The sequence below is a fragment of the Heterodontus francisci genome, unplaced genomic scaffold (genome assembly GCF_036365525.1).
Source record: "Heterodontus francisci isolate sHetFra1 unplaced genomic scaffold, sHetFra1.hap1 HAP1_SCAFFOLD_66, whole genome shotgun sequence".
NCBI classification, from domain to species: domain Eukaryota; kingdom Metazoa; phylum Chordata; class Chondrichthyes; order Heterodontiformes; family Heterodontidae; genus Heterodontus; species Heterodontus francisci.
This window is the reverse complement of record NW_027140986.1, coordinates 1,154,183-2,307,615: the sequence shown is the minus strand read 5'-3', so window position 1 is coordinate 2,307,615 and position 1,153,433 is coordinate 1,154,183.

Genomic DNA, 1,153,433 nt, shown 5'->3' with positions numbered 1-1,153,433 from the left:
GCTGCATTAGTTTGAGGGTCTGCCTTAGTTTGAGGGGATTCCTTAGTTTGAGGGGTTGGCTTAATTTGAGCGGCTGCATTAGTTTGAGGGGCTGCTTTTAGTTGAGGCGCTCCCTTAGTTTGAGGGTCTGCCTTAGTTTGAGAGTCTGCCTTAGTTTGAGCGGCTGCCTTAGTTTGAGGGTCTGCCTTACTTTTAGAGGCTGCCTTAGTTTGAGCGGCTGCGTTAGTTTGAAAGGCTGCCTGGGTTTGAGGGGCTGCCTTCGTTTGTGCGGCTGCATTAGTTAGAGAGTCTGCCTTTGATTGAGTGGCTGCATTAGTTTGAGGGGCTGACTTAGTTTGAGGGGCTGACGTAGTTTGATGGGCTGCATTTGTTTGATGGGCTGCCTTAGATTGAGGGCTGCATTAGTTTGAGGGGCTGCATTAGTTTGAGGGGCTGCCTTAGTTTGAGGGGCTGCATTAGATTGAGGGTCTGCATTTGTTTGAGCGGCTGCATTATTTTGAGGGGCTGCCTTAGTTTGAGGGGCTGTCTTAGTTTGAGGGGTTGGCTTAGTTTGAGGGGCTGCCTTACATTGAGTGGCTGCATTAGTTTGAGAGTCTGCCTTAGTTTGAGGGGATTCCTTAGTTTGAGGGGTTGGCTTAGTTGGAGGGGCTGCCTTAGTTTGAGGGGCTGCATTAGTTTGAGGGGTTGCATTAGATTGAGGGGCTGCCTTCGATTGAGGGGCTGCATTAGTTTGAGAGTCTGCCTTAGTTTGAGGGGCTGCCTTACTTTGAGGGGTTGGCTGAGTTTGAGGGGCTGCCTTTGATTGAGGGGCTGCATTAGTTTGAGGGGCTGCATTAGATTGAGGGTCTGCATTAGTTTGAGGGGTGCATTATTTTGAGGGGCTGCCTTAGTTTGAGGGGTTGGCTTAGTTTGTGGTGCTGCCTTAGATTGAGTGGTTGCATTAGTTTGAGAGTCTGCTTTAGTTTGAGGAGATGCCTTCGTTTGAGGGGTTGGCTTAGTTAGAGGGGCTGCCTTCGTTTGAGGGGCTGCATTAGTTTGAGGGGTTGCATTAGAATGAGGGGCTGCCTTAGATTGAGGGGCTGCATTACTTTGAGGGAGTGCCTTAGTTTGAGAGGCTGCCTTACTTTGAGGGGCTGCCTTTGTTTGAGCGGCTCCCTTAATTTGAGAGGCTGCCTTAGTTTGAGCGGCTGCCTTAGTTTGACAGCTGCCTTAGTTTGAGAGTCTGCATTAGTTTGAGCGGCTGCCTTAGTTTGAGGGGCTGTCTTAGTTTGATAGTCTGCCTTAGTTTGAGCGGCTGCCTTAATTTGAGGGTCTGCCTTACTTTTAGAGGCTGCATTAGTTTGAGGGGCTGCCTTAATTTGAGCGGCTGCATTAGTTTGAGGGGCTGCTTTTAGTTGAGGCGCTCCCTTAGTTTGAGGGTCTGCCTTAGTTTGAGAGTCTGCCTTAGTCTGAGCGGCTGCCTTAGTTTGAGGGTCTGCCTTACTTTTAGAGGCTGCCTTAGTTTGAGCGGCTGCGTTAGTTTGAGAGGCTGCCTGGGTTTGAGGGGCTGCCTTCGTTTGTGCGGCTGCATTAGTTAGAGAGTCTGTCTTTGATTGAGTGGCTGCATTAGTTTGAGGGGCTGACGTAGTTTGAGGGGCTGCATTTGTTTGATGGGCTGCCTTAGATTGAGGGCTGCATTAGTTTGAGGGGCTGCATTAGTTTGAGGGGCTGCCTTAGTTTGAGGGGCTGCATTAGTTTGATGGGATGCTTTATTTTGAGCGGCTGCCTTAGTTGAGGGGCTGCCTTAGATTGAGGGGCTGCATTAGTTTGAGAGTCTGCCTTAGTTTGAGCGGCTGCCTTAGTCTGAGAGGCTTCCTGAGTTTGAGGGGCTGCCTTAGTTTTAGCGGCTGCAATAGTTTGAGGGGATGCCTTTGGTTGAGGCGCTCCCTTAGTTTGCAGGGCTGCCTTACTTTCAGGGGCAGCGTCAGTTTGAGAGGCTGCCTTAGTTTGTGGGGTTGGCTTAGTTTGAGGGGCTGCCTTTGATTGAGTGGCTGCATTAGTTTGAGAGACTGCCTTTGATTGAGTGGCTGCATTAGTTTGAGGGGCTGCCTTTGATTGAGGTGCTGCATTAGTTTGAGGGGCTGCATTGGTTGGAGTGGGTACATTAGTTTGAGGGGCTGCCTTAGATTGAGGGGCTGCATTCGTTTGAGGGGCTGCATTAGTTTGAGGGGCTGCATTAGTTTGAGGGGCTGCATTAGTTTGAGGGGCTGCCTTAGGTAGAGTTCTGTATTAGTTTGAGGGGCTGCATTATTTTGAGGGGCAGCCTTAGTTTGAGAGGCTGCCTAAGTTTGAGGGGCTGCCTTCGTTTGAGAGACTGCCATAGTTTGAGGGGCTGCCTTAATTTCAGCGGCTGCCTTAGTTTGAGGGGCTGCATTAGTTTGAGCGACTGTCTTAGTTTGAGGGGCTGCCTTAGATTGAGAGGCTGCCTTAGATTGAGAGGCTGCCTGAGTTTGAGGGGCTGCTTTAGACTGAGGGGCTGCATTAGTTTGAGCGGCTGTCTCAGTTTGAGAGGGCTGCCTTAGTTTGAGCGGCTGCCTGAGTTTGAGGGGCTGCCTTAGTTTGAGCGGCTGCCTTAGTTTGAGGGGCTGCCTTGGTTTGAGGGGCTGCATTAGTTTGAGAGTCTGCCTCAGTTTGAGGGGATGCCTTAGTTTGAGGGGTTGGCTTTGTTTGAGGGGCTGCCTGAGATTGAGTGGCTGCATTAGTTTGAGGGTCTGCCTTACTTTTAGAGGCTGCCTTAGTTTGAGCGGCTGCGTTAGTTTGAGAGGCTGCCTGGGTTTGAGGGGCTGCCTTCGTTTGTGCGGCTGCATTAGTTAGAGAGTCTGCCTTTGATTGAGTGGCTGCATTAGTTTGAGGGGCTGACTTAGTTTGAGGGGCTGACGTAGTTTGAGGGGCTGCATTTGTTTGATGGGCTGCCTTAGATTGAGGGCTGCATTAGTTTGAGGGGCTGCATTAGTTTGAGGGGCTGCCTTAGTTTGAGGGGCTGCATTAGTTTGATGGGATGCTTTATTTTGAGCGGCTGCCTTAGTTGAGGGGCTGCCTTAGATTGAGGGGCTGCATTAGTTTGAGAGTCTGCCTTAGTTTGAGCGGCTGCCTTAGTCTGAGAGGCTTCCTGAGTTTGAGGGGCTGCCTTAGTTTTAGCGGCTGCAATAGTTTGAGGGGATGCCTTTGGTTGAGGCGCTCCCTTAGTTTGCAGGGCTGCCTTACTTTCAGGGGCAGCGTCAGTTTGAGAGGCTGCCTTAGTTTGTGGGGTTGGCTTAGTTTGAGGGGCTGCCTTTGATTGAGTGGCTGCATTAGTTTGAGAGACTGCCTTTGATTGAGTGGCTGCATTAGTTTGAGGGGCTGCCTTTGATTGAGGTGCTGCATTAGTTTGAGGGGCTGCATTGGTTGGAGTGGGTACATTAGTTTGAGGGGCTGCCTTAGATTGAGGGGCTGCATTCGTATGAGGGGCTGCATTAGTTTGAGGGGCTGCATTAGTTTGAGGGGCTGCATTAGTTTGAGGGGCTGCCTTAGGTAGAGTTCTGTATTAGTTTGAGGGGCTGCCTTAGTTTGAGAGGCTGCTAAGTTTGAGGGGCTGCCTTCGTTTGAGAGACTGCCATAGTTTGAGGGGCTGCCTTAATTTGAGCGGCTGCCTTAGTTTGAGGGGCTGCATTAGTTTGAGCGACTGTCTTAGTTTGAGGGGCTGCCTTAGTATGAGCGGCTGCCTTAGATTGAGAGGCTGCATGAGTTTGAGGGGCTGCTTTAGACTGAGGGGCTGCATTAGTTTGAGCGGCTGTCTCAGTTTGAGGGGCTGCCTTAGTTTGAGCGGCTGCCTGAGTTTGAGGGGCTGCCTTAGTTTGAGCGGCTGCCTTAGTTTGAGGGGCTGCCTTGGTTTGAGGGGCTGCATTAGTTTGAGAGTCTGCCTTAGTTTGAGGGGATGCCTTAGTTTGAGGGGTTGGCTTTGTTTGAGGGGCTGCCTGAGATTGAGTGGCTGCATTAGTTTGAGAATCTGCCTTAATATGAGGGGATGCCTTAGTTTGATGGGCTGGCTTAGTTAGAGGGGCTGCCTTAGTTTGAGGGGCTGCCTTTGGTTGAGGCGCTCACTTAGATTGAGGGGCTGCCTTCGATTAAGGGGCTGCATTAGTTTGAGAGTCTGCCTTAGTTTGAGGGGCTGCCTTAGTTTGAGGGGTTGGCTGAGTTTGAGGGGCTGCCTTTGATTGAGTGGCTGCATTAGTTTGAGGGTCTGCCTTAGTTTGAGGGGATTCCTTAGTTTGAGGGGTTGGCTTAATTTGAGCGGCTGCATTAGTTTGAGGGGCTGCTTTTAGTTGAGGCGCTCCCTTAGTTTGAGGGTCTGCCTTAGTTTGAGAGTCTGCCTTAGTTTGAGCGGCTGCCTTAGTTTGAGGGTCTGCCTTACTTTTAGAGGCTGCCTTAGTTTGAGCGGCTGCGTTAGTTTGAAAGGCTGCCTGGGTTTGAGGGGCTGCCTTCGTTTGTGCGGCTGCATTAGTTAGAGAGTCTGCCTTTGATTGAGTGGCTGCATTAGTTTGAGGGGCTGACTTAGTTTGAGGGGCTGACGTAGTTTGATGGGCTGCATTTGTTTGATGGGCTGCCTTAGATTGAGGGCTGCATTAGTTTGAGGGGCTGCCTTAGTTTGAGGGGCTGCCTTAGTTTGAGGGGCTGCATTAGATTGAGGGTCTGCATTTGTTTGAGCGGCTGCATTATTTTGAGGGGCTGCCTTAGTTTGAGGGGCTGTCTTAGTTTGAGGGGTTGGCTTAGTTTGAGGGGCTGCCTTACATTGAGTGGCTGCATTAGTTTGAGAGTCTGCCTTAGTTTGAGGGGATTCCTTAGTTTGAGGGGTTGGCTTAGTTGGAGGGGCTGCCTTAGTTTGAGGGGCTGCATTAGTTTGAGGGGTTGCATTAGATTGAGGGGCTGCCTTCGATTGAGGGGCTGCATTAGTTTGAGAGTCTGCCTTAGTTTGAGGGGCTGCCTTACTTTGAGGGGTTGGCTGAGTTTGAGGGGCTGCCTTTGATTGAGGGGCTGCATTAGTTTGAGGGGCTGCATTAGATTGAGGGTCTGCATTAGTTTGAGGGGTGCATTATTTTGAGGGGCTGCCTTACTTTGAGGGGTTGGCTTAGTTTGTGGTGCTGCCTTAGATTGAGTGGTTGCATTAGTTTGAGAGTCTGCTTTAGTTTGAGGGGATGCCTTCGTTTGAGGGGTTGGCTTAGTTTGAGCGGCTGCCTGAGTTTGAGGGGCTGCCTTAGTTTGAGCGGCTGCCTTAGTTTGAGGGGCTGCCTTGGTTTGAGGGGCTGCATTAGTTTGAGAGTCTGCCTTAGTTTGAGGGGATGCCTTAGTTTGAGGGGTTGGCTTTGTTTGAGGGGCTGCCTGAGATTGAGTGGCTGCATTAGTTTGAGAATCTGCCTTAATATGAGGGGATGCCTTAGTTTGATGGGCTGGCTTAGTTAGAGGGGCTGCCTTAGTTTGAGGGGCTGCCTTTGGTTGAGGCGCTCACTTAGATTGAGGGGCTGCCTTCGATTAAGGGGCTGCATTAGTTTGAGAGTCTGCCTTAGTTTGAGGGGCTGCCTTAGTTTGAGGGGTTGGCTGAGTTTGAGGGGCTGCCTTTGATTGAGTGGCTGCATTAGTTTGAGGGTCTGCCTTAGTTTGAGGGGATTCCTTAGTTTGAGGGGTTGGCTTAATTTGAGCGGCTGCATTAGTTTGAGGGGCTGCTTTTAGTTGAGGCGCTCCCTTAGTTTGAGGGTCTGCCTTAGTTTGAGAGTCTGCCTTAGTTTGAGCGGCTGCCTTAGTTTGAGGGTCTGCCTTACTTTTAGAGGCTGCCTTAGTTTGAGCGGCTGCGTTAGTTTGAAAGGCTGCCTGGGTTTGAGGGGCTGCCTTCGTTTGTGCGGCTGCATTAGTTAGAGAGTCTGCCTTTGATTGAGTGGCTGCATTAGTTTGAGGGGCTGACTTAGTTTGAGGGGCTGACGTAGTTTGATGGGCTGCATTTGTTTGATGGGCTGCCTTAGATTGAGGGCTGCATTAGTTTGAGGGGCTGCCTTAGTTTGAGGGGCTGCCTTAGTTTGAGGGGCTGCATTAGATTGAGGGTCTGCATTTGTTTGAGCGGCTGCATTATTTTGAGGGGCTGCCTTAGTTTGAGGGGCTGTCTTAGTTTGAGGGGTTGGCTTAGTTTGAGGGGCTGCCTTACATTGAGTGGCTGCATTAGTTTGAGAGTCTGCCTTAGTTTGAGGGGATTCCTTAGTTTGAGGGGTTGGCTTAGTTGGAGGGGCTGCCTTAGTTTGAGGGGCTGCATTAGTTTGAGGGGTTGCATTAGATTGAGGGGCTGCCTTCGATTGAGGGGCTGCATTAGTTTGAGAGTCTGCCTTAGTTTGAGGGGCTGCCTTACTTTGAGGGGTTGGCTGAGTTTGAGGGGCTGCCTTTGATTGAGGGGCTGCATTAGTTTGAGGGGCTGCATTAGATTGAGGGTCTGCATTAGTTTGAGGGGTGCATTATTTTGAGGGGCTGCCTTACTTTGAGGGGTTGGCTTAGTTTGTGGTGCTGCCTTAGATTGAGTGGTTGCATTAGTTTGAGAGTCTGCTTTAGTTTGAGGGGATGCCTTCGTTTGAGGGGTTGGCTTAGTTAGAGGGGCTGCCTTCGTTTGAGGGGCTGCATTAGTTTGAGGGGTTGCATTAGAATGAGGGGCTGCCTTAGATTGAGGGGCTGCATTACTTTGAGGGAGTGCCTTAGTTTGAGAGGCTGCCTTACTTTGAGGGGCTGCCTTTGTTTGAGCGGCTCCCTTAATTTGAGAGGCTGCCTTAGTTTGAGCGGCTGCCTTAGTTTGACGGCTGCCTTAGTTTGAGAGTCTGCATTAGTTTGAGCGGCTGCCTTAGTTTGAGGGGCTGTCTTAGTTTGATAGTCTGCCTTAGTTTGAGCGGCTGCCTTAATTTGAGGGTCTGCCTTCATTTTAGAGGCTGCATTAGTTTGAGGGGCTGCCTTAATTTGAGCGGCTGCATTAGTTTGAGGGGCTGCTTTTAGTTGAGGCGCTCCCTTAGTTTGAGGGTCTGCCTTAGTTTGAGAGTCTGCCTTAGTTTGAGCGGCTGCCTTAGTTTGAGGGTCTGCCTTACTTTTAGAGGCTGCCTTAGTTTGAGCGGCTGCGTTAGTTTGAGAGGCTGCCTGGGTTTGAGGGGCTGCCTTCGTTTGTGCGGCTGCATTAGTTAGAGAGTCTGCCTTTGATTGAGTGGCTGCATTAGTTTGAGGGGCTGACTTAGTTTGAGGGGCTGACGTAGTTTGAGGGGCTGCATTTGTTTGATGGGCTGCCTTAGATTGAGGGCTGCATTAGTTTGAGGGGCTGCATTAGTTTGAGGGGCTGCCTTAGTTTGAGGGGCTGCATTAGTTTGATGGGATGCTTTATTTTGAGCGGCTGCCTTAGTTGAGGGGCTGCCTTAGATTGAGGGGCTGCATTAGTTTGAGAGTCTGCCTTAGTTTGAGCGGCTGCCTTAGTCTGAGAGGCTTCCTGAGTTTGAGGGGCTGCCTTAGTTTTAGCGGCTGCAATAGTTTGAGGGGATGCCTTTGGTTGAGGCGCTCCCTTAGTTTGCAGGGCTGCCTTACTTTCAGGGGCAGCGTCAGTTTGAGAGGCTGCCTTAGTTTGTGGGGTTGGCTTAGTTTGAGGGGCTGCCTTTGATTGAGTGGCTGCATTAGTTTGAGAGACTGCCTTTGATTGAGTGGCTGCATTAGTTTGAGGGGCTGCCTTTGATTGAGCGGCTGGCTTAGTTTGAGCCGCTGCCTTAGTTTGAGAGTCTGCATTAGTTTGAGCGGCTGCCTTAGTTTGAGGGGCTGCCTTAGTTTGAGAGTCTGCCTTAGTTTGAACGGCTGCCTTAGTTTGAAGGTCTGCCTTACTTTTAGAGGCTGCATTAGTTTGAGGGGCTGCCTTAATTTGAGCGGCTGCATTAGTTTGAGGGGCTGCTTTTAGTTGAGGCGCTCCCTTAGTTTGAGGGACTGCCTTAGTTTGAGAGTCTGCCTTAGTTTGAGCGGTTGCCTTAGTTTGAGGGTCTGCCTTACTATTAGAGGCTGCCTTAGTTTGAGGGGCTGCCTTAATTTGAGCGGCTGCATTAGTTTGAGGGGCTGCCTTTGGTTGAGGCGCTCCCTTAGTATGAGGGTCTGCCTTACTTTGACAGACTGCCTTATTTTGAGCGGCTGCGTTAGTTTGAGAGGCTGCCTGGGTTTGAGGGGCTGCCTTACTTTGAGCGGCTGCATTAGTTAGAGAGTCTGCCTTTGATTGAGTGGCTGCATTAGTTTGAGGGGCTGACTTAGTTTGAGGGGCTGACGTACTTTGAGGGGCTGCATTTGTTTGATGGGCTGCCTTAGATTGAGGGGTGCATTAGTTTGATGGGATGCTTTATTTTGAGCGGCTGCCTTAGTTGAGGGGCTGCCTCAGATTGAGGGGCTGCATTAGTTTGAGCGGCTGCCTTAGTTTGACGGACTGCCTTAGTTTGAGGGGCTGCCTTGGATTGAGCGGCCGACTTAGTTTGAGAGGCTGCCTTAGTTTGAGAATCTGCCTTAGTTTAAGCGGCTGCCTTAGTTTGCGGGGTTGCCTTAGTTTGAGAGTCTGCCTTAGTTTGAGCGGCTGCCTTAGTTTGACAGGCTGCCTTAGTTTCAGCGGCTGCCTTAGTTTGAGAGGCTGCCTCAGTTTCAGCGGCTGCCTTAGTTTGAGAGGCTGCCTGAGTTTGAGGGGCTGCCTTAGTTTGAGCTGCTGCATTAGTTTGAGGGGCTGCCTTTGGTTGAGGCGCTCCCTTAGTTTGTAGGGCTGCCTTACTTTAAGGGGCAGCGTCAGTTTGAGAATCTGCCTTCGTTTGAGGGGCTGCCTTAGTTTGAGGGGCTGCCTTAGATTCAGGGGCAGCATTAGTTTGAGGGGCTGCATTAGTTTGAGGGGGTGCATTAGTTTGAGGGGCTGCCTTTGATTGAGGGGCTGCATTAGTTTGAGGGGCTGCATTAGTTTGAGTGGCTACATTAGTTTGAGGGGCTGCCTTAGATTCAGGGGCAGCATTAGTTTGAGGGGCTGCATTAGTTTGAGTGGCTACATTAGTTTGAGGGGCTGCCTTAGATTGTGGGGCTGCATTAGTTTGAGGGGCTGCATTAGTTTGAGGGTCTGCATTAGTTTGAGGGGCTGCATTAGTTTGAGGGGCTGCCTTAGATAGAGTTCTGCATTAGTTTGAGGGGCTGCATTAGTTTAAGGGGCAGCCTTAGTTTGAATTGCTGCCTAAGTTTGAGGGGCTGCCTTCGTTTGACAGTCTGCCATAGTTTGAGGGGCTGCATTAATTTGAGCGGCTGCCTTAGTTTGAGGGGCTGCATTAGTTTGAGCGGCTGCCTGAGTTTGAGGGGCTGCCTTAGTTTGAGCGGCTGCCTTAGTTTGAGGGACTGCCTTAGTTTGAGCGGCTGCCTTAGATTGAGAGGCTGCCTGAGTTTGAGGGGCTGCTTTAGTTTGAGCGGCTGTCTCAGTTTGAGGGGCTGCCTTAGTTTGAGCGGCTGCCTGAGTTTGAGCGGCTGCCTTAGTTTGAGCGGCTGCCTTAGTTTGAGGGGCTGCCTTAGTTTGAGCGGCTGCCTTGGTTTGAGCGGCTGTCTCAGATTAAGGGGCTGCCTTAGATTGAGGGGCTGCCTTAGATTGAGGGGATACCTCAGTTTGAGGGGCTGCCTTAGTTTGAGGGGCTGCCTTTGGTTGAGGCAGTGAACTATACAGTAAATGGAAAAGTCCTGGGGAAAATTGATGTCCAGAGAGATTTGGGTGTTCAGGTCCACTGTTCCCTGAAGGTGGCAACGCAGGTAAATAGAGTGGTCAAGAAGGCATACGCATGCTTTCCTTCATCGGACGGGGCATTGAGTACAAGAGTTGGCAGGTCATGTTACAGTTGTATAGGACTTTGGTTCGGCCACATTTGGAAAACTGCGTGCAGTTCTGGTCGCCACATTATCAAAAGGATGTGGATGCTTTGGAGAGGGTGCAGAGGAGGTTCACCAGGATGTTGCCTGGTATGGAGGGCGCTAGCTATGAAGAGAGGTTGAGTAGATTAGGATTATTTTCATTAGAAAGACGGAGGTTGAGGGGGGACCTGATTGAGGTGTACAAAATCATGAGAGGTATAGACAGGGTGGATAGCAAGAAGCTTTTTCCCAGAGTGGGGGTTTCAATTACGAGTTCAAAGTGAAAGGGGAAAAGTTTAGGGGGGATATGCGTGGAAAGTTCTTTACGCAGAGGGTGGTGGGCACCTGGAACGCATTGCCAGCGGAGGTGGTAGATGCGGGCACGATGGAGTCTTTTAAGATGTATCTGGACAGATACATGAATGGGCAGGAAGAAAAGAGATACAGAAGCTTAGAAAATAGGCGACATGTTTAGAGAGAGGATCTGGATCGGCGCAGCCTTGGAGGGCCGAAGGGCCTGTTCCTGTGCTGTAATTATCTTTGTTCTTTGTTCTTTGAGGCGCTCCCTTAGTTTGAGGGGCTGCCTTACTTTAAGGGGCTGCATTAGTTTGAGAGTCGGCCTTAGTTTGAGGGGCTGCCTTAGTTTGAGTGGTTGGCTGAGTTTGAGGGGCTGCCTTTGATTGAGTGGCTGCATTAGTTTGAGAGCTTGCCTTTGATTGAGTGGCTGCATTAGTTTGAGGGGCTGCATTAGATTGAGGGGCTGCATTTGTTTGAGGGGCTGCATTACTTTCAGGGGCTTCCTTAGTTTGAGGGGTTGGCTTAGTTTGAGGGGCTGCCTTAGATTGAGTGGCTGCATTAGTTTGAGAGTCTGCCTTAGTTTGAGGGGATTCCTTAGTTTGAGGGGTTGGCTTAGTTAGAGGGGCTGCCTTAGTTTGAGGGGCTGCATTAGTTTGAGGGGTTGCATTAGAATGAGGAGCTGCCTTAGATTGAGGGGCTGCATTAGTTTGAGAGTCTGCCTTTGAGTGAGTGGCTGCATTAGTTTGAGGTGCTGCATTAGATTGAGGGTCTGCATTAGTTTGAGGGGCCGCATTATTTTGAGGGGCTGCCTTAGATTGAGGGGCTGCCTTAGTTTGAGGGGTTGGCTTAGTTTGAGGGGCTGCCTTAGATTGAGTGGCTGCATTAGTTTGAGAGTCTGCCTTTGAGTGAGTGGCTGCATTAGTTTGAGGGGCTGCATTAGATTGAGGGTCTGCATTAGTTTGAGGGGCCGCATTATTTTGAGGGGCTGCCTTAATTTGAGGGGCTGCCTTAGTTTGAGGGGTTGGCTTAGTTTGAGGGGCTGCCTTACATTGAGTGGCTGCATTAGTTTGAGAGTCTGCCTTAGTTTGAGGGGATGCCTTAGTTTGAGGGGTTGGCTTAGTTAGAGGGGCTGCCTTAGTTTGAGGGGCTGAATTAGTTTGAGGGGTTGCATTAGAATGAGGGGCTGCTTTATATTGAGGGGCTGCATTAGTTTGAGGGAGTGCCTTAGTTTGAGAGGCTGCCTTACTTTGAGGGGCTGCCTTAGTTTGAGCGGCTGCCTTAATTTCAGAGGCTGCCTTCGTTTGAGCGGCTGCCTTCGTTTGAGAGTCTGCATTAGTTTGTGCGGCTGCCTTAGTTTGAGGGGCTGCCTTGCTTTTAGAGGCTGCCTTAGTTTGTGGGGCTGCCTTAATTTGAGCGGCTGCATTAGTTTGAGGGGCTGCTTTTAGTTGAGGCGCTCCCTTAGTTTGAGGGTCTGCCTTAGTTCGAGAGTCTGCCTTAGTTTGAGCGGGTGCCTTAGTTTGAGGGTCTGCCTTACTTTTAGAGGCTGCCTTAGTTTGAGGGGCTGCCTTAATTTGAGCGGCTGCATTAGTTTGAGGGGCTGCCTTTGGTTGAGGCGCTCCCTTAGTTTGAGGGTCTGCCTTACTTTGACAAGCTGCCTTAGTTTGAGCGGCTGTGTTAGTTTGAGAGGCTGCCTGGGTTTGAGGGGCTGCCTTAGTTTGAGCGGCTGCATTAGTTTGAGAGTCTGGCTTTGATTGAGTGGCTGCATTAGTTTGAGGGGCTGACTTAGTTTGAGGGGCTGACGTAGTTTGAGGGGCTGCATTAGTTTGATGGGATGCTTTATTTTGAGCGGCTGCCTTAGTTGAGGGGCTGCCTTAGATTGAGGGGCTGCATTAGTTTGAGCGGCTGCCTTAGTTTGAGGGGCTGCCTTAGTTTGAGGGGCTGCCTTAGATTGAGCGGCTGACTTAGTTTGAGAGGCTGCCTTAGTTTGAGAGTCTGACTTAGTTTGAGCGGCTGCCTTCGTTTGACAGGCTGCCTTAGTTTCAGCGGCTGCCTTAGTTTGAGAGGCTGCCTGAGTTTGAGGGGCTGCCTTAGTTTGAGCGGCTGCATTAGTTTGCGTGGCTGCCTTTGGTTGAGGCGCTCCCTTAGTTTGTCGGGCTGCATTACTTTAAGGGGCAGCGTCAGTTTGAGAGTCTGCCTTAGTTTGAGGGGCTGCCTTAGTTAGAGGGGCTGCCTTTGATTGAGTGACTGCATTAGTTTGAGAGTCTGCCTTTGATTGAGTGGCTGCATTAGTTTGAGGGGCTGCCTTAGATTCAGGGGCTGCATTAGTTTGAGGGGCTGCATTAGTTTGAGGGGGTGCATTAGTTTGAGGGGCTGCCTTTGATTGAGGGGCTGCATTAGTTTGAGGGGCTGCATTAGTTTGAGTGGCTACATTAGTTTGAGGGGCTGCCTTAGATTGTGGGGCTGCATTAGTTTGAGGGGCTGCATTAGTTTGAGGGGCTGCCTTAGATAGAGTTCTGCATTAGTTTGAGGGGCTGCGTTAGTTTGAGAGGCTGCCTGAGTTTGAGGGGCTGCCTTAGTTTGAGCGGCTGCATTAGTTTGAGAGTCTGCCTTTGAGTGGCTGCATTAGTTTGAGGGGCTGACTTAGTTTGAGGGGCTGACGTAGTTTGAGGGGCTGCATTTGTTTGATGGGCTGCCTTAGTTTGAGGGGCTGCCTTAGTTTGAGGGGCTGCCTTAGTTTGAGGGGCTGCCTTAGTTTGAGGGGCTGCCTCAGATTGAGGGGCTGCATTAGTTTTAGCGGCTGCCTTGGTTTGAGCGGCTTCCTTAATTTGAGAGGCTGCCTGAGTTTGAGCGGCTGCCTTAGTTTGAGCGGCTGCCTTAGTTTGAGAGTCTGCATTAGTTTGAGCGGCTGCCTTAGTTTGAGGGGCTGCCTTAGTTTGAGAGTCTGCCTTAGTTTGACCGGCTGCCTTAGTTTGAGGGTCTGCCTTACTTTTAGAGGCTGCCTTAGTTTGAGGGGCTGCCTTAATTTGAGCGGCTGCCTTAGTTTGAGGGGCTGCATTAGTTTGAGCGGCTGCCTGAGTTTGAGGGGCTGCCTTAGTTTGAGCGGCTGCCTTAGTTTGAGGGACTGCCTTAGTTTGAGCGGCTGCCTTAGATTGAGAGGCTGCCTGAGTTTGAGGGGCTGCTTTAGTTTGAGCGGCTGTCTCAGTTTGAGGGGCTGCCTTAGTTTGAGCGGCTGCCTGAGTTTGAGCGGCTGCCTTAGTTTGAGCGGCTGCCTTAGTTTGAGGGGCTGCCTTAGTTTGAGCGGCTGCCTTGGTTTGAGCGGCTGTCTCAGATTAAGGGGCTGCCTTAGATTGAGGGGCTGCCTTAGATTGAGGGGATACCTCAGTTTGAGGGGCTGCCTTAGTTTGAGGGGCTGCCTTTGGTTGAGGCAGTGAACTATACAGTAAATGGAAAAGTCCTGGGGAAAATTGATGTCCAGAGAGATTTGGGTGTTCAGGTCCACTGTTCCCTGAAGGTGGCAACGCAGGTAAATAGAGTGGTCAAGAAGGCATACGCATGCTTTCCTTCATCGGACGGGGCATTGAGTACAAGAGTTGGCAGGTCATGTTACAGTTGTATAGGACTTTGGTTCGGCCACATTTGGAAAACTGCGTGCAGTTCTGGTCGCCACATTATCAAAAGGATGTGGATGCTTTGGAGAGGGTGCAGAGGAGGTTCACCAGGATGTTGCCTGGTATGGAGGGCGCTAGCTATGAAGAGAGGTTGAGTAGATTAGGATTATTTTCATTAGAAAGACGGAGGTTGAGGGGGGACCTGATTGAGGTGTACAAAATCATGAGAGGTATAGACAGGGTGGATAGCAAGAAGCTTTTTCCCAGAGTGGGGGTTTCAATTACGAGTTCAAAGTGAAAGGGGAAAAGTTTAGGGGGGATATGCGTGGAAAGTTCTTTACGCAGAGGGTGGTGGGCACCTGGAACGCATTGCCAGCGGAGGTGGTAGATGCGGGCACGATGGAGTCTTTTAAGATGTATCTGGACAGATACATGAATGGGCAGGAAGAAAAGAGATACAGAAGCTTAGAAAATAGGCGACATGTTTAGAGAGAGGATCTGGATCGGCGCAGCCTTGGAGGGCCGAAGGGCCTGTTCCTGTGCTGTAATTATCTTTGTTCTTTGTTCTTTGAGGCGCTCCCTTAGTTTGAGGGGCTGCCTTACTTTAAGGGGCTGCATTAGTTTGAGAGTCGGCCTTAGTTTGAGGGGCTGCCTTAGTTTGAGTGGTTGGCTGAGTTTGAGGGGCTGCCTTTGATTGAGTGGCTGCATTAGTTTGAGAGCTTGCCTTTGATTGAGTGGCTGCATTAGTTTGAGGGGCTGCATTAGATTGAGGGGCTGCATTTGTTTGAGGGGCTGCATTACTTTCAGGGGCTTCCTTAGTTTGAGGGGTTGGCTTAGTTTGAGGGGCTGCCTTAGATTGAGTGGCTGCATTAGTTTGAGAGTCTGCCTTAGTTTGAGGGGATTCCTTAGTTTGAGGGGTTGGCTTAGTTAGAGGGGCTGCCTTAGTTTGAGGGGCTGCATTAGTTTGAGGGGTTGCATTAGAATGAGGAGCTGCCTTAGATTGAGGGGCTGCATTAGTTTGAGAGTCTGCCTTTGAGTGAGTGGCTGCATTAGTTTGAGGTGCTGCATTAGATTGAGGGTCTGCATTAGTTTGAGGGGCCGCATTATTTTGAGGGGCTGCCTTAGATTGAGGGGCTGCCTTAGTTTGAGGGGTTGGCTTAGTTTGAGGGGCTGCCTTAGATTGAGTGGCTGCATTAGTTTGAGAGTCTGCCTTTGAGTGAGTGGCTGCATTAGTTTGAGGGGCTGCATTAGATTGAGGGTCTGCATTAGTTTGAGGGGCCGCATTATTTTGAGGGGCTGCCTTAATTTGAGGGGCTGCCTTAGTTTGAGGGGTTGGCTTAGTTTGAGGGGCTGCCTTACATTGAGTGGCTGCATTAGTTTGAGAGTCTGCCTTAGTTTGAGGGGATGCCTTAGTTTGAGGGGTTGGCTTAGTTAGAGGGGCTGCCTTAGTTTGAGGGGCTGAATTAGTTTGAGGGGTTGCATTAGAATGAGGGGCTGCTTTATATTGAGGGGCTGCATTAGTTTGAGGGAGTGCCTTAGTTTGAGAGGCTGCCTTACTTTGAGGGGCTGCCTTAGTTTGAGCGGCTGCCTTAATTTCAGAGGCTGCCTTCGTTTGAGCGGCTGCCTTCGTTTGAGCGGCTGCCTTAGTTTGAGCGGCTGCCTTAGTTTGAGAGTCTGCATTAGTTTGTGCGGCTGCCTTAGTTTGAGGGGCTGCCTTGCTTTTAGAGGCTGCCTTAGTTTGTGGGGCTGCCTTAATTTGAGCGGCTGCATTAGTTTGAGGGGCTGCTTTTAGTTGAGGCGCTCCCTTAGTTTGAGGGTCTGCCTTAGTTCGAGAGTCTGCCTTAGTTTGAGCGGGTGCCTTAGTTTGAGGGTCTGCCTTACTTTTAGAGGCTGCCTTAGTTTGAGGGGCTGCCTTAATTTGAGCGGCTGCATTAGTTTGAGGGGCTGCCTTTGGTTGAGGCGCTCCCTTAGTTTGAGGGTCTGCCTTACTTTGACAAGCTGCCTTAGTTTGAGCGGCTGTGTTAGTTTGAGAGGCTGCCTGGGTTTGAGGGGCTGCCTTAGTTTGAGCGGCTGCATTAGTTTGAGAGTCTGGCTTTGATTGAGTGGCTGCATTAGTTTGAGGGGCTGACTTAGTTTGAGGGGCTGACGTAGTTTGAGGGGCTGCATTAGTTTGATGGGATGCTTTATTTTGAGCGGCTGCCTTAGTTGAGGGGCTGCCTTAGATTGAGGGGCTGCATTAGTTTGAGGGGCTGCCTTAGTTTGAGGGGCTGCCTTAGTTTGAGGGGCTGCATTAGTTTGATGGGCCGCTTTATTTTGAGCGGCTGCCTTAGTTGAGGGGCTGCCTTAGATTGAGGGGCTGCATTAGTTTGAGCGGCTGCCTTAGTTTGAGCGGCTGCCTTAGTTTGAGGGGCTGACTTAGTTTGAGGGGCTGACTTAGTTTGAGGGGCTGCCTTAGATTGAGCGGCTGACTTAGTTTGAGAGGCTGCCTTAGTTTGAGAGTCTGACTTAGTTTGAGCGGCTGCCTTCGTTTGACAGGCTGCCTTAGTTTCAGCGGCTGCCTTAGTTTGAGAGGCTGCCTGAGTTTGAGGGGCTGCCTTAGTTTGAGCGGCTGCATTAGTTTGCGTGGCTGCCTTTGGTTGAGGCGCTCCCTTAGTTTGTCGGGCTGCATTACTTTAAGGGGCAGCGTCAGTTTGAGAGTCTGCCTTAGTTTGAGGGGCTGCCTTAGTTAGAGGGGCTGCCTTTGATTGAGTGACTGCATTAGTTTGAGAGTCTGCCTTTGATTGAGTGGCTGCATTAGTTTGAGGGGCTGCCTTAGATTCAGGGGCTGCATTAGTTTGAGGGGCTGCATTAGTTTGAGGGGGTGCATTAGTTTGAGGGGCTGCCTTTGATTGAGGGGCTGCATTAGTTTGAGGGGCTGCATTAGTTTGAGTGGCTACATTAGTTTGAGGGGCTGCCTTAGATTGTGGGGCTGCATTAGTTTGAGGGGCTGCATTAGTTTGAGGGGCTGCCTTAGATAGAGTTCTGCATTAGTTTGAGGGGCTGCGTTAGTTTGAGAGGCTGCCTGAGTTTGAGGGGCTGCCTTAGTTTGAGCGGCTGCATTAGTTTGAGAGTCTGCCTTTGAGTGGCTGCATTAGTTTGAGGGGCTGACTTAGTTTGAGGGGCTGACGTAGTTTGAGGGGCTGCATTTGTTTGATGGGCTGCCTTAGTTTGAGGGGCTGCCTTAGTTTGAGGGGCTGCCTTAGTTTGAGGGGCTGCCTCAGATTGAGGGGCTGCATTAGTTTTAGCGGCTGCCTTGGTTTGAGCGGCTTCCTTAATTTGAGAGGCTGCCTGAGTTTGAGCGGCTGCCTTAGTTTGAGCGGCTGCCTTAGTTTGAGAGTCTGCATTAGTTTGAGCGGCTGCCTTAGTTTGAGGGGCTGCCTTAGTTTGAGAGTCTGCCTTAGTTTGACCGGCTGCCTTAGTTTGAGGGTCTGCCTTACTTTTAGAGGCTGCCTTAGTTTGAGGGGCTGCCTTAATTTGAGCGGCTGCGTTAGTTTGAGGGGTGCCTTTGGTTGAGGCGCTGCATTAGTTTGAGAGTCTGCCTTTGATTGAGTGGCTGCATTAGTTTGAGGTGCTGCATTAGATTGAGGGTCTGCATTAGTTTGAGGGTCTGCATTATTTTGAGGGGCTGCTTCAGTTTGAGGGGCTGCCTTAGTTTGAGGGGTTAGCTTAGTTTGAGGGGCTGCCTTAGATTGAGTGGCTGCATTAGTTTGAGAGTCTGCCTTAGTTTGAGGGGATGCCTTAGTTTGAGGGGTTGGCTTAGTTAGAGGGGCTGCCTTAGTTTGAGGGGCTGCATTAGTTTGAGGGGTTGCATTAGAATGAGGGGCTGCCTTAGATTGAGGGGCTGCATTAGTTTGAGGGAGTGCCTTAGTTTGAGAGGCTGCCTTACTTTGAGGGGCTGCCTTAGTTTGAGCGGCTGCCTTAGTTTGAGGGGCTGCCTTAATTAGAGCGGCTGCATTAGTTTGAGGGGCTGCCTTTGGTTGAGGCGCTCCCTTAGTTTGAGAGTCTGCCTCAGTTTGAGAGTCTGTCTTAGTTTGAGCGGCTGCCTTAGTTTGAGGGTCTGCCTTACTTTTTGAGGCTGCCTTAGATTGAGGGGCTGCCTTAATTTGAGCGGCTTCATTAGTTTGATGGGCTGCCTTTGGTTGAGGCTTTCCCTTAGTTTGAGGGTCTGCCTTACTTTGACAGGCTGCCTTAGTTTCAGCGGCTGCGTTAGTTTGAGAGGCTGCCTGAGTTTGAGGGGCTGCCTTAGTTTGAGCGGCTGCATTAGTTTGAGGGGCTGCCTTCGTTTGAGGGGCTGACGTAGTTTGAGAGTCTGTCTTAGTTTGAGCGGCTGCCTTAGTTTGAGGGTCTGCCTTACTTTTTGAGGCTGCCTTAGATTGAGGGGCTGCCTTAATTTGAGCGGCTTCATTAGTTTGATGGGCTGCCTTTGGTTGAGGCTTTCCCTTAGTTTGAGGGTCTGCCTTACTTTGACAGGCTGCCTTAGTTTCAGCGGCTGCGTTAGTTTGAGAGGCTGCCTGAGTTTGAGGGGCTGCCTTAGTTTGAGCGGCTGCATTAGTTTGAGGGGCTGCCTTCGTTTGAGGGGCTGACGTAGTTTGAGGGGCTGCCTTAGTTTGAGGGGCTGCCTTAGTTTGAGGGGCTGCCTTAGATTGAGGGGCTGCAATAGTTTGAGCGGCTGCCTTAGTTTGAGTGGCTGCCTTAGTTTGAGGGGCTGCCTCAGATTGAGCGGCTGACTTAGTTTGAGAGGCTGCCTGAGTTTGAGAGTCTACCTTAGTTTGAGTGGCTGCCTTAGTTTGAGTGGCTGCCTTAGTTTGAGGGGTTGCCTTAGTTTGAGAGTCTGCCTTAGTTTGAGCGGCTGCCTTAGTTTGACAGGCTGCCTTAGTTTGACAAGCTGCCTTAGTTTGAGAGGCTGCCTGAGTTTGAGGGGCAGCGTCAGTTTGAGAGTCTGCCTTAGTTTGAGGGGCTGCCTTAGTTTGAGGGGCTGCCATAGTTTGAGGGGCTGCCTTAGTTTGAGGGGTTGGCTTAGTTTGAGGGGCTGCTTTTGATTGAGTGGCTGCATTAGTTTGAGAGTCTGCCTTTGATTGAGTGGCTGCATTAGTTTGAGGGGATGCCTTAGTTTGATGGGCTGGCTTAGTTAGAGGGGCTGCCTTAGTTTGAGGGGCTGCCTTTGGTTGAGGCGCTCCCTTAGTTTGAGGGGCTGCCTTCGATTGAGGGGCTGCATTAGTTTGAGAGTCTGCCTTAGTTTGAGGGGCTGCCTTAGTTTTGGGGCTGCCTTTGATTGAGTGGCTGCATTAGTTTGAGGGTCTGCATTAGTTTGAGGGGATTCCTTAGTTTCAATGGTTGGCTTAGTTAGAGGGGCTGCCTTAGTATGAGGGGTTGCATTAGTTTGAGGGGTTGCATTAGAATGAGGGGCTGCCTGTGATTGAGTGGCTGCATTAGTTTGAGAGTCTGCCTTTGATTGAGTGGCTGCATTAGTTTGAGGGGCTGCATTAGATTGAGGGTCTGCATTAGTTTGAGTGGCTGCATTAGTTTGAGAGTCTGCCTTAGTTTGAGGGAATGCCTTCGTTTGAGGGGTTGGCTTAGTTAGAGGGGCTGCCTTAGTTTGAGGGGCTGCCTCAGTTTGAGGGGCTGCATTAGTTTGAGGGGTTGCATTAGAATGAGGGGCTGCCTTAGATTGAGGGGCTGCATTACTTTGAGGGAGTGCCTTATTTTGAGAGGCTGCCTTACTTTGAGGGGCTGCCTTAGTTTGAGCGGCTGCCTTAATTTGAGAGGCTGCCTTAGTTTGAGCGGCTGACTTAGTTTGAGCGGCTGCCTTAGTTTGAAGTCTGTATTAGTTTGAGCGGCTGCCTTAGTTTGAGGGGCTGCCTTAGTTTGAGAGTCTGCCTCAGTTTGAGCGGCTGCCTTAGTTTGAGGGTCTGCCTTACTTTTAGAGGCTGCATTAGTTTGAGGGGCTGCCTTAATTTGAGCGGCTGCATTAGTTTGAGGGGCTGCTTTTAGTTGAGGCGCTCCCTTAGTTTGAGGGTCTGCCTTAGTTTGAGAGTCTGCCTTAGTTTGAGCGGTTGCCTTAGTTTGAGGGTCTGCCTTACTTTTAGAGGCTGCCTTAGTTTGAGGGGCTGACTTAATTTGAGCGGCTGCATTAGTTTGAGGGGCTGCCTTTGGTTGAGGCGCTCCCTTAGTTTGAGGGTCTGCCTTACTTTGACAGGCTGCCTTATTTTGAGCGGCTGTGTTAGTTTGAGAGGCTGCCTGGGTTTGAGGGGCTGCCTTACTTTGAGCGGCTGCATTAGTTTGAGAGTCTGCTTTTGATTGAGTGGCTGCATCAGTTTGAGGGGCTGACTTAGTTTGAGGGGCTGACGTAGTTTGAGGGGCTGCATTTGTTTGATGGGCTGCCTTAGATTGAGGGGTGCATTAGTTTGATGGGATGCTTTATTTTGAGCGGCTGCCTTAGTTGAGGGGCTGCCTCAGATTGAGGGGCTGCATTAGTTTGAGGGGCTGCCTTAGTTTGAGGGGCTGCCATAGTTTGAGGGGCTGCCTTGGATTGAGCGGCTGACAGTTTGAGAGGCTGCCTTAGTTTGAGAGTCTGCCTGAGTTTAAGCGGCTGCCTTAGTTTGAGGGGTTGCCTTAGTTTGAGAGTCTTCCTTAGTTTGAGCGGCTGCCTTCGTTTGACAGGCTGCCTTAGTTTCAGCGGCTGCCTTCGTTTGAGAGGCTGCCTGAGTTTGAGGGGCTGCCTTAGTTTGAGCGGCTGCATTAGTTTGAGGGGCTGCCTTTGGTTGAGGCGCTCCCTTAGTTTGTAGGGCTGCCTTACTTTAAGGGGCAGCGTCAGTTTGAGAGTCTGCCTTAGTTTGAGGGGCTGCCTTAGTTTGATGGGCTGCCTTTGATTGAGTGGCTGCATTAGTTTGAGGGGCTGCCTTAGATTCAGGGGCTGCATTAGTTTGAGGGGCTGTATTAATTTGAGGGGGTGCATTAGTTTGAGGGGCTGCCTTTGATTGAGGGGCTGCATTAGTTTGAGGGGCTGCATTAGTTTGAGTGGCTACATTAGTTTGAGGGGCTGCCTTAGATTGTGGGGCTGCATTAGTTTGAGGGGCTGCATTAGTTTGAGGGGCTGCATTAGTTTGAGGGGCTGCCTTAGATAGAGTTCTGCATTAGTTTGAGGGGCTGCATTAGTTTAAGGGGCAGCCTTAGTTTGATAGGCTGCTAACTTTGAGGGGCTGCCTTCGTTTGAGAGTCTGCCATAGTTTGAGGGGCTGCATTAATTTGAGCGGCTGCCTTAGTTTGAGGGGCTGCATTAGTTTGAGCGACTGTCTTAGTTTGAGGGGCTGCCTTAGTTTGAGCGGCTGCCTTAGATTGAGAGGCTGCCTGAGTTTGAGGGGCTGCTTTAGACTGAGGGGCTGCATTAGTTTGAGCGGCTGTCTCAGTTTGAGGGGCTGCCTTAGTTTGAGCGGCTGCCTGAGTTTGAGCGGCTGCCTGAATTTGAGGGGCTGCCTTAGTTTGAGCGGCTGCCTTAGTTTGAGGGGCTGCCTTAGTTTGAGCGGCTGCCTTGGTTTGAGGGGCTGCATTAGTTTGAGGGGCTGTCTTAGATTAAGGGGCTGCCTTAGATTGAGGGGCTGCATAAGTTTGAGAGTCTGCCTTAGTTTGAGGGGATGCCTTATTTTGATGGGTTGGCTTAGTTAGAGGGGCTGCCTTAGTTTGAGGGGCTGCCTTTGGTTGAGGCGCTCCCTTAGTTTGAGGGGCTGCCTAACTTTAAGGGGCTGCATTAGTTTGAGAGTCTGCCTTAGTATGAGGGGCTGCCTTAGTTTGAGTGGTTGGCTGAGTTTGAGGGGCTGCCTTTGATTGAGTGGCTGCATTAGTTTGAGAGCTTGCCTTTGATTGAGTGGCTGCATTAGTTTGAGGGGCTGCATTAGATTGAGGGGCTGCATTTGTTTGAGGGGCTGCATTACTTTGAGGGGCTTCTTTAGTTTGAGGGGTTGGCTTAGATTGAGTGGCTGCATTAGTTTGAGAGTCTGCCTTAGTTTGAGGGGATTCCTTAGTTTGAGGGGTTAGCTTAGTTAGAGGGGCTGCCTTAGTTTGGGGGGCTGCATTAGTTTGAGGGGTTGCATTAGAATGAGGAGCTGCCTTAGATTGAGGGGCTGCATTAGTTTGAGAGTCTGCCTTTGAGTGAGTGGCTGCATTAGTTTGAGGTGCTGCATTAGATTGAGGTTCTGCATTAGTTTGAGGGGCCGCATTATTTTGAGGGGCTGCCTTAGTTTGAGGGGCTGCCTTAGTTTGAGTGGTTGGCTTAGTTTGAGGGGCTGCCTTAGATTGAGTGGCTGCATTAGTTTGAGAGTCTGCCTTTGAGTGAGTGGCTGCATTAGTTTGAGGGGCTTCATTAGATTGAGGGTCTGCATTAGTTTGAGGGGCCGCATTATTTTGAGGGGCTGCCTTAGTTTCAGGGGCTGCCTTAGTTTGAGGGGTTGGCTTAGTTTGAGGGGCTGCCTTAGATTGAGTGGCTGCATTAGTTTGAGAGTCTGCCTTAGTTTGAGGGGATGCCTTAGTTTGAGGGGTTGGCTTAGTTAGAGGGGCTGCCTTAGTTTGAGGGGCTGCATTAGTTTGAGGGGTTGCATTAGAATGAGGGGCTGCTATAGATTGAGGGGCTGCATTAGTTTGAGGGAGTGCCTTAGTTTGAGAGGCTGCCTTACTTTGAGGGGCTGCCTTAGTTTGAGCGGCTGCCTTAATTTCAGAGGCTGCCTTAATTTCAGAGGCTGCCTTCGTTTGAGCGGCTGCCTTAGTTTGAGAGTCTGCATTAGTTTGAGCGGCTGCCTTAGTTAGAGGGGCTGCCTTACTTTTAGAGGGTGCCTTAGTTTGAGGGGCTGCCTTAATTTGAGCGGCTGCATTAGTTTGAGCGGCTGCTTTTAGTTTAGGCGCTCCCTTAGTTTGAGGGTCTGCCTTAGTTCGAGAGTCTGCCTTAGTTTGAGCGGCTGCCTTAGTTTGAGCGGCTGCCTTAGTTTGAGAGTCTGCATTAGTTTGAGCGGCTGCCTTAGTTAGAGGGGCTGCCTTACTTTTAGAGGGTGCCTTAGTTTGAGGGGCTGCCTTAATTTGAGCGGCTGCATTAGTTTGAGCGGCTGCTTTTAGTTTAGGCGCTCCCTTAGTTTGAGGGTCTGCCTTAGTTCGAGAGTCTGCCTTAGTTTGAGCGGCTGCCTTAGTTTGAGGGTCTGCCTTACTTTTAGAGGCTGCCTTAGTTTGAGGGGCTGCCTTAATTTGAGCGGCTGCATTAGTTTGAGGGGCTGCCTTTGGTTGAGGCGCTCCCTTAGTTTGAGGGTCTGCCTTACTTTGACAAGCTGCCTTAGTTTGAGCGGCTGCGTTAGTTTGAGAGGCTGCCTGGGTTTGAGGGGCTGCCTTAGTTTGAGGCGCTCCCTTAGTTTGAGGCTCTGCCTTAGTTCGAGAGTCTGCATTAGTTTGAGCGGCTGCCTTAGTTTGAGGGTCTGCCTTACTTTTAGAGGCTGCCTTAGTTTGAGGGGCTGCCTTAATTTGAGCGGCTGCATTAGTTTGAGGGGCTGCCTTTGGTTGAGGCGCTCCCTTAGTTTGAGGGTCTGCCTTACTTTGACAAGCTGCCTTAGTTTGAGCGGCTGCGTTAGTTTGAGAGGCTGCCTGGGTTTGAGGGGCTGCCTTAGTTTGAGCGGCTGCATTAATTTGAGAGTCTGGCTTTGATTGAGTGGCTGCATTAGTTTGAGCGGCTGACTTAGTTTGAGGGGCTGACGTAGTTTGAGGGGCTGCATTAGTTTGATGGGATGCTTTATTTTGAGCGGCTGCCTTAGTTGAGGGGCTGCCTTAGATTGAGGGGCTGCATTAGTTTGAGCGGCTGCCTTAGTTTGAGGCGCTTCCTTAGTTTGAGGGGCTGCCTTAGTTTGAGGGGCTGCCTTAGTTTGAGGGGCTGCATTAGTTTGAGGGGCTGCTTTATTTTGAGCGGCTGCCTTAGTTGAGGGGCTGCCTTAGATTGAGGGGCTGCATTAGTTTGAGCGGCTGCCTTAGTTTGAGGGGCTGCCTTAGTTTGAGGGGCTGCCTTAGATTGAGCGGCTGACTTAGTTTGAGAGGCTGCCTTAGTTTGAGAGTCTGCCTTACTTTGAGCGGCTGCCTTAGTTTGAGGGGTTGCCTTAGTTTGAGAGTCTGCCTTAGTTTGAGCGGCTGCCTTCGTTTGACAGGCTGCCTTTGTTTCAGCGGCTGCCTTAGTTTGAGAGGCTGCCTGAGTTTGAGGGGCTGCCTTAGTTTGAGCGGCTGCATTAGTTTGAGGGGCTGCCTTTGGTTGAGGCGCTCCCTTAGTTTGTAGGGCTGCCTTACTTTAAGGGGCAGCGTCAGTTTGAGAGTCTGCCTTAGTTTGAGGGGCTGCCTTAGTTTGAGGGGCTGCCTTTGATTGAGTGACTGCATTAGTTTGAGAGTCTGCCTTTGATTGAGGGGCTGCATTAGTTTGAGGGGCTGCATTAGTTTGAGTGGCTACATTAGTTTGAGGGGCTGCCTTAGATTGTGGGGCTGCATTAGTTTGAGGGGCTGCATTAGTTTGAGGGGCTGCCTTAGATAGAGTTCTGCATTAGTTTGAGGGGCTGCATTAGTTTAAGGGGCAGCCTAAGTTTGATAGGCTGCCTAAGTTTGAGGGCCTGCCTTCGTTTGAGAGTCTGCCATAGTTTGAGGGGCTGCATTAATTTGAGCGGCTGCCTTAGTTTGAGGGGCTGCATTAGTTTGAGCGACTGTCTTAGTTTGAGGGGCTGCCTTAGTTTGAGCGGCTGCCTTAGATTGAGAGGCTGCCTGAGTTTGAGGGGCTGCTTTAGACTGAGGGGCTGCATTAGTTTGAGCGGCTGTCTCAGTTTGAGGGGCTGCCTTAGTTTGAGCGGCTGCCTGAGTTTGAGGGGCTGCCTTAGTTTGAGCGGCTGCCTGAGTTTGAGGGGCTGCCTTAGTTTGAGCGGCTGCCTTGGTTTGAGGGGCTGCATTAGTTTGAGGGGCTGTCTTAGATTAAGGGGCTGCCTTAGAATGAGGGGCTGCATTAGTTTGAGAGTCTGCCTTAGTTTGAGGGGATGCCTTAGTTTGAGGGGTTGGCTTTGTTCGAGGGGCTGCCTTAGATTGAGTGGCTGCATTAGTTTGAGAGGCTGCCTTAGTATGAGGGGATGCCTTACTTTAAGGGGCTGCATTAGATTGAGAGTCTGCCTTAGTTTGAGGGGCTGTCTTAGTTTGAGTGGTTGGCTGAGTTTGAGGGGCTGCCTTTGATTGAGTGGCTGCATTAGTTTGAGAGCTTGCCTTTGATTGAGTGGCTGCATTAGTTTGAGGGGCTGCATTATATTGAGGGGCTGCATTTGTTTGAGGGGCTGCATTACTTTGAGGGGCTTCCTTAGTTTGAGGGGTTGGCTTAGTTTGAGGGTCTGCCTTAGATTGAGTGGCTGCATTAGTTTGAGAGTCTGCCTTAGTTTGAGGGGATTCCTTAGTTTGAGGGGTTGGCTTAGTTAGAGGGGCTGCCTGAGTTTGAGGGGCTGCATTAGTTTGAGGGGTTGCATTAGAATGAGGAGCTGCCATTGATTGAGGGGCTGCATTAGTTTGAGAGTCTGCCTTTGAGTGAGTGGCTGCATTAGTTTGAGGTACTGCATTAGATTGAGGGTCTGCATTAGTTTGAGGGGCCGCATTATTTTGAGGGGCTGCCTTAGTTTGAGGGGCTGCCTTAGTTTGAGGGGCTGCCTTAGTTTGAGGGGTTGGCTTAGTTTGAGGGGCTGCCTTAGATTGAGTGGCTGCATTAGTTTGAGAGTCTGCCTCAGTTTGAGGGGATGCCTTAGTTTGAGGCGTTGGCTTAGTTAGAGGGGCTGCCTTAGTTTGAGGGGCTGCATTAGTTTGAGGGGTTGCATTAGAATGAGGGGCTGCTTTAGATTGAGGGGCTGCATTAGTCTGAGGGAGTGCCTTAGTTTGAGCGGCTGCCTTAATTTCAGAGGCTGCCTTCGTTTGAGCGGCTGCCTTAGTTTGAGCGGCTGCCTTAGTTTGAGAGTCTGCATTAGTTTGAGCGGCTGCCTTAGTTTGAGGGGCTGCCTTACTTTTAGAGGCTGCCTTAGTTTGAGGGGCTGCCTTAATTTGAGCGGCTGCATTAGTTTGAGGGGCTGCTTTTAGTTGAGGCGCTCCCTTAGTTTGAGGGTCTGCCTTAGTTCGAGAGTCTGCCTTAGTTTGAGCGGCTGCCTTAGTTTGAGGGTCTGCCTTACTTTTAGAGGCTGCCTTAGTTTGAGGGGCTGCCTTAATTTGAGCGGCTGCATTAGTTTGAGGGGCTGCCTTTGGTTGAGGCGCTCCCTTAGTTTGAGGGTCTGCCTTACTTTGACAAGCTGCCTTAGTTTGAGCGGCTGCGTTAGTTTGAGAGGCTGCCTGGGTTTGAGGGACTGTCTTAGTTTGAGCGGTTGCATTAGTTTGAGAGTCTGGCTTTGATTGAGTGGCTGCATTAGTTTGAGGGGCTGACTTAGTTTGAAGGCCTGACGTAATTTGAGGGGCTGCATTAGTTTGATGGGATGCTTTATTTTGAGAGTCTGCCTTCGTTTGAGCGGCTGCCTTCGTTTGACAGGCTGCCTTAGTTTCAGCGGCTGCCTTAGTTTGAGAGGCTGCCTGAGTTTGAGGGGCTGCCTTAGTTTGAGCGGCTGCATTAGTTTGAGGGGCTGCCTTTGGTTGAGGCGCTCCCTTAGTTTGTAGGGCTGCCTTACTTTAAGGGGCAGCGTCAGTTTGAGAGTCTGCCTTAGTTTGAGGGGCTGCCTTAGTTTGAGGGGCTGCCTTTGATTGAGTGGCTGCATTGGTTTGAGAGTCTGCCTTTCATTGAGTGGCTGCATTAGTTTGAGGGGCTGCCTTAGATTGAGGGGCTGCATTAGTTTGAGGGGCTGCATTAGATTGAGGGGCTGCATTAGTTTGAGGGGCTGCATTAGTTTGAGGGGCTGCATTAGTTTCAGGGGCTGCATTAGTTTGAGGGGCTGCCTTAGATAGAGTTCTGCATTAGTTTGAGGGGCTGCATTAGTTTAAGGGGCAGCCTTAGTTTGAGAGGCTGCCTAAGTTTGAGTGGCTGCCTTCATTTGAGAGTGTGCCATAGTTTGAGGGGCTGCCATAATTTGAGCGGCAGCCTTAGTTTGAGGGGCTGCATTAGTTTGAGCGACTGTCTTAGTTTAAGGGGCTGCCTTAGTTTGAGCGGCTGCCTTAGATTGAGAGGCTGCCTGAGTTTGAGGGGCTGCTTTAGACTGAGGGGCTGCATTAGTTTGAGCGGCTGTCTCAGTTTGAGGGGCTGCCTTAGTTTGAGCGACTGCCTGAGTTTGAGGGGCTGCCTGAGTTTGAGGGGCTGCCTTAGTTTGAGCGGCTGCCTTAGTTTGAGGGGCTGCCTTAGTTTGAGCGGCTGCCTTGGTTTGACGGGCTGCATTTGTTTGAGGGGCTGTCTTAGATTAAGAGGCTGCCTTAGATTGATGGGCTGCATTAGTTTGAGAGTCTGCCTTAGTTTGAGGGGATGCCTTAGTTTGATGGGTTGGCATTCTTTGGTTGAGGCGCTCCCTTAGTTTGAGAGGCTGCCTTACTTTAAGGGGCTGTATTAGTTCGAGAGTCTGCCTTAGTTTGAGGGGCTGCCTTAGTTTGAGTGGTTGGCTGAGTTTGAGGGTCTGGCTTTGATTGAGTGGCTGCATTGGTTTGAGAGCTTGCCTTTGATTGAGTGGCTGCATTAATTTGACGGGCTTTATTAGATTGAGGGACTGCATTTGTTTGAGGGGCTGCATTATTATGAGGGGCTGCCTTAGATTGAGGGGCTGCATTAGTTTGAGAGTCTGCCTTAGTTTGAGGGGATTCCTTAGTTCGAGGGGTTGGCTTAGTTAGAAGTGCTGCCTTAGTTTGAGGGGCTGCATTAGTTTGAGGGGTTGCATTAGAATGAGGGGCTGCCTTAGATTGAGGGGCTGCATTAGTTTGAGGGAGTGCCTTAGTTTGTGGGGCTGCCTTACTTTGAGGGGCTGTCTTAGTTTGAGCGGCTGCCTTAATTTGAGAGGCTGCCTGAGTTTGAGCGGCTGCCTTAGTTTGAGCGGCTGCCTTAGTTTGAGAGTCTGCATTAGTTTGAGCGGCTGCCTTAGTTTGAGGGGCTGCCTTAGTTTGAGAGTCTGCCTTTGTTTGAGCGGCTGCCTTAGTTTGAGGGTCTGCCTTACTTTTAGAGGCTGCCTTAGTTTGAGGGGCTGCCTTAATTTGAGTGGCTGCATTAGTTTGAGGGGCTGCCTTTGGTTGAGGCGCTGCATTAGTTTGAGAGTCTGCCTTTGATTGTGTGGCTGCATTAGTTTGAGGGGCAGCATTAGATTGAGGGTCTGCATTAGTTTGAGGGGCTGCATTATTTTGAGGGGCTGCCTCAGTTTGAGGGGCTGCCTTAGTTTGAGGGGTTAGCTTAGTTTGAGGGGCTGCCTTAGATTGAGTGGCTGCATTAGTTTGAGAGTCTGCCTTAGTGTGTGGGGATGCCTTCGTTCGAGGGGTTGGCTAAGTTAGAGGGGCTGCCTTAGTTTGAGGGGCTGCATTAGTTTGAGGGGTTGCATTAGAATGAGGGGCTGCCTTAGATTGAGGGGCTCCCTTAGATTGAGGGGCTGCATTAGTTTGAGGGAGTGCCTTAGTTTGAGAGGCTGCCTTACTTTGAAGGGCTGCCTTAGTTTGAGCGGCTGCCTTAATTTGAGAGGCTGCCTTAGTTTGAGCGGCTGGCTTAGTTTGAGCGGCTGCCTCAGTTTGAGAGTGTGCATTAGTTTGAGCGGCTGCCTTAGTTTGAGGGGCTGCCTTAGTTTGAGAGTCTTCCTTCGTTTGAGCGGCTGCCTTAGTTTGAGGGTCTGCCTTACTTTTAGAGGCTTCCTTAGTTTGAGGGGCTGCCTTAATTTGAGCGGCTGCATTAGTTTGAGGGGCTGCCTTTGGTTGAGGCGCTCCCTTAGTTTGAGAGTCTGCCTTAGTTTGAGAGTCTGCCTTAGTTTGAGCGGCTGCCTTAGTTTGAGCGGCTGCCTTACTTTTTGAGGCTGCCTTAGTTTGAGGGACTGCCTTAATTTGAGCGGCTGCATTAGTTTGAGGGGCTGCCTTTGGTTGAGGCGCTCCCTTAGTTTGAGGGTCTGCCTTACTTTGACAGGCTGCCTTAGTTTGAGCGGCTGCGTTAGTTTGAGAGGATGCCTGAGTTTGAGGGGCTGCCTTAGTTTGAGCGGCTGCATTAGTTTGAGTGTCTGCCTTTGATTGAGTGGCTGCATTAGTTTGAGGGGCTGACTTAGTTTGAGGGGCTGACGTAGTTTGAGGGGCTGCATTTGTTTGATGGGCTGCCTTAGATTGAGGGGCTGCATTAGTTTGAGGGGCTGCCTTAGTTTGAGGGGCTGCCTTAGTTTGAGGGGCTGCCTCAGATTGAGGGGCTGCATTAGTTTGAGCGGCTGCCTTAGTTTGAGCGGCTGCCTTAATTTGAGAGGCTGCCTGAGTTTGAGCAGCTGCCTTCGTTTGAGCGGCTGCCTTAGTTTGAGAGTCTGCATTAGTTTGAGCGGCTGCCTTAGTTTGAGGGGCTGCCTTAGTTTGAGAGTCTGCCTTAGTTTGAGCGGCTGCCTTAGTTTGAGGGTCTGCCTTACTTTTAGAGGCTGCCTTAGTTTGAGGGGCTGCCTTAATTTGAGCGGCTGCATTAGTTTGAGGGGCTGCCTTTGGTTGAGGCGCTGCATTAGTTTGAGAGTCTGCCTTTGATTGAGTGGCTGCATTAGTTTGAGGTGCTGCATTAGATTGAGGGTCTGCATTAGTTTGAAGGTCTGCATTATTTTGAGGGGCTGCCTCAGTTTGAGGGGCTGCCTTAGTTTGAGGGGTTAGCTTAGTTTGAGGAGCTGCCTTAGATTGAGTGGCTGCATTAGTTTGAGAGTCTGCCTTAGTTTGAGGGGATGCCTTAGTTTGAGGGGTTGGCTTAGTTAGAGGGGCTGCCTTAGTTTGAGGGGCTGCATTAGATTGAGGGGTTGCATTAGAATGCGGGGCTGCCTTAGATTGAGGGGCTACATTAGTTTGAGGGAGTGCTTTAGTTTGAGAGGCTGCCTTACTTTGAGGGGCTGCCTTGATTTGAGCAGCTGCATTAGTTTGATGGGTTGCATGAGAATGAGGGGCTGCCTTAGATTGAGGGGCTGCATTAGTTTGAGGGAGTGCCTTAGTTTGAGCGGCTGCCTTAATTTGAGAGGCTGCCTTAGTTTGAGCGTCTGGCTTAGTTTGAGCGGCTGCCTCAGTTTGAGAGAGTGCATTAGTTTGATCGGCTGCCTTAGTTTGAGGGGCTGCCTTAGTTTGAGAGTCTTCCTTAGTTTGAGCGGCTGCCTTAGTTTGAGGGTCTGCCTTACTTATAGAGTCTTCCTTAGTTTGAGGGGCTGCCTTAATTTGAGCGGCTGCATTAGTTTGAGGGGCTGCCTTTGGTTGAGGCGCTCCCTTAGTTTGAGAGTCTGCCTCAGTTTGAGAGTCTGCCTTAGTTTGAGCGGCTGCCTTAGTTTGAGGCTGCCTTAGTTGAGGGGCTGCCTTAATTTGAGCGGCTGCATTAGTTTGAGGGGCTGCCTTTGGTTGAGGCGCTCCCTTAGTTTGAGGGTCTGCCTTACTTTGACAGGCTGCCTTAGTTTCAGCGGCTGCGTTAGTTTGAGAGGCTGCCTGAGTTTGAGGGGCTGCCTTAGTTTGAGCGGCTGCATTAGTTTGATGGGCTGCCTTAGATTGAGGGGCTGCATTAGTTTGAGGGGCAGCCTTAGTTTGAGGGGCTGCCTTAGTTTGAGGGGCTGCCTTAGATTGAGGGGCTGCATTAGTTTGATCGGCTGCCTTAGTTTGAGGGGCTGCCTTAGTTTGAGGGGCTGCCTCAGATTGAGCGGCTGACTTAGTTTGAGAGGCTGCCTTAGTTTGAGAGTCTGCCTTAGTTTGAGTGGCTGCCTTAGTTTGAGGGGTTGCCTTAGTTTGAGAGTCTGCCTTAGTTTGAGCGGCTGCCTTAGTTTGAGCGGCTGCCTTAGTTTGACAGGCTGCCTTAGTTTGACAGGCTGCCTTAGTTTGAGAGGCTGCCTGAGTTTGAGGGGCTGCCTTAGTTTGAGCGGCTGCATTAGTTTGAGGGGCTGCATTTGGTTGAGGCGCTCCCTTAGTTTGTAGGGCTGCCTTACTTTAAGGGGCAGCGTCAGTTTGAGAGTCTGCCTTAGTTTGAGGGGCTGCCTTAGTTTGTGGGGTTGGCTTAGTTTGAGGGGCTGCTTTTGATTGAGTGGCTGCATTAGTTTGAGAGTCTGCCTTTGATTGAGTGGCTGCATTAGTTTGAGGGGCTGCCTTAGATTGAGGGGCTGCATTAGTTTGAGGGGCTGCATTAGTTTGAGTGGGTGCATTAGTTTGAGGGGCTGCCTTAGATTGAGTGGCTGCATTAGGTTGAGGGGCTGCATTAGGTTGAGGGGCTGCCTTAGTTTGAGCGGCTGCCTTAGTTTGAGAGTCTGCTTTAGTTTGAGGGGATGCCTTAGTTTGAGGGGTTGGCTAAGTTAGAGGGGCTGCCTTAGTTTGAGGGGCTGCCTTAGTTTGAGGGGCTGCATTAGTTTGAGGCGTTGCATTAGAATGAGGGGCTGCCTTAGATTGAGGGGCTGCATTAGTTTGAGGGAGTGCCTTAGTTTGAGAGGCTGCCTTACTTTGAGGGGCTGCCTTAGTTTGAGCGGCTGCCTTAATTTGAGAGGCTTGCTTAGTTTGAGCGGCTGGCTGAGTTTGAGCGGCTGCCTCAGTTCGAGAGTGTGCATTAGTTTGAGCGGCTGCCTTAGTTTGAGGGGCTGCCTTAGTTTGATAGTCTTCCTTAGTTTGAGCGGCTGCCTTAGTTTGAGGGTCTGCCTTACTTTTAGAGGCTTCCTCAATTTGAGGGGCTGCCTTAACTTGAGCGGCTGCATTAGTTTGAGGGGCTGCCTTTGGTTGAGGCGCTCCCTTAGTTTGAGAGTCTGCCTTAGTTTGAGAGTCTGCCTTAGTTTGAGCGGCTGCCTTAGTTTGAGGGTCTGCCTTACTTTTTGAGGCTGCCTTAGTTTGAGGGACCGGCTTAATTTGAGCGGCTGCATTAGTTTGAGGGGCTGCCTTTGGTTGAGGCGCTGCATTAGTTTGAGGGTCTGCCTTACTTTGACAGGCTGCCTTAGTTTGAGCGGCTGCGTTAGTTTGAGAGGCTGCCTGAGTTTGAGGGGCTGCCTTAGTTTGAGCGGCTGCATTAGTTTGAGAGTCTGCCTTTGATTGAGTGGCTGCATTAGTTTGAGGGGCTGACTTAGTTTGAGGGGCTGACTTAGTTTGAGGGGCTGACGTAGTTTGAGGGGCTGCATTTGTTTGATGGGCTGCCTTAGATTGAGGGGCTGCATTAGTTTGAGGGGCTGCCTTAGTTTCAGGGGCTGCCTCAGATTGAGGGGCTGCATTAGTTTGAGCGGCTGCCTTAGTTTGAGCGGCTGCCTTAATTTGAGAGGCTGCCTGAGTTTGAGCGGCTGCATTAGTTTGAGCGGCTGCCTTAGTTTGAGAGTCTGCATTAGTTTGAGGGGCTGCCTTAGTTTGAGGGGCTGCCTTAGTTTGAGAGTCTGCCTTAGTTTGAGCGGCTGCCTTAGTTTGAGGGTCTGCCTTACTTTTAGAGGCTGCCTTAGTTTGAGGGGCTGCCTTAATTTGAGCGGCTGCATTAGTTTGAGGGGCTGCCTTTGGTTGAGGCGCTGCATTAGTTTGAGAGTCTGCCTTTGATTGAGTGGCTGCATTAGTTTGAGAGTCTGCCTTTGATTGAGAGGCTTCCTGAGTTTGAGGGGCTGCCTCAGTTTGAGCGGCTGCATTAGTTTGAGAGTCTGCCTTTGATTGAGTGGCTGCATTAGTTTGAGGGGCTGACTTAGTTTGAGGGGCTGACGTAGTTTGAGGGGCTGCATTTGTTTGATGGGCTGCCTTAGATTGAGGGGCTGCATTAGCTTGAGGGGCTGCCTTAGTTTGAGGGGCTGCCTTAGTTTGAGGGGCTGCCTCAGATTGAGGAGCTGCATCAGTTTGTGCGGCTGCCTTAGTTTGAGCGGCTGCCTTAATTTGAGAGGCTGCCTGAGTTTGAGCGGCTGCCTTAGTTTGAGCGGCTGCCTTAGTTTGAGAGTCTGCATTAGTTTGAGCGGCTGCCTTAGTTTGAGGGGCTGCCTTAGTTTGAGAGTCTACCTTAGTTTGAGCGGCTGCCTTAGTTTGAGGGTCTGCCTTACTTTTAGAGGCTGCCTTAGTTTGAGGGGCTGCCTTTGGTTGAGGCGCTGCATTAGTTTGAGAGTCTGCCTTTGATTGAGTGGCTGCATTAGTTTGAGGTGCTGCATTAGATTGAGGGTCTGCATTAGTTTGAGGGTCTGCATTATTTTGAGGGGCTGCCTCAGTTTGAGGGGCTGCCTTAGTTTGAGGGGTTAGCTTAGTTTGAGGGGCTATCTTAGATTGAGTGGCTGCATTAGTTTGAGAGTCTGCCTTAGTTTGAGGGGATGCCTTAGTTTGAGGGGATGCCTTAGTTTGAGGGGATGCCTTAGTTTGAGAGGTTGGCTTAGTTAGAGGGGCTGCCTTAGTTTGAGGGGCTGCATTAGTTTGAGGGGTTGCATTAGATTGAGGGGCTGCCTTAGTTTGAGGGGTTGCATTAGTTTGAGCGAGTGCCTTAGTTTGAGAGGCTGCCTTACTTTGAGGGGCTGCCTTAGTTTGAGCGGCTGCCTTAATTTGAGAGGCTGCCTTAGTTTGAGCGTCTGGCTTAGTTTGAGCGGCTGCCTCAGTTTGAGAGTGTGCATTAGTTTGAGCGGCTGCCTTAGTTTGAGGGGCTGCCTTAGTTTGAGAGTCTTCCTTAGTTTGAGCGGCTGCCTTAGTTTGAGGGTCTGCCTTACTTTTAGAGGCTGCCTGAGTTTGAGGGGCTGCCTTAGTTTGAGCGGCTGCATTAGTTTGAGAGTCTGCCTTTGATTGAGTGGCTGCATTAGTTTGAGGGGCTGACTTAGTTTGAGGGGCTGACGTAGTTTGAGGGGCTGCATTTGTTTGATGGGCTGCCTTGGATTGAGGGGCTGCATTAGTTTGAGGGGCTGCCTTAGTTTGAGGGGCTGCCTTAGTTTGAGGGGCTGCCTCAGATTGAGCGGCTGACTTAGTTTGAGAGGCTGCCTTAGTTTGAGAGTCTGCCTTAGTTTGAGTGGCTGCCTTAGTTTGAGGGTTTGCTTCAGTTTGAGACTCTGCCTTAGTTTGAGCGGCTGCCTTAGTTTGACAGGCTGCCTTAGTTTGAGGGAATGCCTTAGTTTGACAGTCTGCCTTAGTTTGAGCGGCTGCATTAGTTTGAGAGTCTGCCTTTGATTGAATGGCTGCATTAGTTTGTGGGGCTGACTTAGTTTGAGGGGCTGACGTAGTTTGAGGGGCTGCAATTGTTTGATGGGCTGCCTTAGATTGAGGGGCTGCATTAGTTTGAGGGGCTGCCTTAGTTTGAGGGGCTGCCTTAGTTTGAGGGGCTGCCTCAGATTGAGGGGCTGCATTAGTTTGAGCGGCTGCCTTAGTTTGAGCGGCTGCCTTAATTTGAGAGGCAGCCTGAGTTTGAGCGGCTGACTTAGTTTGAGCGGCTGCCTTAGTTTGAGCGGCTGCCTTAGTTTGAGAGTCTGCATTAGTTTGAGCGGCTGCCTTAGTTTGAGGGGCTGCCTTAGTTTGAGAGTCTGCCTTAGTTTGAGCGGCTGCCTTAGTTTGAGGGTCTGCCTTACTTTTAGAGGCTGCCTTAGTTTGAGGGGCTGCCTTAATTTGAGCGGCTACATTAGTTTGAGGGGCTGCCTTTGGTTGAGGCGCTGCATTAGTTTGAGAGTCTGCCTTTGATTGAGTGGCTGCATTAGTTTGAGGTGCTGCATTAGATTGAGGGTCTGCATTAGTTTGAGGGTCTGCATTAGTTTGAGGGTCTGCATTATTTTGAGGGGCTGCCTCAGTTTGAGGGGCTGCCTCAGTTTGAGTGGTTAGCTTAGTTTGAGGGGCTGCCTTAGATTGAGTGGCTGCATTAGTTTGAGAGTCTGCCTTAGTTTGAGGGGATGCCTTAGTTTGAGGGGATGCCTTAGTTTGAGGGGTTGGCTTAGTTAGAGGGGCTGCCTTAGTTTGAGGGGCTGCATTAGTTTGAGGGGTTGCATTAGAATGAGGGGCTGCCTTAGATTGAGGGGCTGCCTCAGTTTGAGAGTGTGCATTAGTTTGAGCGGCTGCCTTAGTTTGAGGGGCTGCCTTAGTTTGAGAGTCTTCCTTAGTTTGAGCGGCTGCCTTAGTTTGAGGGTCTGCCTTACTTATAGAGGCTTCCTTTGTTTGAGGGGCTGCCTTAATTTGAGCGGCTGCATTAGTTTGAGGAGCTGCCTTTGGTTGAGGCGCTCCCTTAGTTTGAGAGTCTGCCTCAGTTTGAGAGTCTGCCTTAGTTTGAGCGGCTGCCTTAGTTTGAGGGTCTGCCTTACTTTTTGAGGCTGCCTTAGCTTGAGGGGCTGCCTTAATTTGAGCGGCTGCATTAGTTTGAGGGGCTGCCTTTGGTTGAGGCGCTCCCTTAGTTTGAGGGTCTGCCTTACTTTGACAGGCTGCCTTAGTTTCAGCGGCTGCGTTAGTTTGAGAGGCTGCCTGAGTTTGAGGGGCTGCCTTGGTTTGAGCGGCTGCATTAGTTTGATGGGCTGCCTTAGATTGAGGGGCTGCATTAGTTTGAGGGGCTGCCTTAGTTTGAGGCGCTGCCTTAGTTTGAGGGGCTGCCTTAGATTGAGGGGCTGCATTCGTTTGAGCGGCTGCCTTAGTTTGAGGGGCTGCCTTAGTTTGAGGGGCTGCCTCAGATTGAGCGGCTGACTTAGTTTGAGAGGCTGCCTTAGTTTGAGAGTCTGCCTTAGTTTGAGTGGCTGCGTTAGTTTGAGGGGTTGCCTTAGTTTGAGAGTCTGCCTTAGTTTGAGCGGCTGCCTTAGTTTGACAGGCTGCCTTAGTTTGAGAGGCTGCCTGAGTTTGAGGGGCTGCCTTAGTTTGAGCGGCTGCATTAGTTTGAGGGGCTGCCTTTGGTTGAAGCGCTCCCTTAGTTTGTAGGGCTGCCTTACTTTAAGGGGCAGCGTCAGTTTGAGAGTATGCCTTAGTTTGAGGGGCTGCCTTAGTTTGAGAGGTTGGCTTAGTTTGAGGGGCTGCTTTTGATTGAGTGGCTGCATTAGTTTGAGAGTCTGCCTTTGATTGAGTGGCTGCATTAGTTTGAGGGGCTGCCTTAGATTGAGGGGCTGCATTAGTTTGAGGGGCTGCATTAGTTTGAGTGGGTGCATTAGTTTGAGGGGCTGCCTTAGATTGAGTGGCTGCATTAGGTTGAGGGGCTGCATTAGGTTGAGGGGCTGCATTAGTTTGAGCGGCTGCCTTAGTTTGGGAGTCTGCATTAGTTTGAGCGGCTGCCTTAGTTTGAGGGGCTGCCTTAGTTTGAGAGTCTGCCTTAGTTTGAGCGGCTGCCTTAGTTTGAGGGTCTGCCTTACTTTTAGAGGCTGCCTTAGTTTGAGGGGCTGCCTTAATTTGAGCGGCTGCATTAGTTTGAGGGGCTGCATTCGATTGAGGGTCTGCATTAGTTTGAGGGGCTGCATTATTTTGAGGGGCTGCCTCAGTTTGAGGGGCTGCCTTAGTTTGAGGGGTTAGCTTAGTTTGAGGGGCTGCCTTAGATTGAGTGGCTGCATTAGTTTGAGTGTCTGCTTTAGTTTGAGGGGATGCCTTAGTTTGAGGGGTTGGCTAAGTTAGAGGGGCTGCCTTAGTTTGAGGGGCTGCATTAGTTTGAGGGGTTGCATTAGAATGAGGGGCTGCCTTAGATTGAAGGGCTGCATTAGTTTGAGGGAGTGCCTTAGTTTGAGAGGCTGCCTTACTTTGAGGGGATGCCTTAGTTTGAGCGGCTGCCTTAATTTGAGAGGCTGCCTTAGTTTGAGCGGCTGGCTTAGTTTGAGCGGCTGCCTCAGTTTGAGAGTGTGCATTAGTTTGAGCGGCTGCCTTAGTTTGAGGGGCTGCCTTAGTTTGAGGGGCTGCCTTAGTTTGAGCGGCTGCGTTAGTTTGAGAGGCTGCCTGAGTTTGAGGGGCTGCCTTAGTTTGAGCGGCTGCATTAGTTTGAGAGTCCGGCTTTGATTGAGTGGCTGCATTAGTTTGAGGGCCTGACTTAGTTTGAGGGGCTGACGTAGCTTGAGGGGCTGCATTTGTTTGATGGGCTGCCTTAGATTGAGGGGCTGCATTAGTTTGAGGGGCTGCCTTAGTTTGAGAGGCTGCCTTAGTTTGAGGGGCTGCCTCATATTGAGGGGCTGCATTAGTTTGAGCGGCTGCCTTAGTTTGAGCGGCTGCCTTATTTTGAGAGGCTTCCTGAGTTTGAGCGGCTGCCTTAGTTTGAGCGGCTGCCTTAGTTTGAGAGTCTGCATTAGTTTGAGCGGCTGCATTAGTTTGAGTGTCTGCTTTAGTTTGAGGGGATGCCTTAGTTTGAGGGGTTGGCTAAGTTAGAGGGGCTGCCTTAGTTTGAGGGGCTGCATTAGTTTGAGGGGTTGCATTAGTTTGAGGGAGTGCCTTAGTTTGAGAGGCTGCCTTACTTTGAGGGGCTGCCTTAGTTTGAGCGGCTGCCTTAATTTGAGAGGCTGCCTTAGTTTGAGCGGCTGGCTTAGTTTGAGCGGCTGCCTCAGTTTGAGAGTGTGCATTAGTTTGAGCGGCTGCCTTAGTTTGAGGGGCTGCCTTAGTTTGAGCGGCTGCGTTAGTTTGAGAGGCTGCCTGAGTTTGAGGGGCTGCCTTAGTTTGAGCGGCTGCATTAGTTTGAGAGTCCGGCTTTGATTGAGTGGCTGCATTAGTTTGAGGGCCTGACTTAGTTTGAGGGGCTGACGTAGCTTGAGGGGCTGCATTTGTTTGATGGGCTGCCTTAGATTGAGGGGCTGCATTAGTCTGAGGGGCTGCCTTAGTTTGAGAGGCTGCCTTAGTTTGAGGGGCTGCCTCAGATTGAGGGGCTGCATTAGTTTGAGCGGCTGCCTTAGTTTGAGCGGCTGCCTTATTTTGAGAGGCTTCCTGAGTTTGAGCGGCTGCCTTAGTTTGAGCGTCTGCCTTAGTTTGAGAGTCTGCATTAGTTTGAGCGGCTGCCTTTGTTTGAGGGGCTGCCTTAGTTTTAGAGTCTGCGTTTGATTGAGCGGCTGCCTTAGTTTGAGGGTCTGCCTTACTTTTAGAGGCTGCCTTAGTTTGAGGGGCTGCCTTAATTTGATCGGCTGCATTAGTTTGAGGGGCTGCCTTTGGTTGAGGCGCTGCATTAGTTTGAGAGTCTGCTTTGATTGAGTGGCTGCATTAGTTTGAGGGGCTGCATTAGATTGAGGGTCTGCATTAGTTTGAGGGGCTGCATTATTTTGAGGGGCTGCCTCAGTTTGAGGGGCTGCCTTAGTTTGAGGGGTTAGCTTAGTTTGAGGGGCTGCCTTAGATTGAGTGGCTGCATTAGTTTGAGAGTCTGCCTTAGTTTGAGGGGATGCCTTAGTTTGAGGGGTTGGCTTAGTTAGAGGGGCTGCCTTAGTTTGAGGGGCTGCATTAGTTTGAGGGGTTGCATTAGAATGAGGGGCTGCCTTAGATTGAGGGGCTGCATTAGTTTGAGGGAGTGCCTTAGTTTGAGAGGCTGCCTTACTTTGAGGGGCTGCCTTAGTTTGAGCGGCTGCCTTAATTTGAGAGGCTGCCTTAGTTTGAGCGTCTGGCTTAGTTTGAGCGGCTGCCTCAATTTGAGAGTGTGCATTAGTTTGAGCGGCTGCCTTAGTTTGAGGGGCTGCCTTAGTTTGAGAGTCTTCCTTAGTTTGAGCGGCTGCCTTAGTTTGAGGGTCTGCCTTACTTTTAGAGGCTTCCTTAGTTTGAGGGGCTGCCTTAATTTGAGCGGCTGCATTGGTTTGAGGGGCTGCCTTTGGTTGAGGCGCTCCCTTAGTTTGAGAGTCTGCCTTAGTTTGAGAGTCTGCCTTAGTTTGAGCGGCTGCCTTAGTTTGAGGGTCTGCCTTACGTTTTGAGGCTGCCTTCGCTTGAGGGGCTGCCTTAATTTGAGCGGCTGCATTAGTTTGAGGTGCTGCCTTTGGTTGAGGCGCTCCCTTAGTTTGAGGGTCTGCCTTACTTTGACAGGCTGCCTTAGTTTCAGCGGCTGCGTTAGTTTGAGAGGCTGCCTGAGTTTGAGGGGCTGCCTTAGTTTGAGCGGCTGCATTAGTTTGTGAGTCTGCCTTCGATTGATGGGCTGCCTTAGATTGAGGGGCTGCATTAGTTTGAGGGGCTGCCTTAGTTTGAGGGGCTGCCTTAGATTAAGGGGCTGCATTAGTTTGAGCGGCTGTCTTAGTTTGAGGGGCTGCCTTAGTTTGAGGGGCTGCCTCAGATTGAGCGGCTGACTTAGTTTGAGAGGCTGCCTTAGTTTGAGAGTCTGCCTTAGTTTGAGTGGCTGCCTTAGTTTGAGGGTTTGCCTCAGTTTGAGAGTCTGCCTTAGTTTGAGCGGCTGCCTTAGTTTGACAGGCTGCCTTAGTTTCAGCGGCAGCCTTAGTTTGAGAGGCTGCCTGAGTTTGAGGGGCTGCCTTAGTTTGAGCGGCTGCATTAGTTTGAGGGGCTGCCTTTGGTTGAGGCGCTCCCTTAGTTTGTAGGGCTGCCTTACTTTAAGGGGCAGCGTCAGTTTGAGAGTCTGCCTTAGTTTGAGGGGCTGCCTTAGTTTGAGGGGTTGGCTTAGTTTGAGGTGCTGCTTTTGATTGAGTGGCTGCATTAGTTTGAGAGTCTGCCTTTGATTGAGTGGCTGCATTAGTTTGAGGGGCTGCATTAGTTTGAGGGGCTGCATTAGTTTGAGTGGGTGCAGTAGTTTGAGGGTCTGCCTTTGATTGAGGGGCTGCATTAGGTTGAGGGGCTGCATTAGTTTGAGGGGCTGCCTTATTTTGAGGGGCTGCCTTAGATAGAGTTCTGCATTAGTTTGAGGGGCTGCATTAGTTTAAGGGGCAGCCTTAGTTTGAGAGGCTGCCTAAGTTTGAGGGGCTGCCTTCGTTTGACAGTCTGCCATAGTTTGAGGGGCTGCCTTAATTTGAGCGGCTGCCTTAGTTTGAGGGGCTGCATTAGTTTGAGCGACTGTCTTAGTTTGAGGGGCTGCCTTAGTTTGAGCGGCTGCCTTAGATTGAGAGGCAGCCTGAGTTTGAGGGGCTGCCTTAGTTTGAGGGGTTGCATTAGTTTGAGCGAGTGCCTTAGTTTGAGAGGCTGCCTTACTTTGAGGGGCTGCCTTAGTTTGAGCGGCTGCCTTAATTTGAGAGGCTGCCTTAGTTTGAGCGTCTGGCTTAGTTTGAGCAGCTGCCTCAGTTTGAGAGTGTGCATTAGTTTGAGCGGCTGCCTTAGTTTGAGGGGCTGCCTTAGTTTGAGAGTCTTCCTTAATTTGAGCGGCTGCCTTAGTTTGAGGGTCTGCCTTACTTATAGAGGCTTCCTTAGTTTGAGGGGCCGCCGTAATTTGAGCGGCTGCATTAGTTTGAGGGGCTGCCTTTGGTTGAGGCGCTCCCTTAGTTTGAGAGTCTGCCTCAGTTTGAGAGTCTGCCTTAGTTTGAGCGGCTGCCTTAGTTTGAGGGTCTGCCTTACTTTTTGAGGCTGCCTTAGCTTGAGGGGCTGCCTTAATTTGAGCGGCTGCATTAGTTTGAGGGGCTGCCTTTGGTTGAGGCGCTCCCTTAGTTTGAGGGTCTGCCTTACTTTGACAGGCTGCCTTAGTTTCAGCGGCTGCGTTAGTTTGAGAGGCTGCCTGAGTTTGAGGGTCTGCCTTAGTTTGAGCGGCTGCATTAGTTTGATGGGCTGCCTTAGATTGAGGGGCTGCATTAGTTTGAGGGGCTGCCTTAGTTTGAGGAGCTGCCTTAGTTTGAGGGGCTGCCTTAGATTGAGGGGCTGCATTAGTTTGAGCGTCTGCCATAGTTAGAGGGGCTGCCTTAGTTTGAGGGGCTGCCTCAGATTGAGCGGCTGACTTAGTTTGAGAGGCTGCCTTAGTTTGAGAGCCTGCCTTAGTTTGAGTGGCTGCGTTAGTTTGAGGGGTTGCCTTAGTTTGAGAGTCTGCCTTAGTTTGAGCGGCTGACTTAGTTTGACAGGCTGCCTTAGTTTGAGAGGCTGCCTGAGTTTGAGGGGCTGCCTTAGTTTGAGGGGTTGCCTTTGGTTGAGGCGCTCCCTTAGTTTGTAGGGCTGCCTTACTTTAAGGGGCAGCGTCAGTTTGAGAGTATGCCTTAGTTTGAGGGGCTGCCTTAGTTTGAGGGGTTGGCTTAGTTTTAGGGGCTGCTTTTGATTGAGTGGCTGCATTAGTTTGAGAGTCTGCCTTTGATTGAGTGGCTGCATTAGTTTGAGGGGCTGCCTTAGATTGAGGGGCTGCATTAGTTTGAGGGGCTGCATTAGTTTGAGTGGGTGCATTAGTTTGAGGGGCTGCCTTAGATTGAGTGGCTGCATTAGGTTGAGGGGCTGCATTAGGTTGAGGGGCTGCATTAGGTTGAGGGGCTGCATTAGTTTGAGCGGCTGCATTAGTTTGAGCGGCTGCCTTAGTTTGAGAGTCTGCATTAGTTTGAGCGGCTGCCTTAGTTTGAGAGTCTGCCTTAGTTTGAGCGGCTGCCTTAGTTTGAGGGTCTGCCTTACTTTTAGAGGCTGCCTTAGTTTGAGGGGCTGCCTTAATTTGAGCGGCTGCATTAGTTTGAGGGGTTGCCTTTGGTTGAGGCGCTGCATTAGTTTGAGAGTCTGCCTTTGATTGAGGGGCTGCATTAGTTTGAGGGGCTGCATTCGATTGAGGGTCTGCATTAGTTTGAGGGGCTGCATTATTTTGAGGGGCTGCCTCAGTTTGAGGGGCTGCCTTAGTTTGAGGGGTTAGCTTAGTTTGAGGGGCTGCCTTAGATTGAGTGGCTGCATTAGTTTGAGAGTCTGCTTTAGTTTGAGGGGATGCCTTAGTTTGAGGGGTTGGCTAAGTTAGAGGGGCTGACGTAGTTTGTGGGGCTGCATTAGTTTGAGGGGTTGCATTAGAATGAGGGGCTGCCTTAGATTGAGGGGCTGCATTAGTTTGAGGGAGTGCCTTAGTTTGAGAGGCTGCCTTACTTTGAGGGGCTGCCTTAGTTTGAGCGGCTGCCTGAATTTGAGAGGCTGCCTTAGTTTGAGCGGCTGGCTTAGTTTGAGCGGCTGCCTCAGTTTGAGAGTGTGCATTAGTTTGAGCGGCTGCCTTAGTTTGAGGGGCTGCCTTAGTTTGAGCGGCTGCGTTAGTTTGAGAGGCTGCCTGAGTTTGAGGGGCTGCCTTAGTTTGAGCGGCTGCATTCGTTTGAGAGTCTGCCTTTGATTGAGTGGCTGCATTAGTTTGAGGGCCTGACTTAGTTTGAGGGGCTGACGTAGTTTGAGGGGCTGCATTTGTTTGATGGGCTGCCTTAGATTGAGGGGCTGCATTAGTTTGAGGGGCTGCCTTAGTTTGAGGGGCTGCCTTAGTTTGAGGGGCTGCCTCAGATTGAGGGGCTGCATTAGTTTGAGCGGCTGCCTTAGTTTGAGCGGCTGCCTTAATTTGAGAGGCTGCCTGAGTTTGAGCGGCTGCCTTAGTTTGAGTGGCTGCCTTAGTTTGAGAGTCTGCATTAGTTTGAGCGGCTGCCTTAGTTTGAGGGGCTGCCTTAGTTTGAGAGTCTGCCTTAGTTTGAGCGGCTGCCTTAGTTTGAGGGTCTGCCTTACTTTTAGAGGCTGCCTTAGTTTGAGGGGCTGCCTTAATTTGAACGGCTGCATTAGTTTGAGGGGCTGCCTTTGGTTGAGGCGCTGCATTCGTTTGAGAGTCTGCCTTTGATTGAGTGGCTGCATTAGTTTGAGGGGCTGCATTAGATTGAGGGTCTGCATTAGTTTGAGGGGCTGCATTAGTTTGAGGGGTTGCATTAGAATGAGGGGCTGCCTTAGATTGAGGGGCTGCATTCGTTTGAGGGAGTGCCTTAGTTTGAGAGGCTGCCTTACTTTGAGGGGCTGCCTTAGTTTGAGCGGCTGCCTGAATTTGAGAGGCTGCCTTAGTTTGAGCGGCTGGCTTAGTTTGAGCGGCTGCCTCAGTTTGAGAGTGTGCATTAGTTTGAGCGGCTGCCTTAGTTTGAGAGGCTGCCTTAGTTTGAGCGGCTGCGTTAGTTTGAGAGGCTGCCTGAGTTTGAGGGGCTGCCTTAGTTTGAGCGGCTGCCTTAGTTTGAGAGTCTGCATTAGTTTGATCGGCTGCCTTAGTATGAGGGGCTGCCTTAGTTTGAGAGTCTGCCTTAGTTTGAGCGGCTGCCTTAGTTTGAGGGTCTGCCTTACTTTTAGAGGCTGCCTTAGTTTGAGGGGCTGCCTTAATTTGAGCGGCTGCATTAGTTTGAGGGGCTGCCTTTGGTTGAGGCGCTGCATTAGTTTGAGAGTCTGCCTTTGATTGAGTGGCTGCATTAGTTTGAGGGGCTGCATTAGATTGAGGGTCTGCATTAGTTTGAGGGGCTGCATTATTTTGAGGGGCTGCCTCAGTTTGAGGGGCTGCCTTAGTTTGAGGGGTTAGCTTAGTTTGAGGGGCTGCCTTAGATTGAGTGGCTGCATTAGTTTGAGAGTCTGCCTTAGTTTGATGGGATGCCTTAGTTTGAGGGGTTGGCTTAGTTAGAGGGGCTGCCTTAGTTTGAGGGGCTGCATTAGTTTGAGGGGTTGCATTAGAATGAGGGGCTGCCTTAGATTGAGGGTCTGCATTAGTTTGAGAGTCTGCCTTTGATTGAGTGGCTGCATTAGTTTGAGGGGCTGCCTTAGATTGAGGGGCTGCATTAGTTTGAGGGGCTGCATTAGTTTGAGTGGGTGCATTAGTTTGAGGGGCTGCCTTAGATTGAGTGGCTGCATTAGGTTGAGGGGCTGCATTAGGTTGAGGGGCTGCATTAGGTTGAGGGGCTGCATTAGTTTGAGCGGCTGCCTTAGTTTGAGAGTCTGCATTAGTTTGAGCGGCTGCCTTAGTTTGAGGGGCTGCCTTAGTTTGAGAGTCTGCCTTAGTTTGAGCGGCTGCCTTAGTTTGAGGGTCTGCCTTACTTTTAGAGGCTGCCTTAGTTTGAGGGGCTGCCTTAATTTGAGCGGCTGCATTAGTTTGAGGGGTTGCCTTTGGTTGAGGCGCTGCATTAGTTTGAGAGTCTGCCTTTGATTGAGGGGCTGCATTAGTTTGAGGGGCTGCATTCGATTGAGGGTCTGCATTAGTTTGAGGGGCTGCATTATTTTGAGGGGCTGCCTCAGTTTGAGGGGCTGCCTTAGTTTGAGGGGTTAGCTTAGTTTGAGGGGCTGCCTTAGATTGAGTGGCTGCATTAGTTTGAGAGTCTGCTTTAGTTTGAGGGGATGCCTTAGTTTGAGGGGTTGGCTAAGTTAGAGGGGCTGACGTAGTTTGTGGGGCTGCATTAGTTTGAGGGGTTGCATTAGAATGAGGGGCTGCCTTAGATTGAGGGGCTGCATTAGTTTGAGGGAGTGCCTTAGTTTGAGAGGCTGCCTTACTTTGAGGGGCTGCCTTAGTTTGAGCGGCTGCCTGAATTTGAGAGGCTGCCTTAGTTTGAGCGGCTGGCTTAGTTTGAGCGGCTGCCTCAGTTTGAGAGTGTGCATTAGTTTGAGCGGCTGCCTTAGTTTGAGGGGCTGCCTTAGTTTGAGCGGCTGCGTTAGTTTGAGAGGCTGCCTGAGTTTGAGGGGCTGCCTTAGTTTGAGCGGCTGCATTCGTTTGAGAGTCTGCCTTTGATTGAGTGGCTGCATTAGTTTGAGGGCCTGACTTAGTTTGAGGGGCTGACGTAGTTTGAGGGGCTGCATTTGTTTGATGGGCTGCCTTAGATTGAGGGGCTGCATTAGTTTGAGGGGCTGCCTTAGTTTGAGGGGCTGCCTTAGTTTGAGGGGCTGCCTCAGATTGAGGGGCTGCATTAGTTTGAGCGGCTGCCTTAGTTTGAGCGGCTGCCTTAATTTGAGAGGCTGCCTGAGTTTGAGCGGCTGCCTTAGTTTGAGTGGCTGCCTTAGTTTGAGAGTCTGCATTAGTTTGAGCGGCTGCCTTAGTTTGAGGGGCTGCCTTAGTTTGAGAGTCTGCCTTAGTTTGAGCGGCTGCCTTAGTTTGAGGGTCTGCCTTACTTTTAGAGGCTGCCTTAGTTTGAGGGGCTGCCTTAATTTGAACGGCTGCATTAGTTTGAGGGGCTGCCTTTGGTTGAGGCGCTGCATTCGTTTGAGAGTCTGCCTTTGATTGAGTGGCTGCATTAGTTTGAGGGGCTGCATTAGATTGAGGGTCTGCATTAGTTTGAGGGGCTGCATTAGTTTGAGGGGTTGCATTAGAATGAGGGGCTGCCTTAGATTGAGGGGCTGCATTCGTTTGAGGGAGTGCCTTAGTTTGAGAGGCTGCCTTACTTTGAGGGGCTGCCTTAGTTTGAGCGGCTGCCTGAATTTGAGAGGCTGCCTTAGTTTGAGCGGCTGGCTTAGTTTGAGCGGCTGCCTCAGTTTGAGAGTGTGCATTAGTTTGAGCGGCTGCCTTAGTTTGAGAGGCTGCCTTAGTTTGAGCGGCTGCGTTAGTTTGAGAGGCTGCCTGAGTTTGAGGGGCTGCCTTAGTTTGAGCGGCTGCCTTAGTTTGAGAGTCTGCATTAGTTTGATCGGCTGCCTTAGTATGAGGGGCTGCCTTAGTTTGAGAGTCTGCCTTAGTTTGAGCGGCTGCCTTAGTTTGAGGGTCTGCCTTACTTTTAGAGGCTGCCTTAGTTTGAGGGGCTGCCTTAATTTGAGCGGCTGCATTAGTTTGAGGGGCTGCCTTTGGTTGAGGCGCTGCATTAGTTTGAGAGTCTGCCTTTGATTGAGTGGCTGCATTAGTTTGAGGGGCTGCATTAGATTGAGGGTCTGCATTAGTTTGAGGGGCTGCATTATTTTGAGGGGCTGCCTCAGTTTGAGGGGCTGCCTTAGTTTGAGGGGTTAGCTTAGTTTGAGGGGCTGCCTTAGATTGAGTGGCTGCATTAGTTTGAGAGTCTGCCTTAGTTTGATGGGATGCCTTAGTTTGAGGGGTTGGCTTAGTTAGAGGGGCTGCCTTAGTTTGAGGGGCTGCATTAGTTTGAGGGGTTGCATTAGAATGAGGGGCTGCCTTAGATTGAGGGTCTGCATTAGTTTGAGGGAGTGCCTTAGTTTGAGAGGCTGCCTTACTTTGAGGGGCTGCCTTAGTTTGAGCGGCTGCCTTAATTTGAGAGGCTGCCTTAGTTTGAGCGTCTGGCTTAGTTTGAGCGGCTGCCTCAGTTTGAGAGTGTGCATTAGTTTGAGCGGCTTCCTTAGTTTGAGGGGCTGCCTTAGTTTGAGAGTCTTCCTTAGTTTGAGCGGCTGCCTTAGTTTGAGGGTCTGCCTTACTTTTAGAGGCTGCCTGAGTTTGAGGGGCTGCCTTAGTTTGAGCGGCTGCATTAGTTTGAGAGTCTGCCTTTGATTGAGTGGCTGCATTAGTTTGAGGGGCTGACTTAGTTTGAGGGGCTGACGTAGTTTGAGGGGCTGCATTTGTTTGATGGGCTGCCTTGGATTTAGGGGCTGCATTAGATTGAGGGGCTGCCTTAGTTTGAGGGGCTGCCTTAGTTTGAGGGGCTGCCTCAGATTGAGCGGCTGACTTAGTTTGAGAGGCTGCCTTAGTTTGAGAGTCTGCCTTAGTTTGAGTGGCTGCCTTAGTTTGAGGGTTTGCTTCAGTTTGAGACTCTGCCTTAGTTTGAGCGGCTGCCTTAGTTTGACAGGCTGCCTTAGTTTGAGGGAATGCCTTAGTTTGACAGTCTGCCTTAGTTTGAGCGGCTGCATTAGTTTGAGAGTCTGCCTTTGATTGAATGGCTGCATTAGTTTGTGGGGCTGACTTAGTTTGAGGGGCTGACGTAGTTTGAGGGGCTGCAATTGTTTGATGGGCTGCCTTAGATTGAGGGGCTGCATTAGTTTGAGGGGCTGCCTTAGTTTGAGGGGCTGCCTTAGTTTGAGGGGCTGCCTCAGATTGAGGGGCTGCATTAGTTTGAGCGGCTGCCTTAGTTTGAGCGGCTGCCTTAATTTGAGAGGCTGCCTGAGTTTGAGCGGCTGCCTTAGTTTGAGCGGCTGCCTTAGTTTGAGCGGCTGCCTTAGTTTGAGAGTCTGCATTAGTTTGAGCGGCTGCCTTAGTTTGAGGGGCTGCCTTAGTTTGAGAGTCTGCCTTAGTTTGAGCGGCTGCCTTAGTTTGAGGGTCTGCCTTACTTTTAGAGGCTGCCTTAGTTTGAGGGGCTGCCTTAATTTGAGCGGTTACATTAGTTTGAGGGGCTGCCTTTGGTTGAGGCGCTGCATTAGTTTGAGAGTCTGCCTTTGATTGAGTGGCTGCATTAGTTTGAGGTGCTGCATTAGATTGAGGGTCTGCATTAGTTTGAGGGTCTGCATTAGTTTGAGGGTCTGCATTATTTTGAGGGGCTGCCTCAGTTTGAGGGGCTGCCTCAGTTTGAGTGGTTAGCTTAGTTTGAGGGGCTGCCTTAGATTGAGTGGCTGCATTAGTTTGAGAGTCTGCCTTAGTTTGAGGGGATGCCTTAGTTTGAGGGGATGCCTTAGTTTGAGGGGTTGGCTTAGTTAGAGGGGCTGCCTTAGTTTGAGGGGCTGCATTAGTTTGAGGGGTTGCATTAGAATGAGGGGCTGCCTTAGATTGAGGGGCTGCCTCAGTTTGAGAGTGTGCATTAGTTTGAGCGGCTGCCTTAGTTTGAGGGGCTGCCTTAGTTTGAGAGTCTTCCTTAGTTTGAGCGGCTGCCTTAGTTTGAGGGTCTGCCTTACTTATAGAGGCTTCCTTTGTTTGAGGGGCTGCCTTAATTTGAGCGGCTGCATTAGTTTGAGGAGCTGCCTTTGGTTGAGGCGCTCCCTTAGTTTGAGAGTCTGCCTCAGTTTGAGAGTCTGCCTTAGTTTGAGCGGCTGCCTTAGTTTGAGGGTCTGCCTTACTTTTTGAGGCTGCCTTAGCTTGAGGGGCTGCCTTAATTTGAGCGGCTGCATTAGTTTGAGGGGCTGCCTTTGGTTGAGGCGCTCCCTTAGTTTGAGGGTCTGCCTTACTTTGACAGGCTGCCTTAGTTTCAGCGGCTGCGTTAGTTTGAGAGGCTGCCTGAGTTTGAGGGGCTGCCTTGGTTTGAGGGGCTGCATTAGTTTGATGGGCTGCCTTAGATTGAGGGGCTGCATTAGTTTGAGGGGCTGCCTTAGTTTGAGGCGCTGCCTTAGTTTGAGGGGCTGCCTTAGATTGAGGGGCTGCATTCGTTTGAGCGGCTGCCTTAGTTTGAGGGGCTGCCTTAGTTTGAGGGGCTGCCTCAGATTGAGCGGCTGACTTAGTTTGAGAGGCTGCCTTAGTTTGAGAGTCTGCCTTAGTTTGAGTGGCTGCGTTAGTTTGAGGGGTTGCCTTAGTTTGAGAGTCTGCCTTAGTTTGAGCGGCTGCCTTAGTTTGACAGGCTGCCTTAGTTTGAGAGGCTGCCTGAGTTTGAGGGGCTGCCTTAGTTTGAGCGGCTGCATTAGTTTGAGGGGCTGCCTTTGGTTGAGGCGCTCCCTTAGTTTGTAGGGCTGCCTTACTTTAAGGGGCAGCGTCAGTTTGAGAGTATGCCTTAGTTTGAGGGGCTGCCTTAGTTTGAGGGGTTGGCTTAGTTTGAGGGGCTGCTTTTGATTGAGTGGCTGCATTAGTTTGAGAGTCTGCCTTTGATTGAGTGGCTGCATTAGTTTGAGGGGCTGCCTTAGATTGAGGGGCTGCATTAGTTTGAGGGGCTGCATTAGTTTGAGTGGGTGCATTAGTTTGAGGGGCTGCCTTAGATTGAGTGTGTGCATTAGTTTGAGCGGCTTCCTTAGTTTGAGGGGCTGCCTTAGTTTGAGAGTCTTCCTTAGTTTGAGCGGCTGCCTTAGTTTGAGGGTCTGCCTTACTTTTAGAGGCTGCCTGAGTTTGAGGGGCTGCCTTAGTTTGAGCGGCTGCATTAGTTTGAGAGTCTGCCTTTGATTGAGTGGCTGCATTAGTTTGAGGGGCTGACTTAGTTTGAGGGGCTGACGTAGTTTGAGGGGCTGCATTTGTTTGATGGGCTCCCTTGGATTTAGGGGCTGCATTAGTTTGAGGGGCTGCCTTAGTTTGAGGGGCTGCCTTAGTTTGAGGGGCTGCCTCAGATTGAGCGGCTGACTTAGTTTGAGAGGCTGCCTTAGTTTGAGAGTCTGCCTTAGTTTGAGTGGCTGCCTTAGTTTGAGGGTTTGCTTCAGTTTGAGACTCTGCCTTAGTTTGAGCGGCTGCCTTAGTTTGACAGGCTGCCTTAGTTTGAGGGAATGCCTTAGTTTGACAGTCTGCCTTAGTTTGAGCGGCTGCATTAGTTTGAGAGTCTGCCTTTGATTGAATGGCTGCATTAGTTTGTGGGGCTGACTTAGTTTGAGGGGCTGACGTAGTTTGAGGGGCTGCAATTGTTTGATGGGCTGCCTTAGATTGAGGGGCTGCATTAGTTTGAGGGGCTGCCTTAGTTTGAGGGGCTGCCTTAGTTTGAGGGGCTGCCTCAGATTGAGGGGCTGCATTAGTTTGAGCGGCTGCCTTAGTTTGAGCGGCTGCCTTAGTTTGAGCGGCTGCCTTAATTTGAGAGGCTGCCTTAGTTTGAGAGTCTGCATTAGTTTGAGCGGCTGCCTTAGTTTGAGGGGCTGCCTTAGTTTGAGAGTCTGCCTTAGTTTGAGCGGCTGCCTTAGTTTGAGGGTCTGCCTTACTTTTAGAGGCTGCCTTAGTTTGAGGGGCTGCCTTAATTTGAGCGGTTACATTAGTTTGAGGGGCTGCCTTTGGTTGAGGCGCTGCATTAGTTTGAGAGTCTGCCTTTGATTGAGTGGCTGCATTAGTTTGAGGGTCTGCATTAGTTTGAGGGTCTGCATTATTTTGAGGGGCTGCCTCAGTTTGAGGGGCTGCCTCAGTTTGAGTGGTTAGCTTAGTTTGAGGGGCTGCCTTAGATTGAGTGGCTGCATTAGTTTGAGAGTCTGCCTTAGTTTGAGGGGATGCCTTAGTTTGAGGGGATGCCTTAGTTTGAGGGGTTGGCTTAGTTAGAGGGGCTGCCTTAGTTTGAGGGGCTGCATTAGTTTGAGGGGTTGCATTAGAATGAGGGGCTGCCTTAGATTGAGGGGCTGCCTCAGTTTGAGAGTGTGCATTAGTTTGAGCGGCTGCCTTAGTTTGAGGGGCTGCCTTAGTTTGAGAGTCTTCCTTAGTTTGAGCGGCTGCCTTAGTTTGAGGGTCTGCCTTACTTATAGAGGCTTCCTTTGTTTGAGGGGCTGCCTTAATTTGAGCGGCTGCATTAGTTTGAGGAGCTGCCTTTGGTTGAGGCGCTCCCTTAGTTTGAGAGTCTGCCTCAGTTTGAGAGTCTGCCTTAGTTTGAGCGGCTGCCTTAGTTTGAGGGTCTGCCTTACTTTTTGAGGCTGCCTTAGCTTGAGGGGCTGCCTTAATTTGAGCGGCTGCATTAGTTTGAGGGGCTGCCTTTGGTTGAGGCGCTCCCTTAGTTTGAGGGTCTGCCTTACTTTGACAGGCTGCCTTAGTTTCAGCGGCTGCGTTAGTTTGAGAGGCTGCCTGAGTTTGAGGGGCTGCCTTGGTTTGAGGGGCTGCATTAGTTTGATGGGCTGCCTTAGATTGAGGGGCTGCATTAGTTTGAGGGGCTGCCTTAGTTTGAGGCGCTGCCTTAGTTTGAGGCGCTGCCTTAGTTTGAGGGGCTGCCTTAGATTGAGGGGCTGCATTCGTTTGAGCGGCTGCCTTAGTTTGAGGGGCTGCCTTAGTTTGAGGGGCTGCCTCAGATTGAGCGGCTGACTTAGTTTGAGAGGCTGCCTTAGTTTGAGAGTCTGCCTTAGTTTGAGTGGCTGCGTTAGTTTGAGGGGTTGCCTTAGTTTGAGAGTCTGCCTTAGTTTGAGCGGCTGCCTTAGTTTGACAGGCTGCCTTAGTTGAGAGGCTGCCTGAGTTTGAGGGGCTGCCTTAGTTTGAGCGGCTGCATTAGTTTGAGGGGCTGCCTTTGGTTGAGGCGCTCCCTTAGTTTGTAGGGCTGCCTTACTTTAAGGGGCAGCGTCAGTTTGAGAGTATGCCTTAGTTTGAGGGGCTGCCTTAGTTTGAGGGGTTGGCTTAGTTTGAGGGGCTGCTTTTGATTGAGTGGCTGCATTAGTTTGAGAGTCTGCCTTTGATTGAGTGGCTGCATTAGTTTGAGGGGCTGCCTTAGATTGAGGGGCTGCATTAGTTTGAGGGGCTGCATTAGTTTGAGTGGGTGCATTAGTTTGAGGGGCTGCCTTAGATTGAGTGGCTGCATTAGGTTGAGGGGCTGCATTAGGTTGAGGGGCTGCATTAGTTTGAGCGGCTGCCTTAGTTTGAGAGTCTGCATTAGTTTGAGCGGCTGCCTTAGTTTGAGGGGCTGCCTTAGTTTGAGAGTCTGCCTTAGTTTGAGCTGCTGCCTTAGTTTGAGGGTCTGCCTTACTTTTAGAGGCTGCCTTAGTTTGAGGGGCTGCCTTAATTTGAGCGGCTGCATTAGTTTGAGGGGCTGCCTTTGGTTGAGGCGCTGCATTAGTTTGAGAGTCTGCCTTTGATTGAGGGGCGGCATTAGTTTGAGGGGCTGCATTCGATTGAGGGTCTGCATTAGTTTGAGGGGCTGCATTATTTTGAGGGGCTGCCTCAGTTTGAGGGGCTGCCTTAGTTTGAGGGGTTAGCTTAGTTTGAGGGGCTGCCTTAGATTGAGTGGCTGCATTAGTTTGAGTGTCTGCTTTAGTTTGAGGGGATGCCTTAGTTTGAGGGGTTGGCTAAGTTAGAGGGGCTGCCTTAGTTTGAGGGGCTGCATTAGTTTGAGGGGTTGCATTAGAATGAGGGGCTGCCTTAATTTGAGAGGCTGCCTTAGTTTGAGCGGCTGGCTTAGTTTGAGCGGCTGCCTCAGTTTGAGAGTGTGCATTAGTTTGAGCGGCTGCCTTAGTTTGAGGGGCTGCCTTAGTTTGAGCGGCTGCGTTAGTTTGAGAGGCTGCCTGAGTTTGAGGGGCTGCCTTAGTTTGAGCGGCTGCATTAGTTTGAGAGTCCGGCTTTGATTGAGTGGCTGCATTAGTTTGAGGGCCTGACTTAGTTTGAGGGGCTGACGTAGCTTGAGGGACTGCATTTGTTTGATGGGCTGCCTTAGATTGAGGGGCTGCATTAGTTTGAGGGGCTGCCTTAGTTTGAGAGGCTGCCTTAGTTTGAGGGGCTGCCTCAGATTGAGGGGCTGCATTAGTTTGAGCGGCTGCCTTAGTTTGAGCGGCTGCCTTATTTTGAGAGGCTTCCTGAGTTTGAGCGGCTGCCTTAGTTTGAGCGGCTGCCTTAGTTTGAGAGTCTGCATTAGTTTGAGCGGCTGCATTAGTTTGAGTGTCTGCTTTAGTTTGAGGGGATGCCTTAGTTTGAGGGGTTGGCTAAGTTTGAGGGGCTGCATAGTTTGAGGGGCTGCATTAGTTTGAGGGGTTGCATTAGTTTGAGGGAGTGCCTTAGTTTGAGAGGCTGCCTTACTTTGAGGGGCTGCCTTAGTTTGAGCGGCTGCCTTAATTTGAGAGGCTGCCTTAGTTTGAGCGGCTGGCTTAGTTTGAGCGGCTGCCTCAGTTTGAGAGTGTGCATTAGTTTGAGCGGCTGCCTTAGTTTGAGGGGCTGCCTTAGTTTGAGCGGCTGCGTTATTTTGAGAGGCTGCCTGAGTTTGAGGGGCTGCCTTAGTTTGAGCGGCTGCATTAGTTTGAGAGTCCGGCTTTGATTGAGTGGCTGCATTAGTTTGAGGGCCTGACTTAGTTTGAGGGGCTGACGTAGCTTGAGGGGCTGCATTTGTTTGATGGGCTGCCTTAGATTGAGGGGCTGCATTAGTCTGAGGGGCTGCCTTAGTTTGAGAGGCTGCCTTAGTTTGAGGGGCTGCCTCAGATTGAGGGGCTGCATTAGTTTGAGCGGCTGCCTTAGTTTGAGCGGCTGCCTTATTTTGAGAGGCTTCCTGAGTTTGAGCGGCTGCCTTAGTTTGAGCGTCTGCCTTAGTTTGAGAGTCTGCATTAGTTTGAGCGGCTGCCTTAGTTTGAGGGGCTGCCTTAGTTTTAGAGTCTGCCTTTGATTGAGCGGCTGCCTTAGTTTGAGGGTCTGCCTTACTTTTAGAGGCTGCCTGAGTTTGAGGGGCTGCCTTAATTTGAGCGGCTGCATTAGTTTGAGGGGCTGCCTTTGGTTGAGGCGCTGCATTAGTTTGAGAGTCTGCTTTGATTGAGTGGCAGCATTAGTTTGAGGGGCTGCATTAGATTGAGGGTCTGCATTAGTTTGAGGGGCTGCATTATTTTGAGGGGCTGCCTCAGTTTGAGGGGCTGCCTTAGTTTGAGGGGTTAGCTTAGTTTGAGGGGCTGCCTTAGATTGAGTGGCTGCATTAGTTTGAGAGTCTGCCTTAGTTTGAGGGGATGCCTTAGTTTGAGGGGTTGGCTTAGTTAGAGGGGCTGCCTGAGTTTGAGGGGCTGCATTAGTTTGAGGGGTTGCATTAGAATGAGGGGCTGCCTTAGATTGAGGGGCTGCATTAGTTTGAGGGAGTGCCTTAGTTTGAGAGGCTGCCTTACTTTGAGGGGCTGCCTTAGTTTGAGCGGCTGCCTTAATTTGAGAGGCTGCCTTAGTTTGAGCGTCTGGCTTAGTTTGAGCGGCTGCCTCAGTTTGAGAGTGTGCATTAGTTTGAGCGGCTGCCTTAGTTTGAGGGGCTGCCTTAGTTTGAGAGTCTTCCTTAGTTTAAGCGGCTGCCTTAGTTTGAGGGTCTGCCTTACTTTTAGAGGCTTCCTTAGTTTGAGGGGCTGCCTTAATTTGAGCGGCTGCATTAGTTTGAGGGGCTGCCTTTGGTTGAGGCGCTCCCTTAGTTTGAGAGTCTGCCTTAGTTTGAGAGTCTGCCTTAGTTTGAGCGGCTGCCTTAGTTTGAGGGTCTGCCTTACGTTTTGAGGCTGCCTTCGCTTGAGGGGCTGCCTTAATTTGAGCGGCTGCATTACTTTGAGGTGCTGCCTTTGGTTGAGGCGCTCCTTTAGTTTGAGGGTCTGCCTTACTTTGACAGGCTGCCTTAGTTTCAGCGGCTGCGTTAGTTTGAGAGGCTGCCTGAGTTTGAGGGGCTGCCTTAGTTTGAGCGGCTGCATTAGTTTGTGAGTCTGCCTTCGATTGATGGGCTGCCTTAGATTGAGGGGCTGCATTAGTTTGAGGGGCTGCCTTAGTTTGAGGGGCTGCCTTAGATTGAGGGGCTGCATTAGTTTGAGCGGCTGTCTTAGTTTGAGGGGCTGCCTTAGTTTGAGGGGCTGCCTCAGATTGAGCGGCTGACTTAGTTTGAGAGGCTGCCTTAGTTTGAGAGTCTGCCTTAGTTTGAGTGGCTGCCTTAGTTTGAGGGTTTGCCTCAGTTTGAGAGTCTGCCTTCGTTTGAGCGGCTGCCTTAGTTTGACAGGCTGCCTTAGTTTCAGCGGCAGCCTTAGTTTGAGAGGCTGCCTGAGTTTGAGGGGCTGCCTTAGTTTGAGCGGCTGCATTAGTTTGAGGGGCTGCCTTTGGTTGAGGCGCTCCCTTAGTTTGTAGGGCTGCCTTACTTTAAGGGGCAGCGTCAGTTTGAGAGTCTGCCTTAGTTTGAGGGGCTGCCTTAGTTTGAGGGGTTGGCTTAGTTTGAGGTGCTGCTTTTGATTGAGTGGCTGCATTATTTTGAGAGTCTGCCTTTGATTGAGTGGCTGCATTAGTTTGAGGGGCTGCCTTAGATTGAGGGGCTGCATTAGTTTGAGGGGCTGCATTAGTTTGAGTGGGTGCATTAGTTTGAGGGTCTGCCTTTGATTGAGGGGCTGCATTAGGTTGAGGGGCTGCATTAGTTTGAGGGGCTGCCTTATTTTGAGGGGCTGCCTTAGATAGAGTTCTGCATTAGTTTGAGGGGCTGCATTAGTTTAAGGGGCAGCCTTAGTTTGAGAGGCTGCCTAAGTTTGAGGGGCTGCCTTCGTTTGACAGTCTGCCATAGTTTGAGGGGCTGCCTTAATTTGAGCGGCTGCCTTAGTTTGAGGGGCTGCATTAGTTTGAGGGGCTGCCTTAGTTTGAGGGGCTGCCTTAGTTTGAGCGGCTGCCTTAGATTGAGAGGCAGCCTGAGTTTGAGGGGCTGCTTTAGACTGAGGGGCTGCATTAGTTTGAGCGTCTGTCTCTGTTTGAGGGGCTGCCTTAGTTTGAGCGGCTGCCTGAGTTTGAGGGGCTGCCTTAGTTTGAGTGGCTGCCTTAGTTTGAGGGGCTGCCTTAGTTTGAGCGGCTGCCTTGGTTTGAGGGGCTGCATTAGTTTGAGGGGCTGTCTCAGTTTAAGGGGCTGCCTTAGATTGAGGGGCTGCATTAGTTTGAGTGTCTGCCTTAGTTTGAGGGGATGCCTTAGTTTGAGGGGTTGTCTTTGTTTGAGGGGCTGCCTTAGATTGAGTGGCTGCATTAGTTTGATAGTCTACCTTAGTTTGATGGGATGCCTCAGTTTGATGGGTTGGCTTAGTTTGAGGGGCTGCCTTAGTTTGAGGGGCTGCCTTAGTTTGAGGGGCTGCATTAGTTTGAGGGGCTGCCTTAGATTGAGGGGCACAATTAGTTTGAGGGGGTGCCTTAGATTGAAGGGCTGCATTAGTTTGAGGGCGTGCCTTAGTTTGAGAGGCTGCCTTAGTTTGAGGGGCTGCCTTAGTTTGAGCGGCTGCCTTAATTTGAGAGGCTGTCTTAGTTTGAGCGGCTGCCTTAGTTTGAGCGGCTGCTTTAGTTTGAGAGTCTGCCTTAGTTTGAGCGGCTGCCTTAGTTTGAGGGGATGCCTTAGTTTGACAGTCTGCCTTATTTTGAGCTGCTGCCTAAGTTTGAGGGTCTGCCTTACTTTTTGAGGCTGCCTTAGTTTGACAGGCTGCCTTAGTTTGACAGGCTGCCTTAGCTTGACAGGCTGCCTTAGTTTGAGGGGCTGCCATAATTTGAGCGGCTGCATTAGTTTGAGGGGCTGACTTTGGTTGAGGCGCTCCCTTAGTTTGAGCGGCTGCATTAGTTTGAGGGGTAGGCTTAGTTTGAGGGGCTGCCTTTGATTGAGTGGCTGCATTATTTTGAGAGTCTGCCTTTGATTGAGTGGCTGCATTAGTTTGAGGGGCGGACTTAGTTTGAGGGGCTGACTTAGTTTGAGGGGCTGCATTAGTTTGAGGGGCTGCCTTAGATTGAGGGGCACAATTAGTTTGAGGGGGTGCCTTAGATTGAGGGGCTGCATTAGTGTGAGGGGCTGCCTTAGTTTGAGAGGCTTCCTTAGATTGAGGGGCTGCTTTAGTTTGAGATGCTGCCTTAGTTTGAGAGTCTGCCTTAGTTTGAGCGGCTGCCTTAGTTTGAGGTTCTGCCTTTGTTTGAGAGTCTGCCTTAGTTTGAGCGGCTGCCTTCGTTTGAGGGTCTGCCTTACTTTGAGAGGCTGCCTTAGTTTGACAGGCTGCTTTAGTTTGAGCGGCTGCCTTAGATTGAGAGGCTGCCTGTGTTTGAGGGGCTGCCTTAGTTGGAGCAGCTGCATTAGTTTGAGTGGCTGCCTTTGGTTGAGGCGCTCCCTTAGTTTGAGGGTCTGCTTTACTTTGAGAGGCTGCCGTGGTTTGACAGTCTGCCTTAGTTTTAGGGGCTGCCTTAGTTTGAGAGTATGCCTGAGTTTGAGGGGCTGCCTTAGTTTGAGCGGCTGCATTAGTTTGAGGGGTAGGCTTAGTTTGAGGGGCTGCCTTTGATTGAGTGGCTGCATTAGTTTGAGAGTATGCCTTTGATTGAGTGGTTGCATCAGTTTGAGCGGCTGCCTTAGTTGAGGGACTGCCTTAGATTGAGGGGCTGCATTAGTTTGAGCGGATGCCTCAGTTTGAGGGGCTACTTTAGTTTGAGGGGCAGCCTTAGATTGAGCGGCTGACTTAGTTTGTGAGGTTGGCTTAGTTTGAGAGTCTGCCTTAGTTTGAGGGGCTGCCTTAATTTGAGCGGCTGCCTTAGTTTGAGAGTCTGCCTTAGTTTGAGCGGCTGCCTTAGTTTGAGGGTCTGCCTTACTTTGAGAGGCTGCCTGAGTTTGAGGGACTGCCTTAGTTTGAGCGGCTGCATTAATTGGAGGGTTTGCCTTTGGTTGAGGCGCTCCCTTAGTTTGTGGGGCTGCTTTACTTTAAAGGGCAGCATTATTTTGAGAGTCTGCCTTAGTTTGATGGGCTGCCTTAGTTTGAGGGGTTCGCTTAGTTTGAGGGGCTGCATTTGATTGAGTGGCTGCATTAGTTTGAGAGTCTGCCTTTGATTGAGTGGCTGCATTAGTTTGAGAGTCTGCCTTAGTTTGAGGGGTTGGCTTAGTTTGAGGGGCTGCCTTAGTTTGAGGGGCTGCATTAGTTTGAGGGGTTGCATTAGAATGAGGGGCTGCCTTAGATTGAGGGTCTGCATTAGTTTGAGGGAGTGCCTTAGTTTGAGAGGCTGCCTTACTTTGAGGGGCTGCCTTAGTTTGAGCGGCTGCCTTAATTTGAGAGGCTGCCTTAGTTTGAGCGTCTGGCTTAGTTTGAGCGGCTGCCTCAGTTTGAGAGTGTGCATTAGTTTGAGCGGCTGCCTTAGTTTGAGGGGCTGCCTTAGTTTGAGAGTCTTCCTTAGTTTGAGCGGCTGCCTTAGTTTGAGGGTCTGCCTTACTTTTAGAGGCTGCCTGAGTTTGAGGGGCTGCCTTAGTTTGAGCGGCTGCATTAGTTTGAGAGTCTGCCTTTGATTGAGTGGCTGCATTAGTTTGAGGGGCTGACTTAGTTTGAGGGGCTGACTTAGTTTGAGGGGCTGCATTTGTTTGATGGGCTGCCTTGGATTGAGGGGCTGCATTAGTTTGAGGGGCTGCCTTAGTTTGAGGGGCTGCCTTAGTTTTAGGGGCTGCCTCAGATTGAGCGGCTGACTTAGTTTGAGAGGCTGCCTTAGTTTGAGAGTCTGCCTTAGTTTGAGTGGCTGCCTTAGTTTGAGGGTTTGCCTCAGTTTGAGAGTCTGCCTTATTTTGAGCGGCTGCCTTAGTTTGACAGGCTGCCTTAGTTTGAGGGAATGCCTTAGTTTGACAGTCTGCCTTAGTTTGAGCGGCTGCATTAGTTTGAGAGTCTGCCTTTGATTGAATGGCTGCATTAGTTTGTGGGGCTGACTTAGTTTGAGGGGCTGACGTAGTTTGAGGGGCTGCAATTGTTTGATGGGCTGCCTTAGATTGAGGGGCTGCATTAGTTTGAGGGGCTGCCTTAGTTTGAGGGGCTGCCTTAGTTTGAGGGGCTGCCTCAGATTGAGGGGCTGCATTAGTTTGAGCGGCTGCCTTAGTTTGAGCGGCTGCCTTAATTTGAGAGGCTGCCTGAGTTTGAGCGGCTGCCTTAGTTTGAGCGGCTGCCTTAGTTTGAGCGGCTGCCTTAGTTTGAGAGTCTGCATTAGTTTGAGCGGCTGCCTTAGTTTGAGGGGCTGCCTTAGTTTGAGAGTCTGCCTTAGTTTGAGCGGCTGCCTTAGTTTGAGGGTCTGCCTTACTTTTAGAGGCTGCCTTAGTTTGAGGGGCTGCCTTAATTTGAGCGGCTACATTAGTTTGAGGGGCTGCCTTTGGTTGAGGCGCTGCATTAGTTTGAGAGTCTGCCTTTGATTGAGTGGCTGCATTAGTTTGAGGTGCTGCATTAGATTTAGGGTCTGCATTAGTTTGAGGGTCTGCATTAGTTTGAGGGTCTGCATTATTTTGAGGGGCTGCCTCAGTTTGAGGGGCTGCCTCAGTTTGAGTGGTTAGCTTAGTTTGAGGGGCTGCCTTAGATTGAGTGGCTGCATTAGTTTGAGAGTCTGCCTTAGTTTGAGGGGATGCCTTAGTTTGAGGGGATGCCTTAGTTTGAGGGGTTGGCTTAGTTAGAGGGGCTGCCTTAGTTTGAGGGGCTGCATTAGTTTGAGGGGTTGCATTAGAATGAGGGGCTGCCTTAGATTGAGGGGCTGCCTCAGTTTGAGAGTGTGCATTAGTTTGAGCGGCTGCCTTAGTTTGAGGGGCTGCCTTACTTTGAGAATCTTCCTTAGTTTGAGCGGCTGCCTTAGTTTGAGGGTCTGCCTTACTTATAGAGGCTTCCTTTGTTTGAGGGGCTGCCTTAATTTGAGCGGCTGCATTAGTTTGAGGAGCTGCCTTTGGTTGAGGCGCTCCCTTAGTTTGAGAGTCTGCCTCAGTTTGAGAGTCTGCCTTAGTTTGAGCGGCTGCCTTAGTTTGAGGGTCTGCCTTACTTTTTGAGGCTGCCTTAGCTTGAGGGGCTGCCTTAATTTGAGCGGCTGCATTAGTTTGAGGGGCTGCCTTTGGTTGAGGCGCTCCCTTAGTTTGAGGGTCTGCCTTACTTTGACAGGCTGCCTTAGTTTCAGCGGCTGCGTTAGTTTGAGAGGCTGCCTGAGTTTGAGGGGCTGCCTTAGTTTGAGCGGCTGCATTACTTTGATGGGCTGCCTTAGATTGAGGGGCTGCATTAGTTTGAGGGGCTGCCTTAGTTTGAGGCGCTGCCTTAGTTTGAGGGGCTGCCTTAGATTGAGGGGCTGCATTAGTTTGAGCGGCTGCCTTAGTTTGAGGGGCTGCCTTAGTTTGAGGGGCTGCCTCAGATTGAGCGGCTGACTTAGTTTGAGAGGCTGCCTTAGTTTGAGAGTCTGCCTTAGTTTGAGTGGCTGCGTTAGTTTGAGGGGTTGCCTTAGTTTGAGAGTCTGCCTTAGTTTGAGCGGCTGCCTTAGTTTGACAGGCTGCCTTAGTTTGAGAGGCTGCCTGAGTTTGAGGGGCTGCCTTAGTTTGAGCGGCTGCATTAGTTTGAGGGGATGCCTTTGGTTGAGGCGCTCCCTTAGTTTGTATGGCTGCCTTACTTTAAGGGGCAGCGTCAGTTTGAGAGTATGCCTTAGTTTGAGGGGCTGCCTTAGTTTGAGGGGTTGGCTTAGTTTGAGGGGCTGCTTTTGATTGAGTGGCTGCATTAGTTTGAGAGTCTGCCTTTGATTGAGTGGCTGCATTAGTTTGAGGGGCTGCATTAGTTTGAGTGGGTGCATTAGTTTGAGGGGCTGCCTTAGATTGAGTGGCTGCATTAGGTTGAGGGGCTGCATTAGGTTGAGGGGCTGCATTAGTTTGAGCGGCTGCCTTAGTTTGAGAGTCTGCATTAGTTTGAGCGGCTGCCTTAGTTTGAGGGGCTGCCTTAGTTTGAGAGTCTGCCTTAGTTTGAGCGGCTGCCTTAGTTTGTGGGTCTGCCTTACTTTTAGAGGCTGCCTTAGTTTGAGGGGCTGCCTTAATTTGAGCGGCTGCATTAGTTTGAGGGGCTGCCTTTGGTTGAGGCGCTGCATTAGTTTGAGAGTCTGCCTTAGTTTGAGCGGCTGCCTTAGTTTGTGGGTCTGCCTTACTTTTAGAGGCTGCCTTAGTTTGAGGGGCTGCCTTAATTTGAGCGGCTGCATTAGTTTGAGGGGCTGCCTTTGGTTGAGGCGCTGCATTAGTTTGAGAGTCTGCCTTTGATTGAGGGGCTGCATTAGTTTGAGGGGCTGCATTCGATTGAGGGTCTGCATTAGTTTGTGGGGCTGCATTATTTTGAGGGGCTGCCTCAGTTTGAGGGGCTGCCTTAGTTTGAGGGGTTAGCTTAGTTTGAGGGGCTGCCTTAGTTTGAGCGGCTGCCTTAGTTTGAGCGGCTGCCTCAGTTTGAGAGTGTGCATTAGTTTGAGCGGCTGCCTTAGTTTGAGGGGCTGCCTTAGTTTGAGCGGCTGCGTTAGTTTGAGAGGCTGCCTGAGTTTGAGGGGCTGCCTTAGTTTGAGCGGCTGCATTAGTTTGAGAGTCCGGCTTTGATTGAGTGGCTGCATTAGTTTGAGGGCCTGACTTAGTTTGAGGGGCTGACGTAGCTTGAGGGGCTGCATTTGTTTGATGGGCTGCCTTAGATTGAGGGGCTGCATTAGTTTGAGGGGCTGCCTTAGTTTGAGAGGCTGCCTTAGTTTGAGGGGCTGCCTCAGATTGAGGGGCTGCATTAGTTTGAGCGGCTGCCTTAGTTTGAGCGGCTGCCTTATTTTGAGAGGCTTCCTGAGTTTGAGCGGCTGCCTTAGTTTGAGCGGCTGCCTTAGTTTGAGAGTCTGCATTAGTTTGAGCGGCTGCATTAGTTTGAGTGTCTGCTTTAGTTTGAGGGGATGCCTTAGTTTGAGGGGTTGGCTAAGTTAGAGGGGCTGCCTTAGTTTGAGGGGCTGCATTAGTTTGAGGGGTTGCATTAGAATGAGGGGCTGCCTTAGATTGAGGGGCTGCATTAGTTTGAGGGAGTGCCTTAGTTTGAGAGGCTGCCTTACTTTGAGGGGCTGCCTTAGTTTGAGCGGCTGCCTTAATTTGAGGGGCTGCCTTAGTTTGAGCGGCTGGCTTAGTTTGAGCGGCTGCCTCAGTTTGAGAGTGTGCATTAGTTTGAGCGGCTGCCTTAGTTTGAAGGGGCTGCCTTAGTTTGAGCGGCTGCGTTAGTTTGAGAGGCTGCCTGAGTTTGAGGGGCTGCCTTAGTTTGAGCGGCTGCATTAGTTTGAGAGTCCGGCTTTGATTGAGTGGCTGCATTAGTTTGAGGGCCTGTCTTAGTTTGAGGGGCTGACGTAGCTTGAGGGGCTGCATTTGTTTGATGGGCTGCCTGAGATTGAGGGGCAGCCTTAGTTTGAGAGGCTGCCTTAGTTTGAGGGGCTGCCTCAGATTGAGGGGCTGCATTAGTTTGAGCGGCTGCCTGAGTTTGAGCGGCTGCCTTATTTTGAGAGGCTTCCTGAGTTTGAGCGGCTGCCTTAGTTTGAGCGTCTGCCTTAGTTTGAGAGTCTGCATTAGTTTGAGCGGCTGCCTTAGTTTGAGGGGCTGCCTTAGTTTTAGAGTCTGCCTTTGATTGAGCGGCTGCCTTAGTTTGAGGGTCTGCCTTACTTTTAGAGGCTGCCTTAGTTTGAGGGGCTGCCTTAATTTGAGCGGCTGCATTAGTTTGAGGGGCTGCCTTTGGTTGAGGCGCTGCATTAGTTTGAGAGTCTGCTTTGATTGAGTGGCTGCATTAGTTTGAGGGGCTGCATTAGATTGAGGGTCTGCATTAGTTTGAGGGGCTGCATTATTTTGAGGGGCTGCCTCAGTTTGAGGGGCTGCCTTAGTTTGAGGGGTTAGCTTAGTTTGAGGGGCTGCCTTAGATTGAGTGGCTGCATTAGTTTGAGAGTCTGCCTTAGTTTGAGTGGATGCCTTAGTTTGAGGGGTTGGCTTAGTTAGAGGGGCTGCCTTAGTTTGAGGGGCTGCATTAGTTTGAGGGGTTGCATTAGAATGAGGGGCTGCCTTAGATTGAGGGGCTGCATTAGTTTGAGGGAGTGCCTTAGTTTGAGAGGCTGCCTTACTTTGAGGGGCTGCCTTAGTTTGAGCGGCTGCCTTAATTTGAGAGGCTGCCTTAGTTTGAGCGTCTGGCTTAGTTTGAGCGGCTGCCTCAGTTTGAGAGTGTGCATTAGTTTGAGCGGCTGCCTTAGTTTGAGGGGCTGCCTTAGTTTGAGAGTCTTCCTTAGTTTGAGCGGCTGCCTTAGTTTGAGGGTCTGCCTTACTTTTAGAGGCTTCCTTAGTTTGAGGGGCTCCCTTAATTTGAGCGGCTGCATTAGTTTGAGGGGCTGCCTTTGGTTGAGGCGCTCCCTTAGTTTGAGAGTCTGCCTTAGTTTGAGAGTCTGCCTTAGTTTGAGCGGCTGCCTTAGTTTGAGGGCCTGCCTTACGTTTTGAGGCTGCCTTCGCTTGAGGGGCTGCCTTAATTTGAGCGGCTGCATTAGTTTGGGGTGCTGCCTTTGGTTGAGGCGCTCCCTTAGTTTGAGGGTCTGCCTTACTTTGACAGGCTGCCTTAGTTTCAGCGGCTGCGTTAGTTTGAGAGGCTGCCTGAGTTTGAGGGGCTGCCTTAGTTTGAGCGGCTGCATTAGTTTGAGAGTCTGCCTTCGATTGATGGGCTGCCTTAGATTGAGGGGCTGCATTAGTTTGAGGGGCTGCCTTAGTTTGAGGGGCTGCCTTAGATTGAGGGGCTGCATTAGTTTGAGCGGCTGTCTTAGTTTGAGGGGCTGCCTTAGTTTGAGGGGCTGCCTCAGATTGAGCGGCTGCCTGAGTTTGAGGGGCTGCCTTAGTTTGAGCGGCTGCATTAGTTTGAGGGTTTGCCTCAGTTTGAGAGTCTGCCTTATTTTGAGCGGCTGCCTTAGTTTGACAGGCTGCCTTAGTTTCAGCGGTAGCCTTAGTTTGAGAGGCTGCCTGAGTTTGAGGGGCTGCCTTAGTTTGAGCGGCTGCATTAGTTTGAGGGGCTGCCTTTGGTTGAGGCGCTCCCTTAGTTTGTAGGGCTGCCTTACTTTAAGGGGCAGCGTCAGTTTGAGAGTCTGCCTTAGTTTGAGGGGCTGCCTTAGTTTGAGGGGTTGGCTTAGTTTGAGGTGCTGCTTTTGATTGAGTGGCTGCATTAGTTTGAGAGTCTGCCTTTGATTGAGTGGCTGCATTAGTTTGAGGGGCTGCCTTAGATTGAGGGGCTGCATTAGTTTGAGGGGCTGCATTAGTTTGAGTGGGTGCATTAGTTTGAGGGTCTGCCTTAGATTGAGGGGCTGCATTAGGTTGAAGGGCTGCATTAGTTTGAGGGGCTGCCTTATTTTGAGGGGCTGCCTTAGATAGATTTCTGCATTAGTTTGAGGGGCTGCATTAGTTTAAGGGGCAGCCTTAGTTTGAGAGGCTGCCTAAGTTTGAGGGGCTGCCTTCGTTTGACAGTCTGCCATAGTTTGAGGGGCTGCCTTAATTTGAGCGGCTGCCTTAGTTTGAGGGGCTGCATTAGTTTGAGCGACTGTCTTAGTTTGAGGGGCTGCCTTAGTTTGAGCGGCTGCCTTAGATTGAGAGGCAGCCTGAGTTTGAGGGGCTGCTTTAGACTGAGGGGCTGCATTAGTTTGAGCGTCTGTCTCTGTTTGAGGGGCTGCCTTAGTTTGAGCGGCTGCCTGAGTTTGAGGGGCTGCCTTAGTTTGAGTGGCTGCCTTAGTAAGAGGGGCTGCCTTAGTTTGAGCGGCTGCCTTGGTTTGAGGGGCTGCATTAGTTTGAGGGGCTGTCTCAGTTTAAGGGGCTGCCTTAGATTGAGGGGCTGCATTAGTTTGAGAGTCTGCCTTAGTTTGAGGGGATGCCTTAGTTTGAGGGGTTGTCTTTGTTTGAGGGGCTGCCTTAGATTGAGGGGCTGCATTAGTTTGAGAGTCTGCCTTAGTTTGAGGGGATGCCTCAGTTTGATGGGTTGGCTTAGTTTGAGGGGCTGCCTTAGTTTGAGGGGCTGCCTTAGTTTGAGGGGCTGCATTAGTTTGAGGGGCTGCCTTAGATTGAGGGGCACAATTAGTTTGAGGGGGTGCCTTAGATTGAAGGGCTGCATTAGTTTGAGGGCGTGCCTTAGTTTGAGAGGCTGCCTTAGTTTGAGGGGCTGCCTTAGTTTGAGCGGCTGCCTTAATTTGAGAGGCTGTCTTAGTTTGAGCGGCTGCCTTAGTTTGAGCGGCTGCTTTAGTTTGAGAGTCTGCCTTAGTTTGAGCGGCTGCCTTAGTTTGAGGGGATGCCTTAGTTTGACAGTCTGCCTTATTTTGAGCTGCTGCCTAAGTTTGAGGGTCTGCCTTACTTTTTGAGGCTGCCTTAGTTTGACAGGCTGCCTTAGTTTGACAGGCTGCCTTAGCTTGACAGGCTGCCTTAGTTTGAGGGGCTGCCATAATTTGAGCGGCTGCATTAGTTTGAGGGGCTGACTTTGGTTGAGGCGCTCCCTTAGTTTGAGCGGCTGCATTAGTTTGAGGGGTAGGCTTAGTTTGAGGGGCTGCCTTTGATTGAGTGGCTGCATTATTTTGAGAGTCTGCCTTTGATTGAGTGGCTGCATTAGTTTGAGGGGCGGACTTAGTTTGAGGGGCTGACTTAGTTTGAGGGGCTGCATTTGTTTGAAGGGCTGCCTTAGATTGAGGGGCTGCATTAGTTTGAGGGGCTGCCTTAGTTTGAGAGGCATCCTTAGATTGAGGGGCTGCTTTAGTTTGAGATGCTGCCTTAGTTTGAGAGTCTGCCTTAGTTTGAGCGGCTGCCTTAGTTTGAGGTTCTGCCTTTGTTTGAGAGTCTGCCTTAGTTTGAGCGGCTGCCTTCGTTTGAGGGTCTGCCTTACTTTGAGAGGCTGCCTTAGTTTGACAGGCTGCTTTAGTTTGAGCGGCTGCCTTAGATTGAGAGGCTGCCTGTGTTTGAGGGGCTGCCTTAGTTGGAGCAGCTGCATTAGTTTGAGTGGCTGCCTTTGGTTGAGGCGCTCCCTTAGTTTGAGGGTCTGCTTTACTTTGAGAGGCTGCCGTGGTTTGACAGTCTGCCTTAGTTTTAGGGGCTGCCTTAGTTTGAGAGTATGCCTGAGTTTGAGGGGCTGCCTTAGTTTGAGCGGCTGCATTAGTTTGAGGGGTAGGCTTAGTTTGAGGGGCTGCCTTTGATTGAGTGGCTGCATTAGTTTGAGAGTATGCCTTTGATTGAGTGGTTGCATCAGTTTGAGCGGCTGCCTTAGTTGAGGGACTGCCTTAGATTGAGGGGCTGCATTAGTTTGAGCGGATGCCTCAGTTTGAGGGGCTACTTTAGTTTGAGGGGCAGCCTTAGATTGAGCGGCTGACTTAGTTTGTGAGGTTGGCTTAGTTTGAGAGTCTGCCTTAGTTTGAGGGGCTGCCTTAATTTGAGCGGCTGCCTTAGTTTGAGAGTCTGCCTTAGTTTGAGCGGCTGCCTTAGTTTGAGGGTCTGCCTTACTTTGAGAGGCTGCCTGAGTTTGAGGGACTGCCTTAGTTTGAGCGGCTGCATTAATTGGAGGGTTTGCCTTTGGTTGAGGCGCTCCCTTAGTTTGTGGGGCTGCTTTACTTTAAAGGGCAGCATTATTTTGAGAGTCTGCCTTAGTTTGATGGGCTGCCTTAGTTTGAGGGGTTCGCTTAGTTTGAGGGGCTGCATTTGATTGAGTGGCTGCATTAGTTTGAGAGTCTGCCTTTGATTGAGTGGCTGCATTAGTTTGAGAGTCTGCCTTAGTTTGAGGGGTTGGCTTAGTTTGAGGGGCTGCCTTAGTTTGAGGGGCTGCATTAGTTTGAGGGGTTGCATTAGAATGAGGGGCTGCCTTAGATTGAGGGTCTGCATTAGTTTGAGGGAGTGCCTTAGTTTGAGAGGCTGCCTTACTTTGAGGGGCTGCCTTAGTTTGAGCGGCTGCCTTAATTTGAGAGGCTGCCTTAGTTTGAGCGTCTGGCTTAGTTTGAGCGGCTGCCTCAGTTTGAGAGTGTGCATTAGTTTGAGCGGCTGCCTTAGTTTGAGGGGCTGCCTTAGTTTGAGAGTCTTCCTTAGTTTGAGCGGCTGCCTTAGTTTGAGGGTCTGCCTTACTTTTAGAGGCTGCCTGAGTTTGAGGGGCTGCCTTAGTTTGAGCGGCTGCATTAGTTTGAGAGTCTGCCTTTGATTGAGTGGCTGCATTAGTTTGAGGGGCTGACTTAGTTTGAGGGGCTGACTTAGTTTGAGGGGCTGCATTTGTTTGATGGGCTGCCTTGGATTGAGGGGCTGCATTAGTTTGAGGGGCTGCCTTCGTTTGAGGGTCTGCCTTACTTTGAGAGGCTGCCTTAGTTTGACAGGCTGCTTTAGTTTGAGCGGCTGCCTTAGATTGAGAGGCTGCCTGTGTTTGAGGGGCTGCCTTAGTTGGAGCAGCTGCATTAGTTTGAGTGGCTGCCTTTGGTTGAGGCGCTCCCTTAGTTTGAGGGTCTGCTTTACTTTGAGAGGCTGCCGTGGTTTGACAGTCTGCCTTAGTTTTAGGGGCTGCCTTAGTTTGAGAGTATGCCTGAGTTTGAGGGGCTGCCTTAGTTTGAGCGGCTGCATTAGTTTGAGGGGTAGGCTTAGTTTGAGGGGCTGCCTTTGATTGAGTGGCTGCATTAGTTTGAGAGTATGCCTTTGATTGAGTGGTTGCATCAGTTTGAGCGGCTGCCTTAGTTGAGGGACTGCCTTAGATTGAGGGGCTGCATTAGTTTGAGCGGATGCCTCAGTTTGAGGGGCTACTTTAGTTTGAGGGGCAGCCTTAGATTGAGCGGCTGACTTAGTTTGTGAGGTTGGCTTAGTTTGAGAGTCTGCCTTAGTTTGAGGGGCTGCCTTAATTTGAGCGGCTGCCTTAGTTTGAGAGTCTACCTTAGTTTGAGCGGCTGCCTTAGTTTGAGGGTCTGCCTTACTTTGAGAGGCTGCCTGAGTTTGAGGGACTGCCTTAGTTTGAGCGGCTGCATTAATTGGAGGGTTTGCCTTTGGTTGAGGCGCTCCCTTAGTTTGTGGGGCTGCTTTACTTTAAAGGGCAGCATTATTTTGAGAGTCTGCCTTAGTTTGATGGGCTGCCTTAGTTTGAGGGGTTCGCTTAGTTTGAGGGGCTGCATTTGATTGAGTGGCTGCATTAGTTTGAGAGTCTGCCTTTGATTGAGTGGCTGCATTAGTTTGAGAGTCTGCCTTAGTTTGAGGGGCTGCATTAGTTTGAGGGGTTGGCTTAGTTTGAGGGGCTGCCTTAGTTTGAGGGGCTGCATTAGTTTGAGGGGTTGCATTAGAATGAGGGGCTGCTTTAGATTGAGGGGCTGCATTAGTTTGAGGGAGTGCCTTAGTTTGAGAGGCTGCCTTACTTTGAGGGGCTGCCTTAGTTTGAGCGGCTGCCTTAATTTCAGAGGCTGCCTTAATTTCAGAGGCTGCCTTCGTTTGAGCGGCTGCCTTCGTTTGAGCGGCTGCCTCAGTTTGAGCGGCTGCCGTAGTTTGAGAGTCTGCCTTAGTTTGAGCGGCTGCCTTAGTTTGAGGGTCTGCCTTACTTTTAGAGGCTGCCTTAGTTTGAGGGGCTGCCTTAATTTGAGCGGCTGCATTAGTTTGAGGGGCTGCCTTTGGTTGAGGCGCTCCCTTAGTTTGTGGGTCTGCCTTACTTTGACAAGCTGCCTTAGTTTGAGCGGCTGCGTTAGTTTGAGAGGCTGCCTGGGTTTGAGGGGCTGACTTAGTTTGAGGGGCTGCCTTAATTTGAGCGGCTGCCTTAGTTTGAGAGTCTGCCTTAGTTTGAGCGGCTGCCTTAGTTTGTGGGTCTGCCTTACTTTGACAAGCTGCCTTAGTTTGAGCGGCTGCGTTAGTTTGAGAGGCTGCCTGGGTTTGAGGGGCTGACTTAGTTTGAGGGGCTGACGTAGTTTGAGGGGCTGTATTAGTTTGATGGGATGCTTTATTTTGAGCGGCTGCCTTAGTTGAGGGGCTGCCTTAGATTGAGGGGCTGCCTTAGTTTGAGGGGCTGCCTTAGTTTGAGGGGCTGCCTTAGTTTGAAGGGCTGCCTTAGTTTGAGGGGCTGCATTAGTTTGATGGGCTGCTTTATTTTGAGCGGCTGCCTTAGTTGAGGGGCTGCCTTAGATTGAGGGGCTGCATTAGTTTGAGCGGCTGCCTTAGTTTGAGGGGCTGCCTTAGTTTGAGGGGCTGCCTTAGATTGAGCGGCTGACTTAGTTTGAGAGGCTGCCTTAGTTTGAGAATCTGCCTTAGTTTGAGAGTCTGCCTTAGTTTGAGCGGCTGCCTTCGTTTGACAGGCTGCCTTAGTTTCAGCGGCTGCCTTAATTTGTGAGGCTGCCTGAGATTGAGGGGCTGCCTTAGTTTGAGCGGCTGCATTAGTTTGAGGGGCTGCCTTTGGTTGAGGCGCTCCCTTAGTTTGTAGGGATGCCTTACTTTAAGGGGCAGCGTCAGTTTGAGAGTCTGCCTTAGTTTGAGGGGCTGCCTTAGTTTGAGGGGCTGCCTTTGATTGAGTGGCTGCATTGGTTTGAGAGTCTGCCTTTCATTGAGTGGCTGCATTATTTTGAGGGGCTGCCTTAGATTGAGGGGCATCATTAGTTTGAGTGGCTGCATTAGATTGAGGGGCTGCATTAGTTTGAGGGGCTGCATTATTTTTTGGGGCTGCATTAGTTTGAGGGGTTGCCTTAGATAGAGTTCTGCATTAGTTTGAGGGGCTGCATTAGTTTAAGGGGCAGCCTTAGTTTGAGAGGCTGCCTAAGTTTGAGTGGCTGCCTTCGTTTGAGAGTCTGCCATAGTTTGAGGGGCTGCCTTAATTTGAGCGGCAGCCTCAGTTTGAGGGGCTGCCTTAGTTTGAGCGGCTGCCTGAGTTTGAGGGGCTGCCTGAGTTTGAGCGGCTGCCTTAGTTTGAGGGGCTGCCTTAGTTTGAGCGGCTGCCTTGGTTTGACGGGCTGCATTAGTTTGAGGGGCTGTCTTAGATTATGGGGCTGCCTTAGATTGAGGGGCTGCATTAGTTTGAGAGTCTGCCTTAGTTTGTGGGGATGCCTTAGTTTGATGGGTTGGCTTCGTTAGAGGGGCTGCCTTAGTTTGAGGGGCTGCCTTACTTTAAGGGGCTGTATTAGTTTGAGAGTCTGCCTTAGTTTGAGGGGCTGCCTCAGTTTGAGTGGTTGGCTGTGTTTGAGGGTCTGGCTTTGATTGAGTGGCTGCATTAGTTTGAGAGCTTACCTTTGATTGAGTGGCTGCATTAGTTTGAGGGGCTGCATTAGATTGAGGGACTGCATTTGTTTGAGGGGCTGCACTATTATGAGGGGCTGCCTCAGATTGAGGGGCTGCATTAGTTTGAGATTCTGCCTTACTTTGAGGGGATTCCTTAGTTCGAGGGGTTGGCTTAGTTAGAAGTGCTGCCTTAGTTTGAGGGGCTGCATTAGTTTGAGGGGTTGCATTAGAATGAGGGGCTGCCTTAGATTGAGGGGCTGCATTAGTTTGAGGGAGTGCCTTAGTTTGTGGGGCTGCCTTACTTTGAGGGGCTGTCTTAGTTTGAGCGGCTGCCTTAATTTGAGAGGCTGCCTGAGTTTGAGCGGCTGCCTTAGTTTGAGCGGCTGCCTTAGTTTGAGAGTCTGCATTAGTTTGAGCAGCTGCCTTAGTTTGAGGGGCTGCCTTAGATTGAGAGTCTGCCTTTGTTTGAGCGGCTGCATTAGTTTGAGGGGCTGCCTTTGGTGGAGGCGCTGCATTAGTTTGAGAGTCTGCCTTTGATTGAGTGGCTGCATTAGTTTGAGGGGCTGCATTAGATTGAGGGTCTGCATTAGTTTGAGGGGCTGCATTATTTTGAGGGGCTGCCTCATTTTCAGGGGCTGCCTTAGTTTGAGGGGTTAGCTTAGTTTGAGGGGCTGCCTTAGATTGAGTGGCTGCATTAGTTTGAGAGTCTGCCTTAGTTTGAGGGGATGCCTTCTTTTGAGGGGCTGCCGTAGTTTGAGGGGCTGCCTTAGTTTGAGGGGATGCATTAGTTTGAGGGGTTGCATTTGAATGAGGGGCTGCCTGAGATTGAGGGGCTGCATTAGTTTGAGGGAGTGCCTTAGTTTGAGCGGCTGCCTTAATTTGAGAGGCTGCCTTAGTTTGAGCGGCTGGCTGAGTTTGAGTGGCTGCCTCAGTTTGAGAGTGTGCATTAGTTTGAGCGGCTGCCTTAGTTTGAGAGTCTTCATTAGTTTGAGCGGCTGCCTTAGTTTGAGGGTCTGCCTTACTTTTAGAAGCTTCCTTAGTTTGAGGGGCTGCCTTAATTTGAGCGGCTGCATTAGTTTGAGGGGCTGCCTTTGGTTGAGGCGCTCCCTTAGTTTGAGAGTCTGCCTTAGTTTGAGAGTCTGCCTTAGTTTCAGCGGCTGCCTTAGTTTGAGGGTCTGCCTTACTTTTTGAGGCTGCCTTAGTTTGAGGGGCTGCCTTAATTTGAGCGGCTGCATTAGTTTGAGGGGCTTCCTTTGGTTGAGGCGCTCCCTTAGTTTGAGGGTCTTCCTTACTTTGACAGGCAGCCTTAGTTTGAGCGGCTGCGTTAGTTTGAGAGGCTGCCTGAGTTTGAGGGGCTGCCTTAGTTTGAGCGGCTGCATTAGTTTGAGAGTCTGCCTTTGATTGAGTGGCTGCATTACTTTGAGGGGCTGACTTAGTTTGAGGGGCTGACGTAGTTTGAGGGGCTGCATTTGTATGATGGGCTGCCTTAGATTGATGGGCTGCATTAGTTTGAGGGGCTGCCTTAGTTTGAGGGCCTGCCTTAGTTTGAGGGGCTGCCTCAGATTGAGGGGCTGTATTAGTTTGAGCGGCTGCCTTAGTTTGAGCGGCTGCCTTAATTTGAGAGGCTGCCTGAGTTTGAGCGGCTGCCTTAGTTTGAGCGGCTGCCTTAGTTTGAGAGTCTGCATTAGTTTGAGCGGCTGCCTTAGTTTGAGGGGCTGCCTTAGTTTGAGAGTCTGCCTTAGTTTGAGCGGCTGCCTTAGTTTGAGGGTCTGCCTTACTTTTAGAGGCTGCCTTAGTTTGAGGGGCTGCCTGAATTTGAGCGGCTGCATTAGTTTGAGGGGCTGCCTTTGGTTGAGGCGCTGCATTAGTTTGAGAGTCTGCCTTTGATTGAGTGGCTGCATTATTTTGAGGGGCTGCATTAGATTGAGGGTCTGCATTAGTTTGAGGGTCTGCATTATTTTGAGGGGCTGCCTCAGTTTGAGGGGCTGCCTTAGTTTGAGGGGTTAGCTTAGTTTGAGCGGCTGCCTTAGATTGAGTGGCTGCATTAGTTTGAGAGTCTGCCTTAGTTTGAGGGGATGCCTTAGTTTGAGGGGTTGGCTTAGTTAGAGGGGCTGCCTTAGTTTGAGGGGCTGCATTAGTTTGAGGGGTTGCATTAGAATGAGGGGCTGCCTCAGATTGAGGGGCTGCATTAGTTTGAGGGAGTGCCTTAGTTTGAGAGGCTGCCTTACTTTGAGGGGCTGCCTTAGTTTGAGCGGCTGCCTTAATTTGAGAGGCTGCCTTAGTTTGAGCGTCTGGCTTAGTTTGAGCGGCTGCCTCAGATTGAGAGTGTGCATTAGTTTGAGCGGCTGCCTTAGTTTGAGGGGCTGCCTTAGTTTGAGAGTCTTCCTTAATTTGAGCGGCTGCCTTAGTTTGAGGGTCTGCCTTACGTTTAGAGGCTTCCTTAGTTTGAGGGGCTGCCTGAATTTGAGCGGCTGCCTTAGTTTCAGCGGCAGCCTTAGTTTGAGAGGCTGCCTTAGTTTGATGGTCTGCCTTACTTTTAGAGGCTTCCTTAGCTTGAAGGGCTGCCTTAATTTGAGCGGCTGCATTAGTTTGAGGGGCTGCCTTTGGTTGAGGCGCTCCCTTAGTTTGAGAGTCTGCCTTAGTTTGAGAGTCTGCCTTAGTTTGAGCGGCTGCCTTAGTTTGAGGGTCTGCCTTACCTTTTGAGGCTGCCTGAGCTTGAGGGGCTGCCTTAATTTGAGCGGCTGCATTAGTTTGAGGTGCTGCCTTTGGTTGAGGCGCTCCCTTAGTTTGAGGGTCTGCCTTACTTTGACAGGCTGCCTTAGTTTCAGCGGCTGCGTTAGTTTGAGAGGCTGCCTTTGATTGAGTGGCTGCATTAGTTTGAGGGGCTGACTTAGTTTGAGGGGCTGACGTAGTTTGAGGGGCTGCATTTGTTTGATGGGCTGCCTTAGATTGAGGGGCTGCATTAGTTTGAGGGGCTGCCTTAGTTTGAGGGGCTGCATTAGTTTGAGCGGCTGCCTTAGTTTGAGGGGCTGCCTTAGTTTGAGGGGCTGCCTCAGATTGAGCGGCTGACTTAGTTTGAGAGGCTGCCTTAGTTTGTGAGTCTGCCTTAGTTTGAGTGGCTGCCTTAGTTTGAGGGTTTGCCTCAGTTTGAGAGTCTGCCTTAGTTTGAGCGGCTGCCTTAGTTTGACAGGCTGCCTGAGTTTGAGCGGCTGCATTAGTTTGAGGGGCTGCCTTTGGTTGAGGCGCTCCCTTAGTTTGTAGGGCTGCCTTACTTTAAGGGGCAGCGTCAGTTTGAGAGTCTGCCTTAGTTTGAGGGGCTGCCTTAGTTTGAGGGGTTGGCTTAGTTTGAGGTGCTGCTTTTGATTGAGTGGCTGCATTAGTTTGAGAGTCTGCCTTTGATTGAGTGGCTGCATTAGTTTGAGGGGCTGCCTTAGATTGAGGGGCTGCATTAGTTTGAGGGGCTGCATTAGTTTGAGTGGGTGCATTAGTTTGAGGGTCTGCCTTAGATTGAGGGGCTGCATTAGGTTGCGGGGCTGCATTAGTTTGAGGGGCTGCATTAGTTTGAGGGGCTGCCTTATTTTGAGGGGCTGCCTTTGATAGAGTTCTGCATTAGTTTGAGGGGCTGCATTAGTTTAAGGGGCTGCATTAGTTTGAGGGGCTGCCTTATTTTGAGGGGCTGCCTTTGATAGAGTTCTGCATTAGTTTGAGGGGTTGCATTTGAATGAGGGGCTGCCTGAGATTGAGGGGCTGCATTAGTTTGAGGGAGTGCCTTAGTTTGAGCGGCTGCCTTAATTTGAGAGGCTGCCTTAGTTTGAGCGGCTGGCTGAGTTTGAGTGGCTGCCTCAGTTTGAGAGTGTGCATTAGTTTGAGCGGCTGCCTTAGTTTGAGGGGCTGCCTTAGTTTGAGAGTCTTCATTAGTTTGAGCGGCTGCCTTAGTTTGAGGGTCTGCCTTACTTTTAGAAGCTTCCTTAGTTTGAGGGGCTGCCTTAATTTGAGCGGCTGCATTAGTTTGAGGGGCTGCCTTTGGTTGAGGCGCTCCCTTAGTTTGAGAGTCTGCCTTAGTTTGAGAGTCTGCCTTAGTTTCAGCGGCTGCCTTAGTTTGAGGGTCTGCCTTACTTTTTGAGGCTGCCTTAGTTTGAGGGGCTGCCTTAATTTGAGCGGCTGCATTAGTTTGAGGGGCTTCCTTTGGTTGAGGCGCTCCCTTAGTTTGAGGGTCTTCCTTACTTTGACAGGCAGCCTTAGTTTGAGCGGCTGCGTTAGTTTGAGAGGCTGCCTGAGTTTGAGGGGCTGCCTTAGTTTGAGCGGCTGCATTAGTTTGAGAGTCTGCCTTTGATTGAGTGGCTGCATTACTTTGAGGGGCTGACTTAGTTTGAGGGGCTGACGTAGTTTGAGGGGCTGCATTTGTATGATGGGCTGCCTTAGATTGATGGGCTGCATTAGTTTGAGGGGCTGCCTTAGTTTGAGGGCCTGCCTTAGTTTGAGGGGCTGCCTCAGATTGAGGGGCTGTATTAGTTTGAGCGGCTGCCTTAGTTTGAGCGGCTGCCTTAATTTGAGAGGCTGCCTGAGTTTGAGCGGCTGCCTTAGTTTGAGCGGCTGCCTTAGTTTGAGAGTCTGCATTAGTTTGAGCGGCTGCCTTAGTTTGAGGGGCTGCCTTAGTTTGAGAGTCTGCCTTAGTTTGAGCGGCTGCCTTAGTTTGAGGGTCTGCCTTACTTTTAGAGGCTGCCTTAGTTTGAGGGGCTGCCTGAATTTGAGCGGCTGCATTAGTTTGAGGGGCTGCCTTTGGTTGAGGCGCTGCATTAGTTTGAGAGTCTGCCTTTGATTGAGTGGCTGCATTAGTTTGAGGGGCTGCATTAGATTGAGGGTCTGCATTAGTTTGAGGGTCTGCATTATTTTGAGGGGCTGCCTCAGTTTGAGGGGCTGCCTTAGTTTGAGGGGTTAGCTTAGTTTGAGCGGCTGCCTTAGATTGATTGGCTGCATTAGTTTGAGAGTCTGCCTTAGTTTGAGGGGATGCCTTAGTTTGAGGGGTTGGCTTAGTTAGAGGGGCTGCCTTAGTTTGAGGGGCTGCATTAGTTTGAGGGGTTGCATTAGAATGAGGGGCTGCCTCAGATTGAGGGGCTGCATTAGTTTGAGGGAGTGCCTTATTTTGAGAGGCTGCCTTACTTTGAGGGGCTGCCTTAGTTTGAGCGGCTGCCTTAATTTGAGAGGCTGCCTTAGTTTGAGCGTCTGGCTTAGTTTGAGCGGCTGCCTCAGATTGAGAGTGTGCATTAGTTTGAGCGGCTGCCTTAGTTTGAGGGGCTGCCTTAGTTTGAGAGTCTTCCTTAATTTGAGCGGCTGCCTTAGTTTGAGGGTCTGCCTTACGTTTAGAGGCTTCCTTAGTTTGAGGGGCTGCCTGAATTTGAGCGGCTGCCTTAGTTTCAGCGGCAGCCTTAGTTTGAGAGGCTGCCTTAGTTTGATGGTCTGCCTTACTTTTAGAGGCTTCCTTAGCTTGAAGGGCTGCCTTAATTTGAGCGGCTGCATTAGTTTGAGGGGCTGCCTTTGGTTGAGGCGCTCCCTTAGTTTGAGAGTCTGCCTTAGTTTGAGAGTCTGCCTTAGTTTGAGCGGCTGCCTTAGTTTGAGGGTCTGCCTTACCTTTTGAGGCTGCCTGAGCTTGAGGGGCTGCCTTAATTTGAGCGGCTGCATTAGTTTGAGGTGCTGCCTTTGGTTGAGGCGCTCCCTTAGTTTGAGGGTCTGCCTTACTTTGACAGGCTGCCTTAGTTTCAGCGGCTGCGTTAGTTTGAGAGGCTGCCTTTGATTGAGTGGCTGCATTAGTTTGAGGGGCTGACTTAGTTTGAGGGGCTGACGTAGTTTGAGGGGCTGCATTTGTTTGATGGGCTGCCTTAGATTGAGGGGCTGCATTAGTTTGAGGGGCTGCCTTAGTTTGAGGGGCTGCATTAGTTTGAGCGGCTGCCTTAGTTTGAGGGGCTGCCTTAGTTTGAGGGGCTGCCTCAGATTGAGCGGCTGACTTAGTTTGAGAGGCTGCCTTAGTTTGAGAGTCTGCCTTAGTTTGAGTGGCTGCCTTAGTTTGAGGGTTTGCCTCAGTTTGAGAGTCTGCCTTAGTTTGAGCGGCTGCCTTAGTTTGACAGGCTGCCTGAGTTTGAGCGGCTGCATTAGTTTGAGGGGCTGCCTTTGGTTGAGGCGCTCCCTTAGTTTGTAGGGCTGCCTTACTTTAAGGGGCAGCGTCAGTTTGAGAGTCTGCCTTAGTTTGAGGGGCTGCCTTAGTTTGAGGGGTTGGCTTAGTTTGAGGTGCTGCTTTTGATTGAGTGGCTGCATTAGTTTGAGAGTCTGCCTTTGATTGAGTGGCTGCATTAGTTTGAGGGGCTGCCTTAGATTGAGGGGCTGCATTAGTTTGAGGGGCTGCATTAGTTTGAGTGGGTGCATTAGTTTGAGGGTCTGCCTTAGATTGAGGGGCTGCATTAGTTTGAGGGGCTGCATTAGTTTGAGTGGGTGCATTAGTTTGAGGGTCTGCCTTAGATTGAGGGGCTGCATTAGGTTGCGGGGCTGCATTAGTTTGAGGGGCTGCATTAGTTTGAGGGGCTGCCTTATTTTGAGGGGCTGCCTTTGATAGAGTTCTGCATTAGTTTGAGGGGCTGCATTAGTTTAAGGGGCAGCCTTAGTTTGAGAGGCTGCCTAAGTTTGAGGGGCTGCCTTAGTTTCAGGGGCTGCATTAGTTTGAGCGACTGTCTTAGTTTGAGGGGCTGCCTTAGTTTGAGCGGCTGCCTTAGATTGAGAGGCAGCCTGAGTTTGAGGGGCTGCTTTAGATTGAGGGGCTGCATTAGTTTGAGCGGCTGCCTGAGTTTGAGGGGCTGCCTTAGTTTGAGCGGCTGCCTTAGTTTGAGGGGCTGCCTTAGTTTGAGCGGCTGCCTTGGTTTGAGGGGCTGCATTAGTTTGAGGGGCTGTCTCAGTTTAAGGGGCTGCCTTAGATTGAGGGGCTGCATTAGTTTGAGAGTCTGCCTTAGTTTGAGGGGATGCCTCAGTTTGAGGGGTTGGCTTTGTTTGAGGGGCTGCCTTAGATTGAGTGGCTGCATTAGTTTGAGAGTCTGCCTTAGTTTGATGGGATGCCTCAGTTTGATGGGTTGGCTTAGTTTGAGGGGCTGCCTTAGTTTGAGGGGCTGCCTTAGTTTGAGGGGCTGCATTAGTTTGAGGGCTGCCTTAGATTGAGGGGCACAATTAGTTTGAGGGGGTGCCTTAGATTGAAGGGCTGCATTAGTTTGAGGGCGTGCCTTAGTTTGAGAGGCTGCCTTAGTTTGAGGGGCTGCCTTAGTTTGAGGGGCTGCCTTAGTTTGAGCGGCTGCCTTAATTTGAGAGGCTGTCTTAGTTTGAGCTGCTGCCTTAGTTTGAGCGGCTGCCTTAGTTTGAGAGTCTGCCTTAGTTTGAGCGGCTGCCTTAGTTTGAGGGGATGCCTTAGTTTGACAGTCTGCCTTATTTTGAGCGGCTGCCTAAGTTTGAGGGTCTGCCTTACTTTTTGAGGCTGCCTTAGTTTGACAGGCTGCCTTCGTTTGACAGGCTGCCTTCGCTTGACAGGCTGCCTTAGTTTGAGGGGCTGCCATAATTTGAGCGGCTGCATTAGTTTGAGGGGCTGACTTTGGTTGAGGCGCTCCCTTAGTTTGAGCGGCTGCATTAGTTTGAGGGGTAGGCTTAGTTTGAGGGGCTGCCTTTGATTGAGTGGCTGCATTAGTATGAGAGTCTGCCTTTGATTGAGTGGCTGCATTAGTTTGAGGGGCGGACTTAGTTTGAGGGGCTGACTTAGTTTGAGGGGCTGCATTTGTTTGAGGGGCTGCCTTAGATTGAGGGGCTGCATTAGTTTGAGGGGCTGCCTTAGTTTGAGAGGCTTCCTTAGATTGAGGGGCTGCCTTAGTTTGAGCGGCTGCCTTAGTTTGAGGTTCTGCCTTTGTTTGAGAGTCTGCCTTAGTTTGAGCGGCTGCCTTCGTTTGAGGGTCTGCCTTACTTTGAGAGGCTGCCTTAGTTTGACAGGCTGCTTTAGTTTGAGCGGCTGCCTTAGATTGAGAGGCTGCCTGTGTTTGAGGGGCTGCCTTAGTTGGAGCAGCTGCATTAGTTTGAGTGGCTGCCTTAGTTTGAGAGTCTGCATTAGTTTGAGCGGCTGCCTTAGTTTGAGGGGCTGCCTTAGTTTGAGAGTCTGCCTTAGTTTGAGCGGCTGCCTTAGTTTGAGGGTCTGCCTTACTTTTAGAGGCTGCCTTAGTTTGAGGGGCTGCCTTAATTTGAACGGCTGCATTAGTTTGAGGGGCTGCCTTAGATTGAGGGGCTGCATTAGTTTGAGGGGCTGCCTTAGTTTGAGAGGCTTCCTTAGATTGAGGGGCTGCCTTAGTTTGAGCGGCTGCCTTAGTTTGAGGTTCTGCCTTTGTTTGAGAGTCTGCCTTAGTTTGAGCGGCTGCCTTCGTTTGAGGGTCTGCCTTACTTTGAGAGGCTGCCTTAGTTTGACAGGCTGCTTTAGTTTGAGCGGCTGCCTTAGATTGAGAGGCTGCCTGTGTTTGAGGGGCTGCCTTAGTTGGAGCAGCTGCATTAGTTTGAGTGGCTGCCTTAGTTTGAGAGTCTGCATTAGTTTGAGCGGCTGCCTTAGTTTGAGGGGCTGCCTTAGTTTGAGAGTCTGCCTTAGTTTGAGCGGCTGCCTTAGTTTGAAGGTCTGCCTTACTTTTAGAGGCTGCCTTAGTTTGAGGGGCTGCCTTAATTTGAACGGCTGCATTAGTTTGAGGGGCTGCCTTTGGTTGAGGCGCTGCATTCGTTTGAGAGTCTGCCTTTGATTGAGTGGCTGCATTAGTTTGAGGGGCTGCATTAGATTGAGGGTCTGCATTAGTTTGAGGGGCTGCATTAGTTTGAGGGGTTGCATTAGAATGAGGGGCTGCCTTAGATTGAGGGGCTGCATTCGTTTGAGGGAGTGCCTTAGTTTGAGAGGCTGCCTTACTTTGAGGGGCTGCCTTAGTTTGAGCGGCTGCCTGAATTTGAGAGGCTGCCTTAGTTTGAGCGGCTGGCTTAGTTTGAGCGGCTGCCTCAGTTTGAGAGTGTGCATTAGTTTGAGCGGCTGCCTTAGTTTGAGAGGCTGCCTTAGTTTGAGCGGCTGCGTTAGTTTGAGAGGCTGCCTGAGTTTGAGGGGCTGCCTTAGTTTGAGCGGCTGCCTTAGTTTGAGAGTCTGCATTAGTTTGATCGGCTGCCTTAGTATGAGGGGCTGCCTTAGTTTGAGAGTCTGCCTTAGTTTGAGCGGCTGCCTTAGTTTGAGGGTCTGCCTTACTTTTAGAGGCTGCCTTAGTTTGAGGGGCTGCCTTAATTTGAGCGGCTGCATTAGTTTGAGGGGCTGCCTTTGGTTGAGGCGCTGCATTAGTTTGAGAGTCTGCCTTTGATTGAGTGGCTGCATTAGTTTGAGGGGCTGCATTAGATTGAGGGTCTGCATTAGTTTGAGGGGCTGCATTATTTTGAGGGGCTGCCTCAGTTTGAGGGGCTGCCTTAGTTTGAGGGGTTAGCTTAGTTTGAGGGGCTGCCTTAGATTGAGTGGCTGCATTAGTTTGAGAGTCTGCCTTAGTTTGATGGGATGCCTTAGTTTGAGGGGTTGGCTTAGTTAGAGGGGCTGCCTTAGTTTGAGGGTCTGCATTAGTTTGAGGGGTTGCATTAGAATGAGGGGCTGCCTTAGATTGAGGGTCTGCATTAGTTTGAGGGAGTGCCTTAGTTTGAGAGGCTGCCTTACTTTGAGGGGCTGCCTTAGTTTGAGCGGCTGCTTTAATTTGAGAGGCTGCCTTAGTTTGAGCGTCTGGCTTAGTTTGAGCGGCTGCCTCAGTTTGAGAGTGTGCATTAGTTTGAGCGGCTTCCTTAGTTTGAGGGGCTGCCTTAGTTTGAGAGTCTTCCTTAGTTTGAGCGGCTGCCTTAGTTTGAGGGTCTGCCTTACTTTTAGAGGCTGCCTGAGTTTGAGGGGCTGCCTTAGTTTGAGCGGCTGCATTAGTGTGAGAGTCTGCCTTTGATTGAGTGGCTGCATTAGTTTGAGGGGCTGACTTAGTTTGAGGGGCTGACGTAGTTTGAGGGGCTGCATTTGTTTGATGGGCTGCCTTGGATTTAGGGGCTGCATTAGTTTGAGGGGCTGCCTTAGTTTGAGGGGCTGCCTTAGTTTGAGGGGCTGCCTCAGATTGAGCGGCTGACTTAGTTTGAGAGGCTGCCTTAGTTTGAGAGTCTGCCTTAGTTTGAGTGGCTGCCTTAGTTTGAGGGTTTGCTTCAGTTTGAGACTCTGCCTTAGTTTGAGCGGCTGCCTTAGTTTGACAGGCTGCCTTAGTTTGAGGGAATGCCTTAGTTTGACAGTCTGCCTTAGTTTGAGCGGCTGCATTAGTTTGAGAGTCTGCCTTTGATTGAATGGCTGCATTAGTTTGTGGGGCTGACTTAGTTTGAGGGGCTGACGTAGTTTGAGGGGCTGCAATTGTTTGATGGGCTGCCTTAGATTGAGGGGCTGCATTAGTTTGAGGGGCTGCCTTAGTTTGAGGGGCTGCCTTAGTTTGAGGGGCTGCCTCAGATTGAGGGGCTGCATTAGTTTGAGCGGCTGCCTTAGTTTGAGCGGCTGCCTTAATTTGAGAGGCTGCCTGAGTTTGAGCGGCTGCCTTAGTTTGAGCGGCTGCCTTAGTTTGAGCGGCTGCCTTAGTTTGAGAGTCTGCATTAGTTTGAGCGGCTGCCTTAGTTTGAGGGGCTGCCTTAGTTTGAGAGTCTGCCTTAGTTTGAGCGGCTGCCTTAGTTTGAGGGTCTGCCTTACTTTTAGAGGCTGCCTTAGTTTGAGGGGCTGCCTTAATTTGAGCGGTTACATTAGTTTGAGGGGCTGCCTTTGGTTGAGGCGCTGCATTAGTTTGAGAGTCTGCCTTTGATTGAGTGGCTGCATTAGTTTGAGGTGCTGCATTAGATTGAGGGTCTGCATTAGTTTGAGGGTCTGCATTAGTTTGAGGGTCTGCATTATTTTGAGGGGCTGCCTCAGTTTGAGGGGCTGCCTCAGTTTGAGTGGTTAGCTTAGTTTGAGGGGCTGCCTTAGATTGAGTGGCTGCATTAGTTTGAGAGTCTGCCTTAGTTTGAGGGGATGCCTTAGTTTGAGGGGATGCCTTAGTTTGAGGGGTTGGCTTAGTTAGAGGGGCTGCCTTAGTTTGAGGGGCTGCATTAGTTTGAGGGGTTGCATTAGAATGAGGGGCTGCCTTAGATTGAGGGGCTGCCTCAGTTTGAGAGTGTGCATTAGTTTGAGCGGCTGCCTTAGTTTGAGGGGCTGCCTTAGTTTGAGAGTCTTCCTTAGTTTGAGCGGCTGCCTTAGTTTGAGGGTCTGCCTTACTTATAGAGGCTTCCTTTGTTTGAGGGGTGCCTTAATTTGAGCGGCAGCATTAGTTTGAGGAGCTGCCTTTGGTTGAGGCGCTCCCTTAGTTTGAGAGTCTGCCTCAGTTTGAGAGTCTGCCTTAGTTTGAGCGGCTGCCTTAGTTTGAGGGTCTGCCTTACTTTTTGAGGCTGCCTTAGCTTGAGGGGCTGCCTTAATTTGAGCGGCTGCATTAGTTTGAGGGGCTGCCTTTGGTTGAGGCGCTCCCTTAGTTTGAGGGTCTGCCTTACTTTGACAGGCTGCCTTAGTTTCAGCGGCTGCGTTAGTTTGAGAGGCTGCCTGAGTTTGAGGGGCTGCCTTGGTTTGAGGGGCTGCATTAGTTTGATGGGCTGCCTTAGATTGAGGGGCTGCATTAGTTTGAGGCGCTGCCTTAGTTTGAGGGGCTGCCTTAGATTGAGGGGCTGCATTCGTTTGAGCGGCTGCCTTAGTTTGAGGGGCTGCCTTAGTTTGAGGGGCTGCCTCAGATTGAGCGGCTGACTTAGTTTGAGAGGCTGCCTTAGTTTGAGAGTCTGCCTTAGTTTGAGTGGCTGCGTTAGTTTGAGGGGTTGCCTTAGTTTGAGAGTCTGCCTTAGTTTGAGCGGCTGCCTTAGTTTGACAGGCTGCCTTAGTTTGAGAGGCTGCCTGAGTTTGAGGGGCTGCCTTAGTTTGAGCGGCTGCATTAGTTTGAGGGGCTGCCTTTGGTTGAGGCGCTCCCTTAGTTTGTAGGGCTGCCTTACTTTAAGGGGCAGCGTCAGTTTGAGAGTATGCCTTAGTTTGAGGGGCTGCCTTAGTTTGAGGGGTTGGCTTAGTTTGAGGGGCTGCTTTTGATTGAGTGGCTGCATTAGTTTGAGAGTCTGCCTTTGATTGAGTGGCTGCATTAGTTTGAGGGGCTGCCTTAGATTGAGGGGCTGCATTAGTTTGAGGGGCTGCATTAGTTTGAGTGGGTGCATTAGTTTGAGGGGCTGCCTTAGATTGATTGGCTGCATTAGGTTGAGGGGCTGCATTAGGTTGAGGGGCTGCATTAGTTTGAGCGGCTGCCTTAGTTTGAGAGTCTGCATTAGTTTGAGCGGCTGCCTTAGTTTGAGGGGCTGCCTTAGTTTGAGAGTCTGCCTTAGTTTGAGCGGCTGCCTTAGTTTGAGGGTCTGCCTTACTTTTAGAGGCTGCCTTAGTTTGAGGGGCTGCCTTAATTTGAGCGGCTGCATTAGTTTGAGGGGCTGCCTTTGGTTGAGGCGCTGCATTAGTTTGAGAGTCTGCCTTTGATTGAGGGGCTGCATTAGTTTGAGGGGCTGCATTCGATTGAGGGTCTGCATTAGTTTGAGGGGCTGCATTATTTTGAGGGGCTGCCTCAGTTTGAGGGGCTGCCTTAGTTTGAGGGGTTAGCTTAGTTTGAGGGGCTGCCTTAGATTGAGTGGCTGCATTAGTTTGAGTGTCTGCTTTAGTTTGAGGGGATGCCTTAGTTTGAGGGGTTGGCTAAGTTAGAGGGGCTGCCTTAGTTTGAGGGGCTGCATTAGTTTGAGGGGTTGCATTAGAATGAGGGGCTGCCTTAGATTGAGGGGCTGCATTAGTTTGAGGGAGTGCCTTAGTTTGAGAGGCTGCCTTACTTTGAGGGGATGCCTTAGTTTGAGCGGCTGCCTTAATTTGAGAGGCTGCCTTAGTTTGAGCGGCTGGCTTAGTTTGAGCGGCTGCCTCAGTTTGAGAGTGTGCATTAGTTTGAGCGGCTGCCTTAGTTTGAGGGGCTGCCTTAGTTTGAGCGGCTGCGTTAGTTTGAGAGGCTGCCTGAGTTTGAGGGGCTGCCTTAGTTTGAGCGGCTGCATTAGTTTGAGAGTCCGGCTTTGATTGAGTGGCTGCATTAGTTTGAGGGCCTGACTTAGTTTGAGGGGCTGACGTAGCTTGAGGGACTGCATTTGTTTGATGGGCTGCCTTAGATTGAGGGGCTGCATTAGTTTGAGGGGCTGCCTTAGTTTGAGAGGCTGCCTTAGTTTGAGGGGCTGCCTCAGATTGAGGGGCTGCATTAGTTTGAGCGGCTGCCTTAGTTTGAGCGGCTGCCTTATTTTGAGAGGCTTCCTGAGTTTGAGCGGCTGCCTTAGTTTGAGCGGCTGCCTTAGTTTGAGAGTCTGCATTAGTTTGAGCGGCTGCATTAGTTTGAGTGTCTGCTTTAGTTTGAGGGGATGCCTTAGTTTGAGGGGTTGGCTAAGTTTGAGGGGCTGCATAGTTTGAGGGGCTGCATTAGTTTGAGGGGTTGCATTAGTTTGAGGGAGTGCCTTAGTTTGAGAGGCTGCCTTACTTTGAGGGGCTGCCTTAGTTTGAGCGGCTGCCTTAATTTGAGAGGCTGCCTTAGTTTGAGCGGCTGGCTTAGTTTGAGCGGCTGCCTCAGTTTGAGAGTGTGCATTAGTTTGAGCGGCTGCCTTAGTTTGAGGGGCTGCCTTAGTTTGAGCGGCTGCGTTAGTTTGAGAGGCTGCCTGAGTTTGAGGGGCTGCCTTAGTTTGAGCGGCTGCATTAGTTTGAGAGTCCGGCTTTGATTGAGTGGCTGCATTAGTTTGAGGGCCTGACTTAGTTTGAGGGGCTGACGTAGCTTGAGGGGCTGCATTTGTTTGATGGGCTGCCTTAGATTGAGGGGCTGCATTAGTCTGAGGGGCTGCCTTAGTTTGAGAGGCTGCCTTAGTTTGAGGGGCTGCCTCAGATTGAGGGGCTGCATTAGTTTGAGCGGCTGCCTTAGTTTGAGCGGCTGCCTTATTTTGAGAGGCTTCCTGAGTTTGAGCGGCTGCCTTAGTTTGAGCGTCTGCCTTAGTTTGAGAGTCTGCATTAGTTTGAGCGGCTGCCTTAGTTTGAGGGGCTGCCTTAGTTTTAGAGTCTGCCTTTGATTGAGCGGCTGCCTTAGTTTGAGGGTCTGCCTTACTTTTAGAGGCTGCCTTAGTTTGAGGGGCTGCCTTAATTTGAGCGGCTGCATTAGTTTGAGGGGCTGCCTTTGGTTGAGGCGCTGCATTAGTTTGAGAGTCTGCTTTGATTGAGTGGCTGCATTAGTTTGAGGGGCTGCATTAGATTGAGGGTCTGCATTAGTTTGAGGGGCTGCATTATTTTGAGGGGCTGCCTCAGTTTGAGGGGCTGCCTTAGTTTGAGGGGTTAGCTTAGTTTGAGGGGCTGCCTTAGATTGAGTGGCTGCATTAGTTTGAGAGTCTGCCTTAGTTTGAGGGGATGCCTTAGTTTGAGGGGTTGGCTTAGTTAGAGGGGCTGCCTGAGTTTGAGGGGCTGCATTAGTTTGAGGGGTTGCATTAGAATGAGGGGCTGCCTTAGATTGAGGGGCTGCATTAGTTTGAGGGAGTGCCTTAGTTTGAGAGGCTGCCTTACTTTGAGGGGCTGCCTTAGTTTGAGCGGCTGCCTTAATTTGAGAGGCTGCCTTAGTTTGAGCGTCTGGCTTAGTTTGAGCGGCTGCCTCAGTTTGAGAGTGTGCATTAGTTTGAGCGGCTGCCTTAGTTTGAGGGGCTGCCTTAGTTTGAGAGTCTTCCTTAGTTTGAGCGGCTGCCTTAGTTTGAGGGTCTGCCTTACTTTTAGAGGCTTCCTTAGTTTGAGGGGCTGCCTTAATTTGAGCGGCTGCATTAGTTTGAGGGGCTGCCTTTGGTTGAGGCGCTCCCTTAGTTTGAGAGTCTGCCTTAGTTTGAGAGTCTGCCTTAGTTTGAGCGGCTGCCTTAGTTTGAGGGTCTGCCTTACGTTTTGAGGCTGCCTTCGCTTGAGGGGCTGCCTTAATTTGAGCGGCTGCATTAGTTTGAGGTGCTGCCTTTGGTTGAGGCGCTCCTTTAGTTTGAGGGTCTGCCTTACTTTGACAGGCTGCCTTAGTTTCAGCGGCTGCGTTAGTTTGAGAGGCTGCCTGAGTTTGAGGGGCTGCCTTAGTTTGAGCGGCTGCATTAGTTTGTGAGTCTGCCTTCGATTGATGGGCTGCCTTAGATTGAGGGGCTGCATTAGTTTGAGGGGCTGCCTTAGTTTGAGGGGCTGCCTTAGATTGAGGGGCTGCATTAGTTTGAGCGGCTGTCTTAGTTTGAGGGGCTGCCTTAGTTTGAGGGGCTGCCTCAGATTGAGCGGCTGACTTAGTTTGAGAGGCTGCCTTAGTTTGAGAGTCTGCCTTAGTTTGAGTGGCTGCCTTAGTTTGAGGGTTTGCCTCAGTTTGAGAGTCTGCCTTAGTTTGAGCGGCTGCCTTAGTTTGACAGGCTGCCTTAGTTTCAGCGGCAGCCTTAGTTTGAGAGGCTGCCTGAGTTTGAGGGGCTGCCTTAGTTTGAGCGGCTGCATTAGTTTGAGGGGCTGCCTTAGTTTGAGGGGCTGCCTTAGTTTGAGGGGTTGGCTTAGTTTGAGGTGCTGCTTTTGATTGAGTGGCTGCATTAGTTTGAGAGTCTGCCTTTGATTGAGTGGCTGCATTAATTTGAGGGGCTGCCTTAGATTGAGGGGCTGCATTAGTTTGAGGGGCTGCATTAGTTTGAGTGGGTGCAGTAGTTTGAGGGTCTGCCTTTGATTGAGGGGCTGCATTAGGTTGAGGGGCTGCATTAGTTTGAGGGGCTGCCTTATTTTGAGGGGCTGCCTTAGATAGAGTTCTGCATTAGTTTGAGGGGCTGCATTAGTTTAAGGGGCAGCCTTAGTTTGAGAGGCTGCCTAAGTCTGAGGGGCTGCCTTCGTTTGACAGTCTGCCATAGTTTGAGGGGCTGCCTTAATTTGAGCGGCTGCCTTAGTTTGTGGGGCTGCATTAGTTTGAGCGACTGTCTTAGTTTGAGGGGCTGCCTTAGTTTGAGCGGCTGCCTTAGATTGAGAGGCAGCCTGAGTTTGAGGGGCTGCTTTAGACTGAGGGGCTGCATTAGTTTGAGCGTCTGTCTCTGTTTGAGGGGCTGCCTTAGTTTGAGCGGCTGCCTGAGTTTGAGGGGCTGCCTTAGTTTGAGTGGCTGCCTTAGTTTGAGGGGCTGCCTTAGTTTGAGCGGCTGCCTTGGTTTGAGGGGCTGCATTAGTTTGAGAGGCTGCCTGAGTTTGAGGGGCTGCCTTAGTTTGAGCGGCAGCCTTAGTTTGAGCGGCTGCCTTGGTTTGAGGGGCTGCATTAGTTTGAGAGGCTGCCTGAGTTTGAGGGGCTGCCTTAGTTTCAGCGGCAGCCTTAGTTTGAGAGGCTGCCTGAGTTTGAGGGGCTGCCTTAGTTTGAGCGGCTGCATTAGTTTGAGGGGCTGCCTTTGGTTGAGGCGCTCCCTTAGTTTGTAGGGCTGCCTTACTTTAAGGGGCAGCGTCAGTTTGAGAGTCTGCCTTAGTTTGAGGGGCTGCCTTAGTTTGAGGGGTTGGCTTAGTTTGAGGTGCTGCTTTTGATTGAGTGGCTGCATTAGTTTGAGAGTCTGCCTTTGATTGAGTGGCTGCATTAGTTTGAGGGGCTGCCTTAGATTGAGGGGCTGCATTAGTTTGAGGGGCTGCATTAGTTTGAGTGGGTGCAGTAGTTTGAGGGTCTGCCTTTGATTGAGGGGCTGCATTAGGTTGAGGGGCTGCATTAGTTTGAGGGGCTGCCTTATTTTGAGGGGCTGCCTTAGATAGAGTTCTGCATTAGTTTGAGGGGCTGCATTAGTTTAAGGGGCAGCCTTAGTTTGAGAGGCTGCCTAAGTTTGAGGGGCTGCCTTCGTTTGACAGTCTGCCATAGTTTGAGGGGCTGCCTTAATTTGAGCGGCTGCCTTAGTTTGAGGGGCTACATTAGTTTGAGCGACTGTCTTAGTTTGAGGGGCTGCCTTAGTTTGAGCGGCTGCCTTAGATTGAGAGGCAGCCTGAGTTTGAGGGGCTGCTTTAGACTGAGGGGCTGCATTAGTTTGAGCGTCTGTCTCTGTTTGAGGGGCTGCCTTAGTTTGAGCGGCTGCCTGAGTTTGAGGGGCTGCCTTAGTTTGAGGGGCTGCCTTAGTTTGAGCGGCTGCCTTAGTTTGAGCGGCTGCCTTGGTTTGAGGGGCTGCATTAGTTTGAGGGGCTGTCTCAGTTTAAGGGGCTGCCTTAGATTGAGGGGCTGCATTAGTTTGAGAGTCTGCCTTAGTTTGAGGGGATGCCTTAGTTTGAGGGGTTGTCTTTGTTTGAGGGGCTGCCTTAGATTGAGTGGCTGCATTAGTTTGATAGTCTACCTTAGTTTGATGGGATGCCTCAGTTTGATGGGTTGGCTTAGTTTGAGGGGCTGCCTTAGTTTGAGGGGCTGCCTTAGTTTGAGGGGCTGCATTAGTTTGAGGGGCTGCCTTAGATTGAGGGGCACAATTAGTTTGAGGGGGTGCCTTAGATTGAAGGGCTGCATTAGTTTGAGGGCGTGCCTTAGTTTGAGAGGCTGCCTTAGTTTGAGGGGCTGCCTTAGTTTGAGCGGCTGCCTTAATTTGAGAGGCTGTCTTAGTTTGAGCGGCTGCCTTAGTTTGAGCGGCTGCTTTAGTTTGAGAGTCTGCCTTAGTTTGAGCGGCTGCCTTAGTTTGTGGGGATGCCTTAGTTTGACAGTCTGCCTTATTTTGAGCTGCTGCCTAAGTTTGAGGGTCTGCCTTACTTTTTGAGGCTGCCTTAGTTTGACAGGCTGCCTTAGTTTGACAGGCTGCCTTAGCTTGACAGGCTGCCTTAGTTTGAGGGGCTGCCATAATTTGAGCGGCTGCATTAGTTTGAGGGGCTGACTTTGGTTGAGGCGCTCCCTTAGTTTGAGCGGCTGCATTAGTTTGAGGGGTAGGCTTAGTTTGAGGGGCTGCCTTTGATTGAGTGGCTGCATTATTTTGAGAGTCTGCCTTTGATTGAGTGGCTGCATTAGTTTGAGGGGCGGACTTAGTTTGAGGGGCTGACTTAGTTTGAGGGGCTGCATTAGTTTGAGGGGCTGCCTTAGATTGAGGGGCACAATTAGTTTGAGGGGGTGCCTTAGATTGAGGGGCTGCATTAGTTTGAGGGGCTGCCTTAGTTTGAGAGGCTTCCTTAGATTGAGGGGCTGCTTTAGTTTGAGATGCTGCCTTAGTTTGAGAGTCTGCCTTAGTTTGAGCGGCTGCCTTAGTTTGAGGTTCTGCCTTTGTTTGAGAGTCTGCCTTAGTTTGAGCGGCTGCCTTCGTTTGAGGGTCTGCCTTACTTTGAGAGGCTGCCTTAGTTTGACAGGCTGCTTTAGTTTGAGCGGCTGCCTTAGATTGAGAGGCTGCCTGTGTTTGAGGGGCTGCCTTAGTTGGAGCAGCTGCATTAGTTTGAGTGGCTGCCTTTGGTTGAGGCGCTCCCTTAGTTTGAGGGTCTGCTTTACTTTGAGAGGCTGCCGTGGTTTGACAGTCTGCCTTAGTTTTAGGGGCTGCCTTAGTTTGAGAGTATGCCTGAGTTTGAGGGGCTGCCTTAGTTTGAGCGGCTGCATTAGTTTGAGTGGTAGGCTTAGTTTGAGGGGCTGCCTTTGATTGAGTGGCTGCATTAGTTTGAGAGTATGCCTTTGATTGAGTGGTTGCATCAGTTTGAGCGGCTGCCTTAGTTGAGGGACTGCCTTAGATTGAGGGGCTGCATTAGTTTGAGCGGATGCCTCAGTTTGAGGGGCTACTTTAGTTTGAGGGGCAGCCTTAGATTGAGCGGCTGACTTAGTTTGTGAGGTTGGCTTAGTTTGAGAGTCTGCCTTAGTTTGAGGGGCTGCCTTAATTTGAGCGGCTGCCTTAGTTTGAGAGTCTGCCTTCGTTTGAGCGGCTGCCTTAGTTTGAGGGTCTGCCTTACTTTGAGAGGCTGCCTGAGTTTGAGGGACTGCCTTAGTTTGAGCGGCTGCATTAATTGGAGGGTTTGCCTTTGGTTGAGGCGCTCCCTTAGTTTGTGGGGCTGCTTTACTTTAAAGGGCAGCATTATTTTGAGAGTCTGCCTTAGTTTGATGGGCTGCCTTAGTTTGAGGGGTTCGCTTAGTTTGAGGGGCTGCATTTGATTGAGTGGCTGCATTAGTTTGAGAGTCTGCCTTTGATTGAGTGGCTGCATTAGTTTGAGAGTCTGCCTTAGTTTGAGGGGTTGGCTTAGTTTGAGGGGCTGCCTTAGTTTGAGGGGCTGCATTAGTTTGAGGGGTTGCATTAGAATGAGGGGCTGCCTTAGATTGAGGGTCTGCATTAGTTTGAGGGAGTGCCTTAGTTTGAGAGGCTGCCTTACTTTGAGGGGCTGCCTTAGTTTGAGCGGCTGCCTTAATTTGAGAGGCTGCCTTAGTTTGAGCGTCTGGCTTAGTTTGAGCGGCTGCCTCAGTTTGAGAGTGTGCATTAGTTTGAGCGGCTGCCTTAGTTTGAGGGGCTGCCTTAGTTTGAGAGTCTTCCTTAGTTTGAGCGGCTGCCTTAGTTTGAGGGTCTGCCTTACTTTTAGAGGCTGCCTGAGTTTGAGGGGCTGCCTTAGTTTGAGCGGCTGCATTAGTTTGAGAGTCTGCCTTTGATTGAGTGGCTGCATTAGTTTGAGGGGCTGACTTAGTTTGAGGGGCTGACTTAGTTTGAGGGGCTGCATTTGTTTGATGGGCTGCCTTGGATTGAGGGGCTGCATTAGTTTGAGGGGCTGCCTTAGTTTGAGGGGCTGCCTTAGTTTTAGGGGCTGCCTCAGATTGAGCGGCTGACTTAGTTTGAGAGGCTGCCTTAGTTTGAGAGTCTGCCTTAGTTTGAGTGGCTGCCTTAGTTTGAGGGTTTGCCTCAGTTTGAGAGTCTGCCTTAGTTTGAGCGGCTGCCTTAGTTTGACAGGCTGCCTTAGTTTGAGGGAATGCCTTAGTTTGACAGTCTGCCTTAGTTTGAGCGGCTGCATTAGTTTGAGAGTCTGCCTTTGATTGAATGGCTGCATTAGTTTGTGGGGCTGACTTAGTTTGAGGGGCTGACGTAGTTTGAGGGGCTGCAATTGTTTGATGGGCTGCCTTAGATTGAGGGGCTGCATTAGTTTGAGGGGCTGCCTTAGTTTGAGGGGCTGCCTTAGTTTGAGGGGCTGCCTCAGATTGAGGGGCTGCATTAGTTTGAGCGGCTGCCTTAGTTTGAGCGGCTGCCTTAATTTGAGAGGCTGCCTGAGTTTGAGCGGCTGCCTTAGTTTGAGCGGCTGCCTTAGTTTGAGCGGCTGCCTTAGTTTGAGAGTCTGCATTAGTTTGAGCGGCTGCCTTAGTTTGAGGGGCTGCCTTAGTTTGAGAGTCTGCCTTAGTTTGAGCGGCTGCCTTAGTTTGAGGGTCTGCCTTACTTTTAGAGGCTGCCTTAGTTTGAGGGGCTGCCTTAATTTGAGCGGCTACATTAGTTTGAGGGGCTGCCTTTGGTTGAGGCGCTGCATTAGTTTGAGAGTCTGCCTTTGATTGAGTGGCTGCATTAGTTTGAGGTGCTGCATTAGATTGAGGGTCTGCATTAGTTTGAGGGTCTGCATTAGTTTGAGGGTCTGCGTTATTTTGAGGGGCTGCCTCAGTTTGAGGGGCTGCCTCAGTTTGAGTGGTTAGCTTAGTTTGAGGGGCTGCCTTAGATTGAGTGGCTGCATTAGTTTGAGAGTCTGCCTTAGTTTGAGGGGATGCCTTAGTTTGAGGGGATGCCTTAGTTTGAGGGGTTGGCTTAGTTAGAGGGGCTGCCTTAGTTTGAGGGGCTGCATTAGTTTGAGGGGTTGCATTAGAATGAGGGGCTGCCTTAGATTGAGGGGCTGCCTCAGTTTGAGAGTGTGCATTAGTTTGAGCGGCTGCCTTAGTTTGAGGGGCTGCCTTAGTTTGAGAGTCTTCCTTAGTTTGAGCGGCTGCCTTAGTTTGAGGGTCTGCCTTACTTATAGAGGCTTCCTTTGTTTGAGGGGCTGCCTTAATTTGAGCGGCTGCATTAGTTTGAGGAGCTGCCTTTGGTTGAGGCGCTCCCTTAGTTTGAGAGTCTGCCTCAGTTTGAGAGTCTGCCTTAGTTTGAGCGGCTGCCTTAGTTTGAGGGTCTGCCTTACTTTTTGAGGCTGCCTTAGCTTGAGGGGCTGCCTTAATTTGAGCGGCTGCATTAGTTTGAGGGGCTGCCTTTGGTTGAGGCGCTCCCTTAGTTTGAGGGTCTGCCTTACTTTGACAGGCTGCCTTAGTTTCAGCGGCTGCGTTAGTTTGAGAGGCTGCCTGAGTTTGAGGGGCTGCCTTAGTTTGAGCGGCTGCATTAGTTTGATGGGCTGCCTTAGATTGAGGGGCTGCATTAGTTTGAGGGTCTGCCTTAGTTTGAGGCGCTGCCTTAGTTTGAGGGGCTGCCTTAGATTGAGGGGCTGCATTAGTTTGAGCGGCTGCCTTAGTTTGAGGGGCTGCCTTAGTTTGAGGGGCTGCCTCAGATTGAGCGGCTGACTTAGTTTGAGAGGCTGCCTTAGTTTGAGAGTCTGCCTTAGTTTGAGTGGCTGCATTAGTTTGAGGGGTTGCCTTAGTTTGAGAGTCTGCCTTAGTTTGAGCGGCTGCCTTAGTTTGACAGGCTGCCTTAGTTTGAGAGGCTGCCTGAGTTTGAGGGGCTGCCTTAGTTTGAGCGGCTGCATTAGTTTGAGGGGCTGCCTTTGGTTGAGGCGCTCCCTTAGTTTGTATGGCTGCCTTACTTTAAGGGGCAGCGTCAGTTTGAGAGTATGCCTTAGTTTGAGGGGCTGCCTTAGTTTGAGGGGTTGGCTTAGTTTGAGGGGCTGCTTTTGATTGAGTGGCTGCATTAGTTTGAGAGTCTGCCTTTGATTGAGTGGCTGCATTAGTTTGAGGGGCTGCCTTAGATTGAGGGGCTGCATTAGTTTGAGGGGCTGCATTAGTTTGAGTGGGTGCATTAGTTTGAGGGGCTGCCTTAGATTGAGTGGCTGCATTAGGTTGAGGGGCTGCATTAGGTTGAGGGGCTGCATTAGTTTGAGCGGCTGCCTTAGTTTGAGAGTCTGCATTAGTTTGAGCGGCTGCCTTAGTTTGAGGGGCTGCCTTAGTTTGAGAGTCTGCCTTAGTTTGAGCGGCTGCCTTAGTTTGTGGGTCTGCCTTACTTTTAGAGGCTGCCTTAGTTTGAGGGGCTGCCTTAATTTGAGCGGCTGCATTAGTTTGAGGGGCTGCCTTTGGTTGAGGCGCTGCATTAGTTTGAGAGTCTGCCTTAGTTTGAGCGGCTGCCTTAGTTTGTGGGTCTGCCTTACTTTTAGAGGCTGCCTTAGTTTGAGGGGCTGCCTTAATTTGAGCGGCTGCATTAGTTTGAGGGGCTGCCTTTGGTTGAGGCGCTGCATTAGTTTGAGAGTCTGCCTTTGATTGAGGGGCTGCATTAGTTTGAGGGGCTGCATTCGATTGAGGGTCTGCATTAGTTTGTGGGGCTGCATTATTTTGAGGGGCTGCCTCAGTTTGAGGGGCTGCCTTAGTTTGAGGGGTTAGCTTAGTTTGAGGGGCTGCCTTAGTTTGAGCGGCTGCCTTAGTTTGAGCGGCTGCCTCAGTTTGAGAGTGTGCATTAGTTTGAGCGGCTGCCTTAGTTTGAGGGGCTGCCTTAGTTTGAGCGGCTGCGTTAGTTTGAGAGGCTGCCTGAGTTTGAGGGGCTGCCTTAGTTTGAGCGGCTGCATTAGTTTGAGAGTCCGGCTTTGATTGAGTGGCTGCATTAGTTTGAGGGCCTGACTTAGTTTGAGGGGCTGACGTAGCTTGAGGGGCTGCATTTGTTTGATGGGCTGCCTTAGATTGAGGGGCTGCATTAGTTTGAGGGGCTGCCTTAGTTTGAGAGGCTGCCTTAGTTTGAGGGGCTGCCTCAGATTGAGGGGCTGCATTAGTTTGAGCGGCTGCCTTAGTTTGAGCGGCTGCCTTATTTTGAGAGGCTTCCTGAGTTTGAGCGGCTGCCTTAGTTTGAGCGGCTGCCTTAGTTTGAGAGTCTGCATTAGTTTGAGCGGCTGCATTAGTTTGAGTGTCTGCTTTAGTTTGAGGGGATGCCTTAGTTTGAGGGGTTGGCTAAGTTAGAGGGGCTGCCTTAGTTTGAGGGGCTGCATTAGTTTGAGGGGTTGCATTAGAATGAGGGGCTGCCTTAGATTGAGGGGCTGCATTAGTTTGAGGGAGTGCCTTAGTTTGAGAGGCTGCCTTACTTTGAGGGGCTGCCTTAGTTTGAGCGGCTGCCTTAATTTGAGAGGCTGCCTTAGTTTGAGCGGCTGGCTTAGTTTGAGCGGCTGCCTCAGTTTGAGAGTGTGCATTAGTTTGAGCGGCTGCCTTAGTTTGAGGGGCTGCCTTAGTTTGAGCGGCTGCGTTAGTTTGAGAGGCTGCCTGAGTTTGAGGGGCTGCCTTAGTTTGAGCGGCTGCATTAGTTTGAGAGTCCGGCTTTGATTGAGTGGCTGCATTAGTTTGAGGGCCTGTCTTAGTTTGAGGGGCTGACGTAGCTTGAGGGGCTGCATTTGTTTGATGGGCTGCCTGAGATTGAGGGGCTGCATTAGTCTGAGGGGCAGCCTTAGTTTGAGAGGCTGCCTTAGTTTGAGGGGCTGCCTCAGATTGAGGGGCTGCATTAGTTTGAGCGGCTGCCTTAGTTTGAGCGGCTGCCTTATTTTGAGAGGCTTCCTGAGTTTGAGCGGCTGCCTTAGTTTGAGCGTCTGCCTTAGTTTGAGAGTCTGCATTAGTTTGAGCGGCTGCCTTAGTTTGAGGGGCTGCCTTAGTTTTAGAGTCTGCCTTTGATTGAGCGGCTGCCTTAGTTTGAGGGTCTGCCTTACTTTTAGAGGCTGCCTTAGTTTGAGAGGCTGCCTTAATTTGAGCGGCTGCATTAGTTTGAGGGGCTGCCTTTGGTTGAGGCGCTGCATTAGTTTGAGAGTCTGCTTTGATTGAGTGGCTGCATTAGTTTGAGGGGCTGCATTAGATTGAGGGTCTGCATTAGTTTGAGGGGCTGCATTATTTTGAGGGGCTGCCTCAGTTTGAGGGGCTGCCTTAGTTTGAGGGGTTAGCTTAGTTTGAGGGGCTGCCTTAGATTGAGTGGCTGCATTAGTTTGAGAGTCTGCCTTAGTTTGAGGGGATGCCTTAGTTTGAGGGGTTGGCTTAGTTAGAGGGGCTGCCTTAGTTTGAGGGGCTGCATTAGTTTGAGGGGTTGCATTAGAATGAGGGGCTGCCTTAGATTGAGGGGCTGCATTAGTTTGAGGGAGTGCCTTAGTTTGAGAGGCTGCCTTACTTTGAGGGGCTGCCTTAGTTTGAGCGGCTGCCTTAATTTGAGAGGCTGCCTTAGTTTGAGCGTCTGGCTTAGTTTGAGCGGCTGCCTCAGTTTGAGAGTGTGCATTAGTTTGAGCGGCTGCCTTAGTTTGAGGGGCTGCCTTAGTTTGAGAGTCTTCCTTAGTTTGAGCGGCTGCCTTAGTTTGAGGGTCTGCCTTACTTTTAGAGGCTTCCTTAGTTTGAGGGGCTGCCTTAATTTGAGCGGCTGCATTAGTTTGAGGGGCTGCCTTTGGTTGAGGCGCTCCCTTAGTTTGAGAGTCTGCCTTAGTTTGAGAGTCTGCCTTAGTTTGAGCGGCTGCCTTAGTTTGAGGGCCTGCCTTACGTTTTGAGGCTGCCTTCGCTTGAGGGGCTGCCTTAATTTGAGCGGCTGCATTAGTTTGAGGTGCTGCCTTTGGTTGTGGCGCTCCCTTAGTTTGAGGGTCTGCCTTACTTTGACAGGCTGCCTTAGTTTCAGCGGCTGCGTTAGTTTGAGAGGCTGCCTGAGTTTGAGGGGCTGCCTTAGTTTGAGCGGCTGCATTAGTTTGAGAGTCTGCCTTCGATTGATGGGCTGCCTTAGATTGAGGGGCTGCATTAGTTTGAGGGGCTGCCTTAGTTTGAGGGGCTGCCTTAGATTGAGGGGCTGCATTAGTTTGAGCGGCTGTCTTAGTTTGAGGGGCTGCCTTAGTTTGAGGGGCTGCCTCAGAATGAGCGGCTGATTTAGTTTGAGAGGCTGCCTTAGTTTGAGAGTCTGCCTTAGTTTGAGTGGCTGCCTTAGTTTGAGGGTTTGCCTCAGTTTGAGAGTCTGCCTTATTTTGAGCGGCTGCCTTAGTTTGACAGGCTGCCTTAGTTTCAGCGGCAGCCTTAGTTTGAGAGGCTACCTGAGTTTGAGGGCTGCCTTAGTTTGAGCGGCTGCATTAGTTTGAGGGGCTGCCTTTGGTTGAGGCGCTCCCTTAGTTTGTAGGGCTGCCTTACTTTAAGGGGCAGCGTCAGTTTGAGAGTCTGCCTTAGTTTGAGGGGCTGCCTTAGTTTGAGGGGTTGGCTTAGTTTGAGGTGCTGCTTTTGATTGAGTGGCTGCATTAGTTTGAGAGTCTGCCTTTGATTGAGTGGCTGCATTAGTTTGAGGGGCTGCCTTAGATTGAGGGGCTGCATTAGTTTGAGGGGCTGCATTAGTTTGAGTGGGTGCATTAGTTTGAGGGTCTGCCTTAGATTGAGGGGCTGCATTAGGTTGAGGGGCTGCATTAGTTTGAGGGCCTGCCTTATTTTGAGGGGCTGCCTTAGATAGAGTTCTGCATTAGTTTGAGGGGCTGCATTAGTTTAAGGGGCAGCCTTAGTTTGAGAGGCTGCCTAAGTTTGAGGGGCTGCCTTCGTTTGACAGTCTGCCATAGTTTGAGGGGCTGCCTTAATTTGAGCGGCTGCCTTAGTTTGAGGGGCTGCATTAGTTTGAGCGACTGTCTTAGTTTGAGGGGCTGCCTTAGTTTGAGCGGCTGCCTTAGATTGAGAGGCAGCCTGAGTTTGAGGGGCTGCTTTAGACTGAGGGGCTGCATTAGTTTGAGCGTCTGTCTCTGTTTGAGGGGCTGCCTTAGTTTGAGCGGCTGCCTGAGTTTGAGGGGCTGCCTTAGTTTGAGTGGCTGCCTTAGTTTGAGGGGCTGCCTTAGTTTGAGCGGCTGCCTTGGTTTGAGGGGCTGCATTAGTTTGAGGGGCTGTCTCAGTTTAAGGGGCTGCCTTAGATTGAGGGGCTGCATTAGTTTGAGAGTCTGCCTTAGTTTGAGGGGATGCCTTAGTTTGAGGGGTTGTCTTTGTTTGAGGGGCTGCCTTAGATTGAGTGGCTGCATTAGTTTGATAGTCTGCCTTAGTTTGATGGGATGCCTCAGTTTGATGGGTTGGCTTAGTTTGAGGGGCTGCCTTAGTTTGAGGGGCTGCCTTAGTTTGAGGGGCTGCATTAGTTTGAGGGGCTGCCTTAGATTGAGGGGCACAATTAGTTTGAGGGGGTGCCTTAGATTGAAGGGCTGCATTAGTTTGAGGGCGTGCCTTAGTTTGAGAGGCTGCCTTAGTTTGAGGGGCTGCCTTAGTTTGAGCGGCTGCCTTAATTTGAGAGGCTGTCTTAGTTTGAGCGGCTGCCTTAGTTTGAGCGGCTGCTTTAGTTTGAGAGTCTGCCTTAGTTTGAGCGGCTGCCTTAGTTTGAGGGGATGCCTTAGTTTGACAGTCTGCCTTATTTTGAGCTGCTGCCTAAGTTTGAGGGTCTGCCTTACTTTTTGAGGCTGCCTTAGTTTGACAGGCTGCCTTAGTTTGACAGGCTGCCTTAGCTTGACAGGCTGCCTTAGTTTGAGGGGCTGCCATAATTTGAGCGGCTGCATTAGTTTGAGGGGCTGACTTTGGTTGAGGCGCTCCCTTAGATTGAGCGGCTGCATTAGTTTGAGGGGTAGGCTTAGTTTGAGGGGCTGCCTTTGATTGAGTGGCTGCATTATTTTGAGAGTCTGCCTTTGATTGAGTGGCTGCATTAGTTTGAGGGGCGGACTTAGTTTGAGGGGCTGACTTAGTTTGAGGGGCTGCATTTGTTTGAAGGGCTGCCTTAGATTGAGGGGCTGCATTAGTTTGAGGGGCTGCCTTAGTTTGAGAGGCTTCCTTAGATTGAGGGGCTGATTTAGTTTGAGATGCTGCCTTAGTTTGAGAGTCTGCCTTAGTTTGAGCGGCTGCCTTAGTTTGAGGTTCTGCCTTTGTTTGAGAGTCTGCCTTAGTTTGAGCGGCTGCCTTCGTTTGAGGGTCTGCCTTACTTTGAGAGGCTGCCTTAGTTTGACAGGCTGCTTTAGTTTGAGCGGCTGCCTTAGATTGAGAGGCTGCCTGTGTTTGAGGGGCTGCCTTAGTTGGAGCAGCTGCATTAGTTTGAGTGGCTGCCTTTGGTTGAGGCGCTCCCTTAGTTTGAGGGTCTGCTTTACTTTGAGAGGCTGCCGTGGTTTGACAGTCTGCCTTAGTTTTAGGGGCTGCCTTAGTTTGAGAGTATGCCTGAGTTTGAGGGGCTGCCTTAGTTTGAGCGGCTGCATTAGTTTGAGGGGTAGGCTTAGTTTGAGGGGCTGCCTTTGATTGAGTGGCTGCATTAGTTTGAGAGTATGCCTTTGATTGAGTGGTTGCATCAGTTTGAGCGGCTGCCTTAGTTGAGGGACTGCCTTAGATTGAGGGGCTGCATTAGTTTGAGCGGATGCCTCAGTTTGAGGGGCTACTTTAGTTTGAGGGGCAGCCTTAGATTGAGCGGCTGACTTAGTTTGTGAGGTTGGCTTAGTTTGAGAGTCTGCCTTAGTTTGAGGGGCTGCCTTAATTTGAGCGGCTGCCTTAGTTTGAGAGTCTGCCTTAGTTTGAGCGGCTGCCTTAGTTTGAGGGTCTGCCTTACTTTGAGAGGCTGCCTGAGTTTGAGGGACTGCCTTAGTTTGAGCGGCTGCATTAATTGGAGGGTTTGCCTTTGGTTGAGGCGCTCCCTTAGTTTGTGGGGCTGCTTTACTTTAAAGGGCAGCATTATTTTGAGAGTCTGCCTTAGTTTGATGGGCTGCCTTAGTTTGAGGGGTTCGCTTAGTTTGAGGGGCTGCATTTGATTGAGTGGCTGCATTAGTTTGAGAGTCTGCCTTTGATTGAGTGGCTGCATTAGTTTGAGAGTCTGCCTTAGTTTGAGGGGCTGCATTAGTTTGAGGGGTTGGCTTAGTTTGAGGGGCTGCCTTAGTTTGAGGGGCTGCATTAGTTTGAGGGGTTGCATTAGAATGAGGGGCTGCTTTAGATTGAGGGGCTGCATTAGTTTGAGGGAGTGCCTTAGTTTGAGAGGCTGCCTTACTTTGAGGGGCTGCCTTAGTTTGAGCGGCTGCCTTAATTTCAGAGGCTGCCTTAATTTCAGAGGCTGCCTTCGTTTGAGCGGCTGCCTTCGTTTGAGCGGCTGCCTCAGTTTGAGCGGCTGCCTTAGTTTGAGAGTCTGCATTAGTTTGAGCGGCTGCCTTAGTTTGAGGGTCTGCCTTACTTTTAGAGGCTGCCTTAGTTTGAGGGGCTGCCTTAATTTGAGCGGCTGCATTAGTTTGAGGGGCTGCCTTTGGTTGAGGCGCTCCCTTAGTTTGTGGGTCTGCCTTACTTTGACAAGCTGCCTTAGTTTGAGCGGCTGCGTTAGTTTGAGAGGCTGCCTGGGTTTGAGGGGCTGCCTTAGTTTGAGCGGCTGCATTAGTTTGAGAGTCTGGCTTTGATTGAGTGGCTGCATTAGTTTGAGGGGCTGACTTAGTTTGAGGGGCTGACGTAGTTTGAGGGGCTGTATTAGTTTGATGGGATGCTTTATTTTGAGCGGCTGCCTTAGTTGAGGGGCTGCCTTAGATTGAGGGGCTGCCTTAGTTTGAGGGGCTGCCTTAGTTTGAGGGGCTGCTTAGTTTGAAGGGCTGCCTTAGTTTGAGGGGCTGCATTAGTTTGATGGGCTGCTTTATTTTGAGCGGCTGCCTTAGTTGAGGGGCTGCCTTAGATTGAGGGGCTGCATTAGTTTGAGCGGCTGCCTTAGTTTGAGGGGCTGCCTTAGTTTGAGGGGCTGCCTTAGATTGAGCGGCTGACTTAGTTTGAGAGGCTGCCTTAGTTTGAGAATCTGCCTTAGTTTGAGCGGCTGCCTTGGTTTGAGGGGTTGCCTTAGTTTGAGAGTCTGCCTTAGTTTGAGCGGCTGCCTTCGTTTGACAGGCTGCCTTAGTTTCAGCGGCTGCCTTAATTTGAGAGGCTGCCTGAGATTGAGGGGCTGCCTTAGTTTGAGCGGCTGCATTAGTTTGAGGGGCTGCCTTTGGTTGAGGCGCTCCCTTAGTTTGTAGGGATGCCTTACTTTAAGGGGCAGCGTCAGTTTGAGAGTCTGCCTTAGTTTGAGGGGCTGCCTTAGTTTGAGGGGCTGCCTTTGATTGAGTGGCTGCATTGGTTTGAGAGTCTGCCTTTCATTGAGTGGCTGCATTATTTTGAGGGGCTGCCTTAGATTGAGGGGCTGCATTAGTTTGAGTGGCTGCATTAGATTGAGGGGCTGCATTAGTTTGAGGGGCTGCATTATTTTTTGGGGCTGCATTAGTTTGAGGGGTTGCCTTAGATAGAGTTCTGCATTAGTTTGAGGGGCTGCATTAGTTTAAGGGGCAGCCTTAGTTTGAGAGGCTGCCTAAGTTTGAGTGGCTGCCTTCGTTTGAGAGTCTGCCATAGTTTGAGGGGCTGCCTTAATTTGAGCGGCAGCCTCAGTTTGAGGGGCTGCCTTAGTTTGAGCGGCTGCCTGAGTTTGAGGGGCTGCCTGAGTTGGAGCGGCTGCCTTAGTTTGAGGGGCTGCCTTAGTTTGAGCGGCTGCCTTGGTTTGACGGGCTGCATTAGTTTGAGGGGCTGTCTTAGATTATGGGGCTGCCTTAGATTGAGGGGCTGCATTAGTTTGAGAGTCTGCCTTAGTTTGTGGGGATGCCTTAGTTTGATGGGTTGGCTTCGTTAGAGGGGCTGCCTTAGTTTGAGGGGCTGCCTTACTTTAAGGGGCTGTATTAGTTTGAGAGTCTGCCTTAGTTTGAGGGGCTGCCTCAGTTTGAGTGGTTGGCTGTGTTTGAGGGTCTGGCTTTGATTGAGTGGCTGCATTAGTTTGAGAGCTTACCTTTGATTGAGTGGCTGCATTAGTTTGAGGGGCTGCATTAGATTGAGGGACTGCATTTGTTTGAGGGGCTGCACTATTATGAGGGGCTGCCTCAGATTGAGGGGCTGCATTAGTTTGAGAGTCTGCCTTACTTTGAGGGGATTCCTTAGTTCGAGGGGTTGGCTTAGTTAGAAGTGCTGCCTTAGTTTGAGGGGCTGCATTAGTTTGAGGGGTTGCCTTAGATAGAGTTCTGCATTAGTTTGAGGGGCTGCATTAGTTTAAGGGGCAGCCTTAGTTTGAGAGGCTGCCTAAGTTTGAGTGGCTGCCTTCGTTTGAGAGTCTGCCATAGTTTGAGGGGCTGCCTTAATTTGAGCGGCAGCCTCAGTTTGAGGGGCTGCCTTAGTTTGAGCGGCTGCCTGAGTTTGAGGGGCTGCCTGAGTTTGAGCGGCTGCCTTAGTTTGAGGGGCTGCCTCAGTTTGAGCGGCTGCCTTAGTTTGAGGGGCTGCCTTAGTTTGAGGGGCTGCCTTAGATTGAGCGGCTGACTTAGTTTGAGAGGCTGCCTTAGTTTGAGAATCTGCCTTAGTTTGAGCGGCTGCCTTGGTTTGAGGGGTTGCCTTAGTTTGAGAGTCTGCCTTAGTTTGAGCGGCTGCCTTCGTTTGACAGGCTGCCTTAGTTTCAGCGGCTGCCTTAATTTGAGAGGCTGCCTGAGATTGAGGGGCTGCCTTAGTTTGAGCGGCTGCATTAGTTTGAGGGGCTGCCTTTGGTTGAGGCGCTCCCTTAGTTTGTAGGGATGCCTTACTTTAAGGGGCAGCGTCAGTTTGAGAGTCTGCCTTAGTTTGAGGGGCTGCCTTAGTTTGAGGGGCTGCCTTTGATTGAGTGGCTGCATTGGTTTGAGAGTCTGCCTTTCATTGAGTGGCTGCATTATTTTGAGGGGCTGCCTTAGATTGAGGGGCTGCATTAGTTTGAGTGGCTGCATTAGATTGAGGGGCTGCATTAGTTTGAGGGGCTGCATTATTTTTTGGGGCTGCATTAGTTTGAGGGGTTGCCTTAGATAGAGTTCTGCATTAGTTTGAGGGGCTGCATTAGTTTAAGGGGCAGCCTTAGTTTGAGAGGCTGCCTAAGTTTGAGTGGCTGCCTTCGTTTGAGAGTCTGCCATAGTTTGAGGGGCTGCCTTAATTTGAGCGGCAGCCTCAGTTTGAGGGGCTGCCTTAGTTTGAGCGGCTGCCTGAGTTTGAGGGGCTGCCTGAGTTGGAGCGGCTGCCTTAGTTTGAGGGGCTGCCTTAGTTTGAGCGGCTGCCTTGGTTTGACGGGCTGCATTAGTTTGAGGGGCTGTCTTAGATTATGGGGCTGCCTTAGATTGAGGGGCTGCATTAGTTTGAGAGTCTGCCTTAGTTTGTGGGGATGCCTTAGTTTGATGGGTTGGCTTCGTTAGAGGGGCTGCCTTAGTTTGAGGGGCTGCCTTACTTTAAGGGGCTGTATTAGTTTGAGAGTCTGCCTTAGTTTGAGGGGCTGCCTCAGTTTGAGTGGTTGGCTGTGTTTGAGGGTCTGGCTTTGATTGAGTGGCTGCATTAGTTTGAGAGCTTACCTTTGATTGAGTGGCTGCATTAGTTTGAGGGGCTGCATTAGATTGAGGGACTGCATTTGTTTGAGGGGCTGCACTATTATGAGGGGCTGCCTCAGATTGAGGGGCTGCATTAGTTTGAGAGTCTGCCTTACTTTGAGGGGATTCCTTAGTTCGAGGGGTTGGCTTAGTTAGAAGTGCTGCCTTAGTTTGAGGGGCTGCATTAGTTTGAGGGGTTGCCTTAGATAGAGTTCTGCATTAGTTTGAGGGGCTGCATTAGTTTAAGGGGCAGCCTTAGTTTGAGAGGCTGCCTAAGTTTGAGTGGCTGCCTTCGTTTGAGAGTCTGCCATAGTTTGAGGGGCTGCCTTAATTTGAGCGGCAGCCTCAGTTTGAGGGGCTGCCTTAGTTTGAGCGGCTGCCTGAGTTTGAGGGGCTGCCTGAGTTTGAGCGGCTGCCTTAGTTTGAGGGGCTGCCTCAGTTTGAGCGGCTACCTTGGTTTGACGGTCTGCATTAGTTTGAGGGGCTGTCTTAGATTATGGGGCTGCCTTAGATTGAGGGGCTGCATTAGTTTGAGAGTCTGCCTTAGTTTGTGGGGATGCCTTAGTTTGATGGGTTGGCTTCGTTAGAGGGGCTGCCTTAGTTTGAGGGGCTGCCTTACTTTAAGGGGCTGTATTAGTTTGAGAGTCTGCCTTAGTTTGAGGGGCTGCCTCAGTTTGAGTGGTTGGCTGTGTTTGAGGGTCTGGCTTTGATTGAGTGGCTGCATTAGTTTGAGAGCTTACCTTTGATTGAGTGGCTGCATTAGTTTGAGGGGCTGCATTAGATTGAGGGACTGCATTTGTTTGAGGGGCTGCACTATTATGAGGGGCTGCCTCAGATTGAGGGGCTGCATTAGTTTGAGAGTCTGCCTTACTTTGAGGGGATTCCTTAGTTCGAGGGGTTGGCTTAGTTAGAAGTGCTGCCTTAGTTTGAGGGGCTGCATTAGTTTGAGGGGTTGCATTAGAATGAGGGGCTGCCTTAGATTGAGGGGCTGCATTAGTTTGAGGGAGTGCCTTAGTTTGTGGGGCTGCCTTACTTTGAGGGGCTGTCTTAGTTTGAGCGGCTGCCTTAATTTGAGAGGCTGCCTGAGTTTGAGCGGCTGCCTTAGTTTGAGCGGCTGCCTTAGTTTGAGAGTCTGCATTAGTTTGAGCAGCTGCCTTAGTTTGAGGGGCTGCCTTAGATTGAGAGTCTGCCTTTGTTTGAGCGGCTGCATTAGTTTGAGGGGCTGCCTTTGGTGGAGGCGCTGCATTAGTTTGAGAGTCTGCCTTTGATTGAGTGGCTGCATTAGTTTGAGGGGCTGCATTAGATTGAGGGTCTGCATTAGTTTGAGGGGCTGCATTATTTTGAGGGGCTGCCTCATTTTCAGGGGCTGCCTTAGTTTGAGGGGTTAGCTTAGTTTGAGGGGCTGCCTTAGATTGAGTGGCTGCATTAGTTTGAGAGTCTGCCTTAGTTTGAGGGGATGCCTTCTTTTGAGGGGCTGCCGTAGTTTGAGGGGCTGCCTTAGTTTGAGGGGATGCATTAGTTTGAGGGGTTGCATTTGAATGAGGGGCTGCCTGAGATTGAGGGGCTGCATTAGTTTGAGGGAGTGCCTTAGTTTGAGCGGCTGCCTTAATTTGAGAGGCTGCCTTAGTTTGAGCGGCTGGCTGAGTTTGAGTGGCTGCCTCAGTTTGAGAGTGTGCATTAGTTTGAGCGGCTGCCTTAGTTTGAGGGGCTGCCTTAGTTTGAGAGTCTTCATTAGTTTGAGCGGCTGCCTTAGTTTGAGGGTCTGCCTTACTTTTAGAAGCTTCCTTAGTTTGAGGGGCTGCCTTAATTTGAGCGGCTGCATTAGTTTGAGGGGCTGCCTTTGGTTGAGGCGCTCCCTTAGTTTGAGAGTCTGCCTTAGTTTGAGAGTCTGCCTTAGTTTCAGCGGCTGCCTTAGTTTGAGGGTCTGCCTTACTTTTTGAGGCTGCCTTAGTTTGAGGGGCTGCCTTAATTTGAGCGGCTGCATTAGTTTGAGGGGCTTCCTTTGGTTGAGGCGCTCCCTTAGTTTGAGGGTCTTCCTTACTTTGACAGGCTGCCTTAGTTTGAGCGGCTGCGTTAGTTTGAGAGGCTGCCTGAGTTTGAGGGGCTGCCTTAGTTTGAGCGGCTGCATTAGTTTGAGAGTCTGCCTTTGATTGAGTGGCTGCATTACTTTGAGGGGCTGACTTAGTTTGAGGGGCTGACGTAGTTTGAGGGGCTGCATTTGTATGATGGGCTGCCTTAGATTGATGGGCTGCATTAGTTTGAGGGGCTGCCTTAGTTTGAGGGCCTGCCTTAGTTTGAGGGGCTGCCTCAGATTGAGGGGCTGTATTAGTTTGAGCGGCTGCCTTAGTTTGAGCGGCTGCCTTAATTTGAGAGGCTGCCTGAGTTTGAGCGGCTGCCTTAGTTTGAGCGGCTGCCTTAGTTTGAGAGTCTGCATTAGTTTGAGCGGCTGCCTTAGTTTGAGGGGCTGCCTTAGTTTGAGAGTCTGCCTTAGTTTGAGCGGCTGCCTTAGTTTGAGGGTCTGCCTTACTTTTAGAGGCTGCCTTAGTTTGAGGGGCTGCCTGAATTTGAGCGGCTGCATTAGTTTGAGGGGCTGCCTTTGGTTGAGGCGCTGCATTAGTTTGAGAGTCTGCCTTTGATTGAGTGGCTGCATTAGTTTGAGGGGCTGCATTAGATTGAGGGTCTGCATTAGTTTGAGGGTCTGCATTATTTTGAGGGGCTGCCTCAGTTTGAGGGGCTGCCTTAGTTTGAGGGGTTAGCTTAGTTTGAGCGGCTGCCTTAGATTGAGTGGCTGCATTAGTTTGAGAGTCTGCCTTAGTTTGAGGGGATGCCTTAGTTTGAGGGGTTGGCTTAGTTAGAGGGGCTGCCTTAGTTTGAGGGGCTGCATTAGTTTGAGGGGTTGCATTAGAATGAGGGGCTGCCTCAGATTGAGGGGCTGCATTAGTTTGAGGGAGTGCCTTAGTTTGAGAGGCTGCCTTACTTTGAGGGGCTGCCTTAGTTTGAGCGGCTGCCTTAATTTGAGAGGCTGCCTTAGTTTGAGCGTCTGGCTTAGTTTGAGCGGCTGCCTCAGATTGAGAGTGTGCATTAGTTTGAGCGGCTGCCTTAGTTTGAGGGGCTGCCTTAGTTTGAGAGTCTTCCTTAATTTGAGCGGCTGCCTTAGTTTGAGGGTCTGCCTTACGTTTAGAGGCTTCCTTAGTTTGAGGGGCTGCCAGAATTTGAGCGGCTGCCTTAGTTTCAGCGGCAGCCTTAGTTTGAGAGGCTGCCTTAGTTTGATGGTCTGCCTTACTTTTAGAGGCTTCCTTAGCTTGAAGGGCTGCCTTAATTTGAGCGGCTGCATTAGTTTGAGGGGCTGCCTTTGGTTGAGGCGCTCCCTTAGTTTGAGAGTCTGCCTTAGTTTGAGAGTCTGCCTTAGTTTGAGCGGCTGCCTTAGTTTGAGGGTCTGCCTTACCTTTTGAGGCTGCCTGAGCTTGAGGGGCTGCCTTAATTTGAGCGGCTGCATTAGTTTGAGGTGCTGCCTTTGGTTGAGGCGCTCCCTTAGTTTGAGGGTCTGCCTTACTTTGACAGGCTGCCTTAGTTTCAGCGGCTGCGTTAGTTTGAGAGGCTGCCTTTGATTGAGTGGCTGCATTAGTTTGAGGGGCTGACTTAGTTTGATGGGCTGCCTTAGATTGAGGGGCTGCATTAGTTTGAGGGGCTGCCTCAGTTTGAGGGGCTGCATTAGTTTGAGCGGCTGCCTTAGTTTGAGGGGCTGCCTTAGTTTGAGGGGCTGCCTCAGATTGAGCAGCTGACTTAGTTTGAGAGGCTGCCTTAGTTTGAGAGTCTGCCTTAGTTTGAGTGGCTGCCTTAGTTTGAGGGTTTGCCTCAGTTTGAGAGTCTGCCTTAGTTTGAGCGGCTGCCTTAGTTTGACAGGCTGCCTGAGTTTGAGCGGCTGCATTAGTTTGAGGGGCTGCCTTTGGTTGAGGCGCTCCCTTAGTTTGTAGGGCTGCCTTACTTTAAGGGGCAGCGTCAGTTTGAGAGTCTGCCTTAGTTTGAGGGGCTGCCTTAGTTTGAGGGGTTGGCTTAGTTTGAGGTGCTGCTTTTGATTGAGTGGCTGCATTAGTTTGAGAGTCTGCCTTTGATTGAGTGGCTGCATTAGTTTGAGGGGCTGCCTTAGATTGAGGGGCTGCATTAGTTTGAGGGGCTGCATTAGTTTGAGTGGGTGCATTAGTTTGAGGGTCTGTCTTAGATTGAGGGGCTGCATTAGTTTGAGGGGCTGCATAGTTTGAGTGGGTGCATTAGTTTGAGGGTCTGCCTTAGATTTAGGGGCTGCATTAGGTTGAGGGGCTGCATTAGTTTGAGGGGCTGCATTAGTTTGAGGGGCTGCCTTATTTTGAGGGGCTGCCTTTGATAGAGTTCTGCATTAGTTTGAGGGGCTGCATTAGTTTAAGGGGCAGCCTTAGTTTGAGAGGCTGCCTAAGTTTGAGGGGCTGCCTTCGTTTGACAGTCTGCCATAGTTTGAGGGGCTGCCTTAATTTGAGCGGCTGCCTTAGTTTCAGGGGCTGCATTAGTTTGAGCGACTGTCTTATTTTGAGGGGCTGCCTTAGTTTGAGCGGCTGCCTTAGATTGAGAGGCAGCCTGAGTTTGAGGGGCTGCTTTAGACTGAGGGGCTGCATTAGTTTGAGCGGCTGCCTGAGTTTGAGGGGCTGCCTTAGTTTGAGCGGCTGCCTTAGTTTGAGGGGCTGCCTTAGTTTGAGCGGCTGCCTTGGTTTGAGGGGCTGCATTAGTTTGAGGGGCTGTCTCAGTTTAAGGGGCTGCCTTAGATTGAGGGGCTGCATTAGTTTGAGAGTCTGCCTTAGTTTGAGGGGATGCCTCAGTTTGAGGGGTTGGCTTTGTTTGAGGGGCTGCCTTAGATTGAGTGGCTGCATTAGTTTGAGAGTCTGCCTTAGTTTGGTGGGATGCCTCAGTTTGATGGGTTGGCTTAGTTTGAGGGGCTGCCTTAGTTTGAGGGGCTGCCTTAGTTTGAGGGGCTGCATTAGTTTGAGGGCTGCCTTAGATTGAGGGGCACAATTAGTTTGAGGGGGTGCCTTAGATTGAAGGGCTGCATTAGTTTGAGGGCGTGCCTTAGTTTGAGATGCTGCCTTAGTTTGAGGGGCTGCCTTAGTTTGAGGGGCTGCCTTAGTTTGAGCGGCTGCCTTAATTTGAGAGGCTGTCTTAGTTTGAGCTGCTGCCTTAGGTTGAGCGGCTGCCTTAGTTTGAGAGTCTGCCTTAGTTTGAGCGGCTGCCTTAGTTTGAGGGGATGCCTTAGTTTGACAGTCTGCCTTATTTTGAGCGGCTGCCTAAGTTTGAGGGTCTGCCTTACTTTTTGAGGCTGCCTTAGTTTGACAGGCTGCCTTCGTTTGACAGGCTGACTTCGCTTGACAGGCTGCCTTAGTTTGAGGGGCTGCCATAATTTGAGCGGCTGCATTAGTTTGAGGGGCTGACTTTGGTTGAGGCGCTCCCTTAGTTTGAGCGGCTGCATTAGTTTGAGGGGTAGGCTTAGTTTGAGGGGCTGCCTTTGATTGAGTGGCTGCATTAGTATGAGAGTCTGCCTTTGATTGAGTGGCTGCATTAGTTTGAGGGGCGGACTTAGTTTGAGGGGCTGACTTAGTTTGAGGGGCTGCATTTGTTTGAGGGGCTGCCTTAGATTGAGGGGCTGCATTAGTTTGAGGGGCTGCCTTAGTTTGAGAGGCTTCCTTAGATTGAGGGGCTGCTTTAGTTTGAGATGCTGCCTTAGTTTGAGAGTCTGCCTTAGTTTGAGCGGCTGCCTTAGTTTGAGGTTCTGCCTTTGTTTGAGAGTCTGCCTTAGTTTGAGCGGCTGCCTTCGTTTGAGGGTCTGCCTTACTTTGAGAGGCTGCCTTAGTTTGACAGGCTGCTTTAGTTTGAGCGGCTGCCTTAGATTGAGAGGCTGCCTGTGTTTGAGGGGCTGCCTTAGTTGGAGCAGCTGCATTAGTTTGAGTGGCTGCCTTTGGTTGAGGCGCTCCCTTAGTTTGAGGGTCTGCTTTACTTTGAGAGGCTGCCGTGGTTTGACAGTCTGCCTTAGTTTTAGGGGCTGCCTTAGTTTGAGAGTATGCCTGAGTTTGAGGGGCTGCCTTACTTTGAGGGGCTGCCTTAGTTTGAGCGGCTGCCTTAATTTCAGAGGCTGCCTTCGTTTGAGCGGCTGCCTTAGTTTGAGCGGCTGCCTTAGTTTGAGCGGCTGCCTTAGTTTGAGAGTCTGCCTTAGTTTGAGCGGCTGCCTTAGTTTGTGGGTCTGCCTTACTTTTAGAGGCTGCCTTAGTTTGAGGGGCTGCCTTAATTTGAGCGGCTGCATTAGTTTGAGGGGCTGCCTTTGGTTGAGGCGCTCCCTTAGTTTGTGGGTCTGCCTTACTTTGACAAGCTGCCTTAGTTTGAGCGGCTGCGTTAGTTTGAGAGGCTGCCTGGGTTTGAGGGGCTGCCTTAGTTTGAGCGGCTGCATTAGTTTGAGTGTCTGGTTTTGATTGAGTGGCTGCATTAGTTTGAGGGGCTGACTTAGTTTGAGGGGCTGACGTAGTTTGAGGGGCTGCATTAGTTTGATGGGATGCTTTATTTTGAGCGGCTGCCTTAGTTGAGGGGCTGCCTTAGATTGAGGGGCTGCCTTAGTTTGAGGGGCTGCCTTAGTTTGAGGGGCTGCCTTAGTTTGAGAATCTGCCTTAGTTTGAGCGGCTGCCTTAGTTTGAGAGGCTGCCTGAAATTGAGGGGCTGCCTTAGTTTGAGCGGCTGCATTAGTTTGAGGGGCTGCCTTTGGTTGAGGCGCTCCCTTAGTTTGTAGGGATGCCTTACTTTAAGGGGCAGCGTCAGTTTTTGTGTCTGCCTTAGTTTGAGGGGCTGCCTTAGTTTGAGGGGCTGCCTTTGATTGAGTGGCTGCATTGGTTTGAGAGTCTGCCTTTCATTGAGTGGCTGCATTATTTTGAGGGGCTGCCTTAGATTGAGGGGCTGCATTAGTTTGAGTGGCTGCATTAGATTGAGGGGCAGCATTAGTTTGAGGGGCTGCATTAGTTTGAGGGGCTGCATTAGTTTGAGGGGTTGCCTTAGATAGAGTTCTGCATTAGTTTGAGGGGCTGCCTTAGTTTGAAGGGCTGCCTTAATTTGAGCGGAAGCCTCAGTTTGAGGAGCTGCATTAGTTTGAGCGACTGTTCTAGTTTGAGGGGCTGCCTTAGTTTGAGCGGCTGCCTTAGATTGTGAGGCTGCCTGAGTTTGAGGGGCTGCTTTAGACTGAGGGGCTGCATTAGTTTGAGCGGCTGTCTCAGTTTGAGGGGCTGCCTTTGGTTGAGGCGCTGCATTAGTTTGAGAGTCTGCCTTTGATTGAGTGGCTGCATTAGTTTGAGGGGCTGCATTAGATTGAGGGTCTGCATTAGTTTGAGGGGCTGCATTATTTTGAGGGGCTGCCTCAGTTTGAGGGGCTGCCTTAGTTTGAGGGGTTAGCTTAGTTTGAGGGGCTGCCTTAGATTGAGTGGCTGCATTACTTTGAGAGTCTGCCTCAGTTTGAGGGGATGCCTTAGTTTGAGGGGTTGGCTTAGTTAGAGGGGCTGCCTTAGTTTGAGGGGCTGCATTAGTTTGAGGGGTTGCATTAGAATGAGGGGCTGCCTTAGATTGAGGGGCTGCATTAGTTTGAGGGAGTGCCTTAGTTTGAGAGGCTGCCTTACTTTGAGGGGCTGCCTTAGTTTGAGCGGCTGCCTTAATTTGAGAGGCTGCCTTAGTTTGAGCGTCTGGCTTAGTTTGAGCGGCTGCCTCAGTTTGAGAGTGTGCATTAGTTTGAGCGGCTGCCTTAGTTTGAGGGGCTGCCTTAGTTTGAGAGTCTTCCTTAGTTTGAGCGGCTGCCTTAGTTTGAGGGTCTGCCTTACGTTTCGAGGCTTCCTTTGTTTGAGGGGCTGCCTTAATTTGAGCGGCTGCATTAGTTTGAGGGGCTGCCTTTGGTTGAGGCGCTCCCTTAGTTTGAGAGTCTGCCTCAGTTTGAGAGTCTGCCTTAGTTTGAGCGGCTGCCTTAGTTTGAGGGTCTGCCTTACTTTTTGAGGCTGCCTTAGCTTGAGGGGCTGCCTTAATTTAAGCGGCTGCATTAGTTTGAGGGGCTGCCTTTGGTTGAGGCGCTCCCTTAGTTTGAGGGTCTGCCTTACTTTGACAGGCTGCCTTAGTTTCAGCGGCTGCGTTAGTTTGAGAGGCTGCCTGAGTTTGAGGGGCTGCCTTAGTTTGAGCGGCTGCATTAGTTTGAGAGGCTGCCTTACTTTGAGGGGCTGCCTTAGATTGAGGGGCTGCATTAGTTTGAGCGGCTGCCTTAGTTTGAGGGGCTGCCTTAGTTTGAGGGGCTGCCTCAGATTGAGCGGCTGACTTCGTTTGAGAGGCTGCCTTAGTTTGAGAGTCTGCCTTAGATTGAGTGGCTGCCTTCGTTTGAGGGGTTGCCTTAGTTTGAGAGTCTGCCTTAGTTTGAGCGGCTGCCTTAGTTTGACAGGCTGCCTTAGTTTGACAGGCTGCCTTAGTTTGAGAGGCTGCCTGAGTTTGAGGGGCTGCCTTAGTTTGAGCGGCTGCATTAGTTTGAGGGGCTGCCTTTGTTCAGGCGCTCCCTTAGTTTGTAGGGCTGCCTTACTTTAAGGGGCAGCTTCAGTTTGAGAGTCTGCCTTAGTTTGAGGGGCTGCCTTAGTTTGAGGGGTTGGCTTAGTTTGAGGGGCTGCCTCAGTTTGAGAGTTTGCATTAGTTTGAGCGGCTGCCTTAGTTTGAGGGGCTGCCTTAGTTTGAGAGTCTTCCTTAGTTTGAGCGGCTGCCTTAGTTTGAGGGTCTGCCTTACTTTTAGAGGCTTCCTCAGTTTGAGGGGCTGCCTTAATTTGAGCGGTTGCATTAGTTTGAGGGGCTGCCTTTGGTTGAGGCGCTCCCATAGTTTGAGAGTCTGCCTTAGCTTGAGAGTCTGCATTAGTTTGAGCGGCTGCCTTAGTTTGAGGGTCTGCCTTACTTTTTGAGGCTGCCTTAGCTTGAGGGGCTGCCTTAATTTGAGCGGCTGCATTAGTTTGAGGGGCTGCCTTTGGTTGAGGCGCTCCCTTAGTTTGAGGGTCTGCCTTACTTTGACAGGCTGCCTTAGTTTCAGCGGCTGCGTTAGTTTGAGAGGCTGCCTGAGTTTGAGGGGCTGCCTTAGTTTGAGAGTCTGCCTTTGATTGAGTGGCTGCATTAGTTTGAGGGGCTGCCTTAATTTGAGAGGCTGCCTTAGTTTGAGCGTCTGGTTTAGTTTGAGCGGCTGCCTCAGTTTGAAAGTGTGCATTAGTTTGAGCGGCTATCTTAGTTTGAGGTGCTGCCTTAGTTTGAGAGTCTTCCTTAGTTTGAGCGGCTGCCTTAGTTTGAGGGTCTGCCTTACTTTTAGAGGCTTCCTTAGTTTGAGGGGTGCCTTAATTTGAGCGGCTGCATTAGCTTGAGGGGCTGCCTTTGGTTGAGGCGCTCCCTTAGTTTGAGAGTCTGCCTTAGTTTGAGAGTCTGCCTTTGGTTGAGACGCTCCCTTAGTTTGAGGGTCTGCCTTACTTTGACAGGCTGCCTTAGTTTCAGCGGCTGCGTTAGTTTGAGAGGCTGCCTGAGTTTGAGGGGCTGCATTAGTTTGAGGGAGTGCCTTAGTTTGAGAGGCTGCCTTACTTTGAGGGGCTGCCTTAGATTGAGCGGCTGCCTTAATTTGAGAGGCTGCCTTAGTTTGAGCGTCTGGCTTAGTTTGAGCGGCTGCCTCAGTTTGAGAGTGTGCATTAGTTTGCGCGGCTGCCTTAGTTTGAGGGGCTGCCTTAGTTTGAGAGTCTTCCTTAGTTTGAGCGGCTGCCTTAGTTTGAGGGTCTGCCTTACTTTTAGAGGCTTCCTTAGTTTGAGGGGCTGCCTTAATTTGAGCGGCTGCATTAGTTTGAGGGGCTGCCTTTGGTTGAGGCGCTCCCATAGTTTGAGAGTCTGCCTTAGCTTGAGAGTCTGCCTTAGTTTGAGGGTCTGCCTTACTTTTTGAGGCTGCCTTAGCTTGAGGGGCTGCCTTAATTTGAGCGGCTGCATTAGTTTGAGGGGCTGCCTTTGGTTGAGGCACTCCCTTAGTTTGAGGGTCTGCCTTACTTTGACAGGCTGCCTTAGTTTCAGCGGCTGCGTTAGTTTGAGAGGCTGCCTGAGTTTGAGGGGCTGCCTTAGTTTGAGCGGCTGCATTAGTTTGAGAGTCTGCCTTTGATTGAGTGGCTGCATTAGTTTGAGGGGCTGCCTTAATTTGAGAGGCTGCCTTAGTTTGAGCGTCTGGATTAGTTTGAGCGGCTGCCTCAGTTTGAGAGTGTGAATTAGTTTGAGCGGCTGCCTTAGTTTGAGGGGCTGCCTTAGTTTGAGAGTCTTCCTTAGTTTGAGCGGCTGCCTTAGTTTGAGGGTCTGCCTTACTTTTAGAGGCTTCCTTAGTTTGAGGGGCTGCCTTAATTTGAGCGGCTGCATTAGCTTGAGGGGCTGCCTTTGGTTGAGGCGCTCCCTTAGTTTGAGAGTCTGCCTTAGTTTGAGAGTCTGCCTTTGGTTGAGACGCTCCCTTAGTTTTAGGGTCTGCCTTACTTTGACAGGCTGCCTTAGTTTCAGCGGCTGCGTTAGTTTGAGAGGCTGCCTTAGTTTGAGGGGCTGCCTTAGTTTGAGCGGCTGCATTAGTTTGAGAGTCTGCCTTTGATTGAGTGGCTGCATTAGTTTGAGGGGCTGACTTAGTTTGAGGGGCTGACGTAGTTTGAGGGGCAGCATTTGTTTGAGGGGCTGCATTTGTTTGATGGGCTGCCTTAGATTGAGGGGCTGCCTTAGATACAGGGGCTGCATTAGTTTGAGCGGCTGCCTTAGTTTGAGGGGCTGCCTTAGTTTGAGGGGCTGCCTCAGATTGAGCGGCTGACTTAGTTTGAGAGGCTGCCTTAGTTTGAGAGTCTGCCTTAGTTTGAGTGGCTGCCTTAGTTTGAGGGGTTGCCTTAGTTTGAGAGTCTGCCTTAGTTTGAGCGGCTGCCTTAGTTTGACAGGCTGCCTTAGTTTCAGCGGCTGCCTTAGTTTGAGAGGCTGCATTAGTTTGCGGGGCTGCCTTTGGTTGAGGCGCTCCCTTAGTTTGAGAGTCTGCCTCAGTTTGTGAGTCTGCCTTAGTTTGAGGGGCCGCCTTAGTTTGAGGGGTTGGCTTAGTTTGAGGGGCTGCTTTTGATTGAGTGGCTGCATTAGTTTGAGAATCTGCCTTTGATTGAGTGGCTGCATTATTTTGAGGGGCTGCCTTAGATTGAGGGGCTGCATTAGTTTGAGGGGCTGCATTAGTTTGAGTGGGTGCATTAGTTTGAGGGGCTGCCTTAGATTGAGGGGCTGCATTAGGTTGAGGGGCTGCATTAGTTTGAGGGGCTGCATTAGTTTGAGGGGCTGCCTTATTTTGAGGGGCTGCCTTAGATAGAGTTCTGCATTAGTTTGAGGGGCTGCATTAGTTTAAGGGGCAGCCTTAGTTTGAGAGGCTGCCTAAGTTTGAGGGGCTGCCTTCGTTTGACAGTCTGCCATAGTTTGAGGGGCTGCCTTAATTTGAGCGGCTGCATTAGTTTGAGGGGCTGCATTAGTTTGAGCGACTGTCTTAGTTTGAGGGGCTGCCTTAGTTTGAGCGGCTGCCTTAGATTGAGTGGCAGCCTGAGTTTGAGGGGCTGATTTAGACTGAGGGGCTGCATTAGTTTGAGCGGCTGTCTCTGTTTGAGGGGCTGCCTTAGTTTGAGCGGCTGCCTGAGTTTGAGGGGCTGCCTTAGTTTGAGCGGCTGCCTTAGTTTGAGGGGCGGCCTTAGTTTGAGCGGCTGCCTTGGTTTGAGGGGCTGCATTAGTTTGAGGGGCTGTCTCAGTTTAAGGGGCTGCCTTTGATTGAGGGGCTGCATTAGTTTGAGAGTCTGCCTTAGTTTGAGGGGATGCCTTAGTTTGAGGGGTTGGCTTTGTTTGAGGGGCTGCCTTAGATTGAGTGGCTGCATTAGTTTGAGAGTCTGCCTTAGTTTGATGGGATGCCTTAGTTTGATGGGTTGGCTTAGTTTGAGGGGCTGCCTTAGTTTGAGGGGCTGCCTTAGTTTGAGGGGCTGCATTAGGTTGAGGGGCTGCCTTAGATTCAGGGGCACAATTAGTTTGAGGGGGTGCCTTAGATTGAAGGGCTGCATTAGTTTGAGGGCGTGCCTTAGTTTGAGAGGCTGCCTTAGTTTGAGGGGCTGCCTTAGTTTGAGCGGCTGCCTTAATTTGAGAGGCTGTCTTAGTTTGAGCGGCTGCCTTAGTTTGAGCGGCTGCCTTAGTTTAAGCGGCTGCCTTAGTTTGAGAGTCTGCCTTAGTTTGAGCGGCTGCCTTAGTTTGAGGGGATGCCTTAGTTTGACAGTCTGCCTTATTTTGAGCGGCTGCCTTAGTTTGAGGGTCTGCCTTACTTTTTGAGGCTGCCGTAGCTTGACAGGCTGCCTTAGTTTGAGGGGCTGCCTTAATTTGAGCGGCTGCATTAGTTTGAGGGGCTGACTTTGGTTGAGGCGCTCCCTTAGTTTGAGCGGCTGCATTAGTTTGAGGGGTAGGCTTAGTTTGAGGGGCTGCCTTTGATTGAGTGGCTGCATTAGTTTGAGAGTCTGCCTTTGATTGAGTGGCTGCATTAGTTTGAGGGGCTGACTTAGTTTGAGGGGCTGCATTTGCTTGAGGGGCTGCCTTAGATTGAAGGGCTGCATTAGTTTGAGGGGCTGCCTTAGTTTGAGAGGCTTCCTTAGATTGAGGGGCTGCATTAGTTTGAGGTTCCGCCTTTGTTTGAGAGTCTGCCTTAGTTTGAGCGGCTGCCATCGTTTGAGGGTCTGCCTTACTTTGAGAGGCTGCCTTAGTTTGACAGGCTGCTTTAGTTTGAGCGGCTGCCTTAGATTGAGCGGCTGCCTTAGATTGAGAGGCTGCCTGTGTTTGAGGGGCTGCCTTCGTTGGAGCAGCTGCATTAGTTTGAGTGGCTGCCTTTGGTTGAGGCGCTCCCTTAGTTTGAGGTTCTGCTTTACTTTGAGAGGCTGCCGTGGTTTGACAGTCTGCCTTAGTTTTAGGGGCTGCCTTAGTTTGAGAGTATGCCTGAGTTTGAGGGGCTGCCTTAGTTTGAGCGGCTGCCTTAGTTTGAGGGGTAGGCTTAGTTTGAGGGGCTGCCTTTGATTGAGTGGCTGCATTAGTTTGAGCGTCTGCCTCTGATTGAGTGGTTGCATCAGTTTGAGGGGCTGACTTAGTTTGAGGGGCTACATTAGTTTGATGGGCTTCTTTAGTTTGAGCGGCTGCCTTAGTTGAGGGACTGCCTTAGATTGAGGGGCTGCATTAGTTTGAGCGGATGCCTCAGTTTGAGGGGCTACCTTAGTTTGAGGGGCAGCATTAGATTGAGCGGCTGACTTAGTTTGAGAGGTTGGCTTAGTTTGAGGGTCTGCCTTACTTTGAGAGGCTGCCTGAGTTTGAGGGACTGCCTTAGTTTGAGCGGCTGCATTAATTTGAGGGGTTTCCTTTGGTTGAGGCGCTCCCTTAGTTTGTGGGGCTGCTTTACTTTAAAGGGCAGCATTATTTTGAGAGTCTGCCTTAGTTTGATGGGCTGCCTTAGTTTGAGGGGTTCGCTTAGTTTGAGGGGCTGCATTTGATTGAGTGGCTGCATTAGTTTGAGAGTCTGCCTTTGATTGAGTGGCTGCATTATTTTGAGGGGCTGCCTTAGATTGAGGGGCTGCATTAGTTTGATGGGCTGCTTTAGTTTGAGCGGCTGCCTTAGTTGAGCGGCTGCCTTAGTTTGAGAGGCTGCATTAGTTTGAGCGGCTGTCTTAGTTTGAGGGGCTGCCTTAGTTTGAGCGGCTGCCTTAATTTGAGAGGCTGCCTGAGTTTGAGGGGCTGCCTTAGACTGAGGGGCTGCATTAGTTTGAGCGGCTGTCTCAGGTTGAGGGCCTGCCTGAGTTTGAGCGGCTGCCTAAGTTTGAGGGGCTGCCTTCGTTTGAGCGGATGCCTTAGTTTGAGCGGCTGCCATAGTTTGAGCGGCTGCCTTAGATTGAGCGGCTGCCTTGGTTTGAGGGGCTGCATTAGTTTGAGGGGCTGCCTTAGTTTAAGGGGTTGCCTTAGATTGAGGGGCTGCATTTGTTTGAGGGGCTGCAGTACTTTGAGGGGCTGCCTTAGTTTGAGGTGCTACCTTAGTTTGAGTGGTTGGCTTAGTTTGAGGGGCTGCCTTTGATTGAGTGGCTGCATTAGTTTGAGAGTCTGCCTTCGTTTGCGGGGATGCCTTAGTTTGAGGTGTTAGCTTAGTTAGAGGGGCTGCCTTTGATTGAGTGGCTGCATTAGTTTGAGGGGCTGGCTTAGTTTAAGGGGCTGCCTTCGTTTGAGGGGCTGCATTAGTTTGAGGGGCTGCCTTGGAATGAGGGGCTGCCATAGATTGAGGGGCTGCATTCGTTTGAGGGGGTGCCTTAGATTGAGGGTCTGCATTAGTTTGAGGGGGTGCCTTAGTTTGAGAGTCTGCCTTAGTTTGAGGGGCTACCTTAGTTTGAGCGGCTGCCTTAGTTTGAGTGTCTGCATTAGTTTGAGTGGCTGCCTTAGTTTGAGCGGCTGCATTAGTTTGCTGGGCTGCCTTTGGTTGAGAGGCTGCCTGAGTTTGAGGGGCTACTTTAATTTGAGCGGCTGCATTAGTTTGAGGGGCTGCCTTTGGTTGAGGCGCTCCCTTAGTTTGAGGGTCTGCCTTAGTTTTAGGGGCTGCTGTGGTTTGAGAGTATGCCTGAGTTTGAGGGGCTGCCTTAGTTTGAGCGGCTGCATTAGTTTGAGGGGTAGGCTTAGTTTGACGGGCTGCCTTTGACTGAGTGGCTGCATTAGTTTGAGAGTCTGCCTTTGATTGAGTGGTTGCATCAGTTTGAGGGTCTGACTTAATTTGAGGGGCTGCATTAGTTTGATGGGCTTCTTTAGTTTGAGCGGCTGCCTTAGTTGAGGGACTGCCTTAGATTGAGGGGCTGCATTAGTTTGAGCGGATGCCTCAGTTTGAGGGGCTACCTTAGTTTGAGGGGCAGCCTTAGATTGAGCGGCTGGCATAGTTTGAGAGGTTGGCTTAGTTTGAGAGTCTGCCTTAGTTTGAGGGGCTGCCTTAATTTGAGCGGCTGCCTTAATTTGAGAGTCTGCCTTAGTTTGAGCGGCTGCCTTAGTTTGAGGGTCTGCCTTACTTTGAGAGGCTGCCTGAGTTTGAGGGACTGCCTTAGTTTGAGCGGCTGCATTAATTTGAGGGGTTGCCTTTGGTTGAGGCGCTCCCTTAGTTTGTGGGGCTGCTTTACTTTAAAGGGCAGCATTAGTTTGAGAGTCTGACTAGTTTGATGGGCTGCCTTAGTTTGAGGGGTTCGCTTAGTTTGAGGGGCTGCATTTGATTGAGTGGCTGCATTAGTTTGAAAGTCTGCCTTTGATTGAGTGGCTGCATTATTTTGAGGGGCTGCCTTAGATTGAGGGGCTGCATTAGTTTGAGGGACTGCATTAGTTTGAGGGGCTGCATTAGTTTGAGGTGCTGCCATAGTTTGAGGGGCTGCCTAAGTTTGAGGGGCTGCATCAGTTTGAGCGGCTGTCTTAGTTTGAGGGGCTGCCTTACTTTGAGCGGCTGCCTTAATTTGAGAAGCTGCCTGAGTTTGAGGGGCTGCGTCCGTTTGAGCGGATGCCTTAGTTTGAGCGGCTGCCATAGTTTGAGCGGCTGCCTTAGATTGAGCGGCTGCCTTGGTTTGAGAGGCTGCATTAGTTTGAGGGGCTGCCTTAGTTTGAGGGGCTGCCTTAGACTGAGGGGCTGCATTTGTTTGAGGGGCTGCAGTACTTTGAGGGGCTGCCTTAGTTTGAGGTGCTACCTTAGTTTGAGTGGTTGGCTTAGTTTGAGGGGCTGCCTTTGATTGAGTGGCTGCATTAGTTTGAGAGTCTGCCTTCGTTTGCGGGGATGCCTTAGTTTGAGGTGTTGGCTTAGTTAGAGGGGCTGCCTTTGATTGAGTGGCTGCATTAGTTTGAGGGGCTGGCTTAGTTTAAGGGGCTGCCTTCGTTTGAGGTGCTGCATTAGTTTGAGTGGCTGCCTTGGAATGAGGGGCTGCCATAGATTGAGGGGCTGCATTCGTTTGAGATGGTGCCTTAGATTGAGGGTCTGCATTAGTTTGAGGGGGTGCCTTAGTTTGAGAGTCTGCCTTAGTTTGAGGGGCTGCCTTAGTTTGAGCGGCTGCCTTAGTTTGAGTGTCTGCCTTAGTTTGAGTGGCTGCCTTAGTTTGAGGGGCTGCCTTAGTTTGAGCGGCTGCATTAGTTTGATGGGCTGCCTTTGGTTGAGAGGCTGCCTGAGTTTGAGGGGCTGCTTTAATTTGAGCGGCTGCATTAGTTTGAGGGGCTGCATTAGGTTGAGGCGCTCCCTTCGTTTGAGTGTCTGCCTTACTATGAGAGGCTGCCTAGTTTGACAGGCTGCCTTAGTTTGAGGGGCTGCCTCAGTTTGAGAGGCTGCCTGAGTTTGAGGTCTGCCTTCGTTTCAGCGGCTGCATTAGTTTGAGGGGTAGGCTTAGTTTTAGGGGCTGCCTTACTTTAAGGGGCTGCATGAGTTTGAGAGTCTGCCTTAGTTTGAGGGGCTGCCATAGTTTGAGGGGTTGGCTTAGTTTGAGGCGCTGCCTTTGATTGAGTGGCTGCATTAGTTTGAGAGTCTGCCTTTGATTGAGTGGCTGCATTAGTTTGAGGGGCTGCATTAGATTGAGGGGCTGCATTAGTTTGAGGTGCTGCATTAGTTTGAGGGGCTGCATTAGTTTGAGGGGCTGCCCTAGTTTGAGGGTCTGCCTTGGATTGAGTTCTGCATTAGTTTGAGAGTCTGCCTTAGTTTGAGGGGCTGCCTTAGTTTGAGGGGCTGCCTTTGTTTGAGAGGCTGCCTTAGTTTGAGGGGCTGCCATAGACTGGGCTGCATTAGTTTGATCGGCTCTCTCAGTTTGAGGGGCAGTTTAGTTTGAGCGGCTGCTTTAGTTGAGGGGCTGCCTTTGGTTGAGGCGCTCACTTAGTTTGTAGGGCTGCCTTACTTTCAGGGGCAGCGTCAGTTTGAGAGTCTGCCTTAGTTTGAGGGGCTGCCTCAGTTTGAGAGGCTGCCTTAGTTTGAGGGGCTGCATTAGTTTGAGGTGCTGCCTTTGGTTGAGTGGCTACATTAGTTTGAGAGTCTGCCTTAGTTTGAGGGGCTGCCTTACTTTTAGAGGCTGCCTCAGTTTGACAGGCTGCCTTAGTTTGAGAGGCTGCCTTAGTTTGAGAGGCTGCCTGAGTTTGAGGGGCTGCCTTAATTTGAGCGGCTGCATTAGTTTGAGGGGCTGCCTTAATTTGAGCGGCTGCCTTAATTTGAGAGTCTGCCTTAGTTTGAGCGGCTGCCTTAGTTTGAGGGTCTGCCTTACTTTGAGAGGCTGCCTGAGTTTGAGGGACTGCCTTAGTTTGAGCGGCTGCATTAATTTGAGGGGTTGCCTTTGGTTGAGGCGCTCCCTTAGTTTGTGGGGCTGCTTTACTTTAAAGGGCAGCATTAGTTTGAGAGTCTGACTAGTTTGATGGGCTGCCTTAGTTTGAGGGGTTCGCTTAGTTTGAGGGGCTGCATTTGATTGAGTGGCTGCATTAGTTTGAAAGTCTGCCTTTGATTGAGTGGCTGCATTATTTTGAGGGGCTGCCTTAGATTGAGGGGCTGCATTAGTTTGAGGGACTGCATTAGTTTGAGGGGCTGCATTAGTTTGAGGTGCTGCCATAGTTTGAGGGGCTGCCTAAGTTTGAGGGGCTGCATCAGTTTGAGCGGCTGTCTTAGTTTGAGGGGCTGCCTTACTTTGAGCGGCTGCCTTAATTTGAGAAGCTGCCTGAGTTTGAGGGGCTGCGTCCGTTTGAGCGGATGCCTTAGTTTGAGCGGCTGCCATAGTTTGAGCGGCTGCCTTAGATTGAGCGGCTGCCTTGGTTTGAGAGGCTGCATTAGTTTGAGGGGCTGCCTTAGTTTGAGGGGCTGCCTTAGACTGAGGGGCTGCATTTGTTTGAGGGGCTGCAGTACTTTGAGGGGCTGCCTTAGTTTGAGGTGCTACCTTAGTTTGAGTGGTTGGCTTAGTTTGAGGGGCTGCCTTTGATTGAGTGGCTGCATTAGTTTGAGAGTCTGCCTTCGTTTGCGGGGATGCCTTAGTTTGAGGTGTTGGCTTAGTTAGAGGGGCTGCCTTTGATTGAGTGGCTGCATTAGTTTGAGGGGCTGGCTTAGTTTAAGGGGCTGCCTTCGTTTGAGGTGCTGCATTAGTTTGAGTGGCTGCCTTGGAATGAGGGGCTGCCATAGATTGAGGGGCTGCATTCGTTTGAGATGGTGCCTTAGATTGAGGGTCTGCATTAGTTTGAGGGGGTGCCTTAGTTTGAGAGTCTGCCTTAGTTTGAGGGGCTGCCTTAGTTTGAGCGGCTGCCTTAGTTTGAGTGTCTGCCTTAGTTTGAGTGGCTGCCTTAGTTTGAGGGGCTGCCTTAGTTTGAGCGGCTGCATTAGTTTGATGGGCTGCCTTTGGTTGAGAGGCTGCCTGAGTTTGAGGGGCTGCTTTAATTTGAGCGGCTGCATTAGTTTGAGGGGCTGCATTAGGTTGAGGCGCTCCCTTCGTTTGAGTGTCTGCCTTACTATGAGAGGCTGCCTAGTTTGACAGGCTGCCTTAGTTTGAGGGGCTGCCTCAGTTTGAGAGGCTGCCTGAGTTTGAGGTCTGCCTTCGTTTCAGCGGCTGCATTAGTTTGAGGGGTAGGCTTAGTTTTAGGGGCTGCCTTACTTTAAGGGGCTGCATGAGTTTGAGAGTCTGCCTTAGTTTGAGGGGCTGCCATAGTTTGAGGGGTTGGCTTAGTTTGAGGCGCTGCCTTTGATTGAGTGGCTGCATTAGTTTGAGAGTCTGCCTTTGATTGAGTGGCTGCATTAGTTTGAGGGGCTGCATTAGATTGAGGGGCTGCATTAGTTTGAGGTGCTGCATTAGTTTGAGGGGCTGCATTAGTTTGAGGGGCTGCCCTAGTTTGAGGGTCTGCCTTGGATTGAGTTCTGCATTAGTTTGAGAGTCTGCCTTAGTTTGAGGGGCTGCCTTAGTTTGAGGGGCTGCCTTTGTTTGAGAGGCTGCCTTAGTTTGAGGGGCTGCCATAGACTGGGCTGCATTAGTTTGATCGGCTCTCTCAGTTTGAGGGGCAGTTTAGTTTGAGCGGCTGCTTTAGTTGAGGGGCTGCCTTTGGTTGAGGCGCTCACTTAGTTTGTAGGGCTGCCTTACTTTCAGGGGCAGCGTCAGTTTGAGAGTCTGCCTTAGTTTGAGGGGCTGCCTCAGTTTGAGAGGCTGCCTTAGTTTGAGGGGCTGCATTAGTTTGAGGTGCTGCCTTTGGTTGAGTGGCTACATTAGTTTGAGAGTCTGCCTTAGTTTGAGGGGCTGCCTTACTTTTAGAGGCTGCCTCAGTTTGACAGGCTGCCTTAGTTTGAGAGGCTGCCTTAGTTTGAGAGGCTGCCTGAGTTTGAGGGGCTGCCTTAATTTGAGCGGCTGCATTAGTTTGAGGGGCTGCCTTTGGTTGAGGCGCTCCCTTAATTTGAGGGTCTGCCTTACTTTGAGAGGCTGCCTTAGTTTGACATGCTGCCTTAGTTTGAGAGGCTGTCTTAGTTTGAGAGGCTGCCTAAGTTTGAGGGGCTGCCTGAGTTTGAGCGGCTGCATTAGTTTGAGGGATAGGCTTAGTTTGAGGTTCAGCCTTTGATAGAGTGGCTGCATTAGTTTGAGGGGCTGACTTAGTTTGAGGGGCTGCCTTAGATTGAGGGGCTGCATTTGTTTGAGGGGCTGCCTTAGTTTGAGGGGCTGCCTTAGATTGAGGGGCTGCATTAGTTTGATGGGCTGCTTCAGTTTGAGCGGCTGCCTTAGTTGAGGGGTTGCCTTAGATTGAGGGGCTGCATTAGTTTGAGCGGCTGCCTTAGTTTGAGGGGCTGCATTAGTTTGAGCGGCTGCCTTAATTTGAGAGGCTGCCTGAGTTTGAGGGGCTGCCTTAGACTGAGGGGCTGCATTAGTTTGAGCGGCTGTCTCAGTTTGAGGGCCTGCCTGAGTTTGAGCGGCTGCTTAAGTTTGAGGGGCTGCCTTGGTTTGAGCGGATGCCTTAGTTTGAGCGGCTGCCATAGTTTGAGCGGCTGCCTTAGATTGAGGGGCTGCCTTGGTTTGAGGGGCTGCATTAGTTTGAGGGGCTGCCTTAGTTTAAGGGGCTGCCTTAGATTGAGGGGCTGCATTTGTTTGAGGGGCTGCAGTACTTTGAGTGGCTGCCTTAGTTTGAGGTGCTACCTTAGTTTGAGTGGTTGGCTTAGTTTGAGGGGCTGCCTTTGATTGAGTGGCTGCATTAATTTGAGAGTCTGCCTTCGTTTGCGGGGATGCCTCAGTTTGAGGTGTTGGCTTAGTTAGAGGGGCTGCCTTCGTTTGAGGGCTGCATTAGTTTGAGGGGCTGCCTTGGAATGAGGGGCTGCCATAGATTGAGGGGCTGCATTCGTTTGAGGGGGTGCCTTAGATTGAGGGTCTGCATTAGTTTGAGGGGCTGCCTTAGTTTGAGCGGCTGCCTTAGTTTGCGTGTCTGCATTAGTTTGAGTGGCTGCCTTAGTTTGAGGGGCTGCCTTAGTTTGAGCGGCTGCATTAGTTTGATGGGCTGCCTTTGGTTGAGAGGCTGCCTGAGTTTGAGGGGCTGCTTTAATTTGAGCGGCTGCATTAGTTTGAGGGGCTGCCTTTGGTTCAGGCGCTCCCTTAGTTTGAGTGTCTGCCTTACTATGAGAGGCAGCCTTAGTTTGACAGGCTGCCTTAGTTTGAGAGGCTGCCTGAGTTTGAGGACTGCCTTCGTTTCAGCGGCTGCATTAGTTTGAGGGGTAGGCTTAGTTTTAGGGGCTGCCTTACTTTAAGGGGCTGCATGAGTTTGAGAGTCTGCCTTAGTTTGAGGGGCTGCCATAGTTTGAGGGGTTGGCTTAGTTTGAGGCGCTGCCTTTGATTGAGTGGCTGCATTAGTTTCAGAGTCTGCCTTTGATTGAGTGGCTGCATTAGTTTTAGGGGCTGCATTAGATTGAGGGGCTGCATTAGATTGAGGGGCTGCATTAGTTTGAGGTGCTGCATTAGTTTGAGGGGCTGCATTAGTTTGAGGGGCTGCCCTAGTTTGAGGGTCTGCCTTGGATTGAGTTCTGCATTAGTTTGAGAGTCTGCCTTAGTTTGAGGGGCTGCCTTAGTTTGAGGGGCTGCCTTTGTTTGAGAGGCTGCTTTAGTTTGAGGGGCTGCCTTAGACTGGGCTGCATTAGTTTGATCGGCTCTCTCAGTTTGAGGGGCAGTTTAGTTTGAGCGGCTGCATTAGTTTGAGGGGCTGCCTTTGGTTGAGGCGCTCACTTAGTTTGTTGGGCTGCCTTACTTTAAGGGGCAGCGTCAGTTTGAGAGTCTGCCTTAGTTTGAGGGGCTGCCTCAGTTTGAGAGGCTGCCTTAGTTTGTGCGGCTGCATTAGTTTGAGGTGCTGCCTTTGGTTGAGTGGCTACATTAGTTTGAGCGTCTGCCTTAGTTTGAGGGGCTGCCTTAGTTTGAGGGGCTGCCTTAGATTGAGGGGCTGCATTAGATTGAGTTCTGCATTAGTTTGAGGGGCTGCCTTAGTTTGAGAGGCTGCCTATGTTTGAGGGGCTGCCTTAGTTTGATAGTCTGCCATAGTTTGAGGGGCTGCCTTAATTTGAGCGGCTGCCTTAGTTTGAGGGGCTGCATTAGTTTGAGCGGCAGTCTTATTTTGAGGGGCTACCTTAGTTTGAGGGGCTGCCTTAATTTGAGAGGCTGCCTTAGTTTGAGCGGCTGCCTTAGTTTGAGCGGCTGCCTTAGTTTGAGCGTCTCCCTTAGTTTGAGAGTCTGCCTTAGTTTGAGCGTCTTCCTTAGTTTGAGGTGCTACCTTAGTTTGAGGGTCTGCCTTAATTTGAGAGACTGCCTTAGTTTGAGCGGCTGCCTTAGTTTGAGCGGCTGCTTTAGTTAGAGCGGCTGCCTTAGTTTGAGAATCTGCCTTAGTTTGAGCGGCTGCCTTAGTTTGAGTGGCTGCCTTAGTTTGAGGGTCTGCCTTACTTTTAGAGGCTGCCTCAGTTTGACAGGCTGCCTTAGTTTGAGAGGCTGCCTTAGTTTGAGAGGCTGCCTGAGTTTGAGGGGCTGCCTAAATTTGAGCGGCTGCATTAGTTTGAGGGGCTGCCTTTGGTTGAGGCGCTCCCTTAATTTGAGGGTCTGCCTTACTTTGAGAGGCTGCCTTAGTTTGACAGGCTGCCTTAGTTTGAGAGGCTGTCTTAGTTTGAGAGGCTGCCTGAGTTTGAGGGGCTGCCTGAGTTTGAGCGGCTTCATTAGTTTGAGGGATAGGCTTAGTTTGAGGTTCAGCCTTTGATTGAGTGGCTGCATTAGTTTGAGAGTCTGCCTTTGATTGAGTGGCTGCGTTAGTTTGAGGGGCTGACTTAGTTTGAGGGGCTGCCTTAGATTGAGGGGCTGCATTTGTTTGTGGGGCTGCCTTATTTTGAGGGGCTGCCTTAGATTGAGGGGTTGCATTAGTTTGATGGGCTGCTTTAGTTTGAGCGGCTGCCTTAGTTGAGGGGCTGCCTTAGATTGAGGGGCTGCATTAGTTTGAGCGGCTGCCTTAGTTTGAGGGGCTGCATTAGTTTGAGCGGCTGCCTTAGTTTGAGGGGCTGCCTTAGTTTGAGAGGCTGCCTGAGTTTGAGCGGCTGCATTAGTTTGAGGGGCTGCCTTTGGTTGAGGCCCTTCCTTAGTTTGAGGGGCTGCCTTACTTTAAGGGGCAGCATTAGTTTGAGAGGCTGCCTTAGTTTGAGGGGCTGCCTTAGTTTCTGGATTGGCCTTGGATTGAGGGGCTGCATTAGTTTGAGGGGCTGTCTTCGTTTGAGGGGCTGTCTTCGTTTGAGGGGCTGCCTTAGATTGAGGGGCTGCATTAGTTTGAGGGGCTGCATTAGTTTGAGGGGCTGCCCTAGTTTGAGGGTCTGCCTTGGATTGAGTTCTGCATTAGTTTGAGAGTCTGCCTTAGTTTGAGGGGCTGCCTTAGTTTGAGGGGCTGCCTTTGTTTGAGAGGCTGCTTTAGTTTGAGGGGCTGCCTTAGACTGGGCTGCATTAGTTTGATCGGCTCTCTCAGTTTGAGGGGCAGTTTAGTTTGAGCGGCTGCATTAGTTTGAGGGGCTGCCTTTGGTTGAGGCGCTCACTTAGTTTGTTGGGCTGCCTTACTTTAAGGGGCAGCGTCAGTTTGAGAGTCTGCCTTAGTTTGAGGGGCTGCCTCAGTTTGAGAGGCTGCCTTAGTTTGAGCGGCTGCATTAGTTTGATGTGCTGCCTTTGGTTGAGTGGCTACATTAGTTTGAGCGTCTGCCTTAGTTTGAGGGGCTGCCTTAGTTTGAGGGGCTGCCTTAGATTGAGGGGCGGCATTAGATTGAGTTCTGCATTAGTTTGAGGGGCTGCCTTAGTTTGAGAGGCTGCCTATGTTTGAGGGGCTGCCTTAGTTTGAGAGTCTGCCATAGTTTGAGGGGCTGCCTTAATTTGAGCGGCTGCCTTAGTTTGAGGGGCTGCATTAGTTTGAGCGGCAGTCTTATTTTGAGGGGCTACCTTAGTTTGAGGGGCTGCCTTAATTTGAGAGGCTGCCTTAGTTTGAGCGGCTGCCTTAGTTTGAGCGGCTGCCTTAGTTTGAGCGTCTCCCTTAGTTTGAGAGTCTGCCTTAGTTTGAGCGGCTTCCTTAGTTTGAGGTGCTACCTTAGTTTGAGGGTCTGCCTTAATTTGAGAGACTGCCTTAGTTTGAGCGGCTGCCTTAGTTTGAGCGGCTGCTTTAGTTAGAGCGGCTGCCTTAGTTTGAGAATCTGCCTTAGTTTGAGCGGCTGCCTTAGTTTGAGCGGCTGCCTTAGTTTGAGGGTCTGCCTTACTTTTAGAGGCTGCCTCAGTTTGACAGGCTGCCTTAGTTTGAGAGGCTGCCTTAGTTTGAGAGGCTGCCTGAGTTTGAGGGGCTGCCTAAATTTGAGCGGCTGCATTTGTTTGAGGGGCTGCCTTTGGTTGAGCCGCTCCCTTAATTTGAGGGTCTGCCTTACTTTGAGAGGCTGCCTTAGTTTGACAGGCTGCCTTAGTTTGAGAGGCTGTCTTAGTTTGAGAGGCTGCCTGAGTTTGAGGGGCTGCCTGAGTTTGAGCGGCTTCATTAGTTTGAGGGATAGGCTCAGTTTGAGGTTCAGCCTTTGATTGAGTGGCTGCATTAGTTTGAGAGTCTGCCTTTGATTGAGTGGCTGCATTAGTTTGAGGGGCTGACTTAGTTTGAGGGGCTGCCTTAGATTGAGGGGCTGCATTTGTTTGTGGGGCTGCCTTATTTTGAGGGGCTGCCTTAGATTGAGGGGTTGCATTAGTTTGATGGGCTGCTTTAGTTTGAGCGGCTGCCTTAGTTGAGGGGCTGCCTTAGATTGAGGGGCTGCATTAGTTTGAGCGGCTGCCTTAGTTTGAGGGGCTGCATTAGTTTGAGCGGCTGCCTTAGTTTGAGGGGCTGCCTTAGTTTGAGGGGCTGCCTTAGTTTGAGGGGCTGCCTTAGTTTGAGAGACTGCCTTAGTTTGAGAGGCTGCCTTAGTTTGAGGGTCTGCCATACCTTGCGAGGCTGCCTTAGTTTGACAGGCTGCCTTAGTTTGAGAGGCTGCCTGAGTTTGAGCGGCTGCATTAGTTTGAGGGGCTGCCTTTGGTTGAGGCCCTTCCTTAGTTTGAGGGGCTGCCTTACTTTAAGGGGCAGCATTAGTTTGAGAGGCTGCCTTAGTTTGAGGGGCTGCCTTAGTTTCTGGATTGGCCTTGGATTGAGGGGCTGCATTAGTTTGAGGGGCTGTCTTCGTTTGAGGGGCTGTCTTCGTTTGAGGGTCTGCCTTAGATTGAGGGGCTGCATTAGTTTGAGGGGGTGCCTCAGTTTGAGAGGCTGCCTTAGTTTGAGGGGCTGCCTTAGTTTGAGAGGCTGCCTTAGTTTGGGGGCTGTCTTCGTTTGAGTGGCTGCCTTAGTTTGAGGGGCTGCCTTAGTTTGAGGGACTGCCTTAATTTGAGAGGCTGCCTTAGTTTGAGCGGCTGCCTTAGTTTGAGCGGCTGCCTTAGTTTGAGGGTCTGCCTTACTTTTAGAGGCTGCCTCAGTTTGACAGACTGCCTTAGTTTGAGAGTCTGCCTTAGTTTGAGATGCTGCCTGGGTTTGAGGGGCTGCCTCAAGTTGAGCGGCTGCATTAGTTTGAGGGGCTTACTTTGGTTGAGGCACTCCCTTAATTTGAAGGTCTGCCTTACTTTGAGAGGCTGCCTTAATGTGAGAGGCTGCCTTAGTTTGAGAGGCAGCTTGAGTTTGAGGGGCTGCCTTAGTTTGAGCGGCTGCATTAATTTGAGGGGTGGGCTTAGTTTGAGGGGCTGCCTTTGATTGAGTGGCTGCAGTAGTTTGAGAGTCTGCTTTTGATTGAGTGGCTGCATTAGTTTGAGGGGCTAACTTAGTTTGAGGGGCTGCCTTAGTTTGAGGGGCTGCCTTAGTTTGAGGGGCTGCCTTAGTTTGAGAGACTGCCTTAGTTTGAGAGGCTGCCTTAGTTTGAGGGTCTGCTTTACTTTGAGATGCTTCCTTAGTTTGACATGCTGCCTTAGTTTGAGAGGCTGCCTGAGTTTGAGCGGCTGCATTAGTTTGAGGGGCTGCCTTTGGTTGAGGCCCTTCCTTAGTTTGAGGGGCTGCCTTACTTTAAGGGCCTGCCTTAGTTTGAACGGCTGCCTTAGTTTGAGGGGCTGACTTAGTTTGAGGAGTGGCCTTTGATTGAGGGGCTGCATTAGTTAGAGGGGCTGTCTTAGTTTGAGGGGCTGCCTTAGATTGAGGGGCTGCATTAGTTTGAGGGGGTGCCTTAGCTTGAGAGGCTGCCTTAGTTTGAGGGGCTGCCTTAGTTTGAGCGGCTGCCTTAGTTTGAGGGGCTGCCTTAGTTTGAGGGTCTGCCTTAATTTGAGAGTCTGCCTTAGTTTGAGCGGCTGCCTTAGTTTGAGCGGCTGCCTTAGTTTGAGGGTCTGCCTTACTTTTAGAGGCTGCCTCAGTTTGACAGGCTGCCTTAGTTTGAGTGTCTGCCTTAGGTTGAGAGGCTGCCTGGGTTTGAGGGGCTGCCTCAAGTTGAGCGGCTGCATTAGTTTGAGGGGCTGCCTTTGGTTGAGGCGCTCCCTTAATTTGAGGGTCTGCCTTACTTTGAGAGGCTGCCTTAATGTGAGAGGCTGCCTTAGTTTGAGAGGCTGCTTGAGTTTGAGGGGCTGCCTTAGTTTGAGCGGCTGCATTAATTTGAGGGCTGGGCTTAGTTTGAGGGGCTGCCTTTGATTGAGTGGCTGCAGTAGTTTGAGAGTCTGCCTTTGATTGAGTGGCTGCATTAGTTTGAGGGGCTAACTTAGTTTGAGGGGCTGCCTTAGATTGTGGGGCAGCATTAGATCTGGCAGTATTGGAGGGAGCATGGAGCTGGCAGTATTGGGGAGTACAGAGAGCTGGCAGTATTGGAGGGAGCAGGGAGCTGGCAGTATTGGGGAGTACAGAGATTTGACAGTATGGGAGGGAGCAGGGAGCTGGCAGTATTGGTAGTAAAGAGATCTGGCAGTATTGTAGGGAGCAGGGAACTGGCAGTATTGCAGGGTGCAGGGAACGAGTAGTATTGGAAGATGCAGGGTGAAGGCAGTATTGAACGGTGCAGCGGGTGTGCAGTATTGGATGGAACATGGAGCTGTCAGCATTGCCGGGCGCAGGAAGCTGGCAGTATCGGGGTGTACAGAGATCTGGCAGTATTCGAGGTAGCATGAGCTGGCAGTATTGGAATGGGGTGGGAGTTAACAGTATTTGAGCGAACAGGAAGCTGGCAGTATTGGAGGCTGCAGTGAGTTGGCAGTATTGGGGAGTACAGAGATCTGGCAGTATTGGAGGGAGCAGGGAGCTGGCAGTATTGGGGAGTAGAGAGATCTGGCAGTATTTGATGGAGCAGGGACTTGGCAGCATTGGGGAGTACAGAGATCTGGCAGTATTGGAAGGAGCAGGGAGCTGGCAGTGTTGGGGAGTACAGAGATCTGGCAGTATTGGAAGGAGCAGGGAGCTGGCAGTATTGGGGAGTCCAGAGATCTGGCAGTATTGGAGGTAGCAGGGATCTGGAAGTATTGGGAAGTACAGAGATGTGGCGGTAATGGAAGGAGCAGGGAGCTGGCAGTATTGGGGAGTACAGTGATCTAGCAGTATTGGAGGGAGCAGGGATCTGGTATTATTGGAGCCGGCAGGGAGCTGTCAGTTTTACGGAGTACAGAGTTCTGGCAGTATTGGAAGGAGCAGAGGGCTGGCAGTATTGGAGGGAGCAGGGAGCTGGGAGTATTGTAGGGCGCAGCGAGTATGTAGTGTTGTAGGGAGCAAGGAGCAGGTAATGTTGTGTGGAGCAGGGAGCTGGCAGTATTGGAGGAAGCAGGGAGCTGGCAGTATTGCGGTGTCCAGAAATCTGGCTGTATTGGAGGGAGCAGGGAGCTGGCATTACTGGAGGGAGCAGGGTACTGGCAGTGTTGCGGAGTCCAGAAATCTGGTTGTATTGGAGGGGGAATGGAGTCGTAGTGTTGGAGGGAGCAGGGAGCTGGCATTACTGGAGTGAGCAGGGAGCTGGCAGTGTTGGGGAGTACAGAGATCTGTAATTATTGGAGGAAGCAGGGAGCTGGCTGTATTGGGGTGCACAGAGATCTTGCATTATTGGAGGGGGCAGTGAGTTGTCACTATTGGAAGGAGGAGGGAGATGGCAGTATTGGAGGCTGCTGAAAGCAGGTAGAACTGGAGGGTGCAGGAAGTTGGCAGTATTGGAGGGAGCGGGGAGCTGGCAGTTTTGGAGGGACCTGGGAGCTGGCAGTATTGGAGGGGGCAGGGAGCTGACACTATGGGAGGGAGCAGGGAGATGACAGTATTGGAGGGGGCAGGGAGCTGGCAGTATTGGGGAGTACAGAGTTCTGGCAGTATGGGAGGGAGCAGGGAGCTGGCAGTATTGGGAGTAAAGAGATCTGGCAGTATTGTAGGGAGCAGGGAACTGGCAGTATTGGAGGGTGCAGGGAACGAGTAGTATTGGAGGGTGCAGGGAGAAGGCAGTATTGAACGGTGCAGCGCGTTTGCATTATTGGATGGAACATGGAGATGGCAGTATTTGTGAGTCCAGAGATCCGGCAGTATTGGAGTGGGCAAGGTGCTGGCAGTATTGGGGAGCACAGATATCTGGCAGTATTGGAGGGAGCAGGGAGCTGGCATTATTGGAGGGAGCAGGGATATGGCAGTATTGGAGGGAGGAGGGAGCTGGCGGTATTGGAGGGAGCAGGGAGCTGGCATTATTGCAGGCAGCAGGGAGCTGGCATTATTGGAGGCAGCAGGGATATGGCAGTATTGGAGGGAGGAGGGAGCTGGCAGTATTGGAGGGAGCAGGGAGCTGGCAGTATTGGGGAGTATAGAGACCTGGCAGTATTGGAGTGAGCAGGGAGCTTGCAATATTGGGTAGTGCAGAGATTTGTCAGTATTGGAGGGCGCGCAGGGAGCTGGCAGTATTGGAGGGCGCAGGGAGCTGGCGAGTATCGGAGAGTACAGAGATCTGGCAGGATTGGATGGAGCAGGGAGCTAACAGTATTGGAGGGAGCAGGGAGCACGCAGTTGGCATTATTAGAGAGGGCAGGCAGCTGACAGTATTGGGGAGTACAGAGATCTGGCTGTACTGGAGGGAGCAGGGAGCAGGCAGGATAAGAGGGTGCAGCGACCTGACAGTATAGGAGGGAGCAGGGATCTGGCAGCCTTGGGGAGTGCAGAGATCTGGCAATATTGGAGTGTACAGAGCTCTGGCAGTGTTGGAGGTAGCAGGGTCCTGGCAGTGTTTGAGGAAGCAGGGAGCTGGCAGCCTTGGGGAGTTCAGATATCTGGCAGTTTTGGAGGGAGCAGGGAGCTGTCGGTATTGGAGGGAGCAGGGATCTGGCAGCCTTGGGGAGTGCAGAGATCTGGCAATATTGGAGTGTACAGAGCTCTGGCAGTGTTGGAGGTAGCCGGGTTCTGGCAGTATTGGAGGAAGCAGGGAGCTGGCAGCCTTGGGGAGTTCAGAGATCTGGCAGTTTTGGAGGAAGCAGGGAGCTGTCAGTATTGGAGGGAGCAGGGAGCTGGCAGTATTGGTGAGTACAGAGATCCGGCATTATTGGAGGGAGCACGCAGTGGGCATTGTTGGAGGGAGCAGGGAGCTGGCAGTATTGGGCAGTACAGAGACCAGGAAGTATTGGAGGGAGCAGGGAGCTGGCAGTTTTTGAGTACAGATATCTGGTAGTATTGGAGGGAGCAAGGAGCTGGCAGAATTGGGGAGTACAGAGATCTGGCAGTATTGGAGGGAGCACGCAGTGGGCATTGTTGGAGGGAGCAGGGAGCTGGCAGTATTGGGCAGTACAGAGACCAGGAAGTATTGGAGGGAGCAGGGAGCTGGCAGTATTGGAGAGCACAGGTATCTGGTAGTATTGGCGGGAGCAGGGACTTGGACGAATTGGGGAGTACAGAGATCTGGCAGTTTTGCAGGGAGCAGGGAGCTCCCTGGATTGGGGAGTACAGAGTTCTGGCAGTATTGTAGGGTGCAGGGAGCTCCCTGTATTGGGGAGTACAGAGATCTGGCAGTATTGGGGAGTACCGAGTTCTGGCAGTATTGGAGTGAGCAGGGAGATGGCCTTATTGGAGGGAGCAGGTATATGGCAGTATTGGAGGGAGGAGAGATCCGGCAGTATTGGAGGGAGCAGGGAGCAGGCAGTTTTGGAGGGAGCAGGGAGCTGTCAGTATTGGAGGGAGCAGGGAGCTGGCAGTATTGGAGGGAGGAGGGAGCTGGCGGTATTGGAGGGAGCAGGGAGTCGGCATTATTGGAGGCAGCAGGGAGCTGGCATTATTGGAGGCAGCAGGGATATGGCAGTATTGGAGGGAGGAGGGAGCTGGCAGTATTGGAGGGAGCAGGGAGCTGGCAGTATTGGGGAGTGCAGAGATTTGGCAGTATTGGAGGGCGCGCAGGGAGCTGGCAGTATTGGAGGGCGCAGGGAGCTGGCGAGTATCGGAGAGTACAGAGATCTGGCAGTATTGGATGGAGCAGGGAGCTAACAGTATTGGAGGGAGCAGGGAGCACGCAGTTGGCATTATTAGAGGGGGCAGGCAGCTGACAGTATTGGGGAGTACAGAGATCTGGCTGTACTGGAGGGAGCAGGGAGCAGGCTGTATAAGAGGGTGTAGCGACCTGACAGTATAGAAGGGAGCTGGGATCTGGAAGCCTTGGGGAGTGCAGAGATCTGGCAATATTGGAGTGTACAGAGCTCTGGCAGTGTTGGAGGTAGCAGGGCACTGGCAGTATTGGAGGAAGCAGGGAGCTGGCAGCCTTGGGGAGTTCAGAGATCTGGCAGTATAGTGGGGAGCAGGTTGCTGGCAGTATTGGGGAGTCCAGAGCTCTGGCCGTGTTGGAGAGAGTAGGGTTCTGGCAGTATTGGAGGAAGCAGGCATCTGGCAGCCTTGGGAAGTGCTGAGATATGGCATTATTGGAGGGTGCAGGGAGCTACCTGCATTGGGGAGTACAGAGATCTGGCAGTATTGAAGGGAGCAGGGAGCTGGCAGCATTAGGGAGGACAGAGATCTGGCAGTCCTGGAGGGAGCAGGGAGCTGGCAGTATTGGAGGGAGCGGAGAGCACGCAGTAGGCATTATTGGAGGGAGCAGGGAGCTGGCAGCATTGGGGAGTACAGAGATCTGTCAGTATCGATGGGAGCAGGGAGCTGGCAATATTGGAGGTGGCATGGAGATGGCATTATTGGAGGGAGCTCGGAGCTGGCAGTATTGGAGGGAGCAGGGATATGGAAGTATTGGTGGGAGCAGGGAGCTGGCAGTATTGGAGGGAGCACGGAAATGGCAGTTTTGGAGGGAGCAGGGAGATGGCAGTATTGGAGGGAGCAGGGTGCTCGCAGTATTGGAGGGAGCAGGGAGCACGCAGTTGGCATTCTTGGAGGGAGCTCGGAGCTGGCAGTATTGGAGGGAGCAGGGATATGGAAGTATTTGTGGGAGCAGGGAGCTGGCAGTATTGGAGGGAGCCGGGAGCTGGCAGTATTGGGGAGTACAGAGACCTGTCAGTATCGGTGGGAGCAGGGAGCTGGCAGTATTGGAGGGAGCAGGGAGATGGCAGTATTGGAGGGAGCACGGAAATAGCATGTTTGGAGGGAGCAGGGAGATGGCAGGATTGGAGGAAGCACGCAGTTGGCATTATTGGAAGGAGCAGGGAGCCGGCAGTATTGGGGAGAAAAATGAACAGGCAGTGCTAGAGGGAGCAGGGAGTTGGCAGTATTGGAGGGAGCACGGAGCTGGCAGTTTTTGTGGGAGCAGGGAGCACGCAGTTGTCATTATTGGAGGGAGCAGGGAGCTGGCAGTATTGGGGAGTAAAATGATCAGGCATTATTAGAGGGAGCAGGGAGTTGGCAGTATTGGAGGGAGCACGGAGCTGGCATTATTTTAGGGAGCAGCGGCCTGGCAGTTTTGGAGGGAGCAGGGAGATGGCAGTATTGGAGGGAGCAGGGAGCTCGCAGTATTAGAGGGAGCAGGGAGCACGCATTTGGCATTATAGGAGGGAGCAGGGAGCAGGCAGTATTGGGGAGTACAGAGACCAGGAACTTTTAAGGGAGCAGGGAGCTGGCTGTATTGGAGAGTACAGATATCTGGTAGTACTGGAGGGAGCAGGGAGCAGGCAGCATTGGCGGGAGCAGGGAGCTGGCAGTATTGGAGGGAGCAGGGAGCATGCAGTGGGCATTATTGGAGGGGGCAGGGAGCAGGCAGTATTGGGGAGTACTGAGACCAGGAACTATTGGAGGGAGCAGGGAGCTGGCAGTAATGGAGGGAGCAGGTAGCTGGCAGTATTGGGGAGGACAGAGATCAGGCAGTATTGGAGGGAGCAGGCATCTGGTAGCCTTGGGGAGTACAGAGATCTGGCAGCATTAGGGGGAGCAGGGATCTGGCAGTATTGGGGGTAGCAGGTAGAAAATTACAGCGCAGTACAGGCCCTTCGGCCCTCGATGTTGCGCTGACCTGTGAAACCATCTGACCTATACTATTCCATTTTCATCCATATGTCTATCCAATGACCACTTAAATGCTCTTAAAGTTGGCGAGTCTACTACTGTTGCAGGCAGGGCGTTCCTCGCCCCTACTACTCTCTGAGTAAAGAAACTACCTCTAACATCTGTCCTATATCTATCACCCCTCAACTTAAAGCTATGTCCCCTCGTGTTTGCCATCACCATCCGAGGAAAAAGACGCTCACGATCCACCCTATCTATCCCACTGATTATCTTATATGTCTCTATTAAGTCACCTCTCCTTCTCCATCTCTCAACGAAAACAACCTCAAGTCCCTCAGCCTTTCCTCGGAAGACCTTCCCTCCATACCAGGCAACATCCTACTAAATCACCTATGCAGCCTTTCCAAAGCTTCCACATCCTTCCGATAATGCGGTGACCAGAACTGCACACAATACTCCAGGTGCGGTCTCACCAGAGTTTTGTACAGCTGCAGCATGACCTCGTGGCTCCGAAACTCGATCCCCCTACAAATAAAAGCGAATACACCATATGCCTTCTTCACAGCCCTATTAACCTGGGTAGCAACTTTCAGGGATTTATGCACCTGGACACCAAGATCTCTCTGTTCATCGACACTACCAAGAATCTTCCCATTAGCCCAGTACTCTGCATTCCTGTTGCTCCTTCCAAAGCGAATCACCTCACATTTTTCTGCATTAAACTCCATTTGCCATCTCTCAACCCAGCTCTGCAGCCTATCTATGTCCCTCTGTACCCTACAACATCCTTTGGCACTATCCACAACTCCACCGACCGTCGTGTCATCCGCAAATCTACTAACCCACCCTTCTACACCCTCTTCCAGGTCATTTATAAAAATGACAAACAGCAGTGGCACCAAAACAGATCCTTGCGGTACACCACTAGTAACTAATCTCCAGGTGAACACTTGCCATCAACCACCACCCTCTGTCTTCTTTCAGCTAGCCAATTTCTGATCCAAAGCTCTAAATCACCTTCAACCCCATAGTTCCGTATGTTCTGCAATAGCCTACCATGGGGAACCTTATCAAACGGCTTACTGAAATCCATATACACCACATCCACAGCTTTACCCTCATCCACCTGTTTGGTCACCTTCTCGTAAAACTCACTAAGGTTTGTGAGGCACGACCTACCCTTCACAAAACCGTGCTGACCATCGCTAATGAACTTATTATTTTCAAGATGATTATAAATCCTGTCTCTTATAACCTTTTCCAACATTTTACCCACAACCGAAGTAAGGCTCACAGGTCTATAATTACCAGGGCTGTCTCTACTCCCCTTCTTGAACAATGGGACAATATTTGCTATCCTCCAGTCTTCCGACACTATTCCTGTCGACAATGACGACATAAAGATCAAGGACAAAGGCTCTGCAATCTCCTCCCTGGCTTCCCAGAGAATCCTGGGGTAAATCCCATCTGGCCCAGGGGACTTATCTATTTTCACACTTTCCAAAATTGATAACACCTCCTCCTTGTGAACCTCAATCCCATCTAGCCTAGTAGCCTGAATTTCAGTATTCTCCTCAACAACATTTTCTTTCTCTACTGTAAATACTGACGCAAAATATTCATTTAACACTTCCCCTATCTCCTCTGATTCCACAGACAACTTCCCACTACTATCCTTGATTGGCCCTAATCTAACTCTAGTCATTCTGTTATTCCTGATATACCTAGAGAAAGCCTTCGGGTTTTCCCTGATCCTATCCGCCAATGACTTCTCGTGTCTTCTTCTTGCTCTTCTTAGCTCTCCCTTTAGATACTTCCTTGCAAGCTTGTAGCTCTCAAGCGCCCTAACTGAGCCTTCACGTCTCATCCTAACATAAGCCTTCTTCTTCCTCTTGACAAGCGCTTCAACTTCCTTAGTAAACCACGGCTCCCTGGCTCGACAACTTCCTCCCTGCCTCACAGGTACATACTTATCAAGGACACGCAGTAGCTGCTCCTTGAATAAGCTCCACATTTCGATTGTTCCCATCCCCTGCAATTTCCTTCCCCATGCTACCCATCCTAAATCTTGCATAATCGCATCATAATTTCCTTTCCCCCAGCTATAATTCTTGCCCTGCGGTATATACCTGTCCCTGTCCATCGCTAAGGTAAACCTAACCGAATTGTGATCACTATCACCAAAGTGCTCACCTCCATCTAAATGTCACACCTGGCGGGGTTCATTTCCCGGTACCAAATCCAATGTGGCATCTCCCCTGGTTGGCCTGTCTACATATTGTGTCAGAAAACCCTCCTGCACACACTGGACAAAAACTGACCCATCGAAAGTACTCGAACTATAGTATTTCCAGCCGATATTTGGAAAGTTAAAGTCCCCCATAACAACTACCCTGTTACTCTCGCCCCTGTCGAGAATCATCTTCGCTATCCTTTCCTCTACATCTCTGGAACTATTTGGAGGTCTATAAAGGACTCCCAACAGGGTAACCTCACCTCTCCTGTTTCTAAACTCGGCCCATACTCCCTCAGTAGACGAGTCCTCAAACGTCCTTTCTGTCGCTGTAATACTCTCCTTGATTAACAATGCCACACCTCCCCCTCTTTTACCATCTTCTCTGTTCTTACTGAAACATCTAAATCCCGGAACCTGCAACATCCATTCCTGCCCCTGCTCTGCCCATGTCTACGAAATGGCCACTACATCGAGATCCCAGGTACCAACCCAAGCTGCAAGCTCACCCACCTTATTCCGGATGCTCCTGGCGTTGAATTAGACACACTTTAAACCAGGTTCTTGCTTGCCAGTGCCCTCTTGCGTCCTTGTAACCATATCCCTGACCTCACTACTCTCAACATTCTGCACACTGGCACTACAATTTAGGTTCCCATTCCCCTGCTGAATTAGTTTAAACCCCCCCCCCCCCGAAGAGCACTAACAAATCTCCCGCCCAGTATATTGGTACACCTCTGGTTCAGGTGAAGACCATCCTGTTTGTAGAGGTCCCACCTACCCCAGAAAGATCCCCAATTATCCAGGAAACCAAAACCCTCCCTCCTGCACCTTCCCTGCAGCCACATGTTCAACTCCTCTCTCTCCCTCGCTATCGCTTCGCTATCACGTGGCACGGGCAACAACCCAGACATAACAACTCTGTTTGTTCTCACTCTTAGCTTCCACCCTAGCTCCGTGAATTTATGTCTTAAATCCCCATCTCTCTTCCAACCTATGTCGTTGGTGCCTATGTGGACCACGACTTGGGGCTGCTCCCCCTCCCCATTAAGGATCCCAAAAACACGATCCGAGACATCACGAACCCTGGCACCTGGGAGGCAACATACCAACCGTGAGTCTCTCTCGTTCCCACAGAACCTCCTATCTTTTCCCCTAAATATAGAGTCCCCAATGACTAATGTTCTGCTCCTCTTCCCCCTTCCCTTCTGAGCAACAGGGACAGACTCTGTGCCAGATACCTGTACCCCATTGCTTACCCCTGGTAAGTCGTCCCCCGCAACAGTATCCAAAACGGTATACCTGTTGTTGAGGGAAACGGCCACAGGGGATCCCTGCAGTGCCTGCTGGTTCCCTCTCCTTCCCCTGACGGTAACCCATCTACCTACTTCTTTTACCTGAGGTGATACTACCTCCCCATAACTCCTCTCAATAACCTCCTCCACCTCCCGAATGATCTGAAGTTCATCCAGCTCCAGCTCCAGTTCCCTAACGCGGTTCTCGAGGAGCTGGAGTTGGGTGCACTTCCCGCAGATGCAGTCAGCAGGGACACTCTTGGCGACCCTTACCTCCTACATTCTGCAGGAGGTACATACAACTGCCTTAACTTCTATTCCCACTATTCCAAATTCCCAACAAATCTACTGAAAAACCAAAAACAAAAAGTCAAAACTTGTTAGGTTAGCCATCAAACGGACAGAACTTCTTTAATAAAAAGCTTACCTTATCAACACACCAGAGTCATTCATTTTGGTTAGAGGAGGAGGGTGGGTGGGAGACACTACACATGTCGTGTCTCGGGTACAGCCACAGCCCAAATATATAGTTCTTACTTACCCAGCAGTCCCCTGGTCCTCCGAAAACAAAAGGGAATTCACTTTTAAACTTACACTGAAATTGACTTCGCAGCAGTAAGCCCGCACCCGCACCTCCGTTACTATCAAAGCTGCAGCCACCGAAACTAAAAGAAAGAGATTTTAAACAACCCAAATGTATAGTTTTTACTTACCCAGCAGTCCGCTGGTCCTCCGAAAACAAAAGATAATTCACTTTTAAACTGACACTGAAATTGACTTCGCAGCAGTCAGCCCGCTCCCGCACCTCCGTTAATATCAAAGCTGCAGTCACCGAAACCCTAATAGATGGTCAGTATTGAGGGAGTGCGATACTGTCGGAGGGTCAGTTCTGAGGGAGTGACATACTGTCGGATGGTCAGTACTGGTGGAGTGCCAGACTGATGGAGGGTCAGTACCGAGGGAGTGCCCTATTGTTGGAGAGTCAGTACTGAGCGAGCGCTGCCCTGTCGGAGGATCAGTACTGAAGGATGCTGCAGTGACAGGGTGTTGGTGCTGATGGAGTGCTGCACTGTCTGAAGATCAGTACTGAGGGAATGCAGCACTCTGCGACGGTCAGTACTGAGGGAGTGATGCACTGTTGTTGAGTCAGTAATGAGGGAGCGCTGCACTCTCAGAGTGTCACTACTGTGGGAGTGCTGCACTGTCAGAAGGTCAGTACTGAGGGAGTGCTGCACCCTCAGAGTGTCAGTACAAAGAACAAAGAACAAAGATAATTACAGCACAGGAACAGGCCCTTCGGCCCTCCAAGCCTGCGCCGATCCAGATCCTCTCTCTAAACATGTCGCCTATTTTCTAAGGTTCTGTATCTCTTTTCTTTCGGCCCATTCATGTATCTGTCTAGATACATCTTAAAAGACTCCATCGTGCCCGCATCTACCACCTCCGCTGGCAATGCGTTCCAGGTGCCCACCACCCTCTGCGTAAAGAACTTTCCACGCATATCCCCCCTAAACTTTTCTCCTTTCACTTTGAACTCGTGTCCTCTGGTAATTGAATCCCCCACTCTGGGAAAAAGCCTCTTGCTATCCACCCTGTCTATACCTCTCATGATTTTGTGCACCTCAATCAGGTCCCCCCTCAACCTCCGTCTTTCTAATGAAAATAATCCTAATCTGCTCAACCTCTCTTCATAGCTAGCGCCCTCCATACCAGGCAACATCCTGGTGAACCTCCTCTGCACCCTCTCCAAAGCATCCACATCCTTTTGATAATGTGGCGACCAGAACTGCACGCAGTATTCCAAATGTGGCCGAACCAAAGTCCTATACAACTGTAACATGACCTGCCAACTCTTATACTCAATGCCCCGTCCGATGAAGGAAAGCATGCCGTATGCCTTCTTGACCACTCTATTTACCTGCGTTGCCACCTTCAGGGAACAGTGGACCTGAACACCCAAATCTCTCTGGACATCAATTTTCCCCAGGACTTTTCCATTTACTGTATAGTTCACTCTTGAATTGGATCTTCCAAAATGCATCACCTCGCATTTGCCCTGATTGAACTCCATCTGCCATTTCTCTGCCCAACTCTCCAATCTATCTATATTCTGCTGTATTCTCTGACAGTCCCCTTCACTGTCTGCTACTCCACCAATCTTGGTGTCGTCTGCAAATTTGCTAATCAGTCCACCTATACTTTCCTCCAAATCATTAATGTATATCACAAACAACAGTGGTCCCAGCACGGATCCCTGTGGAACACCACTGGTCACACGTCTCCATTTTGAGAAACTCCCTTCTACTGCTGCTCTCTGTCTCCTGTTGCCCAGCCAGTTCTTTATCCATCTAGCTAGTACACCTTGGACCCCAAGCGCCTTCACTTTCTCCATCAGCCTGCCATGGGGAACCTTATCAAACGCCTTACTGAAGTCCATGTATATGACATCGACAGCCCTTCCCTCATCAATCAACTTTGTCACTTCCTCAAAGAATTCTATTAAGTTGGTAAGACATGACCTTCCCTGCACAAAACCATCTTGCCTATCACCGATGAGCCCATTTTCTTCCAAATGGGAATAGATCCTATCCCTCAGTATCTTCTCCAGCAGCTTCCCTGCCACTGACGTCAGGCTCACCGGTCTATAATTACCTGGATTATCCCTGCTACCCTTTTTAAACAAGGGGACAACATTAGCAATTCTCCAGTCCTCCGGGACCTCACCCGTGTTTAAGGATGCTGCAAAGATATCTGTTAAGGCCCCAGCTATTTCCTCTCTCGCTTCCCTCAGTAACCTGGGATAGATCCCATCCGGACCTGGGGACTTGTCCACCTTAATGCCCTTTAGAATACCCAACACTTCCTCCCTCCTTATGCCGACTTGACCTAGAGTAATCAAACATCTGTTCCTAACCTCAACATCCGTCATGTCCCTCTCCTCGGTGAATACCGATGCAAAGTACTCGTTTAGAATCTCACCCATTTTCTCTGAGTCCAAGCATAACATTCCTCCTTTGTCCTTTAGTGGGCCAATCCTTTCTCTAGTTACCCTCTTTCTCCTTATATATGAATAAAAGGCTTTGGGATTTTCCTTAACCCCGTTTGCTAAAGATATTTCATGACCCCTTTTAGCCCTCTTGATTTGTCATTTCAAATTGGTCCGACATTCCCGATATTCTTTCAAAGCTTCGTCTTTCATCAGCCGCCTAGACCTTATGTATGCTTCCTTTTTCCTCTTAGCTAGTCTCACAATTTCACCTGTCATCCATGGTTCCCTAATCTTGCCATTTCTATCCCTCATTTTCACAGGAACATGTCTCTCCTGCACGCTAATCAACCTCTCTTTAAAAGCCTCCCACATATCACATGTGGATTTACCTTCAAACAGCTGCTCCCAATCTACATTTCCCAGCTCCTGCCGAATTTTGGTATAGTTGGCCTTCCCCCAATTTAGCACTCTTCCTTTAGGACCACTCTCGTCTTTGTCCATGAGTATTTTAAAGCTTACGGAATTGTGATCACTATTCCCAAAGTAGTCCCCTACTGAAACTTCAACAACCTGGCCGGGCTCATTCCCCAACACCAGTTCCAGTATGGCCCCTTCCCGAGTTGGACTATTTACATACTGCTCTAGAAAACCCTCCTGGATGCTCCTTACAAATTCTGCTCCATCTGGACCTCTAACACTAAGCGAATCCCAGTCAATGTTGGGAAAATTAAAATCTCCACCACCCTGTTGCTCCTACATCTTTCCATAATCTGTTTACATATTTGTACCTCTATCTCACGCTCGCTGTTGGGAGGCCTGTAGTACAGCCCCAACATTGTTACCGCACCCTTCCTATTTCTGAGTTCTGTCCATATTGCCTCACTGCTCGAGTCCTCCATAGTGCCCTCCTTCAGCACAGCTGTGATATCCTCTTTGACCAGTAATGCAACTCCTCCACCCCTTTTACCTCCCTCTCTATCCCGCCTGAAGCATCGATATCCTGGGATATTTAGTTGCCAATCATGCCCTTCCCTCAACCAAGTCTCAGTAATAGCAATAACATCATACTCCCAGGTACTAATCCAAGCCCTAAGTTCATCTGCCTTACCTACTACACTTCTTGCATTAAAACAAATGCACCTCAGACCACCAGTCCCTTTTTATTCATCATCTGCTCCCTGCCTGCTCTTCCCCTTAGTCACACTGACTTCATTATCTAGTTCCTTACAGGCTTTTGTTACTACCTCCTTACTGTCAACTGACCTCAATTGGTTCTCATCCCCCTGCCACATTAGTTTAAACCCTCCCCAAAAGCGTTAGCAAAAGCACCTCCAAGGACATTGGTTCCAGTCCGGCCCAGGTGTAGACCGTCCAATTTGTAACAGTCCCACCTCCCCCAGAACCGGTCCCAATGTCCCAAAAATCTGAACCCCTCCTTCCTGCACCATCTCTCAAGCCACGCATTCATCCTGACTATTCTTTCATTTTTACTCTGACTATCACGTGGCACTGGTACTAATCCTGAGATTACTACCTCTGAGGTCCTACTTTTTAACTTGGCTCCTAACTCCCTAAACTCTGCTTGTAGGACCTCATCCCGTTTTTTACCTATATCATTAGTGCCTATGTGCACAATGACAACTGGCTGTTCACCCTCCCCCTTTAGAATATTCTGCAGCCGATCTGAGACGTCCCTGACCCGTGCACCTGGGAGGCAACATACCATTCGGGAGCCTCGTTTTCGACCACAGAACCGCCTATCTACTCCACTTACAATCGAATCCCCTACGACTATAGCCCTTCCACTCTTTTTCCCGCCCTTCTGAACAGCAGAGCCAGCCATGGTGCCATGGACCTGGCTACTGCTGCCTTCCCCTGGTGAGCCATCTCCCTCAACAGTATCCAAAACGGTATACTTGTTTTGGAGGGAGATGACCGCAGGGGACTCCTGCGCTGCCTTCCTGCTCTTTCTCTGCCTTTTGGTCACCCATTCCCTTTCTCCCTCAGCAATCCTAATCTGCGGTGTGACCAATTCACTAAACGTGCTATCCACGACCTCCTCAGCATCGCGCATGCTCCAAAGTGAGTCCATCCGCAGCTCGAGAGCCGTCATGCGGTCTAACAGGAGCTGCAGCTGGACACACTTCCTGCACGTGAAGGAGTCAGGGTCATCAGCCATGTCCCTGAGCTCCCACATTGAGCAAGAGGAGCATGATACAGGTCTGAGATCTCCTGCCATTTTTCATCTTAAGTTTAAACTTAGTTAAATGAAAAAGGAACGAAAAGTTTTTACCAATCACAATAAAACCAGAGAAATTGAAAAAGCCTTACCTTATAAACACCCCACCGAGTCCTTTTTTTTTGGTTAGAGGAGGAGGGCGGGTGGGAGACACTACAAGTGTGGTGTCTCGGGTTCAGAAACCGCCCAAATATATAGTGTTTTACTTACCCAGCAGCCCCCTGGCCTCCGCCGAAAAACAAAAGGAAATTAAATTTACTTTCAAACTGACCTTCCCAGCTGCTCACTCGCTCACACTCTGCTCCCGAAAAAGCTGCTGCACTGAAAGGAAAGTTATTTTAAACCGCCCAAATATATAGTGTTTTATTTACCCAGCAGCCCCCTGGCCTCCGCCGAAAAACTAAAGGAAATTAAATTTACTTTCAAACTGACCTTCCCAGCTGCTCACTCGCTCACACTCTGCTCCCGAAAAAGCTGCTGCACTGAAAGCTGAGGGACTGTTGCATTGTTGTTGATTCAGTACTGAGGGAGTGCTGCACTGTCAGAGGGTCAGTACAAAGTGTGTGCTGCATTGTTCTTGAGTCAGTACGGGAGAAATGCTGAACTCTCAGAGTGTCAGTTCTGAGGGAAAGCTGCATTCTCAGACTGTCAGTACTTTGGGAAAGCTGCATTGTTGCAGAGTCAGTTCTGAGGGAGCTCTGCACTCTCAGTGTCAGTACTGAGGCATTGCTGCACTGTTGGATGGTAAGTTCTGAAGGAGAGCTGCATTGTTGTTGAGTCAGTACTGAGGGAATGCTGCACTCTCAGAGTGTCAGTAGTGAGAGAGTGCTGCATGGTTTTTGAGTCAGTAATGAGCAGGCGCTGCACTCTTGGAGTGTAACTGTTGATGATTGCTGCACTGTCAGATTGACAGTACTGAGGGAGTACCATACTGTTGGAGAGTCAGTACTGAGGGAGTGCTGCACTATTGGAGGGTCAGTACTTAGGGAGTGTTGGATGGTCAATACTGAGGGAGAGCGATACTGTTGGAGGATCAGTACTGATGGAAAGCGATACTGTTGGAGGGTCAGTACTGAGGGAGTGCTGCACTGTCGGATGATCAGTACTGAGGGACTGCTGCACTATTAGAGAGTCAGTGCTGACGGAGTGTTGCACTGTCAGAAAATCGTTACTAAGTGAAAGCTGCACTGCCAGAGGGTCTGTATTGAGGGAGTGCTGCACTGTCAGAAACTTGGTGATGCGGGATTGCCTTCCGTTAGAGGATCAGTACTGAGGGAGCGCTGCATTGTTGATGAGTCAGTACTGAGGGAGCACTGCACTCAGTATTGACGGATGCTGCACCATCAGATAGTCAGCACCGAGGGAGTGCCATACTGTTGGAGGGTCAGTACTGAGGGAGTGCCTTACTGTTGGAAGGTCAGTACTATTGGTTGGCCATACAGGTGGAGGGTCAGCACTGAGGGACTGCTGGACAGTGGGAGGAACAGTACTGAGGGTGTGCCGCACTGTCGGGGGGTCAGGTCTGAGGGACTGACATTTTGTCGGACGATCAGTATTGTGGGAGTGCCATACCGTCGGATGGTCAGGACTGTGGTGGTGCCGTATTGTCGGAGGGTCAGTTCTGAGGGAGTGCGATAGTTGGAGGGTCAGTACTGAGGGAGTGCTGTGCTGTTGGAGGGTCAGCACTGAGGGTGTGCGGCACTGTCGAAGCATTCCGTACTGAGGGAGTGCTGCTCTGCTAGAGGGTCAGTGCTGTGGCAGTGCTGCAATGTCAGAAATTCGGTACTGAGGCAGTGCTGCACTGTCGGATGATACGTATTGTGGGAGTGCTGCATATTTGGAGAGTCAGTAGTGAGGGAGTGCGACCCTGTTCGAGTGTCAGTATGAGGGTGTGTCGCACTGTCGGAGGGTCAGTACTGAGGGACAGACATTCTGTCGGAGGGTCAGTACTGAGGGAGTGCCATACTGCCGGATGGTCGGTACTGAGGTGGTGCTGTATTGTCGGAGGGTCAGTTCTGAGGCAGTGCGATACTTGGGTGGTCAGTACTGTGGGAGAGCTGCATTGTTGAAGGGTCAGTACTGAGGGTGTTCCATACTGTTGGAGGGTCAGTACTGAGGGAGTGCCATATTTGTGGAGGGTCAGTACTGAGAGTGTGCTGCACTGTCAGAGGATCCGTACTGAGGGAGTGCTGCACTTTCTGAGGATCAGTAGTGAGGGAGAGCTGCACTGTCAGAAAGTTGGTGATGAGGGAATGCTGCACTCTCAGAGTGCCAGTACTGTGTGAATGCTGCGGTGTCAGATGGTCAGTACTGAAGAAATGCTGCACTTCAGCTGGTCAGTACTGAGGGAATGCTGCACTCTCAGAGTATCAGTACTGATGGAGTCCTGCATTGTTGTTGAGTTATTACTGAGGGAATGCTGCACTCTCAGAGTGTCAGTACTGATGGAGTGCTGCATTGTTGTTGAGTTATTACTGAGGGAACGCTGCACCTTCTGAGGATCAGTCGTGAGGGAGAGCTGCACTGTCAGAAAGTTGGTGATGAGGGAATGCTGCACTCTCAGAGTGCCAGTACTGTGTGAATGCTGCGGTGTCAGATGGTCAGTACTGAGGAAATGCTGCACTTCAGCTGGTCAGTACTGAGGGAATGCTGCACTCTCAGAGTGTCAGTTCTGTGGGAGCGCTGCACTGTCAGAGGGTCAGTGATGAGGGAGTGCTGCACAGTAAGATGGTAAGTACTGAGGGAATGGCTCATTGTTGTTGAGTCAGTACTGAGGGAAAGCTGCATTCACAGACTGTCTGTACTGAGAGGGTGCTGCATTGTTGTTGAGTCTGTACTGTGGGAGCGCTGCAATCTCAGAGGGTCAGTACTGAGTGAGTGCTGCACTGTCGGATGGTCAGATCTGAAGGGTCGCTGCATTGTTGTTGAGTCAGTACTACGGGAGTGCTGCACTGTTGGAGGACCAGTACTGAGGGAGTTCTGCACTGTCATCAATTTGGTGATGAAGACTTGCCGACTGTTGGTGTCTCAGTACTGAGGGAGCGCTGCGTTGTTGTTGAGTCAGTTCTGAGGGAGTGCTGCACTCTCACAGTTTCAGTACTGAGAGGTTGCTGCCCTAATAGATGGTTAGTATTGAGGGAGTGCGATACTGTCGGAGGGTCAGTACTGAGGGAGTGACATACTGTCGGATGCTCAGTACTGGTGGAGTGCCAGACTGATGCAGATTCACTACCGAGGGAGTGCCCTATTGTTGGAGACTGAGTACTGAGCGAGCGCTGCCCTGTCGGAGGATCAGTACTGAGGGATGCTGCACTGACAGGATGTTGGTGCTGATGGAGTGCTGCACTGTCTGAAGATCAGTACTGAGGGAATGCAGCACTCTGCGACGGTCAGTACTGAGGGAGTGATGCACTGTTGTTGAGTCAGTAATGAGGGAGCGCTGCACTCTCAGAGTGTCACTACTGTGGGAGTGCTGCACTGTCAGAAGGTCAGTACTGAGGGAGTGCTGCACCCTCAGAGTGTCAGTACTGAGGGACTGTTGCATTGTTGTTGATTCAGTACTGAGGGAGTGCTGCACTGTCAGAGGGTCAGTACAAAGTGTGTGCTGCATTGTTCTTGAGTCAGTACGGGAGGAATGCTGAACTCTCAGAGTGTCAGTTCTGAGGGAAAGCTGCATTCTCAGACTGTCAGTACTGTGGGAAAGCTGCATTGTTGCAGAGTCAGTTCTGAGGGAGGTCTGCACTCTCAGTGTCAGTACTGAGGCATTGCTGCACTGTTGGATGGTAAGTTCTGAAGGAGAGCGGCATTGTTGTTGAGTCAGTACTGAGGGAATGCTGCACTCTCAGAGTGTCAGTTGTGAGAGAGTGCTGCATGGTTTTTGAGTCAGTAATGAGCAGGCGCTGCACTCTTGGAGTGTAACTGTTGATGATTGCTGCACTGTCAGATTGACAGTACTGAGGGAGTACCATACTGTTGGAGAGTCAATACTGAGGGAGTGCTGCACTATTGGAGGGTCAGTACTTAGGGAGTGTTGGATGGTCAATACTGAGGGAGAGCGATACTGTTGGAGGATCAGTACTGATGGAAAGCCATACTGCTGGAGGGTCAGAAATGAGGGCGTGCCGTACTGTTGGAGGGTCAGTACTGAGGGAGTGCTGCACTGTCGGATGATCAGTACTGAGGGACTGCTGCACTATTAGAGAGTCAGTGCTGACGGAGTGTTGCACTGTCAGAAAGTCGTTACTAAGTGAAAGCTGCACTGCCAGAGGGTCTGTATTGAAGGAGTGCTGCACCGTCAGAAACTTGGTGATGCGGGATTGCCTTCCGTTAGAGGATCAGTTCTGAGGGAGCGCTGCATTGTTGATGAGTCAGTACTGAGGGAGCACTGCACTCAGTATTGACGGATGCTGCACCATCAGATGGTCAGCACCGAGGGAGTGCCATACTGTTGGAGGGTCAGTACTGAGGGAGTGCCTTACTGTTGGAGGGTCAGTACTATTGGTTGGCCATACAGGTGGAGGGTCAGCACTGAGGGACTGCTGGACAGTGGGAGGAACAGTACTGAGGGTGTGCCGCACTGTCGGAGGGTCAGGTCTGAGGGACTGACATTTTGTCGGACGGTCAGTATTGTGGGAGTGCCATACCGTCGGATGGTCAGGACTGTGGTGGTGCCGTATTGTCGGAGGGTCAGTTCTGAGGGAGTGCGATAGTTGGAGGGTCAGTACTGAGGGAGTGCTGTGCTGTTGGAGGGTCAGCACTGAGGGTGTGCGGCACTGTCGGAGGATCCGTACTGAGGGAGTGCTGCTCTGCTGGAGGGTCAGTGCTGTGGCAGTGCTGCAATGTCAGAAATTCGGTACTGAGGCAGTGCTGCACTGTCGGATGATACGTATTGTGGGAGTGCTGCATATTTGGAGAGTCAGTAGTGAGGGAGTGCGACCCTGTTCGAGTGTCAGTATGAGGGTGTGTCGCACTGTCGGAGGGTCAGTACTGAGGGACAGACATTCTGTCGGAGGGTCAGTACTGAGGGAGTGCCATACTGCCGGATGGTCGGTACTGAGGTGGTGCTGTATTGTCGGAGGGTCAGTTCTGAGGCAGTGCGATACTTGGGTGGTCAGTACTGAGGGAGAGCTGCATTGTTGAAGGGTCAGTACTGAGGGTGTTCCATACTGTTGGAGGGTCAGTACTGAGGGAGTGCCATATTTGTGGAGGGTCAGTACTGAGAGTGTGCTGCACTGTCAGAGGATCCGTACTGAGGGAGTGCTGCACTTTCTGAGGATCAGTAGTGAGGGAGAGCTGCACTGTCAGAAAGTTGGTGATGAGGGAATGCTGCACTCTCAGAGTGCCAGTACTGTGTGAATGCTGCGGTGTCAGATGGTCAGTACTGAGGAAATGCTGCACTTCAGCTGGTCAGTACTGAGGGAATGCTGCACTCTCAGAGTATCAGTTCTGTGGGAGCGCTGCACTGTCAGAGGGTCAGTGATGAGGGAGTGCTGCACTGTCAGAGGGTCAGTGATGAGGGAGTGCTGCACAGTAAGATGGTAAGTACTGAGGGAATGGCTCATTGTTGTTGAGTCAGTACTGAGGGAAGGCTGCATTCACAGACTGTCTGTACTGAGAGGGTGCTGCATTGTTGTTGAGCCTGTACTGTGGGAGCGCTGCAATCTCAGAGGGTCAGTACTGAGTGAGTGCTGCACTGTCGGATGGTCAGATCTGAAGGGTCGCTGCATTGTTGTTGAGTCAGTACTACGGGAGTGCTGCACTGTTGGAGGACCAGTACTGAGGGAGTTCTGCACTGTCATCAATTTGGTGATGATGACTTGCCTACTGTTGGTGTCTCAGTGCTGAGGGAGCGCTGCGTTGTTGTTGAGTCAGTTCTGAGGGAGTGCTGCACTCTCACTGTTTCAGTACTGAGAGGTTGCTGCCCTAATAGATGGTTAGTATTGAGGGAGTGCGATACTGTCGGAGGGTCAGTACTGAGGGAGTGACATACTGTTGGAAGGTGAGTACTGAGGGAATGCGATGCTGTTGGAGTGTCAGTACGGATGGTTTTCCATACCGGTGGAGTGCCAGTACTGAAGGAGTGCTGCACAGTCAGATGATCAGTACTGAGGGAGTGCTGCACTGTTAGAGGGTCAGTATAGAGTGAGCGCTGCACTGTTGGAGGGTCAGTACTGAGGGAATGCTACACACTCAGAGTGTCAGGACTGGGTGAGTGCTGCAGTGCCAGATCGTCAGTACTGAGGGAATGCTGCATTGTTGTTGAGTCAGCACTGAGTGAACGCTGCACCCTCCGAGTGTAAGTCCTGAAGGAGTGCTGCATTGTTTTTGATTCACTACTGAGGGAGTGCTGCACTGTCAGATGGTCAGTTCTGAGGGAGTGCTGCACTGTTAGAGGGTCAGTACTGAGTGAGTCCTGCACTGTTAGAGGGTCAATACTAAGTGAGTGCTGCACTGTCAGAAAGCTGGAGATGAGGGAGTGCCATACTGTCGGAGGATCATTGCTGAGGGAGTGCCATACTGCTGGATGGTCGGTAATGATGGAGTGCCATACTGCTGAGGGTCAGTACTGAGGGAGTGCTGCACTGTGAGAGGATCAGTACAGAGGGGGTGCTATTCTTTCGAAGGGTCAGTACTGAGGGAGTGCCATACTGTCAGAAGATCAGTAATGAGGGAGTGCTATACTGCAGGAGTGTCAGTATTGAGGGAGTGCCAGACTGATGGTGGGTCAGTAATGAGGGAGTGCCAGACCGTTGGAGCATCAGTACTGAGGGAGTGTAATACTGTTGGAGTGTCAGTATTGAGGGAGTATCATACTATTGGTGGGTCAGTGCTGAGGAAGTGCCATACTGGTGGAGGGTCAGTACTGAGGGAGTGCTATACTGTAGGAGTATCAGTATTGAGGGAGTGCCAGACTGATGGTGGGTCAGTAATGAGGGAGTGCCAGACCGTTGGAGCTTCAGTACTGAGGGAGTGTAATACTGTTGGAGTGTCAGTATTGAGGGAGTATCATACTTTTGGAGGGTCAGTGCTGAGGGAGTGCCATACTGGTGGAGGGTCAGTACTGAGGGAGTGCTGCACTGTCAGAGAATCAGTAGTGAGGGAGCACTGCACTGTTAGAGAGTGATTGCTGAGGGAGTGTTGCACTGTCAGAAAGTCGGTACTTAGGGAGCGCTGCACTGCCAGAGGGTCAGTATTGATGGAGTGCTGCACTGTCGAAGGATCAGTACTGAGGCAATGTTGCACTCTCAGAAAGTTGGTGATGAGTGAGTGATGCACTGTTGGAGGATCAGTACTGAGGGAATGCTGCACTGTCAGATGCTCAGTACTGAGGAAATGCTGCTCTCTCAGATTGTCAGTACTGAGGGAGCGTTGCATTGCTGTTGAGTCAGTACTGAGAGAGTGCTGTATTCTCAGAGTGTTAGTATTGAGGGATGCTGACTGCCAGCGGATCAGTACTGAGGGAATATTGTATTGTTGTTGTGTCAGTACTGAGGGAGCGCTGATCTCTCAGAGTGTCAGTATTGAAGGAGTGATGCACTGTCGGAGGAAAAAGTACTGAGGGAGTGCCATACTGATGGATGGTCAGTGCTGAGGGAGTGCCAGACTGGTGGAGGGTCAGTACTGAGGGAGTGCTGCACTGTTATAGAGTGAGTGCTGAGGGACTGTTGCACTGTTGGAGGGACAGTAATGAGGGAGTGCCTTACTGGTGGAGGGTCAGCACTGATGGAGTGCCATATTGGTAGAGGTTCAGTAATGATGGAGTGCTGCACTGTCAGAGGGTCAGATCTGAGGGAGTGCTGCAACCTCAAAATGTCAGTACTGAGGGATTTCTGCATTGATGTTGAGTCTGAACTGAGTGAGTGCTGCACTGTCAGATGGTCTGTTGCAAAGGAGCGCTGCATTTTTGTTCAGTCTGTACTGAGGGATTGCTGCACTCTCAGAGTGTCAGTACTGTGCAAGCACGGCATTGTTGTTGAGTATGTACTGAGGGAGCGCTGCATTCTCAGAGCGTTAGTATTGAGGGATGCTGACTGCCAGCGGGTCAGTACTGAGGGAGTGTTGCATTTTTGTTAAGTGAGCACTGAGGGAGCGCTGCACTCTCAGAGTGTCAGTACTGAGGGAGTGCTGCAGTGTCAGAGGTTCAGTACTGAGGGAGTGCCACACTGTCGGAGCATCAGTACTGAGGGAGTGCCATACTGTCGGAGGATCAGTACTGATGGAGTGTCATACTGCTGGATGGTCAGTAATGAGGGAGTGCCATACTGTTGGAGGGTCAGTACTGAGGGTTTATCATAATATTGGAGGGTCAGGACTGAAGGAGAGACATACTAGTGGAGGTTCAGTACTGAGGGAGTGCTGTACTGTCGGAGGATCAGTGCTGAGGGAGTGTTGCACTGCCAGAGGTTCGAGATTGAGGGAGTGCTGCACTGTCGGAGGATCAGTACTGAGGGAATGCTGCTCTTTCAGAGTGTCAGTACAGAGGCAGTGCTGCACTGTCAGAAGGTCAGTACAAAGGGAGGGCTGCACTGCCAGATTGACAGTACTGAGGGAGTGCTGCACTGTTGGAGGATCAGTATTGAGGGAGTGCTGCACTGTTAGGGAGTCAGTACTGAGGGAGTGCTGCACTGTTAGAGAGTCGGTACAGAGGGAGTGCCGCACTGTCGGAGAATCAGTATTGAGGGAGTGCTGCACTTTTGGCGTGTCAGTACTGAGGAAGTGCTGCACTGTTGGAGCATCAGCGCTGAGGGAGTGCCAAACTGTCGGAGGATCAGTACTGTGGGAGTGCCATACAGTCAGAGGGTCAGTTCTGATGGTGGGCCATTCTTTTGGAGGGCCAGTACTGTGGGAGCTCTGCCCTGTCAGATGGTCAGCACTGAGGGAGTGCCATCCTGTCGGAGGGACAGTATTGAGTGAGTGCTGCACGGTCGGAGGATCAGTACTGCGGGAGTGTCGTACTGTTGTCGGGTCAGTACTGAGCGAGTGCCGTTCTGGTGGAGAGTCAGCATTGAGGGAATGATGCACTCTTGGATGGTTAGTACTAAGGGAGTGCCTCACTGTTAGAGGGTCAGGGTCACTACTGAGGGAACGCTGCATTCTCAGAGTGTTGAGGGATGCTGACTGCTAGCGGGTCAGTACTGAGGGAGTGTTGCATTGTTGTTGAGTCAGTACTGAGGGAATGCTGCACTCTCAGAGTGTCAGTACTGAGGGAGTGCTGCCCTGTCAGATGGTCTGTACGGAAGGACTGTCACACTGCCGGAGTGTCAGTTCTAAGCGAGTGTCATACTTTCGGAGGTTCAGTACTCAGGGAATGCTGCACTGTTGGACGGTCAGTACTGATGGAGTGCCATACTGGTGGAGGGTCAGTACTGAGGGAATGCTGCACTGTCGGAGGATAAGCACTGAGGGAATACTGCACTGTTAGAGGGTCAGTACTGAGGGAGTGTTGCACTGTCAGAAAATCGGTACTGAAGGAGTGCCAGACTGTCGGACGATCAGTACTGTGGGAGTGCTGTACTGTCAGAGGGTCAGTTCTGATGGTGAGCCATTCTTTAGGAGGGCCAATACTGAGGGAGCACTGCCCTGTCAGACGGTCAGCACTGAGGGAGTGCCATCCTGTCGGAGGGTCAGTATTGAGTGAATGCTGCACTGTCGGAGGATCAGTACTGCGGGAATGTCGTACTGTTGTCGGTACAGTACTGAGCGAGTGCCGTTCTGGTGGAGAGTCAGCATTGACGGAGTGCTGCACTCTTGGATGGTTAGTAGTAAGGGAGCGCCTCACTGTTAGAGGGTCAGGGTCACTACTGAGGGAGCGCTGCATTATCAGATTGTTCGTATTGAGGGATGCTGACTGCCAGCGGGTCAGTACTGAGGGAGTGTTGCATTGTTGTTGAGTCAGTACTGAGGGAATGCTGCACTGTCGGAGGTTCAGCACTGAAGGAGTGCCATACTGTCGGAGGGTCAGAACTGAGGGAGTGCAATACTGTCGGAGGCTCTGTACTGCGGGAGTGCAATACTGTTGGAGGGTCAGTACTGATGGAGTTCTGCAATGTTATAGGGTCAGCACTGAGGGACTGTTGCACTGTCAGAAAGTCGGTACTGAGGGAGTGCTGCACTGTCGGAGGGTCAGTACTGAGGTAGTGGTGCACTTTTGGAGCATCAGTCCTGAGGGAGTTCTGTAGCGTCAGATGGTCAGAACTGATGGAGTGCTGAATTGTTGTTGAGTCAGTACTGAGGGGGCGCTGCATTCCCAGTACTGAGGGACTGCTGCACTGTCAGAATGTCAGTACTGAGGGAGTATCATACAATTGGAGGGTTAGTACTGAGGGTCAGCCATACTGTCGGAGGGTCAGTACTGAGGGAGTGCCAGACTATTACAGGGTCAGTAATGAGGGAGAGCCATCCTGTCAGAAGATCAGTACTGAGGGAGTGACATACTGATGGACGGTCAGTACTGAGGAAGTGCCAGACATTTAGAGGGTCAGTACTGAGGGAGAGCCATCCTGTCAGAAGATCAATAATGAGGGAGTGCCATACTGTGGGTGGGTCAGTACTGAGGGACTGCCATACTGATGGAGCTTCAGTACTGAGGGTGTGCCAGACTGTTGGAGGGTCAGTACTGAGGGAGCTCTCTGCTTATGGTGGGTCAGTATTGAGGGAGTATCATAATATTGGGGGGCCGGACTGAGGGGCAGCCACACTGATGGAGGGTCAGCACTGATGGAATGCTACAATGTCGGAGGATCAGTCCTGAGGGAGTGCTGCACTGTTAGAGAGTCAGTGCTGAGGGAGACTTTCACTGCCAGAGGGTTAGAATAGAGGGTGTGCGGCACTGTCAGAAGATCAGTACTGAGGGAATGCTGCACTCTCAGAAAGTCTGTGATGAGGGAGTGCTGCACTGTCGGAGGATCAGTACTGAGAAAATGCAGCTCTCTCAGAGTGTCAGTACTGAGGGAGTGCTGCACTGTCAGATGCTTAGAACTGAGGGAGGGCTGCACTGCCAGATGGTCAGCACAGTGGGAGCGCTGCATTGTTGTTGAGTCTGCACTGAGGGAATGCTGCACGCTCAGAGTGTCAGGACTGAGGGAGCGCTGCATTATTGTTGAGTCGGTACTGAGGGGGCCCTGCACTCTCAGAGTGTCAGTACTGAGGAAGTGCTTCACTGTTGGAGAGTCAGCACTGAAGGAGTGCCAGACTGTCGGAGGGCCAGTACTGTGGGCCTGCCGTACTGTCAGAGGGTCAGTTCTGATGGTGTGCCCTTCTTTTGGAGGGCCAGTACTGAGGGATTTCTGCCCTGTGAGATGGTCAACACTGAGGGAGTGCCATACTGTCAGAGTGTAAGTACTGAGGGAGTGTTATACAGTTGGATGGTCAGTATTGAAAGAGTCTCATACTATTGGAGGGTCAGTACTGAGGGAGAGCCATACTGGTAGAGAGTCAGCACTGAGGGAGTGCTACACTGTCGGAAGATCAGTACTGAGGGAGTGCGGCACTGCCAGTGGGTCAGTAGTGAAGGAGTGCCATACAGTCGGAGGGTCATAACTGAGGGATTTCCATACTGTTGGTGGCTCAGTACTGAGGGAGTGCCATACTGCTGGAGGATCAGTTCGGACGGAGTGCCATACTGTTGGAGGGACAGTTCCGATGGTGTGCCATTCGTTTGGAGGGCCGGTACTGAGGGAGCACCGCACTGTTGGAGGATCAGTATTGAGGGAGCGCTGCAGTTTTGGCGCGTCAGTACTGAGGAAGTGCTGCACTGTTGGAGCGTCAGCACTGAGGGGGTGCCGGACTGTCGGAGGGTCAGTACTGGTGGTGCCGTACAGTCAGAGGGTTAGTTCTGATGGTGTGTCATTCTTTTGGAGGACCAGTACTGAGGGAGTTGTGCCCTGTCAGTTGGTCAGCACTGAGGGAGTGCCATACTGTCGGAGGGTCAGTACTGAGGCAGAGCCATACTGCCAGATGATCAGTACTGAGGGAGTGCCATACTGTCGGAGGGTCAGTACTGAGGGAGTGCCATACTGATGTAGGGTCAGTAGTGAGGGAGCGCTGCATTGTTGTTGAGTCAGTACTGAGGGAGCGCTATACTCTCAGATTGTTAGTATTGAGGGATGCTGACTGCCAGCGTGTCAGTACTGAGGGAGTGCCGTACTGGTGGAGGTTCAGTATTGAGGGAATGCCATAGTGTTGGATAGTCAGTATTTAGGGAGTGCTGCACTTTTGAAGGGTCAATACTGAGGGAGTGCCATTCTGGTGAAGGGTCAGTAATGATGGAGTGCTGCACTTTTGGAGGGTCAGCACTGAAGGAATGCTGCACTGTCGGAGGGTCAGTACTGAAGGAGTGCCATACTGTCGGATGGTCAGAACTGAGGGAGTGCAATACTGTCGGAGGCTCTGTACTGCGGGAGTGCAATACTGTTGGAGGGTCAGTACTGATGGAGTTCTGCAATGTTATAGGGTCAGCACTGAGGGAGTGTTGCACTGTCAGAAAGTCGGTACTGAGGGAGTGCTGCACTGTCGGAGGGTCAGTACTGAGGTAGTGGTGCACTTTTGGAGCATCAGTCCTGAGGGAGTTCTGCAGCATCAGATGGTCAGAACTGATGGAGTGCTGAATTGTTGTTCAGTCAGTACTGAGGGGGCGCTGCATTCTCAGTCCTGAGGGACTGCTGCACTGTCAGAATGTCAGAACTGAGGGAGTATCATACAATTGGAGGGTTAGTACTGAGGGTCAGCCATACTGTCGGAGGGTCAGTACTGAGTGAGAGCCAGACTTTTAGAGGGTCAGTACTGAGGGAGAGCCATCCTGTCAGAAGATCAGTACTGAGGGAGTGCCACACTGATGGACGGTCAGTACTGAGGAAGTGCCAGACATTTAGAGGGTCAGTACTGAGGGAGAGCCATCCTGTCAGAAGATCAATAATGAAGGAGTGCCATACTGTGGGTGGGTCAGTACTGAGGGACTGCCATACTGATGGAGCTTCAGTACTGAGGGTGTGCCAGACTATTGGAGGGTCAGTACTGAGGGAGTTCTCTACTTATGGTGGGTCAGTATTGAGTGAGTATCATACTATTTGGGGGCCGGAATGAGGGACAGCCACACTGATGGAGGGTCAGCACTGAGGGAATGCTACAATGTCAGAGGATCAGTCCTGAGGGTGTGCTGCACTGTTAGAGAGTCAGTGCTGAGGGAGTCTTTCACTGCCAGAGGGTCAGAATAGAGGGTGTGCGGCACTGTCAGAAGATCAGTACTGAGGGAATGCTGCACTCTCAGAAAGTCTGTGATGAGGGAGTGCTGCACTGTCGGAGGATCAGTACTGAGGAAATGCTGCTCTCTCAGAGTGTCAGTACTGAGGGAGTGCTGCACTGTCAGATGCTTAGAACTGAGGGAGGGCTGCACTGACAGATGGTCAGCACTGTGGGAGCGCTTCATTGTTGTTGAGTCTGCACTGAGGGAATGCTGCACGCTCAGTGTCAGGACTGAGGGAGCGCTGCATTATTGTTGAGTCGGTACTGAGGGGGCCCTGCACTCTCAGAGTGTCAGTACTGAGGAAGTGCTGCACTGTTGGAGAGTCAGCACTGAAGGAGTGCCAGACTGTCGGAGGGCCAGTACTGTGGGCCTGCCGTACTGTCAGAGGGTCTGTTCTGATGGTGTGCCCTTCTTTTGGAGGGCCAGTACTGAGGGATTTCTGCCCTGTCAGATGGTCAACACTGAGGGAGTGCCATACTGTCAGAGTGTAAGTACTGAGGGAGTGTTATACAGTTGGATGGTCAGTATTGAGGGAGTCTCATACTATTGGAGGGTCAGTACTGAGGGAGAGCCATACTGGTAGAGGGTCAGCACTGAGGGAGTGTTACACTGTCGGAGGATCAGTACTAAGGGAGTGCTGCACTGTGAGAGATTCAGTACTGAGGGAGTGCTGCACTGTTAGAGAGTCGGTACTGAGGGAGCGCCGCACTGTCGGAGGATCAGTATTGAGGGAGTGCTGTACTGTCAGAGGGTCAGTTCTGATGGTGGGCCATTCTTTTGGAGGGCCAGTACTAAGGGAGCTCTGCCCTGTCAGATGGTCAGCACTGAGGGAGTGTCATCCTGTCGAGGGGTCAGTATTGAGTGAGTGCTGCACTGTCGGAGGATCAGTACTGCGGGAGTGTCGTGCTGTTGTCGGGTCAGTACTGAGCGAGTGCCGTTCTGGTGGAGAGTCAGCATTGAGGGAATGATGCACTGTTGGAGGGTCAGTACTGAGGGAGCGCTGCATTCTCAGAGTGTTAGTATTGAGGGATGCTGACTGCCAGCGGGTCAGTACTGAGGGAGTGTTGCATTGTTGTTGAATCAGTACTGAGGGAATGCTGCACTCTCAGAGTGTCAATACTTTGGGAATGCTGCACTGTCAGATGGTCAGTACGGAGGGACTGTAACACTGCTGGAGTGTCAGTTCTGTGGGAGTGTCATACTTTCGGAGGTTCAGTACTCAGGGAATGCTGCACTGTTGGACGGTCAGTACCGAGGGAGTGCCATACTGCCGGCTGCTCTGCACCGAGGAAGTGCCTGCCGTTGGCGGATCAGTACTGAGGGAGTGCAGTCCTGGTGGAGGTTCAGTACTGATGGAGTGCTGCACTGTTAGAGGATCAGTACTGAGGGAGCGTTGCACAGTCAGAGAGTCGATACTGAGGTAGATCTGCACTGTTGGAGGGTCAGTACTGAGGGAGTGCCATACTGTCGGAGCATCAGTACTGAGGGAGTATCAAACTGATGGAGGGTCAGTATTGAGGGAATGCCATAGTGTTGGATAGTCAGTATTGAGGGAGTGCTGCAGTTTTGGAGGGTCAGTACTGAGGGAGTGCCATACTGGTGAAGGCTCAGTAATGATGGAGTGCTGCACTGACAGAGGGTCAGTTCAGAGGAAATGCTGCACTTTCTGGGGGTCAGTACTGAGGGAGTGCCATACTGTCGGAGGGTCAGAACTGAGGGAGTGCAAGACTGTGAGATGATCTGTACTGCGGGGTGCCATACTGTTGGAGGGTCAGTCATGAGGGAGTGCCATACTGTTGGAGGGTCAGGACTGAGGGAGTGCCATACTGATGTAGGGTCAGTAGTGAGGGAGCGCTGCATTGTTGTTGAGTCAGTACTGAGGGAGCGCTATACTCTCAGATTGTTAGTATTGAGGGATGCTGACTGCCAGCGTGTCAGTACTGAGGGAGTGCCGTACTGGTGGAGGTTCAGTACTGATGGAGTGCTGCACTGTTACAGGGTCAGTACTGAGAGAGCGTTGCACAGTCAGAGAGTCGATACTGGGGGAGAGCTGCACTTTCGGAGGGTCATTACTGAGGGAGTGCCATACTCTCGGAGCATCAGTACTGTGGGAATATCAAACTGATGGAGGGTCAGTATTGAGGGAATGCCATAGTGTTGGATAGTCAGTATTGAGGGAGTGCTGCACTTTTGAAGGTTCAGTACTGAGGGAGTGCCAAACTGGTGAAGGGTCAGTAATGATGGAGTGCTGCACTTTTGGAGGGTCAGCACTGAAGGAATGCTGCACTGTCGGAGGGTCACTACTGAAGGAGTGCCATACTGTCGGAGGGTCTGAACTGAGGGAGTGCAATACTGTCGGAGGCTCTGTACTTCGGGAGTGCAATACTGTTGGAGGGTCAGTACTGAGGACACAGAGGTGGGAAAGAGGTTTTGGGCACAGCGGGGGAGAGGGAGATGGACATCGAGGGGGAGAGATGGATGGACACAGAAGGGGAGAGATGGATGGACACAGACGGGGAGAGAGGGATGGACAAAGAAGGGGAAGAGAGGGATGGACACAGAGGGGGAGAGGTGGATGGACAAAGAGGGGAGAGTAGGGGATGGACACAAGGGGAAAGTGGGGGGGATGGTGACAAGGAGGGAGAGAGGGGATGGACACAGAGGGACAGGAGAGAGGTGATAGACACATCGGAAGGGGGAGGGGGTTGGACATTGGGGGATAGAGGAGGGAGATAAGGGGAAGGACGGGGTGGACGCAGACTCCAGAGAGGGGGATAGGAGAGGGGGATGGACGCAGAGGGACGGGAGAAGGGTGATGGACTCTGAGGGGGGACGGGGATGTAAATTGGGGGAGAGGGGAGGGACACAGGGGGAGGGAGGGGGTGGACGCTGACTGGGGAGAGGGGGATAAGAGAGGGGGATGGACCTCCTGCGACTCCAGGCAGAAGTTCCTCCACTATCCCTGAACGGCCCGACCCTCACTCTGGCCATCCTCTTGTTCCTCACATAAGTGTAGAACGCCTTGGGATTTTCCTTAATCCTACCCACCAAGACTTTTTCATGTCCCCTTCTAGCTCTCCTAAGTCCATTCTTCAGTTCCTTCCTGGCTGCCTTGTAACCCTCTAAAGCCCTGTATGATTATTGCTTCCTCAAACCTAAATAAGCTTTAGTTTTAGAGATACAGCACTGAAACAGACCCTTTGGCAGACCGAGTCTGTGCCAACCATCAGCTATTTGTACCCATTTATACTAATCCTACATTCCTGCCACATCCACACCTGTCCGTATATTTCCCTACCACCTACCTATGCTAGGGGCAATTTATAATGGCCAATTTACCTACCAACCTGCAAGTCTTTTGGCAGGAAACGGAGCACCCGGAGAAAACCCACGCAGACACTGGGAGAACTTGCAAACCCCACACAGGCAGTACCCGGAATTGAACCCATGTCGCTGGAGTTGTGAGACTGCAGTGCTAACCACTGCGCCACTGTGCCACCCTTTCTTCTTCCTCTTGACTAGCTGTTCTTGTCATCCATGTTTCCTTTACCGTACCACCCCTTCCTTGCCTATCGGGACAAACCTATCCAGCAGTCGCAGCAACTGCTCCCGAAACAACCTCCACATTTCTGTCGTTCATTTCCCTGAGAACATCTGTTCCCAATTTAAGCACCTCAGTTCCTGCCGAATAGCATTGTTGTTCCCCCTCCCCCAATTAAATATTTTCACATCCCATCTGCTCATATCCCTCTCCATGACTATAGTACAGGTCAGGGAGTTGTGATCACTATCAGCGAAATGCTCTCCCACCGAGAGATCTGCCACCTGGCCTGGTTCGTTGCCAAGCACCAAATCCAAAATAGTCGCCCCTCTGGTCGGCCTATCTACATATTGAGTCAGGAAACCTTCCCAGGCACATTAACAAAATCTGCTCCATGCACATTATATGCACTAAGGAGGTTCCAATCAATATTAGGTAAGTTGAAGTCACCCAAGACAACAACGAGGAGGGTTTGTCCACTGAGTCAGTATGGGTGGAAGTCAGAAACGGGAAAGGAGCAGTCACATTATTGGGCATTTTCTATAGACCCCCCAATAGCAACAGAGACACGGAGGAACAAATTGGAGGCAGATTTTGGAAAGGTGTAGATGTTACAGGGTTGTTGTCATGGGTGACTTCAACTTCCCGAATATTGATTGGAACCTCCTTAGTGCAAATAGTTTGGATGGAGCAGTTTTTGTCAGGTGTGTCCAGGAAGGTTTCCTGACACAATATGCAGATAGGCCGACTAGCGGGGAGGCTATGTTGGATTTGGTGCTTGGCAACGAACCAGGCCAGGTGGCAGATCTCTCGGTGGGAGAGCATTTCGCTGATAGTGATCCGAACTCCCTGACCTTGACGATCCGAAGTTCATCCAGTTCCCGAACACTGTCTATTAGGAGCTGGAGTTGGGTGCTCTTCTCGCAGGTGAGGTCAGCAGGGACACAGGTGGTGACCCTTACCTCCCACATCCTGCAAGAGGAGCATGCAACTGCCCAACCTTCCATCCCCTCCGCTCTTAATTGACAACAGAGAATAGAAAAAGGGACAGAGGACACGGCAGCGGGGATTTAATTGCCTGTGCGCTGTTAACTGCAACCAGCGTTTACCAAAATGACTGAAGCGTGGTTCGTTATCCTCCTGGTCCAGGAGTCAGCAAAATGTCTGCGCACAGACACCAGTTTCAGTCGTAATAAATGTTGAGTTCCGTGGTTTCCATCCGGCCGCCAGTACTCTGTGACTGACAGCAGGCTGCACGGGGTTCGGCTTTGATTGACAGCTCTCCTATTGCACGGATCTCCCATTTAAGTAAAAGCAAAATACTGCAGATGTTGGAAATCTGAAATAAAAACAGGAAATGCTGGGAATACTCAGCAGGTCTGGCAGTATCTGTGGAGAGAGAAGCAGAATTAATGTTTCAGGTCGGTGACATTTCAACAGAACTGGCAAATGTGGTTGACGGAGCCCGCAACTGTGTCCAGCCCATTTCCCGCACCTCTACCCTCACCCCTTCCCCCCTCTCCCAGAACAGTGACAGGGTTCCCTCTTGTCCTCACTTTCCACCTCACGAGCTTCCACATCCAAAGGATCATCCTCCACCATTTCCGACACGTCCAGCGTGATGCCACTGCCGAAAGCATCCTCCCCTCCCTTCCCTGGTCAGCATTCCGAAGGGATCATTCCGTTCACGAAACCATGGTCCACTGCTCCATTACCCACACCGCCTCGTCCTCTTCCTACGGCACCTTCCCCTGCAATCGCAGGAGGTGTAATACCTGCCCATTTACTTCCTCTCTCCTCAGTAACCCAGGCCTCAAACTCTCCCTTCAGGTGAAGCAGTGATTTACATGTACTTTTTTCAATGGAGTATACTGTATTCACTCCTCAAAATGTTGTCTCCTTGAGTGTTGTTGGAGCTGCATCCATCCAGCGATGGGTCAATACTGATGGAGCACTGCACTGTCGGAGGGTCAGAACTGGGGGAGCGGCGTACTGTCAGAGGGTCAATACTGAGGGAGCACTGCAGTGTTGGAGGTCAGTGCTCAGGGTGCACTGCAGTGTCGGAGTGTCAGTACTGAGGGAGCACTACACTATCAGAGGGTCAGAACTGAGGGAGTGCCGCAATGTCGGAAGGTCAGTACTGAGGGAGAAATGCCCTGTCGGAGGTTCAGTACCGAGGAAGCACTGCACTGTCGGTGGGTCAGTACTGAGGGAGCACTGCAGTTTCATTGGGTCAGTACTGAGGGAGTGCTGCACTGTCAGAGGGTCAGTACTGAGGGAGTGCTGCACTGTCAGAGAGTCACTACTGAGGGAGTGCTGCACTGTCGATGGGTCAGTACTGATGGAGCACTGCACTGTCAGAGTGTCAGTACTGAGGGGCACAGCAGTGTCGTAGGATCAGGACAGAGGGAGCGCTGCACTGTCAGAGGGTCATTACTGAAGGAGCACTGCAGTGTCAGATGGTCAGTACAGAGAGAGTGCTGCACTGTCGTAGGGTTACCACTGACGGAGTGCCATCCTGTCAGAGTGTCAATTCTGAGGGAACACAGTGGTGTCACAATGTCAGAACTGAAGGAGCACAGCACTGTGAGAGGGCCAGTACTGAGGGAAGACTGCACTTTCGTAGGGTCAGTACTGAAGGGGCACAGCAGTGTCGTCGGGTCAGGACTGAGGGAGCACTGCACTGTCGGAGGATATGTACTGGGGATTGCTGCACTGTCAGAGGGTCAGTATTGAGGGAGCACTGTAGTGTTTTATGGTCGGTACTGGCAGCACTATACTGTCAGAGGGTCAGTACAGTGGGAGAGCTGCACTGTCGCAGGTTCAGTACTGACGGAGTGCCATACTGTCGGAGGGTCAGGACAGTGGGAGCGCAGCGGTGCCATAGGGTCAGCACAGAAGGAGCAATGCACTGTCATGGGATCAATACTGAGGGAGTGCCTCAACGTCGTAGGGTCAGGAATGAGGGAAAACTGCTCTGTCGGAGGGTCAGTACTGAGGGGGCACTGCAATGTCATAGAGTCAGTACTGAGGGAGTGCTGCACTGTCAGATGGTAGGTACTGAGGGAGCACGGCAGTGTCATCTGGTCAGTACTGAGGGAGTGCTGCACTGTCAGAGGGTCAGTACTGAATGAACATTGCAGTGTCATAGGGTCAGTACTGATGGAGCACTGCACTCTCAGAGGGACAGTACAGAGGGCATGCTGCACTGTCTTAGGGTCAGTGCTGAGGGAGTGCTGCACTGTCATAAGATCAGTACTGACGCAATGCCATACTGTCGGACGGTAAGTACTGAGTGAGCACAGCGGTGTCATAGGTTCAGTACAGAAGGAGCACTGCACTGTCGAAGGCTCAGCACTGAGGGCGTGCGGCACTTTCGGAGGGTCAGTAATGAGGGAGTGCTGCAGTGTAAATGTGTCCGTACTGAGGGAGTGCTGCACTGTCAAAGGGTCAATACTGAGGAAGCACTGCACTGTCAGACGGTCAGTACTGAGGGAGTGCTGCACTGTCACAGGGTTACCACTGAGGAACCACTGCACTGTCAGAGGGTCAGTACTGAGAGAGTGCTGCAGTGTAAATGTTAACGTACTGAGGGAGTGCTGCACTGTCAGAGGGTCAGTACTAAGGGAGCACTACAGTGTCATCGGGCCAGTACTGAGGGACTTCTGCATTGTCAGAGTGTCAATACTGAGGGAGTACTGCAGTGTCAGAGGGTCAGTACAGAGGGAGTGCTGCACAGTCGTAAGGTCACTACTGACAGAATGCCGTACTGTCCGAGGGTCAGTACTGAGGGAGCACAGTCGTGTCATAGGGTCAGTGCTGAAGGAGCACTGCAGTGTCATAGGGTCAGTACTGAGATGGTGCTCCACTGTCAGAGGGTCAGTACTGAGCGAGTGCTTCACTGTCGGAGGGACAGTACTGACTGAGCACTGCACTGTCAGAGGGTCAGTACTGAGGGAGCACTGCAGTGTCATTGGGTCAGTACTGAAGAAGTGCTGCACTGTCAGAAGGTCAGTACAGAAGGAGCACTGCAATGTCGGAGGGTGAGTACTGAGGGAGTGCCGCACTTTCGGATCGTCAGGACTGAGGGACCACTGCACTGTCTAAGGGTCAGTACTGAGGGAAAACTGTTCTGTCGGAATGTCAGTACTGAGTGGGCACTGCAATGTCATAGGGTCATTATTGAAGGAGTGCTGCACTGTGAGATGGTCACTGACGGAGTGCCGGACTGTCGGAGGGTCAGTACTGATGGAGCACAGCGGTGTGATATGGTAAGTACAGAAGGAGCACTGCACTGTCAGAGGCTCAGCACTGAGGTAGTGCCGCACTGTCGGTGGGTCAGTGCTGTGGGAGTGCCACAATGTCAGGTGGCCAGTACTGGGGGAGCACTGCACTGTCGTAAGGTCAGTGCTGAGGGAGCACTGCAGTGTCAGAGGGTCAGTACAGAGGTAGTGCTGCACTGTCGGAGGGTCAGTACTATGGGAGTGCCACAATGTCAGATGGCCAGTACTGGGGGAGCACTGCACTGTCGTAAGGTCAGTACTGAGGTAGCACTGCACTGCCAGAGTGTCAGTAATGAGAGAGCACTGCACTGTCATAGGGTCAGTACTGAGGGAGCACTGCGATGTCACAGGATCAGTACAGAATGAGTACTGCACTGTCGGGGACTCAGCACTGAGTGAGTGCCGCACTGTCGGACGGTCAGTACTGAGGGAGCACTGCACCCTCGGAGGGTCAGTACTGAGGGAGTGCCGCAATGTCAGAAGGACATTGCTGAGGGAGCACTGCACTGTCGGAGGTTCAGTACTGAGGGTGCACTGCACTGCCAGATGGTCAGTACTGAGGGAGTGCTGCACTGTCGGAGGGTCAGTACTGATGGAATGTCGTACTGTTGGAGGTTCAGTACTGAGGGAGTACTGCGATGGCACAGGGTCAGTACTGAATGAGCACTGCACTGTCGGTGGCTCAGTACTGAGGGAGTGCCGCACTGTCGGACGTTCAGTACTGAGGGAGCACTGCACCCTCGGAGGGTCAGTACTGAGGGAGTGCCGCAATTTCGGAAGGACATTACTGAGGGAGCACTGCACTGTTGGAGGTTCAGTACTGAGAGTGCACTGCTCTGTCGGTGGTTCAATACTCAAGGAGCACTGCACCGTCAGAGGGTCAGTACTGAGGGAGTGCTGCAATGTGAGAGGGTCAGTACTGAGGGAGCACTGCAGTGGCAGAGGGTCAGTACTGCGGGAGAGCTGCACTGTCAGTTCTGAGGGAGCTTTGCAGTGTCACAGGGTCAGTACTGACGGAGCACTGCACAGTCAGATGGACAGTACAGAGGGCGTGCTGCACTGTCTTATGCTGACTACTGTCGGAGTGCCGTACTGTCGGAGGGTCAGTACTGAGTGAGCACAGCGGTGTTATCGGGTAAGTACAGAAGGAGCATTGCACCATCAGATGCTCTGCATTGAGGAAGTGCCGCACTGTCGGAGGGTCAGTACTGAGGGATTGCTGCACTTTCGTAGGGTTACTCCTGACGGAATGCCGTACTGTCGGAGGTTCAGTACTGAGGGTTTACAGAGGTGTCATAAGGTCAGTACAGAAGGAGCACTGAACTGTCGGAGGCTCAGCACTGAGGGAGTGCCGCGCTGTCGGAGGATTATTACTGAGGGAGCACTGCGGAGTCATTGGGTCAGTACAGAAGGAGCACTACACTGCCGGAGGCTCAGCACTGAGGGAGTGACGCACTGTCAGAGGGTAAGTACTGAGGGAGTGCTGCTCTGTCATAGGGTCAGTACTGAGGGAGCGCTGCACTGTCAGGAAGTCAGTACTGAGGGAGCACTGCACTGCCAGAGGGTCAGTACTGAGGGAGTGCTGCACTGTCAGGAAGTCAGTACTGAGGGAGCACTGCACTGTCAGAGGGTCAATACTGAGTGAGCACTGCTGTGTTATAGGGTCAGTACTGTGGGACTGCTGCACTGTCAGGGGGTTCGATACTGAGGGAGCACTGCAGTGTCAGATGGTCAGTACTGAGGGAATGCTGCACTGTCGGAGGGTCAGTATTGCGGGTGCGCTGCACTGTCAGAGTTTTGTTCAGCCTTGACGAAATCTATGCTGGCTATTCTTAACTAACTGAAACTTCTCTGAATGTCAGTTGATATTTTCCCGGATTATTATTTCTAAAACCTTACCGACCACGGATGTTTGTACTAACTGACTTTTACTTTCTAGGACTGTCATCACACACTTTCTTGAATGAAGGTCTTACATATAGCAGTTTACAATCTTCCAGCATCACACTCGCATCCAGCAAAGACTGGAAGATTACAGCAACCTCGTCTGCTATTTCCGCCCCCATCATTTTTAATAACTGGGGATGCAAGCCATCCAGTCGAAGTGCCTTATGTACTATAAGCCATCCTTTTTAACACCTTTCCAGACCATTTTTTGTATCCGCTTCCACGATGTCTACTCACTCCACTTCCACTGATATTTTGTCAGCATCCATTCCTCTGGTGAATACTGATAAAACGTAGTCATTAAGTGTATTAGCATTACCCTGCACCTCTAAGTATGTATTACCCTATGTGTCCCTAATAGGCCACATTCCTCCTTGCACAACTCATTTAATAGGCTGTCATTGCATTCTCATATTCTCTCTTTACTGGTCTTATTTTCCTCCCCACCTCTCCTCTCAACTTACTGCCACTGGCCTGGCTCTCACTTGAGTTCACCTGACATGCATTACGTGCCTTGTTTTTTGATTGTTTCATCATCATCTATATCTCCTTCATCAACCAAGGTGACATGTTCTTCATTCCGCTACCTTTCACCCTTGGTGGGATATTCCTAATATGGAACTGAAGCACCTCTTCCTTAAATATAACCTATCGTGCTGATGCAGATATTCCTGCGAATCTTTGGTTCCATTCTTCCCAACTGGATCCCTTCTCATTTTTTGAAATTAGTCCCCTTCCAATCAAGACACTTTCCATTATTTTGTTCTTTGCTTTTCCGCATTACTAGTCGAAAACCTATGATACGATGATCACTCTTACCCAAGTATTTCTGCATAGACGCCGGGTCCACTTGGGTTAGCTCATTTCCCAACACCAGAGTTCGCAATTCCTCTTTTCTCGTTGGCTGAGAGCATGCCGATCAAGAAATTTCTCCTGACACATTTTACAAATTCCTCCCAGTCCTTAATCTTTAATCCAAAATCATATCAATCAACTGTTTGGTCATTAAAGTTCCCAAATATCACCTAACTTTAGTTGTTGCACATCTCTGTGATTTCCCTGAGATTTGCTCCTCTACCTCTTTTGTACTATTTGGAGGCCGAGAGAATACCCCGAGGACAGCAATCATGCATATTCTGCTCCTCATCTTGGAATAATGGATTCTGTACTTGCCATGTCGAAGCACGTCCCTTTCCAGCAATGAAAAGTCTTCCTTAATTAGTACTGCCACCCCTTTATATCTTTGTATCCTTATATATTAAGGGCCCGGACCTCGTTTCCATTATTTCCACTACTTCGCATTCCCATATTTAAACATTCGCTCACCGACCTTAAACACCACACTTTGTGTGTTCACACATGTATTGTACTCCCGTCTTTGAATTCCTCGTAGTCCTTCTCAGTCCACTGCCATCTAATGCAGACTCACTTTCCTCACTTCAAATATCTATTTTTTTATATTATGCATACATGGCTTGTGGGCGTCATTGGCTTTTTCCAGCATTTATTTTCCATTCCTAATTGCCCTGGAGAAGGTGGTGGTGAGCTGCCTTCTTGAATCGCTGTAGTCCATGTGGGGTAGGTACATCCAAAGTGCTGTTAGGAAGAAATTTCCAGAATTTTGACCGCGCAGCATTGACGGAACGGCTATATCGTTCTACGTCAGAATGGTTTGTGACTTGGAGAGGAAGTTCCCATGCATGTGCTGACCTCGGCCTTCTAGTTGGTCGAGATTGCCTGTCTGTCAGGTACTGTCAAAGGAGCCTTGGTGCATTGTTGCGGTGCATCTTGTAGATGGTACACACTGCTCTCACTGTGTGTCAATGGTGGAGGAATTGAACGTCTGTGGCTGGAATACCAATCAAGCAGGCTGCTTTCTCCTGGATGGTGGCGAGCTTCTTGAGTGTTGTTGGAGCTGCACCCATCAAAGCAAGTGGAGATTACTTCATCAAACTCTTGACGTGTGCCTTGTAGATGGTGGAACGGATTTGGGGAGTCTGCAGGTGAGTTACTCGCCACCTGATTCCTAGCCTCTACCTGCTCTTGCAGCTATTGTATTTATATGGCTACTCTATTTTACTTTATTGTCAATGGCAAACCCCAGGATGTTGACAGTGGGGGATTAAGCGATCGTAATGCCATTGAATGTCAAGGGGAGATGGTTAGATTCTCTCTTGTTAGAGATGGTCATTGCCTGGCAATTGTGTGGCGTTTATGTTACTAGCCACCGATAACCACAAGGCTGTATATTGCCCAGGTCTTCCTGCGTTTCTACACGGGTCGCTTCAGTATCTGAGGAGTTAGGAATGGTGCTGAACATTGTGCAATCATCAGCGAACATCCCCACTTCTGACCTTAGGATTGAAGGAAGGTCATTGATGAAGCAGCTGAACGTGGTTGGGCCGAGGCCACTACCCTGAGGAACTCCTGGAGCTGAGATGATTGACCTCCAACAACCACAACCATTTTTCTTTGCGCTCGTTGTTACTCCAACCAGCGGAGAGTTTTCCCCCGATTCACATTGACTTCACTTTTGCTAGGGCTCCTTGCTGCCATACTCGGTCAAATGCTGCCTTGATGTCAAGGGTAGTCACATTTACCTCACCTCTTGAGTTCAACACTTTTGTCCATGTTAGGACCAAGTGTGTAATGAGGTTAGGAGCTGAGTGGCCCTGGCGGAACCCAAACTGAGCGTCACTGAGCAGGTTATTGCTAAGCAAATGCCGCTTGATAGCTTTGCTGATGACACCTTCCATCACTTTACTGATGAGAGAGAACAGACTTATGGGGCAGTAATTGGCTGTTTGAACTTGTCCTGATTTTTGTGTACAGGATGTACCTGGGCAATTTTCTACTTTTATAGGTAGAGGACAATTTGCAGCAGTACTGGAACAGCTTGGCTAGGGGTGTGGCAAGTCATGGAGGACAGGTCTTCAGTTCTATTGCCGGTATATTGTCAGGGCCTATAGCCTTTGCAGTCTCCATAGCCTTCTGTCGTTTCTCCATATCATGCAGAATGAATAAAATTGGCTCAAGTCTGGCATCTGTGATGCTGGGGACTTCATTAGAAGGCCGACATGGATTATCAACTCGGCACTTCTCGCTGGAGATGGTTGCAAATGCTTCAGCCTTATCTTTGCACTGATGTGCTGGGTTCGCCCATCATTACGAATGCTGATATTTGTGGAGCCACCACCTCGGGCTTTTTGTTTATTTGTCCACCATCATTCACAGCTGGATGTGGCAGGACTGCATCTGATCCATTGGTCATGGGATCGCTTAGCTTTGTCTATCGCATGCTGCTTACACAGTTTCGCACACAAGTCGTCCTTTGTTGCAGCTTCACCAGATTGACACCCCATTTTGAGATATGCCTGGTACTGCTCCTGGCACGCCCTCCTGCACTCTTCATTGAACCAGGGTTGGTCTGCTGGCTTGATGGTAATTGTCGATTGGGAATAAGCCAGCCATGAGGTTACAGATTGTGGTAGAGTACAATTCTGCTGCTACTGATGGCCCAAAGCGCATCATGGATGCCCAGTTTTGCACTGCTAGATCTGTTTCAAATCTTTCCCATTTCGGACGGTGTTTGTGCCACACAACACGATGGGGTCTATCCTCAATGTAAAGGCATGCTTTTGTCTCCACAACGACTGTGCGATGGTCAGTCCTACCAATAGTGTCATGGACAGATACATCTGCAGCAGGCAGATTGGTGAGGAAAGGTCAAGTATGTTTTTCTTCAAGTTATCCTCATAACTGAAATTCCTCATCACTGGAATCATTCTCATGAATCTTTTCTTTCCTCGCTCCAATGCTCTCATGTCTTTCCTAATGTGCGGCTTCCAGAACTGGACGCAATATTCGAGCTGAGGCTGAACGAGTGTCTTATCCACGTTCAGCATAACTTCCTTCCTCTTGTGCCCTATGCCCGTATTCATGCCCAGGATACTGTATGCTTTATTAACTGCTCTCTCAACCTGCCCTGCCACCTGCAATGACTTATGCACGTATACACCTAGGTCGTTCTGCCCCTGCACACTCTTTAGAATTGTACATTTTATTTAATATTGTCTCCCCATGTTCTACCTACCAGCATGAATCACATCCCATTTCTGTGCATTTCACTTCATCTGCCACCTGTCTTCTCATTCCACCAATGTATCTATCTCCTTTCGGAGTTCTACACAAACCTCCTCAGTTATGTTATGTGTGAACAGTTATTTTAAGACTGCATAAGGTATTTAGTGAGGATCCCCAGTGGTCAGTGTTGGGATGCCTGCTTTTCATGACCTGCATTAATGACCTAGACTTTGTTGTGCAGGGCACAATTTTTCAAAAAAAGTTGAGCATGAAAAAGGACTTGCTAGTATTGTGAACCATGAGGAGGATAGTGATAATCTTCAACAGGATATAAACAGGCTGATGGTATAGGCTGACAAGACAATAACGAGGAGATTTGATATCATGAGGGGTCTGGACAGAATATACACGGGATACGGAGAAATTCAAAGATTGGCTCAAGGATCCAGGACTAGAGGATCGAGAACGTAAGAAAGGCGACTTAATGTGAAGTGCAAAAGATGAAGCAGTGACATGCGGAAAACTTTGTTTTATGGAACAAGTGCTTAGGATCTGGAATTCAGTGACTGGCAGTGCGGTCGAGACAAGTTCAATTGGGGCCTTCAGAAGTGTACTGACTAATTATCTGAAGATTAATAAAAACAATGAAGGGCTACAGAAAAAAAACAGGGGAGTGGGACTAGGTGAGTTGCTCTTTAAGAAAACGGTCACTGACACGGCTTGCCAAATGCCTCCTTCTATGCTGTAACCATTCTATTATTCTTTGACTGTACCTTAGTCTGTCCCCGTTGACTGTATCAAACATCTCGGAGAGTTCTACAAAAGAAGAGTACATGCCTATGTTGTATTCTCCACTTTTCTCCTGGACCTGTCTCAGCACAAAAATCATACCTAAAGTTCCTTATTGGGTCTGAATCTTCACAGACTCTCACGGATCCTCTCTGCATCTATTGTCGGAAAACGTTTAGTTCGAATCAAAATGGTCAAGATTTTGCCTGCACTAGACAGTAAACTTCCGTAATAAAAGCAAAATACTGCGGATGCTGGAAATCTGAAAAAAAAACAAGAAATGCTGGATTCACTCAGCAGGTCTGGCAGCATCTGTGGAAAGAGAAGCAGAGTTAACGTTTCGGGTCAGTGACCCTTCTTCGGAACTGACAAATATTAGAAATGTCACAGATCATAAACAAGTGAGGTGGGGGTTGGGCAAGAGATAACAAAGGAGAAGGTGCAGATTGGACCAGGCCACATAGCTGATCAAAAGGTCACGGAGCAAAGGCAAACAATATGTTAATGGTGTGTTGAAAGACAAAGCATCAGTACAGATTAGGTGTGAATATACTGAATATTGAACATCAGCAAGTGCAAACCTGAAGAAAAACAACCTGAAAAAAACAGTGGGTAAGCAAACTGAACAAACTAAGATGAAATGAAATAAATGCAAAAAAAGATTGCAAAAAATGTAAAAAGGAATGCAAAAAAAAGGAAGAAAAAATAACTAAAAATGACTAAAAATGAAAGTAAAGTGGGGGGCTGTCATGCTCTGAAATTATTGAACTCAATGTTCAGTCCGGCAGGCTGTAGTGTGCCTAATCGGTAGATGAGATGCTGTTCCTCGAGCTTGCGTTGATGTTCACTGGAACACTGCAGCAATCCCAGGACAGAGATGTGAGAATGAGAGCAGGGGGGAGTGTTGAAATGGCAAGCAACCGGAAGCTCAGGGTCCTGCTTGCGGACTGAGCGGAGATGTTCCGCAAAGCGGTCACCCAGTCTGTGCTTGGTCTCCCCAATGTAGAGGAGACCACACTGTGAGCAGCGAATACAGTATACTACATTGAAAGAAGTACAAGTAAATCGCTGCTTCACCTGAAAGGAGTGTTTGGGGCCTGGGATAGTGAGGAGAGAGGAGGTAAATGGGCAGGTGTTACACCTCCTGCGATTGCAAGGGAAGGTGCCCTGGGACGGGGACGAGGTGGTGGGGGTAATGGAGGAGTGGACCAGGGTGTCGCGGAGGGAACGATCCCTTCGGAATGCTGACAGGAGAAGGGAGGGGAAGATGCGACTGGTAGTGGCATCACGCTGGAGGTGGCGAAAATGGCAGAGGATGATCCTTTGGATATGGAGGCTGGTGGGATGAAAAGTGAGGACAAGGGGAACCCTGTCCCGGTTCTGGGAGGGAGGGGAAGGGGTGAGGGTAGATGTGCGGGGAATGGGTCGGACACGGTTGAGGGCCCTGTCAACCACAGTGAGGGGAAATCCTCGGTTGAGGAAAAAGGAGGTCATATCAGAAGCACCGTCATGGAAGGTAGCATCATCAGAGCAGATGCGTCGGAGACGGAGAAACTGGGAGAATGGAATGGTGTCCTTACAGGAGGTAGGGTGTGAAGAAGTGTAGTCGAGGTAGCTGTGGGAGTCAGTGGGCTTATAATGGATATTAGTAGACAGCCTATCCCCAGAGATGGAGACAGAGAAGTCGAGGAAGGGAAGGGAAGTGTCAGAGATGGACCATGTAAAGGTGAGAGAAGGGTGGAAATTGGAAGCAAAGTTGATAAAGTTTTCTAGTTCGGGGCGGGAGCAGGAAACGGCACCGATACAGTCATCAATGTACCGGAAAAAGAGTTGGGGGAGGGGGCCTGAGTAGGACTGGAACAAAGAATGCTCGACATATCCCACAAAAAGACAGGCACTCCATTCCATTCTCCCAGTTTCTCCGTCTCCGACGCATCTGCTCTGATGATACTACCTTCCATGACGGTGCTTCTGATATGACCTCCTTTTTCCTCAACCGAGGATTTCCCCTCACTGTGGTTGACAGGGCCCTCAACCCTGTCCGACCCATTCCCCGCACGTCTACCCTCACCCCTTCCCCTCCCTCCCAGAACCGTGACAGGGTTCCCCTTGTCCTCACTTTTCATCCCACCAGCCTCCATATCCAAAGGATCATCCTCCGCCATTTTCGCCACCTCCAGCGTGATGCCACTACCAGTCGCATCTTCCCCTCCCTTCCCCTGTCCAGCCCGCTTCTACCTCCTTCCCAAAATCCACAAACGGGACTGTCCCAGCAGACCCATTGTGTCAGCCTGCTCCTGCCCAACTGAACTTATTTCTTCCTATCTAGACTCTATCTTTTCTCCGCTGGTCCAGTCTCTTCCCACCTACATCCGTGACTCTTCTGACGCCCTACGTCATTTTGACAATTTCCAGTTTCCTGGTCCCAACCGCCTCCTCTTCACTATGGACGTCCAATCGCTCTACACCTCCATCCGCCACCAGGATGGTTTGAGGGCTCTCCGCTTCTTCCTGGAACAGAGGCCCAACCAGTCCCCATCCACCAACACCCTCCTCCGCCTGGCTGAACTTGTTCTCACATTGAACAACTTCTCCTTCAACTCCATGTTTTCCTTCAAGTAAAAGGTGTTGCTATGGGTACCCGCATGGGTCCTAGTTATGCCTGTCTTTTTGTGGGATATGTCGAGCATTCTTTGTTCCAGTCCTACTCAGGCCCCCTCCCCCAACTCTTTTTCCGGTACATTGATGACTGTATCGGTGCCGTTTCCTGCTCCCGCCCCGAACTAGAAAACTTTATCAACGTTGCTTCCAATTTCCACCCTTCTCTCAACTTTACATGGTCCATCTCTGACACTTCCCTTCCCTTCCTCGACTTCTCTGTCTCCATCTCTGGGGATAGGTTGTCTACCAATATCCATTATAAGCCCACTGACTCCCACAGCTACCTCGACTACACTTCTTCACACCCTACCTCTTGTAAGGACTCCATTCCATTCTCCCAGTTTCTCCGTCTCCGACGCATCTGTTCTGATGATGCTACCTTCCATGACGGTGCTTCTGATATGACCTCCTTTTTCCTCAACCGAGGATTTCCCCTCACTGTGGTTGACAGGGCCCTCAACCGTGTCCGACCCATTCCCCGCACCTCTACCCTCACCCCTTCCCCTCCCTCCCAGAACCGTGACAGGGTTCCCCTTGTCCTCACTTTTCATCCCACCAGCCTCCATATCCAAAGGATCATCCTCCGCCATTTTCGCCACCTCCAGCGTGATGCCACTACCAGTCGCATCTTCCCCTCCCTTCCCCTGTCAGCATTCCGAAGGGATCGTTCCCTCCGCGACACCCTGGTCCACTCCTCCATTACCCCCACCACCTCGTCCCCGTCCCAGGGCACCTTCCCTTGCAATCGCAGGAGGTGTAATACCTGTCCATTTAACTCCTCTCTCCTCACTATCCCAGGCTCCAAACACTCCTTTCAGGTGAAGCAGCGATTTACTTGTAGTTCTTTCAATGTAGTATACTGTATTCGCTGCTCACAGTGTGGTCTCCTCTACATTGGGGAGACCAAGCGCAGACTGGGTGACCGCTTTGCGGAACATCTCCGCTCAGTCCGCAAGCAGGACCCTGAGCTTCCGGTTGCTTGCCATTTCAACACTCGCCCCTGCTCTCATGCTCACATCTCTGTCCTGGGATTGCTGCAGTGTTCCAGTGAACATCAACGCAAGCTCGAGGAACAGCATCTCATCTACCGATTAGGCACACTACAGCCTGCCGGACTGAACATTGAGTTCAATAATTTCAGAGCATGACAGCCCCCCACTTTACTTTCATTTTTAGTCATTTTTAGTTATTTTTCTTCCTTTTTTTTGCATTCCTTTTTACATTTTTTACAATCTTTTTTTGCATTTATTTCATTTCATCTTAGTTTGTTCAGTTTGCTTACCCACTGTTTTTTTCAGGTTGTTTTTCTTCAGGTTTGCACTTGCTGATGTTCAATATTCAGTATATTCACACCTAATCTGTACTGATGCGTTGTCTTTCAACACACCATTAACATATTGTTTGCCTTTGGTCCGTGACCTTTTGGTCAGCTATGTGGCCTGGTCCAATCTGCACCTTCTCCTTTGTTATCTCTTGCCCAACCCCCACCTCACTTTTTTATAATCTGTGACTTTTCTAATATTTGTCAGTTCCGAAGAAGGGTCACTGACCCGAAACGTTAACTCTGCTTCTCTTTCCACAGATGCTGCCAGACCTGCTGAGTGAATCCAGCATTTCTTGTTTTTGTGTAGTAAACTTCCGTAGTTTGAATAGTCAGAACTCTCTCCCTTGTTTCTGTTTTTGTTGTTGAGGTAGACAGTCACTGCACCTGGAAGGTTCTGAAGCAATGTACTTTTCTTCCAGCATGCTGAAAGCCCATCTGTAAGCCTATCAAGGTTCACATATCTTCCCTGTTCATAAACCTTGGCTGGAATCCCATCTATTCCTGTGGCTTTAGTGATTTTAATTGTGCTGCAGCGGTCTTGATCTTTTCATGTGTGGTGGTCCATAAAGCTCGCATTTCACTTCCCTCTTCGAGATCATTGCGATGGACGTCTCCTACACCATCTGAGCGTCATCAAATAGGCTCTCATAGTAATCTGACTACTTGTTGCCAAGATTACATCAGTGTCTTTGGGCATTGTTGTTCCATCCGAAGACTTTAATGGTGCCTGCACATGGTGGAAGGTCCATATACAGATCTCAAGGCTTCTGAGTGGAATTTCATATCTCCCGTAGCTGCATACATCTGTGCCTTCTCAATGACCACTGTTCGTGAATTTCTTTGGTTGGCATGGAGGTTGGTTTGCAGAGGGATGCAGGCTTCCCTATATGCAGCTTTTGTAGCCTGCTCATCAGTACATGCAAGTTATCAATTGAGACAGATGTGTTTCTTCTGAAGAAGCTCTTGCATTTCAATATAATTTTTCTCGAAAATAATCTTGGCTTCTTCTGGTTGAGAAGCCAACCAGCTCTGCAGTTTCTTTTCAACCTTAAAGGACGGAGTTCAACTGTCCCCACTGCTTTGCTGGATTAATATCACTATCCAGAGTCGCTTCACTGCAGAGGCTCTGTTCAAACTTGCTCTGGGAACGGTTTTCCTCCTGTAATTAGAATTCATGGACTTGCATTTTCCTTGTTTGTGGCTCTTTTTTTCTTTTGGGCAATGGTCTGATTGTGAAGGCAAGATTGAGTCGAAACAGTATGTGGCTGCTATCGCAGTCAGGACTTGGCATCACACGACTGTGTAGCACGTCCCATATTTTTCGTTGCTGCACCAGAATATAACCCAATAAGTGCTCGTGCTTTGAGCCTGGATGCCTTCAGCTGATTTGAAATCCGGCTTTCTGATGGAATCAGAATTAGTAAATCTGAGTCCGTACTCCATACATAATTCCAGCATAATTCGACCATATTTTCATTACATTTGCCAATACCATATCTTCCCCAGACAGTTTGTCAATGCTCTTGGTCAGGCCCAACTCATGCATTGAAATCTCGAAATCTGGTGAACTTATCATTCGAGTCAAACGTCAGTAGAAGATTATGCAGCTCACGGTAGAAGCTTTCTTTCATCACCATATCGGCTTGTAGGGTAGGTGAATATATGCTGATAATGGTAGCGAATTGATCGTCCTGGACTGATAATCGTGAGGATATGAGGCGTTTAGAAAAGCCCATGGGGAGGTTCTTACACATGCTAGCAATATATGTTTTAGTCACAAATTCCTTAAGAGGGATCACTCAACTTTAATTTTCTCTGCCCAGAAAAGCCTGCGCCATGTTCTGTTATTGATCCCTGCTCTGCAAAGTAAACTTCACAGAATGATGTGATGTCAATGTCCAGATGGGCATGCTCACTGGCTATTCGTGTGGAAGATCTTTCATGGAGTCTGTAATCATCTTAATCTGACATTGTGTGAATAATCCAGCCCGCAAGCTTCAAGATTTTTATTTCTCATTTGCTTTTTTTTTTGCATTTATATGTGTTACTTCATTCTTTTGCACTGCTATACGAGATGCCCGTTGGCTACGGTTCGCCAACAAGGAGAGTTGAGACAAGGATTGTCTGGGCCATCTTTTTAGGCCCATCCCCATTCGGAACAAGCAGTATTATTCCGAGAGAATACTGCTTCGTCACTCAGAGTGTTGCCAGATGATGTTGTTGTCTCAGCTCAACAGTCAAATAACTCATCATGCTGAACCACTTGCATGCAGAATTGAAGCTGAATCTGCCAGTGCCACCTTGCACCTGCCATTGTCGCCTCTCCCCATCGCTGTCTGGTACACTTCCTGACTGTGGTAACTGTTTAAAGTGGAAACCAGCTAGTGCAGCCGAATCCCATTCTTCAGGCTGTGTCATTCTATTCAGTGTCGCAGCAGGCTGAAACAGCTGAAGCAATTGAAAAGATGCATTTGCTGTGGCAGAGGTGCATTAGTGTTAAATATGATGGTGGTTTATTGCTGAAACTTGGGTTCAATAGAAATACTTTAGTGCTGATTTTTGGGGGGACGGGGCGGCGGCGGTGGGAGGAAGTGAACAAGTGCTGCAAGATGGCGATGGCAAAGAAGAAGCAAAGTCTGTGGATGTTGCTGTGAGCGGACGAACCACAACCCTACGCAAATCTCAATGGGGCCTGCACTTTACTCCATCAACTAACAGGTAGAGGTTAGCACTGAGATTGTTTCAGCAGAAGGTTATGCCTCAGGTTTGGTGACTGTTCGGATTAAGGTTGTGCTTTGTTTCATAGTTAGTGTTACATTTAGTGTTGCGGTTTGCAGAGAGCTCGATTTAGGGTTAGGTTCAGTTTAGCAATTTGTGTTAAGGTTCTGGTTTGCGACTGGTTCATTTTACAGTATGTGTTGGGTTAGTTATAGCGTTAGGTTTAGATTAGGAATACAATTTGAGTAAGGGCTAGATTTAGCATTCGGGTTAGTTTGGGGTTAGTCTTGCAGTTAGATTTATGGTCAGGTTGACAGTTTGGTTAAGCATTGATTTGAGGTTCAACATTATGGTTGCACTTAGGCTTCGGCATACCGTTAGCATAGAGTTGTTATCTCTGGGTTGTTGCCCGTGCCACGTGCTAGCGAAGCGAGGAATAGGGAGAGAGAGGAGGTGAACACGTGGCTGCAGGGATGGTGCAGGAGGGAGGGTTTTGGTTTCCTGGATAATTGGGGCTCTTTCTGGGGTAGGTGGGACCTCTACAAACGGGGTGGTCTTTACCTGAACCAGAGGGGTACCAATATCCTGAGGGGGAGATTTGCTAGTGCTCTTCGGGGGTTTAAACTAATTCAGCAGGGGGTTAGGAACCTAAATTGTAGTTCCAGTGTACAGGATGTTGAGAGGAGTGAGGTAGGGGATAAGGTTACAGGGACGCAAGAGGGCACTGGCAAGCAAGAACTTGGTTGAAAGTGTGTCTGCTTCAACGCCAGGAGCATCCAGAATAAGGTGGGTGAGGTTGCAGCATGGGTTGGCACCTGGGATCTCGATGTTGTGGCCATTTCGGAGACATGGGTAGAGCAGGGACAGGAATGGATGTTGCAGGTTCCGGGATTTAGATGTTTCAGTAAGAACAGAGAAGATGGTAAAAGAGGGGGGGGGGGGGGGGTGGGGTGAGGGTGTGGCATTGTTCATCAAGGAGAGTATTACGGTGGCAGAAAGGACGTTTGAGGACTCATCTGCTGAGGTAGTATGGGCCGAGGTTAGAAACAGGAGAGGAGAGGTCACCCTGTTGGGAGTTTTCTAGACCTCCGAATAGTTCCAGAGATGTAGAGGAAAGGATAGCGAAGATGATTCTCGACAGGAGCGAGAGTAACAGGATAGTTGTTATGGGGGACTTTAACTTTCCAAATATTGACTGGAAATACTATAGTTCGAGTACTTTAGATGGGTCAGTTTTTGTCCAGTGTGTGCAGGAGGGTTTTCTGACACAGTATGTAGACAAGCCAACCAGGGGCGATGCCACATTGGATTTGGTACTGGGTAATGAACCCGGCCAGGTTTTATATTTAGACGTAGGTGAGCACTTTGGTGACAGTGATCACAATTCGGTTAGGTTTACCTTAGCGATGGGCAGGGACAGGTATATACCGCAGGGAAAGAATTATAGCTGGGGGAAAGGAAATTATGATGCGATTAGGCAAGATTTTGGATGCGTAGGATGGGGAAGGAAACTGCAGGGGATGCGCATAATCGAAATGTGGAGCTTATTCAAAGAGCTGCTACTGCGAGTCCTTGATAAGTATGTACCTGTGAGGCAGGGAGGAAGTTGTCGAGCGAGGGAGCCGTGGTTTACTAAAGAAGTTGAAGCGCTTGTCAAGAGGAAGAAGAAGGCTTATATTAGGATGAGACGTGAAGGCTCAGTTAGGGCGCTTGAGAGTTACAAGCTAGCTAGGAATGATCGAAAGGGAGAGCTTAGAAGAGTGAGGAGAGGACACGAGAAGTCATTGGCGGATCGGATCAAGGAAAAACCTAAGGCTTTCTATAGGTATATCAGGAATAAAAGAATGACTAGAGTTAGATTAGGGCCAATCAAGGATAGTAGTGGGAAGTTGTGTGTGGAATCAGAGGAGATAGGGGAAGCGTTAAATGAATATTTTTCGTCAGTATTTACAAGAGAGAAAGAAAATGTGTCGAGGAGAATACTGAGATACAGACTACTAGGCTAGATGGGATTGAGTTTCACAAGGAGGAGGTGTTATCAATTTTGGTAAGTGTGACAATAGATAAGTCCCCTGGGCCAGATGGGATTTATCCTAGGATTCTCTGGGAAGCCAGGGAGGAGATTGCAGAGCCTTTGTCCTTGATCTTTCTGTCGTCATTGTCGACAGGAATAGTGCCAGAAGACTGGATGATAGCAAATGCTGTCCCCTTGTTCAAGAAGGGGAGTAGAGACAGCCATGGTAATTATAGACCTGTGAGCCTTACTTCGGTTGTGGGTAAAATGTTGGAAAAGGTTGTAAGAGATAGGATTTATAATCATCTTGAAAAGAATAATTTCATTAGCGATAGTCAGCACGGTTTTGTGAAGGGTAGGTCGTGCCTCACAAACCTTATTGAGTTTTTTGACAAGGTGACCAAACAGGTGGATGAGGGTAAAGCCGTGGATGTGGTGTATATGGATTTCAGTAAGGCGTTTGATAAGGTTCCCCACGGTAGGCTATTGCAGAAAATACGGATGTATGGGGTTGAAGGTGATTTAGGGCTTTGGATCAGAAATTGCTAGCTGAAAGAAGACAGAGGGTGGTGGTTGATGGCAAATGTTCATCCTGGAGTTTAGTTACTAGTGGTGTACCGCAAGGATCTGTTTTGGGGCCACTGCTGTTTGTCATTTTTATAAATGACCTGGATGAGGGTGTAGAAGGGTGGGTTAGTAAATTTGCGGATGACACGAAGGTCGGTGGAATAGTGGATAGTGTCGAAGGGTGTTGTAGGCAACAGAGGGACATAGATAGGCTGCAAAGCTGGGCTGAGAGATGGCAAATGGAGTTTAATGCGGGGAAGTGTGAGGTGATTCACTTTGGAAGGAGTAACAGCAATGCAGAGTACTGGGTTAATGGGAAGATTCTTGGTAGTGTAGATGAGCAGAGAGATCTTGGTGTCCAGGTACATAAATCCCTGAAAGTTGCTACCCAGGTTAGTAGGGCTGTTAAGAAGGCATATGGTGTGTTAGCTTTTATTAGTAGGGGGATCGAGTTTCGGAGCCACGAGGTCATGATGCAGCTGTACAAAACTCTGGTGAGACCGTACCTTGAGTATTGCGTGCAGTTCTGGTGACCGCATTATAGGAAGGATGTGGAAGCTTTGGAAAGGGTGCAGAGGAGATTTACTGGGATGTTGCCTGGTATGGAGGGAAGGTCTTACGAGGAAAGGCTGAGGGACTTGGGGTTGTTTTCGTTCGAGAGAAGGAGGAGGAGAGGTGACTTAATAGAGACATACAAGATAATCAGAGGGTTAGATAGGGTGGATAGTGATAGTCTTTTTCCTCGGATGAGGATGGCAAACACGAGTGGACATAGCTTTAAGTTGAGGGGTGAAAGATTTAGGACAGATGTCAGAGGTAGTTTCTTTACGCAGAGAGTAGTAGGGGCGTGGAACGCCCTGCCTGCAACAGTAGTAGACTCGCCAACTTTAAGGGCATTTAAGTGGTCATTGGATAGATATATGGATGTAAATGGAATAGTGTAGGTCAGATGATCGGCGCAACATCGAGGGCCGAAGGGCCTGTACTGCGCTGTAATATTCTAAAAAATTCTAATTCTAAATTGCCCCTAGTGTAGGTAGGTGGTAGGAGAATGGTGGGGATGTGGTATGGAATATGGGATTAATGTCGGATTAGTATAAATGGGTGGTTTAATAGTCAGCACAGACTCGGTGGGCCGAAGGGCCTGTTTCAGTGCTGCATCTCCAAATAAATAAATTGAGCAGCTACATTTCCTGTGATAAATTGAGCAGCGCCATCTTTCATCCTGGCAGCTGCCTGGAACGTCTCAGACAGTGACGTTTCAGTGGAAGAAGCTGCATTTGCGCATGTGCTAGTACTGTGCCACCTAGTGGTTGCGTTGTCAGCAAACGCAGCGGGAAGTTTAAAGTGTTGATGTTTTCTCTGTTCTTGTGATGCTTCCTTTGCTTCAGTCCCTCTGATTTACATCCTTCCTTTTCAACTGGCTCCATTTCACTCACAAAGCACCAAGTACTAATCTTTCTGCTTGTCTACTTTACAAAGCCGCTCCCTCGCAGCTAACCTGTTTCTCTGTCGCCTCCCGTCCACCCCTGGCAGCCCTTCCTCTGAGCAAAGATACTATCCCCATTTGTGTTGTTCCTTCACTATTCTCTGTTTTACTTTGTCTGTGAAGGGAAAGAGCGGAGCTGCTAGACTGGACACGGATGTTGCCCCGACCTGCACCTCTCCCGATCGCTCCCGCATCGCACGCTGACCCTGACGGCGAGAAGCGGGAGGGAGCTGCCTTCGCCACCCCCCGCGGAGGGACTGGGCCGAACACCCCGGCGGAGCCAGCGGCTGGCCCCAGGGATCATTAGCGGGTGTCTCTGACGGTGAGGGGCGACAAGCCCAGCAGCGGCCCCCCTCTCCCTCGCAGGACGACCAGGCTGGAAAACCTGTCAGAGACATTTTGTTTTAAGGCTTTGATTGTGAATCGAGCAGCAAACAAAAAAAAAACAAAAGCTTGGTGGAGATGCCAGCGAGCTGCCGGGACTCTGCTGATAGTATTGCTGGAGGAGGCTGGTGCTCTGATCAAGGGGGGACGGAAATAAGGGACAGGGATGTTAAGCAGTCACATCCTAGTCAAACTGCCGCAGAATTGGCAACGCTACACCAATCCTGATAAGGGGCAATGAGATGACTTGGGCCTGTGGTTAAAAAGTGCCAGAACACCCCCCTGGTAGTTGTGGGTGGAAGAGGGCAGCACCATAGAACTGGGAGAGTGTGTGGGGAGGGGGGTTGGGGAGTTGGCGGTCTTGTGCAACAGATTTACTATTTCATCAAACAGTAGAAGGTTTCTTCCCCGTGTCCTGATCAATAGTTGTCCCTCGACCAGTAACCTGTAAACTCATGATCACATCATCACATTGCAGTTTCTGGGAACTTGATGTGCCCGAATTTGCCGTCAGGAAGAGAGATGAGGTTCCTCAAAGTGAAAATAGGGAGTTAGGCAGAAGGTTAAAAAGCAGGACCTCTAGGGTTGGAATCTCAGGATTTACTCCCTGTGCCACGTGCCAGTGAGGGTAGGAATAGCAGGATAAGGCAAATGAATGCGGGGCTGAAGAGCTGGTGCAGGCGGGAGGGCTTCAGCTGCTTTGATCATTGGGATCTATTCTGGTGCAGAGGTGACCTGTACAAGAGGGACGGGTTGCATCTAAACTGGAAGGGGACCAATTTCCTTGTGGGGAGGTTTGCTAGTCCTACTCGGGAGGGTTTAAACTAGTCTTGCGGGGGGCGGGGTCGTGGGACCCAAAGTAGAAGTCTCTCAGATGAGATAGTTGAGGCAAATGGGTTTTTAAAAGGACAATTTGGTAAATTCACCATTACTGTGAGAAACTGTTAATTCCAGATTTATTTCATTAATTGTATTTGAATTCCCCAGCTTCTGTGGTGGGGTTGGCATCTGCGTCTCGGGATGAGTCTGGGCCTCTGGATTACTAGCGCCACACTGTTGCTCAAGGTGACCCTCCTCAGACACACTCAATCCCCCTTACTGTCACCAATACTAGCCATCTATGTGGACTGCGGTGGAAAGGGCAGGGTAGTGGGACTAGATAGATAGCTCTTGCAGGAGGGAGCTAGTATGGGTTGGACGGGCAGAATGGCCGCCTTCTGTGCTCTAGATGATTATATTGGACAGTTGCAATACTCAGGGACACTCTCCATTTCGGACTGTGATGCCTTTCTGGATGGTCACTCACTTCCCTCTTTCCACTAAGCCCCTGTCCCTGCACCTTCTTTCTGTGTGAGCTCCAGGTCCTTGACCGAGAGCTGGACATTGATCAGAGCAGAAATTAAATGTTGAAGTATTTTGTTAACGTCCCTGCGTCCATTCACTTTCTTATTCAAGATGTTGCATCTTCTGCCCTGTTTGAACCTTCAGTTGTGGTGGTGACAGGCATTCTCAGATTCTGATGCTCTGTAATAAATAGGAGGATTAGATGGAAATATTAATATGATAAGGAGAGCATTGCTTTGTAAGGCACGTGGTCAGTCCCATCTCCCTCAACAGTATAACAGTTGTTGGCTCGGACATCAAGCAATTCCCAAGTGCTGCGATCAACCCTCCACATCAGGTTTAACACAGACAGCTGCCCAGGGCAATGCAACAAGTCCTGCTGATCTCGACAACCTAGTTCTGGACGCATTCTCATTGGCTGAGTCTCTACACGGGGAGTGCCCATTGGCAAGAGTTATTCAAGCAGTGCAGGGCAAATCCAGACTTACTCCTGAAAGAGAGAATATGCAGTATGGGAACATGAAGCAGGGCAATCATTGGTGAATTAAATGATTCTTCACTCAGGTTTTATTCAGCATGAAAATTCGTTAAAAATATGAGCAGATCTTTCGCTAAATAATTTCGATTTGCTGAGTTTTAATATAAAATTCTGCTACTTTATCAATGAACACAATATCTAGAGAGGTATGATTTCTCTGTTCTCCATCTTCATGCAGATGTGCCCTGGTTAGTGCATCTATTTGAATATATTTATTATATTTCTCACTGTACCAGCACCTGACTAGTGAACACTGCAGGAGCGGAGGATATTTCCCACTGGTCCACTAATATTAACACTCGTGTAATGTTGTGATTATAATAAATGGCAAAAGAGGCACCAAAACCTGCGGAACGGGCATACAATTGCCAAATGAATTTCAACACATATAAAAGTGAGTTATTACATTCACTAAGAAATATTAAGTCACTTATTACTTGTAAAATAAGAATCTAAATGGGGTACAAATACACAAAAAGGTAGAGATGCAAGTTAATAAGGCCAGATAAAAAAGACAAATCATGCACCAGAGTTTATTTCTAGAGAGACATCATTGAAAAGTCGAGAAGTCATGTGAAGCTTGTATCAAACCTTGGTTTGCCCACACTTGGAGTACTGTGCACAGTTCTGGTCACCATATTACGAAAGTGATATAGAGGCACCAGGGAGAGTGCAAGAAAGATTTACAAAAGATAATACCAGAAATGAGAAGTTGTAGCTATCAGGAAAGGATTAATATGTCAGTTCTCTTATTTTGAAAAAAGAGAAGGGTTGGGGTGACCAAATACTAATAACACAGGAAGAAAAAAGGAAAATCTGCAGGCAGATTTGAGAGAGCTCAGAAAGAAATTAACAAGCTGGACTTCAGATGCATAAATTTCCAGAATACTCACAGTGCCAAGCGCTGGTGAATAGGAGGATAGAGCAGATGAATGTGTGACTGGAGAGAGAGGAGGGAGGGCTTTAGATTCCTGGGACATTGGGAAAGGTTCTTGGGGAGATGGGAGCTGTACAGGCCACATTAATGGCACCAGAACAGAGCTGGGACCAATGTCCTTGCGGGACAGTTTGCTAGTGCTATCGGGAGGGTTTAAACTAACAAGAGGGGGAGTGGTGGGAATCAGGAGGTAACATTAGAGAGGAAAAGCAAGGTGCACAAAGAATTGAGAGCGATAGCTAGCACTAGCATAAGAAATAATAAGGCATTAGGTGGGTTCAGAGTGTGAGAGAATGCAGTAAGATCTAAATTAGGTTTACAGTGCATGGAAGTGAATGCACAGAGTGTGGTAAATATGATTAGTGAGCTGCAGGTGTCGACAGTCACTTGGGAATATGGCGTTGAGATGATAACGGAGACCTGGTTCAAAATAGGGCAAGACTGGGCACTAACTATTCCTAGATACAAGGTATTCAGGAAAAATTGGGAAGGAAAGAAAGGACAAAGGGTGACGTGAAAAATGAGGGAAATATTGACAAATATTGTGAACTGGTGTCCCACATCACCACAGTCCTGTTGTTCATTTGTACATTGCTGTTTCCTCCCTCTGCCCCAGGACAAAGCCCGTCCTGTGCTCATTGTCTCCCCACAGCAGCACCTCAGTTCCCAGCAAACCCCATTGTGTTCTCTAAATCACCAGTTAGTTTACTGCAAAGTCCAGTGCAGGAACTGCCAGCTGTTTATTAGGTGGAGCTGAATTCACAGCGACACCACCCAGTCATCCCAGTGATATATTTCCTGTTTATCTTAACACACTGTCCTGTTGAACAAGCAGTTTATGGCACACCATGGTTCTCTGCAGTTGGCAGCAGGAAATCTATTGTTGCACAGAATCACTGAATGGTTGCAGCACAGAATGAGGCCATTCAGCCAGTCCATTATGTGCCAGTTCTCTGCAAGAGCAATTTAGCTCCTCCCACTCCCCTGCATGTTCCCTGTACCCCTGCAATTCCTCCCTCCCCCCCCCCCTACCCCATCCCCAAACCCCATTTCAGGTACTTATCCAATTCTCTTTTGAAAGCTATGATTGAATCTATCTCCACATTTTTAGACAGTGCATTCCAGATTATAACCACTCGCTGTGTAAAAGTTTTTCATGTGGCCATGTGTCCTCTAGTTCTCGGATCTTCCACCAATGGGAACAGTCTCTCTCTATCTACATTGTCCAGACACCTCATGATTTTGAACACCTCGATCAAATCTCCTCTCAAACTTTCTCTTCACCAAAGAGAACAATTTCAGCTCCTCCAATCTATCCACGCAGCTGAAGTCTGCCATCCCTGGAATCATTCATTTAAATCTTTTGCAACACCTTCTGTAAATCCTTCACATCCTTGCGGGAGTGTGATGCCCTGAATTGGGGCTGAAGGGAGTGGTGTGAGAAAGAGGGGTTCCATTTCATGGGGCATTGGCATCAGTTTTGGAACCGGGGGGATCTGTACCGATGGGACGGTCTCCACCTGAACAGATCTGGAACCAGTGTTCTAGCGAAACGGATAAATAGGGTGGTCTCTAGGACTTTAAACTAGCGACTCGGGGGGAAGGGAAAGGGAAAGGGAAAACGACAGGGTGTATGATGATAAATAAAAAGGTAAGCAGCAGGCTAACGTGTGCAGGAGGGTTTAAGTTCAAGGCAGACTACGATAGAAGCAGAAAGGAAGGATAACTCAGGAGTTATTATTAGGGATGTTGGGAATCATGAGGGTAAGAAAGCTAGCATAAAGGCACTTTTCCTGAATGTTCGTAGCATTCGTAACAAGGTTGATGAGTTAACGGCACAAATCATCGCGAATGAATATGATTTGGTAGCCATTACGGAGACATGGTTACAGGTTGGTCACGACTGGGTGTTAAATATCCAGGGGTACCAGACTATTCGGAAGGACAGACAGGAAGGTAAGGGAGGTGGTGTAGTTCTGATACTCAAGGACGACATCAGGGCGGTGCTGAGAGATGATATAGGTTCTATGGAGAATGAGGTTGAATCCATTCGGGTGGAAAATAGAAACTCTAAAGAAAAAGTCATTGATAGGCGTAGTCTATAGGCTACCAAATAATATCACATTGGGGGCGGGCAACAAACAAAGAAATAACCAATGCCTGTAAAAATGGTATGGCAATTATCATGAGGGATTTTAATCTACATGTAGATTGGTCGAACCAGCTCAGTCAGGGTAGCCTTGAGAAGGAATTATTTGAGTGTATCCCTGATAGATTTCTTGAACAGTATGTAATGGGAGCAAGCTATCCTAGATCTAGTCCTGTGTAATGAGACAGGAATAATTAATGACCTCATAGTTAGGGATCCTCTTGAAGGAGTGATCACAGTATGGTTGAATTTAGAATACAGATGGAGAGTGTGAAGGTAAAATCCAATACCAGGGTCCTGCACTTGAACAAGGGGGACGACAATAGAATGAGGGAGGACTTGGCTAAAGTAGACTGGAAACAAAGATTTTATGGTGGGACAGTTGACGAGCAGTGGAGGATTTTCAAAGCAATTTTTCAAAGTGCTCAGCAAAAGTATATTCCAGTGAAAAGGAAGGACTGGAAGAAAAGGGGTAATCTGCCATGGGTGTCTAAGGAAATAAGGGAGGCTATCAAATTGAAAAAGAAGGCAAACAAAGTGGCCAATAGCAGCATGAAACTAGAAGATTGGGAAAACTTTAAAGGTCAACAGAAAGCTACAAAATGAGCTATAAAGAAACGTAAGATGGAACATGAGAAAAATCTAGCACAGAATATAAAGACAGATAGCAAAAGTTTCTATAAATATATAAAACCAAAAAGAGTGGCTAAAGTAAACGTTGGTCCTTTAGTGGATGAGAAGGGGAATTTAGTTATGGGATATGATGAAATGGCCGAGGCATTGAACAGGTATTTTGTATCAGTCTTCACAGTGGAGGACATTAATAACATGCCAGTAATTGACAAAGAGACGAACGTAGGTGAGGACCTGGGAACAATCATTATTATGGAAGAAGTAGTGTTGGGCAAGCTAATGGAGCTAAGGATTGATAAGTCTCCTGGCCCTGATGGAATGCATCCCAGGGTACTAAAAGAGATGGTGGGAGAAATAGCAGGTGCACTGGCGGAAATTTTCCAAAATTTGCTGGACTCTGGGGTAGTCCCAGCTGATTGGAAAACAGCAGATGTGACACCACTGTTTAAAAAGGGAGGTAGACAAAAGATGGGGAATTATAGACCGGTTAGCTTAACTTCTGTAGTGGGGAAGATGCTTGAGTCTATTATCAAGGAAGAAATAGCAGGGCATCTCGATAGAAGTTGTCCCGTTTGGCAGACGCAGCATGGGTTCATGAAGGGCAGGTCATGCTTGACAAATCTTTTGGAATTCTATGATGACATTACGAGCAAGGTGGACAATGGGGACCCAGTGGATGTGGTGTACACTCGATTTCCAAAAGGCCTTCGACAAGGTGCTGCACAAGAGGCTGCTGCATAAGATAAGGATGCATGGCGTCAGGTGTAAAGTTATTAGCATGGATAGAGGATTGGTTGACTAACAGGAAGCAGAAAGTGGGGATAAATGAGTGCTATTCTGGTTGGCAATCAGTCACTAGTGGTATGGCTCAGGGATCGGTGTTGGGACCGCAATTATTTACAATTTATATAGATGATTTGGAGTTGGGGGCCACGTGTAGGGTGTCAAAGTTTTCAGATGACACTAAGATGAGTGTGCAGATGACTGTGAAACTTTGAAGAGGAACATAGATACATTGAGTGAGTGGGCAAAGGTCTGGCAGATGGAATGCAATGTTAATAAATGTGAAGTCATTCATTTCGGTAGGAGTAAGAGGAAAAAGGATTATTACTGGAATGGTAAAAAGTTGCAGCATGCTGCTATGCAGAGGGACCTGGGTGTCCTTGTGCATGAATCGCAGAAGGTTGGTCTGCAGTACAGCAACTAATTAGGAAGGCAAATGGAATTTTGTCCTTCATTGCTAAAGGGATTGAGTTTAAAAGCAGAGAGGTTATGTTGCAGCTGTATAACGTACTGGTGAGGCCACACCTGGAGTACTGTGTGCAGTTTTGGTCTCCTTACTTGAGAAAGGATGTACTGGCACTGGAGGGGGTGCAGAGGAGGTTCACTAGGTTGATTCCGGAGTTGAGGGGGTTGGCTTATGAGGAGAGACTGAGTAGATTGGGATTATATTCATTGGAATTCAGAAGAATGAGTGGGGATCTTATAGAAACATATAAAATCATGAAGGGAATAGATAAGACACAAGTAGAGAGGATGTTTCCACTGGCAGGTGAAGCTAGGACAAGAGGGCATAGCCTCCAGATTAGAGGGAGCAGATTTAGGACTGAATTAAGAAGGAACTTCTTCACCCAGAGGGTTGTTAATCTATGGAATTCCTTGCCCAGTGAAGTAGTTGACGCTACTTCAGTAAACGTCTTTAAAGCTAAGGTAGATATATTTTTGAACAATAAAGGAAGTAAGGAATATGGTGGGAGCGCGGGTAAGTGGATCTGAGTCCACGAAAAGATCAGCCATGATCTTATTGAATGGCGGAGCAGGCTCGAGGGGCCAGACAGTCTACTCCTGCTCCTAGTTCTTATGAACCAATGTTTTAGAGAAGGTTCATCATAACTTCTTTGCTTTGTACTCTGTGACTCTCTTTATAAAGCCTAGAACCCCACATATTTATTCAATGACTTTCTCAACCTGCCCAGTCACCTTCAACAATTTGTTCACATACACTCCCAGGTCTTTCTGCTCATGCCGACCCCTGGGGAACACCACTGTATACCTTCATCCAGTCTGAAAAATAATCGTTCACCATTACTCATTGTTTGTCATTCAGCCAACTTGGTATCCATGCTGCCAACGTCCTTTTCATTCCATGGGCTTCAAATTTGCTGATAAAGTCTATTACGTGGCACAGTCTCAGTCTTGAATAAACTCATCTACTGAGTGTCCACAGCAATCTGGGCTAGAGAGTTCCAAAGATTTATAACACTCGGATCGAAGAGGTTTCTGCTCATCTCAGTCCTAATGGACTACCCCTTACCTTGCTACTATGACTACTAGTTCTGAACTCTCCAGCTGGGGGAAACAGTCTCAACTTCTACCCTGTCAAGCCCTCGGAGAATGTTATAAATTTCTACGAGATCACCTTTCATTCTTCTAAACACCAAAGAGCATAGGCCTATTCTACTCAATCACTCCCCATAGGACAGTGCACCCATCACAGGAATCAACCCAGTGAACCTTCAATCCACCCCTAAGGCTAGTATATCTCGATCCCCCAATCCCTTAGACTACAATGTTTACCAGTCTTTCACCTCTAAAAAAAAAGACTGCTTTTCAATTCTTCTGCCCATAGTGAACAATTGCTTGCCCAAACACGTAATGGGTCTACATTCCTTTGTAGCATCTTTGCGTCCTCTTCAGTTTACATTCCCACCTGGCTTTCTATCGGCAGAACTTGGTCCTCTTGTCCAAGTCATTGATATAGTTTGTAAGTAGCTGAGGCCCAAAAACTGATCCTTGCAGTACTCCCAGAGTTACAGCCAACCCTGAAGTGTTTCACTTACTCTTACTTGGTCTTCAGCCTGTTATGCAATATTCAATCCGTGCTAATATATTCTCCCTAATCCCAGAAGCCCTAATATTGTACAACAATCTTCTGTGTGGTATCGTGTCAAATACCTTCTGAAAATCCAATTAGACTACATCCACTGATCTCCCTTATCCACCCTACCAGTGACACCCTCAAAAAAAAACTTAGTCAAGCATAACGTACGTTCCAAAAATCCATGTTTATTTTGCCTCATCATATGATTCTCTCTTTCCCCCCTCCGCACAGTTACAATTGCTACCTTCTAATCTGAGGAAACCATTTTAACTTTTACCCAACTTCTGTCTCAGATTTGCCGCACTTTTGCAACATTTAAAGTAAAATTGCGCAGTCTACTGCCCTCCGCCCACCACTGCTGTGATTGAGACCTCGGTCCCCAGCCTGCTGCAGTTTTCCAGTGGACATCAACGCAAGCTCGAGGAACAGCCTTTCATTTACCGATTGGGCACTCTACAGCCTTCCGGACTCAATATTGAGTTCAATAATTTGAGACCATGAGCCCCATTATTTTTTGAGATATACATATATAAACAAAATAATGCAAACTATAAATATATTTAACCATGTGCTCGCCAAACTTATTTTTCATGTTTTTGCTTTTGTACAGAGCTGTTCATTATTCTGCCATGAACACTCTCTCTGAACTCGCGCTGCCTTTTTGTACAACTATGTCGCACTCAATTTGCATTCTGTTCCATAACATCTGTCATTTAATCTCTCTCTCCCCCTCCATCCTTTCACAGTCCTTCCTTCTTATCCGTCTTGTCTCCTGCTGACTCTGTGGCTGGTCGCTGGCTATACTGGTTTTTCAGCTTCAGTCGGATTGTTGGCTGGAATATCACTCACCTGGGTTTTAATGGAGTCCTCCAACTTTGCCATCACCTTTTCATCCTGCAACTGACTCTGTACACCTCCAGAGGATCTCCATTCCTAGGAAATACCTGTATCTATGCATCCTGATACTCTATCTTCAAACTTGCTTTATCTGTCTCCAAACTCACAGAACAGCTCATTGATGCTCCATGCTGATTCCAACCAATCCAAGTCATCATTATTCCACCACAGGTTCTCAGACTAACTCTGAACTCCTTCCTAATATCCCCATCTAATTCCCCTTTACTATCATGTTTTCATGCAACTAGACTGATTTAACTTGAGCTCTCCCGGTGTCCATTTTAGCTGCCATCCAAATTCAAGCCGATCAATCTATTTCCACTTTGGCTCTTTCCCTTAAACTTCTTTTCTCTTTACCCCTCCAAAAGCTCTTGTATTGCCATCCCTCTTTTCACTTCCCCACTCTCACATCCCTCTTTTCACTTCCCCACTGTCACACACACTGCACTCCCTACCCCAACCCTTCAGGACTCAACGTTCCTGTCGTCCCAGGCTCGAGTCCCATTCCGATAAGCCGGCAGCTTAGCACAGTGCTTCTCTTGGCATCCTCTGATGACCTCACTGAGGCATCGGGTGCTTCCTCATTAGAAGCAGCAACCCAAGTGTCCATCCCACTCTCCTCTCCCTTCCCATCCAGTGCGACCACTAGGGACTGATCATACCAATCTTCACCCTGTTCAACTCACTGCTGACCCTGTGGACTGACCGTTCTCACCACTCCATCTACACATTTTCCTCCAGAATGTCCGTTCACGTGTCATCCGTGACCTTACTGTGCGTCGACATCATGGCCTTAAAGGAAAGCTGGCTGAGGGGTGATGACACCAAGCCACTTAATGAAGCCTCCCCGCCTGGTTACATCGTCCATCACCTGCCCCGCTAAGACCATCGCTGTGGCTGTGTCGCTCTCATCGCCAGATCACACCTTGGAAGGACACTCCCCGCCCCCCCACCCCCCAACCACCACCACCACCCCACTCCTCTGGCCCTTTCTCCTCCTTTGAGCATCTCACCTTGTTACACCCTCTCGATCAAAACCATTGTTCTGTACTGCCTTCAATTCCAATAAAGAGTTTTATCACGGAGATACCTTCACTGCTTTTCTCCCTCAGCCTCTGCGCTGAAAGAATTCTCATCCTCAGTGATTTCAATCTCCATCTCAGCTCATCATGTTCTCACTCTCTCCTGAGTTCATGGCCCTCTTATCCTCTCTCAATCTCGCTCTTCACGGAAATAGACAAACCCGGCCATTTTCACGGCCACCCCCTCGACCTTGCCGACTCACGTGACCTTGCTACTCCCACTGCACAAGTTACAGAAAAGGCCATCTCATGATCACTTCCTTGTCTCACTCTGCACCCACATCCCTTTCCCACACTCCAACTCCACCTCCTTCCGTATCCATCCCTGGATAAATACAATCCCCCTATTTACTTACAACTACACTTTCAAAATCTCAACGATCTACCCTTTGGCCCTCAGACATTTTCGGCAGCTACTGATTTGCACAACTCACCTCCACCTTTGTCCCCAGTAAACAGATCAAACTCTCACCCTGGCCCTGCCCCCTGGTACAGCCCTAATCTCCACTGCCTTATGTCTAAGGGATGCAGACGTGAATGGACATGGCAAACAACTGGTTTAGCCATCCAGCTGGACAACCTAAAACACCATCAGGTCCTGCTCTCATCGATAAAAACTGATCATCCTGGATTGCAAGGATAACCCCTGGCTTCCTTTCTGTATTACAAACTGTCTTCTTAAACCCCTCTACCCTCACCTCTGACAATAAATGTGAGCAACTCACAGACTTCTTTGTCACTAAGATCAAGACCTGCCTATCAGCTGCCCCTGCCATTTCCTTCTTCTCATTAGCCCAATGGCCAAACTTCCTATAACGCTGCCTCCTTCCCTCGCCCTGAACTCACACCCATCTCCCCTCATGCCCTGTCTGAACTCATCTTGTCCACAAGACCCACCTCCTGTCCCCTCGATCCTATTCCCTACAATCAGGTTTCCACAACCGCCATAGTACTGAAACACTTCCTATCAAGTCACAATGACATCCACTGTGACTGTGACTGTGGTACACGTTCCCTCCTCCTCCATCTCGATCTGACTGCACCCATCCTCCTCCAACACCTCTCCACTGTCGTCCAGCTGGGTGGGACTGCTCTCACTCTTATTTATCTCATTGCAATCAGAGAATCACTTATAATGGCTCTCTTCTTGCTCCTGCCCTGTTACCTCTGGTGTCTATCCGATCTATCCTTGGCTCCCCTCCTAATGCTAATCTGCATGCTGCCCCTCGGCGACATCGAAAAGCATAGCTTTAGTTTTCATACCGTATGCTGATGACACCGAGCTCTACCTCGCCAGTTCCCTCCAGTCCGCCACTGTTGCGAAATTATCAAACTCATTCTCCGACATCCAGAATGAGAGAAATGTCCTCCAATCAAATATCAGGAAGACTGAAACCGTTGTTGCAAACTCTGTTCATTAGCTACTGACCCTCCCCCTGGTCACAGTCCAAGATTATGCCAGTCTATTCACACCGTTGGTGTCCCATCACGCCACCACTAAGACCACCTATTTCCATTTCTAGAGCATCACCCAACTTTGCCCCCGTCTCAGCACATCTGCTGCTGAAACCCTCATTCTTGCCTTCGTTCCCTCTCGACTTGATTATTCCAACACACTCCTGGCTGGTTTCCCACATTCCACTCTGTAAACCTGAGATTACTACCTTTGAGGTCCGACTTCTTAAATTTATGTCCGAACTCCCTATATTCAGCTTGTAGGACCTCATTCCCTTTTTTAAAAAACCTATGTCGTTGATACCAATATGTACCAAGACAACTGGCTGCTCGCGCTCCCCCCTCAGCATTCCCTGCAGTCGAGACATCCTTGACCCTAGCACCAGGGAGACAACATACCATCCTGGAGTCTCTTTTGTGATCACAGAAACGCCTGACTGTTCCCCTTACGATTGAATCCCCAATCACTAAATCCCTGCCACTCTTCTTCCTTCCCTCTTGTGCGACAGAGCCACACATGGTGCCATGAACTTGTCTGTTGCTGCTATCCCCTGAGCCATCTCCCCCAACAATATTCAAAGCGGTATATCTGTTAGAGAGAAGGGGTTGGCCACAGGGGACTCCTCCACTAACTGCCTTCCTCTACTCCGCCTGCTGGTCACCCACTTCCTTTCTGCTTTTGCAGCATTTTCCTGCAGTGACCACCTCGCTAAACGTGCTATCCATGACGTTTTAAGCATCGTGGATGCTCCACAGTAAAACCACCCAGAGCTCCAGCTCCGTAATGCTGGTAGCCAGTAGCTGCAGATGGATACACTTCCTGCACACACGGACATCAGGGACACTGGAAGCGTCCGTGATTTCCCACATAGCGGAGGAGGAGCAGATCACGGGGCTGAGCTCTCCTGTCATAACTTACCCTTAGATTGATTAGTTAATCCCTGAATTAAAAAATACTAATCACGCTAGGGGCCTTGTTCTACTCCAAACACTACCCACTACAATCTAAAGTCCTTACCTTTACTTTTGAAGTTGCTGATAAATCCTACTAAAAATTAATATAGTTCACTAGTTAACATAAATCTCACTCAAAAAACGTTACTCACTTGTTCCTTATTATTAAACTTTTTACTGCACTAACCCGGCTATTTAGGAGTTATTCCCACAGCATTTACTCAGCAATCACCCTGCATCTTTCCTGTTACATCACTGCTCACTTTGTTTTCCAACTCTGGCGTGCTTGGACTCCTCTCCCGGAAGGCAAGTGCTCCAGAAACCTCCAACATATCTGTGCTGCCCAAATTCTGGCCTCTTATGCATCCCTGATTTTAATCGCTCCACCATTGCTGGCTATGTTTTCAGTTGTCTCAGACCCAAGCTCTGGAAGCCCCTCCCTGCATCTCTTCAACTCTCTGTTTTGCTCTTTTAAGACACTTTTTAAAAAACCTACCTCCTTGACCAAGCTTTTTGTCATTTAACCTTCCTTTTGTGGCTTGGTGTTATCCTTTGTTTTATAATGCTCCGGTGAAACACCTTGGGATGTTTTATGAAATTAAAGGCGCTGGAAAATACAAGTTGTTGTTGGAAGTCTGGAAGATCAAAACCTGTGCGTCCACGATCACTGCAGCAAGCTCATTGAATCCAGCAGGGGACAGGCCCTCTGGTCCAGGGCATGTGTCAGCTTCCATTAGTACCCCAGACTGTATTCTTACCCAGTTCGGTCCGTTCGCTGGAGTTTCTATCCCAGACCAGCCCCTGTATTCTGACCCGTTTCGGTCCATTCCCTGGGGTTTCTATCCTGGTGCAGCCCTTGCATTCTGACCCAGTTCAGTCCATTCACTGGAGTTTCTATCCCAGACCATCCACTGTATTGTTACCCGGTTCGGTCCGTTCCCTGGGGTTTCTATCCTGGTGCAGCCCCTGAATTCTGACCCGGTTCGGTCCATTCCCTGGGGTTTCTATCCCGGACCAGCCCCTGTATTCTGACCCGGTTCAGTCCATTCCCTGGGGTTTCTATCCCGGACCATCCCCCGTATTCTGATCCAGTTCAATCCATTCCCTGGGGTTTCTATCCCGTACCAGCCCCTGTATTCTGATCCGGTTCAGTCCATTCCCTGGGGTTTCTATCACGGACCATCCCCTGTATTCTGATCCGGTTCAGTCCATTCCCCGGGGTTTCTATCCCGTACCAGCCCCCGTATTCTGACCCGGTTCAGTCTATTCCCTAGGGTTTCTATCCCGGACCATCCCTTGTATTCTGATCCGGTTCAGTCCATTCCCTGCGGTTTCTATCCCGGACCATCCCCTGTATTCTGATCCGGTTCAGTCCATTCCCTGGGGTTTCTATCCTGGTTCAGCCCCTGTATTCTGACCCAGTTCAGTCCATTCCCTGGGGTAACTATCCTGGAGCAGCCCCTGTATTCTGACCCGGTTTGGTCCATTCCCTGGGGTTTCTATCCCGGACCATCCCCTGTATTCTGACCCGGTTCAGTCCATTCCCTGGGGTTTCTAACCCGGACAATCCCCTGTATTCTGACCCAGTTCAGTCCATTCCCTGGGGTTTCTATCCCGGAGCAGTTCCTGTATTCTGACCCAGTTCAGTCCATTCCCTGGGGTTTCTATACTGGACCGGCCCCTGTAATCTGACCCGGTTTGGTCCATTGCCTGAGGTTGCTATTCTGAACCAGCCCCTGTATTCTGACCCGGTTCGGTCCATTGCAAAGGATTGCTATTCTGGACCAGCCCCTGTATTCTGACCCGGTTTGGTTCATTGCCTGAGGTTGCTATTCTGGACCAGCCCCTGTATTTTGACCTGGTTTGGTCCATTGCCTCGGGTTGCTATTCTGGACCAGCCCCTGTATTTTGACCCAGTTCAGTCCATTCCCTTGGGTTACTATCCTGGACCAGCCCCTGTCTTCTGACCCAGTTCAGTCCATTCCCTGGGGTTACTATCTTGGACCAGCCCCTGTATTCTGACCCAGTTCAGTTCAGTCCATTCCCTGGGCTTACTATCCTGGACCAGCCCCTGTATTCTGATCCAGTTCAGTCCAGTCCATGGGGTTACTATCCTGGACCAGCCCCTGTATTCTGACCCAGTTCAGTCCATTCCCTGGGGTTACTATCCTGGACCATCCCCTGTATTCTGATCCAGTTCAGTTCAGTCCATTCCCTGGGGTTACTATCCTGGACCATCCCCTGTATTCTGACCCAGTTCAGTTCAGTCCATTCCCTGGGGTTACTATCCTGGACCAGCATCTGTATTCTGACGCAGTTCAGTTCAGTCCATTCCCTGGGGTTACTATCCTGGACCAGTCCCCGTATTCTGAACCATTTCAGTCCATTCCCTGGGGTTACTATCCAGGACCAGCCCCTGTATTCTGACCCAGTTCAGTCCATTCCCTGGGGTTACTATCCTGGACCGGTCCCTGTATTCTGACCCAGTTCGGTCCATTCCCTGGGATTACTATCCCGGACCAGCCCCTGTATTCTGATCCAGTTCGGTCCATTCCCTGGGGTTACTATCCCGGAGAAGCCCCTGTATTCTGACCCAGTTCGGTCCATTCCCTGGGGTTACTATCCAGGACCAGCCCCTGTATTCTGACCCAGTTCGGTCCATTCCCTGGGGTTACTATCCTGGAGCAGCCCCTGTATTCTGATACCAGTTCGTTCCATTCCCTGGGGTTACTATCCAGGACCAGCCCCTGTATTCTGACCCAGTTCGGTCCAGTCCCTGGGGTTACTATCCTGGACCAGCCCCTGTATTCTGACCCAGTTCGGTCCATTCCCTGGGGTTACTATCCTGGAGCAGCCCCTGTATTCTGACCCAGTTCGGTCCATTCCCTGGGGTTACTATCCTGGACCAGCCCCTGTATTCTGACCCAGTTCGGTCCATTCCCTTGGGTTACTATCCTGGACCAGCCCCTGTATTCTGACCCAGTTCAGTCCATTCCCTGGGGTTACTATCCTTGACTCGCCCCTGTATTCTGACCCATTTCAGTCCATTCCCTGGGGTTACTATCCTGGACGAGCCCCTGTATTCTGACCCAGTTCAGTCCATTCCCTGGTGTTACTATCCTGGACCAGCCCCTGTGTTCTGATCCAGTTCAGTCCATTCCCTGGGGTTACTATCCTGGACCAGCCCCTGTATTCTGATCCAGTTCAGTCCATTCCCTGGGGTTACTATCCTGGACCAGCCCCTGTATTCTGACCTAGTTCGGTCCATTCTCTGGGGTTACTATCCAGGACCAGCCCCTGTATTCTGACCCAGTTCGGTCTATTCCCTGGGGTTACTATCCTGGACCAGCCCCTGTATTCTGACCCAGTTCGCTCCATTCCCTGGGATTACTATCCTGGAGCAGCCCCTGTATTCTGACCCAGTTCGGTCCATTCCCTGGGGTTACTATCCTGGAGCAGCCCCTGTATTCTGACCCGGTTTGGTCCATTCCCTGTGGTTTCTATCCCGGACCATCCCCTGTATTCTGACCCGGTTTGGTCCATTCCCTGGGTTTTCTATCCCGGACAATCCCCTGCATTCTGACCCAGTTCAGTCCATTCACTGGAGTTTCTATCCCAGACCATCCACTGTATTGTTACCCGGTTCGGTCCGTTCCCTGGGGTTTCTATCCTGGTGCAGCCCCTGAATTCTGACCCGGTTCGGTCCATTCCCTGGGGTTTCTATCCCGGACCAGCCCCTGTATTCTGACCCGGTTCAGTCCATTCCCTGGGGTTTCTATCCCGGACCATCCCCCGTATTCTGATCCAGTTCAATCCATTCCCTGGGGTTTCTATCCCGTACCAGCCCCTGTATTCTGATCCGGTTCAGTCCATTCCCTGGGGTTTCTATCCCGGACCATCCCCTGTATTCTGATCCGGTTCAGTCCATTCCCCGGTGTTTCTATCCCGTACCAGCCCCCGTATTCTGACCCGGTTCAGTCTATTCCCTAGGGTTTCTATCCCGGACCATCCCTTGTATTCTGATCCGGTTCAGTCCATTCCCTGCGGTTTCTATCCCGGGCCATCCCCTGTATTCTGATCCGGTTCAGTCCATTCCCTGGGGTTTCTATCCTGGTTCAGCCCCTGTATTCTGACCCAGTTCAGTCCATTCCCTGGGGTAACTATCCTGGAGCAGCCCCTGTATTCTGACCCGGTTTGGTCCATTCCCTGGGGTTTCTATCCCGGACCATCCCCTGTATTTTGACCCGGTTCAGTCCATTCCCTGGGGTTTCTAACCCTGACAATCCCCTGTATTCTGACCCAGTTCAGTCCATTCCCTGGGGTTTCTATCCCGGAGCAGTTCCTGTATTCTGACCCAGTTCAGTCCATTCCCTGGGGTTTCTATACTGGACCGGCCCCTGTAATCTGACCCGGTTTGGTCCATTGCCTGAGGTTGCTATTCTGAACCAGCCCCTGTATTCTGACCCGGTTCGGTCCATTGCAAAGGATTGCTATTCTGGACCAGCCCCTGTATTCTGACCCGGTTCGGTTCATTGCCTGAGGTTGCTATTCTGGACCAGCCCCTGTATTTTGACCTGGTTTGGTCCATTGCCTCGGGTTGCTATTCTGGACCAGCCCCTGTCTTCTGACCCAGTTCAGTCCATTCCCTGGGGTTACTATCTTGGACCAGCCCCTGTATTCTGACCCAGTTCAGTTCAGTCCATTCCCTGGGCTTACTATCCTGGACCAGCCCCTGTATTCTGATCCAGTTCAGTCCAGTCCATGGGGTTACTATCCTGGACCAGCCCCTGTATTCTGACCCAGTTCAGTCCATTCCCTGGGGTTACTATCCTGGACCATCCCCTGTATTCTGATCCAGTTCAGTTCAGTCCATTCCCTGGGGTTACTATCCTGGACCATCCCCTGTATTCTGACCCAGTTCAGTTCAGTCCATTCCCTGGGGTTACTATCCAGGACCAGCCCCTGTATTCTGACCCAGTTCGGTCCATTCCCTGGGGTTACTATCCTGGAGCAGCCCCTGTATTCTGATACCAGTTCGGTCCATTCCCTGGGGTTACTATCCAGGACCAGCCCCTGTATTCTGACCCAGTTCGGTCCAGTCCCTGGGGTTACTATCCTGGACCAGCCCCTGTATTCTGACCCAGTTCGGTCCATTCCCTGGGGTTACTATCCTGGAGCAGCCCCTGTATTCTGACCCAGTTCGGTCCATTCCCTGGGGTTACTATCCTGGACCAGCCCCTGTATTCTGACCCAGTTCGGTCCATTCCCTTGGGTTACTATCCTGGACCAGCCCCTGTATTCTGACCCAGTTCAGTCCATTCCCTGGGGTTACTATCCTTGACTCGCCCCTGTATTCTGACCCATTTCAGTCCATTCCCTGGGGTTACTATCCTGGACGAGCCCCTGTATTCTGACCCAGTTCAGTCCATTCCCTGGTGTTACTATCCTGGACCAGCCCCTGTGTTCTGATCCAGTTCAGTCCATTCCCTGGGGTTACTATCCTGGTTCAGCCCCTGTATTCTGACCCAGTTCAGTCCATTCCCTGGGGTAACTATCCTGGAGCAGCCCCTGTATTCTGACCCGGTTTGGTCCATTCCCTGGGGTTTCTATCCCGGACCATCCCCTGTATTCTGACCCGGTTCAGTCCATTCCCTGGGGTTTCTAACCCGGACAATCCCCTGTATTCTGACCCAGTTCAGTCCATTCCCTGGGGTTTCTATCCCGGAGCAGTTCCTGTATTCTGACCCAGTTCAGTCCATTCCCTTGGGTTTCTATACTGGACCGGCCCCTGTAATCTGACCCGGTTTGGTCCATTGCCTGAGGTTGCTATTCTGAACCAGCCCCTGTATTCTGACCCGGTTCGGTCCATTGCAAAGGATTGCTATTCTGGACCAGCCCCTGTATTCTGACCCCGTTCGGTTCATTGCCTGAGGTTGCTATTCTGGACCAGCCCCTGTATTTTGACCTGGTTTGGTCCATTGCCTCGGGTTGCTATTCTGGACCAGCCCCTGTATTTTGACCCAGTTCAGTCCATTCCCTTGGGTTACTATCCTGGACCAGCCCCTGTCTTCTGACCCAGTTCAGTCCATTCCCTGAGGTTACTATCTTGGACCAGCCCCTGTATTCTGACCCAGTTCAGTTCAGTCCATTCCCTGGGCTTACTATCCTGGACCAGCCCCTGTATTCTGATCCAGTTCAGTCCAGTCCATGGGGTTACTATCCTGGACCAGCCCCTGTATTCTGACCCAGTTCAGTCCATTCCCTGGGGTTACTATCCTGGACCATCCCCTGTATTCTGATCCAGTTCAGTTCAGTCCATTCCCTGGGGTTACTATCCTGGACCATCCCCTGTATTCTGACCCAGTTCAGTTCAGTCCATTCCCTGGGGTTACTATCCAGGACCAGCCCCTGTATTCTGACCCAGTTCGGTCCATTCCCTGGGGTTACTATCCTGGAGCAGCCCCTGTATTCTGATACCAGTTCGGTCCATTCCCTGGGGTTACTATCCAGGACCAGCCCCTGTATTCTGACCCAGTTCGGTCCAGTCCCTGGGGTTACTATCCTGGACCAGCCCCTGTATTCTGACCCAGTTCGGTCCATTCCCTGGGGTTACTATCCTGGAGCAGCCCCTGTATTTGACCCAGTTCGGTCCATTCCCTGGGGTTACTATCCTGGACCAGCCCCTGTATTCTGACCCAGTTCGGTCCATTCCCTTGGGTTACTATCCTGGACCAGCCCCTGTATTCTGACCCAGTTCAGTCCATTCCCTGGGGTTACTATCCTTGACTCGCCCCTGTATTCTGACCCATTTCAGTCCATTCCCTGGGGTTACTATCCTGGACGAGCCCCTGTATTCTGACCCAGTTCAGTCAATTCCCTGGTGTTACTATCCTGGACTAGCCCCTGTGTTCTGATCCAGTTCAGTCCATTCCCTGGGGTTACTATCCTGGACCAGCCCCTGTATTCTGATCCAGTTCAGTCCATTCCCTGGGGTTACTATCCTGGACCAGCCCCTGTATTCTGACCTAGTTCGGTCCCTTCTCTGGGGTTACTATCCAGGACCAGCCCCTGTATTCTGACCCAGTTCGGTCTATTCCCTGGGGTTACTATCCTGGACCAGCCCCTGTATTCTGACCCAGTTCGCTCCATTCCCTGGGATTACTATCCTGGAGCAGCCCCTGTATTCTGACCCAGTTCGGTCCATTCCCTGGGGTTACTATCCTGGAGCAGCCCCTGTATTCTGACCCGGTTTGGTCCATTCCCTGTGGTTTCTATCCCGGACCATCCCCTGTATTCTGACCCGGTTTTGTCCATTCCCTGGGGTTTCTATCCCGGACAATCCCCTGTATTCTGACCCAGTTCAGTCCATTCCCTGGGGTTTCTATCCCGGAGCAGTTCCTGTATTCTGACCCAGTTCAGTCAACTCCCCTTTTCAGGCAGTGACTTTCAGACCATCACCATCCTCTGGGTGAAAAGGTTTTTCCTCATCTCACCTCTAATCTTTCTACCAATTACTTTAAATCTATCCCCCCCCCCTCCCCCCATCACTGACCTCTCTGCTAAGGTGAATAGACCCTTCACCTCCACTCTATCCAGGTCCCTCACAATTTTGTGCATTTCAATCTGATCTCCCCTCAGCCTTCTCTGTTCCAAGGAGAACAACCCCAGTCTATCCAATCTTTCCTCATAGCTGCATTTTCCAGTCCAGACAACATCCTGGTAAATATCCTCTGCACCCTCTCTGGTGCAATTCCATCCTTTCTGTAATGAGGTGACCAGAACTACACACAGTACTCAAGTTGTGGCCCAACCAATGAGTTATACAGTTCCAGCAGAACCTCCCTGCTCTTGTATTCGAGACCTCAGTTAATAAAGGAAAGGATTCTATATGCCTTCTTAACCACCTTACCGACCTGTCCTGCTACCTTCAGGGATCTGTGGACATTCACTCCAAGGTCCCTCACCTCCTCTACACTTCTCAGTATTTTCCCATTAATCGTGTATTCCTTTGCCTTGTTTGACCTCCCCAAATGCATCACCTCACACTTCTCCAGGTTGAATTCCATTTGCCACTTTTCTGCACATCTGACCACACCATCAGTATCTTCCTGTAGCCTACAGCTATCCTCCTCGCTATCTACCACACAGCCAATCTTTGCGTCGTCTGCAAACTTCTTAATCATGCCCCCTACATTTACGTCCAAATCGATAATATATACCACAAAAAGCAGGGGACCCAGTACTGAGCCCTGTGGAACGTCACTGGAAACAGCCGTCCAGTTACAAACAAACCCATCAACAATTACTTTTTGTTTCCTGCCATTGAGCCAATTTTGTATCCACCTTGCTGCATTTCCCTAGATCCCATGGGATTTTATTTTTTTAACCAGTCTGCCGTGTGGGACCTTGTCAAAAGCCTTGCTAAAATCCGTGTATACCACATCAACTGCATAACCCCCATCTATCTTCCTTGTTACTTCTTCAAAACATTTGATCAAGTTGGTCAAACAAAATCTTCCCTTAACAAATCCATGCTGACTATCGATGATTCACCTGTGCCTTTCTGAGTGACAGTTTACCCTGTCTCTCAGAATAGATTCCAATAATTTGCCCACTACTGAGGTTAGACTGACTGGCCTGTAATTATTCGGTCTATCCTTCGATCCCTTTTTAAACAGAGGTACAACGTTAGCAATTCTCCGACACCACACCTGTATCCAGTGAGGACTGGAAAATGATGGTCAGACCCTCTGCTATTTCCTCTCTTGCTGCTTTTAACAGTCTAGGATACATTTCATCTGGCTCTGGTGGTTTATCAACTTTCAAGGATGCTACTCCTAATAATACTTCCCCTCTCCCTATGTTTATCTCATCCAATGCTGCACACACTTCCTCCTTAACCATAATATCTGCAACGCCCCCCTGTTTTGTGATGACAGACGCAAAGTATTCATTATGAACCATACCAATATCTTCCACTCCTACACATAGGTTACCTTTTTGGTCTTTTATGGGCCCTACTCTCTCCTTAGTTAATCTTAATGTATTGATAACACATCTTTGGGTTCATCTTGATTTTGCTTGCCAATATTCTTTCATGCCCTCTGTTTGCTTTTCTAATTTCCTTTTTGATTTCACCCCTCCACTTTCTATCCTCCTGCCAGCTTTCTGGAGTATTGAGTTCTCGGTGTTGGACATAAGTTTTCCTTTTCTGCCTTATCTTACCCTGGAGGCTCCTTGCCATCCATAGGGCTCTAGATTTGGCCGCCTCACCCTTTTTCTTTGTAGGAACATGTTTACCCTGTACCCCTTGAATCTCCCCTTTGAATGCCTCCCACTGTTCTGACACTGATTTACCTTCAAGTATCTGATTCGGTCCACTTTCACTAAATCACTCCTCAGTTTAGTCAAATTGGATTTGCCCAATTGCGAACTCTAACTCCTGTTCTATCTATGTCCTTTTCCACAATTATGTTAAAACTGACTGAATTATGATCACTATCACCAAAATGCTCTCTCTCCCACTGCCAATCCTTCCATCTGCCCATCTTCATTTCATAAAACTAAGTCTCAAACTGCGCCCTCTCTTGTAGGACTTACTACATACTGGGCAAAAAAGTTCTCCTGAAAGAATTCTGCTCCCTCAATTCCTTTCACATTAAAACTATCCCGGTTAATATTGGGGGAGTTAAAATCGCCTACTATTACTGCCCTATTGATCTTGAACTTCTCAGAGATTTGCCTACATATCTGCTCTTCTATCTCCCTCTGACTGGGGGTCTATAGTACACTCCTAGCAGTGTCATTGCCCCTTTTTTGTTCTTTCGCTCAATCCATATGGTCTCATTTGATGAACCTTCCAACATATTATCCCTCCTCACAATAGTTTCTTTGACCTAAAATGCCACTCCTCCTCCTTTCTTATACCCCTCCCTATCGCATCTGAAAAGCCTGTAACTATCAGCTGCCATTCCTGTCCCTCCTTAAGCCATGTTTCTGTAATAGCTATGATATCATACTGCCACTTGTCTATTTCTGCCCTCAGCTCATCTGCTTTATTTGCTATACTTCTTGCATTGAAGTAGATACCCTGAGCACTGCCAAATTTATTTATTTTCTAACCCTCATTTCCTCTGTCTTCCAGACCCATCCATTAATTTTCCACCTTCCATTTTCATTTCTGATTTTGTCCCAACTGAGTCCACCCTCAGGTCCCCATCCCCCTGCCAAACTAGTTTAAACCCTCCCCAACAGCACTGGCAAAACGTCCCGGAAGGAACTCAGTCCCGGCTCTGTTCAGGTGCAACCCGTCCAGCCTGTACAGGTCTCATCTCCCCCCACAGCCGGTCCTATTGTCCCAAGAATCTGAAGCCCTCCCTTATGCACCATCTTTCCAGCCACGCATTCATCTGTCTTATCCTTCCATTTCTATACTCACTAGCACGTGGCACTGGGAGTAATCTGGGGTTTACTACTTTTGAGGTCCTGCTTGCTAATTTCTTACCAAGCTCCCTAAATTCTGACTGCAGGACCACATCCCTCTTTCTACCTGTGTCGTTGGTTCCGATGTGGGCCATGACTGCTGGCTGTTCACCCTCCCCGTTCAGAATTCTCAGTGACCCTAGCACCAGGGAAGCAACACACCATCCTGGATTCATGTTTGAAGCCACAGAAACGCTGGTCTGTTCCCCTGACTATTGAATCACCTATCACTATGGCTCTTCTAGTCTTCCCTGTACCCCCCTGTGCAGCTGAGCCACCCATGGTGCCATGGACTTGATTCTGGCTGCACTCCCCAGGTGAAGCATCACTTTCCTCAGTTTTCAGAACTGAATACCTGTTGGAGAGTGAGATGAACTCAGGGGTTTCCTGCACTACCTGCCTGATTCTTTTTGACTGGTGGTTACCCATTCCCTCTCTCCCTGCAAACTCTTAGCTGTGGGGTGACCACATCTATAAAAGTGCGATCCACGTAGATCTCATCCTCATGAATACACTGCAGTGTCGCTAGCTGCTGCTCAAGTTCCAAAACCCGGAGCTCAAGCTGCTTCAATTGACGACACTTCCTGCACAAATGTTTCTCCAGGATATGGGAACCGTCCTGGAGCTCCCACATAGCACAGGAGGTGCACTCTTGAGGTTGTAGCAACCCTGCCATACCTTTTATTTATAAGTTGACCCTTTACTATTGCTTAAAAAAAACCTTACTAATACTATAACAGCTTAGAATTATTAATAAACCTTACGAGAACTGATAAATCCTACTAAAAATCAATGCAATTCACTAGTTAAAATAAACCTAACTCAAAAAAAGAAGCAGCTACTCACATGTTCCTTATTATTAAGTTATTTACACACACACACCTGAACAGTAGTGTCCTAACCCAACTAGTTCGAGTTATTCCCACAGCAGTTGCTCACCTTGCAGCTTTCCTGTAACGTCACTGCTCACTTTGTTTTCAAACTCTGATGTGCCTGGACTCCTCTCCACTGCTCTCCCGGAAGGTAAGTTCTCTCGGCCGCAATCCTCAGACTCTATTTATTGGCTCCCCATTCCGTGCTCTTCCCGCAGGCCCGCTGCTCTCCCGGAAGGTAAGTGCTCGAGGCCACGATCCTCAGGCTGTATTTATCGGCTCCCTCCTCGTGCTCTCCTGGAAGGTATGTGCTTTCTATTATTAGGGGATGCTTTTAGTGTGTTCCACTGTGAAGACAGATACAAAGTATTTGTTCAAAGTCTCTGCCATTTCCTTCTTCCCATTACTTATTCCCCAGTCTCAACCTTTATCATGACCAAGTCCATATTTCCCTGCAGAATATTCTCTACCTCAGGCTGCATTGTGTTAATAAATCTCATCAATGAATGCTCCCAGTGCGGAGTCTCGGCCAATGGGATCCTGTCTGCAAATGGGTTCCAGAGATCAGCAGGTTCACTAGATTTCACTGAGCAGCCTCTGATGTGGAGAGTTGATCATAACACCTGGGAAAGGCTTGGCCTCAGAACGAACAGCCACTGTACTGATGGAGGGCGAAGGACTGATACCATATTTAACAAGGCAACGGTCTCCTTCTAATATTGCCGTTCCACCCTCTTATTAATATTGTATTTATTACAGAACGTCAGGATCTGGGAACGTCTGTCACCAATATTGCCGAAGGTCCAAGCGGAGGAGCAGATCTAACACCTTCAAGAATGAGATTGAGCACAGGTAAGTTCACAAATCTCTTCAAATACAAACTCTGCCCTGACAAATGGTCCTACGCTTCTTGAAGAATCTTCAGCTCATACAAGCAGAGCACACAGTACAGGGGTTTAATAGGAAGAGGGGCATCACACAGCTGGAGGGAACCCCTGAGCACCAGAACAGAGCAATAGATATCTGGTATTGGGGACTGTAAACTGGGTAGAGACAGTCATTCAGTGAAGAATATGTTTCTGAGCAAAAGTGTGACCGCAAAGAGCAGGAAGCCACCCAACGCTGGACAGGATGAGAAACAGGTGAGGCACAGGAATAGGTGAGAGATCATGGTGAGATATTGTGTATTCGGTGGAACAGAAAATATCCTCTGTTGCCCTGAGCAGGCCCTGAATGGGATGTTGAGTTGCTGGTGCCAGAGGGAAGAGGCTGTTGATGAAAGTAACAGTCAGTAAGATCAATGTTCAGATCCACTCTGAAACCCCATACACCCCTGGCAGGATCCTGATACACTGTGAAAGCCCATACACACCTGGCAGGATCCTGATCCACTGTGAAATCCCATACACAGCTGGCAGATCCTGATACACTGTTAAACCCCCATACACACCTGGCAGGATCCTGATTCACTGTGAAACCCCAAACACACCTGGCAGATCCTGATACACTGTGAAACCCCCAAATACACCTGGCAGATCCTGAGACACTGTTAAACCCCCATACACACCTGGCAGGATCCTGATCCACTGTGAAATCCCATACACACCTGGCAGATCCTGATACACTGTGAAACCCCCATACACACCTGGCAGGATCATGATCCACTGTGAAACCCCCATACACACCTGGCAGGATCCTGATACACTGTAAAACCCCATACACAACTGGCAGGATCCTGATACACTGTGAAAACCCCAGACACACCTGGCAGGATACTGATTCACTGTGAAAACCCCATTCACACCTGGCAGGATCCTGATACACTGTGAAAACCCATACACACCTGGCAGGATCCTGATAAACTGTGAAACCCCATACACACCAGGCAGGATCCTGATACACAGTGAAAACCCCATACACAACTGGCAGGATCCTGATCCACTGTGAAAACCCCATACACACCTGGCAGGATCCTGATACAATGTGGAAACCCCATACACACCTGGCAGGATCCTGATCCACTGTGAAAACCCCATGCACACCTGGCAGGATCCTGATCCACTGTGAAATCCCCATAAACACCTGGCAGGATCCTGATACACTGTGAAAACCCCATACACACCTGGCAGGATCTTGATCCATTGTGAAAACCCCATACACACCCGGCAGGATCCTGACACACTGTGAAAACCCCATACACACCTGGCAGGATCTTGATCCATTGTGAAAACCCCATACACACCCGGCAGGATCCTGATACACTGTGAAAACCCCATACACACCTGGCAGGATCCTTATACACTGTGAAAACCCGATAGACACCCGGCAGCATACTGATCCACTGTGAAACCCCATACACACCTGGCAGGATCCTGATCCACTGTGAAACACCCATACACACCTGGCAGGATCCTGATACACTGTGAAACCCCATACACACATGGCAGGATCCTGATACACTGTGAAAGCCCCATACACACCTGGCAGGATTCTGATAAACTGTGAAACCCCATACACACCTGGCAGGTTCCTGACACACTGTGTAAACCCCATACACACATGGCAGGATCCTGATCCTCTGTGAAAACCCCATACACACCTGGCAGATCCTGTGACACTGTGAAACCCCCATACACACATTGCAGGATCATGTTACACTGTGAAACCCCCATACACATCTGGCAGGATCCTGATACACTGTGAAAACCCGTACACACCTGGCAGGATCCTGATCCACTGTGAAAACCCCATAGAGGCCTGGCCGGTTCATGATACACTGTGAAAACCCCATACACACCTGGCAGGACCCTGATGCACAGTGAAAACCCCAAACACACCAGGCAGGATCCTGATCCACTGTGAAAACCCCATGAACACCTGGCAGATCCTGATCCACAGTGAAACCCCCTACACAACTGTCAGATTATGTTACACTGTGAAACCCCCATACAGGCCTGGCCGGATCCTGATACACCGTGGAAACCCCATACACATCTGGCAGAATCCTGATACACTGGGAAACTCCATACACACCTGGCAGGATCCTGATCCACTGGGAAACCCCCATACACACCTGGAAGGATCCTGATACACTGTGAATACCCCATTCACACCTGGCAGGATCCTGATGCACTGTGAAACCCCGTTCACATTTGGCAGGATCCTGATACACTGTGAAACCCCATACTCACCTGGCAGGATCCTGTTACACTGTGTAAACCCGTTACACATCTGGCAGGATCCAGATCCACTGTGAAAATCCCAAACACACCTGGCAGGATCCTGATCCACTGTGAAAACTCCATACCCACCTGGCAGATCCTGATACACTGTGAAAACCCCATACACACCTGACAGGATCCTGATACACTGTGAAAACCCCATACACACCTGGCAGGATCCTGATACACTGTGAAAACCCCATAAACACCTGGCAGGATACTGATACACTGTGAAAACCCTATACATATCTGGCAGGATCCTGATACACTGTGAAAAACCCATACACACCTGGCAGGATCCTGATACACTGTGAAAACCCCATACACACCTGGCAGGATCCTGATATACTGTGAAAACCCCATACACATCTGGCAGGATCCTGATACGCTTTGAAAACCTCATAAATACCTGGCAGAATCCTGATACACTGTGAAAATCCCATACACATCTGGCAGGATCCTGATGCACTGTGAAAACCCCAGACACACCTGGCAGGATCCTGATGCACTGTGAAATCCCCATACACACCTGGCAGGGTCCTGATACACTGTGAAAACCCGATACACACCTGGCAGGCTCCTGATACACTGTAAAAACCCCATACACACCTGGCAGGATCCTGATTCACTATTAAACCCCCATACACACCTGGCAGGATCCTGACAAACTGTGAAAATCCCATACACACCTGGCAGGAATCTGATTCAATGTGAAACCCCCATCCACACCTGGCAGGATCCTGATAAACTATGAAACCCCCATAGACGCCTGGCAGGATGCTGATAAACTGTGAAAATCCCATTCACACCTGGCAGGATCCTGATACACTGTGAAAACCCCATACACACCTGGCAGGATCCTGAAAAATTGTGAAACCCCCATACACACCTGGCAGGATCCTGCTGCATTGTGAAAACCCCATACACACCTGGCAGGATCCTGATACACTGAGAAAACCCCATACACACCTGGCAGGATCCTGATAAACAGTGAAAACCCCATACACATCTGGCAGGATGCTGATATACTGTGAAAACCCCATACACACCTGGCAGAATCCTGATAAACTGTGAAACCCCCATACACACCTGGCAGGATCCTGATAAACTATGAAACCCCCATACACACCTGGCAGGATCCTGATAAATTGTGAAAATCCTGTACACACCTGGCAGGATCCTGATAGACTGTGAAACCCCATACACACCTGGCAGGATCCTGATAAACTGTGAAACCCACATAGACACCTGGAAGGATCCTGATAAACTATGAAACACCGATACACACCTGGCAGGATCCTGATAAACTTTGAAACCCCATACACTTCTGGCAGGATCCTGATACACTGTGAAAACCCCAAACACACCTGGCAGGATCCTGATCCACTGTGAAACCCCCATACACACCTGGCAGGATCCTGATAAACTATGAAACCCCGATACACACCTGGCAGGATGCTGATAAACAGTGAAACCACCATAGACACCTGGCAGGATCCTGATAAATTGTGAAAATCCTGTACACACCTGTCAGGATCCTGATAGACTGTGAAACCCCATACACACCTGGCAGGATCCTGATAAACTGTGAAACCCACATAGACACCTGGAAGGATCCTGATAAACTATGAAACACCGATACACACCTGGCAGGATCCTGATAAACTTTGAAACCCCATACACATCTGGCAGGATCCTGATACACTGTGAAAACCCCAAACACACCTGGCAGGATCCTGATCCACAGTGAAACCCCATTCACACCTGGCAGGATCCTGATCCACTGTGAAACCCCCATACACACATGGAAGGATCCTGATACACTGTGAAACCCCAAACGCACCTGGCAGGATCCTGATAAACTGTGCAAACCCCATACACACTTGGCAGGATCCTGATCCACTGTGAAACCCCATACACAACTGGCAGGATCCTGATCCACTGGGAAACCCCCATAAACACCTGGAAGGGTCCTGATACACTGTGAATCCCCATACACACCTGGAAGGATCCTGTTACACGGTGTAAACCCCATACACAACTGGCAGGATCCTGATAAATTATGAAACCCCCATCCACACCTGGCAGGATCCTGATAAACTGTGAAAATCCCATACACACCTGGCAGGATCCTGATAAACTATGAAACCCCCATACACACCTGGCAGGATTCTGAGAAACTGTGAAAATCGTATACACACCTGGCAGGATCCTGATACACTGTGAAAACCCCATACACACCTGGCAGGATCCTGATAAACTGTGAAACCCCCATACACAACTGGCAGGATTCTGATAAACTGTGAAACCCCATACAATCTGGCAGGTTCCTGATAAACTGTGAAACCCCCATACACACCAGGCAGGATCCTGATAAACTGTGAAACCCCCATAGACACCTGACAGGATCCTGATACACTGTGAAAACCCCTTACACACCTGGCATGATCCTGATAAACTATGAAACCCCCATACACACCAGGCAGGATCCTGATAAACTGTGAAACCCCCATAGACACCTGACAGGATCCTGATACACTGTGAAAACCCCTTACACACCTGGCATGATCCTGATAAACTATGAAACCCCCATATACACGTGGCAGGATCCTGATAAACTTTGAAACCCCATACACATCTGGCAGGATCCTGATACACTGTGAAAACCCCATACACACCTGGCAGGATTCGGATCCACCGTGAAAACCCCATACACACCTGGCAGGATCCTGATAAACTATGAAACCGCCATACACACCTGGCAGATCCTGATACACTGTGAAAACCCCATTCGCACCTGGCAGGATCCTGATGCACTGTGAAACCCCGTTCACATTTGGCAGGCACCTGATACACTGTGAAACCCCATATTCACCTGGCAGGATCCTGTTACACTGTGTAAACCCCATATTCACCTGGCAGGGTCCTGATACACTGTGAACACCCCATACACACCTGGCAGGATCCTGATACACGGTGAAAACCCCATACACACCTGGCAGGATCCTGATTCATTATGAAACACCCATACACACCTGGCAGTTTCCTGATTAGTTATGAAACCCCCATACACACCTGGCAGATCCTGATAAACTGTGAAAATCCCATACACACCTGGCAGGATCCTGATCCACTGTGAAAACCCCATTTACACCTGGCAGGATCCTGATAAACTGTGAAACCCCCATGCACACCTGGCAGGATCCTGATAAACTGTGAAAATCCCATACACACCTGGCAGGATCCTGATAAACTATGAAACCCCCATACACACCTGGCACGATCCTGAGAAACTGTGAAAATCCCATACACACCTGGCAGGATCCTGATGCACTTTGAAAACCCCATACACACCTGGCAGGACCCTGATAAACTGTGAAACCCCCATACACAACTGGCAGGATCCTGATAAACTGTGAAACCCCATACACAACTGGCAGGATCCTGATAGACTGTGACACCCTGCTCACACCAGGCAGGATCCTGATAAACTGGGAAACCCCCAAGCACACCTGGCAGGATCCTGATAAACTGTCAAACCCCCATAGACACCTGACAGGATCCAGATACAATGTGAAAACCCCTGACACACCTGGCATGATCCTGATAAACTATGAAACCCCCAGACACACCTGGCAGGATCCTGATAAACTTTGAAACCCCCATACACATCTGGCAGGATCCTGATACACTGTTAAAACCCCATACACCCCTGGCAGGATCCTGATCCACCGTGAAAACCCCATATACACCTGGCAGGATCCTGATAAACTATGAAACCCCCATACAAACCTGGCAGATCCTGATAAACTGTGAAAACCCCATACACACCTGGCAGGATCCTGATCCACTGTGAAACCCCATACACACCTGGCAGGATCCTGATCCACTGTGAAACCCCCATACACACCTGGCAGGTTCCTGATCCACTGTGAAAACCCATACACACCTGGCAGGATCCTGATAAACTATGAAAACCCCATACACACCTGGAAGGATCCTGATAAACTGTGAAAATCCCATACACACCTGGCAGGATCCTGATAAACTGTGAAACCCCCATACACACCTGGCAGGATCCTGATAAACAGTGAAACCCCCATCCACACCTCGCAGGAGACTGATAAACTATGAAACTCCCATACACACGTGGCAGGATCCTGATACACTGTGAAAACCCCATACACACCTGGCAGGATCCTGATAAACTGTGAAAACACCATACACATCTGGCAGGATGCTGATATCCTGTGAAAACTCCATACACACCTGGCAGAATCCTGATAAACTGTGAAACCCCCATACACACCTGGCAGGATCCTGATAAATTGTGAAAATCCTGTACACACCTGGCAGGATCCTGATACACTGTGAAAACCCCATACTCACCTGGCAGGATCCAGATAAACTGTGAAACCCCATACACACCTGGAAGGATCCTGATAAACTGTGAAAATCCCATACACACCTGGCAGGATCCTGATAAAATGTGAAAACCCCATACACACCTGGCAGGATCCAGATAAACGATGAAACCCCCATACACACCTGGCAGGATCCTGATAAACTGTGAAACCCACATACACACCAGGCAGGATCCTGGTAAACTGTGAAACCCCCATAGACACCTGACAGGATCCCGATCCACTGTAAATAATCCATACACGCCTGGCAGGATCCTGATAAAGTATGAAACCCCCATACACACCTGGCAGGATCCTGATAAACTGTGAAACCCCATACACATCTGGCAGGATCCTGATACACTGTGAAAACCCCAAACACACCTGGCAGGATCCTGATCCACTGTGAAACCCCCAGACACACCTGGCAGGATCCTGATAAACTATGAAACCCCCATACACAACTGGCAGGATCCTGATAAACTGTGAAACCCCATACACAACTGGCAGGATCCTGATAGACTGTGACACCCTACTCACACCAGGCAGGATCCTGATAAACTGTGAAACCCCCAAGCACACCTGGCAGGATACTGATAAACTGTCAAATCCCATAGAAACCTGACAGGATCCTGATACAATGTGAAAACCCCTGACATACCTGGCATGATCCTGATAAACTATGAAACCCCCAGACACACCTGGCAGGATCCTGATAAACTTTGATACCCCATACACATCTGGCAGGATCCTGATACACTGTTAAAACCCCATACACAACTGGCAGGATCCTGATCCACCGTGAAAACCCCATACACACCTGGCAGGATCCTGATAAACTATGAAACCCCCATACACACCTGGCAGATCCTGAAACACTGTGAAAACCCCATACACACCTGGCAGGATCCTGATCCACTGTGAAACCCCATACAAACCTGGCAGGATCCTGATCCACTGTGAAACCCCCATACACACCTGGCAGGATCCTGATCCACTGTGAAAACCCATACACACCTGGCAGGATCCTGATAAACTATGAAAACCCCATACACACCTGGCAGGATCCTGATAAACTGTGAAAATCCCATACACACCTGGCAGGATCCTGATAAACTGTGAAACCCCCATACACACCTGGCAGGATCCTGATAAACGATGAAACCCCCATACACACCTGGCAGGATCCTGATAAACAGTGAAACCCCCATCCACACCTCGCAGGATCCTGATAAACTATGAAACTCCCATACACACGTGGCAGGATCCTGATACACTGTGAAAACCCCATACACACCTGGCAGGATCCTGATAAACTGTGAAACCCCCATACACATCTGGCAGGATGCTGATATCCTGTGAAAACCCCATACACACCTGGCAGAATCCTGATAAACTGTGAAACCCCCATACACACCTGGCAGGATCCTGATAAACTATGAAACCCCCATACACACCTGGCAGGATCCTGATAAATTGTGAAAATCCTGTACACACCTGGCAGGATCCTGATACACTGTGAAAACCCCATACACACATGGCAGGAGCCTGATACACTGTGAAAACCCCATACACACCTGGCAGGAACCTGATGCACTGTGAAAACCCCATACACACCTGGCAGGATCCTGATACACTTTGAAAACCCCATACACACCTGGCAGGATAATGATAATCTATTAAACCCCCATGCACACCTGGCAGGATCCTGATAAACTGTGAAACCCCCATACACACCAGGCAGTATCCTGATAAACTGTGAAAACCCCATAAACACCTGGCAGGATCCTGATGCACTGTGAAAACCCCATATACACCTGGCAGGATCCTGATACACTGTGAAAACCCCATACACACCTGGCAGGATTCTGATGCACTGTGAAAACCCCATACAAACTTGGCAGGATACTGATCCACTTTGAAAACCCCGTACACACCTGGCAGGATCCTGACAATCTATGAAACCCCCATACACACCTTGCAGGATCCTGATAAACTGTGAATCCCCCATACATACAAGGCAGGATCCTGATATACTGTGAAAACCCCATAGACACCTGACACAATCCTCATGCACTGTGAAACCCCATTCACATCTGGCGGGATCCAGATACACTGTGAAACCCCATACACACCTGGCAGGATCCTGATAAACAGTGAAACCCCCATCCACACCTGGCAGGATCCTGATAAACTATGAAACCCCCATACACACCTGGCAGGATCCTGATAAACTGTGAAAATCCCATACACACCTGGCAGGTTCCTGATACACTGTGAAAACCCCATACACACCTGGCAGGAACCTGTTAAACTGTGAAACCCCCATACACATCTGGCAGGATCCTGATATACTGTGAAAACCCCATACACACCTGGCAGGATCCTAATAATCTGTGAAACCCCCATACACACCTGGCAGGATACTGATAAAGTATGAAACACCCATACACACCTGGCAGGATCCTGATAAATTGTGAAAATCCTGTACACACCTGGCAGGATCCTGATACACTGTGAAAACCCCATACACAACTGGCAGGATCCTGATAAACTGTGAAACCCCCATACACACCTGGCAGGATCCTGATAAACTGTGAAACCCCATACACATCTGGCGGGATCCTGATAGAATGTGAAACCCCATTCACACCTGGCAGGATCCTGATAAACTGTGAAACCCCCATAAACACCTGGCAGGATCCTGATAAACTGTGAAACCCACATACAGACCAGGCAGGATCCTGATAAACTGTGAAACCCCCATACACACCTGGCAGGATCCTGATAAACTGTAAAAAGTCCATACACACCTGGCAGGATCCTGATAAACTATGAAACCCCCATACACACCTGGCAGGATCCTGATAAACTGTGAAACCCCATACACATCTGGCAGGATCCTGATACACTGTGAAAACCCCAAACACACCTGGCAGGATCCTGATCCACTGTGAAACCCCCATACACACCTGGCAGGATCCTGACAAACTATGAAACCCACATACACACCTGGCAGGATGCTGATAAACAGTGAAATCCCCATGGACACCTGACAGGATCCTGATGCACTGTGAAAACCCCAGACATACCTGGCAAGATCCTGATACACAGTGAAATCCCATTCACATCTGGCAGGATCCTGATCCACTGTGTAACCCCCATACACACATGGAAGGATCCTGATACACTGTGAAAACCCCATACACACTTGGCAGGATCCTGATACACTGTGAAACCCCGATACACACCTGGCAGGATCCTGTTAAACTGTGAAACCCCAGACACACCTGGCAGGATCCTGATATATTTTGAAAACCCCATACACACCTGGCAGGATCCTGATACACTACGAAACCCCCATACACACCTGGCAGGATGCTGATAAACAGTGAAATCCCCATACACACCTGGCAGGATCCTGATCCACTTTGAAAACCCCATACACACCTGGCAGGATCCTGATAATCTATTAAACCCCAATACACACCTGGCAGGATCCTGATAAACTGTGAAACCCCCATACACATCTGGCAGGATGCTGATATACTGTGAAAACCCCATACACAGCTGGCAGAATCCTGATAAACTGTGAAACCCCCATACACACCTGGCAGGATCCTGATAAACTATGAAACCCCCATACACACCTGGCAGGATCCTGATAAATTGTGAAAATCCTGTACACACCTGGCAGGATCCTGATACACTGTGAAAACCCCATACACACCTGGCAGGATCCTGATAAACTGTGAAACCCCATACACATCTGGCGGGATCCTGATAGACTGTGAAAACCCATTCACACCTGGCAGGATCCTGATAAATTGTGGAGCACCCATACACACCTGGCAGGATCCTGATAAATTGTGAAACACCCATACACACCAGGCAGGATCCTGATAAACTGTGAAACCCCCATAGACACCTGACAGGATACTGATACACTGTAAAAAATCCAAACACACCTGGCAGGATCCTGATAAACTATGAAACCCCCATACACACCTGGCAGGATCCTAATAAACTGTGAAACCCCATACACATCTGGCAGGATCATGATACAGTGTGAAAACCCCAAACACACCTGGCAGGATCCTGATCCACTGTGAAACCCCCATACACACCTGGCAGGATCCTGATGAACTATGAAACCCCCATACACACCTGGCAGGATGCTGATGAACGCTGAAACCCCCATAGACCCCTGACAGGATCCTGATGCACTGTGAAAACCCCAGACATACCTGGCAGGATCCTGATACACAGTGAAACCCCATTCACACCTGGCAGGATCCTGATCCACTGTGAAACCCCCATACACACATGGAAGGATCCTGATACACTGTGAAACCCCATACACACTTGGCAGGTTCCTGATCCACTGTGAAACCCCCATGCACACCTGGAAGGATCCTGATACACTGTGAAAACCCAAACACACCTGGCAGGATCCTGATATATTTTGAAAACCCCATACACACCTGGCAGGATCCTGATACACTGTGAAAACCCCATACACACCAGGCAGGATCCTGATACACTGTGAAAACCCCATACACACCTGGCAGGATCCTGATGCACTGTGAAAACCCTGTGAAAACCCCATACACACCTGGCAGGATCCTGATACACTGTGAAAACCCCATACTCACCTGGCAGGATTCTGATGCACTGTGAAAACCCCATACAAACTTGGCAGGATCCTGATCCACTGTGAAAACCCCGTACACACCTGGCAGGATCCTGATAATCTATGAAACCCCCATACACACATGGCAGGATCCTGATAAACTGTGAATCCCCCATACATACCAGGCAGGATCCTGATACACTGTGAAACCCCATTCACATCTGGCGGGATCCTGATACACTGTGAAACCCCATACACACCTGGCAGGATCCTGATAAACAGTGAAACCCCCATCCACACCTGGCAGGATCCTGATAAACTATGAAACCCCCATGCACACCTGGCAGGATCCTGATAAACTGTGAAAATCCCATACACACCTGGCAGGTTCCTGATACACTGTGAAAACCCCATACACACCTGGCAGGAACCAGAAAACTGTGAAACCCCCAATCACATCTGGCAGGATCCTGATATACTGTGAAAACCCCATACACACCTGGCAGTATCCTGATAATCTGTGAAACCCCCATACACACCTGGCAGGATCCTGATAAACTATGAAACCCCCATACACACCTGGCATGATCCTGATAAATTGTGAAAATCCTGTACACACCTGGCAGGATCCTGATAAACTGTGAAACCCCATACACATCTGGCGGGATCCTGATAGACTGTGAAACCCCATACACACCTGGTAGGATCCTGATCAACTGTGAAACCCCCATACACACCTGGCAGGATGCTGATAAACAGTGAAATTCCCCACAGAAACCTGGCAGGATCCTGATCCACTGTGAAAACCCCATACACATCTGGCAGGATGCTGATATACTGTGAAAACCCCATACACACCTGGCAGAATCCTGATAAACTGTGAAACCCCCATACACACCTGGCAGGATCCTGATAAACTATGAAACCCCCATACACACCTGGCAGGATCCTGATAAATTGTGAAAATCCTGTACACACCTGGCAGGATCCTGATAGACTGTGAAACCCCATACACACCTGGCAGGATCCTGATAAACTGTGAAACCCACATAGACACCTGGCAGGATCCTGATAAACTATGAAACACCGATACACACCTGGCAGGATCCTGATAAACTTTGAAACCCCATACACATCTGGCAGGATCCTGATACACTGTGAAAACCCCAAACACACCTGGCAGGATCCTGATCCACTGTGAAACCCCCATACACACCTGGCAGGATCCTGATAAACTATGAAACCCCGATACACACCTGGCAGGATGCTGATAAACAGTGAAACCACCATAGACACCTGACAGGATCCTGATGCACTGTGAAAACCCCAGACATACCTGGCAGGATCCTGATTCACAGTGAAACCCCATTCACACCTGGCAGGATCCTGATCCACTGTGAAACCCCCATACACACATGGAAGGATCCTGACACACTGTGAAACCCCAAACGCACCTGGCAGGATCCTGATAAACTGTGCAAACCCCATACACACTTGGCAGGATCCTGATCCACTGTGAAACCCCATACACAACTGGCAGGATCCTGATCCACTGGGAAACCCCCATAAACACCTGGAAGGATCCTGATACACTGTGAATCCCCATACACACCTGGCAGGATCCTGTTACACGGTGTAAACCCCATACACAACTGGCAGGATCCTGATAAATTATGAAACCCCCATCCACACCTGGCAGGATCCTGATAAACTGTGAAAATCCCATACACACCTGGCAGGATCCTGATAAACTATGAAACCCCCATACACAACTGGCAGGATTCTGATAAACTGTGAAACCCCATACAATCTGGCAGGATCCTGATAAACTGTGAAACCCCCATACACACCAGGCAGGATCCTGATAAACTGTGAAACACCCATAGACACCTGACAGGATCCTGATACACTGTGAAAACCCCTTACACACCTGGCATAATCCTGATAAACTATGAAACCCCCATATTCACGTGGCAGGATCCTGATAAACTTTGAAACCCCATACACATCTGGCAGGATCCTGATACACTGTGAAAACCCCATACACACCTGGCAGGATTCTGAACCACCGTGAAAACCCCATACACACCTGGCAGGATCCTGATAAACTATGAAACCGCCATACACACCTGGCAGATCCTGATACAATGTGAAAACCCCATTCGCACCTGGCAGGATCCTGATGCACTGTGAAACCCCATTCACATTTGGCAGGCACCTGATACACTGTGAAACCCCATATTCACCTGGCAGGATCCTGTTACACTGTGTAAACCCCATATTCACCTGGCAGGGTCCTGATACACTGTGAACACCCCATAAACACCTGGCAGGATCCTGATACACGGTGAAAACCCCATACACACCTGGCAGGATCCTGATTCACTATGAAACACCCATACACACCTGGCAGTATCCTGATTAGTTATGAAACCCCCATACACACCTGGCAGATCCTGATAAACTGTGAAAATCCCATACACACCTGGCAGGATCCTGATCCACTGTGAAAACCCCATCTACACCTGGCAGGATCCTGATAAACTGTGAAACCCCCATGCACACCTGGCAGGATCCTGATAATCTGTGAAAATCCCATACACACCTGGCAGGATCCTGATAAACTATGAAACCCCCATACACACCTGGCACGACCCTGAGAAACTGTGAAAATCCCATACACACCTGGCAGGATCCTGATGCACTTTGAAAACCCCATACACACCTGGCAGGACCCTGATAAACTGTGAAACCCCCATACACAACTGGCAGGATCCTGATAAACTGTGAAACCCCATACACAACTGGCAGGATCCTGATAGACTGTGACACCCTGCTCACACCAGGCAGGATCCTGATAAACTGTCAAACCCCCATAGACACCTGACAGGATCCAGATACAAGGTGAAAACCCCTGACACACCTGGCATGATCCTGATAAACTATGAAACCCCCAGACACACCTGGCAGGATCCTGATAAACTTTGATACCCCATACACATCTGGCAGGATCCTGATACACTGTTAAAACCCCATACACACCTGGCAGGATCCTGATCCACCGTGAAAACCCCATACACACCTGGCAGGATCCTGATAAACTATGAAACCCCCATACACACCTGGCAGATCCTGATAAACTGTGAAAACCCCATACACACCTGGCAGGATCCTGATCCACTGTGAAACCCCATACACACCTGGCAGGATCCTGATCCACTGTGAAACCCCCATACACACCTGGCAGGATCCTGATCCACTGTGAAAACCCATACACACCTGGCAGGATCCTGATAAACTATGAAAACCCCATACACACCTGGAAGGATCCTGATAAACTGTGAAAATCCCATACACACCTGGCAGGATCCTGATAAACTGTGAAACCCCCATACACACCTGGCAGGATCCTGATAAACAGTGAAACCCCCATCCACACCTCGCAGGAGACTGATAAACTATGAAACTCCCATACACACGTGGCAGGATCCTGATACACTGTGAAAACCCCATACACACCTGGCAGGATCCTGATAAACTGTGAAAACACCATACACATCTGGCAGGATGCTGATATCCTGTGAAAACTCCATACACACATGGCAGAATCCTGATAAACTGTGAAACCCCCATACACACCTGGCAGGATCCTGATAAACTATGAAACCCCCATACACACCTGGCAGGATCCTGATAAATTGTGAAAATCCTGTACACACCTGGCAGGATCCTGATACACTGTGAAAACCCCATACTCACCTGGCAGGATCCAGATAAACTGTGAAACCCCATACACACCTGGAAGGATCCTGATAAACTGTGAAAATCCCATACACACCTGGCAGGATCCTGATAAAATGTGAAAACCCCATACACACCTGGCAGGATCCAGATAAACGATGAAACCCCCATACACACCTGGCAGGATCCTGATAAACTGTGAAACCCACATACACACCAGGCAGGATCCTGGTAAACTGTGAAACCCCCATAGACACCTGACAGGATCCCGATCCACTGTAAATAATCCATACACGCCTGGCAGGATCCTGATAAAGTATGAAACCCCCATACACACCTGGCAGGATCCTGATAAACTGTGAAACCCCATACACATCTGGCAGGATCCTGATACACTGTGAAAACCCCAAACACACCTGGCAGGATCCTGATCCACTGTGAAACCCCCAGACACACCTGGCAGGATCCTGATAAACTATGAAACCCCCATACACAACTGGCAGGATCCTGATAAACTGTGAAACCCCATACACAACTGGCAGGATCCTGATAGACTGTGACACCCTACTCACACCAGGCAGGATCCTGATAAACTGTGAAACCCCCAAGCACACCTGGCAGGATACTGATAAACTGTCAAATCCCATAGAAACCTGACAGGATCCTGATACAATGTGAAAACCCCTGACATACCTGGCATGATCCTGATAAACTATGAAACCCCCAGACACACCTGGCAGGTTCCTGATAAACTTTGATACCCCATACACATCTGGCAGGATCCTGATACACTGTTAAAACCCCATACACACCTGGCAGGATCCTGATCCACCGTGAAAACCCCATACACACCTGGCAGGATCCTGATAAACTATGAAACCCCCATACACACCTGGCAGATCCTGATACACTGTGAAAACCCCATACACACCTGGCAGGATCCTGATCCACTGTGAAACCCCATACAAACCTGGCAGGATCCTGATCCACTGTGAAATCCCCATACACACCTGGCAGGATCCTGATCCACTGTGAAAACCCATACACACCTGGCAGGATCCTGATAAACTATGAAAACCCCATACACACCTGGCAGGATCCTGATAAACTGTGAAAATCCCATACACACCTGGCAGGATCCTGATAAACTGTGAAACCCCCATACACACCTGGCAGGATCCTGATAAACGATGAAACCCCCATACACACCTGGCAGGATCCTAATAAACAGTGAAACCCCCATCCACACCTCGCAGGATCCTGATAAACTATGAAACTCCCATACACACGTGGCAGGATCCTGATACACTGTGAAAACCCCATACACACCTGGCAGGATCCTGATAAACTGTGAAACCCCCATACACATCTGGCAGGATGCTGATATCCTGTGAAAACCCCATACACACCTGGCAGAATCCTGATAAACTGTGAAACCCCCATACACACCTGGCAGGATCCTGATAAACTATGAAACCCCCATACACACCTGGCAGGATCCTGATAAATTGTGAAAATCCTGTACACACCTGGCAGGATCCTGATACACTGTGAAAACCCCATACACATCTGGCAGGATCCTGATACACTGTGAAAACCCCATACACACCTGGCAGGAACCTGATGCACTGTGAAAACCCCATACACACCTGGCAGGATCCTGATCCACTTTGAAAACCTCATACACACCTGGCAGGATAATGATAATCTATTAAACCCCCATGCACACCTGGCAGGATCCTGATAAACTGTGAAACCCCCATACACACCAGGCAGTATCCTGATACACTGTGAAAACCCCATAAACACCTGGCAGGATCCTGATGCACTGTGAAAACCCCATATACACCTGGCAGGATCCTGATACACTGTGAAAACCCCATACACACCTGGCAGGATTCTGATGCACTGTGAAAACCCCATACAAACTTGGCAGGATACTGATCCACTTTGAAAACCCCTACACACCTGGCAGGATCCTGACAATCTATGAAACCCCCATACACACCTTGCAGGATCCTGATAAACTGTGAATCCCCCATACATACAAGGCAGGATCCTGATATACTGTGAAAACCCCATAGACACCTGACACAATCCTCATGCACTGTGAAACCCCATTCACATCTGGCGGGATCCAGATACACTGTGAAACCCCATACACACCTGGCAGGATCCTGATAAACAGTGAAACCCCCATCCACACCTGGCAGGATCCTGATAAACTATGAAACCCCCATACACACCTGGCAGGATCCTGATAAACTGTGAAAATCCCATACACACCTGGCAGGTTCCTGATACACTGTGAAAACCCCATACACACCTGGCAGGAACCTGTTAAACTGTGAAACCCCCATACACATCTGGCAGGATCCTGATATACTGTGAAAACCCCATACACACCTGGCAGGATCCTAATAATCTGTGAAACCCCCATACACACCTGGCAGGATACTGATAAAGTATGAAACACCCATAAACACCTGGCAGGATCCTGATGCACTGTGAAAACCCCATATACACCTGGCAGGATCCTGATACACTGTGAAAACCCCATACACACCTGGCAGGATTCTGATGCACTGTGAAAACCCCATACAAACTTGGCAGGATACTGATCCACTTTGAAAACCCCTACACACCTGGCAGGATCCTGACAATCTATGAAACCCCCATACACACCTTGCAGGATCCTGATAAACTGTGAATCCCCCATACATACAAGGCAGGATCCTGATATACTGTGAAAACCCCATAGACACCTGACACAATCCTCATGCACTGTGAAACCCCATTCACATCTGGCGGGATCCAGATACACTGTGAAACCCCATACACACCTGGCAGGATCCTGATAAACAGTGAAACCCCCATCCACACCTGGCAGGATCCTGATAAACTATGAAATCCCCATACACACCTGGCAGGATCCTGATAAACTGTGAAAATCCCATACACACCTGGCAGGTTCCTGATACACTGTGAAAACCCCATACACACCTGGCAGGAACCTGTTAAACTGTGAAACCCCCATACACATCTGGCAGGATCCTGATATACTGTGAAAACCCCATACACACCTGGCAGGATCCTAATAATCTGTGAAACCCCCATACACACCTGGCAGGATACTGATAAAGTATGAAACACCCATACACACCTGGCAGGATCCTGATAAATTGTGAGAATCCTGTACACACCTGGCAGGATCCTGATACACTGTGAAAACCCCATACACAACTGGCAGGATCCTGATAAACTGTGAAACCCCCATACACACCTGGCAGGATCCTGATAAACTGTGAAACCCCATACACATCTGGCGGGATCCTGATAGAATGTGAAACCCCATTCACACCTGGCAGGATCCTGATAAACTGTGAAACCCCCATAAACACCTGGCAGGATCCTGATAAACTGTGAAACCCACATACAGACCAGGCAGGATCCTGATAAACTGTGAAACCCCCATACACACCTGGCAGGATCCTGATAAACTGTAACAAGTCCATACACACCTGGCAGGATCCTGATAAACTATGAAACCCCCATACACACCTGGCAGGATCCTGATAAACTGTGAAACCCCATACACATCTGGCAGGATCCTGATACACTGTGAAAACCCCAAACACACCTGGCAGGATCCTGATCCACTGTGAAACCCCCATACACACCTGGCAGGATCCTGATAAACTAGGAAACCCACATACACACCTGGCAGGATGCTGATAAACAGTGAAATCCCCATGGACACCTGACAGGATCCTGATGCACTGTGAAAACCCCAGACATACCTGGCAAGATCCTGATACACAGTGAAATCCCATTCACATCTGGCAGGATCCTGATCCACTGTGTAACCCCCATACACACATGGAAGGATCCTGATACACTGTGAAAACCCCATTCACACTTGGCAGGATCCTGATACACTGTGAAACCCCGATACACACCTGGCAGGATCCTGTTAAACTGTGAAACCCCAGACACACCTGGCAGGATCCTGATATATTTTGAAAACCCCATACACACCTGGCAGGATCCTGATACACTATGAAACCCCCATACACACCTGGCAGGATGCTCATAAACAGTGAAATCCCCATACACACCTGGCAGGATCCTGATCCACTTTGAAAACCCCATACACACCTGGCAGGATCCTGATAATCTATTAAACCCCAATACACACCTGGCAGGATCCTGATAAACTGTGAAACCCCCATACACATCTGGCAGGATGCTGATATACTGTGAAAACCCCATACACACCTGGCAGAATCCTGATAAACTGTGAAACCCCCATACACATCTGGCAGGATCCTGATAAACTATGAAACCCCCATACACACCTGGCAGGATCCTGATAAATTGTGAAAATCCTGTACACACCTGGCAGGATCCTGATACACTGTGAAAACCCCATACACACCTGGCAGGTTCCTGATAAACTGTGAAACCCCATACACATCTGGCGGGATCCTGATAGACTGTGAAACCCCATTCACACCTGGCAGGATCCTGATAAATTGTGAAGCACCCATACACACCTGGCAGGATCCTGATAAATTGTGAAACACCCATACACACCAGGCAGGATCCTGATAAACTGTGAAACCCCCATAGACACCTGACAGGATACTGATACACTGGAAAAAATCCAAACACACCTGGCAGGATCCTGATAAACTATGAAACCCCCATACACACCTGGCAGGATCCTAATAAACTGTGAAACCCCATACACATCTGGCAGGATCCTGATACAGTGTGAAAACCCCAAACACACCTGGCAGGATCCTGATCCACTGTGAAACCCCCATACACACCTGGCAGGATCCTGATGAACTATGAAACCCCCATACACACCTGGCAGGATGCTGATGAACGCTGAAACCCCCATAGACCCCTGACAGGATCCTGATGCACTGTGAAAACCCCAGACATACCTGGCAGGATCCTGATACACAGTGAAACCCCATTCACACCTGGCAGGATCCTGATCCACTGTGAAACCCCCATACACACATGGAAGGATCCTGATACACTGTGAAACCCCATACACACTTGGCAGGTTCCTGATCCACTGTGAAACCCCCATACACACCTGGAAGGATCCTGATACACTGTGAAAACCCAAACACACCTGGCAGGATCCTGATATATTTTGAAAACCCCATACACACCTGGCAGGATCCTGATACACTGTGAAAACCCCATACACACCAGGCAGGATCCTGATACACTGTGAAAACCCCATACACACCTGGCAGGATCCTGATGCACTGTGAAAACCCTGTGAAAACCCCATACACACCTGGCAGGATCCTGATACACTGTGAAAACCCCATACACACCTGGCAGGATTCTGATCCACTGTGAAAACCCCGTACACACCTGGCAGGATCCTGATAATCTATGAAACCCCCATACACACATGGCAGGATCCTGATAAACTGTGAATCCCCCATACATACCAGGCAGGATCCTGATACACTGTGAAACCCCATTCACATCTGGCGGGATCCTGATACACTGTGAAACCCCATACACACCTGGCAGGATCCTGATAAACAGTGAAACCCCCATCCACACCTGGCAGGATCCTGATAAACTATGAAACCCCCATACACACCTGGCAGGATCCTGATAAACTGTGAAAATCCCATACACACCTGGCAGGTTCCTGATACACTGTGAAAACCCCATACACACCTGGCAGGAACCAGAAAACTGTGAAACCCCCAATCACATCTGGCAGGATCCTGATATACTGTGAAAACCCCATACACACCTGGCAGTATCCTGATAATCTGTGAAACCCCCATACACACCTGGCAGGATCCTGATAAACTATGAAACCCCCATACACACCTGGCATGATCCTGATAAATTGTGAAAATCCTGTACACACCTGGCAGGATCCTGATAAACTGTGAAACCCCATACACATCTGGCGGGATCCTGATAGACTGTGAAACCCCATTCACACCTGGCAGGATCCTGATCAACTGTGAAACCCCCATACACACCTGGCAGGATGCTGATAAACAGTGAAATTCCCCACAGAAACCTGACAGGATCCTGATGCACTGTGAAAACCCCAGACATACCTGGCAGGATCCTGATACACAGTGAAACCCCAAGCACACCTGGCAGGATCCTGATCCACTGTGAAACCCCCATACACACATGGAAGGCTCCTGATACACTGTGAAACCCCGATACACACTTGGCAGGATCCTGATACACTGTGAAACCCCCATACACACCTGGAAGGATCCTGATAAACTGTGAAACCCCAAACACACCTGGCAGTATCCTGATATATTTTGAAAACCCCATACACACCTGGCAGGATCCTGATACACTGTGAAAACCCCATACACATCTGGCAAGATCCTGATGCACTGTGAAAACCCCATACACACCTGGCAGGATCCTGATCCAATTTGAAAACCCCATACACACCTGGCAGGATCCTGATAATCTATTAAACCCCCATACACACCAGGCAGGATCCTGATACACTGTGAAAACCACATACACACTTCGCAGGATCCTGATAAACTGTGAATCCCCCATACATACCAGGCAGGATACTGATACACTGTGAAAACCCCATAGACACCTGGCAGGATCCTGATACAGAGTGAAACCCCATTCACATCTGGCGGGATCCTGATACACTGTGAAACCAGATATACAACTGGCAGGTTGCTGATACACTGTGTAAACCCCATACACACCTAGCTGGGTCCTGATACACTGTGAAAACCCCATTCACACCTGGCAGGATACTGATACACTGTGAAAACTCCATACACATCTGGCAGGATCCTGATTCACTATGAAACCCCCATACACACCTGGCAGGATCCTGATAAACTATGAAACCCCCATCCACACCTCGCAGGATCCTGATAAACTATGAAACCCCCATACACACCTGGCAGGATCCTGATAAACTGTGAAAATCCCATACACTCCTGGCAGGATCGTGATACACTGTGAAAAACCCATACACACCTGGCAGGATCCTGAGAAACTGTGAAACCCCCATACACACCTGGCAGGATACTGATAAACTGTGAAAACCCCATATACACCTGGCAGGATCCTGATAAACTGTGAAACCCCCATAGACACCTGACAGGATCCTGATCCACTGTGAAACCCCCATAAACACCTGGCAGGATCCTGATAAATTATGAAATACCCATAGACACCTGGCAGGATCCTGATAAACCTTGCAACCCCCATAGACACCTGGCAGGAACCTGATACACTGTGAAAACCCCACACATAACTGGCAGGATCCTGATACACAGTGAAACCCCATTCACACCTGGCAGGATCCTGATCCACTGTGAAACCCCCATACACACCTGGAAGGATCCTGATACACTGTGAAACCCCATACACACTTAGCAGGATCCTGATGCACTGTGAAACCCCAAACACTCCTGGCAGGATCCTGATATATTTTGAAAACCCCATACACACCTGGCAGGATCCTGATACACTGTGAAACACCCATACACACCTGGCAGGATCCTGATAAACGATGAAACCCCCATACACACCTGGCAGGATCCTGATAAACTATGAAAACCCCATACACACCTGGAAGGATCCTGATAAACTGTGAAAATCCCATACACACCTGGCAGGATCCTGATAAACTGTGAAACCCCCATACACACCTGGCAGGATCCTGATAAACGATGAAACCCCCATACACACCTGGCAGGATCCTGATAAACTGTGAAACCCACATACACACCTGGCAGATCCTGATACACTGTGAAAACCCCATACACACCTGGCAGGATCCCGATCCACTGTAAATAATCCATACACGCCTGGCAGGATCCTGATAAAGTATGAAACCCCCATACACACCTGGCAGGATCCTGATAAACTGTGAAACCCCATACACATCTGGCAGGATCCTGATACACTGTGAAAACCCCAAACACACCTGGCAGGATCCTGATCCACTGTGAAACCCCCAGACACACCTGGCAGGATCCTGATAAACTATGAAACCCCCATACACAACTGGCAGGATCCTGATAAACTGTGAAACCCCATACACAACTGGCAGGATCCTGATAGACTGTGACACCCTACTCACACCAGGCAGGATCCTGATAAACTGTGAAACCCCCAAGCACACCTGGCAGGATACTGATAAACTGTCAAATCCCATAGAAACCTGACAGGATCCTGATACAATGTGAAAACCCCTGACATACCTGGCATGATCCTGATAAACTATGAAACCCCCAGACACACCTGGCAGGTTCCTGATAAACTTTGATACCCCATACACATCTGGCAGGATCCTGATACACTGTTAAAACCCCATACACACCTGGCAGGATCCTGATCCACCGTGAAAACCCCATACACACCTGGCAGGATCCTGATAAACTATGAAACCCCCATACACACCTGGCAGATCCTGATACACTGTGAAAACCCCATACACACCTGGCAGGATCCTGATCCACTGTGAAACCCCATACAAACCTGGCAGGATCCTGATCCACTGTGAAATCCCCATACACACCTGGCAGGATCCTGATCCACTGTGAAAACCCATACACACCTGGCAGGATCCTGATAAACTATGAAAACCCCATACACACCTGGCAGGATCCTGATAAACTGTGAAAATCCCATACACACCTGGCAGGATCCTGATAAACTGTGAAACCCCCATACACACCTGGCAGGATCCTGATAAACGATGAAACCCCCATACACACCTGGCAGGATCCTGATAAACAGTGAAACCCCCATCCACACCTCGCAGGATCCTGATAAACTATGAAACTCCCATACACACGTGGCAGGATCCTGATACACTGTGAAAACCCCATACACACCTGGCAGGATCCTGATAAACTGTGAAACCCCCATACACATCTGGCAGGATGCTGATATCCTGTGAAAACCCCATACACACCTGGCAGAATCCTGATAAACTGTGAAACCCCCATACACACCTGGCAGGATCCTGATAAACTATGAAACCCCCATACACACCTGGCAGGATCCTGATAAATTGTGAAAATCCTGTACACACCTGGCAGGATCCTGATACACTGTGAAAACCCCATACACATCTGGCAGGATCCTGATACACTGTGAAAACCCCATACACACCTGGCAGGAACCTGATGCACTGTGAAAACCCCATACACACCTGGCAGGATCCTGATCCACTTTGAAAACCTCATACACACCTGGCAGGATAATGATAATCTATTAAACCCCCATGCACACCTGGCAGGATCCTGATAAACTGTGAAACCCCCATACACACCAGGCAGTATCCTGATACACTGTGAAAACCCCATAAACACCTGGCAGGATCCTGATGCACTGTGAAAACCCCATATACACCTGGCAGGATCCTGATACACTGTGAAAACCCCATACACACCTGGCAGGATTCTGATGCACTGTGAAAACCCCATACAAACTTGGCAGGATACTGATCCACTTTGAAAACCCCTACACACCTGGCAGGATCCTGACAATCTATGAAACCCCCATACACACCTTGCAGGATCCTGATAAACTGTGAATCCCCCATACATACAAGGCAGGATCCTGATATACTGTGAAAACCCCATAGACACCTGACACAATCCTCATGCACTGTGAAACCCCATTCACATCTGGCGGGATCCAGATACACTGTGAAACCCCATACACACCTGGCAGGATCCTGATAAACAGTGAAACCCCCATCCACACCTGGCAGGATCCTGATAAACTATGAAACCCCCATACACACCTGGCAGGATCCTGATAAACTGTGAAAATCCCATACACACCTGGCAGGTTCCTGATACACTGTGAAAACCCCATACACACCTGGCAGGAACCTGTTAAACTGTGAAACCCCCATACACATCTGGCAGGATCCTGATATACTGTGAAAACCCCATACACACCTGGCAGGATCCTAATAATCTGTGAAACCCCCATACACACCTGGCAGGATACTGATAAAGTATGAAACACCCATAAACACCTGGCAGGATCCTGATGCACTGTGAAAACCCCATATACACCTGGCAGGATCCTGATACACTGTGAAAACCCCATACACACCTGGCAGGATTCTGATGCACTGTGAAAACCCCATACAAACTTGGCAGGATACTGATCCACTTTGAAAACCCCTACACACCTGGCAGGATCCTGACAATCTATGAAACCCCCATACACACCTTGCAGGATCCTGATAAACTGTGAATCCCCCATACATACAAGGCAGGATCCTGATATACTGTGAAAACCCCATAGACACCTGACACAATCCTCATGCACTGTGAAACCCCATTCACATCTGGCGGGATCCAGATACACTGTGAAACCCCATACACACCTGGCAGGATCCTGATAAACAGTGAAACCCCCATCCACACCTGGCAGGATCCTGATAAACTATGAAATCCCCATACACACCTGGCAGGATCCTGATAAACTGTGAAAATCCCATACACACCTGGCAGGTTCCTGATACACTGTGAAAACCCCATACACACCTGGCAGGAACCTGTTAAACTGTGAAACCCCCATACACATCTGGCAGGATCCTGATATACTGTGAAAACCCCATACACACCTGGCAGGATCCTAATAATCTGTGAAACCCCCATACACACCTGGCAGGATACTGATAAAGTATGAAACACCCATACACACCTGGCAGGATCCTGATAAATTGTGAGAATCCTGTACACACCTGGCAGGATCCTGATACACTGTGAAAACCCCATACACAACTGGCAGGATCCTGATAAACTGTGAAACCCCCATACACACCTGGCAGGATCCTGATAAACTGTGAAACCCCATACACATCTGGCGGGATCCTGATAGAATGTGAAACCCCATTCACACCTGGCAGGATCCTGATAAACTGTGAAACCCCCATAAACACCTGGCAGGATCCTGATAAACTGTGAAACCCACATACAGACCAGGCAGGATCCTGATAAACTGTGAAACCCCCATACACACCTGGCAGGATCCTGATAAACTGTAACAAGTCCATACACACCTGGCAGGATCCTGATAAACTATGAAACCCCCATACACACCTGGCAGGATCCTGATAAACTGTGAAACCCCATACACATCTGGCAGGATCCTGATACACTGTGAAAACCCCAAACACACCTGGCAGGATCCTGATCCACTGTGAAACCCCCATACACACCTGGCAGGATCCTGATAAACTAGGAAACCCACATACACACCTGGCAGGATGCTGATAAACAGTGAAATCCCCATGGACACCTGACAGGATCCTGATGCACTGTGAAAACCCCAGACATACCTGGCAAGATCCTGATACACAGTGAAATCCCATTCACATCTGGCAGGATCCTGATCCACTGTGTAACCCCCATACACACATGGAAGGATCCTGATACACTGTGAAAACCCCATTCACACTTGGCAGGATCCTGATACACTGTGAAACCCCGATACACACCTGGCAGGATCCTGTTAAACTGTGAAACCCCAGACACACCTGGCAGGATCCTGATATATTTTGAAAACCCCATACACACCTGGCAGGATCCTGATACACTATGAAACCCCCATACACACCTGGCAGGATGCTCATAAACAGTGAAATCCCCATACACACCTGGCAGGATCCTGATCCACTTTGAAAACCCCATACACACCTGGCAGGATCCTGATAATCTATTAAACCCCAATACACACCTGGCAGGATCCTGATAAACTGTGAAACCCCCATACACATCTGGCAGGATGCTGATATACTGTGAAAACCCCATACACACCTGGCAGAATCCTGATAAACTGTGAAACCCCCATACACATCTGGCAGGATCCTGATAAACTATGAAACCCCCATACACACCTGGCAGGATCCTGATAAATTGTGAAAATCCTGTACACACCTGGCAGGATCCTGATACACTGTGAAAACCCCATACACACCTGGCAGGTTCCTGATAAACTGTGAAACCCCATACACATCTGGCGGGATCCTGATAGACTGTGAAACCCCATTCACACCTGGCAGGATCCTGATAAATTGTGAAGCACCCATACACACCTGGCAGGATCCTGATAAATTGTGAAACACCCATACACACCAGGCAGGATCCTGATAAACTGTGAAACCCCCATAGACACCTGACAGGATACTGATACACTGGAAAAAATCCAAACACACCTGGCAGGATCCTGATAAACTATGAAACCCCCATACACACCTGGCAGGATCCTAATAAACTGTGAAACCCCATACACATCTGGCAGGATCCTGATACAGTGTGAAAACCCCAAACACACCTGGCAGGATCCTGATCCACTGTGAAACCCCCATACACACCTGGCAGGATCCTGATGAACTATGAAACCCCCATACACACCTGGCAGGATGCTGATGAACGCTGAAACCCCCATAGACCCCTGACAGGATCCTGATGCACTGTGAAAACCCCAGACATACCTGGCAGGATCCTGATACACAGTGAAACCCCATTCACACCTGGCAGGATCCTGATCCACTGTGAAACCCCCATACACACATGGAAGGATCCTGATACACTGTGAAACCCCATACACACTTGGCAGGTTCCTGATCCACTGTGAAACCCCCATACACACCTGGAAGGATCCTGATACACTGTGAAAACCCAAACACACCTGGCAGGATCCTGATATATTTTGAAAACCCCATACACACCTGGCAGGATCCTGATACACTGTGAAAACCCCATACACACCAGGCAGGATCCTGATACACTGTGAAAACCCCATACACACCTGGCAGGATCCTGATGCACTGTGAAAACCCTGTGAAAACCCCATACACACCTGGCAGGATCCTGATACACTGTGAAAACCCCATACACACCTGGCAGGATTCTGATCCACTGTGAAAACCCCGTACACACCTGGCAGGATCCTGATAATCTATGAAACCCCCATACACACATGGCAGGATCCTGATAAACTGTGAATCCCCCATACATACCAGGCAGGATCCTGATACACTGTGAAACCCCATTCACATCTGGCGGGATCCTGATACACTGTGAAACCCCATACACACCTGGCAGGATCCTGATAAACAGTGAAACCCCCATCCACACCTGGCAGGATCCTGATAAACTATGAAACCCCCATACACACCTGGCAGGATCCTGATAAACTGTGAAAATCCCATACACACCTGGCAGGTTCCTGATACACTGTGAAAACCCCATACACACCTGGCAGGAACCAGAAAACTGTGAAACCCCCAATCACATCTGGCAGGATCCTGATATACTGTGAAAACCCCATACACACCTGGCAGTATCCTGATAATCTGTGAAACCCCCATACACACCTGGCAGGATCCTGATAAACTATGAAACCCCCATACACACCTGGCATGATCCTGATAAATTGTGAAAATCCTGTACACACCTGGCAGGATCCTGATAAACTGTGAAACCCCATACACATCTGGCGGGATCCTGATAGACTGTGAAACCCCATTCACACCTGGCAGGATCCTGATCAACTGTGAAACCCCCATACACACCTGGCAGGATGCTGATAAACAGTGAAATTCCCCACAGAAACCTGACAGGATCCTGATGCACTGTGAAAACCCCAGACATACCTGGCAGGATCCTGATACACAGTGAAACCCCAAGCACACCTGGCAGGATCCTGATCCACTGTGAAACCCCCATACACACATGGAAGGCTCCTGATACACTGTGAAACCCCGATACACACTTGGCAGGATCCTGATACACTGTGAAACCCCCATACACACCTGGAAGGATCCTGATAAACTGTGAAACCCCAAACACACCTGGCAGTATCCTGATATATTTTGAAAACCCCATACACACCTGGCAGGATCCTGATACACTGTGAAAACCCCATACACATCTGGCAAGATCCTGATGCACTGTGAAAACCCCATACACACCTGGCAGGATCCTGATCCAATTTGAAAACCCCATACACACCTGGCAGGATCCTGATAATCTATTAAACCCCCATACACACCAGGCAGGATCCTGATACACTGTGAAAACCACATACACACTTCGCAGGATCCTGATAAACTGTGAATCCCCCATACATACCAGGCAGGATACTGATACACTGTGAAAACCCCATAGACACCTGGCAGGATCCTGATACAGAGTGAAACCCCATTCACATCTGGCGGGATCCTGATACACTGTGAAACCAGATATACAACTGGCAGGTTGCTGATACACTGTGTAAACCCCATACACACCTAGCTGGGTCCTGATACACTGTGAAAACCCCATTCACACCTGGCAGGATACTGATACACTGTGAAAACTCCATACACATCTGGCAGGATCCTGATTCACTATGAAACCCCCATACACACCTGGCAGGATCCTGATAAACTATGAAACCCCCATCCACACCTCGCAGGATCCTGATAAACTATGAAACCCCCATACACACCTGGCAGGATCCTGATAAACTGTGAAAATCCCATACACTCCTGGCAGGATCGTGATACACTGTGAAAAACCCATACACACCTGGCAGGATCCTGAGAAACTGTGAAACCCCCATACACACCTGGCAGGATACTGATAAACTGTGAAAACCCCATATACACCTGGCAGGATCCTGATAAACTGTGAAACCCCCATAGACACCTGACAGGATCCTGATCCACTGTGAAACCCCCATAAACACCTGGCAGGATCCTGATAAATTATGAAATACCCATAGACACCTGGCAGGATCCTGATAAACCTTGCAACCCCCATAGACACCTGGCAGGAACCTGATACACTGTGAAAACCCCACACATAACTGGCAGGATCCTGATACACAGTGAAACCCCATTCACACCTGGCAGGATCCTGATCCACTGTGAAACCCCCATACACACCTGGAAGGATCCTGATACACTGTGAAACCCCATACACACTTAGCAGGATCCTGATGCACTGTGAAACCCCAAACACTCCTGGCAGGATCCTGATATATTTTGAAAACCCCATACACACCTGGCAGGATCCTGATACACTGTGAAACACCCATACACACCTGGCAGGATCCTGATAAACGATGAAACCCCCATACACACCTGGCAGGATCCTGATAAACTATGAAAACCCCATACACACCTGGAAGGATCCTGATAAACTGTGAAAATCCCATACACACCTGGCAGGATCCTGATAAACTGTGAAACCCCCATACACACCTGGCAGGATCCTGATAAACGATGAAACCCCCATACACACCTGGCAGGATCCTGATAAACTGTGAAACCCACATACACACCTGGCAGATCCTGATACACTGTGAAAACCCCATACACACCTGGCAGGATCCTGATCCACTGTGAAACCCCATACAAACCTGGCAGGATCCTGATCCACTGTGAAACCCACATACACACCAGGCAGGATCCTGGTAAACTGTGAAACCCCCATAGACACCTGACAGGATCCCGATCCACTGTAAATAATCCATACACGCCTGGCAGGATCCTGATAAAGTACGAAACCCCCATACACACCTGGCAGGATCCTGATAAACTGTGAAACCCCATACACATCTGGCAGGATCCTGATACACTGTGAAAACCCCAAACACACCTGGCAGGATCCTGATCCACTGTGAAACCCCCAGACACACCTGGCAGGATCCTGATAAACTATGAAACCCCCATACACAACTGGCAGGATCCTGATAAACTGTGAAACCCCATACACAACTGGCAGGATCCTGATAGACTGTGACACCCTACTCACACCAGGCAGGATCCTGATAAACTGTGAAACCCCCAAGCACACCTGGCAGGATACTGATAAACTGTCAAATCCCATAGACACCTGACAGGATCCTGATACAATGTGAAAACCCCTGACACACCTGGCATGATCCTGATAAACTATGAAACCCCCAGACACACCTGGCAGGATCCTGATAAACTTTGATACCCCATACACATCTGGCAGGATCCTGATACACTGTTAAAACCCCATACACACCTGGCAGGATCCTGATCCAACGTGAAAACCCCATACACACCTGGCAGGATCCTGATAAACTATGAAACCCCCATACACACCTGGCAGATCCTGATACACTGTGAAAACCCCATACACACCTGGCAGGATCCTGATCCACTGTGAAACCCCATACAAACCTGGCAGGATCCTGATCCACTGTGAAACCCCCATACACACCTGGCAGGATCCTGATCCACTGTGAAAACCCATAGACACCTGGCAGGATCCTGATAAACTATGAAAACCCCATACACACCTGGCAGGATCCTGATAAACTGTGAAAATCCCATACACACCTGGCAGAATCCTGATAAACTGTGAAACCCCCATACACACCTGGCAGGATCCTGATAAACGATGAAACCCCCATACACACCTGGCAGGATCCTGATAAACAGTGAAACCCCCATTCACACCTCGCAGGATCCTGATAAACTATGAAACTCCCATACACACGTGGCAGGATCCTGATACACTGTGAAAACCCCATACACACCTGGCAGGATCCTGATAAACTGTGAAACCCCTATACACATCTGGCAGGATGCTGATATCCTGTGAAAACCCCATACACACCTGGCAGAATCCTGATAAACTGTGAAACCCCCATACACACCTGGCAGGATCCTGATAAACTATGAAACCCCCATACACACCTGGCAGGATCCTGATAAATTGAGAAAATCCTGTACACACCTGGCAGGATCCTGATACACTGTGAAAACCCCATACACACCTGGCAGGATCCTGATACACTGTGAAAACCCCATACACACCTGGCAGGAACCTGATGCACTGTGAAAACCCCATACACACCTGGCAGGATCCTGATCCACTTTGAAAACCCCATACACACCTAGCAGGATAATGATAATCTATTAAACCCCCATGCACACCTGGCAGGATCCTGATAAATTGTGAAACCCCCATACACACCAGGCAGTATCCTGATACACTGTGAAAACCCCATAAACACCTGGCAGGATCCTGATGCACTGTGAAAACCCCATATACACCTGGCAGGATCCTGATACACTGTGAAAACCCCATACACACCTGGCAGGATTCTGATGCACTGTGAAAACCCCATACAAACTTGGCAGGATACTGATCCACTTTGAAAACCCCGTACACACCTGACAGGATCCTGACAATCTATGAAACCCCCATACACACCTTGCAGGATCCTGATAAACTGTGATTCCCCCATACATACAAGGCAGGATCCTGATATACTGTGAAAACCCCATAGACACCTGACACAATCCTCATGCACTGTGAAACCCCATTCACATCTGGCGGGATCCAGATACACTGTGAAACCCCATACACACCTGGCAGGATCCTGATAAACAGTGGAACCCCCATCCACACCTGGCAGGATCCTGATAAACTATGAAACCCCCATACACACCTGGCAGGATCCTGATAAACTGTGAAAATCCCATACACACCTGGCAGGTTCCTGATACACTGTGAAAACCCCATACACACCTGGCAGGAACCTGTTAAACTGTGAAACCCCCATACACATCTGGCAGGATCCTGATATACTGTGAAAACCCCATACACACCTGGCAGGATCCTAATAATCTGTGAAACCCCCATACACACCTGGCAGGATACTGATAAAGTATGAAACACCCATACACACCTGGCAGGATCCTGATAAATTGTGAAAATCCTGTACACACCTGGCAGGATCCTGATACACTGTGAAAACCCCATACACAACTGGCAGGATCCTGATAAACTGTGAAACCCCCATACACACCTGGCAGGATCCTGATAAACTGTGAAACCCCATACACATCTGGCGGGATCCTGATAGAATGTGAAACCCCATTCACACCTGGCAGGATCCTGATAAACTGTGAAACCCCCATAAACACCTGGCAGGATCCTGATAAACTGTGAAACCCACATACAGACCAGGCAGGATCCTGATAAACTGTGAAACCCCCATACACACCTGGCAGGATCCTGATAAACTGTAAAAAGTCCATACACACCTGGCAGGATCCTGATAAACTATGAAACCCCCATACACACCTGGCAGGATCCTGATAAACTGTGAAACCCCATACACATCTGGCAGGATCCTGATACAATGTGAAAACCCCTGACACACCTGGCATGATCCTGATAAACTATGAAACCCCCAGACACACCTGGCAGGATCCTGATAAACTTTGATACCCCATACACATCTGGCAGGATCCTGATACACTGTTAAAACCCCATACACACCTGGCAGGATCCTGATCCAACGTGAAAACCCCATACACACCTGGCAGGATCCTGATAAACTATGAAACCCCCATACACACCTGGCAGATCCTGATACACTGTGAAAACCCCATACACACCTGGCAGGATCCTGATCCACTGTGAAACCCCATACAAACCTGGCAGGATCCTGATCCACTGTGAAACCCCCATACACACCTGGCAGGATCCTGATCCACTGTGAAAACCCATAGACACCTGGCAGGATCCTGATAAACTATGAAAACCCCATACACACCTGGCAGGATCCTGATAAACTGTGAAAATCCCATACACACCTGGCAGAATCCTGATAAACTGTGAAACCCCCATACACACCTGGCAGGATCCTGATAAACGATGAAACCCCCATACACACCTGGCAGGATCCTGATAAACAGTGAAACCCCCATTCACACCTCGCAGGATCCTGATAAACTATGAAACTCCCATACACACGTGGCAGGATCCTGATACACTGTGAAAACCCCATACACACCTGGCAGGATCCTGATAAACTGTGAAACCCCTATACACATCTGGCAGGATGCTGATATCCTGTGAAAACCCCATACACACCTGGCAGAATCCTGATAAACTGTGAAACCCCCATACACACCTGGCAGGATCCTGATAAACTATGAAACCCCCATACACACCTGGCAGGATCCTGATAAATTGTGAAAATCCTGTACACACCTGGCAGGATCCTGATACACTGTGAAAACCCCATACACACCTGGCAGGATCCTGATACACTGTGAAAACCCCATACACACCTGGCAGGAACCTGATGCACTGTGAAAACCCCATACACACCTGGCAGGATCCTGATCCACTTTGAAAACCCCATACACACCTGGCAGGATAATGATAATCTATTAAACCCCCATGCACACCTGGCAGGATCCTGATAAACTGTGAAACCCCCATACACACCAGGCAGTATCCTGATACACTGTGAAAACCCCATAAACACCTGGCAGGATCCTGATGCACTGTGAAAACCCCATATACACCTGGCAGGATCCTGATACACTGTGAAAACCCCATACACACCTGGCAGGATTCTGATGCACTGTGAAAACCCCATACAAACTTGGCAGGATACTGATCCACTTTGAAAACCCCGTACACACCTGACAGGATCCTGACAATCTATGAAACCCCCATACACACCTTGCAGGATCCTGATAAACTGTGATTCCCCCATACATACAAGGCAGGATCCTGATATACTGTGAAAACCCCATAGACACCTGACACAATCCTCATGCACTGTGAAACCCCATTCACATCTGGCGGGATCCAGATACACTGTGAAACCCCATACACACCTGGCAGGATCCTGATAAACAGTGGAACCCCCATCCACACCTGGCAGGATCCTGATAAACTATGAAACCCCCATACACACCTGGCAGGATCCTGATAAACTGTGAAAATCCCATACACACCTGGCAGGTTCCTGATACACTGTGAAAACCCCATACACACCTGGCAGGAACCTGTTAAACTGTGAAACCCCCATACACATCTGGCAGGATCCTGATATACTGTGAAAACCCCATACACACCTGGCAGGATCCTAATAATCTGTGAAACCCCCATACACACCTGGCAGGATACTGATAAAGTATGAAACACCCATACACACCTGGCAGGATCCTGATAAATTGTGAAAATCCTGTACACACCTGGCAGGATCCTGATACACTGTGAAAACCCCATACACAACTGGCAGGATCCTGATAAACTGTGAAACCCCCATACACACCTGGCAGGATCCTGATAAACTGTGAAACCCCATACACATCTGGCGGGATCCTGATAGAATGTGAAACCCCATTCACACCTGGCAGGATCCTGATAAACTGTGAAACCCCCATAAACACCTGGCAGGATCCTGATAAACTGTGAAACCCACATACAGACCAGGCAGGATCCTGATAAACTGTGAAACCCCCATACACACCTGGCAGGATCCTGATAAACTGTAAAAAGTCCATACACACCTGGCAGGATCCTGATAAACTATGAAACCCCCATACACACCTGGCAGGATCCTGATAAACTGTGAAACCCCATACACATCTGGCAGGATCCTGATACACTGTGAAAACCCCAAACACACCTGGCAGGATCCTGATCCACTGTGAAACCCCCATACACACCTGGCAGGATCCTGATAAACTATGAAACCCACATACACACCTGGCAGGATGCTGATAAACAGTGAAATCCCCATGGACACCTGACAGGATCCTGATGCACTGTGAAAACCCCAGACATACATTGCAGGATCCTGATACACAGTGAAATCCCATTCACATCTGGCAGGATCCTGATCCACTGTGTAACCCCCATACACACATGGAAGGATCCTGATACACTGTGAAAACCCCATACACACTTGGCAGGATCCTGATACACTGTGAAACCCCGATACACACCTGGCAGGATCCTGTTAAACTGTGAAACCCCAGACACACCTGGCAGGATCCTGAAATATTTTGAAAACCCCATACACACCTGGCAGGATCCTGATACACTATGAAACCCCCATACACACCTGGCAGGATGCTGATAAACAGTGAAATCCCCATACACACCTGGCAGGATCCTGATCCACTTTGAAAACCCCATACACACCTGGCAGGATCCTGACAATCTATTAAACCCCAATACACACCTGGCAGGATGCTGATATACTGTGAAAACCCCATACACACCTGGCAGGATCCTGAGGCACTGTGAAAACCCCATACACACCTGGCAGGATCCTGATCCACTGTGAAAACCCCATACAAACCTGGCAGTATCCTGATAATCCATGAAACCCCCATACACACCTGGCAGGATCCTGATAAAATGTGAAACCCCCAAACACACCAGGCAGGATCCTGATACACTGTGAAAACCCCATACACACCTGGCAGGATACTGATGCACTGTGAAAACCCCATACACACCTGGCAGGATCCTGATACACTGTGAAAACCCCATACGCACCTGGCAGGATCCTGATCCACTGTGAAAACCACATACACACCTGGCAGGATCGTGATAATCTATGAAACACCATAAACACCTGGCAGGATCCTGATAAACTGTGAAACCCCCATAAACACCAGGCAGGCTCCTGATACTGTGTAAAACCCCCATAGACACCTGACAGGATCCTGATACACAGTGACAACCACATACATACCTGGCAGGATCCTGATACACAGTGAAACCCCATTAACAACTGGCGGGATCCTGATACACTGTGAAACCCCATAAACACCTGGCAGGTTCCTGATCCACTGTGTAAACCCCATACACACCTAGCAGGATCCTGATGCACTGTGAAAACCCCATACACACCTGGCAGGGTCCTGATACAGCTTGGAAAACCCCATTCACACCTGGCTGGATCCTGATACAGTGTGAAAACCCCATACACACCTGGCAGGATCCTGATACACTGTGAAGCCCCCATACACATCTGGCAGGATCCTGATTCACTATGAAACCCCCATACACACCTGGCAGGATCCTGATAAACTATGAAACCCCCATACACACCTGGCAGGATACTGATCCACTGTGAAACCCGCATCCACACCTCGCAGGATCCTGACAAACTGTGAAACCCCCATACACACCTGGCAGGATCCTGATAAACTGTGACAATCCCATACACACCTGGCAGGATCGTGATACACTGTGAAAAGCCCATATACACCTGGCAGGATCCTTATAAACTGTGAAACCCCCATACACACCTGGCAGGATCCTGATAAACTGTGAAAACCCCATACCACCTGGCAGGATTCTTATAAACTGTGAAACCCCCATACACACCTGGCAGGATCCTGATAAACTGTGAAAACCCCATACACACCTTGGCAGGATCCTTATAAACTGTGAAACCCACATACACACCAGGCAGGATCCTGATAAACTGTGAAACCCCCATAGACACCTGACAGGATCCTGATACACTGTGAAAAACCCATACACACCTGGCAGGATCCTGATAAACTATGGAAGCCCCCATACACAACTGGCAGGATCCTGATCCACAGTGAAACCCCCATACACACCTGGCAGGATCCTGATAAACTATGAAACCCCCATACACACCTGGCAGGATCCTGATAAACTTTGAAACCCCCATAGACACCTGGCAGGTTCCTGATACACAGTGAAACCCCATTCACACCTGGCAGGATCCTGATCCACTGTGAAACCCCCATACACTCCTGGAAGGATCCTGATAGACTGTGAAACCACATACACACTTGGCAGGATGCTGATACACTGCGAAACCCCCATACACACCTGGAAGGATCCTGATACACTGTGAAAACCCCATACACACTTGGCAGGATCCTGATACACTGTGAAACCCCGATACACACCTGGCAGGATCCTGTTAAACTGTGAAACCCCAGACACACCTGGCAGGATCCTGATATATTTTGAAAACCCCATACACACCTGGCAGGATCCTGATACACTATGAAACCCCCATACACACCTGGCAGGATGCTGATAAACAGTGAAATCCCCATACACACCTGGCAGGATCCTGATACACTTTGAAAACCCCATACACACCTGGCAGGATCCTGACAATCTATTAAACCCCAATACACACCTGGCAGGATGCTGATATACTGTGAAAACCGCATACACACCTGGCAGGATCCTGATGCACTGTGAAAACCCCATACACACCTGGCAGGATCCTGATCCACTGTGAAAACCCCATACAAACCTGGCAGTATCCTGATAATCCATGAAACCCCCATACACACCTGGCAGGATCCTGATAAAATGTGAAACCCCCAAACACACCAGGCAGGATCCTGATACACTGTGAAAACCCCATACACACCTGGCAGGATACTGATGCACTGTGAAAACCCCATACACACCTGGGAGGATCATGATACACTGTGAAAACCCCATACGCACCTGGCAGGATCCTGATCCACTGTGAAAACCACATACACACCTGGCAGGATCGTGATAATCTATGAAACACCATAAACACCTGGCAGGATCCTGATAAACTGTGAAACCCCCATAAACACCAGGCAGGCTCCTGATACTGTGTAAAACCCCCATAGACACCTGACAGGATCCTGATACACAGTGAAAACCACATACATACCTGGCAGGATCCTGATACACAGTGAAACCCCATTAACAACTGGCGGGATCCTGATGCACTGTGAAAACCCCATACACACCTGGCAGGGTCCTGATACAGCTTGGAAAACCCCATTCACACCTGGCTGGATCCTGATACAGTGTGAAAACCCCATACACACCTGGCAGGATCCTGATACACTGTGAAGCCCCCATACACATCTGGCAGGATCCTGATTCACTATGAAACCCCCATACACACCTGGCAGGATCCTGATAAACTATGAAACCCCCATACACACCTGGAAGGATACTGATCCACTGTGAAACCCGCATCCACACCTCGCAGGATCCTGACAAACTGTGAAACCCCCATACACACCTGGCAGGATCCTGATAAACTGTGACAATCCCATACACACCTGGCAGGATCGTGATACACTGTGAAACCCCCATACACACCTGGCAGGATCCTGATAAACTGTGAAAACCCCATACCACCTGGCAGGATTCTTATAAACTGTGAAACCCCCATACACACCTGGCAGGATCCTGATAAACTGTGAAAACCCCATACACACCTTGGCAGGATCCTTATAAACTGTGAAACCCACATACACACCAGGCAGGATCCTGATAAACTGTGAAACCCCCATAGACACCTGACAGGATCCTGATACACTGTGAAAAACCCATACACACCTGGCAGGATCCTGATAAACTATGGAAGCCCCCATACACAACTGGCAGGATCCTGATCCACAGTGAAACCCCCATACACACCTGGCAGGATCCTGATAAACTATGAAACCCCCATACACACCTGGCAGGATCCTGATAAACTTTGAAACCCCCATAGACACCTGGCAGGTTCCTGATACACAGTGAAACCCCATTCACACCTGGCAGGATCCTGATCCACTGTGAAACCCCCATACACTCCTGGAAGGATCCTGATAGACTGTGAAACCACATACACACTTGGCAGGATGCTGATACACTGCGAAACCCCCATACACACCTGGAAGGATCCTGATACACTGTGAAAACCCCATACACACTTGGCAGGATCCTGATACACTGTGAAACCCCGATACACACCTGGCAGGATCCTGTTAAACTGTGAAACCCCAGACACACCTGGCAGGATCCTGATATATTTTGAAAACCCCATACACACCTGGCAGGATCCTGATACACTATGAAACCCCCATACACACCTGGCAGGATGCTGATAAACAGTGAAATCCCCATACACACCTGGCAGGATCCTGATACACTTTGAAAACCCCATACACACCTGGCAGGATCCTGACAATCTATTAAACCCCAATACACACCTGGCAGGATGCTGATATACTGTGAAAACCGCATACACACCTGGCAGGATCCTGATGCACTGTGAAAACCCCATACACACCTGGCAGGATCCTGATCCACTGTGAAAACCCCATACAAACCTGGCAGTATCCTGATAATCCATGAAACCCCCATACACACCTGGCAGGATCCTGATAAAATGTGAAACCCCCAAACACACCAGGCAGGATCCTGATACACTGTGAAAACCCCATACACACCTGGCAGGATACTGATGCACTGTGAAAACCCCATACACACCTGGCAGGATCATGATACACTGTGAAAACCCCATACGCACCTGGCAGGATCCTGATCCACTGTGAAAACCACATACACACCTGGCAGGATCGTGATAATCTATGAAACACCATAAACACCTGGCAGGATCCTGATAAACTGTGAAACCCCCATAAACACCAGGCAGGCTCCTGATACTGTGTAAAACCCCCATAGACACCTGACAGGATCCTGATACACAGTGAAAACCACATACATACCTGGCAGGATCCTGATACACAGTGAAACCCCATTAACAACTGGCGGGATCCTGATCCACTGTGAAACCCCCATACACTCCTGGAAGGATCCTGATAGACTGTGAAACCCCATACACACTTGGCAGGATGCTGATACACTGCGAAACCCCCATACACACCTGGAAGGATGCTGACACACTGTGAAACCCCAAACACACCTGGCAGGATCCTGATATATTTTGAAAACCCCATACACACCTGGCTGGATCCTGATAAACTGTGAAAACCCCATACACTTTTGACAGGATCCTGATGTACTGTGAAAACCCCAGACACACCAGGCAGGATACTGATAATCTATGAAACCCCCATACACACCTAGCAGGATCCTGATGCACTGTGAAAGCCCCAGACACACCTGGCAGGATCCTGATGCACTGTGAAAGCCCCATACACACCTGGCAGGATCCTGATAAACTATGAAACCCCCAAACAAACCTGGCAGGATCCTGATAAACTGTGAAAATCCCATACACGCCTGGCAGGATCCTGATCCACTGTGAAACCCCCATCCACACCTGGCAGGATCCTGATAAACTATGAAACCCCCATACACACCTGGCAGGATGCTGATAAACTGTGTTAATCCCATACACACCTGGCAGGATCGTGATACACTGTGAAAACCCCATGCACAACTGGCAGGATCTGGATAAACTGTGAAACCCCCATACACACCTGGCAGGATCCTGATATACTGTGAAATCCCCAGACACACCTGGCAGGATCCTTATAAACAGTGAAAACCACATACACACAGGGCAGGATCCTGATAAACGGTGAAAGCCCCATACACACCTGGCAGGATCCTGATAAATTGTGAAAATCCCATACACACCTGGCAGGATCCTGATGCACTGTGAAAACCCCATACACACCTGGCAGGAACCTGATAAACTGTGAAACGCCCATACACACCAGGCAGGATCCTGATAAACTGTGAAACCCCCATAGACACCTGACAGGATCCTGATAGACTGTGAAAACCCCATACATAACTGGCAGATTCCTGATACACAGTAAAACACCATTCACATCTGGCGGGATCCTGATACACTGTGAAACCCGATACACACCTGGCAGGATCCTGATACACTGTGACACCCCCATACACACATGGAAGGATCCTGATACACTGTGAAACCCCATACACACCTGGCAGGATCATGATAAACAGCGAAAACCCCATACACACCCAGCAGGATCCTGATGCACTGTGAAAACCCCAGATACACCTGGCAGGATCCTGATGCACTGTGAAAGCTCCATACACACCTGGCAGGATCCTGATAAACTATGAAACCCCCATACACACCTGGCAGGATCTTGATCCACTGTGAATCTCCGATCCACACCTCGCAGGATCCTGATAAATTATGAAACCCCCATACACACCTGGCAGGATCCTGATAAACTGTGAAAATCCCATGCATACCTGTCAGGATCGTGAGACACTGTGAAAACCCCATGCACACCTGGCAGGATCCTGATAAACTGTGAAACCCCCATACACACCTGGCAGGATCCTGATAAACTGTGAAAACACCATACACACCTGGCAGGATCCTGATAAACTGTGAAACCCACATACACACCAGGCAGGATCCTGATAAACTGTGAAACCCCCATAGACACCTGACAGGATCCTGATACACGGTGAAAAACCCATACACACCTGGCAGGATCCTGATAATCTATGAAAGCCCCCATGCACACCTGGCAGGATTCTGATAAACTGTGAAAACCCCATACACACCTGGCAGGATCCTGATCCACTGTGAAACCCCCATACACACCTGGCAGGATCCTGATAAACTATGAAACCCCCATAGACACCTGACAGGATCCTGATACACTGTGAAAACCCCAAACAAACCTGGCAGGATCCTGATACACAGTGAAACCCCATTCACACCTGGCAGGATCCTGATCCACTGTGAAAACCCCATACACACCTGGCAGGAACCTGATAAACTGTGAAACGCCCATACACACCAGGCAGGATCCTGATAAACTGTGAAACCCCCATAGACACCTGACAGGATCCTGATAGACTGTGAAAACCCCATACATAACTGGCAGATTCCTGATACACAGTAAAACACCATTCACATCTGGCGGGATCCTGATACACTGTGAAACCCGATACACACCTGGCAGGATCCTGATACACTGTGACACCCCCATACACACATGGAAGGATCCTGATACACTGTGAAACCCCATACACACCTGGCAGGATCATGATAAACAGCGAAAACCCCATACACACCCAGCAGGATCCTGATGCACTGTGAAAACCCCAGATACACCTGGCAGGATCCTGATGCACTGTGAAAGCTCCATACACACCTGGCAGGATCCTGATAAACTATGAAACCCCCATACACACCTGGCAGGATCTTGATCCACTGTGAATCTCCGATCCACACCTCGCAGGATCCTGATAAATTATGAAACCCCCATACACACCTGGCAGGATCCTGATAAACTGTGAAAATCCCATGCATACCTGTCAGGATCGTGAGACACTGTGAAAACCCCATGCACACCTGGCAGGATCCTGATAAACTGTGAAACCCCCATACACACCTGGCAGGATCCTGATAAACTGTGAAAACACCATACACACCTGGCAGGATCCTGATAAACTGTGAAACCCACATACACACCAGGCAGGATCCTGATAAACTGTGAAACCCCCATAGACACCTGACAGGATCCTGATACACGGTGAAAAACCCATACACACCTGGCAGGATCCTGATAATCTATGAAAGCCCCCATGCACACCTGGCAGGATTCTGATAAACTGTGAAAACCCCATACACACCTGGCAGGATCCTGATCCACTGTGAAACCCCCATACACACCTGGCAGGATCCTGATAAACTATGAAACCCCCATAGACACCTGACAGGATCCTGATACACTGTGAAAACCCCAAACAAACCTGGCAGGATCCTGATACACAGTGAAACCCCATTCACACCTGGCAGGATCCTGATCCACTGTGAAACCCCCATACACACCTGGAAGGATCCTGATACACTGTGAAACCCCATACACACTTGGCAGGATCCTGATACACTGTGAAACCCCCATACACACCTGGCAGGATCCTGATACACTGTGAAACCCCAAACACACCTGGCAGGATCCTGATATATTTTGAAAACCCCATACACACCTGGCAGGATCCTGTTGCACTGTGAAATCCCCATACACACCTGGCAGGATCCTGATGTACTGTGAAAGCCCCATACAAACCTGGCAGGATCCTGATAATCTATGAAACCCCCATACACACCTGGCAGGATCCTGAAAAACTGTGAAACCCCCATACACACCAGGCAGGATACTGATACACTGTGAAAACCCCACACACACCTGGCAGGATCCTGATAATCTATGAAACCCCCAGACACACCTGGAAGGATCCTGAAAAACTGTGAAACCCCCACACACACCAGGCAGGATCCTGATACACATTGAAACCCCATTCACATCTGGCGTGATCCTGATACACTGTGAAACCCCATACACATCTGGTAGGTTCCTGATACACGGTGAAACCCCCATACACGCCTGGAAGGATCCTGATACACTGTGAAACCCCATACACACCTGGCAGGATCCTGATAAACTGTGAAAACCCCATACACTTTTGACAGGATCCTGATGTACTGTGAAAACGCCAGACACACCAGGCAGGATACTGATAATCTATGAAACCCCCATACACACCTAGCAGGATCCTGATGCACTGTGAAAGCCCCAGACACACCTGGCAGGATCCTGATGCACTGTGAAAGCCCCATACACACCTGGCAGGATCCTGATAAACTATGAAACCCCCAAACAAACCTGGCAGGATCCTGATAAACTGTGAAAATCCCATACACGCCTGGCAGGATCCTGATCCACTGTGAAACCCCCATCCACACCTGGCAGGATCCTGATAAACTATGAAACCCCCATACACACCTGGCAGGATGCTGATAAACTGTGTTAATCCCATACACACCTGGCAGGATCGTGATACACTGTGAAAACCCCATGCACAACTGGCAGGATCTGGATAAACTGTGAAACCCCCATACACACCTGGCAGGATCCTGATATACTGTGAAATCCCCAGACACACCTGGCAGGATCCTTATAAACAGTGAAAACCACATACACACAGGGCAGGATCCTGATAAACGGTGAAAGCCCCATACACACCTGGCAGGATCCTGATAAATTGTGAAAATCCCATACACACCTGGCAGGATCCTGATGCACTGTGAAAACCCCATACACACCTGGCAGGAACCTGATAAACTGTGAAACGCCAATACACACCAGGCAGGATCCTGATAAACTGTGAAACCCCCATAGACACCTGACAGGATCCTGATAGACTGTGAAAACCCCATACATAACTGGCAGATTCCTGATACACAGTAAAACACCATTCACATCTGGCGGGATCCTGATACACTGTGAAACCCGATACACACCTGGCAGGATCCTGATACACTGTGACACCCCCATACACACATGGAAGGATCCTGATACACTGTGAAACCCCATACACACCTGGCAGGATCATGATAAACAGCGAAAACCCCATACACACCCAGCAGGATCCTGATGCACTGTGAAAACCCCAGATACACCTGGCAGGATCCTGATGCACTGTGAAAGCTCCATACACACCTGGCAGGATCCTGATAAACTATGAAACCCCCATACACACCTGGCAGGATCTTGATCCACTGTGAATCTCCGATCCACACCTCGCAGGATCCTGATAAATTATGAAACCCCCATACACACCTGGCAGGATCCTGATAAACTGTGAAAATCCCATGCATACCTGTCAGGATCGTGAGACACTGTGAAAACCCCATGCACACCTGGCAGGATCCTGATAAACTGTGAAACCCCCATACACACCTGGCAGGATCCTGATAAACTGTGAAAACACCATACACACCTGGCAGGATCCTGATAAACTGTGAAACCCACATACACACCAGGCAGGATCCTGATAAACTGTGAAACCCCCATAGACACCTGACAGGATCCTGATACACGGTGAAAAACCCATACACACCTGGCAGGATCCTGATAATCTATGAAAGCCCCCATGCACACCTGGCAGGATTCTGATAAACTGTGAAAACCCCATACACACCTGGCAGGATCCTGATCCACTGTGAAACCCCCATACACACCTGGCAGGATCCTGATAAACTATGAAACCCCCATAGACACCTGACAGGATCCTGATACACTGTGAAAACCCCAAACAAACCTGGCAGGATCCTGATACACAGTGAAACCCCATTCACACCTGGCAGGATCCTGATCCACTGTGAAACCCCCATACACACCTGGAAGGATCCTGATACACTGTGAAACCCCATACACACTTGGCAGGATCCTGATACACTGTGAAACCCCCATACACACCTGGCAGGATCCTGATACACTGTGAAACCCCAAACACACCTGGCAGGATCCTGATATATTTTGAAAACCCCATACACACCTGGCAGGATCCTGTTGCACTGTGAAATCCCCATACACACCTGGCAGGATCCTGATGTACTGTGAAAGCCCCATACAAACCTGGCAGGATCCTGATAATCTATGAAACCCCCATACACACCTGGCAGGATCCTGAAAAACTGTGAAACCCCCATACACACCAGGCAGGATACTGATACACTGTGAAAACCCCCCACACACCTGGCAGGATCCTGATAATCTATGAAACCCCCAGACACACCTGGAAGGATCCTGAAAAACTGTGAAACCCTCACACACACCAGGCAGGATCCTGATACACATTGAAACCCCATTCACATCTGGCGTGATCCTGATACACTGTGAAACCCCATACACATCTGGTAGGTTCCTGATACACGGTGAAACCCCCATACACGCCTGGAAGGATCCTGATACACTGTGAAACCCCATACACACCTGGCAGGATCCTGATAAACTGTGAAAACCACATACACACCTAGCAGGATCCTGATGCACTGTGAAAACCCCAGACACACCTGGCAGGATCCTGATGCACTGTGAAAACCCATACACACCTGGCAGTATCCTGATCCACTGTGAAAACCCCATTCACACCTGGCAGTATCCTGATCCACTGTGAAACCCCATACACACCTGGCAGGATCCTGATAAACTATGAAACGCCCATACACACCTGGCAGGTTCCTGATAAACAGTGAAAATCCCATACACACCTGGCAGGATCCTGATAAACCATGAAACCCCCATACACACCTGGCAGGATCCTGATAAATTGTGAAAATGCCATACACACCTGGCAGGATTCTGATACACTGTGAAAACACCCATACACACCTGGCAGGATCCTGATAAACTGTGAAACCCACATCAACACCAGGCAGGATCCTGATAAACTGTGAAACCCCCATAGACACCTGGCAGGATCCTGATAGACTGTGAAAACCCCATACATAACTGGCAGGATCCTGATACACAGTAAAACCCCATTCACATCTGGCGGGATCCTGACACACTGTGAAACCCCATACACACCTGGCAGGATCCTGATACACTGTGAAACCCCCATACACACCTGGAATGATCCTGATACACTGTGAAACCCCATACACATCTGGCAGGATCCTGATACACTGTGAAAGCCCCATACACACCTGGCAGGATCCTGATAATCTATGAAACCCCCATCCACACCTGGCAGGATCCTGATAAACAGTGAAAATCCCATACACACCTGGCAGTATTCTGATCCACTGTGAAACCCCCATCCACACCTGGCAGGATCCTGATAAACTATGAAAACCCCATACACACCTGGCAGGATCCTGATAAACCGAATAAATCCCACACACACCTGGCAGGATCGTGATACACTGTGAAAACCCCATACACACCTGGCATGATCCTGATAAACTGTGAAACCCCCATACACACCAGGCAGGATCCTGATATACTACGAAAACCCCATACACAACTGGCAGGATCCTGATAAACTGTGAAACCCCATACACACCTGGCAGGATCCTGATAAACTATGAAACACCCATACACACCTGGCAGGATCCTGATAAATTGTGAAAATCCCATACACACCTGGCAGGATCCTGATACACCGTGAAAACCCCAGACACACCAGGCTGGATCCTGATAAACTGTGAAACCCCCATACACACATGGCAGGATCCTGTTAAACTGTGAAACCCCATACACATCTGGCAGGATCCTGATAGACTGTGAAAACCCCATACACACCTGGCAGGATCCTGATAAACTGTGAAACCCCCATAAACACCAGGCAGGATCCTGATAAACTGTGAAACCCCCATAGATACCTGACAAGATCCTGATAGACGGTGAAAACCCCATACATACCTGGCAGGATCCTGAGACACAGTAAAACCCCATTCACATCTGGCTGGATCCTGATACACTGTGAAACCCCATACACACCTGGCAGGATCCTGATACACTGTGAAATCCCATACACACCTGGCAGGATCCAGATACACTGTGAAACCCCCATACACGCCTGGAAGGATCCTGATACACTGTGAAACCCCATACACACCTGGCAGGATCCTGACAAACTTTGAAAACCACATACACACCTAGCAGGATCCTGATGCACTGTGAAAACCCCAGACACACCTGGCAGGATCCTGTTGCACTGTGAAAACCCCATACACACCTGGCAGGATCCTGATCCTCAGTGAAAACCCCATTCACACCTGGCAGGATCCTGATCCACTGTGAAAACACCATACACACCTGGCAGGATCCTGATACACTGTGAAAACCCCTTACACACCTGGCAGGATCCAGATACACTGTGATACCCCCATACACACCTGGCAGGATCCTGATAAACTGTGAAAATCCCACGCACACCTGGCAGGACGTGATATACTGTGAAAACCCCATCCACACCTAGCAGGATCCTGATAAACTCTGAAACCCCCATAGAAACCTGACAGGATCCTGATAAACTATGAAACCCCCATGCACACCTGGCAGGATCCTGATAAATTGTGAAAATACCATCCACACCTGGCAGGATCCTGATACACTGTGAAAACCCCATACACACCTGGCAGGAACCTGATAAACTGTGAAACCCGCATACACACATGGCAGGATCCTGATGCACTGTGAAACCCCATACACATCTGGCAGGATCCTGACCGACTGCGAAACCCCAGTCACAACTGGCAGGATCTTGATAAACTGTGAAACCCCCATACACACCTGGCAGGATCCTGATAAACTTTGAAAACCCCATATACACCTGGCAGGATCCTGATAAACTGTGAAAACCCCATACACACCAGGCAGGATCCTGATTAACTGTGAAAACCCCATACACTCCTAGCAGGATCCTGATGCACTGTGAAAACCCCAGACACACCTGGCAGGATCCTGATGCACTGCGAAAACTCCAAACACACCTGGCATGATCCGATTTTCTGTGAAAACCCCATACACACCTGGCAGGATACTGATAATATATGAAACCACCATACACACCTGGCAGGATCCTGATAAACTGTGAAACCCCCATACAAACCAGGCAGGATCCTGATACACTGTGAAACCCCCATAGACACCTGGAAGTATCCTGATACACTGTGAAACCCCATACACACCTGGCAGGATCCTGATACACTGTGAAACCCCCCATACACGCCTGGAAGGATCCTGATACACTGTGAAACCCCATACACACCTGGAAGGATCCTGATACACTGTGAAACCCCCATACACGCCTGGAAGGATCCTGATACACTGTGAAACCCCATACACACCTGGCAGGATCCTGATAAACTTTGAAAACCACATACACACCTAGCAGGATCCTGATAATCTATGAAACCCCCATACACACCTGGCAGGATCCTGATCCACAGTGAAAACCCCATACACACCTGGAAGGATCCTGATACACTGTGAAACCCCATACACACCTGGCAGGATCCTGATACACGGTGAAACCCCCATACACGCCTGGAAGGATCCTGATACACTGTGAAACCCCAGACACACCTGGAAGGATCCTGAAACACTGTGAAACCCCATACACACCTGGCAGGATCTTGATACACTGTGAAACCCCCATACACGCCTGGAAGGACCCTGATACACTGTGAAACCCCATACACACCTGGCAGGATCCTGATAAACTTTGAAAACCACATACACACCTAGCAGGATCCTGATGCACTGTGAAAACCCCAGACACACCTGGCAGGATCCTGATGCACTGTGAAAACACCATACACACCTGGCAGGATCGTGATCCTCTGTGAAAACACCAGACACACCTGGCAGGATCCTGATAATCTATGAAACCCCCATACACACCTGGCAGGATCCTGATCCACAGTGAAAACCCCATTCACACCTGGCAGGATCCTTATCCACTGTGAAAACACCATACACACCTGGCAGGATCCTGATACACTGTGAAAACCCCTTACACACCTAGCAGGATCCAGATCCACTGTGAAACCCCCATACAGACCTGCCAGGATCCTGATAAAATGTGAAAATCCCACGCACACCTGTCAGGATCGTGAGACACTGTGAAAACCCCAGACACACCTGGCAGGATCCTGATAAACTGTGAAACCCCCATACACACCTGGCAGGATCCTGATATACTGTGAAAACCCCATCCACACCTGGCAGGATCCTGATAAACTCTGAAACCCCCATACACACCTGGCAGGATCCTGATGAACTATGAAACCCCCATACACACCTGGCAGGATCCTGATAAATTTTGAAAATACCATCCACACCTGGCAGGATCCTGATACACTGTGAAAACCCCATACACACCTGGCAGGAACCTGATAAACTGTGAAACCCCCATACACACATTGCAGGATCCTGATAAACTGTGAAACCCAACACACATCTGGCAGGATCCTGATGACTGTGAAACCCCAGTCACACCTGGCAGGATCTTGATAAACTGTGAAACCCCCATATACACCTGGCAGGATCCTGATAAACTGTGAAACCCCCATACACACCTGGCAGGATCCTGATAGACTGTGAAAACCCCATACATACCTGGCAGGATCCTGATACACAGTAAAACCCCATTCACATCTGGCGGGATCCTGATACGCTGTGAAACCCCATACACACCTGGCAGGAACCTGATACACTGTGAAACCTCATACACACCTGGCAGGATCATGATAAACTGTGAAAACCCCATACACACCTAGCAGGATCCTGATGCACTGTGAAAACCCCAGACACATTTGGCAGGATCCTGATGCACTGTGAAAACTCCATACATACCTGGCATGATCCTGATCCACTGCGAAAACCCCATACACACCTGGCAGGATTCTGATAATATATGAAACCCCTATACACACCTGGCAGGATCCTGATAAACTGTGAAACCCCCATACACACCAGGCAGGATCCTGATACACTGTGAAACCCCCATAGACCCCTGACAGGATCCTGATACACTGTGAAAACCCCATACAAACCTGGAAGGATCCTGATAAACTGTGAAACACCATACACACCTGGCAGGATCCTGATACACTGTGAAACCCCATACGCACCTGGCAGTTTCCTGATCCACTGTGAAAGCCCCATACACACCTGGAAGGATCCTGACACAATGTGAAACCCCATACACACCTAGCAGGATCCTGATAGACTTTGAAATCCCCAGACTCTCCTGGCAGGATCCTGATAAATTGTGAAAACCACATACACACCTGGCAGGACCCTGATATACTGTGAAACCCCATACGCACCTGGCAGGATCCTGATGCACTGTGAAAACCCCATACACACCTGGCAGGATCCTGATACACTGTGAAACTCCCATACACATCTGGCAGGATCCTGATTCACTGTGAAACCCCCATACACATCTGGCAGGATCCTGATAAATTATGAAACCCCCACACACACCTGGCAGGATCCTGACACACTGTGAAAACACCATACACACCTGGCAGGATCCTGATAAACTGTGAAACCTCATACACATCTGGCAGGATCCTGATAGACTGTGAAAACCCCAAACACATCTGGCAGGATCCTGATACTCTGTGAAACCCCATACAAACCTGGCAGGATACTGATACACTGTGTAACTGCCACACACATCTGGCAGAATCCTGATTCACTGTGAAACCCCCATACACACCTGGCAGGATCCTGATCCAGTGTGAAACCCCATACACACCTGGCAGGATCCTGATACACTGTGAAGCCCCATACACACGTGGCAGGATCCTGATGCACTGTGAAACCCCATACGCACCTGGCAGTTTCCTGATACACTGTGAAAGCCTCATACACACCTGGAAGGATCCTGATACACTGCGAAACCCCATTAACACCTGGCAGGATCCTGATACGCTGTGAAAAGCCCATACACACCTGGCAGGATCCTGATACACTGTGAAACCCCATACAGACCTAGCAGGATCCTGATAGACTTTGAAATCCCCAGACTCTCCTGGCAGGATCCTGATACACTGAGAAAACCACATATACACCTGGCAGGGCCCTGATACACTGTGAAACCCCATACGCACCTGGCAGGATCCTGATGCGCTGTGAAAACCCCATACACACCTGGCAGGATCCTGATACACTGTGGAACTCCCATACACATCTGGCATGATCCTGATCCACTGCGAAAACCCCATACACACCTGGCAGGATCCTGATCCACTGTGAAACCCCCATACACACCTGGCAGTATCCTGATAAATTATGAAACCCCCACACACACCTGGCAGGATCCTGACACACTGTGAAAACACCATATACACCTGGCAGGATCCTGATAAACTGTGAAACCTCATACACATCTGGCAGGATCCTGATAGACTGTGAAAACCCAAACACATCCGGCAGGATCCTGATACACTGTGAAACCCCATACAAACCTGGCAGGATACTGATACACCGTGTAACTGCCACACACATCTGGAAGAATCCTGATTCACTGTGAAACCCCCATACACACCTGGAAGGATCCTGATCCAGTGTGAAACCCCATACGCATCTAGCAGGATCCTGATAGACTGTGAAACCCCATTCACACCTGGCTGGATTCTGATACACAGTAAAACAACATTCACATCTGGCGGGATCCTGATACACTGTGAAACCCCATACACACCTGGCAGGATCCTGATACACTGTGAAACCTCATACACACCTTGCAGGATCCTGATAAACTGTGAAAACCCCATACACACCTAGCAGGATCCTGTTGCACTGTGAAAACCCCAGACACACCTGGCAGGATCCTGATGCACTGTGAAAACTCCATACACACCTAGCATGATCCTGATCCACTGTGAAAACCCCATACACACCTGGTAGGATCCTGATAATATATGAAACCCCCATACACACCTGGCAGGATCCTGATCAACTGTGAAACCCCCATACACACCAGGCAGGATCCTGATACACTGTGAGACCCCCATAGACCCCTGACAGGATCCTGATGCACTGTGAAAACCCCATACATACCTGGCAGGAACCTGATCCACAGTGAAAACCCCATACACACCTGGAAGGATCCTGATACAATGTGAAACCCCATACACACCTGGCAGGATCCTGATACACTGTGAAGCCCCATACACACGTGGCAGGATCCTGATACACTGTGAAACCCCATACGCACCTGGCAGTTTCCTGATAAACTGTGAAAGCCCCAAACACACCTGGAAGGATCCTGATACACTGTGAAACCCCATTAACACCTGGCAGGATCCTGATACGCTGTGAAAAGCCCATACACACCTGGCAGGATCCTGATACACTGTGAAACCCCATACACACCTAGCAGGATACTGATAGACTTTGAAATCCCCAGACTCTCCTGGCAGGATCCTGATACACTGTGAAAACCACATACACACCTGGCAGGACCCTGATACACTGTGAAACCCCATACGCACCTGGCAGGATCCTGATGCACTGTGAAAACCCCATTCACACCTGGCAGGATCCTGATACACTGTGGAACTCCCATACACATCTGGCAGGATCCTGATTCACTGTGAAACCCCCATACACACCTGGCAGGATCCTGATCCACTGTGAAACCCCCATACACACCTGGCAGTATCCTGATAAATTATGAAACCCCCACACACACCTGGCAGGATCCTGACACACTGTGAAAACACCATATACACCTGGCAGGATCCTGATAAACTGTGAAACCTCATACACATCTGGCAGGATCCTGATAGACTATGAAAACCCAAACACATCCGGCAGGATCCTGATACACTGTGAAACCCCATACAAACCTGGCAGGATACTGATACACTGTGTAACTGCCTCACACATCTGGAAGAATCCTGATTCACTGTGAAACCCCCATACACACCTGGAAGGATCCTGATCCAGTGTGAAACCCCATACGCATCTAGCAGGATCCTGATAGACTGTGAAACCCCATTCACACCTGGCTGGATTCTGATACACAGTAAAACAACATTCACATCTGGCGGGATCCTGATACACTGTGAAACCCCATACACACCTGGCAGGATCCTGATACACTGTGAAACCTCATACACACCTTGCAGGATCCTGATAAACTGTGAAAACCCCATACACACCTAGCAGGATCCTGTTGCACTGTGAAAACCCCAGACACACCTGGCAGGATCCTGATGCACTGTGAAAACTCCATACACACCTAGCATGATCCTGATCCACTGTGAAAACCCCATACACACCTGGTAGGATCCTGATAATATATGAAACCCCCATACACACCTGGCAGGATCCTGATCAACTGTGAAACCCCCATACACACCAGGCAGGATCCTGATACACTGTGAAACCCCCATAGACCCCTGACAGGATCCTGATGCACTGTGAAAACCCCATACATACCTGGCAGGATCCTGATCCACAGTGAAAACCCCATACACACCTGGAAGGATCCTGATACAATGTGAAGCCCCATACACACCTGGCAGGATCCTGATACACTGTGAAGCCCCATACACACGTGGCAGGATCCTGATACACTGTGAAACCCCATACGCACCTGGCAGTTTCCTGATAAACAGTGAAAGCCCCAAACACACCTGGAAGGATCCTGATACACTGTGAAACCCCATTAACACCTGGCAGGATCCTGATACGCTGTGAAAAGCCCATACCCACCTGGCAGGATCCTGATACACTGTGAAACCCCATACTCACCTAGCAGGATACTGATAGACTTTGAAATCCCCAGACTCTCCTGGCAGGATCCTGATACACTGTGAAAACCACATACACACCTGGCAGGACCCTGATACACTGTGAAACCCCATACGCACCTGGCAGGATCCTGATGCACTGTGAAAACCCCATACACACCTGGCAGGATCCTGATACACTGTGGAACTCCCATACACATCTGGCAGGATCCTGATTCACTGTGAAACCCCCATACACACCTGGCAGTATCCTGATAAATTATGAAACCACACACACACCTGGCAGGATCCTGATACACTGTGAAAACCCCATACACACCTGGCAGGATCCTGATAAACTGTGAAACCCCATACACATCTGGCAGGATCCTGATAGACTGTGAAAACCCCAAACACATCTGGCAGGATCCTGATACACTGTGAAACCCCATACAAAACTGGCAGGATCCTGATACACTGTGAAAACCCCATACACACCTGGCAGGATCCTGATCCACTGTGAAAACCCCATACACACCTGGTAGGATCCTGATAATATATGAAACCCCCATACACACCTGGCAGGATCCTGATCAACTGTGAAACCCCCATACACACCAGGCAGGATCCTGATACACTGTGAAACCCCCATAGACCCCTGACAGGATCCTGATGCACTGTGAAAACCCCATACATACCTGGCAGGATCCTGATCCACAGTGAAAACCCCATACACACCTGGAAGGATCCTGATACAATGTGAAACCCCATACACACCTGGCAGGATCCTGATACACTGTGAAGCCCCATACACACGTGGCAGGATCCTGATACACTGTGAAACCCCATACGCACCTGGCAGTTTCCTGATAAACAGTGAAAGCCCCAAACACACCTGGAAGGATCCTGATACACTGTGAAACCCCATTAACACCTGGCAGGATCCTGATACGCTGTGAAAAGCCCATACCCACCTGGCAGGATCCTGATACACTGTGAAACCCCATACTCACCTAGCAGGATACTGATAGACTTTGAAATCCCCAGACTCTCCTGGCAGGATCCTGATACACTGTGAAAACCACATACACACCTGGCAGGACCCTGATACAATGTGAAACCCCATACGCACCTGGCAGGATCCTGATGCACTGTGAAAACCCCATACACACCTGGCAGGATCCTGATACACTGTGGAACTCCCATACACATCTGGCAGGATCCTGATTCACTGTGAAACCCCCATACACACCTGGCAGTATCCTGATAAATTATGAAACCACACACACACCTGGCAGGATCCTGATACACTGTGAAAACCCCATACACACCTGGCAGGATCCTGATAAACTGTGAAACCCCATACACATCTGGCAGGATCCTGATAGACTGTGAAACCCCATACAAAACTGGCAGGATACTGATACACTGTGTAACTGCCATACACATCTGGCAGGATCCTGATTCACTGTGAAACCCCCACACACACCTGGCAGGATCCTGATCCAGTGTGAAACCCCATACGCATCTAGCAGGAACCTGATAGACTGTGAAACCCCATTCACACGTGGCAGGATCCTGATAAACTGTGAAAACCCCTTACACACCTGGCAGGGTCCTGATCCACTGTGAAACCCCCATACACACCTGGCAGGATCCTGATAAACTATGAAACCCCAATACAGACCTGGCAGGATCCTGATAAACTGTGAAAACCCCATACACACCTGGCAGTATCCTGATCCACTGTGAATACCCCCAAACAGAACTGGCAGGATCATGATCCACTGTGAAACCCCCAAAGACACCTGGCAGGATCCAGATAAATGATGAAACCCCCAAACACACCTGGCAGGATGCTGATAAACTGTGAAACCCCCATACACACCTAGCAGGATCCTGATGCACTGTGAAAACCCCAGACACACCTGACAGGATCCTGATGCACTGTGAAAACTCCATACACACCTGGCATGATCCTGATCCACTGTGAAAACCCCATACACACCTGGTAGGATCCTGATAATATATGAAACCCCCATACACACCTGGCAGGATCCTGATCAACTGTGAAACCCCCAGACACACCAGGCAGGATCCTGATACAATGTGAAACCCCCATAGACCCCTGACAGGATCCTGATACACTGTGAAAACCCCATACATACCTGGCAGGATCCTGATCCACAGTGAAAACCCCATACACACCTGGAAGGATCCTGATACAATGTGAAACCCCATACACACCTGGCAGGATCCTGATACACTGTGAAGCCCCATACACACGTGGCAGGATCCTGATACACTGTGAAACCCCATACGCACCTGGCAGTTTCCTGATAAACTGTGAAAGCCCCATACACACCTGGAAGGATCCTGATACACTGTGAAACCCCATTAACACCTTGCAGGATCCTGATACGCTGTGAAAAGCCCATACACACCTGGCAGGATCCTATACACTGTGAAACCCCATACACACCTAGCAGGATACTGATAGACTTTGAAATCCCCAGACTCTCCTGGCAGGATCCTGATACACTGTGAAAACCACATACACACCTGGCAGGACCCTGATACACTGTGAAACCCCATACGCACCTGGCAGGATCCTGATGCACTGTGAAAACCCCATACACACCTGGCAGGATCCTGATACACTGTGGAACTCCCATACACATCTGGCAGGATCCTGATTCACTGTGAAACCCCCATACACACCTGGCAGTATCCTGATAAATTATGAAACCCCACACACACCTGGCAGGATCCTGATACACTGTGAAAACCCCATACACACCTGGCAGGATCCTGATAAACTGTGAAACCCCATACACATCTGGCAGGATCCTGATAGACTGTGAAAACCCCAAACACATCTGGCAGGATCCTGATACACTGTGAAACCCCATACAAAACTGGCAGGATACTGATACACTGTGTAACTGCCATACACATCTGGCAGGATCCTGATTCACTGTGAAACCCCCACACACACCTGGCAGGATCCTGATCCAGTGTGAAACCCCATACGCATCTAGCAGGAACCTGATAGACTGTGAAACCCCATTCACACGTGGCAGGATCCTGATAAACTGTGAAAACCCCATACACACCTGGCAGGGTCCTGATCCACTGTGAACCCCCATACACACCTGGCAGGATCCTGATAAACTATGAAACCCCAATACAGACCTGGCAGGATCCTGATAAACTGTGAAAACCCCATACACACCTGGCAGTATCCTGATCCACTGTGAATACCCCCAAACAGAACTGGCAGGATCATGATCCACTGTGAAACCCCCAAAGACACCTGGCAGGATCCAGATAAATGATGAAACCCCCAAACACACCTGACAGGATGCTGATAAACTGTGAAACCCCCATACACACCTAGCAGGATCCTGATGCACTGTGAAAACCCCAGACACACCTGGCAGGATCCTGATCCAGTGTGAAACCCCATACGCATCTAGCAGGAACCTGATAGACTGTGAAACCCCATTCACACGTGGCAGGATCCTGATAAACTGTGAAAACCCCATACACACCTGGCAGGGTCCTGATCCACTGTGAACCCCCATACACACCTGGCAGGATCCTGATAAACTATGAAACCCCAATACAGACCTGGCAGGATCCTGATAAACTGTGAAAACCCCATACACACCTGGCAGTATCCTGATCCACTGTGAATACCCCCAAACAGAACTGGCAGGATCATGATCCACTGTGAAACCCCCAAAGACACCTGGCAGGATCCAGATAAATGATGAAACCCCCAAACACACCTGACAGGATGCTGATAAACTGTGAAACCCCCATACACACCTAGCAGGATCCTGATGCACTGTGAAAACCCCAGACACACCTGGCAGGATCCTGATGCACTGTGAAAACTCCATACACACCTGGCATGATCCTGATCCACTGTGAAAACCCCATACACATCTGGCAGGATCCTGATAGACTATGAAAACCCAAACACATCCGGCAGGATCCTGATACACTGTGAAACCCCATACAAACCTGGCAGGATACTGATACACTGTGTAACTGCCTCACACATCTGGAAGAATCCTGATTCACTGTGAAACCCCCATACACACCTGGAAGGATCCTGATCCAGTGTGAAACCCCATACGCATCTAGCAGGATCCTGATAGACTGTGAAACCCCATTCACACCTGGCTGGATTCTGATACACAGTAAAACAACATTCACATCTGGCGGGATCCTGATACACTGTGAAACCCCATACACACCTGGCAGGATCCTGATACACTGTGAAACCTCATACACACCTTGCAGGATCCTGATAAACTGTGAAAACCCCATACACACCTAGCAGGATCCTGTTGCACTGTGAAAACCCCAGACACACCTGGCAGGATCCTGATGCACTGTGAAAACTCCATACACACCTAGCATGATCCTGATCCACTGTGAAAACCCCATACACACCTGGTAGGATCCTGATAATATATGAAACCCCCATACACACCTGGCAGGATCCTGATCAACTGTGAAACCCCCATACACACCAGGCAGGATCCTGATACACTGTGAAACCCCCATAGACCCCTGACAGGATCCTGATGCACTGTGAAAACCCCATACATACCTGGCAGGATCCTGATCCACAGTGAAAACCCCATACACACCTGGAAGGATCCTGATACAATGTGAAACCCCATACACACCTGGCAGGATCCTGATACACTGTGAAGCCCCATACACACGTGGCAGGATCCTGATACACTGTGAAACCCCATACGCACCTGGCAGTTTCCTGATAAACAGTGAAAGCCCCAAACACACCTGGAAGGATCCTGATACACTGTGAAACCCCATTAACACCTGGCAGGATCCTGATACGCTGTGAAAAGCCCATACCCACCTGGCAGGATCCTGATACACTGTGAAACCCCATACTCACCTAGCAGGATACTGATAGACTTTGAAATCCCCAGACTCTCCTGGCAGGATCCTGATACACTGTGAAAACCACATACACACCTGGCAGGACCCTGATACACTGTGAAACCCCATACGCACCTGGCAGGATCCTGATGCACTGTGAAAACCCCATACACACCTGGCAGGATCCTGATACACTGTGGAACTCCCATACACATCTGGCAGGATCCTGATTCACTGTGAAACCCCCATACACACCTGGCAGTATCCTGATAAATTATGAAACCACACACACACCTGGCAGGATCCTGATACACTGTGAAAACCCCATACACACCTGGCAGGATCCTGATAAACTGTGAAACCCCATACACATCTGGCAGGATCCTGATAGACTGTGAAAACCCCAAACACATCTGGCAGGATCCTGATACACTGTGAAACCCCATACAAAACTGGCAGGATCCTGATACACTGTGAAAACCCCATACACACCTGGCAGGATCCTGATCCACTGTGAAAACCCCATACACACCTGGTAGGATCCTGATAATATATGAAACCCCCATACACACCTGGCAGGATCCTGATCAACTGTGAAACCCCCATACACACCAGGCAGGATCCTGATACACTGTGAAACCCCCATAGACCCCTGACAGGATCCTGATGCACTGTGAAAACCCCATACATACCTGGCAGGATCCTGATCCACAGTGAAAACCCCATACACACCTGGAAGGATCCTGATACAATGTGAAACCCCATACACACCTGGCAGGATCCTGATACACTGTGAAGCCCCATACACACGTGGCAGGATCCTGATACACTGTGAAACCCCATACGCACCTGGCAGTTTCCTGATAAACAGTGAAAGCCCCAAACACACCTGGAAGGATCCTGATACACTGTGAAACCCCATTAACACCTGGCAGGATCCTGATACGCTGTGAAAAGCCCATACCCACCTGGCAGGATCCTGATGCACTGTGAAACCCCATACTCACCTAGCAGGATACTGATAGACTTTGAAATCCCCAGACTCTCCTGGCAGGATCCTGATACACTGTGAAAACCACATACACACCTGGCAGGACCCTGATACACTGTGAAACCCCATACGCACCTGGCAGGATCCTGATGCACTGTGAAAACCCCATACACACCTGGCAGGATCCTGATACACTGTGGAACTCCCATACACATCTGGCAGGATCCTGATTCACTGTGAAACCCCCATACACACCTGGCAGTATCCTGATAAATTATGAAACCACACACACACCTGGCAGGATCCTGATACACTGTGAAAACCCCATACACACCTGGCAGGATCCTGATAAACTGTGAAACCCCATACACATCTGGCAGGATCCTGATAGACTGTGAAAACCCCAAACACATCTGGCAGGATCCTGATACACTGTGAAACCCCATACAAAACTGGCAGGATCCTGATACACTGTGAAAACCCCATACACACCTGGCAGGATCCTGATAAACTGTGAAACCCCATACACATCTGGCAGGATCCTGATAGACTGTGAAAAGCCCATACACACCTGGCAGGATCCTGATACACTGTGAAACCCCATACACACCTAGCAGGATCCTGATAGACTTTGAAATCCCCAGACTCTCCTGGCATGATCCTGATACACTGTGAAAACCACATACACACCTGGCAGGGCCCTGATACACTTTGAAACCCCATACGCACCTGGCAGGATCCTGATGCACTGTGAAAACCCCATACACACCTGGCAGGATCCTGATACACTGTGGAACTCCCATACACATCTGGCAGGATCCTGATTCACTGTGAAACCCCCATACACACCTGGCAGGATCCTGATCCACTGTGAAACCCCCATACACACCTGGCAGTATCCTGATAAATTATGAAACCCCCACACACACCTGGCAGGATCCTGACACAATGTGAAAACACCATATACACCTGGCAGGATCCTGATAAACTGTGAAACCTCATACACATCTGGCAGGATCCTGATAGACTGTGAAAACCCAAACACATCCGGCAGGATCCTGATACACTGTGAAACCCCATACAAACCTGGCAGGATACTGATACACTGTGTAACTGCCACACACATCTGCAAGAATCCTGATTCACTGTGAAACCCCCATACACACCTGGAAGGATCCTGATCCAGTGTGAAACCCCATACGCATCTAGCAGGATCCTGATAGACTGTGAAACCCCATTCACACCTGGCTGGATTCTGATACACAGTAAAACAACATTCACATCTGGCGGGATCCTGATACACTGTGAAACCCCATACACACCTGGCAGGATCCTGATACACTGTGAAACCTCATACACACCTTGCAGGATCCTGATAAACTGTGAAAACCCCATACACACCTAGCAGGATCCTGTTGCACTGTGAAAACCCCAGACACACCTGGCAGGATCCTGATGCACTGTGAAAACTCCATACACACCTAGCATGATCCTGATCCACTGTGAAAACCCCATACACACCTGGTAGGATCCTGATAATATATGAAACCCCCATACACACCTGGCAGGATCCTGATCAACTGTGAAACCCCCATACACACCAGGCAGGATCCTGATACACTGTGAAACCCCCATAGACCCCTGACAGGATCCTGATTCACTGTGAAACCCCCATACACACCTGGCAGGATCCTGATCCACTGTGAAACCCCCATACACACCTGGCAGTATCCTGATAAATTATGAAACCCCCACACACACCTGGCAGGATCCTGACACAATGTGAAAACACCATATACACCTGGCAGGATCCTGATAAACTGTGAAACCTCATACACATCTGGCAGGATCCTGATAGACTGTGAAAACCCAAACACATCCGGCAGGATCCTGATACACTGTGAAACCCCATACAAACCTGGCAGGATACTGATACACTGTGTAACTGCCACACACATCTGCAAGAATCCTGATTCACTGTGAAACCCCCATACACACCTGGAAGGATCCTGATCCAGTGTGAAACCCCATACGCATCTAGCAGGATCCTGATAGACTGTGAAACCCCATTCACACCTGGCTGGATTCTGATACACAGTAAAACAACATTCACATCTGGCGGGATCCTGATACACTGTGAAACCCCATACACACCTGGCAGGATCCTGATACACTGTGAAACCTCATACACACCTTGCAGGATCCTGATAAACTGTGAAAACCCCATACACACCTAGCAGGATCCTGTTGCACTGTGAAAACCCCAGACACACCTGGCAGGATCCTGATGCACTGTGAAAACTCCATACACACCTAGCATGATCCTGATCCACTGTGAAAACCCCATACACACCTGGTAGGATCCTGATAATATATGAAACCCCCATACACACCTGGCAGGATCCTGATCAACTGTGAAACCCCCATACACACCAGGCAGGATCCTGATACACTGTGAAACCCCCATAGACCCCTGACAGGATCCTGATGCACTGTGAAAACCCCATACATACCTGGCAGGATCCTGATCCACAGTGAAAACCCCATACACACCTGGAAGGATCCTGATACAATGTGAAACCCCATACACACCTGGCAGGATCCTGATACACTGTGAAGCCCCATACACACGTGGCAGGATCCTGATACACTGTGAAACCCCATACGCACCTGGCAGGATCCTGATGCACTGTGAAAACCCCATACACACCTGGCAGGATCCTGATACACTGTGAAACCCCCATACACACCTGGCAGTATCCTGAAAAATTATGAAACCACACACACACCTGGCAGGATCCTGATACACTGTGAAAACCCCATACACACCTGGCAGGATCCTGATAAACTGTGAAACCCCATACACATCTGGCAGGATCCTGATAGACTGTGAAAACCCCAAACACATCTGGCAGGATCCTGATACACTGTGAAACCCCATACAAAACTGGCAGGATACTGATACACTGTGTAACTGCCATACACATCTGGCAGGATCCTGATTCACTGTGAAACCCCCACACACACCTGGCAGGATCCTGATCCAGTGTGAAACCCCATACGCATCTAGCAGGAACCTGATAGACTGTGAAACCCCATTCACACGTGGCAGGATCCTGATAAACTGTGAAAACCCCTTAGACACCTGGCAGGGTCCTGATCCACTGTGAAACCCCCATACACACCTGGCAGGATCCTGATAAACTATGAAACCCCAATACAGACCTGGCAGGATCCTGATAAACTGTGAAAACCCCATACACACCTGGCAGTATCCTGATCCACTGTGAATACCCCCAAACAGAACTGGCAGGATCATGATCCACTGTGAAACCCCCAAAGACACCTGGCAGGATCCAGATAAATGATGAAACCCCCAAACACACCTGGCAGGATGCTGATAAACTGTGAAACCCCCATACACACCTAGCAGGATCCTGATGCACTGTGAAAACCCCAGACACACCTGACAGGATCCTGATGCACTGTGAAAACTCCATACACACCTGGCATGATCCTGATCCACTGTGAAAACCCCATACACACCTGGTAGGATCCTGATAATATATGAAACCCCCATACACACCTGGCAGGATCCTGATCAACTGTGAAACCCCCAGACACACCAGGCAGGATCCTGATACAATGTGAAACCCCCATAGACCCCTGACAGGATCCTGATACACTGTGAAAACCCCATACATACCTGGCAGGATCCTGATCCACAGTGAAAACCCCATACACACCTGGAAGGATCCTGATACAATGTGAAACCCCATACACACCTGGCAGGATCCTGATACACTGTGAAGCCCCATACACACGTGGCAGGATCCTGATACACTGTGAAACCCCATACGCACCTGGCAGTTTCCTGATAAACTGTGAAAGCCCCATACACACCTGGAAGGATCCTGATACACTGTGAAACCCCATTAACACCTTGCAGGATCCTGATACGCTGTGAAAAGCCCATACACACCTGGCAGGATCCTATACACTGTGAAACCCCATACACACCTAGCAGGATACTGATAGACTTTGAAATCCCCAGACTCTCCTGGCAGGATCCTGATACACTGTGAAAACCACATACACACCTGGCAGGACCCTGATACACTGTGAAACCCCATACGCACCTGGCAGGATCCTGATGCACTGTGAAAACCCCATACACACCTGGCAGGATCCTGATACACTGTGGAACTCCCATACACATCTGGCAGGATCCTGATTCACTGTGAAACCCCCATACACACCTGGCAGTATCCTGATAAATTATGAAACCCCACACACACCTGGCAGGATCCTGATACACTGTGAAAACCCCATACACACCTGGCAGGATCCTGATAAACTGTGAAACCCCATACACATCTGGCAGGATCCTGATAGACTGTGAAAACCCCAAACACATCTGGCAGGATCCTGATACACTGTGAAACCCCATACAAAACTGGCAGGATACTGATACACTGTGTAACTGCCATACACATTTGGCAGGATCCTGATTCACTGTGAAACCCCCACACACACCTGGCAGGATCCTGATCCAGTGTGAAACCCCATACGCATCTAGCAGGAACCTGATAGACTGTGAAACCCCATTCACACGTGGCAGGATCCTGATAAACTGTGAAAACCCCATACACACCTGGCAGGGTCCTGATCCACTGTGAACCCCCATACACACCTGGCAGGATCCTGATAAACTATGAAACCCCAATACAGACCTGGCAGGATCCTGATAAACTGTGAAAACCCCATACACACCTGGCAGTATCCTGATCCACTGTGAATACCCCCAAACAGAACTGGCAGGATCATGATCCACTGTGAAACCCCCAAAGACACCTGGCAGGATCCAGATAAATGATGAAACCCCCAAACACACCTGACAGGATGCTGATAAACTGTGAAACCCCCATACACACCTAGCAGGATCCTGATGCACTGTGAAAACCCCAGACACACCTGGCAGGATCCTGATGCACTGTGAAAACTCCATACACACCTGGCATGATCCTGATCCACTGTGAAAACCCCATACACACCTGGTAGGATCCTGATAATATATGAAACCCCCATACACACCTGGCAGGATCCTGATAAACTGTGAAACCCCCATACACACCAGGCAGGATCCTGATACACTGTGAAACCCCCATCGACCACTGACAGGATCCTGATACACTGTGAAAACCCCATACATACCTGGCAGGATCCTGACCCACAGTGAAAACCCCATACACACCTGGAAGGATCCTGATACACTGTGAAACCCCATACACACGTGGCAGGATCCTGATACACTGTGAAATCCCATATGCACCTGGCAGTTTCCTGATACACTGTGAAAGCCCCATACACACCTGGAAGGATCCTGATACACTGTGAAACCCCATTAACACCTGGCAGGATCCTGATACGCTGTGAAAAGCCCATACACACCTGGCAGGATGCTGATACACTGTGAAACCCCATACACACCTAGCAGGATCCTGATAGACTTTGAAATCCCCAGACTCTCCTGGCAGGATCCTGATACACTGTGAAAACCACATATACACCTGGCAGGACCCTGATACACTGTGAAACCCCATACGCACCTGGCAGGATCCTGATGCACTGTGAAAACCCCATACACACCTGGCAGGATCCTGATACACTGTGGAACTCCCATACACATCTGGCAGGATCCTGATTCACTGTGAAACCCCCATACACACCTGGCAGGATCCTGATCCACTGTGAAACCCCCATACACACCTGGCAGTATCCTGATAAATTATGAAACCCCACACACTCCTGGCAGGATCCTGATACACTGTGAAAACCCCATACACATCTGGCAGGATCCTGATAGACTGTGAAAACCCCAAACACATCTGGCAGGATCCTGATACACTGTGAAACCCCATACAAACCTGGCAGGATACTGATACACTGTGTAACTGCCATACACATCTGGCAGGATCCTGATTCACTGTGAAACCCCCACACACACCTGTCAGGATCCTGATCCAGTGTGAAACCCCATACGCATCTAGCAGGATCCTGATAGACTGTGAAACCCCATTCACACGTGGCAGGATCCTGATAAACTGTGAAAACCCCATACACACCTGGCAGGGTCCTGATCCACTGTGAAACCCCCATACACACCTGTCAGGATCCTGATAAACTAGGAAACCCCAATACAGACCTGGCAGGATCCTGATAAACTGTGAAAACCCCATACACACCTGGCAGTATCCTGATCCACTGTGAATACCCCCAAACAGAACTGGCAGGATCCTGATCCACTGTGAAACCCCCATACACACCTGGCAGGATCCTGATAAATGATGAAACCCCCAAACACACCTGGCAGGATCCTGATAAACTGTGAAACCCCCATACACACCAGGCAGGATCCTGATACACTGTGAAACCCCCAAAGACACCTGGCAGGAGCCTGATCCACGGTGAAACCCCATACATACCTGGTAGGAACCTGATACACTGTGAAAACCCCATACACAATCTGCAGGATCCAGATCCACTGTGAAAACCCATACACACCTGGCAGCATACTGATCCACTGTGACAAACCCATTCACACCTGGCAGGATCCTGATCCACTGTGAAAACCCCATACACACCTGGCAGGATCCTGATACACTGTGTAAGCCGCATACACACCTGGCAGGATCCTGATACACTGTTAAAAGATCAGACACACCTGGCAGGATCCTGATCCACTGTGAAAACCCCATACACCCCTGGCAGGATCCTGATAAACTGTAAAAACCCCATACACACCTGGCAGGATCCTGATACACTGTGAAAACCCATACAAAGCTGGCGGGATCCTGATACACAGTGAAACCCCATTCAATCTGTCAGGATCCTGATACACTGTGAATCCCCATACACACCTGGCAGGATCCTGATCCACTGTGAAACCCCCATACACACCTGGCAGTATCCTGAACCACTGTTATAACCCCATTCACACCTGGCAGAATCCTGAACCACTGTTATAACCCCATTCACACCTGGCAGAATCCTGATACACTGTGAATCCCCATACACACCTGGCAGGATTCTGATACACTGTGAAACCCCACTCACACCTGGCAGGATCCTGATCCACTGTGAGACCCCATTCTCATCTGGCAGGATCCTGATCCACTGTGAAACCCCATTCACATCTGGCAGGATCCTGATACACTGTGAAACCCCACTCACACCTGGCTGGATTCTGATCCACTGTGAAAGCCCCACAGACACCTGGCAGGATCCTGGTGCACTGTGAAATCCCCATGCACAACTGGCAGGATGCTGATCCACTGTGAAACCCCCATACACACCTGGCAGGATCCTGATACACTGTGAATCCCCATACACACCTGGCAGGATCCTGATCCACTGTGAAACCCCCATACACACCTGGCAGGATTCTGATACACTGTGAAACCCCACTCACACCTGGCAGGATCCTGATCCACTGTGAGACCCCATTCTCATCTGGCAGGATCCTGATCCACTGTGAAACCCCATTCACATCTGGCAGGATCCTGATACACTGTGAAACCCCACTCACACCTGGCAGGATCCTGATCCACTGTGAGACCCAATTCTCATCTGGCAGGATCCTGATCCACTGTGAAAGCCCCACAGACACCTGGCAGGATCCTGGTGCACTGTGAAATCCCCATGCACACCTGGCAGGATCCTGATCCACTGTGAAACCCCCATACACACCTGGCAGGATCCTGATACACTGTGAAACCCCATACACACCTAGCAGGATACTGATAGACTTTGAAATCCCCAGACTCTCCTGGCAGGATCCTGATACACTGTGAAAACCACATACACACCTGGCAGGACCCTGATACACTGTGAAACCCCATACGCACCTGGCAGGATCCTGATGCACTGTGAAAACCCCATACACACCTGGCAGGATCCTGATACACTGTGGAACTCCCATACACATCTGGCAGGATCCTGATTCACTGTGAAACCCCCATACACACCTGGCAGTATCCTGATAAATTATGAAACCCCACACACACCTGGCAGGATCCTGATACACTGTGAAAACCCCATACACACCTGGCAGGATCCTGATAAACTGTGAAACCCCATACACATCTGGCAGGATCCTGATAGACTGTGAAAACCCCAAACACATCTGGCAGGATCCTGATACACTGTGAAACCCCATACAAAACTGGCAGGATACTGATACACTGTGTAACTGCCATACACATCTGGCAGGATCCTGATTCACTGTGAAACCCCCACACACACCTGGCAGGATCCTGATCCAGTGTGAAACCCCATACGCATCTAGCAGGAACCTGATAGACTGTGAAACCCCATTCACACGTGGCAGGATCCTGATAAACTGTGAAAACCCCATACACACCTGGCAGGGTCCTGATCCACTGTGAAACCCCCATACACACCTGGCAGGATCCTGATAAACTATGAAACCCCAATACAGACCTGGCAGGATCCTGATAAACTGTGAAAACCCCATACACACCTGGCAGTATCCTGATCCACTGTGAATACCCCCAAACAGAACTGGCAGGATCATGATCCACTGTGAAACCCCCAAAGACACCTGGCAGGATCCAGATAAATGATGAAACCCCCAAACACACCTGACAGGATGCTGATAAACTGTGAAACCCCCATACACACCTAGCAGGATCCTGATGCACTGTGAAAACCCCAGACACACCTGGCAGGATCCTGATGCACTGTGAAAACTCCATACACACCTGGCATGATCCTGATCCACTGTGAAAACCCCATACACACCTGGTAGGATCCTGATAATATATGAAACCCCCATACACACCTGGCAGGATCCTGATAAACTGTGAAACCCCCATACACACCAGGCAGGATCCTGATACACTGTGAAACCCCCATCGACCACTGACAGGATCCTGATACACTGTGAAAACCCCATACATACCTGGCAGGATCCTGACCCACAGTGAAAACCCCATACACACCTGGAAGTATCCTGATACACTGTGAAATCCCATACGCACCTGGCAGTTTCCTGATACACTGTGAAAGCCCCATACACACCTGGAAGGATCCTGATACACTGTGAAACCCCATTAACACCTGGCAGGATCCTGATACGCTGTGAAAAGCCCATACACACCTGGCAGGATGCTGATACACTGTGAAACCCCATACACACCTAGCAGGATCCTGATAGACTTTGAAATCCCCAGACTCTCCTGGCAGGATCCTGATACACTGTGAAAACCAGATATACACCTGGCAGGACCCTGATACACTGTGAAACCCCATACGCACCTGGCAGGATCCTGATGCACTGTGAAAACCCCATACACACCTGGCAGGATCCTGATACACTGTGGAACTCCCATACACATCTGGCAGTATCTTGATTCACTGTGAAACCCCCATACACACCTGGCAGGATCCTGATCCACTGTGAAACCCCCATACACACCTGGCAGTATCCTGATAAATTATGGAACCCCACACACACCTGGCAGGATCCTGATACACTGTGAAAACCCCATACACACCTGGCAGGATCCTGATAAACTGTGAAACCCCATACACATCTGGCAGGATCCTGATAGACTGTGAAAACCCCAAACACATCTGGCAGGATCCTGATTCACTGTGAAACCCCCACACACACCTGGCAGGATCCTGATCCAGTGTGAACCCCCATACGCATCTAGCAGGATCCTGATAGACTGTGAAACCCCATTCACACGTGGCAGGATCCTGATAAACTGTGAAAACCCCATACACACCTGGCAGGGTCCTGATCCACTGTGAAACCCCCATACACACCTGTCAGGATCCTGATAAACTAGGAAACCCCAATACAGACCTGGCAGGATCCTGATAAACTGTGAAAACCCCATACACACCTGGCAGTATCCTGATCCACTGTGAATACCCCCAAACAGAACTGGCAGGATCCTGATCCACTGTGAAACCCCCATACACACCTGGCAGGATCCTGATAAATGATGAAACCCCCAAACACACCTGGCAGGATCCTGATAAACTGTGAAACCCCCATACACACCAGGCAGGATCCTGATACACTGTGAAACCCCCAAAGACACCTGGCAGGAGCCTGATCCACTGTGAAACCCCATACACACCTGGCAGGAACCTGATACACTGTGAAAACCCCATACACAATCTGCAGGATCCAGATCCACTGTGAAAACCCATACACACCTGGCAGCATACTGATCCACTGTGACAAACCCATTCACACCTGGCAGGATCCTGATCCACTGTGAAAACCCCATACACACCTGGCAGGATCCTGATACACTGTGTAAGCCGCATACACACCTGGCAGGATCCTGATACACTGTTAAAAGATCAGACACACCTGGCAGGATCCTGATCCACTGTGAAAACCCCATACACACCTGGCAGGATCCTGATAAACTGTAAAAACCCCATACACACCTGGCAGGATCCTGATACACTGTGAAAACCCATACAAACCTGGCGGGATCCTGATACACAGTGAAACCCCATTCAATCTGTCAGGATCCTGATACACTGTGAATCCCCATACACACCTGGCAGGATCCTGATCCACTGTGAAACCCCCATACACACCTGGCAGTATCCTGAACCACTGTTATAACCCCATTCACACCTGGCAGAATCCTGAACCACTGTTATAACCCCATTCGCACCTGGCAGAATCCTGATACACTGTGAATCCCCATACACACCTGGCAGGATTCTGATACACTGTGAAACCCCACTCACACCTGGCAGGATCCTGATCCACTGTGAGACCCCATTCTCATCTGGCAGGATCCTGATCCACTGTGAAACCCCATTCCCATCTGGCAGGATCCTGATACACTGTGAAACCCCACTCACACCTGGCTGGATTCTGATCCACTGTGAAAGCCCCACAGACACCTGGCAGGATCCTGGTGCACTGTGAAATCCCCATGCACACCTGGCAGGATCCTGATCCACTGTGAAACCCCCATACACACCTGGCAGGATCCTGATACACTGTGAATCCCCATACACACCTGGCAGGATCCTGATCCACTGTGAAACCCCCATACACACCTGGCAGGATTCTGATACAGTGTGAAACCCCACTCACACCTGGCAGGATCCTGATCCACTGTGAGACCCCATTCTCATCTGGCACTATCCTGATCCACTGTGAAACCCCATTCACATCTGGCAGGATCCTGATACACTGTGAAACCCCACTCACACCTGGCAGGATCCTGATCCACTGTGAGACCCCATTCTCATCTGGCAGGATCCTGATCCACTGTGAAACCCCATTCACATCTGGCAGGATCCTGATACACTGTGATACCCCACTCACACCTGGCAGGATCCTGATCCACTGTGAGACCCCACTCACACCTGGCTGGATTCTGATCCACTGTGAAATCCCCATGCACACCTGGCAGCATCCTGATGCACTGTGAAAACCCCAAACACACCTGGCAGGATCCAGACACACTGTGAAAACCCCATAAACACCTGGCAGGATCCTGATCCACAGTGAAACCCCATACACACCTGGCAGGATCCTGATGCACTGTGAAAACCCCAAACACACCTGGCAGGATTCTGATGCACTGTGAAACCTCCATACACAGTTGGCAAAATCATGATACACTTTTAAAACCCATACACACCTGGCAAGATCATGATGCACTGTGAAAACCCATACACACGTGGCAGGATCCTGATACACTGTGAAAACCCATGCACACGTGGCAGGATCCTGATAAACTGTGAAACCCCCATAGACACCTGACAGGATTCTGATACACTGTGAAAACCCCTTACACACCTGGTAGGATCCTGACAAACTGTGAAACCCCTTTCACATCTGACAGGATCCTGATACACTGTGAAAACCCCAAACACACCTGGGAGGATCCTGATACACTGTGAAACCCCATACACTCCTGGCAGGATCCTGATCCACTGTGAAACCCCATTCACATCTGGCGGGATCCTGAAACACTGTGAAACCCCACACACTTGCAGGTTCCTGATCCACTGTGAAACCCCCATACACACCTGGCAGTATCCTGATAAATTATGGAACCCCACACACACCTGGCAGGATCCTGATACACTGTGAAAACCCCATACACACCTGGCAGGATCCTGATAAACTGTGAAACCCCATACACATCTGGCAGGATCCTGATAGACTGTGAAAACCCCAAACACATCTGGCAGGATCCTGATTCACTGTGAAACCCCCACACACACCTGGCAGGATCCTGATCCAGTGTGAAACCCCATACGCATCTAGCAGGATCCTGATAGACTGTGAAACCCCATTCACACGTGGCAGGATCCTGATAAACTGTGAAAACCCCATACACACCTGGCAGGGTCCTGATCCACTGTGAAACCCCCATACACACCTGTCAGGATCCTGATAAACTAGGAAACCCCATTACAGACCTGGCAGGATCCTGATAAACTGTGAAAACCCCATACACACCTGGCAGTATCCTGATCCACTGTGAATACCCCCAAACAGAACTGGCAGGATCCTGATCCACTGTGAAACCCCCATACACACCTGGCAGGATCCTGATAAATGATGAAACCCCCAAACACACCTGGCAGGATCCTGATAAACTGTGAAACCCCCATACACACCAGGCAGGATCCTGATACACTGTGAAACCCCCAAAGACACCTGGCAGGAGCCTGATCCACTGTGAAACCCCATACACACCTGGCAGGAACCTGATACACTGTGAAAACCCCATACACAATCTGCAGGATCCAGATCCACTGTGAAAACCCATACACACCTGGCAGCATACTGATCCACTGTGACAAACCCATTCACACCTGGCAGGATCCTGATCCACTGTGAAAACCCCATACACACCTGGCAGGATCCTGATACACTGTGTAAGCCGCATACACACCTGGCAGGATCCTGATACACTGTTAAAAGATCAGACACACCTGGCAGGATCCTGATCCACTGTGAAAACCCCATACACACCTGGCAGGATCCTGATAAACTGTAAAAACCCCATACACACCTGGCAGGATCCTGATACACTGTGAAAACCCATACAAACCTGGCGGGATCCTGATACACAGTGAAACCCCATTCAATCTGTCAGGATCCTGATACACTGTGAATCCCCATACACACCTGGCAGGATCCTGATCCACTGTGAAACCCCCATACACACCTGGCAGTATCCTGAACCACTGTTATAACCCCATTCACACCTGGCAGAATCCTGAACCACTGTTATAACCCCATTCACACCTGGCAGAATCCTGATACACTGTGAATCCCCATACACACCTGGCAGGATTCTGATACACTGTGAAACCCCACTCACACCTGGCAGGATCCTGATCCACTGTGAGACCCCATTCTCATCTGGCAGGATCCTGATCCACTGTGAAACCCCATTCCCATCTGGCAGGATCCTGATACACTGTGAAACCCCACTCACACCTGGCAGGATCCTGATCCACTGTGAGACCCCACTCACACCTGGCTGGATTCTGATCCACTGTGAAATCCCCATGCACACCTGGCAGGATCCTGATCCACTGTGAAAACCCCAAACACACCTGGCAGGATCCAGACACACTGTGATAACCCCATAAACACCTGGCAGGATCCTGATCCACAGTGAAACCCCATACACACCTGGCAGGATCCTGATACACTGTGAAACTCCCATACACATCTGGCAGGATCCTGATAAACTGTGAAACCCCATACACATCTGGCAGGATCCTGATGGACTGTGAAAACCCCACACAACTGGCAGGAACCTGATACACTGTGAAACCCCATACACACCTGGCAGGATCCTGATGCACTGTGAAACTCCCATACACATCTGGCAGGATCCTGATACACTGTGAAACTCCCATACACACCTGGCAGGATACTGATAAACGATGAAACCCCCATACACACCTGGCAGGATCCTGATAAACTGTGAAACTCCCATACACACCTGGCAGGATCCTGATACACTGTGAAACCCCCACAGACATCTGGCAGGAGCCTGATCAACTGTGAAACCCCATTCACACCTGGCAGGATCCTGATACACTGTGAAAACCCCATACACACCTGGCAGGATCCTGATCCACAGTGAAACCCCATACACACCTGGCAGGATCCTGATACACTGTGAAACCCCATACGCACCTGGCAGGATCCTGAAGCGCTGTGAAAACCCCATACACACCTGGCAGGATCCTGATACACCGTGAAACTCCCATACACATCTGGCAGGATCCTGATTCACTGTGAAACCCCCATACAAACCTGGCAGTATCCTGATCCTCTGTGAAACCACCATACACACCTGGCAGGATCCTGATAAACTATGGAACCCCCATACACACCTGGCAGGATCCTGATAGACTGTGAAAACCCCAAACACATCTGGCAGGATCCTGATACACTGTGAAACTCCCATACACATCTGGCAGGATCCTGATTCACTGTGAAACCCCCATACACATCTGGCAGGATCCTGATCCACTGTGAAACCCCATACACATCTAGCAGGATCCTGATAGACTGTGAAACCCCATTCACACCTGGCAGGATCCTGATAAACTGTGAAAAGCCCATACACACCTGGCAGGGTACTGATCCACTGTGAAACCCCCATCCAAACCTGGCAGGATCCTGATAATCTGTGAAATCCCAATACACACCTGGCAGGATCCTGATCCACTGTGAATACCCCCAAACACGCCTGGCAGGATACTGATCCACTGTGAAACCCCCATACACACCTGGCAGGATCCTGATAAACGATGAAACCCCCATACACACCTGGCAGGATCCTGATAAACTGTGAAACCCCCATACACACCAGGCAGGATCCTGATAAACTGTGAAAACCCCATAGACACCTGGCAGGATCCTGATACACTGTGAAAACCCCATACACACCTGGCAGGATCCTGATCCACTGTGAAACCCTATAGACACCTGGTAGGATCCTGACCAACTGTGAAAACCGCATTCACACCTGGCAGGATACTGATCCACTGTGAAAACCCCATACACACCTGGCAGGATCCTGATATACTGTGAAACCCCCATACACACCTGACAGGATCCTGATAAACTGTGAAAACCCCTTACACACCTGGCAGGATCCTGATAAACTATGAAACCCCATTCACATCTGGCATGATCCTGATACACTGTGAAAACCCCATACATACCTGGCATGATCCTGATCCACAGTGAAACCCCATTCACATCTAGCGGGATCCTGATACACTGTGAAACCCCACACACATGGCAGGTTCCTGATCCACTGTGAAACCCCCATACACACCTGGCAGGATCCTGATACACTGTGAAACCCCCATACACACCTGGCAGGATACAGATCCACTGTGAAACCCCCATACACACCTGGCAGGATCCTGATAAACTATGAAACCCCCATACACACCTGGCAGGATCCGGATAAAATGTGAAAATCCCATACACACCTGGCAGGATCCTGATACACTGTGAAAAGCCCATAGACATCTGGCAGGATCCTGATGGACTGTGAAAACCCCATACACACCTGGCAGGACCCTGATACACTGTGAAAACCCCATACACACCTGGCAGGATCCTGATACACAGTGAAACCCCATTCACATCTGGCAGGATCCTGATACACTGTGAAACCCCATACACACATGGCAGGATCCTGATCCACTGTGAAACCCCCCACACAGCTGGCAGGATCCTGATCCACTGTGAAAACCCCATTCACACCTGGCAGAATACTGATCCACTGTGAAGCCCCATGCACATCTGGCAGGATACTGATAAACTGTGAAACCCCCATATACACCAGGCAGGATCCTGATAAACTGTGAAACACGCATAGACACCTGACAGGATCCTGATTCACTGTGAAAACTCCTCACACATGGCATGATCCTGATAAACTATGAAACCCCCATACACACCAAGCAGGATCCTGATAAACTGTGAAACCCCATTCACATCTGGCAGAAACTGATACACAGTGAAACCCCATTCACATCTGGCGGGATCCTGATACACTATGAAACCCCACACACGTGGCAGGTTCCTGATCCACAGTGAAACCCCCAAAAACACCTGGAAGGATCCTGATACACTGTGAAACCCCATACACACCTGGCAGGATGCTGATGATACACTGTGAAACCCCATACAAACCTGGCAGGGTCCTGATACACTGCGAAACCCCCACACACACCTGGAAGGATCCTGATGCACTGTGAAAACCCCATACACACCTGGCAGGATCCGGATACACTGTGAAACTCCCATACACATCTGGCAGGATACTGATTCACTGTGAAACCCCCATACACACCTGTCAGGTTCCTGATCCACTGTGAAACCCCCATACACACCTGGCAGGATCCTGATAAACTCTGAAACCCCCGTACACACCTGGCAGGATCCTGATAATCTGTGAAAATCCCATACACACCTGGCAGGATCCTGATACACTGTGAAAAACCCATACACACCTGGCAGGATCCTGATAAACTGTGAAACCCCATATACATCTGGCAGGATCCTGATAGACTGGCAAAACCCCATACACACCTGGCAGGATCCTGATACAGTGTGAAAACCCCATACACACCTGGCAGGATCCTGATACACTATGAAACCCCATACACACCTGGCAGGATCCTGATGCACTGTGAAACTCCCATACACATCTGGCAGGATCCTGATACACTGTGAAACCCCTATCCAAACCTGGCAGGATCCTGATAAACGATGAAACCCCCATTAACACCTGGCAGGATCCTGATAATCTGTGAAACCCCCATACACACCAGGCAGGATCCTGATCCACTGTCAGAAACACAGACTCACGTGGCATGATCCTGATGCACTGTGAGAACCCCATACACACCTGGCAGGATCCTGATCCACTGTGAAAACGCCATACACACTTGGCAGGATCCTGATACACTGTGAAACCCCATACGAACCTGGCAGGATCCTGATGCACTGTGAAAACACCATACACACCTGGCAGGATCCTGATACACTGTGAAACTCGCATACACATCTGGCAGAATCCTGATTCACTGTGAAACCCCCATACACACCTGGCAGGATCCTGATCCACTGTGAAAACCCCCATAAACACCTGGCAGGATCCTGATAAACTAGGAAACCCCCATACACAACTGGCAGGATCCTGATATACTGTGAAACACCATACACATCTGGCAGGATCCTGATAGAATGTGAATACCCCAAACACATCTGGCAGGATCCTGATACACTGTGAAACTCCCAAACACATCTGGCAGTATCCTGATTCAATGTGAAAACCCCATATACACCAGGTAGGATCCTGATTCACTGTGAAACCCCATACACATCTCGCAGGATCCTGATCGACTGTGAAACCCCATTCACACCTGGCAGGATGCTGATAAACTGTGAAAACCCCAATACACACCTGGCAGGATCCTGAAAAACTGTGAAAACCCCATACACACCTGGCAGGATCCTGATCCACCGTGAATACACCCAAACACACCTGGCAGGATCCTGATCCACTGTGAAACCCCCATACACACCTGGCAGGATCCTGATAAAAGATGAAACACCCATACACACCTGGCAGGATCCTGATAAACTGTGAAACCCCCATACACACCAGTCAGTACCCTGATACACTGTGAAACCCCCATAGACACCTGGCAGGAGCCTGATCCACTTTGAAACCCCCATCCACACCTGGCAGGATCCTGATAAACTATGAAACCCCAATACACACCTGGCAGGATCCTGAACAACTGTCAAAACCCCATACACACATGGCAGGATCCTGATCCACTGTGAATACACCCAAACACACCTGGCAGGATCCTGATCCACTATGAAACCCCCATACACACCTGGCAGGATCCTGATAAACGATGAAACACCCATACACACCTGGCAGGCTCCTGATAAACTGTGAAACCCCCATACACACCAGTCAGTACCCTGATACACTGTGAAACCCCCATAGACATCTGGCAGGAGCCTGATCCACTGTGAAACCCCATTCACACCTGGCAGGAACCTGATACACTGTGAAAACCCCATACACACCTGGCAGGATCCTGATCCACTGTGAAAACCCATACACACCGGGCAGCTTCCTGATACACTGGTAAAACCCCATTCACACCTGGCAGGATCCTGATCCACTGTGAAAACCCATACACACCGGGCAGCTTCCTGATAAACTGTGAAAACCCCTTACACACCTGGCAGGATCCTGATAAACTATGAAACCCCATTCACATCTGGCATGATCCTGATACACTGTGAAAACCCCATACATACCTGGCATGATCCTGATCCACAGTGAAACCCCATTCACATCTAGCGGGATCCTGATACATTGTGAAACCCCACACACATGGCAGGTTCCTGATCCACTGTGAAACCCCCATACACACCTGGCAGGATCCTGATACACTGTGGAACCCCCATACACACCTGGCAGGATCCAGATCCACTGTGAAACCCCCATACACACCTGGCAGGATCCTGATAAACTACGAAACCCCCATACACACCTGGCAGGATCCGGATAAAATGTGAAAATCCCATACACACCTGGCAGGATCCTGATACACTGTGAAAAGCCCATAGACATCTGGCAGGATCCTGATGGACTGTGAAAACCCCATACACACCTGGCAGGACCCTGATACACTGTGAAAACCCCATACACACCTGGCAGGATCCTGATACACAGTGAAACCCCATTCACATCTGGCAGGATCCTGATACACTGTGAAACCCCATACACACATGGCAGGATCCTGATCCACTGTGAAACCCCCCCACACAGCTGGCAGGATCCTGATCCACTGTGAAAACCCCATTCACACCTGGCAGAATACTGATCCACTGTGAAACCCCATTCCCATCTGGCAGGGTCCTGATCCACTGAGAAACCCCATTCACATCTGGCAGGATCCTGATACATTGTGAAACCCCCATACACACCTGGCAGGATCCTGATAAACTATGAAACCCCCATACACAACTGGCAGTATCCTGATAAACTGTGAAAAGCCCATACACAGCTGGCAGGATACTGACAAACTGTGAAACCCCCATATACACCAGGCAGGATCCTGATAAACTGTGAAGCACGCATAGACACCTGACAGGATCCTGATTCACTGTGAAAACCCCTCACACATGGCATGATCCTGATAAACTGTGAAACCCCCATACACACCAAGCAGGATCCTGATAAACAGTGAAACCCCATTCACATCTGGCAGATCCTGATACACAGTGAAGCCCCATTCACATCTGGCGGGATCCTGATACACTATGAAACCCCACACACATGGCAGGTTCCTGATCCACAGTGAAACCCCCAAAAACACCTGGAAGGATCCTGATACACTGTGAAACCCCATACACACCTGGCAGGATGCTGATGATACACTGTGAAACCCCATACAAACCTGGCAGGGTCCTGATACACTGCGAAACCCCCACACACACCTGGAAGGATCCTGATGCACTGTGAAAACCCCATACACACCTGGCAGGATCCGGATACACTGTGAAACTCCCATACACATCTGGCAGGATACTGATTCACTGTGAAACCCCCATACACACCTGGCAGGTTCCTGATCCACAGTGAAACCCCCATACACACCTGGCAGGAACCTGATAAACTCTGAAACCCCCGGACACACCTGGCAGGATCCTGATAATCTGTGAAAATCCCATACACACCTGGCAGGATCCTGATACACTGTGAAAACCCCATACACACCTGGCAGGATCCTGATAAACTGTGAAACCCCATATACATCTGGCAGGATCCTGATAGACTGGCAAAACCCCATACTCACCTGGCAGGATCCTGATACAGTGTGAAAACCCCATACACACCTGGCAGGATCCTGATACACTATGAAACCCCATACACACCTGGCAGGATCCTGATGCACTGTGAAACTCCCATACACAACTGGCAGGATCCTGATACACTGTGAAACCCCTATCCAAACCTGGCAGGATCCTGATAAACGATAAAACCCCCATTAACACCTGGCAGGATCCTGATAATCTGTGAAACCCCCATACACACCTGGCAGGATCCTGATACACTGTGAAAACCCCATACACACCTGGCAGGATCCTGATAAACTGTGAAACCCCATATACATCTGGCAGGATCCTGATAGACTGGCAAAACCCCATACTCACCTGGCAGGATCCTGATACAGTGTGAAAACCCCATACACACCTGGCAGGATCCTGATACACTATGAAACCCCATACACACCTGGCAGGATCCTGATGCACTGTGAAACTCCCATACACAACTGGCAGGATCCTGATACACTGTGAAACCCCTATCCAAACCTGGCAGGATCCTGATAAACGATAAAACCCCCATTAACACCTGGCAGGATCCTGATAATCTGTGAAACCCCCATACACACCAGGCAGGATCCTGATGCACTGTCAGAAACACAGACTCACGTGGCAGGATCCTGATGCACTGTGAGAACCCCATACACACCTGGCAGGATCCTGATCCACTGTGAAAACCCCATACACACTTGGCAGGATCCTGATACACTGTGAAACCCCATACGAACCAGGCAGGATCCTGATGCACTGTGAAAACCCCATACACACCTGGCAGGATCCTGATACACTGTGAAACTCGCATACACATCTGGCAGAATCCTGATTCACTGTGAAACCCCCATACACACCTGGCAGGATCCTGATCCACTGGGAAACCCCCATAAACACCTGGCAGGATCCTGATAAACTAGGAAACCCCCATACACACCTGGCAGGATCCTGATACACTGTGAAAACCCCATACACAACTGGCAGGATCCTGATATACTGTGAAACACCATACACATCTGGCAGGATCCTGATAGAATGTGATTACCCCAAACACATCTGGCAGGATCCTGATACACTGTGAAACTCCCATACACATCTGGCAGGATCCTGATTCAATGTGAAACCCCCATATACACCAGGTAGGATCCTGATTCACTGTGAAACCCCATACACACCTGGCAGGATCCTGATCGACTGTGAAACCCCATTCACACCTGGCAGGATGCTGATAAACTGTGAAAACCCCAATACACACCTGGCAGGATCCTGAAAAACTGTGAAAACCCCATACACACCTGGCAGGATCCTGATCCACTGTGAATACACCCAAACACACCTGGCAGGATCCTGATCCACTGTGAAACCCCCATACACACCTGGCAGGATCCTGATAAAAGATGAAACACCCATACACACCTGTCAGGATCCTGATAAACTGTGAAACCCCCATACACACCAGTCAGTACCCTGATACACTGTGAAACCCCCATAGACACCTGGCAGGAGCCTGATCCACTTTGAAACCCCCATCCACACCTGGCAGGATCCTGATAAACTATGAAACCCCAATACACACCTGGCAGGATCCTGAACAACTGTCAAAACCCCATACACACATGGCAGGATCCTGATCCACTGTGAATACACCCAAACACACCTGGCAGGATCCTGATCCACTATGAAACCCCCATACACACCTGGCAGGTTCCTGATAAACGATGAAACACCCATACACACCTGGCAGGATCCTGATAAACTGTGAAACCCCCATACACACCAGTCAGTACCCTGATACACTGTGAAACCCCCATAGACATCTGGCAGGAGCCTGATCCACTGTGAAACCCCATTCACACTTGGCACGAACCTGATACACTGTGAAAACCCCATACACACCTGGCAGGATCCTGATCCACTGTGAAAACCCATACACACCGGGCAGCTTCCTGATACACTGGTAAAACCCCATTCACACCTGGCAGGATCCTGATTCACTGTGAAACCCCCATACACACCTGGCAGGATCCTGATCCACTGTGAAACCCCCATACACACCTGGCAGGAACCTGATAAACTCTGAAACACCCATACACACATGGCAGGATCCTGATAAACTGTGAAAATCTCATACACACCTGGCAGGATCCTGATACACTGTGAAAACCCCATACACACCTGGCAGGATCCTGATAAACTGTGAAACTCCATACACTTCTGGCAGGATCCTGATAGACTGTGAAAACCCCATACACGCCTGGCAGGATCCTGATACACTGTGAAAACCCCATACACACCTGGCAGGATCCTGATACACTCTGAAACCCCATAGACATCTGGCAGGATCCTGATGCACGGTGAAACTCCCATACACATCTGGCAGGATCCTGATACACTGTGAAACCCCCATACACACCTGGCAGGATCCTGATAAACGATGAAAACCCCATACACACCTGGCAGGAACCTGATAAACTCTGAAACCCCCATACACACCTGGCAGGATCCTGATACACTGTGAAAACCCCATACACACCTAGCAGGATCCTTATAAACTGTGAAACCCCATACACATCTGGCAGGATCCGGCTAGACTGTGAAAACCCCATACACACCTGGCAGGATCCTGATACACTGTGAAAACCCCATACACACCTGGCAGGATCCTGATACACTGTGAAACCCCCATACACACCTGGCAGGATCCTGATAAACGATGAAACCCCCATACACACCAGGCAGGATCCTGATAAACTGTGAAACCCCCATACACACCTGGCAGGATCCTCATCCACTGTGAAAACCCCATACACACCTGGCAGGATCCTGATACACTGTGAAACCCCATACACACCAGGCAGGATCCTGATCCACTGTGAAAACCACAGACTCACCTGGCATGATCCTGATGCACTGTGAGAACCCCATACACACCTGGCAGGATCCTCATCCAATGTGAAAACCCCATACACACCTGGCAGGATCCTGATACACTGTGAAACCCCATACGCACCTGGCAGGATACTGATGCACTGTGAAAACCCCATACACACCTGGCAGGATCCTGATACACTGTGAGACTCCCATACACATCTGGCAGGAACCTGATTCATTGTGAATCCCCCATACACACCTGGCAGGATCCTGATCCAGTGTGAAAACCCCATAAACACCTGGCAGGATCCTGATAAACTATGAAACACCCATACAAACCTGGCAGGATCCTGATACACTGTGAAAACCCCATACACACCTGGCAGGATCCTGATAAACTGTGAAACCCCCATACACACCAGTCAGTACCCTGATACACTGTGAAACCCCCATAGACATCTGGCAGGAGCCTGATCCACTGTGAAACCCCATTCACACCTGGCAGGAACCTGATACACTGTGAAAACCCCATACACACCTGGCAGGATCCTGATCCACTGTGAAAACCCATACACACCGGGCAGCATCCTGATACACTGGTAAAACCCCATTCACACCTGGCAGGATCCTGATCCAATGTGAAAACCCCATACACAACTTGCAGGATCCTGATACACTGTGAAAGCCCCATACACACCTGGCAGGATCCTGATAAACTATGAAACCCCCATACACACCTGGCAGGATCCTGATAAACTGTGCAAATCCCATACGCACCTGGCAGGATCCTGACACACTGTGAAAACCCCATACACAACTGGCAGGATCCTGATAAACTGTGAAACACCCATCGACACCTGACAGGATCCTGATACACTGTGAAAACCCCTTACACACCTGGCATGATCCTGATAAACTATGAAACCCCCATATACACCTGGCAGGATCCTGATAAACTGTGAAACCCCATTCACATCTGGCAGGATCCTGATACACTGTGAAATCCCCATACATACCTGGCAGGATCCTGATACACAGTGAAACCCCATTCACATCTAGCGGAATCCTGATACACTGTAAAACCCCACACATATGGCAGGTTCCTGATCCACTGTGAAACCACCAAAAACACCTGGAAGGATCCTGATACACTGTGAAACTCCATACACACCTGGCAGGATCCTGCTGATACACTGTGAAAACCCACACACCTGGCAGGATCCCGATACACTGTGAAACCCCCATACACACATGGAAGGATCCTGATACACTGTGAAACCCCATACACAACAGGCAGGATCCTGAAGCACTGAGAAAACCCCATACACACCTGGCAGGATCCTGATTCACTGTGAAACCCCCATACACACCTGGCAGGATCCTGATCCACTGTGAAACCCCCATACACATCTGGCAGGAACCTGATAAACTCTGAAACACCCATACACACATGGCAGGATACTGATAGACTGTGAAAACCCCATACACGCCTGGCAGGATCCTGATACACTGTGAAAACCCCATACACACCTGGCAGGATCCTGATACACTCTGAAACCCCATACACTCCTGGCAGGATCCTGATGCACGGTGAAACTCCCATACACATCTGGCAGGATCCTGATACACTGTGAAACCCCCATACACACCTGGCAGGATCCTGATAAACGATGAAATCCCCATACACACCTGGCAGGAACCTGATAAACTCTGAAACCCCCATACACACCTGGCAGGATCCTGATAAACTGTGAAAATCCCATACACACCTGGCAGGATCCTGATACAATGTGAAAACCCCATACACACCTAGCAGGATCCTGATAAACTGTGAAACCCAATACACATCTGGCACGATCCTGCTAGACTGTGAAAACCCCATACACACCTGGCAGGATCCTGATACACTGTGAAAACCCCATACACACCTGGCAGGATCCTGATACACTGTGAAACCCCCATACACACCTGGCAGGATCCTGATAAACGATGAATCCCCCATACACACCTGGCAGGATCCTGATAAACTGTGAAACCCCCATACACACCTGGCAGGATCCTCATCCACTGTGAAAACCCCATACACACCTGGCAGGATCCTGATACACTGTGAAACCCCATACACACGAGGCAGGATCCTGATCCACTGTGAAAACCACAGACTCACCTGGCATGATCCTGATGCACTGTGAGAACCCCATACACACCTGGCAGGATCCTCATCCACTGTGAAAACCCCATACACACCTGGCAGGATCCTGATACACTGTGAAACCCCATACGCACCTGGCAGGATACTGATGCACTGTGAAAACCCCAAACACACCTGGCAGGATCCTGATACACTGTGAGACTCCCATAAACATCTGGCAGGAACCTGATTCATTGTGAATCCTCCATACACACCTGGCAGGATCCTGATCCACTGTGAAAACCCCATAAACACCTGGCAGGATCCTGATAAACTATGAAACACCCATACACACCTGGCAGGATCCTGATACACTGTGAAAACCCCATACACACCTGGCAGCATCCTGATAAACTGTGAAACCCCATACACATCTGGCAGGATCCAGATTGACTGTGAAAACCCCAAACACATCTGGCAGGATCCTGATACACTGTGAAACTCCCATACACATCTGGCAGGATCCTGATACACTGCGAAACCCCCATACACACCTGGCAGGATCCTGATCTACTGTGAAACCCCATACACATCTAGCAGGATCCTGATCGACTGTGAAACCCCATTCACACCTGGCAGGATGCTGATAAACTGTGAAAACCCCATACACACCTGGCAGTGTCCTGATCCACTTTGAAACTCCCATTCACACCTGGCAGGATCCTGATAAACTATGAAACCCCAATACACACCTGGCAGGATCCTGATAAACTGTGAAAACCCCATACACACCTGGCAGGATCCTGATCCACTGTGAATACACCCAAAAACACCTGGCAGGATCCTGATAAACGATGAAACCCCCATACACACCTGGCAGGATACTGATAAACTGTGAAACCCCCAAACACACCAGTCAGTACCCTGATACACTGTGAAACCCCCATAGACACCTGGCAGGAGCCTGATCCACTGTGAAACTCCATTCGCAGCTGGCAGGAACCTGATACACTGTGAAAACCCCATGCACACCTGGCAGGATCCTGATCCACTGTGAAAACCCATGCACACCGGGTAGGATCCTGATACACTGTGTAAACCCCATTCACACCTGGCAGGATCCTGATCCAATGTGAAAACCCCATACACAACTTGCAGGATCCTGATACACTGTGAAAACCCCAGACACACCTGGCAGGTTCCTGATACACTGTGAAAACCCCAAACACACCTGGCAGGATCCTGAAACACTGTGAAAACCAATACACATCTGGCGGGATCCTGATAAACAGTGAAACCTCATTCACATCTGGCAGGATCCTGATACACTGTGAAACCCCATACACACCAGGCAGGATCCTGATCCACTGTGAAACCCCCACACACACCTGGCAGGATCCTGATCCAAGGTGAAAACCCCATTCACACCTGGCAGAATCCTGATCCACTGTGAAACCCCATTCACATCTGGCCGGATCATGATCCACTGTGAAACCACATTCACATCTGGCAGGATCCTGATACAATGTGAAAACCCGATTCACACCTGGCAGGATCCTGATCCACTGTGAAACCCTTTCACATCTGGCTGGATCGTGATCCACTGTGAAAACCCATTCACATCTGGCAGGATCCTGATCCACTGTGAAACCCCATTCACATCTGGCAGGATCCTGATACACTGTGAAACCCCACTCACACCTGGCTGGATTCTGATACACTGTGAAACTCCATAAACAGCTGGCAGGATCCTGATCCACTGTGAAACCCCATACACACCTGGCAGGATCCTGATACACTGTGAAAACCCCATACACACCTGGCAGGATCCTGATCCACTGTGAAAACCCCATTCACACCTGGCAGGATCCTGATGCACTGTGAAAACCCCATACACACCTGGCAGGATCCTGATCCAATGTGAAAACCCCAGACACAACTTGCAGGATCCTGATACACTGTGATAACCCCAGACACACCTGGCAGGTTCCTGATACACTGTGAAAACCCCAAACACACCTGGCAGGATTCTGAAACACTGTGAAAACCCATACACATCTGGCGGGATCCTGATAAACAGTGAAACCCCATTCACATCTGGCAGGATCCTGATACACTGTGAAACCCCATACACACCTGGCAGGATCCTGATCCACTGTGAAACCCCATACACACCTGGCAGGATCCTGATCCACTGTGAAAACCCCATACACACCTGGCAGGATCCTGATCCACTGTGAAAACCCCATTCACACCTGGCAGGATCCTGATGCACTGTGAAAACCCCATACACACCTGGCAGGATCCTGATGCACTGTGAAAAGCCCAAACACTCCTGGCAGGATCCAGATACACTGTGAAAACCCCATAAACACCTGGCAGGATCCTGAACCACTGTGAAAGCCCATACACACCTGGCAGGAGACTGATACACTGTGAAAACCCCATACACACCTGGCAGGATCCAGATGCACTGTGAAAACACCAAACACACCTGGCAGGATTCTGATGCACTGTGAAACCCCATACACACCTGGCAGGATCCTGATACATCGTGAAAACCCCATACACACCTGGCAAAATCATGATATACTTTTAAAACCCATACACAACTGGCAAGATCATGATACACTGTGAAAACCCATACACACCTGGCAGCATCCTGATAAACTATGAAACCCCCATACACACCTGGCAGGATCCTGATAAACTGTGACACCCCATGCACATCTGGCAGGATCCTGATACACTGTGAAATCCCCATACACACCTGGCAGGATCCTGATCCACTGTGAAACCCCCATACACACCTGGCAGGATCCTGATAAACTATGAAACCCCCATACACACCTGGCAGGATCCTGATCCAATGTGAAAACCCCATACACAACTTGCAGGATCCTGATACACTGTGAAAACCCCATACACACCTGGCAGGATCCTGATCCACTGTGAAAACCCCATTCACACCTGGCAGGATCCTGATGCACTGTGAAAACCCCATACACACCTGGCAGGATCCTGATGCACTGTGAAAAGCCCAAACACTCCTGGCAGGATCCAGATACACTGTGAAAACCCCATAAACACCTGGCAGGATCCTGAACCACTGTGAAAGCCCATACACACCTGGCAGGAGACTGATACACTGTGAAAACCCCATACACACCTGGCAGGATCCAGATGCACTGTGAAAACACCAAACACACCTGGCAGGATTCTGATGCACTGTGAAACCCCATACACACCTGGCAGGATCCTGATACATCGTGAAAACCCCATACACACCTGGCAAAATCATGATATACTTTTAAAACCCATACACAACTGGCAAGATCATGATACACTGTGAAAACCCATACACACCTGGCAGCATCCTGATAAACTATGAAACCCCCATACACACCTGGCAGGATCCTGATAAACTGTGACACCCCATGCACATCTGGCAGGATCCTGATACACTGTGAAATCCCCATACACACCTGGCAGGATCCTGATCCACTGTGAAACCCCCATACACACCTGGCAGGATCCTGATAAACTATGAAACCCCCATACACACCTGGCAGGATCCTGATCCAATGTGAAAACCCCATACACAACTTGCAGGATCCTGATACACTGTGAAAGCCCCATACACACCTGGCAGGATCCTGATAAACTATGAAACCCCCATACACACCTGGCAGGATCCTGATAAACTGAGCAAATCCCATACGCACCTGGCAGGATCCTGACACACTGTGAAAACCCCATACACAACTGGCAGGATCCTGATAAACTGTGAAACACCAATCGACACCTGACAGGATCCTGATACACTGTGAAAACCCCTTACACACCTGGCATGATCCTGATAAACTATGAAACCCCCATATACACCTGGCAGGATCCTGATAAACTGTGAAACCCCATTCACATCTGGCAGGATCCTGATACAATGTGAAATCCCCATACATACCTGGCAGGATCCTGATACACAGTGAAACCCCATTCACATCTAGCGGAATCCTGATACACTGTAAAACCCCACACATATGGCAGGTTCCTGATCCACTGTGAAACCACCAAAAACACCTGGAAGGATCCTGATACACTGTGAAACTCCATACACACCTGGCAGGATCCTGCTGATACACTGTGAAACCCCATACACACCTGGCAGGATCCTGATACACTGTGAAACCCCCATACACATCTGGCAGGAACCTGATAAACTCTGAAACACCCATACACACATGGCAGGATCCTGATAGACTGTGAAAACCCCATACACGCCTGGCAGGATCCTGAAGCACTGAGAAAACCCCATACACACCTGGCAGGATCCTGATACACTGTGAAATAACCATACACACCTGGCAGGATCCTGATCCACTGTGAAACCCCCATACACATCTGGCAGGAACCTGATAAACTCTGAAACACCCATACACACATGGCAGGATCCTGATAGACTGTGAAAACCCCATACACGCCTGGCAGGATCCTGATACACTGTGAAAACCCCATACACACCTGGCAGGATCCTGATACACTCTGAAACCCCATACACTCCTGGCAGGATCCTGATGCACGCTGAAACTCCCATACACATCTGGCAGGATCCTGATACACTGTGACACCCCCATACACACCTGGCAGGATCCTGATAAACGATGAAATCCCCATACACACCTGGCAGGAACCTGATAAACTCTGAAACCCCCATACACACCTGGCAGGATCCTGATAAACTGTGAAAATCCCATACACACCTGGCAGGATCCTGATACACTGTGAAAACCCCATACACACCTAGCAGGATCCTGATAAACTGTGAAACCCAATACACATCTGGCAGGATCCTGCTAGACTGTGAAAACCCCATACACACCTGGCACGATCCTGATACACTGTGAAAACCCCATACACACCTGGCAGGATCCTGATACTCTGTGAAACCCCCATACACACCTGGCAGGATCCTGATAAACGATGAAACCCCCATACACACCTGGCAGGATCCTGATAAACTGTGAAACCCCCATACACACCTGGCAGGATCCTCATCCACTGTGAAAACCCCATACACACCTGGCAGGATCCTGATACACTGTGAAACCCCATACACACCAGGCAGGATCCTGATCCACTGTGAAAACCACAGACTCACCTGGCATGATCCTGATGCACTGTGAGAACCCCATACACACCTGGCAGGATCCTCATCCACTGTGAAAACCCCATACACACCTGGCAGGATCCTGATACACTGTGAAACCCCATACGCACCTGGCAGGATACTGATGCACTGTGAAAACCCCATACACACCTGGCAGGATCCTGATACACTGTGAGACTCCCATACACATCTGGCAGGAACCTGATTCATTGTGAATCCCCCATACATACCTGGCAGGATCCTGATCCACTGTGAAAACCCCATAAACACCTGGCAGGATCCTGATAAACTATGAAACACCCATACACACCTGGCAGGATCCTGATACACTGTGAAAACCCCATACACACCTGGCAGCATCCTGATAAACTGTGAAACCCCATACACATCTGGCAGGATCCAGATTGACTGTGAAAACCCCAAACACATCTGGCAGGATCCTGATACACTGTGAAACTCCCATACACATCTGGCAGGATCCTGATACACTGTGAAACCCCCATACACACCTGGCAGGATCCTGATCTACTGTGAAACCCCATACACATCTAGCAGGATCCTGATCGACTGTGAAACCCCATTCACACCTGGCAGGATGCTGATAAACTGTGAAAACCCCATACACACCTGGCAGGGTCCTGATCCACTTTGAAACTCCCATTCACACCTGGCAGGATCCTGATAAACTATGAAACCCCAATACACACCTGGCAGGATCCTGATAAACTGTGAAAACCCCATACACACCTGGCAGGATCCTGATCCACTGTGAATACACCCAAACACACCTGGCAGGATCCTGATAAACGATGAAACCCCCATACACATCTGGCAGGATACTGATAAACTGTGAAACCCCCAAACACACCAGTCAGTACCCTGATACACTGTGAAACCCCCATAGACACCTGGCAGGAGCCTGATCCACTGTGAAACTCCATTCGCAGCTGGCAGGAACCTGATACACTGTGAAAACCCCATGCACACCTGGCAGGATCCTGATCCACTGTGAAAACCCATGCACAACGGGTAGGATCCTGATACACTGTGTAAACCCCATTCACACCTGGCAGGATCCTGATCCAATGTGAAAACCCCATACACAACTTGCAGGATCCTGATACACTGTGAAAACCCCAGACACACCTGGCAGGTTCCTGATACACTGTGAAAACCCCAAACACACCTGGCAGGATCCTGAAACACTGTGAAAACCCATACACATCTGGCGGGATCCTGATAAACAGTGAAACCTCATTCACATCTGGCAGGATCCTGATACACTGTGAAACCCCATACACACCTGGCAGGATCCTGATCCACTGTGAAACCCCCACACACACCTGGCAGGATCCTGATCCAAGGTGAAAACCCCATTCACACCTGGCAGAATCCTGATCCACTGTGAAACCCCATTCACATCTGGCAGGATCATGATCCACTGTGAAACCACATTCACATCTGGCAGGATCCTGATACATTGTGAAAACCCGATTCACACCTGGCAGGATCCTGATCCACTGTGAAACCCTTTCACATCTGGCTGGATCGTGATCCACTGTGAAAACCCATTCACATCTGGCAGGATCCTGATCCACTGTGAAACCCCATTCACATCTGGCAGGATCCTGATACACTGTGAAACCCGACTCACACCTGGCTGGATTCTGATACACTGTGAAACTCCATAAACACCTGGCAGGATCCTGATCCACTGTGAAACCCCATACACACCAGGCAGGATCCTGATACACTGTGAAAACCCCATACACACCTGGCAGGATCCTGATACACTGTGAAAACCCCATACACACCTGGCAGGATCCTGATCCAATGTGAAAACCCCAGACACAACTTGCAGGATCCTGATACACTGTGATAACCCCAGACACACCTGGCAGGTTCCTGATACACTGTGAAAACCCCAAACACACCTGGCAGGATTCTGAAACACTGTGAAAACCCATACACATCTGGCGGGATCCTGATAAACAGTGAAACCCCATTCACATCTGGCAGGATCCTGATACACTGTGAAACCCCATACACACCTGGCTGGATTCTGATACACTGTGAAACCCCATAAACACCTGGCAGGATCCTGATCCACTGTGAAACCCCATACACACCTGGCAGGATCTTGATCCACTGTGAAAACCCCATACACACCTGGCAGGATCCTGATCCACTGTGAAAACCCCATTCACACCTGGCAGGATCCTGATGCACTGTGAAAACCCCATACACACCTGGCAGGATCCTGATGCACTGTGAAAAGCCCAAACACTCCTGGCAGGATCCAGATACACTGTGAAAACCCCATAAACACCTGGCAGGATCCTGAACCACTGTGAAAGCCCATACACACCTGGCAGGAGACTGATACACTGTGAAAACCCCATACACACCAGGCAGGATCCAGATGCACTGTGAAAACACCAAACACACCTGGCAGGATTCTGATGCACTGTGAAACCCCATACACACCTGGCAGGATCCTGATACATCGTGAAAACCCCATACACACCTGGCAAAATCATGATATACTTTTAAAACCCATACACAACTGGCAAGATCATGATACACTGTGAAAACCCATACACACCTGGCAGCATCCTGATAAACTATGAAACCCCCATACACACCTGGCAGGATCCTGATAAACTGTGACACCCCATGCACATCTGGCAGGATCCTGATACAGTGTGAAATCCCCATACACACCTGGCAGGATCCTGATCCACTGTGAAACCCCCATACACACCTGGCAGGATCCTGATAAACTATGAAACCCCCATACACACCTGGCAGGATCCTGATGTACTATGAAAAACCCATACACACCTGGCAGGATCCTGATAAACTGTGAAACCCCCATACAACCCAGGCAGGATCCTGATACACTGTGAAAACCCCAAACACACCTGGCAGGATCCTGAAACACTGTGAAAACCCATACACATCTGGCGGGATACTGATAAACAGTGAAACCCCATTCACATCTGGCAGGATCCTGATACACTGTGAAACCCCATAAACAACTGGCAGGATCCTGATCCACTGTGAAACCCCCACACACACCTGGCAGGATCCTGATCCACTGTGAAAACCCCATTCACACCTGGCAGAATCCTGATCCACTGTGAAACCCTATTCACATCTGGCAGGATCATGATCCACTGTGAAACCACATTCACATCTGGCAGGATACTGATACATTGTGAAAGCCCGATTCAAACCTGGCAGGATCCTGATCCACTGTGCAACCCTTTCACATCTGGCAGGATCGTGATCCACTGTGAAAACCCCATGCACACCTGGCAGGATCCTGATCCACTGTGAAAACCCCATTCACACCTGGCAGGATCCTGATGCACTGTGAAAACCCCATACACACCTGGCAGGATCCTGATGCACTGTGAAAAGCCCAAACACACCTGGCAGGATCCAGATACACTGTGAAAACCCCATAAACACCTGGCAGGATCTTGATCCACTGTGAAAGCCCATACACACCTGGCAGGATCCTGATGCACTGTGAAATCCCAAACACACCTGGCAGGATCCTGATACATCGTGAAAACCCCATACACACCTGGCAAAATCATGATACACTTTCAAAACCCATACACACCTGGCAGGATCCTGATACACTGTGAAAACCCCATACACATCTGGCAGGATCCTGATAAACTGTGAAACCCCATGCACATCTGGGTGGATCCTGATACACTGTGAAATCCCCATACACACCTGGCAGGATCCTGATAAACTATGAAACCCCCAAACACACCTGGCAGGATCCTGATGTACTATGGAAAACCCATACACACCTGGCAGGATCCTGATAAACTGTGAAACCCCCATACACCCCGGGCAGGATCCTGATAAACTGTGAAACCCCCATAGACTCCTGACAGGATCCTGATACACAGTGAAAACGCCATACATACCTAGCAGGATCCTGATACACAGTGAAACCCCAGTCACATCTGGCGGCATCCTGATACATTGTGAAATCCCCATACACACCTGGAAGGATCCTGATACACTGTGAAACCCCATGCGAACCTGGCAGGATCCTGATGCACTGTGAAAACCCCGTACACACCTGGCAGGATCATGATACACTGTGAAACTCCCATACACATCCGGCAGGATCCTGATTCACTGTGAAACCCCCAAACCCACCTGGCAGGATCCTGATCCACTGTGAAACACCCATACACACCTGGCAGGATCCTGATAAACTATAAAACCCCCAAACACACCTGGCAGGATCCTGATAAACTGTGAAAATCCCATACATAGCTGGCAGGATCCTGATACACTGTGAAACCCCGATACACACCTGGCAGGATCCTGATCCACTGTGAAACACCCACACACACCTGGCAGGATCCTGATCCACTGTGAAACCCAATACACACCTGGCAGAATCCTGATCCACTGTGAAACCCCATTCACAGCTGCCAGGTTCCTGATACACTGTGAAACCCCACTCACACCTGGCAGGATCCTGATCCACTGTGAAACCCCATTCACATCTGGCAGGATCATGATCCACTGTGAAACCACATTCACATCTGGCAGGATCCTGATACATTGTGAAAACCCCATTCACACCTGGCAGGATCCTGATATACTGTGAAACCCCACTCACATCTGGCAGGATCGTGATCCACTCTGAAAACCCATTCACATCTGGCAGGATCCTGATCCACTGTGAAACCCCATTCACATCTGGCAGGATCCTGATACACTGTGAAACCCCACTCACACCTGGCTGGATTCTGATACACTGTGAAACCCCATACACACCTGGCAGGTCTTGATCCACTGTGAAACCCCATACACACCTGGCAGGATCCTGATGCACTGTGAAAACCCCATACTCACCTGGCAGGATCCTGATGCACTGTGAAACCCCGTTCACATCTGGCAGGATCCTGATACACTGTGAAATCCCCATACATACCTGGCAGGATCCTGATACACAGTGAAACCCCATTCACATCTGGCGGAATCCTGATACACTGTGAAACCCCACACACATGGCAGGTTCCTGATCCACTGTGAAACCACCAAAAACACCTGGAAGGATCCTGATACACTGTGAAACTCCATACACACCTGGCAGGATCCTGATGATACACTGTGAAACCCCATACACACCTGGCAGGATCCTGATACACTGTGAAACCCCATACACAACTGGCAGGATCCTGAAGCACTGAGAAAAGACCAAACACACCTGGCAGGATCCAGATACACTGTGAAAACCCCATAAACACCTGGCAGGATCCTGATCCACTGTGAAAGCCCATACACACCTGGCAGGAGACTGATACACTGTGAAAACCCCATACACACCTGGCAGGATTCTGATGCACTGTGAAACCCCATACACACATGGCAGGATCCTGATACATCGTGAAAACCCCATACACACCTGGCAAAATCATGATACACTTTTAAAACCCATACACAACTGGCAAGATCATGATACACTGTGAAAACCCATACACACCTGGCAGGATCCTGATAAACTATGAAACCCCCATACACACCTGGCAGGATCCTGATGAACTGTGAAAATCCCATACACACCTGGCAGGATCCTGATACACTGTGAAAACCCCATACACACCTGGCAGGATCCTGATAAACTGTGAAGCCCCATGCACATCTGGCAGGATCCTGATACACTGTGAAATCCCCATGCACACCTGGCAGGATCCTGATCCACTGTGAAACCCCCATACACACCTGGCAGGATCCTGATAAACTATGAAACCCCCATACACACCTGGCAGGATCCTGATGTACTATGAAAAACACATACACACCTGGCAGGATCCTGATAAACTGCGAAACCCCCATAGACTCCTGACAGGATCCTGATACACTGTGAAAACGCCATACATACCTAGCAGGATCCTGATACACAGTGAAACCCCAGTCACATCTGGCGGCATCCTGATACACTGTGAAACCCCACACACATGGCAGGTTCCTGATCCACTGTGAAACTCCCATACACACCTGGAAGGATCCTGATACACTGTGAAACCCCACACACACGGCAGGATCCTGATGATACACTGTGAAACCCCATACACACCTGGCAGGATCCTGATGCACTGTGATACCCCCATACACATCCGGCAGGATCCTGATTCACTGTGAAACCCCCATACACACCTGGCAGGATCCTGATCCACTGTGAAACACCCATACACACCTGGCAGGATCCTGATAAACTATAAAACCGCCAAACACACCTGGCAGGATACTGATGAACTGTGAAAATTCCATACATAGCTGGCAGGATCCTGATACACTGTGAAAACCCCATACACAACTGGCAGGATCCTGATAAACTGTGAAACCCCAAACACATCTGGCAGGATCCTGATAGACTGTGAAAACCACATACACACATGGGAGGATCCTGATACACTGTGAAAACCACATACATATCTGGCAGGATCCTGATACACTGTGAAACCCCATACACACCTGGCAGGATCCTGATACACTGTGAAACTCCCATACACATCCGGCAGGATACTGATACGCTGTGAAACTCCCATACACACCTGGCAGGATCCTGTTACACTGTTAAAACCCCATACACACCCGACAGGATCCTGATCCACTGTGAAATCCGATAAACACCTGGCAGGAGCCTGATCCACTGTGAAAACCCCATTCACACCTGGTAGGATCCTGATCCACTGTGAAAACCCCATACACACCTGGCAGGATCCCGATACACCGTGAAAACCCCATACACACCTGGCAGGATCCTGATAAACTGTGAAAACCTCATGCACACCTTGCAGGATTCTGATACACTGTGAAAAGTCCAGACACACCTGGCAGGATCCTGATACACTGTGAAAACTCCAGACACACCTGGCAGGATGCTGATACACTGTGAAAAACCCAAACACACCTGGCAGGATCCTGATACACTGTGAAAACCCATACACACATGGCGGGATCCTGATACACAGAGAAACCCCATTCACATCTGGCAGGATCCTGATACACTGTGAAACCCCAAACACACCTGGCAGGATCCTGATCCACAGTGAAAACCCCATACACACCTGGCAGGATTCAGATCCACTGTGAAAACCCCATTGACACCTGGCAGGATCCTGATCCACTGTGAAACCCCATTCACATCTGGCAGGTTCCTGATACACTGTGAAACCCCACTCACAACTGGCAGGATCTTAATCCACTGTGAATCCCCATTCACATCTGGCAGGATCCTGATCCACTGTGAAACCCCATTCACACCTGGCAGGATCCTGATCAACTGTGAAACCCCATTCACATCTGGCAGGATCCTGATACATTGTGAAACCCCACTCACACATGGCTGGATTCTGATACACTGTGAAACCCCCATAGACACCTGGCAGGAGCCTGATCCACTGTGAAATCCCATTCACACCTGGCAAGATCATGATACACTGTGAAAACCCAATACACACCTGGCAGGATCCTGATACACTGTGAAAACCCCATACACACCTGGCAGTATCCTGATAAACTGTGAAAACCCCATACACACCTGGCAGGATTCTGATACACTGTGAAAAGCCCAGACACACCTGGCAGGATCCTGATACACTGTGAAAACCCCAGACACACCTGGCAGGATGCTGACACAATGTGAAAACCCAAAAAACACCTGGCAGGATCCTGATACACTGTGAAAACCCATACACACCTGGCGGGATCCTGATACACAGTGAAACCCCATTCACATCTGGCAGGATCCTGATACACTGTGAAACCCCATTCACACCTGGCAGGATACTAATCCACAGTGAAACCCCCAAACACACCTGGCAGGATCCTGATCCACTGTGAAAACCCCATTCACACCTGTCAGGATCCTGATCCACTCTGAAACCCCACTCACTCCTGGCAGGATCTTAATCCACTGTGAAACCCCATTCACATCTGGCAGGATCCTTATCCACTGTGAAACCCCATTCACATCTGGCAGGATCCTGATACATTGTGAAAACCCCATTCACACCTGGCAGGATCCTGATCCACTGTGAAACCCCATGCACATCTGGCAGGATCCTGATACACTGTGAAACCCCACTCATACCTGGCTGGATTCTGATACACTGTGAAACCCCCATAGACGCCCGGCAGGAGCCTGATCCACTGTAAAACCCCATTCACACCTGGCAGGATCCTGATACACTGTTGAAACCCCATACACACCTGGCAGGATCCTGATCCACTGTGAAAACCCAAAAACACCTGGCAGGAGACAGATCCACTGTGAAAACCCCATTCACACCTGGCAGGATCCTGATGCACTGTGAAACCCCCATGCACACCTGGCAGGATCCTGATACACTGTGAAAACCCCTTACACACCTGGCAGGATCCTGATAAACTGTGAAAACCCCATACAAACCTGGCAGGATTCTGATACACTGTGAAAAGCCCATACACACCCGACAGGATCCTGATCCACTGTGAAAACCGATAAACACCTGGCAGGAGCCTGATCCACTGTGAAAACCCCATTCACACCTGGTAGGATCCTGATCCACTGTGAAAACCCCATACACACCTGGCAGGATCCCGATACACCGTGAAAACCCCATACACACCTGGCAGGATCCTGATAAACTGTGAAAACCTCATACACACCTTGCAGGATTCTGATACACTGTGAAAAGTCCAGACACACCTGGCAGGATCCTGATACACTGTGAAAACTCCAGACACACCTGGCAGGATGCTGATACACTGTGAAAAACCCAAACACACCTGGCAGGATCCTGATACACTGTGAAAACCCATACACACATGGCGGGATCCTGATACACAGAGAAACCCCATTCACATCTGGCAGGATCCTGATACACTGTGAAACCCCAAACACACCTGGCAGGATCCTGATCCACAGTGAAAACCCCATACACACCTGGCAGGATTCAGATCCACTGTGAAAACCCCATTCACACCTGGCAGGATCCTGATCCACTGTGAAACCCCATTCACATCTGGCAGGTTCCTGATACACTGTGAAACACCACTCACAACTGGCAGGATCTTAATCCACTGTGAATCCCCATTCACATCTGGCAGGATCCTGATCCACTGTGAAACCCCATTCACACCTGGCAGGATCCTGATCAACTGTGAAACCCCATTCACATCTGGCAGGATCCTGATACATTGTGAAACCCCACTCACACATGGCTGGATTCTGATACACTGTGAAACCCCCATAGACACCTGGCAGGAGCCTGATCCACTGTGAAATCCCATTCACACCTGGCAAGATCATGATACACTGTGAAAACCCAATACACACCTGGCAGGATCCTGATACACTGTGAAAACCCCATACACACCTGGAAGTATCCTGATAAACTGTGAAAACCCCATACACACCTGGCAGGATTCTGATACACTGTGAAAAGCCCAGACACACCTGGCAGGATCCTGATACACTGTGAAAACCCCAGACACACCTGGCAGGATGCTGACACAATGTGAAAACCCAAAAAACACCTGGCAGGATCCTGATACACTGTGAAAACCCATACACACCTGGCGGGATCCTGATACACAGTGAAATCCCATTCACATCTGGCAGGATCCTGATACACTGTGAAACCCCATTCACACCTGGCAGGATACTAATCCACAGTGAAACCCCCAAACACACCTGGCAGGATCCTGATCCACTGTGAAAACCCCATTCACACCTGTCAGGATCCTGATCCACTCTGAAACCCCACTCACACCTGGCAGGATCTTAATCCACTGTGAAACCCCATTCACATCTGGCAGGATCCTTATCCACTGTGAAACCCCATTCACATCTGGCAGGATCCTGATACATTGTGAAAACCCCATTCACACCTGGCAGGATCCTGATCCACTGTGAAACCCCATGCACATCTGGCAGGATCCTGATACACTGTGAAACCCCACTCATACCTGTCTGGATTCTGATACACTGTGAAACCCCCATAGACGCCCGGCAGGAGCCTGATCCACTGTAAAACCCCATTCACACCTGGCAGGATCCTGATACACTGTTGAAACCCCATACACACCTGGCAGGATCCTGATCCACTGTGAAAACCCAAAAACACCTGGCAGGAGACAGATCCACTGTGAAAACCCCATTCACACCTGGCAGGATCCTGATGCACTGTGAAACCCCCATGCACACCTGGCAGCATCCTGATACACTGTGAAAACCCCATACACACCTGGCAGGATTCTGATACACTGTGAAAAGCCCAGACACACCTGGCAGGATCCTGATACACTGTTAAAACCCCAGACACACCTGGCAGGATGCTGATACACTGTGAAAACCCCAAACACATCTGGCAGGATCCTGATACTCTGTGAAAACCCATACACACCTGGCAGGATCCTGAAACACAGTGAAACCCCCATGCACACCTGGCAGGATCCTGATCCACTGTGAAAACCCCATTCACTCCTGGCAGGATCCTGATCCACTGTGAAACCCCATTCACATCTGGCAGGATCCTGATACATTGTGAAAAACCCATTCACACCTGGCAGGAACCTGATCCACTGTGAATCCCCATTCACATCTGGCAGGATCCTGATACACTGTGAAACCCCATAAACACCTGGCAGGATCCTGATCAACTGTGAAACCCCATACACACCAGGCAGGATATTGATCCACTGTGAAAACCCCAAACACACCTGGCAGGATCCTGATCCACTGTGAAAACCCCAAACACACCTGACAGGATCCTGATGCACTGTGAAACCCCATACACACCTGGCAGGATCCTGATCCACTGTGAAACCCCATACACACCTGGCAGGATCCTGATACACTGTGAAAACCCCATACACACCTGGCAGGATCCTGATGCACTGTGAAAACCCCATACACACCTGGCAGGATCCTGATGCACTGTGAAACCCCATACACACCTGGCAGGATCCTGATACATCGTGAAAACCCCATACACACCTGGCAAAATCATGATACACTGTGAAAACCCATACACACCTCGCAAGATCATGATACACTGTGAGAACCCAAACACACGTGGCAGGATCCTGATACACTGTGAAACCCCCATACACACCTGGCAGGATCCTGATAAACTGTGAAAATCCAATACACACCTGGCAGGATCCTGATACACTGTGAAGACCCCATACACACCTGCCGGGATCCTGATAAACTGTGAAACCCCCATACACACCTGGCAGGATCCTGATAAACTGTGAAACACCTTACACATCCGGCAGGATCCTGATACACTGTGAAAACCCCATACACACCTGGCAGGATCCTGATCCACTGTCAAACCCCATACACACCTGGCAGGATCCTGATAAACTATGAAACCCCCATACACACCTGGCAGGATCCTGATAAACTGTGAAACTCACATGCACACCAGGCAGGATCCTGATGAACTGTGAAAACCCCTAGACACCTGACAGGATCCTGATACACTGTGAAAACCCCATACATACCTGGCAGGATCCTGATACACAGTGAAACCCCATTCACATCTGGCGGGATCCTGATCCACTGTGAAACCCCATTCACATCTGGCAGGATCCTGATACACTGTGAAACCCCATTCACATCTGGCAGGATCCTGATACACTGTGAAACCCCATACACACCTGGCTGGACTCTGATACACTGTGAAACCCCATAAACACCTGGCAGGATCCTGATCAACTGTGAAACCCCATACACACCTGGCAGGATCCTGATGCACTGTGAAACCCCCATGCACACCTGGCAGGATCCTGATACACTGTGAAAACCCCATACACACCTGGCAGGATCCTGATAAACTTTGAAACCCCCATACACACCTGTCAGGATCCTGATAAACTGTGAAACACCTTACACACCTGGCAGGATGCTGATACACTGTGAAAAACCCAAACACACCTGGCAGGATCCTGATACACTGTGAAAACCCATACACACATGGCGGGATCCTGATACACAGAGAAACCCCATTCACATCTGGCAGGATCCTGATACACTGTGAAACCCCAAACACACCTGGCAGGATCCTGATCCACAGTGAAAACCCCATACACACCTGGCAGGATTCAGATCCACTGTGAAAACCCCATTCACACCTGGCAGGATCCTGATCCACTGTGAAACCCCATTCACATCTGGCAGGTTCCTGATACACTGTGAAACCCCACTCACATCTGGCAGGATCTTAATCCACTGTGAATCCCCATTCACATCTGGCAGGATCCTGATCCACTGTGAAACCCCATTCACACCTGGCAGGATCCTGATCAACTGTGAAACCCCCATAGACACCTGGCAGTAGCCTGATCCACTGTGAAATCCCATTCACACCTGGCAAGATCATGATACACTGTGAAAACCCAATACACACCTGGCAGGATCCTGATACACTGTGAAAACCCCATACACACCTGGCAGTATCCTGATAAACTGTGAAAACCCCATACACACCTGGCAGGATCCTGATAAACTGTGAAAACCTCATACACACCTTGCAGGATTCTGATACACTGTGAAAAGTCCAGACACACCTGGCAGGATCCTGATACACTGTGAAAACTCCAGACACACCTGGCAGGATGCTGATACACTGTGAAAAACCCAAACACACCTGGCAGGATCCTGATACACTGTGAAAACCCATACACACATGGCGGGATCCTGATACACAGAGAAACCCCATTCACATCTGGCAGGATCCTGATACACTGTGAAACCCCAAACACACCTGGCAGGATCCTGATCCACAGTGAAAACCCCATACACACCTGGCAGGATTCAGATCCACTGTGAAAACCCCATTCACACCTGGCAGGATCCTGATCCACTGTGAAACCCCATTCACATCTGGCAGGTTCCTGATACACTGTGAAACCCCACTCACAACTGGCAGGATCTTAATCCACTGTGAATCCCCATTCACATCTGGCAGGATCCTGATCCACTGTGAAACCCCATTCACACCTGGCAGGATCCTGATCAACTGTGAAACCCCATTCACATCTGGCAGGATCCTGATACATTGTGAAACCCCACTCACACATGGCTGGATTCTGATACACTGTGAAACCCCCATAGACACCTGGCAGGAGCCTGATCCACTGTGAAATCCCATTCACACCTGGCAAGATCATGATACACTGTGAAAACCCAATACACACCTGGCAGGATCCTGATACACTGTGAAAACCCCATACACACCTGGCAGTATCCTGATAAACTGTGAAAACCCCATACACACCTGGCAGGATTCTGATACACTGTGAAAAGCCCAGACACACCTGGCAGGATCCTGATACACTGTGAAAACCCCAGACACACCTGGCAGGATGCTGACACAATGTGAAAACCCAAAAAACACCTGGCAGGATCCTGATACACTGTGAAAACCCATACACACCTGGCGGGATCCTGATACACAGTGAAACCCCATTCACATCTGGCAGGATCCTGATACACTGTGAAACCCCATTCACACCTGGCAGGATACTAATCCACAGTGAAACCCCCAAACACACCTGGCAGGATCCTGATCCACTGTGAAAACCCCATTCACACCTGTCAGGATCCTGATCCACTCTGAAACCCCACTCACCCCTGGCAGGATCTTAATCCACTGTGAAACCCCATTCACATCTGGCAGGATCCTTATCCACTGTGAAACCCCATTCACATCTGGCAGGATCCTGATACATTGTGAAAACCCCATTCACACCTGGCAGGATCCTGATCCACTGTGAATCCCCATGCACATCTGGCAGGATCCTGATACACTGTGAAACCCCACTCATACCTGGCTGGATTCTGATACACTGTGAAACCCCCATAGACGCCCGGCAGGAGCCTGATCCACTGTAAAACCCCATTCACACCTGGCAGGATCCTGATACACTGTTGAAACCCCATACACACCTGGCAGGATCCTGATCCACTGTGAAAACCCAAAAACACCTGGCAGGAGACAGATCCACTGTGAAAACCCCATTCACACCTGGCAGGATCCTGATGCACTGTGAAACCCCCATGCACACCTGGCAGGATCCTGATACACTGTGAAAACCCCTTACACACCTGGCAGGATCCTGATAAACTGTGAAAACCCCATACACACCTGGCAGGATTCTGATACACTGTGAAAAGCCCAGACACACCTGGCAGGATCCTGATACACTGTTAAAACCCCAGACACACCTGGCAGGATGCTGATACACTGTGAAAACCCCAAACACATCTGGCAGGATCCTGATACTCTGTGAAAACCCATACACACCTGGCAGGATCCTGAAACACAGTGAAACCCCCATGCACACCTGGCAGGATCCTGATCCACTGTGAAAACCCCATTCACTCCTGGCAGGATCCTGATCCACTGTGAAACCCCATTCACATCTGGCAGGATCCTGATACATTGTGAAAAACCCATTCACACCTGGCAGGAACCTGATCCACTGTGAATCCCCATTCACATCTGGCAGGATCCTGATACACTGTGAAACCCCATAAACACCTGGCAGGATCCTGATCAACTGTGAAACCCCATACACACCAGGCAGGATATTGATCCACTGTGAAAACCCCAAACACACCTGGCAGGATCCTGATCCACTGTGAAAACCCCAAACACACCTGACAGGATCCTGATACACTGTGAAACCCCATACACACCTGGCAGGATCCTGATCCACTGTGAAACCCCATACACACCTGGCAGGATCCTGATACACTGTGAAAACCCCATACACACCTGGCAGGATCCTGATGCACTGTGAAAACCCCATACACACCTGGCAGGATCCTGATGCACTGTGAAACCCCATACACACCTGGCAGGATCCTGATACATCGTGAAAACCCCATACACACCTGGCAAAATCATGATACACTGTGAAAACCCATACACACCTCGCAAGATCATGATACACTGTGAGAACCCAAACACACGTGGCAGGATCCTGATACACTGTGAAACCCCCATACACACCTGGCAGGATCCTGATAAACTGTGAAAATCCAATACACACCTGGCAGGATCCTGATACACTGTGAAGACCCCATACACACCTGCCGGGATCCTGATAAACTGTGAAACCCCCATACACACCTGGCAGGATCCTGATAAACTGTGAAACACCTTACACATCCGGCAGGAACCTGATACACTGTGAAAACCCCATACACACCTGGCAGGATCCTGATCCACTGTCAAACCCCATACACACCTGGCAGGATCCTGATAAACTATGAAACCCCCATACACACCTGGCAGGATCCTGATAAACTGTGAAACTCACATGCACACCAGGCAGGATCCTGATGAACTGTGAAAACCCCTAGACACCTGACAGGATCCTGATACACTGTGAAAACCCCATACATACCTGGCAAGATCCTGATACACAGTGAAACCCCATTCACATCTGGCGGGATCCTGATACACTGTGAAACACCACACACATGGCAGGTTCCTGATCCACTGTGAAACTCTCATACACACCTGGAAGGATCCTGATACACTGTGAAACCCCATACACACCTGGCAGGGTCCTGATGAGACACTGTGAAACCCCATAGACACCTGGCAGGATCCTGATACACTGTGAAACCCCCATACACACCTTGAAGGATCCTGATTCACTGTAAAACCCCCATACACACCTGGCAGGATCCTGATCCACTGTGAAACCCCATTCACATCTGGCGGGATCCTGATACACTGTGAAACCCCACTCACATGGCAGGTTCCTGATCCACTGAGAAACCCCCATACACACCTTGAAGAATGCTGATACACTGTGAAACCCCATACACACCTGGCAGGATCTTGATGATACACTGTGAAACCCCATACATACCTGGCAGGATCCTGATACACTGTGAAGCCCCATACACACCTGGCAGGATATTGATGATGCACTGTGAAACCCCATAATCACCTGGCAGGATCCTGATACACTGTGAAACCCCCATGCACACCTGGCAGGATCCTGATACACTGTGAAAACCCCATACACACCTGGCAGGATCCTGATAAAGTGTGAAAACCCCATATACACCTGGCAGGATTCTGATACACTGTGAAAAGCCCAGACACACCTGGCAGGATCCTGATGCACTGTGAAAACCGCAAACACAACTGCAGGATCCTGATACTCTGTGAAAACCCATACACACCTGGCAGGATCCTGAAACACAGTGAAACCCCCATACACAACTGGCAGGATCCTGATCCACTGTGAAAACCCCATTCACATCTGGCAGGTTCCTGATACACTGTGAAACCCCACTCACACCTGGCATGATCTTAATCCACTGTGAAACCCCATTCACATCTGGCAGGATACTGATCCACTGTGAAACCCCATTCACATCTGGCAGGATCCTGATACATTGTGAAAACCCCATTCACACCTGGCAGGATCCTGATCCACTGTGAAACCCCATTCACATCTGGCAGGATCCTGATACACTGTGAAACCCCATACACACCTGGCTGGACTCTGATACACTGTGAAACCCCATAAACACCTGGCAGGATCCTGATCAACTGTGAAACCCCATACACACCTGGCAGGATACTGATCCACTGTGAAAACCCCAAACACACCTGGCAGGATCCTGATCCACTGTGAAAACCCCAAACACACCTGGCAGGATCATGATACACTGTGAAAACCCCATAAACACCTGGCAGGATCCTGATCCACTGTTAAAACCCATACACACCTGGCAGGATCCTGATACACTGTGAAAACCCCATACAAACCTGGCAGGATCCTGATGCACTGTGAAAACCCCAAACACACCTGGCAGGATCCTGATGCACTGTGAAACCCCCAAACACACCTGGAAGGATCCTGATACATCGCGAAAAACCCATACACACCTGGCAGGATCATGATATACTGTGAAAACCCATACACACGTGGCAGGATCCTGATACACTGTGAAACCCCCATACACAACTGGCAGGATCCTGATAAACTATGAAACCCCCATACACACCTGGCAGGATCCTGATAAACTGTGAAAATCCAATACACACCTGGCAGGATCCTGATACACTGTGAAAACCCCATACACACCTGGCAGGATCCTGATAAACTTTGAAACCCCCATACACACCTGGCAGGATCCTGATAAACTGTGAAACACCTTACACATCCGGCAGGATCCTGATACACTGTGAAAACCCCATTCACATCTGGCAGGATCCTGATACATTGTGAAAACCCCATTCACACCTGGCAGGATCCTGATCCACTGTGAAACCCCATTCACATCTGGCACTATCCTGATCCACTGTGAAACCCCATTCACTTCTGGCAGGATCCTGATACACTGTGAAACCCCATACACACCTGGCTGGACTCTGATACACTGTGAAACCCCATAAACACCTGGCAGGATCCTGATCAACTGTGAAACCCCATACACACCTGGCAGGATCCTGATGCACTGTGAAACCCCCATGCACACCTGGCAGGATCCTGATACACTGTGAAAACCCCATACACACCTGGCAGGATCCTGATAAACTTTGAAACCCCCATACACACCTGTCAGGATCCTGATAAACTGTGAAACACCTTACACACCTGGCAGGATGCTGATACACTGTGAAAAACCCAAACACACCTGGCAGGATCCTGATACACTGTGAAAACCCATACACACATGGCGGGATCCTGATACACAGAGAAACCCCATTCACATCTGGCAGGATCCTGATACACTGTGAAACCCCAAACACACCTGGCAGGATCCTGATCCACAGTGAAAACCCCATACACACCTGGCAGGATTCAGATCCACTGTGAAAACCCCATTCACACCTGGCAGGATCCTGATCCACTGTGAAACCCCATTCACATCTGGCAGGTTCCTGATACACTGTGAAACCCCACTCACATCTGGCAGGATCTTAATCCACTGTGAATCCCCATTCACATCTGGCAGGATCCTGATCCACTGTGAAACCCCATTCACACCTGGCAGGATCCTGATCAACTGTGAAACCCCCATAGACACCTGGCAGTAGCCTGATCCACTGTGAAATCCCATTCACACCTGGCAAGATCATGATACACTGTGAAAACCCAATACACACCTGGCAGGATCCTGATACACTGTGAAAACCCCATACACACCTGGCAGTATCCTGATAAACTGTGAAAACCCCATACACACCTGGCAGGATTCTGATACACTGTGAAAAGCCCAGACACACCTGGCAGGATCCTGATACACTGTGAAAACCCCAGACACACCTGGCAGGATGCTGACACAATGTGAAAACCCAAAAAACACCTGGCAGGATCCTGATACACTGTGAAAACCCATACACACCTGGCAGGATACTAATCCACAGTGAAACCCCCAAACACACCTGGCAGGATCCTGATCCACTGTGAAAACCCCATTCACACCTGTCAGGATCCTGATCCACTCTGAAATCCCACTCACACCTGGCAGGATCTTAATCCACTGTGAAACCCCATTCACATCTGGCAGGATCCTTATCCACTGTGAAACCCCATTCACATCTGGCAGGATCCTGATACATTGTGAAAACCCCATTCACACCTGGCAGGATCCTGATCCACTGTGAAACCCCATGCACATCTGGCAGGATCCTGATACACTGTGAAACCCCACTCATACCTGGCTGGATTCTGATACACTGTGAAACCCCCATAGACGCCCGGCAGGAGCCTGATCCACTGTAAAACCCCATTCACACCTGGCAGGATCCTGATACACTGTTGAAACCCCATACACACCTGGCAGGATCCTGATCCACTGTGAAAACCCAAAAACACCTGGCAGGAGACAGATCCACTGTGAAAACCCCATTCACACCTGGCAGGATCCTGATGCACTGTGAAACCCCCATGCACACCTGGCAGGATCCTGATACACTGTGAAAACCCCTTACACACCTGGCAGGATACTGATAAACTGTGAAAACCCCATACACACCTGGCAGGATTCTGATACACTGTTAAAACCCCAGACACACCTGGCAGGATGCTGATACACTGTGAAAACCCCAAACACATCTGGCAGGATCCTGATACTCTGTGAAAACCCATACACACCTGGCAGGATCCTGAAACACAGTGAAACCCCCATGCACACCTGGCAGGATCCTGATCCACTGTGAAAACCCCATTCACTCCTGGCAGGATCCTGATCCACTGTGAAACCCCATTCACATCTGGCAGGATCCTGATACATTGTGAAAAACCCATTCACACCTGGCAGGAACCTGATCCACTGTGAAACCCCATTCACATCTGGCAGGATCCTGATACACTGTGAAACCCCATAAACACCTGGCAGGATCCTGATCAACTGTGAAACCCCATACACACCAGGCAGGATATTGATCCACTGTGAAAACCCCAAACACACCTGGCAGGATCCTGATCCACTGTGAAAACCCCAAACACACCTGACAGGATCCTGATACACTGTGAAACCCCATACACACCTGGCAGGATCCTGATCCACTGTGAAACCCCATACACACCTGGCAGGATCCTGATACACTGTGAAAACCCCATACACACCTGGCAGGATCCTGATGCACTGTGAAAACCCCATACACACCTGGCAGGATCCTGATGCACTGTGAAACCCCATACACACCTGGCAGGATCCTGATACATCGTGAAAATCCCATACACACCTGGCAAAATCATGATACACTGTGAAAACCCATACACACCTCGCAAGATCATGATACACTGTGAGAACCCAAACACACGTGGCAGGATCCTGATACACTGTGAAACCCCCATACACACCTGGCAGGATCCTGATAAACTGTGAAAATCCAATACACACCTGGCAGGATCCTGATACACTGTGAAGACCCCATACACACCTGCCGGGATCCTGATAAACTGTGAAACCCCCATACACACCTGGCAGGATCCTGATAAACTGTGAAACACCTTACACATCCGGCAGGATCCTGATACACTGTGAAAACCCCATACACACCTGGCAGGATCCTGATCCACTGTCAAACCCCATACACACCTGGCAGGATCCTGATAAACTATGAAACCCCCATACACACCTGGCAGGATCCTGATAAACTGTTAAACTCACATGCACACCAGGCAGGATCCTGATGAACTGTGAAAACCCCTAGACACCTGACAGGATCCTGATACACTGTGAAAACCCCATACATACCTGGCAGGATCCTGATACACAGTGAAACCCCATTCACATCTGGCGGGATCCTGATACACTGTGAAACACCACACACATGGCAGGTTCCTGATCCACTGTGAAACTCCCATACACACCTGGAAGGATCCTGATACACTGTGAAACCCCATACACACCTGGCAGGATCCTGATGAGACACTGTGAAACCCCATAGACACCTGGCAGGATCCTGATACACTGTGAAACCCCCATACACACCTTGAAGGATCCTGATTCACTGTGAAACCCCCATACACACCTGGCAGGATCCTGATCCACTGTGAAACCCCATTCACATCTGGCGGGATCCTGATACACTGTGAAACCCCACACACATGGCAGGTTCCTGATCCACTGAGAAACCCCCAAACACACCTTGAAGGATCCTGATGCACTGTGAAACCCCATACTCACCTGGCAGGATCTTGATGATACACTGTGAAACCCCATACATATCTGGCAGGATCCTGATACACTGTGAAACCCCATACACACCTGGCAGGATCCTGATGTTACACTGTGAAACCCCATAAACACCTGCCATGATCCTGATACACTGTGAAACCCCCATGCACACCTGGCAGGATCCTGATACACTGTGAAAACCCCATACACACCTGGCAGGATCCTGATAAAGTGTGAAAACCCCATATACACCTGGCAGGATTCTGATACACTGTGAAAAGCCCAGACACACCTGGCAGGATCCTGATGCACTGTGAAAACCCCAAACACAACTGGCAGGATCCTGATACTCTGTGAAAACCCATACACACCTGGCAGGATCCTGAAACACAGTGAAACCCCCATACACAACTGGCAGGATCCTGATCCACTGTGAAAACCCCATTCACATCTGGCAGGTTCCTGATACACTGTGAAACCCCACTCACACCTGGCAGGATCTTAATCCACTGTGAAACCCCATTCACATCTGGCAGGATACTGATCCACTGTGAAACCCCATTCACATCTGGCAGGATCCTGATACATTGTGAAAACCCCATTCACACCTGGCAGGATCCTGATCCACTGTGAAACCCCATTCACATCTGGCAGGATCCTGATACACTGTGAAACCCCATACACACCTGGCTGGACTCTGATACACTGTGAAACCCCATAAACACCTGGCAGGATCCTGATCAACTGTGAAACCCCATACACACCTGGCAGGATACTGATCCACTGTGAAAACCCCAAACACACCTGGCAGCATCCTGATCCACTGTGAAAACCCCAAACACACCTGGCAGGATCATGATACACTGTGAAAACCCCATAAACACCTGGCAGGATCCTGATCCACTGTGAAAACCCATACACACCTGGCAGGATCCTGATACACTGTGAAAACCCCATACAAACCTGGCAGGATCCTGATGCACTGTGAAAACCCCAAACACACCTGGCAGGATCCTGATGCACTGTGAAACCCCCAAACACACCTGGAAGGATCCTGATACATCGCGAAAAACCCATACACACCTGGCAGGATCATGATATACTGTGAAAACCCATACACACGTGGCAGGATCCTGATACACTGTGAAACCCCCATACACAACTGGCAGGATCCTGATAAACTATGAAACCCCCATACACACCTGGCAGGATCCTGATAAACTGTGAAAATCCAATACACACCTGGCAGGATCCTGATACATTGTGAAAACCCCATACACACCTGGCAGGATCCTGATAAACTTTGAAACCCCCATACACACCTGGCAGGATCCTGATAAACTGTGAAACACCTTACACATCCGGCAGGATCCTGATACACTGTGAAAACCCCATTCACATCTGGCAGGATCCTGATACATTGTGAAAACCCCATTCACACCTGGCAGGATCCTGATCCACTGTGAAACCCCATTCACATCTGGCAGGATCCTGATCCACTGTGAAACCCCATTCACATCTGGCAGGATCCTGATACACTGTGAAACCCCATACACACCTGGCTGGACTCTGATACACTGTGAAACCCCATAAACACCTGGCAGGATCCTGATCAACTGTGAAACCCCATACACACCTGGCAGGATCCTGATGCACTGTGAAACCCCCATGCACACCTGGCAGGATTCTGATACACTGTGAAAACCCCATACACACCTGGCAGGATCCTGATAAACTTTGAAACCCCCATATACACCTGGCAGGATCCTGATAAACTGTGAAACACCTTACACATCCGGCAGGATCCTGATACACTGTGAAAACCCCATTCACACCTGGCAGGATCCTGATGCACTGTGAAACCCCCATGCACACCTGGCAGGATCCTGATACACTGTGAAAACCCCATACACACCTGGCAGGATTCTGATACACTGTGAAAGGCCCAGACACACCTGGCAGGATCCTGATACACTGTGAAATCCCCAGACACACCTGGCAGGATGCTGATACACTGTGAAAACCCCAAACACAACTGGCAGGATCCTGATACTCTGTGAAAACCCATACACACCTGGCAGGATCCTGAAACACAGTGAAACCCCCATACACACCTGGCAGGATCCTGATCCACTGTGAAAACCCCATTCACACCTGGCAGGATCCTGATCCAATGTGAAACCCCATTCACATCTGTCAGGTCCCTGATACACTGTGAAACCCCACTCACACCTGGCAGGATCTTAATCCACTGTGAAACCCCATTCACATCTGGCAGGATCCTGATCCACTGTGAAACCCCATTCACATCTGGCAGGATCCTGATACATTGTGAAAACCCCATTCACACCTGGCAGGATCCTGATCCACTGTGAAACACCATTCACATCTGGCAGGATCCTGATACACTGTGAAACCCCATAAACACCTGGCAGGATCCTGATCAACTGTGAAACCCCATACACACCTGGCAGGATACTGATCCACTGTGAAAACCCCAAACACACCTGGCAGGACCCTGATCCACTGTGAAAACCCCAAACGCACCTGGCAGGATCCTGATACACTGTGAAAACCCCATAAACACCTGGCAGGATCCTGATGAACCTTAAAACCCCATACACACCTGGCAGGATCCTGATACATCGTGAAAACCCCGTACACACCTGGCAAAACCATGATACACTGTGAAAACCCATACACACCTCGCAAGATCATGATACACTGTGAAAACCCAAATACACGTGGCAGGATCCTGATACACTGTGAATCCCCCATACACAACTGGCAGGATCCTGATAAACTATGAAACCCCCATACACACCTGGCAGGATCCTGATAAACTGTGAAAATCCAATACACACCTGGCAGGATCCTGATATACTGTGAAAACCCCATACAGACCTGGCAGGATCCTGATAAACTGTGAAACCCCCATACACACCTGGCAGGATCCTGATACACTGTCAAACCCCATACACACCTGGCAGGATCCTGATAAACTGTGAAAACCCCATACAGACCTGGCAGGATCCTGATAAACTGTGAAACCCCCATACACAGCTGGCAGGATCCTGATAAACTGTGAAACACCTTACACATCCGGCAGGATCCTGATACACTGTTAAAACCCCATACACACCTGGCAGGATCCTGATCCACTGTCAAACCCCATACACACCTGGCAGGATCCTGATAAACTATGAAACCCCCATACACACCTGGCAGGATCCTGATATACTCTGAAACTCACATGCACACCAGGCAGGATCCTGATAAACTGTGAAAACCCCTAGACAGCTGACAGGATCCTGATACACTGAAAACCCCCTTCATACCTGGCAGGATCCTGATACACAGTGAAACCCCATTCACATCTGGCGGGATCCTGATACACTGTGAAACCCCACACACATGGCAGGTTCCTGATCCACTGTGAAACTCCCATTCACACCTGGAAGGATCCTGATACACTGTCAAAACCCATACACACCTGGTAGGATCCTGATGATACACTGTGAAACCCCATACACACCTGGCAGGATCCTGATACACTGTGAAACCCCCATACACACCTTGAAGGATCCTGATTCACTGTGAAACCCCCATACACACCTGGCAGGATCCTGATCCACTGTGAAACCCCATACACATCTAACAGGATCCTGATAGACTGTGGACCCCCATTCATACCTGGCAGGATACTGATAAACTGTGAAAACCCCATACACACCTGGCAGGGTCCTGATCCACTGTGAAACCCCCATACACACCTGGCAGGATCCTGATAAACTATGAAAAGCCAATACACACCTGGCAGGATCCTGATAAACTGTGAAAACCCCATAGACACCTGACAGGATCCTGAGACACTGTGAAAACCCCATACATACCTGGCAGAATCCTGATACACAGTGAAACCCCATTCACATGGCAGGTTCCTGATCCACTGAGAAATCCCCATACACACCTTGAAGGATCCTGATACACTGTGAAACCCCATACACACCTGGCAGGATCCTGATGATACACCGTGAAACCCCATACACACCTGGCAGGATCCTGATACACTGTGAAACCCCATACACACCTGGCAGGATCCTGATGATACACTGTGAAACCCCATACACACCTGGCAGGATCCTGATACACTGTGAAACCCCCATGCACACCTGGCAGGATCCTGATACACTGTGAAAACCCCATACACACCTGGCAGGATCCTGATAAACTGAGAAAACCCCATACACACCTGGCAGGATTCTGATACACTGTGAAAAGCCCAGACACACCTGGTAGGATCCTGATACACTGTGAAAACCCCAAACACAACTGGCAGGATCCTGATACTCTGTGAAAACCCATACACACCTGGTAGGATCCTGAAACACAGTGAAACCCCCATACACAACTGGCAGGATCCTGATCCACTGTGAAAACCCCATTCACACCTGGCAGGATCCTGATCCACTGTGAAACCCCATTCACATCTGGCAGTTTCCTGATACACTGTGAAACCCCACTCACACCTGGCAGGATCTTAATCCACTGTGAAACCACATTCACATCTGGCAGGATACTGATCCACTGTGAAACCCCATTCACATCTGGCAGGATCCTGATACATTGCGAAAACCCCATTCACACCTGGCAGGATCCTGATCCACTGTGAAACCCCATTCACATCTCGCAGGATCCTGATACACTGTGAAACCCCATACACACCTGGCTGGATTCTGATACACTGTGAAACCCCATAAACACCTGGCAGGATCCTGATCAACTGTGAAACCCCATACAAAACTGGCAGGATACTGATCCACTGTGAAAACCCCAAACACACCTGCAGGACCCTGATCCACTGTGAAAACCCCAAACACACCTGGCAGGATCATGATACACTGTGAAAACCCCATAAACACCTGGCAGGATCCTGATCCACTGTGAAACCCCATACACACCTGGCAGGTTCCTGATACACTGTGAAAACCCCATACACACCTGGCAGGATCCTGATGCACTGTGAAAACCCCAAACAAACCTGGCAGGAACCTGATGCACTGTGACACCCCCTTACACACCTGGCAGGATCCTGATACATCGTGAAAACCCCAAACACACCTGGCAGGATCATGATATACTGTGAAAACCCATACACACGTGGCAGGATCCTGATACACTGTGAAACCCCCATACACAACTGGCAGGATCCTGATAAACTATGAAACCCCCATACACACCTGGCAGGATCCTGATAAACTGTGAAAATCCAATACACACCTGGCAGGATCCTGATACACTGTGAAAACCCCATACACACCTGGCAGGATCCTGATAAACTTTGAAACCCCCATACACACCTGGCAGGATCCTGATAAACTGTGAAACACCTTACACATCCGGCAGGATCCTGATACACTGTGAAAACCCCATACACACCTGGCAGGATCCTGATCCACTGTCAAACCCCCATACACACCTGGCCGGATCCTGATAAACTATGAAACCCCCATACACACCTGGCAGGATCCTGATAAACTGTGAAACTCACATACACACCAGGCAGGATCCTGATAAACTGTGAAAACCCCTATACACCTGACAGGATCCTGATACACTGTGAAAACCCCATACATACCTGGCAGGATCCAGATACACAGTGAAACCCCATTCACATCTGGCGGGATCCTGATACACTGTGAAACCCCACACGCATGGCAGGTTCCTGATCCACTGTGAAACCCCATACACACCTGGCAGGATCCTGATGATACACTGTGAAACCCCATACACACCTGGCAGTATCCTGATACACTGTGAAACCCCCATACACACCTTGAATAATCCTGATTCACTGTGAAACCCCCATACTCACCTGGCAGGATCCTGATCCACTGTGAAACCCCATACACATCTAGCAGGATCCTGATAGACTGTGAAACCCCATTCACACCTGGCAGGATACTGATAAACTGTGAAAACCCCATACACACCTGGCAGGGTCCTGATCCACTGTGAAACCCCCATACACACCTGGCAGGATCCTGATAAACTATGAAAAGCCAATATACACCTGGCAGGATCCTGATAAACTGTGAAACCCCCATAGACACCTGACAGGATCCTGATACACTGTGAAAACCCCATACATATCTGGCAGGATCCTGATGCACAGTGAAACCCCATTCACATCTGGCGGGATCCTGATACACTGTGAAACCCCACACACCTGGCAGGTTCCCGATCCACTGAGAAACCCCCATACACACCTGGCAGGATCCTGATACACTGTGAAAACCCCATACACACCTGGCAGGATCCTGATAAACTGAGAAAACCCCATACACACCTGGCAGGATTCTGATACACTGTGAAAAGCCCAGACACACCTGGTAGGATCCTGATACACTGTGAAAACCCCAAACACAACTGGCAGGATCCTGATACTCTGTGAAAACCCATACACACCTGGCAGGATCCTGAAACACAGTGAAACCCCCATACACAACTGGCAGGATCCTGATCCACTGTGAAAACCCCATTCACACCTGGCAGGATCCTGATCCACTGTGAAACCCCATTCACATCTGGCAGTTTCCTGATACACTGTGAAACCCCACTCACACCTGGCAGGACCTTAATCCACTGTGAAACCATATTCACATCTGGCAGGATACTGATCCACTGTGAAACCCCATTCACATCAGGCAGGATCCTGATACATTGCGAAAACCCCATTCACACCTGGCAGGATCCTGATCCACTGTGAAACCCCATTCACATCTCGCAGGATCCTGATACACTGTGAAACCCCATACACACCTGGCTGGATTCTGATACACTGTGAAACCCCATAAACACCTGGCAGGATCCTGATCAACTGTGAAACCCCATACAAAACTGGCAGGATACTGATCCACTGTGAAAACCCCAAACACACCTGGCAGGATCCTGATCCACTGTGAAAACCCCAAACACACCTGGCAGGATCATGATACACTGTGAAAACCCCATAAACACCTGGCAGGATCCTGATCCACTGTGAAACCCCATACACACCTGGCAGGATCCTGATACACTGTGAAAACCCCATACACACCTGGCAGGATCCTGATGCACTGTGAAAACCCCAAACAAACCTGGCAGGAACCTGATGCACTGTGACACCCCCTTACACACCTGGCAGGATCCTGATACATCGTGAAAACCCCAAACACACCTGGCAGGATCATGATATACTGTGAAAACCCATACACACGTGGCAGGATCCTGATACACTGTGAAACCCCCATACACAACTGGCAGGATCCTGATAAACTATGAAACCCCCATACACACCTGGCAGGATCCTGATAAATTGTGAAAATCCAATACACACCTGGCAGGATCCTGATACACTGTGAAAACCCCATACACACCTGGCAGGATCCTGATAAACTTTGAAACCCCCATACACACCTGGCAGGATCCTGATAAACTGTGAAACACCTTACACATCCGGCAGGATCCTGATACACTGTGAAAACCCCATACACACCTGGCAGGATCCTGATCCACTGTCAAACCCCCATACACACCTGGCCGGATCCTGATAAACTATGAAACCCCCATACACACCTGGCAGGATCCTGATAAACTGTGAAACTCACATACACACCAGGCAGGATCCTGATAAACTGTGAAAACACCTATACACCTGACAGGATCCTGATACACTGTGAAAACCCCATACATACCTGGCAGGATCCAGATACACAGTGAAACCCCATTCACATCTGGCGGGATCCTGATACACTGTGAAACCCCACACGCATGGCAGGTTCCTGATCCACTGTGAAACCCCATACACACCTGGCAGGATCCTGATGATACACTGTGAAACCCCATACACACCTGGCAGTATCCTGATACACTGTGAAACCCCCATACACACCTTGAATAATCCTGATTCACTGTGAAACCCCCATACTCACCTGGCAGGATCCTGATCCACTGTGAAACCCCATACACATCTAGCAGGATCCTGATAGACTGTGAAACCCCATTCACACCTGGCAGGATACTGATAAACTGTGAAAACCCCATACACACCTGGCAGGGTCCTGATCCACTGTGAAACCCCCATACACACCTGGCAGGATCCTGATAAACTATGAAAAGCCAATATACACCTGGCAGGATCCTGATAAACTGTGAAACCCCCATAGACACCTGACAGGATCCTGATACACTGTGAAAACCCCATACATATCTGGCAGGATCCTGATGCACAGTGAAACCCCATTCACATCTGGCGGGATCCTGATACACTGTGAAACCCCACACACCTGGCAGGTTCCCGATCCACTGAGAAACCCCCATACACACCTGAAAGGATCCTGATACACTGTGAAACCCCATACACACCTGGCAGGGTCCTGATGATACACTGTGAAACCCCATACACACCTGGCAGGATCCTGATACACTGTGAAACCCCCATACACACCAGGAAGGATCCTGATACACTGTGAAACCCCAAACGCTCCTGGCAGGATCCTGATGCACTGTGAAAACTCCATACACACCTGGCAGGATCCTGATACACTGTGAAACTCCCACACACATCTGGCAGGATTCTGATTCACTGTGAGACCCCCATACAAACCTGGCAGGATCCTGATCTACTGTGAAACCCCCATACACACCTGGCAGGATCCTGATAAACTGTGAAACCCCCATACACAACTGGCAGGATCCTGATAAACGGTGAAAACCCCATAGACACCTGGCAGGATCCTGATAAACTGTGAAACCCCCATACACACCTGGCAGGATCCTGATCAACTGTGAAACACCTTACACATCTGGCAGGATTCTGATACACTGTGAAAACCCCATACACAACTGGCAGGATCCTGATCCACTGTCAAACCCCCATACACACCTGGCAGGATCCTGATATACTGTGAAAACCCCATACAGACCTGGCAGGATCCTGATAAAATGTGAAACTCACATACACACCAGGCAGGATCCTGATAAACTGTGAAAACCCCATAGACACCTGACAGGATCCTGATACACTGTGAAAACCCCATAAACACCTCGCAGGATCCTGATACACAGTGAAACCCCATTCACATCTGGCGGGATCCTGATACACTGTGAAACCCCACACACATGGCAGGTTCCTGATCCACTGTGAAACTCCCATACACACCTGGAAGGATCCTGATACACTGTGAAACCCCATACACACCTGGCAGGATCCTGATGATACACTGTGAAACCCCATACACACCTGGAAGGATCCTGATACACTGTGAAACCCCCATACACACCTTGAAGGATCCTGATTCACTGTGAAACCCCCATACACACCTGGCACGATCCTGATCCACTGTGAAACCCCATACACACCTGGAAGGATCCTGATACACTGTGAAACCCCCATACACACCTTGAAGGATCCTGATACACTGTGAAACCCCCATACACACCTTGAAGGATCCTGATAAACTGTGAAACCCCTTACACATCTGGCAGGATCCAGATACACTGTGAAAACCCCATTCACACCTGGCAGGATCCTGATAAACTGTGAAAACCCCATACACACCTGGCAGGGTCTTGATCCACTGTGAAACCCCCATACACACCTGGCAGGATCCTGATAAACTATGAAAAGCCAATACACACCTGGCAGGATGCTGATAAACTGTGAAACCCCCATAGACACCTGACAGGATCCTGATACACTGTGAAAACCACATACATACCTGGCAGGATCCTGATACACAGTGAAACCCCATTCACATCTGGCGGGATCCTGATAAACTGTGAAACCCCACACACATGGCAGGTTCCTGATCCACTGAAAATCCCCCATACACACCTGGAAGGATCCTGATACACTGTGAAACCCCATACACACCTGGCAGGATCCTGATGATACACTGTGAAACCCCATACACACCTGGCAGGATCCTGATACACTGTGAAACCCCCATACACAACCGGAAGGATCCTGATACACTGCGAAACCCCAAACGCACCTGGCAGGATCCTGATGCACTGTGAAAACCCCATACACACCTGGCAGGATCCTTATACACTGTGAAACTCCCACACACATCTGGCAGGATTCTGATTCACTGTGAAACCCCCATACACACGTGGCAGGATACTGATCCACTGTGAAACCCCCATACACACCTGGCAGGATCCTGATAGACTATGAAACCCCCATACACAACTGGCAGGATCCTGATAAACTGTGAAAATCCAATACACACCTGGCAGGATCCTGATACACTGTGAAAACCCCATACACACCTGTCAGGATCCTGATAAACTGTTAAACCCCCATACACACCTGGCAGGATCCTGATAAACTGTGAAACCCCTTACACATCTGGCAGGATCCTGATGCACTGTGAAACACCCTGACACATCTGGCAGGAGCGTGATAAACTATGAAAACCCCATACACACCTGGCAGGATCCTGATAAACTGTGAAACCCACATACACACCAGGCAGGATCCTGATAAACTGTGAAAACCCCATAGACACCTGGCAAAATCATGATACACTGTGAAAACCCATACACACCTCGCAAGATCATGATACACTGTGAAAACCCATACACACGTGGCAGGATCGTGATCCACTGTGAAATCCCCATACACACCTGGCAGGATCCTGTAAAACTATGAAACCCCCCTAAACACCTGGCAGGATCCTGATAAACTGTGAAAATCCAATACACACCTGGCAGGATCCTGATACACTGTGAAAACCCCATACACACCTGGCAGGATCCTGATAAACTGTGAAACCCACATACACACCTGGCAGGATCCTGATCAACTGTGAAACACCTTACACACCTGGCAGGATCCTGATACACTGTGAAAACCCCATAAACACCTGACAGGATCCTGATACACTGTGAAAACCACACACATACCTGGCAGGATTCTGATACACAGTGAAACCCCATTCACATCTGGCGGGATCCTGATACACTGTGAAACCCCACACACATGGCAGGTTCCTGATCCACTGAGAAACCCCCATACACACCTGGAAGGATCCTGATACAATGTGAAACCCCATACACACCTGGAAGGATCCTGATGATACACTGTGAAACCCCATACACACCTGGCAGGATCCTGATACACTGTGAAACCCCCATACACACCTGGAAGGATCCTGATACACTGTGAAACCCCAAACGAACCTGGCAGGATCCTGATGCACTGTGAAAACCCCATACACACCTGGCAGGATCCTGATACACTGTGAAACACCCACACACATCTGGCAGGATTCTGATTCACTGTGAAACCCCCATACACACGTGGCAGGATGCTGATCCACTGTGAAACCCCCATACACACCTGGCAGGATCCTGATAGACTATGAAACCCCCATACACAACTGGCAGGATCCTGATAAACTGTGAAAATCCAATACACACCTGGCAGGATCCTGATACACTGTGAAAACCCCATACACACCTGGCAGGATTCTGATAAACTGTGAAAACCCCATACACACCTGGCAGGATCCTGATACACTGTGAAAACCCCATAAACACCTGACAGGATCCTGATACACTGTGAAAACCACATACATACCTGGCAGGATTCTGCTACACAGTGAAACCCCCAGACACACCTGGAAGGATCCTGATACACTGTGAAACCCCAAACGCACCTGGCAGGATCCTGATCCACTGAGAAACCCCCATACACACCTGGAAGGATCCTGATACAATGTGAAACCCCATACACACCTGGAAGGATCCTGATGATACATTGTGAAACCCCATACACACCTGGCAGGATCCTGATACACTGTGAAACCCCCATACACACCTGGAAGGATCCTGATACACTGTGAAACCCCAAACGCACCTGGCAGGATCCTGATGCACTGTGAAAACCCCATACACACCTGGCAGGATCCTGATACTCTGTGAAACACCCACACACATCTGGCAGGATTCTGATTCACTGTGAAACCCCCATACACACGTGGCAGGATGCTGATCCACTGTGAAACCCCCATACACACCTGGCAGGATCCTGATAGACTATGAAACCCCCATACACAACTGGCAGGATCCTGATAAACTGTGAAAATCCAATACACACCTGGCAGGATCCTGATACACTGTGAAAACCCCATACACACCTGGCAGGATCCTGATAAACTGTGAAAACCCCATACTCACCTGGCAGGATCCTGATACACTGTGAAAACCCCATAAACACCTGACAGGATCCTGATACACTGTGAAAACCACATACATACCTGGCAGGATTCTGATACACAGTGAAACCCCATTCACATCTGGCAGGATTCTGATTCAATGTGAAACCCCCATACACACGTGGCAGGATCCTGATCCACAGTGAACCCCCCATACACACCTGGCAGGATCCTGATAACTATGAAACCCCCATACACAACTGGCAGGATCCTGATAAACTGTGAAAATCCAATACACACCTGGCAGGATCCTGATACACTGTGAAAACCCCAAGCACACCTGGCAGGATCCTGATAAACTGTGAAACCCCCATACACACCTGGCAGGATCCTGATAAACTGTGAAACCCCTTACACATCTGGCAGGATCCTGATACACTGTGAAATCCCCTGACACACCTGGCAGGAGCCTGATAAACTATGAAACCCCCATACACACCTGGCAGGATCCTGATAAACTGTGAAACCCACATACACACCAGGCAGGATCCTGATAAACTGTGAAAACCCCATAGACACCTGGCAAAATCATGATACACTGTGAAAACCCATACACACCTCGCAAGATCAGGATGCACTGTGAAAACCCATACACACGTGGCAGGATCCTGATCCACTGTGAAACCCCCATACACACCTGGCAGGATCCTGATAAACAATGAAACCACCACACACACCGGGCAGGATCCTGATAAACTGTGAAAATCCAATACACACCTGGCAGGATCCTGATACACTGTGAAAACCCTATACACACCTGGCAGGATCCTGATAAACTGTGAAAACCCCATACACACCTGGCAGGATCCTGATCAACTGTGAAACACCTTACACATCTGGCAGGATCCTGATACACTGTGAAAACCCCATACACACCTGGCAGGATCCTGATCCACTGTCAAACCCCCATACACACCTGGCAGGATCTTGATAATCTATGAAACCCCATTCACATCTGGCGGGATCCTGATACACTGTGAAACCCCACACACCTGGCAGGTTCCTGATCCACTGAGAAACCCCCATACACACCTGGAAAGATCCTGATACACTGTGAAACCCCATACACACCTGGCAGGATCCTGATGATACACTGTGAAACCCCATACACACCTGGCAGGCTCCTCATACACTGTGAAACCCCCATACACACCAGGAAGGATCCTGATACACTGTGAAACCCCAAACGCACCTGGCAGGATCCTGATGCACTGTGAAAACCCCATACACACCTGGCAGGATCCTGATACATTGTGAAACTCCCACACACATCTGGCAGGATTCTGATTCACTGTGAAAACCCCATACACACCTGGCAGGATCCTGATCAACTGTGAAACCCCCATACACAACTGGCAGGATCCTGATAAACTGACAATCCAATACACACCTGGCAGGATCCTGATACACTGTGAAAACCCCATACACACCTGGCTGGATCCTGATACATTGTGAAACTCCCACACACATCTGGCAGGATTCTGATTCACTGTGAAACCCCCATACACACCTGGCAGGATCCTGATCTACTGTGAAACCCCCGTACACACCTGGCAGGATTCTGATAAACTATGAAACCCCCATACACAACTGGCAGGATCCTGATAAACTGAAAACCCCATACACACCTGGCAGGATCCTGATAAACTGTGAAACCCCCATACACACCTGGCAGGATCCTGATAAACTGTGAAAACCCCATACACACCTGGCAGGATCCTGATCCACTGTGAAACCCCTTGACACACCTGGCAGGATCCTGATAAACTATGAAACCGCCTTACACACCAGGCAGGATCCTGATACACCTTGGAGAACCCCATAGACACCTGGCAAAATCAGGATACACTGTGAAAACCCATACACACCTCGCAAGATCATGATACACTGTGAAAACCAATACACACGTGGCAGGATCCTGATCAACTGTGAAACCCCCATACACACCTGGCAGGATCCTGATAAACTATGAAACCCCAACACACACCTGGCAGGATCCTGATAAACTGTGCAAATCCGAATACACACCTGGCAGGATCCTGATACACTGTGAAAACCCCATACACACCTGGCAGGATCCTGATAAACTGTGAAACCCCCATACACACCTTGCAGGATCCTGATGAACTGTGAAACTCACATACACACCAGGCAGGATCCTGATACACTGTGAAAACCACATAAACACCTGGCAGGATCCTGATACACAGTGAAACCCCATTCACATCTGGCGGGATCCTGATACACTGTGAAACCCCACACACATGGCAGGTTCCTGATCCACTGTGAAACTCCCATACACACCTGGAAGGATCCTGATACACTGTGAAACCCCATACACACCTGGCAGGATCCTGATTATACACTGTGAAACCCCATACACACCTGGAAGGATCCTGATACACTGTGAAACCCCCATACACACCTTGAAGGATCCTGATTCACTGTGAAACCCCCATACACACCTGGCAGGATCCTGATAAACTGTGAAAACCCCATACACACCTGGCAGGGTCCTGATCCACTGTGAAATCCCCATACACACCTGGCAGGATCCCGATAAACTATGAAAAGCCAATACACACCTGGCAGGATCCTGATAAACTGTGAAACCCCCATAGACACCTGACAGGATCCTGATACACTGTGAAAACCACATACATACCTGGCAGTATCCTGATACACAGTGAAACCCCATTCACATCTCGCGGGATCCTGATACACTGTGAAACCCCACACACATGGCAGGTTCCTGATCCACTGAGAAACCCCCATGCACACCTCGAAGGATCCTGATACACTGTGAAACCCCATACACACCTGGCAGGATCCTGATGATACACTGTGAAACCCCATACACACCTGGCAGGATCCTGATACACTGTGAAACCGGCATACACACCTGGAAGGATCCTGATACACTGTGAAACCCCAAACGCACCTGGCAGGATCCTGATGCACTGTGAAAACCCCATACACACCTGGCAGGATCCTGATACACTGTGAAACTCCGACACACATCTGGCAGGATTCTGATTCACTGGGAAACCCCCATACACACGTGGCAGGATCCTGATCCACTGCGAAACCCCCATACACACCTGGCAGGATCCTGATAGACTATGAAACCCCCATACACAACTGGCAGGATCCTGATAAACTGTGAAAATCCAATACACACCTGGCAGGATCCTGATAAAAGGTGAAAATCCCATACACACCTGGCAGGATCCTGATAAACTTTGAAACCCCCATACACAAATGGCAGGATCCTGATAAACTGTGAAACCCCTTACACATCTGGCAGGAAATCTGATACACTGTGAAACCCCCTGACACACCTGGCAGGAGCCTGATAAACTATGAAACCCCCATACACACCTGGCAGGATCCAGATAAACTGTGAAACCCACATACACACGAGGCAGGATCCTGATAAACTGTGAAAACCCCATACACACCAGGCAGGATCCTGATACACTGTGAAAACCCCATACAAACCAGGCAGGATCCTGATCAACTGTGAAACACCTTAAACACCTGGCAGGATCCTGATACACTGTGAAACCCCATACACACCTGGCAGGATTCTGATACACTGTGAAACCTCATACACATCTGGCAGGATCCTCATTCACTGTGAAACCCCCATACACACCTGGCAGGATCCTGATACACTGTGAAAACCCCATAAACACCTGACATGATCCTGATACACTGTGAAAACCACATACATACCTGGCAGGATTCTGATACACAGAGAAACCCCATTCACATCTGGCGGGAGCCTGATACACTATGAAACCCCACACACATGGCAGGTTCCAGATCCACTGAGAAACCCCCATACACACCTGGAAGGATCCTGATACACTGTGAAACCCCATACACACCTGGCAGGGTCCTGATATTACAATGTGAAACCCCATACACACCTGGCAGGATCCTGATGCACTGTGAAAATCCTATACACACCTGGCAGGATCCTGATACACTGTGAAACTCCCACACACATTTGGCTGGATTCTGATTCACTGTGAAACCCCCATACACACGTGGCAGGATCCTGATCCACTGTGAAACCCCCATACACACCTGGCAGGATCCTGATAGACTATGAAACCCCCATACACAACTGGCAGGATCCTGATAAACTGTGAAAATCCAATACACACCTGGCAGGAACCTGATACACTGTGAAAACCCCATGCACACCTGGCAGGATCCTGATAAACTGTGAAACCCCCATACACACCTGGCAGGATCCTGATCAACTGTGAAACCCCTTACACATCTGGCAGGATCCTGATACACTGTGAAACCCCCATACACACCTGGCAGGATCCTGATAAACAATGAAAACCCCACACACCTGGCAGGATCCTAATAAACTGTGAAAATCCAATACACACCTGGCAGGATCCTGATACACTGTGAAAACCCTATACACACCTGGCAGGATCCTGATAAACTGTGAACACCCCATACACACCTGGCAGGATCCTGATCAACTGTGAAACACCTTACACATCTGGCAGGATCCTGATACACTGTGAAAACCCCATACACACCTGGCAGAATCCTGATCCACTGTGAAACCCCCATACACACCTGGCAGGATCCTGATACACTGTGAAAACCCCATGCACACCTGGCAGGATCCTGATAAACTATGAAACCCCATTCACATCTGGCGGGATCCTGATACACTATGAAACCCCACACACATGGCAGGTTCCTGATCCACTGAGAAACCCCCATACACACCTGGAAGGATCCTGATACACTGTGAAACCCCATACACACCTGGCAGGGTCCTGATGATACAATGTGAAACCCCATACACACCTGGCAGGATCCTGATACACTGTGAAACCCCCATACACATCTGGAAGGATCCTGATACACTGTGAAACCCCAAACGCACCTGGCAGGATCCTGATGCACTGTGAAAATCCTATACACACCTGGCAGGATCCTGATACACTGTGAAACTCCCACACACATTTGGCTGGATTCTGATTCACTGTGAAACCCCCATACACACGTGGCAGGATCCTGATCCACTGTGAAACCCCCATACACACCTGGCAGGATCCTGATAGACTATGAAACCCCCATACACAACTGGCAGGATCCTGATAAACTGTGAAAATCCAATACACACCTGGCAGGATCCTGATACACTGTGAAAACCCCATGCACACCTGGCAGGATCCTGATAAACTGTGAAACCCCCATACACACCTGGCAGGATCCTGATCAACTGTGAAACCCCTTACACATCTGGCAGGATCCTGATACACTGTGAAACCCCCATACGCACCTGGCAGGATCCTGATAAACTGTGAACACCCCATACACACCTGGCAGGATCCTGATCAACTGTGAAACACCTTACACATCTGGCAGGATCCTGATACACTGTGAAAACCCCATACACACCTGGCAGAATCCTGATCCACTGTGAAACCCCCATACACACCTGGCAGGATCCTGATACACTGTGAAAACCCCATGCACACCTGGCAGGATCCTGATAAACTATGAAACCCCCATACACACCTGGCAGGATCCTGATCAACTGTGAAACCCCTTACACATCTGGCAGGATCCTGATACACTGTGAAACCCCCAGACACACCTGGCAGGATCCTGATAAACAATGAACCCCCCACACACCTGGCAGGATCCTAATAAACTGTGAAAATCCAATACACACCTGGCAGGATCCTGATACACTGTGAAAACCCTATACACACCTGGCAGGATCCTGATAAACTGTGAACACCCCATACACACCTGGCAGGATCCTGATCAACTGTGAAACACCTTACACATCTGGCAGGATCCTGATACACTGTGAAAACCCCATACACACCTGGCAGAATCCTGATCCACTGTGAAACCCCCATACACACCTGGCAGGATCCTGATACACTGTGAAAGCCCCATGCACACCTGGCAGGATCCTGATAAACTATGAAACCCCATTCACATCTGGCGGGATCCTGATACACTATGAAACCCCACACACATGGCAGGTTCCTGATCCACTGAGAAACCCCCATACACACCTGGAAGGATCCTGATACACTGTGAAACCCCATACACACCTGGCAGGGTCCTGATGATACAATGTGAAACCCCATACACACCTGGCAGGATCCTGATACACTGTGAAACCCCCATACACATCTGGAAGGATCCTGATACACTGTGAAACCCCAAACGCACCTGGCAGGATCCTGATGCACTGTGAAAATCCTATACACACCTGGCAGGATCCTGATACACTGTGAAACTCCCACACACATTTGGCTGGATTCTGATTCACTGTGAAACCCCCATACACACGTGGCAGGATCCTGATCCACTGTGAAACCCCCATACACACCTGGCAGGATCCTGATAGACTATGAAACCCCCATACACAACTGGCAGGATCCTGATAAACTGTGAAAATCCAATACACACCTGGCAGGATCCTGATACACTGTGAAAACCCCATGCACACCTGGCAGAATCCTGATAAACTGTGAAACCCCCATACACACCTGGCAGGATCCTGATCAACTGTGAAACCCCTTACACATCTGGCAGGATCCTGATACACTGTGAAACCCCCATACACACCTGGCAGGATCCTGATAAACAATGAACCCCCCACACACCTGGCAGGATCCTAATAAACTGTGAAAATCCAATACACACCTGGCAGGATCCTGATACACTGTGAAAACCCTATACACACCTGGCAGGATCCTGATAAACTGTGAACACCCCATACACACCTGGCAGGATCCTGATCAACTGTGAAACACCTTACACATCTGGCAGGATCCTGATACACTGTGAAAACCCCATACACACCTGGCAGAATCCTGATCCACTGTGAAACCCCCATACACACCTGGCAGGATCCTGATACACTGTGAAAACCCCATGCACACCTGGCAGGATCCTGATAAACTATGAAACCCCCATACACACCTGGCAGGATCCTGATCAACTGTGAAACCCCTTACACATCTGGCAGGATCCTGATACACTGTGAAACCCCCAGACACACCTGGCAGGAGCCTGATAAACTATGAAACCCCCATACACACCTGGCAGGATCCTGATAAACTGTGAAACCCACATACATACCAGGCAGGATCCTGATAAACTGTGAAAACCCCATAGACACCTGGCAAAATCATAATATACTGTGAAAACCCATACACACCTCGCAAGATCATGATACACTGTGAAAACCCATACACACGTGGCAGGATCCTGATCCACTGTGAAACCCCCATACACACCTGGCAGGAACCTGATAAACAATGAAACCCCCACACACACCTGGCAGGATCCTAATAAACTGTGAAAATCCAATACACACCTGGCAGGATCCTGATACACTGTGAAAACCCCATACACACCTGGCAAGATCCTGATAAACTGTGAAAACCCCATACACACCTAGCAGGATCCTGATCAACTGTGAAACACCTTACACATCTGGCAGGATCCTGATACACTGTGAAAACCCCACACACACCTGGCAGGATCCTGATCCACTGTGAAACCCCCATACACACCTGGCAGGATCCTGATACACTGTGAAAACCCCATAAACACCTGACAGGATCCTGATACACTGTGGTAACCACATACATACCTGGCAGGATTCTGATACACAGTGAAACCCCATTCACATCTGGCGGGATCCTGATACACTGTGAATCACCACACACATGGCAGGTTCCTGATCCACTGAGAAACCCCCATACACACCTGGAAGGATCCTGATACACTGTGAAACCCCATACACACCTGGCAGGATCCTGATGATACACTGTGAAACCCCATACAGACCTGGGAGGATCCTGATACCCTGTGATAGCCCCATACACACCTGGAAGGATCCTGATACACTGTGAACCCCCAAACGCACCTGGCAGGATCCTGATGCACTGTGAAAACCCCATACAAATCTGGCAGGATCCTGATACACTGTGAAGGTCCCACACACATCTGGCAGGATTCTGATTCACTGTGAAACCCCCATACACACGTGGCAGGATCCTGATCCACAGTGAAACCCACATACACACCTGGCAGGATCTTGATAGACTATGAAACCCCCATACACAACTGGCAGGATCCTGATAAACTGTGAAAATCCAATACATACCTGGCAGGATCCTGATACACTGTTAAAACCCCATGCACACCTGGCAGGATCCTGATAAACTGTGAAACACCAATACACACCTGGCAGGATCCTGATAAACTGTGAAACCCCTTACACATCTGGCAGGATCCTGATACACTGTGAAACCCCCATACACACCTGGCAGGAGCCCGATAAACTATGAAACCCCCATACACACCTGGCAGGATCCTGATAAAGTGTGAAACCCACATACACACCAGGCAGGATCCTGATAAACTGTGAAAACCCCATAGACACCTGGCAAAATCATGATACACTGTGAAACCCCATACACACGTGGCAGGATCCTGATCCACTGTGAAACCCCCATACACACCTGGCAGGATCCTGATAAACAATGAAACCCTCACACAGACCTGGCAGGATCCTGATAAACTGTGAAAATCCAATACACACCTGGCAGGATCCTGATACACTGTGAAAACCCCATACACACCTGGCAGGATCCTGATAAACTGTGAAAACCCCATGCACACCTGGCAGGATCCTGATCAACTGTGAAACACCTTACACATCTGGCAGGATCCTGATCCACTGTGAAAACCCCGTACACACCTGGCAGGATCCTGATCCACTTTCAAACCCCCATACACACCTGGCAGGATCTTGATAAACTGTGAAAACCCCATGGACACCTGACAGGATCCTGATACACTGTGAAAACCCCATAAACACCTGGCAGGTTCCTGATCCACTGCGAAACTCCCATACACACCTGGAAGGATCCTGATACACTGTGAAACCCCATACACACCTGGCAGGAGCCTGATGATACACTGTGAAACCCCATACACACCTGGAAGGATCCTGATACACTGTGAAACCCCCATACACACTTTGAAGGATCCTGATTCACTGTGAAACCCCCATACACACCTGGCAGGATCCTGATCCACTGTGAAACCCCATATACATCTAGCAGGATCCTGATAGACTGTGAAACCCCATTCACACCTGGCAGGATCCAGATAAACTGTGAAAACACCATACACACCTGGCAGGGTCCTGATAAACTATGAAAAGCCAATACACACCTGGCAGGATCCTGATAAACAGTGAAACCCCCATACATACCTGGCAGGATCCTGATACACAGTGAAATCCCATTCACATCTGGCGGGATCCTGATACACTGTGAAACCCCACACACATGGCAGGTTCCTGATCCACTGAGAAACCCCCATACACACCTGGAAGGATCCTGATCCACTGTGAAACCCCATACACACCTGGCAGGATCCTGATGATACACTGTGAAACCCCATACACACCTGGCAGGATCCTGAAACACTGTGAAACCCCCATACACACCTGGAAGGATCCTGATACACTGTGAAACCCCAAACGCACCTGGCAGGATCCTGATGCACTGTGAAAACCCCATACACACCTGGCAGGATCCTGATACACTGTGAAACTCCCACACACATCTGGCAGGATTCTGATTCACTGTGAAACCCCCATACACACGTGGCAGGATCCTGATCCACTGTGAAACCCCCATTCACACATGGCAGGATCCTGATAGACAATGAAATCCCCATACACATCTGGCAGGATCCTGATAAACTGTGAAAATCCAATACACACCTGGCAGGATCCTGATACACTGTGAAAACCCCATACACACCTGGCAGGATCCTGATAAACTGTGAAACCCCCATACACACCTGGCAGGATCCTGATAAACTGTGAAACCCACATACACACCTGGCAGGATCCTGATCCACTGTGAAACCCCATACACATCTAGCAGGTTCCTGATAGACTGTGAAACCCCATTCACACCTGGCAGGATCCTGATAAACTGTGAAAACCCCATACACACCTGGCAGGGTCCTGATCCACTGTGAAACCCCCATACACACCTGGCAGAATCCTGATAAACTATGAAACCCCAATACACACCTGCAGGATCCTGATAAACTGTGAAAGCCCCATACACTCCTGGAAGGATCCTGATACACTGTGAAACCCCATACACACCTGGCAGGATCCTGATGATACACTGTGAAACCCCATACACACCTGGCAGGATCCTGATACACTGTGATAACCCCATAGACACATGACAGGATCCTGATACACTGTGAAAACCCCATACACACCTGGAAGGATCCTGATACACAGTGAAACCCCATACGCACCTGGCAGGATCCTGATGCACTGTGAAATCTCCATACACACCTGGCAGGATCCTGATACACTGTGAAACTCCCATACACATCTTGCAGGATCCTGATTCACTGTGAATACCCCAAACACACCTGGCAGGATCCTGATCCACTGTGAAAACCCCATTCACACCTGGCAGGATCCTGATCCACTGTGAAACCCCATTCACATCTGGCAGGTTCCTGATACACTGTGAAACCCCACTCACACCTGGCAGGATTTTTATCCACTGTGAAACCCCATTCACATCTGGCAGGATCCTTATCCACTGTGAAACCCCATTCACATCTGGCAGGATCCTGATACATTGTGAAAACCCCATTCACACCTGGCAGGATCCTGATCCACTGTGAAACCCCATTCACATCTGGCAGGATCCTGATACACTGTGAAACCCCCATAAATACCTGGCAGGATCCTGATACACAGTGAAATCCCATTCACATCTGGCGGGATCCTGATACACTGTGAAACCCCACACACATGGCAGGTTCCTGATCCACTGAGAGACCCCCATACACACCTGGAAGGATCCTGATACACTGTGAAACCCCATACACACCTGGCAGGATCCTGATGATACACTGTGAAACCCCATACACACCTGGCAGGATCCTGATACACTGTGAAACCCCCATACACACCTGGATGGATCCTGATACACTGTGAAACCCCAAACGCACCTGGCAGGATCCTGATGCACTGTGAAAACCCCATACACACCTGGCAGGATCCTGATACACTGTGAAACTCCCACACACATCTGGCAGGATTCTGATTCACTGTGAAACACCCATACACTCGTGGCAGGATCCTGATCCACTGTGAAACACCAATTCACACCTGGCAGGATCCTGATAGACAATGCCATCCCCATACACACCAGGCAGGATCCTGATAAACTGTGAAAACCCCATAGACACCTGGCAAAATCATGATACACTGTGAAAACCCATACACACCTCGCAAGATCATGATACACTGTGAAAACCCATACACACGTGGCAGGATCCTGATCCACTGTGAAACCCCCATACACACCTGGCAGGATCCTGATAAACAATGAAACCCCCACACAGACCTGGCAGGATCCTGATAAACTGTGAAAATCCAATACACACCTGGCAGGATCCTGATACACTGTGAAAACCCCATACACACCTGGCAGGATCCTGATAAACTGTGAAAACCCCATGCACACCTGGCAGGATCCTGATCAACTGTGAAACACCTTACACATCTGGCAGGATCCTGATACACTGTGAAAACCCCATACACACCTGACAGGGTCCTGATCCACTTTCAAACCCCCATACACACCTGGCAGGATCTTGATAAACTGTGAAAACCCCATGGACACCTGACAGGATCCTGATACACTGTGAAAACCCCATAAACACCTGGCTGGTTCCTGATCCACTGCGAAACTCCCATACACACCTGGAAGGATCCTGATACACTGTGAAACCCCATACACACCTGGCAGGAGCCTGATGATACACTGTGAAACCCCATACACACCTGGAAGGATCCTGATACACTGTGAAACCCCCATACACACCTTGAAGGATCCTGATTCACTGTGAAACCCCCATACACACCTGGCAGGATCCTGATCCACTGTGAAACCCCATATACATCTAGCAGGATCCTGATAGACTGTGAAACCCCATTCACACCTGGCAGGATCCAGATAAACTGTGAAAACCCCATACACACCTGGCAGGGTCCTGATCCACTGTGAAACCCCCATACACACCTGGCAGGATCCTGATAAACTATGAAAAGCCAATACACACCTGGCAGGATCCTGATAAACAGTGAAACCCCCATACATACCTGGCAGGATCCTGATACACAGTGAAATCCCATTCACATCTGGCGGGATCCTGATACACTGTGAAACCCCACACACTTGGCAGGTTCCTGATCCACTGAGAAACCCCCATACACACCTGGAGGGATCCTGATACACTGTGAAACCCCATACACACCTGGCAGGATCCTGATGATACACTGTGAAACCCCATACACACCTGGCAGGATCCTGATACACAGTGAAACCCCCATACACACCTGGAGGGATCCTGATACACAGTGAAACCCCAAACGCACCTGGCAGGATCCTGATGCACTGTGAAAACCCCATACACACCTGGCAGGATCCTGATAGACAATGAAATCCCCATACACATCTGGCAGGATCCTGATAAACTGTGAAAATCCAATACACACCTGGCAGGATCCTGATGCACTGTGAAAACCCATACACACCTGGCAGGATCCTGATAAACTGTGAAACCCCCATACACACCTGGCAGGATCCTGATAAACTGTGAAACCCCCATACACACCTGGCAGGATCCTGATACACTGTGAAAACCCCATACACACTTGGCAGGATCCTGATCCACTGTGAAACCCCCAGACACACCTGGCAGGAGCCTGATAAACTGTGAAAACCCCATACACATCTGGCGGGATACTGATACACTGTGAAACCCCACACACATGGCAGGTTCCTGATCCACTGTGAAACCCCCATACACACCTGGAAGGATCCTGATACACATTGAAACCCCATACACACCTGGCAGGATCCTGATGATACACTGTGAAACGCCATACACACCTGGCAGGATCCTGATACACTGTGAAACCCCCATACACACCTGGAAGGATCCTGATTCACTGTGAAACCCCCATACACACCTGGCAGGATCCTGATCCACTGTGAAACCCCCATACACACCTGGCAGTATCCTGATAAACTATGAAACCCCAATACACACCTGCAGGATCCTGATAAACTGTGAAACCCCATTCACACCTGGCAGGATCCTGATAAACTGTGAAAACCCCATACACACCTGGCAGGGTCCTGATCCACTGTGAAACCCCCATACACACCTGGCAGAATCCTGATAAACTATGAAACCCCAATACACACCTGCAGGATCCTGATAAAATGTGAAACCCCGTACACACCTGGCAGGATCCTGATGATACACTGTGAAACCCCATACACACCTGGCAGGATCCTGATACACTGTGAAAACCCCATAGACACCTGACAGGATCCTGATACACTGTGAAAACCCCATACACACCTGGAAGGATCCTGATACACAGTGAAACCCCATACGCACCTGGCAGGATCCTGATGCACTGTGAAATCTCCATACACATCTGGCAGGATCCTGATACACTGAGAAACTCCCATACACATCTTGCAGGATCCTGATTCACTGTGAAAACCCCAAACACACCTGGCAGGATCCTGATAAACTGTGAAACCCTTTACACACCTGGCAGGATCCTGATCCACTGTGAAACCCCCTGACACACCTGGCAGTATCCTGATAAACTATGAAACCCCCATACACACCTGGCAGGATCCTGATAAACTGTGAAACCCACATACACACCAGGCAGGATCCTGATAAACTGTGAAAACCCCATAGACACCTGACAGGATCCTGATACACTGTGAAAACCCCATACATACCTGGCAGAATCCTGATACACAGCGAAACCCCATTCACATCTGGCGGGATACTGATACACTGTGAAACCCCACACACATGGCATGTTCCTGATCCACTGTGAAACCCCCATAGACGCCTGGCAGGAGCCTGATCCACTGTAAAACCCCATTCACACCTGGCAGGATCCTGATACACTGTGAAAACCCCATACACACCTGGCAGGATCCTGATCCACTGTTCACACCCATAAACACCTGGCAGGAGCCTGATCCACTGTGAAAACCCCATGCACACCTGGCAGGATCCTGTAACACTGTGAAAACCCCATACACACCTGGCAGGATACTGATACACTGTGAAAAGCCCAGACACACCTGGCAGTATCCTGATACACTGGGAGAACCCCAGACCCACCTGGCAGGATGCTGATACACTGTGAAAACCCCAAACACAACTGGCAGGATCCTGATACTCTGTGAAAACCCATACACACCTGGCGGGATCCTGATACACAGTGAAACCCCATTCACATCTGGCAGGATCCTGATACACTGCGAAACCCCACACACACCTGGCAGGATCCTGATCCACAGTGAAACCCCCATACACACCTGGCAGGATCCTGATCCACTGTGTAATCCCCATTCACACCTGGCAGGATCCTGATCCACTGTGAAACTCCAAACACATCTGGCAGGATCCTGATACATTGTGAAACCCAACTCACACTTGGCAGGATCTTCATCCACTGTGAAACCCCATTCACATCTGGCAGGATCCTGATCCACTGTGAAAACCCATTCACATCTGGCAGGATCCTGATAGATTGTGAAAACCCCATTCACACCTGGCAGGATCCTGATCCACTGTGAAACCCCATTCACATCTGGCAGGATCCTGATACACAGTGAAACCCCATACACACCTGGCTGGATTCTGATACACTGTGAAACCCCATAAACAGCTGGCAGGATCCTGATCCACTGTGGAACCCCATACCCACCTGGCAGGATACTGATCCACTGTGAAAACCCCAAACACACCTGGCAGGATCCGGATGCACTGTGAAACCCCCATACACACCTGGCAGGATCCTGATACATCGTGAAAACCCCATACACACCTGGCAAAATCATGATACACTGCGAAAACCCATACACACCTCGCAAGATCATGATTCACTGTGAAAACCCATACACACGTGGCAGGATCCTGATCCACTGTGAAACCCCCAAACACACCTGGCAGGATCCTAATAAACTATGAAACCCCTAACACACCTGGCAGGATCCTGATAAACTGTGAAAATCCAATACACACCTGGCAGGATACTGATACACTGTGAAATCCCCATACACACCTGGCAGGATCCTGATAAACTGTGAAAACCCCATACACACCTGGCAGGATCCTGATAAACTGTGAAACACCTTACACATCTGGCAGGATCCTGATACACTGTGAAAACCCCATACACACCTGGCAGGATCCTGATCCACTGTGAAACCCCCATACACACCTGGCAGGATCCTGATAAACTATGAAACCCCCATACACACCTGGCAGGATCCTGATAAACTGTGAAACTCACATACACACCAGGCAGGATCCTTATAAACTGTGAAAACCCCATAGACACCTGACAGGATCCTGATACAGTGTGAAAACCCATACATACCTGGCAGGATCCTGATAAACAGTGAAACCCCATGCACTTCTGGCGGGATCCTGATACACTGTGAAACACCTTACACATTTGGCAGGATCCTGATACACTGTGAAAACCCCATACACACCTGGCAGGATCCTGATCCACTGTGAAACCCCCATACACACCTGGCAGGATCCTGATAAACTATGAAACCCCCATACACACCTGGCAGGATCCTGATAAACAGTGAAACCCCATGAACATCTGGCGGGATCCTGATACACTGTGAAACCCCACACACATGGCAGGTTCCTGATCCACTGTGAAACCCCCATACACACCTGGCAGGATACTGATACACTGTGAAAACCCCATACACACCTGGCAGGATCCTGATAAACTGTGAAACCCCCATACACACCTGGCAGGATCCTGATAAACTGTGAAACACCTTACACATTTGGCAGGATCCTGATACACTGTGAAAACCCCATACACACCTGGCAGGATCCTGATCCACTGTGAAACCCCCAGACACACCTGGCAGGAGCCTGATAAACTATGAAACCCCCATACACACCTGGCAGGATCCTGATAAACTGTGAAACCCACATACATACCAGGCAGGATCCTGATAAACTGTGAAAACCCCATAGACACCTGGCAAAATCATAATATACTGTGAAAACCCATACACACCTCGCAAGATCATGATACACTGTGAAAACCCATACACACGTGGCAGGATCCTGATCCACTGTGAAACCCCCATACACACCTGGCAGGAACCTGATAAACAATGAAACCCCCACACACACCTGGCAGGATCCTAATAAACTGTGAAAATCCAATACACACCTGGCAGGATCCTGATACACTGTGAAAACCCCATACACACCTGGCAAGATCCTGATAAACTGTGAAAACCCCATACACACCTAGCAGGATCCTGATCAACTGTGAAACACCTTACACATCTGGCAGGATCCTGATACACTGTGAAAACCCCACACACACCTGGCAGGATCCTGATCCACTGTGAAACCCCCATACACACCTGGCAGGATCCTGATACACTGTGAAAACCCCATAAACACCTGACAGGATCCTGATACACTGTGGTAACCACATACATACCTGGCAGGATTCTGATACACAGTGAAACCCCATTCACATCTGGCGGGATCCTGATACACTGTGAATCACCACACACATGGCAGGTTCCTGATCCACTGAGAAACCCCCATACACACCTGGAAGGATCCTGATACACTGTGAAACCCCATACACACCTGGCAGGATCCTGATGATACACTGTGAAACCCCATACAGACCTGGGAGGATCCTGATACCCTGTGATAGCCCCATACACACCTGGAAGGATCCTGATACACTGTGAACCCCCAAACGCACCTGGCAGGATCCTGATGCACTGTGAAAACCCCATACAAATCTGGCAGGATCCTGATACACTGTGAAGGTCCCACACACATCTGGCAGGATTCTGATTCACTGTGAAACCCCCATACACACGTGGCAGGATCCTGATCCACAGTGAAACCCACATACACACCTGGCAGGATCTTGATAGACTATGAAACCCCCATACACAACTGGCAGGATCCTGATAAACTGTGAAAATCCAATACATACCTGGCAGGATCCTGATACACTGTTAAAACCCCATGCACACCTGGCAGGATCCTGATAAACTGTGAAACACCAATACACACCTGGCAGGATCCTGATAAACTGTGAAACCCCTTACACATCTGGCAGGATCCTGATACACTGTGAAACCCCCATACACACCTGGCAGGAGCCCGATAAACTATGAAACCCCCATACACACCTGGCAGGATCCTGATAAAGTGTGAAACCCACATACACACCAGGCAGGATCCTGATAAACTGTGAAAACCCCATAGACACCTGGCAAAATCATGATACACTGTGAAACCCCATACACACGTGGCAGGATCCTGATCCACTGTGAAACCCCCATACACACCTGGCAGGATCCTGATAAACAATGAAACCCCCACACAGACCTGGCAGGATCCTGATAAACTGTGAAAATCCAATACACACCTGGCAGGATCCTGATACACTGTGAAAACCCCATACACACCTGGCAGGATCCTGATAAACTGTGAAAACCCCATGCACACCTGGCAGGATCCTGATCAACTGTGAAACACCTTACACATCTGGCAGGATCCTGATCCACTGTGAAAACCCCGTACACACCTGGCAGGATCCTGATCCACTTTCAAACCCCCATACACACCTGGCAGGATCTTGATAAACTGTGAAAACCCCATGGACACCTGACAGGATCCTGATACACTGTGAAAACCCCATAAACACCTGGCAGGTTCCTGATCCACTGCGAAACTCCCATACACACCTGGAAGGATCCTGATACACTGTGAAACCCCATACACACCTGGCAGGAGCCTGATGATACACTGTGAAACCCCATACACACCTGGAAGGATCCTGATACACTGTGAAACCCCCATACACACTTTGAAGGATCCTGATTCACTGTGAAACCCCCATACACACCTGGCAGGATCCTGATCCACTGTGAAACCCCATATACATCTAGCAGGATCCTGATAGACTGTGAAACCCCATTCACACCTGGCAGGATCCAGATAAACTGTGAAAACACCATACACACCTGGCAGGGTCCTGATAAACTATGAAAAGCCAATACACACCTGGCAGGATCCTGATAAACAGTGAAACCCCCATACATACCTGGCAGGATCCTGATACACAGTGAAATCCCATTCACATCTGGCGGGATCCTGATACACTGTGAAACCCCACACACATGGCAGGTTCCTGATCCACTGAGAAACCCCCATACACACCTGGAAGGATCCTGATCCACTGTGAAACCCCATACACACCTGGCAGGATCCTGATGATACACTGTGAAACCCCATACACACCTGGCAGGATCCTGAAACACTGTGAAACCCCCATACACACCTGGAAGGATCCTGATACACTGTGAAACCCCAAACGCACCTGGCAGGATCCTGATGCACTGTGAAAACCCCATACACACCTGGCAGGATCCTGATACACTGTGAAACTCCCACACACATCTGGCAGGATTCTGATTCACTGTGAAACCCCCATACACACGTGGCAGGATCCTGATCCACTGTGAAACCCCCATTCACACATGGCAGGATCCTGATAGACAATGAAATCCCCATACACATCTGGCAGGATCCTGATAAACTGTGAAAATCCAATACACACCTGGCAGGATCCTGATACACTGTGAAAACCCCATACACACCTGGCAGGATCCTGATAAACTGTGAAACCCCCATACACACCTGGCAGGATCCTGATAAACTGTGAAACCCACATACACACCTGGCAGGATCCTGATCCACTGTGAAACCCCATACACATCTAGCAGGTTCCTGATAGACTGTGAAACCCCATTCACACCTGGCAGGATCCTGATAAACTGTGAAAACCCCATACACACCTGGCAGGGTCCTGATCCACTGTGAAACCCCCATACACACCTGGCAGAATCCTGATAAACTATGAAACCCCAATACACACCTGCAGGATCCTGATAAACTGTGAAAGCCCCATACACTCCTGGAAGGATCCTGATACACTGTGAAACCCCATACACACCTGGCAGGATCCTGATGATACACTGTGAAACCCCATACACACCTGGCAGGATCCTGATACACTGTGATAACCCCATAGACACATGACAGGATCCTGATACACTGTGAAAACCCCATACACACCTGGAAGGATCCTGATACACAGTGAAACCCCATACGCACCTGGCAGGATCCTGATGCACTGTGAAATCTCCATACACACCTGGCAGGATCCTGATACACTGTGAAACTCCCATACACATCTTGCAGGATCCTGATTCACTGTGAATACCCCAAACACACCTGGCAGGATCCTGATCCACTGTGAAAACCCCATTCACACCTGGCAGGATCCTGATCCACTGTGAAACCCCATTCACATCTGGCAGGTTCCTGATACACTGTGAAACCCCACTCACACCTGGCAGGATTTTTATCCACTGTGAAACCCCATTCACATCTGGCAGGATCCTTATCCACTGTGAAACCCCATTCACATCTGGCAGGATCCTGATACATTGTGAAAACCCCATTCACACCTGGCAGGATCCTGATCCACTGTGAAACCCCATTCACATCTGGCAGGATCCTGATACACTGTGAAACCCCCATAAATACCTGGCAGGATCCTGATACACAGTGAAATCCCATTCACATCTGGCGGGATCCTGATACACTGTGAAACCCCACACACATGGCAGGTTCCTGATCCACTGAGAGACCCCCATACACACCTGGAAGGATCCTGATACACTGTGAAACCCCATACACACCTGGCAGGATCCTGATGATACACTGTGAAACCCCATACACACCTGGCAGGATCCTGATACACTGTGAAACCCCCATACACACCTGGATGGATCCTGATACACTGTGAAACCCCAAACGCACCTGGCAGGATCCTGATGCACTGTGAAAACCCCATACACACCTGGCAGGATCCTGATACACTGTGAAACTCCCACACACATCTGGCAGGATTCTGATTCACTGTGAAACACCCATACACTCGTGGCAGGATCCTGATCCACTGTGAAACACCAATTCACACCTGGCAGGATCCTGATAGACAATGCCATCCCCATACACACCAGGCAGGATCCTGATAAACTGTGAAAACCCCATAGACACCTGGCAAAATCATGATACACTGTGAAAACCCATACACACCTCGCAAGATCATGATACACTGTGAAAACCCATACACACGTGGCAGGATCCTGATCCACTGTGAAACCCCCATACACACCTGGCAGGATCCTGATAAACAATGAAACCCCCACACAGACCTGGCAGGATCCTGATAAACTGTGAAAATCCAATACACACCTGGCAGGATCCTGATACACTGTGAAAACCCCATACACACCTGGCAGGATCCTGATAAACTGTGAAAACCCCATGCACACCTGGCAGGATCCTGATCAACTGTGAAACACCTTACACATCTGGCAGGATCCTGATACACTGTGAAAACCCCATACACACCTGACAGGGTCCTGATCCACTTTCAAACCCCCATACACACCTGGCAGGATCTTGATAAACTGTGAAAACCCCATGGACACCTGACAGGATCCTGATACACTGTGAAAACCCCATAAACACCTGGCTGGTTCCTGATCCACTGCGAAACTCCCATACACACCTGGAAGGATCCTGATACACTGTGAAACCCCATACACACCTGGCAGGAGCCTGATGATACACTGTGAAACCCCATACACACCTGGAAGGATCCTGATACACTGTGAAACCCCCATACACACCTTGAAGGATCCTGATTCACTGTGAAACCCCCATACACACCTGGCAGGATCCTGATCCACTGTGAAACCCCATATACATCTAGCAGGATCCTGATAGACTGTGAAACCCCATTCACACCTGGCAGGATCCAGATAAACTGTGAAAACCCCATACACACCTGGCAGGGTCCTGATCCACTGTGAAACCCCCATACACACCTGGCAGGATCCTGATAAACTATGAAAAGCCAATACACACCTGGCAGGATCCTGATAAACAGTGAAACCCCCATACATACCTGGCAGGATCCTGATACACAGTGAAATCCCATTCACATCTGGCGGGATCCTGATACACTGTGAAACCCCACACACTTGGCAGGTTCCTGATCCACTGAGAAACCCCCATACACACCTGGAAGGATCCTGATACACTGTGAAACCCCATACACACCTGGCAGGATCCTGATGATACACTGTGAAACCCCATACACACCTGGCAGGATCCTGATACACAGTGAAACCCCCATACACACCTGGAGGGATCCTGATACACAGTGAAACCCCAAACGCACCTGGCAGGATCCTGATGCACTGTGAAAACCCCATACACACCTGGCAGGATCCTGATAGACAATGAAATCCCCATACACATCTGGCAGGATCCTGATAAACTGTGAAAATCCAATACACACCTGGCAGGATCCTGATGCACTGTGAAAACCCATACACACCTGGCAGGATCCTGATAAACTGTGAAACCCCCATACACACCTGGCAGGATCCTGATAAACTGTGAAACCCCCATACACACCTGGCAGGATCCTGATAAACTGTGAAACCCTTTACACATCTGGCAGGATCCTGATACACTGTGAAAACCCCATACACACTTGGCAGGATCCTGATCCACTGTGAAACCCCCAGACACACCTGGCAGGAGCCTGATAAACTGTGAAAACCCCATACACATCTGGCGGGATACTGATACACTGTGAAACCCCACACACATGGCAGGTTCCTGATCCACTGTGAAACCCCCATACACACCTGGAAGGATCCTGATACACATTGAAACCCCATACACACCTGGCAGGATCCTGATGATACACTGTGAAACGCCATACACACCTGGCAGGATCCTGATACACTGTGAAACCCCCATACACACCTGGAAGGATCCTGATTCACTGTGAAACCCCCATACACACCTGGCAGGATCCTGATCCACTGTGAAACCCCCATACACACCTGGCAGAATCCTGATAAACTATGAAACCCCAATACACACCTGCAGGATCCTGATAAACTGTGAAACCCCATTCACACCTGGCAGGATCCTGATAAACTGTGAAAACCCCATACACACCTGGCAGGGTCCTGATCCACTGTGAAACCCCCATACACACCTGGCAGAATCCTGATAAACTATGAAACCCCAATACACACCTGCAGGATCCTGATAAAATGTGAAACCCCGTACACACCTGGCAGGATCCTGATGATACACTGTGAAACCCCATACACACCTGGCAGGATCCTGATACACTGTGAAAACCCCATAGACACCTGACAGGATCCTGATACACTGTGAAAACCCCATACACACCTGGAAGGATCCTGATACACAGTGAAACCCCATACGCACCTGGCAGGATCCTGATGCACTGTGAAATCTCCATACACACCTGGCAGGATCCTGATACACTGAGAAACTCCCATACACATCTTGCAGGATCCTGATTCACTGTGAAAACCCCAAACACACCTGGCAGGATCCTGATAAACTGTGAAACCCTTTACACACCTGGCAGGATCCTGATCCACTGTGAAACCCCCTGACACACCTGGCAGTATCCTGATAAACTATGAAACCCCCATACACACCTGGCAGGATCCTGATAAACTGTGAAACCCACATACACACCAGGCAGGATCCTGATAAACTGTGAAAACCCCATAGACACCTGACAGGATCCTGATACACTGTGAAAACCCCATACATACCTGGCAGAATCCTGATACACAGCGAAACCCCATTCACATCTGGCGGGATACTGATACACTGTGAAACCCCACACACATGGCATGTTCCTGATCCACTGTGAAACCCCCATAGACGCCTGGCAGGAGCCTGATCCACTGTAAAACCCCATTCACACCTGGCAGGATCCTGATACACTGTGAAAACCCCATACACACCTGGCAGGATCCTGATCCACTGTTCACACCCATAAACACCTGGCAGGAGCCTGATCCACTGTGAAAACCCCATGCACACCTGGCAGGATCCTGTAACACTGTGAAAAGCCCCATACACACCTGGCAGGATACTGATACACTGTGAAAAGCCCAGACACACCTGGCAGTATCCTGATACACTGGGAGAACCCCAGACCCACCTGGCAGGATGCTGATACACTGTGAAAACCCCAAACACAACTGGCAGGATCCTGATACTCTGTGAAAACCCATACACACCTGGCGGGATCCTGATACACAGTGAAACCCCATTCACATCTGGCAGGATCCTGATACACTGCGAAACACCACACACACCTGGCAGGATCCTGATCCACAGTGAAACCCCCATACACACCTGGCAGGATCCTGATCCACTGTGAAATCCCCATTCACACCTGGCAGGATCCTGATCCACTGTGAAACTCCAAACACATCTGGCAGGATCCTGATACATTGTGAAACCCAACTCACACTTGGCAGGATCTTCATCCACTGTGAAACCCCATTCACATCTGGCAGGATCCTGATCCACTGTGAAAACCCATTCACATCTGGCAGGATCCTGATAGATTGTGAAAACCCCATTCACACCTGGCAGGATCCTGATCCACTGTGAAACCCCATTCACATCTGGCAGGATCCTGATACACAGTGAAACCCCATACACACCTGGCTGGATTCTGATACACTGTGAAACCCCATAAACAGCTGGCAGGATCCTGATCCACTGTGGAACCCCATACCCACCTGGCAGGATACTGATCCACTGTGAAAACCCCAAACACACCTGGCAGGATCCGGATGCACTGTGAAACCCCCATACACACCTGGCAGGATCCTGATACATCGTGAAAACCCCATACACACCTGGCAAAATCATGATACACTGCGAAAACCCATACACACCTCGCAAGATCATGATTCACTGTGAAAACCCATACACACGTGGCAGGATCCTGATCCACTGTGAAACCCCCAAACACACCTGGCAGGATCCTAATAAACTATGAAACCCCTAACACACCTGGCAGGATCCTGATAAACTGTGAAAATCCAATACACACCTGGCAGGATACTGATACACTGTGAAATCCCCATACACACCTGGCAGGATCCTGATAAACTGTGAAAACCCCATACACACCTGGCAGGATCCTGATAAACTGTGAAACACCTTACACATCTGGCAGGATCCTGATACACTGTGAAAACCCCATACACACCTGGCAGGATCCTGATCCACTGTGAAACCCCCATACACACCTGGCAGGATCCTGATAAACTATGAAACCCCCATACACACCTGGCAGGATCCTGATAAACTGTGAAACTCACATACACACCAGGCAGGATCCTTATAAACTGTGAAAACCCCATAGACACCTGACAGGATCCTGATACAGTGTGAAAACCCATACATACCTGGCAGGATCCTGATAAACAGTGAAACCCCATGCACTTCTGGCGGGATCCTGATACACTGTGAAACACCTTACACATTTGGCAGGATCCTGATACACTGTGAAAACCCCATACACACCTGGCAGGATCCTGATCCACTGTGAAACCCCCATACACACCTGGCAGGATCCTGATAAACTATGAAACCCCCATACACACCTGGCAGGATCCTGATAAACAGTGAAACCCCATGAACATCTGGCGGGATCCTGATACACTGTGAAACCCCACACACATGGCAGGTTCCTGATCCACTGTGAAACCCCCATACACACCTGGCAGGATACTGATACACTGTGAAAACCCCATATACACATGGCAGGATCCTGATAAACTGTGAAACCCCCATACACACCTGGCAGGATCCTGATAAACTGTGAAACACCTTACACATTTGGCAGGATCCTGATACACTGTGAAAACCCCATACACACCTGGCAGGATCCTGATCCACTGCAAAACCCCCATACACACCTGGCAGGATCCTGATAAACTATGAAACCCCCATACACACCTGGCAGGATCCTTATAAACTGTGAAACTCACATACACACCTGCAGGATCCTTATAAACTGTGAAAACCCCATAGACACCTGACAGGATCCTGATACACTGTGAAAACCCCATACATACCTGGCAGGATCCTGATAAACAGTGAAACCCCATGAACATCTGGCGGGATCCTGATACACTGTGAAACCCCACACACATGGCAGGTTCCTGATCCACTGTGAAACCCCCATACACACCTGGAAGGATCCTGATACACTGTGAAACCCCAGACACAACTGGCAGGATCCTGATGATACACTGTGAAACCCCATACACACCTGGCAGGATCCTGATACACTGTGAAACCCCCATGCACACCTGGAAGGATCCAGATTCACTGTGAAACCCCCATACACACCTGGCAGGATCCTGATCCACTGTGAAACCCCATACACATCTAGCAGGATCCTGATACACTGTGAAACCCCATTCACACCTGGCAGGGTCCTGATCCACTGTGAAACCCCCATACACACCTGGCAGAATCCTGATAAACTATGAAACCCCAATACACACCTGGCAGGATCCTGATAAAATGTGAAACCCCGATTGACACCTGACAGGATCCTGATACACTGTGAAAACCCCATACATACCTGGCAGGATCCTGATACACAGTGAAACCCCATTCACATCTGGCGGGATCCTGATACACTGTGAAATCCCACACACATGGCAGGTTCCTGATCCACTGAGAAACCCCCATACACACCTGGAAGGATCCTGATAAAATGTGAAAACCCCATTGACACCTGTCAGGATCCTGATACACTGTGAAAACCCCATACATACCTGGCAGGATCCAGATACACAGTGAAACCCCATTCACATCTGGCGGGATCCTGATACACTGTGAAACCCCACACACATGGCAGGTTCCTGATCCACTGAGAAACCCCCATACACACCTGGAAGGATCCTGATACACTGTGAAACCCCATACACACCTGGCAGGTTCCTGATACATCGTGAAAACTCCATACACACCTGGCAAAATTATGATACACTGCGAAAACCCATACACATCTCGCAAGATCATGATTCACTGTGAAAACCCATACACACGTGGCAGGATCCTGATCCACTGAGAAACCCCCATACACACCTGGCAGGATCCTGATAAACTATGAAACCCCTAACACACCTGGCAGGATCCTGAAAAACTGTGAAAATCCAACACACACCTGGCAGGATACTGATACACTGTGAAAACCCCATATACCCCTGGCAGGATCCTGATTAACTGAGAAACCCCCATACACACCTGGCAGGATCCTGATAAACTGTGAAACACCTTACACATTTGGCAGGATCCTGATACACTGTGAAAACACCATACACACCTGGCAGGATCCTGATCCACTGTGAAACCCCCAAACACACCTGGCAGGATCCTGATAAACTATGAAACCCCCATACACACCTGGCAGGATCCTGATAAACTGTGAAACTCACATACACACCAGGCAGGATCCTTATAAACTGTGAAAACCCCATAGACACCTGACAGGATCCTGATACACTGTGAAAACCCCATACATACCTGGCAGGATCCTGATAAACAGTGAAACCCCATGAACATCTGGCGGGATCCTGATACACTGTGAAACCCCACACACATGGCAGGTTCCTGATCCACTGTGAAACCCCCATAGACGCCTGGCAGGAGCCTGATCCACTGTGAAACCCCCATACACACCTGGCAGGATCCTGATAATCTATGAAAAGCCAATACACACCTGGCAGGATCCTGATAAACTGTGAAAACCCCATACATACCTGGCAGGATCCTGATAAACAGTGAAACCCCATGAACATCTGGCGGGATCCTGATACACTGTGAAACACCACACACATGGCAGTTTCCTGATCCACTGAGAGACCCCCATACACACCTGGAAGGATCCTGATACACTGTGAAACCCCATACACACCTGGCAGGATCCTGATGATACACTGTGAAACCCCATACACACCTGGCAGGATCCTGATACACTGTGAAACCCCCATACACACCTGGAAGGATCCTGATACACTGTGAAACCCCAAACGCACCTGGCAGGATCCTGATGCACTGTGAAAACCCCATACACACCTGGCAGGATCCTGATACACTGTGAAACTCCCACACACATCTGGCAGGATTCTGATTCACTGTGAAACCCCCATACACACGTGGCAGGATCCTGATCCACTGTGAAACACCAATTCACACCTGGCAGGATCCTGATAGACAATGCCATCCCCATACACACCAGGCAGGATCCTGATAAACTGTGAAAACCCCATAGACACCTGGCAAAATCATGATGCACTGTGAAAACCCATACACACCTCGCAAGATCATGATACACTGTGAAAACCCATACACACGTGGCAGGATCCTGATCCACTGTGAAACCCCCATACACACCTGGCAGGATCCTGATAAACAATGAAACCCCCACACAGACCTGGCAGGATCCTGATAAACTGTGAAAATCCAATACACACCTGGCAGGATCCTGATACACTGTGAAAACCCCATACACACCTGGCAGGATCCTGATAAACTGTGAAAACCCCATGCACACCTGGCAGGATCCTGATCAACTGTGAAACACCTTACACATCTGGCAGGATCCTGATACACTGTGAAAACCCCATACACACCTGGCAGGGTCCTGATCCACTTTCAAACCCCCATACAAACCTGGCAGGATCTTGATAAACTGTGAAAACCCCATGGACACCTGACAGGATCCTGATACACTGTGAAAACCCCATAAACACCTGGCAGGTTCCTGATCCACTGCGAAACTCCCATACACACCTGGAAGGATCCTGATACACTGTGAAACCCCATACACACCTGGCAGGAGCCTGATGATACACTGTGAAACCCCATACACACCTGGAAGGATCCTGATACACTGTGAAACCCCCATACACACCTTGAAGGATCCTGATTCACTGTGAAACCCCCATACACACCTGGCAGGATCCTGATCCACTGTGAAACCCCATATACATCTAGCAGGATCCTGATAGACTGTGAAACCCCATTCACACCTGGCAGGATCCAGATAAACTGTGAAAACCCCATACACACCTGGCAGGGTCCTGATCCACTGTGAAACCCCCATACACACCTGGCAGGATCCTGATAAACTATGAAAAGCCAATACACACCTGGCAGGATCCTGATAAACAGTGAAACCCCCATACATACCTGGCAGGATCCTGATACACAGTGAAATCCCATTCACATCTGGCGGGATCCTGATACACTGTGAAACCCCACACACATGGCAGGTTCCTGATCCACTGAGAAACCCCCATACACACCTGGAAGGATCCTGATGCACTGTGAAACCCCATACACACCTGGCAGGATCCTGATGATACACTGTGAAACCCCATACACACCTGGCAGGATCCTGATACACTGTGAAACCCCCATACACACCTGGAAGGATCCTGATACACTGTGAAACCCCAAACGCACCTGGCAGGATCCTGATGCACTGTGAAAACCCCATACACACCTGGCAGGATCCTGATACACTGTGAAACTCCCACACACATCTGGCAGGATTCTGATTCACTGTGAAACCCCCATACACACGTGGCAGGATCCTGATCCACTGTGAAACCCCCATTCACACATGGCAGGATCCTGATAGACAATGAAATCCCCATACACATCTGGCAGGATCCTGATAAACTGTGAAAATCCAATACACACCTGGCAGGATCCTGATGCACTGTGAAAACCCATACACACCTGGCAGGATCCTGATAAACTGTGAAACCCCCATACACACCTGGCAGGATCCTGATAAACTGTGAAACCCCCATACACACCTGGCAGGATCCTGATAAACTGTGAAACTCTTTACACATCTGGCAGGATCCTGATACACAGTGAAAACCCCAAACACACTTGGCAGGATCCTGATCCACTGTGAAACCCCCAGACACACCTGGCAGGAGCCTGATAAACTATGAAACCCCCATACACACCTGGCAGGATCCTGATAAACTGTGAAACCCACATACACACCAGGCAGGATCCTGATAAACTGTGAAAACCCCATACACATCTGGCGGGATACTGATACACTGTGAAACCCCACACACATGGCAGGTTCCTGATCCACTGTGAAACCCCCATACACACCTGGAAGGATCCTGATACACATTGAAACCCCATACACACCTGGCAGGATCCTGATGATACACTGTGAAACGCCATACACACCTGGCAGGATCCTGATACACTGTGAAACCCCCATACACATCTGGAAGGATCCTGATTCACTGTGAAACCCCCATACACACCTGGCAGGATCCTGATCCACTGTGAAACCCCCATACACACCTGGCAGAATCCTGATAAACTATGAAACCCCAATACACACCTGCAGGATCCTGATAAACTGTGAAACCCCATTCACACCTGGCAGGATCCTGATAAACTGTGAAAACCCCATACACACCTGGCAGGGTCCTGATCCACTGTGAAACCCCCATACACACCTGGCAGAATCCTGATAAACTATGAAACCCCAATACACACCTGCAGGATCCTGATAAACTGTGAAAGCCCCATACACTCCTGGAAGGATCCTGATACACTGTGAAACCCCGTACACACCTGGCAGGATCCTGATGATACACTGTGAAACCCCATACACACCTGGCAGGATCCTGATACACTGTGAAAACCCCATAGACACCTGACAGGATCCTGATGCACTGTGAAAACCCCATACACACCTGGAAGGATCCTGATACACAGTGAAACCCCATACGCACCTGGCAGGATCCTGATGCACTGTGAAATCTCCATACACACCTGGCAGGATCCTGATACACTGAGAAACTCCCATACACATCTTGCAGGATCCTGATTCACTGTGAAAACCCCAAACACACCTGGCTGGATCCTGATAAACTGTGAAACCCTTTACACACCTGGCAGGATCCTGATCCACTGTGAAACCCCCTGACACACCTGGCAGTATCCTGATAAACTATGAAACCCCCATACACACCTGGCAGGATCCTGATAAACTGTGAAACCCACATACACACCAGGCAGGATCCTGATAAACTGTGAAAACCCCATAGACACCTGACAGGATCCTGATACACTGTGAAAACCCCATACATACCTGGCAGAATCCTGATACACAGCGAAACCCCATTCACATCTGGCGGGATACTGATACACTGTGAAACCCCACACACATGGCAGGTTCCAGATCCACTGTGAAACCCCCATAGACGCCTGGCAGGAGCCTGATCCACTGTAAAACCCCATTCACACCTGGCAGGATCCTGATACACTGTGAAAACCCCATACACACCTGGCAGGATCCTGATCCACTGTTAACACCCAAAAACACCTGGCAGGAGCCTGATCCACAGTGAAAACCCCATGCACACCTGGCAGGATCCTGTAACACTGTGAAAACCCCATACACACCTGGCAGGATCCTGACAGACTGTGAAAACCCCATACACACCTGGCAGGATACTGATACACTGTGAAAAGCCCAGACACACCTGGCAGTATCCTGATACACTGGGAGAACCCCAGACCCACCTGGCAGGATGCTGATACACTGTGAAAACCCCAAACACAACTGGCAGGATCCTGATACTCTGTGAAAACCCATACACACCTGGCGGGATCCTGATACACAGTGAAACCCCATTCACATCTGGCAGGATCCTGATACACTGCGAAACCCCACACACACCTGGCAGGATCCTGATCCACAGTGAAACCCCCATACACACCTGGCAGGATCTTGATCCACTGTGAAAACCCCATTCACACCTGGCAGGATCCTGATCCACTGTGAAACTCCAATCACATCTGGCAGGTTCCTGATACATTGTGAAACCCAACTCACACCTGGCAGGATCTTCATCCACTGTGAAACCCCATTCACATCTGGCAGGATCCTGATCCACTGTGAAAACCCATTCACATCTGGCAGGATCCTGATACATTGTGAAAACACCATTCATACCTGGCAGGATCCTGATCCACTGTGAAACCCCATTCACATCTGGCAGGATCCTGATACACAGTGAAACCCCATACACACCTGGCTGGATTCTGATACACTGTGAAACCCCATAAACAGCTGGCAGGATCCTGATCCACTGTGAAACCCCATACCCACCTGGCAGGATACTGATCCACTGTGAAAACCCCAAACACACCTGGCAGGATCCGGATGCACTGTGAAACCCCCATACACACCTGGCAGGATCCTGATACATCGTGAAAACCCCATACACACCTGGCAAAATCATGATACACTGCGTAAACCCATACACACCTCGCAAGATCATGATTCACTGTGAAAACCCATACACACGTGGCAGGATCCTGATCCACTGTGAAACCCCCATACACACCTGGCAGGATCCTAATAAACTATGAAACCCCTAACACACCTGGCAGGATCCTGATAAACTGTGAAAATCCAATACACACTTGGCAGGATACTGATACACTTTGAAATCCCCATACACACCTGGCAGGATCCTGATAAACTGTGAAAACCCCATACACACCTGGCAGGATCCTGATAAACTGTGAAACACCTTACACATCTGGCAGGATCCTGATACACTGTGAAAACCCCATACACACCTGGCAGGATCCTGATCCACTGTGAAACCCCCATACACACCTGGCAGGATCTTGATAAACTATGAAACCCCCATACACACCTGGCAGGATCCTGATAAACTGTGAAACTCACATACACACCAGGCAGGATCCTTATAAACTGTGAAAACCCCATAGACACCTGACAGGATCCTGATACAGTGTGAAAACCCCATACATACCTGGCAGGATCCTGATAAACAGTGAAACCCCATGCACTTCTGGCGGGATCCTGATACACTGTGAAACCCCACACACATGGCAGGTTCCTGATCCACTGTGAAATCCACATACACACCTGGAAGGATCCTGATAAACTGTGAAACCCCATACACACCTGGCAGGATCCTGATGAACTGTGAAACACCTTACACATTTGGCAGGATCCTGATACACTGTGAAAACCCCATACACACCTGGCAGGATCCTGATCCACTGTGAAACCCCCATACACACCTGGCAGGATCCTGATAAACTATGAAACCCCCATACACACCTGGCAGGATCCTGATAAACTGTGAAACTCACATGCACACCAGGCAGGATCCTTATAAACTGTGAAAACCCCATAGACACCTGACAGGATCCTGATACACTGTGAAAACACCATACATACCTGGCAGGATCCTGATAAACAGTGAAACCCCATGAACATCTGGCGGGATCCTGATACACTGTGAAACCCCACACACCTGGCAGGATCCTGATCCACTGTGAAACCCCCATACACACCTGGCAGGATACTGATACACTGTGAAAACCCCATACACACCTGGCAGGATCCTGATAAACAGTGAAACCCCCATACACACCTGGCAGGATCCTGATAAACTGTGAAACACCTTACACATTTGGCAGGATCCTGATACACTGTGAAAACCCCATACACACCTGGCAGGATCCTGATCCACTGCGAAACCCCCATACACACCTGGCAGGATCCTGATAAATTATGAAACCCCCATACACACCTGGCAGGATCCTTATAAACTGTGAAACTCACATACACACCTGCAGGATCCTTATAAACTGTGAAAACCCCATAGACACCTGACAGGATCCTGATACACTGTGAAAACCCCATACATACCTGGCAGGATCCTGATAAACAGTGAAACCCCATGAACATCTGGCGGGATCCTGATACACTGTGAAACCCCACACACATGGCAGGTTCCTGATCCACTGTGAAACCCCCATACACACCTGAAAGGATCCTGATACACTGTGAAACCCCATACACACCTGGCAGGATCCTGCTGATACACTGTGAAACCCCATACACACCTGGCAGGATCCTGATACACTGTGAAACCCCCATGCACACCTGGAAGGATCCAGATTCACTGTGAAACCCCCATACACACCTGGCAGGATCCTGATCCACTGTGAAACCCCATACACATCTAGCAGGATCCTGATACACTGTGAAACCCCATTCACACCTGGCAGGGTCCTGATCCACTGTGAAACCCCCATACACACCTGGCAGAATCCTGATAAACTATGAAACCCCAATACAGACCTGGCAGGATCCTGATAAAATGTGAAAGCCCGATTGACACCTGACAGGATCCTGATACACTGTGAAAACCCCATACATACCTGGCAGGATCCTGATACACAGTGAAACCCCATTCACATCTGGCGGGATCCTGATACACTGTGAAACCCCACACACATGGCAGGTTCCTGATCCACTGAGAAACCCCCATACACACCTGGAAGGATCCTGATAAAATGTGAAAACCCCATTGACACCTGACAGGATCCTGATACACTGTGAAAACCCCATACATACCTGGCAGGATCCAGATACACAGTGAAACCCCATTCACATCTGGCGGGATCCTGATACACTGTGAAACCCCACACTCATGGCAGGTTCCTGATCCACTGAGAAACCCCCATACACACCTGGCAGGATCCTGATACACTGTGAAACCCCATACACACCTGGCAAGTTCCTGATACATCGTGAAAACTCCATACACACCTGGCAAAATTATGATACACTGCGAAAACCCATACACACCTCGCAAGATCATGATTCACTGTGAAAACCCATACACACGTGGCAGGATCCTGATCCACTGTGAAACCCCCATACACACCTGGCAGGATCCTGATAAACTATGAAACCCCTAACACACCTGGCAGGATCCTGAAAAACTGTGAAAATCCAACACACAACTGGCAGGATACTGATACACTGTGAAAACCCCATATACCCCTGGCAGGATCCTGATTAACTGTGAAACCCCCATACACACCTGGAAGGATCCTGATAAACTGTGAAACACCTTACACATTTGGCAGGATCCTGATACACTGTGAAAACACCATACACACCTGGCAGGATCCTGATCCACTGTGAAACCCCCATACACACCTGGCAGGATCCTGATAAACTATGAAACCCCCATACACACATGGCAGGATCCTGATAAACTGTGAAACTCACATACACACCAGGCAGGATCCTTATAAACTGTGAAAACCTCATAGACAGCTGACAGGATCCTGATACAATGTGAAATCCCCATACATACCTGGCAGGATCCTGATAAACAGTGAAACCCCATGAACATCTGGCGGGATCCTGATACACTGTGAAACCCCACACACATGGCAGGTTCCTGATCCACTGTGAAACCCCCATACACACCTGGCAGGATACTGATACACTGTGAAAACCCAATACAGACCTGGCAGGATCCTGATAAACTGTGAAACCCCCATACACTCCTGGCAGAATCCTGATAAACTGTGAAACACCTTACACATTTGGCAGGATCCTGATAAAATGTGAAACCCCCATTGACACCTGACAGGATCCTGATACACTGTGAAAACCCCATACATACCTGGCAGGATCCTGATACACAGTGAAACCCCATTCACATTTGGCAGGATCCTGATACACTGTGAAAACCCCACACACCTGGCAGGATCCTGATCCACTGTGAAACCCCCATACACACCTGGCAGGATCCTGATAAACTATGAAACCCCCATACACACCTGGCAGGATCCTGATAAACTGTGAAACTCACATACACACCAGGCAGGATCCTTATAAACTGTGAAAACCCCATAGACAGCTGACAGGATCCTGATACACTGTGAAAACCCCATACATACCTGGCAGGATCCTGATAAACAGTGAAACCCCATGAACATCTGGCGGGATCCTGATACACTGTGAAACCCCACACACATGGCAGGTTCCTGATCCACTGTGAAACCCCCATACACACCTGGCAGGATACTGATACACTGTGAAAACCCCATACACACCTGGCAGGATCCTGATAAACTGTGAAACCCCCATACACACCTGGCAGAATCCTGATAAACTGTGAAACACCTTACACATTTGGCAGGATCCTGATAAAATGTGAAACCCCCATTGACACCTGACAGGATCCTGATACACTGTGAAAACCCCATACATACCTGGCAGGATCCTGATACACAGTGAAACCCCATTCACATCTGGCGGGATCCTGATACACTGTGAAACCCCACACACATGGCAGGTTCCTGATCCACTGTGAAACCCCCATACACACCTGGCAGGATCCTGATCCACTGTGAAACCCCCATACACACCTGGCAAGATCCTGATAAACTATGAAACCCCCATACACACCTGGCAGGATCCTGATAAACTATGAAACTCACATACACACCAGGCAGGATCCTTATAAACTGTGAAAACCCCATAGACACCTGACAGGATCCTGATACACTGTGAAAACCCCATACATACCTGGCAGGATCCTGATAAACAGTGAAACCCCATGAACATCTGGCGGGATCCTGATACACTGTGAAACCCCACACACATGGCAGGTTCCTGATCCACTGTGAAACCCCCATACACACCTGGAAGGATGCTGATACACTGTGAAAGTCCATACACACCTGGCAGGATCCTGATGATACACTGTGAAACCCCATACACACCTGGCAGGATCCTGATAGACTGTGAAACCCCCATGCACACCTGGAAGGATCCAGATTCACTGTGAAACCCCCATACACACCTGGCAGGATCCTGATCCACTGTGATACCCCATACACATCTAGCAGGATCCTGATACACTGTGAAACCCCATTCACACCTGGCAGGGTCCTGATACACTGTGAAACCCCCATACACACCTGGCAGAATCCTGATAAACTATGAAACCCCAATACACACCTGGCAGGATCCTGATACACTGTGAAAACCCCATACACACCTGGCAGGGTCCTGATGCACTGTGAAATCCCCATACACACCTGGCAGGATCCTGGTACACTGTGAAAACCCCATACACACCTGGCAGGATCCTGATACACTATGAAACCCCCATACACACCTGGCAGGATCCTGATCCACTGTGGAAACCCCATACACATCTGGCAGGATCCTGATCCACTGTGAAAACCCCATTCACACCTGGCAGGATCATGATCCACTGTGAAAACCCTATACACTCCTGGCAGATTCTGATACACTGTGAAAACCCCATTCACACCTGGCAGGATCCTGATAAACTATGAAACCCCTAACACACCTGGCAGGATCCTGAAAAACTGTGAAAATCCAACACACACCTGGCAGGATACTGATACAGTGTGAAAACCCCATATACCCCTCTCAGGATCCTGATTAACTGTGAAACCCCCATACACACCTGGCAGGATCCTGATAAACTGTGAAACACCTTACACATTTGGCAGGATCCTGATACACTGTGAAAACACCATACACACCTGGCAGGATCCTGATCCACTGTGAAACCCCCATACACACCTGGCAGGATCCTGATAAACTATGAAACCCCCATACACACCTGGCAGGATCCTGATAAACTGTGAAACTCACATACACACCAGGCAGGATCCTTATAAACTGTGAAAACCCCATAGACAGCTGACAGGATCCTGATACACTGTGAAAACCCCATACATACCTGGCAGGATCCTGATAAACAGTGAAACCCCATGAACATCTGGCGGGATCCTGATACACTGTGAAACCCCACACACATGGCAGGTTCCTGATCCACTGTGAAACCCCCATACACACCTGGCAGGATACTGATACACTGTGAAAACCCCATACACACCTGGCAGGATCCTGATAAACTGTGAAACCCCCATACATACCTGGCAGAATCCTGATAAACTGTGAAACACCTTACACATTTGGCAGGATCCTGATAAAATGTGAAACCCCCATTGACACCTGACAGGATCCTGATACACTGTGAAAACCCCATACATACCTGGCAGGATCCTGATACACAGTGAAACCCCATTCACATTTGGCAGGATCCTGATACACTGTGAAAACCCCATACACACCTGGCTGGATCCTGATCCACTGTGAAACCCCCATACACACCTGGCAGGATCCTGATAAACTATGAAACCCCCATACACACCTGGCAGGATCCTGATAAACTGTGAAACTCACATACACACCAGGCAGGATCCTTATAAACTGTGAAAACCCCATAGACAGCTGACAGGATCCTGATACACTGTGAAAACCCCATACATACCTGGCAGGATCCTGATAAACAGTGAAACCCCATGAACATCTGGCGGGATCCTGATACACTGTGAAACCCCACACACCTGGCAGGATCCTGATCCACTGTGAAACCCCCATACACACCTGGCAGGATCCTGATAAACTATGAAACCCCCATACACACCTGGCAGGATCCTGATAAACTGTGAAACTCACATACACACCAGGCAGGATCCTTATAAACTGTGAAAACCCCATAGACAGCTGACAGGATCCTGATACACTGTGAAAACCCCATACATACCTGGCAGGATCCTGATAAACAGTGAAACCCCATGAACATCTGGCGGGATCCTGATACACTGTGAAACCCCACACACATGGCAGGTTCCTGATCCACTGTGAAACCCCCATACACACCTGGCAGGATACTGATACACTGTGAAAACCCCATACACACCTGGCAGGATCCTGATAAACTGTGAAACCCCCATACACACCTGGCAGAATCCTGATAAACTGTGAAACACCTTACACATTTGGCAGGATCCTGATAAAATGTGAAACCCCCATTGACACCTGACAGGATCCTGATACACTGTGAAAACCCCATACATACCTGGCAGGATCCTGATACACAGTGAAACCCCATTCACATCTGGCGGGATCCTGATACACTGTGAAACCCCACACACATGGCAGGTTCCTGATCCACTGTGAAACCCCCATACACACCTGGCAGGATCCTGATCCACTGTGAAACCCCCATACACACCTGGCAGGATCCTGATAAACTATGAAACCCCCATACACACCTGGCAGGATCCTGATAAACTATGAAACTCACATACACACCAGGCAGGATCCTTATAAACTGTGAAAACCCCATAGACACCTGACAGGATCCTGATACACTGTGAAAACCCCATACATACCTGGCAGGATCCTGATAAACAGTGAAACCCCATGAACATCTGGCGGGATCCTGATACACTGTGAAACCCCACACACATGGCAGGTTCCTGATCCACTGTGAAACCCCCATACACACCTGGAAGGATGCTGATACACTGTGAAAGTCCATACACACCTGGCAGGATCCTGATGATACACTGTGAAACCCCATACACACCTGGCAGGATCCTGATAGACTGTGAAACCCCCATGCACACCTGGAAGGATCCAGATTCACTGTGAAACCCCCATACACACCTGGCAGGATCCTGATCCACTGTGATACCCCATACACATCTAGCAGGATCCTGATACACTGTGAAACCCCATTCACACCTGGCAGGGTCCTGATACACTGTGAAACCCCCATACACACCTGGCAGAATCCTGATAAACTATGAAACCCCAATACACACCTGGCAGGATCCTGATACACTGTGAAAACCCCATACACACCTGGCAGGGTCCTGATGCACTGTGAAATCCCCATACACACCTGGCAGGATCCTGGTACACTGTGAAAACCCCATACACACCTGGCAGGATCCTGATACACTATGAAACCCCCATACACACCTGGCAGGATCCTGATCCACTGTGGAAACCCCATACACATCTGGCAGGATCCTGATCCACTGTGAAAACCCCATTCACACCTGGCAGGATCATGATCCACTGTGAAAACCCTATACACTCCTGGCAGATTCTGATACACTGTGAAAACCCCATTCACACCTGGCAGGATCCTGATAAACTATGAAACCCCTAACACACCTGGCAGGATCCTGAAAAACTGTGAAAATCCAACACACACCTGGCAGGATACTGATACAGTGTGAAAACCCCATATACCCCTCTCAGGATCCTGATTAACTGTGAAACCCCCATACACACCTGGCAGGATCCTGATAAACTGTGAAACACCTTACACATTTGGCAGGATCCTGATACACTGTGAAAACACCATACACACCTGGCAGGATCCTGATCCACTGTGAAACCCCCATACACACCTGGCAGGATCCTGATAAACTATGAAACCCCCATACACACCTGGCAGGATCCTGATAAACTGTGAAACTCACATACACACCAGGCAGGATCCTTATAAACTGTGAAAACCCCATAGACAGCTGACAGGATCCTGATACACTGTGAAAACCCCATACATACCTGGCAGGATCCTGATAAACAGTGAAACCCCATGAACATCTGGCGGGATCCTGATACACTGTGAAACCCCACACACATGGCAGGTTCCTGATCCACTGTGAAACCCCCATACACACCTGGCAGGATACTGATACACTGTGAAAACCCCATACACACCTGGCAGGATCCTGATAAACTGTGAAACCCCCATACACACCTGGCAGAATCCTGATAAACTGTGAAACACCTTACACATTTGGCAGGATCCTGATAAAATGTGAAACCCCCATTGACACCTGACAGGATCCTGATACACTGTGAAAACCCCATACATACCTGGCAGGATCCTGATACACAGTGAAACCCCACTCACATTTGGCAGGATCCTGATACACTGTGAAAACCCCATACACACCTGGCAGGATCCTGATCCACTGTGAAACCCCCATACACACCTGGCAGGATCCTGATAAACTATGAAACCCCCATACACACCTGGCAGGATCCTGATAAACTGTGAAACTCACATACACACCAGGCAGGATCCTTATAAACTGTGAAAACCCCATAGACAGCTGACAGGATCCTGATACACTGTGAAAACCCCATACATACCTGGCAGGATCCTGATAAACAGTGAAACCCCATGAACATCTGGCGGGATCCTGATACACTGTGAAACCCCACACACATGGCAGGTTCCTGATCCACTGTGAAACCTCCATACACACCTGGCAGGATACTGATACACTGTGAAAACCCCATACACACCTGGCAGGATCCTGATAAACTGTGAAACCCCCATACACACCTGGCAGAATCCTGATAAACTGTGAAACACCTTACACATTTGGCAGGATCCTGATAAAATGTGAAACCCCCATTGACACCGGACAGGATCCTGATACACTGTGAAAACCCCATACATACCTGGCAGGATCCTGATACACAGTGAAACCCCATTCACATCTGGCGGGATCCTGATACACTGTGAAACCCCACACACATGGCAGGTTCCTGATCCACTGTGAAACCCCCATACACACCTGGCAGGATCCTGATCCACTGTGAAACCCCCATACACACCTGGCAGGATCCTGATAAACTATGAAACCCCCATACACACCTGGCAGGATCCTGATAAACTATGAAACTCACATACACACCAGGCAGGATCCTTATAAACTGTGAAAACCCCATAGACACCTGTCAAGATCCTGATACACTGTGAAAACCCCATACATACCTGGCAGGATCCTGATAAACAGTGAAACCCCATGAACATCTGGCGGGATCCTGATACACTGTGAAACCCCACACACATGGCAGGTTCCTGATCCACTGTGAAACCCCCATACACACCTGGAAGGATGCTGATACACTGTGAAAGTCCATACACACCTGGCAGGATCCTGATGATACACTGTGAAACCCCATACACACCTGGCAGGATCCTGGTACACTGTGAAAACCCCATACACACCTGGCAGGATCCTGATACACTATGAAACCCCCATACACACCTGGCAGGATCCTGATCCACTGTGGAAACCCCATACACATCTGGCAGGATCCTGATCCACTGTGAAAACCCCATTCACACCTGGCAGGATCATGATCCACTGTGAAAACCCTATACACTCCTGGCAGATTCTGATACACTGTGAAAACCCCATACACACCTGGCAGGATCCTGATACAATGTGAAAACCCAAAACACACCTGGCAGGACCCTGATGCACTGTGAAAACCCCAGACAAACCTGGCAGGACACTGATACACTGTGAAAACCCCATACACACCTGGCAGAATCCTGATACACTGTGAAAATCCAATTCACACCTGGCAGGATCCTGATCCACTGTGAAAACCCCATTAAACACCTGGCAGGATCCTGACACACTGTGAAAACCCCATACACACCTGGCAGGATCCTGATCCGCTGTGAAACCCCATACACATCTGGCTGGATCCTGACACATTGTGAAAACCCCATACACACCTGGATGGATCCTGATACACTATGAAATCCCCATACACACCTGGCAGGATCCTGATACACATTGTAACTCCATTCACATCTGGCAAGATCCTGATCCACTGTGAAACCCCATTCACATGTAGCAGGATCCTGATGCAATGTGAAGACCCCATTCACACCTGGCAGGATCTTGATCCACTGTGAAACCCCATTCACATCTGGCAGGATCCTGATACACTGTGAAACCCCATTCACATCTGGCAGGATCCTGATACACTGTGAAAACCCCATACACACCTGGCAGGGTCCTGATACACTGTGAAAACCCCATACACACCTGGCAGGATCCTGATACACTGTGAAAACCCCATACACACCTGGCAGGATCCTGATACACTATGAAACACCCATACACACCTGGCAGGATCCTGATCCACTGTGGAAACCCCATACACATCTGGCAGGATCCTGATCCACTGTGAAAAGCCCATTCACACCTGGCAGGTTCATGATCCACTGTGAAAACCCTATCCACACCTGGCAGATCCTGATACACTGTGAAAATCCCATTCACATCTGGCAGGATCCTGATCCACTGTGAAAACCCCATACACACCTGGCAGGATCCTGACACACTGTGAAATCCCCATACACACCTGGCAGGATCCTGATCCGCTGTGAAATCCCATACACATCTGGCAGGATCCTGACACACTGTGAAAACCCCATACACACCTGGATGGATCCTGATACACTGTGAAATCCCCATTCACACCTGGCAGGATCCTGATACACAGTGGAACTCCATTCACACCAGGCAGGATCCTGATCCACTGTGAAACCCCATTCACATCTGGCATGATCCTGATACACTGTGAAACCCCATTCACATCTGGCAGGATCCTGATACACTGTGAAAACCCCATTCACACCTGGCAGGATCCTGATACACGGTGAAACCGCAGACACACCTGGCAGGATCCTGATACACTGTGAAACGCCCAGACAGACCTGGCAGGTTCCTGATACATTGTTAAACCCCAGACACACCTGGCAGGATCCAGATACACAGTGAATGCCCCATAAACAACTGGCAAATCCTGATGCAGTATGAAAATCCCATACACACCTGGCAGGATCCTGATCCACTGCGAAAACCCCATACACACCTGGCAGGATCCTGACACACTGTGAAAACCCCATAAACACCTGGCAGGACCCTGATACACTGTGAAACCCCATGCACACCTGGCAGGACACGGATAAACTGTGAAAACCTCATACACACCTGGCAGGATCATGATACACTATGAATACCCCATACACACCTGGCAGGACCCCGATACACTGTGAAAACCCCATCCACACCTGGCAGGATCCTGATACACTGTGAAAACCCCATACACACCAAGCAGGACCCTGATACACTATGAAACCCCCATACAAACCTGGCAGGATCCTGATAAACTGTGAAACCCCATACACACCAGGCAGGATCCTGATACACTATATAACCCCCATACACACCTGGCAGGATCCTGATCTACTGTGGAAACTCCATACACATCTGGCAGGATCCTGATCCACTGTGAAAAGCCCATTCACACCTGGCAGGATCCTGATCCACTGAGAAAACCCCATACACATCTGGCAGGATCCTGACACACTGTGAAAACCCCATACACACCTGGCAGGATCCTGATCCACTGCGAAAACCCCATACACACCTGGCAGGATCCTGATACACTGTGAAAATCCCATTCACACCTGGCAGGATCCTGATCCACTGAGAAAACCCCATACACACCTGGCACGATCCTGACACACTGTGAAAACCCCATACACACCTGGCAGGATCCTGATCCGCTGTGAAACCCCATACACATCTGGCAGGATCCTGACACACTGTGAAAACCCCATACACACCTGGATGGATCCAGATACAATGTGAAATCCCCATACACACCTGGCAGGATCCTGATACACTGTGAAACTCCATTCACACCAGGCAGGATCCTGATACACTGTGAAACCCCATTCACATCTGGCAGGATCCTGATACACTGTGAAACCCCATTCACATCTGGCAGGATCCTGATACACTGTGAAAACCCCATTCACACCTGGCAGGATCCTGATACACGGTGAAACCGCAGACACACCTGGCAGGATCCTGATACATTGTTAAACCCCAGACACAACTGGCAGGATCCAGATACACTGTGAATGCCCCAGACAGACCTGGCAGGTTCCGGATACATTGTTAAACCCCAGACACACCTGGCAGGATCCAGATACACTGTGAATGCCCCAAAAACAACTGGAAAATCCTGATGCAGTATGACAATCCCATACACACCTGGCAGGATCCTGATCCACTGCGAAAACCCCATACACACCTGGCAGGATCCTGATACACTGTGAAAACCCCATAACCACCTGGCAGGACCCTGAGACACTGTGAAACCCCATGCACACCTGGCAGGACACTGATAAACTGTGAAAACCCCATACACACCTGGCAGGAACATGATACACTGTGAAAACCCCATACACACCTGGCAGGACCCTGATACACTGTGAAAACCCCATCCACACCTGGCAGGATCCTGATACACTGTGAAAACCCCATACACACCAGGCAGGACCCTGATATACTGTGAAAACCCCATACACACCTGGCAGGATACTGATACACTGTGAAAACCCCATCCACACCTGGCAGGATCCTGATACAGTGTGAAAACCCCATACACACCTGGCAGGATCCTGATCCACTTTGAAAACCCCATACACACCTGGCGAGATCCTGACACACTGTGAAAACCCCATACACACCTGGCAGGATCCTGATCCGCTGTGAAACCCCATACACATCTGGCAGTTTCCTGACACACTGTTAAACCCCACACACACCTGGTAGGATCCTGATCCACTGTGAAACCCCATTCACATCTGGCCGCATCCTGATACACTGTGAAACACCTTTCACACCTGGCAGGATCCTGATACACTGTGAAAACCCCAAACAAACCTGGCATGCTCCTGACACACTGTTAAACCCCATACACACCTGGCAAGATCATGACACACTGTCAAAACCCCAAAAACACCTGGCAGGATCCTGATACACTGTGAAAACCCCATACACACGTGGCAGGATCCTGATCAACTGTGAAACCTCATTAACATCTGGCAGGATCCTGATCCACTGTGAAACCCCATTCACATCTGGCTGGACCCTGATACATAGCGAAACCCCATACACACCTGGCAGGATCCTGATAAACTGTGAAACCCCATACACACCAGGCAGGATCCTGATACACTGTCAAAACCCCATACACACCTGGCAGGACCCCGATACACTGTGAAAACCCTGGACACACCTGGCAGATCCTGCTGCACTGTGAAACCCCATACACACCTGGCAGGATCCAGATACACTGTGAAAACCCCTTACACTCCTGGCAGGACCCTGATACACTGTGAAACCCCATACACACCAGGCAGGAAACTGATACACTGTGAAAACCCCATACAAACCTGGCAGGATCCTGAAACACTGTGAAAACCCCACACACACCTGGCAGGACCCTGATACACTTTGAAAGCCCCACACGCACCTGGCAGGATCCTGATACACTGTGAAAACCCCATACACACCTGGCAGGACCATGATACACTGTGAAAACACCATACTCACCTGGCAGGATCCTGATACACTGTGAAAACCCCATACACACCTGGCAGGACTCTGATACACTGTGAAAACCCCATACACACCTGGCAGGATCCTGATACACTGTGAAAACCCCATACACACCTGGCAGGATCCTGATACACTGCAAAAACCCCATACACACTTGGCAGGGTCCTGATACACTGTGAAAACCCCATACACACCTGGCAGGATCCTGATAAACTGTGAAACCCCATACACACCAGGCAGGATCCTGATACACTATGAAACACCCATACACACCTGGCAGGATCCTGATCCACTGTGGAAACCCCATACACATCTGGCAGGACACTGATAAACTGTGAAAACCCCATACACACCTGGCAGGAACATGATACACTGTGAAAACCCCATACACACCTGGCAGGACACTGATGCACTGTGAAAACCCCATCCACACCTGGCAGGATCCTGATACACTGTGAAAACCCCATACACACCAGGCAGGACCCTGATACACTGTGAAAACCCCATACACACCTGGCAGGATACTGATACACTGTGAAAACCCCATCCACACCTGGCAGGATCCTGAAACACTGTGAATACCCCATACACACCCGGCAGGTTCCTGATACACTGTGAAAAACCCATAAACACCTGGCAGGATACTGATCCACTTTGAAAACCCCATACACACCTGGCAAGATCCTGTCACACTGTGAAAACCCCATACACACCTGGCAGGATCCTGATCCGCTGTGAAACCCCATACACATCTGGCAGGATCCTGACACACTGTGAAATCCCCATACACACCTGGCAGGATCCTGATACACTGTGGAACTCCATTCACACCAGGCAGGATCCTGATCCACTGTGAAACCCTATTCACATCTGGCATGATCCTGATACACTGTGAAACCCCATTCACATCTGGCAGGATCCTGATACACTGTGAAAACCCCATTCACACCTGGCAGGATCCCGATACAAGGTGAAACCGCAGACACACCTGGCAGGATCCTGATACACTGTGAAACCCCCAGACAGACCTGGCAGGTTCCTGATACATTGTTAAACCCCAGACACACCTGGTAGGATCCAGATACACTGTGAATGCCCCATAAACAACTGGCAAATCCTGATGCAGTATGAAAATCCCATACACACCTGGCAGGATCCTGATCCACTGCGAAAATCCCGTACACACCTGGCAGGATCCTGATACACTGTGAAAACCCCATAAACACCTGGTAGGACCCTGATACACTGTGAAACCCCATGCACACCTGGCAGGACACTGATAAACTGTGAAAACCCCATACACACCTGGCAGGATCATGATACACTGTGAAAACCCCATACATACCTGGCAGGACCCTGATACACTGTGAAAACCCCATCCACACCTGGCAGGATCCTGATACACTGTGAAAACCCCATACACACCAGGCAGGATCCTGATACACTATGAAACCCCCATACAAACCTGGCAGGATCCTGATAAACTGTGAAACCCCCATACACACCTGGCAGGATCCTGATCTACTCTGGAAACCCCATACACATCTGGCAGGATCCTGATCCACTGTGAAAAGCCCATTCGCACCTGGCAGGATCCTGATCCACTGTGAAAAACCCATACACACCTGGCAGGATCCTGACACACTGTGAAAACCCCATACACACCTGGCAGGATCCTGATCCGCTGTGAAACCCCATACACATCTGGCAGGATCCTGACACACTGTGAAAACCGCATACACACCTGGATGGATCCTGATACACTGTGAAACTCCATTCACACCTGGCAGGATCCTGATACACTGTGAAACCCCATTCACATCTGGCAGGATCCTGATACACTGTGAAACCCCATTCACATCTGGCAGGATCCTGATACACTGTGAAAACCCCATTCACACCTGGCAGGATCCTGATACACGTTGAAACCCCAGACACACCTGGCAGGATCCAGATACACTGTGAAACCCCCAGACAGACCTGGCAGGTTCCTGATACATTGTTAAACCCAGACACACCTGGCAGGATCCAGATACACTGTGAATGCCCCAAAAGCAACAGGCAAATCCTGATGAAGTATGAAAATCCCATACACAACTGGCAGGATCCTGATCCACTGCGAAAACCCCATACACAACTGGCAGGATCCTGATACACTGTGAAAACCCCATAAACACCTGGCAGGACCCTGATACACTGTGAAACCCCACGCACACCTGGCAGGACACTGATAAACTGTGAAAACCCCATACACACCTGGCAGGAACATGATACACTGTGTAAACCCCATACACACCTGGCAGGACCCTGACACACTGTGAAAACCCCATCCACACCTGGCTGGATCCTGATACACTGTGAAAACCCCATACACACCAGGCAGGACCCTGAAACACTGTGAAAACCCCATACACACCTGGCAGGATACTGATACACTGTGAAAACCCCATCCACACCTGGCAGGATCCTGATACACTGTGAAAACCCCATACACACCTGGCAGGTTCCTGATACACTGTGAAAACCCCATACACACCTGGCAGGATCCTGATCCACTTTGAAAACCCCATACACACCTGGCAAGATCCTGATCCGCTGTGAAACCCCAGACACATCTGGCAGTTTCCTGACACACTGTTAAACCCCTAACACACCTGGCAGGATCCTGATACAAGGTGAAAACCCCATACACTACTGGCAGGATCCTGATACACTGTGAAACCCCATTCACATCTGGCAGGATCCTGATACACTGTGAAACCCCATTCACATCTGGCAGGATCCTGATACACTGTGAAAACCCCATTCACACCTGGCAGGATCCTGATACACGTTGAAACCCCAGACACACCTGGCAGGATCCAGATACACTGTGAAACCCCCAGACAGACCTGGCAGGTTCCTGATACATTTTTAAACCCCAGACACACCTGGCAGGATCCAGATACACTGCGAATGCCCCAAAAACAACAGGCAAATCCTGATGAAGTATGAAAATCCCATACACAACTGGCAGGATCCTGATCCACTGCGAAAACCCCATACACAACTGGCAGGATCCTGATACACTGTGAAAACCCCATAACCACCTGGCAGGACCCTGATACACTGTGAAACCCCACGCACACCTGGCAGGACACTGATAAACTGTGAAAACCCCATACACACCTGGCAGGAACATGATACACTGTGAAAACCCCATACACACCTGGCAGGACCCTGACACACTGTGAAAACCCCATCCACACCTGGCAGGATTCTGATACACTGTGAAAACCCCATACACACCAGGCAGGACCCTGATACACTCTGAAAACCCCATACACACCTGGCAGGATACTGATACACTGTGAAAACCCCATCCACACCTGGCAGGATCCTGATACACTGTGAAAACCCCATACACACCTGGCAGGTTCCTGATACACTGTGAAAACCCCATACACACCTGGCAGGATCCTGATCCACTTTGAAAACCCCATACACACCTGGCAAGATCCTGATCCGCTGTGAAACCCCAGACACATCTGGCAGTTTCCTGACACACTGTTAAACCCCTAACACACCTGGCAGGATCCTGATACAAGGTGAAAACCCCATACACTACTGGCAGGATCCTGATCCGCTGTGAAACCCCATTCACATCTGGCCGCGTCCTGATACACTGTGAAACACCTTTCACACCTGGCAGGATCCTGTACACTGTGAAAACCCCAAACAAACCTGGCATGCTCCTGACACACTGTTAAACCCCATACACTCCTGGCAAGATCATGACACACTGTCAAAACCCCAAAAACACCTGGCAGGATCCTGATACACTGTGAAAACCCCATACACACTTGGCAGGATCCTGATCAACTGTGAAACCTCATTCACATCTGGCAGGATCCTGATCCACTGTGAAACCCCATTCACATCTGGCTGGACCCTGATACATAGTGAAACCCCATACACACCTGGCAGGATCCTGATAAACTGTGAAACCCCATACACACCAGGCAGGATCCTGATACACTGTCAAAACCCCATACACACCTGGCAGGACCCCGATGCACTGTGAAATCCCTGGTCACACCTGGCAGATCCTGCTGCACTGTGAAACCCCATACACACCTGGCAGGATCCAGATACACTGTGAAAACCCCTTACACTCCTGGCAGGACCCTCATACACTGTGAAACCCCATACACACCTGGCAGGACACTGATACACTGTGAAAACCCCATACAAACCTGGCAGGATCCTGAAACACTGTGAAAACCCCTCACACACCTGGCAGGACCCTGATACACTTTGAAAACCCCACACGCACCTGGCAGGATCCTGATACACTGTGAAAACCCCATACACACCTGGCAGGACCATGATACACTGTGAAAACCCCATACACACCTGGCAGGACTCTGATACACTGTGAAAACCCCATACACACCTGGCAGGATCCTGATGCACAGTGAAAATCCCATACACACCTGGCAGGATCCTGATACACTGTGAAAACCCCAGACACACCTGGCAGGTTCCTGATACACTGCAAAAACCCCATACACACTTGGCAGGGTCCTGATACACTGTGAAAACCCCATACACACCTGGCAGGATCCTGATAAACTGTGAAACCCCATACACACCAGGCAGGATCCTGATACACTATGAAACCCCCATGCACACCTGGCAGGATCCTGATCCACTGTGGAAACCCCATACACATCTGGCAGGACACTGATAAACTGTGAAAACCCCATACACACCTGGCAGGAACATGATACACTGTGAAAACCCCATCCACACCTGGCAGGATCCTGATACACTGTGCAAAACCCATACAGACCAGGCAGGACCCTGATACACTGTGAAAACCCAATATACACCTGGCAGGATACTGATACACTGTGAAAACCCCATCCACACCTGGCAGGATCCTGATACACTGTGAAAACCACATACACACCTGGCAAGATCCTGACACACTGTGAAAACCCCATACACACCTGGCAGGATCCTGATCCGCTGTGAAACCCCATACACATCTGGCAGTTTCCTGACACACTGTTAAACCCCATACACACCTGGCAGGATCCTGATACAAGGTGAAAACCCCATACACTACTGGCAGGATCCTGATCCACTGTGAAACCCCATTCACATCTGGACGCATCCTGATACACTGTGAAACACCTTTTACACCTGGCAGGATCCTGTACACTGTGAAAACCCCATAGACACCTGGCAGGACCCCGATGCACTGTGAAAACCCTGGACACACCTGGCAGATCCTGCTGCCCTGTGAAACCCCATACACACCTGGCCGGATCCAGATACACTGTGAAAACCCCTTACACTCCTGGCAGGACACTGATACACTGTGAAAACCCCACACGCACCTGGCAGGATCCTGATACACTGTGAAAACCCCAGACACACCTGGCAGGATCCTAATACACTGCAAAAACCCCATACATACTTGGCAGGGTCCTGCTACACTGTGAAAACCCCATACAAACCTGGCAGGATCCTGAAACACTGTGAAAACCCCTCACACACCTGGCAGGACCCTGATACACTTTGAAAACCCCACACGCACCTGGCAGGATCCTGATACACTGTGAAAACCCCATACACACCTGGCAGGACCATGATACACTGTGAAAACACCATACTCACCTGGCAGGATCCTGATACACTGTGAAAACCCCATACACACCTGGCAGGATCCTGATACACTGTGAAAACCCCAGACACACCAGGCAGGATCCTGATACACGGCAAAAACCCCATACACACTTGGCAGGGTCCTGATACACTGTGAAAACCCCATACACACCTGGCAGGATCCTGATAAACTGTGAAACCCCATACACACCAGGCAGGATCCTGATACACTATGAAACCCCCATACACACCTGGCAGGATCCTGATCCACTGTGGAAACCCCATACACATCTGGCAGGAACATGATACACTGTGAAAACTCCATACACACCTGGCAGGAACATGATACACTGTGAAAACCCCATACACACCTGGCAGGACCCTGATACACTGTGAAAACCCCATATACACCTGGCAGGATACTGATACACTGTGAAAACCCCATCCACACCTGGAAGGATCCTGATACACTGTGAAAACCCCATACACACCTGGCAAGATCCTGACACACTGTGAAAACCCCATACACACCTGGCAGGATCCTGATCCGCTGTGAAACCCCATACACATCTGGCAGTTTACTGACACACTGTTAAACCCCATACACACCTGGCAGGATCCTGATACAAGGTGAAAACCCCATACACTACTGGCAGGATCCTGATCCACTGTGAAACCCCATTCACATCTGGCCGCATCCTGATACACTGTGAAACACCTTTTACACCTGGCAGGATCCTGTACACTGTGAAAACCCCATACACACCTGGCAGGACCCCGATGCACTGAGAAAACCCTGGACACACCTGGCAGATCCTGCTGCCCTGTGAAACCCCATACACACCTGGCCGGATCCAGATACACTGTGAAAACCCCTTACACTCCTGGCAGGACCCTCATACACTGTGAAACACCATACACACCTGGCAGGACACTGATACACTGTGAAAACCCCACACGCACCTGGCAGGATCCTGATACACTGTGAAAACCCCAGACACACCTGGCAGGATCCTGATACACTGCAAAAACCCCATACACACTTGGCAGGGTCCTGATACACTGTGAAAACCCCATACAAACCTGGCAGGATCCTGAAACACTGTGAAAACCCCTCACACACCTGGCAGGACCCTGATACACTTTGAAAACCCCACACGCACCTGGCAGGATCCTGATACACTGTGAAAACCCCATACACACCTGGCAGGACCATGAGACACTGTGAAAACACCATACTCCATACACACCTGGCAGGATCCTGATACACTGTGAAAACCCCATACACACCTGGCAGGATCCTGATACACTGTGAAAACCCCAGACACACCAGGCAGGATCCTGATACACTGCAAAAACCCCATACACACTTGGCAGGGTCCTGATACACTGTGAAAACCCCATACACACCTGGCAGGATCCTGATAAACTGTGAAAACCCATACACACCAGGCAGGATCCTGATACACTATGAAACCCCCATACACACCTGGCAGGATCCTGATCCACTGTGGAAACCCCATACACATCTGGCAGGAACATGATACACTGTGAAAACCCAATACACACCTGGCAGGAACATGATACACTGTGAAAACCCCATACACACCTGGCAGGACCCTGATGCACTGTGAAAACCCCATCCACACCTGGCAGGATCCTGATACACTGTGAAAACCCCATACACACCAGGCAGGACCCTGATACACTGTGAAACCCTATTCACATCTGGCCGCATCCTGATACACTGTGAAACACCTTTCACACCTGGCAGGATCCTGATACACTGTGAAAACCCCAAACAAACCTGGCATGATCCTGACACACTGTTAAACCCCATACACACCTGGCAAGATCATGACACACTGTCAAAACCCCAAAAAAACCTGGCAGGATCCTGATACACTGTGAAAACCCCATACACATCTGGCAGGATCCTGATCCACTGTGAAACCCCATTCACATCTGGCTGGACCCTGATACATAGTGAAACCCCATACACACCTGGCAGGATCCTGATAAACTGTGAAACCCCATACACACCAGGCAGGATGCTGATCCACTGTCAAAACCCCATACACACCTGGCAGGACTCCGATACACTGTGAAAACCCTGGACACACCTGGCAGATCCTGCTGCACTGTGAAACCCCATACACACCTGGCAGGATCCAGATACACTGTGAAAACCCCTTACACTCCTGGCAGGTCCCTCATACACTGTGAAACCCCATACACACCTGGCAGGACACTGATACACTGTGAAAACCCCATACAAACCTGGCCAGATCCTGAAACACTGTGAAAACCCCACACACACCTGGCAGGACCCTGATACACTTTGAAAACCCCACACGCACCTGGCAGGATCCTGATACACTGTGAAAACCCCATACACAATTGGCAGGACCATGATACACTGTGAAAACACCATACTCACCTGGCAGGATCCTGATACACTGTGAAAACCCCATACACACCTGGCAGGACTCTGATACACTGTGAAAACCCCATACACACCTGGCAGGATCCTGATGCACTGTGAAAATCCCATACACACCTGGCAGGATCCTGATACACTGTGAAAACCCCAAACACACCTGGCAGGATCCTGATACACTGCAAAAACCCCATACACACTTGGCAGGGTCCTGACACACTGTGAAAACCCCATACACACCTGGCAGGATCCTGATAAACTGTGAAACCCCATACACACCAGGCAGGAACCTGATACACTATGAAACCCCCATACACACCTGGCAGGATCCTGATCCACTGTGGAAACCCCATACACATCTGGCAGGATCCTGATCCACTGTGAAAAGCCCATTCACACCTGGCAGGATCATGATGAACTGTGAAAACCCCATACACACCTGGCAGATCCTGATACACTGTGAAAATCCCATCCACACCTGGCAGGATCCTGATCAACTGTGAATACCCCATACACACCTGGCAGGATCCTGACACACTGTGAAAACCCCATACACACCTGGCAGGATCCTGATCCGCTGTGAAACCCCATACACATCTGGCAGGATCCTGACACACTGTGAAAACCGCATACACACCTGGATGGATCCAGATACACTGTGAAATCCCCATACACACCTGGCAGGATCCTGATACACTGTGAAACTCCATTCACACCTGGCAGGATCCTGATACACTGTGAAACCCCATTCACATCTGGCAGGATCCTGATACACTGTGAAACCCCCTTCACATCTGGCAGGATCCTGATACACTGTGAAAACCCCATTCACTCCTGGCAGGATCCTGATACACAGTGAAACACCAGACACACCTGGCAGGATCCTGATACACTGTGAAACCCCCAGACAGACCTGGCAGGTTCCTGATACATTGTTATAACCCAGACACACCTGGCAGGATCCAGATACAATGTGAATGCCCCATAAACAACTGGCAAATTCTGATGCAGTATGAAAATCCCATGGACACCTGGCAGGATCCTGAACCACTGCGAAAACCCCATACACACCTGGCAGGATCCTGATACACTGTGAAAACCCCATAACCACCTGGCAGGACCCTGATACACTGTGAAACCCCATGCACACCTGGCAGGACACTGATAAACTGTGAAAACCCCATACACACCTGGCAGGAAGATGATACACTGTGAAAACCCCATACACACCTGGCAGGACCCTGATACACTGTGAAAACCCCATCCACACCTGGCAGGATACTGATACACTGTGAAAACCCCATACACACCAGGCAGGACCCTGATACACTGTGAAAACCCCATACACATCTGGCAGGATACTGATACACTGTGAAACTCCATTCACACCTGGCAGCATCCTGATACACTGTGAAACCCCATTCACATCTGGCAGGATCCTGATACACTGTGAAACCCCATTCACATCTGGCAGGATCCTGATACACTGTGAAAACCCCATACACACCAGGCAGGACCCTGATACACTGTGAAAACCCCATACACATCTGGCAGGATACAGATACACTGCGAAAACCCCATCCACACCTGGCAGGATCCTGATACACTGTGAAAACCCCATACACACCTGGCAGGTTCCTGATACACTGTGAAAACCCCATACACACCTGGCAGGATCCTGATCCACTTTGAAAACCCCATACACACCTGGCAAGATCCTGATACACTTTGAAAACCCCATACACACCTGGCAGGATCCTGATCCGCTGTGAAACCCCATACACATCTGGCAGTTTCCTGACAAACTGTTAAACCCCATACACACCTGGCAGGATCCTGAAACAAGGTGAAAACCCCATACACTACTGGCAGGATCCTGATCCACTGTGAAACCCCATTCACATCTGGCCGCATCCTGATACACTGTGAAAACCCCAAACAAACCTGGCAGGATCCTGACACACTGTTAAACCCCATACACACCTGGCAAGATCATGACACACTGTCAAAACCCCAAACACACCTGGCAGGATCCTGATACACTGTGAAAACCCCATACACACGTGGCAGGATCCTGATCCACTGTGAAACCTCATTCACATCTGGCAGGATCCTGATCCACTGTGAAACCCCATTCACATCTGGCTGGACCCTGATACATAGTGGAACCCCATACACACCTGGCAGGATCCTGATAAACTGTGAAACCCCATACACACCAGGCAGGATCCTGATGCACTGTCAAAACCCCATAAACACCTGGCAGGACCCCGATACACTGTGAAAACCCTGGACACACCTGGCAGATCCTGCTGCACTGTGAAACCCCATACACACCTGGCAGGATCCAGATACACTGTGAAAACCCCTTACACTCCTGGCAGGACCCTGATACACTGTGAAACCCCATACACACCTGGCAGGACACTGATACACTGTGAAAACCCCATACAAACCTGGCAGTATCCTGAAACACTGTGAAAACCCCACACACACCTGGCAGGACCCTGATACACTTTGAAAACCCCACACGCACCTGGCAGGATCCTGATACACTGTGAAAACCCCATACACACCTGGCAGGACCATGATACACTGTGAAAACAGCATATTCACCTGGCAGGATCCTGATACACTGTGAAAACCCCAAGCAAACCTGGCAGGACCCCGATACACTGTGAAAACCCTGGACACACCTGGCAGATCCTGCTGCACTGTGAAACCCCATACACACCTGGCAGGATCCAGATACACTGTGAAAAACCCTTACACTCCTGGCAGGACCCTGATACACTGGAAACCCCATACACACCAGGCAGGAAACTGATACACTGTGAAAACCCCATACAAACCTGGCAGGATCCTGAAACACTGTGAAAACCCCACACACACCTGGCAGGATGCTGATCCACTTTGAAAACCCCATACACACATGGCAAGATCCTGACACAATGTGAAAACCCCATACACACCTGGCAGGATCCTGATCCGCTGTGAAACCCCATACACATCTGGCAGTTTCCTGACACACTGTTAAACCCCATACACACCTGGCAGGATCCTGATACAAGGCGAAAACCCCATACACTACTGTCAGGATCCTGATCCACTGTGAAACCCCATTCGCATCTGGCCGCATCCTGATACACTGTGAAAACCCCAAGCAAACCTGGCAGGATCCTGATACACTGTGAAAACCCCATACACACGTGGCAGGATCCTGATCCACTGTGAAACATCATTCGCATCTGGCAGGATCCTGATCCACTGTGAAACCCCATTCACATCTGGCTGGACCCTGATACATAGTGAAACCCCATACACACCTGGCAGGATCCTGATAAACTGTGAAACCCCATACACACCAGGCAGGATCCTGATACACTGTCAAAACCCCATACACACCTGGCAGGACCCCGATACACTGTGAAAACCCTGGACACACCTGGCAGATCCTGCTGCACTGTGAAACCCCATACACACCTGGCAGGATCCAGATACACTGTGAAAACCCCTTACACTCCTGGCAGGACCCTGATACACTGTGAAACCCCATACACACCAGGCAGGAAACTGATACACTGTGAAAACCCCATACAAACCTGGCAGGTCCCTGATACACTTTGAAAACCCAACACGCACCTGGCAGGTCCCTGATACACTTTGAAAACCCAACACGCACCTGGCAGGATCCTGATACACTGTGAAAACCCCATACACACCTGGCAGGACCATGATACACTGTGAAAACACCATACTCACCTGGCAGGATCCTGATACACTGTGAAAACCCCATACACACCTGGCAGGAATCTGATACACTGTGAAAACCCCATACACACCTGGCAGGATCCTGATGCACTGTGAAAATCCCATACACACCTGGCAAGATCCTGATACACTGCAAAAACCCCATACACACCTGGCAGGGTCCTGATACACTGTGAAAACCCCATACACACCTGGCAGGATCCTGATAAACTGTGAAACCCCATACACACCAGGCAGGATCCTGATACACTATGAAACCCCCATACACACCAGGCAGGATTCTGATCCACTGTGGAAACCCCATACACATCTGGCAGGATCCTGATCCACTGTGAAAAGCCCATTCACACCTGGAAGGATCATGATGAACTGTGAAAACCCTATACACACCTGGCAGATACTGATACACTGTGAAAATTCCATTCACACCTGGCAGGATCCTGATCCACTGTGAAAATCCCATACACAACTGGCAGGATCCTGACACACTGTGAAAACCCCATACACACCTGGCAGGATCCTGATCCGCTGTGAAACCCCATACACATCTGGCAGGATCCTGACACACTGTGAAAACCACATACACACCTGGATGGATCCAGATACACTGTGAAATCCCCATACACACCTGGCAGGATCCTGATACACTGTGAAACTCCATTCACACCTGGCAGGATCCTGATACACTGTGAAACCCCATTCACATCTGGCAGGATCCTGATACACTGTGAAACCCCATTCACATCTGGCAGGATCCTGATACACTGTGGAAACCCCATTCACACCTGGCAGGATCCTGATACACGGTGAAACCCCAGACACACCTGGCAGGATCCTGATACACTGTGAAAACCCCATTCACACCTGGCAGGATCCTGATACACTATGAAACCCCCATACACACCAGGCAGGATTCTGATCCACTGTGGAAACCCCATACACATCTGGCAGGATCCTGATCCACTGTGAAAAGCCCATTCACACCTGGAAGGATCATGATGAACTGTGAAAACCCTATACACACCTGGCAGATACTGATACACTGTGAAAATTCCATTCACACCTGGCAGGATCCTGATCCACTGTGAAAATCCCATACACAACTGGCAGGATCCTGACACACTGTGAAAACCCCATACACACCTGGCAGGATCCTGATCCGCTGTGAAACCCCATACACATCTGGCAGGATCCTGACACACTGTGAAAACCGCATACACACCTGGATGGATCCAGATACACTGTGAAATCCCCATACACACCTGGCAGGATCCTGATACACTGTGAAACTCCATTCACACCTGGCAGGATCCTGATACACTGTGAAACCCCATTCACATCTGGCAGGATCCTGATACACTGTGAAACCCCATTCACATCTGGCAGGATCCTGATACACTGTGAAAACCCCATTCACACCTGGCAGGATCCTGATACACGGTGAAACCCCAGACACACCTGGCAGGATCCTGATACACTGTGAAACCCCCAGACAGACCTGGCAGGTTTCTGATACATGGTTAAACCCCAGACACACCTGGCAGGGTCCAGATACAATGTGAATGCCCCATAAACAACTGGGAAATCCTGATGCAGTATGAAAATCCCATACACACCTGGCAGGATCCTGATACACTGCGAAAACCCCATACACACCCGACAGGATCCTGATACACTGTGAAAACCCCATAACCACCTGGCAGGACCCTGAGACACTGTGAAACCCCATGCACACCTGGCAGGACACTGATAAACTGTGAAAACCCCATACACACCTGGCAGGAACATGTTACACTGTGAAAACCCCATACACACCTGGCAGGACCTTGATACACTGTGAAAACCCCATCCACACCTGGCAGGATCCTGATACACTGTGAAAACCCCATACACACCAGGCAGGATTCTGATCCACTGTGGAAACCCCATACACATCTGGCAGGATCCTGATCCACTGTGAAAAGCCCATTCACACCTGGAAGGATCATGATGAACTGCGAAAACCCTATACACACCTGGCAGATACTGATACACTGTGAAAATTCCATTCACACCTGGCAGGATCCTGATCCACTGTGAAAATCCCATACACAACTGGCAGGATCCTGACACACTGTGAAAACCCCATACACACCTGGCAGGATCCTGATCCGCTGTGAAAACCCATACACATCTGGCAGGATCCTGACACACTGTGAAAACCGCATACACACCTGGATGGATCCAGATACACTGTGAAAACCCCATCCACACCTGGCAGGAAACTGATAAACTGTGAAAACCCCATACACACCTGGCAGGAACATGTTACACTGTGAAAACCCCATACACACCTGGCAGGACCCTGATACACTGTGAAAACCCCATCTACACCTGGCAGGATCCTGATACACTGTGAAAACCCCATACACACCAGGCAGGACCCTGATACACTGTGAAAACCCCATACACATCTGGCAGGATACTGATACACTGTGAAAATCCCATCCACACCTGGCAGGATCCTGATACACTGTGAAAACCCCATACACACCTGGCAGGTTCCTGATACACTGTGAAAACCCCATACACACCTGGCAGGATCCTGATACACTTTGAAAACCCCATACACACCTGGCAGGATCCTGATCTGCAGTGTAACCCCATACACATCTGGCAGTTTCCTGACACACTGTTAAACCCCACACACAACTGGCAGGATCCTGATACAAGGTGAAAACCCCATACACTGCTGGCAGGATCCTGATCCACTGTGAAACCCCATTCACATCTGGCCGCATCCTGATACACTGTGAAACACCTTTCACACCTGGCAGGATCCTGATACACTGTCAAAACCCCATACACACCTGGCAGGACCCCGATACACTGTGAAAACCCTGGACACACCTGGCAGATCCTGCTGCACTGTGAAACCCCATACACACCTGGCAGGATCCAGATACACTGTGAAAACCCCTTACACTCCTGGCAGGACCCTGATACACTGTGAAACCCCATACACACCAGGCAGGAAACTGATACACTGTGAAAACCCCATACAAACCTGGCAGGTCCCTGATACACTTTGAAAACCCAACACGCACCTGGCAGGTCCCTGATACACTTTGAAAACCCAACACGCACCTGGCAGGATCCTGATACACTGTGAAAACCCCATACACACCTGGCAGGACCATGATACACTGTGAAAACACCATACTCACCTGGCAGGATCCTGATACACTGTGAAAACCCCATACACACCTGGCAGGAATCTGATACACTGTGAAAACCCCATACACACCTGGCAGGATCCTGATGCACTGTGAAAATCCCATACACACCTGGCAAGATCCTGATACACTGCAAAAACCCCATACACACCTGGCAGGGTCCTGATACACTGTGAAAACCCCATACACACCTGGCAGGATCCTGATAAACTGTGAAACCCCATACACACCAGGCAGGATCCTGATACACTATGAAACCCCCATACACACCAGGCAGGATTCTGATCCACTGTGGAAACCCCATACACATCTGGCAGGATCCTGATCCACTGTGAAAAGCCCATTCACACCTGGAAGGATCATGATGAACTGTGAAAACCCTATACACACCTGGCAGATACTGATACACTGTGAAAATTCCATTCACACCTGGCAGGATCCTGATCCACTGTGAAAATCCCATACACAACTGGCAGGATCCTGACACACTGTGAAAACCCCATACACACCTGGCAGGATCCTGATCCGCTGTGAAACCCCATACACATCTGGCAGGATCCTGACACACTGTGAAAACCACATACACACCTGGATGGATCCAGATACACTGTGAAATCCCCATACACACCTGGCAGGATCCTGATACACTGTGAAACTCCATTCACACCTGGCAGGATCCTGATACACTGTGAAACCCCATTCACATCTGGCAGGATCCTGATACACTGTGAAACCCCATTCACATCTGGCAGGATCCTGATACACTGTGGAAACCCCATTCACACCTGGCAGGATCCTGATACACGGTGAAACCCCAGACACACCTGGCAGGATCCTGATACACTGTGAAAACCCCATTCACACCTGGCAGGATCCTGATACACTATGAAACCCCCATACACACCAGGCAGGATTCTGATCCACTGTGGAAACCCCATACACATCTGGCAGGATCCTGATCCACTGTGAAAAGCCCATTCACACCTGGAAGGATCATGATGAACTGTGAAAACCCTATACACACCTGGCAGATACTGATACACTGTGAAAATTCCATTCACACCTGGCAGGATCCTGATCCACTGTGAAAATCCCATACACAACTGGCAGGATCCTGACACACTGTGAAAACCCCATACACACCTGGCAGGATCCTGATCCGCTGTGAAACCCCATACACATCTGGCAGGATCCTGACACACTGTGAAAACCGCATACACACCTGGATGGATCCAGATACACTGTGAAATCCCCATACACACCTGGCAGGATCCTGATACACTGTGAAACTCCATTCACACCTGGCAGGATCCTGATACACTGTGAAACCCCATTCACATCTGGCAGGATCCTGATACACTGTGAAACCCCATTCACATCTGGCAGGATCCTGATACACTGTGAAAACCCCATTCACACCTGGCAGGATCCTGATACACGGTGAAACCCCAGACACACCTGGCAGGATCCTGATACACTGTGAAACCCCCAGACAGACCTGGCAGGTTTCTGATACATGGTTAAACCCCAGACACACCTGGCAGGGTCCAGATACAATGTGAATGCCCCATAAACAACTGGGAAATCCTGATGCAGTATGAAAATCCCATACACACCTGGCAGGATCCTGATACACTGCGAAAACCCCATACACACCCGACAGGATCCTGATACACTGTGAAAACCCCATAACCACCTGGCAGGACCCTGAGACACTGTGAAACCCCATGCACACCTGGCAGGACACTGATAAACTGTGAAAACCCCATACACACCTGGCAGGAACATGTTACACTGTGAAAACCCCATACACACCTGGCAGGACCTTGATACACTGTGAAAACCCCATCCACACCTGGCAGGATCCTGATACACTGTGAAAACCCCATACACACCAGGCAGGATTCTGATCCACTGTGGAAACCCCATACACATCTGGCAGGATCCTGATCCACTGTGAAAAGCCCATTCACACCTGGAAGGATCATGATGAACTGCGAAAACCCTATACACACCTGGCAGATACTGATACACTGTGAAAATTCCATTCACACCTGGCAGGATCCTGATCCACTGTGAAAATCCCATACACAACTGGCAGGATCCTGACACACTGTGAAAACCCCATACACACCTGGCAGGATCCTGATCCGCTGTGAAAACCCATACACATCTGGCAGGATCCTGACACACTGTGAAAACCGCATACACACCTGGATGGATCCAGATACACTGTGAAAACCCCATCCACACCTGGCAGGAAACTGATAAACTGTGAAAACCCCATACACACCTGGCAGGAACATGTTACACTGTGAAAACCCCATACACACCTGGCAGGACCCTGATACACTGTGAAAACCCCATCTACACCTGGCAGGATCCTGATACACTGTGAAAACCCCATACACACCAGGCAGGACCCTGATACACTGTGAAAACCCCATACACATCTGGCAGGATACTGATACACTGTGAAAATCCCATCCACACCTGGCAGGATCCTGATACACTGTGAAAACCCCATACACACCTGGCAGGTTCCTGATACACTGTGAAAACCCCATACACACCTGGCAGGATCCTGATACACTTTGAAAACCCCATACACACCTGGCAGGATCCTGATCTGCAGTGTAACCCCATACACATCTGGCAGTTTCCTGACACACTGTTAAACCCCACACACAACTGGCAGGATCCTGATACAAGGTGAAAACCCCATACACTGCTGGCAGGATCCTGATCCACTGTGAAACCCCATTCACATCTGGCCGCATCCTGATACACTGTGAAACACCTTTCACACCTGGCAGGATCCTGATACACTGTGAAAAACCCAAACACACCTGGCAGGATCCTGATACACTGTGAAAACCCCATACACACTTGGCAGGATCCTGATCCACTGTGAAACCTCGTTCACATCTGGCAGGATCCTGATCCACTGTGAAACCCCATTCACATCTGGCTGGACCCTGATACATAGTGAAAACCCATACACACCTGGCAGGATCCTGATAAACTGTGAAACCCCATACACACCAGGCAGGATCCTGATGCACTGTCAAAACCCCATACACACCTGGCAGGACCCCGATACACTGTGAAAACCCTGGACACACCTGGCAGATCCTACTGCACTGTGAAACCCCATACACACCTGGCAGGATACTGATACACTGTGAAAACCCCTTGTACTCCTGGCAGGACCCTGATACACTGTGAAACCCCATACACAACTGGCAGGACACTGATACAATGTGAAAACCCCATACAAACCTGGCAGGATCCTGAAACACTGTGAAAACCCCACACACACCTGGCAGGACCCTGATACACTTTGAAAACCCCACACGCACCTGGCAGGATCCTGATACACTGTGAAAACCCCATACACACCTGGCAGGACCATGATACACTGTGAAAACACCATACTCACCTGGCAGGATCCTGATACACTGTGAAAACCCCATACACACCTGGCAGGACTCTGATACACTGTGAAAACCCCATACACACCTGGCAGGATCCTGATACACTGTCAAAATCCCATACACACCTGGCAGGATCCTGATACACTGTGAAAACCCCATAACCACCTGGCAGGACCCTGATACACTGTGAAACCCCATGCACACCTGGCAGGACACTGATAAACTGTGAAAACCCCATACACACCTGGCAGGACCCTGATACACTGTGAAAACCCCATCCACACCTGGCAGGATCCTGATACACTGTGAAAAGCCCATACACACCAGGCAGGACCCTGAAACACTGTGAAAACCCCATACACATCTGGCAGGATACTGATACACTGTGAAAACCCCATCCACACCTGGCAGGATCCTGATACACTGTGAAAACCCCATACACACCTGGCAGGATCCTGATCCACTTTGAAAACCCCATACACACCTGGCAGGTTCCTGATACACTGTGAAAACCCCATACACACCTGGCAGGATCCTGATCCACTTTGAAAACCCCATACACACCTGGCAAGATCCTGACACACTGTGAAAACCCCTTACACACCTAGCAGGATCCTGATCCGCTGTGTAACCCCATACACATCTGGCAGTTTCCTGACACACTGTTAAACCCCATACACACCTGGCAGGATCCTGATACACTGTGAAAACCTCAAACAAACCTGGCAGAATCCTGACACACTGTTAAACCCCATACACACCTGGCAAGATCATGACACACTGTCAAAACCCCAAACACACCTGGCAGGATCCTGATACACTGTGAAAACCCCATACACACTTGGCAGGACCCCGATACACTGTGAAAACCCTGGACACACCTGGCAGATCCTGCTGCACTGTGAAACCCCATACACACCCGGCAGGATCCTGATACACTGTGAAAACCCCTTACACTCCTGGCAGGACCCTGATCCACTGTGAAACCCCATACACACCTGGCAGGATCCTGATCCACTGTGAAAAGCCCATTCACACCTGGAAGGATCATGATGAACTGTGAAAACCCTATACACACCTGGCAGATACTGATACACTGTGAAAATTCCATTCACACCTGGCAGGATCCTGATCCACTGTGAAAATCCCATACACAACTGGCAGGATCCTGACACACTGTGAAAACCCCATACACACCTGGCAGGATCCTGATCCGCTGTGAAACCCCATACACATCTGGCAGGATCCTGACACACTGTGAAAACCGCATACACACCTGGATGGATCCAGATACACTGTGAAATCCCCATACACACCTGGCAGGATACTGATACACTGTGAAACTCCATTCACACCTGGCAGGATCCTGATACACTGTGAAACCCCATTCACATCTGGCAGGATCCTGATACACTGTGAAACCCCATTCACATCTGGCAGGATCCTGATACACTGTGAAAACCCCATTCACACCTGGCAGGATCCTGATACACGGTGAAACCCCAGACACACCTGGCAGGATCCTGATACACTGTGAAAACCCCATTCACACCTGGCAGGATCCTGATACACTATGAAACCCCCATACACACCAGGCAGGATTCTGATCCACTGTGGAAACCCCATACACATCTGGCAGTATCCTGATCCACTGTGAAAAGCCCATTCACACCTGGAAGGATCATGATGAACTGTGAAAACCCTATACACACCTGGCAGATACTGATACACTGTGAAAATTCCATTCACACCTGGCAGGATCCTGATCCACTGTGAAAATCCCATACACAACTGGCAGGATCCTGACACACTGTGAAAACCCCATACACACCTGGCAGGATCCTGATACACTGTGAAAACCCCATACACACCTGGCAGGATCCTGATACACTTTGAAAACCCCATACACACCTGGCAGGACACTGATACACAGTGAAAACCCTATACAAACCTGGCAGGATCCTGAAACACTGTGAAAACCCCACACACACCTGGCAGGACCCTAATACACTTTGAAAACCCAACACGCACCGGGCAGGATCCTGATACACTGTGAAAATCCCATACACACATGGCAGGATCCTGAGACACTGCAAAAACCCCATACACACTTGGCAGGACCCCGATACACTGTGAAAACCCTGGACACACCTGGCAGATCCTGCTGCACTGTGAAACCCCATACACACCCGGCAGGATCCTGATACACTGTGAAAACCCCTTACACTCCTGGCAGGACCCTGATACACTGTGAAACCCCATACACACCTGGCAGGACACTGATACACAGTGAAAACGCTATACAAACCTGGCAGGATCCTGAAACACTGTGAAAACCCCACACACACCTGGCAGGACCCTGATACACTTTGAAAACCCAACACGCACCGGGCAGGATCCTGATACACTGTGAAAACCCCATACACACCTGGCAGGACTCTGATACACTGTGAAAACCCCATACACACCTGGCAGGAACCTGATACACTGTGAAAATCCCATACACACCTGGTAGGATCCTGATACACTGTGAAAACCCCATACACACCTGGCAGGATCCTGAGACACTGCAAAAAACCCATACACACTTGGCAGGGTCCTGATACACTGTGAAAACCCCATACACACCTGGCAGGATCCTGATACACTGTGAAAATCCCATACACACCTGGTAGGATCCTGATACACTGTGAAAACCCCATACACACCTGGCAGGATCCTGAGACACTGCAGAAACCCCATACACACTTGGCAGGGTCCTGATACACTGTGAAAACCCCATACACACCTGGCAGGATCCTGATACACTGTGAAAACCCCAGACACACCTGGCAGGATCCTGATACACTATGAAACCCCCATACACACCTGGCAGAATCATGATCCACTGTGAAAACCCCATAAACACCTGGCAGGATCCTGATCCACTGTGAAAACCCTATACATACCTGGCAGGATCCTGATCCGCAGTGAAACCCCATGCACATCTGGCAGGATCCTGACACACTTTGAAAACCCCATACACACTTGGATGTATCCTGATACACTGTGAAATCCCCATACACACCTGGCAGGATCCTGATCCACTGTGAAACCCCATTCACATCTGGCAGGATCCTGATACACTGTGAAACCCCATTCACATCTGGCAGGATCCTGATACACTGTGAAACCACAGACACACCTGGCAGGATCCTGATACACTGTGAAACACCCATACACACCTGGCAGAATCCTAATACATTGTTAAACCCCATACACACCTGGCAGAATCCTGATACACTGTGAATGCCCCATAAACAGCTGGCAAATCCTGATGCAGTATGAAAATCCCAGAGACACCTGGCAGGATCCTGATCCACTGTGAAAACCCTATACACACCTGGCAGCATCCTGATACACTGTGAAAACCCCATAAACACCTGGCAGGACCCCGATACACTGTGAAACCCCATACACACCTGGCAGGACACTGATACAATGCGAAAACCCCAAACACACCTGGCAGGATCATGATACACTGTGAAAACCCCATACACACCTGGCAGGACTCAGGTACACAGTGAAAACCCCATCCACACCTGGCAGGATCCTGATACACTGTGAAAACCCCATACACACCGAGCAAGATCCTGACACACTGTGAGAACCCCAAACACACCTGGCAAATCCTTGCACTGTGAAAACCCCATACACACCTGGCAGGATCCTGTTACACTGTGGAAACCCCATACACATCTGGCAGGAACCTGATCCACTTTGTAAACAACATACACACCTGGCAGGATCCCGATACACTGTGAAAACCCCAGACACACCTGGCAGGATCCTGATACACTGTGAAAACCCCATACACACCTGGCAGGATCCTGATACACTGTGAAAACCCCATACACACCTGGCAGGATTCTGATCCACTGTGAAAACCCATACACTCCTGGCAAGATCATGATACGCTGTGAAAACCCCAGACACACCTGGCAGGATCCTGATCCACTGTGAAAACCCCATACACACGTGGCAGGATCCTGATACACTGTGAAAACCCCATACACAACTGGCAGGATCCTGATTTACAGTGAAAACCTCATGCACATCTGGAAGGATCCTGATCCACTGTGAAAACCCCATACACACCTGGGAGAATCCTGATCCACTGTGAAACCCCATACACATCTGGCAGGATCCGGATACACTGTGAATCCCCATTCACGTCTGGCAGGATCCTGATCCACTGTGAAAACCCCATACACTCCTGGCTGGACCCTGATACACTCTGAAAACCCTGTCCACACCTGGCAGATCCTGATGCACTGTGAAACCCCATACACACCTGGCAGGATCCTGATACACTGTGAAAACACCTTACACACCTGGCAGGACCATGATACACTGTGAAACCCCATACACACCTGGCAGGACACTGATACACTGTGAAAACCCCATACGCACCTGGCAGGATCCTGATGCACTGTGAAAACCCCATACACACCTGGCAGGATCCTGATAAACTGTGAAAACCCCATACACACCTGGCAGGACTCTGATACACTGTTAAAACCCCATACACACCTGGCAGGATCCTGATACACTGTGAAAACCCCATACACATCTGGCAAGATCCTGATCCACTGTGAAACCCCATTCCCATCTAGCAGGATCTTGATACACTGTGAAAACCCCATTCACACCTGGCAGGATCCTGATCCACTGTGAAACCCCATTCACATCTGGCAGGATCCTGTTACACTGTGAAACAACATTCACATCTGGCAGGATCCTGATCCACTGTGAAACCCCAGACACACCTGGCAGGATCCTGATACACTGTGAAACCCCCATACACACCTGGCAGGTTCCTGATACATTGTTAAACCCCCGACACACCTGGCAGGACCCTGATACACTGTGAAACCCCATACACACCTGGCAGGACACTGATACACTGTGAAAACCCCATGCACACCTGGCAGGATCATGATACACTGTGAAAAACCCATACACACCTGGCAGTACTCAGAAACACAGTGAAAACCCCATCCACACCTGGCAAGATCCTGACACACTGTGAAAACCCCAAACACACCTGGCAGGATCCTGATAATCAGTGAAAACCCCATGCACACCTGGCAAATCCTGATGCACTGTGAAAACCCCATACACACCTGGCAGGATCCTGGTACACTGTGAAAACCCCATAAACACCTGGCAGATCCTGATACACTGTGAAAACCGCATACACACCTGGCAGGATCCTGATACACTGTGAAAACCCCATAAACACCTGGAAGGATCCTGATCCACTGTGAAAACCCCATACACACCTGGCAGGATTCTGATCCACTGTGAAAACCCCATACACACCTGGCAGGATCCTGATACACTGTGAAAACTCCATGCACATCTGGCAGGTTCCTGATCCACTGTGAAAACCCCATACACATCTGGAAGGATCCTGATACACTGTGAAACCCCATACACACCTGGCAGGATCCTGATCCACTGTGAAACCCCATGCACATCTGGCAGGATCCTGAAACACTGTGAACACCCCAAACACACCTGGAAAAATTGTGATACACTGTGAAAACCCCATACACACCTGGCAGGATCCTGATCCACTGTGAAACCCCATTCACATCTGGCAGGATCCTGATCCACTGTGAAACCCCATTCACATCTGGCAGGATCCTGATCCACTGTGAAAACCCCATACACACCTGGCAGGACCCTGATAAACTGTGAAAACCCTGTCCACACCTGGCAGATCCTGATGCACTGTGAAACCCCATACACACCTGGCAGGATCCTGATACAGTGTGAAAACCCCATACACACCTGGCAGGATCCGGATCCACTGTGAATCCCCATTCACGTCTGGCAGGGTCCTGATAAACTGTGAAAACCCTGTCCACACCTGGCAGATCCTGATGCACTGTGAAACCCCATACACACCTGGCAGGATCCTGATACAGTGTGAAAACCCCTTACACACCTGGCAGGAACCTGATAGACTGTGAAATCCCAAACACACCTGGCAGGACATTGATACACTGTGAAAACCGCATACACACCTGGCAGGATCCTGATACACTGTGAAAACCCCATACACACCTGGCAGGATCCTGATACACTGTGAAAACTCCATACACACCTGGCAGGAGCCTGATACACTGTGAAAACCCCATCCACACCTGGCAGGATCCTGATACACTGTGAAAACCCCATACACACCTGGCAGGTCAATGATGCACTTTGAAAACCCCATGTACACCAGTCAGGATCCTGATACACAGTGAAACCCCATACACACCTGGCAGGATCCTGATACACTGTGAAACCCCAAACACACCTGGCAGGATCCTGATCCACTGTGAAAACCCCATACACACCTGGCAGGAACCTGTTACACAGTGGAAACCCCATACACATCTGGCAGGAACCTGATCCACTTTGTAAACAACATACACACCTGGCAGGATCCTGATACACTGTGAAAACCCCATACACACCTGGCAGGATTCTGCTACACTGTGAAACCCCATACACACCTGGCAGGATCCTGATCCACTGTGAAACCCCATGCACATCTGGCAGGATCCTGAAACACTGTGAAAATCCCATACACACCTGGAAAAATTGTGAGACACTGTGATAACCCCATACACACCTGGCAGGATCCTGATCCACTGTGAAACCCCATTCACATCTGGCAGGGTCCTGACACACTGTGAAATCCCCATGCACACCTGGCAGGACCCTGATAAACTGTGAAAATCCCATACACACCTGGAAAAATTGTGATACACTGTGATAACCCCATACACACCTGGCAGGATCCTGATCCACTGTGAAACCCCTTTCACATCTGGCAGGATCCTGATCCACTGTGAAAACCCCATGCACACCTGGCAGGACCCTGATAAACTGTGAAAACCCTGTACACACCTGGCAGATCCTGATGCACTGTGAAACCCCATACACACCTGGCAGGATCCTGATACAGTGTGAAAACCCCTTACACACCTGGCAGGAACCTGATACACTGTGAAATCCCAAACACACCTGGCAGGACATTGATACACTGTGAAAACCGCATACACACCTGGCAGGATCCTGATACACTGTGAAAACCCCATACACACCTGGCAGGATCCTGATACACTGTGCAAACCCCATACACACCTGGCAGGACCCTGATACACTGTGAAAACCCCAGACACACCTGGCAGGATCCTGATACACTGTGAAAACCCCATACACATCTGGCAGGTCAATGATGCACTTTGAAAACCCCATGTACACCAGTCAGGATCCTGATACACATTGAAACCCCATACACACCAGGCAGGTTCCTGATACACTGTGAAACCCCATACACGCCTGGCAGGATCCTGATCCACTGTGAAAACCCCATACACACCTGGCAGGATCCTGTTACACAGTGGAAACCCCATACACATCTGGCAGGAACCTGATCCACATTGTAAACAACATACACACCTGGCAGGATCCTGATACACAGTGAAAACCCCATACACACCTGGCAGGATCCTGATACACTGTGAAAACCCCATACACACCTGGCAGGATCCTGATACACTGTGAAAACCCCATACACACCTGGCAGGATTCTGATCCACTGTGAAAACCCATACACACCTGGCAAGATCATGATACGCTGTGAAATCCCCAGACACACCTGGCAGGATCCTGATCCACTGTGAAAACCCCATACACACGTGGCAGGATCCTGATGCACTGTGAAAACCCCATACACACCTGGCAGGATCCTGATACACAGTGAAAACCCCATACACATCTGGAAGGATCCTGATCCACTGTGAAAACCCCATACACACATGGGAGAATCCTGATCCACTGTGAAACCCCATACACATCTGGCAGGATCCTGACACACTGTGAAAACCCCATACACACCTGGAAACATCCTGATACACTGTGAAATTCCCATACACACCTGGCAGGATCCGGATCCACTGTGAAACCCCATTCACGTCTGGCAGGGTCCTGATACTCTGTGAAAACCCCATACACACCTGGCAGGATCCTGATCCACTGTGAAACCCCATTCACATCTGGCAGGATACTGATCCACTGTGAAAACCCCATACACACCTGGCAGGACGCTGATACACTCTGAAAACCCTGTAAACACCTGGCAGATCCTGATGCACTGTAAAACCCCATACACACCTGGCAGGACACTGATACACTGTGAAAACCCCATACACACCTGGCAGGATCATGATACACTGTGAAAACCCCATACACACCTGGCAGGACACTGATACACAGTGAAAACCCCATCGACACATGGCAGGATCCTGATACACTGTGAAAACCCCATACACACCTGGCAGGACCCTGATACCCTGTGAAAACCCCATACACACCTGGCAGGATACTGATACACCATGAAAACCCCATGCACACCTCGCAGGATCCTGATCCACTGTGAAAACCCCATACACACCTGGCAGGATCCTGATACACTGTGAAAAACCCATACACACCTGGCAGAATCCTGATTCACTGTGAAAACCCCATACACACCTGGCAGGATCCTGATGCACTGTGAAAAACCCATACACACCTGGCAGGATCCTGATCCACTTTGAAAACCCCATACACACCTTGCAAGATCCTGACACACTGTGAAAACCCCATACACTCCTGGCAGGATCCTGATCCGCCGTGAAACCCCAAACACATCTGGCAGTTTCATGACACACTGTTAAACCCCATACACACCTGGATGGATCCTGATACACGGTGAAAACCACATACACACCTGGCAGGATCCTGATCCACTGTGAAACCCCATTCACATCTGGCAGGATCCTGATACACTGTGAAACACCTTTCACACCTGGCAGGATCCTTCTACATAGTGAAAACCCCATACACACCTGGCAGGATCCTGATACACTGTGAAAACCCCATACACACCTGGCAGGATCCTGATACACTGTGAAAACCACATACTCACCTGGCAGGATCCTGAAACACTGTGAAAACCCCAAACACACACGGCAGGACCCTGATACACATTGAAAACAGCACATGCACCTGGCAGGATCCTGATACACTGTGAAAACCCCACACACAACTGGCAGGACCATGATACACTTTGAAAACCCCATACTCACCTGGCAGGATCCTGATACACTGTGAAAACCCCATACACACCTGGCAGGACATTGATACGCTGTGAAAACCCCATACACACCTGGCAGGATCCTGATACACTGTGAAAATCCCGTACACACCTGGCAGGATCCTGATACACTGTGAAAACCCGATACACACCTGGCAGGATCCTGATACACTATGAAACCCCCATACACACCTGGCAGGATACTGATACACTGTGGAAACCCCGTACACATCTGGCAGGATCCTGATACACTGTGGAAACCCCGTACACATCTGGCAGGATCCTGATCCACTGTGAAAACCGCATACACACCTGGCAGGATCATGATCCACTGTGAAAACCCTAAACACACCTGGCAGATCCTGATACACAGTGAAAACCCCGTACACACCGGGCAGGCCCTGATACACTGTGAAAACTCCATACACACCTGGCAGATCCTGTTACACTGTGAAAACCCCATACACACCTGGCAGGATCCTGATCCACTATGAAAATGCAGACACACCTGACAGATCCTGATACACTGTGAAAACCCCAAACACACCTGGCAGGACCCTGATACACTGTGAAAACCCCAAACACACCTGGCAGGACCCTGATACACTGTGAAAACCCCATACACACCTGTCAGAATCCCGATACACTGTGAAAACCACATACACACCTGGCAGGATCCTGATCCACTGTGAAAACCCCATACACATCTGGCAGGATCCTGATCCGCTGTGAAACCCCATACACACCTGGCAGGAACCTGATCCACTGTGAAAACCCCATACACACCTGGCAGGATCCTGATCCGCTGTGAAACCCCATGAACATCTGGCAGGATCCTGACACACAGTGAAAACCCCATACACACCTGGATGGATCCTGATCCACTGTGAAACCCCATTCACATCTAGCAGGATCCTGATACAACGTGAAAATCCCGTACACACCTGGCAGGATCCTGATACACTGTGAAAACCCCATACACACCTGGCAGGATCCTGATACACTATGAAACCCCCATACACACCTGGCAGGATCCTGATACACTGTGGAAACCCCGTGCACATCTGGCAGGATCCTGATCCACTGTGGAAACCCCGTACACATCTGGCAGGATCCTGATCCACTGTGAAAACCCCATACACACCTGGCAGGATCATGATCCACTGTGAAAACCCTAAACACACCTGGCAGATCCTGTTACACAGTTAAAACCCCATCCACACATGGCAGGATCCTGATACACTGTGAAAACCCCATACACACCTGGCAGGACCCTGATACCCTGTGAGAAACCCCATACACACCTGGCAGGATAGTGATACACCATGAAAACCCCATGCACATCTGGCAGGATCCTGATCCACTGTGAAAACGCCATACACACCTGGCAGGATCCTGATACACTGTGAAAAACCCATACACACCTGGCAGGATCCTGATTCACTGTGAAAACCCCATACACTCCTGGCAGGATCCTGATCCGCTGTGAAACCCCATGCACATCTGGAAGTTTCATGACACACTGTTAAACCCCATACACACCTGGATGGATCCTGATACACGGTGAAAACCACATACACACCTGGCAGGATCCTGATCCACTGTGAAACCCCATTCACATCTGGCAGGATCCTGATACACTGTGAAACACCTTTCACACCTGGCAGGATCCTTCTACATAGTGAAAACCCCATACACACCTGGCAGGATCCTGATACACTGTGAAAACCCCAAACAAACCTGGCAGGATACTGATACACTGTGAAAACCCCATACACACCTGGCAGGATCCTGATACACTGTGAAAACCCCATACACACGTGGCAGGATCCTGATACACTGTGAAACACCTTTCACACCTGGCAGGATCCTTCTACATAGTGAAAACCCCATACACACCTGGCAGGATCCTGATACACTGTGAAAACCCCAAAAAAACCTGGCAGGATACGGATACACTGTGAAAACCCCATACACACCTGGCAGGATCCTGATACACTGTGAAAACCCCATACACACGTGGCAGGATCCTGATACATCGTGAAAACCCCATACACACCTGGCACGATCATGTCACACTGTCACAACCCCAAACACACCTGGCAGGATCCTGATACACTGTGAAAACCCTATACACACTTGGCAGGATCCTGATCCACTGTGAAACCTCATTCACATCTGGCAGGATCCTGATCCACTGTGAAACCCCATTCACATCTGGCTGGACCCTGATACATAGTGAAACCCCATACACACCTGGCAGTATCCTGATACACTGTGAAACCCCATACACACCTGGATGGATCCTGATACACTGTGAAAACCCCATACACACCTGGCAGGACCCCGATACACAGTGAGAACCCTGTACACACCTGGCAGATCCTGATGCACTGTGAAACCCCATATACACCTGGCAGGACCCTGATACACTGTGAAAACCCCTTACACTCCTGGCAGGACCCTGATACACTGTGAAACCCCATACACACCTGGCAGGACACGGATACACTGTGAAAACCGCATACTCACCTGGCAGGATCCTGAAACACTGTGAAAACCCCAAACACACACGGCAGGACCCTGATACACATTGAAAACACCACATGCACCTGGCAGGATCCTGATACACTGTGAAAACCCCATACACAACTGGCAGGACCATGATACACTTTGAAAACCCCATACTCACCTGGCAGGATCCTGATACACTGTGAAAACCCCATACACACCTGGCAGGACACTGATACACTGTGAAAACCCCATACACACCTGGCAGGATCCTGATACACTGTGAAAATCCCGTACACACCTGGCAGGATCCTGATACACTGAAAACCCCATACACACCTGGCAGGATCCTCATACACTATGAAACCCCCATACACACCTGGCAGGATCCTGATACACTGTGGAAACCCCATACACATCTGGCAGGATCCTGATCCACTGTGAAAACCCCATACACACCTGGCAGGATCATGATCCACTGTGAAAACCCTAAAAACACCTGGCAGATACTGATACACAGTGAAAACCCCGTACACACCGGGCAGGCCCTGATACACTGTGAAAACCCCAAACACACCTGGCAGGACCCTGATACACTGTGAAAACCCCATACACTCCTGGCAGAATCCTGATACACTGTGAAAACCACATACACACCTGGCAGGATCCTGATCCACTGTGAAAACCCCATACACACCTGTCAGGATCCTGATCCACTGTGAAAATCCCATACACACCTGTCAGGATCCTGATCCGCTGTGAAACCCCATACACTCCTGGCAGGAACCTGATCCACTGTGAAAAACCCATACACATTTGGCAGGATCCTGACACACAGTGAAAAAACCCAACACACCTGGATGGATCCTGATCCACTGTGAAACCCCATTCACATCTGGCAGGATCCTGATGCACTGTGAAGAACCCATTCACACCTGGCAGGATCCTGATCCACTGTGAAACCCCATTCACATCTGGCAGGATCCTGATACACTGTGAAACCCCATTCACATCTGGCAGGATCCTGATAGACTGTGAAAACCCCATTCACACCTGGCAGGATCCTGATACACTGTGAAACCCCAGACACACCTGGCAGGATCCTGATACATTGTTAAACCCCAGACACACCGGGCAGGATCCTGATACACTGTGAATGCCCCATAAACACCTGGCAAATCCTGATGCAGTATGAAAACCCCATACACACCTGGCAGGATCCTGATCCACTGTGAAAACCCTATACACACCTGGCAGGATCCTGATACACTGTGAAAACCCCATAAACACCTGGCAGGACCCTGATACACTGTGAAACCCCATACACACCTGGCAGGACACTGATACACTGTGAAAACCCCATACACACCTGGCAGGATAAAGATACACTGTGAAAACCCCATTAGCACCTGGCAGGACCCTGATACACTGTGAAACCCCATACACACCTGGCAGGACACTGATATACTGTGAAAACCACATACACACCTGGCAGGATAAAGATACACTGTGAAAACCCCTTACACACCTGGCAGGACTCTGATACACAGTGAAGACCCCATCCACTCCTGGCAGGATCCTGATACACTGTGAAAACCCCATACACACCTGGCAGGACCTGATACACTGTGAAAACCCCATACACACCTGGCAAGATACTGATACACTTTGAAAACCCCATACACACCTGGCAGGATCCTGATACACTGTGAAAACCCCTTACACTCCTGGCAGGATCCTGAAACACTGTGAAAACCCATACACACCTGGCAGGATCCTGATACACTGTAAAAATCCCGTACACACCTGGCAGGATCCTGATACACTGTGAAAACCCCATACACACCTGGCAGGATCCTGATACACTATGAAACCCCCATACACACCTGGCAGCATCTTGATACACTGTGGAAACCCCATACACATCTGGCAGGATCCTGATCCACTGTGAAAACCCCATACACACCTGGCAGGATCATGATCCACTGTGAAAACCCTAAACACATCTGGCAGATCCTGATACACAGTGAAAACCCCGTGCACACCGGGCAGGCCCTGATACACTGTGAAAACTCCATACACACCTGGCAGATCCTGTTACACTGCGAAAACCCCATACACACCTGGCAGGATCCTGATCCACTGTGAAAACCCCAGACACATCTGGCAGATCCTGATACACTGTGAAAACCCCAAACACACCTGGCAGGACCCTGATACACTGTGAAAACCCCAGACGCACCTGGCAGGACCATGATGCACTGTGAAAACCCCATACTCACCTGGCAGGATCCTGATGCACTGTGAAAACCCCATACACACCTGGCAGGACCCTGATACATTGTGATAACCCCATGCACACCTGGCAGGATCCTGATACACTGTGAAAATCCCGTAAACACCTGGCAGGATCCTGATCCACTGTGAAAACCCCATACACACCTGGCAGGATCCTGATCCGCTGTCAAACCCCATACACATCTGTCAGGATCCTGACACACAGTGAAAACCCCATACACACCTGGATGGATCCTGATCCACTGTGAAGCCCCATTCACATCTAGCAGGATCCTGATGCACTGTGAAGAACCCATTCACACCTGGCAGGATCCTGATCCACTGTGAAACCCCATTCACATCTGGCAGGATCCTGATACACTGTGAAACCCCATTCACATCTGGCAGGATCCTGATTGACTGTGAAAACCCCATTCACACCTGGCAGGATCCTGATACACTGTGAAACCCCAGACACACCTGGCAGGATGCTGATACGCTGTGAAACCAAATACACACCTGGCAGGTTCCTGATACATTGTTAAACCCCAGACACACCTGGCAGGATCCTGATACACTGTGAATGCCCCATAAACACCTGGCAAATCCTGATGCAGTATGAAAAGCCCATACACACCTGGCAGGATCCTGATACACTGTGAAAACCCCATAAACACCTGGCAGGACCCTGATACACTGTGAAACCCCATACACACCTGGCAGGACACTGATACACTGTGAAAACCCCATACACACCTGGCAGGATAAAGATACACTGTGAAAACCCCATTAGCACCTGGCAGGACCCTGATACACTGTGAAACCCCATACACACCTGGCAGGACACTGATACACTGTGAAAACCCCATACACACCTGGCAGGATAAAGATACACTGTGAAAACCCCATTAGCACCTGGCAGGACCCTGATACACTGTGAAACCCCATACACACCTGGCAGGACACTGATACACTGTGAAAACCCCATACACACCTGGCAGGATAAAGATTCACTGTGAAAACCCCATTAGCACCTGGCAGGATCCTGATACACTGTGAAACCCCATACACACCTGGCAGGACACTGATACACTGTGAAAATCACATACACATCTGGCAGGATAAAGATACACTGTGAAAATCCCTTACACACCTGGCAGGAATCTGATACACAGTGAATACCCCATCCACTCCTGGCAGGATCCTGATGCACAGTGAAAACCCCATACACACCTGGCAGGACCCCGATACACTGTGCAAACCCCATACACACCTGGCAGGTCCCTGATACACTGTGAAAACCCCAGACACACCTGGCAGGATCCTGATACACTGTGAAAACCCCATACACATCTGGCAGGTCAATGATGCACTTTGAAAACTCCATGTACACCAGTCAGGATCCTGATACACAGTGAAACCCCATACACACCAGGCAGGATCCTGATACACTGTGAAACCCCATACACACCCGGCAGGATCCTGATCCACTGTGAAAACCCCATACACACCTTGCAGGATCCTGTTACACAGTGGAAACCCCATACACATCTGGCAGGAACCTGATCCACTTTGTAAACAACATACACACCTGGCAGGATCCTGATACACTGTGAAAACCCCATACACACCTGGCAGGATCCTGATACACTGTGAAAACCCCATACACACCTGGCAGGATCCTGATACACTGTGAAAACCCCATACACACCTGGCAGGATTCTGATCCACTGTGAAAACCCATACACACCTGGCAAGATCATGATACGCTCTGAAAACCCCAGACACACCTGGCAGGACCCTGATCCACCGTGAAAACCCCATACACACGTGGCAGGATCCTGATGCACTGTGAAAACCCCATGCACACGTGGCAGGATCCTGATCCACAGTGAAAACCCCATACACATCTGGAAGGATCCTGATCCACTGTGAAAACCCCATACACACCTGGGAGAATCCTGATCCACTGTGAAACCCCATACACATCTGGCAGGGTCCTGACACTCTGTGAAAACCCCATACACACCTGGAAACATCCTGATACACTGTGAAAACCCCGTACACACCGGGCAGGCCCTGATACACTGTGAAAACCCCAAACACACCTGGCAGGACCCTGATACACTGTGAAAACCCCATACACTCCTGGCAGAATCCTGATACACTGTGAAAACCACATACACACCTGGCAGGATCCTGATCCACTGTGAAAACCCCATACACACCTGGCAGGATCCTGATCCACTGTGAAAACCCCATACACAACTGGCAGATCCTGATACACAGTGAAAACCCCGTACACACCGGGCAGGCCCTGATACACTGTAAAAATCCCGTACACACCTGGCAGGATCCTGATACACTGTGAAAACCCCTTACACACCTGGCAGGATCCTGATACACTATGAAACCCCCATACACACCTGGCAGGATCCTGATACACTGTGGAAACCCCATACACATCTGGCAGGATCCTGATCCACTGTGAAAACCCCATACACACCTGGCAGGATCATGATCCACTGTGAAAACCCTAAACACATCTGGCAGATCCTGATACACAGTGAAAACCCCGTGCACACCGGGCAGGCCCTGATACACTGTGAAAACTCCATACACACCTTGCAGATCCTGTTACACTGTGAAAACCCCATACACACCTGGCAGGATCCTGATCCACTGTGAAAACGCCAGACACATCTGGCAGATCCTGATACACTGTGAAAACCCCAAACACACCTGGCATGACCCTGATACACTGTGAAAACCCCAGACGCACCTGGCAGGACCATGATGCACTGTGAAAACCCCATACTCACCTGGCAGGATCCTGATGCACTGTGAAAACCCCATACACACCTGGCAGGACCCTGATACATTGTGATAACCCCATGCACACCTGGCAGGATCCTGATACACTGTGAAAATCCCGTAAACACCTGGCAGGATCCTGATCCACTGTGAAAACCCCATACACACCTGGCAGGATCCTGATCCGCTGTCAAACCCCATACACATCTGGCAGGATCCTGACACACAGTGAAAACCCCATACACACCTGGATGGATCCTGATCCACTGAGAAGCCCCATTCACATCTAGCAGGATCCTGATGCACTGTGAAGAACCCATTCACACCTGGCAGGTTCCTGATCCACTGTGAAACCCCATTCACATCTGGCAGGATCCTGATACACTGTGAAACCCCATTTACATCTGGCAGGATCCTGATAGACTGTGAAAACCCCATTCACACCTGGCAGGATCCTGATACACTGTGAAAACCCCATACACACCGAGCAAGATCCTGACACACTGTGAGAACCCCAAACACACCTGGCAAATCCTTGCACTGTGAAAACCCCATACACACCTGGCAGGATCCTGTTACACTGTGGAAACCCCATACACATCTGGCAGGAACCTGATCCACTTTGTAAACAACATACACACCTGGCAGGATCCCTATGCACTGTGAAAACCCCAGACACACCTGGCAGGATCCTGATACACTGTGAAAACCCCATACACACCTGGCAGGATCCTGATACACTGTGAAAACCCCATACACACCTGGCAGGATTCTGATCCACTGTGAAAACCCATACACTCCTGGCAAGATCATGATACGCTGTGAAAACCCCAGACACACCTGGCAGGATCCTGATCCACTGTGAAAACCCCATACACACGTGGCTGGATCCTGATACACTGTGAAAACCCCATACACAACTGGCAGGATCCTGATTTACAGTGAAAACCTCATGCACATCTGGAAGGATCCTGATCCACTGTGAAAACCCCATACACACCTGGGAGAATCCTGATCCACTGTGAAACCCCATACACATCTGGCAGGATCCGGATACACTGTGAATCCCCATTCACGTCTGGCAGGATCCTGATCCACTGTGAAAACCCCATACACTCCTGGCTGGACCCTGATACACCCTGAAAACCCTGTCCACACCTGGCAGATCCTGATGCACTGTGAAACCCCATACACACCTGGCAGGATCCTGATACACTGTGAAAACACCTTACACACCTGGCAGGACCATGATACACTGTGAAACCCCATACACACCTGGCAGGACACTGATACACTGTGAAAACCCCATACGCACCTGGCAGGATCCTGATGCACTGTGAAAACCCCATACACACCTGGCAGGATCCTGATAAACTGTGAAAACCCCATACACAACTGGCAGGACTCTGATACACTGTTAAAACCCCATACACACCTGGCAGGATCCTGATACACTGTGAAAACCCCATACACATCTGGCAAGATCCTGATCCACTGTGAAACCCCATTCACATCTAGCAGGATCTTGATACACTGTGAAAACCCCATTCACACCTGGCAGGATCCTGATCCACTGTGAAACCCCATTCACATCTGGCAGGATCCTGTTACACTGTGAAACAACATTCACATCTGGCAGGATCCTGATTCACTGTGAAAACCCCATTCACACCTGTCAGGATCCTGATCCACTGTGAAACCCCAGACACACCTGGCAGGATCCTGATACACTGTGAAACCCCCATACACACCTGGCAGGTTCCTGATACATTGTTAAACCCCCGACACACCTGGCAGGACCCTGATACACTGTGAAACCCCATACACACCTGGCAGGACACTGATACACTGTGAAAACCCCATGCACACCTGGCAGGATCATGATACACTGTGAAAAACCCATACACACCTGGCAGTACTCAGAAACACAGTGAAAACCCCATCCACACCTGGCAAGATCCTGACACACTGTGAAAACCCCAAACACACCTGGCAGGATCCTGATAATCAGTGAAAACCCCATGCACACCTGGCAAATCCTGATGCACTGTGAAAACCCCATACACACCTGGCAGGATCCTGGTACACTGTGAAAACCCCATAAACACCTGGCAGATCCTGATACACTGTGAAAACCGCATACACACCTGGCAGGATCCTGATACACTGTGAAAACCCCATAAACACCTGGAAGGATCCTGATCCACTGTGAAAACCCCATACACACCTGGCAGGATTCTGATCCACTGTGAAAACCCCATACACACCTGGCAGGATCCTGATACACTGTGAAAACTCCATACACATCTGGCAGGTTCCTGATCCACTGTGAAAACCCCATACACATCTGGAAGGATCCTGATACACTGTGAAACCCCATACACACCTGGCAGGATCCTGATCCACTGTGAAACCCCATGCACATCTGGCAGGATCCTGAAACACTGTGAACACCCCAAACACACCTGGAAAAATTGTGATACACTGTGAAAACCCCATACACACCTGGCAGGATCCTGATCCACTGTGAAACCCCATTCACATCTGGCAGGATCCTGATCCACTGTGAAACCCCATTCACATCTGGCAGGATCCTGATCCACTGTGAAAACCCCATACACACCTGGCAGGACCCTGATAAACTGTGAAAACCCTGTCCACACCTGGCAGATCCTGATGCACTGTGAAACCCCATACACACCTGGCAGGATCCTGATACAGTGTGAAAACCCCATACACACCTGGCAGGATCCGGATCCACTGTGAATCCCCATTCACGTCTGGCAGGGTCCTGATAAACTGTGAAAACCCTGTCCACACCTGGCAGATCCTGATGCACTGTGAAACCCCATACACACCTGGCAGGATCCTGATACAGTGTGAAAACCCCTTACACACCTGGCAGGAACCTGATAGACTGTGAAATCCCAAACACACCTGGCAGGACATTGATACACTGTGAAAACCCCATACACACCTGGCAGGAACCTGTTACACAGTGGAAACCCCATACACATCTGGCAGGAACCTGATCCACTTTGTAAACAACATACACACCTGGCAGGATCCTGATACACTGTGAAAACCCCATGCACACCTGGCATGATCCTGATTCACTGTGAAAACCCCATACACACCTGGCAGGATTCTGCTACACTGTGAAACCCCATACACACCTGGCAGGATCCTGATCCACTGTGAAACCCCATGCACATCTGACAGGATCCTGAAACACTGTGAAAATCCCATACACACCTGGAAAAATTGTGAGACACTGTGATAACCCCATACACACCTGGCAGGATCCTGATCCACTGTGAAACCCCATTCACATCTGGCAGGGTCCTGACACACTGTGAAATCCCCATGCACACCTGGCAGGACCCTGATAAACTGTGAAAATCCCATACACACCTGGAAAAATTGTGATACACTGTGATAACCCCATACACACCTGGCAGGATCCTGATCCACTGTGAAACCCCTTTCACATCTGGCAGGATCCTGATCCACTGTGAAAACCCCATGCACACCTGGCAGGACCCTGATAAACTGTGAAAACCCTGTACACACCTGGCAGATCCTGATGCACTGTGAAACCCCATACACACCTGGCAGGATCCTGATACAGTGTGAAAACCCCTTACACACCTGGCAGGAACCTGATACACTGTGAAATCCCAAACACACCTGGCAGGACATTGATACACTGTGAAAACCGCATACACACCTGGCAGGATCCTGATACACTGTGAAAACCCCATACACACCTGGCAGGATCCTGATACACTGTGCAAACCCCATACACACCTGGCAGGACCCTGATACACTGTGAAAACCCCAGACACACCTGCAGCATCCTGATACACTGTGAAAACCCCATACACATCTGGCAGGTCAATGATGCACTTTGAAAACCCCATGTACACCAGTCAGGATCCTGATACACAGTGAAACCCCATACACACCAGGCAGGTTCCTGATACACTGTGAAACCCCATACACGCCTGGCAGGATCCTGATCCACTGTGAAAACCCCATACACACCTGGCAGGATCCTGTTACACAGTGGAAACCCCATACACATCTGGCAGGAACCTGATCCACATTGTAAACAACATACACACCTGGCAGGATCCTGATACACAGTGAAAACCCCATACACACCTGGCAGGATCCTGATACACTGTGAAAACCCCATACACACCTGGCAGGATCCTGATACACTGTGAAAACCCCATACACACCTGGCAGGATTCTGATCCACTGTGAAAACCCATACACACCTGGCAAGATCATGATACGCTGTGAAATCCCCAGACACACCTGGCAGGATCCTGATCCACTGTGAAAACCCCATACACACGTGGCAGGATCCTGATGCACTGTGAAAACCCCATACACACCTGGCAGGATCCTGATACACAGTGAAAACCCCATACACATCTGGAAGGATCCTGATCCACTGTGAAAACCCCATACACACATGGGAGAATCCTGATCCACTTTGAAACCCCATACACATCTGGCAGGATCCTGACACACTGTGAAAACCCCATACACACCTGGAAACATCCTGATACACTGTGAAATTCCCATACACACCTGGCAGGATCCGGATCCACTGTGAAACCCCATTCACGTCTGGCAGGGTCCTGATACTCTGAGAAAACCCCATACACACCTGGCAGGATCCTGATCCACTGTGAAACCCCATTCACATCTGGCAGGATACTGATCCACTGTGAAAACCCCATACACACCTGGCAGGACGCTGATACACTCTGAAAACCCTGTAAACACCTGGCAGATCCTGATGCACTGTAAAACCCCATACACACCTGGCAGGACACTGATACACTGTGAAAACCACATACACACCTGGCAGGATCATGATACACTGTGAAATCCCAAACACACCTGGCAGGACATTGATACACTGTGAAAACCCCATACACACCTGGCAGGAACCTGTTACACAGTGGAAACCCCATACACATCTGGCAGGAACCTGATCCACTTTGTAAACAACATACACACCTGGCAGGATCCTGATACACTGTGAAAACCCCATGCACACCTGGCATGATCCTGATTCACTGTGAAAACCCCATACACACCTGGCAGGATTCTGCTACACTGTGAAACCCCATACACACCTGGCAGGATCCTGATCCACTGTGAAACCCCATGCACATCTGGCAGGATCCTGAAACACTGTGAAAATCCCATACACACCTGGAAAAATTGTGAGACACTGTGATAACCCCATACACACCTGGCAGGATCCTGATCCACTGTGAAACCCCATACACATCTGGCAGGATCCTGACACACTGTGAAAACCCCATACACACCTGGAAACATCCTGATACACTGTGAAATTCCCATACACACCTGGCAGGATCCGGATCCACTGTGAAACCCCAATCACGTCTGGCAGGGTCCTGATACTCTGTGAAAACCCCATACACACCTGGCAGGATCCTGATCCACTGTGAAACCCCATTCACATCTGGCAGGATACTGATCCACTGTGAAAACCCCATACACACCTGGCAGGACGCTGATACACTCTGAAAACCCTGTAAACACCTGGCAGATCCTGATGCACTGTAAAACCCCATACACACCTGGCAGGACACTGATACACTGTGAAAACCACATACACACCTGGCAGGATCATGATACACTGTGAAATCCCAAACACACCTGGCAGGACATTGATACACTGTGAAAACCCCATACACACCTGGCAGGAACCTGTTACACAGTGGAAACCCCATACACATCTGGCAGGAACCTGATCCACTTTGTAAACAACATACACACCTGGCAGGATCCTGATACACTGTGAAAACCCCATGCACACCTGGCATGATCCTGATTCACTGTGAAAACCCCATACACACCTGGCAGGATTCTGCTACACTGTGAAACCCCATACACACCTGGCAGGATCCTGATCCACTGTGAAACCCCATGCACATCTGGCAGGATCCTGAAACACTGTGAAAATCCCATACACACCTGGAAAAATTGTGAGACACTGTGATAACCCCATACACACCTGGCAGGATCCTGATCCACTGTGAAACCCCATTCACATCTGGCAGGGTCCTGACACACTGTGAAATCCCCATGCACACCTGGCAGGACCCTGATAAACTGTGAAAATCCCATACACACCTGGAAAAATTGTGATACACTGTGATAACCCCATACACACCTGGCAGGATCCTGATCCACTGTGAAACCCCTTTCACATCTGGCAGGATCCTGATCCACTGTGAAAACCCCATGCACACCTGGCAGGACCCTGATAAACTGTGAAAACCCTGTACACACCTGGCAGATCCTGATGCACTGTGAAAACCCATACACACCTGGCAGGATCCTGATACAGTGTGAAAACCCCTTACACACCTGGCAGGAACCTGATACACTGTGAAATCCCAAACACACCTGGCAGGACATTGATACACTGTGAAAACCGCATACACACCTGGCAGGATCCTGATACACTGTGAAAACCCCATACACACCTGGCAGGATCCTGATACACTGTGCAAACCCCATACACACCTGGCAGGACCCTGATACACTGTGAAAACCCCAGACACACCTGCAGCATCCTGATACACTGTGAAAACCCCATACACATCTGGCAGGTCAATGATGCACTTTGAAAACCCCATGTACACCAGTCAGGATCCTGATACACAGTGAAACCCCATACACACCAGGCAGGTTCCTGATACACTGTGAAACCCCATACACGCCTGGCAGGATCCTGATCCACTGTGAAAACCCCATACACACCTGGCAGGATCCTGTTACACAGTGGAAACCCCATACACATCTGGCAGGAACCTGATCCACATTGTAAACAACATACACACCTGGCAGGATCCTGATACACAGTGAAAACCCCATACACACCTGGCAGGATCCTGATACACTGTGAAAACCCCATACACACCTGGCAGGATCCTGATACACTGTGAAAACCCCATACACACCTGGCAGGATTCTGATCCACTGTGAAAACCCATACACACCTGGCAAGATCATGATACGCTGTGAAATCCCCAGACACACCTGGCAGGATCCTGATCCACTGTGAAAACCCCATACACACGTGGCAGGATCCTGATGCACTGTGAAAACCCCATACACACCTGGCAGGATCCTGATACACAGTGAAAACCCCATACACATCTGGAAGGATCCTGATCCACTGTGAAAACCCCATACACACATGGGAGAATCCTGATCCACTGTGAAACCCCATACACATCTGGCAGGATCCTGACACACTGTGAAAACCCCATACACACCTGGAAACATCCTGATACACTGTGAAATTCCCATACACACCTGGCAGGATCCGGATCCACTGTGAAACCCCATTCACGTCTGGCAGGGTCCTGATACTCTGTGAAAACCCCATACACACCTGGCAGGATCCTGATCCACTGTGAAACCCCATTCACATCTGGCAGGATACTGATCCACTGTGAAAACCCCATACACACCTGGCAGGACGCTGATACACTCTGAAAACCCTGTAAACACCTGGCAGATCCTGATGCACTGTAAAACCCCATACACACCTGGCAGGACACTGATACACTGTGAAAACCACATACACACCTGGCAGGATCATGATACACTGTGAAAACCCCATACACACCTGGCAGGACACTGATACACAGTGAAAACCCCATCGACACATGGCAGGATCCTGATCCACTGTGAAAACCCCATACACACCTGGCAGGACCATGATACCCTGTGAAAACCCCATACACACCTGGCAGGATACTGATACACCATGAAAACCCCATGCACACCTCGCAGGATCCTGATCCACTGTGAAAACCCCATACACACCTGGCAGGATCCTGATACACTGTGAAAAACCCATACACACCTGGCAGAATCCTGATTCACTGTGAAAACCCCATACACACCTGGCAGGATCCTGATGCACTGTGAAAAACCCATACACACCTGGCAGGATCCTGATCCACTTTGAAAACCCCATACACACCTTGCAAGATCCTGACACACTGTGAAAACCCCATACACTCCTGGCAGGATCCTGATCCGCCGTGAAACCCCAAACACATCTGGCAGTTTCATGACACACTGTTAAACCCCATACACACCTGGATGGATCCTGATACACGGTGAAAACCACATACACACCTGGCAGGATCCTGATCCACTGTGAAACCCCATTCACATCTGGCAGGATCCTGATACACTGTGAAACACCTTTCACACCTGGCAGGATCCTTCTACATAGTGAAAACCCCATACACACCTGGCAGGATCCTGATACACTGTGAAAACCCCATACACACCTGGCAGGATCCTGATACACTGTGAAAACCACATACTCACCTGGCAGGATCCTGAAACACTGTGAAAACCCCAAACACACACGGCAGGACCCTGATACACATTGAAAACAGCACATGCACCTGGCAGGATCCTGATACACTGTGAAAACCCCACACACAACTGGCAGGACCATGATACACTTTGAAAACCCCATACTCACCTGGCAGGATCCTGATACACTGTGAAAACCCCATACACACCTGGCAGGACATTGATACACTGTGAAAACCCCATACACACCTGGCAGGATCCTGATACACTGTGAAAATCCCGTACACACCTGGCAGGATCCTGATACACTGTGAAAACCCGATACACACCTGGCAGGATCCTGATACACTATGAAACCCCCATACACACCTGGCAGGATCCTGATACACTGTGGAAACCCCGTACACATCTGGCAGGATCCTGATACACTGTGGAAACCCCGTACACATCTGGCAGGATCCTGATCCACTGTGAAAACCGCATACACACCTGGCAGGATCATGATCCACTGTGAAAACCCTAAACACACCTGGCAGATCCTGATACACAGTGAAAACCCCGTACACACCGGGCAGGCCCTGATACACTGTGAAAACTCCATACACACCTGGCAGATCCTGTTACACTGTGAAAACCCCATACACACCTGGCAGGATCCTGATCCACTATGAAAATGCAGACACACCTGACAGATCCTGATACACTGTGAAAACCCCAAACACACCTGGCAGGACCCTGATACACTGTGAAAACCCCAAACACACCTGGCAGGACCCTGATACACTGTGAAAACCCCATACACACCTGGCAGAATCCCGATACACTGTGAAAACCACATACACACCTGGCAGGATCCTGATCCACTGTGAAAACCCCATACACATCTGGCAGGATCCTGATCCGCTGTGAAACCCCATACACACCTGGCAGGAACCTGATCCACTGTGAAAACCCCATACACACCTGGCAGGATCCTGATCCGCTGTGAAACCCCATGAACATCTGGCAGGATCCTGACACACAGTGAAAACCCCATACACACCTGGATGGATCCTGATCCACTGTGAAACCCCATTCACATCTAGCAGGATCCTGATACAACGTGAAAATCCCGTACACACCTGGCAGGATCCTGATACACTGTGAAAACCCCATACACACCTGGCAGGATCCTGATACACTATGAAACCCCCATACACACCTGGCAGGATCCTGATACACTGTGGAAACCCCGTGCACATCTGGCAGGATCCTGATCCACTGTGGAAACCCCGTACACATCTGGCAGGATCCTGATCCACTGTGAAAACCCCATACACACCTGGCAGGATCATGATCCACTGTGAAAACCCTAAACACACCTGGCAGATCCTGATACACAGTGAAAACCCCATCCACACATGGCAGGATCCTGATACACTGTGAAAACCCCATACACACCTGGCAGGACCCTGATACCCTGTGAAAACCCCATACACACCTGGCAGGATAGTGATACACCATGAAAACCCCATGCACATCTGGCAGGATCCTGATCCACTGTGAAAACGCCATACACACCTGGCAGGATCCTGATACACTGTGAAAAACCCATACACACCTGGCAGGATCCTGATTCACTGTGAAAACCCCATACACTCCTGGCAGGATCCTGATCCGCTGTGAAACCCCATGCACATCTGGAAGTTTCATGACACACTGTTAAACCCCATACACACCTGGATGGATCCTGATACACGGTGAAAACCACATACACACCTGGCAGGATCCTGATCCACTGTGAAACCCCATTCACATCTGGCAGGATCCTGATACACTGTGAAACACCTTTCACACCTGGCAGGATCCTTCTACATAGTGAAAACCCCATACACACCTGGCAGGATCCTGATACACTGTGAAAACCCCAAACAAACCTGGCAGGATACTGATACACTGTGAAAACCCCATACACACCTGGCAGGATCCTGATACACTGTGAAAACCCCATACACACGTGGCAGGATCCTGATACACTGTGAAACACCTTTCACACCTGGCAGGATCCTTCTACATAGTGAAAACCCCATACACACCTGGCAGGATCCTGATACACTGTGAAAACCCCAAAAAAACCTGGCAGGATACGGATACACTGTGAAAACCCCATACACACCTGGCAGGATCCTGATACACTGTGAAAACCCCATACACACGTGGCAGGATCCTGATACATCGTGAAAACCCCATACACACCTGGCACGATCATGTCACACTGTCACAACCCCAAACACACCTGGCAGGATCCTGATACACTGTGAAAACCCTATACACACTTGGCAGGATCCTGATCCACTGTGAAACCTCATTCACATCTGGCAGGATCCTGATCCACTGTGAAACCCCATTCACATCTGGCTGGACCCTGATACATAGTGAAACCCCATACACACCTGGCAGTATCCTGATACACTGTGAAACCCCATACACACCAGGCAGGATCCTGATACACTGTGAAAACCCCATACACACCTGGCAGGACCCCGATACACAGTGAGAACCCTGTACACACCTGGCAGATCCTGATGCACTGTGAAACCCCATATACACCTGGCAGGACCCTGATACACTGTGAAAACCCCTTACACTCCTGGCAGGACCCTGATACACTGTGAAACCCCATACACACCTGGCAGGACACTGATACACTGTGAAAACCGCATACTCACCTGGCAGGATCCTGAAACACTGTGAAAACCCCAAACACACACGGCAGGACCCTGATACACATTGAAAACACCACATGCACCTGGCAGGATCCTGATACACTGTGAAAACCCCATACACAACTGGCAGGACCATGATACACTTTGAAAACCCCATACTCACCTGGCAGGATCCTGATACACTGTGAAAACCCCATACACACCTGGCAGGACACTGATACACTGTGAAAACCCCATACACACCTGGCAGGATCCTGATACACTGTGAAAATCCCGTACACACCTGGCAGGATCCTGATACACTGTGAAAACCCCATACACACCTGGCAGGATCCTCATACACTATGAAACCCCCATACACACCTGGCAGGATCCTGATACACTGTGGAAACCCCATACACATCTGGCAGGATCCTGATCCACTGTGAAAACCCCATACACACCTGGCAGGATCATGATCCACTGTGAAAACCCTAAAAACACCTGGCAGATCCTGATACACAGTGAAAACCCCGTACACACCGGGCAGGCCCTGATACACTGTGAAAACCCCAAACACACCTGGCAGGACCCTGATACACTGTGAAAACCCCATACACTCCTGGCAGAATCCTGATACACTGTGAAAACCACATACACACCTGGCAGGATCCTGATCCACTGTGAAAACCCCATACACACCTGTCAGGATCCTGATCCACTGTGAAAATCCCATACACACCTGTCAGGATCCTGATCCGCTGTGAAACCCCATACACTCCTGGCAGGAACCTGATCCACTGTGAAAAACCCATACACATTTGGCAGGATCCTGACACACAGTGAAAAAACCCAACACACCTGGATGGATCCTGATCCACTGTGAAACCCCATTCACATCTGGCAGGATCCTGATGCACTGTGAAGAACCCATTCACACCTGGCAGGATCCTGATCCACTGTGAAACCCCATTCACATCTGGCAGGATCCTGATACACTGTGAAACCCCATTCACATCTGGCAGGATCCTGATAGACTGTGAAAACCCCATTCACACCTGGCAGGATCCTGATACACTGTGAAACCCCAGACACACCTGGCAGGATCCTGATACATTGTTAAACCCCAGACACACCGGGCAGGATCCTGATACACTGTGAATGCCCCATAAACACCTGGCAAATCCTGATGCAGTATGAAAACCCCATACACACCTGGCAGGATCCTGATCCACTGTGAAAACCCTATACACACCTGGCAGGATCCTGATACACTGTGAAAACCCCATAAACACCTGGCAGGACCCTGATACACTGTGAAACCCCATACACACCTGGCAGGACACTGATACACTGTGAAAACCCCATACACACCTGGCAGGATAAAGATACACTGTGAAAACCCCATTAGCACCTGGCAGGACTCTGATACACTGTGAAACCCCATACACACCTGGCAGGACACTGATATACTGTGAAAACCACATACACACCTGGCAGGATAAAGATACACTGTGAAAACCCCTTACACACCTGGCAGGACTCTGATACACAGTGAAGACCCCATCCACTCCTGGCAGGATCCTGATACACTGTGAAAACCCCATACACACCTGGCAGGACCTGATACACTGTGAAAACCCCATACACACCTGGCAAGATACTGATACACTTTGAAAACCCCATACACACCTGGCAGGATCCTGATACACTGTGAAACCCCCTTACACTCCTGGCAGGATCCTGAAACACTGAGAAAACCCATACACACCTGGCAGGATCCTGATACACTGTAAAAATCCCGTACACACCTGGCAGGATCCTGATACACTGTGAAAACCCCATACACACCTGGCAGGATCCTGATACACTATGAAACCCCCATACACACCTGGCAGCATCTTGATACACTGTGGAAACCCCATACACATCTGGCAGGATCCTGATCCACTGTGAAAACCCCATACACACCTGGCAGGATCATGATCCACTGTGAAAACCCTAAACACATCTGGCAGATCCTGATACACAGTGAAAACCCCGTGCACACCGGGCAGGCCCTGATACACTGTGAAAACTCCATACACACCTGGCAGATCCTGTTACACTGCGAAAACCCCATACACACCTGGCAGGATCCTGATCCACTGTGAAAACCCCAGACACATCTGGCAGATCCTGATACACTGTGAAAACCCCAAACACACCTGACAGGACCCTGATACACTGTGAAAACCCCAGACGCACCTGGCAGGACCATGATGCACTGTGAAAACCCCATACTCACCTGGCAGGATCCTGATGCACTGTGAAAACCCCATACACACCTGGCAGGACCCTGATACATTGTGATAACCCCATGCACACCTGGCAGGATCCTGATACACTGTGAAAATCCCGTAAACACCTGGCAGGATCCTGATCCACTGTGAAAACCCCATACACACCTGGCAGGATCCTGATCCGCTGTCAAACCCCATACACATCTGTCAGGATCCTGACACACAGTGAAAACCCCATACACACCTGGATGGATCCTGATCCACTGTGAAGCCCCATTCACATCTAGCAGGATCCTGATGCACTGTGAAGAACCCATTCACACCTGGCAGGATGCTGATCCACTGTGAAACCCCATTCACATCTGGCAGGATCCTGATACACTGTGAAACCCCATTCACATCTGGCAGGATCCTGATTGACTGTGAAAACCCCATTCACACCTGGCAGGATCCTGATACACTGTGAAACCCCAGACACACCTGGCAGGATGCTGATACGCTGTGAAACCAAATACACACCTGGCAGGTTCCTGATACATTGTTAAACCCCAGACACACCTGGCAGGATCCTGATACACTGTGAATGCCCCATAAACACCTGGCAAATCCTGATGCAGTATGAAAAGCCCATACACACCTGGCAGGATCCTGATACACTGTGAAAACCCCATAAACACCTGGCAGGACCCTGATACACTGTGAAACCCCATACACACCTGGCAGGACACTGATACACTGTGAAAACCCCATACACACCTGGCAGGATAAAGATACACTGTGAAAACCCCATTAGCACCTGGCAGGACCCTGATACACTGTGAAACCCCATACACACCTGGCAGGACACTGATACACTGTGAAAACCCCATACACACCTGGCAGGATAAAGATACACTGTGAAAACCCCATTAGCACCTGGCAGGACCCTGATACACTGTGAAACCCCATACACACCTGGCAGGACACTGATACACTGTGAAAACCCCATACACACCTGGCAGGATAAAGATACACTGTGAAAACCCCATTAGCACCTGGCAGGATCCTGATACACTGTGAAACCCCATACACACCTGGCAGGACACTGATACACTGTGAAAATCACATACACATCTGGCAGGATAAAGATACACTGTGAAAATCCCTTACACACCTGGCAGGACTCTGATACACAGTGAATACCCCATCCACTCCTGGCAGGATCCTGATGCACAGTGAAAACCCCATACACACCTGGCAGGACCCCGATACACTGTGCAAACCCCATACACACCTGGCAGGTCCCTGATACACTGTGAAAACCCCAGACACACCTGGCAGGATCCTGATACACTGTGAAAACCCCATACACATCTGGCAGGTCAATGATGCACTTTGAAAACTCCATGTACACCAGTCAGGATCCTGATACACAGTGAAACCCCATACACACCAGGCAGGATCCTGATACACTGTGAAACCCCATACACACCCGGCAGGATCCTGATCCACTGTGAAAACCCCATACACACCTTGCAGGATCCTGTTACACAGTGGAAACCCCATACACATCTGGCAGGAACCTGATCCACTTTGTAAACAACATACACACCTGGCAGGATCCTGATACACTGTGAAAACCCCACACACACCTGGCAGGATCCTGATACACTGTGAAAACCCCATACACACCTGGCAGGATCCTGATACACTGTGAAAACCCCATACACACCTGGCAGGATTCTGATCCACTGTGAAAACCCATACACACCTGGCAAGATCATGATACGCTCTGAAACCCCCAGACACACCTGGCAGGACCCTGATCCACCGTGTAAACCCCATACACACGTGGCAGGATCCTGATGCACTGTGAAAACCCCATGCACACGTGGCAGGATCCTGATCCACAGTGAAAACCCCATACACATCTGGAAGGATCCTGATCCACTGTGAAAACCCCATACACACCTGGGAGAATCCTGATCCACTGTGAAACCCCATACACATCTGGCAGGGTCCTGACACTCTGTGAAAACCCCATACACACCTGGAAACATCCTGATACACTGTGAAAACCCCGTACACACCGGGCAGGCCCTGATACACTGTGAAAACCCCAAACACACCTGGCAGGACCCTGATACACTGTGAAAACCCCATACACTCCTGGCAGAATCCTGATACACTGTGAAAACCACATACACACCTGGCAGGATCCTGATCCACTGTGAAAACCCCATACACACCTGGCAGGATCCTGATCCACTGTGAAAACCCCATACACAACTGGCAGATCCTGATACACAGTGAAAACCCCGTACACACCGGGCAGGCCCTGATACACTGTAAAAATCCCGTACACACCTGGCAGGATCCTGATACACTGTGAAAACCCCATACAGACCTGGCAGGATCCTGATACACTATGAAACCCCCATACACACCTGGCAGGATCCTGATACACTGTGGAAACCCCATACACATCTGGCAGGATCCTGATCCACTGTGAAAACCCCATACACACCTGGCAGGATCATGATCCACTGTGAAAACCCTAAACACATCTGGCAGATCCTGATACACAGTGAAAACCCCGTGCACACCGGGCAGGCCCTGATACACTGTGAAAACTCCATACACACCTTGCAGATCCTGTTACACTGTGAAAACCCCATACACACCTGGCAGGATCCTGATCCACTGTGAAAACGCCAGACACATCTGGCAGATCCTGATACACTGTGAAAACCCCAAACACACCTGGCATGACCCTGATACACTGTGAAAACCCCAGACGCACCTGGCAGGACCATGATGCACTGTGAAAACCCCATACTCACCTGGCAGGATCCTGATGCACTGTGAAAACCCCATACACACCTGGCAGGACCCTGATACATTGTGATAACCCCATGCACACCTGGCAGGATCCTGATACACTGTGAAAATCCCGTAAACACCTGGCAGGATCCTGATCCACTGTGAAAACCCCATACACACCTGGCAGGATCCTGATCCGCTGTCAAACCCCATACACATCTGGCAGGATCCTGACACACAGTGAAAACCGCATACACACCTGGATGGATCCTGATCCACTGTGAAGCCCCATTCACAGCTAGCAGGATCCTGATGCACTGTGAAGAACCCATTCACACCTGGCAGGTTCCTGATCCACTGTGAAACCCCATTCACATCTGGCAGGATCCTGATACACTGTGAAACCCCATTTACATCTGGCAGGATCCTGATAGACTGTGAAAACCCCATTCACACCTGGCAGGATCCTGATACACTGTGAAAACCCCATACACACCTGGCAGGATCCTGATCCGCTGTCAAACCCCATACACATCTGGCAGGATCCTGACACACAGTGAAAACCCCATACACACCTGGATGGATCCTGATCCACTGTGAAGCCCCATTCACATCTAGCAGGATCCTGATGCACTGTGAAGAACCCACTCACACCTGGCAGGATCCTGATCCACTGTGAAACCCCATTCACATCTGGCAGGATCCTGATACACTGTGAAACCCCATTTACATCTGGCAGGATCCTGATAGACTGTGAAAACCCCATTCACACCTGGCAGGATCCTGATACACTGTGAAACCCCAGACACACCTGGCAGGATGCTGATACACTGTGAAACCCCATACACACCTGGCAGGTTCCTGATACATTGTTAAACCCCAGACACACCTGGCAGGATCCTGATACACTGTGAATGCCCCATAAACACCTGGCAAATCCTGATGCAGTATGAAAACCCCATACACACCTGGCAGGATCCTGATCCACTGTGAAAACCCTATACACACCTGGCAGGATCCTGATACACTGTGAAAACCCCATAAACACCTGGCAGGACCCTGATACACTGTGAAAACCCATACACACCTGGCAGGACACTGATACACTGTGAAAACCCCATACACACCTGGCAGGATAAAGATACACTGTGAAAACCCCATTAGCACCTGGCAGGACCCTGATACACTGTGAAAACCCATACACACCTGGCAGGACACTGATACACTGTGAAAACCCCATACACACCTGGCAGGATAAAGATACACTGTGAAAACCCCATTAGCACCTGGCAGGATCCTGATACACTGTGAAACCCCATACACACCTGGCAGGACACTGATACACTGTGAAAATCACATACACATCTGGCAGGATAAAGATACACTGTGAAAACCCCTTACACACCTGGCAGGACTCTGATACACAGTGAATACCCCATCCACTCCTGGCAGGATCCTGATGCACAGTGAAAACCCCATACACACCTGGCAGGACCCCGATACACTGTGCAAACCCCATACACACCTGGCAGGTCCCTGATACACTGTGAAAACCCCAGACACACCTGGCAGGATCCTGATACACTGTGAAAACCCCATACACATCTGGCAGGTCAATGATGCACTTTGAAAACCCCATGTACACCAGTCAGGATCCTGATACACAGTGAAACCCCATACACACCAGGCAGGATCCTGATACACTGTGAAACCCCATACACACCCGGCAGGATCCTGATCCACTGTGAAACCCCATACACACCTGGCAGGATCCTGTTACACAGTGGAAACCCCATACACAGCTGGCAGGAACCTGATCCACTTTGTAAACAACATACACACCTGGCAGGATCCTGATACACTGTGAAAACCCCATACACACCTGGCAGGATCCTGATACACTGTGAAAACCCCATACACACCTGGCAGGATCCTGATACACTGTGAAAACCCCATACACACCTGGCAGTATTCTGATCCACTGTGAAAACCCATACACACCTGGCAAGATCATGATACGCTCTGAAACCCCCAGACACACCTGGCAGGACCCTGATCCACCGTGAAAACCCCATACACACGTGGCAGGATCCTGATGCACTGTGAAAACCCCATGCACACGTGGCAGGATCCTGATCCACAGTGAAAACCCCATACACATCTGGAAGGATCCTGATCCACTGTGAAAACCCCATACACACCTGGGAGAATCCTGATCCACTGTGAAACCCCATACACATCTGGCAGGATCCTGACACTCTGTGAAAACCCCATACACACCTGGAAACATCCTGATACACTGTGAAAACCCCGTACACACCGGGCAGGCCCTGATACACTGTGAATACCCCGAACACACCTGGCAGGACCCTGATACACTGTGAAAACCCCATACACTCCTGGCAGAATCCTGATACACTGTGAAAACCACATACACACCTGGCAGGATCCTGATCCACTGTGAAAACCCCATACACACCTGGCAGGATCCTGATCCACTGTGAAAACCCCATACACATTTGGCAGTTCCTGATACACAGTGAAAACCCCGTACACACCGGGCAGGCCCTGATACACTGTGCAAACCCCAAACACACCTGGCAGGACCCTGATACACTGTGAAAACCCCATACACTCCTGGCAGAATCCTGATACACTGTGAAAACCACATACACACCTGGCAGGATCCTGATCCACTTTGAAAACCCCATACACACCTGGCAGGATACTGATCCACTGTGAAAACCCCATACACACCTGGCAGGATCCTGATCCGCTGTGAAACCCCATACACTCCTGGCAGGAACCTGATCCACTGTGAAAAACCCATACACATCTGGCAGGATCCTGACACACAGTGAAAAACCCACACACACCTGGATGGATCCTGATCCACTGTGAAACCCCATTCACATCTAGCAGGATCCTGATGCACTGTGAAGAACCCATTCACACCTGGCAGGATCCTGATACAATGTGAAAACCCCATTCACACCTGGCAGGAACCTGATCCACTGTGAAACCCCAGACACACCTGGCAGGATCCTGATACATTGTTAAACCCCAGACACACCGGGCAGGATCCTGATACACTGTGAATGCCCCATAAACACCTGGCAAATCCTGATGCAGTATGAAAACCCCATACACACCTGGCAGGATCCTGATCCACTGTGAAAACCCTATACACACCTGGCAGGATCCTGATACACTGTGAAAACCCCATAAACACCTGGCAGGACCCTGATACACTGTGAAACCCCATACACACCTGGCAGGACACTGATACACTGTGAAAACCCCATACACACCTGGCAGGATAAAGATACACTGTGAAAACCCCATTAGCACCTGGCAGGACCCTGATACACTGTGAAACCCCATACACACCTGGCAGGACACTGATATACTGTGAAAACCACATACACACCTGGCAGGATAAAGATACACTGTGAAAACCCTTTACACACCTGGCAGGACTCTGATACACAGTGAATACCCCATCCACTCCTGGCAGGATCCTGATACACTGTGAAAACCCCATACACACCTGGCAGGACCTGATACACTGTGAAAGCCCCATACACACCTGGCAGGATACTGATACAATTTGAAAACCCCATACACACCTGGCAGGATCCTGATACACTGTGAAACCCCCTTACACTCCTGGCAGGACCCTGATACACTGTGAAACCCCATACACACCTGTCAGGACACTGATACACTGTGAAAACCACATACTCACCTGGCAGGATCCTGAAACACTGTGAAAACCCCAAACACACACGGCAGGAACCTGATACACATTGAAAACACCACACGCACCTGGCAGGATCCTGATACACTGTGAAAACCCCATACACAACTGGCAGGACCATGATACACTGTGAAAACCCCATACTCACCTGGCAGGATCCTGATACACTGTGAAAACCCCATACACACCTGGCAGGATCCTGATACACTGTAAAAATCCCGTACACACCTGGCAGGATCCTGATACACTGTGAAAACCCCATACACACCTGGCAGGATCCTGATACACTGTGGAAACCCCATACACATCTGGCAGGATCCTGATCCACTGTGAAAACCCCATACACACCTGGCAGGATCATGATCCACTGTGAAAACCCTAAACATATCTGGCAGATCCTGATACACAGTGAAAACCCCGTGCACACCGGGCAGGCCCTGATACACTGTGAAAACTCCATACACACCTGGCAGATCCTGTTACACTGTGAAAACCCCATACACACCTGGCAGGATCCTGATCCACTGTGAAAACCCCAGACACATCTGGCAGATCCTGATACACTGTGAAAACCCCGTACACACCGGGCAGGCCCTGATACACTGTGAATACCCCGAACACACCTGGCAGGACCCTGATACACTGTGAAAACCCCATACACTCCTGGCAGAATCCTGATACACTGTGAAAACCACATACACACCTGGCAGGATCCTGATCCACTGTGAAAACCCCATACACACCTGGCAGGATCCTGATCCACTGTGAAAACCCCATACACATTTGGCAGTTCCTGATACACAGTGAAAACCCCGTACACAGCGGGCAGGCCCTGATACACTGTGCAAACCCCAAACACACCTGGCAGGACCCTGATACACTGTGAAAACCCCATACACTCCTGGCAGAATCCTGATACACTGGGAAAACCACATACACACCTGGCAGGATCCTGATCCACTTTGAAAACCCCATACACACCTGGCAGGATACTGATCCACTGTGAAAACCCCATACACACCTGGCAGGATCCTGATCCGCTGTGAAACCCCATACACTCCTGGCAGGAACCTGATCCACTGTGAAAAACCCATACACATCTGGCAGGATCCTGACACACAGTGAAAAACCCACACACACCTGGATGGATCCTGATCCACTGTGAAACCCCATTCACATCTAGCAGGATCCTGATGCACTGTGAAGAACCCATTCACACCTGGCAGGATCCTGATACAATGTGAAAACCCCATTCACACCTGGCAGGAACCTGATCCACTGTGAAACCCCAGACACACCTGGCAGGATCCTGATACATTGTTAAACCCCAGACACACCGGGCAGGATCCTGATACACTGTGAATGCCCCATAAACACCTGGCAAATCCTGATGCAGTATGAAAACCCCATACACACCAGGCAGGATCCTGATCCACTGTGAAAACCCTATACACACCTGGCAGGATCCTGATACACTGTGAAAACCCCATAAACACCTGGCAGGACCCTGATACACTGTGAAACCCCATACACACCTGGCAGGACACTGAAACACTGTGAAAACCCCATACACACCTGGCAGGATAAAGATACACTGTGAAAACCCCATTAGCACCTGGCAGGACCCTGATACACTGTGAAACCCCATACACACCTGGCAGGACACTGATATACTGTGAAAACCACATACACACCTGGCAGGATAAAGATACGCTGTGAAAACCCTTTACACACCTGGCAGGACTCTGATACACAGTGAATACCCCATCCACTCCTGGCAGGATCCTGATACACTGTGAAAACCCCATACACACCTGGCAGGACCTGATACACTGTGAAAACCCCATACACACCTGGCAGGATACTGATACACTTTGAAAACCCCATACACACCTGGCAGGATCCTGATACACTGTGAAACCCCCTTACACTCCTGGCAGGACCCTGATACACTGTGAAACCCCATACACACCTGTCAGGACACTGATACACTGTGAAAACCACATACTCACCTGGCAGGATCCTGAAACACTGTGAAAACCCCAAACACACACGGCAGGAACCTGATACACATTGAAAACACCACACGCACCTGGCAGGATCCTGATACACTGTGAAAACCCCATACACAACTGGCAGGACCATGATACACTGTGAAAACCCCATACTCACCTGGCAGGATCCTGATACACTGTGAAAACCCCATACACACCTGGCAGGATCCTGATACACTGTAAAAATCCCGTACACACCTGGCAGGATCCTGATACACTGTGAAAACCCCATACACACCTGGCAGGATCCTGATACACTGTGGAAACCCCATACACATCTGGCAGGATCCTGATCCACTGTGAAAACCCCATACACACCTGGCAGGATCATGATCCACTGTGAAAACCCTAAACATATCTGGCAGATCCTGATACACAGTGAAAACCCCGTGCACACCGGGCAGGCCCTGATACACTGTGAAAACTCCATACACACCTGGCAGATCCTGTTACACTGTGAAAACCCCATACACACCTGGCAGGATCCTGATCCACTGTGAAAACCCCAGACACATCTGGCAGATCCTGATACACTGTGAAAACCCCAAACACACCTGGCAGGACCCTGATACACTGTGAAAACCCCAGACGCACCTGGCAGGACCATGATGCACTGTAAAAACCCCGTACTCACCTGGCAGGATCCTGATGCACTGTGAAAACCCCATACACACCTGGCAGGACCCTGATACATTGTGATAACCCCATGCACACCTGGCAGGATCCTGATACACTGTGAAAATCCCGTAAACACCTGGCTGGATCCTGATCCACTGTGAAAACCCCATACACACCTGGCAGGATCCTGATCCGCTGTCAAACCCCATACACATCTGGCAGGATCCTGACACACAGTGAAAACCCCATACACACCTGGATGGATCCTGATCCACTGTGAAGCCCAATTCACATCTAGCAGGATCCTGAAGCACGGTGAAGAACCCATTCACACCTGGCAGGATCCTGATCCACTGTGAAACACCATTCACATCTGGCAGGATCCTGATACACTGTGAAACCCCATTCACATCTGGCAGGATCCTGATACACTGTGAAAACCCCATTCACACCTGGCAGGATCCTGATACACTGTGAAACCCCAGACACACCTGGCAGGATGCTGATACACTGTGAAACCCCCATACACAACTGGCAGGTTCCTGATACATTGTTAAACCCCAGACACACCTGGCAGGATCCTGATACACTGTGAATGCCCCATAAACACCTGGCAAATCCTGATGCAGTATGAAAACCCCATACACACCTGGCAGGATCCCGATCCACTGTGAAAACCCTATACACACCTGGCAGGATCCTGATACACTGTGAAAACCCCATAAACACCTGGCAGGACCCTGATACACTGTGAAACCCCATACACACCTGGCAGGACACTGATACACTGTGAAAACCCCATACACACCTGGCAGGATAAAGATACACTGTGAAAACCCCATTAGCACCTGGCAGGACACTGATACACTGTGAAAACCCCATACACACCTGGCAGGATAAAGATACACTGTGAAAACCCCATTAGCACCTGGCAGGACCCTGATACACTGTGAAACCCCATACACACCTGGCAGGACACTGATACACTGTGAAAATCACGTACACATCTGGCAGGATAAAGATACACTGTGAAAACCCCTTACACACCTGGCAGGACTCTGATACACAGTGAATACCCCATCCACTCCTGGCAGGATCCTGATGCACAGTGAAAACCCCATACACACCTGGCAGGACCCCGATACACTGTGCAAACCCCATACACTCCTGGCAGGTCCCTGATACACTGTGAAAACCCCAGACACACCTGGCAGGATCCTGATACACTGTGAAAACCCCATACACATCTGGCAGGTCAATGATGCACTTTGAAAACCCCATGTACACCAGTCAGGATCCTGATACACAGTGAAACCCCATACACACCAGGCAGGATCCTGATACACTGTGAAACCCCATACACACCTGGCAGGATCCTGATCCACTGTGAAAACCCCATACACACCTGGCAGGATCCTGTAACACTGTGAAAACCCCATACACACCTGGCAGGATCCTGATACACTGTGAAAACCCCATACACACCTGGCAGGATCCTGATACACTGTGAAAACCCCATACACACCTGGCAGGATTCTGATCCACTGTGAAAACCCATACACACCTGGCAAGATCATGATACGCTCTGAAACCCCCAGACACACCTGGCAGGACCCTGATCCACCGTGAAATCCCCATACACACGTGGCAGGATCCTGATGCACTGTGAAAACCCCATGCACACGTGGCAGGATCCTGATGCACAGTGAAAACCCCATACACATCTGGAAGGATCCTGATCCACTGTGAAAACACCATACACACCTGGGAGAATCCTGATCCACTGTGAAACCCCATACACATCAGGCAGGATCCTGACACTCTGTGAAAACCCCATACACACGTGGAAACATCCTGATACACTGTGAAATCCCCATACACACCTGGCAGGATCCGGATCCACTGTGAAAACCCCATTCACGTCTGGCAAGGTCCTGATACACTGTGAAAACCCCATACACACCTGGCAGGATCCTGATCCACTGTGAAACCCCATACACACCTGGCAGGACCCTGATACACTCTGAAAACCCTGTACACACCTGGCAGATCCTGATGCACTGTAAAACCCCATACACACCTGGCAGGACACTGATACACTGTGAAAACCCCATACACACCTATCAGGATCATGATACACTGTGAAAACCCCATACACACCTGGCAGGACACTGATACACAGTGAAAACCCCATCCACACATGGCAGGATCCTGATACACTGTGAAAACCCCATACACACCTGGCAGGACCCTGATACCCTGTGAAAACCCCATACACACCTGGCAGGACCATGATGCACTGTGAAAACCCCGTACTCACCTGGCAGGATCCTGATGCACTGTGAAAACCCCATACACACCTGGCAGGATCCTGATCCACTGTGAAAATCCCGTAAACACCTGGCAGGATCCTGATCTACTGTGAAAACCCCATACACACCTGGCAGGATCCTGATCCGCTGTCAAACCCCATACACATCTGGCAGGATCCTGACACACAGTGAAAACCCCATACACACCTGGATGGATCCTGATCCACTGTGAAGCCCCATTCACATCTAGCAGGATCCTGATGCACTGTGAAGAACCCATTCACACCTGGCAGGATCCTGATCCACTGTGAAACCCCATTCAGATCTGGCAGGATCCTGATACACTGTGAAACCCCATTCACATCTGGCAGGATCCTGATACACTGTGAAAACCCCATTCACACCTGGCAGGATCCTGATACACTGTGAAACCCCAGACACACCTGGCAGGATGCTGATACACTGTGAAACCCCCATACACAACTGGCAGGTTCCTGATACATTGTTAAACCCCAGACACACCTGGCAGGATCCTGATACACTGTGAATGCCCCATAAACACCTGGCAAATCCTGATGCAGTATGAAAACCCCATACACACCTGGCAGGATCCTGATCCACTGTGAAAACCCTATACACACCTGGCAGGATCCTGATACACTGTGAAAACCCCATAAACACCTGGCAGGACCCTGATACACTGTGAAACCCCATACACACCTGGCAGGACACTGATACACTGTGAAAACCCCATACACGCCTGGCAGGATAAAGATACACTGTGAAAACCCCATTAGCACCTGGCAGGACCCTGATACACTGTGAAACCCCATACACACCTGGCAGGACACTGATACACTGTGAAAACCCCATACACACCAGGCAGGATAAAGATACACTGTGAAAACCCCATTAGCACCTGGCAGGACCCTGATACACTGTGAAACCCCATACACACCTGGCAGGACACTGATACACTGTGAAAATCACGTACACATCTGGCAGGATAAAGATACACTGTGAAAACCCCTTACACACCTGGCAGGACTCTGATACACAGTGAATACCCCATCCACTCCTGGCAGGATCCTGATGCACAGTGAAAACCCCATACACACCTGGCAGGACCCCGATACACTGTGCAAACCCCATACACACCTGGCAGGTCCCTGATACACTGTGAAAACCCCAGACACATCTGGCAGGATCCTGATACACTGTGAAAACCCCATACACATCTGGCAGGTCAATGATGCACTTTGAAAACCCCATGTACACCAGTCAGGATCCTGATACACAGTGAAACCCCATACACACCAGGCAGGATCCTGATACACTGTGAAACCCCATACACACCTGGCAGGATCCTGATCCACTGTGAAAACCCCATACACACCTGGCAGGATCCTGTAACACAGTGGAAACCCCATACACATCTGGCAGGAACCTGATCCACTTTGTAAACAACATACACACCTGGCAGGATCCTGATACACTGTGAAAACCCCATACACACCTGGCAGGATCCTGATACACTGTGAAAACCCCATACACACCTGGCAGGATCCTGATACACTGTGAAAACCCCATACACACGTGGCAGGATTCTGATCCACTGTGAAAACCCATACACACCTGGCAAGATCATGATACGCTCTGAAACCCCCAGACACACCTGGCAGGACCCTGATCCACCGTGAAAACCCCATACACACGTGGCAGGATCCTGATGCACTGTGAAAACCCCATGCACACGTGGCAGGATCCTGATCCACAGTGAAAACCCCATACACATCTGGAAGGATCCTGATCCACTGTGAAAACCCCATACACACCTGGGAGAATCCTGATCCACTGTGAAACCCCATACACATCTGGCAGGATCCTGACACTCTGTGAAAACCCCATACACACGTGGAAACATCCTGATACACTGTGAAATCCCCATACACACCTGGCAGGATCCGGATCCACTGTGAAAACCCCATTCACGTCTGGCAAGGTCCTGATACACTGTGAAAACCCCATACACACCTGGCAGGATCCTGATCCACTGTGAAACCCCATACACACCTGGCAGGACACTGATACACTCTGAAAACCCTGTACACACCTGGCAGATCCTGATGCACTGTAAAACCCCATACACACCTGGCAGGACACTGATACACTGTGAAAACCCCATACACACCTATCAGGATCATGATACACTGTAAAAACCCCATACACACCTGGCAGGACACTGATACACAGTGAAAACCCCATCCACACATGGCAGGATCCTGATACACTGTGAAAACCCCATACACACCTGGCAGGACCCTGATACCCTGTGAAAACCCCATACACACCTGGCAGGATAGTGATACACCATGAAAACCCCATGCACACCTACCAGGATCCTGATCCACTGTGAAACCCCCATACACACCTGACAGGATCCTGATACACTGTGAAAAACCCATACACACCTGGCAGGATCCTGATTCACTGTGAAAACCCCATACACTCCTGGCAGGATCCTGATCCGCTGTGAAACCCCATACACATCTGGAAGTTTCATGACACACTGTTAAACCCCATACACACCTGGATGGATCCTGATACACGGTGAAAACCACATACACACCTGGCAGGATCCTGATCCACTGTGAAACCCCATTCACATCTGGCAGGATCCTGATACACTGTGAAACACCTTTCACACCTGGCAGGATCCTTCTACATAGTGGAAACCCCATACACACCTGGCAGGATCCTGATACACTGTGAAAACCCCAAACAAACCTGGCAGGATACTGATACACTGTGAAAACCCCATACACACCTGGCAGGATCCTGATACACTGTGAAAACCCCATACACACGTGGCAGGATCCTGATACACTGTGAAACACCTTTCACACCTGGCAGGATCCTTCGACATAGTGATAACCCCATACACACCTGGCAGGATCCTGATACACTGTGAAAACCCCAAACAAACCTGGCAGGATACTGATACACTGTGAAAACCCCATACACACCAGGCAGGATCCTGATACACTGTGAAAACCCCATACACACGTGGCAGGATCCTGATACATCGTGAAAACCCCATACACACCTGGCACGATCATGACACACTGTCACAACCCCAAACACACCTGGCAGGATCCTGATACACTGTGAAAACCCTATACACACTTGGCAGGATCCTGATCCACTGTGAAACCTCATTCACATCTGGCAGTATCCTGATCCACTGTGAAACCCCATTCACATCTGGCTGGACCCTGAAACATAGTGAAACCCCATACACACCTGGCAGGATCCTGATACACTGTGAAACCCCTTACACACCAGGCAGGATCCTGATACACTGTGAAAACCCCATACACACCTGGCAGGACCCCGATACACAGTGAAAACCCTGAACACACCTGGCAGACCCAGATGCACTGTGAAACCCCATACACACCTGGCAGGACCCTGATACACTGTGAAAACCCCTTACACTCCTGGCAGGACCCTGATACACTGTGAAACCCCATACACACCTGGCAGGACACTGATACACTGTGAAAACCGCATACTCACCTGGCAGGATCCTGAAACACTGTGAAAACCTCAAAGACATACGGCAGGACCCTGATACACATTGAAAACACCACATGCACCTGGCAGGATCCTGATACACTGTGAAAACCCCATACACAACTGGCAGGACCATGATACACTTTGAAAACCCCATACTGACCTGGCAGGATCCTGATACACTGTGAAAACCCCATACACACCTGGCAGGACACTGATACACTGTGAAAACCCCATACACACCTGGCAGGATCCTGATACACTGTGAAAATCCCGTACACACCTGGCAGGATCCTGATACACTGTGAAAACCCCATACAAACCTGGCAGGATCCTCATACACTATGAAACCCCCATACACACCTGGCAGGATCCTGATACACTGTGGAAAACCATACACATCTGGCAGGATCCTGATCCACTGTGAAAACCCCATACACACCTGGCAGGATCATGATCCACTGTGAAAACCCTAAAAACACCTGGCAGATCCTGATACACAGTGAAAACCCCGTACACACTGGGCAGGCCCTGATACACTGTGAAAACCCCAAACACACCTGGCAGGACCCTGATACACTGTGAAAACCCCATACACTCCTGGCAGAATCCTGATACACTGTGAAAACCACATACACACCTGGCAGGATCCTGATCCACTGTGAAAAACCCATACACACCTGGATGGATCCTGATCCACTGTGAAACCCCATTCACATCTAGCAGGATCCTGATGCACTGTGAAGAACCCATTCACACCTGGCAGGATCCTGATCCACTGTGAAACCCCATTCACATCTGGCAGGATCCTGATACACTGTGAAACCCCATTCACATCTGGCAGGATCCTGATACAATGTGTAAACCCCATTCACACCTGGCAGGATCCTGATACACTGTGAAACCCCAGACACACCTGGCAGGATCCTGATACATTGTTAAACCCCAGACACACCGGGCAGGATCCTGATACACTGTGAATGCCCCATAAACACCTGGCAAATCCTGATGCAGTATGAAAACCCCATACACACCTGGCAGGATCCTGATCCACTGTGAAAACCCTATACACACCTGGCAGGATAAAGATACACTGTGAAAACCCCATAAACACCTGGCAGGACCCTGATACACTGTGAAACCCCATACACACCTGGCAGGACACTGATACACTGTGAAAACCCCATACACACCTGGCAGGATAAAGATACACTGTGAAAACCCCATTAGCACCTGGCAGGACCCTGATACACTGTGAAACCCCATACACACCTGGCAGGACACTGATATACTGTGAAAACCACATACACACCTGGCAGGATAAAGATACACTGTGAAAACCCCTTACACACCTGGCAGGACTCTGATACACAGTGAATACCCCATCCACTCCTGGCAGGATCCTGATACACTGTGAAAACCCCATACACACCTGGCAGGACCAGATACACTGTGAAAACCCCATACACACCTGGCAGGATACTGATACACTTTGAAAACCCCATACACACCTGGCAGGATCCTGATACACTGTGAAACCCCCTTACACTCCTGGCAGGACCCTGATACACTGTGAAACCCCATACACACCTGTCAGGACACTGATACACTGTGAAAACCACATACTCACCTGGCAGGATCCTGAAACACTGTGAAAACCCCAAACACACACGGCAGGAACCTGATACACATTGAAAACACCACACGCACCTGGCAGGATCCTGATACACTGTGAAAACCCCATACACAACTGGCAGGACCATGATACACTGTGAAAACCCCATACTCACCTGGCAGGATCCTGATACACTGTGAAAACCCCATACACACCTGGCAGGATCCTGATACACTGTAAAAATCCCGTACACACCTGGCAGGATCCTGATACACTGTGAAAACCCCATACACACCTGGCAGGATCCTGATACACTATGAAACCCCCATACACACCTGGCAGGATCCTGATACACTGTGGAAACCCCATACACATCTGGCAGGATCCTGATACATCGTGAAAACCCCATACACACCTGGCACGATCATGACACACTGTCACAACCCCAAACACACCTGGCAGGATACTGATACACTGTGAAAACCCCATACACACCAGGCAGGATCCTGATACACTGTGAAAACCCCATACACACGTGGCAGGATCCTGATACATCGTGAAAACCCCATACACACCTGGCACGATCATGACACACTGTCACAACCCCAAACACACCTGGCAGGATCCTGATACACTGTGAAAACCCTATACACACTTGGCAGGATCCTGATTCACTGTGAAACCTCATTCACATCTGGCAGTATCCTGATCCACTGTGAAACCCCATTCACATCTGGCTGGACCCTGAAACATAGTGAAACCCCATACACACCTGGCAGGATCCTGATACACTGTGAAACCCCTTACACACCAGGCAGGATCCTGATACACTGTGAAAACCCCATACACACCTGGCAGGACCCCGATACACAGTGAAAACCCTGTACACACCTGGCAGACCCAGATGCACTGTGAAACCCCATACACACCTGGCAGGACCCTGATACACTGTGAAAACCCCTTACACTCCTGGCAGGACCCTGATACACTGTGAAACCCCATACACACCTGGCAGGACACTGATACACTGTGAAAACCGCATACTCACCTGGCAGGATCCTGAAACACTGTGAAAACCCCAAAGACACACGGCAGGACCCTGATACACATTGAAAACACCACATGCACATGGCAGGATCCTGATACACTGTGAAAACCCCATACACAACTGGCAGGACCATGATACACTTTGAAAACCCCATACTCACCTGGCGGGATCCTGATACACTGTGAAAACCCCATACACACCTGGCAGGACACTGATACACTGTGAAAACCCCATACACACCTGGCAGGATCCTGATACACTGTGAAAATCCCGTACACACCTGGCAGGATCCTGATACACTGTGAAAACCCCATACACACCTGGCAGGATCCTCATACACTATGAAACCCCCATACACACCTGGCAGGATCCTGATACACTGTGGAAAACCCATACACATCTGGCAGGATCCTGATCCACTGTGAAAACCCCATACACACCTGGCAGGATCATGATCCACTGTGAAAACCCTAAAAACACCTGGCAGATCCTGATACACAGTGAAAACCCCGTACACACCGGGCAGGCCCTGATACACTGTGAAAACCCCAAACACACCTGGCAGGACCCTGATACACTGTGAAAACCCCATACACTCCTGGCAGAATCCTGATACACTGTGAAAACCACATACACACCTGGCAGGATCCTGATCCACTGTGAAAAACCCATACACACCTGGATGGATCCTGATCCACTGTGAAACCCCATTCACATCTAGCAGGATCCTGATGCACTGTGAAGAACCCATTCACACCTGGCAGGATCCTGATCCACTGTGAAACCCCATTCACATCTGGCAGGATCCTGATACACTGTGAAACCCCATTCACATCTGGCAGGATCCTGATACAATGTGTAAACCCCATTCACACCTGGCAGGATCCTGATACACTGTGAAACCCCAGACACACCTGGCAGGATCCTGATACATTGTTAAACCCCAGACACACCGGGCAGGATCCTGATACACTGTGAATGCCCCATAAACACCTGGCAAATCCTGATGCAGTATGAAAACCCCATACACACCTGGCAGGATCCTGATCCACTGTGAAAACCCTATACACACCTGGCAGGATAAAGATACACTGTGAAAACCCCATAAACACCTGGCAGGACCCTGATACACTGTGAAACCCCATACACACCTGGCAGGACACTGATACACTGTGAAAACCCCATACACACCTGGCAGGATAAAGATACACTGTGAAAACCCCATTAGCACCTGGCAGGACCCTGATACACTGTGAAACCCCATACACACCTGGCAGGACACTGATATACTGTGAAAACCACATACACACCTGGCAGGATAAAGATACACTGTGAAAACCCCTTACACACCTGGCAGGACTCTGATACACAGTGAATACACCATCCACTCCTGGCAGGATCCTGATACACTGTGAAAACCCCATACACACCTGGCAGGACCTGATACACTGTGAAAACCCCATACACACCTGGCAGGATACTGATACACTTTGAAAACCCCATACACACCTGGCAGGATCCTGATACACTGTGAAACCCCCTTACACTCCTGGCAGGACCCTGATACACTGTGAAAACCCATACACACCTGTCAGGACACTGATACACTGTGAAAACCACATACTCACCTGGCAGGATCCTGAAACACTGTGAAAACCCCAAACACACACGGCAGGACACTGATACACATTGAAAACACCACACGCACCTGGCAGGATCCTGATACACTGTGAAAACCCCATACACAACTGGCAGGACCATGATACACTGTGAAAACCCCATACTCACCTGGCAGGATCCTGATACACTGTGAAAACCCCATACACACCTGGCAGGATCCTGATACACGGTAAAAATCCCGTACACACCTGGCAGGATCCTGATACACTGTGAAAACCCCATACACACCTGGCAGGATCCTGATACACTATGAAACCCCCATACACACCTGGCAGGATCCTGATACACTGTGGAAACCCCATACACATCTGGCAGGATCCTGATCCACTGTGAAAACCCCATACACACCTGGCAGGATCATGATCCACTGTGAAAACCCTAAACACATCTGGCAGATCCTGATACACAGTGAAAACCCCGTGCACACCGGGCAGGCCCTGATACACTGTGAAAACTCCATACACACCTGGCAGATCCTGTTACACTGTGAAAACCCCATACACACCTGGCAGGATCCTGATCCAATGTGAAAACCCCAGACACATCTGGCAGATCCTGATACACTGTGAAAACCCCAAACACACCTGGCAGGACCCTGATACACTGTGAAAACCCCAGACGCACCTGGCAGGACCATGATGCACTGTGAAAACCCCATACTCACCTGGCAGGATCCTGATGCACTGTGAAAACCCCATACACACCTGGCAGGACCCTGATACATTGTGATAACCCCATGCACACCTGGCAGGATCCTGATACACTGTGAAAATCCCGTAAACACCTGGCAGGATCCTGATCCACAGTGAAAACCCCATACACACTTGGCAGGATCCTGATCCGCTGTCAAACCCCATACACATCTGGCAGGATCCTGACACACAGTGAAAACCCCATACACACCTGGATGGATCCTGATCCACTGTGAAGCCCCATTCACATCTAGCAGGATCCTGATGCACTGTGAAGGAACCATTCACACCTGGCAGGATCCTGATCCACTGTGAAACCCCGTTCACATCTGGCTGGATCCTGATACACTGTGAAACCCCATTCACATCTGGCAGGATCCTGATACACTGTGAAAACCCCATTCACACCTGGCAGGATCCTGATACACTGTGAAACCCCAGACACACCTGGCAGGATGCTGATACACTGTGAAACCCCCATACACACCTGGCAGGTTCCTGATACATTGTTAAACCCCAGACACACCTGGCAGGATCCTGATACACTGTGAATGCCCCATAAACACCTGGCAAATCCTGATGCAGTATGAAAACCCCATACACACCTGGCAGGATCCTGATCCACTGTGAAAACCCTATACACACCTGGCAGGATCCTGATACACTGTGAAAAACCCATAAACACCTGGCAGGATCCTGATACACTGTGAAACCCCATACACACCTGGCAGGACACTGAAACACTGTGAAAACCCCATACACACCTGGCAGGATAAAGATACACTGTGAAAACCCCATTAGCACCTGGCAGGACCCTGATACACTGTGAAACCCCATACACACCTGGCAGGACACTGATACACTGTGAAAACCCCATACACACCTGGCAGGATAAAGATACACAGTGAATACCCCATCCACTCCTGGCAGGATCCTGATACACTGTGAAAACCCCATACACACCTGGCAGGACCCTGATACACTGTAAAAACCCCATACACACCTGGCAGGATACTGATACACTTTGAAAACCCCATACACATCTGGCAAGATCCTGACACACTGTGAAAACCCCAAACAGACCTGGCAGGATCCTGATAATCAGTGAAAAACCCATAGACACCTGGCAAATCCTGATGCACTGTGAAAACCCCATACACACCTGGCAGGATCCTGATAACCTGTGAAAACCCCATAAACACCTGGCAGATCCTGATACACTGTGAAAACCCCATACACACCTGGCAGGATACTGATACACTGGGAAAACCCCATACACACCTGGAAGGATCCTGATCCACTGTGAAAACCCCATACACCTGGCTGGATTCTGATCCACTGTGAAAACCCCATACACACCTGGCAGGATCCTGATACACTGTGAAAACCACATACTCATCTGGCAGGATCCTGATCCACTGTGAAAACCCCATACACACCTGGCAGGACACTGATACACTGTTAAAACCCCATACAAACCTGGCAGGATCCTGATACACTGTGAAAACCCCATACACATCTGGCAAGATCCTGATCCACTGTGAAAACCCATTCACATCTAGCAGGATTCTGATACACTGTGAAAACCCCATACACATCTGGCAAGATCCTGACACACTGTGAAAACCCCAAACAGACCTGGCCGGATCCTGATAATCAGTGAAAAACCCATAGACACCTGGCAAATCCTGATGCACTGTGAAAACCCCATACACACCTGGCAGGATCCTGATAAGCTGTGAAAACCCCATAAACACCTGGCAGATCCTGATACACTGTGAAAACCATATACACACCTGGCAGGATACTGATACACTGTGAAAACCCCATACACACCTGGAAGGATCCTGATCCACTGTGAAAACCCCATACACACCTGGCTGGATTCTGATCCACTGTGAAAACCCCATACACACCTGGCAGGATCCTGATACACTGTGAAAACCACATACTCATCTGGCAGGATCCTGATCCACTGTGAAAACCCCATACACACCTGGCAGGACACTGATACACTGTTAAAACCCCATACAAACCTGGCAGGATCCTGATACACTGTGAAAACCCCATACACATCTGGCAAGATCCTGATCCACTGTGAAACCCCATTCACATCTAGCAGGATTCTGATACACTGTGAAAACCCCATTCACACCTGGCAGGATCCTGATCCACTGTGAAAAACCATTCACATCTGGCAGGATCCTCATACACTGTGAAAGCCCATTCACATCTTGCAGGATCCTGATACACTGTGAAAACCCCATTCACACTTGGCAGATTCCTGATACACTGTGAAACCCCAGACACACCTCGCAGGATCCTGATACACTGTGAAACCCCCATACACACCTGGCAGGTTCCTGATACATTGTTAAACCCCGGACACACCTGGCAGGATCCTGATACACTGTGAATGCCCCATAAACACCTGGCAAATCCTGATGCAGTATGAAAATCCCATACACACCTGGCAGGACACTGATACACTGTGAAAACCCCATACACACCTGGCAGGATCCTGATACACTGTGAAAATCCCATAAACAACTGGCAGGACCATGATGCACTGTGAAAACCCCATACTCACCTGGCAGGATCCTGATGCACTGTGAAAACCCCATACACACCTGGCAGGGCCCTGATACACTGTGATAACCCCATGCACACCTGGCAGGATCCTGATACACTGTGAAAATCCCGTAAACACCTGGCAGGATCCTGATACACTGTGAAAACCCCATACACACCTGGCAGGATCCTGATACACTATGAAAACCCCATACACACCTGGCAGGATCCTGATACACTGTGGAAACCCCATACATATCTGGCAGGATCCTGATCCACTCTGAAAACCCCATACACACCTGGCAGGATCCTGATACACTGTGAAAACCCTAAACACACCTGGCAGATCCTGATACACAGTGAAAACCCCGTACACACCGGACAGGCCCTGATACACTGTGAAAACTCCATACACACCTGGCAGATCCTGTTACACTGTGAAAACCCCATACACACCTGGCAGGATCCTGATCCACTGTGAAAACCCCAGACACACCTGGCAGATCCTGATACACTGTGAAAACTCCAGACACACCTGGCAGGACCCTGATACACTGTGAAAACCCCAAACACACCTGGCAGGACCCTGATCCGCTGTCAAACCCCATACACACCTGGCAGGATCCTGATCCACTGTGAAAACCCCATACACACCTGGCAGGATCCTGATCCGCTGTGAAACCCCATTCACATCTGGCAGGATCCTGACACACAGTGAAAACCCCATCCACACCTGGATGGATCCTGATCCACTGTGAATCCCCATTCACATCTGGCAGGATCCTGATGCACTGTGAAGAACCCATTCACACCTGGCAGGATCCTGATCCACTGTGAAACCCCGTTCACATCTGGCAGGATCCTGATGCACTGTGAAACCCCATTCACATCTGGCAGGATCCTGATAAACTGTGAAAACCCCATTCACACCTGGCAGGATCCTGATACACTGTGAAACCTCAGACACACCTGGCAGGATCCTGATACACTGTGAAACCCCCATACACACCTGGTAGGTTCCTGATACGTTGTTAAACCCCAGACACACCTGGCAGGACCCTGATACACTGTGAAACCCCATACACACCTGGCAGGACACTGATACACTGTGAAAACCCCCATACACACCTGGCAGGATAAAGATACACTGTGAAGACCCCATTAGCACCTGGCAGGACCATGATACACTGTGAAACCCCATACACACCTGGCAGGACACTGATACCCTGTGAAAACCCCATACACACCTGGCAGGATAAAGATACACTGTGAAAACCCCTGACACACCTGGCAGGACTCTGATACACAGTGAATACCCCATCCACTCCTACAGGATCCTGATACACTGTGAAAACCCCATACACACCTGACAGGAGCCTGATACACTGTGAATCCCCATTCTCATCTAGCAGGATCCTGATGCACTGTGAAGAACCCATTCACACCTGGCAGGATCCTGATCCACTGTGAAACCCCATTCACATCTGGCAGGATCCTGACACACAGTGAAAACCCCATACACACCTGGATGGATCCTGATCCACTGTGAAAACCCCATACACACCTGGCAGGATCCTGATCCGCTGTGAACCCCCATACACATCTGGCAGGATCCTGACACACAGTGAAAACCCCATACACACCTGGCAGGATCCTGATCCACTGTGAAAACCCTATACACACCTGGCAGGATCCTGATACACTGTGAAAACCCCATAAACACCTGGCAGGTCCCTGATACACTGTGAAACCCCATACACACCTGGCAGGACACTGATACACTGTGAAAACCCCATACACACCTGGCAGGATAAAGATACACTGTGAAAACCCCATTAGCACCTGGCAGGACCCTGATACACTGTGAAACCCCATACACACCTGGCAGGACACTGATACACTGTGAAAACCCCATACACACCTGGCAGGATAAAGATACACTGTGAAAACCCCTTACACACCTGGCAGGACTCTGATACACAGTGAATACCCCATCCACTCCTGGCAGGATCCTGATACACTGTGAAAACCCCATACACACCTGGCAGGACCCTGATACACTGTGAAAACCCCATACACACCTGGCAGGATACTGATACACTTTGAAAACCCCATACACATCTGGCAAGATCCTGACACACTGTGAAAACCCCAAACAGACCTGGCAGGATCCTGATAATCAGTGAAAACCCCATAGACACCTGGCAAATCCTGATGCACTGTGAAAACCCCATACACACCTGGCAGGATCCTGATAACCTGTGAAAACCCCATAAACACCTGGCAGATCCTGATACACTGTGAAAACCCCATACACACCTGGCAGGATACTGATACACTGTGAAAACCCCATACACACCTGGAAGGATCCTGATCCACTGTGAAAACCCCATACACACCTGGCAGGATTCTGATCCACTGTGAAAACCCCATACACACCTGGCAGGATCCTGATACACTGTGAAAACCCCATACTCATCTGGCAGGATCCTGATCCACTGTGAAAACCCAATACACACCTGGCAGGACACTGATACACTGCTAAAACCCCATACAAACCTGGCAGGATCCTGATACAATGTGAAAACCCCATACACATCTGGCAAGATACTGATCCACTGTGAAACCCCATTCACATCTAGCAGCATCCTGATACACTGTGAAAACCCCATTCACACCTGGCAGGATCCTGATCCACTGTGAAAAACCATTCACATCTGGCAGGATCCTCATACACTGTGAAAGCCCATTCACATCTTGCAGGATCCTGATACACTGTGAAAACCCCATTCACACCTGGCAGGTTCCTGATACACTGTGAAACCCCAGACACACCTCGCAGGATCCTGATACACTGTGAAACCCCCATACACACCTGGCAGGTTCCTGATACATTGTTAAACCCCGGACACACCTGGCAGGATCCTGATACACTGTGAATGCCCCATAAACATCTGGCATATCCTGATGCAGTATGAAAATCCCATACACACCTGGCAGGACACTGATACACTGTGAAAACCCCATACACACCTGGCAGGATCCGGATACACTGTGAAAATCCCATACACAACTGGCAGGACCATGATGCACTGTGAAAACCCCATACTCACCTGGCTGGTTCCTGATGCACTGTGAAAACCCCATACACACCTGGCAGGACCCTGATACACTGTGATGACCCCATGCACATCAGGCAGGATCCTGATACACTGTGAAAATCCCGTAAACACCTGGCAGGATCCTGATACACTGTGAAAACCCCATACAGACCTGACAGGATCCTGATACACTATGAAACCCCCATACACACCTGGCAGGATCCTGATACACTGTGGAAACCCCATACATATCTGGCAGGATCCTGATCCACTCTGAAAACCCCATACACACCTGGCAGGATCATGATACACAGTGAAAACCCTAAACACACCTGGCAGATCCTGATACACAGTGAAAACCCCGTACACACCGGACAGGCCCTGATACACTGTGAAAACTCCATACACACCTGGCAGATCCTGTTACACTGTGAAAACCCCATACACACCTGGCAGGATCCTGATCCACTGTGAAAACCCCAGACACACCTGGCAGATCCTGATACACTGTGAAAACCCCAGACACACCTGGCAGGACCCTGATACACTGTGAAAACCCCAAACACACCTGGCAGGATCCTGATCCGCTGTCAAACCCCACACACACCTGGCATGATCCTGATCCACTGTGAAAACCCCATACACACCTGGCAGGATCCTGATCCGCTGTGAAACCCCATAAACATCTGGCAGGATCCTGACACACAGTGAAAACCCCATACACACCTGGATGGATCCTGATCCACTGTGAATCCCCATTCACATCTAGCAGGATCCTGATGCACTGTGAAGAACCCATTCACACCTGGCAGGATCCTGATCCACTGTGAAACCCCGTTCACATCTGGCAGGATCCTGATGCACTGTGAAACCCCATTCACATCTGGCAGGATCCTGATAAACTGTGAAAACCCCATTCACACCTGGCAGGATCCTGATACACTGTGAAACCTCAGACACACCTGGCAGGATCCTGATACACTGTGAAACCCCCATACACACCTGGCAGGTTCCTGATACGTTGTTAAACCCCATACACACCTGGCAGGATAAAGATACACTGTGAAGACCCCATTAGCACCTGGCAGGACCCTGATACACTGTGAAACCCCATACACACCTGGCAGGACACTGATACACTGTGAAAACCCCATACACACCTGGCAGGATAAAGATACACTGTGAAGACCCCATTAGCACCTGGCAGGACCCTGATACACTGTGAAACCCCATACACACCTGGCAGGACACTGATACCCTGTGAAAACCCCATACACACCTGGCAGGATAAAGATACACTGTGAAAACTCCTGACACACCTGGCAGGACTCTGATACACAGTGAATACCCCATCCACATCTGGCAGGATCCAGATACACTGTGAAAACCCCATTCACACCTGGCAGGATCCTGATCCACTGTGAAACCCCATACACATCTGGCAGAATCCTGACACACAGTGAAAACCCCATACACACCTGGATGGATCCTGATCCACTGTGAATCCCCATTCACATCTAGCAGGATCCTGCTGCACTGTGAAGAACCCATTCACACCTGGCAGGATCCTGATGCACTGTGAAACCCCATTATCTCTGGCAGGATCCTGATGCACTGTGAAACCCCATTCACATCTGGCAGGATCCTGATGCACTGTGAAACCCCATTCACATCTGGCAGGACCCTGATACACTGTGAAAACCCCATACACACCTGGCAGGATACTGATACACTTTGAAAACCCCATACACACCTGGCAAGATCCTGACACACTGTGAAAACCCCAAACAGACCTGGCAGGATCCTGATCATCGGTGAAACCCCCATACACACCTGGCAAATGCTGATGCACTGTGAAAACCCCATACACACCTGGCAGGATCCTGATGCACTGTGAAAACCCCATAAACACCTGGCAGATCCTGATACACTGTGAAAACCCCATACACACCTGGCAGGATCCTGATACACTGTGAAAACCCCATACACACCTGGAAGGATCCTGATCCACTGTGAAAACCCCATACACACCTGGCAGGATTCTGATCCACTGTGAAAACCCCATACACACCTGGCAGGATCCTGATACACTGTGAAAACCCCATACTCATCTGGCAGGATCCTGATACACTGTGAAAACCTCATACACATCTGGCAAGATCCTGATCCTCTGTGAAACCCCATTCACATCTTGCAGGATCTTGATCCACTGTGAAAAACCATTTACATCTGGCAGGATCCTCACACACTGTGAAACCCCATTCACATCTGGCAGGATCCAGATACACTGTGAAAACCCCATTCACACCTGGCAGGATCCTGATACACTGTGAAACCCCATACACACCTGGCAGGATCCTGATACACTGTGAAACCCCCATACACACCTGGCAGGTTCCTGATACATTGTTAAACCCCGGACACACCTGGCAGGATCCTAATGCACTGTGAATGCCCCATAAACACCTGGCAAATCCTGATGCAGTATGAAAATCCCATACCCACCTGGCAGGACACTGATACACTGTGAAAACCCCATACACACCTGACAGGATCCTGATACACTGTGCAAACCCCATACACACCTGGCAGGACCCTGATACACAGTGAAAAACCCATCCACACCTGGCTGGATCCTGATACACTGTGAAAACCCAATACACACCTGGCAGGACACTGAAACACTGTGAAAACCCCATACACACCTGGCAGGATACTGATACACTGTGAAAACCCCATACACACCTGGCAGGATTCTGATCCACTGTGAAAACCCCATACACACCTGGCAGGATCCTGATACACTGTGAAAACCCCATACACACCTGGCAGGATCCTGATACACTGTGAAAACCCCATACACACCTGGTAGGATCCTGATCCACTTTGAAAACCCCATACACACCTGGCAAGATCCTGACACACTGTGAAAACCCCATACACACCTGGCAGGTTCCTGATCCGCTGTGAAACCCCATACACATCTGGCAGTTTCCTGACACCCTGTTAAACCCTATACACTCCTGGATGGATCCTGATATACTGTGAAAACCCCTTACACACCTGGCAGGACTCTGATGCACAGTGAATACCCCATCCACTCCTGGCAGGATCCTGATACACTGTGAAAACCCCATACACACCTGGCAGGACCCTGATACACTGTGAAAACCCCATACACACCTGGCAGGATACTGATACACTTTGAAAACCGTATACACACCTGGCAAGATCCTGACACACTGTGAAAACCCCAAACAGACCTGGCAGGATCCTGATAATCAGTGAAAACCCCATACACACCTGGCAAATCCTGATGCACTGTGAAAACCCCATACACACCTGGCAGGATCCTGATAACCTGCGAAAACCCCATAAACACCTGGCAGGATCCTGATACACTGTGAAAACCCCATACACAACTGGGAGGATCCTGATCCACTGTGAAAACCCCATACACATCTGGCAGGATACTGATCCACTGTGAAAACCCCATACACACCTGGCAGGTTCCTGATACACTGTGAAAACCCCATACTCATCTGGCAGGATCCTGATCCACTGTGAAAACCCCATACACACCTGGCAGGACACTGATACACTGTTAAAACCCCATACAAACCTGGCAGGATCCTGATACACTGTGAAAACCCCATACACATCTGGCAAGATCCTGATCCACTGTGAAACCCCATTCACATCTAGCAGGATCCTGATACACTGTGAAAAACCATTCACATCTGGCAGGATCCTCATACACTGTGAAACCCCATTCACATCTGGCAGGATCCTGATACACTGTGAAAACCCCATTCACACCTGGCAGGATCCTGACACACTGTGAAACCCCAGACACACCTCGCAGGATCCTGATACACTGTGAAACCCCCATACACACCTGGCAGGTTCCTGATACATTGTTAAACCCCGGACACACCTGGCAGGTTCCTGATACACTGTGAATGCCCCATAAACACCTGGCAAATACTGATGCAGTTTGAAAATCCCATACACACCTGGCATGACACTGATACACTGTGAAAACCCCATACACACCTGGCAGGATCCTGATACACTGTGAAAATCCCATACACAACTGGCAGGAACATGATGCACTGTGGAAACCCCATACTCACCTGGCAGGATCCTGATACACTGTGAAAACCCCATACACACCTGGCAGGACACTGATACACTGTGAAAACAGCATACACACCTGGCAGGATCCTGATACACTGTGAAAATCCCATACAAACCTGGCAGGATCCTGATCCACTGTGAAAACCCCATACACACCTGGCAGGATCCTGATCCGCTGTCAATCCCCATACACACCTGGCAGGATCCTGATCCACTGTGAAAACCCCATACACACCTGGCAGGATCCTGATCCGCTGTGAAACCCCATACACATCTGGCAGGATCCTGACACACAGTGAAAACCCCATACACACCTGGATGGATCCTGATCCACTGTGAATCCCCATTCACATCTAGCAGGATCCTGATGCACTGTGAAGAACCCATTCACACCTGGCAGGATCCTGATCCACTGTGAAACCCCATTCACATCTGGCAGGATCCTGATGCAATGTGAATCCCCATTCACATCTGGCAGGATCCTGATAAACTGTGAAAACCCCATTCACACCTGGCAGGATCCTGATACACTGTGAAACCTCAGACACACCTGTCAGGATCCTGATACACTGTGAAACCCCCATACACACCTGGCAGGTTCCTGATACGTTGTTAAACCACAGACTCACCTGGCAGGATCCTGATCCACTGTGAAAACCCTATACACACCTGGCAGGATCCTGATACACTGTGAAAACCCCATAAACACCTGGCAGGACCCTGATACACTGTGAAAACCCATACACACCTGGCAGGACACTGATACACTGTGAAAACCCCATACACACCTGGCAGGATAAAGATACACTGTGAAAACCCCATTAGCACCTGGAAGGACCCTGATACACTGTGAAACCCCATACACACCTGGCAGGACACTGATACACTGTGAAAACCCCATACACACCTGGCAGGATAAAGATACACTGTGAAAACCCCTGACACACCTGGCAGGACTCTGATACACAGTGAATACCCCATCCACTCCTGGCAGGATCCTGATACACTGTGAAAACCCCATGCACACCTGGCAGGACCCTGATACACTGTGAAAACCCCATACACACCTGGAAGGATCCTGATCCACTGTGAAAACCCCATACACACCTGGCAGGATTCTGATCCACTGTGAAAACCCCATACACACCTGGCAGGATCCTGATCCACTGCTAAAACCCCATACAAACCTGGCAGGATCCTGATACACTGTGAAAACCCCATACACATCTGGCAAGATCCTGATCCTCTGTGAAACCCCATTCACATCTTGCAGGATCCTGATACTCTGTGAAAACCCCATTCACACCTGGCAGGATCCTGATCCACTGTGAAAAACCATTTACATCTGGCAGGATCCTCACACACTGTGAAACCCCATTCACATCTGGCAGGATCCTGATACACTGTGAAAACCCCATTCAAACCTGGCAGGATCCTGATACACTGTGAAACCCCATACACACCTGGCAGGATCCTGATACACTGTGAAACCCCCAGAAACACCTGACAGGTTCCTGATACATTGTTAAACCCCGGACACACCTGGCAGGATCCTGATGCACTGTGAATGCCCCATAAACACCTGGCAAATCCTGATGCAGTATGAAAATCCCATACCCACCTGGCAGGACACTGATACACTGTGAAAACCCCATACACACCTGGCAGGATCCTGATACACTGTGAAAACCCCATACACACCTGGCAGGAACCTGATACACTGTGAAAACCCCATCCACACCTGGCAGGATCCTGATACACTGTGAAAACCCAATACACACCTGGCAGGACCCTGATAGACTGTGAAAACCCCATACACACCTGGCAGGATACTGATACACTGTGAAAACCCCATACACACCTGGCAGGATCCTGATCCACTGTGAAAACCCATACACACCTGGCAGCATCCTGATACACTGTGAAAACCCCATACACACCTGGCAGGATCCTGATACACTGTGAAAACCTCATACACACCTGGCAGGATCCTGATACACTGTGAAAACCCCATACACACCTGGAAGGATCCTGATCCACTGTGAAAACCCCATACACACCTGGCAGGATTCTGATCCACTGTGAAAACCCCATACACACCTGGCAGGATCCTGATACACTGTGAAAACCCCAGACTCATCTGGCAGGATCCTGATCCACTGTGAATACCCCATACACACCTGGCAGGACCCTGATACACTGCTAAAACCCCATACAAACCTGGCAGGATCCTGATACACTGTGAAAACCCCATACACATCTGGCAAGATCCTGATCCTCTGTGAAACCCCATTCACATCTTGCAGGATCCTGATACACTGTGAAATCCCCATTCACACCTGGCAGGATCCTGATCCACTGTGAAAAACCATTTACATCTGGCAGGATCCTCACACACTGTGAAACCCCATTCACATCTGGCAGGATCCTGATACACTGTGAAAGCCCATACACACCTGGCATGATCCTGATAAACTGTGAAACCCCCATATACACCTGGCAGGTTCCTGATACATTGTTAAACCCCGGACACACCTGGCAGGATCCTGATGCACTGTGAATGCCCCATAAACACCTGGCAAATCCTGATGCAGTATGAAAATCCCATACCCACCTGGCAGGACACTGATACACTGTGAAAAACCCATACACACCTGGCAGGATCCTGATACACTGTGAAAACCCCACACACCTGGCAGGAACCTGATACACAGTGAAAACCCCATCCACACCTGGCAGGATCCTGATACACAGTGAGAAACCAATAAACACCTGGCAGGACCCTGATACACTGTGAAAACCCCATACACACCTGGCAGGATACTGATGCACTGTGAAAACCCCATACACACCTGGCAGGATCCTGATCCACTGTGAAAACCCCATACACACCTGGCAGCATCCTGATACACTGTGAAAACCCCATACACACCTGGCAGGATCCTGATACACTGTGAAAACCCCATACACACCTGGCAGGATCCTGATACACTGTGAATACCCCATACACACTTGGCAGGATCCTGATCCACTATGAAAACCCGAAACACACCTGGCAAGATCCTGACACACTGTGAAAACCCCATACACACCTTGCAGGTTCCTGATACACTGTGAAACCCCATACTCATCTGGCAGTTTCCTGACACACAGTTAAACCCCATACACACCTGGATGGATCCTGATCCACTGTGAAACCACATACACACCTGGCAGGATCCTGATCTACTGTGAAGCCCCATTCACATCTGGCAGGATCCTGATACACTGTGAAAAACCTTCAACACCTGGCAGGATCCTTATACATAGTGAAAACCCCATGCACACCTGGCAGGAACCTGATACACTGTGAAAATCCCAAACAAAACTGGCAGGATCCTGATACACTGTGGAAACCCCATACACACCTGGCAGGATCCTGATCCACTGTGAAAAACCCATACACACGTGGCAGCATCCTGATACATAGTGAAAACCCCATACACACCTGGCAAGGTCATGACACAATGTCAAAACCCCAAACACACCTGGAAGGATCCTGATACACAGTGAAAACCCCATACACACCTGGCAGGATCCTGATACACTGTGAAACCCCATACACACCAGGCAGGATCCTGATACACTGTGAAAACGCCATACACACCTGGCAGCACCCTGATGCACTGTGAAAACCCTGTACACACCTGGCACATCCTGATGCACTGTGAAACCCCATACACACCTGGCAGCATCCTGATACACTGTGAAAACCCCTTACACTCCTGGCAGGACCCTGATACACTGTGAAACCAAATACACACCTGGCAGGACACTGATACAGTGTGAAAACCCCATGCACACCTGGCAGGATCCTGAAACACAGCGAAAACCCCACACACACCTGGCAGGACCCTGATACACATTGAAAACCCCACACGCACCTGGCAGGATCCTGATACACTGTGAAAACCCCATACACACCTGGCAGGACCATGATTCACTGTGAAAACCCCATACTCACCTGGCAGGATCCTGATACACTGTGAAAACCCCATACACACCTGGCAGGACACTGATCCACTGTGAAAACCCCATACACACCTGGCAGGATCCTGATACACTGTGGAAATCCCATACACACCAGGCAGGATCCTGATCCACTGTGAAAACCCCATACACACCTGGCAGGATCCTAATCCACTGTGAAAACCCCATACACACCTGGCAGGGTCCTGAAACACTGTGAAAACCCCATACACACCTGGCAGGATCCTGATACACTGTGAAAAACCCATACACACCTGGCAGGATCCTGATACACTATGAAACCCCCATACACACCTGGCAGGATCCTGATCCACTGTGGAAACCCCATACACATCTGGCAGGATCCTGATACACAGTGAAAACCCCATACACACCGGGCAGGACCTGATACACTGTGAAAACTCCATACACACCTGGCAGATCCTGATACACTGTGAAAACCCCACACACACCTGGCAGGATCCTGATCCACAGTGAAAACCCCAGACACGCCTGGCAGATCCTGATACACTGTGAAAACCGCAAACACACCTAGCAGGACCCTGATACACTGTGAAAACACCAAACACACCTGGCAGGACCCTGATACACTGTGAAAACCCCATACAAACCTGGCAGAATCCTGATACACTGTGAAAACCACATACACACCTGGCAGGATCCTGATCCACTGTGAAAACCCCATACACACCTGGCAGGATCCTGACACACTGTGAAACCCCCATACACACCTGGCAGGATCCTGATCCGCTGTGAAACCCCATACACATCTGGCAGGATCCTGACACACAGTGAAAACCCCATACAATCCTGGATGGATCCTGATACACTGTGAAATCCCCATACACACCTGGCAGGATCCTGATCCACTGTGAATCTCCATTCACATCTGGCAGGATCCTGATCCACTGTGAAACCCCATTCACATCTAGCAGGATCCTGAAATACTGTGAAGACCCCATTCACACCTGGCAGGTTCCTGATCCACTGTGAAACCCCATTCACATCTGGCAGGATCCTGATACACTGTGAAACCCCATTCATATCTGGCAGGATCCTGATACACTGTGAAAACCCCATACACACCTGGCAGGATCCTGATACACTGTGAAACCCCCATACACACATGGCAGGTTCCTGATACATTGTTAAGCCCCAGACACACCTGGCAGGATCCTGATACACTGTGAATGCTCCATAAACAGCTGGCAGGACGCTGATACACTGTGAAACCCCATACACACCTGGCAGGACACTGATACACTGTGAAAACCCCATACACACCTGGCAGGTTCATGATACACTGTGAAAACCCCTTACACACCTGGCAAAACTCTGATACACAGTGGAAACCCCATCCACACCTGGCAGGATCCTGATACACTGTGAAAACCCCATACACACCTGGCAGGACCCTGATACACTGTGAAAACCCCATACACACCTGGCAGGATACTGATACGCTTTGAAAACCCCATACACACCAGGCAAGATCCTGACACACTGTGAAAACCCCAAACACACCTGGCAGGATCCTGATAATCAGTGAAAACCCCATATACTCCTGGCAAATCCTGATGCACTGTGAAAACCCCATACACACCTGGCAGGATCCTGATACACTGTGAAAACCCCATAAACACCTGGCAGATGCTGATACACTGTGAAAACCCCACACACACGGCAGGATCCTGATCCACTGTGAAAACCCCATACACACCAGGCAGGATTCTGATCCACTGTGAAAACCCCATACACACCTGGCAGGATCCTGATACACTGTGAAAACCCCATACACATCTGGCAGAATCCTGATCCACTGTGAAAACCCCATACACATCTGGAAGGATCCTGATACACTGTGAAACCCCATACACACCTGGCAGGATCCTAATCCACTGTGAAACCCCATGCACATCTGGCAGGATCCTGACACACCTGGAAAAATTGTGAGACACTGTGAAAACCCCATACACACCTGGCAGGATCCTAATCCACTGTGAAACCCCATTCACATCTGGCAGGGTCCTGACACATTGTGAAAACCCCATACACACCTGGCAGGATCCTGATCCACTGTGAAACCCCATTCACATCTGGCAGGATCCTGATCCACTGTGAAACCCCTGTACACACCTGGCAGTTCCTGACGCACTGTGAAAACCCCATACACACCTGGCAGGATCCTGATACACTGTGAAAACCCCTTACGCACCTGGCAGGATCCTGATACACTGTGAAATCCCATACACACCTGGCAGGACACTGATACACTGTGAAAACCGCATACACGCCTGGCAGGATCCTGATACACTGTGAAAACCCCATACACACCTGGCAGGACCCTGATACACTGTGAAAACCCCAGACACACCTGGCAGGATGCTGATACACTGTGAAAACCCCATACACACCTGGCAGGATCCTGATGCACAGTGAAACCCCATACACACCTGGCAGGATCCTGAAGCACTGTGAAACCCCATACACACCTGGCAGGATCCTGATACACAGTGAAAACCCCATACACACCTGGCAGGATCCTGATACACTGTGAAACCCCATACACACCAGGCAGGATCCTGATACACTGTGAAAACGCCATACACACCTGGCAGCACCCTGATGCACTGTGAAAACCCTGTACACACCTGGCACATCCTGATGCACTGTGAAACCCCATACACACCTGGCAGCATCCTGATACACTGTGAAAACCCCTTACACTCCTGGCAGGACCCTGAAACACTGTGAAACCAAATACACACCTGGCAGGACACTGATACAGTGTGAAAACCCCATGCACACCTGGCAGGATCCTGAAACACAGCGAAAACCCCACACACACCTGGCAGGACCTGATACACATTGAAAACCCCACACGCACCTGGCAGGATCCTGATACACTGTGAAAACCCCATACACACCTGGCAGGACCATGATTCACTGTGAAAACCCCATACTCACCTGGCAGGATCCTGATACACTGTGAAAACCCCATACACACCTGGCAGGACACTGATCCACTGTGAAAACCCCATACACACCTGGCAGGATCCTGATACACTGTGGAAATCCCATACACACCAGGCAGGATCCTGATCCACTGTGAAAACCCCATACACACCTGGCAGGATCCTAATCCACTGTGAAAACCCCATACACACCTGGCAGGGTCCTGAAACACTGTGAAAACCCCATACACACCTGGCAGGATCCTGATACACTGTGAAAAACCCATACACACCTGGCAGGATCCTGATACACTATGAAACCCCCATACACACCTGGCAGGATCCTGATCCACTGTGGAAACCCCATACACATCTGGCAGGATCCTGATACACAGTGAAAACCCCATACACACCGGGCAGGACCTGATACACTGTGAAAACTCCATACACACCTGGCAGATCCTGATACACTGTGAAAACCCCACACACACCTGGCAGGATCCTGATCCACAGTGAAAACCCCAGACACGCCTGGCAGATCCTGATACACTGTGAAAACCGCAAACACACCTAGCAGGACCCTGATACACTGTGAAAACACCAAACACACCTGGCAGGACCCTGATACACTGTGAAAACCCCATACAAACCTGGCAGAATCCTGATACACTGTGAAAACCACATACACACCTGGCAGGATCCTGATCCACTGTGAAAACCCCATACACACCTGGCAGGATCCTGACACACTGTGAAACCCCCATACACACCTGGCAGGATCCTGATCCGCTGTGAAACCCCATACACATCTGGCAGGATCCTGACACACAGTGAAAACCCCATACAATCCTGGATGGATCCTGATACACTGTGAAATCCCCATACACACCTGGCAGGATCCTGATCCACTGTGAATCTCCATTCACATCTGGCAGGATCCTGATCCACTGTGAAACCCCATTCACATCTAGCAGGATCCTGAAATACTGTGAAGACCCCATTCACACCTGGCAGGTTCCTGATCCACTGTGAAACCCCATTCACATCTGGCAGGATCCTGATACACTGTGAAACCCCATTCATATCTGGCAGGATCCTGATACACTGTGAAAACCCCATACACACCTGGCAGGATCCTGATACACTGTGAAACCCCCATACACACATGGCAGGTTCCTGATACATTGTTAAGCCCCAGACACACCTGGCAGGATCCTGATACACTGTGAATGCTCCATAAACAGCTGGCAGGACGCTGATACACTGTGAAACCCCATACACACCTGGCAGGACACTGATACACTGTGAAAACCCCATACACACCTGGCAGGTTCATGATACACTGTGAAAACCCCTTACACACCTGGCAAAACTCTGATACACAGTGGAAACCCCATCCACACCTGGCAGGATCCTGATACACTGTGAAAACCCCATACACACCTGGCAGGACCCTGATACACTGTGAAAACCCCATACACACCTGGCAGGATACTGATACGCTTTGAAAACCCCATACACACCAGGCAAGATCCTGACACACTGTGAAAACCCCAAACACACCTGGCAGGATCCTGATAATCAGTGAAAACCCCATATACTCCTGGCAAATCCTGATGCACTGTGAAAACCCCATACACACCTGGCAGGATCCTGATACACTGTGAAAACCCCATAAACACCTGGCAGATGCTGATACACTGTGAAAACCCCACACACACGGCAGGATCCTGATCCACTGTGAAAACCCCATACACACCAGGCAGGATTCTGATCCACTGTGAAAACCCCATACACACCTGGCAGGATCCTGATACACTGTGAAAACCCCATACACATCTGGCAGAATCCTGATCCACTGTGAAAACCCCATACACATCTGGAAGGATCCTGATACACTGTGAAACCCCATACACACCTGGCAGGATCCTAATCCACTGTGAAACCCCATGCACATCTGGCAGGATCCTGACACACCTGGAAAAATTGTGAGACACTGTGAAAACCCCATACACACCTGGCAGGATCCTAATCCACTGTGAAACCCCATTCACATCTGGCAGGGTCCTGACACATTGTGAAAACCCCATACACACCTGGCAGGATCCTGATCCACTGTGAAACCCCATTCACATCTGGCAGGATCCTGATCCACTGTGAAACCCCTGTACACACCTGGCAGTTCCTGACGCACTGTGAAAACCCCATACACACCTGGCAGGATCCTGATACACTGTGAAAACCCCTTACGCACCTGGCAGGATCCTGATACACTGTGAAATCCCATACACACCTGGCAGGACACTGATACACTGTGAAAACCGCATACACGCCTGGCAGGATCCTGATACACTGTGAAAACCCCATACACACCTGGCAGGACCCTGATACACTGTGAAAACCCCAGACACACCTGGCAGGATGCTGATACACTGTGAAAACCCCATACACACCTGGCAGGATCCTGATGCACAGTGAAACCCCATACACACCTGGCAGGATCCTGAAGCACTGTGAAACCCCATACACACCTGGCAGGATCATGATACACTGTGAAACCCATACACACCTGGCAGGATGCTGATCCACTGTGAAAACCCCATACACACCTGGCAGGATCCTGTTACACTGTGGAAACCCCATACACATCTGGCAGGAACCTGATCCACTTTGTAAACAACATACACACCTGGCAGGATCCTGATACACTGTGAAAACCCGATACACACCTGGCAGGATACTGATACGCTGTGAAAACCCCATACACAACTAACAGAATCCTGATACACTGTGAAAACCCCATACACACCTGGCAAGATCATGATGCCCTGTGAAAACCCATACACACTTCGCAGGATCCTGATGCACTGTGAAAACCCCATACGCACCTGGCAGGATTCTGATCCACTGTGAAAACACATACACATCTGGCAAGATCTTGATACACTGTGAAAAGCCCAGACACACCTGGCAGGATCCTGATCCACTGTGAAAACCCCATACACACGTGGCTGGATCCTGATGCTCTGTGAAAACCCCATACACACCTGGCAGGATCCTGATCCACAGTGAAAAACCCATACACATCTGGAAGGATCCTGATCCACTGTGAAAACCCCATACACACCTGGGAGGATCCTGATCTACTGTGAAACCTCATACCCATCTGACAGGATCCTGACACACTGTGAAAACCCCAGACACACCTGGAAAAATCCTGATAGAGTGTGAAATCCCCATACACACCTGGTAGGATCCTGATCCACTGTGAAACCCCATTCACGTCTGGCAGGGTCCTGAGACACTCTGAAAACCCCATACACACCTGGCAGGATCCTGATCCACTGTGAAACCCAATTCACATCTGGCAGAATCCTGATCCACTGTGAAAACCCCATACACACCTGGCAGGACCCTGATACACTCTGAAAACCCTGCACACACCTGGCAGATCCTGATGCACTGTGAAACCCCACACACACCTGGCAGGATCCTGATACACAGTGAAAACGCCTTACACACATGGCAGGACCCTGATACACTGTGAAACACCATACACACCTGGCAGGACACTGACACACTGTGAAAACCCTGTACACACCTGGCAGGACCATGATACACTGTGAAAACACCATACACATCTGGCAGGATCCTGATACACTGTGAAAACCCCATACACACCTGGCAGGACCATGATACACTGTGAAAACACCATACACACCTGGCAGGAACCTGATACACTGTGAAAATCCCATACACACCTGGCAGGATCCTGATACACAGTGAAAACCCCATACACACCTGGCAGGGTCCTGAAAAACTGTGAAAACCCCATACACACCTGGCAGGATCCTGACACACTGTGAAACCCCCATACACACCTGGCAGGATCCTGATCCGCTGTGAAACCCCATACACATCTGGCAGGATCCTGACACACAGTGAAAACCCCATACAATCCTGGATGGATCCTGATACACTGTGAAATCCCCATACACACCTGGCAGGATCCTGATCCACTGTGAATCTCCATTCACATCTGGCAGGATCCTGATCCACTGTGAAACCCCATTCACATCTAGCAGGATCCTGAAATACTGTGAAGACCCCATTCACACCTGGCAGGTTCCTGATCCACTGTGAAACCCCATTCACATCTGGCAGGATCCTGATACACTGTGAAACCCCATTCATATCTGGCAGGATCCTGATACACTGTGAAAACCCCATACACACCTGGCAGGATCCTGATACACTGTGAAACCCCCATACACACATGGCAGGTTCCTGATACATTGTTAAGCCCCAGACACACCTGGCAGGATCCTGATACACTGTGAATGCTCCATAAACAGCTGGCAGGACGCTGATACACTGTGAAACCCCATACACACCTGGCAGGACACTGATACACTGTGAAAACCCCATACACACCTGGCAGGTTCATGATACACTGTGAAAACCCCTTACACACCTGGCAAAACTCTGATACACAGTGGAAACCCCATCCACACCTGGCAGGATCCTGATACACTGTGAAAACCCCATACACACCTGGCAGGACCCTGATACACTGTGAAAACCCCATACACACCTGGCAGGATACTGATACGCTTTGAAAACCCCATACACACCAGGCAAGATCCTGACACACTGTGAAAACCCCAAACACACCTGGCAGGATCCTGATAATCAGTGAAAACCCCATATACTCCTGGCAAATCCTGATGCACTGTGAAAACCCCATACACACCTGGCAGGATCCTGATACACTGTGAAAACCCCACAAACACCTGGCAGATGCTGATACACTGTGAAAACCCCACACACACGGCAGGATCCTGATCCACTGTGAAAACCCCATACACACCAGGCAGGATTCTGATCCACTGTGAAAACCCCATACACACGTGGCTGGATCCTGATGCTCTGTGAAAACCCCATACACACCTGGCAGGATCCTGATCCACAGTGAAAAACCCATACACATCTGGAAGGATCCTGATCCACTGTGAAAACCCCATACACACCTGGGAGGATCCTGATCTACTGTGAAACCTCATACCCATCTGACAGGATCCTGACACACTGTGAAAACCCCAGACACACCTGGAAAAATCCTGATAGAGTGTGAAATCCCCATACACACCTGGTAGGATCCTGATCCACTGTGAAACCCCATTCACGTCTGGCAGGGTCCTGAGACACTCTGAAAACCCCATACACACCTGGCAGGATCCTGATCCACTGTGAAACCCAATTCACATCTGGCAGAATCCTGATCCACTGTGAAAACCCCATACACACCTGGCAGGACCCTGATACACTCTGAAAACCCTGCACACACCTGGCAGATCCTGATGCACTGTGAAACCCCACACACACCTGGCAGGATCCTGATACACAGTGAAAACGCCTTACACACATGGCAGGACCCTGATACACTGTGAAACACCATACACACCTGGCAGGACACTGATACACTGTGAAAACCCTGTACACACCTGGCAGGACCATGATACACTGTGAAAACACCATACACATCTGGCAGGATCCTGATACACTGTGAAAACCCCATACACACCTGGCAGGACCATGATACACTGTGAAAACACCATACACACCTGGCAGGAACCTGATACACTGTGAAAATCCCATACACACCTGGCAGGATCCTGATACACAGTGAAAACCCCATACACACCTGGCAGGGTCCTGAAAAACTGTGAAAACCCCATACACACCTGGCAGGATCCTGACACACTGTGAAACCCCCATACACACCTGGCAGGATCCTGATCCGCTGTGAAACCCCATACACATCTGGCAGGATCCTGACACACAGTGAAAACCCCATACAATCCTGGATGGATCCTGATACACTGTGAAATCCCCATACACACCTGGCAGGATCCTGATCCACTGTGAATCTCCATTCACATCTGGCAGGATCCTGATCCACTGTGAAACCCCATTCACATCTAGCAGGATCCTGAAATACTGTGAAGACCCCATTCACACCTGGCAGGTTCCTGATCCACTGTGAAACCCCATTCACATCTGGCAGGATCCTGATACACTGTGAAACCCCATTCATATCTGGCAGGATCCTGATACACTGTGAAAACCCCATACACACCTGGCAGGATCCTGATACACTGTGAAACCCCCATACACACATGGCAGGTTCCTGATACATTGTTAAGCCCCAGACACACCTGGCAGGATCCTGATACACTGTGAATGCTCCATAAACAGCTGGCAGGACGCTGATACACTGTGAAACCCCATACACACCTGGCAGGACACTGATACACTGTGAAAACCCCATACACACCTGGCAGGTTCATGATACACTGTGAAAACCCCTTACACACCTGGCAAAACTCTGATACACAGTGGAAACCCCATCCACACCTGGCAGGATCCTGATACACTGTGAAAACCCCATACACACCTGGCAGGACCCTGATACACTGTGAAAACCCCATACACACCTGGCAGGATACCGATACGCTTTGAAAACCCCATACACACCAGGCAAGATCCTGACACACTGTGAAAACCCCAAACACACCTGGCAGGATCCTGATAATCAGTGAAAACCCCATATACTCCTGGCAAATCCTGATGCACTGTGAAAACCCCATACACACCTGGCAGGATCCTGATACACTGTGAAAACCCCACAAACACCTGGCAGATGCTGATACACTGTGAAAACCCCACACACACGGCAGGATCCTGATCCACTGTGAAAACCCCATACACACCAGGCAGGATTCTGATCCACTGTGAAAACCCCATACACACCTGGCAGGATCCTGATACACTGTGAAAACCCCATACACATCTGGCAGAATCCTGATCCACTGTGAAAACCCCATACACATCTGGAAGGATCCTGATACACTGTGAAACCCCATACACACCTGGCAGGATCCTAATCCACTGTGAAACCCCATGCACATCTGGCAGGATCCTGACACACCTGGAAAAATTGTGAGACACTGTGAAAACCCCATACACACCTGGCAGGATCCTAATCCACTGTGAAACCCCATTCACATCTGGCAGGGTCCTGACACATTGTGAAAACCCCATACACATCTGGCAGGATCCTGATCCACTGTGAAACCCCATTCACATCTGGCAGGATCCTGATCCACTGTGAAACCCCTGTACACACCTGGCAGTTCCTGACGCACTGTGAAAACCCCATACACACCTGGCAGGATCCTGATACACTGTGAAAACCCCTTACGCACCTGGCAGGATCCTGATACACTGTGAAATCCCATACACACCTGGCAGGACACTGATACACTGTGAAAACCGCATACACGCCTGGCAGGATCCTGATACACTGTGAAAACCCCATACACACCTGGCAGGACCCTGATACACTGTGAAAACCCCAGACACACCTGGCAGGATGCTGATACACTGTGAAAACCCCATACACACCTGGCAGGATCCTGATGCACAGTGAAACCCCATACACACCTGGCAGGATCCTGAAGCACTGTGAAACCCCATACACACCTGGCAGGATCATGATACACTGTGAAACCCATACACACCTGGCAGGATGCTGATCCACTGTGAAAACCCCATACACACCTGGCAGGATCCTGTTACACTGTGGAAACCCCATACACATCTGGCAGGAACCTGATCCACTTTGTAAACAACATACACACCTGGCAGGATCCTGATACACTGTGAAAACCCGATACACACCTGGCAGGATACTGATACGCTGTGAAAACCCCATACACAACTAACAGAATCCTGATACACTGTGAAAACCCCATACACACCTGGCTAGATCATGATGCCCTGTGAAAACCCATACACACTTCGCAGGATCCTGATGCACTGTGAAAACCCCATACGCACCTGGCAGGATTCTGATCCACTGTGAAAACACATACACATCTGGCAAGATCTTGATACACTGTGAAAAGCCCAGACACACCTGGCAGGATCCTGATCCACTGTGAAAACCCCATACACACGTGGCTGGATCCTGATGCTCTGTGAAAACCCCATACACACCTGGCAGGATCCTGATCCACAGTGAAAAACCCATACACATCTGGAAGGATCCTGATCCACTGTGAAAACCCCATACACACCTGGGAGGATCCTGATCTACTGTGAAACCTCATACCCATCTGACAGGATCCTGACACACTGTGAAAACCCCAGACACACCTGGAAAAATCCTGATAGAGTGTGAAATCCCCATACACACCTGGCAGGATCCTGATCCACTGTGAAACCCCATTCACGTCTGGCAGGGTCCTGAGACACTCTGAAAACCCCATACACACCTGGCAGGATCCTGATCCACTGTGAAACCCAATTCACATCTGGCAGAATCCTGATCCACTGTGAAAACCCCATACACACCTGGCAGGACCCTGATACACTCTGAAAACCCTGTACACACCTGGCAGATCCTGATGCACTGTGAAACCCCACACACACCTGGCAGGATCCTGATACACAGTGAAAACGCCTTACACACATGGCAGGACCCTGATACACTGTGAAACACCATACACACCTGGCAGGACACTGATACACTGTGAAAACCCTGTACACACCTGGCAGGACCATGATACACTGTGAAAACACCATACACATCTGGCAGGATCCTGATACACTGTGAAAACCACATACACACCTGGCAGGACAATGATACACTGTGAAAACACCATACACACCTGGCAGGAACCTGATACACTGTGAAAATCCCATACACACCTGGCAGGATCCTGATACACAGTGAAAACCCCATACACACCTGGCAGGGTCCTGAAAAACTGTGAAAACCCCATACACACCTGGAAGGATCCTGATACACTATGAAACCCCCATACACACCTGGCAGGATACTGATTCCCTGTGGAAACACCATACACATCTGGCAGGATCCTGATCCTCTGTGAAAACCCCATACACACCTGGCAGGATCCTGGTCCTCTGCGAAAACCCTATACACACCTGGCAGATCCTGATACACAGTGAAACCCCATACACACCGGGCAGGCCCTGATACACTGTGAAAACTCCACACACACGGCAGATCCTGTTACACTGTGAAAACTCCATTCACACCTGGCAGTATCCTGATCCACTGTGAATACCCCAGACACAGCTGGCAGATCCTGATACACTGTGAAAACCCCAAACACACCGGGCAGGAACCTGATGCACTGTGAAAACCCCAAACACACCTGGCAGGACCCTGATACACTGTGAAAACCCCATACACAACTGGCAGAATCCTGATACACTGTGAAAAACACATACACACCTGGCAGGATACTGATCCACTGTGAAAACCCCATACACACCTGGCAGGATCCTGATCCGCTGTGAAACCCCATACACATCTGGCAGGATGCTGACACACAGTGAAAACCCCATACAAACCTGGATGGATCCTGATACACTGTGAAATCCCCACGCACACCTGGCAGGATCCTGATCCACTGTGAATCTCCATTCACATCTGGCAGGATCCTGATCCACTGTGAAACCCCATTCACATCTAGCAGGATCCTGATGCACTGTGAAGACCCCATTCCCACCTGGCAGGATCCTGATCCACTGTGAAAACCCCATTCACATCTGGCAGGATCCTGATACACTGTGAAACCCCATTCACATCTGGCAGGATCCTGATACACTGTGAAAACCCCATTCACACCTGGCAGGATCCTGATACTCTGTGAAACCCCAGACACACCTGGCAGGATCCTGATACACTGTGAAACCATCATACACACCTGGCAGGTTCCTGATACATTGTTAAACCCCAGACACACCTGGCAGGATCCGGATACACTGTGAATGCCCTATAAACACCTGGCAAATCCTGATGCAGACGGAAAACCCCATACACACCTGGCAGGATACTGATTCACTGTGAAAACCCTATACACACCTGGCAGGATCCTGATACACGGTGAAAACCCCATAAACACCTGGCAGGACCCTGATACACTGTGAAACCCCATACACACCTGGCAGGACACTGATACGGTGTGAAAACCCCATACACACCTGGCAGGATCATGATACACTGTCAAAACCCCTTCCGCACCTGGCAGGACTCTGATACACAGTGAAAACCCCATCCACACCTGGCAGGATCCTGATACACTGTGAAAACCTCATACACACCTGGCAGGACCCTGATACACTGTGAAAACCCCATACACACCTGGCAGGATACTGATAATCAGTGAAATCCCCATACACACCTGGCAAATCCTGATGCACTGTGAACACCCCATACACACCTGGCAGGATCCTGATACACTGTGAAAACCCCATAAACACCTGGCAGATCCTGATACACTGTGAAAACACCATACACACCTGGCAGGATCCTGATACACTGTGAAAACCCCATACACACCTGGAAGGATCCGGATCCACTGTGAAAACCCCATACACACCTGGCAGGATTCTGATGCACTGTGAAAACCCCATACACACCTGGCAGGATCCTGATACCCTGTGAAAGCCCCATACAAATCTGGCAGGATCCTGATCCACTTTGAAAACCCGATACACATCTGGAAGGATCCTGATACACTGTGAAACCCCATACACACCTGGCAGGATCCTGATCCACTGTGAAACCCCGTGCACATCTGGCAGGATGCTGACACACTGTGAAAACCCCATAAACACCTGGAAAAATTGTAATACACTGTGAAAACCCCATAGACACCTGGCAGGATCCTGATCCACTGTGAAACCCCATTCACATCTGGCAGGGTCCTGACACACTGTGAAAACCCCATACACACCTGGCAGGATCCTGATCCACTGTGAAACCCCATTCACATCTGGCAGGATCCTGATCCACTGTGAAAACCCCATGCACACCTGGCAGGACCCTGATACACTGTGAAACCCCATGCACACCTGGCAGATCCTGATGCACTGTGAAACCCCATACACACCTGGCAGGAACCTGATACACTGTGAAAAACCCTTACACACCTGGCAGGATCCTGATACACTGTGAAATCCCATGCACACCTGGCAGGACACTGATACACTGTGAAAACCGCATACACACGTGGCAGGATACTGATACACTGTGAAAACCCCATACACACCTGGCAGGATCCTGATACACTGTGAAAACCCCATACACACCTGGCAGGACCCTGATACACTGTGAAAAACCCAGACACGCCTGGCAGGATCCTGATACACTGTGAAAACCCCATCCACACCTGGCAGGATCCTGATACACAGTGAAACCCCATACACACCTGGCAGGATCCTGATACACTGTGAAACCCCAGACACACCTGGCAGGATCATGATACACTGTGAAAACCCCATACACACCTGGCAGGATCCTGATCCACTGTGAAACCCCATACACACCTGGCAGGATCCTGTTACACTGTGGAAACCCCATACACATCTTGCAGGAACCTGATCCACTTTGTAAACAACATACACACCTGGCAGGATCCTGATACACTGTGAAAACCCCATACACACCTGGCAGGATCCTGATACACTGTGAAACCCCATACACTCCTGGCAGGATCCTGATACACTGTGAAAACCCCATACACACCTGGCAAGATCATGATGCCCTGTGAAAACCCATACACACGTCGCAGGATCCTGATGCACTGTGAAAACCCCATACGCACCTGGCAGGATTCTGATCCACTGTGGAAACCCCATACACACGTGGCAGGATCCTGATGATCTGTGAAATACCCATACAAACCTGGCAGGATCCTGATCCACAGTGAAAAACCCATACACATCTGGAAGAATCCTGATCCACTCTGAAAACCCCATACACAACTGGGAGCATCCTGATCCACTGTGAAACCTCATACACATCTGGCAGGAACCTGACACACTGTGAAAACCCCATACACACCTGGAAAAATCCTGATACACTGTGCAATCCCCATACACACCTGGCAGGATCCTGATCCACTGTGAAACCCCATTCACATCTGGCAGTGTCCTGATACACTGTGAAAACGCCATACACACCTGGCAGGATCCTGATCCACTGTGAAACCCCATTCACATCTGGCAGGATCCTGATCCACTGTGAAAACCCCATACACACCTGGCAGGACCCTGATACACTCTGAAAACCCTGTACACACCTGGCAGATCCTGATGCACTTTGAAACCCCATACATACCTGGCAGGATCCTGATACACTGTGAAAACCCCTTACACACCTGGCAGGACCCTGATACACTGTGAAACCCCATACACACCTGGCAGGACACTGATACACTGTGAAAGCCCCATACACACCTGGCAGGATCCTGATGCACTGTGAAAACCCCATACACACCTGGCAGAAACCTGATACACTCTGAAAACCCCATACACACCTGGCAGGACACTGATACACTGTGAAAACCCCATCCACACCTGACAGGATCCTGATACACTGTGAAAACCCCATACACACCTGGCAGGACCATGATGCACTGGGAAACCCCATGTACACCAGGCAGGATCCTGATACATAGTGAAACCCCAAAAACACCTGGCAGGTTCCTGATACACTGTGAAAACCCCATACACACCTGGCAGGATCCTGATGCACTGTGAAAACCCCAAACACACCTGGCAGGACCCTGATACACTGTGAAACCCCATACACACCTGGCAGGGCACTGATACAATGTGAAAACCATATACACACCTGGCAGGATCCTGATGCACATTGAAGCCCCATTCACATCTGGCAGGATCCTGATACACTGTGAAAACCCCATACACAACTGGCAGGATCCTGACACAGTGTGAAACCCCATTCACATCTGGCAGGATCCTGATACACTGTGAAACCCCATACACACCTGGCAGGTTCCTGATGCACAGTGAAACCCCAATCACATCTGGCAGGATCCTGATAAACTGTGAAACCCCCATACACACCTGGCAGGATCCTGATACGCTGTGAAACCCCCATACACACCTGGCAGGAACCTGATCCACAGTGAAAACCCATACACACCTGGCAAGATCATGATACACTGTGAAAACCCCAAACACATCTGGCAGAGCCCTGATACACTGTGAAACGCCATTCACTTCTGGCAGAATCCTGATACACTGTGAAACCTCATACACACCTGGCAGGTGCCTGATGCACAGTGAAACCCCATTCACATCTGGCAGAATCCTGATAAACTGTGAAACCCCCATACACACCTGGCAGGATCCTGATACGCTGTGAAACCCCCAAACACACCTGGCAGGATCATGATCCACTGTGAAAACCCCATACACACCTGGCAAATCCTGATGCACTGTGAAAACCCCAAACACACCTGGCAGGATCCTGATCCGCTGTGAAACCCCATACACATCTGGCAGGATCCTGACACACAGCGAAAACCCCATACACACCTGGATGGATCCTGATACACTGTGAAATGGCCATACACACGTGGCTGGATCTTAATCCACTGTGAAAACCCATACACACCTGGCAAGATCATGATACACTGTGAAAACCCCATGCACACCTGACAGGAACCTGATGCACTCTGAAAACCCCATACACGCCTGGCTGGATCCTGATCCACTGTGAAAACCTCATACACATCTGGAATGATCCTGATCCACTGTGAAACCCCATACACATCTGGCAGGACACTGATACACTGTGAAAACCCCAAACACAACTGGCAGGACCCTGATAAACTGTGAAAACCCCATACACACCTGACAGAATCCTGATACACTGTGAAAACCACATACACACCTGGCAGGATCCTGATCCACTGTGAAAACCCCATACACTCCTGGCAAGATGCTGACACACTGTGAAAACCCCAAACACACCTGGATGGATCCTGATCCGCTGTGAAACCCCATACACATCTGGCAGGATCCTGACACACAGTGAAAACCCCATACACACCTGGATGGATCCTGATACACTGTGGAATGGCCATACACACCTGGCAGGATCCTGATCAACTGTGAATCTCCATTCGCATCTGGCAGGATCCTGATCCAATGTGAAACCCCATTCTCATCTAGCAGGATCCTGATGCACTGTGAAGACCCCATTCACACCTGGCAGGATCCTGATCCACTGTGAAACCCCATTCACATCTGGCATTATCCTGATACACTGTGAAACCCCATTCACATCTGGCAGGTTCCTGATACACTGTGAAAACCCCATTCACACCTGGCAGGATCCTGATACATTGTTAAACACCAGACAAACCTGGCAGGATCCTGATACACTGTGAAACCCCATACACACCTGGCAGGTGCCTGATGCACAGTGAAACCCCATTCACATCTGGCAGAATCCTGATAAACTGTGAAACCCCCATACACACCTGGCAGGATCCTGATACGCTGTGAAACCCCCAAACACACCTGGCAGGATCATGATCCACAGTGAAAACCCCATACACACCTGGCAAATCCTGATGCACTGTGAAAACCCCAAACACACCTGGCAGGATCCTGATCAACTGTGAAAACCCTATACACACCTGGCAGGATCCTGATACACTCTGAAAACCCCATAAACACCTGGCAGGAACCTGATACACTGTGAAACCCCATACACACCTGGCAGGGCACTGATACACAGTGAAAACGGCATACACACATGGCAGGATCATGATACGCTGTGAAAACCCCTTACACACCTGGCAGGACTCTGATACACAGTGAAAACCCCATACACACCTGGCAGGATCCTGATGCACTGTGAAAACCCCATACACACCTGGCAGGACCCTGATACACTGTGAAAACCCCATACACACCTGGCAGGATACTGATACACTTTGAAAACCCCATAGACACCTGGCAAGATCCTGACACACTGTGAAACCCCCAAACACACCTGGCAGGATCCTGATAATCAGTGAAAACCCCATGCACACCTGGCAAATCCTGATGCACTGTGAAAACCCCATACACACCTGGCAGGATCCTGATACACTGTGAAAACCCCGTACACACCTGGAAGGATCCTGATCCACTGTGAAAACCCCATACACACCTGGCAGGATTCTGATCCACTGTGAAAACCCCATACACACCTGGCAGGATCCTGATACACTGTGAAAAACCCATACACATCTGGCACGATGCTGATCCACTGTGAAAACCCCACACACACCTGGCAGGATCCTGACCCACTGTGAAAACCCCATACACTCCTGGCAGGATCCTGATCCACTGTGAAACCCTATTCACATCTGGCAGGATCCTGATCCACTGTGAAAACCCCATGCACAACTGGCAGGACGCTGATACACTGTGAAAACCCTGTACACACCTGGCAGATCCTGATGCACTGTGAAACCCCATACACACCTGGCAGGGTCCTGATACACTGTGAAAACCCCATACACACCTGGCAGGATCCTGATACACAGTGAAACCCCATACACACCTGGCTGGATCCTGATACAATGTGAAACCCCATACACACCTGGCAGGATCATGATACACTGTGAAACCCCATACACACCTGGCAGGAACCTGATCCACTTTGTAAACAACATAAACACCTGGAAGGATCCTGATACACTGTGAAAACCCCATACACACCTGCCAGTATCCTGATACACTGTGAAACCCCATACACTCCTGGCAGGATCCTGATACACTGTGAAAACCCCATACACACCTGGCAAGATCATGATGCCCTGTGAAAACCCATACACACGTCGCAGGATCCTGATGCACTGTGAAAACCCCATACGCACCTGGCAGGATTCTGATCCACTGTGAAAACCCCAGACACACTTGGCAGGATCCTGATGATCTGTGAAAACCCCATACAAACCTGGCAGGATCCTGATCCACAGTGAAAAACCCATACACATCTGGAAGAAGCCTGATCCACTGTGAAAACCCCATACACAACTGGGAGAATCCTGATCCACTGTGAAACCTCATACAAATCTGGCAGGATCCTGACACACTGTGAAAACCCCATACACAACTGGAAAAATCCTGATACACTGTGAAATCCCCATAGACACCTGGCAGGATCCTGATCCACTGTGAAACCCCATTCACATCTGGCAGTGTCCTGATACACTGTGAAAACGCCATACACACCTGGCAGGATCCTGATACACTGTGAAACCCCATCCACATCTGGCAAATCCTGATCCACTGTGAAATCCCCATACACACCTGGCAGGACCCTGACACACTCTGAAAACCCTGTACACACCTGGCAGATCCTGATGCACTGTGAAACCCCATACACACCTGGCAGGATCCTGATACACTGTGAAAACCCCATACACACCTGGCAAGATCATGATGCCCTGTGAAAACCCATACACACGTCGCAGGATCCTGATGCACTGTGAAAACCCCATACGCACCTGGCAGGATTCTGAGCCACTGTGAAAACCCCAGACACACTTGGCAGGATCCTGATGATCTGTTAAAACCCCATACAAACCTGGCAGGATCCTGATCCACAGTGAAAAACCCATACACATCTGGAAGAAGCCTGATCCACTGTGAAAACCCCATACACAACTGGGAGAATCCTGATCCACTGTGAAACCTCATACACATCTGGCAGGATCCTGACACACTGTGAAAACCCCATACACAACTGGAAAAATCCTGATACACTGTGAAATCCCCATAGACACCTGGCAGGATCCTGATCCACTGTGAAACCCCATTCACATCTGGCAGTGTCCTGATACACTGTGAAAACGCCATACACACCTGGCAGGATCCTGATCCACTGTGAAACCCCATCCACATCTGGCAAATCCTGATCCACTGTGAAATCCCCATACACACCTGGCAGGACCCTGACACACTCTGAAAACCCTGTACACACCTGGCAGATCCTGATGCACTGTGAAACCCCATACACACCTGGCAGGATCCTGATACACTGTGAAAACCCCTTACACATCTGGCAGGACCCTGATACACTGTGAAACCCCATACACACCAGGCAGGACACTGATACACTGTGAAAACCCCATACACACCTGGCAGGATCCTGATGCACTGTGAAAACACCATACACACCTGGCAGAAACCTGATATACTATGAAAACCCCATACACACCTGGCAGGACACTGATACACTGTGAAAACCCCATACACACCTGGCAGGATCCTGATACACTGTGAAAACCCCATACACACCTGGCAGGACCATGATGCACTGGGAAACCCCATGTACACCAGGCAGGATCCTGATACATAGTGAAACCCCAAACACACCTGGCAGGTTCCTGATACACTGTGAAAACCCCATACTCACCTGGCAGGATCCTGATGCACTGTGAAAACCCCATACACACCTGGCAGGACCCTGATGCACTGTGAAAGCCCATACACACCTGGCAGGGCACTGATACACTGTGAAAACCATATACACACCTGGCAGGATCCTGATGCTCAGTGAAGCCCCATTCACATCTGGCAGGATCCTGATACACTGTGAAAACCCCATACACAACTGGGAGGATCCTGATGCACAGTGAAACCCCAATCACATCTGGCAGGTTCCTGATAAACTGTGAAACCCCATACACACCTGGCAGGTTCCTGATGCACAGTGAAACCCCAATCACATCTGGCAGGATCCTGATAAACTGTGAAACCCCCATACACACCTGGCAGGATCCTGATACGCTATGAAACCCCCATACACACCTGGCAGGAACCTGATCCACAGTGAAAACCCATACACACCTGGAAAGATCATGATACACTGTGAACACCCCATACACACCTGGCAGGATCCTGATGCACTGTGAAAACCCCATACACACGTGGCTGGATCCTGATCCACTGTGAAATCCCCATACACATCTGGAAGGATCCTGATCCACTGTGAAAACCCCATACACGCCTGGTAGGATCCTGATCCACTGTGAAAACCCCAAACACACCTGGCAGGACCCTGATACACTGTGAAAAACCCAAACACATCTGGCAGAGCCCTGATACACTGTGAAACGCCATTCACTTCTGGCAGGATCCTGCTACACTGTGAAACCCCATACACACCTGGCAGGTGCCTGATGCACAGTGAAACCCCATTCACATCTGGCAGAATCCTGTTAAACTGTGAAACCCCCATACACACCTGGCAGGATCCTGATACGCTGTGAAACCCCCAAAAACACCTGGCAGGATCATGATCCACTGTGAAAACCCCATACACACCTGGCAAGATGCTGTCACACTGTGAAAACCCCAAACACACCTGGCAGGATCCTGATCCGCTGTGAAACCCCATACACATCTGGCAGGATCCTGACACACAGTGAAAACCCCATACACACCTGGATGGATCCTGATACACTGTGAAAAGGCCATACACACGTGGCTGGATCCTGATCCACTGTGAAAACCCATACACACCTGGCAACATCATGATACACTGTGAAAACCCCATGCACACCTGGCAGGTTCCTGATGCACTCTGAAAACCCCATACACACCTGGCTGGATCCTGATCCACTGTGAAAACCCCATACACATCTGGAATGATCCTGATCCACTGTGAAAACCCCAAACACACGTCGCAGGACACTGATACACTGTGAAAACTCCAAACACAGCTGGCAGGACCCTGATACACTGTGAAAACCCCATACACACCTGACAGAATCCTGATACACTGTGAAAACCACATACACACCTGGCAGGATCCTGGTCCACTGTGAAAACCCCATACACACCTGGCAAGATGCTGACACACTGTGAAAACCCCAAGCACACCTGGCAGGATCCTGATCCGCTGTGAAACCACATACACATCTGGCAGGATCCTGACACACAGTGAAAACCCCATACACACCTGGATGGATCCTGATACACTGTGAAATGGCCATACACACCTGGCAGGATCCTGATCCACTGTGAATCTCCATTCACATCTGGCAGGATCCTGATCCAATGTGAAACCCCATTCTCATCTAGCAGGATCCTGATGCACTGTGAAGACCCCATTCACACCTGGCAGGATCCTGATCCACTGTGAAACCCCATTCACATCTGGCATTATCCTGATACACTGTGAAACCCCATTCACATCTGGCAGGTTCCTGATACACTGTGAAAACCCCATTCACACCTGGCAGGATCCTGATACAATGTGAAACCCCAGATGCACATGGCAGGATCCTGATACACTGTGAAACCCCCATACACACCTGGTAGGTTCCTGATACATTGTTAAACACCAGACACACATGGCAGGATCCTGATACACTGTGAATGCCCCATAAACACCTGGCAAATCCTGATGCAGCATGAAAACCCCATACACTCCTGGCAGGATCCTGATCAACTGTGAAAACCCTATACACACCTGGCAGGATCCTGATACACTCTGAAAACCCCATAAACACCTGGCAGGAACCTGATACACTGTGAAACCCCATACACACCTGGCAGGGCACTGATACACTGTGAAAACCGCATACACACATGGCAGGATCATGATACGCTGTGAAAACCCTTTACACACCTGGCAGGACTCTGATACACTGTGAAAACCCCATCCACACCTGGCAGGATCCTGATGCACTGTGAAAACCCCATACACACCTGGCAGGACCCTGATACACTGTGAAAACCCCATACACACCTGGCAGGATACTGATACACTTTGAAAACCCCATAGACACCTGGCAAGATCCTGACACACTGTGAAACCCCCAAACACACCTGGCAGGATCCTGATAATCAGTGAATACCCCATGCACACCTGGCAAATCCTGATGCACTGTGAAAACCCCATACACACCTGGCAGGATCCTGATACACTGTGAAAACCCCTTGCACACCTGGCAGGATTCTGATCCACTGTGAAAACCCCATACACACCTGGCAGGATCCTGATACAATGTGAAAAACCCATACACATCTGGCAGGATGCTGATCCACTGTGAAAATCCCACACACACCTGGCAGGATCCTGATCCACTGTGAAAACCCCATACACACCTGGCAGGATCCTGTTACACTGTGGAAAACCCATACACATCTGGCAGGAACTTGATCCACTTTGTCAACAACATACACACCTGGCAGGATCCTGATACACTGTGAAAACCCCATACACACCTGGCAGGATCCTGATACACTGTGAAAACACCATACACACCTGGCAGGACCATGATGCACTGGGAAAACCCCATGTACACCAGGCAGGATCCTGATACACAGTGAAAACCCAAACACACCTGGCAGGTTCCTGATACACTGTGAAAACCCCATACACACCTGGCAGGATCCTGATACACTGTGAAAACCCCATACAGACCTGGCAGGACCCTGATACACTGTGAAACCCCATACGCACCTGGCAGGGCACTGATACAATGTGAAAAACATATACACACCTGGCAGGATCCTGATGCACAGTGAAGCCCCATTCACATCTGGCAGGATCCTGATACACTGTGAAAACCCCATACACAACTGGCAGGATCCTGATACACTGTGAAACCCCATTCACATCTGGCAGGATCCTGATACACTGTGAAACCCCATGCACACCTGGCAGGTTCCTGATGCACAGTGAAAACGCCATACAAACCTGGCAAGATCATGATATACTGTGGAAACCCATGAACTCGTCGCAGGATACTGATGCACTGTGAAAACCCCATACACACATGGCAGGATCCTGATCCACTGTGAAAACCCACACACACCTGGCAGGATCATGATACACTGTGAAAACCCCATACACACCTGGCAGCATCCTTATCCACTGTGAAAACCCCATACACTCCTGGCAGGATCCTGATCCGCTGTGAAAACCACATACACACCTGGCAGGATCCTGATCCACTGTGAAAACCCCATACACACCTGGCAAGATGCTGACACACTGTGAAAACCCCAAACACACCTGGCAGGATCGTGATCCGCTGTGAAACCCCATACACATCTGGCAGGATCCTGACACACAGTGAAAACCCCATACACACCTGGATGGATCCTGATACACTGTGAAATGGCCATACACACCTGGCAGGATCCTGATCCACTGTGAAATGGCCATACACACGTGGCTGGATCCTGATCCACTGTGAAAACCCATACACACCTGGCAAGATCATGATACACTGTGAAAACCCCATGCACACCTGGCAGGAACCTGATGCACTCTGCAAACCCCATACACGCCTGGCTGGGTCCTGATCCACTGTGGAATGGCCATACACACCTGGCAGGATCCTGATCCACTGTGAATCTCCATTCGCATCTGGCAGGATCCTGATCCAATGTGAAACCCCATTCTCATCTAGCAGGATCCTGATGCACTGTGAAGACCCCATTCACACCTGGCAGGATCCTGATCCACTGTGAAACCCCATTCACATCTGGCATTATCCTGATACACTGTGAAACCCCATTCACATCTGGCAGGTTCCTGATACACTGTGAAAACCCCATTCACACCTGGCAGGATCCTGATACACTGTGAAACCCCAGATACACCTGGCAGGATCCTGATACACTGTGAAACCCCCATACACACCTGGTAGGTTCCTGATACATTGTTAAACACCAGACAAACCTGGCAGGATCCTGATACACTGTGAAACCCCATACACACCTGGCAGGTGCCTGATGCACAGTGAAACCCCATTCACATCTGGCAGAATCCTGATAAACTGTGAAACCCCCATACACACCTGGCAGGATCCTGATACGCTGTGAAACCCCCAAACACACCTGGCAGGATCATGATCCACAGTGAAAACCCCATACACACCTGGCAAATCCTGATGCACTGTGAAACCCCATACACACCTGGCAGGATCCTGATACACTGTGAAAACCCCATACACACCTGGCAGGATCCTGATACACAGTGAAACCCCATACACACCTGGCTGGATCCTGATACACTGTGAAACCCCATACACACCTGGCAGGATCCTGATCCACTGTGAAACCCCATACACACCTGGCAGGAACCTGATCCACTTTGTAAACAACATAAACACCTGGAATGATCCTGATACACTGTGAAAACCCCATACACACCTGCCAGGATCCTGATCAACTGTGAAAACCCTATACACACATGGCAGGATCCTGATACTCTCTGAAAGCCCCATAAACACCTGGCAGGAACATGATACACTGTGAAACCCCATACACACCTGGCAGGGCACTGATACACTGTGAAAACGGCATACACACCTGGCAGGATCCTGACCCACTGTGAAAACCCCATACACACCTGGCAGGATCCTGATCCACTGTGAAACACTATTCACATCTGGCAGGATCCTGATCCACTGTGAAAACCCCATGCACAACTGGCAGGACGCTGATACACTGTGAAAACCCTGTACACACCTGGCAGATCCTGATGCACTGTGAAACCCCATACACACCTGGCAGGATCCTGATACACTGTGAAAACCCCATACACACCTGGCAGGATCCTGATACACAGTGAAACCCCATACACACCTGGCTGGATCCTGATACACTGTGAAACCCCATACACACCTGGCAGGATCCTGATCCACTGTGAAACCCCATACACACCTGGCAGGAACCTGATCCACTTTGTAAACAACATAAACACCTGGAAGGATCCTGATACACTGTGAAAACCCCATACACACCTGCCAGGATCCTGATACACTGTGAAACCCCATACACTCCTGGCAGGATCCTGATACACTGTGAAAACCCCATACACACCTGGCAAGATCATGACGCCCTGTGAAAACCCATACACACGTCGCAGGATCCTGATGCACTGTGAAAACCCCATACGCACCTGGCAGGATTCTGATCCACGGTGAAAACCCCATACACACGTGGCAGGATCCTGATGATCTGTGAAAACCCCATACAAACCTGGCAGGATCCTGATCCACAGTGAAAAACCCATACACATCTGGAAGAAGCCTGATCCACTGTGAAAACCCCATACACAACTGGGAGAATCCTGACCCACTGTGAAACCTCATACACATCTGGCAGGATCCTGACATACTGTGAAAACCCCATACGCACCTGGAAAAATCCTGATACACTGTGAAATCCCCATAGACACCTGGCAGGATCCTGATCCACTGTGAAACCCCATTCACATCTGGCAGTGTCCTGATACACTGTGAAAACGCCATACACACCTGGCAGGATCCTGATCCACTGTGAAACCCCATCCACATCTGGCAGGATCCTGATCCACTGTGAAATCCCCATACACACCTGGCAGGACCCTGATACAGTCTGAAAACCCTGTACACACCTGGCAGATCCTGATGCACTGTGGAACCCCATACACACCTGGCAGGACCCTGATACACTGTGAAAACCCCTTACACACCAGGCAGGACCCTGATACACTGTGAAAACCCATACACACCTGGCAGGACACTGATACACTGTGAAAACCCCAAACACACCTGGCAGGATCCTGATGCACTGTGAAAACACCATACACACCTGGCAGGATCCTGATACACTGTGAAAACCCCATACACACCTGGCAGGACCATGATGCACTGGGAAACCCCATGTACACCAGGCAGGATCCTGATACATAGTGAAACCCCAAACACACCTGGCAGGTTCCTGATACACTGTGAAAACCCCATACACTCCTGGCAGGACCCTGATGCACTGTGAAACCCCATATACACCTGGCAGGGCACTGATACACTGTGAAAACCATATACACACCTGGCAGGATCCTGATGCACAGTGAAGCCCCATTCACATCTGGCAGGATCCTGATACACTGTGAAAACCCCATACACAACTGGCAGGATCCTGATACACTGTGAAACCCCATTCACATCTGGCAGGATCCTGATACACTGTGAAACCCCATACACACCTGGCTGGTTCCTGATGCACAGTGAAAACGCCATACAAACCTGGCAAGATCATGATATACTGTGGAAACCCATGAACTCGTCGCAGGATACTGATGCACTGTGAAAACCCCATACACACATGGCAGCATCCTGATCCACTGTGAAAACCCACACACACCTGGCAGGATCATGATACACTGTGAAAACCCCATACACACCTGGCAGCATCCTGATCCACTGTGAAAACCCCATACACTCCTGGCAGGATCCTGATCCACTGTGAAAACCACATACACACCTGGCAGGATCCTGATCCACTGTGAAAACCCCATACACACCTGGCAAGATGCTGACACACTGTGAAAACCTCAAACACACCTGGCAGGATCGTGATCCGCTGTGAAACCCCATACACATCTGGCAGGATCCTGACACACAGTGAAAACCCCATACACACCTGGATGGATCCTGATACACTGTAAAATGGCCATACACACCTGGCAGGATCCTGATACACTGTGAATCTCCATTCACATCTGGCAGGATCCTGATCCAATGTGAAACCCCATTCTCATCTAGCAGGATCCTGATGCACTGTGAAGACCCCATTCACACCTGGCAGGATCCTGATCCACTGTGAAACCCCATTCACATCTGGCATTATCCTGATACACTGTGAAACCCCATTCACATCTGGCAGGTTCCTGATACACTGTGAAAACCCCATTCACACCTGGCAGGATCCTGATACACTGTGAAACCCCAGATACACGTGGCAGGATCCTGATACACTGTGAAACCCCCATACACACCTGGCAGGACCCTGATACACTGTGAAAACCCCATAGACACCTGGCAAGATCCTGACACACTGTGAAACCCCCAAACACACCTGGCAGGATCCTGATAATCAGTGAAAACCCCATGCACACCTGGCAAATCGTGATGCACTGTGAAAGCCCCATACACACCTGGCAGGATCCTGATACATTGTGAAAACCCCTTGCACACCTGGCAGGATTCTGATCCACTGTGAAAACCCCATACACACCTGGCAGGATCCTGATACACTGTGAAAACCCCACACACACCTGGCAGGATCCTGATCCACTGTGAAAACCCCATACACACCTGGCAGGATCCTGTTGCACTGTGGAAAACCCATGCACATCTGGCAGGAACCTATTCCACTTTGTAAACAACATACACACCTGGCAGGATCCTGATACACTGTGAAAACCCCATACACACCTGGCCGGATCCTGATACACTGTGAAAACCCCATTCACATCTGGCATTATCCTGATACACTGTGAAACCCCATTCACATCTGGCAGGTTCCTGATACACTGTGAAAACCCCATTCACACCTGGCAGGATCCTGATACACTGTGAAACCCCAGATACACCTGGCAGGATCCTGATACACTGTGAAACCCCCATACACACCTGGTAGGTTCCTGATACATTGTTAAACACCAGACACACCTGGCAGGATCCTGATACACTGTGAATGCCCCATAAACACCTGGCAAATCCTGATGCAGCATGAAAACACCATACACACCTGGCAGGATCCTGATACACTGTGAAACCCCAGATACACCTGGCAGGATCCTGACACACTGTGAAACCCCCATACCCACCTGGTAGGTTCCTGATACATTGTTAAACACCAGATACACCTGGCAGGATCCTGATACACTGTGAAAACCCCATACACACCTGGCAGGATACTGATACACTTTGAAAACCCCATAGACACCTGGCAAGATCCTGACACACTGTGAAACCCCAAACACACCTGGCAGGATCCTGATAATCAGTGAAAACCCCATGCACACCTGGCAAATCCTGATGCACTGTGAAAACCCCATACACACCTGGCAGGATCCTGATACACTGTGAAAAACCCTTGCACACCTGGCAGGATTCTGATCCACTGTGAAAACCCCATACACACCTGGCAGGATCCTGATACACTGTGAAAACCCCACACACACCTGGCAGGATCCTGATCCAATGTGAAAACCCCATACACACCTGGCAGGATCCTGTTGCACTGTGGAAAACCCATACAAATCTGGCAGGAACCTGATCCACTTTGTAAACAACATACACACCTGGCAGGATCCTGATACACTGTGAAAACCCCATACACACCTGGCAGGATCCTGATACACTGTGAAAACCCCATTCACATCTGGCATTATCCTGATACACGGTGAAACCCCATTCACATCTGGCAGGTTCCTGATACACTGTGAAAACCCCATTCACACCTGGCAGGATCCTGATACACTGTGAAACCCCAGATACACCTGGCAGGATCCTGATACACTGTGAAACCCCCATACACACCTGGTAGGTTCCTGATACATTGTTAAACACCAGACACACCTGGCAGGATCCTGATACACTATGAATGCCCCATAAACACCTGGCAAATCCTGATGCAGCATGAAAACACCATACACAACTGGCAGGATCCTGATCAACTGTGAAAACCCTATACACACCTGGCAGGATCCCGATACACTCTGAAAACCTCATAAACACCTGGCAGGAACCTGATACACTGTGAAACCCCATACACACCTGGCAGGGCACTGATACACTGTGAAAACCGCATACACACATGGCAGGATCATGATACGCTGTGAAAACCCCTTACACACCTGGCAGGACTCGGATACACAGTGAAAACCCCATCCACACCTGGCAGGATCCTGATGCACTGTGAAAACCCCATACACACCTGGCAGGACCCTGATACACTGTGAAAACCCCATACACACCTGGCAGGATACTGATACACTTTGAAAACCCCACAGACACCTGGCAAGATCCTGACTCACTGTGAAACCCCCAAACACACCTGGCAGGATCCTGATAATCAGTGAATACCCCATGCACACCTGGCAAATCCTGATGCACTGTGAAAACCCCATACACACCTGGCAGGATCCTGATACATTGTGAAAACCCCTTGCACACCTGGCAGGATTCTGATCCACTGTGAAAACCCCATACACACCTGGCAGGATCCTGATACACTGTGAAAACCCCACACACACCTGGCAGGATCCTGATCCACTGTGAAAACCCCATACACACCTGGCAGGATCCTGTTGCACTGTGGAAAACCCATACACATCTGGCAGGAACCTATTCCACTTTGTAAACAACATACACACCTGGCAGGATTCTGATACACTGTGAAAACCCCATACACACCTGGCAGGATCCTGATACACTGTGAAAACCCCATTCACATCTGGCATTATCCTGATACACTGTGAAACCCCATTCACATCTGGCAGGTTCCTGATACACTGTGAAAACCCCATTCACACCTGGCAGGATCCTGATACACTGTGAAACCCCAGATACACCTGGCAGGATCCTGATACACTGTGAAACCCCCATACACACCTGGTAGGTTCCTGATACATTGTTAAACACCAGACACACCTGGCAGGATCCTGATACACTGTGAATGCCCCATAAACACCTGGCAAATCCTGATGCAGCATGAAAACACCATACACACCTGGCAGGATCCTGATACACTGTGAAACCCCAGATACACCTGGCAGGATCCTCATACACTGTGAAACCCCCATACACACCTGGTAGGTTCCTGATACATTGTTAAACACCAGACACACCTGGCAGGATCCTGATACACTGTGAATGCCCCATAAACACCTGGCAAATCCTGATGCAGCATGAAAACACCATACACACCTGGCAGGATCCTGATACATTGTTAAACACCAGATACACCTGGCAGGACCCTGATACACTGTGAAAACCCCATACACACCTGGCAGGATACTGATACACTTTGAAAACCCCATAGACACCTGGCAAGATCCTGACACACTGTGAAACCCCAAACACACCTGGCAGGATCCTGATAATCAGTGAAAACCCCATGCACACCTGGCAAATCCTGATGCAATGTGAAAACCCCATACACACCTGGCAGGATCCTGATACACTGTGAAAACCCCTTGCACACCTGGCAGGATTCTGATCCACTGTGAAAACCCCATACACACCTGGCAGGATCCTGATACACTGTGAAAACCCCACACACACCTGGCAGGATCCTGATCCAATGTGAAAACCCCATACACACCTGGCAGGATCCTGTTGCACTGTGGAAAACCCATACAAATCTGGCAGGAACCTGATCCACTTTGTAAACAACATACACACCTGGCAGGATCCTGATACACTGTGAAAACCCCATACACACCTGGCAGGATCCTGATACACTGTGAAAACCCCATTCACATCTGGCATTATCCTGATACACTGTGAAACCCATTCACATCTGGCAGGTTCCTGATACACTGTGAAAACCCCATTCACACCTGGCAGGATCCTGATACACTGTGAAACCCCAGATACACCTGGCAGGATCCTGATACACTGTGAAACCCCCATACACACCTGGTAGGTTCCTGATACATTGTTAAACACCAGACACACCTGGCAGGATCCTGATACACTGTGAATGCCCCATAAACACCTGGCAAATCCTGATGCAGCATGAAAACACCGTATACACCTGGCAGGATCCTGATCAACTGTGAAAACCCTATACAAACCTGGCAGGATCCTGATACACTCTGAAAACCCCATAAACACCTGGCAGGAACCTGATACACTGTGAAACCCCATACACACCTGGCAGGGCACTGATACACTGTGAAAACCGCAGACACACATGGCAGGATCATGATACGCTGTGAAAACCCCTTACACACCTGGCAGGACCCCGATACACAGTGAAAACCCCATCCACACCTGGCAGGATCCTGATGCACTGTGAAAACCCCATACACACCTGGCAGGACCCTGATACACTGTGAAAACCCCATACACACCTGGCAGGATACTGATACACTTTGAAAACCCCATAGACACCTGCAAGATCCTGACACACTGTGAAACCCCCAAACACACCTGGCAGGATCCTGATAATCAGTGAAAACCCCATGCACACCTGGCAAATCCTGATGCACTGTGAAAACCCCATACACACCTGGCAGGATCCTGATACACTGTGAAAACCCCTTGCACACCTAGCAGGATTCTGATCCACTGTGAAAACCCCATACACACCTGGCAGGATCCTGATACACTGTGAAAACCCCACACACACCTGGCAGGATCCTGATCCACTGTGAAAACCCCATACACACCTGGCAGGATCCTGTTGCACTGTGGAAAACCCATACACATCTGGCAGGAACCTGATCCACTTTGTAAACAACATACACACCTGGCAGGATCCTGATACACTGTGAAAACCCCATACACACCTGGCAGGATCCTGATACACTGTGAAAACCCCATACACACCTGGCAGGACCATGATGCACTGGGAAAACCCCATGTACACCAAACAGGATCATGATACACAGTGAAAACCCAGACACACCTGGCAGTTTCCTGATGCACTGCGTAAACCCCACAAACACCTGGCAGGATCCTGATACACTGTGAAAACCCCATACAGACCTGGCAGGACCCTGATACACTGTGAAACCACATACGCACCTGGCAGGGCACTGATACAATGTGAAAAACATATACACACCTGGCAGAATCCTGATGCACAGTGAAGCCCCATTCACATCTGGTAGGATCCTGATACACTGTGAAAACCCCATACACAACTGGCAGGATCCTGATACACTGTGAAACCCCATTCACATCTGGCAGGATCCTGATACACTGTGAAACCCCATACACACCTGGCAGGTTCCTGATGCACAGTGAAAACGCCATACAAACCTGGCAAGATCATGATATACTGTGGAAACCCATGAACTCGTCGCAGGATACTGATGCACTGTGAAAACCCCATACACACATGGCAGGATCCCGATCCACTGTGAAAACCCACACACACCTGGCATGATCATGATACACTGTGAAAACCCCATACACACCTGGCAGCATCCTGATCCACTGTGAAAACCCCATACACTCCTGGCAGGATCCTGATCCACTGTGAAAAGCCCACACACATCAGGAAGGATCCTGATCCACTGTGAAAACTCCATACACACCTGGAAGGATCCTGATCCACTGTGAAAACCCGATACACACCTGGCAGGATCCTGATACACTGTGAAAACCCCATACACACCTGGCAGGATCCTGATACACTGTGAAAACCCCATACACATCTGACAGGATCCTGATCCACTGTGAAAGACCCATACACACCTGGAAGGATCCTGATACACTGTGAAAACCCCATACACACCAGGCAGGATCCTGATCCACTGTGAAAACCCATACACATCTTCCAGGATCCTGACACACTGTGAAAACCCCATACATCCCTGGAAAAATCCTGATACACTGTGACAACCCCATACACACCTGGCAGGATCCTGATCCACTAGGAAACCACATTCACATCTGGCAGGGTCCTGACACCTGGCAGGATCATAATCCACTGTGGATCCCCATTCACATCTGGCAGGATCCTGATCCACTGTAATAACCCCACACACACCTGGCAGGAACCTGATATTCTGTGAAAACCCAACACACACCTGGCAGATCCTGATGCACTGTGAAACCCCATACACACCTGGCAGGATACTCATCCGCTTTGAAAAACCCATACACACCTGGCAGGATCCTGATACACTGTGAAAACCCCATACACACCTGGCAGGATCCTGATACACGGTGAAAACCCCATACACACCTGGCAGGATCCTGAGACACTGTGAAAACCCCTTACACACCTGGCAGAACCATGATGCACTGTGCAAACCCCATGGACACGAGGCAGGATCCTGATACACAGTGAAACCCCATACACACCTGGCAGGATCCTGATACACTGTTAAAAACCCATACACACCTGGCAGGATCCTGACACACTGTGAAAACCCCATACACACCTGGCAGGACCCTGATACACTGTGAAAACCCCACACACCTGGCAGGATCCTGATACACTGTGAAAACCCCAAACACACCTGGCAGGATCCTGATACACTGTGAAAACCCATACAAACCTGGCAGGATCCTGTTACATTGTGGAAATCCCATACACATCTGGCAGGATCCTGTTACACTGTGGAACCACTTACACATCTGGCAGGATCATGATCCACTGTGAAAACCCCATACACACCTGGCAGGATCCTGATCCACTGTGAAAACCCCATACACTCCTGGCAGATCCTGATCCACTGTGAAAACCCCATACACACCTGGCAGGATCCTGATACACTGTGAATACCCCATGCACACCTGGCAGGTTCCTGATACACTATGAAACCCCCATACACACCTGGCAGGATACTGATACACTATGAAAACCCCATTCACACCTGGCAGGATCCTGATACACTGTGAAAACCCCATTCACACCTGGCATTAACTGATCCACTGTGAAACCCCATTCACTCCTGGAAGGATCCTGACAAGCTGTGAAAACCCCATTCACATCTGGCAGAATCCTGATAAACTGTGAAAACCCCATTCACACCTGGCAGGATCCTGATACATTGTGAAACCCCAGACACACCTGGCAGGATCCTGATACACCGTGAAACCCCCATACACACCTGGCAGGATCCTGAACCACTGTGAAAACCCCCAAACACACCTAGCAGGATCCTGATCCACTATGAAAAACCCATACACACCTGGCAGGATCCTGATACACTGTGGAAAACCCATACACATCTGTCAGGATCCTGATCCACTGTGAAAGCCCCAAACACATCTTGAAGGATCCTGATACACTGTGAAACCCCATACACAACTGGCAGGATCTTGATCCACTGTGAAACCCCATTCACATCTGGCAGAGTCCTGACACACTGTGAATACCCCATACACACCTGGCAGGATCCTGATCCATTGTGAAACACCATTCACATCTGGCAGGATCCTGATCCACTGTGAAAACCCAACACACACCTGGCAGGACCCTGACACACTGTGAAAACCCTGTACAGACCTGTCAGATCCTGATGCACTGTGAAACCCCATACACACCTGGCAGGATCCTGATACACTGTGAAAACCCCTTACACACCTGGCAGGATCCTGATACACTGTGAAATCCCATACACACCTGGCAGGACACTGATACACTGTGAAAACCGCATACACACCTGGCAGGATCCTGATACACTGTGAAAACCCCAGACACACCTGGCAGGATCCTGATACACTGTGAAAACCCCATACACACCTGGCAGGATCCTGATACACAGTGAAACCCCATACACACCTGGCAGGATCCTGATACACTGTGAAACCCCATTCACATCTGGCAGGGTCCTGACACACTGTGAATACCCCATACACACCTGGCAGGATCCTGATCCATTGTGAAACACCATTCACATCTGGCAGGATCCTGATCCACTGTGAAAACCCAACACACACCTGGCAGGACCCTGACACACTGTGAAAACCCTGTACACACCTGTCAGATCCTGATGCACTGTGAAACCCCATACACACCTGGCAGGATCCTGATACACTGTGAAAACCCCTTACACACCTGGCAGGACACTGATACACTGTGAAAACCGCATATACACCTGGCAGGATCCTGATCCACTGTGAAACCCGATGCACATCTGGCAGAACCATGACACCATGTGAAAACCCCATACACACCTGGAAAAATTGTGATAAACTGTGAAAACCCCATGCACACCTGGCAGGATCATGATCCACTGTGAAACCCCATTCACTTCTGGCAGGGTCCTGATACACTGTGAATACCCCATACACACCTGGCAGGATCCTGATCCATTGTGAAACACCATTCACATCTGGCAGGATCCTGATCCACTGTGAAAACCCAACACACACCTGGCAGGACCCTGACACACTGTGAAAACCCTGTACACACCTGTCAGATCCTGATGCACTGTGAAACCCCATACACACCTGGCAGGATCCTGATACACTGTGAAAACCCCATACACACCTGGCAGGACTCTGATACACTGTGAAAACCCCAGACACACCTGGCAGGATCCTGATACTCTGTGAAAACCCCAGACACAACTGGCAGGATCCTGATACACAGTGAAACCCCATACACACCTGGCAGGATCCTGATACACTGTGAAACCCCATACATCACCTGGCAGGATCATGATACACTGTGAAACCCCATACACACCTGGCAGGATCCTGATCCACTGTGAAAACCCCATACACACCTGGCAGGATCCTGATACACTGCGCAAAACCCATACACATCTGGCAGGATCCTGATCCACTTTGTAAACAACATACACACCTGGCAGGATCCTGATACACTGTGAAAACCGCATACACACCTGGCAGGATCCTGATCCACTGTGAAACCCCATGCGCATCTGGCAGAACCATGACACACTGTGAAAACCCCATACACACCTGGAAAAATTGTGATAAACTATGAAAACCCCATGCACACCTGGCAGGATCATGATCCACTGTGAAACCCCATTCACATCTGGCAGGGTCCTGACACACTGTGAATACCCCATACACACCTGGCAGGATCCTGATCCATTGTGAAACACCATTCACATCTGGCAGGATCCTGATCCACTGTGAAAACCCAACACACACCTGGCAGGACCCTGACACACTGTGAAAACCCTGTACACACCTGGCAGATCCTGATGCACTGTGAAACCCCATACACACCTGGCAGGATCCTGATACACTGTGAAATCCCATACACACCTGGCAGGACACTGATACACTGTGAAAACCCCATACACACCTGGCAGGACTCTGATACACTGTGAAAACCCCAGACACACCTGGCAGGATCCTGATACACTGTGAAAACCCCATACACAACTGGCAGGATCCTGATACACAGTGAAACCCCATACACACCTGGCAGGACCCTGATACACTGTGAAACCCCATACATCACCTGGCAGGATCATGATACATTGTGAAACCCCATACACACCTGGCAGGATCCTGATCCACTGTGAAAACCCCATACACACCTGGCAGGATCCTGATACACTGCGCAAAACCCATACACATCTGGCAGAAACCTGATCTACTTTGTAAACAACATACACACCTGGCAGGATCCTGATACACTGTGAAAAACCCATACACATCTGGCAGGATCCCGATCCACTCTGAAAACCCCACACACATCTGGAAGCATCCTGATACACTGTGAAACCCCATGCACATCTGGCAGAATCCTGACAGACTGTGAAAACCCCATACACACCTGGAAAAATTGTGATACACTGTGAAAACCCCATACACTCCTGGCATGATCCTGATCCACTGTGAAACCCCATTCACATCTGGCAGGGTCCTGACACACTGTGAATACCCCATACACACCTGGCAGGATCCTGATCCATTGTGAAACCCCATTCACATCTGGCAGGATCCTGATCCACTGTGAAAACCCCATACACACCTGGCAGGACCCTGATACACTGTGAAAACCCTGTGCACACCTGGCAGATCCTGATGCACTGTGAAACCCCATACACACCTGGCAGGATCCTGATACACTGTGAAAACCCCTTACACACCTGGCAGGATCCTGATACACTGTGAAATCCCATACACACCTGGCAGGACACTGATACACTGTGAAAACCGCATACACACCTGGAAAAATTGTGATAAACTGTGAAAACCCCATGCACACCTGGCAGGATCATGATCCACTGTGAAACCCCATTCACATCTGGCAGGGTCCTGACACACTGTGAATACCCCATACACCCCTGGCAGGATCCTGATCCACTGTGAAACACCATTCACATCTGGCAGGATCCTGATCCACTGTGAAAACCCAACACACACCTGGCAGGACCCTGACACACTGTGAAAACCCTGTACACACCTGTCAGATCCTGATGCACTGTGAAACCCCATACACACCTGGCAGGATCCTGATACACTGTGAAAACCCCTTACACACCTGGCAGGATCCTGATACACTGTGAAATCCCATACACACCTGGCAGGACACTGATACACTGTGAAAACCCCATACACACCTGGCAGGACTCTGATACACTGTGAAAACCCCAGACACACCTGGCAGGATCCTGATACACTGTGAAAACCCCATACACAACTGGCAGGATCCTGATACACAGTGAAACCCCATACACACCTGGCAGGATCCTGATACACTGTGAAACCCCATACATCACCTGGCAGGATCATGATACACTGTGAAACCCCATACACACCTGGCAGGATCCTGATCCACTGTGAAAACCCCATACACACCTGGCAGGATCCTGATACACTGCGCAAAACCCATACACATCTGGCAGGAACCTGATCTACTTTGTAAACAGCATACACACCTGGCAGGATCCTGATACACTGTGAAAAACCCAAACACATCTGGCAGGATCCCGATCCACTGTGAAAACCCCACACACATCTGGAAGGATCCTGATACACTGTGAAACCCCATGCACATCTGGCAGAATCCTGACAGACTGTGAAAACCCCATACACACCTGGAAAAATTGTGATACACTGTGAAAACCCCATACACTCCTGGCATGATCCTGATCCACTGTGAAACCCCATTCACATCTGGCAGGGTCCTGACACACTGTGAATACCCCATACACACCTGGCAGGATCCTGATACATTGTGAAACCCCATTCACATCTGGCAGGATCCTGATCCACTGTGAAAACCCCATACACACCTGGCAGGACCCTGATACACTGTGAAAGCCCTGTGCACACCTGGCAGATCCTGATGCACTGTGAAACCCCATACACACCTGGCAGGATCCTGATACACTGTGAAAACCCCTTACACACCTGGCAGGATCCTGATACACTGTGAAATCCCATACACACCTGGCAGGACACTGATACACTGTGAAAACCCCATACACACCTGGCAGGACTCTGATACACTGTGAAAACCCCAGACACACCTGGCAGGATCCTGATACACTGTGAAAACCCCATACACAACTGGCAGGATCCTGATACACAGTGAAACCCCATACACACCTGGCAGGATCCTGATACACTGTGAAACCCCATACATCACCTGGCAGGATCATGATACACTGTGAAACCCCATACACACCTGGCAGGATCCTGATCCACTGTGAAAACCCCATACACACCTGGCAGGATCCTGATACACTGCGCAAAACCCATACACATCTGGCAGGAAACTGATCTACTTTGTAAACAACATACACACCTGGCAGGATCCTGATACACTGTGAAAAACCCAAACACATCTGGCAGGATCCCGATCCACTGTGAAAACCCCACACACATCTGGAAGGATCCTGATACACTGTGAAACCCCATGCACATCTGGCAGAATCCTGACAGACTGTGAAAACCCCATACACACCTGGAAAAATTGTGATACACTGTGAAAACCCCATACACTCCTGGCATGATCCTGATCCACTGTGAAACCCCATTCACATCTGGCAGGGTCCTGACACACTGTGAATACCCCATACACACCTGGCAGGATCCTGATCCATTGTGAAACCCCATTCACATCTTGCAGGATCCTGATCCACTGTGAAAACCCCATACACACCTGGCAGGACCCTGATACACTGTGAAAACCCTGTGCACACCTGGCAGATCCTGATGCACTGTGAAACCCCATACACACCTGGCAGGATCCTGATACACTGTGAAAACCCCTTACACACCTGGCAGGATCCTGATACACTGTGAAATCCCATACACACCTGGCAGGACACTGATACACTGTGAAAACCGCATACACACCTGGCAGGATCCTGACACACTGTGAATTCCCCATACACACCTGGCAGGATCCTGATACACTGTGAAAACCCCTTACACACCTGGCAGGATCCTGATACACTGTGAAATCCCATACACACCTGGCAGGACACTGATACACTGTGAAAACCCCATACACACCTGGCAGGACTCTGATACACTGTGAAAACCCCAGACACACCTGGCAGGATCCTGATACACTGTGAAAACCCCATACACAACTGGCAGGATCCTGATACACAGTGAAACCCCATACACACCTGGCAGGATCCTGATACACTGTGAAACCCCATACATCACCTGGCAGGATCATGATACACTGTGAAACCCCATACACACCTGGCAGGATCCTGATCCACTGTGAAAACCCCATACACACCTGGCAGGATCCTGATACACTGCGCAAAACCCATACACATCTGGCAGGAAACTGATCTACTTTGTAAACAACATACACACCTGGCAGGATCCTGATACACTGTGAAAAACCCAAACACATCTGGCAGGATCCCGATCCACTGTGAAAACCCCACACACATCTGGAAGGATCCTGATACACTGTGAAACCCCATGCACATCTGGCAGAATCCTGACAGACTGTGAAAACCCCATACACACCTGGAAAAATTGTGATACACTGTGAAAACCCCATACACTCCTGGCATGATCCTGATCCACTGTGAAACCCCATTCACATCTGGCAGGGTCCTGACACACTGTGAATACCCCATACACACCTGGCAGGATCCTGATCCATTGTGAAACCCCATTCACATCTTGCAGGATCCTGATCCACTGTGAAAACCCCATACACACCTGGCAGGACCCTGATACACTGTGAAAACCCTGTGCACACCTGGCAGATCCTGATGCACTGTGAAACCCCATACACACCTGGCAGGATCCTGATACACTGTGAAAACCCCTTACACACCTGGCAGGATCCTGATACACTGTGAAATCCCATACACACCTGGCAGGACACTGATACACTGTGAAAACCGCATACACACCTGGCAGGATCCTGACACACTGTGAATTCCCCATACACACCTGGCAGGATCCTGATCCATTGTGAAACCCCATTCACATCTGGCAGGATGCTGATCCACTGTGAAAACCCCATACACACCTGGCAGGACCCTGACACACTGTGAAAACCCTGTACACACCTGTCAGATCCTGATGCACTGTGAAACCCCATACACACCTGGCATGATCCTGATACACTGTGAAAACCCCTGACAGACCTGGCAGGATACTGATACACTGTGAAATCCCATACACACCTGGCAGGATCCTGATACACTGTGAAAACCCCATACAAACCTGGCAGGATCCTGATACACTGTGAAAACCCCATACACACCTGGCAGGACTCTGATACACTGTGAAAACCCCAGAAACACCTGGCAGTATCCTGATACACTGTGAAAACCCCATACACAACTGGCAGGATCCTGATACACAGTGAAACCCCATACACACCTGGCAGGATCCTGATACACTGTGAAACCCCATACATCACCTGGCAGGATCATGATACAGTGTGAAACCCCATACACACCTGGCAGGATCCTGATCCACTGTGAAAACCCCATACACACCTGGCAGGATCCTGATACACTGTGCAAAACCCATACACATCTGGCAGGAACCTGATTCACTTTGTAAACATACACACCTGGCAGGATCCTGATACACTGTGAAAAACCCATACACATCTGGCAGGATCGCGATCCACTGTGAAAACCCCACACACATCTGGAAGGATCCTGATACACTGTGAAACCCCATGCACATCTGGCAGGATCCTGACACACTGTGAAAACCCCATACACACCTGGAAAAATTGTGATACACTGTGAAAACCCCATACACACCTGGCAGGTTCCTGATCCACTGTGAAACCCCATTCACATCTGGCAGGGTCCTGACACACTGTGAATACCCCATACACAACTGGCAGGATCCTGATCCATTGTGAAACCCCATTCACATCTGGCAGAATCCTGATCCACTGTGAAAACCCCATACACACCTGGCAGGACCCTGATACACTGTGAAAACCCTGTACACACCTGGCAGATCCTGATGCACTGTGAAACCCCATATGCACCTGGCAGGATCCTGATACACTGTGAAAACCCCTTACACACCTGGCAGGATCCTGATACACTGTGAAATCCCATACACACCTGGCAGGACACTGATACACTGTGAAAACCGCATACACACCTGGCAGGATCCTGATACACTGTGAAAACCCCATACAAACCTGGCAGGATCCTGATACACTGTGAAAACCCCATACACACCTGGCAGGACCCTGATACACAGTGAAAACCCCAGACACACCTGGCAGGATCCTGATACACTGTGAAAACCCCATACACAACTGGCAGGATCCTGATACACAGTGAAACCCCATACACACCTGGCAGGATCCTGATACACTGTGAAACCCAATACATCACCTGGCAGGATCATGAAACACTGTGAAACCCCATACACACCTGGCAGGATCCTGATACACTGTGAAAACCCCATACACACCTGGCAGGATCCTGATACACTGTGAAAACCCCATACACACCTGGCAGGACCATGATGCACTGGGAAAACCCCATGTACACCAGGCAGGATCCTGATACACAGTGAAAACCCAAACACACCTGGCAGTTTCCTGATACACTGTGAAAACCCCATACACACCTGGCAGCATCCTGATACACTGTGAAAACCCCATACACACCTGGCAGGACCCTGATACACTGTGAAACCCCATACACACCTGGCAGGGCACTGATACAATGTGAAAAACATGTACACACCTGGCAGGATCCTGATGCACAGTGAACCCCCACTCACATCTGGCAGGATCCTGATACACTGTGAAAACCCCATACACAACTGGCAGGATCCTGATACACTGTGAAACCCCATTCACATCTGGCAGTATCCTGATACACTGTGAAACCCTATACACACCTGGCAGGTTCCTGATGCACAGTGAAAACCCCATACAAACCTGGCAAGATCATGATATACTGTGGAAACCCATGAACTCGTCGCAGGATCCTGATCCACTGTGAAATCCCACACACACCTGGCAGGATCATGATACACTGTGAAAACCCCATACACACCTGGCAGCATCCTGATCCACTGTGAAAACCCCATACACACCTGGCAGGATCCTGATCCACTGTGAAAAACCCACACACATCAGGAAGGATCCTGATCCACTGTGAAAACTCCATGCACACCTGGAAGGATCCTGATCCACTGTGAAAACCCGATACACACCTGGCAGGATCCTGATACACTGTGAAAACCCCATACACACCTGGCAGGATCCTGATACACTGTGAAAACCCCATACACATCTGGCAGGATCCTGATCCACTTTGAAAACCCCATACACACCTGGAAGGATCCTGATCCACTGTGAAAACCCCATACACACCTGGCAGGATCCTGATCCACTGTGAAAAACCCAAACACATCAGGAAGGATCCTGATCCACTGTGAAAACTCCATACACACCTGGAAGAATCCTGATCCACTGTGAAAACCCAACACACATATGGCAGGATCCTGATCCACTGTGAAAACCCCATACACACCTGGAAGGATCCTGATACACTGTGAAAACCCCATACACACCTGGCAGGATCCTGATACACTGTGAAAACCCCATACACATCTGGCTGGATCCTGATCCACTGTGAAAACCCCATACACACCTGGAAGGATCCTGATACACTGTGAAAACCCCATACACACCTGGCAGGATCCTGATCCACTGTGAAAACCCATACACATCTGGCAGGATCCTGACACACTGTGAAAACCCCACACAAACCTGGAAAAATCCTGATACACTGTGAAAACCCCACACACACCTGGCAGGATCCTGATCCACTGTGAAACCACATTCACATCTGGCAGGGTCCTGATCCACTGTGATAACCCCACACACACCTGGCAGGAACCTGATATTCTGTGAAAACCCTGTACACACCTGGCAGATCCTGATGCACTGTGAAACCCCATACACACCTGGCAGGATCATGTTACACTGTGAAAACCCCTTACACACCTGGCAGGACCCTGATACACTGTGAAACCCCATACGCACCTGGCAGGACACTGATACACTGTGAAAACCCCATACACACCTGGCAGGATACTGATCCGCTTTGAAAACCCCATACACACCTGGCAGGATCCTGATACACTGTGAAAACCCCATACACAACTGGCAGGATCCTGATACACTGTGAACACCCCATACACACCTGGCAGGATCCTGATACACTGTGAAAACCCCTTACACACCTGGCAGGACCCTGATACACTGTGAAAACCCATACACACGTGGCAGGATCCTGATCCACTGTGAAACCCCATACACACCTGGCAAGGTCATGATAAACTGTGCAAACCCATACACACGTCGCAAGTTCCTGATGCACTGTGAAAACCCCATAGACACCTGGCAGGATCCTGATCCACTGTGAAAACCCCATACACACCTTGAAGGATCCTGATCAACTGTGAAAACCCCATACACACCTGGCAGGATCCTGATCCACTGTGAAATCCCCATACACACGTGGCAGGATTCTGATGCACTGTGAAAACCCCATACACTGCTGGGAGGATCCTGATCCACTGTGAAATCCCCATACACACCTTGAAGGATCCTGATCCACTGTGAAAATCCCATACACACCTGGCAGGATCCTGATCCACTGTGAAACCCCGTGCACATCTGGCAGGATCATGACAGACTGTGAAAACCCCATTCACACCTGGAAAAATCCTGACACACTGTGAAAACCCCATACACACCTGGCAGGATACTGATCCACTGTGAAACCCTATTCACATCTGGCAGGCTCCTGATACACTGTGAAAACCCCTACACACCTGGCAGGATCCTGATCCACTGTGAAACCCCATTCACATCTGGCAGAATCCTGATCCACTGTGGAAACCCCACACACACCTGGCAGGACCCTGATAGTCTGTGAAAACCCTGTACACACCTGGCCGATCCTGATGCACTGTGACACCCCATGCAAACCTGGAAGGATCCTGATACACTGTGAAAACCTATTACACACCTGGCAGGACCCTGATACACTGTGAAACCCTATACGCACCTGGCAGGACTCTGATACACAGTGAAAACCCCATACACACCTGGCAGGATCCTGATGCACTGTGAAAACCCCATACACACCTGGCAGGATCCTGATACACTCTGAAAACCCCATACACACCTGGCAGAACCACGATGCACTGTGAAAACCCCATGGACAACAGGCAGGATTCTGATACACAGTGAAACCCCATACACACCTGGCAGGATTCTGATACACTGTTAAAAACCCATACACACCTGGCAGGATCCTGATACACTGTGAAAACCCCATACAAACCTGGCAGGATCCTGATACACTGTGAAAACCCCATACACACCTGGCAGGATCCTGATCCACTCTGAAAACCCCATACACACCTGGCAGAACCACGATGCACTGTGAAAACCCCATGGACAACAGGCAGGATCCTGATACACAGTGAAACCCCATACACACCTGGCAGGATTCTGATACACTGTTAAAAACCCATACACACCTGGCAGGATCCTGATACACTGTGAAAACCCCATACAAACCTGGCAGGATCCTGATACACTGTGAAAACCCCATACACACCTGGCAGGATCCTGATCCACTCTGAAAACCCCATACACACCTGGCAGAACCACGATGCACAGTGAAAACCCCATGGACAACAGGCAGGATCCTGATACACAGTGAAACCCCATACGCACCTGGCAGGATCCTGTTACAGTGTGGAAACCCCATACACATCTGGCAGGATCCTGATACACTGTGAAAACCCCTTACACACCTGGCAGGATCCTGATACACTGTGAAATCCCATACACACCTGGCAGGACACTGATACACTGTGAAAACCGCATACACACCTGGCAGGATCCTGACACACTGTGAATACCCCATACACACCTGGCAGGATCCTGATCCATTGTGAAACCCCATTCACATCTGGCAGGATCCTGATCCACTGTGAAAACCCCATACACACCTGGCAGGACCCTGACACACTGTGAAAACCCTGTACACACCTGTCAGATCCTGATGCACTGTGAAACCCCATACACACCTGGCAGGATCCTGATACACTGTGAAAACCCCTTACACACCTGGCAGGATCCTGATACACTGTGAAATCCCATACACACCTGGCAGGATCCTGATACACTGTGAAAACCCCATACAAACCTGGCAGGATCCTGATACACTGTGAAAACCCCATACACACCTGGCAGGACTCTGATACACTGTGAAAACCCCAGAAACACCTGGCAGGATCCTGATACACTGTGAATACCCCATACACAACTGGCAGGATCCTGATACAAAGTGAAACCCCATACAAACCTGGCAGGATCCTGATACACTGTGAAACCCCATACATCACCTGGCAGGATCATGATACAGTGTGAAACCCCATACACACCTGGCAGGATCCTGATCCACTGTGAAAACCCCATACACACCTGGCAGGATCCTGATACACTGTGCAAAACCCATACACATCTGGCAGGAACCTGATTCACTTTGTAAACATACACACCTGGCAGGATCCTGATACACTGTGAAAAACCCATACACATCTGGCAGGATCCCGATCCACTGTGAAAACCCCACACACATCTGGAAGGATCCGGATACACTGTGAAACCCCATGCACATCTGGCAGGATCCTGACACACTGTGAAAACCCCATACACACCTGGAAAAATTGTGATACACTGTGAAAACCCCATACACACCTGGCAGGTACCTGATCCACTGTGAAACCCCATTCACATCTGGCAGGGTCCTGACACACTGTGAATACCCCATACACACCTGGCAGGATCCTGATCCATTGTGAAACCCCATTCACATCTGGCAGGATCCTGATCCAATGTGAAAACCCCATAAACACCTGGCAGGACCCTGATACACTGTGAAAACCCTGTACACACCTGGCAGATCCTGATGCACTGTGAAACCCCATATGCACCTGGCAGGATCCTGATACACTGTGAAAACCCCTTACACACCTGGCAGGATCCTGATACACTGTGAAATCCCATACACACCTGGCAGGACACTGATACACTGTGAAAACCGCATACACACCTGGCAGGATCCTGATACAATGTGAAAACCCCATACAAACCTGGCAGGATCCTGATACACTGTGAAAACCCCATACACACCTGGCAGGACCCTGATACACAGTGAAAACCCCAGACACACCTGGCAGGATCCTGATACACTGTGAAACCCCATTCACATCTGGCAGGATCCTGATACACTATGAACCCCCATACACACCTGGCAGGTGGCTGATGCACAGTGAAACCCCGTACACACCTGGAAGGACCCTGATACACTGTGAAAACCCCACACACACCTGGCAGGTTCCTGATACACTGTGAAAACCGATACACACCTGGCAGGACCCTGATACACTGTGAAATCCCCATACACACCTGGCAGGATCCTGATACACTGTGAAACCCCATACACACCTGGCAGGACACTGATACACTGTGAAAACCCCATACACACCTGGCATGATCCTGATGCACAGTGAAGCCCCATTCACATCTGGCAGGATCCTGATACACTGTGAAAGCCCCATACACAACTGGCAGGATCCTGATACACTGTGAAACCCCATTCACATCTGGCAGGATCCTGATACACTGTGAACCCCCATACACACCTGGCAGGATCCTGATCCATTGTGAAACCCCATTCACATCTGGCAGGATCCTGATCCACTGTGAAAACCCCATACACACCTGGCAGGACCCTGATACACTGTGAAAACCCTGTGCACACCTGGCAGATCCTGATGCACTGTGAAACCCCAGACACACCTGGCAGGATCCTGATACACTGTGAAAACCCCTTACACACCTGGCAGGATCCTGATACATTGTGAAACCCCATTCACATCTGGCAGGATCCTGATCCACTGTGAAAACCCCATACACACCTGGCAGGACCCTGACACACTGTGAAAACCCTGTACACACCTGTCAGATCCTGATGCACTGTGAAACCCCATACACACCTGGCAGGATCCTGATACACTGTGAAAACCCCTTACACACCTGGCAGGATCCTGATACACTGTGAAATCCCATACACACCTGGCAGGATCCTGATACACTGTGAAAACCCCATACAAACCTGGCAGGATCCTGATACACTGTGAAAACCCCATACACACCTGGCAGGACTCTGATACACTGTGAAAACCCCAGAAACACCTGGCAGGATCCTGATACACTGTGAATACCCCATACACAACTGGCAGGATCCTGATACACAGTGAAACCCCATACAAACCTGGCAGGATCCTGATACACTGTGAAACCCCATACATCACCTGGCAGGATCATGATACAGTGTGAAACCCCATACACACCTGGCAGGATCCTGATCCACTGTGAAAACCCCATACACACCTGGCAGGATCCTGATACACTGTGCAAAACCCATACACATCTGGCAGGAACCTGATTCACTTTGTAAACATACACACCTGGCAGGATCCTGATACACTGTGAAAAACCCATACACATCTGGCAGGATCCCGATCCACTGTGAAAACCCCACACACATCTGGAAGGATCCGGATACACTGTGAAACCCCATGCACATCTGGCAGGATCCTGACACACTGTGAAAACCCCATACATACCTGGAAAAATTGTGATACACTGTGAAAACCCCATACACACCTGGCAGGTACCTGATCCACTGTGAAACCCCATTCACATCTGGCAGGGTCCTGACACACTGTGAATACCCCATACACACCTGGCAGGATCCTGATCCATTGTGAAACCCCATTCACATCTGGCAGGATCCTGATCCACTGTGAAAACCCCATACACACCTGGCAGGACCCAGATACACTGTGAAAACCCTGTACACACCTGGCAGATCCTGATGCACTGTGAAACCCCATATGCACCTGGCAGGATCCTGATAGACTGTGAAAACCCCTTACACACCTGGCAGGATCCTGATACACTGTGAAATCCCATACACACCTGGCAGGACACTGATACACTATGAAAACCGCATACACACCTGGCAGGATCCTGATACACTGTGAAAACCCCATACAAACCTGGCAGGATCCTGATACACTGTGAAAACCCCATACACACCTGGCAAGACCCTGATACACAGTGAAAACCCCAGACACACCTGGCAGGATCCTGATACACTGTGAAACCCCATTCACATCTGGCAGGATCCTGATACACTATGAACCCCCATACACACCTGGCAGGTGGCTGATGCACAGTGAAACCCCGTACACACCTGGAAGGACCCTGATACACTGTGAAAACCCCACACACACCTGGCAGGTTCCTGATACACTGTGAAAACCGATACACACCTGGCAGGACCATGATACACTGTGAAATCCCCATACACACCTGGCAGGATCCTGATACACTGTGAAACCCCATACACACCTGGCAGGACACTGATACACTGTGAAAACCCCATACACACCTGGCATGATCCTGATGCACAGTGAAGCCCCATTCACATCTGGCAGGATCCTGATACACTGTGAAAGCCCCATCCAAAACTGGCAGGATCCTGATACACTGTGAAACCCCATTCACATCTGGCAGGATCCTGATACACTGTGAACCCCCATACACACCTGGCAGGATCCTGATCCATTGTGAAACCCCATTCACATCTGGCAGGATCCTGATACACTGTGAAAACCGCATACACACCTGGCAGGATCCTGACACACTGTGAATACCCCATACACACCTGGCAGGATCCTGATCCATTGTGAAACCCCATTCACATCTGGCAGGATCCTGATCCACTGTGAAAACCCCATACACACCTGGCAGGACCCTGACACACTGTGAAAACCCTGTACACACCTGTCAGATCCTGATGCACTGTGAAACCCCATACACACCTGGCAGGATCCTGATACACTGTGAAAACCCCTGACACACCTGGCAGGATCCTGATACACTGTGAAATCCCATACACACCTGGCAGGATCCTGATACACTGTGAAAACCCCAGACAAACCTGGCAGGATCCTGATACACTGTGAAAACCCCATACAAACCTGGCAGGACTCTGATACACTGTGAAAACCCCAGAAACACCTGGCAGGACCCTGATACACTGTGAAAACCCCATACACAACTGGCAGGATCCTGATACACAGTGAAACCCCATACACACCTGGCAGGATCCTGATACACTGTGAAACCCCATACATCACCTGGCAGGATCATGATACAGTGTGAAACCCCATACACACCTGGCAGGATCCTGATACACTGTGCAAAACCCATACACATCTGGCAGGAACCTGATTCACTTTGTAAACATACACACCTGGCAGGATCCTGATACACTGTGAAAAACCCATACACATCTGGCAGGATCCCGATCCACTGTGAAAACGCCACACACATCTGGAAGGATCCTGATACACTATGAAACCCCATGCACATCTGGAAGGATCCTGACACACTGTGAAAACCCCATACACACCTGGAAAAATTGTGATACACTGTGAAAACCCCATACACACCTGGCAGGTTCCTGATCCACTGTGAAACCCCATTCACATCTGGCAGGGTCCTGACCCACTGTGAATACCCCATACACACCTGGCAGGATCCTGATCCATTGTGAAACCCCATTCACATCTGGCAGGATCCTGATCCACTGTGAAAATCCCATACACACCTGGCAGGACCCTGATACACTGTGAAAACCCTGTACACACCTGGCAGATCCTGATGCACTGTGAAACCCCATATGCACCTGGCAGGATCCTGATACACTGTGAAAACCCCTTACACACCTGGCAGGATCCTGATACACTGTGAAATCCCATACACACCTGGCAGGACACTGATACACTGTGAAAACCGCATACACACCTGGCAGGATCCTGATACACTATGAAAACCCCATACAAACCTGGCAGGATCCTGAAACACTGTGAAAACCCCATACACACCTGGCAGGACCCTGATACACAGTGAAAACCCCAGACACTCCTGGCAGGATCCTGATACACTGTGAAAACCCCATACACAACTGGCAGGATCCTGATACACAGTGAAACCCCATACACACCTGGCAGGATCCTGATACACTGTGAAACCCAATACATCACCTGGCAGGATCATGAAACACTGTGAAACCCCATACACACCTGGCAGGATCCTGATACACTGTGAAAACCCCATACACACCTGGCAGGATCCTGATACACTGTGAAAACCCCATACACACCTGGCAGGACCATGATGCACTGGGGAAACCCCATGTACACCTGGCAGGATCCTGATACACAGTGAAAACCCAAACACACCTGGCAGTTTCCTGATACACTGTGAAAACCCCATACACACCTGGCAGCATCCTGATACACTGTGAAAACCCCATACACACCTGGCAGGACCCTGATACACTGTGAAACCCCATACACACCTGGCAGGGCACTGATACAATGTGAAAAACATGTACACACCTGGCAGGATCCTGATGCACAGTGAACCCCCACTCACATCTGGCAGGATCCTGATACACTGTGAAAACCCCATACACAACTGGCAGGATCCTGATACACTGTGAAACCCCATTCACATCTGGCAGTATCCTGATACACTGTGAATCCCTATACACACCTGGCAGGTTCCTGATGCACAGTGAAAACCCCATACAAACCTGGCAAGATCATGATATACTGTGGAAACCCATGAACTCGTCGCAGGATCCTGATGCACTGTGAAAACCCCATACACACATGGCAGGATCCTGATCCACTGTGAAAACCCACACACACCTGGCAGGATCATGATACACTGTGAAAACCCCATACACACCTGGCAGCATCCTGATCCACTGTGAAAACCCCATACACACCTGGCAGGATCCTGATCCACTGTGAAAAACCCACACACATCAGGAAGGATCCTGATCCTCTGTGAAAACTCCATTCACACCTGGAAGGATCCTGATCCACTGTGAAAACCCGATACACACCTGGCAGGATACTGATACACTGTGAAAACCCCATACACACCTGGCAGGATCCTGATACACTGTGAAAACCCCATACACATCTGGCAGGATCCTGATCCACTGTGAAAACCCCATACACACCTGGAAGGATCCTGATCCACTGTGAAAACCCCATACACACCTGGCAGGATCCTGATCCACTGTGAAAAACCCAAACACATCAGGAAGGATCCTGATCCACTGTGAAAACTCCATACACACCTGGAAGGATCCTGATCCACTGTGAAAACCCCACACACATATGGCAGGATCCTGATCCACTGTGAAAACCCCATACACACCTGGAAGGATCCTGATACACTGTGAAAACCCCATACACACCTGGCAGGATCCTGATACACTGTGAAAACCCCATACACATCTGGCAGGATCCTGATTCACTGTGAAAACCCCATACACACCTGGAAGGATCCTGATACACTGTGAAAACCCCATACACACCTGGCAGGATCCTGATCCACTGTGAAAACCCATACACATCTGGCAGGATCCTGACACACTGTGAAAACCCCACACAAACCTGGAAAAATCCTGATACACTGTGAAAACCCCACACACATCTGGCAGGGTCCTGACACCTGGCAGGATCATGATCCACTGAGAAACCCCATTCACATCTGGCAGGATCCTGATCCACTGTGATAACCCCACACACACCTGGCAGGAACCTGATATTCTGTGAAAACCCTGTACACACCTGGCAGATCCTGATGCACTGTGAAACCCCATACACACCTGGCAGGATCATGATACACTGGGAAAACCCCTTACACACCTGGCAGGACCCTGATACACTGTGAAACCCCATACGCACCTGGCAGGACACTGATACACTGTGAAGACCCCATACACACCTGGCAGGATACTGATCCGCTTTGAAGATCCCATACACACCTGGCAGGATCCTGATACACTGTGAAAACCCCATACACAACTGGCAGGATCCTGATACACTGTGAAAACCCCATACACACCTGGCAGGATCCTGATACACTGTGAAAACCCCTTACACACCTGGCAGGACCCTGATACACTGTGAAAACCCATACACACGTGGCAGGATCCTGATCCACTGTGAAACCCCATACACACCTGGCAAGGTCATGATAAACTGTGCAAACCCATACACACGTCGCAAGTTCCTGATGCACTGTGAAAACCCCATAGACACCTGGCAGGATCCTGATCCACTGTGAAAACCCCATACACACCTTGAAGGATCCTGATCAACTGTGAAAACCCCATACACACCTGGCAGGATCCTGATCCACTGTGAAATCCCCATACACACGTGGCAGGATTCTGATGCACTGTGAAAACCCCATACACTGCTGGCAGGATCCTGATCCACTGTGAAAACCCCCCACACACCTTGAAGGATCCTGATCCACTGTGAAAATCCCATACACACCTGGCAGGATCCTGATCCACTGTGAAACCCCGTGCACATCTGGCAGGATCATGACAGACTGTGAAAACCCCATTCACACCTGGAAAAATCCTGACACACTGTGAAAACCCCATACACACCTGGCAGGATCCTGATCCACTGTGAAACCCTATTCACATCTGGCAGGCTCCTGATACACTGTGAAAACCCCTACACACCTGGCAGGATCCTGATCCACTGTGAAACCCCATTCACATCTGGCAGGATCCTGATCAACTGTGGAAACCCCACACACACCTGGCAGGACCCTGATAGTCTGTGAAAACCCTGTACACACCTGGCCGATCCTGATGCACTGTGACACCCCATGCAAACCTGGAAGGATCCTGATACACTGTGAAAACCTATTACACACCTGGCAGGACCCTGATACACTGTGAAACCCTATACGCAACTGGCAGGACTCTGATACACTGTGAAAACCCCATACACACCTGGCAGGAACCTGATGCACTGTGAAAACCCCATACACACCTGGCAGGATCCTGATACACTCTGAAAACCCCATACACACCTGGCAGAACCACGATGCACTGTTAAAACCCCATGGACAACAGGCAGGATCCTGATACACAGTGAAACCCCATACACACCTGGCAGGATTCTGATACACTGTTAAAAACCCATACACACCTGGCAGGATCCTGACACACTGTGAAAACCCCATACAAACGTGGCAGGATCCTGATACACTGTGAAAACCCCATACACACCTGGCAGGTTCCTGATCCACTGTGAAACCCCATTCACATCTGGCAGGGTCCTGACACACTGTGAATACCCCATACACACCTGGCAGGATCCTGATCCATTGTGAAACCACATTCACATCTGGCAGGATCCTGATACACTGTGAAAACCCCATACACACCTGGCAGGACCCTGATACACAGTGAAAACCCCAGACACACCTGGCAGGATCCTGATACACTGTGAAAACCCCATACACAACTGGCAGGACCATGATGCACTGGGAAAACCCCATGTACACCTGGCAGGATCCTGATACACAGTGAAAACCCAAACACACCTGGCAGTTTCCTGATACACTGTGAAAACCCCATACACACCTGGCAGCATCCTGATACCCTGTGAAAACCCCATACACACCTGGCAGGACCCTGATACACTGTGAAACCCCATACACACCTGGCAGGGCACTGATACAATGTGAAAAACATGTAACACCTGGCAGGATCCTGATGCACAGTGAACCCCCACTCACATCTGGCAGGATCCTGATCCACTGTGAAAACCTATTCACATCTGGCAGGCTCCTGATACACTGTGGAAACCCCACACACACCTGGCAGGACCCTGATAGTCTGTGAAAACCCTGTACACACCTGGCCGATCCTGATGCACTGTGACACCCCATGCAAACCTGGAAGGATGCTGATACACTGTGAAAACCTATTACACACCTGGCAGGACCCTGATACACTGTGAAACCCTATACGCACCTGGCAGGACTCTGATACACTGTGAAAACCCCATACACAACTGGCAGGATCCTGATGCACTGTGAAAACCCCATACACACCTGGCAGGATCCTGATACACTCTGAAAAGCCCATACACACCTGGCAGAACCACGATGCACTGTGAAAACCCCATGGACAACAGGCAGGATCCTGATACACAGTGAAACCCCATACACACCTGGCAGGATTCTGATACACTGTTAAAAACCCATACACACCTGGCAGGATCCTGATACACTGTGAAAACCCCATACAAACCTGGCAGGATCCTGATACACTGTGAAAACCCCATACACACCTGGCAGGATCCTGATCCACTCTGAAAACCCCATGCACACCTGGCAGAACTACGATGCACTGTGAAAACCCCATGGACAACAGGCAGGATCCTGATACACAGTGAAACCCCATACACACCTGACAGGATCCTGATCCACAGTGAAAACCCCATGCGCACCTGGCAGGATCCTGTTACACTGTGGAAATCCCATACACATCTGGCAGGATCCTGATCCACTGTGAAAACCCCATACACACCTGGCAGGATCCTGATATACTGTGAAAACCCCATACACACCTGGCAGGATCCTGATGCACTGTGAAAACCCCATGCGCACCTGGCAAGATCATTATACATTGTGAAAACCCATACACACGCCGCAGGATCGTGATGCTCTGTCAAAACCCATACACACCTGGCAAGATCATGATACACGGTGAAAACCCCATACACACCTGGCAGGATCCTGATCCACTGTGAAAACCCCATACACACGTGGCAGGATCCTGATGCACTGTGGAAACCCCATACACACCTGGCAGGATCCTGATCCACCGGGAAAACCCCATACACATCTGGAAGGATCCTGATCCACTGTGAAAACCCCATACACACCTGGCAGGATCGTGATCCACTGTTAAAACGCCATACATTCCTGGCAGGATCCTGATACACTGTGAAAACCCCATACACATCTGGCAGGATCCTGATCCACTGTGAAAACCCCATACACATCTGGAAGGATCCTGATCCACTGTGAAACCCCATACAATTCTATCAGGATCCTGACACACTGTGAAAACCCCATACACACCTGGAAAAATCCTGATACACTGTGAAAACCCCATACACACCTGGCAGGATCCTGATCCACTGTGAAACCCCATTCAAATCTGGCAGGGTCCTGATACACTGTGAAAACCCCATACACACCTGGCAGGATCCTGATCCACTTTGAAACCCCATTCACATCTGGCAGGATCCTGATCCACTGTGAAAACCCCATAAACACCTGGCAGGACCCTGATACACTGTGAAAACCCATACACACCTGGCAGATCCTGATGCACTGTGAAAACCCCATACAAACCTGGCAGGATCCTGATACACTGTGAAAACCCCATACACACCTGGCAGGATCCTGATCCACTCTGAAAACCCCATGCACACCTGGCAGAACTACGATGCACTGTGAAAACCCCATGGACAACAGGCAGGATCCTGATACACAGTGAAACCCCATACACACCTGACAGGATCCTGATCCACAGTGAAAACCCCATGCGCACCTGGCAGGATCCTGTTACACTGTGGAAATCCCATACACATCTGGCAGGATCCTGATCCACTGTGAAAACCCCATACACAACTGGCAGGATCCTGATACACTGCGAAAACACCATACACACCTGGCAGGATCCTGATATACTGTGAAAACCCCATACACACCTGGCAGGATCCTGATGCACTGTGAAAACCCCATGCGCACCTGGCAAGATCATTATACATTGTGAAAACCCATACACACGCCGCAGGATCGTGATGCTCAGTCAAAACCCATACACACCTGGCAAGATCATGATACACGGTGAAAACCCCATACACACCTGGCAGGATCCTGATCCACTGTGAAAACCCCATACACACGTGGCAGGATCCTGATGCACTGTGGAAACCCCATACACACCTGGCAGGATCCTGATCCACCGGAAAAACCCCATACACATCTGGAAGGATCCTGATCCACTGTGAAAACCCCATACACACCTGGCAGGATCGTGATCCACTGTTAAAACGCCATACATTCCTGGCAGGATCCTGATACACTGTGAAAACCCCATACACATCTGGCAGGATCCTGATCCACTGTGAAAACCCCATACACATCTGGAAGGATCCTGATCCACTGTGAAACCCCATACAATTCTATCAGGATCCTGACACACTGTGAAAACCCCATACACACCTGGAAAAATCCTGATACACTGTGAAAACCCCATACACACCTGGCAGGATCCTGATCCACTGTGAAACCCCATTCAAATCTGGCAGGGTCCTGATACACTGTGAAAACCCCATACACACCTGGCAGGATCCTGATCCACTTTGAAACCCCATTCACATCTGGCAGGATCCTGATCCACTGTGAAAACCCCATAAACACCTGGCAGGACCCTGATACACTGTGAAAACCCATACACACCTGGCAGATCCTGATGCACTGTGAAAACCCCATACACACCTGGCAGGATCCTGATCCACTTTGAAACCCCATTCACATCTGGCAGGATCCTGATCCACTGTGAAAACCCTATACACACCTGGCAGGACCCTGATACACTGTGAAAACCCATACACACCTGGCAGATCCTGATGCACTGTGAAACCCCATACACACCTGGCAGGATCCTGATACACTGTGAAAACCCCTTACACACCTGGCAGGACCCTGATACACTGTGAAACCCCATACACACCAGGCAGGACACTGATACACTGTGAAAACCCCATACACACCTGGCAGGATCCTGATCCACTGTCAAAAACCCATACGCACCTGGCAGGATCCTGATACACTGTGAAAACCCCATACACACCTGGCAGGATCCTGATAAACTGTGAAAATCCCATACACACCGTGCAGGATTCTGATACACTGTGAAAACCCCTTTCACACCTGGCAGGACCCTGATACACTGTGAAAACCCCATACACACCTGGCAGGATCCTGATACACTGTGAAAACCCCATAAAAACCTGGCAGGATCCTGATACACTGTGAAAACCCCATACACACCTGGCAGGATCCTGATCCACTGTGAAAACCCCATATACCTGGCAGGATCCTCATACACTATGAAACCCCCATACACACCTGGCAGGATCCTGATCCGCAGTGAAAACCCCATACACACCTGGCAGGATCCTGATCCACAGTGAAAACCCCATACGCACCTGGCAGGATCCTGTTACACTGTGGAAACCCCATACACATCTGGCAGGATCCTGATCCACTGTGAAAACCCCATACACAACTGGCAGGATCCTGATACACTGCGACAACACCATACACACCTGGCAGGGTCCTGATATACTGTGAAAACCCCATACACACCTGGCAGGATCCTGATACACTGTGAAAACCCCATACGCACCTGGCAAGATCATTCTACATTGTGAAAACCCATACACACGTCGCAGGATCCTGATGGTCTCTGAAAACCCCATACAAACCTGGCAGGATCCTGATCCACTGTGAAAACCCATACACACCTGGCCTGATCATGACACACTGTGAAAACCCCATACACACCTGGCAGGATCCTGATCCACTGTGAAAACCCCATACACACGTGGCAGGATCCTGATGCACTGTGGAAACCCCATATACACCTGGCAGGATCCTGATCCACCGTGAAAACCCCATACACATCTGGAAGGATCCTGATCCACTGTGAAAACCCCATACACACCTGGAAGGATCCTGATCCACTGTGAAAACCCCATACACACCTGGCAGGATCGTGATCCACTGTGAAAACGCCATACATACCTGGCAGGATCCTGATACACTGTGAAAACCCCATACACATCTGGCAGGATCCTGATCCACTGTGAAAACCCCATACACATCTGGAAGGATCCTGATCCACTGTGAAACCCCATACAATTCTGGCAGGATCCTGACACACTGTGAAAACCCCATACACACCTGGAAAAATCCTGATACACTGTGAAAACCCCATACACACCTGGCAGGATCCTGATCCACTGTGAAACCCCATTCAAATCTGGCAGGGTCCTGATACACTGTGAAAACCCCATACACACCTGGCAGGATCCTGATCCACTTTGAAACCCCATTCACATCTGGCAGGATCCTGATCCACTTTGAAAACCCCATACACACCTGGCAGGACCCTGATACACTGTGAAAACCCATACACAACTGGCAGATCCTGATGCACTGTGAAACCCCATACACACCTGGCAGGGTCCTGATACACTGTGAAAACCCCTTACACACCTGGCAGGACCCTGATACACTGTGAAACCCCATACACACAGGCAGGACACTGATACACTGCAGAAAACCCCATCCACACCTGGCAGGATCCTGATACACTGTCAAAACCCCATACACACCTGGCAGGATCCTGATACACTGTGAAAACCCCATACACACCTGGCAGGACACTGATACACTGCGAAAACCCCATTCACACCTGGCAGGATCCTGATACACAGTGAAAACCCCATACACACCTGGCAGGACCATGATGCATTGTGAAACCCCATGTACACCATGCAGGATCCTGATACACAGTGAAACCCCATACACACCTGGCAGGATCCTGATACACTGTGAAAACCCCATACACACCTGGCAGGAACCTGATTCACTGTGAAAACTCCATACACATGGCAGGATCCTGATCCACTGTGAAAACCCCATACACACCTGGCAGGATCCGGATACACTGTGAAATCCCCATACACACCTGGAAGGATCCTGATACACTGTGGAAACCCCATACACATCTGGCAGGATCCTGATCCACTGTGAAAACCCCATACACACCTAGCAGGATCCTGATCCACTTTGAAAACCCCATACACACCTGGCAGGATCCTGATACACTGTGAAAACCCCATACACACCGTGCAGGATACTGATACACTGTGAAAACCCCATACACAGCTTGAAGGATCCTGATACACTGAGAAAATACCATCCACGCCTGGCAGGATCCTGATACACTGTGAAAACCCCATGCACACCTGGCAGGATCCTGTTACACTGTGAAAACCCCATACACACCTGGCAGGATACTGTTACAATGTGAAAACCCCATACACACCTGGCAGGATCCGGTTCGACTGTGAAAACCGCAAACTCACCTGGCAGGTTCCTGATCCTCTGCGAAAACCCCATACACAGCTGGAAAGATCCTGATACACTGTGAAAACCCCATACACACCTGGCAGGATCCAGATCCACTGTGAAAACCCCATACACACCTGGCAGGATCCTGATCCACTGTGAAACCCCATTCAAATCTGGCAGGGTCCTGATACACTGTGAAAACCCCATACACACCTGGCAGGATCCTGATCCACTTTGAAACCCCATTCACATCTGGCAGGATCCTGATCCACTGTGAAAACCCCATACACACCTGGCAGGACCCTGATACACTGAAAACCCATACACACCTGGCAGATCCTGATGCACTGTGAAACCCCATACACACCTGGCAGGATCCTGATACACTGTGAAAACCCCTTACACACCTGGCAGGACCCTGATACCCTGTGAAACCCCATACACACCAGGCAGGACACTGATACACTGTGAAAACCCCATACACACCTGGCAGGATCCTGATCCACAGTCAAAAACCCATACACACCTGGCAGGATCCTGATACACTGTGAAAACCCCATACACACCTGGCAGGATCCTGATAAACTGTGAAAATACCATACACACCGTGCAGGATTCTGATACAATGTGAAAACCCCTTTCACACCTGGCAGGACCCTGATACACTGTGAAAACCCCATACACACCTGGCAGGATCCTGATACACTGTGAAAACCCCATACACAGCTTGAAGGATCCTGATACACTGAGAAAACACCATACACGCCTGGCAGGATCCTGATACACTGTGAAAACCCCATGCACACCTGGCAGGATCCTGTTACACTGTGAAAACCCCATACACACCTGGCAGGATACTGTTACAATGTGAAAACCCCATACACACCTGGCAGGATCCGGTTCGACTGTGAAAACCGCAAACTCACCTGGCAGGATCCTGATCCTCTGCGAAAACCCCATACACAGCTGGAAAGATCCTGATACACTGTGAAAACACTGCACACACCTGGCAGATCCTGATGCAATGTGAAACCCCATGCACACCTGGCAGGATCCTGATACACTGTGAAAATCCCATACACATCTGGCAGGACCCTGATACACTGTGAAAACCCCATACACACCTGGCAGGATCCTGATACACTGTGAAAACCCCATACACACCTGGCAGGAACCTGATACACTGTGAAAACCCATACAAACCTGGCAGGATCCTGATACACTGTGAAAACCCCATACACATCTGGCAGGATCCTGATACACTGTGAAAACCCCATACACACCTGGCAGGACCCTGGTACAATGTGAAAACCCCATACACACCTGGCAGGATCCTGATACACTGTTGAAAACCCCATACACATCTGGCAGGATCCAGATCCACTGTGAAAACCCCATACACACCTGGAAGGATCCTGATCCACTGTGAAACCCCATACAATTCTGGCTGGATCCTGACACACTGTGAAAACCCCATACACACCTGGAAAAATCCTGATACACTGTGCAACCCCCATACACACCTGGCAGGATCCTGATCCACTGTGAAACACCATTCAAATCTGGCAGGGTCCTGATACACTGTGAAAACCCCATACACACCTGGCAGGATCCTGATCCACTTTGAAACCCCATTCACATCTGGCAGGATCCTGATCCACTGTGAAAACCCCATACACACCTGGCAGGACCCTGATACACTGTGAAAACCCCATACACCCCTGGCAGGATCCTGATACACTGTGAAAACCCCATACACACCTGGCAGGATCCTGATACACTGTGAAAACCCATACAAACCTGGCAGGATCCTGATACACTGTGAAAACCCCATACACACCTGGCAGGATCCTGATACACTGTGAAAACCCCATACACACCTGGCAGGACCCTGATACACTGTGAAAACCCCATACACACCTGGCAGGATCCTGATACACTGTGAAAACCCCATACACATCTGGCAGGATCCAGATTCACTGTGAAAACCCCATACACAACTGGCAGGATCCTGATCCACTGTGAAACCCCATTCAAATCTGGCAGGGTCCTGATACACGGTGAAAACCCCATACACACCTGGCAGGATCCTGATCCACTTTGAAACCCCATTCACATCTGGCAGGATCCTGATCCACTGTGAAAACCCCATACACACCTGGCAGGACCCTGATACACTGTGAAAACCCATACACACCTGGCAGGATCCTGATACACTGTGAAAACCCCTAACACAACTGGCAGGACCCTGATACACTGTGAAAACCCCATACACACCTGGCAGGATCCTGATCCACTGTCAAAAACCCATACACACCTGGCAGGATCCTGATACACTGTGAAAACCCCATACACACCTGGCAGGATCCTGATAAACTGTGAAAATACCATACACACCGTGCAGGATTCTGATACACTATGAAAACCCCTTTCACACCTGGCAGGACCCTGATACACTGTGAAAACCCCATACACACCTGGCAGGATCCTGATACACTGTGAAAACCCCATACACAGCTTGAAGGATCCTGATACACTGAGAAAACACCATACACGCCTGGCAGGATCCTGATACACTGTGAAAACCCCATGCACACCTGGCAGGATCCTGTTACACTGTGAAAACCCCATACACACCTGGCAGGATACTGTTACAATGTGAAAACCCCATACACACCTGGCAGGATCCGGTTCGACTGTGAAAACCGCAAACTCACCTGGCAGGATCCTGATCCTCTGCGAAAACCCCATACACAGCTTGAAAGATCCTGATACACTGTGAAAACACTGCACACACCTGGCAGATCCTGATGCAATGTGAAACCCCATGCACACCTGGCAGGATCCTGATACACTGCGAAAACCCCATACACACCTGGCAGGACCCTGATACACTGTGAAAACCCCATACACATCTGGCAGGATCCTGATCCACTGTGAAAACCCCATACACACCTGGCAGGACCCTGATACACTGTGAAAACCCATACACACCTGACAGATCCTGATGCACTGTGAAACCCCATACACACCTGGCAGGATCCTGATACACTGTGCAAACACCTTACACACCTGGCAGGACCCTGATACACTGTGAAACCCCATACACACCAGGCAGGACACTGATGCACTGTGAAAACCCCATACACACCTGGCAGGGTCCTGATCCACTGTCAAAACCCCATACACACCTGGCAGGATCCTGATACACTGTGAAAACCCCATACACACCTGGCAGGACACTGATACACTGTGAAAACCCCATTCACACCTGGCAGGATCCTGATACACAGTGAAAACCCAACACACACCTGGCAGGACCATGATACATTGTGAAACCCCATGTACACCATGCAGGATCCTGATACACAGTGAAACCCCATACACACCTGGCAGGATCCTGATGCACTGTGAAAACCCCATACACACCTGGCAGGAACCTGATTCACTGTGAAAACCCCATTCACACCTGGCAGGATCCTGATCCACTGTGAAAACCCCATACACACCTGGCAGGATCCTGATACACTATGATAACCCCAAACACACCTGGCAGGATCCTGATCCACTGTGAAACCCCAAACACACCTGGCAGGATCCTGATCCACTGTGAAAACCCCATACACACCTGGCAGGATCCTGATACACTGTGAAAACCCCATACACAGCTTGAAGGATCCTGATACACTGAGAAAACACCATACACGCCTGGCAGGATCCTGATACACTGTGAAAACCCCATGCACACCTGGCAGGATCCTGTTACACTGTGAAAACCCCATACACACCTGGCAGGATACTGTTACAATGTGAAAACCCCATACACACCTGGCAGGATCCGGTTCGACTGTGAAAACCGCAAACTCACCTGGCAGGATCCTGATCCTCTGCGAAAACCCCATACACAGCTTGAAAGATCCTGATACACTGTGAAAACACTGCACACACCTGGCAGATCCTGATGCAATGTGAAACCCCATGCACACCTGGCAGGATCCTGATACACTGCGAAAACCCCATACACACCTGGCAGGACCCTGATACACTGTGAAAACCCCATACACATCTGGCAGGATCCTGATCCACTGTGAAAACCCCATACACACCTGGCAGGACCCTGATACACTGTGAAAACCCATACACACCTGACAGATCCTGATGCACTGTGAAACCCCATACACACCTGGCAGGATCCTGATACACTGTGCAAACACCTTACACACCTGGCAGGACCCTGATATACTGTGAAACCCCATACACACCAGGCAGGACACTGATGCACTGTGAAAACCCCATACACACCTGGCAGGGACCTGATCCACTGTCAAAACCCCATACACACCTGGCAGGATCCTGATACACTGTGAAAACCCCATACACACCTGGCAGGACACTGTTACACTGTGAAAACCCCATTCGCACCTGGCAGGATCCTGATACACAGTGAAAACCCAACACACACCTGGCAGGACCATGATACATTGTGAAACCCCATGTACACCATGCAGGATCCTGATACACAGTGAAACCCCATACACACCTGGCAGGATCCTGATGCACTGTGAAAACCCCATACACACCTGGCAGGAACCTGATTCACTGTGAAAACCCCATTCACACCTGGCAGGATCCTGATCCACTGTGAAAACCCCATACACACCTGGCAGGATCCTGATACACTATGATAACCCCAAACACACCTGGCAGGATCCTGATCCACTGTGAAACCCCAAACACACCTGGCAGGATCCTGATCCACTGTGAAATCCCCATACACACCTGGAAGGATCCTGTTACACTGCGGAAACCCCATACACATCTGGCAGGATCCTGAACCACTGTGAAAACCCCATACACACCTAGCAGGATCCTGATCCACTGTGAAAACCCCATACACACCTGGCAGGATCCTGATACACTGTGAAAATCCCATCCACACCGTTCAGGATTCTGATACTCTGTGAAAATCCCTTACACACCTGGCAGGACCCTGATACACGGTGAAAACCCCATACACTCCTGGCAGGATCCTGATACACTGTGAAAACCCCATACACAGCTTGAAGGATCCTGATACACAGAGAAAACACCATACACGCCTGGCAGGATCCTGATACACTGTGAAAACCCCATGCACACCTGGCAGGATCCTGTTACACTGTGAAAAACCCATACACACCTGGCAGGATACTGTTACAATGTGAAAACCCCATACACACCTGGCAGGATCCGGTTAGACTGAGAAAACCGCAAACTCAGCTGGCAGGATCCTGATCCTCTGCGAAAACCCCATACACAGCTGGAAGGATCCTGATGCACTGTCAAAACACTGCACACACCTGGCAGATCCTGATGCAATGTGAAACCCCATGCACACCTGGCAGGATCCTGATACACTGTGAAAACCCATACACACCTGGCAGGACCCTGATACACTGTGAAAACCCCATACACACCTGGCAGGATCCTGATACACTGTGAAAACCCCATACACACCTGGCAGGATCCTGATCCACTGTGAAAACCCATACAAACCTGGCAGGATCCTGTTACATTGAGGAAACCCCATACACATCTGGCAGGATCCTGATACACCGTGAAAACCCCATTCACACCTGGCAGGATCCTGATCCACTGTGAAACCCCATACACACCTGGCAGGATCCTGTTACACTGTGGAACCTCTTACACATCTGGCAGGATCATGATCCACTGTGAAAACCCCACACACACCTGGCAGGATCCTGATCCACTGTGAAAACCCCATACAAACCTGGCAGATCCTGATACACTGTGAAAACCCCATAGACACCTGGCAGGATCCTGATACACATTGAAAACCCCATACACACCTGGCAGGTTCCTGATACACACTGAAACCCCCATACACACCTGGCAGGATCCTGATACACTGTGAAAACCCCATTCACACCTGGCAGGATCCTGATCCACTGTGAATACCCCATTCACACCTGGCAGGATCTGATCCACTGTGAAACCCCATTCACACCTGGCAGGATCCTGATAAACTGTGAAAACCCCATTCACATCTGGCAGAATCCTGATAAACTGTGAAAACCCCATTCACACCTGGCAGGATCCTGATACATTGTGAAACCACAGACACACCTGGCAGTATCCTGATACACTGTGAAACCACAGACACACTTGGCGGGATCCTGATACACTGTGAAACCCCCATACACACCTGGCAGGATCCTGAACCACTGTGAAAACACCCAAATACACCTAGCATGATCCTGATCCACTTTGAAACCCCATTCACCTCTGGCAGGGACCTGATACACTGTGAAAACCCCATACACACCTGGCAGGATCCTGATCCACTTTGAAAAGCCATTCGCATCTGGCAGGATCCTGATCCACTGTGAAAACCCCACACACACCTGGCAGGACACTGATACACTGTGAAAACCCCATACACACCTGGCAGGATCCTGATACACTGTCAAAACCCCATACACACCTGGCAGGATCCTGATACACTGTGAAAACCTCTTACACACCTGGCAGGATCCAGATACACTGTGAAACCCGATACACACCTGGCAGGACACTGATAAACTGTGAAAACCCCATACACACCTGGCAGGATCCTGATACACTGTCAAAACCCCATACACACCTGGCAGGATCCTGATACACTGTGAAAAACTCTTACACATCTGGCAGGATCATGATCCACTGTGAAAACCCCATACACACCTGGCAGGATCCTGATCCACTGTGAAAACCCCATACACACCTGGCAGATCCTGATCCACTGAGAAATCCCCATAGACACCTGGCAGGATCCTGATACACTGTGAAAACCCCATACACACCTGGCAGGTTCCTAATACACTATGAAACCCCCATACACACCGGGCAGGATCCTGATACACTGTGAAAACCCCATTCACACCTGGCAGGATCCTGATACACTGTGAAAACCCCATACACATCTGGCAGGATCCAGATCCACTGTGAAAACCCCATACACACCTGGCAGGATCCTGATCCACTGTGAAACCCCATTCAAATCTGGCAGGGTCCTGATACACTGTGAAAACCCCATACACTCATGGCAGGATCCTGATCCACTTTGAAACACCATTCACTTCTGGCAGGATCCTGATCCACTGTGAAAACCCCATACACACCTGGCAGGACCCTGATACACTGTGACAACCCATACACACCTGGCAGATCCTGATGCTCTGTGAAACCCCATACACACCTGGCAGGATCCTGATACACTGTGAAAACCCCTTACAGACCTGGCAGGACCCTGATACACTGTGAAACCCCATACACACCAGGCAGGACACTGATACACTGTGAAAACCCCATACACACCTGGCAGGATCCTGATCCACTGTCAAAAACCCATACACACCTGGCAGGATCCTGATACACTGTGAAAACCCCATACACACCTGGCAGGATCCTGATAAACTGTGAACATACCATACACACCGTGCAGGATTCTGATACACTGTGAAAACCCCTTTCACACCTGGCAGGACCCTGATACACTGTGAAAACCCCATACACACCTGGCAGGATCCTGATACACTGTGAAAACCCCATACACAGCTTGAAGGATCCTGATACACTGAGAAAACACCATACACACCTGGCAGGAACCTGATACACTGTGAAACCCCATACACACCAGGCAGGACACTGATGCACTGTGAAAACCCCATACACACCTGGCAGGATCCTGATCCACTGTCAAAACCCCATACACACCTGGCAGGATACTGATACACTGTGAAAACCCATACAAACCTGGCAGGATCCTGTTACAATGAGGAATCCCCATACACATCTGGCAGGATCCTGATACACTGTGAAAACCCCATTCACACCTGGCAGGATCCTGATCCACTGTGAAACCCCATACACACCTGGCAGGATCCTGTTACACTGTGGAACCTCTTACACATCTGGCAGGATCATGATCCACTGTGAAAACCCCACACACACCTGGCAGGATCCTGATCCACTGTGAAAACCCCATACAAACCTGGCAGATCCTGATCCACTGTGAAAACCCCATAGACACCTGGCAGGATCCTGATACACTTTGAAAACCCCATACACACCTGGCAGGTTCCTGATACACACTGAAACCCCCATACACACCTGGCAGGATCCTGATACACTGTGAATACCCCATTCACACCTGGCAGGATCTGATCCACTGTGAAACCCCATTCACACCTGGCAGGATCCTGATAAACAGTGAAAACCCCATACACAGCTGGAAGGATCCTCATGCACTGTCAAAACACTGCACACACCTTGCAGATCCTGATGCAATGTGAAACCCCATGCACACCTGGCAGGATCCTGATACACTGTGAAAACCCATACACACCTGGCAGGACCCTGATACACTGTGAAAACCCCATACACACCTGGCAGGATCCTGATACACTGTGAAAACCCCATACACACGTGGCAGGATCCTGATACACTGTGAAAACCCATACAAACCTGGCAGGATCCTGTTACATTGAGGAATCCCCATACACATCTGGCAGGATCCTGATACACTGTGAAAACCCCATTCACACCTGGCAGGATTCTGATCCACTGTGAAAACCCCATACACACCTGGCAGGATCCTGTTACACTGTGGAACATCTTACACATCTGGCAGGATCATGATCCACTGTGAAATCCCCACACACACCTGGCAGGATCCTGATCCACTGTGAAAACCCCATACAAACCTGGCAGATCCTGATCCACTGTGAAAACCCCATAGACACCTGGCAGGATCCTGATACACTTTGAAAACCCCATACACACCTGGCAGGTTCCTGATACACACTGAAACCCCCACACACACCTGGCAGGATCCTGATCCACTGTGAATACCCCATTCACACCTGGCAGGATCTGATCCACTGTGAAACCCCATTCACACCTGGCAGGATCCTGATAAACTGTGAAAACCCCATTCACATCTGGCAGAATCCTGATAAACTGTGAAAACCCCATTCACACCTGGCAGGATCCTGATACATTGTGAAACCCCAGACACACCTGGCAGTATCCTGATACACTGTGAAACCACAGACACACTTGGCGGGATCCTGATACACTGTGAAACCCCCATACACACCTGGCAGGATCCTGAACCACTGTGAAAACACCCAAACACACCTAGCAGGATCCTGATCCACTTTGAAAAACCATTCACATCTGGCAGGGTCCTGATACACTGTGAAAACCCCATACACACCTGGCAGGATCCTGATCCACTTTGAAAACCCCATACACACCTGGCAGGATCCTGATCCACTGTGAAAACCCCAGACACACCTGGGAGATCCTGATCCACTGTGAAATCCCCATAGACACCTGGCAGGATCCTGATACACTGTGAAAACCCCATACACACCTGGCAGGTTCCTAATACACTATGAAACCCCCATACACACCGGGCAGGATCCTGATACACTGTGAAAACCCCATTCACACCTGGCAGGATCCTGATACACTGTGAAAACCCCATACACATCTGGCAGGATCCAGATCCACTGTGAAAACCCCATACACACCTGGCAGGATCCTGATCCACTGTGAAACCCCATTCAAATCTGGCAGGGTCCTGATACACTGTGAAAACCCCATACACACCTGGCAGGATCCTGATCCACTTTGAAACCCCATTCACATCTGGCAGGATCCTGATCCACTGTGAAAACCCCATACACACCTGGCAGGACCCTGATACACTGTGAAAACCCATACACACCTGGCAGATCCTGATGCTCTGTGAAACCCCATACACACCTGGCACGATCCTGATACACTGTGAAAACCCCTTACACACCTGGCAGGATCCTGATACATTGTGAAACCCCAGACACACCTGGCAGTATCCTGATACACTGTGAAACCACAGACACACTTGGCGGGATCCTGATACACTGTGAAACCCCCATACACACCTGGCAGGATCCTGAACCACTGTGAAAACACCCAAACACACCTAGCAGGATCCTGATCCACTTTGAAACCCCATTCACATCTGGCAGGGTCCTGATACACTGTGAAAACCCCATACACACCTGGCAGGATCCTGATCCACTTTGAAAAGCCATTCGCATCTGGCAGGATCCTGATCCACTGTGAAAACCCCACACACACCTGGCAGGACACTGATACACTGTGAAAACCCCATACACACCTGGCAGGATCCTGATACACTGTCAAAACCCCATACACACCTGGCAGGATCCTGATACACTGTGAAAACCTCTTACACACCTGGCAGGATCCAGATACACTGTGAAACCCCATACACACCTGGCAGGACACTGATACACAGTGAAAAACCCCATACACACCTGGCAGGATCCTGATACACTGTGAAAACCCCATACACACCTGGCAGGTTCCTAATACACTATGAAACCCCCATACACACCGGGCAGGATCCTGATACACTGTGAAAACCCCATTCACACCTGGCAGGATCCTGATACACTGTGAAAACCCCATACACATCTGGCAGGATCCAGATCCACTGTGAAAACCCCATACACACCTGGCAGGATCCTGATCCACTGTGAAACCCCATTCAAATCTGGCAGGGTCCTGATACACTGTGAAAACCCCATACACACCTGGCAGGATCCTGATCCACTTTGAAACCCCATTCACATCTGGCAGGATCCTGATCCACTGTGAAAACCCCATACACACCTGGCAGGACCCTGATACACTGTGAAAACCCATACACACCTGGCAGATCCTGATGCTCTGTGAAACCCATTACACACCTGGCACGATCCTGATACACTGTGAAAACCCCTTACACACCTGGCAGGACCCTGATACACTGTGAAACCCCATACACACCAGGCAGGACACTGATACACTGTGAAAACCCCATACACACCTGGCAGGATCCTGATCCACTGTCAAAAACCCATACACACCTGGCAGGATCCTGATACACTGTGAAAACCCCATACACACCTGGCAGGATCCTGATAAACTGTGAAAATACCATACACACCGTGCAGGATTCTGATACACTGTGAAAACCCCTTTCACACCTGGCAGGACCCTGATACACTGTGAAAACCCCATACACACCTGGCAGGATCCTGATACACTGTGAAAACCCCATACACAGCTTGAAGGATCCTGATACACTGAGAAAACACCATACACACCTGGCAGGATCCTGATCCACTTTGAAAAGCCATTCGCATCTGGCAGGATCCTGATCCACTGTGAAAACCCCACACACACCTGGCAGGACACTGATACACTGTGAAAACCCCATACACACCTGGCAGGATCCTGATACACTGTCAAAACCCCATACACAGCTGGCAGGATCCTGATACACTGGGAAAACCTCTTACACACCTGGCAGGATCCAGATACACTGTGAAACCCCATACACACCTGGCAGGACACTGATACACTGTGAAAACCCCATACACACCTGACAGGATCCTGATACACTGTCAAAACCCCATACACACCTGGCAGGATCCTGATACACTGTGTAAACCTCTTACACATCTGGCAGGATCATGATCCACTGTGAAAACCCCATACAAACCTGGCAGGATCCTGATCCACTGTGAAAACCCCATACACACCTGGCAAATCCTGATCCACTGTGAAATCCCCATAGACACCTGGCAGGATCCTGATACACTGTGAAAACCCCATACACACCTGGCAGGTTCCTAATACACTATGAAACCCCCATACACACCGGGCAGGATCCTGATACACTGTGAAAACCCCATTCACACCTGGCAGGATCCTGATACACTGTGAAAACCCCATACACATCTGGCAGGATCCAGATCCACTGGGAAAACCCCATACACACCTGGCAGGATCCTGATCCACTGTGAAACCCCATTCAAATCTGGCAGGGTCCTGATACACTGTGAAAACCCCATACACACCTGGCAGGATCCTGATCCACTTTGAAACCCCATTCACATCTGGCAGGATCCTGATCCACTGTGAAAACCCCATACACACCTGGCAGGACCCTGATACACTGTGAAAACCCATACACACCTGGCAGATCCTGATGCTCTGTGAAACCCCATACACACCTGGCACGATCCTGATACACTGTGAAAACCCCTTACACACCTGGCAGGATCCTGATACATTGTGAAACCCCAGACACACCTGGCAGTATCCTGATACACTGTGAAACCACAGACACACTTGGCGGGATCCTGATACTCTTAGAAACCCCCATACACACCTGGCAGGATCCTGAACCACTGTGAAAACACCCAAACACACCTGGCAGGATCCTGATCCACTTTGAAACCCCATTCACATCTGGCAGGGTCCTGATACACTGTGAAAACCCCATACACACCTGGCAGGATCCTGATCCACTTTGAAAAGCCATTCGAATCTGGCAGGATCCTGATCCACTGTGAAAACCCCACACACACCTGGCAGGACACTGATACACTGTGAAATCCCCATACACACCTGGCAGGATCCTGATACACTGTCAAAACCCCATACACACCTGGCAGGATCCTGATACGCTGTGAAAACCTCTTACACACCTGGCAGGATCCAGATACACTGTGAAACCCCATACACACCTGGCAGGACACTGATACACTGTGAAAACCCCATACACACCTGGCAGGATCCTGATACACTGTGAAAACCCCATACACACCTGGCAGGTTCCTAATACACTATGAAACCCCCATACACACCGGGCAGGATCCTGATACACTGTGAAAACCCCATTCACACCTGGCAGGATCCTGATACACTGTGAAAACCCCATACACATCTGGCAGGATCCAGATCCACTGTGAAAACCCCATACACACCTGGCAGGATCCTGATCCACTGTGAAACCCCATTCAAATCTGGCAGGGTCCTGATACACTGTGAAAACCCCATACACACCTGGCAGGATCCTGATCCACTTTGAAACCCCATTCACATCTGGCAGGATCCTGATCCACTGTGAAAACCCCATACACACCTGGCAGGACCCTGATACACTGTGAAAACCCATACACACCTGGCAGATCCTGATGCTCTGTGAAACCCCATACACACCTGGCACGATCCTGATACACTGTGAAAACCCCTTACACACCTGGCAGGACCCTGATACACTGTGAAACCCCATACACACCAGGCAGGACACTGATACACTGTGAAAACCCCATACACACCTGGCAGGATCCTGATCCACTGTCAAAAACCCATACACACCTGGCAGGATCCTGATACACTGTGAAAACCCCATACACACCTGGCAGGATCCTGATAAACTGTGAAAATACCATACACACCGTGCAGGATTCTGATACACTGTGAAAACCCCTTTCACACCTGGCAGGACCCTGAAACACTGTGAAAACCCCATACACACCTGGCAGGATCCTGATACACTGTGAAAACCCCATACACAGCTTGAAGGATCCTGATACACTGAGAAAACACCATACACACCTGGCAGGACCCTGATACACTGTGAAACCCCATACACACCAGGCAGGACACTGATGCACTGTGAAAACCCCATACACACCTGGCAGGATCCTGATCCACTGTCAAAACCCCATACACACCTGGCAGCATACTGATACACTGTGAAAACCCCATACACACCTGGCAGGACACTGATACACTGTGAAAACCCCATTCACACCTGGCAGGATCCTGATACACAGTGAAAACCCCACACACACCTGGCAGGACCATGATGCATTGTGAAACCCCATGTACACCATGCAGGATCCTGATACACAGTGAAACCCCATACACACCTGGCAGGATCCTGATGCACTGTGAAAACCCCATACACACCTGGCAGGAAACTGATTCACTGTGAAAACCCCATTCACACCTGGCAGGATCCTGATCCACTGTGAAAACCCCATACACACCTGGCAGGATCCTGATACACTATGATAACCCCAAACACACCTGGCAGGATCCTGATCCACTGTGAAACCCCAAACACACCTGGCAGGATCCTGATCCACTGTGAAATCCCCATACACACCTGGAAGGATCCTGTTACACTGCGGAAACCCCATACACATCTGGCAGGATCCTGAACCACTGTGAAAACCCCATACACACCTAGCAGGATCCTGATCCACTGTGAAAACCCCATACACACCTGGCAGGATCCTGATACACTGTGAAAACCCCATACACACCTGGCAGGATCCTGATACACTGTGAAAATCCCATCCACACCGTGCAGGATTCTGATACACTGTGAAAATCCCTTACACACCTGGCAGGACCCTGATACACTGTGAAAACCCCATACACTCCAGGCAGGATCCTGATACACTGTGAAAACCCCATACACAGCTTGAAGGATCCTGATACACTGAGAAAACACCATACACGCCTGGCAGGATCCTGATACACTGTGAAAACCCCATGCACACCTGGCAGGATCCTGTTACACTGTGCAAAACCCATACACACCTGGCTGGATACTGTTACAATGTGAAAACCCCATACACACCTGGCAGGATCCGGTTAGACTGAGAAAACCGCAAACTCACCTGGCAGGATCCTGATCCTCTGCGAAAACCCCATACAAAGCTGGAAGGATCCTGATGCACTGTCAAAACACTGCACACACCTGGCAGATCCTGATGCAATGTGAAACCCCATGCACACCTGGCAGGATCCTGATACACTGTGAAAACCCATACACACCTGGCAGGACCCTGATACACTGTGAAAACCCCATACACACCTGGCAGGATCCTGATACACTGTGAAAACCCCATACACACCTGGCAGGATCCTGATACACTGTTAAAACCCATACAAACCGGGCAGGATCCAGTTACATTGAGGAAACCCCATACACATCTGGCAGGATCCTGATACACTGTGAAAACCCCATTCACACCTGGCAGGATCCTGATCCACTGTGAAACCCCATACACACCTGGCAGGATCCTGTTACACTGTGGAACCTCTTACACATCTGGCAGGATCATGATCCACTGTGAAAACCCCATACACAGCTGGCAGGATCCAGATCCACTGTGAAAACCCCATACAAACCTGTCAGATCCTGATCCACTGTGAAAACCCCATAGACACCTGGCAGGATCCTGATACACTTTGAAAACCCCATACACACCTGGCAGGTTCCTGATACACACTGAAACCCCCATACACACCTGGCAGGATCCTGATACACTGTGAAAACCCCATTCACACCTGGCAGGATCCTGATCCACTGTGAATACCCCATTCACACCTGGCAGGATCTGATCCACTGTGAAACCCCATTCACACCTGGCAGGATCCTGATAAACTGTGAAAACCCCATTCACATCTGGCAGAATCCTGATAAACTGTGAAAACCCCATTCACACCTGGCAGGATCCTGATACATTGTGAAACCCCAGACACACCTGGCAGTATCCTGATACACTGTGAAACCACAGACACACTTGGCGGGATCCTGATACACTGTGAAACCCCCATACACACCTGGCAGGATCCTGAACCACTGTGAAAACACCCAAACACACCTAGCAGGATCCTGATCCACTTTGAAACCCCATTCACATCTGGCAGGGTCCTGATACACTGTGAAAACCCCATACACACCTGGCAGGATCCTGATCCACTTTGAAAAGCCATTCGCATCTGGCAGGATCCTGATCCACTGTGAAAACCCCACACACACCTGGCAGGACACTGATACACTGTGAAAACCCCATACACACCTGGCAGGATCCTGATACACTGTGAAAACCCCATACACACCTGGCAGGATCCTGATACACTGTGAAAACCTCTTACACACCTGGCAGGATCCAGATACACTGTGAAACCCCATACACACCTGGCAGGACACTGATACACTGTGAAAACCCCATACACACCTGGCAGGATCCTGATACACTGTCAAAACCCCATACACACCTGGCAGGATCCTGATACACTGTGAAAAACTCTTACACATCTGGCAGGATCATGACCCACTGTGAAAACCCCATACACACCTGGCAGGATCCTGATCCACTGTGAAAACCCCATACACACCTGGCAAATCCTGATCCTCTGTGAAAACCCCATAGACACCTGGCAGGATCCTGATACACTGTGAAAAGTCCATACACACCTGGCAGGTTCCTGATACACTATGAAACCCCCATACACACCGGGCAGGATCCTGATACACTGTGAAAATCCCATTCACACCTGGCAGGATCCTGATACACTGTGGAAACCCCATACACATCTGGCAGGATCCAGATCCACTGTGAAAACCCCATACACTCCGGGCAGGATCCTGATCCACTGTGAAACCCCATTCAAATCTGGCAGGGTCCTGATACACTGTGAAAACCCCATACACACCTGGCAGGATCCTGATCCACTTTGAAACCCCATTCATATCTGGCAGGATCCTGATCCACTGTGAAAACCCCATACACACCTGGCAGGACCCTGATACACTGTGAAAACCCATACACACCTGGCAGATCCTGATGCTCTGTGAAACCCCATACACACCTGGCACGATCCTGATACACTGTGAAAACCCCTTACACACCTGGCAGGACCCTGATACACTGTGAAACCCCATACACACCAGGCAGGACACTGATACACTGTGAAAACCCATACACACCTGGCAGGATCCTGATACACTGTGAAAACCCCATACACACCTGGCAGGATCCTGATAAACTGTGAAAATACCATACACACCGTGCAGGATTCTGATACACTGTGAAAACCCCTTTCACACCTGGCAGGACCCTGATACACTGTGAAAACCCCATACACACCTGGCAGGATCCTGATACACTGTGAAAACCCCATACACAGCTTGAAGGATCCTGATACACTGAGAAAACACCATACACGCCTGGCAGGATCCTGATACACTGTGAAAACCCCATGCACACCTGGCAGGATCCTGTTACACTGTGAAAACCCCATACACACCTGGCAGGATACTGTTACAATGTGAAAACCCCATACACATCTGGCAGGATCCGTTTCGACTGTGAAAACCGCAAACTCACCTGGCAGGATCCTGATCCTCTGCGAAAACCCCATACACAGCTGGAAAGATCCTGATAAACTGTGAAAACACTGCACACACCTGGCTGATCCTGATGCAATGTGAAACCCCATGCACACCTGGCAGGATCCTGATACACTGTGAAAACCCCATACACACCTGGCAGGACCCTGATACACTGTGAAAACCCCATACACACCTGGCAGGATCCTGATACACTGTGAAAACCCCATACACACCTGGCAGGATCCTGATACACTGTGAAAATCATACAAACCTGGCAGGATCCTGATACACTGTGAAAACCCCATACACACCTGGCAGGATCCTGATACACTGTGAAAACCCCATACACACCTGGCAGGACCCTGATACACTGTGAAAACCCCATACACACCTGGCAGGATCCTGATACACTGTGAAAACCCCATACACATCTGGCAGGATCCAGATCCTCTGTGAAAACCCCATACACACCTGGAAGGATCCTGATCCACTGTGAAACCCCATACAATTCTGGCAGGATCCTGACACACTGTGAAAACCCCATACACATCTGGAAAAATCCTGATACACTGTGCAACCCCCATACACACCTGGCAGGATCCTGATCCACTGTGAAACCCCATTCAAATCTGGCAGAGTCCTGATACACTGTGAAAACCCCATACACACCTGGCAGGATCCTGATCCACTTTGAAACCCCATTCACATCTGGCAGGATCCTGATCCACTGTGAAAACGCCATACACACCTGGCAGGACCCTGATACACTGTGAAAACCCATACACACCTGGCAGATCCTGATGCACTGTGAAACCCCATACACACCTGGCAGGATCATGATACACTGTGCAAACCCCTTACACACCTGGCAGGACCCTGATACACTGTGAAACCCCATACACACCAGGCAGGACACTGATACACTGTGAAAACCCCATACACACCTGGCAGGATCCTGATCCACTGTCAAAACCCCATACACACCTGGCAGGATCATGATACACTGTGCAAACCCCATACACACCTGGCAGGACACTGATACACTGTGAAAACCCCATTCCCACCTGGCAGGATCCTGATACACAGTGAAAACCCCACACACACCTGGCAGGACCATGATGCATTGTGAAACCCCATGTACACCATGCAGGATCCTGATACACAGTGAAACCCCATACACACCTGGCAGGATCCTGATGCACTGTGAAAACCCCATACACACCTGGCAGGAACCTGATTCACTGTGAAAACCCCATACACACCTGGCAGGATCCTGATCCACTGTGAAAACCCCATACACACCTGGCAGGATCCTGATACAATATGATAACCCCAAACACACCTGGCAGGATCCTGATCCACTGTGAAACCCCAAACACACCTGGCAGGATCCTGATCCACTGTGAAATCCCCCTACACACCTGGAAGGATCCTGTTACACTGCGGAAACCCCATACACATCTGGCAGGATCCTGATCCACTGTGAAAACCCCATACACACCTAGAAGGATCCTGATCCACAGTGAAAACCCCATACACACCTGGCAGGATCCTGATACACTGTGAAAACCCCATACACACCTGGCAGGATCCTGATACACTGTGAAAATCCCATCCACACCGTGCAGGATTCTGATACACTGTGAAAACCCCTTACACACCTGGCAGGACCCTGATACACTGTGAAAACCCCATACACTCCTGGCAGGATCCTGATACACTGTGAAAACCCCATACACAGCTTGAAGGATCCTGATACACTGAGAAAACACCATACACACCTGGCAGGATCCTGTTACACAGTGAAAAACCCATACACACCTGGCAGGATACTGTTACAATGTGAAAACCCCATACACACCTGGCAGGATCCGGTTAGACTGAAAAAACCGAAAACTCACCGGGCAGGATCCTGATCCTCTGCGAAAACCCCATACACAGCTGGAAGGATCCTGATACACTGTCAAAACACTGCACACACCTGGCAGATCCTGATGCAATGTGAAACCCCATGCACACCTGGCAGGATCCTGATACACTGTGAAAACCCATACACACCTGGCAGGATACTGTTACATTGAGGAAACCCCATACACATCTGGCAGGATCCTGATACACTGTGAAAACCCTATTCACACCTGGCAGGATCCTGATCCACTGTGAAACCCCATACACACCTTGCAGGATCCTGTTACACTGTGGAACCTCTTACACATCTGGCAGGATCATGAACCACTGTGAAAACCCCATACACACCTGGCAGGATCCTGATCCACTGTGAAAACCCCAGACACACCTGGCAGTTCCTGATCCACTGTGAAAACCCCATAGACACCTGGCAGGATACTGATACACTGCGAAAACCCCATACACACCTGGCAGGTTCCTGATACACAATGAAACCCCCATACACACCTGGCAGGATCCTGATACACTGTGAAAACCCCATTCACACCTGGCAGGATCCTGATACACTGTGAAAATCCCATCCACACCGTGCAGGATTCTGATACACTGTGAAAACCCCTTACACACCTGGCAGGACCCTGATACACTGTGAAAACCCCATACACTCCTGGCAGGATCCAGATACACTGTGAAAACCCCATACACAGCTTGAAGGATCCTGATACACTGAGAAAACACCATACACGCCTGGCAGGATCCGGATACACTGTGAAAACCCCATGCACACCTGGCAGGATCCTGTTACACTGTGAAAAACCCATACACACCTGGCAGGATCCAGATACACTGTGAAAACCCCATACACAGCTTGAAGGATCCTGATACACTGAGAAAACACCATACACGCCTGGCAGTATCCGGATACACTGTGAAAACCCCATGCACACCTGGCAGGATCCTGTTACACTGTGAAAAACCCATACACACCTGGCAGGATACTGTTACAATGTGAAAACCCCTTACACACCTGGCAGGATCCGGTTAGACTGAAAAAACCGTAAACTCACCTGACAGGATCCTGATCCTCTGCGAAAACCCCATACACAGCTGGAAGGATCCTGATACACTGTCAAAACACTGCACACACCTGGCAGATCCTGATGCAATGTGAAACCCCATGCACACCTGGCAGGATCCTGATACACTGTGAAAACCCATACACAGCTGGCAGGATCCTGTTACATTGAGGAAACCCCATACACATCTGGCAAGATCCTGATACACTGTGAAAACCCTATTCACACCTGGCAGGATCCTGATCCACTGTGAAACCCCATACACACCTGGCAGGATCCTGTTACACTGTGGAACCTCTTACACATCTGGCAGGATCATGAACCACTGTGAAAACCCCATACACACCTGGCAGGATCCTGATCCACTGTGAAAACCCAAGACACACCTGGCAGATCCTGATCCACTGTGAAATCCCCATAGACACCTGGCAGGATCCTGATACACTGCGAAAACCCCATACACACCTGGCAGTTTCCTGATACATAATGAAACCCCCATACACACCTGGCAGGATCCTGATACACTGTGAAAACCCCATTCACACCTGGCAGGATCCTGATCCACTGTGAATACCCCATTCACACCTGGCAGGATCTGATCCACTGTGAAACCCCATTCACACCTGGCAGGATCCTGATAAACTGTGAAAACCCCATTCACATCTGGCAGAATCCTGATAAACTGTGAAAACCCCATTCACACCTGGCAGGATCCTGATACATTGTGAAACCCCAGGCACACCTGGCAGTATCCTGATACACTGTGAAACCACAGACACACTTGGCGGGATACTGATACACTGTGAAACCCCCAAACACACCTGGCAGGATCCTGAACCACTGTGAAAACACCCAAACACACCTAGCAGGATCCTGATCCACTTTGAAACCCCATTCACATCTGGCAGGGTCCTGATACACTGCGAAAACCCCATACACACCTGGCAGGATCCTGATCCACTGTGAAACCCCATACACACCTGGCAGGATCCTGATACACTGTGAAAACCCCATACACACCTGGCAGGATACTGATACACTGTGAAAACCCCATACACACCTGGCAGGACCCTGATACACTGTGAAAACCCCATACACACCTGGCAGGATCCTGATACACTGTGAAAACCCCATACACACCTGGCAGGATCCTGATACACTGTGAAAATCATACAAACCTGGCAGGATCCTGATACACTGTGAAAACCCCATACATACCTGGCAGGATCCTGATACACTGTGAAAACCCTATACACACCTGGCAGGACACTGATACACTGTGAAAACCCCATACACACCTGGCAGGATCCTGATACACTGTGAAAACCCCATACACATCTGGCAGGATCCAGATCCTCTGTGAAAACCCCATACACACCTGGAAGGTTCCTGATCCACTGTGAAACCCCATACAATTCTGGCAGGATCCTGACACACTGTGAAAACCGCATACACATCTGGAAAAATCCTGATACACTGTGCAACCCCCATACACACCTGGCAGGATCCTGATCCACTGTGAAACCCCATTCAAATCTGGCAGAGTCCTGATACACTGTGAAAACCCCATACACACCTGGCAGGATCCTGATCCACTTTGAAACCCCATTCACATCTGGCAGGATCCTGATCCACTGTGAAAACGCCATACACACCTGGCAGGACCCTGATACACTGTGAAAACCCATACACACCTGGCAGATCCTGATGCAATGTGAAACCCCATACACACCTGGCAGGATCATGATACACTGTGCAAACCCCTTACACACCTGGCAGGACCCTGATACACTGTGAAACCCCATACACACCAGGCAGGACACTGATACACTGTGAAAACCCCATACACACCTGGCAGGATCCTGATCCACTGTCAAATCCCCATACACACCTGGCAGGATCATGATACACTGTGCAAACCCCATACACACCTGGCAGGACACTGATACACTGTGAAAACCCCATTCCCACCTGGCAGGATCCTGATACACAGTGAAAACCCCACACACACCTGGCAGGACCATGATGCATTGTGAAACCCCATGTACACCATGCAGGATCCTGATACACAGTGAAACCCCATACACACCTGGCAGGATCCTGATGCACTGTGAAAACCCCATACACACCTGGCAGGAACCTGATTCACTGTGAAAACCCCATACACACCTGGCAGGATCCTGATCCACTGTGAAAACCCCATACACACCTGGCAGGATCCTGATACAATATGATAACCCCAAACACACCTGGCAGGATCCTGATCCACTGTGAAACCCCAAACACACCTGGCAGGATCCTGATCCACTGTGAAATCCCCATACACACCTGGAAGGATCCTGTTACACTGCGGAAACCCCATACACATCTGGCAGGATCCTGATCCACTGTGAAAACCCCATACACACCTAGAAGGATCCTGATCCACTGTGAAAACCCCATACACACCTGGCAGGATCCTGATACACTGTGAAAACCCATACACACCTGGCAGGACCCTGATACACTGTGAAAATCCCATCCACACCGTGCAGGATTCTGAGACACTGTGAAAACCCCTTACACACCTGGCAGGACCCTGATACACTGTGAAAACCCCATACACTCCTGGCAGGATCCTGATACACTGTGAAAACCCCATACACAGCTTGAAGGATCCTGATACACTGAGAAAACACCATACACGCCTGGCAGGATCCGGATACACTGTGAAAACCCCATGCACACCTGGCAGGATCCTGTTACACAGTGAAAAACCCATACACACCTGGCAGGATACTGTTACAATGTGAAAACCCCATACACACCTGGCAGGATCCGGTTAGACTGAAAAAACCGAAAACTCACCGGGCAGGATCCTGATCCTCTGCGAAAACCCCATACACAGCTGGAAGGATCCTGATACACTGTCAAAACACTGCACACACCTGGCAGATCCTGATGCAATGTGAAACCCCATGCACACCTGGCAGGATCCTGATACACTGTGAAAACCCATACACACCTGGCAGGATACTGTTACATTGAGGAAACCCCATACACATCTGGCAGGATCCTGATACACTGTGAAAACCCTATTCACACCTGGCAGGATCCTGATCCACTGTGAAACCCCATACACACCTTGCAGGATCCTGTTACACTGTGGAACCTCTTACACATCTGGCAGGATCATGAACCACTGTGAAAACCCCATACACACCTGGCAGGATCCTGATCCACTGTGAAAACCCCAGACACACCTGGCAGATCCTGATCCACTGTGAAAATCCCATAGACACCTGGCAGGATCCTGATACACTGCGAAAACCCCATACACACCTGACAGGTTCCAGATACACAATGAAACCCCCATACACACCTGGCAGGATCCTGATACACTGTGAAAACCCCATTCACACCTGGCAGGATCCTGATACACTGTGAAAATCCCATCCACACCGTGCAGGATTCTGATACACTGTGAAAACCCCTTACACACCTGGCAAGTCCCTGATACACTGTGAAAACCCCATACACTCCTGGCAGGATCCAGATACACTGTGAAAACCCCATACACAGCTTGAAGGATCCTGATACACTGAGAAAACACCATACACGCCTGGCAGGATCCGGATACACTGTGAAAACCCCATGCACACCTGGCAGGATCCTGTTACACTGTGAAAAACCCATACACACCTGGCAGGATACTGTTACAATGTGAAAACCCCATACACACCTGGCAGGATCCGGTTAGACTGAAAAAACCGCAAACTCATCTGACAGGATCCTGATCCTCTGCGAAAACCCCATACACAGCTGGAAGGATCCTGATACACTGTCAAAACACTGCACACACCTGGCAGATCCTGATGCAATGTGAAACCCCATGCACACCTGGCAGGATCCTGATACACTGTGAAAACCCATACACACCTGGCAGGATCCTGTTACATTGAGGAAACCCCATACACATCTGGCAGGATCCTGATACACTGTGAAAACCCTATTCACACCTGGCAGGATCCTGATCCACTGTGAAACCCCATACACACCTGGCAGGATCCTGTTACACTGTGGAACCTCTTACACATCTGGCAGGATCATGAACCACTGTGAAAACCCCATACACACCTGGCAGGATCCTGATCCACTGTGAAAACCCAAGACACACCTGGCAGATCCTGATCCACTGTGAAATCCCCATAGACACCTGGCAGGATCCTGATACACTGCGAAAACCCCATACACACCTGGCAGTTTCCTGATACATAATGAAACCCCCATACACACCTGGCAGGATCCTGATACACTGTGAAAACCCCATTCACACCTGGCAGGGTCCTGATCCACTGTGAATACCCCATTCACACCTGGCAGGATCTGATCCACTGTGAAACCCCATTCACACCTGGCAGGATCCTGATAAACTGTGAAAACCCCATTCACATCTGGCAGAATCCTGATAAACTGTGAAAACCCCATTCACATCTGGCAGGGTCCTGATACACTGCGAAAACCCCATACACACCTGGCAGGATCCTGATCCACTTTGAAAAGCCATTCGCATCTGGCAGGATCCTGATCCACTGTGAAAACACCATACACACCTTGCAGGACCCTGATAGACTGTGAAAACCCTGTACACACCTGGCAGATCCAGATGCACTGTGAAACTCCATACACACCTGGCAGGATCCTGTTACACTGTGAAAACCACTTACACACCTGGCAGGATCCAGATACACTGTGAAACCCCATACACACCTGGCAGGACACTGATACACTGTGAAAACCCCATACACACCTGGCAGGATCCTGATACACTGTCAAAACCCCATACACACCTGGCAGGATCCTGATACACTGTGAAAACCTCTTACACACCTGGCAGGATCCAGATGCACTGTGAAACCCCATACACACCTGGCAGGACAATGATACACTGTGAAAACCTCTTACACATCTGGCAGGATCATGATCCACTGTGAAAACCCCATACACACCTGGCAGGATCCTGATCCACTGTGAAAACCCCATACACACCTGGCAGATCCTGATCCACTGTGAAAACCCCATAGACACCTGGCAGGATCCTGATACACTGTGAAAACCCCATACACACCTGGCAGGTTCCTGATACACTATGAAACCCCCATACACACCTGGCAGGATCCTGATACACTGTAAAAACCCCATTCACACCTGGCAGGATCTGATCCACTGTGAAACCCCATTCACACCTGGCAGGATCCTGATAAACTGTGAAAACCCCATTCACATCTGGCAGAATCCTGATAAACTGTGAAAACCCCATTCACACCTGGCAGGATCCTGATACATTGTGAAACCCCAGACAAACCTGGCAGTATCCTGATACACTGTGAAACCACAGACACACCGAGCAGGATCCTGATCCACTTTGAAACCCCATTCACATCTGGCAGGGTCCTGATACACAGTGAATACCCCATACACACCTGGCAGGATCCTGATCAACTTTGAAAAGCCATTCGCATCTGGCAGGATCCTGATCCACTGTGAAAATCCCAAACACACCTTGCAGGACCCTGATACACTGTGAAAACCCTGTACACACCTGGCAGATACTGATGCACTGTGAAACTCCATACACACCTGGCAGGATCCTGTTACACTGTGAAAACCACTTACACACCTGTCAGGACCCTGATACACTGTGAAACCCCATACACACCTGGCAGGACACTGATACACTGTCAAAACCCCATACACACCTGGCAGGATCCTGATACACTGTGAAACCCCATACACACCTGGCAGGATCCTGATACACTGTCAAAACCCCATACACACCTGGCAGGATCCTGATACACTGTGAAAACCCCATACACACCTGGCAGGAACTTGATACACTGTGAAAACCCCATACACACCTGGCAGGATCCCGATACACTGTGAAAACCCCATACACACCTGGCGGGACCATGATGCACTGTGAAACCCCATGTACCCCAGGCAGGATACTGATACGCAGTGAAACCCCATACACACCTGGCAGGATCCTGATACTCTGTGAAAACCCCATACACACCTCGCAGGAACCTGATTCACTGCGAAAACCCCATACACACCTGGCAGGATCCTGATCCACTGTGAAAACCCCATACACACCTGGCAGGATCCTGATGCACTGTGATAACCCCATACACACCTGGCAGGATACTGATCTACTGTGAAACCCCATACACACCTGGCAGGATCCTGATCCACTGTGAAAACCCAATACACAACTGGAAGGATCCTGTTACACTGTGGAAACCCCATACACATCTGGCAGGATCCTGATCCACTGTGAAAACCCTGTACACACCTGGTAGATCCTGATGCACTGTGAAACCCCATATACACCTGGCAGGATCCTGGTGCACTGTGAAAACCCCATACACACCTGGCAGGATCCTGATACACTGTGAAAACCCCATACACACCTGGCAGGAACTTGATACACTGTGAAAACCCCATACACACCTGGCAGGATCCCGATACACTGTGAAACCCCATACACACCTGGCGGGACACTGATACACTGTGAAAACCCCATACACACCTGGCAGGAACTTGATACACTGTGAAAACCCCATACAAACCTGGCAGGATCCTGATACACTGTGAAAACCCTGTACACACCTGGCGGGACCATGATGCACTGTGAAACCCCATGTACCCCATGCAGGATCCTGATACGCAGTGAAACCCCATACACACCTGGCAGGATCCTGATACACTGTGAAAACCCCATACACACCTGGCAAGAACCTGATTCACTGCGAAAACCCCATACACACCTGGCAGGATCCTGATCCACTGTGAAAACCCCATACACACCTGGCAGGATACTGATCTACTTTGAAACCCCATACACACCTGGAAGGATCCTGAGCCACTGTGAAAACCCCATACACACCTGGTAGGATCCTGTTACACTGTGGGAACCCCATACACTTCTGGCAGGATCCTGATCCACTGTGAAAACCCCATACACACCTGGTAGGATCCTGATCCACTGTGAAAACCCCATACACACCTGGCAGGATCCTGATACACTGTGAAAACCCCATACACACCTGGCAGGATCCTGATACACTGTGAAAACCCCATACACACCGGGCAGGATACTGACACACTGTGAAAACCCCTTACACACCTGGCAGGACCCTGATACACTGTGAAAACCACATACACCCCTGGCAGGATCCTGATACACTGTGAAAACTCCATATACAGATTGAAGGATCCTGATACACTGTGAAAACACCATATACGCCTGGCAGAATCCTGAAACACTGTGAAAACCCCATACACACCTGGCAGCATCCTGTTACACTATTAAAACCCCATACACACCTGGCAGGATACTGATACACTGTGAAAACCCCATACTCACCTGGCAGGATCCTGTTAGACTGTGAAAACCGCAAACTCACCTGGCAGGGTCCTGATCCACTGTGAAAACCCCATACACACCTGGCAGGACACTGATACAATGTGAATACCCTGCACACACCTGGCAGATCCTGATGCAATGTCAAACCCCATGCACACCTGGCAGGATCCTGATACACTGTGAAAACCCCATACACACCTGGCAGGATCCTGATACACTGTGAAAACACCATACACACCTGGCAGGATCCTGATACACTGTGAAAACCCCATACACACCTGGCAGGATCCTGAACCACTGTGAAAACACCCAAACACACCTAGCAGGATCCTGATCCACTTTGAAACCCCATTCACATCTGGCAGGGTCCTGATACACTGTGAAAACCCCATACACACCTGGCAGGATCCTGATCCACTTTGAAAAGCCATTCGCATCTGGCAGGATCCTGATCCACTGTGAAAACCCCATACACACCTTGCAGGACCCTGATACACTGTGAAAACCCTGTACACACCTGGCAGATCCTGATGCACTGTGAATCCCCATATACACCTGGCAGGATCCTGGTGCACTGTGAAAAGCCCATACACACCTGGCAGGATCCTGATACACTGTGAAAACCCCATACACACCTGGCAGGAACTTGATACACTGTGAAAACCCCATACACACCTGGCAGGATCCCGATACACTGTGAAAACCCCATACACACCTGTCGGGACCATGATGCACTGTGAAACCCCATGTACCCCAGGCAGGATACTGATACGCAGTGAAACCCCATACACACCTGGCAGGATCCTGATACTCTGTGAAAACCCCATACACACCTGGCAGGAACCTGATTCACTGCGAAAACCCCATACACACCTGGCAGGATCCTGATACACTGTGAAAACCCAATACACACCTGGCAGGATCCTGATACACTGTGAAAACCCCATACACACCGGGCAGGATACTGACACACTGTGAAAACCCCTTACACACCTGGCAGTACACTGATACACTGTGAAAACCACATACATCCCTGGCAGGATCCTGATACACTGTGAAAACTCCATATACAGCTTGAAGGATCCTGATACACTGTGAAAACACCATATACGCCTGGCAGAATCCTGATACACTGTGAAAACCCCATGCACACCTGGCAGCATTCTGTTACACTATTAAAACCCCATACACACCTGGCAGGATACTGTTACACTGTGAAAACCCCATACTCACCTGGCAGGATCCTGTTAGACTGTGAAAACCGCAAACTCATCTGGCAGGGTCCTGATCCACTGTGAAAACCCCATACACACCTGGCAGGACACTGATACAATGTGAATACCCTGCACACACCTGGCAGATCCTGATGCAAAGTCAAACCCCATGCACACCTGGCAGGATCCTGATACACTGTGAAAACCCCATACACAGCTGGCAGGATCCTGATACACTGTGAAAACCCCATACACACCTGGCAGGATCCTGATCCACTTTGAAACCCCATTCACATCTGGCAGGGTCCTGATACACTGTGAAAACCCCATACACACCTGGCAGGATCCTGATACACTGTGATAACCCCATACACACCTGGCAGGATACTGATCTACTGTGAAACCCCATACACACCTGGCAGGATCCTGATCCACTGTGAAAACCCCATACACACCTGGAAGGATCCTGTTACACTGTGAATACCCTGCACACACCTGGCAGATCCTGATGCAATGTGAAACCCCATGCACACCTGGCAGGATCCTGATACACTGTGAAAACCCCATACACACCTGGCAGGATCCTGATACACTGTGAAAATCCCATACACACCTGGCAGGATCCTGATACACTGTGAAAACCCCATACACACCTGGCAGGATCCTGATACACTGTGAAAACCCATACAAACCTGGCAGGATCCTGTTGCATTGTGGAAACCCCATACACATCTGGCAGGATCCTGATACACTGTGAAAACCCCATTCACACCTGGCAGGATCCTGATACACTGTGAAAACCCCATTCACACCTGGCAGGATCCTGATCCACTTTGAAACCCCATTCACATCTGGCAGGGTCCTGATACACTGTGAACATCCCATACACACCTGGCAGGATCCTGATCCACTTTGAAAACACATTCACATCTGGCAGGATCTGATCCACTTTGAAAACCCCATACACACCTGGCAGGACCCTGATACACTGTGAAAACCCTGTACACACCTGGCAGATCCTGATGCACTGTGAAACCCCATACACACCTGGCAGGATCCTGATTCACTGTGAAAACCCCATAAACACCTGGCAGGAATTTGATACACTGTGAAAACCCCATACACACCTGGCAGGATCCAGATCCACTGTGAAAACCCCATACACACCTGGCAGGATCCTGATCCACTGTGAAACCCCATTCAAATCTGTCAGGGTCCTGATACACTGTGAAAACCCCATACACACCTGGCAGGATCCTGATCCACTTTGAAACCCCATTCACATCTGGCAGGATCCTGATCCACTGTGAAAACCCCATACACACCTGGCAGGACCCTGATACACTGTGAAAACCCATACACACCTGGCAGATCCTGATGCACTGTGAAACCCCATACACACCTGGCAGGATCCTGATAAACTGTGAAAACCCCTTACACACCTGGCAGGACCCTGATACATTGTGAAACCCCATACACAACAGGCAGGACACTGATACACTGTGAAAACCCCATACACACCTGGCAGGATCCTGATCCACTGTCAAAAACCCATACACACCTGGCAGGATCCTGATACACTGTGAAAACCCAATACACACCTGGCAGGATCCTGATAAACTGTGAAAATCCGATACACACCGTGCAGGATTCTGATACACTGTGAAAACCCCTTTCACACCTGGCAGGACCCTGATACACTGTGAAAACCCCATACACTCCTGGCAGGATCCTGATACACTGTGAAAACCCCATTCACAGCTTGAAGGATCCTGATACACTGAGAAAACACCATACACGCCTGGCAGGATCCTGATACACTGTGAAAACCCCATGCACACCTGGCAGGATCCTGTTACACTGTGAAAACCCCATACACACCTGGCAGGATACTGTTACAATGTGAAAACCCCATACACACCTGGCAGGATCCGGTTCGACTGTGAAAACCGCAAACTCACCTGGCAGGATCCTGATCCTCTGCGAAAACCCCATACACAGCTGGAAAGATCCTGATACACTGTGAAAACACTGCACACACCTGGCAGATCCTGATGCAATGTGAAACCCCATGCACACCTGGCAGGATCCTGATACACTGTGAAAACCCCATACACACCTGGCAGGACCCTGATACACTGTGAAAACCCCATACACACCTGGCAGGATCCTGCCACACTGTGAAAACCCCATACACACCTGGCAGTATCCTGATACACTGTGAAAACCCATACAAACCTGGCAGGATCCTGATACACTGTGAAAACCCCATACACACCTGGCAGGATCCTGATACACTGTGAAAACCCCATACACACCTGGCAGGACCCTGATACACTGTGAAAACCCCATACACACCTGGCAGGATCCTGATACACTGTGAAAACCCCATACACATCTGGCGGGATCCAGATCCACTGTCAAAACCCCATACACACCTAGAAGGATCCTGATCCACTGTGAAACCCCATACAAAGCTGGCAGGATACTGACACACTGTGAAAACCCCATACACACCTGGAAAAATCCTGACACACTGTGCAACCCCCATACACACCTGGCAGGATCCTGATCCACTGTGAAACCCCATTCAAATCTGGCAGGGTCCTGATACACTGTGAAAACCCCATACACACCTGGCAGGATCCTGATCCACTTTGAAACCCCATTCACATCTGGCAGGATCCTGATCCACTGTGAAAACCCCATACACACCTGGCAGATCCTGATGCACTGTGAAACCCCATACACACCTGGCAGGATCCTGATCCACTTTGAAACCCCATTCACACCTGGCAGGATCCTGATACACTATGATAACCCCAAACACACCTGGCAGGATCCTGATCCACTGTGAAACCCCAAACACACCTGGCAGGATCCTGATCCACTGTGAAATCCCCATACACACCTGGAAGGATCCTGTTACACTGCGGAAACCCCATACACATCTGGCAGGATCCTGATCCACTGTGAAAACCCCATACACACCTAGCAGGATCCTGATCCACTGTGAAAACCCCATACACACCTGGCAGGATCCTGATACACTGTGAAAATCCCATCCACACCGTGCAGGATTCTGATACACTGTGAAAACCCCTTACACACCTGGCAGGCCCCTGATATACTGTGAAAACCCCATACACTCCTGGCAGGATCCTGATACACTGTGAAAACCCCATACACAGCTTGAAGAAATCTGATACACTGAGAAAACACCATACATGCCTGGCAGGATCCTGATACACTGTGAAAACCCCATGCACACCTGGCAGGATCCAGTTACACTGTGAAAACCCCATACACACCTGGCAGGATCCTGATCCTCTGCGAAAACCCCATACACAGCTGAAAGGATCCTGATACACTGTCAAAACACTGCACACACCTGGCAGATCCTGATGCAATGTGAAACCCCATGCACACCTGGCAGGATCCTGATACACTGTGAAAACCCCATACACACCTGGCAGGATCCTGATACACTGTGATAACCCCATACACACCTGGCAGGATACTGATCTACTGTGAAACCCCATACACACCTGGCAGGATCCTGATCCACTGTGAAAACCCCATACACACCTGGAAGGATCCTGTTACACTGTGAATACCCTGCACACACCTGGCAGATCCTGATGCAATGTGAAACCCCATGCACACCTGGCAGGATCCTGATACACTGTGAAAACCCCATACACACCTGGCAGGATCCTGATACACTGTGAAAATCCCATACACACCTGGCAGGATCCTGATACACTGTGAAAACCCCATACACACCTGGCAGGATCCTGATACACTGTGAAAACCCATACAAACCTGGCAGGATCCTGTTGCATTGTGGAAACCCCATACACATCTGGCAGGATCCTGATACACTGTGAAAACCCCATTCACACCTGGCAGGATCCTGATACACTGTGAAAACCCCATTCACACCTGGCAGGATCCTGATCCACTTTGAAACCCCATTCACATCTGGCAGGGTCCTGATACACTGTGAACATCCCATACACACCTGGCAGGATCCTGATCCACTTTGAAAACACATTCACATCTGGCAGGATCTGATCCACTTTGAAAACCCCATACACACCTGGCAGGACCCTGATACACTGTGAAAACCCTGTACACACCTGGCAGATCCTGATGCACTGTGAAACCCCATACACACCTGGCAGGATCCTGATTCACTGTGAAAACCCCATAAACACCTGGCAGGAATTTGATACACTGTGAAAACCCCATACACACCTGGCAGGATCCAGATCCACTGTGAAAACCCCATACACACCTGGCAGGATCCTGATCCACTGTGAAACCCCATTCAAATCTGTCAGGGTCCTGATACACTGTGAAAACCCCATACACACCTGGCAGGATCCTGATCCACTTTGAAACCCCATTCACATCTGGCAGGATCCTGATCAACTGTGAAAACCCCATACACACCTGGCAGGACCCTGATACACTGTGAAAACCCATACACACCTGGCAGATCCTGATGCACTGTGAAACCCCATACACACCTGGCAGGATCCTGATAAACTGTGAAAACCCCTTACACACCTGGCAGGACCCTGATACATTGTGAAACCCCATACACACCAGGCAGGACACTGATACACTGTGAAAACCCCATACACACCTGGCAGGATCCTGATCCACTGTCAAAAACCCATACACACCTGGCAGGATCCTGATACACTGTGAAAACCCAATACACACCTGGCAGGATCCTGATAAACTGTGAAAATCCGATACACACCGTGCAGGATTCTGATACACTGTGAAAACCCCTTTCACACCTGGCAGGACCCTGATACACTGTGAAAACCCCATACACTCCTGGCAGGATCCTGATACACTGTGAAAACCCCATTCACAGCTTGAAGGATCCTGATACACTGAGAAAACACCATACACGCCTGGCAGGATCCTGATACACTGTGAAAACCCCATGCACACCTGGCAGGATCCTGTTACACTGTGAAAACCCCATACACACCTGGCAGGATACTGTTACAATGTGAAAACCCCATACACACCTGGCAGGATCCGGTTCGACTGTGAAAACCGCAAACTCACCTGGCAGGATCCTGATCCTCTGCGAAAACCCCATACACAGCTGGAAAGATCCTGATACACTGTGAAAACACTGCACACACCTGGCAGATCCTGATGCAATGTGAAACCCCATGCACACCTGGCAGGATCCTGATACACTGTGAAAACCCCATACACACCTGGCAGGACCCTGATACACTGTGAAAACCCCATACACACCTGGCAGGATCCTGCCACACTGTGAAAACCCCATACACACCTGGCAGTATCCTGATACACTGTGAAAACCCATACAAACCTGGCAGGATCCTGATACACTGTGAAAACCCCATACACACCTGGCAGGATCCTGATACACTGTGAAAACCCCATACACACCTGGCAGGACCCTGATACACTGTGAAAACCCCATACACACCTGGCAGGATCCTGATACACTGTGAAAACCCCATACACATCTGGCGGGATCCAGATCCACTGTCAAAACCCCATACACACCTAGAAGGATCCTGATCCACTGTGAAACCCCATACAAAGCTGGCAGGATACTGACACACTGTGAAAACCCCATACACACCTGGAAAAATCCTGATACACTGTGCAACCCCCATACACACCTGGCAGGATCCTGATCCACTGTGAAACCCCATTCAAATCTGTCAGGGTCCTGATACACTGTGAAAACCCCATACACACCTGGCAGGATCCTGATCCACTTTGAAACCCCATTCACATCTGGCAGGATCCTGATCCACTGTGAAAACCCCATACACACCTGGCAGATCCTGATGCACTGTGAAACCCCATACACACCTGGCAGGATCCTGATCCACTTTGAAACCCCATTCACACCTGGCAGGATCCTGATACACTATGATAACCCCAAACACACCTGGCAGGATCCTGATCCACTGTGAAACCCCAAACACACCTGGCAGGATCCTGATCCACTGTGAAATCCCCATACACACCTGGAAGGATCCTGTTACACTGCGGAAACCCCATACACATCTGGCAGGATCCTGATCCACTGTGAAAACCCCATACACACCTAGCAGGATCCTGATCCACTGTGAAAACCCCATACACACCTGGCAGGATCCTGATAAACTGTGAAAATCCCATCCACACCGTGCAGGATTCTGATACACTGTGAAAACCCCTTACACACCTGGCAGGCCCCTGATATACTGTGAAAACCCCATACACTCCTGGCAGGATCCTGATACACTGTGAAAACCCCATACACAGCTTGAAGAATCCTGATACACTGAGAAAACACCATACATGCCTGGCAGGATCCTGATACACTGTGAAAACCCCATGCACACCTGGCAGGATCCAGTTACACTGTGAAAACCCCATACACACCTGGCAGGATCCTGATCCTCTGCGAAAACCCCATACACAGCTGGAAGGATCCTGATACACTGTCAAAACACTGCACACACCTGGCAGATCCTGATGCAATGTGAAACCCCATGCACACCTGGCAGGATCCTGATACACTGTGAAAACCCCATACACACCTGGCAGGATCCTGATACACTGTGATAACCCCATACACACCTGGCAGGATACTGATCTACTGTGAAACCCCATACACACCTGGCAGGATCCTGATCCACTGTGAAAACCCCATACACACCTGGAAGGATCCTGTTACACTGTGAATACCCTGCACACAACTGGCAGATCCTGATGCAATGTGAAACCCCATGCACACCTGGCAGGATCCTGATACACTGTGAAAACCCCATACACACCTGGCAGGATCCTGATACACTGTGAAAATCCCATACACACCTGGCAGGATCCTTATACACTGTGAAAACCCCATACACACCTGGCAGGATCCTGATACACTGTGAAAACCCATACAAACCTGGCAGGATCCTGTTGCATTGTGGAAACCCCATACACATCTGGCAGGATCCTGATACACTGTGAAAACCCCATTCACACCTGGCAGGATCCTGATACACTGTGAAAACCCCATTCACACCTGGCAGGATCCTGATCCACTTTGAAACCCCATTCACATCTGGCAGGGTCCTGATACACTGTGAACATCCCATACACACCTGGCAGGATCCTGATCCACTTTGAAAACACATTCACATCTGGCAGGATCTGATCCACTTTGAAAACCCCATACACACCTGGCAGGACCCTGATACACTGTGAAAACCCTGTACACACCTGGCAGATCCTGATGCACTGTGAAACCCCATACACACCTGGCAGGATCCTGATTCACTGTGAAAACCCCATAAACACCTGGCAGGAATTTGATACACTGTGAAAACCCCATACACACCTGGCAGGATCCAGATCCACTGTGAAAACCCCATACACACCTGGCAGGATCCTGATCCACTGTGAAACCCCATTCAAATCTGTCAGGGTCCTGATACACTGTGAAAACCCCATACACACCTGGCAGGATCCTGATCCACTTTGAAACCCCATTCACATCTGGCAGGATCCTGATCCACTGTGAAAACCCCATACACACCTGGCAGGACCCTGATACACTGTGAAAACCCATACACACCTGGCAGATCCTGATGCACTGTGAAACCCCATACACACCTGGCAGGATCCTGATAAACTGTGAAAACCCCTTACACACCTGGCAGGACCCTGATACATTGTGAAACCCCATACACACCAGGCAGGACACTGATACACTGTGAAAACCCCATACACACCTGGCAGGATCCTGATCCACTGTCAAAAACCCATACACACCTGGCAGGATCCTGATACACTGTGAAAACCCAATACACACCTGGCAGGATCCTGATAAACTGTGAAAATCCGATACACACCGTGCAGGATTCTGATACACTGTGAAAACCCCTTTCACACCTGGCAGGACCCTGATACACTGTGAAAACCCCATACACTCCTGGCAGGATCCTGATACACTGTGAAAACCCCATTCACAGCTTGAAGGATCCTGATACACTGAGAAAACACCATACACGCCTGGCAGGATCCTGATACACTGTGAAAACCCCATGCACACCTGGCAGGATCCTGTTACACTGTGAAAACCCCATACACACCTGGCAGGATACTGTTACAATGTGAAAACCCCATACACACCTGGCAGGATCCGGTTCGACTGTGAAAACCGCAAACTCACCTGGCAGGATCCTGATCCTCTGCGAAAACCCCATACACAGCTGGAAAGATCCTGATACACTGTGAAAACACTGCACACACCTGGCAGATCCTGATGCAATGTGAAACCCCATGCACACCTGGCAGGATCCTGATACACTGTGAAAACCCCATACACACCTGGCAGGACTCTGATACACTGTGAAAACCCCATACACACCTGGCAGGATCCTGCCACACTGTGAAAACCCCATACACACCTGGCAGTATCCTGATACACTGTGAAAACCCATACAAACCTGGCAGGATCCTGATACACTGTGAAAACCCCATACACACCTGGCAGGATCCTGATACACTGTGAAAACCCCATACACACCTGGCAGGACCCTGATACACTGTGAAAACCCCATACACACCTGGCAGGATCCTGACACACTGTGAAAACCCCATACACATCTGGCGGGATCCAGATCCACTGTCAAAACCCCATACACACCTAGAAGGATCCTGATCCACTGTGAAACCCCATACAAAGCTGGCAGGATACTGACACACTGTGAAAACCCCATACACACCTGGAAAAATCCTGACACACTGTGCAACCCCCATACACACCTGGCAGGATCCTGATCCACTGTGAAACCCCATTCAAATCTGGCAGGGTCCTGATACACTGTGAAAACCCCATACACACCTGGCAGGATCCTGATCCACTTTGAAACCCCATTCACATCTGGCAGGATCCTGATCCACTGTGAAAACCCCATACACACCTGGCAGATCCTGATGCACTGTGAAACCCCATACACACCTGGCAGGATCCTGATCCACTTTGAAACCCCATTCACACCTGGCAGGATCCTGATACACTATGATAACCCCAAACACACCTGGCAGGATCCTGATCCACTGTGAAACCCTAAACACACCTGGCAGGATCCTGATCCACTGTGAAATCCCCATACACACCTGGAAGGATCCTGTTACACTGCGGAAACCCCATACACATCTGGCAGGATCCTGATCCACTGTGAAAACCCCATACACACCTAGCAGGATCCTGATCCACTGTGAAAACCCCATACACACCTGGCAGGATCCTGATACACTGTGAAAATCCCATCCACACCGTGCAGGATTCTGATACACTGTGAAAACCCCTTACACACCTGGCAGGCCCCTGATATACTGTGAAAACCCCATACACTCCTGGCAGGATCCTGATACACTGTGAAAACCCCATACACAGCTTGAAGAATCCTGATACACTGAGAAAACACCATACATGCCTGGCAGGATCCTGATACACTGTGAAAACCCCATGCACACCTGGCAGGATCCAGTTACACTGTGAAAACCCCATACACACCTGGCAGGATCCTGATCCTCTGCGAAAACCCCATACACAGCTGGAAGGATCCTGATACACTGTCAAAACACTGCACACACCTGGCAGGATCCTGATACACTGTGAAAACTCCATACACAGCTTGAAGGATCCTGATCCACTTTGAAACCCCATTCACATCTGGCAGGATCCTGATCCACTGTGAAAACCCCATACACACCTGGCAGATCCTGATGCACTGTGAAACCCCATACACACCTGGCAGGATCCTGATCCACTTTGAAACCCCGTTCACACCTGGCAGGATCCTGATACACTATGATAACCCCAAACACACCTGGCAGGATCCTGATCCACTGTGAAACCCCAAACACACCTGGAAGGATCCTGTTACACTGCGGAAACCCCATACACATCTGGCAGGATCCTGATCCACTGTGAAAACCCCATACACACCTAGCAGGATCCTGATCCACTGTGAAAACCCCATACACACCTTGCAGGATCCTGATCCACTGTGAAAACCCCATACACACCTGGCAGGATCCTGATACACTGTGAAAATCCCATCCACACCGTGCAGGATTCTGATACACTGTGAAAACCCCTTACACACCTGGCAGGACCCTGATGTACTGTGAAAACCCCATACACTCGTGGCAGGATCCTGATACACTGTGAAAACCCCATACACAGCTTGAAGAATCCTGATACACTGTGAAAACCCCATGCACACCTGGCAGGATCCAGTTCCACTGTGAAAACCCCATACACACCTGGCAGGATCCTGATCCTCTGAGAAAACCCCATACACAGCTGGAAGGATCCTGATACACTGTCAAAACACTGCACACACCTGGCAGATCCTGATGCAATGTGAAAGCCCATGCACACCTGGCAGGATCCTGATACACTGTGAAAACCCATACACACCTGGCAGGACCCTGATACACTGTGAAAACCCCATACACACCTGGCAGGATCCTGATACACTGTGAAAACCCCATACACACCTGGCAGGATCCTGATGCACTGTGAAAACCCATACAAACCTGGCAGGATCCTGTTACATTGTGGAAACCCCATACACATCTGGCAGGATCCTGATACACTGTGAAAACCACATTCACACCTGGCAGGATCCTGATCCACTGTGAAACCCCATACACACCTGGCAGGATCCTGTTACACTGTGGAACCTCTTACACATCTGGCAGGATCATGATCCACTGTGAAAACCCCATACACACCTGGCAGGATCCTGATCCACTGTGAAAACCCCATACACACCTGGCAGATTCTGATCCACTGTGAAAACCCCATAGAACCTGGCAGGATCCTGATACACTGTGAAAACCCCATAGACACCTGGCAGGTTCCTGATCCACTATGAAACCCCCATACACACCTGGCAGGATCCTGATACACTGTGAAAACCCCATTCACACCTGGCAGGATCCTGATCCACTGTGAAAACCCCATTCACACCTGGCAGGATCTGATCCACTGTGAAACCCCATTCACACCTGGCAGGATCCTGATAAACTGTGAAAACCCCATTCACATCTGGCAGAATCCTGATAAACTGTGAAAACCCCATTCACACCTGGCAGGATCCTGGTACATTGTGAAACCCCAGACACACCTGGCAGTATCCTGATACTCTGTGAAACCACAGACACACTTGGCGGGATCCTGATACACTGTGAAACCCCCATACACACCTGGCAGGATCCTGAACCACTGTGAAAACACCCAAACACACCTGGCAGGATCCTGATCCACCTTGAAATCCCATTCACATCTGGCAGGGTCCTGAAACACTGTGAAAACCCCATACACACCTGGCAGGATCCTGCTCCACTTTGAAAAGCCATTCGCATCTGGCAGGATCCTGATCCACTGTGAAAACCCCGTACACACCTTGCAGGACCCTGATACACTGTGAAAACCCTTTACACACCTGGCAGATCCTGTTGCACTGTGAAACTCCATACACACCTGGCAGGATCCTGTTACAATGTGAAAACCACTTACACACCTGGCAGGACCCTGATACACTGTGAAAACCCATACACACCTGGCAGGACACTGATACACTGTGAAAACCCCATACACACCTGGCAGGATTCTGATACACTTTCAAAACCCCATACACACCTGGCAGGATCCTGATATACTGTGAAAACCTCTTACACATCTGGCAGGATCATGATCCACTGTGAAAACCCCATACACACCTGGCAGGATCCTGATCCACTGTGAAAACCCCATACACACCTGGCAGATCCTGATCCACTGTGAAAACCCCATAGACACCTGGCAGGATCCTGATACACTGTGAAAACCCCATACACACCTGGCAGGTTCCTGATACACTATGAAACCCCCATACACACCTGGCAGGATCCTGATACACTGTGAAAACCCCATTCACACCTGGCAGGATCTGATCCACTGTGAAACCCCATTCACACCTGGCAGGATCCTGATAAACTGTGAAAACCCCATTCACATCTGGCAGAATCCTGATAAACCGTGAAAACCCCATTCACACCTGGCAGGATCCTGATACATTGTGAAACCCCAGACACACCTGGCAGTATCCTGATACACTGTGAAACCACAGACACACCTAGCAGGATCCTGATCCACTTTGAAACCCAATACACATCTGGCAGGGTCCTGATACACTGTGAAAACCCCATACACACCTGGCAGGATCCTGATCCACTTTGAAAAGCCATTCGCATCTGGCAGGATCCTGATCCACTGTGAAAACCCCATACACACCTTGCAGGACCCTGATACACTATGAAAACCCTGTACACACCTGGCAGATCCTGATGCACTGTGAAACTCCATACACACCTGGCAGGATCCTGTTACACTGTGAAAACCACTTACACACCTGGCATGATCCTGATCCTCTGTGAAAACCCCATACACACCTGGCAGGAACCTGATTCACTGCGAAAACCCCATACACACCTGGCAGGATCCTGATCCACTGTGAAAACCCCATACACACCTGGCATGATCCTGATACACTGTGATAACCCCATACACACCTGGCAGGATACTGATCTACTGTGAAACCCCATACACACCTGGCAGGATCCTGATCCACTGTGAAAACCCAATACACACCTGGAAGGATCCTCTTACACTGTGGAAAACCCATACACATCTGGCCGGATCCTGATACACTGTGAAAACCACATGCACACCTGGCAGGATCCTGATACACTGTGAAAACCCCATACACACCTGGCAGGATACTGATCTACTGTGAAACCCCATACACACCTGGCAGGATCCTGATCCACTGTGAAAACCCAATACACACCTGGAAGGATCCTGATCCACTGTGAAAACCCCATACACACCTGGCCGGATCCTGATACACTGTGAAAACCACATGCACACCTGGCAGGATCCTGATACACTGTGAAAACCCCATACACACCTGGCAGGATACTGATCTACTGTGAAACCCCATACACACCTGGCAGGATCCTGATCCACTGTGAAAACCCCATACACACCTGGAAGGATCCTGTTACACTGTGGAAACCCCATACACATCTGGCAGGATCCTGATCCACTGTGAAAACCCCTTACACACCAGGCAGGATACTGGTACACTGTGAAAACCCCTTACACACCTGGCAGGACCCTGATACACTGTGAAAACCACATACACACCTAGCAGGATCCTGATGCACTGTGAAAACTCCATACACAGCTTGAAGGATCCTGATACACTGTGAAAACACCAGATACGCCTGGCAGAATCCTGATACACTGTGAAAACCCCAGACACACCTGGCAGCATCCTGTTACACTATGAAAACCCCATACACACCTGGCAGGATAATGTTGCACTGTGAAAACCCCATACACACCTGGCAGGATCCTGTTAGACTGTGAAAACCGCAAACTAACCTGGCAGGGTCCTGAAACACTGTGAAAACCCCATACACACCTGGCAGGACACTGATACACTGTGAATACCCTGCACACACCTGGCAGATCCTGATGCAATGTGAAACCCCATGCACACCTGGCAGGATCCTGATACACTGTGAAAACCCCATACACAGCTGGCAGAATCCTGATACACTGTGAAAACCCCATTCACACCTGGCAGGATCCTGATCCACTTTGAAACCCCATTCACATCTGGCAGGGTCCTGATACACTGTGAACATCCCATACACACCTGGCAGGATCCTGATCCACTGTGAAACCCCATACAAAGCTGGCAGGATACTGACACACTGTGAAAAGCCCATACACACCTGGAAAAATCCTGACACACTGTGCAACCCCCATACACACCTGGCAGGATCCTGATCCACTGTGAAACCCCATTCACATCTGGCAGGGTCCTGATACACTGTGAAAACCCCATACACACCTGGCAGGATCCTGATCCACATTGAAACCCCATTCACATCTGGCAGGATCCTGATCCACTGTGAAAACCCCATACACACCTGGCAGATCCTGATGCACTGTGAAACCCCATACACACCTGGCAGGATCCTGATCCACTTTGAAACCCCATTCACACCTGGCAGGATCCTGATACACTATGATAACCCCAAACACAACTGGCAGGATCCTGATCCACTGTGAAACCCCAAACACACTAGGCAGGATCCTGATCCACTGTGAAATCCCCATACACACCTGGAAGGATCCTGTTACACTGCGGAAACCCCATACACATCTGGCAGGATCCTGATCCACTGTGAAAACCCCATACACACCTAGCAGGATCCTGATCCACTGTGAAAACCCCATACACACCTGGCAGGATCCTGATACACTGTTGAAACCCCATACACACCTGGCAGGATCCTGATACACTGTGAAAATCCCATCCACACCGTGCAGGATTCTGATACACTGTGAAAACCCCTTACACACCTGGCAGGACCCTGATATACTGTGAAAACCCCATACACTCCTGGCAAGATCCTGATACACTGTGAAAACCCCATACACAGCTTGAAGGATCCTGATACACTGAGAAAACACCATACACGCCTGGCAGGATCCTGATACACTGTGAAAACCCCATGCACACCTGGCAGGATCCTGTTACACTGTGAAAACCCCATACACACCTGGCAGGATCCTGATCCTCTGCGAAAACCCCATACACAGCTGGAAGGATCCTGATACACTGTCAAAACACTGCACACACCTGGCAGGATCCTGATGCACTGTGAAAACCCATACAAACCTGGCAGGATCCTGTTACATTGTGGAAACCCCATACACATCTGGCAGGATCCTGATAAACTGTGAAAACCCCATTCACACCTGGCAGGATCCTGATCCACTGTGAAACCCCATACACACCTGGCAGGATCCTGTTACACTGTGGAACCTCTTACACATCTGGCAGGATCATGATCCACTGTGAAAACCCCATACACACCTGGCAGGATCCTGATCCACTGTGAAAACCCCATACACACCTGGCAGATTCTGATCCACTGTGAAAACCCCATAGACACCTGGCAGGATCCTGATACACTGTGAAAACCCCATACACACCTGGCAGGTTCCTGATACACTATGAAACCCCCATACACACCTGGCAGGATCCTGATACACTGTGAAAACCCCATTCACACCTGGCAGGATCCTGATCCACTGTTAAAACCCCATTCACACCTGGCAGGATCTGATCCACTGTGAAACCCCATTCACACCTGGCAGGATCCTGATAAACTGTGAAAACCCCATTCACATCTGGCAGAATCCTGATAAACTGTGAAAACCCCATTCACACCTGGCAGGTTCCTGGTACATTGTGAAACCCCAGACACACCTGGCAGTATCCTGATACACTGTGAAACCACAGACACACTTGGCGGGATCCTGATACACTTTGAAACCCCATTCACATCTGGCAGGGTCCTGATGCACTGTGAAAACCCCATACACACCTGGCAGGATCCTGATCCACTTTGAAAAGCCATTCGCATCTGGCAGGATCCTGATCCACTGTGAAAACCCCATACACACCTTGCAGGACCCTGATACACTGTGAAAACCCTGTACACACCTGGCAGATCCTGTTGCACTGTGAAACTCCATACACACCTGGCAGGATCCTGTTGCACTGTGAAAACCACTTACACACCTGGCAGGACCCTGATACACTGTGAAAACCCATACACACCTGGCAGGACACTGATACACTGTGAAAACCCCATACACACCTGGCAGGATCCTGATACACTGTCAAAACCCCATACACACCTGGCAGGATCCTGGTACATTGTGAAAACCTCTTACACATCTGGCAGGATCATGATCCACTGTGAAAACCCCATACACACCTGGCAGGATCCTGATCCACTGTGAAAACCCCATACACACCTGGCAGATCCTGATCCACTGTGAAAACCCCATTCACACCTGGCAGGATCCTGATCCACTGTGAAACCCCATACACACCTGGCAGGATCCTGTTACACTGTGGAACCTCTTACACATCTGGCAGGATCATGATCCACTGTGAAAACCCCATACACACCTGGCAGGATCCTGATCCACTGTGAAAACCCCATACACACCTGGCAGATTCTGATCCACTGTGAAAACCCCATAGACACCTGGCAGGATCCTGATACACTGTGAAAACCCCATACACACCTGGCAGGTTCCTGATACACTATGAAACCCCCATACACACCTGGCAGGATCCTGATACACTGTGAAAACCCCATTCACACCTGGCAGGATCCTGATCCACTGTTAAAACCCCATTCACACCTGGCAGGATCTGATCCACTGTGAAACCCCATTCACACCTGGCTGGATCCTGATAAACTGTGAAAACCCCATTCACATCTGGCAGAATCCTGATAAACTGTGAAAACCCCATTCACACCTGGCAGGTTCCTGGTACATTGTGAAACACCAGACACACCTGGCAGTATCCTGATACACTGTGAAACCACAGACACACTTGGCGGGATCCTGATACACTTTGAAACCCCATTCACATCTGGCAGGGTCCTGATGCACTGTGAAAACTCCATACACACCTGGCAGGATCCTGATCCACTTTGAAAAGCCATTCGCATCTGGCAGGATCCTGATCCACTGTGAAAACCCCATACACACCTTGCAGGACCCTGATACACTGTGAAAACCCTGTACACACCTGGCAGATCCTGTTGCACTGTGAAACTCCATACACACCTGGCAGGATCCTGTTGCACTGTGAAAACCACTTACACACCTGGCAGGACCCTGATACACTGTGAAAACCCATACACACCTGGCAGGACACTGATACACTGTGAAAACCCCATACACACCTGGCAGGATCCTGATACACTGTCAAAACCCCATACACACCTGGCAGGATCCTGGTACATTGTGAAAACCTCTTACACATCTGGCAGGATCATGATCCACTGTGAAAACCCCATACACACCTGGCAGGATCCTGATCCACTGTGAAAACCCCATACACACCTGGCAGATCCTGATCCACTGTGAAAACCCCATAGACACCTAGCAGGATCCTGATACACTGTGAAAACCCCATACACACCTGGCAGGTTCCTGATACACTATGAAACCCCCATACACACCTGGCAGGATCCTGATACACTGTGAAAACCCCATTCACACCTGGCAGGATCTGATCCACTGTGAAACCCCATTCACACCTGGCAGGATCCTGATAAACTGTGAAAACCCCATTCACATCTGGCAGAATCCTGATAAACTGTGAAAACCCCATTCACACCTGGCAGGATCCTGATACATTGTGAAACCCCAGACACACCTGGCAGTATCCTGATACACTGTGAAACCACAGACACACCGAGCAGGATCCTGATCCACTTTGAAACCCAATTCACATCTGGCAGGGTCCTGATACACTGTGAAAACCCCATACACACCTTGCAGGACCCTGATACACTGTGAAAACCCTGTACACACCTGGCAGATCCTGATGCACTGTGAAAATCCATACACACCTGGCAGGATCCTGTTACACTGTGAAAACCACTTACACACCTGGCAGGATCCTGATACTCTGTGAAAACCCCATACACACCTGGCAGGAACCTGATTCACTGCGAAAACCCCATACACACCTGGCAGGATCCTGATCCACTGTGAAAACCGCATACACACCTGGCAGGATCCTGATACACTGTGATAACCCCATACACACCTGGCAGGATACTGATCTGCTGTGAAACCCCATACACACCTGGCAGGATCCTGATCCACTGTGAAAACCCAATACACACCTGGAAGGATCCTGTTACACTGTGGAAACCCCATACACATCTGGCAGGATCCTGATCCACTGTGAAAACCCCATACACACCTGGCAGGATCCTGATCCACTGTGAAAACCCCATACACACCTGGCAGGATCCTGATACACTGTGAAAACCACATGCACACCTGGCAGGATCCTGATACACTGTGAAAACCCCATACACACCTGGCAGGATACTGATCTACTGTGAAACCCCATACACACCTGGCAGGATCCTGATCCACTGTGAAAACCCCATACACACCTGGAAGGATCCTGTTACACTGTGGAAACCCCATACACATCTGGCAGGATCCTGATCCACTGTGAAAACCCCATACACACCGGGCAGGATACTGGTACACTGTGAAAATCCCGTACACACCTGGCAGGACCCTGATACACTGTGAAAACCACATACACATCTGGCAGGATCCTGATGCACTGTGAAAACTCCATACACAGCTTGAAGGATCCTGATACACTGTGAAAACACCAGATACGCCTGGCAGAATCCTGATACACTGTGAAAACCCCAGACACACCTGGCAGCATCCTGTTACACTATGAAAACCCCATACACACCTGGCAGGACCCTGATACACTATGAAAACCCTGTACACACCTGGCAGTTCCTGATGCACTGTGAAACTCCATACACACCTGGCAGGATCCTGTTACACTGTGGAAACCCCATACACATCTGGCAGGATCCTGATAAACTGTGAAAACCCCATTCACACCTGGCAGGATCCTGATCCACTGTGAAACCCCATACACACCTGGCAGGATCCTGTTACACTGTGGAACCTCTTACACATCTGGCAGGATCATGATCCACTGTGAAAACCCCATACACACCTGGCAGGATCCTGATCCACTGTGAAAACCCCATACACACCTGGCAGATTCTGATCCACTGTGAAAACCCCATAGACACCTGGCAGGATCCTGATACACTGTGAAAACCCCATACACACCTGGCAGGTTCCTGATACACTATGAAACCCCCATACACACCTGGCAGGATCCTGATACACTGTGAAAACCCCATTCACACCTGGCAGGATCCTGATCCACTGTTAAAACCCCATTCACACCTGGCAGGATCTGATCCACTGTGAAACCCCATTCACACCTGGCAGGATCCTGATAAACTGTGAAAACCCCATTCACATCTGGCAGAATCCTGATAAACTGTGAAAACCCCATTCACACCTGGCAGGTTCCTGGTACATTGTGAAACCCCAGACACACCTGGCAGTATCCTGATACACTGTGAAACCACAGACACACTTGGCGGGATCCTGATACACTTTGAAACCCCATTCACATCTGGCAGGGTCCTGATGCACTGTGAAAACCCCATACACACCTGGCAGGATCCTGATCCACTTTGAAAAGCCATTCGCATCTGGCAGGATCCTGATCCACTGTGAAAACCCCATACACACCTTGCAGGACCCTGATACACTGTGAAAACCCTGTACACACCTGGCAGATCCTGTTGCACTGTGAAACTCCATACACACCTGGCAGGATCCTGTTGCACTGTGAAAACCACTTACACACCTGGCAGGACCCTGATACACTGTGAAAACCCATACACACCTGGCAGGACACTGATACACTGTGAAAACCCCATACACACCTGGCAGGATCCTGATACACTGTCAAAACCCCATACACACCTGGCAGGATCCTGGTACATTGTGAAAACCTCTTACACATCTGGCAGGATCATGATCCACTGTGAAAACCCCATACACACCTGGCAGGATCCTGATCCACTGTGAAAACCCCATACACACCTGGCAGATCCTGATCCACTGTGAAAACCCCATTCACACCTGGCAGGATCCTGATCCACTGTGAAACCCCATACACACCTGGCAGGATCCTGTTACACTGTGGAACCTCTTACACATCTGGCAGGATCATGATCCACTGTGAAAACCCCATACACACCTGGCAGGATCCTGATCCACTGTGAAAACCCCATACACACCTGGCAGATTCTGATCCACTGTGAAAACCCCATAGACACCTGGCAGGATCCTGATACACTGTGAAAACCCCATACACACCTGGCAGGTTCCTGATACACTATGAAACCCCCATACACACCTGGCAGGATCCTGATACACTGTGAAAACCCCATTCACACCTGGCAGGATCCTGATCCACTGTTAAAACCCCATTCACACCTGGCAGGATCTGATCCACTGTGAAACCCCATTCACACCTGGCTGGATCCTGATAAACTGTGAAAACCCCATTCACATCTGGCAGAATCCTGATAAACTGTGAAAACCCCATTCACACCTGGCAGGTTCCTGGTACATTGTGAAACACCAGACACACCTGGCAGTATCCTGATACACTGTGAAACCACAGACACACTTGGCGGGATCCTGATACACTTTGAAACCCCATTCACATCTGGCAGGGTCCTGATGCACTGTGAAAACTCCATACACACCTGGCAGGATCCTGATCCACTTTGAAAAGCCATTCGCATCTGGCAGGATCCTGATCCACTGTGAAAACCCCATACACACCTTGCAGGACCCTGATACACTGTGAAAACCCTGTACACACCTGGCAGATCCTGTTGCACTGTGAAACTCCATACACACCTGGCAGGATCCTGTTGCACTGTGAAAACCACTTACACACCTGGCAGGACCCTGATACACTGTGAAAACCCATACACACCTGGCAGGACACTGATACACTGTGAAAACCCCATACACACCTGGCAGGATCCTGATACACTGTCAAAACCCCATACACACCTGGCAGGATCCTGGTACATTGTGAAAACCTCTTACACATCTGGCAGGATCATGATCCACTGTGAAAACCCCATACACACCTGGCAGGATCCTGATCCACTGTGAAAACCCCATACACACCTGGCAGATCCTGATCCACTGTGAAAACCCCATAGACACCTAGCAGGATCCTGATACACTGTGAAAACCCCATACACACCTGGCAGGTTCCTGATACACTATGAAACCCCCATACACACCTGGCAGGATCCTGATACACTGTGAAAACCCCATTCACACCTGGCAGGATCTGATCCACTGTGAAACCCCATTCACACCTGGCAGGATCCTGATAAACTGTGAAAACCCCATTCACATCTGGCAGAATCCTGATAAACTGTGAAAACCCCATTCACACCTGGCAGGATCCTGATACATTGTGAAACCCCAGACACACCTGGCAGTATCCTGATACACTGTGAAACCACAGACACACCGAGCAGGATCCTGATCCACTTTGAAACCCAATTCACATCTGGCAGGGTCCTGATACACTGTGAAAACCCCATACACACCTTGCAGGACCCTGATACACTGTGAAAACCCTGTACACACCTGGCAGATCCTGATGCACTGTGAAAATCCATACACACCTGGCAGGATCCTGTTACACTGTGAAAACCACTTACACACCTGGCAGGATCCTGATACTCTGTGAAAACCCCATACACACCTGGCAGGAACCTGATTCACTGCGAAAACCCCATACACACCTGGCAGGATCCTGATCCACTGTGAAAACCGCATACACACCTGGCAGGATCCTGATACACTGTGATAACCCCATACACACCTGGCAGGATACTGATCTGCTGTGAAACCCCATACACACCTGGCAGGATCCTGATCCACTGTGAAAACCCAATACACACCTGGAAGGATCCTGTTACACTGTGGAAACCCCATACACATCTGGCAGGATCCTGATCCACTGTGAAAACCCCATACACACCTGGCAGGATCCTGATCCACTGTGAAAACCCCATACACACCTGGCAGGATCCTGATACACTGTGAAAACCACATGCACACCTGGCAGGATCCTGATACACTGTGAAAACCCCATACACACCTGGCAGGATACTGATCTACTGTGAAACCCCATACACACCTGGCAGGATCCTGATCCACTGTGAAAACCCCATACACACCTGGAAGGATCCTGTTACACTGTGGAAACCCCATACACATCTGGCAGGATCCTGATCCACTGTGAAAACCCCATACACACCGGGCAGGATACTGGTACACTGTGAAAATCCCGTACACACCTGGCAGGACCCTGATACACTGTGAAAACCACATACACATCTGGCAGGATCCTGATGCACTGTGAAAACTCCATACACAGCTTGAAGGATCCTGATACACTGTGAAAACACCAGATACGCCTGGCAGAATCCTGATACACTGTGAAAACCCCAGACACACCTGGCAGCATCCTGTTACACTATGAAAACCCCATACACACCTGGCAGGACCCTGATACACTATGAAAACCCTGTACACACCTGGCAGATCCTGATGCACTGTGAAACTCCATACACACCTGGCAGGATCCTGTTACACTGTGAAAACCACTTACACACCTGGCAGGATCCTGATACTCTGTGAAAACCCCATACACACCTGGCAGGAACCTGATTCACTGCGAAAACCCCATACACACCTGGCAGGATCCTGATCCACTGTGAAAACCCCATACACACCTGGCAGGATCCTGATACACTGTGAAAACCACATGCACACCTGGCAGGATCCTGATACACTGTGAAAACCCCATACACACCTGGCAGGATACTGATCTACTGTGAAACCCCATACACACCTGGCAGGATCCTGATCCACTGTGAAAACCCCATACACACCTGGAAGGATCCTGTTACACTGTGGAAACCCCATACACATCTGGCAGGATCCTGATCCACTGTGAAAACCCCATACACACCGGGCAGGATACTGGTACACTGTGAAAATCCCTTACACACCTGGCAGGACCCTGATACACTGTGAAAACCACATACACACCTGGCAGGATCCTGATGCACTGTGAAAACTCCATACACAGCTTGAAGGATCCTGATACACTGTGAAAACACCAGATACGCCTGGCAGAATCCTGATACACTGTGAAAACCCCAGACACACCTGGCAGCATCCTGTTACACTATGAAAACCCCATACACACCTGGCAGGACCCTGATACACTATGAAAACCCTGTACACACCTGGCAGATCCTGATGCACTGTGAAACTCCATACACACCTGGCAGGATCCTGTTACACTGTGAAAACCACTTACACACCTGGCAGGATCCTGATACTCTGTGAAAACCCCATACACACCTGGCAGGAACCTGATTCACTGCGAAAACCCCATACACACCTGGCAGGATCCTGATACACTGTGAAAACCACATGCACACCTGGCAGGATCCTGATACACTGTGAAAACCCCATACACACCTGGCAGGATACTGATCTACTGTGAAACCCCATACACACCTGGCAGGATCCTGATCCACTGTGAAAACCCCATACACACCTGGAAGGATCCTGTTACACTGTGGAAGCCCCATACACATCTGGCAGGATCCTGATCCACTGTGAAAACCCCTTACACACCGGGCAGGATACTGGTACACTGTGAAAACCCCTTACACACCTGGCAGGACCCTGATACACTGTGAAAACTCCATACACAGCTTGAAGGATCCTGATACATTGTGAAAACACCAGATACGCCTGGCAGAATCCTGATACACTGTGAAAACCCCAGACACACCTGGCAGCATCCTGTTACACTATGAAAACCCCATACACACCTGGCAGGATAATGTTGCACTGTGAAAACCCCATACACACCTGGCAGGATCCTGTTAGACTGTGAAAACCGCAAACTAACCTGGCAGGGTCCTGAAACACTGTGAAAACCCCATACACACCTGGCAGGACACTGATACACTGTGAAAACCCTGCACACACCTGGCAGATCCTGATGCAATGTGAAACCCCATGCACACCTGGCAGGATCCTGATACACTGTGAAAACCCCATACACAGCTGGCAGGATCCTGATGCACTGTGAAAACCCCATTCACACCTGGCAGGATCCTGATCCACTTTGAAACCCCATTCACATCTGGCAGGGTCCTGATACACTGTGAACATCCCATACACACCTGGCAGGATCCTGATCCACTGTGAAACCCCATACAAAGCTGGCAGGATACTGACACACTGTGAAAAGCCCATACACACCTGGAAAAATCCTGACACACTGTGCAACCCCCATACACACCTGGCAGGATCCTGATCCACTGTGAAACCCCATTCACATCTGGCAGGGTCCTGATACACTGTGAAAACCCCATACACACCTGGCAGGATCCTGATCCACTTTGAAACCCCATTCACATCTGGCAGGATCCTGATCCACTGTGAAAACCCCATACACACCTGGCAGATCCTGATGCACTGTGAAACCCCATACACACCTGGCAGGATCCTGATCCACTTTGAAACCCCATTCACACCTGGCAGGATCCTGATACACTATGAAAACCCCAAACACACCTGGCAGGATCCTGATCCACTGTGAAACCCCAAACACACTTCGCAGGATCCTGATCCACTGTGAAATCCCCATACACACCTGGAAGGATCCTGTTACACTGCGGAAACCCCATACACATCTGGCAGGATCCTGATCCACTGTGAAAACCCCATACACACCTAGCAGGATCCTGATCCACTGTGAAAACCCCATACACACCTGGCAGGATTCTGATACACTGTTGAAACCCCATACACACCTGGCAGGATCCTGATACACTGTGAAAATCCCATCCACACCGTGCAGGATTCTGATACACTGTGAAAACCCCTTACACACCTGGCAGGATCCTGATATACCGTGAAAACCCCATACACTCCTGGCAAGATCCTGATACACTGTGAAAACCCCATACACAGCTTGAAGGATCCTGATACACTGAGAAAACACCATACACGCCTGGCAGGATCCTGATACACTGTGAAAACCCCATGCACACCTGGCAGGATCCTGTTGCACTGTGAAAACCCCATACGCACCTGGCAGGATCCTGATCCTCTGCGAAAACCCCATACACAGCTGGAAGGATCCTGATACACTGTCAAAACACTGCACACACCTGGCAGGATCCTGATGCACTGTGAAAACCCATACAAACCTGGCAGGATCCTGTTACATTGTGGAAACCCCATACACATCTGGCAGGATCCTGATAAACTGTGAAAACCCCATTCACACCTGGCAGGATCCTGATCCACTATGAAACCCCATACACACCTGGCAGGATCCTGTTACACTGTGGAACCTCTTACACATCTGGCAGGATCATGATCCACTGTGAAAACCCCATACACACCTGGCAGGTTCCTGATCCACTGTGAAAACCCCATACACACCTGGCAGATTCTGATCCACTGTGAAAACCCCATAGACACCTGGCAGGATCCTGATACACTGTGAAAACCCCATACACACCTGGCAGGTTACTGATACACTATGAAACCCCCATACACACCTGGCAGGATCCTGATACACTGTGAAAACCCCATTCACACCTGGCAGGATCCTGATCCACTGTGAAAACCCCATTCACACCTGGCAGGATCTGATCCACTGTGAAACCCCATTCACACCTGGCAGGATCCTGATAAACTGTGAAAACCCCATTCACATCTGGCAGAATCCTGATAAACTGTGAAAACCCCATTCACACCTGGCAGGTTCCTGGTACATTGTGAAACCCCAGACACACCTGGCAGTATCCTGATACACTGTGAAACCACAGACATACTTGGCGGGATCCTGATACACTGTGAAACCCCCATACACACCTGGCAGGATCCTGAAGCACTGTGAAAACACCCAAACACACCTTGCAGGATCCTAATCCACTTGGAAACCCCATTCCCATCTGGCAGGGTCCTGATACACTGTGAAAACCCCATACACACCTGGCAGGATCCTGATCCACTTTGAAAAGCCATTCGCATCTGGCAGGATCCTGATCCACTGTGAAAACCCCATACACACCTTGCAGGACCCTGATACACTGTGAAAACCCTGTACACACCTGGCAGATCCTGTTGCACTGTGAAACTCCATACACACCTGGCAGGATCCTGTTGCACAGTGAAAACCACTTACACACCTGGCAGGACCCTGATACACTGTGAAAACCCATACACACCTGGCAGGACACTGATACACTGTGAAAACCCCATACACACCTGGCAGGATCCTGATACACTGTCAAAACCCCATACACACCTGGCAGGATCCTGATACACTGTGAAAACCTCTTACACATCTGGCAGGATCATGATCCACTGTGAAAACCCCATACACACCTGGCAGGATCCTGATCCACTGTGAAAACCCCATACACACGTGGCAGATCCTGATCCACTGTGAAAACCCCATAGACACCTGGCAGGATCCTGATACACTGTGAAAACCCCATACACACCTGGCAGGTTCCTGATACACTATGAAACCCCCATACACACTTGGCAGGATCCTGATACACTGTGAAAACCCCATTCACACCTGGCAGCATCTGATCCACTGTGAAACCCCATTCACACCTGGCAGGATCCTGATAAACTGTGAAAACCCCATTCACATCTGGCAGAATCCTGATAAACTGTGAAAACCCCATTCACACCTGGCAGGATCCTGATACATTGTGAAACCCCAGACACACAAGGCAGTATCCTGATACACTGTGAAACCACAGACACACCGAGCAGGATCCTGATCCACTTTGAAACCCAATTCACATCTGGCAGGATCCTGATACACTGTGAAAACCCCATACACACCTTGCAGGACCCTGATACACTGTGAAAACCCTGTACACACCTGGCAGATCCTGATGCACTGTGAAAATCCATACACACCTGGCAGGATCCTGTTACACTGTGAAAACCACTTACACACCTGGCAGGATCCTGATTCACTGCGAAAACCCCATACACACCTGGCAGGATCCTGATCCACTGCGAAAACCGCATACACACCTGGCAGGATCCTGATCCACTGTGAAAACCCAATACACACCTGGAAGGATCCTGTTACACTGTGGAAACCCCATACACATCTGGCAGGATCCTGATCCACTGTGAAAACCCCATACACACCTGGCAGGATCCTGATCCACTGTGAAAACCCCATAAACACCTGGCAGGATCCTGATACACTGTGAAAACCACATGCACACCTGGCAGGATCCTGATACACTGCGAAAACCCCATACACACCTGGCAGGATCCTGATCCACTGCGAAAACCGCAAACACACCTGGCAGGATCCTGATACACTGTGAAAACCCAATACACACCTGGAAGGATCCTGTTACACTGTGGAAACCCCATACACATCTGGCAGGATCCTGATCCACTGTGAAAACCCCATACACACCTGGCAGGATCCTGATCCACTGTGAAAAACCCATACACACCTGGCAGGATCCTGATACACTGTGAAAACCACATGCACACCTGGCAGGATCCTGATACACTGTGAAAACCCCATACACACCTGGCAGGATACTGATCTACTGTGAAACCCCATACACACCTGGCAGGATCCTGATCCACTGTGAAAACCCATACAAACCTGGCAGGATCCTGTTGCATTGTGGAAACCCCATACACAGCTGGCAGGATCCTGATACACTGTGAAAACCCCATTCACACCAGGCAGGATCCTGATCCACTTTGAAACCATATACACATCTGGCAGGGTCCTGATACACTGTGAAAATCCCATACACACCTGGCAGGATCCTGATCCACTTTGAAAACACATTCACAATTGGCAGGATCTGATCCACTGTGAAAACCCCATACACACCTGGCAGGACCCTGATACACTGTGAAAACCCTGTACACACCTGGCAGATCCTGATGCACTGTGAAACCCCATACACACCTGGCAGGATCCTGATACACTGTGAAAACCCCTTACACACCTGGCAGGACCCTGATCCACTGTGAAACCCCATACACACCTGGCGGGACACTGATACACTGTGAAAACCCCATACACACCTGGCAGGATCCTGATACACTGTCAAATCCCCATACACACCTGGCGGGATCCTGATACACTGTGAAAACCCCATACACACCTGGCAGGAACTTGATACACTGTGAAAACCCTGTACACACCTGGCGGGACCATGATGCACTGTGAAACCCCATGTACCCCAGGCAGGATCCTGATACGCAGTGAAACCCCATACACACCTGGCAGGATCCTGATACACTGTGAAAAACCCATACACACCTGGCAAGCACCTGATTCACTGCGAAAACCCCATACACACCTGGAAGGATCCTGAGCCACTGTGAAAACCCCATACACACCTGGTAGGATCCTGTTACACTGTGGAAAGCCCATACACTTCTGGCAGGATCCTGATCCACTGTGAGAACCCCATACGCACCTGGTAGGATCCTGATCCACTGTGAAAACCCCATACACACCTGGCAGGATCCTGATACACTGTGAAAACCCAATACACACCTGGCAGGATCCTGATACACTGTGAAAAACCCATACACACCGGGCAGGATACTGACACACTGTGAAAACCCCTTACACACCTGGCAGGATCCTGATACACTGTGAAAACCCCACACACACCTGGCAGGATCCTGATACACTGTGAAAACCCCATACACACCTGGCAGGATCCTGATACACTGTGAAAACCCATACAAACCTGGCAGGATCCTGTTGCATTGTGGAAACCCCATACACATCTGGCAGGATCCTGATACACTGTGAAAACCCCATTCACACCTGGCAGGATCTTGATACACTGTGAAAACCCCATTCACACCTGGCAGGATCCTGATCCACTTTGAAACCATATTCACATCTGGCAGGGTCCTGATACACTGTGAAAATCCCATACACACCTGGCAGGATCCTGATCCACTTTGAAAACACATTCACATCTGGCAGGATCTGATCCACTTTGAAAACCCCATACTCACCTGGCAGGACCCTGATACACTGTGAAAACCCTGTACACACCTGGCAGATCCTGATCCACTGTGAAACCCCATACACACCTGGCAGGATCCTGATACACTGTGAAAACCCCTTACACACTTGGCAGGACACTGATACACTGTGAAAACCCCATACACACCTGGCAGGATCCTGATACACTGTCAAATCCCCATACACACCTGGCAGGATCCTGATACACTGTGAAAACCCCATACACACCTGGCAGGATCCTGATACACTGTGAAAACTCCATACACAGCTTGAAGGATCCTGATACACTGTGAAAACACCAGATACGCCTGGCAGAATCCTGATACACTGTGAAAACCCCAGACACACCTGGCAGCATCCTGTTACACGATGAAAACCCCATACACACCTGGCAGGATAATGTTGCACTGTGAAAACCCCATACACACCTGGCAGGGTCCTGTTAGACTGTGAAAACCGCAAACTAACCTGGCAGGGTCCTGATCCACTGTGAAAACCCCATACACACCTGGCAGGACACTGATACACTGTGAAAACCCTGCACACACCTGGCAGATCCTGATGCAATGTGAAACCCCATGCACACCTGGCAGGATCCTGTACACTGTGAAAACCCCATACACACCTGGCAGGATCCTGATACACTGTGAAAGCCCCATACACACCTGGCAGGATCCTGATACACTGTGAAAACCCATACAAACCTGGCAGGATCCTGTTGCATTGTGGAAACCCCATACACATCAGGCAGGATCCTGATACACTGTGAAAACCCCATTCACACCTGGCAGGATCCTGATGCACTGTGAAACCCCATACACACCTGGCAGGATCCTGATACACTGTGAAAACCCCTTACACACCTGGCAGGACCCTGATCCACTGTGAAACCCCATACACACCTGGCGGGACACTGATACACTGTGAAAACCCCATACACACCTGGCAGGATCCTGATACACTGTCAAATCCCCATACACACCTGGCGGGATACTGATACACTGTGAAAACCCCATACACACCTGGCAGGAACTTGATACACTGTGAAAACCCTGTACACACCTGGCGGGACCATGATGCACTGTGAAACCCCATGTACCCCAGGCAGGATCCTGATACGCAGTGAAACCCCATACACACCTGGCAGGATCCTGATACACTGTGAAAAACCCATACACACCTGGCAAGCACCTGATTCACTGCGAAAACCCCATACACACCTGGAAGGATCCTGAGCCACTGTGAAAACCCCATACACACCTGGTAGGATCCTGTTACACTGTGGAAAGCCCATACACTTCTGGCAGGATCCTGATCCACTGTGAGAACCCCATACGCACCTGGTAGGATCCTGATCCACTGTGAAAACCCCATACACACCTGGCAGGATCCTGATACACTGTGAAAACCCAATACACACCTGGCAGGATCCTGATACACTGTGAAAAACCCATACACACCGGGCAGGATACTGACACACTGTGAAAACCCCTTACACACCTGGCAGGATCCTGATACACTGTGAAAACCCCACACACACCTGGCAGGATCCTGATACACTGTGAAAACCCCATACACACCTGGCAGGATCCTGATACACTGTGAAAACCCATACAAACCTGGCAGGATCCTGTTGCATTGTGGAAACCCCATACACATCTGGCAGGATCCTGATACACTGTGAAAACCCCATTCACACCTGGCAGGATCCTGATACACTGTGAAAACCCCATTCACACCTGGCAGGATCCTGATCCACTTTGAAACCATATTCACATCTGGCAGGGTCCTGATACACTGTGAAAATCCCATACACACCTGGCAGGATCCTGATCCACTTTGAAAACACATTCACATCTGGCAGGATCTGATCCACTTTGAAAACCCCATACTCACCTGGCAGGACCCTGATACACTGTGAAAACCCTGTACACACCTGGCAGATCCTGATCCACTGTGAAACCCCATACACACCTGGCAGGATCCTGATACACTGTGAAAACCCCTTACACACTTGGCAGGACACTGATACACTGTGAAAACCCCATACACACCTGGCAGGATCCTGATACACTGTCAAATCCCCATACACACCTGGCAGGATCCTGATACACTGTGAAAACCCCATACACACCTGGCAGGATCCTGATACACTGTGAAAACTCCATACACAGCTTGAAGGATCCTGATACACTGTGAAAACACCAGATACGCCTGGCAGAATCCTGATACACTGTGAAAACCCCAGACACACCTGGCAGCATCCTGTTACACGATGAAAACCCCATACACACCTGGCAGGATAATGTTGCACTGTGAAAACCCCATACACACCTGGCAGGGTCCTGTTAGACTGTGAAAACCGCAAACTAACCTGGCAGGGTCCTGATCCACTGTGAAAACCCCATACACACCTGGCAGGACACTGATACACTGTGAAAACCCTGCACACACCTGGCAGATCCTGATGCAATGTGAAACCCCATGCACACCTGGCAGGATCCTGTACACTGTGAAAACCCCATACACACCTGGCAGGATCCTGATACACTGTGAAAGCCCCATACACACCTGGCAGGATCCTGATACACTGTGAAAACCCATACAAACCTGGCAGGATCCTGTTGCATTGTGGAAACCCCATGCACATCAGGCAGGATCCTGATACACTGTGAAAACCCCATTCACACCTGGCAGGATCCTGATGCACTGTGAAAACCCCATTCACACCTGGCAGGATCCTGATCCACTTTGAAACCCCATTCACATCTGGCAGGGTCCTGACACACTGTGAAAATCCCATACACACCTGGCAGGATCCTGATCCACTTTGAAAACACATTCACAATTGGCAGGATCTGATCCACTGTGAAAACCCCATACACACCTGGCAGGATCCTGATACACTGTGAAAACGCCTTACACACCTGGCAGGACCCTGATACACTGTGAAAACCCATACACACCTGGCGGGACACTGATACACTGTGAAAACCCCATACACACCTGGCAGGATCCTGATACACAGTCAAATCCCCATACACACCTGGCAGGATCCTGATACACTGTGAAAACCCCATACACACCTCGCAGGAACTTGATACACTGTGAAAACCCCATACACACCTGGCAGGATCCTGATACACTGTGAAAACCCTGTACACACCTGGCGGGACCATGATGCACTGTGAAACCCCATGTACCCCAGGCAGGATCCTGATACGCAGTGAAACCCCATACACACCTGGCAGGATCCTGATACACTGTGAAAAACCCATACACACCTGGCAAGAACCTGATTCACTGCGAAAACCCCATACACACCTGGAAGGATCCTGAGCCACTGTGAAAACCCCATACACACCTGGTAGGATCCTGTTACACTGTGGAAACCCCATACACTTCTGGCAGGATCCTGATCCACTGTGAAAACCCCATACACACCTGGTAGGATCCTGATCCACTGTGAAAACCCCATACACACCTGGCAGGATCCTGATACACTGTGAAAACCCAATACACACCTGGCAGGATCCTGATACACTGTGAAAACCCCATACACACCGGGCAGGATACTGACACACTGTGAAAACCCCTTACACACCTGGCAGGACACTGATACACTGTGAAAACCACATACACCCCTGGCAGGATCCTGATACACTGTGAAAACTCCATACACAGCTTGAAGGATCCTGATACACTGTGAAAACACCATATACGCCTGGCAGAATCCTGATACACTGTGAAAACCCCATACACACCTGGCAGCATCCTGTTACACTATTAAAACCCCATACACACCTGGCAGGATACTGTTACACTGTGAAAACCCCATACTCACCTGGCAGGATCCTGTTAGACTGTGAAAACCGCAAACTCACCTGGCAGGGTCCTGATCCACTGTGAAAACCCCATACACACCTGGCAGGACACTGATACAATGTGAATACCCTGCACACACCTGGCAGATCCTGATGCAATGTGCAACCCCATGCACACCTGGCAGGATCCTGATACACTGTGAATACCCCATACACACCTGGCAGGATCCTGATACACTGTGAAAACCCCATACACACCTGGCAGGATCCTGATACACTGTGAAAACCCCATACACACCTGGCAGGATCCTGATACACTGTGAAAACCCATACAAACCTGGCAGGATCCTGTTGCATTGTGGAAACCCCATACACATCTGGCAGGATCCTGATACACTGTGAAAACCCCATTCACACCTGGCAGGATCCTGAACCACTGTGAAAACACCCAAACACACCTAGCAGGATCCTGATCCACTTTGAAAAGCCATTCGCATCTGGCAGGATCCTGATCCACTGTGAAAACCCCATACACACCTTGCAGGACCCTGATACACTGTGAAAACCCTGTACACACCTGGCAGATCCTGATGCACTGTGAAACCCCATACACACCTGGCAGGATCCTGGTACACTGTGAAAACCCCATACACACCTGGCAGGATTTTGATACAATGTGAAAACCCCATACACACCTGGCTAGAACTTGATACACTGTGAAAACCCCATACACACCTGGCGGGACCATGATGCACTGAGAAACCCCATGCACACCTGGCAGGATCCTGATACACTGTGAAAACCTCATACGCACCTGGCAGTATCCTGATACACTGTGAAAACCCCATACACACCTGGCAGGATCCTGATACACTGTGAAAACCCCATACACACCTGGCAGGATGCTGATACACTGTGAAAACCCATACAAACCTGGCAGGATCCTGTTGCATTGTGGAAACCCCATACACATCTGGCAGGATCCTGATACACTGTGAAAACCCCATTCACACCTGGCAGGATCCTGATACACTGTGAAAACCCCATTCACACCTGGCAGGATCCTGATCCACTTTGAAACCCCATTCACATCTGCAGGGTCCTGATACACTGTGAAAATCCCATATACAACTGGCAGGATCCTGATCCACTTTGAAAACACATTCACATCTGGCAGGATCTGATCCACTTTGAAAACCCCATACACACCTGGCAGGACCCTGATACACTGTGAAAACCCTGTACACACCTGGCAGATCCTGATGCACTGTGAAACCCCATACACACCTGGCAGGATCCTGATACACTGTAAAAACCCCTTACACACTTGGCAGGACACTGATACACTGTGAAAACCCCATACACACCTGGCAGGATCCTGATACACTGTCAAATCCCCATACACACCTGGCAGGATCCTGATACACTGTGAAAACCCCATACACACCTGGCAGGAACTTGATACACTGTGAAAACCCCATACACACCTGGCAGGATCCTGATACACTGTGAAAACCCTGTACACACCTGGCGGGACCATGATGCACTGTGAAACCCCATGTAGCCCAGGCAGGATCCTGATATGCAGTGAAACCCCATACACACTTGGCAGGATCCTGATACACTGTGAAAACCCCATACACACCTGGCAGGAACCTGATTCACTGCGAAAACACCATACACACCTGGCAGGATCCTGATCCACTGTGAAAACCCCATACACACCTGGCAGGATACTGATCTACTTTGAAACCCCATACACACCTGGAAGGATCCTGAGCCACTGTGAAAACCCCATACACACCTGGAAGTATCCTGTTACACTGTGGAAACCCCATACACTTCTGGCAGGATCCTGATCCACTGTGAAAACCCCATACACACCTGGCAGGATCCTGATCCACTGTGAAAACCCCATACACACCTGGCAGGATCCTGATACACTGTGAAAACCCAATACACACCTGGCAGGATCCTGATACACTGTGAAAACCCCATACACACCGGGCAGGATACTGATAAACTGTGAAAACCCCTTACACACCTGGCAGGACACTGATACACTGTGAAAACCACATACACCCCTGGCAGGATCCTGATACACTGTGAAAACTCCATACACAGCTTGAAGGATCCTGATACACTGTGAAAACACCATATACGCCTGGCAGAATCCTGATACACTGTGAAAACCGCAAACTCACCTGGCAGGGTCCTGATCCACTGTGAAAACCCCATACACACCTGGCAGGACACTGATACACTGTGAATACCCTGCACACACCTGGCAGGATCCTGTTAGACTGTGAAACCCCATGCACACCTGGCAGGATCCTGATACACTGTGAAAATCCCATACACACCTGGCAGGATCCTGATACACTGTGAAAACCCCATACACACCTGGCAGGATCCTGATCCACTTTGAAAACCCCATACACACCTGGCAGGACCCTGATGCACTGTGAAAACCCTGTACACACCTGGCAGATCCTGATGCACTGTGAAACCCCATACACACCTGGCAGGATCCTGATACACTGTGAAAACCCCTTACACACTTGGCAGGACACTGATACACTGTGAAAACCCCATACACACCTGGCAGGATCCTGATACACTGTCAAATCCCCATACACACCTGGCAGGATCCTGATACACTGTGAAAACCCCATACACACCTGGCAGGAACTTGATACACTGTGAAAACCCCATACACACCTGGCAGGATCCTGATACACTGTGAAAACCCTGTACACCCCTGGCGGGACCATGATGCACTGTGAAACCCCATGTAGCCCAGGCAGGATCCTGATACGCAGTGAAACCCCATACAGACTTGGCAGGATCCTGATACACTGTGAAAACCCCACACACACCTGGCAGGAACCTGATTCACTGCGAAAACCCCATACACACCTGGCAGGATCCTGATCCACTCTGAAAACCCCATACACACCTGGCAGGATCCTGATATACTGTGAAAACCCCATACACACCTGGCAGGATCCTGATACACTGTGAAAACCCATACAACCTGGCAGGATCCTGTTGCATTGTGGAAACCCCATACACATCTGGCAGGATCCTGATACACTGTGAAAACCCCATTCACACCTGGCAGGAACCTGATCCACTGTGAAACCCCATACACACCTGGCAGGATCCTGTTATACTGTGGAACCTCTTGCACATCTGGCAGGATCATGATCCACTGTGAAAACCCCATACACACCTGGCAGGAACCTGATCAACTGTGAAATCCCCATACACACCTGGCAGATCCTGATCCACTGTGAAAACCCCAGACACACCTGGAAGGATCCTGTTACACTGTGGACACCCCAGACACTTCTGGCAGGATCCTGATCCACTGTGAAAACCCCATACACACCTGGCAGGATCCTGATCCACTGTGAAAACCCCATACACACCTGGCAGGATCCTGATAAACTGTGAAAACCCCATTCACACCTGGCAGGATCCTGATACATTGTGAAACCCCAGACACAACTGGCAGGATCCTGATACACTGTGAAACCCCCATACACACCTGGCAGGATCCTGAACCACTGTGAAAACCCCCAAACACACCCAGCAGGATCCTGATGCACTGTTAAAACCGAATACACACCTGGCAGGATCCTCATACCCTGTGAAAACCTCATAAACACCTGGCAGATCCTGATGCACTCTGAATACCCCATACACAACTGGCAAATCCTGATGCACTGTGAAAACCCCATACACACCTGGCAGGATCCTGATACACTGTGAAAACCCCATAAACACCTGGCAAATCCTGATGCACTGTGAAAACCCATGCACACCTGGCAGGATCCTGATACACTGTGAAAACCCCATAAACACCTGGCAGATCCTGATACTCTGTGAAACCCCATACACACCTGGCAGGATCCTGATACACTGTGAAAACCCCATACACACCTGGCAGGATCCTGATACACTGTGAAAAACCCTGACACACCTGGAAGGACACTGATACACTGTGAAAACCACATACACCCCTGGCAGGATCCTGATACACTGTGAAAACTCCATACACAACTTGAAGGATCCTGATACACTGTGAAAACACCATATACGCCTGGCAGCATCCTGTTACACTATTAAAACCCCATACACACCGGGCAGGATACTGTTACACTGTGAAAACCCCATACACACCTGGCAGGATCCTGTTAGACTGTGAAAACCGCAAACTCACCTGGCAGGGTCCTGATCCACTGTGAAAACCCCATACACACCTGGCAGGACACTGATACACTGTGAATACCCTGCACACACCTGGCAGGGTCCTGATCCAATGTGAAAACTCCATACACAGCTTGAAGGATCCTGATACACTGTGAAAACACCATATACGCCTGGCAGAATCCTGATACACTGTGAAAACCCCATGCACACCTGGCAGGATCCTGATACACTGTGAAAACCCCATACACACCTGGCAGGATCCTGATACACTGTGAAAATCCCATACACACCTGGCAGGATCCTGATACACTGTGAAAACCCCATACACACCTGGCAGGATCCTGATACACTGTGAAAACCCATACAAACCTGGCAGGATCCTGTTGCATTGTGGAAACCCCATACACATCTGGCAGGATCCTGATACACTGTGAAAACCCCATTCACACCTGGCAGGATCCTGATCCACTGTGAAACCCCATACACACCTGGCAGGATGCTGTTACACTGTGGAACCTCTTGCACATCTGGCAGGATCATGATCCACTGTGAAAACCCCATACACACCTGGCAGGATCCTGATCAACTGTGAAATCCCCATACACACCTGGCAGATCCTGATCCACTGTGAAAACCCCAGACACACCTGGCAGGATCCTGATACACTGTGAAAACCCCATACACACCTGGCAGGTTCCTGATACACTCTGAAACCCCCATACACACCTGACAGGATCCTGATACACTGTGAAAACCCCATTCACACCTGGCAGGATTTTGATCCATTGTGAAACCCCATTCACATCTGGCAGGATCCTGATACACCATGAAAACCCCATTCACACCTGGCAGGATCTGATCCACTGTGAAACCCCATTCACACCTGGCAGGATCCTGATAAACTGTGAAAACCCCATTCACATCTGGCAGGATCCTGATAAACTGTGAAAACCCCATTCACACCTGGCAGGATCCTGATATATTGTGAAACCCCAGACACACCTGGCAGGATCCTGATACACTGTGAAACCCCCATACACACTTGGCAGGGTCCTGAACCACTGTGAAAACCCCCAAACACACCCAGCAGGATCCTGATGCACTGTTAAAACCGAATACACACCTGGCAGGATCCTGATACCCTGTGAAAACCTCATAAACACCTGGCAGATCCTGTTGCACTCTGAATACCCCATACACAACTGGCAAATCCTGATGCACTGTGAAAACCCATACACACCTGGCAGGATCCTGATACACTGTGAAAACCCCATAAACACCTGGCAGATCCTGATGCACTGTGAAAACCCAAACACACCTGGCAGGATCCTGATACACTGTGAAAACCCCATAAACACCTGGCAGATCCTGATACTCTGTGAAACCCCATACACACCTGGCAGGATCCTGATACACTGTGAAAACCCCATACAAACCTGGCAGGATCCTGATACACTGTGAAAACCCCATACACACCTGGCAGGATCCTGATACACTGTGAAAACCCCATACACACCTGGCAGGATCCTGATCCACTGTGAAAACCCCATACACACGTGGCAGGACACTGATGCAACGTGAAAACCACATACACATGTGGCTGGATCCCGACACACTGTGAAACCCCCATACACACCTGGCAGGATGCTGTTACACTGTGAAAACCCCATACTCACCTGGCAAGATCATGATACACTGTGAAAACCCCATACACACCTGGCAGGATCCTGATCCACTGTGAAAACCCCATACACACGTGGCAGGATCCTGATGCACTGTGAAAACCCCATACACACGTTCCAGGATCCTGTTGCACTGTGAAAAACCCATACACACCTGGAAGGATCCTGACCACTGTGAAAACCCCATACACACCTGGCAGGATCCTGATCCACTGTGAAAACACCATACACACCTGTCAGGATCCTGATACACTGTGAAAACCCCGTACACATCTGGCAGGATCCTGATCCACTGTGAAAACCGTATACACATCTGGAAGGATCCTGATACACTGTGAAAACCCCAAACTCACCTGGCAGGATCCTGATGCACTGTGAAAACCCCAAAAACACCTGGCAGGATCCTGATACATAGTGAAAACCCCAAACACACCTGGCAGGATCCTGATACACTGTGAAAACCCATACACACGTGGCAGGATCCTGATGCACTGTGAAAACCCAAACAAACCTGGCAGGATCCTGATACACTGTGAAACCCCATACACACGTGGCAGGATCCTGATCCACTGTGAAACCCCATACACACCTGGCAAGGTCATGATACACTGTGAAAACCCAAACACACGTCGCAGGATCCTGCTGCACTGTGAAAACCCCATACACACCTGGCAGGATCCTGATACACTGTGAAACCCCATACACACCTGGCAGGATCCTGATACACTGTGAAATCACCATACACACCTGGCAGGATCCTGAACTACTGTGAAAACCCCCAAACACACCGAGCAGGATCCTGATGCACTGTGAAAACCCCATACACACATGGCAGGATCCTGATACCCTGTGAAAACCTCATAAACACCTGGCAGATCCTGATGCACTGTGAAAACCAAATACTCACCTGGCAGGATCCTGATACACTGTGAAAACCCCATAAACACCTGTCATATCCTGATGCACTGTGAAAACCCATACACACCTGGCAGGATCCTGATGCACTGTTAAAACCCAATACACACCTGGCAGGATCCGGATAGCGTGTGAAAACCCCATACACACCGGGCAGGATACTGATACACTGTGAAAACCCCTTACACACCTGGCAAGACCCTTATACACTGTGAAAACACCATATACGCCTGGCAGAGTCCTGATACACTGTGAAAACCCCATACACACCTGGCAGCATCCTGTTACACTATGAAAACCCCATACACACCTGGCAGGATACTGTTACACTGTGAAAACCCCATACACACCTGGCAGGATCCTGTTAGACTGTGAAAACCGCAAACTCACCTGGCAGGGTCCTGATCCACTGTGAAAACCCCAAACACACCTGGCAGGCCACTGATACACTGTGAATACCCTGCACACACCTGGCAGATCCTGATGCAATGTGAAACCCCATGCACACCTGGCAGTATCCTGATACACTGTGAAAACCCCATACACACCAGGCTGGATCCTGATACACTGTGAAAACCCCATACACACCTGGCAGGATCCTGATACACTGTGAAAACCCCATACACACCTGGCAGGATCCTGATACACTGTGAAAACCCATACAAAACTGGCAGGATCCTGTTGCATTGTGGAAACCCCATACACATCTGGCAGGATCCTGATACACTGTGAAAACCCCATTCACACCTGGCAGGATCCTGATCCACTGTGAAACCCCATAGACACCTGGCAGGATCCTGTTACACTGTGGAACCTCTTGCACATCTGGCAGGATCATGATCCACTGTGAAAACCCCATACACACCTGGCAGGATCCTGATCCACTGTGAAACCCCCACACACACCAGGCAGGATCCTGATACACATTGAAACCCCATTCACATCTGGCGGGATCCTGATACACTGTGAAACCCCATACACATCTGGTAGGTTCCTGATACACGGTGAAACCCCCATACACGCCTGGAAGGATCCTGATACACTGTGAAACCCCATACACACCTGGCAGGACACTGATACACTGTGAAAACCCCATACACACCTGGCAGGATCCTGATACACTGTCAAAACCCCATGCACACCTGGCAGGATCCTGATACACTGTCAAAACCTCTTACACAGCTGGCAGGATCATGATCCACTGTGAAAACCCCATACACACCTGGCAGGATCCTGATCCACTGTGAAAACCCCATACACACCTGGCAGATCCTGATCCACTGTGAAAACCCCATAGACACCTGGCAGGATCCTGATACACTGTGAAAACCCCATACACACCTGGCTGGTTCCTGATACACTATGAAACCCCCATACACACCTGGCAGGATCCTGATACACTGTGAAAACCCCATTCACACCTGGCAGGATCTGATCCACTGTGAAACCCCATTCACACCTGGCAGGATCCTGATAAACTGTGAAAACCCCATTCACATCTGGCAGAATCCTGATAAACTGTGAAAACCCCATTCACACCTGGCAGGATCCTGATACATTGTGAAACCCCAGACACACCTGGCAGTATCCTGATACACTGTGAAACCACAGACACACCGAGCAGGATCCTGATCCACTTTGAAACCCAATTCACATCTGGCAGGGTCCTGATACACTGTGAAAACCCCATACACACCTTGCAGGACCCTGATACACTGTGAAAACCCTGTACACACCTGGCAGATCCTGATGCACTGTGAAAATCCATACACACCTGGCAGGATCCTGTTACACTGTGAAAACCACTTACACACCTGGCAGGATCCTGATACTCTGTGAAAACCCCATACACACCTGGCAGGAACCTGATTCACTGCGAAAACCCCATACACACCTGGCAGGATCCTGATCCACTGTGAAAACCGCATACACACCTGGCAGGATCCTGATACACTGTGATAACCCCATACACACCTGGCAGGATACTGATCTGCTGTGAAACCCCATACACACCTGGCAGGATCCTGATCCACTGTGAAAACCCAATACACACCTGGAAGGATCCTGTTACACTGTGGAAACCCCATACACATCTGGCAGGATCCTGATCCACTGTGAAAACCCCATACACACCTGGCAGGATCCTGATCCACTGTGAAAACCCCATACACACCTGGCAGGATCCTGATACACTGTGAAAACCACATGCACACCTGGCAGGATCCTGATACACTGTGAAAACCCCATACACACCTGGCAGGATACTGATCTACTGTGAAACCCCATACACACCTGGCAGGATCCTGATCCACTGTGAAAACCCCATACACACCTGGAAGGATCCTGTTACACTGTGGAAACCCCATACACATCTGGCAGGATCCTGATCCACTGTGAAAACCCCATACACACCGGGCAGGATACTGGTACACTGTGAAAATCCCTTACACACCTGGCAGGACCCTGATACACTGTGAAAACCACATACACACCTGGCAGGATCCTGATGCACTGTGAAAACTCCATACACAGCTTGAAGGATCCTGATACATTGTGAAAACACCAGATACGCCTGGCAGAATCCTGATACACTGTGAACACCCCAGACACACCTGGCAGCATCCTGTTACACTATGAAAACCCCATACACACCTGGCAGGATAATGTTGCACTGTGAAAACCCCATACACACCTGGCAGGATCCTGTTAGACTGTGAAAACCGCAAACTAACCTGGCAGGGTCCTGAAACACTGTGAAAACCCCATACACACCTGGCAGGACACTGATACACTGTGAATACCCTGCACACACCTGGCAGATCCTGATGCAATTTGAAACCCCATGCACACCTGGCAGGATCCTGATACACTGTGAAAACCCCATACACAGCTGGCAGGATCCTGATACACTGTGAAAACCCCATACACACCTGGCAGGATCCTGATACACTGTGAAAACCCCATACACACCTGGCAGGATCCTGATACACTGTGAAAACCCATGCACACCTGGCAGGATCCTGATCCACTTTGAAACCATATTCACATCTGGCAGGGTCCTGATACACTGTGAAAATCCCATACACACCTGGCAGGATCCTGATCCACTTTGAAAACACATTCACAATTGGCAGGATCTGATCCACTGTGAAAACCCCATACACACCTGGCAGGACCCTGATACACTGTGAAAACCCTGTGCACACCTGGCAGATCCTGATGCACTGTGTAACCCCATACACACCTGGCAGGATCCTGATACACTGTGAAAACCCCTTACACACCTGGCAGGACCCTGATCCACTGTGAAACCCCATACACACCTGGCGAGACACTGATACACTGTGAAAACCCCATACACACCTGGCAGGATCCTGATACACTGTCAAATCCCCATACACACCTGGCAGGATCCTGATCCACTGTGAAAACCCCATACACACCTGGCAGGAACTTGATACACTGTGAAAACCCCATACACACCTGGCAGGATCCTGATACACTGTGAAAACCCTGTACACACCTGGCGGGACCATGATGCACTGTGAAACCCCATGTACCCCAGGCAGGATCCTGATACGCAGTGAAACCCCATACACACCTGGCAGGATCCTGATACACTGTGAAAAACCCATACACACCTGGCAAGAACCTGATTCACTGCGCAAACCCCATACACACCTGGAAGGATCCTGAGCCACTGTGAAAACCCCATACACATCTGGTAGGATCCTGTTACACTGTGGAAACCCCATACACTTCTGGCAGGATCCTGATCCACTGTGAGAACCCCATACGCACCGGGCAGGATACTGACACACTGTGAAAACCCCTTACACACCTGGCAGGATCCTGATACACTGTGAAAACCCCACACACACCTGGCAGGATCCTGTTGCATTGTGGAAACCCCATACACATCTGGCAGGATCCTGATACACTGTGAAAACCCCATTCACACCTGGCAGGATCCTGATACACTGTGAAAACCCCATTCACACCTGGCAGGATCCTGATCCACTTTGAAAACACATTCACATCTGGCAGGATCTGATCCACTTTGAAAACCCCATACACACCTGGCAGGACCCTGATACACTGTGAAAACCCTGTACACACCTGGCAGATCCTGATCCACTGTGAAACCCCATACACACCTGGCAGGATCCTGATACACTGTGAAAACCCCTTACACACTTGGCAGGACACTGATACACTGTGAAAACCCCATACACACCTGGCAGGATTCCTGATACACTGTCAAATCCCCATACACACCTGGCAGGATCCTGATACACTGTGAAAACCCCATACACACATGGCAGGATCCTGATACACTGTGAAAACTCCATACACAGCTTGAAGGATCCTGATACACTGTGAAAACACCAGATACGCCTGGCAGAATCCTGATACACTGTGAAAACCCCAGACACACCTGGCAGCATCCTGTTACACGATGAAAACCCCATACACACCTGGCAGGATAATGTTGCACTGTGAAAACCCCATACACACCTGGCAGGATCCTGTTAGACTGTGAAAACCGCAAACTAACCTGGCAGGGTCCTGATCCACTGTGAAAACCCCATACACTCCTGGCAGGACACTGATACACTGTGAAAACCCTGCACACACCTGGCAGATCCTGATGCAATGTGAAACCCCATGCACACCTGGCAGGATCCTGATACACTGTGAAAACCCCATACACACCTGGCAGGATCCTGATACACTGTGAAAACCCCATACACACCTGGCAGGATCCTGATACACTGTGAAAACCCCATACACACCTGGCAGGATCCTGATACACTGTGAAAACCCATACAAACCTGGCAGGATCCTGTTGCATTGTGGAAACCCCATACACATCAGGCAGGATCCTGATACACTGTGAAAACCCCATTCACACCTGGCAGGATCCTGATGCACTGTGAAAACCCCATTCACACCTGGCAGGATCCTGATCCACTTTGAAAACCCATTCACATCTGGCAGGGTCCTGATACACTGTGAAAATCCCATACACACCTGGCAGGATCCTGATCCACTTTGAAAACACATTCACAATTGGCAAGATCTGATCCACTGTGAAAACCCCATACACACCTGGCAGGACCCTGATACACTGTGAAAACCCTGTACACACCTGGCAGATCCTGATGCACTGTGAAACCCCATACACACCTGGCAGGATCCTGATACACTGTGAAAACCCCTTACACACCTGGCAGGACCCTGATACACTGTGAAAACCCATACACACCTGGCGGGACACTGATACACTGTGAAAACCCCATACACACCTGGCAGGATCCTGATACACAGTCAAATCCCCATACACACCTGGCAGGATCCTGATACACTGTGAAAACCCCATACACACCTGGCAGGAACTTGATACACTGTGAAAACCCCATACACACCTGGCAGGATCCTGATACACTGTGAAAACCCTGTACACACCTGGCGGGACCATGATGCACTGTGAAACGCCATGTACCCCAGGCAGGATCCTGATACGCAGTGAAACCCCATACACACCTGGCAGGATCCTGATACACTGTGAAAAACCCATACACACCTGGCAAGAACCTGATTCACTGCGAAAACCCCATACACACCTGGAAGGATCCTGATACACTGTCAAAACCCCATGCACACCTGGCAGGATCCTGATACACTGTGAAAACCTCTTACACAGCTGGCAGGATCATGATCCACTGTGAAAACCCCATACACACCTGGCAGGATCCTGATCCACTGTGAAAACCCCATACACACCTGGCAGATCCTGATCCACTGTGAAAACCCCATAGACACCTGGCAGGATCCTGATACACTGTGAAAACCCCATACACACCTGGCTGGTTCCTGATACACTATGAAACCCCCATACACACCTGGCAGGATCCTGATACACTGTGAAAACCCCATTCACACCTGGCAGGATCTGATCCACTGTGAAACCCCATTCACACCTGGAAGGATCCTGACAAACTGTGAAAACCCCATTCACATCTGGCAGAATCCTGATAAACTGTGAAAACCCCATTCACACCTGGCAGGATCCTGATACATTGTGAAACCCCAGACACACCTGGCAGTATCCTGATACACTGTGAAACCACAGACACACCGAGCAGGATCCTGATCCAAATTGAAACCCAATTCACATCTGGCAGGGTCCTGATACACTGTGAAAACCCCAGACACACCTTGCAGGACCCTGATACACTGTGAAAACCCTGTACACACCTGGCAGATCCTGATGCACTGTGAAAATCCATACACACCTGGCAGGATCCTGTTACACTGTGAAAACCACTTACACACCTGGCAGGATCCTGATACTCTGTGAAAACCCCATACACACCTGGCAGGAACCTGATTCACTGCGAAAACCCCATACACACCTGGCAGGATCCTGATCCACTGTGAAAACCGCATACACACCTGGCAGGATCCTGATACACTGTGATAACCCCATACACACCTGGCAGGATACTGATCTGCTGTGAAACCCCATACACACCTGGCAGGATCCTGATCCACTGTGAAAATCCAATACACACCTGGAAGGATCCTGTTACACTGTGGAAACCCCATACACATCTGGCAGGATCCTGATCCACTGTGAAAACCCCATACACACCTGGAAGGATCCTGATCCACTGTGAAAACCCCATACACACCTGGCAGGATCCTGATACACTGTGAAAACCACATGCACACCTGGCAGGATCCTGATACACTGTGAAAACCCCATACACACCTGGCAGGATACTGATCTACTGTGAAACCCCATACACACCTGGCAGGATCCTGATCCACTGTGAAAACCCCATACACACCTGGAAGGATCCTGTTACACTGTGGAAACCCCATACACATCTGGCAGGATCCTGATCCACTGTGAAAACCCCATACACACCGGGCAGGATACTGGTACACTGTGAAAATCCCTTACACACCTGGCAGGACCCTGATACACTGTGAAAACCACATACACACCTGGCAGGATCCTGATGCACTGTGAAAACTCCATACACAGCTTGAAGGATCCTGATACATTGTGAAAACACCAGATACGCCTGGCAGAATCCTGATACACTGTGAACACCCCAGACACACCTGGCAGCATCCTGTTACACTATGAAAACCCCATACACACCTGGCAGGATAATGTTGCACTGTGAAAACCCCATACACACCTGGCAGGATCCTGTTAGACTGTGAAAACCGCAAACTAACCTGGCAGGGTCCTGAAACACTGTGAAAACCCCATACACACCTGGCAGGACACTGATACACTGTGAATACCCTGCAAACACCTGGCAGATCCTGATGCAATTTGAAACCCCATGCACACCTGGCAGGATCCTGATACACTGTGAAAACCCCATACACAGCTGGCAGGATCCTGATACACTGTGAAAACCCCATACACACCTGGCAGGATCCTGATACACTGTGAAAACCCCATACACACCTGGCAGGATCCTGATACACTGTGAAAACCCATGCACACCTGGCAGGATCCTGATCCACTTTGAAACCATATTCACATCTGGCAGGGTCCTGATACACTGTGAAAATCCCATACACACCTGGCAGGATCCTGATCCACTTTGAAAACACATTCACAATTGGCAGGATCTGATCCACTGTGAAAACCCCATACACACCTGGCAGGACCCTGATACACTGTGAAAACCCTGTGCACACCTGGCAGATCCAGATGCACTGTGAAACCCCATACACACCTGGCAGGATCCTGATACACTGTGAAAACCCCTTACACACCTGGCAGGACCCTGATCCACTGTGAAACCCCATACACACCTGGCGGGACACTGATACACTGTGAAAACCCCATACACACCTGGCAGGATCCTGATACACTGTCAAATCCCCATACACACCTGGCAGGATCCTGATCCACTGTGAAAACCCCATACACACCTGGCAGGAACTTGATACACTGTGAAAACCCCATACACACCTGGCAGGATCCTGATACACTGTGAAAACCCTGTACACACCTGGCGGGACCATGATGCACTGTGAAACCCCATGTACCCCAGGCAGGATCCTGATACGCAGTGAAACCCCATACACACCTGGCAGGATCCTGATACACTGTGAAAAACCCATACACACCTGGCAAGAACCTGATTCACTGCGCAAACCCCATACACACCTGGAAGGATCCTGAGCCACTGTGAAAACCCCATACACATCTGGTAGGATCCTGTTACACTGTGGAAACCCCATACACTTCTGGCAGGATCCTGATCCACTGTGAGAACCCCATACGCACCGGGCAGGATACTGACACACTGTGAAAACCCCTTACACACCTGGCAGGATCCTGATACACTGTGAAAACCCCACACACACCTGGCAGAATCCTGATACACTGTGAAAACCCCAGACACACCTGGCAGCATCCTGTTACACGATGAAAACCCCATATACACCTGGCAGGATAATGTTGCACTGTGAAAACCCCATACACACCTGGCAGGATCCTGCTAGACTGTGAAAACCGCAAACTAACCTGGCAGGGTCCTGATCCACTGTGAAAACCCCATACACTCCTGGCAGGACACTGATACACACCTGGCAGTATCCTGATACACTGTGAAAACCCATACAAACCTGGCAGGATCCTGTTGCATTGTGGAAACCCCATACACATCTGGCAGGATCCTGATACACTGTGAAAACCCCATTCACACCTGGCAGGATCCTGATACACTGTGAAAACCCCATTCACACCTGGCAGGATCCTGATCCACTTTGAAAACACATTCACATCTGGCAGGATCTGATCCACTTTGAAAACCCCATACACCCTGGCAGGACCCTGATACACTGTGAAAACCCTGTACACACCTGGCAGATCCTGATCCACTGTGAAACCCCATACACACCTGGCAGGATCCTGATACACTGTGAAAACCCCTTACACACTTGGCAGGACACTGATACACTGTGAAAACCCCATACACACCTGGCAGGATTCCTGATACACTGTCAAATCCCCATACACACCTGGCAGGATCCTGATACACTGTGAAAACCCCATACACACATGGCAGGATCCTGATACACTGTGAAAACTCCATACACAGCTTGAAGGATCCTGATACACTGTGAAAACACCAGATACGCCTGGCAGAATCCTGATACACTGTGAAAACCCCAGACACACCTGGCAGCATCCTGTTACACGATGAAAACCCCATATACACCTGGCAGGATAATGTTGCACTGTGAAAACCCCATACACACCTGGCAGGATCCTGCTAGACTGTGAAAACCGCAAACTAACCTGGCAGGGTCCTGATCCACTGTGAAAACCCCATACACTCCTGGCAGGACACTGATACACTGTGAAAACCCTGCACACACCTGGCAGATCCTGATGCAATGTGAAACCCCATGCACACCTGGCAGGATCCTGATACACTGTGAAAACCCCATACACACCTGGCAGGATCCTGATACACTGTGAAAACCCCATACACACCTGGCAGGATCCTGATACACTGTGAAAACCCCATACACACCTGGCAGGATCCTGATACACTGTGAAAACCCATACAAACCTGGCAGGATCCTGTTGCATTGTGGAAACCCCATACACATCAGGCAGGATCCTGATACACTGTGAAAACCCCATTCACACCTGGCAGGATCCTGATGCACTGTGAAAACCCCATTCACACCTGGCAGGATCCTGATCCACTTTGAAAACCCATTCACATCTGGCAGGGTCCTGATACACTGTGAAAATCCCATACACACCTGGCAGGATCCTGATCCACTTTGAAAACACATTCACAATTGGCAAGATCTGATCCACTGTGAAAACCCCATACACACCTGGCAGGACCCTGATACACTGTGAAAACCCTGTACACACCTGGCAGATCCTGATGCACTGTGAAACCCCATCCACACCTGGCAGGATCCTGATCCACTGTGAAAACCCCATACACACCTGGCAGGATCCTGATACACTGTGAAAACCACATGCACACCTGGCAGGATCCTGATACACTGTGAAAACCCCATACACACCTGGCAGGATACTGATCTACTGTGAAACCCCATACACACCTGGCAGGATCCTGATCCACTGTGAAAACCCCATACACACCTGGAAGGATCCTGTTACACTGTGGAAACCCCATACACATCTGGCAGGATCCTGATCCACTGTGAAAACCCCATACACACCGGGCAGGATACTGGTACACTGTGAAAATCCCTTACACACCTGGCAGGACCCTGATACACTGTGAAAACCACATACACACCTGGCAGGATCCTGATGCACTGTGAAAACTCCATACACAGCTTGAAGGATCCTGATACATTGTGAAAACACCAGATACGCCTGGCAGAATCCTGATACACTGTGAACACCCCAGACACACCTGGCAGCATCCTGTTACACTATGAAAACCCCATACACACCTGGCAGGATAATGTTGCACTGTGAAAACCCCATACACACCTGGCAGGATCCTGTTAGACTGTGAAAACCGCAAACTAACCTGGCAGGGTCCTGAAACACTGTGAAAACCCCATACACACCTGGCAGGACACTGATACACTGTGAATACCCTGCAAACACCTGGCAGATCCTGATGCAATTTGAAACCCCATGCACACCTGGCAGGATCCTGATACACTGTGAAAACCCCATACACAGCTGGCAGGATCCTGATACACTGTGAAAACCCCATACACACCTGGCAGGATCCTGATACACTGTGAAAACCCCATACACACCTGGCAGGATCCTGATACACTGTGAAAACCCATGCACACCTGGCAGGATCCTGATCCACTTTGAAACCATATTCACATCTGGCAGGGTCCTGATACACTGTGAAAATCCCATACACACCTGGCAGGATCCTGATCCACTTTGAAAACACATTCACAATTGGCAGGATCTGATCCACTGTGAAAACCCCATACACACCTGGCAGGACCCTGATACACTGTGAAAACCCTGTGCACACCTGGCAGATCCAGATGCACTGTGAAACCCCATACACACCTGGCAGGATCCTGATACACTGTGAAAACCCCTTACACACCTGGCAGGACCCTGATCCACTGTGAAACCCCATACACACCTGGCGGGACACTGATACACTGTGAAAACCCCATACACACCTGGCAGGATCCTGATACACTGTCAAATCCCCATACACACCTGGCAGGATCCTGATCCACTGTGAAAACCCCATACACACCTGGCAGGAACTTGATACACTGTGAAAACCCCATACACACCTGGCAGGATCCTGATACACTGTGAAAACCCTGTACACACCTGGCGGGACCATGATGCACTGTGAAACCCCATGTACCCCAGGCAGGATCCTGATACGCAGTGAAACCCCATACACACCTGGCAGGATCCTGATACACTGTGAAAAACCCATACACACCTGGCAAGAACCTGATTCACTGCGCAAACCCCATACACACCTGGAAGGATCCTGAGCCACTGTGAAAACCCCATACACATCTGGTAGGATCCTGTTACACTGTGGAAACCCCATACACTTCTGGCAGGATCCTGATCCACTGTGAGAACCCCATACGCACCGGGCAGGATACTGACACACTGTGAAAACCCCTTACACACCTGGCAGGATCCTGATACACTGTGAAAACCCCACACACACCTGGCAGGATCCTGATACACTGTGAAAACCACATACACACCTGGCAGTATCCTGATACACTGTGAAAACCCATACAAACCTGGCAGGATCCTGTTGCATTGTGGAAACCCCATACACATCTGGCAGGATCCTGATACACTGTGAAAACCCCATTCACACCTGGCAGGATCCTGATACACTGTGAAAACCCCATTCACACCTGGCAGGATCCTGATCCACTTTGAAAACACATTCACATCTGGCAGGATCTGATCCACTTTGAAAACCCCATACACCCTGGCAGGACCCTGATACACTGTGAAAACCCTGTACACACCTGGCAGATCCTGATCCACTGTGAAACCCCATACACACCTGGCAGGATCCTGATACGCTGTGAAAACCCCTTACACACTTGGCAGGACACTGATACACTGTGAAAACCCCATACACACCTGGCAGGATTCCTGATACACTGTCAAATCCCCATACACACCTGGCAGGATCCTGATACACTGTGAAAACCCCATACACACATGGCAGGATCCTGATACACTGTGAAAACTCCATACACAGCTTGAAGGATCCTGATACACTGTGAAAACACCAGATACGCCTGGCAGAATCCTGATACACTGTGAAAACCCCAGACACACCTGGCAGCATCCTGTTACACGATGAAAACCCCATATACACCTGGCAGGATAATGTTGCACTGTGAAAACCCCATACACACCTGGCAGGATCCTGCTAGACTGTGAAAACCGCAAACTAACCTGGCAGGGTCCTGATCCACTGTGAAAACCCCATACACTCCTGGCAGGACACTGATACACTGTGAAAACCCTGCACACACCTGGCAGATCCTGATGCAATGTGAAACCCCATGCACACCTGGCAGGATCCTGATACACTGTGAAAACCCCATACACACCTGGCAGGATCCTGATACACTGTGAAAACCCCATACACACCTGGCAGGATCCTGATACACTGTGAAAACCCCATACACACCTGGCAGGATCCTGATACACTGTGAAAACCCATACAAACCTGGCAGGATCCTGTTGCATTGTGGAAACCCCATACACATCAGGCAGGATCCTGATACACTGTGAAAACCCCATTCACACCTGGCAGGATCCTGATGCACTGTGAAAACCCCATTCACACCTGGCAGGATCCTGATCCACTTTGAAAACCCATTCACATCTGGCAGGGTCCTGATACACTGTGAAAATCCCATACACACCTGGCAGGATCCTGATCCACTTTGAAAACACATTCACAATTGGCAAGATCTGATCCACTGTGAAAACCCCATACACACCTGGCAGGACCCTGATACACTGTGAAAACCCTGTACACACCTGGCAGATCCTGATGCACTGTGAAACCCCATCCACACCTGGCAGGATCCTGATCCACTGTGAAAACCCCATACACACCTGGCAGGATCCTGATACACTGTGAAAACCACATGCACACCTGGCAGGATCCTGATACACTGTGAAAACCCCATACACACCTGGCAGGATACTGATCTACTGTGAAACCCCATACACACCTGGCAGGATCCTGATCCACTGTGAAAACCCCATACACACCTGGAAGGATCCTGTTACACTGTGGAAACCCCATACACATCTGGCAGGATCCTGATCCACTGTGAAAACCCCATACACACCGGGCAGGATACTGGTACACTGTGAAAATCCCTTACACACCTGGCAGGACCCTGATACACTGTGAAAACCACATACACACCTGGCAGGATCCTGATGCACTGTGAAAACTCCATACACAGCTTGAAGGATCCTGATACATTGTGAAAACACCAGATACGCCTGGCAGAATCCTGATACACTGTGAACACCCCAGACACACCTGGCAGCATCCTGTTACACTATGAAAACCCCATACACACCTGGCAGGATAATGTTGCACTGTGAAAACCCCATACACACCTGGCAGGATCCTGTTAGACTGTGAAAACCGCAAACTAACCTGGCAGGGTCCTGAAACACTGTGAAAACCCCATACACACCTGGCAGGACACTGATACACTGTGAATACCCTGCAAACACCTGGCAGATCCTGATGCAATTTGAAACCCCATGCACACCTGGCAGGATCCTGATACACTGTGAAAACCCCATACACAGCTGGCAGGATCCTGATACACTGTGAAAACCCCATACACACCTGGCAGGATCCTGATACACTGTGAAAACCCCATACACACCTGGCAGGATCCTGATACACTGTGAAAACCCATGCACACCTGGCAGGATCCTGATCCACTTTGAAACCATATTCACATCTGGCAGGGTCCTGATACACTGTGAAAATCCCATACACACCTGGCAGGATCCTGATCCACTTTGAAAACACATTCACAATTGGCAGGATCTGATCCACTGTGAAAACCCCATACACACCTGGCAGGACCCTGATACACTGTGAAAACCCTGTGCACACCTGGCAGATCCAGATGCACTGTGAAACCCCATACACACCTGGCAGGATTCTGATACACTGTGAAAACCCCTTACACACCTGGCAGGACCCTGATCCACTGTGAAACCCCATACACACCTGGCGGGACACTGATACACTGTGAAAACCCCATACACACCTGGCAGGATCCTGATACACTGTCAAATCCCCATACACACCTGGCAGGATCCTGATCCACTGTGAAAACCCCATACACACCTGGCAGGAACTTGATACACTGTGAAAACCCCATACACACCTGGCAGGATCCTGATACACTGTGAAAACCCTGTACACACCTGGCGGGACCATGATGCACTGTGAAACCCCATGTACCCCAGGCAGGATCCTGATACGCAGTGAAACCCCATACACACCTGGCAGGATCCTGATACACTGTGAAAAACCCATACACACCTGGCAAGAACCTGATTCACTGCGCAAACCCCATACACACCTGGAAGGATCCTGAGCCACTGTGAAAACCCCATACACATCTGGTAGGATCCTGTTACACTGTGGAAACCCCATACACTTCTGGCAGGATCCTGATCCACTGTGAGAACCCCATACGCACCGGGCAGGATACTGACACACTGTGAAAACCCCTTACACACCTGGCAGGATCCTGATACACTGTGAAAACCCCACACACACCTGGCAGGATCCTGATACACTGTGAAAACCACATACACACCTGGCAGTATCCTGATACACTGTGAAAACCCATACAAACCTGGCAGGATCCTGTTGCATTGTGGAAACCCCATACACATCTGGCAGGATCCTGATACACTGTGAAAACCCCATTCACACCTGGCAGGATCCTGATACACTGTGAAAACCCCATTCACACCTGGCAGGATCCTGATCCACTTTGAAAACACATTCACATCTGGCAGGATCTGATCCACTTTGAAAACCCCATACACCCTGGCAGGACCCTGATACACTGTGAAAACCCTGTACACACCTGGCAGATCCTGATCCACTGTGAAACCCCATACACACCTGGCAGGATCCTGATACACTGTGAAAACCCCTTACACACTTGGCAGGACACTGATACACTGTGAAAACCCCATACACACCTGGCAGGATTCCTGATACACTGTCAAATCCCCATACACACCTGGCAGGATCCTGATACACTGTGAAAACCCCATACACACATGGCAGGATCCTGATACACTGTGAAAACTCCATACACAGCTTGAAGGATCCTGATACACTGTGAAAACACCAGATACGCCTGGCAGAATCCTGATACACTGTGAAAACCCCAGACACACCTGGCAGCATCCTGTTACACGATGAAAACCCCATATACACCTGGCAGGATAATGTTGCACTGTGAAAACCCCATACACACCTGGCAGGATCCTGCTAGACTGTGAAAACCGCAAACTAACCTGGCAGGGTCCTGATCCACTGTGAAAACCCCATACACTCCTGGCAGGACACTGATACACTGTGAAAACCCTGCACACACCTGGCAGATCCTGATGCAATGTGAAACACCATGCACACCTGGCAGGATCCTGATACACTGTGAAAACCCCATACACACCTGGCAGGATCCTGATACACTGTGAAAACCCCATACACACCTGGCAGGATCCTGATACACTGTGAAAACCCCATACACACCTGGCAGGATCCTGATACACTGTGAAAACCCATACAAACCTGGCAGGATCCTGTTGCATTGTGGAAACCCCATACACATCAGGCAGGATCCTGATACACTGTGAAAACCCCATTCACACCTGGCAGGATCCTGATGCACTGTGAAAACCCCATTCACACCTGGCAGGATCCTGATCCACTTTGAAAACCCATTCACATCTGGCAGGGTCCTGATACACTGTGAAAATCCCATACACACCTGGCAGGATTCTGATCCACTTTGAAAACCCCATACACCCTGGCAGGACCCTGATACACTGTGAAAACCCTGTACACACCTGGCAGATCCTGATCCACTGTGAAACCCCATACACACCTGGCAGGATCCTGATACACTGTGAAAACCCCTTACACACTTGGCAGGACACTGATACACTGTGAAAACCCCATACACACCTGGCAGGATTCCTGATACACTGTCAAATCCCCATACACACCTGGCAGGATCCTGATACACTGTGAAAACCCCATACACACATGGCAGGATCCTGATACACTGTGAAAACTCCATACACAGCTTGAAGGATCCTGATACACTGTGAAAACACCAGATACGCCTGGCAGAATCCTGATACACTGTGAAAACCCCAGACACACCTGGCAGCATCCTGTTACACGATGAAAACCCCATATACACCTGGCAGGATAATGTTGCACTGTGAAAACCCCATACACACCTGGCAGGATCCTGCTAGACTGTGAAAACCGCAAACTAACCTGGCAGGGTCCTGATCCACTGTGAAAACCCCATACACTCCTGGCAGGACACTGATACACTGTGAAAACCCTGCACACACCTGGCAGATCCTGATGCAATGTGAAACCCCATGCACACCTGGCAGGATCCTGATACACTGTGAAAACCCCATACACACCTGGCAGGATCCTGATACACTGTGAAAACCCCATACACACCTGGCAGGATCCTGATACACTGTGAAAACCCCATACACACCTGGCAGGATCCTGATACACTGTGAAAACCCATACAAACCTGGCAGGATCCTGTTGCATTGTGGAAACCCCATACACATCAGGCAGGATCCTGATACACTGTGAAAACCCCATTCACACCTGGCAGGATCCTGATGCACTGTGAAAACCCCATTCACACCTGGCAGGATCCTGATCCACTTTGAAAACCCATTCACATCTGGCAGGGTCCTGATACACTGTGAAAATCCCATACACACCTGGCAGGATCCTGATCCACTTTGAAAACACATTCACAATTGGCAAGATCTGATCCACTGTGAAAACCCCATACACACCTGGCAGGACCCTGATACACTGTGAAAACCCTGTACACACCTGGCAGATCCTGATGCACTGTGAAACCCCATCCACACCTGGCAGGATCCTGATCCACTGTGAAAACCCCATACACACCTGGCAGGATCCTGATACACTGTGAAAACCACATGCACACCTGGCAGGATCCTGATACACTGTGAAAACCCCATACACACCTGGCAGGATACTGATCTACTGTGAAACCCCATACACACCTGGCAGGATCCTGATCCACTGTGAAAACCCCATACACACCTGGAAGGATCCTGTTACACTGTGGAAACCCCATACACATCTGGCAGGATCCTGATCCACTGTGAAAACCCCATACACACCGGGCAGGATACTGGTACACTGTGAAAATCCCTTACACACCTGGCAGGACCCTGATACACTGTGAAAACCACATACACACCTGGCAGGATCCTGATGCACTGTGAAAACTCCATACACAGCTTGAAGGATCCTGATACATTGTGAAAACACCAGATACGCCTGGCAGAATCCTGATACACTGTGAACACCCCAGACACACCTGGCAGCATCCTGTTACACTATGAAAACCCCATACACACCTGGCAGGATAATGTTGCACTGTGAAAACCCCATACACACCTGGCAGGATCCTGTTAGACTGTGAAAACCGCAAACTAACCTGGCAGGGTCCTGAAACACTGTGAAAACCCCATACACACCTGGCAGGACACTGATACACTGTGAATACCCTGCAAACACCTGGCAGATCCTGATGCAATTTGAAACCCCATGCACACCTGGCAGGATCCTGATACACTGTGAAAACCCCATACACAGCTGGCAGGATCCTGATACACTGTGAAAACCCCATACACACCTGGCAGGATCCTGATACACTGTGAAAACCCCATACACACCTGGCAGGATCCTGATACACTGTGAAAACCCATGCACACCTGGCAGGATCCTGATCCACTTTGAAACCATATTCACATCTGGCAGGGTCCTGATACACTGTGAAAATCCCATACACACCTGGCAGGATCCTGATCCACTTTGAAAACACATTCACAATTGGCAGGATCTGATCCACTGTGAAAACCCCATACACACCTGGCAGGACCCTGATACACTGTGAAAACCCTGTGCACACCTGGCAGATCCAGATGCACTGTGAAACCCCATACACACCTGGCAGGATCCTGATACACTGTGAAAACCCCTTACACACCTGGCAGGACCCTGATCCACTGTGAAACCCCATACACACCTGGCGGGACACTGATACACTGTGAAAACCCCATACACACCTGGCAGGATCCTGATACACTGTCAAATCCCCATACACACCTGGCAGGATCCTGATCCACTGTGAAAACCCCATACACACCTGGCAGGAACTTGATACACTGTGAAAACCCCATACACACCTGGCAGGATCCTGATACACTGTGAAAACCCTGTACACACCTGGCGGGACCATGATGCACTGTGAAACCCCATGTACCCCAGGCAGGATCCTGATACGCAGTGAAACCCCATACACACCTGGCAGGATCCTGATACACTGTGAAAAACCCATACACACCTGGCAAGAACCTGATTCACTGCGCAAACCCCATACACACCTGGAAGGATCCTGAGCCACTGTGAAAACCCCATACACATCTGGTAGGATCCTGTTACACTGTGGAAACCCCATACACTTCTGGCAGGATCCTGATCCACTGTGAGAACCCCATACGCACCGGGCAGGATACTGACACACTGTGAAAACCCCTTACACACCTGGCAGGATCCTGATACACTGTGAAAACCCCACACACACCTGGCAGGATCCTGATACACTGTGAAAACCACATACACACCTGGCAGTATCCTGATACACTGTGAAAACCCATACAAACCTGGCAGGATCCTGTTGCATTGTGGAAACCCCATACACATCTGGCAGGATCCTGATACACTGTGAAAACCCCATTCACACCTGGCAGGATCCTGATACACTGTGAAAACCCCATTCACACCTGGCAGGATCCTGATCCACTTTGAAAACACATTCACATCTGGCAGGATCTGATCCACTTTGAAAACCCCATACACCCTGGCAGGACCCTGATACACTGTGAAAACCCTGTACACACCTGGCAGATCCTGATCCACTGTGAAACCCCATACACACCTGGCAGGATCCTGATACACTGTGAAAACCCCTTACACACTTGGCAGGACACTGATACACTGTGAAAACCCCATACACACCTGGCAGGATTCCTGATACACTGTCAAATCCCCATACACACCTGGCAGGATCCTGATACACTGTGAAAACCCCATACACACATGGCAGGATCCTGATACACTGTGAAAACTCCATACACAGCTTGAAGGATCCTGATACACTGTGAAAACACCAGATACGCCTGGCAGAATCCTGATACACTGTGAAAACCCCAGACACACCTGGCAGCATCCTGTTACACGATGAAAACCCCATATACACCTGGCAGGATAATGTTGCACTGTGAAAACCCCATACACACCTGGCAGGATCCTGCTAGACTGTGAAAACCGCAAACTAACCTGGCAGGGTCCTGATCCACTGTGAAAACCCCATACACTCCTGGCAGGACACTGATACACTGTGAAAACCCTGCACACACCTGGCAGATCCTGATGCAATGTGAAACCCCATGCACACCTGGCAGGATCCTGATACACTGTGAAAACCCCATACACACCTGGCAGGATCCTGATACACTGTGAAAACCCCATACACACCTGGCAGGATCCTGATACACTGTGAAAACCCCATACACACCTGGCAGGATCCTGATACACTGTGAAAACCCATACAAACCTGGCAGGATCCTGTTGCATTGTGGAAACCCCATACACATCAGGCAGGATCCTGATACACTGTGAAAACCCCATTCACACCTGGCAGGATCCTGATGCACTGTGAAAACCCCATTCACACCTGGCAGGATCCTGATCCACTTTGAAAACCCATTCACATCTGGCAGGGTCCTGATACACTGTGAAAATCCCATACACACCTGGCAGGATCCTGATCCACTTTGAAAACACATTCACAATTGGCAAGATCTGATCCACTGTGAAAACCCCATACACACCTGGCAGGACCCTGATACACTGTGAAAACCCTGTACACACCTGGCAGATCCTGATGCACTGTGAAACCCCATCCACACCTGGCAGGATCCTGATCCACTGTGAAAACCCCATACACACCTGGCAGGATCCTGATACACTGTGAAAACCACATGCACACCTGGCAGGATCCTGATACACTGTGAAAACCCCATACACACCTGGCAGGATACTGATCTACTGTGAAACCCCATACACACCTGGCAGGATCCTGATCCACTGTGAAAACCCCATACACACCTGGAAGGATCCTGTTACACTGTGGAAACCCCATACACATCTGGCAGGATCCTGATCCACTGTGAAAACCCCATACACACCGGGCAGGATACTGGTACACTGTGAAAATCCCTTACACACCTGGCAGGACCCTGATACACTGTGAAAACCACATACACACCTGGCAGGATCCTGATGCACTGTGAAAACTCCATACACAGCTTGAAGGATCCTGATACATTGTGAAAACACCAGATACGCCTGGCAGAATCCTGATACACTGTGAACACCCCAGACACACCTGGCAGCATCCTGTTACACTATGAAAACCCCATACACACCTGGCAGGATAATGTTGCACTGTGAAAACCCCATACACACCTGGCAGGATCCTGTTAGACTGTGAAAACCGCAAACTAACCTGGCAGGATCCTGATACACTGTGAAAACCCCATACACAGCTGGCAGGATCCTGATACACTGTGAAAACCCCATACACACCTGGCAGGATCCTGATACACTGTGAAAACCCCATACACACCTGGCAGGATCCTGATACACTGTGAAAACCCATGCACACCTGGCAGGATCCTGATCCACTTTGAAACCATATTCACATCTGGCAGGGTCCTGATACACTGTGAAAATCCCATACACACCTGGCAGGATCCTGATCCACTTTGAAAACACATTCACAATTGGCAGGATCTGATCCACTGTGAAAACCCCATACACACCTGGCAGGACCCTGATACACTGTGAAAACCCTGTGCACACCTGGCAGATCCAGATGCACTGTGAAACCCCATACACACCTGGCAGGATCCTGATACACTGTGAAAACCCCTTACACACCTGGCAGGACCCTGATCCACTGTGAAACCCCATACACACCTGGCGGGACACTGATACACTGTGAAAACCCCATACACACCTGGCAGGATCCTGATACACTGTCAAATCCCCATACACACCTGGCAGGATCCTGATCCACTGTGAAAACCCCATACACACCTGGCAGGAACTTGATACACTGTGAAAACCCCATACACACCTGGCAGGATCCTGATACACTGTGAAAACCCTGTACACACCTGGCGGGACCATGATGCACTGTGAAACCCCATGTACCCCAGGCAGGATCCTGATACGCAGTGAAACCCCATACACACCTGGCAGGATCCTGATACACTGTGAAAAACCCATACACACCTGGCAAGAACCTGATTCACTGCGCAAACCCCATACACACCTGGAAGGATCCTGAGCCACTGTGAAAACCCCATACACATCTGGTAGGATCCTGTTACACTGTGGAAACCCCATACACTTCTGGCAGGATCCTGATCCACTGTGAGAACCCCATACGCACCGGGCAGGATACTGACACACTGTGAAAACCCCTTACACACCTGGCAGGATCCTGATACACTGTGAAAACCCCACACACACCTGGCAGGATCCTGATACACTGTGAAAACCACATACACACCTGGCAGTATCCTGATACACTGTGAAAACCCATACAAACCTGGCAGGATCCTGTTGCATTGTGGAAACCCCATACACATCTGGCAGGATCCTGATACACTGTGAAAACCCCATTCACACCTGGCAGGATCCTGATACACTGTGAAAACCCCATTCACACCTGGCAGGATCCTGATCCACTTTGAAAACACATTCACATCTGGCAGGATCTGATCCACTTTGAAAACCCCATACACCCTGGCAGGACCCTGATACACTGTGAAAACCCTGTACACACCTGGCAGATCCTGATCCACTGTGAAACCCCATACACACCTGGCAGGATCCTGATACACTGTGAAAACCCCTTACACACTTGGCAGGACACTGATACACTGTGAAAACCCCATACACACCTGGCAGGATTCCTGATACACTGTCAAATCCCCATACACACCTGGCAGGATCCTGATACACTGTGAAAACCCCATACACACATGGCAGGATCCTGATACACTGTGAAAACTCCATACACAGCTTGAAGGATCCTGATACACTGTGAAAACACCAGATACGCCTGGCAGAATCCTGATACACTGTGAAAACCCCAGACACACCTGGCAGCATCCTGTTACACGATGAAAACCCCATATACACCTGGCAGGATAATGTTGCACTGTGAAAACCCCATACACACCTGGCAGGATCCTGCTAGACTGTGAAAACCGCAAACTAACCTGGCAGGGTCCTGATCCACTGTGAAAACCCCATACACTCCTGGCAGGACACTGATACACTGTGAAAACCCTGCACACACCTGGCAGATCCTGATGCAATGTGAAACCCCATGCACACCTGGCAGGATCCTGATACACTGTGAAAACCCCATACACACCTGGCAGGATCCTGATACACTGTGAAAACCCCATACACACCTGGCAGGATCCTGATACACTGTGAAAACCCCATACACACCTGGCAGGATCCTGATACACTGTGAAAACCCATACAAACCTGGCAGGATCCTGTTGCATTGTGGAAACCCCATACACATCAGGCAGGATCCTGATACACTGTGAAAACCCCATTCACACCTGGCAGGATCCTGATGCACTGTGAAAACCCCATTCACACCTGGCAGGATCCTGATCCACTTTGAAAACCCATTCACATCTGGCAGGGTCCTGATACACTGTGAAAATCCCATACACACCTGGCAGGATCCTGATCCACTTTGAAAACACATTCACAATTGGCAAGATCTGATCCACTGTGAAAACCCCATACACACCTGGCAGGACCCTGATACACTGTGAAAACCCTGTACACACCTGGCAGATCCTGATGCACTGTGAAACCCATCCACACCTGGCAGGATCCTGATACACTGTGAAAACCCCTTACACACCTGGCAGGACCCTGATACACTGTGAAAACCCATACACACCTGGCGGGACACTGATACACTGTGAAAACCCCATACACACCTGGCAGGATCCTGATACACAGTCAAATCCCCATACACACCTGGCAGGATCCTGATACACTGTGAAAACCCCATACACACCTGGCAGGAACTTGATACACTGTGAAAACCCCATACACACCTGGCAGGATCCTGATACACTGTGAAAACCCTGTACACACCTGGCGGGACCATGATGCACTGTGAAACGCCATGTACCCCAGGCAGGATCCTGATACGCAGTGAAACCCCATACACACCTGGCAGAATCCTGATACACTGTGAAAAACCCATACACACCTGGCAAGAACCTGATTCACTGCGAAAACCCCATACACACCTGGAAGGATCCTGAGCCACTGTGAAAACCCCATACACTTCTGGCAGGATCCTGATCCACTGTGAAAACCCCATACACACCTGGTAGGATCCTGATCCACTGTGAAAACCCCATACACACCTGGCAGGATCCTGATACACTGTGAAAACCCAATACACACCTGGCAGGATCCTGATACACTGTGAAAACCCCATACACACCGGGCAGGATACTGACACACTGTGAAAACCCCTTACACACCTGGCAGGACACTGATACACTGTGAAAACCACATACACCCCTGGCAGGATCCTGATACACTGTGAAAACTCCATACACAGCTTGAAGGATCCTGATACACTGTGAAAACACCATATACGCCTGGCAGAATCCTGATGCACTGTGAAAACCCCATACACATCTGGCAGCATCCTGTTACACTATTAAAACCCCATACACACCTGGCAGGATACTGTTACACTGTGAAAACCCCATACTCACCTGGCAGGATCCTGTTAGACTGTGAAAACCGCAAACTCACCTGGCAGGGTCCTGATCCACTGTGAAAACCCCATACACACCTGGCAGGACACTAATACAATGTGAATACCCTGCACACACCTGGCAGATCCTGATGCAATGTGCAACCCCATGCACACCTGGCAGGATCCTGATACACTGTGAAAACCCCATACACACCTGGCAGGATCCTGATACACTGTGAAAACCCCATACACACCTGGCAGGATCCTGATACACTGTGAAAACCCCATACACACCTGGCAGGATCCTGATACACTGTGAAAACCCATACAAACCTGGCAGGATCCTGTTGCATTGTGGAAACCCCATGCACATCTGGCAGGATACTGATACACTGTGAAAACCCCATTCACACCTGGCAGGATCCTGAACCACTGTGAAAACACCCAAACACACCTAGCAGGATCCTGATCCACTTTGAAAAGCCATTCGCATCTGGCAGGATCCTGATCCACTGTGAAAACCCCATACACACCTTGCAGGACCCTGATACACTGTGAAAACCCTGTACACACCTGGCAGATCCTGATGCACTGTGAAACCCCATACACACCTGGCAGGATCCTGGTACACTGTGAAAACCCCATACACACCTGGCAGGATTTTGATACAATGTGAAAACCCCATACACACCTGGCTAGAACTTGATACACTGTGAAAACCCCATACACACCTGGCGGGACCATGATGCACTGTGAAACCCCATGCACACCTGGCAGGATCCTGATCCACTGTGAAAACCCCATACGCACCTGGCAGGATCCTGATACACTGTGAAAACCCCATACACACCTGGCAGGATCCTGATACACTGTGAAAACCCCATACACACCTGGCAGGATGCTGATACACTGTGAAAACCCATACAAACCTGGCAGGATCCTGTTGCATTGTGGAAACCCCATACACATCTGGCAGGATCCTGATACACTGTGAAAACCCCATTCACACCTGGCAGGATCCTGATACACTGTGAAAACCCCATTCACACCTGGCAGGATCCTGATCCACTTTGAAACCCCATTCACATCTGGCAGGGTCCTGATACACTGTGAAAATCCCATATACAACTGGCAGGATCCTGATCCACTTTGAAAACACATTCACATCTGGCAGGATCTGATCCACTTTGAAAACCCCATACACACCTGGCAGGACCCTGATACACTGTGAAAACCCTGTACACACCTGGCAGATCCTGATGCACTGTGAAACCCCATACACAACTGGCAGGATCCTGATACACTGTAAAAACCCCTTACACACTTGGCAGGACACTGATACACTGTGAAAACCCCATACACACCTGGCAGGATCCTGACACACTGTCAAATCCCCATACACACCTGGCAGGATCCTGATACACTGTGAAAACCCCATACACACCTGGCAGGATCCTGATACACTGTGAAAACCCATACAAACCTGGCAGGATCCTGTTGCATTGTGGAAACCCCATACACATCTGGCAGGATCCTGATGCACTGTGAAAACCCCATTCACACCTGGCAGGATCCTGATACACTGTGAAAACCCCATTCACACCTGGCAGGATCCTGATCCACTTTGAAAACACATTCACATCTGGCAGGATCTGATCCACTTTGAAAACCCCATACACACCTGGCAGGACCCTGATACACTGTGAAAACCCTGTACACACCTGGCAGATCCTGATCCACTGTGAAACCCCATACACACCTGGCAGGATCCTGATACACTGTGAAAACCCCTTACACACTTGGCAGGACACTGATACACTGTGAAAACCCCATACACACCTGGCAGGATTCCTGATACACTGTCAAATCCCCATACACACCTGGCAGGATCCTGATACACTGTGAAAACCCCATACACACATGGCAGGATCCTGATACACTGTGAAAACTCCATACACAGCTTGAAGTATCCTGATACACTGTGAAAACACCAGATACGCCTGGCAGAATCCTGATACACTGTGAAAACCCCAGACACACCTGGCAGCATCCTGTTACACGATGAAAGCCCCATACACACCTGGCAGGATAATGTTGCACTGTGAAAACCCCATACACACCTGGCAGGATCCTGTTAGACTGTGAAAACCGCAAACTAACCTGGCAGGGTCCTGATCCACTGTGAAAACCCCATACACTCCTGGCAGGACACTGATACACTGTGAAAACCCTGCACACACCTGGCAGATCCTGATGCAATGTGAAACCCCATGCACACCTGGCAGGATCCTGATACACTGTGGAAACCCCATACACATCAGGCAGGATCCTGATACACTGTGAAAACCCCATTCACACCTGGCAGGATCCTGATGCACTGTGAAAACCCCATTCACACCTGGCAGGATCCTGATCCACTTTGAAAACCCATTCACATCTGGCAGGGTCCTGATACACTGTGAAAATCCCATACACACCTGGCAGGATCCTGATCCACTTTGAAAACACATTCACAATTGGCAAGATCTGATCCACTGTGAAAACCCCATACACACCTGGCAGGACCCTGATACACTGTGAAAACCCTGTACACACCTGGCAGATCCTGATGCACTGTGAAACCCCATACACACCTGGCAGGATCCTGATACACTGTGAAAACCCCTTACACACCTGGCAGGACCCTGATACACTGTGAAAACCCATACACACCTGGCGGGACACTGATACACTGTGAAAACCCCATACACACCTGGCAGGATCCTGATACACAGTCAAATCCCCATACACACCTGGCAGGATCCTGATACACTGTGAAAACCCCATACACACCTGGCAGGAACTTGATACACTGTGAAAACCCCATACACACCTGGCAGGATCCTGATACACTGTGAAAACCCTGTACACACCTGGCGGGACCATGATGCACTGTGAAACGCCATGTACCCCAGGCAGGATCCTGATACGCAGTGAAACCCCATACACACCTGGCAGAATCCTGATACACTGTGAAAAACCCATACACACCTGGCAAGAACCTGATTCACTGCGAAAACCCCATACACACCTGGAAGGATCCTGAGCCACTGTGAAAACCCCATACACACCTGGTAGGATCCTGTTACACTGTGGAAACCCCATACACTTCTGGCAGGATCCTGATCCACTGTGAAAACCCCATACACACCTGGTAGGATCCTGATCCACTGTGAAAACCCCATACACACCTGGCAGGATCCTGATACACTGTGAAAACCCAATACACACCTGGAAGGATCCTGATACACTGTGAAATCCCCATACACACCGGGCAGGATACTGACACACTGTGAAAACCCCTTACACACCTGGCAGGACACTGATACACTGTGAAAACCACATACACCCCTGGCAGGATCCTGATACACTGTGAAAACTCCATACACAGCTTGAAGGATCCTGATACACTGTGAAAACACCATATACGCCTGGCAGAATCCTGATGCACTGTGAAAACCCCATACACATCTGGCAGCATCCTGTTACACTATTAAAACCCCATACACACCTGGCAGGATACTGTTACACTGTGAAAACCCCATACTCACCTGGCAGGATCCTGTTAGACTGTGAAAACCGCAAACTCACCTGGCAGGGTCCTGATCCACTGTGAAAACCCCATACTCACCTGGCAGGACACTAATACAATGTGAATACCCTGCACACACCTGGCAGATCCTGATGCAATGTGCAAACCCATGCACACCTGGCAGGATCCTGATACACTGTGAAAACCCCATACACACCTGGCAGGATCCTGATACACTGTGAAAACCCCATACACACCTGGCAGGATCCTGATACACTGTGAAAACCCCATACACACCTGGCAGGATCCTGATACACTGTGAAAACCCATACAAACCTGGCAGGATCCTGTTGCATTGTGGAAACCCCATACACATCTGGCAGGATCCTGAACCACTGTGAAAACACCCAAACACACCTAGCAGGATCCTGATCCACTTTGAAAAGCCATTCGCATCTGGCAGGATCCTGATCCACTGTGAAAACCCCATACACACCTTGCAGGACCCTGATACACTGTGAAAACCCTGTACACACCTGGCAGATCCTGATGCACTGTGAAACCCCATACACACCTGGCAGGATCCTGGTACACTGTGAAAACCCCATACACACCTGGCAGGATTTTGATACAATGTGAAAACCCCATACACACCTGGCTAGAACTTGATACACTGTGAAAACCCCATACACACCTGGCGGGACCATGATGCACTGTGAAACCCCATGCACACCTGGCAGGATCCTGATACACTGTGAAAACCCCATACGCACCTGGCAGGATCCTGATACACTGTGAAAACCCCATACACACCTGGCAGGATCCTGATACACTGTGAAAACCCCATACACACCTGGCAGGATGCTGATACACTGTGAAAACCCATACAAACCTGGTAGGATCCTGTTGCATTGTGGAAAGCCCATACACATCTGGCAGGATCCTGATACACTGTGAAAACCCCATTCACACCTGGCAGGATCCTGATACACTGTGAAAACCCCATTCACACCTGGCAGGATCCTGATTCACTTTGAAACCCCATTCACATCTGGCAGGGTCCTGATACACTGTGAAAATCCCATATACAACTGGCAGGATCCTGATCCACTTTGAAAACACATTCACATCTGGCAGGATCTGATCCACTTTGAAAACCCCATACACACCTGGCAGGACCCTGATACACTGTGAAAACCCTGTACACACCTGGCAGATCCTGATGCACTGTGAAACCCCATACACACCTGGCAGGATCCTGATACACTGTAAAAACCCCTTACACACTTGGCAGGACACTGATACACTGTGAAAACCCCATACACACCTGGCAGGATCCTGATACACTGTCAAATCCCCATACACACCTGGCAGGATCCTGATACACTGTGAAAACCCCATACACACCTGGCAGGAACTTGATACACTGTGAAAACCCCATACACACCTGGCAGGATCCTGATACACTGTGAAAACCCTGTACACACCTGGCGGGACCATGATGCACTGTGAAACCCCATGTAGCCCAGGCAGGATCCTGATACGCAGTGAAACCCCATACACACTTGGCAGGATCCTGATACACTGTGAAAACCCCATACACACATGGCAGGATCCTGATACACTGTGAAAACTCCATACACAGCTTGAAGTATCCTGATACACTGTGAAAACACCAGATACGCCTGGCAGAATCCTGATACACTGTGAAAACCCCAGACACACCTGGCAGCATCCTGTTACACGATGAAAGCCCCATACACACCTGGCAGGATAATGTTGCACTGTGAAAACCCCATACACACCTGGCAGGATCCTGTTAGACTGTGAAAACCGCAAACTAACCTGGCAGGGTCCTGATCCACTGTGAAAACCCCATACACTCCTGGCAGGACACTGATACACTGTGAAAACCCTGCACACACCTGGCAGATCCTGATGCAATGTGAAACCCCATGCACACCTGGCAGGATCCTGATACACTGTGGAAACCCCATACACATCAGGCAGGATCCTGATACACTGTGAAAACCCCATTCACACCTGGCAGGATCCTGATGCACTGTGAAAACCCCATTCACACCTGGCAGGATCCTGATCCACTTTGAAAACCCATTCACATCTGGCAGGGTCCTGATACACTGTGAAAATCCCATACACACCTGGCAGGATCCTGATCCACTTTGAAAACACATTCACAATTGGCAAGATCTGATCCACTGTGAAAACCCCATACACACCTGGCAGGACCCTGATACACTGTGAAAACCCTGTACACACCTGGCAGATCCTGATGCACTGTGAAACCCCATACACACCTGGCAGGATCCTGATACACTGTGAAAACCCCTTACACACCTGGCAGGACCCTGATACACTGTGAAAACCCATACACACCTGGCGGGACACTGATACACTGTGAAAACCCCATACACACCTGGCAGGATCCTGATACACAGTCAAATCCCCATACACACCTGGCAGGATCCTGATACACTGTGAAAACCCCATACACACCTGGCAGGAACTTGATACACTGTGAAAACCCCATACACACCTGGCAGGATCCTGATACACTGTGAAAACCCTGTACACACCTGGCGGGACCATGATGCACTGTGAAACGCCATGTACCCCAGGCAGGATCCTGATACGCAGTGAAACCCCATACACACCTGGCAGAATCCTGATACACTGTGAAAAACCCATACACACCTGGCAAGAACCTGATTCACTGCGAAAACCCCATACACACCTGGAAGGATCCTGAGCCACTGTGAAAACCCCATACACACCTGGTAGGATCCTGTTACACTGTGGAAACCCCATACACTTCTGGCAGGATCCTGATCCACTGTGAAAACCCCATACACACCTGGTAGGATCCTGATCCACTGTGAAAACCCCATACACACCTGGCAGGATCCTGATACACTGTGAAAACCCAATACACACCTGGAAGGATCCTGATACACTGTGAAATCCCCATACACACCGGGCAGGATACTGACACACTGTGAAAACCCCTTACACACCTGGCAGGACACTGATACACTGTGAAAACCACATACACCCCTGGCAGGATCCTGATACACTGTGAAAACTCCATACACAGCTTGAAGGATCCTGATACACTGTGAAAACACCATATACGCCTGGCAGAATCCTGATGCACTGTGAAAACCCCATACACATCTGGCAGCATCCTGTTACACTATTAAAACCCCATACACACCTGGCAGGATACTGTTACACTGTGAAAACCCCATACTCACCTGGCAGGATCCTGTTAGACTGTGAAAACCGCAAACTCACCTGGCAGGGTCCTGATCCACTGTGAAAACCCCATACACACCTGGCAGGACACTAATACAATGTGAATACCCTGCACACACCTGGCAGATCCTGATGCAATGTGCAAACCCATGCACACCTGGCAGGATCCTGATACACTGTGAAAACCCCATACACACCTGGCAGGATCCTGATACACTGTGAAAACCCCATACACACCTGGCAGGATCCTGATACACTGTGAAAACCCCATACACACCTGGCAGGATCCTGATACACTGTGAAAACCCATACAAACCTGGCAGGATCCTGTTGCATTGTGGAAACCCCATACACATCTGGCAGGATCCTGAACCACTGTGAAAACACCCAAACACACCTAGCAGGATCCTGATCCACTTTGAAAAGCCATTCGCATCTGGCAGGATCCTGATCCACTGTGAAAACCCCATACACACCTTGCAGGACCCTGATACACTGTGAAAACCCTGTACACACCTGGCAGATCCTGATGCACTGTGAAACCCCATACACACCTGGCAGGATCCTGGTACACTGTGAAAACCCCATACACACCTGGCAGGATTTTGATACAATGTGAAAACCCCATACACACCTGGCTAGAACTTGATACACTGTGAAAACCCCATACACACCTGGCGGGACCATGATGCACTGTGAAACCCCATGCACACCTGGCAGGATCCTGATACACTGTGAAAACCCCATACGCACCTGGCAGGATCCTGATACACTGTGAAAACCCCATACACACCTGGCAGGATCCTGATACACTGTGAAAACCCCATACACACCTGGCAGGATGCTGATACACTGTGAAAACCCATACAAACCTGGTAGGATCCTGTTGCATTGTGGAAAGCCCATACACATCTGGCAGGATCCTGATACACTGTGAAAACCCCATTCACACCTGGCAGGATCCTGATACACTGTGAAAACCCCATTCACACCTGGCAGGATCCTGATTCACTTTGAAACCCCATTCACATCTGGCAGGGTCCTGATACACTGTGAAAATCCCATATACAACTGGCAGGATCCTGATCCACTTTGAAAACACATTCACATCTGGCAGGATCTGATCCACTTTGAAAACCCCATACACACCTGGCAGGACCCTGATACACTGTGAAAACCCTGTACACACCTGGCAGATCCTGATGCACTGTGAAACCCCATACACACCTGGCAGGATCCTGATACACTGTAAAAACCCCTTACACACTTGGCAGGACACTGATACACTGTGAAAACCCCATACACACCTGGCAGGATCCTGATACACTGTCAAATCCCCATACACACCTGGCAGGATCCTGATACACTGTGAAAACCCCATACACACCTGGCAGGAACTTGATACACTGTGAAAACCCCATACACACCTGGCAGGATCCTGATACACTGTGAAAACCCTGTACACACCTGGCGGGACCATGATGCACTGTGAAACCCCATGTAGCCCAGGCAGGATCCTGATACGCAGTGAAACCCCATACACACTTGGCAGGATCCTGATACACTGTGAAAACCCCATACACACCTGGCAGGAACCTGATTCACTGCGAAAACACCATACACACCTGGCAGGATCCTGATCCACTGTGAAAACCCCATACACACCTGGCAGGATACTGATCTACTTTGAAACCCCATACACACCTGGAAGGATCCTGAGCCACTGTGAAAACCCCATACACACCTGGAAGGATCCTGTTACACTGTGGAAACCCCATACACTTCTGGCAGGATCCTGCTCCACTGTGAAAACCCCATACACACCTGGCAGGATCCTGATCCACTGTGAAAGCCCCATACACACCTGGCAGGATCCTGATACACTGTGAAAACCCAATACACACCTGGCAGGATCATGATACACTGTGAAAACCCCATACACACCGGGCAGGATACTGATAAACTGTGAAAACCCCTTACACACCTGGCAGGACACTGATACACTGTGAAAACCACATACACCCCTGGCAGGATTCTGATACACTGTGAAAACTCCATACACAGCTTGAAGGATCCTGATACACTGTGAAAACACCATATACGCCTGGCAGAATCCTGATACACTGTGAAAACCGCAAACTCACCTGGCAGGGTCCTGATCCACTGTGAAAACCCCATACACACCTGGCAGGACACTGATACACTGTGAATACCCTGCACACACCTGGCAGATCCTGATGCAATGTGAAACCCCATGCACACCTGGCAGGATCCTGATACACTGTGAAAATCCCATACACACCTGGCAGGATCCTGATACACTGTGAAAACCCCATACACACCTGGCAGGATCCTGATCCACTTTGAAAACCCCATACACACCTGGCAGGACCCTGATACACTGTGAAAACCCTGTACACACCTGGCAGATCCTGATGCACTGTGAAACCCCATACACACCTGGCAGGATCCTGATACACTGTGAAAACCCCTTACACTCTTGGCAGGACACTGATACACTGTGAAAACCCCATACACACCTGGCAGGATCCTGATACACTGTCAAATCCCCATACACACCTGGCAGGATCCTGATACACTGTGAAAACCCCATACACACCTGGCAGGAACTTGATACACTGTGAAAACCCCATACACACCTGGCAGGATCCTGATACACTGTGAAAACCCTGTACACCCCTGGCGGGACCATGATGCACTGTGAAACCCCATGTAGCCCAGGCAGGATCCTGATACGCAGTGAAACCCCATACAGACTTGGCAGGATCCTGATACACTGTGAAAACCCCATACACACCTGGCAGGAACCTGATTCACTGCGAAAACCCCATACACACCTGGCAGGATCCTGATCCACTCTGAAAACCCCATACACACCTGGCAGGATCCTGATACACTGTGAAAACCCCATACACACCTGGCAGGATCCTGATACACTGTGAAAACCCATACAACCTGGCAGGATCCTGTTGCATTGTGGAAACCCCATACGCATCTGGCAGGATCCTGATACACTGTGAAAACCCCATTCACACCTGGCAGGAACCTGATCCACTGTGAAACCCCATGCACACCTGGCAGGATCCTGTTACACTGTGGAACCTCTTGCACATCTGGCAGGATCATGATCCACTGTGAGAACCCCATACACACCTGGCAGGATCCTGATCAACTGTGAAATCCCCATACACACCTGGAAGGATCCTGATCCACTGTGAAAACCCCAGACACACCTGGAAGGATCCTGTTACACTGTGGACACCCCAGACACTTCTGGCAGGATCCTGATACACTGTGAAAACCCCATACACACCTGGCAGGATCCTGATCCACTGTGAAAACCCCATACACACCTGGCAGGATCCTGATAAACTGTGAAAACCCCATTCACACCTGGCAGGATCCTGATACATTGTGAAACCCCAGACACAACTGGCAGGATCCTGATACACTGTGAAACCCCCATACACACCTGGCAGGATCCTGAACCACTGTGAAAACCCCCAAACACACCCAGCAGGATCCTGATGCACTGTTAAAACCGAATACACACCTGGCAGGATCCTCATACCCTGTGAAAACCTCATAAACACCTGGCAGATCCTGATGCAATCTGAATACCCCATACACAACTGGCAAATCCTGATGCACTGTGAAAACCCCATACACACCTGGCAGGATCCTGATACACTGTGAAAACCCCATAAACACCTGGCAAATCCTGATGCACTGTGAAAACCCATGCACACCTGGCAGGATCCTGATACACTGTGAAAACCCCATAAACACCTGGCAGATCCTGATACTCTGTGAAACCCCATACACACCTGGCAGGATCCTGATACACTGTGAAAACCCCATACACACCTGGCAGGATCCTGATACACTGTGAAAAACCCTGACACACCTGGAAGGACACTGATACACTGTGAAAACCACATACATCCCTGGCAGGATCCTGATACACTGTGAAAACTCCATACACAACTTGAAGGATCCTGATACACTGTGAAAACACCATATACGCCTGGCAGCATCCTGTTACACTATTAAAACCCCATACACACCTGGCAGGATACTGTTACACTGTGAAAACCCCATACACACCTGGCAGGATCCTGTTAGACTGTGAAAACCGCAAACTCACCTGGCAGGGTCCTGATCCACTGTGAAAACCCCATACACACCTGGCAGGACACTGATACACTGTGAATACCCTGCACACACCTGGCAGATCCTGATGCAATGTGAAAACCCATGCACACCTCAGGATCCTGATACACTGTGAAAACCCCATACACACCTGGCAGGATCCTGATACACTGTGAAAATCCCATACACACCTGGCAGGATCCTGATACACTGTGAAAACCCCATACACACCTGGCAGGATCCTGATACACTGTGAAATCCAATACAAACCTGGCAGGATCCTGTTGCATTGTGGAAACCCCATACACATCGGGCAGGTTCCTGATACACTGTGAAAATCCCATTCACACCTGGCAGGATCCTGATCCACTGTGAAACCCCATACACACCTGGCAGGATCCTGTTACACTGTGGAACCTCTTGCACATCTGGCAGGATCATGATCCACTGTGAAAACCCCATACACACCTGGCAGGATCCTGATCAACTGTGAAATCCCCATACACACCTGGCAGATCCTGATCCACTGTGAAAACCCCAGACACACCTGGCAGGATCCTGATACACTGTGAAATCCCATACACACCTGGCAGGATCCTGATACACTGTGAAAACCCCTTAAACACCTGGCAGGACACTGATACACTGTGAAAACCACATACACCCCTGGCAGGATCCTGATACACTGTGAAAACTCCATACACAGCTTGAAGGATCCTGATACACTGTGAAAACACCATATACGCCTGGCAGAATCCTGATACACTGTGAAAACCCCATACACACCTGGCAGCATCCTGTTAGACTGTGAAAACCGCAAACTCACCTGGCAGGGTCCTGATCCACTGTGAAAACCCCATACACACCTGGCAGGACACTGATACACTGTGAATACCCTGCACACACCTGGCAGATCCTGATGCAATGTGAAACCCCATGCACACCTGGCAGGATCCTGATACACTCTGAAAACCCCATACACACCTGGCAGGATCCTGATACACTGTGAAAATCCCATACACACCTGGCAGGATCCTGATACACTGTGAAAACCCCATACACACCTGGCAGGATCCTGATACACTGTGAAAACCCATACAAACCTGGCAGGATCCTGTTGCATTGTGGAAACCCCATACACATCAGGCAGGATCCTGATACACTGTGAAAACCCCATTCACACCTGGCAGGATCCTGATCCACTGTGAAACCCCATACACACCTGGCAGGATCCTGTTACACTGTGGAACCTCTTGCACATCTGGCAGGATCATGATCCACTGTGAAAACCCCATACACACCTGGCAGGATCCTGATCAACTGTGAAATCCCCATACACACCTGGCAGATCCTGATCCACTGTGAAAACCCCAGACACACCTGGCAGGATCCTGATACACTGTGAAAACCCCATACACACCTGGCAGGTTCCTGATACACTCTGAAACCCCCATACACACCTGGCAGGATCCTGATACACTGTGAAAACCCCATTCACACCTGGCAGGATTTTGATCCATTGTGAAACCCCATTCACATCTGGCAGGATCCTGATACACCATGAAAACCCCATTCACACCTGGCAGGATCTGATCCACTGTGAAACCCCATTCACACCTGGCAGGATCCTGATAAACTGTGAAAACCCCATTCACATCTGGCAGGATCCTGATAAACTGTGAAAACCCCATTCACACCTGGCAGGATCCTGATATATTGTGAAACCCCAGACACACCTGGCAGGATCCTGATACACTGTGAAACCCCCATACACACTTGGCAGGGTCCTGAACCACTGTGAAAACCCCCAAACACACCCAGCAGGATCCTGATGCACTGTTAAAACCGAATACACACCTGGCAGGATCCTGATACCCTGTGAAAACCTCATAAACACCTGGCAGATCCTGTTGCACTCTGAATACCCCATACACAACTGGCAAATCCTGATGCACTGTGAAAACCCATACACACCTGGCAGGATCCTGATACACTGTGAAAACCCCATAAACACCTGGCAGATCCTGATGCACTGTGAAAACCCATACACACCTGGCAGGATCCTGATACACTGTGAAAACCCCATAAACACCTGGCAGATCCTGATACTCTGTGAAACCCCATACACACCTGGCAGGATCCTGATACACTGTGAAAACCCCATACAAACCTGGCAGGATCCTGATACACTGTGAAAACCCCATACACACCTGGCAGGATCCTGATACACTGTGAAAACCCCATACACACCTGGCAGGATCCTGATCCACTGTGAAAACCCCATACACACGTGGCAGGACCCTGATGCAACGTGAAAACCACATACACATGTGGCTGGATCCCGACACACTGTGAAACCCCCATACACACCTGGCAGGATGATGTTACACTGTGAAAACCCCATACTCACCTGGCAAGATCATGATACACTGTGAAAACCCCATACACACGTGGCAGGATCCTGATGCACTGTGAAAACCCCATACACACGTTCCAGGATCCTGTTGCACTGTGAAAACCCCATACACACCTGGAAGGATCCTGACCACTGTGAAAACCCCATACACACCTGGCAGGATTCTGATACACTGTGAAAACACCATACACACCTGTCAGGATCCTGATACACTGTGAAAACCCCGTACACATCTGGCAGGATCCTGATCCACTGTGAAAACCGTATAAACATCTGGAAGGATCCTGATACACTGAGAAAACCCCAAACTCACCTGGCAGGATCCTGATGCACTGTGAAAACCCCAAAAACACCTGGCAGGATCCTAATCCATAGTGAAAACCCCAAACACACCTGGCAGGATCCTGATACACTGTGAAAACCCATACACACCTGGCAGGATCCTGATGCACTGTGAAAACCCAAACAAACCTGGCAGGATCCTGATACACTGTGAAACCCCATACACACGTGGCAGGATCCTGATCCACTGTGAAACCCCATACACACCTGGCAAGGTCATGATACACTGTGAAAACCAAAACACACGTCGCAGGATGCTGCTGCACTGTGAAAACCCCATACACACCTGGCAGGATCCTGATACACTGTGAAACCCCATACACACCTGGCAGGATCCTGATACACTGTCAAATCCCCATACACACCTGGCAGGATCCTGATACACTGTGAAAACCCCATACACACCTGGCAGGAACTTGATACACTGTGAAAACCCTGTACACCCCTGGCGGGACCATGATGCACTGTGAAACCCCATGTAGCCCAGGCAGGATCCTGATACGCAGTGAAACCCCATACAGACTTGGCAGGATCCTGATACACTGTGAAAACCCCATACACACCTGGCAGGAACCTGATTCACTGCGAAAACCCCATACACACCTGGCAGGATCCTGATACACTGTGAAAACCCCATACACACCTGGCAGGATCCTGATACACTGTGAAAACCCCATACACACCTGGCAGGATCCTGATACACTGTGAAAACCCCATACACACCTGGCAGGATCCTGATACACTGTGAAAACCCATACAACCTGGCAGGATCCTGTTGCATTGTGGAAACCCCATACGCATCTGGCAGGATCCTGATACACTGTGAAAACCCCATTCACACCTGGCAGGAACCTGATCCACTGTGAAACCCCATGCACACCTGGCAGGATCCTGTTACACTGTGGAACCTCTTGCACATCTGGCAGGATCATGATCCACTGTGAAAACCCCATACACACCTGGCAGGATCCTGATCAACTGTGAAATCCCCATACACACCTGGCAGATCCTGATCCACTGTGAAAACCCCAGACACACCTGGAAGGATCCTGTTACACTGTGGACACCCCAGACACTTCTGGCAGGATCCTGATCCACTGTGAAAACCCCATACACACCTGGCAGGATCCTGATCCACTGTGAAAACCCCATACACACCTGGCAGGATCCTGATAAACTGTGAAAACCCCATTCACACCTGGCAGGATCCTGATACATTGTGAAACCCCAGACACAACTGGCAGGATCCTGATACACTGTGAAACCCCCATACACACCTGGCAGGATCCTGAACCACTGTGAAAACCCCCAAACACACCCAGCAGGATCCTGATGCACTGTTAAAACCGAATACACACCTGGCAGGATCCTCATACCCTGTGAAAACCTCATAAACACCTGGCAGATCCTGATGCAATCTGAATACCCCATACACAACTGGCAAATCCTGATGCACTGTGAAAACCCCATACACACCTGGCAGGATCCTGATACACTGTGAAAACCCCATAAACACCTGGCAAATCCTGATGCACTGTGAAAACCCATGCACACCTGGCAGGATCCTGATACACTGTGAAAACCCCATAAACACCTGGCAGATCCTGATACTCTGTGAAACCCCATACACACCTGGCAGGATCCTGATACACTGTGAAAACCCCATACACACCTGGCAGGATCCTGATACACTGTGAAAAACCCTGACACACCTGGAAGGACACTGATACACTGTGAAAACCACATACATCCCTGGCAGGATCCTGATACACTGTGAAAACTCCATACACAACTTGAAGGATCCTGATACACTGTGAAAACACCATATACGCCTGGCAGCATCCTGTTACACTATTAAAACCCCATACACACCTGGCAGGATACTGTTACACTGTGAAAACCCCATACACACCTGGCAGGATCCTGTTAGACTGTGAAAACCGCAAACTCACCTGGCAGGGTCCTGATCCACTGTGAAAACCCCATACACACCTGGCAGGACACTGATACACTGTGAATACCCTGCACACACCTGGCAGATCCTGATGCAATGTGAAAACCCATGCACACCTCAGGATCCTGATACACTGTGAAAACCCCATACACACCTGGCAGGATCCTGATACACTGTGAAAATCCCATACACACATGGCAGGATCCTGATACACTGTGAAAACCCCATACACACCTGGCAGGATCCTGATACACTGTGAAATCCAATACAAACCTGGCAGGATCCTGTTGCATTGTGGAAACCACATACACATCGGGCAGGATCCTGATACACTGTGAAAATCCCATTCACACCTGGCAGGATCCTGATCCACTGTGAAACCCCATACACACCTGGCAGGATCCTGTTACACTGTGGAACCTCTTGCACATCTGGCAGGATCATGATCCACTGTGAAAACCCCATACACACCTGGCAGGATCCTGATCAACTGTGAAATCCCCATACACACCTGGCAGATCCTGATCCACTGTGAAAACCCCAGACACACCTGGCAGGATCCTGATACACTGTGAAATCCCATACACACCTGGCAGGATCCTGATACACTGTGAAAACCCCTTAAACACCTGGCAGGACACTGATACACTGTGAAAACCACATACACCCCTGGCAGGATCCTGATACACTGTGAAAACTCCATACACAGCTTGAAGGATACTGATACACTGTGAAAACACCATATACGCCTGGCAGAATCCTGATACACTGTGAAAACCCCATACACACCTGGCAGCATCCTGTTAGACTGTGAAAACCGCAAACTCACCTGGCAGGGTCCTGATCCACTGTGAAAACCCCATACACACCTGGCAGGACACTGATACACTGTGAATACCCTGCACACACCTGGCAGATCCTGATGCAATGTGAAACCCCATGCACACCTGGCAGGATCCTGATACACTCTGAAAACCCCATACACACCTGGCAGGATCCTGATACACTGTGAAAATCCCATACACACCTGGCAGGATCCTGATACACTGTGAAAACCCCATACACACCTGGCAGGATCCTGATACACTGTGAAAACCCATACAAACCTGGCAGGATCCTGTTGCATTGTGGAAACCCCATACACATCAGGCAGGATCCTGATACACTGTGAAAACCCCATTCACACCTGGCAGGATCCTGATCCACTGTGAAACCCCATACACACCTGGCAGGATCCTGTTACACTGTGGAACCTCTTGCACATCTGGCAGGATCATGATCCACTGTGAAAACCCCATACACACCTGGCAGGATCCTGATCAACTGTGTAATCCCCATACACACCTGGCAGATCCTGATCCACTGTGAAAACCCCAGACATACCTGGCAGGATCCTGATACATTGTGAAAACCCCATACACACCTGGCAGGTTCCTGATACACTCTGAAACCCCCATACACACCTGGCAGGATCCTGATACACTGTGAAAACCCCATTCACACCTGGCAGGATTTTGATCCATTGTGAAACCCCATTCACATCTGGCAGGATCCTGATACACCATGAAAACCCCATTCACACCTGGCAGGATCTGATCCACTGTGAAACCCCATTCACACCTGGCAGGATCCTGATAAACTGTGAAAACCCCATTCACATCTGGCAGGATCCTGATAAACTGTGAGAACCCCATTCACACCTGGCAGGATCCTGATATATTGTGAAACCCCAGACACACCTGGCAGGATCCTGATACACTGAGAAACCCCCATACACACTTGGCAGGGTCCTGAACCACTGTGAAAACCCCCAAACACACCCAGCAGGATCCTGATGCACTGTTAAAACCGAATACACACCTGGCAGGATCCTGATACCCTGTGAAAACCTCATAAACACCTGGCAGATCCTGTTGCACTCTGAATACCCCATACACAACTGGCAAATCCTGATGCACTGTGAAAACCCATACACACCTGGCAGGATCCTGATACACTGTGAAAACCCCATAAACACCTGGCAGATCCTGATGCACTGTGAAAACCCATACACACCTGGCAGGATCCTGATACACTGTGAAAACCCCATAAACACCTGGCAGATCCTGATACTCTGTGAAACCCCATACACACCTGGCAGGATCCTGATACACTGTGAAAACCCCATACAAACCTGGCAGGATCCTGATACACTGTGAAAACCCCATACACACCTGGCAGGATCCTGATACACTGTGAAAACCCCATACACACCTGGCAGGATCCTGATCCACTGTGAAAACCCCATACACACGTGGCAGGACCCTGATGCAACGTGAAAACCACATACACATGTGGCTGGATCCCGACACACTGTGAAAACCCCATACTCACCTGGCAAGATCATGATACACTGTGAAAACCCCATACACACGTGGCAGGATCCTGATGCACTGTGAAAACCCCAGACACACGTTCCAGGATCCTGTTGCACTGTGAAAACCCCATACAAACCTGGAAGGATCCTGACCACTGTGAAAACCCCATACACACCTGGCAGGATTCTGATCCACTGTGAAAACACCATACACACCTGTCAGGATCCTGATACACTGTGAAAACCCCGTACACATCTGGCAGGATCCTGATCCACTGTGAAAACCGTATAAACATCTGGAAGGATCCTGATACACTGAGAAAACCCCAAACTCACCTGGCAGGATCCTGATGCACTGTGCAAACCCCAAAAACACCTGGCAGGATCCTGATCCATAGTGAAAACCCCAAACACACCTGGCAGGATCCTGATACACTGTGAAAACCCATACACACCTGGCAGGATCCTGATGCACTGTGAAAACCCAAACAAACCTGGCAGGATCCTGATACACTGTGAAACCCCATACACACGTGGCAGGATCCTGATCCACTGTGAAACCCCATACACACCTGGCAAGGTCATGATACACTGTGAAAACCCAAACACACGTCGCAGGATCCTGCTGCACTGTGAAAACCCCATACACACCTGGCAGGATCCTGATACACTGTGAAACCCCATACACACCTGGCAGGATCCTGATACACTGTGAAATCACCATACACACCTGGCAGGATCCTGAACTACTGTGAAAACCCCCAAACACACCGAGCAGGATCCTGATGCACTGTGAAAACCCCATACACACATGGCAGGATCCTGATACCCTGTGAAAACCTCATAAACACCTGGCAGATCCTGATGCACTGTGAAAACCAAATACTCACCTGGCAGGATCCTGATACACTGTGAAAACCCCATAAACACCTGTCATATCCTGATGCACTGTGAAAACCCATACACACCTGGCAGGATCCTGATGCACTGTTAAAACCCAATACACACCTGGCAGGATCCGGTTAGCGTGTGAAAACCCCATACACACCGGGCAGGATACTGATACACTGTGAAAACCCCTTACACACCTGGCAAGACCCTTATACACTGTGAAAACACCATATACGCCTGGCAGAGTCCTGATACACTGTGAAAACCCCATACACACCTGGCAGCATCCTGTTACACTATGAAAACCCCATACACACCTGGCAGGATACTGTTACACTGTGAAAACCCCATACACACCTGGCAGGATCCTGTTAGACTGTGAAAACCGCAAACTCACCTGGCAGGGTCCTGATCCACTGTGAAAACCCCATACACACCTGGCAGGACACTGATACACTGTGAATACCCTGCACACACCTGGCAGATCCTGATGCAATGTGAAACCCCATGCACACCTGGCAGTATCCTGATACACTGTGAAAACCCCATACACACCTGGCTGGATCCTGATACACTGTGAAAACCCCATACACACCTGGCAGGATCCTGATACACTGTGAAAACCCCATACACACCTGGCAGGATCCTGATACACTGTGAAAACCCATACAAAACTGGCAGGATCCTGTTGCATTGTGGAAACCCCATACACATCAGGCAGGATCCTGATACACTGTGAAAACCCCATTCACACCTGGCAGGATCCTGATCCACTGTGAAACCCCATAGACACCTGGCAGGATCCTGTTACACTGTGGAACCTCTTGCACATCTGGCAGGATCATGATCCACTGTGAAAACCCCATACACTCCTGGCAGGATCCTGATCCACTGTGAAATCCCCATACACACCTGGCAGATCCTGATCCACTGTGAAAACCCCATACACACCTGGCAGGATCCTGATACACTCTGAAAACCCCATACACACCTGGCAGGTTCCTGATACACTGTGAAAACCCCATTCACACCTGGCAGGATCCTGATCCACTGTGAAACCCCATTCACATCTGGCAGGATCCTGATACACTGTGAAAACCCCATTCACACCTGGCAGTATCTGATCCACTGTGAAACCCCATTCACACCTGGCAGGATCCTGATACACTGTGAAAACCCCACAAACACCTGGCAAATCCTGATGCACTGTGAAAACCCCATACACACCTGGCAGGATCCTGTTACACTATGAAAACCCCATACACACCTGGCAGGATACTGTTACACTGTGAAAACCCCATACACACCTGGCAGGATCCTGATACACTGTGAAAACCGCAAACTCACCTGGCAGGACACTGATACACTGTGAATACCCTGCACACACCTGGCAGATCCTGATGCAATGTGAAACCCCATGCACACCTGGCAGTATCCTGATACACTGTGAAAACCCCATACACACCTGGCTGGATCCTGATACACTGTGAAAACCCCAAACACACCTGGCAGGATCCTGATACACTGTGAAAACCCCATACACACCTGGCAGGATCCTGTTGCATTGTGGAAACCCATACAAATCTGGCAGGATCCTGATACACTGTGAAAACCCCATTTACACCTGGCAGGATCCTGATCCACTGTGAAACCCCATACACACCTGGCAGGATCCTGTTACACTGTGAAATCCCCATACACACCTGGCAGATCCTGATCCACTGTGAAAACCCCATACACACCTGGCAGGATCCTGATACACTCTGAAAACCCCATACACACCTGGCAGGTTCCTGATACACTGTGAAAACCCCATTCACACCTGGCAGGATCCTGATCCACTGTGAAACCCCATTCACATCTGGCAGGATCCTGATACACAGTGAAAACCCCATTCACTCCAGGCAGTATCAGATCCACTGTGAAACCCCATTCACACCTGGCAGGATCCTGATACACTGTGAAAACCCCATAAACACCTGGCAGATCCTGATGCACTGTGAATACCCCATACACACCTGGCAAATCCTGATGCACTGTGAAAACCCCATACACACCTGGCAGGATCCTGATACATTGTGAAAACCCCATAAACACCTGGCAGATCCTGATGCACTGTGAAAACCCATACACACCTGGCAGGATCCTGATACACTGTGAAAAACCCATACACACCTGGCAGAATCCTGATGCACCTTGAGAAGCACATACACATGTGGCTGGATACCAATACACTGTGAAACCCCCATACACACCTGGCAGGATCCTGATCCACTGTGAAAACCCCATACACACGTGGCAGGATCCTGATGCACTGTGAAAACCCCATACACACGTTCCAGGACACTGATGCACTGTGAAAACCCCATGCACACCTGGAAGGATCCTGATCCACTGTGAAAACCCCATACACACCTGGCAGGATTCTGATCCACTGTGAAAACACCATACACACCTGGCAGGATCCTGATACACTGTGAAAACCCCTTACACATCTGGCAGGATCCTGATCCACTGTGAAAACCGCATACATACCTGGAAGGACCCTGATACACTGTGAAAACCCCAAACTCACCTGGCTTGAACCTGATGCACTGTGAAAACCCCAAAAACACCTGGCAGGATCCTGAGACACTGTGAAATCCCATACACAACTGGCAGGATCCTGATGAACTGGGAAAACCCCAAACAAACCTGGCATGATCCTGATACACTGTGAAAACCCATACACAGGTGGCAGGATCCTGATCCACTGTGAAACCCCATACACACCTGGCAAGGTCATGATACACTGTGAAAACCCAAACAAACGTCGCAGGATCATGATGCACTGTGAAAACCCCATACACACCTGGCAGGATCCTGATACACTGTGAAACCAGCATACACACCTGGCAGGATCCTGAGACACTGTGAAAATCCCCTACACACCTGGCAGCGTCCTGATCCACTGTGAAACCCCATACACACCTGGCAAGGTCATGATACACTGTGAAAACCCAAACACACGTCGCAGGATCCTGATGCACTGTGAAAACCCCATACACACCTGGCAGGATCCTGATACACTGTGAAACGTCATACACACCTGGCAGGATCCTGATACACTGTGAAACCAGCATACAAACCTGGCAGGATCCTGATACACTGTGAAAATCCCCTACACACCTGGCAGCGTCCTGATCCACTGTGAAACCCCATACACACCTGGCAAGGTCATGATACACTGTGAAAACCCAAACACACGTCGCAGGATCCTGATGCACTGTGAAAACCCCATACACACCTGGCAGGAGCCTGATACACTGTGAAACCCCATACACACGTGGCATGATCCTGATACACTGTGAAACCAGCATACACACCTGGCAGGATCCTGATACACTGTGAAAATCCCCTACACACCTGGCAGCGTCCTGATCCACTGTGAAAACCCCAAACACACCTGGCAGGATCCTGATACACTGTGAAAACCCATACACACGTCGCAGGATCCTGATGCACTGTGAAAATCCCATACACACCATTCAAGATCATGATACACTGTGAAAACCCCATACACACCTGGCAGGATCCTGATCCACTGTGAATACCCATACACACCATTCAAGATCATGATACACTGTGAAAACCCCATACACACCTGGCAGGATCCTGATCCACAGTGAAAACCCCATACACACGTGGCAGGATCCTGATGCACTGTGAAAACCCATACACACCTGGCAGGATCCTGATCCACTGTGAAAACCCCATACACATCTGGAAGGATCCGGATCCACTGTGAAAACCCCTTACACACCTGGAAGGCTCTTGATACACTGTGAAACCCCATACAAACCTGGCAGGATCCTGATCCACTGTGAAACCCCATGCACATCTGGCAGGATCCTGACACACTGTGAAAACCCCATACACACCTGGAAAAATCGTGATACACTGTGAAAACCCCATAGACACCTGGCAGGATCCTGATCCACTGTGAAACCCCATTCACATCTGGCAGGGTCCTGATACACTGTGAAAACCCCATACACACCTGGCAGGATCCTGATCCACTGTGAAACCCCATTCACATCTGGCAGGATCCTGATCCACTGTGAAAACCCCATACACACCTGGCAGGACCCTGATACAGTGTGAAAACCCTGTACACACCTGGCAGACCCTAATGCACTGTGAAACCCCATACACAACTGGCAGGATCCTGATACACTGTGAAAAACCGTTACGCACCTGGCAGGACCCTGATACACTGTGAAACCCCATACACACCTGTCAGGACACTGATAAACTGTGAAAACCCCTGAAACACCTGGCAGGATCCTGATACACTGTGAAAAGCCCATACACACCTGGCAGGATCCTGATACACTGTGAAAACCCCATACACACCTGGCAGGACCCTGATACACTGTGTAAACCCCATACACATCTGGCAGGATCCTGATCCACTTTGAAAACCCCATACGCAACTGGCAAGATCATGATACACTGTGAAAACCCATACACACGTCGCAGGATCCTGATGCACTGTGAAAACCCCATGCACACCTGGCAGAATCCTGATCCACTGTGGAAACCCATACACACCTGGCAAGATCCTGATCCACTGTGAAAACCCCAAACACACCTGGCAGATCCTGATCCACTGTGAAAACCCCATACACACCTGGCAGGATCCTGATACACTCTGAAAACCCCATACACACCTGGCAGGTTCCTGATACTCTGTGAAAACCCCATTCACAACTGGCAGGATCCTGATCCACTGTGAAACCCCATGCACATCTGGCAGGATCCTGATACACTGTGAAAACCCCATTCACACCTGGCAGTATCTGATCCACTGTGAAACCCCATTCACACCTGGCAGGATCCTGATACACTGTGAAAACCCCATAAACACCTGGCAGATCCTGATGCAATGTGAATACCCCATACACACCTGGCAAATCCTGATGCACTGTGAAAACCCATACACACCTGGCAGGATCCTGATACACTGTGAAACCAGCATACACACCTGGCAGGATCCTGAGACACTGTGAAAATCCCCTACACACCTGGCAGCGTCCTGATCCACTGTGAAACCCCATACACACCTGGCAAGCTCATGATACACTGTGAAAACCCAAACACACGTCGCAGGATCCTGATGCACTGTGAAAACCCCATACACACCTGGCAGGATCCTGATACACTGTGAAACGTCATACACACCTGGCAGGATCCTGATACACTGTGAAACCAGCATACAAACCTGGCAGGATCCTGATACACTGTGAAAATCCCCTACACACCTGGCAGCGTCCTGATCCACTGTGAAACCCCATACACACCTGGCAAGGTCATGATACACTGTGAAAACCAAAACACACGTCGCAGGATCCTGACGCACTGTGAAAACCCCATACACACCTGGCAGGAGCCTGATACACTGTGAAACCCCATACCCACGTGGCAGGATCCTCATACACTGTGAAACCAGCATAAACACCTGGCAGGATCCTGATACACTGTGAAAATCCCCTACACACCTGGCAGCGTCCTGATCCACTGTGAAACCCCATACACACCTGGCAAGGTCATGATACACTGTGAAAACCCAAACACACGTCGCAGGATCCTGATGCACTGTGAAAACCCCAAACACACCTGGAAGGATCCTGATACATAGTGAAAACCCCAAACACACCTGGCAGGATACTGATACACTGTGAAAACCCATACACACGTGACAGCATCCTGATGCACTGTGAAAACCCCCAGCAATCCTGGCAGGATCCTGATACACTGTGAAAACCCATACACACGTGGCAGGATCCTGATCCACTGTGAAACCCCATACACACCTGGCAAGGTCATGATACACTGTGAAAACCCATACACACGTCGCAGGATCCTGATGCACTGTGAAAACCCCATACACACCTGGCAGGATCCTGATCCACTGTGAATACCCATACACACCATTCAAGATCATGATACACTGTGAAAACCCCATACCCACCTGGCAGGATCCTGATCCACAGTGAAAACCCCATACACACGTGGCAGGATCCTGATGCACTGTGAAAACCCATACACACCTGGCAGGATCCTGATCCACTGTGAAAACCCCATACACATCTGGAAGGATCCGGATCCACTGTGAAAACCCCATACACACCTGGAAGGATCTTGATACACTGTGAAACCCCAAACAAACCTGGCAGGATCCTGATCCACTGTGAAACCCCATGCACATCTGGCAGGATCCTGACACACTGTGAAAACCCCATACACACCTGGCAGGATCCTGATGCACTGTGAAAGTCCGATACAAACCTGGCAGGATCCTGATCCACTGTGAAAATCCCATACACATCTGGAAGGGTCCTGATCCACTGTGAAACCCCCATACACACCTGGGAGGATCCTGATATACTGAGAAAACCCCATACACACCTGGCAGGACCCTGATCCACTGTGAAAACCCCATACACACCTGGCAGGATCCTGATACACTGTGAAAACCCCATACACATCTGGCAGGATCCTGATCCACTGTGAAAACCCCATACACACCTGGAAGGATCCTGATACACTGTGAAAACCCCTACACACCTGGCAGGATCCTGATCAACTGTGAAGCCCCATACACATCTGGCAGGATCCTGAAACACTGTGAAAACCCCTACACACCTGGAAAAGTCCTGATACTCTGTGAAAACCCCATACACACCTGGAAAAATCCCGTTACACTGTGAAACCCCCATACACACCTGGCAGGATGCTGTTACACTGTGAAAACCCCATACTCACCTGGCAAGATCATGATACACTGTGAAAACCCCATACACACCTGGCAGGATCCTGATCCACTGTGAAAACCCCATACACACGTGGCAGGATCCTGATGCACTGTGAAAACCCCATACACACGTTCCAGGATCCTGATGTACTGTGAAAACCCCATGCACACCTGGAAGGATCCTGATACACTGTGAAAACCCCGTACACATCTGGCAGGATCCTGATGCACTGTGAAAACCCCACAAACACCTGGCAGGATCCTGTTACATAGTGAAAACCCCAAACACACCTGGCAGGATCCTGAGACACTGTGAAAACCCATACACACGTGGCAGGATCCTGATGCACTGGGAAAACCCCAAACAAACCTGGCAGGATCCTAATACACTGTGAAATCCCATACACAGGTGGCAGGATCCTGATCCACTGTGAAACCCCATACACACCTGGCAAGGTCATGATCCACTGTGAAAACCCAAACACACGTCGCAGGATCCTGATGCACTGTGAAAACCCCATACACACCTGGCAGGATCCTGATACACTGTGAAACCCCATATACACCTGGCAGGATCCTGATACACTGTGAAACCAGCATACACACTAGGCAGGATCCTGATACACTGTGAAAATCCCCGACACACCTGGCAGCGTCCTGATCCACTGTGAAACCCCATACACACCTGGCAAGGTCATGATACACTGTGAAAACCCAAACACACGTCGCAGCATCCTGATGCACTGTGAAAAACCCAAACACACCTGGCAGGATCCTGATACATAGTGAAAACCCCAAACACAACTGGCAGGATACCGATACACTGTGAAAACCCATACACACGTGGCAGCATCCTGATGCACTGTGAAAACCCCCAGCAATCCTGGCAGGATCCTGATACACTGTGAAAACCCATACACACGTGGCATGATCCTGATCCACTGTGAAACCCCATACACACCTGGCAAGGTCATGATACACTGTGAAATCCCATACACACGTCGCAGGATCCTGATGCACTGTGAAAATCCCATACACACCTGGCAGGATCCTGATCCACTGTGAATACCCATACACACCATTCAAGATCATGATACACTGTGAAAACCCCATGCACACCTGGCAGTATCCTGATCCAATGTGAAAACCCCATGCACACGTGGCAGGAACCTGATGCACTGTGAAAACCCCATACACACCTGGCAGGATCCTGATCCACTGTGAAAACCCCATACACATCTGGAAGGATCCTGATCCACTGTGAAAACCCCATACACATCTGGAAGGATCCGGATCCACTGTGAAAACCCCATACACACCTGGAAGGATCTTGATACACTGTGAAACCCCAAACAAACCTGGCAGGATCCTGATCCACTGTGAAACCCCATGCACATCTGGCAGGATCCTGACACACTGTGAAAACCCCATACACACCTGGCAGGATCCTGATGCACTGTGAAAGTCCGATACAAACCTGGCAGGATCCTGATCCACTGTGAAAATCCCATACACATCTGGAAGGGTCCTGATCCACTGTGAAACCCCCATACACACCTGGGAGGATCCTGATATACTGAGAAAACCCCATACACACCTGGCAGGACCCTGATCCACTGTGAAAACCCCATACACACCTGGCAGGATCCTGATACACTGTGAAAACCCCATACACATCTGGCAGGATCCTGATCCACTGTGAAAACCCCATACACACCTGGAAGGATCCTGATACACTGTGAAAACCCCTACACACCTGGCAGGATCCTGATCAACTGTGAAGCCCCATACACATCTGGCAGGATCCTGACACACTGTGAAAACCCCTACACACCTGGAAAAGTCCTGATACACTGTGAAAACCCCATACACACCTGGAAAAATCCCGTTACACTGTGAAACCCCCATACACACCTGGCAGGATGCTGTTACACTGTGAAAACCCCATACACACCTGGCAGGATCCTGATCCACTGTGAAAACCCCATACACACGTGGCAGGATCCTGATGCACTGTGAAAACCCCATACACACGTTCCAGGATCCTGATGTACTGTGAAAACCCCATGCACACCTGGAAGGATCCTGATACACTGTGAAAACCCCGTACACATCTGGCAGGATCCTGATGCACTGTGAAAACCCCACAAACACCTGGCAGGATCCTGTTACATAGTGAAAACCCCAAACACACCTGGCAGGATCCTGAGACACTGTGAAAACCCATGCACACGTGGCAGGATCCTGATGCACTGGGAAAACCCCAAACAAACCTGGCAGGATCCTAATACACTGTGAAAACCCATACACAGGTGGCAGGATCCTGATCCACTGTGAAACCCCATACACACCTGGCAAGGTCATGATCCACTGTGAAAACCCAAACACACGTCGCAGGATCCTGATGCACTGTGAAAACCCCATACACACCTGGCAGGATCCTGATACACTGTGAAACCCCATATACACCTGGCAGGATCCTGATACACTGTGAAACCAGCATACACACTAGGCAGGATCCTGATACACTGTGAAAATCCCCGACACACCTGGCAGCGTCCTGATCCACTGTGAAACCCCATACACACCTGGCAAGGTCATGATACACTGTGAAAACCCAAACACACGTCGCAGCATCCTGATGCACTGTGAAAAACCCAAACACACCTGGCAGGATCCTGATACATAGTGAAAACCCCAAACACAACTGGCAGGATACCGATACACTGTGAAAACCCATACACACGTGGCAGCATCCTGATGCACTGTGAAAACCCCCAGCAATCCTGGCAGGATCCTGATACACTGTGAAAACCCATACACACGTGGCATGATCCTGATCCACTGTGAAACCCCATACACACCTGGCAAGGTCATGATACACTGTGAAATCCCATACACACGTCGCAGGATCCTGATGCACTGTGAAAATCCCATACACACCTGGCAGGATCCTGATCCACTGTGAATACCCATACACACCATTCAAGATCATGATACACTGTGAAAACCCCATGCACACCTGGCAGTATCCTGATCCAATGTGAAAACCCCATGCACACGTGGCAGGAACCTGATGCACTGTGAAAACCCCATACACACCTGGCAGGATCCTGATCCACTGTGAAAACCCCATACACATCTGGAAGGATCCTGATCCACTGTGAAACCCCATGCACATCTTGCAGGATCCTGACACACTGTGAAAACCCCATACACACCTGGAAAAATCGTGATACACTGTCAAAACCCCATAGACACCTGGCAGGATCCTGATCCACTGTGAAACCCCATTCACATCTGGCAGGGTCCTGATACACTGTGAAAACCCCATACACACCTGGCAGGATCCTGATCCACTGTGAAACCCCATTCACATCTGGCAGGATCCTGATCCACTGTGAAAACCCCATACACACCTGGCAGGACCCTGATACAGTGTGAAAACCCTGTACACACCTGGCGGACCCTGATGCACTGTGAAACCCCATACACAACTGGCAGGATCCTGATACACTGTGAAAAACCGTTACACACCTGGCAGGACCCTGAAACACTGTGAAACCGCATACACACCTGTCAGGACAATGATACACTGTGAAAACCCCTTAAACACCTGGCAGGATCCTGATACACTGTGAAAACCCCATACACACCTGGCAGGATCCTGATACACTGTGAAAACCCCATACACACCTGGCAGGACCCTGATACACTGCGTAAACCCCATACTGATCTGGCAGTATCCTGATCCACTTTGAAAACCCCATACGCAACTGGCAGGATCCTGATCCACTGTGAAAACCCCATACACACCTGGCAAGATCATGATACACTGTGAAAACCTATACACACGTCGCAGGATCCTGAGACACTGTGAAAACCCCATACACACGTGGCAGAATCCTGATGCACTGTGAAAGCCCCATACACACCTGGCAGGATCCTGATCCACTGTGAAAACCCCATACACATCTGGAAGGATCCTGATCCACTGTGAAACCCCCATACACACCTGGGAGGATCCTGATATACTGATAAAACCCCATACACACCTGGCAGGAACCTGATCCACTGTGAAAACCCCATACACACCTGGCAGGATCCTGATACACTGTGAAAACCCCATACACATCTGGTAGGATCCTGATCCACTGTGAAATCCCCATACACACCTGGAAGGATCCTGATACACTGTGAAAACCCCTACACACCTGGCAGGATCCTGATCCACTGTGAAGCCCCATACACATCTGGCAGGATCCTGATACACTGTGAAAACCCCATATACACCTGGAAAAATCCTGATCCACTGTGTAAACCCCATACACACCTGGCAGGACCCTGATCCACTGTGAAAACCCCATACACACCTGGCAGGATACTGATACTCTGTGAAAACCCCATACACACCTGGCAGGATCCTGATACACTGTGAAATCCCCATACACACCTGGCAGGATCCTGATCCACTGTGAAAACCCCATACACAGGTGGCAGGATCCTGATACACTATGATAACCCCAAACAAACCTGGAAGGATCCTGTTACACTGTGGAAACCCCATACACATATGGCAGGATCCTGATCCACTGTGAAAACCCCATACAAACCTGGCAGGATACTGACCCACTGTGAAAACCCCATACACACCTGGCAGGATCCTGATACACTGTGAAAACCCCAAACACACCAGGCAGGATCCTGATACACCGTGAAAACCCCATACACACCTGGCATGATCCTGATACTTTGTGAAAACCCCTTACACACCTGGCAGGAACCTGATACACTGTGAAAACCCTATACACTGCTGGCAGGATCCTGGTACACAGTGAAAACCCCATACACACCTTGCTGTATCCTGATACACTGTGAAAACACCATACACGCCTGGCAGGATCCTGATACACTGTGAAAACCCCTTCCACACCTGGCAGGAACCTGTTACACTGTTAAAACCCCATACTCACCTGGCAGGATCTTGATCCACAGTGAAAACCCCATGCACACCTGGCAGGATCCTGTTACTCTGTGAAAACCCCATACACACCTGGCAGGATCCTGTTAGACTGTGAAAACCACAAACTCACCTGGCAGGATCCTGATCTACTGTGAAAACCCCATACACACCTGGCAGGCCCCTGATACACTGTGAAAACCCTGCACCCACCTGGCTGATCCTGATGCACTGTGAAACCCTATGCACACCTGGCAGGATCCTGATACACTGAGAAAACCCCATACACACCTGGCAGGACCCTGATACACTGTGAAAACCCCATGCACACCTGGCAGGATCCTGATACACTGTGAAACGAGCATACACACCTGGCAGGATCCTGATACAGTGTGAAAATCCCCTACACACCTGGCAGCGTCCTGATACACTGTGAAAACCCCATACACACCTGGCAGGATCCTGATACACTATGAAACCCCCATACACACCTGGGAGGATCCTGTTACATTGTGGAAACCCCATACACATCTGGCAGGATCCTGAGACACTGTGAAAACCCCATTCACACCTGGCAGGATCCTGATCCACTGTGAAACCCCATACACACCTGGCAGGATCCTGTTACACTGTGGAAACTCTTACACATCTGGCAGGATCATGATCCACTGTGAAAACCCCATACACACCTGGCAGGATGCTGATCCACTATGAAAACCCCATACACACCTGGCAGGATCCTGATACACTGTGAAAACTCCACACACACCTGGCAGGTTCCTGATACACTATGAAACCCCCATACACATCTGGCGGGATCCTGATACACTGTGAAACCCCATTCACATCTGGCAGGATCCTGATAAACTGTGAAAACCCCATTCACATCTGGCAGGATCCTGATAAACTGTGAAAACCCCATTCACACCTGGCAGGATCCTGATACATTGTGAAACCCCAGACACACCTGGCATGGTCCTGATACACTGTGAAACCCCATGCACACCTGGCAGGATCCTGATCCACAGTGAAACACCCATACACACCTTGCAGGATCCTGAACCACTGTGAAAACCCGAAAACACACCTGGCAGGATCCTGATACACTGCGAAAACCTCATAAACACCTGGCAGATCCTGATGCTCTGTGAATACCCCATATACACCTGGCAAATCCTGATGCACTGTGAAAACCCCACACACACCTGGCAGGATCCGGATACACTGTGAAAACCCCATAAACACCTGGCAGATCCTGATGCACTGTGAAAACCCATACACACCTGGCAGGATCCTGATACACTGTGAAACCGCATCCACACCTGGCTTGATCCTGATACACTGTGAAAACCCCATACACACCTGGCAGGATCCTGATACACTGTGAAAACCCCATACACACCTGGCAGGATCCTGATACACTATGAAAACCGCATACACACCTGGCAGGATCCAGATCCACTGTGAAAACCCCATGCACACGTTCCAGGATCCTGATGCACTGTGAAAACCCAATACACATGTGGCTGGATCCCGATACACTGTGAAAACCCCATACACACCTGGCAGGACCCTGATCCACTGTGAAAACCCCATACACACGTGGCAGGATCCTGATGCACTGTGAAAACCCCATACACACCTTGCTGTATCCTGATGCACTGTGAAAACCCCATGCACACATGGAAGGATCCTGATCCACTGTGAAAACCCCATACACACCTGGCAGGATCCTGATACACTGTGAAAACCCCATAAACACCTGGCAGATCCTGATGCATTGTGAAAACCCATACACACCTGGCAGGATCCTGATACACTGTGAAAACGCATACACACCTGGCAGGAACCTGATACACTGTGAAAACCCCATACACACCTGGCTGCATCCCGATACACTGTGAAAACCCCATACACACCTGGCTGGATCCCGATACACTGTGAAAACCCCATACACACCTGGCTGGATCCCGATACACTGTGAAAACCCCATACACACCTGGCAGGTTCCTGATCCACTGTGAAAACCCCATACACACGTGGCAGGATCCTGATGCACTATGAAAACCCCATACACACATGGCATGATCCTGATGCACTGAGAAAACCCCATGCACACATGGAAGGATCCTGATCCACTGTGAAAACCCCATACACACCTGGCAGGATTCTGATCCACTTGAAAAGCCCATACACACCTGGCAGGATCCTGATGCACTGTGAAAACCCCATACACACCTGGCAGATTCCTGATCCACTGTGAAAACGCCATACACATCTGGAAGCATCCTGATCCACTGTGAAAACCCCATACACACCTGGAAGGATCCTGAACCACTGTGAAAACCCCATACACACCTGGCAGGATTCTGATCCACTGTGAAAGCCTCATACACACCTGGCAGGATTCTATTGCACTGTGAAAACCCCAAACACACCTGGCAGGATCCTGATACATAGTGAAAACCCCAAACACACCTGGCAGGATCCTGATACACTGTGAAAACCCATACACACGTGGCAGGATCCTGATGCAATGTGAAAACCCCAAACAAACCTGGCAAGATCCTGATACACTGTGAAATCCCATACACACGTGGCAGGATCCTGATCCACTGTGAAACCCCATATACACCTGGCAAGGTCATGATACACTGTGAAAACCCATACACACGTCGCAGGATCCTGATGCACTGTGAAAACCCCATACTCACCCGGCAGGATCCTGATCCATTGGGAAAACACATACACACCTGGCAAGATAATGATACACCGTGAAAACCCCATACACACCTGGCAGGATCCTGATCCACTGTGAAAACCCCATACACACGTGCAAGGATCCTGATGCACTGTGAAAACCCCATACACACCTGGCAGGATCCTGATCCAATGTGAAAACCCCATACACATCTGGAAGCATCCTGATCCACTGTGAAAACCCCATACACACCTGGAAGGATCCTGATCCACTGTGAAAACCCCATACACACCTGGCAGTATTCTGATCCACAGTGAAAACCCCATACACACCTGGCAGGAACCTGATACACTGTGAAAACCCCATACACATCTGGCAGGATCCTGATACACTGTGAAAACGCCATACACACCTGGAAGGATCCTAATACACTGTGAAACCCCATACACACCTGGCAGGATCCTGACTCACTGTGAAACCCCATGCACATCTGGCAGGATCCTGAAAGACAGTGAAAACCCCATACACACCTGGAAAAATCGTGATACACTGTGAAAACCCCATACACACCTGGCAGGATCCTGATCCACTGTGAAACCCCATTCACATCTGGCAGGGTCCTAATCCTCTGTGAAAACACCATACACACCTGGCAGGACCCTGATACACTGTGAAACCCCATACAGACCTGGCAGGACACTGATACACTGTGAAAACCCCATACACACTTGGCAGGATCCTGATACACTGTGAAAACACCACACACACCTGGCAGGATCCTGATACACTGTGAAAACCCCATACACACCTGGCAGGACTCTGTTACACTGTGAAAAACCCATACACACCTGGCAGATCCTGATCCTCTCTGAAAACCCCATACACACCTGGCAGGATCCTGATCCACATTGAAAACCCCATACACACCTGGCAGGTTCCTGATACACTATGAAACCCCCATACACACCTGGCGGGATCCTGATACACTGTGAAAACCCCATTCACACCTGGCAGGATCCTGTTCCACAGTGAAACCCCATTCACATCTGGCAGGATCCCGATACACTGTGAAAACCCCATTCTTACCTGGCAGGAACCTTATCCACTGTGAAACCCCATTCACATCTGGCAGGATCCTGATCCACTGTGAAAACCCCATTCACATATGGCAGGATCCTGATAAACTGTGAACACCCCATTCACACCTGTCAGTATCCTGATACTCAGTGAAACCCCCATACACACCTGGCAGGATCCTGAACCACTGTGAAAACCCCCAAACACTCCTGGCAGGATAGTGATGCACTGTGAAAACCCCATATACACCTGGCAGGATCATCATACACTGCGAAAACCTCATAAACACCTGGCAGATCCTGATGCACTGTGAATACCCCACACACACCTGGCAAATCCTGATGCACTGTGAAAACCCCAAACACACCTGGCAGGATCCTGATACACTGTGAAAAACCCATAAACACCTGGCAGATCCTGATGCACTGTGAAAACCCATACACACCTGGCAGGATCCTGATACACTGTGAAAACCCCATAAACACCTGGCAGATCCTGATACACTGTGAAACCCCATACACACCTGGCAGGTTCCTGATACACTGTGAAAACACCATACACACCTGGCAGGACTCTGTTACACTGTGAAAAACCCATACACACCTGGCAGATCCTGATCCACTCTGAAAACCCCATACACACCTGGCAGGATCCTGATCCACATTGAAAACCCCATACACACCTGGCAGGTTCCTGATACACTATGAAACCCCCATACACACCTGGCGGGATCCTGATACACTGTGAAAACCCCATTCACACCTGGCAGGATCCTGTTCCACAGTGAAACCCCATTCACATCTGGCAGGATCCCGATACACTGTGAAAACCCCATTCTTACCTGGCAGGAACCTTATCCACTGTGAAACCCCATTCACATCTGGCAGGATCCTGATCCACTGTGAAAACCCCATTCACATATGGCAGGATCCTGATAAACTGTGAAAACCCCATTCACACCTGTCAGTATCCTGATACTCAGTGAAACCCCCATACACACCTGGCAGGATCCTGAACCACTGTGAAAACCCCCAAACACTCCTGGCAGGATCGTGATGCACTGTGAAAACCCCATATACACCTGGCAGGATCATCATACACTGCGAAAACCTCATAAACACCTGGCAGATCCTGATGCACTGTGAATACCCCACACACACCTGGCAAATCCTGATGCACTGTGAAAACCCCAAACACACCTGGCAGGATCCTGATACACTGTGAAAAACCCATAAACACCTGGCAGATCCTGATGCACTGTGAAAACCCATACACACCTGGCAGGATCCTGACACACTGTGAAAACCCCATAAACACCTGGCAGATCCTGATACACTGTGAAACCCCATACACACCTGGCAGGTTCCTGATACACTGTGAAAACCCCATACACACCTGGCAGGATCCTGATACACAGTGAAAACCCATACACACCTGGCAGGATCCTGATACACTGTGAAAACCCCATACATACCTGCCAGGATCCTGATCCACAGTGAAAACCCCATACACACGTGGCAGGATCCTGATGCACTGTGAAAACCCCATACACATGTGGCTGGATCCCGATACACTGTGAAACCCCCATACACACTTGGCAGGATCCTGTTTCACTGTGAAAACCCCATACACACCTGGCAAGATCATGATACACTGTGAAAACCCCATACACACCTGGCAGGATCCTGATCCACTGTGAAAACCCCATACACACGAGGCAGGATCCTGATGCACTGTGAAAACCCCATACACACGTGGCAGGATCCTGATGCACTGTGAAAACCCCATACACACCTGGCAGGATCCTGAGACACTGTGAAAAACCCATAAACACCTGGCAGGATCCTGATACACTGTGAAAACCCCATAAACACCTGGCAGGATCCTGATCCACTGTGAAACCCCATTCACATCTGGCAGGGTCCTGATACACTGTGAAAACCCCATACACACATGGCAGGATCCTGATCCACTGTGAAACCCCATTCACATCTGGCAGGATCCTGATCCACTGTGAAAACCCCATACACACCGGGAAGGACCCTGACACACTGTGAAAACCCTGTACACACCTGGCAGATCCTGATGCAATGTGAAACCCCATACACACCTGGCAGGATCCTGATCCACTGTGAAACCCCATTCACATCTGGAAGGATCCTGATACACTATGAAAACCCCTTACACACCTGGCAGGACCCTGATACACTGTGAAACCCCATACACACCTGGCAGGACACTGATACACTGTGAAAACCCCATACACACTTCGCAGGATCCTGATACACTGTGAAAACACCACACACACCTGGCAGGATCCTGATACACTGAGAAAACCCCATACACACCTGGCAGGACCCTGTTACACTGTGAAAACTCTTACACATCTGGCAGGATCATGATCCACTGTGAAAGCCCCATACACACCTGGCAGGATCCTGATCCACTGTGAAAAACCCATACACACCTGGCAGATCCTGATCCACTGTGATTACCCCATACACACCTGGCAGGATCCTGATCCACTGTGAAAATCCCATACACACCTGGCAGGTTCCCGATACACTATGAAACCCCCATACACACCTGGCGGGATCCTGATACACTGTGAAAACCCCATTCACACCTGGCAGGATCCTGTTCCACAGTGAAACCCCATTCACATCTGGCAGGATCCCGATACACTGTGAAAACCCAATTCTTACCTGGCAGGAAACTTATCCACTGTGAAACCCCATTCACATCTGGCAGGATCCTGATCCACTGATAAAATCCCATTCACATATGGCAGGAGCCTGATAAACTGTGATAACCCCATTCACACCTGGCAGGATCCTGATACATTGTGAAACCCCAGACACACCTGGCATGATCCTGATACACTGTGAAATCCCAGACACACCTGGCAGGATCCTGATACACAGTGAAACCCCCATACACACCTGGCAGGATCCTGAACCACTGTGAAAACCCCCAAACACACCTGGCAGGATACTGATGCACTGTGAAAACCCCATATACACCTGGCAGGATCCTGATACACTGCGAAAACCTCATAAACACCTGGCAGATCCTGATGCACTGTGAATACCCCATACACACCTGGCAAATCCTGATGCACTGTGAAAACCCCATACACACCTGGCAGGATCCTGAGACACTGCGAAAAACCCATAAACACCTGGCAGATCCTGATGCACTGTGAAAACCCATACACACCTGGCAGGATCCTGATACACTGTGAAAACCCTATAAACACCTGGCAGATCCTGATACACTGTGAAACCCCATACACACCTGGCAGGATCCTGATACACTGTGAAAACCCCATACACACCTGGCAGGATCCTGATACACATTGAAAACCCATACACACCTGGCAGGATCCTGATACACTGTGAAAACCCCATACACACCTGCCAGGATCCTGATCCACTGTGAAAACCCCATACACACGTGGCAGGATCCTGATGCACTGTGAAAACCCCATACGCATGTGGCTGGATCCCGATACACTGTGAAACCCCCATACTCACCTGGCAGGGTCCTGTTACACTGTGGAAACCCCATACACACCTGGCAAGATCATGATACACTGTGAAAACCCGATACACACCTGGCAGGATCCTGATCCACTGTGAAAACCCCATACACACGTGGCAGGATCCTGATGCACTGTGAAAACCCCATACACACGTGGCAGGATCCTGATGCACTGTGAAAACCCCATACACACGTCGCATGATCCTGATGCACTGTGAAAACCCCATACACACGTCGCATGATCCTGATGCACTGTGAAACCACCAGACACACCTGGCAGGATCCTGATCCACTGTGAAAACCCCTTGCACACCTGGCAGGATCCTGATACACTGTGAAACCCCATACACACCTGGCAGGACAGTGATACACTGTGAAAACCCCATACACACTTGGCAGGATCCTGATACACTGTGAAAACACCACACGCTCCTGGCAGGATCCTGATACACTGTGAAAACCCCATACACACCTGGCAGGACCCTGTTACACTGTGAAACCCCATTCACATCTGGCAGGAACCCGATACACTGTGAAAACCCAATTCTTACCTGGCAGGAACCTTATCCACTGTGAAACCCCATTCACATCTGGCAGGATCATGATCCACTGTGAAAACCCCATTCACATATGGCAGGATCCTGATAAACTGTGAAAACCCCATTCACACCTGGCAGGATCCTGATACATTGTGAAACCCCAGACACACCTGGCATGATCCTGATACACTGTGAAATCCCAGACACACCTGGCAGGATCCTGATACACAGTGAAACCCCCATACACACCTGGCAGGATCCTGAACCACTGTGAAAACCCCCAAACACACCTGGCAGGATACCGATGCACTGTGAAAACCCCATATACACCTGGCAGGATCCTGATACACTGCGAAAACCTCATAAACACCTGGCAGATCCTGATGCACTGTGAATACCCCATACACACCTGGCAAATCCTGATGCACTGTGAAAACACCATACACACCTGGCAGGATCCTGATACACTGTGAAAAACCCATAAACACCTGGCAGATCCTGATGCACTGTGAAAACCCATACATACCTGGCAGGATCCTGACACACTGTGAAAACCCCATAAACACCTGGCAGATCCTGGTACACTGTGAAACCCCATACACAACCTGGCAGGATCCTGATACATTGTGAAATCCCCATACACACCTGGCAGGATCCTGATACACAATGAACACCCATACACACCTGGCAGGATCCTGATACACTGTGAAAACCCCATACATACCTGCCAGGATCCTGATCCACTGTGAAAACCCCATACACACGTGGCAGGATCCTGATGCACTGTGAAAACCCCATACACATGTGGCTGGATCCCGATACACTGTGAAACCCCCATACACACCTGGCAGGATCCTGTTACACTGTGAAAACCCCATACACACCTGGCAAGATCATGATACACTGTGAAAACCCGATACACACCTGGCAGGATCCTGATCCACTGTGAAAACCCCATACACACGTGGCAGGAACCTGATGCACTGTGAAAACCCCAAACACACGTGGCAGGATCCTGATGCACTGTGAAAACCCCATATACACCTGGCAGCATCCTGATCCACTGTGAAACCACCATACACACCTGGCAGGATTCTGATCCACTGTGAAATCCCTTACACACCTGGCAGGACCCTGATACACTGTGAAACCCCATACACACCTGGCAGGACACTGATACACTGTGAAAACCCCATACACACTTCGCAGGATCCTGATACACTGTGAAAACCCCATACACACTTCGCAGGATCCTGATACACTGTGACAACACCACACACACCTGGCAGGATCCTGATATACTGTGAAAACCCCATACACACCTGGCAGGACCCTGTTACACTGTGAAAACTCTTACACATCTGGCAGGATCATGATGCACTGTGAAAACCCCATACACAGCTGGCAGGTTCCTGATCCACTGTGAAAACCCCATACACACGTGGCAGATCCTGATCCACTGTGAAAACCCCATACACACCTGGCAGGATCCTGATCCACTGTGAAAACCCCATACACACCTGGCAGGTTCCTGATACACTATGAAACCCCATACACACCTGGCGGGATCCGGATACACTGTGAAAACCCCATTCACACCTGGCAGCATCCTGTTCCACAGTGAAACCCCATTCACATCTGGCAGGATCCCGATACACTGTGAAAACCCCATTCTTACCTGGCAGGAACCTTATCCACTGTGAAACCCCATTCACATCTGGCAGGATCCTGATCCACTGTGAAAACCGCATTCACATATGGCAGGATCCTGATAAACTGTGAAAACCCCATTCACACCTGGCAGGATCCTGATACATTGTGAAACCCCAGACACACCTGGCATGATCCTGATACACTGTGAAATCCCAGACACACCTGGCAGGATCCTGATACACAGTGAAACCCCCATACACACCTGGCAGGATCCTGAACCACTGTGAAAACCCCCAAACACACCTGGCAGGATACTGATGCACTGTGAAAACCCCATATACACCTGGCAGGATCCTGATACACTGCGAAAACCTCATAAACACCTGGCAGATCCTGATGCACTGTGAATACCCCATACACACCTGGCAAATCCTGATGCACTGTGAAAACCCCATACACACCTGGCAGGATCCTGATACACTGTGAAAAACCCATAAACACCTGGCAGATCCTGATGCACTGTGAAAACCCATACACCCCTGGCAGGATCCTGATACACTGTGAAAACCCCATACACACCTGCCAGGATCCTGATCCACTGTGAAAACCCCATACACACGTGGCAGGATCCTGATGCACTGTGAAATCCCCATACACATGTGGCTGGATCCCGATACACTGTGAAACCCCCATACTCACCTGGCAGGGTCCTGTTACACTGTGAAAACCCCATACACACCTGGCAAGATCATGATACACTGTGAAAACCCGATACACACCTGGCAGGATCCTGATCCACTGTGAAAACCCCATACACACGTGGCAGGATCCTGATGCACTGTGAAAACCCCATACACACGTGGCAGGATCCTGATGCACTGTGAAAACCCCATACACACGTCGCATGATCCTGATGCACTGTGAAAACCCACACACACCAGGCAGGATCCTGATAAACTGTGAAACCCACATACACACCTGGCAGGATCCTGATACACTGTGAAACCCACATACACACCTGGCAGGATCCTGGTACACTGTGAAAACGCCATCCACACCAGGCAGGATCCTGATAAACTGTGAAAAACACATACACACCTGGCAGGAACCTGATAAACTGTGAAACCAACATACACACCTGGCAGGATCCTAATGCACTGTGAAAACACCATACACACGTGGCAGCATCCTGATCCACTGTGAATACCCCATGCACACCTGGCATGATACTGATCCACTGTGAAACCCCATACACACTTGGCAGGATCCTGATACTCTTTGAATACCCCATACACACCTAACAGGATGCTGATAAACTGTGAAACCCCCATACACACCTGGAAGTATCCTGATAAACTCTGAAAACCCCAGAGACACCTGGCAGGTTCGTGATCTACTGTGAAAACCCCTACACACCTGGCAGGCTCCTGAAACACTGTGAGACCCCCATACACACCTGGCAGGGGCCTGATGCACTGTGAAAACCACGTACACATGTGGCAGGATCCTGATGCACAGTGAAACCCCATTCACATCTGGCAGGATCCTGATGCACAGTGAAAACCAATTCACATCTGGCAGGATTCTGATACACTGTGAAACCCCATAAACACCTGGCAGGATCCTGATACACTGTGAAACCCCATATACACCTGGCAGGATCCTGATACACTGTGAAACCCCATACACACCTCGCAGGATCCTGATACACTGTGAAACCCCCATACACACCTAGCATGATTCTGAACCACTGTGAAAACTCCATACACACCTGGCAGGGCCCTGATACACTGCAAAAACCCAGACGCACCTGGAAGGACCCTGATACACTGTGAAAACCCCAAACACACCTGGCAGGATCCTTATACACTGTGAAACCCCATACACACCTGGCCGGATGCTGATGTACTGTGCAACACCCATACACATCTGGAAGGATCCTGATGCAATGTGAAATCCCCATACACATCTGGCAGGATCCTGATGCACTGTGAAAACCCCATACACACGTGGCAGGATGCTGATACACTGTGAAACCCCATACACATCTGGCAGGATCCTGATGCACTGTGAAAACTCCATACACAAGTGGCAGGATCCTGATACACTGTGAAAACCCATACACATCCGGCAGGATCCTGATGCACTGTGAAAACCCCATACAAACGTGGCAGGATCCTGATAAACTGTGAAACCCCCATACACACCAGGCAGGATCATGATACACTGTGAAAACCCCATGCACACGTGGCAAGGTCCTGATCCACTGTGAAACCCCACACACACCAGGCAGGATCCTGATAAACTGTGAAACCCACATACACACCTGGCAGGATCCTGATACACTGTGAAACCCACATACACACCTGGCAGGATCCTGATACAATGTGAAAACCCCGTCCACACCAGGCAGGATCCTGATAAACTGTGAAAACCACATACACACCTGGCAGGACCCTGATGCACTGTGAAAACCCCATACACACCTGGCAGGATCCTGATACATTGTGAAAACCCCATACACTTCTGGCAGGATCCTGATACACTGTGAAGACCCCAGACACACATGGCAGGACCCTGAAACACTGTGAAAGCCCATACACAACTGGCAGGATCCCGATACACTTGTGAAAACCCCATACACATCTGGCAGGAACTGATGCACTGTGAAAACCCCATGCTCACATGGCAGGATCCTGATACACTGGGAAAACCCCAAACACACCTGGCAGAACCCTGATACACTGTGAAAACCGCATACACACCTGGCAGGATCCGGATACACTGTGAAAACCCCATACACACCTGGCAGGATCCTGATACACCGTGAAAACCCCATACACACCTGGCAGGAACCTGATAAACTGTGAAACCCCATACACACGTGTCAGGATCCTGATACACTGTGAGAACCCCATACACACCAGGCAGGATCCTGATCAACTGAGAATACCCAATGCACACCCGGCAGGATACTAATGCACTGTGAAAACCCCATACATACTTGGCAGGATCCTGATACACTTTGAAAACCCCATACACACCTGGCAGAATGCTGATAAACTGTGAAACCCCCATACACACCTGGCAGAATACTGATAAACTCTGAAAACCCCATACACACCTGGCAGGATCGTGATCGACTGTGAAAACCCATACACACCCGGCAGGCGCCTGATACACTGTGAAACCCCCATACACACCAGGCAGGATCCTGATCAACTGTGAATACCCAATGCACACCCGGCAGGATACTAATGCACAGTGAAACCCCATTCACATCTGGCAGGAACCTGATGCACTGTGAAACCCCATCAAAACCTGGCAGGATCCTGATACACTATGAAAACCCCATCAAAACCTGGCAGGATCCTGATACACTATGAAAACCCCATATACACCTGGCAGGATCCTGAAACACTGTGAAACCCCATACACACCTGGCAGGATCCTGATACACTGTGAAAACCCATACACACCTGGCAGGATCCTGATCCACTGTGAAACCTCCATACACACCTGGCAGGATCCTGATACACTGTGAAAACCCATACACACCTGGCAGGATCCTGATCCACTGTGAAACCCCATACACATGTGGCAGGATCCTGATACACTGTGAAAACCCCATACACACCTGGCAGGATCCTGATGCACTGTGAAACCACATACACACCTGGCCGGATCCTGATGCAATGTGAAAACACCATGCACACCTGGCAGGATCCTGATACACTCTGAAACCCCATACGCACCTGGCAGGATCCTGATACACTGTGCAACACCCATACACATCTGGAAGGATCCTGATGCAATGTGAAATCCGCATACACATCTGGCAGGATCCTGATTCACTGTGAAACCCCATACACATCTGGCAGGATCCTGATGCACTGTGAAAACCTCATACACACGTGGCAGGATCCTGATACACTGTGAAAACCCATACACATCCGGCAGGATCCTGATGCACTGTGAAAATCCCATACAAACGTGGCAGGATCCTGATAAACTGTGAAACCCCCAAACACACCAGGCAGGATCATGTTACACTGTGAAAACCCCATGCACACGTGGCAGGGTCCTGATCCACTGTGAAACCCGATAGAAACACGGCAGGATCCTGATAAACTGTGAAACCCACATACACACCTGGCAGGATCCTTATGCACTGTGAAACCCACATACGCACCTGGCAGGATCCTGATACATTGTGAAAACCCCATACACACCAGGCAGGATCCTGATAAACTGTGAAAACCACATGCACACCTGGCAGGATCCTGATACACTGTGAAAAACCCATACACACTTGGCACGCTCATAATCCACTGTGAAACCACATACACACGTGGCAGGATCCTGATACACTGTGAAAACCCCATACACCTGGCAGGATCCTGATCCAATGTGAAAACCCCACACACACTTGGCAGGATCCTGATACACTGTGAAAACCCCATAAGCAACTGGCAGGATCCTGATACACTGTGAAAACCCCATACACACCTGGCAGGATCCTGATACACTGTGAAAACCCCACACACAACTGGCAGGATCCTGATCCACTGTGAAACCCCCATACACACCTGGCAGGATCCTGATAAACTGTGAAAACCCATAAACACCTGGCAGGATCCTGATACACTGTGAAAACTCCATACACACCTGGCAGGATCCTGATCCACTGAGAAACCCGATACAAATATGGCAGGATCCTGATACACTGTTAAAACCCAGACACACCTGGAAGGATCCTGATACACTGTGAAAACCCCATACACACCTGGCAGGATCCTGATACACTGTGAAACCCCATACACACCTGGAGGGATCCTGATCCACTGTGAAAACCCCATGCACACCTGGCAGGATCCTGATGCACTGTGAAACCCCATAGACACCTGGCAGGATCCTGATACACTGTGCAACACCCATAAACATCTGGAAGGATCCTGATGCAATGTGAAATCCCCATACACATCTGGCAGGATCCTGATGCACTGTGAAAACCCCATACACACGTCTCAGGATGCTGATACACTGTGAAACCCCATACACATCTGGCAGGATCCTGATGCACTGTGAAAACCCCATACACACGTGGCAGGATCCTGATACACTGTGAAAACCCATACACATCCGGCAGGATCCTGATGCACTGTGAAAACCCCAAACAAACGTGGCAGGATCCTGATAAAATGTGAAACCCCCATACACACCAGGCAGGGCCCTGATCCACTGAGAAAACCCCATACACAGCAGGCAGGATCCTGATAAACTGTGAAACCCACATACACACCTGGCAGGATCCTGATGCACTGTGAAACCCACATACACACCTGGCAAGTTCCTGATACAATGTGAATACCCCATACACACTAGGCAGGATCCTGATAAACTGTGAAAACCACTTACACACCTGGCAGGATCCTGATACACTGTGAAAACCCCATACACACCTGGGAGGCTCCTGATAAACTGTGAAACCACATACACACTTTGCAGGATCCTGATACACTGAGAAACCCCCATAAGCACCTGGCAGGATCCTGATACACTGTGAAAACCCCATACACACCTGGCAGGACCTGATCCACTGTGAAACCCCATACACACTTGGCAGGATCCTGATACACTGTGAAACCCCAGACACACCTGGAAGGATCCTGATACACTGTGAAAACCCCATACACACCTGTCAGGATTCTGAAATACTGTGAAACCCGATACACACCTGGCCGGATCCTGATACACTGTGAAACCCACATACACACCTGGCAGGATCCTGATACACTGTGAAAACGCCATCCACACCAGGCAGGATCCTGATGCACTGTGAAAAACACATACACACCTGGCAGGAACCTGATAAACTGTGAAACCAGCATACACACCTGGCAGGATCCTAATGCACTGTGAAAACACCATACACACGTGGCAGGATCCTGATCCACTGTGAATACCCCATGCACACCTGGCAGGATACTGATCCACTGTGAAACCCCATACACACTTGGCAGGATCCTGATACTCTTTGAATACCCCATACACACCTGGCAGGATGCTGATAAACTGTGAAACCCCCATACACACCTGGAAGGATCCTGATAAACTCTGAAAACCCCAGAGAAACCTGGCAGGTTCGTGATCTACTGTGAAAACCCCTACACACCTGGCAGGCTCCTGAAACACTGTGAGACCCCCATACACACCTGGCAGGGGCCTGATGCACTGTGAAAACCACGTACACATGTGGCAGGATCCTGATGCACAGTGAAACCCCATTCACATCTGGCAGGATCCTGATGCACAGTGAAACCCCATTCACATCTGGCAGGATCCTGATGCACAGTGAAAACCAATTCACATCTGGCAGGATTCTGATACACTGTGAAACCCCATAAACACCTGGCAGGATCCTGATACACTGTGAAAACCCCACACACAACTGGCAGGATCCTGATCCACTGTGAAACCCCCATACACACCTGGCAGGATCCTGATAAACTGTGAAAACCCATAAACACCTGGCAGGATCCTGATACACTGTGAAAACTCCATACACACCTGGCAGGATCCTGATCCACTGAGAAACCCGATACAAATATGGCAGGATCCTGATACACTGTTAAAACCCAGACACACCTGGAAGGATCCTGATACACTGTGAAAACCCCATACACACCTGGCAGGATCCTGATACACTGTGAAACCCCATACACACCTGGAGGGATCCTGATCCACTGTGAAAACCCCATGCACACCTGGCAGGATCCTGATGCACTGTGAAACCCCATAGACACCTGGCAGGATCCTGATACACTGTGCAACACCCATAAACATCTGGAAGGATCCTGATGCAATGTGAAATCCCCATACACATCTGGCAGGATCCTGATGCACTGTGAAAACCCCATACACACGTCTCAGGATGCTGATACACTGTGAAACCCCATACACATCTGGCAGGATCCTGATGCACTGTGAAAACCCCATACACACGTGGCAGGATCCTGATACACTGTGAAAACCCATACACATCCGGCAGGATCCTGATGCACTGTGAAAACCCCAAACAAACGTGGCAGGATCCTGATAAAATGTGAAACCCCCATACACACCAGGCAGGGCCCTGATCCACTGAGAAAACCCCATACACAGCAGGCAGGATCCTGATAAACTGTGAAACCCACATACACACCTGGCAGGATCCTGATGCACTGTGAAACCCACATACACACCTGGCAAGTTCCTGATACAATGTGAATACCCCATACACACTAGGCAGGATCCTGATAAACTGTGAAAACCACTTACACACCTGGCAGGATCCTGATACACTGTGAAAACCCCATACACACCTGGGAGGCTCCTGATAAACTGTGAAACCACATACACACTTTGCAGGATCCTGATACACTGAGAAACCCCCATAAGCACCTGGCAGGATCCTGATACACTGTGAAAACCCCATACACACCTGGCAGGACCTGATCCACTGTGAAACCCCATACACACTTGGCAGGATCCTGATACACTGTGAAACCCCAGACACACCTGGAAGGATCCTGATACACTGTGAAAACCCCATACACACCTGTCAGGATTCTGAAATACTGTGAAACCCGATACACACCTGGCCGGATCCTGATACACTGTGAAACCCACATACACACCTGGCAGGATCCTGATACACTGTGAAAACGCCATCCACACCAGGCAGGATCCTGATGCACTGTGAAAAACACATACACACCTGGCAGGAACCTGATAAACTGTGAAACCAGCATACACACCTGGCAGGATCCTAATGCACTGTGAAAACACCATACACACGTGGCAGGATCCTGATCCACTGTGAATACCCCATGCACACCTGGCAGGATACTGATCCACTGTGAAACCCCATACACACTTGGCAGGATCCTGATACTCTTTGAATACCCCATACACACCTGGCAGGATGCTGATAAACTGTGAAACCCCCATACACACCTGGAAGGATCCTGATAAACTCTGAAAACCCCAGAGAAACCTGGCAGGTTCGTGATCTACTGTGAAAACCCCTACACACCTGGCAGGCTCCTGAAACACTGTGAGACCCCCATACACACCTGGCAGGGGCCTGATGCACTGTGAAAACCACGTACACATGTGGCAGGATCCTGATGCACAGTGAAACCCCATTCACATCTGGCAGGATCCTGATGCACAGTGAAACCCCATTCACATCTGGCAGGATCCTGATGCACAGTGAAAACCAATTCACATCTGGCAGGATTCTGATACACTGTGAAACCCCATAAACACCTGGCAGGATCCTGATACACTGTGAAACCACATATACACCTGGCAGGATCCTGATACACTGTGAAACCCCATACACACCTCGCAGGATCCTGATACACTGTGAAACCCCCATACACACCTGGCAGGATTCTGAACCACTGTGAAAACTCCATACACACCTGGCAGGGCCCTGATACACTGCGAAAACCCAGACGCACCTGGAAGGACCCTGATACACTGTGAAAACCCCAAACACACCTGGCAGGATCCTTATACACTGTGAAACCCCATACACACCTGGCCGGATGCTGATGTACTGTGCAACACCCATACACATCTGGAAGGATCCTGATGCACTGTGAAAACCCCATACACACGTGGCAGGATGCTGATACACTGTGAAACCCCATACACATCTGGCAGGATCCTGATGCACTGTGAAAACTCCATACACAAGTGGCAGGATCCTGATACACTGTGAAAACCCATACACATCCGGCAGGATCCTGATGCACTGTGAAAATCCCATACAAACGTGGCAGGATCCTGATAAACTGTGAAACCCCCATACACAGCAGGCAGGATCATGATACACTGTGAAAACCCCATGCACACGTGGCAAGGTCCTGATCAACTGTGAAACCCCACACACACCAGGCAGGATCCTGATAAACTGTGAACCCCACATACACACCTGGCAGGATCCTGATACACTGTGAAACCCACATACACACCTGGCAGGATCCTGATACTCTGTGAAAACCCCGTCCACACCAGGCAGGATCCTGATAAACTGTGAAAACCACATACACACCTGGCAGGACCCTGATGCACTGTGAAAACCCCATACACACCTGGCAGGATCCTGATACATTGTGAAAACCCCATACACTTCTGGCAGGATCCTGATACACTGTGAAGACCCCAGACACACATGGCAGGACCCTGATACACTGTGAAAGCCCATACACAACTGGCAGGATCCCGATACACTTTGAAAACACGATACACACCTGGCAGGATCCTGATACACTTGTGAAAACCCCATACACATCTGGCAGGAACTGATGCACTGTGAAAACCCCATGCTCACATGGCAGGATCCTGATACACTGGGAAAACCCCAAACACACCTGGCAGAACCCTGATACACTGTGAAAACCGCATACACACCTGGCAGGATCCTGATACACTGTGAAAACCCCATACACACCTGGCAGGATCCTGATACACCGTGAAAACCCCATACACACCTGGCAGGAACCTGATAAACTGTGAAACCCCATACACACGTGTCAGTTTCCTGATACACTGTGAGAACCCCATACACACCAGGCAGGATCCTGATCAACTGTGAATACCCAATGCACACCCGGCAGGATACTAATGCACTGTGAAAACCCCATACACACTTGGCAGGATCCTGATACACTTTGAAAACCCCATACACACCTGGCAGAATGCTGATAAACTGTGAAACCCCCATACACACCTGGCAGAATACTGATAAACTCTGAAAACCCCATACACACCTGGCAGGATCGTGATCGACTGTGAAAACCCATACACACCCGGCAGGCTCCTGATACACTGTGAAACCCCCATACACACCAGGCAGGATCCTGATCCACTGTGAATACCCAATGCACACCGGGCAGGATACTAATGCACAGTGAAACCCCATTCACATCTGGCAGGAACCTGATGCACAGTGAAAACCAATTCACATCTGGCAGGATCCTGATACACTGTGAAACCCCATCAAAACCTGGCAGGATCCTGATACACTATGAAAACCCCATATACACCTGGCAGGATCCTGAAACACTGTGAAACCCCATACACACCTGGCAGGATCCTGATACACTGTGAAAACCCATACACACCTGGCAGGATCCTGATCCACTGTGAAACCTCCATACACACCTGGCAGGATCCTGATACACTGTGAAAACCCATACACACCTGGCAGGATCCTGATACACTGTGAAAACCCCATACACACCTGGCAGGATCCTGATCCACTGTGAAACCCCATACACATGTGGCAGGATCCTGATACACTGTGAAAACCCCATACACACCTGGCAGGATCCTGATGCACTGTGAAACCCCATACACACCTGGCCGGATCCTGATGCAATGTGAAAACACCATGCACACCTGGCAGGATTCTGATACACTCTGAAACCCCATACGCACCTGGCAGGATCCTGATACACTGTGCAACACCCATACACATCTGGCAGGATCCTGATGCACTGTGAAAACCTCATACACACGTGGCAGGATCCTGATACACTGTGAAAACCCATACACATCCGGCAGGATCCTGATGCACTGTGAAAATCCCATACAAACGTGGCAGGATCCTGATAAACTGTGAAACCCCCAAACACACCAGGCAGGATCATGATACACTGTGAAAACCCCATGCACACGTGGCAGGGTCCTGATCCACTGTGAAACCCGATAGAAACACGGCAGGATCCTGATAAACTGTGAAACCCACATACGCACCTGGCAGGATCCTGATACATTGTGAAAACCCCATACACACCAGGCAGGATCCTGATAAACTGTGAAAACCACATGCACACCTGGCAGGATCCTGATACACTGTGAAAAACCCATACACACTTGGCACGCTCATAATCCACTGTGAAACCACATACACACGTGGCAGGATCCTGATACACTGTGAAAACCCCATCCACCTGGCAGGATCCTGATCCAATGTGAAAACCCCACACACACCTGGCAGGATCCTGATACACTGTGAAAACCCCATAAGCAACTGGCAGGATCCTGATACACTGTGAAAACCCCATACACACCTGGCAGGATCCTGATACACTGTGAAAACCCCACACACAACTGGCAGGATCCTGATCCACTGTGAAACCCCCATACACACCTGGCAGGATCCTGATACACTGTGAAAACCCATAAACTCCTGGCAGGATCCTGATACACTGTGAAAACTCCATACACACCTGGCAGGATCCTGATCCACTGAGAAACCCGATACACATATGGCAGGATCCTGATACACTGTTAAAACCCAGACACACCTGGAAGGATCCTGATACACTGTGAAAACCCCATACACACCTGGCAGGATCCTGATACACTGTGAAACCCCATACACACCTGGCCGGATCCTGATCCACTGTGAAAACCCCATGCACACCTGGCAGGATCCTGATGCACTGTGAAACCCCATAGACACCTGGCAGGATCCTGATACACTGTGCAACACCCATAAACATCTGGAAGGATCCTGATGCAATGTGAAATCCCCATACACATCTGGCAGAATCCTGATGCACTGTGAAAACCCCATACACACGTCTCAGGATGCTGATACACTGTGAAACCCCATACACATCTGGCAGGATCCTGATGCACTGTGAAAACCCCATACACACGTGGCAGGATCCTGATACACTGTGAAAACCCATACACATCCGGCAGGATCCTGATGCACTGTGAAAACCCCAAACAAACGTGGCAGGATCCTGATAAAATGTGAAACCCCCATACACACCAGGCAGGGTCCTGATCCACTGAGAAAACCCCATACACAGCAGGCAGGATCCTGATAAACTGTGAAACCCACATACACACCTGGCAAGTTCCTGATACAATGTGAATACCCCATACACACTAGGCAGGATCCTGATAAACTGTGAAAACCACATACACACCTGGCAGGATCCTGATACACTGTGAAAACCCCATACACACCTGGGAGGCTCCTGATAAACTGTGAAACCACATACACACTTGGCAGGATCCTGATACACTGAGAAACCCCCATAAGCACCTGGCAGGATCCTGATACACTGTGAAAACCCCATACACACCTGGCAGGACCTGATCCACTGTGAAACCCCATACACACTTGGCAGGATCCTGATACACTGTGAAACCCCAGACACACCTGGAAGGATCCTGATACACTGTGAAAACCCCATACACACCTGTCAGGATTCTGAAATACTGTGAAACCCGATACACACCTGGCCGGATCCTGATGCACTGTGAAAACCCCATGCACACCTCGCAGGATCCTGATACACTCTGAAATCCCATACACACCTGGCAGGATCCTGATACACTGTGAAACCCCATACACACCTGGCAGGATCCTGATCCACTGTGAAACCCCATACACATGTGGCAGGATCCTGATACCCTGTTAAAACCCAGACACACCTGGAAGGATCCTGATACACTGTGCAACACCCATACACATCTGGAAGGATCCTGATGCAATGTGAAATCCCCATACACATCTGGCAGGATCCTGATGCACTGTGAAAATCCCATACACACGTGTCAGGATGCTGATACACTGTGAAACCCCATACACATCTGGCAGGATCCTGATGCACTGTGAAAAGCGCAGACACACGTGGCAGGATCCTGATACAATGGGAAAACCCATACACATCCGGCAGGATCCTGATGCACTGTGAAAACTCCAAACAAACGTGGCAGGATCCTGATAAACTGTGAAACCCCCATACACAGCAGGCAGGATCATGATACACTGTGAAAGCCCCATACACACATGGCAGGGTCCTGATCCACTATGAATCCCCATACACACCAGGCAGGATACTGATAAACTGTGAAACCCACATACACACCTGGCAGGATCCTGATGCACTGTGAAACCCACATACACACCTGGCAGGATCCTGATACACTGTGAAAACCCCGGACACACCAGGCAGGATCCAGATAAACTGTGAAAACCACATACACACCTGGCAGGATCCTGATACACTGTGAAAATCACATACACACCTGGCAGGATCCTGATAAACTGTGAAACCACATACACACGTGGCAGGATCCTGATACACTGTGAAAACCCCATACACACCTGGCAGGATCCTGATCCACTGTGAAATCCCCATACACACCTGGCAGGATCCTGATCCACTGTGAAAACCCCATACACACTTGGCAGGATCCAGATACACTGCGAAACCCCCATAAGCACCTGGCAGTATCCTGATACACTGTGAAAACCCCATACACACCTGGCAGGATCCTGATACACTGCGAAAACCCCATGCACAACTGGCATGATTCTGATCCACTGTGAAACACCCATACACACCTGGCAGGATCCTGATACACTGTGAAAACCCATACACACCTGGCAGGATCCTGATACACTGTGAAAACCCCATACACACCTGGCAGGACCTGATCCACTGTGAAACCCCATAAACATGTGGCAGGATCCTGAGACACTGTGAAAACCCAGACACACCTGGCAGGACCTTATCCACTGTGAAACCCCATACACATGTGGCAGGATCCTGATCCACTGTGAAAACCCCATACACACTTGGCAGGATCCTGATACACTATGAAAACCCCATACACACCTGGCAGGATCCTGATACACTGTGAAACCCCATACACACCTGGCCGGATCCTGATGCACTGTGAAAACCCCATGCACACCTGGCAGGACCCTGATACACGCTGAAATCCCATACACACCTGGCAGGATCCTGATACACTGTGCAACACGCATACACATCTGGAAGGATCCTGATGCACTGTGAAAACCCCATACACACCTGGCAGGATCCTGATCCACTGTGAAACCCCATACACATGTGGCAGGATCCTGATACGCTGTGAAAACCCCATACACACCTGGCAGTATCCTGATGCACTGTGAAACCCCATACACACCTGGCCGGATCCTGATGCAATGTGAAACCCCATAAACATGTGGCAGGATCCTGAGACACTGTGAAAACCCAGACACACCTGGCAGGACCTTATCCACTGTGAAACCCCATACACATGTGGCAGGATCCTGATCCACTGTGAAAACCCCATACACACTTGGCAGGATCCTGATACACTATGAAAACCCCATACACACCTGGCAGGATCCTGATACACTGTGAAACCCCATACACACCTGGCCGGATCCTGATGCACTGTGAAAACCCCATGCACACCTGGCAGGACCCTGATACACGCTGAAATCCCATACACACCTGGCAGGATCCTGATACACTGTGCAACACGCATACACATCTGGAAGGATCCTGATGCACTGTGAAAACCCCATACACACCTGGCAGGATCCTGATCCACTGTGAAACCCCATACACATGTGGCAGGATCCTGATACGCTGTGAAAACCCCATACACACCTGGCAGGATCCTGATGCACTGTGAAACCCCATACACACCTGGCCGGATCCTGATGCAATGTGAAAACACCATGCACACCTGGCAGGATCCTGATACACTCTGAAACCCCATACACTCCTGGCAGGATCCTGATACACTGTGCAACACCCATACACATCTGGAAGGATCCTGATGCAATGTGAAATCCGCATACACATCTGGCAGTATCCTGATTCACTCTGAAACCCCATACACATCTGGCAGGATCCTGATGAACTGTGAAAACCCATACACACGTGGCAGGATCCTGATACACTGTGAAAACCCATACACATCCGGCAGGATCCTGATGCACTGTGAAAATCCCATACAAACGTGGCAGGATCCTGATAAACTGTGAAACCCCAAAACACACCAGGCAGGATCATGATACACTGTGAAAACCCCATGCACACGTGGCAGGGTCCTGATCCACTGTGAAACCCGACAGAAACACGGCAGGATCCTGATAAACTGTGAAACCCACATACACACCTGGCAGGACCCTGATACACTGTGAAACCCACATACGCACCTGGCAGGATCCTGATACATTGTGAAAATCCCATACACACCATGCGGGATCCTGATAAACTGTGAAAACCATATGCACACCTGGCAGGATCCTGATACACTGTGAAAACCCCATACACACCTGGCAGGATCCTGAGCCACTGTGAAAACCCCATACACACGTGGCAGGATCCTGATTCAATGTTAAAACCCCATACACACTTGGCAGGATCCTGATACACTGTGAAAACCCCATAAGCACCAGGCAGGATACTGATAACCTGTGAAAACCCCATACACACCTGGCAGGATCCTGATACACTGTGAAAACCCCATACACAACTAGCAGGATCCTGATCCACTGTGAAACCCCCATACACACCTGGCAGGATCCTGATACACTGTGAAAACCCATAAACACCTGGCAGGATCCTGATACACTGTGAAAACCCCATACACACCTGGCAGGATCCTGATCCACTGAGAAACCCGATACACATATGCAGGATCCTGATACACTGTTAAAACCCAGACACACCTGGAAGGATCCTGATACACTGTGAAAATCCCATACACACCTGGCAGGATCCTGATACACTGTGAAACCCCATACACACCTGGCCGGATCCTGATCCACAGTGAAAACCCCATGCACACCTGGCAGGATCCTGATGCACTGTGAAACCCCATAGACACCTGGCAGGATCCTGATACACTGTGCAACACCCATAAACATCTGGAAGGATCCTGATGCAATGTGAAATCCCCATACACATCTGGCAGGATCCTGATGCACTGTGAAAACCCCATACACACGTGTCAGGATGCTGATACACTGTGAAACCCCATACACATTTGGCAGGATCCTGATGCACTGTGAAAACCCCATACACACGTGGCAGGATCCTGATACGCTGTGAAAACCCCTACACATCCGGCAGGATCATGATGCACTGTGAAAACCCCAAACAAACGTGGCAGGATCCTGATAAAATGTGAAACCCCCATACACACCAGGCAGGTCCTGATCCACTGTGAAACCCCATACACAGCAGGCAGGATCCTGATAAACTGTGAAACCCACATACACACCTGGCAGGATCCTGATGCACTGTGAAACCCACATACACACCTGGCAGGATCCTGATACAATGTGAAAACCCCATACACACCAGGCAGGATCCTGATAAACTGTGAAAACCACATACACACCTGGCAGGATCCTGATACACTGTGAAAACCCATACACACCTGGCAGGCTCCTGATAAACTGTGAAACCACATACACACTTGGCAGGATCCTGATACACTGTGAAACCCCCATAAGCACCTGGCAGGATCCGGATACACTGTGAAAACCCCAAACACACCTGGCAGGACCTGATCCACTGTGAAACCCCATACACACTTGGCAGGATCCTGATACACTGTGAAACCCCAGACACACCTGGAAGGATCCTGATACACTGTGAAAACCCCATACACATCTGGCAGGATCCTGAAATACTGTGAAACCCGATACACACCTGGCCGGATCCTGATGCACTGTGAAATCCCCATGCACACCTGGCAGGATCCTGATCCACTCTAAAATCCCCATACACACCTGGCAGGATCCTGATACACTGTGAAAACCCATAAACACCTGGCAGGATCCTGATATACTGTGAAAACCCCATACACACCTGGCAGGATCCTGATCCACTGAGAAACCCGATACACATATGGCAGGATCCTGATACACTGTTAAAACCCAGACACACCTGGAAGGATCCTGATACACTGTGAAAACCCCATACAAACCTGGCAGGATCCTGATACACTGTGAAACCCCATACACACCTGGCCGGATCCTGATCCACTGTGAAAACCCCATGCACACCTGGCAGGATCCTGATGCACTGTGAAACCCCATAGACACCTGGCAGGATCCTGATACACTGTGCAACACCCATAAACATCTGGAAGGATCCTGATGCAATGTTAAATCCCCATACACATCTGGCAGGATCCTGATGCACTGTGAAAACTCCATACACACGTGTCAGGATGCTGATACACTGTGAAACCCTATACACATCTGGCAGGATCCTGATGCACTGTGAAAACCCCATACACACGTGGCAGGATCCTGATACACTGTGAAAACCCATACACACCAGGCAGGTCCTGATCCACTGTGAAACCCCATACACAGCAGGCAGGATCCTGATAAACTGTGAGACCCACATACACACCTGGCAGGATCCTGATGCACTGTGAAACCCACAAACACACCTGGCAGGATCCTGATACTCTGTGAAAACCCATACACATCCGGCAGGATCCTGATGCAATGTGAAAACCCCATACAAACGTGGCAGGATCCTGATAAACTGTGAAACCCCCATACACACGTGGCAGGGTCCTGATCCACTGTGAAACCCCATACACACAAGGCAGGATCCTGATAAACTGCGAAACCCACATGCACACCTGGCAGGATCCTGATACACTGTGAAAACCCCATACACACCAGGCAGGATCCTGATAAACTGTGAAAACCACATACACACCTGGCAGGATCCTGATACACTGTGAAAACACATACACACTTGGAAGGATCCTGATACACTGTGAAAACCCCATACACACCTGGCAGGATCCTGATACACTGTGCAACTCCCATACACATCTTGAAGGATCCTGATGCAATGTGAAATCCCCATACACATCTGGCAGGATCCTGATGCACTGTGAAAACCCCATGCACAACTGGCAGGATCCTGATACACACTGAAACCCCAGACACACCTGGCAGGATCCTGATACACTGTGCAACTCCCATACACATCTTGAAGGATCCTGATGCAATGTGAAATCCCCATACACATCTGGCAGGATCCTGATGCTCTGTGAAAACCCCATACACACGTGGCAGGATCCTGATACACTGTGAAACCCCAGACACACCAGGAAGGATCCTGATACACTATGAAAACCCCATACACACCTGGCAGGATCCTGAAATACTGTGAAACCCGATACACACCTGGCCGGATCCTGATGCACTGTGAAAACCCCATGCACACCTGGCAGGATCCTGATCCACTCTGAAATCCCCATACACACCTGGCAGGATCCTGATACACTGTGAAAACCCATAAACACCTGGCAGGATCCTGATACACTGTGAAAACCCCATACACACCTGGCAGGATCCTGATCCACTGAGAAACCCGATACACATATTGCAGGATCCTGATACACTGTTAAAACCCAGACACACCTGGAAGGATCCTGATACACTGTGAACACCCCATACACACCTGGCAGGATCCTGATACACTGTGAAAACCCATACACATCCGGCAGGATCATGATGCACTGTGAAAACCCCAAACAAACGTGGCAGGATCCTGATAAAATGTGAAACTCCCATACACACTAGGCAGGTCCTGATCCACTGTGAAACCCCATACACAGCAGGCAGGATCCTGATAAACTGTGAAACCCACATACACACCTGGCAGGATCCTGATGCACTGTGAAACCCACATACACACCTGGCAGGATCCTGATACACTGGGAAAACCCATACACATCCGGCAGGATCCTGATGCAATGTGAAAACCCCATACAAACGTGGCAGGATCCTGATAAACTGTGAAACCCCCATACACACGTGGCAGGGTCCTGATCCACTGTGAAACCCCATACACACAAGGCAGGATCCTGATAAACTGTGAAACACACATGCACACCTGGCAGGATCCTGATACACTGTGAAAACCCCATACACACCAGGCAGGATCCTGATAAACTGTGAAAACCACATACACACCTGGCAGGATCCTGATACACTGTGAAAACCCATACACACTTGGAAGGATCCTGATACACTGTGAAAACCCCATACACACCTGGCAGGATCCTGATACACTGTGCAACTCCCATACACATCTTGAAGGATCCTGATGCAATGTGAAATCCCCATACACATCTGGCAGGATCCTGATGCACTGTGAAAACCCCATGCACACCTGGCAGGCTCCTGATACACACTGAAACCCCAGACACACCAGGCAGGATCCTGATAAACTGTGAAACCCACATACACTCCTGTCAGGATCCTGATGCACTGTGAAACCCACATACACACCAGGCAGGATCCTGATAAACTGTGAAACCCACATACACTCCTGTCAGGATCCTGATGCACTGTGAAACCCACATACACACCTGGCAGGATCCTGATGCTCTGTGAAAACCCCATACACACGTGGCAGGATCCTGATACACTGTGAAACCCCATACACATCTGGCAGGATCCAGATACACTGTGAAAACCCATACACATCCAGCAGGATCCTGATAAACTGTGAAAACCCCATACACACCAGGCAGGATCATGATACACTGTGAAAACCCCAGACACACGTGGCAGGGTCCTGATCCACTGTGAAACCCCATACACACCAGGCAGGATCCTGATAAACTGTGAAACCCACATACACTCCTGTCAGGATCCTGATGCACTGTGAAACCCACATACACACCTGGCAGGATCCTGATACACTGTGAAACCCACAGACACACCTGGCAGGATCCTGATAAACTGTGAAAACCACATACACACCAGGCAGGATCATGATACACTGTGAAAACTCCATGCACACGTGGCAGGGTCCTGATCCACTGTGAAACCCGATAGAAACAAGGCAGGATGCTGATAAACTGTGAAACCCACATCCACACCTGGCAGGATCCTGATACACTGTGAAACCCACATACACACCTGGCAGGATCCTGACACATTGTGAAAACCCCATACACACCAGGCAGGATCCTGATACACTGTGAAAACCCCATACACACTTGGCAGGCTCCTAATCTACTGTGAAACCACATACACACGTGGCAGGAGCCTGATACACTGTGAAAACCCCATACACACTTGGCAGGATCCTGATACACTGTGAAACCCCCATAAGCACCTGGCAGGATCCAGATGCACTGTGAAAACCCCATACACACCTGGCAGGATCCTGATACACTGTGAAAACCACATACACAACTGGCAGGATCCTGATCCAATGTGAAACCCCCATACACACCAGGCAGGATCCTGATACACTGTGAAAACCCATAAACACCTGGCAGGATCCTGATGCACTGTGAAAACCCCATACACACCTGGCAGGATCCTGATCCACTGTGAAACCCCACACACATGTGGCAGGATCCTGACACACTGTGAAAACCCAGATACACCTGGAAGGATCCTGTTACACTGTGAAAACCCCATACACACCTGGCAGGATCCTGATACACTGTGAATCCCCATACACACCTGGCCGGATCCAGATGCACTGTGAAAACCCCATGCACACCTGGCAGGATCCTGATACACTCTGAAACCCCATACACACCTGGCAGGATCCTGATACACTGTGCAACACCCATGCACATCTGGAAGGATGCTTATGCAAAGTGAAATCCCCATACACATCTGGCAGGATCCTGATGCACTGTGAAAAGCCCAGACACACGTGGTAGGATCCTGATGCACTGTGAAACCCCCATACAAACGTGGCAGGATCCTGATAAACTGTGAAACCCCCTAACACAACAGGCAGGATCATGATACACTGTGAAAACCCCATGCACACGTGGCAGGGTCCTGATCCACTGTGAAACCCGATAGAAAAACGGCAGGATCCTGATAAACTGTGAAACCCACATACACACCTGGCAGGATCCTGATACACTGTGAAACCCACATACGCACCTGGCAGGATACTGATACATTGTGAAAATCCCATACACACCATGCAGGATCCTGATAAACTGTGAAAACCACATGCACACCTGGCAGGATCCTGATACACTGTGAAAACCCCATACACACTTGGCAGGCTCCTAATCCACTGTGAAACCACATTCACACGTGGCAGGATCCTGATACACTGTGAAAACCCCATACACACCTGGCAGGATCCTGATCCACTGTGAAACCCGATACACAACTGGTAGGATCCTGATCCCCTGTGAAACCCCCATACACACCCGGCAGGATCCGGATACACTGTGAAAACCCATAAACACCTGGCAGGATCCTGATAATCTGTGAAAACCCCATACACACCTGGCAGGATCCTGATCCACTGTGAAACCCGATACACATATGGCAGGATCCTGATACACTGTTAAAACCCAGACACACCTGGAAGGATACTGATACACTGTGAAAACCCCATGCACATCTGGCAGGATCCTGATACACTGTGAAACCCCATACACACCTGGCAGGATCCTGATACACTGCGAAAACCCCATACACACCTGGCAGGATCCTGATACACTGCGAAAACCCCATACACATCTGGCAGGATCCTGATGCACTGTGAAAACCCCAGACACACGTGGCAGGATCCTGAGACAATGGGAAAACCCATACACATCCGGCAGGATCCCGATGCACTGTGAAAACCCCAAACAAACGTGGCAGGATCCTGATAAACTGTGAAACCCCCATACACAACAGGCAGGATCATGATACACTGTGAAAACCCCATGCACACGTGGCAGGGTCCTGATCCACTGTGAAACCCGATAGAAAAACGGCAGGATCCTGATAAACTGTGAAACCCACATACACACCTGGCAGGATCCTGATACACTGTGAAACCCACATACGCACCTGGCAGGATACTGATACATTGTGAAAATCCCATACACACCATGCAGGATCCTGATAAACTGTGAAAACCACATGCACACCTGGCAGGATCCTGATACACTGTGAAAACCCCATACACACTTGGCAGGCTCCTAATCCACTGTGAAACCACATTCACACGTGGCAGGATCCTGATACACTGTGAAAACCCCATACACACCTGGCAGGATCCTGATCCACTGTGAAACCCGATACACAACTGGTAGGATCCTGATCCCCTGTGAAACCCCCATACACACCCGGCAGGATCCGGATACACTGTGAAAACCCATAAACACCTGGCAGGATCCTGATAATCTGTGAAAACCCCATACACACCTGGCAGGATCCTGATCCACTGTGAAACCCGATACACATATGGCAGGATCCTGATACACTGTTAAAACCCAGACACACCTGGAAGGATACTGATACACTGTGAAAACCCCATGCACATCTGGCAGGATCCTGATACACTGTGAAACCCCATACACACCTGGCAGGATCCTGATACACTGCGAAAACCCCATACACACCTGGCAGGATCCTGATACACTGCGAAAACCCCATACACATCTGGCAGGATCCTGATGCACTGTGAAAACCCCAGACACACGTGGCAGGATCCTGAGACAATGGGAAAACCCATACACATCCGGCAGGATCCCGATGCACTGTGAAAACCCCAAACAAACGTGGCAGGATCCTGATAAACTGTGAAACCCCCATACACAGCAGGCAAGATCATGATACACTGTGAAAGCCCCATACACACATGGCAGGGTCCTGATCCACTGTGAAACCCGATACACATATGGCAGGATCCTGATACACTGTTAAAACCCAGACACACCTGGAAGGATACTGATACACTGTGAAAACCCCATGCACATCTGGCAGGATCCTGATACACTGTGAAACCCCATACACACCTGGCAGGATCCTGATACACTGCGAAAACCCCATACACACCTGGCAGGATCCTGATACACTGCGAAAACCCCATACACATCTGGCAGGATCCTGATGCACTGTGAAAACCCCAGACACACGTGGCAGGATCCTGAGACAATGGGAAAACCCATACACATCCGGCAGGATCCCGATGCACTGTGAAAACCCCAAACAAACGTGGCAGGATCCTGATAAACTGTGAAACCCCCATACACAACAGGCAGGATCATGATACACTGTGAAAACCCCATGCACACGTGGCAGGGTCCTGATCCACTGTGAAACCCGATAGAAAAACGGCAGGATCCTGATAAACTGTGAAACCCACATACACACCTGGCAGGATCCTGATACACTGTGAAACCCACATACGCACCTGGCAGGATACTGATACATTGTGAAAATCCCATACACACCATGCAGGATCCTGATAAACTGTGAAAACCACATGCACACCTGGCAGGATCCTGATACACTGTGAAAACCCCATACACACTTGGCAGGCTCCTAATCCACTGTGAAACCACATTCACACGTGGCAGGATCCTGATACACTGTGAAAACCCCATACACACCTGGCAGGATCCTGATCCACTGTGAAACCCGATACACAACTGGTAGGATCCTGATCCCCTGTGAAACACCCATACACACCCGGCAGGATCCGGATACACTGTGAAAACCCATAAACACCTGGCAGGATCCTGATCCACTGTGAAACCCGATACACATATGGCAGGATCCTGATACACTGTTAAAACCCAGACACACCTGGAAGGATACTGATACACTGTGAAAACCCCATGCACATCTGGCAGGATCCTGATACACTGTGAAACCCCATACACACCTGGCAGGATCCTGATACACTGCGAAAACCCCATACACACCTGGCAGGATCCTGATACACTGCGAAAACCCCATACACATCTGGCAGGATCCTGATGCACTGTTAAAACCCCAGACACACGTGGCAGGATCCTGAGACAATGGGAAAACCCATACACATCCGGCAGGATCCCGATGCACTGTGAAAACCCCAAACAAACGTGGCAGGATCCTGATAAACTGTGAAACCCCCATACACAGCAGGCAAGATCATGATACACTGTGAAAGCCCCATACACACATGGCAGGGTCCTGATCCACTATGAAACCCCATACACACCAGGCAGGATACTGATAAACTGTGAAACCCACATACACACCTGGCAGCATCCTGATGCACTGTGAAAACCACATACACACCTGGCAGGATCCTGATACACTGTGAAAACCCCGTACACACCAGGCAGGATCCAGATAAACTGTGAAAACCACATACACACCTCGCAGGATCCTGATACACTGTGAAATCCCCATACACACCTGGCAGGCTCCTGATAAACTGTGAAACCACATACACACGTGGCAGGATCCTGATACACTGCGAAAACCCCATACACACCTGGCAGGATCCTGATCCACTGTGAAAACCCATAAACACCTGGCAGGATCCTGATAATCTGTGAAAACCCCATACACACCTGGCAGGATCCTGATCCACTGTGAAACCCGATACACATATGGCAGGATCCTGATACACTGTTAAAACCCAGACACACCTGGAAGGATACTGATACACTGTGAAAACCCCATGCACATCTGGCAGGATCCTGATACACTGTGAAACCCCATACACACCTGGCAGGATCCTGATACACTGCGAAAACCCCATACACACCTGGCAGGATCCTGATACACTGCGAAAACCCCATACACATCTGGCAGGATCCTGATGCACTGTGAAAACCCCAGACACACGTGGCAGGATCCTGAGACAATGGGAAAACCCATACACATCCGGCAGGATCCCGATGCACTGTGAAAACCCCAAACAAACGTGGCAGGATCCTGATAAACTGTGAAACCCCCATACACAGCAGGCAGGATCATGATACACTGTGAAAGCCCCATACACACATGGCAGGGTCCTGATCCACTATGAAACCCCATACACACCAGGCAGGATACTGATAAACTGTGAAACCCACATACACACCTGGCAGCATCCTGATGCACTGTGAAACCCACATACACACCTGGCAGGATCCTGATACACTGTGAAAACCCCGTACACACCAGGCAGGATCCAGATAAACTGTGAAAACCACATACACACCTGGCAGGATCCTGATACACTGTGAAATCCCCATACACACCTGGCAGGCTCCTGATAAACTGTGAAACCACATACACACGTGGCAGGATCCTGATACACTGCGAAAACCCCATACACACCTGGCAGGATCCTGATCCACTGTGAAAACCCATAAACACCTGGCAGGATCCTGATAATCTGTGAAAACCCCATACACACCTGGCAGGATCCTGATCCACTGTGAAACCCGATACACATATGGCATGATCCTGATACACTGTTAAAACCCAGACACACCTGGAAGGATACTGATACACTGTGAAAACCCCATGCACATCTGGCAGGATCCTGATACACTGTGAAACCCCATACACACCTGGCAGGATCCTGATACACTGCGAAAACCCCATACACACCTGGCAGGATCCTGATACACTGCGAAAACCCCATACACATCTGGCAGGATCCTGATGCACTGTGAAAACCCCAGACACACGTGGCAGGATCCTGAGACAATGGGAAAACCCATACACATCCGGCAGGATCCCGATGCACTGTGAAAACCCCAAACAAACGTGGCAGGATCCTGATAAACTGTGAAACCCCCATACACAGCAGGCAGGATCATGATACACTGTGAAAGCCCCATACACACATGGCAGGGTCCTGATCCACTATGAAACCCCATACACACCAGGCAGGATACTGATAAACTGTGAAACCCACATACACACCTGGCAGCATCCTGATGCACTGTGAAACCCACATACACACCTGGCAGGATCCTGATACACTGTGAAAACCCCGTACACACCAGGCAGGATCCAGATAAACTGTGAAAACCACATACACACCTCGCAGGATCCTGATACACTGTGAAATCCCCATACACACCTGGCAGGCTCCTGATAAACTGTGAAACCACATACACACGTGGCAGGATCCTGATACACTGTGAAAACCCCATACACACCTGGCAGGATCCTGATCCACTGTGAAAACCCCATACACACCTGGCAGGATCCTGATCCACTGTGAAAACCCCATACACACTTGGCAGGATCCTGATACACTGTGAAACCCCCATAAGCACCTGGCAGGATCCTGATACACTGTGAAAACCCCATACACACCTGGAAGGATCCTGATACACTGTGAAAACCCCATGCACAACTGGCATGATTCTGATCCACTGTGAAACACCCATACACACCTGGCAGGATCCTGATACACTGTGAAAACCCATACACACCTGGCAGGATCCTGATACACTGTGAAAACCCCATACACACCAGGCAGGACCTGATCCACTGTGAAACCCCATACACATGTGGCAGGATCCTGATACACTGTGAAACCCCAGACACACCTGGCAGGACCTGATCCACTGTGAAACCCCATACACATGTGGCAGGATCCTGATCCACTGTGAAAACCCCATACACACTTGGCAGGATCCTGATACACTGTGAAAACCCCATACACACTTGGCAGGATCCTGATACACTGTGAAACCCCATACACACCTGGCCGGATCCTGATGCACTGTGAAAACCCCATGCACACCTGGCAGGACCCTGATACACGCTGAAATCCCATACACACCTGGCAGGATCCTGATACACTGTGCAACACGCATACACATCTGGAAGGATCCTGATGCAATGTGAAATACCCATACACATCTGGCAGGATCCTGATGCACTGTGAAAACCCCATACACACGTGGCAGGATGCTGATACACTGAGAAACCCCATACACATCTGGCAGAATCCTGACGCACTGTGAAATCCCCATACACACGTGGCAGGATCCTGAAACACTGTGAAAACCCATACACATCCGGCAGGATCCTGATGCACTGTGAAAACCCCATACAAACGTGGCAGGATCCTGATAAACTGTGAAATCCCCATACACACGTGGCAGGGTCCTGATCCACTGTGAAACACCATACACACAAGGCAGGATCCTGATAATCTGTGAAACCCACATACACACCTGGCAGGATCCTGATACACTGTGAAAAGCCCATGCACACCAGGCAGGATCCTGATAAACTGTGAAAACCACATACACACCTGGCAGGATCCTGATACACTGTGAAAACCCCATACACACTTGGCAGGCTCCTAATCCACTGTGAAACCACATTCACACGTGGCAGGATCCTGATACACTGTGAAAACCCCGTACACACCTGGCAGGATCCTGATCCACTGTGAAACCCGATACACAACGGGTAGGATCCAGATCCCCTGTGAAACCCCCATACACACCCGGCAGGATGCGGATACACTGTGAAAACCCATAAACACCTGGCAGGATCCTGATACACTGTGAAAACCCCATACACACCTGGCAGGATCCTGAACCACTGTGAAACCCGATACACATATGGCAGGATCCTGATACACTGTTAAAACCCAGACACACCTGGAAGGATACTGATACACTGTGAAAACCCCATGCACACCTGGCAGGATCCTGATACACTGTGAAACCCCATACACACCTGGCAGGATCCTGATACACTGCGAAAACCCCATACACACCTGGCAGGATCCTGATACACTGCGAAAACCCCATACACATCTGGCAGGATCCTGATGCACTGTGAAAACCCCAGACACACGTGGCAGGATCCTGAGACAATGGGAAAACCCATACACATCCGGCAGGATCCCGATGCACTGTGAAAACCCCAAACAAACGTGGCAGGATCCTGATAAACTGTGAAACCCCCATACACAGCAGGCAGGATCATGATACACTGTGAAAGCCCCATACACACATGGCAGGGCCCTGATCCACTCTGAAACCCCATACACACCTGGCAGCATCCTGATGCACTGTGAAACCCACATACACACCTGGCAGGATCCTGATACACTGTGAAAACCCCATACACACCTGGCAGGATCCTGATCCACTGTGAAAACCCCATACACACCTGGCAGGATCCTGATCCACTGTGAAAACCCCATACACACTTGGCAGGATCCTGATACACTGTGAAACCCCCATAAGCACCTGGCAGGATCCTGATACACTGTGAAAACCCCATACACACTTGGCAGGATCCTGATACACTGTGAAAACCCCATACACACTTGGCAGGATCCTGATACTCTGTGAAACCCCATACACACCTGGCCGGATCCTGATGCACTGTGAAAACCCCATGCACACCTGGCAGGACCCTGATACACGCTGAAATCCCATACGCATCTGGCAGGACCCTGATACACTGTGCAACACGCATACACATCTGGAAGGATCCTGATGCAATGTGAAATACCCATACACATCTGGCAGGATCCTGATGCACTGTGAAAACCCCATACACACGTGGCAGGATGCTGATACACTGAGAAACCCCATACACATCTGGCAGAATCCTGACGCACTGTGAAAACCCCATACACACGTGGCAGGATCCTGAAACACTGTGAAAACCCATACACATCCGGCAGGATCCTGATGCACTGTGAAAACCCCATACAAACGTGGCAGGATCCTGATAAACTGTGAAATCCCCATACACACGTGGCAGGGTCCTGATCCACTGTGAAACACCATACACACAAGGCAGGATCCTGATAATCTGTGAAACCCACATACACACCTGGCAGGATCCTGATACACTGTGAAAACCCCATGCACACCAGGCAGGATCCTGATAAACTGTGAAAACCACATACACACCTGGCAGGATCCTGATACACTGTGAAAACCCCATACACACTTGGCAGGCTCCTAATCCACTGCGAAACCACATTCACACGTGGCAGGATCCTGATACACTGTGAAAACCCCATACACACCTGGCAGGATCCTGATCCACTGTGAAACCCGATACACAACGGGTAGGATCCAGATCCCCTGTGAAAGCCCCATACACACCCGGCAGGATCCGGATACACTGTGAAAACCCATAAACACCTGACAGGATCCTGATACACTGTGAAAACCCCATACACACCTGGCAGGATCCTGAACCACTGTGAAACCCGATACACATATGGCAGGATCCTGATACACTGTTAAAACCCAGACACACCTGGAAGGATACTGATACACTGTGAAAACCCCATGCACACCTGGCAGGATCCTGATACACTGTGAAACCCCATACACACCTGGCAGGATCCTGATACACTGCGAAAACCCCACACACACCTGGCAGGATCCTGATACACTGCGAAAACCCCATACACATCTGGCAGGATCCTGATGCACTGTGAAAACCCCAGACACACGTGGCAGGATCCTGAGACAATGGGAAAACCCATACACATCCGGCAGGATCCCGATGCACTGTGAAAACCCCAAACAAACGTGGCAGGATCCTGATAAACTGTGAAACCCCCATACACAGCAGGCAGGATCATGATACACTGTGAAAGCCCCATACACACATGGCAGGGCCCTGATCCACTCTGAAACCCCATACACACCAGGCAGGATACTGATAAACTGTGAAACCCACATACACACCTGGCAGCATCCTGATGCACTGTGAAACCCACATACACACCTGGCAGGATCCTGATACACTGTGAAAACCCCATACACACCTGGCAGGATCCTGATCCACTGTGAAAACCCCATACACACCTGGCAGGATCCTGATCCACTGTGAAAACCCCATACACACTTGGCAGGATCCTGATACACTGTGAAACCCCCATAAGCACCTGGCAGGATCCTGATACACTGTGAAAACCCCATACACACCTGGCAGGATCCTGATACACTGTGAAAACCCCATGCACAACTGGCATGATTCTGATCCACTGTGAAACACCCATACACACCTGGCAGGATCCTGATACACTGTGAAAACCCATACACACCTGGCAGGATCCTGATACACTGTGAAAACCCCATACACACCAGGCAGGACCTGATCCACTGTGAAACCCCATACACATGTGGCAGGATCCTGATACACTGTGAAACCCCAGACACACCTGGCAGGACCTGATCCACTGTGAAACCCCATACACATGTGGCAGGATCCTGATCCACTGTGAAAACCCCATACACACTTGGCAGGATCCTGATACACTGTGAAAACCCCATACACACTTGGCAGGATCCTGATACACTGTGAAACCCCTTACACACCTGGCCGGATCCTGATGCACTGTGAAAACCCCATGCACACCTGGCAGGACCCTGATACACGCTGAAATCCCATACGCACCTGGCAGGATCCTGATACACTGTGCAACACGCATACACATCTGGAAGGATCCTGATGCAATGTGAAATACCCATACACATCTGGCAGGATCCTGATGCACTGTGAAAACCCCATACACACGTGGCAGGATGCTGATACACTGAGAAACCCCATACACATCTGGCAGAATCCTGACGCACTGTGAAAACCCCATACACACGTGGCAGGATCCTGAAACACTGTGAAAACCCATACACATCCGGCAGGATCCTGATGCACTGTGAAAACCCCATACAAACGTGGCAGGATCCTGATAAACTGTGAAATCCCCATACACACGTGGCAGGGTCCTGATCCACTGTGAAACACCATACACACAAGGCAGGATCCTGATAATCTGTGAAACCCACATACACACCTGGCAGGATCCTGATACACTGTGAAAACCCCATGCACACCAGGCAGGATCCTGATAAACTGTGAAAACCACATACACACCTGGCAGGATCCTGATACACTGTGAAAACCCCATACACACTTGGCAGGCTCCTAATCCACTGTGAAACCACATTCACACGTGGCAGGATCCTGATACACTGTGAAAACCCCATACACACCTGGCAGGATCCTGATCCACTGTGAAACCCGATACACAACGGGTAGGATCCTGATCCCCTGTGAAACCCCCATACACACCCGGCAGGATCCGGATACACTGTGAAAACCCATAAACACCTGGCAGGATCCTGATACACTGTGAAAACCCCATACACACCTGGCAGGATCCTGAACCACTGTGAAACACGATACACAAATGGCAGGATCCTGATACACTGTTAAAACCCAGACACACCTGGAAGGATACTGATACACTGTGAAAACCCCATGCACACCTGGCAGGATCCTGATACACTGTGAAACCCCATACACACCTGGCAGGATCCTGATACACTGCGAAAACCCCATGCACACCTGGCAGGATCCTGATACACTGCGAAAACCCCATACACATCTGGCAGGATCCTGATGCACTGTGAAAACCCCAGACACACGTGGCAGGATCCTGAGACAATGGGAAAACCCATACACATCCGGCAGGATCCCGATGCACTGTGAAAACCCCAAACAAACGTGGCAGGATCCTGATAAACTGTGAAACCCCCATACACAGCAGGCAGGATCATGATACACTGTGAAAGCCCCATACACACATGGCAGGGTCCTGATCCACTCTGAAACCCCATACACACCAGGCAGGATACTGATAAACTGTGAAACCCACATACACACCTGGCAGCATCCTGATGCACTGTGAAACCCACATACACACCTGGCAGGATCCTGATACACTGTGAAAACCCCGTACACACCAGGCAGGATCCAGATAAACTGTGAAAACCACATACACACCTGGCAGGATCCTGATACACTGTGAAATCCCCATACACACCTGGCAGGCTCCTGATAAACTGTGAAACCACATACACACGTGGCAGGATCCTGATACACTGTGAAAACCCCATACACACCTGGCAGGATCCTGATCCACTGTGAAAACCCCATACACACTTGGCAGGATCCTGATACACTGTGAAACCCCCATAAGCACCTGGCAGGATCCTGATACACTGTGAAAACCCCATACACACCTGGCAGGATCCTGATACACTGTGAAAACCCCATGCACAACTGGCATGATTCTGATCCACTGTGAAACACCCATACACACCTGGCAGGATCCTGATACACTGTGAAAACCCATACACACCTGGCAGGATCCTGATACACTGTGAAAACCCCATACACACCAGGCAGGACCTGATCCACTGTGAAAACCCCATACACACCTGGCAGGATCCTGATCCACTGTGAAAACCCCATACACACTTGGCAGGATCCTGATACACTGTGAAACCCCCATAAGCACCTGGCAGGATCCTGATACACTGTGAAAACCCCATACACACCTGGCAGGATCCTGATACACTGTGAAAACCCCATGCACAACTGGCATGATTCTGATCCACTGTGAAACACCCATACACACCTGGCAGGATCCTGATACACTGTGAAAACCCATACACACCTGGCAGGATCCTGATACACTGTGAAAACCCCATACACACCAGGCAGGACCTGATCCACTGTGAAACCCCATACACATGTGGCAGGATCCTGATACACTGTGAAACCCCAGACACACCTGGCAGGACCTGATCCACTGTGAAACCCCATACACATGTGGCAGGATCCTGATCCACTGTGAAAACCCCATACACACTTGGCAGGATCCTGATACACTGTGAAAACCCCATACACACTTGGCAGGATCCTGATACACTGTGAAACCCCATACACACCTGGCCGGATCCTGATGCACTGTGAAAACCCCAACAACACCTGGCAGGACCCTGATACACGCTGAAATCCCATACGCACCTGGCAGGATCCTGATACACTGTGCAACACGCATACACATCTGGAAGGATCCTGATGCAATGTGAAATACCCATACACATCTGGCAGGATCCTGATGCACTGTGAAAACCCCATACACACGTGGCAGGATGCTGATACACTGAGAAACACCATACACATCTGGCAGAATCCTGACGCACTGTGAAAACCCCATACACACGTGGCAGGATCCTGAAACACTGTGAAAACCCATACACATCCGGCAGGATCCTGATGCACTGTGAAAACCCCATACAAACGTGGCAGGATCCTGATAAACTGTGAAATCCCCATACACACGTGGCAGGGTCCTGATCCACTGTGAAACACCATACACACAAGGCAGGATCCTGATAATCTGTGAAACCCACATACACACCTGGCAGGATCCTGATACACTGTGAAAACCCCATGCACACCAGGCAGGATCCTGATAAACTGTGAAAACCACATACACACCTGGCAGGATCCTGATACACTGTGAAAACCCCATACACACTTGGCAGGCTCCTAATCCACTGTGAAACCACATTCACACGTGGCAGGATCCTGATACACTGTGAAAACCCCATACACACCTGGCAGGATCCTGATCCACTGTGAAACCCGATACACAACGGGTAGGATCCTGATCCCCTGTGAAACCCCCATACACACCCGGCAGGATCCGGATACACTGTGAAAACCCATAAACACCTGGCAGGATCCTGATACACTGTGAAAACCCCATACACACCTGGCAGGATCCTGAACCACTGTGAAACACGATACACAAATGGCAGGATCCTGATACACTGTTAAAACCCAGACACACCTGGAAGGATACTGATACACTGTGAAAACCCCATGCACACCTGGCAGGATCCTGGTACACTGTGAAACCCCATACACACCTGGCAGGATCCTGATACACTGCGAAAACCCCATGCACACCTGGCAGGATCCTGATACACTGCGAAAACCCCATACACATCTGGCAGGATCCTGATGCACTGTGAAAACCCCAGACACACGTGGCAGGATCCTGAGACAATGGGAAAACCCATACACATCCGGCAGGATCCCGATGCACTGTGAAAACCCCAAACAAACGTGGCAGGATCCTGATAAACTGTGAAACCCCCATACACAGCAGGCAGGATCATGATACACTGTGAAAGCCCCATACACACATGGCAGGGTCCTGATCCACTCTGAAACCCAATACACACCAGGCAGGATACTGATAAACTGTGAAACCCACATACACACCTGGCAGCATCCTGATGCACTGTGAAACCCACATACACACCTGGCAGGATCCTGATACACTGTGAAAACCCCGTACACACCAGGCAGGATCCAGATAAACTGTGAAAACCACATACACACCTCGCAGGATCCTGATACACTGTGAAATCCCCATACACACCTGGCAGGCTCCTGATAAACTGTGAAACCACATACACACGTGGCAGGATCCTGATACACTGTGAAAACCCCATACACACCTGGCAGGATCCTGATCCACTGTGAAAACCCCATACACACTTGGCAGGATCCTGATACACTGTGAAACCCCCATAAGCACCTGGCAGGATCCTGATACACTGTGAAAACCCCATACACACCTGGCAGGATCCTGATACACTGTGAAAACCCCATGCACAACTGGCATGATTCTGATCCACTGTGAAACACCCATACACACCTGGCAGGATCCTGATACACTGTGAAAACCCATACACACCTGGCAGGATCCTGATACACTGTGAAAACCCCATACACACCAGGCAGGACCTGATCCACTGTGAAACCCCATACACATGTGGCAGGATCCTGATACACTGTGAAACCCCAGACACACCTGGCAGGACCTGATCCACTGTGAAACCCCATACACATGTGGCAGGATCCTGATCCACTGTGAAAACCCCATACACACTTGGCAGGATCCTGATACACTGTGAAAACCCCATACACACTTGGCAGGATCCTGATACACTGTGAAACCCCTTACACACCTGGCCGGATCCTGATGCACTGCGAAAACCCCATGCACACCTAGCAGGACCCTGATACACGCTGAAATCCCATACGCACCTGGCAGGATCCTGATACACTGTGCAACACGCATACACATCTGGAAGGATCCTGATGCTATGTGAAATACCAATACACATCTGGCAGGATCCTGATGCACTGTGAAAACCCCATACACACGTGGCAGGATGCTGATACACTGAGAAACCCCATACACATCTGGCAGAATCCTGACGCACTGTGAAAACCCCATACACACGTGGCAGGATCCTGAAACACTGTGAAAACCCATACACATCCGGCAGGATCCTGATGCACTGTGAAAACCCCATACAAACGTGGCAGGATCCTGATAAACTGTGAAACCCCCATACACACGTGGCAGGGTCCTGATCCACTGTGAAACACCATACACACAAGGCAGGATCCTGATAATCTGTGAAACCCACATACACACCTGGCAGGATCCTGATACACTGTGAAAACCCCATGCACACCAGGCAGGATCCTGATAAACTGTGAAAACCACATACACACCTGGCAGGATCCTGATACACTGTGAAAACCCATACACACTTGGAAGGATCCTGATACACTGTGAAAACCCCATACACACCTGGCAGGATCCTGATACACTGTGAAACCCCATACACACCTGGCCGGATCCTGATGCACTGTGAAAACCCCATGCACACCAGGCAGGATCATGATACACTGTGAAAACCCCAGACACACCTGGCAGGATCCTGATACACTGTGCAACTCCCATACACATCTTGAAGGATCCTGATGCAATGTGAAATCCCCATACACATCTGGCAGGATCCTGATGCACTGTGAACACCCCATTCACACGTGGCAGGATTCTGATACACTGTGAAACCCCATACACATCTGGCAGGATCCTGATACACTGTGAAAACCCATACACATCCGGCAGGATCCTGATGCACAGTGAAAACCCCATACAAACGTGGCAGGATCCTGATAAACTGTGAAACCCCCATACACACCAGGCAGGATCATGATACACTGTGAAAACCCCAGACACACGTGGCAGGGTCCTGATCCACTGTGAAAACCACATACACACCTGGCAGGATCGTGATACACTGTGAAACCCATACACATCTGGCAGGATCCTGATGCACTGTGAAAAGCCCATACACACGTGGCAGGATCCTGATACACTGTGAAAACCCACACACATCCGGCAGGATCCTGATGCACTGTGAAAACCCCATACAAACGTGGCAGGATCCTGATAAACTGTGAAAACCCCATACACACCAGGCAGGATCATGATACACTGTTAAAAATCCATGCACACGTGGCAGGGTCCTGATCCACTGTGAAACCCGATAGAAACACGGCAGGATGCTGATAAACTGTGAAACCCACATACACACCTGGCAGGATCCTGACACATTGTGAAAACCCCATACACACCAGGCAGGATCCTGATACACTGTGAAAACCCCATACACACTTGGCAGGCTCCTAATCCACTGTGAAACCACATACTCACGTGGCAGGAGCCTGATACACTGTGAAAACCCCAGACACACCTGGCAGGATCCTGATCCACTGTGAAAACCCCATACAGACCTGGCAGGATCCTGATACTCTGTGAAACCCCATACACACCTGGCCGGATCCAGATGCACTGTGAAAACCCCATTCACACCTGGCAGGCTCCTGATACACTCTGAAACCCACATACACACCTGGCAGGATCCTGATACACTGTGCAACACCCATGCACATCTGGAAGGATCCTGATGCAAAGTGAAATACCCATACACATCTGGCAGGATCCTGATGCACTGTAAAAACCCCAGGCACACGTGGCAGGACCCTGATACACTGTGAAAACCCATACACATCCGGCAGGATCCTGATGCACTGTGAAAACCCCAAACAAACGTGGCAGGATCCTGATAAACTGTGAAACCCCCATACACACCAGGCAGGATCATGATACAATGTGAAAACCCCGTCACACGTGGCAGGGTCCTGATCCACTGTGAAACCCCATACACACCAGGCAGAATCCTGATAACCTGTGAAACCCCCATACACACCTGGCAGGATCCTGAAACACTGTGAAAACCCATACACACAAGGCAGGATCCTGATAATCTGTGAAACCCACATACACACCTGGCAGGATCCTGATACACTGTGAAAACCCCATGCACACCAGGCAGGATCCTGATAAACTGTGAAAACCACATACACACCTGGCAGGATCCTGATACACTGTGAAAACCCATACACACATGGAAGGATCCTGATACACTGTGAAAACCCCATACACACCTGGCAGGATCCTGATACACTGTGAAACCCCATACACACCTGGCCGGATCCTGATGCACTGTGAAAACCCCATGCACACCAGGCAGGATCATGATACACTGTGAAAACCCCAGACACACCTGGCAGGATCCTGATACACTGTGCAACTCCCATACACATCTTGAAGGATCCTGATGCAATGTGAAATCCCCATACACATCTGGCAGGATCCTGATGCACTGTGAACACCCCATTCACACGTGGCAGGATTCTGATACACTGTGAAACCCCATACACATCTGGCAGGATCCTGATACACTGTGAAAACCCATACACATCCGGCAGGATCCTGATGCACAGTGAAAACCCCATACAAACGTGGCAGGATCCTGATAAACTGTGAAACCCCCATACACACCAGGCAGGATCATGATACACTGTGAAAAACCCAGACACACGTGGCAGGGTCCTGATCCACTGTGAAAACCACATACACACCTGGCAGGATCGTGATACACTGTGAAACCCATACACATCTGGCAGGATCCTGATGCACTGTGAAATGCCCATACACACGTGGCAGGATCCTGATACACTGTGAAAACCCACACACATCCGGCAGGATCCTGATGCACTGTGAAAACCCCATACAAACGTGGCAGGATCCTGATAAACTGTGAAAACCCCATACACACCAGGCAGGATCATGATACACTGTTAAAACTCCATGCACACGTGGCAGGGTCCTGATCCACTGTGAAACCCGATAGAAACACGGCAGGATGCTGATAAACTGTGAAACCCACATACACACCTGGCAGGATCCTGACACATTGTGAAAACCCCATACACACCAGGCAGGATCCTGATACACTGTGAAAACCCCATACACACTTGGCAGGCTCCTAATCCACTGTGAAACCACATACACACGTGGCAGGAGCCTGATACACTGTGAAAACCCCAGACACACCTGGCAGGATCCTGATCCACTGTGAAAACCCCATACACACGTGGCAGGATCCTGATCCACTGTGAAAACCCCATACACACTTGGCAGGATCCTGATACACTGTGAAACCCCATACACACCTGGCCGGATCCTGATGCAATGTGAAAACCCCATGCACACCTGGCAGGACCCTGATACACGCTGAAATCCCATACGCACCTGGCAGGATCCTGATACACTGTGCAACACGCATACACATCTGGAAGGATCCTGATGCAATGTGAAATACCCATACACATCTGGCAGGATCCTGAATGCACTGTGAAAACCCCATACACACCTGGCAGGATGCTGATACACTGTGAAACCCCATACACACCTGGCCGGATCCAGATGCACTGTGAAAACCCCATTCACACCTGGCAGGCTCCTGATACACTCTGAAACCCACATACACACCTGGCAGGATCCTGATACACTGTGCAACACCCATGCACACGTGGCAGGATCCTGAAACACTGTGAAAACCCATACACATCAGGCAGGATCCTGATGCACTGTGAAAACCCCATACAAACGTGGCAGGATCCTGATAAACTGTGAAACCCCCATACACACGTGGCAGGGTCCTGATCCACTGTGAAACACCATACACACAAGGCAGGATCCTGATAATCTGTGAAACCCACATACACACCTGGCAGGATCCTGATACACTGTGAAAACCCCATGCACACCAGGCAGGATCCTGATAAACTGTGAAAACCACATACACACCTGGCAGGATCCTGATGCACTGTGAAAACCCCATACACACCTGGCAGGATCCTGATACACTGTGAAAACCACATACACAACTGGCAGGATCCTGATCCACTGTGAAACCCCCATACACACCTGGCAGGATCCTGATACACTGTGAAAACCCATAAACACCTGGCAGGATCCTGATACACTGTGAAAACCCCATACACACCTGGCAGGATCCTGATCCACTGTGAAACCCCACACACATGTGGCAGGATCCTGACACACTGTGAAAACCCAGACACACCTGGAAGGATCCTGTTACACTGTGAAAACCCCATACAGACCTGGCAGGATCCTGATACTCTGTGAAACCCCATACACACCTGGCCGGATCCAGATGCACTGTGAAAACCCCATTCACACCTGGCAGGCTCCTGATACACTCTGAAACCCACATACACACCTGGCAGGATCCTGATACACTGTGCAACACCCATGCACATCTGGAAGGATCCTGATGCAAAGTGAAATACCCATACACATCTGGCAGGATCCTGATGCACTGTGAAAACCCCAGGCACACGTGGCAGGACCCTGATACACTGTGAAAACCCATACACATCCGGCAGGATCCTGATGCACTGTGAAAACCCCAAACAAACGTGGCAGGATCCTGATAAACTGTGAAACCCCCATACACACCAGGCAGGATCATGATACAATGTGAAAACCCCGTCACACGTGGCAGGGTCCTGATCCACTGTGAAACCCCATACACACCAGGCAGAATCCTGATAACCTGTGAAACCCACATACACACCTGGCAGGATCCTGATGCACTGTGAAACCCACATACACACCTGGCAGGATCCTGATACACTGTGAAAACCCCATACACACCAGGCAGGAAGCTGATAAACTGTGAAAACCACATACACACCTGGCAGGATCCTGATACACTGTCAAAACCCCATACACACCTGGCAGGCTCCTGATAAACTGTGAAACCACAAACACACGTGGCAGGATCCTGATACACTGTGAAAACCCCATACACAACTGGCATGATTCTGATCCACTGTGAAACCCCCATACACACCTGGCAGGATCCTGAAACACTGTGAAAACCCATACATACCTGGCAGGATCCTGATACACTGTGAAAACCCCGTACACACCTGGCAGGGTCTGATCCACTGTGAAACCCCATACACATGTGGCAGGATCCTGATACACTGTGAAAACCCAGACACACCTGGAATGATCCTGATACACTGTGAAAACCCCATACACACCTGGCAGGATCCTGATACACTGTGAAACCCCATACACACCTGGCCGGATCCTGATGCGCTGTGAAAACCCCATGCACACCTGGCAGGATCCTGATACACTCTGAAATCCCATACACACCTGGCAGGATCCTGATAGACTGTGAAAACCCCATACAAACCTGGCAGGATCCTGATCCACTGTGAAACCCCATACACATGTGGCAGGATCCTGATACACTGTGAAAACCCAGATAGACCTGGCAGGATCCTGATACACTGTGAAACCCCATACACACCTGGCCGGATCCTGATGCACTGTGAAAACCCCATGCACACCTGGCAGGATCCTGATACACTCTGAAACCCCATACACACCTGGCAGGATCCTGATACACTGTGCAACACCCATACACATCTGGAATGATCCTGATGCAAAGTGAAATCCCCAGACACATCTGGCAGGATCCTGATGCACTGTGAAAACCCCATACACACGTGTCAGGATGCTGATACACTGTGAAACCCCATACACATCTGGCAGGATCCTTATACACTGTGAAAACCCCAGACACACGTGGCAGGATCCTGATACACTGTGAAAACCCATACACATCCGGCAGGATCCTGATGCACTGTGAAAACCCCAAACAAACGTGGCAGGATCCTGATAAACTGTGAAAACCCCATACACACCAGGCAGGATCATGATACACTGTGAAAACCGCATACACACGTGGCAGGGTCCTGATCCACTGTGAAACCCCATACACACCAGGCAGGATCCTGATAAACTGTGAAACCCACATACACACCTGGCAGGATCCTGATGCACTGTGAACCCCACATGCACACCTGGCAGGATCCTGATACACTGTGAAAACCCCATACACACCAGGCAGGATACTGATAAACTGTGAAAACCACATACACAACTGGCAGGATCCTGATACACTGTGAAAACATCATACACACGTGGCAGGATCCTGATACACTGTGAAAACCCCATACACACCTGGCAGGATCCTGATCCACAGTGAAAACCCCATACACACCTGGCAGAATCCTGATCCACTGTGAAAACCCCATACACACCTGGCAGAATCCTGATCCACTGTGAAAACCCCATACACACTTGGCAGGATCCTGATACACTGTGAAACCCCCATAAGCACCTGGCAGGTTCCTGATACACTGTGAAAAACCCATCCACAACTGGCATGATTCTGATCCACTGTGGAACCCCCATACACACCTGGCAGGATCCTGAAACACTGTGAAAACCCATACATACCTGGCAGGATCCTGATAAACTCTGAAAACCCCATACACACCTGGCAGGACCTGATCCACTGTGAAACCCCATACACATGTGTCAGGATTGTGATACACTTTGAAAACCCCATACACACCTGGCAGGATCCTGATACACTGTGAAAACCCCACACAACTGGCATAATTCTGATCCACTGTGAAACCCCCATACACAGCTGGCAGGATCCTGATACACTGTGAAAACCCATACACACCTGGCAGGATCCTGATACACTGTGTAAACCCCATACACACCTGGCAGGACCTGATGCACTGTGAAAACCCCATGCACACCTGGCAGGATCCTGATACACTGTGCAACACGCATACACATCTGGAAGGATCCTGATGCAATGTGAAATCCCCATACACATCTGGCAGGATCCTGATGCACTGTGAAAACCCCATACACACGTGGCAGGATGCTGATACACTGAGAAACCCCATACACATCTGGCAGAATCCTGATGCACTGTGAAAACCCCATACACACGTGGCAGGATCCTGATACACTATGAAAACCCATACACCACCGGAAGGATCCTGATGCACTGTGAATACCCCATACAAATTTCGCAGGATCCTGATAAACTGTGAAACCCCCATACACACGTGGCAGTGTCCTGATCCACTGTGAAACCCCATACACACCAGGCAGGATCCTGATAAACTGTGAAACCCACAGACACACCTGGCAGGATACTGATACACTGTGAAAACCCCATACACACCAGGCAGGATCCTGATAAACTGTGAAAACCACATACACACCTGGCAGGATCCTGATGCACTGTGAAAACCCAGACACACCTTGAAGGATCCTGATACACTGTGAAAACCCCATACACACCTGGCAGGATCCTGATACACTGTGAAAACCCCATGCACATCTGGCAGATCCTGATACACTCTGAAACCCCATACACACCAGGCAGGATACTGATACACTGTGAAAACCCATACACACCTGGCAGGATCCTGATACACTGTGAAAACCCCATACACACCTGGCAGGACCTGATGCACTGTGAAAACCCCATGCACACCTGGCAGGATCCTGATACACTGTGCAACACGCATACACATCTGGAAGGATCCTGATGCAATGTGAAATCCCCATACACATCTGGCAGGATCCTGATGCACTGTGAAAACCCCATACACACGTGGCAGGATGCTGATGCACTGAGAAACCCCATACACATCTGGCAGAATCCTGATGCACTGTGAAAACCCCATACACACGTGGCAGGATCCTGATACACTATGAAAACCCATACACCACCGGAAGGATCCTGATGCACTGTGAATACCCCATACAAACTTCGCAGGATCCTGATAAACTGTGAAACCCCCATACACACGTGGCAGTGTCCTGATCCACTGTGAAACCCCATACACACCAGGCAGGATCCTGATAAACTGTGAAACCCACAGACACACCTGGCAGGATACTGATACACTGTGAAAACCCCATACACACCAGGCAGGATCCTGATAAACTGTGAAAACCACATACACACCTGGCAGGATCCTGATGCATTGTGAAAACCCAGACACACCTGGAAGGATCCTGATACACTGTGAAAACCCCATACACACCTGGCAGGATCCTGATACACTGTGAAAACCCCATGCACATCTGGCAGATCCTGATACACTCTGAAACCCCATACACAACTGGCAGGATACTGATACACTGTGAAACTCCCATACACATCTGGAAGGATCCTGATGCAATGTGAAATCCCCATACACATCTGGCAGGATCCTGATGCACTGTGAAAACCCCATACACACGTGTCAGGGTGCTGATAAACTGTGAAACCCCATACAAATCTGGCAGGATCCTGATACACTGTGAAAACCCATACACATCCGGCAGGATCCTGATGCACTGTGAAAACCCCATACATACGTGGCAGGATCCTGATAAACTGTGAAACCCCCATACACACCAGGCAGTATCATGAAACACTGTGAAAACCCCATACACACGTGGCAGGGTCCTGATCCACTGTGAAACCCCATACTCACCAGGCAGGATCCTGATAAACTGTGAAACCCACATACACACCTGGCAGGATCCTGATGCACTGTGAAACCCACATGCACACATGGCAGGATCCTGATACACTGTGAAAACCCCATGCACACCAGGCAGGACCCTGAAAACTGTGAAAACCACATACACACCTGGCAGGATCCTGATAATCAGTGAAAACCCCATACACACCTGGCAGGCTCCTGATAAACTGCGAAACCACATACATACGTGGCAGGATACTGATACTCTGTGAAAACCCCATACACACCTGGCAGGATCCTGATCCACTGTGAAAACCCCATACACACCTGGCAGGATCCTGATCCACTGTGAAAACCCCATATACACTTGGCAGGATCCTGATACACTGTGAAACCCCCATCAGCACCTGGCAGGATCCTGCTACACTGTGAAAACCCCATACACACCTGGCACGGTTCTGATACATTGTGAAAACCCCATACACACCTGGCAGGATCCTGATAAACTGTGAAAACCACAGACACACCTGGCAGGATACTGATACACTGTGAAAACCCCATACACACCAGGCAGGATCCTGATAAACTGTGAAATCCCCATACACACCTGGCAGGATCCTGATACACTGTGAAAACCCAGACACACCTGGAAGGATCCTGATACACTGTGAAAACCCCATACACACCTGGCAGGATCCTGATACACTGTGAAACCCCATACACACCTGGCCGGATCCTGATGCACTGTGAAAACCCCATACACACCTCGCAGGGTTCTGATACACTGTGAAAACCCATACACACCTGGCAGGATCCTGATACACTGTGGAAACCCCACACACACCTGGCAGGAACTGATCCACTGTGAAACCCCAGACACATGCGGCAGGATCCTGATGCACTGTGAAAACCCAGACACACCTGGAAGGATCCTGATACACTGTGAAACCCCCATACACTCCTGGCAGGATCCTGATACACTGTGAAACCCCATACACACCTGGCCGGATCCTGATGCACTGTGAAACCCCATGCACACCTGGCAGGATTCTGATACACTCTGAAACACCATACACACCTGGCAGGATCCTGATACACTGTGCAACACCGATACACATCTGGAAGGATCCTGATGCAATGTGAAATCCCCATACACATCTGGCAGCATTCTGATGCAATGTGAAAACCTCATACACACGCGGCATGATGCTGATGCACTGTGAAACCCCATACACATCTGGCAGGATCCTGATGCACTGTGAAAACCCCATACACACGTGGCAGGAAGCTGACACACTGTGAAAACCCATAGACATCCGGCAGGATCCTGAAGCACTGTGAAAACCCCACACAAACGTGGGAGGATCCTGATAAACTGTGAAACCCCATACACACGTGGCAGGGTCCTGATCCACTATGAAACCCCATGCACACCAGGCAGGATTCTGATAAACTGTGAAACCCACATACACACCTGGCAGGATCCTGATACACTTTGGAAACCCCATACACACCTGGCTGGCTCCTGATAAACTGTGAAACCACATACACACGTGGCAGGATCCTGATACACTGTGAAAACCCCATACACACCTGGCAGGATCCTGATCCCATGTGAAAACCCCATACACACCAGGCAGGATCCTGATCCACTGTGAAAACCCCATACACACTTGGCAGGATCCTGATACACTGTAAAACCCCCATAAGCACCTGACAGGATCCTGATACACTGTGAAAACCCCATACACACCTGGCAGGATCCTGATACACAGTGAAAATCCCATACACAACTGGCAGGATCCTGATCCACTGTGAAACCCCCATACACACCTGGCAGGATCCTGATACATTGTGAAAACACCATATACACCTGGCAGGATCCTGATGCACTGTGCAAACACGCTACACACCTGGCAGGATCCTGATCCACTGTGAAACCCCATACAGATGTGGCAGGATCCTGATACACTGTGAAAACCCAGACACACCAGGAAGGATCCTGATACACTGTGAAAACCCCATACACACCTGGCAGGATCCTGATACACTGTGAAACCCCATACACACCTGGCCGGATCCTGATGCACTGTGAAAACCCCATGCGCTCCTGGCAGGATCCTGATACACTCTGAAATCCCATGCACCCCTGGCAGGATCCTGATGCACTGTGCAACACCCACACATCTGGAAGGATCCTGATGCAGTGTGAAATCCCCAAACACATCTGGCAGGATCCTGATGCACTGTGAAAATCCCATACTCACGTGGCAGGATGCTGATACACTGTGAAACCCCATACACATCTGGCAGGATCGTGATGCACTGTGAAAACCCCATACAAACGTGGCAGGATCCTGACAAACTGTGAAACCCCCATACACACCAGGCAGGATCATGATTCACTGTGAAAACCCCATACACACGTGGCAGTGTCCTGATCCACTGTGAAACCCCATATACACCAGGCCGGATCCTGATAAACTGTGAAACCCACATACACACCTGGCAGTATCCTGATACACTGTGAAACCCACATACACACCTGGCAGGATCCTGATACACTGTGAAAACCCCATACACACCAGGCAGGATCCTGATAAACTGTGAAAACCACATACACACCTGGCAGGGTCCTGATACTCTGTGAAAACCCCATACACACCAGGCAGGCTCCTGATAAACTGTGAAACCACATACACACGTGGCAGGATCCTGATACACTGTGAAAACCCCATACACACCTGGCAGGATCCTGATCCACTGTGAAAACCCCATACACAACTGGCAGGATCCTGATCCACTGTGAAAACCCCAAACACACTTGGCAGGATCCTGATACACTGTGAAAACCCCATACAGACCTGGCAGGATGCTGATACACTGTTAAAACCCCAAACACACCTGGCAGGATCCTGATCCACTGTGAAAACCCCATACACATCTGGCAGAATGCTGAAAAACTGTGAAACCCCCTTACACACCTGGCAGGATCCTGATAATCTGTGAAAACCCCATACACACCTGGCAGGATCCAGATATACTGCGAAAACCCATACACAACTGGCAGGATCCTGATACACTGCGAAACCCCCATACACACATGGCACGAGCCTGATGCACTGTGAAAACCCCGTCCACACCTGGCAGGATCCTGATACACAGTGAAACCCCATTAACATCTGGCAGGATCCTGATACACTGTGAAACCCCATACACACCTGGCAGGATCCTCATACGCTGTGAAACCCCATACACATGTGGCAGGATCCTGATACACTGTGAAAAGCCAGACACATCAGGAAGGATCCTGATACACTGTGGAAACCCCATACACACCTGGCCGGATCCTGATGCACTGTGAAAAACCCCATGCGCTCCTGGCAGGATCCTGATACACTGTGCAACACCCATACACATCTGGAAGTAACCTGATGCAATGTGAAATCCCCATACACATCTGGCAGTATCCTTGATGCACTGTGAAAACCCCATATACACGTGGCAGGATGCTGATGCACTGTGAAAATCCCATACACACGTGGCAGGCTCCTGATACACTGTGAAAACCCATACACATCCGGCAGGATCCTGATGCACTGTGAAAACCCCATACAAACGTTGCAGGATCCTGATAAACTGTAAAACCCCCAGACACACCAGGCAGGATCATGATACACTGTGAAAATCCCATACACACGTACCAGGGTACTGATCCACTGTGAAACCCCATAGACACCAGGCAGGATCCTGATAAACTGTGAAACCCACATACACACCTGGCAGGATCCTGATCCACTGTGAAACCCACATACACACCTGGCAGGATCCTGATACAATGTGAAAACCCCATACACACCAGGCAGGATCCTGATAAACTGTGAAAACCACATGCACACCTGGCAGGATACTGATACACTGTGAAAACCCCACAGACCAGGCAGGCTCCTGATAAACTGTGAAACCACATACACACGTGGCAGGATCCTGATACTCTGTTGAAACCCCATACACACCTGGCAGGAGACTGATCCACTGTGAAAACCCCATGCACACCTGGCAGGATCCTGATACACTGTGAAAACCCCAAACACACTTGGCAGGATCCTGATACACTGTGAAAACCCCATACACACCTGGCAGGATCCTGATCCACTGTGAAAACCCCAAACACACCTGGCAGGATCCTGATCCACTGTGCAAACCCCATACAAACCTGGCAGGGTGCTGAAAAACTGTGAAACCCCCATGCACACCTGGCAGGATCCTGATAAACTGTGAAAACCCCATACATACCTCGCAGGATCCTGATATAATGCGAAAACCCATACACACCTGGCAGGTTCCTGATACACTGTGAAATCCCCATACACACCTGGCAGGAGCCTGATACTCTGTGAAACCCCATTAACATCTGGCAGGATCCTGATACACTGTGAAACCCCATACACACCTGGCAGGATCCTGATACACTGTGAAACCCCATACACACCTGCAGGATCCTGACACACTGTGAAACCCCAAACACACCTGGCAGGATCCTGATACACTGTGAAATCCCTTACACACCTGGCAGGATCCTGATCCACTGTGAATACCCCATACACACCTGGCAGGATCCTGATACACTGTGAAAACCCAGACGCACCAGGAAGGTTCCTGATACACTGTGAAAACCCCATACACACCTGGCAGGATCCTGATACACTGTGAAACCCCATACACACCTGGCCGGATCCTGATGCACTGTGAAAAACCCATGCGCTCCTGGCAGGATCCTGGTACACTCTGAAACCCCATACACCCCTGGCAGGATCCTGATACACTGTGCAACACCCATACACATCTGGAAGTATCCTGATGCAATGTGAAATCCCCATACACATCTGGCAGTATCCTGATGCAGTGTGAAAAGCCCATACACACGTGGCAGGATGCTGATACACTGTAAAACCACATACACATCTGGCAGGATCCTGATGCACTGCGAAAATCCCATACACACGTGGCAGGATCCTGATACACTGTGAAAACTCATACACATCCGGCAGGATTCTGATGCACTGTGAAAACCCCGTACAAACGTGGCAGGATCCTGATAAACTGTAAAAACCCCAGACACACCAGGCAGGATCATGATACACTGTGGAAACCCCATACACACGTACCAGGGTCCTGATCCACTGTGAAACCCCATACACACCTGGCAGGATCCTGATACACTGTGAAAACCCCATACACACCTGGCAGGATCCTGATACACTGTGAAAACCCCATACACACCAGGCAGGCTCCTGATAAACTGTGAAACCACATACACACGTGGCAGGATCCTGATACACTGTGAAAACCCCATACACACCTGGCAGGAGCCTGATCCACTGTGAAAACCCCATACACACCTGGCAGGATCCTGATACACTGTGAAAACCCCAAACTCACTTGGCAGGATCCTGATACACTGTGAAAACCCCATACACACCTGGCAGGATCCTGATACACTGTTAGAACCCCAAACACACCTGGCAGGATACTGATCCACTGTGAAAACCCCATACACACCTGGCAGGATGCTGAAAAACTGTGAAACCCCCATACACACCTGGCAGGATCCTGATAAACTGTGAAAACCCCATACACACCTGGCAGGATCCTGATATAATGCGAAAACCCATGCACACCTGGCAGGATCCTGATACACTGTGAAACCCCCATACACACCTGGCAGGAGCCTGATACTCTGTGAAAACCCCGTACACACCTGGCAGGATCCTGATACAAGTGAAACCAACATACACACCTGGCAGTATCCTGATACACTGTGAAACCCCATACACACCTGGCAGGATCCTGACACACTGTGAAACCCCAAACACACCTGGCAGGATCCTGATACACTGTGAAACCCCCATACACACCTGGCAGGATCCTGATCCACTTTGAAAACTCCACACACACCTGGCAGGATCCTGATCCACTGTGAAAACTCCATACACATCTGGCAGCATCCTGATACACTGTGAAAACCCCACACACACATGGCAGGATCCTGATCCACTGTGAATACCCCATACACACCTGGCAGGATCCTGATCAACTGTGAAAACTCCATACACATCTGGCAGCATTCTGATACACTGTGAAAACCCCACACACACATGGCAGGATCCTGATCCACTGTGAAACCCCATTCACATCTGGCAGGATCCTGATACGCAGTGAAACCCCGTTCACATCTGGCAGGATCCTGACACACTGTGAAACCCCACACACACCTGGCAGGATCCTGATCCACTGTGAAATCCCCATACACACCTGGAAGGATCCTGTTACACTGCGGAAACCCCATACACATCTGGCAGGATCCTGATCCACTGTGAAACCCCCATACACACCTGGCAGGATCCTGTTACACTGTGAAACCCCCTTCACATTTGGCAGGATCCTGATACACTGTGAAAACCTATACACACCTGGTAGGATCCTGATCCAATGTGAAACCCCGTTCACATTTGACAGGATGCTGATACACTGTGAAACCCCGTCCACAATTGGCAGGATCCTGATACACTGCGAAAACCCCCAGAAACACCTGGCAGGATCCTGATCCACTGTGAAACCCCCATACACACCTGGCAGGATCCTGTTACACTGTGAAACCACCTTCACATCCGGCAGGATCCTGATGCACTGTGAAAACCCCACACAAACGTTGCAGGATCCTGATAAACTGTGAAACCCCATACACACGTGGCAGGGTCCTGTTCCACTATGAAACCCCATGTACACCAGGCAGGATCCTGATCAACTGTGAAACCCACATACACACCTGGCAGGACACTGATACACTGTGAAAACCCCATACACACCAGGCAGGATCCTGATAAACTGTGAAAACCACATGCACACCTGGCAGGATCCTGATACACTGTGAAAACCCCATACACACCTGGCAGGCTCCTGATAAACTGTGAAACCACATACACACGTGGCAGGATCCTGATACACTGTGAAAACCCCATACACACCTGGCAGGATCCTGATCCACTGTGAAAACCCCAGACTCACCTGGCAGGATCCTGATCCACTGTGAAAACCCCATACACACTTGGCAGGATCCTGATACACTGTAAGACCCCCATAACCACCTGAGAGGATCCTGATACACTGTGAATACCCCATACACACCAGGCAGGATCCTGATACACAGTGAAAATCCCATACACAACTGGCAGGATCCTGATCCACTGTGAAACCCCCATACACACCTGGCAGGATCCTGATGCACTGTGAAAACCCATACACACCTGGCAGGATCCTGATACACTGTGAAAACCCGATACACACCTGGCAGGATACTGATCCACTGTGAAACCCCATACACATGTGGCAGGATCCTGATCCACTGTGAAAACCCAGACACACCAGGAACGATCCTGATGCACTGTGAAAATCCCATACTCACGTGGCAGGATGCTGATACACTGTGAAACCCCATACACATATGGCAGGATCCAGATCCACAGTGAAAATCCCATACACACGTGGCAGGGTCCTGATCCACTATGAAACCCCATGCACACCAGGCAGGATCCTGATAAACTGTGAAACCCACATACACACCTGGCAGGACCCTGATACACTGTGAAAACCCCATACACACCAGGCAGCATCCTGATAAACTGTGAAAACCACATACACACCTGGCAGGATTCTGATACACTGTGAAAATCCCATACACACCTGGCAGGCTCCTGATAAACTGTGGAACCACATACACACGTGGCAGGATCCTGATACACTGTGAAAACCCCATACACACCTGGCAGGATCCTGATCCACTGTGAAAACCCCAGACTCACCTGGCAGGATCCTGATCCACTGTGAAAACCCTATACACACTTGGCAGGATCCTGATACACTGTAAAACCCCCATAAGCACCTGACAGGATCCTGATACACTGTGAAAAACCCATACACACCTGGCAGGATCCGGATACACAGTGAAAATCCCATGCACAACTGGCAGGATCCTGATACACTGTGAAAACCCGATACACACCTGGCAGGATCCTGATCCACTGTGAAACCCCATACACATGTGGCAGGATCCTGATACACTGTGAAAACCCAGACACACCAGGAAGGATCCTGATACACAGTGAAAACCCCATACACACCTGGCAGGATCCTGATAAACTGTGAAACACCATACACACCTGGCCGGATCCTGATGCACTGTGAAAATCCCATACACACGTGGCAGGATCCTGATACACTGTGAAAACCCAAACACATCCGGCAGGATCCTGATGCACTGTGAAAACCCCATACACACGTACCAGGGTCCTGATCCACTGTGAAACCCCATAGACACCAGGCAGGATCCTGATAAACTGTGAAACCCACATACACACCTGGCAGGATCCTGATCCACTGTGAAACCCACATACACACCTGGCAGGATCCTGATACACTGTGAAAACCCCATGCACACCTGGCAGGATCCTGATAAACTGTGAAACCCCCATACACACCTGGCGGGAACCTGATAAACTGTGAAACCCACATACACACCTGGCAGGATGCTGATAAACTGTGAAACCCCCATACACACCTGGCAGGATCATGATAAACTGTGAAAACCCCATACACACCTGGCAGGATCCTGATAAACAGTGAAAACCCCTTACACACCTGGCAGGATCCTGATAGACTGTGAAAACCCCATACACATCAGGCAGGATACTGATAAACTGTGAAACACCCATACACACCTGGCAGGATACTGATAAACTGTGAAACACACATGCACACCTGGCAGGATACTGATACACTGTGAAAACCCGATACACACCTGGCAGGATCCTGATGAACTGTGAAACACACACAAACACCTGACAGGACCCGGATAAACTGTGAAACCCCCATACACACCTGACAGGATCCTGATACACTGTGAAAAACCCATACACACCTGGCAGGATCCAGATACACTGTGAAAACCCCATACACACCTGGCAGGATACTGATAAACTGTGCAACCCACATACACACCTGGCAGGATCCTGATAAACTGTGAAACCCCCATACACACCTGGCAGGATCCTGATAAACTGTGAAACACCCATACACACCTGGCAGGATCCTGATAAACTGTGAAAACCCCATACACACCTGGCAGGATCCTGATACACAGTGAAAACCCGCTACACACCTGGCAGGATCCTGATAGATTGTGAAAACCCCATACATACCTGGCAGGATCCTGATAGACTGTGAAATACCCATACACACCTGGCAGGATCCTTATAAACTGTGAAACCCCCATGCACACCTGGCAGGATCCTGATGCACTGTGAAACACACATGCACACCTGGCAGGATACTGATACACTGTGAAAACCCCATACACACCTGGCAGGATCCTGATGAACTGTGAAACACCCATGCACATCTGGAAGGATCCTGATGCACTGTGAAAACCCCATACCCATCTGGCAGGATCCTGATGCACTGTGAAAACCCCACTCACATCTGGCAGGATCCTGATAAACTGTGAAACCCACAAACTCACCTGGCAGGATCCTGATAAACTGTGAAACCCTCAGACACACCAGGAAGGATACCGATAAACTGTGAAAACCCCATGCACACCTGGCAGGATCCTGATGAACTGTGAAACCCCCATACACACCTGGCGGGATCCTGATGAACTGTGAAACCCACATACACACCTGGCAGGATCCTGATAAACTGTGAAACCCCCACACACACCTGGCAGGATCATGATAAACTGTGAAAACCCCATACACACCTGGCAGGATCCTGATACACAGTGAAAACCCCTTACACACCTGGCAGGATCCTGATAGACTGTGAAAACCCCATACACACCAGGCAGGATACTGATAAACTGTGAAACACCCATACACACCTGGCAGGATACTGATAAACTGTGAAACACACATGCACACCTGGCAGGATACTGATACACTGTGAAAACCCTATACACACCTGGCAGGATCCTGATAAACTGTGAAACCCCCATGCACACCTGGCAGGATCCTGATGCACTGTGAAACACACATGCACACCTGGCAGGATACTGATGCGCTGTGAAAACCCCATACAAACCTGGCAGGATCCTGATGAACTGTGAAACCCACACAAACACCTGACAGGATCCTGATAAACTGTGAAACCTCCATACACACCTGGCAGGATCCTGATACACTGTGAAAAACCCATACACACCTGGCAGGATCCTGATACACTGTGAAACCCCCATACACACCTGGCAGGATCCTGATAAACTGTGCAACACACATACACACCTGGCAGGATCCTGATAAACTGTGAAACCCCCATACACACCTGGCAGCATCCTGATACACTGTGAAAACCCCATACAATCCTGGCAGGATCCTGATACACTGTGAAACCCACATACTAACCTGAGAGGATCCTGATACACTGTGAAACCCCCATACACACCTGGCAGGAACCTGATAAACTGTGCAACACACATACACACCTGGCAGGATCCTGATAAACTGTGAAACCCCCATACACACCTGGCAGGATCCTGATACACTGTGAAAACCCCATACACACCTGGCAGGATCCTGATACACTGTGAAACCCACATACTAACCTGAGAGTATCCTGATACACTGTGAAATCCCCGTAAACACCTGGCAGGTTCCTGATCCACAGATCAAACCCACATACACACCTGGCAGGATCCTGATAAGCTGTGAAACCCACATACACACCTGGCAGGATCCTGATGATCTGTGAAATCCCTGACACACCAGGCAGGCTCCTGATCCACTGTGAAAACCCCGGACACACCTGGCAGGATCCTGATCCACTGTGAAACCCCATTCACATCTGGCAGGATCCTGATAAACTGTGAAACCCACATGCACACCTGGCAGGATCCTGATCTACTGTGAAACCCCATACACACCAGGCATGATCCTGATAAACTGTGAAAACCCCATACACACCAGGCAGGATCCTGATAAACTGTGAAACCCACATACACATCTGGCAGGATCCTGATCCACTGTGAAAACCCCATACACACCTGGCAGGATCCTGATACACTGTGAGAACCCCATACACACCTGGCAGGATCCTGATAAACTGTGAAAGCCCATACACACGATGCAGGATCCTGGTACACTGTGAAACACCCATACACATCTGGAAGGGTCCTGATGGACTGTGAAAACCCCAAACACATCTGGCAGGATACTGATGCACTGTGAAAACCCCATTCACAACTGGCAGGATCCTGATAAACTGTAAAACTCACATACTCTCCTGGAAGGATCCTGATAAACTGTGAAACCCCCACACACACCTGGCAGGATCCTGATAAACTGTGAAAATCCCAGAAACACCTGGCAGGATCCTGATAATCTGTGAAACCCACATACACCCCTGGCAGGATCCTGATACACTGTGAAAACCCAAACACACGATGCAGGATCCTGATACACTGTGAAACGCCCATACACATCTGGAAGGATTCTCATCTACTGCGAAACCCCATACACACCTGGCAGGATCCTGATAAACTGTGAAAAACACATACACACCTGGCAGGCTCCTGATAAACTGTGAAACCACATACACACGTGGCAGGATCCTGATACACTGTGAAAACCCCATACACACCTGGCAGGATCCTGATCCACTGTGAAAACCCCAGACTCACCTGGCAGGATCCTGATACACTGTGAAAACCCTATACACACTTGGCAGGATCCTGATACACTGTAAAACCCCCATAAGCACCTGACAGGATCCTGATACACTGTGAAAAACCCATACACACCTGGCAGGATCCGGATACACAGTGAAAATCCCATGCACAACTGGCAGGATCCTGATACACTGTGAAAACCCGATACACACCTGGCAGGATCCTGATCCACTGTGAAACCCCATACACATGTGGCAGGATCCTGATACACTGTGAAAACCCAGACACACCAGGAAGGATCCTGATACACAGTGAAAACCCCATACACACCTGGCAGGATCCTGATAAACTGTGAAACACCATACACACCTGGCCGGATCCTGATGCACTGTGAAAATCCCATACACACGTGGCAGGATCCTGATACACTGTGAAACCCCCATACACACCTGGCAGGATCCTGATAAACTGTGCAACACACATACACACCTGGCAGGATCCTGATAAACTGTGAAACCCCCATACACACCTGGCAGCATCCTGATACACTGTGAAAACCCCATACAATCCTGGCAGGATCCTGATACACTGTGAAACCCACATACTAACCTGAGAGGATCCTGATACACTGTGAAACCCCCATACACACCTGGCAGGAACCTGATAAACTGTGCAACACACATACACACCTGGCAGGATCCTGATAAACTGTGAAACCCCCATACACACCTGGCAGGATCCTGATACACTGTGAAAACCCCATACACACCTGGCAGGATCCTGATACACTGTGAAACCCACATACTAACCTGAGAGTATCCTGATACACTGTGAAATCCCCGTAAACACCTGGCAGGTTCCTGATCCACAGATCAAACCCACATACACACCTGGCAGGATCCTGATAAGCTGTGAAACCCACATACACACCTGGCAGGATCCTGATGATCTGTGAAATCCCTGACACACCAGGCAGGCTCCTGATCCACTGTGAAAACCCCGGACACACCTGGCAGGATCCTGATCCACTGTGAAACCCCATTCACATCTGGCAGGATCCTGATAAACTGTGAAACCCACATGCACACCTGGCAGGATCCTGATCTACTGTGAAACCCCATACACACCAGGCATGATCCTGATAAACTGTGAAAACCCCATACACACCAGGCAGGATCCTGATAAACTGTGAAACCCACATACACATCTGGCAGGATCCTGATCCACTGTGAAAACCCCATACACACCTGGCAGGATCCTGATACACTGTGAGAACCCCATACACACCTGGCAGGATCCTGATAAACTGTGAAAGCCCATACACACGATGCAGGATCCTGGTACACTGTGAAACACCCATACACATCTGGAAGGGTCCTGATGGACTGTGAAAACCCCAAACACATCTGGCAGGATACTGATGCACTGTGAAAACCCCATTCACAACTGGCAGGATCCTGATAAACTGTAAAACTCACATACTCTCCTGGAAGGATCCTGATAAACTGTGAAACCCCCACACACACCTGGCAGGATCCTGATAAACTGTGAAAATCCCAGACACACCTGGCAGGATCCTGATAATCTGTGAAACCCACATACACCCCTGGCAGGATCCTGATACACTGTGAAAACCCAAACACACGATGCAGGATCCTGATACACTGTGAAACGCCCATACACATCTGGAAGGATTCTCATCTACTGTGAAACCCCATACACACCTGGCAGGATCCTGATAAACTGTGAAAAACACATACACACCTGGCAGGCTCCTGATAAACTGTGAAACCACATACACACGTGGCAGGATCCTGATACACTGTGAAAACCCCATACACACCTGGCAGGATCCTGATCCACTGTGAAAACCCCAGACTCACCTGGCAGGATCCTGATCCACTGTGAAAACCCTATACACACTTGGCAGGATCCTGATACACTGTAAAACCCCCATAAGCACCTGACAGGATCCTGATACACTGTGAAAAACCCATACACACCTGGCAGGATCCGGATACACAGTGAAAATCCCATGCAAAACTGGCAGGATCCTGATACACTGTGAAAACCCGATACACACCTGGCAGGATCCTGATCCACTGTGAAACCCCATACACATGTGGCAGGAACCTGATACACTGTGAAAACCCAGACACACCAGGAAGGATCCTGATACACAGTGAAAACCCCATACACACCTGGCAGGATCCTGATAAACTGTGAAACACCATACACACCTGGCCGGATCCTGATGCACTGTGAAAATCCCATACACACGTGGCAGGATCCTGATACACTGTGAAAACCCAAACACATCCGGCAGGATCCTGATGCACTGTGAAAACCCCATACACACGTACCAGGGTCCTGATCCACTGTGAAACCCCATAGACACCAGGCAGGATCCTGATAAACTGTGAAACCCACATACACACCTGGCAGGATCCTGATCCACTGTGAAACCCACATACACACCTGGCAGGATCCTGATACACTGTGAAAACCCCATACACACCAGGCAGGATCCTGATAAACTGTGAAAACCACATGCACACCTGGCAGGATCCTGATACACTGTGAAAACACCATACACACCAGGCAGGCTCCTGATAAACTGTGAAACCACATACACACGTGGCAGGATCCTGATACACTGTGAAAACCCCATGCACACCTGGCAGGAGCCTGATCCACTGTGAAAACCCCATACACACCTGGCAGGATCCTGATACACTGTGAAAACCCCAAACTCACTTGGCAGGATCCTGATACACTGTGAAAACCCCATACACACCTGGCAGGATCCTGATCCACTGTTAAAACCCCAAACACACCTGGCAGGATCCTGATCCACTGTGAAAACCCCAAACACACCTGGCAGGATGCTGAAAAACTGTGAAACCCCCATACACACCTGGCAGGATCCTGATACACTGTGAAACCCCGTCCACAATTGGCAGGATCCTGATACACTGCGAAAACCCCCAGAAACACCTGGCAGGAACCTGATCCACTGTGAAACCCCCATACACACCTGGCAGGATCCTGATACACTGTTAGAACCCCAAACACACCTGGCAGGATACTGATCCACTGTGAAAACCCCATACACACCTGGCAGGATGCTGAAAAACTGTGAAAACCCCAAACTCACTTGGCAGGATCCTGATACACTGTGAAAACCCCATACACACCTGGCAGGATCCTGATACACTGTTAGAACCCCAAACACACCTGGCAGGATACTGATCCACTGTGAAAACCCCATACACACCTGGCAGGATGCTGAAAAACTGTGAAACCCCCATACACACCTGGCAGGATCCTGATAAACTGTGAAAACCCCATACACACCTGGCAGGATCCTGATATAATGCGAAAACCCATGCACACCTGGCAGGATCCTGATACACTGTGAAACCCCCATACACACCTGGCAGGAGCCTGATACTCTGTGAAAACCCCGTACACACCTGGCAGGATCCTGATACAAGTGAAACCAACATACACACCTGGCAGTATCCTGATACACTGTGAAACCCCATACACACCTGGCAGGATCCTGACACACTGTGAAACCCCAAACACACCTGGCAGGATCCAGATACACTGTGAAACCCCCATACACACCTGGCAGGATCCTGATCCACTTTGAAAACTCCACACACACCTGGCAGGATCCTGATCCACTGTGAAAACTCCATACACATCTGGCAGCATCCTGATACACTGTGAAAACCCCACACACACATGGCAGGATCCTGATCCACTGTGAATACCCCATACACACCTGGCAGGATCCTGATCAACTGTGAAAACTCCATACACATCTGGCAGCATTCTGATACACTGTGAAAACCCCACACACACATGGCAGGATCCTGATCCACTGTGAAACCCCATTCACATCTGGCAGGATCCTGATACGCAGTGAAACCCCGTTCACATCTGGCAGGATCCTGACACACTGTGAAACCCCACACACACCTGGCAGGATCCTGATCCACTGTGAAATCCCCATACACACCTGGAAGTATCCGGATACTCTGTGAAAACCCCCGTACACACCTGGAAGGATCCTGATACACTGTGAAAACCCCCATAAACACCTGGCAGGATCCTGATCCACTGTGAAACCCCCATACACACCTGGCAGGATCCTGTTACACTGTGAAACCCCCTTCACATTTGGCAGGATCCTGATACACTGTGAAAACCTATACACACCTGGTAGGATCCTGATCCAATGTGAAACCCCGTTCACATTTGACAGGATGCTGATACACTGTGAAACCCCGTCCACAATTGGCAGGATCCTGATACACTGCGAAAACCCCCAGAAACACCTGGCAGGATCCTGATCCACTGTGAAACCCCCATACACACCTGGCAGGATCCTGTTACACTGTGAAACCCCCTTCACATCCGGCAGGATCCTGATGCACTGTGAAAACCCCACACAAACGTGGCAGGATCCTGATAAACTGTGAAACCCCATACACACGTGGCAGGGTCCTGTTCCACTATGAAACCCCATGTACACCAGGCAGGATCCTGATCAACTGTGAAACCCACATACACACCTGGCAGGACACTGATACACTGTGAAAACCCCATACACACCAGGCAGGATCCTGATAAACTGTGAAAACCACATACACACCTGGCAGGATCCTGATACACTGTGAAAACCCCATACACACCTGGCAGGCTCCTGATAAACTGTGAAACCACATACACACGTGGCAGGATCCTGATCCACTGTGAAACCCCCATACACACCTGGCAGGATCCTGATGCACTGTGAAAACCCATACACACCTGGCAGGATCCTGATACACTGTGAAACCCCGATACACACCTGGCAGGATCCTGATCCACTGTGAAACCCCATACACATGTGGCAGGATCCTGATACACTGAAAACCCAGACACACCAGGAACGATCCTGATACACAGTGAAAACCCCATACACACCTGGCAGGATCCTGATACACTGTGAAACCTCATACACACCTGGCCGGATCCTGATGCACTGTGAAAACCCCATGCGCTCCTGGCAGGATCCTGATACAGTCTGAAACCCCATGCACCCCTGACAGGATCCTGATACACTGTGCAACACCCATACACATCTGGAAGGATCCTGGTGCAATGTGAAATCACCAAACACATCTGCAGGATCCTGATGCACTGTGAAAATCCCATACTCACGTGGCAGGATGCTGATACACTGTGAAACCCCATACACATATGGCAGGATCCAGATGCACAGTGAAAATCCCATACACACGTGGCAGGGTCCTGATCCACGATGAAACCCCATGCACACCAGGCAGGATCCTGATAAACTGTGAAACCCACATACACACCTGGCAGGACCCTGATACACTGTGAAAACCCCATACACACCAGGCAGCATCCTGATAAACTGTGAAAACCACATACACACCTGGCAGGATTCTGATACACTGTGAAAATCCCATACACACCAGGCAGGCTCCTGATAAACTGTGAAACCACATACACACGTGGCAGGATCCTGATACACTGTGAAAACCCCATACACACCTGGCAGGATCCTGATCCACTGTGAAAACCCCAGACTCACCTGGCAGGATCCTGATCCACTGTGAAAACCCGATACACACTTGGCAGGATCCTGATACACTGTAAAACCCCCATAAGCACCTGACAGGATCCTGATACACTGTGAAAAACCCATACACACCTGGCAGGATCCGGATACACAGTGAAAATCCCATGCACAACTGGCAGGATCCTGATACACTGTGAAAACCCGATGCACACCTGGCAGGATCCTGATCCACTGTGAAACCCCATACACATGTGGCAGGATCCTGATACACTGTGAAAACCCAGACACACCAGGAAGGATCCTGATACACAGTGAAAACCCCATACACACCTGGCAGGATCCTGATAAACTGTGAAACACCATACACACCTGGCCGGATCCTGATGCACTGTGTAAATCCCATACACACGTGGCAGGATCCTGATACACTGTGAAAACCCAAACACATCCGGCAGGATCCTGATGCACTGTGAAAACCCCATACACACGTACCAGGGTCGAGATCCACTGTGAAACCCCATAGACACCAGGCAGGATTCTGATAAACTGTGAAACCCACATACACACCTGGCAGGATCCTGATCCACTGTGAAACCCACATACACACCTGGCAGGATACTGATACACTGTGAAAACCCCATGCACACCTGGCAGGATCCTGATAAACTGTGAAACCCCCATACACACCTGGCGGGATCCTGATAAACTGTGAAACCCACATACACACCTGGCAGGATGCTGATAAACTGTGAAACCCCCATACACACCTGGCAGGATCATGATAAACTGTGAAAACCCCATACACACCTGGCAGGATCCTGATAAACAGTGAAAACCCCTTACACACCTGGCAGGATACTGATAAACTGTGAAACACACATGCACACCTGGCAGGATACTGATACACTGTGAAAACCCGATACACACCTGGCAGGATCCTGATGAACTGTGAAACACACACAAACACCTGACAGGACCCGGATAAACTGTGAAACCCCCATACACACCTGACAGGATCCTGATACACTGTGAAAAACCCATACACACCTGGCAGGATCCAGATACACTGTGAAAACCCCATACACACCTGGCAGGATACTGATAAACTGTGCAACCCACATACACACCTGGCAGGATCCTGATAAACTGTGAAACCCCCATACACACCTGGCAGGATCCTGATAAACTGTGAAACACCCATACACACCTGGCAGGATCCTGATAAACTGTGAAAACCCCATACACACCTGGCAGGATCCTGATACACAGTGAAAACCCGCTACACACCTGGCATGATCCTGATAGATTGTGAAAACCCCATACATACCTGGCAGGATCCTGATAGTCTGTGAAATACCCATACACACCTGGCAGGATCCTTATAAACTGTGAAACCCCCATGCACACCTGGCAGGATCCTGATGCACTGTGAAACACACATGCACACCTGGCAGGATACTGATACACTGAGAAAACCCCATACACACCTGGCAGGATCCTGATGAACTGTGAAACACCCATGCACATCTGGAAGGATCCTGATGCACTGTGAAAACCCCATACCCATCTGGCAGGATCCTGATGCACTGTGAAAACCCCACTCACATCTGGCAGGATCCTGATAAACTGTGAAACCCACAAAGTCACCTGGCAGGATCCTGATAAACTGTGAAACCCCCAGACACACCAGGAAGGATACCGATAAACTGTGAAAACCCCATGCACACCTGGCAGGATCCTGATGAACTGTGAAACCCCCATACACACCTGGCGGGATCCTGATGAACTGTGAAACCCACATACACACCTGGCAGGATCCTGATAAACTGTGAAACCCCCACACACACCTGGCAGGATCATGATAAACTGTGAAAACCCCATACACACCTGGCAGGATCCTGATACACAGTGAAAACCCCTTACACACCTGGCTGGACCCTGATAGACTGTGAAAACCCCATACACACCAGGCAGGATACTGATAAACTGTGAAACACCCATACACACCTGGCAGGATACTGATAAACTGTGAAACACACATGCACACCTGGCAGGATACTGATACACTGTGAAAACCCTATACACACCTGGCAGGATCCTGATAAACTGTGAAACCCCCATGCACACCTGGCAGGATCCTGATGCACTGTGAAACACACATGCACACCTGGCAGGATACTGATGCGCTGTGAAAACCCCATACACACCTGGCAGGATCCTGATGAACTGTGAAACCCACATAAACACCTGACAGGATCCTGATAAACTGTGAAACCTCCATACACACCTGGCAGGATCCTGATACACTGTGAAAACCCCATACACACCTGGCAGGATCCTGATACACTGTGAAACCCCCAAACACACCTGGCAGGATCCTGATAAACTGTGCAACACACATACACACCTGGCAGGATCCTGATAAACTGTGAAACCCCCATACACACCTGGCAGCATCCTGATACACTGTGAAAACCCCATACACACCTGGCAGGATCCTGATACACTGTGAAACCCACATACTAACCTGAGAGGATCCTGATACACTGTGAAACCCCCATACACACCTGGCAGGATCCTGATAAACTGTGCAACACACATACACACCTGGCAGGATCCTGATAAACTGTGAAACCCCCATACACACCTGGCAGGATCCTGATACACTGTGAAAACCCCATACACACCTGGCAGGATCCTGATACACTGTGAAACCCACATACTAACCTGAGAGTATCCTGATACACTGTGAAATCCCCGTAAACACCTGGCAGGTTCCTGATCCACAGATCAAACCCACATACACACCTGGCAGGATCCTGATAAGCTGTGAAACCCACATACACACCTGGCAGGATCCTGATGATCTGTGAAATCCCTGACACACCAGGCAGGCTCCTGATCCACTGTGAAAACCCCGGACACACCTGGCAGGATCCTGATCCACTGTGAAACCCCATTCACATCTGGCAGGATCCTGATAAACTGTGAAACCCACATGCACACCTGGCAGGATCCTGATCTACTGTGAAACCCCATACACACCAGGCATGATCCTGATAAACTGTGAAAACCCCATACACACCAGGCAGGATCCTGATAAACTGTGAAACCCACATACACATCTGGCAGGATCCTGATCCACTGTGAAAACCCCATACACACCTGGCAGGATCCTGATACACTGTGAGAACCCCATACACACCTGGCAGGATCCTGATAAACTGTGAAAGCCCATACACACGATGCAGGATCCTGGTACACTGTGAAACACCCATACACATCTGGAAGGGTCCTGATGGACTGTGAAAACCCCAAACACATCTGGCAGGATACTGATGCACTGTGAAAACCCCATTCACAACTGGCAGGATCCTGATAAACTGTAAAACTCACATACTCTCCTGGAAGGATCCTGATAAACTGTGAAACCCCCACACACACCTGGCAGGATCCTGATAAACTGTGAAAATCCCAGACACACCTGGCAGGATCCTGATAATCTGTGAAACCCACATACACCCCTGGCAGGATCCTGATACACTGTGAAAACCCAAACACACGATGCAGGATCCTGATACACTGTGAAACGCCCATACACATCTGGAAGGATTCTCATCTACTGTGAAACCCCATACACACCTGGCAGGATCCTGATAAACTGTGAAAAACACATACACACCTGGCAGGCTCCTGATAAACTGTGAAACCACATACACACGTGGCAGGATCCTGATACACTGTGAAAACCCCATACACACCTGGCAGGATCCTGATCCACTGTGAAAACCCCAGACTCACCTGGCAGGATCCTGATCCACTGTGAAAACCCTATACACACTTGGCAGGATCCTGATACACTGTAAAACCCCCATAAGCACCTGACAGGATCCTGATACACTGTGAAAAACCCACACACACCTGGCAGGATCCGGATACACAGTGAAAATCCCATGCACACCAGGAAGGATCCTGATAAACAGTGAAAACCCCATACACACCTGGCAGGATCCTGATAAACTGTGAAACACCATACACACCTGGCAGGATCCTGATGCACTGTGAAAATCCCATACACACGTGGCAGGATCCTGATACACTGTGAAAACCCAAACACATCCGGCAGGATCCTGATGCACTGTGAAAACCACATACACACGTACCAGGGTCCTGATCCACTGTGAAACCCCATAGACACCAGGCAGGATCCTGATAAACTGTGAAACCCACATACACACCTGGCAGGATCCTGATCCACTGTGAAACCCACATACACACCTGGCAGGATCCTGATACACTGTGAAAACCCCATACACACCAGGCAGGATCCTGATAAACTGTGAAAACCACATGCACACCTGGCAGGATCCTGATACACTGTGAAAACACCATACACACCAGGCAGGCTCCTGATAAACTGTGAAACCACATACACACGTGGCAGGATCCTGATACACTGTGAAAACCCCATGCACAACTGGCAGGAGCATGATGCACTGTGAAAACCCCATACACACCTGGCAGGATCCTGATACACTGTGAAAACCCCAAACTCACTTGGCAGGATCCTGATACACTGTGAAAACCCCATACACACCTGGCAGGATCCTGATCCACTGTTAAAACCCCAAACACACCTGGCAGGATCCTGATCCACTGTGAAAACCCCAAACACACCTGGCAGGATGCTGAAAAACTGTGAAACCCCCATACACACCTGGCAGGATCCTGATACACTGTGAAACCCCGTCCACAATTGGCAGGATCCTGATACACTGCGAAAACCCCCAGAAACACCTGGCAGGATCCTGATCCAATGTGAAACCCCCATACACACCTGGCAGGATCCTGTTACACTGTGAAACCCCCTTCACATCCGGCAGGGTCCTGATGCACTGTGAAAACCCCACACAAACGTGGCAGGCTCCTGATAAACTGTGAAACCACATACACACGTGGCAGGATCCTGATACACTGTGAAAACCCCATACACACCTGGCAGGATCCTGATCCACTGTGAAAACCCCAGACTCACCTGGCAGGATCCTGATCCACTGTGAAAACCCTATACACACTTGGCAGGATCCTGATACACTGTAAAACCCCCATAAGCACCTGACAGGATCCTGATACACTGTGAAAAACCCACACACACCTGGCAGGATCCAGATACACAGTGAAAATCCCATGCACACCAGGAAGGATCCTGATACACAGTGAAAACCCCATACACACCTGGCAGGATCCTGATAAACTGTGAAACACCATACACACCTGGCCGGATCCTGATGCACTGTGAAAATCCCATACACACGTGGCAGGATCCTGATACACTGTGAAAACCCAAACACATCCGGCAGGATCCTGATGCACTGTGAAAACCACATACACACGTACCAGGGTCCTGATCCACTGTGAAACCCCATAGACACCAGGCAGGATCCTGATAAACTGTGAAACCCACATACACACCTGGCAGGATCCTGATCCACTGTGAAACCCACATACACACCTGGCAGGATCCTGATACACTGTGAAAACCCCATACACACCAGGCAGGATCCTGATAAACTGTGAAAACCACATGCACACCTGGCAGGATCCTGATACACTGTGAAAACACCATACACACCAGGCAGGCTCCTGATAAACTGTGAAACCACATACACACGTGGCAGGATCCTGATACACTGTGAAAACGCCATGCACAACTGGCAGGAGCATGATGCACTGTGAAAACCCCATACACACCTGGCAGGATCCTGATACACTGTGAAAACCCCAAACTCACTTGGCAGGATCCTGATACACTGTGAAAACCCCATACACACCTGGCAGGATCCTGATCCACTGTTAAAACCCCAAACACACCTGGCAGGATCCTGATCCACTGTGAAAACCCCAAACACACCTGGCAGGATGCTGAAAAACTGTGAAACCCCCATACACACCTGGCAGGATCCTGATACACTGTGAAACCCCGTCCACAATTGGCAGGATCCTGATACACTGCGAAAACCCCCAGAAACACCTGGCAGGATCCTGATCCAATGTGAAACCCCCATACACACCTGGCAGGATCCTGTTACACTGTGAAACCCCCTTCACATCCGGCAGGGTCCTGATGCACTGTGAAAACCCCACACAAACGTGGCAGGATCCTGATAAACTGTGAAACCCCACACACACGTGACAGGGTCCTGATCCACTATGAAACCCCATGCACACCAGGCAGGATCCTGATCAACTGTGAAACCCACATACACACATGGCAGGACCCTGATACACTGTGAAAATCCCATACACACCAGGCAGGATCCTGATAAACTGTGAAAACCACATACACACCTGGCAGGATCCTGATACACTGTGAAAACCCCATACACATGTGGCAGGCTCCTGATAAACTGTGAAACCACATACACACGTGGCAGGATCCTGATACACTGTGAAAACCCCATACACACCTGGCAGGATCCTGATCCACTGTGAAAACCCCAGACTCACCTGGCAGGATCCTGATCCACTGTGAAAACCCCATACACACTTGGCAGGATCCTGATACACTGTAAAACCCCCATAAGCACCTGAGAGGATCCGGATACACTGTGAAAACCCCATACACACCAGGCAGGATCCTGATGCACAGTGAAAATCCCATACACAACTGGCAGGATCCTGATCCACTGTGAAACCCCCATACACACCTGGCAGGATACTGATGCACTGTGAAAACCCATACACACCTGGCAGGATCCTGATACACTGTGAAAACCCGATACACACCTGGCAGGATCCTGAACCACTGTGAAACCCCATACACATGTGGCAGGATCCTGATACACTGTGAAAACCCAGACACACCAGGAAGGATCCTGATACACAGTGAAAACCCCATACACACCTGGCAGGATCCTGATACACTGTGAAACCCCATACACACCTGGCCGGGTCCTGATGCACTGTGAAAAGCCCATGCGCTCCTGGCAGGATCCTGATACAGTCTGAAACCCCATGCACCCCTGGCAGGATCCTGATACACTGTGCAACACCCATACACATCTGGAAGGATCCTGATGCAATGTGAAATTCCCAAACACATCTGGCAGGATCCTGATGCACTGTGAAAATCCCATACTCACGTGGCAGGATGCTGATACACTGTGAAACCCCATACACATATGGCAGGATCCAGATGCACTGTGAAAATCCCATACACACGTGGCAGGGTCCTGATCCACTATGAAACCCCATGCACACCAGGCAGGATCCTGATAAACTGTGAAACCCACATACACACCTGGAAGGACCCTGATACACTGTGAAAACCCCATACACACCAGGCAGGAACCTTATAAACTGTGAAAACCACATACACACCTGGCAGGATCCTGATACACTGTGAAAATCCCATACACACCTGGCAGGCTCCTGATAAACTGTGAAACCACATACACACGTGGCAGGATCCTGATACACTGTGAAAACCCCATACACACCTGGCAGGATCGTGATCCACTGTGAAAACCCCAGACTCACCTGGCAGGATCCTGATCCACTGTGAAAACCCTATACACACTTGGCAGGATCCTGATACACTGTAAAACCCCCATAAGCACCTGACAGGATCCTGATACACTGTGAAAACCCCATACACACCTGGCAGGATCCGGATACACAGTGAAAATCCCATACACAACTGGCAGGATCCTGATACACTGTGAAAACCCGATACACACCTGGCAGGATCCTGATCCACTGTGAAACCCCATACACATGTGGCAGGATCCTGATACACTGTGAAATCCCAGACACACCAGGAAGGATCCTGATACACAGTGAAAACCCCATACACACCTGGCAGGATCCTGATACACTGTGAAACCCCATACGCACCTGGCCGGATCCTGATGCACTGTGAAAACCCCATGCGCTCCTGGCAGGATCCTGATACACTCTGAAACCCCATGCACCTTTGGCAGGATCCTGATACACTGTGCAACACCCATACACATCTGGAAGGATCCTGATGCAATGTGAAATCCCCAAACACATCTGGCAGGATCCTGATGCACTGTGAAAATCCCATACTCACGTGGCAGGATGCTGATACACTGTGAAACCCCATACACATTTGGCAGGTTCCAGATGCACTGCGAAAATCCCATACACACGTGGCAGGATCCTGAAACACTGTGAAAACCCATACACATCCGGCAGGATCCTGATGCACTGTGAAAACCCCATACAAACGTGGCAGGATCCTGACAAAATGTGAAACCCCCATACACACCAGGCAGCATCATGATTCACTGTGAAAATCCCATACACACGTGGCAGTGTCCTGATCCACTGTGAAACCCCATATACACCAGGCAGGATCCTGATAAACTGTGAAACCCACATACACACCTGGCAGGATCATGATACACTGTGCAACCCACATACACACCTGGCAGGATCCTGATACACTGTGAAAACCCCATGCACACCAGGCAGGATCCTGATAAACTGTGAAAACCACATACACACCTGGCAGGGCCCTGATACACTGTGAAAACCCCACACACCAGGCAGGCTCCTGATAAACTGTGAAACCACATACACCCGTGGCAGGATCCTGATACACTGTGAAAACCCCATACACACCTGTCAGGATCCTGATCCACTGTGAAAACCCCATACAGACCTGGCAGGATCCTGATCCACTGTGAAAACCCCAAACACACTTGGCAGGATCCTGATACACTGTGAAAACCCCATACAGACCTGGCAGGATCCTGATACACTGTTAAATCCCCAAACACACCTGGCAGGATCCTGATCCACTTTGAAAACCCCATACACACCTGGCAGGATGCTGAAAAACTATGAAACCCCCATACACCCCTGGCAGGATCCTGATAAACTGTGAGAACCCCATGCACACCTGGCAGGATCCAGATATACTGCGAAAACCCATACACAACTTGCAGGATCCTGATACACTGTGAAACCCCCATGCACATCTGGCAGGAGCCTGATACACTGTGAAAACCCGTCCACACCTGGCAGGATCCTGATACACAGTGAAACCCCATTAACATCTGGCAGGATCCTGATACACTGTGAAACCCCATACACATGTGGCAGGATCCTGATAAACTGTGAAAACCCATACACACCAGGAAGGATCCCGATACACTGTGAAAACCCCATACACACCTGGCAGGATCCTGATACACTGTGAAACCCCATACACACCTGGCCGGATCCTGATGCACTGTGAAAACCCCATGCACTCCTGGCAGGATCCTGATACACTCTGAAACCCCATACACCCCTGGCAGGATCCTGATACACAGTGCAACACCCATACAGATCTGGAAGTATCCTGATGCAATGTGAAATCCCCATACGCATCTGGCAGTATCCTGATGCACTGTGAAAACCCCATACACAAGTGGCAGGATGCTGATATACTGGAAAACCCCATACACATCTGGCAGGATCCTGATGCACTGTGAAAATCCCATACACACGTGGCAGGATCCTGATACACTGTGAAAACCCATACACATCCGGCAGGATCCTGATGCACTGTGAAAACCCCATACACACGTACCAGGGTCCTGATCCACTGTGAAACCCCATAGACACCAGGCAGGATCCTGATAAACTGTGAACCCGACATACACACCTGGCAGGATCCTGATCCACTGTGAAACCCACATACACACCTGGCAGGATCCTGATACACTGTGAAAACCCCATACACACCAGGCAGGATCCTGATAAACTGTGAAAACCACATGCACACCTGGCAGGATCCTGATACACTGTGAAAACACCATACACACCAGGCAGGCTCCTGATAAACTGTGAAACCACATACACACGTGGCAGGATCCTGATACACTGTGAAAACCCCATGCACACCTGGCAGGAGCCTGATCCACTGTGAAAACCCCATACACACCAGGCAGGATCCTGATCCACTGTGAAAACCCCAAACACAGCTGGCAGGATGCTGAAAAACTGTGAAACCCCCATACACACCTGGCAGGATCCTGATATAATGTGAAAACCCCATGCACACCTGGCAGGAGCCTGATCCACTGTGAAAACCCCATACACACCTGGCAGGATCCTGATAAACTGTGAAAACCCCAAACACACCTGGCAGGATGCTGAAAAACTGTGAAACCCCCATACACACCTGGCAGGATCCTGATATAATGCGAAAACCCATGCACACCTGGCAGGATCCTGATACACTGTGAAACCCCCATACACATCTGGCAGGAGCCTGAACTCTGTGAAAACCCCGTACACACCTGGCAGGTTCCTGATGCACAGTGAAACTCCATTCACATCTGGCAGGATCCTGATACACAGTGAAACTCCATTCACACCTGGCAGGATCCTGATACACTGTGAAACCCCATACACACCTGGCAGGATCCTGACACACTGTGAAACCCCAAACACACCTGGCAGGATCCTGATACACTGTGAAACCCCCATACACACCTGGCAAGATCCTGATCCACTTTGAAAACTCCACACACACCTGGCAGGACCTTGATAAACTGTGAACACCCCATACACAGCTGGCAGGATCCTGATACACTGTGAAATCCCTTACACACCTGGCAGGATCCTGATCCACTGTGAATACCCCATACACACGTGGCAGGATCCTGATACACTGTGAAAACTCCATACACATCTGGCAGCATCCTGATACACTGTGAAAACCCCACACACACATGGCAGGATCCTGATCAACTGTGAAACCCCATTCACATCTGGCAGGATCCTGATACGCAGTGAAACCCCATTCACATCTGGCAGGATTCTGACACACTGTGAAACCCCATACACACCTGGCAGGATCCTGATGCACTGTAAAATCCCCATACACACCTGGAAGTATCCGGATACACTGTGAAAACCCCCGTACACACCTGGAAGGATCCTGCTACACTGTGAAAACCCCCATAAACACCTGGCAGGATCCTGATCCACTGTGAAACCCCCATACAAACCTGGCAGGATCCTGTTACACTGTGAAACCCCCTTCACATTTGGCAGGATCCTGACACACTGTGAAACCCTATATACACCTGGTAGGATCCTGATCCAATGTGAAACCCTGTTCACATTTGACAGGATGCTGATAAACTGTGAAACCCCGTCCACATTTGGCAGGATCCTGATACACTGTAATACCCCATACACAAGTGGCAGGATCCTGATCCACTGTGAAACCCCATACACACCAGGCAGGATCCTGATAAACTGTGTAACCCACATACACATATGGCAGGAGCCTGATACACTGTGAAACCCACATACACACCTGGCAGGATCCTGATACACCGTGAAAACCCCATACACACCAGGCAGGATCCTGATAAACTGTGAAACCCGCATACACACCTGGCAGGATACTGATAAACTGTGAAAACCCCAAGCACAACTGGCATGATCCTGATACAGTGTGAAATCCTCATACACACCTGGCAGGTTCCAGATCCACTGGGAAACCCGCATACACATCCGTCAGGATCCTGATACACTGTGAATAGCCCGTACAAACCTGGCAGAATCCTGATGCACTGTGAAACCCCAGTCACATCTGGCAGCTTCCTGATACGCAGTGAAACCCCATACACACCTGGCAGGATCCTGATCCACAGTGAAAACCCCATACACACCTGGCAGGATACTGATCCACTGTTAAAACCCCATACACACCTGGCAGGATCCTGATACACTGTGAAACCCCATACACACCAGGTGGGATCCTGAAAAACTGTGAAACACACATACACACCTGGCAGGAGCCTGATACACTGTGAAACCCACAAACACACCTGGCAGGATCCTGATACACCGTGAAAACCCCATACACACCAGGCAGGATCCTGATAAACTGTGAAACCCACATACACACCTGGCAGGATCCTGATACACTGTGAAATCCCATAGACACCTGGCAGGATGCTGATAAACTGTGAAACCCCCAAGCACACCTGGCAGGATCCTGATACACTGTGAAATCCCCATACACACCTGGAAAGAACCTGATACCCTTTAAAAACCCCATACACACGTGGCAGGATCCTGATCCACTGTGAAACCCCATACACACCAGGTGGGATCCTGAAAAACTGTGAAACACACATACACACCTGGCAGGAGCCTGATACACTGTGAAACCCACAAACACACCTGGCAGGATCCTGATACACCGTGAAAACCCCATACACACCTGGCAGGATCCTGATAAACTGTGAAACCCACATACACACCTGGCAGGATCCTGATACACTGTGATACCCCATAGACACCTGGCAGGATACTGATAAACTGTGAAACCCCCAAGCACACCTGGCAGGATCCTGATACAGTGTGAAATCCCCATACACACTTGGCAGGTTCCTGATGCACTGTGAAAACCCCATACACACCTGGCAGGATCCTGATACACTGTGAAATCCCATACACACCTGGCAGGATCCTGATCCACTGTGAAAAGCACAGACACACCTGGCAGGACATTGATAAACTGTGAACACCCCATACACACCTGGCAGGATCCTGATACACTGTGAAATCCCTTGCACACCTGGCAGGATCCTGATCCTCTGTGAAAACCCCTTGCGCACCTGGCAGGATCCTGATCCACTGTGAAAACTCCATACACATCCGGCAGGATCCTGATACACTGTGAAAACCCCGTACACACCTGGCAGAATCCTGATGCACTGCAAAGCCCCATTCACATCTGGCAAGATCCTGATACGCAGTGAAACCCCATACACACCTGGCAGGATCCTGATCCACTGTGAAAACCCCATACACACCTGGAAGGATCCGGATACACTGTGAAAACCCCCATACACACCTGGAAGGATCCTGATACACTCTGAAAACCCCCATACACACCTGGCAGGATCCTGATCCACAGTGAAAGCCCCATACACACCTGGCAGGATTCTGATACACTGTGTAACCCCCTTCACATTTGGCAGGATCCTGATACACTCTGAAGCCCCATACACACATGGCAGGATCCTGATCCACTGTGAAAACCCGTTCACATCTGACAGGATCCTGATACACTGTGAAACCCTTGTTCACATTTGGCAGGATCCTGATACACTGTGAAACCCCATACACACCTGGCAGGAGATTGATACACTGTGAAACCCACATACACACCAGGCAGGGTCCTGATAAACTGAGAAACCCGCATCCACACCTGGCAGAATCCTGATACAATGTGAAATCCCCATACACACCTGGCAGGATCCTGATACACTGTAAAACCCCCATAAGCACCTGACAGGATCCTGATACACTGTGAAAAACACATACACACCTGGCAGGATCCGGATACAAAGTGAAAATCCCATACACAACTGGCAGGATCCTGATACACTGTGAAAACCCGATACACACCTGGCAGGATCCTGATCCACTGTGAAACCCCATACACATGTGGCAGGATCCTGATACACTGTGAAAACCCAGACACACCAGGAAGGATCCTGATACACAGTGAAAACCCCATACACACCTGGCAGGATCCTGATAAACTGTGAAACCCCATACACACCTGGCCAGATCCTGATGCACTGTGAAAACCCCATGCGCTCCTGGCAGGATCCTGATACACTCTGAAACCCCATGCACCTCTGGCAGGATCCTGATTCACTGTGAAAATCCCATACACACGTGGCAGGATCCTGATACACTGTGAAAACCCATACACATCCGGCAGGATCCTGATGCACTGTGAAAACCCCATACACACGTACCAGGGTCGAGATCCACTGTGAAACCCCATAGACACCAGGCAGTATCCTGATAAACTGTGAAACCCACATACACACCTGGCAGGATCCTGATCCACTGTGAAACCCACATACACACCTGGCAGGATCCTGATACACTGTGAAAACCCCATAGACACCAGGCAGGATCCTGATAAACTGTGAAACCCACATGCACACCTGGCAGGATCCTGATACACTGTGAAAACACCATACACACCAGGCAGGCTCCTGATGAACTGTGAAACCACATACACACGTGGCAGGATCCTGATACACTGTGAAAACGCCATACACACCTGGAAGTATCCTGATGCAATGTGAAATCCCCATACGCATCTGGCAGTATCCTGATGCACTGTGAAAACCCCACACGCAAGTGGCAGGATGCTGATATACTGGAAAACCCCATACACATCTGGCAGGATCCTGATGCACTGTGAAAATCCCATACACACGTGGCAGGATCCTGATACACTGTGAAAACCCATACACATCCGGCAGGATCCTGATGCACTGTGAAAACCCCATACACACGTACCAGGGTCCTGATCCACTGTGAAACCCCATAGACACCAGGCAGGATCCTGATAAACTGTGAAACCCACATGCACACCTGGCAGGATCCTGATACACTGTGAAAACACCATACACACCAGGCAGGCTCCTGATAAACTGTGAAACCACATACACACGTGGCAGGATCCTGATACACTGTGAAAACCCCATGCACACCTGGCAGGAGCCTGATCCACTGTGAAAACCCCATACACACCTGGCAGGATCCTGATACACTGTGAAAACCCCAAACTCACTTGGCAGGATCCTGATACACTGTGAAAACCCCATACACACCTGGCAGGATCCTGATACACTGTTAAAACCCCAAACACACCTGGCAGGATCCTGATCCACTGTGAAAACCCCAAACACACCTGGCAGGATGCTGAAAAACTGTGAAACCCCCATACACACCTGGCAGGATCCTGATACACTGTGAAACCCCGTCCACAATTGGCAGGATCCTGATACACTGCGAAAACCCCCAGAAACACCTGGCAGGATCCTGATCCACTGTGAAACCCCCATACACACCTGGCAGGATCCTGTTACACTGTGAAACCCCCTTCACATCCGGCAGGATCCAGATGCACTGTGAAAACCCCACACAAACGTGGCAGGATCCTGATAAACTGTGAAACCCCATACACAGGTGGCAGGGTCCTGATCCACTATGAAACCCCATGCACACCAGGCAGGATCCTGATCAACTGTGAAACCCACATACACACCTGGCAGGACCCTGATACACTGTGAAAACCCCATACACACCAGGCAGGATTCTGATAAACTGTGAAAACCACATACACACCTGGCAGGATCCTGATACACTGTGAAAACCCCATACACATCTGGCAGGCTCCTGATAAACTGTGAAACCACATACACACGTGGAAGGATCCTGATACACTGTGAAAACCCCATACACACCTGGCAGGATCCTGATCCACTGTGAAAACCCCAGACTCACCTGGCAGGATCCTGATCCACTGTGAAAACCCCATACACACCTGGCAGGATCCTGATACACTGTAAAACCCCCATAAGCACCTGAGAGGATCCTGATACACTGTGAAAACCCCATACACACCAGGCAGGATCCTGATACACAGTGAAAATTCCATACACAACTGGCAGGATCCTGATCCACTGTGAAACCCCCATACACACCTGGCAGGATACTGATGCACTGTGAAAATCCATACACACCTGGCAGGATCCTGATACACTGTGAAAACCCGATACACACCTGGCAGGATCCTGATCCACTGTGAAACCCCATACACATGTGGCAGGATCCTGATACACTGTGAAAACCCAGACACACCAGGAAGGATCCTGATACACAGTGAAAACCCCATACACACCTGGCAGGATCCTGATACACTGTGAAACCCCATACGCACCTGGCCGGGTCCTGATGCACTGTGAAAACCCCATGCGCTCCTGGCAGGATCCTGATACAGTCTGAAACCCCATGCACACCTGGCAGGATCCAGATGCACTGTGAATATCCCATACACACGTGGCAGGGTCCTGATCCACTATGAAACCCCATGCACACCAGGCAGGATCCTGATAAACTGTGAAACCCACATACACACCTGGCAGGACCCTGATACACTGTGAAAATCCCATACACACCTGGCAGGCTCCTGATAAACTGTGAAACCACATACACACGTGGCAGGATCCTGATACACTGTGAAAACCCCATACACACCTGGCAGGATCCTGATCCACTGTGAAAACCCAGACACACCAGGAAGGATCCTGATACACAGTGAAAACCCCATACACACCTGGCAGGACCCTGATACACTGTGAAACCCCATACGCACCTGGCCGGATCCTGATGCACTGTGAAAACCCCATGCGCTACTGGCAGGATCCTGATACACTCTGAAACCCCATGCACCTCTGGCAGGATCCTGATACACTGTGCAACATCCATACACATCTTGAAGGATCCTGATGCAATGTGAAATCCCCAAACACATCTGGCAGGATCCTGATGCACTGTGAAAATCCCATACTCACGTGGCAGGATGCTGATACACTGTGAAACCCCATACACATTTGGCAGGATCCAGATGCACTGCGAAAATCCCATACACACGTGGCAGGATTCTGAAACACTGTGAAAACCCATACACATCCGGCAGGATCCTGATGCACTGTGAAAACCCCATACAAACGTGGCAGGATCCTGACAAACTGTGAAACCCCCATACACACCAGGCAGGATCATGATTCACTGTGAAAACCCCATACACACGTGGCAGTGTCCTGATCCACTGTGAAACCCCATATACACCAGGCAGGATCCTGATAAACTATGAAACCCACATACACACCTGGCAGGATCATGATACACTGTGAAACCCACATACACACCTGGCAGGATCCTGATACACTGTGAAAACCACATACACACCAGGCAGGATCCTGATAAACTGTGAAAACCACATACACACCTGGCAGGGCCCTGATACACTGTGAAAACCCCACACACCAGGCAGGCTCCTGATAAACTGTGAAACCACATACACCCGTGGCAGGATCCTGATACACTGTGAAAACCCCATACACACCTGTCAGGATCCTGATCCACTGTGAAAACCCCATACAGACCTGGCAGGATCCTGATCCACTGTGAAAACCCCAAACACACTTGGCAGGATCCTGATACACTGTGAAAACCCCATACAGACCTGGCAGGATCCTGATACACTGTTAAAACCCCAAACACACCTGGCAGGATCCTGATCCACTTTGAAAACCCCATACACACCTGGCAGGATGCTGAAAAACAGTGAAACCCCCATACACCCCTGGCAGGATCCTGATAAACTGTGAGAACCCCATGCACACCTGGCAGGATCCAGATATACTGCGAAAACCCATACACAACTGGCAGGATCCTGATACACTGTGAAACCCCCATGCACATCTGGCAGGAGCCTGATACACTGTGAAAACCCCGTCCACACCTGGCAGGATCCTGATACACAGTGAAACCCCATTAACATCTGGCAGGATCCTGATACACTGTGAAACCCCATACACATGTGGCAGGATCCTGATAAACTGTGAAAACCCAGACACACCAGGAAGGATCCTGATACACTGTGAAAACCCCATACACACCTGGCAGGATCCTGATACACTGTGAAACCCCATACACACCTGGCCGGATCCTGATGCACTTTGAAAACCCCATGCGCTCCTGGCAGGATCCTGATACACTCTGAAACCCCATACACCCCTGGCAGGATCCTGATACACTGTGCAACACCCATACACATCTGGAAGTATCCTGATGCAATGTGAAATCCCCATACGCATCTGGCAGTATCCTGATGCACTGTGAAAACCCCATACACAAGTGGCAGGATGCTGATATACTGGAAAACCCCATACACATCTGGCAGGATCCTGATGCACTGTGAAAATCCCATACACACGTGGCAGGATCCTGATACACTGTGAAAACCCATACACATCCGGCAGGATCCTGATGCACTGTGAAAACCCCATATACACGTACCAGGGTCCTGATCCACTGTGAAACCCCATAAACACCTGGCAGGATCCTGATAAACTGTGAAACCCACATACACACCTGGCAGGATGACGATCCACTGTGAAACCCACATACACACCTGGCAGGATCCTGATACACTGTGAAAACCCCATACACACCAGGCAGGATCCTGATAAACTGTGAAAACCACATGCACACCTGGCAGGATCCTGATACACTGTGAAAACACCATACACACCAGGCAGGCTCCTGATAAACTGTGAAACCCCAAACACACCTGGCAGGATGCTGTAAAACTGTCAAACCCCCATACACACCTGGCAGGATCCTGATAAACTGTGAAAACCCCATACACACCTGGCAGGATCCTGATATAATGCGAAAACCCATGCACACCTGGCAGGATCCTGATACACTGTGAAACCCCCATACACATCTGGCAGGAGCCTGAACTCTGTGAAAACCCCGTACACACCTGGCAGGTTCCTGATGCACAGTGAAACTCCATTCACATCTGGCAGGATCCTGATCCACTGTGAAAACCCCAGACTCACCTGGCAGGATCCTGATCCACTGTGAAAACCCCATACACACCTGGCAGGATCCTGATACACTGTAAAACCCCCATAAGCACCTGAGAGGATCCTGATACACTGTGAAAACCCCATACACACCAGGCAGGATCCTGATACACAGTGAAAATCCCATACACAACTGGCAGGATCCTGATCCACTGTGAAACCCCCATACACACCTGGCAGGATACTGATGCACTGTGAAAACCCATACACACCTGGCAGGATCCTGATACACTGTGAAAACCCGATACACACCTGGCAGGATCCTGATCCACTGTGAAACCCCATACACATGTGGCAGGATCCTGATACACTGTGAAAACCCAGACACACCAGGAAGGATCCTGATACACAGTGAAAACCCCATACACACCTGGCAGGATCCTGATACACTGTGAAACCCCATACGCACCTGGCCGGGTCCTGATGCACTGTGAAAACCCCATGCGCTCCTGGCAGGATCCTGATACAGTCTGAAACCCCATGCACACCTGGCAGGATCCTGATACACTGTGCAACACCCATACACATCTGGAAGGATCCTGATGCAATGTGAAATCCCCAAACACATCTGGCAGGATCCTGATGCACTGTGAAAATCCCATACTCACGTGGCAGGATGCTGATACACTGTGAAACCCCATACACATATGGCAGGATCCAGATGCACTGTGAAAATCCCATACACACGTGGCAGGGTCCTGATCCACTATGAAACCCCATGCACACCAGGCAGGATCCTGATAAACTGTGAAACCCACATACACACCTGGCAGGACCCTGATACACTGTGAAAACCCCATACACACCAGGCAGGATCCTGATAAACTGTGAAAACCACATACACACCTGGCAGGATCCTGATACACTGTGAAAATCCCATACACACCTGGCAGGCTCCTGATAAACTGTGAAACCACATACACACGTGGCAGGATCCTGATACACTGTGAAAACCCCATACACACCTGGCAGGATCCTGATCCACTGTGAAAACCCAGACACACCAGGAAGGATCCTGATACACAGTGAAAACCCCATACACACCTGGCAGGACCCTGATACACTGTGAAACCCCATACGCACCTGGCCGGATCCTGATGCACTGTGAAAACCCCATGCGCTACTGGCAGGATCCTGATACACTCTGAAACCCCATGCACCTCTGGCAGGATCCTGATACACTGTGCAACATCCATACACATCTGGAAGGATCCTGATGCAATGTGAAATCCAAAAAAAATATCTGGCAGGATCCTGATGCACTGTGAAAATCCCATACTCACGTGGCAGGATGCTGATACACTGTGAAACCCAATACACATTTGGCAGGATCCAGATGCACTGCGAACATCCCATACACACGTGGCAGGATTCTGAAACACTGTGAAAACCCATACACATCCGGCAGGATCCTGATGCACTGTGAAAACCCCATACAAACGTGGCAGGATCCTGACAAACTGTGAAACCCCCATACACACCAGGCAGGATCATGATTCACTGTGAAAACCCCATACACACGTGGCAGTGTCCTGATAAACTGTGAAACCCCATATACACCAGGCAGGATCCTGATAAACTGTGAAACCCACATACACACCTGGCAGGATCATGATACACTGTGAAACCCACATACACACCTGGCAGGATCCTGATACACTGTGAAAACCACATACACACCAGGCAGGATCCTGATAAACTGTGAAAACCACATACACACCTGGCAGGGCCCTGATACACTGTGAAAACCCCACACACCAAGCAGGCTCCTGATAAACTGTGAAACCACATACACCCGTGGCAGGATCCTGATACACTGTGAAAACCCCATACACACCTGTCAGGATCCTGATCCACTGTGAAAACCCCATACAGACCTGGCAGGATCCTGATCCACTGTGAAAACCCCAAACACACTTGGCAGGATCCTGATACACTGTGAAAACCCCATACAGACCTGGCAGGATCCTGATACACTGTTAAAACCCCAAACACACCTGGCAGGATCCTGATCCACTTTGAAAACCCCATACACACCTGGCAGGATGCTGAAAAACTGTGAAACCCCCATACACCCCTGGCAGGATCCTGATAAACTGTGAGAACCCCATGCACACCTGGCAGGATCCAGATATACTGCGAAAACCCATACACAACTGGCAGGATCCTGATACACTGTGAAACCCCCATGCACATCTGGCAGGAGCCTGATACACTGTGAAAACCCCGTCCACACCTGGCAGGATCCTGATACACAGTGAAACCCCATTAACATCTGGCAGGATCCTGATACACTGTGAAACCCCATACACATGTGGCAGGATCCTGATAAACTGTGAAAACCCAGACACACCAGGAAGGATCCTGATACACTGTGAAAACCCCATACGCACCTGGCAGGATCCTGATACACTGTGAAACCCCATACACACCTGGCCGGATCCTGATGCACTTTGAAAACCCCATGCGCTCCTGGCAGGATCCTGATACACACTGAAACCCCATACACCCCTGGCAGGATCCTGATACACAGTGCAACACCCATACACATCTGGAAGTATCCTGATGCAATGTGAAATCCCCATACGCATCTGGCAGTATCCTGATGCACTGTGAAAACCCCATACACAAGTGGCAGGATGCTGATATACTGGAAAACCCCATACACATCTGGCAGGATCCTGATGCACTGTGAAAATCCCATACACACGTGGCAGGATCCTGATACACTGTGAAAACCCATACACATCCGGCAGGATCCTGATGCACTGTGAAAACCCCATACACACGTACCAGGGTCCTGATCCACTGTGAAACCCCATAAACACCAGGCAGGATCCTGATAAACTGTGAAACCCGACATACACACCTGGCAGGATCCTGATCCACTGTGAAACCCACATACACACCTGGCAGGATCCTGATACACTGTTAAAACCCCAAACACACCTGGCAGGATCCTGATCCACTTTGAAAACCCCATACACACCTGGCAGGATGCTGAAAAACTGTGAAACCCCCATACACCCCTGGCAGGATCCTGATAAACTGTGAGAACCCCATGCACACCTGGCAGGATCCAGATATACTGCGAAAACCCATACACAACTGGCAGGATCCTGATACACTGTGAAACCCCCATGCACATCTGGCAGGAGCCTGATACACTGTGAAAACCCCGTCCACACCTGGCAGGATCCTGATACACAGTGAAACCCCATTAACATCTGGCAGGATCCTGATACACTGTGAAACCCCATACACATGTGGCAGGATCCTGATAAACTGTGAAAACCCAGACACACCAGGAAGGATCCTGATACACTGTGAAAACCCCATACACACCTGGCAGGATCCTGATACACTGTGAAACCCCATACACACCTGGCCGGATCCTGATGCACTTTGAAAACCCCATGCGCTCCTGGCAGGATCCTGATACACTCTGAAACCCCATACACCCCTGGCAGGATCCTGATACACAGTGCAACACCCATACACATCTGGAAGTATCCTGATGCAATGTGAAATCCCCATACGCATCTGGCAGTATCCTGATGCACTGTGAAAACCCCATACACAAGTGGCAGGATGCTGATATACTGGAAAACCCCATACACATCTGGCAGGATCCTGATGCACTGTGAAAATCCCATACACACGTGGCAGGATCCTGATACACTGTGAAAACCCATACACATCCGGCAGGATCCTGATGCACTGTGAAAACCCCATACACACGTACCAGGGTCCTGATCCACTGTGAAACCCCATAAACACCAGGCAGGATCCTGATAAACTGTGAAACCCACATACACACCTGGCAGGATCCTGATCCACTGTGAAACCCACATACACACCTGGCAGGATCCTGATACACTGTGAAAACCCCATACACACCAGGCAGGATCCTGATAAACTGTGAAAACCACATGCACACCTGGCAGGATCCTGATACACTGTGAAAACACCATACACACCAGGCAGGCTCCTGATAAACTGTGAAACCCCAAACATACCTGGCAGGATGCTGAAAAACTGTCAAACCCCCATACACACCTGGCAGGATCCTGATAAACTGTGAAAACCCCATACACACCTGGCAGGATCCTGATATAATGCGAAAACCCATGCACACCTGGCAGGATCCTGATACACTGTGAAACCCCCATACACATCTGGCAGGAGCCTGAACTCTGTGAAAACCCCGTACACACCTGGCAGGTTCCTGATGCACAGTGAAACCCCATTAACATCTGGCAGGATCCTGATACACTGTGAAACCCCATACACATGTGGCAGGATCCTGATAAACTGTGAAAACCCAGACACACCAGGAAGGATCCTGATACACTGTGAAAACCCCATACACACCTGGCAGGATCCTGATACACTGTGAAACCCCATACACACCTGGCCGGATCCTGATGCACTTTGAAAACCCCATGCGCTCCTGGCAGGATCCTGATACACTCTGAAACCCCATACACCCCTGGCAGGATCCTGATACACAGTGCAACACCCATACACATCTGGAAGTATCCTGATGCAATGTGAAATCCCCATACGCATCTGGCAGTATCCTGATGCACTGTGAAAACCCCATACACAAGTGGCAGGATGCTGATATACTGGAAAACCCCATACACATCTGGCAGGATCCTGATGCACTGTGAAAATCCCATACACACGTGGCAGGATCCTGATACACTGTGAAAACCCATACACATCCGGCAGGATCCTGATGCACTGTGAAAACCCCATACACACGTACCAGGGTCCTGATCCACTGTGAAACCCCATAAACACCAGGCAGGATCCTGATAAACTGTGAAACCCACATACACACCAGGCAGGATCCTGATCCACTGTGAAACCCACATGCACACCTGGCAGGATCCTGATACACTGTGAAAACACCATACACACCAGGCAGGCTCCTGATAAACTGTGAAACCCCAAACATACCTGGCAGGATGCTGAAAAACTGTCAAACCCCCATACACACCTGGCAGGATCCTGATAAACTGTGAAAACCCCATACACACCTGGCAGGATCCTGATATAATGCGAAAACCCATGCACACCTGGCAGGATCCTGATACACAGTGAAACTCCATTCACATCTGGCAGGATCCTGATACACAGTGAACCCCCATTAACATCTGGCAGGATCCTGATACACTGTGAAACCCCATACACACCTGGCAGGATCCTGACACACTGTGAAACCCCCATACACACCTGGCAAGATCCTGATCCACTTTGAAAACTCCACACACACCTGGCAGGACCTTGATAAACTGTGAACACCCCATACACAGCTGGCAGGATCCTGATACACTGTGAAATCCCTTACACACCTGGCAGGATCCTGATCCACTGTGAATACCCCATACACACGTGGCAGGATCCTGATACACTGTGAAAACTCCATACACATCTGGCAGCATCCTGATACACTGTGAAAACCGCACACACACATGGCAGGATCCTGATCAACTGTGAAACCCCATTCACATCTGGCAGGATCCTGATACGCAGTGAAACCCCATTCACATCTGGCAGGATTCTGACACACTGTGAAACCCCATACACACCTGGCAGGATCCTGATGCACTTTAAAATCCCCATACACACCTGGAAGTATCCGGATACACTGTGAAAACCCCCGTACACACCTGGAAGGATCCTGATACACTGTGAAATCCCCATAAACACCTGGCAGGATCCTGATCCACTGTGAAACCCCTATACACACCTGGCAGGATCCTGATACACTGTGAAAACCCGTTCACATCTGACAGGATCCTGATACACTGTGAAACCCTTGTTCACATTTGGCAGGATCCTGATACACTGTGAAATTCCATACACACCTGGAAGGATCCCGATACACTGTGAAACCCCCATGCACGCCTGGAAATATCCTGATACACTGTGAAAACCCCCATACACACCTGGAAGGATCCGGATACACTGTGAAAACCCCCGTACACACCTGGAAGGATCCTGATACACTCTGAAAACCATCATACACACCTGGCAGGATCCTGATCCACAGTGAAAACCCCATACACACCTGGAAGGATCCTGATCCACTGTGAAAACCCGTTCACATCTGACAGGATCCTGATACACTGTGAAACCCTTGTTCACATTTGGCAGGATCCTGATACACTGTGAAACCCCATACACACCTGGAAGGATCCTGATACACTGTGAAACCCCCATGCACGCCTGGAAATATCCTGATACACTGTGAAAAACCCCATACACACCTGGAAGGATCCTGATCCACTGTGAAAACCCCACACACATGCCAGGATCCTGATACGCTGTGAAACCCCGTTCACATTTGGCAGGATCCTGATATACTGTGAAACACGATACACATCTCGCAGGATCTTGATCCACCGTGAAACCCCGATCACATTTGGCTGGATCCTGATACACTGTGAATAGCCCAAACACACCTGGGATGATCTTGATACACTATGAAACCCCAAACACACCTGGCAGGATCTTGATCCAATGTGAAACACCCATACACACCTGGAAGGATCCTGATACACTGTGAAACTCCCAAACACATCTGGCAGGTTCCTGATACACTGTGAAAACCCATACACACCTGGCAAGATCCTGATCCACTGTGAAACCCCCATACACACCTGGAACGATCCTGATACACAGTGAAAACCCCAAACACATCTGGCAGGATCCTGAAACACTGTGAATCCCCATACACACCTGGCAGATCATGATACACTGTGAAAAACCCATAAACACCTGGCAGGATCCTGTTGCACTATGAAACACCCATACACATCTGGAAGGATCCTGTTGCACTGCGAAATCCCCATACACATCTGGCAGGATCCTGATAAACTGTGAAACCCACATACACACCTGGCAGCATTCTGATAAACTGTGAAACCCCCAGACACACCAGGCAGGATCCTGATAAACTGTGAAACCCCCATACACACCTGGCAGCATCCCGATAAACTATGAAACCCCCATACACACCTGGAGGATCCTGATACACTGTGAAACCCACGTACACAACTGGCAGGATCCTGATGCACTGTGAAATCCCCATACACACCTGGCAGGATCCTGATAAACTGTGAAACCATCATACACACCTGGCAGGATCCGGATACATTGTGAAAACCCCATACAGACCTGGCAGGATCCTGATACACTGTGAAACCCACATACACACCTGGCAGGATTCTGATGCACTGTGAAATCCCCATAAACACCTGGCAGGCATCTGATACACTGTGAAAACCCCATACACACCTGGCAGGGTCCTGATCCACTGTGAAAACCCCATACACACCTGGCAGGATCCTGATACACTGTGAAAACCCCATACACACCTGGCAGGATCCTGATCCACTGTGAAATCCCCACACACACCTGGCAGGATCCTGATACACTGTGAAACCCCCATACACACCTGGAAGGATCCTGATACACTGTGAAAACCCCATACACACGTGGCAGGATCCTCATCCACTGTGAAACCCACATACACATCAGGCAGGATCCTGATAAACTGTGAAACACACATACACACCTGGCAGGATCCTGATACACTGTGAAAACCCCATACACACCTGGCTGGATCCTGATGCACCGTGAAAACCCTAAAAACACCTGGCTGTATCCTGAAAAACTGTGAAACCCCATACACACGTGGCAGGATCCTGATAAACTGTGAAACCCCCATACACACCTGGCAGGTTCCTGATCCACTGTGAAAACTCATACACACCTGGCAGGATCCTGATACACTCTGAAAACCCCATACACACCTGGCAGGATCCTGATACACTGTGAAAACCCCATACACACGTGGCAGTATCCTCATCCACTGTGAAACCCACATACACATCAGGCAGGATCCTGATAAACTGTGAAACACACATACACACCTGGCAGGATCCTGATACACTGTGAAAACCCCATACACACCTGGCTGGATCCTGATGCACCGTGAAAACCCTAAAAACACCTGGCAGGATCCTGAAAAACTGTGAAACCCCATACACACGTGGCAGGATCCTGATAAACTGTGAAACCCCCATACACACCTGGCAGGTTCCTGATCCACTGTGAAAACTCATACACACCTGGCAGGATCCTGATACACTCTGAAAACCCCATACACACCTGGCAGGATCCTGAAACACTGTGAAAAACCCGCACACACCTGGAAGGATCCTGATGCACAGTGAAAACCCCAAACACGCCTGGCAGGATCCTGATCCAATGTGAAAAGCCCATCCACACCAGGCAGGATCCTGATACACTGTGAAAAACCCATACACACCATCCAGGATCCTGATAAACTGTGAAACCCACATACACACCTGGCAGGATCCTGATAAACTGTGAAAACCCCATACACACCTGGCAGGATCCTGATGCACTGTGAATACCCCATACACACCTGGCAGGATCCTGATAAACTGTGAAACCCCAAACACACGATGCAGAATCCTGATACACTGTGAAACCCCCATACACATCTGGAAGGATCCTGATGCACTGTGAAAACCCCATACACATCTGGAAGGATCCTGATGCACTGTGAAACCCCCAGACACACCAGGCAGGAAGCTGATAAACTGTGAAACCCCCATACACACGTTGCAGGATCCTGATAAACTGCGAAACCCCCAAGCACAACTGGCAGGATCCTGATAAACTGTGAAACCCACATACACACGATGCAGAATCCTGATACACTGTGAAACCCCCATACACATCTGGAAGGATCCTGATGCACTGTGAAAACCCCATATACATCTGGCAGGATCCTGATGCACTGTGAAACAACCAGACACACCAGGCAGGATGCTGATAAAATGTGAAACCCCCATACTCACGTTGCAGGATCCTGATAAACTGCGAAACCCCCAAGCACAACTGGCAGGATCCTGATAAACTGTGAAACCCACATGCACACCTGGCAGGATTCTGATAAACTATGAAACCCCCATACACACCTGGCAGGATCCTGATAAACTGTGAAACCCCCAGCCACACCAGGCAGGAACCTGATAAACTGTGAAACCCCCATACACACCAGGCAGGAACCTGATAAACTATGAAACCCCCATACACACCAGGCAGGATCCTGATGAACTGTGAAACCCATGTAAACACCTGTCAGGATCCTGATAAACTGTGAAAGCCCCATACACACCTGGCAGGATACTGATACACTGTGAAAACCCCATACACACCTGGCAGGATCCTGATACACTGTGAAACCCCCATACACACCTGGCAGGATCCTGATAAACAGTGAAACCCACATACACACCTGGCAGGATCCTGATACACTGTGAAACCCACATAAACACCTGGCAGGATCCTGATAAACTGTGAAAACCCCATACACACCTGGCAGGATCCTGATAAACTGTGAATCCCACATACACACCTGGCAGGATCCTGATACAATGTGAAACCCACATAAACACCTCGCAGGATCCTGATACACTGTGAAACCCCCATACACATCTGGAAGTACCCTGATGCACTGTGAAAATCCAATACATATCTGCAGGTTCCTGATGCACTGTGAAAACCCCATTCACATCTGGCAGGATCCTGATAAACTGTGAAACCCCCAGACACACCAGGCAGGATCCTGATACACAGTGAAACCCCCATACACACCTGGCAGGATACTGATCCACTGTGAAACCCCATACACACCAGGCAGGATCCTGATACACTGTGAAAACCCCATACACTCCAGGCAGGATCCTGATACACTGTGAAAACCCCATATACACCTGACAGGATCCTGATAAAATGTGAAACCATAGACACACGATGCAGGATCTAGATACACTGTGAAACCCCCATACACATCTGGAAGGATCCTGATGCACTGTGAAAATCCCATACACATCTGGCAGGATCCTGATGCAATGTAAAAACCCGATTCACATCTGGCAGGATCCTGATAAACTGTGAAACCTCCAGACACACCAGGCAGGATTCTGATAATCTTTGAAAGCCACATACACACCTGACAGGATATTGATTAACTGTGAAACCCCCAAACACACCTGGCAGGATCCTGATACACAGTGAAAACCCCATACACACGTGGCAGGATCCTGATCCACTGTGAAACCCCATACACACCAGGCAGGAACCTGATAAACTGTGAAACCCACATACACACCTGGCAGGAGCCTGTAACACTGTGAAACCCACATACACACCTGGCAATATCCTGATACACTGTGAAAACTCCATACACACCTGGCAGGATCCCGATAAACTGTGAAACCCACATACACACCTGGCAGGATCATGATACAATGTGAAAACCCCATACACACCTGGCAGGATCCTGATAAACTGTGAAACGCCATACACACCTGGCAGAATCCTGATACACTGTGAAAACCCCATACACACCTGGCTGGATCCTGATGCACCGTGAAAAACCTAAAAACACCTGGCAGGATCCTGAAAAACTGTGAAACCCCATACACACGTGGCAGGATCCTGATAAACTGTGAAACCCCCATACACACCTGGCAGGTTCCTGATCCACTGTGAAAACTCATACACACCTGGCAGGATCCTGATACACTCTGAAAACCCCATACACACCTGGCAGTATCCTGATACACTGGGATATCCCCAAACATACCTGGCAGGAACCTGATACACTGTGAAATTCCGAGACACACCTGGCAGGATCCTGAAACACTGTGAAAAACCCACACACACCTGGAAGGATCCTGATGCACAGTGAAAACCCCAAACACGCCTGGCAGGATCCTGATCCAATGTGAAAAGCCCATCCACACCAGGCAGGATCCTGAAACACTGTAAAAAACCCATACACACCATCCAGGATCCTGATAAACTGAGAAACCCACATACGCACCTGGCAGGATCCTGATAAACTGTGAAACCCCCATACACACGTTGCAGGATCCTGATAAACTGCGAAACCCCCAAGCACAACTGGCAGGATCCTGATAAACTGTGAAACCCACATACACACGATGCAGAATCCTGATACACTGTGAAACCCCCATACACATCTGGAAGGATCCTGATGCACTGTGAAAACCCCATACACATCTGGCAGGATCCTGATGCACTGTGAAAACCCAGACACACCAGGCAGGATGCTGATAAACTGTGAAACCCCCATACACACGTTGCAGGATCCTGATAAACTGCGAAACCCCCAAGCACAACTGGCAGGATCCTGATAAACTGTGAAACCCACATGCACACCTGGCAGGATCCTGATAAACTTTGAAACACCCAAACACACCTGGCAGGATCCTGATAAACTGTGAAACCCCCAGCGACACCAGGCAGGAACCTGATAAACTGTGAAATCCCCATACACACCAGACAGGATCCTGATAAACTATGAAACCCCCATACACACCTGGCAGGATCCTGATGAACTGTGAAACCCACGTAAACACCTGTCAGGATCCTGATAAACTGTGAAAGCCCCATACACACCTGGCAGGATACTGATACACTGTGAAAACCCCATACACACCTGGCAGGATCCTGATACACTGTGAAACCCCCATACACACCTGGCAGGATCCTGATAAACAGTGAAACCCACATACACACCTGGCAGGATCCGGATACACTGTGAAACCCACATAAACACCTGGCAGGATCCTGATAAACTGTGAAAACCCCATACACACCTGGCAGGATCCTGATAAACTGTGAATCCCACTTACACACCTGGCAGGATCCTGATACAATGTGAAAGCCACATAAACACCTCGCAGGATCCTGATACACTGTGAAACCCCCATACACATCTGGAAGTACCCTGATGCACTGTGAAAATCCAATACACATCTGCAGGTTCCTGGTGCACTGTGGAAACCCCATTCACATCTGGCAGGATCCTGATAAACTGTGAAACCCCCAGACACACCAGGCAGGATCCTGATACACTGTGAAACCCCCATACACACCTGGCAGGATACTGATCCACTGTGAAACCCCATACACACCAGGCAGGATCCTGATAAACTGTGAAACCCACATACACACCTGGCAGGATCCTGATGCACAGTGAAATCCCCATACACACCAGGCAGGATCCTGATAAACTGTGAAACCCACATACACAGCTGGCAGGATCCTGATACACTGTGAAAACCCCATACATTCCAGGCAGGATCCTGATACACTGTGAAAACCCCATACACACCTGGCAGGATCCTGATAAAATGTGAAACCCCATACACACGATGCAGGATCTAGATACACTGTGAAACCACCATACACATCTGGAAGGATCCTGATGCACTGTGAAAATCCCATACACATCTGGCAGGATCCTGATGCAATGTAAAAACCCCATTCACATCTGGCAGGATCCTGATACACTGTGAAACCCCCATACACACCTGGCAGGATCCTGATAAACAGTGAAACCCACATACACACCTGGCAGGATCCTGATACACTGTGAAACCCACATAAACACCTGGCAGGATCCTGATAAACTGTGAAAACCCCATACACACCTGGCAGGATCCTGATAAACTGTGAATCCCACATACACACCTGGCAGGATCCTGATACAATGTGAAACCCACATAAACACCTCGCAGGATCCTGATACACTGTGAAACCCCCATACACATCTGGAAGTACCCTGATGCACTGTGAAAATCCAATACACATCTGCAGGTTCCTGATGCACTGTGAAAACCCCATTCACATCTGGCAGGATCCTGATAAACTGTGAAACCCCCAGACACACCAGGCAGGATCCTGATACACTGTGAAACCCCCATACACACCTGGCAGGATACTGATCCACTGTGAAACCCCATACACACCAGGCAGGATCCTGATACACTGTGAAAACCCCATACACTCCAGGCAGGATCCTGATACACTGTGAAAGCCCCATACACACCTGGCAGGATCCTGATAAAATGTGAAACCCCATACACACGATGCAGGATCTAGATACACTGTGAAACCCCCATACACATCTGGAAGGATCCTGATGCACTGTGAAAATCCCATACACATCTGGCAGGATCCTGATGCAATGTAAAAACCCCATTCACATCTGGCAGGATCCTGATAAACTGTGAAACCTCCAGACACACCAGGCAGGATCCTGATAATCTTTGAAAGCCACATACACACCTGACAGGATATTGATTAACTGTGAAACCCCCAAACACACCTGGCAGGATCCTGATACACAGTGAAAACCCCATACACACGTGGCAGGATCCTGATCCACTGTGAAACCCCATACACACCAGGCAGGATCCTGATAAACTGTGAAACCCACATACACACCTGGCAGGAGCCTGTAACACTGTGAAACCCACATACACACCTGGCAATATCCTGATACACTGTGAAAACTCCATACACACCTGGCAGGACCCGATAAACTGTGAAACCCACATACACACCTGGCAGGATCCTGATACACTGTGAAAACCCCATACAGACCTGGCAGGATCCTGATAAACTGTGAAACGCCATACACACCTGGCAGAATCCTGATACACTGTGAAAACCCCATACACACCTGGCTGGATCCTGATGCACCGTGAGAAACCTAAAAACACCTGGCAGGATCCTGAAAAACTGTGAAACCCCATACACACGTGGCAGGATCCTGATAAACTGTGAAACCCCCATACACACCTGGCAGGTTCCTGATCCACTGTGAAAACTCATACACACCTGGCAGGATACTGATACACTCTGAAAACCCCATACACACCTGGCAGTATCCTGATACACTGGGAAATCCCCAAACATACCTGGCAGGAAACTGATACACTGTGAAATCCCTATACACACCTGGCAGGATCCTGAAACACTGTGAAAAACCCACACACACCTGGAAGGATCCTGATGCACAGTGAAAACCCCAAACACGCCTGGCAGGATCCTGATCCAATGTGAAAAGCCCATCCACACCAGGCAGGATCCTGATACACTGTAAAAAACCCATACACACCATCCAGGATCCTGATAAACTGTGAAACCCACATACACACCTGGCAGGATCCTGATAAACTGCGAAACCCCCATACACACGTTGCAGGATCCTGATAAACTGCGAAACCCCCAAGCACAACTGGCAGGATCCTGATAAACTGTGAAACCCACATACACACGATGCAGAATCCTGATACACTGTGAAACCCCCATACACATCTGGAAGGATCCTGATGCACTGTGAAAACCCCATACACATCTGGCAGGATCCTGATGCACTGTGAAACCCCCAGACACACCAGGCAGGATGCTGATAAACTGTGAAACCCCCATACACACGTTGCAGGATCCTGATAAACTGCGAAACCCCCAAGCACAAGTGGCAGGATCCTGATAAACTGTGAAACCCACATGCACACCTGGCAGGATCCTGATAAACTTTGAAACACCCATACACACCTGGCAGGATCCTGATAAACTGTGAAACCCCCAGCCACACCAGGCAGGAACCTGATAAACTGTGAAACCCCCATACACACCAGGCAGGATCCTGATAAACTATGAAACCCCCATACACACCTGGCAGGATCCTGATGAACTGTGAAACCCACGTAAACACCTGTCAGGATCCTGCTAAACTGTGAAAGCCCCATACACACCTGGCAGGATCCTGATACACTGTGAAACCCCCATACACACCTGGCAGGATCCTGATAAACAGTGAAACCCACATACACACCTGGCAGGATCCTGATACACTGTGAAACCCACATAAACACCTGGCAGGATCCTGATAAACTGTGAAAACCCCATACACACCTGGCAGGATCCTGATGCAAAGTTAAATCCCCATACACACCAGGCAGGATCCTGATAAACTGTGAAACCCACATACACAACTGGCAGGATCCTGATACACTGTGAAAACCCCATACACTCCAGGCAGGATCCTGATACACTGTGAAAACCCCATACACACCTGGCAGGATCCTGATAAAATGTGAAACCCCATACACACGATGCAGGATCTAGATACACTGTGAAACCACCATACACATCTGGAAGAATCCTGATGCACTGTGAAAATCCCATACACATCTGGCAGGATCCTGATGCAATGTAAAAACCCCATTCACATCTGGCAGGATACTGATGCAATGTGAAAATCCATACACACCAGGCAGAATCCTGACAAACTTTCAAAGCCACATACACACCTGACAGGATATTGATTAACTGTGAAACCCCCAAACGCACCTGGCAGGATCCTGATACACTGTGAAAACCCATACACACGTGGCAGGATCCTGATACACTGTGAAAACGCCATACACACCTGGCAGGATCCTGATAAACTGTGAAACTCCATACACACGTGGCAGGATCCTGATAAACGGTGAAACCCACATACACACCTGGCAGGAGCCTGAAACACTGTGAAACCCATATGCACACCTGGCAATATCCTGATACGCTGTGAAAACTCCATACACACCTGGCAGGATCTAGATACACTGTGAAACCCCCATACATATCTGGAAGGATCCTGATGCACTGTGAAAATCCCATACACATCTGGCAGGATCCTGATGCACTGTGAAAACCCCATTCACATCTGGCAGGATCCTGATAAACTGTGAATCCCCCAGCCACACCAGGCAGGAACCTGATAAACTGTGAAACCCCCATACACACCTGGCAGGATCCTGATAAACTGTGAAACACACATACACACTTGGCAGGATCCTGATAAACTGTGAAACACCCATACACACCTGGCAGGATCCTGATACACTGTGAAAACCCCACACACACTTGGCAGGATCCTGATCCACTGTGAAACCCCATACACACCAGGCAGGATCCTGATAAACTGTGAAAACGACATACACACCGGGCAGGAGCCTGATACAAAGTGAAACCCACATACACACCTGGCAGGATCCTGATACACTGTGAAAACTCCATGCACACCTGGCAAGATCCTGATAAACTGTGAAACCCACATACACACCTGTCAGGATCCTGATAAACTGTGAAAACCACATACACAACTGGCAGGATCCTGATGCACAGTGAAAACCCCAAACACACCTGGCAGGATCCTGATACACTGTGAAAACCCCATACACACCTAGCAGGATCCTGATGCACAGTGAAACCCAAACACACCTGGCAGGATCCTGAACCACTGTGAAACCCACATACACCCGTGGCAGGATCCTGATAAACTGTGAAACCCACATACACATCTGGCAGGATCCTGATACACTGTGAAATCCCCATACACACCTGGCAGGTTCCTGATCCACTGTGAAAACTGCATACACATCTGGCAGGATCCTGATACATTGTGAAAACCCCATACACATCTGGCAGGATCCTGATACACTGTGAACAACCCAAACACACCTGGCAGGATCCTGATACACTGTGAAAACCTCATACACACCTGGCAGGATCCTGATACACTGTGAAATCCCCGTACACAAATGGCAGGATCCTGATGCACAGTGAATACCCCAAACACACCTGGCAGGATCCTGAACCACTGTGAAACCCCATACACATGTGGCAGGATCCTGATAAACTGTGAAACCACGAAACACACCTGGCAGGATCCTGATAAACTGTGAAACCCACATAGACACCTGGCAGGATCCTGATCCACTTTGAAACCCCATACACACCAGGCAGGATCCTGATCAACTGCGAAACCCACATACACACCTGGCAGGATCCTGATGCACTGTGAAATCCCCATACACACCAGGCAGGATCCTGATAAACTTTGAAACCCACAGACACACCTGGCAGTATCGTGATTCACTGTGAAAACCCCATACACACCTGGCAGGATCCTGATACACTGTGAAAACTCCATACACACCTGGCAGGTTCCTGATGCACTGTGAAAACCCCATACACACGATGCAGGATCCTGATGCACTTTGATACCCCCATACACATCTGGAAGGATCCTGATGCACTGTGAAAACCCCATACATATCTGGCAGGATCCTGATGCCCTGTGAAAACCCCATTCACATCTGGCAGTTTCCTGATAAATTGTGAAACACACATACACACCTGGCAGGATCCTGATGAACTGTGAAACACCCAGACACACCAGGCAGGATCCTGATAAACTGTGAAACCCCCATACACACCTGGCCGGATCCTGATGAACTGTGAAACCCCCATACACACCTGGCAGGATCCTGATAAACTGTGAAACCCACAAACAAACCTGGCAGGATCCTGATAAACTGTGAAACCCCCATACACACCTGGCAGGATCCTGATACACTGTGAAAACCCCTTATGCACGTGGCAGGAATCTGATCCACTGTGAAACCCCATACACACCAGGCAGGATACTGATAAACTGTGAAACCCACATACACACCTGACAGGAGCCTGTCACACTGTGAAACCCACACACACACGTCAGTATCCTGATAAACTGTGAAATCCCATGCACACGTGCCAGGATCCTGATACACAGTGAAACCCCCAGACACATCTGGAAGGATCCTGATGCACTGTGAAAAACCCATACACATCTGGCAGTGTCCTGATGCACTGTGAAAACGCCATTCACATCCGGCAGGATCCTGATAAAATGTGAAACCCACATACACACCTGGCAGGATCCTGATAAACTGTGAAACCCCTAGACACACCAGGCAGGATCCCGATAAAATGTGAAAACCCCATACACACCTGGCAGGATCCTGACAAACTGTGAAACCCCCATACACACCTGGCAGGAAACTGAGAAACTGTGAAACCAACATACACACCTGGCAGGATCCTGATAAACTGTGAAAACCCCATATACACCTGGCAGGATCCTGATAAACTGTGAAAACCCCAGACACACCTGGCAGTATCGTGAGAAACTGTGAAACCCATATACACACCTGGCAGGATCCTGATACACTGTGAAACCCCCATACACACCTGGCATGATCCTGGTAACTGTGAAACCCACATACACACCTGGCAGGATCCTGATACACTGTGAAAGCCCCATACACACCTGGCAGGATCCTGATAAACTGTGAAAACCCCAGACACACCTGGCAGGATCCTGATACACTGTGAAACCCCCATACACACCTGGCATGATCCTGATCCACTGTGATACCCAAATATACACATGGCAGGATCCTGATACAATGTGAAAACCCAATATACACCTGGCAGGATCCTGATGGACAGTGAGAAGCCCATACACACCTGGCAGGATCCTGATACACTGTGAAAACCCCACACACACCTGGCAGGATCCTGTTGCACAGTGAAAACCCCAAATACACCTGGCAGGATCCTGATACACTGTGAAAAACCCATACACACCTGGCAGTATCCTGATGCACTGTGAAAAACCCATACAAACCTGGCAGAATCCTGATACACTGTGAAAGCCCCACACACACCTGGCAGGATCCTGATCCACTGTGAGAACCCCATACACACCTGGCAGGATCCTGACCCACTGTGAAAACCCCATACAAACTTGGCAGGATCCTGATACACTGTGAAAACCTCACACAAACCTGGCAGGATCCTGATACACTGTGAAAACAACATACACACCTGGCAGGATACGGATCCACTGTATATTCCCCATACACACCTGGCAGGATCCTGATACACTGTGAAAACCCCATACACACCTAGCAGGATCCTGATGCACAGTGAAACCCAAACACACCTGGCAGGATCCTGAACCACTGTGAAACCCACATACACCCGTGGCAGGATCCTGATAAACTGTGAAACCCACATACACATCTGGCAGGATCCTGATACACTGTGAAATCCCCATACACACCTGGCAGGTTCCTGATCCACTGTGAAAACTGCATACACATCTGGCAGGATCCTGATACATTGTGAAAACCCCATACACATCTGGCAGGATCCTGATACACTGTGAACAACCCAAACACACCTGGCAGGATCCTGATACACTGTGAAAACCTCATACACACCTGGCAGGATCCTGATACACTGTGAAATCCCCGTACACAAATGGCAGGATCCTGATGCACAGTGAATACCCCAAACACACCTGGCAGGATCCTGAACCACTGTGAAACCCCATACACATGTGGCAGGATCCTGATAAACTGTGAAACCACGAAACACACCTGGCAGGATCCTGATAAACTGTGAAACCCACATAGACACCTGGCAGGATCCTGATCCACTTTGAAACCCCATACACACCAGGCAGGATCCTGATCAACTGCGAAACCCACATACACACCTGGCAGGATCCTGATGCACTGTGAAATCCCCATACACACCAGGCAGGATCCTGATAAACTTTGAAACCCACAGACACACCTGGCAGTATCGTGATTCACTGTGAAAACCCCATACACACCTGGCAGGATCCTGATACACTGTGAAAACTCCATACACACCTGGCAGGTTCCTGATGCACTGTGAAAACCCCATACACACGATGCAGGATCCTGATGCACTTTGATACCCCCATACACATCTGGAAGGATCCTGATGCACTGTGAAAACCCCATACATATCTGGCAGGATCCTGATGCCCTGTGAAAACCCCATTCACATCTGGCAGTTTCCTGATAAATTGTGAAACACACATACACACCTGGCAGGATCCTGATGAACTGTGAAACACCCAGACACACCAGGCAGGATCCTGATAAACTGTGAAACCCCCATACACACCTGGCCGGATCCTGATGAACTGTGAAACCCCCATACACACCTGGCAGGATCCTGATAAACTGTGAAACCCACAAACAAACCTGGCAGGATCCTGATAAACTGTGAAACCCCCATACACACCTGGCAGGATCCTGATACACTGTGAAAACCCCTTATGCACGTGGCAGGAATCTGATCCACTGTGAAACCCCATACACACCAGGCAGGATACTGATAAACTGTGAAACCCACATACACACCTGACAGGAGCCTGTCACACTGTGAAACCCACACACACACGTCAGTATCCTGATAAACTGTGAAATCCCATGCACACGTGCCAGGATCCTGATACACAGTGAAACCCCCAGACACATCTGGAAGGATCCTGATGCACTGTGAAAAACCCATACACATCTGGCAGTGTCCTGATGCACTGTGAAAACGCCATTCACATCCGGCAGGATCCTGATAAAATGTGAAACCCACATACACACCTGGCAGGATCCTGATAAACTGTGAAACCCCTAGACACACCAGGCAGGATCCCGATAAAATGTGAAAACCCCATACACACCTGGCAGGATCCTGACAAACTGTGAAACCCCCATACACACCTGGCAGGAAACTGAGAAACTGTGAAACCAACATACACACCTGGCAGGATCCTGATAAACTGTGAAAACCCCATATACACCTGGCAGGATCCTGATAAACTGTGAAAACCCCAGACACACCTGGCAGTATCGTGAGAAACTGTGAAACCCATATACACACCTGGCAGGATCCTGATACACTGTGAAACCCCCATACACACCTGGCATGATCCTGGTAACTGTGAAACCCACATACACACCTGGCAGGATCCTGATACACTGTGAAAGCCCCATACACACCTGGCAGGATCCTGATAAACTGTGAAAACCCCAGACACACCTGGCAGGATCCTGATACACTGTGAAACCCCCATACACACCTGGCATGATCCTGATCCACTGTGATACCCAAATATACACATGGCAGGATCCTGATACAATGTGAAAACCCAATATACACCTGGCAGGATCCTGATGGACAGTGAGAAGCCCATACACACCTGGCAGGATCCTGATACACTGTGAAAACCCCACACACACCTGGCAGGATCCTGTTGCACAGTGAAAACCCCAAATACACCTGGCAGGATCCTGATACACTGTGAAAAACCCATACACACCTGGCAGTATCCTGATGCACTGTGAAAAACCCATACAAACCTGGCAGAATCCTGATACACTGTGAAAGCCCCACACACACCTGGCAGGATCCTGATCCACTGTGAGAACCCCATACACACCTGGCAGGATCCTGACCCACTGTGAAAAGCCCATACAAACTTGGCAGGATCCTGATACACTGTGAAAACCTCACACAAACCTGGCAGGATCCTGATACACTGTGAAAACAACATACACACCTGGCAGGATACGGATCCACTGTATATTCCCCATACACACCTGGCAGGATGCTGATAAACTGTGAAACCCTCAAACAAACCTGGCAGGATCCTGATAAACTGTGAAACCCCCATACACACCTGGCAGGATCCTGATATACTGTGAAAACCCATACACACCTGGCAGGATCCTGATATACTGTGAAACCCCCATACACACCTGGCAGGAGCCTGATGCACTGTGAAATCCCCGTACACACCTGGCGTGTTCCTGATGCACAGTGAAACCGCATTCACATCTGGCAGGATCCTGATACACAGTGAAACCCCATTCACATCTGGCAGGATCCTGATACACTGTGAAACCCCATACACACCTGGCAGGATCCTGATACACTGTGAAACCCCATACACACCTATCAGAAACCTGATACACAGTGAAACCCGCATACACACCTGGCAGGATCCTGATACACTGTGCAAACTCCATACACGCCTGGCAGGACCTTGATAAACTGTGAAGACCCCATACACACCTGGCAGGATCCTGATACACTGTGAAATCAACGACACACCTGGCAGGATCCTGATCCTCTGTGAAAAACCCATACACACCTGGCAGTATCCCGATCCCCTGTGAAAACTGCGTACACATCTGGCAGGATCCTGATCCACTGTGAAAACCCCGTACACACCTGGCAGGATCCTGATCCACTGTGAAACCCCATTCACATCTGGCAGGATCCTGATAAACTTTGAAACCCACATACACACCTGGCAGGATACTGATACACTGTGAAAACCCCACACACACAGAGCAGGATCCTGATGCACAGTGAAACCCCAAACACACCTGGCAGGATCCTGAACCACTGTTGAAACCCATACACACGTGGCAGGAATTCGTAAACTGTGAAACACACATGCACACCTGCAGGATCCTGATACACTGGGAATTCCCCATACACACCTGGCAGGTTCCTGATCCACTGTGAAAACCCCATACACATCTGGCAGTATCCTGATACACTGTGAAAACCCCATACACACCTGGCAGGTTCCTGATACACAGTGAACAACCCCGTACACACCTGGCAGGATCCTGATACACTGTGAAAACCCCATACACACCTGGCAGGATGCTGATACACTGTGAAAACCCCGTACACAACTGGCAGGATCCTGATGCACAGTTAAACCCCATTCACATCTGGCAGGATCCTGATACACAGTGAAACCCCATTCACATCTGGCAGGATCCTGATACACTGTGAAACCCCAAACACACCTGGCAGGATCCTGATAAACTGTGAAACCCCATACACACCTGTCAGAAACCTGATACACAGTGAAACCCCCATACACACCTGGCAGGATACGGATACACTTTGAAGACTCCATACACGCCTGGCAGGACCTTGATAAACTGTGAACACCCCATACACACCTGGCAGGATCCTGATACACTGTGAAATCCCTGACACACCAGGCAGGATCCTGATCCACTGTGAAAACCCCGTACACACGATGCAGGATCCTGATCCACTGTGAAACCCCATTCATATCTGGCAGGATCCTGATAAACTGTGAAACCCACATACACACCTGGCAGGATCCCGATCCGCTGTGAAAACTCCGCACACATCTGGCAGGATCCTGATCCACTGTGAAAACCCCGTACACACCTGGCAGGATCCTGATCCACTGTGAAACCCCATTCACATCTGGCAGGATCCTGATAAACTGTGAAACCCACATACACACCTGGCAGGATCCTGATACACTGTGAAAACCCCACACACACAGAGCAGGATCCTGATGCACAGTGAAACCCCAAACACACCTGGCAGGATCCTGAACCACTGTGAAAACCATACACACGTGGCAGGAACTTGATAAACTGTGAAACCCACATGCACACCTGGCAGGATGCTGATACACTGTGAATTCCCCATACACACCTGGCAGGTCCCTGATCCACTGTGAAAACCCCATACACATCTGGCAGTATCCTGATACACTGTGAAAACCCCATACACACCTAGCAGGATCCTGATAAACTTTGAACTACCCCGTACACACCTGGCAGGATCCTGATTCACTGTGAAAACCCCATTCACTCCTGGCAGGATGCTGATACACTGTGAAAACCCCGTACACACCTGGCAGGATCCTGATCCACTGTGAAACCCCATTCACATCTGGCAGGATCCTGATAAACTGTGAAACCCACATACACACCTGGCAGGATACTGATACACTGTGAAAACCCCACACACACAGAGCAGGCTCCTGATGCACAGTGAAACCCCAAACACACCTGGCAGGATCCTGAACCACTGTGAAAACCCATACACAAGTGGCAGGAACTCGATAAACTGTGAAACACACATGCACACCTGCACGATCCTGATACACTGGGAATTCCCCATACACACCTGGCAGGTTCCTGATCCACTGTGAAAACCCCATACACATCTGGCAGTATCCTGATACACTGTGAAAACCCCATACACACCTGGCAGGATCCTGATACACAGTGAACAACCCCGGACACTCCTGGCAGGATCCTGATGCACTGTGAAAACCCCATACACACCTGGCAGGATGCTGATACACTGTGAAAACCCCGTACACAACTGGCAGGGTCGTGATGCACAGTTAAACCCCATTCACATCTGGCAGGATCCTGATACACAGTGAAACCCCATTCACATCTGGCAGCATCCTGATACACTGTGAAACCCCATACACACCTGGCAGGATCCTGATAAACTGTGAAACCCCATACACACCTGTCAGAAACCTGATACACAGTGAAACCCCCATACACACCTGGCAGGATCCTGATACACTTTGAAAACTCCATACACGCCTGGCAGGACCTTGATAAACTGTGAACACCCCATACACACGTGGCAGGATCCTGATACACTGTGAAATCCCTGACACACCTGGCAGGATCCTGATCCACTGTGAAAACCCCGTACACACCTGGCAGGATCCCGATCCACTGTGAAACCCCATTCACATCTGGCAGGATCCTGATAAACTGTGAAACCCACATACACACCTGGCAGGATCCTGATACACTGTGAAAACCATACACACGTGGCAGGAACTTGATAAACTGTGAAACCCACATGCACACCTGGCAGGATGCTGATACACTGTGAATTCCCCATACACACCTGGCAGGTTCCTGATCCACTGTGAAAACCCCATACACATCTGGCAGTATCCTGATACACTGTGAAAACCCCATACACACCTGGCAGGATCCTGATAAACTTTGAACAACCCCGTACACACCTGGCAGGATCCTGATTCACTGTGAAAACCCCATTCACTCCTGGCAGGATGCTGATACACTGAGAAAACCCCGTACACAACTGGCAGGATCCTGATGCACGTTGAATACCCCAAACACACCTGGCAGGATCCTGAACCACTGTGAATCCCAATACACATGTGGCAGGATCCTGATAAACTGTGAAACCCCCAAACACACCTGGCAGGATCCTGATAAACTGTGAAACCCACATAGACACCTGGCAGGATCCTGATCCACTGCGAAACCCCGTACACACCAGGCAGGATCCTGATAAACTGTGAGACCCACATACACACCTGGCAGGATCCTGATGCACTGTGAAAACCCCATACACACCAGGCAGGATCCTGATAAACTGTGAAAAAAACATACACACCTGGCAGGATCCTGATACACTGTGAAAACATGATACACACCTGGCAGGATCCTGATGCACTGTGAAAACCCCATACACACGATGCAGGATCCTGATACACTGTGAAAACCCATACACACGTGGCAGGATCCTGATCCACTGCGAAAACCCCAGACACACCAGGCAGGATCCTGATAAACTGTGAAACCCACATATACACCTGGAAGGAACCTGATAAACTGTGAAACCCCATACACACGTGGCAGGATCATGATGCACTGTGAAACCTCCAGGCACATCTGGAAGGATCCTGATGCACTGTGAAAACCCCATACACATCAGGCAGGATCCTGACGCACTGTGAAAACCCTATTCACATCTGGCAGGATCCTGATAAACTGTGAAACCCACATACACACCTGGCAGGATCCTGATAAACTGTGAAACCCACAGACACAGCAGGCAGTATCCCGATAAACTGTGAAACCCCCATTATCACCTGGCAGTATCCTGAAAACTGTGAAACCCCCATACACACCTGGCAGGAAAATGATAAACTGTGAAACCAACATACACACCTGGCAGGATCCTGATAAACTGTGAAACCCCCATACACACCTGGCAGGATCCTGATAAACTGTGAAAACCCCAGACACACCTGGCCGGATCCTGATAAACTGTGAAAACCACATACACACCTGGCAAGATGCTGATACACTGTGAAACCCCCATACACACCTGGCAAGATCCTGATAAACTGTGAAACCCCCAAACACACCTGGCAGGAAACTGATAAACTGTGAAAACAACATACACACCTGGCAGGATCCTGATTATCTGTGAAAACCCCATACACACCTGGCAGGATCCTGATAAACTGTGAAAACCCCAGACACACCTGGCAGGATCCTGATAAACTGTGAAACCCACATACACACCTGGCAGGATCCTGATACACTGTGAAACCCCCATACACACCTGGCATGATCCTGATAAACTGTGAATCCCACATACACACCTGGCATGATCCTGATACACTATGAAAACCCCATACACACCTGGCAGGATCCTGATAAACTGTGAAACCCCTAGACACACCAGGCAGGATCCCGATAAAATGTGAAAACCCCATACACACCTGGCAGGATCCTGACAAACTGTGAAACCCCCATACACACCTGGCAGGAAACTGAGAAACTGTGAAACCAACATACACACCTGGCAGGATCCTGATAAACTGTGAAAACCCCATATACACCTGGCAGGATCCTGATAAACTGTGAAAACCCCAGACACACCTGGCAGGATCGTGAGAAACTGTGAAACCCATATACACACCTGGCAGGATCCTGATACACTGTGAAACCCCCATACACACCTGGCATGATCCTGGTAACTGTGAAACCCACATACACACCTGGCAGGATCCTGATACACTGTGAAAGCCCCATACACACCTGGCAGGATCCTGATAAACTGTGAAAACCCCAGACACACCTGGCAGGATCCTGATACACTGTGAAACCCCCATACACACCTGGCATGATCCTGATCCACTGTGATACCCAAATATACACATGGCAGGATCCTGATACAATGTGAAAACCCAATATACACCTGGCAGGATCCTGATGGACAGTGAGAAGCCCATACACACCTGGCAGGATCCTGATACACTGTGAAAACCCCACACACACCTGGCAGGATCCTGTTGCACAGTGAAAACCCCAAATACACCTGGCAGGATCCTGATACACTGTGAAAAACCCATACACACCTGGCAGTATCCTGATGCACTGTGAAAAACACATACAAACCTGGCAGAATCCTGATACACTGTGAAAGCCCCACACACACTTGGCAGGATCCTGATCCACTGTGAGAACCCCATACACACCTGGCAGGATCCTGACCCACTGTGAAAACCCCATACAAACTTGGCAGGATCCTGATACACTGTGAAAACCTCACACACACCTGGCAGGATCCTGATACACTGTGAAAACAACATACACACCTGGCAGGATACGGATCCACTGTATATTCCCCATACACACCTGGCAGGATGCTGATAAACTGTGAAACCCTCAAACAAACCTGGCAGGATCCTGATAAACTGTGAAACCCCCATACACACCTGGCAGGAGCCTGATGCACTGTGAAATCCCCGTACACACCTGGCGTGTTCCTGATGCACAGTGAAACCGCATTCACATCTGGCAGGATCCTGATACACAGTGAAACCCCATTCACATCTGGCAGGATCCTGATACACTGTGAAACCCCATACACACCTGGCAGGATCCTGATACACTGTGAAACCCCATACACACCTATCAGAAACCTGATACACAGTGAAACCCGCATACACACCTGGCAGGATCCTGATACACTGTGCAAACTCCATACACGCCTGGCAGGACCTTGATAAACTGTGAAGACCCCATACACACCTGGCAGGATCCTGATACACTGTGAAATCAACGACACACCTGGCAGGGTCCTGATCCTCTGTGAAAACCCCATACACACCTGGCAGTATCCCGATCCCCTGTGAAAACTCCGTACACATCTGGCAGGATCCTGATCCACTGTGAAAACCCCGTACACATCTGGCAGGATCCTGATAAACTTTGAAACCCACATACACACCTGGCAGGATACTGATACACTGTGAAAACCCCACACACAACTGGCAGGATCCTGATGCACAGTGAAACCCCAAACACACCTGGCAGGATCCTGAACCACTGTGAAAACCCATACACACGTGGCAGGAATTCGTAAACTGTGAAACACACATGCACACCTGCAGGATCCTGATACACTGGGAATTCCCCATACACACCTGGCAGGTTCCTGATCCACTGTGAAAACCCCATACACATCTGGCAGTATCCTGATACACTGTGAAAACCCCATACACACCTGGCAGGATCCTGATACACAGTGAACAACCCCGTACACACCTGGCAGGATCCTGATACACTGTGAAAACCCCATACACACCTGGCAGGATGCTGATACACTGTGAAAACCCCGTACACAACTGGCAGGATCCTGATGCACAGTTAAACCCCATTCACATCTGGCAGGATCCTGATACACAGTGAAACCCCATTCACATCTGGCAGGATCCTGATACACTGTGAAACCCCAAACACACCTGGCAGGATCCTGATAAACTGTGAAACCCCATACACACCTGTCAGAAACCTGATACACAGTGAAACCCCCATACACACCTGGCAGGATACGGATACACTTTGAAGACTCCATACACGCCTGGCAGGACCTTGATAAACTGTGAACACCCCATACACACCTGGCAGGATCCTGATACACTGTGAAATCCCTGACACACCAGGCAGGATCCTGATCCACTGTGAAAACCCCGTACACACCTGGCAGGATCCTGATCCACTGTGAAACCCCATTCATATCTGGCAGGATCCTGATAAACTGTGAAACCCAAATACACACCTGACAGGATCCCGATCCGCTGTGAAAACTCCGCACACATCTGGCAGGATCCTGATCCACTGTGAAAACCCCGTACACACCTGGCAGGATCCTGATCCACTGTGAAACCCCATTCACATCTGGCAGGATCCTGATAAACTGTGAAACCCACATACACACCTGGCAGGATCCTGATACACTGTGAAAACCCCACACACACAGAGCAGGATCCTGATGCACAGTGAAACCCCAAACACACCTGGCAGGATCCTGAACACTGTGAAAACCATACACACGTGGCAGGAACTTGATAAACTGTGAAACCCACATGCACACCTGGCAGGATGCTGATACACTGTGAATTCCCCATACACACCTGGCAGGTCCCTGATCCACTGTGAAAACCCCATACACATCTGGCAGTATCCTGATACACTGTGAAAACCCCATGCACACCTAGCAGGATCCTGATAAACTTTGAACAACCTCGTACACACCTGGCAGGATCCTGATTCACTGTGAAAACTCCATTCACTCCTGGCAGGATGCTGATACACTGTGAAAACCCCGTACACACCTGGCAGGATCCTGATCCACTGTGAAACCCCATTCACATCTGGCAGGATCCTGATAAACTGTGAAGCCCACATACACACCTGGCAGGATACTGATACACTGTGAAAACCCCACACACACAGAGCAGGCTCCTGATGCACAGTGAAACCCCAAACACACCTGGCAGGATCCTGAACCACTGTGAAAACCCATACACAAGTGGCAGGAACTCGATAAACTGTGAAACACACATGCACACCTGCACGATCCTGATACACTGGGAATTCCCCATACACACCTGGCAGGTTCCTGATCCACTGTGAAAACCCCATACACATCTGGCAGTATCCTGATACACTGTGAAAACCCCATACACACCTGGCAGGATCCTGATACACAGTGAACAACCCCGTACACTCCTGGCAGGATCCTGATGCACTGTGAAAACCCCATACACACCTGGCAGGATGCTGATACACTGTGAAAACCCCGTACACAACTGGCAGGGTCCTGATGCACAGTTAAACCCCATTCACATCTGGCAGGATCCTGATAAACTGTGAAACCCCCAAACACACCTGGCAGGAAACTGATAAACTGTGAAAACAACATACACACCTGGCAGGATCCTGATTATCTGTGAAAACCCCATACACACCTGGCAGGATCCTGATAAACTGTGAAAACCCCAGACACACCTGGCAGGATCCTGATAAACTGTGAAACCCACATACACACCTGGCAGGATCCTGATACACTGTGAAACCCCCATACACACCTGGCATGATCCTGATAAACTGTGAATCCCACATACACACCTGGCATGATCCTGATACACTATGAAAACCCCATACACACCTGGCAGGATCCTGATAAACTGTGAAACCCCTAGACACACCAGGCAGGATCCCGATAAAATGTGAAAACCCCATACACACCTGGCAGGATCCTGACAAACTGTGAAACCCCCATACACACCTGGCAGGAAACTGAGAAACTGTGAAACCAACATACACACCTGGCAGGATCCTGATAAACTGTGAAAACCCCATATACACCTGGCAGGATCCTGATAAACTGTGAAAACCCCAGACACACCTGGCAGGATCGTGAGAAACTGTGAAACCCATATACACACCTGGCAGGATCCTGATACACTGTGAAACCCCCATACACACCTGGCATGATCCTGGTAACTGTGAAACCCACATACACACCTGGCAGGATCCTGATACACTGTGAAAGCCCCATACACACCTGGCAGGATCCTGATAAACTGTGAAAACCCCAGACACACCTGGCAGGATCCTGATACACTGTGAAACCCCCATACACACCTGGCATGATCCTGATCCACTGTGATACCCAAATATACACATGGCAGGATCCTGATACAATGTGAAAACCCAATATACACCTGGCAGGATCCTGATGGACAGTGAGAAGCCCATACACACCTGGCAGGATCCTGATACACTGTGAAAACCCCACACACACCTGGCAGGAACCTGTTGCACAGTGAAAACCCCAAATACACCTGGCAGGATCCTGATACACTGTGAAAAACCCATACACACCTGGCAGTATCCTGATGCACTGTGAAAAACACATACAAACCTGGCAGAATCCTGATACACTGTGAAAGCCCCACACACACTTGGCAGGATCCTGATCCACTGTGAGAACCCCATACACACCTGGCAGGATCCTGACCCACTGTGAAAACCCCATACAAACTTGGCAGGATCCTGATACACTGTGAAAACCTCACACACACCTGGCAGGATCCTGATACACTGTGAAAACAACATACACACCTGGCAGGATACGGATCCACTGTATATTCCCCATACACACCTGGCAGGATGCTGATAAACTGTGAAACCCTCAAACAAACCTGGCAGGATCCTGATAAACTGTGAAACCCCCATACACACCTGGCAGGAGCCTGATGCACTGTGAAATCCCCGTACACACCTGGCGTGTTCCTGATGCACAGTGAAACCGCATTCACATCTGGCAGGATCCTGATACACAGTGAAACCCCATTCACATCTGGCAGGATCCTGATACACTGTGAAACCCCATACACACCTGGCAGGATCCTGATACACTGTGAAACCCCATACACACCTATCAGAAACCTGATACACAGTGAAACCCGCATACACACCTGGCAGGATCCTGATACACTGTGCAAACTCCATACACGCCTGGCAGGACCTTGATAAACTGTGAAGACCCCATACACACCTGGCAGGATCCTGATACACTGTGAAATCAACGACACACCTGGCAGGATCCTGATCCTCTGTGAAAACCCCATACACACCTGGCAGTATCCCGATCCCCTGTGAAAACTCCGTACACATCTGGCAGGATCCTGATCCACTGTGAAAACCCCGTACACATCTGGCAGGATCCTGATAAACTTTGAAACCCACATACACACCTGGCAGGATACTGATACACTGTGAAAACCCCACACACAACTGGCAGGATCCTGATGCACAGTGAAACCCCAAACACACCTGGCAGGATCCTGAACCACTGTGAAAACCCATACACACGTGGCAGGAATTCGTAAACTGTGAAACACACATGCACACCTGCAGGATCCTGATACACTGGGAATTCCCCATACACACCTGGCAGGTTCCTGATCCACTGTGAAAACCCCATACACATCTGGCAGTATCCTGATACACTGTGAAAACCCCATACACACCTGGCAGGATCCTGATACACAGTGAACAACCCCGTACACACCTGGCAGGATCCTGATACACTGTGAAAACCCCATACACACCTGGCAGGATGCTGATACACTGTGAAAACCCCGTACACAACTGGCAGGATCCTGATGCACAGTTAAACCCCATTCACATCTGGCAGGATCCTGATACACAGTGAAACCCCATTCACATCTGGCAGGATCCTGATACACTGTGAAACCCCAAACACACCTGGCAGGATCCTGATAAACTGTGAAACCCCATACACACCTGTCAGAAACCTGATACACAGTGAAACCCCCATACACACCTGGCAGGATACGGATACACTTTGAAGACTCCATACACGCCTGGCAGGACCTTGATAAACTGTGAACACCCCATACACACCTGGCAGGATCCTGATACACTGTGAAATCCCTGACACACCAGGCAGGATCCTGATCCACTGTGAAAACCCCGTACACACCTGGCAGGATCCTGATCCACTGTGAAACCCCATTCATATCTGGCAGGATCCTGATAAACTGTGAAACCCAAATACACACCTGACAGGATCCCGATCCGCTGTGAAAACTCCGCACACATCTGGCAGGATCCTGATCCACTGTGAAAACCCCGTACACACCTGGCAGGATCCTGATCCACTGTGAAACCCCATTCACATCTGGCAGGATCCTGATAAACTGTGAAACCCACATACACACCTGGCAGGATCCTGATACACTGTGAAAACCCCACACACACAGAGCAGGATCCTGATGCACAGTGAAACCCCAAACACACCTGGCAGGATCCTGAACACTGTGAAAACCATACACACGTGGCAGGAACTTGATAAACTGTGAAACCCACATGCACACCTGGCAGGATGCTGATACACTGTGAATTCCCCATACACACCTGGCAGGTCCCTGATCCACTGTGAAAACCCCATACACATCTGGCAGTATCCTGATACACTGTGAAAACCCCATGCACACCTAGCAGGATCCTGATAAACTTTGAACAACCTCGTACACACCTGGCAGGATCCTGATTCACTGTGAAAACTCCATTCACTCCTGGCAGGATGCTGATACACTGTGAAAACCCCGTACACACCTGGCAGGATCCTGATCCACTGTGAAACCCCATTCACATCTGGCAGGATCCTGATAAACTGTGAAGCCCACATACACACCTGGCAGGATACTGATACACTGTGAAAACCCCACACACACAGAGCAGGCTCCTGATGCACAGTGAAACCCCAAACACACCTGGCAGGATCCTGAACCACTGTGAAAACCCATACACAAGTGGCAGGAACTCGATAAACTGTGAAACACACATGCACACCTGCACGATCCTGATACACTGGGAATTCCCCATACACACCTGGCAGGTTCCTGATCCACTGTGAAAACCCCATACACATCTGGCAGTATCCTGATACACTGTGAAAACCCCATACACACCTGGCAGGATCCTGATACACAGTGAACAACCCCGTACACTCCTGGCAGGATCCTGATGCACTGTGAAAACCCCATACACACCTGGCAGGATGCTGATACACTGTGAAAACCCCGTACACAACTGGCAGGGTCCTGATGCACAGTTAAACCCCATTCACATCTGGCAGGATCCTGATACACAGTGAAACCCCATTCACATCTGGCAGGATCCTGATACACTGTGAAACCCCATACACACCTGGCAGGATCCTGATAAACTGTGAAACCCCATACACACCTGTCAGAAACCTGATACACAGTGAAACCCCCATACACACGTGGCAGGATCCTGATACACTTTGAAAACTCCATACACGCCTGGCAGGACCTTGATAAACTGTGAACACCCCATACACACGTGGCAGGATCCTGATACACTGTGAAATCCCTGACACACCTGGCAGGATCCTGATCCACTGTGAAAACCCCGTACACACCTGGCAGGATCCCGATCCACTGTGAAACCCCATTCACATCTGGCAGGATCCTGATAAACTGTGAAACCCACATACACACCTGGCAGGATCCTGATACACTGTGAAAACCATACACACGTGGCATGAACTTGATAAACTGTGAAACCCACATGCACACCTGGCAGGATGCTGATACACTGTGAATTCCCCATACACACCTGGCAGGTTCCTGATCCACTGTGAAAACCCCATACACATCTGGCAGTATCCTGATACACTGTGAAAACCCCATACACACCTGGCAGGATCCTGATAAACTTTGAACAACCCCGTACACACCTGGCAGGATCCTGATTCACTGTGAAAACCCCATTCACTCCTGGCAGGATGCTGATACACTGTGAAAACCCCGTACACAACTGGCAGGATCCTGATGCACGTTGAATACCCCAAACACACCTGGCAGGATCCTGAACCACTGTGAATCCCAATACACATGTGGCAGGATCCTGATAAACTGTGAAACCCCCAAACACACCTGGCAGGATCCTGATAAACTGTGAAACCCACATAGACACCTGGCAGGATCCTGATCCACTGCGAAACCCCGTACACACCAGGCAGGATCCTGATAAACTGTGAGACCCACATACACACCTGGCAGGATCCTGATGCACTGTGAAAACCCCATACACACCAGGCAGGATCCTGATAAACTGTGAAAAAAACATACACACCTGGCAGGATCCTGATACACTGTGAAAACATGATACACACCTGGCAGGATCCTGATGCACTGTGAAAACCCCATACACACGATGCAGGATCCTGATACACTGTGAAAACCCATACACACGTGGCAGGATCCTGATCCACTGCGAAAACCCCAGACACACCAGGCAGGATCCTGATAAACTGTGAAACCCACATATACACCTGGAAGGAACCTGATAAACTGTGAAACCCCATACACACGTGGCAGGATCATGATGCACTGTGAAACCTCCAGGCACATCTGGAAGGACCCTGATGCACTGTGAAAACCCCATACACATCGGGCAGGATACTGACGCACTGTGAAAACCCTATTCACATCTGGCAGGATCCTGATAAACTGTGAAACCCACATACACACCTGGCAGGATCCTGATAAACTGTGAAACCCACAGACACAGCAGGCAGTATCCCGATAAACTGTGAAACCCCCATTATCACCTGGCAGTATCCTGAAAACTGTGAAACCCCCATACACACCTGGCAGGAAAATGATAAACTGTGAAACCAACATACACACCTGGCAGGATCCTGATAAACTGTGAAACCCCCATACACACCTGGCAGGATCCTGATAAACTGTGAAAACCCCAGACACACCTGGCAGGATCCTGATAAACTGTGAAAACCACATACACACCTGGCAAGATGCTGATACACTGTGAAACCCCCATACACACCTGGCAAGATCCTGATAAACTGTGAAACCCCCAAACACACCTGGCAGGAAACTGATAAACTGTGAAAACAACATACACACCTGGCAGGATCCTGATTATCTGTGAAAACCCCATACACACCTGGCAGGATCCTGATAAACTGTGAAAACCCCAGACACACCTGGCAGGATCCTGATAAACTGTGAAACCCACATACACACCTGGCAGGATCCTGATACACTGTGAAACACCCATACACACCTGGCATGATCCTGATAAACTGTGAATCCCACATACACACCTGGCATGATCCTGATACACTATGAAAACCCCATACACACCTGGCAGGATCCTGATGCACAGTGAAAACCCCATACACACCTGCCAGGATCCTGATACACAGTGAAAAACCCACACACACCTGGCATGATCCTGATGCACAGTGAAAACCCCAAACACACCTGGCAGGATCCTGATGCACTGTGAAAACTACATACACACCTGGCAGTATCCTGATGCACTGTGAATACCAAATACGCACCTGGCAGGATCCTGATACACTGTGAAAACCCCACACACACCTGGCAGGATGCTGATCCACTGTGAAAACCCCATACACACCTGGCTGGATCCTGATCCACTGTACATACACCATACGCACCTGGCAGGATGCTGATAAACTGTGAAACCCCCATACACACCTGGCAGGATCCTGATATACTGTGAAAACCCATACACACCTGGCAGGATCCTGATATACTGTGAAACCCCCATACACACCTGGCAGGAGCCTGATGCACTGTGCAAACTCCATACACGCCTGGCAGGACCTTGATAAACAGTGAAGACCCCATGCACACCTGGCAGGATCCTGATACACTGTGAAATCCCGGACACACCTGGCAGGATCCTGATCCTCTGTGAAAACCCCATACACACCTGGCAGGATCCCGATCCCCTGTGAAAACTCCGTACACATCTGACAGGATCCTGATCCACTGTGAAAACCCCGTACACACCTAACAGGATCCCGATCCACTGTGAAACCCCATTCACATCTGGCAGGATCCTGATAAACTGTGAAACCCACATACACACCTGGCAGGATACTGATACACTGTGAAAACCCCACACACACAGAGCAGGCTTCTGATGCACAGTGAAACCCCAAACACACCTGGCAGGATCCTGAACCACTGTGAAAACCCATACACAAGTGGCAGGAACTCGATAAACTGTGAAACACACATGCACACCTGCACGATCCTGATACACTGCGAATTCCCCATACACACCTGGCAGGTTCCTGATCCACTGTGAAAACCCCATACACATCTGGCAGTATCCTAATACACTGTGAAAACCCCATACACACCTGGCAGGATCCTGATACACAGTGAACAACCCCGTACACACCTGGTAGGATCCTGATACACTGTGAAAACCCCATACACACCTGGCAGGATGCTGATACACTGTGAAAACCCCGTACACAACTGGCAGGATCCTGATGCACAGTTAAACCCCATTCACATCTGGCAGGATCCTGATACACAGTGAAACCCCATTCACATCTGGCAGGATCCTGATACACTGTGAAACCCCATACACACCTGGCAGGATCCTGATAAACTGTGAAACCTCATACACACCTGTCAGAAACCTGATACACAGTGAAACCCCCATACACACCTGGCAGGATCCTGATACTCTTTGAAAACTCCATACACGCCTGGCAGGACCTTGATAAACTGTGAACACCCCAAACACACCTGGCAGGATCCTGATACACTGTGAAATCCCTGACACACCTGGCAGGATCCTGATCCTCTGTGAAATCCCCACACACACCTGGCAGGATCCTGATCCCCTGTGAAAACTCCGTACACATCTGGCAGGATCCTGATCCACTGTGAAAACCCCGTACACACCTGGTAGGATCCTGATCCACTGTGAAACCCCATTCACATCTGGCAGGATCCTGATAAACTGTGAAACCCACATACACACCTGGCAGGATCCTGATACACTGTGAAAGCCCCCCACACACAGAGCAGGATCCTGATGCACAGTGAAACCCCAAACACACCTGGCAGGATCCTGAACCACTGTGAAAACCCATACACACGTGGCAGGAACTTGATAAACTGTGAAACCCACATGCACACCTGGCAGGATGCTGATACACTGTGAATTCCCCATACACACCTGGCAGGTCCCTGATCCACTGTGAAAACCCCATACACATCTGGCAGTATCCTGATACACTGTGAAAACCCCATACACACCTGGCAGGATCCTGATAAACTTTGAAAAACCCCGTACACACCTGGCAGGATCCTGATACACTGTGAAAACCCCATACACACCTGGCAGGATGCTGATACACTGTGAATACCATGTACACAACTGGCAGGATCCTGATGCACGTTGAATACCCCAAACACACCTGGCAGGATCCTGAACCACTGTGAAACCCAATACACATGTGGCAGGATCATGATAAACTGTGAAACCCCCAAACACACCTGGCAGGATCCTGATAAACTGTGAAACCCACATAGAAACCTGGCAGGATCCTGATCCACTGCGAAACCCCGGACACACCAGGCAGGATCCTGATAGACTGTGAAACCCACATACACACCTGGCAGGATCCTGATGCACTGTGAAAACCCCATACACACCAGGCAGGATCCTGATAAACTGCGAAAAAAACATACACACCTGGCAGGATCCTGATGCACTGTGAAAACACGATACACACCTGGCAGGATCCTGATGCACTGTGAAAACCCCATACACACGATGCAGGATCCTGATACACTGTGAAACCCCATACACACGTGGCAGGATCCTGATCCACTGTGAAACCCCATACACACCAGGCAGGATCCTGATAAACTGTGAAACCCACATGCACACCTGGCAGGAGCCTGATACACTGTGAAACCCACATACACACCTGGCAGGATCCTGACAAACTGCGAAAACCCCAGACACACCAGGCAGGATCCTGATAAACTGTGAAACCCACATATACACCTGGAAGGAACCTGATAAACTGTGAAACCCCATACACACGTGGCAGGATCCTGATACACTGTGAAACCTCCAGGCACATCTGGAAGGATCCTGATGCACTGTGAAAACCCCATACACATCGGGCAGGATCCTGACGCACTGTGAAAACCCTATTCACAACTGGCAGGATCCTTATAAACTGTGAAACCCCCAGACACAGCAGGCAGTATCCCAATAAACTGTGAAACCCCCATACACACCTGGCAGGATCCTGAAAACTGTGAAAACCCCATACACACCTGGCAGGAAAATGATAAACTGTGAAACCAACATACACACCTGGCAGGATCCTGATAAACTGTGAAAACCCCAGACGCACCTGGCAGGATCCTGATAAACTGTGAAAACCACATACACACCTGGCAGGATCCTGATACACTGGGAAACCCCCATACACACCTGGCAAGATCCTGATAAACTGTGAAACCCCCAAACACACCTGGCAGGAAGCTGATAAACTGTGAAACCAACAGACACACCTGGCAGGATCCTGATTATCTGTGAAAACCCCATACACACCTGGCAGGATCCTGATAAACTGTGAAAACCCCAGACACACCTGGCAGGATCCTGATAAACTGTGAAACCCACATACACACCTGGCAGGATCCTGATACACTGTGAAACCCCCATACACACCTGGCATGATCCTGATAAACTGTGAAACCCACATACACACCTGGCATGATCCTGATACACTATGAAAACCCCATACACACCTGGCAGGATCCTGATGCACAGTGAAAACCCCATACACACCTGCCAGGATCCTGATACACAGTGAAAAACCCACACACACCTGGCAGGATCCTGATGCACAGTGAAAACCCCAAACACACCTGGCATGATCCTGATGCACTGTGAAAACTACATACACACCTGGCAGTATCCTGATGCACTGTGAAAACCACATACGCACCTGGCAGGATCCTGATACACTGTGAAAACCCCACACGCACCTGGCAGGATCCTGATCCACTGTGAAAACCCCATACACACCTGGCAGGATCCTGATCCACTGTGAAAACCCCAGACGCACTTGGCAGGATCCTGATACACTGTGAAAACCCCATACACACCTGGCAGTGTCCTGATACACTGTGAAAACACCATAAACACCTGGCAGGATCCTGATCCACTGTATATACCCCATACGCACCTGGCAGGATGCTGATAAACTGTGAAACCCCCATACACACCTGGCAGGATCCTGATAAACTGTGAAACCCACATACACACCTGGCAGGATCCCGATCCGCTGTGAAAACTCCGCACACATCTGGCAGGATCCTGATCCACTGTGAAAACCCCGTACACACCTGGCAGGATCCTGATCCACTGTGAAACCCCATTCACATCTGGCAGGATCCTGATAAACTGTGAAACCCACATACACACCTGGCAGGATCCTGATAAACTGTGAAAACCCCACACACACAGAGCAGGATCCTGATGCACAGTGAAACCCCAAACACACCTGGCAGGATCCTGAACCACTGTGAAAACCATACACACGTGGCAGGAACTTGATAAACTGTGAAACCCACATGCACACCTGGCAGGATGCTGATACACTGTGAATTCCCCATACACACCTGGCAGGTCCCTGATCCACTGTGAAAACCCCATACACATCTGGCAGTATCCTGATACACTGTGAAAACCCCATACACACCTAGCAGGATCCTGATAAACTTTGAACAACCCCGTACACACCTGGCAGGATCCTGATTCACTGTGAAAACCCCATTCACTCCTGGCAGGATGCTGATACACTGTGAAAACCCCGTACACACCTGGCAGGATCCTGATCCACTGTGAAACCCCATTCACTTCTGGCAGGATCCTGATAAACTGTGAAACCCACATACACACCTGGCAGGATACTGATACACTGTGAAAACCCCACACACACAGAGCAGGCTCCTGATGCACAGTGAAACCCCAAACACACCTGGCAGGATCCTGAACCACTGTGAAAACCCATACACAAGTGGCAGGAACTCGATAAACTGTGAAACACACATGCACACCTGCAAGATCCTGATACACTGGGAATTCCCCATACACACCTGGCAGGTTCCTGATCCACTGTGAAAACCCCATACACATCTGGCAGTATCCTGATACACTGTGAAAACCCCATACACACCTGGCAGGATGCTGATACACTGTGAAAACCCCGTACACAATTGGCAGGGTCCTGATGCACAGTTAAACCCCATTCACATCTGGCAGGATCCTGATACACAGTGAAACCCCATTCACATCTGGCAGGATCCTGATACACTGTGAAACCCCATACACACCTGGCAGGATCCTGATAAACTGTGAAACCCCATACACACCTGTCAGAAACCTGATACACAGTGAAACCCCCATACACACGTGGCAGGATCCTGATACACTTTGAAAACTCCATACACGCCTGGCAGGACCTTGATAAACTGTGAACACCCCATACACACGTGGCAGGATCCTGATACACTGTGAAATCCCTGACACACCTGGCAGGATCCTGATCCACTGTGAAAACCCCGTACACACCTGGCAGGATCCCGATCCACTGTGAAACCCCATTCACATCTGGCAGGATCCTGATAAACTGTGAAACCCACATACACACCTGGCAGGATCCTGATACACTGTGACAACCATACACACGTGGCAGGAACTTGATAAACTGTGAAACCCACATGCACACCTGGCAGGATGCTGATACACTGTGAATTCCCCATACACACCTGGCAGGTTCCTGATCCACTGTGAAAACCCCATACACATCTGGCAGTATCCTGATACACTGTGAAAACCCCATACACACCTGGCAGGATCCTGATAAACTTTGAACAACCCCGTACACACCTGGCAGGATCCTGATTCACTGTGAAAACCCCATTCACTCCTGGCAGGATGCTGATACACTGTGAAAACCCCGTACACAACTGGCAGGATCCTGATGCACGTTGAATACCCCAAACACACCTGGCAGGATCCTGAACCACTGTGAATCCCAATACATATGTGGCAGGATCCTGATAAACTGTGAAACCCCCAAACACACCTGGCAGGATCCTGATAAACTGTGAAACCCACATAGACACCTGGCAGGATCCTGATCCACTGCGAAACCCCGTACACACCAGGCAGGATCCTGATAAACTGTGAGACCCACATACACACCTGGCAGGATCCTGATGCACTGTGAAAACCCCATACACACCAGGCAGGATCCTGATAAACTGTGAAAAAAACATACACACCTGGCAGGATCCTGATACACTGTGAAAACATGATACACACCTGGCAGGATCCTGATGCACTGTGAAAACCCCATACACACGATGCAGGATCCTGATACACTGTGAAACCCCATACACACGTGGCAGGATCCTGATCCACTGTGAAACCCCATACACACCAGGCAGGATCCTGATAAACTGTGAAACCCACATGCACACCTGGCAGGATCCTGATACACTGTGAAACCCACATACACACCTGGCAGGATCCTGACAAACTGCGAAAACCCCACACACACCAGGCAGGATCCTGATAAACTGTGAAACCCACATATACACCTGGAAGGAACCTGATAAACTGCGAAACCCCATACACACGTGGCAGGATCATGATACACTGTGAAACCTCCAGGCACATCTGGAAGGATCCTGATACACTGTGAAAACCCCATACACATCGGGCAGGATCCTGACGCACTGTGAAAACCCTATTCACATCTGGCAGGATCCTGATAAACTGTGAAACCCACATACACGCCTGGCAGGATCCTGATAAACTGTGAAACCCACATACACACCTGGCAGTATCCCGATAAACTGTGAAACCCCCATTATCACCTGGCAGGATCCTGAAAACTGTGAAACCCCCATACACACCTGGCAGGAAAATGATAAACTGTGAAACCAACATACACACCTGGCAGGATCCTGATAAACTGTGAAACCCCCATACACACCGGGCAGGATCCTGATAAACTGTGAAAACCCCAGACACACCTGGCAGGAAAATGATAAACTGTGAAACCAACATACACACCTGGCAGGATCCTGATAAACTGTGAAACCCCCATACACACCTGGCAGGATCCTGATAAACTGTGAAAACCCCAGACACACCTGGCAGGATCCTGATAAACTGTGAAAACCACATGCACACCTGGCAGGATGCTGATACACTGTGAAACCCCCATACACACCTGGCAAGATCCTGATAAACTGTGAAACCCCCAAACACACCTGGCAGGAAACTGATAAACTGTGAAACCAACATACACACCTGGCAGGATCCTGATTATCTGTGAAAACCCCATACACACCTGGCAGGATCCTGATAAACTGTGAAAACACCAGACACACCTGGCAGGATCCTGATAAACTGTGAAACCCACATACACACCTGGCAGGATCCTGATACACTGTGAAACCCCCATACACACCTGGCATGATCCTGATAAACTGTGAATCCCACATACACACCTGGCATGATCCTGATACACTATGAAAACCCCATACACACCTGGCAGGATCCTGATGCACAGTGAAAACCCCATACACACCTGCCAGGATCCTGATACACAGTGAAAAACCCACACACACCTGGCAGGATCCTGATGCACAGTGAAAACCCCAAACACACCTGGCAGGATCCTGATGCACTGTGAAAACTACATACACACCTGGCAGTATCCTGATGCACTGTGAAAACCAAATACGCACCTGGCAGGATCCTGATACACTGTGAAAACCCCACACACACCTGGCAGGATCCTGATCCACTGTGAAAACCCCATACACACCTGGCAGGATCCTGATCCACTGTGAAAACCCCAGACGCACTTGGCAGGATCCTGATACACTGTGAAAACCCCATACACACCTGGCAGTGTCCTGATACACTGTGAAAACACCATAAACACCTGGCAGGATCCTGATCCACTGTATATACCCCATACGCACCTGGCAGGATGCTGATAAACTGTGAAACCCCCATACACACCTGGCAGGATCCTGATATACTGTGAAAACCCATACACACCTGGCAGGATCCTGATATACTGTGAAACCCCCATACACACCTGGCAGGAGCCTGATGCACTGTGCAAACTCCATACACGCCTGGCAGGACCTTGATAAACTGTGAAGACCCCATGCACACCTGGCAGGATCCTGATACACTGTGAAATCCCGGACACACCTGGCAGGATCCTGATCCTCTGTGAAAACCCCATACACACCTGGCAGGATCCCGATCCCCTGTGAAAACTCCGTACACATCTGACAGGATCCTGATCCACTGTGAAAACCCCGTACACACCTAACAGGACCCCGATCCACTGTGAAACCCCATTCACATCTGGCAGGATCCTGATAAACTGTGAAACCCACATACACACCTGGCAGGATACTGATACACTGTGAAAATCCCACACACACAGAGCAGGCTTCTGATGCACAGTGAAACCCCAAACACACCTGGCAGGATCCTGAACCACTGTGAAAACCCATACACAAGTGGCAGGAACTCGATAAACTGTGAAACACACATGCACACCTGCAGGATCCTGATACACTGCGAATTCCCCATACACACCTGGCAGGTTCCTGATCCACTGTGAAAACCCCATACACATCTGGCAGTATCCTAATACACTGTGAAAACCCCATACACACCTGGCAGGATCCTGATATACAGTGAACAACCCCGTACACACCTGGCAGGATCCTGATACACTGTGAAAACCCCATACACACCTGGCAGGATGCTGATACACTGTGAAAACCCCGTACACAACTGGCAGGATCCTGATGCACAGTTAAACCCCATTCACATCTGGCAGGATCCTGATACACAGTGAAACCCCATTCACATCTGGCAGGATCCTGATACACAGTGAGACCCCCATACACACCTGGCAGGATCCTGATACACTTTGAAAACTCCATACACGCCTGGCAGGACCTTGATAAACTGTGAACACCCCAAACACACCTGGCAGGATCCTGATACACTGTGAAATCCCTGACACACCTGGCAGGATCCTGATCCTCTGTGAAAACCCCACACACACCTGGCCGGATCCCGATCCCCTGTGAAAACTCCGTACACATCTGGCAGGATCCTGATCCACTGTGAAAACCCCGTACACACCTGGTAGGATCCTGATCCACTGTGAAACCCCATTCACATCTGGCAGGATCCTGATAAACTGTGAAACCCACATACACACCTGGCAGGATCCTGATACACTGTGAAAACCCCCCACACACAGAGCAGGATCCTGATGCACAGTGAAACCCCAAACACACCTGGCAGGATCCTGAACCACTGTGAAAACCCATACACACGTGGCAGGAACTTGATAAACTGTGAAACCCACATGCACACCTGGCAGGATGCTGATACACTGTGAATTCCCCATACACACCTGGCAGGTCCCTGATCCACTGTGAAAACCCCATACACATCTGGCAGTATCCTGATACACTGTGAAAAACCCATACACACCTGGCAGGATCCTGATAAACTTTGAAATACCCCGTACACACCTGGCAGGATCCTGATACACTGTGAAAACCCCATACACACCTGGCAGGATGCTGATACACTGTGAAAACCATGTACACAACTGGCAGGATCCTGATGCACGTTGAATACCCCAAACACACCTGGCAGGATCCTGAACCACTGTGAAACCCAATACACATGTGGCAGGATCCTGATAAACTGTGAAACCCCCAAACACACCTGGCAGGATCCTGATAAACTGTGAAACCCACATAGAAACCTGGCAGGATCCTGATCCACTGCGAAACCCCGGACACACCAGGCAGGATCCTGATAAACTGTGAAACCCACATACACACCTGGCAGGATCCTGATGCACTGTGAAAACCCCATACACACCAGGCAGGATCCTGATAAACTGTGAAAAAAACATACACACCTGGCAGGATCCTGATGCACTGTGAAAACACGATACACACCTGGCAGGATCCTGATGCACTGTGAAAACCCCATACACACGATGCAGGATCCTGATACACTGTGAAACCCCATAAACACGTGGCAGGATCCTGATCCACTGTGAAACCCCATACACACCAGGCAGGATCCTGATAAACTGTGAAACCCACATGCACACCTGGCAGGAGCCTGATACACTGTGAAACCCACATACACACCTGGCAGGATCCTGACAAACTGCGAAAACCCCAGACACACCAGGCAGGATCCTGATAAACTGTGAAACCCACATATACACCTGGAAGGAACCTGATAAACTGTGAAACCCCATACACACGTGGCAGGATCCTGATACACTGTGAAACCTCCAGGCACATCTGGAAGGATCCTGATGCACTGTGAAAACCCCATACACATCGGGCAGGAGCCTGACGCACTGTGAAAACCCTATTCACAACTGGCAGGATCCTGAGAAACTGTGAAACCCACATACACACCTGGCAGGATCCTTATAAACTGTGAAACCCCCAGACACAGCAGGCAGTATCCCGATAAACTGTGAAACCCCCATACACACCTGGCAGGATCCTGAAAACTGTGAAAACCCCATACACACCTGGCAGGAAAATGATAAACTGTGAAACCAACATACACACCTGGCAGGATCCTGATAAACTGTGAAACCCCCATACACACCTGGCAGGATCCTGATAAACTGTGAAAACCCCAGACACACCTGGCAGGATCCTGATAAACTGTGAAAACCACATACACACCTGCCAGGATCCTGATACACTGGGAAACCCCCATACACACCTGGCAAGATCCTGATAAACTGTGAAACCCCCAAACACACCTGGCAGGAAGCTGATAAACTGTGAAACCAACAGACACACCTGGCAGGATACTGATTATCTGTGAAAACCCCATACACACCTGGCAGGATCCTGATAAACTGTGAAAACCCCAGACACACCTGGCAGGATCCTGATAAACTGTGAAACCCACATACACACCTGGCAGGTTCCTGATACACTGTGAAACCCCCATACACACCTGGCATGATCCTGATAAACTGTGAAACCCACATACACACCTGGCATGATCCTGATACACTATGAAAACCCCATACACACCTGGCAGTATCCTGATGCACAGTGAAAACCCCATACACACCTGCCAGGATCCTGATACACAGTGAAAAACCCACACACACCTGGCAGGATCCTGATGCACAGTGAAAACCCCAAACACACCTGGCATGATCCTGATGCACTGTGAAAACTACATACACACCTGGCAGTATCCTGATGCACTGTGAAAACCACATACGCACCTGGCAGGATCCTGATACACTGTGAAAACCCCACACACACCTGGCAGGATCCTGATCCACTGTGAAAACCCCATACACACCTGGCAGGATCCTGATCCACTGTGAAAACCCCAGACGCACTTGGCAGGATCCTGATACACTGTGAAAACCCCATACACACCTGGCAGTGTCCTGATACACTGTGAAAACACCATAAACACCTGGCAGGATCCTGATCCACTGTATATACCCCATACGCACCTGGCAGGATGCTGATGAACTGAAACCCACATACACACCTGGCAGGATCCTGATATACTGTGAAAATCCATACACACCTGGCAGGATCCTGATATACTGTGAAACCCCCATACACACCTGGCAGGAGCCTGATGCACTGTGAAATCCCCGTACACACCTGGCAGTTTCCTGATGCACAGTGAAACCCCATTCACATCTGGCAGGATCCTGATACACTGTGAAACCCCATACACACCTGGCAGGAACCTGATCCACTGTGAAACCCCATGCACACCTGGCAGGATCATGATACACAGTGAAACCCCCATACACACCTGGCAGGATCCTGATCCACTGTGAAAACGCCATACACGCCTGGCAGGACATTGATAAACTGTGAGCACCCCATACACACCTGGCAGGATCCTGATACACTGTGAAATCCCTGACACACCTGGCAGGATCCTGATCCACTGTGAAAACCCCATACACACCTGGCAGGATCCTGATCCACTGTGAAAACTCCATACACGCCTGGCAGAACATTGATAAACTGTGAGCACCCCATACACACCTGGCAGGATCCTGATACACTGTGAAATCCCTGACACACCTGGCAGGATCCTGATCCACTGTGAAAACTCCATACACATCTGGCAGGATCCTGATCCACTGTGAAAACCCCGGACACACCTGGCAGGATCCTGATCCACTGTGAAACCCCATTCACATCTGGCAGGATCCTGATAAACTGTGAAACCCCATACACACCTAGCAGGATGCTGATGCACAGTGAAAACCCAAACACACCTGGCAGGATCCTGAACCACTTTGAAACCCCATACGCACGTGGCAGGATACTGATAAACTGTGAAACCCACATACACATCTGGCAGGATCCTGATACACTGTGATATCCCCATACACACCTGGCAGGTTCCTGATCCACTGTGAAAACCCCATACAGATCTGGCAGGATCCTGATATACTGTGAAGCCCCATACACAACTGGCAGGATCCTGATACACTGTGAACAACCCCGTACACACATGGCAGAATCCTGATACACTGTGAAAACCCCATACACAGCTGGCAGGATGCTGATACACTGTGAAAACCCCGTACACACCTGGCAGGATCCTGATGCACAGTGAAAACCCCATACACACCTGGCAGGACCCTGATGCACAGTGAAAACCCCATACACACCTGGCAGGATCCTGATACACTGTGAAAACCCCACACACACCTAGCAGGATCCTGATGCACAGTGAAACCCCCAGATACACCAGTCAGGATCCCGATAAACTGTGAAACCCCCAGACACACCTGGCAGGATCCTGACAAACTGTGAAAACCCCACACACACCTGGCAGGAAACTGATAAACTGTGAAACCAACATACACACCTGGCAGGATCCTGATTATCAGTGAAAACCTCATGCACACCTGGCAGGATCCTGATAAACTGTGAAAATCCCAGAAACACCTGGCATGATCCTGTTACACTGTGAAACCCCCATACACACCTGGCAGGATGCTGATGCACAGTGAAAACCCCATACACACCTGGCAGGATCCTGATGCACAGTGAAAACCCCAAACACACCTGGCAGGATCCTGATAAACTGTGAAAACCCCATACACACCGAGCAGGATGCTGATGCACAGTGAAAACCCAAACACACCTGGCAGGATCCTGAACCACTTTGAAACCCCATACACACGTGGCAGGATCCTGATAAACTGTGAAACCCACATACACACCTGGCAGGATCCTGATACACTGTGATCTCCCCATCCACACCTGGCAGGTACCTGATCCACTGTCAAAACCCCATACACATCTGGCAGGATCCTGATACACTGTGAAACCCCATACACACCTGGCAGGATCCTGATACACTGTGAACAACCCCGTACACACCTGGCAGAATCCTGATACACTGTGAAAACCCCATACACACCTGGCAGGATGCTGATACACTGTGAAAACCCCGTACACACCTGGCAGGATCCTGATGCACAGTGAATACCCCAAACACAACTGGCAGGATCCTGAACCACTGTGAATCCCACATACACACCTGGCAGGATCCTGATAAACTGTAAAAGCCCCATACACACCTGGCATGATCCTGATTAACTGTGAAAACCCCATACACACCTGGCAGGATCCTGATAAATTGTGAAAACCCCAGACACACCTGGCAGGATCCTGATAAAATTTGAAACCACATACACACCTGGCAGGATCCTGATACACTGTGAAACCCCCATACACACCTGGCATGATCCTGATAAACTGTGAAACCCACATACACACCTGGCAGGATCCTGATACACTGTGAAAAACCCCATACACACCTGGCAGCATCCTGATGCACAGTGAAAACCACATACACACCTGGCAGGATCCTGATGCACAGTGAAAACCCCAAACACACCTGGCAGGATCCTGATACACAGTGAAAACCCCATACACACCCGGCAGAATCCTGATGCACTGTGAAAACCCCATACACCCCTGGCAGTATCCTGATACACTGTGAAAACCCCATACACACCTGGCAGGAACCTGATCCACTGTGAAAACCCCATACATACTTGGCAGCTTCCTGATATACTGTGAAAACCCCATACACACCTGGCAGGATCCTGATACACTGTGAAAATACCATAGACACCTGGCAGGATCCTGATCCACTTTATATACCCCATACGCACCTGGCAGGATGCTGATAAACTGTGAAACCCCCATACACACCTGGCAGGATACTGATAAACTGTGAATCCCCCAGACACACCTGGCAGGATCCTGATATACTGTGAAATCCCATACACACCTGGCAGGGTCCTGATATACTGTGAAACCCCCATACACACCTGGCAGGAGCCTGATGCACTGTGAAATCGCCGGACACACCTGGCAGGTTCCTGATGCACAGTGCAATCCCATTCACATCTGGCAGTATGCTGATACACTGTGAAACCCCATACACACCTGGCAGGATCCTGATCCACTGTGAAAACTCCAAACACGCCTGGCAGGACCTTGATAAACTGTGAACACCCCATACACACCTGTCAGGATCCTGATACACTGTGAAATCCCTGATACACCTGGCAGGAGCCTGATCCACTGTCAGGATCCTGATACACTGTGAAATCCCTGACACACCTGGCAGGAGCCTGATCCACTGTGAAAACCCCATACACACCTGGCAGGATCCTGATCCACTGTGAAAACTCCATACTCATCTGGCAGGATCCAGATCCACTGTGAAAACCCCGTACACACCTGGTAGGATCCTGATCCACTGTGAAACCCCATTCACATGTGTCAGGATCCTGATAAACTGTGAAACCAACATTCACACCTGGCAGGATCCTGATGCACTGTGAAAACCCCGTACACACCTGGCAGGATCCTGATGCACAGTGAAACCCCAAACACACCTGGCAGTATCCTGAACCACTGTGAAACCCCATACACACGTGGCAGGATCCTGATCAACTGTGAAACCCACATACACGCCTGGCAGGATCCTGATACTCTGTGAAATACCCATACACACCTGGCAGGTTCCTGATCCACTGTGAAAACCCCATACACATCTGGAAGGATCCTGATACACTGTGAAAACCCCATACACACATGGCAGGATCCTGATACACTGTGAACAACCCCGTACACACCTGGCAGGATCCTGATACACTGTGAAAACCCCATACACACCTGGCAGGACCCTGATGCACAGTGAATACCCCAAACACACCTGGCAGGGTCCTGAACCACTGTGAAAACCCAGACACATGTGGAAGGATCCTGATAAACTGTGAAACCCCCAAACACACCTGGCAGGATCCTGATAAACTGTGAAACCCACATAGACACCTTGCAGGACCCTGATCCACTGTGAAACCCCACACACACCAGGCAGGATCCTGATAAACTGTGAAACCCACATTGACACCTGGCAGGATCCTGATACACTGTGAAAACCCCATACACACCTGGCAGGATCCTGATACACTGTGCAAACCCCATACACACCTGGCAGGATCCTGATGAAGTGTGAAATCCCCGTACACACCTGGCAGGTTCCTGATGCACAGTGAAACCCCATTCACATCTGGCAGGATCCTGATACACAGTGAAACCCCATTCACATCTGGCAGGATCCTGATACACAGTGAAACCCCATTCACATCTGGCAGTTTCCTGATATAATGTGAAACCCACATACACACCTGGCAGGATCCTGATGAACTGTGAAACCCCCATACACACCTGGCAGGATCCTGATGAACTGTGAAACCCCCTGACACACCAGGCAGGATCCTGATAAACTGTGAAACCCCCATACACACCTGGCAGGAGCCTGATGCACTGTGAAATCGCCGGACACACCTGGCAGGTTCCTGATGCACAGTGCAATCCCATTCACATCTGGCAGCATGCTGATACACTGTGAAACCCCATACACACCTGGCAGGATCCTGATCCACTGTGAAAACTCCAAACACGCCTGGCAGGACCTTGATAAACTGTGAACACCCCATACACACCTGTCAGGATCCTGATACACTGTGAAATCCCTGACACACCTGGCAGGAGCCTGATCCACTGTCAGGATCCTGATACACTGTGAAATCCCTGACACACCTGGCAGGAGCCTGATCCACTGTGAAAACCCCATACACACCTGGCAGGATCCTGATCCACTGTGAAAACTCCATACTCATCTGGCAGGATCCAGATCCACTGTGAAAACCCCGTACACACCTGGTAGGATCCTGATCCACTGTGAAACCCCATTCACATGTGTCAGGATCCTGATAAACTGTGAAACCAACATTCACACCTGGCAGGATCCTGATGCACTGTGAAAACCCCGTACACACCTGGCAGGATCCTGATGCACAGTGAAACCCCAAACACACCTGGCAGTATCCTGAACCACTGTGAAACCCCATACACACGTGCAGGATCCTGATCAACTGTGAAACCCACATACACGCCTGGCAGGATCCTGATACTCTGTGAAATACCCATACACACCTGGCAGGTTCCTGATCCACTGTGAAAACCCCATACACATCTGGAAGGATCCTGATACACTGTGAAAACCCCATACACACATGGCAGGATCCTGATACACTGTGAACAACCCCGTACACACCTGGCAGGATCCTGATACACTGTGAAAACCCCATACACACCTGGCAGGATCCTGATGCACTGTGAAAACCCCGTACACACCTGGCAGGATCCTGATGCACAGTGAAACCCCAAACACACCTGGCAGTATCCTGAACCACTGTGAAACCCCATACACACGTGGCAGGATCCTGATCAACTGTGAAACCCACATACACGCCTGGCAGGATCCTGATACTCTGTGAAATACCCATACACACCTGGCAGGTTCCTGATCCACTGTGAAAACCCCATACACATCTGGAAGGATCCTGATACACTGTGAAAACCCCATACACACATGGCAGGATCCTGATACACTGTGAACAACCCCGTACACACCTGGCAGGATCCTGATACACTGTGAAAACCCCATACACACCTGGCAGGACCCTGATGCACAGTGAATACCCCAAACACACCTGGCAGGGTCCTGAACCACTGTGAAAACCCAGACACATGTGGAAGGATCCTGATAAACTGTGAAACCCCCAAACACACCTGGCAGGATCCTGATAAACTGTGAAACCCACATAGACACCTTGCAGGACCCTGATCCACTGTGAAACCCCACACACACCAGGCAGGATCCTGATAAACTGTGAAACCCACATTGACACCTGGCAGGATCCTGATACACTGTGAAAACCCCATACACACCTGGCAGGATCCTGATACACTGTGCAAACCCCATACACACCTGGCAGGATCCTGATGAAGTGTGAAATCCCCGTACACACCTGGCAGGTTCCTGATGCACAGTGAAACCCCATTCACATCTGGCAGGATCCTGATACACAGTGAAACCCCATTCACATCTGGCAGGATCCTGATACACAGTGAAACCCCATTCACATCTGGCAGTTTCCTGATATAATGTGAAACCCACATACACACCTGGCAGGATCCTGATGAACTGTGAAACCCCCATACACACCTGGCAGGATCCTGATGAACTGTGAAACCCCCTGACACACCAGGCAGGATCCTGATAAACTGTGAAACCCCCATACACACCTGGCAGGAGCCTGATGCACTGTGAAATCGCCGGACACACCTGGCAGGTTCCTGATGCACAGTGCAATCCCATTCACATCTGGCAGCATGCTGATACACTGTGAAACCCCATACACACCTGGCAGGATCCTGATCCACTGTGAAAACTCCAAACACGCCTGGCAGGACCTTGATAAACTGTGAACACCCCATACACACCTGTCAGGATCCTGATACACTGTGAAATCCCTGACACACCTGGCAGGAGCCTGATCCACTGTCAGGATCCTGATACACTGTGAAATCCCTGACACACCTGGCAGGAGCCTGATCCACTGTGAAAACCCCATACACACCTGGCAGGATCCTGATCCACTGTGAAAACTCCATACTCATCTGGCAGGATCCAGATCCACTGTGAAAACCCCGTACACACCTGGTAGGATCCTGATCCACTGTGAAACCCCATTCACATGTGTCAGGATCCTGATAAACTGTGAAACCAACATTCACACCTGGCAGGATCCTGATGCACTGTGAAAACCCCGTACACACCTGGCAGGATCCTGATGCACAGTGAAACCCCAAACACACCTGGCAGTATCCTGAACCACTGTGAAACCCCATACACACGTGGCAGGATCCTGATCAACTGTGAAACCCACATACACGCCTGGCAGGATCCTGATACTCTGTGAAATACCCATACACACCTCGCAGGTTCCTGATCCACTGTGAAAACCCCATACACATCTGGAAGGATCCTGATACACTGTGAAAACCCCATACACACATGGCAGGATCCTGATACACTGTGAACAACCCCGTACACACCTGGCAGGATCCTGATACACTGTGAAAACCCCATACACACCTGGCAGGACCCTGATGCACAGTGAATACCCCAAACACACCTGGCAGGGTCCTGAACCACTGTGAAAACCCAGACACATGTGGAAGGATCCTGATAAACTGTGAAACCCCCAAACACACCTGGCAGGATCCTGATAAACTGTGAAACCCACATAGACACCTTGCAGGACCCTGATCCACTGTGAAACCCCACACACACCAGGCAGGATCCTGATAAACTGTGAAACCCACATAGACACCTGGCAGGATCCTGATACACTGTGAAAACCCCATACACACCTGGCAGGATCCTGATACACTGTGCAAACCCCATACACACCTGGCAGGATCCTGATGCACTGTGAAAACCCCATACACACGATGCAGGATCCTGATACACTGTGAAACCCCCATACAAATCTCGAAGAATCCTGATGCACTGTGAAAACCCCATACACATCTGGCAGGATCCTGATGCACTGTGAAAACCCCATTCACATCTGGCAGTTTCCTGATAAAATGTGAAACCCACATACACACCTGGCAGGATCCTGATGAACTGTGAATCCCCCAGACACACCTGGCAGGATCCTGATGAACTGTGAAACCCCCATACACACCTGGCAGGATCCTGATGAACTGTGAAACCCCCTTACACACCTGGCAGGATCCTGATAAACTGTGAAACCCCCATACACACCTGGCAGGAGCCTGATGCACTGCGAAATCCCCGTACACACCTGGCAGGTTCGTAATGCACAGTGCAACCCCATTCACATCTGGCAGTATCCTGATACACAGTGAAACCCCATTCACATCTGGCAGGATCCTGATACACTGTGAAACCCCATACACACCTGGCAGGATCCTGATACACTGTGAAACCCCAGACACACCTGGCAGTATCCTGATACACAGTGAAACCCACATACACACCTGGCGTGATCCTGATACACTGTGAAAACTCCAAACACGCCTGGCAGGACCTTGATAAACTGTGAACACCCCATGCACACCTGGCAGGATCCTGATACACTGTGAAATCCCAGACACCTGGCATGATCCTGATCCACTGTGAAACCCCCATACACACCTGGCAGGATCCTGATCCGCTGTGAAATCTCCATACACATCTGGCAGGATCCTGATCCACTGTGAATACCCCGTACACACCTGGCAGGATCCTAATCAACTGTGAAACCCCATTCACATCTGGCAGGATCCTGATAAACTGTGAAACCCACATACGCACCTGGCAGGATCCTGATAAACTGTGAAACCCACATACACACCTGGCAGGATCCTGATACACTGTGAAATCCCGATACACACTTGGCAGGTTCCTGATCCACTGTGAAAAACCCATACACATCAGGCAGGATCCTGATACACTGTGAAAACCCCATACACACATGGCAGGATCCTGATACACTGTGAACAACCCCGTACACACCTGGCGGGATCCTGATACACTGTGAAATCCCCATACACACCAGGCAGGATCCTGATGCACAGTGAATACCCCATACACACCTGGCAGTGTCCTGAACCACTGTGAAATCCCAGACACATGTGGAAGGATCCGGATAAGCTGTGAAACCCCCAAACACACCTGGCAGGATCCTGATGAACTGTGAAACCCACATAGACATCTGGCAGGATCCTGATCCACTGTGAAACCCCATACACACCAGGCAGGATCCTGATAAACTGTGAAACCCACATACACACCTGGCAGGAACCTGATGCACTGTGAAAACCCCATACACACCAGGCAGGATCCTGACAAACTGTGAAACCCACATACACACCTGGCAGGATCCTGATACACTATGAAAACCCCATACACACCTGACAGGATCCTGATACACTGTGAAAACCCCATACACACCTGTCAGGATCCTGATACACTGTGAAATCCCTGACACACCTGGCAGGAGCCTGATCCACTGTCAGGATCCTGATACACTGTGAAATCCCTGACACACCTGGCAGGAGCCTGATCCACTGTGAAAACCCCATACACACCTGGCAGGATCCTGATCCACTGTGAAAACTCCATACTCATCTGGCAGGATCCAGATCCACTGTGAAAACCCCGTACACACCTGGTAGGATCCTGATCCACTGTGAAACCCCATTCACATGTGTCAGGATCCTGATAAACTGTGAAACCAACATTCACACCTGGCAGGATCCTGGTGCACTGTGAAAACCCCGTACACACCTGGCAGGATCCTGATGCACAGTGAAACCCCAAACACACCTGGCAGTATCCTGAACCACTGTGAAACCCCATACACACGTGGCAGGATCCTGATCAACTGTGAAACCCACATACACGCCTGGCAGGATCCTGATACACTGTGAAATACCCATACACACCTGGCAGGTTCCTGATCCACTGTGAAAACCCCATACACATCTGGAAGGATCCTGATACACTGTGAAAACCCCATACACACATGGCAGGATCCTGATACACTGTGAACAACCCCGTACACACCTGGCAGGATCCTGATACACTGTGAAAACCACATACACACCTGGCAGGACCCTGATGCACAGTGAATACCCCAAACACACCTGGCAGGGTCCTGATAAACTGTGAAACCCCCAAACACACCTGGCAGGATCCTGATAAACTGTGAAACCCACATAGACACCTTGCAGGACCCTGATCCACTGTGAAACCCCACACACACCAGGCAGGATCCTGATAAACTGTGAAACCCACATAGACACCTGGCAGGATCCTGATACACTGTGAAAACCCCATACACACCTGGCAGGATCCTGATACACTGTGCAAACTCCATACACACCTGGCAGGATCCTGATGCACTGTGCAAACCCCATACACACGATGCAGGATCCTGATACACTGTGAAACCCCCATACACATCTCGAAGAATCCTGATGCACTGTGAAAACCCCATACACATCTGGCAGGATCCTGATGCACTGTGAAAACCCCATTCACATTTGGCAGTTTCCTGATAAAATGTGAAACCCACATACACACCTGGCAGGATCCTGATGAACTGTGAATCCCCCAGACACACCTGGCAGGATCCTGATGAACTGTGAAACCCCCATACACACCTGGCAGGATCCTGATGAACTGTGAAACCCCCTTACACACCTGGCAGGATCCTGATAAACTGTGAAACCCCCATACACACCTGGCAGGAGCCTGATGCTCTGCGAAATCCCCGTACACACCTGGCAGGTTCGTAATGCACAGTGCAACCCCATTCACATCTGGCAGTATCCTGATACACAGTGAAACCCCATTCACATCTGGCAGGATCCTGATACACTGTGAAACCCCATACACACCTGGCAGGATCCTGATACACTGTGAAACCCCAGACACACCTGGCAGGATCCTGATACACAGTGAAACCCACATACACACCTGGCGTGATCCTGATACACTGTGAAAACTCCAAACACGCCTGGCAGGACCTTGATAAACTGTGAACACCAAATGCACACCTGGCAGGATCCTGATACACTGTGAAATCCCAGACACCTGGCATGATCCTGATCCACTGTGAAACCCCCATACACACCTGGCAGGATCCTGATCCGCTGTGAAATCTCCATACACATCTGGCAGGATCCTGATCCACTGTGAAAACCCCGTACACACCTGGCAGGATCCTAATCCACTGTGAAACCCCATTCACATCTGGCAGGATCCTGATAAACTGTGAAACCCACATACACACCTGGCAGGATCCTGATACACTGTGAAAACCCCGTACACACCTGGAAGGATCCTGATGCACAGTGAAACCCCAAACACACCTGGCAGTATCCTGAACCACTGTGAAACCCCATACACACCTGGCAGGATCCTGATAAACTGTGAAAACCACATACACACCTGGCAGGATCCTGATACACTGTGAAATCCCGATACACACTTGGCAGGTTCCTGATCCACTGTGAAAAACCCATACACATCAGGCAGGATCCTGATACACTGTGAAAACCCCATACACACATGGAAGGATCCTGATACACTGTGAACAACCCCGTACACACCTGGTAGGATCCTGATGCACTGTGAAAACCCCATACACACCAGGCAGGATCCTGATGCACAGTGAATACCCCATACACACCTGGCAGTGTCCTGAACCACTGTGAAACCCCAGACACATGTGGAAGGATCCTGATAAGCTCTGAAACCCCCAAACACACCTGGCAGGATCCTGATGAACTGTGAAACCCACATAGACACCTGGCAGGATCCTGATCCACTGTGAAACCCCATACACACCAGTCAGGATACTGATAAACTGTGAAACCCACATACACACCTGGCAGGAACCTGATGCACTGTGAAAACCCCATACACACCAGGCAGGATCCTGACAAACTGTGAAACCCACATACACACCTGGCAGGATCCTGATACACTATGAAAACCCCATACACACCTGACAGGATCCTGATACACTGTGAAAACCCCATACACACCTGGCAGGATCCTGATTCACTGTGAAAACCCCATACACACGATGCAGGATCCTGATACACTGTGAAACCCCCATATACATCTGGAAGTATCCTGATGCACTGTGAAATCCCCATACACATCTGGCAGGATCCTGATGCACTGTGAAAACCCCATTCACATCTGGCAGTTTCCTGATAAACTGTGAAACCCACATACACACCTGGCAGGAACCTGATGAACTGTGAAACCCCCAGACACACCAGGCAGGATCGTGAGAAACTGTGAAACCCCCATACACACCTGGCAGGATGCTGGTGAACTGTGGTCCCACTAACACACCTGGCAGGATCCCGATAAACTGTGAAACCCACATACACACCTGGCAGGATCCTGATAAACTGTGAAACCCCCATACTCACCTGGCAGGATCCTGATACACTGTGAAAACCCCATACACACCTGGCAGGATCCTGATCCGCTGTGAAATCTCCATACACATCTGGCAGGATCCTGATCCACTGTGAAAACCCCGTACACACCTGGCAGGATCCTAATCCACTGTGAAACCCCATTCACATCTGGCAGGATCCTGATAAACTGTGAAACCCACATACACACCTGGCAGGATCCTGATACACTGTGAAAACCCCGTACACACCTGGAAGGATCCTGATGCACAGTGAAACCCCAAACACACCTGGCAGTATCCTGAACCACTGTGAAACCCCATACACACCTGGCAGGATCCTGATAAACTGTGAAAACCACATACACACCTGGCAGGATCCTGATACACTGTGAAATCCCGATACACACTTGGCAGGTTCCTGATCCACTGTGAAAAACCCATACACATCAGGCAGGATCCTGATACACTGTGAAAACCCCATACACACATGGAAGGATCCTGATTCACTGTGAAAACCCCATACTGCTCATTTCCCGGCGGAGCAGCAGGAGAAGGTAGCGACTCTTCGTTGGGTGAGTGAAGGCATCAGGAGCTGTGTTTTAAAAGTAAGTACTTACTGTTTTACTTACTGTTTTCCTTGTCTTTGAGTTTCTTTTGGCGCCGGAGGAACCGGAAGCTGGTCGGCAGCGAGGACTCCTGGGTAGGTATTTTCCTTAAAGGTGCGGAGCTCCGTGGACTCGGCCTCATTTCCCGGCGGAGCAGCAGGAGAAGGTAGCGACTCTTCGTTGGGTGAGTGAAGGCATCAGGAGCTGTGTTTTAAAAGTAAGTACTTACTGTTTTCCTTGTCTTTGAGTTTCTTTTGGCGCCGGAGGAACCGGAAGCTGGTCGGCAGCGAGGACTCCTGGGTAGGTATTTTCCTTAAAGGTGCGGAGCTCCGTGGACTCGGCCTCATTTCCCGGCGGAGCAGCAGGAGAAGGTAGCGACTCTTCGTTGGGTGAGTGAAGGCATCAGGAGCTGTGTTTTAAAAGTAAGTACTTACTGTTTTACTTACTGTTTTCCTTGTCTTTGAGTTTCTTTTGGCGCCGGAGGAACCGGAAGCTGGTCGGCAGCGAGGACTCCTGGGTAGGTATTTTCCTTAAAGGTGCGGAGCTCCGTGGACTCGGCCTCATTTCCCGGCGGAGCAGCAGGAGAAGGTAGCGACTCTTCGTTGGGTGAGTGAAGGCATCAGGAGCTGTGTTTTAAAAGTAAGTACTTACTGTTTTACTTACTGTTTTCCTTGTCTTTGAGTTTCTTTTGGCGCCGGAGGAACCGGAAGCTGGTCGGCAGCGAGGACTCCTGGGTAGGTATTTTCCTTAAAGGTGCGGAGCTCCGTGGACTCGGCCTCATTTCCCGGCGGAGCAGCAGGAGAAGGTAGCGACTCTTCGTTGGGTGAGTGAAGGCATCAGGAGCTGTGTTTTAAAAGTAAGTACTTACTGTTTTCCTTGTCTTTGAGTTTCTTTTGGCGCCGGAGGAACCGGAAGCTGGTCGGCAGCGAGGACTCCTGGGTAGGTATTTTCCTTAAAGGTGCGGAGCTCCGTGGACTCGGCCTCATTTCCCGGCGGAGCAGCAGGAGAAGGTAGCGACTCTTCGTTGGGTGAGTGAAGGCATCAGGAGCTGTGTTTTAAAAGTAAGTACTTACTGTTTTACTTACTGTTTTCCTTATCTTTGAGTTTCTTTTGGCGCCGGAGGAACCGGAAGCTGGTCGGCAGCGAGGACTCCTGGGTAGGTATTTTCCTTAAAGGTGCGGAGCTCCGTGGACTCGGCCTCATTTCCCGGCGGAGCAGCAGGAGAAGGTAGCGACTCTTCGTTGGGTGAGTGAAGGCATCAGGAGCTGTGTTTTAAAAGTAAGTACTTACTGTTTTACTTACTGTTTTCCTTGTCTTTGAGTTTCTTTTGGCGCCGGAGGAACCGGAAGCTGGTCGGCAGCGAGGACTCCTGGGTAGGTATTTTCCTTAAAGGTGCGGAGCTCCGTGGACTCGGCCTCATTTCCCGGCGGAGCAGCAGGAGAAGGTAGCGACTCTTCGTTGGGTGAGTGAAGGCATCAGGAGCTGTGTTTTAAAAGTAAGTACTTACTGTTTTACTTACTGTTTTCCTTGTCTTTGAGTTTCTTTTGGCGCCGGAGGAACCGGAAGCTGGTCGGCAGCGAGGACTCCTGGGTAGGTATTTTCCTTAAAGGTGCGGAGCTCCGTGGACTCGGCCTCATTTCCCGGCGGAGCAGCAGGAGAAGGTAGCGACTCTTCGTTGGGTGAGTGAAGGCATCAGGAGCTGTGTTTTAAAAGTAAGTACTTACTGTTTTACTTACTGTTTTCCTTGTCTTTGAGTTTCTTTTGGCGCCGGAGGAACCGGAAGCTGGTCGGCAGCGAGGACTCCTGGGTAGGTATTTTCCTTAAAGGTGCGGAGCTCCGTGGACTCGGCCTCATTTCCCGGCGGAGCAGCAGGAGAAGGTAGCGACTCTTCGTTGGGTGAGTGAAGGCATCAGGAGCTGTGTTTTAAAAGTAAGTACTTACTGTTTTCCTTGTCTTTGAGTTTCTTTTGGCGCCGGAGGAACCGGAAGCTGGTCGGCAGCGAGGACTCCTGGGTAGGTATTTTCCTTAAAGGTGCGGAGCTCCGTGGACTCGGCCTCATTTCCCGGCGGAGCAGCAGGAGAAGGTAGCGACTCTTCGTTGGGTGAGTGAAGGCATCAGGAGCTGTGTTTTAAAAGTAAGTACTTACTGTTTTACTTACTGTTTTCCTTGTCTTTGAGTTTCTTTTGGCGCCGGAGGAACCGGAAGCTGGTCGGCAGCGAGGACTCCTGGGTAGGTATTTTCCTTAAAGGTGCGGAGCTGAGTAAACCCGAGCCACTACACATGTAGTGTCTCCCACCCATCCTCCTCCTCTAACCTAATAATAAGACCCTTTTTACCCTCCTCCTCTAACCAAAAAGGACTGAGCAGGTAAGCTATTTACTGTTTTTGTTAATATCTATAGTTGTACTTAACTAAGGGGTAATTGAATAAAAGAAATGGCAGCCAGTGTAGTGTATTGCTCCTCCTGCAGAATGTTCGAGGTGAGGGGAACCTCCGGTGACCCTGCCGACTTCACCTGCTGGAAGTGCATCCGTCTCCAGCTCCTATCAGACCGTGTTAGGGAATTGGAGCTGGAGCTGGATGAACTGAGGATCATTCGGGAAGCTGAGGGGTTGATAGATAGAAGCTACACGGAGGTCGTTACTCCACAAATCAAAGGCAGCTGGGTAACAGTTAGAGGTGGGAAGAGGTCAGTGCAGGGATCTCCTGTGGTCGTTCCCCTCAACAACAAGTATACAGTTTTAGATACTGTTGGGGGGGACGGCCTATCGGGGGCAGGCTGCAGTGACCGGGCCTCTGGCACGGGGTCCTGCACTGTGGCTCAGAAGGGAAGGAGGGAAAATGGGAGAGCACTAGTCATCGGGGACTCGATGGTGAGGAGTACGGACAGGCGGTTCTGTGGGCGCAGGCGAGACGCACGGATGGTTTGTTGCCTCCCTGGTGCCAGGGTCCGTGATGTTTGTGATCGCGTCTTCAGGATCCTTAAAGGGGAGGGGGAGCAGCCAGAGGTCGTGGTGCACATTGGCACCAACGACGTAGGAAGGAAGGGTGGCACAGATGTTAGAAGTGAGTTTAGGGAGTTAGGCTGGAAGCTGAAAGCTCGGACGGACAGAGTTGTTATCTCTGGTTTGTTGCCGGCGCCACGTGATAGTGAGGCTAGGAATAGGGAGAGAGCACAGCTGAACACGTGGCTGCAGGAATGGTGTAGGAGGGAGGGCTTCCAGTTCTTGGATAATTGGACTGCATTCTGGGGAAGATGGGACCTGTTCAAACAGGACGGGCTGCATCTGAACCAGAGGGGCACCAATATCCTGGGAGGGAGGTTTGCTAGTACTGTTCGGGAGGGTTTAAACTAGTTTGGGAGGGGGATGGGAACCGGACTTGTAATCCAGGGACCAGTGGGTCCACTCAGAAAGACAAAGAGTGTAGTGAGGTATTGGGGAAGGTAGCACTGTCACAGAGGACAGATGGGCACGGAGAAGGGTTAAAGTGCGTATACTTCAACGCAAGAAGCATCAGGAATAAGGTGAGTGAATTGAAGGCGTGGATGGGCACTTGGGACTACGATGTTGTGGCCATCACTGAAACGTGGATAGGTGAGGGGGAGGAATGGTTTTTGGAGGTACCTGGTTATAGATGTTTTCATAAGATTAGGAATGGTGGTAAAAGAGGTGGGGGGGTGGCATTGTTAGTTAGAAATAGTGTAACAACTGCTGAAAGAATTTTCGAGGAGGATCTGCCGACTGAGGCACTGTGGGTTGAGGTCAGGAACAGGAAAGGAGCAGTCACCTTGATGGGAGTTTTCTATAGGCCCCCCAATAGCAGCAGGGAGGTGGAAGAGCAGATTGGGAAACAGATTTTGGAAAGGAGCAGAAGTCACAGGGTAGTAATTATGGGGGATTTCAACTTCCCAAATATTGATTGGCAACTCTTTAGATCGAATAGTTTGGATGGGGTAGTGTTTGTGCAGTATGTCCAGGAAGCTTTTCTGACTCAGTATGTAGACTGCCCGACCAGAGGGGAGGCAATATTGGATTTGGTACTAGGTAATGAACCAGGGCAAGTGATAGAGCTGTTGGTGGGCGAGCACTTTGGAGATAGTGATCACAATTCTGTAGCATTCACTGTGGTAATGGAGAGGGATAGGTATGTGCAACAGGGCAAGGTTTACAATTGGGGGAAGGGTAGATATGATGCTGTCAGGCAGGAACTGAGGAGCATAAGTTGGGAGCATATGCTGGCAGGGAAGGGCACGGTCGAAATGTGGAACTTTTTCAAGGAGCAGATAGTAGGGGCCATTGATAAGCATGTCCCTGTCAGACAGGGAAGGGATGGTCATGTGAGGGAACCGTGGTTGACAAGAGAGGTTGAGAGTCTTGTTAGGAAGAAGAAGGATGCGTATATAAAGTTGAGGAAAAAGGGCACAGGCATAGCTCTGGAGGGATACAAGATGGCCAGGAAGGATCTGAAGAAAGGGATTAGGAGAGCTAAGAGAGGGCATGAAAAATGCTTGGCGGGTAGGATAAAAGAAAACCCCAAGGCCTTTTACGCGTATGTCAGAAATATGAGGATGACTAGGGGGACCATAGGTCCGGTCAAGGACAATAGCGGGAGACTGTGTGTTGAGCCGGAAGAGATAAGTGAGGTTTTGAATGAGTACTTCTCTTCGGTATTTACGAATGAGAAGGGGTGTATTACTGAAGAGGACGGTGTGAAACAGACTGGTAAGCTCGAGGAAGTGCTCGTTAGGAGGGAAGATGTGTTGGGGTTTTTGAATAACTTGAAGATAGACAAGTCTCCCGGGCCTGACGGGGTATATCCAAGGATGTTATGGGAAGCAAGGGATGAAATTGCAGAGCCGCTGGCAATGATCTTTTCATCTTCTCTGCTGACGGGGGTGGTACCAGGTGATTGGAGGGTGGCAAATGTTGTGCCCCTGTTCAAGAAAGGGAATAGGAACAACCCTGGGAATTACAGGCCAGTTAGTCTTACTTCGGTGGTAGGCAAGTTGATGGAAAAGGTGCTGAGGGATAGGATTTCTGAGCATCTGGAAAGACACTGCTTGATTCGGGACAGTCAGCACGGTTTTGTGAGGGGGAGGTCTTGCCTCACAAGCCTGATTGAATTCTTTGAGCAGGTGACCAAGCAAGTGGATGAGGGTAAACCAGTGGATGTGGTGTACATGGATTTTAGTAAGGCATTTGATAAGGTCCCCCATGGTAGACTTATGGAGAAAGTCAGGAGGCATGGGATAGTGGGGAATGTGGCCAGTTGGATTAAGAATTGGCTAACTGATAGAAGGCAGAGAGTGGTCTTAGATGGTAAATACTCAGCCTGGAGCCCAGTTACCAGTGGCGTGCCGCAGGGATCAGTTCTGGGTCCTCTCCTGTTTGTGATTTTTATTAACGACTTGGATGAGGAAGTCGAAGGGTGGGTCAGTAAATTTGCAGATGATACAAAGGTTGGTGGAGTTGTGGATACCGAGGAGGGCTATTGTCGTCTGCAAAGGGACTTGGATAGGTTGCAGTGCTGGGCTGAAAAGTGGCAGATGGAGTTTAACCCTGAAAAGTGTGAGGTCGTCCATTTTGGAAGGACAAACATGAATGCAAAATACTGGGTTAACGGTAGGGTTCTTGGGCATGTGGAGGAGCAGAGAGACCTTGGGGTCTATGTGCATAGATCATTGAAAGTTGCAACTCAAGTGGATAGGGCTGTGAAGAAGGCATATGGGGTGTTAGCGTTCATTAGCAGAGGGATTGAATTTAAGAGCCGTGAGGTGATGATGCAGCTGTACAGGACCTTGGTAAGGCCTCATTTGGAGTACTGTGTGCAGTTCTGGTCGCCTCATTTTAGGAAGGATGTGGAAGCCTTGGAGAGGGTGCAGAGGAGATTTACCAGGATGTTGCCTGGAATGGAGAATAAGTCTTACGAGGAAAGGCTGAACATTCTAGGCCTCTTCTCATTAGAAAGGAGAAGGATGAGGGGTGACATGATAGAGGTTTATAAGATGATCAGGGGAATAGATAGGGTAGACAGTCAGAAACTTTTTCCCCGGGTGGAGCAAAGCGTTACAAGGGGTCATAAATTTAAGGTGAAGGGTGGGAGATATAAGAGGGATGTCAGGGGAAGGTTCTTTACCCAGAGAGTGGTCGAGGCATGGAATGCCTTGCCCGGGGAAGTTGTTGAGTCAGAAACTTTAGGGACTTTCAAAAGGCTTTTGGATAGGTATATGGATAAAGGAGAATGATGGGGTATAGATTAAATTGTCCTTGACAGAGGACAAAGGATCGGCACAACATTGTGGGCCGAAGGGCCTGTTCTGTGCTGTATGTTCTATGTTCTATGTTCTATGTTCTATGATACACTGTGAACAACCCCGTACACACCTGGTAGGATCCTGATGCACTGTGAAAACCCCATACACACCAGGCAGGATCCTGATGCACAGTGAATACCCCATACACACCTGGCAGTGTCCTGAACCACTGTGAAACCCCAGACACATGTGGAAGGATCCTGATAAGCTCTGAAACCCCCAAACACACCTGGCAGGATCCTGATGAACTGTGAAACCCACATAGACACCTGGCAGGATCCTGATCCACTGTGAAACCCCATACACACCAGTCAGGATACTGATAAACTGTGAAACCCACATACACACCTGGCAGGAACCTGATGCACTGTGAAAACCCCATACACACCAGGCAGGATCCTGACAAACTGTGAAACCCACATACACACCTGGCAGGATCCTGATACACTATGAAAACCCCATACACACCTGACAGGATCCTGATACACTGTGAAAACCCCATACACACCTGGCAGGATCCTGATTCACTGTGAAAACCCCATACACACGATGCAGGATCCTGATACACTGTGAAACCCCCATATACATCTGGAAGTATCCTGATGCACTGTGAAATCCCCATACACATCTGGCAGGATCCTGATGCACTGTGAAAACCCCATTCACATCTGGCAGTTTCCTGATAAACTGTGAAACCCACATACACACCTGGCAGGAACCTGATGAACTGTGAAACCCCCAGACACACCAGGCAGGATCGTGAGAAACTGTGAAACCCCCATACACACCTGGCAGGATGCTGGTGAACTGTGGTCCCACTAACACACCTGGCAGGATCCCGATAAACTGTGAAACCCACATACACACCTGGCAGGATCCTGATAAACTGTGAAACCCCCATACTCACCTGGCAGGATCCTGATACACTGTGAAAACCCCATACACACGTGGCAGGATCCTGATACACTGTGAAACCCCATGCACACCAGGCAGGATCCTGATAAACTGTGAACCCCACATACACACCTGGCAGGAGTCTGATACACTGTGAAACTCACATACACACCTGGCAGGTTCCTGTGACACTGTGAAAACCCCAGACACATCAGGCAGGATCCTGATGAACAGTGAAACCCACACATACAGCTGGCAGGATCCTGATAAACTGTGAAACCCCATACACACGTGGCAGGATCCTGATACACTGTGAAACCCCCAGACACATCTGGAAGGATCCTGATGCACTGTGAAAAACCCATACACATCTGGCAGGATCCTGATGCACTGTGAAAACCCCATTCACATCTGGCAGGATCCTGATAAACTGTGAAACCCACATACACACCTGGCAGGATCCTGATAAACTGTGAAACCCCCAGACACACCAGGCAGTATCCCGATAAACTGTGAAACCCCCATGCACACCTGGCAGGATCCTGACATTCTGTGAAACCCCCATACACACCTGGCAGGAAACTGATAAACTGTGAAACCAACATACACACCTGGCAGGATCCTGATAAACTGTGAAACCCCCATACACACCTGGCAGGATCCTGATTAATTGTGAAAACCCCAGACACACCTGGCAGGATCCTGATAAACTGTGAAACCCACATACACACCTGGCAGGATCCTGATGCACTGTGAAACACCCATTCACACCTGACATGATCCTGATAAACTGTGAAACCCACATACACACCTGGCAGGATCCTGTGAGAATGTGAAAACCCCATACACACCCGGCAGGATTCCGATGCACAGTGAAAACCCCATACACACCTGGCAGGATCCTGATACACTGTGAAAACCCCACACACACCTGGCAAGATACTGATGCACAGTGAAAACACCAAGCACACCTGGCAGGATCCTGATACACTGTGAAAACCCCACACACACGGCAGTATCCTGATGCACTGTGAAAACCCCATACACACCTGGCAGGATCCTGATACACTGTGAAAAACCCACTCACACCTGGCAGGATCCTGATCCACTGAGAAAACCCCATACACACCTGGCAGGATCCTGATCCACTGTGAAAACCCCACACACACCTGGCAGGATCCTGATACACTGTGAAAACCCCATACACACCTGGCAGGAGCCTGATACACTGTGAAAACCCCATACACACCTGGCAGGATCCTGATCCACTGTGAAAACTCCATACACATCTGGCAGGATCCTAATCCACTGAGAAAACCCCGTACACACCTGGCAGGATCGTGATCCACTATGAAACCCCATTCACATCTGGCAGGATCCTGTTAAACTGTGAAACCCACATACACACCTGGCAGGATCCTGATACACTGTCAAAACCGGATACACACCTAGCAGGATCCTGATGCACAGTGAAACCCCAAACACACCTGGCAGAATCCTGAACCTCTGTGAAACCCCATACACACGTGGCAGGATCCTGATAAACTGTGAAACCCACATAAACACCTGGCAGGATCCTGAAACACTGTGAAATCCCCATACACACCTGGCAGGTTCCTGATCCACTGTGAAAACCACATACACATCTGGCAGGATCCTGATAAACTGTGAAACCCCATACACACCTGTCAGAAACCTAATACACAGTGAAACCCACATGCACACCTGGCGTGATCCTGATCCACTGTGAAAACTCCAAACACGCCTGGCAGGACCTTGATCAACTGTGAACACCCCATGCACACCTGGCAGGATCCTGATACACTGTGAAATCCCTGACACCTGGCATGATCCTGATCCACTGTGAAACCCGCATACACACCTGGCAGGATCCTGATCCGCTGTGAAATCTCCATACACATCTGGCAGGATCCTGATCCACTGTGAAAACCCCGTACACACCTGGCAGGATCCTAATCCACTGTGAAACCCCATTCACATCTGGCAGGATCCTGATAAACTGTGAAACCCACATACGCACCTGGCAGGATCCTGATACACTGTTAAAACCCCGTACACACCTGGAAGGATCCTGATGCACAGTGAAACCCCAAACACACCTGGCAGTATCCTGAACCACTGTGAAACCCCATACACACATGGCAGGATCCTGATAAACTGTGAAACCCACATACACACCTGGCAGGATCCTGATACACTGTGAAATCCCGATACAAACTTGGCAGGTTCCTGATCCACTGTGAAAAACCCATACACATCAGGCAGGATCCTGATACACTGTGAAAACCCCATACACACATGGCAGGACCCTGATACCCTGAACAACCCCGTACACACCTGGCAGGATCCTGATCCACTGTGAAAACTCCATACACATCTGGCAGGATCCTAATCCACTGAGAAAACCCCGTACACACCTGGCAGGATCGTGATCCACTATGAAACCCCATTCACATCTGGCAGGATCCTGTTAAACTGTGAAACCCACATACACACCTGGCAGGATCCTGATACACTGTCAAAACCGGATACACACCTAGCAGGATCCTGATGCACAGTGAAACCCCAAACACACCTGGCAGAATCCTGAACCTCTGTGAAACCCCATACACATGTGGCAGGATCCTGATAAACTGTGAAACCCACATAAACACCTGGCAGGATACTGAAACACTGTGAAATCCCCATACACACCTGGCAGGTTCCTGATCCACTGTGAAAACCACATACACATCTGGCAGGATCCTGATAAACTGTGAAACCCCATATACACCTGTCAGAAACCTGATACACAGTGAAACCCACATACACACCTGGCGTGATCCTGATCCACTGTGAAAACTCCAAACACGCCTGGCAGGACCTTGATCAACTGTGAACACCGCATGCACACCTGGCAGGATCCTGATACACTGTGAAATCCCTGACACCTGGCATGATCCTGATCCACTGTGAAACCCCCATACACACCTGGCAGGATCCTGATCCGCTGTGAAATCTCCATACACATCTGGCAGGATCCTGATCCACTGTGAAAACCCCGTACACACCTGGCAGGATCCTAATCCACTGTGAAACACCATTCACATCTGGCAGGATCCTGATAAACTGTGAAACCCACATACGCACCTGGCAGGATCCTGATACATTGTTAAAACCCCGTACACACCTGGAAGGATCCTGATGCACAGTGAAACCCCAAACACACCTGGCAGTATCCTGAACCACTGTGAAACCCCATACACACCTGGCAGGATCCTGATAAACTGTGAAACCCACATACACACCTGGCAGGATCCTGATACACTGTGAAATCCCGATACACACTTGGCAGGTTCCTGATCCACTGTGAAAAACCCATACACATCAGGCAGGATCCTGATACACTGTGAAAACCCCATACACACATGGCAGGATCCTGATACACTGTGAACAACCCCGTACACACCTGGCAGGATCCTGATACACTGTGAAAACCCCATACACACCAGGCAGGATCCTGATGCACAGTGAATACCCCATACACACCTGGCAGTGTCCTGAACCACTGTGAAACCCGAGAAACATGTGGAAGGATCCTGATAAGCTGTGAAACCCCAAACACAACTGGCAGGATCCTGATAAACTGTGAAACCCACATAGACACCTGGCAGGATCCTGATCAACTGTGAAACCCCATACACACCAGGCAGGATCCTGATAAACTGTGAAACCCACATACACACCTGGCAGGAACCTGATGCACTGTGAAAACCCCATACACACCTGACAGGATCCTGATACACTGTGAAAACCCCATACACACCTGGCAGGATCCTGATACACTATGAAAACCCCATACACACCTGACAGGATCCTGATACACTGTGAAAACCCCATACACACCTGGCAGGATCCTGATGCACTGTGAAAACCCCATACACACGATGCAGGATCCTGATACATTGTGAAACCCCCATATACATCTGGAAGAATCCTGATGCACTGTGAAATCCCCATACACATCTGGCAGGATCCTGATGCACTGTGAAAACCCCATTCACATCTGGCAGTTTCCTGATAAACTGTGAAACCCACATACACACCTGGCAGGAACCTGATGAACTGTGAAACCCCCACACACACCAGGCAGGATCCTTAGAAACTGTGAAACCCCCATACACACCTGGCAGGATCCTGATGAACTGTGGACCCACTAACACACCTGGCAGGATCCCGATAAACTGTGAAACCCACATACACACCTGGCAGGATCCTGATAAACTGTGATACCCCCATATACACCTGGCAGGATCATGATACACTGTGAAAACCCCATACACACGTGGCAGGATCCTGATCCACTGTGAAACCCCATGCACACCAGGCAGGATCCTGATAAACTGTGAAACCCACATACACACCTGGCAGGAGCCTGATACACTGTGAAACTCACATACATAACCTGGCAGGTTCCTGTCACACTGTGAAAACCCCAGACACATCAGGCAGGATCCTGATCCACTGTGAAAACTCCATACACATCTGGCAGGATCCTGATCCACTGTAAAAACCCCGTACAGACCTGGCAGGATCGTGATCCACTATGAAACCCCATTCACATCTGGCAGGATCCTGTTAAACTGTGAAATCCACATACACACCTGGCAGGATCCTGATACACTGTCAAAACCGGATACACACCTAGCAGGATCCTGATGCACAGTGAAACCCCAAACACACCTGGCAGGATCCTGAACAACTGTGAAACCCCATACACACGTGGCAGGATCCTGATAAACTGTGAAACCCACATAAACACCTGGCAGGATCCTGATACACTGTGAAATCCCCATACACACCTGGCAGGTTCCTGATCCACTGTGAAAACCACATACACATCTGGCAGGATCCTGATACACTGTGAAAACCCCATACACACCTGGCAGGATGCTGATAAACTGTGAAAACCCCGTACACACCTGGCAGGATCCTGAACCTCTGTGCAACCCCAGACACATGTGGCAGGAGCCTGATAAACTGTGAAACCCCCAAACACACCTGGCAGGATCCTGATAAACTGTGAAACCCACATCGACACCTGGCAGGATCCTGATCCACTGTGAAACCCCATACACACCAGACAGGATCCTGATAAACTGTGAAACCCACATACACACCTGGCAGGATCCTGATGCACTGTGAAAACCCCATACACACCAGGCAGGATCCTGATAAACTGTGAAACCCACATACACACCTGGCAGGTTCCTGATACATTGTGAAAATCCCATACACACCTGGCAGGATCCTGATACACTGTGAAAACCCCATACACACCTGGCAGGACCCTGATGCACTGTGAATACTCCATACACACGATGCAGGATCCTGAGACACTGTGAAACCCCCATACACATCTGGAAGGATCCTGATAAACTGTGTAACCCACAAACACACCTGGCAGGATCCTGATGAACTGTGAAACCCCCAGACACAAGAGGCAGGATGCTGATAAAATGTGAAACCCCCACACACACCTGGCAGGATCATTATGAACTGTGAAACCCCCTTACACACCTGGCAGGATCCTGATATACTGTGAAACCCACATACACAACTTGCAGGATCCTGATAAACTGTGAAACCCCCATACACACCTGGCAGGATCCTGATACACTGTGAAAACCCCATACACACGTGGCAGGATCCTCATCCACTGTGAAACTCCAGACACACCAGGCAGGATCCTGATACACTGTGAAAACCCCATACACACCTGGCAGGATCCTGATACACTGTGAAAACCCCATACACACCTGGCAGGATCCTGATAAACTGTGAAACCCCCATACACACCTGGCAGGATCCTGATACACTGTGAAAACCCCATACACATGTGGCAGGATCCTGATAAACTGTGAAACCCCCAAACACACCTGGCAGGATCCTGATAAACTGTGAAACCCACATAGACACCTGGCAGGATCCTGATCCAATGTGAAACCCCATACACACCAGGCAGGATCCTGATAAACTGTGAAACCCACATACACACCTGGCAGGATCCTGATGCACTGTGAAAACCCCATACACACCAGGCAGGATCCTGATATACTGTGCAACCCACATACACACCTGGCAGGATCCTGATACACTGTGAAAACCCCATACACACCTGGCAGGATCCTGATACACTGTGAAAACCCCATACACACCTGGCAGGATCCTGATGCACTGTGAAAACCCCATACACACGATGCAGGATCCTGAGACACTGTGTAACCCCCATACACATCTGGAAGGATCCTGATAAACTGTGTAACCCACAAACACACCTGGCATGATCCTGACGAACTGTGAAACCCCCAGACACACCAGGCAGGATGCTGATAAACTGTGAAACCCCCATACACACCTGGCAGAATCCTTATGAGCTGTGAAACCCCCTTACACACCTGGCAGGATCCTGATATACTGTGAAACCCTCATACACACCTGGCAGGATCCTGATAAACTGTGAAACCCCCATACACACCTGGCAGGATCCTGATACACTGTGAAAACCCCATACACACGTGGCAGGATCCTGATCCACTGTGAAACCCCAGACACACCAGGCAGGATCCTGATATACTGTGAAACCCACATACACACCTGGCAGGAACTTGATACACTGTGAACCCCACATACACACCTGGCAGGATCCTGACACATTGTGAAAACCCCAGACACACCAGGCAGGATCCTGATAAACTGTGAAACCGACATATACACCTGGCATGATCCTGATAAACTGTGAAACCCCATACTCACGTGGCAGGATCCTGATACACTGTGAAACCCCAAGACACATCCGGAAGGATCCTGATGCACTGTGAAAAACCCATAAACATCTGGCAGCATCCTGATGCACTGTGAAAACCCCATTCACATCTGGCAGGATCCTGATAAACAGTGAAACCCGCAGACACACCAGGCAGTATCCCGATAAACTGTGCAACCCCCATTCACACCTGGCAGGATTCTGACAAACTGTGAAACCCCCATACACACCTGGCAGGAAACTGATAAACTGTGAAACCAACATACATACCTGGCAGGATCCTGATAAACAGTGAAACCCCCATACACACCTGGCAGGATCCTGATAAATTGTGAAAACCCCAGACACACCAGGCTGGATCCTGATTAACTGTGAAACCCACATACACACCGGTAAGGATCCTGATACACTGTGAAACACCCATACACACCTGGCAAGATACTGATAAACTGTGAAACCCACATACACACCTGGCAGGATCATGAGACACTTTGAAAACCCCATACACACCTGGCAGGATTCTGATGCGCAGTGAAAGCCCCATACACACCTGGCAGGGTCCTGATACAGTGTGAAAACCCCACAGACACCTGGCAGGATCCTGATGCACATTGAAAACACCAAACACACCTGGCAGGATCCTGATATACTGTGAAAACCCCATACACACCTGGCAGGATCCTTATGCACTGTGAAAACGCCATACACACCTGGCAGGATCCTGATGCACTGTGAAAACCCCACACACACCTGGCAGTATCCTGATCCACTGTGAAAACCCCATACACACCTGGCAGGATCCTGATAAAACTGTGAAAACCCCACACACTTGGCAGGATCCTGATACACTGTGAAAACCCCATACACACCTGGCAGGATCCTGAGACACTGTGAACGACCCATACACGCTTGGCAGGATCCTGATACACTGTGAAAACCCCATACACACCTGGCAGGATCCTGATATACTGTGAAAACCCCATACACACCTGGCAGGATCCTTATGCACTGTGAAAACCCCATACACACCTGGCAGGATCCTGATACACTGTGAAAACCCCACACACACCTGGCAGTATCCTGATCCACTGTGAAAACCCCATACACACCTGGCAGGATCCTGATACACTGTGAAAGCCCCATACACACCTGGCAGGATCCTGATACACTGTGAAAACCCCATGCACACCTGGCAGGATCCTGATGCACTGTGAAATCCCCATACACACGATGCAGGATCCTGATACACTGTGAACACCCCATGCACATCTTGAAGGATCCTGATGCACTGTGAAAACCCCATACACATCTGGCAGGATCCTGATGCACTGTGAATACCCCATTCACATCTGGCAGTTTCCTGATAAACTTTGAAACCCACATACACACCTGGCAGGATCCTGATGAAATTTGAAACCCCCAGACACACCACGCAGGATCCCGATAAACTGTGAAACCCCCATACACACCTGGCAGGATCCTGATGAACTGTGAAACCCCCATACACACCTGGCAGGAACCTGATAAACTGTGAAACACACATACACGCCTGGCAGGATCCTGATAAACTGTGAAACCCCCATACACACCTGGCAGGATCCTGATCCACTGTGAAACTCCATACACACCAGGCAGGATCCTGATAAATTGTGAAACCCACATGCACACCTGGCAGGAGCCTGATACACTGTGAAACCCACATACACAACTGGCAGGATCCTGATCCACTGTGAAAACCCCATACACACCTGGCAGGATCCTGATCCACTGCGAAATCCCCATACACACTTGTCAGGATCCTGATACACTGTGAAAACCCCATACAAACCTGGCAGGATCCTGATGCACTGTGAAAACACCATACACACCTAGCAGTATCCTGATCCACTGTATATACCCCATACGCACCTGGCAGATGCCGATAAACTGTGAAAACCCCATACACACCTGGCAGGATCCTGATAAACTGCAAAACCCCCATACACACCTGGCAGGATCCTGATATGCTGTGAAAACCCATGCACACCTGGCAGGATCCTGATATACTGTGAAACCCCCAAACACACCTGGCAGGAGCCTGTTGCACTGTGAAATCCCCGTACACACCTGGCAGGTTACTGATGCACAGTGAAACCCCATTCACATCTGGCAGGATCCTGATACACTCTGAAAACCCCATACACACCTGGCAGGATCCTGATGCACAGTGAAAACCCCATACACACCTGGCAGGATCCTGATACAGGGTGAAAACCCCAGACACACCTGGCAGGATCCTGATGCACAGTGAAAACCCCAAACACACCTGGCAGGATCCTGATACACTGTGAAAACCCCATACACACCTGCCAGTATCCTGATGCACCGTGAAAACCTCATACGCACCTGGCAGGATACTGATACACTGTGAAAACCCCACACACACCTGGCAGGACCTTGATAAACTGTGAACACCCCATACACAGCTGGCAGGATCCTGATACACTGTGAAATCCCTTACACACCTGGCAGGATCCTGATACACTGTCAAAACCGCATACACACCTCGCAGGATCCTGATGCACAGTGAAACCCCAAACACACCTGGCAGGATCCTGAACCACGGTGAAACCCCATACACACGTGGCAGGATCCTGATAAACTGTGAAACCCACATAAACACCTGGCAGGATGCTGATGCACTGTGAAATCCCGATACACACCTTGCAGGTTGCTGATCCACTGTGAACAACCCCGTACACACCTGGTTGGATGCTGATAAACTGAAAACCCCGTACACACCTGGCAGGATCCTGATGCACAATGAATACCCCAAACACACCTGGCAGTGTCCTGAACCACTGTGCAACCCCAGACACATGTGGCAGGATCCTGATAAACTGTGAAACCCCCAAACACACCTGGCAGGATCCTGATAAACTGTGAAACCCACATAGACACCTGGCAGTATCCTGATCCACTGTGAAACCTCATACACACCAGGCAGGATCCTGATAAACTGTGAAACCCACATACACACCTGGCAGGATCCTGATGCACTGTGAAAACCCCATACACACCAGGCAGGATTCTGATAAACTGTGAAACCCACATACACACCTGGCAGGATCCTGATACACTGTGAAAACCCCATACACATCTGGCAGGATCCTGATACACTGTGAAAACCCCATACACACCTGGCAGGATCCTGATGCGCTGTGAAAACCCCATACACATGATGCAGGATCCTGAGACACTGTGAAACCCCCATACACATCTGGAAGGATCCTGATGCACTGTGAAAACCCCATACACATCTGGCAGTTTCCTGATAAATTGTGTAACCCACATACACACCTGGCAGGATCCTGATGAACTGTGAAACACCCAGACACACCAGGCAGGATGCTGTTAAACTGTGAAACCCCCATACACACCTGGCAGGATCTTTATGAACTGTGAAACCCCCTTACAGACGTGGCAGGATCCTGATAAACTGTGAAACCCACATACACACCTGGCAGGAATCCTGATGCACTGTGAAAAACCTATAAACATCTGGCAGCATCCTGATGCACTGCGAAAACCCCATTCACATCTGGCAGGATCCTGATAAACTGTGAAACCCACATACACACCTGGCAGGATCCTGATAAACAGTGAAACCCCCAGACACACCAGGCAGTATCCCGATAAACTGTGAAACCCCCATACACACCTGGCAGGATTCTGACAAACTGTGAAACCCCCATACACACCTGGCAGGAAACTGATAAACTGTGAAACCAACATACACACCTGGCAGGATCCTGATAAACAGTGAAACCCCCATACACACATGGCAGGATCCTGATAAATTGTGAAAACCCCAGACACACCTGGCTGGATCCTGATAAACTGTGAAACCCACATACACACCTGGCAGGTTCCTGATAAACTGTGAAACCCACATACACACCTGGCAGGATCATGAGACACTGTGAAAACCCGATACACACTTGGCAGGATTCTGATGCACAGTGAAAGCCCCATACACACCTGGCAGGGTCCTGATGCACTGTGAAAACCCCATACACACCTGGCACGATCCTGATACACTGTGAAAGCCCCATACACACCTGGCGGGATCCTGATACACTGTGAAATCCCCATACACACCTGGCAGGATCCTGATATACTGTGAAAATACCATACACACCTGGCAGGATCCTTATGCACTGTGAAAACCCCATACACACCTGGCAGGATCCTAATGCACCGTGAAATCCCCATACACACCTGGCAGGATCCTGATATACTGTGAAAACCCCATACACACCTGGCAGGATCCTTATGCACTGTGAAAACCCCATACACACATGGCAGGATCCTGATACACTGTGAATACCCCATACACATCTGGCAGGATCCTGATACACTGTGAAAGCCCCATACACACCTGGCAGGATTTTGATACACTGTGAAAACCCCATACACACCTGACAGGATCCTAATGCACTGTGAAATCCCCACACACACGATGCAGGATCCGGATACACTGTGAAACCCCCATACACATCTTGAAGGATCCTGATGCACTGTGAAAACGCCATACACATCTGGCAGGATCCTGATGCACTGTGAAAACCCCATTCACACCTGGCAGTTTCCTGATAAATTTTGAAACACACATACACACCTGGCAGGATCCTGATGAACTCTGAAACCCCCAGACACACCACGCAGGATCCTGATAAATTGTGAAACACCCATACACACCTGGCAGGATCCTGATGAACTGTGAAAGCCCCATACACACCTGGCAGGATCCTGATAAACTGTGAAACCCACATGCACGCCTGGCAGGATCCTGATAAACTGTGAAACCCCCAAATACACCTTGAAGGATCCTGATACACTGTGAAAACGCCACACACACGTTGCAGGAACCTGATCCACTGTGAAACCCCAGACACACCAGGCAGGATCCTGATAAACTGTGAAACCCACATACACACCTGGCAGGAGCCTGATACACTGTGAAACCCACATACACACATGGCAGGATCCTGATCCACTGTGAAAACCCCATACACACCTGGCAGGATCCTGATCCACTGCGAAAACCCCATACACACTTGGCAGAATCCTGATACACTGTGAACACCCCATACACACCTGGCAGGATACTGATACACTGTGAAAACACCATACACACCTGGCAGGATACTGATCCAATGTATATACCCCATACGCACCTGGCAGGATGCTGATAAACTGTGAAACGCCCATACACACCTGGCAGGATCCTGATAAACTGCGAAACCCCCATACACACCTGGCAGGATCCTGATATGCTGTGAAAACCCATACACACCTGGCAGGATCCTGATATACTGTGAAACCCCCATACACAGCTGGCAGGAGCCTGATGCACTGTGAAATCCCCGTACACACCTGGCAGGTTCCTGATGCACAGTGAAACCCCATTCACATCTGGCAGGAACCTGATACACTATGAAAATCCCATACACACCTGGCAGGATCCTGATGCACAGTGAAAATCCCATACACACCTGCCAGGATCCTGATACACAGTGAAAACCCCACACAAACCTGGCAGGATCCTGATGCACAGTGAAAACCCCAAACACACCTGGCAGGATCCTGATACACTGTGAAATCCCCATACACACCTGGCAGTATCCTGATGCACTGTGAAAACCACATACGCACCTGGCAGGATCCTGATACACTGTGAAAACCCCACACACACCTGGCAGGACCTTGATAAACTGTGAACACCCCATACATAGCTGGCAGGATCCTGATGCACAGTGAAACCCCAAACACACCTGGCAGGATCCTGAACCACTGTGAAACCCCATTCACATCTGGCAGGATCCTGATAAACTGTGAAACCCACATAAACACCTGGCAGGATCCTGATGCACTGTGAAATCCCCGTACACACCTGGCAGGTTCCTGATCCACTGTGAAAACACCATACACATCTGGCAGGATCCTGATACACTGTGAAAACCCCATACACACCTGGCAGGATCCTGGTACACTGTGAACAACCCCGTACACTCCTGGCAGAATCCTGATACACTGTGAAAACCCCATACACACCAGGCTGGATGCTGATAAACTGTGAAAACCCCGTACACTCCTGGCAGGATCCTGATGCACAGTGAATACCCCAAACACACCTGGCAGTGTCCTGAACCACTGTGCAACCCCAGACACATGTGGCAGGATCCTGATGAACTGTGAAAGCCCCAAACACACCTGGCAGGATCCTGATAAACTGTGAAACCCACATAGACACCTGGCAGTATCCTGATCCACTGTGAAACCCCATACACACCAGGCAGGATCCTGATAAACTGTGAAACCCACATACACACCTGGCAGGATCCTGATGCACTGTGAAAACCCCATACACACCAGGCAGGATCCTGATAAACTGTGAAACCCACATACACACCTGGCAGGATCCTGATACTCTGTGAAAACCCCATACACATCTGGCAGGATCCTGATACACTGTGAAAACCCCATACACACGATGCAGGATCCTGAGACACTGTGAAACCCCCATGCACATCTGGAAGGATCCTGATGCACTGTGAAAACCCCATACACATCTGGCAGGATCCTGATGCACTGTGAAAACCCCATTCACATCTGGCAGTTTCCTGATAAACTGTGTAACCCACATACACACCTGGCAGGATCCAGATGAACTGTGAAACCCCCAGACACACCAGGCAGGATGCTGATAAACTGCGAAACCCCCATACACACCTGGCAGGATCCTTATGAACTGTGAAACCCTCTTACACACCTGGCAGGATCCTGAGAAACTGTGAAACGCACATACACACCTGGCAGGATCCTGATAAACTGTGAAACACCCATACACACCTGGCAGGATCCTGATACACTGTGAAAATCCCATACACACGTGGCAGGATCCTGATCCACTGTGAAACCCCAGTCACACCAGGCAGGATCCTGATAAACTGTGAAACCCACATACACGCCTGGCAGGAACCTGATACACTGTGAAACCCACATGCACACCTGTCAGGATCCTGACACATTGTGAAAACCCCAGACACACCAGGCAGGATCCTGATAAACTGTGAAACCGACATATACACCTGGCATGATCCATATAAACTGTGAAACCCCATACACACGTGGCAGGATCCTGATACACTGTGAAACCCCCAGACACATCTTGAAGGATCCTGATGCACTGTGAAAAACCCATAAACATCTGGCAGCATCCTGATGCACTGTGAAAACCCCATTCACATCTGGCAGGATCCTGATAAACTGTGAAACCCACATACACACCTGGCAGGATCCTGATAAACAGTGAAACCATCAGACACACCAGGCAGTATCCCGATAAACTGTGAAACCCCCATACACACCTGGCAGGATTCTGACAAACTGTGAAACCCCCATACACACCTGGCAGGAAACTGATAAACTGTGAAATCAACATACACACCTGGCAGGATCCTGATAAACAGTGAAACCCCCAGACACACCTGGCTGGATCCTGATAAACTGTGAAACCCACATACACACCTAGCAGGATCCTGATACACTGTGAAACATCCATACATACCTGGCAGGATCCTGATAAAATGTGAAACCCACCTACACACCTGGCAGGATCATGAGACACTGTGAAAAACCCATACACACCTGGCAGGATTCTGATGCACAGTGAAAGCCCCATACACACCTGGCAGTGTCCTTAAACACTGTGAAAATCCCACACACACCTGGCAGGATCCTGATGCACAGTGAAAACACCAAACACACCTGGCAGGATCCTGATATACTGTGAAAACCCCATATACACCTGGCAGGATCCTTATGCACTGTGAAAACCCCATTCAAATCTGGCAGCTTCCTGATAAACTTTGAAACCCACATACACACCTGGCAGGATCCTGATAAACTGTGAAACCCCCATACACACCTGGCAGGATACGGATGAACTGTGAAACCCCCATACACACCAGGCAGGATCCTGATAAACTGTGAAACCCACATACACGCCTGGCAGGAACCTGATACACTGTGAAACCCACATGCACACCTGGCAGGATCCTGACACATTGTGAAAACCCCAGACACACCAGGCAGGATCCTGATAAACTGTGAAACCGACATATACACCTGGCATGATCCATATAAACTGTGAAACCCCATACACACGTGGCAGGATCCTGATACACTGTGAAACCCCCAGACACATCTTGAAGGATCCTGATGCACTGTGAAAAACCCATAAACATCTGGCAGCATCCTGATGCACTGTGAAAACCCCATTCACATCTGGCAGGATCCTGATAAACTGTGAAACCCACATACACACCTGGCAGGATCCTGATAAACAGTGAAACCATCAGACACACCAGGCAGTATCCCGATAAACTGTGAAACCCCCATACACACCTGGCAGGATTCTGACAAACTGTGAAACCCCCATACACACCTGGCAGGAAACTGATAAACTGTGAAATCAACATACACACCTGGCAGGATCCTGATAAACAGTGAAACCCCCATACACACCTGGCAGGATCCTGATAAATTGTGAAAACCCCAAACACACCTGGCTGGATCCTGATAAACTGTGAAACCCACATACACACCTAGCAGGATCCTGATACACTGTGAAACATCCATACATACCTGGCAGGATCCTGATAAAATGTGAAACCCACCTACACACCTGGCAGGATCATGAGACACTGTGAAAAACCCATACACACCTGGCAGGATTCTGATGCACAGTGAAAGCCCCATACACACCTGGCAGGGTCCTTAAACACTGTGAAAACCCCACACACACCTGGCAGGATCCTGATGCACTGTGAAAACACCAAACACACCTGGCAGGATCCTGATATACTGTGAAAACCCCATATACACCTGGCAGGATCCTTATGCACTGTGAAAACCCCATTCAAATCTGGCAGCTTCCTGATAAACTTTGAAACCCACATACACACCTGGCAGGATCCTGATAAACTGTGAAACCCCCATACACACCTGGCAGGATACGGATGAACTGTGAAACCCCCATACACACCAGGCAGGATCCAGATAAACTGTGAAACCCACATACACACCTGGCAGGATCCTGATAAACTGTGAAACCCCCAGACACACCTGGCAGGATCCTGATACACTGTGAAAACGTCATACACACGTGGCAGGATCCTGATCCACTGTGAAACCCCATACACACCAGGCAGGATCCTGATAAACTGTGAAACCCACATACACACCTGGCAGGAGCCTGATACACTGTGAATCCCACATACACACCTGGCAGGATCCTGATCCACTGTGAAACCCCCTTACACACCTAGCATGATCCTGATGCACAGTGAAACCCCAGACACACCTGGCAGGATCCTGAACCACTGTGAAACCGCATACACAAGTGGCAGGTTCCTGATATACTGAGAAACTCACATACACACCTGGCAGGATCCTGATAAACTGTGAAATCCCCGTAGACACCTGGCAGGTTCCTGATCCACTGTGAAAACCCCATACACACCTGGCAGGATGCTGATACACTGTGAAAACCCCATACACACCTGGCAGGATCCTGATGAACTGTGAAACCCACATACACACCTGGCAGGATCCTGATAAACTGTGACACCCCATTCACACGATGCAGGATCCTGATACACTGTGAAACCCCCATACACATCTGGAAAGATCCTGATGCACTGTGAATACCCATACACATCTGGCAGGATCCTGATGCACTGTGAAAACCCCATACACACCTGGCAGGATCATGATATACTGTGAAACCCACATACACACCTGGCAGGATCCTGATGAACTGTGAAACCCCCAGACACACCAGGCAGGATCCTGATAAACTGTGAAACCCCCAGACACACCTGGCAGGATACTGATGAAATGTGAAACCCCCATACACACCCACCAGGATGTTGATATACTGTGAAACCCACATACACACATGGCAGGATCCTGATAAACTGTGAAACCCCATACACACGATGCAGGATCCTGATACACTGTGAAAACGCCATACACACGTGGCAGGATCCTGATCCACTGTGAAGCCCCATACACACCAGGCAGGATCCTGATAAACTGTGAAACCCACATACACACGATGCAGGATCCTGATACACTGTGAAACCCCCATACACATCTGGAAGGATCATGATGCACTGTGAAAACCCCATACACATCTGGCAGGATCCTGATGCACTTTGAAAACCCCATTCACATCTGGCAGTTTCCTGATAAACTTTGAAACCCACATACACACCTGGCAGGATCCTGATAAACTGTGAATCCCCCAGACACACCAGGCAGGATCCTGCTAAACTGTGAAACTCCCATACACACCTGGCAGGATCCTGATGAACTGTGAAACCCCCATACACACCTGGCAGGATCCTGATAAACTGTGAAAACCACATACACACCTGGCAGGATCCTGATAAACTGTGAAACCCCCATACACACCTGGCAGGATACTGATACACTGTGAAAACGCCATACACACGTGGCAGGATCCTGATTCGCTGTGAAACCCCATACACACCAGGCAGGATCCTGATAAACTGTGAAACACACAGAGACACCTGGCAGGAGCCTGATACACTGTGAAACCCACATACACACCTGGCAGGATCCTGATCCACTGTGAAAACCCCATACACACCTGGCAGGATCCTGATACACTGTGAAAACAAAATGCACTCTTGGCAGGATCCTGATCCACTGTCTATACACCTTACGCACCTGGCAGGATGCTGATAAACTGTAAAACCCCCATACACACCTGGAAGGATCCTGATAAACTGTGAAACCCCCACACACACCTGGCAGCATCCTGACATGCTGTGAAAACCCATACACACCTGGCAGGATCCTGATATACTGTGAAGCCCCCACACACACCTGGCAGGAGCCTGATGCACTGTGAAATCCCCGTACACACCTGGCAGGTTCCTGATGCACAGTGAAACCCCATTCACATCTGGCAGGATCCTGATACACAGTGAAACCCCATTCACATCTGGCAGAATCCTGATACACTGTGAAACCGCATACACACCTGGCAGGATCCTGATACACTGTGAAACCCCATACACACCTGGCAGTATCCTGATCCACTGTGAAAACTCCATACACGCCTGGCAGGATCCTGATGCACTGTGAAAACCCCATTCAAATCTGGCAGTTTCCTGATAAACTTTGAAACCCACATACACTCCTGGCAGGATCCTGATGAACTGTGAAACCCCCAGACTCACAAGGCAGGATCCTGATAAACTGTGAAACACCCATACACACCTGGCAGGATCCTGATGAACTGTGAAACCCCCATACACATCTGGCAGGATCCTGATAAACTGTGAAACCCACATAAACACCTGGCAGGATCCTGATAAACTGTGAAACCCCCATACACACCTGGCAGGATCCTGATACACTGTGCAAACGCCATACACACGTTTCAGGATCCTGATCCACTGTGAAACCCCATACACACCAGGCAGGATCCTGATAAACTGTGAAACCCACATACACACCTGGCAGGAGCCTGATACACTATGAAACCCACGTACACACCTGGCAGGATCCTGATCCACTGTGAAACCCCCTTACACACCTAGCATGATCCTGATGCACAGTGAAACCCCAGACACACCTGGCAGGATCCTGAACCACTGTGAAACCCCATACACAAGTGGCAGGATCCTGATATACTGTGAAACACACATACACACCTGGCAGGATCCTGATACACTGTGAAATCCCCGTAGACACCTGGCAGGTTCCTGATCCACTGTGAAAACCCCATACACATCTGGCAGGATCCTGATACACTGTGAAACCCCCTTACACACCTAGCATGATCCTGATGCACAGTGAAACCCCAGACACACCTGGCAGGATCCTGAACCGCTGTGAAACCCCATACACACCTGGCAGGATCCTGATACACTGTGAAATCCCCGTAGACACCTGGCAGGTTCCTGATCCACTGTGAAAACCCCATACACATCTGGCAGGATCCTGATAGACTGTGAACAACCCCGTACACACCTGGCAGGGTCCTGATACACTGTGAAAACCCCATACATATCTGGCAGGATGCTGATACACTGTGAAAACCCCATACACACCTGGCAGAATCCTGATAAACTGTGAAACCCACATACACACCTGGCAGGATCCTGATGAACTGTGAAACCCACATACACACATGGCAGGATCCTGATAAACTGTGACACCCCATTCACTCGATGCAGGATCCTGATACACTGTGAAACCCCCATACACATCTGGAAGGATCCTGACATACTTTGAAACCCACATACACACCTGGCAGGATCCTGATGAACTGTGAAACCCCCAGACACACCAGGCAGGATCCTGATAAACTGTGAAACCCTCATACACACCAGGCAAGATCCTGATGAACTGTGAAACCCCCAGACACACCAGGCAGGATCCTGATAAACTGTGAAACCCCCCATACACATCTGGAAGGATCCTGATGCACTGTGAAAACCGATACACATCTGGCAGGATCCTGATGCACTGTGAAAACCCCATGCACACCAGGCAGGATCCTGATATACTGTTAAACCCACATACACACCTGGCAGGATGCTGATGACCTGTGAAACCCCCAGACACACCAGGCAGGATCCTGATAAACTGTGAAACCCCCAGACACACCTGGCAGGATCCTGATGAAATGTGAAACCCCCATACACACCTGGCAGGATCCTGATAAACTGTGAAACCCACATACACACCTGGCAGGATCCTGATAAACTGTGAAACCCCATACACACGATGCAGGATCCTGATACACTGTGAAAACCCCATACACACGTGGCAGGATCCTGATCCACTGTGAAACCCCATACACACCAGGCAGGATCCTGATAAACTGTGAAACCCACATACACACGATGCAGGATCCTGATACACTGTGAAACCCCCATACACATCTGGAAGGATCATGATGCACTGTGAAAACCCCATACACATCTGGCAGGATCCTGATGCACTGTGAAAACCCCATTCACATCTGGCAGTTTCCTGATAAACATTGAAACACACATACACACCTGGCAGGATCCTGATGAACTGTGAATCCCCCAGACACACCTGGCAGGATCCTGATAAACTGTGAAACCCCCATACACACCTGGCAGGATCCTGATGAACTGTGAAACCCCCATACACACCTGGCAGGATCCTGATAATCTGTGAAAACCACATACACACCTGGCAGGATCCTGATAAACTGTGAAACCCCCATACACACCTGGCAGGATACTGATACACTGTGAAAGCGCCATACACACGTGGCAGGATCCTGATCCACTGTGAAACCCCATACACACCTGGCAGGATCCTGATAAACTGTGAAACACACATACACACCTGGCAGGAGCCTGATACACTGTGAAACCCACATACACACCTGGCAGGATCCTGATCCACTGTGAAAACCCCATACATAACTGGCAGGATCCTGATACACTGTGAAAACACCATGCACTCTTGGCAGGATCCTGATCCACTGTCTATACCCCATACGCACCTGGCAGGATGCCGATAAACTGTAAAACCCCCATACACACCTGGCGGGATCCTGATAAACTGTGAAACCCCCACACACACCTGGCAGGATCCTGACATGCTGTGAAAACCCATACACACCTGGCAGGATCCTGATACACTGTGAAGCCCCCATACACACCTGGCAGGAGCCTGATGCACTGTGAAATCCCCGTACACACCTGGCAGGTTCCTGATGCACAGTGAAACCCCATTCACATCTGGCAGGATCCTGATACACAGTGAAACCTCATTCACATCTGGCAGGATCCTGATACACTGTGAAACCGCATACACACCTGGCAGGATCCTGATACATTGTGAAACCCCATACACACCTGGCAGGATCCTGATACACAGTGACACCCCCATACACACCTGGCAGGATCCTGATCCACTGTGAAAACTCCATACACGCCTGGCAGGACCTTGATAAACTGTGAACACCCCATACACACCTGGCAGGATCCTGATACACTGTGAAATCCCTGACATACCTGGCAGGATACTGATCCACTGTGAAAACCCCTTACACACCTGGCAGGATCCAGATCCACTGTGAAAACTCCATACACATCTGGCAGGATCCAGATCCACTGAGAAAACCCCGTACATACCTGGCAGGAGCCTGATCCACTGTGAAACCCCATTCACATCTGGCAGGATCCGGATAAACTGTGAAACCCACATACACACCTGGCAGGATCCTGATACACTGTCAAAACCCCATACACACCTGGCATGTTCCTGATGCACAGTGAAACCCCAGACACACCTGGCAGGATCCTGAACCTCTGTGAAACCCCATACACACGTGGCAGGATCCTGATAAACTGTGAAACCCACATACACACCTGGCAGGATCCTGATACACTGTGACATCCCAGTAGACACCTGGCAGGTTCCTGATCCACTGTGAAAACCCCATACACATCTGGCAGGATCCTGATACACTGTGAAAACCCCATACACACCTGGCAAGATACTGATACACTGTGAACAACCCCGTACACACGTGGCAGGATCCTGATACACTGTGAAAACCCCACACACACCTGGCAGGATGCTGATACACTGTGAAAACCCCGTACACACCTGGCAGGATCCTGATGCACAGTGAATACCCCAAACACACCTGGCAGGATCCTGATAAACTGTGAAACCCACATAGACACCTGGCAGGATCCTGATCCACTGTGAGAACCCATACACACCAGGCAGGATCCTGATGCAGTGTGAAAACCCCACACACACCAGGCAGGATCCTGATAAACTGTGAAACCCACACACACACCTGGCAGGATCCTGATACACTGTGAAAACCCCATACACACCTGGCAGGATCCTGATACACTGTGAAAAAAGCATACTCACCTGGCAGGATCCTGATGCACTGTGAAAACCCCATACACACGATGCAGGATCCTGATACACTGTGAAACCCCCATACACATCTGGAAGGATCCTGATGCACTGTGAAAACCTATACACATCTGGCAGGATCCTGATGAACTGTGAAACCCCCATACACACCTGGCAGGATCCTGATAAACTGTGAAACCCTCATACACACCTGGCAGGATCCTGATAAACTGTGAAACCCCCATACACACCTGGCAGGATCCTGATACACTGTGAAAACGCCATCCACACCTGGCAGGATCCTGATAAACTGTGAAACCCACATACACACCTGGCAGGAGCCTGATACACTGTGAAACCCACATACACACCTGGCAGGATCCTGATCCACTGTGAATCCCCCTTACACACCTAGCATGATCCTGATGCACAGTGAAACCCCAGACACACCTGGCAGGATCCTGAACCACTGTGAAACCCCATACACAAGTGGCAGGATCCTGATATACTGTGAAGCACACATACACACCTGGCAGGATCCAGATACACTGTGAAATCCCCGTAGACACCTGGCAGGTTCCTGATCCACTGTGAAAACCCCATACACATCTGGCAGGATCCTGATACACTGTGAAACCCCCTTACACACCTAGCATGATCCTGATGCACAGTGAAACCCCAGACACACCTGGCAGGATCCTGAACCACTGTGAAACCCCATACACAAGTGGCAGGATCCTGATACACTGTGAAACACACATACACACCTGGCAGGGTCCTGATCCACTGTGAAATCCCCGTAGACACCTGGCAGGTTCCTGATCCACTGTGAAAACCCCATACACATCTGGCAGGATCCTGATACACTGTGAACAACCCCGTACACACCTGGCAGGGTCCTGATACACTGTGAAAACCCCATACACACCGGGCAGGATCCTGATGAACTGTGAAACCCACATACACACCTGGCAGGATCCTGATAAACTGTGACACCCCATTCACACGATGCAGTATCCTGATACACTGTGAAACCCCCATACACATCTGGAAGGATCCTGATGCACTGTGAAAACCCCATACACATCTGGCAGGATCCGGATGCACTGTGAAAACCCCATTCACATCTGGCAGTTTCCTGATAAACTTTGAAACCCACATACACACCTGGCAGGATCCTGATGAACTGTGAAACCCCCAGACACACCAGGCAGGATCCTGATAAACTGTGAAACCCACATACACGCCAGGCAGGATCCTGATGAACTGTGAAACCCCCAGACACACCAGGCAGGATCCTGATGCACTGTGAAAACCCATACACATCTGGCAGGATCCTGATGCACTGTGAAAACCCCATACACACCTGGCAGGTTCCTGATGCACTGTGAAAACCCCATTCACATCTGGCAGTTTCCTGATAAACATTGAAACCCACATACACACCTGGCAGGATCCTGATGAACTGTGAATCCCCCAGACACACCAGGCAGGATCCTGATAAACTGTGAAACCCCCATACACACCTGGCAGGATCCTGATGAACTGTGAAACCCCCATACACACCTGGCAGGATCCTGATAATCTGTGAAAACCATATACACACCTGGCAGGATCCTGATAAACTGTGAAACCCCCATACACACCTGGCAGGATACTGATACACTGTGAAAGCGCCATACACACGTGGCAGGATCCTGATCCACTGTGAAACCCCATACACACCTGGCAGGATCCTGATAAACTGTGAAACACACATACACACCTGGCAGGAGCCTGATACACTGTGAAACCCACATACACACCTGGCAGGATCCTGATCCACTGTGAAAACCCCATACATACCTGGCAGGATCCTGATACACTGTGAAAACACCATGCACTCTTGGCAGGATCCTGATCCACTGTCTATACCCCATACGCACCTGGCAGGATGCCGATAAACTGTAAAACCCCCATACACACCTGGCAGGATCCTGATAAACTGTGAAACCCCCACACACACCTGGCAGGATCCTGACATGCTGTGAAAACCCATACACACCTGGCAGGATCCTGATACACTGTGAAGCCCCCATACACACCTGGCAGGAGCCTGATGCACTGTGAAATCGCCGTACACACCTGGCAGGTTCCTGATGCACAGTGAAACCCCATTCACATCTGGCAGGATCCTGATACACAGTGAAACCTCATTCACATCTGGCAGGATCCTGATACACTGTGAAACCGCATACACACCTGGCAGGATCCTGATACATTGTGAAACCCCATACACACCTGGCAGGATCCTGATACACAGTGACACCCCCATACACACCTGGCAGGATCCTGATCCACTGTGAAAACTCCATACACGCCTGGCAGGACCTTGATAAACTGTGAACACCCCATACACACCTGGCAGGATCCTGATACACTGTGAAATCCCTGACATACCTGGCAGGATACTGATCCACTGTGAAAACCCCTTACACACCTGGCAGGATCCAGATCCACTGTGAAAACTCCATACACATCTGGCAGGATCCAGATCCACTGAGAAAACCCCGTACATACCTGGCAGGAGCCTGATCCACTGTGAAACCCCATTCACATCTGGCAGGATCCGGATAAACTGTGAAACCCACATACACACCTGGCAGGATCCTGATACACTGTCAAAACCCCATACACACCTGGCATGTTCCTGATGCACAGTGAAACCCCAGACACACCTGGCAGGATCCTGAACCTCTGTGAAACCCCATACACACGTGGCAGGATCCTGATAAACTGTGAAACCCACATACACACCTGGCAGGATCCTGATACACTGTGACATCCCAGTAGACACCTGGCAGGTTCCTGATCCACTGTGAAAACCCCATACACATCTGGCAGGATCCTGATACACTGTGAAAACCCCATACACACCTGGCAAGATACTGATACACTGTGAACAACCCCGTACACACGTGGCAGGATCCTGATACACTGTGAAAACGCCACACACACCTGGCAGGATGCTGATACACTGTGAAAACCCCGTACACACCTGGCAGGATCCTGATGCACAGTGAATACCCCAAACACACCTGGCAGGATCCTGAACCACTGTGAAACCCCATACACATGTGGCAGGATCCTGATAAACTGTGGAACCCCCAAACACACCTGGCAGGATCCTGATAAACTGTGAAACCCACATAGACACCTGGCAGGATCCTGATCCACTGTGAGAACCCATACACACCAGGCAGGATCCTGATGCAGTGTGAAAACCCCACACACACCAGGCAGGATCCTGATAAACTGTGAAACCCACACACACACCTGGCAGGATCCTGATACACTGTGAAAACCCCATACACACCTGGCAGGATCCTGATACACTGTGAAAAAAGCATACTCACCTGGCAGGATCCTGATGCACTGTGAAAACCCCATACAAACGATGCAGGATCCTGATACACTGTGAAACCCCCATACACATCTGGAAGGATCCTGATGCACTGTGAAAACCTATACACATCTGGCAGGATCCTGATGAACTGTGAAACCCCCATACACACCTGGCAGGATCCTGATAAACTGTGAAACCCTCATACACACCTGGCAGGATCCTGATAAACTGTGAAACCCCCATACACACCTGGCAGGATCCTGATACACTGTGAAAACGCCATCCACACCTGGCAGGATCCTGATAAACTGTGAAACCCACATACACACCTGGCAGGAGCCTGATACACTGTGAAACCCACATACACACCTGGCAGGATCCTGATCCACTGTGAATCCCCCTTACACACCTAGCATGATCCTGATGCACAGTGAAACCCCAGACACACCTGGCAGGATCCTGAACCACTGTGAAACCCCATACACAAGTGGCAGGATCCTGATATACTGTGAAGCACACATACACACCTGGCAGGATCCTGATACACTGTGAAATCCCCGTAGACACCTGGCAGGTTCCTGATCCACTGTGAAAACCCCATACACATCTGGCAGGATCCTGATACACTGTGAAACCCCCTTACACACCTAGCATGATCCTGATGCACAGTGAAACCCCAGACACACCTGGCAGGATCCTGAACCACTGTGAAACCCCATACACAAGTGGCAGGATCCTGATACACTGTGAAACACACATACACACCTGGCAGGGTCCTGATCCACTGTGAAATCCCCGTAGACACCTGGCAGGTTCCTGATCCACTGTGAAAACCCCATACACATCTGGCAGGATCCTGATACACTGTGAACAACCCCGTACACACCTGGCAGGGTCCTGATACACTGTGAAAACCCCATACACACCGGGCAGGATCCTGATGAACTGTGAAACCCACATACACACCTGGCAGGATCCTGATAAACTGTGACACCCCATTCACACGATGCAGTATCCTGATACACTGTGAAACCCCCATACACATCTGGAAGGATCCTGATGCACTGTGAAAACCCCATACACATCTGGCAGGATCCGGATGCACTGTGAAAACCCCATTCACATCTGGCAGTTTCCTGATAAACTTTGAAACCCACATACACACCTGGCAGGATCCTGATGAACTGTGAAACCCCCAGACAGACCAGGCAGGATCCTGATAAACTGTGAAACCCACATACACACCAGGCAGGATCCTGATGAACTGTGAAACCCCCAGACACACCAGGCAGGATCCTGATGCACTGTGAAAACCCATACACATCTGGCAGGATCCTGATGCACTGTGAAAACCCCATACACACCAGGCAGGATCCTGATATACTGTGAAACCCACATACACACCTGGCAGGATCCTGATGAACTGTGAAACCCACAGACAAACCAGGCAGGATCCAGATAAACTGTGAATCCCCCAGACACACCTGGCAGGATCCTGATAAACTGTGAAACCCACATACACACGATGCAGGATCCTGATACACTGTGAAACCCCCATACACATCTGGAAGGATCATGATGCACTGTGAAAACCCCGTACGCATCTGGCAGGATCCGGATGCACTGTGAAAACCCCATTCACATCTGGCAGTTTCCTGATAAACTTTGAAACCCACATACACACCTGGCAGGATCCTGATGAACTGTGAAACCCCCAGACACACCAGGCAGGATCCTGATAAACTGTGAAAACCACATACACACCTGGCAGGAGCCTGATACACTGTGAAACCCACATACACACCTGGCAGGATCCTGATCGACTGTGAACAACCCCGTACACACCTGGCAGGGTCCTGATACACTGTGAAAACCCCATACACACCGGGCAGGATCCTGATGAACTGTGAAAACCCCATACACACCAGGCAGGATCCTGATAAACTATGAAACCCCCATACACGCCTGGCAGGATCCTGATGCACTGTGAAAACCCCATTCAAATCTGGCAGTTTCCTGATAAACTTTGAAACCCACATACACACCTGGCAGGATCCTGATGAACTGTGAAACACCCAGACTCACCAGGCAGGATCCTGATAAACTGTGAAACCCCCATACATACCTGGCAGGGTCCTGATGAACTGTGAAACCCCCATACACACCTGGCAGGTTCCTGATGCACTATGAAAACCCCATACACATCTGGCAGGATCCTGATGCACTGTGAAAACCCCATTCACATTTGGCAGTTTCCTGATAAAATGTGAAACCCACATAAACACCTGACAGGATCCTGATGAACTGTGAAACCCCCAGACTCACCAGGCAGGATCCTGATAAACTGTGAAACCCACATACACACCTGGCAGGATCCTGATAAACTGTGAAACCCCCATACACACCTGGCAGGATCCTGATACACTGTGAAAACGCCATACACACGTGGCAGGATCCTTATCCACTGTGAAACCCCATACACACCAGGCAGGATCCTGATAAACTGTGAAACCCACATACACACCTGGCAGGAGCCTGATACACTGTGAAACCCACATACACACCTGGCAGGATCCTGATACACTGTGAAAAAAGCATACTCACCTGGCAGGATCCTGATGCACTGAGAAAACCTCATACACACGATGCAGGATCCTGATACACTGTGAAACCCCCATACACATCTGGAAGGATCCTGATGCACTGTGAAAACCTATACACATCTGGCAGGATCCTGATGAACTGTGAAACCCCCATACACACCTGGCAGGATCCTGATAAACTGTGAAACCCTCATACACACCTGGCAGGATCCTGATAAACTGTGAAACCCCCATACACACCTGGCAGGATCCTGATACACTGTGAAAACGCCATCCACACCTGGCAGGATCCTGATAAACTGTGAAACCCACATACACACCTGGCAGGAGCCTGATACACTGTGAAACCCACATACACACCTGGCAGGATCCTGATCCACTGTGAATCCCCCTTACACACCTAGCATGATCCTGATGCACAGTGAAACCCCAGACACACCTGGCAGGATCCTGAACCACTGTGAAACCCCATACACAAGTGGCAGGATCCTGATATACTGTGAAGCACACATACACACCTGGCAGGATCCTGATACACTGTGAAATCCCCGTAGACACCTGGCAGGTTCCTGATCCACTGTGAAAACCCCATACACATCTGGCAGGATCCTGATACACTGTGAAACCCCCTTACACACCTAGCATGATCCTGATGCACAGTGAAACCCCAGACACACCTGGCAGGATCCTGAACCACTGTGAAACCCCATACACAAGTGGCAGGATCCTGATACACTGTGAAACACACATACACACCTGGCAGGGTCCTGATCCACTGTGAAATCCCCGTAGACACCTGGCAGGTTCCTGATCCACTGTGAAAACCCCATACACATCTGGCAGGATCCTGATACACTGTGAACAACCCCGTACACACCTGGCAGGGTCCTGATACACTGTGAAAACCCCATACACACCGGGCAGGATCCTGATGAACTGTGAAACCCACATACACACCTGGCAGGATCCTGATAAACTGTGACACCCCATTCACACGATGCAGTATCCTGATACACTGTGAAACCCCCATACACATCTGGAAGGATCCTGATGCACTGTGAAAACCCCATACACATCTGGCAGGATCCGGATGCACTGTGAAAACCCCATTCACATCTGGCAGTTTCCTGATAAACTTTGAAACCCACATACACACCTGGCAGGATCCTGATGAACTGTGAAACCCCCAGACAGACCAGGCAGGATCCTGATAAACTGTGAAACCCACATACACACCAGGCAGGATCCTGATGAACTGTGAAACCCCCAGACACACCAGGCAGGATCCTGATGCACTGTGAAAACCCATACACATCTGGCAGGATCCTGATGCACTGTGAAAACCCCATACACACCAGGCAGGATCCTGATATACTGTGAAACCCACATACACACCTGGCAGGATCCTGATGAACTGTGAAACCCACAGACAAACCAGGCAGGATCCAGATAAACTGTGAAACCCCCAGACACACCTGGCAGGATCCTGATAAACTGTGAAACCCACATACACACGATGCAGGATCCTGATACACTGTGAAACCCCCATACACATCTGGAAGGATCATGATGCACTGTGAAAACCCCGTACGCATCTGGCAGGATCCGGATGCACTGTGAAAACCCCATTCACATCTGGCAGTTTCCTGATAAACTTTGAAACCCACATACACACCTGGCAGGATCCTGATGAACTGTGAAACCCCCAGACACACCAGGCAGGATCCTGATAAACTGTGAAAACCACATACACACCTGGCAGGAGCCTGATACACTGTGAAACCCACATACACACCTGGCAGGATCCTGATCGACTGTGAACAACCCCGTACACACCTGGCAGGGTCCTGATACACTGTGAAAACCCCATACACACCGGGCAGGATCCTGATGAACTGTGAAAACCCCATACACACCAGGCAGGATCCTGATGCACTGTGAAAACCCCATTCAAATCTGGCAGTTTCCTGATAAACTTTGAAACCCACATACACACCTGGCAGGATCCTGATGAACTGTGAAACACCCAGACTCACCAGGCAGGATCCTGATAAACTGTGAAACCCCCATACATACCTGGCAGGGTCCTGATGAACTGTGAAACCCCCATACACACCTGGCAGGTTCCTGATGCACTATGAAAACCCCATACACATCTGGCAGGATCCTGATGCACTGTGAAAACCCCATTCACATTTGGCAGTTTCCTGATAAAATGTGAAACCCACATACACACCTGACAGGATCCTGATGAACTGTGAAACCCCCAGACTCACCAGGCAGGATCCTGATAAACTGTGAAAACCCCATACACACCTGGCAGGATCCTGATGAACTGTGAAACCCCCATACACACCTGGCAGGATCCTGATAAACTGTGAAACCCACATACACACCTGGCAGGATCCTGATAAACTGTGAAACCCCCATACACACCTGGCAGGATCCTGATACACTGTGAAAACGCCATACACACGTGGCAGGATCCTTATCCACTGTGAAACCCCATACACACCAGGCAGGATCCTGATAAACTATGAAACCCACATACACACCTGGCAGGAGCCTGATACACTGTGAAACCCACATACACACCTGGCAGGATCCTGATCCACTGTGAAACCCCCTGACACACCTAGCATGATCCTGATGCACAGTGAAACCCCAGACACACCTGGCAGGATCCTGAACCACTGTGAAACCCCATACACAAGTGGCAGGATCCTGATATACTGTGAAACACACATACACACCTGGCAGGGTCCTGATACACTGTGAAATCCCCGTAGACACCTGGCAGGTTCCTGATCCACTGTGAAAACCCCATACACATCTGGCATGATCCTGATACACTGTGAAACCCCCTTACACACCTAGCATGATCCTGATGCACAGTGAAACCCCAGACACACCTGGCAGGATCCTGAACCACTGTGAAACCCCATACACAAATGGCAGGATCCTGATACACTGTGAAACACACATACACACCTGGCAGGATCCTGATACACTGTGAAATCCCAGTAGACACCTGGCAGGTTCCTGATCCACTGTGAAAACCCCATACACATCTGGCAGGATCCTGATACACTGTGAATAACCCCGTACACACCTGACAGGGTCCTGATACACTGTGAAAACCCCATACACACCTGGCAGGATGCTGATACACTGTGAAAACCCCATACATACCTGGCAGGATCCTGATAAACTGTGAAACCCACATACACACCTGGCAGGATCCTTATGAACTGTGAAACCCACATACACACCTGGCAGGATCCTGATAAACTGTGACACCCCATTCACACGATGCAGGATCCTGATACACTGTGAAACCCCCATACACATCTGGAAGGATCCTGATGCACTGTGAAAACCCCATACACATCTGGCAGGATCCGTATGCACTGTGAAAACCCCATTCACATCTGGCAGTTTCCTGATAAACATTGAAACCCACATACACACCTGGCAGGATCCTGATAAACTGTGAAACCCCCAGACACACCAGGCAGGATCCTGATAAACTGTGAAAACCCCCATACACATCTGGAAGGATCCTGATGCACTGTGAAAACCCATACACATCTGGCAGGATCCTGATAAACTGTGAAAACCCCATACACACGTGGCAGGATCCTGATAAACTGTGAAACCCCCAGACACACCTGGCAGGATCCTGATGAAATGTGAAACCCGCATACACACCTGGCAGGATCCTGATAAACTGTGAAACCCACATACACACCTGGCAGGATCCTGATAAACTTTGAAACCCCATACACACGATGCAGGATCCTGATACACTGTGAAAACACCATACACACCAGGCAGGATCCTGATAAACTGTGAAACCCACATACACACGATGCAGGATCCTGATACACTGTGAAACCCCCATCCACATCTGGAAGTATCATGATGCACTGTGAAAACCCCATACACATCTGGCAGGATCCTGATGCACTGTGAAAACCCCATTCACATCTGGCAGTTTCCTGATAAACGTTGAAACCCACATACACACCTGGCAGGATCCTGATGAACTGTGAAACCCCCAGACACACCAGGCAGGGTCTTGATAAACTGTTAAACACCATACACATCTGGCAGGATCCTGATGAACTGTGAAACCCCCATACACACCTGGCAGGATCCTGATAAACTGTGAAAACCACATACACACCTGGCAGGATCCTGATAAACTGTGAAACCCCCATGCACACCTGGCAGGATACTGATACACTGTGAAAACGCCATACACACGTGGCAGGATCCTGATCCACTGTGAAACCCCATACACACCAGGCAGGATCCTGTTAAACTGTGAAACACACATACACACCTGGCAGGAGCCTGATACACTGTGAAACCCACATACACACCTGGCAGGATCCTGATCCACTGTGAAAACCCCATACACACCTGGCAGGATCCTGATACACTGTGAAAACACCATGCACTCTTGGCAGGATCCTGATCCACTGTCTCTCCCCCATACGCACTTGGCAGGATGCCGATAAACTGTAAAACCCCCATACACACCTGGCAGGATCCTGATAAACTGTGAAACCCCCACACACACCTGGCAGGATCCTGACACGCTGTGAAAACCCATACACACCTGGCAGGATCCTGATATACTGTGAAGCCCCCATACACACCTGGCAGGAGCCTGATGCACTGTGAAATCCCCGTACACAATTGGCAGGTTCCTGATGCACAGTGAAACCCCATTCACATCTGGCAGGATCCTGATACACAGTGAAACCCCATTCACATCTGGCAGGATCCTGATACACTGTGAAACCGCATACACACCTGGCAGGATCCTGATACACTGTGAAACCCCTTACACACCTGGCAGGATCCTGATACACAGTGACACCCCCATACACACCTGTCAGGATCCTGAACCACTGTGAAAACTCCATACACGCCTGGCAGGACCTTGATAAACTGTGAACACCCCATACACACCTGGCAGGATCCTGATACACTGTGAAATCCCTGACATACCTGGCAGGATACAGATCCACTGTGAAAATCCCTTTCACACCTGGCAGGATCCAGATCCACTGTGAAAACTCCATTCACATCTGGCAGGATCCGGATAAACTGTGAAACCCCCATACACACCTGGCAGGATCCTGATACACTGTCAAAACCCCATACACACCTAGTATGTTCCTGATGCACAGTGAAACCCCAGACACACCTGGCAGGATCCTGAACCTCTGTGAAATCCCATACACACGTGGCAGGATCCTGATAAACTGTGAAACCCACATACACACCTGGCAGGATCCTGATACACTGTGTAATCCCCGTAGACACCTAGCAGGTTCCTGATCCACTGTGAAAACCCCATACACATCTGGCAGGATCCTGATACACTGTGAAAACCCCATACACACCTGGCAAGATACTGATACACTGTGAACAACCCCGTACACACGTGGCCGGATCCTGATACACTGTGAAAACCCCACACGCACCTGGCAGGATGCTGATACACAGTGAATACCCCAAACACACCTGGCAGAATCCTGAACCACTGTGAAAGCCCCAGACACATGTGGCAGGATCCTGATAAACTGTGGAACCCCCAAACACACCTGGCAGGATCCTGATAAACTGTGAAACCCCCATGCACACCTGGCAGGATACTGATACACTGTGAAAACGCCATACACACGTGGCAGGATCCTGATCCACTGTGAAACCCCATACACACCAGGCAGGATCCTGTTAAACTGTGAAACACACATACACACCTGGCAGGAGCCTGATACACTGCGAAACCCACATACACACCTGGCAGGATCCTGATCCACTGTGAAAACCCCATACACACCTGGCAGGATCCTGATACACTGTGAAAACACCATGCACTCTTGGCAGGATCCTGATCCACTGTCTCTCCCCCATACGCACTTGGCAGGATGCCGATAAACTGTAAAACCCCCATACACACCTGGCAGGATCCTGATAAACTGTGAAACCCCCACACACACCTGGCAGGATCCTGACACGCTGTGAAAACCCATACACACCTGGCAGGATCCTGATATACTGTGAAGCCCCCATACACACCTGGCAGGAGCCTGATGCACTGTGAAATCCCCGTACACAATTGGCAGGTTCCTGATGCACAGTGAAACCCCATTCACTTCTGGCAGGATCCTGATACACAGTGAAACCCCATTCACATCTGGCAGGATCCTGATACACTGTGAAACCGCATACACACCTGGCAGGATCCTGATACACTGTGAAACCCCTTACACACCTGGCAGGATCCTGATACACAGTGACACCCCCATACACACCTGTCAGGATCCTGAACCACTGTGAAAACTCCATACACGCCTGGCAGGACCTTGATAAACTGTGAACACCCCATACACACCTGGCAGGATCCTGATACACTGTGAAATCCCTGACATACCTGGCAGGATACTGATCCACTGTGAAAATCCCTTTCACACCTGGCAGGATCCAGATCCACTGTGAAAACTCCATTCACATCTGGCAGGATCCGGATAAACTGTGAAACCCCCATACACACCTGGCAGGATCCTGATACACTGTCAAAACCCCATACACACCTAGTATGTTCCTGATGCACAGTGAAACCCCAGACACACCTGGCAGGATCCTGAACCTCTGTGAAACCCCATACACACGTGGCAGGATCCTGATAAACTGTGAAACCCACATACACACCTGGCAGGATCCTGATACACTGTGAAATCCCCGTAGACACCTGGCAGGTTCCTGATCCACTGTGAAAACCCCATACACATCTGGCAGGATCATGATGTACTGTGAAAACCCCATACACATCTGGCAGGATCCTGATGCACTGTGAAAACCCCATTCACATCTGGCAGTTTCCTGCTAAACGTTGAAACCCACATACACACCTGGCAGGATCCTGATGAACTGTGAAACGCCCACACACCAGGCAGGATCCTGATAAACTGTGAAACACCCATACACACCTGGCAGGATCCTGATGAACTGTGAAACCCCCATACACACCTGGCAGGATCCTGATAAACTGTGAAAACCACATACACACCTGGCAGGATCCTGATAAACTGTGAAACCCCCATGCACACCTGGCAGGATACTGATACACTGTGAAAACGCCATACACACGTGGCAGGATCCTGATCCACTGTGAAACCCCATACACACCAGGCAGGATCCTGATAAACTGTGAAACACAGATACACACCTGGCAGGAGCCTGATACACTGTGAAACCCACATACACACCTGGCAGGATCCTGACCCACTGTGAAAACCCCACACACACCTGGCAAGATCCTGATACACTGTGAAAACACCATGCACTCTTGGCAGGATCCTGATCCACTGTCTATACCCCATACGCACCTGGCAGGATGCCGATAAACTGTAAAAGCCCCGTACACACCTGGCAGGATCCTGATAAACTGTGAAACCCCCACACACACCTGGCAGGATCCTGACACGCTGTGAAAACCCATACACACCTGGCAGGATCCTGATATACTGTGAAGCCCCCATACACACCTGGCAGGAGCCTGATGCACTGTGAAATCCCCGTACACAATTGGCAGGTTCCTGATGCACAGTGAAACCCCATTCACATCTGGCAGGATCCTGATACACAGTGAAACCCCATTCACATCTGGCAGGATCCTGTTACACTGTGAAACCGCATACACACCTGGCAGGATCCTGAAACACTGTGAAACCCCATACACACCTGGCAGGACCCTGATACACAGTGACACCCCCATACACACCTGGCAGGATCCTGAACCACTGTGAAAACTGCATACACGCCTGGCAGGACCTTGATAAACTGTGAACACCCCATACACACCTGGCAGGATCCTGATACACTGTGAAATCCCTGACATACCTGGCAGGATACTGATCCATTGTGAAAACCCCTTACACACCTGGCAGGATCCAGATCCACTGTGAAAACTCCATTCACATCTGGCAGGATCCGGATAAACTGTGAAACCCACATACACACCTGGCAGGATCCTGATACACTGTCAAAACCCCATACACACCTAGCATGTTCCTGATGCACAGTGAAACCCCAGACACACCTGGCAGGATCCTGAACCTCTGTGAAACCCCACACACACACGTGGCAGGATCCTGATAAACTGTGAAACCCACATACACACCTGGCAGGATCCTGATACACTGTGAAATCCCCGTAGACACCTGGCAGGTTCCTGATCCACTGTGAAAACCCCATACACATCTGGCAGGATCCTGATACACTGTGAAAACCCCATACACACCTGGCAAGATACTGATACACTGTGAACAACCCCGTACACACGTGGCAGGATCCTGATACACTGTGAAAATCCCCCACACACCTGGCAGGATGCTGATACACAGTGAATACCCCAAACACACCTGGCAGGATCCTGAACCACTGTGAAAGCCCCAGACACATGTGGCAGGATCCTGATAAACTGTGGAACCCCCAAACACACCTGGCAGGATCCTGATAAACTGTGAAACACACATAGACACCTGGCAGGATCCTGATCCACTGTGAAAACCCATACACACCAGGCAGGATCCTGATGCAGTGTGAAAACCCCATACACACCAGGCAGGATCCTGATAAACTGTGAAACCCAGACACGCACCTGGCAGGATCCTGATACACTGTGAAAACCCCATACACACCTGGCAGTATCCTGATACACTGTGAAAACCGCATACTCACCTGGCTGGATCCTGATGCACTGTGAAAACCCCATACACACGATGCAGGATCCTGATACACTGTGAAACCCACATACACATCTGGAAGGATCCTGATCAACTCTGAAAACCCCGTACACACCTGGCAGGATCCTGATGCACAGTGAATACCGCAAACACACCTGGCAGGATCCTGAACCACTGTGGAACCCCCAAACACACCTGGCAGGATCCTGATAAACTGTGAAACCCACATAGACACCTGGCAGGATCCTGATCCATTGTGAAACCCCATGCACACCTGGCAGGATCCTGATGTAATGTGTAAACCCCATACACACCAGGCAGGATCCTGATAAACTGTGAAACCCACATACACACCTGGCAGGATCCTGATACACTGTGAAAACCCCATACACACCTGGCAGGATCCTGATGCTATGTGAAAACCCCATACACACGATGCAGGATCCTGATACACTATGAAACCCCCATACACATTTGGAAGGATCCTGATGCACTGTGAAAACCCATACACATCTGGCAGGATCCTGATGCACTGTGAAAACCGCAGGCACACCAGACAGCATCCTGATAAACTGTGAAACCCACATGCACACCTGGCAGCATCCTGATGAACTGTGAAACTCCCCAGACACGCCAGGCAGGATCCTGATAAACTGTGAAACCCCCATACACACCTGGCAGGATCCTGACAAACTGTGAAAGCCCCAGACACACCTGGCAGGATCCTGATGCACTGTGAAAACCCCATACACACGATGCAGGATCCTGATACACTGTGAAACCCACATACACATCTGCAAGGATCCTGATGCAGTGTGAAAACCCATACACATCTGGCAGGATCCTGATGCACTGTGAAAACCCCAGGCACACCAGGCAGGATCCTGATCAACTGTGAAAACCCCGTACACACCTGGCAGGATCCGGATGCACAGTGAATACTGCAAACACGCCTGGCAGGATCCTGAACCACTGTGAAACCCCATACACATGTGGCAGGATCCTGATAATCTGTGGAACACCCAAACACACCTGGCAGGATCCTGATAAACTGTGAAACCCTCATAGACACCTGGCAGGATCCTGATCCATTGTGAAACCCCATGCACACCTGGCAGGATCCTGATGTAGTGTGAAAACCCCAGACACACCAGGCAGGATCCTGATAAACTGTGAAACCCACATACACACCTGGCAGGATCCTGATGTTCTTGTTCTTGTTCGTTCTTTTGGGCCTCCTTATCTCGAGAGACAATGGATACGCGCCTGGAGGTGGTCAGTGGTTTGTGAAGCAGCGCCTGGAGTGGCTATAAAGGCCAATTCTGGAGTGACAGGCTCTTCCACAGGTGCTGCAGAGAAATTTGTTTGTTGGGGCTCTTGCACAGTTGGCTCTCCCCTTGCGCCTCTGTCTTTTTTCCTGCCAACTACTAAGTCTCTTCGACTCGCCACAATTTAGCCCTGTCTTTATGGCTGCCCGCCAGCTCTGGCGAATGCTGGCAACTGACTCCCACGACTTGTGATCAATGTCACACGATTTCATGTCGCGTTTGCAGACGTCTTTATAACGGAGACATGGACGGCCGGTGGGTCTGATACCAGTGGCGAGCTCGCTGTACAATGTGTCTTTGGGGATCCTGCCATCTTCCATGCGGCTCACATGGCCAAGCCATCTCAAGCGCCGCTGACTCAGTAGTGTGTATAAGCTGGGGATGTTGGCCGCTTCAAGGACTTCTGTGTTGGAGATATAGTCCTGCCACCTGATGCCAAGTATTCTCCGAAGGCAGCGAAGATGGAATGAATTGAGACGTCGCTCTTGACTGGCATACGTTGTCCAGGCCTCGCTGCCGTAGAGCAAGGTACTGAGGACACAGGCCTGATACACTCGGACTTTTGTGTTCCGTGTCAGTGCGCCATTTTCCCACACTCTCTTGGCCAGTCTGAACATAGCAGTGGAAGCCTTACCCATGCGCTTGTTGATTTCTGCATCTAGAGACAGGTTACTGGTGATAGTTGAGCCTAGGTAGGTGAACTCTTGAACCACTTCCAGAGCGTGGTCGCCAATATTGATGGATGGAGCATTTCTGACATCCTGCCCCATGATGTTCGTTTTCTTGAGGCTGATGGTTAGGCCAAATTCATTGCAGGCAGACGCAAACCTGTCGATGAGACTCTGCAGGCATTCTTCAGTGTGAGATGTTAAAGCAGCATCGTCAGCAAAGAGGAGTTCTCTGATGAGGACTTTCCGTACTTTGGACTTCGCTCTTAGACGGGCAAGGTTGAACAACCTGCCCTCTGATCTTGTGTGGAGGAAAATTCCTTCTTCAGAGGATTTGAACGCATGTGAAAGCAGCAGGGAGAAGAAAATCCCAAAAAGTGTGGGTGCGAGAACACAGCCCTGTTTCACACCACTCGGGATAGGAAAGGGCTCTGATGAGGAGCCACCATGTTGAATTGTGCCTTTCATATTGTCATGGAATGAGGTGATGATACTTAGTAGCTTTGGTGGACATCCGATCTTTTCTAGTAGTCTGAAGAGACCACGTCTGCTGACGAGGTCAAAGGCTTTGGTGAGATCAATGAAAGCAATGTAGAGGGGCATCTGTTGTTCACGGCATTTCTCCTGTATCTGACGAAGGGAGAACAGCATGTCAATAGTCGATCTCTCTGCACGAAAGCCACACTGTGCCTCAGGGTAGACGCGCTCGGCCAGCTTCTGGAGCCTGTTCAGAGCGACTCGAGCAAAGTGTATCCTGATACACTGTGAAACCCCCATACACATCTGGAAGGATCCTGATGCACTGTGAAAACCCATACACATCTGGCAGGATCCTGATGCACTGTGAAAACCGCAGGCACACCAGGCAGGATCCTGATAAACTGTGAAACCCACATACACACCTGGCAGCATCCTGATGAACTGTGAAACCCCCAGACACACCAGGCAGGATCCTGATAAACTGTGAAACCCCCATACACACCTGGCAGGATCCTGACAAACTGTGAAAGCCCCATACACACCTGGCAGGAAACTGATGAAATGTGAAACCAAAATCCACACCTGGCAGGATCCTGACAAACTGTGAAACCCCCATACACACCTGGCAGGATCCTCATAAACTGTGAAAACCCCAGATACACCTGGCATGATCCTGATAAACTGTGAAACCCACATACGCACCTGGCAGGATCCTGATACACTGTGAAACCCCCATACACACCTGGCAGGATCCTGATGAATTGTGAAACCCCCATACACACCTGGCAGGATCCTGATAAACTGTGAAACCCGCATACACACGTGGCAGGATCCTGCTCCACTGTGAAACCCCATACACACCAGGCAGGATACTGATAAACTGTTAAATCCACATACACACCTGGCAGGAGCCTGGTACACTGTGAAACCCCCATACACACCTGGCAGAATCCTGATACACTGTGAAAACCCCAGACACACCAGGCAGGATCCTGATAAACTGTGAAACCCCATACACACGTGGCAGGATCCTGATACACTGTGATACCCCCAGACACATCTGGAAGGATCCTGATGCACTGTGAAAAACCCATACACATCTGGCAGGATCCTGATGCACTGTGAAAACCCCATTCACATCTGGCAGGATCCTGATAAACTGTGAAACCCACATACACACCTGGCAGGATCCTGATAAACTGTGAAACCCCATGCACACGATGCAGGATCCTGATACACTGTGAAAACCCCATACACACGTGGCAGGATCCTGATCCACTGTGAAACCCCAAACACACCAGGCAGGATCCTGATAAACTGTGAAACCCACATACACACGATGCAGGATCCTGATACACTGTGAAACCCCCATACACATCTGGAAGGATCCTGATGCACTGTGAAAACCCCATACACATCTGGCAGGATCCTGCTGCACTGTGAAAACCCCATTCACATCTGGCAGTTTCCTGATAAACTTTGAAACCCACATACACACCTGGCAGGATCCTGATGGAGTGTGAAACCCCCAGACACACCAGGCAGGATCCTGATAAACTGTGAAACCCCCATACACACCTGGCAGGATCCTGATGAACTGTGAAAACCCATACACATCTGGCAGGATCCTGATGCACTGTGAAAACCCCAGGCACACCAGGCAGGATCCTGATCAACTGTGAAAACCCCGTACACACCTGGCAGGATCCTGATGCACAGTGAATACCGCAAACACACCTGGCAGGATCCTGAACCACTGTGAAACCCCATACACATGTGGCAGGATCCTGATAAACTGTGGAACCCCCAAACACACCTGGCAGGATCCTGATAAACTGTGACACCCCATTTACACGATGCAGGATCCTGATACACTGTGAAACCCCCATACACATCTGGAAGGGTCCTGATGCACTGTGAAAACCCATACACATCTGGCAGGATCCTGATGCACTGTGAAAACCCCAGGCACACCAGGCAGGATCCTGATCAACTGTGAAAACCCCGTACACACCTGGCAGGATCCTGATGCACAGTGAATACCGCAAACACACCTGGCAGGATCCTGAACCACTGTGAAACCCCATACACATGTGGCAGGATCCTGATAAACTGTGGAACCCCCAAACACACCTGGCAGGATCCTGATAAACTGTGAAACCCACATAGACACCTGGCAGGATCCTGATCCATTGTGAAACCCCATGCACACCTGGCAGGATCCTGATGTAGTGTGAAAACCCCATACACACCAGGCAGGATCCTGATAAACTGTGAAATCCACATACACACCTGGCAGGATCCTGATACACTGTGAAAACCCCATACACACCTGGCAGGATCCTGATGAATTGTGAAACCCCCATACACACCTGGCAGGATCCTGATAAACTGTGAAACCCGCATACACACGTGGCAGGATCCTGCTCCACTGTGAAACCCCATACACACCAGGCAGGATACTGATAAACTGTTAAATCCACATACACACCTGGCAGGAGCCTGGTACACTGTGAAACCCCCATACACACCTGGCAGAATCCTGATACACTGTGAAAACCCCAGACACACCAGGCAGGATCCTGATAAACTGTGAAACCCCATACACACGTGGCAGGATCCTGAAACACTGTGATACCCCCAGACACATCTGGAAGGATCCTGATGCACTGTGAAAAACCCATACACATCTGGCAGGATCCTGATGCACTGTGAAAACCCCATTCACATCTGGCAGGATCCTGATAAACTGTGAAACCCACATACACACCTGGCAGGATCCTGATAAACTGTGAAACCCCATGCACACGATGCAGGATCCTGATACACTGTGAAAACCCCATACACACGTGGCAGGATCCTGATCCACTGTGAAACCCCAAACACACCAGGCAGGATCCTGATAAACTGTGAAACCCACATACACACGATGCAGGATCCTGATACACTGTGAAACCCCCATACACATCTGGAAGGATCCTGATGCACTGTGAAAACCCCATACACATCTGGCAGGATCCTGCTGCACTGTGAAAACCCCATTCACATCTGGCAGTTTCCTGATAAACTTTGAAACCCACATACACACCTGGCAGGATCCTGATGGAGTGTGAAACCCCCAGACACACCAGGCAGGATCCTGATAAACTGTGAAACCCCCATACACACCTGGCAGGATCCTGATGAACTGTGAAAACCCATACACATCTGGCAGGATCCTGATGCACTGTGAAAACCCCAGGCACACCAGGCAGGATCCTGATCAACTGTGAAAACCCCGTACACACCTGGCAGGATCCTGATGCACAGTGAATACCGCAAACACACCTGGCAGGATCCTGAACCACTGTGAAACCCCATACACATGTGGCAGGATCCTGATAAACTGTGGAACCCCCAAACACACCTGGCAGGATCCTGATAAACTGTGACACCCCATTTACACGATGCAGGATCCTGATACACTGTGAAACCCCCATACACATCTGGAAGGGTCCTGATGCACTGTGAAAACCCATACACATCTGGCAGGATCCTGATGCACTGTGAAAACCCCAGGCACACCAGGCAGGATCCTGATCAACTGTGAAAACCCCGTACACACCTGGCAGGATCCTGATGCACAGTGAATACCGCAAACACACCTGGCAGGATCCTGAACCACTGTGAAACCCCATACACATGTGGCAGGATCCTGATAAACTGTGGAACCCCCAAACACACCTGGCAGGATCCTGATAAACTGTGAAACCCACATAGACACCTGGCAGGATCCTGATCCATTGTGAAACCCCATGCACACCTGGCAGGATCCTGATGTAGTGTGAAAACCCCATACACACCAGGCAGGATCCTGATAAACTGTGAAATCCACATACACACCTGGCAGGATCCTGATACACTGTGAAAACCCCATACACACCTGGCAGGATCTTGATGCTCTGTGAAAACCCCATACACACGATGCAGGATCCTGATACCCTGTGAAACCCCCATACACATCTGGAAGGATCCTGATGCACTGTGAAAACCCATACACATCTGGCAGGGTCCTGATGCACTGTGAAAACCGCAGGCACACCAGGCAGGATCCTGATAAACTGTGAAACACACATACACACCTGGCAGCATCCTGATGAACTGTGAAACCCCCAGACACACCAGGCAGGATCCTGATAAACTGTGAAACCCCCATACACACCTGGCAGGATCCTGACAAACTGTGAAAGCCACATACACACCTGGTAGGAAACTGATGAACTGTGAAACCAAAATCCACACCTGGCAGGATCCTGACAAACTGTGAAACCCCCATACACACCTGGCAGGATCCTCATAAACTGTGAAAACCCCAGATACACCTGGCAGGATCCTGATAAACTGTGAAACACACATACGCACCTGGCAGGATCCTGATACACTCTGAAACATCCATACACACCTGGCAGGATCCTGATGAATTGTGAAACCCCCATACACACCTGGCAGGATCCTGATAAACTGTGAAACCCACATACACACGTGGCAGGATCCTGATCCACTGTGAAACCCCATACACACCAGGCAGGTTACTGATAAACTGTGAAATCCACATAAACACCTGGCAGGAGCCTGGTACACTGTGAAACCCCCATACACACCTGGCAGAATGCTGATACACTGTGAAAACCCCAGACACACCAGGCAGGATCCTGATAAACTGTGAAACCCACATATACACATGGCGGGATCCTGATAAACTGTGAAACCCCATACACACGTGGCAGGATCCTGATACACTGTGATACCCCCAGACACATCTGGCAGGATCCTGATCAACAGTGAAAACCCCATACACACCTGGCAGGATCCTGATACACTGTGAAAACACCATGCACACATGGCAGGATCCTGATCCACTGTATATACCCCATACGCACCTGGCAGGATGCCTATAAACTGTAGAACCCCCATACACACCTGGCAGGATCCTGATAAACTGTGAAACCCCCACACACACCTGGCAGGATCCTGACATGCTGTGAAAACCCATACACACCTGGCAGGATCCTGATATACTGTGAAGCCCCCATACACAGCTGGCAGGAGCTTGATGCACTGTGAAATCCCCGTACACACCTGGCAGGTTCCTGATGCACAGTGAAACCCCATTCACATCTGGCAGGATCCTGATACACATTGAAACCCCATTCACATCTGGCAGGATCCTGATACACTGTGAAACCCCATGCACACCTGGCAGGATCCTGATACACTGTGAAACCCCATACACACCTGGCAGGATCCTGATGCACAGTGACACCCCCATACACACCTGGCAGGATCATGATCCAGTGTGAAAACTCCATACACTCCTGGCAGGACCTTGATAAACTGTGAACACCCCATACACACCTGGCAGGATCCTGATACACTGTGAAATCCCTGACATGCCTGGCAGGATCCTGATCCACTGTGAAAACCCCTTACACACCTGGCAGGATACAGATCCACTGTGAAAACTCCATACACATCTGGCAGGATCCTGATCCACTGAGAAAACCCCGTACATACCTGGCAGGATCCTGATCCACTGTGAAACCCCATTCAAATCTGGCAGGATCCGGATAAACTGTGAAACCCACATACACACCTGGCAGGATCCTGATATACTGTCAAAACCCCATGCACACCTAGCATGATGCTGATGCACAGTGAAACCCCAGACACTCCTGGAAGGATCCTGAACCACTGTGAAACCCCATACACACGTGGCAGGATCCTGATAAACTGTGAAACCCACATACACACCTAGCAGGATCCTGATACACTGTGAAATCCCCGTAGACACCTGGCAGGTTCCTGATCCACTGTGAAAACCCCATACACATCTGGCAGGATGCTGATAAACTGTGAAAACCCCATACACACCTTGCAAGATACTGATACACTGTTAACAACCCCGTACACACGTGACAGGATCCTGATACACTGTGAAAACCCCACACACACCTGGCAGGATGCTGATACACTGTGAAAACCCCGTACACACCGGGCAGTATCCTGATGCACAGTGAGTACCCCAAACACACCTGGCAGGATCCTGAACCACTGTGAAACCCCATACACATGTGGCAGGATCCTGATAAACTGTGGAACCCCCAAACACACCTGGCAGGATCCTGATAAATTGTGAAACCCACATAGACACCTGGCAGGATCCTGATCCACTGTGAAACCCCATACACACCAGGCAGGATCCTGATGCAGTGTGAAAATCCCATACACACCAGGCAGGATCCTGATAAACTGTGAAACCCACATACACACCTGGCAGGATCCTGATACACTGTGAAAACCCCATACACACCTGGCAGGATCCTGATACACTGTGAAAACCGCATACTCACCTGGCAGGATCCTGATGCACTGTGAGAACCCCATACACACGATGCAGGATCCTGATAAACTGTGAAACCCCCGTACACATCTGGAAGGATCCTGATGCACTGTGAAAACCCATACACATCTGGCAGGATCCTGATGCACTGTGAAAACCCCAGGCACACCAGGCAGGATCCTGATAAACTGTGAAAACCCCGTACACACCTGGCAGGATCCTGATGCACAGTGAATACCGCAAACACACCTGGCAGGATACTGAACCACTGTGAAACCCCATACATATGTGGCAGGATCCTGATGAACTGTGGAACCCCCAAACACACCTGGCAGGATCCTGATAAACTGTGAAACCCACATAGACACCTGGCAGGATCCTGAAACACTGTGAAACCCCATACAGACCAGGCAGGATCCTGATGCAGTGTGAAAACCCCATACACACCAGGCAGGAAACTGATACACTGTGAAAACCCCATACACACCTGGCAGGATCCTGATACACTGTGAAAACCGCATACTCACCTGGCAGGTTCCTGATGCACTGTGAAAACCCCAGACACACGATGCAGGATCCTGATACACTGTGAAACCCTCATACACATCTGGAAGGATCCTGATGCACTGTGAAAACCCAATAACATCTGGCAGGTTCCTGATGCACTGTGAAAACCCCAGGCACACCAGGCAGGATCCTGATAAACTGTGAAACACACATACACACCTGGCAGCATCCTGATGAACTGTGAAACCCCCAGACACACCAGGCAGGAACCTGATAAACTGTGAAACCCCCATACACACCTGGCAGGATCCTGACAAACTGTGAAACCCCCATGCACACCTGGCAGGAAACTGATGAACTGTGAAACCAACATCCACACCTGGCAGGATCCTGACAAACTGTGAAACCCCCATACACACCTGGCAGGATCCTCATAAACTGTGAAAACCCCAGACACACCTGGCAGGATCCTGATAAACTGTGAAACCCACATACACACCTGGCAGGATCCGGATGCAGTGTGAAAACCCCATACACACCAGGCAGGATCCTGATAAACTGTGAAACCCACATACACACCTGGCAGGATCCTGATACACTGTGAAAACCCCATACACACCAGGCAGGATCCTGATACACTGTGAAAACCGCATACTCACCTGGCAGGATCCTGATGCACTATGAAAACCCCATACACACGATGCAGGATCCTGATACACTGTGAAACCCACATACACATCTGGAAGGATCCTGATGCACTGTGAAAACCCATACACATCTGGCAAGATCCAGATGCACTGTGAAAACCCCAGGCACACCAGGCAGGATCCTGATAAACTGTGAAAACCCCGTACACACCTGGCAGGATCCTGATGCACAGCGAATACCGCAAACACACCTGGCAGAATCCTGAACCACTGTGAAACCCCATACATATGTAGCAAGATCCTGATAAACTGTGGAACCCCCAAACACACCTGGCAGGATCCTGATAAACTGTGAAACCCACATAGACACCTGGCAGGATCCTGATCCACTGTGAAACCCCATACACACCAGGCAGGATCCTGATGCAGTGTGAAAACCCCATACACACCGGGCAGGATCCTGATAAACTGTGAAACCCACATACACACCTGGCAGGATACTGATACACTGTGAAAACCCCATACACACCTGGCAGGATCCTGATACACTGTGAAAACCGCATACACACCTGGCAGGATCCTGATGCACTGTGAAAACCCCATACACACGATGCAGGATCCTGATAAACTGTGAAACCCCCATACACATCTGGAAGGATCTTGATGCACTGTGAAAACCCATACACATCTGGCAGGATCCTGATGCACTGTGAAAACCCCAGGCACACCAGGCAGGATCCTGATAAACTGTGAAAACCCCGTACACACCTGGCAGGATCCTGATGCACAGTGAATACCGCAAACACACCTGGCAGAATCCTGAACCACTGTGAAACCCCATACATATGTAGCAGGATCCTGATAAACTGTGGAACCCCCAAACACACCTGGCAGGATCCTGATAAACTGTGAAACCCACATAGACACCTGGCAGGATCCTGATCCACTGTGAAACCCCATACACACCAGGCAGTATCCTGATGCAGTGTGCAAACCCCATACACACCAGGCAGGATCCTGATAAACTGTGAAACCCACATACACACCTGGCAGGATCCTGATACACTGTGAAAACCCCATACACACCTGGCAGGATCCTGATACACTGTGAAAACCGTATACTCACCTGGCAGGATCCTGATGCACTGTGAAAACCCCATACACACGATGCAGGATCCTGATACACTGTGAAACCCTCATACACATCTGGAAGGATCCTGATGCACTGTGAAAACCCATAGACATCTGCCAGGATCCTGATGCACTGTGAAAACCCCAGGCACACCTGGCAGGATCCTGATAAACTGTGAAACCCACATACACAACTGGCAGCATCCTGATGAACTGTGAAACCCCCAGACACACCAGGCAGGATCCTGATAAACTGTGAAACCCCCATACACACCTGGCAGGATCCTGATGAACTGTGAAAACCCCAGAAACACCTGACAGGATCCTGATAAACTGTGAAACCCACATACACACCTGGCAGGATCCTGATAAACTGTGAAACCCACATATACACATGGCAGGATCCTGATAAACTGTGAAACCCCATACACACGTGGCAGGATCCGGATACACTGTGAAACCCCCAGACACATCTGGAAGGATCCTGATGTACTGTGAAAAACCCATACACATCTGGCAGGAACCTGATGCACTGTGAAAACCCCATTCACATCTGGCAGGATCCTGATAAACTGTGAAACCCACATACACACCTGGCAGGATCCTGATAAACTGTGAAACCCCAGACACAAAAGGCAGGATCCCGATAAACTGTGAAAACCCCATACACACCTGGCAGGATCCTGACAAACTGTGAAACCCCCATACACACCTGGCAGGAAACTGATGAACTGTGAAACCAACATCCACACCTGGCAGGATCCTGACAAACTGTGAAACCCCCATACACTCCTGGCAGGATCCTCATAAACTGTGAAAACCCCAGTCACACCTGGCAGGATCCTGATAAACTGTGAAACACACATACACACCTGGCAGGATCCTGATACACTGTGAAACCCCCATACACACCTGGCAAGATCCTGATAAACTGTGAAACCCACATACACACCTGGCAGGATCCTGATACACTGTGAAAACCCCAAACACACCTGGCAGCATCCTGATGCACAGTGAAAACCCCATGCACACCTGGCAGGATCCTGATACACTGTCAAAACCCCACACACACCTGGCAGGATCCTGATGCACAGAGAAAGCACCAAACACACCTGGCAGGATCCTGATACACTGTGAAAACCCCATGCACACCTGGCAGGATCCTGATGCAATGTGAAAACCCCATGCACACCTGGCAGGATCCTGATACACTGTGAAAACCCCACACACACCTGGCAGGATCCTGATCCACTGTGAAAACCCCATACACACTTGGGAGGATCCTCATACACTGTGAATACCCCATACACACCTGGCAGTATCCTGATACACTGTGAAAACCCCATGCACACCTGGCAGGATCCTGATACACTGTGAAACCCCCACACACATCTGGAAGGTTCCTGATGCACTGTGAAAACCACATACACATCTGGCAGGATCCTGATGCACTGTGAAAACCGCATTCACATCTGGCAGTTTCCTGATACACTGTGAAACACACATACACACCTGGCAGGATCCTGATGAACTGTGAAGCCCCCAGACACACCTGGCAGGATCCTGATAAACTGTGAAACCCCCATAAACACCTGGCAGGATCCTGATACACTGTGAAAACCACATACACACGTGGCAGGATCCTGATCCACTGTCAAACCCCATACACACCAGGCAGGATCGTCAAAAACTGTGAAACCCACATACACACCTGGCAGGAGCCTGATACACTGTGAAACCCACATACACACCTGGAAGGATCCTGACACACTGTGAAAACCCCAGACACACCAGGCAGGATCCTGATAAACTGTGAAACCCACATATACACCGAGCAGGATCCTGATAAACTGTGAAACCCCATGCACACGTGGCAGGATCATGATACACTGTGAAACCCCCAGACACATCTGGAAGGATCCTGATGCTCTGTGAAAAACCCATACACATCTGGCAGGAGCCTGATGCACTGTGAAAACCCCAGACACACCAGTCAGGATCCTGATAAACTGTGAAACCCACATATACACCTAGCGGGATCCTGATAAACTGTGAAACCCCATACACACGTGGAAGGATCATGATACACTGTGAAACCCCCAGACACATCTGGAAGGATCCTGATGCACTGTGAAAACCCCGTACACACCTGGCAGGATCCTGATGCACAGTCAATACCGCAAACACACCTGGCAGGATCCTGAACCACTGTGAAACCCCATACATATGTGGCAGGATCCTGATAAACTGTGGAACCCCCAAACACACCTGGCAGGATCCTGATAAACTGTGAAACCCACATAGGCACCTGGCAGGATCCTGATCCACTGTGAAACCCCATGCAAACCAGGCAGGCTCCTGATGCAGTGTGAAAACCCCACACACACCAGGCAGGATCCTGATAAACTGTGAAACCCACATACACACCTGGCAGGATCCTGAAACACTGTGAAAACCCCATACACACCTGGCAGGATCCTGATACACTGTGAAAACCGCATACTCAACTGGCAGGATCCTGATGCACTGTGAAAACCCCATACACACGATGCAGGATCCTGATACACTGTGAAACCCCCATACACATCTGGAAGGATCCTGATGCACTGTGAAAACCCATACACACCAGGCAGGATCCTGATAAACTGTGAAACCCACATACACACCTGGCAGGATCCTGATACACTGTGAAACCCCCATACACACCTGGCAGGATCCTGATGAACTGTGAAACCCCCATACGCAGCTGGCAGGATCCTGATAAACTGTGAAACCCACATACACACGTGACAGGATCCTGATCCACTGTGAAACCCCATACACACCAGGCAGGATACTGATAAACTGTGAAAACCACATACACACCTGGCAGAATCCTGACAGACTGTGAAAACCCCAGACACACCAGGCAGGATCCTGATAAACTGTGAAACCCACATATACACATGGCAGGATCCTGATGAACTGAGAAACCCCATACACACGTGGCAGGATCCTGATACACTGTGAACCCCACCCCCCCAGACACATCTGGAAGGATACTGATGCACTGTGAAAAACCCATAAACATCTGGCAGGAACCTGATGCACTGTGAAAACCCCATTCACATCTGGCAGGGTCCTGATAAACTGTGAAACCCACATACACACCTGGCAGGATCCTGATAAACTGTGAAACCCCAGACACAAAAGGCAGGATCCCGATAAACTGTGAAACCCCCATACACACCTGGCAGGAAACTGATGAACTGTGAAACCAACATCCACACCTGGCAGGATCTTGACAAACTGTGAAACCCCCATACACACCTGGCAGGATCCTCATAAACTGGGAAAACCCCAGACACACCTGGCAGGATCCTGATAAACTGTGAAACACACATACACACCTGGCAGGATCCTGATACACTGTGAAACCCCCATACACACCTGGCATGATCCTGATACACTGTGAAACCCACATACACACCTGGCAGGATCCTGATACACTGTGAAAACCCAAAACACACCTGGCAGCATCCTGATGCACAGTGAAAACCCCATACACACCTGGCAGGATCCTGATACACTGTGAAAACCCCACACACACCTGGCAGGATCCTGATGCACAGAGAAAGCACCAAACACACCTGGCAGGATCCTGATACACTGTGAAAACCCCATACACACCTGGCAGGATCCTGATGCACTGTGAAAACCCCATGCACAACTGGCAGGATCCTGATCCACTGTGAAAACCCCATACACACTTGGGAGGATCCTGATACACTGTGAAAACCCCATACACACCTGGCAGTATCCTGATACACTGTGAAAACCCCATGCACACGATGCAGGTTCCTGATACACTGTGAAACCCCCACACACATCTGGAAGGTTCCTGATGCACTGTGAAAACCACATACACATCTGGCAGGATCCTGATGCACTGTGAAAAACCCATACACATCTGGCAGTTTCCTGATACACTGTGAAACACACATACACACCTGGCAGGATCCTGATGAACTGTGAAGCCCCCAGACACACCTAGCAGTTTCCTGATAAACTGTGAGACCCCCAATGCACACCTGGCAGGATCCTGATGAACTGTGAAACCCCCATACACACATGGCAGGATCCTGATAAACTGTGAATCCCACATACACACCTGGCAGGATCCTGATAAACAGTGAAACCCCATAAACACCTGGCAGGATCCTGATACACTGTGAAAACCCCATACACACGTGGCAGGTTCCTGATCCACTGTGAAACCCCATACACACCTGGCAGGATCCTGATAAACTTTGAAACCCACATACACACCTGGCAGGAGCCTGACACAATGTGAAAACCCCAGACACACCAGGCAGGATCCTGATACACTGTGAAAAACCCATACACATCTGGCAGGATCATGATGCACTGTGAAAACCCCAGACACACCAGTCAGGATCCTGATAAACTATGAAACCCACATATACACCTAGCAGGATCCTGATAAACTGTGAAACCCCATGCACACGTGGCAGGATCATGATACACTGTGAAACCCCCAGACACATCTGGAAGGATCCTGATGCACTGCGAAAAACCCATACACACCTGGGAGGATACTGACAAATTGTGAAACCCCCATACACACCGGGCAGCAAACTGATAAACTGTGAAATCAACATGCACACCTGGCAGGATCCTGATAAACTGTGAAACACCCATACAGACCTGGCAGGATCCTGATAAACTGTGAAAACCCCAGACACACCTGGCAGCATCCTGATAAACTGTGAAACCCACATACGCACCTGGCAGGATCCTAATACACTGTGAAACCCCCATACACACCTGGCATGGTCCTGATAAAATGCGAAACCCACATACACACCTGGCAGGATCCTGATACACTGTGAAAACCCTATACACACCTGGCAGGATCCTGATACACTGTGAAAACCCCACACACACCCGGCAGGATCCTGATCCACTGTGAAAACCCCATACACACCTGTCAGTATCCTGATCCACTGTGAAAACCCCACACACACCCGGCAGGATCCTGATACACTGTGAAAACCCCAAACACACGGCAGGATCCTGATACACTGTGAAAACCCCATACACACCTGGCAGGAAACTGATGCACTGTGAAAACCCCATACACATCTGGCAGGATCCTGATACACTGTGAAAACCCCACACACACCCGGCAGGATCCTGATCCACTGTGAAAACCCCATACACACCTGTCAGTATCCTGATCCACTGTGAAAACCCCATACACACTTGGCAGGATCCTGATACACTGTGAAAACCACATACACACCTGGCAGGATCCTGATACACTTTGAAAACACCATGCACACCTGGCAGGATCCTGATCCACTGTATATATACCCCATACGCACCTGGCAGGATGCTGATAAACTGTCAATCCCCCATACACACCTGGCAGGATCCTGATAAACTGTGAAACAACCATACACACCTGGCAATATCCTTATATACTGCGAAACCCCCATACACACCTGGCAGGAGCCTGGTACACTGTGAAACCCCCATACACACCTGGCAGAATCCTGACACACTTTGAAAACCCCAGACACACCAGGCAGGATCCTGATAAACTGTGAAACCCACATATACACATGGCAGGATCCTGATAAACTGTGAAACCCCATACACACGTGGCAGGATCCTAATACACTGTGAAAAACCCAGACACATCTGGAAGGATCCTGATGCACTGTGAAAAACCCATACACATCTGGCAGGAACCTGATGCACTGTGAAAACCCCATTCACATCTGGCAGGATCCTGATAAACTGTGAAACCCACATACACACCTGGCAGGGTCCTGATAAACTGTGAAACCCCAGACACAAAAGGCAGGATCCCGATAAACTGTGAAAACCCCATACACACCTGGCAGGATCCTGACAAACTGTGACACCCCCATACACACCTGGCAGCAAACTGATGAACTGTGAAACCAACATCCACAGCTGGCAGGATCCTGACAAACTGTGAAACCCCCATACACACCTGGCAGGATCCTCATAAACTGTGAAAACCCCAGGCACACCTGGCAGGATCCTGATAAACTGTGAAACCCACATTCACACCTGGCAGGATCCTGATACACTGTGAATACCCCATACACACTTGGCATGATCCTGAAAAACTGTGAAACCCACATACACACCTGGCAGGATCCTGATAAACTGTGAATACCCAAAACACACCTGGCAGCATCCTGATGCACAGTGAAAACCCCATACACACCTGGCAGGATCCTGATACACTGTGAAAACCCCACACACACCTGGCAGGATCCTGATGCACAGAGAAAGCACCAAACGCACCTGGCAGGATCCTGATACACTGTGAAACCCACATACACACGTGACAGGATCCTGATGCAATGTGAAAACCCCATGCACACCTGGCAGGATCCTGATACACTGTGAAAACCCCACACACACCTGGCAGGATCCTGATCCACTGTGAAAACCCCATACACACTTGGGAGGATCCTCATACACTGTGAAAACCCCATACACACCTGGCAGTATCATGATACACTGTGAAAACCCCATGCACACCTGGCAGGATCCTGATACACTGTGAAACCCCCACACACATCTGGAAGGTTCCTGATGCACTGTGAAAACCACATACACATCTGGCAGGATCCTGATGCACTGTGAAAACCGCATTCACATCTGGCAGTTTCCTGATACACTGTGAAACACACATACACACCTGGCAGGATCCTGATGAACTGTGAAGCCCCCAGACACACCTGGCAGGATCCTGATAAACTGTGAAACCCCCATAAACACCTGGCAGGATCCTGATACACTGTGAAAACCACATACACACGTGGCAGGATCCTGATCCACTGTCAAACCCCATACACACCAGGCAGGATCCTCAAAAACTGTGAAACCCACATACACACCTGGCAGGAGCCTGATACACTGTGAAACCCACATACACACCTGGAAGGATCCTGACACACTGTGAAAACCCCAGACACACCAGGCAGGATCCTGATAAACTGTGAAACCCACATATACACCGAGCAGGATCCTGATAAACTGTGAAACCCCAGGCACACGTGGCAGGATCATGATACACTGTGAAACCCCCAGACACATCTGGAAGGATCCTGATGCTCTGTGAAAAACCCATACACATCTGGCAGGAGCCTGATGCACTGTGAAAACCCCAGACACACCAGTCAGGATCCTGATAAACTGTGAAACCCACATATACACCTAGCGGGATCCTGATAAACTGTGAAACCCCATACACACGTGGAAGGATCATGATACACTGTGAAACCCCCAGACACATCTGGAAGGATCCTGATGCACTGTGAAAACCCCGTACACACCTGGCAGGATCCTGATGCACAGTCAATACCGCAAACACACCTGGCAGGATCCTGAACCACTGTGAAACCCCATACATATGTGGCAGGATCCTGATAAACTGTGGAACCCCCAAACACACCTGGCAGGATCCTGATAAACTGTGAAACCCACATAGGCACCTGGCAGGATCCTGATCCACTGTGAAACCCCATGCAAACCAGGCAGGCTCCTGATGCAGTGTGAAAACCCCACACACACCAGGCAGGATCCTGATAAACTGTGAAACCCACATACACACCTGGCAGGATCCTGAAACACTGTGAAAACCCCATACACACCTGGCAGGATCCTGATACACTGTGAAAACCGCATACTCAACTGGCAGGATCCTGATGCACTGTGAAAACCCCATACACACGATGCAGGATCCTGATACACTGTGAAACCCCCATACACATCTGGAAGGATCCTGATGCACTGTGAAAACCCATACACACCAGGCAGGATCCTGATAAACTGTGAAACCCACATACACACCTGGCAGGATCCTGATACACTGTGAAACCCCCATACACACCTGGCAGGATCCTGATGAACTGTGAAACCCCCATACGCAGCTGGCAGGATCCTGATAAACTGTGAAACCCACATACACACGTGACAGGATCCTGATCCACTGTGAAACCCCATACACACCAGGCAGGATACTGATAAACTGTGAAAACCACATACACACCTGGCAGAATCCTGACAGACTGTGAAAACCCCAGACACACCAGGCAGGATCCTGATAAACTGTGAAAACCCCATACACACCTTGCAAGATACTGATACACTGTTAACAACCCCGTACACACGTGACAGGATCCTGATACACTGTGAAAACCCCACACACACCTGGCAGGATGCTGATACACTGTGAAAACCCCGTACACACCGGGCAGTATCCTGATGCACAGTGAGTACCCCAAACACACCTGGCAGGATCCTGAACCACTGTGAAACCCCATACACATGTGGCAGGATCCTGATAAACTGTGGAACCCCCAAACACACCTGGCAGGATCCTGATAAATTGTGAAACCCACATAGACACCTGGCAGGATCCTGATCCACTGTGAAACCCCATACACACCAGGCAGGATCCTGATGCAGTGTGAAAATCCCATACACACCAGGCAGGATCCTGATAAACTGTGAAACCCACATACACACCTGGCAGGATCCTGATACACTGTGAAAACCCCATACACACCTGGCAGGATCCTGATACACTGTGAAAACCGCATACTCACCTGGCAGGATCCTGATGCACTGTGAGAACCCCATACACACGATGCAGGATCCTGATAAACTGTGAAACCCCCGTACACATCTGGAAGGATCCTGATGCACTGTGAAAACCCATACACATCTGGCAGGATCCTGATGCACTGTGAAAACCCCAGGCACACCAGGCAGGATCCTGATAAACTGTGAAAACCCCGTACACACCTGGCAGGATCCTGATGCACAGTGAATACCGCAAACACACCTGGCAGGATACTGAACCACTGTGAAACCCCATACATATGTGGCAGGATCCTGATGAACTGTGGAACCCCCAAACACACCTGGCAGGATCCTGATAAACTGTGAAACCCACATAGACACCTGGCAGGATCCTGAAACACTGTGAAACCCCATACAGACCAGGCAGGATCCTGATGCAGTGTGAAAACCCCATACACACCAGGCAGGAAACTGATACACTGTGAAAACCCCATACACACCTGGCAGGATCCTGATACACTGTGAAAACCGCATACTCACCTGGCAGGTTCCTGATGCACTGTGAAAACCCCAGACACACGATGCAGGATCCTGATACACTGTGAAACCCTCATACACATCTGGAAGGATCCTGATGCACTGTGAAAACCCAATAACATCTGGCAGGTTCCTGATGCACTGTGAAAACCCCAGGCACACCAGGCAGGATCCTGATAAACTGTGAAACACACATACACACCTGGCAGCATCCTGATGAACTGTGAAACCCCCAGACACACCAGGCAGGAACCTGATAAACTGTGAAACCCCCATACACACCTGGCAGGATCCTGACAAACTGTGAAACCCCCATGCACACCTGGCAGGAAACTGATGAACTGTGAAACCAACATCCACACCTGGCAGGATCCTGACAAACTGTGAAACCCCCATACACACCTGGCAGGATCCTCATAAACTGTGAAAACCCCAGACACACCTGGCAGGATCCTGATAAACTGTGAAACCCACATACACACCTGGCAGGATCCGGATGCAGTGTGAAAACCCCATACACACCAGGCAGGATCCTGATAAACTGTGAAACCCACATACACACCTGGCAGGATCCTGATACACTGTGAAAACCCCATACACACCAGGCAGGATCCTGATACACTGTGAAAACCGCATACTCACCTGGCAGGATCCTGATGCACTATGAAAACCCCATACACACGATGCAGGATCCTGATACACTGTGAAACCCACATACACATCTGGAAGGATCCTGATGCACTGTGAAAACCCATACACATCTGGCAAGATCCAGATGCACTGTGAAAACCCCAGGCACACCAGGCAGGATCCTGATAAACTGTGAAAACCCCGTACACACCTGGCAGGATCCTGATGCACAGCGAATACCGCAAACACACCTGGCAGAATCCTGAACCACTGTGAAACCCCATACATATGTAGCAAGATCCTGATAAACTGTGGAACCCCCAAACACACCTGGCAGGATCCTGATAAACTGTGAAACCCACATAGACACCTGGCAGGATCCTGATCCACTGTGAAACCCCATACACACCAGGCAGGATCCTGATGCAGTGTGAAAACCCCATACACACCGGGCAGGATCCTGATAAACTGTGAAACCCACATACACACCTGGCAGGATACTGATACACTGTGAAAACCCCATACACACCTGGCAGGATCCTGATACACTGTGAAAACCGCATACACACCTGGCAGGATCCTGATGCACTGTGAAAACCCCATACACACGATGCAGGATCCTGATAAACTGTGAAACCCCCATACACATCTGGAAGGATCTTGATGCACTGTGAAAACCCATACACATCTGGCAGGATCCTGATGCACTGTGAAAACCCCAGGCACACCAGGCAGGATCCTGATAAACTGTGAAAACCCCGTACACACCTGGCAGGATCCTGATGCACAGTGAATACCGCAAACACACCTGGCAGAATCCTGAACCACTGTGAAACCCCATACATATGTAGCAGGATCCTGATAAACTGTGGAACCCCCAAACACACCTGGCAGGATCCTGATAAACTGTGAAACCCACATAGACACCTGGCAGGATCCTGATCCACTGTGAAACCCCATACACACCAGGCAGTATCCTGATGCAGTGTGCAAACCCCATACACACCAGGCAGGATCCTGATAAACTGTGAAACCCACATACACACCTGGCAGGATCCTGATACACTGTGAAAACCCCATACACACCTGGCAGGATCCTGATACACTGTGAAAACCGTATACTCACCTGGCAGGATCCTGATGCACTGTGAAAACCCCATACACACGATGCAGGATCCTGATACACTGTGAAACCCTCATACACATCTGGAAGGATCCTGATGCACTGTGAAAACCCATAGACATCTGCCAGGATCCTGATGCACTGTGAAAACCCCAGGCACACCTGGCAGGATCCTGATAAACTGTGAAACCCACATACACAACTGGCAGCATCCTGATGAACTGTGAAACCCCCAGACACACCAGGCAGGATCCTGATAAACTGTGAAACCCCCATACACACCTGGCAGGATCCTGATGAACTGTGAAAACCCCAGAAACACCTGACAGGATCCTGATAAACTGTGAAACCCACATACACACCTGGCAGGATCCTGATAAACTGTGAAACCCACATATACACATGGCAGGATCCTGATAAACTGTGAAACCCCATACACACGTGGCAGGATCCGGATACACTGTGAAACCCCCAGACACATCTGGAAGGATCCTGATGTACTGTGAAAAACCCATACACATCTGGCAGGAACCTGATGCACTGTGAAAACCCCATTCACATCTGGCAGGATCCTGATAAACTGTGAAACCCACATACACACCTGGCAGGATCCTGATAAACTGTGAAACCCCAGACACAAAAGGCAGGATCCCGATAAACTGTGAAAACCCCATACACACCTGGCAGGATCCTGACAAACTGTGAAACCCCCATACACACCTGGCAGGAAACTGATGAACTGTGAAACCAACATCCACACCTGGCAGGATCCTGACAAACTGTGAAACCCCCATACACTCCTGGCAGGATCCTCATAAACTGTGAAAACCCCAGTCACACCTGGCAGGATCCTGATAAACTGTGAAACACACATACACACCTGGCAGGATCCTGATACACTGTGAAACCCCCATACACACCTGGCAAGATCCTGATAAACTGTGAAACCCACATACACACCTGGCAGGATCCTGATACACTGTGAAAACCCCAAACACACCTGGCAGCATCCTGATGCACAGTGAAAACCCCATGCACACCTGGCAGGATCCTGATACACTGTCAAAACCCCACACACACCTGGCAGGATCCTGATGCACAGAGAAAGCACCAAACACACCTGGCAGGATCCTGATACACTGTGAAAACCCCATGCACACCTGGCAGGATCCTGATGCAATGTGAAAACCCCATGCACACCTGGCAGGATCCTGATACACTGTGAAAACCCCACACACACCTGGCAGGATCCTGATCCACTGTGAAAACCCCATACACACTTGGGAGGATCCTCATACACTGTGAATACCCCATACACACCTGGCAGTATCCTGATACACTGTGAAAACCCCATGCACACCTGGCAGGATCCTGATACACTGTGAAACCCCCACACACATCTGGAAGGTTCCTGATGCACTGTGAAAACCACATACACATCTGGCAGGATCCTGATGCACTGTGAAAACCGCATTCACATCTGGCAGTTTCCTGATACACTGTGAAACACACATACACACCTGGCAGGATCCTGATGAACTGTGAAGCCCCCAGACACACCTGGCAGGATCCTGATAAACTGTGAAACCCCCATAAACACCTGGCAGGATCCTGATACACTGTGAAAACCACATACACACGTGGCAGGATCCTGATCCACTGTCAAACCCCATACACACCAGGCAGGATCGTCAAAAACTGTGAAACCCACATACACACCTGGCAGGAGCCTGATACACTGTGAAACCCACATACACACCTGGAAGGATCCTGACACACTGTGAAAACCCCAGACACACCAGGCAGGATCCTGATAAACTGTGAAACCCACATATACACCGAGCAGGATCCTGATAAACTGTGAAACCCCATGCACACGTGGCAGGATCATGATACACTGTGAAACCCCCAGACACATCTGGAAGGATCCTGATGCTCTGTGAAAAACCCATACACATCTGGCAGGAGCCTGATGCACTGTGAAAACCCCAGACACACCAGTCAGGATCCTGATAAACTGTGAAACCCACATATACACCTAGCGGGATCCTGATAAACTGTGAAACCCCATACACACGTGGAAGGATCATGATACACTGTGAAACCCCCAGACACATCTGGAAGGATCCTGATGCACTGTGAAAACCCCGTACACACCTGGCAGGATCCTGATGCACAGTCAATACCGCAAACACACCTGGCAGGATCCTGAACCACTGTGAAACCCCATACATATGTGGCAGGATCCTGATAAACTGTGGAACCCCCAAACACACCTGGCAGGATCCTGATAAACTGTGAAACCCACATAGGCACCTGGCAGGATCCTGATCCACTGTGAAACCCCATGCAAACCAGGCAGGCTCCTGATGCAGTGTGAAAACCCCACACACACCAGGCAGGATCCTGATAAACTGTGAAACCCACATACACACCTGGCAGGATCCTGAAACACTGTGAAAACCCCATACACACCTGGCAGGATCCTGATACACTGTGAAAACCGCATACTCAACTGGCAGGATCCTGATGCACTGTGAAAACCCCATACACACGATGCAGGATCCTGATACACTGTGAAACCCCCATACACATCTGGAAGGATCCTGATGCACTGTGAAAACCCATACACACCAGGCAGGATCCTGATAAACTGTGAAACCCACATACACACCTGGCAGGATCCTGATACACTGTGAAACCCCCATACACACCTGGCAGGATCCTGATGAACTGTGAAACCCCCATACGCAGCTGGCAGGATCCTGATAAACTGTGAAACCCACATACACACGTGACAGGATCCTGATCCACTGTGAAACCCCATACACACCAGGCAGGATACTGATAAACTGTGAAAACCACATACACACCTGGCAGAATCCTGACAGACTGTGAAAACCCCAGACACACCAGGCAGGATCCTGATAAACTGTGAAACCCACATATACACATGGCAGGATCCTGATGAACTGAGAAACCCCATACACACGTGGCAGGATCCTGATACACTGTGAACCCCACCCCCCCAGACACATCTGGAAGGATACTGATGCACTGTGAAAAACCCATAAACATCTGGCAGGAACCTGATGCACTGTGAAAACCCCATTCACATCTGGCAGGGTCCTGATAAACTGTGAAACCCACATACACACCTGGCAGGATCCTGATAAACTGTGAAACCCCAGACACAAAAGGCAGGATCCCGATAAACTGTGAAACCCCCATACACACCTGGCAGGAAACTGATGAACTGTGAAACCAACATCCACACCTGGCAGGATCTTGACAAACTGTGAAACCCCCATACACACCTGGCAGGATCCTCATAAACTGGGAAAACCCCAGACACACCTGGCAGGATCCTGATAAACTGTGAAACACACATACACACCTGGCAGGATCCTGATACACTGTGAAACCCCCATACACACCTGGCATGATCCTGATACACTGTGAAACCCACATACACACCTGGCAGGATCCTGATACACTGTGAAAACCCAAAACACACCTGGCAGCATCCTGATGCACAGTGAAAACCCCATACACACCTGGCAGGATCCTGATACACTGTGAAAACCCCACACACACCTGGCAGGATCCTGATGCACAGAGAAAGCACCAAACACACCTGGCAGGATCCTGATACACTGTGAAAACCCCATACACACCTGGCAGGATCCTGATGCACTGTGAAAACCCCATGCACAACTGGCAGGATCCTGATCCACTGTGAAAACCCCATACACACTTGGGAGGATCCTGATACACTGTGAAAACCCCATACACACCTGGCAGTATCCTGATACACTGTGAAAACCCCATGCACACGATGCAGGTTCCTGATACACTGTGAAACCCCCACACACATCTGGAAGGTTCCTGATGCACTGTGAAAACCACATACACATCTGGCAGGATCCTGATGCACTGTGAAAAACCCATACACATCTGGCAGTTTCCTGATACACTGTGAAACACACATACACACCTGGCAGGATCCTGATGAACTGTGAAGCCCCCAGACACACCTAGCAGTTTCCTGATAAACTGTGAGACCCCCAATGCACACCTGGCAGGATCCTGATGAACTGTGAAACCCCCATACACACATGGCAGGATCCTGATAAACTGTGAATCCCTCATACACACCTGGCAGGATCCTGATAAACAGTGAAACCCCATAAACACCTGGCAGGATCCTGATACACTGTGAAAACCCCATACACACGTGGCAGGTTCCTGATCCACTGTGAAACCCCATACACACCTGGCAGGATCCTGATAAACTTTGAAACCCACATACACACCTGGCAGGAGCCTGACACAATGTGAAAACCCCAGACACACCAGGCAGGATCCTGATACACTGTGAAAAACCCATACACATCTGGCAGGATCATGATGCACTGTGAAAACCCCAGACACACCAGTCAGGATCCTGATAAACTATGAAACCCACATATACACCTAGCAGGATCCTGATAAACTGTGAAACCCCATGCACACGTGGCAGGATCATGATACACTGTGAAACCCCCAGACACATCTGGAAGGATCCTGATGCACTGCGAAAAACCCATACACACCTGGGAGGATACTGACAAATTGTGAAACCCCCATACACACCGGGCAGCAAACTGATAAACTGTGAAATCAACATGCACACCTGGCAGGATCCTGATAAACTGTGAAACACCCATACAGACCTGGCAGGATCCTGATAAACTGTGAAAACCCCAGACACACCTGGCAGCATCCTGATAAACTGTGAAACCCACATACGCACCTGGCAGGATCCTAATACACTGTGAAACCCCCATACACACCTGGCATGGTCCTGATAAAATGCGAAACCCACATACACACCTGGCAGGATCCTGATACACTGTGAAAACCCTATACACACCTGGCAGGATCCTGATACACTGTGAAAACCCCACACACACCCGGCAGGATCCTGATCCACTGTGAAAACCCCATACACACCTGTCAGTATCCTGATCCACTGTGAAAACCCCACACACACCCGGCAGGATCCTGATACACTGTGAAAACCCCAAACACACGGCAGGATCCTGATACACTGTGAAAACCCCATACACACCTGGCAGGAAACTGATGCACTGTGAAAACCCCATACACATCTGGCAGGATCCTGATACACTGTGAAAACCCCACACACACCCGGCAGGATCCTGATCCACTGTGAAAACCCCATACACACCTGTCAGTATCCTGATCCACTGTGAAAACCCCATACACACTTGGCAGGATCCTGATACACTGTGAAAACCACATACACACCTGGCAGGATCCTGATACACTTTGAAAACACCATGCACACCTGGCAGGATCCTGATCCACTGTATATATACCCCATACGCACCTGGCAGGATGCTGATAAACTGTCAATCCCCCATACACACCTGGCAGGATCCTGATAAACTGTGAAACAACCATACACACCTGGCAATATCCTGATATACTGCGAAACCCCCATACACACCTGGCAGGAGCCTGGTACACTGTGAAACCCCCATACACACCTGGCAGAATCCTGACACACTTTGAAAACCCCAGACACACCAGGCAGGATCCTGATAAACTGTGAAACCCACATATACACATGGCAGGATCCTGATAAACTGTGAAACCCCATACACACGTGGCAGGATCCTAATACACTGTGAAAAACCCAGACACATCTGGAAGGATCCTGATGCACTGTGAAAAACCCATACACATCTGGCAGGAACCTGATGCACTGTGAAAACCCCATTCACATCTGGCAGGATCCTGATAAACTGTGAAACCCACATACACACCTGGCAGGGTCCTGATAAACTGTGAAACCCCAGACACAAAAGGCAGGATCCCGATAAACTGTGAAAACCCCATACACACCTGGCAGGATCCTGACAAACTGTGACACCCCCATACACACCTGGCAGCAAACTGATGAACTGTGAAACCAACATCCACAGCTGGCAGGATCCTGACAAACTGTGAAACCCCCATACACACCTGGCAGGATCCTCATAAACTGTGAAAACCCCAGGCACACCTGGCAGGATCCTGATAAACTGTGAAACCCACATTCACACCTGGCAGGATCCTGATACACTGTGAATACCCCATACACACTTGGCATGATCCTGAAAAACTGTGAAACCCACATACACACCTGGCAGGATCCTGATACACTGTGAATACCCAAAACACACCTGGCAGCATCCTGATGCACAGTGAAAACCCCATACACACCTGGCAGGATCCTGATACACTGTGAAAACCCCACACACACCTGGCAGGATCCTGATGCACAGAGAAAGCACCAAACGCACCTGGCAGGATCCTGATACACTGTGAAACCCACATACACACGTGACAGGATCCTGATGCAATGTGAAAACCCCATGCACACCTGGCAGGATCCTGATACACTGTGAAAACCCCACACACACCTGGCAGGATCCTGATCCACTGTGAAAACCCCATACACACTTGGGAGGATCCTCATACACTGTGAAAACCCCATACACACCTGGCAGTATCATGATACACTGTGAAAACCCCATGCACACCTGGCAGGATCCTGATACACTGTGAAACCCCCACACACATCTGGAAGGTTCCTGATGCACTGTGAAAACCACATACACATCTGGCAGGATCCTGATGCACTGTGAAAACCGCATTCACATCTGGCAGTTTCCTGATACACTGTGAAACACACATACACACCTGGCAGGATCCTGATGAACTGTGAAGCCCCCAGACACACCTGGCAGGATCCTGATAAACTGTGAAACCCCCATAAACACCTGGCAGGATCCTGATACACTGTGAAAACCACATACACACGTGGCAGGATCCTGATCCACTGTCAAACCCCATACACACCAGGCAGGATCCTCAAAAACTGTGAAACCCACATACACACCTGGCAGGAGCCTGATACACTGTGAAACCCACATACACACCTGGAAGGATCCTGACACACTGTGAAAACCCCAGACACACCAGGCAGGATCCTGATAAACTGTGAAACCCACATATACACCGAGCAGGATCCTGATAAACTGTGAAACCCCAGGCACACGTGGCAGGATCATGATACACTGTGAAACCCCCAGACACATCTGGAAGGATCCTGATGCTCTGTGAAAAACCCATACACATCTGGCAGGAGCCTGATGCACTGTGAAAACCCCAGACACACCAGTCAGGATCCTGATAAACTGTGAAACCCACATATACACCTAGCGGGATCCTGATAAACTGTGAAACCCCATACACACGTGGAAGGATCATGATACACTGTGAAACCCCCAGACACATCTGGAAGGATCCTGATGCACTGTGAAAACCCCGTACACACCTGGCAGGATCCTGATGCACAGTCAATACCGCAAACACACCTGGCAGGATCCTGAACCACTGTGAAACCCCATACATATGTGGCAGGATCCTGATAAACTGTGGAACCCCCAAACACACCTGGCAGGATCCTGATAAACTGTGAAACCCACATAGGCACCTGGCAGGATCCTGATCCACTGTGAAACCCCATGCAAACCAGGCAGGCTCCTGATGCAGTGTGAAAACCCCACACACACCAGGCAGGATCCTGATAAACTGTGAAACCCACATACACACCTGGCAGGATCCTGAAACACTGTGAAAACCCCATACACACCTGGCAGGATCCTGATACACTGTGAAAACCGCATTCTCAACTGGCAGGATCCTGATGCACTGTGAAAACCCCATACACACGATGCAGGATCCTGATACACTGTGAAACCCCCATACACATCTGGAAGGATCCTGATGCACTGTGAAAACCCATACACATCTGGCAGGATCCTGATGCACTGTGAAAACCCCAGGCACACCAGGCAGGATCCTGATAAACTGTGAAACCCACATACACACCTGTCAGGATCCTGATACACTGTGAAACCCCCATACACACCTGGCAGGATCCTGATGAACTGTGAAACCCCCATACGCACCTGGCAGGATCCTGATAAACTGTGAAACCCACATACACACGTGACAGGATCCTGATCCACTGTGAAACCCCATACACACCAGGCAGGATACTGATAAACTGTGAAAACCACATACACACCTGGCAGAATCCTGACACACTGTGAAAACCCCAGACACACCAGGCAGGATCCTGATAAACTGTGAAACCCACATATACACATGGCAGGATCCTGATAAACTGAGAAACCCCATACACACGTGGCAGGATCCTGATACACTGTGAACCCGCCCCCCCCCAGACACATCTGGAAGGATACTGATGCACTTTGAAAAACCCATAAACATCTGGCAGGAACCTGATGCACTGTGAAAACCCCATTCACATCTGGCAGGGTCCTGATAAACTGTGAAACCCACATACACACCTGGCAGGATCCTGATAAACTGTGAAACCCCAGACACAAAAGGCAGGATCCCGATAAACTGTGAAACCCCCATACACACCTGGCAGGAAACTGATGAACTGTGAAACCAACATCCACACCTGGCAGGATCTTGACAAACTGTGAAACCTCCATACACACCTGGCAGGATCCTCATAAACTGGGAAAACCCCAGACACACCTGGCAGGATCCTGATAAACTGTGAAACACACATACACACCTGGCAGGATCCTGATACACTGTGAAACCCCCATACACACCTGGCATGATCCTGATAAACTGTGAAACCCACATACACACCTGGCAGGATCCTGATACACTGTGAAAACCCAAAACACACCTGGCAGCATCCTGATGCACAGTGAAAACCCCATACACACCTGGCAGGATCCTGATACACTGTGAAAACCCCACACACACCTGGCAGGATCCTGATGCACAGAGAAAGCACCAAACACACCTGGCAGGATCCTGATACACTGTGAAAACCCCATACACACCTGGCAGGATCCTGATGCACTGTGAAAACCCCATACACAACTGGCAGGATCCTGATCCACTGTGAAAACCCCATACACACTTGGGAGGATCCTGATACACTGTGAAAACCCCATACACACCTGGCAGTATCCTGATACACTGTGAAAACCCCATGCACACGATGCAGGTTCCTGATACACTGTGAAACCCCCACACACATCTGGAAGGTTCCTGATGCACTGTGAAAACCACATACACATCTGGCAGGATCCTGATGCACTGTGAAAATCCCATACACATCTGGCAGTTTCCTGATACACTGTGAAACACACATACACACCTGGCAGGATCCTGATGAACTGTGAAGCCCCCAGACACACCTGGCAGTTTCCTGATAAACTGTGAGACCCCCAATGCACACCTGGCAGGATCCTGATGAACTGTGAAACCCCCATACACACATGGCAGGATCCTGATAAACTGTGAATCCCACATACACACCTGGCAGGATCCTGATAAACAGTGAAACCCCATAAACTCCTGGCAGGATCCTGATACACTGTGAAAACCCCATACACACGTGGCAGGTTCCTGATCCACTGTGAAACCCCATACACACCAGGCAGGATCCTGATAAACTTTGAAACCCACATACACACCTGGCAGGAGCCTGACACAATGTGAAAACCCCAGACACACCAGGCAGGATCCTGATACACTGTGAAAAACCCATACACATCTGGCAGGATCATGATGCACTGTGAAAACCCCAGACACACCAGTCAGGATCCTGATAAACTATGAAACCCACATATACACCTAGCAGGATCCTGATAAACTGTGAAACCCCATGCACACGTGGCAGGATCATGATACACTGTGAAACCCCCAGACACATCTGGAAGGATCCTGATGCACTGCGAAAAACCCATACACACCTGGGAGGATACTGACAAATTGTGAAACCCCCATACACACCGGGCAGGAAACTGGTAAACTGTGAAATCAACATGCACACCTGGCAGGATCCTGATAAACTGTGAAACACCCATACAGACCTGGCAGGATCCTGATAAACTGTGAAAACCCCAGACACACCTGGCAGCATCCTGATAAACTGTGAAACCCACATACGCACCTGGCAGGATCCTAATACACTGTGAAACCCCCATACACACCTGGCATGGTCCTGATAAAATGCGAAACCCACATACACACCTGGCAGGATCCTGATACACTGTGAAAACCCTAGACACACCTGGCAGGATCCTGATATACTGTGAAAACCCCACACACACCCGGCAGGATCCTGATCCACTGTGAAAACCCCATACACACCTGTCAGTATCCTGATCCACTGTGAAAACCCCACACACACCCGGCAGGATCCTGATACACTGTGAAAACCCCAAACACACGGCAGGATCCTGATACACTGTGAAAACCCCATACACACCTGGCAGGAAACTAATGCACTGTGAAAACCCCATACACATCTGGCAGGATCCTGATACACTGTGAAAACCCCACACACACCCGGCAGGATCCTGATCCACTGTGAAAACCCCATACACACCTGTCAGTATCCTGATCCACTGTGAAAACCCCATACACACTTGGCAGGATCCTGATACACTGTGAAAACCACATACACACCTGGCAGGATCCTGATACACTTTGAAAACACCATGCACACCTGGCAGGATCCTGATCCACTGTATATATACCCCATACGCACCTGGCAGGATGCTGATAAACTGTCAATCCCCCATACACACCTGGCAGGATCCTGATAAACTGTGAAACAACCATACACACCTGGCAATATCCTGATATACTGCGAAACCCCCATACACACCTGGCAGGAGCCTGGTACACTGTGAAACCCCCATACACACCTGGCAGAATCCTGACACACTTTGAAAACCCCAGACACACCAGGCAGGATCCTGATAAACTGTGAAACCCACATATACACATGGCAGGATCCTGATAAACTGTGAAACCCCATACACACGTGGCAGGATCCTAATACACTGTGAAACGCCCAGACACATCTGGAAGGATCCTGATGCACTGTGAAAAACCCATACACATCTGGCAGGAACCTGATGCACTGTGAAAACCCCATTCACATCTGGCAGGATCCTGATAAACTGTGAAACCCACATACACACCTGGCAGGGTCCTGATAAACTGTGAAACCCCAGACACAAAAGGCAGGATCCCGATAAACTGTGAAAACCCCATACACACCTGGCAGGATCCTGACAAACTGTGACACCCCCATACACACCTGGCAGCAAACTGATGAACTGTGAAACCAACATCCACACCTGGCAGGATCCTGACAAACTGTGAAACCCCCATACACACCTGGCAGGATCCTCATAAACTGTGAAAACCCCAGGCACACCTGGCAGGATCCTGATAAACTGTGAAACCCACATTCACACCTGGCAGGATCCTGATACACTGTGAAAACCCCATACACACTTGGCATGATCCTGAAAAACTGTGAAACCCACATACACACCTGGCAGGATCCTGATACACTGTGAATACCCAAAACACACCTGGCAGCATCCTGATGCACAGTGAAAACCCCATACACACCTGGCAGGATCCTGATACACTGTGAAAACCCCACACACACCTGGCAGGATCCTGATGCACAGAGAAAGCACCATTCACATCTGGCAGTTTTACTGATACACTGTGAAACACACATACACACCTGGCAGGATCCTGATGAACTGTGAAGCCCCCAGACACACCTGGCAGTTTCCTGATAAACTGTGAGACCCCCATACACACCTGGCAGGATCCTGATGAACTGTGAAACCCCCATACACACCTGGCAGGATCCTGATAAACTGTGAAACCCACATACACACCTGGCAGGATCCTGATAAACAGTGAAACCCCCATAAACACCTGGCAGGATCCTGATACACTGTGAAAACCCCATACACACGTGGCAGGATCCTGATCCACTGTGAAACCCCATACACACCAGGCAGGATCCTGATAAACTGTGAAACCCACATACACACCTGGCAGGAGCCTGATACACTGTGAAATCCACATACACACCTGGAAGGATCCTGGCACACTGTGAAAACCCCAGACACACCAGGCAGGATCCTGATAAACTGTGAAACCCACATATACACCTAGCAGGATCCTGATAAACTGTGAAACCCCATGCACACGTGGCAGGATCATGATACACTGTGAAACCCCCAGACACATCTGGAAGGATCCTGATGCACTGTGAAAAACCCATACACATCTGGCAGGATCCTGATGCACTGTGAAAACCCTAGACACACCAGTCAGGATCCTGATAAACTGTGAAACCCACATATACACCTAGAAGGATCCTGATAAACTGTGAAACCCCATGCACACGTGGCAGGATCATGATACACTGTGTAACCCCCAGACACATCTGGAAGGATCCTGATGCACTGTGAAAAACCCATACACACCTGGGAGGATCCTGACAAATTGTGAAACCCCCATACACACCTGGCAGGAAACTGATAAACTGTGAAACCAACATACACACCTGGCAGGATCCTGATAAACTGTGAAACACCCATACAGACCTGGCAGGATCCTGATAAACTGCGAAACCCCCATACACACCTGGCAGGATCCTCATAAACTGTGAAAACCCCAGACACACCTGGCAGGATCCTGATAAACTGTGAAACCCACATCCACACCTGGCAGGATCCTGATACACTGTGAAACCCCCATACACACTTGGCATGATCCTGAAAAACTGTGAAACCCACATACACACCTGGCAGGATCCTGATAAACTGTGAATACCCAAAACACACCTGGCAGCATCCTGATGCACAGTGAAAACCCCATACACACCTGGCAGGATCCTGATACACTGTGAAAACCCCACACACACCTGGCAGGATCCTGATGCACAGAGAAAGCACCAAACACACTTGGCAGGATCCTGATACACTGTGAAAACCCCATACACACCTGGCAGGATCCTGATGCAATGTGAAAACCCCATGCACACCTGGCAGGATCCTGATACACTGTGAAAATCCAACACACACCTGGCAGGATCCTGATCCACTGTGAAAACCCCATACACACCTGGCAGGATCCTGATCCACTGTGAAAAACCCATACACACTTGGGAGGATCCTGATACACTGTGAAAACCCCATACACACCTGGCAGTATCCTGATACACTGTGAAAACCCCATGCACACGATGCAGGATCCTGATACACTGTGAAACCCCCACACACATCTGGAAGGTTCCTGATGCACTGTGAAAACCACATACACATCTGGCAGGATCCTGATGCACTGTGAAAACACCATTCACATCTGGCAGTTTCCTGATACACTGTGAAATACACATACACACCTGGCAGGATCCTGATGAACTGTGAAGCCCCCAGACACACCTGGCAGTTTCCTGATAAACAGTGAGACCCCCATACACACCTGGCAGGATCCTGATGAAATGTGAAACCCCCATACACACCTGGCAGGATCCTGACAAACTGTGAAACCCACATACACACCTGGCAGGATCCTGATAAACAGTGAAACCCCCATAAACACCTGGCAGGATCCTGATACACTGTGAAAACCCCATACACACGTGGCAGGATCCTGATCCACTGTGAAACACCATACACACCAGGCAGGATACTGATAAACTGTGAAACCCACATACACACCTGGCAGGAACCTGATACACTGTGAAATCCACATACACACCTGGAAGGATCCTGGCACACTGTGAAAACCCCAGACACGCCAGGCAGGATCCTGATAAACTGTGAAACCCACATATACACCTAGCAGGATCCTGATAAACTGTGAAACCCCATGCACACGTGGCAGGATCATGTTACACTGTGAAACCCCCAGACACATCTGGAAGGATCCTGATGCACTGTAAAAAACCCATACACATCTGGCAGGATCATGATGCACTGTGAAAACCCCAGACACACCAGTCAGGATCCTGATAAACTTTGAAACCCACATATACACCTAGAAGGATCCTGATAAACTGTGAAAACCCATGCACACGTGGCAGGATCATGATACACTGTGAAACCCCCAGACACATCTGGAAGGATCCTGATGCACTGTGAAAAACCCATACACACCTGGGAGGATACTGACAAATTGTGAAACCCCCATACACACCTGGCAGGAAACTGATAAACTGTGAAACCAACATACACACGTGGCAGGATCCTGATAAACTGTGAAACACCCATACAGACCTGGCAGGATCCTGATAAACTGCGAAAACCCAGACACACCTGGCAGCATCCTGATAAACTGTGAAACCCACATACACACCTGGCAGGATCCTAATACACTGCGAAACCCCCATACACACCTGGCATGATCCTGATAAAATGCGAAACCCACATAAACACCTGGCAGAATCCTGATACACTGTGAAAAACCCATACACACCTGGCGGGATCCTGATGCACAGTGAAAACCCCATACACACCTGGCAGGATCCTGATACACTGTGAAAACCCCAAACACACGGCAGGATCCTGATACACTGTGAAAACCCCATACACACCTGGCAGGAAACTGATGCACTATGAAAACCCCATACACACCTGGCAGGATCCTGATCCACTGTGAAAACCCCATACACACCTGACAGGATCCTGATCCACTGTGAAACCCCATACACACCTTGCAGGATCCTGATACCCTGAGAAACCCCATACACACCTGGCAGGATCCTGATACACAGTGAAACCCCCATGCACACCTGGCAGGATCCTGATCAACTGTGAAAACCCCATACACGCCTGGCAGGACCTTGATAAACTGTGAACACCCCATACACACCTGGCAGGATCCTGATACACAGTTAAATCCCTGACACACCTGGCAGGATCCTGATACACTGCGAAAACCCCATACACTCCTGGCTGGATCCTGATCCACTGTGAAATCTCCATTCACATCTGGCAGGATCCTGATCCACTGTGAAAACCCCGTTCACACCTGGCAGGATCCTGATCCACTGTGAAACCCCATTCACATCTGGCGTGATCCTGACAAACTGTGAAACCCACATACACACCTGGCAGGATCCTGATGAACTGTGAAACCCCCAGACACACCAGGCAGGATCCTGATGAACTGTGAAACCCCCATACACAGCTGGCAGGATCCTGATGATCTGTGAAACCCCCATACACACCTGGCAGGATCCTGATAAACTGTGAAACCCACATACACGCGTGGCAGGATCCTGATCCACTGTGAAACCCCATACACACCAGGCAGGATACTGATAAACTGGGAAACCCACATACACACCTGGCAGGTGCCTGGTACACTGTGAAACCACCATACTCACCTGGCAGAATCCTGATACACTGTGAAAACCCCAGACACACCAGGCAGTATCCTGATAAACTGTGATACACCCAGACACATCTGGAAGGATCCTGATGCACTGTGAAAATCCCACACACAACTGGCAGGATCCTGATGCACTGTGAAAACCCCATTCACATCTGGCAGGATCCTGATAAACTGTGAAACCCACATACACACCTGGCAGGATCCTGATAAACTGTGAAACCCCAGACACAAAAGGCAGGATCCCGATAAACTGTGAAAACCCCATACACACCTGGCAGGATCCTGACAAACTGTGAAACCCCCATGCACACCTGGCAGGAAACTGATGAACTGTGAAACCAACATCCACACCTGGCAGGATCCTGAAAAACTGTGAAACCCTCATACACACCTGGCAGGATCCTCATAAACTCTGAAAACCCCAGACACACCTGGCAGGATCCTGATAAACTGTGAAACCCACATACACACCTGGCAGAATTAGAATTAGAATATTACAGCGCAGTACAGGCCCTTCGGCCCTCGATGTTGCGCCGATCATCTGACCTACACTATTCCATTTACATCCATATGTCTATCCAATGACCACTTAAATGCCCTTAAAGTTGGCGAGTCTACTACTGTTGCAGGCAGGGCGTTCCACGCCCCTACTACTCTCTGCGTAAAGAAACTACCTCTGACATCTGTCCTATATCTTTCACCCCTCAACTTAAAACTATGTCCCCTCGTGTTTGCCATCCTCATCCGAGGAAAAAGACTCTCACTATCCACCCTATCTAACCCTCTGATTATCTTGTATGTCTCTATTAAGTCACCTCTCCTCCTCCTTCTCTCTAACGAAAACAACCCCAAGTCCCTCAGCCTTTCCTCGTAAGACCTTCCTTCCATACCAGGCAACATCCTAGTAAATCTCCTCTGCACCCTTTCCAAAGCTTCGACATCCTTCCTATAATGCGGTGACCAGAACTGCACGCAATACTCCAGGTGCGGCCTCACCAGAGTTTTGTACAGCTGCATCATGACCGCGTGGCTCTGAAACTCGATCCCCCTACTAATAAAGGCTAACACACCATATGCCTTCTTAACAGCCCTATTAACCTGGGTAGCAACTTTCAGGGATTTATGTACCTGGATACCAAGATCTCTCTGCTCATCTACACTACCAAGAATCTTCCCATTAGCCCAGTACTCTGCATTGCTGTTACTCCTTCCAAAGTGAATCACCTCACACTTCTCCGCATTAAACTCCGTTTGCCATCTCTCAGCCCAGCTCTGCAGCCTATCTATGTCCCTCTGTACCCTACAACACCCTTCGACACTATCCACAACTCCACCGACCTTCGTGTCATCCGCAAATTTACTAACCCACCCTTCTACACCCTCATCCAGGTCGTTTATAAAAATGACAAACAGCAGTGGCCCCAAAACAGAACCTTGCGGTACACCACTAGTAACTAAACTCCAGGATGAACATTTGCCATCAACCACCACCCTCTGTCTTCTTTCAGCTAGCCAATTTCTGATCCAAAGCTCTAAATCACCTTCAACCCCATACTTCCGTATTATCTGCAATAGCCTACCGTGGGGAACCTTATCAAACGCCTTACTGAAATCCATATACACCACATCCACGGCTTTACCCTCATCCACCTGTTTGGTCACCTTCTCGAAAAACTCAATAAGGTTTGTGAGGCACGACCTACCTTTCACAAAACCGTGCTGACTATCGCAAATCAACTTATTCTTTTCAAGATGATTATAAATCCTGTCTCTTATAACCTTTTCCAACATTTTACCCGCAACCGAAGTAAGGCTCACAGGTCTATAATTACCAGGGCTGTCTCTACTCCCCTTCTTGAACAAGGGGACAACATTTGCTATCCTCCAGTCCTCCGGCACTACTCCTGTCGACAATGACGACTTGAAGATCAACAACAACGGCTCTGCAATCTCCTCCCTGGCTTCCCAGAGAATCCTAGGATAAATCCCATCTGGCCCAGGGGACTTATCTATTTTCACTCTTTCCAAAATTGCTAACACCTCCTCCTTGTGAATCTCAATCCCATCTAGCCTAGTAGGCTGTATCTCAGTAATCTCCTCGGCAACATTTTCTTTCTCTACTGTAAATACTGACGAAAAATATTCATTTAACGCTTCCCCTATCTCCTCTGATTCCGCACACAACTTCCCACTACTATCCTTGATTGGCCCTGTTCTAACTCTTATCATTCGTTTATTCCTGATATACCTATAGAAAGCCTTAGGGTTTTCTTTGATCCTATCCGCCAATGACTTCTCGTGTCCTCTCCTTGCTCTTCTTAGCCCTCCCTTTAGATCCTTCCTGGCTAGCTTGTAACTCTCAAGCGCCCTAACTGAGCCTTCACGTCTCATCCTAACATAAGCCGCCCTCTTCCTCTTGACAAGCGCTTCAACTTCTTGAGTAAACCACGGCTCCCTCGCTCGACAACTTCCTCCCTGCCTGACAGGTACATACTTATCAAGGACACGCATTAGCTGCTCCTTGAATAAGCTCCACATTTCGTTTGTGCCCATCCCCTGCAGTTTCCTTCCCCATCCTACACATCCTAAATCTTGCCTAATCGCGTCATAATTTCCTTTCCCCCAGCTATAATTCTTGCCCTGCGGTATATACCTGTCCCTGCCCATCGCTAAGGTAAACCTAACCGAATTGTGATCACTATCGCCAAAGTGCTCACCTACATCTAAATCGAACACCTGGCCGGGTTCATTACCCAGTACCAAATCCAATGTGGCATCGCCCCTGGTTGGCCTGTCCACATACTGTGTCAGAAAACCCTCCTGCACACACTGGACAAAAACAGACCCATCTAAAGTACTCGAACTATAGTATTTCCAGTCAATATTTGGAAAGTTAAAGTCCCCCATAACCACTACCCTGTTACTCTCGCTCCTGTCGAGAATCATCTTCGCTATCCTTTCCTCTACATCTCTGGAACTACAATGCAGGATCCTGATACACTGCGAAACCCCCATACACACCTGGCATGATCCTGATAAACTGTGAAACCCACATACACACCTGGCAGGATCCTGATACACTGTGAAAACCCCATACACACCTGGCAGGATCCTGATGCACAGTGAAAACCCCATACACATCTGGCAGGATCCTGATACACTGTGAAAATCCCACACACACCTGGCAGGATCCTGATGCACAGAGAAAGCACCAAACACACCTGGCAGGATCCTGATACACTGTGAAAACCCCATATACACCTGGTAGGATCCTGATGCAATGTGAAAACCCCTTGCACACCTGGCGGGATCCTGATACACTGTGAAAACCCCACACACACCTGGCAGGATACTGATCCACTGTGAAAACCGCATACACACCTGGCAGGATTCTGATCCACTGTGAAAACCCCATACACACTTGGGAGGATCCTGATGCACTGTGAAAACCCCATACACACCTGGCAGTAGCCTGATACACTGTGAAAACCCCATACACACCTGGCAGGATCCTGATGCTCTGTGAAAACGCCAGACACACGATGCAGGATCCTGATGCACTGTGAAACCCCCACACACATCTGGAAGGATCCTGATGCACTGTGAAAACCCCAAACACATCTGGCAGGATCCTGATGCACTGTGAAAACCCCATTCACATCTGGCAGTTTCCTGATCCACTGTGAAACCCACATACACACCTGGCAGGATCCCGATGAACTGTGAAGCCCCCAGACACACCTGGCAGGATCCTGATAAACTGTGAGACCCCCATACACACCTGGCAGGATCCTGATGAACTGTGAAACCCCCATACACATCTGGCAGGATCCTGATAAACTGTGAAACCCACATACACACCTTGCAGGATCCTGATAAACTGTGAAACCCCCATAAACACCTGGCAGGATCCTGATACACGGTGAAAACCCCATACACAAGTGGCAGGATCCTGATCCACTGTCAAACCCCATACACACCAGGCAGGATCCTGATAAACTGTGAAACCCACATACACACCTAGCAGGAGCCTGATACACTGTGAAACCCACATACACACCTGGAAGGATCCTGATACACTGTGAAAACCCCATACACAAGTGGCAGGATCATGATACACTGTGAAACCCCCAGACACATCTGGAAGGATCCTGATGCACTGTGAAAAACCCATACACATCTGGCAGGATCCTGATGCACTGTGAAAACCCCATTCACATCTGGCAGGATCCTGATAAACTGTGAATCCCACAGACACACCTGGCAGGATCCTGATAAACTGTGAAACCCCCAGAGACACCAGGCAGGATTCCGATAAACTGTGAAACCCACATACACACCTGGCAGGAAACTGATAAACTGTGAAACCAACATACACACCTGGCAGGATCCTGATAAACTGTGAAACATCCATACAGACCTGGCAGGAACCTGATAAACTGCGAAAACCCCAGCCACAGCTGGCAGCATCCTGATAAACTGTGAAACCCACATACACACCTGGCAGGATCCTAATACACTGTGAAACCCCCAGACACACCTGGCATGATCCTGATAAAATGCAAAACCCACATACACACCTGGCAGGATCCTGATACACTCTGAAAACCCCATACACACCTGGCAGGATCCTGATGCATAGCGAAAACCCCATACACACCTGGCAGGATCCTGATACACTGTGAAAAGCCCACACACACCTGGCAGGTTCCTGATACACTGTGAAAACCCCATACACACCTGGCAGGAAACAGATGCTCTGTGAAATCACCATACACACCTGGCAGGATCCTGATACACTGTCAAAATCCCACACACCCCTGGCAGGATCCCGATCCACTGTGAAAACCCCAAACACACCTGGCAGGATCCTGATCCACTGTGAAAACCCCATACACACTTGGCAGGATACTGATACACTGTGAAAACCACATATACAACTGGCAGGATCCTGATACACTTTGAAAACACCATACACACCTGGCAGGAACCTGATCCACTGTATATATACCACATACGCACCTGGCAGAATGCCGATAAACTGTCAAACCCCCATACACACCTGGCAGGATCCTGATAAACTGTGAAACCCCTATACACATCTGGCAGGATCCTGATGTACTGTGAAACCCCATACACACCTGGCAGGATCCTGATATACTGTGAAACCCCCATGCACACCTGGCAGGAGCCTGATAAACTGTGAAACCCCCATGCAGACCTGGCAGGATGCTGATAAACTGCGAAAATCCCAGACACACCTGGCAGCATCCTGATAAACTGTGAAACCCACATACACACCTGGCAGGATCCTGATACACAGTGAAACCCCCATACACACCTGGCATGATCCAGATAAACAGTGAAACCCACATACACATCTGGCAGGATCCTGATACACTGTGAAAACCCCATACGCACCTGGCAGGATCCTGATGCACAGTGAAAACCCCATACACACCTGGCATGATCCTGATACACTGTGAAAACCCCACACAAACCTGGCAGGATCCTGATGCACAGTGAAAATACCAAACACACCTGGCAGGATCCTGATACACTGTGAAAACCCCATACACACCTGGCAGTATCCTGATGGACTGTGAAAACCCCATGCACACCTGGCAGGATCCTGATACACTGTGAAAACCCCGCACACACCTGGCAGGATCCTGATCCACTGTGAAAACCCCATACACACCTGGCAGGATCCTGATCCGCTGTGAGACCGCATACACACCTGGCAGGATCCTGATCCACTGTGAAAACCCCATACACACTTGGGAGGATCCTGATAAACTGCGAAAACCCCAGCCACAGCTGGCAGCATCCTGATAAACTGTGAAACCCACATACACACCTGGCAGGATCCTAATACACTGTGAAACCCCCAAACACACCTGGCATGATCCTGATAAAATGCAAATCCCACATAAACACCTGGCAGGATCCTGATACACTCTGAAAACCCCACACACACCTGGCAGGACCCTGATGCACAGTGAAAACCCCATACACAACTGGCAGGATCCTGATACACTGTGAAAACCCCACACACACCTGGCAGGATCCTGATACACTGTGAAAACCCCATACACACTGGCAGGAAACAGATGCACTGTGAAATCACCATACACACCTGGCAGGATCCTGATACACTGTGAAAACCCCACACACACCTGGCAGGATCCCGATCCACTGTGAAAACCCCACTCACATCTGGAAGGATCCTGATGCACTGTGAAAACCCCATACACATCTGGCAGGATCCTGATGCACTGTGAAAACCCCATTCACATCTGGCAGTTTCCTGATCCACTGTGAAACCCACATACACACCTGGCAGGATCCCGATGAACTGTGAAGCCCCCAATCACACCTGGCAGGATCCTGATGAACTGTGAAAACCCCATACACACCTGGCAGGATCCTGATAAACTGTGAAACCCACATACACACCTTGCAGGATCCTGATAAACTGTGAAACACCCATAACCACCTGGCAGGATCCTGATACACGGTGAAAACCCCATACACAAGTGGCAGTATCCTGTTCCACTGTCAAACCCCATACACACCAGGCAGGATCCTGATAAACTGTGAAACCCACATACACACCTGGCAGGAGCCTGATACACTGTGAAACCCACATACACACCTGGAAGGATCCAGACACACTGTGAATACCCCAGACACACCAGGCAGGATCCTGATAAACTGTGAAACCCACATATACACCTGGCAGGATCCTGATACACTGTGAAAACCCCATACACAAGTGGCAGGATCATGATACACTGTGAAACACCCAGACACATCTGGAAGGATCCTGATGCACTGTGAAAAACCCATACACATCTGGCAGGATCCTGATGCACTGTGAAAACCCCATTCACATCTGGCAGGATCCTGATAAACTGTGAATCCCACATACACAACTGGCAGGATCCTGATAAACTGTGAAACCCACATACACACCTGGCAGGAGCCTGATACACTGTGAAACCCACATACACACCTGGAAGGATCCAGACACACTGTGAATACCCCAGACACACCAGGCAGGATCCCGATAAACTGTGAAACCCACATACACACCTGGCAGGAAACTGATAAACTGTGAAACCAACATACACACCTGGCAGGATCCTGATAAACTGTGAAACATCCATACAGACCTGGCAGGAACCTGATAAACTGCGAAAACCCCAGCCACAGCTGGCAGCATCCTGACAAACTGTGAAACCCACATACACACCTGGCAGGATCCTAATACACTGTGAGACCCCCATACACACCTGGCATGATCCTGATAAAATGCAAAACCCACATACACACCTGGCAGGATCCTGATACACTCTGAAAACCCCATACACACCTGGCAGGATCCTGATGCACAGTGAAAACCCCAGACACACCTGGCAGGATACTGATACACTGTGAAAAGCCCACACACACCTGGCAGGTTCCTGATACACTGTGAAAACCCCATACACACCTGGCAGGAAACAGATGCACTGTGAAATCACCATACACACCTTGCAGGATCCTGATACACTGTGAAAACCCCACACACACCTGGCAGGATCCCGATCCACTGTGAAAACCCCAAACACACCTGGCAGGATCCTGATCCACTGTGAAAACCCCATACACACTTGGCAGGATACCGATACACTGTGAAAACCACATAGACACCTGGCAGGATCCTGATAGACTTTGAAAACACCATACACACCTGGCAGGAACCTGATCCACTGTATATATACCCCATACGCACCTGGCAGGATGCTGATAAACTGTCAAACCCCCATACACACCTGTCAGGATCCTGATAAACTGTGAAACCCCCATACACATCTGGAAGGATCCTGATGTACTGTGAAACCCCATACACACCTGGCAGGATCCTGATATACTGTGAAACCCCCATGCACACCTGGCAGGAGCCTGATAAACTGTGAAACCCCCATGCAGACCTGGCAGGATGCTGATAAACTGCGAAAATCCCAGACACACCTGGCAGCATCCTGATAAACTGTGAAACCCACATACACACCTGGCAGGATCCTGATACACAGTGAAACCCCTATACACACCTTGCATGATCCAGATAAACAGTGAAACCCACATACACACCTGGCAGGATCCTGATACACTGTGAAAACCCCATACGCACCTGGCAGTATCCTGATGCACAGTGAAAACCCCATACACACCTGGCATGATCCTGATACACTGTGAAAACCCCACACACACCTGGCAGGATCCTGATGCACAGTGAAAATACCAAACACACCTGGCAGGATCCTGATACACTGTGAAAACCCCATACACACCTGGCAGGATCCTGATGGACGGTGAAAACCCCATACACACCTGGCAGGATCCTGATACACTGTGAAAACCCCGCACACACCTGGCAGGATCCTGATCCACTGTGAAAACCCCATACACACCTGGCAGGATCCTGATCCACTGTGAAAACCGCATACACACCTGGCAGGATCCTGATCCACTGTGAAAACCCCATACAGACTTGGGAGGATCCTGATAAACTGCGAAAACCCCAGCCACAGCTGGCAGCATCCTGATAAACTGTGAAACCCACATACACACCTGGCAGGATCCTAATACACTGTGAAACCCCCATACACACCTGGCATGATCAGGATAAAATACAAAACCCACATACACACCTGGCAGGATCCTGATACACTCTGAAAACCCCACACACACCTGGCAGGACCCTGATGCACAGTGAAAACCCCATACACAATTGGCAGGATCCTGATACACTGTGAAAACCCCACACACACCTGGCAGGATCCTGATACACTGTGAAAACCCCATACACACTGGCAGGAAACAGATGCACTGTGAAATCACCATACACACCTGGCAGGATCCTGATACACTGTGAAAACCCCACACACACCTGGCAGGATCCCGATCCACTTTGAAAACCCCATACACACCTGGCAGGATCCTGATCCACTGTGAAAGCCCCATACACACTTGGCAGGATCCTGATACACTGTGAAAACCACATACACACCTGGCAGGATCCTGATACACTTTGAAAACACCATACACACCTGGCAGGATCCTGATCCACGGGATATATACCCCATACGCACCTGGCAGGATGCTGATAAACTGTCAAACCCCCATACACACCTGGCAGGATCCTGATAAACTGTGAAACCCCCATATACATCTGGCAGGATCCTGATGTACTGTGAAACCCCATACACACCTGGCAGGATCCTGATATACTGTGAAACCCCCATGCACACCTGGCAGGAGCCTGATAAACTGTGAAACCCCCATGCAGACCTGGCAGGATGCTGATAAACTGCGAAAATCCCAGACACACCTGGCAGCATCCTGATAAACTGTGAAACCCACATACACACCTGGCAGGATCCTGATACACTGTGAAAACCCCATACACACCTGGCAGGATCCTGATACACTGTGAAAATCCCACACACACCTGGCAGGATCCTGATGCACAGTGAAAACACCAAACACACCTGGCAGGATCCTGATACACTGTGAAAACCCCATACACACCTGGCAGGATCCTGATGGACTGTGAAAACCCCATACACACCTGGCAGTATCCTGATACACTGTGAAAACCCCGCACACACCTGGCAGGATCCTGATCTACTGTGAAAACCCCATACACACCTGGCAGGATCCTGATCCACTGCGAAAACCGCATACACACCTGGCAGGATCCTGATCCACTGTGAAAACCCCATACACACTTGGGAGGATCCTGATACACTGTGAAAACCCCATACACACCTGGCAGTATCCTGATACACTGTGAAAACCCCACACACACCTGCTGGATCCAAATACACTGTGAAAACCCCATACACACCTGGCAGGATCCTGATGCACTGTGAAAACCCCATACATACGATGCAGGATCCTGATACACTGTGAAACCCCCACACACATCTGGAAGGATCCTGATGCACTGTGAAAACCCCATACACATCTGGCAGTTTCCTGATACACTGTGAAACCCACATACACACCTGGCAGGATCCTGATGAACTTTGAAGCCCCCAGACAGACCTGGCAGGATCCTGATAAACTGTGAAACCCACATAGACACCTGGCAGGATCCTGATAAACTGTGAAACCCCCATAAACACCTGGCAGGATCCTGATACACTGTGAAAACCCCATACACACGTGGCAGGATCCTGATCCACTGTGAAACCCCATACACACCAGGCAGGATCCAGATATACTGTGAAACCCACATGCACAGCTGGCAGGAGCCTGATACACTGTGAAACCCACATACACACCTGGAAGGATCCTGACACACTGTGAAAACCCCAGACACACCAGGCAGGATCCTGATAAACTGTGAGACCCCCATACACACCGGGCAGGACCCTGATGAACTGTGAAACCCCCATACACACCTGGCAGGATCCTGATAAACTGTGAAACCCACATACACACCTGGCAGGATCCTGATAAACTGTGAAACCCCCATAAACAGCTGGCAGGATCCTGATACACTGTGAAAACCCCATACACACGTGGCAGGTTCATGATACACTGTGAAACCCCCTGACACATCTGGAAGGATCCTGATGCACTGTGAAAAACCCATACACATCTGGCAGGATCCTGATGCACTGTGAAAACCCCATTCACATCTGGCAGGATCCTGATAAACTGTGAATCCCACATACACACCTGGCAGGATCCTGATAAACTGTGAAACCCCCATACACACCTGGGAGGATCCTGACAAACTGTGAAACCCCCATACACACCTGGCAGGAAACTGATGCACTGTGAAAACCCCATACACACCTGGCAGGATCCTGATACTCTGTGAAAACCCCACACACACCCGGCAGGATCCTGATCCACTGTGAAACCCCCATACACACCTGGCAGGATCCTGATCCAATGTGAAAACCCCATGCAAACTTGGCAGGATCCTGATACACTGTGAAAACCACATGCACACCTGGCAGGATCCTGATATACTATGAAACCCCTTGCACACGATGCAGGATCCTGATACACTGTTAAACACCCATACACACCTGGCAGGAGCCTGAAAAACTGTGAAACCCCCATACAGACCTGGCAGGATCCTGATAAACTGCGAAAATCCCAGACACACCTGGCAGCATCCTGATACACTGTATATATACCCCATACGCACCTGGCAGGATGCTGATAAACTGTCAAACCCCCATACACACCTGGCAGCATCCTGATAAACTGTGAAACCCCCATACACACCTGGCAGGATCCTGATAAACTGTCAAACCCCCATACACACCTGGCAGGATCCCGATAAACTGTGAAACCCCCATACACACCTGGGAGGATCCTGACAATCTGTGAAACCCCCATACACACCTGGCAGGAAACTGATGCACTGTGAAAACCCCATACACACCTGGCAGGATCCTGATACTCTGTGAAAACCCCACACACACCCGGCAGGATCCTGATCCACTGTGAAACCCCCATACACACCTGGCAGGATCCTGATCCAATGTGAAAACCCCATGCAAACTTGGCAGGATCCTGATACACTGTGAAAACCACATGCACACCTGGCAGGATCCTGATATACTGTGAAACCCCATACACACGATGCAGGATCCTGATACAATGTTAAACACACATACACGCCTGGCAGGAGCCTGAAAAACTGTGAAACCCCCATACAGACCTGGCAGGATCCTGATAAACTGCGAAAATCCCAGACACACCAGGCAGCATCCTGATACACTGTATATATACCCCATACGCACCTGGCAGGATGCTGATAAACTGTCAAACCCCCATACACACCTGGCAGCATCCTGATAAAATGTGAAACCCCCATACACACCTGGCAGGATCCTGATATACTGTGAAACCCCCATACACACCTGGCAGGAGCCTGATAAACTGTGAAATCCCCATACAGAACTGGCAGGATCCTGATAAACTGCGAAAATCCCAGACACACCTGGCAGCATCCTGATAAACTGTGAAACCCACATACACACCTGGCAGGATCCTGATACACAGTGAAACCCCCATACATACCTGGCATGATCCTGATAAACTGTGAAACCCACATACACACCTGGCAGGATCCTGATACACTGTGAAAACCCCATACACACCTGGCAGGATCCTGATGCAAAGTGAGAACCCCATACACACCTGGCAGGATCATGATACACTGTGAAATTCCCACACACACCTGGTAGGATGCTGAAGCACAGTGAAAACACCAAAAACACCTGGCAGGATCCTGATACACTGTGCGAACCCCATTCACACTTGGCAGGATCCTTATACACTGTGAAACCCCCATACACACCTGGCATGATCCTGATAAAATGCAAAACCCACATACACACCTGGCAGGATCCTGATACACTCTGAAAACCCCACACACACCTGGCAGGACCCTGATGCACAGTGAAAACCCCATACACAACTGGCAGGATCCTGATACACTGTGAAAACCCCACACACACCTGGCAGGATCCTGATACACTGTGAAAACCCCATACACACTGGCAGGAAACAGATGCACTGTGAAATCACCATACACACCTGGCAGGATCCTGATACACTGTGAAAACCCCACACACACCTGGCAGGATCCCGATCCACTGTGAAAACCCCATACACTCCTGGCAGGATCCTGATCCACTGTGAAAACTCCATACACACTTGGCAGGATCCTGATACACTGTGAAAACCACATACACACCTGGCAGGATCCTGATACACTTTGAAAACACCATACACACCTGGCAGGATCCTGATCCACGGGATATATACCCCATACGCACCTGGCAGGATGCTGATAAACTGTCAAACCCCCATACACACCTGGCAGGATCCTGATAAACTGTGAAACCCCCATATACATCTGGCAGGATCCTGATGTACTGTGAAACCCAATACACACCTGGCAGGATCCTGATATACTGTGAAACCCCGATGCTCACCTGGCAGGAGCCTGATAAACTGTGAAACCCCCATGCAGACCTGGCAGGATGCTGATAAACTGCGAAAATCCCAGACACACCTGGCAGCATCCTGATAAACTGTGAAACCCACATACACACCTGGCAGGATCCTGATACACAGTGAAACCCCCATACACACCTGGCATGATCCAGATAAACTGTGAAACCCACATACACACCTGGCAGGATCCTGATACACTGTGAAAACCCCATACACACCTGGCAGGATCCTGATGCACAGTGAAAACCCCATACACACCTAGCAGGATCCTGATACACTGTGAAAACCCCACACACACCTGGCAGGATCATGATGCACAGTGAAAACACCAAACACACCTGGCAGGATCCTGATACACTGTGAAAACCCCATACACACCTGGCAGGAGCCTGATGGACAGTGAAAACCCCATACACACCTGGCAGGATCCTGATACACTGTGAAAACCCCGCACCCACCTGGCAGGATCCTGATCCACTGTGAAAACCCCATACACACCTGGCAGGATCCTGATCCACTGCGAAAACCGCATACACACCTGGCAGGATCCTGATCCACTGTGAAAACCCCATACACACTTGGTAGGATCCTGATACACTGTGAAAACCAAATACACACCAGGCAGTATCCTGATACACTGTGAAAACCCCACACACACCTGCTGGATCCAAATACACTGTGAAAACCCCATACACACCTGGCATGACCCTGATGCACTGTGAAAACCCCATACATACGATGCAGGATCCTGATACACTGTGAAACCCCCACACACATCTGGAAGGATCCTGATGCACTGTGAAAACCCCATACATATCTGGCAGGATCCTGATGCACTGTGAAAACCCCATTCACATCTGGCAGTTTCCTGATACACTGTGAAACCCACATACACACCTGGCAGGATCCTGATGAACTTTGAAGCCCCCAGACAGACCTGGCAGGATCCTGATAAACTGTGAAACCCACATAGACACTTGGAAGGATCCTGATAAACTGTGAAACCCCCATAAACACTTGGCAGGATCCTGATACACTGTGAAAACCCCATACACACGTGGCAGGATCCTGATCCACTGTGAACCCCCATACACACCAGGCAGGATCCTGATAAACTGTGAAACCCACATGCACAGCTGGCAGGAGCCTGATACACTGTGAAACCCACAAACACACCTGGAAGGATCCTGACACACTGTGAAAACCCCAGACACACCAGGCAGGAACTGATAAACTGTGAGACCCCCATACACACCTGGCAGGACCCTGATGAACTGTGAAACCCCCATACACACCTGGCAGGATCCTGATAAACTGTGAAACCCACATACACACCTGGCAGGATCCTGATAAACTGTGAAACCCCCAGACAAACCAGGCAGGATCCCGATAAACTGTGAAACCCCCATACACACCTGGCAGGATCCTGAAACACTGTGAAAACCCCATACGCACGTGGCAGGTTCATGATACACTGTGAAACCCCCTGACACATCTGGAAGGATCCTGATGCACTGTGAAAAACCCATACACATCTGGCAGGATCCTGATGCACTGTGAAAACCCCATTGACATCTGGCGGATCCTGATAAACTGTGAATCCCACATACACACCTGGCAGGATCCTGATAAACTGTGAAACCCCCAGACACACCAGGCAGGATCCCGATAAACTGTGAAACCCCCATACACACCTGGGAGGATCCTGACAAACTGTGAAACCCCCATACACACCTGGCAGGATCCTGATACTCTGTGAAAACCCCACACACACCCGGCAGGATCCTGATCCACTGTGAAACCCCCATACACACCTGGCAGGATCCTGATCCAATGTGAAAACCCCATGCAAACTTGGCAGGATCCTGATACACTGTAAAAACCACATGCACACCTGGCAGGATCCTGATACACTGTGAAACCCCATGCACACGATGCAGGATCCTGATACACTGTTAAACACCCATACACACCTGGCAGGAGCCTGAAAAACTGTGAAACCCCCATACAGACCTGGCAGGATCCTGATAAACTGCGAAAATCCCAGACACACCTGGCAGCATCCTGATACACTGTATATATACCCCATACGCACCTGGCAGGATGCTGATAAACTGTCAAACACCCATACACACCTGGCAGCATCCTGATAAACTGTGAAACCCCCATACACACCTGGCAGGATCCTGATATACTGTGAAACCCCCATGCACACCTGGCAGGAGCCTGATAAACTGTGAAACCCCCATACAGACCTGGCAGGATCCTGATAAACTGTGAAAATCCCAGACACACCTGGCAGCATCCTGATAAACTGTGAAACCCACATACACACCTGGCAGGATCCTGATACACTGTGAAACCCCCATACACACCTGGCATGATCCTGATAAACTGTGAAACCCACATACACACCTGGCAGGATCCTGATACACTGTGAAAACCCCATACACACGATGCAGGATCCTGATGCAAAGTGAAAACCCCATACACACCTGGCAGGATCCTGATACACTGTGAAATTCCCACACACACCTGGCAGGATCCTGAAGCACAGTGAAAACACCAAACACACCTGGCAGGATCCTGATACACTGTGAGAACCCCATTCACACTTGGCAGGATTCTTATACACTGTGAAAACCCCATACACACCTGGCAGGATCCTGATACATTGTGAAAACACCATGCACACCTGGCAGGATCCTGATCCACTGTATATATACCCCATACGCACCTGGCAGGATGCTGATAAACTGTGAAACCCCCATATACACCTGGCAGGATCCTGATATACTGTGAAACCCCATACACACCTGGCAGAATCCTGATATACTGTGAAACCCCCATACACACCTGGCAGGAGCCTGATGCACTGTGAAATCCCCGTGCACACCTGGCAGGTGCCTGATGCACAGTGAAACCCCATTCACATCTGGCAGTATCCTGAAACACAGTGAAACCCCATTCACATCTGGCAGGATCCTGATACCCTGAGAAACCCCATACACACCTGGCAGAATCCTGATATACTGTAAAACCCCCATACACACCTGGCAGGAGCCTGATGCACTGAGAAATGCCCGTGCACACCTGGCAGGTTCCTGATGCACAGTGAAACCCCATTCACATCTGGCAGGATCCTGAAACACAGTGAAACCCCATTCACATCTGGCAGGATCCTGATACCCTGAGAAACCCCATACACACCTGGCAGGATCCTGATACACAGAGAAACCCCCATGCACACCTGGCAGGATCCTGATCCACAGTGAAAACCCCATACACGCCTGGCAGGACCTTGATAAACTGTGAACACCCCATACACACCTGGCAGGATGCTGATACACTGTTAAATCCCTGACACACCTGGCAGGATCCTGATCCACTGTGAAAACCCCAAACACTCCTGGCAGGATCCTGATCCACTGTGAAATCTCCATACACATCTGGCAGGATCCTGATCCACTGTGAAAACCGCGTTCACACCTGGCAGGATCCTGATCCACTGTGAAACCCCATTCACATCTGGCAGGATCCTGATAAACTGTGAAACCCACATAAACACCTGGCAGGATCCTGATAAGCTGTGAAACCCCCAGACACACCAGGCAGGATCCCGATAAACTGTGAAACCCCCATACACACCTGGCAGGATCCTGGTACACTGTGAAACCCCCATACACACCTGGCAGAATCCTGATACACTGTGAAAACCCCAGACACACCAGGCAGGATCCTGATAAACTGTGAAACCCACATATACACCTGGCAGGCTCCTGATACACTGTGAAACCTCATACACACGTGGCAGGATCCTGATACACTGTGAAACTCCCAGACACATCTGGAAGGATCCTGATGCACTGTGAAAAACCCATACACAACTTGCAGGATCCTGATGCACTGTGAAAATCCCATTCACATCTGGCAGGATCCTGATAAACTGTGAAACCCACATACACACCTGGCAGGATCCTGATAAACTGTGAAACCCCAGACACAAAAGGCAGGATCCCGATAAACTGTGAAACCCCCATACACACCTGGCAGGAAACTGATGAACTGTGAAACCAACATCCACACCTGGCTGGATCCTGAAAAACTGTGAAACCCCCATACACAATTGGCAGGATCCTCATAAACTGTGAAAACGCCAGACACGACTGGCAGGATCCTGATAAAATGTGAAACCCACATACACACCTGGCAGGATCCTGAAACAATGCGAAACCCCCATACACACCTGGCATGATCCTGATAAACTGTGAAACCCACATACACACCTGGCACGATCCTGATACACTGCGAAAGCCCCATACACACCTGGCAGGATACTGATGCACAGTGATAACCCCAAACACACCTGGCAGGATCCTGATACACTGTGAAAATCCCATACACACCTGGCAGGATCCTGATGCAATGTGAATACCCCTTGCACACCTGGCAGGATCCTGATACACTTTGAAAACCCAACACACACCTGGCAGGATCCTGATCCACTGTGAAAACCCCATACACACTTGGGAGGATCCTGATACACTGTGAAAACCCCATACACACCTGGCAGGATCCTGATACACTGTGAAAACCCCACAAACACCTGGCAGGATCCAAATACACTGTGAAAACCCCAGACACACCTGGCAGGATACTGATGCACTGTGAAAACCCCATACACACGATGCAGGATCCTGAAACACTGTGAAACCCCCACACACATCTGGAAGGATCCTGATGCACTGTGAAAACCCCATACACATCTGGCAGGATCCTGATGCACTGTGAAAACCCCAGACACACCTGGCAGGATCCTGATAAACTGTGAAACCCCCATACACACCTGGCAGGATCCGGTTGAACTGTGAAACCCCCATACACACCTGGCAGGATCCTGATAAACTGTGAAACCCACATACACACGTGGCAGGATCCTGATCCACTGTGAAACCCCATACACTCCAGGCAGGATACTGTTAAACTGTGAAACCCACATACACACCTGGCAGGAGCCTGGTACACTGTGAAACCCCCATACACACCTGGCAGAATCGTGATACACTGTGAAAACCCCAGACACACCTGGCAGGATCCTGATAAACAGTGAAACCCACATATACACCTGGCAGGATCCTGATAAACTGTGAAACCCCCATACACACCTGGCAGGATCCTGATAAACTGTGAAACCCACATACACACGTGGCAGGATCCTGATCCACTGTGAAACCCCATACACTCCAGGCAGGATACTGATAAACTGTGAAACCCACATAAACACATGGCAGGAGCCTGGTACACTGTGAAACCCCCATACACACCTGGCAGAATCCTGATACACTGTGAAAACCCCAGACACTCCATGCAGGATACTGATAAACTGTGAAACCCACAGACACACCTGGCAGGAGCCTGGTACACTGCGAAACCCCCATACACACCTGGCAGAATCCTGATACACTGTGAAAACCCCAGACACACCAGGCAGGATCCTGATAAACTGTGAAACCCACATATACACCTGGCAGGCTCCTGATACACTGTGAAACCTCATACACACGTGGCAGGATCCTGATACACTGTGAAACCCCCAGACACATCTGGAAGGATCCTGATGCACTGTGAAAAACCCATACACAACTTGCAGGATCCTGATGCACTGTGAAAATCCCATTCACATCTGGCAGGATCCTGATAAACTGTGAAACCCACATACACACCTGGCAGGATCCTGATAAACTGTGAAACCCCAGACACAAAAGGCAGGATCCCGATAAACTGTGAAACCCCCATACACACCTGGCAGGAAACTGATGAACTGTGAAACCAACATCCACACCTGGCTGGATCCTGAAAAACTGTGAAACCCCCATACACAATTGGCAGGATCCTCATAAACTGTGAAAACGCCAGACACGCCTGGCAGGATCCTGATAAAATGTGAAACCCACATACACACCTGGCAGGATCCTGAAACAATGCGAAACCCCCATACACACCTGGCATGATCCTGATAAACTGTGAAACCCACATACACACCTGGCACGATCCTGATACACTGCGAAAGCCCCATACACACCTGGCAGGATACTGATGCACAGTGATAACCCCAAACACACCTGGCAGGATCCTGATACACTGTGAAAATCCCATACACACCTGGCAGGATCCTGATGCAATGTGAATACCCCTTGCACACCTGGCAGGATCCTGATACACTTTGAAAACCCAACACACACCTGGCAGGATCCTGATCCACTGTGAAAACCCCATACACACTTGGGAGGATCCTGATACACTGTGAAAACCCCATACACACCTGGCAGGATCCTGATACACTGTGAAAACCCCACAAACACCTGGCAGGATCCAAATACACTGTGAAAACCCCAGACACACCTGGCAGGATACTGATGCACTGTGAAAACCCCATACACACGATGCAGGATCCTGAAACACTGTGAAACCCCCACACACATCTGGAAGGATCCTGATGCACTGTGAAAACCCCATACACATCTGGCAGGATCCTGATGCACTGTGAAAACCCCAGACACACCTGGCAGGATCCTGATAAACTGTGAAACCCCCATACACACCTGGCAGGATCCGGTTGAACTGTGAAACCCCCATACACACCTGGCAGGATCCTGATAAACTGTGAAACCCACATACACACGTGGCAGGATCCTGATCCACTGTGAAACCCCATACACTCCAGGCAGGATACTGTTAAACTGTGAAACCCACATACACACCTGGCAGGAGCCTGGTACACTGTGAAACCCCCATACACACCTGGCAGAATCGTGATACACTGTGAAAACCCCAGACACACCTGGCAGGATCCTGATAAACAGTGAAACCCACATATACACCTGGCAGGATCCTGATAAACTGTGAAACCCCCATACACACCTGGCAGGATCCTGATAAACTGTGAAACCCACATACACACGTGGCAGGATCCTGATCCACTGTGAAACCCCATACACTCCAGGCAGGATACTGATAAACTGTGAAACCCACATAAACACATGGCAGGAGCCTGGTACACTGTGAAACCCCCATACACACCTGGCAGAATCCTGATACACTGTGAAAACCCCAGACACTCCATGCAGGATACTGATAAACTGTGAAACCCACAGACACACCTGGCAGGAGCCTGGTACACTGCGAAACCCCCATACACACCTGGCAGAATCCTGATACACTGTGAAAACCCCAGACACACCAGGCAGGATCCTGATAAACTGTGAAACCCACATATACACCTGGCAGGCTCCTGATACACTGTGAAACCTCATACACACGTGGCAGGATCCTGATACACTGTGAAACCCCCAGACACATCTGGAAGGATCCTGATGCACTGTGAAAAACCCATACACAACTTGCAGGATCCTGATGCACTGTGAAAATCCCATTCACATCTGGCAGGATCCTGATAAACTGTGAAACCCACATACACACCTGGCAGGATCCTGATAAACTGTGAAACCCCAGACACAAAAGGCAGGATCCCGATAAACTGTGAAACCCCCATACACACCTGGCAGGAAACTGATGAACTGTGAAACCAACATCCACACCTGGCTGGATCCTGAAAAACTGTGAAACCCCCATACACAATTGGCAGGATCCTCATAAACTGTGAAAACGCCAGACACGCCTGGCAGGATCCTGATAAAATGTGAAACCCACATACACACCTGGCAGGATCCTGAAACAATGCGAAACCCCCATACACACCTGGCATGATCCTGATAAACTGTGAAACCCACATACACACCTGGCACGATCCTGATACACTGCGAAAGCCCCATACACTCCTGGCAGGATCCTGATGCACAGTGATAACCCCAAACACACCTGGCAGGATCCTGATACACTGTGAAAACCCCATACACACCTGGCAGGATCCTGATGCAATGTGAATACCCCTTGCACACCTGGCAGGATCCTGATACACTTTGAAAACCCAACACACACCTGGCAGGATCCTGATCCACTGTGAAAACCCCATACACACCTGGCAGGATCCTGATCCACTGTGAAAACCCCATACACACTTGGGAGGATCCTGATACACTGTGAAAACCCCATACACACCTGGCAGGATCCTGATACACTGTGAAAACCCCACAAACACCTGGCAGGATCCAAATACACTGTGAAAACCCCATACACACCTGGCAGGATACTGATGCACTGTGAAAACCCCATACACACGATGCAGGATCCTGAAACACTGTGAAACCCCCACACACATCAGGAAGGATCCTGATGCACTGTGAAAACCCCATACACATCTGGCAGGATCCTGATGCACTGTGAAAACCCCAGACACACCTGGCAGGATCCTGATAAACTGTGAAACCCCCATACAAACCTGGCAGGATCCAGATGAACTGTGAAACCCCCATACACACCTGGCAGGATCCTGATAAACTGTGAAACCCACATACACACGTGGCAGGATCCTGATCCACTGTGAAACCCCATACACTCCAGGCAGGATACTGTTAAACTGTGAAACCCACATACACACCTGGCAGGAGCCTGGTACACTGTGAAACCCCCATACACACCTGGCAGAATCGTGATACACTGTGAAAACCCCAGACACAGCTGGCAGGATCCTGATAAACAGTGAAACACACATATACACCTGGCAGGATCCTGATAAACTGTGAAACCCCCATACACACCTGGCAGGATCCTGATAAACTGTGAAACCCACATACACACGTGGCAGGATCCTGATCCACTGTGAAACCCCATACACTCCAGGCAGGATACTGATAAACTGTGAAACCCACATACACACCTGGCAGGAGCCTGGTACACTGTGAAACCCCCATACACACCTGGCAGAATCCTGATACACTGTGAAAACCCCAGACACTCCAGGCAGGATACTGATAAACTGTGAAACCCACAGACACACCTGGCAGGAGCCTGGTACACTGTGAAACCCCCATACACACCTGGCAGAATCCTGATACACTGTGAAAACCCCAGACACAGCAGGCAGGATCCTGATAAACTGTAAAACCCACATATACACCTGGCAGGATCCTGATAATCTGTGAAACCCCATACACACGTGGCAGGATCCTGATACACTGTGAAACCCCCAGACACATCTGGAAGGATCCTGATGCACTGTGAAAAACCCATACACAACTGGCAGGATCCCGATAAACTGTGAAACACACATACACACCTGGCAGGATCCTGATAAACTGTGAAACCCCAGACACAAAAGGCAGGATCCCGATAAACTGTGAAAACCCCATACACACCTGGCAGGATCCTGACAAACTGTGAAACCCCCATACACACCTGGCAAGAAACTGATGAACTGTGAAACCAACATCCACACCTGGCTGGATCCTGAAAAACTGTGAAACCCCCATACACACCTGGCAGGATCCTCATAAACTGTGAAAACCCCAGACACACCTGGCAGCATCCAAATAAACTGTGAAACCCACATACACACCTGGCAGGATCCTGACACCCTGCGAAACCCCCATACACACCTGGCATGATCCTGATAAACTGTGAAACCCACATACACATCTGGAAGGATCCTGATACACTGCGAAAACCCCATACACACCTGGCAGGATCCTGATGCACAGTGAAAACCCCACACAGACCTGGCAGGATCCTGATACACTGTCAAAACCCCACACACACCTGGCAGGATCCTGATGCACAGAGAAAGCACCAAACACACCTGGCAGGATCCTGATACACTGTGAAAACCCCATATACACCTGGCAGGATCCTGATGCAATGTGAAAACCCCTTGCACACCTGGCAGGATCCTGCTACACTGTGAAAACCCCACACACACCTGGCAGGATCCTGATCCACTGTGAAAACCCCATACACACTTGGGAGGATCCTGATCCACTGTGAAAACCCCATACACACCTGGCAGTATCCTGATACACTGTGAAAACCCCACACACACATGGCAGGATCAAAATACACTGTGAAAACCCCATATACACCTGGCAGGATCCTGATGCACTGTGAAAACCCAATACACACGATGCAGGATCCTGATACACTGTGAAACCCCCACACACATCTGGAAGGATCCTGATGCACTGTGAAAACCCCATACACATCTGGCAGGATCCTGATGCACTGTGAAAACCCCATTCACATCTGGCAGTTTCCTGATACACTGTGAAACCCACATACACACCTGGCAGGATCCTCATGAACTGTGAAGCCCCCAGACACACCTGGCAGGATCCTGATAAACTGTGAGACCCCCAAACACACCTGGCAGGATCCTGATGAACTGTGAAACCCCCATACACACCTGGCAGGATCCTGATAAACTGTGAAACCCACATACACACGTGGCAGGATCCTGATCCACTGTGAAACCCCATACACTCCAGGCAGGATACTGATAAACTGTGAAACACACATAGTCAACTGGCAGGAGCCTGGTACACTGTGAAACCCCCAAACACACCTGGCTTTATCCTGATACACTGTGAAAACCCCAGACACAGCAGGCAGGATCCTGATACACTGTGAAACCCCCAGACACATCTGGAAGGATCCTGATGCACTGTGAAAAACCCATACACAACTGGCAGGATCCTGATGCACTGTGAAACACACATACACACCTGGCAGGATCCTGGTAAACTGTGAAACCCCAGACACAAAAGGCAGGATCCCGATAAACTGTGAAAACCCCATACACACCTGGCAGGATCCTGACAAACTGTGAAACCCCCATACACACCTGGCAAGAAACTGATGAACTGTGAAACCAACATCCACACCTGGCTGGATCCTGAAAAACTGTGAAACCCCCATACACACCTGGCAGGATCCTCATAAACTGTGAAAACCCCAGACACACCTGGCAGCATCCAAATAAACTGTGAAACCCACATACACACCTGGCAGGATCCTGACACCCTGCGAAACCCCCATACACACCTGGCATGATCCTGATAAACTGTGAAACCCACATACACATCTGGAAGGATCCTGATACACTGCGAAAACCCCATGCACACCTGGCAGGATCCTGATGCACAGTGAAAACCCCATACAGACCTGGCAGGATCCTGATACACTGTGAAAACCCCACACACACCTGGCAGGATCCTGATGCACAGAGAAAGCACCAAACACACCTGGCAGGATCCTGATACACTGTGAAAACCCCATATACACCTGGCAGGATCCTGATGCAATGTGAAAACCCCTTGCACACCTGGCAGGATCCTGCTACACTGTGAAAACCCCACACACACCTGGCAGGATCCTGATCCACTGTGAAAACCCCATACACACTTGGGAGGATCCTGATCCACTGTGAAAACCCCATACACACCTGGCAGTATCCTGATACACTGTGAAAACCCCACACACACATGGCAGGATCAAAATACACTGTGAAAACCCCATATACACCTGGCAGGATCCTGATGCACTGTGAAAACCCAATACACACGATGCAGGATCCTGATACACTGTGAAACCCCCACACACATCTGGAAGGATCCTGATGCACTGTGAAAACCCCATACACATCTGGCAGGATCCTGATGCACTGTGAAAACCCCATTCACATCTGGCAGTTTCCTGATACACTGTGAAACCCACATACACACCTGGCAGGATCCTCATGAACTGTGAAGCCCCCAGACACACCTGGCAGGATCCTGATAAACTGTGAGACCCCCAAACACACCTGGCAGGATCCTGATGAACTGTGAAACCCCCATACACACCTGGCAGGATCCTGATAAACTGTGAAACCCACATACACACGTGGCAGGATCCTGATCCACTGTGAAACCCCATACACTCCAGGCAGGATACTGATAAACTGTGAAACACACATAGTCAACTGGCAGGAGCCTGGTACACTGTGAAACCCCCAAACACACCTGGCAGAATCCTGATACACTGTGAAAACCCCAGACACAGCAGGCAGGATCCTGATACACTGTGAAACCCCCAGACACATCTGGAAGGATCCTGATGCACTGTGAAAAACCCATACACAACTGGCAGGATCCTGATGCACTGTGAAAACCCCATTCACATCCGGCAGGATCCTGATAAACTGTGAAACCCACATACACACCTGGCAGGGTCCTGATAAACTGTGAAACCCCAGACACAAAAGGCAGGATCCCGATAAACTGTGAAAACCCCATACACACCTGGCAGGATCCTGACAAACTGTGAAACCCCCATACACACCCGGCAGGAAACTGATGAACTGTGAAACCAACATCCACACCTGGCTGGATCCTGAAAAACTGTGAAACCCCCATACACACCTGGCAGGATCCTCATAAACTGTGAAAGCCACATACACACCTGGCAGGATCCTGATACACTGCGAAACCCCCATACACACCTGGCATGATCCTGATAAACTGTGAAACCCACATACACACCTGGCAGGATCCTGATACACTGTGAAAACCCCATACACACCTGGCAGGATCCTGATGCTCAGTGAAAACCCCATACACACCTGGAAGGATCCTGATACACTCTGAAAACCCCACACACCTGGCAGGATCCTCATGCACAGAGAAAGCACCAAACACACCTGGCAGAATCCTGATACACTGTGAAAACAACATACACACCTGGCAGGATCCTGATACACTGTGAAAACCCCACACACACCTGGCAGGATACTGATCCACTGTGAAAACCGCATACACACCTGGCAGGATTCTGATCCATTGCGAAAACCCCATACACACTCGGGAGGATCCTGATACTCTGTGAAAACCCCTGTACACCTGGCAGTATACTGATACACTGTGAAAACCCCACACACACCTGGCAGGATCCAAATACACTGTGAAAACCCCATAAACACCTGGCAGGATCCTGATGCACTGTGAAAACCCCATACACACGATGCAGGATCCTGATACACTGTGAAACCCCCACACACATCTGGAAGGATCCTGATGCACTGTGAAAACCCCATACACATCTGGCAGGATCCTGATGCACTGTGAAAACCCCATTCACATCTGGCAGTTTCCTGATCCACTGTGAAACCCACATACACACCTGACAGGATCCTGATGAACTGTGAACCCCCAGACACACCTGGCAGGATCCTGATGAACTCTGAAACCCCCATACACACCTGGCAGGATCCTGAAAAACTGTGAAACCCACATACACACCTGGCAGGATCCTGATAAACTGTGAAACCCCCCTGGCACACCTGGCAGGATCCTGATACACTTTGAAAACCCAACACACACCTGGCAGGATCCTGATCCACTGTGAAAACCCCATACACACCTGGCAGGATCCTGATCCACTGTGAAAACCCCATACACACTTGGGAGGATCCTGATACACTGTGAAAACCCCATACACACCTGGCAGGATCCTGATACACTGTGAAAACCCCACAAACACCTGGCAGGATCCAAATACACTGTGAAAACCCCATACACACCTGGCAGGATACTGATGCACTGTGAAAACCCCATACACACGATGCAGGATCCTGAAACACTGTGAAACCCCCACACACATCTGGAAGGATCCTGATGCACTGTGAAAACCCCATACACATCTGGCAGGATCCTGATGCACTGTGAAAACCCCAGACACACCTGGCAGGATCCGGATGAACTGTGAAACCCCCATACACACCTGGCAGGATCCTGATAAACTGTGAAACCCACATACACACGTGGCAGGATCCTGATCCACTGTGAAACCCCATACACTCCAGGCAGGATACTGTTAAACTGTGAAACCCACATACACACCTGGCAGGAGCCTGGTACACTGTGAAACCCCCATGCACACCTGGCAGAATCATGATACACTGTGAAAACCCCAGACACAGCTGGCAGGATCCTGATAAACAGTGAAACCCACATATACACCTGGCAGGATCCTGATAAACTGTGAAACCCCCATACACACCTGGCAGGATCCTGATAAACTGTGAAACCCACATACACACGTGGCAGGATCCTGATCCACTGTGAAACCCCATACACTCCAGGCAGGATACTGATAAACTGTGAAACCCACATACACACCTGGCAGGAGCCTGGTACACTGTGAAACCCCCATACACACCTGGCAGAATCCTGATACACTGTGAAAACCCCAGACACAGCAGGCAGGATCCTGATAAACTGTAAAACCCACATATACACCTGGCAGGATCCTGATAATCTGTGAAACCCCATACACACTTGGCAGGATCCTGATACACTGTGAAACCCCCAGACACATCTGGAAGGATCCTGATGCACTGTGAAAAACCCATACACAACTGGCAGGATCCTGATAAACTGTGAAACACACATACACACCTGGCAGGATCCTGATAAACTGTGAAACCCCAGACACAAAAGGCAGGATCCCGATAAACTGTGAAAACCCCATACACACCTGGCAGGATCCTGACAAACTGTGAAACCCCCATACACACCTGGCAGGAAACTGATGAACTGTGAAAGCAACATCCACACCTGGCTGGATCCTGAAAAACTGTGAAACCCCCATACACACCTGGCAGGATACTCATAAACTGTGAAAACCCCAGACACACCTGGCAATATCCTGATAAACTGTGAAACCCACATACACACCTGGCAGGATCCTGACACACTGCGAAACCCCCATACACACCTGGCATGATCCTGATAAACTCTGAAACCCACATACACACCTGGCAGGATCCTGATGCACTGTGAAAACCCCATACAGACCTGGCAGGATCCTGATACACTGTGAAAACCCCACACACACCTGGCAGGATCCTGATGCACAGAGAAAGCACCAAACACACCTGGAAGGATCCTGATACACTGTGAAAACCCCATATACACCTGGCAGGATCCTGATGCAATGTGAAAACCCCTTGCACACCTGGCAGGATCCTGCTACACTGTGAAAACCCCACACACACCTGGCAGGATCCTGATCCACTGTGAAAACCCCATACACACTTGGGAGGATCCTGATCCACTGTGAAAACCCCATACACACCTGGCAGTATCCTGATACACTGTGAAAACCCCACACACACATGGCAGGATCAAAATACACTGTGAAAACCCCATACACACCTGGCAGGATCCTGATGCACTGTGAAAACCCAATACACACGATGCAGGATCCTGATACACTGTGAAACCCCCACACACATCTGGAAGGATCCTGATGCACTGTGAAAACCCCATACACATCTGGCAGGATCCTGATGCACTGTGAAAACCTCATTCACATCTGGCAGTTTCCTGATACACTGTGAAACCCACATACACACCTGGCAGGATCCTGATGAACTGTGAAGCCCCCAGACACACCTGGCAGGATCCTGATAAACTGTGAGACCCCCAAACACACCTGGCAGGATCCTGATGAACTGTGAAACCCCCATACACACCTGGCAGGATCCTGATAAACTGTGAAACCCACATACACACGTGGCAGATCCTGATCCACTGTGAAAACCCATACACTCCAGGCAGGATACTGATAAACTGTGAAACCCACATACACAACTGGCAGGAGCCTGGTACACTGTGAAACCCCCAAACACACCTGGCAGAATCCTGATACACTGTGAAAACCCCAGACACAGCAGGCAGGATCCTGATAAACTGTGAAACCCAAATATACACCTGGCAGGATCCTGATAAACTGTGAATCCCCATACACACGTGGCAGGATTCTGATACACTGTGAAACCCCCACACACATCTGGAAGGATCCTGATGCACTGTGAAAACCCCATACACATCTGGCAGGATCCTGATGCACTGTGAAAACCTCATTCACATCTGGCAGTTTCCTGATACACTGTGAAACCCACATACACACCTGGCAGGATCCTGATGAACTGTGATGCCCCCAGACACACCTGGCAGGATCCTGATAAACTGTGAGACCCCCAAACACACCTGGCAGGATCCTGATGAACTGTGAAACCCCCATACACACCTGGCAGGATCCTGATAAACTGTGAAACCCACATACACACGTGGCAGGATCCTGATCCACTGTGAAAACCCATACACTCCAGGCAGGATACTGATAAACTGTGAAACCCACATACACAACTGGCAGGAGCCTGGTACACTGTGAAACCCCCAAACACACCTGGCAGAATCCTGATACACTGTGAAAACCCCAGACACAGCAGGCAGGATCCTGATAAACTGTGAAACCCAAATATACACCTGGCAGGATCCTGATAAACTGTGAATCCCCATACACACGTGGCAGGATCCTGATACACAGTGAAACCCCCAGACACATCTGGAAGGATCCTGATGCACTGTGAAAAACCCATACACAACTGGCAGGATCCTGATGCACTGTGAAAACCCCATTCACATCCGGCAGGATCCTGATAAACTGTGAAACCCACATACACACCTGGCAGGATCCTGACAAACTGTGAAACCCCCATACACACCCGGCAGGAAACTGAAGAACTGTGAAACCAACATCCACAGCTGGCTGGATCCTGAAAAACTGTGAAACCCCCATACACACCTGGCAGGATCCTCATAAACTGTGAAAACCCCAGACACACCTGGCAGGAACCTGATAAACTGTGAAAGCCACATACACACCTGGCAGGATCCTGATACACTGCGAAACCCCCACACACACCTGGCATGATCCTGATACACTGTGAAAACCCCATACACACCTGGCAGGATCCTGATGCACAGTGAAAACCCCATACACACCTGGCAGGATCCTGATACACTCTGAAAACCCCACACACCTGGCAGGATCCTGATGCACAGAGAAAGCACCAAACACACCTGGCAGGATCCTGATACACTGTGAAAACAACATACACACCTGGCAGGATCCTGATACACTGTGAAAACCCCACACACACCTGGCAGGATACTGATCCACTGTGAAAACCGCATACACACCTGGCAGGATTCTGATCCATTGCGAAAACCCCATACACACTCGGGAGGATCCTGATACTCTGTGAAAACCCCTGTACACCTGGCATTATACTGATACACTGTGAAAACCCCACACACACCTGGCAGGATCCAAATACACTGTGAAAACCCCATACACACCTGGCAGGATCCTGATGCACTGTGAAAACCCCATACACACGATGCAGGATCCTGATACACTGTGAAACCCCCACACACATCTGGAAGGATCCTGATGCACTGTGAAAACCCCATACACATCTGGCAGGATCCTGATGCACTGTGAAAACCCCATTCACATCTGGCAGTTTCCTGATCCACTGTGAAACCCACATACACACCTGACAGGATCCTGATGAACTGTGAAGCCCCCAGACACACCTGGCAGGATCCTGATGAACTGTGAACCCCCATACACACCTGGCAGGATCCTGAAAAACTGTGAAACCCACATAGACACCTGGCAGGATCCTGATAAACTGTGAAACCCCCATAAGCACCTGGCAGGATACTGATACACTGTGAAAACCCCATACACACGTGGCAGGATCCTGATGCACTGTGAAAACCCCACACACACCTGGCAGGATCCAAATAAACTGTGAAAACGCCATACACATCTGGCAGGATCCTGATGCACTGTGAAACCCCCATTCACATCTGGCAGTTTCCTGATACACTGTGAAACCCACATACACACCTGGCAGGATCCTGATGAACTGTGAAGCCCCCAGACACACCTGGCAGGATCCTGATAAACTGCGAGACACCCATACACACCTGGCAGGATCCTGATGAACTGTGAAACCCCCATACACACCTGGCAGGATCCTGATAATCTGTGAAACCCACATACCCCTGGCAGGAACCTGATAAACTGTGAAACCCCCATAAACACCTGGCAGGATCCTGATACACTGTGAAAACCCCATACACACGTGGCAGGATCCTGATCCACTGTGAAACCCCATACACACCAGGCAGGATCCTGATAAACTGTGAAACCCACATACACACCTGGCAGGAGCCTGAGACACTGTGAAACCCACATACACACCTGGAAGGATCCTGACACACTGTGAAAACCCCAGACACACCAGGCAGGATCCTGATAAACTGTGACACCCACATAGACACCTGGCAGGATCCTGATCAACTGTGAAACCCCATACACACGTGGCAGGATCATGATGCACTGTGAAACCCCCAGACACATCTGGAAGGATCCTGATGCACTGTGAAAAACCCATACACATCTGGCAGGATCCTGATGCACTGTGAAAACCCCATTCACATCTGGCAGGATCCTGATAAACTGTGAATCCCACATACACACCTGGAAGGATCCTGATAAACTGTGAAACCCCCAGACACACCAGGCAGGATCCCGATAAACTGTGAAACCCCCATACACACCTGGCAGGAAACTGATAAACTGTGAAACCAAAATACGCACCTGGCAGGATCCTGATAAACTGTGAATCGCCCATACAGACCTGGCAGGATCCTGATAAACTGCGAATACCCCAGACACACATGGCAGCATCCTGATAAACTGTGAAACCCCCATACACACCTGGCATGATCCTGATAAAATGCGAAACCCACATACACACCTGGCAGGATCCTGATACACTGTGAAAACCCCATACACACCTGGCAGGATCCTGATGCACAGTGAAAACCCCATACACACCTGGCAGGATCCTGATACACTGTGAAGACCCCACACACACCTGGCAGGATCCTGATACACTGTGAAAACCCCATACACACCTGGCAGGATTCTGATGCACTGTGAAATCCCCATACACACCTGGCAGGATCCTGAAACACTGTGAAAACCCCACACACACCTGGCAGGATCCTGATCCACTGTGAAAACCCCATACACACCTGGCAGGATCCTGATCCACTGTGAAAACCCCATACACACTTGGCAGGATCCTGATACACTGTGAAAACCACCTACACACCTGGCAGGATCCTGATCCACTGTGAAAACCCCATACACACTTGGCAGGATCCTGATACACTGTGAAAACCACATACACTCCTGGCAGGATACTGATCCACTGTATATATACCCCATACGCACCTGGCAGGATGCTGATATACTGTCAAACCCCCATACACACCTGGCAGGATCCTGATAAACTGTGAAACCCCCATACACACCTGGCAGGATCCTGATGCACTGTGAAACCCCATACACACCTGGCAGGATCCAGATATACTGTGAAACCCCCATATAGACCTGGCAGGATCCTGATAAACTGCGAAAATCCCAGACACAACTGGCAGCATCCTGATAAACTGTGAAACCCACATACACACCTGGCAGGATCCTGATACACAGTGAAACCCCCATACACACCTGGCATGATCCTGATAAACTGTGAAACCCACATACACACCTGGCAGGATCCTGATACACTGTGAAAGCCCCATACACACCTGGCAGGATCCTGATGCACTGTGAAACCCCATACACACCTGGCAGGATCCAGATATACTGTGAAACCCCCATACACACCTGGCAGGAGCCTGATAAACTGTGAAACCCCCATACAGACCTGGCAGGATCCTGATAAACTGCGAAAATCAAAGACACACCTGGCAGCATCCTGATAAACTGTGAAACCCACATACACACCTGGCAGGATCCTGATACACAGTGAAACCCCCATACACACCTGGCATGATACTGATAAACTGTGAAACCCACATACACACCTGGCAGGATCCCGATACACTGTGAAAGCCCCATACACACCTGGCAGGATCCTGATGCACAGTGAAAACACCAAACACACCTGGCAGGATCCTGATACACTGTGAAAACCCCATACACACCTGGCAGGAACCTGATGGACTGTGAAAACCTCATACACACCTGGCAGGATCCTGATACACTGTGAAAACCCCGCACAAACCTGGCAGGATCCTGATCCACTGTGAAAACCCCATACACACCTGGCAGGATCCTGATGCACTGTGAAAACCCCATACACACGATGCAGGATCCTGATACACTGTGAAACCCCCACACACATCTGGAAGGATCCTGATGCACTGTGAAAACCGCATACACACCTGGCAGGATCCTGATGCACTGTGAAAACCCCATTCACATCTGGCAGTTTCCTGATACACTGTGAAACCCCCATACACACCTTGCAAGATCCCGATAAACTGTGAAACCCACATACACACCTGGCAGGATCCTGATAAACTGTGAAACCCCCATAAACACCTGGCAGGATCCTGATACACTGTGAAAACCCCATACATACGTGGCAGGATCCTGATCCACTGTGAAACCCCATACACACCAGGCAGGATGCTGATAAACTGTGAAACCCACAGACCCATCTGGCAGGAGCCTGATACACTGTGAAACCCACATACACACCTGGAAGGATCCTGACACACTGTGAAAACCCCAGACACACCAGGCAGGATCCTGATAAACTGTGAAACCCACATATACACCTGGCAGGATCCTGATAATCTGTGAAAACCCATACACACGTGGCAGGATCATGATACACTGTGAAACCCCCAGACACACCTGGAAGGATCCTGATGCACTGTGAAAATCCCATACACATCTGGCAGGATCCTGATGCACAGTGAAAACCCCATTCACATCTGGCAGGATCCTGATAAACTGTGAATCCCACATACACTCCTGGCAGGATCCTGATAAACTGTGAAACCCCCAGACACACCTGGCAGGAAACTGTTAAACTGTGAAACCAACATACACACCTGGCAGGATCCTGATAAACTGTGAAACGCCCATACAGACCTGGCAGGATCCTGATAAACTGCGAAAACCCCAGAGACACCTGGCAGCATCCTGATAAACTGTGAAACCCACATACACACCTGGCAGGAACCTAATACACTGTGAATCCCCCATACACACCTGGCATGATCCTGATAATATGCGAAACCCACATATACACCTGGCAGGATCCTGATACGCTGTGAAAACCCCATACACACCTGGCAGGATCCTGATGCACAGTGAAAACCCCATACACAACTGGCAGGATCCTGATACACTGTGAAATTCCCACACACACCTGGCAGGATCCTGATACACTGTGAAAACCCCATAAACACCTGGCAGGATCCTGATCCACTGTGAAAACCCCATACACACCTGGCAGGATCCTGATACACTGTGAGAACCCCATACACACCTGGCAGGATCCAGATCCACTGTATATACCCCATACGCACCTGGCAGGATGCTGATAAACTGTGAAAACCCATGCACACCTGGCAGGATCCTGATATACTGTGAATCCCCCATACACACCTGGCAGGAGCCGGATGCACTGTGAAATCCCCGTACAAACCTGGCAGGTTCCTGATGCACAGTGAAACACCATTCACATCTGGCAGGATCCTGATACACAGTGAAACCCCATTCACATCTGGCAGGATCCTGATAAACTGTGAAACCCACATACACACCTGGCAGGATCCTGATAAACTGTGAAACCCCCATACACAACCGGCAGGATCCTGATATACATTGAAAATCCCAGACACACCTGGCAGGATCCTGATAATCTGTGAAACCCACATACACACCTGGCAGGATCCTGATACACTGTGAAAACCCCATATACACTTGGCAGGAACCTGATAAACTGTGAAATCCCATCCACACGATGCAGGATCCTTATACACTGTGAAACACCCATACACATCTGGAAGGATCCTGATGCACTGTGAAAACTCCATGCACATCTGGCAGGATCCTGATGCACTGTGAAAACCTCATTCACATCTGGCAGGATCCTGATCCACTGTGAAATCTGCATACACATCTGGCAGGATCCTGATACACTGTGAAAACCCCGTACGCACCGGCAGGATCATGATCTGCTGTGAAACACCATTCACATCTGGCAGGATCCTGATACGCAGTGAAAACCCCATACACACCTGGCAGGATCCTGATACACTGTGAAAAGCCCACACACCTGACAGGATCCAGATCCTCTGCGAAAACCCCATACACACCTGGCAGGATCCTGATCCACTGTGAAAACCCCATACAAACTTGGCAGGATCCTGATACAATGTGAAAACCCCATACACACCTGGCAGGATCCTGATACACTGTGAAAACACCATACACACCTGGCAGGATCCTGATCCCCTGTATATACCCCATACGCACCTGGCAGGATGCTGATAAACTGTGAAACCCCCATACACACCTGGCGGGATCCTTATAAACTGTGAAACACTCATACACACATGGCAGGATCCTGATACACTGTGAAAACCCATACACAACTGGCAGGATCCTGATATACTGTGAAACCCCCATACTCACCTGGCAGGAGCCCGATGCACTGTGAAATCCCCGTAAACACCTGGCAGGTTCCTGATGCACTGTGTAACCCCATTCACATCTGGCAGGATCCTGATTCACAGAGAAACCCCATTCACATCTGGCTGGATCCTGATGCACTGTGAAACCCCATACACACCTGGCAGGATTCTGATACACTGTGAAACCCCATACACACCTGGCAGGATCCTGGTACACTGTGAAACCCCCATACACACATGGCAGGATCCTGATCCACTGTGAAAACTCCATACACGCCTGGCAGGACCTTGATAAACTGTGAACACCCCACACACACCTGGCAGGATCCTGATACACTGTGAAATCCCTGACACTCCTGGCAGGATCCTGATCCACTCTGAAAATCCCATACACGCCTGGCAGGATCCTGATCCACTGTGAAAACTCCATACACATCTGGCAGGATCCTGATCCACTGTGAAAACCCCGTACACACCTGGCAGGATCCTGAACCACCGTGAAACCCCATTCACATCTGGCAGGATCCTGATAAACTGTGAAACCCACATACACACCTGGCAGGATCCTGATCCACTGTGAAACCCCATACGCACCAGGCAGGATCCTGATAAACTGTGAAACCCGCATATACACCTGGCAGGATCCTGATACACTGTGAAATCCCCATACACACCAGGCAGGATGCTGATAAACTGTGAAACCCACATACACACCTGGCAGGATCCTGATACACTGTGAAAACCCCATACACACCTGGCAGGATCCTGATACACTGTGAAAACCCCAGACACACCTGGCAGGATCCTGATAAACTGTGAAACCCCATACACACGATGCAGGATCCCGATACACTATGAAACACCCACACACATCTGGAAGGAACCTGACGGACTGTGAAAACCCCATACACATCTGGCAGGATCCTGATGCACTGTGAAAACCCCATTCACATCTGGCAGGATCCTGATTAACTGTGAAACCCACATGCACACCTGGCAGGATCCTGATAAACTGTGGAACCCCCATACACACCTGGCAGGATCCCGAAAACTGTAAAAACCCCGGACACACCTGGCAGGAACCTGATAAACTGTGAAACCCCATGCACACGATTCAGGATCCTGATACACTGTTAAACACCCATACACATCTGGAAGGATCCTGATGCACTGTGAAAACCCCATACACATCTGGCAGGATCCTGATGCACAGTGAAAAACACATCACATCTGGCAGGATCCTGATCCACTGTGAAATCTCCACACACTTCTGGCAGGATTCTGATACACTGTGAAAACCCCGTACACACCTGGCAGGATCCTGATCCACTGTGAAACACCATTCACATCTGGCAGGATCCTGATATACTGTGAAACCCCCAAAAACACCTGGCAGGAGCCTGATGCACTGTGAAATCCCCGTGCACACCTGGGAGGTTCCTGATGCACAGTGAAAACCCATTCACATCTGGCAGGATCCTGATACACAGTGAATCCCCTCTCACATCTGGCAGGATCCTGATACACTGTGAAACCCCATACACACCTGGCAGGATCCTGATACACATTGAAACCACATACACACCTGGCAGGATCCTGATACACAGTGAAACCCCCATACACACCTGGCAGGATCCTGATCCACTGTGAAAACTCCATACACGCCTGGCAGGACCTTGATAAACTGTAAACACCCCATACACACCTGGCAGGATCCTGATACACTGTGAAATCCCTGACACACCTGGCAGGATCCTGATCCACTGTGAAAACCCCATACACATCTGGCAGGATGCTGATCCACTGTGAAAGCTCCATACACATCTGGCAGGATCCTGATCCACTGTGAAAACCCCGTACACTCCTGGCAGGATCCTGATCAACTGTGAAACTCCATACACACCAGGCAGGATCCTGATAAACTTTGAAACCCACATACACACCTGGCAGGATCCTGATACACTGTGAAATCCCGATACACACCAGGCAGGATGCTGATAATCTGTAAAACACACATACACACCTGGCAGGATCCTGAAACACTGTGATAACCCCATGCACACCTGGCAGGATCCTGATAAACTGTGAAACCCCGTACACACGATGCAGGATCCTGATACACTGTGAAACACACATACACATCTGGAATGATCCTGATGCACTGTGAAAACCCCACACATCAGGCAGGATGCTGATGCACTGTGAAAACCTCATTCACATCTGGCAGGATCCTGATGCACTGTGAAATCTCCATACACATCTGGCAGGATCCAGATCCACTGTGAAACAACATTCACATCTGGCAGGATCCTGATACGCAGTGAAATCCCATTCACATCTGGCAGGATCCTGATACACTGTGAAAACCCCATACACACCTGGCAGGATCCTGATACATTGTGAAAGCCCCACAAACACCTGGCAGGAAATTAATCCACTGTGAAACCCCATACACACTTGGCAGGATCCTGTTACACTGTGAAAACCCCATACACGCCTGGCAGGATCCTGATACACTGTGAAAACACCATACACATCTGGCAGGATCCTGATCCACTGTATATACCCCATACGCACTTGGCAGGATGCTGATAAACTGTGAAACCCCCATACACACCTGGCGGGATCCTGATAAACTGTGAAACCCCCATACACACCTGGCAGGTTCCTGATATACTGTGAAAACCCACACACACCTGGCAGGATCCTGATATACTGTGAAACCCCCATACACACCTGGCAGAAGCCTGATGCACTGTGAAATCCCAGTACACACCTGGCAGGTTCCTGATGCACAGTGAAACCCCATTCACATCTGGCAGGATCCTGATATACTGTGAAACCCCCAAAAACACCTGGCAGGAGCCTGATGCACTGTGAAATCCCCGTGCACACCTGGCAGGTTCCTGATGCAAAGTGAAAACCCATTCACATCTGGCAGGATCCTGATACACAGTGAATCCCCTCTCACATCTGGCAGGATCCTGATACACTGTGAAACCCCATACACACCTGGCAGGATCCTGATACACATTGAAACCCCATACACACCTGGCAGGATCCTGATACACAGTGAAACCCCCATACACACCTGGCAGAATCCTGATCCACTGTGAAAACTCCATACACGTCTGGCAGGACCTTGATAAACTGTAAACACCCCATACACACCTGGCAGGATCCTGATACACTGTGAAATCCCTGACACACCTGGCAGGATCCTGATCCACTGTGAAAACCCCATACACATCTGGCTGGATGCTGATCCACTGTGAAAACTCCATACACATCTGGCAGGATCCTGATCCACTGTGAAAACCCCGTACACACCTGGCAGGATCCTGATCCACTGTGAAACTCCATGCACACCAGGCAGGATCCTGATAAACTGTGAAACCCACATACACACCTGGCAGGATCCCGATACTCTGTGAAATCCCCATACACACCAGGCAGGATGCTGATAATCTGTAAAACCCACATACACACCTGGCAGGATCCTGATACACAGTGAAAACCCCATACACACCTGGCAGGATCCCGAAACACTGTGATAACCCCATACACACCTGGCAGGATCCTGATAAACTGTGAAACCCCATACACACGATGCAGGATCCTGATACACTGTGAAACACACATACACACCTGGCAGGAGCCTGATGCACTGTGAAAACCCACACACACCTGGCAGGATCCTGATATACTGTGAAACCCCCATACACACCTGGCAGGAGCCTGATGCACTGTGAAATCCCCGTACACACCTGGCAGGTTCCTGATGCACAGTGAAACCCCATTCACATCTGGCAGGATCCTGATACAAAGTGAAACCCCATTCACATCTGGCAGGATCCTGATAATCTGTGAAACTAACATATACACCTGGCAGGATCCTGATAAACTATGAAACCCCCATACACACCTGTCACGATCCTGATAAACTGTGAAAACCCAAGACACACCTGGCAGGATCCTGATGGACTGTGAAAACCCCATACACACCTGGCAGGATCCTGATACACTGTGAAAACCCCATACACACCTGGCAGGATCCTGATAAACTGTGAAACCCCATACACACGATGCAGGATCCTGATACACTGTGAAACACACATACACATCTGGAAGGATCCTGATGCACTGTGAAAACCCCATACGCATCTGGCAGGATCCTGATGCACTGTGAAAACCTCATTCACATCTGGCAGGATCCTGATCCACTGTGAAATCTCCATACACATCTGGCAGGATCCTGATACACTGTGAAAACCCCGTACACACCTGGCAGGATCCTGATCCACTGTGAAACAACATTCACACCTGGCAGGATCCTGATACGCAGTGAAATACCATTCACATCTGGCAGGATCCTGATACACTGTGAAAACCTCTTGCACACCTGGCAGGATCCTGATACATTGTGAAAGCCCCACACACACCTGGCAGGATCTTGATCCACTGTGAAACCCCATACACACCTGGCAGGATCCTGATCCACTGTGAAAACACCATACACACCTGGCAGGATCCTGATACACTGTGAAAACACCATACACATCTGGCAGGATCCTGATCCACTGTGTAGACCCCATACGCACCTGGCAGGATGCTGATAAACTGTGAAACCCCCATACACACCTGGCAGGATCATGATATACTGTGAAAACCCATACACACCTGGCAGGATCCTGATATACTGTGAAACCCCCAAACACACCTGGCAGGAGACTGATGCACTGTGAAATCCCCGTACACACCTGGCAGGTTCCTAATGCACAGTGAAACCCCATTCACATCAGGCAGGATCCTGATACACAGTGAAACCCCATTCACATCTGGCAGGATCCTGATAAACTGTGAAACCCCCAGACACACCTGTCACGATCCTGATAAACTGTGAAAACCCCAGACACACCTGGCAGGATCCTGAAGGACTGTGAAAACCCCATACACACCTGGCAGGATCCTGATAGACTGTGAAAACCCCACACATACCTGGCAGGATCCTGATCCACTGAGAAAACCCCACACACACCTGGCAGGATCCTGATCCACTGTGAAAACCCCATACACACTTGGCAGGATCCTGATACGCTGTTTAAACCGCATACACACCTGGCAGGATCCTGATACACTGTGAAAACACCATACACACCCTGCAGGATCCTGATCCACTGTATATATATCCCATACGCACGTGTCAGGATGCTGATAAACTGTCAATCCCCCATACACACCTGGCAGGATCCTGATAAACTGTGAAACCCCCATACACACCTGGCAGGATCCTGATATACTGTGAAACCCCATACACACCAGGCAGGATCCTGATCCACTGTGAAAACACCATACACACTTGGCAGGATCCTGTTACACTGTGAAAACCCCATACACACCTGACAGGATCCTGATACACTGTGAAAACACCATACACATCTGGCAGGATCCTGATCCACTGTATATACCCCATACGCACCTGGCAGGATGCTGAAAAACTGTGAAACCCCCATACACACCTGCCGGGATCCTGACAAACTGTGAAACCCCCATACACACCTGGCAGGATCCTGATATACTGTGAAAACCCATACACACCTGGCAGGATCCTGATATACTGTGAAACCCCCATACACACCTGGCAGGAGCCTGATGCACTGTGAAATCCCCGTACACACCTGGCAGGTTCCTGATGCACAGTGAAACCCCATTCACATCTGGCAGGATCCTGATAATCTGTGAAACCTACATACACACCTGGCAGGATCCTGATAAACTGTGAAACTCCCATATACACCTGTCAGGATCCTGATAAACTGTGAAAACCCCAGACACACCTGGCAGGATCCTGATAAACTGTGAAAACCCCATACACGCCTGGCAGGATCCTGATACACTGTGAACACCCCATACACACCTGGCAGGATCCTGATACACTGTGAAATCCCTGACACACCTGGCAGGATCCTGATACACTGTGAAAACCCCATACACACTTGGCAGTATCCTGATCCACTGTGAAAGCTCCATACACATCTGGCAGGATCCTGATCCACTGTGAAAACCCGTACACACCTGGCAGGATCCTGATCCACTGTGAAACCCCATTCACATCTGGCAGGATCTTGATAAACTGTGAAACCCACATACACACCTGGCAGGATCCTCATCCACTGTGAAAACCCATACATACCAAGCAGGATCCTGATAAACTGTGAAACCCACATACACACCTGGCAGGATCCTGATACACTGTGAAATCCCCATACACACCAGGCAGGATGCTGATAAACTGTGAAACCCACATGCACACCTGGCAGGATCCTGATACAATGTGAAAACCCCACACACACCTGGCAGGATCCTGATCCACTGTGAAAACCCCATACACACCTGGCAGGATCCTGATCCACTGTGAAAACCCCATACACACTTGGCAGGATCCTGATACACTGTGTAAACCGCATACACATCTGGCAGGATCCTGATACACTGTGAAAACACCATACACACCTGGCAGGATCCTGATACACTGTGAAAACCCCATACACACCTGGCAGTATCCTGATCCACTGTGAAAGCTCCATACACATCTGGCAGGATCCTGATCCACTGTGAAAACCCGTACACACCTGGCAGGATCCTGATCCACTGTGAAACCCCATTCACATCTGGCAGGATATTGATAAACTGTGAAACCCACATACACACCTGGCAGGATCCTCATCCACTGTGAAAACCCATACATACCAAGCAGGATCCTGATAAACTGTGAAACCCACATACACACCTGGCAGGATCCTGATACACTGTGAAATCCCCATACACACCAGGCAGGATGCTGATAAACTGTGAAACCCACATGCACACCTGGCAGGATCCTGATACACTGTGAAAACCCCACACACACCTGGCAGGATCCTGATCCACTGTGAAAACCCCATACACACCTGGCAGGATCCTGATCCACTGTGAAAACCCCATACACACTTGGCAGGATCCTGATACACTGTGTAAACCGCATACACATCTGGCAGGATCCTGATACACTGTGAAAACACCATACACACCTGGCAGGATCCTGATCCACTGTATATATACCCCATACGCACCTGGCAGGATGCTGATAAACTGTCAATCCCCCATACACACCTGGCAGGATCCTGATAAACTGTGAAACCCCCATACACACCTGGCAGGATCCTGATATACTGTGAAACCCCCATACACACCTGGCAGGAGCCTGATGCACTGTGAAATCCCCGTGCACACCTGGCAGGTTCCTGATGCACAGTGAAATCCCATTCAAATCTGGCAGGATCCTGATTCTCAGTGAAACCCCACTCACATCTGGCAGGATCCTGAGACACTGTGAAACCCCATACACACCTGTCAGGATCCTGATACACTGAGAAACCCCATACACACCTGGCAGGATCCTGATCCACAGTGAAACCCCTATACACACCTGGCAGGATCCTGATATACTGTGAAACCCCATACACACCTGGCAGGATCGTGATATACTGCGAAACCCCCATACACACCTGGCAGGAGCCTGATGCAATGTGAAATCCCCGTGCACACCTGGCAGGTTCCTGATGCACTGTGAAATCCCATTCACATCTGGCAGGATCCTGATACACAGTGAAACCCCACTCACATCTGGCAGGATCCTGAGACACTGTGAAACCCCATACACACCTGGCGGGATCCTGATACACTGAGAAACCCCATACACACCTGGCAGGATCCTGATACACAGTGAAACCCCCATGCACACCTGGCAGGCTCCTGATCCACTGTGAAAACCCCATACACGCCTGGCAGGACCTTGATAAACTGTGAACACCCCATACACACCGGGCAGGATCCTGATACACTGTGAAATCCCTGACACACCTGGCAGGATCCTGATACACTGTGAAAACCCCATACACACCTGGCAGTATCCTGATCCACTGTGAAAGCTCCATACACATCTGGCAGGATCCTGATCCACTGTGAAAACCCGTACACACCTGGCAGGATCCTGATCCACTGTGAAACCCCATTCACATCTGGCAGGATCCTGATAAACTGTGAAACCCACATACACACCTGGCAGGATCCTCATCCACTGTGAAAACCCATACACACCAAGCAGGATCCTGATAAACTGTGAAACCCACATACACACCTGGCAGGATCCTGATACACTGTGAAATCCCCATACACACCAGGCAGGATGCTGATAAACTGTGAAACCCACATGCACACCTGGCAGGATCCTGATACACTGTTAAAACCCCATACACACCTGGCAGGATCCTGATCCACTGTGAAAACCCAATACACCCCTCGCAGGATCCTGATAACCTGTGAAACCCCATACACACCTGGCTGGATTCTGATCCACTGTATATGTACCCCATACACATCTGGAAGCAAACTGATGGACTCTGAAAACCCCATGCACATCTGACAGGATCCTGATGCACTGTGAAAACGCCATTCACATCTGGCAGGATCCTGATAAACTGTGAAACCCACATACACACCAGGCAGGATCCTGATAAACTGTGAAACCCCCATACACACCTGGCAGGAACCTGATAATCTGTGAAATCCCCAGACACACCTGGCAGTGTCCTGATAAACTGTGAAACCCACATACACACCTGGCAGGATCCTGATACACTGTGAAAACCCCATACACACCTGGCAGGATCCTGATACATTGTGAAAACCCCATACACACCTGGCAGGAACCAGATAAACTGTGAAACCCCATACAGACGATGCAGGATCCTGATACACTGTGAAACACCCATACACACCTGGCAGGATCCTGATACACTGAGAAACCCCATACACACCTGGCAGGATCCTGATACACAGTGAAAGCCCCATGCACACCTGGCAGGATCCTGATCCACTGTGAAAACCCTATACACGCCTGGCAGGACCTTGACAAACTGTGAACACCCCATACACGCCTGGCAGGATCCTGATACACTGTGAAATCCCTGACACACCTGTCAGGATCCTGATCCACTGTGAAAACCCCATACACACCTGGCAGTATCCTGATCCACTGTGAAAGCTCCATACACATCTGGCAGGATCCTGATCGACTGTGAAAACCCGTACACACCTGGCAGGATCCTGATCCACTGTGAAACCCCATTCACATCTGGCAGGATCCTGATAAACTGTGAAACCCACATACACACCTGGCAGGATCCTCATCCACTGTGAAAACCCATACACACCAAGCAGGATCCTGATAAACTGTGAAACCCACATACACACCTGGCAGGATCCTGATACACTGTGAAATCCCCATACACACCAGGCAGGATCCTGATAATCTGTGAAAACCCCAGACACACCTGGCAGTGTCCTGATAAACTGTGAAACCGACATATACACCTGGCAGGATCCTGATACACTGCAAAAACCCCATACACACCTGGCAGGATCCTGATACACTGTGAAAACCCCATACACACCTGGCAGGATCCTGATAAACTGTGAAACCCCATACACACGATGCAGGATCCTGATACACTGTGAAACACACATGCACATCTGGAAGGATCCTGATGCACTGTGAAAACCCCATACACATCTGGCAGGATCCTGATGCACTGTGAACACCTCATTCACATCTGGCAGGATCCTGATCCACTGTGAAATCTCCATACACATCTGGCAGGATCCTGATACGCAGTGAAACCCCATTCACATCTGGCAGGATCCTGAGACACTGTGAAACCCCATACACACCTGGCAGGATCCTGATACACTGAGATACCCCATACACACCTGGCAGGATCCTGATACACAGTGAAAGCCCCATGCACACCTGGCAGGATCTTGATCCACTGTGAAAACCCTATACACGCCTGGCAGGACCTTGACAAACTGTGAAAACCCCATACACACCTGGCAGGATCCTGATACACTGTGAAATCCCTGACACACCTGTCAGGATCCTGATCCACTGTGAAAACCCCATCCACACCTGGCAGTATCCTGATCCACTGTGAAAGCTCCATACACATCTGGCAGGATCCTGATCCACTGTGAAAACCCGTACACACCTGGCAGGATCCTGATCCACTGTGAAACCCCATTCACATCTGGCAGGATCCTGATAAACTGTGAAACCCACATACACACCTGGCAGGATCCTCATCCACTGTGAAAACCCATACACACCAAGCAGGATCCTGATAAACTGTGAAACCCACATACACACCTGGCAGGATCCTGATACACTGTGAAATCCCCATACACACCAGGCAGGATCCTGATAATCTGTGAAAACCCCAGACACACCTGGCAGTGTCCTGATAAACTGTGAAACCCACATATACACCTGGCAGGATCCTGATACACTGCAAAAACCCCATACACACCTGGCAGGATCCTGATACATTGTGAAAACCCCATACACGCCTGGCAGGATCCTGATAAACTGTGAAACCCCATACACACGATGCAGGATCCTGATACACTGTGAAACACACATGCACATCTGGAAGGATCCTGATGCACTGTGAAAACCCCATACACAACTGGCAGGATCCTGATGCACTGTGAACACCTCATTCACATCTGGCAGGATCCTGATCCACTGTGAAATCTCCATACACATCTGGCAGGATCCTGATACACTGTGAAAACCCCGTACACACCTGGCAGGATCCTGATCCACTGTGAAACACCATTCACATCTGGCAGGATCCTGATACGCAGTGAAACCCCATTCACATCTGGCAGGATCCTGAGACACTGTGAAACCCCATACACACCTGGCAGGATCCTGGTACACAGTGAAACCCCCTTGCACACCTGGCAGGATCCTGATCCACTGTGAAAACCCCATACACGCCTGGCAGGACCTTGATAAACTGTGAACACCCCATACACACCTGGCAGGATCCTGATACACTGTGAAATCCCTGACTCACCTGTCAGGATCCTGATCCACTGTGAAAACCCCATACACACCTGGCAGTATCCTGATGCACTGTGAAAGCTCCATACACATCTGGCAGGATCCTGATCCACTGTGAAAACCCGTACACACCTGGCAGGATCCTGATCCACTGTGAAACCCCATTCACATCTGGCAGGATGCTGATAAACTGTGAAACCCACATACACACCTGGCAGGATCCTGATCCACTGTGAAAACCCATACACACCAAGCAGGATCCTGATAAACTGTGAAACCCACATACACACCTGGCAGGATCCTGATACACTGTGAAATCCCCATACACACCAGGCAGGATGCTGATAAACTGTGAAACCCACATGCACACCTGGCAGGATCCTGATACACTGTGAAAACCCCATACACACCTGGCAGGATCCTGATACACTGTGAAAACCCCATACACCCCTGGCAGGATCCTGATAAACTGTGAAACCCCATACACACCTGGCTGGATTCTGATCCACTGTATATATACCCCATACACATCTGGAAGCAAACTGATGGACTGTGAAAACCCCATACACATCTGACAGGATCCTGATGCACTGTGAAAACCCCATTCACATCTGGCAGGATCCTGATAAACTGTGAAACCCACATACACACCAGGTAGGATCCTGATAAACTGTGAAACCCCCATACACACCTGGCAGGATCCTGATAATCTGTGAAAACCCCAGACACACCAGGCAGTGTCCTGATAAACTGTGAAACCCACATACACACCTGGCAGGATCCTGATACACTGTGAAAACCCCATACACACCTGGCAGGAACCAGATAAACTGTGAAACCCCATACAGACGATGCAGGATCCTGATACACTGTGAAACACCCATACACACCTGGCAGTATCCTGATCCACTGTGAAATCTCCATGCACATCTGGCAGGTTCCTGATCCACTGTGAAAACCCGTACACACCTGGCAGGATCCTGATCCACTGTGAAACCCCATTCACATCTGGCAGGATCCTGATAAACTGTGAAACCCACATACACACCTGGCAGGATCCTGATCCACTGTGAAAACCCATACACACCAAGCAGGATCCTGATAAACTGTGAAACCCACATACACACCAGGCAGGATCCTGATAAACTGTGAAACCCCCAAACACACCTGGCAGGATCCTGATAATCTTTGAAAACCCCAGACACACATGGCAGTGTCCTGATAAACTGTGAAACCCACATACACACCTGGCAGGATCCTGATACACTGTGAAAACCCCATACACACCTGGCAGGATCCTGATACACTGTGAAAACCCCATACACACCTGGCAGGAACCAGATTATCTGTGAAACCCCATACAGACGATGCAGGATCCTGATACACTGTGAAACACCCATACACACCTGGCAGTATCCTGATCCACTGTGAAATCTCCATGCACATCTGGCAGGATCCTGATCCACTGTGAAAACCCGTACACACCTGGCAGGATCCTGATCCACTGTGAAGCCCCATTCACATCTGGCAGGATCCTGATAAACTGTGAAACCCACATACACACCTGGCAGGATCCTGATCCACTGTGAACACCCATACACACCAAGCAGGATCCAGATAAACTGTGAAACCCACATACACACCTGGCAGGATCCTGATACACTGTGAAATCCCCAAACACACCAGGCAGGATGCTGATAAACTGTGAAACCCACATACACACCTGGCAGGATCCTGATACACTGTGAAAACCCCATACACACCTGGCAGGATCCTGATACACTGTGAAAACCCCATGCATGCCTGGCAGGATCCTGATAAACAGTGAAACCCCATATACACCTGGCTGGATCCTGATCCACTGTATATATACCCCATACACATCTGGAAGCAAACTGATGGACTGTGAAAACCCCATACACATCTGACAGGATCCTGATGCACTGTGAAAACCCCATTAACATATGGCAGGATCCTGATAAACTGTGAAACCCACAGACACACCAGGCAGGATCCTGATAAACTGTGAAACCCCCATACACACCTGGCAGGATCCTGATAATCTGTGAAAACCCCAGACACACCTGGCAGTGTCCTGATAAACTGTGAAAACCACATATACACCTGGCAGCATCCTGATACAGTGTGAAAACCCCATACACACCTGGCAGGATCCTGATACACTATGAAAACCCCATAAACACCTGGCAGGATCCTGATAAACTGTGAAACCCCATACACACGATGCAGGATCCTGATACACTGTGAAACACACATGCACATCTGGAAGGATCCTGATGCACTGTGAAAACCCCATACACATCTGGCAGGATCCTGATGCACTGTGAAAACCTCATTCACATCTGGCAGGATCCTGATCCACTGTGAAATCTCCATACACATCTGGCAGGATCCTGATACACTGTGAAAACCCCGTACACACCTGGCAGGATCCTGATCGACTGTGAAACACCATTCACATCTGGCAGGATCCTGATACGCAGTGAAATCCCATTCACATCTGGCAGGATCCTGATGCACTGTGAAAACCCCATACACCCCTGGCAGGATCCTGATAAACTGTGAAACCCCATACACACCTGGCAGGATCCTGATCCACTGTATATATACCCCATACACATCTGGAAGCAAACTGATGGACTGTGAAAACCCCATACACATCTGACAGGATCCTGATGCACTGTGATAACTCCATACACACCTGGCAGGATCCTGATAATCTGTGAAAACCCCAAACACACCTGGCAGTGTCCTGATAAACTGTGAAACCCACATGTGCCCCTGGCAGGATCCTGATACACTGTGAAAACCCCATACACACCTGGCAGGATCCTGATACACTGTGAAAACCCCATACACACCTGGCAGGATCCTGATAAACTGTGAAACCCCATACACACGAAGCAGGATCCTGATACACTGTGAACACCCCGTACACACCTGGCAGTATCCTGATCCACAGAGAAACACCATTCACATCTGGCAGGTTCCTGATACGCAGTGAAATCCCATTCACATCTGGCAGGATCCTGATGCACTGTGAAAACCCCAAAGACACACCAGGCAGGATCCTGATACATTGTGAAAACCCCACACACACCTGGCAGGATCTTGATCCACTGTGAAACCCCATACACCCCTGGCAGGATCCTGATCCACTGTGAAAACACCATACACACTTGGCAGGATCCTGTTGCACTGTGAAAACCCCATACACACCTGGCAGGATCCTGATACACTGTGAAAACACCATACACATCTGGCAGGATCTTGATCCACTGTATATACCCCATACGCACCTGGCAGGATGCTGATAAACTGTGAAACCCCCATACACACCTGCCGGGATCCTGATAAACTGTGAAACCCCCATGCACACCTGGCAGGATCCTGATATACTGTGAAAACCCATACAGACCTGGCAGGATCCTGATATACTGTGAAATCCCCATACATACCTGGCAGGAGCCTGATGCACTGTGAAATCCCCGACACACCTGGCAGATTCCTGATGAACAGTGAAACCGCGTTCACATCTGGCAGGATCCTGATACACAGTGCAACCCCAGTCACATCTGGCAGGATCCTGATAATCTGTGAAACTCACATACACACCTGGCAGGATCCTGATAAACCGTTAAACCCCCATACACACCTGTCAGGATCCTGATAAACTGTGAAAACCCCAGACACACCTGGCAGGATCCTGATGGACTGTGAAAACCCCAAACACACCTGGCAGCATCCTGATACACTGTGAAAACCCCACACACACCTGGCAGGATCCTGATCCACTGAGAAAACCCCATACACACCTGGCAGGATCGTGATCCACTGTGAAAACCACATACACACTTGGCAGGATCCTGATACACTGTGTAAACCGCATACACACCTGGCAGGATCCTGATACACTGTGAAAACACCATACACACCTGGCAGGATCCTGATCCACTGTACATATACCCCATAAGCACCTGGCAGGATGCTGATAAACTGTAAATCCCCCATACACACCTGGCAGGATCCTCATAAACTGTGAAACCCCCATACACACCTGGCAGGATCCTGATATACTGTGAAACCCCATACACACCTGGCAGGATACTGATATACTGTGAAACTCCCATACACACCTGGCAGGAGCCTGATGCACTGTGAAATCCCCGTGCACACCTGGCAGGTTCCTGATGCACAGTGAAACCCCATTCACATCTGGCAGGATCCTGAGACACTGTGAAACACCATACACACCTGGCAGGATCGTGATACACTGAGAAACCCCATACACACCTGGCAGGGTCCTGATACACAGTGAAACCCCCATGCACACCTGGCAGGATCCTGATCCACTGTGAAAACCCCATACACGCCTGGCAGGAGCTTGATAAACTGTGAACACCCCACACACACCTGGCAGGATCCTGATCCACTGTGAAATCCCTGACACACCTGGCAGGATCCTGATCCACTGTGAAAACCCCATACACACCTGGCAGTATCCTGATCCACTGTGAAATCTCCATTCACATCTGGCAGGATCCTGATCCACTGTGAAAACCCCATACACACCTGGCAGGAACCAGATAAACTGTGAAACCCCATACAGACGATGCAGGATCCTGATACACTGTGAAAAACCCATACACACCTGGCAGTATCCTGATCCACTGTGAAATCTCCATACACATCTGGCAGGATCCTGATCCACTGTGAAAACCCGTACACACCTGGCAGGATCCTGATCCACTGTGAAGCCCCATTCACGTCTGGCAGGATCCTGATAAACTGTGAAACCCACATGCACACCTGGCAGGATCCTGATCCACTGTGAAAACCCATACACACCAACCAGGATCCAGATAAACTGTGAAACCCACATACACACCTGGCAGGATCCTGATACACTGTGAAATCCCCAAACACACCAGGCAGGATGCTGATAAACTGTGAAACCCACATACACACCTGGCAGGATCCTGATACACTGTGAAAACCCCATACACACCTGGCAGGATCCTGATACACTGTGAAAACCCCATGCATGCCTGGCAGGATCCTGATAAACTGTGAAACCTCATACACACCTTGCTGGATCCTGATCCACTGTATATATACCTCATACACATCTGGAAGCAAACATATGGACTGTGCAAACCCCATACACATCTGACAGGATCCTGATGCACTGTGAAAACCCCATTCACATATGGCAGGATCCTGATAAACTGTGAAACCCACAGACACAACAGGCAGGATCCTGATAAACTGTGAAACCCCCATACACACCTGGCAGGATCCTGATAATCTGTGAAAACCCCAGACACACCTGGCAGTGTCCTGATAAACTGTGAAACCCACATATACACCTGGCAGGATCCTGATACGCAGTGAAATCCCATTCACATCTGGCAGGATCCTGATACACTGTGAAAACCCCATACACACCTGGCAGGATCCTGATAAACTGTGAAACCCCATACACACCTGGCAGGATCCTGATCCACTGTATATATACCTCATACACATCTGGAAGCAAACTGATGGCCTGTGAAAACCCCATACACATCTGACAGGATCCTGATGCACTGTGATAACTCCATACACACCTGGCAGGATCCTGATAATCTGTGAAAACCCCAGACACACCTGGCAGTGTCCTGATAAACTGTGAAACCCACATATGCACCTGGCAGGATCCTGATACACTGTGAAAACCCCATACACACCTGGCAGGATCCTGATACACTGTGAAAACCCCATACACACCTGGCAGGATCCTGATAAACTGTGAAACCCCATACACACGATGCAGGAGCCTGATACACTGTGAAACACTCATGCACATCTGGAAGGATCCTGATGCACTATGAAAACCCCATACACATCTGGCAGGATCCTGATGCACTGTGAAAACCTCATTCACATCTGGCAGGATCCTGATCCACTGTGAAATCTCCATACAAATCTGGCAGGATCCTGATACACTGTGAAAACCCCGTACACACCTGGCAGGATCCTGATCCACTGTGAAACACCATTCACATCTGGCAGGATCCTGATACGCAGTGAAATCCCATTCACATCTGGCAGGATCCTGATACACTGTGAAAACCCCATACACACCTGGCAGGATCCTGATAAACTGTGAAACCCCATACACACCTGGCAGGATCCTGATCCACTGTATATATACCTCATACACATCTGGAAGCAAACTGATGGACTGTGAAAACCCCATACACATCTGACAGGATCCTGATGCACTGTGATAACTCCATACACACCTGGCAGGATCCTGATAATCTGTGAAAACCCCAGACACACCTGGCAGTGTCCTGATAAACTGTGAAACCCACATATGCACCTGGCAGGATCCTGATACACTGTGAAAACCCCATACACACCTGGCAGGATCCTGATACACTGTGAAAACCCCATACACACCTGGCAGGATCCTGATAAACTGTGAAACCCCATACACACCTGGCAGGATCCTGATACACTGTGAAACACACATGCACATCTGGAAGGATCCTGATGCACTGTGAAAACCCCATACACATCTGGCAGGATCCTGATGCACTGTGAAAACCTCATTCACATCTGGCAGGATCCTGATCCACTGTGAAGTCTCCATACACATCTGGCAGGATCCTGATACACTGTGAACACCCCGTACACACCTGGCAGGATCCTGATCCACAGTGAAACACCATTCACATCTGGCAGGTTCCTGATACGCAGTGAAATCCCATTCACATCTGGCAGGATCCTGATACACTGTGAAAACCCCAAAGACACCTGGCAGGATCCTGATACATTGTGAAAACCCCACACACGCCTGGCAGGATCTTGATCCACTGTGAAACCCCATACACATCTGGCAGGATCCTGATACGCAGTGAAATCTCCATACACATCTGGCAGGATCCTGATACACTGTGAAAACCCCGTACACACCTGGCAGGATCCTGATCCACTGTGAAACACCATTCACATCTGGCAGGATCCTGATACGCAGTGAAATCCCATTCACATCTGGCAGGATCCTGATACACTGTGAAAACCCCATACACCCCTGGCAGGATCCTGATCTACTGTGAAAACACCATACACACTTGGCAGGATCCTGTTGCACTGTGAAAACCCCATACACACCTGGCAGGATCCTGATACACTGTGAAAACACCATACACATCTGGCAGGATCTTGATCCACTGTATATACCCCATACACACCTGGCGGGATCCTGATAAGCTGTGAAACCCCCATACACACCTGGCAGGATCCTGATATACTGTGAAAACCCATACACACCTGGCAGGATCCTGATATACTGCGAAACCCCCATACACACCTGGCAGGAGCCTGATGCACTGTGAAATCCCCGTACAGACCTGGCAGATTCCTGATGCACAGTGAAACCCCGTTCAGTTCTGGCAGGATCCTGATACACAGTGAAACCCCAGTCACATCTGGCAGGATCCTGATAATCTGTGAAACTCACATACACACCTGGCAGGATCCTGATAAACCGTTAAACCCCCATACACACCTGTCAGGATCCTGATACACTGTGAAAACCCCAGACACACCTGGCAGGATCCTGATGGACTGTGAAAACCCCACACACACCTGGCAGGATCCTGATCCACTGAGAAAACCCCATACACACCTGGCAGGATCGTGATCCACTGTGAAAACCCCATACACACTTGGCAGGATCCTGATACACTGTGTAAACCGCATACACACCTGGCAGGATCCTGATTCACTGTGAAAACACCATACACACCTGGCAGGATCCTGATCCACTGTACATATACCCCATACGCACCTGGCAGGATGCTGAAAAGCTGTAAATCCCCCATACACACCTGGCAGGATCCTCATAAACAGTGAAACCCCCATACACACCTGGCAGGATCCTGATATACTGTGAAACCACATACACACCTGGCAGGATCCTGATATACTGTGAAACCCCCATACACACCTGGCAGGAGCCTGATATACTGTGAAATCCCCGTGCACACCTGGCAGGTTCCTGATGCACAGTGAAACCCCATTCACATCTGGCAGAATCCTGATACACAGTGAAACCCCCATACACACCTGGCAGGATCCTGATATACTGTGAAACCCCATACACACCTGGCAGGATCCTGATATACTGTGAAACCCCCATACACACCTGGCAGGAGCCTGATATACTGTGAAATCCCTGTGCACACCTGGCAGGTTCCTGATGCACAGTGAAACCCCATTCACATCTGGCAGGATCCTGATACACAGTGAAACCCCATTCACATCTGGCAGGGTCGTGAGACACTGTGAAACCCCATACACACCTGGCAGGATCCTGATACACTGAGAAACCCCATACACACCTGGCAGGATCCTGATACAAAGTGAAACCCCTATGCACATTTGGCAGGATCCTGATCCACTGTGAAAACCCCATACACGCCTGGCAGGACCTTGATAAACTGTGAACACCCCACACACACCTGGCAGGATCCTGATCCACTGTGAAATCCCCATACACACCTGGCAGTATCCTGATCCACTGTGAAATCTCCATGCACATCTGGCAGGATCCTGATCCACTGTGAAAACCCGTACAAACCTGGCAGGATCCTGATCCACTGTGAAACCCCATTCACATCTGGCAGGATCCTGATAAACTGTGAAGCCCACATACACACCTGGCTGGATCCTGATCCACTGTGAAAACCCATACATACCAAGCAGGATCCTGATAAACTGTGAAACCCACATACACACCTGGCAGGATCCTGATACACTGTGAAATCCCCATACACACCAGGCAGGATGCTGATAAACTGTGAAACCCAGATACACACCTGGCAGGTTCCTGATACACTGTGAAAACCCCATACACACCTGGCAGGATCCTGATACACTGTGAAAACCCGATAAACCCCTGGCAGGATCCTGATAAACTGTGAAACCCCATACACACCTGGCAGGATCCTGATCCACTGTAAATATACCCCATACACATCTGGAAGCAAACTGATGGACTGTGAAAACCCCATAGACATCTGACAGGATTCTGATGCACTGTGAAAACCCCATTCACATCTGGCAGGATCCTGATAAACTGTGAAACCCACATACACACCAGGCAGGATCCTGATAAACTGTGAAACCCCCATACACACCTGGCAGGATCCTGATACACTGTGAAAACCCCATACACACCTGGCAGGAACCAGATAAACTGTGAAACCCACATACACACCTGGCAGGATCCTGATACACTGTGAAAACCCCATACACACCTGGCAGGATCCTGATACACTGTGAAAACCCCATACACACCTGGCAGGAACCAGATAAACTGTGAAACCCCCATACACACCTGGCGGGATCCTGATGCACTGTGAAATCCCGGTACACACCTGGCAGGTTCCTGATGCACAGTGAAACCCCATTCACATCTGGCAGGATCCTGATACACAGTGAAACCCCATTCACATCTGGCAGGATCCTGATATACTGTGAATCCCCCATACACACCTGGCAGGAGCCTGATGCACTGTGAAATCCCGGTACACACCTGGCAGGTTCCTGATGCACAGTGAAACCCCATTCACATCTGGCAGGATCCTGATACACAGTGAAACCCCATTCACATCTGGCAGGATCCTGATAAACTGTGAAACGCACATACACACCTGGCAGGATCCTGATAAACTGTGAAACCCACATACACAACTGGCAGGATCCTGATATACTGTGAATATCCCAGACACACCTGGAAGGATCCTGATAATCTGTGAAACCCACATACACACCTGGCAGGATCCTGATACACTGTGAAAACCTCAGACACACCTGGCAGGAACCTGATAAACTGTGAATCCCCATTCACACGATGCAGGATCCTGATACACTGTGAAACACCCATACACATCTGGAAGGATACTGATGCACTGTGAAAACCCAACACATATCTGGCAGGATCCTGATGCACGGTGAAAACCTCATTCACATCTGGCAGGATCCTGATACACTGTGAAAAACCCGTACACACCTGGCAGGATCCTGATCCGTTGTGAAACACCATTCACATCTGGCAGGATCCTGATACGCAGTGAAACCTCATTCACATCTGGCAGGATACTGATACACTGTGAAAACCCCATACACACCTGGCAGGATCCTGATACACTGTGAAAACCCCTCACACACCTGGCAGGATTCTGAACCACTGCGAAAAACCCATACACACCTGGCAGGATCCTGATCCACTGTGAAAACCCCATACAAACTTGGCAGGATCCTGATACACTGTGAAAACCCCATACACACCTGGCAGGATCCTGATCCACTGTGAAAACACCATACATACCTGGCAGGATCCTGATCCACTGTATATACCCCATACGCACCTGGCAGGAGGCTGATAAACTGTGAAACAACCACACACACCTGGCGGGATCCTTATAAAATGTGAAACCCCCATACACACCTGGCAGGATCCTGATATACTTTGAAAACCCATACACACCTGGCAGGATCCTGATATACTGTTAAACCCCATACTCACCTGGCAGGAGCGTGATGCACTGTGAAATCCCCGTAAACACCTGGCAGGTTCCTGATGCACAGTGTAACCCCATTCACATCTGGCAGGATCCTGATACACAGTGAAACCCCATTCACATCTGGCTGGATCCTGATACACTGTGAAACCCCATACACACCTGGCAGGATCCTGATACACTGTGAAACCCCATACACACCTGGCAGGATCCTGGTACACTGTGAAATCCCATACACACCTGGCAGGATCGTGATATACTGTGAAACCCCATACACACCTGGCAGGATCCTGATACACTGTGAAATCCCTGACACTCCTGGCAGGATCCTGATATACTGTGAAAATCCCATACACACCTGGCAGGATCCTGATCCACTGTGAAAACTCCATACACATCTGGCAGGATCCTGATCCACTGTGAAAACCCCGTACACACCTGGCAGGATCCTGATACACAGTGAAACCCCATTCACATCTGGCTGGATCCTGATACACTGTGAAACCCCATACACACCTGGCAGGATCCTGATACACTGTGAAACCCCATACACACCTGGCAGGATCCTGGTACACTGTGAAACCCCATACACACCTGGCAGGATCCTGATACACTGTGAAACCCCATACACACCTGGCAGGATCCTGATACACTGTGAAATCCCTGACACTCCTGGCAGGATCCTGATATACTGTGAAAATCCCATACACACCTGGCAGGATCCTGATCCACTGTGAAAACTCCATACACATCTGGCAGGATCCTGATCCACTGTGAAAACCCCGTACACACCTGGCAGGATCCTGAACCACCGTGAAACCCCATTCACATCTGGCAGGATCCTGATAATCTGTGAAACCCACATACACACCTGGCAGGATCCTGATGCACTGTGAAAACCCCATTCACATATGGCAGGATCCTGATAAACTGTGAAACCCACATACACACCTGGCAGGATCCTGATACACTGTGAAATCCCCATATGCACCAGGCAGGATGCTGATAATCTGTAAAACCCACATACACACCTGGCAGGATCCTGATACTCTGCGAAAACCCCATACACACCTGGCAGATCCTGATACACTGTGAAAACCCCATACACACCTGGCAGGATCCTGATAAACTGTGAAACCCCATACACACCTGGCAGGATCCTGATACACTGTGAAATCCCTGACACTCCTGGCAGGATCCTGATATACTGTGAAAATCCCATACACATCTGGCAGGATCCTGATCCACTGTGAAAACTCCATACACATCTGGCAGGATCCTGATCCACTGTGAAAACCCCGTACACACCTGGCAGGATCCTGAACCACCGTGAAACCCCATTCACATCTGGCAGGATCCTGATAATCTGTGAAACCCACAGACACACCTGGCAGGATCCTGATGCACTGTGAAAACCCCATTCACATATGGCAGGATCCTGATAAACTGTGAAACCCACATACACACCTGGCAGGATCCTGATACACTGTGAAATCCCCATATGCACCAGGCAGGATGCTGATAATCTGTGAAACCCACATACACACCTGGCAGGATCCTGATACTCTGCGAAAACCCCATATACACCTGGCAGATCCTGATACACTGTGAAAACCCCATACACACCTGGCAGGATCCTGATAAACTGTGAAACCCCATACACACGATGCAGGATCCTGATACACTATGAAACACCCTTACACATCTGGAAGGAACCTGATGGTCTGTGAAAACCCCATACACATCTGGCAGGATCCTGATGCACTGTGAAAACCCCATTCACATCTGGCAGTATCCTGATAAACTGTGAAACCCACATGCACACCTGGCAGGATCCTGATAAACTGTGGAACCCCAATACACACCTGGCAGGATCCTGATATACTGTGAAACCCCCTTACACACCTGGCAGGAGCCTGATGCACTGTGAAATCCCGTGCACACCTGGCAGGTTCCTGATGCACAGTGAAAATCCATTCACATCTGTCAGGATCCTGATCCACAGTGAATCCCCACTCACATCTGGCAGGATCCTGATACACTGTGAAACCCCATACACACCTGAAAGAATCCTGATACACATTGAAATCCCATACACACCTGGCAGGATCCTGATACACAGTGAAACCCCCATACACACCTGGCAGGATCCTGATCCACTGTGAAAACTCCATACACGCCTGGCAGCACCTTGATAAACTGTAAACACCCCATACACACCTGGCAGGATCCTGATACACTGTGAAATCCCTGACACACCTGGCAGGATCCTGATCCACTGTGAAAACCCCATACACACCTGGCAGGATCCTGATCCACTGTGAAAACTCCATACACATCTGGCAGGATCCTGATCCACTGTGAAAACCCCGTACACACCTGGCAGGATCCTGATCCACTGTGAAACCCCATTCACATCTGGCAGGATGCTGATAAACTGTGAAACCCAAATACGCACCTGGCAGGATACTGATCCACTGTGAAACCCCATACACACCAGGCAGGATCCTGATAAACTGTGAAACCCACATACACACCTGGCAGGATCCTGATACACTGTGAAATCCCCATACACACCAGGCAGATTGCTGATAATCTGTGAAACCCACATACACACCTGGCAGGATCCTGATCCACTGTGAAAACCCCATACACACCTGGCAGGATCCTGATACACTGTGAAAACCCCATACACACCTGGCAGGATCCTGATAAACTGTGAAACCCCATACACACGATGCAGGATCCTGATACACTGTGAAACACACATACACATCTGGAAGGATCCTGATGCACTGTGAAAACCCCATACACATCTGGCAGGATCCTGATGCACTGTGAAAACCTCATTCACATCTGGCAGGATCCTGATACACTGTGAAAACCCCAAACTCACCTGGCAGGATCTTGATCCACTGTGAAATCCCAAACACCCGGCAGGATCCTGATCCACTGTGAAAAACCCATACACACTTGGCAGGATCCTGTTACACTGTGAAAACCCCATACACATCTGGCAGGATCCTGATACACTGTGAAAACACCATACACATATGGCAGGATCCTGATCCACTGTATATACCCCATACGCACCTGGCAGGATGCTGATAATCTGTGGAACTCCCATACACACCTGGCAGGAGCCTGATGCACTGTGAAATCCCCGTACACACCTGGCAGGTTCCTGATGCACAGTGAAACCCCATTCACATCTGGCAGGATCCTAATACACAGTGAAACCCCATTCACATCTGGCAGGAACCTGATAAACTGTGAAACCCCATACACACGATGCAGGATCCTGATACACTGTGAAACACCGATACACATCTGGAAGGATCCTGATGCACTGTGAAAACCTCATTCACATCTGGCAGTATCCGGATCCACTGTGAAATCTCCATACACATCTGGAAGGATCCTGATGCACTGTGAAAACCCCGTACACACCTGGCAGGATCCTGATCCACTGTGAAACACCATTCACATCTGGCAGGATCCTGATACGCAGTGAAAACCCATGCACATCTGGCAGGATCCTGATACACTGTGAAAACCCCATACATACCTGGCAGGATCCTGATACACTGTGATAACCCCACACACACCTGGCAGGATCCTGATCCAATGTGAAAACCCCATACAAACCTGGCAGGATCCTGATCCACTGTGAAAACCCCATACACACTTGGCAGGATCCTGATACACAGTGAAAACCCCATACACACCTGGCAGGATCCTGATACACTGTGAAAACACCATACACACCTGGCAGGATCCTGATCCACTGTATATACCCCATCCGCTCCTGGCAGGATGCTGATAAACTGTGAAACCCCCATACACACCGAGCGGGAACCTGATACACTGTGAAACCCCCAAACATACCTGGCAGGATCCTGATATACAGTAAAAACCCAAACACACCTGGCAGGATCCTGATATACTGTGAAACACCCATACACACCTGGCAGGAGCCTGATGCACTGTGAAATCCCCGTACACACCTGGCAGGTTCCTGATGCACAGTGAAACCCCATTCACATCTGGCAGGATCCTGATACACAGTGAAACCCCATTCACATCTGGCTGGATCCTGATTCACTGTGAAACCCCATACACACCAGGCCGGTTCCTGATACACTGTGAAACCCCTTACACACCAGGCAGGGTCATGATACTCTGTGAAACCCCCATACACACCTGGCAGGATCGTGATCCACTGTGAAAACTCCATACACGCCTGGCAGGACCTTGATAAACTGGGAACACCCCATACACACCTGGCAGGATCCAGATACACTGTGAAATCCCTGACACTCCTGGCAGGATCCTGATCCACTGTGACAACCCCATACACACCTGGCAGGATACTGATCCACTGTGAAATCTCCATACACATCTGGCAGGATCCTGATCCACTGTGAAAAGCCCGTACACACCTGGCAGGATCCTGATCCACTGTGAAACCCACATCCAAACCTGGCAGGATCCTGATGCACTGTGAAATCCCCATACACACCAGGCAGGATGCTGATAGTCTTTGAAACCCACATGCACACCTGGCAGGATCCTGATACACTGTGAAAACCCCATACACACCTGGCCGGATCCTGATACACTGTGAAAACCCCGTACACGCCTGGCAGGATCCTTATCCACTGTGAAAAGCCCGTACACACCTGGCAGGATCCTGATCCACTGTGAAACCCACATCCAAACCTGGCAGGATACTGATGCACTGTGAAATCCCCATACACACCAGGCAGGATGCTGATAATCTTTGAAACCCACATGCACATCTGGCAGGATCCTGATACACTGTGAAAACCCCATACACACCTGGCAGGATCCTGATAGACTGTGAAAACCTCATGCACACCTGGCAGGATCCTGATCCACTGTGAAAACCCCATACACACTTGGCAGGATCCTGTTACACCGTAAAAACCCCATACACACCTGGCAGGATCCTGATACACTGTGAAAACACCATACACATCTGGCAGGATCCTGATCCACTGCACATACCCCATACGCACCTGGCAGGATGCTGATAAACTGTGAAACTCCCATACACACCTGGCGGGATCCTGATAAACTGTGAAACCCCCATACACACCTGGCAGGATCCAGATATACTGTGAAAACCCATACACACCTGGCAGGATCCTGATATACTGTGAAACCCCCATACACACCTGGCAGGAGCCTGATGCACTGTGAAATCCCCGAACACACGGCAGGTTCCTGATGCACGGTGAAACCCCATTCACATCTGGTAGGATCCTGATACACAGTGAAACCCCATTCACATCTGGCAGGAACCTGATAAACTGTGAAACCCCATGCACACGATGCAGGATCCTGATACACTGTGAAACACCCATACACATCTCGAAGGATCCTGATGCACTGTGAAAACCCCACACACATCTGGCAGGATCCTGATGCACTGTGAAAAACTCATTCACATCTGGCAGTATACGGATCCACTGTGAAATCTCCATACACATCTGGCAGGATCCTGATCCACTGTGAAAACCCCACACACACTTGGCAGGATCCTGTTACACTGTGAAAACCCCATGCACACCTGGCAGGATCCTGATACACTGTGAAAACACCATACACATCTGGCAGGATCCTGATCCAGTGTATATACCCCATACGCACCTGGCAGGATGCTGATAAACTGTGAAACTCCCATACACACCAGGCGGGATCCTGATAAACTGTGAAACCCGCATGCACACCTGGCAGGATCCTGATATACTGTGAAAACCCATACACACCTGGCAGGATCCTGATATACTGTGAAACCCCCATACACACCTGGCAGGAGCCTGATGCACTGTGAAATCCCCTACACACCTGGCAGGTTCCTGATGTACAGTGAAACCCCATTCACATCTGGCTGGATCCTGATACACTGTGAAACCCCATTCACATCTGGCAGGAACCTGATAAACTGTGAAACCCCATACACACGATGCAGGATCCTGATACACTGTGAAACACCCATACACATCTGGAAGGATCCTGATGCACTGTGAAAACCCCATACACATCTGGCAGGATCCTGATGCACTAGGAAAACCTCATTCACATCTGGCAGTATCCGGATCCACTGTGAAATCTCCACACACATCTGGCAGGATCCTGATACACTGTGAAAACCCCGTACACACCTGGCAGGATCCTGATCCACTGTGAAACACCATTCACACCTGGCAGGATCCTGATACGCAGTGAAACCCCATGCACATCTGGCAGGATCCTGATACACTGTGAAAACCCCATAAATACCTGGCAGGATCCTGATACACTGTGAAAACGCCACACACTCCTGGCAGGATCCTGATCCACTGTGAAAACCCCATACACACCTGGCAGGATCCTGATCCACTGTGAAAACCCCATACACACTTGGCAGGATCCTGATACACAGTGAAAACCCCATACACACCTGGCAGGATCCTGATACACTGTGAAAAGACCATGCACACCTGGCAGGATCCTGATCCACTGTATATACCCCATCCGAACCTGGCAGGATGCTGATAATCTGTGAAACCCCCATACACACCTGGCGGGAACCTGATACACTGTGAAACCCCCAAACATACCTGGCAGGATCCTGATATACAGTGAAAACCCATACACACCTGGCAGGATCCTGACATACTGTGAAACCCCCAGACACACCTGGCAGGAGCCTGGTGCACTGTGAAATCCCCGTACACACCTGGCAGGTTCCTGATGCACAGTGAAACCCCATTCACATCTGGCAGGATCCTGATACACAGTGAAACCCCATTCACATCTGGCTGGATCCTGATTCACTGTGAAAACCCATACACACCAGGCAGGATCCTGATACACTGTGAAACCCCATACACACCAGGCAGGATCGTGATCCACTGTGATAACTCCATACACGCCTGGCAGGACCTTGATAAACTGGGAACACCCCATACACACCTGGCAGTATCCAGATACACTGTGAAATCCCTGACACTCCTGGCAGGATCCTGATCCACTGTGAAAAACCATACACACCTGGCAGGATACTGATCCACTGTGAAATCTCCATACACATTTGGCAGGATCCTGATCCACTGTGAAAAGCCCGTACACACCTGGCAGGATCCTGATCCACTGTGAAACCCCATTCACATCTGGCAGGATACTGATAAACTGTGAAACCCACATACACACCTGGCAGGATCCTTATCCACTGTGAAACCCCATACACACCTGGCAGCATCCTGATAAACTGTGAAACCCACATACAAACCTGGCAGGATCCTGATGCACTGTGAAATCCCCATGCACACCAGGCAGGATGCTGATAATCTTTGAAACCCACATGCACACTTGGCAGGATCCTGATACACTGTATAAATCCCATACACACCTGGCCGGATCCTGATACACTGTGAAAACCACATACACACCTGGCAGGATCCTGATAAACTGTGAAACCCCATGCACACGATGCAGGATCCTGATACACTGTGAAACACCCATACACATCTGGAAGGAACCTGATTGACTGTGAAAACCCCATACACATCTGGCAGGATACTGATGCACTGTGAAAACCCCATACACACCTGGCAGGATCCTGATAAACTGTGAAACCCACATACACACCTGGCAGGATCCTGGTACACTGTGAAAACCCCATACACACCTGGCAGTATCCTGATACACTGTGAAAACCCCATACACACCTGGCAGGAAGCTGATAAAATATGAAACCCCATACACACGATGCAGGATCCTGATACACTGTTGAACACCCATACACATCTGGAAGGATCCTGATGCACTGTGAAAACCCCAATCACATCTGGCAGGATCCTGATGCACTGTGAAAACCAAATTCACATCTGGCAGGGTCCTGATCGACTGTGAAATCTCCATCCACTTCTTGCAGGATCCTGATACGCAGTGAATCCCCATTCACATCTGGCTGGATCCTGATACACTGTGAAACCCCATACACACCTTTCAGGATCCTGATCCATTGTGAAAACCCCATACACACCTGGAAGAATCCGGATACACTGTGAAAACCACCAAGCACACCTGGAAGGATCCTGATAAACTGTGAAAACCCCCATACACACGTGGCAGGATCCTGATCCACACTGAAAACCATATACACACCAGGCAGGATCCTGCTATACTGTGAAACCCCCTTCACATTGGGCAGGATCCAGATACACTGTGAAACCCCATACACACCTGGCAGGATCCTGATCCACTGTGAAACCCCGTTCACATTTGGCAGGATCCTGATCCACTGTGAAACCCCATACACACCTGGCAGGATCCTGATCCACTGTGAAACACCCATACACACCTGGCAGGATCCTGATAATCTGTGAAATCCCTGACACACCAGGCAGGATCCTGATCCACTGTGAAAACCCCATACACACCTGGCAGGATCCTGATCCACTGTGAAAACTCCATACAAATCTGGCAATATCCTGATAAACTGTGAAAACCCCATACACACCTGGCAGGATCTTGATACACTATGAAAACCCCATGCACACCTGGCAGGATCCTGATAAACTGTGAAACCCCAGACACACCATGCAGGATCCTGATACACTGTGAAACACCCATACACATCTGGAAGGATCCTGATGGACTGTGAAATCCCTGTACACATCTGGCAGGACACTGATGCACTGTGAAAACCCCATTCACATCTGGCAGGATCCTGATAAACTGTGAAACCCACATACACATCTGGCAGGATCCTGATCAACTGTGAAACACCCATACACACCGAGCAGGATCCTGATAAACTGTGAAAAACCCGGACACACCTGGCAGGATCCTGATAAACTGTGAAACCCCATTCACATCAGGCAGGATCCTGATACGTAGTGAAACCCCATTCACATCTGGCAGGATCCAGATACACTGTGAAACCCCATACACACCTGGCAGGTTCCTGATACATTGTGAAAACACCCAAGCACACCTGGAGGGATCCTGATACACTGTGACAATCCCAATACACACCTGGCAGGATCCTGATCCACTGTGAAAACCCCATACACACCTGGCAGGATCCTGTTACACTGTGAAACGCCATAAACACCTGGCAGGATCCTGATCCACTGTGAAACCCCGTTCACATTTGGCAGGATCCTGATCCACTGTGAAACCCTCATACACACCTGGAAGAATCCTGATACACTGTGAAAACCCCAAACACATCTGGCAGGATCCTGATACACAGTGAAACCCCATACACACCTGGCAGGATCCTGATCCACTGTGAAACACCCATACACACCTGGTGGGATCCTGATACACTGTGAAAACCCGAAACACATCTGGCAGGATCCTGATACACTGTGAAACCCCATACACACCTGGCAGATCCTGATACACTGTGAAAAACCCATACACACCTGTCAGAATCTTGAAACACTGTGAACCGCTCAAACACACCAGGCAGGATCCTGATACACTGTGTAACCCCCATACACATCTGGAAGGATCCTGATGCACTGTCAAAACCCCATGCACATCTGGCAGGATCCTGATGCACTGTAAAAACCCCATTCACATCTGGCAAGATCCTGATAAACAGCGAAACCCACATACACACCTGGCAGGATCCTGATAATCTGTGAAATCCCTGACACACCAGGCAGGATCCTGATCCACTGTGAAAACCCCATACACACCTGGCAGGATCCTGATCCACTGTGAAAACTCCATACAAATCTGGCAATATCCTGATAAACTGTGAAACCCACATGCACACCTGGCAGGATCCTGATCCACTGTGAAACCCCATACACACCAGGCAGGATCCTGATAAACTGTGAAACCCACAGACACACCTGGCAGGATCCTGATACACTGTGAAAACCCCATACACACCTGGCAGGATCTTGATACACTATGAAAACCCCATGCACACCTGGCAGGATCCTGATAAACTGTGAAACCCCAGGCACACCATGCAGGATCCTGATACACTGTGAAACACCCATACACATCTGGAAGGATCCTGATGGACTGTGAAATCCCTGTACACATCTGGCAGGATACTGATGCACAATGAAAACCCCATTCACATCTGGCAGGATCCTGGTAAACTGTGAAACCCACATACACATCTGGCAGGATCCTGATGAACTGTGAAACACCCATACACACCGAGCAGGATCCTGATAAACTGTGAAAAACCCGGACACACCTGGCAGGATCCTGATAAACTGTGAAACCCCATTCACATCTGGCAGGATCCTGATACGTAGTGAAACCCCATTCACATCTGGCAGGATCCAGATACACTGTGAAACCCCATACACACCTGGCAGGTTCCTGATACATTGTGAAAACACCTAAGCACACCTGGATGGATCCTGATACACTGTGACAATCCCAATACACACCTGGCAGGATCCTGATCCACTGTGAAAACCCCATACACACCTGGCAGGATCCTGTTACACTGTGAAACGCCATAAACACCTGACAGGATCCTGATCCACTGTGAAACCCCGTTGACATTTGGCAGGATCCTGATGCACTGTGAAAACCCCAAACACAGCTGGGAGGATACTGATACACTGTGAAACCCCAAACACACCTGGCAGGATCCTGATATACTGTGAAACCTTCATACACACCTGGAAGGATCCTGATACACTGTGAAAACCCCAAACACATCTGGCAGAAGGCCTATCCACTGTGAAACCCCATACACACCTGGCAGGATCCTGATCCACTGTGAAACCCCAATACACACCTGGAAGGACCTGATACACTGTGAAAACACGAAACACATCTGGCAGGATCCTGATCCTCTGTGAAACACCATACACACCTGGCAGATCCTGATACACTGTGAAAAACCCATACACACCTGGCAGGATCCTGATACAATGTGAAACGCTCATACACACCTGGCAGGATCCTGATACACTGTGTCACCCCCATACACATCTGGAAGGATCCTGAAGCACTGTGAAAACGCCATGCACATCTGGCAGGATCCTGATGCACTGTGAAAACCCCATTCACATCTGGCAGGATCCTGATAATCTGTGAAATCCCTGTCACACCAAGCAGGATCCTGATCCACTGTGAAAACCCCATACACACCTGGCAGGATCCTGATCCACTGTGAAAACTCCATACACATCTGGCAAGATCCTGATACACTGTGAAAACCCCGTACACACCTGGCAGGATCCTGATCTACTGTGAAACCCCATTCACACCTGGCAGGATCCTGATACACTGTGAAACCCACATGCTCACCTGGCAGGATCCTGATCCACTGTGAAACCCCATACACACCTGGCAGGATCCTGATAAACTGTGAAAACCACATACACACCTGGCAGGACCCTGATACACTGTGAAAACCTCATACACACCAGGCAGGATCGTGATAAACTGTGAAACCCACATACACACCTGGCACGATCCTGATACACTGTGAAAACACCTTACACACCTGGCAGGATCTTGATACACTGTGAAAACCCCATGCACACCTGGCAGGATCCTGATAAACTGTGAAACCCCATACACACGATGCTGGATCCTGAAACACTGTGAAGCACCCATACACATCTGTAAGGAGCCTGATGGACTGTGAAAACCCCATACACATCTGGCAGGATCCTGATAAACTGTGAAACCCACATACACACCTGGCAGGATACTGATAAACTGTGAAGCCCCCATACACAACTTGCAGGATCCTGATAAACTGTGAAACCCCCATCCACACCTGGCAGGATCCTGATAAACTGTGAAACCCAAATACACACCAGGCAGGATCCCGATACACTGTGAAAACCCCCATACACACCTGGCAGGATCCTGATACACAGTGAAAACCCCATACACACCTGGCAGGAACCTGATTAACTGTGAAACCCCATACACACGATGCAGGATCCTGATACACTGTGACACACCCATACACATCTGGAAGGACCCTGATGCACTGTGAAAACCCCAAGCACATCTGGCAGGATCCTGATGCACTGTGAAAAAACTCATTCACATCTGGCAGGATCCTGATCCACTGTGAAATCTCCATACACATCTGGCAGGATCCTGATACACTTTGAAAACCCGGTACACACCTGGCAGGATCCTGATCCACTGTGAAACCCCATTCACATCTGGCAGGATCCTGATACGCAGTGAAACCCCATTCACATCTGGCAGGATCCTGATACACTGTGAAACCCCATATCCACCTGGCAGGATCCTGATCCACTGTGAAAACCCCATGCACTCCTGGAAGAATTCGGATACACTGTGAAAACCCCCAAGCACACCTGGAAGGATCCTGATACACTGTGAAAACCCCCATACACACTTGGCAGGATCCTGTTATACTGTGAAACCCCCTTCACATTTGGCAGGGTCCTGATACACTGTGAAACCCCATACACACCTGGCAGGATCCTGATACACTGTGAAAACCCCATACACACCTGATAGGATCCTGATACACTGTGAAACCCCCATGCACACCTGGCAGGATCCTGATAAACTGTGAAACCCCATACACACGATGCTGGATCCTGAAACACTGTGAAGCACACATACACATCTGTAAGGAGCCTGATGGATTGTGAAAACCCCATACACATCTGGCAGGATCCTGATAAACTGTGAAATCCACATACACACCTGGCAGGATCCTGATAAACTGTGAAACCCCCATACAAACCTTGCAGGATCCTGATAAACTGTGAAACCCCCATGCACACCTGGCAGGATCCTGATAAACTGTGAAACCCAAATACACACCTGGCAGGATCCTGATACACTGCAAAAGCCCCAGACACACCTGACAGGATCCTGATACACAGTGAAAACCCCATACACACCTGGCAGGAACCTGATTAACTGTGAAACCCCATACACACGATGCAGGATCCGGATACACTGTGAAACACCCATACACATCTGGAAGGATCCTGATGCACTGTGAAAACCCCATGCACATCTGGCAGGATCCTGATGCACTGTGAAAAACTCATTCACATCTGGCAGGATCCTGATCCACTGTGAAATCTCCATACACATCTGGCAGGATCCTGATACACTTTGAAAACCAGGTACACATCTGGCAGGATCCTGATCCTCTGTGTAACCCCATTCACATCTGGCAGGATCCTGATACGCAGTGAAACCCCATTCACATCTGGCAGGATCCAGATACACTGTGAAACCCCATATACACCTGGCAGGATCCTGATCCACTGTGAAAACCCCATACACACCTGGAAGAATCCGGATACACTGTGAAAACCCCCAAGCACACCTGGAAGGATCCTGATACACTGTGAAAACCCCCATACACACCTGGCAGGATCCTGTCATACTGTGAAACCCCCTTCACATTTGGCAGGATCCTGATACACTGTGAAACCCCATACACACCTGGCAGGATCCTGATACACTGTGAAAACCCCATACACACCTGATAGGATCCTGATACACTGTGAAACCCCCATACACCCCTGGCAGGATCCTGATCCACTGTGAAAACCCCATACACACCTGGCAGGATTATGTTATACTGTGAAACCCCCTTCACATTTTGCAGGATCCTGAAACACTGTGAAAACCCCATACACACCTGGCAGGATCCTGATCCACTGTGAAAACCCGTTCACATTTGGCAGGATCCTAATACACTGTGAAAACCCCAAACACACCTGGGAGGATCCTGATACACTGTGAAACCCCATACACACCTGGCAGGATCCTGATACACAGTGAAACCTTCATACACACCTGGAAGGATCCTGATACACTTTGAAAACCAGGTACACATCTGGCAGGATCCTGATCCTCTGTGTAACCCCATTCACATCTGGCAGGATCCTGATACGCAGTGAAACCCCATTCACATCTGGCAGGATCCAGATACACTGTGAAACCCCATATACACCTGGCAGGATCCTGATCCACTGTGAAAACCCCATACACACCTGGAAGAATCCGGATACACTGTGAAAACCCCCAAGCACACCTGGAAGGATCCTGATACACTGTGAAAACCCCCATACACACCTGGCAGGATCCTGTCATACTGTGAAACCCCCTTCACATTTGGCAGGATCCTGATACACTGTGAAACCCCATACACACCTGGCAGGATCCTGATACACTGTGAAAACCCCATACACACCTGATAGGATCCTGATACACTGTGAAACCCCCATACACCCCTGGCAGGATCCTGATCCACTGTGAAAACCCCATACACACCTGGCAGGATTATGTTATACTGTGAAACCCCCTTCACATTTTGCAGGATCCTGAAACACTGTGAAAACCCCATACACACCTGGCAGGATCCTGATCCACTGTGAAAACGCGTTCACATTTGGCAGGATCCTAATACACTGTGAAAACCCCAAACACACCTGGGAGGATCCTGATACACTGTGAAACCCCATACACACCTGGCAGGATCCTGATACACAGTGAAACCTTCATACACACCTGGAAGGATCCTGATACACTGTGAAAACCCCAAACACATCTGGCAGGATCCTGATACACTGTGAAACCCCATACACACCTGGCAGGATGCTGATCCACTGTGAAACCACCATACACACATGGAAGGACCTGATAGACTGTGAAAACCCGAAACACATCTGGCAGGATCCTGATACACTGTGAAACCCCATACACACCTGGCAGGATCCTGATACACTGTGAAACACCCATACACATCTGGAAGGATCCTGATGCACTGTTAAAACCCCATGCACATCTGGCAGGATACTGATGCACTGTGAAAATCTCATTCACATCTGGCAGGATCCTGATCCACTGTGAAATCTCCAAACACAATTGGCAGGATCCTGATACACTGTGAAAACCCTGTACACACCTGGCAGGATCCTGATCGACTGTGAAACACCATTCACATCTGGCAGGATCCTGATACGCAGTGATACCCCATTCACATCTGGCAGGATCCAGATACACTGTGAAACCCCATATACACCTGGCAGGATCCTGATCCACTGTGAAAACCCCATCCACACCTGGAAGAATCCGGATACACTGTGAGAACCCCCAAGCACACCTGGAAGGATCCTGATACACTGTGAAAACCCCCATACACACCTGGCAGGATCCTGTTATACTGTGAAACCCCCATCACATTTGGCAGGATCCTGAGACACTGTGAAACCCCATACACACCTGGCAGGATCCTGATCCACTGTGAAAACCCCAAACACACCTGGTAGGATCCTGATACACTGTGAAACCCCCATACACACCTGGCAGGATCCTGATCCACTGTGAAAACCCCATACACACCTGGCAGGATCCTGTTATACTGTGAAACCCCCTTCACATTTGGCAGGATCCTGATACACTGTGAAAACCCCAAACACACCTGGGAGGATCCTGATACACTGTGAAACCCCATACACACCTGGCAGGATCCAGATACACTGTGAAACCTTCATACACACCTGGAAGGATCCTGATACACTGTGAAAACCCCAAACACATCTGGCAGGTTCCTGATACACTGTGAAACCCCATACACACCTGGCAGGATCCTGATCCACTGTGAAACCACCATACACACCTGGAAGGACCTGATAGACTGTGAAAACCCGAAACACATCAGGCAGAATGCCGATCCACTGTGAAACCCCATACACACCTGGCAGGATCCTGATCCACTGTGAAACCCCAATACACACCTGGAAGGACCTGATACACTGTGAAAACCCGAAACACATCTGGCAGGATCCTGATCCACTGTGAAACACCATACACACCTGGCAGATCCTGATGCACTGTGAAAAACAAATACACACCTGGCAGGATCCTGATACAATGTGAAACGCTCATACACACCTGGCAGGATCCTGATACACTGTGTAACCCCCATGCACATCTGGAAGGATCCTGATGCACTGTGAAAACGCCATGCACATCTGGCAGGATCCTGATGCACTGTGAAAACCCCATTCACATCTGGCAGGATCCTGATAAACTGTGAAACCCACATACACACCTGGCAGGATCCTGATAATCTGTGAAATCCCTGTCACACCAAGCAGGATCCTGATACACTGTGAAACCCCATACACACCTGGCAGGATCGAGATACACTGTGAAACCTTCATACACACCTGGAAGGATCCTGATACACTGTGAAAACCCCAAACACATCTGGCAGGATCCTGATACACTGTGAAACCACCATGCACACCTGGAAGGACCTGATAGCCTGTGAAAACCCGAAACACATCTGGCAGAATGCCATTCCACTGTGAAACCCCATACACACCTGGCAGGATCCTGATCCACTGTGAAACCCCAATACACACCTGGAAGGACCTGAAACACTGTGAAAACCCGAAACACATCTGGCAGGATCCTGATCCACTGTGAAACACCATACACACCTGGCAGATCCTGATACACTGTGAAAAACCCATACACACCTGGCAGGATCCTGATACAATGTGAAACGCTGATACACACCTGGCAGGATCCTGATACACTGTGTAACCCCCATGCACATCTGGAAGGATCCTGATGCACTGTGAAAACGCCATGCTCTTTTGGCAGGATCCTGATGCACTGTGAAAACCCCATTCACATCTGGCAGGATCCTGATAAACTGTGAAACCCACATACACACCTGGCAGGATCCTGATAAACTGTGAAATCCCTGTCACACCAAGCAGGATCCTGATCCACTGTGAAAACCCCATACACACCTGGCAGGATCCTGATCCACTGTGAAAACTCCATACACATCTGGCAAGATCCTGATACACTGTGAAAACCCCGTACACACCTGGCAGGATCCTGATCCACTGTGAAACCCCATTCACACCTGGCAGGATCCTGATAAACTGTGAAACCCACATCCACACCTGGCAGGATCCTGATCCACTGTGAAACCCCATACACACCTGGCAGGATCCTGATAAACTGTGAAAAACACATACACACCTGGCAGGACCCTGATACACTGTGAAAACCCCATACACACCAGGCAGGATCATGATAAACAGTGAAAACCACATACACACCTGGCAGGATCCTGATACACTGTGAAAACCCCTTACACACCTGGCAGGATCTTGATACACTGTGAAAACCCCATGCACAACTGGCAGGATCCTGATAAACTGTGAAACCCCATACACACGATGCTGGATCCTGAAACACTGTGAAGCACCCCGACACATCTGTAAGGAGCCTGATGGACTGTGAAAACCCCATACACATCTGGCAGGATCCTGATAAACTGTGAAACGCACATACACACCTGGCAGGATACTGATAAACTGTGAAACCCCCATACACACCTTGCAGGATCCTGATAAACTGTGAAACCCCCACACACAACTGGCAGGATCCTGATAAACTGTGAAACCCAAATACACACATGGCAGGATCCTGATACACTGTAAAAGCCCCATGCACACCTGGCAGGATCCTGATGCACAGTGAAAACCCCATACACACCTGGCAGGAACCTGATTAATTGTGAAACCCCATACACACGATGCAGGATCCTGATACACTGTGAAACACCCATACACATCTGGAAGGATCCTGATGCACTGTGAAAACCCCATGCACATCTGGCAGGATCCTGATGCACTGTGAAAAACTCATTCACATCTGGCAGGATCCTGATCCACTGTGAAATCTCCATACACATCTGGCAGGATCCTGATACGCAGTGAAACCCCATTCACCTCTGGCAGGATCCTGATACACTGTGAAACCCCATATACACCTGGCAGGATCCTGATCCACTGTGAAAACCCCATACACACCTGGAAGAATACGGATGCACTGTGAAAACCCCCAAGCACACCTGGAAGGAACCTGATACACTGTGAAAACCCCCATACACACATGGCAGGATTATGTTATCCTGTGAAACCCCCTTCACATTTGGCAGGATCCTGAAACACTGTGAAAACCCCATGCACACCTGGCAGGATCCTGATACACTGTGAAACCCCCTACACACCTGGCAGGATCCTGATCCACTGTGAAAACCCGTTCAAATTTGGCAGGATCCTGATACACTGTGAAAACCCAAAACAGACCTGGGAGGATCCTGATAGACTGTGAAACCCCATACACTCCTGGCAGGATCCTGATACACTGTGAAACCTTCATACACACCTGGAAGGATCCTGATACACTGTGAAAACCCCAAACACATCTGGCACGATCCTGATACACTGTGAAACCCCATACACACCTGGCAGGATCCTGATCCACTGTGAAACCACCATACACACCTGCAAGGACCTGATAGACTGTGTAAACCCGAAACACATCTGGCAGGATCCTGATACACTGTGAATCCCCATACACACCTGGCAGGATCCTGATACACTGTGAAACATCCAGACACATCTGGAAGGATCCTGATGCACTGTGAAAACCCCATGCACATCTGGCAGGATCCTGATGCACTGTGAAAATCTCATTCACATCTGGCAGGATCCTGATCCACTGTGAAATCTCCATACACATTTGGCCGGATCCTGATACACTGTGAAAACCCTGTACACACCTGGCAGGATCCTGATCCACTGTGAAACCCCATTCACATGTGGAAGGATCCTGATACGCAGTGAAACACCATTCACATCTGGCAGGATCCAGATACACTGTGAAACCCCATATACACCTGGCAGGATCCTGATCCACTGTGAAAACCCCATACACACCTGGAAGAATCCGGATACACTGTGAAAGCCCCCAAGCACACCTGGAAGGATCCTGATACACTGTGAAAACCCCCATACACACCTGGCAGGATCCTGTTATACTGTGAAACCCCCTTCACATTTGGCAGGATCCTGATACACTGTGAAACCCCATACACACCTGGCAGGATCCTGATCCACTGTGAAAACCCAAACACACCTGGTAGGATCCTGATACACTGTGAAACCCCCATACACACCTGGCAGGATCCTGATCCACTGTGAAAACTCCATACACACCTGGCAGGATCCTGTTATACTGTGAAACCCCCTTCAAATTTGGCAGGATCCTGATACACTGTGAAAACCCCAAACACACCTGGGAAGATCCTGATACACTGTGAAACCCCATACACACCTGGCAGGATCCAGATACACTGTGAAACCTTCATACACACCTGGAAGGATCCTGATACACTGTGAAAACCCCAAACACATCTGGCAGTATCCTGATACACTGTGAAACCCCATACACACCTGGCAGGATCCTGATCCACTGTGAAACCACCATACACACTTGGAAGTACCTGATAGACTGTGAAAACCCGAAACACATCTGGCAGGATCCTGATATACTGTGAAACCCCCCACACATTTGGCAGATCCTGATACACTGTGAAAAACCCATGCACACCTGGCAGGATCCTGATACAATTTGAAACGCTCATGCACACCTGGCAGGATCCTGATACACTGTGTAACCCCCTTACACATCTGGAAGGATCGTGATGCACTGTGAAAACCCCATGCACATCTGGCAGGATCCTGATAAACTGTGAAACCCACATACACACCTGGCAGGATCCTGATAATCTGTGAAATCCCTGGCACACCAGGCAGGATCCTGATCCACTGTGAAAACCCCATACACACCTGGCAGGATCCTGATCCACTGTGAAAACTCCATACACATCTGGCAAGATCCTGATACTCTGTGAAAACCCCGTACACACCTGGCAGAATCCTGATCCTCTGTGAAACCCCATTCACATCTGGCAGGATCCTGATAAACTGTGAAACCCACATGCACACCTGGCAGGATCCTGATCCACTGTGAAACCCCATACACACCAGGCATGATCCTGATAAACTGTGAAAACCACATACACACCAGGCAGGATCCTGATAATCTTTGAAACCCACATACATATCTGGCAGGATCCTGATACACTGTCAAAACCCCATACACACCTGGCAGGATCCTGATACACTGTGAAAACCCCAAACACACCTGGCAGGATCCTGATAAACTGTGGAAGCCCAAACACACGATGCAGGATCCTGGTACACTGTGAAACACCCATACACATCTGGAAGGGTCCTGATGGACTGTGAAAACCCCATACACATCTGGCAGGATACTGATGCACCGTGAACACCCCATTCACAACTGGCAGGATACTGAAAAACTGTGAAACCCACATACAAACCTGGCAGGTTCCTGATAAACTGTGAAAACCCCAGACACACCTGGCAGGATCCTGATACACTGTGCAAACCCCCTACACACCTGGCAGGATCCTGATCCACTGTGAAAACCCGTTCAAATTTGGCAGGATCCTGATACACTGTGAAAACCCAAAACAGACCTGGGAGGATCCTGATAGACTGTGAAACCCCATACACTCCTGGCAGGATCCTGATACACTGTGAAACCTTCATACACACCTGGAAGGATCCTGATACACTGTGAAAACCCCAAACACATCTGGCACGATCCTGATACACTGTGAAACTCCATACACACCTGGCAGGATCCTGATCCACTGTGAAACCACCATACACACCTGCAAGGACCTGATAGACTGTGTAAACCCGAAACACATCTGGCAGGATCCTGATACACTGTGAATCCCCATACACACCTGGCAGGATCCTGATACACTGTGAAACATCCAGACACATCTGGAAGGATCCTGATGCACTGTGAAAACCCCATGCACATCTGGCAGGATCCTGATGCACTGTGAAAATCTCATTCACATCTGGCAGGATCCTGATCCACTGTGAAATCTCCATACACATTTGGCCGGATCCTGATACACTGTGAAAACCCTGTACACACCTGGCAGGATCCTGATCCACTGTGAAACCCCATTCACATGTGGAAGGATCCTGATACGCAGTGAAACACCATTCACATCTGGCAGGATCCAGATACACTGTGAAACCCCATATACACCTGGCAGGATCCTGATCCACTGTGAAAACCCCATACACACCTGGAAGAATCCGGATACACTGTGAAAGCCCCCAAGCACACCTGGAAGGATCCTGATACACTGTGAAAACCCCCATACACACCTGGCAGGATCCTGTTATACTGTGAAACCCCCTTCACATTTGGCAGGATCCTGATACACTGTGAAACCCCATACACACCTGGCAGGATCCTGATCCACTGTGAAAACCCAAACACACCTGGTAGGATCCTGATACACTGTGAAACCCCCATACACACCTGGCAGGATCCTGATCCACTGTGAAAACTCCATACACACCTGGCAGGATCCTGTTATACTGTGAAACCCCCTTCAAATTTGGCAGGATCCTGATACACTGTGAAAACCCCAAACACACCTGGGAAGATCCTGATACACTGTGAAACCCCATACACACCTGGCAGGATCCAGATACACTGTGAAACCTTCATACACACCTGGAAGGATCCTGATACACTGTGAAAACCCCAAACACATCTGGCAGTATCCTGATACACTGTGAAACCCCATACACACCTGGCAGGATCCTGATCCACTGTGAAACCACCATACACACTTGGAAGGACCTGATAGACTGTGAAAACCCGAAACACATCTGGCAGGATCCTGATATACTGTGAAACCCCCCACTCACCTGGCAGATCCTGATACACTGTGAAAAACCCATACACACCTGGCAGGATCCTGATACAATTTGAAACGCTCATGCACACCTGGCAGGATCCTGATACACTGTGTAACCCCCTTACACATCTGGAAGGATCGTGATGCACTGTGAAAACCCCATGCACATCTGGCAGGATCCTGATGCACTGTGAAAGCTCCATTCACATCTGGCAGGATCCTGATAAACTGTGAAACCCACATACACACCTGGCAGGATCCTGATAATCTGTGAAATCCCTGGCACACCAGGCAGGATCCTGATCCACTGTGAAAACCCCATACACACCTGGCAGGATCCTGATCCACTGTGAAAACTCCATACACATCTGGCAAGATCCTGATACTCTGTGAAAACCCCGTACACACCTGGCAGAATCCTGATCCTCTGTGAAACCCCATTCACATCTGGCAGGATCCTGATAAACTGTGAAACCCACATGCACACCTGGCAGGATCCTGATCCACTGTGAAACCCCATACACACCAGGCATGATCCTGATAAACTGTGAAAACCACATACACACCAGGCAGGATCCTGATAAACTTTGAAACCCACATGCACATCTGGCAGGATCCTGATACACTGTCAAAACCCCATACACACCTGGCAGGATCCTGATACACTGTGAAAACCCCAAACACACCTGGCAGGATCCTGATAAACTGTGGAAGCCCATACACACGATGCAGGATCCTGGTACACTGTGAAACACCCATACACATCTGGAAGGGTCCTGATGGACTGTGAAAACCCCATACACATCTGGCAGGATACTGATGCACCGTGAACACCCCATTCACAACTGGCAGGATACTGAAAAACTGTGAAACCCACATACAAACCTGGCAGGTTCCTGATAAACTGTGAAAACCCCAGACACACCTGGCAGGATCCTGATACACTGTGCAAACCCCATAAACACCTGGCAGGATCCTGATAAACTGTGAAACCCCAAACACACGATGCAGGATCCTGATACACTGTGAAACGCCCATACACATCTGGAAGGATTCTGATGCACTGTGAAATCCCCATACACATCTGGAAGGATCCTGATCCACTGTGAAATCTCCATTCACATCTGGCAGGATCCTGATACACTGTGAAAACCCCGTACACACCTGGCAGGCTCCTGATCCACTGTGAAACCCCATTCACATCTGGCAGGATCCTGATACGCAGTGAAACCCCATTCGCATCTGGCAGGATACTGATACACTGTGCAACCCCATACACACCTGCCAGGATCCTGATCCACTGTGAACTCCCCAGACACACCTGGAAGGATCCGGATACACTGAGAAAACCCCCATACACACCTGGAAGGATCCTGATACACTGTGAAAACCCCCATACACACCTGGCAGGATCCTGATCCTCTGTGAAAACCCCAGACACACCTGGCAGGATCCTGTTATACTGTGAAACCCCGTTTACATTTGACAGGATCCTGATACACTGTGAAACCCCGTTCACATTTGGCAGGATCCTGATACACTGTGAAACCCCATACACACCTGGCAGGATCCTGATCCACTGTGAAACCCCGTTCACATTTGGCAGGATCCTGATACACTGTGAAAACCCAAACACACCTGGGAGGATCCTGATACACTGTGAAACCCCATACACACCTGAAAGGATTCGGATACACTGTGAAAACCCTCATACACACCTGGAAGGATCCTGATACACTATGAAAACCCCCATACACACCTGGCAGGATCCTGATCCTCTGTGAAAACCCCAAACACACCTGGCAGGATCCTGATCCTCTGTGAAAACCCCAGACACACCTGGCAGGATCCTGTTATACTGTGAAACCCCGTTGACATTTGACAGGATCCTGATACACTGTGAAACCCCGTTCACATTTGGCAGGATCCTGATACACTGTGAAACCCCATACACACCTGGCAGGATCCTGATCCACTGTGAAACCCCGTTCGCATTTGGCAGGATCCTGATACACTGTGAAAACCCAAACACACCTGGGAGGATCCTGATACACTGTAAAACCCCATACACACCTGAAAGGATTCGGATACACTGTGAAACCCCCATACACACCTGGAAGGATCCTGATACACTGTGAAAACCCCCATACACACCTGGCAGGATCCTGATCCACTGTGAAAACCCCATACACACTTGACAGGATCCTGTTATACTGTGAAACCCCCTTCACATTTGGCAGGATCCTGATACACTGTGAAACCCCATAAACACCTGGCAGGATCCTGATCCACTGTGAAACCCCGTTCACATTTGTCAGGATCCTCATCCACTGTGAAACCCCGTTCACATTTGTCAGGATCCTGATACACTGTGAAAACCCCAAACAGACCTGGGAGGATCCTGATACACTGTGAAAACCCCATACACACCTGGCAGGATCCTGATCCACTGTGAAAACCCCATGCACACCTGGCAGGATCCTGATCCACTGTGAAACCTCCTTCACATTTGGCAGGATCCTGATACACTGTGAAACCCCCTACACACCTGGCAGGTTCCTGATCCACTGTGAAATCCCGTTCACATTTGGCAGGATGCTGATACACTGTGAAAACACCAAACACACCTGGGAGGATCCTGATAAACTGCGAAACCCCATACACACCTGGCAGGATCCTGATACACTGTGAAACCTTCATACACACCTGGAAGGATCCTGATACACTGTGAAAACCCCAAACACATCTGGCAGGATCCTGATACACTGTGAAACCCCATACACACCTGGCAGATCCTGGTACACTGTGAAAAACCCATACACACCTGGCAGGATCCTGATACAATGTGAAACGCTCATACACATCTGGAAGGATCCTGATGCACTGTTAAAGCTCCATTCACATCTGGCAGGATCCTGATAAGCTGTGAAACCCACATACACACCTGGCAGGATCCTGATGATCTGTGAAATCCCTGACACACCAGGCAGGCTCCTGATCCACTGTGAAAACCCCGGACACACCTGGCAGGATCCTGATCCACTGTGAAACCCCATTTACATCTGGCAGGATCCTGATAAACTGTGAAACCCACATGCACATCTGGCAGGATCCTGATCTACTGTGAAACCCCATACACACCAGGCATGATCCTGATAAACTGTGAAAACCCCATACACACCAGGCAGGATCCTGATAAACTGTGAAACCCACATACACATCTGGCAGGATCCTGATCCACTGTGAAAACCCCATACACACCTGGCAGGATCCTGATACACTGTGAAAACCCCATACACACCTGGCAGGATCCTGATAAACTGTGAAAGCCCATACACACGATGCAGGATCCTGGTACACTGTGAAACACCCATACACATCTGGAAGCGTCCTGATGGACTGTGAAAACCCCAAACACATCTGGCAGGATACTGATGCACTGTGAAAACCCCATTCACAACTGGCAGGATCCTGATAAACTGTAAAACTCACATACTCTCCTGGCAGGATCCTGATAAACTGTGAAACCCCCACACACACCTGGCAGGATCCTGATAAACTGTGAAAATCCCAGACACACCTGGCAGGATCCTGATAATCTGTGAAACCCACATACACCCCTGGCAGGATCCTGATACACTGTGAAAACCCAAACACACGATGCAGGATCCTGATACACTGTGAAACGCCCATACACATCTGGAAGGATTCTGATCCACTGTGAAACCCCATACACACCTGGCAGGATCCTGATAAACTGTGAAAAACACATGCACACCTGGCTGACCCTGATACACTGTGAAAACCCCATACACATGTGGCAGGATCATGATAAACTGTTAAACCCACATACACACCTGGCAGGATCCTGATACACTGTGAAACCCCCATACACACTTGGCAGGATCCTGAGCCACTGTGAAAACCCCATACACACCTGGCAGGATTATGTTATACTGTGAAACCCCCTTCACATTTGGCAGGATCCTGAAACACTGTGAAAACCCCATGCACACCTGGCAGGATCCTGATGCACTGTGAAACCCCGTTCACATTTGGCAGGATCCTGATACACTGTGAAACCCCCTACACACCTGGCAGGATCCTGATCCACTGTGAAAACCCGGTCACATTTGGCAGGATCCTGATACACTGTGAAAACCCCAAACACACCTGGGAGGATCCTGATAGACTGTGAAACCTCATACACACCTGGCAGGATCCTGATACACTGTGAAAACCCCTTACACACCTGGCAGGATCTTGATACACTGTGAAAACCCCATGCACACCTGGCAGGATCCTGATAAACTGTGAAACCCCATGCACACGATGCTGGATCCTGAAACACTGTGAAGCACCCATACACATCTGTAAGGAGCCTGATGGACTGTGAAAACCCCATACACATCTGGCAGGATCCTGATAAACTGTGAAACCCACATACACACCTGGCAGGATCCTGATAAACTGTGAAACCCCCATACACACCTTGCAGGATCCTGATAAACTGTGAAACCCCCACACACAACTGGCAGGATCCTGATAAACTGTGAAACCCAAATACACACATGGCAGGATCCTGATACACTGTAAAAGCCCCATACACACCTGGCAGGATCCTGATGCACTGTGAAAACCCCATGCACATCTGGCAGGATCCTGATGCACTGTGAAAAACTCATTCACATCTGGCAGGATCCTGATCCACTGTGAAATCTCCATACACATCTGGCAGGATCCTGATACTCTTTGAATACCCGGTACATACCTGGCAAGATCCTGATCCACTGTGAAACCCCATTCACATCTGGCAGGATCCTGATATGCAGTGAAACCCCATTCACATCTGGCAGGATCCTGATACACTGTGAAACCCCATATACACCTGTCAGGATCCTGAACCACTGTGAAAACCCCATACACACCTGGAAGAATCCGGATGCACTGCGAAAACCCCCAAGCACACCTGGAAGGATCCTGATACACTGTGAAAACCCCCATACACACCTGGCAGGATCCTGTTATACTGTGAAACCCCCTTCACATTTGGCAGGATCCTGATACACTGTGAAACCCCATGCACACCTGGCAGGATCCTGATCCACTGTGAAAACCCCATACACACCTGGCAGGATCCTGATCCACTGTGAAACCCCGTTCGCATTTGGCAGGATCCTGATACACTGTGAAAACCCAAACACACCTGGGAGGATCCTGATACACTGTAAAACCCCATACACACCTGAAAGGATTCGGATACACTGTGAAACCCCCATACACACCTGGAAGGATCCTGATACACTGTGAAAACCCCCATACACACCTGGCAGGATCCTGATCCACTGTGAAAACCCCATACACACTTGGCAGGATCCTGTTATACTGTGAAACCCCCTTCACATTTGGCAGGATCCTGATACACTGTGAAACCCCATAAACACCTGGCAGGATCCTGATCCACTGTGAAACCCCGTTCACATTTGTCAGGATCCTCATCCACTGTGAAACCCCGTTCACATTTGTCAGGATCCTGATACACTGTGAAAACCCCAAACAGACCTGGGAGGATCCTGATACACTGTGAAAACCCCATACACACCTGGCAGGATCCTGATCCACTGTGAAAACCCCATGCACACCTGGCAGGATCCTGATCCACTGTGAAACCTCCTTCACATTTGGCAGGATCCTGATACACTGTGAAACCCCCTACACACCTGGCAGGTTCCTGATCCACTGTGAAATCCCGTTCACATTTGGCAGGATGCTGATACACTGTGAAAACACCAAACACACCTGGGAGGATCCTGATAAACTGCGAAACCCCATACACACCTGGCAGGATCCTGATACACTGTGAAACCTTCATACACACCTGGAAGGATCCTGATACACTGTGAAAACCCCAAACACATCTGGCAGGATCCTGATACACTGTGAAACCCCATACACACCTGGCAGATCCTGGTACACTGTGAAAAACCCATACACACCTGGCAGGATCCTGATACAATGTGAAACGCTCATACACATCTGGAAGGATCCTGATGCACTGTTAAAGCTCCATTCACATCTGGCAGGATCCTGATAAGCTGTGAAACCCACATACACACCTGGCAGGATCCTGATGATCTGTGAAATCCCTGACACACCAGGCAGGCTCCTGATCCACTGTGAAAACCCCGGACACACCTGGCAGGATCCTGATCCACTGTGAAACCCCATTTACATCTGGCAGGATCCTGATAAACTGTGAAACCCACATGCACACCTGGCAGGATCCTGATCTACTGTGAAACCCCATACACACCAGGCATGATCCTGATAAACTGTGAAAACCCCATACACACCAGGCAGGATCCTGATAAACTGTGAAACCCACATACACATCTGGCAGGATCCTGATCCACTGTGAAAACCCCATACACACCTGGCAGGATCCTGATACACTGTGAAAACCCCATACACACCTGGCAGGATCCTGATAAACTGTGAAAGCCCATACACACGATGCAGGATCCTGGTACACTGTGAAACACCCATACACATCTGGAAGCGTCCTGATGGACTGTGAAAACCCCAAACACATCTGGCAGGATACTGATGCACTGTGAAAACCCCATTCACAACTGGCAGGATCCTGATAAACTGTAAAACTCACATACTCTCCTGGCAGGATCCTGATAAACTGTGAAACCCCCACACACACCTGGCAGGATCCTGATAAACTGTGAAAATCCCAGACACACCTGGCAGGATCCTGATAATCTGTGAAACCCACATACACCCCTGGCAGGATCCTGATACACTGTGAAAACCCAAACACACGATGCAGGATCCTGATACACTGTGAAACGCCCATACACATCTGGAAGGATTCTGATCCACTGTGAAACCCCATACACACCTGGCAGGATCCTGATAAACTGTGAAAAACACATGCACACCTGGCTGACCCTGATACACTGTGAAAACCCCATACACATGTGGCAGGATCATGATAAACTGTTAAACCCACATACACACCTGGCAGGATCCTGATACACTGTGAAACCCCCATACACACTTGGCAGGATCCTGAGCCACTGTGAAAACCCCATACACACCTGGCAGGATTATGTTATACTGTGAAACCCCCTTCACATTTGGCAGGATCCTGAAACACTGTGAAAACCCCATGCACACCTGGCAGGATCCTGATGCACTGTGAAACCCCGTTCACATTTGGCAGGATCCTGATACACTGTGAAACCCCCTACACACCTGGCAGGATCCTGATCCACTGTGAAAACCCGGTCACATTTGGCAGGATCCTGATACACTGTGAAAACCCCAAACACACCTGGGAGGATCCTGATAGACTGTGAAACCTCATACACACCTGGCAGGATCCTGATACACTGTGAAAACCCCTTACACACCTGGCAGGATCTTGATACACTGTGAAAACCCCATGCACACCTGGCAGGATCCTGATAAACTGTGAAACCCCATGCACACGATGCTGGATCCTGAAACACTGTGAAGCACCCATACACATCTGTAAGGAGCCTGATGGACTGTGAAAACCCCATACACATCTGGCAGGATCCTGATAAACTGTGAAACCCACATACACACCTGGCAGGATCCTGATAAACTGTGAAACCCCCATACACACCTTGCAGGATCCTGATAAACTGTGAAACCCCCACACACAACTGGCAGGATCCTGATAAACTGTGAAACCCAAATACACACATGGCAGGATCCTGATACACTGTAAAAGCCCCATACACACCTGGCAGGATCCTGATGCACTGTGAAAACCCCATGCACATCTGGCAGGATCCTGATGCACTGTGAAAAACTCATTCACATCTGGCAGGATCCTGATCCACTGTGAAATCTCCATACACATCTGGCAGGATCCTGATACTCTTTGAATACCCGGTACATACCTGGCAAGATCCTGATCCACTGTGAAACCCCATTCACATCTGGCAGGATCCTGATATGCAGTGAAACCCCATTCACATCTGGCAGGATCCTGATACACTGTGAAACCCCATATACACCTGTCAGGATCCTGAACCACTGTGAAAACCCCATACACACCTGGAAGAATCCGGATGCACTGCGAAAACCCCCAAGCACACCTGGAAGGATCCTGATACACTGTGAAAACCCCCATACACACCTGGCAGGATCCTGTTATACTGTGAAACCCCCTTCACATTTGGCAGGATCCTGATACACTGTGAAACCCCATGCACACCTGGCAGGATCCTGATCCACTGTGAAAACCCCATACACACCTGATAGGATCCTGATACACTGTGAAACCATCATACACACTTGGCAGGATCCTGAGCCACTGTGAAAACCGCATACACACCTGGCAGGATTATGTTATACTGTGAAACCCCCTTCACATTTGGCAGGATCCTGAAACACTGTGAAAACCCCATGCACACCTGGCAGGATCCTGATGCACTGTGAAACCCCGTTCACATTTGGCAGGATCCTGATACACTGTGAAACCCCCTACACACCTGGCAGGATCCTGATCCACTGTGAAAACCCGGTCACATTTGGCAGGATCCTGATACACTGTGAAAACCCCAAACACACCTGGGAGGATCCTGATAGACTGTGAAACCCCATACACACCTGGCAGGATCCTGATACACTGTGAAACCTTCGTACACACCTGGAAGGATCCTGATACACTGTGAAAACCCCAAACACATCTGGCAGGATCCTGATACACTGTGAAACCCCATACACACCTGGCAGGATCCTGATCCACTGTGAAACCACCATACATACCTGCAAGGACGTGATAGACTGTGAAAACCCGAAACACATCTGGCAGGATCCTGATACACTGTGAAACCCCATACACACCTGGCAGGATCTTGATACACTGTGAAACACCCAGACACATCTAGAAGGATCCTGATGCACTGTGAAAACCCCATGCACATCTGGCAGGATCCTGATGCACTGTGAAAATCTCATTCACATCTAGCAGGATCCTGATCCACTGTGAAATCTCCATACACAATTGGCCGGATCCTGATACACTGTGAAAACCCTGTACACACCTGGCAGAATCCTGATCCACTGTGAAACCCCATTCACATCTGGCAGGATCCTGATACGCAGTGAAACCCCATTCACATCTGGCAGGATCCAGATACACTGTGAAACCCCATATACATCTGGCAGGATCCTGATCCACTGTGAAAACCCCAAACACACCTGGCAGGATCCTGTTATAATGTGAAACCCCCTTCACATTTGGCAGGATCCTGATACACTGTGAAACCCCATACACACCTGGCAGAATCCTGATCCACTGTGAAAACCCAAACACACCTGGTAGGATCCTGATACACTGTGAAACCCCCATACACACCTGGCAGGATCCTGATCCACTGTGAAAACCCCATACACACCTGGCAGGATCCTGTTATACTGTGAAACCCCCTTCACATTTGGCAGGATCCTGATACACTGTGAAAACCCCAAACACACCTGGGAGGATCCTGATACACTGTGAAAACCCCAAACACACCTGGGAGGATCCTGATAGACTGTGAAACCCCATACACACCTGGCAGGATCCTGATACACTGTGAAACCTTCATACACACCTGGAAGGATCCTGATACACTGTGAAAACCCCAAACACATCTGGCAGGATCCTGATACACTGTGAAACCCCATACACACCTGGCAGGATCCTGATCCACTGTGAAACCACCATACACACCTGCAATGACCTGATAGACTGTGAAAACCCGAAACACATCTGGCAGGATCCTGATACACTGTGAAACCCCATACACACCTGGCAGGATCCTGATACACTGTGAAACACCCAGACACATCTAGAAGGATCCTGATGCACTGTGAAAACCCAATGCACATCTGGCAGGATCCTGATGCACTGTGAAAATCTCATTCACATCTAGCAGGATCCTGATCCACTGTGAAATCTCCATACACATTTGGCCGGATCCTGATACACTGTGAAAACCCTGTACACACCTGGCAGAATCCTGATCCACTGTGAAACCCCATTCACATCTGGCAGGATCCTGATACGCAGTGAAACCCCATTCACATCTGGCAGGATCCAGATACACTGTGAAACCCCATATACACCTGGCAGGATCCTGATCCACTGTGAAAACCCCAAACACACCTGGCAGGATCCTGTTATAATGTGAAACCCCCTTCACATTTGGCAGGATCCTGATACACTGTGAAACCCCATACACACCTGGCAGAATCCTGATCCACTGTGAAAACCCAAACACACCTGGTAGGATCCTGATACAGTGTGAAACCCCCATACACACCTGGCAGGATCCTGATCCACTGTGAAAACCCCATACACACCTGGCAGGATCCTGTTATACTGTGAAACCCCCTTCACATTTGGCAGGATCCTGATACACTGTGAAAACCCCAAACACACCTGGGAGGATCCTGATACACTGTGAAACCCCATATACACCTGGCAGGATCCAGATACACTGTGAAACCTTCATACACACCTGGAAGGATCCTGATACACTGTGAAATCCCCAAACACATCTGGCAGGATCCTGATACACTGTGAAACCCCAATACACACCTGGCAGGATCCTGATCCACTGTGAAACCACCATACACACTTGGAAGGACCTGATAGACTGTGAAAACCCGAAACACCTGGCAGATCCTGATACACTGTGAAAAACCCATACACACCTGGCAGGATCCTGATACAATTTGAAACGCTCATGCACACCTGGCAGGATCCTGATACACTGTGTAACCCCCTTACACATCTGGAAGGATCCTGATGCACTGTGAAAACCCCATGCACATCTGGTAGGATCCTGATTAGAATTAGAATTAGAATTAGAATATTACAGCGCAGTACAGGCCCTTCGGCCCTCGATGTTGCGCCGATCATCTGACCTACACTATTCCATTTACATCCATATGTCTATCCAATGACCACTTAAATGCCCTTAAAGTTGGCGAGTCTACTACTGTTGCAGGCAGGGCGTTCCACGCCCCTACTACTCTCTGCGTAAAGAAACTACCTCTGACATCTGTCCTATATCTTTCACCCCTCAACTTAAAGCTATGTCCCCTCGTGTTTGCCATCCTCATCCGAGGAAAAAGACTCTCACTATCCACCCTATCTAACCCTCTGATTATCTTGTATGTCTCTATTAAGTCACCTCTCCTCCTCCTTCTCTCTAACGAAAACAACCCCAAGTCCCTCAGCCTTTCCTCGTAAGACCTTCCTTCCATACCAGGCAACATCCTAGTAAATCTCCTCTGCACCCTTTCCAAAGCTTCGACATCCTTCCTATAATGCGGTGACCAGAACTGCACGCAATACTCCAGGTGCGGCCTCACCAGAGTTTTGTACAGCTGCATCATGACACCGTGGCTCTGAAACTCGATCCCCCTACTAATAAAGGCTAACACACCATATGCCTTCTTAACAGCCCTATTAACCTGGGTAGCAACTTTCAGGGATTTATGTACCTGGATACCAAGATCTCTCTGCTCATCTACACTACCAAGAATCTTCCCATTAGCCCAGTACTCTGCATTGCTGTTACTCCTTCCAAAGTGAATCACCTCACACTTCTCCGCATTAAACTCCATTTGCCATCTCTCAGCCCAGCTCTGCAGCCTATCTATGTCCCTCTGTACCCTACAACACCCTTCGACACTATCCACAACTCCACCGACCTTCGTGTCATCCGCAAATTTACTAACCCACCCTTCTACACCCTCATCCAGGTCATTTATAAAAATGACAAACAGCAGTGGCCCCAAAACAGAACCTTGCGGTACACCACTAGTAACTAAACTCCAGGATGAACATTTGCCATCAACCACCACCCTCTGTCTTCTTTCAGCTAGCCAATTTCTGATCCAAAGCTCTAAATCACCTTCAACCCCATACTTGCGTATTTTCTGCAATAGCCTACCATGGGGAACCTTATCAAACGCCTTACTGAAATCCATATACACCACATCGACGGCTTTACCCTCATCCACCTGTTTGGTCACCTTCTCGAAAAACTCAAGAAGGTTTGTGAGGCACGACCTACCTGTGAAAGCTCCATTCACATCTGGCAGGGTCCTGATAAACTGTGAAACCCACATACACACCTGGCAGGATCCTGATCCACTGTGAAAACCCCATACACACCTGGAAGAATCCGGATGCACTGCGAAAACCCCCAAGCACACCTGGAAGGATCCTGATACACTGTGAAAACCCCCATACACACCTGGCAGGATCCTGTTATACTGTGAAACCCCCTTCACATTTGGCAGGATCCTGATACATTGTGAAACCCCATGCACACCTGGCAGGATCCTGATCCACTGTGAAAACCCCATACACACCTGATAGGATCCTGATACACTGTGAAACCCCCATACACACTTGGCAGGATCCTGAGCCACTGTGAAAACCCCATACACACCTGGCAGGATTATGTTATACTGTGAAACCCCCTTCACATTTGGCAGGATCCTGAAACACTGTGAAAACCCCATGCACACCTGGCAGGATCCTGATGCACTGTGAAACCCCGTTCACATTTGGCAGGATCCTGATACACTGTGAAACCCCCTACACACCTGGCAGGATCCTGATCCACTGTGAAAACCCGGTCACATTTGGCAGGATCCTGATACACTGTGAAAACCCCAAACACACCTGGGAGGATCCTGATAGACTGTGAAACCCCATACACACCTGGCAGGATCCTGATACACTGTGAAACCTTCATACACACCTGGAAGAATCCTGATACACTGTGAAAACCCCAAACACATCTGGCAGGATCCTGATACACTGTGAAACCCCATACACACCTGGCAGGATCCTGATCCACTGTGAAACCACCATACACACCTGCAAGGACCTGATAGACTGTGAAAACCCGAAACACATCTGGCAGGATCCTGATACACTGTGAAACCCCATACACACCTGGCAGGATCCTGATACACTGTGAAACACCCAGACACATCTAGAAGGATCCTGATGCATTGTGAAAACCCCATGCACATCTGGCAGGATCCTGATGCACTGTGAAAATCTCATTCACATCTAGCAGGATCCTGATCCACTGTGAAATCTCCATACACATTTGGCCGGATCCTGATACACTGTGAAAACCCTGTACACACCTGGCAAAATCCTGATCCACTGTGAAATCCCATTCACATCTGGCAGGATCCTGATACGCAGTGAAACCCCATTCACATCTGGCAGGATCCAGATACACTGTGAAACCCCATATACACCTGGCAGGATCCTGATCCACTGTGAAAACCCCATACACACCTGGCAGGATCCTGTTATAATGTGAAACCCCCTTCACATTTGGCAGGATCCTGATACACTGTGAAACCCCATACACACCTGGCAGAATCCTGATCCACTGTGAAAACCCAAACACACCTGGTAGGATCCTGATACACTGTGAAACCCCCATACACACCTGGCAGGATCCTGATCCACTGTGAAAACCCCATACACACCTGGCAGGATCCTGTTATACTGTGAAACCCCCTTCACATTTGGCAGGATCCTGATACACTGTGAAAACCCCAAACACACCTGGGAGGATCCTGATACACTGTGAAACCCCATACACACCTGGCAGGATCCAGATACACTGTGAAACCTTCATACACACCTGGAAGGATCCTGATACACTGTGAAATCCCCAAACACATCTGGCAGGATCCTGATACACTGTGAAACCCCATACACACCTGGCAGGATCCTGATCCACTGTGAAACCACCATACACACTTGGAAGGACCTGATAGACTGTGAAAACCCGAAACACCTGGCAGATCCTGATACACTGTGAAAAACCCATACACACCTGGCAGGATCCTGATACAATTTGAAACGCTCATGCACACCTGGCAGGATCCTGATACACTGTGTAACCCCCTTACACATCTGGAAGGATCCTGATGCACTGTGAAAACCCCATGCACATCTGGCAGGATCCTGATGCACTGCGAAAGCTCCATTCACATCTGGCAGGATCCTGATAAACTGTGAAACCCACATACACACCTGGCAGGATCCTGATCCACTGTGAAAACCCCATACACACCTGGAAGAATCCGGATGCACTGAGAAAACCCCCAAGCACACCTGGCAGGATCCTGATACACTGTGAAAACCCCCATACACACCTGGCAGGATCCTGCTATACTGTGAAACCCCCTTCACATTTGGCAGGATCCTGATACACTGTGAAACCCCATGCACACCTGGCAGGATCCTGATCCACTGTGAAAACCCCATACACACCTGATAGGATCCTGATACACTGTGAAACCCCCCATACACACTTGGCAGGATCCTGAGCCACTGTGAAAACCCCATACACACCTGGCAGGATTATGTTATACTGTGAAACCCCCTTCACATTTGGCAGGATCCTGAAACACTGTGAAAACCCCATACACACCTGGCAGGATCCTGATAAACTGTGGAAGCCCATACACACGATGCAGGATCCTGGTACACTGTGAAACACCTATACACATCTGGAATGGTCCTGATGGACTGTGAAAACCCCATACTCATCTGGCAGGATACTGATGTACCGTGAAAACCCCATTCACATCTGGCAGGATCCTGAAAAACTGTGAAACCCACATACACACCTGGCAGGGTCCTGATAAACTGTGAAACCCCCATGCACACCTGGCTGGTTCCTGATAAACTGTGAAGACCCCAGACACAACTGGCAGGATCCTGATAAACTGTGAAACCCAAATACACACCTGGCAGGATCCTGATACACTGTGCAAACCCCATAAACACCTGTCAGGATCCTGATACACTGTGAAAACCCCATACATACCTGGCAGGATCCTGATAAACTGTGAAACCCCAAACACACGATGCAGGATCCTGATACACTGTGAAACGCCCATACACATCTGGAAGGATTCTGATGCACTGTGAAATCCCCATACACATCTATAAGGATCCTGATCCACTGTGAAATCTCCATTCACATCTGGCAGGATCCTGATACACTGTGAAAACCCCGTACACACCTGGCAGGCTCCTGATCCACTGTGAAACCCCATTCACATCTGGCAGGATCCTGATACGCAGTGAAACCCCATTCGCATCTGGCAGGATACTGATACACTGTGCAACCCCATACACACCTGCCAGGATCCTGATCCACTGTGAACTCCCCAGACACACCTGGAAGGATCCGGATACACTGAGAAAACCCCCATACACACCTGGAAGGATCCTGATACACTGTGAAAACGCCCATACACACCTGGCAGGATCCTGATCCTCTGTGAAAACCCCATACACACCTGGCAGGATCCTGTTATACTGTGAAACCCCGTTGACATTTGACAGGATCCTGATACACTGTGAAACCCCATACACACCTGGCAGGATCCTGATCCACTGTGAAACCCCGTTCACATTTGGCAGGATCCTGATACACTGTGAAAACCCAAACACACCTGGGAGGATCCTGATACACTGCGAAAACCCCCATACACACCTGGCAGGATCCTGATCCACTGTGAAAACCCCATACACACTTGGCAGGATCCTGTTATACTGTGAAACCCCCTTCACATTTGGCAGGATCCTGATACACTGTGAAAACCCATACACACCTGGCAGGATCCTGATCCACTGTGAAACCCCGTTCACATTTGGCAGGATCCTGATACACTGTGAAACCCCGTTCACTTTTGGCAGGATCCTGATACACTGTAAAACCCCAAGCAAACCTGGCAGGATCCTGATCTACTGTGAAACCCCGTTCACATTTGGCAGGATCCTGATAAACTGTGAAAACCCCATACACACCTGGGAGGATCCTGATACACTGTGAAAACCCCATACACACCTGGTAGGATCCTGATCCACTGTGAAAACCCCATACACACCTGGCAGGATCCTGTTATACTGTGAAACCTCCTTCACATTTGGCAGGATCCTGATGCACTGTGAAACCCCATGCACACCTGGCAGGATCCTGATCCACTGTGAAACCCCGTTCACATTTGGCTGGATCCTGATACACTGTGAAACCCCCTACACACCTGGCAGGATCCTGATCCACTGTGAAACCACCATACACACTTGGAAGGACCTGATAGACTGTGAAAACCCGAAACACCTGGCAGATCCTGATACACTGTGAAAAACCCATACACACCTGGCAGGATCCTGATACAATTTGAAACGCTCATGCACACCTGGCAGGATCCTGATACACTGTGTAACCCCCTTACACATCTGGAAGGATCCTGATGCACTGTGAAAACCCCATGCACATCTGGCAGGATCCTGATGCACTGCGAAAGCTCCATTCACATCTGGCAGGATCCTGATAAACTGTGAAACCCACATACACACCTGGCAGGATCCTGATCCACTGTGAAAACCCCATACACACCTGGAAGAATCCGGATGCACTGAGAAAACCCCCAAGCACACCTGGCAGGATCCTGATACACTGTGAAAACCCCCATACACACCTGGCAGGATCCTGCTATACTGTGAAACCCCCTTCACATTTGGCAGGATCCTGATACACTGTGAAACCCCATGCACACCTGGCAGGATCCTGATCCACTGTGAAAACCCCATACACACCTGATAGGATCCTGATACACTGTGAAACCCCCCATACACACTTGGCAGGATCCTGAGCCACTGTGAAAACCCCATACACACCTGGCAGGATTATGTTATACTGTGAAACCCCCTTCACATTTGGCAGGATCCTGAAACACTGTGAAAACCCCATACACACCTGGCAGGATCCTGATAAACTGTGGAAGCCCATACACACGATGCAGGATCCTGGTACACTGTGAAACACCTATACACATCTGGAATGGTCCTGATGGACTGTGAAAACCCCATACTCATCTGGCAGGATACTGATGTACCGTGAAAACCCCATTCACATCTGGCAGGATCCTGAAAAACTGTGAAACCCACATACACACCTGGCAGGGTCCTGATAAACTGTGAAACCCCCATGCACACCTGGCTGGTTCCTGATAAACTGTGAAGACCCCAGACACAACTGGCAGGATCCTGATAAACTGTGAAACCCAAATACACACCTGGCAGGATCCTGATACACTGTGCAAACCCCATAAACACCTGTCAGGATCCTGATACACTGTGAAAACCCCATACATACCTGGCAGGATCCTGATAAACTGTGAAACCCCAAACACACGATGCAGGATCCTGATACACTGTGAAACGCCCATACACATCTGGAAGGATTCTGATGCACTGTGAAATCCCCATACACATCTATAAGGATCCTGATCCACTGTGAAATCTCCATTCACATCTGGCAGGATCCTGATACACTGTGAAAACCCCGTACACACCTGGCAGGCTCCTGATCCACTGTGAAACCCCATTCACATCTGGCAGGATCCTGATACGCAGTGAAACCCCATTCGCATCTGGCAGGATACTGATACACTGTGCAACCCCATACACACCTGCCAGGATCCTGATCCACTGTGAACTCCCCAGACACACCTGGAAGGATCCGGATACACTGAGAAAACCCCCATACACACCTGGAAGGATCCTGATACACTGTGAAAACGCCCATACACACCTGGCAGGATCCTGATCCTCTGTGAAAACCCCATACACACCTGGCAGGATCCTGTTATACTGTGAAACCCCGTTGACATTTGACAGGATCCTGATACACTGTGAAACCCCATACACACCTGGCAGGATCCTGATCCACTGTGAAACCCCGTTCACATTTGGCAGGATCCTGATACACTGTGAAAACCCAAACACACCTGGGAGGATCCTGATACACTGCGAAAACCCCCATACACACCTGGCAGGATCCTGATCCACTGTGAAAACCCCATACACACTTGGCAGGATCCTGTTATACTGTGAAACCCCCTTCACATTTGGCAGGATCCTGATACACTGTGAAACCCCATACACACCTGGCAGGATCCTGATCCACTGTGAAACCCCGTTCACATTTGGCAGGATCCTGATACACTGTGAAACCCCGTTCACTTTTGGCAGGATCCTGATACACTGTAAAACCCCAAGCAAACCTGGCAGGATCCTGATCTACTGTGAAACCCCGTTCACATTTGGCAGGATCCTGATAAACTGTGAAAACCCCATACACACCTGGGAGGATCCTGATACACTGTGAAAACCCCATACACACCTGGTAGGATCCTGATCCACTGTGAAAACCCCATACACACCTGGCAGGATCCTGTTATACTGTGAAACCTCCTTCACATTTGGCAGGATCCTGATGCACTGTGAAACCCCATGCACACCTGGCAGGATCCTGATCCACTGTGAAACCCCGTTCACATTTGGCTGGATCCTGATACACTGTGAAACCCCCTACACACCTGGCAGGATCCTGATCCACTGTGAAATCCCGTTCACATTTGGCAGGATCCTGATACACTGTGAAAACACCAAACACACCTGGGAGGATCCAGAAAAACCGCGAAACCCCATACACACCTGGCAGGATCCTGATACACTGTGAAACCTTCATACACACCTGGAAGGATCCTGATACACTGTGAAAACCCCAAACACATCTGGCAGGATCCTGATACACTGTGAAACCCCAGACACACCTGGCAGGATCCTGATCCACTGTGAAACCACCATACACACCTGGAAGGACCTGATAGACTGTGAAAACCCGAAACACATCTGGCAGGATCCTGATACACTGTGAAACCCCATACACACCTGGCAGATCCTGGTACACTGTGAGAAACCCATACACACCTGGCAGGATCCTGATACAATGTGAAACGCTCATACACATCTGGAAGGATCCTGATGCACTGTTAAAGCTCCATTCACATCTGGCAGGATCCTGATAAGCTGTGAAACCCACATACACACCTGGCAGGATCCTGATAATCTGGGAAATCCCTGACACACCAGGCAGGCTCCTGATCCACTGTGAAAACCCCATACACACCTGGCAGGATCCTGATCCACTGTGAAAACTCCATACACATCTGGCAAGATCCTGATACTCTGTGAAAACCCCGTACACACCTGGCAGGATCCTGATCCACTGTGAAAACCCCATACACACTTGGCAGGATCCTGTTATACTGTGAAACCCCCTTCACATTTGGCAGGATCCTGATACACTGTGAAACCCCATAAACACCTGGCAGGATCCTGATCCACTGTGAAACCCCGTTCACATTTGGCAGGATCCTGATACACTGTGAAAACCCAAACACACCTGGGAGGATCCTGATACACTGCGAAAACCCCCATACACACCTGGCAGGATCCTGATCCACTGTGAAAACCCCATACACACTTGGCAGGATCCTGTTATACTGTGAAACCCCCTTCACATTTGTCACGATCCTGATAAACTGTGAAACCCACATGCACACCTGGCAGGATCCTGATCCACTGTGAAACATCCATACACACCAGGCATGATCCTGATAAACTGTGAAAACCCCATACACACCAGGCAGGATCCTGATAAACTGTGAAACACACATACACATCTGGCAGGATCCTGATACACTGTGAAAACCCCATACACACCTGGCAGGATCCTGATACACTGTGAAAACCCCATACACACCTGGCAGGATCCTGATAAACTGTGGAAGCCCATACACACGATGCAGGATCCTGGTACACTGTGAAACACCCATACACATCTGGAAGGGTCCTGATGGACTGTGAAAACCCCAAACACATCTGGCAGGATACTGATGCAATGTGAAAACCCCATTCACAACTGGCAGGATCCTGATAAACTGTGAAACTCACACACACTCCTGGCAGGATCCTGATAAACTGTGAAACCCCCATACACACCTGGCAGGATCCTGATAAACTGTGAAAACCCCAGACACACCTGGCAGGATCCTGATAAACTGTGAAACCCACATACACCCCTGGCAGGATCCTGATACACTGTGAAAACCCAAACACACGATGCAGGATCCTGATACACTGTGAAACGCCCATACACATCTGGAAGGATTCTGATGCACTGTGAAATCCCCATACACATCTGGCAGGATCCTGATGCACTGTGAGATCCCCATTCACATCTGGCAGGATCCTGATACGCAGTGAAACCCCATTCACATCTGGCAGGATCCTGATACACTGTGCAACCCCATACTCAATTGCCAGGACCCTGATCCACTGTGAAATCCCCACACACACCTGGAAGGATCCGTATACACTGAGAAAACCCCCATACACACCTGGAAGGATCCGGATACACTGTGAAAACCCCCATACACACCTGGCAGGATCCTGATCCACTGTGAAAACCCCATACACACCTGGCAGGATCCTGTTATACTGTGAAACCCCGTTCACATTTGACAGGATCCTGATACACTGTGAAACCCCGTTCACATTTGGCAGGATCCGGATACACTGTGAAACCCCATACACACCTGGCAGGATCCTGATCCACTGTGAAACCCCGTTCACATTTGGCAGGATCCTGATACACTATGAAATGCCCAAACACACCTGGGAGGATCCTGATGCACTGTGAAACCCCATACACACCTGAAAGGATCCTGATACACTGTGAAAACCCCATACACACCTGGCAGGATCCTGTTATACTGTGAAATCCCCTCACATTTGGCAGGATCCTGATACTCTGTGAAACCCCATACACACCTGGCAGGATCCTGATCCTCTGTGAAACCCCGTTTACATTTGGCAGGATCCTGATACACTGTGAAACCCCGTTCACATTTGGCAGGATCCTGATACACTGTGAAACCCCAAGCACACCTGGCAGGATCCTGATCTACTGTGAAACCCCGTTCACATTTCGCAGAATCCTGATACACTGTGAAAACCCCAAACACACCTGGGAGGATCCTGATACACTGTGAAACCCGATACACATCTGGCAGGATCCTGATCCACTGTGAAACACTCATACACAACTGGAAGGATCCTGATACACTGTGAAATACCCAAACACATCTGGCAGGATCCTGATCCACTGTGAAAACCCATACACACCTGGAAGGATCCTGATCCACTGTGAAACCCCCATGCACACCAGGAAGGAACAGGATACACTGTGAAAATCCCACACACACCTGGAGGATCCTGATACACTGTGAAACCCAATACACACCTGGCAGGATCCTGATCCACTGTGAAACCCCCATACACACCTTGAAGGATCCTGATAAACTGTGAAAACTCGAAAAACATCTGGCAGGATCCTGATGCACTGTGTAACTCCCATACACATCTGGAAGGATCCTGATGCACTGTGAAACACCCATACACACCTGGCAGGATCCTGATAATCTGTGAAAACCCCAGACACACCAGGCAGGATCCTGATAAACTGTGAAACCCCCATACACACCAGGCAGGATCCTGATACACTGTGAAATCCCCATACACACCTGGCAGTATACTGATAAACTGTGAAACCCACATACACACCTGGCAGGATCCTGATGAACTGTGAAACCCCCAGACACACCAGGCAGGATCCTGATAAACTGTGAAACCCCCATACACACCTGGCAGGATCCTGATAAACTGTGGGTCCCCAAACACTCGATGCAGGATCCTGATACACTGTGAAAACATCAGACACATCTGGAAGGATCCTGATGCATTGTGAAAACTCCAGACACATCTGGCATGATGCTGATGCACTGTGAAAACCCCATTCACATCTGGCAGAAACCTGATAAACTGTGAAACCCCCGGACACACCAGGCAGGATACTGATAAAATGTGAAACCCCCATACACACCTGGCAGGATCCTGAAAAACTGTGAAACACCCATACACACCTGGCAGGATCCTGATAAACTGTGACACCCACATACACACCTGGCAGGATCCTGATAACTGTGAAAATCCCATACACACCTGGCAGGATCCTGATACTCTGTGAAAACCCCATACACACGTGGCAGGATCCTGATCCACTGTGAAACCCCATACACACCAGGCAGGATCCTGATAAACTGTGAAACCAACATAAACACCAGGCAGGAGCCTGACAAACTCTGAATCCCACATACACACCTGCAGGATCCTGATATACTGTGAAACCCACATACACACGTGGCAGGATCCTGATACACTGTGAAACACCCACACACATCTGAAAGGATCCTGATGCACTGCGAAAAACCCATACGCATCTAGCAGGATCCTGACGCACTGTGAAAACCCCACTCACATCTGGCACGATCCTGATGAACTGTGAAACCCACATACTCACCTGGCAGGATCCTGATAAACTGTGAAACCCCCAGACACACCTGGCAGCATACTGATAAACTGTGCAACCCACATACACACCTGGCAGGATCCTGATAAACTGTGAAACCCCCATACACATCTGGCAGGATCCTGATAAACTGTGACACCCACATACACACCTGGCAGGATCCTGATAACTGTGAAACCCCCATACACATCTGGCAGGATCCTGATACTCTGTGAAAACCCCATACACACGTGGCAGGATCCTGATCCACTGTGAAACCCCATACACACCAGGCAGGATCCTGATAAACTGTGAAAGCCACATAAACACCAGGCAGGAGCCTGATAAACTCTGAAACCCACATACACACCTGCAGGATCCTGATATACTGTGAAACCCCATACACACGTGGCAGGCTCCTGATACACTGTGAAACACCCATACACATCTGGAAGGACCCTGATGCACTGTGAAAACCCCATACACATCTGGCAGGATCCTGATGCACTGTGAAAACCCCACTCACATCTGGCAGGATCCTGATAAACTGTGAAACCCACATACTCACCTGGCAGGATCCTGATAAACTGTGAAACCCCCAGACACAGCAGGAAGGATACCGATAAACTGTGGAAACCCCATACACACCTGGCAGGATCCTGATAAACTGTGAAACCCACATACACAACTGGCAGGATCCTGATAAACTGTGAAACCCCAATACATGCCTGGAAGGATCCTGATAAACTGTGAAAACCCCATACACACCTGGCAGGATCCTGATACACTGTGAAAACCCCATACACACCTGGCAGGATCCTGATAGACTGTGAAACACCCATACACACCTGGCAGGATCCTGATAAACTGTGAAAACCCCATACACACGTGGCAGGATCCTGATCCACTGTGAAACCCCATACACACCAGGCAGGATCCTGAAAAACTGTGCAACCCACATACACACCTGGCAGGATCGTGATAAACTGTGAAACCCCCATACACATCTGGCAGGATCCTGATAAACTGTGACACCCACATACACACCTGGCAGGATCCTGATAACTGTGAAACCCCCATACACACCTGGCAGGATCCTGATACTCTGTGAAAACCCCGTACACACTTGGCAGGATCCTGATCCACTGTGAAACCCCATACACACCAGGCAGGATCCTGATAAACTGTGAAACCCACATAAACACCAGGCAGGAGCCTGATAAACTCTGAAACCCACATACACACCTGCAGGATCCTGATATACTGTGAAACCCCATACACACGTGGCAGTCTCCTGATACACTGTGAAACACCCATACACATCTGGAAGGATCCTGATGCACTGCGAAAACCCCATACACATCTGGCAGGATCCTGATGCACTGTGAAAACCCCACTCACATCTGGCAGGATCCTGATAAACTGTGAAACCCACATACTCACCTGGCAGGATCCTGATAAACTGTGAAACCCCCAGACACAGCAGGAAGGATACCGATAAACTGTGAAAACCCCATACACACCTGGCAGGATCCTGATAAACTGTGAAACCCCCATACACACCTGTCGGGATACTGATAAACTGTGAAACCCACATACACAACTGGCAGGATCCTGATAAACTGTGAAACCCCAATACATACCTGGAAGGATCCTGATAAACTGTGAAAACCCCATACACACCTGGCAGGATCCTGATACACTGTGAAAACACCATACACACCTGGCAGGATCCTGATAAACTGTGAAACCCCCATACACACCTGGCAGGATCCTGGTACACTGTGAAACCCCCATACACACCTGGCATCATACTGATAAACTGTGCAACCCACATACACACCTGGCAGGATCCTGATAAACTGTGAAACCCCCATACACACCTGGCAGGATCCTGATAAACTGTGAAACCCCCATACACACCTGGCAGGATCCTGATAAACTGTGAAAAGCCCATACACACCTGCAGGATCCTGATACGCAGTAAAAACCCCATACACACCTGGCAGGATCCTGATAGACTGTGAAATCCCCATACACACCTGGCAGGATCCTGATAGACTGTGAAACACCCATACACACCTGGCAGGATCCTGATAAACTGTGAAACCCCCATGCACACCTGGCAGGATACTGATAAACTGTGAAACACACATGCACACCTGGCAGGATACTGATACACTGTGAAAACCCCATATACACCTGGCAGGATCCTGATAAACTGTGAAAGCCCATACACACGATGCAGAATCCTGGTACACTGTGAAACACCCATACACATCTGGAAGGGTCCTGATGGACTGTGAAAACCCCATACACATCTGGCAGGATACTGATGCACTGTGAAAACCCCATTCACAACTGGCAGGATCCTGATAAACTGTGAAACTCACATACACACCTGGCAGGATCCTGATAAACTGTGAAACCCCCATACACACCTGGCAGGAACTTGATAAAATGTGAAAACCCCAGGCACACCTGGCAGGATCCTGATACACTGTGAAAACCCCATAAACACCTGGCAGGATCCTGATACACTGTGAAAACCCCATACAAACCTGGCAGGATCCTGATAAACTGTGAAACCCCAAACACATGATGCAGGATCCTGATACACTGTGAAACGCCCATACACATCTGCAGGAATTCTGATGCACTGTGAAATCCCCATACACATCTGGCAGGATCCTGATGCACTGTGAAATCCCCATTCACATCTGGCAGGATCCTGATCCACTGTGAAATCTCCATTCACATCTGGCAGGATCCTGATACACTGTGAAAACCCCGGACACACCTGGCAGGATCCTGATCCACTGTGAAACCCCATTCACATCTGGCAGGATCCTGATACGCAGCGAAACCCCATTCACATCTGGCAGGATACTGATACACTGTGCAACCCCATACACACCTGCCAGGATCCTGATCCACTGTGAAATCCCCACACACACCTGGAAGGATCCGGAAACACTGAGAAAACCCCCATACACAGCTGGAAGGATCCTGATACACTGTGAAAACCCCCATACACACCTGGCAGGATCCTGATCCACTGTGAAAACCCCATACACAGCTGGAAGGATCCTGATACACTGTGAAAACCCCCATACACACCTGGCAGGATCCTGATCCACTTTGAAAACCCCATACACACCTGGCAGGTTCCTGTTATACTGTGAAACCCCGTTCACATTTGACAGGATCCTGATACACTGTGAAACCCCGTTCACATTTCGCAGGATCCGGATTCACTGTGAAACCCATACACACCTGGCAGGATCCTGATCCACTGTGAAACCCCGTTCACATTTGGCAGGTTCCTGATACACTATGAAAAGCCCAAACTCACCTGGGAGGACCCTGATACACTGTGAAACCCCATACACACCTTAAAGGATCCGGATACACTGTGAAAACCCCCATACACACCTGGAAGGATCCTGATACACTGTGAAAATCCCCATACACACCTGGCAGAATCCTGATCCACTGTGAAACCCCATACACACCAGCAGGATCCTGATCCTCTGTGAAACCCCGTTCTCATTTGGCAGGATCCTGATACACTGTGAAACCCCGTTCACATTTGGCAGGATACTGATACACTGTGAAACCCCAAGCACACCTGCCAGGATCCTGATCTACTGTGAAACCCCGTTCACATTTAGCAGGATCCTCACACACTGTGAAAACCCCAAACACACCTGGGAGGATCCTGATACACTGTGAAACCCCATACACACCTGGCAGGATCCTGATCCACTGTGAAACACTCATACACACCTGGAAGGATCCTGATACACTGTGAAATACCCAAACACATCTGTCAGGATCCTGATACACTGTGAAAACCCAGACACACCTGGAAGGATCCTGATCCACTGTGAAACCCCCATACACACCAGGAAGGATCATGATACACTGTGAAAACCCCAAACACACCTGGGAGGATCTTGATACACTGTGAAACTCAATACACACCTGGCAGGATCCTGATCCACTGTGAAACCCCATACACACCTTGAAAGATCCTGATGCACTGTGAAAACCCGAAACACATCTGACAGGATCCTGATACGCTGTGTCCCTCCCATACACATCTGGAAGGATCCTGATGCACTGTGAAACCCCCATACACACCTGGCAGGATCGTTATAATCTGTGAAACCCCCATACACACCTGGCAGGATCGTGATACACTGTGTAACCCGTATAAACACCTGGCAGGATCCTGATAAACTGTGAAACCCCATACACACCAGGCAGGATGCTGATACACTGTGAAACCCACATACACTACTGGCAGGATCCTGATGAACTGTGAAACCCCCAGACACACCAGGCAGGATCCTGATAAACTGTGAAACCCCCATACACACCTGGCAGGAACCAGATAAACTGTGGGTCCCCAAACACTCGATGCAGGATCCTGATACACTGTGAAACCCTCAATCACATCTGGAAGGATCCTGATGCATTGTGAAAACCCCATACAAATCTGGCAGAAACCTGATTGACTGTGAAACCCCCGGACACACCAGGCAGGATACTGATACTCTGTGAAACCCCCATACACACCTGGCAGGATCCTGATAAACTGTGAAACACCCATACACACCTGGCAGGATCCTGATAAACTGTGACACCCACATACACACCTGGCAGGATCCTGATAACTGTGAAACCCCCATACACACCTGGCAGGATCCTGATACTCTGTGAAAACCCCATACACACGTGGCAGGATCCTGATCCACTGTGAAACCCCATGCACACCAGGCAGGATCCTGATAAACTGTGAAACCCACATAAACACCAGGCAGGAGCCTGATAAACTCTGAAACCCACATACACACCTGCAGGATCCTGATATACTGTGAAACCCCATACACACGTGGCAGGATCCTGATACACTGTGAAACACCCATACACATCTGGAAGGATCCTGATGCACTGTGAAACCCCCATACACATCAGGCAGGATCCTGATGCACTGTGAAAACCCCACTCACATCTGGCAGGATCCTGATAAACTGTGAAACCCCCATACACACATGGCAGGATACTGATAAACTGGGAAACACACATGCACACCTGGCAGGATACTGAGACACTGTGAAAACCCGATACACACCTGGCAGGATCCTGATGAACAGTGAAACCCACATAAACACCTGACATGACCCTGATATACTGTGAAACCCCATACACACGTGGCAGGATCCTGATACACTGTGAAACACCCATACACATCTGGAAGGATCCTGATGCACTGTGAAAACCCCATGCATATCAGGCAGGATCCTGATGCACTGTGAAAACGCAACTCACATCTGGCAGGATCCTGAGAAACTGTGAAACCCACATACTCACCTGGCAGGATCCTGATAAACTGTGAAACCCCCAGACATCCCAGGAAGGATACCGATAAACTGTGAAAACCCCATACAAACCTGGCAGGATCCTGATAAAATGTGAAACCCCCATGCACACCTGCCGGGATCCTGATAAACAGTGAAACCCACATACACACCTGGCAGGATCCTGATACACGGTGAAAACCCCATACACACCTGTCAGGATCCTGATAGACTGTGAAAACCCCATACACACCTGGCAGGATCCTGATAGACTGTGAAACACCCATACACACCTGGCAAGATCCTGATAAACTGTGAAACCCCCATACACACATGGCAGGATACTGATAAACTGTGAAACACACATGCACACCTGGCAGGATACTGAGACACTGTGAAAACCCGATACACACCTGGCAGGATCCTGATGAACTGTCAAACCCACATAAACACCTGACATGACCCTGATAAACTGTGAAACCCCCATACACACCTGGCAGCATACTGATAAACTGTGCAACCCACATACACACCTGGCAGGATCCTGATAAACTGTGAAACCCCCATACACACCTGGCAGGATCCTGATAAACTGTGAAACGCCCATACACACCTGGCAGGATCCTGATAAACTGTGAAAAGCCCATACACACCTGACAGGATCCTGATACACAGTGAAAACCCCATACACACCTGGCAGGATTTTGATAGACTGTGAAAACCCCATGCACACCTGGCAGGATCCTGATAGACTGTGAAACACCCACACACACCTGGAAGGATTCTGATAAACTGTGAAACCCCCATACACACCTGGCAGGATACTGATAAACTGTGAAACACACATGCACACCTGGCAGGATACTGATGCACTGTGAAAACCCCATACACACCTGGCAGGATCCTGATGAACTGTGAAACCCACAGAAACACTTGACAGGATCCTGATAAACTGTGAAACACCCATACACACCTGGCAGGATCCTGATACACTGCGAAACCCCCACACACACCTGGCAGGAGCCTGAAAAACTGTGCAACACACATACACAACTGGCAGGATTCTGATACTCTGTGAAAACCCCATACACACATGGCAGGATCCTGATACACTGTGAAACACCCACACACACCTGGCAGGAGCCTGAAACACTGTGCAACACACATACACACCTGGCAGGATCCTGATACTCTGTGAAAACCCCATAAACACCTGGCAGGATACTGATACACTGTGAAAACCCCATACACACCTGGCAGGATCCTGATACACTGTGAAACCCACATACACACCTGGCAGGATCCTGATACACTGTAAAATCCCCATAAACACCTGGCAGGTTCCTGATCCACAGAAAAAAACCCATACACATATGGCAGGATCCTGATACACTGTGAAAACCCCATACACACCTGGCAGGATCCTGATCCACTGTGAAAACCCCATACACACCTGGCAGGATCCTGATACACTGAGAAACCCAATACACACCTGGCAGGATCCTGATAAACTGTGAAACCCCCATACACACCTGGCAGGATCCTGATACTCTGTGAAATCCCCATACACACCTGGCAGGTTCCTGATCAACTGTGAAAACCCCAAACACACCTGGCAGGATTCTGATACTCTGTGAAAACCCCATACACAACTGGCAGGATCCTGATGCACAGTGAAAATCCCAAACACACCTGGCAGGATCCTGATACACTGTGAAAACCCCATACACAGCTGGCAGGATCCTGATACACTGTGAAAACCCCATACACACCTGGCAGTATCCTGATGCTCATTGAAACCCCAAACACACCTGGCAGGATCCTGAACCACTGTGAAATCCCATACACACCTCGCAGGATCCTGATCAACTGTGCAACACACATACACACCTGGCAGGATCCTGATAAACTGTGAAACCCCCATACACACCTGGCAGGATCCTGATACACTGTGAAAACCCCAGACACACCTCGCAGGATCCGGATACACTGTGAAAACCCCATACACACCTGGCAGGATCCTGATACACTGTAAAACCCACATACACACCTGGCAGGATCCTAATACACTGTGAAATATCCATAAACACCTGGCAGGTTCCTGATCCACAGATAAAACCCCATACACACCTGGCAGGATCCTGATACACTGTGAAAACCCCAGACAGACCTGGAAGGATCCTGATCCACTGTGAAAACCCCATACACACCTGGCAGGATCCTGATACACTGTGAAACCCAATACACACCTGGCAGGATCCTCATAAACTGTGAAACCCCCATACACACCTGGCAGGATCCTGATACGCTGTGAAATCCCCAAACACACCTGGCAGGTTCCTGATCAACTGTGAAAACCCCAAACACACCTGGCAGGATACTGATACACTGTGAAAACCCCATGCACAACTGGCAGGTTCCTGATGCACAGTGAAAACCCCAAACACACCTGGCAGGATCCTGATACACTGTGAAAACCCCATATAAACCTGGCAGGATCCTGATACACTGTGAAAACCCCATACACACCTGGCAGTATCCTGATGCACATTGAAACCCCAAACACACCTGGCAGGATCCTGAACCACTGTGAAACACACATACACACCTGGCACGATCCTGATACAATGTGAAATCCCCATACACACCTGGCAAGTTCCTGATTAACTGTGAAAACCCCATACACACCTGGCAGTATCCAGATACACTGTGAAAAACCATACAGACCTGGCAGGATCCTGATACACTTTGAAAACCACATACACACCTGGCAGGATACTGATGCACAGTGAAAACCCCAAACACATCTGGCAGTATCCTGAACAACTGTGAAACCCCATACACATGTGGCAGGATCCTGATAAACTGTGAGACCCCCATACACACCTGGCAGGATCCTGATAAACTGTGAAACCCCATACACACGTGGCAGGATCCTGATAAACTGTGAAACACCCATGCACATCTGGAAGGATACTGATGCACTGTGAAAACACCATACACATCTGGCAGGATACTGATGCACAGTGAAAACCCCATACACACCTGGCAGGATCCTGATAAACTGTGATACCTCCATACACACCTGGCGGGATCCTGATAAACTCTGAAACCCACATATACACCTGGCAGCATACTGATAAACTGTGAAACCCCCATACACACCTAGCAGTATCCTGATACACTGTGAAAAACCCATACACACCTGGCAGAATCATGATACACTGTGAAACCCCCATACACATCTGGCAGGTTCCTGATAAACTGTGAAACCCCCATACGCACCTGGCAGGATCCTGATACACTGTGAAACCCCCATACACACCTGGCAGGATACTGATAAACTGTGCAACTCACATACACACCTGGCAGGATCCGGATAAACTGTGAAACCCCCATACACACCTGGCAGGATCCTGATAAACTGTGAAACCCCCAGAAACACCTGGCAGGATCCTGATAAACTGTGAAAACCCCATACACACCTGGCAGGATCCTGATAGACTGTGAAAACCCCATACACACCTGGCAGGATCCTGATAAACTGTGAAAACCACATACACACCTGGCAGGATCCTGATAGACTGTGAAACACCCATACACACCTGGCAGGATCCTGATAAACTGTGAAACCCCCATACACACCTGGCAGGTTACAGATAAACTGTGAAACACACATGCACACCTGGCAGGATACTGATACACTGTGAAAACCCCATACACACCTGACAGGATCCTGATGAACTGTGAAACACCCATACACATCTGGAAGGATCCTGATGCACTGTGAAAACCCCATACACATCTGGCAGGATCCTGATGCACTGTGAAAACCCCACTCACATCTGGCAGGATCCTGATAAACTGTGAAACCCACAAACTCACCTGGCCGTATCCTGATAAACTGTGAAACCCCCAGACACACCAGGAAGGATACCGATAAACTTTGAAAACCCCATGCACACCTGGCAGGATCCTGATAAACTGTGAAAACCCCATACACACCTGGCGGGATCCTGATAAACTGTGAAACCCACATACACACCTGGCAGGATCCTGATAAACTGTGAAACCCCCATACACACCTGGCAGGATCATGATAAACTGTGAAAACCCCATACACACCTGGCAGGATCCTGATACACTGTGAAAACCCCATACACACCAGGCAGGATACTGATAAACTGTGAAAAACCCATACACACCTGGCAGGATACTGATAAACTGTGAAACACACAAGCACACCTGGCAGGATACTGATACACTGTGAAAACCCGATACACACCTGGCAGGATACTGATGAACTGTGAAACACACACAAACACCTGACAGGACCCTGATAAACTGTGAAACCCCCATACACACCTGGCAGGATCCTGATACACTGTGAAAAACCCATACACACCTGGCAGGATCCAGATACACTGTGAAAACCCCATACACACCTGGCAGGATACTGATAAACTGAGAAACCCACATACACACCTGGCAGGATCCTGATAAACTGTGAAACCCCCATACACACCTGGCAGGATCCTGATAAACTGTGAAACCCCCATACACACCTGGCAGGATCCTGATAAACTGTGAAATCCCCATACACACCTGGCAGGATCCTGATACACAGTGAAAACCCGCTACACACCTGGCAGGATCCTGATAGATTGTGAAAACCCCATACATACCTGGCAGGATCCTGATAGACTGTGAAATACCCATACACACCTGGCAGGATCCTGATAAACTGTGAAACCACCATGCACACCTGGCAGGATCCTGATGCACTGTGAAACACACATGCACACCTGGCAGGATACTGATGCACTGTGAAAACCCCATACACACCTGGCAGGATCCTGATGAACTGTGAAACCCACATAAACACCTGACAGGATCCTGATAAACTGTGAAACCTCCATACACATCTGGCAGGATCCTGATACACTGTGAAAAACCCATACACACCTGGCAGGATCCTGATACGCTGTGAAATCCCCATACACACCTGGCAGGATCCTGATACACTGTGAAAAACCATACACACCTGGCAGGATCCTGATACACTGTGAATACCCCATACACACCTGGCAGGATACTGATGCACAGTGAAAACCCCAAACACACCTGGCAGTATCCTGAACAACTGTGAAACCCCATACACACCTGGCAGGATCCTGATCCACTGTGAAAACCCCATACACACCTGGCGGGATTCTGATACACTGTGAAAACCAATACACACCTGGCAGGATCCTGATAAACTGTGAAACCCCCATACACACCTGGCAGGATCCTGATACGCTGTGAAATCCCCATACACACCTGGCAGGATCCTGATACACTGCGAAAAACCATACACACCTGGCAGGATCCTGATACACTGTGAAAACCCCTTACACACCTGGCAGGATACTGATGCACAGTGAAAACCCCAAACACACCTGGCAGTATCCTGAACAACTGTGAAACCCCATACACATGTGGCAGGATCCTGATAAACTGTGAAACACCCATACACACGTGGCAGGATCCTGATAAACTGTGAAACCCCATACACAACTGGCAGGATCCTGATAAACTGTGAAAACCCCATAAACACCTGGCAGGATTCTGATACACTGTGAAAACCCCATACACACCTGGCAAGATCCTGATACACTGTGAAACCCACATACACACCTGGCAGGATCCTGATACACTGTAAAATCCCCATAAACACCTGGCAGGTTCCTGATCCACAGAAAAAACCCCATACACATATGGCAGGATCCTGATACACTGTGAAAACCCTATACACACCTGGCAGGATCCTGATCCACTGTGAAAACCCCATACACACCTGGCAGGATCCTGATACACTGTGAAACCCAATACACACCTGGCAGGATCCTGATAAACTGTGAAACCCCCATACACACCTGGCAGGATCCTGATACTCTGTGAAATCCCCATACACACCTGGCAGGTTCCTGATCAACTGTGAAAACCCCAAACACACCTGGCAGGATTCTGATACTCTGTGAAAACCCCATACACAACTGGCAGGATCCTGATGCACAGTGAAAATCCCAAACACACCTGGCAGGATCCTGATACACTGTGAAAACCCCATACACACCTGGCAGGATCCTGATACACTGTGAAAACCCCATACACACCTGGCAGTATCCTGATGCTCATTGAAACCCCAAACACACCTGGCAGGATCCTGAACCACTGTGAAATCCCATACACACCTGGCAGGATCCTGATCAACTGTGCAACACACATACACACCTGGCAGGATCCTGATAAACTGTGAAACCCCCATACACACCTGGCAGGATCCTGATACACTGTGAAAACCCCAGACACACCTCGCAGGATCCGGATACACTGTGAAAACCCCATACACACCTGGCAGGATCCTGATACACTGTGAAACCCACATACACACCTGGCAGGATCCTAATACACTGTGAAATATCCATAAACACGTGGCAGGTTCCTGATCCACAGATAAAACCCCATACACACCTGGCAGGATCCTGATACACTGTGAAAACCCCATACACACCTGGAAGGATCCTGATCCACTGTGAAAACCCCATACACACCTGGCAGGATCCTGATACACTGTGAAACCCAATACACACCTGGCAGGATCCTGATAAACTGTGAAACCCCCAGACACACCTGGCGAGATCCCGATAAACTGTGAAACCCACATACACACCTGGCAGGATCCTGATAAACTGTGAAACCCCCATACAAACCTGGCATTATCCTGATACACTGTGAAAAACCCATACACACCTGGCAGGATCCTGATACACTGTAAAACCCCCATACACACCTGGCAGGATCCTGATAAACCGTGCAACCCACATACACACCTGGCAGGATCCTGATAAACTGTGAAACCCCCATACACACCTGGCAGGATCCTGACACACTGTGCAAACTCCATACACACCTGGCAGGATCCTGATACACTGTGAAACCCACATACACACCTGGCAGGATCCTGATACACCGTGAAATCCCCATAAACACCTGGCAGGTACCTGATCCACTGAAAAAACCCCACACACACCTGGCAGGATCCTGATACACAGTGAAAAACCCATACACACCTGGCAGGATCCTGATCCACTGTGAAAACCCCATACACACCTGGCAGGATCCTGATACACTGTGAAACCCAATGCACACCTGGCAGGATCCTGATAAACTGTGAAACCCCCATACACACCTGGCAGGATCCTGATACGCTGTGGAATCCCCATACACACCTGGCAGGTTCCTGATCAACTGTGAAAACCCCATACTCACCTGGCAGGATCCTGATACACTGTGAAAAACCCATACACAACTGGCAGGATCCTGATGCACAGTGAACACACCAAACACACCTGGCAGGATCCTGATACACTGTGAAAACCCCATACACACCTGGCAGGATCCTGATACACTGTAAAAACCCCATACACACCTGGCAGTATCCTGAAGCACTGTGAAACCCCATACACTCGGGGCAGGATCCTGATAAAATGTGAAACAAACATACACACCTGGCAGGATCCTGATACACTGTGAAATCCCCACACACACGGGAAGTTCCTGATCCACTGTGAAAACCCCATACACACCTGGCAGGATCCTGATACACTGTGAAAACCCCATACACACCTGGCAGGATCCTGATACACTGAGAACAACCCAAACACACCTGGCAGGATCCTGATACACTATGAAAAAACAGAAAAAACAGGCAGGATTCGGATACACTGTGAAAACCCCATACACACCTGGCAGGATCATGATGCACAGTGAAAACCCCAAACACACCTGGCAGTATCCTGAACCACTGTGAAACACCATACACATGTGGCAGGACCCTGATAAACTGTGAAACCCCCATACAAACCTGGCAGGATCCTGATAAACTGTGAAACCCACATTCACACGAGGCAGGATCCTGATCCACTGTGAAATCCCCAGACACACCAGGCAGGATCCTGATGAACCGTGAAACCACCATACACACCTGGCAGGATCCTGATGAACTGTGAAACCCCCATACACACCTGGCAGAATCCTGATAAACTGTGAAACCCACATACACAGCTGGCAGGATCCTGTTAAACTGTGAAACCCCCATACACACCTTGCAGGATCCTGATACAATGTGAAAACACCATCCACACCAGGCAAGATCCTGATAAACTGTGAAACCCCCATACACACCTTGCAGGATCCTGATACACTGTGAAAACACCATACACACCAGGCAGGATCCTGATCCACTCTGAAACCCCATACACACCAGGCAGGATCCTGATAAACTCTGAAACCCACATACACACCTGGCAGGATCCTGATAAACTGTGAAACCCCATACACACGTGGCAGGATCCTGATAAACTGTGAAACGCCCATACACATCTGGAAGGATCCTGATGCACTGTGAAAACACCATACACATCTGGCAGGATCCTGATGCACAGTGAAAACCAGATACACACCTGGCAGGATCCTGATAAACTGTGAAACCCCCAGACACACCTGGCGAGATCCCGATAAACTGTGAAACCCACATACACACCTGGCAGGATCCTGATAAACTGTGAAACCCCCATACACACCTGGCAGGGTCCTGATACACTGTGAAAAACCCATACACACCTGGCAGGATCCTGATACACTGTGAAACCCCCATACACACCTGGCAGGATCCTGATAAACCGTGCAACCCACATACACACCTGGCAGGATCCTGATTAACTTTGAAACCCCCATACACACCTGGCAGGAACCTGATACACTGTGAAAACCCCATACACACCTGGCAGGATCCAGATACACTGTGAAACCCACATACACACCTGGCAGGATCCTGATACACTGTGAAATCCCCATTAACACCTGGCAGGTACCTGATCCACTGAAAAAACCCCACACACACCTGGCAGGATCCTGATACACTGTGAAAAACCCATACACACCTGGCAGCATCCTGATCCACTGTGAAAACCCCATACACACCTGGCAGGATCCTGATACACTGTGAAAACCCGCTACACACCTGGCAGGATCCTGATAGATTGTGAAAACCCCATACATACCTGGCAGGATCCTGATAGACTGTGAAATACCCATACACACCTGGCAGGATCCTGATAAACTGTGAAACCACCATGCACACCTGGCAGGATCCTGATGCACTGTGAAAAACACATGCGCACCTGGCAGGATACTGATGCACTGTGAAAACCACATACACACCTGGCAGGATCCTGATGAACTGTGAAACCCACATAAACACCTGACAGGATCCTGATAAACTGTGAAACCTCCATACACATCTGGCAGGATCCTGATACACTGTGAAAAACCCATACACACCTGGCAGGATCCTGATACGCTGTGAAATCCCCATACACACCTGGCAGGATCCTGATACACTGTGAAAAACCATACACACCTGGCAGGATCCTGATACACTGTGAAAACCCCATACACACCTGGCAGGATACTGATGCACAGTGAAAACCCCAAACACACCTGGCAGTATCCTGAACAACTGTGAAACCCCATACACACCTGGCAGGATCCTGATCCACTGTGAAAACCCCATACACACCAGGCAGGATTCTGATACACTGTGAAAACCAATACACACCTGGCAGGATCCTGATAAACTGTGAAACCCCCATACACACCTGGCAGGATCCTGATACGCTGTGAAATCCCCATACACACCTGGCAGGATCCTGATACACTGCGAAAAACCATACACACCTGGCAGGATCCTGATACACTGTGAAAACCCCTTACACACCTGGCAGGATACTGATGCACAGTGAAAACCCCAAACACACCTGGCAGTATCCTGAACAACTGTGAAACCCCATACACATGTGGCAGGATCCTGATAAACTGTGAAACACCCATACACACGTGGCAGGATCCTGATAAACTGTGAAACCCCATACACAACTGGCAGGATCCTGATAAACTGTGAAAACCCCATAAACACCTGGCAGGATTCTGATACACTGTGAAAACCCCATACACACCTGGCAAGATCCTGATACACTGTGAAACCCACATACACACCTGGCAGGATCCTGATACACTGTAAAATCCCCATAAACACCTGGCAGGTTCCTGATCCACAGAAGAAACCCCATACACATATGGCAGGATCCTGATACACTGTGAAAACCCCATACACACCTGGCAGGATCCTGATCCACTGTGAAAACCCCATACACACCTGGCAGGATCCTGATACACTGTGAAACCCAATACACACCTGGCAGGATCCTGATAAACTGTGAAACCCCCATACACACCTGGCAGGATCCTGATACTCTGTGAAATCCCCATACACACCTGGCAGGTTCCTGATCAACTGTGAAAACCCCAAACACACCTGGCAGGATTCTGATACTCTGTGAAAACCCCATACACAACTGGCAGGATCCTGATGCACAGTGAAAATCCCAAACACACCTGGCAGGATCCTGATACACTGTGAAAACCCCATACACACCTGGCAGGATCCTGATACACTGTGAAAACCCCATACACACCTGGCAGTATCCTGATGCTCATTGAAACCCCAAACACACCTGGCAGGATCCTGAACCACTGTGAAATCCCATACACACCTGGCAGGATCCTGATCAACTGTGCAACACACATACACACCTGGCAGGATCCTGATAAACTGTGAAACCCCCATACACACCTGGCAGGATCCTGATACACTGTGAAAACCCCAGACACACCTCGCAGAATCCGGATACACTGTGAAAACCCCATACACACCTGGCAGGATCCTGATACACTGTGAAACCCACATACACACCTGGCAGGATCCTAATCCACTGTGAAATATCCATAAACACCTGGCAGGTTCCTGATCCACAGATAAAACCCCATACACACCTGGCAGGATCCTGATACACTGTGAAAACCCCATACACACCTGGAAGGATCCTGATCCACTGTGAAAACCCCATACACACCTGGCAGGATCCTGATACACTGTGAAACCCAATACACACCTGGCAGGATCCTGATAAACTGTGAAACCCCCAGACACACCTGGCGAGATCCCGATAAACTGTGAAACCCACATACACACCTGGCAGGATCCTGATAAACTGTGAAACCCCCATACAAACCTGGCATTATCCTGATACACTGTGAAAAACCCATACACACCTGGCAGGATCCTGATACACTGTAAAACCCCCATACACACCTGGCAGGATCCTGATAAACCGTGCAACCCACATACACACCTGGCAGGATCCTGATAAACTGTGAAACCCCCATACACATCTGGCAGGATCCTGACACACTGTGCAAACTCCATACACACCTGGCAGGATCCTGATACACTGTGAAACCCACATACACACCTGGCAGGATCCTGATACACCGTGAAATCCCCATAAACACCTGGCAGGTACCTGATCCACTGAAAAAAACCCACACACACCTGGCAGGATCCTGATACACAGTGAAAAACCCATACACACCTGGCAGGATCCTGATCCACTGTGAAAACCCCATACACACCTGGCAGGATCCTGATACACTGTGAAACCCAATGCACACCTGGCAGGATCCTGATAAACTGTGAAACCCCCATACACACCTGGCAGGATCCTGATACGCTGTGGAATCCCCATACACACCTGGCAGGTTCCTGATCAACTGTGAAAACCCCATACTCACCTGGCAGGATCCTGATACACTGTGAAAAACCCATACACAACTGGCAGGATCCTGATGCACAGTGAACACACCAAACACACCTGGCAGGATCCTGATACACTGTGAAAACCCCATACACACCTGGCAGGATCCTGATACACTGTAAAAACCCCATACACACCTGGCAGTATCCTGAAGCACTGTGAAACCCCATACACTCGGGGCAGGATCCTGATAAAATGTGAAACAAACATACACACCTGGCAGGATCCTGATACACTGTGAAATCCCCACACACACGGGAAGTTCCTGATCCACTGTGAAAACCCCATACACACCTGGCAGGATCCTGATACACTGTGAAAACCCCATACACACCTGGCAGGATCCTGATACACTGAGAACAACCCAAACACACCTGGCAGGATCCTGATACACTATGAAAAAACAGCAAAAACAGGCAGGATTCGGATACACTGTGAAAACCCCATACACACCTGGCAGGATCATGATGCACAGTGAAAACCCCAAACACACCTGGCAGTATCCTGAACCACTGTGAAACACCATACACATGTGGCAGGACCCTGATAAACTGTGAAACCCCCATACAAACCTGGCAGGATCCTGATAAACTGTGAAACCCACATTCACACGAGGCAGGATCCTGATCCACTGTGAAATCCCCAGACACACCAGGCAGGATCCTGATGAACCGTGAAACCACCATACACACCTGGCAGGATCCTGATGAACTGTGAAACCCCCATACACACCTGGCAGGATCCTGATAAACTGTGAAACCCACATACACAGCTGGCAGGATCCTGTTAAACTGTGAAACCCCCATACACACCTTGCAGGATCCTGATACAATGTGAAAACACCATCCACACCAGGCAAGATCCTGATAAACTGTGAAACCCCCATACACACCTTGCAGGATCCTGATACACTGTGAAAACACCATACACACCAGGCAGGATCCTGATCCACTCTGAAACCCCATACACACCAGGCAGGATCCTGATAAACTCTGAAACCCACATACACACCTGGCAGGATCCTGATAAACTGTGAAACCCCATACACACGTGGCAGGATCCTGATAAACTGTGAAACGCCCATACACATCTGGAAGGATCCTGATGCACTGTGAAAACACCATACACATCTGGCAGGATCCTGATGCACAGTGAAAACCAGATACACACCTGGCAGGATCCTGATAAACTGTGAAACCCCCAGACACACCTGGCGAGATCCCGATAAACTGTGAAACCCACATACACACCTGGCAGGATCCTGATAAACTGTGAAACCCCCATACACACCTGGCAGGATCCTGATACACTGTGAAAAACCCATACACACCTGGCAGGATCCTGATACACTGTGAAACCCCCATACACACCTGGCAGGATCCTGATAAACCGTGCAACCCACATACACACCTGGCAGGATCCTGATTAACTTTGAAACCCCCATACACACCTGGCAGGAACCTGATACACTGTGAAAACCCCATACACACCTGGCAGGATCCAGATACACTGTGAAACCCACATACACACCTGGCAGGATCCTGATACACTGTGAAATCCCCATTAACACCTGGCAGGTACCTGATCCACTGAAAAAACCCCACACACACCTGGCAGGATCCTGATACACTGTGAAAAACCCAAACACACCTGGCAGCATCCTGATCCACTGTGAAAACCCCATACACACCTGGCAGGATCCTGATACACTGTGAAACCCAATGCACACCTGGCAGGATCCTGATAAACTGTGAAACCCCCATACACACCTGGCAGGTTCCTGATCAACTGTGAAAACCCCATACACACCTGGCAGGATCCTGATACACTGTGAAAAACCCATACACAACTGGCAGGATCCTGATGCACAGTGTAAACCTCAAACACACCTGGCAGGATCCAGATACACTGTGAAAACCCCATACACACCTGGCAGGATCCTGATACACTGTGAAAACCCCATACACACCTGGCAGTATCTTGATGCACATTGAAACCCCAAACACACCTGTCAGTATCCTGAAGCACTGTGAAACCCCATACACTCGTGGCAGGATCCTGATAAAATGTGAAACAAACATACACACCTGGCAGGATCCTGATACACTGTGAAATCCCCATACACACCTGGTAAGTTCCTGATCCACTGTGAAAACCCCATACACACCTGGCAGGATCCTGACACACTGTGAAAACCCCATACACACCTGGCAGGATCCTGATACACTGAGAACAACCCAAACACACCTGGCAGGATCCTGATACACTATGAAAAACCATAAACAACTGGCAGGATTCGGATACACTGTGAAAACCCCATACACACCTGGCAGGATCCTGATGCACAGTGAAAACCCCAAACACACCTGGCAGTATCCTGAACCACTGTGAAACACCATACACATGTGGCAGGACCCTGATAAACTGTGAAACCCCCATACACACCTGGCAGGATCCTGATAAACTGTGAAACCCACATACACACGAGGCAGGATCCTGATCCACTGTGAAACCCCCAGACACACCAGGCAGGATCCTGATGAACTGTGAAACCACCATACACACCTGGCAGGATCCTGATGAACTGTGAAACCCCCATACACACCTGGCAGGATCCTGATAAACTGTGAAACCCACATACACAGCTGGCAGGATCCTGATAAACTGTGAAACCCCCATACACACCTTGCAGGATCCTGATACACCGTGAAAACACCATACACACCAGGCAAGATCCTGATAAACTGTGAAACCCACATACACACGAGGCAGGAACCTGATCCACTGTGAAACCCCATACACACCAGGCAGGATCCTGATAAACTGTGTAACCCACATACACACCTGGCAGGATCCTGATGCACTGTGAAAACCCCATACACACCAGGCAGGATCCTGATAAACAGTGAAAATCACATACACACCTGGCAGGATCCTGATACACTGTGAAAACCCCACACACACCTGGCAGGATCCTGATACACTGTGAAAACCCCATACACACCTGGCTGGATCCTGATGAACTGTGAAGCCCCATGCAATCGATGCAGGATCCTGATACACTGTGAAAATCACATACACATCTGGCAGGATCCTGATGCACTGTGAAAACACCATACACATCTGGCAGGATCCTGATGCACTGTGAAAACCCCATTCACATCTGGCAGGTACCTGATAAACTGTGAAACCCACATACACACCTGGCAGGATCCTGATGAACTGTGAAACCCCCAGACACACCAGGCAGGATCCTGATAAACTGTGAAACCCCCATAGACACCTGGCAGGATCCTGATGAACTGTGAAAACCCCATACACACCAGGCAGGATCTTGATAAACTGTGAAACCCCCATACACACCTGGCAGGATCCTGATTGAATGTGAAAACCCCATACACACGTGGCAGGATCCTGATCCACTGTGAAACCCCCATACACACCAAGCAGGATCCTGATAAACTGTGAAACCCACATACACACCTCCAGGAGCCTGATTCACTGCGAAACCCACATAAACACCTGGCAGGATCCTGATACACTGTGAAAACCCCAGACACACCAGGCAGTATCCTGATAAACTGTGAAACCCACATGCACACCTGGCCGGATCCTGATAAACTGTGAAACTCCATACACACGTAGCAGGATCCTGATACACTGTGAAACACCCAGACACACCTGGAAGGATCCTGATGCAATGTGAAAACCCCATACACATCTGGCTGGATCCTGATGCATAGTGAAAACCCCAAACGCACCTGGCAGGATCCTGAACCACTGTGAAAACCCATACACATGTGGCAGGATCCTGGTAAACTGTGAAACCCCCATACACATCTGGCAGGATCCTGATAAACTGTGAAACCCACATACACACCTGGCAGGATCCTGATCCACTGTGAAACCCCAGACACGCCAGGCAGGATCCTGATCAACTGTGAAACCCACATACACACCTGGCAGGATCCTGATGCACTGTGAAATCCCCATACACACCAGGCAGGATCCTGATAAACTGTGAAACCCACATACACACCTGGCAGGATCCTGATACACTGTGAAAACTCCACAACACACCTGGCAGGATCCTGATACACTGTGAAAATCCCAGACACACCTGGCAGAATCCTGATAAACTGTGAAACCCCATACACACGATGTGGGATCCTGATACATTGTGAAACCCCCATACACATCTGGAAGGATCCTGATGCACTGTGAAATCCCCATACACATCTGGCAGGATCCTGATACACTGTGAAAACCACATTCACATCTGGCAGGTTCCTGATAAACTGTGAAACCCGTATACACACCTGGCAGGATCCTGATACACTGTGAAACCCCAAGACACACCAGGCAGGATCCTAATAAATCATGAAACCCCCATACACACCAGGCAGGATCCTGATGAACTGTGAAACCCCCATACACACCTGGCAGGATCCTGATGAACTGTGAAACCCACATAAACACCTGACAGGATCCTGATAAACTGTGAAACTTCCATACACACCTGGCAGGATCCTGATACACTGTGAAAAACCCATACACACCTGGCAGGATCCTGATACGCTGTGAAATCCCCATACACACCTGGCAGGATCCTGATACACTGTGAAAAACCATACACACCTGGCAGGATCCTGATACACTGTGAAAACCCCATACACACCTGGCAGGATACTGATGCACAGTGAAAACCCCAAACACACCTGGCAGTATCCTGAACAACTGTGAAACCCCAGACACACCTGGCAGGATCCTGATCCACTGTGAAAACCCCATACACACCTGGCAGGATCCTGATACACTGTGAAAACCAATACACACCTAGCAGGATCCTGATAAACTGTGAAACCCCCATACACACCTGGCAGGATCCTAATACGCTGTGAAATCCCCATACACACCTGGCAGGATCCTGATACACTGTGAAAAACCATACACACCTGGCAGGATCCTGATACACTGTGAAAACCCCATACACACCTGGCAGGATACTGATGCACAGTGAAAACCCCAAACACACCTGGCAGTATCCTGAACAACTGTGAAACCCCATACACATGTGGCAGGATCCTGATAAACTGTGAAACACCCATACACACGTGGCAGGATCCTGATAAACTGTGAAACCCCATACACAACTGGCACAATCCTGATAAACTGTGAAACACCCATACACATCTGGAAGGATCGTGATGCACTGTGAAAACACCATGCACATCTGGCAGGATCCTGATGCACAGTGAAAACCCCATGCACACCTGGCAGGATCCTGATAAACTGTGAAACCCCCAGACACACCTGGCGAGATCCCGATAAACTGTGAAACCCACATACACACCTGGCAGGATCCTGATAAACTGTGAAACCCCCATACACACCTGGCATTATCCTGATACACTGTGAAAAACCCATACACACCTGGCAGGATCCTGATACACTGTAAAACCCCCATACACACCTGGCAGGATCCTGATAAACCGTGCAACCCACATACACACCTGGCAGGATCCTGATAAACTGTGAAACCCCCATACACACCTGGCAGGATCCTGACACACTGTGAAAACCCCATACACACCTGGCAGGATCCTGATACACTGTGAAACCCACATACACACCAGGCAGGATCTTGATAAACTGTGAAACCCCCATACACACCTGGCAGGATCCTGATTGAATGTGAAAACCCCATACACACGTGGCAGGATCCTGATCCACTGTGAAACCCCCATACACACCAAGCAGGATCCTGATAAACTGTGAAACCCACATACACACCTCCAGGAGCCTGATTCACTGCGAAACCCACATAAACACCTGGCAGGATCCTGATACACTGTGAAAACCCCAGACACACCAGGCAGTATCCTGATAAACTGTGAAACCCACATGCACACCTGGCCGGATCCTGATAAACTGTGAAACTCCATACACACGTAGCAGGATCCTGATACACTGTGAAACACCCAGACACACCTGGAAGGATCCTGATGCAATGTGAAAACCCCATACACATCTGGCTGGATCCTGATGCATAGTGAAAACCCCAAACGCACCTGGCAGGATCCTGAACCACTGTGAAAACCCATACACATGTGGCAGGATCCTGGTAAACTGTGAAACCCCCATACACATCTGGCAGGATCCTGATAAACTGTGAAACCCACATACACACCTGGCAGGATCCTGATCCACTGTGAAACCCCAGACACGCCAGGCAGGATCCTGATCAACTGTGAAACCCACATACACACCTGGCAGGATCCTGATGCACTGTGAAATCCCCATACACACCAGGCAGGATCCTGATAAACTGTGAAACCCACATACACACCTGGCAGGATCCTGATACACTGTGAAAACTCCACAACACACCTGGCAGGATCCTGATACACTGTGAAAATCCCAGACACACCTGGCAGAATCCTGATAAACTGTGAAACCCCATACACACGATGTGGGATCCTGATACATTGTGAAACCCCCATACACATCTGGAAGGATCCTGATGCACTGTGAAATCCCCATACACATCTGGCAGGATCCTGATACACTGTGAAAACCACATTCACATCTGGCAGGTTCCTGATAAACTGTGAAACCCGTATACACACCTGGCAGGATCCTGATACACTGTGAAACCCCAAGACACACCAGGCAGGATCCTAATAAACCATGAAACCCCCATACACACCAGGCAGGATCCTGATGAACTGTGAAACCCCCATACACACCTGGCAGGATCCTGATGAACTGTGAAACCCACATAAACACCTGACAGGATCCTGATAAACTGTGAAACTTCCATACACACCTGGCAGGATCCTGATACACTGTGAAAAACCCATACACACCTGGCAGGATCCTGATACGCTGTGAAATCCCCATACACACCTGGCAGGATCCTGATACACTGTGAAAAACCATACACACCTGGCAGGATCCTGATACACTGTGAAAACCCCATACACACCTGGCAGGATACTGATGCACAGTGAAAACCCCAAACACACCTGGCAGTATCCTGAACAACTGTGAAACCCCATACACACCTGGCAGGATCCTGATCCACTGTGAAAACCCCATACACACCTGGCAGGATCCTGATACACTGTGAAAACCAATACACACCTAGCAGGATCCTGATAAACTGTGAAACCCCCATACACACCTGGCAGGATCCTAATACGCTGTGAAATCCCCATACACACCTGGCAGGATCCTGATACACTGTGAAAAACCATACACACCTGGCAGGATCCTGATACACTGTGAAAACCCCATACACACCTGGCAGGATACTGATGCACAGTGAAAACCCCAAACACACCTGGCAGTATCCTGAACAACTGTGAAACCCCATACACATGTGGCAGGATCCTGATAAACTGTGAAACACCCATACACACGTGGCAGGATCCTGATAAACTGTGAAACCCCATACACAACTGGCAGGATCCTGATAAACTGTGAAACACCCATACACATCTGGAAGGATCGTGATGCACTGTGAAAACACCATGCACATCTGGCAGGATCCTGATGCACAGTGAAAACCCCATGCACACCTGGCAGGATCCTGATAAACTGTGAAACCCCCAGACACACCTGGCGAGATCCCGATAAACTGTGAAACCCACATACACACCTGGCAGGATCCTGATAAACTGTGAAACCCCCATACACACCTGGCATTATCCTGATACACTGTGAAAAACCCATACACACCTGGCAGGATCCTGATACACTGTAAAACCCCCATACACACCTGGCAGGATCCTGATAAACCGTGCAACCCACATACACACCTGGCAGATCCTGATAAACTGTGAAACCCCCATACACACCTGGCAGGATCCTGACACACTGTGAAAACCCCATACACACCTGGCAGGATCCTGATACACTGTGAAACCCACATACACACCTGGCAGGATCCTGATACACCGTGAAATCCCCATAAACACCTGGCAGGTACCTGATCCACTGAAAAAACCCCACACACACTTGGCAGGATCCTGATACACTGTGAAAAACCCATACTCACCTGGCAGGATCCTGATCCACTGTGAAAACCCCATACACACCTGGCAGGATCCTGATACACTGTGAAACCCAATGCACACCTGGCAGGATCCTGATAAACTGTGAATCCCCCATACACACCTGGCAGGATCCTGATACGCTGTGGAATCCCCATACACACCTGGCAGGTTCCTGATCAACTGTGAAAACCCCATACTCACCTGGCAGGATCCTGATACACTGTGAAAAACCCATACACAACTGGCAGGATCCTGATGCACAGTGAACACCCCAAACACACCTGGCAGGATCCTGATACACTGTGAAAACCCCATACACACCTGGCAGGATCCTGATACACTGTAAAAACCCCATACACACCTGGCAGTATCCTGAAGCACTGTGAAACCCCATACACTCGTGGCAGGATCCTGATAAAATGTGAAACAAACATACACACCTGGCAGGATCCTGATACACAGTGAAATCCCCACACACACGGGAAGTTCCTGATCCACTGTGAAAACCCCATACACACCTGGCAGGATCCTGATACACTGTGAAAACCCCATACACACCTGGCAGGATCCTGATACACTGAGAACAACCCAAACACACCTGGCAGGATCCTGATACACTATGAAAAAACAGAAAAAACAGGCAGGATTCGGATACACTGTGAAAACCCCATACACACCTGGCAGGATCCTGATGCACAGTGAAAACCCCAAACACACCTGGCAGTATCCTGAACCACTGTGAAACACCATACACATGTGGCAGGACCCTGATAAACTGTGAAACCCCCATACAAACCTGGCAGGATCCTGATAAACTGTGAAACCCACATACACACGAGGCAGGATCCTGATCCACTGTGAAATCCCCAGACACACCAGGCAGGATCCTGATGAACCGTGAAACCACCATACACACCTGGCAGGATCCTGATGAACTGTGAAACCCCCATACACACCTGGCAGGATCCTGATGAACTGTGAAACCCACATAAACACCTGACAGGATCCTGATAAACTGTGAAACCTCCATACACACCTGGCAGGATCCTGATACACTGTGAAAAACCCATACACACCTGGCAGGATCCTGATACGCTGTGAAATCCCCATACACACCTGGCAGGATCCTGATAAACTGTGAAAAACCATACACACCTGGCAGGATCCTGATACACTGTGAAAACCCCATACACACCTGGCAGGATACTGATGCACAGTGAAAACCCCAAACACACCTGGCAGTATCCTGAACAACTGTGAAACCCCATACACACCTGGCAGGATCCTGATCCACTGTGAAAACCCCATACACACCTGGCAGGATCCTGATACACTGTGAAAACCAATACACACCTAGCAGGATCCTGATAAACTGTGAAACCACCATACACACCTGGCAGGATCCTAATACGCTGTGAAATCCCCATACACACCTGGCAGGATCCTGATACACTGTGAAAAACCATACACACCTGGCAGGATCCTGATACACTGTGAAAACCCCATACACACCTGGCAGGATACTGATGCACAGTGAAAACCCCAAACACACCTGGCAGTATCCTGAACAACTGTGAAACCCCATACACATGTGGCAGGATCCTGATAAACTGTGAAACACCCATACACACGTGGCAGGATCCTGATAAACTGTGAAACCCCATACACAACTGGCAGGATCCTGATAAACTGTGAAACACCCATACACATCTGGAAGGATCGTGATGCACTGTGAAAACACCATGCACATCTGGCAGGATCCTGATGCACAGTGAAAACCCCATGCACACCTGGCAGGATCCTGATAAACTGTGAAACCCCCAGACACACCTGGCGAGATCCCGATAAACTGTGAAACCCACATACACACCTGGCAGGATCCTGATAAACTGTGAAACCCCCATACACACCTGGCATTATCCTGATACACTGTGAAAAACCCATACACACCTGGCAGGATCCTGATACACTGTAAAACCCCCATACACACCTGGCAGGATCCTGATAAACCGTGCAACCCACATACACACCTGGCAGGATCCTGATAAACTGTGAAACCCCCATACACACCTGGCAGGATCCTGACACACTGTGAAAACCCCATACACACCTGGCAGGATCCTGATACACTGTGAAACCCACATACACACCTGGCAGGATCCTGATACACCGTGAAATCCCCATAAACACCTGGCAGGTACCTGATCCACTGAAAAAACCCCACACACACCTGGCAGGATCCTGATACACTGTGAAAAACCCATACACACCTGGCAGGATCCTGATCCACTGTGAAAACCCCATACACACCTGGCAGGATCCTGATACACTGTGAAACCCAATGCACACCTGGCAGGATCCTGATAAACTGTGAATCCCCCATACACACCTGGCAGGATCCTGATACGCTGTGGAATCCCCATACACACCTGGCAGGTTCCTGATCAACTGTGAAAACCCCATACTCACCTGGCAGGATCCTGATACACTGTGAAAAACCCATACACAACTGGCAGGATCCTGATGCACAGTGAACACCCCAAACACACCTGGCAGGATCCTGATACACTGTGAAAACCCCATACACACCTGGCAGGATCCTGATACACTGTAAAAACCCCATACACACCTGGCAGTATCCTGAAGCACTGTGAAACCCCATACACTCGTGGCAGGATCCTGATAAAATGTGAAACAAACATACACACCTGGCAGGATCCTGATACACTGTGAAATCCCCACACACACGGGAAGTTCCTGATCCACTGTGAAAACCCCATACACACCTGGCAGGATCCTGATACACTGTGAAAACCCCATACACACCTGGCAGGATCCTGATACACTGAGAACAACCCAAACACACCTGGCAGGATCCTGATACACTATGAAAAAACAGAAAAAACAGGCAGGATTCGGATACACTGTGAAAACCCCATACACACCTGGCAGGATCCTGATGCACAGTGAAAACCCCAAACACACCTGGCAGTATCCTGAACCACTGTGAAACACCATACACATGTGGCAGGACCCTGATAAACTGTGAAACCCCCATACAAACCTGGCAGGATCCTGATAAACTGTGAAACCCACATACACACGAGGCAGGATCCTGATCCACTGTGAAATCCCCAGACACACCAGGCAGGATCCTCATGAACCGTGAAACCACCATACACACCTGGCAGGATCCTGATGAACTGTGAAACCCCCATACACACCTGGCAGGATCCTGATAAACTGTGAAACCCACATACACAGCTGGCAGGATCCTGTTAAACTGTGAAACCCCCATACACACCTTGCAGGATCCTGATACACTGTGAAAACACCATCCACACCAGGCAAGATCCTGATAAACTGTGAAACCCCCATACACACCTTGCAGGATCCTGATACACTGTGAAAACACCATACACACCAGGCAGGATCCTGATCCACTCTGAAACCCCATACACACCAGGCAGGATCCTGATAAACTGTGAAACCCACATACACACCTGGCAGGATCCTGATAAACTGTGAAACCCCATACACACGTGGCAGGATCCTGATAAACTGTGAAACGCCCATACACATCTGGAAGGATCCTGATGCACTGTGAAATCACCATACACATCTGGCAGGATCCTGATGCACAGTGAAAACCAGATACACACCTGGCAGGATCCTGATAAACTGTGAAACCCCCAGACACACCTGGCGAGATCCCGATAAACCTTGAAACCCACATACACACCTGGCAGGATCCTGATAAACTGTGAATCCCCCATACACACCTGGCAGGATCCTGATACACTGTGAAAAACCCATACACACCTGGCAGGATCCTGATACACTGTGAAACCCCCATACACACCTGGCAGGATCCTGATAAACCGTGCAACCCACATACACACCTGGCAGGATCCTGATTAACTTTGAAACCCCCATACACACCTGGCAGGAACCTGATACACTGTGAAAACCCCATACATACCTGGCAGGATCCTGATACACTGTGAAACCCACATACACACCTGGCAGGATCCTGATACACTGTGAAATCCCCATTAACACCTGGCAGGTACCTCATCCACTGAAAAAAACCCCCACACACCTGGCAGGATCCTGATACACTGTGAAAAACCCATACACACCTGGCAGCATCCTGATCCACTGTGAAAACCCCATACACACCTGGCAGGATCCTGATACACTGTGAAACCCAATGCACACCTGGCAGGATCCTGATAAACTGTGAAACCCCCATACACACCTGGCAGGTTCCTGATCAACTGTGAAAACCCCATACACACCTGGCAGGATCCTGATACACTGTGAAAAACCCATACACAACTGGCAGGATCCTGATGCACAGTGAAAACCTCAAACACACCTGGAAGGATCCAGATACACTGTGAAAACCCCATACACACCTGGCAGGATCCTGATACACTGTGAAAACCCCATACACACCTGGCAGTATCTTGATGCACATTGAAACCCCAAACACACCTGGCAGTATCCTGAAGCACTGTGAAACCCCATACACTCGTGGCAGGATCCTGATAAAATGTGAAACAAACATACACACCTGGCAGGATCCTGATACACTGTGAAATCCCCACACACACCTGGTAAGTTCCTGATCCACTGTGAAAACCCCATACACACCTGGCAGGATCCTGATACACTGTGAAAACCCCATACACACCTGGCAGGATCCTGATACACTGAGAACAACCCAAACACACCTGGCAGGATCCTGATATACTATGAAAAACCATAAACACCTGGCAGGATTCGGATACACTGTGAAAACCCCATACACACCTGGCAGGATCCTGATGCACAGTGAAAACCCCAAACACACCTGGCAGTATCCTGAACCACTGTGAAACACCATACACATGTGGCAGGACCCTGATAAACTGTGAAACCCCCATACACACCTGGCAGGATCCTGATAAACTGTGAAACCCACATACACACGAGGCAGGATCCTGATCCACTGTGAAACCCCCAGACACACCAGGCAGGATCCTGATGAACTGTGAAACCACCATACACACCTGGCAGGATCCTGATGAAATGTTAAACCCCCATACACACCTGGCAGGATCCTGATAAACTGTGAAACCCACATACACAGCTGGCAGGATCCTGATAAACTGTGAAACCCCCATACACACCTTGCAGGATCCTGATACACCGTGAAAACACCATACACACCAGGCAAGATCCTGATAAACTGTGAAACCCACATACACACGAGGCAGGAACCTGATCCACTGTGAAACCCCATACACACCAGGCAGGATCCTGATAAACTGTGAAACCCACATACACACCTGGCAGGATCCTGATGCACTGTGAAAACCCCATACACACCAGGCAGGATCCTGATAAACAGTGAAAATCACATACACACCTGGCAGGATCCTGATACACTGTGAAAACCCAACACACACCTGGCAGGATCCTGATACACTGTGAAAACCCCATACACACCTGGCTGGATCCTGATGAACTGTGAAGCCCCATGCAATCGATGCAGGATCCTGATACACTGTGAAAATCACATACACATCTGGCAGGATCCTGATGCACTGTGAAAACACCATACACATCTGGCAGGATCCTGATGCACTGTGAAAACCCCATTCACATCTGGCAGGTACCTGATAAACTGTGAAACCCACATACACACCTGGCAGGATCTTGATGAACTGTGAAACCCCCAGACACACCAGGCAGGATCCTGATAAACTGTGAAACCCCCATACACACCTGGCAGGATCCTGATGAACTGTGAAAACCCCATACACACCAGGCAGGATCTTGATAAACTGTGAAACCCCCATACACACCTGGCAGGATCCTGATTGAATGTGAAAACCCCATACACACGTGGCAGGATCCTGATCCACTGTAAAACCCCATACACACCAAGCAGGGTCCTGATAAACTGTGAAAACCACATACACACCTCCAGGAGCCTGATTCACTGCGAAACCCACATAAACACCTGGCAGGATCCTGATACACTGTGAAAACCCCAGACACACCAGGCAGTATCCTGATAAACTGTGAAACCCACATGCACACCTGGCCGGATCCTGATAAACTGTGAAACTCCATACACACGTAGCAGGATCCTGATACACTGTGAAACACCCAGACACACCTGGAAGGATCCTGATGCAATGTGAAAACTCCATACACATCTGGCTGGATCCTGATGCATAGTGAAAACCCCAACCGCACCTGGCAGGATCCTGAACCACTGTGAAAACCCATACACATGTGGCAGGATCCTGATAAACTGTGAAACCCCCATACACATCTGGCAGGATCCTGATAAACTGTGAAACCCACATACACACCTGGCAGGATCCTGATCCACTGTGAAACCCCAGACACGCCAGGCAGGATCCTGATCAACTGTGAAACCCACATACACACCTGGCAGGATCCTGATGCACTGTGAAATCCCCATACACACCAGGCAGGATCCTGATAAACTGTGAAATCCACATGCACACCTGGCAGGATCCTGATACACTGTGAAAACCCCACAACACACCTGGCAGGATCCTGATACACTGTGAAAATCCCAGACACACCTGGCAGAATCCTGATAAACTGTGAAACCCCATACACACGATGTGGGATCCTGATACATTGTGAAACCCCCATACACATCTGGAAGGATCCTGATGCACTGTGAAATCCCCATACACATCTGGCAGGATCCTGATACACTGTGAAAACCACATTCACATCTGGCAGGTTCCTGATAAACTGTGAAACCCATATACACACCTGGCAGGATCCTGATACACTGTGAAACCCCAAGACACACCAGGCAGGATCCTAATAAACTGTGAAACCCCCATACAAACCAGGCAGGATCCTGATGAACTGTGAAACCCCCATACACACCTGGCAGGATCCTGATAAACTGTGAAAACCACATACACACCTGGCAGGATCCTGATACACTGTGAAAACCCCATACACACGTGGCAGGACCCTGATCCACTGTGAAACCACATACACACCAGGCAGGATCCTGACAAACTGTGAAACCCACATACACACGAGGCAGGAACCTGATCCACTGTGAAACCCCATACACACCAGTCAGGATCCTGATAAACTGTGAAACCCACATACACACCTGGCAGGATCCTGATGCACTGCGAAAACCCCATACACACCAGGCAGGATCCTGATAAACAGTGAAAATCACATACACACCTGGCAGGATCCTGATACACTGTGAAAACCCCACACACACCTGGCAGGATCCTGATACACTGTGAAAACCCCATACACACCTGGCTGGATCCTGATGAACTGTGTAGCCCCATGCAATCGATGCAGGATCCTGATACACTGTGAAAATCACATACACATCTGGCAGGATCCTGATGCACTGTGAAAACACCATACACATCTGGCAGGATCCTGATGCACTGTGAAAACCCCATTCACATCTGGCAGGTTCCTGATACACTGTGAAACCCACATACACACCTGGCAGGATCCTGATGAACTGTGAAACCCCCAGACACACCAGGCAGGATCCTGATAAACTGTGAAACCCCCATACACACCTGGCAGGATCCTGATGAACTGTGAAAACCCCATACACACCAGGCAGGATCTTGATAAACTGTGAAACCCACATACACACCTGGCAGGTTCCTGATTAACTGTGAAACCCCCATACACACCTGGCAGGATCCTGATAGAATGTGAAAACCCCATACACACGTGGCAGGATCCTGATCCACTGTGAAACCCCCATACACACCAAGCAGGATCCTGATAAACTGTGAAACCCACATACACACCTCCAGGAGCCTGATTCACTGCGAAACCCAGATAAACACCTGGCAGGATCCTGATACACTGTGAAAACCCCAGACACACCAGGCAGTATCCTGATAAACTGTGAAACCCACATGCACACCTGGCCGGATCCTGATAAACTGTGAAACTCCATACACACGTAGCAGGATCCTGATACACTGTGAAACACCCAGACACACCTGGAAGGATCCTGATGCAATGTGAAATCCCCATACACATCTGGCTGGATCCTGATGCATAGTGAAAACCCCAAACGCACCTGGCAGGTTCCTGAACCACTGTGAAAACCCATACACATGTGGCAGGATCCTGATAAACTGTGAAACCCCCATACACACCTGGCAGGTCCTGATAAACTGTGAAACCCACATACACACCTGGCAGGATCCTGATCCACTGTGAAAGCCCATACACGCCAGGCAGGATCCTGATCAACTGTGAAACCCACATACACACCTGGCAGGATCCTGATGCACTGTGAAATCCCCATACACACCAGGCAGGATCCTGATAAACTGTGAAAACCACATACACACCTGGCAGGATCCTGATAAACTGTGAAACCCCCATACACACCTGGCAGGATCCTGATACACTGTGAAAACCCCATACACACGTGGCAGGACCCTGATCCACTGTGAAACCACATACACACCAGGCAGGATCCTGACAAACTGTGAAAACCCCAGACACACCAGGCAGGATCCTGATAAACTGTGAAACCCACATACACACCTGGCATGATCCTGATGAACTGTGAAACCCCATACACACGTGGCAGTATCCTGATATACTGTGAAACACCCAGACACATCTGGAAGGATCCTGATGCACTGTGAAATCCCCATACACATCTGGCAGGATCGTGATACTCTGTGAAACCTCCATACACACCTGGCAGGATCCTGATAAACTGTGAAACCCACATACACATCTGGCAGGATCCTGATGCACTGTGAAAGCCCCATTCACATCTGGCTGGATCCTGATGCACAGTGAAAACCCCAACCGCACCTGGCAGGATCCTGAACCACTGTGAAAACCCATACACATGTGGCAGGATCCTGATAAACTGTGAAACCCCCATACACACGTGGCAGGATACTGATAAACTGTGAAACCCACATACACACCTGGCAGGATCCTGATCCACTGTGAAACCCCATACACACCAGGCAGGATCCTGATCAACTGCGAAACCCACATACACACCTGGCAGGATCCTGATGCACTGTGAAATCCCGATACACACCTGGCAGGATCCTGATACTCTGTGAAAACCCCATACACACCTGGCAAGGTCCTGATCCACTGTGAAACCCCATACACACCAGGCAGGATACTGATAAACTGTGAAACCCAAATACACACCTGGCAGGATCCTGATACACTGTGAAAACCCTATACACACCTGGCAGGATCCTGATACACTGTGAAAACCCCATACACACCTGGCAAGATCCAGATAAACTTTGAAACCCCATACACACGATGCAGGATCCTGATACACTGTGAAACCCCCATACACATCTGGAAGGATCCTGATGCACTGTGAAAACCCCATACACACGTGGCAGGATCCTGATGCACTGTGAAAACCCCATACACACCAGGCAGGATCCTGATAAACTGTGAAACCCACATACACACCTGGCAGGATCCTGATACACTGTGAAAACCCTATACACACCTGGCAGGATCCTGATACACTGTGAAAACCCCATACACACCTGGCAAGATCCTGATAAACTTTGAAACCCCATACACACGATGCAGGATCCTGATACACTGTGAAACCCCCATACACATCTGGAAGGATCCTGATGCACTGTGAAAACCCCATACACACGTGGCAGGATCCTGATGCACTGTGAATACCCCATACACACCAGGCAGGATCCTGATAAACTGTGAAACCCACATACACACCTGGCAGGATCCTGATACACTTTGAAAACCCCATGCACACCTGGCAGGATCCTGATACACTGTGAAAACCCCATACACACCTGGCAGGATCCTGATAAACTGTGAAACCCCATACACACGATGCAGGATCCTGATACACTGTGAAACCCCCATACTCATCTGGAACGATCCTGATGCACTGTGAAAACCCCATACACATCTGGCAGGATACTGAATCACTGTGAAAACCACATTCACATCTGGCAGGTTCCTGATAAACTGTGAAACCCACATACACACCTGGCAGGATCCTGAGGAACTGTGAAACCCCCAGACACACCAGGCAGGATTCTGATAAACTGTGAAACCCCCAAACACATCAGGCAGGATCCTGATGAAATGTGAAACCCCCATACACCCCTGGCAGGATCCTGATAAACTGTGAAACACACATACACTGCTGGCAGGATCCTGATAAACTGAGAAACCCCCATACACACCTGGCAGGATCCTGATACACTGTTAAAAGTCCATACACACGTGGCAGGTCCCTGATCCACTGTGAAACCCCATACACACCAGGCAGGATCCTGACAAACTGTGAAAACCCCAGACACACCAGGCAGGATCCTGATAAACTGTGAAACCCCCTTCACACGTGGCAGCATCCTGATATACTGCGAAACCTCCAGACACATCTGGAAGGATCCTGATGCACTGTGAAAACCCCATACACATCTGACAGGATCATGATACTCTGTGAAACCTCCATACACACCTGGCAGGATCCTGATAAATCTGTGAAACCCACATACACATCTGGCAGGATCCTGATTCACTGTGAAAACCACAAACGCACCTGGCAGGATCCTGAACCACTGTGAAAACCCATACACATTTGGCAGGATCCTGATAAACTGTGAAACACCCATACACACCTTGCAGGATACTGATAAACTGTGAAACCCACATACACACCTGCCAGGATCTTGAGCCACTGTGAAACCCCATACACACCAGGCAGGATCCTGATCAACTGCGAAACCCACATACACACCTGGCAGGATCCTGATGCACTGTGAAATCCCGATACAAACCAGGCAGGATCCTGATAAACTGTGAAAACCACATACACACCTGGCAGGATCCTGATAAACTGTGAAACCCCCATACACACCTGGCAGGATCCTGATACACTGTGAAAACCCCACACACACCTGGCAGGATCCTAATACACTGTGAAAACCCCATACACACCTGGCTGGATCCTGATGAACTGTGAAGCCCCATGCAATCGATGCAGGATCCTGATACACTGTGAAAATCACATACACATCTGGCAGGATCCTGATGCACTGTGAAAACACCATACACATCTGGCAGGATCCTGATGCACTGTGAAAACCCCATTCACATCTGGCAGGTTCCTGATACACTGTGAAACCCACATACACACCTGGCAGGATCCTGATGAACTGTGAAACCCCCAGACACACCAGGCAGGATCCTGATAAACTGTGAAACCCCCATACACACCTGGCAGGATCCTGATGAACTGTGAAAACCCCATACACACCAGGCAGGATCTTGATAAACTGTGAAACCCACATACACACCTGGCAGGTTCCTGATTAACTGTGAAACCCCCATACACACCTGGCAGGATCCTGATAGAATGTGAAAACCCCATACACACGTGGCAGGATCCTGATCCACTGTGAAACCCCCATACACACCAAGCAGGATCCTGATAAACTGTGAAACCCACATACACACCTCCAGGAGCCTGATTCACTGCGAAACCCAGATAAACACCTGGCAGGATCCTGATACACTGTGAAAACCCCAGACACACCAGGCAGTATCCTGATAAACTGTGAAACCCACATGCACACCTGGCCGGATCCTGATAAACTGTGAAACTCCATACACACGTAGCAGGATCCTGATACACTGTGAAACACCCAGACACACCTGGAAGGATCCTGATGCAATGTGAAATCCCCATACACATCTGGCTGGATCCTGATGCATAGTGAAAACCCCAAACGCACCTGGCAGGTTCCTGAACCACTGTGAAAACCCATACACATGTGGCAGGATCCTGATAAACTGTGAAACCCCCATACACACCTGGCAGGTCCTGATAAACTGTGAAACCCACATACACACCTGGCAGGATCCTGATCCACTGTGAAAGCCCATACACGCCAGGCAGGATCCTGATCAACTGTGAAACCCACATACACACCTGGCAGGATCCTGATGCACTGTGAAATCCCCATACACACCAGGCAGGATCCTGATAAACTGTGAAAACCACATACACACCTGGCAGGATCCTGATAAACTGTGAAACCCCCATACACACCTGGCAGGATCCTGATACACTGTGAAAACCCCATACACACGTGGCAGGACCCTGATCCACTGTGAAACCACATACACACCAGGCAGGATCCTGACAAACTGTGAAAACCCCAGACACACCAGGCAGGATCCTGATAAACTGTGAAACCCACATACACACCTGGCATGATCCTGATGAACTGTGAAACCCCATACACACGTGGCAGTATCCTGATATACTGTGAAACCCCCAGACACATCTGGAAGGATCCTGATGCACTGTGAAATCCCCATACACATCTGGCAGGATCGTGATACTCTGTGAAACCTCCATACACACCTGGCAGGATCCTGATAAACTGTGAAACCCACATACACATCTGGCAGGATCCTGATGCACTGTGAAAGCCCCATTCACATCTGGCTGGATCCTGATGCACAGTGAAAACCCCAACCGCACCTGGCAGGATCCTGAACCACTGTGAAAACCCATACACATGTGGCAGGATCCTGATAAACTGTGAAACCCCCATACACACGTGGCAGGATACTGATAAACTGTGAAACCCACATACACACCTGGCAGGATCCTGATCCACTGTGAAACCCCATACACACCAGGCAGGATCCTGATCAACTGCGAAACCCACATACACACCTGGCAGGATCCTGATGCACTGTGAAATCCCGATACACACCTGGCAGGATCCTGATACTCTGTGAAAACCCCATACACACCTGGCAAGATCCTGATCCACTGTGAAACCCCATACACACCAGGCAGGATACTGATAAACTGTGAAACCCAAATACACACCTGGCAGGATCCTGATACACTGTGAAAACCCTATGCACACCTGGCAGGATCCTGATACACTGTGAAAACCCCATACACACCTGGCAAGATCCAGATAAACTTTGAAACCCCATACACACGATGCAGGATCCTGATACACTGTGAAACCCCCATACACATCTGGAAGGATCCTGATGCACTGTGAAAACCCCATACACACGTGGCAGGATCCTGATGCACTGTGAAAACCCCATACACACCAGGCAGGATCCTGATAAACTGTGAAACCCACATACACACCTGGCAGGATCCTGATACACTGTGAAAACCCTATACACACCTGGCAGGATCCTGATACACTGTGAAAACCCCATACACACCTGGCAAGATCCTGATAAACTTTGAAACCCCATACACACGATGCAGGATCCTGATACACTGTGAAACCCCCATACACATCTGGAAGGATCCTGATGCACTGTGAAAACCCCATACACACGTGGCAGGATCCTGATGCACTGTGAAAACCCCATACACACCAGGCAGGATCCTGATAAACTGTGAAACCCACATACACACCTGGCAGGATCCTGATACACTTTGAAAACCCCATGCACACCTGGCAGGATCCTGATACACTGTGAAAACCCCATACACACCTGGCAGGATCCTGATAAACTGTGAAACCCCATACACACGATGCAGGATCCTGATACACTGTGAAACCCCCATACTCATCTGGAACGATCCTGATGCACTGTGAAAACCCCATACACATCTGGCAGGATACTGAATCACTGTGAAAACCACATTCACATCTGGCAGGTTCCTGATAAACTGTGAAACCCACATACACACCTGGCAGGATCCTGAGGAACTGTGAAACCCCCAGACACACCAGGCAGGATTCTGATAAACTGTGAAACCCCCAAACACATCAGGCAGGATCCTGATGAAATGTGAAACCCCCATACACCCCTGGCAGGATCCTGATAAACTGTGAAACACACATACACTGCTGGCAGGATCCTGATAAACTGAGAAACCCCCATACACACCTGGCAGGATCCTGATACACTGTTAAAAGTCCATACACACGTGGCAGGACCCTGATCCACTGTGAAACGCCATACACACCAGGCAAATTCCTGACAAACTGTGAAAACCCCAGACACACCAGGCAGGATCCTGATAAACTGTGAAACCCCCTTCACACGTGGCAGCATCCTGATATACTGCGAAACCTCCAGACACATCTGGAAGGATCCTGATGCACTGTGAAAACCCCATACACATCTGACAGGATCATGATACTCTGTGAAACCTCCATACACACCTGGCAGGATCCTGATAAATCTGTGAAACCCACATACACATCTGGCAGGATCCTGATTCACTGTGAAAACCCCAAACGCACCTGGCAGGATCCTGAACCACTGTGAAAACCCATACACATGTGGCAGGATCCTGATAAACTGTGAAACCCCCATACACACCTTGCAGGATACTGATAAACTGTGAAACCCACATACACACCTGCCAGGATCTTGAGCCACTGTGAAACCCCATACACACCAGGCAGGATCCTGATCAACTGCGAAACCCACATACACACCTGGCAGGATCCTGATGCACTGTGAAATCCCGATACACACCAGGCAGGATACTGATAAACTGTGAAAACCCCATACACACCTGGCAAGATTCTGATACACTGAGAACAACCCAAACACACCTGGCAGGATCCTGATACACTATGAAAAACCATAAACACCTGGCAGGATTCGGATACACTGTGAAAACCCCATACACACCTGGCAGGATCCTGATGCACAGTGAAAACCCCAAACACACCTGGCAGTATCCTGAACCACTGTGAAAACACCATACACATGTGGCAGGACCCTGATAAACTGTGAAACCCCCATGCACACCTGGCAGGATCCTGATAAACTGTGAAACCCACATACACACGAGGCAGGATCCTGATACACTGTGAAAACACCATACACACCAGGCAAGATCCTGATAAACTGTGAAACCCCCAGACACACCAGGAAGGATCCTGATGAACTGTGAAACCACCATACACACCTGGCAGGATCCTGATGAACTGTGAAACCCCATACACACCAGGCAGGATCCTGAAATACTGTGAAACCCACATACACACCTGGCAGGATCCTGATGCACTGTGAAAACACCATACACACCAGGCAGGATCCTGATAAACAGTGAAAATCACATACACACCAGGCAGGATCCTGATACACTGTGAAAACCCCATACACACCTGGCTGGATCCTGCTGAACTGTGAAGCCCCATACAATCGATGCAGGATCCTGATACACTGTGAAAATAACATACACATCTGACAGGATCCTGATGCACTGTGAAAACACCATACACATCTGGCAGGATCCTGATGCACTGTGAAAACCCCATTCACATCTGGCAGGTTCCTGATAAACTGTGAAACCCACATACACACCTGCCAGAATCCTGAGCCACTGTGAAACCCCATACACACCAGGCAGGATCCTGATCAACTGCGAAACCCACATACACACCTGGCAGGATCCTGATGCACTGTGAAATCCCGATACACACCAGGCAGGATACTGATAAACTGTGAAAACCCCATACACACCTGGCAAGATCCTGATAAACTTTGAAACCCCATACACACGATGCAGGATCCTGATACACTGTGAAACCCCCATACACATCTGGAAGGATCCTGATGCACTGTGAAAACCCCATACACACGTGGCAGGATCCTGATGCACTGTGAAAACCCCATACACACCAGGCAGGATCCTGATAAACTGTGAAACCCACATACACACCTGGCAGGATCCTGATACACTTTGAAAACCCCATGCACACCTGGCAGGATCCTGATACACTGTGAAAACCCCATACACACCTGGCAGGATCCTGATAAACTGTGAAACCCCATACACACGATGCAGGATCCTGATACACTGTGAAACCCCCATACACATCTGGAAGGATCCTGATGCACTGTGAAAACCCCATACACATCTGGCAGGATACTGAATCACTGTGAAAACCACATTCACATCTGGCAGGTTCCTGATAAACTGTGAAACCCACATACACACCTGGCAGGATCCTGAAGAACTGTGAAACACCCAGACTCACCATGCAGGATTCTGATTAACTGTGAAACCCCCAAACACATCAGGCAGGATCCTGATGAAATGTGAAACCCCCATACACCCCTGGCAGGATCCTGATAAACTGTGAAACACACATACACTGCTGGCAGGATCCTGATAAACTGTGAAACCCCCATACACACCTGTCAGGATCCTGATACACTGTGAAATCCCCATACACACGTGGCAGGATCCTGATCCACTGTGAAACCCCATACACACCAGGCAGGATCCTGACAAACTGAAAACCCCAGACACACCAGGCAGGATCCTGATAAACTGTGAAACCCACATACACACCTGGCAGGTGCCTGATAAACTGTGAAACCCCCCAGGCACATCTGGAATGATCCTGATGCACTGTGAAAACCCCATAAACGTCTGGCAGGATCCTGATACACTGTGAAACCCCCATACACACCTGGCAGCATCCTGATAAACTGCGAAATCCACATACACATCTAGTAGGAACCTGATGCACTGTGAAAACCCCATTCACATCTGGCAGGATCCTGATGCACAGTGAAAACCCCAAACGCACCTGACAGGATCCTGAACCACTGTGTAAACCCATACACTTGTGGCAGGATCCTGTTAAACTGTGAAACCCCCATACACACCTTTCAGGATCCTGATAAACTGTGAAACCCACATACACAACTGGCAGGATCCTGATCCACTGTGAAACCCCATACACACCAGGCAGGATCCTGATCAACTGTGAAACCCACATACACACCTGGCAGGATCCTGAAGCACTGTGAAAACCCCATACACACCAGGCAGTATTCTGATAAACTGTGAAACCCTCATACACACCTGGTAGGATCCTGATAAACTGTGAAAACCCCATACACCACTGGCAGGATCCTGATACACTGTGAAAACCCCATACACACCTGGCAGGATCCTGATAAACTGTGAAACCCCATCCACACGATGCAGGATCCTGATACACTGCGAAACCCCCATACACATCTGGAAGGATCCTGATGCACTGTGAAAACACCATACACATCTGGCAGGATCCTGAATCACTGTGAAAACAACATTCACTTCTGGCAGATTCCTGATAAACTGTGAAACCCACATACACACCTGGCAGGATCCTGATGAACTGTGAAACCCCCAGACACACCAGGCAGGATCCTGATAAACAGTGAAACAACCATACACACCTGGCAGGATCCTGATGAACTGTGAAACCCCCAATCACACCTGGCAGGATCCTGATAAACTGTGAAACCCACATACACAGCTGGCAGGATCCTGATAAACTGTGAAACCGCCATACACACCTGGCACGATCCTGATACACTGTGAAAACCCCATACACACGTGGCAGGATCCTGATCCACTGTGAAACCCCATACACACCAGGCAGGATCCTGATATACTGTGAAACCCACATACACACCTGGCAGGAGCCTGATACACTGTGAAACCCACATACACACCTGGCAGGATCCTGATAAACTGTGAAATCCCATACACACGTGGCAGGATCCTGATACACTGTGAAACCCCCAGACACATCTGGAAGGATCCTGATGCACTGTGAAAACCCCATACACATCTGGCAGGATCCTGATGCACAGCGAAAACCCCATTCACATCTGGCAGGATCCTGATGCACAGTGAAAACTCCATTCACATCTGGCAGGATCCTGATCCACTGTGAAAACTCCATACACACCTGACAGGACCTTGATAAACTGTGAACACACCATACACACCTGGCAGGATCCTGATACACTGTGAAATCACTGACACACCTGGCAGGATCCTGATCCACTGTGAAAACCCCATACACAACTGGCAGGATCCTGATCCACTGTGAAAACTCCATGCACATCTGGCAGGATCCTGATACACTGTGAAAACCCCGTACACACCTGGCAGGATCCTGATCCACTGTGAAAACCAATTCACATCTGGCAGGATCCTGATAAACTGTGAAACCCACATGCACACCTGGCAGGATCCTGATCCACTGTGAAACCCCATACACACCAGGCAGGATCCTGATAAACTGTGAAACCCACGTACACACCTGGCAGGATCCTGATACACTGTGAAAACCCCATACAAAGAACAAAGAACAAAGATAATTACAGCACAGGAACAGGCCCTTCGGCCCTCCAAGCCTGCGCCGATCCAGATCCTCTCTCTAAATATGTCGCCTATTTTCTAAGGTTCTGTATTTCTTTTCTTCCTGCCCATTCATGTATCTGTCTAGATACATCTTAAAAGACGCCATCGTGCCCGCATCTACCACCTCCGCTGGCAACGCGTTCCAGGTACCCACCACCCTCTGCGTAAAGAACTTTCCACGCATATCCCCCCTAAACATTTCCCCTTTCAATTTGAACTCGTGTCCTCTAGTAATTGAATCCCCCACTCTGGGAAAAAGCCTCTAGCTATCCACCCTGTCTATGCCTCTCATGATTTTGTACACCTCAATCAGGTCCCCTCTCAACCTCCGTCTTTCTAATGAAAATAATCCTAATCTACTCAACCTCTCTTCATAGCTAGCGCCCTCCATAGCAGGCAACATCCTGGTGAACCTCCTCTGCACCCTCTCCAAAGCATCCACATCCTTTTGGTAATGTGGCGACCAGAACTGCACGCAGTATTCCAAATGTGGCCGAACCAAAGTCCTATACAACTGTAACATGACCTGCCAACTCTTGTACTCAATACACCGTCCGATGAAGGAAAGCATGCCGTATGCCTTCTTGACCACTCTATTTACCTGCGTTGCCACCTTCAGGGAACAGTGGACCTGAACACCCAAATCTCTCTGTGCATCAATTTTCCCCAGGACTTTTCCATTTACTGTATAGTTCACTCTTGAATTGGATCTTCCAAAATTCAACACCTCGCATTTGCCCTGATTGAACTCCATCTGCCATTTCTCTGCCCAACTCTCCAATCTATCTATATTCTGCTGTATTCTCTGACAGTCCCCTTCACTATCTGCTACTCCACCAATCAGAGAGTCGTCTGCAAACTTGCTAATCAGTCCACCTATACTTTCCTCCAAATCATTAATGTATATCACAAACAACAGTGGTCCCAGCACGGATCCCTGTGGAACACCACTGGTCACACGTCTCCATTTTGAGAAACTCCCTTCTACTGCTACTCTCTGTCTCCTGCTGCCCAGCCAGTTCTTTATCCATCCAGCTAGTACACCTTGGACCCCATGCACCTTCACTTTCTCCATCAGCCTGCCATGGGGAACCTTATCAAACGCCTTACTGAAGTCCATGTATGTGACATTGACAGCCCTTCCCTCATCAATCAACTTTGTCACTTCCTCAAAGAATTCTATTAAGTTGGTAAGACATGACCTTCCCTGCACAAAACCAAGTTGCCTATCACTGATAAGCCCATTTTCTTCCAAATGGGAATAGATCCTACCCCTCAGTACCTTCTCCAGCAGCTTCCCTACCACTGACGTCAGGCTCACCGGTCTATGATTACCTGGATTATCCCTGCTACCCTTCTTAAACAAGGGGACAACATTAGCAATTCTCCAGTCCTCCGGGACCTCACCCGTGTTTAAGGATGCTGCAAAGATATCTGTTAAGGCCCCAGCTATTTCCTCTCTCGCTTCCCTCAGTAACCTGGGATAGATCCCATCCGGACCTGGGGACTTGTCCACCTTAATGCCCTTTAGAATACCCAACACTTCCTCCCTCCTTATGCCGACTTGACCTAGTGTAATCAAACATCTGTTCCTAACCTCAACATCCGTCATGCCCCTCTCCTCGATGAATACCCATGCAAAGTACTCATTTAGAATCTCACCCATTTTCTCTGAGTCCAAGCATAACATTCCTCCTTTGTCCTTTAGTGGGCCAATCCTTTCTCTAGTTACCCTCTTTCTCCTTATATATGAATAAAAGGCTTTGGGGTTTTCTTTAACCCTGTTTGCTAAAGATATTTCATGACCCCTTTTAGCCCTCTTAATTCCTCGTTTCAGATTGGTCCTACATTCCCGATATTCTTTCAAAGCTTCGTCTTTCATCAGCCGCCTAGACCGTATGTATGCTTCCTTTTTCCTCAGCGAGTCTCACAATTTCACCTGTCATCCATGGTTCCCTAATCTTGCCATTTCTATCCTTCATTTTCACAGGAACATGTCTCTCCTGCACGCTAATCAACCTCTCTTTAAAAGCCTCCCACATATCACATGTGGATTTACCTTAAAACAGCTGCTCTCAATCTACATTCCCCAGCTCCTGCCGAATTTTGGTCGAGTTGGCCTTCCCCCAATTTCGCACTCTTCCTAGAGGACCACTCTCGTCTTTGTCCATTGAGGGGCTGCATTAGTTTGAGCGGCTGTCTTAGTTTGAGAGGCTGCCTGAGTTTGAGGGGCTGCCTGAGTTTGAGGGGCTGCCTTGGACTGAGGGGCTGCATTAGTTTGAGCGGCTGTCTCAGTTTGAGGGGCTGCCTTAGTTTGAGCGGCTGCCTTAGTTTGAGGGGCTGCCTTAGTTTGAGCGGATGCCTTAGTTTAAGCGGCTCGCATAGTTTAAGGGACTGCCTTAGTTTGAGCGGCTGCCTTGGTTTGAGGGGCAGCATTAGTTTGAGGGGCTGCCTTAGTTTAAGGGGCTGCCTTAGATTGAGGGGCTGCTTTACTTTGAGAGGCTGCATTAGCTTGAGCGGTTGGCTTAGTTTGAGGGGCTGCCTTTGATTGAGTGGCTGCATTAGTTTGAGGGGCTGGCTTAGTTTAAGGGGCTGCCTTAGTTTGAGGGGCTGCAATCGTTTGAGGGGCTGCCTTAGAATGAGGGGGTGCATTAGTTTGAGGGGCTGCCTTAGATTGAGGGGCTGCATTAGTTTGAGGGGCTGCTTTACTTTGAGAGGCTGCATTAGCTTGAGCGGTTGGCTTAGTTTGAGGGGCTGCCTTTGATTGAGTGGCTGCATTAGTTTGAGGGGCTGGCTTAGTTTAAGGGGCTGCCTTAGTTTGAGGGGCTGCAATCGTTTGAGGGGCTGACTTAGAATGAGGGGGTGCATTAGTTTGAGGGGCTGCCTTAGATTGAGGGGCTGCATTAGTTTGAGGAGCTGCATTAGTTTGAGGGGCTGCATTACTTTGAGGAGCTGCCTTAGTTTGAGGGGCTGCCTGAGATAGAGTTCTGCATTAGTTTGAGGGGCTGCATTAGTTTGAGGGGCTGCCTTAGTTTGAGAGTCTGCCAAAGTTTGAGTGGCTGCCTTAATTTAAGCGGCTGCCTCAGTTTGAGGGGCTGAACAAAGAACAAAGAACAAAGAACAAAGATAATTACAGCACAGGAACAGGCCCTTCGGCCCTCCAAGCCTGCGCCGAACCAGATCCTCTCTCTAAACATGTCGCCTATTTTCTGAGGTTCTGTATCTCTTTTCTTCCTGCCCATTCATGTATCTGTCTAGATACATCTTAAAAGACGCCATCGTGCCCGCATCTACCACCTCCGCTGGCAACGCATTCCAGGCACCCACCACCCTCTGCGTGAAGAACATTCCACGCATATCCCCCCTAAACTTTTCTCCTTTCACTTTGAACTCGTGTCCTCTAGTAATTGAATCCCCCACTCTGGGAAAAAGCCTCTTGCTATCCACCCTGTCTATACCTCTCATGATTTTGTACACCTCAGTCAGGTCCCCTCTCAACCTCCGTCTTTCTAATGAAAATAATCCTAATCTACTCAACCTCTCTTCATAGCTAGCGCCCTCCATAGCAGGCAACATCCTGGTGAACCTCCTCTGCACCCTCTCCAAAGCATCCACATCCTTTTGGTAATGTGGCGACCAGAACTGCACGCAGTATTCCAAATGTGGCCGAACCAAAGTCCTATACAACTGTAACATGACCTGCCAAGTCTTGTACTCAATACCCCGTCCGATGAAGGAAAGCACGCCGTATGCCTTCTTGACCACTCTATTTACCTGCGTTGCCACCTTCAGGGAACAGTGGACCTGCACACCCAAATCTTTCTGTGCATCAATTTTCCCCAGGACTTTTCCATTTACTGTATAGTTCACTCTTGAATTGGATCTTCCAAAATGCATCACCTCGCATTTGCCCTGATTGAACTCCATCTGCCATTTCTCTGCCCAACTCTCCAATCTATCTATATTCTGCTGTATTCTCTGACAGACCCCTTCACTATCTGCTACTCCACCAATCTTAGTGTCGTCTGCAAACTTGCTAATCAGTCCACCTATACTTTCCTCCAAATCATTAATGTATATCACAAACAACAGTGGTCCCAGCACGGATCCCTGTGGAACACCACTGGTCACACGTCTCCATTTTGAGAAACTCCCTTCTACTGCTACTCTCTGTCTCCTGTTGCCCAGCCAGTTCTTTATCCATCTAGCTAGTACCCCTTGGACCCCATGCGCCTTCACTTTCTCCATCAGCCTGCCATGGGGATCGTTATCAAACGCCTTACTGAAGTCCATGTATGTGACATTGACAGCCCTTCCCTCATCAATCAACTTTGTCACTTCCTCAAATAATTCTATTAAGTTGGTAAGACATGACCTTCCCTGCACAAAACCATCTTGCCTATCACTGATAAGCCCATTTTCTTCCAAATGGGAATAGATCCTATCCCTCAGTATCTTCTCCAGCTGCTTCCCTACCACTGACGTCAGGCTCACCGGTCTATAATTACCTGGATTATCCCTGCTACCCTTCTTAAACAAGGGGACAACATTATCAATTCTCCTGTCCTCCGGGACCTCACCCGTGTTTAAGGATGCTGCAAAGATATCTGTTAAGGCCCCAGCTATTTCCTCTCTCGCTTCCCTCAGTAACCTGGAATAGATCCAATCCGGACCTGGGGACATGTCCACCTTAATGCCCTTTAGAATACCCAACACTTCCTCCCTCCTTATGCCGACTTGACCTAGTGTAATCAAACATCTGTTGCTAACCTCAACATCCGTCATGTCCCTCTCCTCGGTGAATACCGATGCAAAGTACTCGTTTCGAATCTCACCCATTTTCTCTGAGTCCAAGCATAACATTCCGCCTTTGTCCTTTAGTGGGCCAATCCTTTCTCTAGTTACCCTCTTTCTCCTTCCATATGAATAAAACGCTTTGGGATTTTCTTTAACCCTGTTTGCCAAAGATATTTCATGACCCCTTTTAGCCCTTTTAATTCCTCGTTTCAGATTGGTCCTACATTCCCGATATTCTTTCAAAGCTTCGTCTTTCATCAGCCGCCTAGACCTTATGTATGCTTCCTTTTTCCTCTTTGCTAGTCTCACAATTTCACCTGTCATCCATGGTTCCCTAATCTTGCCATTTCTATCCCTCATTTTCACAGGAACATGTCTCTCCTGCACGCAAATCAACCTCTCTTTAAAAGCCTCCCACATATCACATGTGGATTTACCTTCAAACAGCTGCTCCCAATCTACATTCCCCAGCTCCTGCCGAATTTTGGTATAGTTGGCCTTCTCCCAATTTAGCACTCTTCATTTAGGACCACTCTCGTCTTTGTCCATTGAGGGGCTGCATTAGTTTGAGCGGCTGTCTTAGTTTGAGCGGCTGCCTTAGTTTGAGTGGCTGCCTTAGTTTGAGGGGCTGCCTTGGACTGAGGGGCTGCATTAGTTTGAGCGGCTGCATTAGTTTGAGCGGCTGTCTCAGTTTGAGCGGCTGCCTTAGTTTGAGGGGCTGCCTGAGTTTGAACGGCTGCCTTAGTTTGAGGGGCTGCCTTAGTTTGAGCGGATGACTTAGTTTGAGCTGCTCGCATAGTTTGAGGGGCTGACTTTGTTTGAGCGGCTGCATGAGTTTGAGGGGCTGCCTTTGGTTGAGGCGCTCCCTTAGTTTGTGGGGCTGCCTTACTTTAAGGGGCTGCATTAGTTTGAGAGTCTGTCTTAGTTTGAGGGGCTGCCTTAGTTTGAGGGGATGGCTTAGTTTGAGGGGCTGCCTTTGATTGAGTGGCTGCATTAGTTTGAGAGTCTGCCTTTGATTGAGTGGCTGCATTAGTTAGAGGGGCTGACTTAGTTTGAGGGGCTGACTTAGTTTGAGGGGCTGACTTAGAATGCGGGGGTGCCTTAGACTGAGGGGTAGCATTAGTTTGAGGGGGTGCCTTAGTTTGAGAGGCTGCCTTAGTTTGAGGGGCTGCCTTAGTTTGAGGGGTTGGCTTAGTTTGAGGGGCTGCCTTTGATTGAGTGGCTGCATTAGTTTGAGAGACTGCCTTTGATTGAGTGGCTGCATTAGTTTGAAGGGCTGACATTGTTTGAGGTGCTGACTTAGTTTGAGGGGCTGCATTAGTTTGAGGGTCTGCCTTAGATTGAGGGGCTGCATTAGTTTGAGGGGCTGCCTTAGTTTGAGGGGCTCCCTTAGATTGAGGTGCTGCATTAGTTTGATGGGCTGCTTTAGTTTGAGCGACTGCCTTAGTTGAGGGGCTGCCTTAGATTGAGGGGCTGCATTAGTTTGAGCGACTGCCTTAGTTTGAGGGGCTGCCTTAGTTTGAGGGGCTGCCTTAGATTGAGCGGCTGACTTAGTTTGAGAGGTTGCCTTAGTTTGAGAGTCTGCCTTAGTTTGAGCGGCTGCCTTAGTTTGAGGGTCTGCCTTACTTTGAGAGGCTGCCTTAGTTTGACAGGCTGCCTTAGTTTGAGCGGCTGCCTTAGATTGTGAGGCTGCCTGAGTTTGAGGGGCTTCCTTAGTTTGAGCGGCCGCATGAGTTTGAGGGGCTGCCTTTGGTTGAGGCGCTCCCTTAGTTTGTGGGGCTGCCTTACTTTAAGGGGCTGCATTAGTTTGAGAGTCTGTCTTAGTTTGAGGGGCTGCCTTAGTTTGAAGGGATGGCTTAGTTTGAGGGGCTGCCTTTGATTGAGTGGCTGCATTAGTTTGAGAGTCTGCCTCTGATTGAGTGGCTGCATTATTTTGAGGGTCTGCCTTAGATTGAGGGGCTGCATTAGTTTGAGGGGCTGGCTTAGTTTAAGGTGCTGCCTTAGTTTGAGGGGCTGCATTAGTTTGAGGGGCTGACTTAGAATGAGGGGGTGCCTTAGTTTGAGAGGCTGCCTTAGTTTGAGGGGCTGCCTCAGTTTGAGCGGCTGCCTTAGTTTGAGGGGCTGCATTAGTCTGAGCGGCTGCCTTAGTTGGAGTGGCTGCCTTAGATTGAGGGGCTGCATTAGTTTGAGTGGCTGCCTTAGTTTGAGCGGCTGCCTTAGTTTGAGGGGCTTCCTTAGTTTGAGCGGCTGCCTTAGTTTGAGGGGCTGCTTTAGTTTGACAGGCTGCCTTCGTTTGAGATGCTGCCTTATCTTGAGAGGCTGCCTTAGATTGAGGTGCTGCCTTAGTTTGAGGGGCTGCCTTAGTTTGAGGGGCTGCCTTAGTTTGAGAGGCTGCCTTAGTTTGAGCGGCTGACTTAGTTTGAGAGGCTGCCTTAGTTTGAGAGTCTGCCTTAGTTTGAGGGGCAGCCTTAGTTTGAGGGGTAGGCTCAGTTTGAGGGGCGGCCTTTGATTATGAGGCTGCATTAGTTTGAGAGTCTGCCTTTGATTGAGTGGCTGAATTGGTCTGAGGGGCTGACTTAGTTTGAGGGGCTGCATTGGTTTGAGGGGCTGCCTGAGATTGAGGGGCTGCCTTAGATTGAGGTGCTGCCTTAGTTTGAGGGGCTGCCTTAGATTGAGGGGCTGCATTAATTTGATGGGCTGCTTTAGTTTGAGCGGCTGCCTTAGTTGAGGGGCTGCCTTAGATTGAGGGGCTGCATTAGTTTGAGCGGCTGCCTTAGTTTGATGGGCTGCCTTAGTTTGAGGGGCTGCCTCAGATTGAGCGGCTGACTGAGTTTGAGAGGCTGCCTTAGTTTGAGAGTCTGCCTTAGTTTGAGCGGCTTCCTTAGTTTGAGGGGCTGCCTGAGTTTGAGGGGCTGCCTTAGTATGAGAGGCTGCCTGAGTTTGAGGGGCTGCCTTAGTTTGATGGCTGCATTTGTTTGAGGGGCTGCCTTTGGTTGAGGGGCTCCCTGAGTTTGAGGGGCTGCCTTACTTTAAGGGGCAGCATTAGTTTGAGAGGCTGCCTAAGTTTGAGGGGCTGCTTTAGTTTGAGGGGTTGGCTTAGTTTGAGGGGCTGCCTTTGATTGAGTGGCTGCATTAGTTTGAGAGACTGCCTTTGATTGAGTGGCTGCATTAGTTTGAGGGGCTGACTTAGTTTGAGGGGCTGACTTAGTTTGAGGGGCTGCATTTGTTTGAGGGGCGACCTTAGATTGAGGGTCTGCATTAGTTTGAGGGGCTGCCTTAGTTTGAGGGGCTGCCTTAGATTGAGGTGCTGCATTAGTTTGATGGGCTGCTTTAGTTTGAGCGGCTGCCTTAGTTGAGGGGCTGCCTTAGATTGAGGGGCTGCATTAGTTTGAGCGGCTGCCTTTATTTGAGGGGCTGCCTTAGATTGAGGGGCTGCCTTAGATTGAGCGGCTGACTTAGTTTGAGAGGTTGCCTTAGTCTGAGAGTCTGCCTTAGTTTGAGCGGCTGACTTAGTTTGAGGGTCTGCCTTATTTTGAGAGGCTGCCTTAGTTTGACAGGCTGCCTTAGTTTGAGCGGCTGCCTTAGATTGAGAGGCTGCCTGAGTTTGAGGGGCTGCCTTAGTTTGAGCGGCTGCATTAGTTTGAGGGGCTGACTTTGGTTGCGGAAATCCCTTAGTTTGTGGGGCTGCCTTACTTGAAGGGGCTGCATTAGTTTTAGAGTCTGCCTTAGTTTGAGGGGCTGCCTTAGTTTGAGGGGATGGCTTAGTTTGAGGGGCTGCCTTTGATTGAGTGGCTGCATTAGTTTGAGAGTCTGCCTCTGATTGAGAGGCTGCATTATTTTGAGTGGCTGCCTTAGATTGAGGGGCTGCATTAATTTGATGGGCTGCTTTAGTTTGAGCGGCTTCCTTAGTTTGAGGGGCTGCCTTAGTTTGAGGGGCTGCCTTAGATTGAGCGGCTGACTGAGTTTGAGAGGCTGCCTTAGTTTGAGAGTCTGCCTTAGTTTGAGCGGCTTCCTTAGTTTGAGGGGCTGCCTTAGTTTGAGAGTCTGCCTTACTTTGAGCGGCTGCCTTAGTTTGAGGGTCTGCCTTACTTTGAGAGGCTGCCTTCGTTTGACAGGCTGCCTTAGTTTGAGCGGCTGCCTTAGTTTGTGAGGCTGCTTGAGTTTGAGGGGCTGCCTTAGTTTGAGTGGCTGCATTTGTTTGAGGGGCTGCCTTTGGTTGAGGGGCTCCCTTAGTTTGAGGGGCTGCCTTACTTTGAGGGGCAGCATTAGTTTAAGAGTCTGCCTTAGTTGGAGGGGCTGCCTTAGTTTGAGGGGTTGGCTTAGTTTGAGGTGCTGCCTTTGATTGAATTGCTGCATTAGTTTGAGAGACTGCCTTTGATTGAGTGGCGGCATTAGTTTGAGGGGCTGACTTAGTTTGAGGGGCTGACTTCGTTTGAGGGGCAGCATTTGTTTGAGGGGCTGCCTTAGATTGAGGGTCTGCATTAGTTTGAGGGGCTGCCTTAGATTGAGGGGCTTCCTTAGATTTAGGTTCTGCATCAGTTTGATGGGCTGCTTTAGTTTGAGCGACTGCCTCAGATTGAGGGGCTGCATTAGTTTGAACAGCTGCCTCAGTTTGAGGGGCTTCCTTAGTTTGAGGGGCTGCCTGAGATTGAGCAGCTGACTTAGTTTGAGAGGTTTGCCTTCGTCTGAGAGTCTGCCTCACTTTGAGCGGCTGCCTTAGTTTGATGTTCTGCCTTACTTTGAGAGGCTGCCTTAGTTTGACAGGCTGCCTTAGTTTGAGCGGCTGCCTTAGATTGAGAGGCTGCCTGAGTTTGAGGGGCTGCCTTAGTTTGAGCGGCTGCATTAGTTTGAGGGGCTGCCTTTGGTTGAGGCGCTCCCTTAGTTTTTGGGGCTGCCTTACTTGAAGGGGCTGCATTAGTTTTAGAGTCTGCATTAGTTTGAGGGGCTGCCTTAGTTTGAGGGGATGGCTTAGTATGAGGGGTTGCCTTTGATTGAGTGGCTGCATTATTTTGAGTGGCTGCCTTAGATTGAGGGGCTGCATTAGTTTGAGGGGCTGCATTAGTTTGAGGGGGTGCATTAGATTGAGGGGCAGCCTTAGATTGAGGGGCTGCATTAGTTTGAGGGGCTGCATTAGTTTGAGGGGCTGCATTACTTTGCGGAGCTGCCTTAGTTTGAGGGGCTGCCTTAGATAGAGTTCTGCATTAGTTTGAGGGGCTGCATTAGTTTGAGGGGCTGCCTTAGTTTGAGAGGCTGCCTAAGTTTGAGGGGCTGCCTTAGTTTGAGAGTCTGCCATAGTTTGAGGGGCTGCCTTAATTTGAGCGGCTGCCTCAGTTTGAGGGGCTGAACAAAGAACAAAGAACAAAGATAATTACAGCACAGGAACAGGCCCTTCGGCCCTCCAAGCCTGCGTCGATCCAGATCCTCTCTCTAAACATGTCGCTTATTTTCTAAGGTTCTGTATCTCTTTTCTTCCTGCCCATTCATGTATCTGTCTAGATACATCTTAAAAGACGCCATCGTGCCCGCATCTACCACCTCCGCTGGCAACGCGTTCCAGGCACCCACCACCATCTGCGTAAAGAACTTTCCACGCATATCCCCCCTAAACTTTTCTCCTTTCACTTTGAACTCGTGTCCTCTAGTAATTGAATCCCCCACTCTGGGAAAAAGCCTCTTGCTATCCACCCTGTCTATACCTCTCATGATTTTGTACACCTCAGTCAGGTCCCCCCTCAACCTCCGTCTTTCTAATGAAAATAATCCGAATCTACTCAACCTCTCTTCATAGCTAGCGCCCTCCATAGCAGGCAACATCCTGGTGAACCTCCTCTGCACCCTCTCCAAAGCATCCACATCCTTTTGGTAATGTGGCGACCAGAACTGCACGCAGTATTCCAAATGTGGCCGAACCAAAGTCCTATACAACTGTAACATGACCTGCCAACTCTTGTACTCAATACCCCGTCCGATGAAGGAAAGCATGCCGTATGCCTTCTTGACCACTCTATTTACCTGCGTTGCCACCTTCAGGGAACAGTGGACCTGCACACCCAAATCTCTCTGTACATCTATTTTCCCCAGGACTTTTCCATTTACTGTATAGTTCACTCTTGAATTGGATCTTCCAAAATGCATCACCTCGCATTTGCCCTGATTGAACTCCATCTGCCATTTCTCTGCCCAACTCTCCAGTCTATCTATATTCTGCTGTATTCTCTGACAGTCCCCTTCACTATCTGCTACTCCACCAATCTTTGTGTCGTCTGCAAACTTGCTAATCAGTCCACCTATACTTTCCTCCAAATCATTAATGTATATCACAAACAACAGTGGTCCCAGCACGGATCCCTGTGGAACACCACTGGTCACACGTCTCCATTTTGAGAAACTCCCTTCTACTGCTACTCTCTGTCTCCTGTTGCCCAGCCAGTTCTTTATCCATCTAGCTAGTACACCTTGGACCCCATGCGCCTTCACTTTCTCCATCAGTCTGCCATGGGGAACATTATCAAACGCCTTACTGAAGTCCATGTATATGACATCGACAGCCCTTCCCTCATCAATCAACTTTGTCACTTCCTCAAAGAATTCTATTAAGTTGGTAAGACATGACCTTCCCTGCACAAAACCATGTTGCCTATCACTGATAAGCCCATTTTCTTCCAAATGGGAATAGATCCTATCCCTCAGTATCTTCTCCAGCAGCTTCCCTACCACTGACGTCAGGCTCACCGGTCTATAATTACCTGGATTATCCCTGCTACCCTTCTTAAACAAGGGGACAACATTAGCAATTCTCCAGTCCTCCGGGACCTCACCCGTGTTTAAGGATGCTGCAAAGATATCTGTTAAGGCCCCAGCTATTTCCTCTCTCGCTTCCCTCAGCAACCTGGGATAGATCCCATCCGGACCTGGGGACTTGTCCACCTTAATGCCCTTTAGAATACCCAACACTTCCTCCCTCCTTATGCCGACTTGACCGAGTGTAATCAAACATCTGTTCCTAACCTCAACATCCGTCATGTCCCTCTCCTCGGTGAATACCGATGCAAAGTACTCGTTTAGAATCTCACCCATTTTCTCTGAGTCCAAGCATAACATTCCTCCTTTGTCCTTTAGTGGGCCAATCCTTTCTCTAGTTACCCTCTTTCTCCTTATATATGAATAAAAGGCTTTGGGATTTTCTTTAACCCTGTTTGCTAAAGATATTTCATGACCCCTTTTAGCCCTCTTGATTTGTCGTTTCAGATTGGTCCTACATTCCCGATATTCTTTCAAAGCTTCGTCTTTCATCAGCCGCCTAGACCTTATGTATGCTTCCTTTTATTCTTAGCTTGTCTCACAATTTCACCTGTCATCCATGGTTCCCTAATCTTGCCATTTCTATCCTTCATTTTCACAGGAACATGTCTCTCCTGCACGCTAATCAACCTCTCTTTAAAAGCCTCCCACATATCACATGTGGATTTACCTTCAAACAGCTGCTCTCAATCTACATTCCCCAGCTCCTGCCGAATTTTGGTCCAGTTGGCCTTCCCCCAATTTAGCACTCTTCCTTTAGGACCAGTCTCGTCTTTGTCCATTGAGGGGCTGCATTAGTTTGAGCGGCTGTCTTAGTTTGAGGGGCTGCCTCAGTTTGAGTGGCTGCCTTAGTTTGAGAGGCTGCCTGAGTTTGAGGGGCCGCCTTGGACTGAGGGGCTGCATTAGTTTGAGCGGCTGTCTCAGTTTGAAGGGCTGCCTTAGTTTGAGCGGCTGCCTTAGTTTGAGGGGCTGCCTTAGTTTGAGCGGATGACTTAGTTTGAGCGGCACGCATAGTTTGATGGGCTGCCTTAGTTTGAGCGGCTGCCTTGGTTTGAGGGGCTGCATTAGTTTGAGGGGCTGCCTTAGTTTAAGGGGCTGCCTTAGATTGAGGGGCTGCATTTGTTTGAGGGGCTGCTTTACTTTGAGAGGCTGCCTTAGTTTGAGCGGTTGGCTTAGTTTTAGGGGCTGCCTTTGATTGAGTGGCTGCATTAGTTTGAGAGTCTGCCTTAGTTTGAGGGGATGCCTTAGTTTGAGGTGTTGGCCTAGTTAGAGGGGCTGCCTTTGATTGAGTGGCTGCATTAGTTTGAGCGGCTGGCTTAGTTTAAGGGGCTGCCTTAGTTTGTGGGCTGCATTAGTTTGAGGGGCTGACTTAGAATGAGGGGGTGCATTTGTTTGAGGGGCTGCCTTCGATTGAGGGGCTGCATTAGTTTGAGGGGCTGCCTTAGTTTGTGGGGCTGCCTTCGATTGAGGGGCTGCATTAGTTTGAGAGTCTGCCTTAGTTTGAGAGTCTGCCTTAGTTTGAGCGGCTGCCTTAGTTTGAGGGGCTGCCTTAGTTTGAGAGTCTGCCTTAGTTTGAGCGGCTGCCTTCGTTTGAGGGTCTGCCTTAGGTTGAGCGGCTGCCTTAGTTTGAGAGGCTGCCTGAGTTTGAGGGGCTGCCTTAGTTTGAGCGGCTGCATTAGTTTGAGGGGCTGCCTTTGGTTGAGTGGCTCCGTTAGTTTGAGCGGCTGCCTTAGTTTGAGATGCTGCCTTAGTTTGAGAGGCTCCCTTAGTTTGAGGGGCTGCCTTAGTTTGAGAGGCTGCCTGAGTTTGAGGGGCTGCCTTAGTTTGAGCGGCTGCATTTGTTTGAGGGGTAGGCTTAGTTTGAGGGGCTGCCTTTGATTGAGTGGCTGCATTAGTTTGAGAGTCTGCCTTTGATTGAGTGGCTGCATTAGTTTGAGGGGCAGACTTAGTTTGAGGGGCTGACTTAGTTTGAGGGGCTGCATTTGTTTGAGGGGCAGCCTTAGATTGACCGGCTGCATTAGTTTGAAGGGCTGCCTTAGTTTGAGGGGCTGCCTTAGATTGAGTGGCTGCATTAGTTTGAGGTGCAGACTTAGTTTGAGGGGCTGCCTTAGATTGAGTGGCTGCATTAGTTTGAGGTGCAGACTTAGTTTGAGGGGCTGCCTTAGTTTGAGTGGCTGCATTTGTTTGAGGGTCTGCCTTTGGTTGAGGAGCTCCCTGAGTTTGAGGGGCTGCCTTACTTTAAGGGGCAGCATTAGTTTGAGAGTCTGCCTAAGTTTGAGGGGCTGCTTTAGTTTGAGGGGTTGGCTTAGTTTGAGGGGCTGCCTTTGATTGAGTGGCTGCATTAGTTTGAGAGACTGCCTTTGATTGAGTGGCTGCATTAGTTTGAGGGGCTGACTTAGTTTGAGGGGCTGACTTAGTTTGAGGGGCTGCATTTGATGAGGGGCTGCCTTAGATTGAGGGTCTGCATTAGTTTGAGGGGCTGCCTTAGTTTGAGGGGCTGCCTTAGATTGAGGTGCTGCATTAGTTTGATGGGCTGCTTTAGTTTGAGCGGCTGCCTTAGTTGAGGGGCTGCCTTAGATTGAGGGGCTGCATTAGTTTGAGCGGCTGTCTTTATTTGAGGGGCTGCCTTAGATTGAGGGGCTGCCTTAGATTGAGCGGCTGACTTAGTTTGAGAGGTTGCCTTAGTCTGAGAGTCTGCCTTAGTTTGAGCGGCTGCCTTAGTTTGAGGGTCTGCCTTATTTTGAGAGGCTGCCTTAGTTTGACAGGCTGCCTTAGTTTGAGCGGCTGCCTTAGATTGAGAGGCTGCCTGAGTTTGAGGGGCTGCCTTAGTTTGAGCGGCTGCATTAGTTTGAGGGGCTGACTTTGGTTGCGGAAATCCCTTAGTTTGTGGGGCCGCCTTCCTTGAAGGGGCTGCATTAGTTTTAGAGTCTGCCTTAGTTTGAGGGGCTGCCTTAGTTTGAGGGGATGGCTTAGTTTGAGGGGCTGCCTTTGATTGAGTGGCTGCATTAGTTTGAGAGTCTGCCTCTGATTGAGAGGCTGCATTATTTTGAGTGGCTGCCTTAGATTGAGGGGCTGCATTAATTTGATGGGCCGCTTTAGTTTGAGCGGCTGCCTTAGTTGATGGGCTGCCTTAGATTGAGGGGCTGCATTAGTTTGAGCGGCTTCGTCGTTTGAGGGGCTGCCTTAGTTTGAGGGGCTGCCTTAGATTGAGCGGCTGACTGAGTTTGAGAGGCTGCCTTAGTTTGAGAGTCTGCCTTAGTTTGAGCGGCTTCCTTAGTTTGAGGGGCTGCCTTAGTTTGAGAGTCAGCCTTACTTTGAGCGGCTGCCTTAGTTTGAGGGTCTGCCTTACTTTGAGAGGCTGCCTTCGTTTGACAGGCTGCCTTAGTTTGAGCGGCTGCCTTAGTTTGTGAGGCTGCTTGAGTTTGAGGGGCTGCCTTAGTTTGAGTGGCTGCATTTGTTTGAGGGGCTGCCTTTGGTTGAGGGGCTCCCTTAGTTTGAGGGGCTGCCTTACTTTGAGGGGCAGCATTAGTTTAAGAGTCTGCCTTAGTTGGAGGGGCTGCCTTAGTTTGAGGGGTTGGCTTAGTTTGAGGGGCTGCCTTTGATTGAATTGCTGCATTAGTTTGAGAGACTGCCTTTGATTGAGTGGCGGCATTAGTTTGAGGGGCTGACTTAGTTTGAGGGGCTGACTTCGTTTGAGGGGCAGCATTTGTTTGAGGGGCTGCCTTAGATTGAGGGTCTGCATTAGTTTGAGGGGCTGCCTTAGATTGAGGGGCTTCCTTAGATTTAGGTTCTGCATCAGTTTGATGGGCTGCTTTAGTTTGAGCGACTGCCTCAGATTGAGGGGCTGCATTAGTTTGAACAGCTGCCTCAGTTTGAGGGGCTTCCTTAGTTTGAGGGGCTGCCTGAGATTGAGCAGCTGACTTAGTTTGAGAGGTTTGCCTTCGTCTGAGAGTCTGCCTCACTTTGAGCGGCTGCCTTAGATTGAGGTTCTGCCTTACTTTGAGAGGCTGCCTTAGTTTGACAGGCTGCCTTAGTTTGAGCGGCTGCCTTAGATTGAGAGGCTGCCTGAGTTTGAGGGGCTGCCTTAGTTTGAGCGGCTGCATTAGTTTGAGGGGCTGCCTTTGGTTGAGGCGCTCCCTTAGTTTTTGGGGCTGCCTTACTTGAAGGGGCTGCATTAGTTTTAGAGTCTGCATTAGTTTGAGGGGCTGCCTTAGTTTGAGGGGATGGCTTAGTATGAGGGGTTGACTTTGATTGAGTGGCTGCATTATTTTGAGTGGCTGCCTTAGATTGAGGGGCTGCATTAGTTTGAGGGGCTGCATTAGTTTGAGGGGGTGCATTAGATTGAGGGGCAGCCTTAGATTGAGGGGCTGCATTAGTTTGAGGGGCTGCATTAGTTTGAGGGGCTGCATTACTTTGCGGAGCTGCCTTAGTTTGAGGGGCTGCCTTAGATAGAGTTCTGCATTAGTTTGAGGGGCTGCATTAGTTTGAGGGGCTGCCTTAGTTTGAGAGGCTGCCTAAGTTTGAGGGGCTGCCTTAGTTTGAGAGTCTGCCATAGTTTGAGGGGCTACCTTAATTTGAGCGGCTGCCTCAGTTTGAGGGGCTGAACAAAGAACAAAGAACAAAGATAATTACAGCACAGGAACAGGCCCTTCGGCCCTCCAAGCCTGCGTCGATCCAGATCCTCTCTCTAAACATGTCGCTTATTTTCTAAGGTTCTGTATCTCTTTTCTTCCTGCCCATTCATGTATCTGTCTAGATACATCTTAAAAGACGCCATCGTGCCCGCATCTACCACCTCCGCTGGCAACGCGTTCCAGGCACCCACCACCATCTGCGTAAAGAACTTTCCACGCATATCCCCCCTAAACTTTTCTCCTTTCACTTTGAACTCGTGTCCTCTAGTAATTGAATCCCCCACTCTGGGAAAAAGCCTCTTGCTATCCACCCTGTCTATACCTCTCATGATTTTGTACACCTCAGTCAGGTCCCCCCTCAACCTCCGTCTTTCTAATGAAAATAATCCGAATCTACTCAACCTCTCTTCATAGCTAGCGCCCTCCATAGCAGGCAACATCCTGGTGAACCTCCTCTGCACCCTCTCCAAAGCATCCACATCCTTTTGGTAATGTGGCGACCAGAACTGCACGCAGTATTCCAAATGTGGCCGAACCAAAGTCCTATACAACTGTAACATGACCTGCCAACTCTTGTACTCAATACCCCGTCCGATGAAGGAAAGCATGCCGTATGCCTTCTTGACCACTCTATTTACCTGCGTTGCCACCTTCAGGGAACAGTGGACCTGCACACCCAAATCTCTCTGTACATCAATTTTCCCCAGGACTTTTCCATTTACTGTATAGTTCACTCTTGAATTGGATCTTCCAAAATGCATCACCTCGCATTTGCCCTGATTGAACTCCATCTGCCATTTCTCTGCCCAACTCTCCAGTCTATCTATATTCTGCTGTATTCTCTGACAGTCCCCTTCACTATCTGCTACTCCACCAATCTTTGTGTCGTCTGCCAACTTGCTAATCAGTCCACCTATACTTTCCTCCAAATCATTAATGTATATCACAAACAACAGTGGTCCCAGCACGGATCCCTGTGGAACACCACTGGTCACACGTCTCCATTTTGAGAAACTCCCTTCTACTGCTACTCTCTGTCTCCTGTTGCCCAGCCAGTTCTTTATCCATCTTGCTAGTACACCTTGGACCCCATGCGCCTTCACTTTCTCCACCAGTCTGCCATGGGGAACATTATCAAACGCCTTACTGAAGTCCATGTATATGACATCGACAGCCCTTCCCTCATCAATCAACTTTGTCACTTCCTCAAATAATTCTATTAAGTTGGTAAGACATGACCTTCCCTGCACAAAACCATGTTGCCTATCACTGATAAGCCCATTTTCTTCCAAATGGGAATAGATCCTATCCCTCAGTATCTTCTCCAGCAGCTTCCCTACCACTGACGTCAGGCTCACCGGTCTATAATTACCTGGATTATCCCTGCTACCCTTCTTAAACAAGGGGACAACATTAGCAATTCTCCAGTCCTCCGGGACCTCACCCGTGTTTAAGGATGCTGCAAAGATATCTGTTAAGGCCCCAGCTATTTCCTCTCTCGCTTCCCTCAGCAACCTGGGATAGATCCCATCCGGACCTGGGGACTTGTCCACCTTAATGCCCTTTAGAATACCCAACACTTCCTCCCTCCTTATGCCGACTTGACCGAGTGTAATCAAACATCTGTTCCTAACCTCAACATCCGTCATGTCCCTCTCCTCGGTGAATACCGATGCAAAGTACTCGTTTAGAATCTCACCCATTTTCTCTGAGTCCAAGCATAACATTCCTCCTTTGTCCTTTAGTGGGCCAATCCTTTCTCTAGTTACCCTCTTTCTCCTTATATATGAATAAAAGGCTTTGGGATTTTCTTTAACCCTGTTTGCTAAAGATATTTCATGACCCCTTTTAGCCCTCTTGATTTGTCGTTTCAGATTGGTCCTACATTCCCGATATTCTTTCAAAGCTTCGTCTTTCATCAGCCGCCTAGACCTTATGTATGCTTCCTTTTATTCTTAGCTTGTCTCACAATTTCACCTGTCATCCATGGTTCCCTAATCTTGCCATTTCTATCCTTCATTTTCACAGGAACATGTCTCTCCTGCACGCTAATCAACCTCTCTTTAAAAGCCTCCCACATATCACATGTGGATTTACCTTCAAACAGCTGCTCTCAATCTACATTCGCCAGCTCCTGCCGAATTTTGGTCCAGTTGGCCTTCCCCCAATTTAGCACTCTTTCTTTAGGACCAGTCTCGTCTTTGTCCATTGAGGGGCTGCATTAGTTTGAGCGGCTGTCTTAGTTTGAGGGGCTGCCTCAGTTTGAGTGGCTGCCTTAGTTTGAGAGGCTGCCTGAGTTTGAGGGGCCGCCTTGGACTGAGGGGCTGCATTAGTTTGAGCGGCTGTCTCAGTTTGAAGGGCTGCCTTAGTTTGAGCGGCTGCCTTAGTTTGAGGGGCTGCCTTAGTTTGAGCGGATGACTTAGTTTGAGCGGCACACATAGTTTGATGGGCTGCCTTAGTTTGAGCGGCTGCCTTGGTTTGAGGGGCTGCATTAGTTTGAGGGGCTGCCTCAGTTTAAGGGGCTGCCTTAGATTGAGGGGCTGCATTTGTTTGAGGGGCTGCTTTACTTTGAGAGGCTGCCTTAGTTTGAGCGGTTGGCTTAGTTTTAGGGGCTGCCTTTGATTGAGTGGCTGCATTAGTTTGAGAGTCTGCCTTAGTTTGAGGGGAGGCCTTAGTTTGAGGTGTTGGCCTAGTTAGAGGGGCTGCCTTTGATTGAGTGGCTGCATTAGTTTGAGCGGCTGGCTTAGTTTAAGGGGCTGCCTTAGTTTGTGGGGCTGCATTAGTTTGAGGGGCTGACTTAGAATGAGGGGGTGCATTTGTTTGAGGGGCTGCCTTCGATTGAGGGGCTGCATTAGTTTGAGGGGCTGCCTTAGTTTGTGGGGCTGCCTTCGATTGAGGGGCTGCATTAGTTTGAGAGGCTGCCTTAGTTTGAGAGTCTGCCTTAGTTTGAGCGGCTGCCTTAGTTTGAGGGGCTGCCTTAGTTTGAGAATCTGCCTTAGTTTGAGCGGCTGCCTTCGTTTGAGGGTCTGCCTTAGGTTGAGCGGCTGCCTTAGTTTGAGAGGCTGCCTGAGTTTGAGGGGCTGCCTTAGTTTGAGCGGCTGCATTAGTTTGAGGGGCTGCCTTTGGTTGAGGGGCTCCGTTAGTTTGAGGGTCTGCCTTACTTTGAGAGGCTGCCTTAGTTTGACAGGCTCCCTTAGTTTGAGGGGCTGCCTTAGTTTGAGAGGCTGTCTGAGTTTGAGGGGCTGCCTTAGTTTGAGCGGCTGCATTTGTTTGAGGGGTAGGCTTAGTTTGAGGGGCTGCCTTTGATTGAGTGGCTGCATTAGTTTGAGAGTCTGCCTTTGATTGAGTGGCTGCATTAGTTTGAGGGGCAGACTTAGTTTGAGGGGCTGACTTAGTTTGAGGGGCTGCATTTGTTTGAGGGGCAGCCTTAGATTGACCGGCTGCATTAGTTTGAAGGGCTGCCTTAGTTTGAGGGGCTGCCTTAGATTGAGTGGCTGCATTAGTTTGAGGTGCAGACTTAGTTTGAGGGGCTGCCTTAGATTGAGGGGCTGCATTAGTTTGATGGGCAGACTTAGTTTGAGGGGCTGACTTAGTTTGAGGGGCTGCATTTGTTTGAGGGGCAGCCTTAGATTGAGGGGCTGCATTAGTTTGAAGGGCTGCCTTAGTTTGAGGGGCTGCCTAAGTTTGAGGGAATGCCTTAGATTGAAGGATTGCATTAGTTTCAGCGGCTGCCTTAGTTTGAGGGGCTGCCTTAGTTTGAGGGGCTGCCTTAGATTGAGCGGCTGACTTAGTTTGAGAGGTTGGCTTAGTGTGAGAGTCCGCCTTAGTTTGAGCAGCTGTCTTAGTTTGAGGGCCTGCCTTAATTTGAGATTCTGCATTAGTTTGAGCGGCTGCCTTAGCTTGAGGGCCTGCCTTACTTTGAGACGCTGCCTGAGTTTGAGGGGCTGCCTTAGTTTGAGCGGCTGCATTAGTTTGATGGGCTGCCTTTGGTTGAGGCGCTCCCTTAGTTTGTGGGGCTGCTTTACTTTAAGGGGCTGCAATAGTTTGAGAGTCTGCCTTAGTTTGAGGGGCTGCCTTAGTTTGAGGGGTTGGCTTAGTTTGAGGGGCTGCCTTTGATTGAGTGGCTGCATTAGTTTGAGAGTCTGCCTTTGATTGAGTGGCTGCATTATTTTGAGGGGCTGCCTTAGATTGAGGGGCTGCATAAGTTTGAGGGGCTGCATTAGTTTGAGGGGGTGCATTAGATTGAGGGGCTACCTTAGATTGAGGGGCAGCATTCGTCTGAGGGGCTGCATTCGTTTGAGGGGCTGCATTAGTTTGAGGGACTGCATTACATTGAGGGGATTCATTAGTTTGAGGGGCTGCCTTAGATAGAGTTCTGCATTAGTTTGAGGGGCTGCATTAGTTTGAGGGGCTGCCATAGTTTGAGAGGCTGCCTAAGTTTGAGGGGCTGCTTTAGTTTGAGAGTCTGCCATAGTTTGAGAGGCTGCCTTAATTTGAGATGCTGCCTGAGATTGAGGCGCTGCCTTAGTTTGAGGCGCTGCCTTAGATTGAGGCGCTGCCTTAGTTTGAGGGGCTGCCTTATTTTGAGGGGCAGGCTTAGTTTGAGGGGCGGCCTTTGATTGAGTGGCTGCATTAGTTTGAGAGTCTGCCTTTGATTGAGTGGCTGCATTATTTTGAGGGGCTGACTTAGTTTGAGGGGCTGCATTTGTTTGAGGGGCTGCCTTAGATTGAGGGGCTGCATTAGTTTGAGGGGCTGCCTTCGTTTGAGGGGCTGCCTTAAATTGAGGGGCTGCATTAGTTTGAGGGGCTGCCTTAGTTTGAGGGGCTGCCTTAGTTTGAGGGGTTGGCTTAGTTTGAGGGGCTGCCTTTGATTGAGTGGCTGCATTAGTTTGAGAGACTGCCTTTGATTGAGTGGCTGCATTAGTTTGAGGGGCTGCATTAGATTGAGGGTCTGCATTAGTTGATGGGCTGCATTATTTTGAGGGGCTGCCTTAGTTTGAGTGGCTGCCTTTGTTTGAGGGGTTGGCTTAATTGAGGGGCTGCCTTAGATTGAGGGGCTGCATTAGTTTGAGGGGCTGCCATAGTTTGAGGGGCTGCCATAGTTTGAGTGGCTGCCTAAGTTTGAGGGGCTGCTTTAGTTTGAGAGTCTGCCATAGTTTGAGGGGCTGCCTTAATTTAAGGTGCTGCCTGAGATTGAGGCGCTGCCTTAGTTTGAGGGGCTGCCTTAGTTTGAGGGGCTGCCTTAGATTGAGGGGCTGCATTAGTTTGATGGGCTGCTTTAGTTTGAGCGGCTGCCTTAGTTGAGGGGCTGCCTTAGATTGAGGGGCTGCATTAGTTTGAGCGGCTGCCTTCGTTTGAGCGGCTGCCTTAGTTTGAGGGGCTGACTTAGATTGAGCGGCTGACTGAGTTTGAGAGGCTGCCTTAGTTTGAGGGGCTGCCTTAGTTTGAGAGTCTGCCTTAGTTTGAGCGGCTGCCTTAGTTTGAGCGTCTGCCGTACTTTGAGAGGCTGCCTTAGTTTGACAGGCTGCCTTAGTTTGAGCGGCTGCCTTCGTTTGAGAGGCTGCCTGTGTTTGAAGGGCTGCCTTAGTTTGAGTGGCTGCATTAGTTTGAACGGCTGCCTTTGGTTGAGGGTCTCCCTTAGTTTGAGGGACTGCCTTACTTTAAGGGGCTGCATTAGTTTGAGAGTCTGCCTTAGTTTGAAGGGCAGCCTTAGTTTGAGGGGTTGGCTTAGTTTGAGGGGCTGCCTTTGATTGAGTGGCTGCATTAGTTTGAGAGTCTGCCTTTGATTGAGTACTGCATTAGTTTGAGGGGATGACTTAGTTTGAGGGGCTGACTTAGTTTGAGGGGCTGCCTTAGATTCAGTGGCTGCATTAGTTTGAGGGGCTGCCTTAGTTTGAGGGGCTGCCGAAGATTGAGGGGCTGCATTAGTTTGAGAGGCTGCCTTAGTTTGAGGGGCTGCCTTAGTTTGAGGAGTTGGCTTAGTTTGAGGGGCTGCCTTTGATTGAGTGGCTGCATTAGTTTGAGAGACTGCCTTTGATTGAGTGGCTGCAATAGTTCGAGGGGCTGCATTAGATTGAGGGTCTGCATTAATTGATGGGCTGCATTATTTTGAGGGGCTGCCTTAGTTTGAGGGGCTGCCTTTGTTTGAGGGGTTGGCTTAGTTTGAGGGGCTGCCTTAGATTGAGGGGCTGCCTTAGTTTGAGAGTCTGCCTTAGTTTGAGGGGTTGGCTTAGTTTGAGGGGCTGCCTTTGATTGAGTGGCAGCATTAGTTTGAGAGTCTGCCTTTGATTGAGTGGCTGCATTATTTTGAGGGGCTGCATTATTTTGAGGGGCTGCCTTAGATTGAGGGGCTGCATTAGTTTGAGGGGCTGCATTAGTTTGAGGGCGTGCATTACTTTGAGGGGCTGCCTTAGATTGAGGGGCTGCATTAGTTTGAGGGGCTGCATTAGTTTGAGGGGCTGCATTACTTTGAGGGGATGCCTTAGTTTGAGGGGCTGCCTTAGATAGAGTTCTGCATTAGTTTGAGGGGCTGCATTAGTTTGAGGGGCTGCCATAGTTTGAGAGGCTGCCTAAGTTTGAGGGGCTGCTTTAGTTTGAGAGTCTGCCATAGTTTGAGGGGCTGCCTTAATTTGAGGTGCTGCCTGAGATTGAGGCGCTGCCTTAGTTTGAGGGGCTGCCTTAGTTTGAGGGGGTGCCTGAGATTGATGGGCTGCATTAGTTTGATGGGCTGCTTTAGTTTGAGCGGCTGCCTTAGTTGAGTGGCTGCCTTAGATTGAGGGGCTGCATCAGTTTGAGCGGCTGCCTTAGTTTGAGGGGCTGCCTTAGTTTGAGGGGCTGCCTTAGATTGAGCGGCTGACTGAGTTTGAGAGGCTGCCTTAGTTTGAGGGGCTACCTTAGTTTGAGAGTCTGCCTCAGTTTGAGCGGCTGCCTTAGTTTGAGCGTCTGCCTTACTTTGAGAGGCTGCCTTAGTTTGAGGGGCTGCCTTAGATTGAGGGGCTGCATTAGTTTGAGAGGCTGCCTCAGTTTGAGCGGCTGCCTTAGTTTGAGCGTCTGCCTTACTTTGAGAGGCTGCCTTCGTTTGAGGGGCTGCCTTAGATTGAGGGGCTGCATTAGTTTGAGAGGCTGCCTTAGTTTGAGGGGCTGCCTTAGTTTGAGTAGTTGGCTTAGTTTGAGGGGCTGCCTTTGATTGAGTGGCTGCAATAGTTTGAGGGGCTGCATTAGATTGAGGGTCTGCATTAGTTGATGGGCTGCATTACTTTGAGGGGCTTCCTTAGTTTGAGGGGCTGCCTTTGTTTGAGGGGTTGGCTTAGTTTGCGGGTCTTCCTTAGATTGAGGGGCTGCATTAGTTTGAGGGGGTGCCTTAGTTTGAGAGGCTGCCTTAGTTTGAGGGGCTGCCTTAGTTTGAGCGGCTGCCTTAATTTGAGAGTCTGCCTTAGTTTGAGCGGCTGCCTTAGTTTGTGCGGCTGCCTTAGTTTGAGAGTCTGCCTTAGTTTGAGCGGTTGCCTTACTTTGAGGGGCTGCCTTAGTTTGAGAGTCTGCCTTAGTTTGAGCGGCTGCCTTAGTTTGAGCGGGTGCCTTAGTTTGAGAGTCTGCCTTAGTTTGAGCGGCTGCCTTACTTTGAGGGGCTGCCTTAGTTTGAGAGTCTGCCTTAGTTTGAGGGGTTGGCTAAGTTTGAGGGGCTGCCGATGATTGAGTGGCTGCATTAGTTTGAGAGTCTGCCTTTGATTGAGTGGCTGCATTATTTTGAGGGGGTGCATTAGTTTAAGGGCCTGCCTTAGATTGAGGGGCTGCATTAGTTTGAGGGGCTGCATTAGTTTGAGGGGCTGCATTACTTTGTGGGGATTCCTTAGTTTGAGGGGCTGCCTTCGATAGAGTTCTGCATTAGTTTGAGGGGCTGCATTAGTTTGAGGGGCTGCCACAGATTGAGAGGCTGCCAAAGTTTGAGGGGCTGCTCTAGTTTGAGATTCTGCCATAGTTTGAGGGGCTGCCTTAATTTGAGGTGCTGCCTGAGATTGAGGCGCTGCTTTAGTTTGAGCGGCTGCCTGAGTTGAGGGGCTGCCTTAGATTGAGGGGCTGCATCAGTTTGAGCGGCTGCCTTAGTTTGAGGGGCTGCCTTAGTTTGAGGGGCTGCCTTAGTTTGAGAGTCTGCCTCAGTTTGAGCGGCTGCCTTAGTTTGAGCGGCTGCCTTACTTTGAGCGTCTGCCTTAGTTTGACATGCTGCCTTAGTTTGAGCGGCTGCCTTAGTTTGAGAGGCTGCCTGTGTTTGAAGGGCTGCCTTAGTTTGAGTAGCTGCATTAGTTTGAACGGCTGCCTTTGGTTGAGGGTCTCCCTTAGTTTGAGGGGCTGCCTTACTTGAAGGGGCTGCATTAGGTTGAGAGTCTGCCTTAGTTTGAAGGGCAGCCTTAGTTTGAGGGGTTGGCTTAGTTTGAGGGGCTGCCTTTGATTGAGTGGCTGCATTAGTTTGAGAGTCTGCCTTTGATTGAGTACTGCATTAGTTTGAGGGGCTGACTTAGTTTGAGGGGCTGCATTTGTTTGAGGGTCTGCCTTAGATTGAGGGGCTGCATTAGTTTGAGAGGCTGCCTTAGTTTGAGGGGCTGCCTTAGTTTGAGGAGTTGGCTTAGTTTGAGGGGCTGCCTTTGATTGAGTGGCTGCATTAGTTTGAGAGACTGCCATTGATTGAGTGGCTGCAATAGTTTGAGGGGCTGCATTAGATGGAGGGTCTGCATTAGTTGATGGGCTGCATTATTTTGAGGGGCTGCCTTAGTTTGAGGGGCTGCCTTTGTTTGAGGGGTTGGCTTAGTTTGAGGGGCTGACTAACTTTAAGGTGCTGCATTAGTTTGAGAGTCTGCCTCAGTTTGAAGGGCAGCCTGAGTTTGAGGGGTTGGCTTAGTTTGAGGGGCTGCCTTTGATTGAGTGGCTGCATTAGTTTGAGAGTCTGCCTTTGATTGAGTACTGCATTAGTTTGAGGGGCTGACTTAGTTTGAGGGGCTGACTTAGTTTGAGGGGCTGCATTTGTTTGAGGGGCTGCCTTAGATTGAGGGGCTGCATTAGTTTGAGGGGCTGCCTTAGTTTGAGGGGCTGCCTAAGATTTAGGGGCTGCATTAGTTTGAGAGGGTGCCTTAGTTTGAGGGGCTGCCTTAGTTTGAGGAGTTAGCTTAGTTTGAGGGGCTGCCTTTGATTGAGTGTCTGCATTAGTTTGAGAGGCTGCCTTAGTTTGAGGGGCTGCCTTAGTTTGAGAGTCTGACTTAGTTTGAGCGGCTGCCTTAGTTTGAGCGTCTGCCTTACTTTGAGAGGCTGCCTTAGTTTGAGGGGCTGCCTTAGATTGAGGGGCTGCATTAGTTTGAGGGGCTGCCTTAGTTTGAGGGGCTGCCTAAGATTGAGGGGCTGCATTAGATTGAGAGGCTGCCTTAGTTTGAGGGTCTGCTTTAGTTTGATGAGTTGGCTTAGTTTGAGGGGCTGCCTTTGATTGAGTGGCTGCATTAGTTTGAGAGACTGCCTTTGATTGAGTGGCTGCAATAGTTTGAGGGGCTGCATTAGATTGAGGGTCTGCATTAGTTGATGGGCTGCATTATTTTGAGGGGCTGCCTTAGTTTGAGGGGCTGCCTTTGTTTGAGGGGTTGGCTTAGTTTGAGGGGCTGTCTTAGATTGAGGGGCTGCATTAGTTTGAGGGGCTGCATTTGTTTGAGGGGCTGCATTACTTTGTGGGGATGCCTTAACAAAGAACAAGAACAAAGATAATTACAGCACAGGAACAGGCCCTTCGGCCCTCCAAGCCTGCGCCGATCCAGATCCTCTCTCTAAACATGTCGCCTATTTTCTAAGCTTCTGTATCTCTTTTCTTCCTGCCCATTCATGTATCTGTCTAGATACATCTTAAAAGACTCCATCGTGCCCGCATCTACCACCTCCGCTGGCAATGCGTTCCAGGTGCCCACCACCCTCTGCGTAAAGAACTTTCCACGCATATCCCCCCTAAACTTTTCCCCTTTCACTTTGAACTCGTGTCCTCTCGTAATTGAAACCCCCACTCTGGGGAAAAGCTTCTTGCTATCCACCCTGTCTATACCTCTCATGATTTTGTACACCTCAATCAGGTCCCCCCTCAACCTCCGTCTTTCTAATGAAAATAATCCTAATCTACTCAACCTCTCTTCATAGCTAGCGCCCTCCATACCAGGCAACATCCTGGTGAACCTCCTCTGCACCCTTTCCAAAGCATCCACATCCTTTTGATAATGTGGCGACCAGAACTGTACGCAGTATTCCAAATGTGGCCGAACCAAAGTCCTATACAACTGTAACATGACCTGCCCACTCTTGTACTCAATGCCCCGACCGATGAAGGAAAGCATGCCGTATGCCTTCTTGACCACTCTATTTACCTGCGTTGCCACCTTCATGGAACAGTGGACCTGAACACGCAAATCTCTCTGGACATCAATTTTCCCCAGGACTTTTCCATTTACTGTATAGTTCACTCTTGAATTGGATCTTCCAAAATGCATCACCTCGCATTTGCCCTGATTGAACTCCATCTGCCATTTCTCTGCCCAACTCTCCAATCTATCTATATTCTGCTGTATTCTCTGACAGTCCCCTTCACTATCTGCTACTCCACCAATCTTAGTGTCGTCTGCAAATTTGCTAATCAGTCCACCTATACTTTCCTCCAAATCATTAATGTATATAACAAACAACAGTGGTCCCAGCACGGATCCCTGTGGAACACCACTGGTCACACGTCTCCATTTTGAGAAACTCCCTTCTACTGCTACTCTCTGTCTCCTGTTGCCCAGCCAGTTCTTTATCCATCTAGCTAGTACACCTTGGACCCCAAGCGCCTTCACTTTCTCCATCAGTCTGCCATGGGGAACCTTATCAAACGCCTTACTGAAGTCCATGTATATGACATCGACAGCCCTTCCGTCATCAATCAACTTTGTCACTTCCTCAAAGAATTCTATTAAGTTGGTAAGACATAAGTTTGAGGGGCTGCCATCGATAGAGTTCTGCATTAGTTTGAGGGGCTGCATTAGTTTGAGGGGCTGCCATAGTTTGAGAGGCTGCCTAAGTTTGAGGGGCTGCTCTAGTTTGAGAGTGTTCCATAGTTTGAGGGGCTGCCTTAATTTGAGGTGCTGCCTGAGATTGAGGCGCTGCCTTAGTTTGAGGGGCTGCTTTAGTTTGAGCGGCTGCCTTAGTTTGAGCGTCTGCCTTACTTTGAGAGGCTGCCTTAGTTTGACAGGCTGCCTTAGTTTGAGCGACTGCCTTAGTTTGAGAGGCTGCCTGTGTTTGAAGGGCTGCCTTAGTTTGAGTGGCTGCATTAGTTTGAACGGCTGGCTTTGGTTGAGGGGCTCCCTTAGTTTGAGGGGCTGCCTTACTTTAAGGGGCTGCATTAGTTTGAGAGTCTGCCTTAGTTTGAAGGGCAGCCTTAGTTTGAGGGGTTGGCTTAGTTTGAGGGGCTGCCTTTGATTGAGTGGCTGCATTAGTTTGAGAGTCTGCCTTTGATTGAGTACTGCATTAGTTTGAGGGGCTGACTTAGTTTGAGGGGCTGACTTAGTTTGAGGGGCTGCATTTGTTTGAGGGGCTGCCTTAGATTGAGGGGCTGCATTAGTTTGAGTGGCTGCCTTAGTTTGAGGGGCTGCCTAAGATTGAGGGGCTGCATTAGTTTGAGAGGCTGCCTTAGTTTGAGGGGCTGCCTTAGTTTGAGGAGTTGGCTTAGTTTGAGGGGCTGCCTTTGATTGAGTGGCTGCATTAGTTTGAGAGACTGCCTTTGATTGAGTGGCTGCAATAGTTTGAGGGGCTGCATTAGATTGAGAGTCTGCATTAGTTGATGGGCTGCATTATTTTGAGGGGCTGCCTTAGTTTGAGGGGCTGCCTTTGTTTGAGGGGTTGGCTTAGTTTGAGGGGCTGCCTTAGATTGAGGGGCTGCATTAGTTTGAGGGGGTGCCTTAGTTTGAGAGGCTGCCTTAGTTTGAGGGGCTGCCTTAGTTTGAGCGGCTGCCTTAATTTGAGAGGCTGCCTTAGTTTGAGCGGCTGCCTTAGTTTGTGCGGCTGCCTTAGTTTGACAGGAAGCCTTAGTTTGAGAGGCTGCATTAGTTTGAGGGCCGCCTTAATTTGAGCGGCTGCATTAGTTTGAGGGGCTGCCTTTGGTTGAGGCGCTCCACTAGTTTGAGTGTCAGCCTTACTTTGAGAAGCTGCCTTAGTTTGACAGGCTTCCTTCGTTTGAGCGGCTGCCTTAGTTTGAGAGGCTGCCTGAGTTTGAGGGGCTGCATTAGTTTGTGCAGCTGCATTAGTTTGAGGGGTAGGCTTCGTTTGAGGGGCTGCATTAGTTTGATGGGCTGCTTTAGTTTGAGCGGCTGCCTCAGTTGAGGGGCTGCCTTAGCTTCAGAGGCTGCCTGAGTTTGAGGGGCTGCCTTAGTTTGAGCGGCTGCATTAGTTTGAGGGGCTGCCTTAATTTGAACGGCTGCATTAGTTTGAGGTGCAGCCTTTGTTTCAGGGGCTCCCTTAGACTGAGGGTCTGCCTTTCTTTGAGAGGCTGCCTTAGTTTGAGAGTCTGCCATAGTTTGAGGGGCTGCCTTAGTTTGAGAGGCTGCCTGAGTTTGAGGGGCTGCCTTAGTTTGAGGGTCTGCCTTACTTTGAGAGGCTGCCTGAGTTTGAGGGGCTGCATTAGTTTGAGCGGCTGCCTGAGTTTGAGGGGCTGCCTTAGTTTGAGCGGCTGCATTAGTTTGAGGGGTAGGCTTAGTTTGAGGGGCTGCCTTTGATTGAGTGGCTGCATTAGTTTGAGAGTCTGCCTTTGATTGAGTGGCTGCATTAGTTTGAGGGGCTGCCTTAGATTGAGGGGCTGCCTTAGATTGAGGGGCTGCATTAGTTTGATGAGCTGCTTTAGTTTGAGCGGCTGCCTTCGTTGAGGGGCTGACTTAGATTGAGGGACTGCATTAGTTTGAGCGGCTGCCTTAGTTTCAGGGGCTGCCTTAGATTGAGCGGCTGACTTAGTTTGAGAGGTTGGCTTAGTTTGAGAGTCCGCCTTAGTTTGAGCGGCTGCCTTAGTTTGAGGGCCTGCCTTAGTTTGAGAGGCTGCCTTAGTTTGACTGTCTGCCTTTGGTTGAGGGGCTCCCTTAGTTTGTGGGGCTGCTTTACTTTAAGGGGCTGCAATAGTTTGAGAGTCTGCCTTACTTTGAGAAGCTGCCTGAGTTTGAGGGGCTGCCTTAGTTTGAGCGGCTGCATTAGTTTGAGGGGCTGCCTTTGGTTGAGGCGCTCCCTTAGTTTGTGGGGCTGCCTTAGTTTGAGTGGTAGGCTTAGTTTGAGGGGCTGCCTTAGTTTGAGGGGCTGCCTTAGTTTGAATGGTTGGCTTAGTTTGAGGGGCTGCCTTTGATTGAGTTGCTGCATTTGTTTGAGAGTCTGCCTTTGATTGAGTGGCTGCATTATTTTGAGGGGCTGCCTTAGATTGAGGGGCTGCATTAATTTGAGGGCTGCATTAGTTTGAGGGGTTGCAATAGTTTGAGGTGCTGACTTAGATTGAGGGGCTGCATTAGTTTGAGGGGCTGCATTAGTTTGAGGGGCTGCATTACTTTGAGGGGCTGCCTTGGATAGAGTTCTGCATTAGTTTGAGGGGCTGCATTAGTTTGAGGGGCTGCCATAGTTTGAGAGGCTGCCTAAGTATGAGGGGCTGCTTTAGTTTGAGAGTCTGCCATAGTTTGAGGGGCTGCCTTAATTTGAGCGGCTGCCTTAGTTTGAGGGGCTGCTTTAGTTTGAGCGGCTGTCTTAGTTTGAGGGGCTGCCTCAGTTTGAGCGGCTGCCTTAGTTTGAGAGGCTGCCTGAGTTTGAGCGGCTGCCTTAGATTCATGGGCTGCATTAGTTTGAGCGGCTGTCTCAGTTTTAGAGGCTGCCTTAGTTTGAGCGGCTGCCTTAGTTTGAGGGGCTGCCTTAGTTTGAGCGGAAGACTTAGTTTGAGCGGCTGCCATAGTTTGAGGGGCTGCCTTAGTTTGAGCAGCTGCCTTTGTTTGAGGGGCTGCATTAGTTTGAGGGGCTGCCTTAGTTTAACGGGCTGCCTTAGATTGAGGGGCTGCATTTGTTTGAGGGGCTGCATTAATTTGAGGGGCTGCCTTAGTTTGAGGTGCTGCCGTAGTTTGAGTGGTTGGCTTAGTTTGAGTGGCTGCTTTTGATTGAGTGGCTGCATTGGTTTGAGAGTCTGCCTTAGTTTGAGGGGATGCCTCAGTTTGAGGTGTTGGCTAGTTAGAGGGGCTGCCTTTGATTGAGTGGCTGCATTAGTTTGAGGGGCTGGCTTAGTTTAAGGGGCTGCCTTCGTTTGAGGGGCTGCATTCGTTTGAGCGGCTGTCTCAGTTTGAGGGGCTGCCTTAATTTGAGCGGCTGCCTTAGTTTGACGGGATGCCTTCGTTTGAGGGGCTGCCTTGGTTTGAGGGGCTGCATTAGTTTGAGGGGATGCCTTCGTTTGAGTGGATGGCTTAGTTTGAGGGGCTGCCTTTGATTGAGTAACTGCATTGGTTTGAGTGTCTGCCTTCGTTTGAGGGGATGCCTTAGTTTGAGGTATTGGCTTAGTTAGAGTGGCTGCATTTGATTGAGTGGCTACATTAGTTTGAGGGGCTGGCTTAGTTTAAGCGGCTGCCTTCGTTTGAGGGGATGCATTAGTTTGAGGGGCTGCCTTAGAATGAGGGGCTGCCTTAGAATGATGGGCTACCATTGATTGAGGGGCTGCATTAGTTTGAGGGGCTGCATGAGTTTGAGCGGCTGCGTTACTTTGAGCGGCTGCATAAGTTTGAGGGGCTTCCTTAGTTTGAGCGGCTGCCTTAGCTTGAGGGGCTGCATTAGTTTGAGAGGCTGCCTTAGTTTGAGAGGCTGACTTAGTTTGAGTTGCTGCCTCAGTTTGAGGGGCTGCCTTAGATTTAGGGGCTGCCTTAGTTTGAGAGTCTGCCTTAGTTTGAGTGGCTGACATAGTTTGAGAGGCTGCCTTAGTTTGAGAGTCTGCCTTACTTTGAGCGGCTGCCTTAGTTTGAGGGGCTGCCTTAGTTTGAGAGTCTGCCTTAGTTCGAGCGGCTGCTTTAGTTTGAGAGGCCGCCTTAGTTTGACAGAATGCCTTAGTTTGAGCAGCTGCCTTAGTTTGAGAGGCTGCCTGAGTTTGACAGCCTGCCTTAGTTTGAGGGGCTGCCTTACTTTGAGAGGCTGCCTTAGTTTGACAGGCTGCCTTAGTTTGACAGGCTGCCTTAGTTTGAGAGGCTGCCTGAGTTTGAGGGGCTGCCTTAGTTTGAGGGTCTGCCTTACTTTGAGAGGCTGCCTGAGTTTGAGGGGCTGCCTTAGTTTGAGGGTCTGCCTTACTTTGAGAGGCTGCCTTAGTTTGAGCGGCTGCATTAGTTTGAGGGGTAGGCTTAGTTTGAGGGGCTGCCTTTGATTGAGTGGCTGCATTAGTTTGAGAGTCTGCCTTTGATTGAGTGGCTGCATTAGTTTGAGGGGCTGCCTTAGATTGAGGGGCTGCCTTAGATTGAGGGGCTGCATTAGTTTGATGAGCTGCTTTAGTTTGAGCGGCTGCCTTCGTTGAGGGGCTGACTTAGATTGAGGGACTGCATTAGTTTGAGCGGCTGCCTTAGTTTGAGGGGCTGCCTTAGTTTCAGGGGCTGCCTTAGATTGAGCGGCTGACTTAGTTTGAGAGGTTGGCTTAGTTTGAGAGTCCGCCTTAGTTTGAGCGGCTGCCTTAGTTTGAGGGCCTGCCTTAGTTTGAGAGGCTGCCTTAGTTTGACTGTCTGCCTTTGGTTGAGGGGCTCCCTTAGTTTGTGGGGCTGCTTTACTTTAAGGGGCTGCAATAGTTTGAGAGTCTGCCTTACTTTGAGAAGCTGCCTGAGTTTGAGGGGCTGCCTTAGTTTGAGCGGCTGCATTAGTTTGAGGGGCTGCCTTTGGTTGAGGCGCTCCCTTAGTTTGTGGGGCTGCCTTAGTTTGAGTGGTAGGCTTAGTTTGAGGGGCTGTCTTTGGTTGAGGCGCTCCCTTAGTTTGAGAGGCTGCATTACTTTGAGGGGGTGCAATAGTTTGAGGGGCTGCCTTAGTTTGAGGGGCTGCCTTAGTTTGAATGGTTGGCTTAGTTTGAGGGGCTGCCTTTGATTGAGTTGCTGCATTTGTTTGAGAGTCTGCCTTTGATTGAGTGGCTGCATTATTTTGAGGGGCTGCCTTAGATTGAGGGGCTGCATTAATTTGAGGGCTGCATTAGTTTGAGGGGTTGCAATAGTTTGAGGTGCTGACTTAGATTGAGGGGCTGCATTAGTTTGAGGGGCTGCATTAGTTTGAGGGGCTGCATTACTTTGAGGGGCTGCCTTGGATAGAGTTCTGCATTAGTTTGAGGGGCTGCATTAGTTTGAGGGGCTGCCATAGTTTGAGAGGCTGCCTAAGTATGAGGGGCTGCTTTAGTTTGAGAGTCTGCCATAGTTTGAGGGGCTGCCTTAATTTGAGCGGCTGCCTTAGTTTGAGGGGCTGCTTTAGTTTGAGCGGCTGTCTTAGTTTGAGGGGCTGCCTCAGTTTGAGCGGCTGCCTTAGTTTGAGAGGCTGCCTGAGTTTGAGCGGCTGCCTTAGATTCATGGGCTGCATTAGTTTGAGCGGCTGTCTCAGTTTTAGAGGCTGCCTTAGTTTGAGGGGCTGCCTTAGTTTGAGGGGCTGCCTTAGTTTGAGCGGAAGACTTAGTTTGAGCGGCTGCCATAGTTTGAGGGGCTGCCTTAGTTTGAGCGGCTGCCTTTGTTTGAGGGGCTGCATTAGTTTGAGGGGCTGCCTTAGTTTAACGGGCTGCCTTAGATTGAGGGGCTGCATTTGTTTGAGGGGCTGCATTAATTTGAGGGGCTGCCTTAGTTTGAGGTGCTGCCGTAGTTTGAGTGGTTGGCTTAGTTTGAGTGGCTGCTTTTGATTGAGTGGCTGCATTGGTTTGAGAGTCTGCCTTAGTTTGAGGGGATGCCTCAGTTTGAGGTGTTGGCTAGTTAGAGGGGCTGCCTTTGATTGAGTGGCTGCATTAGTTTGAGGGGCTGGCTTAGTTTAAGGGGCTGCCTTCGTTTGAGGGGCTGCATTCGTTTGAGCGGCTGTCTCAGTTTGAGGGGCTGCCTTAATTTGAGCGGCTGCCTTAGTTTGACGGGATGCCTTCGTTTGAGGGGCTGCCTTGGTTTGAGGGGCTGCATTAGTTTGAGGGGATGCCTTCGTTTGAGTGGATGGCTTAGTTTGAGGGGCTGCCTTTGATTGAGTAACTGCATTGGTTTGAGTGTCTGCCTTCGTTTGAGGGGATGCCTTAGTTTGAGGTATTGGCTTAGTTAGAGTGGCTGCATTTGATTGAGTGGCTACATTAGTTTGAGGGGCTGGCTTAGTTTAAGCGGCTGCCTTCGTTTGAGGGGATGCATTAGTTTGAGGGGCTGCCTTAGAATGAGGGGCTGCCTTAGAATGATGGGCTACCATTGATTGAGGGGCTGCATTAGTTTGAGGGGCTGCATTAGTTTGAGCGGCTGCGTTAGTTTGAGCGGCTGCATAAGTTTGAGGGGCTTCCTTAGTTTGAGCGGCTGCCTTAGCTTGAGGGGCTGCCTTAGTTTGAGAGGCTGCCTTAGTTTGAGAGGCTGACTTAGTTTGAGTTGCTGCCTCAGTTTGAGGGGCTGCCTTAGATTGAGGGGCTGCCTTAGTTTGAGAGTCTGCCTTAGTTTGAGTGGCTGACATAGTTTGAGAGGCTGCCTTAGTTTGAGAGTCTGCCTTACTTTGAGCGGCTGCCTTAGTTTGAGGGGCTGCCTTAGTTTGAGAGTCTGCCTTAGTTCGAGCGGCTGCTTTAGTTTGAGAGGCCGCCTTAGTTTGACAGGCTGCCTTAGTTTGAGCAGCTGCCTTAGTTTGAGAGGCTGCCTGAGTTTGACAGCCTGCCTTAGTTTGAGGGGCTGCCTTACTTTGAGAGGCTGCCTTAGTTTGACAGGCTGCCTTAGTTTGACAGGCTGCCTTAGTTTGAGCGGCTGCCTTAGTTTTTGAGGCTGCCTGAGTTTGAGGGGCTGCCTTAGTTTGAGCGGCTGCATTAGTTTTAGGGGCTGCATGTGGTTGAGGCGCTCCCTTAGTTTGAGGGGCTGCCTTACTTTAAGGGGCTGCATTAGTTTGAGAGGCTGCCTTAGTTTGAGGGGCTGCCTTAGTTTGAGCGGCTGCCTTAGTTTGAGGGGCTGCATTAGTTTGAGCGGCTGCCTCAGATTGAGCGGCTGCCTCAGATTGAGGGGCTGCATTAGTTTGAGTGGCTGCCTTTGTTTGAGCGGCTGCCTTAGTTTGAGGGGTGTGCCTTAGTTTGAGGGGCTGCCTTAGTTTGAGAGGCTTCCTTAGTTTGAGCGGCTGCCTTACTTTGAGAGGCTGCCTGAGTTTGAGGGGCTGCCTTAGTTTGAGCTGCTGCATTAGTTTGAGGGGCTGCCTTTGGTGGAGGCGCTCCCTTAGTTTGTGGGTCTGCTTTACTTTCAGGGGCTGCATTAGTTTGAGAGTCTGCCTTAGTTTGAGGGGCTGCCTTAGTTTGAGGAGTTGGCTTAGTTTGAGGGGCTGCCTTTCATTGAGTGGCTGCATTAGTTTGAGAGTCTGCCTTTGATTGAGCGGCTGCATTATTTTGAGGGGCTGCCTTAGATTGAGGGGCTGCATTAGTTTGAGAGGCTGCATTAGTTTGAGGGGGTGCATTAGTTTGAGGGGCTGCCTTAGATTGAGGGGCTGCATTAGTTTGAGGGGCTGCATTAGATTTAGGGGCTGCATTACTTTGAGGGGATGCCTTAGTTTGAGGGGCTGCCTTAGATAGAGTTAGAATTAGAATTAGAATTAGAATATTACAGCGCAGTACAGGCCCTTCGGCCCTCGATGTTGCGCCGATCATCTGACCTACACTATTCCATTTACATCCATATGTCTATCCAATGACCACTTAAATGCCCTTAAAGTTGGCGAGTCTACTACTGTTGCAGGCAGGGCGTTCCACGCCCCTACTACTCTCTGCGTAAAGAAACTACCTCTGACATCTGTCCTATATCTTTCACCCCTCAACTTAAAGCTATGTCCCCTCGTGTTTGCCATCCTCATCCGAGGAAAAAGACTCTCACTATCCACCCTATCTAACCCTCTGATTATCTTGTATGTCTCTATTAAGTCACCTCTCCTCCTCCTTCTCTCTAACGAAAACAACCCCAAGTCCCTCAGCCTTTCCTCGTAAGACCTTCCTTCCATACCAGGCAACATCCTAGTAAATCTCCTCTGCACCCTTTCCAAAGCTTCGACATCCTTCCTATAATGCGGTGACCAGAACTGCACGCAATACTCCAGGTGCGGCCTCACCAGAGTTTTGTACAGCTGCATCATGACCCCGTGGCTCTGAAACTCGATCCCCCTACTAATAAAGGCTAACACACCATATGCCTTCTTAACAGCCCTATTAACCTGGGTAGCAACTTTCAGGGATTTATGTACATGGATACCAAGATCTCTCTGCTCATCTACACTACCAAGAATCTTCCCATTAGCCCAGTACTCTGCATTGCTGTTACTCCTTCCAAAGTGAATCACCTCACACTTCTCCGCATTAAACTCCATTTGCCATCTCTCAGCCCAGCTCTGCAGCCTATCTATGTCCCTCTGTACCCTACAACACCCTTCGACACTATCCACAACTCCACCGACCTTCGTGTCATCCGCAAATTTACTAACCCACCCTTCTACACCCTCATCCAGGTCGTTTATAAAAATGACAAACAGCAGTGGCCCCAAAACAGAACCTTGCGGTACACCACTAGTAACTAAACTCCAGGATGAACATTTGCCATCAACCACCACCCTCTGTCTTCTTTCAGCTAGCCAATTTCTGATCCAAAGCTCTAAATCACCTTCAACCCCATACTTGCGTATTTTCTGCAATAGCCTACCGTGGGGAACCTTATCAAACGCCTTACTGAAATCCATATACACCACATCCACGGCTTTACCCTCATCCACCTGTTTGGTCACCTTCTCGAAAAACTCAATAAGGTTTGTGAGGCACGACCTACCTTTCACAAAACCGTGCTGACTATCGCAAATGAACTTATTCTTTTCAAGATGATTATAAATCCTGTCTCTTATAACCTTTTCCAACATTTTACCCACAACCGAAGTAAGGCTCACAGGTCTATAATTACCAGGGCTGTCTCTACTCCCCTTCTTGAACAAGGGGACAACATTTGCTATCCTCCAGTCCTCCGGCACTCCTCCAGTCGACAATGACGACTTAAAGATCAACAACAACGGCTCTGCAATCTCCTCCCTGGCTTCCCAGAGAATCCTAGGATAAATCCCATCTGGCCCAGGGGACTTATCTATTTTCACTCTTTCCAAAATTGCTAACACCTCCTCCTTGTGAATCTCAATCCCATCTAGCCTAGTAGGCTGTATCTCAGTAATCTCCTCGGCAACATTTTCTTTCTCTACTGTAAATACTGATGAAAAATATTCATTTAACGCTTCCCCTATCTCCTCTGATTCCGCACACAACTTCCCACTACTATCCTTGATTGGCCCTGTTCTAATTAGATTGAGAGGCTGCCTTAGTTTGAGGGTCTGCCTTAGTTTGAGGAGTTGGCTTAGTTTGAGGGGCTGCCTTTGATTGAGTGGCTGCATTAGTTTGAGGCGCTGCATTAGTTTGAGGGGCTGCCATAGTTTGAGGGGCTGCCTTAGTTTGAGGAGTTGGCTTAGTTTGAGGGGCTGCCTTTGATTGAGTGGCTGCATTAGTTTGAGAGGCTGCCTTAGTTTGAGGGGCTGCCTTAGTTTGAGAGTCTGACTTCGTTTGAGCGGCTGCCTTAGTTTGAGCGTCTGCCTTACTTTGAGAGGCTGCCTTAGTTTGAGGGGCTGCCTTAGATTGAGGGGCTGCATTAGTTTGAGGGGCTGCCTTAGTTTGAGGGGCTGCCTAAGATTGAGGGGCTGCATTAGATTGAGAGGCTGCCTTAGTTTGAGGGTCTGCCTTAGTTTGAGGAGTTGGCTTAGTTTGAGGGGCTGCCTTTGATTGAGTGGCTGCATTAGTTTGAGAGACTGCCTTTGATTGAGTGGCTGCAATAGTTTGAGGGGCTGCATTAGATTGAGGGTCTGCATTAGTTGATGGGCTGCATTATTTTGAGGGGCTGCCTTAGTTTGAGGGGCTGCCTTTGTTTGAGGGGTTGGCTTAGTTTGAGGGGCTGCCTTAAATTGAGGGGCTGCATTAGTGTGAGGGGCTGCATTAGTTTGAGGGGCGGCATTACTTTGTGGGGATGCCTTAACAAAGAACAAGAACAAAGATAATTACAGCACAGGAACAGGCCCTTCGGCCCTCCAAGCCTGCGCCGATCCAGATCCTCTCTCTAAACATGTCGCCTATTTTCTCAGCTTCTGTATCTCTTTTCTTCCTGCCCATTCATGTATCTGTCTAGATACATCTTAAAAGACTCCATCGTGCCCGCATCTACCACATCCGCTGGCAATGCGTTCCAGGTTCCCACCACCCTCTGCGTAAAGAACTTTCCACGCATATCCCCCCTTTCAGTGCAGCAGCTTTTTCGGGAGCAGCGTGTGAGCGGGTGAGCAGCTGGGAAAGTCAGTTTGAAAGTAAATTTAATTTCCTTTTGTTTTTCGGCGGAGGCCAGGGGGCTGCTGGGTAAGTAAAACACTATATATTTGGGCGGTTTCTGAACCCGAGACACCACACTTGTAGTGTCTCCCACCCGCCCTCCTCCTCTAACCAAAAAAAAGGACTCGGTGGGGTGTTTATAAGGTAAGGCTTTTTCGATTTCTCTGGTTTTATTGTGATTGGTAAAAACTTTTCGTTCCTTTTTCATTTAACTAAGTTTAAACTTAAGATTAAAAATGGCAGGAGATCTCAGACCCGTATCATGCTCATCTTGCTCAATGTGGGAGCTCAGGGACATGGCTGATGACCCTGGCTCCTTCACGTGCAGGAAGTGTGTCCAGCTGCAGCTCTTGTTAGACCGCATGACGGCTCTCGAGCTGCGGATGGACTCACTTTGGAGCATGCGCGATGCTGAGGAGGTCGTGGATAGCACGTTTAGTGAATTGGTCACACCGCAGATTAGGAGTGCTGAGGGAGAAAGGGAATGGGTGACCAAAAGGCAGAGAAAGAGCAGGAAGGCAGCGCAGGAGTCCCCTGCGGTCATCTCCCTCCAAAACAAGTATACCATTTTGGATACTGTTGAGGGAGATGGCTCACCAGGGGAAGGCAGCAGTAGCCAGGTCCATGGCACCGTGGCTGGCTCTGCTGTTCCGAAGGGCGGGAAAAAGCGTGGAAGGGCTATAGTCGTAGGGGATTCGATTGTAAGGGGAGTAGATAGGCGGTTCTGTGGTCGAAAACGAGACTCCCGAATGGTATGTTGCCTCCCAGGTGCACGGGTCAGGGACGTCTCAGATCGGCTGCAGAACATTCTAAAGGGGGAGGGTGAACATCCAGTTGTCATTGTGCACATAGGCACTAATGATATAGGTAAAAAACGGGATGAGGTCCTACATGCAGAGTTTAGGGAGTTAGGAGCCGAGTTAAAAAGTAGGACCTCAAAGGTAGTAATCTCAGGATTACTACCAGTGCCACGTGATAGTCAGAGTAAAAATGAAAGAATAGTCAGGATGAATGCGTGGCTTGAGAGATGGTGCAGGAAGGAGGGGTTCAGATTTTTGGGACATTGGGACCGGTTCTGGGGGAGGTGGGACTATTACAAATTGGACGGTCTACACCTGGGCCGGACTGGAACCAATGTCCTTGGAGGTGCTTTTGCTAACGCTGTTGGGGAGGGTTTAAACTAATGTGGCAGGGGGATGGGAACCAATTGAGGTCAGTTGACAGTAAGGAGGTAGTAACAAAAGCCTGTAAGGAACTAGATAATGAAGTCAGTGTGACTAAGGGGAAGAGCAGGCAGGGAGCAGATGATGAATATAAAGGGACTGGTGGTCTGAGGTGCATTTGTTTTAATGCAAGAAGTGTAGTAGGTAAGGCAGATGAACTTAGGGCTTGGATTAGTACCTGGGAGTATGATGTTATTGCTATTACTGTGACTTGGTTGAGGGAAGGGCATGATTGGCAACTAAATATCCCAGGATATCGATGCTTCAGGCGGGATAGAATGGGAGGTAAAAGGGGTGGAGGAGTTGCATTACTGGTCAAAGAGGATATCACAGCTGTGCTGAAGGAGGGCACTATGGAGGACTCGAGCAGTGAGGCAATATGGACAGAACTCAGAAATAGGAAGGGTGCGGTAACAATGTTGGGGCTGTACTACAGGCCTCCCAACAGCGAGCGTGAGATAGAGGTACAAATATGTAAACAGATTATGGAAAGATGTAGGAGCAACAGGGTGGTGGTGATAGGAGATTTTAATTTTCCCAACATTGACTGGGATTCGCTTAGTGTTAGAGGTCCAGATGGAGCAGAATTTGTAAGGAGCATCCAGGAGGGTTTTCTAGAGCAGTATGTAAATAGTCCAACTCGGGAAGGGGCCATACTGGACCTGGTGTTGGGGAATGAGCCCGGCCAGGTTGTTGAAGTTCCAGTAGGGGACTACTTTGGGAATAGTGATCACAATTCCGTAAGCTTTAAAATACTCATGGACAAAGACGAGAGTGGTCCAAAAGGGAGAGTGCCAAATTGGGGGAAGGCCAACTACACCAAAATTCGGCAGGAGCTGGGAAATGTAGATTGGGAGCAGCTGTTTGAAGGTAAATCCACATGTGATATGTGGGAGGCTTTTAAAGAGAGGTTGATTAGCGTGCAGGAGAGACATGTTCCTGTGAAAATGAGGGATAGAAATGGCAAGATTAGGGAACCATGCATGACAGGTGAAATTGTGAGACTAGCTAAGAGGAAAAAGGAAGCATACATAAGGTCTAGGCGGCTGATGAAAGACGAAGCTTTGAAAGAATATCGGGAATGTAGGACCAATCTGAAACGAGGAATTAAGAGGGCTAAAAGGGGTCATGAAATATCTTTAGCAAACAGGGTTAAGGAAAATCCCAAAGCCTTTTATTCATATATAAGGAGAAAGAGGGTAACTAGAGAAAGGATTGGCCCACTAAAGGACAAAGGAGGAATGTTATGCTTGGACTCAGAGAAAATGGGTGAGATTCTAAACGAGTACTTTGCATCGGTATTCACCGAGGAGAGGGACATGACGGATGTTGAGGTTAGGAACAGATGTTTGATTACTCTAGGTCAAGTCGGCATAAGGAGGGAGGAAGTGTTGGGTATTCTAAAGGGCATTAAGGTGGACAAGTCCCCAGGTCCGGATGGGATCTATCCCAGGTTACTGAGGGAAGCGAGAGAGGAAATAGCTGGGGCCTTAACAGATATCTTTGCAGCATCCTTAAACACGGGTGAGGTCCCGGAGGACTGGAGAATTGCTAATGTTGTCCCCTTGTTTAAGAAGGGTAGCAGGGATAATCCAGCTAATTATAGACCGGTGAGCCTGACGTCAGTGGTAGGGAAGCTGCTGGAGAAGATACTGAGGGATAGGATCTATTCCCATTTGGAAGAAAATGGGCTCATCAGTGACAGGCAACATGGTTTTGTGAAGGGAAGGTCATGTCTTACCAACTTAATAGAATTCTTTGAGGAAGTGACAAAGTTGATTGATGAGGGAAGGGCTGTCGATGTCATATACATGGACTTCAGTAAGGCGTTTGATAAGGTTCCCCATGGCAGGCTGATGGAGAAAGTGAAGGCGCTTGGGGTCCAAGGTGTACTAGCTAGATGGATAAAGAACTGGCTGGGCAACAGGAGACAGAGAGTAGCAGTAGAAGGGAGTTTCTCAAAATGGAGACGTGTGACCATTGGTGTTCCACAGGGATCCGTGCTGGGACCACTGTTGTTTGTGATATACATTAATGATTTGGAGGAAAGTATAGGTGGACTGATTAGCAAATTTGCAGACGACACTAAGATTGGTGGAGTAGCAGATAGTGAAGGGGACTGTCAGAGAATACAGCAGAATATAGATAGATTGGAGAGTTGGGCAGAGAAATGGCAGATGGAGTTCAATCAGGGCAAATGCGAGGTGATGCATTTTGGAAGATCCAATTCAAGAGTGAACTATACAGTAAATGGAAAAGTCCTGGGGAAAATTGATGTCCAGAGAGATTTGGGTGTTCAGGTCCACTGTTCCCTGAAGGTGGCAACGCAGGTAAATAGAGTGGTCAAGAAGGCATACGGCATGCTTTCATTCATCGGACGGGGCATTGAGTACAAGAGTTGGCAGGTCATGTTACAGTTGTTTAGGACTTTGGTTCGGCCACATTTGGAATACTGCGTACAGTTCTGGTCGCCACATTATCAAAAGGATGTGGATGCTTTGGAGAGGGTGCAGAGGAGGTTCACCAGGATGTTGCCTGGTATGGAGGGCGCTAGCTATGAAGAGAGGCTGACCAGATTAGGATTATTTTCATTAGAAAGACGGAGGTTGAGGGGGGACCTGATTGAGGTGTACAAAATCATGAGAGGTATAGACAGGGTGGATAGCAAGAGGCTTTTTCCCAGAGTGGGGGTTTCAATTACTAGAGGACACGAGTTCAAAGTGAAAGGGGAAAAGTTTAGGGGGGATATGCGTGGAAAGTTCTTTACGCAGAGGGTGGTGGGCACCTGGAACGCATTGCCAGCGGAGGTGGTAGATGCGGGCACGATGGAGTCTTTTAAGATGTATCTAGACAGATACATGAATGGGCAGGAAGAAAGGAGATGCAGAACCTTAGAAAATAGGCGACATGTTTAGAGAGAGGATCTGGATCGGCGCAGGCTTGGAGGGCCGAAGAGCCTGTTCCTGTGCTGTAATTATCTTTCTTCTTTTTGTATCTTTGTAAACTTTTCCCCTTTCACTTTGAACTCGTGTCCTCTAGTAATTGAAACCCCCACTCTGGGAAAAAGCTTCTTGCTATCCACCCTGTCTATACCTCTCATGATTTTGTACACCTCAATCAGGTCCCCCCTCAACCTCCGTCTTTCTAATGAAAATAATCCTAATCTACTCAACCTCTCTTCATAGCTAGCGCCCTCCATACCAGGCAACATCCTGGTGAACCTCCTCTGCACCCTTTCCAAAGCATCCACATCCTTTTGATAATGTGGCAACCAGAACTGTACGCAGTATTCCAAATGTGGCCGAACCAAAGTCCTATACAACTGTAACATGACCTGCCAACTCTTGTACTCAATGCCCCGACCGATGAAGGAAAGCATGCCGTATGCCTTCTTGACCACTCTATTTACCTGCGTTGCCACCTTCAGGGAACAGTGGACCTGAACACCCAAATCTCTCTGGACATCAATTTTCCCCAGAGCTTTTCCATTTACTGTATAGTTCACTCTTGAATTGTACCTTCCAAAATGCATCACCTCGCATTTGCCCTGATTGAACTCCATCTGCCATTTCTCTGCCCAACTCTCCAATCTATCTATATTCTGCTGTATTCTCTGACAGTCCCCTTCACTATCTGCGACTCCACCAATCTTAGTGTCGTCTGCAAATTTGCTAATCAGTCCACCTATACTTTCCTCCAAATCATTAATGTATATCACAAACAACAGTGGTCCCAGCACGGATCCCTGTGGAACACCACTGGTCACACGTCTCCATTTTGAGAAACTCCCTTCTACTGCTACTCTCTGTCTCCTGTTGCCCGGCCAGTTCTTTATCCATCTAGCTAGTACACCTTGGACCCCAAGCGCCTTCACTTTCTCCATCAGTCTGCCATGGGGAACCTTATCAAACGCCTTACTGAAGTCCATGTATATGACATCGACAGCCCTTCCGTCATCAATCAACTTTGTCACTTCCTCAAAGAATTCTATTAAGTTGGTAAGACATGAGTTTGAGGGGCTGCCTTCAACAGAGTTCTGCATTAGTTTGAGGGGCTGCATTAGTTTGAGTGGCTGCCATAGTTTGAGAGGCTGCCTAAGTTTGAGGGGCTGCTCTAGTTTGACAGTCTTCCATAGTTTGAGGGGCTGCCTTAATTTGAGGTGCTGCCTGAGATTGAGGCGCTGCCATAGTTTGAGGGGCTGCCTTAGTTTGAGGTGCTTCCTTAGATTGAGGGGCTGCATTAGTTTGATGGGCTGCTTTAGTTTGAGGGGCTGCCTGAGTTGAGGGGCTGCCTTAGATTGAGGGGCTGCATCAGTTTGAGCGGCTGCCTTAGTTTGAGGGGCTGCCTTAGTTTGAGCGTCTGGCTTAGTTTGAGCGGCTGCCTCAGTTTGAGAGTGTGCATTATTTTGAGCGGCTGCCTTAATTTGAGGGGCTGCCTTAGTTTGAGAGTCTTACTTAGTTTGAGCGGCTGCCTTAGTTTGAGTGTCTGCCTTACTTATAAAGGCTTCCTTAGTTTGAGGGGCTGCCTTAATTTGAGCGGCTGCATTCGTTTGAGTGGCTGCCTTTGGTTGAGGCGCTCCCTTAGTTTGAGAGTCTGCCTCAGTTTGAGAGTCTGCCTTAGTTTGAGCGGCTGCCTTAGTTTGAGGGTCTGCCTTACTTTTTGAGGCAGCCTTAGCTTGAGGGGCTGCCTTAATTTGAGCGGCTGCATTAGTTTGAGGGGCTGCCTTTGGTTGAGTCGCTCCCTTAGTTTGAGGGTCTGCCTTACTTTGACAGGCTGCCTTAGTTTCAGCGGCTGCGTTAGTTTGAGAGGCTGCCTGAGTTTGAGGGGCTGCCTTAGTTTGAGCGGCTGCATTAGTTTGAGAGTCTGCCTTTGATTGAGTGGCTGCATTAGTTTGAGGGGCTGCCTTAGTTTGAGGGGCTGACGTAGTTTCAGGGGCTGCCTTAGTTTGAGGGGCTGCCTTAGTTTGAGAGGCTGCCTTAGATTGAGGGTCTGCAATAGTTTGAGTGGCTGCCTTAGTTTGAGTGGCTGCCTTAGTTTGAGGGGCTGCCTCAGATTGAGGGGCTGCCTCAGATTGAGCGGCTGACTTAGTTTGAGAGGCTGCCTTAGTTTGAGAGTCTGCCTTAGTTTGAGTGGCTGCCTTAGTTTGAGTGGCTGCCTAAGTTTGAGGGGTTGCCTTAGTTTGAGAGTCTGCCTTTGTTTGAGCGGCTGCCTCAGTTTGACAGGCTGCCTTAGTTTGACAAGCTGCCTTAGTTTGAGAGGCTGCCTGAGTTTGAGGGGCTGCCTTAGTTTGAGCGGCTGCATTAGTTTGAGGGGCTGCCTTTGGTTGAGGCGCTCCCTTCGTTTGTAGGGCTGCCTTACTTTAAGGGGCAGCGTCAGTTTGAGAGTCTGCCTTAGTTTGAGGGGCTGCCTTATTTAGAGCGGTTGGCTTAGTTTGAGGGGCTCATTTTGATTGAGTGGCTGCATTAGTTTGAGAGTCTGCCTTTGATTGATTGGCTGCATTAGTATGAGGGGATGCCTTAGTTTGAGGGGTTGGCTTTGTTTGAGGGGCTGCCTGAGATTGAGTGGCTGCATTAGTTTGAGAATCTGCCTTAATATGAGGGGATGCCTTAGTTTGATGGGCTGGCTTAGTTAGAGGGGCTGCCTTAGTTTGAGGGGCTGCCTTTGGTTGAGGCGCTCCCTTAGTTTGAGGGGCTGCCTTCGATTGAGGGGCTGCATTAGTTTGAGAGTCTGCCTTAGTTTGAGGGGCTGCCTTAGTTTTGGGGCTGCCTTTGATTGAGTGGCTGCATTAGTTTGAGGGTCTGCATTAGTTTGAGGGGATTCCTTAGTTTGAGTGGTTGGCTTAGTTAGAGGGGCTGCCTTAGTATGAGGGGCTGCATTAGTTTGAGGGGTTGCATTAGAATGAGGGGCTGCCTTCGATTGAGGGGCTGCATTAGTTTGAGAGTCTGCCTGTGATTGAGTAGCTGCATTAGTTTGAGGTGTTGGCTGAGTTTGAGGGGCTGCCTGTGATTGAGTAGCTGCATTAGTTTGAGAGTCTGCCTTTGATTGAGTGGCTGCATTAGTTTGAGGGGTTGCATTAGATTGAGGGTCTGCATTAATTTGAGGGGCTGCATTATTTTGAGGGGCTGCCTTAGTTTGAGGGGTTGGCTTAATTTGAGGGGCTGCCTTAGATTGAGTGGCTACATTAGTTTGAGAGTCTGCCTTAGTTTGAGGGGATGCCTTCGTTTGAGGGGTTGGCTTAGTTAGAGGGGCTGCCTTAGTTTGAGGGGCTGCCTCAGTTTGAGGGGCTGCAGTAGTTTGAGGGGTTGCATTAGAATGAGGGGCTGCCTTAGATTGCGGGGCTGCATTACTTTGACGGAGTGCCTTATTTTGAGAGGCTGCCTTACTTTGAGGGGCTGCCTTAGTTTGAGCGGCTGCCTTAATTTGAGAGGCTGCCTTAGTTTGAGCGGCCGACTTAGTTTGAGCGGCTGCCTCAGTTTGAGAGTCTGCATTAGTTTGAGCGGCTGCCTTAGTTTGAGGGGCTGCTTTAGTTTGAGAGTCTGCCTTAGTTTGAGCGGCTGCCTTAGTTTGAGGGTCTGCCTTACTTTTAGAGGCTGCCTTAATTTGAGGGGCTGCCTTAATTTGAGCGGCTGCATTATTTTGAGGGGCTGCCTTTGGTTGAGGCGCTGCATTAGTTTGAGAGTCTGCCTTTGATTGAGTGGCTGCATTAGTTTAAGGGGCTGCATTAGATTGAGGGTCTGCATTAGTTTGAGGGTCTGCATTATTTTGAGGGGCTGCCTCAGTTTGAGGGGCTGCCTTAGTTTGAGGGGTTAGCTTAGTTTGAGGGCCTGCCTTAGATTGAGTGGCTGCATTAGTTTGAGAGTCTGCCTTAGTTTGAGGGGATGCCTTAGTTTTAGGGGTTGGCTTAGTTAGCGGGGCTGCCTTAGTTTGAGGGGCTGCATTAGTTTGAGCGGTTGCATTAGAATGAGGGGCTGCCTTGGATTGAGGGGCTGCATTAGTTTGAGGGAGTGCCTTAGTTTGAGAGGCTGCCTGACTTTGAGGGGCTGACTTAGTTTGAGCGGCTGCCTTAATTTGAGAGGCTGCCTTAGTTTGAGCGTCTGGCTTAGTTTGAGGGGCTGCCTTAGTTTGAGAGTCTTCCTTAGTTTGAGCGGCTGCCTTAGTTTGAGGGGCTGCCTTAGTTTGAGAGTCTTCCTTAGTTTGAGCGGCTGCCTTAGTTTGAGGGTCTGCCTTACTTTTAGAGGCTTCCTTAGTTTGAGGGGCTGCCTTAATTTGAGCGGCTGCATTAGTTTGAGGGGCTGCCTTTGGTTGAGGCGCTCCCTTAGTTTGAGAGTCTGCCTTAGTTTGAGAGTCTGCCTTAGTTTGAGCGGCTGCCTTAGTTTGAGGGTCTGCCTTACTTTTTGAGGCTGCCTTAGCTTGAGGGGCTGCCTTAATTTGAGCGGCTGCATTAGTTTGAGGGGCTGCCTTTGGTTGAGGCGCTCCCTTAGTTTGAGGGTCTGGCTTACTTTGACAGGCTGCCTTAGTTTCAGCGGCTGCGTTAGTTTGAGAGGCTGCCTGAGTTTGAGGGGCTGCCTTAGTTTGAGCGGCTGCATTAGTTTGAGAGTCTGCCTTTGATTGAGTGGCTGCATTAGTTTGAGGGGCTGACTTAGTTTGAGGGGCTGACGTAGTTTGAGGGGCTGCATTTGTTTGATGGGCTGCCTTAGATTGAGGGGTTGCATTAGTTTGAGGGGCTGCCTTAGTTTGAGGGGCTGCCTTAGTTTGAGGGCCTGCCTTAGATTGAGGGGCTGCATTAGTTTGAGCGGCTGCCTTAGTTTGAGGGGCTGCCTTAGTTTGCGGGGCTGCCTCAGATTGAGCGGCTGACTTAGTTTGAGAGGCTGCCTTAGTTTGAGAGTCTGTCTTAGTTTGAGTGGCTGCCTTAGTTTGAGGGTTTGCCTTAGTTTGAGAGTCTGCCTTAGTTTGAGCGGCTGCCTTAGTTTGACAGGCTGCCTTAGTTTCAGCGGCTGCCTAAGTTTGGGAGGCTGCCTGAGTTTGAGGGGCTGCCTTAGTTTGAGCGGCTGCATTAGTTTGAGGGGCTGCCTTTGGTTGAGGCGCTCCCTTAGTTTGTAGGGCTGCCTTACTTTAAGGGGCAGCGTCAGTTTGAGAGTCTGCCTTAGTTTGAGGGGCTGCCTTAGTTTGAGGGGTTGGCTTAGTTTGAGGGGCTGCTTTTGATTGAGTGGCTGCATTAGTTTGAGAGTCTGCCTTTGATTGAGTGGCTGCATTAGTTTGAGGGGCTGCCTTAGATTGAGGGGCTTCATTAGTTTGAGGGGCTGCATTAGTTTGAGTGGGTGCATTAGTTTGAGGGGCTGCCTTAGATTGAGTGGCTGCATTAGGTTGAGGGGCTGCATTAGTTTGAGGGTCTGCATTAGTTTGAGGGGCAGCCTTATTTTGAGGGGCTGCCTTAGATAGAGTTCTGCATTAGTTTGAGGGGCTGCATTAGTTTAAGGGGTAGCCTTAGTTTGAGAGGCTGCCTAAGTTTGAGGGGCTGCCTTCGTTTGACAGTCTGCCATAGTTTGAGGGGCTGCCTTAATTTGAGCGGCTGCCTTAGTTTGAGGGGCTGCATTAGTTTGAGCGACTGTCTTAGTTTGAGGGGCTGCCTTAGTTTGAGCGGCTGCCTTAGATTGAGAGGCAGCCTGAGTTTGAGGGGCTGCTTTAGACTGAGGTGCTGCATTAGTTTGAGCGGCTGTCTCAGTTTGAGGGGCTGCCTTAGTTTGAGCGGCTGCCTTAGTTTGAGGGGCTGCCTTAGTTTGAGGGGCTGCCTTAGTTTGAGCGGCTGCCTTGGTTTGAGGGGCTGCCTTAGTTTGAGCGGCTGGCTTAGTTTGAGCGGCTGCCTCAGTTTGAGAGTGTGCATTAGTTTGAGCGGCTGCCTTAGTTTGAGGGGCTGCCTTAGTTTCAGAGTCTTCCTTAGTTTGAGCGGCTGCCTTAGTTTGAGGGGTTAGCTTAGTTTGAGGGCCTGCCTTAGATTGAGTGGCTGCATTAGTTTGAGAGTCTGCCTTAGTTTGAGGGGATGCCTTAGTTTTAGGGGTTGGCTTAGTTAGCGGGGCTGCCTTAGTTTGAGGGGCTGCATTAGTTTGAGGGGTTGCATTAGAATGAGGGGCTGCCTTGGATTGAGGGGCTGCATTAGTTTGAGGGAGTGCCTTAGTTTGAGAGGCTGCCTGACTTTGAGGGGCTGACTTAGTTTGAGCGGCTGCCTTAATTTGAGAGGCTGCCTTAGTTTGAGCGTCTGGCTTAGTTTGAGGGGCTGCCTTAGTTTGAGAGTCTTCCTTAGTTTGAGCGGCTGCCTTAGTTTGAGGGGCTGCCTTAGTTTGAGAGTCTTCCTTAGTTTGAGCGGCTGCCTTAGTTTGAGGGTCTGCCTTACTTTTAGAGGCTTCCTTAGTTTGAGGGGCTGCCTTAATTTGAGCGGCTGCATTAGTTTGAGGGGCTGCCTTTGGTTGAGGCGCTCCCTTAGTTTGAGAGTCTGCCTTAGTTTGAGAGTCTGCCTTAGTTTGAGAGTCTGCCTTAGTTTGAGCGGCTGCCTTAGTTTGAGGGTCTGCCTTACTTTTTGAGGCTGCCTTAGCTTGAGGGGCTGCCTTAATTTGAGCGGCTGCATTAGTTTGAGGGGCTGCCTTTGGTTGAGGCGCTCCCTTAGTTTGAGGGTCTGGCTTACTTTGACAGGCTGCCTTAGTTTCAGCGGCTGCGTTAGTTTGAGAGGCTGCCTGAGTTTGAGGGGCTGCCTTAGTTTGAGCGGCTGCATTAGTTTGAGAGTCTGCCTTTGATTGAGTGGCTGCATTAGTTTGAGGGGCTGACTTAGTTTGAGGGGCTGACGTAGTTTGAGGGGCTGCATTTGTTTGATGGGCTGCCTTAGATTGAGGGGTTGCATTAGTTTGAGGGGCTGCCTTAGTTTGAGGGGCTGCCTTAGTTTGAGGGCCTGCCTTAGATTGAGGGGCTGCATTAGTTTGAGCGGCTGCCTTAGTTTGAGGGGCTGCCTTAGTTTGCGGGGCTGCCTCAGATTGAGCGGCTGACTTAGTTTGAGAGGCTGCCTTAGTTTGAGAGTCTGTCTTAGTTTGAGTGGCTGCCTTAGTTTGAGGGTTTGCCTTAGTTTGAGAGTCTGCCTTAGTTTGAGCGGCTGCCTTAGTTTGACAGGCTGCCTTAGTTTCAGCGGCTGCCTAAGTTTGGGAGGCTGCCTGAGTTTGAGGGGCTGCCTTAGTTTGAGCGGCTGCATTAGTTTGAGGGGCTGCCTTTGGTTGAGGCGCTCCCTTAGTTTGTAGGGCTGCCTTACTTTAAGGGGCAGCGTCAGTTTGAGAGTCTGCCTTAGTTTGAGGGGCTGCCTTAGTTTGAGGGGTTGGCTTAGTTTGAGGGGCTGCTTTTGATTGAGTGGCTGCATTAGTTTGAGAGTCTGCCTTTGATTGAGTGGCTGCATTAGTTTGAGGGGCTGCCTTAGATTGAGGGGCTTCATTAGTTTGAGGGGCTGCATTAGTTTGAGTGGGTGCATTAGTTTGAGGGGCTGCCTTAGATTGAGTGGCTGCAATAGGTTGAGGGGCTGCATTAGTTTGAGGGTCTGCATTAGTTTGAGGGGCAGCCTTATTTTGAGGGGCTGCCTTAGATAGAGTTCTGCATTAGTTTGAGGGGCTGCATTAGTTTAAGGGGTAGCCTTAGTTTGAGAGGCTGCCTAAGTTTGAGGGGCTGCCTTCGTTTGACAGTCTGCCATAGTTTGAGGGGCTGCCTTAATTTGAGCGGCTGCCTTAGTTTGAGGGGCTGCATTAGTTTGAGCGACTGTCTTAGTTTGAGGGGCTGCCTTAGTTTGAGCGGCTGCCTTAGATTGAGAGGCAGCCTGAGTTTGAGGGGCTGCTTTAGACTGAGGTGCTGCATTAGTTTGAGCGGCTGTCTCAGTTTGAGGGGCTGCCTTAGTTTGAGCGGCTGCCTTAGTTTGAGGGGCTGCCTTAGTTTGAGCGGCTGCCTTGGTTTGAGGGGCTGCCTTAGTTTGAGCGGCTGGCTTAGTTTGAGCGGCTGCCTCAGTTTGAGAGTGTGCATTAGTTTGAGCGGCTGCCTTAGTTTGAGGGGCTGCCTTAGTTTCAGAGTCTTCCTTAGTTTGAGCGGCTGCCTTAGTTTGAGGGTCTGCCTTACTTTTAGAGGCTTCCTTAGTTTGAGGGGCTGCCTCAATTTGAGCGGCTGCATTAGTTTGAGGGGCTGCCTTTGGTTGAGGCGCTCCCTTAGTTTGAGAGTCTGCCTTAGTTTGAGAGTCTGCCTTAGTTTGAGCGGCTGCCTTAGTTTGAGGGGCTGCCTTACTTTTTGAGGCTGCCTTAGTTTGAGGGACTGTTAATTTGAGCGGCTGCATTAGTTTGAGGGGCTGCCTTTGGTTGAGGCGCTCCCTTAGTTTGAGGGTCTGCCTTACTTTGACAGGCTGCCTTAGTTTGAGCGGCTGCCTTTGATTGAGTGGCTGCATTAGTTTGAGGGGCTGCCTTAGTTTGAGGGGCTGACGTAGTTTGAGAGTCTGCATTAGTTTGAGCGGCTGCCTTAGTTTGAGGGGCTGCCTTAGTTTGAGAGTCTGCCTTAGTTTGAGCGGCTGCCTTAGTTTGAGGGTCTGCCTTACTTTTAGAGGCTGCCTTAGTTTGAGGGGCTGCCTTAATTTGAGAGGCTGCATTAGTTTGAGGGGCTGCATTTGTTTGATGGGCTGCCTTAGATTGAGGGGTTGCATTAGTTTGAGGGGCTGCCTTAGTTTGAGGGGCTGCCTTAGTTTGAGGGCCTGCCTTAGATTGAGGGGCTGCATTAGTTTGAGCGGCTGCCTTAGTTTGAGGGTCTGCCTTAGTTTGCGGGGCTGCCTCAGATTGAGCGGCTGACTTAGTTTGAGAGGCTGCCTTAGTTTGAGAGTCTGTCTTAGTTTGAGTGGCTGCCTTAGTTTGAGGGTTTGCCTTAGTTTGAGAGTCTGCCTTAGTTTGAGCGGCTGCCTAAGCTTGACAGGCTGCCTTAGTTTCAGCGGCTGCCTAAGTTTGGGAGGCTGCCTGAGTTTGAGGGGCTGCCTTAGTTTGAGCGGCTGCATTAGTTTGAGGGGCTGCCTTTGGTTGAGGCGCTCCCTTAGTTTGTAGGGCTGCCTTACTTTAAGGGGCAGCGTCAGTTTGAGAGTCTGCCTTAGTTTGAGGGGCTGCCTTAGTTTGAGGGGTTGGCTTAGTTTGAGGGGCTGCTTTTGATTGAGTGGCTGCATTAGTTTGAGAGTCTGCCTTTGATTGAGTGGCTGCATTAGTTTGAGGGGCTGCCTTAGATTGAGGGGCTGCATTAGTTTGAGGGGCTGCATTAGTTTGAGTGGGTGCATTAGTTTGAGGGGCTGCCGTAGATTGAGTGGCTGCATTAGGTTGAGGGGCTGCATTAGTTTGAGGGGCTGCATTAGTTTGAGGGGCAGCCTTATTTTGAGGGGCTGCCTTAGATAGAGTTCTGCATTAGTTTGAGGGGCTGCATTAGTTTAAGGGGCAGCCTTAGTTTGAGAGGCTGCCTAAGTTTGAGGGGCTGCCTTCGTTTGACAGTCTGCCATAGTTTGAGGGGCTGCCTTAATTTGAGTGGCTGCCTTAGTTTGAGGGGCTGCATTAGTTTGAGCGACTGTCTTAGTTTGAGGGGCTGCCTTAGTTTGAGCGGCTGCCTTAGATTGAGAGGCAGCCTGAGTTTGAGGGGCTGCTTTAGACTGAGGTGCTGCATTAGTTTGAGCGGCTGTCTCAGTTTGAGGGGCTGCCTTAGTTTGAGCGGCTGCCTGAGTTTGAGGGGCTGCCTTAGTTTGAGCGGCTGCCTTAGTTTGAGGGGCTGCCTTAGTTTGAGCGGCTGCCTTGGTTTGAGGGGCTGCCTTAGTTTGAGCGGCTGGCTTAGTTTGAGCGGCTGCCTCAGTTTGAGAGTGTGCATTAGTTTGAGCGGCTGCCTTAGTTTGAGGGGCTGCCTTAGTTTGAGAGTCTTCCTTAGTTTGAGCGGCTGCCTTAGTTTGAGGGTCTGCCTTACTTTTAGACGCTTCCTTAGTTTGAGGGGCTGCCTCAATTTGAGCGGCTGCATTAGTTTGAGGGGCTGCCTTTGGTTGAGGCGCTCCCTTAGTTTGAGAGTCTGCCTTAGTTTGAGAGTCTGCCTTAGTTTGAGAGTCTGCCTTAGTTTGAGCGGCTGCCTTAGTTTGAGGGGCTGCCTTACTTTTTGAGGCTGCCTTAGTTTGAGGGACTGCCTTAATTTGAGCGGCTGCATTAGTTTGAGGGGCTGCCTTTGGTTGAGGCGCTCCCTTAGTTTGAGGGTCTGCCTTACTTTGACAGGCTGCCTTAGTTTGAGCGGCTGCGTTAGTTTGAGAGGCTGCCTGAGTTTGAGGGGCTGCCTTAGTTTGAGCGGCTGCATTAGTTTGAGGGTCTGCCTTACTTTTTGAGGCTGCCTTAGTTTGAGGGACTGTTAATTTGAGCGGCTGCATTAGTTTGAGGGGCTGCCTTTGGTTGAGGCGCTCCCTTAGTTTGAGGGTCTGCCTTACTTTGACAGGCTGCCTTAGTTTGAGCGGCTGCCTTTGATTGAGTGGCTGCATTAGTTTGAGGGGCTGTCTTAGTTTGAGGGGCTGACGTAGTTTGAGGGGCTGCATTTGTTTGATGGGCTGCCTTAGTTTGAGCGGCTGCCTTAGTTTGAGAGTCTGCATTAGTTTGAGCGGCTGCCTTAGTTTGAGGGGCTGCCTTAGTTTGAGAGTCTGCCTTAGTTTGAGCGGCTGCCTTAGTTTGAGGGTCTGCCTTACTTTTAGAGGCTGCCTTAGTTTGAGGGGCTGCCTTAATTTGAGAGGCTGCATTAGTTTGAGGGGCTGCCTTTGGTTGAGGCGATGCATTAGTTTGAAAGTCTGCCTTTGATTGAGTGGCTGCATTAGTTTGAGGGGCTTCATTAGATTGTGGGTCTGCATTAGTTTGAGGGGCTGCATTATTTTGAGGGGTTGCCTCAGTTTGAGGGGCTGCCTTAGTTTGAGGGGTTAGCTTAGTTTGAGGGTCTGCCTTAGATTGAGTGGCTGCATTAGTTTGAGAGTCTGCCTTAGTTTGATGTGATGCCTTAGTTTGAGGGGTTGGCTTAGTTAGAGGGGCTGCCTTAGTTTGAGGGGCTGCCTTAGATTGAGGGGCTGCATTAGTTTGAGGGAGTGCCTTAGTTTGAGAGGCTGCCTTACTTTGAGGGGCTGCCTTAGATTGAGCGGCTGCCTTAATTTGATAGGCTGCCTTAGTTTGAGCGTCTGGCTTAGTTTGAGCGGCTGCCTCAGCTTGAGAGTGTGCATTAGTTTGAGCGGCTGCCTTAGTTTGAGGGGCTGCCTTAGTTTGAGAGTCTTCCTTAGATTGAGCGGCTGCCTTAGTTTGAGGGTCTGCCTTACTTTTAGAGGCTTCCTTAGTTTGAGGGGCTGCCTTAATTTGAGCGGCTGCATTAGTTTGAGGGGCTGCCTTTGGTTGAGGCGATCCCTTAGTTTGAGAGTCTGCCTTAGTTTGAGCGGCTACCTTAGTTTGAGGGTCTGCCTTACTTTTTGAGGCTGCCGTGGCTTGAGGGGCTGCCTTAATTTGAGCGGCTGCATTAGTTTGAGGGGCTGCCTTTGGTTGAGGCGCTCCCTTAGTTTGAGGGTCTGCCTTACTATGACAGGCTGCCTTAGTTTCAGCGGCAGCGTTAGTTTGAGAGGCTGCCTGAGTTTGAGGGGCTGCCTTAGTTTGAGGGGCTGCCTTAGTTTGAGCGGCTGCATTAGTTTGAGAGTCTGCCTTTGATTGAGTGGCTGCATTAGTTTGAGGGGCTGACTTAGTTTGAGGGGCTGACGTAGTTTGAGGGGCTGCATTTGTTTGATGTGCTGCCTTAGATTGAGGGGCTGCATTAGTTTGAGGGGCTGCCTTAGTTTGAGGGGCTGCCTTAGTTTGAGGGGCTGCCTTAGATTGAGGGGCTGCATTAGTTTGAGCGGCTGCCTTAATTTGAGCGGCTGCATTAGTTTGAGGGGCTGCCTTTGGTTGAGGCGCTCCCTTAGTTTGAGAGTCTGCCTTAGTTTGAGAGTCTGCCTTAGTTTGAGGGTCTGCCTTAGTTTGAGCGGCTGCCTTAGTTTGAGCCTCTGCCTTACTTTTTGAGGCTGCCTTAGCTTGAGGGGCTGCCTTAATTTGAGCGGCTGCATTAGTTTGAGGGGCTGCCTTTGGTTGAGGCGCTCCCTTAGTTTCAGCGGCTGCGTTAGTTTGAGAGGCTGCCTTAGTTTCAGCGGCTGCGTTAGTTTGAGAGGCTGCCTGAGTTTGAGGGGCTGGCTTAGTTTGAGCGGCTGCATTAGTTTGAGAGTCTGCCTTTGATTGAGTGGCTGCATTAGTTTGAGGGGCTGACTTAGTTTGAGGGGCTGACGTAGTTTGAGGGGCTGCATTTGTTTGAGGGGCTGCATTTGTTTGATGGGCTGCCTTAGATTGAGGGGCTGCCTTAGTTTGAAGGGCTGCCTTAGTTTGAGGGGCGGCCTTAGTTTGAGGGGCTGCATTAGTTTGAGCGGCTGCCTTAGTTTGAGGGGCTGCCTCAGATTGAGCGGCTGACTTAGTTTGAGAGGCTGCCTTATTTTGAGAGTCTGCCTTAGTTTGAGTGGCTGCCTTAGTTTGAGGGGTTGCTTTAGTTTGAGAGTCTGCCTTAGTTTGAGCGGCTGCCTTAGTTTGACAGGCTGCCTTAGTTTCAGCGGCTGCCTTAGTTTGAGCGGCTGCATTAGTTTGAGGGGCTGCCTTTGGTTGAGGCGCTCCCTTAGTTTGTAGGGCTGCCTTACTTTAAGGGGCAGCGTCAGTTTGAGGGTCTGCCTTAGTTTGAGGGGCTGCCTTAGTTTGAGGGGTTGGCTTAGTTTGAGGGGCTGCTTTTGATTGAGTGGCTGCATTAGTTTGAGAGTCTGCCTTTGATTGAGTGGCTGCATTAGTTTGAGGGGCTGCCTTAGATTGAGGGGCTGCATTAGTTTGAGGGGCTGCATTAGTTTGAGGGGCTGCATTACTTTGAGTGGGTGCATTAGTTTGAGGGGCTGCCTTAGATTGAGGGGCTGCATTAGGTTGAGGGGCTGCATTAGTTTGAGGGGCTGCATTAGTTTGAGGGGCTGCATTAGTTTGAGGGGCTGCCTTATTTTGAGGGGCTGCCTTAGATAGAGTTCTGCATTAGTTTGAGGGGCTGCATTAGTTTAAGGGGCAGCCTTAGTTTGAGAGGCTGCCTAAGTTTGAGGGGCTGCCTTCGTTTGACAGTCTGCCATAGTTTGAGGGGCTGCCTTAATTTGAGCGGCTGCCTTAGTTTGAGGGGCTGCATTAGTTTGAGCGACTGTCTTAGTTTGAGGGGCTGCCTTAGATTGAGGGACACAATTAGTTTGAGGGGCTGCTTTAGTTTGAGGGGCTGCCTTAATTTGAGCGGCTGCATTAGTTTGAGGGGCTGACTTTGGTTGAGGCGCTCCCTTAGTTTGAGCGGCTGCATTAGTTTGAGGGTCTGCCTTTGATTGAGTGGCTGCATTAGTTTGAGGGGCGGACTTAGTTTGAGGGGCTGACTTAGTTGGAGGGGCTGCATTTGTTTGAGGGGCTGCCTTAGATTGAGGGGCTGCATTAGTTTGAGGGGCTGCCTTAGTTTGAGAGGCTTCCTTAGATTGAGGGGCTGCATTAGTTTGAGGTTCTGCCTTTGTTTGAGTGTCTGCCTTAGTTTGAGCGGCTGCCATCGTTTGAGGGTCTGCCTTACTTTGAGAGGCTGCCTTCGTTTGACAGGCTGCTTTAGTTTGAGCGGCTGCCTTAGTTTGAGAGGCTGCCTGTGTTTGAGGGGCTGCCTTAGTTGGAGCAGCTGCATTAGTTTGAGTGGCTGCCTTTGGTTGAGGCGCTCCCTTATTTTGAGGGTCTGCTTTACTTTGAGAGGCTGCCGTGGTTTGACAGTCTGCCTTAGTTTTAAGGGCTGCCTTAGTTTGAGAGTATGCCTGAGTTTGAGGGGCTGCCTTAGTTTGAGCGGCTGCATTAGTTTGAGGGGTAGGCTTAGTTTGAGGGGCTGCCTTTGATTGAGTGGCTGCATTAGTTTGAGAGACTGCCTTTGATTGAGTGGTTGCATCAGTTTGAGGGGCTGACTTAGTTTGAGGGGCTGCATTAGTTTGATGGGCTTCTTTAGTTTGAGCGGCTGCCCTAGTTGAGGGACTGCCTTAGATTGAGGGGCTGCCTTAATTTGAGCGGCTGCCTTAGTTTGAGAGTCTGCCTTAGTTTGAGCGGCTGCCATAGTTTGAGTTTCTGCCTTACTTTGAGAGGCTGCCTGAGTTTGAGGGACTGCCTTAGTTTGAGCGGCTGCATTAATTTGAGGGGTTTCCTTTGGTTGAGGCGCTCCCTTAGTTTGTGGGGCTGCTTTACTTTAAAGGGCAGCATTAGTTTGAGAGTCTGCCTTAGTTTGATGGGCTGCCTTAGTTTGAGGGGTTCGCTTAGTTTGAGGGGCTGCATTTGATTGAGTGGCTGCATTAGTTTGGGAGTCTGCCTTTGATTGAGTGGCTGCATTATTTTGAGGGGCTGCCTTAGATTGAGGGGCTGCATTAGTTTGAGGGACTGCATTAGTTTGAGGGGCTGCATTAGTTTGAGGTGCTGCCATAGTTTGAGGGGCTGCCTTTGATTGAGGGGCTGCATTAGTTTGATGGGCTGCTTTAGTTTGAGCGGCTGCCTTAGTTGAGCGGCTGCCTTCATTTGAGAGGCTGCATTAGTTTGAGCGGCTGTCTTAGATTGAAGGGCTGCATTAGTTTGAGGGACTGCATTAGTTTGAGGGGCTGCATTAGTTTGAGGTGCTGCCATAGTTTGAGGGGCTGCCTTAGATTGAGGGGCTGCATTAGTTTGATGGGCTGCTTTAGTTTGAGCGGCTGCCTTAGTTGAGCGGCTGCCTTAGTTTGAGAGGCTGCATTAGTTTGAGCGGCTGTCTTAGTTTGAGGGGCTGCCTTAGTTTGAGCGGCTGCCTTAATTTGAGAGGCTGCCTGAGTTTGAGGGGCTGCCTTAGACTGAGGGGCTGCATTAGTTTGAGCGGCTGTCTCAGTTTTAGGGCCTGCCTGAGTTTGAGCGGCTGCCTAAGTTTGAGGGGCTGCCTGAGTTTGAGCGGATGCCTTAGTTTGAGCGGCTGCCATAGTTTGAGCGGCTGCCTTAGATTGAGCGGCTGCCTTGGTTTGAGGGGCTGCATTAGTTTGAGGGGCTGCCTTAGTTTAAGGGGCTGCCTTAGATTGAGGGGCTGCATTTGTTTGAGGGGCTGCAGTACTTTGAGGGGCTGCCTTAGTTTGAGGTGCTACCTTAGTTTGAGTGGTTGGCTTAGTTTGAGGGGCTGCCTTTGATTGAGTGGCTGCATTAGTTTGAGAGTCTGCCTTCGTTTGCGGGGATGCCTTAGTTTGAGGTGTTGGCTTAGTTAGAGGGGCTGCCTTTGATTGAGTGGCTGCATTAGTTTGAGGGGCTGGCTTAGTTTAAGGGGCTGCCTTCGTTTGAGGGGCTGCATTAGTTTGAGGGGCTGCCTTGGAATGAGGGGCTGCCATAGATTGAGGAGCTGCATTCGTTTGAGGGGGTGCCTTAGATTGAGGGTCTGCATTAGTTTGAGGGGGTGCCTTAGTTTGAGAGTCTGCCTTAGTTTGAGCGGCTGCCTTAGTTTGAGCGGCTGCCTTAGTTTGAGTGTCTGCATTAGTTTGAGTGGCTGCCTTAGTTTCAGCGGCTGCATTAGTTTGATGGGCTGCCTTTGGTTGAGAGGCTGCCTGAGTTTGAGGGGCTACTTTAATTTGAGCGGCTGCATTAGTTTGAGGGGCTGCCTTTGATTGAGGTGCTCCCTTAGTTTGAGGGTCTGCTTAACTTTGAGAGGCTGCCGTGATTTGACAGTCTGCCTTAGTTTTAGGGGCTGCCTTAGTTTGAGGGTCTGCATTAGTTTGAGGGGGTGCCTTAGTTTGAGAGTCTGCCTTAGTTTGAGGGGCTGCCTTAGTTTGAGAGTATGCCTCAGTTTGAGGGGCTGCCTTAGTTTGAGCGGCTGCATTAGTTTGAGGGGTAGGCTTAGTATGAGGGGCTGCCTTTGATTGAGTGGCTGCATTAGTTTGAGAGACTGACTTTGATTGAGTGGTTGCATCAGTTTGAGGGGCTGACTTAGTTTGAGGGGCTGCATTAGTTTGATGGGCTTCTTTAGTTTGAGCGGCTGCCCTAGTTGAGGGACTGCCTTAGATTGAGGGGCTGCATTAGTTTGAGCGGATGCCTCAGTTTGAGGCGCTCCCTTAGTTTGTGGGGCTGCTTTACTTTAAAGGGCAGCATTAGTTTGAGAGTCTGCCTTAGTTTGATGGGCTGCCTTAGTTTGAGGGGTTCGCTTAGTTTGAGGGGCTGCATTTGATTGAGTGGCTGCATTAGTTTGAGAGTCTGCCTTTGATTGAGTGGCTGCATTATTTTGAGGGGCTGCCTTAGATTGAGGGGCTGCATTAGTTTGAGGGACTTCATTAGTTTGAGGGGCTGCATTAGTTTGAGGTGCTGCCATAGTTTGAGGGGCTGCCTTAGATTGAGGGGCTGCATTAGTTTGATGGGCTGCTTTAGTTTGAGCGGCTGCCTTAGTTGAGCGGCTGCCTTAGTTTGAGAGGCTGCATTAGTTTGAGCGTCTGTCTTAGTTTGAGGGGCTGCCTTAGTTTGAGCGGCTGCCTTAATTTGAGAGGCTGCCTGAGTTTGAGGGGCTGCCTTAGACTGAGGGGCTGCATTAGTTTGAGCGGCTGTCTCAGTTTTAGGGCCTGCCTGAGTTTGAGCGGCTGCCTAAGTTTGAGGGGCTGCCTGAGTTTGAGCGGATGCCTTAGTTTGAGCGGCTGCCATAGTTTGAGCGGCTGCCTTAGATTGAGCGGCTGCCTTGGTTTGAGGGGCTGCCTTGGTTTGAGGGGCTGCATTAGTTTGAGGGGCTGCCTTAGTTTAAGGGGCTGCCTTAGATTGAGGGGCTGCATTTGTTTGAGGGGCTGCAGTACTTTGAGGGGCTGCCTTAGTTTGAGGTGCTACCTTAGTTTGAGTGGTTGGCTTAGTTTGAGGGGCTGCCTTTGATTGAGTGGCTGCATTAGTTTGAGAGTCTGCCTTCGTTTGCGGGGATGCCTTAGTTTGAGGTGTTGGCTTAGTTAGAGGGGCTGCCTTTGATTGAGTGGCTGCATTAGTTTGAGGGGCTGGCTTAGTTTAAGGGGCTGCCTTCGTTTGAGGGGCTGCATTAGTTTGAGGGGCTGCCTTGGAATGAGGGGCTGCCATAGATTGAGGGGCTGCATTCGTTTGAGGGGGTGCCTTAGATTGAGGGTCTGCATTAGTTTGAGGGGTTGCCTTAGTTTGAGAGTCTGCCTTAGTTTGAGGGGGTGCCTTAGTTTGAGCGGCTGCCTTAGTTTGAGTGTCTGCATTAGTTTGAGTGGCTGCCTTAGTTTCAGCGGCTGCATTAGTTTGATGGGCTGCCTTTGGTTGAGAGGCTGCCTGAGTTTGAGGGGCTACTTTAATTTGAGCGGCTGCATTAGTTTGAGGGCCTGCCTTTGGTTGAGGCGCTCCCTTAGTTTGAGGGTCTGCTTTACTTTGAGAGGCTGCCGTGGTTTGACAGTCTGCCTTAGTTTTAGGGGCTGACTTAGTTTGAGAGTATGCCTGAGTTTGAGGGGCTGCCTTAGTTTGAGCGGCTGCATTAGTTTGAGGGGTAGGCTTAGTTTGACGGGCTGCCTTTGACTGAGTGGCTGCATTAGTTTGAGAGTCTGCCTTTGATTGAGTGGTTGCATCAGTTTGAGGGGCTGACTTAATTTGAGGGGCTGCATTAGTTTGATTTGCTTCATTAGTTTGAGCGGCTGCCTTACTTGAGGGACTGCCTTAGATTGAGGGGCTGCATTAGTTTGAGCGGATGCCTCAGTTTGAGGGGCTACCTTAGTTTGAGGGGCAGCCTTAGATTGAGCGGCTGACATAGTTTGAGAGGTTGGCTTAGTTTGAGAGTCTGCCTTAGTTTGAGGGGCTGCCTTAATTTGAGCGGCTGCCTTAGTTTGAGAGTCTGCCTTAGTTTGAGCGGCTGCCTTAGTTTGAGGGTCTGCCTTACTTTGAGAGGCTGCCTGAGTTTGAGGGACTGCCTTAGTTTGAGCGGCTGCATTAATTTGAGGGGTTGCCTTTGGTTGAGGCGCTCCCTTAATTTGTGGGGCTGCTTTACTTTAAAGGGCAGCATTAGTTTGAGAGTCTGCCTTAGTTTGATGGGCTGCCTTAGTTTGAGCGGCTGCATTAGTTTGATGGGCTGCCTTTGGTTGAGAGGCTGCCTGAGTTTGAGGGGCTGCTTTAATTTGAGCGGCTGCATTAGTTTGAGGGGCTGCCTTTGGTTGAGGCGCTCCCTTAGTTTGAGTGTCTGCCTTATTATGAGAGGCTGCCTAGTTTGACAGGCTGCCTTAGTTTGAGGGGCTGCCTTAGTTTGAGAGGCTGCCTGAATTTGAGGTCTGCCTTCGTTTCAGCGGCTGCATTAGTTTGAGGGGTAGGCTTAGTTTTAGGGGCTGCCTTACTTTAAGGGGCTGCATGAGTTTGAGAGTCTGCCTTAGTTTGAGGGGCTGCCATAGTTTGAGGGGTTGGCGTAGTTTGAGGCGCTGCCTTTGATTGAGTGGCTGCATTAGTTTGAGAGTCTGCCTTTGATTGAGTGGCTGCATTAGTTTGAGTGGCTGCATTAGTTTGAGGGGCTGCATTAGATTGAGGGGCTGCATTAGTTTGAGGTGCTGCATTAGTTTGAGGTGCTGCATTAGTTTGAGGGGCTGCATTAGTTTGAGGGGCTGCCCTAGTTTGAGGGTCTGCCTTGGATTGAGTTCTGCATTAGTTTGAGAGTCTGCCTTAGTTTGAGGGGCTGCCTTAGTTTGAGGGGCTGCCTTTGTTTGAGAGGCTGCCTTAGTTTGAGGGGCTGCCTTAGACTGGGCTGCATTAGTTTGACGGCTCTCTCAGTTTGAGGGGCAGTTTAGTTTGAGCGGCTGCATTAGTTTGAGGGGCTGCCTTTGGTTGAGGCGCTCACTTAGTTTGTAGGGCTACCTTACTTTAAGGGGCAGCGTCAGTTTGAGAGTCTGCCTTAGTTTGAGGGGCTGCCTCAGTTTGAGAGGCTGCCTTAGTTTGAGCGGCTGCATTAGTTTGAGGTGCTGCCGTTGGTTGAGTGGCTACATTAGTTTGAGAGTCTGCCTAAGTTTGAGGGGCTGCCTTAGTTTGAGGGGCTGCCTTAGATTGAGGGGCTGCATCAGTTTGAGGGGCTGCATTAGATTGAGTTCTGCATTAGTTTGAGGGGCTGCCTTAGTTTGAGAGGCTGCCTATGTTTGAGGGGCTGCCTTAGTTTGAGAGTCTGCCATAGTTTGAGGGGCTGCCTTAATTTGAGCGGCTGCCTTAGTTTGAGGGGCTGCATTAGTTTGAGCGGCAGTCTTATTTTGAGGGGCTACCTTAGTTTGAGGGGCTGCCTTAATTTGAGAGGCTGCCTTAGTTTGAGCGGCTGCCTTAGTTTGAGCGGCTGCCTTAGTTTGAGCGTCTCCCTTAGTTTGAGAGTCTGCCTTAGTTTGAGCGGCTTCCTTAGTTTGAGGTGCTGCCTTAGTTTGAGGGTCTGCCTTAGATTGAGGGGCTGCATCAGTTTGAGCGGCTGCATTAGATTGAGTTCTGCATTAGTTTGAGGGGCTGCCTTAGTTTGAGAGGCTGCCTATGTTTGAGGTGCTGCCTTAGTTTGAGAGTCTGCCATAGTTTGAGGGGCTGCCTTAATTTGAGCGGCTGCCTTAGTTTGAGGGGCTGCATTAGTTTGAGCGGCAGTCTTATTTTGAGGGGCTACCTTAGTTTGAGGGGCTGCCTTAATTTGAGAGGCTGCCTTAGTTTGAGCGGCTGCCTTAGTTTGAGCGGCTGCCTTAGTTTGAGCGTCTCCCTTAGTTTGAGAGTCTGCCTTAGTTTGAGCGGCTTCCTTAGTTTGAGGTGCTACCTTAGTTTGAGGGTCTGCCTTAATTTGAGAGACTGCCTTACTTTGAGCGGCTGCCTTAGTTTGAGCGGCTGCTTTAGTTTGAGGATCTGCCTTAGTTTGAGAATCTGCCTTAGTTTGAGCGGCTGCCTTAGTTTGAGCGGTTGCCTTAGTTTGAGGGTAACTGCCTTACTTTTAGAGGCTGCCTCAGTTTGACAGGCTGCCTTAGTTTGAGAGGCTGCCTTAGTTTGAGAGGCTGCCTGAGTCTGAGGGGCTGCCTTAATTTGAGCGGCTGCATTAGTTTGAGGGGCTGCCTTAGGTTGAGGCGCTCCCTTAATTTGAGGGTCTGCCTTACTTTGAGAGGCTGCCTTAGTTTGACAGGCTGCCTTAGTTTGAGAGGCTGTCTTAGTTTGAGAGGCTGCCTAAGTTTGAGGGGCTGCCTGAGTTTGAGCGGCTGCATTAGTTTGAGGGATAGGCTTAGTTTGAGGTTCAGCCTTTGATTGAGTGGCTGCATTAGTTTGAGCGACTGCCTTTGATTGAGTGGCTGCATTAGTTTGAGGGGCTGACTTAGTTTGAGGGGCTGCCTTAGATTGAGGGGCTGCATTTGTTTGAGGGGCTGCCTTAGTTTGAGGGGCTGCCTTAGATTGAGGGGCTGCATTAGTTTGATGGGCTGCTTTAGTTTGAGCGGCTGCCTTAGTTGAGGGGTTGCCTTAGATTGAGGGGCTGCATTAGTTTGAGCGGCTGCCTTAGTTTGAGGGGCTGCATTAGTTTGAGCGGCTGCCTTAATTTGAGAGGCTGCCTGAGTTTGAGAGGCTGCCTAAGTTTGAGGGGCTGCCTTAGATTGAGGGGCTGCATTTGTTTGAGGGGCTGCCTTAGTTTGAGGGGCTGCCTTAGATTGAGGGGCTGCATTAGTTTGATGGGCTGCTTTAGTTTGAGCGGCTGCCTTAGTTGAGGGGTTGCCTTAGACTGAGGGGCTGCATTTGTTTGAGCGGCTGTCTCAGTTTCAGGGCCTGCCTGAGTTTGTGCGGCTGCCTAAGTTTGAGGGGCTGCCTTCGTTTGAGCGGATGCCTTAGTTTGAGCGGCTTCCATAGTTTGAGCGGCTGCCTTAGATTGAGCGGCTGCCTTGGTTTGAGGAGCTGCATTAGTTTGAGGGGCTGCCTTAGTTTAAGGGGCTGCCTTAGATTGAGGGGCTGCATTTGTTTGAGGGGCTGCAGTACTTTGAGGGGCTGCCTTAGTTTGAGGTGCTACCTTAGTTTGAGTGGTTGGCTTAGTTTGAGGGGCTGCCTTTGATTGAGTGGCTGCATTAATTTGAGAGTCTGCCTTCGTTTGCGGGGATGCCTTAGTTTGAGGTGTTGGCTTAGTTAGAGGGGCTGCCTTGGAATGAGGGGCTGCCATAGATTGAGGGGCTGCATTCGTTTGAGGGGGTGCCTTAGATTGAGGGGCTGCATTAGTTTGAGGGGCTGCCTTGGAATGAGGGGCTGCCATAGATTGAGGGGCTGCATTCGTTTGAGGGGGTGCCTTTGATTGAGGGTCTGCATTAGTTTGAGGGGGTGCCTTAGTTTGAGAGTCTGCCTTAGTTTGAGCGGCTGCCTTAGTTTGAGCGGCTGCCTTAGTTTGAGTGTCTGCATTAGTTTGAGTGGCTGCCTTAGTTTGAGCGGCTGCATTAGTTTGATGGGCTGCCTTTGGTTGAGAGGCTGCCTGAGTTTGAGGGGCTGCTTTATTTTGAGCGGCTGCATTAGTTTGAGGGGCTGCCTTTGGTTGAGGCGCTCCCTTAGTTTGAGTGTCTGCCTTACTATGAGAGGCTGCCTTAGTTTGACAGGCTGCCTTAGTTTGAGGGGCTGCCTTAGTTTGAGAGGCTGCCTGAGTTTGAGGTCTGCCTTCGTTTCAGCGGCTGCATTAGTTTGAGGGGTAGGCTTAGTTTTAGGGGCTGCCTTACTTTAAGGGGCTGCATGAGTTTGAGAGTCTGCCTTAGTTTGAGGGGCTGCCATAGTTTGAGGGATTGGCTTAGTTTGAGGCGCTGCCTTTGATTGAGTGGCTGCATGAGCTTGAGAGTCTGCCTTTGATTGAGTGGCTGCATTAGTTTGAGGGGCTGCATTAGATTGAGGGGCTGCATTAGTTTGAGGTGCTGCCGTTGGTTGAGTGGCTACATTAGTTTGAGAGTCTGCCTTAGTTTGAGGGGCTGCCTTAGTTTGAGGGGCTGCCTTAGATTGAGGGGCTGCATCAGTTTGAGGGGCTGCATTAGTTTGAGGGGCTGCATTAGTTTGAGGGGATGCCTTAGTTTGAGGGGCTGCATTAGATTGAGTTCTGCATTAGTTTGAGGGGCTGCCTTAGTTTGAGAGGCTGCCTATGTTTGAGGGGCTGCCTTAGTTTGAGAGTCTGCCATAGTTTGAGGGGCTGCCTTAATTTGAGCGGCTGCCTTAGTTTGAGGGGCTGCATTAGTTTGAGCGGCAGTCTTATTTTGAGGGGCTACCTTAGTTTGAGGGGCTACCTTAGTTTGAGGGGCTGCCTTAATTTGAGAGGCTGCCTTAGTTTGAGCGGCTGCCTTAGTTTGAGCGTCTCCCTTAGTTTGAGAGTCTGCCTTAGTTTGAGCGGCTTCCTTAGTTTGAGGTGCTACCTTAGTTTGAGGGTCTGCCTTAATTTGAGAGACTGCCTTACTTTGAGCGGCTGCCTTAGTTTGAGCGGCTGCTTTAGTTTGAGGATCTGCCTTAGTTTGAGAATCTGCCTTAGTTTGAGCAGCTGCCTTAGTTTGAGCGGTTGCCTTAGTTTGAGGGTCTGCCTTACTTTTAGAGGCTGCCTCAGTTTGAGAGGCTGCCTTAGTTTGAGAGGCTGCCTTAGTTTGAGAGGCTGCCTGAGTCTGAGGGGCTGCCTTAATTTGAGCGGCTGCATTAGTTTGAGGGGCTGCCTTAGGTTGAGGCGCTCCCTTAATTTGAGGGTCTGCCTTACTTTGAGAGGCTGCCTTAGTTTGACAGGCTGCCTTAGTTTGAGAGGCTGCCTGAGTTTTAGCGGCTGCATTAGTTTGAGGGGCTGCCTTTGGTTGAGGCCCTTCCTTAGTTTGAGGGGCTGCCTTACTTTAAGGGCCTGCCTTAGTTTGAACGGCTGCCTTAGTTTGAGGGGCTGCCTTAGTTTGAGGAGTGGCCTTGGATTGAGGGGCTGCATTAGTTAGAGGGGCTGGCTTAGTTTGAGGGGCTGCCTTAGATTGAGGGGCTGCATTAGTTTGAGGGGGTGCCTTAGCTTGAGAGGCTGCCTTAGTTTGTGGGGCTGCCTTAGTTTGAGAGGCTGCCTTAGTTTGGGGGCTGTCTTCGTTTGAGCGGCTGCCATAGTTTGAGGGGCTGCCATAGTTTGAGGGGCTGCCATAGTTTGAGGGTCTGCCTTAATTTGAGAGTCTGCCTTAGTTTGAGCGGCTGCCTTAGTTTGAACGGCTGCCTTAGTTTGAGGGTCTGCCTTACTTTTAGAGGCTGCCTCAGTTTGACAGGCTGCCTTAGTTTGAGAGTCTGCCTTAGGTTGAGAGGCTGCCTGGGTTTGAGGGGCTGCCTCAAGTTGAGCGGCTGCATTAGTTTGAGGGGCTGCCTTTGGTTGAGGCGCTCCCTTAATTTGAGGGTCTGCCTTACTTTGAGAGCTGCCTTAATGTGAGAGGCTGCCTTAGTTTGAGAGGCTGCTTGAGTTTGAGGTGCTGCCTTAGTTTGAGCGGCTGCATTAATTTGAGGGGTGGGCATAGTTTGATGGGCTGCCTTTGATTGAGTGGCTGCAGTAGTTTGAGAGTCTGCCTTTGATTGAGTGGCTGCATTAGTTTGAGGGGCTAACTTAGTTTGAGGGGCTGCCTTAGATTGAGGGGCAGCATTAAATCTGGCAGTATTGGAGGGAGCATGGAGCTGGCAGTATTGGGGAGTACAGAGATCTGGCAGTATTGGAGGGAGCAGGGAGCTGGCAGTATTGGGGAGTACAGAGATCTGACAGTATGGGAGGGAGCAGGGAGCTGGCAGTATTGGTAGTAAAGAGATCTGGCAGTATTGTAGGGAGCAGGGAACTGGCAGTATTGCAGGGTGCAGGGAACGAGTAGTATTGGAAGATGCAGGGTGAAGGCAGTATTGAACGGTGCAGCGAGTGTGCAGTATTGGATGGAACATGGAGCTGTCAGCATTGCTGGGCGCAGGAAGCTGGCAGTATCGGGGTGTACAGAGATCTGGCAGTCTTCGAGGTAGCTTGAGCTGGCAGTATTGGAATGGGGTGGGAGTTGGCAGTATTTGAGCGAACAGGAAGCTGGCAGTATTGGAGGCTGCAGTGAGTTGGCAGTATTGGGGAGTACAGAGATCTGGCAGTATTGGAGGGAGCAGGGAGCTGGCAGTATTGGGGAGTAGAGAGATCTGGTAGTATTTGATGGAGCAGGGACTTGGCAGCATTGGGGAGTACAGAGATCTGGCAGTATTGGAAGGAGCAGGGAGCTGGCAGTGTTGGGGAGTACAGAGATCTGGCAGTATTGGAAGGAGCAGGGAGCTGGCAGTATTGGGGAGTCCAGAGATCTGGCAGTATTGGAGGTAGCAGGGATCTGGAAGTATTGGGAAGTACAGAGATGTGGCGGTAATGGAAGGAGCAGGGAGCTGGCAGTATTGGGGAGTACAGTGATCTAGCAGTATTGGAGGGAGCAGGGATCTGGAAGTATTGGGAAGTACAGAGTTCTGGCAGTATTGGAAGGAGCAGAGGGCTGGCAGTATTGGAGGGAGCAGGGAGCTGGGAGTATTGTAGGGCGCAGCGAGTATGTAGTGTTGTAGGGAGCAATGAGCAGGTAATGTTGTGGGGAGCAGGGAGCTGGCAGTATTGGAGGAAGCAGGGAGCTGGCAGTATTGCGGTGTCCAGAAATCTGGCTGTATTGGAGGGAGCAGGGAGCTGGCATTACTGGAGGGAGCAGGGTACTGGCAGTGTTGCGGAGTCCAGAAATCTGGTTGTATTGGAGGGGGAATGGAGTCGTAGTGTTGGAGGGAGCAGGGAGCTGGCATTACTGGAGTGAGCAGGGAGCTGGCAGTGTTGGGGAGTACAGAGATCTGTAAGTATTGGAGGAAGCAGGGAGCTGGCTGTATTGGGGTGCACAGAGATCTTGCATTATTGGAGGGGGCAGTGAGTTGTCACTATTGGAAGGAGGAGGGAGATGGCAGTATTGGAGGCTGCTGAAAGCAGGTAGAACTGGAGGGTGCAGGAAGTTGGCAGTATTGGAGGGAGCGGGGAGCTGGCAGTTTTGGAGGGACCTGGGAGCTGGCAGTATTGGAGGGGGCAGGGAGCTGACACAATTGGAGGGAGCAGGGAGATGACAGTATTGGAGGGGGCAGGGAGCTGGCAGTATTGGGGAGTACAGAGATCTGGCAGTATGGGAGGGAGCAGGGAGCTGGCAGTATTGGGAGTAAAGAGATCTGGCAGTATTGTAGGGAGCAGGGAACTGGCAGTATTGGAGGGTGCAGGGAACGAGTAGTATTGGAGGGTGCAGGGAGAAGGCAGTATTGAACGGTGCAGCGCGTTTGCATTATTGGATGGAACATGGAGATGGCAGTATTGGGGGGAGCAGGAAGCTGGCAGTATGGGAGGGAGCTGGCAGTATTGGAAGGTGCAGGGAACTGGTAGTATTGGAGGGTGCAGGGAACTGGCAGTACTGGAGGGTGCAGAGAACTGGTAGTATTGGAGGGAGCAGGGAGCTGGCAGTATTGGGGAGTACAGATATCTGGCAGTTTTGGAGGGAGCAGGGAGCTGACAGCATTGCGGGGCGCAGGAATCTGGCAGTATGGGAGGGAGCTGGTAGTATTGGAAGGTGCAGGGAACTGGTGGTATTGGAGGGTGCAGAGAACTGGCAGCACTGGAGGGTGCAGAGAACTGGTAGTATTGGAGGAAGCAGGGAGCTGGAAGTATTGGGAGAACAGAGGTCTGGCAGTATTGGAGGGAGCATGGAGCTGGAAGTATTGGGGAGTACAGAGATCTGGCAGTATTGGAGGGAGCAGGGAGCTGGCAGTATTGGGGAGTACAGAGATCTGACAGGATGGGAGGGAGCAGGGAGCTGGCAGTATTGGTAGTAAAGAGATCTGGCAGTATTGTAGGGAACAGGGAACGAGTAGTATTGGCAGGTGCATTGTGAAGGCAGTATTGAACGGTGCAGCGAGTGTGCAGTATTGGATGGAACATGGAGCTGGCAGCATTGCCGGGCGCAGGAATCTGGCAGTATCGGGGTGTACAGAGATCTGGCAGTATTCGAGGTAGCATGCGCTGGCAGTATTGGAGGGAGGTGGGAGTTGGCAGTATTTGAGCGAACAGGAAGCTGGCAGTATTGGAGGCTGCAGTGAGTTGGCAGTTTGGGGAGTACAGAGATCTGGCAGTATTGGAGGGAGCAGGGAGCTGGCAGTATTGGGGAGTAGAGAGATCTGGCAGTATTTGATGGAGCAGGGACTTGGCAGCATTGGGGAGTACAGAGATCTGGCAGTATTGGAAGGAGCAGGGAGCTGGCAGTATTGGGGAGTACAGAGATCTGGCAGTATTGGAGGTAGCAGGGATCTGGCATTATTGGAGGCAGTAGGGAGCTGTCAGTATTGGAGGGAGCAGAGAGCAGGTAGTGTTGAAGGGAGCAGGGAGCTGGCAGTGTTGGAGGGAGCAGGGAGCTGGCAGTATTGGACGGAGCTGGGATTTGGCAGTATTGGATGGAGCAGGGAGCAGGTAGTGTTGTGGGCAGCAGGGAGCTGGCATTATTGGAGGGAGCAGGGAGCTGGCAGTATTGCGGAGTCCAGAAATCTGGCTGTATTGGAGGGAGCAGGGAGCTGGCAGTATTGGATGGAGCATTGGGTCGTAGTGTTGGAAGGAGCAGGGAGCTGGCATTACTGGAGGGAGCAGCGAGCTGGCAGTGTTGCGGAGTCCAGAAATCTGGATGTATTGGAGGGAGAATGGAGTCGTAGTGTTGGAGGGAGCAGGGAGCTGGCAGTATTGGGAGAACTGAGATATGTCAGTATGGTAGGGAGCAGGGAACTGGCAGTATTGAGGAGTACAGAGATCTTGCATTATTGGAGGGAGCAGGGAGTTGTCACTATTGGAAGGAGGAGGGAGATGGCAGCATTGGAGGGTGCTGGGAGCTGGTAGTACTGGAGGGCGCAGGAGGTTGGCAGTATTGGAGGGAGCGGGCAGCTGGCAGTTTTGGAGGGACCTGGGAGCTGGCAGTATTGGAGGGGGCAGGGAGCTGACACTATTGGAGGGAGCAGGGAGATGGCAGTATTGGAGGGGGCAGGGAGCTGTCAGTATTCCGGAGTACAGAGATCTGGCAGTATTGGAGGGAGCAGGGAGCTGGCAGTATTGGGGAGTACAGAGATCTGGCAGTATTGGAGGGAGCAGGGAGCTGGCAGTATTGGGAGTAAAGAGATCTGGCAGTATTGTAGGGAGCAGGGAACCGGCAGTATAGGAGGGTGCAGGGAACGAGTAGTATTGGATGGAACATGGAGATGGCAGTATTGGGGGGAGCAGGGAGCTGGCAGCATTGGGGGGAGCAGGAAGCTGGCAGTATGGGAGGGAGCTGGCATTATTGGAAGGTGCAGGGAACTGGTAGTATTGGAGTGTGCAGGGAACTGGCAGTACTGGAGGGTGCAGAAAACTGGTACTATTGGAGGGAGCAGGGAGCTGGCAGTATTGGGAGAAAAGAGATCTGGCAGTATTGGATGGAGCAGGGAGCTGGCAGTTTTGGGGAGTACAGAGATTGGCAGTATTAGAGGGAGAAGTGAGCTGCCAGTATTGGAGGTAGACGTGACCTCCAGTATTGGAGGGAGAAGTGAGCTGGCAGTATTGGAGGGAGCAGTGAGCTCCAGTATTGGAGCAAGCAGGGAGCTGGCAGTATTGGGGAGTACAGAGATTGGCAGTATTGGAGGGAGAAGTGAGCTGGCAGTATTGGAGGGAGCAGTGACCTCCAGTATGGGAGGGAGACGTGAGCTGGCAGTATTGGAGCGAGCAGGGAGCTGGTAGTATTGGGGAGTGCAGAGATGTGGCAATATTGGAGCCAGCAGGGAGCTGGCATTATAGCGGAGTACAGAGATTGGCAATATTGGAGGGATTAGTGATCTGGCAGTATTTGAGGGAGAAGTGAGCTGACAGTATTGGAGGGAGGAGGGAGCTGGCCGTATTGGAGGGAGGAGTGAGCTGACAGTATTGGAGGGAGCAGGGAGCTGGCAGTATTGGAGGGAGCAGGGAGCTGGCAGTATTGGAAGGAGCAGGGAACTGGCAGTATTGGAGGGAGGAGTGAGCTGACAGTATTGGAGGGAGGAGTGCGCTGACAGTATTGGAGGGAGCAGGGAGCTGGCAGTATTTGATGGAGCAGGGAGCTGGCAGTATTGGGCAGTACAGAGACCTGGCAGTATTGGAGCGAGCAGCGAGCTGACAGTAGTGGAGGGAGCAGGGAGCTGGCAGTATTGGAGGGAGCAGGGTGCTGGCAGTATTGGGGAGTACAGAGACCTGGCATTATTGGAGGGAGCAGGGAGCTGGCAGTATTTGATGGAGCAGGGAGCTGGCAGCATTGCGGAGTACAGAGACCTGGCAATATTGGACGAAGCAGGGAGCTGGCAGTATTGGAGGGAGCAGGGAGCTGGCAGCGTTGGGGAGTACAGAGACCTGGCATTATTGGTGGGAGCAGGGAGCTGGCAGTATTTATTGGATCAGAGAGCTGGCAGTATTGCGGAGTACAGAGACCTGACAATATTGGAGGGAGCAGGGAGCTGGCAGTGTTGGAGGGAGCAGTGAGCTCCAGTATTGGAGGGAGCAGCGAGCTGGCAGTACTGGAGAATACAGAGATGTGGCATTATTGGAGTGTCCAGGGAGCTGGCATTATTGGGGAGTACAGAGATCTGGCAGTTTTGGAGGGAGCAGGGAGCTGGCAGTATTGGGGAGTAGAGAGATCTGGCAGTATTTGATGGAGCAGGGACTTGGCAGCATTGGGGAGTACAGAGATCTGGCATTATTGGAGGCAGTAGGGAGCTGTCAGTATTGGAGGGAGCAGAGAGCAGGTAGTGTTGAAGGGAGCAGGGAGCTGGCAGTGTTGGAGGGAGCAGGGAGCTGGCAGTATTGGACGGAGCTGGGATTTGGCAGTATTGGATGGAGCAGGGAGCAGGTAGTGTTGTGGGCAGCAGGGAGCTGGCATTATTGGAGGGAGCAGGGAGCTGGCAGTATTGCGGAGTCCAGAAATCTGGCTGTATTGGAGGGAGCAGGGAGCTGGCAGTATTGGATGGAGCATTGGGTCGTAGTGTTGGAGGGAGCAGGGAGCTGGCATTACTGGAGGGAGCAGCGAGCTGGCAGTGTTGCGGAGTCCAGAAATCTGGATGTATTGGAGGGAGAATGGAGTCGTAGTGTTGGAGGGAGCAGGGAGCTGGCAGTATTGGGAGAACTGAGATATGTCAGTATGGTAGGGAGCAGGGAACTGGCAGTATTGAGGAGTACAGAGATCTTGCATTATTGGAGGGAGCAGGGAGTTGTCACTATTGGAAGGAGGAGGGAGATGGCAGCATTGGAGGGTGCTGGGAGCTGGTAGTACTGGAGGGCGCAGGAGGTTGGCAGTATTGGAGGGAGCGGGCAGCTGGCAGTTTTGGAGGGACCTGGGAGCTGGCAGTATTGGAGGGGGCAGGGAGCTGATACTATTGGAGGGAGTAGGGAGATGGCAGTATTGGAGGGGGCAGGGAGCTGTCAGTATTCCGGAGTACAGAGATCTGGCAGTATTGGAGGGAGCAGGGAGCTGGCAGTATTGGGGAGTACAGAGATCTGGCAGTATTGGAGGGAGCAGGGAGCTGGCAGTATTGGGAGTAAAGAGATCTGGCAGTATTGTAGGGAGCAGGGAACCGGCAGTATAGGAGGGTGCAGGGAACGAGTAGTATTGGATGGAACATGGAGATGGCAGTATTGGGGGGAGCAGGGAGCTGGCAGCATTGGGGGGAGCAGGAAGCTGGCAGTATGGGAGGGAGCTGGCATTATTGGAAGGTGCAGGGAACTGGTAGTATTGGAGTGTGCAGGGAACTGGCAGTACTGGAGGGTGCAGAAAACTGGTACTATTGGAGGGAGCAGGGAGCTGGCAGTATTGGGAGAAAAGAGATCTGGCATTATTGGATGGAGCAGGGAGCTGGCAGTTTTGGGGAGTACAGAGATTGGCAGTATTAGAGGGAGAAGTGAGCTGCCAGTATTGGAGGTAGACGTGACCTCCAGTATTGGAGGGAGAAGTGAGCTGGCAGTATTGGAGGGAGCAGTGAGCTCCAGTATTGGAGCAAGCAGGGAGCTGGCAGTATTGGGGAGTACAGAGATCTGGCTGTATTGGAGGGAGAAGGGATCTGGCAGTATTGGAGGGAGCAGGGATCTGGCAGCATTGGAGGGAGCAGTGATCTGGCAGTATTGGTGGGAGCAGTGAGCTGGCAGTATTGGATGGAGCAGAGAGCTCCAGTATTGCAGTGAGCAGGGAACTGGCAGTTTTGGTGAGTACAGAGATCCGGCAATATTGCAGGGAGCAGGTGGCTGGCAGTGTTGGGGGGAGCATGGAGCTGGCATTATTGGGGAGTACAGAGATCTTGCTGTATTGGAGGGTGCAGGGAGCTGGCAGTATTGGGGTGTACAGAGATCTGGCAGTATTGGTGGGAGCAGGGAGCTGTCACTTTTGGGGAGTACAGAGATCTGGCAGTAATGCGGGGAGCAGGGAGCTGGCAGTATTGGGGGGAGCAGGGATCTGGCAGTATTGGAGGGAGCAGTAATCTGGCAGTATTGGAGGGAACAGTGAGCTGGCAGTATTGGATGGAGCAGAGAGCACCAGTATTGCAAAGAGCAGGGAACTGGCAGTTTTGGTGAGTACAGAAATCCGGCAATATTGCAGGGAGCAGGTGGCTGGCAGTGTTGGGGGGAGCAGGGAGCTGGCAGCTTTGGGGAGTACAGAGATCTGGCAGTATTGGAGTGAGCAGGGAGCTGGCAATATTGGGGAGTACAGAGATCTGGCAGTATTGGAGGGAGCAGGGAGCTGGCAGCCTTGGGGAGTACAGAGATCTGGCAGTATTGTGGGGAGCAGGTAGCTGGCAGTATTGGTGAGGACAGAGTTCTGGCAGTATTGGAGGGAGCACACAGTGGGAATTATTGGATGGAGCAGGGAGCTGGCAGCGTTGGGGAGTACAGAGATCTGGCAATATTGTAGGGAGCAGAGAACTGGCAGAATTGGGGAGTCCAGAGATCTGGCAGTATTGGAGGGAGCACACAGTGGGCATTGTTGGATGGAGCAGGGAGCTGGCAGTATTGGGGAGCACAGAGACCAGGAAGTATTGGAGGGAGCAGGGAGCTGGCAGTTTTGGAGAGTACAGATATCTGGTAGTATTGGAGGGAGCAAGGAGCTGGCAGAATTGGGGAGTACAGAGATCTGGCAGTATTGGAGGGAGCACGCAGTGGGCATTGTTGGAGGGAGCAGGGAGCTGGCAGTATTGGGCAGTACAGAGACCAGGAAGTATTGGAGGGAGCAGGGAGCTGGCAGTATTGGAGAGTACAGGTATCTGGTAGTATTGGCGGGAGCAGAGACTTGGCAGAATTGGGGAGTACAGAGATCTGGCAGTTTTGCAGGGAGCAGGGAGCTCCCTGTATTGGGGAGTACAGAGTTCTGGCAGTATTGTAGGGTGCAGGGAGCTCCCTGTATTGGGGAGTACAGAGATCTGGCAGTATTGGGGAGTATCGAGTTCTGGCAGTATTGGAGGGAGCTGGGAGCTGGCAGTATTGGAGGGAGGAGAGATCCGGCAGTATTGGAGTGAGCAGGGAGCAGGCAGTTTTGGAGGGAGCAGGGAGCTGTCAGTATTGGAGGGAGCAGGGAGCTGGCAGTATTGGTGAGTACAGAGATCCGGCAGTATTGGAGTGAGCAAGGTGCTGGCAGTATTGGAGGGAGCAGGGAGCTGGCATTATTGGAGGGAGCAGGGATATGGCAGTATTGGAGGGAGGAGGGAGCTGCCGGTATTGGAGGGAGGAGATATCCGGCAGTATTGGAGTGAGCAGGGAGCAGGCAGTTTTGGAGGGAGCAGGGAGCTGTCAGTATTGGAGGGAGCAGGGAGCTGGCAGTATTGGTGAGTACAGAGATCCGGCAGTATTGGAGTGAGCAAGGTGCTGGCAGTATTGGTGGGAGCAGGGAGCTGGCATTATTGGAGGGAGCAGGGATATGGCAGTATTGGAGGGAGGAGGGAGCTGGCGGTATTGGAGGGAGCAGGGAGCTGGCATTATTGGAGGCAGCAGCGAGCTGGCATTATTGGAGGCAGCAGGGATATGGCAGTATTGGAGGGAGGAGGGAGTTGGCAGTATTGGAGGGAGCAGGGAGCAGGGAGCTGGCAGCATTGGGGAGTATAGAGACCTGGCAGTATTGGAGTGAGCAGGGAGCTTGCAATATTGGGTAGTGCAGAGATTTGGCAATATTGGAGGGCGCGCAGGGAGCTGGCAGTATTGGAGGGCGCAGGGAGCTGGCGAGTATCGGAGAGTACGGAGGTCTGGCAGTATTGGATGGAGCAGGGAGCTAACAGTATTGGAGGGAGCAGGGAGCACGCAGTTGGTATTATTAGAGGGGGCAGGCAGCTGACAGTATTGGGGAGTACAGAGATCTGGCAGTACTGGAGGGAGCAGGGAGCAGGCAGGATAAGAGGGTGCAGCGACCTGACAGTATAGGAGGGAGCAGGGATCTGGCAGCCTTGGGGAGTGCAGAGATCTGGCAATATTGGAGTGTACAGAGCTCTGGCAGTGTTGGAGGTAGCAGGGTTCTGGCAGTATTTGAGGAAGCAGGGAGCTGGCAGCCTTGGGGAGTTCAGATATCTGGCAGTTTTGGAGGGAGCAGGGAGCTGTCGGTATTGGAGGGAGCAGGGATCTGGCAGCCTTGGGGAGTGCAGAGATCTGGCAATATTGGAGTGTACAGAGCTCTGGCAGTGTTGGAGGTAGCAGGGTTCTGGCAGTATTGGAGGAAGCAGGGAGCTGGCAGCCTTGGGGAGTTCAGAGATCTGGCAGTTTTGGAGGAAGCAGGGAGCTGTCAGTATTGGAGGGAGCAGGGAGCTGGCAGTATTGGTGAGTACAGAGATCCGGCAGTATTGGAGTGAGCAAGGTGCTGGCAGTATTGGGGAGCACAGATATCTGGCAGTATTGGAGGGAGCAGGGAGCTGGCATTATTGGAGGGAGCAGGGATATGGCAGTATTGGAGGGAGGAGGGAGCTGGCGGTATTGGAGGGAGCAGGGAGCTGGCATTATTGGAGGCAGCAGGGAGCTGGCATTATTGGAGGCAGCAGGGATATGGCAGTATTGGAGGGAGGAGGGAGCTGGCAGTATTGGAGGGAGCAGGGAGCTGGCAGTATTGGGGAGTATAGAGACCTGGCAGTATTGGAGTGAGCAGGGAGCTTGCAATATTGGGTAGTGCAGAGATTTGGCAGTATTGGAGGGCGCGCAGGGAGCTGGCAGTATTGGAGGGCGCAGGGAGCTGGCGAGTATCGGAGAGTACAGAGATCTGGCAGTATTGGATGGAGCAGGGAGCTAACAGTATTGGAGGGAGCAGGGAGCACGCAGTTGGCATTATTAGAGGGGGCAGGCAGCTGACAGTATTGGGGAGTACAGAGATCTGGCTGTACTGGAGGGAGCAGGGAGCAGGCAGGATAAGAGGGTGTAGCGACCTGACAGTATAGGAGGGAGCAGGGATCTGGCAGCCTTGGGGAGTGCAGAGATCTGGCAATATTGGAGTGTACAGAGCTCTGGCAGTGTTGGAGGTAGCAGGGTTCTGGCAGTATTGGAGGAAGCAGGGAGCTGACAGCCTTGGGGAGTTCAGAAATCTGGCAGTTTTGGAGGGAGCAGGGAGCTGTCAGCATTGGAGGGAGCAGGGAGCTGGCAGTATTGGTGAGTACAGAGATCCGGCAGTATTGGAGTGAGCAAGGTGCTGGCAGTATTGGGGAGCACAGATATCTGGCAGTATTGGAGGGAGCAGGGAGCTGGCATTATTGGAGGGAGCAGGGATATGGCAGTATTGGAGGGAGGAGGGAGCTGGCGGTATTGGAGGGAGCAGGGAGCTGGTATTATTGGAGGCAGCAGGGAGCTGGCATTATTGGAGGCAGCATTGATATGGCAGTATTGGAGGGAGGAGGGAGCTGGCAGTATTGGAGGGAGCAGGGAGCTGGCAGTATTGCGGAGTATTGAGACCTGGCAGTATTGGAGTGAGCAGGGAGCTTGCAATATTGGGTAGTGCAGAGATTTGGCAGTAATGGAGGGCGCGCAGGGAGTTGGCGAGTATCGGAGAGTACAGAGATCTGCCAGTATTGGATGGAGCAGGGAGCTAACAGTATTGGAGGGAGCAGGGAGCACGCAGTTGGCATTATTAGAGGGGGGAGGCAGCTGACAGTATTGTGGAGGACAGAGATCTGGCTGTACTGGAGGGAGCAGGGAGCAGGCAGGATAAGAGGGTGTAGCGACCTGACAGTATAGGAGGGGGCAGGGATATGGCAGCCTTGGGGAGTGCAGAGATCTGGCAATATTGGAGTGTACAGATCTCTGGCAGTGTTGGAGGTAGCAGGGTTCTGGCATTATTGGAGGAAGCAGGGAGCTGGCAGCCTTGGGGAGTTCAGAGATCTGGCAGTTTTGGAGGGAGCAGGGAGCTGTCAGTATTGGAGGGAGCAGGGAGCTGGCAGTATTGGTGAGTACAGAGATCCGGCAGTATTGGAGTGAGCAAGGTGCTGGCAGTATTGGGGAGCACAGATATCTGGCAGTATTGGAGGGAGCAGGGAGCTGGCATTATTGGAGGGAGCAGGGATATGGCAGTATTGGAGGGAGGAGGGAGCTGGCGGTATTGGAGGAAGCAGGGAGCTGGCATTATTGGAGGCAGCAGGGAGCTGGCATTATTGGAGGCAGCAGGGAAATGGCAGTATTGGCGGGAGGAGGGAGCTGGCAGTATTGGAGGGAGCAGGGAGCTGGCAGTATTGATGAGTATTGAGACCTGGCAGTATTGGAGTGAGCAGGGAGCTTGCAATATTGGGTAGTGCAGAGATTTGGCAGTATTGGAGGGCGCGCAGGGAGCTGGCAGTATTGGAGGGCGCAGGGAGCTGGCGAGTATCGGAGAGTACAGAGATATGGCAGTATTGGATGGAGCAGGGAGCTAACAATATTGGAGGGGGCAGGGAGCACGCAGTTGGCATTATTAGAGGGGGCAGGCAGCTGACAGTATTGGGGAGTACAGAGATCTGGCTGTGCTGGAGGGAGCAGGGAGCAAGCAGTATAAGAGGATGTAGCGACCTGACAGTATAGGAGGGAGCAGGGATCTGGCAGCCTTGGGGAGTGCAGAGATCTGGCAATATTGGAGTGTACAGAGCTCTGGCAGTGTTGGAGGTAGCAGGGTTCTGGCAGTATTGGAGGAAGCAGGGAGCTGGCAGCCTTGGGGAGTTCAGAGATCTGGCAGTTTTGGAGGGAGCAGGGAGCTGTCAGCATTGGAGGGAGCAGGGAGCTGGCAGTATTGGTGAGTACAGAGACCTGGCAGTATTGGAGTGAGCAGGGAGCTTGCAATATTGGGTAGTGCAGAGATTTGGCAGTATTGGAGGGCGCGCAGGGAGCTGACAGTATTGGATGGCGCAGGGAGCTGGCGAGTATCGGAGAGTACAGAGATCTGGCAGTATTGGATGGAGCAGGGAGCTAACAGTATTGGAGGGAGCAGGGAGCACGCAGTTGGCATTATTAGAGGGGGCAGGCAGCTGACAGTATTGGGGAGTACAGAGATCTGGCTGTACTGGAGGGAGCAGGGAGCAGGCAGGATAAGAGGGTGTAGCGACCTGACAGTATAGGAGGGAGCAGGGATCTGGCAGCCTTGGGGAGTTCAGAGATCTGGCAGTATTGGGGGGAGCAGGTAGCTGGCAGTATTGGGGAGTACAGAGCTCTGGCCGTGTTGGAGAGAGTAGGGTTCTGGCAGTATGGGAGGAAGCAGTCATCTGGCAGCCTTGGGGAGTGCTGAAATATGGCAGTATTGGAGGGTGCAGGGAGCTACCTGCATTGGGGAGTACAGAGATCTGGCAGTATTGAAGGGAGCAGGGAGCTGTCAGCATTAGGGAGGACAGAGATCTGGCAGTATTGTGGGGAGCAGGTAGCTGGCAGTATTGGTGAGGACAGAGTTCTGGCAGTATTGGAGGGAGCACACAGTGGGCATTATTGGATGGAGCAGGGAGCTGGCAGCCTTGGAGTACAGAGATCTGGCAATATTGTAGGGAGCAGAGAACTGGCAGAATTGGGGAGTTCAGAGATCTGGCAGTATTGGAGGGAGCACACAGTGGGCATTGTTGGATGGAGCAGGGAGCTGGCAGTATTGGGGAGCACAGAGACCAGGAAGTATTGGAGGGAGCAGGGAGCTGGCAGTTTTGGAGAGTACAGATATCTGGTAGTATTGGAGGGAGCAAGGAGCTGGCAGAATTGGGGAGTACAGAGATCTGGCAGTATTGGAGGGAGCACGCAGTGGGCATTGTTGGAGGGAGCAGGGAGCTGGCAGTATTGGGCAGTACAGAGACCAGGAAGTATTGGAGGGAGCAGGGAGCTGGCAGTATTGGAGAGTACAGGTATCTGGTAGTATTGGCGGGAGCAGGGACTTGGCAGAATTGGGGAGTACAGATATCTGGCAGTTTTGCAGGGAGCAGGGAGCTCCCTGGATTGGGGAGTACAGAGTTCTGGCAGTATTGTAGGGTGCAGGGAGCTCCCTGTATTGGGGAGTACAGAGATCTGGCAGTATTGGGGAGTACCGAGTTCTGGCAGTATTGGAGTGAGCAGGGAGATGGCCTTATTGGAGGGAGCAGGTATATGGCAGTATTGGAGGGAGGAGAGATCCGGCAGTATTGGAATGAGCAGGGAGCAGGCAGTTTTGGAGGGAGCAGGGAGCTGTCAGTATTGGAGGGAGCAGGGAGCTGGCAGCATTGGTGAGTACAGAGATCCCGCAGTATTGGAGTGAGCAATGTGCTGGCAGTATTGGGGGGCACAGATATCTTGCAGTATTGGAGGGAGCAGGGAGCTGGCATTATTGGAGGGAGCAGGGATATGGCAGTATTGGAGGGAGGAGGGAGCTGGCGGTATTGGAGGGAGCAGGGAGCTGGCATTATTGGAGGCAGCAGGGAGCTGGCATTATTGGAGGCAGCAGGGATATGGCAGTATTGGAGGGAGGAGGGAGCTGGCAGTATTGGAGGGAGCAGGGAGCTGGCAGTATTGGGGAGTATAGAGACCTGGCAGTATTGGAGTGAGCAGGGAGCTTGCAATATTGGGTAGTGCAGAGATTTGGCAGTATTGGATGGCTCGCAGGGAGCTGGCAGTATTGGAGGGCGCAGGGAGCTGGCGAGTATCGGAGAGTACAGAGATCTGGCAGTATTGGATGGAGCAGGGAGCTAACAGTATTGGAGGGAGCAGGGAGCACGCAGTTGGCATTATTGGAGGGGGCAGGCAGCTGACAGTATTGGGGAGTACAGAGATCTGGCTGTACTGGAGGGAGCAGGGAGCAGGCAGGATAAGAGGGTGTAGCGACCTGACAGTATAGGAGGGAGCAGAGATCTGGCAGCCTTGGGGAGTGCAGAGATCTGGCAATATTGGTGTGTACAGAGCTCTGGCAGTGTTGGAGGTAGCAGGGTTCTGGCAGTATTGGAGGAAGCAGGGAGCTGGCAGCCTTGGGGAGTTCAGAAATCTGGCAGTTTTGGAGGGAGCAGGGAGCTGTCAGTATTGGAGGGAGCAGGGAGCTGGCAGTATTTGTGAGTCCAGAGATCCGGCAGTATTGGAGTGGGCAAGGTGCTGGCAGTATTGGGGAGCACAGATATCTGGCAGTATTGGAGGGAGCAGGGAGCTGGCATTATTGGAGGGAGCAGGGATATGGCAGTATTGGAGGGAGGAGGGAGCTGGCGGTATTGGAGGGAGCAGGGAGCTGGCATTATTGGAGGCAGCAGGGAGCTGGCATTATTGGAGGCAGCAGGGATATGGCAGTATTGGAGGGAGGAGGGAGCTGGCAGTATTGGAGGGAGCAGGGAGCTGGCAGTATTGGGGAGTATAGAGACCTGGCAGTATTGGAGTGAGCAGGGAGCTCGCAATATTGGGTAGTGCAGAGATTTGGCAGTATTGGAGGGCGCGCAGGGAGCTGGCAGTATTGGAGGGCGCAGGGAGCTGGCGAGTATCGGAGAGTACAGAGATCTGGCAGTATTGGATGGAGCAGGGAGCTAACAGTATTGGAGGGAGCAGGGAGCACGCAGTTGGCATTATTAGAGGGGGCAGGCAGCTGACAGTATTGGGGAGTACAGAGATCTGGCTGTACTGGAGGGAGCAGGGAGCAGGCATTAAAGAGGATGTAGCGACCTGACAGTATAGGAGGGAGCAGGGATCTGGCAGCCTTGGGGAGTGCAGAGATCTGGCAATATTGGAGTGTACAGAGCTCTGGCAGTGTTGGAGGTAGCAGGGTTCTGGCAGTATTGGAGGAAGCAGGGAGCTGGCAGCCTTGGGGAGTTCAGAGATCTGGGAGTTTTGGAGGGAGCAGGGAGCTGTCAGTATTGGAGGGAGCAGGGAGCTGGCAGTATTGGTGAGTACAGAGATCCGGCAGTCTTGGAGTGAGCAAGGTGCTGGCAGTATTGGGGAGCACAGATATCTGGCAGTATTGGAGGGAGCAGGGAGCTGGCATTATTGGAGGGAGCAGGGATATGGCAGTATTGGAGGGAGGAGGGAGCTGGCGGTATTGGAGGGAGCAGGGAGCTGGTATTATTGGAGGCAGCAGGGAGCTGGCATTATTGGAGGCAGCATTGATATGGCAGTATTGGAGGGAGGAGGGAGCTGGCAGTATTGGAGGGAGCAGGGAGCTGGCAGTATTGGGGAGTATTGAGACCTGGCAGTATTGGAGTCAGCAGGGAGCTTGCAATATTGGGTAGTGCAGAGATTTGGCAGTATTGGAGGGCGCGCAGGGAGCTGGCAGTATTGGAGGGCGCAGGGAGCTGGCGAGTATCGGAGAGTACAGAGATCTGGCAGTATTGGATGGAGCAGGGAGCTAACAGTATTGGAGGGAGCAGGGAGCACGCAGTTGGCATTATTAGAGGGGGCAGGCAGCTGACAGTATTGGGGAGTACAGAGATCTGGCTGTACTGGAGGGAGCAGGGAGCAGGCTGTATAAGAGGGTGTAGCGACCTGACAGTATAGAAGGGAGCTGGGATCTGGAAGCCTTGGGGAGTGCAGAGATCTGGCAATATTGGAGTGTACAGAGCTCTGGCAGTGTTGGAGGTAGCGGGGCTCTGGCAGTATTGGAGGAAGCAGGGAGCTGGCAGCCTTGGGGAGTTCAGAGATCTGGCAGTATTGCGGGGAGCAGGTAGCTGGCAGTATTGGGGAGTACAGAGCTCTGGCGTGTTGGAGAGAGTAGGGTTCTGGCAGTATTGGAGGAAGCAGGCATCTGGCAGCCTTGGGGAGTGCTGAGATATGGCAGTATTGGAGGGTGCAGGGAGCTACCTGCATTGGGGAGTACAGAGATCTGGCAGTATTGAAGGGAGCAGGGAGCTGGCAGCATTAGGGAGGACAGAGATCTGGCAGTCCTGGAGGGAGCAGGGAGCAAGCAGTATTGGAGGGAGCAGAGAGATGGCAGCATTCGGGAGTACAGAGATCTGGCAGTCCTGGAGGGAGCAGGGAGATGGCAGTATTGGAGGGAGCGGAGAGCACGCAGTAGGCATTATTGGAGTGAGCAGGGAGCTGGCATCATTGGGGAGTACAGAGATCTGTCAGTATCGATGGGAGCAGGGAGCTGGCAATATTGGAGTGGGCACGGAGATGGCATTATTGGAGGGAGCTCGGAGCTGGCAGTATTGGAGGGAGCAGGGATATGGAAGTATTGGTGGGAGCAGGGAGCTGGCAGTATTGGAGGGAGCACGGAAATGGCAGTTTTGGAGGGAGCAGGGCGATGGCAGTATTGGAGGGAGCAGGGTGCTCGCAGTATTGGAGGGAGCAGGGAGCACGCAGTTGTCATTCTTGGAGGGAGCTCGGAGCTGGCAGTATTGGAGGGAGCAGGGATATGGAAGTATCGGTGGGAGCAGGGAGCTGGCAGTATTGGAGGGAGCAGGGAGATGGCAGTATTGGAGGGAGCACGGAAATGGCATGTTTGGAGGGAGCAGGGAGATGGCAGGATTGGAGGAATCACGCAGTTGGCATTATTGGAAGGAGCAGGGAGCCGGCAGTATTGGGGAGAAAAATGAACAGGCAGTGTTAGAGGGAGCAGGGAGTTGGCAGTATTGGAGGGAGCACGGAGCTGGCAGTTTTTGTGGGAGCAGGGAGCACGCAGTTGTCATTATTGGAGGGAGCAGGGAGCTGGCAGTATTGGGGAGTAAAATGATCAGGCATTATTAGAGGGAGCAGGGAGTTGGCATTATTTTAGGGAGCAGCGGCCTGGCAGTTTTGGAGGGAGCAGGGAGATGGCAGTATTGGAGGGAGCAGGGAGCTCGCAGTATTAGAGGGAGCAGGGAGCACGCATTTGGCATTATAGGAGGGAGCAGGGAGCAGGCAGTATTGGGGAGTACAGAGACCAGGAACTATTGGAGGGAGCAGGGAGCTGGCTGTATTGGAGAGTACAGATATCTGGTAGTACTGGAGGGAGCAGGGAGCAGGCAGCATTGGCGGGAGCAGGGAGCTGGCAGTATTGGAGGGAGCAGGGAGCATGCAGTGGGCATTATTGGAGGGGGCAGGGAGCAGGCAGTATTGGGGAGTACAGAAACCAGGAACTATTGGAGGGAGCAGGGAGCTGGCAGTAATGGAGGGAGCAGGTAGCTGGCAGTATTGGGGAGTACAGAGATCAGGCAGTATTGGAGGGAGCAGGCATCTGGCAGCCTTGGGGAGTACAGAGATCTGGCAGCATTAGGGGGAGCAGGGATCTGGCAGTATTGGGGGTAGCAGGTAGAAAATTACAGCGCAGTACAGGCCCTTCGGCCCTCGATGTTGCGCCGACCTGTGAAACCATCTGACCTATACTATTCCATTTTCATCCATATGTCTATCCAATGACCACTTAAATGCTCTTAAAGTTGGCGAGTCTACTACTGTTGCAGGCAGGGCGTTCCTCGCCCCTACTATTCTCTGAGTAAAGAAACTACCTCTAACATCTGTCCTATATCTATCACCCCTCAACTTAAAGCTATGTCCCCTCGTGTTTGCCATCACCATCCGAGGAAAAAGACGCTCACTATCCACCCTATCTATCCCACTGATTATCTTATATGTCTCTATTAAGTCACCTCTCCTTCTCCATCTCTCAACGAAAACAACCTCAAGTCCCTCAGCCTTTCCTCGTAAGACCTTCCCTCCATACCAGGCAACATCCTACTAAATCACCTATGCAGCCTTTCCAAAGCTTCCACATCCTTCCGATAATGCGGTGACCAGAACTGCACGCAATACTCCAGGTGCGGTCTCACCAGAGTTTTGTACAGCTGCAGCATGACCTCGTGGCTCCGAAACTCGATCCCCCTACAAATAAAAGCGAATACACCATATGCCTTCTTCACAGCCCTATTAACCTGGGTAGCAACTTTCAGGGATTTATGCACCTGGACACCAAGATCTCTCTGTTCATCGACACTACCAAGAATCTTCCCATTAGCCCAGTACTCTGCATTCCTGTTGCTCCTTCCAAAGTGAATCACCTCACATTTTTCCGCATTAAACTCCATTTGCCATCTCTCAACCCAGCTCTGCAGCCTATCTATGTCCCTCTGTACCCTACAACATCCTTTGGCACTATCCACAACTCCACCGACCGTCGTGTCATCCGCAAATCTACTAACCCACCCTTCTACACCCTCTTCCAGGTCATTTATAAAAATGACAAACAGCAGTGGCACCAAAACAGATCCTTGCGGTACACCACTAGTAACTAATCTCCAGGTGAACACTTGCCATCAACCACCACATTCTGTCTTCTTTCAGCTAGCCAATTTCTGATCCAAAGCTCTAAATTTCATTCAACCCCATAGTTCCGTATGTTCTGCAATAGCCTACCATGGGGAACCTTATCAAACGGCTTACTGAAATCCATATACACCACATCCACTGCTTTACCCTCATCCACCTGTTTGGTCACCTTCTCGTAAAACTCACTAAGGTTTGTGAGGCACGACCTACCCTTCACAAAACCGTGCTGACCATCGCTAATGAACTTATTATTTTCAAGATGATTATAAATCCTGTCTCTTATAACCTTTTCCAACATTTTACCCACAACCGAAGTAAGGCTCACAGGTCTATAATTACCAGGGCTGTCTCTACTCCCCTTCTTGAACAATGGGACAATATTTGCTATCCTCCAGTCTTCCGACACTATTCCTGTCGACAATGACGACATAAAGATCAAGGACAAAGGCCCTGCAATCTCCTCCCTGGCTTCCCAGAGAATCCTGGGGTAAATCCCATCTGGCCCAGGGGACTTATCTATTTTCACACTTTCCAAAATTGATAACACCTCCTCCTTGTGAACCTCAATCCCATCTAGCCTAGTAGCCTGAATTTCAGTATTCTCCTCAACAACATTTTCTTTCTCTACTGTAAATACTGACGCAAAATATTCATTTAACACTTCCCCTATCTCCTCTGATTCCACAGACAACTTCCCACTGCTATCCTTGATTGGCCCTAATCTAACTCTAGTCATTCTGTTATTCCTGATATACCTAGAGAAAGCCTTCGGGTTTTCCCTGATCCTATCCGCCAATGACTTCTCGTGTCTTCTTCTTGCTCTTCTTAGCTCTCCCTTTAGATACTTCCTTGCAAGCTTGTAGCTCTCAAGCGCCCTAACTGAGCCTTCACGTCTCATCCTAACATAAGCCTTCTTCTTCCTCTTGACAAGCGCTTCAACTTCCTTAGTAAACCACGGCTCCCTGGCTCGACAACTTCCTCCCTGCCTCACAGGTACATACTTATCAAGGACACGCAGTAGCTGCTCCTTGAATAAGCTCCACATTTCGATTGTTCCTATCCCCTGCAATTTCCTTCCCCATCCTACCCATCCTAAATCTTTCATAATCGCATCATAATTTCCTTTCCCCCAGCTATAATTCTTGCCCTGCGGTATATACCTGTCCCTGTCCATCGCTAAGGTAAACCTAACCGAATTGTGATCACTATCACCAAAGTGCTCACCTCCATCTAAATGTCACACCTGGCCGGGTTCATTTCCCGGTACCAAATCCAATGTGGCATCTCCCCTGGTTGGCCTGTCTACATACTGTGTCAGAAAACCCTCCTGCACACACTGGACAAAAACTGACCCATCGAAAGTACTCGAACTATAGTATTTCCAGTCGATATTTGGAAAGTTAAAGTCCCCCATAACAACTACCCTGTTACTCTCGCCCCTGTCGAGAATCATCTTCGCTATCCTTTCCTCTACATCTCTGGAACTATTTGGAGGTCTATAAAGGACTCCCAACAGGGTAACCTCACCTCTCCTGTTTCTAAACTCGGCCCATACTCCCTCAGTAGACGAGTCCTCAAACGTCCTTTCTGTCGCTGTAATACTCTCCTTGATTAACAATGCCACACCTCCCCCTCTTTTACCATCTTCTCTGTTCTTACTGAAACATCTAAATCCCGGAACCTGCAACATCCATTCCTGCCCCTGCTCTGCCCATGTCTACGAAATGGCCACTACATCGAGATCCCAGGTACCAACCCAAGCTGCAAGCTCACCCACCTTATTCCGGATGCTCCTGGCGTTGAAATAGACACACTTTAAACCAGGTTCTTGCTTGCCAGTGCCCTCTTGCGTCCTTGTAACCATATCCCTGACCTCACTACTCTCAACATTCTGCACACTGGCACTACAATTTAGGTTCCCATTCCCCTGCTGAATTAGTTTAAACCCCACCCCCCCCCCCCCCGAAGAGCACTAACAAATCTCCCGCCCAGTATATTGGTACACCTCTGGTTCAGGTGAAGACCATCCTGTTTGTAGAGGTCCCACCTACCCCAGAAAGAGCCCCAATTATCCAGGAAACCAAAATCCTCCCTCCTGCACCTTCCCTGCAGCCACATGTTCAACTCCTCTCTCTCCCTCGCTGTCGCTTCGCTATCACGTGGCACGGGCAACAACCCAGACATAACAACTCTGTTTGTTCTCACTCTTAGCTTCCACCCTCGCTCCGTGAATTTATGTCTTAAATCCCCATCTCTCTTCCAACCTATGTCGTTGGTGCCTATGTGGACCACGACTTGGGGCTGCTCCCCCTCCCCATTAAGGATCCCAAAAACACGATCCGAGACATCACGAACCCTGGCACCTGGGAGGCAACATACCAACCGTGAGTCTCTCTCGTTCCCACAGAACCTCCTATCTTTTCCCCTAACTATAGAGTCCCCAATGACTAATGTTCTGCTCCTCTTCCCCCTTCCCTTCTGAGCAACAGGGACAGACTCTGTGCCAGATACCTGTACCCCATTGCTTACCCCTGGTAAGTCGTCCCCCGCAACAGTATCCAAAACGGTATACCTGTTGTTGAGGGAAACGGCCACAGGGGATCCCTGCACTGCCTGCTGGTTCCCTCTCCGTCCCCTGACGGTAACCCATCTACCTACTTCTTTTACATGAGGTGATACTATCTCCCCATAACTCCTCTCAATAACCTCCTCCACCTCCCGAATGATCTGAAGTTCATCCAGCTCCAGCTCCAGTTCCCTAACGCGGTTCTCGAGGAGCTGGAGTTGGGTGCACTTCCCGCAGATGCAGTCAGCAGGGACACTCTTGGCGACCCTTACCTCCTACATTCTGCAGGAGGTACATACAACTGCCTTAACTTCCATTCCCACTATTCCAAATTCCCAACAAATCTACTGAAAAACCAAAAACAAAAAGTCAAAACTTGTTAGGTTAGCCATCCAACGGACAGAACTTCTTTAATAAAAAGCTTACCTTATCAACACACCAGAGTCATTCATTTTGGTTAGAGGAGGAGGGTGGGTGGGAGACACTACACATGTAGTGTCTCGGGTACAGCCACAACCCAAATATATAGTTCTTACTTACCCAGCAGTCCCCTGGTCCTCCGAAAACAAAAGGGAATTCACTTTTAAACTTACACTGAAATTGACTTCGCAGCAGTAAGCCCGCTCCCGCACCTCCGTTACTATCAAAGCTGCAGCCACCGAAACTAAAAGAAAGAGATTTTAAACAACCCAAATGTATAGTTTTTACTTACCCAGCAGTCCGCTGGTCCTCCGAAAACAAAAGAGAATTCACTTTTAAACTGACACTGAAATTGACTTCGCAGCAGTCAGCCCGCTCCCGCACCTCCGTTAATATCAAAGCTGCAGTCACCGAAACCCTAATAGATGGTCAGTATTGAGGGAGTGCGATACTGTCGGAGGGTCAGTACTGAGGGAGTGACATACTGTCGGATGGTCAGTACTGGTGGAGTGCCAGACTGATGGAGGGTCAGTACCGAGGGAGTGCCCTATTGTTGGAGAGTCAGTACTGAGCGAGCGCTGCCCTGTCGGAGGATCAGTACTGAAGGTTGCTGCAGTGACAGGATGTTGGTGCTGATGGAGTGCTGCACTGTCTGAAGATCAGTACTGAGGGAATGCAGCACTCTGCGACGGTCAGTACTGAGGGAGTGATGCACTGTTGTTGAGTCAGTAATGAGGGAGCGCTGCACTCTCAGAGTGTCAGTACAAAGAACAAAGAACAAAGATAATTACAGCACAGGAACAGGCCCTTCGGCCCTCCAAGCCTGCGCCGATCCAGATCCTCTCTCTAAACATGTCGCCTATTTTCTAAGGTTCTGTATCTCTTTTCTTTCGGCCCATTCATGTATCTGTCTAGATACATCTTAAAAGACTCCATCGTGCCCGCATCTACCACCTCCGCTGGCAATGCGTTCCAGGTGCCCACCACCCTCTGCGTAAAGAACTTTCCACGCATATCCCCCCTAAACTTTTCCCCTTTCAGTTTGAACTCGTGTCCTCTGGTAATTGAATCCCCAACTCTGGGAAAAAGCCTCTTGCTATCCACCCTGTCTATACCTCTCATGATTTTGTACACCTCAATCAGGTCCCCCCTCAACCTCCGTCTTTCTAATGAAAATAATCCTAATCTGCTCAACCTCTCTTCATAGCTAGCGCCCTCCATACCAGGCAACATCCTGGTGAACCTCCTCTGCACCCTCTCCAAAGCATCCACATCCTTTTGATAATGTGGCGACCAGAACTGTACGCAGTATTCCAAATGTGGCCGAAGCAAAGTCCTATACAACTGTAACATGAACTGCCAACTCTTATACTCAATGCCCCGTCCGATGAAGGAAAGCATGCCGTATGCCTTCTTGACCACTCTATTTACCTGCGTTGCCACCTTCAGGGAACAGTGGACCTGAACACCCAGTTGCCCAGCCAGTTCTTTATCCATCTAGCTAGTACACCTTGGACCCCAAGCGCCTTCACTTTCTCCATCAGCCTGCCATGGGGAACCTTATCAAACGCCTTACTGAAGTCCATGTATATGACATCGACAGCCCTTCCCTCATCAATCAACTTTGTCACTTCCTCAAAGAATTCTATTAAGTTGGTAAGACATGACCTTCCCTGCACAAAACCATGTTGCCTATCACCGATGAGCCCATTTTCTTCCAAATGGGAATGGATCCTATCCCTCAGTATCTTCTCCAGCAGCTTCCCTGCCACTGACGTCAGGCTCACCGGTCTATAATTACCTGGATTATCCCTGCTACCCTTCTTAAACAAGGGGACAACATTTGCAAATCTCCAGTCCTCCGGGACCTCACCCGTGTTTAAGGATGCTGCAAAGATATCGTTTAAGGCCCCAGCTATTTCCTCTCTCGCTTCCCTCAGTAACCTGGGATAGATCCCATCCGGACCTGGGGACTTGTCCACCTTAATGCCCTTTAGAATACCCAACACTTCCTCCCTCCTTATGATGACTTGACCTAGAGTAATCAAACATCTGTTCCTAACCTCAACATCCGTCATGTCCCTCTCCTCGGTGAATACCGATGCAAAGTACTCGTTTAGAATCTCACCCATTTTCTCTGAGTCCAAGCATAACATTCCTCCTTTGTCCTTTAGTGGGCCAATCCTTTCTCTAGTTACCCTCTTTCTCCTTATATATGAATAAAAGGCTTTGGGATTTTCCTTAACCCTGTTTGCTAAAGATATTTCATGACCCCTTTTAGCCCTCTTGATTTGTCATTTCAGATTGGTCCTACATTCCCGATATTCTTTCAAAGCTTCGTCTTTCATCAGCCGCCTAGACCTTATGTATGCTTCCTTTTTCCTCTTAGCTAGTCTCACAATTTCACCCGTCATCCATGGTTCCCTAATCTTGCCATTTCTATCCCTCATTTTCACAGGAACATGTCTCTCCTGCACGCTAATCAACCTCTCTTTAAAAGCATCCCACATATCACATGTGGATTTACCTTCAAACAGCTGCTCCCAATCTACATTTCCCAGCTCCTGCCGAATTTTGGGATAGTTGGCCTTCCCCCAATTTAGCACTCTTCCTTTAGGTCCACTCTCGTCTTTGTCCATGAGTATTTTAAAGCTTACGGAATTGTGATCACTATTCCCAAAGTAGTCCCCTACTGAAACTTCAACAACCTGGCCGGGCTCATTCCCCAACACCAGGTCCAGTATGGCCCCTTCCCGAGTTGGACTATTTACATACTGCTCTAGAAAACCCTCCTGGATGCTCCATACAAATTCTGCTCCATCTGGACCTCTAACACTAAGCGAATCCCAGTCAATGTTGGGAAAATTAAAATCTCCTATCACCACCACCCTGTTGCTCCTATATCTTTCCATAATCTGTTTACATATTTGTACCTCTATCTCACGCTCGCTGTTGGGAGGCCTGTAGTACAGCCCCAACATTGTTACCGCACCCTTCCTATTTCTGAGTTCTGTCCATATTGCCTCACTGCTCGAGTCCTCCATAGTGCCCTCCTTCAGCACAGCTGTGATATCCTCTTTGACCAGTAATGCAACTCCTCCACCCCTTTTACCTCCCTCTCTATCCCGCCTGAAGCATCGATATCCTGGGATATTTAGTTGCCAATCATGCCCTTCCCTCAACCAAGTCTCAGTAATAGCAATAACATCATACTCCCAGGTACTAATCCAAGCCCTAAGTTCATCTGCCTTACCTACTACACTTCTTGCATTAAAACAAATGCACCTCAGACCACCAGTCCCTTTTTATTCATCATCTGCTCCCTGCCTGCTATTCCCCTTAGTCACACTGACTTCATTATCTAGTTCCTTACAGGCTTTTGTTACTACCTCCTTACTGTCAACTGACCTCAATTGGTTCTCATCCCCCTGCCACATTAGTTTAAACCCTCCCCAACAGCGTTAGCAAAAGCAGCTCCAAGGACATTGGTTCCAGTCCGGCCCAGGTGTAGACCGTCCAATTTGTAATAGTCCCACCTCCCCCAGAACCGGTCCCTATGTCCCAAAAATCTGAACCCCTCCTTCCTGCACCATCTCTCAAGCCACGCATTCATCCTGACTATTCTTTCATTTTTACTCTGACTATCACGTGGCACTGGTACTAATCCTGAGATTACTACCTCTGAGGTCCTACTTTTTAACTTGGCTCCTTCCTCCCTAAACTCTGCTTGTAGGACCTCATCCCGTTTTTTACCTATATCATTAGTGCCTATGTGCACAATGACAACTGGCTGTTCACCCTCCCCCTTTAGAATATTCTGCAGCCGATCTGAGACGTCCCTGACCCGTGCACCTGGGAGGCAACATACCATTCGGGAGCCTCGTTTTCGACCACAGAACCGCCTATCTACTCCACTTACAATCGAATCCCCTACGACTATAGCCCTTCCACTCTTTTTCCCGCCCTTCTGAACAGCAGAGCCAGCCATGGTGCCATGGACCTGGCTACTGCTGCCTTCCTCTGGTGAGCCATCTCCCTCAACAGTATCCAAAACGGTATACTTGTTTTGGAGGGAGATGACCGCAGGGGACTCCTGCGCTGCCTTCCTGCTCTTTCTCTGCCTTTTGGTCACCCATTCCCTTTCTCCCTCAGCAATCCTAATCTGCGGTGTGACCAATTCACTAAACGTGCTATCCACGACCTCCTCAGCATCGCGCATGCTCCAAAGTGAGTCCATCCGCAGCTCGAGAGCCGTCATGCGGTCTAACAAGAGCTACAGCTGGACACACTTCCTAAACGTGAAGGAGTCAGGGTCATCAGCCATGTCCCTGAGCTCCCACATTGAGCAAGAGGAGCATGATACAGGTCTGAGATCTCCTGCCATTTTTAATCTTAAGTTTAAACTTAGTTAAATGAAAAAGGAACGAAAAGTTTTTACCAATCACAATAAAACCAGAGAAATTGAAAAAGCCTTACCTTATAAACACCCCACCGAGTCCTTTTTTTTTTGGTTAGAGGAGGAGGGCGGGTGGGAGACACTACAAGTGTGGTGTCTCGGGTTCAGAAACCGCCCAAATATATAGTGTTTTACTTACCCAGCAGCCCCCTGGCCTCCGCCGAAAAACAAAAGGAAATTAAATTTACTTTCAAACTGACCTTCCCAGCTGCTCACTCGCTCACACTCTGCTCCCGAAAAAGCTGCTGCACTGAAAGGAAAGTTATTTTAAACCGCCCAAATATATAGTGTTTTACTTACCCAGCAGCCCCCTGGCCTCCGCCGAAAAACAAAAGGAAATTAAATTTACTTTCAAACTGACCTTCCCAGCTGCTCACTGGCTCACACTCTGCTCCCGAAAAAGCTGCTGCACTGAAAGGAAAGTTATTTTAAACCGGCCAAATATATAGTGTTTTACTTACCCAGCAGCCCCCTGGCCTCCGCCGAAAAACAAAAGGAAATTAAATTTACTTTCAAACTGACCTTCCCAGCTGCTCACTCGCTCACACTCTGCTCCCGAAAAAGCTGCTGCACTGAAAGGAAAGTTATTTTAAACCGGCGAAATATATAGTGTTTTACTTACCCAGCAGCCCCCTGGCCTCCGCCGAAAAACAAAAGGAAATTAAATTTACTTTCAAACTGACCTTCCCAGCTGCTCACTCGCTCACACTCTGCTCCCGAAAAAGCTGCTGCACTGAAAGCTGAGGGACTGTTGCATTGTTGTTGATTCAGTACTGAGGGAGTGCTGCACTGTCAGAGGGTCAGTACAAAGTGTGTGCTGCATTGTTCTTGAGTCAGTACGGGAGAAATGCTGAACTCTCAGAGTGTCAGTTCTGAGGGAAAGCTGCATTCTCAGACTGTCAGTACTTTGGGAAAGCTGCATTGTTGCAGAGTCAGTTCTGAGGGAGCTCTGCACTCTCAGTGCCAGTACTGAGGCATTGCTGCACTGTTGGATGGTAAGTTCTGAAGGAGAGCTGCATTGTTGTTGAGTCAGTACTGAGGGAATGCTGCACTCTCAGAGTGTCAGTAGTGAGAGAGTGCTGCATGGTTTTTGAGTCAGTAATGAGCAGGCGCTGCACTCTTGGAGTGTAACTGCTGATGATTGCTGCACTGTCAGATTGACAGTACTGAGGGAGTACCATACTGTTGGAGAGTCAGTACTGAGGGAGTGCTGCACTATTGGAGTGTCAGTACTTCGGGAGTGTTGGATGGTCAATACTCTGGGAGAGCGATACTGTTGGAGGATCAGTACTGAGGGAGTGCCTTACTGTTGGAGGGTCAGTACTATTGGTTGGCCATACAGGTGGAGGGTCAGCACTGAGGGACTGCTGGACAGTGGGAGGAACAGTACTGAGGGTGTGCCGCACTGTCGGAGGGTCAGGTCTGAGGGACTGACATTTTGTCGGACGGTCGGTATTGTGGGAGTGCCATACCGTCGGATGGTCAGGACTGTGGTGGTGCCGTATTGTCGGAGGGTCAGTTCTGAGGGAGTGCGATAGTTGGAGGGTCAGTACTGAGGGAGTGCTGTGCTGTTGGAGGGTCAGCACTGAGGGTGTGCGGCACTGTCGGAGCATTCCGTACTGAGGGAGTGCTGCTCTGCTAGAGGGTCAGTGCTGTGGCCGTGCTGCAATGTCAGAAATTCGGTACTGAGGCAGTGCTGCACTGTCGGATGATACGTATTGTGGGAGTGCTGCATATTTGGAGAGTCAGTAGTGAGGGAGTGCGACCCTGTTCGAGTGTCAGTATGAGGGTGTGTCGCACTGTCGGAGGGTCAGTACTGAGGGACAGACATTCTGTCAGAGGGTCAGTACTGAGGGAGTGCCATACTGCCGGATGGTCGGTTCTGAGGTGGTGCTGTATTGCCGGAGGGTCAGTTCTGAGGCAGTGCGATACTTGGGTGGTCAGTACTAAGGGAGAGCTGCATTGTTGAAGGGTCAGTACTGAGGGTGTTCCATACTGTTGGAGGGTCAGTACTGAGGGAGTGCCATATTTGTGGAGGGTCAGTACTGAGAGTGTGCTGCACTGTCAGAGGATCCGTACTGAGGGAGTGCTGCACTTTCTGAGGATCAGTAGTGAGGGAGAGCTGCACTGTCAGAAAGTTGGTGATGAGGGAATGCTGCACTCTCAGAGTGCCAGTACTGTGTGAATGCTGCGGTGTCAGATGGTCAGTACTGAAGAAATGCTGCACTTCAGCTGGTCAGTACTGAGGGAATGCTGCACTCTCAGAGTATCAGTAGTGATGGAGTCCTGCATTGTTGTTGAGTTATTACTGAGGGAATGCTGCACTCTCAGAGTGTCAGTACTGATGGAGTGCTGCATTGTTGTTGAGTTATTACTGAGGGAACGCTGCACCTTCTGAGGATCAGTAGTGAGGGAGAGCTGCACTGTCAGAAAGTTGGTGATGAGGGAATGCTGCACTCTCAGAGTGCCAGTACTGTGTGAATGCTGCGGTGTCAGATGGTCAGTACTGAGGAAATGCTGCACTTCAGCTGGTCAGTACTGAGGGAATGCTGCACTCTCAGAGTGTCAGTTCTGTGGGAGCGCTGCACTGTCAGAGGGTCAGTGATGAGGGTGTGCTGCACAGTAAGATGGTAAGTACTGAGGGAATGGCTCATTGTTGTTGAGTCAGTACTGAGGGAAAGCTGCATTCACAGACTGTCTGTACTGAGAGGGTGCTGCATTGTTGTTGAGTCTGTACTGTGGGAGCGCTGCAATCTCAGAGGGTCAGTACTGAGTGAGTGCTGCACTGTTGGATGGTCAGATCTGAAGGGTCGCTGCATTGTTGTTGAGTCAATACTACGGGAGTGCTGCACTGTTGGAGGACCAGTACTGAGGTAGTTCTGCACTGTCATCAATTTGGTGATGAAGACTTGCCGACTGTTGGTGTCTCAGTACTGAGGGAGCGCTGCGTTGTTGTTGAGTCAGTTCTGAGGGAGTGCTGCACTCTCACAGTTTCAGTACTGAGAGGTTGCTGCCCTAATAGATGGTTAGTATTGAGGGAGTGCGATACTGTCGGAGGGTCAGTACTGAGGGAGTGACATACTGTCGGATGGTCAGTACTGGTGGAGTGCCAGACTGATGCAGATTCACTACCGAGGGAGTGCCCTATTGTTGGAGACTGAGTACTGAGCGAGCGCTGCCCTGTCGGAGGATCAGTACTGAGGGATGCTGCACTGACAGGATGTTGGTGCTGATGGAGTGCTGCACTGTCTGAAGATCAGTACTGAGGGAATGCAGCACTCTGCGACGGTCAGTACTGAGGGAGTGATGCACTGTTGTTGAGTCAGTAATGAGGGAGCGCTGCACTCTCAGAGTGTCACTACTGTGGGAGTGCTGCACTGTCAGAAGGTCAGTACTGAGGGAGTGCTGCACCCTCAGAGTGTCAGTACTGAGGGACTGTTGCATTGTTGTTGATTCAGTACTGAGGGAGTGCTGTACTGTCAGAGGGTCAATACAAAGTGTGTGCTGCATTGTTCTTGAGTCAGTACGGGAGGAATGCTGAACTCTCAGAGTGTCAGTTCTGAGGGAAAGCTGCATTCTCAGACTGTCAGTACTGTGGGAAAGCTGCATTGTTGCAGAGTCAGTTCTGAGGGAGCTCTGCACAGTGTCAGTACTGAGGCATTGCTGCACTGTTGGATGGTAAGTTCTGAAGGAGAGCTGCATTGTTGTTGAGTCAGTACTGAGGGAATGCTGCACTCTCAGAGTGTCAGTAGTGAGAGAGTGCTGCATGGTTTTTGAGTCAGTAATGAGCAGGCGCTGCACTCTTGGAGTGTAACTGCTGATGATTGCTGCACTGTCAGATTGACAGTACTGAGGGAGTACCATACTGTTGGAGAGTCAGTACTGAGGGAGTGCTGCACTATTGGAGGGTCAGTACTTAGGGAGTGTTGGATGGTCAATACTGAGGGAGAGCGATTCTGTTGGAGGATCAGTACTGATGGAAAGCCATACTGCTGGAGGGTCAGAAATGAGGGCGTGCCGTACTGTTGGAGGGTCCGTACTGAGGGAGTGCTGCACTGTCGGATGATCAGTACTGAGGGACTGCTGCACTATTCGAGAGTCAGTGCTGACGGAGTGTTGCACTGTCAGAAAGTCGTTACTAAGTGAAAGCTGCACTGCCAGAGGGTCTGTATTGAAGGAGTGCTGCACTGTCAGAAACTTGGTGATGCGGGATTGCCTTCCGTTAGAGGATCAGTTCTGAGGGAGCGCTGCATTGTTGATGAGTCAGTACTGAGGGAGCACTGCACTCAGTATTGACGGATGCTGCACCATCAGATGGTCAGCACCGAGGGAGTGCCATACTGTTGGAGGGTCAGTACTGAGGGAGTGCCTTACTGTTGGAGGGTCAGTACTATTGGTTGGCCATACAGGTGGAGGGTCAGCACTGAGGGACTGCTGGACAGTGGGAGGAACAGTACTGAGGGTGTGCCGCACTGTCGGAGGGTCAGGTCTGAGGGACTGACATTTTGTCGGACGGTCAGTATTGTGGGAGTGCCATACCGTCGGATGGTCAGGACTGTGGTGGTGCCGTATTGTCGGAGGGTCAGTTCTGAGGGAGTGCGATAGTTGGAGGGTCAGTACTGAGGGAGTGCTGTGCTGTTGGAGGGTCAGCACTGAGGGTGTGCGGCACTGTCGGAGGATCCGTACTGAGGGAGTGCTGCTCTGCTAGAGGGTCAGTGCTGTGGCAGTGCTGCACTGTCAGAAATTCGGTACTGAGGCAGTGCTGCACTGTCGGATGATACGTACTGTGGGAGTGCTGCATATTTGGAGAGTCAGTAGTGAGGGAGTGCGACCCTGTTCGAGTGTCAGTATGAGGGTGTGTCGCACTGTCGGAGGGTCAGTACTGAGGGACAGACATTCTGTCGGAGGGTCAGTACTGAGGGAGTGCCATACTGCCGGATGGTCGGTACTGAGGTGGTGCTGTATTGTCGGAGGGTCAGTTCTGAGGCAGTGCGATACTTGGGTGGTCAGTACTAAGGGAGAGCTGCATTGTTGAAGGGTCAGTATTGAGGGTGTTCCATACTGTTGGAGAGTCAGTACTGAGGGAGTGCCATATTTGTGGAGGGTCAGTACTGAGAGTGTGCTGCACTGTCAGAGGATCCGTACTGAGGGAGTGCTGCACTTTCTGAGGATCAGTAGTGAGGGAGAGCTGCACTGTCAGAAAGTTGGTGATGAGGGAATGCTGCACTCTCAGAGTGCCAGTACTGTGTGAATGCTGCGGTGTCAGATGGTCAGTACTGAGGAAATGCTGCACTTCAGCTGGTCAGTACTGAGGGAATGCTGCACTCTCAGAGTATCAGTTCTGTGGGAGCGCTGCACTGTCAGAGGGTCAGTGATGAGGGAGTGCTGCACAGTAAGATGGTAAGTACTGAGGGAATGGCTCATTGTTGTTGAGTCTGTACTGAGGGAAGGCTGCATTCACAGACTGTCTGTACTGAGAGGGTGCTGCATTGTTGTTGAGTCTGTACTGTGGGAGCGCTGCAATCTCAGAGGGTCAGTACTGAGTGAGTGCTGCACTGTCGGATGGTCAGATCTGAAGGGTCGCTGCATTGTTGTTGAGTCAGTACTACGGGAGTGCTGCACTGTTGGAGGACCAGTACTGAGGGAGTTCTGCACTGTCATCAATTTGGTGATGAAGACTTGCCTACTGTTGTTGTCTCAGTGCTGAGGGAGCGCTGCGTTGTTGTTGAGTCAGTTCTGAGGGAGTGCTGCACTCTCACTGTTTCAGTACTGAGAGGTTGCTGCCCTAATAGATGGTTAGTATTGAGGGAGTGCGATACTGTCGGAGGGTCAGTACTGAGGGAGTGACATACTGTTGGAAGGTCAGTACTGAGGGAATGCGATGCTGTTGGAGTGTCAGTACGGATGGTTTTCCATGCCGGTGGAGGGCCAGTACTGAAGGAGTGCTGCACAGTCAGATGATCAGTACTGAGGGAGTGCTGCACTGTTAGAGGGTCAGTATAGAGTGAGCGCTGCACTGTTGGAGGGTCAGTACTGAGGGAATGCTACACACTCAGATTGTCAGTACTGGGTGAGTGCTGCAGTGCCAGATCGTCAGTACTGAGGGAATGCTGCATTGTTGTTGAGTCAGCACTGAGGGAACGCTGCACCCTCCTAGTGTAAGTCCTGAAGGAGTGCTGCATTGTTTTTGATTCATTACTGAGGGAGTGCTGCACTGTCAGATGGTCAGTTCTGAGGGAGTGCTGCACTGTTAGAGGGTCAGTACTGAGTGAGTCCTGCACTGTTAGAGGGTCAATACTAAGTGAGTGCTGCACTGTCAGAAAGCTGGAGATGAGGGAGTGCCATACTGTCGGATAATCATTGCTGAGGGAGTGCCATACTGCTGGATGGTCAGTAATGATGGAGTGCCATACTGCTGAGGGTCAGTACTGAGGGAGTGCTACACTGTCAGAGGATCAGTACAGAGGGGGTGCTATTCTTTCGAAGGGTCAGTACTGAGGGAGTGCCAGACCGTTGGAGCATCAGTACTGAGGGAGTGTAATACTGTTGGAGTGTCAGTATTGAGGGAGTATCATACTATTGGTGGGTCAGTGCTGAGGAAGTGCCATACTGGTGGAGGGTCAGTACTGAGGGAGTGCTATACTGTAGGAGTATCAGTATTGAGGGAGTGCCAGACTGATGGTGGGTCAGTAATGAGGGAGTGCCAGACCGTTGGAGCTTCAGTACTGAGGGAGTGTAATACTGTTGGAGTGTCAGTATTGAGGGAGTATCATACTATTGGAGGGTCAGTGCTGAGGGAGTGCCATACTGGTGGAGGGTCAGTACTGAGGGAGCGCTGCACTGTCAGAGAATCAGTAATGAGGGAGCAATGCACTGTTAGAGAGTGATTGCTGAGGGAGTGTTGCACTGTCAGAAAGTCGGTACTTAGGGAGCGCTGCACTGCCAGAGGGTCAGTATTGATGGAGTGCTGCACTGTCGAAGGATCAGTACTGAGGCAATGTTGCACTCTCAGAAAGTTGGTGATGAGTGAGTGATGCACTGTTGGAGGATCAGTACTGAGGGAATGCTGCACTGTCAGATGCTCAGTACTGAGGAAATGCTGCTCTCTCAGATTGTCAGTACTGAGGGAGCGTTGCATTGCTGTTGAGTCAGTACTGAGAGAGTGCTGTATTCGCAGAGTGTTAGTATTGAGGGATGCTGACTGCCAGCGGATCAGTACTGAGGGAATATTGTATTGTTGTTGTGTCAGTACTGAGGGAGCGCTGATCTCTCAGAGTGTCAGTATTGAAGGAGTGATGCACTGTCGGAGGAAAAAGTACTGAGGGAGTGCCATACTGATGGATGGTCAGTGCTGAGGGAGTGCCAGACTGGTGGAGGGTCAGTACTGAGGGAGTGCTGCACTGTTATAGAGTGAGTGCTGAGGGACTGTTGCACTGTTGGAGGGACAGTAATGAGGGAGTGCCTTACTGGTGGAGGGTCAGCACTGATGGAGTGCCATATTGGTAGAGGGTCAGTAATGATGGAGTGCTGCACTGTCAGAGGGTCAGATCTGAGGGAGTGCTGCAACCTCAAAATGTCAGTACTGAGGGATTTCTGCATTGATGTTGAGTCTGAACTGAGTGAGTGCTGCACTGTCAGATGGTCTGTTGCAAAGAAGCGCTGCATTTTTGTTCAGTCTGTACTGAGGGACTGCTGCACTCTCAGAGTGTCAGTACTGTGCAAGCACGGCATTGTTGTTGAGTATGCACTGAGGGAGCGCTGCATTCTCAGAGCGTTAGTATTGAGGGATGCTGACTGCCAGCGGGTCAGTACTGAGGGAGTGTTGCATTTTTGTTAAGTGAGTACTGAGGGAGCGCTGCACTCTCAGAGTGTCAGTACTGAGGGAGTGCTGCAGTGTCAGAGGTTCAGTACTGAGGGAGTGCCACACTGTCGGAGCATCAGTACTGAGGGAGTGCCATATTGTCGGAGGATCAGTACTGATGGAGTGTCATACTGCTGGATGGTCAGTAATGAGGGAGTGCCATACTGTTGGAGGGTCAGTACTGAGGGTTTATCATAATATTGGAAGGTCAGGACTGAAGGAGAGACATACTAGTGGAGGTTCAGTACTGAGGGAGTGCTGTACTGTCGGAGGATCAGTGCTGAGGGAGTGTTGCACTGCCAGAGGTTCGAGATTGAGGGAGTGCTGCACTGTCGGAGGATCATTACTGAGGGAATGCTGCTCTTTCAGAGTGTCAGTACAGAGGCAGAGCTGCACTGTCAGAAGGTCAGTACAAAGGGAGGGCTGCACTGCCAGATTGACAGTACTGAGGGAGTGCTGCACTGTCGGAGGATCAGTATTGAGGGAGAGCTGCACTGTTAGGGAGTCAGTACTGAGGGAGTGCTGCACTGTTAGAGAGTCGGTACAGAGGGAGTGCCGCACTGTCGGAGAATCAGTATTGAGGGAGTGCTGCACTTTTGGCGTGTCAGTACTGAGGAAGTGCTGCACTGTTGGAGCGTCAGCACTGAGGGAGTGCCAAACTGTCGGAGGATCAGTACTGTGGGAGTGCCATACAGTCAGAGGGTCAGTTCTGATGGTGGGCCATTCTTTTGGAGGGCCAGTACTGTGGGAGCTCTGCCCTGTCAGATGGTCAGCACTGAGGGAGTGCCATCCTGTCGGAGGGACAGTATTGAGTGAGTGCTGCACGGTCGGAGGATCAGTACTGCGGGAGTGTCGTACTGTTGTCGGGTCAGTACTGAGCGAGTGCCGTTCTGGTGGAGAGTCAGCATTGAGGGAATGATGCACTCTTGGATGGTTAGTACTAAGGGAGTGCCTCACTGTTAGAGGGTCAGGGTCACTACTGAGGGAACGCTGCATTCTCAGAGTGTTGAGGGATGCTGACTGCTAGCGGGTCCGTACTGAGGGAGTGTTGCATTGTTGTTGAGTCAGTACTGAGGGAATGCTGCACTCTCAGAGTGTCAGTACTGAGGGAGTGCTGCACTGTCAGATGGTCTGTACGGAAGGACTGTCACACTGCCGGAGTGTCAGTTCTAAGCGAGTGTCATACTTTCGGAGGTTCAGTACTCAGGGAATACTGCACTGTTAGATGGTCAGTACTGATGGAGTGCCATACTGGTGGAGGGTCAGTACTGAGGGAATGCTGCACTGTTAGAGGGTCAGTACTGAGGGAGTGTTGCACTGTCAGAAAATCGGTACTGAAGGAGTGCCAGACTGTCGGACGATCAGTACTGTGGGAGTGCTGTACTGTCAGAGGGTCAGTTCTGATGGTGGGCCATTCTTTTGGAGGGCCAGTACTGAGGGAGCACTGCCCTGTCAGACGGTCAGCACTGAGGGAGTGCCATCCTGTCGGAGGGTCAGTATTGAGTGAGTGCTGCACTGTCGGAGGATCAGTACTGCGGGAATGTCGTACTGTTGTCGGTACAGTACTGAGCGAGTGCCGTTCTGGTGGAGAGTCAGCATTGAGGGAGTGCTGCACTCTTGGATGGTTAGTACTAAGGGAGCGCCTCACTGTTAGAGGGTCAGGGTCACTACTGAGGGAGCGCTGCATTATCAGATTGTTCGTATTGAGGGATGCTGACTGCCAGCGGGTCAGTACTGAGGGAGTGTTGCATTGTTGTTGAGTCAGTACTGAGGGAATGCTGCACTGTCGGAGGTTCAGCACTGAAGGAGTGCCATACTGTCGGAGGGTCAGAACTGAGGGAGTGCAATACTGTCGGAGGCTCTGTACTGCGGGAGTGCAATACTGTTGGAGGGTCAGTACTGATGGAGTTCTGCAATGTTATAGGGTCAGCACTGAGGGACTGTTGCACTGTCAGAAAGTCGGTACTGAGGGAGTGCTGCACTGTCGGAGGGTCAGTACTGAGGTAGTGGTGCACTTTTGGAGCTTCAGTCCTGAGGGAGTTCTGCAGCGTCAGATGGTCAGAACTGATGGAGTGCTGAATTGTTGTTGAGTCAGTACTGAGGGGGCGCTGCATTCCCAGTACTGAGGGACTGCTGCACTGTCAGAATGTCAGTACTGAGGGAGTATCATACAATTGGAGGGTTAGTACTGAGGGTCAGCCATACTGTCGGAGGGTCAGTACTGAGGGAGTGCCAGACAGTTACAGGGTCAGTAATGAGGGAGAGCCATCCTGTCAGAAGATCAGTACTGAGGGAGTGACATACTGATGGACGGTCAGTACTGAGGAAGTGCCAGACATTTAGCGGGTCAGTACTGAGGGAGAGCCATCCTGTCAGAAGATCAATAATGAGGGAGTGCCATACTGTGGGTGGGTCAGTACTGAGGGACTGCCATACTGATGGAGCTTCAGTACTGAGGGTGTGCCAGACTGTTGGAGGGTCAGTACTGAGGGAGCTCTCTGCTTATGGTGGGTCAGTATTGAGGGAGTATCATACTATTGGGGGGCCGGAGGGAGGGGCAGCCACACTGATGGAGGGTCAGCACTGAGGGAATGCTACAATGTCGGAGGATCAGTCCTGAGGGAGTGCTGCACTGTTAGAGAGTCAGTGCTGAGGGAGACTTTCACTGCCAGAGGGTTAGAATAGAGGGTGTGCGGCACTGTCAGACGATCAGTACTGAGGGAATGCTGCACTCTCAGAAAGTCTGTGATGAGGGAGTGCTGCACTGTCGGAGGATCAGTACTGAGGAAATGCTGCTCTCTCAGAGTGTCAGTACTGAGGGAGTGCTGCACTGTCAGATGCTTAGAACTGAGGGAGGGCTGCACTGCCAGATGGTCAGCACAGTGGGAGCGCTGCATTGTTGTTGAGTCTGCACTGAGGGAATGCTGCACGCTCAGAGTGTCAGGACTGAGGGAGCGCTGCATTATTGTTGAGTCGGTACTGAGGGGGCCCTGCACTCTCAGAGTGTCAGTACTGAGGAAGTGCTTCACTGTTGGAGAGTCAGCACTCAAGGAGTGCCAGACTGTCGGAGGGCCAGTACTGTGGGCCTGCCGTACTGTCAGAGGGTCAGTTCTGATGGTGTGCCCTTCTTTTGGAGGGCCAGTACTGAGGGATTTCTGCCCTGTGAGATGGTCAACACTGAGGGAGTGCCATACTGTCAGAGTGTAAGTACTGAGGGAGTGTTATACAGTTGGATGGTCAGTATTGAGAGAGTCTCATACTATTGGAGGGTCAGTACTGAGGGAGAGCCATACTGGTAGAGAGTCAGCACTGAGGGAGTGCTACACTGTCGGAAGATCAGTACTGAGGGAGTGCGGCACTGCCAGTGGGTCAGTAGTGAAGGAGTGCCATACAGTCGGAGGGTCATAACTGAGGGATTTCCATACTGTTGGAGGCTCAGTACTGAGGGAGTGCCATACTGCTGGAGGATCAGTTAGGACGGAGTGCCATACTGTTGGAGGGACAGTTCCGATGGTGTGCCATTCGTTTGGAGGGCCGGTACTGAGGGAGCACCGCACTGTTGGAGGATCAGTATTGAGGGAGCGCTGCAGTTTTGGCGCGTCAGTACTGAGTAAGTGCTGCACTGTTGGAGCGTCAGCACTGAGGGGGTGCCGGACTGTCGGAGGGTCAGTACTGGTGGTGCCGTACAGTCAGAGGGTTAGTTCTGATGGTGTGTCATTCTTTTGGAGGACCAGTACTGAGGGAGTTGTGCCCTGTCAGTTGGTCAGCACTGAGGGAGTGCCATACTGTCGGAGGGTCAGTACTGAGGCAGAGCCATACTGCCAGATGATCAGTACTGAGGGAGTGCCATACTGTCGGAGGGTCAGTACTGAGGGAGTGCCATACTGATGTAGGGTCAGTAGTGAGGGAGCGCTGCATTGTTGTTGAGTCAGTACTGAGGGAGCGCTATACTCTCAGATTGTTAGTATTGAGGGATGCTGACTGCCAGCGTGTCAGTACTGAGGGAGTGCCGTACTGGTGGAGGTTCAGTGCTGATGGAGTGCTGCACTGTAACAGGGTCAGTACTGAGAGAGCGTTGTACAGTCAGAGAGTCGATACTGAGGGAGAGCTGCACTTTCGGAGGGTCAGTACTGAGGGAGAGCCATACTCTCGGAGCATCAGTACTGTGGGAATATCAAACTGATGGAGGGTCAGTATTGAAGGAATGCCATAGTGTTGGATAGTCAGTATTTAGGGAGTGCTGCACTTTTGAAGGGTCAATACTGAGGGAGTGCCATGCTGGTGAAGGGTCAGTAATGATGGAGTGCTGCACTTTTGGAGGGTCAGCACTGAAGGAATGCTGCACTGTCGGAAGGTCAGTACTGAAGGAGTGCCATACTGTCGGATGGTCAGAACTGAGGGAGTGCAATACTGTCGGAGGCTCTGTACTGCGGGAGTGCAATACTGTTGGAGGGTCAGTACTGATGGAGTTCTGCAATGTTATAGGGTCAGCACTGAGGGAGTGTTGCACTGTCAGAAAGTCGGTACTGAGGGAGCGCTGCACTGTCGGAGGGTCAGTACTGAGGTAGTGGTGCACTTTTGGAGCATCAGTCCTGAGGGAGTTCTGCAGCATCAGATGGTCAGAACTGATGGAGTGCTGAATTGTTGTTCAGTCAGTACTGAGGGGGCGCTGCATTCTCAGTCCTGAGGGACTGCTGCACTGTCAGAATGTCAGTACTGAGGGAGTATCATACAATTGGAGGGTTAGTACTGAGGGTCAGCCATACTGTCGGAGGGTCAGTACTGAGGGAGAGCCATCCTGTCAGAAGATCAGTACTGAGGGAGTGCCACACTGATGGACGGTCAGTACTGAGGAAGTGCCAGACATTTAGAGGGTCAGTACTGAGGGAGAGCCATCCTGTCAGAAGATCAATAATGAAGGAGTGCCATACTGTGGGTGGGTCAGTACTGAGGGACTGCCATACTGATGGAGCTTCAGTACTGAGGGTGTGCCAGACTATTGGAGGGTCAGTACTGAGGGAGTTCTCTACTTATGGTGGGTCAGTATTGAGGGAGTATCATACTATTTGGGGGCCGGAATGAGGGACAGCCACACTGATGGAGGGTCAGCACTGAGGGAATGCTACAATGTCAGAGGATCAGTCCTGAGGGTGTGCTGCACTGTTAGAGAGTCAGTGCTGAGGGAGTCTTTCACTGCCAGAGGGTCAGAATGGAGGGTGTGCGGCACTGTCAGAAGATCAGTACTGAGGGAATGCTGCACTCTCAGAATGTCTGTGATGAGGGAGTGCTGCACTGTCGGAGGATCAGTACTGAGGAAATGCTGCTCTCTCAGAGTGTCAGTACTGAGGGAGTGCTGCACTGTCAGATGCTTAGAACTGAGGGAGGGCTGCACTGCCAGATGGTCAGCACTGTGGGAGCGCTGCATTGTTGTTGAGTCTGCACTGAGGGAATGCTGCACGCTCAGTGTCAGTACTGAGGGAGCGCTGCATTATTGTTGAGTCGGTACTGAGGGGGCCCTGAACTCTCAGAGTGTCAGTACTGAGGATGTGCTGCACTGTTGGAGAGTCAGCACTGAAGGAGTGCCAGACTGTCGGAGGGCCAGTACTGTGGGCCTGCCGTACTGTCAGAGGGTCTGTTCTGATGGTGTGCCCTTCTTTTGGAGGGCCAGTACTGAGGGATTTCTGCCCTGTCAGATGGTCAACACTGAGGGAGTGCCATACTGTCAGAGTGTAAGTACTGAGGGAGTGTTATACAGTTGGATGGTCAGTATTGAGGGAGTCTCATACTATTGGAGGGTCAGTACTGAGGGAGAGCCATACTGGTAGAGGGTCAGCACTGAGGGAGTGTTACACTGTCGAAGGATCAGTACTGAGGGAGTGCTGCACTGTTAGAGATTCAGTACTGAGGGAGTGCTGCACTGTTAGAGAGTCGGTACTGAGGGAGCGCCGCACTGTCGGAGGATCAGTATTGAGGGAGTGCTGTACTTTTGGTGTGTCAGTACTGAGGAACTGCTGCACTGTTGGAGCGTCAGCAGTGAGGGAGTGCCAAACTGTCGGAGGATCAGTACTGTGGGAGTGCCGTACTGTCAGAGGGTCAGTTCTGATGGTGGGCCATTCTTTTGGAGGGCCAGTACTAAGGGAGCTCTGCCCTGTCAGATGGTCAGCACTGAGGGAGTGCCATCCTGTCGAGGGGTCAGTATTGAGTGAGTGCTGCACTGTCGGAGGATCAGTACTGCGGGAGTGTCGTGCTGTTGTCGGGTCAGTGCTGAGCGAGTGCCGTTCTGGTGGAGAGTCAGCATTGAGGGAATGATGCACTGTTGGAGGGTCAGTACTGAGGGAGCGCTGCATTCTCAGAGTGTTAGTATTGAGGGATGCTGACTGCCAGCGGGTCAGTACTGAGGGAGTGTTGCATTGTTGTTGAATCAGTACTGAGGGAATGCTGCACTCTTAGAGTGTCAATACTTTGGGAATGCTGCACTGTCAGATGGTCAGTACGGAGGGACTGTAACACTGCTGGAGTGTCAGTTCTGTGGGAGTGTCATACTTTCGGAGGTTCAGTATTCAGGGAATGCTGCACTGTTGGACGGTCAGTACTGAGGGAGTGCCATACTGCCGGCTGCTCTGCACCGAGGAAGTGCCTGCCATTGGCGGATCAGTACTGAGGGAGTGCAGTCCTGGTGGAGGTTCAGTACTGATGGAGTGCTGCACTGTTAGAGGATCAGTACTGAGGGAGCGTTGCACAGTCAGAGAGTCGATACTGAGGTAGATCTGCACTGTTGGAGGGTCAGTACTGAGGGAGTGCCATACTGTCGGAGCATCAGTACTGAGGGAGTATCAAACTGATGGAGGGTCAGTATTGAGGGAATGCCATAGTGTTGGATAGTCAGTATTGAGGGAGTGCTGCAGTTTTGGAGGGTCAGTACTGAGGGAGTGCCATACTGGTGAAGGATCAGTAATGATGGAGTGCTGCACTGTCAGAGGGTCAGTCCAGAGGAAATGCTGCACTTTCTGGGGGTCAGTACTGAGGGAGTGCCATTCTGTCGGAGGGTCAGAACTGAGGGAGTGCAAGACTGTGAGATGATCTGTACTGCGGCGTGCCATACTGTTGGAGGGTCAGTCATGAGGGAGTGCCATACTGTTGGAGGGTCAGGACTGAGGGAGTGCCATACTGATGTAGGGTCAGTAGTGAGGGAGCGCTGCATTGTTGTTGAGTCAGTACTGAGGGAGCGCTATACTCTCAGATTGTTAGTATTGAGGGATGCTAACTGCCAGCGTGTCAGTACTGAGGGAGTGCCGTACTGGTGGAGGTTCAGTACTGATGGAGTGCTGCACTGTTACAGGGTCAGTACTGAGAGAGCGTTGCACAGTCAGAGAGTCGATACTGGGGGAGAGCTGCACTTTCGGAGGGTCATTACTGAGGGAGTGCCATACTCTCGGAGCATCAGTACTGTGGGAATATCAAACTGATGGAGGGTCAGTATTGAGGGAATGCCATAGTGTTGGATAGTCAGTATTGAGGGAGTGCTGCACTTTTGAAGGTTCAGTACTGAGGGAGTGCCAAACTGGTGAAGGGTCAGTAATGATGGAGTGCTGCACTTTTGGAGGGTCAGCACTGAAGGAATGCTGCACTGTCGGAGGGTCAGTACTGAAGGAGTGCCATACTGTCGGAGGGTCTGAACTGAGGGAGTGCAATACTGTCGGAGGCTCTGTACTTCGGGAGTGCAATACTGTTGGAGGGTCAGTACTGAGGACACAGAGGTGGGAAAGAGGTTTTGGGCACTGCGGGGGAGAGGGAGATGGACATAGAGGGGGAGAGATGAATGGACACAGAAGGCGAGAGATGGATGGACACAGACGGGGAGAGAGGGATGGACAAAGAAGGGGAAGAGAGGGATGGACACAGAGGGGGAGAGGTGGATGGACAAAGAGGGGAGAGTAGGGGATGGACACAAGGGGAAAGTGGGGGGGATGGTGACAAGGAGGGAGAGAGGGGATGGACACAGAGGGACAGGAGAGAGGTGATAGACACATCGGAAGGGGGAGGGGGTTGGACATTGGGGGATAGAGGAGGGAGATAAGGGGAAGGACGGGGTGGACGCAGACTCCAGAGAGGGGGATAGGAGAGGGGGATGGACGCAGAGGGACAGGAGAAGGGTGATGGACTCTGAGGGGGTACGGGGATGTAAATTGGGGGAGAGGGGAGGGACACAGGGGGAGGGAGGGGGTGGACGCTGACTGGGGAGAGGGGGATAAGAGAGGGGGATGGACCTCCTGCGACTCCAGGCAGAAGTTCCTCCACTATCCCTGAACGGCCCGACCCTCACTCTGGCCATCCTCTTGTTCCTCACATAAGTGTAGAACGCCTTGGGATTTTCCTTAATCCTACCCACCAAGACTTTTTCATGTCCCCTTCTAGCTCTCCTAAGTCCATTCTTCAGTTCCTTCCTGGCTGCCTTGTAACCCTCCAAAGCCCTGTATGATTATTGCTTCCTCAAACTTAAATAAGCTTTAGTTTTAGTTTTAAAGATACAGCACTGAAACAGACCCTTTGGCAGACCGAGTCTGTGCCAACCATCAGCTATGTGTACCCATTTATACTAATCCTACATTCCTGCCACATCCACACCTGTCCGTATATTTCCCTACCACCTACCTATGCTAGGGGCAATTTATAATGGCCAATTTACCTACCAACCTGCAAGTCTTTTGGCAGGAAACGGAGCACCCGGAGAAAACCCACGCAGACACTGGGAGAACTTGCAAACTCCACACAGGCAGTACCCGGAATTGAACCCATGTCGCTGGAGCTGTGAGACTGCAGTGCTAACCACTGCGCCACTGTGCCACTCTTTCTTCTTCCTCTTGACTAGCTGTTCTTGTCATCCAAGTATCCTTTACCCTACCACCCCTTCCTTGCCTATCGGGACAAACCTATCCAGCAGTCGCAGCAACTGCTCCCTAAACAACCTCCACATTTCTGTCGTGCATTTCCCTGAGAACATCTGTTCCCAATTTAAGCACCTCAGTTCCTGCCGAATAGCATTGTTGTTCCCCCTCCCCCAATTAAATATTTTCACATCCCATCTGCTCATATCCCTCTCCATGACTATAGTACAGGTCAGGGAGTTGTGATCACTATCAGCGAAATGCTCTCCCACCGAGAGATCTGCCACCTGGCCTGGTTCGTTGCCAACCACCAAATCCAAAATAGTCGCCCCTCTGGTCGGCCTATCTACATATTGAGTCAGGAAACCTTCCCAGGCACATTAACAAAATCTGCTCCATGCACATTATATGCACTAAGGAGGTTCCAATCAATATTAGGTAAGTTGAAGTCACCCAAGACAACAACGAGGAGGGTTTGTCCACTGAGTCAGTATGGGTGGAAGTCAGAAACGGGAAAGGAGCAGTCACATTATTGGGCGTTTTCTATAGACCCCCCAATAGCAACAGAGACACGGAGGAACAAATTGGAGGCAGATTTTGGAAAGGTGCAGATGTTACAGGGTTGTTGTCATGGGTGACTTCAACTTCCCGAATATTGATTGGAACCTCCTTAGTGCAAATAGTTTGGATGGAGCAGTTTTTGTCAGGTGTGTCCAGGAAGGTTTCCTGACACAATATGCAGATAGGCCGACTAGCGGGGAGGCTATGTTGGATTTGGTGCTTGGCAATGAACCAGGCCAGGTGGCAGATCTCTCGGTGGGAGAGCATTTCGGTGATAGTGATCCGAACTCCCTGACCTTGACGATAGCCGTGGAGAAGGATAGGAGCAGACGGGATGGGAAAATATTTAATTGGAGGAGGGGAAATTTCAATGTGATTAGGCAGGAACTGGGCAGGTTAAATTGTGACAGATTTTCTCAGGGAAATGCACGACAGAAATGTGGAGGTTGTTCAGGGAGCTCTTGCTGCGACTTGTGGATAGGTTTGTCCCGATGAGGCAAGGAAGGGATGGTAGGGTGAAGGAACCTTGGATGACAAGAGATGTGGACCAGCGAGTCAAGAGGAAGAAGGAAACTTACTTAAGGTTGAGGAAGCATGGATCAGACAGGGCTCTAAAGGGTTACAAGGTAGCCAGGAACATACAGAAGAATGGACTTAGGAGAGCTAGAAGGGGACATGAAAAAGTCTTGGTGGGTAAGATTAAGGAAAGTCCCAAGGCGTTCTACACATATGTGAGGAACAACAGGAAGACCAAAGGGAGGGTAGAGCCGATCAGGGATAGTGGAGGGAACTTGTGCCTGGAGTCTGTGGAGGTAGGGGACGTCCTAAATGAATACTTTGGTTCAATATTCACTGGCGAGAGGGACCTGGTCGTTGGTGAGGATAGCGTGAAACAGGCTGATTTGCTCGAACAGGTTGATGTTAAGAGGGAGGATGTGCTGCCAATTTTGAAAGACATGAGGATAGATACATCCCCTGGGCCAGATGGGATATACCCAAGGTTTTTACGGGAAGCGAGGGAAGAGATTGACGCGCCTTTGGCGATGATCGTTGCGTCCTCACTGTCCACTGGAGTAGTACTGGATGATTGGAGGGTGGCAAATGTCATTCCCTTGTTCAAGAAAGGGAATAGGGATAACCCTGGGAATTATAGACCAGTCAGTCTTACGTCGGTAGTGGGCAAATTATTGGAGAGGATTCTGAGAGACAAGATGTATGATTATTTGGAATGGCATAGTTTGATGAGAGACAGTCAGCATGGCTTTGTGAGGGGCAGGTCATGCCTCACAAGCCTTATTGAAATCTTTGAAGATGTGACAAAACACATTGATAAAGGAAGAGTGGTGGATGTGGCGGAGACGGATTTTAGCAAGGCCTTTGATAAGGTTCCCCATGGTAGGCTCATTCAGAAAGTAAGGAGGCATGGGATACAGTGAAATTTGGCTGTCTGGATGCAGAAATGGCTGGCCTATAGAAGACAGAGGGTGGTAGTAGATGGGAAGTATTCAGCCTGGAGCTCGGTGACCAGTGGTGTTCCGCAGGAATCTGTTCTGGGACCTCGGCTCTTTGTGATCTTTATAAATGACATGGATAAGGAAGTGGAAGGCTGGGTTAGCAAGTTTACCGATGACACGAATGTTGCTGGAGTTGTGGATAGTGTGGAAGGCTGTTGTAGGTTGCAACGGGACATTGACAGGATGCAGAGCTGGGCTGAGAAGTGGCAGATGGAGTTCAACCTGGAAAAGTGTGAAGTGATTCCTTTTGGAAGGGCGAATTTGAATGCAGAATACAGGCTTAAAGACAGGATTCTTGGTAGTGTGGAGGAACAGAGGGATCTTGGGGTCCATGGCCATAAATTGCTCAAAGTTGCCACCCAAGTTGATACTGTTGTTAAGAAGGCGTATGGTGTGTTGACTTTCGTTAACAGGGGGATTGAGTTTAAGAGCCGCGGGGTTATGCTGCAGCTCTATAAAGCCCTGGTTAGACCACACTTGTAATATTGTGTTCAGTTCTGGTCGCCTCATTATCGGAAGGATGTGGAAGCTTTAGAGAGGGTGCAGAGGAGTTTTACCAGGGTGCTGCCTGGACTGGAGGGCATGTCTTGCGAAGAAATGTTGAGGGTGCTAGGTCTTATCTCATTGGAGAGAAGAAGGATGAGAGGTGACTTGATAGAGGCGTACAAGATGATGAGAGGCATCGATAGAGTGGATAGCCAGAGACTTTTTCCCAGGGCGGAAAGGGATATCTCCAGGTGGCATAGTTTTAATGTGATTAGAGGAAGGTTTTGGGGAGATGTCAGCGGTATGTTCTTTACACAGAGAGTGGTGGGTGCGTGGAATGCACTGCCAGGGGTGGTAGTAGAAGCAGATACATTAGGGACATTTAAGCGACTCTTGGATAGGTACATGGATGATCGTAGAATGAAGGGTATGTAGGTCGTTTGATCTTAGAGTTGGTTAAAGGTTCGGCACAACATCGTGGGCCGAAGGGCTTGTACTGTGCTGTACTGTTCTATGTTCTATGTTCTATGTTAACCCTGTTACTTCTGCACCCTTCCAAAATCTGCCTCCCAATCTGTTCCTCCGTGTCTCTGTTCTTATTGGGGGGGTCTATAGAAAACTCCCAAAAATTGACTGCTCCTTTCCTGTTTCTGACTTCCACCCATACTGACTTAGTCGAAGAACTCTCCTCGACGACCTCCCTTTCTGCAGCTATGATACTGTCCCTGATTAACAATGCCACTCCCCCACCTCTTTTACCTCCCTCCCTATTCCTTTTGAACCATCTAAACCCCGGAACATCCAACATCCATTCCTGCCCCTGCGACATCCAAGTCTCCGTAATGGCCACTGCATCGTAGCCCCAAGTACTGATCCATGCTCCAAGTTCATCACCCTTATTCCTGACACTTCTTGCGTTAAAATAGACACACTTCAACCCATCATACTGGCTGAAACTTTGCCCTGTTAACTGTCTAACCTTCCTCCAGACTCTCTGCTCTCTGTATCTGCCTGTCCAACAGCTACCCCATCCACTGATCCGTAGCTCCGGTTCCCATCCCCCTGCCAAACTAGTTTAAACCCTCCCGAAGATCTCTAGCAAAACTCCCGCAGAGGATATTGGTGCCCCTCCAGTTCAGATGCAACCCGTCCTTCTTGTACATGTCCCACCTTTCCCAAAAGGTAATCCAATGATCCACATATCTGAAGCCCTCCCTCCTGCACCAGCTCTGTAGCCACGTGTTCAGCTGCATTCGCTCTATGTTTCTAGCCTCACAAGCACGTGGCACCTGTATCAATCCTAAGATTACTACTCTGCTCGTCCTGCCTTTTAGCTTCCAACCTAACTCCTATATTCGCTTTTCATGTCCTCAACCATTTTTCTAGCTATGTCATTGGAACCGATGTGTACCACGACTGCTGGCTGCACCCCCTCCCCCTTAAGAATCCCGTAGACTCGATCCGAGACATCCCTGACCCTGGCACCCGGGAAGCAACATACCATCCGGGAGTCTCGTTCGCGACCACAGAATCTCCTGTCTTTTCCTCTAACCATTGAATCTCCTTTCATTATCGTTCTCCTATTCTCCCCCCTTCCCTTCTGAGCCACAGAGCCAGGCTCAGTGCCACAGACCTGGCCGCAGTGGCTTTCTCCTGGTAGGTCGTCGCCCCCAACAGTATCCAAAACGGCATACGTATTATTGAGGCAAACGGCCACAGGGGATCCCTGCACTGTGCGCCTATTCCCTTTCCCTACCCTGACGGTCACACAGCTACCTTTATCCTGTAACTTAGGTTTCACTACTTCCCTATAACTGCTCTCTATCACCCCCTCAGCCTTCTGAATGATCCGAAGTTCATCCAGTTCCCGAACACTGTCTATTAGGAGCTGGAGTTGGGTGCTCTTCTCGCAGGTGAAGTCGGCAGGGACACAGGTGGTGACCCTTACCTCCCACATCCTGCAAGAGGAGCATGCAACTGCCCAACCTTCCATCCCCTCCGCTCTTAATTGACAACAGAGAATAGAAAAAGGGACAGAGGACACGGCAGCTGGGATTTAATTGCCTGTGCGCTGTTAACTGCAACCAGCGTTTACCAAAATGACTGAAGCGGGGTTCCTTATCCTCCTGGTCCAGGAGTCAGCAAAATGTCTGCGCACAGACACCAGTTTCAGTCGTAATAAATGTTGAGTTCCGTGGTTTCCATCCGGCCGCCAGTACTCTGTGACTGACAGCAGGCTGCACGGGGTTCGGCTTTGATTGACAGCTCTCCTATTGCACGGATCTCCCATTTAAGTAAAAGCAAAATACTGCAGATGTTGGAAATCTGAAATAAAAACAGGAAATGCTGGGAATACTCAGCAGGTCTGGCAGTATCTGTGGAGAGAGAAGCAGAATTAATGTTTCAGGTCGGTGACATTTCAACAGAACTGGCAAATGTGGTTGACGGAGCCCGCAACTGTGTCCAGCCCATTTCCCGCACCTCTACCCTCACCCCTTCCCCCCTCTCCCAGAACAGTGACAGGGTTCCCTCTTGTCCTCACTTTCCACCTCACGAGCTTCCACATCCAAAGGATCATCCTCCGCCATTTCCGACACGTCCAGTGTGATGCCACTGCCGAAAGCATCCTCCCCTCCCTTCCCTGGTCAGCATTCCGAAGGGATCATTCCGTTCACGAAACCATGGTCCACTGCTCCATTACCCACACCGCCTCGTCCTCTTCCCACGGCACCTTCCCCTGCAATCGCAGGAGGTGTAATACCTGCCCATTTACTTCCTCTCTCCTCAGTAACCCAGGCCTCAAACTCTCCCTTCAGGTGAAGCAGTGATTTACATGTACTTTTTTCAATGAAGTATACTGTATTCACTCCTCAAAATGTTGTCTCCTTGAGTGTTGTTGGAGCTGCATCCATCCAGCGATGGGTCAATACTGATGGAGCACTGCACTGTCGGAGGGTCAGAACTGGGGGAGCGGCGTACTGTCAGAGGGTCAATACTGAGGGAGCACTGCAGTGTTGGAGGTCAGTGCTCAGGGTGCACTGCAGTGTCGGAGGGTCAGTACTGAGGGAGCACTACACTATCAGAGTGTCAGAACTGAGGGAGTGCCGCAATGTCGGAAGGTCAGTACTGAGGGAGAAATGCCCTGTCGGAGGTTCAGTACCGAGGAAGCACTGCACTGTCGGTGGGTCAGTACTGAGGGAGCACTGCAGTTTCATTGGGTCAGTACTGAGGGAGTGCTGCACTGTCAGAGGGTCAGTACTGAGGGAGTGCTGCACTGTCAGAGAGTCACTACTGAGGGAGTGCTGCACTGTCGATGGGTCAGTACTGATGGAGCACTGCACTGTCAGAGTGTCAGTACTGAGGGGCACAGCAGTGTCGTAGGATCAGGACAGAGGGAGCGCTGCACTGTCAGAGGGTCATTACTGAAGGAGCACTGCAGTGTCAGATGGTCAGTACAGAGAGAGTGCTGCACTGTCGTAGGGTTACCACTGACGGAGTGCCATCCTGTCAGAGTGTCAATTCTGAGGGAACACAGTGGTGTCACAATGTCAGAACTGAAGGAGCACTGCACTGTGTTAGGGCCAGTACTGAGGGAAGACTGCACTTTCGTAGGGTCAGTACTGAAGGGGCACAGCAGTGTCGTCGGGTCAGGACTGAGGGAGCACTGCACTGTCGGATGGTATGTACTGGGGATTGCTGCACTGTCAGAGGGTCAGTATTGAGGGAGCACTGTAGTGTTTTATGGTCGGTACTGGCAGCACTATACTGTCAGAGGGTCAGTACAGTGGGAGAGCTGCACTGTCGCAGGTTCAGTACTGACGGAGTGCCATACTGTCGGAGGGTCAGGACAGTGGGAGCGCAGCGGTGCCATAGGGTCAGCACAGAAGGAGCAATGCACTGTCATGGGATCAATACTGAGGGAGTGCCTCAACGTCGTAGGGTCAGGAATGAGGGAAAACTGCTCTGTCGGAGGGTCAGTACTGAGGGGGCACTGCAATGTCATAGAGTCAGTACTGAGGGAGTGCTGCACTGTCAGATGGTAGGTACTGAGGGAGCACGGCAGTGTCATCTGGTCAGTACTGAGGGAGTGCTGCACTGTCAGAGGGTCAGTACTGAATGAACATTGCAGTGTCATAGGGTCAGTACTGATGGAGCACTGCACTCTCAGAGGGACAGTACAGAGGGCATGCTGCACTGTCTTAGGGTCAGTGCTGAGGGAGTGCTGCACTGTCATAAGATCAGTACTGACGCAATGCCATACTGTCGGACGGTAAGTACTGAGCGAGCACAGCGGTGTCATAGGTTCAGTACAGAAGGAGCACTGCACTGTCGAAGGCTCAGCACTGAGGGCGTGCGGCACTTTCGGAGGGTCAGTAATGAGGGAGTGCTGCAGTGTAAATGTGTCCGTACTGAGGGAGTGCTGCACTGTCAAAGGGTCAATACTGAGGAAGCACTGCACTGTCAGACGGTCAGTACTGAGGGAGTGCTGCACTGTCACAGGGTCAATACTGAGGAAGCACTGCACTGTCAGAGGGTCAGTACTGAGAGAGTGCTGCAGTGTAAATGTTAACGTACTGAGGGAGTGCTGCACTGTCAGAGGGTCAGTACTAAGGGAGCACTACAGTGTCATCGGGTCAGTACTGAGGGACTTCTGCATTGTCAGAGTGTCAATACTGAGGGAGTACTGCAGTGTCAGAGGGTCAGTACAGAGGGAGTGCTGCACAGTCGTAAGGTCACTACTGACAGAATGCCGTACTGTCCGAGGGTCAGTACTGAGGGAGCACAGTCGTGTCATAGGGTCAGTGCTGAAGGAGCACTGCAGTGTCATAGGGTCAGTACTGAGATGGTGCTCCACTGTCAGAGGGTCAGTACTGAGCGAGTGCTTCACTGTCGGAGGGACAGTACTGACTGAGCACTGCACTGTCAGAGGGTCAGTACTGAGGGAGCACTGCAGTGTCATTGGGTCAGTACTGAAGAAGTGCTGCACTGTCAGAAGGTCAGTACAGAAGGAGCACTGCAATGTCGGAGGGTGAGTACTGAGGGAGTGCCGCACTTTTGGATCGTCAGGACTGAGGGACCACTGCACTGTCTAAGGGTCAGTACTGAGGGAAAACTGTTCTGTCGGAATGTCAGTACTGAGTGGGCACTGCAATGTCATAGGGTCATTATTGAAGGAGTGCTGCAATGTGAGATGGTCACTGACGGAGTGCCGGACTGTCGGAGGGTCAGTACTGATGGAGCACAGCGGTGTGATATGGTAAGTACAGAAGGAGCACTGCACTTTCAGAGGCTCAGCACTGAGGTAGTGCCGCACTGTCGGTGGGTCAGTGCTGTGGGAGTGCCACAATGTCAGGTGGCCAGTACTGGGGGAGCACTGCACTGTCGTAAGGTCAGTGCTGAGGGAGCACTGCAGTGTCAGAGGGTCAGTACAGAGGTAGTGCTGCACTGTCGGAGGGTCAGTACTGTGGGAGTGCCACAATGTCAGATGGCCAGTACTGGGGGAGCACTGCACTGTCGTAAGGTCAGTACTGAGGTAGCACTGCACTGCCAGAGTGTCAGTAATGAGGGAGCACTGACTGTCATAGGGTCGGTACTGAGGGAGCACTGCGATGTCACAGGATCAGTACAGAATGAGTACTGCACTGTCGGGGACTCAGCACTGAGTGAGTGCCGCACTGTCGGACGGTCAGTACTGAGGGAGCACTGCACCCTCGGAGGGTCAGTACTGAGGGAGTGCCGCAATGTCAGAAGGACATTACTGAGGGAGCACTGCACTGTCGGAGGTTCAGTACTGAGGGTGCACTGCACTGCCAGATGGTCAGTACTGAGGGAGTGCTGCACTGTCGGAGGGTCAGTACTGATGGAATGTCGTACTGTTGGAGGTTCAGTACGGAGGGAGTACTGCGATGGCACAGGGTCAGTACTGAATGAGCACTGCACTGTCGGAGGCTCAGTACTGAGGGAGTGCCGCACTGTCGGACGTTCAGTACTGAGGGAGCACTGCACCCTCGGAGGGTCAGTACTGAGGGAGTGCCGCAATTTCGGAAGGACATTACTGAGGGAGCACTGCACTGTTGGAGGTTCAGTACTGAGAGTGCACTGCTCTGTCGGTAGTTCAATACTCAAGGAGCACGGCACCGTCAGAGGGTCAGTACTGAGGGAGTGCTGCAATGTGAGAGGGTCAGTACTGAGGGAGCACTGCAGTGGCAGAGGTTCAGTACTGCGGGAGAGCTGCACTGTCAGTTCTGAGGGAGCTTTGCAGTGTCACAGGGTCAGTACTGACGGAGCACTGCACAGTCAGATGGACAGTACAGAGGGCGAGCTGCACTGTCTTATGCTGACTACTGTCGGAGTGCCGTACTGTCGGAGGGTCAGTACTGAGTGAGCACAGCGGTGTTATCGGGTAAGTACAGAAGGAGCATTGCACCATCAGATGCTCTGCATTGAGGAAGTGCCGCACTGTCGGAGGGTCAGTACTGAGGGATTGCTGCACTTTCGTAGGGTCACTCCTGACGGAATGCCGTTCTGTCGGAGGTTCAGTACTGAGGGTTTACAGCGGTGTCATAAGGTCAGTACAGAAGGAGCACTGAACTGTCGGAGGCTCAGCACTGAGGGAGTGCCGCGCTGTCGGAGGATTATTACTGAGGGAGCACTGCGGAGTCATTGGGTCAGTACAGAAGGAGCACTACACTGCCGGAGGCTCAGCACTGAGGGAGTGACGCACTGTCAGAGGGTAAGTACTGAGGGAGTGCTGCTCTGTCATAGGGTCAGTACTGAGGGAGCGCTGCACTGTCAGGAAGTCAGTACTGAGGGAGCACTGCACTGCCAGAGGGTCAGTACTGAGGGAGTGCTGCACTGTCAGGAAGTCAGTACTGAGGGAGCACTGCACTGTCAGAGGGTCAGTACTGAGTGAGCACTGCTGTGTTATAGGGTCAGTACTGTGGGACTGCTGCACTGTCAGGGGGTTCGATACTGAGGGAGCACTGCAGTGTCAGATGGTCAGTACTGAGGGAATGCTGCACTGTCGGAGGGTCAGTATTGCGGGTGCGCTGCACTGTCAGAGTTTTGTTCAGCCTTGACGAAATCTATGCTGGCTATTCTTAACTAACTGAAACTTCTCTGAATGTCAGTTGATATTTTCCCGGATTATTATTTCTAAAACCTTACCGACCACGGATGTTTGTACTAACTGACTTTTACTTTCTAGGACTGTCATCACACACTTTCTTGAATGAAGGTCTTACATTTAGCAGTTTACAATCTTCCAGCATCACACTCGCATCCAGCAAAGACTGGAAGATTACAGCAACCTCGTCTGCTATTTCCGCCCCCATCATTTTTAATAACTGGGGATGCAAGCCATCCAGTCGAAGTGCCTTATGTACTATAAGCCATCCTTTTTAGCACCTTTCCAGACCATTTTTTGTATCCGCTTCCACGATGTCTACTCACTCCACTTCCACTGATATTTTGTCAGCATCCATTCCTCTGGTGAATACTGATAAAACGTAGTCATTAAGTGTATTAGCATTACCCTGCACCTCTAAGTATGTATTACCCTATGTGTCCCTAATAGGCCACATTCCTCCTTGCACAACTCACTTAATAGGCTGTCATTGCATTCTCATATTCTCTCTTTACTGGTCTTATTTTCCTCCCCACCTCTCCTCTCAACTTACTGCCACTGGCCTGGCTCTCACTTGAGTTCACCTGACATGCATTACGTGCCTTGTTTTTTGATTGTTTCATCATCATCTATATCTCCTTCATCAACCAAGGTGACATGTTCTTCATTCCGCTACCTTTCACCCTTGGTGGGATATTCCTAATATGGAACTGAAGCACCTCTTCCTTAAATATAACCTATCGTGCTGATGCAGATATTCCTGCGAATCTTTGGTTCCATTCTTCCCAACTGGATCCCTTCTCATTTTTTGAAATTAGTCCCCTTCCAATCAAGACACTTTCCATTATTTTGTTCTTTGCTTTTCCGCATTACTAGTCGAAAACCTATGATACGATGATCACTCTTACCCAAGTATTTCTGCATAGACGCCGGGTCCACTTGGGTTAGCTCATTTCCCAACACCAGAGTTCGCAATTCCTCTTTTCTCGTTGGCTGAGAGCATGCCGATCAAGAAATTTCTCCTGACACATTTTACAAATTCCTCCCAGTCCTTAATCTTTAATACAAAATCATATCAATCAACTGTTTGGTCATTAAAGTTCCCAAATATCACCTAACTTTAGTTGTTGCACATCTCTGTGATTTCCCTGAGATTTGCTCCTCTACCTCTTTTGTACTATTTGGAGGCCTAGAGAATACCCCGAGGACAGCAATCATGCATATTCTGCTCCTCATCTTGGAATAATGGATTCTGTACTTGCCATGTCGAAGCACGTCCCTTTCCAGCAATGAAAAGTCTTCCTTAATTAGTACTGCCACCCCTTTATATCTTTGTATCCTTATATATTAAGGGCCCGGACCTCGTTTCCATTATTTCCACTACTTCGCATTCCCATATTTAAACATTCGCTCACCGACCTTAAACACCACACTTTGTGTGTTCACACATGTATTGTACTCCCGTCTTTGAATTCCTCGTAGTCCTTCTCAGTCCACTGCCATCTAATGCAGACTCACTTTCCTCACTTCAAATATCTATTTTTCTATATTATGCATACATGGCTTGTGGGCGTCATTGGCTTTTTCCAGCATTTATTTTCCATTCCTAATTGCCCTGGAGAAGGTGGTGGTGAGCTGCCTTCTTGAATCGCTGTAGTCCATGTGGGGTAGGTACATCCAAAGTGCTGTTAGGAAGAGATTTCCAGAATTTTGACCGCGCAGCATTGAAGGAACGGCTATATAGTTCTACGTCAGAATGGTTTGTGACTTGGAGAGGAAGTTCCCATGCATGTGCTGACCTCGGCCTTCTAGTTGGTCGAGATTGCCTGTCTGTCAGGTACTGTCAAAGGAGCCTTGGTGCATTGTTGCGGTGCATCTTGTAGATGGTACACACTGCTCTCACTGTGTGTCAATGGTGGAGGAATTGAATGTCTGTGGCTGGAATACCAATCAAGCAGGCTGCTTTCTCCTGGATGGTGGCGAGCTTCTTGAGTGTTGTTGGAGCTGCACCCATCAAAGCAAGTGGAGATTACTTCATCAAACTCTTGACGTGTGCCTTGTAGATGGTGGAACGGATTTGGGGAGTCTGCAGGTGAGTTACTCGCCACCTGATTCCTAGCCTCTACCTCCTCTTGCAGCTATTGTATTTATATGGCTACTCTATTTTACTTTATTGTCAATGGCAAACCCCAGGATGTTGACAGTGGGGGATTAAGCGATCGTAATGCCATTGAATGTCAAGGGGAGATGGTTAGATTCTCTCTTGTTAGAGATGGTCATTGCCTGGCAATTGTGTGGCGTTTATGTTACTAGCCACCGATAACCACAAGGCTGTATATTGCCCAGGTCTTCCTGCGTTTCTACACGGGTCGCTTCAGTATCTGAGGAGTTAGGAATGGTGCTGAACATTGTGCAATCATCAGCGAACATCCCCACTTCTGACCTTAGGATTGAAGGAAGGTCATTGATGAAGCAGCTGAACGTGGTTGGGCCGAGGCCACTACCCTGAGGAACTCCTGGAGCTGAGATGATTGACCTCCAACAACCACAACCATTTTTCTTTGCGCTCGTTGTTACTCCAACCAGCGGAGAGTTTTCCCCCGATTCACATTGACTTCACTTTTGCTAGGGCTCCTTGCTGCCATACTCGGTCAAATGCTGCCTTGATGTCAAGGGTAGTCACATTTACCTCACCTCTTGAGTTCAACACTTTTGTCCATGTTAGGACCAAGTGTGTAATGAGGTTAGGAGCTGAGTGGCCCTGGCGGAACCCAAACTGAGCGTCACTGAGCAGGTTATTGCTAAGCAAATGCCGCTTGATTGCTTTGCTGATGACACCTTCCATCACTTTACTGATGATTGAGAACAGACTTATGGGGCAGTAATTGGCTGTTTGAACTTGTCCTGATTTTTGTGTACAGGATGTACCTGGGCAATTTTCTACTTTTATAGGTAGAGGACAATTTGCAGCAGGACTGGAACAGCTTGGCTAGGGGTGTGGCAAGTTATGGAGGACAGGTCTTCAGTTCTATTGCCGGTATATTGTCAGGGCCTATAGCCTTTGCAGTATCCATAGCCTTCTGTCGTTTCTCCATATCATGCAGAATGAATAAAATTGGCTCAAGTCTGGCATCTGTGATGCTGGGGACTTCATTAGAAGGCCGACATGGATTATCAACTCGGCACTTCTCGCTGGAGATGGTTGCAAATGCTTCAGCCTTATCTTTGCACTGATGTGCTGGGTTCGCCCATCATTACGAATGCTGATATTTGTGGAGCCACCACCTCGGGCTTTTTGTTTATTTGTCCACCATCATTCACAGCTGGATGTGGCAGGACTGCATCTGATCCATTGGTCATGGGATCGCTTAGCTCTGTCTATCGCATGCTGCTTACACAGTTTCGCACACAAGTCGTCCTTTGTTGCAGCGTCACCAGATTGACACCCCATTTTGAGATATGCCTGGTACTGCTCCTGGCACGCCCTCCTGCACTCTTCATTGAACCAGGGTTGGTCTGCTGGCTTGATGGTAATTGTCGATTGGGAATAAGCCAGCCATGAGGTTACAGATTGTGGTAGAGTACAATTCTGCTGCTACTGATGGCCCAAAGCGCATCATGGATGCCCAGTTTTGCACTGCTAGATCTGTTTCAAATCTTTCCCATTTCGGACCATGTTTGTGCCACACAACACGATGGGGTTTATCCTCAATGTAAAGGCATGCTTTTGTCTCCACAACGACTGTGCGATGGTCAGTCCTACCAATAGTGTCATGGACAGATACATCTGCAGCAGGCAGATTGGTGAGGAAAGGTCAAGTATGTTTTTCTTCAAGTTATCCTCATAACTGAAATTCCTCATCACTGGAATCATTCTCATGAATCTTTTCTTTACTCGCTCCAATGCTCTCATGTCTTTCCTAATGTGTGGCTTCCAGAACTGGACGCAATACTCGAGCTGAGGCTGAACGAGTGTCTTATCCACGTTCAGCATAACTTCCTTCCTCTTGTGCCCTATGCCCGTATTCATGCCCAGGATACTGTATGCTTTATTAAATGCTCTCTCAACCTGCCCTGCCACCTGCAATGACTTATGCACGTATACACCTAGGTCGTTCTGTCCCTGCACACTCTTTAGAATTGTACATTTTATTTAATATTGTCTCCCCATGTTCTACCTACCAGCATGAATCACATCCCATTTCTGTGCATTTCACTTCATCTGCAACCTGTCTTCTCATTCCACCAATGTATCTATCTCCTTTCGGAGTTCCACACAAACCTCCTCAGTTATGTTATGTGTGAACAGTTATTTTAAGACTGCATAAGGTATTTAGTGAGGATCCCCAGTGGTCAGTGTTGGGATGCCTGCTTTTCATGACCTGCATTAATGACCTAGACTTTGTTGTGCAGGGCACAATTTTTCAAAAAAAGTTGAGCATGAAAAAGGACTTGCTAGTATTGTGAACCATGAGGAGGATAGTGATAATCTTCAACAGGATATAAACAGGCTGATGGTATAGGCTGACAAGACAATAACGAGGAGATTTGATATCATGAGGGGTCTGGACAGAATATACACGGGATACGGAGAAATTCAAAGATTGGCTCAAGGATCCAGGACTAGAGGATCGAGAACGTAAGAAAGGCGACTTAATGTGAAGTGCAAAAGATGAAGCAGTGACAGGCGGAAAACTTTGTTTTATGGAACAAGTGCTTAGGATCTGGAATTCAGTGACTGGCAGTGCGGTGGAGACAAGTTCAATTGGGGCCTTCAGAAGTGCACTGACTAATTATCTGAAGATTAATAAAAACAATGAAGGGCTACAGAAAAAAAACAGGGGAGTGGGAATAGGTGAGTTGCTCTTTAAGAAAACGGTCACTGACACGGCTTGCCAAATGCCTCCTTCTATGCTGTAACCATTCTATTATTCTTTGACTGTACCTTAGTCTGTCCCCGTTGACTGTATCAAACATCTCGGAGAGTTCTACAAAAGAAGAGTACATGCCTATGTTGTATTCTCGACTTTTCTGCTGGACCTGTCTCAGCACAAAAATCATACCTAAAGTTCCTTATTGGGTCTGAATCTTCACAGACTCTCACGGATCCTCTCTGCATCTATTGTCGGAAAAAGTTTAGTTCGAATCAAAATGGTCAAGATTTTGCCTGCAATAGACAGTAAACTTCCGTAATAAAAGCAAAATACTGCGGATGCTGGAAATCTGAAAAAAAAAACAAGAAATGCTGGATTCACTCAGCAGGTCTGGCAGCATCTGTGGAAAGAGAAGCAGAGTTAACGTTTCGGGTCAGTGACCCTTCTTCGGAACTGACAAATATTAGAAATGTCACAGATCATAAACAAGTGAGGTGGGGGTTGGGCAAGAGATAACAAAGGAGAAGGTGCAGATTGGACCAGGCCACATAGCTGACCAAAAGGTCACGGAGCAAAGGCAAACAATATGTTAATGGTGTGTTGAAAGACAAAGCATCAGTACAGATTAGGTATGAATATACTGAATATTGAACATCAGCAAGTGCAAACCTGAAGAAAAACAACCTGAAAAAAACAGTGGGTAAGCAAACTGAACAAACTAAGATGAAATGAAATAAATGCAAAAAAAGATTGTAAAAAATGTAAAAAGGAATGCAAAAAAAAAGGAAGAAAAAATAACTAAAAATGACTAAAAATGAAAGTAAAGTGGGGGGCTGTCATGCTCTGAAATTATTGAACTCAATGTTCAGTCCGGCAGGCTGTAGTGTGCCTAATCGGTAGATGAGATGCTGTTCCTCGAGCTTGCGTTGATGTTCACTGGAACACTGCAGCAATCCCAGGACAGAGATGTGAGAATGAGAGCAGGGGGGAGTGTTGAAATGGCAAGCAACCGGAAGCTCAGGGTCCTGCTTGCGGACTGAGCGGAGATGTTCCGCAAAGCGGTCACCCAGTCTGTGCTTGGTCTCCCCAATGTAGAGGAGACCACACTGTGAGCAGCGAATACAGTATACTACATTGAAAGAAGTACAAGTAAATCGCTGCTTCACCTGAAAGGAGTGTTTGGGGCCTGGGATAGTGAGGAGAGAGGAGGTAAATGGGCAGGTATTACACCTCCTGCGATTGCAAGGGAAGGTGCCCTGGGACGGGGACGAGGTGGTGGGGGTAATGGAGGAGTGGACCAGGGTGTCGCGGAGGGAACGATCCCTTCGAATGCTGACAGGGGAAGGGAGGGGAAGATGCGACTGGTAGTGGCATCACGCTGGAGGTGGCGAAAATGGCGGAGGATGATCCTTTGGATATGGAGGCTGGTGGGATGAAAAGTGAGGACAAGGGGAACCCTGTCACGGTTCTGGGAGGGAGGGGAAGGGGTGAGGGTAGACGTGCGGGGAATGGGTCGGACACGGTTGAGGGCCCTGTCAACCACAGTGAGGGGAAATCCTCGGTTGAGGAAAAAGGAGGTCATATCAGAAGCACCGTCATGGAAGGTAGCATCATCAGAGCAGATGCGTCGGAGACGGAGAAACTGGGAGAATGGAATGGAGTCCTTACAGGAGGTAGGGTGTGAAGAAGTGTAGTCGAGGTAGCTGTGGGAGTCAGTGGGCTTATAATGGATATTAGTAGACAGCCTATCCCCAGAGATGGAGACAGAGAAGTCGAGGAAGGGAAGGGAAGTGTCAGAGATGGACCATGTAAAGGTGAGAGAAGGGTGGAAATTGGAAGCAAAGTTGATAAAGTTTTCTAGTTCGTGGCGGGAGCAGGAAACGGCACCTATACAGTCATCAATGTACCGGAAAAAGAATTGGGGGAGGGGGCCTGAGTAGGACTGGAACAAAGAATGCTCGACATATCCCACAAAAAGTCAGGCACTCCATTCCTTTCTCCCAGTTTCTCCGTCTCCGACGCATCTGCTCTGATGATACTACCTTCCATGACGGTGCTTCTGATATGACCTCCTTTTTCCTCAACCGAGGATTTCCCCTCACTGTGGTTGACAGGGCCCTCAACCGTGTCCGACCCATTCCCCGCACCTCTACCCTCACCCCTTCCCCTCCCTCCCAGAACCGTGACAGGGTTCCCCTTGTCCTCACTTTTCATCACACCAGCCTCCATATCCAAAGGATCATCCTCCGCCATTTTTGCCACCTCCAGCGTGATGCCACTACCAGTCGCATCTTCCCCTCCCTTCCCCTGTCCAGCCCGCTTCTACCTCCTTCCCAAAATTCACAAACGGGACTGTCCCGGCAGACCCATTGTGTCAGCCTGCTCCTGCCCAACTGAACTTATTTCTTCCTATCGAGACTCTATCTTTTCTCCGCTGGTCCAGTCTCTTCCCACCTACATCCGTGACTCTTCTGACGCCCTACGTCATTTTGACAATTTCCAGTTTCCTGGTCCCAACCGCCTCCTCTTCACTATGGACGTCCAATCGCTCTACACCTCCATCCCCCACCAGGATGGTTTGAGGGCTCTCCGCTTCTTCCTGGAACAGAGGCCCAACCAGTCCCCATCCAGCAACACCCTCCTCCGCCTGGCTGAACTTGTTCTCACATTGAACAACTTCTCCTTCAACTCCATGTTTTCCTTCAAGTAAAAGGTGTCGCTATGGGTACCCGCATGGGTCCTAGTTATGCCTGTCTTTTTGTGGGATATGTCGAGCATTCTTTGTTACAGTCCTACTCAGGCCCCCTCCCCCAACTCTTTTTCCGGTACATTGATGACTGTATCGGTGCCGTTTCCTGCTCCCGCCCCGAACTAGAAAACTTTATCAACTTTGCTTCCAATTTCCACCCTTCTCTCACCTTTACATGGTCCATCTCTGACACTTCCCTTCCCTTCCTCGACTTCTCTGTCTCCATCTCTGGGGATAGGTTGTCTACCAATATCCATTATAAGCCCACTGACTCCCACAGCTACCTCGACTGCACTTCTTCACACCCTACCTCTTGTAAGGACTCCATTCCATTCTCCCAGTTTCTCCGTCTCCGACGCATCTGTTCTGATGATGCTACCTTCCATGACGGTGCTTCTGATATGACCTCCTTTTTCCTCAACCGAGGATTTCCCCTCACTGTGTTTGACAGGGCCCTCAACCGTGTCCGACCCATTCCCCGCACCTCTACCCTCACCCCTTCCCCTCCCTGCCAGAACCGTGACAGGGTTCCCCTTGTCCTCACTTTTCATCCCACCAGCCTCCATATCCAAAGGATCATCCTCCGCCATTTTCGCCACCTCCAGCGTGATGCCACTACCAGTCGCATCTTCCCCTCCCTTCCCCTGTCAGCATTCCGAAGGGATCGTTCCCTCCGCGACACCCTGGTCCACTCCTCCATTACCCCCACCACCTCGTCCCCGTCCCAGGGCACCTTCCCTTGCAATCGCAGGAGGTGTAATACCTGTCCATTTACCTCCTCTCTCCTCACTATCCCAGGCTCCAAACACTCCTTTCAGGTGAAGCAGCGATTTACTTGTACTTCTTTCAATGTAGTATACTGTATTCGCTGCTCACAGTGTGGTCTCCTCTACATTAGGGAGACCAAGCGCAGACTGGGTGACCGCTTTGCGGAACATCTCCGCTCAGTCCGCAAGCAGGACCCTGAGCTTCCGGTTGCTTGCCATTTCAACACTCCCCCCTGCTCTCATGTTCACATCTCTGTCCTGGGATTGCTGCAGTGTTCCAGTGAACATCAACGCAAGCTCGAGGAACAGCATCTCATCTACCGATTAGGCACACTACAGCCTGCCGGACTGAACATTGAGTTCAATAATTTCAGAGCATGACAGCCCCCCACTTTACTTTCATTTTTAGTCATTTTTAGTTATTTTTTCTTCCTTTTTTTTTTGCATTCCTTTTTACATTTTTTACAATCTTTTTTTGCATTTATTTCATTTCATCTTAGTTTGTTCAGTTTGCTTACCCACTGTTTTTTTCAGGTTGTTTTTCTTCAGGTTTGCACTTGCTGATGTTCAATATTCAGTATATTCACACCTAATCTGTACTGATGCTTTGTCTTTCAACACACCATTAACATATTGTTTGCCTTTGCTCCGTGACCTTTTGGTCAGCTATGTGGCCTGGTCCAATCTGCACCTTCTCCTTTGTTATCTCTTGCCCAACCCCCACCTCACTTTTTTATAATCTGTGACTTTTCTAATATTTGTCAGTTCCGAAGAAGGGTCACTGACCCGAAACGTTAACTCTGCTTCTCTTTCCACAGATGCTGCCAGACCTGCTGAGTGAATCCAGCATTTCTTGTTTTTGTGTAGTAAACTTCCGTAGTTTGAATAGTCAGAACTCTCTCCCTTGTTTCTGTTTTTGTTGTTGAGGTAGACAGTCACTGCACCTGGAAGGTTCTGAAGCAATGTACTTTTCTTCCAGCATGCTGAAAGCCCATCTGTAAGCCTATCAAGGTTCACATATCTTCCCTGTTTATAAACCTTGGCTGGAATTCCATCTATTCCAGGGGCTTTAGTGATTTTAATTGTGCTGCAGCGGTCTTGATCTTTTCATGTGTGGTGGTCCATCCAGCTCGCATTTCACTTCCCTCTTCGAGATCATTGCGATGGACGTCTCCTACACCATCTGAGCGTCATCAAATAGGCTCTCATAGTAATCTGACTACTTGTTGCCAAGATAACATCAGTGTCTTTGGGCATTGTTGTTCCATCCGAAGACTTTAATGGTGCCTGCACATGGTGGAAGGTCCATATGCAGATCTCAAGGCTTCTGAGTGAAATTTCATATCTCCCGTAGCTGCATACATCTGTGCCTTCTCAATGACCACTGTTCGTGAATTTATTTGGTTGGCATGGAGGTTGGTTTGCAGAGGGATGCAGGCTTCCCTATATGCAGCTTTTGTAGCCTGCTCATCAGTACATGCAAGTTATCGATTGAGACAGATGTGTTTCTTCTGAAGAAGCTCTTGGATTTCAATATAATTTTTCTCGAAAATAATCTTGGCTTCTTCTGGTTGAGAAGCCAACTAGCTCTGCAGTTTCTTTTCAACCTTAAATGACGGAGTTCAACTGTCCCCACTGCTTTGCTGGATTAATATCACTATCCAGAGTCGTTTCACTGCAGAGGCTCTGTTCAAGCTTGCTCTGGGAACGGTTTTCCTCCTGTAATTAGAATTCATGGACTTGCGTTTTCCTTGTTTGTGGCTCTTTTTTTCTTTTGGGCAATGGTTTGATTGTGAAGGCAAGATTGAGTCGAAACAGTATGTGGCTGCTATCGCAGTCAGGACTTGGCATCACACGACTGTGTAGCACGTCCCATATTTTTCGTTGCTGCACCAGAATATAACCCAATAAGTGCTCGTGCTTTGAGCCTGGATGCCTTCAGCTGATTTGAAATCCGGCTTTCTGATGGAATCAGAATTAGTAAATCTGAGTCCGTACTCCATACATAATTCCAGCATAATTCGACCATATTTTCATTACATTTGCCAATACCATATCTTCCCCAGACAGTTTGTCAATGCTCTTGGTCAGGCCCAACTCATGCATTGAAATCTCGAAATCTGGTGAACTTATCATTCGAGTCAAACGTCAGTAGAAGATTATGCAGCTCACGGTAGAAGCTTTCTTTCATCACCATATCGGCTTGTAGGGTAGGTGAATATATGCTGATAATGGTAGCGAATTGATCGTCCTGGACTGATAATCGTGAGGATGTGAGGCGTTTAGAAAAGCCCATGGGGAGGTTCTTACACATGCTAGCAATATATGTTTTAGTCACAAATTCCTTAAGAGGGATCACTCAACTTTAATTTTCTCTGCCCAGAAAAGCCTGCGCCATGTTCTGTTATTGATCCCTGCTCTGTAAAGTAAACTTCACAGAATGATGTGATGTCAATGTCCAGATGGGCATGCTCACTGGCTATTCGTGTGGAAGATCTTTCATGGAGTCTGTAATCATCTTAATCTGACATTGTGTGAATAATCCAGCCCGCAAGCTTCAAGATTTTTATTTCTCATTTGCTTTTTTTTTTGCATTTATATGTGTTACTTCATTCTTTTGCACTGCTATACGAGATGCCCGTTGGCTGCGGTTCGCCAACAAGGAGAGTTGAGACAAGGATTGTCTGGGCCATCTTTTTAGGCCCATCCCCATTCGGAACAAGCAGTATTATTCCGAGAGAATACTGCTTCGTCACTCAGAGTGTTGCCAGATGATGTTGTTGTCTCAGCTCAACAGTCAAATAACTCATGATGCTGAACCACTTGCATGCAGAATTGAAGCTGAATCTGCCAGCGCCACCTTGCACCTGCCATTGTCGCCTCTCCCCATCGCTGTCTGGTACACTTCCTGACTGTGGTAACTGTTTAAAGTGGAAACCAGCTAGTGCAGCCGAATCCCATTCTTCAGGCTGTGTCATTCTATTCAGTGTCGCAGCAGGCTGAAACAGCTGAAGCAATTGAAAAGATGCATTTGCTGTGGCAGAGGTGCACTAGTGTTAAATATGATGGTGGTTTATTGCTGAAACTTGGGTTCAATAGAAATACTTTAGTGCTGATTTTTGGGGGGACGGGGCGGCGGCGGTGGGAAGAAGTGAACAAGTGCTGCAAGATGGCGATGGCAAAGAAGAAGCAAAGTCTGTGGATGTTGCTGTGAGCGGACGAACCACAACCCTACGCAAATCTCAATGGGGCCTGCACTTTACTCCATCAACTAACAGGTAGAGGTTAGCACTGAGATTGTTTCAGCAGAAGGTTATGCCTCAGGTTTGGTGACTGTTCGGATTAAGGTTGTGCTTTGTTTCATAGTTAGTGTTACATTTAGTGTTGCGGTTAGCAGAGAGCTCGATTTAGGGTTAGGTTCAGTTTAGCAATTTGTGTTAAGGTTCTGGTTTGCGACTGGTTCATTTTACAGTATGTGTTGGGTTAGTTATAGCGTTAGGTTTAGATTAGGAATACAATTTGAGTAAGGGCTAGATTTAGCATTCGGGTTAGTTTGGGGTTAGTCTTGCAGTTAGATTTATGGTCAGGTTGACAGTTTGGTTAAGCATTGATTTGAGGTTCAACATTATGGTTGCACTTAGGCTTCGGCATACCGTTAGCATAGAGTTGTTATCTCTGGGTTGTTGCACGTGCCACGTGCTAGCGAAGCGAGGAATAGGGAGAGAGAGGAGGTGAACACGTGGCTGCAGGGATGGTGTAGCAGGGAGGGTTTTGGTTTCCTGGATAATTGGGGCTCTTTCTGGGGTAGGTGGGACCTCTACAAACGGGGTGGTCTTTACCTGAACCAGAGGGGTACCAATATCCTGAGGGGGAGATTTGCTAGTGCTCTTCGGGGGTTTAAACTCATTCAGCAGGGGGTTAGGAACCTAAATTGTAGTTCCAGTGTACAGGATGTTGAGAGTAGTGATGTCAGGGATAAGGTTACAAGGACGCAAGAGGGCACTGGCAAGCAAGAATTTGGTTGAAAGTGTGTCTGCTTCAACGCCAGGAGCATCCAGAATAAGGTGGGTGAGGTTGCAGCATGGGTTGGCACCTGGGATCTCGATGTTGTGGCCATTTCGGAGACATGGGTAGAGCAGGGACAGGAATGGATGTTGCAGGTTCCGGGATTTAGATGTTTCAGTAAGAACAGAGAAGATGGTAAAAGGGGGGGGGGGTGAGGGTGTGGCATTGTTAATCAAGGAGAGTATTACGGTGGCAGAAAGGACGTTTGAGGAATCATCTGCTGAGGTAGTATGGGCCGAGGTTAGAAACAGGAGAGGAGAGGTCACCCTGTTGGGAGTTTTCTAGACCTCCGAATAGTTCCAGAGATGTAGAGGAAAGGATAGCGAAGATGATTCTCGACAGGAGCGAGAGGAACAGGATAGTTGTTATGGGGGACTTGAACTTTCCAAATATTGACTGGAAATACTATAGTTCGAGTACTTTAGATGGGTCAGTTTTTGTCCAGTGTGTGCAGGAGGGTTTTCTGACACAGTATGTAGACAAGCCAACCAGGGGCGATGCCACATTGGATTTGGTACTGGGTAATGAACCCGGCCAGGTTTTATATTTAGACGTAGGTGAGCACTTTGGTGACAGTGATCACAATTCGGTTAGGTTTACCTTAGCGATGGGCAGGGACAGGTATATACCGCAGGGAATGAATTATAGCTGGGGGAAAGGAAATTATGATGCGATTAGGCAAGATTTAGGATGCGTAGGATGGGGAAGGAAACTGCAGGAGATGCGCATAATCGAAATGTGGAGCTTATTCAAGGAGCTGCTACTGCGAGTCCTTGATAAGTATGTACCTGTCAGGCAGGGAGGAAGTTGTCGAGCGAGGGAGCCGTGGTTTACTAAAGAAGTTGAAGCGCTTGTCAAGAGGAAGAAGAAGGCTTATATTAGGATGAGACGTGAAGGCTCAGTTAGGGCGCTTGAGAGTTACAAGCTAGCTAGGAATGATCGAAAGGGAGAGCTTAGAAGAGTGAGGAGAGGACACGAGAAGTCATTGGCGGATAGGATCAAGGAAAAACCTAAGGCTTTCTATAGGTATATCAGGAATAAAAGAATGACTAGAGTTAGATTAGGGCCAATCAAGGATAGTAGTGGGAAGTTGTGTGTGGAATCAGAGGAGATAGGGGAAGCGTTAAATGAATATTTTTCGTCAGTATTTACAGGAGAGAAAGAAAATGTTGTCGAGGAGAATACTGAGATACAGACTACTAGGCGAGATGGGATTGAGTTTCACAAGGAGGAGGTGTTATCAATTTTGGTAAGTGTGAGAATAGATAAGTCCCCTGGGCCAGATGGGATTTATCCTAGGATTCTCTGGGAAGCCAGGGAGGAGATTGCAGAGCCTTTGTCCTTGATCTTTATGTCGTCATTGTCGAAAGGAATAGTGCCAGAAGACTGGAGGATAGCAAATGTTGTCCCCTTGTTCAAGAAGGGGAGTAGAGACAGCCATGGTAATTATAGACCTGTGAGCCTTACTTCGGTTGTGGGTAAAATGTTGGAAAAGGTTGTAAGAGATAGGATTTATAATCATCTTGAAAAGAATAAGTTCATTAGCGATAGTCAGCACGGTTTTGTGAAGGGTAGGTCGTGCCTCACAAACCTTATTGAGTTTTTTGACAAGGTGACCAAACAGGTGGATGAGGGTAAAGCCGTGGATGTGGTGTATATGGATTTCAGTAAGGCGTTTGATAAGGTTCCCCACGGTAGGCTATTGCAGAAAATACGGAAGTATGGGGTTGAAGGTGATTTAGAGCTTTGGATCAGAAATTGCTAGCTGAAAGAAGACAGAGGGTGGTGGTTGATGGCAAATGTTCATCCTGGAGTTTAGTTACTAGTGGTGTACCGCAAGGATCTGTTTTGGGGCCACTGCTGTTTGTCATTTTTATAAATGACCTGGATGAGGGTGTAGAAGGGTGGGTTAGTAAATTTGCGGATGACACGAAGGTCGGTGGAATAGTGGATAGTGTCGAAGGGTGTTGTAGGCAACAGAGGGACATAGATAGACTGCAAAGCTGGGCTGAGAGATGGCAAATGGAGTTTAATGCGGAGAAGTGTGAGGTGATTCACTTTGGAAGGAGTAACAGCAATGCAGAGTACTGGGCTAATGGGAAGATTCTTGGTATTGTAGATGAGCAGAGAGATCTTGGTGTCCAGGTACATAAATCCCTGAAAGTTGCTACCCAGGTTAATAGGGCTGTTAAGAAGGCATATGGTGTGTTAGCTTTTATTAGTAGGGGGATCGGGTTTCGGAGCCACGAGGTCATGATGCAGCTGTACAAAACTCTGGTGAGACCGTACCTTGAGTATTGCGTGCAGTTCTGGTGACCGCATTATAGGAAGGATGTGGAAGCTTTGGAAAGGGTGCAGAGGAGATTTACTAGGATGTTGCCTGGTATGGAAGGAAGGTCTTACGAGGAAAGGCTGAGGGACTTGGGGTTGTTTTCGTTAGAGAGAAGGAGGAGGAGAGGTGACTTAATAGAGACATACAAGATAATCAGAGGGTGAGATAGGGTGGATAGTGAGAGTCTTTTTCCTCGGATGAGGATGGCAAACACGAGTGGACATAGCTTTAAGTTGAGGGGTGAAAGATTTAGGACAGATGTCAGAGGTAGTTTCTTTATGCAGAGAGTAGTAGGGGCGTGGAACGCCCTGCCTGCAACAGTAGTAGACTCGCCAACTTTAAGGGCATTTAAGTGGTCATTGGATAGATATATGGATGTAAATGGAATAGTGTAGGTCAGATGATCGGCGCAACATCGAGGGCCGAAGGGCCTGTACTGCGCTGTAATATTCTAAAAAAATCTAATTCTAAATTGCCCCTTGTGTAGGTAGGTGGTAGGAGAATGGTGGGGATGTGGTATGGAATATGGGATTAATGTCGGATTAGTATAAATGGGTGGTTTAATAGTCAGCACAGACTCGGTGGGCCGAAGGGCCTGTTTCAGTGCTGCATCTCGAAATAAATAAATTGAGCAGCTACATTTCCTGTGATAAATTGAGCAGCGCCATCTTTCATCCTGGCAGCTGCCTGGAACGTCTCAGACAGTGACGTTTCAGTGGAAGAAGCTGCATTTGCGCATGTGCTAGTACTGTGCCACCTAGTGGTTGCGTTGTCAGCAAACGCAGCGGGAAGTTTAAAGTGTTGATGTTTTCTCTGTTCTTGTGATGCTTCCTTTGCTTCAGTCCCCCTGATTTACATCCTTCCTTTTCAACTGGCTCCATTTCACTCACAAAGCACCAAGTACTAATCTTTCTGCTTGTCTACTTTACAAAGCCGCTCCCTCGCAGCTAACCTGTTTCTCTGTAGCCTCCCGTCCACCCCTGGCAGCCCTTCCTCTGAGCAAAGATACTATCCCCATTTGTGTTGTTCCTTCACTGTTCTCTGTTTTACTTTGTCTGTGAAGGGAAAGAGCGGAGCTGCTCGACTGGACACGGATATTGCCCCGACCTGCACCTCTCCCGATCGCTCCCGCATCGCACGCTGACCCTGACGGCGAGAAGCGGTAGGGAGCTGCCTTCGCCACCCACCGCGGAGGGACTGGGCCGAGCACCCCGGCGGAGCCAGCGGCTGGCCCCAGGGATCATTAGCGGGTGTCTCTCACGGTGAGGGGCGACAAGCCCAGCAGCGGCCCCCCTCTCCCTCGCAGGACGACCAGGCTGGAAAACCTGTCAGAGACATTTTCTTTTAAGGCTTTGATTGTGAATCGAGCAGCAAACAAAAAAAAAACAAAAGCTTGGTGGAGATGCCAGCGAGCTGCCGGGACTGTGCTGATAGTATTGCTGGAGGAGGCTGGTGCTCTGATCTAGGGGGGACGGAAATAAGGGACAGGGATGTTAAGCAGTCACATCCTAGTCAAACTGCCGCAGAATTGGCAACGCTACACCAATCCTGATAAGGGGCAATGAGATGACTTGGGCCTGTGGTTAAAAAGTGCCAGAACACCCCCCGGTAGTTGTGGGTGGTAAGAGGGCAGCACCATAGAACTGGGAGAGTGTGGGGGGAGGGGGGTTGGGGAGTTGGCGGTCTTGTGCAACAGATTTACTATTTCATCAAACAGTAGAAGGTTTCTTCCCCGTGTCCTGATCAATAGTTGTCCCTCGACCAGTAACCTGTAAACTCATGATCACATTATCACATTGCAGTTTCTGGGAACTTGATGTGCCCGAATTTGCCGTCAGGAAGAGAGATGAGGTTCCTCAAAGTGAAAATAGGGAGTTAGGCAGAAGGTTAAAAAGCAGGACCTCCAGGGTTGGAATCTCAGGATTTACTCCCTGTGCCACGTGCCAGTGAGGGTAGGAATAGCAGGATAAGGCAAATGAATGCGGGGCTGAAGAGCTGGTGTAGGCGGGAGGGCTTCAGCTGCTTTGATCATTGGGATCTCTTCTGGTGCAGAGGTGACCTGTACAAGAGGGACGGGTTGCATCTAAACTGGAAGGGGACCAATATCCTTGTGGGGAGGTTTGCTAGTACTACTCGGGAGGGTTTAAACTAGTCTTGCGGGGGGCGGGTCGTGGGACCCACACGGACACCAAGTAACAAAGACACACACTTACACCAAGTAACACAGACACACACTGACACCCAGTAACACAGACACACACTTACAACAAGTAACACAGACATACACTGACACCAGTCACAAAGTCATACACTGGTACCCAGTCACTAAGACGCACACTGATACCAAGTCACAAAGACATACACTGATACCCAGTAACACAGGCACACACTGACACCAAGTAACAAAGACAGACAATTACACCAAGTAACAAAGACATACACTTACACCCAGTAACAAAGACATACACTGATACCAAGTCGCAAAGACATACACTGATACCCAGTAACACAGTCACACACTTACACCAAGTAACAAAGACATACACTGAGACCGAGTAACAAAGACATACACTGACACCCAGTAACACAGACACACACGGACATCAAGTAACAAAGACACACACTTACACCAAGTAACACAGACACACACTGACACCCAGTAACACAGACACACACTAACACCAAGTAACACTGACATACACTTACACCAAGTCACAAAGTCATACACTGGTACCCAGTCACAAAGACGTACACTGATACCAAGTCACAAAGACATACACTGATACCCAGTAACACAGGCACACACTGACACCAAGTAACAAAGACAGACAATTACACCAAGTAACAAAGACATACACTTACACCCAGTAAATAAGACATACACTGATACCAAGTCGCAAAGACATACACTGATACCCAGTAACACAGACACACACTGACACCAAGTAACAAAGACAGACACTGACACCAAGTAACAAAGACATACACTGATACCCAGTAACACAGACACACACGTACACCAAGTAACAAAGACATACACTGATACCAAGTCGCAAAGAGATACACTGACACGAAGTCATAAAGACACACACTGACGCCCACTAACAAAGACATACACTGATACCAAGTCGCAAAGACATACACTGACACCCAGTAACACAGACACACACTGACACCAAGTTACAAAGACATACACTGACACCAAGTAACAAAGACAGACAATTACACCAAGTAACAAAGACATACACTTACACCAAGTATTTTGACATACATTGACACCAAGTAACAAAGACATACACTGATACCCAGTAACACAGACACACACTTACACAAAGTAACAAAGACATACACTGATACCCAGTAACACAGACACACACGTACACCAAGTAACAAAGACATGCACTGACACGAAATCATAAAGACACACACTGACGCACAGTAACAAAGACAGACTATTACACCAAGTAACAAAGACATACACTGATACCCAGTAACACAGACACACACTTACACTAAGTAACAAAGACATACACTGAAAGCTAGTCACAAAGACACACACTGACACACAGTAACAAAGACATACACTGACACCAAGTCACAAAGACATACACTGATACCCAGTAACACAGACACACACTTTCACCAAGTAACACAGACATACACTGACACCCAGTAACACAGTCACACACTTACACCAAGTAACAAAGACATACACTGAGACCCAGTAACAAAGACATACACTGACACCCAGTAACACAGACACACACGGACACCAAGTAACAAAGACACACACTTACACCAAGTAACACAGACACACACTGACACCCAGCAACACAGACACACACTTACACCAAGTAACACAGACATACACTGACACCAAGTCGCAAAGACATACACTGATACCAAGTCGCAAAGACATACACTGATACCCAGTAACACAGGCACACACTGACACCAAGTAACAAAGACATTTACTGACACCAAGTAACAAAGACACACACTTACCCCAAGTAACAAAGACAGACAATTACACCAAGTAACAAAGACACACACTTACACCCAGTATGAAAGACATACACTGATATCAAGTCGCAAAGACATACACTGAAACCCAGTAACACAGACACACACTGACACCAAGTAATAAAGACATACACTGACACCAAGTAACAAAGACATACACTGATACCCAGTAACACAGACACACACGGACACCAAGTAACAAAGACACAGACTTACACCAAGTAACACAGACACACACTTACACCCAGTAACACAGACACACACTGATACCCAGTAACACAGAAACACACTTGCACCAAGTAACAAGGGCATACACTGATACCCAGGAACACAGATACACACTGACACCAGTAACAAAGACATACACTGACACCAAGTAACAAAGACATACACTTACACCAAGTAAAAAAGACATACACTGATACCCAGTAACACAGACACACACTTACACCAAGTAAAAAAGACATACACTTACACCAAGTAACACAGACATACACTGACACCAAGTAACAAAGACATACACTGACACCCAGGAACACAGATACACACTGACACCAGTAACAAAGACATACACTGACACCAAGTAACAAAGACATACACTTACACCAAGTAAAAAAGACATACACTGATACCCAGTAACACAGACACACACTTACACCAAGTAACAAAGACATACACTGATACCCAGTTACACTGACACAAACTTACACCAAGTAACACAGACACACACAGACATCAAGTAACAAAGACATACACTGATACCCAGTAACACAGACACACACTTACACCAAGTAACAAAGACAAACACTGACACCAAGTAACAAAGACATACACTTACACCAAGGAACAAAGACATACACTTACACCAAGTAAAAAAGACATACACTGATACCCAGTAACACAGACACACACTTACACCAAGTAACAAAGAAATACACTGATAACCAGTTACACTGACACAAACTTACACCAAGTAACACAGAAACACACAGACATCAAGTAACAAAGACATAAACTGACACCAAGTAACAAAGACATACACCTACACCAAGTAAAAAATACAAACACTGACACCAAGTAACAAAGACATACACTGATACCCAGTAACACAGACACACACTTACACCAAGTAACAAAGACATACACTGACACCAAGTAACAAAAACATACACTGATACCCAGTAACACAGATACACACTTACACCAAGTAACAAAGACACACACTTACACCAAGTAACACAGTCATACACTGAGAACAAGTAACAAAGACATACACTGACACCAAGTAACAAAGACATAAACTGCGACACAGTAACAAAGAGATACACTGACACCAAGTAACAAAAACATACACTGACACCAAGTAAAAAAGACATACACTGATACCCAGTAACACAGACACACACTTACACCAAGTAACAAAGACAGACACAGATACCCAGTTCCACTGACACACACTTACACCAAGTAACACAGACACACACAGACACCATTATGAACGACATACACTGATCCCCAGTAACACAGATACACACTTACAGCAAGTAACAAAGACAAACACTGAATCCAAGTAACAAAGACATACACTTACACCAAGTAACAAAGACATACACTGACACCAAGTAACAAAGGCATACACTGATACCCAGTAACACAGACAAACACTTACACCAAGTAACAAAGACATACGCTGACACCAAGTAACAAAGACATCCACTTACACCAAGTAACAAAGACATACATTGATACCCAGTAACAAAGACATACATTGATAACCAGTAACACAGACACGCACTGACGCCCAGTAACAAAGACATACACTGATACCCAGTAACACAGACACGCACTGACACCCATTAACAAAAACATACCCTGACACCAAGTCACAAAGACATACACTGACACCAAGTAACAAAGACAGACACTGATACACAGTAACACAGACACACCCTTAAACCAAGTCACAAAGACATACACTGATACCCAGTAACACAGGCACACACTGACACCAAGGAACAAAGACAAACACTGACACCAAATAACAAAGACATACACTTACACCAAGTAACAAAGACACACACTGACACCAAGTAACACAGACATACACTGACACCAAGTAACAAAGACAGACAATTACACCAAGTAACAAAGACATACACTTACACCAAGTATTTTGACATACACTGACACCAAGTGACAAAGACATACAATGATACCAAGTAACACAGACACTCACTCACACCAAGTAACAAAGACATACACTGATACCCAGTAACACAGACACACACTTGCACCAAGTAACAAAACATACACTGACACCCAGTAACACAGACACAAACTGACACCAAGTAACAAAGACATACACTGACACCAAGTAACAAAGACAGACAATTACACCAAGTAACAAAGACATACACTTACACCAAGTATTTTGACATACATTGACACCAAGTCACAAAGACATACACTGATACCCAGTAACACAGACACACACTTACACAAAGTAACAAAGACATAAACTGACACCAAGTAACAAAGACAGACTATTACAACAAGTAACAAAGACATACAATGATACCCAGTAACACAGGCACACACTTGCACCAAGTAACAAAGACATACACTGAAAGCTAGTCACAAAGACACACACTGACACCCAGTAACAAAGACATACACTGACTCCAAGTCACAAATACATACACTGATACCCAGTAACACAGACACACACTTTCACCAAGTAACACAGACATACACTGACACCCAGTAACACAGTCACACACTTACACCAAGTAACAAAGACATACACTGAGACCCAGTAACAAAGACATACACTGACACCCAGTAACACAGACACACACGGACATCAAGTAACAAAGACACACACTTACACCAAGTAACACAGACACACACTGACTCCCGGTAACACAGACACACACTTACACCAAGTAACACTGACATACACTTACACCAAGTCACAAAGTCATACACTGGTACCCAGTCACAAAGACGTACACTGATACCAAGTCACAAAGACATACACTGATACCCAGTAACACAGGCACACACTGACACCAAGTAACAAAGACAGACAATTACACCAAGTAACAAAGACATACACTTACACCCAGTAACAAAGACATACACTGATACCAAGTCGCAAAGACATACACTGATACCCAGTAACACAGACACACACTGACACCAAGTAACAAAGACAGACACTGACACCAAGTAACAAAGACATACACTGATACCCAGTAACACAGACACACACGTACACCAAGTAACAAAGACATACACTGATACCAAGTCGCAAAGACATACACTGACACGAAGTCATAAAGACACACACTGACGCCCACTAACAAAGACATACACTGATACCAAGTCGCAAAGACATACACTGACACCCAGTAACACAGACACACACTGACACCAAGTTACAAAGACATACACTGACACCAAGTAACAAAGACAGACAATTACACCAAGAAACAAAGACAGACACTTACACCA